At 49.9% G+C, this 949,214-nt stretch overlaps 1 long non-coding RNA gene, 454 other non-coding genes and 821 pseudogenes across 455 annotated transcripts; 1270 read left to right on the forward strand and 6 right to left on the reverse strand.

Annotated features, from left to right (window-relative positions):
* Positions 1-10,669: 10,669 nt before the first annotated feature.
* On the reverse strand, positions 10,670-10,788 carry LOC135604410 (5S ribosomal RNA; annotated as a pseudogene).
* A 347-nt stretch (positions 10,789-11,135) lies between these two features.
* LOC135603701 (5S ribosomal RNA) lies at positions 11,136-11,254 on the reverse strand (annotated as a pseudogene).
* Positions 11,255-11,604: 350 nt separating this feature from the next.
* Positions 11,605-11,723, reverse strand: LOC135602661 (5S ribosomal RNA; annotated as a pseudogene).
* A 351-nt stretch (positions 11,724-12,074) lies between these two features.
* Positions 12,075-12,193, reverse strand: LOC135604576 (5S ribosomal RNA; annotated as a pseudogene).
* Positions 12,194-12,544: 351 nt separating this feature from the next.
* On the reverse strand, positions 12,545-12,663 carry LOC135603243 (5S ribosomal RNA; annotated as a pseudogene).
* Positions 12,664-13,013: 350 nt separating this feature from the next.
* LOC135602655 (5S ribosomal RNA) lies at positions 13,014-13,136 on the reverse strand (annotated as a pseudogene).
* Positions 13,137-14,724: 1,588 nt separating this feature from the next.
* On the forward strand, positions 14,725-14,843 carry LOC135601019 (5S ribosomal RNA). Its single transcript, XR_010483325.1, has one exon. It is a non-coding gene; the product is annotated as a 5S ribosomal RNA (ribosomal RNA).
* Positions 14,844-15,193: 350 nt separating this feature from the next.
* On the forward strand, positions 15,194-15,312 carry LOC135602622 (5S ribosomal RNA). Its single transcript, XR_010484002.1, has one exon. It is a non-coding gene; the product is annotated as a 5S ribosomal RNA (ribosomal RNA).
* A 349-nt stretch (positions 15,313-15,661) lies between these two features.
* LOC135600068 (5S ribosomal RNA) lies at positions 15,662-15,780 on the forward strand. The gene has a single exon (XR_010482401.1). It is a non-coding gene; the product is annotated as a 5S ribosomal RNA (ribosomal RNA).
* A 350-nt stretch (positions 15,781-16,130) lies between these two features.
* On the forward strand, positions 16,131-16,249 carry LOC135602562 (5S ribosomal RNA; annotated as a pseudogene).
* Positions 16,250-16,599: 350 nt separating this feature from the next.
* LOC135599775 (5S ribosomal RNA) lies at positions 16,600-16,718 on the forward strand. The gene has a single exon (XR_010482117.1). It is a non-coding gene; the product is annotated as a 5S ribosomal RNA (ribosomal RNA).
* A 350-nt stretch (positions 16,719-17,068) lies between these two features.
* LOC135600084 (5S ribosomal RNA) lies at positions 17,069-17,187 on the forward strand. Its single transcript, XR_010482416.1, has one exon. It is a non-coding gene; the product is annotated as a 5S ribosomal RNA (ribosomal RNA).
* A 350-nt stretch (positions 17,188-17,537) lies between these two features.
* On the forward strand, positions 17,538-17,656 carry LOC135600030 (5S ribosomal RNA). The gene has a single exon (XR_010482364.1). It is a non-coding gene; the product is annotated as a 5S ribosomal RNA (ribosomal RNA).
* A 350-nt stretch (positions 17,657-18,006) lies between these two features.
* LOC135600821 (5S ribosomal RNA) lies at positions 18,007-18,125 on the forward strand. Its single transcript, XR_010483134.1, has one exon. It is a non-coding gene; the product is annotated as a 5S ribosomal RNA (ribosomal RNA).
* A 350-nt stretch (positions 18,126-18,475) lies between these two features.
* Positions 18,476-18,594, forward strand: LOC135600482 (5S ribosomal RNA). The gene has a single exon (XR_010482803.1). It is a non-coding gene; the product is annotated as a 5S ribosomal RNA (ribosomal RNA).
* Positions 18,595-18,944: 350 nt separating this feature from the next.
* Positions 18,945-19,063, forward strand: LOC135602662 (5S ribosomal RNA; annotated as a pseudogene).
* A 350-nt stretch (positions 19,064-19,413) lies between these two features.
* On the forward strand, positions 19,414-19,532 carry LOC135602868 (5S ribosomal RNA; annotated as a pseudogene).
* A 350-nt stretch (positions 19,533-19,882) lies between these two features.
* Positions 19,883-20,001, forward strand: LOC135600339 (5S ribosomal RNA). The gene has a single exon (XR_010482662.1). It is a non-coding gene; the product is annotated as a 5S ribosomal RNA (ribosomal RNA).
* Positions 20,002-20,351: 350 nt separating this feature from the next.
* LOC135601712 (5S ribosomal RNA) lies at positions 20,352-20,470 on the forward strand (annotated as a pseudogene).
* A 349-nt stretch (positions 20,471-20,819) lies between these two features.
* On the forward strand, positions 20,820-20,938 carry LOC135601992 (5S ribosomal RNA; annotated as a pseudogene).
* A 350-nt stretch (positions 20,939-21,288) lies between these two features.
* LOC135603272 (5S ribosomal RNA) lies at positions 21,289-21,407 on the forward strand (annotated as a pseudogene).
* Positions 21,408-21,757: 350 nt separating this feature from the next.
* Positions 21,758-21,876, forward strand: LOC135602878 (5S ribosomal RNA; annotated as a pseudogene).
* Positions 21,877-22,225: 349 nt separating this feature from the next.
* On the forward strand, positions 22,226-22,344 carry LOC135601201 (5S ribosomal RNA). The gene has a single exon (XR_010483502.1). It is a non-coding gene; the product is annotated as a 5S ribosomal RNA (ribosomal RNA).
* Positions 22,345-22,693: 349 nt separating this feature from the next.
* Positions 22,694-22,812, forward strand: LOC135603036 (5S ribosomal RNA; annotated as a pseudogene).
* Positions 22,813-23,162: 350 nt separating this feature from the next.
* On the forward strand, positions 23,163-23,281 carry LOC135603912 (5S ribosomal RNA; annotated as a pseudogene).
* Positions 23,282-23,630: 349 nt separating this feature from the next.
* On the forward strand, positions 23,631-23,749 carry LOC135604326 (5S ribosomal RNA; annotated as a pseudogene).
* A 350-nt stretch (positions 23,750-24,099) lies between these two features.
* LOC135603117 (5S ribosomal RNA) lies at positions 24,100-24,218 on the forward strand (annotated as a pseudogene).
* Positions 24,219-24,568: 350 nt separating this feature from the next.
* LOC135602348 (5S ribosomal RNA) lies at positions 24,569-24,687 on the forward strand. Its single transcript, XR_010483975.1, has one exon. It is a non-coding gene; the product is annotated as a 5S ribosomal RNA (ribosomal RNA).
* Positions 24,688-25,037: 350 nt separating this feature from the next.
* On the forward strand, positions 25,038-25,156 carry LOC135603491 (5S ribosomal RNA). The gene has a single exon (XR_010484120.1). It is a non-coding gene; the product is annotated as a 5S ribosomal RNA (ribosomal RNA).
* Positions 25,157-25,505: 349 nt separating this feature from the next.
* Positions 25,506-25,624, forward strand: LOC135602672 (5S ribosomal RNA; annotated as a pseudogene).
* Positions 25,625-25,974: 350 nt separating this feature from the next.
* LOC135600295 (5S ribosomal RNA) lies at positions 25,975-26,093 on the forward strand. Its single transcript, XR_010482621.1, has one exon. It is a non-coding gene; the product is annotated as a 5S ribosomal RNA (ribosomal RNA).
* Positions 26,094-26,443: 350 nt separating this feature from the next.
* Positions 26,444-26,562, forward strand: LOC135601792 (5S ribosomal RNA; annotated as a pseudogene).
* Positions 26,563-26,912: 350 nt separating this feature from the next.
* LOC135602360 (5S ribosomal RNA) lies at positions 26,913-27,031 on the forward strand. Its single transcript, XR_010483977.1, has one exon. It is a non-coding gene; the product is annotated as a 5S ribosomal RNA (ribosomal RNA).
* A 350-nt stretch (positions 27,032-27,381) lies between these two features.
* LOC135600298 (5S ribosomal RNA) lies at positions 27,382-27,500 on the forward strand. Its single transcript, XR_010482623.1, has one exon. It is a non-coding gene; the product is annotated as a 5S ribosomal RNA (ribosomal RNA).
* Positions 27,501-27,850: 350 nt separating this feature from the next.
* Positions 27,851-27,969, forward strand: LOC135601794 (5S ribosomal RNA; annotated as a pseudogene).
* A 350-nt stretch (positions 27,970-28,319) lies between these two features.
* On the forward strand, positions 28,320-28,438 carry LOC135602555 (5S ribosomal RNA; annotated as a pseudogene).
* A 350-nt stretch (positions 28,439-28,788) lies between these two features.
* Positions 28,789-28,907, forward strand: LOC135601941 (5S ribosomal RNA). Its single transcript, XR_010483935.1, has one exon. It is a non-coding gene; the product is annotated as a 5S ribosomal RNA (ribosomal RNA).
* Positions 28,908-29,257: 350 nt separating this feature from the next.
* Positions 29,258-29,376, forward strand: LOC135600044 (5S ribosomal RNA). The gene has a single exon (XR_010482378.1). It is a non-coding gene; the product is annotated as a 5S ribosomal RNA (ribosomal RNA).
* A 350-nt stretch (positions 29,377-29,726) lies between these two features.
* On the forward strand, positions 29,727-29,845 carry LOC135600700 (5S ribosomal RNA). The gene has a single exon (XR_010483016.1). It is a non-coding gene; the product is annotated as a 5S ribosomal RNA (ribosomal RNA).
* A 350-nt stretch (positions 29,846-30,195) lies between these two features.
* On the forward strand, positions 30,196-30,314 carry LOC135599863 (5S ribosomal RNA). The gene has a single exon (XR_010482204.1). It is a non-coding gene; the product is annotated as a 5S ribosomal RNA (ribosomal RNA).
* A 350-nt stretch (positions 30,315-30,664) lies between these two features.
* Positions 30,665-30,783, forward strand: LOC135600539 (5S ribosomal RNA). The gene has a single exon (XR_010482859.1). It is a non-coding gene; the product is annotated as a 5S ribosomal RNA (ribosomal RNA).
* Positions 30,784-31,133: 350 nt separating this feature from the next.
* On the forward strand, positions 31,134-31,252 carry LOC135602991 (5S ribosomal RNA; annotated as a pseudogene).
* A 350-nt stretch (positions 31,253-31,602) lies between these two features.
* Positions 31,603-31,721, forward strand: LOC135601159 (5S ribosomal RNA). Its single transcript, XR_010483461.1, has one exon. It is a non-coding gene; the product is annotated as a 5S ribosomal RNA (ribosomal RNA).
* Positions 31,722-32,071: 350 nt separating this feature from the next.
* Positions 32,072-32,190, forward strand: LOC135601027 (5S ribosomal RNA). Its single transcript, XR_010483333.1, has one exon. It is a non-coding gene; the product is annotated as a 5S ribosomal RNA (ribosomal RNA).
* Positions 32,191-32,540: 350 nt separating this feature from the next.
* On the forward strand, positions 32,541-32,659 carry LOC135602398 (5S ribosomal RNA; annotated as a pseudogene).
* A 350-nt stretch (positions 32,660-33,009) lies between these two features.
* Positions 33,010-33,128, forward strand: LOC135602925 (5S ribosomal RNA; annotated as a pseudogene).
* Positions 33,129-33,478: 350 nt separating this feature from the next.
* LOC135599666 (5S ribosomal RNA) lies at positions 33,479-33,597 on the forward strand. Its single transcript, XR_010482012.1, has one exon. It is a non-coding gene; the product is annotated as a 5S ribosomal RNA (ribosomal RNA).
* A 350-nt stretch (positions 33,598-33,947) lies between these two features.
* On the forward strand, positions 33,948-34,066 carry LOC135603583 (5S ribosomal RNA; annotated as a pseudogene).
* A 350-nt stretch (positions 34,067-34,416) lies between these two features.
* LOC135602016 (5S ribosomal RNA) lies at positions 34,417-34,535 on the forward strand. The gene has a single exon (XR_010483943.1). It is a non-coding gene; the product is annotated as a 5S ribosomal RNA (ribosomal RNA).
* Positions 34,536-34,885: 350 nt separating this feature from the next.
* LOC135602129 (5S ribosomal RNA) lies at positions 34,886-35,004 on the forward strand. The gene has a single exon (XR_010483954.1). It is a non-coding gene; the product is annotated as a 5S ribosomal RNA (ribosomal RNA).
* A 349-nt stretch (positions 35,005-35,353) lies between these two features.
* LOC135599683 (5S ribosomal RNA) lies at positions 35,354-35,472 on the forward strand. Its single transcript, XR_010482029.1, has one exon. It is a non-coding gene; the product is annotated as a 5S ribosomal RNA (ribosomal RNA).
* Positions 35,473-35,821: 349 nt separating this feature from the next.
* On the forward strand, positions 35,822-35,940 carry LOC135600666 (5S ribosomal RNA). The gene has a single exon (XR_010482983.1). It is a non-coding gene; the product is annotated as a 5S ribosomal RNA (ribosomal RNA).
* Positions 35,941-36,290: 350 nt separating this feature from the next.
* LOC135602242 (5S ribosomal RNA) lies at positions 36,291-36,409 on the forward strand. Its single transcript, XR_010483965.1, has one exon. It is a non-coding gene; the product is annotated as a 5S ribosomal RNA (ribosomal RNA).
* A 349-nt stretch (positions 36,410-36,758) lies between these two features.
* LOC135602689 (5S ribosomal RNA) lies at positions 36,759-36,877 on the forward strand. Its single transcript, XR_010484008.1, has one exon. It is a non-coding gene; the product is annotated as a 5S ribosomal RNA (ribosomal RNA).
* A 349-nt stretch (positions 36,878-37,226) lies between these two features.
* Positions 37,227-37,345, forward strand: LOC135604427 (5S ribosomal RNA; annotated as a pseudogene).
* Positions 37,346-43,600: 6,255 nt separating this feature from the next.
* On the forward strand, positions 43,601-43,719 carry LOC135599268 (5S ribosomal RNA; annotated as a pseudogene).
* Positions 43,720-44,069: 350 nt separating this feature from the next.
* Positions 44,070-44,188, forward strand: LOC135604008 (5S ribosomal RNA; annotated as a pseudogene).
* A 350-nt stretch (positions 44,189-44,538) lies between these two features.
* LOC135599633 (5S ribosomal RNA) lies at positions 44,539-44,657 on the forward strand. The gene has a single exon (XR_010481980.1). It is a non-coding gene; the product is annotated as a 5S ribosomal RNA (ribosomal RNA).
* A 349-nt stretch (positions 44,658-45,006) lies between these two features.
* Positions 45,007-45,125, forward strand: LOC135599552 (5S ribosomal RNA). The gene has a single exon (XR_010481906.1). It is a non-coding gene; the product is annotated as a 5S ribosomal RNA (ribosomal RNA).
* An 819-nt stretch (positions 45,126-45,944) lies between these two features.
* LOC135602112 (5S ribosomal RNA) lies at positions 45,945-46,063 on the forward strand. Its single transcript, XR_010483952.1, has one exon. It is a non-coding gene; the product is annotated as a 5S ribosomal RNA (ribosomal RNA).
* Positions 46,064-46,413: 350 nt separating this feature from the next.
* On the forward strand, positions 46,414-46,532 carry LOC135601208 (5S ribosomal RNA). Its single transcript, XR_010483508.1, has one exon. It is a non-coding gene; the product is annotated as a 5S ribosomal RNA (ribosomal RNA).
* A 350-nt stretch (positions 46,533-46,882) lies between these two features.
* On the forward strand, positions 46,883-47,001 carry LOC135604642 (5S ribosomal RNA; annotated as a pseudogene).
* Positions 47,002-47,351: 350 nt separating this feature from the next.
* Positions 47,352-47,470, forward strand: LOC135600175 (5S ribosomal RNA). Its single transcript, XR_010482502.1, has one exon. It is a non-coding gene; the product is annotated as a 5S ribosomal RNA (ribosomal RNA).
* A 350-nt stretch (positions 47,471-47,820) lies between these two features.
* Positions 47,821-47,939, forward strand: LOC135604535 (5S ribosomal RNA; annotated as a pseudogene).
* Positions 47,940-48,289: 350 nt separating this feature from the next.
* On the forward strand, positions 48,290-48,408 carry LOC135602513 (5S ribosomal RNA; annotated as a pseudogene).
* A 350-nt stretch (positions 48,409-48,758) lies between these two features.
* Positions 48,759-48,876, forward strand: LOC135602078 (5S ribosomal RNA; annotated as a pseudogene).
* Positions 48,877-49,225: 349 nt separating this feature from the next.
* LOC135599265 (5S ribosomal RNA) lies at positions 49,226-49,344 on the forward strand (annotated as a pseudogene).
* A 350-nt stretch (positions 49,345-49,694) lies between these two features.
* LOC135599371 (5S ribosomal RNA) lies at positions 49,695-49,813 on the forward strand. Its single transcript, XR_010481881.1, has one exon. It is a non-coding gene; the product is annotated as a 5S ribosomal RNA (ribosomal RNA).
* Positions 49,814-50,162: 349 nt separating this feature from the next.
* Positions 50,163-50,281, forward strand: LOC135604175 (5S ribosomal RNA; annotated as a pseudogene).
* Positions 50,282-50,631: 350 nt separating this feature from the next.
* On the forward strand, positions 50,632-50,750 carry LOC135603238 (5S ribosomal RNA; annotated as a pseudogene).
* Positions 50,751-51,100: 350 nt separating this feature from the next.
* LOC135603499 (5S ribosomal RNA) lies at positions 51,101-51,219 on the forward strand (annotated as a pseudogene).
* A 350-nt stretch (positions 51,220-51,569) lies between these two features.
* LOC135603695 (5S ribosomal RNA) lies at positions 51,570-51,688 on the forward strand (annotated as a pseudogene).
* Positions 51,689-52,038: 350 nt separating this feature from the next.
* On the forward strand, positions 52,039-52,157 carry LOC135600100 (5S ribosomal RNA). The gene has a single exon (XR_010482431.1). It is a non-coding gene; the product is annotated as a 5S ribosomal RNA (ribosomal RNA).
* Positions 52,158-52,506: 349 nt separating this feature from the next.
* LOC135603503 (5S ribosomal RNA) lies at positions 52,507-52,625 on the forward strand (annotated as a pseudogene).
* A 350-nt stretch (positions 52,626-52,975) lies between these two features.
* Positions 52,976-53,094, forward strand: LOC135601855 (5S ribosomal RNA; annotated as a pseudogene).
* Positions 53,095-53,444: 350 nt separating this feature from the next.
* LOC135602354 (5S ribosomal RNA) lies at positions 53,445-53,563 on the forward strand. The gene has a single exon (XR_010483976.1). It is a non-coding gene; the product is annotated as a 5S ribosomal RNA (ribosomal RNA).
* A 348-nt stretch (positions 53,564-53,911) lies between these two features.
* Positions 53,912-54,030, forward strand: LOC135599950 (5S ribosomal RNA). Its single transcript, XR_010482287.1, has one exon. It is a non-coding gene; the product is annotated as a 5S ribosomal RNA (ribosomal RNA).
* Positions 54,031-54,380: 350 nt separating this feature from the next.
* LOC135600015 (5S ribosomal RNA) lies at positions 54,381-54,499 on the forward strand. Its single transcript, XR_010482350.1, has one exon. It is a non-coding gene; the product is annotated as a 5S ribosomal RNA (ribosomal RNA).
* Positions 54,500-54,848: 349 nt separating this feature from the next.
* Positions 54,849-54,967, forward strand: LOC135603289 (5S ribosomal RNA; annotated as a pseudogene).
* A 350-nt stretch (positions 54,968-55,317) lies between these two features.
* Positions 55,318-55,436, forward strand: LOC135599871 (5S ribosomal RNA). The gene has a single exon (XR_010482212.1). It is a non-coding gene; the product is annotated as a 5S ribosomal RNA (ribosomal RNA).
* A 350-nt stretch (positions 55,437-55,786) lies between these two features.
* LOC135602468 (5S ribosomal RNA) lies at positions 55,787-55,905 on the forward strand. Its single transcript, XR_010483987.1, has one exon. It is a non-coding gene; the product is annotated as a 5S ribosomal RNA (ribosomal RNA).
* Positions 55,906-56,254: 349 nt separating this feature from the next.
* Positions 56,255-56,373, forward strand: LOC135601411 (5S ribosomal RNA). Its single transcript, XR_010483706.1, has one exon. It is a non-coding gene; the product is annotated as a 5S ribosomal RNA (ribosomal RNA).
* Positions 56,374-56,723: 350 nt separating this feature from the next.
* On the forward strand, positions 56,724-56,842 carry LOC135602581 (5S ribosomal RNA). The gene has a single exon (XR_010483998.1). It is a non-coding gene; the product is annotated as a 5S ribosomal RNA (ribosomal RNA).
* A 349-nt stretch (positions 56,843-57,191) lies between these two features.
* On the forward strand, positions 57,192-57,310 carry LOC135603291 (5S ribosomal RNA; annotated as a pseudogene).
* A 350-nt stretch (positions 57,311-57,660) lies between these two features.
* On the forward strand, positions 57,661-57,779 carry LOC135600933 (5S ribosomal RNA). The gene has a single exon (XR_010483242.1). It is a non-coding gene; the product is annotated as a 5S ribosomal RNA (ribosomal RNA).
* A 350-nt stretch (positions 57,780-58,129) lies between these two features.
* On the forward strand, positions 58,130-58,248 carry LOC135602695 (5S ribosomal RNA). Its single transcript, XR_010484009.1, has one exon. It is a non-coding gene; the product is annotated as a 5S ribosomal RNA (ribosomal RNA).
* A 348-nt stretch (positions 58,249-58,596) lies between these two features.
* LOC135603292 (5S ribosomal RNA) lies at positions 58,597-58,715 on the forward strand (annotated as a pseudogene).
* A 350-nt stretch (positions 58,716-59,065) lies between these two features.
* Positions 59,066-59,184, forward strand: LOC135600934 (5S ribosomal RNA). Its single transcript, XR_010483243.1, has one exon. It is a non-coding gene; the product is annotated as a 5S ribosomal RNA (ribosomal RNA).
* Positions 59,185-59,534: 350 nt separating this feature from the next.
* On the forward strand, positions 59,535-59,653 carry LOC135602808 (5S ribosomal RNA). Its single transcript, XR_010484026.1, has one exon. It is a non-coding gene; the product is annotated as a 5S ribosomal RNA (ribosomal RNA).
* A 349-nt stretch (positions 59,654-60,002) lies between these two features.
* Positions 60,003-60,121, forward strand: LOC135602707 (5S ribosomal RNA; annotated as a pseudogene).
* Positions 60,122-60,471: 350 nt separating this feature from the next.
* LOC135602920 (5S ribosomal RNA) lies at positions 60,472-60,590 on the forward strand. Its single transcript, XR_010484060.1, has one exon. It is a non-coding gene; the product is annotated as a 5S ribosomal RNA (ribosomal RNA).
* Positions 60,591-60,939: 349 nt separating this feature from the next.
* LOC135602301 (5S ribosomal RNA) lies at positions 60,940-61,058 on the forward strand (annotated as a pseudogene).
* A 350-nt stretch (positions 61,059-61,408) lies between these two features.
* Positions 61,409-61,527, forward strand: LOC135600923 (5S ribosomal RNA). The gene has a single exon (XR_010483233.1). It is a non-coding gene; the product is annotated as a 5S ribosomal RNA (ribosomal RNA).
* A 350-nt stretch (positions 61,528-61,877) lies between these two features.
* Positions 61,878-61,996, forward strand: LOC135604062 (5S ribosomal RNA). The gene has a single exon (XR_010484189.1). It is a non-coding gene; the product is annotated as a 5S ribosomal RNA (ribosomal RNA).
* Positions 61,997-62,345: 349 nt separating this feature from the next.
* On the forward strand, positions 62,346-62,464 carry LOC135602734 (5S ribosomal RNA). The gene has a single exon (XR_010484013.1). It is a non-coding gene; the product is annotated as a 5S ribosomal RNA (ribosomal RNA).
* A 349-nt stretch (positions 62,465-62,813) lies between these two features.
* Positions 62,814-62,932, forward strand: LOC135603267 (5S ribosomal RNA; annotated as a pseudogene).
* Positions 62,933-63,282: 350 nt separating this feature from the next.
* LOC135603033 (5S ribosomal RNA) lies at positions 63,283-63,401 on the forward strand. The gene has a single exon (XR_010484073.1). It is a non-coding gene; the product is annotated as a 5S ribosomal RNA (ribosomal RNA).
* Positions 63,402-63,750: 349 nt separating this feature from the next.
* On the forward strand, positions 63,751-63,869 carry LOC135602290 (5S ribosomal RNA; annotated as a pseudogene).
* A 350-nt stretch (positions 63,870-64,219) lies between these two features.
* On the forward strand, positions 64,220-64,338 carry LOC135602426 (5S ribosomal RNA; annotated as a pseudogene).
* Positions 64,339-64,688: 350 nt separating this feature from the next.
* LOC135599978 (5S ribosomal RNA) lies at positions 64,689-64,807 on the forward strand. The gene has a single exon (XR_010482315.1). It is a non-coding gene; the product is annotated as a 5S ribosomal RNA (ribosomal RNA).
* Positions 64,808-65,157: 350 nt separating this feature from the next.
* LOC135603758 (5S ribosomal RNA) lies at positions 65,158-65,276 on the forward strand (annotated as a pseudogene).
* A 350-nt stretch (positions 65,277-65,626) lies between these two features.
* LOC135599979 (5S ribosomal RNA) lies at positions 65,627-65,745 on the forward strand. Its single transcript, XR_010482316.1, has one exon. It is a non-coding gene; the product is annotated as a 5S ribosomal RNA (ribosomal RNA).
* Positions 65,746-66,095: 350 nt separating this feature from the next.
* Positions 66,096-66,214, forward strand: LOC135603887 (5S ribosomal RNA; annotated as a pseudogene).
* Positions 66,215-66,564: 350 nt separating this feature from the next.
* LOC135600921 (5S ribosomal RNA) lies at positions 66,565-66,683 on the forward strand. The gene has a single exon (XR_010483231.1). It is a non-coding gene; the product is annotated as a 5S ribosomal RNA (ribosomal RNA).
* Positions 66,684-75,081: 8,398 nt separating this feature from the next.
* On the forward strand, positions 75,082-75,200 carry LOC135601682 (5S ribosomal RNA; annotated as a pseudogene).
* Positions 75,201-75,549: 349 nt separating this feature from the next.
* LOC135603547 (5S ribosomal RNA) lies at positions 75,550-75,668 on the forward strand (annotated as a pseudogene).
* A 350-nt stretch (positions 75,669-76,018) lies between these two features.
* On the forward strand, positions 76,019-76,137 carry LOC135601842 (5S ribosomal RNA; annotated as a pseudogene).
* Positions 76,138-76,487: 350 nt separating this feature from the next.
* Positions 76,488-76,606, forward strand: LOC135601358 (5S ribosomal RNA). Its single transcript, XR_010483654.1, has one exon. It is a non-coding gene; the product is annotated as a 5S ribosomal RNA (ribosomal RNA).
* A 350-nt stretch (positions 76,607-76,956) lies between these two features.
* Positions 76,957-77,075, forward strand: LOC135601085 (5S ribosomal RNA). The gene has a single exon (XR_010483389.1). It is a non-coding gene; the product is annotated as a 5S ribosomal RNA (ribosomal RNA).
* Positions 77,076-77,425: 350 nt separating this feature from the next.
* Positions 77,426-77,544, forward strand: LOC135600361 (5S ribosomal RNA). The gene has a single exon (XR_010482684.1). It is a non-coding gene; the product is annotated as a 5S ribosomal RNA (ribosomal RNA).
* Positions 77,545-77,894: 350 nt separating this feature from the next.
* Positions 77,895-78,013, forward strand: LOC135602347 (5S ribosomal RNA; annotated as a pseudogene).
* A 350-nt stretch (positions 78,014-78,363) lies between these two features.
* On the forward strand, positions 78,364-78,482 carry LOC135601829 (5S ribosomal RNA; annotated as a pseudogene).
* Positions 78,483-78,831: 349 nt separating this feature from the next.
* LOC135603766 (5S ribosomal RNA) lies at positions 78,832-78,950 on the forward strand (annotated as a pseudogene).
* Positions 78,951-79,300: 350 nt separating this feature from the next.
* On the forward strand, positions 79,301-79,419 carry LOC135604112 (5S ribosomal RNA; annotated as a pseudogene).
* Positions 79,420-79,767: 348 nt separating this feature from the next.
* Positions 79,768-79,886, forward strand: LOC135600706 (5S ribosomal RNA). The gene has a single exon (XR_010483022.1). It is a non-coding gene; the product is annotated as a 5S ribosomal RNA (ribosomal RNA).
* Positions 79,887-80,236: 350 nt separating this feature from the next.
* Positions 80,237-80,355, forward strand: LOC135601225 (5S ribosomal RNA). The gene has a single exon (XR_010483525.1). It is a non-coding gene; the product is annotated as a 5S ribosomal RNA (ribosomal RNA).
* Positions 80,356-80,704: 349 nt separating this feature from the next.
* Positions 80,705-80,823, forward strand: LOC135601062 (5S ribosomal RNA). The gene has a single exon (XR_010483367.1). It is a non-coding gene; the product is annotated as a 5S ribosomal RNA (ribosomal RNA).
* Positions 80,824-82,297: 1,474 nt separating this feature from the next.
* On the forward strand, positions 82,298-82,416 carry LOC135602433 (5S ribosomal RNA; annotated as a pseudogene).
* A 349-nt stretch (positions 82,417-82,765) lies between these two features.
* LOC135603688 (5S ribosomal RNA) lies at positions 82,766-82,884 on the forward strand (annotated as a pseudogene).
* Positions 82,885-83,234: 350 nt separating this feature from the next.
* LOC135602138 (5S ribosomal RNA) lies at positions 83,235-83,353 on the forward strand (annotated as a pseudogene).
* A 13,000-nt stretch (positions 83,354-96,353) lies between these two features.
* LOC135603915 (5S ribosomal RNA) lies at positions 96,354-96,472 on the forward strand (annotated as a pseudogene).
* A 350-nt stretch (positions 96,473-96,822) lies between these two features.
* On the forward strand, positions 96,823-96,941 carry LOC135599988 (5S ribosomal RNA). Its single transcript, XR_010482324.1, has one exon. It is a non-coding gene; the product is annotated as a 5S ribosomal RNA (ribosomal RNA).
* A 350-nt stretch (positions 96,942-97,291) lies between these two features.
* On the forward strand, positions 97,292-97,410 carry LOC135599297 (5S ribosomal RNA; annotated as a pseudogene).
* A 350-nt stretch (positions 97,411-97,760) lies between these two features.
* LOC135604670 (5S ribosomal RNA) lies at positions 97,761-97,879 on the forward strand (annotated as a pseudogene).
* Positions 97,880-98,229: 350 nt separating this feature from the next.
* On the forward strand, positions 98,230-98,348 carry LOC135599724 (5S ribosomal RNA). Its single transcript, XR_010482068.1, has one exon. It is a non-coding gene; the product is annotated as a 5S ribosomal RNA (ribosomal RNA).
* Positions 98,349-98,697: 349 nt separating this feature from the next.
* Positions 98,698-98,816, forward strand: LOC135604528 (5S ribosomal RNA; annotated as a pseudogene).
* A 350-nt stretch (positions 98,817-99,166) lies between these two features.
* Positions 99,167-99,285, forward strand: LOC135602287 (5S ribosomal RNA; annotated as a pseudogene).
* A 349-nt stretch (positions 99,286-99,634) lies between these two features.
* LOC135600586 (5S ribosomal RNA) lies at positions 99,635-99,753 on the forward strand. Its single transcript, XR_010482904.1, has one exon. It is a non-coding gene; the product is annotated as a 5S ribosomal RNA (ribosomal RNA).
* A 350-nt stretch (positions 99,754-100,103) lies between these two features.
* LOC135604641 (5S ribosomal RNA) lies at positions 100,104-100,222 on the forward strand (annotated as a pseudogene).
* A 350-nt stretch (positions 100,223-100,572) lies between these two features.
* LOC135602660 (5S ribosomal RNA) lies at positions 100,573-100,691 on the forward strand (annotated as a pseudogene).
* Positions 100,692-101,041: 350 nt separating this feature from the next.
* On the forward strand, positions 101,042-101,160 carry LOC135600810 (5S ribosomal RNA). Its single transcript, XR_010483124.1, has one exon. It is a non-coding gene; the product is annotated as a 5S ribosomal RNA (ribosomal RNA).
* Positions 101,161-101,510: 350 nt separating this feature from the next.
* Positions 101,511-101,629, forward strand: LOC135603703 (5S ribosomal RNA; annotated as a pseudogene).
* Positions 101,630-101,979: 350 nt separating this feature from the next.
* On the forward strand, positions 101,980-102,098 carry LOC135602417 (5S ribosomal RNA; annotated as a pseudogene).
* A 175-nt stretch (positions 102,099-102,273) lies between these two features.
* On the forward strand, positions 102,274-102,392 carry LOC135603535 (5S ribosomal RNA; annotated as a pseudogene).
* A 350-nt stretch (positions 102,393-102,742) lies between these two features.
* Positions 102,743-102,861, forward strand: LOC135600072 (5S ribosomal RNA). The gene has a single exon (XR_010482405.1). It is a non-coding gene; the product is annotated as a 5S ribosomal RNA (ribosomal RNA).
* A 349-nt stretch (positions 102,862-103,210) lies between these two features.
* LOC135600613 (5S ribosomal RNA) lies at positions 103,211-103,329 on the forward strand. Its single transcript, XR_010482931.1, has one exon. It is a non-coding gene; the product is annotated as a 5S ribosomal RNA (ribosomal RNA).
* A 350-nt stretch (positions 103,330-103,679) lies between these two features.
* LOC135603339 (5S ribosomal RNA) lies at positions 103,680-103,798 on the forward strand (annotated as a pseudogene).
* A 350-nt stretch (positions 103,799-104,148) lies between these two features.
* Positions 104,149-104,266, forward strand: LOC135603641 (5S ribosomal RNA; annotated as a pseudogene).
* A 175-nt stretch (positions 104,267-104,441) lies between these two features.
* Positions 104,442-104,560, forward strand: LOC135599679 (5S ribosomal RNA). Its single transcript, XR_010482025.1, has one exon. It is a non-coding gene; the product is annotated as a 5S ribosomal RNA (ribosomal RNA).
* A 349-nt stretch (positions 104,561-104,909) lies between these two features.
* On the forward strand, positions 104,910-105,028 carry LOC135602315 (5S ribosomal RNA). The gene has a single exon (XR_010483972.1). It is a non-coding gene; the product is annotated as a 5S ribosomal RNA (ribosomal RNA).
* Positions 105,029-105,377: 349 nt separating this feature from the next.
* On the forward strand, positions 105,378-105,496 carry LOC135602857 (5S ribosomal RNA; annotated as a pseudogene).
* Positions 105,497-105,846: 350 nt separating this feature from the next.
* Positions 105,847-105,965, forward strand: LOC135601204 (5S ribosomal RNA). Its single transcript, XR_010483505.1, has one exon. It is a non-coding gene; the product is annotated as a 5S ribosomal RNA (ribosomal RNA).
* Positions 105,966-106,314: 349 nt separating this feature from the next.
* LOC135600232 (5S ribosomal RNA) lies at positions 106,315-106,433 on the forward strand. Its single transcript, XR_010482558.1, has one exon. It is a non-coding gene; the product is annotated as a 5S ribosomal RNA (ribosomal RNA).
* Positions 106,434-106,783: 350 nt separating this feature from the next.
* On the forward strand, positions 106,784-106,902 carry LOC135601556 (5S ribosomal RNA). Its single transcript, XR_010483847.1, has one exon. It is a non-coding gene; the product is annotated as a 5S ribosomal RNA (ribosomal RNA).
* Positions 106,903-107,252: 350 nt separating this feature from the next.
* LOC135604285 (5S ribosomal RNA) lies at positions 107,253-107,371 on the forward strand. Its single transcript, XR_010484211.1, has one exon. It is a non-coding gene; the product is annotated as a 5S ribosomal RNA (ribosomal RNA).
* A 350-nt stretch (positions 107,372-107,721) lies between these two features.
* On the forward strand, positions 107,722-107,840 carry LOC135601848 (5S ribosomal RNA; annotated as a pseudogene).
* A 350-nt stretch (positions 107,841-108,190) lies between these two features.
* Positions 108,191-108,309, forward strand: LOC135601557 (5S ribosomal RNA). The gene has a single exon (XR_010483848.1). It is a non-coding gene; the product is annotated as a 5S ribosomal RNA (ribosomal RNA).
* Positions 108,310-108,659: 350 nt separating this feature from the next.
* On the forward strand, positions 108,660-108,778 carry LOC135601559 (5S ribosomal RNA). The gene has a single exon (XR_010483849.1). It is a non-coding gene; the product is annotated as a 5S ribosomal RNA (ribosomal RNA).
* A 350-nt stretch (positions 108,779-109,128) lies between these two features.
* LOC135604503 (5S ribosomal RNA) lies at positions 109,129-109,247 on the forward strand. The gene has a single exon (XR_010484232.1). It is a non-coding gene; the product is annotated as a 5S ribosomal RNA (ribosomal RNA).
* Positions 109,248-109,597: 350 nt separating this feature from the next.
* On the forward strand, positions 109,598-109,716 carry LOC135601752 (5S ribosomal RNA; annotated as a pseudogene).
* Positions 109,717-110,066: 350 nt separating this feature from the next.
* Positions 110,067-110,185, forward strand: LOC135603948 (5S ribosomal RNA). The gene has a single exon (XR_010484177.1). It is a non-coding gene; the product is annotated as a 5S ribosomal RNA (ribosomal RNA).
* Positions 110,186-110,534: 349 nt separating this feature from the next.
* Positions 110,535-110,653, forward strand: LOC135602190 (5S ribosomal RNA). The gene has a single exon (XR_010483960.1). It is a non-coding gene; the product is annotated as a 5S ribosomal RNA (ribosomal RNA).
* A 350-nt stretch (positions 110,654-111,003) lies between these two features.
* Positions 111,004-111,122, forward strand: LOC135601330 (5S ribosomal RNA). Its single transcript, XR_010483625.1, has one exon. It is a non-coding gene; the product is annotated as a 5S ribosomal RNA (ribosomal RNA).
* Positions 111,123-111,471: 349 nt separating this feature from the next.
* On the forward strand, positions 111,472-111,590 carry LOC135603480 (5S ribosomal RNA; annotated as a pseudogene).
* Positions 111,591-111,939: 349 nt separating this feature from the next.
* LOC135600271 (5S ribosomal RNA) lies at positions 111,940-112,058 on the forward strand. The gene has a single exon (XR_010482597.1). It is a non-coding gene; the product is annotated as a 5S ribosomal RNA (ribosomal RNA).
* Positions 112,059-125,313: 13,255 nt separating this feature from the next.
* LOC135599841 (5S ribosomal RNA) lies at positions 125,314-125,432 on the forward strand. Its single transcript, XR_010482183.1, has one exon. It is a non-coding gene; the product is annotated as a 5S ribosomal RNA (ribosomal RNA).
* Positions 125,433-125,782: 350 nt separating this feature from the next.
* LOC135600301 (5S ribosomal RNA) lies at positions 125,783-125,901 on the forward strand. The gene has a single exon (XR_010482626.1). It is a non-coding gene; the product is annotated as a 5S ribosomal RNA (ribosomal RNA).
* A 349-nt stretch (positions 125,902-126,250) lies between these two features.
* Positions 126,251-126,369, forward strand: LOC135601106 (5S ribosomal RNA). Its single transcript, XR_010483410.1, has one exon. It is a non-coding gene; the product is annotated as a 5S ribosomal RNA (ribosomal RNA).
* Positions 126,370-126,718: 349 nt separating this feature from the next.
* On the forward strand, positions 126,719-126,837 carry LOC135601052 (5S ribosomal RNA). Its single transcript, XR_010483357.1, has one exon. It is a non-coding gene; the product is annotated as a 5S ribosomal RNA (ribosomal RNA).
* Positions 126,838-127,187: 350 nt separating this feature from the next.
* LOC135600041 (5S ribosomal RNA) lies at positions 127,188-127,306 on the forward strand. Its single transcript, XR_010482375.1, has one exon. It is a non-coding gene; the product is annotated as a 5S ribosomal RNA (ribosomal RNA).
* Positions 127,307-127,656: 350 nt separating this feature from the next.
* LOC135600034 (5S ribosomal RNA) lies at positions 127,657-127,775 on the forward strand. The gene has a single exon (XR_010482368.1). It is a non-coding gene; the product is annotated as a 5S ribosomal RNA (ribosomal RNA).
* A 350-nt stretch (positions 127,776-128,125) lies between these two features.
* Positions 128,126-128,244, forward strand: LOC135599548 (5S ribosomal RNA). The gene has a single exon (XR_010481902.1). It is a non-coding gene; the product is annotated as a 5S ribosomal RNA (ribosomal RNA).
* Positions 128,245-128,323: 79 nt separating this feature from the next.
* On the forward strand, positions 128,324-128,442 carry LOC135602227 (5S ribosomal RNA; annotated as a pseudogene).
* A 350-nt stretch (positions 128,443-128,792) lies between these two features.
* On the forward strand, positions 128,793-128,911 carry LOC135600358 (5S ribosomal RNA). The gene has a single exon (XR_010482681.1). It is a non-coding gene; the product is annotated as a 5S ribosomal RNA (ribosomal RNA).
* A 350-nt stretch (positions 128,912-129,261) lies between these two features.
* On the forward strand, positions 129,262-129,380 carry LOC135601815 (5S ribosomal RNA). Its single transcript, XR_010483922.1, has one exon. It is a non-coding gene; the product is annotated as a 5S ribosomal RNA (ribosomal RNA).
* Positions 129,381-129,730: 350 nt separating this feature from the next.
* LOC135602202 (5S ribosomal RNA) lies at positions 129,731-129,849 on the forward strand (annotated as a pseudogene).
* A 350-nt stretch (positions 129,850-130,199) lies between these two features.
* Positions 130,200-130,318, forward strand: LOC135601951 (5S ribosomal RNA; annotated as a pseudogene).
* Positions 130,319-130,668: 350 nt separating this feature from the next.
* Positions 130,669-130,787, forward strand: LOC135599740 (5S ribosomal RNA). The gene has a single exon (XR_010482083.1). It is a non-coding gene; the product is annotated as a 5S ribosomal RNA (ribosomal RNA).
* A 350-nt stretch (positions 130,788-131,137) lies between these two features.
* Positions 131,138-131,256, forward strand: LOC135600639 (5S ribosomal RNA). The gene has a single exon (XR_010482958.1). It is a non-coding gene; the product is annotated as a 5S ribosomal RNA (ribosomal RNA).
* A 350-nt stretch (positions 131,257-131,606) lies between these two features.
* LOC135603371 (5S ribosomal RNA) lies at positions 131,607-131,725 on the forward strand. The gene has a single exon (XR_010484108.1). It is a non-coding gene; the product is annotated as a 5S ribosomal RNA (ribosomal RNA).
* A 350-nt stretch (positions 131,726-132,075) lies between these two features.
* On the forward strand, positions 132,076-132,194 carry LOC135601802 (5S ribosomal RNA; annotated as a pseudogene).
* Positions 132,195-132,544: 350 nt separating this feature from the next.
* Positions 132,545-132,663, forward strand: LOC135604182 (5S ribosomal RNA). Its single transcript, XR_010484202.1, has one exon. It is a non-coding gene; the product is annotated as a 5S ribosomal RNA (ribosomal RNA).
* Positions 132,664-133,013: 350 nt separating this feature from the next.
* LOC135601374 (5S ribosomal RNA) lies at positions 133,014-133,132 on the forward strand. Its single transcript, XR_010483670.1, has one exon. It is a non-coding gene; the product is annotated as a 5S ribosomal RNA (ribosomal RNA).
* A 350-nt stretch (positions 133,133-133,482) lies between these two features.
* Positions 133,483-133,601, forward strand: LOC135601986 (5S ribosomal RNA; annotated as a pseudogene).
* Positions 133,602-133,951: 350 nt separating this feature from the next.
* On the forward strand, positions 133,952-134,070 carry LOC135599634 (5S ribosomal RNA). The gene has a single exon (XR_010481981.1). It is a non-coding gene; the product is annotated as a 5S ribosomal RNA (ribosomal RNA).
* A 350-nt stretch (positions 134,071-134,420) lies between these two features.
* LOC135603834 (5S ribosomal RNA) lies at positions 134,421-134,539 on the forward strand. The gene has a single exon (XR_010484164.1). It is a non-coding gene; the product is annotated as a 5S ribosomal RNA (ribosomal RNA).
* A 349-nt stretch (positions 134,540-134,888) lies between these two features.
* LOC135602069 (5S ribosomal RNA) lies at positions 134,889-135,007 on the forward strand (annotated as a pseudogene).
* A 350-nt stretch (positions 135,008-135,357) lies between these two features.
* Positions 135,358-135,476, forward strand: LOC135600637 (5S ribosomal RNA). The gene has a single exon (XR_010482956.1). It is a non-coding gene; the product is annotated as a 5S ribosomal RNA (ribosomal RNA).
* Positions 135,477-135,824: 348 nt separating this feature from the next.
* On the forward strand, positions 135,825-135,943 carry LOC135601561 (5S ribosomal RNA). The gene has a single exon (XR_010483851.1). It is a non-coding gene; the product is annotated as a 5S ribosomal RNA (ribosomal RNA).
* A 349-nt stretch (positions 135,944-136,292) lies between these two features.
* Positions 136,293-136,411, forward strand: LOC135600272 (5S ribosomal RNA). Its single transcript, XR_010482598.1, has one exon. It is a non-coding gene; the product is annotated as a 5S ribosomal RNA (ribosomal RNA).
* A 349-nt stretch (positions 136,412-136,760) lies between these two features.
* LOC135600273 (5S ribosomal RNA) lies at positions 136,761-136,879 on the forward strand. The gene has a single exon (XR_010482599.1). It is a non-coding gene; the product is annotated as a 5S ribosomal RNA (ribosomal RNA).
* Positions 136,880-137,229: 350 nt separating this feature from the next.
* On the forward strand, positions 137,230-137,347 carry LOC135601094 (5S ribosomal RNA). The gene has a single exon (XR_010483398.1). It is a non-coding gene; the product is annotated as a 5S ribosomal RNA (ribosomal RNA).
* A 349-nt stretch (positions 137,348-137,696) lies between these two features.
* LOC135600661 (5S ribosomal RNA) lies at positions 137,697-137,815 on the forward strand. Its single transcript, XR_010482978.1, has one exon. It is a non-coding gene; the product is annotated as a 5S ribosomal RNA (ribosomal RNA).
* Positions 137,816-138,164: 349 nt separating this feature from the next.
* LOC135600975 (5S ribosomal RNA) lies at positions 138,165-138,283 on the forward strand. The gene has a single exon (XR_010483283.1). It is a non-coding gene; the product is annotated as a 5S ribosomal RNA (ribosomal RNA).
* A 350-nt stretch (positions 138,284-138,633) lies between these two features.
* Positions 138,634-138,752, forward strand: LOC135600755 (5S ribosomal RNA). The gene has a single exon (XR_010483068.1). It is a non-coding gene; the product is annotated as a 5S ribosomal RNA (ribosomal RNA).
* A 349-nt stretch (positions 138,753-139,101) lies between these two features.
* On the forward strand, positions 139,102-139,220 carry LOC135600274 (5S ribosomal RNA). The gene has a single exon (XR_010482600.1). It is a non-coding gene; the product is annotated as a 5S ribosomal RNA (ribosomal RNA).
* Positions 139,221-139,570: 350 nt separating this feature from the next.
* Positions 139,571-139,689, forward strand: LOC135600869 (5S ribosomal RNA). Its single transcript, XR_010483180.1, has one exon. It is a non-coding gene; the product is annotated as a 5S ribosomal RNA (ribosomal RNA).
* Positions 139,690-140,038: 349 nt separating this feature from the next.
* Positions 140,039-140,157, forward strand: LOC135600275 (5S ribosomal RNA). The gene has a single exon (XR_010482601.1). It is a non-coding gene; the product is annotated as a 5S ribosomal RNA (ribosomal RNA).
* Positions 140,158-140,507: 350 nt separating this feature from the next.
* Positions 140,508-140,626, forward strand: LOC135601746 (5S ribosomal RNA). The gene has a single exon (XR_010483915.1). It is a non-coding gene; the product is annotated as a 5S ribosomal RNA (ribosomal RNA).
* Positions 140,627-140,975: 349 nt separating this feature from the next.
* LOC135600276 (5S ribosomal RNA) lies at positions 140,976-141,094 on the forward strand. The gene has a single exon (XR_010482602.1). It is a non-coding gene; the product is annotated as a 5S ribosomal RNA (ribosomal RNA).
* Positions 141,095-141,444: 350 nt separating this feature from the next.
* Positions 141,445-141,563, forward strand: LOC135599934 (5S ribosomal RNA). The gene has a single exon (XR_010482272.1). It is a non-coding gene; the product is annotated as a 5S ribosomal RNA (ribosomal RNA).
* A 350-nt stretch (positions 141,564-141,913) lies between these two features.
* Positions 141,914-142,032, forward strand: LOC135600955 (5S ribosomal RNA). Its single transcript, XR_010483264.1, has one exon. It is a non-coding gene; the product is annotated as a 5S ribosomal RNA (ribosomal RNA).
* Positions 142,033-142,382: 350 nt separating this feature from the next.
* LOC135601681 (5S ribosomal RNA) lies at positions 142,383-142,501 on the forward strand (annotated as a pseudogene).
* Positions 142,502-142,849: 348 nt separating this feature from the next.
* LOC135602211 (5S ribosomal RNA) lies at positions 142,850-142,968 on the forward strand (annotated as a pseudogene).
* A 350-nt stretch (positions 142,969-143,318) lies between these two features.
* On the forward strand, positions 143,319-143,437 carry LOC135600702 (5S ribosomal RNA). Its single transcript, XR_010483018.1, has one exon. It is a non-coding gene; the product is annotated as a 5S ribosomal RNA (ribosomal RNA).
* A 349-nt stretch (positions 143,438-143,786) lies between these two features.
* LOC135601418 (5S ribosomal RNA) lies at positions 143,787-143,905 on the forward strand. The gene has a single exon (XR_010483713.1). It is a non-coding gene; the product is annotated as a 5S ribosomal RNA (ribosomal RNA).
* Positions 143,906-144,254: 349 nt separating this feature from the next.
* LOC135599785 (5S ribosomal RNA) lies at positions 144,255-144,373 on the forward strand. The gene has a single exon (XR_010482128.1). It is a non-coding gene; the product is annotated as a 5S ribosomal RNA (ribosomal RNA).
* A 349-nt stretch (positions 144,374-144,722) lies between these two features.
* Positions 144,723-144,841, forward strand: LOC135600277 (5S ribosomal RNA). Its single transcript, XR_010482603.1, has one exon. It is a non-coding gene; the product is annotated as a 5S ribosomal RNA (ribosomal RNA).
* A 350-nt stretch (positions 144,842-145,191) lies between these two features.
* On the forward strand, positions 145,192-145,310 carry LOC135604019 (5S ribosomal RNA; annotated as a pseudogene).
* A 349-nt stretch (positions 145,311-145,659) lies between these two features.
* On the forward strand, positions 145,660-145,778 carry LOC135600278 (5S ribosomal RNA). Its single transcript, XR_010482604.1, has one exon. It is a non-coding gene; the product is annotated as a 5S ribosomal RNA (ribosomal RNA).
* A 350-nt stretch (positions 145,779-146,128) lies between these two features.
* Positions 146,129-146,247, forward strand: LOC135600598 (5S ribosomal RNA). The gene has a single exon (XR_010482916.1). It is a non-coding gene; the product is annotated as a 5S ribosomal RNA (ribosomal RNA).
* Positions 146,248-146,596: 349 nt separating this feature from the next.
* LOC135600936 (5S ribosomal RNA) lies at positions 146,597-146,715 on the forward strand. The gene has a single exon (XR_010483245.1). It is a non-coding gene; the product is annotated as a 5S ribosomal RNA (ribosomal RNA).
* A 350-nt stretch (positions 146,716-147,065) lies between these two features.
* On the forward strand, positions 147,066-147,184 carry LOC135600550 (5S ribosomal RNA). The gene has a single exon (XR_010482870.1). It is a non-coding gene; the product is annotated as a 5S ribosomal RNA (ribosomal RNA).
* Positions 147,185-147,534: 350 nt separating this feature from the next.
* Positions 147,535-147,653, forward strand: LOC135600538 (5S ribosomal RNA). The gene has a single exon (XR_010482858.1). It is a non-coding gene; the product is annotated as a 5S ribosomal RNA (ribosomal RNA).
* A 349-nt stretch (positions 147,654-148,002) lies between these two features.
* LOC135600280 (5S ribosomal RNA) lies at positions 148,003-148,121 on the forward strand. Its single transcript, XR_010482606.1, has one exon. It is a non-coding gene; the product is annotated as a 5S ribosomal RNA (ribosomal RNA).
* A 352-nt stretch (positions 148,122-148,473) lies between these two features.
* LOC135602948 (5S ribosomal RNA) lies at positions 148,474-148,592 on the forward strand. The gene has a single exon (XR_010484064.1). It is a non-coding gene; the product is annotated as a 5S ribosomal RNA (ribosomal RNA).
* A 307-nt stretch (positions 148,593-148,899) lies between these two features.
* LOC135600967 (5S ribosomal RNA) lies at positions 148,900-149,018 on the forward strand. The gene has a single exon (XR_010483275.1). It is a non-coding gene; the product is annotated as a 5S ribosomal RNA (ribosomal RNA).
* Positions 149,019-149,367: 349 nt separating this feature from the next.
* Positions 149,368-149,486, forward strand: LOC135600750 (5S ribosomal RNA). Its single transcript, XR_010483063.1, has one exon. It is a non-coding gene; the product is annotated as a 5S ribosomal RNA (ribosomal RNA).
* Positions 149,487-149,836: 350 nt separating this feature from the next.
* Positions 149,837-149,955, forward strand: LOC135601068 (5S ribosomal RNA). Its single transcript, XR_010483373.1, has one exon. It is a non-coding gene; the product is annotated as a 5S ribosomal RNA (ribosomal RNA).
* A 350-nt stretch (positions 149,956-150,305) lies between these two features.
* LOC135600551 (5S ribosomal RNA) lies at positions 150,306-150,424 on the forward strand. The gene has a single exon (XR_010482871.1). It is a non-coding gene; the product is annotated as a 5S ribosomal RNA (ribosomal RNA).
* Positions 150,425-150,774: 350 nt separating this feature from the next.
* On the forward strand, positions 150,775-150,893 carry LOC135604170 (5S ribosomal RNA). Its single transcript, XR_010484200.1, has one exon. It is a non-coding gene; the product is annotated as a 5S ribosomal RNA (ribosomal RNA).
* Positions 150,894-151,243: 350 nt separating this feature from the next.
* LOC135600281 (5S ribosomal RNA) lies at positions 151,244-151,362 on the forward strand. The gene has a single exon (XR_010482607.1). It is a non-coding gene; the product is annotated as a 5S ribosomal RNA (ribosomal RNA).
* A 350-nt stretch (positions 151,363-151,712) lies between these two features.
* LOC135601710 (5S ribosomal RNA) lies at positions 151,713-151,831 on the forward strand (annotated as a pseudogene).
* A 350-nt stretch (positions 151,832-152,181) lies between these two features.
* Positions 152,182-152,300, forward strand: LOC135600937 (5S ribosomal RNA). The gene has a single exon (XR_010483246.1). It is a non-coding gene; the product is annotated as a 5S ribosomal RNA (ribosomal RNA).
* Positions 152,301-152,650: 350 nt separating this feature from the next.
* Positions 152,651-152,769, forward strand: LOC135601281 (5S ribosomal RNA). The gene has a single exon (XR_010483579.1). It is a non-coding gene; the product is annotated as a 5S ribosomal RNA (ribosomal RNA).
* Positions 152,770-153,119: 350 nt separating this feature from the next.
* Positions 153,120-153,238, forward strand: LOC135601165 (5S ribosomal RNA). Its single transcript, XR_010483467.1, has one exon. It is a non-coding gene; the product is annotated as a 5S ribosomal RNA (ribosomal RNA).
* Positions 153,239-153,588: 350 nt separating this feature from the next.
* On the forward strand, positions 153,589-153,707 carry LOC135600165 (5S ribosomal RNA). The gene has a single exon (XR_010482492.1). It is a non-coding gene; the product is annotated as a 5S ribosomal RNA (ribosomal RNA).
* Positions 153,708-154,057: 350 nt separating this feature from the next.
* LOC135601896 (5S ribosomal RNA) lies at positions 154,058-154,176 on the forward strand (annotated as a pseudogene).
* Positions 154,177-154,526: 350 nt separating this feature from the next.
* LOC135601582 (5S ribosomal RNA) lies at positions 154,527-154,645 on the forward strand. Its single transcript, XR_010483872.1, has one exon. It is a non-coding gene; the product is annotated as a 5S ribosomal RNA (ribosomal RNA).
* A 350-nt stretch (positions 154,646-154,995) lies between these two features.
* LOC135600474 (5S ribosomal RNA) lies at positions 154,996-155,114 on the forward strand. Its single transcript, XR_010482795.1, has one exon. It is a non-coding gene; the product is annotated as a 5S ribosomal RNA (ribosomal RNA).
* A 350-nt stretch (positions 155,115-155,464) lies between these two features.
* LOC135602120 (5S ribosomal RNA) lies at positions 155,465-155,583 on the forward strand (annotated as a pseudogene).
* Positions 155,584-155,933: 350 nt separating this feature from the next.
* On the forward strand, positions 155,934-156,052 carry LOC135600249 (5S ribosomal RNA). Its single transcript, XR_010482575.1, has one exon. It is a non-coding gene; the product is annotated as a 5S ribosomal RNA (ribosomal RNA).
* Positions 156,053-156,402: 350 nt separating this feature from the next.
* On the forward strand, positions 156,403-156,521 carry LOC135600608 (5S ribosomal RNA). Its single transcript, XR_010482926.1, has one exon. It is a non-coding gene; the product is annotated as a 5S ribosomal RNA (ribosomal RNA).
* Positions 156,522-156,871: 350 nt separating this feature from the next.
* LOC135600362 (5S ribosomal RNA) lies at positions 156,872-156,990 on the forward strand. The gene has a single exon (XR_010482685.1). It is a non-coding gene; the product is annotated as a 5S ribosomal RNA (ribosomal RNA).
* Positions 156,991-157,340: 350 nt separating this feature from the next.
* Positions 157,341-157,459, forward strand: LOC135601290 (5S ribosomal RNA). Its single transcript, XR_010483587.1, has one exon. It is a non-coding gene; the product is annotated as a 5S ribosomal RNA (ribosomal RNA).
* Positions 157,460-157,808: 349 nt separating this feature from the next.
* LOC135600938 (5S ribosomal RNA) lies at positions 157,809-157,927 on the forward strand. Its single transcript, XR_010483247.1, has one exon. It is a non-coding gene; the product is annotated as a 5S ribosomal RNA (ribosomal RNA).
* Positions 157,928-158,277: 350 nt separating this feature from the next.
* LOC135601787 (5S ribosomal RNA) lies at positions 158,278-158,396 on the forward strand (annotated as a pseudogene).
* Positions 158,397-158,745: 349 nt separating this feature from the next.
* LOC135600416 (5S ribosomal RNA) lies at positions 158,746-158,864 on the forward strand. Its single transcript, XR_010482738.1, has one exon. It is a non-coding gene; the product is annotated as a 5S ribosomal RNA (ribosomal RNA).
* A 350-nt stretch (positions 158,865-159,214) lies between these two features.
* LOC135600248 (5S ribosomal RNA) lies at positions 159,215-159,333 on the forward strand. Its single transcript, XR_010482574.1, has one exon. It is a non-coding gene; the product is annotated as a 5S ribosomal RNA (ribosomal RNA).
* Positions 159,334-159,683: 350 nt separating this feature from the next.
* LOC135604672 (5S ribosomal RNA) lies at positions 159,684-159,802 on the forward strand. Its single transcript, XR_010484249.1, has one exon. It is a non-coding gene; the product is annotated as a 5S ribosomal RNA (ribosomal RNA).
* A 349-nt stretch (positions 159,803-160,151) lies between these two features.
* LOC135600464 (5S ribosomal RNA) lies at positions 160,152-160,270 on the forward strand. The gene has a single exon (XR_010482785.1). It is a non-coding gene; the product is annotated as a 5S ribosomal RNA (ribosomal RNA).
* A 349-nt stretch (positions 160,271-160,619) lies between these two features.
* Positions 160,620-160,738, forward strand: LOC135600425 (5S ribosomal RNA). Its single transcript, XR_010482747.1, has one exon. It is a non-coding gene; the product is annotated as a 5S ribosomal RNA (ribosomal RNA).
* Positions 160,739-161,087: 349 nt separating this feature from the next.
* LOC135600533 (5S ribosomal RNA) lies at positions 161,088-161,206 on the forward strand. Its single transcript, XR_010482853.1, has one exon. It is a non-coding gene; the product is annotated as a 5S ribosomal RNA (ribosomal RNA).
* A 350-nt stretch (positions 161,207-161,556) lies between these two features.
* Positions 161,557-161,675, forward strand: LOC135601691 (5S ribosomal RNA; annotated as a pseudogene).
* A 349-nt stretch (positions 161,676-162,024) lies between these two features.
* On the forward strand, positions 162,025-162,143 carry LOC135602510 (5S ribosomal RNA; annotated as a pseudogene).
* Positions 162,144-162,493: 350 nt separating this feature from the next.
* On the forward strand, positions 162,494-162,612 carry LOC135600554 (5S ribosomal RNA). Its single transcript, XR_010482873.1, has one exon. It is a non-coding gene; the product is annotated as a 5S ribosomal RNA (ribosomal RNA).
* Positions 162,613-162,962: 350 nt separating this feature from the next.
* LOC135599212 (5S ribosomal RNA) lies at positions 162,963-163,081 on the forward strand (annotated as a pseudogene).
* Positions 163,082-163,431: 350 nt separating this feature from the next.
* LOC135601570 (5S ribosomal RNA) lies at positions 163,432-163,550 on the forward strand. Its single transcript, XR_010483860.1, has one exon. It is a non-coding gene; the product is annotated as a 5S ribosomal RNA (ribosomal RNA).
* Positions 163,551-163,900: 350 nt separating this feature from the next.
* Positions 163,901-164,019, forward strand: LOC135601269 (5S ribosomal RNA). The gene has a single exon (XR_010483568.1). It is a non-coding gene; the product is annotated as a 5S ribosomal RNA (ribosomal RNA).
* A 350-nt stretch (positions 164,020-164,369) lies between these two features.
* Positions 164,370-164,488, forward strand: LOC135602346 (5S ribosomal RNA; annotated as a pseudogene).
* Positions 164,489-164,838: 350 nt separating this feature from the next.
* On the forward strand, positions 164,839-164,957 carry LOC135601919 (5S ribosomal RNA). The gene has a single exon (XR_010483933.1). It is a non-coding gene; the product is annotated as a 5S ribosomal RNA (ribosomal RNA).
* A 350-nt stretch (positions 164,958-165,307) lies between these two features.
* On the forward strand, positions 165,308-165,425 carry LOC135603271 (5S ribosomal RNA; annotated as a pseudogene).
* A 350-nt stretch (positions 165,426-165,775) lies between these two features.
* On the forward strand, positions 165,776-165,894 carry LOC135602349 (5S ribosomal RNA; annotated as a pseudogene).
* A 350-nt stretch (positions 165,895-166,244) lies between these two features.
* LOC135600556 (5S ribosomal RNA) lies at positions 166,245-166,363 on the forward strand. The gene has a single exon (XR_010482875.1). It is a non-coding gene; the product is annotated as a 5S ribosomal RNA (ribosomal RNA).
* Positions 166,364-166,713: 350 nt separating this feature from the next.
* LOC135599580 (5S ribosomal RNA) lies at positions 166,714-166,832 on the forward strand. The gene has a single exon (XR_010481933.1). It is a non-coding gene; the product is annotated as a 5S ribosomal RNA (ribosomal RNA).
* Positions 166,833-170,703: 3,871 nt separating this feature from the next.
* On the forward strand, positions 170,704-170,822 carry LOC135600177 (5S ribosomal RNA). Its single transcript, XR_010482504.1, has one exon. It is a non-coding gene; the product is annotated as a 5S ribosomal RNA (ribosomal RNA).
* Positions 170,823-171,171: 349 nt separating this feature from the next.
* LOC135603891 (5S ribosomal RNA) lies at positions 171,172-171,290 on the forward strand (annotated as a pseudogene).
* Positions 171,291-171,640: 350 nt separating this feature from the next.
* Positions 171,641-171,759, forward strand: LOC135600806 (5S ribosomal RNA). Its single transcript, XR_010483120.1, has one exon. It is a non-coding gene; the product is annotated as a 5S ribosomal RNA (ribosomal RNA).
* Positions 171,760-172,109: 350 nt separating this feature from the next.
* LOC135600004 (5S ribosomal RNA) lies at positions 172,110-172,228 on the forward strand. The gene has a single exon (XR_010482339.1). It is a non-coding gene; the product is annotated as a 5S ribosomal RNA (ribosomal RNA).
* Positions 172,229-172,578: 350 nt separating this feature from the next.
* LOC135603236 (5S ribosomal RNA) lies at positions 172,579-172,697 on the forward strand (annotated as a pseudogene).
* Positions 172,698-177,511: 4,814 nt separating this feature from the next.
* On the forward strand, positions 177,512-177,630 carry LOC135601560 (5S ribosomal RNA). Its single transcript, XR_010483850.1, has one exon. It is a non-coding gene; the product is annotated as a 5S ribosomal RNA (ribosomal RNA).
* A 350-nt stretch (positions 177,631-177,980) lies between these two features.
* On the forward strand, positions 177,981-178,099 carry LOC135600552 (5S ribosomal RNA). Its single transcript, XR_010482872.1, has one exon. It is a non-coding gene; the product is annotated as a 5S ribosomal RNA (ribosomal RNA).
* A 350-nt stretch (positions 178,100-178,449) lies between these two features.
* On the forward strand, positions 178,450-178,568 carry LOC135601789 (5S ribosomal RNA; annotated as a pseudogene).
* A 351-nt stretch (positions 178,569-178,919) lies between these two features.
* Positions 178,920-179,038, forward strand: LOC135600917 (5S ribosomal RNA). The gene has a single exon (XR_010483227.1). It is a non-coding gene; the product is annotated as a 5S ribosomal RNA (ribosomal RNA).
* A 583-nt stretch (positions 179,039-179,621) lies between these two features.
* On the forward strand, positions 179,622-179,740 carry LOC135601771 (5S ribosomal RNA; annotated as a pseudogene).
* A 349-nt stretch (positions 179,741-180,089) lies between these two features.
* Positions 180,090-180,208, forward strand: LOC135600564 (5S ribosomal RNA). Its single transcript, XR_010482883.1, has one exon. It is a non-coding gene; the product is annotated as a 5S ribosomal RNA (ribosomal RNA).
* A 351-nt stretch (positions 180,209-180,559) lies between these two features.
* LOC135602560 (5S ribosomal RNA) lies at positions 180,560-180,678 on the forward strand (annotated as a pseudogene).
* A 350-nt stretch (positions 180,679-181,028) lies between these two features.
* LOC135602749 (5S ribosomal RNA) lies at positions 181,029-181,154 on the forward strand (annotated as a pseudogene).
* Positions 181,155-181,504: 350 nt separating this feature from the next.
* Positions 181,505-181,623, forward strand: LOC135600407 (5S ribosomal RNA). Its single transcript, XR_010482729.1, has one exon. It is a non-coding gene; the product is annotated as a 5S ribosomal RNA (ribosomal RNA).
* Positions 181,624-181,972: 349 nt separating this feature from the next.
* Positions 181,973-182,091, forward strand: LOC135604647 (5S ribosomal RNA; annotated as a pseudogene).
* A 351-nt stretch (positions 182,092-182,442) lies between these two features.
* On the forward strand, positions 182,443-182,561 carry LOC135602561 (5S ribosomal RNA; annotated as a pseudogene).
* Positions 182,562-182,911: 350 nt separating this feature from the next.
* Positions 182,912-183,037, forward strand: LOC135602750 (5S ribosomal RNA; annotated as a pseudogene).
* A 350-nt stretch (positions 183,038-183,387) lies between these two features.
* Positions 183,388-183,506, forward strand: LOC135600408 (5S ribosomal RNA). Its single transcript, XR_010482730.1, has one exon. It is a non-coding gene; the product is annotated as a 5S ribosomal RNA (ribosomal RNA).
* Positions 183,507-183,855: 349 nt separating this feature from the next.
* LOC135604648 (5S ribosomal RNA) lies at positions 183,856-183,974 on the forward strand (annotated as a pseudogene).
* Positions 183,975-184,325: 351 nt separating this feature from the next.
* LOC135600918 (5S ribosomal RNA) lies at positions 184,326-184,444 on the forward strand. The gene has a single exon (XR_010483228.1). It is a non-coding gene; the product is annotated as a 5S ribosomal RNA (ribosomal RNA).
* A 350-nt stretch (positions 184,445-184,794) lies between these two features.
* LOC135599989 (5S ribosomal RNA) lies at positions 184,795-184,913 on the forward strand. The gene has a single exon (XR_010482325.1). It is a non-coding gene; the product is annotated as a 5S ribosomal RNA (ribosomal RNA).
* Positions 184,914-185,263: 350 nt separating this feature from the next.
* On the forward strand, positions 185,264-185,382 carry LOC135600409 (5S ribosomal RNA). The gene has a single exon (XR_010482731.1). It is a non-coding gene; the product is annotated as a 5S ribosomal RNA (ribosomal RNA).
* A 349-nt stretch (positions 185,383-185,731) lies between these two features.
* LOC135601735 (5S ribosomal RNA) lies at positions 185,732-185,850 on the forward strand. Its single transcript, XR_010483914.1, has one exon. It is a non-coding gene; the product is annotated as a 5S ribosomal RNA (ribosomal RNA).
* Positions 185,851-186,200: 350 nt separating this feature from the next.
* On the forward strand, positions 186,201-186,319 carry LOC135601818 (5S ribosomal RNA; annotated as a pseudogene).
* A 350-nt stretch (positions 186,320-186,669) lies between these two features.
* LOC135602371 (5S ribosomal RNA) lies at positions 186,670-186,788 on the forward strand. The gene has a single exon (XR_010483978.1). It is a non-coding gene; the product is annotated as a 5S ribosomal RNA (ribosomal RNA).
* Positions 186,789-187,138: 350 nt separating this feature from the next.
* Positions 187,139-187,257, forward strand: LOC135601226 (5S ribosomal RNA). The gene has a single exon (XR_010483526.1). It is a non-coding gene; the product is annotated as a 5S ribosomal RNA (ribosomal RNA).
* A 350-nt stretch (positions 187,258-187,607) lies between these two features.
* Positions 187,608-187,726, forward strand: LOC135603382 (5S ribosomal RNA; annotated as a pseudogene).
* Positions 187,727-192,311: 4,585 nt separating this feature from the next.
* LOC135600774 (5S ribosomal RNA) lies at positions 192,312-192,430 on the forward strand. Its single transcript, XR_010483087.1, has one exon. It is a non-coding gene; the product is annotated as a 5S ribosomal RNA (ribosomal RNA).
* Positions 192,431-192,780: 350 nt separating this feature from the next.
* LOC135600650 (5S ribosomal RNA) lies at positions 192,781-192,899 on the forward strand. The gene has a single exon (XR_010482968.1). It is a non-coding gene; the product is annotated as a 5S ribosomal RNA (ribosomal RNA).
* A 350-nt stretch (positions 192,900-193,249) lies between these two features.
* LOC135600769 (5S ribosomal RNA) lies at positions 193,250-193,368 on the forward strand. Its single transcript, XR_010483082.1, has one exon. It is a non-coding gene; the product is annotated as a 5S ribosomal RNA (ribosomal RNA).
* A 349-nt stretch (positions 193,369-193,717) lies between these two features.
* On the forward strand, positions 193,718-193,836 carry LOC135601273 (5S ribosomal RNA). The gene has a single exon (XR_010483571.1). It is a non-coding gene; the product is annotated as a 5S ribosomal RNA (ribosomal RNA).
* A 342-nt stretch (positions 193,837-194,178) lies between these two features.
* Positions 194,179-194,297, forward strand: LOC135600399 (5S ribosomal RNA). The gene has a single exon (XR_010482721.1). It is a non-coding gene; the product is annotated as a 5S ribosomal RNA (ribosomal RNA).
* Positions 194,298-194,647: 350 nt separating this feature from the next.
* Positions 194,648-194,766, forward strand: LOC135603076 (5S ribosomal RNA; annotated as a pseudogene).
* Positions 194,767-195,116: 350 nt separating this feature from the next.
* On the forward strand, positions 195,117-195,235 carry LOC135601149 (5S ribosomal RNA). The gene has a single exon (XR_010483451.1). It is a non-coding gene; the product is annotated as a 5S ribosomal RNA (ribosomal RNA).
* Positions 195,236-195,585: 350 nt separating this feature from the next.
* Positions 195,586-195,702, forward strand: LOC135602614 (5S ribosomal RNA; annotated as a pseudogene).
* Positions 195,703-196,052: 350 nt separating this feature from the next.
* Positions 196,053-196,171, forward strand: LOC135603140 (5S ribosomal RNA; annotated as a pseudogene).
* Positions 196,172-196,521: 350 nt separating this feature from the next.
* Positions 196,522-196,640, forward strand: LOC135603871 (5S ribosomal RNA; annotated as a pseudogene).
* Positions 196,641-196,948: 308 nt separating this feature from the next.
* LOC135604514 (5S ribosomal RNA) lies at positions 196,949-197,067 on the forward strand. The gene has a single exon (XR_010484233.1). It is a non-coding gene; the product is annotated as a 5S ribosomal RNA (ribosomal RNA).
* A 3,242-nt stretch (positions 197,068-200,309) lies between these two features.
* On the forward strand, positions 200,310-200,428 carry LOC135600010 (5S ribosomal RNA). The gene has a single exon (XR_010482345.1). It is a non-coding gene; the product is annotated as a 5S ribosomal RNA (ribosomal RNA).
* Positions 200,429-200,778: 350 nt separating this feature from the next.
* LOC135602358 (5S ribosomal RNA) lies at positions 200,779-200,897 on the forward strand (annotated as a pseudogene).
* A 350-nt stretch (positions 200,898-201,247) lies between these two features.
* On the forward strand, positions 201,248-201,366 carry LOC135600296 (5S ribosomal RNA). The gene has a single exon (XR_010482622.1). It is a non-coding gene; the product is annotated as a 5S ribosomal RNA (ribosomal RNA).
* Positions 201,367-201,716: 350 nt separating this feature from the next.
* On the forward strand, positions 201,717-201,835 carry LOC135604526 (5S ribosomal RNA). Its single transcript, XR_010484235.1, has one exon. It is a non-coding gene; the product is annotated as a 5S ribosomal RNA (ribosomal RNA).
* A 349-nt stretch (positions 201,836-202,184) lies between these two features.
* LOC135603321 (5S ribosomal RNA) lies at positions 202,185-202,303 on the forward strand (annotated as a pseudogene).
* Positions 202,304-202,653: 350 nt separating this feature from the next.
* On the forward strand, positions 202,654-202,772 carry LOC135602104 (5S ribosomal RNA; annotated as a pseudogene).
* Positions 202,773-203,122: 350 nt separating this feature from the next.
* On the forward strand, positions 203,123-203,241 carry LOC135599955 (5S ribosomal RNA). The gene has a single exon (XR_010482292.1). It is a non-coding gene; the product is annotated as a 5S ribosomal RNA (ribosomal RNA).
* A 350-nt stretch (positions 203,242-203,591) lies between these two features.
* On the forward strand, positions 203,592-203,710 carry LOC135603149 (5S ribosomal RNA). Its single transcript, XR_010484085.1, has one exon. It is a non-coding gene; the product is annotated as a 5S ribosomal RNA (ribosomal RNA).
* A 349-nt stretch (positions 203,711-204,059) lies between these two features.
* LOC135600413 (5S ribosomal RNA) lies at positions 204,060-204,178 on the forward strand. Its single transcript, XR_010482735.1, has one exon. It is a non-coding gene; the product is annotated as a 5S ribosomal RNA (ribosomal RNA).
* A 350-nt stretch (positions 204,179-204,528) lies between these two features.
* LOC135599651 (5S ribosomal RNA) lies at positions 204,529-204,647 on the forward strand. The gene has a single exon (XR_010481998.1). It is a non-coding gene; the product is annotated as a 5S ribosomal RNA (ribosomal RNA).
* A 350-nt stretch (positions 204,648-204,997) lies between these two features.
* On the forward strand, positions 204,998-205,116 carry LOC135601621 (5S ribosomal RNA). Its single transcript, XR_010483903.1, has one exon. It is a non-coding gene; the product is annotated as a 5S ribosomal RNA (ribosomal RNA).
* A 350-nt stretch (positions 205,117-205,466) lies between these two features.
* LOC135601402 (5S ribosomal RNA) lies at positions 205,467-205,585 on the forward strand. Its single transcript, XR_010483696.1, has one exon. It is a non-coding gene; the product is annotated as a 5S ribosomal RNA (ribosomal RNA).
* Positions 205,586-205,935: 350 nt separating this feature from the next.
* LOC135600176 (5S ribosomal RNA) lies at positions 205,936-206,054 on the forward strand. Its single transcript, XR_010482503.1, has one exon. It is a non-coding gene; the product is annotated as a 5S ribosomal RNA (ribosomal RNA).
* A 349-nt stretch (positions 206,055-206,403) lies between these two features.
* LOC135604626 (5S ribosomal RNA) lies at positions 206,404-206,524 on the forward strand (annotated as a pseudogene).
* Positions 206,525-206,874: 350 nt separating this feature from the next.
* LOC135604316 (5S ribosomal RNA) lies at positions 206,875-206,993 on the forward strand (annotated as a pseudogene).
* Positions 206,994-207,343: 350 nt separating this feature from the next.
* Positions 207,344-207,464, forward strand: LOC135599305 (5S ribosomal RNA; annotated as a pseudogene).
* Positions 207,465-223,115: 15,651 nt separating this feature from the next.
* On the forward strand, positions 223,116-223,236 carry LOC135599307 (5S ribosomal RNA; annotated as a pseudogene).
* A 349-nt stretch (positions 223,237-223,585) lies between these two features.
* Positions 223,586-223,704, forward strand: LOC135603146 (5S ribosomal RNA; annotated as a pseudogene).
* A 350-nt stretch (positions 223,705-224,054) lies between these two features.
* Positions 224,055-224,175, forward strand: LOC135599464 (5S ribosomal RNA; annotated as a pseudogene).
* A 6,489-nt stretch (positions 224,176-230,664) lies between these two features.
* Positions 230,665-230,783, forward strand: LOC135604223 (5S ribosomal RNA; annotated as a pseudogene).
* An 820-nt stretch (positions 230,784-231,603) lies between these two features.
* LOC135599473 (5S ribosomal RNA) lies at positions 231,604-231,724 on the forward strand (annotated as a pseudogene).
* Positions 231,725-232,074: 350 nt separating this feature from the next.
* LOC135604525 (5S ribosomal RNA) lies at positions 232,075-232,195 on the forward strand (annotated as a pseudogene).
* Positions 232,196-232,545: 350 nt separating this feature from the next.
* Positions 232,546-232,666, forward strand: LOC135599522 (5S ribosomal RNA; annotated as a pseudogene).
* A 350-nt stretch (positions 232,667-233,016) lies between these two features.
* Positions 233,017-233,135, forward strand: LOC135604455 (5S ribosomal RNA; annotated as a pseudogene).
* A 786-nt stretch (positions 233,136-233,921) lies between these two features.
* On the forward strand, positions 233,922-234,042 carry LOC135604479 (5S ribosomal RNA; annotated as a pseudogene).
* Positions 234,043-234,392: 350 nt separating this feature from the next.
* LOC135604237 (5S ribosomal RNA) lies at positions 234,393-234,511 on the forward strand (annotated as a pseudogene).
* A 350-nt stretch (positions 234,512-234,861) lies between these two features.
* On the forward strand, positions 234,862-234,982 carry LOC135599502 (5S ribosomal RNA; annotated as a pseudogene).
* Positions 234,983-235,332: 350 nt separating this feature from the next.
* On the forward strand, positions 235,333-235,453 carry LOC135604558 (5S ribosomal RNA; annotated as a pseudogene).
* Positions 235,454-241,311: 5,858 nt separating this feature from the next.
* LOC135604245 (5S ribosomal RNA) lies at positions 241,312-241,430 on the forward strand (annotated as a pseudogene).
* A 350-nt stretch (positions 241,431-241,780) lies between these two features.
* Positions 241,781-241,901, forward strand: LOC135599425 (5S ribosomal RNA; annotated as a pseudogene).
* Positions 241,902-242,251: 350 nt separating this feature from the next.
* On the forward strand, positions 242,252-242,372 carry LOC135599461 (5S ribosomal RNA; annotated as a pseudogene).
* Positions 242,373-242,722: 350 nt separating this feature from the next.
* Positions 242,723-242,843, forward strand: LOC135599426 (5S ribosomal RNA; annotated as a pseudogene).
* Positions 242,844-243,193: 350 nt separating this feature from the next.
* Positions 243,194-243,314, forward strand: LOC135599462 (5S ribosomal RNA; annotated as a pseudogene).
* Positions 243,315-244,605: 1,291 nt separating this feature from the next.
* LOC135604559 (5S ribosomal RNA) lies at positions 244,606-244,726 on the forward strand (annotated as a pseudogene).
* A 354-nt stretch (positions 244,727-245,080) lies between these two features.
* Positions 245,081-245,199, forward strand: LOC135599292 (5S ribosomal RNA; annotated as a pseudogene).
* A 350-nt stretch (positions 245,200-245,549) lies between these two features.
* LOC135602841 (5S ribosomal RNA) lies at positions 245,550-245,674 on the forward strand (annotated as a pseudogene).
* Positions 245,675-246,012: 338 nt separating this feature from the next.
* Positions 246,013-246,133, forward strand: LOC135599507 (5S ribosomal RNA; annotated as a pseudogene).
* A 351-nt stretch (positions 246,134-246,484) lies between these two features.
* LOC135604660 (5S ribosomal RNA) lies at positions 246,485-246,605 on the forward strand (annotated as a pseudogene).
* A 350-nt stretch (positions 246,606-246,955) lies between these two features.
* LOC135604459 (5S ribosomal RNA) lies at positions 246,956-247,076 on the forward strand (annotated as a pseudogene).
* A 350-nt stretch (positions 247,077-247,426) lies between these two features.
* On the forward strand, positions 247,427-247,545 carry LOC135602132 (5S ribosomal RNA; annotated as a pseudogene).
* Positions 247,546-247,895: 350 nt separating this feature from the next.
* Positions 247,896-248,014, forward strand: LOC135600083 (5S ribosomal RNA). The gene has a single exon (XR_010482415.1). It is a non-coding gene; the product is annotated as a 5S ribosomal RNA (ribosomal RNA).
* Positions 248,015-248,834: 820 nt separating this feature from the next.
* LOC135604662 (5S ribosomal RNA) lies at positions 248,835-248,955 on the forward strand (annotated as a pseudogene).
* A 350-nt stretch (positions 248,956-249,305) lies between these two features.
* LOC135604199 (5S ribosomal RNA) lies at positions 249,306-249,430 on the forward strand (annotated as a pseudogene).
* Positions 249,431-249,768: 338 nt separating this feature from the next.
* On the forward strand, positions 249,769-249,887 carry LOC135604593 (5S ribosomal RNA; annotated as a pseudogene).
* Positions 249,888-250,237: 350 nt separating this feature from the next.
* LOC135603877 (5S ribosomal RNA) lies at positions 250,238-250,355 on the forward strand (annotated as a pseudogene).
* Positions 250,356-250,699: 344 nt separating this feature from the next.
* On the forward strand, positions 250,700-250,818 carry LOC135603128 (5S ribosomal RNA; annotated as a pseudogene).
* Positions 250,819-251,168: 350 nt separating this feature from the next.
* Positions 251,169-251,287, forward strand: LOC135602297 (5S ribosomal RNA; annotated as a pseudogene).
* A 350-nt stretch (positions 251,288-251,637) lies between these two features.
* LOC135602881 (5S ribosomal RNA) lies at positions 251,638-251,762 on the forward strand (annotated as a pseudogene).
* A 337-nt stretch (positions 251,763-252,099) lies between these two features.
* LOC135603536 (5S ribosomal RNA) lies at positions 252,100-252,218 on the forward strand (annotated as a pseudogene).
* A 350-nt stretch (positions 252,219-252,568) lies between these two features.
* On the forward strand, positions 252,569-252,687 carry LOC135604416 (5S ribosomal RNA; annotated as a pseudogene).
* A 350-nt stretch (positions 252,688-253,037) lies between these two features.
* On the forward strand, positions 253,038-253,156 carry LOC135603916 (5S ribosomal RNA; annotated as a pseudogene).
* Positions 253,157-253,506: 350 nt separating this feature from the next.
* Positions 253,507-253,625, forward strand: LOC135602694 (5S ribosomal RNA; annotated as a pseudogene).
* A 350-nt stretch (positions 253,626-253,975) lies between these two features.
* Positions 253,976-254,094, forward strand: LOC135602697 (5S ribosomal RNA; annotated as a pseudogene).
* A 350-nt stretch (positions 254,095-254,444) lies between these two features.
* Positions 254,445-254,563, forward strand: LOC135604024 (5S ribosomal RNA; annotated as a pseudogene).
* A 349-nt stretch (positions 254,564-254,912) lies between these two features.
* Positions 254,913-255,031, forward strand: LOC135603643 (5S ribosomal RNA; annotated as a pseudogene).
* A 350-nt stretch (positions 255,032-255,381) lies between these two features.
* LOC135604315 (5S ribosomal RNA) lies at positions 255,382-255,500 on the forward strand (annotated as a pseudogene).
* A 350-nt stretch (positions 255,501-255,850) lies between these two features.
* On the forward strand, positions 255,851-255,969 carry LOC135603741 (5S ribosomal RNA; annotated as a pseudogene).
* Positions 255,970-256,319: 350 nt separating this feature from the next.
* LOC135603601 (5S ribosomal RNA) lies at positions 256,320-256,438 on the forward strand (annotated as a pseudogene).
* A 349-nt stretch (positions 256,439-256,787) lies between these two features.
* On the forward strand, positions 256,788-256,906 carry LOC135603644 (5S ribosomal RNA; annotated as a pseudogene).
* Positions 256,907-257,256: 350 nt separating this feature from the next.
* LOC135604417 (5S ribosomal RNA) lies at positions 257,257-257,375 on the forward strand (annotated as a pseudogene).
* A 350-nt stretch (positions 257,376-257,725) lies between these two features.
* LOC135603742 (5S ribosomal RNA) lies at positions 257,726-257,844 on the forward strand (annotated as a pseudogene).
* A 350-nt stretch (positions 257,845-258,194) lies between these two features.
* Positions 258,195-258,313, forward strand: LOC135602203 (5S ribosomal RNA; annotated as a pseudogene).
* Positions 258,314-258,663: 350 nt separating this feature from the next.
* Positions 258,664-258,782, forward strand: LOC135599537 (5S ribosomal RNA; annotated as a pseudogene).
* A 350-nt stretch (positions 258,783-259,132) lies between these two features.
* LOC135603707 (5S ribosomal RNA) lies at positions 259,133-259,251 on the forward strand (annotated as a pseudogene).
* Positions 259,252-259,601: 350 nt separating this feature from the next.
* Positions 259,602-259,720, forward strand: LOC135602797 (5S ribosomal RNA; annotated as a pseudogene).
* Positions 259,721-260,070: 350 nt separating this feature from the next.
* On the forward strand, positions 260,071-260,189 carry LOC135602727 (5S ribosomal RNA; annotated as a pseudogene).
* A 350-nt stretch (positions 260,190-260,539) lies between these two features.
* On the forward strand, positions 260,540-260,658 carry LOC135602541 (5S ribosomal RNA; annotated as a pseudogene).
* A 351-nt stretch (positions 260,659-261,009) lies between these two features.
* On the forward strand, positions 261,010-261,128 carry LOC135603878 (5S ribosomal RNA; annotated as a pseudogene).
* Positions 261,129-261,478: 350 nt separating this feature from the next.
* LOC135603269 (5S ribosomal RNA) lies at positions 261,479-261,597 on the forward strand (annotated as a pseudogene).
* A 350-nt stretch (positions 261,598-261,947) lies between these two features.
* LOC135602263 (5S ribosomal RNA) lies at positions 261,948-262,066 on the forward strand (annotated as a pseudogene).
* A 350-nt stretch (positions 262,067-262,416) lies between these two features.
* Positions 262,417-262,535, forward strand: LOC135599495 (5S ribosomal RNA; annotated as a pseudogene).
* Positions 262,536-268,336: 5,801 nt separating this feature from the next.
* LOC135604610 (5S ribosomal RNA) lies at positions 268,337-268,455 on the forward strand (annotated as a pseudogene).
* Positions 268,456-268,805: 350 nt separating this feature from the next.
* LOC135603910 (5S ribosomal RNA) lies at positions 268,806-268,924 on the forward strand (annotated as a pseudogene).
* A 350-nt stretch (positions 268,925-269,274) lies between these two features.
* Positions 269,275-269,393, forward strand: LOC135604391 (5S ribosomal RNA; annotated as a pseudogene).
* A 350-nt stretch (positions 269,394-269,743) lies between these two features.
* LOC135603786 (5S ribosomal RNA) lies at positions 269,744-269,862 on the forward strand (annotated as a pseudogene).
* A 934-nt stretch (positions 269,863-270,796) lies between these two features.
* Positions 270,797-270,914, forward strand: LOC135599475 (5S ribosomal RNA; annotated as a pseudogene).
* A 43,192-nt stretch (positions 270,915-314,106) lies between these two features.
* On the forward strand, positions 314,107-314,225 carry LOC135603868 (5S ribosomal RNA; annotated as a pseudogene).
* Positions 314,226-314,575: 350 nt separating this feature from the next.
* On the forward strand, positions 314,576-314,694 carry LOC135600963 (5S ribosomal RNA). Its single transcript, XR_010483271.1, has one exon. It is a non-coding gene; the product is annotated as a 5S ribosomal RNA (ribosomal RNA).
* A 350-nt stretch (positions 314,695-315,044) lies between these two features.
* Positions 315,045-315,163, forward strand: LOC135601751 (5S ribosomal RNA; annotated as a pseudogene).
* A 6,084-nt stretch (positions 315,164-321,247) lies between these two features.
* On the forward strand, positions 321,248-321,366 carry LOC135602636 (5S ribosomal RNA; annotated as a pseudogene).
* Positions 321,367-321,716: 350 nt separating this feature from the next.
* LOC135600332 (5S ribosomal RNA) lies at positions 321,717-321,835 on the forward strand. Its single transcript, XR_010482655.1, has one exon. It is a non-coding gene; the product is annotated as a 5S ribosomal RNA (ribosomal RNA).
* A 348-nt stretch (positions 321,836-322,183) lies between these two features.
* LOC135602721 (5S ribosomal RNA) lies at positions 322,184-322,302 on the forward strand (annotated as a pseudogene).
* A 350-nt stretch (positions 322,303-322,652) lies between these two features.
* LOC135600254 (5S ribosomal RNA) lies at positions 322,653-322,771 on the forward strand. Its single transcript, XR_010482580.1, has one exon. It is a non-coding gene; the product is annotated as a 5S ribosomal RNA (ribosomal RNA).
* A 350-nt stretch (positions 322,772-323,121) lies between these two features.
* On the forward strand, positions 323,122-323,240 carry LOC135600334 (5S ribosomal RNA). The gene has a single exon (XR_010482657.1). It is a non-coding gene; the product is annotated as a 5S ribosomal RNA (ribosomal RNA).
* A 350-nt stretch (positions 323,241-323,590) lies between these two features.
* Positions 323,591-323,709, forward strand: LOC135602085 (5S ribosomal RNA; annotated as a pseudogene).
* Positions 323,710-324,059: 350 nt separating this feature from the next.
* LOC135599690 (5S ribosomal RNA) lies at positions 324,060-324,178 on the forward strand. Its single transcript, XR_010482036.1, has one exon. It is a non-coding gene; the product is annotated as a 5S ribosomal RNA (ribosomal RNA).
* A 350-nt stretch (positions 324,179-324,528) lies between these two features.
* On the forward strand, positions 324,529-324,647 carry LOC135604207 (5S ribosomal RNA; annotated as a pseudogene).
* A 351-nt stretch (positions 324,648-324,998) lies between these two features.
* Positions 324,999-325,117, forward strand: LOC135604055 (5S ribosomal RNA; annotated as a pseudogene).
* A 350-nt stretch (positions 325,118-325,467) lies between these two features.
* Positions 325,468-325,586, forward strand: LOC135604613 (5S ribosomal RNA; annotated as a pseudogene).
* A 351-nt stretch (positions 325,587-325,937) lies between these two features.
* LOC135601160 (5S ribosomal RNA) lies at positions 325,938-326,056 on the forward strand. Its single transcript, XR_010483462.1, has one exon. It is a non-coding gene; the product is annotated as a 5S ribosomal RNA (ribosomal RNA).
* A 350-nt stretch (positions 326,057-326,406) lies between these two features.
* LOC135604208 (5S ribosomal RNA) lies at positions 326,407-326,525 on the forward strand (annotated as a pseudogene).
* Positions 326,526-326,876: 351 nt separating this feature from the next.
* On the forward strand, positions 326,877-326,995 carry LOC135602493 (5S ribosomal RNA; annotated as a pseudogene).
* A 350-nt stretch (positions 326,996-327,345) lies between these two features.
* LOC135603169 (5S ribosomal RNA) lies at positions 327,346-327,464 on the forward strand (annotated as a pseudogene).
* A 350-nt stretch (positions 327,465-327,814) lies between these two features.
* LOC135602688 (5S ribosomal RNA) lies at positions 327,815-327,933 on the forward strand (annotated as a pseudogene).
* Positions 327,934-328,284: 351 nt separating this feature from the next.
* Positions 328,285-328,403, forward strand: LOC135600581 (5S ribosomal RNA). The gene has a single exon (XR_010482899.1). It is a non-coding gene; the product is annotated as a 5S ribosomal RNA (ribosomal RNA).
* Positions 328,404-329,064: 661 nt separating this feature from the next.
* LOC135603205 (5S ribosomal RNA) lies at positions 329,065-329,183 on the forward strand (annotated as a pseudogene).
* Positions 329,184-329,844: 661 nt separating this feature from the next.
* Positions 329,845-329,963, forward strand: LOC135600930 (5S ribosomal RNA). Its single transcript, XR_010483239.1, has one exon. It is a non-coding gene; the product is annotated as a 5S ribosomal RNA (ribosomal RNA).
* A 350-nt stretch (positions 329,964-330,313) lies between these two features.
* LOC135600483 (5S ribosomal RNA) lies at positions 330,314-330,432 on the forward strand. The gene has a single exon (XR_010482804.1). It is a non-coding gene; the product is annotated as a 5S ribosomal RNA (ribosomal RNA).
* A 350-nt stretch (positions 330,433-330,782) lies between these two features.
* LOC135600931 (5S ribosomal RNA) lies at positions 330,783-330,901 on the forward strand. The gene has a single exon (XR_010483240.1). It is a non-coding gene; the product is annotated as a 5S ribosomal RNA (ribosomal RNA).
* A 350-nt stretch (positions 330,902-331,251) lies between these two features.
* Positions 331,252-331,370, forward strand: LOC135600485 (5S ribosomal RNA). The gene has a single exon (XR_010482806.1). It is a non-coding gene; the product is annotated as a 5S ribosomal RNA (ribosomal RNA).
* Positions 331,371-331,720: 350 nt separating this feature from the next.
* On the forward strand, positions 331,721-331,839 carry LOC135599261 (5S ribosomal RNA; annotated as a pseudogene).
* A 350-nt stretch (positions 331,840-332,189) lies between these two features.
* On the forward strand, positions 332,190-332,308 carry LOC135601202 (5S ribosomal RNA). Its single transcript, XR_010483503.1, has one exon. It is a non-coding gene; the product is annotated as a 5S ribosomal RNA (ribosomal RNA).
* Positions 332,309-332,658: 350 nt separating this feature from the next.
* LOC135600561 (5S ribosomal RNA) lies at positions 332,659-332,777 on the forward strand. The gene has a single exon (XR_010482880.1). It is a non-coding gene; the product is annotated as a 5S ribosomal RNA (ribosomal RNA).
* A 349-nt stretch (positions 332,778-333,126) lies between these two features.
* LOC135600510 (5S ribosomal RNA) lies at positions 333,127-333,245 on the forward strand. Its single transcript, XR_010482831.1, has one exon. It is a non-coding gene; the product is annotated as a 5S ribosomal RNA (ribosomal RNA).
* Positions 333,246-333,595: 350 nt separating this feature from the next.
* LOC135600054 (5S ribosomal RNA) lies at positions 333,596-333,714 on the forward strand. Its single transcript, XR_010482388.1, has one exon. It is a non-coding gene; the product is annotated as a 5S ribosomal RNA (ribosomal RNA).
* A 350-nt stretch (positions 333,715-334,064) lies between these two features.
* On the forward strand, positions 334,065-334,183 carry LOC135604092 (5S ribosomal RNA). The gene has a single exon (XR_010484192.1). It is a non-coding gene; the product is annotated as a 5S ribosomal RNA (ribosomal RNA).
* A 350-nt stretch (positions 334,184-334,533) lies between these two features.
* On the forward strand, positions 334,534-334,652 carry LOC135603375 (5S ribosomal RNA; annotated as a pseudogene).
* Positions 334,653-335,001: 349 nt separating this feature from the next.
* Positions 335,002-335,120, forward strand: LOC135601321 (5S ribosomal RNA). The gene has a single exon (XR_010483616.1). It is a non-coding gene; the product is annotated as a 5S ribosomal RNA (ribosomal RNA).
* A 2,476-nt stretch (positions 335,121-337,596) lies between these two features.
* On the forward strand, positions 337,597-337,715 carry LOC135602123 (5S ribosomal RNA). Its single transcript, XR_010483953.1, has one exon. It is a non-coding gene; the product is annotated as a 5S ribosomal RNA (ribosomal RNA).
* A 350-nt stretch (positions 337,716-338,065) lies between these two features.
* On the forward strand, positions 338,066-338,184 carry LOC135599549 (5S ribosomal RNA). Its single transcript, XR_010481903.1, has one exon. It is a non-coding gene; the product is annotated as a 5S ribosomal RNA (ribosomal RNA).
* A 350-nt stretch (positions 338,185-338,534) lies between these two features.
* LOC135603355 (5S ribosomal RNA) lies at positions 338,535-338,653 on the forward strand (annotated as a pseudogene).
* Positions 338,654-339,002: 349 nt separating this feature from the next.
* Positions 339,003-339,121, forward strand: LOC135599942 (5S ribosomal RNA). Its single transcript, XR_010482279.1, has one exon. It is a non-coding gene; the product is annotated as a 5S ribosomal RNA (ribosomal RNA).
* Positions 339,122-339,471: 350 nt separating this feature from the next.
* LOC135600647 (5S ribosomal RNA) lies at positions 339,472-339,590 on the forward strand. Its single transcript, XR_010482965.1, has one exon. It is a non-coding gene; the product is annotated as a 5S ribosomal RNA (ribosomal RNA).
* A 144-nt stretch (positions 339,591-339,734) lies between these two features.
* Positions 339,735-339,853, forward strand: LOC135602026 (5S ribosomal RNA; annotated as a pseudogene).
* A 350-nt stretch (positions 339,854-340,203) lies between these two features.
* Positions 340,204-340,322, forward strand: LOC135601568 (5S ribosomal RNA). Its single transcript, XR_010483858.1, has one exon. It is a non-coding gene; the product is annotated as a 5S ribosomal RNA (ribosomal RNA).
* A 350-nt stretch (positions 340,323-340,672) lies between these two features.
* Positions 340,673-340,791, forward strand: LOC135604473 (5S ribosomal RNA; annotated as a pseudogene).
* A 6,257-nt stretch (positions 340,792-347,048) lies between these two features.
* On the forward strand, positions 347,049-347,167 carry LOC135599713 (5S ribosomal RNA). The gene has a single exon (XR_010482058.1). It is a non-coding gene; the product is annotated as a 5S ribosomal RNA (ribosomal RNA).
* Positions 347,168-347,516: 349 nt separating this feature from the next.
* Positions 347,517-347,635, forward strand: LOC135601581 (5S ribosomal RNA). The gene has a single exon (XR_010483871.1). It is a non-coding gene; the product is annotated as a 5S ribosomal RNA (ribosomal RNA).
* Positions 347,636-347,984: 349 nt separating this feature from the next.
* LOC135601142 (5S ribosomal RNA) lies at positions 347,985-348,103 on the forward strand. Its single transcript, XR_010483445.1, has one exon. It is a non-coding gene; the product is annotated as a 5S ribosomal RNA (ribosomal RNA).
* Positions 348,104-348,453: 350 nt separating this feature from the next.
* LOC135600294 (5S ribosomal RNA) lies at positions 348,454-348,571 on the forward strand. Its single transcript, XR_010482620.1, has one exon. It is a non-coding gene; the product is annotated as a 5S ribosomal RNA (ribosomal RNA).
* A 350-nt stretch (positions 348,572-348,921) lies between these two features.
* LOC135600731 (5S ribosomal RNA) lies at positions 348,922-349,040 on the forward strand. The gene has a single exon (XR_010483045.1). It is a non-coding gene; the product is annotated as a 5S ribosomal RNA (ribosomal RNA).
* Positions 349,041-349,390: 350 nt separating this feature from the next.
* LOC135600976 (5S ribosomal RNA) lies at positions 349,391-349,509 on the forward strand. The gene has a single exon (XR_010483284.1). It is a non-coding gene; the product is annotated as a 5S ribosomal RNA (ribosomal RNA).
* A 350-nt stretch (positions 349,510-349,859) lies between these two features.
* LOC135604581 (5S ribosomal RNA) lies at positions 349,860-349,978 on the forward strand (annotated as a pseudogene).
* A 350-nt stretch (positions 349,979-350,328) lies between these two features.
* Positions 350,329-350,447, forward strand: LOC135601901 (5S ribosomal RNA). Its single transcript, XR_010483931.1, has one exon. It is a non-coding gene; the product is annotated as a 5S ribosomal RNA (ribosomal RNA).
* Positions 350,448-350,797: 350 nt separating this feature from the next.
* Positions 350,798-350,916, forward strand: LOC135604607 (5S ribosomal RNA; annotated as a pseudogene).
* A 350-nt stretch (positions 350,917-351,266) lies between these two features.
* Positions 351,267-351,384, forward strand: LOC135602269 (5S ribosomal RNA; annotated as a pseudogene).
* A 350-nt stretch (positions 351,385-351,734) lies between these two features.
* LOC135599751 (5S ribosomal RNA) lies at positions 351,735-351,853 on the forward strand. Its single transcript, XR_010482094.1, has one exon. It is a non-coding gene; the product is annotated as a 5S ribosomal RNA (ribosomal RNA).
* A 350-nt stretch (positions 351,854-352,203) lies between these two features.
* Positions 352,204-352,321, forward strand: LOC135600664 (5S ribosomal RNA). The gene has a single exon (XR_010482981.1). It is a non-coding gene; the product is annotated as a 5S ribosomal RNA (ribosomal RNA).
* Positions 352,322-352,671: 350 nt separating this feature from the next.
* LOC135600974 (5S ribosomal RNA) lies at positions 352,672-352,790 on the forward strand. The gene has a single exon (XR_010483282.1). It is a non-coding gene; the product is annotated as a 5S ribosomal RNA (ribosomal RNA).
* A 350-nt stretch (positions 352,791-353,140) lies between these two features.
* LOC135600979 (5S ribosomal RNA) lies at positions 353,141-353,259 on the forward strand. The gene has a single exon (XR_010483286.1). It is a non-coding gene; the product is annotated as a 5S ribosomal RNA (ribosomal RNA).
* Positions 353,260-353,609: 350 nt separating this feature from the next.
* LOC135600924 (5S ribosomal RNA) lies at positions 353,610-353,728 on the forward strand. Its single transcript, XR_010483234.1, has one exon. It is a non-coding gene; the product is annotated as a 5S ribosomal RNA (ribosomal RNA).
* A 350-nt stretch (positions 353,729-354,078) lies between these two features.
* Positions 354,079-354,197, forward strand: LOC135599477 (5S ribosomal RNA; annotated as a pseudogene).
* A 350-nt stretch (positions 354,198-354,547) lies between these two features.
* Positions 354,548-354,666, forward strand: LOC135603369 (5S ribosomal RNA; annotated as a pseudogene).
* Positions 354,667-355,016: 350 nt separating this feature from the next.
* Positions 355,017-355,135, forward strand: LOC135604638 (5S ribosomal RNA; annotated as a pseudogene).
* Positions 355,136-355,485: 350 nt separating this feature from the next.
* On the forward strand, positions 355,486-355,604 carry LOC135600368 (5S ribosomal RNA). Its single transcript, XR_010482691.1, has one exon. It is a non-coding gene; the product is annotated as a 5S ribosomal RNA (ribosomal RNA).
* A 350-nt stretch (positions 355,605-355,954) lies between these two features.
* LOC135603795 (5S ribosomal RNA) lies at positions 355,955-356,073 on the forward strand (annotated as a pseudogene).
* Positions 356,074-356,423: 350 nt separating this feature from the next.
* On the forward strand, positions 356,424-356,542 carry LOC135603046 (5S ribosomal RNA; annotated as a pseudogene).
* Positions 356,543-356,892: 350 nt separating this feature from the next.
* On the forward strand, positions 356,893-357,011 carry LOC135603697 (5S ribosomal RNA; annotated as a pseudogene).
* Positions 357,012-357,361: 350 nt separating this feature from the next.
* On the forward strand, positions 357,362-357,480 carry LOC135604250 (5S ribosomal RNA). Its single transcript, XR_010484208.1, has one exon. It is a non-coding gene; the product is annotated as a 5S ribosomal RNA (ribosomal RNA).
* Positions 357,481-357,830: 350 nt separating this feature from the next.
* On the forward strand, positions 357,831-357,949 carry LOC135600753 (5S ribosomal RNA). Its single transcript, XR_010483066.1, has one exon. It is a non-coding gene; the product is annotated as a 5S ribosomal RNA (ribosomal RNA).
* Positions 357,950-358,299: 350 nt separating this feature from the next.
* On the forward strand, positions 358,300-358,418 carry LOC135604284 (5S ribosomal RNA; annotated as a pseudogene).
* A 350-nt stretch (positions 358,419-358,768) lies between these two features.
* On the forward strand, positions 358,769-358,887 carry LOC135603461 (5S ribosomal RNA; annotated as a pseudogene).
* A 350-nt stretch (positions 358,888-359,237) lies between these two features.
* Positions 359,238-359,356, forward strand: LOC135602130 (5S ribosomal RNA; annotated as a pseudogene).
* Positions 359,357-359,706: 350 nt separating this feature from the next.
* On the forward strand, positions 359,707-359,825 carry LOC135604435 (5S ribosomal RNA; annotated as a pseudogene).
* Positions 359,826-360,175: 350 nt separating this feature from the next.
* Positions 360,176-360,293, forward strand: LOC135599256 (5S ribosomal RNA; annotated as a pseudogene).
* A 350-nt stretch (positions 360,294-360,643) lies between these two features.
* LOC135604286 (5S ribosomal RNA) lies at positions 360,644-360,762 on the forward strand (annotated as a pseudogene).
* Positions 360,763-361,112: 350 nt separating this feature from the next.
* Positions 361,113-361,231, forward strand: LOC135604287 (5S ribosomal RNA; annotated as a pseudogene).
* Positions 361,232-361,581: 350 nt separating this feature from the next.
* Positions 361,582-361,700, forward strand: LOC135603793 (5S ribosomal RNA; annotated as a pseudogene).
* Positions 361,701-362,050: 350 nt separating this feature from the next.
* On the forward strand, positions 362,051-362,169 carry LOC135603156 (5S ribosomal RNA; annotated as a pseudogene).
* A 350-nt stretch (positions 362,170-362,519) lies between these two features.
* On the forward strand, positions 362,520-362,638 carry LOC135604361 (5S ribosomal RNA; annotated as a pseudogene).
* A 350-nt stretch (positions 362,639-362,988) lies between these two features.
* On the forward strand, positions 362,989-363,106 carry LOC135599258 (5S ribosomal RNA; annotated as a pseudogene).
* Positions 363,107-363,456: 350 nt separating this feature from the next.
* Positions 363,457-363,575, forward strand: LOC135604288 (5S ribosomal RNA; annotated as a pseudogene).
* Positions 363,576-363,925: 350 nt separating this feature from the next.
* On the forward strand, positions 363,926-364,044 carry LOC135604029 (5S ribosomal RNA; annotated as a pseudogene).
* Positions 364,045-364,394: 350 nt separating this feature from the next.
* Positions 364,395-364,513, forward strand: LOC135604309 (5S ribosomal RNA; annotated as a pseudogene).
* Positions 364,514-364,863: 350 nt separating this feature from the next.
* On the forward strand, positions 364,864-364,982 carry LOC135604634 (5S ribosomal RNA; annotated as a pseudogene).
* Positions 364,983-365,332: 350 nt separating this feature from the next.
* On the forward strand, positions 365,333-365,451 carry LOC135603287 (5S ribosomal RNA; annotated as a pseudogene).
* A 350-nt stretch (positions 365,452-365,801) lies between these two features.
* LOC135604335 (5S ribosomal RNA) lies at positions 365,802-365,920 on the forward strand (annotated as a pseudogene).
* Positions 365,921-366,270: 350 nt separating this feature from the next.
* LOC135603667 (5S ribosomal RNA) lies at positions 366,271-366,389 on the forward strand (annotated as a pseudogene).
* A 350-nt stretch (positions 366,390-366,739) lies between these two features.
* Positions 366,740-366,858, forward strand: LOC135601368 (5S ribosomal RNA). The gene has a single exon (XR_010483664.1). It is a non-coding gene; the product is annotated as a 5S ribosomal RNA (ribosomal RNA).
* Positions 366,859-367,208: 350 nt separating this feature from the next.
* Positions 367,209-367,327, forward strand: LOC135603858 (5S ribosomal RNA; annotated as a pseudogene).
* A 350-nt stretch (positions 367,328-367,677) lies between these two features.
* LOC135599270 (5S ribosomal RNA) lies at positions 367,678-367,796 on the forward strand (annotated as a pseudogene).
* A 350-nt stretch (positions 367,797-368,146) lies between these two features.
* Positions 368,147-368,265, forward strand: LOC135604110 (5S ribosomal RNA; annotated as a pseudogene).
* A 350-nt stretch (positions 368,266-368,615) lies between these two features.
* Positions 368,616-368,734, forward strand: LOC135604136 (5S ribosomal RNA; annotated as a pseudogene).
* Positions 368,735-369,084: 350 nt separating this feature from the next.
* On the forward strand, positions 369,085-369,203 carry LOC135603384 (5S ribosomal RNA; annotated as a pseudogene).
* Positions 369,204-369,553: 350 nt separating this feature from the next.
* On the forward strand, positions 369,554-369,672 carry LOC135604106 (5S ribosomal RNA; annotated as a pseudogene).
* A 350-nt stretch (positions 369,673-370,022) lies between these two features.
* Positions 370,023-370,141, forward strand: LOC135603237 (5S ribosomal RNA; annotated as a pseudogene).
* Positions 370,142-370,491: 350 nt separating this feature from the next.
* On the forward strand, positions 370,492-370,610 carry LOC135599379 (5S ribosomal RNA; annotated as a pseudogene).
* Positions 370,611-370,960: 350 nt separating this feature from the next.
* LOC135603587 (5S ribosomal RNA) lies at positions 370,961-371,079 on the forward strand (annotated as a pseudogene).
* A 339-nt stretch (positions 371,080-371,418) lies between these two features.
* Positions 371,419-371,537, forward strand: LOC135604138 (5S ribosomal RNA; annotated as a pseudogene).
* A 350-nt stretch (positions 371,538-371,887) lies between these two features.
* On the forward strand, positions 371,888-372,006 carry LOC135602049 (5S ribosomal RNA; annotated as a pseudogene).
* A 350-nt stretch (positions 372,007-372,356) lies between these two features.
* On the forward strand, positions 372,357-372,475 carry LOC135604446 (5S ribosomal RNA; annotated as a pseudogene).
* A 350-nt stretch (positions 372,476-372,825) lies between these two features.
* On the forward strand, positions 372,826-372,944 carry LOC135603531 (5S ribosomal RNA; annotated as a pseudogene).
* Positions 372,945-373,294: 350 nt separating this feature from the next.
* On the forward strand, positions 373,295-373,413 carry LOC135604191 (5S ribosomal RNA; annotated as a pseudogene).
* A 350-nt stretch (positions 373,414-373,763) lies between these two features.
* LOC135599530 (5S ribosomal RNA) lies at positions 373,764-373,882 on the forward strand (annotated as a pseudogene).
* Positions 373,883-374,232: 350 nt separating this feature from the next.
* On the forward strand, positions 374,233-374,351 carry LOC135600879 (5S ribosomal RNA). Its single transcript, XR_010483190.1, has one exon. It is a non-coding gene; the product is annotated as a 5S ribosomal RNA (ribosomal RNA).
* A 350-nt stretch (positions 374,352-374,701) lies between these two features.
* On the forward strand, positions 374,702-374,820 carry LOC135599973 (5S ribosomal RNA). The gene has a single exon (XR_010482310.1). It is a non-coding gene; the product is annotated as a 5S ribosomal RNA (ribosomal RNA).
* Positions 374,821-375,170: 350 nt separating this feature from the next.
* LOC135604053 (5S ribosomal RNA) lies at positions 375,171-375,289 on the forward strand (annotated as a pseudogene).
* Positions 375,290-375,639: 350 nt separating this feature from the next.
* On the forward strand, positions 375,640-375,758 carry LOC135600834 (5S ribosomal RNA). Its single transcript, XR_010483146.1, has one exon. It is a non-coding gene; the product is annotated as a 5S ribosomal RNA (ribosomal RNA).
* A 350-nt stretch (positions 375,759-376,108) lies between these two features.
* On the forward strand, positions 376,109-376,227 carry LOC135599380 (5S ribosomal RNA; annotated as a pseudogene).
* Positions 376,228-376,577: 350 nt separating this feature from the next.
* On the forward strand, positions 376,578-376,696 carry LOC135601877 (5S ribosomal RNA; annotated as a pseudogene).
* Positions 376,697-377,046: 350 nt separating this feature from the next.
* LOC135601591 (5S ribosomal RNA) lies at positions 377,047-377,165 on the forward strand. Its single transcript, XR_010483881.1, has one exon. It is a non-coding gene; the product is annotated as a 5S ribosomal RNA (ribosomal RNA).
* Positions 377,166-377,515: 350 nt separating this feature from the next.
* On the forward strand, positions 377,516-377,634 carry LOC135604141 (5S ribosomal RNA; annotated as a pseudogene).
* A 350-nt stretch (positions 377,635-377,984) lies between these two features.
* LOC135599459 (5S ribosomal RNA) lies at positions 377,985-378,103 on the forward strand (annotated as a pseudogene).
* A 350-nt stretch (positions 378,104-378,453) lies between these two features.
* LOC135601782 (5S ribosomal RNA) lies at positions 378,454-378,572 on the forward strand (annotated as a pseudogene).
* Positions 378,573-378,922: 350 nt separating this feature from the next.
* LOC135602128 (5S ribosomal RNA) lies at positions 378,923-379,041 on the forward strand (annotated as a pseudogene).
* Positions 379,042-379,391: 350 nt separating this feature from the next.
* On the forward strand, positions 379,392-379,510 carry LOC135601979 (5S ribosomal RNA; annotated as a pseudogene).
* Positions 379,511-379,860: 350 nt separating this feature from the next.
* Positions 379,861-379,979, forward strand: LOC135603636 (5S ribosomal RNA; annotated as a pseudogene).
* Positions 379,980-380,798: 819 nt separating this feature from the next.
* On the forward strand, positions 380,799-380,917 carry LOC135603089 (5S ribosomal RNA; annotated as a pseudogene).
* A 350-nt stretch (positions 380,918-381,267) lies between these two features.
* LOC135601197 (5S ribosomal RNA) lies at positions 381,268-381,386 on the forward strand. Its single transcript, XR_010483498.1, has one exon. It is a non-coding gene; the product is annotated as a 5S ribosomal RNA (ribosomal RNA).
* Positions 381,387-381,736: 350 nt separating this feature from the next.
* LOC135600835 (5S ribosomal RNA) lies at positions 381,737-381,855 on the forward strand. The gene has a single exon (XR_010483147.1). It is a non-coding gene; the product is annotated as a 5S ribosomal RNA (ribosomal RNA).
* A 350-nt stretch (positions 381,856-382,205) lies between these two features.
* Positions 382,206-382,324, forward strand: LOC135603638 (5S ribosomal RNA; annotated as a pseudogene).
* Positions 382,325-382,674: 350 nt separating this feature from the next.
* On the forward strand, positions 382,675-382,793 carry LOC135599393 (5S ribosomal RNA; annotated as a pseudogene).
* Positions 382,794-383,143: 350 nt separating this feature from the next.
* On the forward strand, positions 383,144-383,262 carry LOC135602996 (5S ribosomal RNA; annotated as a pseudogene).
* A 349-nt stretch (positions 383,263-383,611) lies between these two features.
* On the forward strand, positions 383,612-383,730 carry LOC135600880 (5S ribosomal RNA). Its single transcript, XR_010483191.1, has one exon. It is a non-coding gene; the product is annotated as a 5S ribosomal RNA (ribosomal RNA).
* A 350-nt stretch (positions 383,731-384,080) lies between these two features.
* LOC135601614 (5S ribosomal RNA) lies at positions 384,081-384,199 on the forward strand (annotated as a pseudogene).
* A 350-nt stretch (positions 384,200-384,549) lies between these two features.
* On the forward strand, positions 384,550-384,668 carry LOC135600767 (5S ribosomal RNA). Its single transcript, XR_010483080.1, has one exon. It is a non-coding gene; the product is annotated as a 5S ribosomal RNA (ribosomal RNA).
* Positions 384,669-385,018: 350 nt separating this feature from the next.
* On the forward strand, positions 385,019-385,137 carry LOC135602795 (5S ribosomal RNA; annotated as a pseudogene).
* Positions 385,138-385,487: 350 nt separating this feature from the next.
* Positions 385,488-385,606, forward strand: LOC135603973 (5S ribosomal RNA; annotated as a pseudogene).
* A 350-nt stretch (positions 385,607-385,956) lies between these two features.
* On the forward strand, positions 385,957-386,075 carry LOC135603488 (5S ribosomal RNA; annotated as a pseudogene).
* A 350-nt stretch (positions 386,076-386,425) lies between these two features.
* On the forward strand, positions 386,426-386,544 carry LOC135602997 (5S ribosomal RNA; annotated as a pseudogene).
* Positions 386,545-386,894: 350 nt separating this feature from the next.
* On the forward strand, positions 386,895-387,013 carry LOC135600345 (5S ribosomal RNA). The gene has a single exon (XR_010482668.1). It is a non-coding gene; the product is annotated as a 5S ribosomal RNA (ribosomal RNA).
* Positions 387,014-387,363: 350 nt separating this feature from the next.
* On the forward strand, positions 387,364-387,482 carry LOC135603799 (5S ribosomal RNA; annotated as a pseudogene).
* Positions 387,483-387,832: 350 nt separating this feature from the next.
* Positions 387,833-387,951, forward strand: LOC135600950 (5S ribosomal RNA). The gene has a single exon (XR_010483259.1). It is a non-coding gene; the product is annotated as a 5S ribosomal RNA (ribosomal RNA).
* Positions 387,952-388,301: 350 nt separating this feature from the next.
* On the forward strand, positions 388,302-388,420 carry LOC135603299 (5S ribosomal RNA; annotated as a pseudogene).
* A 350-nt stretch (positions 388,421-388,770) lies between these two features.
* LOC135600063 (5S ribosomal RNA) lies at positions 388,771-388,889 on the forward strand. Its single transcript, XR_010482397.1, has one exon. It is a non-coding gene; the product is annotated as a 5S ribosomal RNA (ribosomal RNA).
* A 350-nt stretch (positions 388,890-389,239) lies between these two features.
* Positions 389,240-389,358, forward strand: LOC135602737 (5S ribosomal RNA; annotated as a pseudogene).
* Positions 389,359-395,119: 5,761 nt separating this feature from the next.
* Positions 395,120-395,238, forward strand: LOC135601369 (5S ribosomal RNA). Its single transcript, XR_010483665.1, has one exon. It is a non-coding gene; the product is annotated as a 5S ribosomal RNA (ribosomal RNA).
* Positions 395,239-395,588: 350 nt separating this feature from the next.
* On the forward strand, positions 395,589-395,707 carry LOC135603516 (5S ribosomal RNA; annotated as a pseudogene).
* Positions 395,708-396,057: 350 nt separating this feature from the next.
* LOC135599284 (5S ribosomal RNA) lies at positions 396,058-396,174 on the forward strand (annotated as a pseudogene).
* A 1,934-nt stretch (positions 396,175-398,108) lies between these two features.
* LOC135603995 (5S ribosomal RNA) lies at positions 398,109-398,227 on the forward strand (annotated as a pseudogene).
* A 350-nt stretch (positions 398,228-398,577) lies between these two features.
* LOC135604269 (5S ribosomal RNA) lies at positions 398,578-398,696 on the forward strand (annotated as a pseudogene).
* Positions 398,697-399,046: 350 nt separating this feature from the next.
* LOC135604567 (5S ribosomal RNA) lies at positions 399,047-399,164 on the forward strand (annotated as a pseudogene).
* Positions 399,165-399,514: 350 nt separating this feature from the next.
* On the forward strand, positions 399,515-399,633 carry LOC135599776 (5S ribosomal RNA). The gene has a single exon (XR_010482118.1). It is a non-coding gene; the product is annotated as a 5S ribosomal RNA (ribosomal RNA).
* Positions 399,634-399,983: 350 nt separating this feature from the next.
* On the forward strand, positions 399,984-400,102 carry LOC135599809 (5S ribosomal RNA). Its single transcript, XR_010482152.1, has one exon. It is a non-coding gene; the product is annotated as a 5S ribosomal RNA (ribosomal RNA).
* Positions 400,103-400,452: 350 nt separating this feature from the next.
* On the forward strand, positions 400,453-400,571 carry LOC135602178 (5S ribosomal RNA; annotated as a pseudogene).
* A 350-nt stretch (positions 400,572-400,921) lies between these two features.
* On the forward strand, positions 400,922-401,040 carry LOC135604612 (5S ribosomal RNA; annotated as a pseudogene).
* A 350-nt stretch (positions 401,041-401,390) lies between these two features.
* On the forward strand, positions 401,391-401,509 carry LOC135604464 (5S ribosomal RNA; annotated as a pseudogene).
* A 350-nt stretch (positions 401,510-401,859) lies between these two features.
* On the forward strand, positions 401,860-401,978 carry LOC135603631 (5S ribosomal RNA; annotated as a pseudogene).
* A 350-nt stretch (positions 401,979-402,328) lies between these two features.
* Positions 402,329-402,447, forward strand: LOC135599952 (5S ribosomal RNA). The gene has a single exon (XR_010482289.1). It is a non-coding gene; the product is annotated as a 5S ribosomal RNA (ribosomal RNA).
* Positions 402,448-402,797: 350 nt separating this feature from the next.
* Positions 402,798-402,916, forward strand: LOC135604293 (5S ribosomal RNA; annotated as a pseudogene).
* Positions 402,917-403,266: 350 nt separating this feature from the next.
* LOC135603608 (5S ribosomal RNA) lies at positions 403,267-403,385 on the forward strand. Its single transcript, XR_010484131.1, has one exon. It is a non-coding gene; the product is annotated as a 5S ribosomal RNA (ribosomal RNA).
* Positions 403,386-403,735: 350 nt separating this feature from the next.
* LOC135601312 (5S ribosomal RNA) lies at positions 403,736-403,854 on the forward strand. Its single transcript, XR_010483607.1, has one exon. It is a non-coding gene; the product is annotated as a 5S ribosomal RNA (ribosomal RNA).
* Positions 403,855-404,204: 350 nt separating this feature from the next.
* On the forward strand, positions 404,205-404,323 carry LOC135602732 (5S ribosomal RNA; annotated as a pseudogene).
* Positions 404,324-404,673: 350 nt separating this feature from the next.
* Positions 404,674-404,792, forward strand: LOC135604000 (5S ribosomal RNA). Its single transcript, XR_010484182.1, has one exon. It is a non-coding gene; the product is annotated as a 5S ribosomal RNA (ribosomal RNA).
* Positions 404,793-405,142: 350 nt separating this feature from the next.
* Positions 405,143-405,261, forward strand: LOC135602048 (5S ribosomal RNA; annotated as a pseudogene).
* Positions 405,262-405,965: 704 nt separating this feature from the next.
* LOC135603257 (5S ribosomal RNA) lies at positions 405,966-406,084 on the forward strand (annotated as a pseudogene).
* A 350-nt stretch (positions 406,085-406,434) lies between these two features.
* LOC135604608 (5S ribosomal RNA) lies at positions 406,435-406,553 on the forward strand (annotated as a pseudogene).
* A 350-nt stretch (positions 406,554-406,903) lies between these two features.
* Positions 406,904-407,022, forward strand: LOC135601103 (5S ribosomal RNA). The gene has a single exon (XR_010483407.1). It is a non-coding gene; the product is annotated as a 5S ribosomal RNA (ribosomal RNA).
* Positions 407,023-407,372: 350 nt separating this feature from the next.
* On the forward strand, positions 407,373-407,491 carry LOC135601666 (5S ribosomal RNA). The gene has a single exon (XR_010483907.1). It is a non-coding gene; the product is annotated as a 5S ribosomal RNA (ribosomal RNA).
* Positions 407,492-407,841: 350 nt separating this feature from the next.
* Positions 407,842-407,960, forward strand: LOC135604011 (5S ribosomal RNA). The gene has a single exon (XR_010484183.1). It is a non-coding gene; the product is annotated as a 5S ribosomal RNA (ribosomal RNA).
* A 349-nt stretch (positions 407,961-408,309) lies between these two features.
* On the forward strand, positions 408,310-408,428 carry LOC135602645 (5S ribosomal RNA). Its single transcript, XR_010484004.1, has one exon. It is a non-coding gene; the product is annotated as a 5S ribosomal RNA (ribosomal RNA).
* A 350-nt stretch (positions 408,429-408,778) lies between these two features.
* LOC135599870 (5S ribosomal RNA) lies at positions 408,779-408,897 on the forward strand. Its single transcript, XR_010482211.1, has one exon. It is a non-coding gene; the product is annotated as a 5S ribosomal RNA (ribosomal RNA).
* A 349-nt stretch (positions 408,898-409,246) lies between these two features.
* LOC135599656 (5S ribosomal RNA) lies at positions 409,247-409,365 on the forward strand. The gene has a single exon (XR_010482003.1). It is a non-coding gene; the product is annotated as a 5S ribosomal RNA (ribosomal RNA).
* A 350-nt stretch (positions 409,366-409,715) lies between these two features.
* Positions 409,716-409,834, forward strand: LOC135603055 (5S ribosomal RNA; annotated as a pseudogene).
* Positions 409,835-410,184: 350 nt separating this feature from the next.
* On the forward strand, positions 410,185-410,303 carry LOC135603689 (5S ribosomal RNA; annotated as a pseudogene).
* Positions 410,304-410,653: 350 nt separating this feature from the next.
* LOC135600183 (5S ribosomal RNA) lies at positions 410,654-410,772 on the forward strand. The gene has a single exon (XR_010482510.1). It is a non-coding gene; the product is annotated as a 5S ribosomal RNA (ribosomal RNA).
* A 350-nt stretch (positions 410,773-411,122) lies between these two features.
* Positions 411,123-411,241, forward strand: LOC135601907 (5S ribosomal RNA). The gene has a single exon (XR_010483932.1). It is a non-coding gene; the product is annotated as a 5S ribosomal RNA (ribosomal RNA).
* Positions 411,242-411,591: 350 nt separating this feature from the next.
* On the forward strand, positions 411,592-411,710 carry LOC135604022 (5S ribosomal RNA). The gene has a single exon (XR_010484185.1). It is a non-coding gene; the product is annotated as a 5S ribosomal RNA (ribosomal RNA).
* Positions 411,711-412,060: 350 nt separating this feature from the next.
* On the forward strand, positions 412,061-412,179 carry LOC135599923 (5S ribosomal RNA). The gene has a single exon (XR_010482261.1). It is a non-coding gene; the product is annotated as a 5S ribosomal RNA (ribosomal RNA).
* A 350-nt stretch (positions 412,180-412,529) lies between these two features.
* On the forward strand, positions 412,530-412,648 carry LOC135601612 (5S ribosomal RNA). The gene has a single exon (XR_010483902.1). It is a non-coding gene; the product is annotated as a 5S ribosomal RNA (ribosomal RNA).
* Positions 412,649-412,998: 350 nt separating this feature from the next.
* On the forward strand, positions 412,999-413,117 carry LOC135599603 (5S ribosomal RNA). The gene has a single exon (XR_010481951.1). It is a non-coding gene; the product is annotated as a 5S ribosomal RNA (ribosomal RNA).
* Positions 413,118-413,467: 350 nt separating this feature from the next.
* On the forward strand, positions 413,468-413,586 carry LOC135604273 (5S ribosomal RNA). Its single transcript, XR_010484210.1, has one exon. It is a non-coding gene; the product is annotated as a 5S ribosomal RNA (ribosomal RNA).
* A 350-nt stretch (positions 413,587-413,936) lies between these two features.
* Positions 413,937-414,055, forward strand: LOC135600648 (5S ribosomal RNA). The gene has a single exon (XR_010482966.1). It is a non-coding gene; the product is annotated as a 5S ribosomal RNA (ribosomal RNA).
* Positions 414,056-414,405: 350 nt separating this feature from the next.
* Positions 414,406-414,524, forward strand: LOC135602010 (5S ribosomal RNA). The gene has a single exon (XR_010483941.1). It is a non-coding gene; the product is annotated as a 5S ribosomal RNA (ribosomal RNA).
* A 349-nt stretch (positions 414,525-414,873) lies between these two features.
* Positions 414,874-414,992, forward strand: LOC135601805 (5S ribosomal RNA; annotated as a pseudogene).
* A 350-nt stretch (positions 414,993-415,342) lies between these two features.
* On the forward strand, positions 415,343-415,461 carry LOC135601876 (5S ribosomal RNA; annotated as a pseudogene).
* A 355-nt stretch (positions 415,462-415,816) lies between these two features.
* Positions 415,817-415,935, forward strand: LOC135600364 (5S ribosomal RNA). Its single transcript, XR_010482687.1, has one exon. It is a non-coding gene; the product is annotated as a 5S ribosomal RNA (ribosomal RNA).
* A 5,118-nt stretch (positions 415,936-421,053) lies between these two features.
* On the forward strand, positions 421,054-421,172 carry LOC135602976 (5S ribosomal RNA). The gene has a single exon (XR_010484067.1). It is a non-coding gene; the product is annotated as a 5S ribosomal RNA (ribosomal RNA).
* Positions 421,173-421,522: 350 nt separating this feature from the next.
* Positions 421,523-421,640, forward strand: LOC135604395 (5S ribosomal RNA; annotated as a pseudogene).
* Positions 421,641-421,989: 349 nt separating this feature from the next.
* On the forward strand, positions 421,990-422,108 carry LOC135599514 (5S ribosomal RNA). Its single transcript, XR_010481895.1, has one exon. It is a non-coding gene; the product is annotated as a 5S ribosomal RNA (ribosomal RNA).
* A 350-nt stretch (positions 422,109-422,458) lies between these two features.
* LOC135599286 (5S ribosomal RNA) lies at positions 422,459-422,577 on the forward strand (annotated as a pseudogene).
* Positions 422,578-422,927: 350 nt separating this feature from the next.
* Positions 422,928-423,046, forward strand: LOC135600088 (5S ribosomal RNA). Its single transcript, XR_010482420.1, has one exon. It is a non-coding gene; the product is annotated as a 5S ribosomal RNA (ribosomal RNA).
* A 350-nt stretch (positions 423,047-423,396) lies between these two features.
* On the forward strand, positions 423,397-423,515 carry LOC135599977 (5S ribosomal RNA). Its single transcript, XR_010482314.1, has one exon. It is a non-coding gene; the product is annotated as a 5S ribosomal RNA (ribosomal RNA).
* Positions 423,516-423,865: 350 nt separating this feature from the next.
* LOC135603293 (5S ribosomal RNA) lies at positions 423,866-423,984 on the forward strand (annotated as a pseudogene).
* Positions 423,985-424,334: 350 nt separating this feature from the next.
* LOC135602475 (5S ribosomal RNA) lies at positions 424,335-424,453 on the forward strand (annotated as a pseudogene).
* A 350-nt stretch (positions 424,454-424,803) lies between these two features.
* On the forward strand, positions 424,804-424,922 carry LOC135600878 (5S ribosomal RNA). The gene has a single exon (XR_010483189.1). It is a non-coding gene; the product is annotated as a 5S ribosomal RNA (ribosomal RNA).
* Positions 424,923-425,270: 348 nt separating this feature from the next.
* LOC135602209 (5S ribosomal RNA) lies at positions 425,271-425,389 on the forward strand (annotated as a pseudogene).
* Positions 425,390-425,739: 350 nt separating this feature from the next.
* Positions 425,740-425,858, forward strand: LOC135604248 (5S ribosomal RNA; annotated as a pseudogene).
* Positions 425,859-426,208: 350 nt separating this feature from the next.
* Positions 426,209-426,327, forward strand: LOC135602686 (5S ribosomal RNA; annotated as a pseudogene).
* A 350-nt stretch (positions 426,328-426,677) lies between these two features.
* On the forward strand, positions 426,678-426,796 carry LOC135599844 (5S ribosomal RNA). Its single transcript, XR_010482186.1, has one exon. It is a non-coding gene; the product is annotated as a 5S ribosomal RNA (ribosomal RNA).
* A 350-nt stretch (positions 426,797-427,146) lies between these two features.
* LOC135602632 (5S ribosomal RNA) lies at positions 427,147-427,265 on the forward strand (annotated as a pseudogene).
* A 350-nt stretch (positions 427,266-427,615) lies between these two features.
* Positions 427,616-427,734, forward strand: LOC135600674 (5S ribosomal RNA). Its single transcript, XR_010482990.1, has one exon. It is a non-coding gene; the product is annotated as a 5S ribosomal RNA (ribosomal RNA).
* A 350-nt stretch (positions 427,735-428,084) lies between these two features.
* Positions 428,085-428,203, forward strand: LOC135601812 (5S ribosomal RNA; annotated as a pseudogene).
* A 350-nt stretch (positions 428,204-428,553) lies between these two features.
* LOC135599468 (5S ribosomal RNA) lies at positions 428,554-428,672 on the forward strand. Its single transcript, XR_010481890.1, has one exon. It is a non-coding gene; the product is annotated as a 5S ribosomal RNA (ribosomal RNA).
* Positions 428,673-429,022: 350 nt separating this feature from the next.
* On the forward strand, positions 429,023-429,141 carry LOC135599613 (5S ribosomal RNA). Its single transcript, XR_010481961.1, has one exon. It is a non-coding gene; the product is annotated as a 5S ribosomal RNA (ribosomal RNA).
* A 350-nt stretch (positions 429,142-429,491) lies between these two features.
* LOC135601063 (5S ribosomal RNA) lies at positions 429,492-429,610 on the forward strand. Its single transcript, XR_010483368.1, has one exon. It is a non-coding gene; the product is annotated as a 5S ribosomal RNA (ribosomal RNA).
* A 350-nt stretch (positions 429,611-429,960) lies between these two features.
* Positions 429,961-430,079, forward strand: LOC135601628 (5S ribosomal RNA; annotated as a pseudogene).
* Positions 430,080-430,429: 350 nt separating this feature from the next.
* On the forward strand, positions 430,430-430,548 carry LOC135599845 (5S ribosomal RNA). Its single transcript, XR_010482187.1, has one exon. It is a non-coding gene; the product is annotated as a 5S ribosomal RNA (ribosomal RNA).
* Positions 430,549-430,898: 350 nt separating this feature from the next.
* Positions 430,899-431,017, forward strand: LOC135602635 (5S ribosomal RNA; annotated as a pseudogene).
* Positions 431,018-431,367: 350 nt separating this feature from the next.
* LOC135599479 (5S ribosomal RNA) lies at positions 431,368-431,486 on the forward strand. The gene has a single exon (XR_010481891.1). It is a non-coding gene; the product is annotated as a 5S ribosomal RNA (ribosomal RNA).
* Positions 431,487-437,248: 5,762 nt separating this feature from the next.
* LOC135604400 (5S ribosomal RNA) lies at positions 437,249-437,367 on the forward strand (annotated as a pseudogene).
* A 350-nt stretch (positions 437,368-437,717) lies between these two features.
* Positions 437,718-437,836, forward strand: LOC135600103 (5S ribosomal RNA). The gene has a single exon (XR_010482434.1). It is a non-coding gene; the product is annotated as a 5S ribosomal RNA (ribosomal RNA).
* Positions 437,837-438,186: 350 nt separating this feature from the next.
* On the forward strand, positions 438,187-438,305 carry LOC135601243 (5S ribosomal RNA). Its single transcript, XR_010483542.1, has one exon. It is a non-coding gene; the product is annotated as a 5S ribosomal RNA (ribosomal RNA).
* Positions 438,306-438,655: 350 nt separating this feature from the next.
* On the forward strand, positions 438,656-438,774 carry LOC135599290 (5S ribosomal RNA; annotated as a pseudogene).
* A 350-nt stretch (positions 438,775-439,124) lies between these two features.
* On the forward strand, positions 439,125-439,243 carry LOC135602147 (5S ribosomal RNA; annotated as a pseudogene).
* A 350-nt stretch (positions 439,244-439,593) lies between these two features.
* On the forward strand, positions 439,594-439,712 carry LOC135604407 (5S ribosomal RNA; annotated as a pseudogene).
* A 350-nt stretch (positions 439,713-440,062) lies between these two features.
* On the forward strand, positions 440,063-440,181 carry LOC135601996 (5S ribosomal RNA; annotated as a pseudogene).
* Positions 440,182-440,531: 350 nt separating this feature from the next.
* On the forward strand, positions 440,532-440,650 carry LOC135600042 (5S ribosomal RNA). The gene has a single exon (XR_010482376.1). It is a non-coding gene; the product is annotated as a 5S ribosomal RNA (ribosomal RNA).
* Positions 440,651-441,000: 350 nt separating this feature from the next.
* Positions 441,001-441,119, forward strand: LOC135601340 (5S ribosomal RNA). Its single transcript, XR_010483635.1, has one exon. It is a non-coding gene; the product is annotated as a 5S ribosomal RNA (ribosomal RNA).
* Positions 441,120-441,469: 350 nt separating this feature from the next.
* On the forward strand, positions 441,470-441,588 carry LOC135601419 (5S ribosomal RNA). The gene has a single exon (XR_010483714.1). It is a non-coding gene; the product is annotated as a 5S ribosomal RNA (ribosomal RNA).
* A 350-nt stretch (positions 441,589-441,938) lies between these two features.
* LOC135603791 (5S ribosomal RNA) lies at positions 441,939-442,057 on the forward strand (annotated as a pseudogene).
* Positions 442,058-442,407: 350 nt separating this feature from the next.
* Positions 442,408-442,526, forward strand: LOC135600107 (5S ribosomal RNA). Its single transcript, XR_010482438.1, has one exon. It is a non-coding gene; the product is annotated as a 5S ribosomal RNA (ribosomal RNA).
* A 350-nt stretch (positions 442,527-442,876) lies between these two features.
* Positions 442,877-442,995, forward strand: LOC135604103 (5S ribosomal RNA). Its single transcript, XR_010484193.1, has one exon. It is a non-coding gene; the product is annotated as a 5S ribosomal RNA (ribosomal RNA).
* Positions 442,996-443,345: 350 nt separating this feature from the next.
* LOC135604475 (5S ribosomal RNA) lies at positions 443,346-443,464 on the forward strand (annotated as a pseudogene).
* Positions 443,465-443,814: 350 nt separating this feature from the next.
* Positions 443,815-443,933, forward strand: LOC135602148 (5S ribosomal RNA; annotated as a pseudogene).
* A 350-nt stretch (positions 443,934-444,283) lies between these two features.
* On the forward strand, positions 444,284-444,402 carry LOC135604032 (5S ribosomal RNA; annotated as a pseudogene).
* Positions 444,403-444,752: 350 nt separating this feature from the next.
* On the forward strand, positions 444,753-444,871 carry LOC135601807 (5S ribosomal RNA; annotated as a pseudogene).
* Positions 444,872-445,221: 350 nt separating this feature from the next.
* Positions 445,222-445,340, forward strand: LOC135600043 (5S ribosomal RNA). The gene has a single exon (XR_010482377.1). It is a non-coding gene; the product is annotated as a 5S ribosomal RNA (ribosomal RNA).
* Positions 445,341-445,690: 350 nt separating this feature from the next.
* On the forward strand, positions 445,691-445,809 carry LOC135601341 (5S ribosomal RNA). Its single transcript, XR_010483636.1, has one exon. It is a non-coding gene; the product is annotated as a 5S ribosomal RNA (ribosomal RNA).
* Positions 445,810-446,116: 307 nt separating this feature from the next.
* On the forward strand, positions 446,117-446,235 carry LOC135601322 (5S ribosomal RNA). Its single transcript, XR_010483617.1, has one exon. It is a non-coding gene; the product is annotated as a 5S ribosomal RNA (ribosomal RNA).
* A 350-nt stretch (positions 446,236-446,585) lies between these two features.
* On the forward strand, positions 446,586-446,704 carry LOC135603792 (5S ribosomal RNA; annotated as a pseudogene).
* A 350-nt stretch (positions 446,705-447,054) lies between these two features.
* LOC135599419 (5S ribosomal RNA) lies at positions 447,055-447,173 on the forward strand (annotated as a pseudogene).
* A 350-nt stretch (positions 447,174-447,523) lies between these two features.
* On the forward strand, positions 447,524-447,642 carry LOC135602828 (5S ribosomal RNA; annotated as a pseudogene).
* Positions 447,643-447,992: 350 nt separating this feature from the next.
* Positions 447,993-448,111, forward strand: LOC135601420 (5S ribosomal RNA). Its single transcript, XR_010483715.1, has one exon. It is a non-coding gene; the product is annotated as a 5S ribosomal RNA (ribosomal RNA).
* A 349-nt stretch (positions 448,112-448,460) lies between these two features.
* Positions 448,461-448,579, forward strand: LOC135603132 (5S ribosomal RNA; annotated as a pseudogene).
* A 350-nt stretch (positions 448,580-448,929) lies between these two features.
* LOC135601765 (5S ribosomal RNA) lies at positions 448,930-449,048 on the forward strand (annotated as a pseudogene).
* Positions 449,049-449,398: 350 nt separating this feature from the next.
* On the forward strand, positions 449,399-449,517 carry LOC135603781 (5S ribosomal RNA; annotated as a pseudogene).
* Positions 449,518-449,867: 350 nt separating this feature from the next.
* On the forward strand, positions 449,868-449,986 carry LOC135603118 (5S ribosomal RNA; annotated as a pseudogene).
* Positions 449,987-450,336: 350 nt separating this feature from the next.
* On the forward strand, positions 450,337-450,455 carry LOC135601421 (5S ribosomal RNA). The gene has a single exon (XR_010483716.1). It is a non-coding gene; the product is annotated as a 5S ribosomal RNA (ribosomal RNA).
* A 349-nt stretch (positions 450,456-450,804) lies between these two features.
* Positions 450,805-450,923, forward strand: LOC135601101 (5S ribosomal RNA). The gene has a single exon (XR_010483405.1). It is a non-coding gene; the product is annotated as a 5S ribosomal RNA (ribosomal RNA).
* Positions 450,924-451,273: 350 nt separating this feature from the next.
* Positions 451,274-451,392, forward strand: LOC135604111 (5S ribosomal RNA; annotated as a pseudogene).
* Positions 451,393-461,626: 10,234 nt separating this feature from the next.
* LOC135602466 (5S ribosomal RNA) lies at positions 461,627-461,745 on the forward strand (annotated as a pseudogene).
* A 350-nt stretch (positions 461,746-462,095) lies between these two features.
* On the forward strand, positions 462,096-462,214 carry LOC135603255 (5S ribosomal RNA; annotated as a pseudogene).
* A 349-nt stretch (positions 462,215-462,563) lies between these two features.
* On the forward strand, positions 462,564-462,682 carry LOC135604233 (5S ribosomal RNA; annotated as a pseudogene).
* A 350-nt stretch (positions 462,683-463,032) lies between these two features.
* Positions 463,033-463,151, forward strand: LOC135601155 (5S ribosomal RNA). The gene has a single exon (XR_010483457.1). It is a non-coding gene; the product is annotated as a 5S ribosomal RNA (ribosomal RNA).
* Positions 463,152-463,501: 350 nt separating this feature from the next.
* Positions 463,502-463,620, forward strand: LOC135601156 (5S ribosomal RNA). Its single transcript, XR_010483458.1, has one exon. It is a non-coding gene; the product is annotated as a 5S ribosomal RNA (ribosomal RNA).
* Positions 463,621-463,970: 350 nt separating this feature from the next.
* Positions 463,971-464,089, forward strand: LOC135604516 (5S ribosomal RNA; annotated as a pseudogene).
* Positions 464,090-464,439: 350 nt separating this feature from the next.
* LOC135599880 (5S ribosomal RNA) lies at positions 464,440-464,558 on the forward strand. The gene has a single exon (XR_010482220.1). It is a non-coding gene; the product is annotated as a 5S ribosomal RNA (ribosomal RNA).
* Positions 464,559-464,908: 350 nt separating this feature from the next.
* LOC135602038 (5S ribosomal RNA) lies at positions 464,909-465,027 on the forward strand (annotated as a pseudogene).
* Positions 465,028-465,376: 349 nt separating this feature from the next.
* Positions 465,377-465,495, forward strand: LOC135603930 (5S ribosomal RNA; annotated as a pseudogene).
* Positions 465,496-465,845: 350 nt separating this feature from the next.
* LOC135600003 (5S ribosomal RNA) lies at positions 465,846-465,964 on the forward strand. Its single transcript, XR_010482338.1, has one exon. It is a non-coding gene; the product is annotated as a 5S ribosomal RNA (ribosomal RNA).
* A 350-nt stretch (positions 465,965-466,314) lies between these two features.
* Positions 466,315-466,433, forward strand: LOC135599709 (5S ribosomal RNA). The gene has a single exon (XR_010482054.1). It is a non-coding gene; the product is annotated as a 5S ribosomal RNA (ribosomal RNA).
* Positions 466,434-466,783: 350 nt separating this feature from the next.
* Positions 466,784-466,902, forward strand: LOC135604163 (5S ribosomal RNA; annotated as a pseudogene).
* A 350-nt stretch (positions 466,903-467,252) lies between these two features.
* Positions 467,253-467,371, forward strand: LOC135601893 (5S ribosomal RNA; annotated as a pseudogene).
* A 350-nt stretch (positions 467,372-467,721) lies between these two features.
* On the forward strand, positions 467,722-467,840 carry LOC135602685 (5S ribosomal RNA; annotated as a pseudogene).
* Positions 467,841-468,189: 349 nt separating this feature from the next.
* On the forward strand, positions 468,190-468,308 carry LOC135603752 (5S ribosomal RNA; annotated as a pseudogene).
* A 350-nt stretch (positions 468,309-468,658) lies between these two features.
* On the forward strand, positions 468,659-468,777 carry LOC135601744 (5S ribosomal RNA; annotated as a pseudogene).
* Positions 468,778-469,127: 350 nt separating this feature from the next.
* On the forward strand, positions 469,128-469,246 carry LOC135603605 (5S ribosomal RNA; annotated as a pseudogene).
* A 349-nt stretch (positions 469,247-469,595) lies between these two features.
* Positions 469,596-469,714, forward strand: LOC135603370 (5S ribosomal RNA; annotated as a pseudogene).
* A 350-nt stretch (positions 469,715-470,064) lies between these two features.
* Positions 470,065-470,182, forward strand: LOC135603996 (5S ribosomal RNA; annotated as a pseudogene).
* Positions 470,183-470,532: 350 nt separating this feature from the next.
* LOC135604556 (5S ribosomal RNA) lies at positions 470,533-470,651 on the forward strand (annotated as a pseudogene).
* Positions 470,652-471,001: 350 nt separating this feature from the next.
* Positions 471,002-471,120, forward strand: LOC135603957 (5S ribosomal RNA; annotated as a pseudogene).
* A 350-nt stretch (positions 471,121-471,470) lies between these two features.
* Positions 471,471-471,589, forward strand: LOC135604015 (5S ribosomal RNA; annotated as a pseudogene).
* Positions 471,590-471,928: 339 nt separating this feature from the next.
* Positions 471,929-472,047, forward strand: LOC135601422 (5S ribosomal RNA). The gene has a single exon (XR_010483717.1). It is a non-coding gene; the product is annotated as a 5S ribosomal RNA (ribosomal RNA).
* A 349-nt stretch (positions 472,048-472,396) lies between these two features.
* Positions 472,397-472,515, forward strand: LOC135602239 (5S ribosomal RNA; annotated as a pseudogene).
* Positions 472,516-472,865: 350 nt separating this feature from the next.
* On the forward strand, positions 472,866-472,984 carry LOC135602240 (5S ribosomal RNA; annotated as a pseudogene).
* Positions 472,985-473,334: 350 nt separating this feature from the next.
* On the forward strand, positions 473,335-473,453 carry LOC135599378 (5S ribosomal RNA; annotated as a pseudogene).
* Positions 473,454-473,803: 350 nt separating this feature from the next.
* On the forward strand, positions 473,804-473,922 carry LOC135603358 (5S ribosomal RNA; annotated as a pseudogene).
* A 350-nt stretch (positions 473,923-474,272) lies between these two features.
* Positions 474,273-474,391, forward strand: LOC135603595 (5S ribosomal RNA; annotated as a pseudogene).
* Positions 474,392-474,741: 350 nt separating this feature from the next.
* LOC135601423 (5S ribosomal RNA) lies at positions 474,742-474,860 on the forward strand. The gene has a single exon (XR_010483718.1). It is a non-coding gene; the product is annotated as a 5S ribosomal RNA (ribosomal RNA).
* A 350-nt stretch (positions 474,861-475,210) lies between these two features.
* On the forward strand, positions 475,211-475,329 carry LOC135602241 (5S ribosomal RNA; annotated as a pseudogene).
* A 350-nt stretch (positions 475,330-475,679) lies between these two features.
* Positions 475,680-475,798, forward strand: LOC135602928 (5S ribosomal RNA; annotated as a pseudogene).
* Positions 475,799-476,148: 350 nt separating this feature from the next.
* LOC135602730 (5S ribosomal RNA) lies at positions 476,149-476,267 on the forward strand (annotated as a pseudogene).
* A 350-nt stretch (positions 476,268-476,617) lies between these two features.
* On the forward strand, positions 476,618-476,736 carry LOC135602804 (5S ribosomal RNA; annotated as a pseudogene).
* A 10,180-nt stretch (positions 476,737-486,916) lies between these two features.
* On the forward strand, positions 486,917-487,035 carry LOC135603574 (5S ribosomal RNA; annotated as a pseudogene).
* Positions 487,036-487,385: 350 nt separating this feature from the next.
* On the forward strand, positions 487,386-487,504 carry LOC135602929 (5S ribosomal RNA; annotated as a pseudogene).
* A 350-nt stretch (positions 487,505-487,854) lies between these two features.
* On the forward strand, positions 487,855-487,973 carry LOC135603869 (5S ribosomal RNA; annotated as a pseudogene).
* Positions 487,974-488,323: 350 nt separating this feature from the next.
* On the forward strand, positions 488,324-488,442 carry LOC135603798 (5S ribosomal RNA; annotated as a pseudogene).
* Positions 488,443-488,792: 350 nt separating this feature from the next.
* Positions 488,793-488,911, forward strand: LOC135602713 (5S ribosomal RNA; annotated as a pseudogene).
* A 349-nt stretch (positions 488,912-489,260) lies between these two features.
* Positions 489,261-489,379, forward strand: LOC135603993 (5S ribosomal RNA; annotated as a pseudogene).
* Positions 489,380-489,729: 350 nt separating this feature from the next.
* Positions 489,730-489,848, forward strand: LOC135603483 (5S ribosomal RNA; annotated as a pseudogene).
* Positions 489,849-490,198: 350 nt separating this feature from the next.
* Positions 490,199-490,317, forward strand: LOC135599428 (5S ribosomal RNA; annotated as a pseudogene).
* Positions 490,318-491,136: 819 nt separating this feature from the next.
* Positions 491,137-491,255, forward strand: LOC135599209 (5S ribosomal RNA; annotated as a pseudogene).
* A 6,127-nt stretch (positions 491,256-497,382) lies between these two features.
* LOC135602731 (5S ribosomal RNA) lies at positions 497,383-497,501 on the forward strand (annotated as a pseudogene).
* A 350-nt stretch (positions 497,502-497,851) lies between these two features.
* On the forward strand, positions 497,852-497,970 carry LOC135599376 (5S ribosomal RNA; annotated as a pseudogene).
* A 350-nt stretch (positions 497,971-498,320) lies between these two features.
* Positions 498,321-498,439, forward strand: LOC135602930 (5S ribosomal RNA; annotated as a pseudogene).
* Positions 498,440-498,789: 350 nt separating this feature from the next.
* LOC135604262 (5S ribosomal RNA) lies at positions 498,790-498,908 on the forward strand (annotated as a pseudogene).
* Positions 498,909-499,258: 350 nt separating this feature from the next.
* On the forward strand, positions 499,259-499,377 carry LOC135602139 (5S ribosomal RNA; annotated as a pseudogene).
* A 350-nt stretch (positions 499,378-499,727) lies between these two features.
* LOC135602213 (5S ribosomal RNA) lies at positions 499,728-499,846 on the forward strand (annotated as a pseudogene).
* A 350-nt stretch (positions 499,847-500,196) lies between these two features.
* LOC135602539 (5S ribosomal RNA) lies at positions 500,197-500,315 on the forward strand (annotated as a pseudogene).
* Positions 500,316-500,665: 350 nt separating this feature from the next.
* Positions 500,666-500,784, forward strand: LOC135604320 (5S ribosomal RNA; annotated as a pseudogene).
* A 350-nt stretch (positions 500,785-501,134) lies between these two features.
* On the forward strand, positions 501,135-501,254 carry LOC135599324 (5S ribosomal RNA; annotated as a pseudogene).
* Positions 501,255-501,604: 350 nt separating this feature from the next.
* LOC135604527 (5S ribosomal RNA) lies at positions 501,605-501,723 on the forward strand (annotated as a pseudogene).
* Positions 501,724-502,073: 350 nt separating this feature from the next.
* LOC135603785 (5S ribosomal RNA) lies at positions 502,074-502,192 on the forward strand (annotated as a pseudogene).
* A 350-nt stretch (positions 502,193-502,542) lies between these two features.
* LOC135604244 (5S ribosomal RNA) lies at positions 502,543-502,661 on the forward strand (annotated as a pseudogene).
* Positions 502,662-503,011: 350 nt separating this feature from the next.
* Positions 503,012-503,130, forward strand: LOC135602191 (5S ribosomal RNA; annotated as a pseudogene).
* Positions 503,131-503,480: 350 nt separating this feature from the next.
* LOC135603645 (5S ribosomal RNA) lies at positions 503,481-503,599 on the forward strand (annotated as a pseudogene).
* A 350-nt stretch (positions 503,600-503,949) lies between these two features.
* LOC135604478 (5S ribosomal RNA) lies at positions 503,950-504,068 on the forward strand (annotated as a pseudogene).
* A 350-nt stretch (positions 504,069-504,418) lies between these two features.
* On the forward strand, positions 504,419-504,537 carry LOC135602931 (5S ribosomal RNA; annotated as a pseudogene).
* Positions 504,538-504,887: 350 nt separating this feature from the next.
* LOC135602932 (5S ribosomal RNA) lies at positions 504,888-505,006 on the forward strand (annotated as a pseudogene).
* A 350-nt stretch (positions 505,007-505,356) lies between these two features.
* On the forward strand, positions 505,357-505,475 carry LOC135601425 (5S ribosomal RNA). Its single transcript, XR_010483719.1, has one exon. It is a non-coding gene; the product is annotated as a 5S ribosomal RNA (ribosomal RNA).
* A 350-nt stretch (positions 505,476-505,825) lies between these two features.
* LOC135602933 (5S ribosomal RNA) lies at positions 505,826-505,944 on the forward strand (annotated as a pseudogene).
* A 350-nt stretch (positions 505,945-506,294) lies between these two features.
* On the forward strand, positions 506,295-506,413 carry LOC135603827 (5S ribosomal RNA; annotated as a pseudogene).
* A 350-nt stretch (positions 506,414-506,763) lies between these two features.
* Positions 506,764-506,882, forward strand: LOC135603034 (5S ribosomal RNA; annotated as a pseudogene).
* A 350-nt stretch (positions 506,883-507,232) lies between these two features.
* Positions 507,233-507,351, forward strand: LOC135600686 (5S ribosomal RNA). Its single transcript, XR_010483002.1, has one exon. It is a non-coding gene; the product is annotated as a 5S ribosomal RNA (ribosomal RNA).
* A 350-nt stretch (positions 507,352-507,701) lies between these two features.
* Positions 507,702-507,820, forward strand: LOC135602934 (5S ribosomal RNA; annotated as a pseudogene).
* Positions 507,821-508,170: 350 nt separating this feature from the next.
* Positions 508,171-508,289, forward strand: LOC135603396 (5S ribosomal RNA; annotated as a pseudogene).
* A 3,007-nt stretch (positions 508,290-511,296) lies between these two features.
* On the forward strand, positions 511,297-511,415 carry LOC135601911 (5S ribosomal RNA; annotated as a pseudogene).
* A 350-nt stretch (positions 511,416-511,765) lies between these two features.
* Positions 511,766-511,884, forward strand: LOC135603423 (5S ribosomal RNA; annotated as a pseudogene).
* A 350-nt stretch (positions 511,885-512,234) lies between these two features.
* Positions 512,235-512,353, forward strand: LOC135601912 (5S ribosomal RNA; annotated as a pseudogene).
* A 350-nt stretch (positions 512,354-512,703) lies between these two features.
* LOC135601902 (5S ribosomal RNA) lies at positions 512,704-512,822 on the forward strand (annotated as a pseudogene).
* A 350-nt stretch (positions 512,823-513,172) lies between these two features.
* On the forward strand, positions 513,173-513,291 carry LOC135602989 (5S ribosomal RNA; annotated as a pseudogene).
* A 350-nt stretch (positions 513,292-513,641) lies between these two features.
* LOC135601903 (5S ribosomal RNA) lies at positions 513,642-513,760 on the forward strand (annotated as a pseudogene).
* A 350-nt stretch (positions 513,761-514,110) lies between these two features.
* Positions 514,111-514,229, forward strand: LOC135603159 (5S ribosomal RNA; annotated as a pseudogene).
* A 350-nt stretch (positions 514,230-514,579) lies between these two features.
* Positions 514,580-514,698, forward strand: LOC135602063 (5S ribosomal RNA; annotated as a pseudogene).
* Positions 514,699-515,048: 350 nt separating this feature from the next.
* On the forward strand, positions 515,049-515,167 carry LOC135604467 (5S ribosomal RNA; annotated as a pseudogene).
* Positions 515,168-515,517: 350 nt separating this feature from the next.
* On the forward strand, positions 515,518-515,636 carry LOC135603466 (5S ribosomal RNA; annotated as a pseudogene).
* A 350-nt stretch (positions 515,637-515,986) lies between these two features.
* Positions 515,987-516,105, forward strand: LOC135601913 (5S ribosomal RNA; annotated as a pseudogene).
* Positions 516,106-516,455: 350 nt separating this feature from the next.
* On the forward strand, positions 516,456-516,574 carry LOC135602002 (5S ribosomal RNA; annotated as a pseudogene).
* A 350-nt stretch (positions 516,575-516,924) lies between these two features.
* LOC135603819 (5S ribosomal RNA) lies at positions 516,925-517,043 on the forward strand (annotated as a pseudogene).
* A 350-nt stretch (positions 517,044-517,393) lies between these two features.
* On the forward strand, positions 517,394-517,512 carry LOC135602261 (5S ribosomal RNA; annotated as a pseudogene).
* A 350-nt stretch (positions 517,513-517,862) lies between these two features.
* On the forward strand, positions 517,863-517,981 carry LOC135602935 (5S ribosomal RNA; annotated as a pseudogene).
* A 350-nt stretch (positions 517,982-518,331) lies between these two features.
* LOC135601914 (5S ribosomal RNA) lies at positions 518,332-518,450 on the forward strand (annotated as a pseudogene).
* Positions 518,451-518,800: 350 nt separating this feature from the next.
* On the forward strand, positions 518,801-518,919 carry LOC135603953 (5S ribosomal RNA; annotated as a pseudogene).
* A 350-nt stretch (positions 518,920-519,269) lies between these two features.
* Positions 519,270-519,388, forward strand: LOC135602936 (5S ribosomal RNA; annotated as a pseudogene).
* Positions 519,389-519,738: 350 nt separating this feature from the next.
* On the forward strand, positions 519,739-519,857 carry LOC135602262 (5S ribosomal RNA; annotated as a pseudogene).
* A 350-nt stretch (positions 519,858-520,207) lies between these two features.
* On the forward strand, positions 520,208-520,326 carry LOC135602671 (5S ribosomal RNA; annotated as a pseudogene).
* A 350-nt stretch (positions 520,327-520,676) lies between these two features.
* LOC135601375 (5S ribosomal RNA) lies at positions 520,677-520,795 on the forward strand. The gene has a single exon (XR_010483671.1). It is a non-coding gene; the product is annotated as a 5S ribosomal RNA (ribosomal RNA).
* A 350-nt stretch (positions 520,796-521,145) lies between these two features.
* Positions 521,146-521,264, forward strand: LOC135601915 (5S ribosomal RNA; annotated as a pseudogene).
* A 350-nt stretch (positions 521,265-521,614) lies between these two features.
* On the forward strand, positions 521,615-521,733 carry LOC135603884 (5S ribosomal RNA; annotated as a pseudogene).
* A 350-nt stretch (positions 521,734-522,083) lies between these two features.
* Positions 522,084-522,202, forward strand: LOC135603937 (5S ribosomal RNA; annotated as a pseudogene).
* A 350-nt stretch (positions 522,203-522,552) lies between these two features.
* On the forward strand, positions 522,553-522,671 carry LOC135601908 (5S ribosomal RNA; annotated as a pseudogene).
* A 350-nt stretch (positions 522,672-523,021) lies between these two features.
* LOC135604541 (5S ribosomal RNA) lies at positions 523,022-523,139 on the forward strand (annotated as a pseudogene).
* Positions 523,140-523,489: 350 nt separating this feature from the next.
* On the forward strand, positions 523,490-523,608 carry LOC135603938 (5S ribosomal RNA; annotated as a pseudogene).
* Positions 523,609-523,958: 350 nt separating this feature from the next.
* LOC135602233 (5S ribosomal RNA) lies at positions 523,959-524,077 on the forward strand (annotated as a pseudogene).
* A 350-nt stretch (positions 524,078-524,427) lies between these two features.
* LOC135603640 (5S ribosomal RNA) lies at positions 524,428-524,546 on the forward strand (annotated as a pseudogene).
* A 350-nt stretch (positions 524,547-524,896) lies between these two features.
* On the forward strand, positions 524,897-525,015 carry LOC135601917 (5S ribosomal RNA; annotated as a pseudogene).
* A 350-nt stretch (positions 525,016-525,365) lies between these two features.
* Positions 525,366-525,484, forward strand: LOC135603091 (5S ribosomal RNA; annotated as a pseudogene).
* A 350-nt stretch (positions 525,485-525,834) lies between these two features.
* LOC135602938 (5S ribosomal RNA) lies at positions 525,835-525,953 on the forward strand (annotated as a pseudogene).
* Positions 525,954-526,374: 421 nt separating this feature from the next.
* LOC135603939 (5S ribosomal RNA) lies at positions 526,375-526,493 on the forward strand (annotated as a pseudogene).
* Positions 526,494-526,843: 350 nt separating this feature from the next.
* Positions 526,844-526,962, forward strand: LOC135601904 (5S ribosomal RNA; annotated as a pseudogene).
* A 350-nt stretch (positions 526,963-527,312) lies between these two features.
* Positions 527,313-527,431, forward strand: LOC135602939 (5S ribosomal RNA; annotated as a pseudogene).
* A 350-nt stretch (positions 527,432-527,781) lies between these two features.
* LOC135603940 (5S ribosomal RNA) lies at positions 527,782-527,900 on the forward strand (annotated as a pseudogene).
* Positions 527,901-528,250: 350 nt separating this feature from the next.
* Positions 528,251-528,369, forward strand: LOC135603788 (5S ribosomal RNA; annotated as a pseudogene).
* Positions 528,370-528,719: 350 nt separating this feature from the next.
* Positions 528,720-528,838, forward strand: LOC135604243 (5S ribosomal RNA; annotated as a pseudogene).
* Positions 528,839-529,188: 350 nt separating this feature from the next.
* LOC135603327 (5S ribosomal RNA) lies at positions 529,189-529,307 on the forward strand (annotated as a pseudogene).
* A 235-nt stretch (positions 529,308-529,542) lies between these two features.
* On the forward strand, positions 529,543-529,661 carry LOC135603685 (5S ribosomal RNA; annotated as a pseudogene).
* Positions 529,662-532,673: 3,012 nt separating this feature from the next.
* On the forward strand, positions 532,674-532,792 carry LOC135601918 (5S ribosomal RNA; annotated as a pseudogene).
* A 350-nt stretch (positions 532,793-533,142) lies between these two features.
* LOC135603686 (5S ribosomal RNA) lies at positions 533,143-533,261 on the forward strand (annotated as a pseudogene).
* A 350-nt stretch (positions 533,262-533,611) lies between these two features.
* Positions 533,612-533,730, forward strand: LOC135603328 (5S ribosomal RNA; annotated as a pseudogene).
* Positions 533,731-533,965: 235 nt separating this feature from the next.
* LOC135603687 (5S ribosomal RNA) lies at positions 533,966-534,084 on the forward strand (annotated as a pseudogene).
* Positions 534,085-534,434: 350 nt separating this feature from the next.
* LOC135602604 (5S ribosomal RNA) lies at positions 534,435-534,553 on the forward strand (annotated as a pseudogene).
* Positions 534,554-534,903: 350 nt separating this feature from the next.
* On the forward strand, positions 534,904-535,022 carry LOC135599396 (5S ribosomal RNA; annotated as a pseudogene).
* Positions 535,023-535,372: 350 nt separating this feature from the next.
* On the forward strand, positions 535,373-535,491 carry LOC135602594 (5S ribosomal RNA; annotated as a pseudogene).
* Positions 535,492-535,841: 350 nt separating this feature from the next.
* Positions 535,842-535,960, forward strand: LOC135602740 (5S ribosomal RNA; annotated as a pseudogene).
* Positions 535,961-536,310: 350 nt separating this feature from the next.
* LOC135602496 (5S ribosomal RNA) lies at positions 536,311-536,429 on the forward strand (annotated as a pseudogene).
* Positions 536,430-536,779: 350 nt separating this feature from the next.
* On the forward strand, positions 536,780-536,898 carry LOC135601426 (5S ribosomal RNA). Its single transcript, XR_010483720.1, has one exon. It is a non-coding gene; the product is annotated as a 5S ribosomal RNA (ribosomal RNA).
* A 350-nt stretch (positions 536,899-537,248) lies between these two features.
* On the forward strand, positions 537,249-537,367 carry LOC135602605 (5S ribosomal RNA; annotated as a pseudogene).
* A 350-nt stretch (positions 537,368-537,717) lies between these two features.
* LOC135599397 (5S ribosomal RNA) lies at positions 537,718-537,836 on the forward strand (annotated as a pseudogene).
* Positions 537,837-538,186: 350 nt separating this feature from the next.
* On the forward strand, positions 538,187-538,305 carry LOC135602595 (5S ribosomal RNA; annotated as a pseudogene).
* Positions 538,306-538,655: 350 nt separating this feature from the next.
* On the forward strand, positions 538,656-538,774 carry LOC135602741 (5S ribosomal RNA; annotated as a pseudogene).
* Positions 538,775-539,124: 350 nt separating this feature from the next.
* Positions 539,125-539,243, forward strand: LOC135602498 (5S ribosomal RNA; annotated as a pseudogene).
* A 350-nt stretch (positions 539,244-539,593) lies between these two features.
* Positions 539,594-539,712, forward strand: LOC135601427 (5S ribosomal RNA). Its single transcript, XR_010483721.1, has one exon. It is a non-coding gene; the product is annotated as a 5S ribosomal RNA (ribosomal RNA).
* Positions 539,713-540,062: 350 nt separating this feature from the next.
* On the forward strand, positions 540,063-540,181 carry LOC135602606 (5S ribosomal RNA; annotated as a pseudogene).
* A 350-nt stretch (positions 540,182-540,531) lies between these two features.
* Positions 540,532-540,650, forward strand: LOC135599398 (5S ribosomal RNA; annotated as a pseudogene).
* Positions 540,651-541,000: 350 nt separating this feature from the next.
* On the forward strand, positions 541,001-541,119 carry LOC135602596 (5S ribosomal RNA; annotated as a pseudogene).
* Positions 541,120-541,469: 350 nt separating this feature from the next.
* On the forward strand, positions 541,470-541,588 carry LOC135602742 (5S ribosomal RNA; annotated as a pseudogene).
* Positions 541,589-541,938: 350 nt separating this feature from the next.
* Positions 541,939-542,057, forward strand: LOC135602499 (5S ribosomal RNA; annotated as a pseudogene).
* Positions 542,058-542,407: 350 nt separating this feature from the next.
* LOC135601429 (5S ribosomal RNA) lies at positions 542,408-542,526 on the forward strand. The gene has a single exon (XR_010483723.1). It is a non-coding gene; the product is annotated as a 5S ribosomal RNA (ribosomal RNA).
* Positions 542,527-542,877: 351 nt separating this feature from the next.
* LOC135602482 (5S ribosomal RNA) lies at positions 542,878-542,996 on the forward strand (annotated as a pseudogene).
* Positions 542,997-543,345: 349 nt separating this feature from the next.
* On the forward strand, positions 543,346-543,464 carry LOC135601430 (5S ribosomal RNA). The gene has a single exon (XR_010483724.1). It is a non-coding gene; the product is annotated as a 5S ribosomal RNA (ribosomal RNA).
* Positions 543,465-543,814: 350 nt separating this feature from the next.
* Positions 543,815-543,933, forward strand: LOC135603274 (5S ribosomal RNA; annotated as a pseudogene).
* Positions 543,934-544,283: 350 nt separating this feature from the next.
* On the forward strand, positions 544,284-544,402 carry LOC135600776 (5S ribosomal RNA). Its single transcript, XR_010483089.1, has one exon. It is a non-coding gene; the product is annotated as a 5S ribosomal RNA (ribosomal RNA).
* A 350-nt stretch (positions 544,403-544,752) lies between these two features.
* Positions 544,753-544,871, forward strand: LOC135603275 (5S ribosomal RNA; annotated as a pseudogene).
* Positions 544,872-545,221: 350 nt separating this feature from the next.
* LOC135600777 (5S ribosomal RNA) lies at positions 545,222-545,340 on the forward strand. Its single transcript, XR_010483090.1, has one exon. It is a non-coding gene; the product is annotated as a 5S ribosomal RNA (ribosomal RNA).
* Positions 545,341-545,690: 350 nt separating this feature from the next.
* Positions 545,691-545,809, forward strand: LOC135603814 (5S ribosomal RNA; annotated as a pseudogene).
* A 350-nt stretch (positions 545,810-546,159) lies between these two features.
* On the forward strand, positions 546,160-546,278 carry LOC135602065 (5S ribosomal RNA; annotated as a pseudogene).
* A 350-nt stretch (positions 546,279-546,628) lies between these two features.
* LOC135601431 (5S ribosomal RNA) lies at positions 546,629-546,747 on the forward strand. Its single transcript, XR_010483725.1, has one exon. It is a non-coding gene; the product is annotated as a 5S ribosomal RNA (ribosomal RNA).
* Positions 546,748-547,098: 351 nt separating this feature from the next.
* On the forward strand, positions 547,099-547,217 carry LOC135603242 (5S ribosomal RNA; annotated as a pseudogene).
* A 350-nt stretch (positions 547,218-547,567) lies between these two features.
* LOC135603343 (5S ribosomal RNA) lies at positions 547,568-547,686 on the forward strand (annotated as a pseudogene).
* A 350-nt stretch (positions 547,687-548,036) lies between these two features.
* LOC135603276 (5S ribosomal RNA) lies at positions 548,037-548,155 on the forward strand (annotated as a pseudogene).
* A 350-nt stretch (positions 548,156-548,505) lies between these two features.
* LOC135600778 (5S ribosomal RNA) lies at positions 548,506-548,624 on the forward strand. Its single transcript, XR_010483091.1, has one exon. It is a non-coding gene; the product is annotated as a 5S ribosomal RNA (ribosomal RNA).
* Positions 548,625-548,974: 350 nt separating this feature from the next.
* LOC135603277 (5S ribosomal RNA) lies at positions 548,975-549,093 on the forward strand (annotated as a pseudogene).
* A 350-nt stretch (positions 549,094-549,443) lies between these two features.
* LOC135600779 (5S ribosomal RNA) lies at positions 549,444-549,562 on the forward strand. Its single transcript, XR_010483092.1, has one exon. It is a non-coding gene; the product is annotated as a 5S ribosomal RNA (ribosomal RNA).
* A 350-nt stretch (positions 549,563-549,912) lies between these two features.
* LOC135603815 (5S ribosomal RNA) lies at positions 549,913-550,031 on the forward strand (annotated as a pseudogene).
* Positions 550,032-550,381: 350 nt separating this feature from the next.
* On the forward strand, positions 550,382-550,500 carry LOC135602303 (5S ribosomal RNA; annotated as a pseudogene).
* Positions 550,501-550,849: 349 nt separating this feature from the next.
* Positions 550,850-550,968, forward strand: LOC135600780 (5S ribosomal RNA). The gene has a single exon (XR_010483093.1). It is a non-coding gene; the product is annotated as a 5S ribosomal RNA (ribosomal RNA).
* A 350-nt stretch (positions 550,969-551,318) lies between these two features.
* On the forward strand, positions 551,319-551,437 carry LOC135603817 (5S ribosomal RNA; annotated as a pseudogene).
* Positions 551,438-551,787: 350 nt separating this feature from the next.
* LOC135602305 (5S ribosomal RNA) lies at positions 551,788-551,906 on the forward strand (annotated as a pseudogene).
* A 349-nt stretch (positions 551,907-552,255) lies between these two features.
* LOC135601432 (5S ribosomal RNA) lies at positions 552,256-552,374 on the forward strand. Its single transcript, XR_010483726.1, has one exon. It is a non-coding gene; the product is annotated as a 5S ribosomal RNA (ribosomal RNA).
* A 350-nt stretch (positions 552,375-552,724) lies between these two features.
* LOC135602343 (5S ribosomal RNA) lies at positions 552,725-552,843 on the forward strand (annotated as a pseudogene).
* Positions 552,844-553,193: 350 nt separating this feature from the next.
* Positions 553,194-553,312, forward strand: LOC135599306 (5S ribosomal RNA; annotated as a pseudogene).
* A 350-nt stretch (positions 553,313-553,662) lies between these two features.
* Positions 553,663-553,781, forward strand: LOC135601433 (5S ribosomal RNA). The gene has a single exon (XR_010483727.1). It is a non-coding gene; the product is annotated as a 5S ribosomal RNA (ribosomal RNA).
* A 350-nt stretch (positions 553,782-554,131) lies between these two features.
* LOC135601109 (5S ribosomal RNA) lies at positions 554,132-554,250 on the forward strand. Its single transcript, XR_010483413.1, has one exon. It is a non-coding gene; the product is annotated as a 5S ribosomal RNA (ribosomal RNA).
* A 350-nt stretch (positions 554,251-554,600) lies between these two features.
* Positions 554,601-554,719, forward strand: LOC135604433 (5S ribosomal RNA; annotated as a pseudogene).
* A 350-nt stretch (positions 554,720-555,069) lies between these two features.
* Positions 555,070-555,188, forward strand: LOC135601434 (5S ribosomal RNA). Its single transcript, XR_010483728.1, has one exon. It is a non-coding gene; the product is annotated as a 5S ribosomal RNA (ribosomal RNA).
* A 350-nt stretch (positions 555,189-555,538) lies between these two features.
* LOC135601110 (5S ribosomal RNA) lies at positions 555,539-555,657 on the forward strand. Its single transcript, XR_010483414.1, has one exon. It is a non-coding gene; the product is annotated as a 5S ribosomal RNA (ribosomal RNA).
* A 350-nt stretch (positions 555,658-556,007) lies between these two features.
* On the forward strand, positions 556,008-556,126 carry LOC135602266 (5S ribosomal RNA; annotated as a pseudogene).
* Positions 556,127-556,476: 350 nt separating this feature from the next.
* LOC135602747 (5S ribosomal RNA) lies at positions 556,477-556,595 on the forward strand (annotated as a pseudogene).
* A 350-nt stretch (positions 556,596-556,945) lies between these two features.
* LOC135603181 (5S ribosomal RNA) lies at positions 556,946-557,064 on the forward strand (annotated as a pseudogene).
* Positions 557,065-557,414: 350 nt separating this feature from the next.
* Positions 557,415-557,533, forward strand: LOC135604039 (5S ribosomal RNA; annotated as a pseudogene).
* Positions 557,534-557,883: 350 nt separating this feature from the next.
* LOC135603182 (5S ribosomal RNA) lies at positions 557,884-558,002 on the forward strand (annotated as a pseudogene).
* Positions 558,003-558,352: 350 nt separating this feature from the next.
* Positions 558,353-558,471, forward strand: LOC135603401 (5S ribosomal RNA; annotated as a pseudogene).
* A 350-nt stretch (positions 558,472-558,821) lies between these two features.
* Positions 558,822-558,940, forward strand: LOC135604504 (5S ribosomal RNA; annotated as a pseudogene).
* A 350-nt stretch (positions 558,941-559,290) lies between these two features.
* On the forward strand, positions 559,291-559,409 carry LOC135601435 (5S ribosomal RNA). The gene has a single exon (XR_010483729.1). It is a non-coding gene; the product is annotated as a 5S ribosomal RNA (ribosomal RNA).
* Positions 559,410-559,759: 350 nt separating this feature from the next.
* Positions 559,760-559,878, forward strand: LOC135603407 (5S ribosomal RNA; annotated as a pseudogene).
* Positions 559,879-560,228: 350 nt separating this feature from the next.
* On the forward strand, positions 560,229-560,347 carry LOC135603974 (5S ribosomal RNA; annotated as a pseudogene).
* Positions 560,348-560,697: 350 nt separating this feature from the next.
* Positions 560,698-560,816, forward strand: LOC135604321 (5S ribosomal RNA; annotated as a pseudogene).
* Positions 560,817-561,166: 350 nt separating this feature from the next.
* On the forward strand, positions 561,167-561,285 carry LOC135604493 (5S ribosomal RNA; annotated as a pseudogene).
* Positions 561,286-561,634: 349 nt separating this feature from the next.
* Positions 561,635-561,753, forward strand: LOC135604538 (5S ribosomal RNA; annotated as a pseudogene).
* Positions 561,754-562,103: 350 nt separating this feature from the next.
* LOC135602243 (5S ribosomal RNA) lies at positions 562,104-562,222 on the forward strand (annotated as a pseudogene).
* Positions 562,223-562,572: 350 nt separating this feature from the next.
* Positions 562,573-562,691, forward strand: LOC135604254 (5S ribosomal RNA; annotated as a pseudogene).
* Positions 562,692-563,041: 350 nt separating this feature from the next.
* On the forward strand, positions 563,042-563,160 carry LOC135601436 (5S ribosomal RNA). The gene has a single exon (XR_010483730.1). It is a non-coding gene; the product is annotated as a 5S ribosomal RNA (ribosomal RNA).
* A 350-nt stretch (positions 563,161-563,510) lies between these two features.
* LOC135603932 (5S ribosomal RNA) lies at positions 563,511-563,629 on the forward strand (annotated as a pseudogene).
* A 350-nt stretch (positions 563,630-563,979) lies between these two features.
* LOC135604322 (5S ribosomal RNA) lies at positions 563,980-564,098 on the forward strand (annotated as a pseudogene).
* A 350-nt stretch (positions 564,099-564,448) lies between these two features.
* On the forward strand, positions 564,449-564,567 carry LOC135604424 (5S ribosomal RNA; annotated as a pseudogene).
* A 349-nt stretch (positions 564,568-564,916) lies between these two features.
* On the forward strand, positions 564,917-565,035 carry LOC135604468 (5S ribosomal RNA; annotated as a pseudogene).
* Positions 565,036-565,385: 350 nt separating this feature from the next.
* Positions 565,386-565,504, forward strand: LOC135603510 (5S ribosomal RNA; annotated as a pseudogene).
* A 350-nt stretch (positions 565,505-565,854) lies between these two features.
* Positions 565,855-565,973, forward strand: LOC135602725 (5S ribosomal RNA; annotated as a pseudogene).
* A 350-nt stretch (positions 565,974-566,323) lies between these two features.
* LOC135604485 (5S ribosomal RNA) lies at positions 566,324-566,442 on the forward strand (annotated as a pseudogene).
* Positions 566,443-566,792: 350 nt separating this feature from the next.
* On the forward strand, positions 566,793-566,911 carry LOC135602244 (5S ribosomal RNA; annotated as a pseudogene).
* Positions 566,912-567,261: 350 nt separating this feature from the next.
* Positions 567,262-567,380, forward strand: LOC135599413 (5S ribosomal RNA; annotated as a pseudogene).
* A 350-nt stretch (positions 567,381-567,730) lies between these two features.
* LOC135603389 (5S ribosomal RNA) lies at positions 567,731-567,849 on the forward strand (annotated as a pseudogene).
* A 350-nt stretch (positions 567,850-568,199) lies between these two features.
* Positions 568,200-568,318, forward strand: LOC135604477 (5S ribosomal RNA; annotated as a pseudogene).
* A 350-nt stretch (positions 568,319-568,668) lies between these two features.
* LOC135601437 (5S ribosomal RNA) lies at positions 568,669-568,787 on the forward strand. The gene has a single exon (XR_010483731.1). It is a non-coding gene; the product is annotated as a 5S ribosomal RNA (ribosomal RNA).
* A 350-nt stretch (positions 568,788-569,137) lies between these two features.
* Positions 569,138-569,256, forward strand: LOC135604188 (5S ribosomal RNA; annotated as a pseudogene).
* A 350-nt stretch (positions 569,257-569,606) lies between these two features.
* LOC135604655 (5S ribosomal RNA) lies at positions 569,607-569,725 on the forward strand (annotated as a pseudogene).
* A 350-nt stretch (positions 569,726-570,075) lies between these two features.
* LOC135601438 (5S ribosomal RNA) lies at positions 570,076-570,194 on the forward strand. The gene has a single exon (XR_010483732.1). It is a non-coding gene; the product is annotated as a 5S ribosomal RNA (ribosomal RNA).
* Positions 570,195-570,544: 350 nt separating this feature from the next.
* On the forward strand, positions 570,545-570,663 carry LOC135603124 (5S ribosomal RNA; annotated as a pseudogene).
* A 350-nt stretch (positions 570,664-571,013) lies between these two features.
* LOC135603926 (5S ribosomal RNA) lies at positions 571,014-571,132 on the forward strand (annotated as a pseudogene).
* Positions 571,133-571,482: 350 nt separating this feature from the next.
* LOC135602751 (5S ribosomal RNA) lies at positions 571,483-571,601 on the forward strand (annotated as a pseudogene).
* Positions 571,602-571,951: 350 nt separating this feature from the next.
* On the forward strand, positions 571,952-572,070 carry LOC135599385 (5S ribosomal RNA; annotated as a pseudogene).
* Positions 572,071-572,420: 350 nt separating this feature from the next.
* On the forward strand, positions 572,421-572,539 carry LOC135604152 (5S ribosomal RNA; annotated as a pseudogene).
* A 350-nt stretch (positions 572,540-572,889) lies between these two features.
* On the forward strand, positions 572,890-573,008 carry LOC135604275 (5S ribosomal RNA; annotated as a pseudogene).
* Positions 573,009-573,359: 351 nt separating this feature from the next.
* On the forward strand, positions 573,360-573,478 carry LOC135604686 (5S ribosomal RNA; annotated as a pseudogene).
* Positions 573,479-579,803: 6,325 nt separating this feature from the next.
* On the forward strand, positions 579,804-579,922 carry LOC135603538 (5S ribosomal RNA; annotated as a pseudogene).
* Positions 579,923-580,272: 350 nt separating this feature from the next.
* On the forward strand, positions 580,273-580,391 carry LOC135603135 (5S ribosomal RNA; annotated as a pseudogene).
* Positions 580,392-580,741: 350 nt separating this feature from the next.
* LOC135603109 (5S ribosomal RNA) lies at positions 580,742-580,860 on the forward strand (annotated as a pseudogene).
* Positions 580,861-581,209: 349 nt separating this feature from the next.
* Positions 581,210-581,328, forward strand: LOC135603998 (5S ribosomal RNA; annotated as a pseudogene).
* Positions 581,329-581,678: 350 nt separating this feature from the next.
* Positions 581,679-581,797, forward strand: LOC135603999 (5S ribosomal RNA; annotated as a pseudogene).
* A 350-nt stretch (positions 581,798-582,147) lies between these two features.
* LOC135601920 (5S ribosomal RNA) lies at positions 582,148-582,266 on the forward strand (annotated as a pseudogene).
* Positions 582,267-582,616: 350 nt separating this feature from the next.
* LOC135604001 (5S ribosomal RNA) lies at positions 582,617-582,735 on the forward strand (annotated as a pseudogene).
* Positions 582,736-583,085: 350 nt separating this feature from the next.
* LOC135602012 (5S ribosomal RNA) lies at positions 583,086-583,204 on the forward strand (annotated as a pseudogene).
* Positions 583,205-583,554: 350 nt separating this feature from the next.
* LOC135603247 (5S ribosomal RNA) lies at positions 583,555-583,673 on the forward strand (annotated as a pseudogene).
* Positions 583,674-584,023: 350 nt separating this feature from the next.
* Positions 584,024-584,142, forward strand: LOC135603425 (5S ribosomal RNA; annotated as a pseudogene).
* A 350-nt stretch (positions 584,143-584,492) lies between these two features.
* On the forward strand, positions 584,493-584,611 carry LOC135604002 (5S ribosomal RNA; annotated as a pseudogene).
* Positions 584,612-584,961: 350 nt separating this feature from the next.
* LOC135604236 (5S ribosomal RNA) lies at positions 584,962-585,080 on the forward strand (annotated as a pseudogene).
* A 350-nt stretch (positions 585,081-585,430) lies between these two features.
* LOC135602285 (5S ribosomal RNA) lies at positions 585,431-585,549 on the forward strand (annotated as a pseudogene).
* A 349-nt stretch (positions 585,550-585,898) lies between these two features.
* On the forward strand, positions 585,899-586,017 carry LOC135603426 (5S ribosomal RNA; annotated as a pseudogene).
* Positions 586,018-586,367: 350 nt separating this feature from the next.
* LOC135599452 (5S ribosomal RNA) lies at positions 586,368-586,486 on the forward strand (annotated as a pseudogene).
* Positions 586,487-586,836: 350 nt separating this feature from the next.
* LOC135602058 (5S ribosomal RNA) lies at positions 586,837-586,955 on the forward strand (annotated as a pseudogene).
* Positions 586,956-587,306: 351 nt separating this feature from the next.
* Positions 587,307-587,425, forward strand: LOC135603285 (5S ribosomal RNA; annotated as a pseudogene).
* A 350-nt stretch (positions 587,426-587,775) lies between these two features.
* Positions 587,776-587,894, forward strand: LOC135604003 (5S ribosomal RNA; annotated as a pseudogene).
* A 350-nt stretch (positions 587,895-588,244) lies between these two features.
* On the forward strand, positions 588,245-588,363 carry LOC135599494 (5S ribosomal RNA; annotated as a pseudogene).
* Positions 588,364-588,714: 351 nt separating this feature from the next.
* On the forward strand, positions 588,715-588,833 carry LOC135602434 (5S ribosomal RNA; annotated as a pseudogene).
* A 350-nt stretch (positions 588,834-589,183) lies between these two features.
* LOC135603110 (5S ribosomal RNA) lies at positions 589,184-589,302 on the forward strand (annotated as a pseudogene).
* Positions 589,303-589,651: 349 nt separating this feature from the next.
* LOC135603548 (5S ribosomal RNA) lies at positions 589,652-589,770 on the forward strand (annotated as a pseudogene).
* Positions 589,771-590,120: 350 nt separating this feature from the next.
* On the forward strand, positions 590,121-590,239 carry LOC135604428 (5S ribosomal RNA; annotated as a pseudogene).
* A 350-nt stretch (positions 590,240-590,589) lies between these two features.
* Positions 590,590-590,708, forward strand: LOC135601921 (5S ribosomal RNA; annotated as a pseudogene).
* Positions 590,709-591,058: 350 nt separating this feature from the next.
* Positions 591,059-591,177, forward strand: LOC135604004 (5S ribosomal RNA; annotated as a pseudogene).
* Positions 591,178-591,527: 350 nt separating this feature from the next.
* LOC135603066 (5S ribosomal RNA) lies at positions 591,528-591,646 on the forward strand (annotated as a pseudogene).
* Positions 591,647-591,996: 350 nt separating this feature from the next.
* On the forward strand, positions 591,997-592,115 carry LOC135602983 (5S ribosomal RNA; annotated as a pseudogene).
* Positions 592,116-592,465: 350 nt separating this feature from the next.
* Positions 592,466-592,584, forward strand: LOC135603429 (5S ribosomal RNA; annotated as a pseudogene).
* Positions 592,585-592,934: 350 nt separating this feature from the next.
* On the forward strand, positions 592,935-593,053 carry LOC135604027 (5S ribosomal RNA; annotated as a pseudogene).
* A 350-nt stretch (positions 593,054-593,403) lies between these two features.
* Positions 593,404-593,522, forward strand: LOC135604423 (5S ribosomal RNA; annotated as a pseudogene).
* Positions 593,523-594,408: 886 nt separating this feature from the next.
* Positions 594,409-594,527, forward strand: LOC135599500 (5S ribosomal RNA; annotated as a pseudogene).
* A 350-nt stretch (positions 594,528-594,877) lies between these two features.
* On the forward strand, positions 594,878-594,996 carry LOC135602739 (5S ribosomal RNA; annotated as a pseudogene).
* A 350-nt stretch (positions 594,997-595,346) lies between these two features.
* Positions 595,347-595,465, forward strand: LOC135604010 (5S ribosomal RNA; annotated as a pseudogene).
* A 350-nt stretch (positions 595,466-595,815) lies between these two features.
* Positions 595,816-595,934, forward strand: LOC135603718 (5S ribosomal RNA; annotated as a pseudogene).
* A 350-nt stretch (positions 595,935-596,284) lies between these two features.
* Positions 596,285-596,403, forward strand: LOC135603719 (5S ribosomal RNA; annotated as a pseudogene).
* A 350-nt stretch (positions 596,404-596,753) lies between these two features.
* LOC135603914 (5S ribosomal RNA) lies at positions 596,754-596,872 on the forward strand (annotated as a pseudogene).
* Positions 596,873-597,222: 350 nt separating this feature from the next.
* On the forward strand, positions 597,223-597,341 carry LOC135601922 (5S ribosomal RNA; annotated as a pseudogene).
* A 350-nt stretch (positions 597,342-597,691) lies between these two features.
* LOC135602584 (5S ribosomal RNA) lies at positions 597,692-597,810 on the forward strand (annotated as a pseudogene).
* A 350-nt stretch (positions 597,811-598,160) lies between these two features.
* On the forward strand, positions 598,161-598,279 carry LOC135603720 (5S ribosomal RNA; annotated as a pseudogene).
* Positions 598,280-598,629: 350 nt separating this feature from the next.
* Positions 598,630-598,748, forward strand: LOC135601923 (5S ribosomal RNA; annotated as a pseudogene).
* A 350-nt stretch (positions 598,749-599,098) lies between these two features.
* Positions 599,099-599,217, forward strand: LOC135603430 (5S ribosomal RNA; annotated as a pseudogene).
* A 350-nt stretch (positions 599,218-599,567) lies between these two features.
* Positions 599,568-599,686, forward strand: LOC135602586 (5S ribosomal RNA; annotated as a pseudogene).
* Positions 599,687-600,036: 350 nt separating this feature from the next.
* Positions 600,037-600,155, forward strand: LOC135603303 (5S ribosomal RNA; annotated as a pseudogene).
* A 350-nt stretch (positions 600,156-600,505) lies between these two features.
* On the forward strand, positions 600,506-600,624 carry LOC135603721 (5S ribosomal RNA; annotated as a pseudogene).
* Positions 600,625-600,974: 350 nt separating this feature from the next.
* LOC135604272 (5S ribosomal RNA) lies at positions 600,975-601,093 on the forward strand (annotated as a pseudogene).
* Positions 601,094-601,443: 350 nt separating this feature from the next.
* LOC135603305 (5S ribosomal RNA) lies at positions 601,444-601,562 on the forward strand (annotated as a pseudogene).
* Positions 601,563-601,912: 350 nt separating this feature from the next.
* On the forward strand, positions 601,913-602,031 carry LOC135603723 (5S ribosomal RNA; annotated as a pseudogene).
* Positions 602,032-602,381: 350 nt separating this feature from the next.
* Positions 602,382-602,500, forward strand: LOC135603431 (5S ribosomal RNA; annotated as a pseudogene).
* A 350-nt stretch (positions 602,501-602,850) lies between these two features.
* On the forward strand, positions 602,851-602,969 carry LOC135603306 (5S ribosomal RNA; annotated as a pseudogene).
* Positions 602,970-603,319: 350 nt separating this feature from the next.
* Positions 603,320-603,438, forward strand: LOC135603724 (5S ribosomal RNA; annotated as a pseudogene).
* A 350-nt stretch (positions 603,439-603,788) lies between these two features.
* Positions 603,789-603,907, forward strand: LOC135603376 (5S ribosomal RNA; annotated as a pseudogene).
* Positions 603,908-604,257: 350 nt separating this feature from the next.
* On the forward strand, positions 604,258-604,376 carry LOC135603725 (5S ribosomal RNA; annotated as a pseudogene).
* Positions 604,377-604,726: 350 nt separating this feature from the next.
* On the forward strand, positions 604,727-604,845 carry LOC135602615 (5S ribosomal RNA; annotated as a pseudogene).
* A 350-nt stretch (positions 604,846-605,195) lies between these two features.
* LOC135603890 (5S ribosomal RNA) lies at positions 605,196-605,314 on the forward strand (annotated as a pseudogene).
* A 349-nt stretch (positions 605,315-605,663) lies between these two features.
* On the forward strand, positions 605,664-605,782 carry LOC135603726 (5S ribosomal RNA; annotated as a pseudogene).
* A 350-nt stretch (positions 605,783-606,132) lies between these two features.
* On the forward strand, positions 606,133-606,251 carry LOC135603432 (5S ribosomal RNA; annotated as a pseudogene).
* Positions 606,252-606,601: 350 nt separating this feature from the next.
* On the forward strand, positions 606,602-606,720 carry LOC135601924 (5S ribosomal RNA; annotated as a pseudogene).
* Positions 606,721-607,070: 350 nt separating this feature from the next.
* On the forward strand, positions 607,071-607,189 carry LOC135603433 (5S ribosomal RNA; annotated as a pseudogene).
* A 350-nt stretch (positions 607,190-607,539) lies between these two features.
* On the forward strand, positions 607,540-607,658 carry LOC135602587 (5S ribosomal RNA; annotated as a pseudogene).
* A 350-nt stretch (positions 607,659-608,008) lies between these two features.
* Positions 608,009-608,127, forward strand: LOC135603307 (5S ribosomal RNA; annotated as a pseudogene).
* A 350-nt stretch (positions 608,128-608,477) lies between these two features.
* On the forward strand, positions 608,478-608,596 carry LOC135603727 (5S ribosomal RNA; annotated as a pseudogene).
* Positions 608,597-608,946: 350 nt separating this feature from the next.
* Positions 608,947-609,065, forward strand: LOC135603434 (5S ribosomal RNA; annotated as a pseudogene).
* A 349-nt stretch (positions 609,066-609,414) lies between these two features.
* Positions 609,415-609,533, forward strand: LOC135603729 (5S ribosomal RNA; annotated as a pseudogene).
* A 350-nt stretch (positions 609,534-609,883) lies between these two features.
* Positions 609,884-610,002, forward strand: LOC135603435 (5S ribosomal RNA; annotated as a pseudogene).
* A 350-nt stretch (positions 610,003-610,352) lies between these two features.
* On the forward strand, positions 610,353-610,471 carry LOC135601925 (5S ribosomal RNA; annotated as a pseudogene).
* A 350-nt stretch (positions 610,472-610,821) lies between these two features.
* LOC135603436 (5S ribosomal RNA) lies at positions 610,822-610,940 on the forward strand (annotated as a pseudogene).
* A 350-nt stretch (positions 610,941-611,290) lies between these two features.
* Positions 611,291-611,409, forward strand: LOC135602589 (5S ribosomal RNA; annotated as a pseudogene).
* Positions 611,410-611,759: 350 nt separating this feature from the next.
* Positions 611,760-611,878, forward strand: LOC135603308 (5S ribosomal RNA; annotated as a pseudogene).
* Positions 611,879-612,228: 350 nt separating this feature from the next.
* Positions 612,229-612,347, forward strand: LOC135604133 (5S ribosomal RNA; annotated as a pseudogene).
* A 350-nt stretch (positions 612,348-612,697) lies between these two features.
* Positions 612,698-612,816, forward strand: LOC135603437 (5S ribosomal RNA; annotated as a pseudogene).
* Positions 612,817-613,166: 350 nt separating this feature from the next.
* Positions 613,167-613,285, forward strand: LOC135603309 (5S ribosomal RNA; annotated as a pseudogene).
* Positions 613,286-613,635: 350 nt separating this feature from the next.
* LOC135603730 (5S ribosomal RNA) lies at positions 613,636-613,754 on the forward strand (annotated as a pseudogene).
* A 350-nt stretch (positions 613,755-614,104) lies between these two features.
* LOC135603438 (5S ribosomal RNA) lies at positions 614,105-614,223 on the forward strand (annotated as a pseudogene).
* A 350-nt stretch (positions 614,224-614,573) lies between these two features.
* Positions 614,574-614,692, forward strand: LOC135604134 (5S ribosomal RNA; annotated as a pseudogene).
* A 350-nt stretch (positions 614,693-615,042) lies between these two features.
* Positions 615,043-615,161, forward strand: LOC135602616 (5S ribosomal RNA; annotated as a pseudogene).
* A 350-nt stretch (positions 615,162-615,511) lies between these two features.
* Positions 615,512-615,630, forward strand: LOC135603310 (5S ribosomal RNA; annotated as a pseudogene).
* Positions 615,631-615,980: 350 nt separating this feature from the next.
* Positions 615,981-616,099, forward strand: LOC135603731 (5S ribosomal RNA; annotated as a pseudogene).
* A 350-nt stretch (positions 616,100-616,449) lies between these two features.
* Positions 616,450-616,568, forward strand: LOC135603440 (5S ribosomal RNA; annotated as a pseudogene).
* A 350-nt stretch (positions 616,569-616,918) lies between these two features.
* On the forward strand, positions 616,919-617,037 carry LOC135603732 (5S ribosomal RNA; annotated as a pseudogene).
* Positions 617,038-617,387: 350 nt separating this feature from the next.
* LOC135601926 (5S ribosomal RNA) lies at positions 617,388-617,506 on the forward strand (annotated as a pseudogene).
* A 350-nt stretch (positions 617,507-617,856) lies between these two features.
* Positions 617,857-617,975, forward strand: LOC135603311 (5S ribosomal RNA; annotated as a pseudogene).
* Positions 617,976-618,325: 350 nt separating this feature from the next.
* On the forward strand, positions 618,326-618,444 carry LOC135604402 (5S ribosomal RNA; annotated as a pseudogene).
* A 350-nt stretch (positions 618,445-618,794) lies between these two features.
* LOC135604498 (5S ribosomal RNA) lies at positions 618,795-618,913 on the forward strand (annotated as a pseudogene).
* A 350-nt stretch (positions 618,914-619,263) lies between these two features.
* Positions 619,264-619,382, forward strand: LOC135603005 (5S ribosomal RNA; annotated as a pseudogene).
* A 350-nt stretch (positions 619,383-619,732) lies between these two features.
* Positions 619,733-619,851, forward strand: LOC135603441 (5S ribosomal RNA; annotated as a pseudogene).
* A 350-nt stretch (positions 619,852-620,201) lies between these two features.
* Positions 620,202-620,320, forward strand: LOC135604135 (5S ribosomal RNA; annotated as a pseudogene).
* Positions 620,321-620,670: 350 nt separating this feature from the next.
* On the forward strand, positions 620,671-620,789 carry LOC135602617 (5S ribosomal RNA; annotated as a pseudogene).
* A 350-nt stretch (positions 620,790-621,139) lies between these two features.
* LOC135603312 (5S ribosomal RNA) lies at positions 621,140-621,258 on the forward strand (annotated as a pseudogene).
* A 350-nt stretch (positions 621,259-621,608) lies between these two features.
* Positions 621,609-621,727, forward strand: LOC135603733 (5S ribosomal RNA; annotated as a pseudogene).
* A 350-nt stretch (positions 621,728-622,077) lies between these two features.
* LOC135603442 (5S ribosomal RNA) lies at positions 622,078-622,196 on the forward strand (annotated as a pseudogene).
* Positions 622,197-622,546: 350 nt separating this feature from the next.
* On the forward strand, positions 622,547-622,665 carry LOC135603734 (5S ribosomal RNA; annotated as a pseudogene).
* Positions 622,666-623,015: 350 nt separating this feature from the next.
* LOC135601927 (5S ribosomal RNA) lies at positions 623,016-623,134 on the forward strand (annotated as a pseudogene).
* Positions 623,135-623,484: 350 nt separating this feature from the next.
* Positions 623,485-623,603, forward strand: LOC135603314 (5S ribosomal RNA; annotated as a pseudogene).
* Positions 623,604-623,953: 350 nt separating this feature from the next.
* Positions 623,954-624,072, forward strand: LOC135604404 (5S ribosomal RNA; annotated as a pseudogene).
* A 350-nt stretch (positions 624,073-624,422) lies between these two features.
* On the forward strand, positions 624,423-624,541 carry LOC135604499 (5S ribosomal RNA; annotated as a pseudogene).
* A 350-nt stretch (positions 624,542-624,891) lies between these two features.
* Positions 624,892-625,010, forward strand: LOC135603006 (5S ribosomal RNA; annotated as a pseudogene).
* Positions 625,011-625,360: 350 nt separating this feature from the next.
* On the forward strand, positions 625,361-625,479 carry LOC135601928 (5S ribosomal RNA; annotated as a pseudogene).
* Positions 625,480-625,829: 350 nt separating this feature from the next.
* Positions 625,830-625,948, forward strand: LOC135603315 (5S ribosomal RNA; annotated as a pseudogene).
* Positions 625,949-626,298: 350 nt separating this feature from the next.
* Positions 626,299-626,417, forward strand: LOC135603735 (5S ribosomal RNA; annotated as a pseudogene).
* A 350-nt stretch (positions 626,418-626,767) lies between these two features.
* On the forward strand, positions 626,768-626,886 carry LOC135603443 (5S ribosomal RNA; annotated as a pseudogene).
* Positions 626,887-627,236: 350 nt separating this feature from the next.
* LOC135603736 (5S ribosomal RNA) lies at positions 627,237-627,355 on the forward strand (annotated as a pseudogene).
* A 5,788-nt stretch (positions 627,356-633,143) lies between these two features.
* Positions 633,144-633,262, forward strand: LOC135604251 (5S ribosomal RNA; annotated as a pseudogene).
* Positions 633,263-633,612: 350 nt separating this feature from the next.
* LOC135599333 (5S ribosomal RNA) lies at positions 633,613-633,731 on the forward strand (annotated as a pseudogene).
* Positions 633,732-634,081: 350 nt separating this feature from the next.
* Positions 634,082-634,200, forward strand: LOC135602618 (5S ribosomal RNA; annotated as a pseudogene).
* A 350-nt stretch (positions 634,201-634,550) lies between these two features.
* Positions 634,551-634,669, forward strand: LOC135601929 (5S ribosomal RNA; annotated as a pseudogene).
* A 350-nt stretch (positions 634,670-635,019) lies between these two features.
* On the forward strand, positions 635,020-635,138 carry LOC135602699 (5S ribosomal RNA; annotated as a pseudogene).
* Positions 635,139-635,488: 350 nt separating this feature from the next.
* Positions 635,489-635,607, forward strand: LOC135603737 (5S ribosomal RNA; annotated as a pseudogene).
* Positions 635,608-635,957: 350 nt separating this feature from the next.
* Positions 635,958-636,076, forward strand: LOC135601931 (5S ribosomal RNA; annotated as a pseudogene).
* Positions 636,077-636,427: 351 nt separating this feature from the next.
* LOC135604005 (5S ribosomal RNA) lies at positions 636,428-636,546 on the forward strand (annotated as a pseudogene).
* A 350-nt stretch (positions 636,547-636,896) lies between these two features.
* Positions 636,897-637,015, forward strand: LOC135601342 (5S ribosomal RNA). The gene has a single exon (XR_010483637.1). It is a non-coding gene; the product is annotated as a 5S ribosomal RNA (ribosomal RNA).
* A 350-nt stretch (positions 637,016-637,365) lies between these two features.
* Positions 637,366-637,484, forward strand: LOC135601932 (5S ribosomal RNA; annotated as a pseudogene).
* A 350-nt stretch (positions 637,485-637,834) lies between these two features.
* LOC135601822 (5S ribosomal RNA) lies at positions 637,835-637,953 on the forward strand (annotated as a pseudogene).
* A 350-nt stretch (positions 637,954-638,303) lies between these two features.
* Positions 638,304-638,422, forward strand: LOC135604006 (5S ribosomal RNA; annotated as a pseudogene).
* Positions 638,423-638,772: 350 nt separating this feature from the next.
* Positions 638,773-638,891, forward strand: LOC135602714 (5S ribosomal RNA; annotated as a pseudogene).
* A 351-nt stretch (positions 638,892-639,242) lies between these two features.
* On the forward strand, positions 639,243-639,361 carry LOC135604007 (5S ribosomal RNA; annotated as a pseudogene).
* Positions 639,362-639,711: 350 nt separating this feature from the next.
* LOC135602000 (5S ribosomal RNA) lies at positions 639,712-639,830 on the forward strand (annotated as a pseudogene).
* A 350-nt stretch (positions 639,831-640,180) lies between these two features.
* LOC135599314 (5S ribosomal RNA) lies at positions 640,181-640,299 on the forward strand (annotated as a pseudogene).
* Positions 640,300-640,649: 350 nt separating this feature from the next.
* Positions 640,650-640,768, forward strand: LOC135604252 (5S ribosomal RNA; annotated as a pseudogene).
* Positions 640,769-641,118: 350 nt separating this feature from the next.
* Positions 641,119-641,237, forward strand: LOC135601933 (5S ribosomal RNA; annotated as a pseudogene).
* A 350-nt stretch (positions 641,238-641,587) lies between these two features.
* LOC135601934 (5S ribosomal RNA) lies at positions 641,588-641,706 on the forward strand (annotated as a pseudogene).
* Positions 641,707-642,056: 350 nt separating this feature from the next.
* On the forward strand, positions 642,057-642,175 carry LOC135602823 (5S ribosomal RNA; annotated as a pseudogene).
* A 350-nt stretch (positions 642,176-642,525) lies between these two features.
* On the forward strand, positions 642,526-642,644 carry LOC135602715 (5S ribosomal RNA; annotated as a pseudogene).
* A 350-nt stretch (positions 642,645-642,994) lies between these two features.
* On the forward strand, positions 642,995-643,113 carry LOC135602824 (5S ribosomal RNA; annotated as a pseudogene).
* Positions 643,114-643,463: 350 nt separating this feature from the next.
* On the forward strand, positions 643,464-643,582 carry LOC135602826 (5S ribosomal RNA; annotated as a pseudogene).
* Positions 643,583-653,813: 10,231 nt separating this feature from the next.
* On the forward strand, positions 653,814-653,932 carry LOC135603424 (5S ribosomal RNA; annotated as a pseudogene).
* Positions 653,933-654,282: 350 nt separating this feature from the next.
* On the forward strand, positions 654,283-654,401 carry LOC135603540 (5S ribosomal RNA; annotated as a pseudogene).
* A 350-nt stretch (positions 654,402-654,751) lies between these two features.
* Positions 654,752-654,870, forward strand: LOC135603580 (5S ribosomal RNA; annotated as a pseudogene).
* A 350-nt stretch (positions 654,871-655,220) lies between these two features.
* LOC135604396 (5S ribosomal RNA) lies at positions 655,221-655,339 on the forward strand (annotated as a pseudogene).
* A 350-nt stretch (positions 655,340-655,689) lies between these two features.
* LOC135604274 (5S ribosomal RNA) lies at positions 655,690-655,808 on the forward strand (annotated as a pseudogene).
* Positions 655,809-656,158: 350 nt separating this feature from the next.
* On the forward strand, positions 656,159-656,277 carry LOC135602716 (5S ribosomal RNA; annotated as a pseudogene).
* Positions 656,278-656,627: 350 nt separating this feature from the next.
* Positions 656,628-656,746, forward strand: LOC135604640 (5S ribosomal RNA; annotated as a pseudogene).
* A 350-nt stretch (positions 656,747-657,096) lies between these two features.
* LOC135604255 (5S ribosomal RNA) lies at positions 657,097-657,215 on the forward strand (annotated as a pseudogene).
* A 350-nt stretch (positions 657,216-657,565) lies between these two features.
* On the forward strand, positions 657,566-657,684 carry LOC135603681 (5S ribosomal RNA; annotated as a pseudogene).
* A 350-nt stretch (positions 657,685-658,034) lies between these two features.
* On the forward strand, positions 658,035-658,153 carry LOC135604521 (5S ribosomal RNA; annotated as a pseudogene).
* Positions 658,154-658,503: 350 nt separating this feature from the next.
* Positions 658,504-658,622, forward strand: LOC135602155 (5S ribosomal RNA; annotated as a pseudogene).
* A 350-nt stretch (positions 658,623-658,972) lies between these two features.
* On the forward strand, positions 658,973-659,091 carry LOC135604575 (5S ribosomal RNA; annotated as a pseudogene).
* Positions 659,092-659,441: 350 nt separating this feature from the next.
* On the forward strand, positions 659,442-659,560 carry LOC135603838 (5S ribosomal RNA; annotated as a pseudogene).
* A 350-nt stretch (positions 659,561-659,910) lies between these two features.
* LOC135604602 (5S ribosomal RNA) lies at positions 659,911-660,029 on the forward strand (annotated as a pseudogene).
* A 350-nt stretch (positions 660,030-660,379) lies between these two features.
* On the forward strand, positions 660,380-660,498 carry LOC135603592 (5S ribosomal RNA; annotated as a pseudogene).
* Positions 660,499-660,848: 350 nt separating this feature from the next.
* LOC135603683 (5S ribosomal RNA) lies at positions 660,849-660,967 on the forward strand (annotated as a pseudogene).
* A 350-nt stretch (positions 660,968-661,317) lies between these two features.
* LOC135604522 (5S ribosomal RNA) lies at positions 661,318-661,436 on the forward strand (annotated as a pseudogene).
* Positions 661,437-661,786: 350 nt separating this feature from the next.
* LOC135603642 (5S ribosomal RNA) lies at positions 661,787-661,905 on the forward strand (annotated as a pseudogene).
* A 350-nt stretch (positions 661,906-662,255) lies between these two features.
* On the forward strand, positions 662,256-662,374 carry LOC135604386 (5S ribosomal RNA; annotated as a pseudogene).
* Positions 662,375-662,724: 350 nt separating this feature from the next.
* Positions 662,725-662,843, forward strand: LOC135604025 (5S ribosomal RNA; annotated as a pseudogene).
* A 350-nt stretch (positions 662,844-663,193) lies between these two features.
* On the forward strand, positions 663,194-663,312 carry LOC135601935 (5S ribosomal RNA; annotated as a pseudogene).
* A 356-nt stretch (positions 663,313-663,668) lies between these two features.
* On the forward strand, positions 663,669-663,787 carry LOC135604289 (5S ribosomal RNA; annotated as a pseudogene).
* Positions 663,788-664,137: 350 nt separating this feature from the next.
* Positions 664,138-664,256, forward strand: LOC135604213 (5S ribosomal RNA; annotated as a pseudogene).
* A 350-nt stretch (positions 664,257-664,606) lies between these two features.
* On the forward strand, positions 664,607-664,725 carry LOC135601936 (5S ribosomal RNA; annotated as a pseudogene).
* A 350-nt stretch (positions 664,726-665,075) lies between these two features.
* LOC135602859 (5S ribosomal RNA) lies at positions 665,076-665,194 on the forward strand (annotated as a pseudogene).
* A 350-nt stretch (positions 665,195-665,544) lies between these two features.
* On the forward strand, positions 665,545-665,663 carry LOC135604259 (5S ribosomal RNA; annotated as a pseudogene).
* A 350-nt stretch (positions 665,664-666,013) lies between these two features.
* On the forward strand, positions 666,014-666,132 carry LOC135603582 (5S ribosomal RNA; annotated as a pseudogene).
* A 350-nt stretch (positions 666,133-666,482) lies between these two features.
* LOC135603463 (5S ribosomal RNA) lies at positions 666,483-666,601 on the forward strand (annotated as a pseudogene).
* Positions 666,602-666,951: 350 nt separating this feature from the next.
* Positions 666,952-667,070, forward strand: LOC135599470 (5S ribosomal RNA; annotated as a pseudogene).
* A 351-nt stretch (positions 667,071-667,421) lies between these two features.
* On the forward strand, positions 667,422-667,540 carry LOC135604058 (5S ribosomal RNA; annotated as a pseudogene).
* A 350-nt stretch (positions 667,541-667,890) lies between these two features.
* Positions 667,891-668,011, forward strand: LOC135599439 (5S ribosomal RNA; annotated as a pseudogene).
* A 256-nt stretch (positions 668,012-668,267) lies between these two features.
* Positions 668,268-668,386, forward strand: LOC135604214 (5S ribosomal RNA; annotated as a pseudogene).
* A 350-nt stretch (positions 668,387-668,736) lies between these two features.
* LOC135602805 (5S ribosomal RNA) lies at positions 668,737-668,855 on the forward strand (annotated as a pseudogene).
* A 350-nt stretch (positions 668,856-669,205) lies between these two features.
* Positions 669,206-669,324, forward strand: LOC135599471 (5S ribosomal RNA; annotated as a pseudogene).
* A 350-nt stretch (positions 669,325-669,674) lies between these two features.
* LOC135604059 (5S ribosomal RNA) lies at positions 669,675-669,793 on the forward strand (annotated as a pseudogene).
* A 350-nt stretch (positions 669,794-670,143) lies between these two features.
* On the forward strand, positions 670,144-670,264 carry LOC135599440 (5S ribosomal RNA; annotated as a pseudogene).
* Positions 670,265-670,520: 256 nt separating this feature from the next.
* On the forward strand, positions 670,521-670,639 carry LOC135604215 (5S ribosomal RNA; annotated as a pseudogene).
* A 350-nt stretch (positions 670,640-670,989) lies between these two features.
* LOC135604654 (5S ribosomal RNA) lies at positions 670,990-671,108 on the forward strand (annotated as a pseudogene).
* A 727-nt stretch (positions 671,109-671,835) lies between these two features.
* LOC135604369 (5S ribosomal RNA) lies at positions 671,836-671,954 on the forward strand (annotated as a pseudogene).
* Positions 671,955-672,304: 350 nt separating this feature from the next.
* On the forward strand, positions 672,305-672,423 carry LOC135604419 (5S ribosomal RNA; annotated as a pseudogene).
* A 350-nt stretch (positions 672,424-672,773) lies between these two features.
* On the forward strand, positions 672,774-672,892 carry LOC135602806 (5S ribosomal RNA; annotated as a pseudogene).
* Positions 672,893-673,242: 350 nt separating this feature from the next.
* Positions 673,243-673,361, forward strand: LOC135599543 (5S ribosomal RNA; annotated as a pseudogene).
* Positions 673,362-673,711: 350 nt separating this feature from the next.
* Positions 673,712-673,830, forward strand: LOC135604582 (5S ribosomal RNA; annotated as a pseudogene).
* A 350-nt stretch (positions 673,831-674,180) lies between these two features.
* LOC135599441 (5S ribosomal RNA) lies at positions 674,181-674,301 on the forward strand (annotated as a pseudogene).
* Positions 674,302-674,557: 256 nt separating this feature from the next.
* LOC135599205 (5S ribosomal RNA) lies at positions 674,558-674,676 on the forward strand (annotated as a pseudogene).
* Positions 674,677-675,026: 350 nt separating this feature from the next.
* Positions 675,027-675,145, forward strand: LOC135604420 (5S ribosomal RNA; annotated as a pseudogene).
* A 350-nt stretch (positions 675,146-675,495) lies between these two features.
* On the forward strand, positions 675,496-675,614 carry LOC135604512 (5S ribosomal RNA; annotated as a pseudogene).
* A 349-nt stretch (positions 675,615-675,963) lies between these two features.
* On the forward strand, positions 675,964-676,082 carry LOC135602940 (5S ribosomal RNA; annotated as a pseudogene).
* A 350-nt stretch (positions 676,083-676,432) lies between these two features.
* Positions 676,433-676,553, forward strand: LOC135599539 (5S ribosomal RNA; annotated as a pseudogene).
* Positions 676,554-676,809: 256 nt separating this feature from the next.
* LOC135604679 (5S ribosomal RNA) lies at positions 676,810-676,928 on the forward strand (annotated as a pseudogene).
* Positions 676,929-677,278: 350 nt separating this feature from the next.
* Positions 677,279-677,397, forward strand: LOC135599278 (5S ribosomal RNA; annotated as a pseudogene).
* A 350-nt stretch (positions 677,398-677,747) lies between these two features.
* Positions 677,748-677,866, forward strand: LOC135603913 (5S ribosomal RNA; annotated as a pseudogene).
* Positions 677,867-678,216: 350 nt separating this feature from the next.
* On the forward strand, positions 678,217-678,335 carry LOC135604156 (5S ribosomal RNA; annotated as a pseudogene).
* Positions 678,336-678,685: 350 nt separating this feature from the next.
* LOC135603333 (5S ribosomal RNA) lies at positions 678,686-678,804 on the forward strand (annotated as a pseudogene).
* Positions 678,805-679,154: 350 nt separating this feature from the next.
* Positions 679,155-679,273, forward strand: LOC135603883 (5S ribosomal RNA; annotated as a pseudogene).
* Positions 679,274-680,092: 819 nt separating this feature from the next.
* Positions 680,093-680,211, forward strand: LOC135603417 (5S ribosomal RNA; annotated as a pseudogene).
* A 350-nt stretch (positions 680,212-680,561) lies between these two features.
* On the forward strand, positions 680,562-680,682 carry LOC135599442 (5S ribosomal RNA; annotated as a pseudogene).
* A 256-nt stretch (positions 680,683-680,938) lies between these two features.
* LOC135603479 (5S ribosomal RNA) lies at positions 680,939-681,057 on the forward strand (annotated as a pseudogene).
* A 10,343-nt stretch (positions 681,058-691,400) lies between these two features.
* On the forward strand, positions 691,401-691,519 carry LOC135604352 (5S ribosomal RNA; annotated as a pseudogene).
* Positions 691,520-691,869: 350 nt separating this feature from the next.
* Positions 691,870-691,988, forward strand: LOC135604336 (5S ribosomal RNA; annotated as a pseudogene).
* A 350-nt stretch (positions 691,989-692,338) lies between these two features.
* LOC135602941 (5S ribosomal RNA) lies at positions 692,339-692,457 on the forward strand (annotated as a pseudogene).
* Positions 692,458-692,807: 350 nt separating this feature from the next.
* LOC135604337 (5S ribosomal RNA) lies at positions 692,808-692,926 on the forward strand (annotated as a pseudogene).
* Positions 692,927-693,276: 350 nt separating this feature from the next.
* LOC135602942 (5S ribosomal RNA) lies at positions 693,277-693,395 on the forward strand (annotated as a pseudogene).
* A 350-nt stretch (positions 693,396-693,745) lies between these two features.
* On the forward strand, positions 693,746-693,864 carry LOC135604513 (5S ribosomal RNA; annotated as a pseudogene).
* Positions 693,865-694,214: 350 nt separating this feature from the next.
* On the forward strand, positions 694,215-694,333 carry LOC135602943 (5S ribosomal RNA; annotated as a pseudogene).
* Positions 694,334-694,683: 350 nt separating this feature from the next.
* Positions 694,684-694,802, forward strand: LOC135604515 (5S ribosomal RNA; annotated as a pseudogene).
* A 21,461-nt stretch (positions 694,803-716,263) lies between these two features.
* On the forward strand, positions 716,264-716,382 carry LOC135604048 (5S ribosomal RNA; annotated as a pseudogene).
* Positions 716,383-716,732: 350 nt separating this feature from the next.
* Positions 716,733-716,851, forward strand: LOC135602646 (5S ribosomal RNA; annotated as a pseudogene).
* A 349-nt stretch (positions 716,852-717,200) lies between these two features.
* On the forward strand, positions 717,201-717,319 carry LOC135599418 (5S ribosomal RNA; annotated as a pseudogene).
* A 350-nt stretch (positions 717,320-717,669) lies between these two features.
* Positions 717,670-717,788, forward strand: LOC135604665 (5S ribosomal RNA; annotated as a pseudogene).
* A 350-nt stretch (positions 717,789-718,138) lies between these two features.
* LOC135601360 (5S ribosomal RNA) lies at positions 718,139-718,257 on the forward strand. The gene has a single exon (XR_010483656.1). It is a non-coding gene; the product is annotated as a 5S ribosomal RNA (ribosomal RNA).
* Positions 718,258-718,607: 350 nt separating this feature from the next.
* LOC135602480 (5S ribosomal RNA) lies at positions 718,608-718,726 on the forward strand (annotated as a pseudogene).
* A 350-nt stretch (positions 718,727-719,076) lies between these two features.
* LOC135602029 (5S ribosomal RNA) lies at positions 719,077-719,195 on the forward strand (annotated as a pseudogene).
* Positions 719,196-719,545: 350 nt separating this feature from the next.
* Positions 719,546-719,664, forward strand: LOC135602900 (5S ribosomal RNA; annotated as a pseudogene).
* Positions 719,665-720,014: 350 nt separating this feature from the next.
* On the forward strand, positions 720,015-720,133 carry LOC135601361 (5S ribosomal RNA). The gene has a single exon (XR_010483657.1). It is a non-coding gene; the product is annotated as a 5S ribosomal RNA (ribosomal RNA).
* A 350-nt stretch (positions 720,134-720,483) lies between these two features.
* Positions 720,484-720,602, forward strand: LOC135602481 (5S ribosomal RNA; annotated as a pseudogene).
* Positions 720,603-720,952: 350 nt separating this feature from the next.
* Positions 720,953-721,071, forward strand: LOC135602030 (5S ribosomal RNA; annotated as a pseudogene).
* Positions 721,072-721,421: 350 nt separating this feature from the next.
* On the forward strand, positions 721,422-721,540 carry LOC135602494 (5S ribosomal RNA; annotated as a pseudogene).
* A 350-nt stretch (positions 721,541-721,890) lies between these two features.
* Positions 721,891-722,008, forward strand: LOC135604129 (5S ribosomal RNA; annotated as a pseudogene).
* Positions 722,009-722,358: 350 nt separating this feature from the next.
* Positions 722,359-722,477, forward strand: LOC135601310 (5S ribosomal RNA). Its single transcript, XR_010483605.1, has one exon. It is a non-coding gene; the product is annotated as a 5S ribosomal RNA (ribosomal RNA).
* Positions 722,478-722,827: 350 nt separating this feature from the next.
* Positions 722,828-722,946, forward strand: LOC135600242 (5S ribosomal RNA). Its single transcript, XR_010482568.1, has one exon. It is a non-coding gene; the product is annotated as a 5S ribosomal RNA (ribosomal RNA).
* A 350-nt stretch (positions 722,947-723,296) lies between these two features.
* On the forward strand, positions 723,297-723,415 carry LOC135602288 (5S ribosomal RNA; annotated as a pseudogene).
* Positions 723,416-723,765: 350 nt separating this feature from the next.
* Positions 723,766-723,884, forward strand: LOC135599938 (5S ribosomal RNA). Its single transcript, XR_010482275.1, has one exon. It is a non-coding gene; the product is annotated as a 5S ribosomal RNA (ribosomal RNA).
* A 350-nt stretch (positions 723,885-724,234) lies between these two features.
* LOC135602959 (5S ribosomal RNA) lies at positions 724,235-724,353 on the forward strand. Its single transcript, XR_010484065.1, has one exon. It is a non-coding gene; the product is annotated as a 5S ribosomal RNA (ribosomal RNA).
* A 350-nt stretch (positions 724,354-724,703) lies between these two features.
* LOC135602083 (5S ribosomal RNA) lies at positions 724,704-724,822 on the forward strand (annotated as a pseudogene).
* A 350-nt stretch (positions 724,823-725,172) lies between these two features.
* On the forward strand, positions 725,173-725,291 carry LOC135602642 (5S ribosomal RNA; annotated as a pseudogene).
* A 350-nt stretch (positions 725,292-725,641) lies between these two features.
* Positions 725,642-725,760, forward strand: LOC135600095 (5S ribosomal RNA). The gene has a single exon (XR_010482427.1). It is a non-coding gene; the product is annotated as a 5S ribosomal RNA (ribosomal RNA).
* Positions 725,761-726,110: 350 nt separating this feature from the next.
* On the forward strand, positions 726,111-726,229 carry LOC135603603 (5S ribosomal RNA; annotated as a pseudogene).
* Positions 726,230-726,579: 350 nt separating this feature from the next.
* LOC135600849 (5S ribosomal RNA) lies at positions 726,580-726,698 on the forward strand. Its single transcript, XR_010483161.1, has one exon. It is a non-coding gene; the product is annotated as a 5S ribosomal RNA (ribosomal RNA).
* A 350-nt stretch (positions 726,699-727,048) lies between these two features.
* On the forward strand, positions 727,049-727,167 carry LOC135603001 (5S ribosomal RNA; annotated as a pseudogene).
* Positions 727,168-727,518: 351 nt separating this feature from the next.
* On the forward strand, positions 727,519-727,637 carry LOC135601389 (5S ribosomal RNA). Its single transcript, XR_010483684.1, has one exon. It is a non-coding gene; the product is annotated as a 5S ribosomal RNA (ribosomal RNA).
* Positions 727,638-727,987: 350 nt separating this feature from the next.
* On the forward strand, positions 727,988-728,106 carry LOC135601775 (5S ribosomal RNA; annotated as a pseudogene).
* A 350-nt stretch (positions 728,107-728,456) lies between these two features.
* On the forward strand, positions 728,457-728,575 carry LOC135602296 (5S ribosomal RNA; annotated as a pseudogene).
* A 350-nt stretch (positions 728,576-728,925) lies between these two features.
* LOC135602898 (5S ribosomal RNA) lies at positions 728,926-729,044 on the forward strand (annotated as a pseudogene).
* Positions 729,045-729,395: 351 nt separating this feature from the next.
* On the forward strand, positions 729,396-729,514 carry LOC135602031 (5S ribosomal RNA; annotated as a pseudogene).
* Positions 729,515-729,864: 350 nt separating this feature from the next.
* LOC135602495 (5S ribosomal RNA) lies at positions 729,865-729,983 on the forward strand (annotated as a pseudogene).
* Positions 729,984-730,333: 350 nt separating this feature from the next.
* LOC135604130 (5S ribosomal RNA) lies at positions 730,334-730,451 on the forward strand (annotated as a pseudogene).
* A 350-nt stretch (positions 730,452-730,801) lies between these two features.
* On the forward strand, positions 730,802-730,920 carry LOC135602281 (5S ribosomal RNA). The gene has a single exon (XR_010483969.1). It is a non-coding gene; the product is annotated as a 5S ribosomal RNA (ribosomal RNA).
* A 350-nt stretch (positions 730,921-731,270) lies between these two features.
* Positions 731,271-731,389, forward strand: LOC135602146 (5S ribosomal RNA). Its single transcript, XR_010483956.1, has one exon. It is a non-coding gene; the product is annotated as a 5S ribosomal RNA (ribosomal RNA).
* A 350-nt stretch (positions 731,390-731,739) lies between these two features.
* Positions 731,740-731,858, forward strand: LOC135600000 (5S ribosomal RNA). Its single transcript, XR_010482336.1, has one exon. It is a non-coding gene; the product is annotated as a 5S ribosomal RNA (ribosomal RNA).
* A 350-nt stretch (positions 731,859-732,208) lies between these two features.
* LOC135601610 (5S ribosomal RNA) lies at positions 732,209-732,327 on the forward strand. Its single transcript, XR_010483900.1, has one exon. It is a non-coding gene; the product is annotated as a 5S ribosomal RNA (ribosomal RNA).
* A 350-nt stretch (positions 732,328-732,677) lies between these two features.
* Positions 732,678-732,796, forward strand: LOC135602293 (5S ribosomal RNA). The gene has a single exon (XR_010483970.1). It is a non-coding gene; the product is annotated as a 5S ribosomal RNA (ribosomal RNA).
* A 350-nt stretch (positions 732,797-733,146) lies between these two features.
* LOC135602157 (5S ribosomal RNA) lies at positions 733,147-733,265 on the forward strand. The gene has a single exon (XR_010483957.1). It is a non-coding gene; the product is annotated as a 5S ribosomal RNA (ribosomal RNA).
* Positions 733,266-733,615: 350 nt separating this feature from the next.
* On the forward strand, positions 733,616-733,734 carry LOC135600001 (5S ribosomal RNA). Its single transcript, XR_010482337.1, has one exon. It is a non-coding gene; the product is annotated as a 5S ribosomal RNA (ribosomal RNA).
* Positions 733,735-734,084: 350 nt separating this feature from the next.
* Positions 734,085-734,203, forward strand: LOC135602270 (5S ribosomal RNA). Its single transcript, XR_010483968.1, has one exon. It is a non-coding gene; the product is annotated as a 5S ribosomal RNA (ribosomal RNA).
* Positions 734,204-734,553: 350 nt separating this feature from the next.
* LOC135600227 (5S ribosomal RNA) lies at positions 734,554-734,672 on the forward strand. The gene has a single exon (XR_010482553.1). It is a non-coding gene; the product is annotated as a 5S ribosomal RNA (ribosomal RNA).
* Positions 734,673-735,021: 349 nt separating this feature from the next.
* Positions 735,022-735,140, forward strand: LOC135601988 (5S ribosomal RNA; annotated as a pseudogene).
* Positions 735,141-735,490: 350 nt separating this feature from the next.
* LOC135602766 (5S ribosomal RNA) lies at positions 735,491-735,609 on the forward strand (annotated as a pseudogene).
* Positions 735,610-735,959: 350 nt separating this feature from the next.
* Positions 735,960-736,078, forward strand: LOC135600685 (5S ribosomal RNA). The gene has a single exon (XR_010483001.1). It is a non-coding gene; the product is annotated as a 5S ribosomal RNA (ribosomal RNA).
* Positions 736,079-736,428: 350 nt separating this feature from the next.
* Positions 736,429-736,547, forward strand: LOC135601680 (5S ribosomal RNA; annotated as a pseudogene).
* Positions 736,548-736,897: 350 nt separating this feature from the next.
* LOC135603106 (5S ribosomal RNA) lies at positions 736,898-737,016 on the forward strand (annotated as a pseudogene).
* Positions 737,017-737,366: 350 nt separating this feature from the next.
* On the forward strand, positions 737,367-737,485 carry LOC135601601 (5S ribosomal RNA). The gene has a single exon (XR_010483891.1). It is a non-coding gene; the product is annotated as a 5S ribosomal RNA (ribosomal RNA).
* Positions 737,486-737,835: 350 nt separating this feature from the next.
* LOC135603955 (5S ribosomal RNA) lies at positions 737,836-737,954 on the forward strand (annotated as a pseudogene).
* A 349-nt stretch (positions 737,955-738,303) lies between these two features.
* Positions 738,304-738,422, forward strand: LOC135601339 (5S ribosomal RNA). Its single transcript, XR_010483634.1, has one exon. It is a non-coding gene; the product is annotated as a 5S ribosomal RNA (ribosomal RNA).
* Positions 738,423-738,772: 350 nt separating this feature from the next.
* Positions 738,773-738,891, forward strand: LOC135600781 (5S ribosomal RNA). Its single transcript, XR_010483094.1, has one exon. It is a non-coding gene; the product is annotated as a 5S ribosomal RNA (ribosomal RNA).
* A 350-nt stretch (positions 738,892-739,241) lies between these two features.
* On the forward strand, positions 739,242-739,360 carry LOC135600109 (5S ribosomal RNA). Its single transcript, XR_010482440.1, has one exon. It is a non-coding gene; the product is annotated as a 5S ribosomal RNA (ribosomal RNA).
* Positions 739,361-739,710: 350 nt separating this feature from the next.
* LOC135601010 (5S ribosomal RNA) lies at positions 739,711-739,829 on the forward strand. The gene has a single exon (XR_010483316.1). It is a non-coding gene; the product is annotated as a 5S ribosomal RNA (ribosomal RNA).
* Positions 739,830-740,179: 350 nt separating this feature from the next.
* Positions 740,180-740,298, forward strand: LOC135603652 (5S ribosomal RNA; annotated as a pseudogene).
* Positions 740,299-740,648: 350 nt separating this feature from the next.
* Positions 740,649-740,767, forward strand: LOC135600493 (5S ribosomal RNA). The gene has a single exon (XR_010482814.1). It is a non-coding gene; the product is annotated as a 5S ribosomal RNA (ribosomal RNA).
* Positions 740,768-741,338: 571 nt separating this feature from the next.
* LOC135599881 (5S ribosomal RNA) lies at positions 741,339-741,457 on the forward strand. The gene has a single exon (XR_010482222.1). It is a non-coding gene; the product is annotated as a 5S ribosomal RNA (ribosomal RNA).
* A 350-nt stretch (positions 741,458-741,807) lies between these two features.
* LOC135602165 (5S ribosomal RNA) lies at positions 741,808-741,926 on the forward strand (annotated as a pseudogene).
* Positions 741,927-742,276: 350 nt separating this feature from the next.
* Positions 742,277-742,395, forward strand: LOC135602577 (5S ribosomal RNA; annotated as a pseudogene).
* A 350-nt stretch (positions 742,396-742,745) lies between these two features.
* On the forward strand, positions 742,746-742,864 carry LOC135600087 (5S ribosomal RNA). The gene has a single exon (XR_010482419.1). It is a non-coding gene; the product is annotated as a 5S ribosomal RNA (ribosomal RNA).
* A 350-nt stretch (positions 742,865-743,214) lies between these two features.
* Positions 743,215-743,333, forward strand: LOC135601977 (5S ribosomal RNA; annotated as a pseudogene).
* A 350-nt stretch (positions 743,334-743,683) lies between these two features.
* Positions 743,684-743,802, forward strand: LOC135602004 (5S ribosomal RNA; annotated as a pseudogene).
* A 350-nt stretch (positions 743,803-744,152) lies between these two features.
* Positions 744,153-744,271, forward strand: LOC135599352 (5S ribosomal RNA; annotated as a pseudogene).
* Positions 744,272-744,621: 350 nt separating this feature from the next.
* LOC135601011 (5S ribosomal RNA) lies at positions 744,622-744,740 on the forward strand. Its single transcript, XR_010483317.1, has one exon. It is a non-coding gene; the product is annotated as a 5S ribosomal RNA (ribosomal RNA).
* A 350-nt stretch (positions 744,741-745,090) lies between these two features.
* LOC135604037 (5S ribosomal RNA) lies at positions 745,091-745,209 on the forward strand (annotated as a pseudogene).
* Positions 745,210-745,559: 350 nt separating this feature from the next.
* Positions 745,560-745,678, forward strand: LOC135599882 (5S ribosomal RNA). The gene has a single exon (XR_010482223.1). It is a non-coding gene; the product is annotated as a 5S ribosomal RNA (ribosomal RNA).
* Positions 745,679-747,151: 1,473 nt separating this feature from the next.
* On the forward strand, positions 747,152-747,270 carry LOC135600782 (5S ribosomal RNA). The gene has a single exon (XR_010483095.1). It is a non-coding gene; the product is annotated as a 5S ribosomal RNA (ribosomal RNA).
* A 350-nt stretch (positions 747,271-747,620) lies between these two features.
* LOC135601333 (5S ribosomal RNA) lies at positions 747,621-747,739 on the forward strand. Its single transcript, XR_010483628.1, has one exon. It is a non-coding gene; the product is annotated as a 5S ribosomal RNA (ribosomal RNA).
* Positions 747,740-748,089: 350 nt separating this feature from the next.
* LOC135602820 (5S ribosomal RNA) lies at positions 748,090-748,208 on the forward strand (annotated as a pseudogene).
* Positions 748,209-748,558: 350 nt separating this feature from the next.
* LOC135601397 (5S ribosomal RNA) lies at positions 748,559-748,677 on the forward strand. The gene has a single exon (XR_010483691.1). It is a non-coding gene; the product is annotated as a 5S ribosomal RNA (ribosomal RNA).
* Positions 748,678-749,027: 350 nt separating this feature from the next.
* On the forward strand, positions 749,028-749,146 carry LOC135602527 (5S ribosomal RNA; annotated as a pseudogene).
* Positions 749,147-749,496: 350 nt separating this feature from the next.
* Positions 749,497-749,615, forward strand: LOC135601947 (5S ribosomal RNA; annotated as a pseudogene).
* Positions 749,616-750,593: 978 nt separating this feature from the next.
* Positions 750,594-750,712, forward strand: LOC135600723 (5S ribosomal RNA). Its single transcript, XR_010483038.1, has one exon. It is a non-coding gene; the product is annotated as a 5S ribosomal RNA (ribosomal RNA).
* Positions 750,713-751,062: 350 nt separating this feature from the next.
* Positions 751,063-751,181, forward strand: LOC135602549 (5S ribosomal RNA; annotated as a pseudogene).
* A 350-nt stretch (positions 751,182-751,531) lies between these two features.
* LOC135601228 (5S ribosomal RNA) lies at positions 751,532-751,650 on the forward strand. The gene has a single exon (XR_010483528.1). It is a non-coding gene; the product is annotated as a 5S ribosomal RNA (ribosomal RNA).
* A 4,195-nt stretch (positions 751,651-755,845) lies between these two features.
* Positions 755,846-755,964, forward strand: LOC135602314 (5S ribosomal RNA; annotated as a pseudogene).
* Positions 755,965-756,314: 350 nt separating this feature from the next.
* LOC135600977 (5S ribosomal RNA) lies at positions 756,315-756,433 on the forward strand. The gene has a single exon (XR_010483285.1). It is a non-coding gene; the product is annotated as a 5S ribosomal RNA (ribosomal RNA).
* A 349-nt stretch (positions 756,434-756,782) lies between these two features.
* Positions 756,783-756,901, forward strand: LOC135602478 (5S ribosomal RNA; annotated as a pseudogene).
* A 350-nt stretch (positions 756,902-757,251) lies between these two features.
* LOC135601852 (5S ribosomal RNA) lies at positions 757,252-757,370 on the forward strand (annotated as a pseudogene).
* Positions 757,371-757,720: 350 nt separating this feature from the next.
* On the forward strand, positions 757,721-757,839 carry LOC135602568 (5S ribosomal RNA; annotated as a pseudogene).
* Positions 757,840-758,189: 350 nt separating this feature from the next.
* On the forward strand, positions 758,190-758,308 carry LOC135602843 (5S ribosomal RNA; annotated as a pseudogene).
* A 349-nt stretch (positions 758,309-758,657) lies between these two features.
* Positions 758,658-758,776, forward strand: LOC135602158 (5S ribosomal RNA; annotated as a pseudogene).
* Positions 758,777-759,125: 349 nt separating this feature from the next.
* LOC135602867 (5S ribosomal RNA) lies at positions 759,126-759,244 on the forward strand (annotated as a pseudogene).
* A 350-nt stretch (positions 759,245-759,594) lies between these two features.
* Positions 759,595-759,713, forward strand: LOC135601343 (5S ribosomal RNA). Its single transcript, XR_010483638.1, has one exon. It is a non-coding gene; the product is annotated as a 5S ribosomal RNA (ribosomal RNA).
* Positions 759,714-760,363: 650 nt separating this feature from the next.
* On the forward strand, positions 760,364-763,121 carry LOC135599080 (uncharacterized). The gene is made up of 2 exons (XR_010481826.1): positions 760,364-760,501; positions 762,249-763,121. It is a non-coding gene; the product is annotated as an uncharacterized LOC135599080 (long non-coding RNA).
* Positions 763,122-770,408: 7,287 nt separating this feature from the next.
* LOC135599957 (5S ribosomal RNA) lies at positions 770,409-770,527 on the forward strand. The gene has a single exon (XR_010482294.1). It is a non-coding gene; the product is annotated as a 5S ribosomal RNA (ribosomal RNA).
* A 349-nt stretch (positions 770,528-770,876) lies between these two features.
* LOC135601344 (5S ribosomal RNA) lies at positions 770,877-770,995 on the forward strand. Its single transcript, XR_010483639.1, has one exon. It is a non-coding gene; the product is annotated as a 5S ribosomal RNA (ribosomal RNA).
* A 349-nt stretch (positions 770,996-771,344) lies between these two features.
* LOC135602344 (5S ribosomal RNA) lies at positions 771,345-771,463 on the forward strand (annotated as a pseudogene).
* A 350-nt stretch (positions 771,464-771,813) lies between these two features.
* Positions 771,814-771,932, forward strand: LOC135600675 (5S ribosomal RNA). Its single transcript, XR_010482991.1, has one exon. It is a non-coding gene; the product is annotated as a 5S ribosomal RNA (ribosomal RNA).
* A 349-nt stretch (positions 771,933-772,281) lies between these two features.
* LOC135601334 (5S ribosomal RNA) lies at positions 772,282-772,400 on the forward strand. The gene has a single exon (XR_010483629.1). It is a non-coding gene; the product is annotated as a 5S ribosomal RNA (ribosomal RNA).
* Positions 772,401-772,749: 349 nt separating this feature from the next.
* On the forward strand, positions 772,750-772,868 carry LOC135601335 (5S ribosomal RNA). Its single transcript, XR_010483630.1, has one exon. It is a non-coding gene; the product is annotated as a 5S ribosomal RNA (ribosomal RNA).
* A 349-nt stretch (positions 772,869-773,217) lies between these two features.
* On the forward strand, positions 773,218-773,336 carry LOC135601046 (5S ribosomal RNA). Its single transcript, XR_010483352.1, has one exon. It is a non-coding gene; the product is annotated as a 5S ribosomal RNA (ribosomal RNA).
* A 350-nt stretch (positions 773,337-773,686) lies between these two features.
* On the forward strand, positions 773,687-773,805 carry LOC135601186 (5S ribosomal RNA). Its single transcript, XR_010483488.1, has one exon. It is a non-coding gene; the product is annotated as a 5S ribosomal RNA (ribosomal RNA).
* Positions 773,806-774,155: 350 nt separating this feature from the next.
* LOC135601345 (5S ribosomal RNA) lies at positions 774,156-774,274 on the forward strand. The gene has a single exon (XR_010483640.1). It is a non-coding gene; the product is annotated as a 5S ribosomal RNA (ribosomal RNA).
* A 349-nt stretch (positions 774,275-774,623) lies between these two features.
* LOC135601187 (5S ribosomal RNA) lies at positions 774,624-774,742 on the forward strand. The gene has a single exon (XR_010483489.1). It is a non-coding gene; the product is annotated as a 5S ribosomal RNA (ribosomal RNA).
* Positions 774,743-775,091: 349 nt separating this feature from the next.
* Positions 775,092-775,210, forward strand: LOC135603210 (5S ribosomal RNA; annotated as a pseudogene).
* A 349-nt stretch (positions 775,211-775,559) lies between these two features.
* Positions 775,560-775,678, forward strand: LOC135604049 (5S ribosomal RNA; annotated as a pseudogene).
* Positions 775,679-776,028: 350 nt separating this feature from the next.
* On the forward strand, positions 776,029-776,147 carry LOC135602580 (5S ribosomal RNA; annotated as a pseudogene).
* Positions 776,148-776,496: 349 nt separating this feature from the next.
* Positions 776,497-776,615, forward strand: LOC135603212 (5S ribosomal RNA; annotated as a pseudogene).
* Positions 776,616-776,964: 349 nt separating this feature from the next.
* Positions 776,965-777,083, forward strand: LOC135604330 (5S ribosomal RNA; annotated as a pseudogene).
* Positions 777,084-777,433: 350 nt separating this feature from the next.
* On the forward strand, positions 777,434-777,552 carry LOC135603404 (5S ribosomal RNA; annotated as a pseudogene).
* A 350-nt stretch (positions 777,553-777,902) lies between these two features.
* LOC135602582 (5S ribosomal RNA) lies at positions 777,903-778,021 on the forward strand (annotated as a pseudogene).
* Positions 778,022-778,370: 349 nt separating this feature from the next.
* Positions 778,371-778,489, forward strand: LOC135601048 (5S ribosomal RNA). The gene has a single exon (XR_010483354.1). It is a non-coding gene; the product is annotated as a 5S ribosomal RNA (ribosomal RNA).
* A 350-nt stretch (positions 778,490-778,839) lies between these two features.
* Positions 778,840-778,958, forward strand: LOC135601188 (5S ribosomal RNA). Its single transcript, XR_010483490.1, has one exon. It is a non-coding gene; the product is annotated as a 5S ribosomal RNA (ribosomal RNA).
* Positions 778,959-779,308: 350 nt separating this feature from the next.
* Positions 779,309-779,427, forward strand: LOC135601346 (5S ribosomal RNA). The gene has a single exon (XR_010483641.1). It is a non-coding gene; the product is annotated as a 5S ribosomal RNA (ribosomal RNA).
* A 349-nt stretch (positions 779,428-779,776) lies between these two features.
* On the forward strand, positions 779,777-779,895 carry LOC135601190 (5S ribosomal RNA). The gene has a single exon (XR_010483491.1). It is a non-coding gene; the product is annotated as a 5S ribosomal RNA (ribosomal RNA).
* A 350-nt stretch (positions 779,896-780,245) lies between these two features.
* LOC135602665 (5S ribosomal RNA) lies at positions 780,246-780,364 on the forward strand (annotated as a pseudogene).
* A 349-nt stretch (positions 780,365-780,713) lies between these two features.
* Positions 780,714-780,832, forward strand: LOC135604332 (5S ribosomal RNA; annotated as a pseudogene).
* A 350-nt stretch (positions 780,833-781,182) lies between these two features.
* Positions 781,183-781,301, forward strand: LOC135603406 (5S ribosomal RNA; annotated as a pseudogene).
* A 350-nt stretch (positions 781,302-781,651) lies between these two features.
* LOC135602583 (5S ribosomal RNA) lies at positions 781,652-781,770 on the forward strand (annotated as a pseudogene).
* A 349-nt stretch (positions 781,771-782,119) lies between these two features.
* On the forward strand, positions 782,120-782,237 carry LOC135602679 (5S ribosomal RNA; annotated as a pseudogene).
* A 350-nt stretch (positions 782,238-782,587) lies between these two features.
* LOC135602563 (5S ribosomal RNA) lies at positions 782,588-782,706 on the forward strand (annotated as a pseudogene).
* A 349-nt stretch (positions 782,707-783,055) lies between these two features.
* On the forward strand, positions 783,056-783,174 carry LOC135603706 (5S ribosomal RNA; annotated as a pseudogene).
* A 350-nt stretch (positions 783,175-783,524) lies between these two features.
* LOC135603012 (5S ribosomal RNA) lies at positions 783,525-783,643 on the forward strand (annotated as a pseudogene).
* Positions 783,644-783,993: 350 nt separating this feature from the next.
* On the forward strand, positions 783,994-784,112 carry LOC135601966 (5S ribosomal RNA; annotated as a pseudogene).
* A 2,562-nt stretch (positions 784,113-786,674) lies between these two features.
* Positions 786,675-786,793, forward strand: LOC135603609 (5S ribosomal RNA; annotated as a pseudogene).
* A 350-nt stretch (positions 786,794-787,143) lies between these two features.
* LOC135604140 (5S ribosomal RNA) lies at positions 787,144-787,262 on the forward strand (annotated as a pseudogene).
* Positions 787,263-787,612: 350 nt separating this feature from the next.
* LOC135604305 (5S ribosomal RNA) lies at positions 787,613-787,731 on the forward strand (annotated as a pseudogene).
* A 350-nt stretch (positions 787,732-788,081) lies between these two features.
* Positions 788,082-788,200, forward strand: LOC135601015 (5S ribosomal RNA). Its single transcript, XR_010483321.1, has one exon. It is a non-coding gene; the product is annotated as a 5S ribosomal RNA (ribosomal RNA).
* Positions 788,201-788,549: 349 nt separating this feature from the next.
* On the forward strand, positions 788,550-788,668 carry LOC135603610 (5S ribosomal RNA; annotated as a pseudogene).
* Positions 788,669-789,018: 350 nt separating this feature from the next.
* Positions 789,019-789,136, forward strand: LOC135599334 (5S ribosomal RNA; annotated as a pseudogene).
* Positions 789,137-789,486: 350 nt separating this feature from the next.
* On the forward strand, positions 789,487-789,605 carry LOC135602538 (5S ribosomal RNA; annotated as a pseudogene).
* Positions 789,606-789,955: 350 nt separating this feature from the next.
* Positions 789,956-790,074, forward strand: LOC135603865 (5S ribosomal RNA; annotated as a pseudogene).
* A 350-nt stretch (positions 790,075-790,424) lies between these two features.
* On the forward strand, positions 790,425-790,543 carry LOC135602853 (5S ribosomal RNA; annotated as a pseudogene).
* Positions 790,544-790,893: 350 nt separating this feature from the next.
* On the forward strand, positions 790,894-791,012 carry LOC135600771 (5S ribosomal RNA). The gene has a single exon (XR_010483084.1). It is a non-coding gene; the product is annotated as a 5S ribosomal RNA (ribosomal RNA).
* A 349-nt stretch (positions 791,013-791,361) lies between these two features.
* LOC135604142 (5S ribosomal RNA) lies at positions 791,362-791,480 on the forward strand (annotated as a pseudogene).
* Positions 791,481-791,830: 350 nt separating this feature from the next.
* LOC135601544 (5S ribosomal RNA) lies at positions 791,831-791,948 on the forward strand. The gene has a single exon (XR_010483835.1). It is a non-coding gene; the product is annotated as a 5S ribosomal RNA (ribosomal RNA).
* Positions 791,949-792,298: 350 nt separating this feature from the next.
* Positions 792,299-792,416, forward strand: LOC135602464 (5S ribosomal RNA; annotated as a pseudogene).
* Positions 792,417-792,995: 579 nt separating this feature from the next.
* LOC135599310 (5S ribosomal RNA) lies at positions 792,996-793,114 on the forward strand (annotated as a pseudogene).
* Positions 793,115-793,464: 350 nt separating this feature from the next.
* LOC135602316 (5S ribosomal RNA) lies at positions 793,465-793,583 on the forward strand (annotated as a pseudogene).
* Positions 793,584-793,933: 350 nt separating this feature from the next.
* LOC135600110 (5S ribosomal RNA) lies at positions 793,934-794,052 on the forward strand. Its single transcript, XR_010482441.1, has one exon. It is a non-coding gene; the product is annotated as a 5S ribosomal RNA (ribosomal RNA).
* A 350-nt stretch (positions 794,053-794,402) lies between these two features.
* LOC135601840 (5S ribosomal RNA) lies at positions 794,403-794,521 on the forward strand (annotated as a pseudogene).
* Positions 794,522-794,871: 350 nt separating this feature from the next.
* LOC135600508 (5S ribosomal RNA) lies at positions 794,872-794,990 on the forward strand. The gene has a single exon (XR_010482829.1). It is a non-coding gene; the product is annotated as a 5S ribosomal RNA (ribosomal RNA).
* Positions 794,991-795,340: 350 nt separating this feature from the next.
* Positions 795,341-795,459, forward strand: LOC135602621 (5S ribosomal RNA; annotated as a pseudogene).
* Positions 795,460-795,809: 350 nt separating this feature from the next.
* Positions 795,810-795,928, forward strand: LOC135601095 (5S ribosomal RNA). Its single transcript, XR_010483399.1, has one exon. It is a non-coding gene; the product is annotated as a 5S ribosomal RNA (ribosomal RNA).
* A 350-nt stretch (positions 795,929-796,278) lies between these two features.
* Positions 796,279-796,397, forward strand: LOC135602756 (5S ribosomal RNA; annotated as a pseudogene).
* Positions 796,398-796,747: 350 nt separating this feature from the next.
* Positions 796,748-796,866, forward strand: LOC135603319 (5S ribosomal RNA; annotated as a pseudogene).
* A 350-nt stretch (positions 796,867-797,216) lies between these two features.
* On the forward strand, positions 797,217-797,335 carry LOC135602257 (5S ribosomal RNA; annotated as a pseudogene).
* Positions 797,336-797,685: 350 nt separating this feature from the next.
* LOC135604421 (5S ribosomal RNA) lies at positions 797,686-797,803 on the forward strand (annotated as a pseudogene).
* A 350-nt stretch (positions 797,804-798,153) lies between these two features.
* On the forward strand, positions 798,154-798,272 carry LOC135601833 (5S ribosomal RNA; annotated as a pseudogene).
* Positions 798,273-798,622: 350 nt separating this feature from the next.
* Positions 798,623-798,741, forward strand: LOC135603051 (5S ribosomal RNA; annotated as a pseudogene).
* Positions 798,742-799,091: 350 nt separating this feature from the next.
* On the forward strand, positions 799,092-799,210 carry LOC135602143 (5S ribosomal RNA; annotated as a pseudogene).
* Positions 799,211-799,560: 350 nt separating this feature from the next.
* On the forward strand, positions 799,561-799,679 carry LOC135602500 (5S ribosomal RNA; annotated as a pseudogene).
* Positions 799,680-800,029: 350 nt separating this feature from the next.
* LOC135601213 (5S ribosomal RNA) lies at positions 800,030-800,148 on the forward strand. Its single transcript, XR_010483513.1, has one exon. It is a non-coding gene; the product is annotated as a 5S ribosomal RNA (ribosomal RNA).
* A 350-nt stretch (positions 800,149-800,498) lies between these two features.
* LOC135604253 (5S ribosomal RNA) lies at positions 800,499-800,616 on the forward strand (annotated as a pseudogene).
* Positions 800,617-800,966: 350 nt separating this feature from the next.
* Positions 800,967-801,084, forward strand: LOC135603698 (5S ribosomal RNA; annotated as a pseudogene).
* A 350-nt stretch (positions 801,085-801,434) lies between these two features.
* Positions 801,435-801,553, forward strand: LOC135602691 (5S ribosomal RNA; annotated as a pseudogene).
* Positions 801,554-801,918: 365 nt separating this feature from the next.
* LOC135603053 (5S ribosomal RNA) lies at positions 801,919-802,037 on the forward strand (annotated as a pseudogene).
* Positions 802,038-802,387: 350 nt separating this feature from the next.
* Positions 802,388-802,506, forward strand: LOC135602144 (5S ribosomal RNA; annotated as a pseudogene).
* Positions 802,507-802,856: 350 nt separating this feature from the next.
* LOC135602501 (5S ribosomal RNA) lies at positions 802,857-802,975 on the forward strand (annotated as a pseudogene).
* Positions 802,976-803,325: 350 nt separating this feature from the next.
* On the forward strand, positions 803,326-803,444 carry LOC135601215 (5S ribosomal RNA). Its single transcript, XR_010483515.1, has one exon. It is a non-coding gene; the product is annotated as a 5S ribosomal RNA (ribosomal RNA).
* Positions 803,445-803,794: 350 nt separating this feature from the next.
* On the forward strand, positions 803,795-803,912 carry LOC135604020 (5S ribosomal RNA; annotated as a pseudogene).
* A 350-nt stretch (positions 803,913-804,262) lies between these two features.
* On the forward strand, positions 804,263-804,381 carry LOC135600594 (5S ribosomal RNA). Its single transcript, XR_010482912.1, has one exon. It is a non-coding gene; the product is annotated as a 5S ribosomal RNA (ribosomal RNA).
* A 350-nt stretch (positions 804,382-804,731) lies between these two features.
* On the forward strand, positions 804,732-804,850 carry LOC135599689 (5S ribosomal RNA). The gene has a single exon (XR_010482035.1). It is a non-coding gene; the product is annotated as a 5S ribosomal RNA (ribosomal RNA).
* Positions 804,851-805,200: 350 nt separating this feature from the next.
* Positions 805,201-805,319, forward strand: LOC135603664 (5S ribosomal RNA; annotated as a pseudogene).
* Positions 805,320-805,669: 350 nt separating this feature from the next.
* LOC135602419 (5S ribosomal RNA) lies at positions 805,670-805,788 on the forward strand (annotated as a pseudogene).
* A 350-nt stretch (positions 805,789-806,138) lies between these two features.
* Positions 806,139-806,257, forward strand: LOC135602302 (5S ribosomal RNA; annotated as a pseudogene).
* Positions 806,258-806,607: 350 nt separating this feature from the next.
* On the forward strand, positions 806,608-806,726 carry LOC135603690 (5S ribosomal RNA; annotated as a pseudogene).
* Positions 806,727-807,076: 350 nt separating this feature from the next.
* LOC135601327 (5S ribosomal RNA) lies at positions 807,077-807,195 on the forward strand. Its single transcript, XR_010483622.1, has one exon. It is a non-coding gene; the product is annotated as a 5S ribosomal RNA (ribosomal RNA).
* Positions 807,196-807,545: 350 nt separating this feature from the next.
* Positions 807,546-807,665, forward strand: LOC135601887 (5S ribosomal RNA; annotated as a pseudogene).
* A 350-nt stretch (positions 807,666-808,015) lies between these two features.
* LOC135604247 (5S ribosomal RNA) lies at positions 808,016-808,134 on the forward strand (annotated as a pseudogene).
* A 350-nt stretch (positions 808,135-808,484) lies between these two features.
* On the forward strand, positions 808,485-808,602 carry LOC135599451 (5S ribosomal RNA; annotated as a pseudogene).
* A 350-nt stretch (positions 808,603-808,952) lies between these two features.
* Positions 808,953-809,071, forward strand: LOC135603261 (5S ribosomal RNA; annotated as a pseudogene).
* A 350-nt stretch (positions 809,072-809,421) lies between these two features.
* On the forward strand, positions 809,422-809,540 carry LOC135603947 (5S ribosomal RNA; annotated as a pseudogene).
* A 350-nt stretch (positions 809,541-809,890) lies between these two features.
* Positions 809,891-810,009, forward strand: LOC135602161 (5S ribosomal RNA; annotated as a pseudogene).
* Positions 810,010-810,359: 350 nt separating this feature from the next.
* On the forward strand, positions 810,360-810,477 carry LOC135603787 (5S ribosomal RNA; annotated as a pseudogene).
* Positions 810,478-810,827: 350 nt separating this feature from the next.
* Positions 810,828-810,946, forward strand: LOC135600741 (5S ribosomal RNA). The gene has a single exon (XR_010483054.1). It is a non-coding gene; the product is annotated as a 5S ribosomal RNA (ribosomal RNA).
* A 350-nt stretch (positions 810,947-811,296) lies between these two features.
* LOC135600344 (5S ribosomal RNA) lies at positions 811,297-811,415 on the forward strand. The gene has a single exon (XR_010482667.1). It is a non-coding gene; the product is annotated as a 5S ribosomal RNA (ribosomal RNA).
* Positions 811,416-811,765: 350 nt separating this feature from the next.
* LOC135603056 (5S ribosomal RNA) lies at positions 811,766-811,884 on the forward strand (annotated as a pseudogene).
* A 350-nt stretch (positions 811,885-812,234) lies between these two features.
* Positions 812,235-812,353, forward strand: LOC135600595 (5S ribosomal RNA). Its single transcript, XR_010482913.1, has one exon. It is a non-coding gene; the product is annotated as a 5S ribosomal RNA (ribosomal RNA).
* Positions 812,354-812,703: 350 nt separating this feature from the next.
* Positions 812,704-812,822, forward strand: LOC135599691 (5S ribosomal RNA). Its single transcript, XR_010482037.1, has one exon. It is a non-coding gene; the product is annotated as a 5S ribosomal RNA (ribosomal RNA).
* A 350-nt stretch (positions 812,823-813,172) lies between these two features.
* On the forward strand, positions 813,173-813,291 carry LOC135600596 (5S ribosomal RNA). Its single transcript, XR_010482914.1, has one exon. It is a non-coding gene; the product is annotated as a 5S ribosomal RNA (ribosomal RNA).
* Positions 813,292-813,641: 350 nt separating this feature from the next.
* On the forward strand, positions 813,642-813,760 carry LOC135599692 (5S ribosomal RNA). The gene has a single exon (XR_010482038.1). It is a non-coding gene; the product is annotated as a 5S ribosomal RNA (ribosomal RNA).
* Positions 813,761-814,110: 350 nt separating this feature from the next.
* LOC135602502 (5S ribosomal RNA) lies at positions 814,111-814,229 on the forward strand (annotated as a pseudogene).
* Positions 814,230-814,579: 350 nt separating this feature from the next.
* LOC135601830 (5S ribosomal RNA) lies at positions 814,580-814,698 on the forward strand (annotated as a pseudogene).
* Positions 814,699-815,048: 350 nt separating this feature from the next.
* Positions 815,049-815,166, forward strand: LOC135603860 (5S ribosomal RNA; annotated as a pseudogene).
* Positions 815,167-815,516: 350 nt separating this feature from the next.
* On the forward strand, positions 815,517-815,635 carry LOC135601885 (5S ribosomal RNA; annotated as a pseudogene).
* A 350-nt stretch (positions 815,636-815,985) lies between these two features.
* LOC135599872 (5S ribosomal RNA) lies at positions 815,986-816,104 on the forward strand. Its single transcript, XR_010482213.1, has one exon. It is a non-coding gene; the product is annotated as a 5S ribosomal RNA (ribosomal RNA).
* Positions 816,105-816,454: 350 nt separating this feature from the next.
* On the forward strand, positions 816,455-816,573 carry LOC135603917 (5S ribosomal RNA; annotated as a pseudogene).
* Positions 816,574-816,922: 349 nt separating this feature from the next.
* On the forward strand, positions 816,923-817,041 carry LOC135603813 (5S ribosomal RNA; annotated as a pseudogene).
* A 350-nt stretch (positions 817,042-817,391) lies between these two features.
* LOC135603699 (5S ribosomal RNA) lies at positions 817,392-817,509 on the forward strand (annotated as a pseudogene).
* Positions 817,510-817,859: 350 nt separating this feature from the next.
* On the forward strand, positions 817,860-817,978 carry LOC135600597 (5S ribosomal RNA). Its single transcript, XR_010482915.1, has one exon. It is a non-coding gene; the product is annotated as a 5S ribosomal RNA (ribosomal RNA).
* A 350-nt stretch (positions 817,979-818,328) lies between these two features.
* LOC135600635 (5S ribosomal RNA) lies at positions 818,329-818,447 on the forward strand. The gene has a single exon (XR_010482954.1). It is a non-coding gene; the product is annotated as a 5S ribosomal RNA (ribosomal RNA).
* A 350-nt stretch (positions 818,448-818,797) lies between these two features.
* LOC135602503 (5S ribosomal RNA) lies at positions 818,798-818,916 on the forward strand (annotated as a pseudogene).
* Positions 818,917-819,266: 350 nt separating this feature from the next.
* LOC135601816 (5S ribosomal RNA) lies at positions 819,267-819,385 on the forward strand (annotated as a pseudogene).
* A 350-nt stretch (positions 819,386-819,735) lies between these two features.
* LOC135600488 (5S ribosomal RNA) lies at positions 819,736-819,854 on the forward strand. Its single transcript, XR_010482809.1, has one exon. It is a non-coding gene; the product is annotated as a 5S ribosomal RNA (ribosomal RNA).
* Positions 819,855-820,204: 350 nt separating this feature from the next.
* LOC135601949 (5S ribosomal RNA) lies at positions 820,205-820,323 on the forward strand (annotated as a pseudogene).
* Positions 820,324-820,673: 350 nt separating this feature from the next.
* On the forward strand, positions 820,674-820,792 carry LOC135602504 (5S ribosomal RNA; annotated as a pseudogene).
* Positions 820,793-821,142: 350 nt separating this feature from the next.
* Positions 821,143-821,261, forward strand: LOC135601216 (5S ribosomal RNA). Its single transcript, XR_010483516.1, has one exon. It is a non-coding gene; the product is annotated as a 5S ribosomal RNA (ribosomal RNA).
* Positions 821,262-821,611: 350 nt separating this feature from the next.
* Positions 821,612-821,730, forward strand: LOC135600489 (5S ribosomal RNA). Its single transcript, XR_010482810.1, has one exon. It is a non-coding gene; the product is annotated as a 5S ribosomal RNA (ribosomal RNA).
* A 350-nt stretch (positions 821,731-822,080) lies between these two features.
* On the forward strand, positions 822,081-822,199 carry LOC135600039 (5S ribosomal RNA). The gene has a single exon (XR_010482373.1). It is a non-coding gene; the product is annotated as a 5S ribosomal RNA (ribosomal RNA).
* A 350-nt stretch (positions 822,200-822,549) lies between these two features.
* LOC135602729 (5S ribosomal RNA) lies at positions 822,550-822,667 on the forward strand (annotated as a pseudogene).
* A 350-nt stretch (positions 822,668-823,017) lies between these two features.
* Positions 823,018-823,136, forward strand: LOC135601441 (5S ribosomal RNA). The gene has a single exon (XR_010483734.1). It is a non-coding gene; the product is annotated as a 5S ribosomal RNA (ribosomal RNA).
* Positions 823,137-823,486: 350 nt separating this feature from the next.
* LOC135602674 (5S ribosomal RNA) lies at positions 823,487-823,605 on the forward strand (annotated as a pseudogene).
* Positions 823,606-823,955: 350 nt separating this feature from the next.
* Positions 823,956-824,074, forward strand: LOC135600055 (5S ribosomal RNA). The gene has a single exon (XR_010482389.1). It is a non-coding gene; the product is annotated as a 5S ribosomal RNA (ribosomal RNA).
* A 4,087-nt stretch (positions 824,075-828,161) lies between these two features.
* Positions 828,162-828,280, forward strand: LOC135602675 (5S ribosomal RNA; annotated as a pseudogene).
* Positions 828,281-828,630: 350 nt separating this feature from the next.
* On the forward strand, positions 828,631-828,749 carry LOC135601442 (5S ribosomal RNA). The gene has a single exon (XR_010483735.1). It is a non-coding gene; the product is annotated as a 5S ribosomal RNA (ribosomal RNA).
* A 350-nt stretch (positions 828,750-829,099) lies between these two features.
* LOC135602520 (5S ribosomal RNA) lies at positions 829,100-829,218 on the forward strand. The gene has a single exon (XR_010483992.1). It is a non-coding gene; the product is annotated as a 5S ribosomal RNA (ribosomal RNA).
* A 350-nt stretch (positions 829,219-829,568) lies between these two features.
* Positions 829,569-829,687, forward strand: LOC135599722 (5S ribosomal RNA). The gene has a single exon (XR_010482066.1). It is a non-coding gene; the product is annotated as a 5S ribosomal RNA (ribosomal RNA).
* A 350-nt stretch (positions 829,688-830,037) lies between these two features.
* On the forward strand, positions 830,038-830,156 carry LOC135602196 (5S ribosomal RNA; annotated as a pseudogene).
* A 350-nt stretch (positions 830,157-830,506) lies between these two features.
* Positions 830,507-830,625, forward strand: LOC135600946 (5S ribosomal RNA). The gene has a single exon (XR_010483255.1). It is a non-coding gene; the product is annotated as a 5S ribosomal RNA (ribosomal RNA).
* Positions 830,626-841,614: 10,989 nt separating this feature from the next.
* Positions 841,615-841,733, forward strand: LOC135602353 (5S ribosomal RNA; annotated as a pseudogene).
* Positions 841,734-842,083: 350 nt separating this feature from the next.
* LOC135600048 (5S ribosomal RNA) lies at positions 842,084-842,202 on the forward strand. The gene has a single exon (XR_010482382.1). It is a non-coding gene; the product is annotated as a 5S ribosomal RNA (ribosomal RNA).
* Positions 842,203-842,552: 350 nt separating this feature from the next.
* On the forward strand, positions 842,553-842,671 carry LOC135602355 (5S ribosomal RNA; annotated as a pseudogene).
* Positions 842,672-843,021: 350 nt separating this feature from the next.
* LOC135601254 (5S ribosomal RNA) lies at positions 843,022-843,140 on the forward strand. Its single transcript, XR_010483553.1, has one exon. It is a non-coding gene; the product is annotated as a 5S ribosomal RNA (ribosomal RNA).
* A 350-nt stretch (positions 843,141-843,490) lies between these two features.
* On the forward strand, positions 843,491-843,609 carry LOC135602629 (5S ribosomal RNA; annotated as a pseudogene).
* Positions 843,610-843,959: 350 nt separating this feature from the next.
* LOC135601309 (5S ribosomal RNA) lies at positions 843,960-844,078 on the forward strand. Its single transcript, XR_010483604.1, has one exon. It is a non-coding gene; the product is annotated as a 5S ribosomal RNA (ribosomal RNA).
* Positions 844,079-844,428: 350 nt separating this feature from the next.
* On the forward strand, positions 844,429-844,547 carry LOC135601545 (5S ribosomal RNA). Its single transcript, XR_010483836.1, has one exon. It is a non-coding gene; the product is annotated as a 5S ribosomal RNA (ribosomal RNA).
* Positions 844,548-844,897: 350 nt separating this feature from the next.
* LOC135601443 (5S ribosomal RNA) lies at positions 844,898-845,016 on the forward strand. Its single transcript, XR_010483736.1, has one exon. It is a non-coding gene; the product is annotated as a 5S ribosomal RNA (ribosomal RNA).
* A 350-nt stretch (positions 845,017-845,366) lies between these two features.
* LOC135600714 (5S ribosomal RNA) lies at positions 845,367-845,485 on the forward strand. The gene has a single exon (XR_010483029.1). It is a non-coding gene; the product is annotated as a 5S ribosomal RNA (ribosomal RNA).
* Positions 845,486-845,835: 350 nt separating this feature from the next.
* LOC135602623 (5S ribosomal RNA) lies at positions 845,836-845,954 on the forward strand (annotated as a pseudogene).
* Positions 845,955-846,304: 350 nt separating this feature from the next.
* LOC135601265 (5S ribosomal RNA) lies at positions 846,305-846,423 on the forward strand. Its single transcript, XR_010483564.1, has one exon. It is a non-coding gene; the product is annotated as a 5S ribosomal RNA (ribosomal RNA).
* Positions 846,424-846,773: 350 nt separating this feature from the next.
* On the forward strand, positions 846,774-846,892 carry LOC135602295 (5S ribosomal RNA; annotated as a pseudogene).
* A 350-nt stretch (positions 846,893-847,242) lies between these two features.
* LOC135601277 (5S ribosomal RNA) lies at positions 847,243-847,361 on the forward strand. Its single transcript, XR_010483575.1, has one exon. It is a non-coding gene; the product is annotated as a 5S ribosomal RNA (ribosomal RNA).
* A 350-nt stretch (positions 847,362-847,711) lies between these two features.
* On the forward strand, positions 847,712-847,830 carry LOC135601087 (5S ribosomal RNA). The gene has a single exon (XR_010483391.1). It is a non-coding gene; the product is annotated as a 5S ribosomal RNA (ribosomal RNA).
* Positions 847,831-848,180: 350 nt separating this feature from the next.
* Positions 848,181-848,299, forward strand: LOC135601231 (5S ribosomal RNA). The gene has a single exon (XR_010483531.1). It is a non-coding gene; the product is annotated as a 5S ribosomal RNA (ribosomal RNA).
* A 350-nt stretch (positions 848,300-848,649) lies between these two features.
* On the forward strand, positions 848,650-848,768 carry LOC135599742 (5S ribosomal RNA). Its single transcript, XR_010482085.1, has one exon. It is a non-coding gene; the product is annotated as a 5S ribosomal RNA (ribosomal RNA).
* A 14,873-nt stretch (positions 848,769-863,641) lies between these two features.
* Positions 863,642-863,760, forward strand: LOC135599883 (5S ribosomal RNA). Its single transcript, XR_010482224.1, has one exon. It is a non-coding gene; the product is annotated as a 5S ribosomal RNA (ribosomal RNA).
* A 350-nt stretch (positions 863,761-864,110) lies between these two features.
* LOC135599884 (5S ribosomal RNA) lies at positions 864,111-864,229 on the forward strand. Its single transcript, XR_010482225.1, has one exon. It is a non-coding gene; the product is annotated as a 5S ribosomal RNA (ribosomal RNA).
* Positions 864,230-864,578: 349 nt separating this feature from the next.
* Positions 864,579-864,697, forward strand: LOC135599725 (5S ribosomal RNA). Its single transcript, XR_010482069.1, has one exon. It is a non-coding gene; the product is annotated as a 5S ribosomal RNA (ribosomal RNA).
* Positions 864,698-865,047: 350 nt separating this feature from the next.
* LOC135599885 (5S ribosomal RNA) lies at positions 865,048-865,166 on the forward strand. The gene has a single exon (XR_010482226.1). It is a non-coding gene; the product is annotated as a 5S ribosomal RNA (ribosomal RNA).
* A 348-nt stretch (positions 865,167-865,514) lies between these two features.
* On the forward strand, positions 865,515-865,633 carry LOC135600851 (5S ribosomal RNA). The gene has a single exon (XR_010483163.1). It is a non-coding gene; the product is annotated as a 5S ribosomal RNA (ribosomal RNA).
* Positions 865,634-865,981: 348 nt separating this feature from the next.
* Positions 865,982-866,100, forward strand: LOC135601191 (5S ribosomal RNA). Its single transcript, XR_010483492.1, has one exon. It is a non-coding gene; the product is annotated as a 5S ribosomal RNA (ribosomal RNA).
* A 349-nt stretch (positions 866,101-866,449) lies between these two features.
* Positions 866,450-866,568, forward strand: LOC135599727 (5S ribosomal RNA). Its single transcript, XR_010482071.1, has one exon. It is a non-coding gene; the product is annotated as a 5S ribosomal RNA (ribosomal RNA).
* Positions 866,569-866,918: 350 nt separating this feature from the next.
* Positions 866,919-867,037, forward strand: LOC135600412 (5S ribosomal RNA). The gene has a single exon (XR_010482734.1). It is a non-coding gene; the product is annotated as a 5S ribosomal RNA (ribosomal RNA).
* Positions 867,038-867,385: 348 nt separating this feature from the next.
* LOC135600770 (5S ribosomal RNA) lies at positions 867,386-867,504 on the forward strand. The gene has a single exon (XR_010483083.1). It is a non-coding gene; the product is annotated as a 5S ribosomal RNA (ribosomal RNA).
* A 348-nt stretch (positions 867,505-867,852) lies between these two features.
* On the forward strand, positions 867,853-867,971 carry LOC135600397 (5S ribosomal RNA). Its single transcript, XR_010482719.1, has one exon. It is a non-coding gene; the product is annotated as a 5S ribosomal RNA (ribosomal RNA).
* Positions 867,972-868,320: 349 nt separating this feature from the next.
* Positions 868,321-868,439, forward strand: LOC135599728 (5S ribosomal RNA). The gene has a single exon (XR_010482072.1). It is a non-coding gene; the product is annotated as a 5S ribosomal RNA (ribosomal RNA).
* Positions 868,440-868,789: 350 nt separating this feature from the next.
* Positions 868,790-868,908, forward strand: LOC135599886 (5S ribosomal RNA). Its single transcript, XR_010482227.1, has one exon. It is a non-coding gene; the product is annotated as a 5S ribosomal RNA (ribosomal RNA).
* A 348-nt stretch (positions 868,909-869,256) lies between these two features.
* LOC135599639 (5S ribosomal RNA) lies at positions 869,257-869,375 on the forward strand. Its single transcript, XR_010481986.1, has one exon. It is a non-coding gene; the product is annotated as a 5S ribosomal RNA (ribosomal RNA).
* Positions 869,376-869,723: 348 nt separating this feature from the next.
* On the forward strand, positions 869,724-869,842 carry LOC135600398 (5S ribosomal RNA). The gene has a single exon (XR_010482720.1). It is a non-coding gene; the product is annotated as a 5S ribosomal RNA (ribosomal RNA).
* A 350-nt stretch (positions 869,843-870,192) lies between these two features.
* On the forward strand, positions 870,193-870,311 carry LOC135599889 (5S ribosomal RNA). The gene has a single exon (XR_010482229.1). It is a non-coding gene; the product is annotated as a 5S ribosomal RNA (ribosomal RNA).
* Positions 870,312-875,991: 5,680 nt separating this feature from the next.
* On the forward strand, positions 875,992-876,110 carry LOC135602982 (5S ribosomal RNA). Its single transcript, XR_010484068.1, has one exon. It is a non-coding gene; the product is annotated as a 5S ribosomal RNA (ribosomal RNA).
* Positions 876,111-884,439: 8,329 nt separating this feature from the next.
* Positions 884,440-884,558, forward strand: LOC135602220 (5S ribosomal RNA; annotated as a pseudogene).
* Positions 884,559-884,908: 350 nt separating this feature from the next.
* LOC135600111 (5S ribosomal RNA) lies at positions 884,909-885,027 on the forward strand. Its single transcript, XR_010482442.1, has one exon. It is a non-coding gene; the product is annotated as a 5S ribosomal RNA (ribosomal RNA).
* Positions 885,028-885,677: 650 nt separating this feature from the next.
* On the forward strand, positions 885,678-885,796 carry LOC135602229 (5S ribosomal RNA; annotated as a pseudogene).
* Positions 885,797-886,146: 350 nt separating this feature from the next.
* LOC135600775 (5S ribosomal RNA) lies at positions 886,147-886,265 on the forward strand. The gene has a single exon (XR_010483088.1). It is a non-coding gene; the product is annotated as a 5S ribosomal RNA (ribosomal RNA).
* A 350-nt stretch (positions 886,266-886,615) lies between these two features.
* On the forward strand, positions 886,616-886,734 carry LOC135603447 (5S ribosomal RNA; annotated as a pseudogene).
* A 350-nt stretch (positions 886,735-887,084) lies between these two features.
* LOC135601379 (5S ribosomal RNA) lies at positions 887,085-887,203 on the forward strand. Its single transcript, XR_010483674.1, has one exon. It is a non-coding gene; the product is annotated as a 5S ribosomal RNA (ribosomal RNA).
* Positions 887,204-887,553: 350 nt separating this feature from the next.
* Positions 887,554-887,672, forward strand: LOC135601133 (5S ribosomal RNA). Its single transcript, XR_010483436.1, has one exon. It is a non-coding gene; the product is annotated as a 5S ribosomal RNA (ribosomal RNA).
* A 350-nt stretch (positions 887,673-888,022) lies between these two features.
* LOC135601380 (5S ribosomal RNA) lies at positions 888,023-888,141 on the forward strand. Its single transcript, XR_010483675.1, has one exon. It is a non-coding gene; the product is annotated as a 5S ribosomal RNA (ribosomal RNA).
* A 350-nt stretch (positions 888,142-888,491) lies between these two features.
* LOC135601134 (5S ribosomal RNA) lies at positions 888,492-888,610 on the forward strand. The gene has a single exon (XR_010483437.1). It is a non-coding gene; the product is annotated as a 5S ribosomal RNA (ribosomal RNA).
* A 350-nt stretch (positions 888,611-888,960) lies between these two features.
* On the forward strand, positions 888,961-889,079 carry LOC135601381 (5S ribosomal RNA). Its single transcript, XR_010483676.1, has one exon. It is a non-coding gene; the product is annotated as a 5S ribosomal RNA (ribosomal RNA).
* Positions 889,080-889,429: 350 nt separating this feature from the next.
* On the forward strand, positions 889,430-889,548 carry LOC135601135 (5S ribosomal RNA). Its single transcript, XR_010483438.1, has one exon. It is a non-coding gene; the product is annotated as a 5S ribosomal RNA (ribosomal RNA).
* Positions 889,549-889,898: 350 nt separating this feature from the next.
* On the forward strand, positions 889,899-890,017 carry LOC135604099 (5S ribosomal RNA; annotated as a pseudogene).
* A 350-nt stretch (positions 890,018-890,367) lies between these two features.
* On the forward strand, positions 890,368-890,486 carry LOC135602336 (5S ribosomal RNA; annotated as a pseudogene).
* A 350-nt stretch (positions 890,487-890,836) lies between these two features.
* On the forward strand, positions 890,837-890,955 carry LOC135601136 (5S ribosomal RNA). Its single transcript, XR_010483439.1, has one exon. It is a non-coding gene; the product is annotated as a 5S ribosomal RNA (ribosomal RNA).
* Positions 890,956-891,305: 350 nt separating this feature from the next.
* On the forward strand, positions 891,306-891,424 carry LOC135602696 (5S ribosomal RNA; annotated as a pseudogene).
* Positions 891,425-891,774: 350 nt separating this feature from the next.
* LOC135601383 (5S ribosomal RNA) lies at positions 891,775-891,893 on the forward strand. The gene has a single exon (XR_010483678.1). It is a non-coding gene; the product is annotated as a 5S ribosomal RNA (ribosomal RNA).
* Positions 891,894-892,243: 350 nt separating this feature from the next.
* LOC135601137 (5S ribosomal RNA) lies at positions 892,244-892,362 on the forward strand. Its single transcript, XR_010483440.1, has one exon. It is a non-coding gene; the product is annotated as a 5S ribosomal RNA (ribosomal RNA).
* A 350-nt stretch (positions 892,363-892,712) lies between these two features.
* LOC135603230 (5S ribosomal RNA) lies at positions 892,713-892,831 on the forward strand (annotated as a pseudogene).
* Positions 892,832-893,181: 350 nt separating this feature from the next.
* Positions 893,182-893,300, forward strand: LOC135601384 (5S ribosomal RNA). Its single transcript, XR_010483679.1, has one exon. It is a non-coding gene; the product is annotated as a 5S ribosomal RNA (ribosomal RNA).
* A 350-nt stretch (positions 893,301-893,650) lies between these two features.
* On the forward strand, positions 893,651-893,769 carry LOC135601138 (5S ribosomal RNA). Its single transcript, XR_010483441.1, has one exon. It is a non-coding gene; the product is annotated as a 5S ribosomal RNA (ribosomal RNA).
* Positions 893,770-894,119: 350 nt separating this feature from the next.
* LOC135604143 (5S ribosomal RNA) lies at positions 894,120-894,238 on the forward strand (annotated as a pseudogene).
* A 650-nt stretch (positions 894,239-894,888) lies between these two features.
* Positions 894,889-895,007, forward strand: LOC135601444 (5S ribosomal RNA). Its single transcript, XR_010483737.1, has one exon. It is a non-coding gene; the product is annotated as a 5S ribosomal RNA (ribosomal RNA).
* A 350-nt stretch (positions 895,008-895,357) lies between these two features.
* Positions 895,358-895,476, forward strand: LOC135601115 (5S ribosomal RNA). The gene has a single exon (XR_010483419.1). It is a non-coding gene; the product is annotated as a 5S ribosomal RNA (ribosomal RNA).
* A 350-nt stretch (positions 895,477-895,826) lies between these two features.
* LOC135602110 (5S ribosomal RNA) lies at positions 895,827-895,945 on the forward strand (annotated as a pseudogene).
* Positions 895,946-896,295: 350 nt separating this feature from the next.
* On the forward strand, positions 896,296-896,414 carry LOC135601328 (5S ribosomal RNA). Its single transcript, XR_010483623.1, has one exon. It is a non-coding gene; the product is annotated as a 5S ribosomal RNA (ribosomal RNA).
* A 350-nt stretch (positions 896,415-896,764) lies between these two features.
* On the forward strand, positions 896,765-896,883 carry LOC135602879 (5S ribosomal RNA; annotated as a pseudogene).
* Positions 896,884-897,233: 350 nt separating this feature from the next.
* Positions 897,234-897,352, forward strand: LOC135602540 (5S ribosomal RNA; annotated as a pseudogene).
* Positions 897,353-897,702: 350 nt separating this feature from the next.
* LOC135603880 (5S ribosomal RNA) lies at positions 897,703-897,821 on the forward strand (annotated as a pseudogene).
* A 350-nt stretch (positions 897,822-898,171) lies between these two features.
* Positions 898,172-898,290, forward strand: LOC135602111 (5S ribosomal RNA; annotated as a pseudogene).
* Positions 898,291-898,640: 350 nt separating this feature from the next.
* LOC135603744 (5S ribosomal RNA) lies at positions 898,641-898,759 on the forward strand (annotated as a pseudogene).
* Positions 898,760-899,109: 350 nt separating this feature from the next.
* Positions 899,110-899,228, forward strand: LOC135604009 (5S ribosomal RNA; annotated as a pseudogene).
* Positions 899,229-899,578: 350 nt separating this feature from the next.
* On the forward strand, positions 899,579-899,697 carry LOC135603978 (5S ribosomal RNA; annotated as a pseudogene).
* A 350-nt stretch (positions 899,698-900,047) lies between these two features.
* Positions 900,048-900,166, forward strand: LOC135601311 (5S ribosomal RNA). The gene has a single exon (XR_010483606.1). It is a non-coding gene; the product is annotated as a 5S ribosomal RNA (ribosomal RNA).
* Positions 900,167-900,404: 238 nt separating this feature from the next.
* LOC135603591 (5S ribosomal RNA) lies at positions 900,405-900,523 on the forward strand (annotated as a pseudogene).
* A 350-nt stretch (positions 900,524-900,873) lies between these two features.
* LOC135602666 (5S ribosomal RNA) lies at positions 900,874-900,992 on the forward strand (annotated as a pseudogene).
* A 350-nt stretch (positions 900,993-901,342) lies between these two features.
* LOC135600718 (5S ribosomal RNA) lies at positions 901,343-901,461 on the forward strand. Its single transcript, XR_010483033.1, has one exon. It is a non-coding gene; the product is annotated as a 5S ribosomal RNA (ribosomal RNA).
* Positions 901,462-901,811: 350 nt separating this feature from the next.
* LOC135601398 (5S ribosomal RNA) lies at positions 901,812-901,930 on the forward strand. The gene has a single exon (XR_010483692.1). It is a non-coding gene; the product is annotated as a 5S ribosomal RNA (ribosomal RNA).
* Positions 901,931-902,280: 350 nt separating this feature from the next.
* On the forward strand, positions 902,281-902,399 carry LOC135603445 (5S ribosomal RNA; annotated as a pseudogene).
* A 350-nt stretch (positions 902,400-902,749) lies between these two features.
* On the forward strand, positions 902,750-902,868 carry LOC135601957 (5S ribosomal RNA; annotated as a pseudogene).
* Positions 902,869-903,218: 350 nt separating this feature from the next.
* On the forward strand, positions 903,219-903,337 carry LOC135600584 (5S ribosomal RNA). The gene has a single exon (XR_010482902.1). It is a non-coding gene; the product is annotated as a 5S ribosomal RNA (ribosomal RNA).
* Positions 903,338-903,575: 238 nt separating this feature from the next.
* Positions 903,576-903,694, forward strand: LOC135602659 (5S ribosomal RNA; annotated as a pseudogene).
* Positions 903,695-904,044: 350 nt separating this feature from the next.
* LOC135604469 (5S ribosomal RNA) lies at positions 904,045-904,163 on the forward strand. Its single transcript, XR_010484229.1, has one exon. It is a non-coding gene; the product is annotated as a 5S ribosomal RNA (ribosomal RNA).
* Positions 904,164-904,401: 238 nt separating this feature from the next.
* LOC135604264 (5S ribosomal RNA) lies at positions 904,402-904,520 on the forward strand (annotated as a pseudogene).
* Positions 904,521-904,870: 350 nt separating this feature from the next.
* LOC135602101 (5S ribosomal RNA) lies at positions 904,871-904,989 on the forward strand. Its single transcript, XR_010483951.1, has one exon. It is a non-coding gene; the product is annotated as a 5S ribosomal RNA (ribosomal RNA).
* Positions 904,990-905,227: 238 nt separating this feature from the next.
* Positions 905,228-905,346, forward strand: LOC135602484 (5S ribosomal RNA; annotated as a pseudogene).
* Positions 905,347-905,696: 350 nt separating this feature from the next.
* Positions 905,697-905,815, forward strand: LOC135599826 (5S ribosomal RNA). The gene has a single exon (XR_010482169.1). It is a non-coding gene; the product is annotated as a 5S ribosomal RNA (ribosomal RNA).
* Positions 905,816-906,052: 237 nt separating this feature from the next.
* LOC135603546 (5S ribosomal RNA) lies at positions 906,053-906,171 on the forward strand (annotated as a pseudogene).
* Positions 906,172-906,521: 350 nt separating this feature from the next.
* Positions 906,522-906,640, forward strand: LOC135601151 (5S ribosomal RNA). The gene has a single exon (XR_010483453.1). It is a non-coding gene; the product is annotated as a 5S ribosomal RNA (ribosomal RNA).
* Positions 906,641-906,990: 350 nt separating this feature from the next.
* LOC135601162 (5S ribosomal RNA) lies at positions 906,991-907,109 on the forward strand. The gene has a single exon (XR_010483464.1). It is a non-coding gene; the product is annotated as a 5S ribosomal RNA (ribosomal RNA).
* Positions 907,110-907,459: 350 nt separating this feature from the next.
* On the forward strand, positions 907,460-907,578 carry LOC135602701 (5S ribosomal RNA). The gene has a single exon (XR_010484010.1). It is a non-coding gene; the product is annotated as a 5S ribosomal RNA (ribosomal RNA).
* Positions 907,579-907,928: 350 nt separating this feature from the next.
* On the forward strand, positions 907,929-908,047 carry LOC135601958 (5S ribosomal RNA; annotated as a pseudogene).
* A 350-nt stretch (positions 908,048-908,397) lies between these two features.
* Positions 908,398-908,516, forward strand: LOC135600585 (5S ribosomal RNA). The gene has a single exon (XR_010482903.1). It is a non-coding gene; the product is annotated as a 5S ribosomal RNA (ribosomal RNA).
* A 238-nt stretch (positions 908,517-908,754) lies between these two features.
* On the forward strand, positions 908,755-908,873 carry LOC135602413 (5S ribosomal RNA; annotated as a pseudogene).
* A 350-nt stretch (positions 908,874-909,223) lies between these two features.
* Positions 909,224-909,342, forward strand: LOC135599940 (5S ribosomal RNA). The gene has a single exon (XR_010482277.1). It is a non-coding gene; the product is annotated as a 5S ribosomal RNA (ribosomal RNA).
* A 350-nt stretch (positions 909,343-909,692) lies between these two features.
* LOC135604444 (5S ribosomal RNA) lies at positions 909,693-909,810 on the forward strand (annotated as a pseudogene).
* A 351-nt stretch (positions 909,811-910,161) lies between these two features.
* Positions 910,162-910,279, forward strand: LOC135603142 (5S ribosomal RNA; annotated as a pseudogene).
* Positions 910,280-910,629: 350 nt separating this feature from the next.
* On the forward strand, positions 910,630-910,748 carry LOC135599723 (5S ribosomal RNA). Its single transcript, XR_010482067.1, has one exon. It is a non-coding gene; the product is annotated as a 5S ribosomal RNA (ribosomal RNA).
* Positions 910,749-911,098: 350 nt separating this feature from the next.
* LOC135599914 (5S ribosomal RNA) lies at positions 911,099-911,217 on the forward strand. The gene has a single exon (XR_010482253.1). It is a non-coding gene; the product is annotated as a 5S ribosomal RNA (ribosomal RNA).
* A 350-nt stretch (positions 911,218-911,567) lies between these two features.
* On the forward strand, positions 911,568-911,686 carry LOC135602712 (5S ribosomal RNA). Its single transcript, XR_010484011.1, has one exon. It is a non-coding gene; the product is annotated as a 5S ribosomal RNA (ribosomal RNA).
* Positions 911,687-912,036: 350 nt separating this feature from the next.
* Positions 912,037-912,154, forward strand: LOC135600866 (5S ribosomal RNA). The gene has a single exon (XR_010483177.1). It is a non-coding gene; the product is annotated as a 5S ribosomal RNA (ribosomal RNA).
* Positions 912,155-912,504: 350 nt separating this feature from the next.
* LOC135603997 (5S ribosomal RNA) lies at positions 912,505-912,623 on the forward strand (annotated as a pseudogene).
* A 351-nt stretch (positions 912,624-912,974) lies between these two features.
* On the forward strand, positions 912,975-913,093 carry LOC135602790 (5S ribosomal RNA; annotated as a pseudogene).
* A 350-nt stretch (positions 913,094-913,443) lies between these two features.
* On the forward strand, positions 913,444-913,562 carry LOC135603943 (5S ribosomal RNA; annotated as a pseudogene).
* Positions 913,563-913,913: 351 nt separating this feature from the next.
* On the forward strand, positions 913,914-914,032 carry LOC135602792 (5S ribosomal RNA; annotated as a pseudogene).
* A 351-nt stretch (positions 914,033-914,383) lies between these two features.
* On the forward strand, positions 914,384-914,502 carry LOC135602776 (5S ribosomal RNA; annotated as a pseudogene).
* Positions 914,503-914,853: 351 nt separating this feature from the next.
* Positions 914,854-914,972, forward strand: LOC135602793 (5S ribosomal RNA; annotated as a pseudogene).
* A 351-nt stretch (positions 914,973-915,323) lies between these two features.
* LOC135603173 (5S ribosomal RNA) lies at positions 915,324-915,442 on the forward strand (annotated as a pseudogene).
* Positions 915,443-915,768: 326 nt separating this feature from the next.
* LOC135603650 (5S ribosomal RNA) lies at positions 915,769-915,887 on the forward strand (annotated as a pseudogene).
* A 326-nt stretch (positions 915,888-916,213) lies between these two features.
* Positions 916,214-916,332, forward strand: LOC135601695 (5S ribosomal RNA; annotated as a pseudogene).
* An 18,707-nt stretch (positions 916,333-935,039) lies between these two features.
* Positions 935,040-935,158, forward strand: LOC135599208 (5S ribosomal RNA; annotated as a pseudogene).
* A 350-nt stretch (positions 935,159-935,508) lies between these two features.
* On the forward strand, positions 935,509-935,627 carry LOC135601445 (5S ribosomal RNA). The gene has a single exon (XR_010483738.1). It is a non-coding gene; the product is annotated as a 5S ribosomal RNA (ribosomal RNA).
* A 350-nt stretch (positions 935,628-935,977) lies between these two features.
* LOC135600891 (5S ribosomal RNA) lies at positions 935,978-936,096 on the forward strand. The gene has a single exon (XR_010483202.1). It is a non-coding gene; the product is annotated as a 5S ribosomal RNA (ribosomal RNA).
* A 350-nt stretch (positions 936,097-936,446) lies between these two features.
* On the forward strand, positions 936,447-936,565 carry LOC135603581 (5S ribosomal RNA; annotated as a pseudogene).
* A 350-nt stretch (positions 936,566-936,915) lies between these two features.
* On the forward strand, positions 936,916-937,034 carry LOC135601447 (5S ribosomal RNA). The gene has a single exon (XR_010483740.1). It is a non-coding gene; the product is annotated as a 5S ribosomal RNA (ribosomal RNA).
* A 350-nt stretch (positions 937,035-937,384) lies between these two features.
* LOC135601535 (5S ribosomal RNA) lies at positions 937,385-937,503 on the forward strand. Its single transcript, XR_010483826.1, has one exon. It is a non-coding gene; the product is annotated as a 5S ribosomal RNA (ribosomal RNA).
* A 350-nt stretch (positions 937,504-937,853) lies between these two features.
* Positions 937,854-937,972, forward strand: LOC135601337 (5S ribosomal RNA). The gene has a single exon (XR_010483632.1). It is a non-coding gene; the product is annotated as a 5S ribosomal RNA (ribosomal RNA).
* Positions 937,973-938,322: 350 nt separating this feature from the next.
* LOC135602973 (5S ribosomal RNA) lies at positions 938,323-938,441 on the forward strand (annotated as a pseudogene).
* A 350-nt stretch (positions 938,442-938,791) lies between these two features.
* LOC135602176 (5S ribosomal RNA) lies at positions 938,792-938,910 on the forward strand (annotated as a pseudogene).
* Positions 938,911-949,214: the final 10,304 nt, after the last annotated feature.

Raw genomic sequence — 949,214 nt, forward strand, 5'->3', positions numbered from 1 at the left:
TTAGTTTCCTTAGGCCTTTCTGAAGGTCCTAGGCTGAGATTTGTAAGTTTGGTGATTAGTTCGTCCGGAACCACCTGGGATTGCACAGCCTTGGATTGCTGTAGTTCCCTTAGTGTCTGTAATTCTGCTCTTATTCCTCTAATGTCCTCAGCAATTTGTACCAGAAGCTGGATTTGTACGTTATGTTGTTTGATAACTGCTACCTGGTGACTGAGAGCTCCTGGGAAGTCACTTGATTTAAGGAAACCAAGTGATGGGGGTTCAATAGATTCAGTAGCTTTTAGTGCTTCTTTATATGACTCGGTACTTCGTGAGGATATATGGCTCATCCAAAGATTTGCTTTTCGATTTTTGAAAGCAGGATTTCAATCCTTTGGATCTTCTGGTCCAGGTTTTTGGATAACCTTAAAGCTTCTTCTTCTATTATTTTTGGCTGCTTAGATATTTCAAGTACTAATTTCCGTATCTCGGTTTTGGTTAACGGTTTGTTTTCAATGAGTAGTGAAGAAAGGATTTTTACTGATGATTCAAGGTCCTTAATCCTTTTTTCAAGATTTTGGTTTTCTTCGAGTAAGAGTTTGAAATTTCTAAGGTTTACTCGACTCGATAGACAAGTCCTATCATATATGACAGAGATATTGTGGGCTAGTTCTTTTCTTGAGGGATTTGTGGTTTCTGCTAAGTTTAAGTAATCAAGATGAGAAGTTCGAGAATCTAGATACCATTTTTGAATAGATTCTTCCCAAAGTCCAGACATGTACTAAGCGAGCATTGTTTTAAATCTACTTACTTTCTTAATCCTGAGGGCTTGCGTCAAAGGTTTTACTTTGGTTCCCAGACCTGGCTGCCTTCCTCGGGCTCCTCACAGATTTAGAGAGCAAGAGATCGTATTATAAAGCATACTAAGTACAAATGTCAAGATGATTTGGAAAAAAAAAATCTAAATTAAAATAGTAAATCTAGAGGCTCTGATACCAGAAAGGAAGCGATGAAGACATGAAGAACACAAAAGAGAATTAATTCTTAAAACTAGGAACTCAACATTGAATCCAATTAACCCATTGCTGAGGGAAGTTCATATCGTGGAGCATCTTATAGATAAAGTTCCTATTAACTGAGTCAGGCTTTTCGTAGATCAGCTTTAAAACAGATTTTTGCCCCTTTTGCTTTTGAGTGTAGATCCTTGACCAAGTCATTAGCAAGCAGAATATTATGATGTATACTTTTCCCTTTGATGAAAGCAGCCTGATTTGGACTAATTATCTTGTGTATTGTCTGAGCCTTGGTTGGGGTCATTGTATTGTCTGACCCCAACTGTATATAGGTGAGGTGAGCTGAGCTGCAAGGCGGGTGAAGAAGCAAGCTAGGGCATTGAGGCCAAGGTTATTGGTTGGTGCTTGCAGCTGCAACAACAACAGTATGATAAGACAGTGGGGATGCTTCCGTGTTTGTCATCGAGTCCAATTCTGCGGACGGGCCACTGGCACCGCAGCACATTGGTTGGTGCTTGCGCCTGCACATGTCACGCCCCTCAAATATATCCATGATTTTTAAAAATTTCGTCACAGACCAATCCAGGATCCAAACTAACGTTTGAGGACACTGAAAAACATTCAATCAAATTCACATCCAAAAAACCTGTGCATTTTAAAATCATATATCACATCACTCGATAATTCACATTTATGGCAACCCAAGCCAACTTGACAAACATGAACAACATTTATAAATCCACAAGCTAAATAAATTATACAATCAGAACTCCAACTATTCACCACAAGTTCATATCGTCATAAATTAGACTTAACATTCAGAAATTCCAAATAAGAGAGATCTCCTAACACTTTGACACAGTATATCCATTTCGGTTCATCGACAACATTTCATTACATACAAAACGTACTTATACAACAATATCATAATAACCAACCAGACTTGCCCATCATTCTGAATAGCTATCCACTGCCTCAGCCCAAATCAAACATCTCGAAGAGTGACAAGCTGACCTGAAAGATTTATATAACAACGGAGTGAGCCAAAAACGGCTCAGCAAGTGACAAAGCATATTCAGAACAAAAGGAACGGTTTGAAACGAGTAAGGTATCATAATGCAAGACAGAATACAAGAATTCTCAAGGATACCATCTCAATAGATACCAAATCATACGTATCATGTCATTCAAAACATATTTGATCCATAACGAATGGAGCATAGAGTAATTGGAACATATCAATGGCAGATAGGACATTTCAGAACATATCAGTTCATAGCAAATGGAGCACAGAGTAATTGGAACATAACAATGGTAGATAGGACATTTCAGAACATATCAATTCATAGCAAATGGAGCATAGAGTAATTGGAGCATATCAATGGCGTATGAAATGTTCCGGAGCATATTAACGGCATATAGAACATTTCGAAGCAAAAATCATCAGTGAATGAAGCATTTCAGAGCATATCAGAAACAAATATCGTACAGAAGCTCAAACGTCGTCCTTGACGTTGCAATAATATCATACTTATCCAGAGCATGAACAGAAACAACTCACCAAAACTCTGGATGTCATATCAAACATATAGAAGGTGTAGTGGGATCTCAGTCAGAATGTGATTCATCAAGAATATCCCACATAGCGGGCAATAAGCGTATACCCTTTACCATTTCTGGCAAAGGTCCAGAATATCCCACATAGCGGGACCCCACATAGCGGGCAATAAGCGCACACCCTTTACCATTTCTGGCAAAGGTCCAGACAATCCCACACACCAGAGTACAAGAGGGTAGTTGTAACAATAAGTAGCATATATCGGAAGCACACGCGGAACAACAAAGCGTACATGTGCCTTTATGAGTCAATCCGAAGTAAGCAATAATCTTTCACAAGTATATTCAGATTTGAAAGGAATTGAAAGCAAGGGAACATATGGAATCCAAGCAATCACATATAACTCAATTCAATAAGAAGATTTGATGAATTCAATGTCCAAAGGAATGAAACTGGAATAGGCACATATCGAAAGCAAATGCGGAACAATAGGATATACATGTGCTTATATGAGTCAATACGATATAGCATAAACGTTACACAATAGTTTTCAAGAATGCAATAATTTTAAGGACAAGAGCATACAAGAATTCAAAGCAGTAATATAAAGCTCAATTGAATGAGAAAGCTAAAGGATATCAATTTCCAAAGGAATGAAACCAGAATATGAGAAATCGATCAAAGCTATCAATCGTGCTCCAATTTACTCAGAAATAATCATTGGATAATACTTTCAGATAAGACAGGCTTCATATGAATTGAACTGTCCAACAGAGAGAGTTACAAATAATTTGGTAAGCAAGTGTCGTAGAACAAAATCTCTGTTGGCAGAATTCATAATGTCAGATTCAATAGATATCTGGAAAGGTGTTTGGATTCCAAATCTTTCAATCCATATATCAAAAGAAAGATCTATGGGTCTAGTTTCCAATGAAATAAGCTTTGAATAAATCAATGTTTGCAACAGGGACTTATAAGCAGTTCAGTATCAAAAGGTCAAAAATTACGATCCCTGTTTTGCAGAATCTGTAGGCTCATTTGAAACAAAAGTTTGGGCAGACAAACTTACTCCGAATTCTTAAAATAAGCTATCAAAACAAATGTTTATGAGTCTATATTCTGATCAAATAAGTTTTGTCCAAATCAGATGTCAATACATGAAGTTATAATCATAACAAGGTAGAAAGGTCAGAATCTTGGAAGTTGCACAGATTCGAATCGTTACGTCTAAACAGGAGATATATCAAGTGCAAGGCTAGAACAATTCAAAGTTCCTCATATTCAAAGTAAATGTAGAGATAAAAATGACAGTGAGGAAAGATCAGGATACTTGCAATAGGAAGGATTAGAACAATTACAGGAGGAACGATCGGGAAACTTGCAATAAGAAATATCAGAGCAATTATAGGAGGAACGATCAGGGAACTTGCCTTTCAAAGATTTCGATCCGAATATCCAAGGAAGGTGTCAGTCCAATCCTTCTACTTTTCCTCCGTGTCCTCTCTCAGTTTCGTTTTGTGCTCCCGTTTTCTTCCTTTCTTCGCAACTACACCACGTGTCGAACATCGTGGCACAGTCACCTGCTCTCTCTTACTCTCATTCCTTCTTTTTCTTTCCCAAACGCAGCTGCCCCAGCCGCCGCCGCTGCCGCTGCCACAATCGCAGCCCCTTCTTTCCCTTCTCTTCTTCTTCTCCTTCCCTTCTTCCTTTCTCTTCCTCTTTCCCTGCCATAGCTGCAGTTGCCACAGCCGCAGCCGCAGCCCCTTCTTTCCCTTCTCTTCTTCTTCTCCTTCCCTTCTTCCTTTCTCTTCCTCTTTCCCTGCCATCGCTGCAGCTGCCACAGCCGCAGCCGCAGCTACTTCTTTCCCTTCTCCTCTTCCTTCTCCTTCCTTTCTTCTTCTTCTCTTCTTCTCCTTCCTCCCCTTCTTCTTCCTGGCGTCACACACACCCTCTCCTCTGTTTCCTCTGCAGGGAACAGAGGTATCACAACCTCTTCTCTTGCTTCCCCTTCTTATTCTCTTCCTCTTCTTCTTCTTCTGCTCTTCTCCTACCCGACACCCCACACGTCTCCTCTGTTTCCACCTGCAGGAAACAGAGGTGCTGCCGCCCTAGCTGCTGCCACCTCTCGCTCCTCTCCGTCTTCCCTCTCTTTTCCCTCTTCTTCTCCTTCTCTTCTTCTCCTCTTCCCTTTTCCTCCCCAAGGCCACACATCTCTTCGCTGCAGCCTTGCCGCAGCTATCCTCCTCTCTTCTTCTTCTTCTTCTTCTTCTTCTTCTTCTTCTTCTTCCCTTTTCATCCTCAACGCCCCACACATCCTCTCCTCTGTTTCCACCTGCGGGAAACAGAGGTGCTGCAGCCCTAGCTGCTGCAGCTGCCTCACTTTTTCCTCTCTTCTACTTCTTCTTTTCTTCTCTTCTCCCTCTTCTTCCTCTTCTTCCTCTCTTCTTTTCCCTCTTCTTCTCTTCTCCCTCTACTTCTCTTCTTCTTCTCCCCACGCCCCACCGCTTCTCTCTGTTTCTCGAAGAAACAGAGAGAGCGTGGGAGGCGGTGGGATAAAACCGAAATTTTCGGTTTTCTTTATTTTCTTCTCTTTACAACTTAACAGTTTAGTCCTTGAAATTTCCATATTTACATATAGGTCCCCTGATTTATAAATAAATCTTTATTAATAATTTTCAAAAGCGAGGGATATTACACTCTCCCCTCCTTAAAAGAAAATTTAGTCCTCTAAATTGATCATAGCCCAATCGACGAAAAGATGAGGATTATGATATCTTTATTTCCTCCTCTGCTCTCAAATAATTTCATCAATACAATATAATGACACAATTATCCAAGAATAACCGAAATATTCGTCTCCTTGATCCTCAATAGACGGTAACCCGACCTTCAATCAATTTCTAAAAATACTTGCGCACCCTACAGTTAATCAAGCAAGTCGTTACTCCAGAAAATACTCATTTTTGATGGTCACCTAATTCAACTGTCTATAATTATTACAAAGCCTCAATGTTCCATACATCTTTTTAACTAACACCGGAGCACCCCATGATGAAATATTAAGCCAAATAAAATCCTCATTTAATAATCCTTGTAGTTGCTTTTCCAATTCCACTTACTCAAATGATATCTTTCTGTAGAGAGGCTTAGATATTGGGATTGTCCCAAGGACCAAATCAAAAGCAAAATCACATTTGGAGGTAATCCAAACAAGTCATCCTGGGATACATTAGGAAGGAGATAAATAATGTCCAATACTCTCAAAATAAAAGATCGGCTGATCAAATATGCAAAAAGTGATCATTTGTTATATACCAATCCATACTGGTATGATAAGAAGATAGCCAATCCATACCAAGTATAATATCAAAACTCCAAATCTCTAGGAGAACTAAATCAGCAAAAGTTCAAGTTCTCCAATAAAAATCAGACAAGAGAACCAGATTCAAGTTCGTTCTAAAAAAAAATCTCCAATGATCGTATTTACATATAGCACATAATGTAGTGGTCTAGGTTGAATACCCAAGTGATAGGCAAAATATTCCGAATCAAATCATAGATGGGACCCATGGTCAAACAAATATTTGCATTCTTTCATAAGCATGCATAATACCTTCGATCACTAATTCAGAAGTTTTAGAATCATAATCAGTGATAGCATACACTTTGACATGGGCTGATGATTTATGAGGCAGTGACTCTTTCTTCTTGTTCAAGGGGCAGTCTTTTATTTTATGATCCAACTTTCTACAAACAAAATAGACTCCAGTCACTAGGAAACATAAATTTGTTTCATAATTTAACTTGTAATTCACATATGATTGAGTCTTTTGTGATGACTTCCCATTTCAAATCCAAATATCTTGACCCTCTTGTTATCACTTTCTGATTCATTTCCAATCATATTTTTATTGGTAACTTGTCCTTATCATCTTACCACTGATCTCCAAAAATTCTTTTCATTGTTGCCATTAATGATCAGCCTCTATTTCCAATATAAGGTGGCAAAAGAAATCTTTCGATCATCAGAACAATTTTGTACATCATATATCTTCTCTGTTTGCATCATTCATTTTTCTACCACCAATGAAATTAGGTCCACCATGCTTCCGCTGCGCCACTTTGATTCAATATCCCCGATCAATCCTTTCATTCCCCTTAATTAATCAGAAACAAATGAAATAGGAGGACCAAATGTCCTCATCATCCCAGATTCCTAAAATACATCAAAGAAAATTTCCACCAATCACTATAGTTCACTAGACCTCAATATATTTTGCACGTCAACATATCAAATATTTCAGTAATCCTCAAACCATGCTCTGATACCACCTCTGTCACGCCCCTCAAATATATCCATGATTTTTAAAAATTTCGTCACAGACCAATCCAGGATCCAAACTAATATTTGAGGACACTGAAAAACATTCAATCAAATTCACATCCATAAAACCTGTGCATTTTAAAATCATATATCACATCACTCGATAATTCACATTTATGGCAACCCAAGCCAACTTGACAAACATGAACAACATTTATAAATCCACAAGCTAAATAAATTATACAATCAGAACTCCAACTATTCACCACAAGTTCATATCGTCATAAATTAGACTTAACATTCAGAAATTCCAAATAAGAGAGATCTCCTAACACTTTGACACAGTATATCCATTTCGGTTCATCGACAACATTTCATTACATACAAAACATACTTATACAACAATATCATAATAACCAACCAGACTTGCCCATCATTCTGAATAGCTATCCACTGCCTCAGCCCAAATCAAACATCTCGAAGAGTGACAAGCTGACCTGAAAGATTTATATAACAACGGAGTGAGCCAAAAACGGCTCAGCAAGTGACAAAGCATATTCAGAACAAAAGGAACGGTTTGAAACGAGTAAGGTATCATAATGCAAGACAAAATACAAGAATTCTCAAGGATACCATCTCAATAGATACCAAATCATACGTATCATGTCATTCAAAACATATTTGATCCATAACGAATAGAGCATAGAGTAATTGGAACATATCAATGGCAGATAGGACATTTCAGAACATATCAGTTCATAGCAAATGGAGCACAGAGTAATTGGAACATAACAATGGTAGATAGGACATTTCAGAACATATCAGTTCATAGCAAATGGAGCATAGAGTAATTGGAGCATATCAATGGCGTATGAAATGTTCCGGAGCATATTAACGGCATATGGAACATTTCGAAGCAAAAATCATCAATGAATGAAGCATTTCAGAGCATATCAGAAACAAATATCGTACAGAAACTCAAACGTCATCCTTGACGTTGCAATAATATCATACTTATCCAGAGCATGAACATAAACAACTCACCAAAACTCTGGATGTCATATCAAACATATAGAAGGTGTAGTGGGATCTCAGTCAGAATGTGATTCATCCAGAATATCCCACATAGCGGGACCCCACATAGCGAGCAATAAGCGCATACCCTTTACCATTTCTGGCAAAGGTCCAGAATATCCCACATAGCGGGACCCCACATAGCGGGCAATAAGCGCATACCCTTTACCATTTCTGGCAAAGGTCCAGACAATCCCACACACCAGAGTACAAGAGGGTAGTTTTAATAATAAGTAGCATATATCGGAAGCACACGCGGAACAACAAAGCGTACATGTGCCTTTATGAGTCAATCCGAAGTAAGCAATAATCTTTCACAAGTATATTCAGATTTGAAAGGAATTGAAAGCAAGGGCACATATGGAATCCAAGCAATCACATATAACTCAATTCAATAAGAAGATTTGATGAATTCAATGTCCAAAGGAATGAAACTGGAATAGGCACATATCGAAAGCAAATGCGGAACAATAGGATATACATGTGCTTATATGAGTCAATACGATATAGCATAAACGTTACACAACAGTTTTCAAGAATGCAATAATTTTAAGGACAAGAGCATACAAGAATTCAAAGCAGTAATATAAAGCTCAATTGAATGAGAAAGCTAAAGGATATCAATTTCCAAAGGAATGAAACCAAAATATGAGAAATCGACCAAAGATCGATTTCTGGCAGAATACAGAAGGCACATTGAACAAATAATTCAAACTATCAATCGTGCTCCAATTTACTCAGAAATAATCATTGGATAATACTTTCAGATAAGACAAGCTTCATATGAATTGAATTGTCCAACAGAGAGAGTTACAAATAATTTGGTAAGCAAGTGTCGTAGAACAAAATCTCTGTTGGCAGAATTCATAATGTCAGATTCAACAGATAACTGGACAGGTGTTTGGATTCCAAATCTTTCAATCCATATATCAAAAGAAAGATCTATGAGTCTAGTTTCCAATGAAATAAGCTTTGAATAAATCAATGTTTGCAACAGGGATTTATAAGCAGTTCAGTATCAAAAGGTCAAAAATTATGATCCCTGTTTTGCAGAATCTGTAGGCTCATTTGAAACAGAAGTTTGGGCAGACAAACTTACTCTGAATTCTTAAAATAAGCTATCAAAACAAATGTTTATGAGTCTATATTCTGATCAAATAAGTTTTGTCCAAATCAGATGTCAATACATTAAGTTATAATCATAACAAGGTAGAAAGGTCAGAATCTTGGAAGTTGCACAGATTCGAATCGTTACGTCTAAACAGGAGATATATCAAGTGCAAGGCTAGAACAATTCAAAGTTCCTTATATTCAAAGTAAATGTAGAGATAAAAATGACAGTGAGGAAAGATCAGGATACTTGCAATAGGAAGGATTAGAACAATTACAGGAGGAACGATCGGGAAACTTGCAATAAGAAATATCAGAGCAATTATAGGAGGAACGATCAGGGAACTTGCCTTTCAAAGATTTCGATCCGAATATCCAAGGAAGGTGTCAGTCCAATCCTTCTACTTTTCCTCCGTGTCCTCTCTCAATTTCGTTTTGTGCTCCCGTTTTCTTCCTTTCTTCGCAACTACACCACGTGTCGAACATCGAGGCACAGTCACCTGCTCTCTCTTACTCTCATTCATTCTTTTTCTTTCCCAAACGCAGCTGCCCCAGCCGCCGCCGCTGCCGCTGCCACAATCGCAGCCCCTTCTTTCCCTTCTCTTCTTCTTCTCCTTCCCTTCTTCCTTTCTCTTCCTCTTTCCCTGCCATAGCTGCAGCTGCCACAGCCGCAGCCGCAGCCCCTTCTTTCCCTTCTCTTCTTCTTCTCCTTCCCTTCTTCCTTTCTCTTCCTCTTTCCCTGCCATAGCTGCAGCTGCCACAGCCGCAGCCGCAGCTACTTCTTTCCCTTCTCCTTCCTTTCTTCTTCTTCTCTTCTTCTCCTTCCTCCCCTTCTTCTTCCCGGCGTCACACACACCCTCTCCTCTGTTTCCTCTGCAGGGAACAGAGGTATCACAACCTCTTCTCCTGCTTCCCCTTCTTCTTCACTTCCTCTTCTTCTTCTTCTGCTCTTCTCCTACCCGACACCCCACACGTCTCCTCTGTTTCCACCTGCAGGAAACAGAGGTGCTGCCGCCCTAGCTGCTGCCACCTCTCGCTCCTCTCCGTCTTCCCTCTCTTTTCCCTCTTCTTCTCCTTCTCTTCTTCTCCTCTTCCCTTTTCCTCCCCAAGGCCACACATCTCTTCGCTGCAGCCTTGTCGCAGCTATCCTCCTCTCTTCTTCTTCTTCTTCTTCTTCTTCTTCTTCTTCCCTATTCATCCTCAACGCCCCACACATCCTCTCCTCTGTTTCCACCTGCGGGAAACAGAGGTGCTGCAGCCCTAGCTGCTGCAGCTGCCTCACTTTCTCCTCTCCATCTTCCCTCTCTTCTACTTCTTCTTTTCTTCTCTTCTCCCTCTTCTTCCTCTTCTTCCTCTCTTCTTTTCCCTCTTCTTCTCTTCTCCCTCTATTTCTCTTCTTCTTCTCCCCACGCCCCACCGCTTCTCTCTGTTTCTCGAAGAAACAGAGAGAGCGTGGGAGGCGGTGGGATAAAACCGAAATTTTCGGTTTTCTTTATTTTCTTCTTTTTACAACTTAACAGTTTAGTCCTTGAAATTTCTATATTTACATATAGGTCCCCCGATTTATAAATAAATCTTTATTAATAATTTTTAAAAGCGAGGGATATTACAGCACAGCAGCACGAAGACTTCCTAGGGGGTCACCCATCCTAGTATTACTCTTGCCCAAGCACACTTATCTTCTGAGTTCTAATGGGATCCGGTGCTTTAGTGCTAGTATGATCCCACCCGTTTCGCATGCTTCGTCCATTGCCTATGTGCACATGCCGGTGCATCAACGTCCGGAGCCTCTTGCGCGTCACGAAACCGTTTGCGCTTTCTCGAACGATCATGGAATCGCTATTGCAAGATCTCTCCGAGCCCCAGCCCAACGACTACGTATCGGTCATGGCAAGCGTGTGCCGAATCCTTCGGCACTTTCTCGAACAATCTCGGAATCGCTATTGCGACCCCAGTCCGAAAAGCTCTCTTTGAGCCCCACGATACTGATAGCGTAGCGATCATGGCAAATTCCATGCCCCAAATCCATCGCCTCAGAGTTCGATGGGAGAGGTTTTCGTATCTCGGGACACAATAAGGAGTGCAACATGAGGACTTCCTAGGGGGTCACATATCCTAGTATTACTCTCGCCAAAGCACGCTTATCTTCGGAGTTTTGATGAGATCCGGTGCTTTTGTGCTTGTATGATCGCACCTATTTCGCGTACTTCGTCCCTCACCTATGTGCACGTCTTGGCTGGCGCATCAATGTCCAGAGCCTCTTGCGCATCACGAAACCGTCGGCGCTTTCTCGAGCGATCACGGAATCGCTATTGCTAGCTCTCTCCGAGCCCCAGCCCAACGACTGTGCATCGGTCATGACAAGCGCGCGCCGAATCCTTCGGCACTTTCAAGAACGATCTTGGAATCGCTATTGCGACCCCAGTCCGAAAAGCTCTCTCCAGGTCCCACGATACTGACAGCGTAACAGTCACGGCAAATTCCGAGCCCCAGACCATCGCCTAGGAGTTCGACGGGAGAGATTTTCGTATCTCGGGATGCAAAAAGGAGTGCAATATGAGGACTTCCTAGGGGGTCACCCATCCAAGTACTACTTTGGCCCAAGCTCTCTTAACTTCGAAGTTCTAATGGGATCCAGTGATTTAGTGCTAGTATAATCGCACCCGTTACGCATGCTTTGTCCCTCGCCAATGTGCACGTCGCGGCCGGCGCATCAACGTCCGGAGCCTCTTGCGCGTCATGAAATTGTCGGCACTTTCTCGAATGATCACGGAATCGCTATTGCAATCTCACTCTGAGCCCCAGCCCAACGACTACGTATCGGTCACGGCAAGCGCGCGACGAATTCTTCGGCACTTTTTCGAACGAACTCGGAATCGCTATTGCGACCCCAGTCCGGAAAGCTCTCTCCGAGCCCAATGATATTATCTGCGTAGCGGTCATGGCAAATTTCGATCCCCAAAACCATCGCCTCGGAGTTCTACGCGAGAGGTTTTCGTATCTCGGGACGCAATAAGGAGTGAAACACGAGGACTTCCTAGGGGGTAACCCATCCTAGTATTACTCTCGCTGAAGCACGCTTATCTTCGGAGTTTTGATGGGATCCGGTGCTTTAGTTATGGTATAATCGCACCCGTTTCGCATGCTTCGTCCCTCGCCTATGTGCACGTCGCGGCCGGCGCATCAACGTCCGAAGCCTTTTGAGCGTCACGAAACCGACGGCGCTTTCTCGATCGATCACGGAATCGCTATTGCAAGCTCTCTTGGAGCCCCAGTCTAACGACTGCGTATCGGTCACGGTATGTGAACACCGAATCCTTCGACACTTTCTCAAACGGTCTCGGAATCGCTATTGTGACCCCATTCCGGAAATCTCTCTCCGAGCCCCACGATATTTACTACGTAGCGGTCACGGCAAATTTCGTGCCCCAAAACCATCGCATCGGAGGTCTGCGGGAGATATTTTCATATCTCCGGACACAAAAAGGAGTGCAACTTTATGTCTTCCAAGGGGGTCACCCATCCAAGTTCTACTCTCGCCCAAGCACGCTTAACTTCGGAGTTCTGATGGGATCCGATGCTTTAGGGCTGGTATGATTGCACCTGTTTCGCAAGCTTCGTCCCTAGCCTATGTGCACGTCGCGGTTGGAGCATCAACGTCCAAAGCCTCTTGCACGTCAAGAAACCGTTGGCGCTTTCTCAAACGATCACCAAATAGCTATTGCAAGCTCTCTCCGAGCCCCAACCCAACGACTGCATATCGGTCACGGCAAGCGCGCTTCGAATCCTTCGGCACTTTCTCGAACGATCTTGGAATCGCTATTGCGACCCCAGTCCGGAAAGCTCTCTCCGAGCCCCATGATACTGACTGCATAGCAGTCACGGCAAATTCCGAGCCCAAAACCATCACCTCGGAGTTCTACGGGAGAGGTTTTCGTATCTCAGGATGCAATCAGGAGAGCAACACGATGACTTCCTAGGGGGTCGGTCACCCATCCTAGTATTACTCTCGCCCAAGCACGCTTATCTTCGGAGTTCTGATGGGATCCGGTGCTTTAGTTCTGGTATAATCGCACCCATTTTGCGTGCTTCGTCCCTCGCCTATGTGAAGTTGATGCCAATGTCGTTTCGGCGAAGGGAGTTCCCATCAAGATCGGAACATGGAGCAGGAACACCAACATGATGGCAGTGCCACTGGACGACTTCCAATGATTCTTGGAATGGAGTTCATGCACGCGGTGAAGTTGATGCCAATGTCGTTCCTAAACTCCCTGTGTATGATGGGAGGTGACGACCCCTGCGTGGTCCTCGTCTTTCGGAGAGGAACCAAAGAACCCCAACATATATCGGTATTGCAACTGAAGAAAGGGGTGCGAAAAGGTGAATTAGCATTTGTGGCTGCTATGAAGCTAGAGCCACTCGACGAGAAGGCCATTCAAGAACCTGCTGTGGTGGCGAATGTCCTGAAAGAGTTCAATGATGTTATTCCACCCAAGTTGCCGAAGACTCTTCCACCACGCAGAGGCATGGATCACAACATCGAGCTAGAGCCAGGAGTGAAGCCTCCAGCGAGACCACCCTACCGCATGCCCCTGCCAGAGTTGGCAGAACTCAGGAAGCAGTTAGGTGAACTGCTAAGCGATGGTCTCATCCGCAGCTTTAAAGCACCTTTCGGAGCTCCAGTTCTCTTCCAGAAGAAACAAGATGGGAGCCTCCGATTATGCGTCGACTACCGAGCCCTCAACAAATTAACAGTGAAGAACAAGTATCCCATCCCGCTCATTGCGGACTTGTTCGACCAATTGGGCAAAGCAAAGTATTTCTCAAAACTTGACCTTCGATCGGGGTATTGGCAGGTGCGCATTACTGAAGGCGACGAAGCGAAAACTACCTGTGTGACCAGGTATGGAGCGTTTGAGTTCTTGGTGATGCCTTTTGACTTAACCAACGCTCCGGCCACATTCTACACTCTCATGAACCAGCTATTCAAGGAGTATTTGGATAAGTTCGTGGTCGTCTACCTGGACGATATCGTCGTCTACAGTCAAATGCTCGAGGAGCACGTCAAGCACCTTCGGACGATTTTCAAGGTTCTCAGGGAGAATACTTTGTTCGTGAAAAAGAAGAAATGCTACTTTGCTCAAACTGAGATCCTATTCTTGGGGCATCGAATTGGTGATGGCTCCATTCGGATGGATAAGACGAAGGTGCAAGCAGTTACGGAATGAAGAACTCCAAAGAAGGTGCCAGAGTTGAGATCCTTCCTTGGTTTCGTCAACTACTATCGACGCTTCATAGCGGGATATTCGAAGCGGGCAACCCCACTGATGGAGTTGCTAAAGAAGGAGCAGCCTTGGAAGTGGTCTGACAAATGTGAGATAGCATTCCAAGATCTAAAGGCTGCTGTTCTAGAAGAACTGGTGCTCAAATTGCCGAACTATGGAGAGCCCATTGAAGTACATACATATGCTTCAGACTTCGCTATTGGGGTACTCATGCAGGAAGGTCATCCGGTGGCCTATGAGAGCCGCAAACAGAGAGAGCTTGCAATAGGGGTTTCGTGAACGTTCGAGAAAGCGCCGACGGTTTCGTGACGGGCAAGAGGCTCCGGACGTTGATGTGCTGGCCGCGACGTGCACATAGGCGAGGGACGAAGCACGCGAAACGGGTGCGATAATGCCAGCACTAAAGCACCGGATCCCATCAGAACTCCGAAGTTAAGCGTGCTTTGGCGACAGTAGTACTAGGATGTGTGACCCCCTGGGAAGTCCTCATGTTGCACTCCTTTTTGCGTCCTGAGATACGAAACATCTCCCGTAGACCTCCGAGATGATTGTTTTGGGGCTCGGAATTTGCCGTGACCGCTACGAAGTCAGTATCGTGGGGCTCGGAGAGAGCATTCCGGATTGGGGTCGCAATAGCGATTCCGAGATCGTTCTAGAAGGTGCCGATGGTTTCGACGCGCGCTTGCCGTGACCGATACGCAGTTGTTGGGCTAGGGCTCGGAGAGAGCTTGCAATAGGGATTTCGTGAACATTCGAGAAAGCGCCGACAGTTTCGTGACGGGCAAGAGGCTCCGGACATTGATGCGCCGGCCGCGACATGCACATAGGCGAGGGACGAAGCACGCAAAACGGGTGCGATAATGCCAGCACTAAAGCACCGGATCCCATCAGCACTCCGAAGTTAAGCGTGCTTTGGCGAGAGTAGTACTAGGATGGGTGACCCCATGGGAAGTCCTCATGTTGCACTCCTTTTGCGTCCCGAGATACGAAACATCTCCCGTAGACCTCCGAGATGATTGTTTTGGGGCTCGGAATTTACCGTGACTGCTACGCAGTTAGTATCGTGGGGTTCGGAGAGAGCTTTCCGTATTGGGGTCGCAATAGCGATTCCGAGATCGTTCTAGAAAGTGCCGATGGTTTCAACGCGCGCTTGCCGTTACCGATACACAATCGTTGGGCTAGGGCTCGGAGAGAGCTTGCAATAGGGATTTCGTGAACGTTCGAGAAAGCGCCGACGATTTCGTGATGGGATAGAGGCTCCGGACATTGATGCGCCGGCCGCGACGTGCACATAGGCGAGGGACGAAGCACGCGAAACGGGTGCGATAATGCCAGCACTATAGCACCGGATCCCATCTGAACATCGACGTTAAGCGTGCTTTGGCGAGAGTAGTACTAGGATGGGTGACCCCCTGGGAAGTCCTCGTGTTGCACTCCTTTTTGCGTCCCGAGATACGAAACATCTCCCGTAGACCTCCGAGACGATTGTTTTGGGGCTCGGAATTTGCCGTGACCGCTACGCAGTCAGTATCGTGGGGCTCGGAGAAAGCTTTCCGGATTGAGGTCGCAATAGAGATTCCGAGATCGTTCTAGAAAGTGCCGATGGTTTCGTCGCATGCTTGCCGTGACCGATACGCAGTCGTTGGGCTATGGCTCGGAGAGAGCTTGCAATAGTGATTTCGTGAACGTTCGAGAAAGCGCCGACAGTTTCGTGACGGGCAAGAGGCTCCGGACATTGATGCGCCGACCGCGACGTGCACATAGGCGAGGGACGAAGCACGCGAAACGGGTGCGATAATGCCAGCACTAAAGCACCGGATCCCATCTGAACTTCGACGTTAAGCGTACTTTGGAGACAGTAGTACTAGGATGGGTGACCCCCTGGGAAGTCCTCGTGTTGCACTCCTTTTTGCATCCCGAGATACTAAACATCTCCCGTAGACCTCCGAGACGATTGTTTTGGGGCTCGGAATTTGCCGTGACCGCTACGCAGTCAGTATCGTGGGGCTCGGAGAAAGCTTTCCGGATTGGGGTCGCAATAGCGATTCTGACATCGTCCTAGAAAGTCCCGATGGTTTCGACGCGCGCTTGCCGTGACCGATACGCAGTCGTTGGGCTAGGGCTCGGAGAGAGCTTGCAATAGGGATTTCGTGAACGTTCGAGAAAGCGCCGACGGTTTCATGACGGGCAAGAGGCCCCGGACGTTGATGCGCCGGCCGCGACGTGCACATAGGCGAGGGACGTAGCACGCGAAACGGGTGCGATAATGCCAGCACTAAAGCACCGGATCCCATCAGAACTCCGAAGTTAAGCGTGCTTTGGAGAGAGTAGTACTAGGATGGGTGACCCCCTGGGAAGTCCTCGTGTTTCACTCTTTTTTACGTCCCGAGATACGAAACATCTCCTATAAACCTCCGAGACGATTGTTTTGGGGCTCGGAATTTGCCGTGACCGCTACGCAGTCAATATCGTGGGGCTCGGAGAAAGCTTTCCGGATTGGGGTCGCAATAGCGATTCCGAGATCGTTCTAGAAAGTCCCGATGGTTTCGACGCGCGCTTGCCGTGACCGATACGCAGTCGTTGGGCTAGGGCTCGGAGAGAGCTTGCAATAGGGATTTCGTGAACGTTCGAGAAAGCGCCGACGGTTTCATGACGGTCAAGAGGCCCCGGACGTTGATGCGCCGGCCGCGACGTGCACATAGGCGAGGGACGTAGCACGCGAAACGGGTGCGATAATGCCAGCACTATAGCACCGGATCCCATCAGAACTCCGAAGTTAAGCGTGCTATGGAGAGAGTAGTACTAGGATGGGTGACCCCCTGGGAAGTCCTCGTGTTTCACTCTTTTTTGCGTCCCGAGATACGAAACATCTCCTATAAACCTCCGAGACGATTGTTTTGGGGCTCGGAATTTGCCGTGACCGCTACGCAGTCAGTATCGTGGGGCTCGGAGAAAGCTTTCCGGATTGGGGTCGCAATAGCGATTCCGAGATTGTTCTAGAAAGTCCCGATGGTTTCGACGCGCGCTTGCCGTGACCGATACGCAGTCGTTGGGCTAGGGCTCGGAGAGAGCTTGCAATAGGGATTTCGTGAACGTTCGAGAAAGCGCCGACGGTTTCATGACGGGCAAGAGGCCCCGGACGTTGATGCGCCGGCCGCGACGTGCACATAGGCGAGGGACGTAGCACGCGAAACGGGTGCGATAATGCCAGCACTATAGCACCGGATCCCATCAGAACTCCGAAGTTAAGCGTGCTTTGGAGAGAGTAGTACTAGGATGGGTGACCCCCTGGGAAGTCCTCGTGTTTCACTCTTTTTTGCGTCCCGAGATACGAAACATCTCCTATAAACCTCCGAGACGATTGTTTTGGGGCTCGGAATTTGCCGTGACCGCTACGCAGTCAGTATCGTGGGGCTCGGAGAAAGCTTTCCGGATTGGGGTCGCAATAGCGATTCCGAGATCGTTCTAGAAAGTCCCGATGGTTTCGACGCGCGCTTGCCGTGACCGATACGCAGTCGTTGGGCTAGGGCTCGGAGAGAGCTTGCAATAGGGATTTCGTGAACGTTCGAGAAAGCGCCGACGGTTTCGTGATGGGGAAGAGGCTCCGGACGTTGATGCGCCGTCGACGACGTGCAAATTGGCGAGGGACGAAGCACATGAAAAGGGTGTGATAATGACAGCACTAAAGCACCGGATCCCATCAGAACTCCGAAGTTAAGCGTGCTTTAGAGAGAGTAGTACTAGGATGGGCGACCCACTGGGAAGTCCTCGTGTTGCACTCCTTTTTGCGTCCCGAGATACGAAACATCTCCCGTAGACCTCCGAGACGATTGTTTTGGAGCTCGGAATTTGCCGTGACTGCTACGCAGTTAGTATCGTGGGGCTCGGAGAGAGCTTTCCGTATTGGGGTCGCAATAGCGATTCCGAGATCGTTCTAGAAAGTGCCGATGGTTTCGACGCGCGCTTGTCGTGACCGATACGTAGTCGTTGGGCTAGGGCTCGGAGAGAGCTTGCAATAGGGATTTCGTGAACGTTCGAGAAAGCGTCGATAGTTTCGTGACGGGCAAGAGGCTCCGGACATTGATGCGCCGGCCGCGACGTGCACATAGGCGAGGGACGAAGCACGCGAAACGGGTGCGATAATGCCAGCACTAAAGCACCGGATCCCATCAGCACTCCGAAGTTAAGCGTGCTTTGGAGAGAGTAGTACTAGGATGGGTGACCCCCTGGGAAGTCCTCGTGTTTCACTCCTTTTTGCGTCCCGAGATACGAAACATCTCAAATAAACCTCCGAGATGATTGTTTTGGTGCTCGGAATTTGCCATGACAGCTACGCAGTCAGTATCGTGGGGCTCGGAGAAAGCTTTCCGGATATGGGTCGCAATAGCGATTCCGAGATCGTTCTAGAAAGTCCCGATGGTTTCGACGCGCGCTTGCCGTGACCAATACGCAGTCGTTGGGCTAGGGCTCGGAGAGAGCTTGCAATAGGGATTTCGTGAACGTTCGAGAAAGCGCCGATGGTTTCGTGACGGGCAAGAGACTCCGGACGGTGATGCGCCGGCCGCGACGTGCAAATAGGCGAGGGACGAAGCACATGAAACGGGTGTGATAATGCCAGCACTAAATCACCGGATCCCATCAGAACTCCGAAGTTAAGCGTGCTTTAGAGAGAGTAGTACTAGTTTGGTTGACCCCCTGGGAAGTCCTCGTGTTGCACTCATTTTTGCGTCCCGAGATACGAAACATCTCCCGTAGACCTCCGAGACGATTGTTTTGGGGCTCGAAATTTGCCCTGACCGCTACGCAGTCAGTATCGTGGGTCTCGGAGAAAGCTTTCCGGATTGGGGTCGCAATAGCGATTCCGACATCGTCCTAGAAAGTCCCGATGGTTTCGACGCGCGCTTGCCGTGACCGATACGCAGTCGTTGGGCTAGGGCTCGGAGAGAGCTTGCAATAGGGATTTCGTGAACGTTCGAGAAAGCGCCGACAGTTTCGTGATGGGCAAGAGGCTCCGGACGTTGATGCGCCGGCCGCGACGTGCAAATAGGCGAGGGACGAAGCACGTGAAACGCGTGTGATAATGACAGCACTAAAGCACCTGATCCCATCAGAACTCCAAAGTTAAGCGTGCTTTAGAGAGAGTAGTACTAGGATGGGTGACCCACTGGGAAGTCCTCGTGTTGCACTCCTTTTTGCGTCCGGAGATACGTAACATCTCCCGTAGACCTCCGAGACTATTGTTTTGGGGCTCGAAATTTGCCGTGACTGCTACGCAGTTAGTATCGTTGGGCTCGGAGAGAGCTTTCCGGATTGGGGTCGCAATAGCGATTCCGAGATCGTTCTAGAAAGTGCCGATGGTTTCGACGCGCGCTTGCCGTGATCGATACGTAGTCGTTGGGCTAGGGCTCGGAGAAAGCTTGCAATAGGGATTTCGTGAACGTTCGAGAAAGCGCCGATGGTTTCGTGACGGGCAAGAGGCTCCGGACATTGATGCGCCGGCCGCGACGTGCACATAGGCGAGGGTCGAACCACGCGAAACGGGTGCGATAATGCTAGCACTAAAGCACCGGATCCCATCAGCACTCCGAAGTTAAGCGTGCTTTGGAGAGAGTAGTACTAGGATGGGTGACCCCCTGGGAAGTCCTCGTGTTTCACTCCTTTTTGCGTCCCGAGATACGAAACATCTCCAATAAACCTCCGAGATGATTGTTTTGGGGCTCGGAATTTGCCGTGACCGCTACGCAGTCAGTATCGTGGGGCTCGGAGAAAGCTTTCCGGATTGGGGTCACAATAGCGATTCCGAGATCGTTCTAGAAAGTCCCGATGGTTTCGACGTGCGTTTGCCGTGACCGATACGCAGTCGTTGGGCTAGGGCTCGGAGAGAGCTTGCAATAGGGATTTCGTGAAAGTTCGAGAAAGCGCCGACGATTTTGTGATGGGCAAGAGGCTCTGGACGTTGATGCGCCGGCCGCGACGTGCAAATAGGCGAGGGACGAAGCACGTGAAACGGGTGTGATAATGACAGCACTAAAGCACCGGATCCCATCAGAACTCCGAAGTTAAGCGTACTTTAGAGAGAGTAGTACTAGGATGGGTGACCCAATGGGAATACCTCGTGTTGCACTCCTTTTTGCGTCCCGAGATACGAAACATCTCCCGTAGACCTCCGAGACGATTGTTTTGGAGCTCGGAATTTGCCGTGACTGCTACGCAGTTAGTATCGTGGGGCTCGGAGAGAGCTTTCCGGATTGGGGTCGCAATAGCGATTCCGAGATCGTTCTAGAAAGTGCCGATGTTTTCGACGTGCGCTTGCCGTGATCGATACATAGTCGTTGGGCTAGGGCTCGGAGAGAGCTTGCAATATGTATTTCGTGAACGTTCGATAAAGCGCCGACGGTTTCGTGACGGGCAAGAGGCTCCGGACGTTGATGCGCCGGCCGCACGTGCACATAAGCGAGGGACGAAGAACGCGAAACGGGTGCGATAATGCCAGCACTAAAACACCGGATCCCATCAGCACTCCGAAGTTAAGTGTGCTTTGGAGAAAATAGTACTCGGATGGGTGACCCACTGGGAATACCTCGTGTTGCACTCCTTTTTGCGTCCCGAGATATGAAACATCTCCCGTAGACCTCCGAGACGAATATTTTGGGGCTCGGAATTTGTCGTGACCGCTACGCAGTCAGTATCGTGGGGCTCGGAGAAAGCTTTCCGGATTGGGGTCGCAATAGTGATTCCGAGATCGTTCTAGAAAGACCCGATGGTTTCGACGCGCGCTTGCCGTGCCCGATACGCAGTCGTTGGTCTAGGGCTCGGAGAGAGCTTGCAATAGGGATTTTGTGAACGTTCGAGAAAGCGCTGACGGTGTCGTGACGGGCAAGAGGCTCCGGACGTTGATGCGCCGGCCGCGACGTGCACATAGGCGAAGGATGAAGCATGCGAAATGGGTGCGATAATGCCAGCACTAAAGCACCGGATCCCATCTGAACTTCGACGTTAAGCGTACTTTGGAGACAATAGTACTAGGATGGGTGACCCCCTGGGAAGTCCTTGTGTTGCACTCCTTTTTGCGTCCCGAGATACTAAACATCTCCCGTAGACCTCCGAGACGATTGTTTTGGGGCTCGGAATTTGTCGTGACCGCTACGCAGTCAGTATCGTGGGGCTCGGAGAAAGCTTTCCGGATTGGGGTCGCAATAGTGATTCCGAGATCATTCTAGAAAGACCCGATGGTTTCGACGCGCGCTTGCCGTGCCCGATACGCAGTCGTTGGTCTAGGGCTCGGAGAGAGCTTGCAATAGGGATTTTGTGAACGTTCGAGAAAGCGCTGACAGTGTCGTGACGGGCAAGAGGCTCCGGACGTTGATGCGCCGGCCGCGACGTGCACATAGGCGAAGGACGAAGCATGCGAAACGGGTGCGATAATGCCAGCACTAAAGCACCGGATCCCATCTGAACTTCGACGTTAAGCGTACTTTGGAGACAATAGTACTAGGATGGGTGACCCCCTGGGAAGTCCTCGTGTTGCACTCCTTTTTGCGTCCCGAGATACTAAACATCTCCCGTAGACCTCCGAGACGATTGTTTTGGGGCTCGGAATTTGCCGTGACCGCTACGCAGTCAGTATCGTGGGGCTCGGAGAAAGCTTTCCGGATTGGGGTCGCAATAGCGATTCCGAGATCGTTCTAGAAAGTGCCGATGGTTTCGACGCGCGCTTGCCGTGACCGATACGAAGTCGTTGGGCTATGGCTTGGAGAGAGCTTGCAATAGGGATTTCGTGAACGTTCGAGAAAGCGCGAAGGTTTTGTGACGGGCAAGAGGCTCCGGACGTTGATGCGCCGGCCGCGACGTGCACATAGGCGAAGGACGAAGCACGCGAAACGGGTGCGATAATGCCAGCACTAAAGCACCGGATCCAATCAGAACTCCGAAGTTAAGCGTGCTTTGGAGTGAGTAGTACTAGGATGGGCGACCCCCTGGGAAGTCCTCGTGTTTCACTCCATTTTGCGTCCCGAGATACGAAACATCTCCTATAAACCTCCGAGACGATTGTTTTGGAGCTCAGAATTTGCCGTGACCGCTACGCAGTCAATATCGTGGGGCTCGGAGAGAGCTTTCTGGATTGGGGTCACAATAGCGATTCCGAGATCGTTCTAGAAAGTGCCAATGGTTTCGACGCGCGCTTGCCGTGACCGATACGCAGTCGTTGGGCTAGGGCTCGAGAGTGCTTGCAATAGGGATTTCGTGAACGTTCGAGAAAGCGCCGATTGTTTTGTGATGGGCAAGAGGCTCCGGATATTGATGCGCCGGCCGCGACGTGCACATAGGCGAGGGACGAAGCACGCGAAACGGGTGCGATAATGCCAGCACTAAAGCACCGGATCCAATCAGAACTCCGAAGTTAAGCGTGCTTTGGAGAGAGTAGTACTAGGATTGGTGATCCCCTGGGAAGTCCTCGTGTTTCACCCCTTTTTGCGTCTCGAGATACGAAACATCTCCTATAAACCTCCGAGATGATTTTTTTGGGGCTCGGAATTTGCCATGGCCGCTACGCAGTCAGTATCGTGGGGCTCGGAGAAAGCTTTCCGGATTGGGGACGCAATAGCGATTCCGAGATCGTTCTAGAAAGTCCCGATGGTTACGACGCGCGCTTGCCGTGAACGATACGCAGTCGTTGGGCTAGGGCTCGGAGAGAACTTGCAATAGGGATTTCGTGAACGTTCGATAAAGCGTCGACGGTTTCGTGACGGGCAAGAGGCTCCGGACGTTGATGCGCCGGCCGCGACGTGCAAATAGGCGAGGGACGAAGCAAGTGAAACGCGTGCGATAATGACAGCACTAAAGCAACGGATCCAATCAGAACTCCGAAGTTAAGCGTGCTTTGGAGTGAGTAGTACTAGGATGGGCGACCCCCTGGGAAGTCCTCGTGTTTCACTCCATTTTGCGTCCCGAGATACGAAACATCTCCTATAAACCTCCGAGACGATTGTTTTGGAGCTCAGAATTTGCCGTGACCGCTACGCAGTCAATATCGTGGGGCTCGGAGAGAGCTTTCTGGATTGGGGTCGCAATAGCGATTCCGAGATCGTTCTAGAAAGTGCCAATGGTTTCGACGCGCGCTTGCCGTGACCGATACGCAGTCGTTGGGCTAGGGCTCGAGAGTGCTTGCAATAGGGATTTCGTGAACGTTCGAGAAAGCGCCGATTGTTTTGTGATGGGCAAGAGGCTCCGGATATTGATGCGCCGGCCGCGACGTGCACATAGGCGAGGGACGAAGCACGCGAAACGGGTGCGATAATGCCAGCACTAAAGCACTGGATCCCATCAGAACTTCGACGTTAAGCGTACTTTGGAGTCAGTAGTACTAGGATGGGTGACCCCCGGGGAAGTCCTCGTGTTGCACTACTTTTTGCGTCCCGAGATACGAAACATCTCCCGTAGACCTCCGAGACGATTGTTTTGTGGCTCGGAATTTGCCGTAACCGCTACGCTGTCAGTATCGTGGGGCTCGGAGAGAGCTTTCCGGATTGGGGACGCAATAGCGATTCCAAGATCGTTCTAGAAAGTGCCGATGGTTTCGACGCGCGCTTGCCGTGACCGATACGCAGTCGTTGGGCTAGGGCTCGGAGAGAGCTTGCAATAGGGATTTCGTGAATGTTCGAGAAAGCGCTGACGGTTTCGTGACGGGCAAGAGGCTCCGGACGTTGATGAGCTGGCCGCGACGTGCACATAGGCGAGGGACGAAACACGCGAAACGGGTGCGATAATGCCAGCACTAAAGCACCGGATCCCATCAGAACTTCGAAGTTAAGCGTACTTTGGAGAGAGTAGCACTAGGATGGGTGAGCCCCTGGGAAGTCCTCGTGTTGCACTCCTTTTTGCGTCCCGAGATACGAAACATCTCCCGTAGACCTCCGAGACGATTGTTTCGGGGCTCAAAATTTGCCGTGACCACTACGCAGTCAGTATCGTGGGGCTCGGAGAGAGCTTTCCGAATTGGGGTCGCAATAGCGATTCCGAGATCGTTCTAGAAAGTGCCGATGGTTTCGACGCGCGCTTGTCGTGACCGATACGCAGTCGTTGGGCTAGGGCTCGGAGAGAGATTGCAATAGGGATTTCGTGAACGTTCGAGAAAGCGCCGACGATTTCGTGATGGGCAAGAGGCTCCGGACATTGATGCACCGGCCGCGACGTGTACATAGGCGAGGGACGAAGCACGCCAAACGGGTGCGATAATGCCAGCACTAAAGCACCGGATCCCATCAGAACTTCGAAATTAAGCGTGCTTTGGCGAGAGTAGTACTAGGATGGGTGACCCCCCGGGAAGTCCTCGTGTTGCACTCCTTTTTGCGTCCCGAGATACGAAACATCACCCGTAGACCTCCGAGAGGATTATTTTGGGGCTCGGAATTTGCCGTGACCGCTACGCAGTTAGTATCGTGGGGCTCGGAGAGAGCTTTCCGGATTGGGGTCGCAATAGCGATTCCGAGATCGTTCTAGAAAGTGCCGTTGGTTTCGACGCGCGCTTGCCGTGACCGATACGCAGTCGTTGGGCTAGGGCTCGGAGAGAGCTTGCAATAGGGATTTCGTGAACGTTCGAGAAAGCGCCGATGGTTTCGTGACGGGAAAGAGGCTCCGGACGTTGATGCGCCGGCCGCGACGTGCACATAGGCGAAGGACGAAGCACGCGAAATGGGTGCGATAATGCCAGAACTAAAGCACCGGATCCCATCAGAACTCCGAAGTTAAGCGTGCTTTGGCGAGAGTAGTACTAGGATGGGTGACCCCCTGGGAAGTCCTCGTGTTGCACTCCTTTTGCGTCCCGAGATACGAAACATCTCCCGTAGACCTCCGAGATGATTGTTTTGGGGCTCGGAATTTACCGTGACTGCTACGCAGTTAGTATCGTGGGGCTCGGAGAGAGCTTTCCGGATTGGGGTCGCATTAGCGATTCCGAGATCATTCTAGAAAGTCCCGATGGTTACGACGCGCGCTTGCCGTGACCGATACGCAGTCGTTGGGCTTGGGCTCGAAGAGAACTTGCAATAGGGATTTCGTGAACGTTCGATAAAGCGTCGACGGTTTCGTGACGGGCAAGAGGCTCCGGACGTTGATGCGCCGGCCGCGACGTGCAAATAGGCGAGGGACGAAGCAAGTGAAACGCTTGCGATAATGACAGCACTAAAGCACCGGATCCCATCAGAACTCCGAAGTTAAGCATGCTTTGGAGAGAGTAGTACTAGAATGGGTGACCCCCTTGGAAGTCCTCGTGTTGCACTCCTTTTTGCGTCCCGAGATACGAAACATCTCCCGTAGACCTCCGAGACGATTGTTTCGGGGCTCAAAATTTGCCGTGACCGCTACGCAGTCAGTATCGTGGGGCTCGGAGAGAGCTTTCCGGATTGGGGTCGCAATAGCGATTCCAAGATCGTTCTAGAAAGTGCCGATGGTTTCGACGCGCGCTTGTCGTGACCGATACGCAGTCGTTGGGCTTGGGCTCGGATAGAGATTGCAATAGGGATTTCGTGAACGTTCGAGAAAGCGCCGACGGTTTCGTGATGGGCAAGAGGCTCCGGACATTGATGCACCGGCCGCGACGTGTACATAGGCGAGGGACGAAGCACGCCAAACGGGTGCGATAATGCCAGCACTAAAGCACCGGATCCCATCAGAACTTCGAAATTAAGCGTGCTTTGGCGAGAGTAGTACTAGGATGGGTGACCCCCGGGGAAGTCCTCGTGTTGCACTACTTTTTGCGTCCCGAGATACGAAACATCTCCCGTAGACCTCCGAGACGATTGTTTTGTGGCTCGGAATTTGCCGTGACCGCTACACTGTCAGTATCGTGGGGCTCGGAGAGAGCTTTCCGGATTGGGGACGCAATAGCGATTCCAAGATCGTTCTAGAAAGTGCCGATGGTTTCGACGCGCGCTTGCCGTGACCGATACGCAGTCGTTGGGCTAGGGCTCGGAGAGAGCTTGCAATAGGGATTTTGTGAAAGTTCGAGAAAGCGCCGATGGTTTCGTGACGGGCAAGAGGCTCCGGACATTGATGCGCCGGCCGCGACGTGCACATAGGCGAAGGACGAAGCACGCGAAATGGGTGCGATAATGCCAGAACTAAAGCACCGGATCCCATCAGAACTCCGAAGTTAAGCATGCTTTAGAGAGAGTAGTACTAGAATGGGTGACCCCCTGGGAAGTCCTCGTGTTGCACTCCTTTTTGCGTCCCGAGATACAAAACATCTCTCGTAGACCTCCGAGACGATTGTTTCGGGGCTCGAAATTTGCCGTGACCACTATGCAGTCAGTATCGTTGGGCTCGGAGAGAGCTTTCCGGATTGGGGTCGCAATAGCGATTCCGAGATCGTTCTAGAAAGTGCCGATGGTTTCGACGCGCGCTTGTCGTGACCGATACGCAGTCGTTGGGCTAGGGCTCGGAGAGAGATTGCAATAGGGATTTCGTGAACGTTCGAGAAAGCGCCGACGATTTCGTGATGGGCAAGAGGCTCCGGACATTGATGCACCGGCCGCGACGTGTCCATAGGCGAGGGACGAAGCACGCCAAACGGGTGCGATAATGCCAGCACTAAAGCACCGGATCCCATCAGAACTTCGAAATTAAGCGTGCTTTGGCGAGAGTAGTACTAGGATGGGTGACCCCCCGGGAAGTCCTCGTGTTGCACTCCTTTTTGCGTCCCGAGATACGAAACATCACCCGTAGACCTCCGAGAGGATTGTTTCGGGGCTCGAAATTTGCCGTGACCGCTACGCAGTCAGTATCGTGGGGCTCGGAGAGAGCTCTCCTGATTGGGGTCGCAATAGCGATTCCAAGATCGTTCTAGAAAGTGCCGATGGTTTCGACGCGCGCTTATCGTGACCGATACGCAGTCGTTGGGCTAGGGCTCGGAGAGAGATTGCAATAGGGATTTCGTGAACGTTCGAGAAAGCGCCGACGGTTTCGTGATGGGCAAGAGGCTCCGGACATTGATGCACCGGCCGCGACGTGTACATAGGCGAGGGACGAAGCACGCCAAACGGGTGCGATAATGCCAGCACTAAAGCACCGGATCCCATCAGAACTTCGAAATTAAGCGTGCTTTGGCGAGAGTAGTACTAGGATGGGTGACCCCCGGGGAAGTCCTCGTGTTGCACTACTTTTTGCGTCCCGAGATACGAAACATCTCCCGTAGACCTCCGAGACGATTGTTTTGTGGCTCGGAATTTGCCGTGACCGCTACGCTGTCAGTATCGTGGGGCTCGGAGAGAGCTTTCCGGATTGGGGACGCAATAGCGATTCCAAGATTGTTCTAGAAAGTGCCGATGGTTTCGACGCGCGCTTGCCATAACCGATACGCAGTCGTTGGGCTAGGGCTCGGAGAGAGCTTGCAATAGGGATTTCGTGAAAGTTCGAGAAAGCGCCGATGGTTTCGTGACGGGCAAGAGGCTCCGGACATTGATGCACCGGCCGCGACGTGCACATAGACGAAGGACGAAGCACGCGAAACGGGTGCGATAATGCCAGAACTAAAGCACCGGATCCCATCAGAACTCCGAAGTTAAGCATGCTTTAGAGAGAGTAGTACTAGAATGGGTGACCCCCTGGGAAGTCCTCGTGTTGCACTCCTTTTTGCGTCCCGAGATACGAAACATCTCCCGTAGACCTCCGAGACGATTGTTTCGGGGCTCGAAATTTGCCGTGACCGCTACGCAGTCAGTATCGTGGGGCTCGGAGAGAGCTTTCCGGATTGGGGTCGCAATAGCGATTCCGAGATCGTTCTAGAAAGTGCCGATGGTTTCGACGCGCGCTTGTCGTGACCGATACGCAGTCGTTGGGCTAGGGCTCGGAGAGAGATTGCAATAGGGATTTCGTGAAAGTTCGAGAAAGTGCCGACGGTTTCGTGATGGGCAAGAGGCTCCGGACATGGATGCACCGGCTTCGACGTGTACATAGGCGAGGGACGAAGCACGCCAAACGGGTGCGATAATGCCAGCACTAAAGCACCGGATCCCATCAGAACTTCGAAATTAAGCGTGCTTTGGCGACAGTAGTACTAGGATGGGTGACCCCCCGGGAAGTCCTTGTGTTTCACTCCTTTTTGCGTCCCGAGATACGAAACATCAACCGTAGACCTCCGAGAGGATTGTTTTGGGGCTCGGAATTTGCCGTGACCGCTACGCAGTTAGTATCGTGGGGCTCGGAGAGAGCTTTCCGGATTGGGGTCGCAATAGCCATTCCGAGATCGTTCTAGAAAGTGCCGATGGTTTCGACGCGCGCTTGCCGTGACCGATACGCAGTCGTTGGTCTAGGGCTCGGAGAGAGCTTGCAATAGGGATTTCGTGAACGTTCGAGAAAGCGCCGATGGTTTCGTGACGGGAAAGAGGCTCCGGACGTTGATGCGCCGGCCGCGACGTGCACATAGGCGAAGGACGAAGCACGCGAAACGGGTGCGATAATGCCAGAACTAAAGCACCGGATCCCATCAGAACTCCGAAGTTAAGCGTGCTTTAGCGAGAGTAGTACTAGGATGGGTGACCCCCTGGGAAGTCCTCGTGTTGCACTCCTTTTTGCGTCCCGAGATACAAAACATCTCCCGTAGACCTCCGAGACGATTGTTTCGGCGCTCGGAATTTGCCGTGACCGCTACACAGTCAGTATCGTGGGGCTCGGAGAGAACTTTACGGATTGGGGTCGCATTAGCGATTCCGAGATCATTCTAGAAAGTGCCGATGGTTTCGACGCGCGCTTGTCGTGACCGATACGCAGTCGTTGGGCTAGGGCTCGGAGAGAGATTGCAATAGGGATTTCGTGAACGTTCGAGAAAGCGCCGATGGTTTCGTGACGGGAAAGAGGCTCCGGACATTGATGCACCGGCCGCGACGTGTACATACGCGAGGGATGAAGCACGCCAAACGGGTGCGATAATGCCAGCACTAAAGCACCGGATCCCATCGGAACTTCGAAGTTAAGTGTGCTTTGGCGAGAGTAGTACTAGGATGGGTGACACCCTGGGAAGTCCTCGTGTTGCACTCCTTTTTGCGTCCCGAGATACGAAACATCTCCCGTAGACCTCCGAGACGATTGTTTCGGGGCTCGGAATTTGCCGTGACCGCAACGTTGTCATTATCGTGGGGCTCTGAGAAAGCTTTCCGGATTGGGGTCGCAATAGTGACTCCGAGATCCTTCTAGAAAGTGCCGATGGTTTCGACGCGCGCTTGCCGTGACCGTTACGCAGTCGTTGGGCTAGGGCTCGGAGAGAGCTTGCAATAGGGATTTCGTGAACGTTCGAGAGAGCGCCGACGGTTTCGTGACGGGCAAGAGGCTCCAGACGTTGATGCGCCGGCCGCGACGTGCACATAGGCGAGGGACGAAGCACGCAAAACGGGTGCGATAATGCCAACACTAAAGCACCGGATCCCATCAGAACTCCGAAGTTAAGCGTGCTTTGGAGAGAGTAGTACTAGGATGGGTGACCCCCTGGGAAGTCCTCGTGTTTCACTCCTTTTTGCGTCCCGAGATACGAAACATCTCCTATAAACCTCCGAGACGATTGTTTTGGGGCTCGGAATTTGCCGTGACCGCTACGCAGTCAGTATCGTGGGGCTCGAATAGAGCTTTCCGTATTGGGGTCGTAATAGCGATTCCGAGATCGTTCTAGAAAGTGCCGATGGTTTTGACGCGCGCTTGCCGTGACCGTTACGCAGTCGTTGGGCTAGGGCTCGGAGAGAGCTTGCAATAGGGATTTCGTGAACGTTCGAGAAAGCGCCGACGGTTTCGTGACGGGCAAGAGGCTCCGGACATTGATGCGCCAGCCGCGACGTGCACATAGGCGAGGGACGAAGCACGCGAAACGGGTGCGATAATGCCAGCACTAAAGCACCGGATCCCATCAGAACTCCGAAGTTAAGCGTGCTTTGGAGAGAGTAGTACTAAGATGGGTGACCCCCTGGGAAGTCCTCGTGTTTCACTCCTTTTTGCGTCCCGAGATACGAAACATCTCCTATAAACCTCCGAGATGATTGTTTTGGGGCTCAGAATTTGTCGTGACCGCTACGCAGTTAGTATCGTGGGGCTCGGAGAGAGCTTTCCGTTTTGGGGTCGCAATAGCGATTCCGATATCGTTCTAGAAACTGCCGATGGTTTCGACGCACGATTGCCGTGACCGATACGTAGTCGTTGGGCTTGGGCTCAGAGAGAGCTTGCAATAGGGATTTCGTGAACGTTCAAGAAAGCGCCGACGGTTTCGTGACGGGCAAGAGGCTCCGGACATTGATGCGACGGCCGCGACGTGCAAATAGGCGAGGGACGAAGCACGCGAAACGGGTGCGATAATGCCAGCACTAAAGCAACGGATCCCATCAGCAATCCGAAGTTAAGCGTGCTTTGGTGAGAGTAGTACTAGGATGGGTGACCCCCTGGGAAGTCCTCGTGTTGCACTCCTTTTTGCGTCCCGAGATACGAAACATCTCCCGTAGACCCCCGAGACGATTGTTTTGGGGCTCGGAATTTGCCGTGACCGCTACGCTGTCAGTATCGTGGGGCTCGGAGAGAGCTTACCGGATTGGGGTCGCAATAGCGATTCCGAGATCGTTCTAGAAAGTGCCGATGGTTTCGACGCGCGCTTGCCGTGATCGATACGCAGTCGTTGGGCTAGGGCTCGGAGAGAGCTTGCAATAGGGATTTCATGAACGTTCGAGAAAGCGCCGACGGTTTCATGACAGGCAAGAGGCTCCGGACGTTGATGCGCCGGCCACGACGTGCACATAGGCGAAGGACGAAGCACGCGAAACGGGTGCGATAATGCTAGAACTAGAGCACTGGATCCCATCAGAACTCCGAAGTTAAGCGTGCTTTAGAGAGAGTAGTACTAGGATTGGTGACCCCCTGGGAAGTCCTCGTGTTGCACTCCTTTTTGCGTCCTGAGATACGAAACATCTCCTGTAGACCTCCGAGACGATTGTTTTGGGGCTCGGAATTTACCGTGACCGCTACACAGTCAGTATCGTGGGGCTCGGAGAGAGCTTTCCCGATTGGGGTCGCAATAGCGATTCCGAGATCGTTCTAGAAAGTGCCGATGGTTTCGATTCGCGCTTGCCGTGATCGATACGCAGTCGTTGGGCTAGGGCTCGGAGAGAGCTTGCAATAGGGATTTCGTGAACGTTCGAGAAAGCGCCGACGGTTTCGTGACGGGCAAGAGGCTCCGGACGTTGATGCGCTGGCCGCGACGTGCACATAGGCGGGGGACGAAGCACGTGAAACGGGTGCGATAATGCCAGCACTAAAGCACCGGATCCCATCAGCACTTCGAAGTTAAGCGTACTTTGGAGAGAGTAGTACTAAGATGGGTGACCCCCTGGGAAGTCCTCGTGTTGCACTCCTTTTTGCGTCCCGAGATGCGAAACATCTCCCATAGACCTCCGAGACGATTGTTTTGGGGCTCGGAATTCGCCGTGACCGCTACGCAGTCAGTATCGTGGGGCTCGGAGAGAGCTTTCCGGATTGGGGTCGCAATAGCGATTCCGAGATCGTTCTAGAAAGTGCCGATGGTTTCGACGCGCGCTTGCCGTGACCGATACGCAGTCGTTGGGATATGGCTCGGAGAGAGCTTGAAATAAGGATTTCGTGAGCGTTCGAGAAAGCGCCGACGGTTTCGTGACGGGCAAGAGGCTCCGGACGTTGATGCGCTTGCCGCGACGTGCACATGGGCGAGGGACGAAGCACGCGAAACGGGTGCGATAATGCCAGCACGAAAGCACCGGATCCCATCAGCAATCCAAAGTCAAGCGTGCTTTGGTGAGAGTAGTACTAGGATGGGTGACCCCCTTGGAAGTCCTCGTGTTGCACTCCTTTTTGCATCCCGAGATACGAAATATCTCACGTAGACCTCCGAGACGATTGTTTTGGGGCTCGGAATATACCGTGACTGCTACGCTGTTAGTATCGTGGGGCTCGGAGAGAGCTTTCCGGATTGGGGTGGCAATAGCGATAACGAGATCGTTCTAGAAAGTGCCGATGGTTTCGACGTGCGCTTGCCGTGACCGATACGCAGTCGTTGGGCTAGGGCTCGGAGAGAGCTTGCAATAGGGATTTCGTGAATGTTCGAGAAAGCGCCGACGGTTTCGTGACGGGCAAGAGGCTCCGGACGTTGATGCGGCGGCCGCGACGTGCACATAGGCGAAGGACGAAGCACGCGAAACGGGTGCGATAATGCTAGAACTAAAGCACTGGATCCCATCAGAACTCCGAAGTTAAGCGTGCTTTAGAGAGAGTAGTACTAGGATTGGTGACCCCCTGGGAAGTCCTCGTGTTGCACTCCTTTTTGCATCCCGAGATACGAAACATCTCCCGTAGACCTCCGAGACGATTGTTTTGGGGCTCGAAATTTTCCGTGACCGCTACGCAATCAGTATCGTGGGGCTCGGAGAGAGCTTTCCGGATTGGGGTCGCAATAGCGATTCCGAGACCGTTCTAGATTGTGCCGATGGTTTCGACGCGCGCTTGCCGTGACCGATACGCAGTCGTTGGGCTAGGGCTCGGAGAGAGCTTGCAATAGGGATTTCGTGAACGTTCGAGAAAGCGCCGACGGTTTCGTGATGGGCAAGAGGCTCCGGACGTTAATGCGCTGGCCGCGACGTGCACATAGGCGAGGGACGAAGCACGCGAAACGGGTGCGATAATACCAGCACTAAAGCACCGGATCGCATCAGCACTTCGAAGTTAAGTGTACTTTGGAGAGAGTAGTACTAGGATGGGTGACCCCCTGGGAAGTCCTCGTGTTGCTTTCCTTTTTGCGTCCCGAGATACGAAACATCTCCCGTAGACCCCCGAGACGATTGTTTTGGGGCTCGGAATTTGCCGTGACCACTACGTAGTCAGTATCGTGGGGCTCGGAGAGAGCTTTCCGGATTGGGGTCGCAATAGCGATTCCGAGATCGTTCTAGAAAGTGCCGATGGTTTCGACGCGCGCTTGCCGTGACCGATACACAGTCGTTGGGCTAGGGCTCGGAGAGAGTTTGCAATAGGGATTTCGTGAACGTTCGAGAAAGCGCCGACGGTTTCGTGACGGGCACGAGGATCCGGACATTGATGCGCCGGCCGCGACGTGCACATAGGCGAGGGACAAAGCACGCGAAACGGGTGCGATAATGCCAGCACTAAAGCACCGGATCCCATCAGCAATCCGAAGTTAAGCGTGCTTTGGTGAGAGTAGTACTAGGATGGGTGACCCCCTGGGAAGTCCTCGTGTTGCACTCCTTTTTGCGTCCCGAGATACGAAATATCTCACGTATACCTCCGAGACGATTGTTTTGGGGCTCGGAATTTACCGTGACTGCTACGCAGTTAGTATCGTGGGGCTCGGAGAGAGCTTTCCGGATTGGGGTGGCAATAGCGATTCCGAGATCGTTCTAGAAAGTGCCGATGGTTTCGACGCACGCTTGCCGTGACAGATACGCAGTCGTTGGTCTCGGGCTCGGAGAGAGCTTGCAATAGGGATTTCGTGAACGTTCGAGAAAGCGCCAACGGTTTCGTGACGGGCAAGAGGCTCCGGACGTTGATGCGCCGGCCGCGACGTGCATATAGGAGAAGGATGAAGCACGCGAAACGGGTGCGAAAATGCTAGAACTAAAGCACTGGATCCCATCAGAACTCCGAAGTTAAGCGTGCTTTCGAGAGAGTAGTACTAGGATTGGTGACCCCCTGGGAAGTCCTCGTGTTGCACTCCTTTTTACGTCCCGAGATACGAAACATCTCCCGTAGACCTCCGAGACGATTGTTTCGGGGCTCGGAATTTGCCGTGACCGCTACGCAGTCAGTATCGTGGGGCTCGGAGAGAGCTTTCCGGATTCGGCTCGCAATAGCGATTCCGATATCATTCTAGAAAGTGCCGATGGTTTGGACGCGCGCTTGCCGTGACCGATACGCAGTCGTTGGGCTAGGGCTCGGAGAGAGCTTGCAATAGGGATTTCGTGAACGTTCGAGAAAGCGCCGACGGTTTCGTGATGGGCAAGCGGCTCCGGACATTGATGCGCCGGCCGCGACGTGCACCTAGGCGAGGGACAAAGCACGCGAAATGGGTGCGATAATGCCAGCACTAAAGCACCGGATCCCATCAGCACTCCGAAGTTAAGCGTGCTTTGGCGAGAGTAGTACTAGGATGGGTGACCCCCTGGGAAGTCCTCGTGTTGCACTCCTTTTTGCGTCCCGAGATACGAAACATCTTCCGTTGACCCCCGAGACGATTGTTTTGGGGCTCGGAATTTGCCGTGACCGCTACGCAGTCAGTATCGTGGGGCTCGGAGAGAGCTTTCCGGATTCGGCTCGCAATAGCGATTCCGATATCATTCTAGAAAGTGCCGATGGTTTGGACGCGCGCTTGCCGTGACCGATACGCAGTCGTTGGGCTAAGGCTCGGAGAGAGCTTGCAATAGGGATTTCGTGAACGTTCGAGAAAGCGCCGACGGTTTCGTGATGGGCAAGCGACTCCGGACATTGATGCGCCGGCCGCGATGTGCACCTAGGCGAGGGACGAAGCACGCGAAATGGGTGCGATAATGCCAGCACTAAAGCACCGGATCCCATCAGCACTCCGAAGTTAAGCGTGCTTTGGCGAGAGTAGTACTAGGATGGGTGACCCCCTGGGAAGTCCTCGTGTTGCACTCCTTTTGCGTCCCGAGATACGAAACATCTCCGGTAGACCTCCGAGATGATTGTTTTGGGGCTCGGAATTTACCGTGACTGCTACGCAGTTAGTATCGTGGGGCTCGGAGAGGGCTTTCCGGATTGGGGTAGCAATAGCGATTCCGAGATCATTCTAGAAAGTGCCGATTGTTTCGACGCGCGCTTGCCGTGACCGATACGCAGTCGTTGGGCTAGGGCTCGGAGAGAGCATGCAATAGGGATTTCGTGAACGTTCGAGAAAGCGCCGATGGTTTCGTGACGGGCAAGAGGGTCCGAACGTTGATGCGTCGGCCGCGACGTGCACATAGGCGAAGGACGAAGCACGCGAAACTGGTGCGATAATGCTAGAACTAAAGCACCGGATCCCATCAGCACTCCGAAGTTAAGCGTGCTTTGGCGAGAGTAGTACTAGGATGGGTAACCCCCTGGGAAGTCCTCGTGTTGCACTCCTTTTGCGTCCCGAGATACGAAACATCTCCCGTAGACCTCCGAGATGATTGTTTTGGGGCTCGGAATTTACCGTGACTGCTACGTAGTTAGTATCGTGGGGCTCGGAGAGAGCTTTCCGGATTGGGGTCGCAATAGCGATTCCGAGATCGTTCTAGAAAGTGCCGATGGTTTCGACGCGCGCTTGCCGTGACCGATACGCTGTCGTTGGGCTAGGGCTCGGAGAGAGCTTGAAATAGGGATTTCGTGAACGTTCGAGAAAGCGCCGACGATTTTGTGATGGGCAAGAGGCTCCGGACGTTGATGCGCTGGCCGTGACGTGCACATAGGCGAGGGACGAAGCACGCGGAACGGGTGCGATAATGCCAGCACTAAAGCACCGGACCCCATCAGAACTTCGAAGTTAAGCGTACTTAGGAGAGAGTAGTACTAGGATGGGTGACCCCCTGGGAAGTCCTCGTGTTGCACTCCTTTTTGCGTCCCGAGATACGAAACATCTCCCGTAGACCCCCGAGACGATTGTTTTGGGGCTCGGAATTTGCCGTGACCGCTATGCAGTCAGTATCGTGGGGCTCGGAGAGAGCTTTCCGGATTGGGGTCGCAATAGCGATTCCGATATCATTCTAGAAAGTGCCGATGGTTTGGACGCGCGCTTGCCGTGACCGATACGCAGTCGTTGGGCTAGGGCTCGGAGAAAGCTTGCAATAGGGATTTCGTGAACGTTCGAGAAAGCGCCGACGGTTTCGTGATGGGCAAGAGGCTCCGGACATTGATGCGTCGGCCGCGACGTGCACCTAGGCGAGGGACGAAGCACGCGAAACGGGTGCGATAATGCCAGCACTAAAGCACCGGATCCCATCAGCACTCCGAAGTTAAGCGTGCTTTGGCGAGAGTAGTACTAGGATGGGTGACCCCCTGGGAAGTCCTCGTGTTGCACTCCTTTTGCGTCCCGGGATACGAAACATCTCCGGTAGACCTCCGAGATGATTGTTTTGGGGCTCGGAATTTACCGTGACTGCTACGCAATTAGTATCGTGGGGCTCGGAGAGAGCTTTACGGATTGGGGTGGCAATAGCGATTCCGAGATCGTTCTAAAAAGTGCCGATTGTTTCGACGCGCGCTTGCCGTGACCGATACGCAGTCGTTGGGCTAGGGCTCGGAGAGAGCATGCAATAGGGATTTCGTGAACGTTCGAGAAAGCGCCGATGGTTTCGTGACGGGCAAGAGGCTCCGAACGTTGATGCGCCGCCCGCGACGTGCACATAGGCGAAGGACGAAGCACGCGAAACTGGTGCGATAATGCTAGAACTAAAGCACCGGATCCCATCAGCACTCCGAAGTTAAGCGTGCTTTGGCGAGAGTAGTACTAGGATGGGTGACCCCCTGGGAAGTCCTCGTGTTGCACTCCTTTTGCGTCCCGAGATACGAAACATCTCCCGTAGACCTCCGAGATGATTGTTTTGGGGCTCGGAATTTACCGTGACTGCTACGCAGTTAGTATCGTGGGGCTCGAAGAGAGCTTTCCGGATTGGGGTGGCAATAGCGATTCCGAGATCGTTCTAGAAAGTGCCGATGGTTTCGACACGCGCTTGCCGTGACCGATACGCAGTCGTTGGGCTAGGGCTCGCAGAGAGCATGCAATAGGGATTTCGTGAACGTTCGAGAAAGCGCCGACGATTTCGTGATGGGCAAGAGGCTCCGAACGTTGATGCGCCGGCCGCGACGTGCACATAGGCGACGGACGAAGCACGCGAAACTGGTGCGATAATGCTAGAACTAAAGCACCGGATCTCATCAGAACTCTGAAGTTAAGCGTGCTTTCGAGAGAGTAGTACTAGGATTGGTGACCCCCTGGAAAGTCCTCGTGTTGCACTCCTTTTTGCGTCCCGAGATACCAAACATCTCCCGTAGACCTCCGAGACGATTGTTTTGGGGCTCATAATTTGCCGTGACCGCTACGCAGTCAGTATCGTGGGGCTCGGAGAGAGCTTTCCGGATTGGGGTCGCAATAGCGATTCCGATATCGTTCTAGAAAGTGCCGATGGTTTCGACGCGCGCTTGCCGTGACCGATACGCAGTCGTTGGGCTAGGGCTCGGAGAGGGCTTGCAATAGGGATTTCGTGAACGTTCGAGAAAGTGCCGACGGTTTCGTGACGGGCAAGAGGCTCCGGACATTGATGCGCCGGCCGCGACGTGCACATAGGCGAGGGACGAAGCACGCGAAACGGGTGCGATAATGCCAGCACTAAAGCACCGGATCCCATCAGCAATCCGAAGTTAAGCGTGCTTTGGCGAGAGTAGTACTAGGATGGGTGTGATAGAACCCTTGTAGATTCTAAACTTGGGGTTGATCTCTTTAGGGGATCGGCCTCCTTGGAACTCTATAGGGGTTCCTCCCTCCAAGTTGCTGCTCAAAGGCTGCAGAAAAGATTCATCTATTGCTTGAGAAAAGAGGAGGAATACATGGCTATTTATAGGGCTTCTAAACCCTAACTCCTAATAGGACTCCTACTTAAGACTCTTACTTCTAACCAACTCCTAATAGGACTCCTACTCAAGACTCCTATTCCCTTACAACTCCTAATTCTTCTCTAAGAAAAAACCTCCTACATGAATGTCCCTCTCAATTAGGACTCTCCTAGCTAGAGTCCTAACAGAATGTCCCTCTCAATTAGGACTCTCCTAGCTAAAGTCCTAACAGTTTTACATGAATGTCCCTCTCAATTAGGACTCTCTTAGCTAGAGTCCTAATATTTTTACATAAATGTCCCTCTCAATTAGGACTCTCCAAGCTAGAGTCCTAACAGACCCGCCCTCTTCAAATCAGCCTTGTCCTCGAGGCTGATGATTCATGAATTCTGGGAATTTGATCTTCAAGTCGTCATAGTTCTCCCAAGTGGCATCTTCTTTTGGTAGGTTCGCCCACTGTATTAGCACTTCATTAGTGGGTCGTCGTCGTCGAGTCACGATCCGTCGATCAATAATGGCACTTGGCTGGGTCTGGAGTTCTCTTTGGGTAGTCATATTTGGTGGGTGGCTTTGGGCTGTCTCCAAGCACCTGTTTAAAACTTCCGGTTGGCTGTTGGTTTGTAGGTGATATGTCGTACTCCTTTTCAAATTAGTACCCTTATAGTGTAATTCTTTTGAGTCCCAATTGTAATGAGCCATGGGGCTTGGTGCTTCCTCCAATTTTTTTATAATCTTACTAGTATCTGAATCTTCTTGCCATTCCATCTTAATATCCTGAAGGAAGTCGCTGGTCGGAAGTGAAACGGTCGAAACTTCAACTTGCTCGGGTAGCTGCGAAAGCGCATCTGCAAGAACATTCTCTTTCCCCTTTTTGTAAGTTATTTCAAAATCAAATCCAAGAAGTTTTGTTACCCATTTTTGCTGCTCGGGGGAAGATATCTTCTGTTCCAAGAGATATTTTAGGCTTTTATGGTCGGTCTTGATTTGAAAGTATCGCCTGATCAAGTACAATCTCCACCTCGTTGCTGCACGCACAATGGCGAGCATCTCCTTATCATATGTTGACATATTTTGATCGGAGGGAGATAATGCCTTGCTAGTGTATGCGAGTGGTCGACCATCTTGCATGAGAATGACTCCAATTCTGACTCCAGATGTGTCGGCCTCAATAATGAAGGGTCGGTTGAAATCTGGTAGTGTTAGCACCGGCGTCGTCGTCATGGCTGCCTTAAGTTTGTCGAAGGCAGCGGAGGCTCTGTCCAACCATTGGAAGACATTTTTTTCTAGTAAGGAAGTAAGTGGTGCACTGATCTTTCCATAGTTTTTCACGAACTTGCGGTAGTAGCCTGTTAAACCCAGAAAGCCATGTAGCAATTTTATGTTTCTCGAGGTCGGCCAGTTTTGCATTGCTCTAATTTTGAAGGGGTCCACTGCCACACCTTCCTCTGATATGATATGCCCAAGATATTCCACCTTTTGTTGAAGAAAGCAAAAATTTGTGGTTGTTGTGTGTTCAAAAGGTGGTTTTCCGTATGTCTTCTTCGTATGCTCGTATTTGATGATACCCGGATCAAAGGTCAAGCTTTGTAAAGATTTGTGCTCCCTTTCATCTAGCAATTCATCTACTATTTGAATAAAGTATTTGTCCTTGATGATTATGCCATTGAGAGCTCGGTAATCAACACATATTCGCCTTGTTCCGTCCTTCTTGCATACAAGTTGCACCGGCGAAGAGTAGAGGTTGCAACTTGGCCGAATAACTCCTGTTTCGAGCATCTCTTTTATAATCCTTTCTATTTCATCCTTCTGGAGATGTGGATACTGATATGGCTGAGCATTTGCTGAAGATTTTCCTGGAAGAATCATTATACAATGATCATGCCGACAGGTAAGAGGTAGGTTGCGCGGTTCGTCAAATATATTTGAAAATTCAGCAAGCAAAGGAAGTAGATTTGGATCTTCAAATTCTGTTAGCTCTCCCTTAGTTTGCTGCTCAAGTTGTACCAAAAAGCCGCTGCATGCTTTATGCAAAACATTCTCCATTTGTTGTGTGCAAATCGTTGTTATGTCGCCCCCACGTTTCCCGTGCAATGTCACCTGTTTCTCCTTACTGTAAAATTTCATAATTAGTTTCATAAAATTCCAGGAAATATCACCTAATGTCGTCAACCATTTAATTCTGAGCATGGCCTCATGATTGTTAAGAGGGAGAAGAAAGAAATCTGCAATTATCTCTTGGTCCTGCAGCAATAGTTTCTCCTGCAAGCGCCTATGATCACAATTCAAAATCCGTCCGTCGGCGACCTTAACATCAAACTTGCAGTGATTCTCGATAGGTAATGATATCCGAACAGCAAGCTTACTATTTAGGAAGTTAGTAGTACTGCCCGTGTCGATGAGAACAGTGATTGGTTGTTGTTTGAGAAGGCCTCCAATTTTCATCGTTTGCGGGTTTGAGTAGCTAGCTAGTGTATGTACCGTAACTTCGGTCGGTTGTGGCTCTTCTTCTGCATCTTCTTCTTCATATTCAAAGCTCTCTTTTGGATGTTCAATGACCTCTTCTTCTATCGGTTCAATCATAAGAAGTCCTCCTTTACTGCAGCGATGCTCACGGCTCCACGGCTCGTCACAATGCCAACATAACCCCTTCGCATATCGCTCCCGAAGCTCTTCTCCTGTTAACCTCTTTGGTGCAGGGACTTGGTCGACAGTAGGGGGGGCTGAGGGCTTCAATATTACTGGTTGAGGAGTGACCCTAGTCCTCCGAGCTTCATGGTTCAATTGCTCCTCTTGATGTCGTGCGAAAGAGATGGCTGCCATAAGCGTATACGGTTGTCGCGCTTTAACTTCTCCTCGGATCTCCGGCTTCAAGCCCTCAATGAAGGTCCTCAATAGCTGTTTTTGAGACCAATCATGATTTTGATTAGATAACCTTTCAAACCTGGTTTGGTACTCCTGAATGGTGGAGGTTTGTCGGATCTTTGCTAGTTGTTTGTCAATATTCTCGTAATCGGTTGGTCTGAAGCGAATCAGCAGTTCTTCTTTGAATTGTCGCCATGAAAGGACTCCATAAGTATGTTCAAACCAGTCAAACCATTGAATAGCATCCCCTTCAAGATGTATAGCTGCAATTTTCACCATAGATACATCCGCGGTTTTGTGGTACCGAAAATATCGCTCCGCATGCGAAATCCAACCAATCGGGTCTCCTTCTTCCCATCTAGGGAAGTCCACTCTCATGCATGGATAGTTGGGGTTGGTCATAGAGCTTCCCCTCTCTTGGAAGTCATCTCTTCGGGCTTGGTGTGATTGGGCAAAGCTCTCTCCTTGATATGATTTCTTCGGGCTTAGTGGTCGGCCCAATATGAGTTCGGTAAAGAGCGTCCGAATCTTATCCTCCATTCGCGCCTCCAAGGCTTCGAATTTAGCATTGATTGCCTCCTTAGATGCCATAGTATATGGCCCCAAATCAATGATGTTAAGATCTCTCTTTTGCTGTTGGGTTAAAGGCATGTATAGGTTGAGAGAAGTGATGGTCGAAAGTGTTGGTGGATTGGTGGATGTAGGCTATGGTTTAGGCTTGTTTTGTGGCTGTTTTGGGTGCAGTTTGAGGGTGTGGTTTGGTAGAGTTTTAGGGCTCTGGATGAAAGTTTTGGATCTGTGGTAGATGGTAGCAAAGGTTTGACAGAAATCCGTGGAAGTTGCAGCAAGTATGTGCTGTCTTGTAAGAGTAGAATTGTCGTCGAAGAAACAACGGTTTCTCGACGTAATTTCCACCAAAAACTTAAGAGAATTGAGGAGGGAATTGATAGCAAAATCACAGTTTATATGACAGCAAGGATATCTAATTTAATCAAGAAAATTTCGGCAGTATAACAGCAAAGAAATTGGTGCAAGTTGCAATTGCAGAATTATCGTCGAAAAATTTCAACGGGTTACGATGAAAATTTACGGCAACATAAAATCGTTTTTAGAGATGAATTTCTTAATAGATCAATCTTAGATGGAAGCCAAGATGATATATGAAGTCTATAAGAAATTTCATTCAAAAAAGATTGCAAATAGATGGGTTAAGGCAACGATATGCAGTTGAAATTTTCTGCAGCATAGATTTTCAAGTGTAGCAGATTGGACATAAAAGATCAGTAGTTTATATTGAGAATTTTTCGATGAAACCAAAGGGAAATCTACTGTTAGGAAGTGTCAAAGATGTCATAAAAATTTCGTAGAAAATTGGATAGAAAAAGCACAGTAGCAAGATCAAACAGATGGTGCTATGCGGCTTGAATTCTGCAATTCAAGTGCAGCAGATTGGACATAAAAGATCAGTAGTTTATATTGAGAATTTTTTGATGAAACCAAAGGGAAATCCACTGTTAAGAAGTGTCAAAGATGTCATAAAAATTTCGTAGAAATTTGGATAGAAAAAGAACTGTAGCAAGATCAAACAGATGGTGATATGCGGCTGGAATTCTGCAATATATCTTTCGTCGTAGAGATGAAAACTTTGTGACGAAAAGTTTATGCAGCAATATAGGAATGATTTTTTTTTTTTTTTTTGGATTTTCGAATAAGGATAACTAAATTGCAGCAGCAGTAAGGTAGGAAACCAGAACCTATTGCAATTCACGGGGAGATCAAAGGATGATCCGTGGTGGTGGAGATGATGGCGGAATTCGGTGACGATCTTTTAAGCAATTGTGGGAATTGCTTTGGATGGTTGTGGAGGGTTGATGGATGGCTGTGAAAGGGCAGCGAGACGCCAAGAACGCTGCTCTGATACCAGGTGATAGAACCCTTGTAGATTCTAAACTTGGGGTTGATCTCTTTAGGGGATCGGCCTCCTTGGAACTCTATAGGGGTTCCTCCCTCCAAGTTGCTGCTCAAAGGCTGCAGAAAAGATTCATCTATTGCTTGAGAAAAGAGGAGGAATACATGGCTATTTATAGGGCTTCTAAACCCTAACTCCTAATAGGACTCCTACTTAAGACTCTTACTTCTAACCAACTCCTAATAGGACTCCTACTCAAGACTCCTATTCCCTTACAACTCCTAATTCTTCTCTAAGAAAAAACCTCCTACATGAATGTCCCTCTCAATTAGGACTCTCCTAGCTAGAGTCCTAACAGAATGTCCCTCTCAATTAGGACTCTCCTAGCTAAAGTCCTAACAGTTTTACATGAATGTCCCTCTCAATTAGGACTCTCTTAGCTAGAGTCCTAATATTTTTACATAAATGTCCCTCTCAATTAGGACTCTCCAAGCTAGAGTCCTAACAGGGTGACCCCCTGGGAAGTCCTCGTGTTGCACTCCTTTTGCGTCCCGAGATACGAAATATCTCACGTAGACCTCCGAGACGATTGTTTTGGGGCTCGGAATTGACCGTGACTAATACGCAGTTAGTATCGTGGGGCTCGGAAAGAGCTTTCCGGATTGGGGTGGCAATAGCGATTGCGAGATCGTTCTAGAAAGTGCCGATGGTTTCGACGCGCGCTTGCCGTGACCGATACGTAGTCGTTGGGCTAGGGCTCGGAGAGAGCTTGCAATAGGGATTTCGTGAACGTTCGAGAAAGCGCCGACGGTTTCGTTACGGGCAAGAGACTCCGGACGTTGATGCACCGGCCGCGACCTGCACATAGGCGAAGTACGAAGCACGCGAAACGGGTGGGATAATGCTAGAACTAAAGCACCGGATCCCATCAGAACTCCGAAGTTAACCGTGCTTTCGACAGAGTAGTACTAGGATTGGTGACCCCCTGGAAAGTCCTCGTGTTGCACTCCTTTTTGCGTCCCAAGATACGAAACATCTCCCGTAGACCTCCGAGACGATTGTTTTGGGGCTCGGAATTTGCCGTGACCGCTATGCAGTCAGTATCGTGGGGCTCGGAGAGAGCTTTCCGGATTGGGGTCGCAATAGCAATTCCGAGATCGTTCTAGAAAGTGCCGATGGTTTCGACGCGCGCTGGCCGTGACCGATACGCAGTCGTTGGGCTAGTGCTCGGAGAGAGCTTGCAATAGGGATTTCGTGAACGTTCGAGAAAGCACCGACGGTTTCGTGACGGGCAAGAGGCTCCGGACGTTGATGCGCTGGCCGCGACGTGCACATAGGCGAGGGACGAAGCACGCGAAACGGGTGCGATAATGCCAGCACTAAAGCACCGGATCCCATCAGAACTTCGAAGTTAAGCTTACTTTGGAGAGAGTAGTACGAGGATAGGTGACCCCTTGGGAAGTCCTCGGGTTGCACTCCTTTTTGCATCCTGAGATACGAAACATCTCCTGTAGACCCCCGAGACGATTGTTTTGGGGCTCAGAATTTGCCGTCACCGCTACGCAGTCAGTATCGTGGGGCTTGGAGACAGCTTTCCGGATTGGAGTCGCAATAGCGATTCCGATATCGTTCTAGAAAGTGCCGATGGTTTCGACGCGCGCTTGCCGTGACCGACACGCAGTCGTTGGGCTAGGGCTCGGAGAGAGCTTGCAATAGGTATTTCGTGAACGTTCGAGAAAGCGTCGACGGTTTCGTGACGGGCAAGAGGCTCCGGACATTGATGCGCCGGCCGCGACGTGCACATAGGCGAGGGACGAAGCACGCGAAACGGGTGCGATAATGCCAGCACTAAGGCACCGGATCCCATCAGCACTCCGAAGTTAAGCGTGCTTTGGCGAGAGTAGTACTAGGATGGGTGACCCCCTGGGAAGTCCTCATGTTGCACTCCTTTTGCGTCCCGAGATACGAAACATCTCCCGTAGACCTCCGAGATGATTGTTTTGGGGCTCGGAATTTACCGTGACTGCTACGCAGTTAGTATCGTGGGGTTCGGAGAGAGCTTTCCGTATTGGGGTCGCAATAGCGATTCCGAGATCGTTCTAGAAAGTGCCGATGGTTTCAACGCGCGCTTGCCGTTACCGATACACAATCGTTGGGCTAGGGCTCGGAGAGAGCTTGCAATAGGGATTTCGTGAACGTTCGAGAAAGCGCCGACGATTTCGTGATGGGATAGAGGCTCCGGACATTGATGCGCCGGCCGCGACGTGCACATAGGCGAGGGACGAAGCACGCGAAACGGGTGCGATAATGCCAGCACTAAAGCACCGGATCCCATCAGCAATCTGAAGTTAAGCGTGCTTTGGCGAGAGTAGTACTAGGATGGGTGACCCCCTGGGAAGTCCTCGTGTTGCACTCCTTTTTGCGTCCCGAGATACGAAACATCTCATGTAGACCTCCGAGACGATTGTTTTGGGGCTCGGAATTTACCGTGATTGCTACGTAGTTAGTATCTTGGGGCTCGGAGAGGGCTTTCCGGATTGGGGTGGCAATAGCGATTCCGAGATCGTTCTAGAAAGTGCCGATGGTTTCGACGCGCGCTTGCCGTGACCGATACGCAGTCGTTGGGCTAGGGCTCGGAGAGAGCTTGCAATAGGGATTTCGTGAACGTTCGAGAAAGCGTCGACGGTTTCGTGACGGGCAAGAGACTCTGGACGTTGATGCGCCGGCCGCGACGTGCACATAGGCGAAGGACGAAGCACGCGAAACGGGTGGGATAATGCTAGAACTAAAGCACCGGATCCCATCAGAACACCGAAGTTAAGCGTGCTTTCGACAGAGTAGTACTAGGATTGGTGACCCCCTGGAAAGTCCTCATGTTGTACTGCTTTTTGCGTTCCGAGATACGAAACATCTCCCGTAGACCTCCGAGACGATTGTTTTGGGGCTCGGAATTTGCCGTGACCGCTACGCAGTCAGTATCGTGGGGCTCGGAGAGAGCTTTCCAGATTGGGGTCGCAATAGCGATTCCGAGATCGTTCTAGAAAGTGCCGATGGTTTCGACGCACGCTTGCCGTGACCGATACGCAGTCGTTGGGCTAGGGCTCGGAGAGAGCTTGCAATTGGGATTTCGTGAACGTTCGAGAAATCGCCGACGGTTTCGTGACGGGCAAGAGACTCCGGACGTTGATGCGCCGGCCGCGACGTGCACATAGGCGAGGGACGAAGCACGCGAAACGGGTGCGATAATGCCAGCACTAAAGCACTGGATCCCATCAGCACTCCGAAGTTAATCGTGCTTTGGCGAGAGTAGTACTAGGATGGGTGACCCCCTGGGAAGTCCTCGTGTTGCACTCCTTTTTGCGTCCCGAGATACGAAACATCTCATGTAGACCTCCGAGACGATTGTTTTGGGGCTCGGAATTTAACGTGATTGCTACGCAGTTAGTATCTTGGGGCTCGGAGAGAGCTTTCCGGATTGGGGTGGCAATAGCGATTCCGAGATCGTTCTAGAAAGTGCCGATGGTTTCGACGCGCGCTTGACGTTACCGATACACAATCGTTGGGCTAGGGCTCGGAGAGAGCTTGTAATAGGGATTTCGTGAAAGTTCGAGAAAGCGCCGACGGTTTCGTGACGGGCAAGAGGCTCCGAAAATTGATGCGCCGGCCACGACGTGCACATAGGCGAGGGACGAAGCACGCGAAACGGGTGCGATAATGCCAGCACTAAAGCACCGGATCCCATCAGCAATCCGAAGTTAAGCGTGCTTTGGCGAGAGTAGTACTAGGATGGGTGACCCCCTGGGAAGTCCTCGTGTTGCACTCCTTTTTGCGTCCCGAGATACGAAACATCTCAGGTAGACCTCCGAGACGATTGTTTTGGGGCTCAGAATTTACAGTGACTGCTACGCAGTTAGTATCGTGGGGCTCGGAGAGAGCTTTCCGTATTTGGGTGGCAATAGCGATTCCGATATCGTTCTAGAAAGTGCCGATTGTTTCGACGCGCGCTTGCCGTGACCTATACGTAGTCGTTGGGCTAGGGCTCGGAGAGAGCTTGCAATAGAGATTTCGTGAACGTTCGAGAAAGCGTCGACGGTTTCGTGACGGGCAAGAGACTCCGGACGTTGATGCGCCGGCCGCGACGTGCACATAGGCGAAGGACGAAGCACGCGAAATGAGTGGGATAATGCTAGAACTAAAGCACCGGATCCCATCAGAACTCCGAAGTTAAGCGTGCTTTCGACAAAGTAGTACTAGGATTGGTGACCCCCTGGAAAGTCCTCGTGTTGCACTCCTTTTTGCGTCCCGAGATACGAAACATCTCCCGTAGACCTCCGAGACGATTGTTTTGGGGCTCGGAATTTGCCGTGACCGCTACGCAGTCAGTATCGTGGGGCTCGGAGAGAGCTTTCCGGATTGGGGTCGCAATAGCGATTCCGAGATCGTTCTAGAAAGTGCCGATGGTTTCGACGCGCGCTTGCAGTGACCGATACACAGTCGTCGGGCTAGGGCTCGGAGAGAGCTTGCAATAGGGATTTCGTGAACGTTCGAGAAAGCGCCGACGGTTTCGTGACGGGCAAGAGGCTCCGGACATTGATGCTCCGGCCGCGACGTGCACATAGGCGAGGGACGAAGCGCGCGAAATGGGTGCGATAATGCCAGCACTAAAGCACCGGATCCCATCAGCAATCCGAAGTTAAGCGTGCATTGGTGAGAGTAGTACTAGGATGGGTGACCCCTTGGGAAGTCCTCGTGTTGCACTCCTTTTTGCGTCCTGAGATACGAAATATCTCACGTAGACCTCCGAGACGATTGTTTTGGGGCTCGGAGTTTACCGTGACTGCTACGCAGTTAGTATCGTGGGGCTCGGAGAGAGCTTTCCGGATTGGGGTGGCAATAGCGATTCCGAGATCGTTCTAGAAAGTGCCGATTGTTTCGACGCGCGCTTGCCGTGACCTATACACAGTCGTTGGGCTAGGGCTCGGAGAGAGCTTGCAATAGGGATTTCGTGAACGTTCGAGAAAGCGCCGACGGTTTCGTGACGGGCAAGAGGTTCCGGACGTTGATGCGCCGGCCGCGACGTGCACATAGGCGAAGGACGAAGCACGCGAAACGGGAGCGATAATGCTAGAACTAAAGCACCGGATCCCATCAGAACTCCGAAGTTTAGCGTGCTTTCGAGAGAGTAGTACTAGGATTGGTGACCCCTTGGAAAGTCCTCGTGTTGCACTCCTTTTTGCGTCCCGAGATACGAAACACCTCCCGTAGACCTCCGAGACGATTGTTTTGGGGCTCGGAATTAGCCGTGACCGCTACGCAGTCAGTATAGTGGGGCTCGGAGAGAGCTTTCCGGATTGGGGTCGCAATAGCGATTCCGAGATCGTTCTAGAAAGTGCCGATGGTTTCGACGTGCGCTTGCCGTGACCGATACGCCGTCGTTGGGCTAGGGCTCGGAGAGAGCTTGCAATAGGGATTTCGTGAACGTTCGAGAAAGCGCCGACGGTTTCGTGACGGGCAAGAGGCTACGGGCGTTGATGAGCTGGCCGCAACGTGCACATAGGCGAGGGACGAAGCAAGCGAAACGAATGCGATAATGCCAGCACTAAAGCACCGGATCCCATCAGAACTCTGAAGTTAAGCGTACTTTGGAGAGAGTAGTACTAGGATGGGTGAACCCCAGGGAAGTCCTCGTGTTGCACTCCTTTTTGCGTCCCGAGATACGAAACATCTCCCGTAGACCCCCGAGACGATTGTTTTGGGGCTCGGAATTTGCCGTGACTGCTACGCAGTCAGTATCGTGGGGCTCGGAGAGAGCTTTCCGGATTGGGGTCGCAATAGCGATTCCGATATCATTCTAGAAATTGCCGATGGTTTCGACGCGCGCTTGCCGTGACCGATACGCAGTCGTTGGGCTAGGGCTCGGAGAGAGCTTGCAATAGGGATTTCGTGAACGTTTGAGAAAGCGCTGACGGTTTCGTGACGGGCAAGAGGCTCCGGACATTGATGTGCCGGCCGTGACGTGCACATAGGCGAGGGACGAAGCACGCGAAACGAGTGCGATAATGCCAGCAGTAAAGTACCGGATCCCATCAGCACTCCGAAGTTAAGCGTGCTTTGGCGAGAGTAGTGTAGGATGGGTGACCCCCTGGGAAGTCCTCGTGTTGCACTCCTTTTGCGTCCCGAGATACGAAACATCTCCCGTAGACCTCTGAGACGATTGTTTTGGGGCTCGGAATTTACCGTGACCGCTACGCAGTTAGTATCGTGGGGCTCGGAAAGAGCTTTCCGGATTGGGGTCGCAATAGCGATTCCGAGATCGTTCTAGAAAGTGCCGAGGGTTTCGACGCATGCTTGCCGTGACCGATACGCTGTCGTTGGGCTAGGGCTCGGAGAGAACTTGCAATAGGGATTTCGTGAACGTTCGAGAAAGCGTCGATGGTTTCGTGACGGGCAAGAGGCTCCGGACGTTGATGCGCCGGCCTCGACGTGCACATAGGCGAAGGACGAAGCATGCGAAACGGGTGTGATAATGCCAGCACTAAAGAACCAGATCCCATCAGAACACCGAAGTTAAGCGTGCTTTCGAGAGAGTAGTACTAGGATTGGTGACCCCCTGGAAAGTCCTCGTGTTGCACTCCTTTTTGCGTCCCGAGAAACGAAACATCTCTCGTAGACCTCCGAGACGATCGTTTTGGGGCACGGAATTTGCCGTGACCGCTACGCAGTTAGTATCGTGGGGCTCGAAGAGAGCTTTCCGGATTGGGGTCGCAATAGCGATTCCGATATCGTTCTAGAAAGTGCCGATGGTTTCGACGCGCTCTTGCCGTGACCGATACGCAGTCGTTGGGCTAGGGCTCGGGGAGAGCTTGCAATAGGGATTTCGTGAACGTTCAAGAAAGTGCCGACGGTTTCGTGACGGGCAAGAGGCTCCGGACATTGATGCGCCGGCCGCGACGTGCACATAAGCGAGGGACGAAGCACGCGAAACGGGTGCGATAATGCCAGCACTAAAGCACCGGATCCCATCAGCACTCCGAAGTTAAGCGTGCTTTGGCGAGAGTAGTACTACGATGGGTGACCCCCTGGGAAGTCCTCGTGTTGCACTCCTTTTGCGTCCCGAGATACGAAACATCTCCCGTAGACCTCCGAGATGATTGTTTTGGGGCTCGGTATTTACCGTGATTGCTACGCAGTTAGTATCGTGGGGCTCGGAGAGAGCTTTCCGGATTGGGGAGGCAATAGCGATTCGGAGATCATTCTAAAAAGTGCCGATGGTTTCGACACGCGCTTGCCGTGACCGATACGCAGTCGTTGGGCTAGGGCTCGGAGAGAGCATGCAATAGGGATTTCGTGAACGTTCGAGAAAGCGCCGATGGTTTCGTGACGGGCAAGAGGCTCCGAACGTTGATGCGCCTGCCGCGACGTGCACATAGGCGAAGGACGAAGCACGCGAAACGGGTGCGATAATGCTAGAACTAAAGCACCGGATCCCATCAGAACTCCGAAGTTAAGCGTGCTTTCGAGAGAGTAGTACTAGGATTGGTGACCCCCTGGAAAGTCTTCGTGTTGCACTTCTTTTTGCGTCCCGAGATACGAAACATCTCCTGTAGACCTCCGAGACGATTGTTTTGGGGCTCGGAATTTGCCGTGACCGCTACGCTGTCAGTATCGCGGGGCTCGGAGAGAGCTTTCCGGATTGGGGTCGCAATAGAGATTCCGAGATCGTTCTAGAAAGTGCCGATGGTTTCGACGCGCGCTTGCCGTGACCGATACGCAGTCGTTGGGCTAGTGCTCGGAGACAGCTTGCAATAGGGATTTCGTGAACGTTCGAGAAAGCGCCGACGGTTTCGTGACGGGCAAGAGGCTCCGGACGTTGATGCGCTGGCCACGACGTGCACATAGGCGAGGGACGAAGTACGCGAAACGGGTGCGATAATGCCAGCACTAAAGCACCGGATCCCATCAGAACTTCGAAGTTAAGCATAATTTGGAGAGAGTAGTACTAGGATGGGTGACCCCCTGGGAAGTCCTCGTGTTGCAATCCTTTTTGCATCCCGAGATACGAAACATCTCCCATAGACCCCCGAGACGATTGTTTTGGGGCTCGGAATTTGCCGTGACCGCTACGCAGTCAGTATCGTGGGGCTCGGAGAGAGCTTTCCGGATTGGGGTCGCAATAGCGATTCCGATATCATTCTAGAAAGTGCCGATGGTTTGGACGCGCGCTTGCCGTGACCGACACGCAGTCGTTGGGCTAGGGCTCGGAGAGATCTTGCAATAGGGATTTCGTGAACGTTCGAGAAAGCGCCGACGGTTTCGTGACGGGCAAGAGGCTCCGGACGTTGATGCGCTGGCCGCGACGTGCACATAGGCGAGGGACGAAGCACGCGAAACGGATGCGATAATGCCAGCACTAAAGCACCGGATCCCATCGGAACTTCGAAGATAAGCGTACTTTGGAGAGAGTAGTACTCGGATGGGTGACCCCCTGGGAAGTCCTCGTGTGGCACTCCTTTTTGCGTCCCGAGATACGAAACATCTCCCGTAGACCCCCGAGACGATTGTTTTGGGGCTCGGAAATTGCCGTGACCACTACGCAGTCAGTATCGTGGGGCTCGGAGAGAGCTTTCCGGATTGGGGTCGCAATAGCGATTCCGAGATCGTTCTAGAAAGTGCCGATAGTTTTGACGCGCGCTTGCCGTGACCGACACGCAGTCGTTGGGCTAGGGCTCGGAGAGAGCTTGCAATAGGGATTTCGTGAACGTTCGAGAAAGCGCCGACGGTTTCGTGACGGGCAAGAGGCTCTGGACGTTGATGCGCTGGCCGCGACGTGCACATAGGCGAGGGACGAAGCACGCGAAACGGGTGCGATAATGCCTGCACTAAAGCACCGGATCCCATCAGAACTCTGAAGTTAAGCGTACTTTGGAGAGAGTAATACTACGATGGGTGACCCCCAGGGAAGTCCTCGTGTTGGACTCCTTTTTGCGTCCCGAGATACGAAACATCTCCCGTAGACCCCCGAGACGATTGTTTTGGGGCTCGGAATTTGCCGTGACCGCTACGCAGTCAGTATCGTGGGGCTCGGAGAGAGCTTTCCGGATTGGGGTCGCAATAGCGATTCCGAGATCGTTCTATAAAGTGCCGAGGGTTTCGACGCGCGCTTGCCGTGACCGATACGCAGTCGTTGGGCTAGGGCTCGGAGAGAGCTTGCAATAGGGATTTCGTGAACTTTCGAGAAAGCGCTGACGGTTTCGTGACGGGCAAGAGGCTCCGGACATTGATGTGCCGGCCGTGACGTGCACATAGGCGAGGGACGAAGCACGCGAAACGAGTGCGATAATGCCAGCAGTAAAGCACCGGATCCCATCGGCACTCCGAAGTTAAGCGTGCTTTGGCGAGAGTAGTGCTAGGATGGGTGACCCCCTGGGAAGTCCTCGTGTTGCACTCCTTTTGCGTCCCGAGATACGAAACATCTCCCGTAGACCTCTGAGACGATTGTTTTGGGGCTCGGAATTTACCGTGACTGCTACACAGTTAGTATCGTGGGGCTCGGAGAGAGCTTTCCGGATTGGGGTAGCAATAGCGATTCCGAGATTGTTCTAGAAAGTGCCGATGGTTTCGACGCGCGCTTGCCATGACCGATACGCAGTCATTGGGCTAGGGCTCGGAGAGAGCATGCAATAGGGATTTCGTGAACGTTCGAGAAAGCGCCGATGGTTTCGTGACGTGCAAGCGGCTACGGACGTTGATGCGCCGGTCGCGACGTGCATATAGGCGAAGGACGAAGCACGCGAAATGGGTGCGATAATGCAAGAACTAAAGCACCGGATCCCATCAGAACTCCCAAGTTAAGCGTGCTTTCGAGAGAGTAGTACTAGGATTGGTGACCCCCTAGGAAGTCCTCGTGTTGCACTCCTTTTTGCGTCCCGAGATACGAAACATCTCCCGTACACCGCCGAGACGATTGTTTTGGGGCTCGGAATTTACCGTGACTGCTACGCAGTTAGTATCGTGGGGCTCGGAGAGAGCTTTCCGGATTGGGGTGCCAATAGCGATTCCGAGATCGTTCTAGAAAGTGCCGATGGTTTCGACGCGCGCTTGCCGTGACCGATACGCAGTCGTTGGGCTAGGGCTCGGAGAGAGCATGCAATAGGGATTTCGTGAACGTTCGAGAAAGCGCCGATGGTTTCGTGATGGGCAAGAGGCTCCGGACGTTGATGCGCCGGTCGCGACGTGCATATAGGCGAAGGACGAAGCACGCGAAACGGGTGTGATAATGCAAGAACTAAAGCACCGGATCCCATCAGAACTCCGAAGTTAAGCGTGCTTTCGAGAGAGTAGTACTAGGATTGGTGACCCCCTGGGAAGTCCTCGTGTTGCACTCCTTTTTGCGTCCCGAGATACGAAATATCTCCCGTAGACCCCCGAGACGATTGTTTTGGGGCTCGGAATTTGCCGTGACCGCTACGCAGTCAGTATCGTGGGGCTCGGATAGAGCTTTCCGGATTGGGGTCGCAATAGCGATTCCGATTTCGTTCTAGAAAGTGCCGATGGTTTGGACGCGCGCTTGCCGTGACCGACACGCAGTCGTTGGGCTAGGGCTCGGAGATAGCTTGCAATATGGATTTCGTGAACGTTCGAGAAAGCGTCGACGGTTTCGTGACGGGCAAGAGGCTCCGGACATTGATGAGCCGGCCGCGACGTGCACATAGGCGAGGGACGAAGCACGCGAAACGGGTGCGATAATGCCAGCACTAAAGCACCGGATCCCATCAGCACTCCGAAGTTAAGCGTGCTTTGGCGAGAGTAGTACTAGGATGGGTGACCCCCTGGGAAGTCCTCGTGTTGCACTCCTTTTGCGTCCCGAGATACGAAACATCTCCCGTAGACCTCCGAGACGATTGTTTTGGAGCTCGAAATTTACCGTGACTGCTACGCAGTTAGTATCGTGGGGCTCGGAGAGAGCTTTCCGGATTGGGGTCGCAATAGCGATTCCGAGATCGTTCTAGAAAGTGCCGACGGTTTCGACGCGCGCTTGCCGTGACCGATACGCAATCGTTGGGCTAGGGCTCGGAGAGAGCTTGCAATAGGGATTTCGTGAACGTTCGAGAAAGCGCCGATGGTTTCGTGACAGGCAAGAGGCTCCGGACGTTGATGCGCCGGTCGTGACGTGCATATAGGCGAAGGACGAACACGCGAAACGGGTGCGATAATGCAAGAACTAAAGCACCGGATCCCATCAGAACTCTGAAGTTAAGCATACTTTGGAGAGAGTAGTACTAGGATGGGTGACCCCCTGGGAAGTCCTCGTGTTGCACTCCTTTTTGTGTCCCGAGATACGAAACATCTCCCGTAGACCCCCGAGACGATTGTTTTGGGGCTCGGAATTTGCCGTGACCGTTATGCAGTCTGTATCGTGGGGCTCGGAGAGAGCTTTCCGGATTTGGGTCGCAATAGCGATTTTGATATCATTCTAGAAAGTGCCGATAGTTTGGACGCGCGCTTGCCATGACCGACACGCAGACGTTGGGCTAGGGCTCGGAGAGAGCTTGCAATAGTGATTTCGTGAACGTTCGAGAAAGCGCCGACGGTTTCGTGACGGGCAAGAGGCTCCGGACATTGATGCGCCGGCCGTGACGTGCACATAGGCGAGGGACGAAGCACGCGAAACGGGTGCGATAATGCCAGCACTAAAGCACCGGATCCCATCAGCACTCCAAAGTTAAGCGTGCTTTGGCGAGAGTAGTACTAGGATGGGTGACCCCCTGGGAAGTCCTCGTGTTGCACTCCTTTTGCGTCCCGAGATACGAAACATCTCCCGTAGACCTCCGAGTTGATTGTTTTGCGGCTCAGAATTTACTGTGACTGGTACGCAGTTAGTATCGTGGGGCTCGGAGAGAGCTTTCCGGATTGGGGTGGCAATAGCGATTCCGAGATCGTTCTAGAAAGTGCCGATGGTTTCGACGCGCGCTTGCCATGACCGATACGCAGTCGTTGGGCTAGGGCTCGGAGAGAGCATGCAATAGGGATTTCGTGAACGTTCGAGAAAGCGCCGATGGTTTCGTGACGGGAAAGAGGCTCCGGACGTTGATGCGCCGGTCGCGACGTGCATATAGGCGAAGGACGAAGCACGCGAAACGGGTGCGATAATGCAAGAACTAAAGCACCGGATCCCATCAGAACTCCGAAGTTAAGCGTGCTTTCGAGAGAGTAGTACTAGGATTGGTGACCCCCTGGAAAGTCTTCGTGTTGCACTCCTTTTTGCGTCCCGAGATACGTAACATCTCCCGTAGACCTCCGAGCCGATTGTTTTGGGGCTCGGAATTTGCCGTGACCGCTACGCAGTCAATATCGTGGGGCTCGGAGAGAGCTTTCCGGATTGGGGTCGCAATAGCGATTCCGAGATCGTTCTAGAAAGTGCCGATGGTTTCGACGCGCGCTTGCCGTGACCGATACGCAGTCGTTGGGCTAGGGCTCGGAGAGAGCTTGCAATAGGGATTTCGTGAATGTTCGAGAAAGCGCCGACGGTTTCGTGACGGGCAAGAGGCTCCGGACGTTGATGCGCTGGCCCCGACGTGCACATAGGCGAGGGACGAAACACGCGAAACGGGTGCGATAATGCAAGCACTAAAGCACCGGATCCCATCAGAACTTTGAAGTTAAGCGTACTTTGGAGAGAGTAGTACTAGGATGGGTGACCCCCTGGGAAGTCCTCATGTTGCACTCCTTTTTGCGTCCCGAGATACAAAACATCTCCCGTAGACCCCCGAGACGATTGTTTTGGGGCTCGGAATTTGCCGTGATCGCTACGCAGTTAGTATCGTGGGGCTCGGAGAGAGCTTTCTGGATTGGGGTCGCAATAGCGATTCCGATATCGTTCTAGAAAGTGCCGATGGTTTGGACACGCGCTTGCCGTGACCGACACGCAGTCCTTGGGCTAGGGCTCGGAGAGAGCTTGCAATAGGGATTTCGTGAACGTTCGAGAAAGCGCCGACGGTTTCGTGACGGGCAAGAGGCTCCGGACATTGATGCGCCGGCCGCGACGTGCACATAGGCGAGGGACGAAGCACGCGAAATGGGTGCGATAATGCCAGCACTAAAGCACCGGATCCCATCAGCACTCCGAAGTTAAGCGTGCTTTGGCGAGAGTAGTACTAGGATGGGTGACCCCCTGGGAAGTCCTCGTGTTGCACTCCTTTTGCGTCCCGAGATACGAAACATCTCCCGTAGAGCTCCGAGTTGATTGTTTTGGGGCTCGGAATTTACCGTGACTGCTACGCAGTTAGTATCGTGGGGCTCGGAGAGAGCTTTCCGGATTGGGGTGGCAATAGCGATTCCGAGATCGTTCTAGAAAGTGCCGATGGTTTCGACGCGCGCTTGCCGTGACCGATACGCAGTCATTGGGCTAGGGCTCGGAGAGAGCATGCAATAGGGATTTTGTGAACGTTCGAGAAAGCGCCGATGGTTTCGTGACGGGCAAGAGGCTCTGGACGTTGATGCGCCGGTCGCGACGTGCATATAGGCGAAGGACGAAGCACGTGAAACGGGTGTGATAATGCAAGAACTAAAGCACCGGATCCCATCAGAACTCCGAAGTTAAGCGTGCTTTAGAGAGAGTAGTACTAGGATTGGTGACCCCCTGGGAAGTCCTCATGTTGCACTCCTTTTTGCGTCCCGACATACGAAACATCTCCCGTAGACCGCCGAGACGATTGTTTTGGGGCTCGGAATTTGCCGTGACCGCTACGCAGTCAGTATCGTTGGGCTCGGAGAGAGCTTTCCGGATTGGGGTCGCAATAGCGATTCCGATATCATTTTAGAAAGTGCCGATGGTTTGGACGCGCGCTTGCCGTGACCGACACGCAGTCGTTGGGCTAGGGCTCGGAGAGAGCTTGCAATATTGATTTCGTGAACGTTCGAGAAAGCGCCGACGGTTTCGTGACGGGCAAGAGGCTCCGGACATTGATGCGCTGGCCGCGACGTGCACATAGGCGAGGGACGAAGCACGCGAAACGGGTGCGATAATGCCAGCACTAAAGCACCGGATCCCATCAGCACTCCGAAGTTAAGCGTGCTTTGGCGAGAGTAGTACTAGGATGGGTGACCCCCTGGGAAGTCCTCGTGTTGCACTCCTTTTGCGTCCCGAGATACGAAACATCTCCCGTAGACCTCCGAGTTGATTGTTTTGGGGCTCAGAATTTACCGTGACTGCTACGCAGTTAGTATCCTGGGGCTCGGAGAGAGCTTTCCGGATTGGGGTGGCAATAGCGATTCCGAGATCGTTCTAGAATGTGCCGATGGTTTCGACGCGCACTTGCCATGACCGATACGCAGTCGTTGGGCAAGGGCTCGGAGAGAGCATGCAATAGGGATTTCGTGAACGTTCGAGAAAGCGCCGATGGTTTCGTGACGGGCAAGAGGCTCCGGACGTTGATGCGCCGGTCGCGACGTGCATATAGGCGAAGGACGAAGCACGCGAAACGGGTGCGATAATGCAAGAACTAAAGCACCGGATCCCATCAGAACTCCGAAGTTAAGCGTGCTTTCGAGAGAGTAGTACTAGGATTGGTGACCCCCTGGAAAGTCTTCGTGTTGCACTCCTTTTTGCGTCCCGAGATACGAAACATCTCCCGTAGACCTCCGAGACGATTGTTTTGGGGCTCGGAATTTGCCGTGACCGCTACGCAGTCAATATCGTGGGGCTCGGAGAGAGCTTTCCGGATTGGGGTCGCAATAGCGATTCCGAGATCGTTCTAGAAAGTGCCGATGGTTTCGACGCACGCTTGCCGTGACCGATACGCAGTCGTTGGGCTAGGGCTCGGAGAGAGCTTGCAATAGGGATTTCGTGAATGTTCGAGAAAGCGCCGACGGTTTCGTGACGGGCAAGAGTCTCCGGACGTTGATGCGCTGGCCGCGACGTGCACATAGGCGAGGGACGAAACACGCGAAACGGGTGCGATAATGCAAGCCCTAAAGCACCGGATCCCATCAGAACTTTGAAGTTAAGCGTACTTTGGAGAGAGTAGTACTAGGATGGGTGACCCCCTGGGAAGTCCTCGTGTTGCACTCCTTTTTGCGTCCCGAGATACAAAACATCTCCCGTAGACCCCCGAGACGATTGTTTTGGGGCTCGAAATTTGCCGTGATTGCTACGCAGTCAGTATCGTGGGGCTCGGAGAGAGCTTTCCGGATTGGGGTCGCAATAGCGATTCCGATATCGTTCTAGTAAGTGCCAATGGTTTGGACGCGCGCTTGCCGTGACCGACACGCAGTCCTTGGGCTAGGGCTCGGAGAGAGCTTGCAATAGGGATTTCGTGAACGTTCGAGAAAGCGCCGACGGTTTCGTGACGGGCAAGAGGCTCCGGACATTGATGCGCCGGCCGCGACGTGCACATAGGCAAGGGACGAAGCACGCGAAATGGGTGCGATAATGCCAGCACTAAAGCACCGGATCCCATCAGCACTCCGAAGTTAAGCGTGCTTTGGCGAGAGTAGTACTAGGATGGGTGACCCCCTGGGAAGTCCTCGTGTTGCACTCCTTTTGCGTCCCGAGGTACGAAACATCTCCCGTAGACCTCCGAGACGATTGTTTTGGGGCTCGGAATTTACATGACCGCTATGCAGTCAGTATCGTGGGGCTCGGAGAGAGCTTTCCGGATTGGGGTCGCAATAGCGATTCCGATATCGTTTTAGAAAGTGCCGATGGTTTGGACGCGCGCTTGCCGTGACCGACACGCATTCGTTGGGCTAGGGCTCGGAGAGAGCTTGCAATATGGATTTCGTGAACGTTCGAGAAAGCGCCGACGGTTTCGTTACGGGCAAGAGGCTCCGGACATTAATGCGCCGGCCGCGACGTGCACATAGGCGAAGGACGAAGCACGCGAAACGGGTGCGATAATGCAAGAACTAAAGCACCGGATCCCATCAGAACTCCGAAGTTAAGCGTGCTTTCGAGAGAGTAGTACTAGGATTGGTGACCCCCTGGAAAGTCTTCGTGTTGCACTCCTTTTTGCGTCCCGAGATACGAAACATCTCCCGTAGACCTCCGAGACGATTGTTTTGGGGCTCGGAATTTGCCGTGACCGCTACGCAGTCAATATCGTGGGGCTCGGAGAGAGCTTTCCAGATTGAGGTCGCAATAGCGATTCCAAGATCGTTCTAGAAAGTGCCGATGGTTTCGACGCGCGCTTGCCGTGACCGATACGCAGTCGTTGGGCTAGGGCTCGGAGAGAGCTTGCAATAGGGATTTCGTGAATGTTCGAGAAAGCGCCGACGGTTTCGTGACGGGCAAGAGGCTCCGGACGTTGATGCGCTGGCCGCGACGTGCACATAGGCGAGGGACGAAACACGCGAAACGGGTGCGATAATGCAAGCCCTAAAGCACCGGATCCCATCAGAACTTTGAAGTTAAGCGTACTTTGGAGAGAGTAGTACTAGGATGGGTGACCCCCTGGGAAGTCCTCGTGTTGCACTCCTTTTTGCGTCCCGAGATACAAAACATCTCCCGTAGACCCCCGAGACGATTGTTTTGGGGCTCGAAATTTGCCGTGATCGCTACGCAGTCAGTATCGTGGGGCTCGGAGAGAGCTTTCCGGATTGGGGTCGCAATAGCAATTCCGATATCGTTCTAGAAAGTGCTGATGGTTTGGACGCGCGCTTGCCGTGACCGACACGCAGTCCTTGGGCTAGGGCTCGGAGAGAGCTTGCAATAGGGATTTCGTGAACGTTCGAGAAAGCGCCGACGGTTTCGTGACGGGCAAGAGGCTCCGGACATTGATGCGCCGGCCGCGACGTGCACATAGGCAAGGGACGAAGCACGCGAAATGGGTGCGATAATGCCAGCACTAAAGCACCGGATCCCATCAGCACTCCGAAGTTAAGCGTGCTTTGGCGAGAGTAGTACTAGGATGGGTGACCCCCTGGGAAGTCCTCGTGTTGCACTCCTTTTGCGTCCCGAGATACGAAACATCTCCCGTAGAGCTCCGAGTTGATTGTTTTGGGGCTCAGAATTTACCGTGACTGCTACGCAGTTAGTATCGTGGGGCTCGGAGAGAGCTTTCCGGATTGGGGTGGCAATAGCGATTCCGAGATCGTTCTAGAAAATGCCGATGGTTTCGACGCGCGCTTGCCGTGACAGATACGCAGTCGTTGGGCTAGGGCTCGGAGAGAGCATGCAATAGGGATTTCGTGAACGTTCGAGAAAGCGCCGATGGTTTCGTGACGGGCAAGAGGCTCCGGACGTTGATGCGCCGGTCGCGACGTGCATATAGGCGAATGACGAAGCACGTGAAACGGGTGTGATAATGCAAGAACTAAAGCACCGGATCCCATCAGAACTCCGAAGTTAAGTGTGCTTTAGAGAGAGTAGTACTAGGATTGGTGACCCCAAGGGAAGTCCTCGTGTTGCACTCCTTTTTGCGTCCCGAGATACGAAACATCTCCCGTAGACCGCCGAGACGATTGTTTTGGGGCTCGGAATTTGCCGTGACCACTACGCAGTCAGTAATGTGGGGCTCGGAGAGAGCTTTCCGGATTGGGGTCGCAATAGCGATTCCGATATCGTTCTAGAAAGTGCCGATGGTTTGGACGCGCGCTTGCCGTGACCGACACACAGTCGTTGGGCTAGGGCTCGGAGAGAGCTTGCAATATGGATTTCGTGAACGTTCGAGAAAGCGCCGACGGTTTCGTGACGGGCAAGAGGCTCCGGACATTGATGCGCCGGCCGCGACGTGCACATAGGCGAGGGACGAAGCACGCGAAACGGGTGCGATAATGCCAGCACTAAAGCACCGGATCCCATCAGCACTCCGAAGTTAAGCGTGCTTTGGCGAGAGTAGTACTAGGATGGGTGACCCCCTGGGAAGTCCTCGTGTTGCACTCCTTTTGCGTCCCGAGATACGAAACATCTCCCGTAGAGCTCCGAGTTGATTGTTTTGGGACTCGGAATTTACCGTGACTGCTACGCAGTTAGTATCGTGGGGCTCGGAGAGAGCTTTCCGGATTGGGGTGGCAATAGTGATTCCGAGATCGTTCTAGAAAGTGCCGATGGTTTCGACGCGCGCTTGCCGTGATCGATACGCAGTCGTTGGGCTAGGGCTCGGAGAGAGCATGCAATAGGGATTTCGTGAACGTTCGAGAAAGCGCCGATGGTTTCGTGACGGGCAAGAGGCTCCGGACGTTGATACGCCTGTCGCGACGTGCATATAGGCGAAGGACGAAGCACGCGAAACGGGTGCGATAATGCAAGAACTAAAGCACCGGATCCCATCAGAACTCCAAAGTTAAGCGTGCTTTCGAGAGAGTAGTACTAGGATTGGTGACCCCCTGGGAAGTCCTCGTGTTGCACTCCTTTTTGCGTCCCGAGATACGAAACATCTCCCGTAGACCTCCGAGACGATTGTTTTGGGGCTCGGAATTTGCCGTGACCGCTACGCAGTCAGTATCGTGGGGCTCGGAGAGAGCTTTCCGGATTGGGGTCGCAATAGCGATTCCGAGACCGTTCTAGAAAGTGCCGATGGTTTCGACGCGCGCTTGCCGTGACCGATACGTAGTCGTTGGGCTAGAGCTCGGAGAGAGCTTGCAATAGGGATTTCATGAATGTTCGAGAAAGCGCCGACGGTTTCGTGACGGGCAAGAGGCTCCGGACGTTGATGCGCTGGCCGCGACGTGCACATACGCGAGGGACGAAACACGCGAAACGGGTGCGATAATGCAAGCACTAAACCACCGGATCCCATCAGAACTTCGAAGTTAACCGTACTTTGGAGAGTGTAGTACTAGGATGGGTGACCCCCTGGGAAGTCCTCGTGTTGCACTCCTTTTTGCTTCCCAAGATACAAAACATCTCCCGTAGACCCCCGAGACGATTGATTTGGGGCTCGGAATTTGCCGTGACCGCTACGCAGTCAGTATCGTGGGGCTCGGAGAGAGCTTTCCGGATTGGGGTCGCAATAGCGATTCTGAGATCGTTCTAGAATGTGCCGATGGTTTCGACGCGCGCTTGCCGTGACCGATACGCAGTCGTTGGGCTAGGGCTCGGAGATAGCTTGCAATAGGGATTTCGTGAACGTTCGAGAAAGCGCCGACGGTTTCGTGACGGGCAAGAGGCTCCGGACATTGATGCGCTGGACGCGACGTGCACATAGGCGAGGGACGAAGCACGCGAAATGGGTGCGATAATGCCAGCACTAAAGCACCGGATCCCATCAGCACTCCGAAGTTAAGCGTGCTTTGGCGAGAGTAGTACTAGGATGGGTGACCCCATGGGAAGTCCTCGTGTTGCACTCCTTTTGCGTCCCGAGATACGAAACATCTCCCGTAGAGCTCCGAGTTGATTGTTTTGGGGCTCGGAATTTACCGTGACTGCTACGCAGTTAGTATCGTGGGGCTCGGAGAGAGCTTTCCGGATTGGGGTGGCAATAGCGATTCCGAGATCGTTCTTGAATGTGCCGATGGTTTCGACGCGCGCTTGCCGTGACCGATACGTAGTCGTTGGGCTAGGGCACGGAGATAGCTTGCAATAGGGATTTCGTGAACGTTCGAGAAAGCGCCGACGGTTTCGTGACGGGCAAGAGGCTCCGGACATTGATGCGCTGGCCGCGACGTGCACATAGGCGAGGGACGAAGCACGCGAAATGGGTGCGATAATGCCAGCACTAAAGCACCGGATCCCATCAGCACTCCGAAGTTAAGCGTGCTTTGGCGAGAGTAGTACTAGGATGGGTGAACCCCTGGGAAGTCCTCGTGTTGCACTCCTTTTGCGTCCCGAGATACGAAACATCTCCCGTAGAGCTCCGAGTTGATTGTTTTGGGGCTCCGAATTTACCGTGACTGCTACGCAGTTAGTATCGTGGGGCTCGGAGAGAGCTTTCCGGATTGGGGTGGCAATAGCGATTCCGAGATCGTTCTTGAAAGTGCCGATGGTTTCGACGCGTGCTTGCCATGACCGATACGCAGTCGTTGGGCTAGGGCTCGGAGAGAGCATGCAATAGGGATTTCGTGAACGTTCGAGAAAGCGCCGATGGTTTCGTGACGGGCAAGAGGCTCCGGACGTTGATGCGCTGGTCGCGACGTGCATATAGGCGAAGGACGAAGCACGCGAAACGGGTGTGATAATGCAAGAACTAAAGCACCGGATCCAATCAGAACTCCGAAGTTAAGCGTGCTTTCGAGAGAGTAGTACTGGGATTGGTGACCCCCTGGGAAGTCCTCGTGTTGCACTCCTTTTTGCGTCCCGAGATACGAAACATCTCCCGTAGACCCCCGAGACGATTGTTTTGGGGCTCGGAATTTGCCGTGACCGCTACGCAGTCAGTATCGTGGGGCTCGGAGAGAGCTTTCCGGATTGGGGTCGCAATAGCGATTCCGATATCGTTCTAGAAAGTGCCGATGGTTTGGACGCGCGCTTGCCATGACCGACACGCAGTCGTTGGGCTAGGGCTCGGAGAGAGCTTGCAATATGGATTTCGTGAACGTTCGAGAAAGCGCCGACGGTTTCGTGACGGGCAAGAGGCTCCGGACATTTATGCGCCGGCCGCGACGTGCACATAGGCGAGGGACGAAGCACGCGAAACGGGTGCGATAATGCCAGCACTAAAGCACCGGATCCCATCAGCACTCCGAAGTTAAGCGTGCTTTGGCGAGAGTAGTACTAGGATGGGTGACCCCCTGGGAAGTCCTCGTGTTGCACTCCTTTTGCGTCCTGAGATACGAAACATCTCCCGTAGACCTCCGAGACGATTGTTTTGGGGCTCGAAATTTACCGTGACTGCTACGCAGTTAGTATCGTGGGGCTCGGAGAGAGCTTTCCGGATTGGGGTGGCAATAGCGATTCTGAGATCGTTCTAGAAAGTGCCGATGGTTTCGACGCGCGCTTGCCGTGACCGATACGCAGTCGTTGGGCTAGGGCTCGGAGAGAGCATGCAATAGGGATTTCGTGAACGTTCGAGAAAGCGCCGATGGTTTCGTGACGGGCAAGAGGCTCCGGACGTTGATGCGCCGGTCGCGACGTGCATATAGGCGAAGGACGAAGCACGCGAAACGGGTGCGATAATGCAAGAACTAAAGCACCGGATCCCATCAGAACTCCGAAGTTAAGCGTGCTTTCGAGAGAGTAGTACTAGGATTGTTGACCCCCTGGGAAGTCCTCGTGTTGCACTCCTTTTTGCGTCCCGAGATACGAAACATCTCCCGTAGACCTCCGAGACGATTGTTTTGGGGCTCGGAATTTGCCGTGACCGCTTCGCAGTCAGTATCGTGGGGCTTGGAGAGAGCTTTCCGGATTGGGGTCGCAATAGCGATTCCGAGATCGTTCTAGAAAGTGCCGATGGTTTCGACGAGCGCTTGCCGTGACCGATACGCAGTCGTTGGGCTAGGGCTCGGAGAGAGCTTGCAATAAGGATTTCGTGAATGTTCGAGAAAGCGCCGATGGTTTCATGACGGGCAAGAGGCTCCAGACGTTGATGCGCTGGCCGCGACGTGCACATAGGCGAGGGACGAAACACGCGATACGGGTGCGATAATGCCAGCACTAAAGCACCGGATCCCATCAGAACTTCGAAGTTAAGCGTACTTTGGAGAGAGTAGAACTAGGATGGGTGACCCCCTGGGAAGTCCTCGCGTTGCACTCCTTTTTGCGTCCCGAGATACAAAACATCTCCCGTAGACCCCCGAGACGATTGTTTTGGGGCTCGGAATTTGCCGTGACCGCTACGCAGTCAGTATCGTGGGGCTCGGAGAGAGCTTTCCGGATTGGGGTCGCAATAGCGATTCTGAGATCGTTCTAGAATGTGCCGATGGTTTCGACGCGCGCTTGCCGTGACCGATACGCTGTCGTTGGGCTAGGGCTCGGAGAGAGCTTGCAATAGGGATTTCGTGAACGTTCGAGAAAGCACCGACGGTTTCTTGACTGGCAAGAGGCTCCGGACGTTGATGCGCTGGCCGCGACGTGCACATAGGCGAGGGACGAAGCACGCGAAACGGGTGCGATAATGTCAGCACTAAAGCACCGGATCCCATCAGCAATCCGAAGTTAAGCGTGCTTTGGCGAGAGTAGTACTAGGATGGGTGACCCCCAGGGAAGTCCTCGTGTTGCACTCCTTTTTACGTCCCGAGATACGAAACATCTCACGTAGACCTCCGAGACGATTGTTTTGGGGCTCGGAATTTACCGTGACTGCTACGCAGTTAGTATCGTGGGGCTCGGAGAGAGCTTTCCGGATTGGGGTGGCAATAGCGTTTCCGAGATCGTTCTAGAAAGTGCCGATGGTTTCGACGCGCGCTTGCCGTGACCGATACGCAGTCATTGGGCTAGGGCTCGGAGAGAGCTTGCAATAGGAATTTCGTGAACGTTCGAGAAAGCGCCGACGGTTTCGTGACGGGCAAGAGGCTCCGGACGTTGATGCGCCGGCTGCGACGTGCACATAGGCGTAGGACGAAGCACGCGAAACGGGTGCGATAATGCTAGAACTAAAGCACTGGATCCCATCAGAACTCCGAAGTTAAGCGTGCTTTAGAGAGAGTAGTACTACGATTGGTGACCCCCTTGGAAGTCCTTGTGTTGCACTCCTTTTTGCGTCCCGAGATACGAAACATCTCCCGTAGACCTCCGAGACGATTGTTTTGGGGCTCGTAATTTGCCGTGACCGCTACGCAGTCAGTATCGTGGGGCTCGGAGAGAGCTTTCCGGATTGGGGTCACAATAGCGATTCCGAGATCGTTCTAGAATGTGCCGATGGTTTCGACGCGCGCTTGCCGTGACCGATACGCAGTCGTTGGGCTAGGGCTCGGAGAGAGCTTGCAATAGGGATTTCGTGAACGTTCGAGAAAGCGCCGACGGTTTCTTGACGGGCAAGAGGCTCCGGACGTTGATGCGCTGGCCGCGACGTGCACATAGGCGAGGGACGAAGCACGCGAAACGGGTGCGATAATGTCAGCACTAAAGCACCGGATCCCATCAGCAATCCGAAGTTAAGCGTGCTTTGGCGAGAGTAGTACTAGGATGGGTGACCCCCAGGGAAGTCCTCGTGTTGCACTCCTTTTTACGTCCCGAGATACGAAACATCTCACGTAGACCTCCGAGACGATTGTTTTGGGGCTCGGAATTTACCGTGACTGCTACGCAGTTAGTATCGTGGGGCTCGGAGAGAGCTTTCCGGATTGGGGTGGCAATAGCGATTCCGAGATCGTTCTAGAAAGTGCCGATGGTTTCGACGCGCGCTTGCCGTGACCGATACGCAGTCATTGGGCTAGGGCTCGGAGAGAGCTTGCAATAGGGATTTCGTGAACGTTCGAGAAAGCGCCGACGGTTTCGTGACGGGCAAGAGGCTCCGGACGTTGATGCGCCGGCTGCGACGTGCACATAGGCGTAGGACGAAGCATGCGAAACGGGTGCGATAATGCCAGAACTAAAGCACTGGATCCCATCAGAACTCCGAAGTTAAGCGTGCTTTAGAGAGAGTAGTACTACGATTGGTGACCCCCTTGGAAGTCCTTGTGTTGCACTCCTTTTTGCGTCCCGAGATACGAAACATCTCCCGTAGACCTCCGAGACGATTGTTTTGGGGCTCGTAATTTGCCGTGACCGCTACGCAGTCAGTATCGTGGGGCTCGAAGAGAGCTTCCCGGATTGGGGTCGCAATAGCGATTCCGAGATCGTTCTAGAATGTGCCGATGGTTTCGACGCGCGCTTGCCGTGACCGATACGCAGTCGTTGGGCTAGGGCTCGGAGAGAGCTTGCAATAGGGATTTCGTGAACGTTCGAGAAAGCGCCGACGGTTTCGTGACGGGCAAGAGGCTCCGGACGTTGATGCGCTGGCCGCGATGTGCACATAGGCGAGGGACGAAGCATGCGAAACGGGTGCGATAATGCCAGCACTAAAGCACCGGATCCCATCAGAACTTCGAAGTTAAGCATACTTTGGAGAGAGTAGTACTAGGATGGGTGACCCCCTGGGAAGTCCTCGTGTTGCACTCCTTTTTGCGTCCCGAGATACGAAACATCTCCCGTAGACCCCCGAGACGATTGTTTTGGGGCTCGGAATTTGCCGTGACCGCTACGCTGTCAGTATCGTGGGGCTCGGAGAGAGCTTTCCGGATTGGGGTCGCAATAGCGATTCCGATATCGTTCTAGAAATTGCCGATGGTTTCGACGTGCGCTTGCCGTGACCGATACGCAGTCGTTGGGCTAGGGCTCGGAGAGAGCTTGCAATAGGGATTTCGTGAACGTTCGAGATGTTATGATCGGAGCGGCACTAAGAGGGGGGGGGTGAATTAGTGCAGCGGATTAAAATTTCGATTTTAACAAAATCTTTCGTACGATAAGAACGAAGCTTGAAAAGTTTAACTTGAAAGCATATTTTTAAAATTGTGCAGCAAGGGTAATAAGGAACTAAAGTAGTAAGAAGATTTGCAGTAATGTAAATGACAATAATAAAATGCAAACCAAAGATTACGCCGATTTTTAGAGTGGTTCGGTCAAATGACCTACTCCACTTGCGATGCCCCTCTTCGATGAGGCTCCCACCTTCCACTAGCAAATCTCTTGAAATGGAAGGGTAAACACCCCTCTTACAACCTTTTACAAGCAGTTCAACCTCTTACAAATTTTCAATATGAAAGAAGGAGGAGAACTCTCTAGCAAATTGAAAACAAGACTTGCTAAGACTTTCTAAGACTTTTCTCTCAATCAAAATGCTTCTCAAAAGTTGTAACCTCAGCTGAGATTTGAGGGGTATTTATAGGCCTCAAGAGGATTCAAATTTTGGGCTCCAAAATTTGAATTTTCTTAGGGTTCCCGGTGCTGGAGGTGCCACCGCCCAGCCAGGCGGTGCCACCGCCCAGCGCTCGGGTGCTGGACGGTGCAACCGCCCAGCCAAGGAGGTGTCACCGCCTGGCACTGCGATTTCACTGGTTTGGCTTAATTTAAGCCCAAACCATATCTGACTTTGGGCCCAGTTGGCCCCTAACCAGGATATAGGATTATCTCTTAATCCTAATCCTAATTACAAGTGAACTACATAACAAAAACACATCCTAAGCAAGCTTTCAACCGCGAACGTCGAGTCTTGTTTTAGCGAGCTTTCCGACGAGCTTCTTCCGACGGACTCCCATCAAGCTCCTGATCTTGTGATGACTTTAACGAGTAGCCGAGCCTTCTCGGTGATCTCCGTGAACCTCCGACGATCTCTTCGGCGAACTTCCGAAAATTCCGATAGGTTCCCGATTTCTTCTCGGTTGGTTCCGGCAGCATCTCCGACGATTCTTCGGACTCTTAAACGTCCATCGATCTTGACTCTGGTATTCTTGCTTTGTGTTTTCTGGTTATCGTAGTTAATCCTGCACACTTAACTCAATAATATGGATTAGATCAATTAACCCATTAATTGATTTCATCATCAAAATCCGAGATTCAACAATCTCCCCCTTTTTTATGATGACAATCAATTGATGACGGAGTTAAACATAACTCCCCCTATCTATATGCCATATTATGAGAAAATGAAAACACTTGAATTTCATCCATTGAATTCAAGCATAAACCGATAAGTTCTAACCGTAGAGCTTATCGTTATTCTCATTAAGCAATAGTAAATGCGAAACTTCGATGAAAATCATAAGTCAAATGATATGGGACAATTTTTACTACGATAGGAGATAAAGATTTTCAACATGAATTTCATGATATCGATGTAAGGCATGCTTTCAATATGATCAATCAATCTTGTGATATTCTCAAGGATTTTGCAAGGCATATAAGACATTCATATCACACAAGCTTTTGCAATTCATATAAGTTATGCTATTAAAATGATACAAGTCATCACTTTTCTCCCCCTTTGTCATCAACAAAAAGAGAATGAGACTTGAAGCACATAATTTATCATACAAAGATTTTATCATTGATCATACATCACTCATCTATATTATCATTGATCATACAAAGATTTTATCATTGATCATACATCACTCATCTATATTATCATTGATCATACAAAGATTTTATCATTCAAAATTAAGTATGCTAAAATATTTACGCAGAGTTCATCTTAAAGGAAAATTCAGCATTCATCCATATTATCCTATCTCTTCTTTTTATAAATAACAAAAATTGTAGATGTACAAAGAAGAGATTGGGATAAGAAAAAAAAAATTTTAAGTAGTAACTCCAATAAGTCAAGATCATAATTCGAATACAAATCCATTCAAATTCAATTCGTCAACTTGAAACTCATAATCAAGCCATCAAAATCAATTTTGAGATTCAAAATATCATAAAATCATTAATCTTGATCAGATGGAAGCGGTGTTTGACTCAAGATAGGATAAGATAATTTAACAAGTCACCGAGGAACGGAGAAAGAATGAAAAACTTTATGGAAAATCCATTCAACCAAGTTTATTCTTAGGGACAATTTAACATACCTAATTCCCTTCTAATGAATTCAAATTGGTCTTCATTCAAAGCTTTTGTAAATATATCTGCTAATTGATGCTTTGTGTCAATGAATTCTAGAACAACATCATTGTTAAGGACATGATCGCGTATGAAATGATGCCTAACGTCGATGTGCTTAGCTCTAGAGTGCTGAATTGGATTTTTAGTAAGACATATGGCACTAGTATTATCACATTTTATGGGAATGTTTTTAAAGTGAATTCTATAGTCTTCTAATGTATTTTTCATCCAAATGACTTGTGCACAACAAGCACTTGCAGCAATGTATTCGGCTTCCGCCGTAGATAGTGCAACTGAATTTTGTTTCTTGGAAGTCCAAGAAACAAGTCCATGTCCTAAAAATTGGCATGTTCCGGATGTACTTTTTCTATCTATCCTACATCCACCAAAATCGGCATCTGCATAAGCTATTAGATCGAATTTTTCAGATTTTGGATACCACAATCCTAAATTTGGAGTTCCTTTAAGATACCTAAATATTCTTTTAACACTCTTTAGATGAGATAATTTAGGATTAGATTGAAACCTAGTGCAAAGTCCTACACTAAACATAATATCTGGTCTAGTCACGGTGAGGTAGAGTAGACTACCTATCATTCCCCTATACGTTTTTTGATCGAAATTTTCACTATTTTCATCCATATCTAACTTAGTCGTAGTACTCATAGGGGTGTTTATTGCTTTTGAATTATCCATGTTAAATCGTTTTAACAATTCTAATGTATATTTGGATTGGTTAAGAAATATACCATCACTAAGTTGTTTGATTTGTAATCCTAAAAAGAAAGTTAATTCACCCATTAAACTCATTTCAAATTCATGACTCATACATTTGGCAAATGATTCACATAGTGATTCATCCGAAGAGCCAAAAATAATATCGTCAACATAAATTTGCACAATAAGAAAATTATTTTCAAAATGTTTAATAAACAATGTAGTATCAACCTTGCCTTTGGTAAAATTATTTAAAATAAGAAAGGAACTAAGTCTTTCATACCAAGCTCTAGGAGCTTGTTTCAAGCCATAGAGAGCTTTAGTCAATTTGAATACATGATTAGGAAGAAGAGAATTTTCAAATCCGGTAGGTTGTTCGACATATACTTCTTCGGAAATAAAACCATTCAAGAAAGCACTTTTAACATCCATTTGAAATAGTTTAAAATTATTACTACTAGCATAGGTAAGGAGCATCCTTATGGCTTCTAATCGAGCCACGGGAGCGAAGGTTTCTTCGTAATCGATACCTTCTTCTTGGTTGAAACCTTTGGCCACTAATCTAGCCTTGTTTCTAACCACGATACCATTTTCGTCTTGCTTGTTTCTAAAGACCCACTTAGTACCTATGACTAAGTGGTCACTTGGTCTAGGAACAAGCTTCCATACCTCATTCCTCTCAAATTGGTTCAATTCTCCTTGCATTGCAATGACCCAAAAATCATCTTTTAAGGCTTCGTCAATGCATTTAGGTTCAATGTGAGAAAGGAAAGCGGCGTTAGCACAAAAATTCTTGAAAGAAGAACGAGTTTGAACCCCTTTTGTTGTATCTCCTATAATTAGCTCCTTTGGATGAGCATCTACATACTTCCATTCTTTGGGTAAAGAAATTTCGGAAGAAGATGCATTCAAATGGCTATTTTGATGAGGGGGTTCGTTTAAATTCAAATTATCAAAACCAAGATCATCATCAAAATCATTTTTCTTTAAATCAGAAATTTCATTAAAAACTACATGAATAGACTCTTCTATTACTAAGGTTCTTTTGTTAAAGACACGAAAGGCCTTAGAAACGGAGGAGTAACCAAGAAAAATGCCTTCATCGGATTTAGCATCAAATTTACCTAGGGCATCCTTTTCATTTAAAATGAAGCATTTACAACCGAAAACTTTAAAATAAGAAATATTTGGTTTTTTGTTATTCCATAATTCATAGGGAGTTTTTGATAGAGATGGTCTTATTAGGACCCTATTCATGATGTAACAAGCCGTATTTACGGCTTCGGCCCAAAAATATTTGGGTAAACTATGTTCATTTAACATAGTTCTTGCCATTTCTTGTAGGTTTCTATTTTTCCTTTCAACTACTCCATTTTGTTGAGGATTTCTTGGAGTTGAGAAGTTATGATTGTACCCATTTACTTCGCAAAAATTTTGAAAGTCACGATTTTGGAATTCACCACCGTGATCACTCCGAATTGATGAAATCATGAAGCCTTTTTCGTTTTGAGTGAGTTTACAAAACTTAGAGAAACACTTGAAGCAATCACTTTTGTGAGCTAAGAAATAGGTCCAAGTGTATCTAGAGTAGTCATCCACAATCACAAAAGCATATTTGCTTCCACCTAGACTTGTTGTATCAATTGGTCCAAATAAGTCCAAATGGATCAATTGTAATGGTCTAGTGGTGCTAATTTGATTTTTTGGTTTGAAGCTTGTTTTTATTTGTTTGCCTAGTTGACATGCATTGCATACCTTATCCTTAATAAACTTCATATTCAGAATCCCTCGTACTAATTCTTGAGATGAGATTTTAGATATTGTTTTCATGCTTGCATGACCTAATCTCCTATGCCAAAGCCAAGCATCATCATTTACGGCGGAGAAACACATTTCTTTACCTAGTTCATCAAGATTGATGGTATAGACATTATTTTGTTTTAAAGCAATCATAGTCATGTTATGATTTGGTTTTTCAATAATGCACATATTTGATTCAAATCTAACGATATAACATTTATCGCATAGTTGACTAATACTCAAGAGATTATGTTTTAATCCATCAACTAGTAAAACATCATCAATGGAAAAACTAAATTTGTTATCAATAGTTCCCTTGCCAATGATTTTGCCTTTGTTGTTGTCTCCGAAGGTGACGTACCCTTCTTCTTTGCTAGTGAGCATAGAAAAATGAGATGGATCTCCAGTCATATGTCTTGAGCATCCACTATCGAGATACCATCTCTTGCTCCTAGCTTGTGGGTTTGTCTACAAAAGAGGATGATTTTTAGGTACCCATTTGATTTTGGGTGCCTCAAAAATTGACCCACTAACCTTGTTATTTATTTTTGAATCCTTTATAGTTCCTTTAGGAACCCATATTAATTTTTGTGAACTAATTTTCCTAAATGGACATTTGTAGGCAATATGTCCGGATTTGCAACAGAAGTTGCATTTCATATAAGAGGAAACATGTAATGTAGGTCCTTTTATGAAAGTGGTAGGATTTTGATGTAATCCTTTTACAAATCCAATTCCATTTCTATTTGCGATGTGACCCTTGTGTGCAAGGATCATATCTAATCCTTTGCTACCAACCTTAAACTTGTTTAAGGTTTCCTTAAGAAGCAAATTTTCATTTTTTATTGCTTCTAAATGCTCACACTTAGAGCATGGAGGAGTTTGAAGACTATCAAACTTATCTTGTAGCAAAGCATGCTCTTTCTTTAAGATACTTAACTTCTTGCTAACAGTTCTACATTCATCAAATAATTCATGAAAAGCGATAGAGAGTTCTTCAAAAGATAAATCTTCATTAAATAAATCACATACCTCTTCTTCTAATGCCATTAGCGCGTAATGAGCAACTTGCTCGGTGTTGGACTCCTCTTCTTCGGACGCGCTTGAATTATCCCATGTTGCCTTGAGCGCCTTCTTCTTTGATGTCCTCTTTTTGGCTTGAGGACAATCGTTCTTGTAGTGTCCCAGTTTTTTGCATTCATAGCAAATCACTTGGTCCTTCTTTTGTTCAAATTTATTTTTTATATTATTTTTAAGTTTGTTCTTTCTTAAATATTTTTTAAATTTTTGAGTCAAAAGTGCAATATCATTGTCACTGTCCTCATCACTTGATGTTCCTTTCAAGTGGTCTTCTTGTGATTTGAGTGCCATATTCTTCCTGTTCTTTGGAAGGGGGTTCTCGAGCTCGTCATGAGCTTGACATGTCATTTCGTAGGTCATTAGAGACCCAATGAGTTCTTCAAGAGGGAATGCTTTAAGGTCTTTGGCCTCTTGAATGGCCGTAACTTTTGGATCCCAACTTTTAGGGAGAGATCTTAAGATTTTAGTTACTAGTTCAAAGTTAGTAAAATCTTTACCAAGAGCTTTGAGTCCATTGATGACATCCGTAAACCGGGTGTACATGTCTCCGATGGACTCACTTGGTTTCATTCGGAAAAGTTCGTAAGAGTGCACAAGGATGTTGATTTTGGACTCTTTCACTCGACTAGTGCCTTCATGAGTGACCTCAAGAGTTATCCAAATATCAAAAGCTGAATCACACATTGAAACACGATTAAAATCGTTTTTGTCTAATGCACAAAACAAGACATTCATAGCCTTTGCATTTAAAGCAAAAACCTTCTTCTCCGATTCATTCCATTCGCTCATCGGAAGAGAAGATTTTTGAAATCCATTCTCAACAATAGACCAAAGCTCAAAGTCCATAGAAATGAGGAAGATCCTCATGCGAGTCTTCCAATATGTGTAATCCGACCCATTAAACAAAGGTGGTCGTGCAATAGAGTGGCCCTCTTGCATGCCGGAGTAAGCCATCTCTCTTGGGTATTAAACCAAATATGAGAGATAACCTCGCTCTGATACCAATTGTTAGGATCGGAGCGGCACTAAGAGGGGGGGGGGGGGTGAATTAGTGCAGCGGATTAAAACTTCGATTTTAACAAAATCTTTCGTACGATAAGAACGAAACTTGAAAAGTTTAACTTGAAAGCGTATTCTTAAAGTTGCGCAGCAAGGGTAATAAGGAACTAAAGCAGTAAGAAGATTTGCAGTAATGTAAATGACAATAATAAAATGCAAACTAGAGATTACGCCGATTTTTAGAGTGGTTCGGTCAAATGACCTACTCCACTTGCGAGGCCCCTCTTCGATAAGGCTCCCACATTCCACTAGCAAGTCTCTTGAAAAGGAAGGGTAAACACCCCTCTTACAACCTTTTACAAGCAGCTCAACCTCTTACAAATTTTCAATAAGAAAGAAGGAGGAGAACTCTCTAGCAAATTGAAAACAAGACTTGCTAAGACTTTCTAAGACTTTTCTCTCAATCAAAATGCTTCTCAAAAGTTGTAACCTCAGCTGAGATTTGAGGGGTATTTATAGGCCTCAAGAGGATTCAAATTTTGGGCTCCAAAATTTGAATTTTCTTAGGGTTCCCGGTGCTGGAGGTGCCACCGCCCAGCGCTCGGGTGCTGGACGGTGCAACCGCCCAGCCAAGGAGGTGTCACCGCCCAGCTCTCGGGTGCTGGGCGATGCCACCGCCCAGCCAGGCGGTGCCACAGCCTGGCACTCTGATTTCACTGGTTTGGCTTAATTTAAGCCCAAACCATATCTGACTTTGGGCCCAGTTGGCCCCTAACCAGGATATAGGATTATCTCTTAATCCTAATCGTAATTACAAGTGAACTACATAACAAAAACACATCCTAAGCAAGCTTTCAACCGCGAACGTCGAGTCTTGTTTCGGCGAGCTTTCCGACGAGCTTCTTCCGACGGACTCCCATCAAGCTCCCGATCTTGTGATGACTTTAACGAGTAGCCGAGGCTTCTCGGTGATCTCCGTGAACCTCCGACGATCTCTTCGGCGAACTTCCGAAATTTCCGATAGGTTCCCGATTTCTTCTCGGTTGGTTCCGGCAGCATCTCCGACGACTCTTCGGACTCTTAAACGTCCATCGATCTTGACTCCGGTATTCTTGCTTTGTGTTTTCTGGTTATCGTAGTTAATCCTGCACACTTAACTCAATAATATGGATTAGATCAATTAACCCATTAATTGATTTCATCATCAAAATCCGAGATTCAACACGAGAAAGCGCCGACGGTTTCGTGACGGGCAAGAGGCTCCGGACATTGATGCGCCGGCCGCGACATGCACATAGGCGAGGGACGAAGCACGCGAAACGGGTGCGATAATGCCAGCAGTAAAGCAACGGATCCCATCAGCACTCCGGAGTTAAGCGTGCTTTGGCGAGAGTAGTGCTAGGATGGGTGACCCCCTGGGAAGTCCTCGTGTTGCACTCCTTTTGCGTCCCGAGATACGAAACATCTCCCGTAGACCTCCGAGACGATTGTTTTGGGGCTCGGAATTTACCATGACTGCTATGCAGTTAGTATCGTGGGGCTCGAAGAGAGCTTTCCGGATTGGGGTGGCAATAGCGATTCCGAGATCGTTCTAGAAAGTGCCGATGGTTTCGACGCGCGCTTGCCGTGACCGATACGCAGTCGTTGGGCTAGGGCTCGGAGAGAGCTTGCAATAGGGATTTCGTGAACGTTCGAGAAAGCGCCGACGGTTTCGTGACGGGCAAGAGGCTCCGGACGTTGATGCACCGGTCGCGACGTGCACATAGGCGAAGGACGAAGCACGCGAAATGGGTGCGATAATGCAAGAACTAAAGCACTGGATCCCATCAGAACTCCGCAGTTAAGCGTGCTTTAGAGAGAGTAGTACTAGGATTGGTGACCCCCTGGTAAGTCCTCGTGTTGCACTCCTTTTTGCGTCCCGAGATACGAAACATCTCCCGTAGACCTCCAAGACGATTGTTTTGGGGCTCGGAATTTGCCGTGACCGCTACGCAGTCAGTATTGTGGGGCTCGGAGAGAGCTTTCTGGATTGGGGTGGCAATAGCGATTCCGATATCGTTCTAGAAAGTGCCGATGGTTTCGACGCGCACTTGCCGTGACCGATACGCAGTCATTGGGCTAGGGCTCGGAGAGAGCTAGCAATAGGGATTTTGTGAACGTTCGAGAAAGCGCTGACGGTTTCGTGACGGGCAAGAGGCTCCGGACGTTGATGCGCTAACCGCGACGTGCACATAGGCGAGGGACGAAGCACGCGAAACGGGTGCGATAATGCCTGCACTAAAGCACCGGATCCCATCAGAACTTTGAAGTTAAGCGTACTTTGGAGAGATTAGTACTAGGATGGGTGACCCCCTGGGAAGTCCTCGTTTTGCACTCCTTTTTGCGTCCCGAGATACGAAACATCTCCCGTAGACCCCCGAGACGATTGTTTTGGGGCTCGGAATTTGCCGGGACCGCTACGCAGTCAGTATCGTGGGGCTCGGAGAGAGCTTTCCGGATTGGGGTCGCAATAGCGATTCCAAGATCGTTCTATAAAGTGTCGATGGTTTCGACGCGCGCTTGCCGTGACCGATACACAGTCGTTGGGCTAGGGCTCGGAGAGAGCTTGCAATAGGGATTTCGTGAACGTTCGAGAAAGCGCCGACGGTTTCGTGACGGGCAAGAGGCTCCGGACATTGATGCGCCGGCCGCGACGTGCACATAGGCGAGGGACGAAGCACGCGAAACGGGTTCGATAATGCCAGCACTAAAGCACCGGATCCCATCAGCAATCCGAAGTTAAGTGTGCTTTGGCGAGAGTAGTACTAGGATGGATGACCCCCTGGGAAGTCCTCGTGTTGCACTCCTTTTTGCGTACCGAGATACGAAACATCTCATGTAGACCTCCGAGACAATTGTTTTGGGGCTCGGAATTTACCGTGAGTGCTACGCAGTTAGTATCGTGGGGCTCGGTGAGAGCTTTCCGTATTGGGGTGGCAATAGCGATTCTGAGATCGTTCTAGAAAGTGCCGATGGTTTCGACGTGCGCTTGCCGTGACCAATACGCAGTCGTTGGGCTAGGGCTCGGAGAGAGCTTGCAATAGGGATTTCGCGAACGTTCGAGAAAGCGCCGACGGTTTCGTGACGGGCAAGAGGCTGCGGACGTTGATGCGCCGGCCGCGACGTGCACATAGGCGATGGACGAAGCACGCGAAACGTGTGCGATAATGCCAGCACTAAAGCACCGGATCCCATCAGAACTTCGAAGTTAAGCGTACTTTGGAGAGAGTAGTACTAGGATGGGTGACCCCTTGGGAAGTCCTCGTTTTGCACTCCTTTTTGCGTCCCGAGATACGAAACATCTCCCGTAGACGTCCGAGACGATTGTTTTGGGGCTCGGAATTTGCCATGACCGCTACGCAGTCAGTATCGTGGGGCTCGGAGAGAGCTTTCCGGATTTGCGTCGCAATAGCGATTCCGATATAATTCTAGAAAGTGCCGACGGTTTCGACGCGCGCTTGCCGTGACCGATACGCAGTCATTTGGCTAGGGCTCGGAGAGAGCTTGCAATAGGGATTTCGTGAACGTTCGAGAAAGCGCCGACGGTTTCGTGACGGGCAAGAGGCTCCGGACGTTGATGCGCTGGCCGCGACGTGCACATAGGCGAGGGACGAAGCACGCGAAACGGGTGCGATAATGCCAGCACTATAGCACCGGATCCCATCAGAACTTCGAAGTTAAGCGTACTTTGGAGAGAGTAGTACTAGGATGGGTGACCCCCTGGGAAGTCCTCGTGTTGCACTCCTTTTTGCGTCCCGAGATACGAAACATCTCCCGTAGACCCCCGAGACGATTGTTTTGGGGCTCGGAATTTGCCGTGACCGCTACGCAGTCAGTATTGTGGGGCTCGGAGAGAGCTTTCTGGATTGGGGTGGCAATAGCGATTCCGAGATCGTTCTAGAAAGTGCCGATGGTTTCGACGCGCACTTGCCGTGACCGATACGCAGTCGTTGGGCTAGGGCTCGGAGAGAGCTTGCAATAGGGATTTCGTGAACGTTCGAGAAAGCGCCGATGGTTTCGTGATGGGCAAGAGGCTCCGGACGTTGATGCGCCGGCCGCGACGTGCACATAGGCGAGGGACGAAGCACACGAAACGGGTCCGATAATGCCAGCAGTAAAGCAACGGATCCCATCAGCACTCCGAAGTTAAGCGTGCTTTGGCGAGAGTAGTGCTAGGATGGGTGACCCCCTGGGAAGTCCTCGTGTTGCACTCCTTTTTGCGTCCCGAGATAAGAAACATCTCCCGAAGACCTCCGAGACGATTGTTTTGGGGCTCGGAATTTGCCGTGACCGCTACGCAGTTAGTATCGTGGGGCTCGGAGAGAGCTTTCCAGATTGGGGTCGCAATAGCGATTCCGATATCGTTCTAGAACGTGCCGATGGTTTCGACGCGCTCTTGTCGTAACCGATACGCATTCGTTGCGCTAGGGCTCGGAGAGAGCTTGCAATAGGGATTTCGTGAACGTTCGAGAAAACGCCGACGGTTTCGTGACGGGCAAGAGGCTCCGGACATTGATGCGCTGGCCGCGACGTGCACATAGGCGAGGGACGAAGCACGCGAAACGGGTGCGATAATGCCAGCAGTACAGCAACGGATCCCATCAGCACTCCGAAGTTAAGCGTGCTTTGGCGAGAGTAGTGCTAGGTTGGGTGACCCCCTGGGAAGTCCTCGTGTTGCACTCCTTTTGCGTCCCGAGGTACGAAACATCTCCCGTAGACCTCCGAGACGATTGTTTTGGGGCTCGGAATATACCATGACCGCTATGCAGTCAGTATCGTGGGGCTCGGAGAGAGCTTTCAGGATTGGGGTGGCAATAGCGATTCCGAGATCGTTCTAGAAAGTGCTGATGGTTTCGACGCGCACTTGTCGTGACCGATACGCAGTCGTTGGGCTAGGGCTCGAAGAGAGCTTGCAATAGGGATTTCATGAACTTTCGAGAAAGTGCCGACGGTTTCGTGACGGGCAAGAGGCTCCGGACGTTGATGCGTCGTCCGCGACGTGCACATAGGCGAATGACGAAGCACGCGAAACGGGTGCGATAGTGCTAGAACTAAAGCACTGGATCTCATCAGAACTCCGAAGTTAAGCGTGCTTTAGAGAGAGTAGTACTAGGATTGGTGACCCCGTGGGAAGTCCTCCTGTTGCACTCCTTTTTGCGTCCCGAGATACGAAACATCTCCCGTAGACCTCCGAGACGATTGTTTTGGGGCGCGGAATTTACCGTGACTGCTATGCAGTCGGTATCGTGGGGCTCGGAGAGAGCTTTCCGGATTGGGGTCGCAATAGCAATTCCGAAATCGTTCTAGAAAGTGCCGATAGTTTCGACGCGCGCTTACCGTGACCGATACGCAGTCGTTGGGCTAGGGCTCGGAGAGAGCTTGCAATAGGGATTTCGTGAACGTTCGAGAAAGCGCCAACGGTTTCGTGACGGGCAAGAGGGTCCGGACGTTGATGCGCCGGCCGCGACGTGCACATAGGCGAGGGACGAAGCACGCGAAACGGTTGCGATAATGCCAGCACTAAAGCACCGGATCCCATCATAACTTCAAAGTTAAGCATACTTTGGAGAGAGTAGTACTAGGATGGGTGACCCCCTGGGAAGTCCTCGTGTTGCACTCCTTTTTGCGTCCCGAGATACGAAACATCTCCCGTAGACCTCCGACGTTTGTTTTGGGGCTCAGAATTTGTTGTGACTGCTACACAGTCAGTATCGAGGGGCTCGGAGAGAGCTTTCCGGATTAGGGTCACAATAGCGATTCCGAGATTGTTCTAGAAAGTGCCGATGGTTTCGACGCGCGCTTGCCGTGACCTATACGTAGTCGTTAGGCTAGGGCTCGGAGAGAGCTTGCAATAGGGATTTCGTGAACGTTCGAGAAAGCGCCGACGGTTTCGTGACGGGTAAGAGGCTCCGGACGTTGATGCGCTGGCCGCGACGTGCACATAGGCGAGGGACGAAGCACGCGAAACGGGTGCGATAATGCCAGCACTAAAGCACCGGATCCCATCAGAACTTCGAAGTTAAGCGTACTTTGGAGAGAGTAGTACTAGGATGGTTGACCCCCTGGGAAGTCCTCGTGTTGCACTCCTTTTTGCGTCCCGAGATACGAAACATCACCCGTAGACCCCCGAGACGATTGTTTTGGGGCTCGGAATTTGCCGTGACCGCTACGCAGTCAATATCGAGGGGCTCGAAGAGAGCTTTCCGGATTGGGGTCGAAATAGCGATTTTGATATCGTTCTAGAAAGTGCCGATGGTTTCGACATGCGCTTGCCGTGACCGATACGCAGTCGTTGGGCTAGGGCTCGGAGAGAGCTTGCAATAGGGATTTCGTGAAAGTTCGAGAAAGCGCCGACGGTTTCGTGTCTGGCAAGAGGCTCCGGACGTTGATGCGCCGGCCGCGACGTGCAAATAGGCGAGGGACGGAGCACGCGAAACGGGTGCGATAATGCCAGCACTAAAGCACCGGATCCCATCAGAACTTCGAAGTTTAGCGTACTTTGGAGAGAGTAGTACTAGGATGGGTGACCCCCTGGGAAGTCCTCGTGTTGCACTCCTTTTTGCATCCCGAGATACGAAACATCTCCCGTAGACCTTCGAGACGATTGTTTTGGGGCTCGGAATTTGCCGTGACCGCTACGCAGTCAGTATCATGGGGCTCGGAGAGAGTTTTCGGATTGGGGTCGCAATAGCGATTCCGAAATCGTTCTAGAAAGTGCCGATGGTTTCGACGCGCGCTTGCCGTGACCGATACGCAGTCGTTGGGCTAGGGCTCGGAGAGAGCTTGCAATAGGGATTTCGTGAACGTTCGAGAAAGCGCCGACGTTTTCGTGACGGGCAAGAGGCTCCGGACGTTGATGCGCCGGCCGCGACGTGCACATAGGCGAGGGACGGAGCACGCGAAACGGGTGCGATAATGCCAGCACTAAAGCACCGGATCCCATCAGAACTTCGACGTTAAGCGTACTTTGGAGAGAGTAGTACTAGGATGGGTGACCCCCTGGGAAGTCCTTGTGTTGCACTCCTTTTTGCGTCCCGAGATACGAAACATCTCCCGTAGACCTCCGAGACGATTGTTTTGGGGCTCGGAATTTGCCATGACCGCTACGCAGTCAGTATCGTGGGGCTCGGAGAGAGCTTTCCGGATTGGGGTGGCAATAGCGATTCCGAGATCGTTCTAGAAAGTGCCGATGGTTTCGACGCGCGCTTGCCGTGACCGATACGCAGTCGTTGGGCTAGGGCTCGGAGAGAGCTTGCAATAGGGATTTCGTGAACGTTCGAGAAAGCGCCTGTTGAATCTCGGATTTTGATGATATAATCAATTGATGGGTTAATTGATCTAAACCATATTATTGAGTTAAGTGTGCAGGATTAACTACGATAACCAGAAAACACAAAGCAAGAATACCAGAGTCAAGATCGATGGACGTTTAAGAGTCCGAAGAATCGTCGGAGATGCTGCCGGAACCAACCGAGAAGAAATCGGGAACCTATCGGAATTTTCGGAAGTTCGCCGAAGAGATCGTCGAAGGTTCACGGAGATCACCGAGAAGGCTCGGCTACTCGTTAAAGTCATCACAAGATCGGGAGCTTGATGGGAGTCCGTCGGAAGAAGCTCGTCGGAAAGCTCGCCGAAACAAGACTTGACGTTCGCTGTTGAAAGCTTGCTTAGGATGTGTTTTTGTTATGTAGTTCACTTGTAATTAGGATTAGGATTAAGAGATAATCCTATATCCTGGTTAGGGGCCAACTGGGCCCAAAGTCAGATATGGTTTGGGCTTAAATTAAGCCAAACCAGTGAAATCGGAGTGCCAGGCCGTGGCACCGCCTGGCTGGGCGGTGGCACCTCCAACACCGGGAACCCTAAGAGAATTCAAATTTTGGAGCCCAAAATTTGAATCCTCTTGAGGCCTATAAATACCCCTCAAATCTCAGCTGAGGTTACAACTTTTGAGAAGCATTTTGATTGAGAGAAAAGTCTTAGAAAGTCTTGTTTTCAATTTGCTAGAGAGTTCTCCTCCTCCTTTCTTATTGAAAATTTGTAAGAGGTTGAGCTGCTTGTAAAAGGTTGTAAGAGGGGTGTTTACCCTTCCATTTCAAGAGATTTGCTAGTGGAAGGTGGGAGCCTCATCGAAGAGGGGCATCGCAAGTGGAGTAGGTCATTTGACCGAACCACTCTAAAAATCGGCGTAATCTCTGGTTTGCATTTTATTATTGTCATTTACATTACTGCAAATCTTCTTACTGCTTTAGTTCCTTATTACCCTTGCTGCGCAACTTTAAGAATACGCTTTCAAGTTAAACTTTTCAAGTTCCGTTCTTATCGTACGAAAGATTTTGTTAAAATCGAAGTTTTAATCCGCTGCACTAATTCACCCCCCCCCTCTTAGTGCCGCTCCGATCCTAACAGCGCCGATGGTTTCGTGACGGGCAAGAGGCTCCGGACGCTGATGCGGCGACCGCGACGTGCACATAGGCGAAGGGCGAAGCACGCGAAACGAGTGCGATAATGCCAGAACTAAAGCACCGGATCCCATCAGAACTCCGAAGTTAAGCGTGCTTTAGAGAGTGTAGTACTATGATTGGTGACCCCCTGGGAAGTCCTCGTGTTGCACTCCTTTTTGCGTCCCGAGATACGAAACATCTCCCGTAGACCTCCGAGATGATTGTTTTGGGGCTCGGAATTTACCGTGACTGCTACGCAGTTAGTATCGTGGGGCTCGGAGAGAGCTTTCCGGATTGGGGTGGCAATAGCGATTCCGAGATCGTTCTAGAGAGTGCGATGGTTTCGACGCGCGCTTACCGTGACCGATACGCAGTCGTTGGGCTAGGGCTCGGAGAGAGCTTGCAATAGGGATTTCGTGAACGTTCGAGAAAGCGCTGATGGTTTCGTGACGGGCAAGAGGCTCCGGACGTTGATGCGCCGTCCACGACGTGCACATAGGCGAAGGACGAAGCACGCGAAACGGGTGCGATAATGCCAGAACTAAAGCACCGGATCCCACCAGAACTCCGAAGTTAAGCGTGCTTTAGAGAGAGTAGTACTAGGATTGGTGACCCCCTGGGAAGTCCTCGAGTTGCACTCCGTTTTGCGTCCCGAGATACGAAATATCTCCCGTAGACCTCCGAGATGATTGTTTTGGGGCTCGGAATTTGCCGTGACCGCTACGCAGTCAGTATCGTGAGGCTCGGAGAGAGCTTTCCGGATTGGGGTCACAATAGCGATTCCGAAATCGTTCTAGAAAGTGCCGATGGTTTCGACGCGCGCTTACCGTGACCGATACGCAGTCGTTGGGCTAGGGCTCGGAGAGAGCTTGCAATAGGGATTTCGTGAACGTTCGAGAAAGCGCCGACGGTTTCGTGACGGGCAAGAGGCTCCGGACGTTGATGCGCCGGCCGCGACGTGCACATTGGCGAGGGACGAAGCAAGCAAAACGGGTGCGATAATACCATCACTAAAGCACCGGATCCCATCAGAACTTCGAAATTAAGCGTACTTTGGAGAGAGTAGTACTAGGATGGGTGACCCCTTGGGAAGTCCTCGTGTTGCACTCCTTTTGCGTCCCGAGATACGAAACATCTCCCGTAGACCTCCGAGACGATTGTTTTGGGGCTCGGAATTTACCGTGACTGCTACGCAGTTAGTATCGTGGGGCTCGGAGAGAGCTTTCCGGATTGGGGTCGCAATAGCGATTCCGAGATCGTTCTAGAAAGTGCCGATGGTTTCGACGCGCGCTTGCCGTGACCGATACGCAGTCGTTGGGCTAGGGCTCGGAGAGAGCTTGCAATAGGGATTTCGTGAACGTTCGAGAAAGCGCCGATGGTTTCGTGACGGGCAAGAGGCTCCGGACGTTGATGCGCCGGCCGCGACGTGTCATGCCCCTCAAAATATCGACAATATTTAAAATTTTCATCATAACTAACCCAGGATCCAAACACAAATTTGAGGTCACTAAGAAAACTGACACGGGAGTGTCTAATTTACTACAATCTGATTATATGAGCCTTGATTATGATCTAGTATCTTTTTCAGTCAATAATGATGCCTCATAATCTTTATCTCAGCACACTAAAAAATGACAGCTCATCAGCATATTCTCTGCACAAAGTTAAAGCTGTTTCAAGGTGCTTTTCTTCAAGACAAAGGAATGCATTAAAGGAGTTGGTTGGCAGCTGTGAACATTTCTTCATTACCAATGAGTGCATTAAAATAGTTGGTTAGAAGCTGTAAACACTTAATTTCGAAATTCCCTATGCATGAAGGGTTGTTTCATGCACTAGTATTTATTTTGGTATTTAGGACTTAGAAAGGACTTTAGAAACTGATGATATCTGGGCAGAAGCTCTTAGAGAACCCCTTAAACTCTATATCTCTTGGATGCGTCCTTGAGTGGTGAGTCTTTTATTTTCTAGTTCTGTATCCTCGTTTAATTTCCGTTGGGTGGTGAACTTTCTATATCCCATTGCGATTTTAAACTTGGTGGTGAGCTATATTTCGTTTTACCGAAGTTTCTTCAAGAGTTCGTTCATTGCCTTCTGTGATATTTTCTATCTGTACAACTGTTCTATTAGTATTCTTTCGAAATCCATTCTGCATTTTTACCCTCCCCGGTATCAGTTTGGTATCAGAGGTAAAGGCTAGAGATCATGGCAAGGCGGAATGGAAAAGATGTAGTTGGTGAAGGTAGCGATCACGAAGATGACGCTGAGTCGTTGAGGCTGCAACTACGAAAATTGCTGCGTAGCCTACAAGAAAAAAATGAGATAATCGATGAACTTCAGAGTAGACATAACAAATATGAAAATGAAGCTCGAGAGTTTACTTCTGATGATGATACACTTCTTCCAAGGGAGTCGAGAAGATGTCGGAGAAGAAATGTAGTCCAAGACGAGTGGCAGAATAAATATAACCCCAGATTTGATATTCCAGAATTTGAAGGCAAAATAAATGTTGATGACTTTATCGATTGGCTTAATACAGTAGAAAGAATCTTCGATTTTCATGAACCACTAGAACAAAAGAAGGTCAAACTTGTGGCACTCAAACTCAGGCGGAATGCATCTTTTTGGTGGGAAAATCTGAAGAAACAAAGAGAACGTGAGGGGAAGAGTAAGATCGTTACATGGGAGAAAATGAAAAGGGAGCTAAAGAGAAAATATTTACCTCATAATTATAGACAAGAGATCTTTCTCAAAATACATGATTTCAAGCAAAAAGATCTTAGTGTGGAGGAGTACACTAATTTGATGTTAAAAGGAGAGCTTGTGGAACCGGAAGAGCAAACAATTGCAAGATACTTGGGAGGTCTGAAGTATGAGATTGCTAAAGTTGTTCAGCTACAGCCATATTGGTCTTTAAATGATGTGAGCAAGCTGGCATTAAAAGTTGAAAAGCAACAGAAGTTTGAAAAGAGTTTTCGGTATAGCTCAAAAGAAGGCTACACAAAAGGAGGAAGTTTCAAGCCTACTGTCCAAAGCAAGGTGATATCGAAGGTGCAAGAAAAGGGTGAAGAATCTGCTGGCAGCAAAAAAACACCTAATTCTTCTACCCCAAGTGGCCGAAAATGCTTCAAATGTCATGGTTTTGGGCATATCGCATCAGATTGTCCAAATAGGAGGATTGTAACTTTGGTTGAAGATCATAGTGATGGAGGAGAAGATGAAACTGACAACGAACCAAAATACGATGATGATGAGGAAGAGATTACTTATGCTGATCATGGTTTGTCTATTGTATTGCAACGTAGTTTACAAGTGTCATATGTGGCCGACGATGAAAGTTGGGTGAGAAAAAATGTGTTTCACACTAAATGCACTTCTCTTGGCAAGGTGTGCTTGGTGATCATCGACAGTGGCAGTTTTGAGAACGTGGTTTCTTTGGAGATGGTGCAGAAGCTGAAGTTGGATATGATCCCTCATCCACATCCATACCAATTATGTTGGTTGCAAAAAGGAAATGACATCAAGGTAACTAAAAGATGTTTAGTTTCATTTTCTATTGGCAAGTATTATAAAGATAAAGTGTGGTGTGATGTTGCCCCTATGGATGCTTGTCATTTACTATTGGGAAGACCTTGGCATTATGATAGAAGAGTGTTGTATGATGGTTATAAACATACTTATTCTTTTAAAGTGAATGAAAAGAAGATTATCTTAGCTCCATTACAACCTTCCGAAATCAGTGCGCCAAAGAAGGAAGTTAGTGCTTTTATTTCTTTTAGAGAATGCAGATATGAATTGGACAAGGGCGGTCATGTTTTGGCCCTAATGGTAGTAGAGGAGAACGAACAACATAAGGAGACACCGAAAATCATGCAACCAATCCTAGAAGAATTTCAAGATGTTATACCGGAAGAGATTCCACCTGGCCTTCCACCTTTGAGAGACATTCAACATCACATTGATCTTATTCCGGGGGTTGTTCTACCTAATAAGGCTGCGTACAGAATGAGTCCTAAAGAACATGAAGAACTTCAAAGGCAAGTTGATGAATTAGTGAAAAAGGGGTTAATTCGGGAGAGCCTGAGTCCCTGTGCAGTTCCAGCCTTGTTGGTGCCTAAGAAAGATGGTTCTTGGAGAATGTGCGTGGACAGTCGCACCATCAACAAAATCACAGTGGACTATCGCTTTCCTATTCCAAGGTTAGATGACTTACTTGATCAATTGTGTGGTGCTTGTATTTTCTCAAAAATTGATTTGAGGAGTGGCTATCACCAAATAAGAATGAGGCCCGGAGATGAGTGGAAAACAGCATTTAAAACTAGAGAAGGCTTATATGAATGGTTGGTTATGCCATTTGGACTATCTAATGCTCCTAGCACATTCATGAGATTTATGAATCACATACTTAAGCCATTCATTGGAATATTTATTGTTGTTTATTTTGACGATATATTAGTGTACAGCAAGAGTGAAGAGGAGCATATGAGTCATCTGAAAGAAATCTTTCTTATTTTGAGGCAGCAAAAACTTTATGCTAATCTAAACAAATGTGATTTCTTTACTTCTAGTGTGGTGTTTTTGGGGTATGTTGTTTCAAAAGATGGAATCATGATGGATCAAAGTAAGGTGGAAGCTATTCTCAATTGGCCAACACCTGCTTCATTACATGATGTGAGGAGTTTCCATGGCTTAACATCTTTTTATAGAAGATTCATCAAGAGTTTCAGCTCTATTGTCGCTCCAATCACCGAATGTCTTAAATGTGACAAATTCAAATGGACTAGTGAGGCTAACGATGCTTTTGAGCTTTTGAAAAGAAAGGTTACTGAGGCTCCTATCTTAGTTCTACCAAATTTTGATAATGTGTTTGAAGTTGAATGTGATGCATCTAATGTGGGAATTGGTGCTGTTTTGAGTCAAGACGGAAGGCCCATTGCATTTTTTAGTGAAAAGCTGAATGATACAAGAAAGAAATACTCTACTTATGATAAGGAGTTTTATGCGATTTATCGAGCTTTGTCTCATTGGAGTCAATATCTTCTCGCCAAGCCATTTGTTCTATATTCTGATCACGAGGCATTAAAGTTCATTAATCATCAGCACAAGCTAAACAAGAGGCATGCAGCTTGGGTGGAGTTCTTACAATCTTACAACTTTACAATCAAGCACAAATCTGGTGTTCAAAATGTAGTTGCTGACGCATTGAGCAGAAAGCATTCTTTATTATCAGCAATGGAAGTCAAAGTGGTTGGATTTGAAACATTCAAAGATCTATATGAGAATGATGTGGATTTTGGCTCGATATGGCAGAATTGCAAATCAGGTTCCTTTCAACAATTTTTGATCTTTGATGGTTTTCTTTTTCGAGCTAATGCTTTATGTGTTCCAACTTGTTCTTTGAGACAAGTAATTCTAGTTGAAGCTCATGGTGGTGTTTTGGGAGGACATTTCGGTAGGGACAAGACTCTAGCTCTTGTTCAATCAAATTTCTACTGGCCTAAAATGTTCAGAGATGTGGATAGACATGTGAAGCAATGCCGATTATGTCATTTGGCAAAAACAAGAAGTCAAAATTCTGGGTTGTACACTCCATTGCCAGTGCCAAATGCTCCATGGGAGGATGTGAATCTTGATTTCGTTTTGGGACTGCCAAGAACTCAAAGGAACAAGGATTCTATCATGGTTGTTGTTGATAGATTTTCAAAAATGTCTCACTTTGTTCCATGCAATAAATCAAATGATGCATCTCATATTGCTGATTTATATTTTAAGGAGATTGTTAAATTGCATGGTATTCCAAGAACTATGGTGTCTGATCGAGATTCAAAATTTGTTAGTCATTTTTGGAGAACTCTTTGGCGGAAGCTGGGTACTTCTTTGAATTTCAGTAGCTCGCATCATCCACAAACCGATGGGCAAACTGAGGTAACAAACCGAAGCTTGGGAAATTTACTTAGAAGCTATGTTGGCAAGAATATTAAGCAATGGGATGTCATTCTTCCACAAATTGAGTTTGCTTACAATCGTTCTATGCATCATAGTATTGGTAAGAGTCCTTTTGAGGTAGTTTATGGTGCTAATCCTGCTGGTCCTTTGGACTTAATCCCTCACTCTATAACAAAGCAATTTAGTGGAGATGCTGATGAAAGAGCTAAAGAAGCTGCATTAGGGTGTGAAAGCAACCATTGAGAAGCAAAATGAGAGGTACATGCATGCTGCCAACAAACACAGAAAACATGTGGAGTTTAATGCAGGTGATTTGGTCTGGATTCATCTTGTAATATCCCTCACTTTTGAAAATTATTAATAAAGATTTATTTATAAATCGGAGGACCTATATGTAAATATGAAAATTTCAAGGACTAAACTGTTAAGTTGTAAAAAGAAGAAAAATAAAGAAAACCAAAAATTTCGGTTTTATCCCACCGCCTCCCATGCTCTCTCTGTTTCTTCGAGAAACAGAGAGAAGCGGTGGGGCGTGGGGAGAAGAAGAAGAGAAGTAGAGGGAGAAGAGAAGAAGAGGGAAAAGAAGAGAGGAAGAAGAGGGAGAAGAGAAAAAAAAAAAGAAGAAGTAGAAGAGAGAGAAGATGGAGAGGAGGAAGAGAGGCAGCTGCAGCAGCTAGGGCTGCAGCACCTCTGTTTTCCGCAGGTGGAAACAGAGGAGAGGATGTGTGGGGCGTTGAGGATGAAAAGGGAAGAAGAAGAAGAAGAAGAAGAAGAAGAAGAAGAAGGAGACGAAGAGAGGAGGATAGTTGCGGCAAGGCTGCAGCGAGGAGGTGTGTGGCGTTGGGGAGGAAAAGGGAAGAGGAGAAGAAGAGAAGGAGAAGAAGAGGGAAAAGAGAGGGACGAGGGAGAGGAGCGAGAGGTGGCAGCAGCTAGGGCTGCAACACCTCTGTTTCCTGCAGGTGGGAACAGAGAAGAGGTGTGGGGCGTTCGAAGAGGAGAAGAAGAAGAAGAGGAAGAGAAGAAGAAGAGGAAGCAGGAGAAGAGGTTGTGATAGCTCTGTTTCCTCACAACCTCTGTTTCCTGCAGAGGAAACAGAGGAGAGGGTGTGTGTGACGTCGGGGAGAAGAAGGGGAGGAAGGAGAAGAAGAGAAGAAGAAGAAAGGAAGGAGAAGGAAGAGGAGAGGGGAAAGAAGCAGCTGCGGCTGCGGCTGTGGCAGCTGCAGCTGTGGCAGGGAAAGAGGAAGAGGAAGGAACAAGGGAAGGAGAAGAAGAAGAGAAGGGGAAGAAGGGGCTGCGGCTGCGGCTGCGGCGATGGCAGCTGCAGCTGGAAGAGAAGAAGGAGAGGAAGATTAGCAGGGGAAGAGGAAGAGGCTGCGGTTGTGGTGGCTGCAGCCATGGTTGCGACTGCGACTGCGGCAGTTGCAGCTGGGAAAGAAAAGAAAGGAAAGGGGAAAAAGGGGCTGCGGACGGGGATTGCGGCCGCAGTGGCAGCGACTGCGTATGCAGCAGTTATGTCTGCGAGAGAAGGGAGGAAGGAAGTTAGTGCGGTGTAAGGGGCTGCGATTGTGGCAGCGGCAGCGGCGGCGGTTGTGGCAGCTGCGTTTGGGAAAGAAAAAGAAGGAATGAGAGTAAGAGAGAGCAGGTGACTGTGCCTCGATGTTCGACACGTGGTGTAGTTGCGAAGAAAGGAAGAAAACGGGAGCACAAAACGAAATAGAGAGAGGGCACGAAGGAAAAGTAGAAGGATTTGGGCTGGCACCTTCTTTGGATCTTCGGATCGAAATCCTTGAAAGGCAAGTTTCCCGCTTGTTTCAATCCTTTCTATTGCAAGTTCCCTGTTCGTTTCTCCTATAATTGCTCTGATATGTCTTATTGCAAGTTCCCTGATCGTTTCTCCTATAATTGCTCTGATATGTCTTATTGCAAGTTTCCTGATCTTTCCTCACTGCCAATTTTATCTCCACATTTGCTTTGAATATGAGGAACTTTGAATTGTTCTAGCCTTGCATTTGATATATCTCCTGTTTAGACGTAACGATTCGAATCTGTGCAACTTCTGAGATTCTGATCTTTTGATACCAAGACTTTGTGGAAACTCTGATTTGTTCAAAACTGATTTCATTGGAAACTAGACTCGTAGATCTTTCTTTGATATATGGATTGAAAGATTTGGAATCCAAACACCTGCCCAGTTATCTGTTGAATCTGACATTATGAATTCTGCCAACAGAGATTTTGTTCTACGACACTTGCTTACCAAATCATTTGTAACTCTCTCTGTTGGATAGCTCAATTCATATGAAGCCTGTCTTATCTGAAAGTATAATCCAATGATTATTTCTGAGTAAATTGGAGCACGATTGATAGTTTGAATCATTTGTTCAATGTGCCTTCTGTATTCTGCCAGAAATCGAGCTTTGGTCGATTTCTCATAATCTGGTTTCATTCCTTTGGAAATTGATATCCTTTAGTTTTCTTATTCAATTGAGCTTATATTACTGCTTTGAATTCTTGTATACTCTTGTCCTTAAAATTATTGCATTCTTGAAAACTGTTGTGTAACGTTTATGCTATATCGTATTGACTCATATAGGCACATGTATATCCTATTGTTCCGCATTTGCTTTCGATATGTGCCTATTCCAGTTTCATTCCTTTGGACATTGAATTCATCAAATCTTCTTATTGAATTGAGTTATATGTGATTGCTTGGATTCCATATGTGCCCTTGCTTTTAATTCCTTTCAAATCTGAATATACTTGTGAAAGATTATTGCTTACTTCGGATTGACTCGTAAAGGCACATGTACGCTTTGTTGTTCCGCGTGTGCTTCCGATATATGCTACTTATTGTTGAAACTGCCCCTTTTGTACTCTGGTGTGTGGGATTGTCTGGACCTTTGCCAGAAATGGTAAAGGGTATGCGCTGATTTGCCCGCTTTGTGGGGTCCCGCTATGTGGGATATTCTGGTATGCGCTTATTTGCCCGCTTTGTGGGGTCCCGCTATGTGGGATATTGCTTAGAGCCTGCGTTGCTCTGCCGGCCCCCTTTGACTTCACCTAGACGTGGGTGGATGGAGCTCCCAGACGTGGGAGACTTTTGTCAGGTGGTCATTCAGAAATGGATGAATCACATTCTGACTGAGATCCCACTACACCTTCTGTATGTTTGATATGATATCCAGAGCTTTGGTTATGTGTTTCTATACATGCTTTGGATAAGATTGATATGTTTGCAACGTCAAAGACGACGTTTGAGCTTCTGTACGATATGTGTTTTTGTTATGCTCTGAAATGCTTCATTCACTGATAATATGCTTCGAAATGTTCCATATGTCGTTGATATGCTCCGGAACATTTCATCTGCCATTGATATGCTCCAATTACTCTGTGCTCCATTTGCTATGAACTGATATGTTCTGAAATGTCCTATCTGCCATTGATAAGCTCCGATATGTTTCCTTTGTTACTGATATGCTCCAATTACTCTGTGCTCCATTTGGTATGGACTGATATGTTCTGAAATGTCCTATCTGCCATTGATATGTTCCAATTACTCTGTGCTCCATTTGCTATGAACTGATATGTTCTGAAATGTCCTATCTGCCATTGATATGTTCCAATTACTCTGTGCTCCATTTGCTATGAACTGATATGTTCTGAAATGTCCTATCTGCCATTGATAAGCTCCGATATGTTTCCTTTGTTACTGATATGCTCCAATTACTCTGTGATCCATTTGCTATGAACTGATATATTCTGAAATGTCCTATCTGCCATTGATATGTTCCAATTACTCTGTGCTCCATTTGCTATGAACTGATATGTTCTGAAATGTCCTATCTGCCATTGATAAGCTCCGATATGTTTCCTTTGTTACTGATATGCTCCAATTACTCTGTGCTCCATTTGCTATGAACTGATATGTTCTGAAATGTCCTATCTGCCATTGATATGTTCCAATTACTCTATGCTCCATTCGTTATGGATCAAATATGTTTGAATGACATGATACGTATGATTTGGTATCTATTGAGATGGTATCCTTGAGAATTTTTGTATTCTGCCGTGCATTATGATACCTTACTCATTTCAAACCGTTCCTTTTGTTCTGAATATGCTTTGTCACTTGCTGAGCCGTTTTTGGCTCACTTCGTTGTTATATAAATCTTTCAGGTCAGCTTGTCACTCTTCGAGATGTTTGATTTGGGCTGAGGCAGTGGATAGCTATTCAGAATGATGGGCAAGTCTGGTTAGTTATTATGATATTGTTGTATAAGTATATTTTGTATGTAATGAAATGTTGTCGATGAACCGAAATGGATATACTGTGTCAAAGTGTTAGAAGATCTCTCTTATTTGGAATTTCGGAATGTTAAGTCTAGTTTATGATGATATGAACTCGTGGTGAATAATTGGAGTTCTGGTTGTATAATTTATTTAGCTTATGGATTTAAAAATGTTATTCATGTTTGTCAAGTTGGCTTGGGTTGCCATAAATGTGAATTATCGAGTGATGTGATATATGATTTTAAAATGCACAGGTTTTATGGATGTGAATTTGATTGAATGTTTTTCAGTGTCCTCAAACGTTAGTTTGGATCCTGGATGGATTGGTCTGTGTTGAAATTGTTATAAAAATTATGGATATTTTGAGGGGCGTGACACATCTAAGGAAGGAGAGGTTTCCACCGGGCAAATTTGGAAAATTGAAACCAAAGGCTGATGGTCCATTCAAGGTGCTTAAGAGAATTGGCAGAAATGCTTATGAGATAGAGCTACCTGAAGATTACGGAGTATCCCCAACATTTAATGTGGCTGATTTGAGTCCTTTTTATAATCATGTTGATGAATCAAACGAAGACTTGAGGACAAGTCTCATTCAACCGAGGGAGATTGACACGGGAGTGTCTAATTTACTACAATCTGATTATATGAGCCTTGATTATGATCTAGTATCTTTTTCAGTCAATAATGATGCCTCATAATCTTTATCTCAGCACACTAAAAAATGACAGCTCATCAGCATATTCTCTACACAAAGTTAAAGCTGTTTCAAGGTGCTTTTCTTTAAGACAAAGGAATGCATTAAAGGAGTTGGTTGGCAGCTGTGAACATTTCTTCATTACCAATGAGTGCATTAAAATAGTTGGTTAGAAGCTGTAAACACTTAATTTCGAAATTCCCTATGCATGAAGGGTTGTTTCATGCACTAGTATTTATTTTGGTGTTTAGGACTTAGAAAGGACTTTAGAAACTGATGATATCTGGGCAGAAGCTCTTAGAGAACCCCTTAAACTCTGTATCTCTTGGATGCGTCCTTGAGTGGTGAGTCTTTTATTTTCTAGTTCTGTATCCTCGTTTAATTTCCGTTGGGTGGTGAACTTTCTGTATCCCATTGCGATTTTAAACTTGGTGGTGAGCTATATTTCGTTTTACCGAAGTTTCTTCAAGAGTTCGTTCATTGCCTTCTGTGATATTTTCTATCTGTACAACTGTTCTATTGGTATTCTTTCGAAATCCATTCTGCATTTTTACCCTCCCCGGTATCAAAAACATTCAGATCAAAATTTCACTTTTATAATCTACCAATTCATAACCCTGTGCACTTCATAAACATAGCACACATCACTCGATAATTCATACAGTCTAAACTCAACTCATCAAAATAATAACCACAAAATAAATCCACAAGTGGGGAAATCTGTGCAATCACCAAAATCAACGATTTACCATATGTTCATATCATTACACGAATTTAACTTAACATTCTAAAACCCTATACATGAGGGATTCTTTAACTTACACAAAATCCACAGGTTTAGATTCATAGTCACATTTCATTAGATGCAAGGTAGTTTATACAACAACTACATATATGCTAACAAAAGTTCTGCCCAAAGTCTTCTAAACTTTCCACTGCCTCAGCCCAACCATAACATTTAAGCAAGCAATACGCTATCCTGAAAAATTTATCAACAAACGGGGTGAGCATAAAGAGCTCAGCAAGTGACTAACATATCCATATCAAAATAGTACAATTTCCAAAGAGATACAGTTTCAAAACACAAAGCAGAATATACGATTTCGTAAACATAATATCATTAGGAGCAGAAACACAATTGTCCTTTCAATCTTACATATTTGGTTCCTGACAGATGGGGCATAGAGTAATTGGAGCATATCAGAAACAAGGAAACATATCGGAGCTTATCAATGGCATATGAAATGTTCCAAAGCATATCAACGGCATATGGAACATTACGAAGCAAAATCAACAGTGAATGAAGCATTTCATAGCATATCAAACACAGATATCGTACAGAAGCTCAAACGTCATCCTTGACGTTGCAATCTTATCATTCGTATCCAGAGCATAAACATAAATAACTCACCAAAACTCTGGATGTCATATCAAACATATAGAGGGTGTAGTGGGATCTCCGTCAGAATGTGATTCATCCATTTCTGAATGACCACCTGACAAAAGTCTCCCACGTCTGGGAGCTCCATCCACCCACGTCTAGGTGAAGTCAAAGGGGGCCGGCCGAGCATCGCAGGCTCTAAGCACATACCCACATAGTGGGCAACAAGCGCATACCCTTTACCATTTCTGGCAAAGGTCCAGAATATCCCACATAACGGGACCCCACATAGCGGGCAATAAGCGCATACCCTTTACCATTACTGGCAAAGGTCCAGACAATCCCACACACCAGAGTACAAAAGGGCAGTTTCAACAACAAGTAGCATATATCGGAAGCACACGCGGAACAACGAAGCTTACATGTGCCTTTTTAAGAACAATATGACGCAAGGAACAAATCTCTCACAAATGTATTCATATAAGAAAGGAAAATGGAAGCAAGAGTGTACAGGGAATCCAATTATATTTAGCTCAATTCAAGTAAGAAGGTTAGACGAATTCAAGTATCCAAAGGAATGGAACAAAATACGCGAAATCGACCAAAGCTCGATTTCGGACAGAATTCCAATGGCACATCAAACAAATATTTCAGAATAACAATTATGCTCCAATACCCATAAGAAGGCTAAGGTCGAACCATATATCAATCTATATTCTGATGGAACAGATTTCATATGAAACAGGGCTCCCAACACAGAGTTACCTCTGATTTGGTAACACAAGGTCAAAATCACAATCACTGTTTTGCAGAATTTATAGGGTCGGATTCAACAGATGATAGGGTGGGCAATTGAACTCCAAAATTTTCAACCTATAAGTAAAAATAAATATTTTCAAGTCTAGTTTCAAATAAAATCAGTTTGGTACAAATCAGAATTTTCAACAGGGAGTTATAGGCATTTTAGTATCGAAAGGTCAGAAATCTTGAACCCTGTTTTACAGCGTCTATAGGCTCATTTGAAAGAGATGTTTGGGTAAGTATTCGGTGTCCAAAATTTACAAAATCAGTGTCAAAAGAAAGATATAAGAGTCTAATTTCAAACAAAATAGTTCTTGCCTAAATTCACATTTTGTACTAAAACTTATAGCTGAAACAGTGTATAGGGGTTAGTTTACCGAAAATATTTCAGAATCCATGGTTCTATGTCCAAAGAGAAACATATTAGTTTCTAAATAGAAATCTTTCAATTTATTTTGGATCAACATAAAAACAGAGTCTAATACTTCTGTAGGATGGGGTTAGAACACTTGCCTTTGGAAATTTTGACCCGAAGTGAAAAGATTAAAGCAAGAACCCTAAAAGCCCCAATTTTTGTTTCTCTTCTTCTTCTTCTTCTTCTTCTTCTTCTTCTTCTTCTTCTTCTTCTTCTTCATTCTTTCTTTCTTTCTTTCTTTCCCTGATCACCCACAAGCTGCCTTCTCTGCTTCCTTAAGAACGAAGGCAGAGAAGCGTAAGCGGTGGGATTTGTCATTTGGTGCATTTTGCAGTTTAGTCCTTGTTTTTATCATATTCACGATTAGGTCCTTAGGGTTTACATATAAGTCCTCAGATTCTTTTTTTTTTTTTTTTTTAACAGATCTCCCAAACCTTAAAAATAAGTTACCTCGGATTCATACTCTATTTCTACCTCTTGTCAATTAAAATAGATGCTTACATTATCACCAGAAATTTATACGAACATTCGGAAATGAGGGGTGTTACACGACGTGCACATAGGCGAAGGACGAAGCACGCGAAACGGGTGCGATAATGCCAGAACTAAAGCACCGGATCCCATCAGAACTCCGAAGTTAAGCGGGCTTTAGAGAGAGTAGTACTAGGATTGGTGACCCCTTGGGAAGTCCTCGAGTTGCACTCCTTTTTGCGTCCCGAGATACGAAACATCTCCCGTAGACCTCCGAGACGATTGTTTTGGGGCTCGGAATTTACCGTGATAGCTACGCAGTCAGTATCGTGGGGCTCAGAGAGAGCTTTCCGGATTGGGGTCGCAATAGCGATTCCGAAATCGTTATAGAAAGTGCCGATGGTTTCGACGCGCGCTTGCCGTGACCGATACGCAGTCGTTGGGCTAGGGCTCTGAGAGAGCTTGCAATAGGGATTTCGTAAACGTTCGAGAAAGCGCCGACGGTTTCGTGACGGGCAAGAGGCTCCGGACATTGATGCGCCGGCCGCGACGTGCACATAGGCGAGGGACGAAGCACGCGAAACGGGTGCGATAATGCCAGCACTAAAGCACCGGATCCCATCAGAACTTCGAAGTTAAGCGTACTTTGGAGAGAGTAGTACTAGGATGGGTGACCCCCTGGGAAGTCCTCGTGTTGCACTCCTTTTTGTGTCCCGAGATACGAAACATCTCCCGTAGACCTCCGAGACGATTGTTTTCGGGCTCGGAATTTGCCGTGACCGCTACGCAGTTAGTATCGTGGGGCTCGGAGAGAGCTTTCCGGATTGGGGTGGCAATAGCGATTCCGAGATCGTTCTAGAAAGTGCCGATGGTTTCGACGCGCACTTGCCGAGACCGATACGCAGTCGTTGGGCTAGGGCTCGGAGAGAGCTTGCAATAGGGATTTCGTGAACGTTCGAGAAAGCGCCGATGGTTTCGTGACGGGCAAGAGGCTCCGGACGTTGATGCGGCGGCCGCGACGTGCACATAGGCGAAGGACGAAGCACGCGAAACGGGTGCGATAATGCCAGAACTAAAGCACCGGAGCCCATCAAAACTCCGAAGTTAAGCGTGCTTTAGAGAGTGTAGTACTAGGATTGGTGACCCCCTGAGGAGTCCTCGTGTTGCACTCCTTTTTGCGTCCCGATAGACGAAACATCTCCCGTAGACCTCCGAGACGATTGTTTTGGGGCTCGGAATTTACCATGACTGCTTCGCAGTTAATATCGTGGGGCTCGGAGAGAGCTTTCCGGATTGGGGTGGCAATAGCGATTCCGAGATCGTTCTAGAAAGTGCCGATGGTTTCGACGCACGCTTGCCGTGACCGATACGCAGTCGTTGGGCTAGGGCTCGGAGAGAGCTTGCAATAGGGATTTCGTGAACATTCGAGAAAGCGCCGATGGTTTCGTGACGGGCAAGAGGCTCCGGACATTGATGCGCCGTCCACGACGTGCACATAGGCGAAGGATGAAGCACGCGAAACGGGAGCGATAATGCCAGAACTAAAGCACCGGATCCCACCAGAACTCCGAAGTTAAGCGTGATTTAGAGAGAGTAGTACTAGGATTGGTGACCCCCTGGGAAGTCCTCGAGTTGCACTCCTTTTTGACTCCCGAGATACGAAACATCTCCCGTAGACCTCCGAGACGATTGTTTCGGGACTCGGAATTTGCCGTGACCGCTACGCAGTCAGTATCGTGGGGCTCGGAGAGAGATTTTCGGTTTGGGGTCACAATAGCGATTCTGAAATCGTTCTACAAAGTGCTGATGGTTTCGACGCGCGCTTGCCGTGACCGATACGCAGTCGTTGGGCTAGGGCTCGGAGAGAGCTTGCAATAGGGATTTCGTGAACGTTCGAGAAAGCGCCGACGGTTTCGTGACGGGCAAGAGGCTCCGGACATTTATGCGCCGGCCGCGACGTGTACATAGGCGAGGGACGAAGCACGCGAAACAGGTGCGATAATGCCAGCACTAAAGCACCGGATCCCATCAGGACTCCGAAGTTAAGCGTGCTTTGTCGAGAGTAGTACTAGGATGGGTGACCCCCAGGGAAGTCCTCGTGTTGCACTCCTTTTTGCGTCCCGAGATACGAAACATCTCCCGTAGACCTCCTAGACGATTGTTTGGGGCCCGTAATTTGCCGTGACAGTTACGCAGTCAGTATCGTGGGGCTCGGAGAGAGCTTCCCAGATTGGGATCGCAATAGCGATTCCGAGATCGTTCTAGAAAGTGCCGATGGTTTCGACGCCCGCTTGCCATGACCGATACGCAGTCGTTGGGCTAGGGCTCGGAGAGAGCTTGCAATAGGGATTTCGTGAACGTTCGAGAAAGCGCCGATGGTTTCGTGATGGGCAAGAGGCTCCGGACGTTGATGCGCCGGCCGCGACGTGCACATAGGCGAAGGACGAAGCACGCGAAACGGGTGCGATAATGCCAGAACTAAAGCACCGGATCCCATCAGAACTCCGAAGTTTAGCGGGCTTTAGAGAGAGTAGTACTAGGATTGGTGACCCCCTGGGAAGTCCTTGAGTTGCACTCCTTTTTGCGTCCCGAGATACGAAACATCTCCCGTAGACCTCCGAGACGATTGTTTTGGGGCTCGGAATTTGCCATGACCGCTACGCAGTCTGTATCGTCGGGCTCGGAGAGATCTTTCCGGATTGGGGTCGCAATAGCGATTACGAAATCGTTCTACAGAGTGCCGATGGTTTCGACGCGCGCTTGCCGTGACCGATGCGCAGTCGTTGGGCTAGGGCTCGGAGAGAGCTTGCAATAGGGATTTCGTGAACGTTCGAGAAAGCGCCGACGGTTTTGTGACGGGCAAGAGGCTCCGGACGTTAATGCGCCGGCCGTGACGTGCACATAGGCGAGGGATGAAGCACGCGAAACGGGTGCGATAATGCAAGCACTAAAGCACCGGATCCCATCAGAATTTCGAAGTTAAGCGTACTCTGGAGAGAGTAGTACTAGGATGGGTGACCCCCTGGGAAGTCGTAGTGTTGCACTCCTTTTTGCGTCCCGAGATACGAAACATCTCCCGTAGACCTCCGAGACGATTGTTTTGGGGCTCGGAATTTGCCGTGACCGCTACGCAGTTAGTATCGTGGGGCTCGGAGAGAGCTTTCCGGATTGGGGTCGCAATAGCGATTCCGAGATCGTTCTAGAAAGTGCCGATGGTTTCGACGCGCGCTTGCCGTGACCGATACGCAGTCGTTGGGCTAGGGCTCGGAGAGAGCTTGCAATAGGATTTCGTGAAAGTTCGAGAAAGCGCCGAAGGTTTCGTGACGGGCAAGGGGCTCCGGACGTTGTTGCGGCGGCCGCGACGTGCACATAGGCGAAGGACGAAGCACGCAAAACGGGTGCGATAATGCCAGAACTAAAGCACCGGATCCCATCAAAACTCCGAAGTTAAGCGTGCTTTGTCGAGAGTAGTACTAGGATGGGTGACCCCCGGGGAAGTCCTCGTGTTGCACTCCTTTTTGCGTCCCGAGATACGAAACAACTCCCGTAGACCTCCGAGACGATTGTTTTGGGGCTCGGAATTTGCCGTGACAGCTACACAGTCAGTATCGTGGGGCTCGGAGAGAGCTTTCCGGATTGGGGTGGCAATAGCGATTCCGAGATCGTTCCAGAAAGTGTCGTTGGTTTCGACGCGCGTTTGTCGTGACTGATACACAGTCGTTGGGCTAGGGCTCGGAGAGAGTTTGCAATAGGGATTTCGTGAACGTTCGAAAAAGCACCGACGGTTTCGTGACGGGCAAAAGGCTCCGGACGTTGATGCGCCGGCCGCGACGTGCACATAGGCGAGGGATGAAGCACGTGAAACTGGTACCATAATGCCAGCACTAAAGCACCGGATCCCATCAGAAATTCGAAGTTAAGCGTACTTTGGAGAGAGTAGTACTAGGATGGTGGACCCCTTGGGAAGTCCTCGTGTTGCACTCCTTTTTGCGTCCCGAGATACGAAACATCTCCTATAAACCTCCGTGACGATTGTTTTGGGGCTCGGATTTTGCCGTGACCGCTACGCAGTCAGTATCGTGGGACTCGTAGAGAGCTTTCCGGATTGGGGTCGCAATAGCGATTCCGAAATTGTTCTAGAAAGTGCTGATGGTTTCAACGCGCGCTTGCCGTGACAGATACGCAGTCGTTGGGCTAGGGCTCGGAGAGAGCTTGCTATAGGGATTTCGTGAACGTTCGAGAAAGCGCCGACGGTTTCGTGACGGGCAAGAGGCTCCGGACGTTGATGCGCCGGCTGCGACGTGCACATAGGCGAGGGACGAAGCACGCGAAACGGGTGCGATAATGCCAGCACTAAAGCACCGGATCCAATCAGAAGTTCGAAGTTAAGCGTACTTTGGAGAGAGTAGTACTAGGATGGGTGACCCCCTGGGAAGTCCTCGTGTTGCACTCCTTTTTGCGTCTCGAGATACGAAACATCTCCCGTAGACCTCCGAGACGATTGTTTTGGGGCTCGGAATTTGCCGTGACCGCTACGCAGTCAGTATCGTGGGGCTCGGAGAGAGCTTTCCGGATTGGGGTCGCAATAGCGATTCCGAGATCGTTCTAGAAAGTGCCGATGGTTTCGACGCGCGCTTGCCGTGACCGATACACAGTCGTTGGGCTAGGGCTCGGAGAGAGCTTACAAAAGGGATTTTGTGAACGTTCGAGAAAGCGCCGATGGTTTCGTGAGGGGCAAGAGGCTCCGGATGTTGATGCGCCGGCCGCGACGTGCACATAGGCGAGGGACGAAGCACGCGAAATGGGTGCGATAATGCCAGCACTAAAGCACCGGATCCCATCAGAACTTCGATGTTAAGCGTACTTTGGAGAGAGTAGTACTAGGATGGGTGACCCCCTGGGAAGTCCTCGTGTTGCACTCCTTTTTGCGTCCAGAGATACGAAACATCTCCCGTAGACCTCCGAGACGATTGTTTCGGGGCTCGGAATTTGCCGTGACCGTTACGCAGTCAGTATCGTGGGGCTCGGAGAGAGATTTCCGGTTTGGGGTCACAATAGCGATTCCGAGTTCGTTCTAGAAAGTGCCGATGGTTTTGACGCGTGCTTGCTGTGACCGATACGCAGTCGTTGGGCAAGGGCTCGGAGAGAGCTTGCAATAGGGATTTTGTGAACATTCGAGAAAGCGCCGACGATTTTGTGACGGGCAAGAGGCTCCGGATATTGATGCGCCGGCCGCGACGTGCACATCGGCGAGGGACGAAGCATGCGAAACAGGTGCGATAATGCCAGCACTAAAGCATCGGATCCCATCAGAACTCCGAAGTTAAGCGTGCTTTAGAGAGAGTAGTACTAGGATGGGTGAGCACCTTCGAAGTCCTCATGTTGCACTCCTTTTTGCGTTCCGAGATACGAAACATCTCCCGTAGACCACCGAGACGATTGTTTTGGGGCTCGGAATTTGCCGTGATCGCTACGCAGTCAGTATCGTGGGACTCGTTGAGAGCTTTCCGGATTGGGGTCGCAATAGCGATTCCGAAATCGTTCTAGAAAGTGCTGATGGTTTCGACGTGCGCTTGCCGTGACCGTTACGCAGTCGTTAGGCTAGGGCTCGGAGAGAGCTTGCAATAGGGATTTCGTGAACGTTCAAGAAAGCGCCGACGGTTTCGTGACGGGCAAGAGGCTCCGGACGTTGATGCGCCGGCCGCGACGTGCACATAGGCGAGGGACGAAGCACGCGAAACGGGTGCGATAATGCCAGCACTAAAGCACCGGATCGCATCAGAAGTTCGAAGTTAAGCGTACTTTGGAGAGAGTAGTACTAGGATGGGTGACCCCCTGGGAAGTCCTCGTGTTGCACTCCTTTTTGCGTCCCGAGATACGAAACATCTTCCGTAGACCTCCAAGACGATTGTTTCGGGGCTCGGAATTTGCCGTGACCGCTACGCAGTCAATATCGTGGGGCTTGGAGAGAGCTTTCCGGACGTTGATGCGCCGGCCGCGACGTGCACATAAGCAAGGGACGAAGCACGCGAAATGGGTGCGATAATGCCAGCACTAAAGCTCCGGATCCTATCAGAAATTCGATGTTAAGCGTACTTTGGAGAGAGTAGTACTAGGATGGGTGACCCCCTGGGAAGTCCTCGTGTTGCACTCCTTTTTGCGTCCCGAGATACGAAACATCTCCCGTAGACCTCCGAGACGAATGATTTGGGGCTCGGAATTTGCCGTGATCGCTATGCAGTCAGTATCGTGGGGCTCGGAGAGAGCTTTCCGGATTGGGGTCGCAATAGCGATTCTGAAATCGTTCTACAAAGTGCTGATGGTTTCGACGCGCGCTTGCCGTGACCGATACGCAGTCGTTGGGCTAGGGCTCGGAGAGAGCTTGCAATAGGGATTTCGTGAACGTTCGAGAAAGCGCCGACGGTTTCGTGATGGGCAAGAGGCTCCGGACATTTATGCGCCGGCCGCGACGTGTACATAGGCGAGGGACGAAGCACGCGAAACAAGTGCGATAATGCCAGCACTAAAGCACCGGATCCCATCAGGACTCCGAAGTTAAGCGTGCTTTGTCGAGAGTAGTACTAGGATGGGTGACCCCCTGGGAAGTCCTCATGTTGCACTCCTTTTTGCGTCCCGAGATACGAAACATCTCCCGTAGACCTCCTAGACGATTGTTTGGGGCCCGTAATTTACCGTGACAGTTATGCAGTCAGTATCCTGGGGCTCGGAAAGAGCTTCCCAGATTGGGGTCGCAATAGCGATTCCGAGATCGTTCGAGAAAGTGCCGATGGTTTCGACGCCCGCTTGCCGTGACCGATACGCAGTCGTTGGGCTAGGGCTCGGAGAGAGCTTGCAATAGGGATTTTGTGAACGTTCGAGAAAGCGCCGATGGTTTCGTGACGGGCAAGAGGCTCCGGCCGTTGATGCGCCAGCCGCGACGTGCACATAGGCGAAGGACGAAGCACGCGAAACGGGTGCGATAATGCAAGCACTAAAGCACCGGATCCCATCAGCAATCCTAAGTTAAGCGTGCTTTGGCGATAGTAGTACTAGGATGGGTGACCCCTTGGGAAGTCCTCGTGTTGCACTCCTTTTTGCGTCCCGAGATACGAAACATCTCCCGTAGACCTCCGAGATGATTGTTTTGGGGCTCGAAATTTACCGTGACTGCTACGCCGTTAGTATCGTGGGGCTCGAAGAGAGCTTTCCGGATTGGGGTGGCAATAGCGATTCCGAGATCGTTCTAGAAAGTGCCGATGGTTTCGACGTGCGCTTGCCGTGACCGATACGCAGCCGTTGGGCTAGGGCTCGGAGAGAGCTTGCAATAAGGATTTTGTGAACGTTCGAGAAAGCGCCGATGGTTTTGTGACGGGCAAGAGGCTCCGGACGTCAATGCGCCGGCCGCGACGTGCACATAGGCGAAGGACGAAGCATGCGAAACGGGTGCGATAATGCCAGAACTAAAGCACCGGATCCCATCAGAACTCTGAAGTTAAGCGTGCTTTAAAGAGAGTAGTACTAGGATTGGTGACCCCCTGGGAAGTCCTCGTGTTGCACTCCTTTTTGCGTCCCGAGATACGAACCATCTCCCGGAGACCTCCGAGACGATTGTTTCGGGGCTCGGAATTTGCCGTGACCACTACGCAGACAGTATCGTGGGGCTCGGAGAGAGCTTTCCGGATTGGGGTCGCAATAGCGATTCCGAAATCATTCTAGAAAGTGCCGATGGTTTCGACGCGCACTTGCCGTGACCGATACGCAGTCGTTGGGCTAGGGCTCGGAGAGAGCTTGCAAAAGGGATTTCGTTAACGTTCGAGAAAGCACCGACGGTTTCATGACGGGCAAGAGGCTCCGGACGTTGATGCGCCGGCCGCGACGTGCACATAGGCGAGGGACGAAGCACGCGAAACGGGTGCGATAATGCCAGCACTAAAGCACCGGATCGCATCAGAAGTTCGAAGTTAAGCGTACTTTGGAGAGAGTAGTACTAGGATGGGTGACCCCTGGGAAGTCCTCGTGTTGCACTCCTTTTTGCGTCCCGAGATACAAAACATCTCCCGTAGACCTCCGAGACGATTGTTTTGGGGCTCGGAATTTGCCGTGACCGCTACGCAGTCAGTATCGTGGGGCTCGGAGAGAGCTTTCCGGACGTTGATACGCCGGCCGCGACGTGAACATAGGCGAGGGACGAAGCACGCGAAATGGGTGCGATAATGCCAGCACTAAAGCACCGGATCCCATCAGCACTCCGAAGTTAAGCGTGCTTTGGCGAGAGTAGTACTAGGATGGGTGACCCCCTGGGAAGTACTCGTGTTGCACTCCTTTTGCGTCTCGAGATACGAAACATCTCCCGTAGACCTCCGAGATGATTGTTTTGGGTCCCGGAATTTGCCGTGACCGCTACGCTGTCAGTATTGTGGGGCTCGGAGAGAGCTTTCCGGATTATGGTCGCAATAGCGATTCCGAGATCGTTCTAGAAAGTGCCGATGGTTTCGACGCGCGCTTGCCGTGACTGATACGCAGTCGTTGGGCTAGGGCTCGGAGAGAGCTTGCAATAGGGATTTCATGAACGTTCGAGAAAGCGCCGACGGTTTCGTGACGGGAAAGAGGCTCCGGACATTGATGCGCCGGCCGCGACGTGTACATAGGCGAGGGACGAAGCACGCGAAACGGGTGCGATAATGCCAGCACTAAAGCACCGGATTCCATCAGAACTCCGAAGTTAAGCGTGCTTTGTCGATAGTAGTACTAGGATGGGTGACCCCCTGGGAAGTCATCGTGTTGCACTCCTTTTTGCGTCCCGAGATACGAAACATCTCCCGTACACCTCCGAGACGATTATTTTGGGGCTCGGAATTTGCCGTCACAGCTACGCAGTCAGTATCGTGGGGCTCGGAGAGAGCTTCCCAGATTAGGTCGCAATAGCGATTCCGAGATCGTTCTAGAAAGTGTCGATGGTTTCGACGCGCGCATGCCGTGACTGATACGCAGTCGTTGGGCTAGGGCTCGGAGAGAGTTTGCAATAGGTATTTCGTGAACGTTCGAGAAAGCACCGACGGTTTCGTGACGGGCAAAAGGCTCCGGACGTTGATGCGCCGGCCGCGACGTGCACATAGGCGAGGGATGAAGCACGTGAAATGGGTGCCATAATGCCAGCACTAAAGCACCGGATCCCATCAGAACTTCAAAGTTAAGCGTACTTTGGAGAGAGTAGTACTAGGATGGTTGACCCCCTGGGAAGTCCTCGTGTTGCACTCCTTTTTGCGTCCCGAGATACGAAACATCTCCCGTAGATCTCCGAGATGATTGTTTCGGGGCTCGGAATTTGCCGTGACCGCTACGCAGTCAGTATCGTGGGGCTCGGAGAGAGCTTTCCGGATTGGGGTCGCAATAGCGATTCCGAAATCGTTCTAGAATGTGCTGATGGTTTCGACGCGCGCTTGCCGTGACCGATACGCAGTCGTTGGGCTAGGGCTCGGAGAGAGCTTGCAATAGGGATTTCGTGTACGTTCGAGAAAGCGCCGACGGTTTCGTGAAGGGCAAGAGGCTCCAGACGTTAATGCGCCGGCCGCGACGTGCACATAGGCGAGGGACGAAGCACGCGAAATGGGTGCGATAATGCCAGCACTAATGCACCGGATCACATTAGAACTTCGAAGTTAAGCGTACTTTGGAGAGAGTAGTACTAGGATGGGTGACCCCCTGGGAAGTCCTCGTGTTGCACTCCTTTTTGCGTACCGAGATACGAAACATCTCCCGTAGACCTCCGAGACGATTGTTTTGGGGCTCGGAATTTGCCGTGACCGCTACGATGTCAGTATCGTGGGGCTCGGAGATAGCTTTCCGAATTGGGGTCGCAATAGCGAGTCCGAGATGGTTCTAGAAAGTGTCGATGGTTTCGACGCGCGCTTGCCGTGACCGATACGCAGTCGTTGGGCTAGGGCTCGGAGAGAGCTTGCAATAGGGATTTCGTGAATGTTCGAGAAAGTACCGACGTTTCGTGACGGGCAAGAGGCTCCGGACATTGATGCGCCGGTCGCGACGTGTACATAGGCGAGGGACGAAGCACGCGAAACGGGTGCGATAATGCCAGCACTAAAGCACCGGATTCCATCAGAACTCCGAAGTTAAGCGTGCTTTGTCGAGAGTAGTACTAGGATGGGTGAACCCCTGGGAAGTCCTCGTGTTGCATTCCTTTTTGCGTCCCGAGATACGAAACATCTCCCGTAGACCTCCGAGACGATTGTTTTGGGGCTCAGAATTTGCCGTGACAGCTACACAATCAGTATCGTGGGGCTCGGAGAGAGCTTCCCAGATTGGGGTCGCAATAGCGATTCCGAGGTCGTTCTAGAAAGTGCCGATGGTTTCGACGCGCGCTTTCCGTGACCGATACGCAGTCGTTGGGCTAGGGCTCTGAGAGAGCTTGCAATAGGGATTTCGTGAACGTTCGAGAAAGCGCCTACGGTTTCGTGATGGGAAAGAGGCTACGGTCATTGATGCGCCGGCCGCGATGTGTACATAGGCGAGGGACGAAGCACGTAAAACAGGTGCGATAATGACAGCACTAAAGCACCGGATTCCATCAGAACTCCGAAGTTAAGCGTGCTTTGTCGAGAGTAGTACGAGGATGGGTGACCCCCTGGGAAGTCCTCGTGTTGCACTCTTTTTTGCGTCCCGAGATACGAAACATCTCCCGTAGACCTCCGAGACGATTGTTTTGGGGCTCGGAATTTGCCATGACAGCTACGCAGTCAGTATCGTGGGGCCCTGAGAGAGCTTCCCAGATTGGGGTCGCAATAGCGATTCCGAGATCATTCTAGAAAGTGCCGATGGTTTCAACGCGCGCTTGCCGTGACCAATACGCAGTCGTTTGGCTAGGGCTCGGAGAGAGCTTGCAATAGGGATTTCGTGAACGTTCGAGAAAGCGCCGACGGTTTCGTGACGGGAAAGAGGCTCCGGACATTGATGCGCCGGCCGCGACGTGTACATAGGCGAGGGACGAAGCACGCGAAATGGGTGCGATAATGCCAGCACTAAAGCACCGGATTCCATTAGAACTCCGAAGTTAAGCGTGTTTTGTCGAGAGTAGTACTAGGATGGGTGACCCCCTGGGAAGTCCTCGTATTGCACTCCTTTTTTCATCCCGAGATACAAAACATCTCCCGTAGACCTCCGAAACGATTGTTTTGGGGTTTGAAATTTGCCGTGACAGCTACGCAGTCAGTATCGTGGGGCTCGGAGAGAGCTTTCCGGATTGGGGTCGCAATAGCGATTCCGAGATCGTTCTAGAAAGTGCCGATGGTTTCGACGCACGCTTGCCATGACCGATACGCAGTCGTTGGGCTAGGGCTCGGAGAGAGCTTGCAATAGGGATTTTGTGAACGTTCGAGAAAGCGCCGACGGTTTCGTGACGGGCAAGAGGCTCCGGACATTGATGCGCCGGCCGCGACGTGCACATCGGCGAGGGACGAAGCACGCGAAACGGGTGCGATAATGCCAGCGCTAAAGCACCGGATCCCATCAGAACTTCGAAGTTAAGCATGCTTTAGAGAGAGTAGTACTAGGATGGGTGACCACATGGGAAGTCCTCGTGTTGCACTCTTTTTTGCGTCCCGAGATACGAAACATCTCCCGTAGACCACGGAGACGATTGTTTCCGGGCTCGGAATTTGCCGTGACCGCTACGAAGTCAGTATCGTGGGGCTCGGAGAGAGCTTTCCGGATTGGGGTCGCAATAGCGATTCCGAGATCGTTCTAGAATGTGCCGATGGTTTCGACGCGCGCTTGCCGTGACCGATACGCAGTCGTTGGGCTAGGGCTCAGAGAGAGTTTGCAATAGGGATTTCGTGAACGTTCCAGAAAGCGCCTACGGTTTCGTGATGGGAAAGAGGCTACGAACATTGATGCGCCGGCCGCGACGTGTACATAGGCGAGGGACGAAGCACGCGAAACAGGTGCGATAATGACAGCACTAAAGCACCGGATTCCATCAGAACTCCGAAGTTAAGCGTGCTTTGTCGAGAGTAGTACGAGGATGGGTGACCCCCTGGGAAGTCCTCGTGTTGCACTCTTTTTTGCGTCCCGAGATACGAAACATCTCCCGTAGACCTCCGAGACGATTGTTTTGGGGCTCGGAATTTGCCATGACAGCTACGCAGTCAGTATCGTGGGGCCCGGAGAGAGCTTCCCAGATTGGGGTCGCAATAGCGATTCCGAGATCGTTCTAGAAAGTGCCGGTGGTTTCGACGCGCGCTTTCCGTGACCGATACGCAGTCGTTGGGCTAGGGCTCTGAGAGAGCTTGCAATAGGGATTTCGTGAACGTTCGAGAAAGCGCCTATGGTTTCGTGATGGGAAAGAGGCTACGGACATTGATGCGCCAGCCGCGACGTGTACATAGGCGAGGGACGAAGCACGCAAAACAGGTGCGATAATGACAGCACTAAAGCACCGGATTCCATCAGAACTCCGAAGTTAAGCGTGCTTTGTCGAGAGTAGTACGAGGATGGGTGACCCCCTGGGAAGTCCTCGTGTTGCACTCTTTTTTGCGTCCCGAGATACGAAACATCTCCCGTAGACCTCCGAGACGATTGTTTTGGGGCTCGGAATTTGCCATGACAGCTACGCAGTCAGTATCGTGGGGCCCGGAGAGAGCTTCCCAGATTGGGGTCGCAATAGCGATTCCGAGATCGTTCTAGAAAGTGCCGATGGTTTCGACGCGCGCTTGCCGTGACCAATACGCAGTCGTTTGGCTAGGGCTCGGAGAGAGCTTGCAATAGGGATTTCATGAACGTTCGAGAAAGCGCCGACGGTTTCGTGACGGGAAAGAGGCTACGGACATTGATGCGTCGGCCGCGACGTGTACATAGGCGAGGGACGAAGCACGCGAAACGGGTGCGATAATGCCAGCACTAAAGCACCGGATTCCATTAGAACTCCGAAGTTAAGCGTGTTTTGTCGAGAGTAGTACTAGGATGGGTGACCCCCTGGGAAGTCCTCGTGTTGCACTCCTTTTTGCGTCCCGAGATACGAAACATCTCCCGTAGACCTCCGAGACGATTGTTTTGGGGCTCGGAATTTGTCGTGACAGCTAAGTAGTCAGTATCGTGGGGCTCGGAGAGAGCTTCCCAGATTGGGGTCGCAATAGCGATTCCGAGATCATTCTAGAAAGTACCGATGGTTTCGACGCGCGCTTGCCGTGACCGATACGCAGTCGTTGGGCTAGGGCTTGGAGAGAGCTTGCAATAGGGATTTCGTGAACGTTCGAGAAAGCGCCGACGGTTTCGTGACGGGCAAGAGGCTCCGGACGTTGATGCGCCGGCCGCGACGTGCACATAGGCGAGGGACGAAGCACGCGAAACGGGTGCGATAATGCCAGCGCTAAAGCACCGGATCCCATCAGAACTTCGAAGTTAAGCATGCTTTAGAGAGAGTAGTACTAGGATGGGTGACCACATGGGAAGTCCTCGTGTTGCACTCCTTTTTGCGTCCCGAGATACGAAACATCTCCCGTAGACCACCGAGACGATTGTTTCGGGGCTCGGAATTTGCCGTGACCGCTACAAAGTCAGTATCGTGGGGCTCGGAAAGAGCTTTCCGGATTGGGGTCGCAATAGCGATTCCGAGATCATTCTAGAATGTGCCGATGTTTTCGACGCGCGCTTTCCGTGACCGATACGCAGTCGTTGGGCTAGGGCTCTGAGAGAGCTTGCAATAGGGATTTCGAGAACGTTCGAGAAAGCGCCGACGGTTTCGTGACGGGCAAGAGGCTCCGGACATTGATGCGACGGCCGCGACGTGTACATAGGCGAGGGACGAAGCACGCGAAACGGGTGCGATAATGCCAGCACTAAAGCACCGGATCCCATCGGACCTCCGAAGTTAAGCGTGCTTTGGCGAGAGTAGTACTAGGATGGGTGACCCCCTGGGAAGTCCTCGTATTGCACTCCTTTTTTCGTCCCGAGATACAAAACATCTCCTGTAGACCTCCGAAATGATTGTTTTGGGGCTCGGATTTGCCGTGACAGCTACGCAATCAGTATCGTGGGGCTCGGATAGAGCTTTCCGGATTGGGGTCGCAATAGCGATTCCGAGATCGTTCTAGAAAGTGCCGATGGTTTCGACACGCGCTTGCCGTGACCGATACGCAGTCGTTGGGCTAGGGCTCTGAGAGAGCTTGCAATAGGGATTTCGAGAACGTTCGAGAAAGCGCCGACTGTTTCATGACGGGCAAGAGGCTCCGGACATTGATGCGCCGGCCGCAACGTGTACATAGGCGAGGGACGAAGCACGCGAAACGGGTGCGATAATGCCAGCACTAAAGCACCGGATCCCATTAGACCTCCGAAGTTAAGCGTGATTTGGCGAGAGTAGTACTAGGATGGGTGACCCCCTGGGAAGTCCTCGTATTGCACTCCTTTTTTCGTCCCGAGATACAAAACATCTCCCATAGACCTCCGAAACGATTGTTTTGGGGCTTGAAATTTGCCGTGACAGCTACGCAGTCAGTATCGTGGGGCTCGGAGAGAGCTTTCCGGATTGGGGTCGCAATAGCGATTCCGAGATCGTTCTAGAAAGTGCCGATGGTTTCGACGCGCGCTTGCCGTGACCGATACGCAGTCGTTGGGCTAGGGCTCGGAGAGAGCTTGCAATAGGGATTTTGTGAACGATCGAGAAAGCGCCGACGGTTTCGTGACGGGCAAGAGGCTCCGGACATTGATGCGCCGGCCGCGACGTGTACATAGGCGAGGGACGAAGCACGCGAAACGGGTGCGATAATGCCAGCACTTAAGCACCGGATCCCATCAGACCTCCGAAGTTAAGCGTGCTTTGGCGAGAGTAGTACTAGGATGGGTGACCCCCTGGGAAGTCCTCGTATTGCACTCCTTTTTTCATCCCGAGATACAAAACATCTCCCGTAGACCTCCGAAACGATTGTTTTTGGGCTCGGAATTTGCCGTGACAGCTACGTAGTCAGTATCGTGGAGCTCGGAGAGAGCTTTCCGGATTGGGGTCGCAATAGCGAGTCCGAGATCGTTCTAGAAAGTGTCGATGGTTTCGACGCGCGCTTGCCGTGACCGATACGCAGTCGTTGGGCTAGGGCTCGGAGAGAGCTTGCAATAGGGATTTCGTGAATGTTCGAGAAAGTACCGACGTTTCGTGACAGGCAAGAGGCTCCGGACATTGATGCGCCGGCCGCGACGTGCACATAGGCGAGGGACGAAGCACGCGAAACGGGTGCGATAATGCCAGCACTAATGCACTGGATCCCATCATAACTTCGAAGTTAAGCGTACTTTGGAGAGAGTAGTACTAGGATGGGTGACCCCCTTGGAAGTCCTCGTGTTGCACTCCTTTTTGCGTTCCGAGATACGAAACATCTCCCGTAGACCTCCGAGACGATTGTTTTGGGGCTCGGAATTTGCCGTGACCGCTACGCAGTCAATATCGTGGGGCTCGGAGAGAGCTTTCCGGATTGGGGTCCCAATAGCGATTCCGAGATCATTCTAGAAAGTGCCGATGGTTTCGACGCGCGCTTGCCGTGACCGATACGCAGTCGTTGGGCTAGGGCTCGGAGAGAGCTTGCAATAGGGATTTCGTGAACGTTCGAGAAAGCGTCGACGTTTCGTGACGGGCACGAGGCTCCGGACATTGATGCGCCGGCCGCGATGTGCACATAGGCGAGGGACGAAGCACGCGAAACGGGTGCGATAATGCCAGCACTAATGCACCGGATCCCATCAGAACTTCGAAGTTAAGCGTACTTTGGAGAGAGTAGTACTAGGATGGGTGACCCCCTGGGAAGTCCTCGTGTTGCACTCCTTTTTGCGTCCCGAGATACGAAATGTAATATCCCTCACTTTTGAAAATTATTAATAAAGATTTATTTATAAATCGGGGGACCTATATGTAAATATGGAAATTTCAAGGACTAAACTGTTAAGTTGTAAAAAGAAGAAAATAAAGAAAACCGAAAATTTCGGTTTTTTCCCACCGCCTCCCACGCTCTCTCTGCTTCTTCGAGAAACAGAGAGAAGCGGTGGGGTGTGGGGAGAAGAAGAAGAGAAGTAGAGGGAGAAGAGAAGAAGAGGGAAAAGAAGAGAGGAAGAAGAGGGAGAAGAGAAAAAAAGAAGAAGTAGAAGAGAGGGAAGATGGAGAGGAGGAAGAGAGGCAGCTGCAGCAGCTAGGGCTGCAGCACCTCTGTTTTCCGCAGGTGGAAACAGAGGAGAGGATGTATGGGGCGTTGAGGATGAAAAGGGAAGAAGAAGAAGAAGAAGAGAGGAGGATAGCTGCGGCAAGGCTGCAGCGAGGAGGTGCGTGGCGTTGGGGAGGAAAAAGGGAAGAGGAGAAAGAAGAGAAGGAGAAGAAGAGGGAAAAGAGAGGGAAGAGGGAGAGGAGCGAGAGGTGGCAGCAGCTAGGGCTGCAGCACCTCTGTTTCCCGCAGCGGGAAACAGAGGAGACGTGTGGGGCGTGAGAAGAAGAAGAAGAGGAAGAGAAAGAGGTTGTGATACCTCTGTTTCCTGCAGAGGAAACAGAGGAGAGGGTGTGTGTGACGCCGGGGACGAGGAGAAGGAAGAAGAAGAGGAGAAGAAGAGAAGGGAAAGGAGGAGCTGCGGCTGCGGCAGAGGCAGCTGTAGCTGGAAGAGAAGGAGAGGAAGAAAAGAAGGTGAGGAAGAAGAGAAGAAGAAGAAAGGAAGGAGAAGGAAGAGGAGAAGGGAAAGAAGCAGCTGCAGCTGCGGCTGTGGCAGCTGCAGCTGTGGCAGGGAAAGAGGAAGAGGAAGGAAGAAGGGAAGGAGAAGAAGAGAAGGGGAAGAAGGGGCTGCGACTGCGGCGAAGGCAGCTGCAGTTGGAAGAGAAGGGAAGGAGAGGAAGAAGTAGAAGCGGGTGAACAGGCGGCACCTCGGTTTCCTGCAGGAGGAAACAGAGGAGAGGAGGTGCTGTTCGTCGGGGAGAAGCAGGGGAGGAGAGAGAGGTTGCGGCCGTGGCTGCAGCCGCGACTGCAGCAGTTGCAGCGGGGAGAGAAGAAGAAGAAAGGAAGGAGAAGGAAGAGGAGAAGGGAAAGAAGTAGCTGCGGTTGCGGCAGTGGCAGCTGCAGCTATGGCAGGGAAAGAGGAAGAGAAAGGAAGAAGGGAAGGAGAGGAAGAAGAGAAGGGAAAGAAGGGGCTGCGGCTGCGGCGATGGCAGCTGCAGTTCAAAGAGAAGAAGGAGAGGAAGATGAGCATGGGAGGAAGAAGAGGCTGTGGCCGTGGCTGAGGCTGCGACTGCAGCAGTGCAGCTAGGAAAGAAGAGAAGGAAAGGAAGAAGAAGAGAAAGGAAAAGGGAAGAAGAGAGGAAGAGGAGAAGGGGAGGCAGCTGTGGCAGTGGCAGCTGCAGCTGGAAGAGAAGGAGAGGAAATAGAGCAGGGGAGGAAGAAGAGGCTGCGGCTGTGGTGGCTGCGACTGCGGCAGTTGCAGCTGGGAAAGAAAAGAAAGGAAAGGGGAAAAAGGGCCTGCGGACGGGATTGCGGCCGCAGCGGCAGCGACTGCGTATGCAGCAGTTATGTCTGCGAGAGAAGGGAGGAAGGAAGGTAGTGCGGTGGAAGGGGCTGCGATTGTGGCAGCGGCAGCGGCGGCGGCTGTGGCAGCTGCGTTTAGGAAAGAAAAAGAAGGAATGAGAGTAAGAAAGAGCAGGTGACTGTGCCTCGATGTTCGACATGTGGTGTAGTTGCGAAGAAAAAGGAAGAAAACGGGAACACAAAACGAAACAGAGAGAGGACACGGAGGAAAAGTAGAAGGATTTGGGCTGGCACCTTCTTTGGATCTTCGGATCGAAATCTTTGAAAGGCAAGTTTCCCGCTTGTTTCGATCCTTTCTATTGCAAATGTTTCGATCCTTTCTATTGCAAGTTTCCCGCTTGTTTCGATCCTTTCTATTGCAAATGTTTCGATCCTTTCTATTGCAAGTTTCCCGCTTGTTTCGATCCTTTCTATTGCAAATGTTTCAATCCTTTCTATTGCAAATGTTTCGATCCTTTCTATTGCAAGTTCCCTGATCGTTTCTCCTATAATTGCTCTGATATGTCTTATTGCAAGTATCCTGATCTTTCCTCACTGCCATTTTTATCTCTACATTTGCTTTGAATATGAGGAACTTTGAATTGTTCTAGCCTTGCATTTGTTATATCTCCTGTTTAGACGTAACGATTCGAATCTGTGCAACTTTTGAGATTCTGACCTTTTGATACCGAGCTGCCTATTAGTCTTTGTTGGAAACTCTGATTTGTTCAAAACTGATTTCATTGGAAACTAGACTCGTAGACCTTTCTTTGATATATGGATTGAAAGATTTGGAATCCAAACACCTGTCCAGTTATCTGTTGAATCTGACATTATGAATTCTGCCAACAAAGATTTTGTTCTACGACACTTGCTTACCAAATTATTTGTAACTCTCTCTGTTGGACAGTTCAATTCATATGAAGCCTGTCTTATCTGAAAGTATTATCCAATGATTATTTCTGAGTAAATTGGAGCACGATTGATAGTTTGAATCATTTGTTCAATGTGCCTTCTGTATTCTGCCAGAAATCGAGCTTTGGTCGATTTCTCATATTCTGGTTTCATTCCTTTGGAAATTGATATCCTTTAGCTTTCTCATTCAATTGAGCTTTATATTACTGCTTTGAATTCTTGTATGCTCTTGTCCTTAAAATTATTGCATTCTTGAAAACTGTTGTGTAACGTTTATGCTATATCGTATTGACTCATATAGGCACATGTATATCCTATTGTTCCACATTTGCTTTCGATATGTGCCTATTCCAGTTTCATTCCTTTGGACATTGAATTCATCAAATCTTCTTATTGAATTGAGTTATATGTGATTGCTTGGATTCCATATGTGCCCTTGCTTTCAATTCCTTTCAAATCTGAATATACTTGTGAAAGATTATTGCTTACTTCGGATTGACTCGTAAAGGCACATGTACGCTTTGTTGTTCTGCGTGTGCTTCCGATATATGCTACTTATTTTTGAAACAGAGGAGAGGAGGTGCTGTTCGTCGGGGAGAAGCAGGGGAGGAGAGAGAGGTTGCGGCCGTGGCTGCAGCCGCGACTGCAGCAGTTGCAGCGGGGAGAGAAGAAGAAGAAAGGAAGGAGAAGGAAGAGGAGAAGGGAAAGAAGTAGCTGCGGTTGCGGCAGTGGCAGCTGCAGCTATGGCAGGGAAAGAGGAAGAGAAAGGAAGAAGGGAAGGAGAGGAAGAAGAGAAGGGAAAGAAGGGGCTGCGGCTGCGGCGATGGCAGCTGCAGTTCAAAGAGACGAAGGAGAGGAAGATGAGCATGGGAGGAAGAAGAGGCTGTGGCCGTGGCTGAGGCTGCGACTGCAGCAGTGCAGCTGGGAAAGAAGAGAAGGAAAGGAAGAAGAAGAGAAAGGAAAAGGGAAGAAGAGAGGAAGAGGAGAAGGGGAGGCAGCTGCAGCTGGAAGAGAAGGAGAGGAAATAGAGCAGGGGAGGAAGAAGAGGCTGCGGCTGTGGTGGCTGCGGCCATGGCTGCGACTGCGGCAGTTACAGCTGGGAAAGAAAAGAAAGGAAAGGGGAAAAAGGGCCTGCGGACGGGATTGCGGCCGCAGCGGCAGCGACTGCGTATGCAGCAGTTATGTCTGCGAGAGAAGGGAGGAAGGAAGGTAGTGCGGTGGAAGGGGCTGCGATTGTGGCAGCGGCAGCGGCGGCGGCTGTGGCAGCTGCGTTTAGGAAAGAAAAAGAAGGAATGAGAGTAAGAAAGAGCAGGTGACTGTGCCTCGATGTTCGACATGTGGTGTAGTTGCGAAGAAAGGAAGAAAACGGGAACACAAAACGAAACAGAGAGAGGACACGGAGGAAAAGTAGAAGGATTTGGGCTGGCACCTTCTTTGGATCTTCGGATCGAAATCTTTGAAAGGCAAGTTTCCCGCTTGTTTCGATCCTTTCTATTGCAAATGTTTCGATCCTTTCTATTGCAAGTTTCCCGCTTGTTTCGATCCTTTCTATTGCAAATGTTTCGATCCTTTCTATTGCAAGTTTCCCGCTTGTTTCGATCATTTCTATTGCAAATGTTTCGATCCTTTCTATTGCAAGTTTCCCGCTTGTTTCGATCCTTTCTATTGCAAATGTTTCGATCCTTTCTATTGCAAGTTCCCTGATCGTTTCTCCTATAATTGCTTTGATATGTCTTATTGCAAGTATCCTGATCTTTCCTCACTGCCATTTTTATCTCTACATTTGCTTTGAATATGAGGAACTTTGAATTGTTCTAGCCTTGCATTTGTTATATCTCCTGTTTAGACGTAACGATTCGAATATGTGCAACTTTTGAGATTCTGACCTTTTGATACCGAGCTGCCTATTAGTCTTTGTTGGAAACTCTGATTTGTTCAAAACTGATTTCATTGGAAACTAGACTCGTAGACCTTTCTTTGATATATGGATTGAAAGATTTGGAATCCAAACACCTGTCCAGTTATCTGTTGAATCTGACATTATGAATTCTGCCAACAAAGATTTTGTTCTACGACACTTGCTTACCAAATTATTTGTAACTCTCTCTGTTGGACAGTTCAATTCATATGAAGCCTGTCTTATCTGAAAGTATTATCCAATGATTATTTCTGAGTAAATTGGAGCACGATTGATAGTTTGAATCATTTGTTCAATGTGCCTTCTGTATTCTGCCAGAAATCGAGCTTTGGTCGATTTCTCATATTCTGGTTTCATTCCTTTGGAAATTGATATCCTTTAGCTTTCTCATTCAATTGAGCTTTATATTACTGCTTTGAATTCTTGTATGCTCTTGTCCTTAAAATTATTATATTCTTGAAAACTGTTGTGTAACGTTTATGCTATATCGTATTGACTCATATAGGCACATGTATATCCTATTGTTCCGCATTTGCTTTCGATATGTGCCTATTCCAGTTTCATTCCTTTGGACATTGAATTCATCAAATCTTCTTATTGAATTGAGTTATATGTGATTGCTTGGATTCCATATGTGCCCTTGCTTTCAATTCCTTTCAAATCTGAATATACTTGTGAAAGATTATTGCTTACTTCGGATTGACTCGTAAAGGCACATGTACGCTTTGTTGTTCCGCGTGTGCTTCCGATATATGCTACTTATTGTTGAAACTGCCCTTTTGTACTCTGGTGTGTGGGATTGTCTGGACCTTTGCTAGAAATGGTAAAGGGTATGCGCTATTTGCCCGCTATGTGGGGTCCCGCTATGAGGGATATTCTGTATGCGCTTGTTGCCCGCTATGAGGGTATATGCTTAGAGCCTGCGATGCTCTGCCGGCCCCCTTTGACTTCACCTAGACGTGGGTGGATGGAGCTCCCAGACGTGGGAGACTTTTGTCAGGTGGTCATTCAGAAATGGATGAATCACATTCTGACTGAGATCCCACTACACCTTCTGTATGTTTGATATGATATCCAGAGCTTTGGTTATGTGTTTCTGTACATGCTTTGGATAAGATTGATATGTTTGCAACGTCAAAGACGACGTTTGAGCTTCTGTACGATATTTGTTTTTGTTATGCTCTGAAATGCTTCATTCACTGATAATATGCTTCGAAATGTTCCATATGTCGTTGATATGCTCCGGAACATTTCATCTGCCATTGATTTGCTCCAATTACTCTGTGCTCCATTTGCTATGAACTGATATGTTCTGAAATGTCCTATCTGCCATTGATAAGCTCCGATATGTTTCCTTTATTACTGATATGCTCCAATTACTCTGTGCTCCATTTGTTATGAACTGATATGTTCTGAAATGTCCTATCTGCCATTGATATGTTCCAATTACTCTATGCTCCATTCGTTACGGATCAAATATGTTTTGAATGACATGATACGTATGATTTGGTATCTATTGAGATGGTATCCTTGAGAATTCTTGTATTCTGCCTTGCATTATGATACCTTACTCGTTTGAAACCGTTCCTTTTGTTCTGAATATGCTTTGTCACTTGCTGAGCCGTTTTTGGCTCACTCCGTTGTTATATAAATCTTTCAGGTCAGCTTGTCACTCTTCGAGATGTTGATTTGGGCTGAGGCAGTGGATAGCTATTCAGAATTATGGGCTAGTCTGGGTGGTTATTATGATATTGTTGTATAAGTATGTTTTGTATGTAATGAAATGTTGTCGATGAATCGAAATGGATATACTGTGTAAAAGTGTTAGAAGATATCTCTTATTTGGAATTTCGGAATGTTAAGTCTAATTTATGACGATATGAACTTGTGGTGAATAGTTGGAGTTCTGATTGTATAATTTATTTAGCTTGTGGATTTATAAATGTTGTTCATGTTTGTCAAGTTGGCTTGGGTTACCATAAATGTGAATTATCGAGTGATGTGATATATGATTTTAAAATGCACAGGTTTTATGGATGTGAATTTGATTGAATGTTTTTCAGTGTCCTCAAACGTTAGTTTGGATCCTGGATGGATTGGTCTGTGATGAAAATTTTAAAAATTATGGATATTTTGAGGGGCGTGACAGAGGTGGTATCAGAGCATGGTTTGAGGATTATTGAAATATTTTATATGTTGACGTGCAAAATATATTGAGGACTAGTGAATTATAGTGATTGGTGGAAATATTCTTTGATGCATTTTACGAATCTAGGATGATGAGGACATTTGGTCCTTCCATTTTCTTTATTTCTGATTAATTAAGTGGGATGAAAGGGGTAATCGGGAATATTGAATTAGAGTGGCGCAGCGGAAGCATGGTGGGCCTAATTTCATTGGTGGTAGAAAAATGAATGATGCAAACGGAGAAGATATATGATGTACAAAATTGTTCTGATACTCGAAAGATTTCTTTTGCCATGTGATATTGGAAGTAAAGATTTTTTATTGATGGCAACAATGAAAAGAATTTTTGAAGATCAATGGCAAGAATGACAAGAACAAGTTTACCAATAAAAATATGATTGGAAATGAATCAGTAAGTAATAATAGGAGGGTCAAGACATTTGGATTTGAAAAAGGAAGTCACCACAAAAGACTCAATCACGTGTGAATTGTAAGTTAAATTATGAAACAGGTTTGTGTTTTCAAATGACTGGAGTCTATTTTGTTTGTGGAAAGTTGGGTCATAAAATAAAAGACTGCCCCTTGAACAAGAAGAAAGAGTCACTGCCTCATAAATCATCAGCCCATGTCAGAGTGTATGCTATCACTGAATATGATTCTGAAACTTCTGAATTAGTGGTCAAAGGTATTATGCATGTTTATGAAAGAATGCAAATATTTGTTTGACCACGGGTCCCATCTATGATTTGATTCGGAATATTCTGCCTATCACTTGGGTATTCAACCTAGACCATTACATTATGTGCTATATGTAAATACGATCATTGGAGATTCTTTGATAACGAACTTGAATCTGGTCCTCTTGTCTGATTTTTATTGGAGAACTTGAACTTTTGCTGATTTAGTTCTCCTAGAGATTTGGAGTTTTGATATTATACTTGGTATGGATTGGCTATCTTCCTATTATACCAGTATGGAATGGTATATAACCAATGATCACTTTTTGCATATTTGATCAACCGATCTTTTACTTTGAAAGTATTGGACATGATTTATCTCCTTGCCTAATGTATCCCAGGATGACTTGTTTGGATTACCTCCAAATGTGATTTTGCTTTTGATTTGGTCCTTGGGACAATCCCAATATCTAAGCCTCTCTACAAAAAGATATCATTTGAGTAAGTGGAATTAGAAAAGCAACTAGAAGGACTATTAAATAAGGATTTTATTTGGCTTAATATTTCATCATGGGATGCTCCGGTGTTAGTTAAAAAGATGGAGGAAACATTGAGGCTTTGTAATGATTATAGACAATTGAATCAGGTGACCATCAAAAATGAGTATTTCCTGAAGTAACGACTTGCTTGATTAACTGCAGGGTGCGCAAGTACTTTTAGAAATTGATTGAAGGTCGGGTTACCGTCTATTGAGGATCAATGAGGAGAATATTTCGGTCACTCGTGGATAACTATGTAATTGTATTGTATTGATGAAACTATTTAAGAGCAGGAGGAGGAAATAAAGATATCATAATCCTCATCTTTTCATCGATTGAGCTATGATCAATTTAGAGGACTAAATTTTCTTTTAAGGAGGGGAGAGTGTAATATCCCTCACTTTTGAAAATTATTAATAAAGATTTATTTATAAATCGGGGGACCTATATGTAAATATGAAAATTTCAAGGACTAAACTGTTAAGTTGTAAAAAGAAGAAAATAAAGAAAACCGAAAATTTCGGTTTTATCCCACCGCCTCCCACGCTCTCTCTGTTTCTTCGAGAAACAGAGAGAAGCGGTGGGGCGTGGGGAGAAGAAGAAGAGAAGTAGAGGGAGAAGAGAAGAAGAGGGAAAAGAAGAGAGGAAGAAGAGGGAGAAGAGAAAAAAAGAAGAAGTAGAAGAGAGGGAAGATGGAGAGGAGGAAGAGAGGCAGCTGCAGCAGCTAGGGCTGCAGCACCTCTGTTTTCCGCAGGTGGAAACAGAGGAGAGGATGTATGGGGCGTTGAGGATGAAAAGGGAAGAAGAAGAAGAAGAAGAAGAAGAAGAAGAAGAGAGGAGGATAGCTGCGGCAAGGCTGCAGCGAGGAGGTGCGTGGCGTTGGGGAGGAAAAAGGGAAGAGGAGAAAGAAGAGAAGGAGAAGAAGAGGGAAAAGAGAGGGAAGAGGGAGAGGAGCGAGAGGTGGCAGCAGCTAGGGCTGCAGCACCTCTGTTTCCCGCAGCGGGAAACAGAGGAGACGTGTGGGGCGTGAGAAGAAGAAGAAGAGGAAGAGAAAGAGGTTGTGATACCTCTGTTTCCTGCAGAGGAAACAGAGGAGAGGGTGTGTGTGACGCCGGGGACGAGGAGAAGGAAGAAGAAGAGGAGAAGAAGAGAAGGGAAAGGAGGAGCTGCGGCTGCGGCAGAGGCAGCTGTAGCTGGAAGAGAAGGAGAGGAAGAAAAGAAGGTGAGGAAGAAGAGAAGAAGAAGAAAGGAAGGAGAAGGAAGAGGAGAAGGGAAAGAAGCAGCTGCGGCTGCGGCTGTGGCAGCTGCAGCTGTGGCAGGGAAAGAGGAAGAGGAAGGAAGAAGGGAAGGAGAAGAAGAGAAGGGGAAGAAGGGGCTGCGACTGCGGCGAAGGCAGCTGCAGTTGGAAGAGAAGGGAAGGAGAGGAAGAAGTAGAAGCGGGTGAACAGGCGGCACCTCTGTTTCCTGCAGGAGGAAACAGAGGAGAGGAGGTGCTGTTCGTCGGGGAGAAGCAGGGGAGGAGAGAGAGGTTGCGGCCGTGGCTGCAGCCGCGACTGCAGCAGTTGCAGCGGGGAGAGAAGAAGAAGAAAGGAAGGAGAAGGAAGAGGAGAAGGGAAAGAAGTAGCTGCGGTTGCGGCAGTGGCAGCTGCAGCTATGGCAGGGAAAGAGGAAGAGAAAGGAAGAAGGGAAGGAGAGGAAGAAGAGAAGGGAAAGAAGGGGCTGCGGCTGCGGCGATGGCAGCTGCAGTTCAAAGAGACGAAGGAGAGGAAGATGAGCATGGGAGGAAGAAGAGGCTGTGGCCGTGGCTGAGGCTGCGACTGCAGCAGTGCAGCTGGGAAAGAAGAGAAGGAAAGGAAGAAGAAGAGAAAGGAAAAGGGAAGAAGAGAGGAAGAGGAGAAGGGGAGGCAGCTGCAGCTGGAAGAGAAGGAGAGGAAATAGAGCAGGGGAGGAAGAAGAGGCTGCGGCTGTGGTGGCTGCGGCCATGGCTGCGACTGCGGCAGTTACAGCTGGGAAAGAAAAGAAAGGAAAGGGGAAAAAGGGCCTGCGGACGGGATTGCGGCCGCAGCGGCAGCGACTGCGTATGCAGCAGTTATGTCTGCGAGAGAAGGGAGGAAGGAAGGTAGTGCGGTGGAAGGGGCTGCGATTGTGGCAGCGGCAGCGGCGGCGGCTGTGGCAGCTGCGTTTAGGAAAGAAAAAGAAGGAATGAGAGTAAGAAAGAGCAGGTGACTGTGCCTCGATGTTCGACATGTGGTGTAGTTGCGAAGAAAGGAAGAAAACGGGAACACAAAACGAAACAGAGAGAGGACACGGAGGAAAAGTAGAAGGATTTGGGCTGGCACCTTCTTTGGATCTTCGGATCGAAATCTTTGAAAGGCAAGTTTCCCGCTTGTTTCGATCCTTTCTATTGCAAATGTTTCGATCCTTTCTATTGCAAGTTTCCCGCTTGTTTCGATCCTTTCTATTGCAAATGTTTCGATCCTTTCTATTGCAAGTTTCCCGCTTGTTTCGATCATTTCTATTGCAAATGTTTCGATCCTTTCTATTGCAAGTTTCCCGCTTGTTTCGATCCTTTCTATTGCAAATGTTTCGATCCTTTCTATTGCAAGTTCCCTGATCGTTTCTCCTATAATTGCTTTGATATGTCTTATTGCAAGTATCCTGATCTTTCCTCACTGCCATTTTTATCTCTACATTTGCTTTGAATATGAGGAACTTTGAATTGTTCTAGCCTTGCATTTGTTATATCTCCTGTTTAGACGTAACGATTCGAATATGTGCAACTTTTGAGATTCTGACCTTTTGATACCGAGCTGCCTATTAGTCTTTGTTGGAAACTCTGATTTGTTCAAAACTGATTTCATTGGAAACTAGACTCGTAGACCTTTCTTTGATATATGGATTGAAAGATTTGGAATCCAAACACCTGTCCAGTTATCTGTTGAATCTGACATTATGAATTCTGCCAACAAAGATTTTGTTCTACGACACTTGCTTACCAAATTATTTGTAACTCTCTCTGTTGGACAGTTCAATTCATATGAAGCCTGTCTTATCTGAAAGTATTATCCAATGATTATTTCTGAGTAAATTGGAGCACGATTGATAGTTTGAATCATTTGTTCAATGTGCCTTCTGTATTCTGCCAGAAATCGAGCTTTGGTCGATTTCTCATATTCTGGTTTCATTCCTTTGGAAATTGATATCCTTTAGCTTTCTCATTCAATTGAGCTTTATATTACTGCTTTGAATTCTTGTATGCTCTTGTCCTTAAAATTATTATATTCTTGAAAACTGTTGTGTAACGTTTATGCTATATCGTATTGACTCATATAGGCACATGTATATCCTATTGTTCCGCATTTGCTTTCGATATGTGCCTATTCCAGTTTCATTCCTTTGGACATTGAATTCATCAAATCTTCTTATTGAATTGAGTTATATGTGATTGCTTGGATTCCATATGTGCCCTTGCTTTCAATTCCTTTCAAATCTGAATATACTTGTGAAAGATTATTGCTTACTTCGGATTGACTCGTAAAGGCACATGTACGCTTTGTTGTTCCGCGTGTGCTTCCGATATATGCTACTTATTGTTGAAACTGCCCTTTTGTACTCTGGTGTGTGGGATTGTCTGGACCTTTGCTAGAAATGGTAAAGGGTATGCGCTATTTGCCCGCTATGTGGGGTCCCGCTATGAGGGATATTCTGTATGCGCTTGTTGCCCGCTATGAGGGTATATGCTTAGAGCCTGCGATGCTCTGCCGGCCCCCTTTGACTTCACCTAGACGTGGGTGGATGGAGCTCCCAGACGTGGGAGACTTTTGTCAGGTGGTCATTCAGAAATGGATGAATCACATTCTGACTGAGATCCCACTACACCTTCTGTATGTTTGATATGATATCCAGAGCTTTGGTTATGTGTTTCTGTACATGCTTTGGATAAGATTGATATGTTTGCAACGTCAAAGACGACGTTTGAGCTTCTGTACGATATTTGTTTTTGTTATGCTCTGAAATGCTTCATTCACTGATAATATGCTTCGAAATGTTCCATATGTCGTTGATATGCTCCGGAACATTTCATCTGCCATTGATTTGCTCCAATTACTCTGTGCTCCATTTGCTATGAACTGATATGTTCTGAAATGTCCTATCTGCCATTGATAAGCTCCGATATGTTTCCTTTGTTACTGATATGCTCCAATTACTCTGTGCTCCATTTGTTATGAACTGATATGTTCTGAAATGTCCTATCTGCCATTGATATGTTCCAATTACTCTATGCTCCATTCGTTACGGATCAAATATGTTTTGAATGACATGATACGTATGATTTGGTATCTATTGAGATGGTATCCTTGAGAATTCTTGTATTCTGCCTTGCATTATGATACCTTACTCGTTTGAAACCGTTCCTTTTGTTCTGAATATGCTTTGTCACTTGCTGAGCCGTTTTTGGCTCACTCCGTTGTTATATAAATCTTTCAGGTCAGCTTGTCACTCTTCGAGATGTTGATTTGGGCTGAGGCAGTGGATAGCTATTCAGAATTATGGGCAAGTCTGGGTGGTTATTATGATAATGTTGTATAAGTATGTTTTGTATGTACTGAAATGTTGTCGATGAATCGAAATGGATATACTGTGTAAAAGTGTTAGAAGATCTCTCTTATTTGGAATTTCGGAATGTTAAGTCTAATTTATGACGATATGAACTTGTGGTGAATAGTTGGAGTTCTGATTGTATAATTTATTTAGCTTGTGGATTTATAAATGTTGTTCATGTTTGTCAAGTTGGCTTGGGTTGCCATAAATGTGAATTATCGAGTGATGTGATATATGATTTTAAAATGCACAGGTTTTATGGATGTAAATTTGATTGAATGTTTTTTAGTGTCCTCAAACGTTAGTTTGGATCCTGGATGGATTGGTCTGTGATGAAAATTTTAAAAATTATGGATATTTTGAGGGGCGTGACATGAAACATCTCCCGTAGACCTCCGAGACGATTGTTTCGGGGCTCGGAATTTGCCGTGACCGCTACGCAGTCAGTATCGTGGGGCTCGGAGAGAGATTTCCGGATTGGGGTCGCAATAGCGATTCCGAGATCGTTCTAGAAAGTGCCGATGGTTTCGACGCGCGCTTGCCGTGACCGATACGCAGTCATTGGGCTAGGGCTCTAAGAGAGCTTGCAATAGGGATTTCGTGAACGTTTGAGAAAGCGCCGACGGTTTCGTGACGGGCAAGAGGCTCCGGACATTGATGCGCCGGCCGCGACGTGTACATAGGCGAGGGACGAAGCACGCGAAACGGGTGCGATAATGCCAGCACTAAAGCACCGGATCCCATCAGACCTCCGAAGTTAAGCGTGCTTTGGCGAGAGTAGTACTAGGATGGGTGACCCCCTGGGAAGTCCTCGTATTACACTCCTTTTTTCGTCCCGAGATACAAAACATCTCCCGTAGACCTCCGAAACGATTGTTTTGGGGCTCGGAATTTGCCGTGACAGCTACGCAGTCAGTATCGTGGGGCTCGGAGAGAGCTTTCCGGATTGGGGTCGCAATAGCGATTCCGAGATCGTTCTAGAAAGTGCCGATGGTTTCGACGCGCGCTTGCCGTGACCGATACGCAGTCGTTGGGCTAGGGCTCGGAGAGAGCTTGCAATAGGGATTTCGTGAATGTTCGAGAAAGCGCCGACGGTTTCGTGACGGGCAATAGGCTCCGGACGTTGATGAGCTGGCCGCGACGTGCACATAGGCGAGGGACGAAACACGCGAAACGGGTGCGATAATGCTTGCACTAAAGCACCGGATCCCATCAGAACTTCGAAGTTAAGCGTACTTTGGAGAGAGTAGTACTAGGATGGGTGACCCCTTGGGAAGTCCTCGTGTTGCACTCCTTTTTGCGTCCCGAGATACGAAACATCTCCCGTAGACCTCCGAAACGATTGTTTTGGGGCTCGGAATTTGCCGTGACAGCTACGCAGTCAGTATCGTGGGGCTCGGAGAGAGCTTTCCGGATTGGGGTCGCAATAGCGAGTCCGAGATCGTTCTAGAAAGTGTCGATTGTTTCGACGCGCGTTTGCCGTGACCGATACGCAGTCGTTGGGCTAGGGTTCGGAGAGAGCTTGCAATAGGGATTTCGTGAACGTTCGAGAAAGTGCCAACGTTTCGTGATGGGCAAGAGGCTCCGGACATTGATGCACCGGCCGCGACGTGCACATAGGCGAGGGACGAAGCACGCGAAACGGGTGCGATAATGCTAGCACTAATGCACCGGATCCCATCAGAACTTCGAAGTTAAGCGTACTTTGGAGAGAGTAGTACTAGGATGGGTGACCCCCTTGGAAGTCCTCGTGTTGCATTCCTTTTTGCGTTCCGAGATACGAAACATCTCCCGTAGACCTCCGAGACGATTGTTTTGGGGCTCGGAATTTGCCATGACCGCTACGCAGTCAGTATCGTGGGGCTCGGAGAGAGTTTTCCGGATTGGGGTCGCAATAGCGATTCCGAGATCGTTCTAGAACGTGCCGATGGTTTCGACGCGCGCTTGCCGTGACCGATACGCAGTCGTTGGGCTAGGGCTCGGAGAGAGCTTGCAATAGGGATTTCGTGAACGTTCGAGAAAGCGCCGACGTTTCGTGATAGGCACGAGGCTCCGGACATTGATGCGCCGGCCGCGACGTGCACATAGGCGAGGGACGAAGCACGCGAAACGGGTGGGATAATGCCAGCACTAATGCACCGGATCCCATCAGAACTTCGAAGTTAAGCGTACTTTGGAGAGAGTAGTACTAGGATGGGTGACCCCCTGGGAAGTCCTCGTGTTGCACTCCTTTTTGCGTCCCGAGATACGAAACATCTTTCGTAGACCTCCGAGACGATTGTTTCGGGGCTCGGAATTTGCCGTGACCGCTACGCAGTCAGTATCGTGGGGCTCGGAGAGAGCTTTCCGGATTGGGGTCGCAATAGCGATTCCGAGATCGTTCTACAAAGTGCCGATGGTTTCGACACGCGCTTGCCGTGACCGATACGCAGTCATTGGGCTAGGGCTCTTAGAGAGCTTGCAATAGGGATTTCGTGAACGTTCGAGAAAGCGCCGACGGTTTCGTGACGGGCAAGAGGCTCCGGACATTGATGCGTCGGCCGCGACTTGTACATAGGCGAGGGACGAAGCACGTGAAACGGGTGCGATAATGCCAGCACTAAAGCACCGGATTCCATCAGACCTCCGAATTTAAGCGTGCTTTGGCGAGAGTAGTACTAGGACGGGTGACCCCCTGGGAAGTCCTCGTATTGCACTCCTTTTTTCGTCCCGAGATACAAATCATCTCCCGTAGACCTCCGAAACGATTGTTTTGGGGCTCGGAATTTGCCGTGACAGCTACGCAATCAGTATCGTGGGGCTCGGAGAGAGCTTTCCGGATTGGGGTCGCAATAGCGATTCCGAGATCGTTCTAGAAAGTGCCGATGGTTTCGACGCGCGCTTGCCGTGACCGATACGTAGTCGTTGGGCTAGGGCTCGGAGAGAGCTTGCAATAGGGATTTCGTGAACGTTCGAGAAAGCGCCGACGGTTTCGTGACAGGCAATAGGCTCCGGACGTTGATGCGCTGGCCGCGACGTGCACATAGGCGAGGGACGACACACGCGAAACGGGTGCGATAATGCTAGCACTAAAGCACCGGATCCCATCAGAACTTCGAAGTTAAGCGTACTTTGGAGAGAGTAGTACTAGGATGGGTGACCCCTTGGGAAGTCCTCGTGTTGCACTCCTTTTTGCGTCCCGAGATACGAAACATCTCCGGTAGACCTCCGAGACGATTGTTTTGGGGCTCGGAATTTGCCGTGACCGGTACGCAGTCAGTATCGTGGGGCTCGGAGAGAGCTTTCCGGATTGGGGTCGCAATAGCGATTCCGAGATCGTTCTAGAATGTGCCGATGGTTTCGACTCGCGCTTGCCGTGACCGATACGCAGTCGTTGGGCTAGGGCTCTGAGAGAGCTTGCAATAGGGATTTCGAGAACGTTCGAGAAAGCGCCGACGGTTTCGTGACGGGCAAGAGGCTCCGGACATTGATGCGCCGGCCGCGACGTGTACATAGGCGAGGGACGAAGCACGCGAAACGGGTGCGATAATGCCAGCACTAAAGCACCGGATCCCAACAGACCTCCGAAGTTAAGCGTGCTTTGGCGAGAGTATTACTAGGATGGGTGACCCCCTGGGAAGTCCTCGTGTTGCACTCCTTTTTTCGTCCCGAGATACGAAACATCTCACGTAGACCTCCGAGACGTGCACATAGGCGAGTGAGGAAACACGCGAAACAGGTGCGATAATGCTAGAACTAAAGCACCGGATCCCATCAGAACATCGAAGTTAAGCGTACTTTGGAGAGAGTAGTACTAGGATGGGTGACCCCTTGGGAAGTCCTCGTGTTGCACTCCTTTTTGCGTCCCGAGATACGAAACATCTCCCGTAGACCTCCGAGATGATTGTTTTGGGGCTTGGAATTTGCCGTGACCGGTACGCAGTCAGTATCGTGGGGCTCGGAGAGAGCTTTCCGGATTGGGGTCGCAATAGCGATTCCGAGATCGTTCTAGAATGTGCCGATGGTTTCGACGCGTGCTTGTCGTGACCGATACGCAGTCGTTGGGCTAGGGCTCTGAGAGAGCTTGCAATAGGGATTTCGAGAACGTTCGAGAAAGCGCCGACGGTTTTGTGACGGGCAAGAAGCTCCGGACATTGATGCGCCGGCCGCGACGTGTACATAGGCGAGGGACGAAGCACGCGAAACGGGTAAGATAATGCCAGCACTAAAGCACCGGATCCCATCAGACCTCCGAAGTTAAGTGTGCTTTGGCGAGAGTAGTACTAGGATGGGTGACCCCCTGGGAAGTCCTCGTATTGCACTCCTTTTTTCGTCCCGAGATACAAAACATCTCCCGTAGACCTCCGAAACGATTGTTTTGGGGCTCGGAATTTGCCGTGACAGCTACGCAGTCAGTATCGTGGGGCTCGGAGAGAGCTTTCCGGATTGGGGTCGCAATAGCGATTCCGAGATCGTTCTAGAAAGTGCCGATGGTTTCGACGCGCGCTTGCCGTGACCGATACGCAGTCGTTGGGCTAGGGCTCTAAGAGAGCTTGCAATAGGGATTTCGTGAACGTTCGAGAAAGTGCCGACGGTTTCGTGACGGGCAAGAGGCTCCGGACATTGATGCGCCGGCCGCGACGTGTACATAGGCGAGGGACGAAGCACGCAAAACGGGTCCGATAATGCCAGCACTAAAGCACCGGATCCCATCAGACCTCCGAAGTTAAGCGTGCTTTGGCGAGAGTAGTACTAGGATGGGTGACCCCTTGGGAAGTCCTCGTATTGCACTCCTTTTTTCGTCCCGAGATACAAAACATCTCCCGTAGACCTCCGAAACGATTGTTTTGGGGCTCGGAATTTGCCGTGACAGCAACGCAGTCAATATCTTGGGGCTCGGAGAGAGCTTTCCGGATTGGGGTCGCAATAGCGATTCCGAGATCGTTCTAGAAAGACCCGATGGTTTCGACGCGCGCTTGCCGTGACCGATACGCAGTCGTTGGGCTAGGGCTCTGAGAGAGCTTGCAATAGGGATTTCATGAACGTTCGAGAAAGCGCCGACGGTTTCATGACGAGCAAGAGGCTCCGGACATTGATGCACCGACCGCGACGTGTACAGAGGCGAGGGACGAAGCACGCGAAACGGGTGCGATAATGCCAGCACTTAATCACCGGATCCCATCAGAACTTCGAAGTTAAGCGTACTTTGGAGAGAGTAGTACTAGGAAGGGTGACCCTTTGGGAAGTCCTCGTGTTGCACTCCTTTTTGCGTCCCGAGATACGAAACATCTCCCGTAGATCTCCGAGACGATTGTTTTGGGGCTCGGAATTTGTCGTGACAGCTACGCAGTCAGTATCGTGGGGCTCGGAGAGAGCTTCCCAGATTGGGGTCGCAATAGCGATTCCGAGATCGTTCTAGAAAGTGCCGATGGTTTCGACGCGCGCTTGCCGTGACCGATACGCAGTCGTTGGGCTAGGGCTCGGAGAGAGCTTGCAATAGGGATTTCGTGAACGTTCGAGAAAGCGCCGACGGTTTCGTGACGGGCAAGAGGCTCCGGACGTTGATGCGCCGGCCGCGACGTGCATATAGGCGAGGGACGAAGCACGCGAAACGGGTGTGATAATGCCAGCACTAAAGCACCGGATCCCATCAGAACTTCGAAGTTAAGCATGCTTTAGAGAGAGTAGTACTAGGATGGGTGACCACCTGGGAAGTCCTTGTGTTGCACTCCTTTTTGCGTCCCGAGATACAAAATATCTCCCATAGACCTCCGAGACGATTGTTTCGGGGCTCGGAATTTGCCGTGACCGGTACGCAGTCAGTATCGTGGGGCTCGGAGAGAGCTTTCCGGATTGGGGTCGCAATAGCGATTCCGAGATCGTTCTAGAAAGTGCCGATGGTTTCGACGCGCGCTTGCCGTGACCGATACGCAGTCATTGGGCTAGGGCTCTGAGAGAGCTTGCAATAGGGATTTCGTGAACGTTCGAGAAAGCGCCGACGGTTTCGTGACGGGCAAGAGGCTCCGGACATTGATGCGCCGGCCGCGACGTGTACATAGGCGAGGGACGAAGCACGCGAAACGGTTGCGATAATGCCAGGACTAAAGCACCGGATCCCATCAGACCTCCGAAGTTAATCGTGCTTTGGCGAGAGTAGTACTAGGATGGGTGACCCCCTGGGAAGTCCTCGTATTGCACTCCTTTTTTCGTCCCGAGATACAAAACATCTCCCGTAGACCTCCGAAACGATTGTTTTGGGGCTCGGAATTTGCCGTGACAACTACGCAGTCAGTATCGTGGGGCTCGGAGAGAGCTTTCCAGATTGGGGTCGCAATAGCGATTCCGAGATCGTTCTAGAAAGTGCCGATGGTTTCGACGCGCGCTTGCCGTGACCGATACGCAGTCGTTGGGCTAGGGCTCGGAGAGAGCTTGCAATAGGGATTTCGTGAACGTTCGAGAAAGCGCCGACGGTTTCGTGACGGGAAAACGGCTCCGGACGTTAATGCGCCGGCCGCGACGTGCACATAGGCCAGGGACGAAGCACGTGAAACGGGTGCGATAATGCCCGCACTAAAGCACCGGATCCCATCAGAACTTCGAAGTTAAGCGTACTTTGGAGAGAGTAGTACTAGGATGGGTGACCCCCTGGGAAGTCCCCGTGTTGCACTCCTTTTTGCGTCCCGAGATACGAAACATCTCCTATAAACCTCTGAGACGATTGTTTTGGGCCTCGGAATTTGCCGTGACCGCTACGCAGTCAGTATCGTGGGGCTTGAAGAGAGCTTTCTGGATTGGGGTCGCAATAGAGATTCCGAGATCGCTCTAGAAAGTGCCGATGGTTTCGACGCGCGCTTGCCGTGACCGATACGTAATCGTTGGGCTAGGGCTCGGAGAGAGCTTGCAATAGGGATTTCGTGAACATTCGAGAATGCGCCTACGGTTTCGTGATGGGAAAGAGGCTCCGGACATTGATGCACCGGCCGCGACGTGTACATAGGCGAGGGACGAAGCACGCAAAACAGGTGCGATAATGCCAGCACTAAAGCACCGGATTCCATCAGAACTCCGAAGTTAAGCGTGCTTTGTCGAGAGTAGTACTAGGATGGGTGACCCCCTGGGAAGTCCTCGTGTTGCACTCTTTTTTGCGTCCCGAGATACGAAACATCTCCCGTAGACCTCCGAGACGATTGTTTTGGGGCTCGGAATTTGCCATGACAGCTACGCAGTCAGTATCGTGGGGCTCGGAGAGAGCTTCCAAGATTGGGGTCGCTATAGCGATTCCGAGATCGTTCTAGAAAGTGCCGATGGTTTCGACGCGCGTTTGCCGTGACCGATACACAGTCGTTGGGCTAGGGCTCGGAGAGAGCTTGCAATAGGGATTTCGTGAACGTTCGAGAAAGCGCCGACGGTTTTGTGACGGGCAAGAGGCTCCGGATATTGATGCGCCGGCCGCGACGTGTACATCGGCGAGGGACGAAGCACGCGAAACATGTGCGATAATGCCAGCACTAAAGCACCGGATCCCATCAGAACTCCGAAGTTAAGCATGCTTTAGAGAGAGTAGTACTAGGATGGGTTACCACCTGGGAAGTCCTCGTGTTGCACTCCTTTTTGCGTCCCGAGATACGAAACATCTCCCGTAGACCTCCGAGACGATTGTTTAGGGGCTCGGAATTTGTCGTGACTGCTACGCAGTCAGTATCGTGGGGCTCGGAGAGAGCTTTCAGGATTTGGGTCGCAATAGCGATTCTGAGATCGTTCTACAAAGTGCCGATGGTTTCGATGCGCGCTTGCCGTGACCGATACGCAGTCGTTGGGCTAGGGCTCTGAGAGAGCTTGCAATAGGGATTTCGTGAACGTTCGAGAAAGCGCCGACGGTTTCATGACGGGCAAGAGGCTCCGGACATTGATGCGCCGGCAGCGACGTGTACATAGGCGAGGGACGAAGCACGCGAAACAGGTGCGATAATGCCAGCACTAAAGCACCGGATCCCATCAGACCCCCGAAGTTAAGCGTGCTTTGGCGAGAGTAGTACTAGGATGGGTGACCCCCTGGGAAGTCCTCGTATTGCACTCCTTTTTTCGTCCCGAGATACAAAACATCTCCAGTAGACCTCCGAAACGATTGTTATGGGGCTCGGAATTTGCCGTGACAGCTACGCAGTCAGTATCGTGGGGCTCGGAGAGAGCTTTCCGGATTGGGGTCGCAATAGCGATTCCGAGATCGTTCTAGAAAGTGCCGATGGTTTCGACGCGCGCTTGCCGTGACCGATACGCAGTCGTTGGGCTACGGCTTTGAGAGAGCTTGCAATAGGGATTTCGTGAACGTTCGAGAAAGCGCCGACGGTTTCGTGGCGGGCAAGAGGCTCCGGACATTGATGCGCCGGTCGCGACGTGTACATAGGCGAGGGACGAAGCACGCGAAACGGGTGCGATAATGCCAGCCCTAAAGCACCGGATTCCATCAGAACTCCGAAGTTAAGCGTGTTTTGTCGAGAGTAGTACTAGGATGGGTGACCCCCTGGGAAGTCCTCATGTTGCACTCCTTTTTGCGTCCCGAGATACGAAACATCTCCCGTAGACCTCCGAGACGATTGTTTTGGGGCTCGGAATTTGTCGTGACAGCTACGCAGTCAGTATCGTGGGGCTCGGAGAGAGCTTCCCAGATTGGGGTCGCAATAGCGATTCCGAGATCGTTCTAGAAAGTGCCGATGGTTTCGACGCGCGCTTGCCGTGACCGATACGCAGTCGTTGGGCTAGGGCTCGGAGAGAGCTTGCAATAGGGATTTCGTGAACGTTCGAGAAAGCGCCGACGGTTTCGTGATGGGCAAGAGGCTCCGGACGTTGATGCGCCGGCCGCGACGTGCATATAGGCGAGGGACGAAGCACGCGAAACGGGTGTGATAATGCCAGCACTAAAGCACCGGATCCCATCAGAACTTCGAAGTTAAGCATGCATTAGAGAGAGTAGTACTAGGATGGGTGACCACCTGGGAAGTCCTCGTGTTGCACTCCTTTTTGCGTCCCGAGATACGAAACATCTCCCGTAGACCTCCGAGACGATTGTTTCGGGGCACGGAATTTGCCGTGACCGCTACGCAGTCAGTATCGTGGGGCTCGGAGAGAGCTTTCCAGATTGGGGTCGCAATAGCGATTCCAAGATCGTTCTAGAAAGTGCCGATGGTTTCGATGCGCTCTTGCCATGACCGATACGCAGTCGTTGGGCTAGGGCTCTGAGAGAGCTTGCAATAGGGATTTCGTGAACGTTCGAGAAAGCGCCGACGGTTTCGTGACGGGCAAGAGGCTCCGGACATTGATGCGCCGGCCGCGACGTGTACATAGGCGAGGGACGAAGCACGCGAAACAGGTGCGATAATGCCAGCACTAAAGCACCGGATCCCATCAGACCTCCGAAGTTAAGCGTGCTTTGGCGAGAGTAGTACTAGGATGGGTGACCCCCTGGGAAGTCCTCGTATTGCACTCCTTTTTTCGTCCCGATATACAAAACATCTCCAGTAGACCTCCGAAACGATTGTTTTGGGGCTCGGAATTTGCCGTGACAGCTACGCAGTCAGTATCGTGGGGCTCGGAGAGAGCTTTCCGGATTGGGGTCGCAATAGCGATTCCGATATCGTTCTAGAAAGTGCCGATGGTTTCGACGCGCGTTTGCCGTGACCGATACGCAGTCGTTGGGCTAGGGCTCTGAGAGAGCTTGCAATAGGGATTTCGTGAACATTCGAGAAAGCGCCGACGGTTTCGTGACGGGCAAGAGGCTCCGGACATTGATGCGCCGGTCGCGACGTGTACATAGGCGAGGGACGAAGCACGCGAAACGGGTGCGATAATGCCAGCACTTAAGCACCGGATCCCATCAGACCTCCGAAGTTAAGCGTGCTTTGGCGAGATTAGTACTAGGATGGGTGACCCCCTGGGAAGTCCTCGTATTGCACTCCTTTTTTCGTCCCGAGATACAAAACATCTCCCGTAGACCTCCGAAACGATTGTTTTGGGACTCGGAATTTGCCGTGACAGCTATGCAGTCAGTATCGTGGGGCTCGGAGAGAGCTTTCCGGATTGGGGTCGCAATAGCGAGTCCGAGATCGTTCTAGAAAGTGTCGATGGTTTTGACGCGCGCTTGCCGTGACCGATACGCAGTCGTTGGGCTAGGGCTCGGAGAGAGCTTGCAATAGAACTTTCTCGAACGTTCGAGAAATCGCCGAAGTTACGTGACAGGCAAGAGGCTCCAGACATTGATGCGCCGGCCGCGACGTGCACATAGGCGAGGGACGAAGCACGCGAAACGGGTGCGATAATGCCAGCACTATTGCACCGGATCCCATCAGAACATCGAAGTTAAGCGTACTTTGGAGAGAGTAGTACTAGGATGGGTGACCCCCTGGGAAGTCCTCGTGTTGCACTCCTTTTTGCGTCCCGAGATACGAAACATCTCCCGTAGACCTCCGAGACGATTGTTTAGGGGCTCGAAATTTGCCGTGACCACTACGCAGTCAGTATGGTGGGGCTCGAAGAGAGCTTTCCGGATTGGGGTCGCAATAGAGATTCCGAGATCATTCCAGTAAGTGCCGATGGATTCGACGCGCGCTTACCGTGACCGATACGCAGTCGTTGGGCTAGGGCTCTGAGAGAGATTGCAATAGGGATTTCGTGAATGTTCGAGAAAGCGCCGACGGTTTCTTGACGGGCAAGAGGCTCCGGACATTGATGCGGCGGCCGCGACGTGTACATAGGCGAGGGATGAAGCACGCGAAACGGGTGCGATAATGCCAGCACTAAAGCACCGGATCCCATCAGACCTCCGAAGTTAAGCGTGCTTTGGCGAGAGTAGTACTAGGATGGGTGACCCCCTGGGAAGTCCTCGTATTGCACTCCTTTTTTCGTCCCGAGATACAAAACATCTTCCTGGACCTCCGAAACGATTGTTTCGGGGCTCGGAATTTGCCGTGACCGCTACGCAGTCAGTATCGTGGGGCTCGGAGAGAGCTTTCCGGATTGGGGTCGCAATAGCGATTCCGAGATCGTTCTAGAAAGTGCCGATGGTTTCGACGCGCGCTTGCCGTGACCGATACGCAGTCGTAGGGCTAGGGCTCGGAGAGAGCTTGCAATAGGGATTTCGTGAACGTTCGAGAAAGCGTCGCCATTTCGTGACGGGCAAGAGGCTCCGGACATTTATGCGCCGGCCGCGACGTGCACATAGGCGAGGGATGAAGCACGCGAAACGGGTGCGATAATGCCCGCACTAATGCACCGGATCCCATCAGAACTTCGAAGTTAAGCGTACTTTGGAGAGAGTAGTACTAGGATGGGTGACCCCCTGGGAAGTCCTCGTGTTGTACTCCTTTTTGCGTCCCGAGATACGAAACATCTCCCGTACACCTCCGAGACGATTGTTTTGGGGCTCGGAATTTGCCGTGACCGCTATGCAGTCAGTATCGCGGGGTTCGGATAGAGCTTTCCGGATTGGGGTCGCAATAGCGATTCCGAGATCGTTATAGAAAGTGCCGATGGTTTCGACGCGCGCTTGCCGTGACCGATACGCAGTCGTTGGGCTACGGCTCGAAGAGAGCTTGCAATAGGGATTTCGTGAACGTTCGAGAAAGCGCCGACGTTTCGTGAATGGCAAGAGGCTCCGGACTTTGATGCGCCGGCCGCGACGTGCACATAGGCGAGGGACGAAGCACGCGAAACGGGTGCGATAATGCCAGCACTAATGCACCGGATCCCATCAGAACTTCGAAGTTAAGCGTACTTTGGAGAGAGTAGTACTAGGATGGGTGACCCCCTGGGAAGTCCTCGTGTTGCACTCCTTTTTGCGTCCCGAGATACGAAATATCTCCCGTAGACCTCTGAGACGATTGTTTTGGGGCTCGGAATTTGCCGTGACCACTACGCAATCAGTATCGTGGGGCTCGGAGAGAGCTTTCCGGATTGGGGTCGCAATAGCGATTCCGAGATCGTTCTAGAAAGTTCCGATGGTTTCGACGCGCGCTTGCCGTGACCGATACGCAGTCGTTGGGCTAGGGCTCGGAGAGAGCTTGCAATTGGGATTTCGTGAATGTACGAGAAAGCGACGACGTTTCGTGACGGGCAAAAGGCTCCGGACATTGATGCGCCGGCCGCGACGTGCACATAGGCGAGGGACGAAGCACGCGAAACGGGTGCGATAATGCCAGCACTAATGCACCGGATCCCATCAGAACTTCGAAGTTAAGCGTACTTTGGAGAGAGTAGTACTAGGATGGGTGACCCCCTGGGAAGTCCTCGTGTTGCACTCCTTTTTGCGTCCCGAGATACGAAACATCTCCCGTAGACCTCCGAGACGATTGTTTTGGGGCTCGGAATTTGCCGTGACCGCTACGCGGTCAGTATCGTGGGGCTCGGAGAGAGCTTTTCGGATTGGGGTCGCAATAGCGATTCCGAGATCGTTCTAGAAAGTGCCGATGGTTTCGACGCGCGCTTACCGTGACCGATACGCAGTCGTTGGGCTAGGGCTCTGAGAGAGCTTGCAATAGGGATTTCGTGAACGTTCGAGAAAGCGCCGACGGTTTCGTGACGGGCAAGATGCTCCGGACATTGATGCGCCGGCCGCGACGTGTACATAGACGATGGACGAAGCACGCGAAACGGGTGCGATAATGCCAGCACTAAAGCTCCGGATTCCATCAGACCTCCGAAGTTAAGCGTGCTTTGGCGAGAGTAGTACTAGGATGGGTGAACCCTGGGAAGTCCTCGTATTGCACTCCTTTTTTCGTCCCGAGATACAAAACATCTCCCGTAGACCTCCGAAACGATTGATTTGGGGCTCGGAATTTGCCGTGATAGCTACGCAGTTAGTATCGTGGGACTCGGAGAGAGCTTTCCGGATTGGGGTCGCAATAGCGATTCCGAGATCGTTCTAGAAAGTGCCGATGGTTTCGACGCGCGCTTGCCGTGACCGATACGCAGTCGTTGGGCTAGGGCTCGGAGAGAGCTTGCAATAGGGATTTCGTGAACGTTCGAGAAAGCGCCGACATTTCGTGACGGGCAAGAGGCTCGGGATATTTATGCGCCGACCGCGACGTGCACATAGGCGAGGGACGAAGCACGCGAAACGGGTGCGATAATGCCAGCACTAATGCACCGGATCTCATCAGAACTTCGAAGTTAAGCGTACTTTGGAGAGAGTAGTACTAGGATGGGTGACCCCCTGGGAAGTCCTCGTGTTGCACTCCTTTTTGCGTCCCGAGATACGAAACATCTCCTATAGACCTCCGAGACGATTGTTTTGGGGCTCAGATTTGCCGTGACCGCTATGCAGTCAGTATCGTGGGGCTCGGAGAGAGTTTTCCGGATTGGGGTCGCAATAGCGATTCCGAGATCGTTCTAGAAAGTGCCGATGGTTTCGACACGCGCTTGCCGTGGCCGATACGCAGTCGTTGGGCTAGGGCTCGGAGAGAGCTTGCAATAGGGATTTCGTGAACGTTCGAGAAAGCGCCGACGGTTTCGTGACGGACAAGAGGCTCCGGACATTGATGCGCCGACCGCGACGTGCACATAGGCGAGGGACGAAGCACGCGAAACAGGTGCAATAATGCCAGCACTAATGCACCGGATCCCATCAGAACTTCGAAGTTAAGCGTACTTTGGAGAGAGTAGTACTAGGATGGGTGACCCCCTGGGAAGTCCTCGTGTTGCACTCCTTTTTGCGTCTCGAGATACGAAACATCTCCCGTAGACCTCCGAGACGATTGTTTTGTGGCTCGGAATTTGCCGTGACCGCTACGCAGTCAGTATGGTGGGGCTCGGAGAGAGCTTTCCGGATTGGGGTCGCAATAGCGATTCCGAGATCGTTCTAGAAAGTGCCGATGGTTTCAACGCGCGCTTACCGTGACCGATACGCAGTCGTTGGGCTAGGGCTCTGAGAGAGCTTGCAATAGGGATTTCGTGAACGTTCGAGAAAGCGCCGACGGTTTCGTCACGGGCAAGAGGCTCCGGACATTGATGCTCCGGCCGCGACGTGTACATAGGCGATGGACGAAGCACGCGAAACGGGTGCGATAATGCCAGCACTAAAGCACCGGATCCCATCAGACCTCCGAAGTTAAGCGTGCTTTGGCGAGAGTAGTACTAGGATGGGTGACCCCCTGGGAAGTCCTCGTATTGCACTCCTTTTTTCGTCCCGAGATACAAAACATCTCCCGTAGAGCTCCGAAACGATTGTTTTGGGGCTCGGAATTTGCCGTGATAGCTACGCAGTCAGTATCGTGGGGCTCGGAGAGAGCTTTCCGGATTGGGGTCGCAATAGTGATTCCGAGATCGTTCTAGAAAGTGCCGATGGTTTCGACGCGCGCTTGCCGTGACCGATACGCAGTCGTTGGGCTAGGGCTCGGAGAGAGCTTGCAATAGGGATTTCGTGAACGTTCGAGAAAGCGCCCACGTTTCGCGACGGGCAAATGGCTCCGGATATTTATGCGCCGGCCGCGACGTGCACATAGGCGAGGGACGAAGCACGCGAAACGGGTGCGATAATGCCAGCACTAATGCACCGGATCCCATCAGAACTTCGAAGTTAAGCGTACTTTGGAGAGAGTAGTACTAGGATGGGTGACCCCCTGGGAAGTCCTCGTGTTGCACTCCTTTTTACGTCCCGAGATACGAAACATCTCCCGTAGACCTCCGAGACGATTGTTTTGGGGCTCAAAATTTGCCGTGACCGCTACGCAGTCAGTATGGTGGGGCTCGGAGAGAGCTTTCCGGATTGGGGTCGCAATAGCGATTCCGAGATCGTTCTAGAAAGTGCCGATGGTTTCGACGCGTGCTTACCGTGACCGATACGCAGTCGTTGGGCTAGGGCTCTGAGAGAGCTTGCAATAGGGATTTCGTGAACGTTCGAGAAAGCGCCGACGGTTTCGTGACGGGTAAGAGGCTCCGGACATTGATGCGCCGGCCGCGACGTGTACATAGGCGAGGGACGAAGCACGCGAAACGGGTGCGATAATGCCAGCACTAAAGCACCGGATCCCATCAGACCTCCGAAGTTAAGCGTGCTTTGGCGAGAGTAGTACTAGGATGGGTGACCCCCTGGGAAGTCCTCGTATTGCACTCCTTTTTTCGTCCCGAGATACAAAATATCTCCCGTAGAAGTCCGAAACGATTGTTTTGGGGCTCGGAATTTGCCGTGACAGCTACGCAGTCAGTATCGTGGGGCTCGGAGAGAGCTTTCCGGATTGGGGTCGCAATAGCGATTCCGATATCGTTCTAGAAAGTGCCGATGGTTTCGACGCGAGCTTGCCGTGACCGATACGCAGTCGTTGGGCTAGGGCTCGGAGAGAGCTTGCAATAGGGATTTCGTGAACGTTCGAGAAAGCGCCGACGTTTCGTGACGGGCAAGAGGCTCCGGATATTTATGCGCCGACCGCGACGTGCACATAGGCGAGGGACGAAGCACGCGAAACGGGTGCGATAATGCCAGCACTAATGCACCGGATCCCATCAGAACTTCGAAGTTAAGCGTACTTTGGAGAGAGTAGTACTAGGATGGGTGACCCCCTGGGAAGTCCTCGTGTTGCACTCCTCTTTGCGTCCCGAGATACGAAACATCTCCCGTAGACCTCCGAGACGATTGTTTTGGGGCTCGAAATTTGCCGTGACCGCTACGCAGTCAGTATGGTGGGGCTCGGAGAGAGCTTTCCGGATTGGGGTCGCAATAGCGATTCCGAGATCGTTCTAGAAAGTGCCGATGGTTTCGACGCGTGCTTACCGTGACCGATATGCAGTCGTTGGGATAGGGCTCTGAGAGAGCTTGCAATAGGGATTTCGTGAACGTTCGAGAAAGCGCCGACGGTTTCGTGACGGGTAAGAGGCTCCGGACATTGATGCGCCGGCCGCGACGTGTACATAGGCGAGGGACGAAGCACGCGAAACGGGTGCGATAATGCCAGCACTAAAGCACCGGATCACATCAGACCTCCAAAGTTAAGCGTGCTTTGGCGAGAGTAGTACTAGGATGGGTGACCCCCTGGGAAGTCCTCGTATTGCACTCCTTTTTTCGTCCCGAGATACGAAACATCTCCCGTAGAGCTCCGAAACGATTGTTTTGGGGCTCGGAATTTGCCGTGACAGCTACGCAGTCAGTATCGTGGGGCTCGGACAGAGCTTTCCGGATTGGGGTCGCAATAGCGATTCCGAGATCGTTCTAGAAAGTGCCGATGGTTTCGACGCGCGTTTGCCGTGACCGATACGCAGTCGTTGGGCTAGGGCTCGGAGAGAGCTTGCAATAGGGATTTCGTGAACGTTCGAGAAAGCGCCGACATTTCGTGACGGGCAAGAGGCTCCGGACATTGATGCGCCGGCCGCGACGTGCACATAGGCGAGGGACGAAGCACGCGAAACGGGTGCGATAATGCCAGCACTAATGCACCGGATCCCATCAGAACTTCGAAGTTAAGCGTACTTTGGAGAGAGTAGTACTAGGATGGGTGACCCCCTGGGAAGTCCTCGTGTTGCACTCCTTTTTGCGTCCCGAGATACGAAACATCTCCCGTAGACCTCCGAGACGATTGTTTTGGGGCTCAGAATTTGCTGTGACCGCTACGCAGTCAGTATCGTGGGGCTCGGAGAGAGCTTTCCGGATTGGGGTCGCAATAGCGATTCCGAGATCGTTCTAGAAAGTGCCGATGGTTTCGACGCGCGCTTGCCTTGACCGATACGCAGTCGTTGGGCTAGGGCTCGGAGAGAGCTTGCAATAGGGATTTCGTGAACGTTCGAGAAAGCGCGGACGATTTCGTGACGGACAAGAGGCTCCGGACATTGACGCGCCGACCGCGACGTGCACATAGGCGAGGGACGAAGCACGCGAAACGGGTGCGATAATGCCAGCACTAAAGCACCGGATCCCATCAGACCTCCGAAGTTAAGCGTGCTTTGGCGAGAGTAGTACAAGGATGGGTGACCCCCTGGGAAGTCCCCGTATTGCACCCCTTTTTTCGTCCCGAGATACAAAACATCTCCCGTAGACCTCCGAAATGATTGTTTTGGGGTTCGGAATTTGCCGTGACAGCTACGCAGTCAGTATCGTGGGGCTCGGAGAGAGCTTTCCGGATTGGGGTCGCAATAGCGATTCTGAGATCGTTCTAGAAAGTGCCGATGGTTTCGACGCGCGCTTGCCGTGACCGATACGCAGTCGTTGGGCTAGGGCTCGGAGAGAGCTTGCAATAGGGATTTCGTGAACGTTCAAGAAAGCGCCGACGGTTTCGTGACGGACAAGAGGCTTCGGACATTGAAACGCCGACCGCGACGTGCACATAGGCGAGGGACGAAGCACGCGAAACGGGTGCGATAATGCCAGCACTAAAGCACCGGATCCCATCAGCACTCCGAAGTTAAGCGTGCTTTGGCGAGAGTAGTACTAGGTTGGGTGACCCCCTAGGAAGTCCTCGTGTTGCACTCCTTTTTGCGTCCCGAGATACGAAACATCTCCCTTAGACCTCCGAGACGATTGTTTTGGGGCTTGGAATTTGCCGTGACCGCTACGCAGTCAGTATCGTGGGGCTCGGAGAGAGCTTTCCGGATTGGGGTCACAAAAGCGATTCTGAAATCGTTCTAGAGAGTGCCGATGGTTTCGACGCGCGCTTGCCGTGATCGATACACAGTCGTTGAGCTAGGGCTTGGAGAGAGCTTGCAATAGGGATTTCGTGAACGTTCGAGAAAGCGCCGACGGTTTCGGGATGGGCAAGAGGCTCCGGACGTTGATGGCCCGGCCGCGTCGTGCACATAGGCGAGGGACGAAGCACGCGAAACGGGTGCGATAATGCCAGCAGTAAAGCACCGGATCCCATCAGACCTCCAAAGTTAAGCGTGCTTTGGCGAGAGTAGTACAAGGATGGGTGACGCCCTGGGAAGTCCCCGTATTGCACCCCTTTTTTCGTCCCGAGATACAAAACATCTCCCGAAGACCTCCGAAACGATTGTTTTGGGGCTCGGAATTTGCCGTGACAGCTACGCAGTCAGTATCGTGGGGCAGGAGAGAGCTTTCCGGATTGGGGTCGCAATAGCGATTCCGATATCGTTCTAGAAAGTGCCGATGGTTTCGACGCGCGCTTGCCGTGACCGATACGCAGTCGTTGGGCTAGGGCTCGGAGAGAGCTTGCAATAGGGATTTCGTGAACGTTCGAGAAAGCGCCGACATTTCGTGACGAGCAAGAGGCTCCGGACATTGATGCGCCGGCCGCGACGTGCACATAGGCGAGGGACGAAGCACGCGAAACGGCTGTGATAATGCCAGCACTAATGCACCGGATCCCATCAGAACTTCGAAGTTAAGCGTACTTTGGAGAGAGTAGTACTAGGATGGGTGACCCACTGGGAAGTCCTCGTGTTGCACTCCTTTTTGCGTCCCGAGATACGAAACATCTCCCGTAGACCTCCGAGACGACTGTTTTGGGGCTCAGAATTTGCCGTGACCGCTACGCAGTCAGTATCGTGGGGCTCGGAGAGAGCTTTCCGGATTTGGGTCGCAATAGCGATTCCGAGATCGTTCTAGAAAGTGCCGATGGTTTCGACGCGCGCTTGCCGTGACCGATACGCAGTCGTTGGGCTAGGGCTCGGAGAGAGCTTGCAATAGGGATTTCGTGAACGTTCGAGAAAGCGCGGACGATTTCGTGACGGACAAGAGGCTCCGGACATTGACGCGCCGACCGCGACGTGCACATAGGCGAGGGACGAAGCACGCGAAACGGGTGCGATAATGCCAGCACTAATGCACCGGATCCCATCAGACCTCCGAAGTTAAGCGTGCTTTGGCGAGAGTAGTACAAGGATGGGTGACCCCCTGGGAAGTCCCCGTATTGCACCCCTTTTTTCGTCCCGAGATACAAAACATCTCCCGTAGACCTCCGAAACGATTGTTTTGGGGTTCGGAATTTGCCGTGACAGCTACGCAGTCAGTATCGTGGGGCTCGGAGAGAGCTTTCCGGATTGGGGTCGCAATAGCGATTCTGAGATCGTTCTAGAAAGTGCCGATGGTTTCGACGCGCGCTTGCCGTGACCGATACGCAGTCGTTGGGCTAGGGCTCGGATAGAGCTTGCAATAGGGATTTCGTGAACGTTCGAGAAAGCGCCGACGTTTCGTGACGGGCAAGAGGCTCCGGACATTGATGCGCCGGCCGCGACGTGCACATAGGCGAGGGACGAAGCACGCGAAACGGGTGCTATAATGCCAGCACTAATGCACCGGATCCCATCAGACCTCCGAAGTTAAGCGTGCTTTGGCGAGAGTAGTACAAGGATGGGTGACGCCCTAGGAAGTCCCCGTATTGCACCCCTTTTTTCGTCCCGAGATACAAAACATCTCCCGTAGACCTCCGAAACGATTGTTTTGTGGCTCGGAATTTGCCGTGACAGCTACGCAGTCAGTATCGTGGGGCAGGAGAGAGCTTTCCGGATTGGGGTCGCAATAGCGATTCCGAGATCGTTCTAGAAAGTGCCGATGGTTTCGACGCGCGCTTGCCGTGACCGATACGCAGTCGTTGGGCTAGGGCTCGGAGAGAGCTTGCAATAGGGATTTCGTGAACGTTCGAGAAAGCGCGGACGATTTCGTGACGGACAAGAGGCTCCGGACATTGACGCGCCGACCGCGACGTGCACATAGGCGAGGGACGAAGCACGCGAAACGGGTGCGATAATGCCAGCACTAAAGCACCGGATCCCATCAGACCTCCGAAGTTAAGCGTGCTTTTGCGAGAGTAGTACAAGGATGGGTGACCCCCTGGGAAGTCCCCGTATTGCACCCCTTTTTTCGTCCCGAGATACAAAACATCTCCCGTAGACCTCCGAAACGATTGTTTTGGGGTTCGGAATTTGCCGTGACAGCTACGCAGTCAGTATCGTGGGGCTCGGAGAGAGCTTTCCGGATTGGGGTCGCAATAGCGATTCTGAGATCGTTCTAGAAAGTGCCGATGGTTTCGACGCGCGCTTGCCGTGACCGATACGCAGTCGTTGGGCTAGGGCTCGGAGAGAGCTTGCAATAGGGATTTCGTGAACGTTCGAGAAAGCGCCGACGTTTCGTGACGGGCAAGAGGCTCCGGACATTGATGCACCGGCCGCGACGTGCACATAGGCGAGGGACGAAGCACGCGAAACGGGTGCGATAATGCCAGCACTAATGCACCGGATCCCATCAGAACTTCGAAGTTAAGCGTACTTTGGAGAGAGTAGTACTAGGATGGGTGACCCCCTGGGAAGTCCTCGTGTTGCACTCCTTTTTGCGTCCCGAGATACGAAACATCTCCCGTAGACCTCCGAGACGATTGTTTTGGGGCTCAGAATTTGCCGTGACCGCTATGCAGTCAGTATCGTGGGGCTCGGAGAGAGCTTTCCGGATTGGGGTCGCAATAGCGATTCCGAGATCGTTCTAGAAAGTGCCGATGGTTTCGACGCGCGCTTGCCATGACCGATACACAGTCGTTGGGCTAGGGCTCGGAGAGAGCTTGCAATAGGGATTTCGTGAACGTTCGAGAAAGCGCCGACGGTTACGTGACGGACAAGAGGCTCCGGACATTGATGCGCCGACCGCGACCTGCACATAGGCGAGGGACGAAGCACGCGAAACGGGTGCGATAATGCCAGCACTAGTGCACCGGATCCCATCAGAACTTCGAAGTTAAGCGTACTTTGGAGAGAGTAGTACTAGTATGGGTGACCCCCTGGGAAGTGATCGTTTTGCACTCCTTTTTGCGTCCCGAGATACGAAACATCTCCCGTAGACCTCTGAGACGATTGTTTTGGGGCTCAGAATTTGCCGTGACCGCTAGGCAGTCAGTATCGTGGGGCTCGGAGAGAACTTTCCGGATTGGGGTCGCAATAGCGATTCCAAGATCGTTCTAGAAAGTGCCGATGGTTTCGACGCACGCTTGCCGTGACCGATACACAGTCGTTGGGCTAGGGCTCGGAGAGAGCTTGCAATAGGGATTTCGTGAACGTTCGAGAAAGCGCCGACGTTTCATGACGGGCAAGAGGCTCCGGACATTGATGCGCCGGCCGCGACGTGCACATAGGCGAGGGACGAAGCACGCGAAACGGGTGCGATAATGCCAGCACTAATGCACCGGATCCCATCAGAACTTCGAAGTTAAGCGTACTTTGGAGAGAGTAGTACTAGGATGGGTGACCCCCTGGGAAGTCCTCGTGTTGCACTCCTTTTTGCGTCCCGAGATACGAAACATCTCCCGTAGACCTCCGAGACGATTGTTTTGGGGCTCGGAATTTGCAGTGACCGCTACGCTGTCAGTATCGTGGGGCTCGGAGAGAGCTTTCCGGATTGGGGTCGCAATAGCGATTCCGAAATCGTTCTAGAGAGTGACGATGGTTTCGACGTGCGCTTTCCGTGACCGATACGCAGTCGTTGAGCTAGGGCTCGGAGAGAGCTTGCAATAGGGATTTCGTGAACGTTCGAGAAAGCGCCGACGGTTTCGTGATGGGAAAGAGGCTCCGGACGTTGATGGCCCGGCCGCGACGTGCACATAGGCGAGGGACGAAGCACGCGAAACGGGTGCGATAATGCCAGCACTAAAGCACCGGATCCCATCAGACCTCCGAAGTTAAACGTGCTTTGGCGAGAGTAGTACAAGGATGGGTGACCCCCTGGGAAGTCCTCGTATTGCACCCCTTTTTTCGTCCCGAGATACAAAACATCTCCCGTAGACCTCCGAAACGATTGTTTTGGGGCTCGGAAATTGCCGTGACAGCTACGTAGTCAGTATCGTGGGGCTCGGAGAGAGCTTTCCGGATTGGGGTCGCAATAGTGATTCCGAGATCGTTCTAGAAAGTGCTAATGGTTTCGACGCGCGCTTGCCGTGACCGATACGCAGTCATTGGGCTATGGCTCGGAGAGAGCTTGCAATAGGGATTTCGTGAACGTTCGAGAAAGCGCCGACGTTTCGTGACGGGCAAGAGGCTCCGAACATTGATGCGCCGGCCGCGACGTGCACATAGGCGAGGGACGAAGCATGCGAAACGGGTGCGATAATACCAGCTCTAGAGCACCGGATCCCATCAGCACTCCGAAGTTAAGCGTGCTTTGGTGATAGTAGTACTAGGTTGGGTGACCCCCTGGGAAGTCCTCGTGTTGCACTCCTTTTTGTGTCCCGAGATACGAAACATCTCCCGTAGACCTCCGAGACGATTGTTTTGGGGCTCGGAATTTACCGTGACAGCTACGCAGTCAGTATCGTGGGGCTCGGAGAGAGCTTCCCAGATTGGGGTCACAATAGCGATTCCGAGATCGTTCTAGAAAGTGCCGATGGTTTCGACGTGCGCTTGCCGTGACCGATACGCAGTCGTTGGGCTAGGGCTCGTAGAGAGCTTGCAATAGGGATTTCGTGAACGTTCGAGAAAGCGTCGACGGTTTCGTGATGGGAAAGAGGCTCCGGACGTTGATGCGCCGGCCGCGACGTGCACATAGGCGAGGGACGAAGCACGTGAAACAGGTGCTATAATGCCAGCACTAAAGCACCGGATCCCATCAGAACTTCGAAGTTAAGCGTGCTTTGGAGAGAGTAGTACTAGGATGGGTGACCCCCTGGGAAGTCCTCGTGTTGCACTCCTTTTTGCGTCCCAAGATACGAAACATCTCTCGTAGACCTCCGAGACGATTGTTTTGGGGCTCGGAATTTGCCGTGACCGCTACGCAGTCAGTATCGTGGGGCTCGGAGAGTGCTTTTCGGATTGGGGTCGCAATAGCGATTCCGAGATCGTTCTAGAAAGTGTCGATGGTTTCGACGCGCGCTTGCCATGACCGATTCGCAGTCGTTGGGCTAGGGCTCGGAGAGAGCTTGCAATAGGGATTTCGTGAACGTTCGAGAAAGCGCCGACGGTTTCGTGACGGACAAGAGGCTCCGGACATTGGTGCGCCGGCCGCGACGTGCACATAGGCGAGGGAAGAAGCACGCGAAACGGGTGCGATAATGCCAGCACTAATGTACCGGATCCCATCAGAACTTCGAAGTTAAGCGTACTTTGGCGAGAGTAGTCCTAGGATGGGTGACCCCTTGGGAAGTCCTCGTGTTGCACTCCTTTTTGTGTCCCGAGATACGAAACATCTCCCGTAGACCTCCGAGACGATTGTTTTGGGGCTCGGAATTTGCCGTGACCGCTACGCAGTCAGTATCGTGGGGCTCGGAGAGAGCTTCCCAGATTGGGGTCGCAATAGCGATTCCGAGATCGTTCTAGAAAGTGCCGATGGTTTCGACGTGCGCTTGCCGTGACCGATACGCAGTCGTTGGGCTAGGGCTCGGAGAGAGCTTGCAATAGAGATTTCGTGAACGTTCGAGAAAGCGCCGACGTTTCGTGACGGGCAAGAGGCTCCGGACATTGATGCGCCGGCCGCGACGTGCACATAGGCGAGGGACGAAGCACGTGAAACGGGTGCGATAATGCCAGCACTAATGCACCGGATCCCATCAGAACTTCGAAGTTAAGCGTACTTTGGAGAGAGTAGTACTAGGATGGGTGACCCCCTGGGAAGTCCTCGTGTTGCACTCCTTTTTGCGTCCCGAGATACGAAACATCTCCCGTAGACCTCCGAGACGATTGTTTTGGGGCTCGGAATTTGCAGTGACCGCTACGCTGTCAGTATCGTGGGGCTCGGAGAGAGCTTTCCGGATTGGGGTCCCAATAGCGATTCCGAGATCGTTCTAGAAAGTGCCGATGGTTTCGACGCGCGCTTGCCGTGACCGATACGCAGTCGTTGGGCTAGGGCTCGGAGAGAGATTTTGCAATAGGGATTTCGTGAACGTTCGAGAAAGCGCCGACGGTTTCGTGACGGACAAGAGGCTCCGGACATTGATGCGCCGACCGCGACATGCACATAGGCGAGGGACGAAGCACGCCAAACGGGTGCGATAATGCCAGCACTAAAGCACCGAATCCCATCAGCACTCCGAAGTTAAGCGTGCTTTGGCGAGAGTAGTACTAGGATGGGTGACCCCTTGGGAAGTCCTCGTGTTGCACTCCTTTTTGCGTCCCGAGATACGAAACATCTCCCGTAGACCTCCGAAACGATTGTTTTGGGGCTTGGAATTTGCCGTGACCGCTACGCAGTCAGTATCGTGGGGCTCGGAGAGAGCTTTCCGGATTGGGGTCGCAATAGCGATTCCGAAATCGTTCTAGAAAGTGCCGATGGTTTCGACGCGCGCTTGCCGTGACCGATACGCAGTCGTTGGGCTAGGGCTCGGAGAGAGCTTGCAATAGGGATTTCGTGAACGTTCGAGAAAGCGCCGACTGCGACGTGTACATAGGCGAGGGACGAAGCACGCGAAACGGGTGCGATAATGCCAGCACTAAAGCACCGGATCCCATCAGCACTCCGAAGTTAAGCGTGCTTTGGCGAGAGTAGTACTAGGTTGGGTGACCCCCTAGGAAGTCCTCGTGTTGCACTCCTTTTTGCGTCCCGAGATACGAAACATCTCCCGTAGACCTCCGAGACGATAGTTTTGGGGCTTGGAATTTGCCGTGACTGCTACGCAGTCAGTATCGTGGGGCTCGGAGAGAGCTTTCCGGATTGGGGTCGCAAAAGCGATTCCGAGATCATTCTAGAAAGTGCCGATGGTTTCGACGTGCGCTTGCCGTGACCGATACGCAGTCGTTGGGCTAGAGCTCGGAGAGGGCTTGCAATAGGGATTTCGTGAACGTTCGAGAAAGCGCCGACGTTTCGTGACGGGCAAGAGGCTCCGGACATTGATGCGCCGGCCGCGACGTGCATATAGGCGAGGGACGAAGCACGCGAAACGGGTGCGATAATGCCAGCACTAATGCACCGGATCCCATCAGAACTTCGAAGTTAAGCGTACTTTGGAGAGAGTAGTACTAGGATGGGTGACCCCCAGGGAAGTCCTCGTGTTGCACTCCTTTTTGCGTCCCGAGATACGAAACATCTCCCGTAGACCTCCGAGACGATTGTTTCGGGGCTCGGAATTTGCCGTGACCGCTACGCAGTCAGTATGGTGGGGCTCGGAGAATGCTTTCCGGATTGGGGTCGCAATAGCGATTCCAAGATCGTTCTAGAAAGTGCCGATGGTTTCGACGCGCGCTTGCCGTGACCGATATACAGTCGTTGGGCTAGGGCTCGAAGAGAGCTTGCAATAGGGATTTCGTCAACGTTCGAGAAAGCGCCGACGGTTTTGTGACGGGCAAGAGGCTCCGGACATTGATGCGCCGGCCGCGACGTGCACATAGGCGAGGGACGAAGCATGCGAAACGGGTGCGATAATACCAGCTCTAGAGCACCGGATCCCATCAGCACTCCGAAGTTAAGCGTGCTTTGGTGATAGTAGTACTTGGTTGGGTGACCCCCTGGGAAGTCCTCGTGTTGCACTCCTATTTGTGTCCCGAGATACGAAACATCTCCCGTAGACCTCCAAGACGATTGTTTTGGGGCTCGGAATTTACCGTGACAGCTACGCAGTCAGTATCGTGGGGCTCGGAGAGAGCTTCCCAGATTGGGGTCACAATAGCGATTCCGAGATCGTTCTAGAAAGTGCCGATGGTTTCGACGTGCGCTTGCCGTGACCGATACGCAGTCGTTGGGCTAGGGCTCGTAGAGAGCTTGCAATAGGGATTTCGTGAACGTTCGAGAAAGCGTCGACGGTTTCGTGATGGGAAAGAGGCTCCGGACGTTGATGCGCCGGCCGCGACGTGCACATAGGCGAGGGACGAAGCACGTGAAACAGGTGCTATAATGCCAGCACTAAAGCACCGGATCCCATCAGAACTTCGAAGTTAAGCGTGCTTTGGAGAGAGTAGTACTAGGATGGGTGACCCCCTGGGAAGTCCTCGTGTTGCACTCCTTTTTGCGTCCCAAGATACGAAACATCTCTCGTAGACCTCCGAGACGATTGTTTTGGGGCTCGGAATTTGCCGTGACCGCTACGCAGTCAGTATCGTGGGGCTCGGAGAGTGCTTTTCGGATTGGGGTCGCAATAGCGATTCCGAGATCGTTCTAGAAAGTGCCGATGGTTTCGACGCGCGCTTGCCATGACCGATTCGCAGTCGTTGGGCTAGGGCTCGGAGAGAGCTTGCAATAGGGATTTCGTGAACGTTCGAGAAAGCGCCGACGGTTTCGTGACGGACAAGAGGCTCCGGACATTGGTGCGCCGGCCGCGACGTGCACATAGGCGAGGGACGAAGCACGCGAAACGGGTGCGATAATGCCAGCACTAAAGCACCGGATCCCATCAGCACTCAGAAGTTAAGCGTGCTTTGGCGAGAGTAGTACTAGGTTGGGTGACCCCCTGGGAAGTCCTCGTGTTGCACTCCTTTTTGCGTCCCGAGATACGAAACATCTCCCGTAGACCTCCGAGACGATTGTTTTGGGGCTTGGAATTTGCCGTGACCGCTACGCGGTCAGTATCGTGGGGCTCGGAGAGAGCTTTCCGGATTGGGGTCGCAATAGCGATTCCGAAATCGTTCTAGAGAGTGCCGATGGTTTCTACGCGCGGTTGCCATGACCGATACGCAGTCGTTGAGTTATGGCTCGGAGACTGCTTGCAATAGGGATTTCGTGAACGTTCGAGAAAGCGCCGACGGTTTCGTGACGGGCAAGAGGCTCCGGACGTTGATGGCCCGGCCGCGACGTGCACAAAGGTGAGGGACTAAGCACGCGAAACGGGTGCGATAATGCCAGCACTAATGCACCGGATCCCATCAGAACTTCGAAGTTAAGCGTACTTTGGAGAGAGTAGTACTAGGATGGGTGACCCCCTGGGAAGTCCTCGTGTTGCACTCCTTTTTGCATCCCGAGATACGAAACATCTCCCGTAGACCTCCGAGACGATTGTTTTGGGGCTTGGAATTTGCCGTGACCGCTACGCAGTCAGTATCGTGGGGCTCGGAGAGAGCTTTCCGGATTGGGGTCGCAATAGCGATTCCGAAATCGTTCTAGAGAGTGCCGATGGTTTCGACGCTCGCTTGCCGTGACCGATACGCAGTCGTTGAGCTAGGGCTCGGAGAGAGCTTGCAATAGGGATTTCGTGAACGTTTGAGAAAGCGCCGACGGTTTCGTGACGGGCAAGAGGCTCCGGACGTTGATGGCCCGGCGGCGACGTGCACATAGGCGAGGGACGAAGCATGCGAAACGGGTGCGATAATGCCAGCACTAATGCACCGGATCCCATCAGAACATCGAAGTTAAGCGTACTTTGGAGAGAGTAGTACTAGGATGGGTGACCCCCTGGGAAGTCCTCGTGTTGCACTCCTTTTTGCGTCCCGAAATACGAAACATCTCCCGTAGACCTCCGAGACTATTCGTTTGGGGCTCGGAATTTGCCGTGAACGCTACGCAGTCAGTATCGTGTGGCTCGGAGAATGCTTTCCTGATTGGGGTCGCAATAGCGATTCTGAGATCGTTCTAGAAAGTGCCGATGGTTTCGATGCGCGCTTGCCGTGATCGATACACAGTCGTTGGGCTAGGGCTCGGAGAGAGCTTGCAATAGGGATTTCGTCAACTTTCGAGAAAGCGCCGACGGTTTCGTGACGGGCAAGAGGCTCTGGACATTGATGCGTCGGCCGCGACGTGCACATAGGCGAGGGACGAAGCATCCGAAACGGGTGCGATAATACCAGCTCTAGAGCACCGGATCCCATCAGCACTCCGAAGTTAAGCGTGCTTTGGTGATAGTAGTACTAGGTTGGGTGACCCCCTGGGAAGTCCTCGTGTTGCACTCCTTTTTATGTCCCGAGATACGAAACATCTCCCGTAGACCTCCGAGACAATTGTTTTGGGGCTCGGAATTTACCGTGACAGCTACGCAGTCAGTATCGTGGGGCTCGGAGAGTGCTTCCCAGATTGGGGTCGCAATAGCGATTCCGAGATCGTTCTAGAAAGTGCCGATGGTTTCGACGTGCGCTTGCCGTGACCGATACGCAGTCGTTGGGCTAGGGCTCGGAGAGAGCTTGCAATAGGGATTTCGTGAACGTTCGAGAAAGCGCCGACGGTTTCGTGATGGGAAAGAGGCTCCGGACGTTGATGCGCCGGCCGCGACGTGCACATAGGCGAGGGACGAAGCACGTGAAACAGGTGCTATAATGCCAGCACTAAAGCACCGGATCCCTTCAGAACTTCGAAGTTAAGCGTGCTTTGGAGAGAGTAGTACTAGGATGGGTGACCCCCTGGGAAGTCCTCGTGTTGCACTCCTTTTTGCGTCCCGAGATACGAAACATCTCTCGTAGGCCTCCGAGACGATTGTTTTGGGGCTCGGAATTTGCCGTGACCGCTACGCTGTCAGTATCGTGGGGCTCGGAGAGTGCTTTCCGGATTGGGGTCGCAATAGCGATTCCGAGATCGTTCTAGAAAGTGCCGATGGTTTCGACGAGCGCTTGCCATGACCGATTCGCAGTCGTTGGGCTAGGGCTCGGAGAGAGCTTGGAATAGGGATTTCGTGAACGTTCGAGAAAGCGCCGACGGTTTCGTGACGGACAAGAGGCTCTGGACATTGGTGCGCCGGCCGCGACGTGCACATAGGCGAGGGACGAAGCACGCGAAACGGGTGCGATAATGCCAGCACTAATGCACCGGATCCCATCAGAACTTCGAAGTTAAGCGTACTTTGGAGAGAGTAGTACTAGGAGGGGTGACCCCCTGGGAAGTCCTCGTGTTGCACTCCTTTTTGCGTCCCGAAATACGAAACATCTCCCGTAGAACTCCGAGACTATTCGTTTGGGGCTCGGAATTTGCCGTGACCACTACGCAGTCAGTATCGTGGGGCTCGGAGAATGCTTTCCGGATTGGGGTCGCAATAGCGATTCCGAGATCGTTCTAGAAAGTGCCGATGGTTTCGACGCGCGCTTGCCGTGACCGATACACAGTCGTTGGGCTAGGGCTCGGAGAGAGCTTGCAAAAGGGATTTCGTCAACGTTCGAGAAAGCGCCGACGGTTTCGTGACGGGCAAGAGGCTCCGGACATTGATGCGCCGGCCGCGACGTGCACATAGGCGAGGGACGAAGCATGCGAAACGGGTGCGATAATACAAGCTCTAGAGCACCGGATCCCATCAGCACTCCGAAGTTAAGCGTGCTTTGGTGATAGTAGTACTAGGTTGGGTGACCCCCTGGGAAGTCCTCGTGTTGCACTCCTTTTTGTGTCCCGAGATACGAAACATCTCCCGTAGACCTCCGAGATGATTGTTTTGGGGCTCGGAATTTGCCGTGACAGCTACGCAGTCAGTATCGTTGGGCTCGGAGAGAGCTTCCCACATTGGGGTCGTAATAGCGATTCCGAGATCGTTCTAGAAAGTGCCGATGGTTTCGACGTGCGCTTGCCGTGACCGATACACAGTCGTTGGGCTAGGGCTCGGAGAGAGCTTGCAATAGGGATTTCGTGAACGTTCGAGAAAGCTCCGACGGTTTCGTGATGGGAAAGAGGCTCCGGACGTTGATGCGCCGGCCGCGACGTGCACATAGGCGAGGGACGAAGCACGTTAAACAGGTGCTATAATGCCAGCACTAAAGCACCGGATCCCATTAGAACTTCGAAGTTAAGCGTGCTTTGGAGAGAGTAGTATTAGGATGGGTGACCCCTTGGGAAGTCCTCGTGTTGCACTCCTTTTTGCGTCCCGAGATACGAAACATCTCTCGTAGACCTCCGAGACGATTGTTTTGGGGCTCGGAATTTGCCGTGACCGCTACGCAGTCAGTATCGTGGGGCTCGGAGAGTGCTTTCCGGATTGGGGTCGCAATAGCGATTCCGAGATCGTTCTAGCAAGTGCCGATGGTTTCGACGCGCGCTTGCCATGACCGATTCACAGTCGTTGGGCTAGGGCTCGGAGAGAGCTTGCAATAGGGATTTCGTGAACGTTCGAGAAAGCGCCGACGGTTTCGTGACGGACAAGAGGCTCCGGACATTGGTGCGCCGGCCGCGACGTGCACATAGGCGAGGGACGAAGCACGCGAAACGGGTGTGATAATGCCAGCACTAAAGCACCGGATCCCATCAGAACTCCGAAGTTAAGCGTGCTTTAGAGAGAGTAGTACTAGGATTGGTGACCCCTTGGGAAGTCCTCGTGTTGCACTCCTTTTTGCGTCCCAAGATACGAAACATCTCCCGTAGACCTCCGAGACGATTGTTTTGGGGCTCGTAATTTGCCGTGACCGCTACACAGTCAGTATCGTGGGGCTCGGAGAGAGCTTTCCGGATTGGGGGCGCAATAGCGATTCCGAAATCGTTCTAGAAAGTGCCGATGGTTTCGATGCGCGCTTGTCGTGACCGATACGCAGTCGTTGGGCTTGGGCTCGGAGAGAGCTTGCAATATGGATTTCGTGAACATTCGAGAAAGCGCCGACGGTTTCGTGACGGGCAAGAGGCTCCGGACGTTGATGGCCCGGCCGCGACGTGCACATAGGCGAGGGACGAAGCACGTGAAACGGGTGCGATAATGCCAGCACTAAAGCACCGGATCCCATCAGAACTTCGAAGTTAAGCGTACTTTGGAGAGAGCAGTACTAGGATGGGTGACCCCCTGGGAAGTCCTCGTGTTGCACTCCTTTTTGCGTCCCGAGATACGAAACATCTCCAATAAACCTCCGAGACGATTGTTTTGGGGCTCGGAATTTGCCGTGACCGCTACGCCGTCAGTATCGTGGGGCTCGGAGAGAGCTTTCCGGATTGGGGTCGCAATAGCGATTCCAAAATCGTTCTAGAAAGTGCCGATGGTTTCGTCGCGCGCTTGCCGTGACCGATACGCAGTCGTTGGGCTTGGGCTTGGAGAGAGCTTGCAATATGGATTTCGTGAACGTTCGTGAAAGCGCCGACGGTTTCGTGACTGGTAAGAGGCTCCGGACATTGATGGCCTGGCCGCGAAGTGCACATAGGCAAGGGACGAAGCACGCGAAACGGGTGCGATAATGCCAGCACTAAAGCACCGGATCCCATCAAAACTTCGAAGTTAAGCGTACTTTGGAGAGAGTAGTACTAGGATGGGTGACCCCCTGGGAAGTCCTCGTGCTGCACTCCTTTTTGCGTCCCGAGATACGAAACATCTCCCGTAGACCTCCGAGATGATTATTTTGGGGCTCGGAATTTGCCGTGACCGCTACGCAGTCAGTATCGTGGGGCTTGGAGAGAGCTTTCCGGATTGGGGTGGCAATAGCGATTCCAAAATCGTTCTAGAAAGTGCCGATGGTTTCGACGCGCGCTTGCCGTGACCGATACGCAGTCGTAGGGCTAGGGCTCGGAGAGAGCTTGCAATAGGGATTTCGTGAACGCTCGAGAAAGCGCCGATGGTTTCGTGATGGGCAAGAGGCTCCGGACGTTGATGGCCCGGCCGCGACGTGCACATAGGCAAGGGACGAAGCACGCGAAACGGGTGCGATAATGCCAGCACTAAAGCACCGGATCCCATCAGAACTCCGATGTTAAGCGTACTTTGGAGAGAGTAGTACTAGGATGGGTGACCCCTTGGGAAGTCCTCGTGTTGCACTCCTTTTTGCGTCCCGAGATACGAAACATCTCCCGTAGACCTCCGAGACGAATGTTTTGGGGCTCGGAATTTGCTGTGACCGCTACGCAGTCAGTATCGTGGGGCTCGGAGAAAGCTTTCCGGATTGGGGTCGCTATAGCGATTCCGAGATCGTTCTAGAAATTGCCGATGGTTTCGACGCGCGCTTGCCGTGACCGATACACAATCGTTGGGCTAGGGCTTAGAGAGAGCTTGCAATAGGGATTTCGTGAACGTTCGATAAAGCGCCGACGGTTTCGTGACGGGCAAGAGGCTCCGGACATTGATGCGCCGGCCGCGACGTGCACATAGGCGAGGGACGAAGCACGCGAAATGGGTGCGATAATGCCAGCAATAAAGCACCGGATCCCATCAGCAATCCGAAGTTAAGCGTGCTTTGGCAAGAGTAGTACTAGGATGGGTGACCCCCTGGGAAGTCCTCGTGTTGCACTCCTTTTTCCGTCCCGAGATACGAAATATCTCCCGTAGACCTCCGAGACGATTGTTTCGGGGCTCGGAATTTGCCGTGACCGCTACGCTATTAGTATCGTGGGGCTCGGAGAGAGCTTTCCGGATTGGGGTCGCAATAGCGATTTCGAGATCGTTCTAGAAAGTGCCGATGGTTTCGACGCGCGCTTGCTGTGACCGATACGCAGTCGTTGGGCTAGGGCTCGGAGAGAGCTTGCAATAGGGATTTCGTGAACGTTCGAGAAAGCGCCAACGGTTTCGTGACGGGCAAGAGGCTCCGGACGTTGATGGCCCGGCCGCGACGTGCACATAGGCAAGGGACAAAGCACGCGAAACGGGTGCGATAATGCCAGCACTAAAGCACCGGATCCCATCAGAACTCCTAAGTTAAGCGTACTTTGGAGAGAGTAGTACTAGGATGGGTGACCCCCTGGGAAGTCCTCGTGTTGCACTCCTTTTTGCGTCCCGAAATACGAAACATCTCCCGTAGACCTCCGAGACGATTCGTTTGGGGCTTGGAATTTGCCGTGACCGCTACGCAGTCAGTATCGTGGGGCTCGGAGAATGCTTTCCGGATTGGGGTCGCAATAGCGATTCCGAGATCGTTCTAGAAAGTGCCGATGGTTTCGACGCGCGCTTGCCGTGACCGATACACAGTCGTTGGGCTAGGGCTCGGAGAGAGCTTGCAATAGGGATTTCGTCAACGTTCGAGAAAGCGCCGACGGTTTCGTGACGGGCAAGAGGCTCCGGACATTGATGCGCCGGCCGCGACGTGCACATATGCGAGGGACGAAGCACGCGAAACAGGTGCCATAATGCCAGCACTAAAGCACCGGATCCCATCAGCAATCTGAAGTTAAGCGTGCTTTGGCGAGAGTAGTACTAGGATGGGTGACCCCCTGGGAAGTCCTCGTGTTGCACTCCTTTTTGCGTCCCGAGATACGAAACATCTCCCGTAGACCTCCGAGACGATTGTCTCGGGGCTCGGAATTTGCCGTGACCGCTACGCAGTCAGTATCGTGGGGCTCGGAGAGAGCTTTCCGGATTGGGGTCGCAATAGCGATTCCGAGATCGTTCTAGAAAGTGCCGATGGTTTCGACGCGCGCTTGCCGTGACCGATACGCAGTCGTTAGGCTAGGCTCGGAGAGAGCTTGCAATAGGGATTTCGTGAACGTTCGAGAAAGCGCCGACGGTTTCGTGACGGGCAAGAGGCTCCGGACATTGATGCGCCGGCCGCGACGTGCACATAGGCGAGGGACGAAGCACGCGAAACGGGTGCGATAATACCAGCTCTAGAGCACCGGATCCCATCAGCACTCCGAAGTTAAGCGTGCTTTGGTGATAGTAGTACTAGGTTGGGTGACCCCCTGGGAAGTCCTCGTGTTGCACTCCTTGTTGCGTCCAGAGATACGAAACATCTCCCGTAGACCTCCGAGACGATTGTTTTAGGGCTCAGAATTTGCCGTGACCGCTACGCAGTTCATATCGTCGGGCTCGGAGAGAGCTTTGTTGATTGGGGTGGCAATAGCGATTCCGAGATCGTTCTAGAAAGTGCCGATGGTTTCGACGCGCGCTTGCCGTGACCGATACGCAGTCGTTGGGCTAGGGCTCGGATAGAGCTTGCAATAGGGAATTCGTGAACGTTCGAGAAAGCGCCGATGGTTTCGTGACGGGCAAGAGGCTCCGGACGTTGATGCGTCGGCCGCGACGTGCACATAGGCGAAGGACGAAGCACGCGAAACGGGTGCGATAATGCTAGAACTAAAGCACCGGATCCCATCAGAACTCCGAAGTTAAGCGTGCTTTAGAGAGAGTAGTACTAGGATTGGTGACCCCCTGGGAAGTCCTCGTGTTGCACTCCTTTTTGCGTCCCTAGATACGAAACATCTCCCGTAGACCTCTGAGTCGATTGTTTTGGGGCTCGAAATTTGTTTTGGGGCTATGCAGTCAGTATCGTGGGGCTCGGAGAGAGCTTTCCGGATTGGGGTCGCAATAGCGATTCCGAAATCGTTCTAGAAAGTGCCGATGGTTTCGACGCGCTCTTGCCGTGACCGATACGCAATCGTTGGGCTAGGGCTCGGAGAGAGCTTGCAATAGGGATTTCGTGAACGTTCGAGAAAGCGCCGACGGTTTCGTGACGGGTAAGAGGCTCCGGACTTTGATGGCCCGGCCGCGACGTGCACATAGGCAAGGGACGAAGCACGCGAAACGGGTGCGATAATGCCAGCACTAAAGCACCGGATCCCATCAGAACTCCGAAGTTATGCGTACTTTGGAGAGAGTAGTACTAGGATGGGTGACCCCCTGGGAAGTCCTCGTGTTGCACTCCTTTTTCCGTCCCGAGATACGAAATATCTCCCGTAGACCTCCGAGACGATTGTTTCGGGGCTCGGAATTTGGTGTGACCGCTACGCAGTCAGTATCGTGGGGCTCGGAGAGAGCTTTCCGGATTGGGGTCGCAATAGCAATTTCGAGATCATTCTAGAAAGTGCCGATGGTTTCGACGCACGCTTGCCGTGACCGATACGCAGTCGTTGGGCTAGGGTTCGGAGAGAGCTTGCAATAGGGATTTCGTGAACGTTCGAGAAAGCGCCAACGGTTTCGTGATGGGCAAGAGGCTCCGGACGTTGATGGCCCGGCCGCGACGTGCACATAGGCAAGGGACGAAGCACGTGGAACGGGTGCGATAATGCCAGCACTAAAGAACCGGATCCCATCAGAACTCCGAAGTTAAGCGTACTTTGGAGAGAGTAGTACTAGGATGGGTGACCCCCTGGGAAGTCCTCGTGTTGCACTCCTTTTTGCGTCCCGAAATACGAAACATCTCCCGTAGACCTCCGAGACTATTCGTTTGGGGCTCGGAATTTGCCGTGACCGCTAAGCAGTTAGTATCGTCGGGCTTGGAGAGAGCTTTGTTGATTGGGGTGGCAATAGCGATTCCGAGATCGTTCTAGAAAGTGCCGATGGTTTCGACGCGCGCTTGCCGTGACCGATACGCAGTCGTTGGGCTAGGGCTCGGAGAGAGCTTGCAATAGGGATTTCGTCAACGTTCGAGAAAGCGCCGACGATTTCGTGACGGGCAAGAGGCTCCGGACATTGATGCGCCGGCCGCGACGTGCACATAGGCGAGGGACGAAGCACGCGAAACGGGTGCGATAATACCAGCTCTAAAGCACCGGATCCCATCAGAACTCCGAAGTTAAGCGTACTTTGGAGAGAGTAGTACTAGGATGGGTGACCCCCTGGGAAGTCCTCGTGTTGCACTCCTTTTTGCGTCCCGAAATACGAAACATCTCCCGTAGACCTCCGAGACTATTCGTTTGGGGCTCGGAATTTGCCGTGACCGCTACGCAGTTAGTATCGTCGGGCTTGGAGAGAGCTTTGTTGATTGGGGTGGCAATAGCGATTCCGAGATCGTTCTAGAAAGTGCCGATGGTTTCGACGCGCGCTTGCCGTGACTGATACGCAGTCGTTGGGCTAGGCTCGGAGAGTGCTTGCAATAGGGATTTCGTGAACGTTCGAGAAAGCGCCGACGGTTTCGTGATGGGCAAGAGGCTCCGGACGTTGATGGCCCGGCCGCGACGTGCACATAGGCAAGGGACGAAGCACGTGGAACGGGTACGATAATGCCAGCACTAAAGCACCGGATCCCATCAGAACTCCGAAGTTAAGCGTACTTTGGAGAGAGTAGTACTAGGATGGGTGACCCCCTGGGAAGTCCTCGTGTTGCACTCCTTTTTGCGTCCCGAAATACGAAACATCTCCCGTAGACCTCCGAGACTATTCGTTTGGGGATCGGAATTTGCCGTGACCTCTACGCAGTTAGTATCGTCGGGCTTGGAGAGAGCTTTGTTGATTGGGGTGGCAATAGCGATTCCGAGATCGTTCTAGAAAGTGCCGATGGTTTCGACGCGCGCTTGCCGTGACTGATACGCAGTTGTTGGGCTAGGCTCGGAGAGAGCTTGCAATAGGGATTTCGTGAACGTTCGAGAAAGCGCCGACGGTTTCGTGACGGGCAAGAGGCTCCGGAAATTGATGCGCCGGCCGCGATGTGCACATAGGTTAGGGACGAAGCACGCGAAACAGGTGCGATAATGCCAGCACTAAAGCACCGGATCCCACCAGAACTCCGAAGTTAAGCGTGCTTTGGCGAGAGTAGTACTAGGATGGTTGACCCCCTGGGAAGTCCTCGTGTCCCACTCCTTTTTTCGTCCCGAGATACAAAACATCTCCCGTCGACCTCCGAGACGATTGTTTTGGGGCTCGGAATTTGCCGTGACAGCTACGCAGTCAGTATCGTGGGGCTCGGAGAGAGCTTTCCGGATTGGGGTCGCAATAGCGATTCCGAGATCGTTCTAGAAAGTGCCGATGGTTTCGACGCGCGCTTGCCGTGACTGATACGCAGTCGTTGGGCTAGGCTCGGAGAGAGCTTGCAATAGGGATTTCGTGAACGTTCGAGAAAGCGCCGACGGTTTCGTGACGGGCAAGAGGCTCCGGACATTGATGCGCCGGCCGCGATGTGCACATAGGCGAGGGACGAAGCACGCGAAACGGGTGCGATAATGCTAGCACTAATGTACCGGATCCCATCAGAACTTCGAAGTTAAGCGTACTTTGGCGAGAGTAGTCCTTGGATGGGTGACCCCTTGGGAAGTCCTCGTGTTGCACTCCTTTTTGTGTCCCGAGATACGAAACATCTCCCGTAGACCTCCGAGACGATTGTTTTGGGGCTCGGAATTTGCCGTGACCGCTACGCAGTCAGTATCGTGGGGCTCGGAGAGAGCTTCCCAGATTGGGGTCGCAATAGCGATTCCGAGATCGTTCTAGAAAGTGCCGATGGTTTCGACGTGCGCTTGCCGTGACCGATACGCAGTCGTTGGGCTAGGGCTCGGAGAGAGCTTGCAATAGGGATTTCGTGAACGTTCTAGAAAGCGCCGACGGTTTTGTGATGGGCAAGAGGCTCCGGGTATTGATGCGCCGGCCGCGACGTGCACATCAGCGAGGGACGAAGCAAACGAAACAGGTGCGATAATGCTAGCACTAAAGCACCGGATCCCATCAGAACTCCGAAGTTAAGCGTGCTTTAGAGAGAGTAGTACTAAGATGTGTGACCCCCTGGGAAGTCCTCATGTTGCACTCCTTTTTGCGTCCCGACATACGAAACATCTCCCGTAGACCTCCGAGATGATTGTTTTGGGGCTCGGAATTTGCCGTGACCGCTACGCAGTCAGTATCGTGGGGCTCAGAGAGAGCTTTCCGGATTGGGTCGCAACAGCGATTCCGAGATCGTTCTAGAAAGTGCCGATGGTTTCGACGCGCGCTTGCCGTAACCGATACGCAGTCGTTGGGCTAGGGCTCGGAGAGAGCTTGCAATAGGGATTTCGTGAACGTTCGAGAAAGCGCCGATGGTTTCGTGACGGGCAAGAGGCTCCGGACGTTGATGCGACGGCCGCGACGTGCACATCGGCGAGGGACGAAGCACGCGAAACGGGTGCGATAATGCTAGCACTAAAGCACCGGATCCCATCAGAACTCCGTAGTTAAGCATGCTTTAGAGAGAGTAGAACTAGGATGGGTGACCCCCTGGGAAGTCCTCGTGTTGCACTCCTTTTTGTGACCCGAGATACGAAACATCTCCCGTAGACCTCCGAGACGATTGTTTTGGGGCTCGGAATTTACCGTGACAGCTACGCAGTCAGTATCGTGGGGCTCGGAGAGAGCTTCCCAGATTGGGGTCGCAATAGCGATTCTGAGATCGTTCTAGAAAGTGCCGATGGTTTCGACGTGCGCTTGCCGTGACCGATACGCAGTCGTTGGGCTAGGGCTCGGAGAGAGCTTGCAATAGGGATTTCGTGAACGTTCGAGAAAGCGCCGACGGTTTCGTGATGGGAAAGAGGCTCCGGACGTTGATGCGCCGGCCGCGACGTGCACATAGGCGAGGGACGAAGCACGTGAAACAGGTGCTATAATGCCAGCACTAAAGCACCGGATCCCATCAGAACTTCGAAGTTAAGCGTGCTTTGGAGAGAGTAGTACTAGGATGGGTGACCCCCTGGGAAGTCCTCGTGTTGCACTCCTTTTTGCGTCCCGAGATACGAAACATCTCCTATAAACCTCCGAGACGATTGTTTTGGGGCTTGGAATTTGCCGTGACCGCTACGCAGTCAGTATCGTGGGGCTCGGAGAGAGCTTTCCGGATTGGGGTCGCAATAGCGATTCCGAGAAAGTTATAGAAAGTGCCGATGGTTTCGACGTGCGCTTGCCGTGACCGATACGCAGTCGTTGGGTAAGGGCTCGGAGAGAGCTTGCAATAGGGATTTTGTGAACGTTCGAGAAAGCGCCGACGGTTTCGTGACGGGAAAGAGGCTCCGGACATTGATGCGCCGGCCGCGACGTGCACATAGGCGAAGGACGAAGCACGCGAAACGGGTGCGATAGTGCTAGAACTATAGCACCGGATACCATCAGAACTCCGAAGTTAAGCGTGCTTTCGAGAGAGTAGTACGAGGATTGGTGACCCCCTGGGAAGTCCTCGTGTTGCACTCCTTTTTGCGTCCCGAGATATGAAACATCTCCCGTAGACCTCTGAGACGATTGTTTTGGGGCTCGGAATTTGCCGTGACCGCTATGCAGTCAGTATCGTGGGGCTCGAAGAGAGATTTCTGGATTGGGGTCGCAATAGCGATTCCGAAATCGTTCTAGAAAGTGCCGATGGTTTCGACGCGCGCTTGCCGTGACCGATACGCAGTCGTTGGGCTAGGGCTCGGAGAGAGCTTGCAATAGGGATTTCGTGAACGTTCGAGAAAGCGCCGACGGTTTCGTGACGGGCAAGAGGCTCCGGACGTTGATGCGCCGGCCGCGATGTGCACATAGTCGAGGGATGAAGCACACGAAACGGGTGTGATAATGCCAGCACTAATGCACCGGATCCCATCAGAACTTCGATGTTAAGCGTACTTTGGAGAGAGTAGTACTAGGATGGGTGACCCCCTGGGAAGTCCTCGTGTTGCACTCCTTTTTGAATCCCGAGATACGAAACATCTCCTGTAGACCTCCGAGACGATTGTTTTGGGGCTCGGAATTTGCCGCGACCGCTACGCAGTCAGTATCTTGGGGCTCGGAGAGAGCTTTCCGGATTGGGGTCGCAATAGGGATTCCGAGATCGTTCTAGAAAGTGCCGATTGTTTCGACGTGCGCTTGTCGTGACCGATACGCAGTCGTTGGGCTAGGGCTCAGAGAGAGCTTGCAATATGGATTTCGTGAACGTTCGAGAAAGCGCCGACGGTTTCGTGACGGGAAAGAGGCTCCGGACGTTGATGCGCAGGCCGCGACGTGCACATAGGCGAGGGACGAAGCACGTGAAACAGGTGCTATAATGCCAGCACTAAAGCACCGGATCCCATCAGAACTTCGAAGTTAAGCGTGCTTTGGAGAGAGTAGTACTAGGATGGGTGACCCCTTGGGAAGTCCTCGTGTTGCATTCTTTTTTGCGTCCCGAGATACGAAACATCTCCTATAAACCTCCGAGACGATTGTTTTGGGGCTTGGAATTTGCCGTGACCACTACGCAGTCAGTATCGTGGGGCTCGGGGAGAGCTTTCCGGATTGGGGTCGCAATAGTGATTCCGAGATCATTCTAGAAAGTGTCGATGGTTTCGACGCGCGCTTGCCGTGACCGATACGTAGTCGTTGGGCAAGGGCTCGGAGAGAGCTTGCAATAGGGATTTTGTGAACGTTCGAGAAAGCGCCGACGGTTTTGTGAAGGGCAAGAGGCTCCAGATATTAATGCGCCGGCCGCGACGTGCACATCGGCGAGGGACGAAGCACGCGAAACGGGTGCGATAATGCCAGCACTAAAGCACCGGATCCAATCAGAACTCCGAAGTTAAGCATGCTTTAGAGAGAGTAGTACTAGGATGGGTGACCCCCTGGGAAGTCTTCGTGTTGCACTCCTTTTTGTGTCTCGAGATACGAAACATCTCCAGTAGACCTCCGAGACGATTGTTTCGGGGCTTGTAATTTGCCGTGACCGCTACGCAGTCAGTATCGTGGGGCTCGGAAAGAGCTTTCCGGATTGGGGTCGCAATAGTGATTCCGAGATCATTCTAGAAAGTGCCGATGGTTTCGACGCGCGCTTGCCGTGACCGATACGCAGTCGTTGGGCTAGTGCTCGGAGAGAGTTTGCATTAGGGATTTCGTGAACGTTCGAGAAAGCGCCGACGGTTTCGTGACGGGCAAGAGGCTCCGGACATCGATGCGCCGGCCGCGACGTGCACATAGGCGAGGGACGAAGCACGCTAAATGGGTGCAATAATGCCAGCACTAAAGCACCGGATCCCATCAGCACTCCGAAGTTAAGCGTGCTTTGGCGAGCGTAGTACTAGGTTGGGTGACCCCCTGGGAAGTCCTCGTGTTGCACTCCTTTTTGCGTCCCGAGATACGAAACATCTCCCGTAGACCTCCGAGACAATTGTTTTGGGGCTCGGAATTTGCCGTGACCGCTACGCAGTTAGTATCGTGGGGCTCGGAGAGAGCTTTCCGGATTGGGGTGGCAATAGCGATTCCGAGATCGTTCTAAAAAGTGCCGATGGTTTCGACGCGCGCTTGCCGTGACCGATACGCAGTCGTTGGGCTAGGGCTCGGAGAGAGCTTGCAATAGGGATTTCGTGAACGTTCGAGAAAGCGCCGATGGTTTCATGACGGGCAAGAGGCTCCGGACGTTGATGCGCCAGCCGCGACGTGCACATAGGCGAAGGACGAAGCACGCGAAACGGGTGCGATAATGCAGAACTAAAGCACCGGATCCCATTAGAACTCCGAAGTTAAGCGTGCTTTAGAGAGAGTAGTACTAGGATTGGTGACCCCTTGGGAAGTCCTCGTGTTGCACTCCTTTTTGCGTCCCGAGATATGAAACATCTCCCGTAGACCTCTGAGACGATTGTTTTGGGGCTCGGAATTTGCCGTGACCGTTACGCAGTCAGTATCGTGGGGCTCGGAGAGAGCTTTCCGGATTGGGGGGGCAATAGCGATTCCGAAATCGTTCTAGAAAGTGCCGTTGGTTTCGACGCGCGCTTGCCGTGACCGATACGCAATCGTTGGGCTAGGGCTCGGAGAGAGCTTGCAATAGGGATTTCGTGAACGTTCGAGAAAGCGCCGACGGTTTCATGACGGGCAAGAGGCTCCAGACGTTGATGCGCCGGCCGTGACGTGCACATAGGCGAGGGACGAAGCACGCGAAACGGGTGCGATAATGCCAGCACTAATGAACCGGATCCCATCAGAACTTCGAAGTTAAGCGTACTTTGGAGAGAGTAGTACTAGGATGGGTGACCCCCTGGGAAGTCCTCGTGTTACACTCCTTTTTGCGTCCCGAGATACGAAACATCTCCTGTAGACCTCCGAGACGATTTTTTTGGGGCTCGGAATTTGCTGTGACCGCTACGCTGTCAGTATCGTGGGGCTCGGAGAGAGCTTTCCGGATTGGGGTCGCAAAAGCGATTCCGAGATCGTTCTAGAAAGTGCCGATTGTTTCGACGCGCGCTTGCCGTGACCGATACGCAGTCGTTGGGCAAGGGCTCGGAGAGAGCTTGCAATAGGGATTTCGTGAACGTTCGAGAAAGCGCCGACGGTTTCGTGACGGGAAAGAGGCTCCGGACGTTGATGCGCCGGCCGCGATGTGCACATAGGCGAGGGACGAAGCATGCGAAACAGGTGCGATAATGCCAGCACTAAAGCATCGGATCCCATCAGAACTTCGAAGTTAAGCGTGCTTTGGAGAGAGTAGTACTAGGATGGGTGACCCCCTGGGAAGTCCTCGTGTTGCACTCCTTTTTGCGTCCCGAGATACGAAACATCTCCTATAAACCTCCGAGACGAATGTTTTGGGGCTCGAAATTTGCCGTGACTGCTACGCAGTCAGTATCGTGGGGCTTGGAGAGAGCTTTCCGGATTGGGGTCGCAATAGCGATTCCGAGATCGTTCTAGAAAGTGCCGATGGTTTCGACGCGCGCTTGCCGTGACCGATACGCAGTCGTTGGGCAAGGGCTCGGAGAGAGCTTGCAATAGGGATTTTGTGAACGTTCGAGAAAGCACCGACGGTTTTGTGACGGGCAAGAGGCTCCGGATATTGATGCGACGGCCGCGACGTGCCCATCGGCGAGGGACGAAGCACGCGAAACGGGTGCGATAATGCCAGCACTAAAGCACCGGATCCCATCAGAACTCCGAAGTTAAGCGTGCTTTAGAGAGAGTAGTACTAGGATGGGTGACCCCCTGGGAAGTCCTCGTGTTGCACTCCTTTTTGTGTCCCGAGATACGAAACATCTCCCGTAGACCTCCGAGACGATTGTTTCGGGGCTCGGAATTTGACGTAACCGCTACGCAGTCAGTATCGTGGGGCTCGGAGAGAGCTTTCCGGATTGGGGTCGCAATAGCGATTCCGAGATCGTTCTAGAAAGTGTCGATGGTTTGGACGCGCGTTTGCCGTGACCTATACGCAGTCGTTGGGCTACGGCTCGGAGAGAGCTTGCAAAAGGGATTTCGTGAACGTTCGAGAAAGCGCCGACGGTTTCGTGACGGGCAAGTGGCTCCGGACATTGATGCGCCGGCCGTGTCACGCCCCTCAAAATATCCATAATTTTTGAAAACAATCATCACGGACCAATCCATCCAGGATCCAAACTAACGTTTGAGGACACTGAAAAACATTCAATCAAATTCACATCCATAAAACCTGTGCATTTTAAAATCATATATCACATCACTCGATAATTCACATTTATGGCAACCCAAGCCAACTTGACAAATATGAACAACATTTATAAATCCACAAGCTAAATAAATTATACAATCAGAACTCCAACTATTCACCACAAGTTCATATCGTCATAAATTAGACTTAACATTCCGAAATTCCAAATAAGAGAGATCTTCTAACACTTTTACACAGTATATCCATTTCGATTCATCGACAACATTTCATTACATACAAAACATACTTATACAACAATATCATAATAACCACCCAGACTTGCCCATAATTCTGAATAGCTATCCACTACCTCAGCCCAAATCAACATCTCGAAGAGTGACAAGCTGACCTGAAAGATTTATATAACAACGAAGTGAGCCAAAAACGGCTCAGCAAGTGACAAAGCATATTCAGAACAAAAGGAACGGTTTCAAACGAGTAAGGTATCATAATGCAAGGCAGAATACAAGAATTCTCAAGGATACCATCTCAATAGATACCAAATCATACGTATCATGTCATTCAAAACATATTTGATCCATAACGAATGGAGCATAGAGTAATTGGAACATATCAATGGCAGATAGGACATTTCAGAACATATCAGTTCATAGCAAATGGAGCACAGAGTAATTGGAGCATATCAGTAACAAAGGAAACATATCGGAGCTTATCAATGGCAGATAGGACATTTCAGAACATATCAGTTCATAGCAAATGGAGCACAGAGTAATTGGAGCATATCAATGGCAGATGAAATGTTCCGGAGCATATCAACGACATATGGAACATTTCGAAGCATATTATCAGTGAATGAAGCATTTCAGAGCATAACAAAAACAAATATCGTACAGAAGCTCAAACGTCGTCTTTGACGTTGCAAACATATCAATCTTATCCAAAGCATGTACAGAAACACATAACCAAAGCTCTGGATATCATATCAAACATACAGAAGGTGTAGTGGGATCTCGGTCAGAATGTGATTCATCCATTTCTGAATGACCACCTGACAAAAGTCTCTCACGTCTGGGAGCTCCATCCACCCACGTCTAGGTGAAGTCAAAGGGGGCCGGCAGAGCAACGCAGGCTCTAAGCAATATCCCACATAGCGGGACCCCACAAAGCGGGCAAATAAGCGCATACCAGAATATCCCACATAGCGGGACCCCACAAAGCGGGCAAATCAGCGCATACCCTTTACCATTTCTGGCAAAGGTCCAGACAATCCCACACACCAGAGTACAAGAAGGTAGTTTCAACAATAAGTAGCATATATCGGAAGCACACGCGGAACAACAAAGCGTACATGTGCCTTTACGAGTCAATCCGAAGTAAGCAATAATCTTTCACAAGTATATTCAGATTTGAAAGGAATTGAAAGCAAGGGCACATATGGAATCCAAGCAATCACATATAACTCAAATCAATAAGAAGATTTGATGAATTCAATGTCCAAAGGAATGAAACTGGAATAGGCACATATCGAAAGCAAATGCGGAACAATAGGATATACATGTGCCTATATGAGTCAATACGATATAGCATAAACGTTACACAACAGTTTTCAAGAATGCAATAATTTTAAGGACAAGAGCATACAAGAATTCAAAGCAGTAATATAAAGCTCAATTGAATGAGAAAGCTAAAGGATATCAATTTCCAAAGGAATGAAACCAGAATATGAGAAATCGACCAAAGCTCGATTTCTGGCAGAATATAGAAGGCACATTGAACAAATGATTCAAACTATCAATCGTGCTCCAATTTACTCAGAAATAATCATTGGATTATACTTTCAGATAAGACAGGCTTCATATGAATTGAGCTGTCAAACAGAGAGAGTTACAAATGATTTGGTAAGCAAGAATCGTAGAACAAAATCTCTGTTGGCAGAATTCGTAATGTCAGATTCAACAGATAACTGGCCAGGTGTTTGGATTCCAAATCTTTCAATCCATATATCAAAGAAAGGTCTACAAGTTTAGTTTTCAATGAAATCACTTTTGAACAAATCAGAGTTTCCAACAAAGACTAATAGGCAGCTCGGTATCAAAAGGTCAGAATCTCAAAAGTTGCACAGATTCGAATCGTTACGTCTAAACAGGAGATATAACAAATGCAAGGCTAGAACAATTCAAAGTTCCTCATATTCAAAGCAAATGTAGAGATAAAAATGGCAGTGAGGAAAGATCAGGATACTTGCAATAGAAAGGATCGAAACATTTGCAATAGAAAGGATCGAAACAAGCGGGAAACTTGCCTTTCAAAGATTTCGATCCGAAGATCCAAAGAAGGTGCCAGCCCAAATCCTTCTACTTTTCCTCCATGTTCTCTCTCTGTTTCGTTTTGTGCTCCCGTTTTCTTCCTTTCTTCGCAACTACACCACATGTCGAACATCGAGGCACAGTCACCTGCTCTTTCTTACTCCCATTCCTTCTTTTTCTTTCCTAAACACAGCTGCCACAACCGCCGCCGCTGCCGCTGCCACAATCGTAGCCCCTTCCACCGCACTAACTTCCTTCCTCCCTTCTCTCGCAGACATAACTGCTACATACGCAGTCGCTGCCGCTGCGGCCGCAATCCCGTCCGCAGCCCCTTTTTCCCCCTTTCCTTTCTTTTCTTTCCCAGCTGCAACTGCCGCAGTCGCAGTCGCAGCCATGGCCGCAGCCACCACAACCGCAGCCTCTTCTTCCTCTCCTGCTCTACTTCCTCTCCTTCTCTTCCAGCTGCTACTGCCACTGCCGCAGCTGCCACCCCTTCTCCTCTGCCTTCTCCTTCCTTTCTTCTTCTTCTCTTCTACTCCTTCCTCCCCTTCTTCTCTTCCAACTGCAACTGCCATCGCCGCAGCCGCAACCCCTTCTTTCCCTTCTCTTCTTCCTCTCCTTCCCTTCTTCCTTTCTCTTCCTCTTTCCCTGCCATAGCTGCAGCTGCCACAGCCGCAGCCGCAGCTACTTCTTTCCCTTCTCCTCTTCCTTCTCCTTCCTTTCTTCTTCTTCTCTTCTTCTCCTTCCTCCCCTTCTTCTTCCCGGCGTCACACAAACCCTCTCCTCTGTTTCCTCTGCAGGGAACAGAGGTATCACAACCTCTTCTCCTGCTTCCCCTTCTTCTTCTCTTCCTCTTCTTCTTCTTATGTTTGTTTTGGGGCTATGCATTCAGTATCGTGGGGCTCGGAGAGAGCTTTCCGGATTGGGGTCGCAATAGCGATTCCGAAATCGTTCTAGAAAGTGCCGATGGTTTCGACGCGCTCTTGCCGTGACCGATACGCAATCGTTGGGCTAGGGCTCGGAGAGAGCTTGCAATAGGGATTTCGTGAACGTTCGAGAAAGCGCCGACGGTTTCGTGACGGGCAAGAGGCTCCGGACTTTGATGGCCCGGCCGCGACGTGCACATAGGCAAGGGACGAAGCACGCGAAACGGGTGCGATAATGCCAGCACTAAAGCACCGGATCCCATCAGAACTCCGAAGTTAAGCGTACTTTGGAGAGAGTAATACTAGGATGGGTGACCCCCTGGGAAGTCCTCGTGTTGCACTCCTTTTTCCGTCCCGAGATACGAAATATCTCCCGTAGACCTCCGAGACGATTGTTTCGGGGCTCGGAATTTGCCGTGACCGCTACGCAGTCAGTATCGTGGGGCTCGGAGAGAGCTTTCCGGATTGGGGTCGCAATAGCGATTCCGAGATCGTTCTAGAAAGTGCCGATGGTTTCGACGCGCGCTTGCCGTGACTGATACGCAGTCGTTGGGCTAGGCTCGGAGAGAGCTTGCAATAGGGATTTCGTGAACGTTCGAGAAAGCGCCGACGGTTTCGTGACGGGCAAGAGGCTCCGGACATTGATGCGCCGGCCGCGACGTGCACATAGGCGAGGGACGAAGCACGCGAAACGGGTGCGATAATACCAGCTCTAAAGCATCGGATCCCATCAGCACTGCGAAGTTAAGCGTGCTTTGGTGATAGTAGTACTAGGTTGGGTGACCCCCTGGGAAGTCCTCGTGTTGTACTCCTTGTTGCGTCCCGAGATACGAAACATCTCCCGTAGACCTCCAAGACGAATGTTTTAGGGCTCGGAATTTGCCGTGACCGCTACACAGTTAGTATCGTCGGGCTCGGAGAGAGCTTTGTTGATAGGGGTGGCAATAGCGATTCCGAGATTGTTCTAGAAAGTGCCGATGGTTTCGACGCGCGCTTGCCGTGACCGATACGCAGTCGTTGGGCTAGGGCTCGGAGAGAGCTTGCAATATGGATTTCGTGAACGTTCGAGAAAGCGCCGATGGTTTCGTGACGGGCAAGAGGCTCCGGACGTTGATGCGCCGGCCACGACGTGCACATAGGCGAAGGACGAAGCACGCAAAACGGGTGCGATAATGTTAGAACTAAAGCACCGGATCCCATCAGAACTCCGAAGTTAAGCGTGCTTTAGAGAGAGTAGTACTAGGATTGGTGACCCCCTGGGAAGTCCTCGTGTTGCACTCCTTTTTGAGTCCCGAGATACGAAACATCTCCCGTAGACCTCCGAGACGATTGTTTTGGGGCTCGAAATTTGCCGTGACAGCTACGCAGTCAGTATCGTGGGGCTCGGAGAGAGCTTTCCGGATTGGGGTCGCAATAGCGATTCCGAGATCGTTATAGAAAGTGCCGATGGTTTCGACGCGCGCTTGCCGTAACCGATACACAGTCGTTGGGCTTGGGCTCGGAGAGAGCTTGCAATAGGGATTTCGTGAACGTTCGAGAAAGCGCCGACGGTTTCGTGACGGGCAAGAGGCTCCGGACATTGATGCGCCGGCCGCGACGTGCACATAGGCGAGGGACGAAGCACGTGAAACGGGTGCGATAATGCCAGCACTAAAGCACCGGATCCCATCAGCACTCCGAAGTTAAGCGTGCTTTGGCGAGAGTAGTACTAGGTTGGGTGACCCCCCGGGAAGTCCTCGTGTTGCACTCCTTTTTGCGTCCCGAGATACGAAACATCTCTCGTAGACCTCCGAGACGATTGTTTTGGGGCTCGGAATTTGCCGTGACCGCTACGCAGTTAGTATCGTGGGGCTCGGAGAGAGCTTTCCGGATTGGGGTGGCAATAGCGATTCCGAGATCGTTCTAGAAAGTGCTGATGGTTTCGACGCGCGCTTGGCATGACCGATACGCAGTCGTTGGGCTAGGGCTCGGAGAGAGCTTGCAATAGGGATTTCGTGAATGTTCGGGAAAGCGCCGATGGTTTCGTGACGGGCAAGAGGCTCCGGACGTTGATGCGCCGGCCGCGACGTGCACATAGGCGAAGGACGAAGCACGCGAAACGGGTGCGATAATGCTAGAACTAAAGCACCGGATCCCATCAGAACTCCAAAGTTAAGCGTGCTTTAGAGAGAGTAGTACTAGGATTGGTGACCCCCTAGGAAGTCCTCATGTTGCACTCCTTTTTTTTTTTTTGGTAAGTAAAAGTAAATTGATTATGTGTAACGTTTCTACAAATAGCTTTGTCTATACAAGTCATAGACAAAGTCAGGTAACTCATTGAGTACACATGTGGTAGTTATGACTACACATGTTGTAGACTTTAACTCCTAATTGTAACGAGCATGTTAAGATGTGCCAAGACTACCATTGGTTACAGCATTTAACATCGTTGCCAAGATCTTTAGCTAATAGTAAAATTGAATTTGATAAAAATATCTCTTTCTCTTCGTGTAAAGTGCTCCATTTTGAGATTATGCTCCATGCATGATCTTGAATCTCTAATAATCTCTGTCAAGAGCTGAGCATTGTTTGTGTGTTGACATTCAAAGATTCTGCTACATCTCTCCTTCCACATCCACCAAATAGCACATCTGAAAGTAACCTTTGCCAATTGTGTAAGAGGTCCTTTTCTTGAGAAACTTTGTATGAGGTCGCCTAATTTTTGATGCAAGTTTGGTTGCGGCAGCCTATTGAGTTCAAATCGCTGGAGAATCTCCTTCCATATCCATTTAGTATATTCACAAGCAAAATAGAGGTGGTCAATAGTTTCTTCTTGTTGCAAACAAAGGGAGCATCGGTTAACATGATAGATACCTCTTCTCTTAATATTATCTATTGTAGGTAGTTTATTCAGAAGGGCCTGCCATGTACATAAGGAATGTCTCTGTGATCCCGGTCGATCCCATGTCCAACTGCTTGAGAGCCACTTGTTATTTCTTTGCCTAATTTGATTCCATGCGGATGTGGCACTAAATTTACCATTGTCATGAAGCCAAATAAGTACATCTGAAGGGTTGTTCCTGATTGGAATAGCTGTGATAGTCGGCCAAAGTGATAACATTTCAGGAGAAATAGGAGTAGGGAGACACCAGGTACCATTAGCAATGAACTCGGAAACCTTCCAATCTTTGGGAGCCCTAAGATCTTTTCGTATTCTGTCACCATATAATTGAAATATACTTTTCCCATTCACCCAAGGATCGTACCACATATTAGTATTAGTTCCAGTAGAGATTGCATAAGAAATGTGTTTGATTATCCAATTCCTTGCCTTTAAAATTCCTTTCCAAGCTGCAGAGTGGTATGTTCTTGTTGAAATTTCCCAAATCGATTCCTTCGAAAGGTACCTAGCAGAAACCCATTGTGACCATAAGGAACATTTGTTTTGCAAAAGGTCCCACAATTGTTGTACCAAACATGCTTTATTCCACTCTCTAATATTTCTCAAGTTCAGCCCCCCTTCATCTTTCAGTTTACATATGTTGTCCCAATTTACCATATGCATTGCCTTATCATTTGTACCATTCCAGAAGAAGTTCATTAATAGCCGTTCAATATCTTGGATAAGTCCAACAGGCAGAAGAAAAGCATTAGACCAATATATAGAGTAAGAGTACAACACCGAACGGATGAGTTCAAGTCGTCCTGCTTTTGATAGAAGCCTATTTTTCCAGGAAGAAATTCTATTCTTTATTTTTTACAGGATAGGTTGACAGTGGGTTTTATGAATGCCAGTGGATATGAGTGGGAGACCCAGATAAGGAACTGGCAGACTTCCCTCATTAACCCCCAGAGTGTGTGTAATAAAGTCCTTGTCCTCAATGCAAGGACCCATATAGACTTTACTTTTTGCATGATTTAACTGAAGGCTAGAAACCATACCAAAGTCATTTAGAATAGTAGCTAGGTTCCTCACTGAAGTTGGATCATTCTGGAGAAATATAAGTAAATCATCTGCAAATGTTATGTGTGATATGTGAATAGAACCAGCATTTGGTACTTTAATACCGCCATTCAAGACTGCTTGTTCCAACATACAGCTAAGTCCTTCCATTGCAATAGTAAAGAGATATGGAGAAAGTGGATCACCTTGTCGGATGCCATTCGTGCTCCCAAAAAAACCAATAGGTGAGCCATTAAAAAGTATCGAAAACTTTGGAGTTTCCAAGCAACTTTGAATCCAATTTACCCATTTCTGTGGGAAGTTCATATCGATGAGCATCTTATAGATAAAACTCCTATTAACTGAATCAAAGGCTTTCCGTAAATCAGCTTTAAAACATATTTTCGTCCCTCTTGCATTTGAGTGCAGGTCCTTTATCAAGTCATTAGCAAGCAGAATATTATGATGTATACTTCTCCCTTTGATGAAAGCTGCCTGATTTGGACTAATGATCTTGTGTATTACCTTTTGCATTCTATCTGCCAACACTTTGGAGATGATCTTGTAAATAAAGTTGCATAATGATATGGGTCGATAGTTTTCTAGTGAATCAGCCCCTGCATTCTTGGGAATTAAAGAAATAAAAGTGCAGTTCATCTCTCTAAGAATACGGCCTGAAGAGAAAAAATGTTGGCATGCCTTAATCACATCATTTCCAATAATAGACCATGCAGTTTGGTAAAATTCAGCTGGAAATCCATCTGGACCAGGGCTTTTATCCTTCGGTGACTTGAAGACAACTTTTACAATTTCATCATCTGTAACTGGGGCACTGAGGATTGAAATGTCATCCGAATCAAGCTTTCTAGTTGGCTCCACATGAATGTTATTAGGTTGCACCGCTTGATTGAGTAAGGAATAAAAAAATCGCTCAGTGTATGCTTTAACTTCATCTAAATTCTCAATAAGATTACCATATTTGTCTTTGCATTTTCTGATGCGATTAACGGCCCTTCGAGTAGCAATGGATGCATAGAAAAACTTAGTATTGGAATCTCCTAGAGTTAGCCAATGTTGTCGAGACTTCTGCTTTGCAAAACTTTCCTCCTGCTTTAAGGCTTGCATGAAGTTACTTCTGGCTTCTGTCTCTTTGTAGATAAGATTCTCATCTTGGGGTTGAAGTTGAAGCTCATATTGTATCGCCATTAGTTCCTTTCTGTAAATTTGAACCCGAGTGGTAATATTTCCAAAGGTGTTTGTATTCCACTCCTTCAGTGCCGCTTTGCAAACTTTGAGCTTTTGGCATAAGATGTAAAGTGGCGAACCATGTATATTAATATTCCAAGCCAATCTGATAATATCAAGGAACTGAGGATGAGTACTCCACATATTAAAGAATCTAAATGGTTTCTTGCCTCTAGGTGTTGCTTTCTCTGCGTGTATATACATTAAGGAATGATCAGAAAATAATGGTGCATCATACTCAAGAAGTGAATCAGGGTAAACTGTTAACCATTCTTGGTTAATCAAACATCTGTCTAGTCGAGCCATTATTTTTCTGTTACCATCGCCTTGATTACTCCAGGAAAGCCAATTGCCCACAGATTTCATATCAATCAATGCGGCAGTGTTTATATAATCATTAAATCTTTGAAGCTGACTTTCATAATGCTGTCTACCCCCCACTTTTTCATTTAGGTATCAAACAGTATTAAAGTCACCAAGAACAATCCACGGCATATTAAGACAGTTATTTGCAATGTTAGTCAGATCGGTCCAAAGTGTATTTCTTTCTTGCATACTATTTGAAGCATATATACCAATAAAATTGAATTGACAGCCATTCTTTTTGTCCTCCACCTTAAGATGAATGAATTGATCGGTAGCAGAAATAAACCAAGCATTAATGGAGTTAGGATGCCATAAGACCCATATTCTACCAAATGTTTTACTAGAGTCATTGGTAAACAGTTCTGCGTCCGGCCATATTAAATTCTTTTGAGCAAGAACGAGCGATTTTTTAATTTTTGTTTCTACGAGAATAGCAATATCACATGCGGCAGACTTGATTATTCTGTTGAGCTCCCGACATTTTTCAGGCTTATTAAGTCCACGAACATTCCAGCAAATTATCTTCATCAGAAAAAGAAAGTAAGGTATTCATTCTACGACTTTGAATGGATAGTACCATCCTTTTTCTTATCCTTAGGTTTTGCATTTTCCTCCCGCACAATATCTTTACCTTTTAAGGCCTTATTTCTATATTTATCCACTTCATCCACAGCTATCAAATTTTTAAACTTTATACCTTGAGTCAAGTAGTCTGATTGTTGAGGCTCAATATCCTGGTTAGTATGATTTATTGATGCTTGAGATAGTTGAGGCAGAATATCCTTACTAACAAGGTTTGTTGGGGCCTGTGTTTGTTGTGGCAGAATATCCTTGCTGGCGATGTTTGTTGGTGCTTGAGTTTGTTAAGTCACAATGTCTTGGTTGGCATGTTGAGTGGATATTGAAATTCCTGTTGTGGATGGATCAAGTAATATAGTAAGAGATGAAGTTTCCAACTACTGCTTCTCTTGTCCATGAGTACCATGGGCTGTTGTGGAAAGCTCCGACATAATAGGGAGAGATAAAGTTCCTGATTTGTCTTGTCTATGGCGCTGTCCCTGCGAGTCGAAATGCTCACACGTTTGCGTCACCACCGGTTCTACTACCATTAGAGGAGGTTCGCCTTGTTGCAAACCATGTGTTGCACTCCTTTTTGCGTCCCGAGATACGAAACATCTCCCATAGACCTCTGAGACGATTGTTTTGGGGCTCGGAATTTGCCGTGACCGCTACGCAGTCAGAATCGTGGGGCTCGGAGAGAGCTTTACGGATTGGGGTTGCAATAGCGATTCCGAGATCGTTCTATTAAGTGCCGATGGTTTCGACGCGCGCTTGCCGTGACCGATACGCAATCGTTGGGCTAGGGCTCGGAGAGAGCTTGCAATAGGGATTTCGTGAACGTTCGAGAAAGCGCCGACGGTTTCGTGACGCGCAAAAGGCTCCGGACATTGATGCGCCGGCTGCGACGTGTACATAGGGGAGGGACGAAGCACGCGAAACGGGTGCGATAATGCCAGCACTAAAGCACCGGATCCCATCAGAACTCCGAAGTTAAGCGTGCTTTGGCGAGAGTAGTACTAGGATGGGTGACCCCCTGGGAAGCCCTCGTGTTGCAATCCTTTTTTCGTCCCGAGATACAAAACATCTCCCGTAGACCTCCGAGACGATTGTTTTGGGGCTCGGAATTTGCCGTGACAGCTACACTGTCAGTATCGTGGGGCTCGGAGAGAGCTTTCCGGATTGGGGTCGCAATAGCGATTCCGAGATCGTTATAGAAAGCGCCGATGGTTTCGATGCGCGCTTGCCGTGACCGATACGCAGTCGTTGGGCTAGGGCTCGGAGAGAGCTTGCAATAGGGATTTCGTGAACGTTCGAGAAAGCGCCGACGGTTTCGTGACGGGCAAGAGGCTCCGGACATTGATGCGCCGGCCGCGACGTGCACATAGGCGAGGGACGAAGCACGCGAAACGGGTGCAATAATGCCAGCACTAAAGCACCGGATCCCATCAGCACTCCGAAGTTAAGCGTGCTTTGGCGAGAGTAGTACTAGGTTGGGTGACCCCCCGGGAAGTCCTCGTGTTGCACTCCTTTTTGCGTCCCGAGATACGAAACATCTCTCGTAGACCTCCGAGACGATTGTTTTGGGGCTCGAAATTTGCCGTGACCGCTACGCAGTTAGTATCGTGGGGCTCGAAGAGAGCTTTCCGGATTGGGGTGGCAATAGCGATTCCGAGATCGTTCTAGAAAGTGCCGATGGTTTTGACGCGCGCTTGCCATGACCGATACGCAATCGTTGGGCTAGGGCTCGGAGAGAGCTTGCAATAGGGATTTCGTGAACGTTAGAGAAAGCGCCGATGGTTTCGTGACGGGCAAGAGGCTCCGGACGTTGATGCGCCGGCCGCGACGTGCACATAGGCGAAGGACGAAGCACGCGAAACGGGTGCGATAATGCTAGAACTAAAGCACCGGATCCCATCAGAACTCCGAAGTTAAGCGTGCTTTAGAGAGAGTAGTACTAGGATTGGTGACCCCCTGGGAAGTCCTCGTGTTGCACTCCTTTTTGCGTCCCGAGATACGAAACATCTCCCGTAGACCTCTGAGATGATTGTTTTGGGGCTCAGAATTTGCCGTGACCGCTACGCAGTCAGTATCGTGGGGCTCGGAGAGAGCTTTCCGGATTGGGGTTGCAATAGCGATTCCGAGATCGTTCTAGAAAGTGCCGATGGTTTTGACGCGCGCTTGCCGTGACCGATACGCAGTCGTTGGGCTAGGGCTCGGAGAGAGCTTGCAATAGGGATTTCGTGAACGTTCGAGAAAGCGCCGACGGTTTCGTGACGGGCAAGAGGCTCCGGACGTTGATGCGCCGGCCGCGACGTGCACATAGGCGAGGGACGAAGCACGTGAAACGGGGTGCGATAATGCCAGCACTAAAGCACCGGATCCCAACAGAACTTCGAAGTTAAGCGTACTTTGGAGAGAGTAGTACTAGGATGGGTGACCCCCTGGGAAGTCCTCGTGTTGCACTCCTTTTTGTGTCCCGAGATACGAAACATCTCCTATTAACCTACGAGACGATTGTTTTGGGGCTCTGAATTTGCCGTGACCGCTACGTAGTCAGTATCGTGGGGCTCGGAGAGAGCTTTCCGGATTGGGGTCGCAATAGCGATTCCGAGATCGTTCTAGAAAGTGCCGATGGTTTCGACGCGCGCTTGCCTTGACCGATACGCAGTCGTTGGGCAAGGGCTCGAAGAGAGCTTGCAACAGGGATTTTGTGAACGTTCGAGAAAGCGCCGACGGTTTTGTGAGGATTGTTTTGGGGCTCTGAATTTGCCGTGACCGCTACGTCGTCAGTATCGTGGGGCTCGGAGAGAGCTTTCCGGATTGGGGTCGCAATAGCGATTCCGAGATCGTTCTAGAAAGTGCCGATGGTTTCGACGCGCGCTTGCCGTGACCGATACGTAGTCGTTGGGCAAGGGCTCGAAGAGAGCTTGCAACAGGGATTTTGTGAACGTTCGAGAAAGCGCCGACGGTTTTGTGACGGGCAAGAGGATCCGGATATTGATGCGCCGGCCGCGACTTGCACATCGGCGAGGGACGAAGCACGCAAAACGGGTGCGATAATGCCAGCACTAAAGCATCGGATCCCATCAGAACTCCGAAGTTAAGCGTGCTTTAGAGAGAGTAGTACTAGGATAGGTGACCACCAGGGAAGTCCTCGTGTTGCACTCCTTTCTGCGTCCCGAGATAATAAACATCTCCCGTAGACCTCCAAGACGATTGTTTCGGGGCTTGGAATTTGCCGTGACCGCTACGCAGTCAGTATCGTGGGGCTCGGAGAGAGCTTTCCGGATTGGGGTCGCAATAGCGATTCCGAGATCGTTCTAGAAAGTACCGATGGTTTCGACGCGCGCTTGCCGTGACCGATATGCAGTCGTTGGGCTAGAGCTCGGAGAGAGCTTGAATAGGGATTTCGTGAACGTTCGAGAAAGCGTCGACGGTTTCGTGACGGGCAAGAGGCTCCGGACATTGATGCGCCGGCCGCGACGTGCACATAGGCGAGGGACGAAGCACGCGAAACGGGTGCAATAATGCCAGCACTAAAGCACCGGATCCCATCAGCACTCCGAAGTTAAGCGTGCTTTGGCGAGAGTAGTACTAGGTTGGGTGACCCCCCGGGAAGTCCTCGTGTTGCACTCCTTTTTGCGTCCCGAGATACGAAACATCTCTCGTAGACCTCCGAGACGATTGTTTTGGGGCTCGAAATTTGCCGTGACCGCTACGCAGTTAGTATCGTGGGGCTCGAAGAGAGCTTTCCGGATTGGGGTGGCAATAGCGATTCCGAGATCGTTCTAGAAAGTGCCGATGGTTTTGACGCGCGCTTGCCATGACCGATACGCAATCGTTGGGCTAGGGCTCGGAGAGAGCTTGCAATAGGGATTTCGTGAACGTTAGAGAAAGCGCCGATGGTTTCGTGACGGGCAAGAGGCTCCGGACGTTGATGCGCCGGCCGCGACGTGCACATAGGCGAGGGACGAAGAACGTGAAACGGGGTGCGATAATGCCAGCACTAAAGCACCAGATCCCAACAGAACTTCGAAGTTAAGCGTACTTTGGAGAGAGTAGTACTAGGATGGGTGACCCCCTGGGAAGTCCTCGTGTTGCTCTCCTTTTTGCGTCCCGAGATACGAAACATCTCCTATAAACCTACGAGACGATTGTTTTGGGGCTCTGAATTTGTCGTGACCGCTACGTAGTCAGTATCGTGGGGCTCGGAGAGAGCTTTCCGGATTGGGGTCGCAATAGCAATTCCGAGATTGTTCTAGAAACTGCCGATGGTTTCGACGCGCGCTTGCCGTGACCGATACGCAGTCGTTGGGCAAGAGCTCGAAGAGAGCTTGCAATAGGGATTTTGTGAATGTTCGAGAAAGCGCCGACGGTTTTGTGACGGGCAAGAGGATCCGGATATCGATGCGCCGGCCGCGACGTGCACATCGGCGAGGGACGAAGCACGCAAAACGGGTGCGATAATGCCAGCACTAAAGCACCGGATCCCATCAGAACTCCGAAGTTAAGCGTGCTTTAGAGAGAGTAGTACTAGGATGGAGGATGGGTGACCACCTGGGAAGTCCTCGTGTTGCACTCCTTTCTGCGTCCCGTGATATTAAACATCTCCTGTAGACCTCCGAGACGATTGTTTCGGGGCTCGGAATTTGCCGTGACCGCTACGCAGTCATTATCGTGGGGCTCGGAGAGAGCTTTCCGGATTGGGGTCGCAATAGCGATTCCGAGATCGTTCTAGAAAGTGTCGATGGTTTCGACGCGCGCTTGCCGTGACCGATATGCAGTCGTTGGGCTAGGGCTCGGAGAGAGCTTGCAATTGGGATTTCGTGAACGTTCGAGAAAGCGCCGACGGTTTCGTGACGGGCAAGAGGCTCCGGACATTGATGCGCCGGCCGTGACGTGTACATAGGCGAGGGACGAAGCACGCGAAACGGGTGCGATAATGTCAGCACTAAAGCACTGGATCCCATCAGAACTCCTAAGTTAAGCGTTCTTTGTCGAGAGTAGTACTAGGATGGGTGACCCCCTGGGAAGTCCTCGTGTTGCACTCCTTTTTGCGTCCCGAGATACGAAACATCTCCCTAGACCTCCGAGACGATTGTTTTGGGGCTCGGAATTTGCCGTGAAAGCTACGCAGTCAGTATCGTGGGGCTCGGAGAGAGCTTCCCATATTGGGGTCGCAATAGCGATTCCGAGATCGTTCTAGAAAGTGCCGATGGTTTCGACGTGCGCTTGCCGTGACCGATACGCAGTGGTTGGGCTAGGGCTCGGAGAGAGCTTGCAATAGGGATTTCGTGAACGTTCGAGAAAGCGCCGACGGTTTCGTGACGGGCAAGAGGCTCCGGACATTGATGCGCCGGCCGCGACGTGTACATAGGTTAGGGACGAAGCACGCGAAACGGGTGCGATAATGCCAGCACTAAAGCACCGGATCCCATCAGCACTCCGAAGTTAAGCGTTCTTTAGAGAGAGTTGTACTAGGATTGGTGAACCACTGGGAAGTCCTCGTGTTGCACTCCTTTTTGCGTCCCGAGATACGAAACATCTCCCATAGACCTCTGAGACGATTGTTTTGGGGCACGGAATTTGCCGTGACCGCTACGCAGTCAGTATCGTGGGGCTCGGAGAGAGCTTTCCGGATTGGGGTCGCAATAGCGATTCCGAGATCGTTCTAGAAAGTGCCGATGGTTTTGACGCGCGCTTGCCATGACCGATACGCAATCGTTGGGCTAGGGCTCGGAGAGAGCTTGCAATAGGGATTTCGTGAACGTTAGAGAAAGCGCCGATGGTTTCGTGACGGGCAAGAGGCTCCGGACGTTGATGCGCCGGCCGCGACGTGCACATAGGCGAGGGACGAAGAACGTGAAACGGGGTGCGATAATGCCAGCACTAAAGCACCAGATCCCAACAGAACTTCGAAGTTAAGCGTACTTTGGAGAGAGTAGTACTAGGATGGGTGACCCCCTGGGAAGTCCTCGTGTTGCTCTCCTTTTTGCGTCCCGAGATACGAAACATCTCCTATAAACCTACGAGACGATTGTTTTGGGGCTCTGAATTTGCCGTGACCGCTACGTAGTCAGTATCGTGGGGCTCGGAGAGAGCTTTCCGGATTGGGGTCGCAATAGCAATTCCGAGATTGTTCTAGAAACTGCCGATGGTTTCGACGCGCGCTTGCCGTGACCGATACGCAGTCGTTGGGCAAGAGCTCGAAGAGAGCTTGCAATAGGGATTTTGTGAATGTTCGAGAAAGCGCCGACGGTTTTGTGACGGGCAAGAGGATCCGGATATCGATGCGCCGGCCGCGACGTGCACATCGGCGAGGGACGAAGCACGCAAAACGGGTGCGATAATGCCAGCACTAAAGCACCGGATCCCATCAGAACTCCGAAGTTAAGCGTGCTTTAGAGAGAGTAGTACTAGGATGGAGGATGGGTGACCACCTGGGAAGTCCTCGTGTTGCACTCCTTTCTGCGTCCCGTGATATTAAACATCTCCTGTAGACCTCCGAGACGATTGTTTCGGGGCTCGGAATTTGCCGTGACCGCTACGCAGTCATTATCGTGGGGCTCGGAGAGAGCTTTCCGGATTGGGGTCGCAATAGCGATTCCGAGATCGTTCTAGAAAGTGTCGATGGTTTCGACGCGCGCTTGCCGTGACCGATATGCAGTCGTTGGGCTAGGGCTCGGAGAGAGCTTGCAATTGGGATTTCGTGAACGTTCGAGAAAGCGCCGACGGTTTCGTGACGGGCAAGAGGCTCCGGACATTGATGCGCCGGCCGTGACGTGTACATAGGCGAGGGACGAAGCACGCGAAACGGGTGCGATAATGTCAGCACTAAAGCACTGGATCCCATCAGAACTCCTAAGTTAAGCGTTCTTTGTCGAGAGTAGTACTAGGATGGGTGACCCCCTGGGAAGTCCTCGTGTTGCACTCCTTTTTGCGTCCCGAGATACGAAACATCTCCCTAGACCTCCGAGACGATTGTTTTGGGGCTCGGAATTTGCCGTGAAAGCTACGCAGTCAGTATCGTGGGGCTCGGAGAGAGCTTCCCATATTGGGGTCGCAATAGCGATTCCGAGATCGTTCTAGAAAGTGCCGATGGTTTCGACGTGCGCTTGCCGTGACCGATACGCAGTGGTTGGGCTAGGGCTCGGAGAGAGCTTGCAATAGGGATTTCGTGAACGTTCGAGAAAGCGCCGACGGTTTCGTGACGGGCAAGAGGCTCCGGACATTGATGCGCCGGCCGCGACGTGTACATAGGTTAGGGACGAAGCACGCGAAACGGGTGCGATAATGCCAGCACTAAAGCACCGGATCCCATCAGCACTCCGAAGTTAAGCGTTCTTTAGAGAGAGTTGTACTAGGATTGGTGAACCACTGGGAAGTCCTCGTGTTGCACTCCTTTTTGCGTCCCGAGATACGAAACATCTCCCATAGACCTCTGAGACGATTGTTTTGGGGCACGGAATTTGCCGTGACCGCTACGCAGTCAGTATCGTGGGGCTCGGAGAGAGCTTTCCGGATTGGGGTCGCAATAGCGATTCCGAGATCGTTCTAGAAAGTGCCGATGGTTTTGACGCGCGCTTGCCGTGACCGATACGCAGTCGTTGGTCTAGGGCTCGGAGAGAGCTTGCAATAGGGATTTCGTGAACGTTCGAGAAAGCGCCAACGGTTTCGTGACGGGCAAGAGGCTCCGGACGTTGATGCGCCGGCCGCGACGTGCACATAGGCGAGGGACGAAGAACGTGAAACGGGGTGCGATAATGCCAGCACTAAAGCACCGGATCCCAACAGAACTTCGAAGTTAAGCGTACTTTGGAGAGAGTAGTACTAGGATGGGTGACCCCCTGGGAAGTCCTCGTGTTGCACTCCTTTTTGCGTCCCGAGATACGAAACATCTCCTATAAACCTACGAGACGATTGTTTTGGGGCTCTGAATTTGCCGTGACCGCTACGTAGTCAGTATCGTGGGGCTCGGAGAGAGCTTTCCGGATTGGGGTCGCTATAGCAATTCCGAGATCGTTCTAGAAAGTACCGATGGTTTCGACGCGCGCTTGCCGTGACCGATACGCAGTCGTTGGGCAAGAGCTCGAAGAGAGCTTGCAATAGGGATTTTGTGAACGTTCGAGAAAGCGCCGACGGTTTTATGACGGGCAATAGGATCCGGATATTGATGCGCCGGCCGCGACGTGCACATCGGCGAGGGACGAAGCACGCAAAACGGGTGCGATAATGCCAGCACTAAAGCACCGGATCCCATCAGAACTCTGAAGTTAAGCGTGCTTTAGAGAGAGTAGTACTAGGATGGGTGACCACCTGGGAAGTCCTCGTGTTGCACTCCTTTCTGCGTCCCGAGATATTAAACATCTCCTGTAGACCTCCGAGACGATTGTTTCGGGGCTCGGAATTTGCCGTGACCGCTACGCAGTCATTATCGTGGGGCTCGGAGAGAGCTTTCCGGATTGGGGTCGCAATAGCGATTCCGAGATCGTTCTAGAAAGTGTCGATGGTTTCGACGCGCGCTTGCCGTGACCGATATGCAGTCGTTGGGCTAGGGCTCGGAGAGAGCTTGCAATAGGGATTTCGTGAACGTTCGAGAAAGCGCCGACGGTTTCGTGACGGGCAAGAGGCTCCGGACATTGATGCGCCGGCCGCGACGTGTACATAGGCGAGGGACGAAGCACGCGAAACGGGTGCGATAATGTCAGCACTAAAGCACTGGATCCCATCAGAACTCCTAAGTTAAGCGTTCTTTGTCGAGAGTAGTACTAGGATGGGTGACCCCCTGGGAAGTCCTCGTGTTGCACTCCTTTTTGCGTCCCGAGATACGAAACATCTCCCTAGACCTCCGGGACGATTGTTTTGGGGCTCGGAATTTGCCGTGACAGCTACGCAGTCAGTATCGTGGGGCTCGGAGAGAGCTTCCCATATTGGGGTCGCAATAGCGATTCCGAGATCGTTCTAGAAAGTGCCTATGGTTTCGACGTGCGCTTGCCGTGACCGATACGCAGTCGTTGGGCTAGGGCTCGGAGAGAGCTTGCAATAGGGATTTCGTGAACGTTCGAGAAAGCGCCGACGGTTTCGTGACGGGCAAGAGGCTCCGGACATTGATGCGCCGGCCGCGACGTGTACATAGGTTAGGGACGAAGCACGCGAAACGGGTGCGATAATGCCAGCACTAAAGCACCGGATCCCATCAGAACTCCGAAGTTAAGCGTGCTTTGGCGAGAGTAGTACTAGGATGGTTGACCCCCTGGGAAGTCCTCGTGTCCCACTCCTTTTTTCGTCCCGAGATACAAAACATCTCCCGTCGACCTCCGAGACGATTGTTTTGGGGCTCGGAATTTGCCGTGACAGCTACGCAGTCAGTATTGTGGGGCTCGGAGAGAGCTTTCCGGATTGGGGTCGCAATAGCGATTCCGAGATCGTTCTAGAAAGTGCCGATGGTTTCGACGCGCGCTTGCCGTGACCGATACGCAGTCGTTGGGCTAGGGCTCGGAGAGAGCTTGCAATAGGGATTTCGTGAACGTTCGAGAAAGCGCCGACGGTTTCGTGACGGGCAAGAGGCTCCGGACATTGATGCGCCGGCCGCGACGTTCACATATGCGAGGGACGAAACACGCGAAACTGGTGCGATAATGCCAGCACAAAAGCACCGGATCCCATGAGCACTCCGAAGTTAAGCGTACTTTGGAGAGAGTAGTACTAGGATGGGTGACCCCCTGGGAAGTCCTCATGTTGCACTCCTCTTTGCGTCCCGAGATACGAAACATCTCACGTAGACCTCCGAGACAATTGTTTTGGGGCTCGGAATTTGCCGTGACCGCTACACAGTCAGTATCGTGGGGCTCGGAGAGAGCTTTCCGGATTGGGGTCGCAATAGCGATTCCGAGATCGTTCTAGAAAGTGCCGATGGTTTCGACGCGCGCTTGCCGTGACCGATACGCAGTCGTTAGGCTAGGGCTCGGAGAGAGCTTGCAATAGGGATTTCGTGAACGTTAGAGAAAGCGCCGATGTTTTCGTGACGCGCAAGAGGCTCCGGACGTTGATGCGCCGGCCGCGACGTGCACATAGGCGAAGGACGAAGCACGCGAAATGGGTGCGATAATGCCAGCTCTAAAGCACCGGATCCCATCAGAACTCCGAAGTTAAGCGTGCTTTGGCGAGAGTAGTACTAGGATTGGTGACCCCCTGGGAAGTCCTCGTGTTGCACTCCTTTTTGCGTCCCGAGATACGAAACATCTCCCGTAGACCTCCGAGACGATTGTTTTGGGGCTCGGAATTTGCCGTGACCGCTACGCCGTCAGTATCGTGGGGCTCGGAGAGAGCTTTCCGGATTGGGGTCGCAATAGCGATTCCGAGATCGTTCTAGAAAGTGCCGATGGTTTCGACGCGCGCTTGCCGTGACCGATACGCAGTCGTTGGGCTAGGGCTCGGAGAGAGCTTGCAATAGGGATTTCGTGAACGTTCGAGAAAGCGCCGATGGTTTCGTGACGGGCAAGAGGCTCCGGACGTTGATGCGCCGGCCGCGACGTGCACATAGGCGAAGGACGAAGCACGCGAAATGGGTGCGATAATGCCAGCACTACAGCACCGGATCCCATCAGAACTCCGAAGTTAAGCGTGCTTTGGCGCGAGTAGTACTAGGATTGGTGACCCCCTGGGAAGTCCTCTTGTTGTACTCCTTTTTGCGTCCCGAGATACGAAACATCTCCCAAAGACCTCCGAGACGATTGTTTTGGTGCTCAGAATTTGCCGTGACCGCTACGCGGTCAGTATCGTGGGGCTCGGAGAGAGCTTTCCGGATTGGGGTCGTAATAGCGATTCCGAGATCGTTGTAGAAAGTGCCGATGGTTTCGACGCGCGCTTGCCGTGTCCGATACGCAGTCGTTGGGCTAGGGCTCGGAGATAGCTTGTAATAGGGATTTCGTGAACGTTCGAGAAAGCGCCGACGGTTTCGTGACGGGCAAGAGGCTCCGGATATTGATGCGCCGGCCGCGACGTGTACATAGGCGAGGGACGAAGCACGCGAAACGGGTGCGATAATGCCAGCACTAAAGCACCGGATCCCATCAGAACTCCGAAGTTAAGAGTGCTTTGTCGAGAGTAGTACTAGGATGGGTGACCCCCTGGGAAGTGTTAGGATTGAGAGCACTAAGACGGGGGGGGTGAATTAGTGCAGCGGATATTTTTCAACGATTAAAACCAAAAGCTGCGTTCGTTCGATAAAGACTATTTTGATGCAAAAGCCGATTCTAAGATTACTTATGATTAAGTGCAGTTTACGTTTAAACACAGTTAGCGTCTAAACGCAGTTTGCGTCTAAATGCAGATTGCGTCTAAACTCAGATTGCGTCTAAGCACAGTTTGCGTCTTAGCGCAGTTTGCGTCTTAGCGCAGATTGCGTCTAAGCGCAGATTGCGTCTAAACACAGATTGCATCTAACCGCAGATTGCGTCTAAACACAGTTTGCTTCTAGGAGCAGTTTAAGCAGAAGTATAAAGACAATGTGCTGCTGTTGTACAGCTCAAAAAGTAATCTGCAAAAAACAGATTTACGTCTAAACGTAGATTTACGTCTAGACGCAGATTTACGTCTAAACGCAGATTTACGTCTTAAACGCAGATTTGCGTCTGAACTTTGAAACTCGTTTGTATACTCGCAAAAGGCAGTATGTAGTTGAAATCAAGACGTAAACGTGAACTGAGATCTGATGATTGTGCGAGGAAAGCCGATTTACGTCTAAATGCAGTTTTACGTCTAAATGTTGAAACTCGTTCGTAAAATTACAGAGGATAGTTTACAGTTATCACTAGGATCAAAATTTAAGTGTAAACTGCAAAGAAACTCGTTCGTAAAAGCACGGAAGACAGTTCTACAAAATCAAACGTAAACGTAAACTGTAATGTACGAAAATACGAATTTACGTCTAAATGCAGATTCGGAAGAACAGCACTTATAACTTGTTCGTGAAAGCGCAGAGAGCAGTAGTAATGAAGGAGGTTTGCAGTAATGATAGAGTGCTCAAAAATAAACGCAAACCAGAGATTTAGAGTGGTTCGGTCAGCCTTGACCTACTCCACTTTTGGCTTCCTCCACCGACGAGGTCGCCGACGTCAACTAGGGGCCTTCCTTCAATAGGCGAAGGCCAAACTTCCCTTTTACAGTTTCTCTCCTTTTGACAGGCTCAGGAGACAACCTTTACAGACCTTTCTCTCCTCACTTTACAACTGAAAACTTGAAGAATAGAAGGAGGAGACTTAAAGGCTTTACAACACTTTTGAGCTCTTAGAATCACAGAAAAGATCAAGATTTCGGTGTAGGTCTGTATCTTTTCAGTGCTGAATGGGTGGGGAATTTATAGGCCCCAACCCAATTCAAATTTGGAGCTCAAAACAATCAAATCCCGGAATTCTGGGATCAGGCGGTTGCACCTCTTGACTGGAGAGGTTGCACCGCCTGGCAGAGCTCGAAGACCGAGCTCAGGCGGTGCCACCTCTCTGCCAGGGAGGTTGCACCGCCCAGTCTTGCTCGAAGACTGAGCTCAGGCAGTGCCACCTCTCTGCCAGGGAGGTTGCACCGCCCAGTCTTGCTCGAAGACTGAGCTCAGGCGGTGCCACCTCTCTGCCAGGGAGGTTGCACCGCCCAGTCTTGCTCGAAGACTGAGCTCAGGCGGTGCCACCTCCCGGCTGGGGAGGTTGCACCGCCCAGTCTCGCTGGAAGGCCTAGCCCAAGCGGGGCCACCTCCTGGCCTGGGCGGTTGCACCTCCTGGTGCAATCAGGGTCCGAATGGTTCATTCCATTCGGCCCAATTTTAGTCTTTCAGGGGCCCAATTGCCCCAAGATTAAGCCAATGGGATCACCTCCCATTTTCCAACTTAATCAACGTGCTAACTACGATTAAATCTAAGACAACTTCTGCAGCTTTGCTTCGGTGCGTCAATCGCTCCTTCCGGCGAGTTTCCGGCGAACTTCCGTCGATCATCCAATGAACCCTCGGTGATGCTCCTGCGGACTTCCGGCAAACTCCTGGACTTTGCGACGATCCATTTGGCAAGTTCCGACGAGCTTCGCTTGGCAAGCTTCTGGACTTCTCGGATCTGTTCTCGCAGAACCTCCGACGACCGTCCGAACTTCCGTCGAACTCTCGAACTCCCAACGTGATCATGAACTTGACTCCGGCGCAACTCCTGCTGCTTGTCTATCTTTCATCGTAGTTAATCCTGCACACTTATCTCAACACATAGATTAGACAACAAATGACAATTGACTTCATCATCAAAATCCGAGATTCAACAGGAAGTCCTCGTGTTGCACTCCTTTTTGCGTCCCGAGATACGAAACATCTCCCGTAGACCTCCGAGACGATTGTTTTGGGGCTCGGAATTTGCCGTGACAGCTACGTAGTCAGTATCGTGGGGCTCGGAGAGAGCTTCCCAGATTGGGGTCGCAATAGCGATTCCGAGATCGTTCTAGAAAGTGCCGATGGTTTCGACGCGCGCTTGCCGTGACCGATACGCAATCGTTAGGCTAGGGCTCGGAGAGAGCTTGCAATAGGGATTTCATGAACGATCGATAAAGCGCCGACGGTTTCGTGACGGGCAAGAGGCTCCGGACGTTGATGCGCCGGTCGCGACTGTTGAATCTCGGATTTTGATGATGAAGTCAATTGTCATTTGTTGTCTAATGTATGTGTTGAGATAAGTGTGCAGGATTAACTACGATGAAAGATAGACAAGCAGCAGGAGTTGCGCCGGAGTCAAGTTCATGATCACGTTGGGAGTTCGAGAGTTCGACGGAAGTTCGGACGGTCGTCGGAGGTTCTGCGAGAACAGATCCGAGAAGTCCAGAAGCTTGCCAAGCGAAGCTCGTCGGAACTTGCCAAGTGGATCGTCGCAAAGTCCAGGAGTTTGCCGGAAGTCCGCAGGAGCATCACCGAGGGTTCATCGGATGATCGACGGAAGTTCGCCGGAAACTCGCCGGAAGGAGCGATTGACGCACCGAAGCAAAGCTGCAGAAGTTGTCTTAGATTTAATCGTAGTTAGCACGTTGATTAAGTTGGAAAATGGGAGGTGATCCCATTGGCTTTATCTTGGGGCAATTGGGCCCCTGAAAGACTGAAATTGGGCCGAATGGAATGAACAATTCGGACCCTGATTGCACCAGGAGGTGCAACCGCCCAGGCCAGGAGGTGGCACCGCCTGGGCTAGGCCTTCCAGCGAGACTGGGCGGTGCAACCTCCCCAGCCGGGAGGTGGCACCGCCTGAGCTCAGTCTTCGTGCTAGACTGGGCGGTGCAACCTCCCTGATAGAGAGGTGGCACCGCCTGAGCTCAGTCTTCGAGCAAGACTGGGCGGTGCAACCTCCCTGGCAGAGAGGTAGCACCGCCTGAGCTCGGTCTTCGAGCTCTGCCAGGCGGTGCAACCTCTCCAGTCAAGAGGTGCAACCGCCTGATCCCAGAATTCCAGGATTTGATTGTTTTGAGCTCCAAATTTGAATTGGGTTGGGGCCTATAAATTCCCAACCCATTCAGCACTGAAAAGATACAGACCTACACCGAAATCTTGATCTTTTCTGTGATTCTAAGAGCTCAAAAGTGTTGTAAAGCCTTTAAGTCTCCTCCTTCTGTTCTTCAAGTTTTCAGTTGTAAAGTGAGGAGAGAAAGGTCTGTAAAGGTTGTCTCCTGAGCCTGTCAAAAGGAGAGAAACTGTAAAAGGGCAGTTTGGCCTTCGCCTATTGAAGGAAGGCCCCTAGTTGACGTCGGCGACCTCGTCAGTGGAGGAAGGCAAAAGTGGAGTAGGTCAAGGCTGACCGAACCACTCTAAATCTCTGGTTTGCGTTTATTTTTGAGCACTTTATCATTACTGCAAACCTCCTTCATTACTACTGCTCTCTGCGCTTTCACGAACAAGTTCTAAGTGCTGTTCTTCCGAATCTGCATTCAGACGTAAATTCGTATTTTCGTACATTACAGTTTACGTTTACGTTTGATTCTGCAGAACTGTCTTCCGTGCTTTGACGAACGAGTTTCTTTGCAGTTTACACTTACATTTTGATCCTATTAACTGCAAACTATCCTCTACAATTTTATGAACGAGTTTCAACATTTAGACGTAAAACTGCATTTAGACGTAAATCGGCTTTCCTCGCACAATCATCAGATCTCAGTTCACGTTTACGTCTTGATTTCAACTGCATACTGCCTTCTGCGAGTATACAAACGAGTTTCAAAGTTCAGACGTAAATATGCGTTTAAGACGTAAATCTACGTTTAGACGTAAATCTGCGTCTAGACGTAAATCTGCGTTTAGACGTAAATCTGTTTTTTGCAGATTACTTTTTGAGCTGTACAACAGCAGCACATTGTCTTTATACTTCTGCTTAAACTGCTCCTAGACGCAAACTGTGTTTAGACGCAATCTGCGCTTAGACGCAATCTGCGTTTAGACGCAATCTGCGCTTAGACGCAATCTGCGCTTAGACACAACCTGAGTTTAGACGCAATCTGCATTTAGACGCAAACTGCGTTTAGATGCTAACTGTGTTTAAACGTAAACTGCACTTAATCATAAGTAATCTTAGAATCGGCTTTTGCATCAAAATAGTCTTTATCGAACGAACGCAGCTTTCATTTTTTTAATCGCTGAAAAATATCCGCTGCACTAATTCACCCCCCCCCTCTTAGTGCTCTCGATCCTAACAGCGACGTGCACATAGGCGAGGGACGAAGCACGCAAAGAGGGTGCGATAATGCCAGCACTAAAGCACCGGATCCCATCAAAACTCCGAAGTTAAGCGTGCTTTGGAGAGAGTAGTACTAGGATGGGTGACCCCCTGGGAAGTCCTCGTGTTTCACTCCTTTTTGCGTCCCGAGATACGAAACATCTCCTATAAACCTCCGAGACGATTGTTTTGGGGCTCGGAATTTGCCGTGACCGCTACGCTGTCAGTATCGTGGGGCTCGGAGAGAGCTTTCCGGATTGGGGTCGCAATAGCGATTCCGATATCGTTCTAGAAAGTGCCGATGGTTTCGACGTGCGCTTGCCGTGAGCGATACGCAGTCGTTGGGCTAGGGCTCGGAGAGAGCTTGCAATAGGGATTTCGTGAACGTTCGAGAAAGCGCCGACGGTTTCGTGACGGGCAAGAGGCTCCGGACGTGGATGCGCCGGTCGCGACGTGCACATAGGCGAGGGACGAAGCACGCGAAACGGGTGCGATAATGCCAGCACTAAAGCACCGGATCCCATCAGAACTCCGAAGTTAAGCATGCTTTGGAGAGAGTAGTACTAGGATGGGTGACCCCTTGGGAAGTCCTCGTGTTTCACTCCTTTTTGCGTCCCGAGATACGAAATATCTCCCGTAGTCCTCCGAGAGGATTGTTTTGGGGCTCGGAACTTGCCGTAACCGCTACGCTGTTAGTATCGTGAGGCTCGGAGAGAGCTTTCCGGATTGGGGTCGCAATAGAGATTCTGAGATCGTTCTAGAAAGTGCCGATGGTTTCGAAACTCGCTTGCCGTGACCGATACGCAGTCGTTGGGCTAGGGCTCGGAGAGAGCTTGCAATAGCGATTTCGTGAACGTTCGAGAAAGCGCCGATGGTTTCGTGACGGGCAAGAGGCTCCGGACGTTGATGCGCCGGCCGCGACGTGCACATAGGCGAAGGACGAAGCACGCGAAACGGGTGCGATAATGCCAGCACTAAAGCAACGGATCTCATCAGAACTCCGAAGTTAAGCGTGCTTTAGAGAGAGTAGTACTAGGATGGGTGACCACCTGGGAAGTCCTCGTGTTGCACTCCTTTTTGCGTCCCGAGATACGAAACATCTCCCGTAGACCTCCGAGACGATTGTTTCGGGACTCGGAATTTGCCGTGACCGCTACGCAGTCAGTATCGTGGGGCTCGGAGAGAGCTTTTCGGATTGGGGTCGCAATAGCGATTCCGAGATCGTTCTAGAAAATGCCGATGGTTTCGACGAGCGCGTGCCACGACCGATACGCAGTCGTTGGGCTAGGGCTCGGAGAGAGCTTGCAATAGCGATTTCGTGAACGTTCGAGAAAGCGCCGATGGTTTCGTGACGGGCAAGAGGCTCCGGACGTTGATGCGCCGGCCGCGACATGCACATAGGCGAAGAACAAGCACGCGAAACGGGTGCGATAATGCCAGCACTAAAGCACCGGATCCCATCAGAACTCCGAAGTTAAGCGTGCTTTAGAGAGAGTAATACTAGGATGGGTGACCACCTGGAAAGTCCTCGTGTTGCACTCCTTTTTGCGTCCCGAGATACGAAACATCTCCCGTAGAACGATTGTTTCGGGGCTCGGAATTTGCCGTGACCGCTACGCAGTCAGTATCGTGGGGCTCGGAGAGAGCTTTTCGGATTGGGGTCCCAATAGCGATTCCGAGATCGTTCTAGAAAGTGCCGATGGTTTCGACGCGCGCTTCCCGTGACCGATACGCAGTCGTTGGGCTAGGGCTCGGAGAGAGCTTGCAATAGGGATTTCGTGAACGTTCGAGAAAGCGCCGACGGTTTCGTGACGGGCAAGAGGCTCCGGACATTGATGCGCCGGCCACGACGCGCACATAGGCGAGGGACGAAGCACGCGAAACGGGTGCGATAATGCCAGAACTAAAGCACCGGATCCCATCAGAACTCCGAAGTTAAGCGTGCTTTAGAGAGAGTAGTACTAGGATGGGTGACCCCCTGGGAAGTCCTCGTGTTGCACTCCTTTTTGCGTCCCGAGATACGAAACATCTCCCGTAGACCTCCGTAACGATTGTTTTGGGGCTCGGAATTTGCCGTGACCGCTACGCAGTTAGTATCGTGGGGCTCGGAGAGAACTTTCCGAATTGGGGTCGCAATAGCGATTCCGAGATCGTTCTAGAAAGTGCCGATGGTTTCGACGCGCGCTTGCCGTGACCGATACGCAGTCGTTGGGCTAGGGCTCGGAGAGAGCTTGCAATAGGTATTTCGTGAACGTTCGAGAAAGCGCCGACGGTTTCGTGACGGGCAAGAGGCTCCGGACGTTGATGCGCCGGCCGCGACGTGCACATAGGCGGGGGACGAAGCACGCGGAACGGGTGCGATAATGCCAGCACTAAAGAACCGGATCCCATCAGAACTCCGATGTTATGCGTGCTTTGTAGAGAGTTGTACTAGGATGGGTGACCCCCTGGGAAGTCCTCGTGTTGCACTCCTTTTTGCGTCCCGAGATACGAAACATCTCCCGTAGACCTCCGAGACGATTGTTTTGGGGCTCGGAATTTGCCGTGACTGCTACGCTGTCAATATTGTGGGGCTCGGAGAGAGCTTTCCAGATTGGGGTCGCAATAGCGATTCCGAGGTCGTTCTAGAAAGTGTCGATGGTTTCGACGCGCGCTTGCCGTGAGCGATACGCAGTCGTTGGGCTAGGGCTCGGAGAGAGCTTGCAATAGGGATTTCGTGAAAGTTCGAGAAACCACCGACGGTTTCGTGACGGGCAAGAGGCTCCGGACGTTGATGCGCCGGCCGCGACGTGCACATAGGCGAAGGACGAAGCACGCGAAACGGGTGCGATAATGCCAGAACTAAAGCACCGGATCCCATCAGAACTCCGAAGTTAAGCGTGCTTTAGAGAGAGTAGTACTAGGATGGGTGACCCCTTAGGAAGTCCTCGTGTTGCACTCCTTTTTGCGTCCCGAGATACGAAACATCTCCCGTAGACATCCGAGAGGATTGTTTTGGGGCTCGGAATTTGCCGTGACCGCTACGCTGTTAGTATCGTGGGGCTCGGAGAGAGCTTTCCGGATTTGGGTCGCAATAGCGATTCCGAGATCGTTCTAGAAAGTGCCGATAGTTTCGACGCGCGCTTCCCGTGACCGATACGCAGTCGTTGGGCTAGGGCTCGGAGAGAGCTTGCAATAGGGATTTCGTGAACGTTCGAGAAAGCGCCAATGGTTTCGTGACGGGAAAGAGGCTCCGGACGTTGATGCGCCGGCCGCGACGTGCACTTAGGCGAAGGACGAAGCACGCGAAACGGGTGCGATAATGCCAGCACTAAAGCACCGGATCCCATCAGAACTCCGAAGTTAAGCGTGCTTTAGAGAGTAGTACTAGTATGGGTGACCACCTGGGAAGTCCTCGTGTTACACTCCTTTTTGCGTCCCGAGATACGAAACATCTCCCGTAGACCTCCGAGACGATTGTTTCGGGGCTCGGAATTTGCCGTGACCGCTACGCTGTCAGTATCGTGGGGCTCGGAGAGAGCTTTCCGGATTGGGGTCGCAATAGTGATTCCGAGATCGTTCTAGAAAGTGCCGATGGTTTCGACGCACGCTTGCCGTGACCGATACGCAGTCGTTGGGCTAGGGCTCGGAGAGAGCTTGCAATAGGGATTTCGTGAACGTTCGAGAAAGCGCCGACGGTTTCGTGACGGGCAAGAGGCTCCGGACATTGATACGCCGTCCGCGACGTGTACATAGGCAAGTGACGAAGCACGCGAAACGGGTGCGATAATGCAAGTACTAAAGCACCGGATCCCATCAAAACTCCGATGTTAAGCGTGCTTTGTAGAGAGTTGTACTAGGATGTGTGACCCCCTGGGAAGTCCTCGTGTTGCACTCCTTTTTGCGTCCCGAGATACGAAACATCTCCCGTAGACCACCGAGACAATTGTTTAGGGGCTTGGAATTTGCCGTGACCGCTACGCTTTCAATATTGTGGGTCTCGGAGAGAGCTTTCTAGATTTGGGTCGCAATAGCGATTCCGAGATCGTTCTAGAAAGTGCCGATGGTTTCGACGCGCGCTTGCCGTGAGCGATACGCAGTCGTTGGGCTAGGGCTCGGAGATTGCTTGCAATAGGGATTTCGTGAAAGTTCGAGAAAGCACCGACGGTTTCGTGATGGGCAAGAGGCTCCGGACGTTGATGCGCCGGCCGCGACGTGCACATAGGCGATAGACGAAGCACGTGAAACAGGTGCGATAATGCCAGAACTAAAGCACCGGATCCCATCAGAATTCCGAAGTTAAGCGTGCTTTAGAGAGAGTAGTAGTAGGATGGGTGACCCCCTGGGAAGTCCTCGTGTTGCACACGTTTTTGCGTCCCGAGATACGAAACATCTCCCGTAGACATCCGAGAGGATTGTTTTGGGGCTCGGAGAGAGCTTTCCGGATTGGGGTCGCAATAGCGATTCCGAGATCGTTCTAGAAAGTGCCGATAGTTTCGACGCGCGCTTCCCGTGACCGATACGCAGTCGTTGGGCTAGGGCTCGGAGAGAGCTTGCAATACGGATTTCGTGAACGTTCGAGAAAGCGCCGATGGTTTCGTGACGGGAAAGAGGCTCCGGACGTTGATGCGCCGACCGCGACGTGCACTTAGGCGAAGGACGAAGCACGCGAAACGGGTGCGATAATGCCAGCACTAAAGCACCGGATCCCATCAGAACTCCGAAGTTAAGCGTGCTTTAGAGAGAGTAGTACTAGGATGGGTGACCACCTGGGAAGTCCTCGTGTTGCACTCCTTTTTGCGTCCCGAGATACGAAACATCTCCCGTAGACCTCCGAGACGATTGTTTCGGGGCTCGGATTTTGCCGTGACCGCTACGCTCTTAGTATCGTAGGGCTCGGAGAGTGCTTTCCGGATTGGGGTCGCAATAGTGATTCCGAGATCGTTCTAGAAAGTGTCGATGGTTTCGACGCGCGCTTGCCGTGACCGATACGCAGTCGTTGGGCTAGGGCTCGGAGAGAGCTTGCAATAGGGATTTCGTGAACGTTGTCCTTGACGTTGCAATAATATCATACTTATCCAGAGCATGAACAGAAACAACTCACCAAAACTCTGGATGTCATATCAAACATATAGAAGGTGTAGTGGGATCTCAGTCAGAATGTGATTCATCCAGAATATCCCACATAGCGGGCAATAAGCGCATACCCTTTACCATTTCTGGCAAAGGTCCAGAATATCCAACATAGCGGGACCCCACATAGCGGGCAATAAGCACATACCCTTTACCATTTCTGGCAAAGGTCCAAACAATCCCACACACCAGAGTACAAGAGGGTAGTTTTAACAATAAGTAGCATATATCGGAAGCACACGCGGAACAACAAAGCGTACATGTGCCTTTACGAGTCAATCCGAAGTAAGCAATAATCTTTCACAAGTATATTCAGATTTGAAAGGAATTGAAAGCAAGGGCACATATGGAATCCAAGCAATCACATATAACTCAATTCAATAAGAAGATTTGATGAATTCAATGTCCAAAGGAATGAAACTGGAATAGGCACATATCGAAACCAAATGCAGAACAATAGGATATACATGTGCCTATATGAGTCAATACGATATAGCATAAACGTTACACAACAGTTTTCAAGAATGCAATAATTTTAAGGACAAGAGCATACAAGAATTCAAAGCAGTAATATAAAGCTCAATTGAATGAGAAAGCTAAAGGATATCAATTTCCAAAGGAATGAAACCCGAATATGAGAAATCGACCAAAGCTCGATTTCTGGCAGAATACAGAAGGCACATTGAACAAATGATTCAAACTATCAATCGTGCTCCAATTTACTCAGAAATAATCATTGGATAATACTTTCAGATAAGACAGACTTCATATGAATTAAACTGTCCAACAGAGAGAGTTATAAATAATTTGATAAGCAAGTGTCGTAGAACAAAATCTCTGTTGGCAGAATTCATAATGTCAGATTCAACAGATAACTGGACAGGTGTTTGGATTCCAAATCTTTCAATCCATATATCAAGGAAAGGTCTACGAGTCTAGTTTCCAATGAAATCAGTTTTGAACAAATCAGAGTTTCCAACAAAGACTTATAGGCAGCTCGGTATCAAAAGGTCAGAATCTCAGAAGTTGCACAGATTCGAATCGTTACGTCTAAACAGGAGATATATCAAATGTAAGGCTAGAACAATTCAAAGTTCCTCATATTCAAAACAAATGTAGAGATAAAAATGACAGTGAGGAACGATCAGGGAACTTGTAAGAGAAAAGATTAGAAAGCTTGCAATAGAAAAGGTTAGAACACTTGCCTTTTGAAGGTTTTGATCCAAAGATTCGAAGAAGGTGTACGCTCGAATCCTTTTTCTACTTTTCCTCCGTGTTCTCTCTCTGTTTCGTTTTGTGCTCTCATTTTCTTCCTTTCTTCGCAACTACACCACATGTCGAACATCGAGGCACAGTCACCTGCTCTCTCTTACTCTCATTCCTTCTTTTTCTTTCCTAAACGCAGCTGCCACAGCCGCCGCCGCTGCCGCTGCCACAATCGCAGCCCCTTCCACCGCACTACCTTCCTTCCTCCCTTCTTTCACAGACATAACTGCTGCATACGCAGTCGCTGCCGCTGCGGCCGCAATCCCCGTCCGCAGCCCCTTTTTCCCCCTTTCCTTTCTTTTCTTTCCCAACTGCAACTGCCGCAGTCGCAGTCGCAACCATGGCTGCAGCCACCACAACCGCAGCCTCTTCCTCCTCCCCTGCTAATCTTCCTCTCCTTCTTCTCTTCCAGCTGCAGCTGCCATCGCCGCAGCCGCAGCCCCTTCTTCCCCTTCTCTTCTTCCTCTCCTTCCCTTCTCTTCCAACTGCAGCTGCCTTCGCCGCAGCCGCAGCCCCTTCTTCCCCTTCTCTTCTTCTCCTTCCCTTCTTCCTTCCTCTTCCTCTTTCCCTGCCACAGCTGCAGCTGCCACAGCCGCAGCCGCAGCTGCTTCTTTCCCTTCTCCTCTTCCTTCTCCTTCCTTTCTTCTTCTTCTCTTCTTCCGCACCTTCTTTTCTTCCTCTCCTTCTCTTCCAGCTACAGCTGCCTCTGCCGCAGCCGCAGCTCCTCCTTTCCCTTCTCTTCTTCTCCTCTTCTTCTTCCTTCCTCGTCCCCGGCGTCACACACACCCTCTCCTCTGCAGGAAACAGAGGTATCACAACCTCTTTCTCTTCCTCTTCTTCTTCTTCTCACGCCCCACACCTCTCCTCTGTTTCCCGCTGCGGGAAACAGAGGTGCCGCAGCCCTAGCTGCTGCCACCTCTCGCTCCTCTCCCTCTTCCCTCTCTTTTCCCTCTTCTTCTCCTTCTCTTCTTCTCCTCTTCCCTTTTTCCTCCCCAACGCCACACACCTCCTCGCTGCAGCCTTGCCGCAGCTATCCTCCTCTCTTCTTCTTCTTCTTCTTCTTCTTCTTCCCTTTTCATCCTCAACGCCCCACACATCCTCTCCTCTGTTTCCACCTGCGGGAAACAGAGGTGCTGCAGCCCTAGCTGCTGCAGCTGCCTCTCTTTCTCCTCTCCATCTTCCCTCTCTTCTACTTCTTCTTTTCTTCTCTTCTCCCTCTTCTTCCTCTTCTTCCTCTCTTCTTTTCCCTCTTCTTCTCTTCTCCCTCTACTTCTCTTCTTCTTGTCCCCACGCCCCACCGCTTCTCTCTGTTTCTCGAAAGAAACAGAGAGCGTGGGAGGTGGTGGGATAAAACCGAAATTTTCGGTTTTCTTTATTTTCTTCTTTTTACAACTTAGCAGTTTAGTCCTTGAAATTTCCATACTTACATATAGGTCCTCCGATTTATAAATAAATCTTTATTAATAATTTACAAAAGTGAGGGATATTACAATTGGGCTAGGGCTCGAAGAGAGCTTGCAATAGGGATTTCGTGAACGTTCGAGAAAGCGCCGACGGTTTCGTGACGGGCAAGAGGCTCCGGACGTTGATGCGCCGGTCGCGACGTGCACATAGGCGACGGACGAAGCACGCGAAACGGGTGCGATAATGCCAGCACTAAAGCACCGGATCCCATCAGAACTCCGAAGTTAAGCGTGCTTTGGAGAGAGTAGTACTAAGATGGGTGACCCCTTGGGAAGTCCTCGTGTTTCACTCCTTTTTGCGTCCCGAGATACGAAACATCTCTCGTAGACCTCCGAGAGGATTGTTTTGGGGCTCGGAATTTGCCGTGACCGCAACGCTATTAGTATCGTGGGGCTCGGAGAGAACTTTCCGGATTGGGGTCGCAATAGCGATTCCGAGATCGTTCTAGAAAGTGCCGATGGTTTCGACGCGCGCTTGCCGTGATCGATACGCAGTCGTTGGGCTAGGGCTCGGAGAGAGCTTGCAATAGGGATTTCGTGAACATTCGAGAAAGCGCCGATGGTTTCGTGACGGGAAAGAGGCTCCGGACGTTGATGCGCCGGCCGCGACGTGCACATAGGCGAAGGACGAAGCACGCGAAACAGGTGCGATAATGCCAGCACTAAAGCACCGAATCCCATCAGAACTTTGAAGTTAAGCGTGCTTTAGAGAGAGTAGTACTAGGATAGGTGACCACCTGGGAAGTCCTCGTGTTGCACTCCTTTTTGCGTCCCGAGATACGAAACATCTCCCGTAGACCTCCGAGACGATTGTTTCGGGGCTCGGAATTTGCCGTGACCGCTACGCAGTCAGTATCGTGGGGCTCGGAGAGAGCTTTCCGGATTGGGGTCGCAATAGTTATTCCGAGATCATTCTAGAAAGTGCCGATTGTTTCGACGCGCGCTTGCCGTGACCGATACGCAGTCGTTGGGCTAGGGCTCGGAGAGAGCTTGCAATAGGGATTTCGTGAACGTTCGAGAAAGCGCCGACGGTTTCGTGACGGGCAAGAGGCTCCGGACATTGATGCGTGGGCCGCGACGTGTAAATAGGCGAGGGACGAAGCACGCGAAACGGGTGCGATAATGCCAGCACTAAAGCACCGGATCCCATCAGAACTCCGAAGTTAAGCGTGCATTGGCGAGAGTAGTACTAGGATGGGTGACCCCCTGGGAAGTCCTCGTGTTGCACTCCTTTTTGCGTCCCGAGATACGAAACATCTCACATAGACCTCTGAGACGATTGTTTTGGGGCTCGGAATTTGCCGTGACAGCTACGCAGTTAGTATCGTGGGGCTCGGAGAGAACTTCCCAGATTTGGGTCGCAATAGTGATTCCAAGATAGTTCTAGAAAGTGCCGATGGTTTCGACGCGCGCTTGCCGTGACCGTTACGCAATCGTTGGGCTAGGGCTCGGAGAGAGCTTGCAATAGGGATTTCGTGAACGTTTGAGAAAGCGCCGATGGTTTCGTGACGGGCAAGAGGCTCTGGACGTTGATGCGCCGGCCGCGACGTGCACATAGGCGAAGGACGAAGCACGCGAAACGGGTGCGATAATGCCAGCACTAAAGCACCGGATCCCATCAGAACTCCGAAGTTAAGCGTGCTTTAGAGAGAGTAGTACTAGGATGGGTGACCACCTGGGAAGTCCTCGTGTTGCACTCCTTTTTGCGTCCCGAATACGAAACATCTCCCGTAGACCTCCGAGACGATTGTTTCGGGGCTCAGAATTTGCCGTGACCGCTACGCAGTCAGTATCGTGGGGCTCGGAGAGAGCTTTCCGGATTGGGGTCGCAATAGCGATTCCGAGATCGTTCTAGAAAGTGCCGATGGTTTCGACGCGCACTTGCCGTGACCGATACGCAGTCGTTGGGCTAGGGCTCGGAGAGAGCTTGCAATAGGGATTTCGTGAACGTTCGAGAAAGCGCCGATGGTTTCGTGACGGGCAAGAGGCTCCGGACGTTGATGCGCTGGCCGCGACGTGCACATAGGCGAGGGACGAAACACGCGAAACGGGTGCGATAATGCCAGCACTAACGCACTGGACCCAATCAGAACTTCGAAGTTAAGCGTACTTTGGAGAGAGTAGTACTAGGATGGGTGACCCCCTGGGAAGTCCTCGTGTTGCACTCTTTTTTGTGTCCCGAGATACGAAACATCTCCCGTAGACTTCCGAGACGATTGTTTTGGGGCTCAAAATTTGCCGTGACAGCTACGCAGTTAGTATCGTGGGGCTCGGAGAGAGCTTCCCAGATTAGGGTCGCAAAAGCGATTCCGAGATCGTTCTAGAATGTGCCGATGGTTTCGACGCGCGCTTGCCGTGACCGTTACGCAGTTGTTGGGCTAGGGCTCGGAGAGAGCTTGCAATAGGGATTTCGTGAACGTTCGAGAAAGCGCCGACGGTTTCGTGACGGGCAAGAGGCTCCGGACGTTGATGCGCCGACCGCGACGTGCACATAGGTGAGGGACGAAGCACGCGAAACGGGTGCGATAATGCCAGAACTAAAGCACCGGATCCCATCAGAACTCTGAAGTTAAGCGTGCTTTATAGAGAGTAGTACTAGGATGGGTGACCCCCTGGGAAGTCCTCGTGTTGCACTCCTTTTCGCGTCCCGAGATACGAAATATCTCCCGTAGACCTCCGAGAGGATTGTTTTGGGGCTCGGAACTTGCCGTGACCGCTACGCAGTTAGTATCGTGGGGCTCGGAGAGAGATTTCCGGATTGGGGTCGCAATAGAGATTCCGAGATCGTTCTACAAAGTGCCGATGGTTTCGGCGCGCGCTTGCCGTGACCGATACGCAGTTGTTGGGCTAGGGCTCGGAGAGAGCTTGCAATAGGGATTTCGTGAACGTTAGAGAAAGCGCCGATGGTTTCGTGACGGGCAAGAGGCTCCGGACGTTGATGCGCCGGCCGCGACGTGCACATAGGCGAAGGACGAAGCACGCGAAACTGGTGCGATAATGCCAGCACTAAAGCACCGGATCCCATCAGAACTCCGAAGTTAAGCGTGCTTTAGAGAGAGTAGTACTAGGATGGGTGACCACCTGGGAAGTCCTCGTGTTGCACTCCTTTTTGCGTCCCGAGATACGAAACATCTCCCGTAGACCTCCGAGACGATTGTTTCGGGGCTTGGAATTTGCCGTGACCGCTACGCAGTCAGTATTGTGGGGCTCAGAGAGAGCTTTTCGTATTGGGGTCGCAATAGTTATTCCGAGATCGTTCTAGAAAGTGCCGATTGTTTCGACGCGCGCTTGCTGTGACCGATAAGCAGTCGTTGGGCTAGGGCTCGGAGAGAGCTTGCAATAGGGATTTCGTGAACGTTCGAGAAAGCGACGACGGTTTCGTGACGGGCAAGAGGCTCCGGACGTTGATGCGCCGGCCATGACGTGCACATAGGCGAAGGACGAAGCACGCGAAACGGGTGCGATAATGCCAGCACTAAAGCACCGGATCCCATCAGCACTCCGAAGTTAAGCGTGCTTTGGCGAGAGTAGTACTAGGATGGGTGACCCCCTGGGAAGTCCTCGTGTTGCACTCCTTTTGCGTCCCGAGATACGAAACATCTCCCGTAGACCTCCAAGATGATTGTTTTGGGGCTCGGAATTTACCGTGACTGCTACGCAGTTAGTATCGTGGGGCTCGGAGAGAGCTTTCCGGATTGGGGTGGCAATAGCGAATCCGAGATCGTTCTAGAAAGTGCCGATGGTTTCGACGCGGGCTTGCCGTGATCGTTACGCAGTCGTTGGGCAAGGGCTCGGAGAGGGCTTGCAATTGGGATTTCGTGAACGTTCGAGAAAGCGCCGACGGTTTTGTGACGTGCAAGAGGCTCCGGACGTTGATGCACCGGCCGCGACGTGCACATAGGCGAGGGACGAAGCACGCGAAACGGGTGCGATAATGCTAGAACTAAAGCACCGGATCCCATCAGAACTCCGAAGTTAAGCGTGCTTTAGAGAGAGTAGTACTAGGATGGGTGACCCCTTGGGAAGTCCTCGTGTTGCACTCCTTTTTGCCTCCCGAGATACGAAATATCTCCCGTAGACCTCCGAGAGGATTGTTTTGGGGCTCGGAACTTGCCGTGACAGCTACGCAGTTAGTATCGTGGGGCTCGGAGAGAGCTTTCCGGATTGGGGTCGCAATAGAGATTCCGAGATCATTCTAGAAAGTGCTGATGGTTTCGACGCGCGCTTGCCGTGACCGATACACAATCGTTGTGCTAGGGCTCGGAGAGAGCTTGCAATAAAGATTTCGTGAACGTTCGAGAAAGCGCCGATGGTTTCGTGACGGGCAAGAGGCTCCGGACGTTGATGCGCCGGCCGCGACGTGCACATAGGCGAAGGACGAATCACGCGAAACGGGTGCGATAATGCCAGCACTAAAGCACCGGATCCCATCAGAACTCCGAAGTTAAGCGTGCTTTAGATAGAGTAGTACTAGGATGGGTGACCACCTGGGAAGTCCTCTTGTTGCACTCCTTTTTGCGTCCCGAGATACGAAACATCTCCCGTAGACCTCCGAGACGATTGTTTCGGGGCTCGGAATTTGCCGTGACCGCTACGCAGTCAGTATCGTGGGGCTCGGAGAGAGCTTTTCGGATTGGGGTCACAATAGCGATTCCGAGATCGTTCTAGAAAGTGCCGATGGTTTCGACGCGCGTTTGCCGTGACCGATACATAGTCGTTGTGCTAGGGCTCGGAGAGAGCTTGCAATAAGGATTTCGCGAACGTTCGAGAAAGCGCCGATGGTTTCGTGACGGGCAAGAGGCTCCGGACGTTGATGCGCCGGCTGCGACATGCACATAGGCGAAGAACGAAGCACGCGAAACGGGTGCGATAATGCCAGCACTAAAGCACCGGATCCCGTCAGAACTCCGAAGTTAAGCGTGCTTTAGAGAGAGTAGTACTAGGATGGGTGACCACCTGGGAAGTCCTCTTGTTGCACTCCTTTCTGCGTCCCGAGATACGAAACATCTCCCGTAGACCTCCGAGACGATTGTTTCGGGGCTCAGAATTTGCCGTGACCGCTACGCAGTCAGTATCGTGGGGCTCGGAGAGAGCTTTTCGGATTGGGGTCACAATAGCGATTCCGAGATCGTTCTAGAAAGTGCCGATGGTTTCGACGCGCGTTTGCCGTGACCGATATGCAGTCGTTGGGCTAGGGCTCGGAGAGAGCTTGCAATAGGGATTTCGTGAACGTTAGAGAAAGCGCCGATGGTTTCGTGACTGGCAAGAGGCTCCGGACGTTGATGCGCCGGCCGCGACGTGCACATAGGCGAGGGACGAAGCTCGCGAAACGGGTGCGATAATGCCAGCACTAAAGAACCGGATCCCAACAGAACTTCGAAGTTAAGCGTGCTTTGGAGAGAGTAGTACTAGGATGGGTGACCCCCTGGGAAGTCCTTGTGTTGCACTCCTTTTTGTGTCCCGAGATACGAAACATCTCCCGTAGATCCCCGAGACGATTGTTTTGGGGCTCGGAATTTGCCGTGACCGCTACGCAGTCAGTATCGTGGGGCTTGGAGACAGCTTTCCGGATTTGGATCGCAATAGCGATTCCGAGATCGTTCTAGAAAGTGCCGATGGTTTCGACACGCGCTTGCCGTGACCGTTACGCAGTCGTTGGGCTAGGGCTCGGAGAGAGCTTGCAATAGGAATTTCGTGAACGTTCGAGAAAGCGCCGACGGTTTCGTGACGGGCAAGAGGCTCCGGACATTGATGCGCCGGTCGCGACGTGCACATAGGCGAGGGACGAAGCACGCGAAACGGGTGCGATAATGCCAGCACTAAAGCACCGGATCCCATCAGAACTCCGAAGTTAAGCGTGCTTTAGAGAGAGTAGTACTAGGATGGATGACCCCCTGGGAAGTCCTCGTGTTGCACTCCTTTTTGCGTCCCGAGAACGAAATATCTCCCGTAGACCTCCGAGACGATTGTTTTGAGGCTCGGAATTTGCCATGACCGCTACGCAGTCAGTATCGTGGGGCTCGGAGAAAGATTTTCGGATTAGGGTCATAAGAGCGATTTTGAGATCGTTCTAGAAAGTGCCGATGGTTTCGACGCGCGCTTGCCGTGACCGATACGCAGTCGTTGGGCTAGGGCTCGGAGAGAGCTTGCAATAGGGATTTCGTGAACGTTCGAGAAAGCGCCGACGGTTTCGTGACGGGCAAGAGGCTCCGGACGTTGATGCGCCGGCCGCGACGTGCACATAGGCGAGGGACGAAGCACGCGAAACGGGTGTGATAATGCCAGCACTAAAGCACCGGATCCCAACAGAATTCCGAAGTTAAGCGCCGACTTTGGAGAGAGTAGTACTAGGATGGGTGACCCCCTGGGAAGTCCTCGTGTTTCACTCCTTTTTGCGTCCCGAGATACGAAACATCTCCCGTAGACCTCCGAAACGATTGTTTTGGGGCTCAGAATTTGCCGTGACCGCTACGCAGTCAGTATCGTGGGGCTCGGAGAGAGCTTTCTGGATTGGAGTCGCAATAGCGATTCCGAGATCGTTCTAGAAAGTGTCGATGGTTTCGACGCGCGCTTGCCGTGACCGATAGGCAGTCGTTGGGCTAGGGCTCGGAGAGAGCTTGCAATAGGGATTTCGTGAAAGTTAGAGAAAGCGCCGACGGTTTCGTGACGGGCAAGTGGCTACGGACGTTGATGCGCCGGCCGCGACGTGCACATCGGCTAGGGACGAAGCACGCGAACAGGGTGCGATAATGCCAGCACTAAAGCACCGGATCCCAACAGAACTCCGAAGTTAAGCATGATTTAGAGAGAGTAGTACTAGGATGGGTGACCCCCTAGGAAGTCCTCGTGTTTCACTCCTTTTTGCGTCCCGAGATACGAAACATCCCCCGTAGACCTACGAGACGATTGTTTTGGGGCTCGGAATTTGCCGTGACCGCTACGCAGTCAGTATCGTGGGGCTCGGAGAGAGCTTTCCGGATTTGGGTCACAATAGTGATTTCGAGATCGTTCTAGAAAGTGCCGATGGTTTCGACGCGCGCTTGCCGTGACCGATACGCAGTTGTTGGGCTAGGGCTCGGAGAGAGCTTGCAATAGGGATTTCGTGAACGTTTGAGAAAGCGCCGACGGTTTCGTGACGGGCAAGAGGCTCCGGACGTTGATGCGCCGGCCGCGACGTGCACATAGGCGAGGGACGAAGCACATGAAATGGGTGTGATAATGCCAGCACTAAAGCACCGGATCCCAACAGAATTCCGAAGTTAAGCGCCGACTTTGGAGAGAGTTGTACTAGGATGGGTGACCCCCTGGGAAGTCCTCGTGTTTCACTCCTTTTTGCGTCCCGAGATACGAAACATCTCCCGTAGACCTCCGAGACGATTGTTTTGGGGCTCGGAATTTGCCATGACCGCTACGCAGTCAGTATCGTGGGGCTTGGAGAGAGCTTTCCGGATTGGGGTCGCAATAGCGATTCCGAGATCGTTCTAGAAAGTGTCGATGGTTTCGACGCGCGCTTGCCGTGACCGATACGCAGTCATTGGGCTAAGGCTCGGAGAGAGCTTGCAATAGGGATTTCGTGAACGTTCGAGAAAGCGCCGACGGTTTCTTGACAGGCAAGAGGCTCCGTACGTTGATGCGCCGGCCGCGACGTGCACATAGGCGAGGGACGAAGCACGCGAAACGGGTGTGATAATGCCATCACTAAAGCACCGGATCCCAACAGAATTCCGAAGTTAAGCGCCGACTTTGGAGAAAGTAGTACTAGGGTGGGTGACCCCCTGGGAAGTCCTCGTGCTTCACTCATTTTTGCGTCCCGAGATACGAAACATCTCCCGTAGACCTCCGAGACGATTATTTTGGGGCTCGGAATTTGCCGTGACCAGTACGCAGTCAGTATCGTGGGGCTCGGAGAGAGCTTTCCGGATTGGGGTCGCAATAGCTATATATCTAATTTCTTATTATTAAAGTGCAATAGCTAACAAGTTCTAATGCTAAGCGCTTTCCAAAGGTTAGAGCGACTGATCAAGCTTTAGTATTTGAAAGAAGTGCGGGGGCCTATGTAGATCCTTTAGCAGGTTCTTTTCTTTCTATCTCTCCATTTTCTTTCCTTTTCATTCATTCCATAGGCGTAGTATCATTCTCACCAGCCCAGTACCAGATCACTGCTTTGAGTTGAAGTTTCAGTTCCTCCCTTCTCCTGCTTTTCTATTTGATAGGCCCGACTTTACTGTATTGATTGCTCTCCCCTAGTTTTTGCTTTGTGCTCGCTCGGTTAATGGACTTGAACCCGTCTTTATATTGAAAGTTTGTAACTTAGGCTTACTTACATAGGGTGGAATTCTCTTCGGACTCTTAATATGAAACAAAAGAGGAGGTTGAGCCCATAGTCGAAGAAAGTGTGCTACTACCAAAGAAATAAAGGCCAAGCGTATACTCAAAAAGCAACGCGCCTTGCCTTGCTTCCTTCCTTTGCTAACCCTATCCTAGCACTAAAGCCTATACTATACATTGCACTAAAGGACAGAGGCAGAGGAGAGAGAGAATCCGTTGGGTCTGGTACTTGCTATGCGAGGCGATAGTAGCAACAAGACTAGAGTGATGAGCAAGTCCGGTTTATAGGGAATTTGTTACTGAAGAGCAGCCCTTTAGCGCAACGTGAAAAAAGGAATTGTTATAACGCGGCAGGAGCCCCCGTAAAACTAGTGCTGTGTTCGTGAGCTTAAGTATCCTTTCCTCGCACTGCTTCTTCAGGCAAAGCAAAGGTCAAGCAAAGAACTGATCTCTATGACCTAACTCGCCCAGCTTCTTTATATGATATATGGCCCAGCTTCTTTATGTGATATATGATGAAACTCGAACAGGACTCTCAAGATGGTGTTCAAGCAAAGCACCACATAATGGATTAGTTGGTTGCCATTACAATTCCTGTGCCCTTTTGTAATTGGCGTAAGGAGTTCTACTAAGGTAAAGAACCTATCTCACCGAACCATCCAAAGAAACTATACTTTCCACTCGTTAACAAACAGACTTTAGCCCGAGATACCCGATTGCTCCTTCATCTGCTCCAGCTTCGGCTTAAGATGCCTCTTCAGATACTAATAGCAAAAGAGAAAGATAGGGAAGGAGTGTATTTACTAAAATCTATGCCAGATGCTAATACTGGTACTCAAGATGGAGATCTTCAATAAATGATGAGTTTGTTCGCTAAAGGAAGCTGCTAGAGCAAGTAAGTCTAGTCCCTAACATAATGTCTAGTCCCTAACATAATGAGTCAAACAACTTTCTTTGTGCTTTATCGCCCCAAGAGAATCTGCTGGCTAAGAAGATGGAGTTAAGCCTACGAGTTCTATTGCAACAAGGGGTTCAGCAAGTGTAGAAGGTTATGGGGCAGTCAGTTATCAAGTAAAGCTCTGGTTTTGGTTACTTTTTCATTACGAAAAAAAGAAAGAGAGATTTTCGAAAGTCCCCAAGTACGAGGATCAAATGAATGTATGAACCAATTTCTCCATTTCCATAGACTTAAATGAACAAAGTGGGACTTCATATAGTGAGTAATATGACCCTTACCAAGATCTATGCCTTTTGGACTTTCATATAGTGAGTAATATGACCCCTTACCAAGATCTATGCCTTATTGTCACTTACGTAAGCGCAGAATTATATGAGCAAAAATCAAGCGATATATATTCTATATCAGGAATACACCTGCACCTATCCACTCAGTTTAAGGAATACACCTGCACCTATCCACTCAGTTCCTGTTAGTTCACTTGTTCTTGTTGTTCTAGTTAGGAAAATCCGCACTGCCGATTCATTCTCTGGTCGACAAACGTATTCAACTCATTTACATAGGCATACCCTGCTCCTGTTTCAAATCCTTAGTCTTCGTTATTACAATTCCAGCTTTCGTCGAGCGGCAGTAACGAAAACACTTCTGGCTTCGTCACTTGAAACTGAGTTGGATCCTGCGAGAATTAAATGAAACAATTCCATTATGTATTTATTTACACCTGTTATAGATTCATCAAGTAAATACCCGTAGACTTCTTCTGGAACTCTGACTCTATTGCTTAAAGAAAAGAAGATTGATTTGCATCCGCTTCTGATCTAGTATACCTTCCTCGCACTGCTTCATCTGTTGGGCCAGGCAATACTTAATGCTTCTTTCCCATAACTTGACTTGATAACAGGTAATTATCACCCAGGGCTCGGCTCTTCTGTTTCAACTGCTTAGCTTCATCCTCTATAGTGGACAACACTCGAACAGGGCGAACAGGAATTCTACTTATCACTAGGGATTCAACTAGAACAGGAACTGCTCAGGCCTCAGAGACTTCTTTAGATCCTAGAACAGGCACTGGCAATTATTCGACTTCATATCCAGAAACTTCGGATTATCGCTCTCGAACTGGACATTCGAATTATCCCCTTGATGAACCGCTTGCAGCTGACTTGTGTACTGCTTATTTAGACCCAGAGCTTATCCTTACACTGATCAAGACTCTCCACTTGAATAACAACCCGGACCACCCCTCTTTCATGCTTGGGGTTGGACCACACCTCTTATTGACGCGCCGACCTATACTGCTTGCTTACTCTAATGATGCAGCTAATGCTTGAACTCGCACTCCCCACACGGAGACCTTAGGCTTTTTGCGTCCCGGAGACCATAGGCTTTTTGCGTCCTTTAACGCCTATTAACCATGAAAATATGGAATGACCCCGCTTGCCCCTCTTACTGCTGTTCTAGTGCATTTGTATCCTAATAACTTGAAGACCCTTGCAAATATTGAGCATCTTATTTTGTTCCTACTCCTACTGCTGCTTTTGATCAATCCTCTGTTTCTTCTTAGCCCAGCCCTGTTCTATACCCAACACTGAAAGCTTTCATACGATCGATACTCCCTTCTGGATACCCTACTGTATACTTGACTTGCGCTACTCTACTTCTTGATCCGAGACTCCCTAATCTGATTCGAAAGTTCCTACAGCTGATCTGTATCCTTCTCCCACTCTCTCAAACTTGACTTGTTCCCTTGCTTCTGGAAAAGCATTTAGCGTAATACATGACATATGGAGGTTTTCTTAAAAGCGGGCGCTCTTTCCTTCGGGTTGGGTCGAAAGAACAAGAAGCAAGTTACGAGTTAGCTTACTTTACGAAGCAAGTTACGAGTTAGCTTACTTTACCTGGGTTGGTGATCTTCTTATACTTCTAGAATAGGAGCACAGGGTTGGTGACCAATATCTATTATACCCCTCGGGCTAATGATTAAGTGTCTTCTTCTGTAACAGATCCTAGAACTGTAACTGGCCGGGCATAAGGTGCAAGCCAAAGAAACTCTCCTAAAGCTAGAGAAGATACCGCTCTGTGAACTTACCTTAGAGCCCAGAACTTCTCTCTATGACCGCCCAGCTTCTTTATATGAGCAAACTAGAACAGGCCCACTTGCGGAGTAAGACGTTGATTCAAGATTCTTTCCTGCCTTACGCTTCACTTAAGTAACGGTGTTTTTTTACATCTATACACGTGTTTTCATTCACAAACAAAACTTCGATTTAAGAACAGGTTGATTTATACCCGAACTTGGAGCCTAACCGTAGTAGTGGGCTGGGCACTCGTTCGCCAAGAGCAGAGAGAGCTATAGGGCTCATACTTTGCTTCTTTCTCGGTGTTGACTATAAACCGAGTACGCTGTTCTCCTCCTCTTATGAAAAATCAATTACCTACCTTGCTCTCCCCGAAAACAGGAATGGAATCTGGAGATGAGAGTGCGGGAGTATAGAAAGAATTGAGTCAAGTAACTGGTCGACCACAACTCTACTCGTTTAAGGCTTTCACTTTCTCGTTCGGCTTTCCTAACCTATACTTTCTTTCTGGATTTCTTGATTACTTCCTACTTTAGAACTTTATAGCTTAATTCTGACTTTAGAGTTTATGACTTTAGAGTTTATGACTTTAGAGTTGCATTCTGGATTCTATAATTCCTTATTTCTTGTTGATGTTCAAATGCTTTTGAGCCTTCTAACATAGACGACCTGAGCTGAGAGACCAGACCTTCTTCTTAACATAGACGACCTGAGCTGAGAGACCAGACCTTCTTAACATAGACCTGAGCTGAGAGACCAGACCTTCTTAACATAGACCTGAGCTGAGAGTAAAGTAAGTCATATCCAAATATGGTTCTGGAATGATTTCCCGCCCTATACTGGACTATCGGAAAGAGGCACCCTATACTATTGACTAATCACTCTTTTCGGTAACTAAGCAATAATGAAGAGTAAGCTCTAAGCTGTTTGGTTATTCGCGGAGTGTTTATTTAATCTGTACCTAAGCTGCTTTCATATGTACCTTGTGTTGGTACCTAAGCAGTAAGATGTGTTGTTACTATACTTAGAATAGAAGATGGATCCACACTACATATCTTCTTAAAGAAAGAAAGGCTGGACAATAAGTATCTTTAAGCAATGCGGGCAAGGCAGGACAGAGACAGAACTAGCAAGGGAAGCAACAAGACTAGAGTGATGAGCAAGTAAAGGCAATATTCATATTTTTTCTGCTTGACCGGTACTATTCACTCTATTTTCCATGAATTCTCGGTCTGGGCCCCTACTTGCACATTTATTCCTATGAAATGGTCTACTTTTTTTTAGACTGAGATGGCTGCTCTTTCGACGGCCGGACTAAAAACCCCACTTATACTTTAGTGCTTTTCCCGATAGTATCTAACCCTTGAGCATGTAATTGCCCTGAGGAATGGATCCCTACTGGACGTAAACTAGTTGCTTCGCTTCCATCGGGTTACGTACTCTTTACTGGAGAGCTACCCGCATTGCCTTCCCGACTTAGCCTTAGCCTTTCACTTTTCCAGTATGGAGGGATAGAATAGTTTGTTGGATACATAACGCCATCTATCTCTCCTCTCAGTTTACAGGTAATCCAATGTTGTTGAATGTACGAGCAGGAAAGATTTCCCTTGATTTGAGCATGACCTGCCTGATGAAATAGGCCCAGCAACTATTAGCCAAGTCACGTATACAAACACATAGCAAGCAATAACGGAATTCTACCCTATTTCTTCTATGCTATGAGACCATCTTTGGCAACGGGCACTAAGCAGTGTATTTCAAAGGACTAAGGCATATCTTATTTAAGCATATATGATTAGCAATGAAACATAACAGCCATTGGGATGGTGACAGGACTGATAGGCTTTCTTCCCCTAGGTCTTAACTAGATCAAATATCTTCTCTCTTTCTTTTCTTACTTGATTGAATGGTTTTTTCTTTGCTATCGGAAAAAGGGTTTCAGCGAGACAATGAGTTTTTGTAATCCTGTGATCAAGTCTGTGATAAAGCCTGAGTCTTTAAAGCCTGTTGCTTGCCATACCCTTGCCTATAATAAATAAGTAGTTTCAGACTTTGGCGAAATCATGGTCACTCCAGGTCGAGGGTAAGCCCATGATCTATTGCCTCTGATTATTGATCCCGTGAGCAAGCCTCTTCTTGTCTTGATCAAGTAGTCCATTTGCTCTTTGTTGAAAAGGCGCTGTCCATCCCGGTATAGGTGCCTTCCACACCCCTAAGTACCTTTGAAGGATTAGTATAAATTGGAATTCCTTCTTCGCTGCTATTCCATTTGAATGGGAGGGAGTTTCATACGAGCCGCAAAATAAGGTGCTTTCCTTTTCTATTGGAGCGAGTTCAAGTGCTAAGTTTAGGTACAGCCACCAAGTGAGAAAGTTTGCTAGAGATTTAGTATAGAGCCAGTTATGGAGAGTGCTTTTCTCGTTCCCTTCCAGACATTTGGAGTTCGACGCCCATTGAATTTAGTCATTCTCTTCTCGTTGGGATCTTTCCTCCAGGCAGTCTTCTGTCTCTCCTGCTATAGTATATGGTAAGCCCCACTGTTCCTTTTGAATTGACTTGCCAGTATCCGCGGAAAGAAGGTAAGCAAGAAGGGGTCAGCCTTCGAAGTAGCATTGGTAAGCCCTAAGGCCCTTCTAAGTTCTGCTTTTGTAAACACATCAATTTCCGTCCTTTCTTTTGCCAGCCTAGTCAAAGCTATCCTCTGTAAGTTTGAGTTTCTTCTATTCGTTCTCTTTATGCTGCTCTGCCTTCTGATCTCAGATCTGGTTTTCCAAAAGAAAGATCGATTAGATCATAGAGAAAAAAAGAGGCACTCTCCAAAGTAGGTGTAATAGGCGAAGTAAGAAAGAGGCTATCCAAAGTAGGTGTAATAGGCGAAGTAAAAGGCTAAAAGAACTATATTGAACTAGTGTTTATTTCCTCTATTGAACTAGTGTTGATTTCCTTTCTTCAGATACCCACTGTCGTCACCCGCCCAGTCGTAGGTTCTCTTTTAGTTGGTAGGACTTGCTATAGATTGATTTGGTAAGTCTGATGATAATCTATATCTTTCTTTTGACCTGGTCCTCTACTTTGATCTTTTCTGGGTTTACTAAAGGGTCTTTTCTTTTCATATACATTTCTTTATGGTCTTTTTTTTGATCTTTTAATATACTTTTCTTTGAGGTTGGAAGAAGACTATAACCTTCTCGGCATGGTCCAAGCAATAAACCTTCTGCATTCTTACACCCTTTTAAAAGCCTTCTTTTCTTTGACTTTTGTAGTTATTCCTACCTAAAGGGCAGTCCTAGTCTAATAAGAAAGTGAAATCAGTAAAGCTCTAATAAGAAAGTGAAATCAGTAAAGCAAGTATCCAACACTCTTTTTGTTCTCGAGCGAATAGGTTCCTGTCTTTCATAGGCGAATAATGGGAAGGCCATTTGGAGATTGAGTCTAAATCGAAGTTTTCGTCCTAAGCTCCACTCCTTTCCTTTGTAGTCCAGTAGAATCCTATAGTTGCTTTCCCTATGTAATAGCCTGTTGTTGGAGTGGAATTCTTTGGAGTAGTGCTCACCTACTCATATAAGAATCAAGTAAGAGGAAGCCAGTAGGTAGTGCTCACCTCTCCCTGTAAGTAGTGCTAACCTACTCATATAAGAATAAAGTAAGGGGAAGCCAGTAGGTAGTGCTAACCTTTACTCATATAAGAATAAAGTAATAGGAAGCCAGAGTGGTTTTGTATTTTACAGTGAAAGATTCTCAAAAGACAAAAATCCAAAGTGATTCTTCAATCAATCCTCTGTAAGCTGCCCCTATCTATACTTTCCAAAGTGTTGATTATAAACAAAAAGAGCATTAAAGCACTAGCGGAAAGGAAAGAGAAATCGAATGACAAATCTGTAGCTTCTCCCCACACACTTAGAGGTTTTTTCCACTAACTATAGACAGTATAGGCAGGTTAGTTTCTATTTGCTTTTCCAGAGAGTAGGAAAGATTCTAGAATAGCCTCTATGGTAGCACGTTAGAGCAGTAGTCAAGGTGATAGGAAAGTGGAATTACTTGCTGCCGCTAGAAATTAGTTGAGCGCCTGACGCCGAAAACAGGAATAGCAGATTCAAGCAGGAATTGTAATGCGGTAGCGAGTTAATAGCGTAAGTAAGGGCGTCTTCATTCACCTACCTTCGGAGAACAAGCTAGACTCCCCATTTTACCTGATAAGACTATACCGCTTCCTCCAGTGGTACCTACCCGAACATAGTACTATTCCTGATATGAGCTTCTCTATACCCATTTCTTTGTGAAAAAGCTAACAAGGTTTTGATAACTATAGCTTATGTCCATCTTCATTCTCAGGTACCAACTCTACAAAGTGGCCAAGCAACTGGGCCACACTACTAACGCTCGCTCCTGCCGCGCAACGGGAACTCACTGACGCTCAGAATAGGGAATCACACTAAGAAAAGGGAAATCCACTACTGACTTATAAGAATCAAGCTAGGGAATAGGAAATCCGCTATACTCTTTATAAGACTTACCTCGCCAACAGGGAATTCCACTCATTGATATCAGAACAGGACGCCTAGTTGCTGCCCAAGCCTTCCTTTCCTGTATCGGTCGCTGCCCAAGCCTTACTTGTTTGTTTGTATTCTTCCGATGCTTACTTGCACTCGCCAACGCCTAACTCTGACTCTTAAACTACAGGACCTAAATCGGTATTACCCCACGCACTAGAAGAGAGGGGAGCCATCAACTTCTTAGCTTCAGTCTGCCTTTCCTTTATCTAAGGCTCTCGCTTCAATTATTCTTTAGCCAATGCCGTGTAGGTACGAGATATAGCGTATACAAGAATAGAATCGAACTATGGGGAGAACAATAAATCCACTATTACTCTAACAACTCTACTGATAAGACAACAACTACTAACAAGAATCGAAATACTGCTCTCAAGTCTCCCCTCCTTGCTTTGAAGTCTACTACTCCCCGATTGAGGGTTTACTTACCTCGCTTTCATTCCGTAGTCCACCTATTATTCCTCGTAGAAGAACTAAAGGCCTGCCCCGCCTTACTCTAATTCTGATACAAATGACCCCAACTCACCTCAAAACAACTGAAACCGGCTTGGACAACTTTCTACTTAGTTTAGTTCCGATCTCTGTCACCCGGTCTGCATTCCTTGTTTCCTATTCTATTACTAGATGCGACAGCCTCTTACCACTACAAAAAGAAGTCTTACTTATAATGCCCTACATCTATAGTAAATACAGAATGGAGCTAGCGCTTCTAATCCTTTGACTTGGAATAAGGAATACGAATACCACCTCTAAGACGAGAACTCTAAGCTGGTAGGTAATCCAATCTATTAAGTCAGAAAGAAACTATAGATAACAATACTTCAACTCGGAAATGGGAATACAAATACTACTAGAAAGAATAGAACTGATAAGAAAGAGCAAAGATCGAACAATGCCCTAACTACTTGAACTAGGGGAGCAATTAAAGGCAAACTACTATACAAGCAACGAAACAAGTAACGTAATATTTGACCGAGTCCTGAATGAACCAGTTTTTGGCTCCTTAAAGTAGTATAAGTAGTCGTATCGGAGTCTAGGTAAGTCCGGAAACAGAACAGAATCATGAGCTAGGTATGGTCAGATAGAATCCGGAGAAGTGGAAGTGGAAAGTCAAGTTGCCTGTTGCAAGAGAAGTCACAAGGCCTGTTTCTCGTCAAGTTGAAAGTAACGTAGAAAGAAGTGAGTAAAGACACTGAACAAGAAGTCAGAATGGAATTGAAGATTACCAATTATATACTCAATTAACTCCCTGATCTTATTGCTTGTTTGTTGTCGTAGTCGTCTCAAGACAAGAATCAGAATGTGCTTAGCCAACAAGAAGAATGCGCTTAGCCAACAAGAAGAATGCGCTTAGCCAACAAGAAAAGAAGAATGCTCTTAGCCAACAAGAAAAGAAGAATGCTCTTAGCGTAGGTAACGGAGCGCTCAAGGCTATAATAGTAAGAGTATAAAGTAAGCAGAGCAGCAATGAAAGTCCACTCGATCAGAAGAGTACGGATAAGATGTCTCTGTTCGAAACGGCCAAGCAACGACAATACCTCTGACCTCTGGCTTGGCTACTACTACAGTTATTGCTCTCATCTTATCTAACTCAGGCTACTAGAACGACTACGCCTACCTCCTTAAAAGCTTCCCTTGCCGAACTCGACTATGGACTAGCTTCAATTACAATAAGGGCCTCGACTCAGGCTCTTGCTCTGTGAACTGTAGTTGCTTGGCTCTATCTTATGTGAGCTTGCTTTCAACCCTATATGGAGCAATCAGTATTGCACGCCTTTCTCTTAAACGAAAATTCTACTTACTCCAATTCTGACTCCTACGCGCAGTCTCCCTTTCACTCCCTTCGCTCTGCCACTCATGCCTATCAGGCTTACTGCCCGACACCAAAGTATGCCTTTCCTTTCTCTTAGTCACAAAAACTACCTAACGACCTACGCTACCACCTACTTACTTAAATGCCTATGTTCCAGGAGTGGACAGCGATATAAGTTCTAAGCTAAGTCCCTAACAAGCAAGGATACAGTAAAGTCAGCATTTTTTGAATGAGATAAAGGCCACTAAAGACTAAGATCGGGTCAGGTCAGCTTTGTTAGCAACAGCTCAATTCTGGATTCTAATGAAAAAGTCCTGGAAGCACTATGGGTAGCACCAGTCCTATTCTATTAGCAGAGGAATAAGATTTGGATGTCAGGTTATAGGACCAATAGGCAGTAATTTCCGTTTTCTAGCTAGGAGCATTGGAATAAAAGACAGAAGTCAGGCTTGGTCTACTATGGTTCATTCCGTATTTCCCACTTGAAAGAAAGAGGCTATGGGTTGTGTTGGAGAGCACGCCGGTTTGGTGCTTTAAGGTCAGTTAAGTCAGAATCAAAGCCGGGAGAGAGGCATAATCGAGTCGGGGGAAGTCAAACTCCAAGTAAGTAGCGGGGGGCCCAGATAAGAGAACGGTCGCCTAAAAGGTAGGGGTGGCAGCCTTTTCCGTATAGTAGTGGATTTCCTGGGGTGGATTTGGATGACGTTACCAATGAGCCAAATTCTTATTAGATTCGTTTGGTGGAGTACCAAATTCTTATTAGATGTTAGTAAGGGCTGAGCTCTCCTAGTAACGCGGGTAGGAGGCAAGGTATAAGCTATGCGTTTAAGCCTAAAGCCTAGAAGCAAAGATGCACGAAACAAATAAAAAGGACTTACCAGTTGGGTTAGTAAGACTGGAAGCGAGGAGCGTAAGGGCTATAGAGCTAACAAGCAAGAGTGGAGGGCAGGAGTCACAGATCGAGAAAAGGATTTTAGTAAGAATCAGTCCAATAAGTAGGGCTTGTCCTTTTTGGTAAGAAGTAAAGCTTGCAGTTGGTGGTTAAAGTCGGGTTGCCCGTAGTCGGATTTTGGTTAGCACCGGTTGGATTCGTCTAGTAGTCGTTTTGCTCCCATAGTAAGTAGTTAGCTTCCCTTCCCTGACACACTGAGTCAACTTTGGATTGATTCTTTTGAGCACAGCGCCGAGTACGAGTATCTAAATGTGGAATATTACCGATCTTTTCTATACCTTCTTGAGGCTTCTAATCCAAATCTGGCTTATGCCTCGGTACCTTCTCCTGCTTATTATCGAGTTGACTTTCAAGCTTCTTCTCTTTTCTACTTTCCTCCCACAGCTTAAGCGTTACTTGGGTATTCGTTCGCAAAGATATATATCTTCTTTATACAATTCAACAATAACATACAATTAAACAAGAGCAGAAAGACAAGAAGAATCCGTAAATTCTCCACGTCCACATAACCTTGCTTCCTTGCTAGTACTAGATTATTTCCCTTAACTCGAAAGCGCCAGCATCCTATCCTGACTTTCATGCTTGGACCATGACGCACTTCCTTCACATTTATGCTTGATGTTTGGACCACATAAGGGTTTGTTTGCTGTAACCCCGGATTTCTCTAAGTAAGACCTCTGCACTCTGCACCCCGGAAAGCGGGAAAGTTACCTAAGCGAAAATAGTCAATTCACTAACGAAACTCAAAAGCTCACTAGCACTAACTCAGGCGAACGGAACTCAATTCCTAACATACAACTGCTTCCCTTTGACTTAGACGAACTCACTAAGACATTTAGGCTTAGAGAATGGAATTTAGCATAGTACTATGTAATAGGGTAAACAACCTCCTTATTTGTTGAACACAGCGTTACTGCTTTGCTTCCTAATATAGATTATATGGGTGAACAAGCAAGTGCGAAAGAGGAGCAACCAGGCGTTAGGGAGTTAGTAGTTTCGCAGTTCAACTCATTCTTTTGGTAGGGCGTTGCTTGGCTTAATGGAAAAGGGAAAGGAGGGGGTGGCCCTTGCTTACCGAGACCTTAAAGCTGTCTTTGCTGCCTTACATGCTTTAGCTCATGTTTCAACCCTATGCTACTTATTGGAATTATTCTTGCTCGAACCAAATTCTAATATGAACCTATTAGCCCGCCTTTACTTGCTTTTTGGAATGAACTACTAAACTCTGTTAGACTAAAAGAATCAACCGGGAATTACACCACCTATAAAAGACTTCCGAGACTCACTTCTTCCTCTGAGCTTGAGCCTGTCACTAGCTACATCTAATAACTTGAACTAGAAACTTGGAATGTGCAACACACCCTAACGACTTAAACAAATAAATCAGACTTGGAACTATGACTAAGAGGAATGGAACGAACTACCGGCAAACTGGCTTGAACTCGAAACTGGGCTTTCCTACTACGATAGTAGATGAAACTAATAGCTATCAGATGAAACTAATGCCGTATAAGATATAACTATAATTATCTGAATTTGACTTATAATTTGTACTTCTCATAAGGATAACTATCTCAGTGCCTAAGACAACCATCACTACTATCAGAACTATAAACCAGTAACGAAGCCTTCCCTTATTGACCTAGAGTATTGGTGGAATATTACTTGTTTCAATCTGACTTTGAATGGGATTCCTTAATAAAGGAGTTTCGGAGTTCACTACTACCATAGCCAATAAACAAAACCAGAACATAGGCATGAAAAGAACAAGTAAAGTGTTGAGTTAGCAAAGTCAAGCTCAGTTACTCATAAGTAAGGCCGGGACAGCGGACTAGATTGTTTGTTTGATAGTTTCGGAATGATAGAGCGAGATTAGGTCCTCGCACTCCGTACTTTAGAGCTTGATTCCAGCGAGGGAGGTTTAGTGCCCTGTGTTGTATAGTTTCATCTCTTTTGACCTTTGCTATAGTTTCATGATTCTTATTGATTCCCCAACTATTCTGAGTTTCATTATGACTTTTGCAATCCAGTCTTGTTGCATCCGCGAGTCCTTAGTTCCAATCTGTATTATATAGGAGAAAGTCTTAGAAGCAGCAGCCTCATTCCCTCTTGGTTTGACATCTTTAGTGTTCTAACTTGATTTCCGGATCCTGTGTTCTATTACTATAGTATATGCCACTCCCAACTCCCCAACTACCAATCAATAACTTGAAATACAGATTCGAACACACCTCCTAACTGACTAAAAACTGTGCTTCTATTACTTCAACTCGACAGCGCTGCGCGGGGGATCTCACTCCTAAGCACAAGAACAGGAGTCAAGGCAAAGAATTCAGCTAATACCGATAAGAGTCAAAACCTTACAAGTAGAATAATCAAACAAGGAAAAAACACTTCTCTGACCAACCCAGATCCTTACTTACTCCAAATCTTATATGCCTAACCATAAGCCAGTATTTGCCTTGTGCTTGTTCACGACATGCCTATTCGTTTTTGAGACTTTCCTTGTTATCAAATACCACTGCTAGAGTACACTATCTCATTCTCCAAACTCGTCCTTTTAAGGCTATGGCTACTGCACGCTTTCATGCACCTTAGCTCCCCCGCGCCTATGAGTTTGCCTATCCTTTTGCCTATATCTCTTTTGCTTTTAACCTCAAACACATAACTTCCAATCTTGATATCCTTGCCTCTAAGCCTTGCTTTACTATCTCTTAAACTCCATATACGCTTGAAAACGAACCTTCCTGACTCGAAAGCCTTGCTCGTCTGTTTCAAGCTCATATAAAACCTAATGCAATAGTAACTGACAACTTCAACTCTCACAGCAGCTCTAGTGACAACTTCCACTCTATCTCCGGGGAAAGCTTAAGATATTGTTCCTAAGCGAGTGAAAAGCGCGTTAGTCAACGAGTATAAAAAGCTCTGTTCTACTCCGCTAACATGAGCTCGATATGAGTAAGAAGTACTTTGAGCTACAGCTGGACTATAAGGCTAAAGCATTCCAACAAGCAACGTATTATTCACCCCAGAGGTTCATAACAACACTGCGAACTCCTGTCAGGTAACACTACAAAGCTACCTAACTGACTCCTTACTAAAAACTAGAAGAACTAAGTTAGGTAGCCCAGCCCGAACAACACTAAGCGTAAGCACCCCGGCAAACTCCACTGTCTGAAGTTCATCTGTCTCTTACCTCTAATTACCTGTATCTATATGAAACTCCTTTCTCTGATTCTTCTAGAGATCCTACTGCTATGGAGAAACTGCTGACACCGAAGCTTCTTCTCTCTCTGGTCTTGCGCCTGTATCCTAACAGACATTTACGACAGTTGGACCACTACTCCATAAGGGAAAGCCGATAACTGAAACAGAAGTGGAAGATCCTAGAACGAGACTTGCGCTTGCTGCAGATTTTCTATATTCCTATGAAAAAGCACTTTCTTTTGCTTCATCTCTTGTCTCCTACACAGTCACTACTTTATTGCTTAGCGAACTTACAATAAGAGCCTCTCCTTGAACTTGTTGTTCCGAGTCAAACCTAACAGTCATCTTTATTGCTTAGCGAACTTACAATAAGAGCCTCTCCCCGGGATATTCATTCAATTCCAAGTATTTTTCGCTCTTGCCACGAAGCTATAAGTCCACTTTCTTGATTGCCAGACCTATAAGAACACAGATCTACGTAAATAATCAGAATAATGTCGACTCGAGACAGGAAGTTCCAAATAAGAAAATTCATGAATAAAGCAAGGGCTGAATGAGGTAAGATAAGCCCTCGTCCGTCTTTCTGTGACCAGGAGAGTCAGCCAGAGATGGGTCCGTCTGTCCTATCCTAGGGGTTACCTAACTTAACACCGGATCCCAACAGAATTCCGAAGTTAAGCGCGGACTTTGGAGAAAGTAGTACTAGGATGGGTGAACCCCTGGGAAGTCCTCGTGTTTCACTTCTTTTTGCATCCCGAGATACGAAACATCTCCCGTAGACCTCCGAGACGATTGTTTTGGGGCTCGGAATTTACCGTGACCGCTACGCTGTCAGTATCATGGGGCTCGGAGAGAGCTTTCCGGATTGGGGTCGCAATAGCGATTCTGAGATCGTTCTAGAAAGTGCCGATGGTTTCGACGCGCGGTTGCCATGACCGATACGCAGTCGTTGGGCTACGGCTCGGAGAGAGCTTGCAATGGGGATTTCGTGAACGTTCGTGAAAGCGCCGACGGTTTCGTGACGGGCAAGAGACTCCGGACGTTGATGCGCCGGCTGCGACGTGCACATAGGCGAGGGACAAAGCACGCGAAACGGGTGTGTTAATGCCAGCACTAAAGCACCGGATCCCAACAGAATTCCGAAGTTAAGCGCCGACTTTGGAGAGAGTAGTACTAGGATGGGTGACCCCCTGGGAAGTCCTCGTGTTTCACTCCTTTTTGCGTCCCGAGATACGAAACATCTCCCGTAGACCTCCGAGACGATTGTTTTGGGGCTCGGATTTTGCCGTGACCGCTACGCAGTCAGTATCGTGGGGCTTGGAGAGAGCTTTCCAGATTGGGGTCGCAATAGGATTCCGAGATAGTTCTAGAAAGTGTCGATGGTTTCGACGCGCGCTTGCCGTGACCGATACGCAATCGTTGGGCTAGGGCTCGGAGAGAGCTTGCACTAGGGATTTCGTGAACGTTCGAGAAAGTGCCGACGATTTCGTGACGGGCAAAAGGCTCCGGACGATGATGCGCCGGCCACGACGTGCACATCGGCCAGGGACGAAGCACGCGAAAAGGGTGCGATAATGCCAGCACTAAAGCACCGGATCCCATCAGAACTCTGAAGTTAAGCGTGATTTAGAGAGAGTAGTACTAGGATGGGTGAACCCCTGGGAAGTCCTCGTGTTGCACTCCTTTTTGCGTCCCGAGATACGAAACATCTCCCGTAGACCTCCGAGACGATTGTTTTGGGGCTCGGAATTTGCCATGACCGCTACGCAGTCAGTATCGTGGGGCTCGGAGAGAGCTTTCTGGATATGGGTCACAATAGCGATTCCGAGATTGTTCTAGAAAGTGCCGATGGTTTCGACGCGTGCTTGCCGTGACCGATACGCAGTCGTTGGGCTAGGGCTCGGAGAGAGCTTGCAATAGGGATTTCGTGAACGTTCGAGAAAGCGCCGACGGTTTCTTGACAGGCAATAGGCTCCGTACGTTGATGCGCCGGCCGCGACGTGCACATAGGCGAGGGATGAAGCACGCGAAACGGGTGTGATAATGCCAGCACTAAAGCACCGGATCGCAACAGAACTCCGAAGTTAAGCACCGACTTCGGAGAGAGTAGTACTAGGATGGGTGACCCCCTGGGAAGTCCTCGTGCTTCACTCCTTTTTGCGTCCCGAGATACGAAACATCTCCCGTAGACCTCCGAGATGATTGTTTTGGGGCTCGGAATTTGCCGTGACCGCTACGCAGTCAGTATCGTGGGGCTCGGAGAGAGCTTTCCGGATTGGGGTCGCAATAGCGATTCCGAGATCGTTCTAGGAAGTGTCGATGGTTTCGACGCGCGCTTGCCGTGACCGATACGCAGTCGTTGGGCTAGGGCTCGGAGAGAGCTTGTGACACGGGAGTGTCTAATTTACTACAATCTGATTATATGAGCCTTGATTATGATCTAGTATCTTTTTCAGTCAATAATGATGCCTCATAATCTTTATCTCAGCACACAAAAAAATGACTGCTCATCAGCATATTCTCTGCACAAAGTTAAAGCTGTTTCAAGGTGCTTTTCTTCAAGACAAAGGAATGCATTATAGGAGTTGGTTGGCAGCTGTGAACATTTCTTCATTACCAATGAGTGCATTAAAATAGTTGGTTAGAAGCTGTAAACACTTAATTTCGAAATTCCCTATGCATGAAGGGTTGTTTCATGCACTAGTATTTATTTTAGTGTTTAGGACTTAGAAAGGACTTTAGAAACTGATGATATCCGGGCAGAAGCTCTTAGAGAACCCCTTAAACTCTGTATCTCTTGGATGCGTCCTTGAGTGGTGAGTCTTTTATTTTCTAGTTCTGTATCCTCGTTTAATTTCCGTTGGGTGGTGAACTTTCTGTATCCCATTGTGATTTTAAACTTGGTGGTGAGCTATATTTCGTTTTACCGAAGTTTCTTCAAGAGTTCTTTCATTGCCTTCTGTGATATTTTCTATATGTACAACTGTTCTATTGGTATTCTTTCGAAATCCATTCTGCATTTTTACCCTCCCCGGTATCAGTTTGGTATTAGATCTAAAGGCTAGAGATCATGGCAAGGCAGAATGGAAAAGGTGTAGTTGGTGAAGGTAGCGACCATGGAGATGACGCTGAGTCGTTGAGGCTGCAGCTACAAAAATTGCTGCATAGCCTACAAGAAAAAAATGAGATAATCGATGAACTTCAAAGTAGACATAACAAACATGAAAATGAAGCTCGAGAGTTTACTTCTGATGATGATACACTTCTTCCAAGGGAGTCAAGAAGATGTCGGAGAAGAAATGAAGTCCAAGACGAGTGGCAGAATAAATATAATCCCAGATTTGATATTCCAGAATTTGAAGGGAAAATAAATGTTGATGACTTTATCGATTGGCTTAATACAGTAGAAAGAATCTTCGATTTTCATGAACCACCAGAACAAAAGAAGGTCAAACTTGTGGCACTCAAACTCAGGCGGAATGCATCTTTTTGGTGGGAAAATCTGAAGAAACAAAGAGAATGTGAGGGGAAGAGTAAGATCGTTACATGGGAGAAAATGAAAAGGGAGCTAAAGAGAAAATATTTACCTGATAATTATAGACAAGAGATCTTTCTCAAAATACATGATTTCAAGCAAAAAAATCTTAGTGTGGAGGAGGAGTACACTGCAGAATTTAATAATTTGATGTTAAAAGGAGAGCTTGCAGAACCGGAAGAGCAAACAATTGTAAGATATTTAGGAGGTCTGAAGTATGAGATTGCTAAAGTTGTTCAGCTACAGCCATATTGGTCTTTAAATGATGTGAGCAAGCTGGCATTAAAAGTTGAAAAGCAACAGAAGTTTGAAAAGAGTTTTCGGTATGGCTCAAAAGAAGGCTACACAAAAGGAGGAAGTTCCAAGCCTACTGTCCAAAGCAAGGTGATATCAAAGGTGCAAGAAAAGGGTGAAGAGTCTGCTGGCAACAAAAAAACACCTAATTCTTCTACCCCAAGAGGCCGAAAATGCTTCAAATGTCATGGTTTTGGGCGTACTGCTTCGGATTGTCCAAATAGGAGGATTGTAACTTTGGTTGAAGATCATAGTGATGGAGGCAAAGATGAAGCTGACGATGAACCAAAATACGATGATGATGAGGAAGAGATTACTTATGCTGATCATGGTTTGTCTATTGTATTGCAACGTAGTTTACAAGTGTCATATGTAGCCGACGATGAAAGTTGGGTGAGAAAAAATGTGTTTCACACTAAATGCACTTCGCTTGGCAAAGTATGCTTGGTGATCATCGACAGTGGCAGTTTTGAGAACGTGGTTTCTTTGGAGATGGTGCAGAAGCTGAAGTTGGATACGATCCCTCATCCACATCCATACCAATTATGTTGGTTGCAAAAAGGAAATGACATCAAGGTAACTAAAAGATGTTTAGTTTCATTTTCTATTGGCAAGTATTATAAAGATAAAGTGTGGTGTGATGTTGCCCCTATGGATGCTTGTCATTTACTATTGGGAAGACCTTGGCATTATGATAGAAGAGTGTTGTATGATGGTTATAAACATACTTATTCTTTTAAAGTGAATGAAAAGAAGATTATCTTAGCTCCATTACAACCTTCCGAAATCAGTGCGCTAAAGAAGGAAGTTAGTGCTTTTATTTCTTATAGAGAATGCAGATATGAATTGGACAAAGGCGGTCATGTTTTGGCCCTAATGGTAGTAGAGGAGAACGAACAGCATAAGGAGACACCGAAAATCATGCAACCAATCCTAGAAGAATTTCAAGATGTTATACCGGAAGAGATTCCACATGGCCTTCCACCTTTGAGAGACATTCAACATCACATTGATCTTATTCCGGGGGCTGTTCTACCTAATAAGGCTGCGTACAGAATGAGTCCTAAAGAACATGAAGAACTTCAAAGGCAAGTTGATGAATTAGTGAAAAAGGGGTTAATTCGGGAGAGTATGAGTCCTTGTGCAGTTCCAGCCTTGTTGGTGCCTAAGAAAGATGGTTCTTGGAGAATGTGCGTGGACAGTCGCACCATCAACAAAATCACAGTGGACTATCGCTTTCCTATTCCAAGGTTAGATGATTTACTTGATCAATTGTGTGGTTCTTATATTTTCTCTAAAATTGATTTGAGGAGTGGCTATCACCAAATAAGAATGAGGCCCGGAGATGAGTGGAAAACAGCGTTTAAAACTAGAGAAGGCTTATATGAATGGTTGGTTATGCCATTTGGACTATCTAATGCTCCTAGCACATTCATGAGATTTATGAATCACATACTTAAGCCATTCATTGGAATATTTGTTGTTGTTTATTTTGACGATATATTGGTGTACAGCAAGAGTGAAGAGGAGCATATGAGTCATATGAAAGAAATCTTTCTTATTTTGAGGCAGCAAAAACTTTATGCTAATATAAACAAATGTGATTTCTTTACTTCTAGTGTGGTGCTTTTGGGGTATGTTGTTTCAAAAGATGGAATCATGATGGATCAAAGTAAGGTGGAAGCTATTCTCAATTGGCCAACACCTGCTTCATTACATGATGTGAGGAGTTTCCATGGCTTAACATCTTTTTATAGAAGATTCATCAAGAGTTTCAGCTCTATTGTCGCTCCAATCACCGAATGTCTGAAATGTGACAAATTCAAATGGACTAGTGAGGCTAACGATGCTTTTGAGCTTTTGAAAAGAAAGGTTACTGAGGCTCCTATCTTAGTTCTACCAAATTTTGATAATGTGTTTGAAGTTGAATGTGATGCATCTAATGTGGGAATTGGTGCTGTTTTGAGTCAAGACGGAAGGCCCATTGCATTTTTTAGTGAAAAGCTGAATGATACAAGAAAAAAATACTCTACTTATGATAAGGAGTTTTATGCGATTTATCGAGCTTTGTCTCATTGGAGTCAATATCTTCTCGCCAAGCCATTTGTTCTATATTCTGATCACGAGGCATTAAAGTTCATTAATCACCAGCACAAGCTAAACAAGAGGCATGCATCTTGGGTGGAGTTTTTGCAATCTTATAACTTTACAATTAAGCACAAATCTGGTGTTCAAAATGTGGTTGCTGATGCATTGAGCAGAAAGCATTCTTTATTATCAGCAATGGAAGTCAAAGTTGTTGGATTTGAGACGTTCAAAGATCTCTATGAGAATGATGTCGATTTCGGCTCAATATGGCAGAATTGCAAATCAGGTTCCTTTCAACAATTTTCGATCTTTTATGGTTTTCTTTTTCGAGCTAATGCTTTATGTGTTCCATCTTGTTCTTTGAGGCAAGTAATTCTGGCTCAAGCTCATGGTGGTGTTTTGGGTGGACATTTTGGTAGAGATAAAACTTTAGCTCTTATTCAATCAAACTTCTATTGGCCTAAGATGTTTAGAGATGTGGAAAGACATGTAAAGCAATGTCGAGTGTGTCATTTGGCAAAAACAAGAACTCAAAATTCTGGTTTGTACACTCCATTGCCAGTGCCAAATGCTCCCTGGGAGGATGTGAGTCTTGATTTCATTTTGGGATTGCCAAGAACTCAAAGGAACAAGGATTCTATCATGGTTGTTGTTGACATATTTTCAAAAATGTCTCACTTTGTTCCATGCAATAAATCAAATGATGCATCTCATATTGCTGATTTATATTTTAAGGAGATTGTTAAATTGCATGGTATTCCAAGAACTATGGTGTCTGATCGAGATTCAAAATTTGTTAGTCATTTTTGGAGAACTATTTGGAGGAAGCTGGGTACTTCTTTAAATTTCAGCAGCTCGCATCATCCACAAACCGATGGGCAAACTGAGGTAACAAACCGAAGCTTGGGAAATTTGCTTAGAAGCTATGTTGGCAAGAATATTAAGCAATGGGATGTCATTCTTCCACAAATTGAGTTTGCCTACAATCGTTCTATGCATCATAGTATCGGTAAGAGTCCTTTTGAGGTTGTTTATGGTGCTAATCCTGCTAGTCCTTTGGACTTAATCCCTCATTCTACAACAAAGCAATTTAGTGGAGATGCTGATGAAAGAGCTAAGCAGATAAAGAAGCTGCATGAGGGTGTGAAAGCAACCATTGAGAAGCAAAATGAGAGGTACATGCATGCTGCCAACAAACACAGAAAACATGTGGAGTTTAATGCAGGTGATTTGGTCTGGATTCATCTAAGGAAGGAGAGGTTTCCACCGGGCAAATTTGGAAAATTGAAACCAAAGGCTGATGGTCCATTCAAGGTGCTTAAGAGAATTGGCAGAAATGCTTATGAGATACAGCTACCTGAAGATTACGGAGTATCCCCAACATTTAATGTGGCTGATTTGAGTCCTTTTTATAATCATGTTGATGAATCAAACGAAGACTTGAGGACAAGTCTCATTCAACCGGGGGAGATTGACACGGGAGTGTCTAATTTACTACAATCTGATTATATGAGCCTTGATTATGATCTAGTATCTTTTTCAGTCAATAATGATACCTCATAATCTTTATCTCAGCACACAAAAAAATGATAGCTCATCAGCATATTCTCTGCACAAAGTTAAAGCTGTTTCAAGGTGCTTTTCTTCAAGACAAAGGAATGCATTAAAGGAGTTGGTTGGCAGCTGTGAACATTTCTTCATTACCAATGAGTGCATTAAAATAGTTGGTAAGAAGCTGTAAACACTTAATTTCGAAATTCCCTATGCATGAAGGGTTGTTTCATGCACTAGTATTTATTTTGGTGTTTAGGACTTAGAAAGGACTTTAGAAACTGATGATATCTGGGCAGAAGCTCTTAGAGAACCCCTTAAACTCTGTATCTCTTGGATGCGTCCTTGAGTGGTGAGTCTTTTATTTTCTAGTTCTGTATCCTCGTTTAATTTCCGTTGGGTGGTGAACTTTCTGTATCCCATTGCGATTTTAAACTTGGTGGTGAGCTATATTTCGTTTTACCGAAGTTTCTTCAAGAGTTCGTTCATTGCCCTCTGTGATATTTTCTATCTGTACAACTGTTCTATTGGTATTCTTTCGAAATCCATTCTGCATTTTTACCCTCCCCAGTATCAGCTTGCAATAGGGATTTCGTGAACGTTCGAGAAAGCGCGGACGGTTTCGTGACGGGCAAGAGGCTCCGGACGATGATGCGCCGGCTGCGACGTGCACATCGGCGAGGGACGAAGCACGCGAAACGGGTGTGATAATGCCAGCACTAAAGCACCGGATCCCAACAAAACTCCGAAATTAAGCGCCGACTTTGGAGAGAGTAGTACTAGGATGGGTGACCCCCTGGGAAGTCCTCGTGTTTCACACCTTTTTGCGTCCCGAGATACGAAACATCTCCCGTAGACCTCCGAGACGATTGTTTTGGGGCTCGGAATTTGCCGTGACCGCTACGCTGTCAGTATCGTGGGGCTCGGAGAGAGCTTTCCGGATTGGGGTTGCAATAGCGATTCCGAGATCGTTCTAGAAAGTGCCAATGGTTTCGACGCGCGCTTGCCGTGACCGATACGCAGTCGTTGGGCTAGGGCTCGGAGAGAGCTTGCAATAGGGATTTCGTGAACGTTCGAGAAAGCGCCTACGGTTTCATGACGGGCAAGAGGCTCCGGACGTTGATGCGCCGACCGCGACGTGCACATCGGTGAGGGACGAACGAAGCACGCGAAAAGGGTACGATAATGCCAGCACTAAAGCACCGGATCCCATCAGAACTCCGAAGTTAAGCATGATTTAGAGAGAGTTGTACTAGGATGGGTGATCCCCTGGGAAGTCCTCGTGTTGCACTCCTTTTTGCGTCCCGAGATACGAAACATCTCCCGTAGACCTCCGAGACGATTGTTTTGGGGCTCGGAATTTGTCGTGACCGCTACGCAGTCAGTATCGTGGGGCTCGGAGAGAGCTTTCTGGATTGGGGTCGCAATAGCGATTCCGAGATCGTTCTAGAAAGTGCCGATGGTTTCGACGCGAGCTTGTCGTGACCGATACGCAGTCCTTGGGCTAGGCCTCGGAGAGAGCTTGCAATAGGGATTTCGTGAACGTTCGAGAAAGCGCCGACGGTTTCGTGACGGGCAAGAGGCTCCGGACGTTAATGCGCCGGCCGCGACGTGCACATCGGCGAGGGACGAAGCACGCGAAAAGGGTACGATAATGCCAGCACTAAAGCACCGGATCGCATCAGAACTCTGAAGTTAAGCATGATTTAGAGAGAGCATGTACTAGGATAGGTGACCCCTTGGGAAGTCCTCGTGGTGCACTCCTTTTTGCGTCCCGAGATACGAAACATCTCCCGTAGACCTCCGAGACGATTTTTTTGGGGCTCGGAATTTGCCGTGACCGCTACGCAGTCAGTATCATGGGGCTCGGAGAGAGCTTTCCGGATTTGGGTCACAATAGCGATTCCGAGATCGTTCTAGAAAGTGGCGATGGTTTCGAAGCGCGCTTGCCATGACCGATACGCAGTCGTTGGGCTAGGGCTCGGAGAGAGCTTGCAATAGGGATTTCGTGAACGTTCGAGAAAGCGCCGACGGTTTCTTGACAGGTACGAGGCTCCGTACGTTGATGCGCCGACCGCGACGTGCACATAGGCGAGGGACGAAGCACGCGAAACGGGTGTGATAATGCCAGCACTAAAGCTCCGGATCGCAATAGAACTCCGAAGTTAAGCGCCGACATCGGAGAGAGTAGTACTAGGATGGGTGACCCCCTGGGAAGTCCTCGTGTTTCACTCCTTTTTGCGTCCCGAGATACGAAACATCTCCCGTAGACCTCCGAGACGATTGTTTTGGGGCTCGGAATTTGCCGTGACCGCTACGCTGTCAGTATCGTGGGGCTCGGAGAGAGCTTTCCGGATTGGGGTCACAATAGCGATTCCGAGATTGTTCTAGAAAGTGCCGATAGTTTCGACGCGCGCTTGCCGTGACCGATACGCAGTCGTTGGGCTAGGGCTCGCAGAGAGCTTGCAATAGGGATTTCGTGAACGTTCGAGAAAGCGCCGACGGTTTTGTGACGAGCAAGAGGCTCCGTACGTTGATGCGCCGGCCGCGAAGTGCACATAGGCGAGAGACGAAGCACGCGAAACGGGTGTGATAATGCAAGCACTAAAGCATCGGATCCCAACAGAACTCCGAAGTTAAGCGCCGACTTTGGAGAGAGTAGTACTAGGATGGGTGACCCCCTGGGAAGTCCTCGTGTTTCACTTCTTTTTGCGTCCCGAGATACGAAACATCTCCCGTAGACCTCCGAGACGATTGTTTTGGGGCTCGGAATTTGCCGTGACCGCTACGCTGTCAGTATCGTGGCGCTCGGAGAGAGCTTTCCGGATTGGGGTCGCAATAGCGATTCTGAGATCGTTCTAGAAAGTGACGATGGTTAAGACGCGCGCTTGCCGTGACCGATACGCAGTCGTTGGGCTAGGGCTCGGAGAGAGCTTGCAATAGGGATTTCGTGAACGTTCGAGAAAGCGCCGACGGTTTCGTGACGGGCAAGGGGCTATGGACGTTGATGCGCCGGCCGTGACGTGCACATAGGCGAGGGACGAAGCACGCGAAACGGGTGTGATAATGCCAGCACTAAAGCACCGGATCCCAACAGAACTTCGAAGTTAAGCGCCGACTTTGGAGAAAGTAGTACTAGGATGGGTGACCCCCTGGGAAGTCCTCGTGCTTCACTCCTTTTTGCGTCCCGAGATACGAAACATCTCCCGTAGACCTCCGAGACGATTGTTTTGGGGCTTGGAATTTGCCGTGACCGCTACGCAGTCAGTATCGTGGGGCTCGGAGAGAGCTTTCCGGATTGGGGTCGCAATAGCGATTCCGAGATCGTTCTAGAAAGTGTCGATGGTTTCGACGCGCGCTTGCTGTGACCGATACGCAGTCGTTGGGCTAGGGCTCGGAGAGAGCTTGCAATTGGGATTTCGTGAACGTTCGAGAAAGCGCCGACGGTTTCGTGACGGGCAAGAGGCTCCGGACGATGATGCGCCGGCCGCGACGTGCACATCGGCGAGGGACGAAGCACGCGAAATGGGTGCGATAATGCCAGCACTAAAGCACCGGATCCAATCAGAACTCCGGAGTTAAGCGTGATTTAGAGAGAGTAGTACTAGGATGGATGAACCCCTGGGAAGTCCTCGTGTTGCACTCCTTTTTGCGTCCCGAGATATGAAACATCTCCCGTAGACCTCCGAGACGATTGTTTTGGGGCTCGGAATTTGCCGTGACCGCTACGCTGTCAGTATCGTGGGGCTCGGTGAGAGCTTTCCGGATTTGGGTCACAATAGCGATTCCGAGATCGTTCTAGAAAGTGCCGATGGTTTCGACGCGCGCTTGCCGTGACCGATACGCAGTCGTTGGGCCAGGGCTCGGAGAGAGCTTGCAATAGGGATTTCGTGAACGTTCGAGAAAGCGCCGACGGTTTCTTGATGGGCAAGAGGCTCCGTACGCTGATGCGCCAGCCGCGACGTGCACATAGGCGAGGGACGAAGCACGCGAAACGGGTGTGATAATGCCAGCACTAAAGCACTGGATCCCAACAGAACTCTGAAGTTAAGCGCCGACTTTGGAGAGAGTAGTACTAGGATGGGTGAACCCCTGGGATACGAAACATCTCCCGTAGACCTCCGAGACGATTGTTTTGGGGCTTGGAATTTGTCGTGACCGCTACGCTGTCAGTATCGTGGGGCTCGGAGAGAGCTTTCCGGATTGGGGTCACATTAGCGATTCCGAGATCGTTCTAGAAAGTGCCGATGGTTTCAACGCGCGCTTGCCGTGACCGATACGCAGTCGTTTGGCCAGGGCTCGGAGAGAGCTTGCAATAGGGATTTCGTGAACGTTCGAGAAAGTGCCGACGGATTCGTGATGGGCAAGAGGCTCCGGACGATGATGCGCCGGCCGCGAATTGCACATAGGCGAGGGACGAAGCACGCGAAACGGGTGTGATAATGCCAGCACTAATGCACCGGATCCCAACAGAACTCCGAAGTTAAGCGCCGACTTTGGAGAGAGTAGTACTAGGATGGGAGACCCCCTGGGAAGTCCTCGTGTTTCACTCCGTTTTGCGTCCTAGGATACGTAACATCTCCCGTAGACCTCCGAGACGATTGTTTTGGGGCTCGGAATTTGCCGTGACCGCTACGCTATCAGTATCGTGGGGCTCGGAGAGAGCTTTCCGGATTGGGGTTGCAATAGCGATTCCGAGATCGTTCTAGAAAGTGCCGATGGTTTCGACGCGCGCTTGCCGTGACCGATACGCAGTCGATGGGTTAGGGCTCGGAGAGAGCTTGCAATAGGGATTTCGTGAACGTTCGAGAAAGCGCCGACGGTTTCGTGACGGGCAAGAGGCTCCGGACGATGATGCGCCGGCCGCGACGTGCACATCGGCGAGGGACGAAGCACGCGAACTGGGTGCGATAATGCCAGCACTAAAGCACCGGATCCAATCAGAACTCCGAAGTTAAGCGTGATTTAGAGAGAGTAGTACTAGGATGGATGAACCCTTGGGAAGTCCTCGTGTTGCACTCCTTTTTGCATCCCGAGATATGAAACATCTCCCGTAGACCTCCGAGACGATTGTTTTGGGGCTCGGAATTTGCCGTGACCGCTACGCTGTCAGTATCGTGGGGCTCGGTGAGAGCTTTCCGGATTTGGGTCACAATAGCGATTCCGAGATCGTTCTAGAAAGTGCCGATGGTTTCGACGCGCGCTTGCCGTGACCGATACGCAGTCGTTGGGCTAGGGCTCGGAGAGAGCTTGCAATAGGGATTTCATGAACGTTCGAGACAGCGCCGACGGTTTCTTGATGGGCAAGAGGCTCCGTACGCTGATGCGCCAGCCGCGACGTGCACATAGGCGAGGGACGAAGCACGCGAAACGGGTGTGATAATGCCAGCACTAAAGCACCGGATCCCAACAGAACTCCCAAGTTAAGCGCCGACTTTGGAGAGAGTAGTACTACGATGGGTGAACCCCTGGGAAGTCCTCGTGTTGCACTCTTTATTGCGTCCTGAGATACGAAACATCTCCCGTAGACCTCCGAGACGATTGTTTTGGGGCTTGGAATTTGCCGTGACCGCTACGCTGTCAGTATCGTGGGGCTCGGAGAGAGCTTTCCGGATTGGGGTCACATTAGCGATTCCGAGATCGTTCTAGAAAGTGCCGATGGTTTCGACGCGCGCTTGCCGTGACCGATACGCAGTCGTTGGGCTAGGGCTCGGAGAGAGCTTGAAATAGGGATTTCGTGAACGTTCGAGAAAGTGCCGACGGATTCGTGACGGGCAAGAGGCTCCGGACGATGATGCGCCGGCCGCGAATTGCACATAGGCGAGGGACGAAGCATGCAAAACGGGTGTGATAATGCCAGTACTAAAGAACCGGATCCCAACAGAACTCCGAAGTTAAGCGCCGACTTTGGAGAGAGTAGTACTAGGATGGGAGACCCCCTGGGAAGTCCTCGTGTTTCACTCCGTTTTGCGTCCCGAGATACGAAACATCTCCCGTAGACCTCCGAGACGATTGTTTTGGGGCTCGGAATTTACCGTGACCGCTACGCTGTCAGTATCGTGGGGCTCGGAGAGAGCTTTTGATAGAACCCTTGCAGATTCTAAACTTGGGGTTGATCTCTTTAGGGGATCGGCCTCCTTGGAACTCTATAGGGGTTCCTCCCTCCAAGTTGCTGCTCAAAGGCTGCAGAAAAGATTCATCTATTGCTTGAGAAAAGAGGAGGAATACATGGCTATTTATAGGGCTTCTAAACCCTAACTCCTAATAGGACTCCTACTTAAGACTCTTATTTCTAACCAACTCCTAATAGGACTCCTACTCAAGACTCCTATTCCCTTACAACTCCTAATTCTTCTCTAAGAAAAAACCTCCTACATGAATGTCCCTCTCAATTAGGACTCTCCTAACTAGAGTCCTAACAGAATGTCCCTCTCAATTAGGACTCTCCTAGCTAGAGTCCTAACAGAATGTCCCTCTCAATTAGGACTCTCCTAGCTAAAGTCCTAACAGTTTTACATGAATGTCCCTCTCAATTAGGACTCTCCAAGCTAGAGTCCTAACAGACCCGCCCTCTTCAAATCAGCCTTGTCCTCGAGGCTGATGATTCATGAATTCTGAGAATTTGATCTTCAAGTCGTCATAGTTCTCCCAAGTGGCATCTTCTTTTGGTAGGTTCGCCCACTGTATTAGCACTTCATTAGTGGGTCGTCGTCGTCGAGTCACGATCCGTCGATCAATAATGGCACTTGGCTGGGTCTGGAGTTCTCTTTGGGTAGTCATATTTGGTGGGTGGCTTTGGGCTGTCTCCAAGCACCTGTTTAAAACTTCCGGTTGGCTGTTGGTTTGTGAGTGATATGTCGTACTCCTTTTCAATTTAGTACCCTACATATAGAATAACTTTGTCCAAAATATGCTATTGAAGATGCAAGTAGAATTTGTCACAAGCACAATGCGTCCCTTATAGTGTAATTCTTTTGAGTCCCAATTGTAATGAGCCATGGGGCTTGGTGCTTCCTCCAATTTTTTTATAATCTTACTAGTATCTGAATCTTCTTGCCATTCCATCTTAATATCCTGAAGGAAGTCGCTGGTCGGAAGTGAAACGGTCAAAACTTCAACTTGCTCGGGTAGCTGCGAAAGCGCATCTGCAAGAACATTCTCTTTCCCCTTTTTGTAAGTTATTTCAAAATCAAATCCAAGAAGTTTTGTTACCCATTTTTGCTGCTCGGGGGAAGATATCTTCTGTTCCAAGAGATATTTTAGGCTTTTATGGTCGGTCTTGATTTGAAAGTATCGCCTGATCAAGTACAATCTCCACCTCGTTGCTGCACGCACAATGGCGAGCATCTCCTTATCATATGTTGACATATTTTGATCGGAGGGAGATAATGCCTTGCTAGTGTATGCGAGTGGTCGACCATCTTGCATGAGAATGGCTCCAATTCTGACTCCAGATGTGTCGGCCTCAATAATGAAGGGTCGGTTGAAATCTGGTAGTGTTAGCACCGGCGTCGTCGTCATGGCTGCCTTAAGTTTGTCGAAGGCAGCGGAGGCTCTGTCCAACCATTGGAAGACATTTTTTTCTAGTAAGGAAGTAAGTGGTGCACTGATCTTTCCATAGTTTTTCACGAACTTGCGGTAGTAGCCTGTTAAACCCAGAAAGCCATGTAGCAATTTTATGTTTCTCGAGGTCGGCCAGTTTTGCATTGCTCCAATTTTGAAGGGGTCCACTGCCACACCTTCCTCTGATATGATATGCCCAAGATATTCCACCTTTTGTTGAAGAAAGCAAAAATTTGTGGTTGTTGTGTGTTCAAAAGGTGGTTTTCCGTATGTCTTCTTCGCATGCTCGTATTTGATGATACCCGGATCAAAGGTCCAGCTTTGTAAAGATTTGTGCTCCCTTTCATCTAGCAATTCATCTACTATTTGAATAAAGTATTTGTCCTTGATGATTATGCCATTGAGAGCTCGGTAATCAACACATATTCGCCTTGTTCCGTCCTTCTTGCATACAAGTAGCACCGGCGAAGAGTAGAGGTTGCAACTTGGCCGAATAACTCCTGTTTCGAGCATCTCTTTTATAATCCTTTCTATTTCATCCTTCTGGAGATGTGGATACTGATATGGCTGAGCATTTGCTGAAGATTTTCCTGGAAGAATCATTATACAATGATCATGCCGACAGGTAAGAGGTAGGTTGCGCGGTTCGTCAAATATATTTGAAAATTCAGCAAGCAAAGGAAGTAGATTTGGATCTTCAAATTCTGTTAGCTCTCCCTTAGTTTGCTGTTCAAGTTGTACCAAAAAGCCGCTGCATGCTTTATGCAAAACATTCTTCATTTGTTGTGTGCAAATCGTTGTTATGTCGCCCCCACGTTTCCCGTGCAATGTCACCTGTTTCTCCTTACTGTAAAATTTCATAATTAGTTTCATAAAATTCCAGGAAATATCACCTAATGTCGTCAACCATTTAATTCTGAGCATGGCCTCATGATTGTTAAGAGGGAGAAGGAAGAAATCTGCAATTATCTCTTGGTCCTGCAGCAATAGTTTCTCCTGCAAGCGCCTATGATCACAATTCAAAATCCGTCTGTCGGCGACCTTAACATCAAACCTGCAGCGATTCTCGATAGGTAATGATATTCGAACAGCAAGCTTACTATTTAGGAAGTTAGTAGTACTGCCCGTGTCGATGAGAACAGTGATTGGTTGTTGTTTGAGAAGGCCTCCAATTTTCATCGTTTGCGGGTTTGAGTAGCTAGCTAGTGTATGTACCGTAACTTCGGTCGGTTGTGGCTCTTCTTCTGCATCTTCTTCTTCATGTTCAAAGCTCTCTTTTGGATGTTCAATGACCTCTTCTTCTATCGGTTCAATCATAAGAAGTCCTCCTTTACTACAGCGATGCTCACGGCTCCACGGCTCGTCACAATGCCAACATAACCCCTTCGCATATCGCTCCCGAAGCTCTTCTCCTGTTAACCTCTTTGGTGCAGGGACTTGGTCGACAGTAGGGGGGGCTAAGGGCTTCAATATTACTGGTTGAGGAGTGACCCTAGTCCTCCGAGCTTCATGGTTCAATTGCTCCTCTTGATGTCGTGCGAAAGAGATGGCTGCCATAAGCGTGTACGGTTGTCGCGCTTTAACTTCTCCTCGGATCTCCGGCTTCAAGCCCTCAATGAAGGTCCTCAATAGCTGTTTTTGAGACCAATCATGATTTTGATTAGATAACCTTTCAAACCTGGTTTGGTACTCCTGAATGGTGGAGGTTTGTCGGATCTTTGCTAGTTGTTCGTCAATATTCTCGTAATCGGTTGGTCTGAAGCGAATCAGCAGTTCTTCTTTGAATTGTCGCCATGAAAGGACTCCATAAGTATGTTCAAACCAGTCAAACCATTGAATAGCATCCCCTTCAAGATGTATAGCTGCAATTTTCACCATAGATACATCTGCGGTTTTGTGGTATCGAAAATATCGCTCCGCATGCGAAATCCAACCAATCGGGTCTCCTTCTTCCCATCTAGGGAAGTCCACTCTCATGCATGGATAGTTGGGGTTGGTCATAGAGCTTCCCCTCTCTTGGAAGTCATCTCTTCGGGCTTGGTGTGATTGGGCAAAGCTCTCTCCTTGATATGATTTCTTCAGGCTTAGTGGTCGGCCCAATCTGAGTTCGGTAAAGAGCGTCCGAATCTTATCCTCCATTCGCGCCTCCAAGGCTTCGAATTTAGCATTGATTGCCTCCTTAGATGCCATAGTATATGGCCCCAAATCAATGATGTTAAGATCTCTCTTTTGCTGTTGGGTTAAAGGCATGTATAGGTTGAGAGAAGTGATGGTCGAAAGTGTTGGTGGATTGGTGGATGTAGGCTACGGTTTAGGCTTGTTTTGTGGCTGTTTTGGGTGCAGTTTGAGGGTGTGGTTTGGTAGAGTTTTAGGGCTCTGGATGAAAGTTTTGGATCTGTGGTAGATGGTAGCAAAGGTTTGACAGAAATCCGTGGAAGTTGCAGCAAGTATGTGCTGTCTTGTAAGAGTAGAATTGTCGTCGAAGAAACAACGGTTTCTCGACGTAATTTCCACCAAAAACTTAAGAGAATTGAGGAGGGAATTGATAGCAAAATCACAGTTTATATGACAGCAAGGATATCTAATTTAATCAAGAAAATTTCGGCAGTATAACAGCAAAGAAATTGGTGCAAGTTGCAATTGCAGAATTATCGTCGAAAAATTTCAGCGGGTTACGATGAAAATTTGCAGCAACATAAAATCGTTTTTAGAGATGAATTTCTTAATAGATCAATCTTAGATGGAAGCCAAGATGATATATGAGGTCTATAAGAAATTTCATTCAAAAAAGATTGCAAATAGATGGGTTAAGGCAACGATATGCAGTTGAAATTTTCTGCAACATAGATTTTCAAGTGTAGCAGATTGGACATAAAAGATCAGTAGTTTATATTGAGAATTTTTCGATGAAACCAAAGGGAAATCTACTGTTAGGAAGTGTCAAAGATGTCATAAAAATTTCGTAGAAAATTGGATAGAAAAAGCACAGTAGCAAGATCAAACAGATGGTGCTATGCGGCTTGAATTCTGCAATTCAAGTGCAGCAGATTGGACATAAAAGATCAGTAGTTTATATTGAGAATTTTTTGATGAAACTAAAGGGAAATCCACTGTTAAGAAGTGTCAAAGATGTCATAAAAATTTCATAGAAATTTGGATAGAAAAAGCACAGTAGCAAGATCAAACAGATGGTGATATGCGGCTGGAATTCTGCAATATATCTTTCGTCGTAGAGATGAAAACTTTGTGACGAAAAGTTTATGCACCAATATAGGAACGATTTTTTTTTTTTTTTTTTTTTTTTGGATTTTCGAATAAGGATAACTAAATTGCAGCAGCAGCAGTAAGGTAGGAAACCAGAACCTGTTGCAATTCACGGGGAGATCAAAGGATGATCCGTGGTGGTGGAGATGATGGCGGAATTCGGTGACGATCTTTTAAGCAATTGTGGGAATTGCTTTGGATGGTTGTGGAGGGTTGATGGATGGCTGTGAAAGGGCAGCGAGACGCCAAGAACGCTGCTCTGATACCAGGTGATAGAACCCTTGCAGATTCTAAACTTGGGATTGATCTCTTTAGGGGATCGGCCTCCTTGGAACTCTATAGGGGTTCCTCCCTCCAAGTTGCTGCTCAAAGGCTGCAGAAAAGATTCATCTATTGCTTGAGAAAAGAGGAGGAATACATGGCTATTTATAGGGCTTCTAAACCCTAACTCCTAATAGGACTCCTACTTAAGACTCTTATTTCTAACCAACTCCTAATAGGACTCCTACTCAAGACTCCTATTCCCTTACAACTCCTAATTCTTCTCTAAGAAAAAACCTCCTACATGAATGTCCCTCTCAATTAGGACTCTCCTAACTAGAGTCCTAACAGAATGTCCCTCTCAATTAGGACTCTCCTAGCTAGAGTCCTAACAGAATGTCCCTCTCAATTAGGACTCTCCTAGCTAAAGTCCTAACAGTTTTACATGAATGTCCCTCTCAATTAGGACTCTCCAAGCTAGAGTCCTAACAGCTTTCCGGATTGGGGTTGCAATAGCGATTCCGAGATCGTTCTAGAAAGTGTCGATGGTTTCGACGCGCGCTTGCCGTGACCGATACGCAGTCGTTGGGCTAGGGCTCGGAGAGAGCTTGCAATAGGGATTTCGTGAACGTTCGAGAAAGCGCCTACGGTTTCGTGACGGGCAAGAGGCTCTGGACGTTGATGCGCCGGCCGCGACGTGCACATCGGTAAGGGACGAACGAAGCACGCGAAAAGGGTACGATAATGCCAGCACTAAAGCACCGGATCCCCTCAGAACTCCGATGTTAAGCGTGATTTAGAGAGAGTTGTACTAGGATGGGTGACCCCCTGGGAAGTCCTCGTGTTGCACTCCTTTTTGCGTCCCGAGATACGAAACATCTCCCGTAGACCTCCGAGACGATTGTTTTGGGGCTCGGAATTTGTCGTGACCGCTATGCAGTCAGTATCGTGGGGCTCGGAGAGAGCTTTCCGGCTTGGGGTCGCAGTAGCGATTCCGAGATCATTCTAGAAAGTGCCGATGGTTTCGACGCACGCTTGCCGTGACCGATACGCAGTCGTTGGGCTAGGGCTCGGAGAGAGCTTGCAATAGGGATTTCGTGAACGTTCGAGAAAGTGCCGACGGTTTCGTGACGGGCAAGAGGCTCCGGACGATGATGCGCCGGCCGCGAAGTGCACATAAGCGAGGGACGAAGCACGCGAAACGGGTGTGATAATGCCAGCACTAAAGCACCGGATCCCAATAGAACTTCGAAGTTAAGCGCCGACTTTGGAGAGAGTAGTACTAGGATGGGTGACCCCTTGGGAAGTCTTCGTGTTTCACTCCATTTTGCATCCCGAGATACGAAACATCTCCCGTAGACCTCCGAGACGATTGTTTTGGGGCTCGGAATTTGCCGTGACCGCTACGCTGTCAGTATCGTGGGGCTCGGAGAGAGCTTTACGGATTGGGGTCGCAATGGCGATTCCGAGATTGTTCTAGAAAGTGCCGATGGTTTCGACGCGTGCTTGCCGTGACCGATACGCAGTCGTTGGGCTAGGGCTCGGAGAGAGCTTGCAATAGGGATTTCGTGAACGATCGTGAAAGCGCCGACGGTTTCGTGACGGGCAAGAGGCTCTGGACGTTGATGCGCCGGCCGCGACGTGCACATAGGCGAGGGACGAAGCACGCGAAACGGGTGTGATAATGCCAGCACTAAAGCACCGGATCCCAACAGAATTCCGAAGTTAAGCACCGACTTTGGAGAGAGTAGTACTAGGATGGGTGACCCTCGGGGAAGTCCTCGTGTTTCACTCCTTTTTGCGTCCCGAGATACGAAACATCTCCCGTAGACCTCCGAGACGATTGTTTTGGGGCTCGGAATTTGCCGTGACCGCTACGCTGTTAGTATCGTGGGGCTCGGAGAGAGCTTTCTGGATTGGGGTCACATTAGCGATTCCGAGATCGTTCTAGAAAGTGCCGACGGTTTCGACGCGCGCTTGCCGTGACCGATACGCAGTCGTTGGGCTAGGGCTCGGAGAGAGCTTGCAATAGGGATTTCGTGAACGTTCGAGAAAGTGCCGACGGTTTCGTGACGGGCAAGAGGCTCCGGACGATGATGCGCCGGCCGCGAAGTGCACATAAGCGAGGGACGAAGCACGCGAAACGGGTGTGATAATGCCAGCACTAAAGCACCGGATCCCAATAGAACTTCGAAGTTAAGCGCCGACTTTGGAGAGAGTAGTACTAGGATGGGTGACCCCTTGGGAAGTCTTCGTGTTTCACTCCATTTTGCATCCCGAGATACGAAACATCTCCCGTAGACCTCCGAGACGATTGTTTTGGGGCTCGGAATTTGCCGTGACCGCTATGCTGTCAGTATCGTGGGGCTCGGAGAGAGCTTTACGGATTGGGGTCGCAATGGCGATTCCGAGATTGTTCTAGAAAGTGCCGATGGTTTCGACGCGTGCTTGCCGTGACCGATACGCAGTCGTTGGGCTAGGGCTCGGAGAGAGCTTGCAATAGGGATTTCGTGAACGATCGTGAAAGCGCCGACGGTTTCGTGACGGGCAAGAGGCTCTGGACGTTGATGCGCCGGCCGCGACGTGCACATAGGCGAGGGACGAAGCACGCGAAACGGGTGTGATAATGCCAGCACTAAAGCACCGGATCCCAACAGAATTCCGAAGTTAAGCACCGACTTTGGAGAGAGTAGTACTAGGATGGGTGACCCTCGGGGAAGTCCTCGTGTTTCACTCCTTTTTGCGTCCCGAGATACGAAACATCTCCCGTAGACCTCCGAGACGATTGTTTTGGGGCTCGGAATTTGCCGTGACCGCTACGCTGTTAGTATCGTGGGGCTCGGAGAGAGCTTTCTGGATTGGGGTCACATTAGCGATTCCGAGATCGTTCTAGAAAGTGCCGACGGTTTCGACGCGCGCTTGCCGTGACCGATACGCAGTCGTTGGGCTAGGGCTCCGAGAGAGCTTGCAATAGGGATTTCTTGAACGTTCCAGAAAGTGCCGACGGATTCGTGACGGGCAAGAGGCTCCAGAGGTTGATGCGCCGGCCGCGAAGTGCACATAGGCGAGGGACGAAGCACGCGAAACAGGTGTCATAATGCCAGCACTAAACCACCGGATCCCAACAGAACTCCGAAGTTAAGCGCCGACTTTGGAGAGAGTAGTACTAGGACGGGTGACCCCTTGGGAAGTCCTCGTGTTTCACTCCTTATTGCGTCCCGAGATACAAAACATCTCCCGTAGACCTCCGAGTCGATTGTTTTGGGGCTCGGAATTTGCCGTGACCGCTACGCAGTCAGTATCGTGGGGCTCGGAGAGAGCTTTCCGTATTTGGGTCACAATAGCGATTCCGAGATCGTTCTAGAAAGTGGCGATGGTTTCGAAGCGCGCTTGCCATGACCGATACGCAGTCGTTGGGCTAGGGCTCGGAGACAGCTTGCAATAGGGATTTAGTGAACGTTCGAGAAAGCGCCGACGGTTTCTTGACAGGCAAGAGGCTCCGCACGTTGATGCGCCGGCTACGACGTGCACATAGGCGAGGGACGAAGCACGCGAATCGGGTGTGATAATGCCAGCACTAAAGCACCGGATCCAACGGAACTCCGAAGTTAAGCGCCGACTTTGGAGAGAGTAGTACTACGATGGGTGAACCCCTGGGAAGTCCTCATGTTGCACTCTTTTTTGCGTCCTGAGATACGAAACATCTCCCGTAGATCTCTGAGACGATTGTTTTGGGGCTTGGAATTTGCCGTGACCGCTACGCTGTCAGTATCGTGGGGCTCAGAGAGAGCTTTCCGGATTGGGGTCACATTAGCGATTCCGAGATCGTTCTAGAAAGTGCCGATGGTTTCGACGCGCGCTTGCCGTGACCGATACGCAGTCGTTGGGCTAGGGCTCGGAGAGAGCTTGAAATAGGGATTTCGTGAACGTTCGAGAAAGTGCCGACGGATTCGTGACGGGCAAGAGGCTCCGGACGATATTGCGCCGGCCGCGAATTGCACATAGGCGAGGGACGAAGCACGCAAAACGGGTGTGATAATGCCAGTACTAAAGAACCGGATCCCAACAGAACTCCGAAGTTAAGCGCCGACTTTGGAGAGAGTAGTACTAGGATGGGAGACCCCCTGGGAAGTCCTCGTGTTTCACTCCGTTTTGCGTCCCGAGATACGAAACATCTCCCGTAGACCTCCGAGATGATTGTTTTGGGGCTCGGAATTTACCGTGACCGCTACGCTGTCAGTATCGTGGGGCTCGGAGAGAGCTTTCCGGATTGGGGTTGCAATAGCGATTCCGAGATCGTTCTAGAAAGTGTCGATGGTTTCGACGCGCGCTTGCCGTGACCGATACACAGTCGTTGGGCTAGGGCTCGGAGAGAGCTTGCAATAGGGATTTCGTGAACGTTCGAGAAAGCGCCTACGGTTTCGTGACGGGCAAGAGGCTCCGGACGTTGATGCGCCGGCCGCGACGTGCACATCGGTAAGGGACGAACGAAGCACGCGAAAAGGGTACGATAATGCCAGCACTAAAGCACCGGATCCCCTCAGAACTCCGATGTTAAGCGTGATTTAGAGAGAGTTGTACTAGGATGGGTGACCCCTTGGGAAGTCCTCGTGTTTCACTCCTTTTTGCGTCCCGAGATACGAAACATCTCCCGTAGACCTCCGAGACGATTGTTTTGGGGCTCGGAATTTGCCGTGACCGCTACGCTGGTAGTATCGTGGGGCTCGGAGAGAGCTTTTCGTATTGGGGTCACAATAGCGATTCCGAGATCGTTCTAGAAAGTGCCGATAGTTTCGACGCGCGCTTGCCGTGACCGATACGCAGTCGTTGGGCTAGGGCTCGGAGAGAGCTTGCAATAGGGATTACGTGAACGTTCGAGAAAGCGCCGACGGTTTCGTGACGGGCGTGAGGCTCCGGACGTTGATGCGCCGGCCGCGACGTGCACATCGGCGAGGGATGAAGCACGCGAAAAGGGTGCGATAATGCTAGCACTAAAGCACCGGATCCCATCAGAACTCCGAAGTTAAGCGTGCTTTAGAGAGAGTAGTACTTGGATGGGTGACCCCCTGCGAAGTCCTTGTGTCCTTTTTGCATCCCGAGATACGAAACATCTCCCGTAGACCTCCGAGACGATTGTTTTGGGGCTCGGAATTTGCTGTGACCGCTACGCAGTCAGTTTCGTGGGGCTCGGAGAGAGCTTTCCGGATTGGGGTCGCAATGGCGATTCCGAGATCGTTCTAGAAAGTGCCGATGGTTTCAACGCGCACTTGCCGTGACCGATACGCAGTCGTTGGGCTATGGCTCGGAGAGAGCTTGCAATAGGGATTTCATGAACGTTTGAGAAAGTGCCGACGGTTTCGTGACGGGCAAGAGGCTCCGGACGATGATGCGCCGGCCGCGAAGTGCACATTGGCGAGGGACGAAGCACGCGAAACGGGTGTGATAATGCCAGCACTAAAGCACCGGATCCCAACAGAACTTCAAAGTTAAGCGCCGACTTTGGAGAGAGTAGTAGTAGGATGGGTGACCCCCTGGGAAGTCCTCGTGTTTCACTCCTTTTTGCGTCCCGAGATACGAAACATCTCCCGTAGACCTCCGAGACGATTGTTTTGGTGCTCGAAATTTTGCCTTGACCGCTACGCTGTCAGTATCGTGGGGCTCGGAGAGAGCTTTCCGGATTGGGGTCGCAATGGCGATTCCGAGATCGTTCTAGAAAGTGCCGATGGTTTCGACGCGCGCTTGCCGTGACCGATACGCAATCGTTGGGCTAGGGCTCGGAGACTGCTTGCAATAGGGATTTCGTGAACGTTCGAGAAAGCGTCGACGGTTTCGTGACGGGCAAGAGGCTACGGACATTGATTCGCCGGCCGCGAAGTGCACATAGGCGAGGGACGAAGCACGCGAAATGGGTGTGATAATGCCAGCACTAAAGCACCGGATCCCAACAGAACTCCGAAGTTAAGCGCCGACTTTGGAGAGAGTAGTACTAGGATAGGTGACCCCCTGGGAAGTCCTCGTGTTTCACTCCTTTTTGCGTCCCGAGATACGAAACATCTCCCGTAGACCTCCGAGACGATTGTTTTGGGGCTCGGAATTTGCCGTGACCGCTACGCTGTCAGTATCGTGGGGCTCGGAGAGAGCTTTCCGGATTGGGGTCACAATGGCGATTCCGAGATCGTTCTAGAAAGTGCCGATGGTTTCGACGCGCGCTTGCCGTGACCGATACGCAGTCGTTGGGCTAGGGCTCGGAGACTGCTTGCAATAGGGATTTCGTGAACGTTCAAGAAAGCGTCAACGGTTTCGTGACGGGCAAGAGGCTACGGACATTGATGCGCCGGCCGCGAAGTGCACATAGGCGAGGGACGAAGCACGCGAAATGGGTGTGATAATGCCAGCACTAAAGCACCGGATCCCAATAGAACTCCGAAGTTAAGCGCCGACTTTGGAGAGAGTAGTACTAGGATAGGTGACCCCCTGGGAAGTCCTCTTGTTTCACTCCTTTTTGCGTCCCGAGATACGAAATATCTCCCGTAGACCTCCGAGACGATTGTTTTGGGGCTCGGAATTTGCCGTGACCGCAACGCTGTCAGTATCGTGGGGCTCGGAGAGAGCTTTCCGGATTGGGGTCCCAATAGCGATTCCGAGATCGTTCTAGAAAGTGCCGATGGTTTCGACGCGCGCTTGCCATGACCGATACGCAGTCGTTGGGCTAGGGCTCGGAGAGAGCTTGCAATAGGGATTTCGTGAACGTTCGAGAAAGCGCCGACGGTTTCGTGACGGGCAAGAGGCTCCGGACGTTGATGCGCCGGCCGCGACGTGCACATAGGCGAGGGACGAAGCACGCGGAACGGGTGCGATAATGCCAGCACTAAAGAACCCGATCCCATCAGAACTTCGAAGTTAAGCGTGCTTTGGAGAGAGTAGTACTAGGATGGGTTACCCCCTGGGAAGTCCTCGTGTTGCACTCCTTTTTGCGTCCCGAGATACGAAACATCTCCCGTAGACCTCCGAGACGATTGTTTTGGGGCTCGAAATTTGCCGTGACCGCTACGCAGTCAGTATCGTGGGGCTCGGAGAGAGCTTTCCGGATTGGGGTCGCAATAGCGATTCCAAGATCATTCTAGAAAGTGCCGATGGTTTCGACGCGCGCTTGCCGTGACCGATACGCAGTCGTTGGGCTAGGGCTCGGAGAGAGCTTGCAATAGGGATTTCGTGAACGTTCGAGAAAGCGCCGACGGTTTCGTGACGGGCAAGAGCCTCCGGACGTTGATGCGCCGGCTGCGACGTGCACATTGGCGAGGGACGAAGCACGCGAAACGGGTGCGATAATGCCAGCACTAAAGCACCGGATCCCTTCAGAACTCCGAAGTTAAGCGTGCTTTGGAGAGATTAGTACAAGGATGGGTGACCCCCTGGGAAGTCCTCGTGTTGCACTCCTTTTTGCGTCCCGAGATACGAAACATCTCCCGTAGACCTCCGAGATGATTGTTTTGGGGCTCGGAATTTGCCGGGACCGCTACGCAGTCAGTATCGTGGGGCTCGGAGAGAGCTTTCCGTATTTGGGTCACAATAGCGATTCTGAGATCGTTCTAGAAAGTGGCGATGGTTTCGAAGCGCGCTTGCAATGACCGATACATAGTCGTTGGGCTAGGGCTCGGAGAGAGCTTGCAATAGAGATTTAATGAACGTTCGAGAAAGCGCCGACGATTTCTTGACGGGCAAGAGGCTCCGTACGTTGATGCGCCGGCCGCGAAGTGCACATAGGCGAGGGACGAAGAACGCGAAACGGGTGTGATAATGCCAGCACTAAAGCACCGGATCCAATAGAACTCCGAAGTTAAGCACCGACTTTGGAGAGAGTAGTACTAGGATGGGTGACCCCTTCGGAAGTCCTCGTGTTTCACTCCTTATTGCGTCCCGAGATACGAAACATCTCCCGTAGACCTACGAGACGATTGTTTTGGGGCTCGGAATTTGTCGCGTCCGCTACGCTGTCAGTATCGTGGGGCTCGAAGAGAGCTTTCTGGATTGGGGTCACAATAGCGATTCCGAGATCGTTCTAGAAAGTGCCGATAGTTTCGACGCGCGCTTGCCGTGACCGATACGCAGTCGTTGGGCTAGGGCTCGGAGAGATCTTGCAATAGGGATTTCCTGAACGTTTGAGAAAGCGCCGACGGTTTTGTGACGGGCAAGAGGCTCCGTACGTTGATGCGCCGGCCGCGAAGTGCACATAGGCGAGTGACGAAGCACACGAAATGGGTGTGATAATGCCAGCACTAAAGCACCGGATCCCAACAGAACTCCGAAGTTAAGCGCCGACTTTGGAGAGAGTAGTACTAGGATAGGTGACCCCCTGGGAAGTCCTCGTGTTTCACTCCTTTTTGCGTCCCGAGATACGAAACATCTCCCGTAGACCTTCGAGACGATTGTTTTGGGGCTCGGAATTTGCCGTGACCGCTACGCAGTTAGTATCGTGGGGCTCGGAGAGAGCTTTCCAGATTGGGGTCACAATAGCGATTCCGAGATCGTTCTAGAAAGTGCCGATGGTTTCGACGCGCGCTTGCCGTGACCGATACGCAGTCGTTGGGCTAGGGCTCGGAGAGAGCTTGCAATAGGGATTTCGTGAACGTTCGAGAAAGCGCCGACGGTTTCGTGACGGGCGTGAGGCTCCGGACGTTGATGCGCCGGCCGCGACGTGCACATCGGCGAGGGACGAAGCACGCGAAAAGGGTGCGATAATCCCAGCACTAAAGCACCGGATCCCATCAGAACTCCGAAGTTAACCGTGCTTTAGAGAGAGTAATACTAGGATGGGTGACCCCTTGGGAAGTCCTCGTGTCCTTTTTGCATCCCGAGATACGAAACATCTCCCGTAGACCTCTGAGACGATTGTTTTGGGGCTCGGAATTTGCCGTGACCCCTACGCAGTCAGTATCGTGGGGCTCGGAGAGAGCTTTCCGGATTGGGGTCGCAATAGCGATTCTGAGATCGTTCTAGAAAGTGCCGATGGTTTCGACGCGCGCTTGCCGTGACCGATACGCAGTCGTTGGGCTAGGGATCGTAGAGAGCATGCAATAGGGATTTCGTGAACGTTCGAGAAAGCGCCGACGGTTTCGTGTCGGGCAAGAGGCTTCGAACGTTGATGCACCGGCCGCAACGTGCACATATGCGAGGGACGAAGCACGCGAAACGGGTACGATAATGCTAGCACTAAAGCACCGGATCCCATCAGAACTCCGAATTTAAGTGTGCTTTAGAGAGAGTAGAACTAGGATGGGTGACCCCCTGGGAAGTCCTCGTGTTTCACTCCTTTTTGCGTCCCGAGATACGAAACATCTCCCGTAGACCTCCGAGACGTTTGATTTGGGGCTCGGAATTTGCCATGACCGCTACGCAGTCAGTATCGTGGGGCTCGGAGAGAGCTTTCCGGATTGGGGTCGCAATAGCGATTTCAAGATCGTTCTAGAAAGTGCCGATGGTTTCGACGCGCGCTTGCCGTGACCGATACGCAGTCGTTGGGCTAGGGCTCGGAGAGAGCTTGCAATAGGGATTTCGTGAACGTTCGAGAAAGCGCCGACGGTTTCGTGATGGTCGTGAGGCTCCGGACGTTGATGCGCCGGCCGCGACGTGCACATCGGCGAGGGACGAAGCACACGAAAAGGGTGCGATAATCACAGCACTAAAGCACCGGATCCCATCAGAACTCCGAAGTTAAGCGTGCTTTAGAGAGAGTAGTACTAGGATGGGTGACCCCCTGGGAAGTCCTCGTGTCCTTTTTGCATCCTGAGATACGAAACATCTCCCGTAGACCTCCGAGACGATTGTTTTGGGGCTCGGAATTTGCCGTGACCGCTACGCTGTCAGTATCGTGGGGCTCGGAGAGAGCTTTCCGGATTGGGGTCGCAATAGCGATTCCGAGATCATTCTAGAAAGTGCCGATAGTTTCGACGCGCGCTTGCTGTGACCGATACGCAGTCGTTGGGCTAGGGTCGGAGAGAGCTTGCAATAGGGATTTCGTGAACGTTCGAGAAAGCAACGACGGTTTCGTGACGGGAAAGAGGCTCCAGACGTTGATGCGCCGGCCGCGACGTGCACATCGGCGAGGGACGAAGCACCCGAAAAGGGTGCGATAATGCCAGCACTAAAGCACTGGATCCCATCAGAACTCCGAAGTTAAAAGTGATTTAGAGAGAGTAGTACTAGGATGGGTGACCCCCTGGGAAGTCCTCGTGTTTCACTCCTTTTTGCATCCCGAGATACGAAACATCTCCCGTAGACCTCCGAGACGATTGTTTTGGGGCTCGGAATTTGCCGTGACCGCTACGCAGTCAGTATCGTGGGGCTCGGAGAGAGCTTTCCGGATTGGGGTCGCAATAGCGATTCCGAGATCGTTCTAGAAAGTGCCGATGGTTTCGAGGCGAGCTTGCCGTGACCGATACGCAGTCCTTGGGCTAGGCCTCGGAGAGAGCTTGCAATAGGGATTTCGTGAACGTTCGATAAAGCGCCGACGGTTTCGTGACGGGCAAGAGGCTCCGGACGTTGATGCGCCGGCCGCGACGTGCACATCGGCGAGGGTCGAAGCACTCGATAAGGGTACGATAATGCCGGCACTAAAGCACCGGATCCCATCAGAACTCCGAAGTTAAGCGTGATTTAGAGAGAGTAGTACTAGGATGGGTGACCCCCTGGGAAGTCCTCGTGTTGCACTCCTTTTTGCGTCCCGAGATACAAAACATCTCCCGTAGACCTCCGAGACGATTGTTTTGGGGCTCGGAATTTGCCGTGACCGCTACGCCGTCAGTATCGTGGGGCTCGGAGAGAGCTTTCCGGAGTGGGGTCGCAATAGCGATTCCGAGATCGTTCTAGAAAGTGCAGATGGTTTCGACGCGCGCTTGTCGTGACCGATACGCAGTCGTTGTGCTATGGCTCGGAGACAGCTTGCAATAGGGATTTCGTGAACGTTCGAGAAAGCGCCGACGGTTTCGTGACGGGCGTGAGGCTCCGGACGTTGATGCGCGGGCCGCGACGTGCACATCGGCGAGGGACGAAGCACGCGAAAAGGGTGCGATAATCCTAGCACTAAAGCACCGGATCCCATCAGAACTCCGAAGTTAAGCGTGCTTTAGAGAGAGTAGTACTAGGATGGGTGACCCCCTAGGAAGTCCTCGTGTCCTTTTTGCATCCCGAGATACGAAACATCTCCCGTAGACCTCCGAGACGATTGTTTTGGGGCTCGGAATTTGCCGTGACCGCTACGCAGTCAGTATCGTGGGGCTCGGAGAGAGCTTTCTGGATTGGGGTTGCAATAGCGATTCCGAGATCGTTCTAGAAAGTGCCAATAGTTTCGACGCGCGCTTGCCGTGACCGATACGCAGTCGTTGGGCTAGGGTCGTAGAGAGCTTGCAATAGGTATTTCGTGAACGTTTGAGAAAGCGCCGACGGTTTCGTGACGGGCAAGAGGCTCCGGACGTTGATGCGCCGGCCGCGACGTGCACATCGGCGAGGGACGAAGCACGCGAATAGGGTGCGATAATGCCAGCACTAAAGCACTAGATCCCATCAGAACTCCAAAGTTAAGAGTGATTTAGAGAGAGTAGTACTAGGATGGGTGACCCTCTGGGAAGTCCTCGTGTTTCACTCCTTTTTGCGTCCCGAGATACGAAACATCTCCCGTAGACCTCCGAGACGTTTATTTTGGGGCTCGGAATTTGCCGTGATCGCTACGCAGTCAGTATCGTGGGGCTCGGAGAGAGTTTTCCGGATTGGGGTCGCAATAGCGATTCCGAGATTGTTCTAGAAAGTGCCGATGGTTTCGACGCGCGCTTGCCGTGACCGATACGCAGTCGTTGGGCTAGGGATCGTAGAGAGCATGCAATAGGGATTTCGTGAACGTTCGGGAAAGCGCCGACGATTTCGTGATGGGCAAGAGGCTCCGGACGTTGATGCGCCGGCCGCGACGTACACATCGGCGAGGGACGAAGCACGCGAACAGTGTGCGATAATGCCAGCACTAAAGCATTGGATCCCATTAGAACTCCGAAGTTAAGAATGATTTAGAGAGAGTAGTACTAGGATGGGTGACCCCCTGGGAAGTCCTCGTGTTTCACTCCTTTTTGCGTCCCGAGATACGAAACATCTCCCGTAGACCTCCGAGACGTTTGTTTTGGGGCTCGGAATTTGCCGTGATCGCTACGCAGTCAGTATCGTGGGGCTCGGAGAGAGTTTTCCGGATTGGGGTCGCAATAGCGATTCCGAGATCGTTCTAGAAAGTAACGATGGTTTCGACGCGCGCTTGCCGTGACCGATACGCAGTCGTTGGGCTAGGGCTCGTAGAGAGCATGCAATAGGGATTTCGTGAACGTTCGAGAAAGCGCCGACGGTTTCGTGACGGGCAAGAGGCTTCGGACGTTCATGCGTCGGCCGCAACGTGCACATAGGCGAGGGACGAAGCACGCGAAACGGGTACGATAATGCTAGCACTAATGCACCGGATCCCATCAGAACTCCGAAGTTAAGCGTGCTTTAGAGAGAGTAGAACTAGGATGGGTGACCCCCTGGGAAGTCCTCGTGTTTCACTCCTTTTTGCGTCCCGAGATACGAAACATCTCCCGTAGACCTCCGAGACGATTGTTTTGGGGCTCGGAATTTGCCGTGACCGTTACGCAGTCAGTATCGTGGGGCTCGGAGAGAGCTTTCCGGATTGGGGTCGCAATAGCGATTCCGAGATCGTTCTTGAAAGTGCCGATGGTTTCGAGGCGAGCTTGCCGTGACCGATACGCAGTCCTTGGGCTAGGCCTCGGAGAGAGCTTGCAATAGGGATTTCGTGAACGTTCGAGAAAGCGCCAACGGTTTTGTGACGGGCAAGAGGCACCGGACGTTGATGCGCCGGCCGCGACGTGCACATCGGCGAGGGTCGAAGCACTCGAAAAGTGTACGATAATGCCAGCACTAAAGCACCGGATCCCATCAGAACTCCGAAGTTAAGCGTGATTTAGAGAGAGTAGTACTATGATGGGTGACCCCCTGGGAAGTCCTCGTGTTGCACTCCTTTTTGCGTCCCGAGATACAAAACATCTCCCGTAGACCTCCGAGACGATTGTTTTGGGGCTTGGAATTTGCCGTGACCGCTACGCAGTCAGTATCGTGGGGCTCGGAGAGAGCTTTCCGGAGTGGGGTCGCAATAGCGATTCCGAGATCGTTCTAGAAAGTGCAGATGGTTTCGACGCGCGCTTGCCGTGACCGATATGCAGTCGTTGTGCTACGGCTCGGAGAGAGCTTGCAATAGGGATTTCGTGAACGTTCGAGAAAGTGCCGACGGTTTCGTGATGGGCAAGAGGCTCCGGACGTTGATTCGCCAGCCGCGACGTGCACATCGGCGAGGGACGAAGCACGCAAACAGGGTGCGATAATGCCAACACTAAAGCTCCGGATCCCATCAGAACTCCGAAGTTAAGCGTGATTTAGAGAGAGTAGTACTAGGATGGGTGACCCCCTGGGAAGTCCTCGTGTTTCACTCCTTTTTGTGTCCCGAGATACGAAACATCTCCCGTAGACCTCCGAGACGTTTGATTTGGGGCTCGGAATTTGCCGTGACCGCTACGCAGTCAGTATCGTGGGGCTCGGAGAGAGCTTTCCGGATTGGGGTCGCAATAGCGATTCCGAGATCGTTCTAGAAAGTGCCGATGGTTTCGACGCGCGCTTGCCGTGACCGATACGCAGTCGTTGGGCTAGGGCTCGGAGAGAGCTTGCAATAGGGATTTCGTGAACGTTCGAGAAAGCGCCGACGGTTTCGTGACGGACGAGAGGTTCCGGACATTGATGCGCCGGCCGCAACGTGCACATAGGCGACGGACGAAGCACGCGAAATGGGTACGATAATGCTAGCACTAAAGCACCGGATCCCATCAGAACTCCGCAGTTAAGCGTGCTTTAGAGAGAGTAGAACTAGGATGGGTGACCCCCTGGGAAGTCCTCGTGTTTCACTCCTTTTTGCGTCCCGAGATACGAAACATCTCCCGTAGACCTCTGAGACGATTGTTTTGGGGCTCGAAATTTGCCGTGACCGCTACGCAGTCAGTATCGTAGGGCTCGGAGAGAGCTTTCCGGATTGGGGTCGCAATAGCGATTCCGAGATCGTTCTAGAAAGTGCCGATAGTTTCGACGCGCGCTTGCCGTGACCGATACGCAGTCGTTGGGCTAGGGTCGGAGAGAGCTTGCAATAGAGATTTCGTGAACGTTCGAGAAAGCGCCGACGGTTTCGTGATGGGAAAGAGGCCCCGGACGTTGATGCGCCGGCCGCGACGTGCACATCGGCGAGGGACGAAGCACGCGAACAGGGTGCGATAATGCCAGCACTAAAGCACTGGATCCCATCAGAACTCCGAAGTTAAGAGTGATTTAGAGAGAGTAGTACTAGGATGGGTGACCCCCTGGAAAGTCCTCGTGTTTCACTCCTTTTTGCGTCCCGAGATAAGAAACATCTCCCGTAGACCTCCGAGACGTTTGTTTTGGGGCTCGGAATTTGCCGTGATCGCTACGCTGTCAGTATCGTGGGGCTCGGAGAAAGTTTTCCGGATTGGGGTCGCAATAGCGATTCCGAGATCGTTCTAGAAAGCGCCGATGGTTTCGACGCGCGCTTGCCGTGACCGATACGCAGTCGTTGTGCTATGGATCGTAGAGAGCATGCAATAGGGATTTCGTGAACGTTCGAGAAAGCGCCGACGGTTTCGTGATGGGCAAGAGGCTCCGGACGTTGATGCGCCGACCGCGACGTACACATCGGCGAGGGACGAAGCACGCGAACAGTGTGTGATAATGCCAGCACTAAAGCACTGGATCCCATCAGAACTCCGAAGTTAAGATTGATTTAGAGAGAGTAGTACTTGGATGGGTGACCCCCTGGGAAGTCCTCGTGTTTCAATCCTCTTTGCGTCCCGAGATACGAAACATCTCCCGTAGACCTCCGAGACGTTTGTTTTGGGGCTCGGAATTTGCCGTGATCGCTACGCAGTCAGTATCGTGGGGCTCAGAGAGAGTTTTCAGGATTGGGGTCGCAATACGAATTCCGAGATCGTTCTAGAAAGTGCCGATGGTTTCGACGCGCGCTTGCCGTGACCGATACACAGTCGTTGGGTAAGGGCTCGTAGAGAGCATGCAATAGGGATTTCGTGAACGTTCGAGAAAGCGCCGACGGTTTCGTGACGGGCAAGAGGCTTCGGGCATTGATGCGCCGGCCGCAACGTGCACATAGGCGAGGGACGAAGCACGCGAAACGGGTACGATAATGCTAGCACTAAAGCACCGGATCCCATCAGAACTCCGAAGTTAAGCGTGCTTTAGAGAGAGTAGAACTAGGATGGGTGACCCCCTGGGAAGTCCTCGTGTTTCACTCCTTTTTGCGTCCCGAGATACGAAACATCTCCCGTAGACCTCCGAGACGATTGTTTTGGGGCTCGGAATTTGCCGTGACCGCTACGCAGTCAGTATCGTGGGGCTCGGAGAGAGCTTTCCGGATTGGGGTCGCAATAGCGATTCCGAGATCATTCTAGAAAGTGCCGATGGTTTCGAGGCGAGCTTGCCGTGACCGATACGCAGTCCTTGGGCTAGGCCTCGGAGAGAGCTTGCAATAGGGATTTCGTGAACGTTCGAGAAAGCGCCGACGGTTTCGTGACGGACGAGAGGTTCCGGACATTGATGCGCCGGCCGCAACGTGCACATAGGCGACGGACGAAGCACGCGAAATGGGTACGATTATGCTAGCACTAAAGCACCGGATCCCATCAGAACTCCGAAGTTAAGCGTGCTTTAGAGAGAGTAGAACTAGGATGGGTGACCCCCTGGGAAGTCCTCGTGTTTCACTCCTTTTTGCGTCCCGAGATACGAAACATCTCCCGTAGACCTCTGAGACGATTGTTTTGGGGCTCGAAATTTACCGTGACCGCTACGCAGTCAGTATCGTAGGGCTCGGAGAGAGCTTTCCGGATTGGGGTCGCAATAGCGATTCCGAGATCGTTCTAGAAAGTGCCGATAGTTTCGACGCGCGCTTGCCGTGACCGATACGCAGTCGTTGGGCTAGGGTCGGAGAGAGCTTGCAATAGAGATTTCGTGAACGTTCGAGAAAGCGCCGACGGTTTCGTGATGGGCAAGAGGCCCCGGACGTTGATGCGCCGGCCGCGACGTGCACATCGGCGAGGGACGAAGCACGTGAACAGGGTGCGATAATGCCAGCACTAAAGCACTGGATCCCATCAGAACTCCGAAGTTAAGAGTGATTTAGAGAGAGTAGTACTAGGATGGGTGACCCCCTGGAAAGTCCTCGTGTTTCACTCCTTTTTGCGTCCCGAGATAAGAAACATCTCCCGTAGACCTCCGAGACGTTTGTTTTGGGGCTCGGAATTTGCCGTGATCGCTACGCAGTCAGTATCGTGGGGCTCGGAGAAAGTTTTCCGGATTGGGGTCGCAATAGCGATTCCGAGATCGTTCTAGAAAGCGCCGATGGTTTCGACGCGCGCTTGCCGTGACCGATACGCAGTCGTTGGGCTATGGATCGTAGAGAGCATGCAATTGGGATTTCGTGAACGTTCGAGAAAGCGCCGACGGTTTCGTGATGGGCAAGAGGCTCCGGACGTTGATGCGCCGACCGCGACGTACACATCGGCGAGGGACGAAGCACGCGAACAGTGTGCGATAATGCCAGCACTAAAGCACTGGATCCCATCAGAACTCCGAAGTTAAGATTGATTTAGAGAGAGTAGTACTTGGATGGGTGACCCCCTGGGAAGTCCTCGTGTTTCAATCCTCTTTGCGTCCCGAGATACGAAACATCTCCCGTAGACCTCCGAGACGTTTGTTTTGGGGCTCGGAAATTGCCGTGATCGCTACGCAGTCAGTATCGTGGGGCTCAGAGAGAGTTTTCAGGATTGGGGTCGCAATACGAATTCCGAGATCGTTCTAGAAAGTGCCGATGGTTTCGACGCGCGCTTGCCGTGACCGATACACAGTCGTTGGGTAAGGGCTCGTAGAGAGCATGCAATAGGGATTTCGTGAACGTTCGAGAAAGCGCCGACGGTTTCGTGACGGGCAAGAGGCTTCGGGCGTTGATGCGCCGGCCGCAACGTGCACATAGGCGAGGGACGAAGCACGCGAAACGGGTACGATAATGCTAGCACTAAAGCACCGGATCCCATCAGAACTCCGAAGTTAAGCGTGCTTTAGAGAGAGTAGAACTAGGATGGGTGACCCCCTGGGAAGTCCTCGTGTTTCACTCCTTTTTGCGTCCCGAGATACGAAACATCTCCCGTAGACCTCCGAGACGATTGTTTTGGGGCTCCGAATTTGCCGTGACCGCTACGCAGTCAGTATCGTGGGGCTCGGAGAGAGCTTTCCGGATTGGGGTCGCAATAGCGATTCCGAGATCATTCTAGAAAGTGCCGATGGTTTCGAGGCGAGCTTGCCGTGACCGATACGCAGTCCTTGGGCTAGGCCTCGGAGAGAGCTTGCAATAGGGATTTCGTGAACGTTCGAGAAAGCGCCGATGGTTTCGTGACGGGCAAGAGGCTCCGGACATTGATGCGCCGGCCGCGACGTGCACATCGGCGAGGGTCGAAGCACTCGAAAAGGGTACGATAATGCCAGCACTAAAGCACCGGATCCCATCAGAACTCCGAAGTTAAGCGTGATTTAGAGAGAGTAGTACTAGGATGGGTGACCCCCTGGGAAGTCCTCGTGTTGCACTCCTTTTTGCGTCCCGAGATACAAAACATCTCCCGTAGACCTCCGAGACGATTGTTTTGGGGCTCGGAATTTGCCGTGACCGCTACGTAGTCAGTATCGTGGGGCTCGGAGAGAGCTTTCCGGAGTGGGGTCGCAATAGCGATTCCGAGATCGTTCTAGAAAGTGCAGATGGTTTCGACGCGCGCTTGCCGTGACCGATACGCAGTCGTTGTGCTACGGCTCAGAGAGAGCTTGCAATAGGGATTTCGTGAACGTTCGAGAAAGTGCCGACGGTTTCGTGACGGGCAAGAGGCTCCGGACGTTGATGCGCCGGCCGCGACGTGCACATCGGCGAGGGACGAAGCACGCGAACAGGGTGCGATAATGCCAGCACTAAAGCTCCTGATCCCATCAGAACTCCGAAGTTATGCGTGATTTAGAGAGAGTAGTACTAGGATGGGTGACCCCCTGGTAAGTCCTCGTGTTTCTCTCCTTTTTGCATCCCGAGATACGAAACATCTCCCGTAGACCTCCGAGACGTTTGATTTGGGGCTCGGAATTTGTCGTGACCGCTACGCAGTCAGTATCGTGGGGCTCGGAGAGAGTTTTCCGGATTGGGGTCGCAATAGCGATTCCGAGATCGTTCTCGAAAGTGCCGATGGTTTCGACGCGCGCTTGCCGTGACCGATACGCGATCCTTGGGCTAGGGCTCGGAGAGAGCTTGCAATAGGGATTTCGTGAACGTTCGAGAAAGCGCCAACGGTTTCGTGACGGGTAAGAGGTTCCGGACATTGATGCACCGGCAGCGACGTGCACATCGGCGAGGGACGAAGCACGCGAAAAGGGTGCAATAATGCTAGCACTAAAGCACCGGATCCCATCAGAACTCAGAAGTTAAGCGTGATTTAGAGAGAGTAGTACTAGGATGGGTGACCCCCTGGGAAGTCCTCGTTTGGCACTCCATTTTGCGTACCGAGATACGAAACATCTCCCGTAGACCTCCGAGACGATTGTTTTGGGGCTCGGAATTTGCCGTGACCGCTACGCAGTCAGTATCGTGGGGCTCGGAGAGAGCTTTCCGGATTGGGGTCGCAATAGCGATTCCGAGATCGTTCTAGAAAGTGCAGATGGTTTCGACGCGCGCTTGCCGTGACCGATACGCAGTCGTTGTGCTAGGGCTCGGAGAGAGCTTGCAATAGGGATTTCGTGAACGTTCGAGAAAGCGCCGACGGTTTCGTGACGGGCAAGAGGCTCTGGACGTTGATACGCCGACCGCGACGTGCACATAGGCGAGGGACGAAGCACGCGAAACGGGTACGATAATGCAAGCACTAAAGCAACGGATCCCATCAGAACTCCGAAGTTAAGCGTGCTTTAGAGAGAGTAGAACTAGGATGGGTGACCCCCTGGGAAGTCCTCGTGTTGCACTCCTTTTTACGTCCCGAGATACGAAACATCTCCCGTAGACCTCCGAGACGTTTGTTTTGGGGCTCGAAATTTGCCGTGACTGTTACGCAGTCAGTATCGTGGGGCTCGGAGAGAGCTTTCCGGATTGGGGTCGCAATAGCGATTCCGAGATCGTTCTAGAAAGTGCCGATGGTTTCGACGCGCGTTTGCCGTGACCGATACGCAGTCCTTGTGCTAGGCCTCGGAGAGAGCTTGCGATAGGGATTTCGTGAACGTTCGAGAAAGCGCCGACGGTTTCGTGACGGGCAAGAGGTTCCGGATGTTGACGCACCGGCCGCGACGTGCACATCGGTGAGGGACGAAGCACTCGAATTGGGTGCGATAATGCCAGCACTAAAGCACCGGATCCTATCGGAACTCCGAAGTTAAGCGTGCTTTAGAGAGAGTAGAACTAGGATGGGTGACCCCCTGGGAAGTCCTCGTGTTGCACTCCTTTTTGAGTCCCGAGATACGAAACATCTCCCGTAGACCTCTGAGACGATTGTTTTGGGGCTCGGAATTTGCCGTGACCGCTACGCTGTCAGTATCGTGGGGCTCGGAGAGAGCTTTCCGGATTGGGGTCGCAATAACGATTCCGAGATCGTTCTAGAAAGTGCCGATGGTTACGACGCGTGCTTGCCGTGACCGATACGCATTCGTTGGGCTAGGGCTCGGAGAGAGCTTGCAATAGGGATTTCGTGAATGCTCGAGAAAGCGCCGACGGTTTCGTGACGGGCAAGAGGTTCCAGACGTTGATGCGGCGGCCGCGACGTGCACATCGGCGAGGGATGAAGCACGCGAAAAGGGTGCGATAATGCCAGCACTAAAGCACCGGATCCCATCAGACCTCCGAAGTTAAGCGTGATTTAGAGAGAGCAGTACTATGATGGGTGACCCTCTGGGAAGTCCTCGTGTTGCACTCCTTTTTGCGTCCCGAGATACGAAACATCTCCCGTAGACCTCCGAGACGTTTGTTTTGGGGCTCGGAAATTGCCGTGATCGCTACGCAGTCAGTATCGTGGGGCTCGGAGAGAGTTTTCCGGATTGGGGATCGCAATAGCGATTCCGAGATCGTTCTAGAAAGTGCCGATGGTTTCGACGCGCGCTTGCCGTGACCGATACACAGTCGTTGGGCTAGGGCTCGAAGAGAGCATGCAATAGGGATTTTGTGAACGTTCGAGAAAGCGCCGACGGTTTCGTGACGGGCAAGAGGCTTCGGACGTTGATGCGCCGGCCGCAACGTGCACATAGGCGAGGGACGAAGCATGCGAAACGGGTACGATAATGCTAGCACTAAAGCACCGGATCCCATCAGAACTCCGAAGTTAAGGGTGCTTTAGAGAGAGTAGAACTAGGATGGGTGACCCCCTGGGAAGTCCTCGTGTTTCACTCCTTTTTGCGTCCCGAGATACGAAACATCTCCCGTAGACCTCCGAGACGATTGTTTTGGGGCTCGGAATTTGCCGTGACCGCTACGCAGTCAGTATCGTGGGGCTCGGAGAGAGCTTTCCGGATTGGGGTCGCAATAGCGATTCCGAGATCATTCTAGAAAGTGCCGATGGTTTCGAGGCGAGCTTGCCGTGACCGATACGCAGTCCTTGGGCTAGGCCTCGGAGAGAGCTTGCAATAGGGATTTCGTGAACGTTCGAGAAAGCGCCGATGGTTTCGTGACGGGCAAGAGGCTCCGGACGTTGATGCACCGGCCGCGACGTGCACATCGGCGAGGGTCGAAGCACTCGAAAAGGGTACGATAATGCCAGCACTAAAGCACCGGATCCCATCAGAACTCCGAAGTTAAGCGAGATTTAGAGAGAGTAGTACTAGGATGGGTGACCCCCTGGGAAGTCCTCGTGTTGCACTCCTTTTTGCGTCCCGAGATACAAAACATCTCCCGTAGACCTCCGAGACGATTGTTTTGGGGCTCGGAATTTGCCGTGACCGCTACGCAGTCAGTATCGTGGGGCTCGGAGAGAGCTTTCCGGATTGGGGTCGCAATAGCGATTCCGAGATCGTTCTAGAAAGTGCCGATGGTTTCGACGCGCGCTTGCCGTGACCGATACACAGTCGTTGGGCTAGGACTCGAAGAGAGCATGCAATAGGGATTTCGTGAACGTTCGAGAAAGCGCCGACGGTTTCGTGATGGGCAAGAGGCTCCGGACGTTGATGCGCCGACCGCGACGTGCACATCGGCGAGGGACGAAGCACGTGAAAAGGGTGCGATAATGCCAGCACTAAAGCACCGGATCCCTTCAGAACTCCGAAGTTAAGCGTGAGTTAGAGAGAGTAGTACTAGGATGGGTGACCCCCTGGGAAGTCCTCGTGTTGCACTCCTTTTTGCGTCCCGTGATACGAAACATCTCCCGTAGACCTCCGAGACGTTTGTTTTGGGGCTCGGAATTTGCCGTGACTGCTACGCAATCAGTATCGTGGGGCTCGGAGAGAGCTTTCCGGATTGGGGTCGCAATAGCGATTCCGAGATCGTTCTAGAAATTGCCGATGGTTTCAAGGCGCGCTTGCCGTGACCGATACGCAGTCCTTGGGCTAGGCCTCGGAGAGAGCTTGCAATAGGGATTTAGTGAACGTTCGAGAAAGCGCCGACGGTTTCGTGACGGGCAAGAGGCTCCGGACGTTGATGCGCCGGCCGCGACGTGCACATCGGCGAGGGACAAAGCACGCGAAAAGGGTACGATAATGCCAGCACTAAAGCACCAGATCCCATCAGAACTCCGAAGTTAAGCGTTATTTAGAGAGAGTAGTACTAGGATGGGTGACCCCCTAGGAAGTCCTCGTGTTGCCTTAACCCATCTATTTGCAATCTTTTTTGAATAAAATTTCTTATACACTTTATAGATCATCTTGGCTTCCATCTAAGATTGACCTATTGAGGAATTCATCTCTAAAACCGATTTTTGTGTTGATATAAATTTTCATCGTAAACTGCTGAAATTTTTCGATGAGAATTCTGCTATCGCAACTTGCACCAATTTCCTTGCTGTTATACTGCCGAAATTTTCTTGATTAAATTAGTCATCCTTGCTGTCATATAAACTGTGATTTTGCTATCAATTCCCTCCTCAATTCTTTTTTTTGGTAAGTAATTCCCTCCTCAATTCTCTCAAGTTTTTGGTGGAAATTACGTCGAGAAACCGCTGTTTCTTCGACGACAATTCTAGTCTTACAAGACAACACATACTTGCTGCAACTTCCACTGATTTCTCTCAAACCTTTGCTGCCATCTACCACAGATCCAAAACTTTCATCCACATCCCTAAAACTCCACTAAACCACACCCTCAAACTGCACCCAAAACTGCCACAAAACAAGCCTAAATCGTAGCCTACATCCACCGATCCACCAACCCTTTCGACCATCACTTCTCTCTTTAACCTGACAACAAATGTTCCTTATGGTCACAATGGGTTTCTGCTAGGTATCTTTCAAAGGAATCAATCTGGGAAATTTCAACAAGAACATACCACTCTTCAGCTTGGAAAGGAATTTTAAAGGCAAGGAATTGGCTAATCAAACACATTTCTTATGCAATCTCTTCTGGAACTAGTACTAATATGTGGTACGATCCTTGGGTGAATGGGAAGAGTATATTTCAATTATATGGCGACAGAATACGAAAAGATCTTGGGGCTCCCAAAGATTGGAAGGTTTCCGAGTTCATTGCTAACGGTACTTGGTGTCTTTTCTCCCGAAATGTTATCACTTTGGCCGACTATCATAGCTATTCCAATCAGGAACAACTCTTCAGATATACTTATTTGGCCTCATGACAATGGCAAATTTAGTGCCACATCCGTATGGAATCAAATTAGACAAAGAAATAACAAGTGGGTCCCAAGCAGTTGGACATGGGATCGACCGGGATCACAAAGACACTCCTTATGTACATGGCAGGCCCTTCTCAATAAACTACCTACAATAGACAATATGAAAAGAAGAGGTATCTATCATGTTAACCGATGCTCCCTTTGTTTGCAACAAGAAGAAACTGTTGACCACCTTTATTTTGCTTGTAATTATACAAAATGGATATGGAAGGAGATTCTCTAGCGATTTGAACTCAATAGACTGCCGCAACCAAACTTGCACCAAGAACTAGGCGACCTTATGCAATGTTTCTCAAGAAAAGGGCCACTTACACAACTGGCAAAGGTTACTTTCAGATGCGCTATTTGGTGGATGTGGAAGGAGAGATGTAATAGAATCTTTGAATGTCAACACACAAACAATGCTCAGATCTTGAAAGAGATTATTAGAGACTCAAGATCCTGTATGGAGCATGATCTCAAAATCGAGCACTTCACCCGAAGAGAAAAAGATATTTTTATCAAATTTAATTTTGCTATTAGCTAAAGATCTTGGGAATGATGTCAAATAATGTACCCACAGGTAGTTATAGTCTACAGCATGTGTAGTCATAACTATCGCATTCGCACTCTATGAGTTAATTGGCTTTGTCTATGACTTGTATAGATAAAGCTATTTGTAGAATCTTTACACATAATCAATTTACTTTTACTTACCAAAAAACAAATGAGAGATCTTAACATCATAGATTTGGAGGCATATACTATGGCATCTAAGGAGGTAATCGATGCTAAATTCGAAGCCTTGGAGGTGCGAATGGAGGATAAGATTCGGACACTCTTTACCGAACTTAGATTGGGCCGACTACTAAGCCCGAAAAAATCATATCACGGAGAGAGCTTTGCCTAATCGCACCAGGCCCGAAGAGATGAGTTCCAAGGGAGGGGAGGCTCTATGATCGATCCCAACTATCCATGCATAAGGGTGGACTTCCCTAGATGGGAAGAAGGAGACCCGATTGGTTGGATCTTGCATGCGGAGCGATATTTTCGGTACCATAAAACTGCGGATGCATCTATGGTGAAAATTACAGCTATACATCTTGAAGGGGATGCTATACAGTGGTTTGACTGGTTTGAACATACTTATGGAGTCCTTTCATGGCAACAATTCAAAGAAGGACTGCTGATCCGCTTCAGACCAACCGATTACGAGAATATTGACGGACAACTAGCAAAGATCCGACAAACCTCCACCATTCAGGAGTACCAAACCAAGTTTGAAAGGTTATCTAATCAAACTCTTGATTGGTCTCAAAAACAGCTATTGAGGACCTTTATTGAGGGCTTGAAGCCAGAGATCCGAGGAGAAGTTAAAGCGCGACAACCGTACACGCTTATGGCAGCCATCTCTTTCGCATGACATCAAGAGGAGCAATTGAACCATGAAGCTCGAAGGACTAGGGTCACTCCTCAACCAGTAATATTGAAGCCCTTAGCCCCCCCTACTGTTGACCGAGTCCCTGCACCAAAAAGGTTGACAAGAGAAGAGCTTCAGGAGCGATCTGCGAAGGGGTTATGTTGGCATTGCGACGAGCCGTGGAGCCATGAGCATCGCTGTAGTAAAGGGAGACTTTTTATCATTGAACCAGTAGAAGAAAAGGTCATTGAACATCCAGAAGAGAGCATTGAACATAAAGAAGAAGATGCAGAAGAAGAGCCACAACCGACCGAAGTTACGGTACATGCACTAGCCGGCTACTCAAACCCGCAAATGATGAAAGTTGGAGGCCTTCTCAAACAACAACTGATCACTGTTTTCATCGACACGGGCAGCACTAATAATATCCTAAACAGTAAGGTTGCTATCCGAATGGCATTACCTATCGAGAATCGTTGCAGGTTTGATGTTAAGGTCACCGACAGATGGATTTTGAAGTGTGATCGTAGGCGCCCACAGGAGAAACTATTGCTGCAGGACCAAGAGATAATTGCAGATTTCTTCCTTCTTCCTCTTGATGATCATGAGGCCATGCTCAGAATTAAATGGTTGACAACATTAGGTGATTTTTCTTGAAATTTTATGAAACTAATTATGAAATTTTACAATAAGGAGAAACAGGTGATACTGCACGGGAAACGTGGGGGCGACGTAACGATGATTTGCACACAACAAATGAAGAAGGTTTTGCATAAAGCATTCAGTGGCTTTTTGGTACAACTTGAGCAGCAAACTAAGGGAGAGTCAACAGAATTTGAAGATCCAAATCTATTTCCTTTGCTTGCTGAATTTTTAGATATATTTGACGAACCGCGCAACCTACCTCTTACCCGCCGGCATGATTATTATATAAAGATTCTTCCAGGCAAACCTCTAGCAAATGCTCAGCCATATCAGTATCCACATCTCCAGAAGGATGAAATAGAATGGATTGTAAAAGAGATGCTCGAAACAGGAGTTATTCGGCCATGTTGCAGCCCCTACTCTTCACCGGTGCTCCCCATACGAAAGAAGGACGGAACATGGCGATTATGTGTTGACTACCGAGCTCTCAATGGCATAACCATCAAGGATAAATATCCTATTCTAGTAGTAGATGAATTGCTTGATGAAAGGGAGCACAAATCTTCACAAAGCTGGACCTTCGATCCGGGTATCATCAAATACAAGTATGCGAAGAAGACATACCGAAAACCACCTTTTGAACACACAACAACCACTATGAATTTTTGCTTTCTTCAAAAGAAGGTGGAATATCTTGGGCATATCATATCAGAGGAAGGTGTGGCAGAAGACCCCTTCAAAATTGAAGCAATGCAAAACTGGCCTACCCCGAGGAACATAAAATTGCTACATGGCATTCTGGGTTTAACAGGCTACTACTGCAAGTTCGTGAAAAACTATGGCGACATCAGTGCACCACTTACTTCCTTACTGAAAAAAGATGTCTTCCAATGGTCGAATAGAGCCTCCGTTGCCTTCGACAAACTTAAGGCAGCCATGACGATGATGCCGGTGCTAACACTACCATATTTTAACCGACCCTTCATTATTGAGGCCGACGCATCTGGAGTCAGAATTGGAGCCATTCTCATGCAAGATGGCCGACTACTCGCATACACTAGCAAGGCAATATCTCCCTCCCATCAAACTAAGTCAACATATGATAAGGAGATGCTCGCCATTGTGCGTGCAGCAACGAGGTGGAGACCCTACTTGATTGGTCGACGATTTCAAAATAAAACCGACCATAAACGCCTCAAGTACTTTATGGAGCGAAAGATACCATCCCTTGAGCAGCAAAAATGGGTAACAAAACTTCTTGGATTTGATTTTGAAATAACTTACAAAAAGGGGAAAGAGAATGTTCTTGCAGATGCGCTTTCGCAGCTACCCGAGCAAGTTGAAGTTTCGGCCGTTTCACTTCCGACCAGCGACTTCCTTGAGGATATTAAGATGGAATGGCAGGAAGATTCAAATACTAGTAAGATTATAAAAAAATTGGAGGAAGCACCAAGCCCCATGGCTCATTACAATCGGGACTCAAAAGAAATTATGCTATAAGGGACGCATTGTGCTTGTGACAAATTCTACTTGCATCTTCAAGAGCAGATTTTGGACAAAGTTATTCCATATGCAGGGTACTAAATTGAAAAGGAGTATGACATATCACCCACAAACCAACAGCCAGACGGAAGTTTTAAATAGGTGCTTGGAGACAGCCCAAAGCCACCCACCAAATATGACTACCCAAAGAGAACTCCAAACCCAGCCAAGTGTCATTATTGATCGACGGATCGTGACTCGACGACGACGACCCACTAATGAAGTGCTAATAAAGTGGGCGAATCTACCAATAGAAGATGCCACTTGGGAGAACTATGACGACTTGAAGATCAAATTTCCAGAATTCACGAATCATCAGCCTCGAGGACAAAGCTGATTTGAAGAGGGCGGCGGGTCTGTTAGGACTCTAGCTTGGAGAGTCCTAATTGAGAGGGACATTCATGTAAAACTGTTAGGACTCTAGCTAGGAGAGTCCTAATTGAGAGGGACATTCTGTTAGGACTCTAGCTAGGAGAGTCCTAATTGAGAGAGGCATTCAAGTAGGAGGTGTTTTCTTAGAGAAGAATTAGGAGTTGTAAGGGAATAGGAGTCTTGACTATGAGTCCTACTAGGAGTTGGTTAGAAGTAAGAGTCTTAAGTAGGAGTACTATTATGAGTTAGGGTTTAGAAGCCCTATAAATAGCCATGTATTCCTTTTCTTTTGATAAGCAATAGATGAATCTTTTCTGCAGCCTTTGAGCAGCAACTTGGAGGGAGGAACCCCTATAGAGTTCCAAGGAGGCTGATCCCCTAAAGAGATCAACCCTAAGTTTAGAATCTGCAAGGGTTCTATCAGACCCCCTGGGAAGTCCTCGTGTTGCAGTCCTTTTTGCGTCCCGAGATACGAAACATCTCCCTTAGAGCTCCGAGACGATTGTTTTGGGGCTCGTAATTTGCCGTGACCGCTACGCAGTCAGTATCGTGGGGCTCGGAGAGAGCTTTCCGGATTGGGGTCGCAATAGCGATTCCGAGATCGTCCTAGAAAGTGCCGATGGTTTCGACGCGCGCTTGCCGTGACCGATATGCAGTCGTTAGGCTAGGGCTCGGAGAGAGCTTGCAATAGGGATTTCGTGAACGTTTGAGAAAGCGCCGAAGGTTTCGTGACGGGCAAGAGGCTCCGGACGTTGATGCGCCGGCTGCGACGTGCACATAGGCGAGGGACGAAGCACTCGAAACGGGTGCGATAATGCCAGCACTAAATAATCGGATCCCATCAGAACTCCGAAGTTAAGCGTGAATTAGAGAGAGTAGTACTAGGATGGGTGACCCCCTGGGAAGTCCTCGTGTTGTAGTCCTTTTTGCGTCCCGAGATATGAAACATCTCCCGTAGACCTCCGAGACGATTGTATTGGGGCTCGGAATTTGCCGTGACCGCTACGCAGTCAGTATCGTGGGGCTCGGAGAGAGCTTTCCGGATTGGGGTCGCAATAGCGATTCCGAGATCGTTCTAGAAAGTGCCGATGGTTTCGACGCGCACTTGCCGTGACCGATATGCAGTCGTTAGGCTAGGGCTCGGAGAGAGCTTGCAATAGGGATTTCGTGAACGTTCGAGAAAGCGCCGAAGGTTTCGTGACGGGCAAGAGGCTCCGGACGTTGATGCGCCGGCTGCGACGTGCACATATGCGAGGGACGAAGCATGTGAAACGGGTGCGATAATGGCAGCACTAAATAACCGGATCCCATCAGAACTCCAAAGTTAAGCGTGAATTAGAGAGAGTAGTACTAGGATGGGTGACCCCCTGGGAAGTCCTCGTGTTGCACTCCTTTTTGCGTCCCGAGATATGAAACATCTCCCGTAGACCTCCGAGACGATTGTTTTGGGGCTCGGAATTTGCCGTGACCGCTACGCAGTCAGTATCGTGGGGCTCGGAGAGAGCTTTCCGGATTGGGGTCGCAATAGCGATTCCGAGATCGTTCTAGAAAGTGCCGATGGTTTCGACGCGCGCTTGCCGTGACCGATATGCAGTCGTTAGGCTAGGGCTCGAAGAGAGCTTGCAATAGGGATTTCGTGAACGTTCGGGAAAGCGCCGAAGGTTTCGTGACGGGCAAGAGCCTCCGGACGTTGATGCGCCGGCTGCGGCGTGCACATAGGCGAGGGACGAAGCACGCGAAACAGGTGCGATAATGCCAGCACTAAATAACCGGATCCCATCAGAACTCCGAAGTTAAGCGTGAATTAGAGAGAGTAGTACTAGGATAGGTGACCCCTTGGGAAGTCCTCGTGTTGCACTCCTTTTTGCGTCCCGAGATATGAAACATCTCCCGTAGACCTCCGAGACGATTGTTTTGGGGCTCAGAATTTGCCGTGACCGCTACGCTGTCAGTATCGTGGGGCTCGGAGAGAGCTTTCCGGATTGGGGTCGCAATAGCGATTCCGAGATCGTTCTAGAAAGTGCCGATGGTTTCGACTCGCACTTGCCGTGACCGATACGCAGTCGTTGGGCTAGGGCTCGGAGAGAGCTTGCAATAGGGATTTCGTGAACGTTCGAGAAAGCGCCGACGGTTTCGTGACGGGCAAGAGGCTCCGGACGTTGATGCGCCGGCCGCGACGTGCACATAGGCGAGGGACGAAGCACGCGAAACGGGTGCGATAATGCCAGCACTAAAGCACCGGAGCCCATCAGAACTCGGAAGTTAAGCGTGAATTAGAGAGAGTAGTACTAGGATGGGTGACCCCCTGGGAAGTCCTCGTGTTGCACTCCTTTTTGCGTCCCGAGATACGAAACATCTCCCGTAGACCTCCGAGACGATTGTTTTGGGGCTCGGAATTTGCCGTGACCGCTACGCAGTCAGTATCGTGGGGCTCGGAGAGAGCTTTCCGGATTGGGGTCGCAATAGCGATTCCGAGATCGTTCTAGAAAGTGCCGATGGTTTCGACGCGCGCTTGCCGTGACCGATACGCAATCATTGTGCTAGGGCTCGGAGAGAGCTTTCCGGATTGGGGTCGCAATAGCGATTCCGAGATCGTTCTAGAAAGTGCCGATGGTTTCGACGCGCGCTTGCCGTGACCGATACGCAGTCGTTGTGCTAGGGCTCGGAGAGAGCTTGCAATAGGGATTTCGTGAACATTCGAGAAAGCGCCGACGGTTTCGTGACGGGCAATAGGCTCCGGACGTTGATGCGCCGGCCGCGACGTGCACATCGGCGAGGGACGAAGCACGCGAAAAAGGTACGATAATGCCAGCACTAAAGCATCGGATCCCATCAGAAATCCAATGTTAAGCGTGATTTAGAGAGAGTAGAACTAGGATGGGTGACCCCCTGGGAAGTCCTCGTGTTGCACTCCTTTTTGCGTCCTGAGATACGAAACATCTCCCGTAGACCTCCGAGACGATTGTTTTGGGGCTCGGAATTTGTCGTGACCGCTACGCAGTCAGTATCGTGGGGCTCGGAGAGAGCTTTCCGGATTGGGGTCGCAATAGTGATTCCGAGATCGTTCTAGAAAGTGCCGATGGTTTCGAAGCGCGGTTGCCGTGACCGATAGGCGGTCGTTGGGCTAGGGCTCGGAGAGAGCTTGCAATAGGGATTTCGTGAACGTTCGAGAAAGCGCCGACGGTTTCGTGACGGGCAAGAGGTTCCGGACGTTTATGCGCCGGCCGCGACGTGCACATAGGCGAGGGAGGAAGCACGCGAAAATGGTGCGATAATGCAGCACTAAAGCACCGGATCCCATCAGAACTCCGAAGTTAAGCGTGATTTAGAGAGAGTAGTACTAGGATGGGTGACCCCCTGGGAAGTGTTAGGATCGGAGCGACACTAAGAGGGGGGGATGAATTAGTGCAGCGGATTAAAACTTCGATTTTAACAAAATCTTTCGTACGATAAGAACGGAACTTGAAAAGTTTAACTTGAAAGCGTATTCTTAAAATTGCGCAGCAAGGGTAATAAGGAACTAAAGCAGTAAGAAGATTTGCAGTAATGTAAATGACAATAATAAAATGCAAACCAGAGATTATGCCGATTTTTAGAGTTGTTCGGTCAAATGACCTACTCCACTTGCGATGCCCCTCTTCGATGAGGCTCCCACCTTCCACTAGCAAATCTCTTGAAATGGAAGGGTAAACACCCCTCTTACAACCTTTTACAAGCAGCTCAACCTCTTACAAATTTTCAATAAGAAAGAAGGAGGAGAACTCTCTAGCAAATTGAAAACAAGACTTGCTAAGACTTTCTAAGACTTTTCTCTCAATCAAAATGCTTCTCAAAAGTTGTAACCTCAGCTGAGATTTGAGGGGTATTTATAGGCCTCAAGAGGATTCAAATTTTGGGCTCCAAAATTTGAATTCTCTTAGGGTTCCTGGTGCTGGAGGTGCCACCGCCCATCCAGGCGGTGCCACCGCCCAGCGCTCGGGTGCTGGACGGTGCAACCGCCTAGCCAAGGAGGTGTCACCGCCCAGCCAAGCGGTGCCACCGCTTGGCTCTCCAATTCATTTGTTTGGCTTAATTTTAGCCCAAACCAAATCTGACTTTGGGCCCAGTTGGCCCCTAACCAGGATATAGGATTATCTCTTAATCCTAATCCTAATTACAGGTGAACTACATAACACAAGAAAAAACATCCTAAGCAAGTTTTTTAACCGCGAACGTCGAGTCTTGTTCCGGCGAGCTTTCCGACGAACTTCTTCCGACGGACTCCCTGCAAGCTCCCAATCTTTGTGATGACTTTAACGAGTAGCCGAGCCTTCTCGGTGATCTCCGCGAGCCTCCGACGATTTCTTCGGCGAACTTCCGACACGTTTCCGATTTCTTCTCGGTTGGTTCCGGCAGCATCTCCGATGATTCTTCGGTCTCTTAAACGTCCATCGAGCTCGACTCCGGTATCCTTGCTTTATGTTTTCTGGTTATCGTAGTTAATCCTGCACACTTAACTCAATAATATGGATTAGATCAATTAACCCACCAATTGATTATATCATCAAAATCTGAGATTCAACAATCTCCCCCTTTTTGATGATGACAATCAATTGATGACGGAGTTAAACATAACTCCCCCTATCTATATGTCATATTATGAGAAGATAAAAAACCCGATAAGTTCTAATCGTAGAACTTATCGTTATCCTCATTAAACAATATTAAGTACGAAACTTCGATGAAAATCATAAGTTAAATGATAAGGGACGAATTTTGCTACGACAGAAGATAAAGATTTTCAATATAAATTTCATGATATCAATCTTGTGATATTTTCAAGGATTTGCAAGTCATATAAGACATTCATATCACACAAGTTTTTGTAATTCATATTAGTCATGCTATCGTTCTGGTGTAAGTCATCACTTCTCCCCCTTTGTCATCAACAAAAAGAGACAAGCCAGCTAATTGATGATCATAGAAAAAGGTTTAGCATTTATCAAAGTTCATCATTCAAATTTGCCAGAAATAGTTTATCCAAAAGACATCATCATCTATGCAGATTAAGACAGTAGTTATCTAAAAGGAAAGATCAGTTATCGTTCAATCGATGACAAACTTGAACTTGTTATTAAAAGCAAACAGAACAGAATAAAAAGATACATCAATTTAATCCTTAGGAGGTAATCCACAGTGCTGATACATGATATCTATTTTTTCATTCATCTGTCGTAGTGTCTTCAAAATTTCAACTTGTTGATTCTGAATTTGTTCTTGCTGTGATTTGATCTGAGATAGCTCCGTCATAATGATATCTTCAGAGGAGGAAACAGGAGCTGAAGGTGCTGCGCCAAAGGGACTAGGAGGAGGAGATTCATTTCCCATAAGAATTGGTGTTTCGGGTTGTTCTATTGGTGTAGGAATTGGATCCGTCCTTCTAGGCTGCCTAACCCATATGCCATTGCTAAAAGTGCACCTAAGTCTTTTCAGCAGGTTTTTATTTATTATGTTATATCGATCATTTTGAATAGATTCTTCATCGGGTGGAATGCAAATGTCATAGGCATGAAGAATTCTAGTGATTAACCTCCCATATGGCAATATAGTATCTTTAGTCATAATATCCTGCATGTGTTGGCGAATTAAGTACCCAAAACAATTATGCTGACCGGTCATAATCCAATACATGGTTCCTATCTCTATTTGACTTATTTCGTCAAGATGAAATTGTTTGGGGAATATGATGCTTGTGATAATGTGATGAAGATTTTTAGAGTTGAAAGGCATTAAGTGTTCACAGCTCTTGGGTAAGAAGTCAAGGTTTGGATTTGCAAATATTGTTTTCACGGCTTCGGTATAGGTTGCTCCTATTTTTTTGACGTCCCATTTACCTTTAAAATAGTATCCCCTATCTTTTTCAGTTATGCCAATTAGCTCACAAATGGTGTTGTCAAATATTCTAATGGGTGTTCCTAGAAGGTAAGTGCTTAGGCTATCGTTGTCCTCATATAGGTTGGCATAGAACAATCTAACTAATCACGGATAGATTGGTTCATCTATTTGTAGTAGAGGTAGAGCTTCTAGGTGTGCAAACCACCTAATGGGTTCTAAGTCCTCTAGTTCATCCAAATCAACGTATTTTCCCTTATGGACACATCGTGTTTCAAATTTTGGAAAGCTAAGGGCTACCTCTTTTGATCTAAAAAGGTCATGGTTATATGAATCTCCTTCAATCCTTATTCCTTTTAATCTCTTAGGAGCCATTTTCTAGACAACATGATGATGAAATTGTGAAAAATAAGCAAGAGAAAGAGAAAAGAAAAGAGGGATTTCAAGTGTTACCTTGTGGAGATTATGTTGAGAGATGGAAAGCTTGGACCACCAAGAATCCTTCTCCAATGTTTCTAAGAGTTAGAATGAGGGTTAGAGGGAATGGGAGAGGTTTTTTGAGAGGTTTTTCTTCGGGTTGGGGGCGGTGTCACCGCCGGCCCTAACCCCTCGGGTTAAAAGGGTTACTCGGTCGGTGTCACCGCCAAACTGGTCGGTGTCACTGCCTGGCGCCCGAGCGCCAGTCGGTGCAACCGCCGGATCTAGCGGTGCCACCGCTGGCATCACGCGGAGGAAAGAAAAAAAATTTTCTTCCTTCCTTTTGTTTAGCTTCTTCCCTCAAGATCATAATTTATACTTTAATGGATCATTTTGAATTGAAGAAGAAGGAAGAATTCAAATTCATAAACGAAGGGAAAAGAACGAGTCCTTTTTGTGAAGTTCATTTTAGGGACAATTTAGCATGCCTAATTCCCTTCGGATGAATTCAAATTGGTCTTCATTCAAAGCTTTTGTAAATATATCTGCTAATTGATGCTTTGTGTCAATGAATTCTAGAACAACATCATTGTTAAGAACATGATTGCGTATGAAATGATGCCTAACGTCGATGTGCTTAGTTCTAGAGTGCTGAATTGGATTTTTAGTAAGGCATATGGCACTAGTATTATCGCATTTTATGGGAATATTTTCAAGGTGAATTCCATAGTCTTCTAATGTATTTTTCATTCAAATTACTTGTGCACAACATGCACTTGCAGCAATGTATTCGGCTTCCGCCGTAGATAGTGCAACTGAATTTTGTTTCTTGGAAGTCCAAGAAACAAGTGCATGTCCTAAAAATTGGCATGTTCTGGATGTACTTTTTCTATCTATCCTGCATCCGCCAAAATCGGCATCTGCATAAGCTATTAGATCGAATTTTTCAGATTTTGGATACCACAATCCTAAATTTGGAGTTCCTTTAAGATACCTAAATATTCTTTTAACACTCTTAAGATGAGATAATTTAGGATTAGATTGAAACCTAGCGCAAAGTCCTACACTAAACCTAGCGCAAAGTCCTACCGATGGTGGCGAAGACTATTGAGCATTCCGACTCACAAGGACAGCACCGCGGACAAAAGGACAAATCCAAAATTATATCTCTTCCTATAATGTCGGAGCCTTCCACAACAGAGGTTTCCCTTGGTACTAGTGGACAGGAGAAACATAAGTCAGGAACTTCATCTCTTCCAATATCATTGGATCCGTCCACAATAACTCAACAAACTCAGGCCCAAACAAATCTCGCCAGCAAGGATATTCTTCCTCAACAAACTCAAGCCACAACAAACATCGCCAACAAGGATATTCTGTCTCAACAAACTCATGCCCCAACAAACCTCTCTAGCCAAGCTACTCCAACAAGTACTATCCAGGAAATTGTGCAGCAACAATCTTATCATGCTTCAACAAACCCTGCCAATCAAGACCACATGATTCAAGGTATTTTAAAGTTTAAAAATCTGCAAGCTGTAGATGAAGTGGATAAATATAGAAATAAAGTCATAAAAGGTAAGGATATTGTGCGGGAGGAAAATACAAAACCGAAGGATAAGAAAAAGGATGGTACAGTCCATCCAAAGTCGTAGGATGAATACCTTACCACCTTTTCATTTCTTCATTACTGATGAAGATAACATGTTGGAATGTTCGCGGACTTAATAAGCCGGAGAAATGTCGGGAGTTCAATAGAATAATCAAGTCTGCCGCATGTGATATTGTTATTCTAGTAGAAACGAAAATTAAACAATCGCGCGTTCAAGCTCAAAAGAATTTAATATGGCCGGACGCAGAACTGTTTACCAATGACTCAAATGAAACTTTTGGTAGAATATGGGTCTTATGGCATCCTAACTCTATTAATGCTTGGTTTATTTCTGCTACTGATCAATTCATTCAACTTAAGGTAGAGGACAAAAAGAATGGCTGTCAATTCAATTTCATTGGTATATATGCTTCAAATAGTATGCAAGAAAGAAATACTCTTTGGTCTGACCTGACTAATATTGCAAATGGCTGTCTCAATGTACCTTGGATTGTTCTTGGAGACTTTAATACTGTTCGGTACACAAATGAAAAAGAGGGGGGTAGACAACTTTCAGAAAGCCAGCTTCAAAGTTTTAATGATTACATTGACACTGCAGCTTTGTTTGATATGAAATCTGTGGGTAATTGGCTCTCCTGGAGTAATCAAGGTGCTGCTAACAGAAAAATAATAGCTCGACTTGATAGGTGTTTGATTAATCATGAATGGTTAACAGTTTACCCAGATTCACTTCTTGAGTATGGTGCTCCTTTGTTTTCTGACCATTCTTTAATGTATATACACGCAGACAAAGCGACACCAAGAGGCAAGAAACCGTTTAGATTCTTTAACATGTGGAGTACTCATCCTCAATTTCTTGATGTTATCAAATCTGCTTGGAATGTTAATGTGCATGGATCTCCCCCTTACATCTTATGTCAAAAGCTCAAAGCCTGTAAAGCAGCACTAAAGGAGTGGAATACAAATACCTTTGGCAATATTACCACCACAGTTCAATTTTGCAAGAAGGAACTAATGTCATTGCAACATGAGCTGCAACTTCAGCCAAATGATGAGAATATTATCTACAAAGAGACAGAAGCCAGAAATAACTTCATGCAAGCCTTAAAACAGGAGGAAAGTTTTGTAAAGCAGAAGTCTCGACAGCATTGGCTTACACTAGGAGATTCCAACACTAAATTTTTCTATGCTTCAATTGCTACTCGAAGGGCTGTTAACCGTATCAGCAAATGCAGAGACAAAGATGATAATCTTATTGAGAATTTAGAAGAGGTTAAAGCACACATAGAGCAATTTTTTTATTCCTTACTCAATCAAGCTGGGAAAACTAATAACATTCATGTGGAGCCGACTAGAAAACTTGATTCGGAAGCTATTTCAATCCTCAATACCCCAATTACTGACGACGAAATTGTATGTGTTGTCTTTAAGTCACCAAAGCACAAAAGCCCAGGTCCAGATGGATTTCCAACTGAATTTTACCAAACTGCTTGGTCTATTATTGGAAATGATGTGATCAAGGCTTGCCAACATTTTTTCTCTTCAGGTCATATTCTTAGAGAGATGAATTGCACCTTTATTTCTTTAATTCCGAAGAATGCAGGGGCTGATTCACTAGAGAACTATCGACCCATATCATTATGCAACTTTATTTACAAGATCATCTCCAAAGTATTAGCAAATAAAATGCAAAAGGTAATACACAAGATCATTAGCCCAAATCAAGCTGCTTTCATCAAAGGGAGAAGTATACATCATAACATTTTGCTTGCTAATGACTTGGTCAAAGATTTGCATTCAAAAGCAAGAGGGACAAAAATATGTTTTAAAGCTGATTTACGGAAAGCCTTTGATTCAGTTAATAGGAAATTTATCTATAAGATGCTCCTCGATATGAACTTCCCACAGCAATGGGTTAATTAGATTCAATCTTGCTTGGAAACTCCAAAGTTTTCGATACTCTTTAATGGCTCACCTATTGGTTTTTTTGGGAGCACGAATGGCATCCGACAAGGTGATCCACTCTCTCCGTATCTCTTTACTATTGCGATGGAAGGACTTAGCTGTATGTTGGAACATGCAGTCTTAAATGGCAGCATAAAGGTACCCAATGCTGGCTCTATTCATATATCACATATAACATTTGCAGATGATTTACTTATCTTTCTCCAAAATGATCCAACTTCAGTAAAGAACCTGGCTACTATTATGAATGACTTTGGTATGGTTTCTGGACTTCAGTTAAATCATGCGAAAAGTAAAGTATATATGAGCCCTTACGTTGAGAATAAGGTCTTTATTGCACAAACTTTGGGGGTTAGTGAGGGAAGCCTGCCAGTTCCTTATTTGGGTCTCCCGCTCATATCCACGGGCATTCACAAAACCCACTGTCAGCCTATCCTACAAAAAATAAAGAATAGAATTTCTTCTTGGAAAAATAGGCTTCTATCAAAAGCAAGACGACTCGAACTCATCTGTTCTGTATTGCACTCCTACTCTATATATTGGTGTAATGCATTTCTTCTGCCTGCTGGACTTCTCCAAGATATTGAATGGTTATTAATGAACTTCTTCTGGAATGGCACAAATGATAAGGCAATGCATATGGTAAATTGGGATAGCATTTGCAAACCGAAAGATGAAGGGGGGCTAAACTTGAGAAATACTAGAGATTGGAATCAAGCATGCCTAGTACAACAATTGTGGGATCTTTTGCAAAACAAATGTTCCTTATGGTCACAATGGGTTTCTGCTAGGTATCTTTCAAAGGAATCAATCTGGGAAATTTCAACAAGAACATACCACTCTTCAGCTTGGAAAGGAATTTTAAAGGCAAGGAATTGGCTAATCAAACACATTTCTTATGCAATCTCTTCTGGAACTAGTACTAATATGTGGTCCGATCCTTGGGTGAATGGGAAGAGTATATTTCAATTATATGGCGACAGAATACGAAAAGATCTTAGGGCTCCCAAAGATTGGAAGGTTTCCGAGTTCATTGCTAACGGTACCTGGTGTCTCCCTAATCCTATTTCTCCCGAAATGTTATCACTTTGGTTGACTATCATAGCTATTCCAATTAGGAACAACTCTTCAGATATACTTATTTGGCCTCATGACAATGGCAAATTTAGTGCCACATCCGTATGGAATCAAATTAGACAAAGAAATAACAAGTGGGTCCCAAGCAGTTGGACATGGGATCGACCGGGATCACAAAGACACTCCTTATGTACATGGCAGGCCCTTCTCAATAAACTACCTACAATAGACAATATGAAAAGAAGAGGTATCTATCATGTTAACCGATGCTCCCTTTGTTTGCAACAAGAAGAAACTGTTGACCACCTTTATTTTGCTTGTAATTATACAAAATGGATATGGAAGGAGATTCTCCAGCGATTTGAACTCAATAGACTGCCGCAACCAAACTTGCACCAAGAACTAGGCGACCTTATGCAATGTTTCTCAAGAAAAGGGCCACTTACACAACTGGCAAAGGTTACTTTCAGATGCGCTATTTGGTGGATGTGGAAGGAGAGATGTAATAGAATTTTTGAATGTCAACACACAAACAATGCTCAGCTCTTGAAAGAGATTATTAGAGACTCAAGATCCTGTATGGAGCATGATCTCAAAATTGAGCACTTCACCCGAAGAGAAAAAGATATTTTTATCAAATTTAATTTTGCTATTAGCTAAAGATCTTGGAAATGATGTCAAATAATGTACCCACAGGTAGTTATAGTCTACAGCATGTGTAGTCATAACTATCGCATTCGCACTCTATGAGTTAATTGGCTTTGTCTATGACTTGTATAGATAAAGCTATTTGTAGAATCTTTACACATAATCAATTATTTTTAATTACCAAAAAAAAAATATCCGGTCTAGTCGCAGTGAGGTAGAGTAGACTACCTATCATTCCCCTATATGTTTTTTGATCGAAACTTTTACCATTTTCATCCATATCTAACTTAGTCGCAGTACTCATAGGGGTGTTTATTGCTTTTGAATTATCCATGTTAAATCGTTTTAACAATTCTAATGTATATTTAGATTGGTTAAGAAATATACCATCACTAAGTTGTTTGATTTGTAATCCCAAAAAGAAAGTTAATTCACCCATTAAACTCATTTCAAATTCAAGACTCATACATTTGGCAAATGATTCACATAGTGATTCATCCGAAGAGCCAAAAATAATATCGTCAACATAAATTTGCATAATAAGAAAATTATTTTCAAAATGTTTAATAAACAATGTAGTATCAACCTTGCCTTTGGTAAAATTATTTAAAATAAGAAAGGAACTAAGCCTTTCATACCAAGCTCTAGGAGCTTGTTTTAAGCCATAGAGAGCTAAGAAAGGAACAAAGCCTTTCTAACCACGATACCATTTTCGTCTTTCTTGTTTCTAAAGACCCACTTAGTACCTATGACTAAGTGGTCACTTGGTCTAGGAACAAGCTTCCATACCTCATTCCTTTCAAATTGGTTCAATTCTTATTGCATTGCAATGACCCAAAAATCATCTTTTAAGGCTTCGTCAATGCATTTAGGTTCAATTTGAGAAAGGAAAGCGGCGTTAGCACAGAAATTTTTGAAAGAAGAACGAGTTTGAACCCCTTTTGATGTATCTCCTATAATTTGCTCTTTTGGATGAGCATCTACATACTTCCATTCTTTTGGTAAAGAAATTTCGGAAGAAAATGCATTCAAATGGCTATTTTGAGGAGAGGGTTCATTTAAATTCAAATTATCAAAACCAAAATCATCATCAAAATCACTTTTCTTTAAATCGGAAATTTCATTAAAAACTACATGAATAGACTCTTCTATTACTAAGGTTCTTTTATTAAAAATCCGAAAAGCCTTAGAAACGGAAGAGTAGCCAAGAAAGATGCCTTCATCGGATTTAGCATCAAATTTACCTAAGGCATCATTTTCATTTAAAATAAAGCATTTACAACCGAAAACTTTAAAATAAGAAATATTTGGTTTTTTGTTATTCCATAATTCATAGGGAGTTTTTGATAGAGATGGTCTTATTAGAACCCTATTCATGATGTAGCAAGCCGTATTTATGGCTTCGGCCCAAAAATATTTGGGTAAACTATGTTCATTTAACATAGTTCTTGCCATTTCTTGTAGGTTTCTATTTTTTCTATCAACTACACCATTTTGTTGAGGATTTCTTGGAGTTGAGAAGTTGTGATTGTATCCATTAACTTTGCAAAAATTTTGAAAGTCATGGTTTTGAAATTCACCACCGTGATCACTCCGAATTGATGAAATCATGAAGCCTTTTTCGTTTTGAGTGAGTTTACAAAATTTAGAGAAACACTTGAAGCAATCACTTTTGTGAGCTAAGAAATAGGTCCAAGTGTATCTAGAGTAGTCATCCACAATCACAAAAGCATATTTGCTTCCACCTAGACTTGTTGTATCAATTGGTCCAAATAAGTCCAAATGGATCAATTGTAATGGTCTAGTGGTGCTAATTTGATTTTTTGGTTTGAAGCTTGTTTTTATTTGTTTGCCTAGTTGACATGCATCGCATACTTTGTCTTTAATAAACTTTATATTTGGAATTCCTCGTACTAATTCTTGAGATGAGATCTTAGATATTGTTTTCATGCTTGCATGGCCTAATCTCCTATGCCAAAGCCAAGCATCATCATTTACGGCGGAGAAACACATTTCATTACTTAGTTCATCAAGATTGATGGTATAGACATTCTTTTGTTTTAAAGCAATCATAGTCATGTTATGATTTGGTTTTTCAATAATGCACATATTTGATTCAAATCTAACGATGTAACCTTTATCGCATAGTTGACTAATACTCAAGAGATTATGTTTCAATCCATCAACTAGTAAGACATCATCAATGGAAAAATTAAATTTGTTACCAATAGTTCCCTTGCCAATGATTTTGCCCTTGTTGTTGTCTCCGAAGGTAACGTACCCTTCTTCTTTGCTAGTGAGCATAGAGAAATGAGATGGATCTCCAGTCATATGTCTTGAGCATCCACTATCGAGATACCATCTCTTGCTCCTAGCTTGTGGGTTTGTCTACAAAAGAGGATGATTTTTAGGTACCCATTTGATTTTGGGTGCCTCAAAAATTGACCCACTAACTTTGTTATTTATTATTGAATTCTTTATAGTTCCTTTAGGAACCCATATTAATTTTTGTGAACTAATTTTCCTAAATGGGCATTTGTAGGCAATATGTCCGGATTTGCAACAAAAGTTGCATTTCATATAAGAGGAAACATGTAATGTAGGTCCTTTTATGAAAGTGGTAGGATTTTGATGTAATCCTTTTACAAATCCAATTTCATTTCTATTTGCGATGTGACCCTTGTGTGCAAGGATCATATCTAATCCTTTGCTACCAACCTTAAACTTGTTTAAGGTTTCCTTAAGAAGTAAATTTTCATTTTTAATTGCTTCTAAGTGCTCACACTTAGAGCATGGAGGAGTTTGAAGACTATTAAACTTAGCTTGTAGCAAAGCATGCTCTTTCTTTAAGATACTTAACTTCTTGCTAACAGTTCTACATTCATCAAATAATTCATGAAAAGCGATAGATAGTTCTTCAAAAGATAAATCTTCATTAAATAAATCACATACCTCTTCTCCTAACGCCATTAGCGCATAATGAGCAACTTGCTCGGTGTTGGACTCCTCTTCTTCGGATGCGCTTGAATCATCCCACGTTGCCTTGAACGCCTTCTTCTTTGATGTTCTCTTTTTGGCTTGAGGACAATCGTTCTTATAGTGTCCCGGTTTTTTGCATTCATAGCAAATCACTTGGTCCTTCTTTTGTTCAAATTTATTTTTTGTATTATTTTTAAATTTGTTCTTTCTTAAATATTTTTTAAATTTTTGAGTCAAAAGTGCAATGTCATTGTCACTGTCCTCATCACTTGATGTTCCTTTCAAGTGGTCTTCTTGTGATTTGAGTGTCATATCCTTCCTGTTCTTTGGAAGGGGGTTCTCGAGCTCGTCATGAGCTTGACATGTCATTTCGTAGGTCATTAGAGACCCAATGAGTTCTTCAAGAGGGAATGCTTTAAGGTCTTTGGCCTCTTGAATGGCCGTAACTTTTGGATCCCAACTTTTAGGGAGGGATCTTAAGATTTTAGTTACTAGTTCAAAGTTAGTAAAATCTTTACCAAGAGCTTTGAGTCCATTGATGACATCCGTAAACCGGGTGTACATGTCTCCGATGGACTCACTTGGTTTCATTCGGAAAAGTTCGTAAGAGTGCACAAGGATGTTGATTTTGGACTCTTTCACTCGGCTAGTGCCTTCATGAGTGACCTCAAGAGTTCTCCAAATATCAAAAGCCGAATCACACATTGAAACACGATTAAATTCGTTTTTGTCTAGTGCACAAAACAAGGCATTCATAGCCTTTGCATTTAAAGCAAAAACCTTCTTCTCCGATTCATCCCATTCGCTCATCGGAAGAGAAGATTTTTGAAATCCATTCTCGACAATAGACCAAAGCTCAAATTCCATAGAAATGAGGAAGATCCTCATGCGAGTCTTCCAATATGTGTAATCCGACCCATTAAACAAAGGTGGTCGTGCAATAGAATGGCCCTCTTGCATGCCGGAGTAAGCCATCTCTCTTGGGTATTAAACCAAATATGAGAGATAACCTTGCTCTGATACCACTTGTTAGGATCGGAGCGGCACTAAGATGTCACGCCCCTCAAAATATCCATGATTTTTTTTTATTTCTATTTTCAACACAGACCAATCCATCCAGGATCCAAACTAACGTTTGAGGACACTGAAAAACATTCTATTCATATTCACATCTATAAAACCTGTGCAGTTTATAACCATATATCACATCACTCGATAATTCACATTTATGGCAACCCAAGCCAACTTGACAAACATGAACAACATTTATAAATCCACAAGCTATATAAATTATACAATCAGAAATCCAACTATTCACCACAAGTTCATAACATCATGAATTAGACTTAACATTCAGAAATTCCAACTAAGAGAGATCTCCTAACACTTGACACAGTATATCCATTTCGGTTCATCGACAACATTTCATTACATACAAGACATACTTATACAACAATATCGTAACAACCGACAAGACTCGCCCATAATTCTGAATAGCTATCCACTGCCTCAGCCCAAATCAAACATCTCGAAGAGTGACAAGCTGACCTGAAAGATTTATATAACAACGGAGTGAGCCAAAAACGGCTCAGCAAGTGACAAAACATATTCAGAACAAATGAACGGTTTCAAACGAGTAAGGTATCATAATGTAAGGCAGAATACAAGAATTCTCAAGGATACCATCTCCTTAGATACAAAATCATATGTATCATGTCATTCAAAACATATTTGATTCATAACAAATGGAGCATAGAGTAATTGGAGCATATCAATGGCAGATAGGACATTTCAGAACATATCAGTTCATAGCAAATGGAGCACAGAGTAATTGGAGCATATCAATGGCAGATAGGACATTTCAGAACATATCAGTTCATAGCAAATGGAGCATAGAGTAATGGGAGCATATCAATGGCAGATAGAACATTTCAGAACATATCAGTTCATAGCAAATGGTGCACAGAGTAATGGGAGCATATCAATGGCAGATAGGACATTTCAGAACATATCAGTTCATAGCAAATGGAGCACCGAGAAATTGGAGCATATCAACGGCGTATGAAATGTTCCGGAGCATATCAACGATATATGGAACATTTCGAAACATATCAACAGTGGATAAAACATTTCAGAGCATATCAATAACAAATACCGTACAGAAGCTCAAACGTCGTCTTTGACGTTGCAAACATATCAATCTTATCTAAAGCATGTACAGAAACACATAACCAAAGCTTTGGATATCATATCAAACATACAGAAGGTGTAGTGGGATCTTAGTCAGATTGTGATTCATCCATTTCTGAATGACCACCTGACAAAAGTCTCCCACGTTTGGGAGCTCCATCCACCCACGTCTAGGTGAAGTCAGAGGGGGCCGGCAGAGCATCGCAGGCTCTAAGCACATACCCTTTACCATTTCTGGCAAAGGTCCAGAATATCCCACATAGCGGGACCCCACATAGCGGGCAATAAGCGCATACCCTTTACCATTTCTGGCAAAGGTCCAGACAATCCCACACACCAGAGTACAAAAGGGCAGTTTCAACAATAAGTAGCATATATCGGAAGCACACGCGGAACAAAAAAGCGTACATGTGCCTTTACGAGTCAATCCGAAGTAAGCAATAATCTTTCACAAGTATATTCAGATTTGAAAGGAATTGAAAGCAAGGGCACATATGGAATCCAAGCAATCACATATAACTCAATTCAATAAGAAGATTTGATGAATTCAATGTCCAAAGGAATGAAACTGGAATAGGCACCATATCGAAAGTAAATGCGGAACAATAGGATATACATGTGCCTATATGAGTCAATATGATATAGCATAAACGTTACACAACAGTTTTCAAGAATGCAATAATTTTAAGGACAAGAGCATACAAGAATTCAAAGCAGTAATATAAAGCTCAATTGAATAAGAAAGCTAAAGGATATCAATTTCCAAATGAATGAAACCAGAATATGAGAAATCGACCAAAGCTCGATTTCTGGCAGAATACAGAAGGCACATTGAACAAATGATTCAAACTATCAATCGTGCTCCAATTTACTCAAAAGTAATCATTGGATAATACTTTCAGATAAGACAGGCTTCATATGAATTGAACTGTCCAACCGAGAGAGTTACAAATAATTTGGTAAGCAAGTGTCGTACAACAAAATCTCTGTTGGCAGAATTCATAATGTCAGATTTAACAGATAACTGGGCAGGTGTTTGGATTCCAAATCTTTCAATCCATATATCAAAGAAAGGTCTACGAGTCTAGTTTCCAATGAAATCAGTTTTGAACAAATCAGAGTTTCCACAAAGACTTATAAGCAGCTCGGTATCAAAAGGTCAGAATCTTAGAAGTTGCACAGATTCGAATCGTTACGTCTAAACAGGAGATATATCAAATGAAAGGCTAGAACAATTCAAAGTTCCTCATATTCAAAGCAAATGTGGAGATAAAATTGGCAATGAGAAAAGATCAGGATACTTGCAATAAGACATATCAGAGCAATTATAGGAGAAACGATCAGGGAACTTACAATAGAAAGGATCGAAACAAGCGGGAAACTTGCCTTTCAAAGATTTCGATCCGAAGATCCAAAGAAGGTGCCAGCCCAAATCCTTCTACTTTTCCTCTGTGTCCTCTCTCTGTTTCGTTTTGTGCTCCCGTTTTCTTCCTTTCTTCGCAACTACACCACGTGTCGAACATCGAGGCACAGTCGCCTGCTCTCTCTTACTCTCATTCCTTCTTTTTCTTTCCCAAACGCTGTAACATCCCCCATTTTTAAAAATTTAGTAAAAGGTTTGTTTATAAAAATAAGGATTATTTAATAATTATTTTTTTATTCAATGATATTATATTAAAAGTTTATGGCTAGGGACCTAAGAGTAAATATTTGAAGTTTGATATAATTTAGGAAAGATTCAGATTTAAGTTAAAAAAAACAAAACAAAACAAAACAAAACAAAAAGTATAGTGGACATGTGTCACTAGCTAACCTAAGGTTGGTGCCACTTATCTTTTCTCTAAAGATGACACCTAGCCCCTTTCATGCATGCATGACACCTTACAACTTTTGCATTAGCCAAAACCTAAATAATTAGATGAAAGGTTAAAGAAAACAAACCTGAACAGTTGCAGCCAACGTGAGTTTGAGAGAAGAAGAAGAAGAAGAAGAAGAGGAGCTTGAGGTTTTTCCTCAATTTTCTCACATTTGGGATTCAAATAATTTTAAGGCAAGTGTTCTAACCCAATCCCACAGTAACCTTAATCTCTGTTCCCATTTTTATTCTGCAAAATTTGAAAGATTTCAACTGAGAACCATACCTTCTTTCGTTTTGATATAAAGCTATGAATCTGTAATTTTTCGGTAATCTGACCTCTATGCAATGTTTTGATCATAACATTTTGTAATAAACTCTGATTTAGACAAAACTGTTCCATTTGAAAGTAGACAAGAAAATCTTTATTTTGATATAAAGATCGAATGATTTGGAGTTTAAATGCCTACTAAGACTTCTGTCTAAATTAACCCTATAGATTCTGCAAAACAGGGACTGAAATTTCTGACCTCTTGTTGCTTAACTACTTATAACTTTCTGATGTGAACTCAGATTCATACAAAGTATGATTTATTCGAAGATAGACTCAAAATTATTTCTGTATATACCTGATTTGAAATTTTTGGATTAGAATTGCTAACTGAAACATCTGCTTTCATCGACCCTATGGATTCAGTAAAACAGAGCTAATATTTTCAGACCTTTCGCTACGAAATTATCTGTAACTCCCTGTTGTTAATTCCAAATCTTGTAAAACTTGATTTGCCTAAAACTAGATTGACAAAGCTTTCTAATGACACCAATTTTGTATAAATTGGAGCATAACTGGTTATCCAAATAGTTCAAACAATGTTCCCATCAAATTCTGCCAGAATCGAGCTTTGGTCGATTTCGGCTTTCCTTGTTACTTCCTTTTGGAAATCGATTTTGGCAAAAACTCTTACTTCAGTTAAGCTTTACATTATTACCTTAAATTCCTGTATACTTTTGTCCTTTATTTATTTGTGTTGAATCTCGGATTTGGATGATGAAGTCAATTGTCATTTGTTGTCTAATCTATGTGTTGAGATAAGTGTGCAGGATTAACTACGATGAAAGATAGACAAGCAGCAGGAGTTGCGCCGGAGTCAAGTTCATGATCACGTTGGGAGTTCGAGAGTTCGACGGAAGTTCGGACGGTCGTCGGAGGTTCTGCGAGAACAGATCCGAGAAGTCCAGAAGCTTGCCAAGCGAAGCTCGTCGGAACTTGCCAAATGGATCGTCGCAAAGTCCAGGAGTTTGCCGGAAGTCCGCAGGAGCATCACCGAGGGTTCATCGGATGATCGATGGAAGTTCGCTGGAAACTCGCCGGAAGGAGCGATTGACGCACCGAAGCAAAGCTGCAGAAGTTGTCTTAGATTTAATCGTAGTTAGCACATTGATTAAGTTGGAAAATGGGAGGTGATCCCATTGGCTTAATCTTGGGGCAATTGGGCCCCTGAAAGATTGAAATTGGGCCGAATGGAATGAACCATTCGGACCCTGATTGCACCAGGAGGTGCAACCGCCCAGGCCAGGAGGTGGCACCGCCTGGGCTAGGCTTCCCAGCGAGACTGGGCGGTGCAACCTCTCCAGCCGGGAGGTGGTACCGCCTGAGCTCAGTCTTCGAGCAAGATTGGGCGGTGCAACCTCCCTGGCAGAGAGGTGGCACCGCCTGAGCTCAGTCTTCGAGCAAGACTGGGCGGTGCAACCTCCCTGGCAGAGAGGTGGCACCGCCTGAGCTCAGTCTTCGAGCAAGACTGGGCGGTGCAACCTCCCTGGCAGAGAGGTGGCACCGCCTGAGCTCGGTCTTCGAGCTCTGCCAGGCGGTGCAACCTCTCCAGTCAAGAGGTGCAACCGCCTGATCCCAGAATTCCGGGATTTGATTGTTTTGAGCTCCAAATTTGAATTGGGTTGGGGCCTATAAATTCCCAACCCATTCAGCACTGAAAAGATACAGACCTACACCGAAATCTTGATCTTTTCTGTGATTCTAAGAGCTCAAAAGTGTTGTAAAGCCTTTAAGTCTCCTCCTTCTGTTCTTCAAGTTTTCAGTTGTAAAGTGAGGAGAGAAAGGTCTGTAAAGGTTGTCTCCTGAGCCTGTCAAAAGGAGAGAAACTGTAAAAGGGAAGTTTGGCCTTCGCCTATTGAAGGAAGGCCCCTAGTTGACGTCGGCAACCTCGTCGGTGGAGGAAGCCAAAAGTGGAGTAGGTCAAGGCTGACCGAACCACTCTAAATCTCTGGTTTGCATTTATTTTTTAGCACTTTATCATTACTGCAAACCTCCTTCATTACTACTGCTCTCTGCGCTTTCACGAACAAGTTCTAAGTGCTGTTCTTCCGAATCTGCATTCAGACGTAAATTCGTATTTTCGTACATTACAGTTTACGTTTACGTTTGATTCTGCAGAACTGTCTTCCGTGCTTTTACGAACGAGTTTCTTTGCAGTTTACACTTACATTTTGATCCTAGTGATAACTGCAAACTATCCTCTGTAATTTTACGAACGAGTTTCAACATTTAGACGTAAAACTGCATTTAGACGTAAATCGGCTTTCCTCGCACAATCATCAGATCTCAGTTCTCGTTTACATCTTGATTTCAACTGCATACTGCCTTCTGCGAGTATACAAACAAGTTTCAAAGTTCAGACGCAAATCTGCGTTTAAGACATAAATCTGCGTTTAGACGTAAATCTGCGTCTAGACGTAAATCTACGTTTAGACGTAAATCTGTTTTTTGCAGATTACTTTTTGAGCTGTACAACAGCAGCACATTGTATTTATACTTCTGCTTAAACTGCTCCTAGACGCAAACTGTGTTTAGACGCAATCTGCGGTTAGACGCAATCTGCGTTTAGACGCAATCTGCGCTTAGACGCAATCTGCGCTAAGACGCAAACTGCGCTAAGACGCAAACTGTGCTTAGACGCAATCTGAGTTTAGACGCAATCTGCATTTAGACGCAAACTGCATTTAGACGCTAACTGTGTTTAAACGTAAACTACAGTAATCTTAGAATCGGCTTTTGCATCAAAATAGTCTTTATCGAACGAACGCAGCTTTTGGTTTTAATCGCTGAAAAATATCCGCTGCACTAATTCACCCCCCCCCCCCTCTTAGTGCTCTCGATCCTAACAATTGGTATCAGAGCCCGGTTAACTCTCAAAAGGATTAAAACCCAAGAGAGATGGCTTACGCCGGAAACCAAGAGGGCCATTCCATTACACGTCCACCCATGTTTAATGGGACGGACTACACCTATTGGAAGACCCGAATGAGAATCTTTCTTATTTCTATGGACATTGATCTTTGGAATCTTGTCGAGAATGGTTTTTCAAAGTCTTCTCTTCCAATGATCGATTGGAATGATTTGGAGAAGAAGGCTTTCGCTCTTAATGCAAAGGCTATGAATGCCTTATTTTGTGCACTTGATAAAAACGAGTTTAACCGTGTTTCAACTTGTGAAACTGCGTTTGATATTTGGCACACGCTCGAAGTGACCCATGAGGGCACAAGTAGAGTAAAAGAGTCAAAAATCAATTTGCTGTTACATTCTTTCAAACTTTTTCGGATGAAACCGAGTGAAACCATTGGCGACATGTTTACCCGTTTCACGGATGTCGTCAACGGTCTAAAAGGACTCGGAAAGAGTTTTTCGGATTTTGAGCTTGTTAATAAGATACTAAGATCCCTTCCTAAGAGTTGGGATCCTAAAGTCACCGCTATTCAAGAGGCAAAAGATCTGCGAAATTTCCCTCTTGAAGAACTAATCGGGTCATTAATGACCTACGAAATGACTTGTAAAGCTCATGAAGAGCAAGAAGACATCCTTCCAAAGAACAGGAAGGATATGGCACTCAAAACTTCAGAATGCCACTTGAGAGAAAACTCAAGTGATGAGGACTGTGATGATGACTTGGCACTTCTAACAAGAAAGTTTAAAAAGTTCTTTAAAAGAAACAAGTTTAAGAATGATGCAAAAAATAAACTTGAACCCAAAAAGGACCAAGTAATCTGCTATGAATGCAAAAAGCCGGGACACTACAAGAGTGATTGTCCCCAAGTCAAGAAAAGAACAACAAAGAAGAAGGCGCTCCAAGCAACATGGGATGATTCGAGCGCATCTGAGGAAGAGGAGTCCAACACCGAGCAAGTTGCTCATTACGCCTTAATGGCCATCGAAGATGAGGTAACAAATTCAATAGATGCTGATTTATCTTTCGATGAATTATTAAATGCTTTCAATGACTTATTTGATGAATGCAAGAGTATAAGTAGAAAATATAAATTGCTGAAAAAGATGCATGATAGTCTTACGTGTGAGTTTGATAAGTTAAAAGTCGAACATCATGATAGTTTAAATTCATGTATCAAATGTCATGATTTAGAAACTTTGCAAAAAGAAAACCTGCTACTCAAGGACACCTTGAAGAAATTCGAGGTTGGTAGCAAGCCATTAAACATGATCCTTGCAAACAAGGGTCACATTCCAAAAAGGAGCGGAATTGGATTTGTGAGAAGTCCTCACCAAAATCCAACCACCTTCATAAAAGGCTCCATCTTACATGTTCAACACCAAACCAAGTGCAACTTTTGTTGCAAATCTGGACACAAGACACATTGTTGTCCATTCAAGAAAATAAGTCCAAACAAACTAATCTGGGTTCCTAAAGGAACCATGACAAATTCTATGCAACATGATAAGAAATGTAGATCTATTTATGAGGCACCCAAAAGCAAATGGGTTCCTAAAGATCATCCCTTCCTATAAAAACATTAAAATTTTAGGCCGGAGCAAGAAATAATATTCTGCTCCTTGACTCTCGATGGTCATAAATCAAGAATTAAAAAAGGAAGTCGCAACGCTTAAGTAACAAATGGGAGTTATGAAATCACAAATACGATTTGGATACAACCTTATTAGAAACATATGATATCCAAATTCACATACCCCCTTGATCTTCAAAACCCGTTAACACTATCATCTACGAATTAATTCTTGTATCATGAAACTAAATATGTCATGATCATAAATGGGATACCAAACAAACTATCAACATACGTATGCACGTTAAAAGATCTATCTTGATCGTACAAGAGCTTCTTCCTTAGATAAAAACTCATACGAAATCATGTAACAAACATTATTTGCTCTGAAACTCTCCTCAAGGCAAAGGCTCCCTGATCAAATCATATTAGGTGCTCACTGGCTGCAGGCGGTGGCACCTCTCCAGCTGGCGGTTGCACCTCCAGCTATCACGGGTTGCCAGAGGTTGCACCGCTCCAGCCAGAGGTGCAACCGCCCGCAACTCTGCCTTTTTAAACCCACACTAGGGCCGGCTATGGAACCGACCCCAACTCACTCCCATTTCCTCCTCTACTCTTCCAAGTCTCCTCCATTCCCATTTCACTCCTCTAAGCCTTCCAAATACCTCCCATTTCGGAGCAAAACATCAAGAATCCTTCCTTTTCTTGGAGATCTCACAAAGGTACTCTCTAAGAAGCTCTTAAATTCTGTTTTGTTCTTCATTTACTCTAGCTCATCATCATCCCTCTAAACAGCAGTAGTTATGGGATCTAGAAGATCCTCAAGGGACAAGGGAAAGAGGAGATTAGTAGAAGAGTTTGATTTCACTCTTTTCGATTCGAAATACCATGATGAAAAATTTCCCTCTTTCGAACTTAGATCTATCAGTAAGGGAAAATACGTAGATCTAAATGAACTAAGAGACTTAGAGACCATCCAATGGTTTGCAAACCTAGGTCTACTTCCAATCTTGCAGATTAACGAACCCATCTATCCTAGGCTTGTTAGATTATTTTACAATAACATACAAATAGATGATGAAGGAAGGATGTCCACCTATCTTTTGGGACAACACATCTCAATCACTGATAGGTTCATTTGTGATATGATAGGCATTTCCATAAAAAGCATAGGACTCTACTTTAGAGGATCATGGGATGATGAAAGTATTGGAACATCCTATGTTGAAGCCTTAGGAACAATCTTTGCCAATCCTAACATAGCATTGGTTCCCAAAAGTTATGAACATCTATTGCCCTTGAACACTAAGATACTTCATTATATCATGACTAGTATAATTCTTCCTAAACAATACCATCATGATGAAATAAGTCAACTAGAATTAGGAACTATGTACTCAATCATGAAGGGACATGACATCTGTCTTGGCTATCTTATTCAACAAAATATGTTAGAATTATCTAAGAAAGATATGATGCTCCCATATGGTGGTATAATCACAAGAATAATAAAAGCTTACGACATTCTAATATCACCAGAAGAAGAAGTAATGAAAGTAGATCGATTCAGCATAATAAACAAAAATCTACTTCACCGACTAAGATGTTACTATAGAAACGGTAACTGGGTTAGACTCCCTAGAAGGACTGATCACCCTCAATCTGAACCAGAACCGGAAACACCAGTATTTAGGGGTACTCAATCTCCTCCGACCCTTCCCTTTGAGGAAACACATCCAGTTGAGCAAACTCATACATCCATCGAAGAAATTGGGATTCGTATGGATCGATTCGAACAGAGACAAGAACGGATTGAACAAAGACAAGATCAAATCCTATCTGAGCTGCAGCAAATTCATAGTCAATTTGACTCCTTGTTTAGGCACTTTAATTTTCCACCGCATCAATGAACTTATTGAACACCTGTTGTTGTTGTAAACTTCTTATGATACTCACTTCTGATGTACTGGCTGTAAACATCTATTGTGGTAAAAGTTATCTCAGATTTTTGTGCTATCATTACTGTTTGGTATGTGATGTGTCCAAATTAAGAATGTTGTGCTTTGAAACTAAAAGTTTTTGAAAATCTTGTGTTTTGATTTCATTCGAAGAGAACTAGGAATGTTGATGTGTCCGAACAGATAAATTTGTTAAAATCATTTTTTCTCGGACTATATTATCACTTGATTATATGTGAAAATCTGCAACAAAATCTTATTTATGGAACAGATTTTCTCGTACACCTTCATGAAAATTGAGTTTCTGAAATAGATTTGATGAAGTGATTCATGTGTATGTATTCCATCCTGCAAAATCTTTACAATGGATTATAACACAAAGGGGAAGAAGTATTTAAAGCAATCTATGTAAAATTCCTCTATAAGCTTGCTATTATTATTTTCTGGTATCATAGTTACTATGCTTTTTGTTGATGACAAAGGGGGAGATATATATGAATTGATAAACACTGCCATGATTAGAAATACTATGAATGATGCTATAAACACTGCTATGATTATGTCATCCTTGCATCACCAAGAGAAATATGAACATGTGCTAAAGTTTGCATTATGCCCTGAGTTGATATCTTATCATGTGAAGCAAATGCAAAACTTGCTAGAATATTTCAAATGTGTGCATCATGTAATAAGTTTCACAGCTTTATATGATAATGTTCAAACTACATGATGAATAGTTACAAACACAATCATACAAACTTGATGATGTATGTCAAGCTCTGACATCATCTTTGAAGAGATACATCATGATGAGTATCATGATGGGAGTATTGATAAGTTTAACTGATCTAACTTATCAATACGTCACTTGAATTCTTAGGTCTTGAATTCAAAGTTGACTTATCTCAACTATGGCATATAGACAGGGGGAGTTAAGGATAACTCCATTATCAATTGATTGTCATCATCAAAAAGGGGGAGATTGTTGAATCTCGGATTTTGATGATGAAGTCAATTGTCATTTGTTGTCTAATCTATGTGTTGAGATAAGTGTGCAGGATTAACTACGATGAAAGATAGACAAGCAGCAGGAGTTGCGCCGGAGTCAAGTTCATGATCACGTTGGGAGTTCGAGAGTTCGACGGAAGTTCGGACGGTCGTCGGAGGTTCTGCGAGAACAGATCCGAGAAGTCCAGAAGCTTGCCAAGCGAAGCTCGTTGGAACTTGCCAAATGGATCGTCGCAAAGTCCAGGAGTTTGCCGGAAGTCCGCAGGAGCATCACCGAGGGTTCATCGGATGATCGACGGAAGTTCGCCGGAAACTCGCCGGAAGGAGCGATTGACGCACCGAAGCAAAGCTGCAGAAGTTGTCTTAGATTTAATCGTAGTTAGCACATTGATTAAGTTGGAAAATGGGAGGTGATCCCATTGGCTTAATCTTGGGGCAATTGGGCCCCTGAAAGATTGAAATTGGGCCGAATGGAATGAACCATTCGGACCCTGATTGCACCAGGAGGTGCAACCGCCCAAGCCAGGAGGTGGCACCGCCTGGGCTAGGCTTCCCAGCGAGACTGGGCGGTGCAACCTCTCCAGCCGGGAGGTGGTACCGCCTGAGCTCAGTCTTCGAGCAAGACTGGGCGGTGCAACCTCCCTGGCAGAGAGGTGGCACCGCCTGAGCTCAGTCTTCGAGCAAGACTGGGCAGTGCAACCTCCCTGGCAGAGAGGTGGCACCGCGGCAGTGCAACCTCCCTGGCAGAGAGGTGGCACCGCCTGAGCTCAGTCTTCGAGCAAGACTGGGCGGTGCAACCTCCCTGGCAGAGAGGTGGCACCGCCTGAGCTCGGTCTTCGAGCTCTGCCAGGCGGTGCAACCTCTCCAATCAAGAGGTGCAACCGCCTGATCCCAGAATTCCGGGATTTGAATGTTTTGAGCTCCAAATTTGAATTGGGTTGGGGCCTATAAATTCCCAACCCATTCAGCACTGAAAAGATACAGACCTACACCGAAATCTTGATCTTTTCTATGATTCTAAGAGCTCAAAAGTGTTGTAAAGCCTTTAAGTCTCCTCCTTCTGTTCTTCAAGTTTTCAGTTGTAAAGTGAGGAGAGAAAGGTCTGTAAAGGTTGTCTCCTGAGCCTGTCAAAAGGAGAGAAACTGTAAAAGGGAAGTTTGGCCTTCGCCTATTGAAGGAAGGCCCCTAGTTGACGTCGGCAACCTCGTCGGTGGAGGAAGCCAAAAGTGGAGTAGGTCAAGGCTGACCGAACCACTCTAAATCTCTGGTTTGCGTTTATTTTTGAGCACTTTATCATTACTGCAAACCTCCTTCATTACTACTGCTCTCTGCGCTTTCACGAACAAGTTCTAAGTGCTGTTCTTCCGAATCTGCATTCAGACGTAAATTCGTATTTTCGTACATTACAGTTTACGTTTACGTTTGATTCTGCAGAACTGTCTTCCGTGCTTTTACGAACGAGTTTCTTTGCAGTTTACACTTACATTTTGATCCTAGTGATAACTGCAAACTGTCCTCTATAATTTTACGAACGAGTTTCAACATTTAGACGTAAAACTGCATTTAGACGTAAATCGGCTTTCCTCGCACAATCATCAGATCTCAATTCTCGTTTACGTCTTGATTTCAACTGCATACTGCCTTCTGCGAGTATACAAACAAGTTTCAAAGTTCAGACGCAAATCTGCGTTTAAGACGTAAATCTGCGTTTAGACGTAAATCTGCGTCTAGACGTAAATCTGCGTTTAGACGTAAATCTGTTTTTTGCATATTACTTTTTGAGCTGTACAACAGCAGCACATTGTCTTTATACTTCTGCTTAAACTGCTCCTAGACGCAAACTGTGTTTAGACGCAATCTGCGGTTAGACGCAATCTGCGTTTAGACGCAATCTGCGCTTAGACGCAATCTGCGCTAAGACGCAAACTGCGCTAAGACGCAAACTGTGCTTAGACGCAATATGAGTTTAGACGCAATCTGCATTTAGACGCAAATTGCGTTTAGACGCTAACTGTGTTTAAACGTAAACTGCAGTAATCTTAGAATCGGCTTTTGCATCAAAATAGTCTTTATCGAACGAACGCAGCTTTTGGTTTTAATCGCTGAAAAATATCCGCTGCACTAATTCACCCCCCCCCCCCTCTTAGTGCTCTCGATCCTAACAATTTGTATATCCGCAGCTATCATCTAAAGATCGTGTTTGCATCGTAATGATTCGGCACATGCATCCCATTGTTCCGCATTTTGCTTTCGATATGTGCCTCTTCCAATTTCATTTCTTTGGACATTGAATTTATCTAACTTTCTTATTTCAATTGAGCTATATGCGATTTTCTTGAAATCCTTGTATGCCCTTGCTTTTGTTTCCTTTCAAATCTAAATACATTTGTGAAAGATTATGTTTGTATCATATTGACTCGAAAGGCATATTTACATTTCGTTGTTCCGCATGTGCTTCCAATATATGCTAATTTCATTATTCATACTGTCCCTTTGTACTCCGGTGTTTATGGGATAAATATGAACCTTTGCCAGAAATGGTAAAGGGAGTTATGATTAGAGCCCGCGATGCTCTGCCGGCCCCCTATGACTTCACTCAGATGTGGGTGGATGGAGCTCCCAGACGTGGGAGACTTATGTTTGTTGGTCATTCAGAAATGGATGGACCATATTATGTTATGATCCCACTTCACCTTCTATGTGTTTGATATGATATCCAAAGCTTTGGCTATGTTTCTATGCATGCTTTGGATAAGAATGAAATGAATGCATCGTCATGTGACATTTGAGCTTCTATTCATGTTTTGCTCTTTGATATATTTCTGAAATGTTATAAGTCTTTGTTATACCTTGAAAGCTACCATATGTCATCGATATGCTCCTTATGCCAATGATATGCTCCAATTACCTTTCCTCGATTGTATGAATAAAACGTGCTTCGAACGATATGATATTGTAATTCTGCATTCAAACAAAACATGCTATTGTTTCATCTTGTATCTCTGCTTTGTATTTTGATACCTTATTTGTTTGAAAACTGTCCTCTTTGCTATGGATATATTAGTCATTTGCTGAGCTTTATATGCTCACCCCGTTGCTATATAAATTTTTCAGGATAGCTTATCGCTCACTAAAATGTGTAAATTGGGTTGAGGCAGTGGAAGACTAGAAGATTTTGGGGCAAATATTTTGTACTTGATAGGTTGATGTTGTATAAGTTCTTTTTGGGTGTAATGAAATATCAATGACAAATCTAGATTGATGTATCTTGTAAACATTTGAAAAGTACCTCTTATGTCAGGATTTTGGAAATGTTAAGTCTAAACTGTGTACTGATATAAACATGTACATGTTGGTTTTGTGATTGCATTAATGGCCACGCTTATGGATTTATGATATAGTCATGGTTTAGTTAAGTTGCTTTTAGATTTTAAGAATCATCTAGTGACATGATGTATGATTATAGACTGCACAGGTTTTGTGAATTGTGGATTGTAGAGGTGAATGACTTGAATGTTTTTTTTTCTTGGTGACCTCAAATGTGTGATTGGATCCTGGATTGTCTGTTGAATTAAATATTATCAATCTTGAATTAGGTTCACACCTCCTAAATGAGAATCAAATTCGGGGGGGGGGGGCGTGACAGAGTGGTATCAGAGCATGATTTGAGGATCACTAAGATTATTATTATTATTATTTTGTTATGCTAGATACACAAAAATAATTTGGTGGTTTAGTGAATTTTATTCAGAGATTGATCAAAAAAAAAAAAATTCTCTTTTGTTGTTTTTAGGAAACGAGGATGACGAGGACATCTGGTTCTCCTATTGCATCTACTGCTGATCAATTAAGTGGAATTATGAGAACTCTGGAGACTATGACACAAGTGATGCAACAACAAGTCCAACAAGGAGGAAATAATAGAACAGGAGCATCAAACCATACTGGGTTGGGAATTGAACAGTTTAAGAAGCTTAGTCCTCCTAGTTTTAGTGGTGAGCCTGATCCAATGATAGCAGAACGATGGATGATGCAGATAGAAAAAATATTTGATGTCTTAAATTGCCCTGAAGACCAAAAGGTTTCTCTTGCAGCCTTTATGTTGGAAGGAGAGGCCGAGCACTGGTGGAGAATGATTAAAAGGATTTTTGAAATCAAACATGAGCCAATCACATGGAAGACATTCATAGAAAAGTTCAACGATAAATATTTTCCAGATTGTATTAGAGAGCAGAAAGAATTGGAGTTCTTGGATCTCATCCAGGGAAATTTGACAGTTGCAAAGTATGAATCCAAATTCACTGAGCTCTCCAGATTTGCCACTCATATAACTGATGATGAAATTAGAAAAGCAAAGAAATTTGAAAGGGGTCTAAGGCCAGCTATAAGAAGTCGAATATTAGCATTAAAACTCCAAGCTTATGCCGATGTGGTCGAAAGGGCTTTGATAATTGAAAGAGACTTGGAGGAAATTCAAGAAATCAGGGACAAGAAAGATAAGAAGTTTATCAGCAAAAGTAAGAGAGGGAATGAATCTGAAACAAGTTATAAGAGGGTCAAGATGTCCAGATTTGAGAAAGAAAAACCACCACAGAGGACTCATTCATGTGCTAAATGTGGATTAAATCATGAAACAAGTCAATGTTTTCGGACGACTGGAGCTTGTTTTGCTTGCGGGAAATTAGATCATCAAGTAAGAGATTGCCCATTGAACAAGAAGAAAGAGCCACTGCCTCCTAAGTCAACAGCCCATGCTAGAGTATATGCTATTACTGAACAAGATTCCAGAGCCTCTAAATCAGTGGTTGAAGGTATTCTTCATGTTTCTAAAAGAAATGCAAAAGTTTTGTTTGATCCTGGTTCCAACTTATCTTTTGTTTCACAACACTTTGCTTGTTACTTGGGCATTGAACCTAGACCCTTGGATTATATGTTATATGTAACTACTACTGTTGGGGATTCTTTGACAACAAACTTGGTTTATCCATCTTGTTTGATTTCTATCGGAGAATGTGAACTTCTTGCTGATTTGATTCTCCTAGAGATCCAGGGTTTTGATATTATACTTGGCATGGATTGGCTATCTTCCTATCATGCTAGTGTTGATTGCTATACAAAAATAATTACTTTCTGCATACCAGATCAGCCTATATTTTACTTTGAGGGTATTAGGCATGATTTGCCTCCTTGCTTGATATCAGCACTTCAAGCTTATCATTTTATGCAGAAGGGTTGTTTTTGTTATATGGTGTGTGTAAAGGAGTATTCAAATCAAGAAACTCACCTAAATGAAATTACAGTGGTCAAAGAGTTCCCTAATGTATTTCCAGATGACTTGCCTAGTTTATCTTCATATAAAGAGGGTGAATTTACTATTGATTTGGTCCCTGGGACAACCCCAATATCTAAGCCTCCTTATAGGATGGCACCACTCGAGCTAGAGGAATTGAAAAAGCAACTACAAGAACTATTAGATAAGGGTTTCATTCGACCCAGTGTTTCACCATGGGGTGCTCCGGTGCTATTAGTTAAGAAGAAGGATGGAACGTTAAGGCTTTGTATTGATTATAGACAATTGAATCAGGTGACCATCAAAAACAAGTATCCCCTACCTAGAATTGATGATTTGTTTGATCAATTGCAGGGTGCACAAGTATTCTCCAAGATTGATTTAAGGTCAGGTTACTATCAGTTGAAGATCATGAAGGAGGATATTCCAAAAACAGCTTTTAGAACTCGATATGGTCACTATGAATTCTTAGTGATGCCTTTTGGTTTAACTAATGCCCCTGCAGCTTTTATGGAACTGATGAATAGGATATTTCAGCCATTCTTGGATGATTGTGTGATTGTATTCATTGATGACATATTAGTATATTCAAGGAGTAATCAGGAGCATGAGGAACACTTGAGAAATATATTATCCATACTAAGAGAAAAGAAGTTGTATGCAAACTTCAGCAAATGTGAATTTTGGTTGAATGAAATTGCTTTCTTAGGCCATGTGATTTCAGGGAAGGGTATATCTGTTGATCCAAAGAAAGTGGAAGCTGTTGTTAAGTGGGAAGTACCAACAAACGTGACAGAAGTTAGAAGCTTCTTGGGCATGGCAGGTTATTATAGGAGATTTGTGGAGGGATTTTCTCGAATCGCTCAACCTCTCACCAAACTCACTCAAAAGAATGTGAAATTTGTATGGGGTGATGATTGTGAGCAAAGTTTTCAAGAGTTAAAAAGGAGATTGACTAGTGCCCCTATTCTCACTATTCCAAGTGGTGATGAAGGATTTATGGTTTACATTGATGCCTCAAGAAAGGGCCTTGGATGTGTTTTGATGCAAGAAGGGAAAGTGATTGCTTATGCTTCTAGACAACTAAAGAGTTATGAACTGAATTATCCAACTCATGATTTGGAATTGGCAGCAATTGTTTTTGCTCTAAAGATTTGGAGGCATTACTTGTATGGACGAACATTTGAAATCTTTACTGATCATAAGAATTTAAAGTATATTTTTACTCAAAAAGAGTTAAACATGAGACAACGGAGATGGATAGAACTTCTAAAGGATTATGATTGTACCATTCGTTATCACCCGGGTAAAGCTAATGTTGTAGCAGATGCCCTTAGTAGAAAATCTATAAGTTTTATGGCGACTTTGGTTGTGAAGCAATTGAAGTTATTAGAAGAGAATTATGATTCAAATGTTATGAGAAAAGGGCAAGACTCAATGATATTAATGGCCTCCATCCAAGTGCAATCTGATCTCATTCAACAAATTAAAGGAGGACAACTACAAGATCAACGCTTGATCTGCTTAAGGAATGAAGTAGAAAAGGGATTGAAAGTGAATTTTCGAGTTTCAGAGGATGGCCTATTGAGATTTAAGGATAGAATATGTGTTCCAAATGACTCAGATATCAAAGATCAAATCCTGAGGGATGGTCATAATTCAAAGTACACCATGCATCCTGGTAGCACTAAGATGTATAGAGATCTCCAAAGTCATTATTGGTGGGAAGGCATGAAGAAGGAGATTGCAATATATGTTTCAAAGTGTTTGACTTGTCAGCAAATCAAAGCAGAACACCAAAGACCTGGAGGTTTGTTGCAACCTTTAGATATTCCTGAATGGAAATGGGAATGTATTACCATGGACTTTATTTCAGGACTACCCCGAACTTCTAGAAAGCATGATGCTATTTGGGTTATCATTGATAGGTTAACGAAATCTGCACATTTTCTACCGATCAATATGACTTATTCTCTTGATAGGCTTGCAGATTTATATATAAATGAAATAGTAAGACTTCATGGTGTTCCAAAGGAGATAATCTCTGACAGAGACTCCAGATTTCTATCTAGATTTTGGAGAAGGTTACAGGAATCTATTGGCACTAAAGTCAAGTTTAGCACTGCTTATCACCCTCAAACTGATGGTCAATCAGAAAGAACCATTCAAACACTTGAGGATTTGCTTCGAACCTATGTTATGGATTGGAAAGGTGAATGGGATAAAGATATCTCTCTTATTGAGTTCACTTACAATAATAGTTATCATTCAAGTATTCAGATGGCTCCTTATGAAGCTTTATATGGGCGAAAGTGCAGGACGCCTATATGTTGGGAAGAAATTGGCGACAGAAAGTTATTAGCACCAGAAAAAGTACAAGAGACTACTGAGAAAATTCAACTTATAAGAAAAAAGTTAAAGACTGCTCAGAGTCGTCAAAAGAGTTATGCTGATAACAGAAGGCGAAATATTGAGTTTCAAATCGGGGATTTTGTATTCTTGAAGGTCTCCCCGTCTAAAGGCATTGTAAGATTTGGGAAGAAAGGAAAGTTAAGCCCAAGATTTATTGGACCTTTTGAGATTCTTGAGAAGGTTGGTTCTGTCGCTTACAGGATTGCCTTGCCACCATCATTGTGCCATATCCATGATATATTTCATGTTTCAATGATCAGAAAGTATATACATGATCCCTCTCATATCATTAAGTATGAGCCGATGGTGATTGATAAAGACTTATCTTATGTGGAAGAGCCCACTCAGATTGTTGATAAAAAAGAAAAGATCTTGAGGAATCGGGTTATCCCTCTAGTTAAAGTGATCTGGAGATATCATTCTGGAGAGGAAACAACTTGGGAGCTTGAGGAAGAAATGATGAAAGCTTATCCCCATCTTTTCGTCGAATGAGGTATGATAAATTTAGAGGACTAAATTTTTCTTTAAAAAGGGGAGAGTGTAACATCCCCTATTTTTAAAAATTTAGTAAAAGGTTTGTTTATAAAAATAAGGATTATTTAATAATTATTTTTTTATTCAATGATATTATATTAAAAGTTTATGGCTAGGGACCTAAGAGTAAATATTAGAAGTTTGATATAATTTAGGAAAGATTCAGATTTAAGTTAAAAAAAAAAAAAACAAAACAAAACAAAAAATATAGTGGACATGTGTCACTAGCTAACCTAAGGTTGGTGCCACTTATCTTTTCTCTAAAGATGACACCTAGCCCCTTTCATGCATGCATGACACCTTGCAACTTTTGCATTAGCCAAAACCTAAATAATTAGATGAAAGGTTAAAGAAAACAAACCTGAACAGTTGCAGCCAACGTGAGTTTGAGAGAAGAAGAAGAAGAAGAAGAGGAGCTCGAGGTTTTTCCTCAATTTTCTCACATTTGGGATTCAAATAATTTTAAGGCAAGTGTTCTAACCCAATCCCACAGTAACCTTAATCTCTGTTCCCATTTTTATTCTGCAAAATTTGAAAGATTTCAACTGAGAACCATACCTTCTTTCGTTTTGATATAAAGCTATGAATCTGTAATTTTTCGGTAATCTGACCTCTATGCAATGTTTCGATCATAACATTTTGTAATAAACTCTGATTTAGACAAAACCTGTTCCATTTGAAAGTAGACAAGAAAATCTTTATTTTGATATAAAGATCGAATGATTTGGAGTTTAAATGCCTACTAAGACTTCTGTCAAAATTAACCCTATAGATTCTGCAAAACAGGGACTGAAATTTCTGACCTCTTGTTGCTTAACTACTTATAACTTTCTGATGTGAACTCAGATTTATACAAAGTATGATTTATTCGAAGATAGACTCAAAATTCTTTCTGCATATACCTGATTTGAAATTTTTGGATTAGAATTGCTAACTGAAACATCTGCTTTCATCGACCCTATAGATTCAGTAAAACAGAGCTAATATTTTCAGACCTTTCGCTACGAAATTATCTATAACTCCCTGTTGTTAATTCCAAATCTTGTAAAACTTGATTTTCCTAAAACTAGATTGACAAAGCTTTCTAATGACACCTATTTTGTATAAATTGGAGCATAATTGGTTATCCAAATAGTTCAAACAATGTTCCTATCAAATTCTGCCAGAATCGAGCTTTGGTCGATTTCGGCTTTCCTTGTTACTTCCTTTTGGAAATCGATTTTGGCAAAAACTCTTACTTCAGTTAAGCTTTACATTATTACCTTAAATTCCTGTATACTTTTGTCCTTTATTTATTTGTATATCCGCAGCTATCATCTAAAGATCGTGTTTGCATCGTAATGATTCGGCACATGCATCCCATTGTTCCGCATTTTGCTTTCGATATGTGCCTCTTCCAATTTCATTTCTTTGGACATTGAATTTATCTAACTTTCTTATTTCAATTGAGCTATATGCGATTTTCTTGAAATCCTTGTATGCCCTTGCTTTTGTTTCCTTTCAAATCTAAATACATTTGTGAAAGATTATGTTTGTATCGTATTGACTCGAAAGGCATATGTACATTTCGTTGTTCCGCATGTGCTTCCAATATATGCTAATTTCATTATTCATACTGTCCCTTTGTACTCCGGTATTTGTGGGATAAATGTGAACCTTTGCAAGAAATGGTAAAGGGAGTTATGATTAGAGCCCGCGATGCTCTGCCGGCCCCCTATGACTTCACTCAGACGTGGGTGGATGGAGCTCCCAGACGTGGGAGACTTATGTTTGTTGGTCATTCAGAAATGGATGGACCATATTATGTTATGATCCCACTTCACCTTCTATGTGTTTGATATGATATCCAAAGCTTTGGCTATGTTTCTATGCATGCTTTGGATAAGAATGAAATGAATGCATCGTCATGTGACATTTGAGCTTCTATTCATGTTTTGCTCTTTGATATATTTCTGAAATGTTATAAGTCTTTGTTATACCTTGAAAGCTACCATATGTCATCGATATGCTCCTTATGCCAATGATATGCTCCAATTACCTTTCCTCGATTGTATGAATAAAACGTGATTCGAACGATATGATATTGTAATTCTGCATTCAAACAAAACATGCTACTGTTTCATCTTGTATCTCTGCTTTGTATTTTGATACCTCATTTGTTTGAAAACTGTCCTCTTTGCTATGGATATGTTAGTCATTTGCTGAGCTTTATATGCTCACCCCGATGCTATATAAATTTTTCAGGATAGCTTATCGCTCACTAAAATATGTAAATTGGGTTGAGGCAGTGGAAGACTAGAAGATTTTGGGGCAAATATTTTGTACTTGATAGGTTGATGTTGTATAAGTTCTTTTTGGGTGTAATGAAATATCAATGACAAATCTAGATTGATGTATCTTGTAAACATTTGAAAAGTACCTCTTATGTCAGGATTTTGGAAATGTTAAGTCTAAACTGTGTACTGATATAAACATGTACATGTTGGTTTTGTGATTGCATTAATGGCCACGCTTATGGATTTATGATATAGTCATGGTTTAGTTAAGTTGCTTTTAGATTTTAAGAATCATCTAGTGACATGATGTATGATTATAGACTGCACAGGTTTTGTGAATTGTGGATTGTAGAGGTGAATGACTTGAATGTTTTTTTTTCTTGGTGACCTCAAATGTGTGATTGGATCCTGGATTGTCTGTTGAATTAAATATTATCAATCTTGAATTAGGTTCACACCTCCTAAATGAGAATCAAATTCGGGGGGGGGGGGGGGGGGCGTGACAAACGTAGCTGCCACAGCCGCCGCCGCTGCCGCTGCCACAATCGCAGCCCCTTCCACCGCACTAACTTCTTTCCTCCCTTCTCTCGCAGACATAACTGCTGCATACGCAGTCGCTGCCGCTGCGGCCGCAATCCCGTCCGCATCCCCTTTTTCCCCCTTTTTCCTCTTTTGTTTCCCAACTGCAACTGCCGCAGTCGCAGTCGCAACCATGGCCGCAGCCACCACAGCCGCCTCTTTCTTTCTCCCCTGCTCTATTTCCTCTCCTTCTCTTCCAGCTGCAGCTGCCACTGCCACAGCTGCCTCTCCTTCTCCTCTTCCTCTCTTTTTCCCTTTTCCTTTCTCTTCTTCTTCCTTTCCTTCTCTTCTTTCCCAGCTGCACTGCTGCAGTCGCAGCCTCAGCCACGGCCACAGCCTCTTCTTCCTCCCCTGCTCATCTTCCTCTCCTTCTCTTCCAACTGCAGCTGCCATCGCCGCGGCCGCAGCCCCTTCTTTCCCTTCTCTTCTTCCTCTCCTTCCCTTCTTCCTTTCTCTTCCTCTTTCCCTGCCATAGCTGCAGCTGCCACAGCCGCAGCCGCAGCTACTTCTTTCCCTTCTCCTCTTCCTTCTCCTTCCTTTCTTCTTCTTCTCTTCTTCTCCTTCCTCCCCTTCTTCTTCCCGGCGTCACACACACCCTCTCCTCTGTTTCCTCTGCAGGGAACAGAGGTATCACAACCTCTTCTCCTGCTTCCCCTTCTTCTTCTCTTCCTCTTCTTCTTCTTCTGCTCTTCTCCTACCCGACACCCCACACGTCTCCTCTGTTTCCACCTGCAGGAAACAGAGGTGCTGCAGCCCTAGCTGCTGCCACCTCTCGCTCCTCTCCGTCTTCCCTCTCTTTTCCCTCTTCTTCTCCTTCTCTTCTTCTCCTCTTCCCTTTTCCTCCCCAAGGCCACACATCTCCTCGCTGCAGCCTTGCCGCAGCTATCCTCCTCTCTTCTTCTTCTTCTTCTTCTTCTTCTTCTTCTTCTTCTTCCCTTTTCATCCTCAACGCCCCACACATCCTCTCCTCTGTTTCCACCTGCGGGAAACAGAGGTGCTGCAGCCCTAGCTGCTGCCACCTCTCGCTCCACTCCGTCTTCCCTCTCTTTTCCCTCTTCTTCTCCTTCTCTTCTTCTCCTCTTCCCTTTTCCTCCCCAAGGCCACACACCTCCTCGCTGCAGCCTTGCCGCAGCTATCCTCCTCTCTTCTTCTTCTTCTTCTTCTTCTTCTTCCCTTTTCATCCTCAATGCCCCACACATCCTCTCCTTTGTTTCCACCTGCGGGAAACAGAGGTGCTGCAGCCCTAGCTGCTGCAGCTGCCTCTCTTTCTCCTCTCCATCTTCCCTCTCTTCTACTTCTTCTTTTCTTCTCTTCTCCCTCTTCTTCCTCTCTTCTTTTCCCTCTTCTTCTCTTCTCCCTCTACTTCTCTTCTTCTTCTCCCCACGCCCCACCGCTTCTCTCTGTTTCTTCGAGAAACAGAGAGAGCGTGGGAGGCGGTGGGATAAAACCGAAGTTTTCGGTTTTCTTTATTTTCTTCTTTTTACAACTTAACAGTTTAGTCCTTGAAATTTCCATATTTACATATAGGTCCTCCGATTTATAAATAAATTTTTATTAATAAGTTTCAAAAGTGAGGGATATTACACTCTCCCCTCCTTAAAAGAAAATTTAGTCCTCTAAATTGATCATAGCTCAATCGATGAAAAGATGAGGATTATGATATCTTTATTTCCTCCTCCTGCTCTTAAATAGTTTCATCAATACAATACAATTACATAGTTATCCACGAGTGACCGAAATATTCTCCTCCTTGATCCTCAATAGACGGTAACCCGACCTTCAATCAATTTCTAAAAATACTTGCGCACCCTACAGTTAATCAAGCAAGTCGTTACTTCAGGAAATACTCATTTTTGATGGTCACCTAATTCAATTGTCTATAATCATTACAAAGCCTCAATGTTCCATACATCTTTTTAACTAACACCGGAGCACCCCATGATGAAATATTAAGCCAAATAAAATCCTCATTTAATAATCCTTGTAGTTGCTTTTCCAATTCCACTTACTCAAATGATATCTTTCTGTAGAGAGGCTTAGATATTGGGATTGTCCCAAGGACCAAATCAAAAGCAAAATCATATTTGGAGGTAATCCAAACAAGTCATCCTGGGATACATTAGGCAAGGAGATAAATAATGTCCAATATTCTCAAAATAAAAGATCGGCTGATCAAATATGCAAAAAGTGATCATTTGTTATATACCAATCCATACTGGTATGATAAGAAGATAGCCAATCCATACCAAGTATAATATCATAACTCCAAATCTCTAGGAGAACTAAATCAGCAAAAGTTCAAGTTCTCCAACAAAAATCAGACAAGAGGACCAGATTCAAGTTCGTTATCAAAGAATCTCCAATGATTGTATTTACATATATCACATAATACAGTGGTCTAGGTTGAATACCCAAGTGATAAGCAAAATATTACGAATCAAATCGTAGATTGGACCCATGGTCGAACAAATATTTGCATTCTTTCATAAGCATGCATAATACCTTCGATCACTAATTCAGAAGTTTTAGAATCATATTCAGTGATAGCATACATTCTGACATGGGCTGATGATTTATGAGGCAGTGACTCTTTCTTCTTATTCAAGGGGCAGTCTTTTATTTTATGATCCACCCTTCCACAAACAAAATAGACTCCAGTCATTTGAAAACACAAACTTGTTTCATAATTTAACTTACAATTCACACGTGATTGAGTCTTTTGTGGTTACTTCCTTTTTCAAATCCAAATGTCTTGACCTTCCTGTTATTACTTACTGATTCATTTCCAATCATTTTTTTATTGGTAACTTGTCTTTATCATCTTGCCACTGATCTCCAAAAATTCTTTTCATTGTTGCCAATAATAATCAGCCTCTACTTCTAATATAAGGTAGCAAAAGAAATCTTTTGATCATTAGAACAATTTTGTATATCAAACATCTTCTCCATTTGCATCATCCATTTTTCTACCACCAATGAAATTAGGTTCATCATGCTTCTGCTGCGCCACTCTGATTCAATATCCCAAATCAATCCTTTCATTCCTCTTAATTAATCAGAAACAAATGAAATAGGAGGACCAAATGTCCTCGTCATCCCAGATTCCTAAAATGCATCAAAGAAAATTTCCACCGATCACTATAGTTCACTAGAACTCAATATATTTTGCACGTCAACATATCAAATATTTCAGTAATCCTCAAACCATGCTCTGATACCACCTCTGTCACGCCCCTCAAAATATCCATGATTTTTTTTTATTTCTATTTTCAACACAGACCAATCCATCCAGGATCCAAACTAACGTTTGAGGACACTGAAAAACATTCTATTCATATTCACATCTATAAAACCTGTGCAGTTTATAACCATATATCACATCACTCGATAATTCACATTTATGGCAACCCAAGCCAACTTGACAAACATGAACAACATTTATAAATCCACAAGCTATATAAATTATACAATCAGAACTCCAACTATTCACCACAAGTTCATAACATCATGAATTAGACTTAACATTCAGAAATTCCAACTAAGAGAGATCTCCTAACACTTGACACAGTATATCCATTTCGGTTCATCGACAACATTTCATTACATACAAGACATACTTATACAACAATATCGTAACAACCGACAAGACTCGCCCATAATTCTGAATAGCTATCCACTGCCTCAGCCCAAATCAAACATCTCGAAGAGTGACAAGCTGACCTGAAAGATTTATATAACAACGGAGTGAGCCAAAAACGGCTCAGCAAGTGACAAAACATATTCAGAACAAATGAACGGTTTCAAACGAGTAAGGTATCATAATGTAAGGCAGAATACAAGAATTCTCAAGGATACCATCTCATTAGATACAAAATCATATGTATCATGTCATTCAAAACATATTTGATTCATAACAAATGGAGCATAGAGTAATTGGAGCATATCAATGGCAGATAGGACATTTCATAACATATCAGTTCATAGCAAATGGAGCACAGAGTAATTGGAGCATATCAATGGCAGATAGGACATTTCAGAACATATCAGTTCATAGCAAATGGAGCATAGAGTAATTGGAGCATATCAATGGCAGATAGAACATTTCAGAACATATCAGTTCATAGCAAATGAAGCACAGAGTAATGGGAGCATATCAATGGCAGATAGGACATTTCAGAACATATCAGTTCATAGCAAATGGAGCACGGAGAAATTGGAGCATATCAATGGCGTATGAAATGTTCCGGAGCATATCAACGACATATGGAACATTTCGAAACATATCAACAGTGGATGAAACATTTCAGAGCATATCAATAACAAATACCGTACAGAAGCTCAAACGTCGTCTTTGACGTTGCAAACATATCAATCTTATCCAAAGCATGTACAGAAACACATAACCAAAGCTCTGGATATCATATCAAACATACAGAAGGTGTAGTGGGATCTCAATCAGAATGTGATTCATCCATTTCTGAATGACCACCTGACAAAAGTCTCTCACGTCTGGGAGCTCCATCCACCCACGTCTAGGTGAAGTCAGAGGGGGCCGGCAGAGCATCGCAGGCTCTAAGCACATACCCTTTACCATTTCTGGCAAAGGTCCAGAATATCCCACATAGCGGGCAATAAGCGCATACCCTTTACCATTTCTAGCAAAGGTCCAGACAATCCCACACACCAGAGTACAAAAGGGCAGTTTCAACAATAAGTAGCATATATCGGAAGCACACGCGGAATAACAAAGCGTACATGTGCCTTTACGAGTCAATCCGAAGTAAGCAATAATCTTTCACAAGTATATTCAGATTTGAAAGGAATTGAAAGCAAGGGCACATATGGAATCCAAGCAATCACATATAACTCAATTCAATAAGAAGATTTGATGAATTCAATGTCCAAAGGAATGAAACTGGAATAGGCACATATCGAAAGCAAATGCGGAACAATAGGATATACATGTGCCTATATGAGTCAATACGATATAGCATAAACGTTACACAACAGTTTTCAAGAATGCAATAATTTTAAGGATAAGAGCATACAAGAATTCAAAGCAGTAATATAAAGCTCAATTGAATAAGAAAGCTAAAGGATATCAATTTCCAAAGGAATGAAACCAGAATATGAGAAATCGACCAAAGCTCGATTTCTGGCAGAATACAGAAGGCACATTGAACAAATGATTCAAACTATCAATCGTGCTCCAATTTACTCAAAAGTAATCATTGGATAATACTTTCAGATAAGACAGGCTTCATATGAATTGAACTGTCCAACCGAGAGAGTTACAAATAATTTGGTAAGCAAGTGTCGTAGAACAAAATCTCTGTTGGCAGAATTCATAATGTTAGATTTAACAGATAACTGGGCAGGTGTTTGGATTCCAAATCTTTCAATCCATATATCAAAGAAAGGTCTACGAGTTTAGTTTCCAATGAAATCAGTTTTGAACAAATCAGAGTTTTCACAAAGACTTATAAGCAGCTCGGTATCAAAAGGTCAGAATCTCAGAAGTTGCACAGATTCGAATCGTTACGTCTAAACAGGAGATATATCAAATGAAAGGCTAGAACAATTCAAAGTTCCTCATATTCAAAGCAAATGTGGAGATAAAATTGACAGTGAGAAAAGATCAGGATACTTGCAATAAGACATATCAGAGCAATTATAGGAGAAACGATCAGGGAACTTGCAATAGAAAGGATCGAAACAAGCGGGAAACTTGCCTTTCAAAGATTTCGATCCGAAGATCCAAAGAAGGTGCCAGCCCAAATCCTTCTACTTTTCCTCCGTGTCTTCTCTCTGTTTCGTTTTGTGCTCCCGTTTTCTTCCTTTCTTCGCAACTACACCACGTGTCGAACATCGAGGCACAGTCGCCTGCTCTCTCTTACTCTCATTCCTTCTTTTTCTTTCCCAAACGCAGCTGCAACAGTCGCCGCCGCTGCCGCTGCCACAATCGCAGCCCCTTCCACCGCACTAACTTCCTTCCTCCCTTCTCTCGCAGACATAACTGCTGCATACGCAGTCGCTGCCGCTGCGGCCGCAATCCCGTCCGCAGCCCCTTTTCCCCTCTTTTCTCTCTTTTGTTTCCCAACTGCAACTGCCGCAGTCGCAGTCGCAACCATGGCCGCAGCCACCAAAGCCGCAGCCTCTTTCTTTCTCCCCTGCTCTATTTCCTCTCCTTCTCTTCCAGCTGCAGCTGCCACTGCCACAGCTGCCTCTCCTTCTCCTCTTCCTCTCTTCTTCCCTTTTCCTTTCTCTTCTTCTTCCTTTCCTTCTCTTCTTTCCCAGCTGCACTGCTGCAGTCGCAGCCTCAGCCACGGCCACAGCCTCTTCTTCCTCCCCTGCTCATCTTCCTCTCCTTCTTCTCTTCCAACTGCAGCTGCCATCGCCGCAGCCGCAGCCCCTTCTTTCCCTTCTCTTCTTCCTCTCCTTCCCTTCTTCCTTTCTCTTCCTCTTTCCCTGCCATAGCTGCAGCTGCCACAGCCGCAGCCGCAGCTACTTCTTTCCCTTCTCCTCTTCCTTCTCCTTCCTTTCTTCTTCTTCTCTTCTTCTCCTTCCTCCCCTTCTTCTTCCCGGCGTCACACACACCCTCTCCTCTGTTTCCTCTGCAGGGAACAGAGGTATCACAACCTCTTCTCCTGCTTCCCCTTCTTCTTCTCTTCCTCTTCTTCTTCTTCTGCTCTTCTCCTACCCGACACCCCACACGTCTCCTCTGTTTCCACCTGCAGGAAACAGAGGTGCTGCAGCCCTAGCTGCTGCCACCTCTCGCTCCTCTCCGTCTTCCCTCTCTTTTCCCTCTTCTTCTCCTCTTCCCTTTTCCTCCCCAAGGCCACACATCTCCTCGCTGCAGCCTTGCCGCAGCTATCCTCCTCTCTTCTTCTTCTTCTTCTTCTTCTTCTTCTTCCCTTTTCATCCTCAACGCCCCACACATCCTCTCCTCTGTTTCCACCTGCGGGAAACAGAGGTGCTGCAGCCCTAGCTGCTGCCACCTCTCGCTCCACTCCGTCTTCCCTCTCTTTTCCCTCTTCTTCTCCTTCTCTTCTTCTCCTCTTCCCTTTTCCTCCCCAAGGCCACACACCTCCTCGCTGCAGCCTTGCCGCAGCTATCCTCCTCTCTTCTTCTTCTTCTTCTTCTTCTTCTTCCCTTTTCATCCTCAACGCCCCACACATCCTCTCCTCTGTTTCCCGCTGCGGGAAACAGAGGTGCTGCAGCCCTAGCTGCTGCAGCTGCCTCTCTTTCTCCTCTCCATCTTCCCTCTCTTCTACTTCTTCTTTTCTTCTCTTCTCCCTCTTCTTCCTCTCTTCTCCCTCTACTTCTCTTCTTCTTCTCCCCACGCCCCACCGCTTCTCTCTGTTTCTCGAAAGAAACAGAGAGAGCGTGGGAGGCGGTGGGATAAAACCGAAGTTTTCGGTTTTCTTTATTTTCTTCTTTTTACAACTTAACAGTTTAGTCCTTAAAATTTCCATATTTACATATAGGTCCTCCGATTTATAAATAAATCTTTATTAATAAGTTTCAAAAGTGAGGGATATTACATAAGAGGGGGGGTGAATTAGTGCAGCGGATTAAAACTTCGATTTTAACAAAATCTTTCGTACGATAAGAACGGAACTTGAAAAGTTTAACTTGAAAGCGTATTCTTAAAATTGCATAGCAAGAGTAATAACGAACTAAAGCAGTAAGAAGATTTGCAGTAATGTAAATGACAATAATAAAATACAAACCAGAGATTACGCCGATTTTTAGAATGGTTCGGTTAAATGACCTACTCCACTTGCGATGCCCCTCTTCGATTAGGCTCCCACCTTCCACTAGCAAATCTCTTGAAATGGAAGGGTAAACACCCCTCTTACAACCTTTTACAAGCAGCTCAACCTCTTACAAATTTTCAATAAGAAAGAAGGAGGAGAACTCTCTAGTAAATTGAAAACAAGACTTGCTAAGACTTTCTAAGACTTTTCTCTCAATCAAAATGCTTCTCAAAAGTTGTAACCTCAGCTGAGATTTGAGGGGTATTTATAGGCCTCAAGAGGATTCAAATTTTGGGCTCCAAAATTTGAATTCTCTTAGGGTTCCTGGTACTGGAGGTGCCACCGCCCAGCCAGGCGGTGCCACCGCCCAGCGCTCGGGTGCTGGACGGTGCAACCGCCCAGCCAAGGAGGTGTCACCGCCCAGCCAGGCGGTGCCATCGCCTGGCTCTCCAATTCATTTGTTTGGCTTAATTTTAGCCCAAACCAAATCTGACTTTGGGCCCAGTTGGCCACTAACCAGGATATAGGATTATCTCTTAATCCTAATCCTAATTACAGGTGAACTACATAACACAAAAAAAAACATCCTAAGCAAGCTTTTTAACCGCGAACGTCGAGTCTTGTTCCGACGAGCTTTCCGACGAACTTCTTCCGACGGACTCCCTGCAAGCTCCCAATCTTTGTGATGACTTTAACGAGTAGCCGAGCCATCTCGGTGATCTCCGCGAGCCTCCGACGATTTCTTCGGCGAACTTCCGACACGTTCCCGATTTCTTCTCGGTTGGTTCCGGCAGCATCTCCGATGATTCTTCGGTCTCTTAAACGTTCATCGAGCTCGACTCCGGTATCCTTGCTTTATGTTTTCTGGTTATCGTAGTTAATCCTGCACACTTAACTCAATAATATGGATTAGATCAATTAACCCACCAATTGATTATATCATCAAAATCCGAGATTCAATAGGAAGTCCTCGTGTTGCACTCCGTTTTACGTCCCGAGATACGAAACATCTCCCGTAGACCTCCGAGACGATTGTTTTGGGGCTCGGAATTTGTCGAGACCGCTACGTAGTCAGTATCGTGGGGCTCGGAGAGAGCTTTCCGGATTGGGGTCGCAATAGCGATTCCGAGATCGTTCTAGAAAGTGCAGATGGTTTCGACGCGCGCTTGCCGTGACCGATACGCAGTCGTTGTGCTAGGGCTCGGAGAGAGCTTGCAATAGGGATTTCGTGAACGTTCAAGAAAGCGCCGACGGTTTCGTGACGGGTAAGAGGCTCCGGACGTTGATGCGCCGGCCGCGACGTGCACATCGGCGAGGGACGAAGCATGCGAACAGGGCACGATAATGCCAGCACTAAAGCACCAGATCCCATCAGAACTCCGAAGTTAAGCGTGATTTAGAGAGAGTAGTACTAGGATGGGTGACCCCCTGGGAAGTCCTCGTGTTGCACTCCTTTTTGCGTCCCGAGATACGAAACATCTCCCGTAGACCTCCGAGACGTTTGTTTTGGGGCTCGGAATTTGCCGTGACCGCTAAGCAATCAGTGTCGTGGGGCTCGGTGAGAGCTTTCCGGATTGGGGTCGCAATAGCGATTCCGAGATCGTTCTAGAAAGCGCCGATGGTTTCGACGCGCGCTTGCCGTGACCGATACGCAGTCATTGGGCTAAGGCTCGGAGAGAGCTTGGAATAGGGATTTATTGAATGTTCGAGAAAGCGCCGACGGTTTCATGACGGGCAAGAGGCTCCGGACGTTGATGCGCCGGCAGCGACGTGCACATCGGCGAGGGACAAAGCACGCGAAAAGGGTGCGATAATGCCAACACTAAAGCACCGGATCCCATCAGAACTCCGAAGCTAAGCGTGATTTAGAGAGAGTAGTACTAGGATGGGTGACCCCCTGGGAAGTCCTCGTGTTGCACTCCGTTTTGCGTCCCGAGATACGAAACATCTCCCGTAGACCTCCGAGACGATTGTTTTGGGGCTCGGAATTTACCGTGACCGCTACGCCGTCAGTATCGTGGGGCTCGCAGAGAGCTTTCCGGATTGGTGTCGCAATAGCGATTCCGAGATCGTTCTAGAATGTGCCGATGGTTTCGACGCGCGCTTGCCGTGACCGATACGCAGTCGTTGTGCTAGGGCTCGTAGAGAGCTTGCAATAGGGATTTCGTGAACGTTCGAGAAAGCGCCGACGGTTTCGTGACGGGCAAGAGGCTCTGGACGTTGATGCGCCGGCAGCGACGTGCACATCGGCGAGGGACGAAGCAAGCGAAACAGGTGCGATAATGCTAGCACTAAAGCACCGGATCCCATCAGAACTCCGAAGTTAAGCGTGCTTTAGAGAGAGTAGAACTAGGATGGGTGACCCCCTGGGAAGTCCTCGTGTTGCACTCCTTTTTGCGTCCCGAGATACGAAACATCTCCCGTAGACCTCCGAGACGATTGTTTTGGGGCTCGGAATTTGCCGTGACCGCTACGCTGTCAGTATCGTGGGGCTCGGAGAGAGCTTTCCGGATTGGGGTCGCAATAGCGATTCCGAGATCGTTCTAGAAAGTGCCGATGGTTTCGACGCGCGCTTGCCGTGACCGATACGCAGTCGTTGAGCTAGGGCTCGGAGAGAGCTTGCAATAGGGATTTAGTGAACGTTCGAGAAAGCGCCGACGGTTTCGTGACGGGCAAGAGGTTCCGGACGTTGATGCGCCGGCCGCGACGTGCACATCGCCGAGGGACGAAGCACGCAAAAAGGGTGCAATAATGTCAGCACAAAAGCACTGGATCCCATCAGAACTCCGAAGTTAAGCGTGATTTAGAGAGAGTAGTACTAGGATGGGTGACTGTTAGGACTCTAGCTTGGAGAGTCCTAATTGAGAGGGACATTCATGTAAAACTGTTAGGACTCTAGCTAGGAGAGTCCTAATTGAGAGGGACATTCTGTTAGGACTCTAGCTAGGAGAGTCCTAATTGAGAGGGGCATTCATGTAGGAGGTGTTTTCTTAGAGAAGAATTAGGAGTTGTAAGGGAATAGGAGTCTTGACTAGGAGTCCTATTAGGAGTTGGTTAGAAGTAAGAGTCTTAAGTAGGAGTCCTATTAGGAGTTAGGGTTTAGAAGCCCTATAAATAGCCATGTATTCCTTCTCTTTTCATAGGCAATAGATGAATCTTTTCTGCAGCCTTTGAGCAGCAACTTGGAGGGAGGAACCCCTATAGAGTTCCAAGGAGGCCGATCCCCTAAAGAGATCAACCCCAAGTTTAGAATCTGCAAGGGTTCTAACACCTGGTATCAGAGCAGCGTTCTTGGCGTCTCGCTGCCCTTCCACAGCCATCCATCAACCCTCCACAACCATCCAAAGCAATTCCCACAATTGCTTAAAAGATCGTCACCGAATTCCGACATCATCTCCACCACCGCGGATCATCCTTTGATCTCCCCGTGAATTGCAACAGAATTCCAGCCGCATAGCACCATCTATTTGATCTTGCTACTGTGCTTTTTCTATCCAAATTTCTACGAAATTTTTATGACATCTTTGACACTTCCTAACAGTGGATTTCCCTTTGGTTTCATCAAAAAATTCTCAGTATAAACTACTGATCTTTTATGTCCAATCTGTTGCACTTGAATTGCAGAATTCAAGCCGCATAGCACCATCTGTTTGATCTTGCTACTGTGCTTTTTCTATCCAAATTTCTACGAAATTTTTATGACATCTTTGACACTTCCTAATAGTAGATTTCCCTTTGGTTTCATCGAAAAATTCTCAATATAAACTTCTGATCTTTTATGTCCAATCTGCTGCACTTGAAAATCTATGCCGCAGAAAATTTCAGCTGCATATCGTTGCCTTAACCCATCTATTTGCAATCTTTTTTGAATGAAATTTCTTATAGACTTCATATATCATCTTGGCTTCCATCTAAGATTGATCTATTAAGAAATTCATCTCTAAAAATGATTTTATGTTGCTGCAAATTTTCATCGTAACCCGCTGAAAATTTTCGACGATAATTCTGCAGTTGCAACTTGCACCAATTTCTTTGCTGTTATACTGCCGAAATTTTCTTGATTAAATTAGATATCCTTGCTGTCATATAAACTGTGATTTTGCTATCAATTCCCTCCTCAATTCTCTCAAGTTTTTGGTGGAAATTACGTCGAGAAACCGTTGTTTCTTCGACGATAATTCTACTCTTACAAGACAGCACATACTTGCTGCAACTTCCACGGATTTCTGTCAAACCTTTGCTACCATCTACCACAGATCCAAAACTTTCATCCACCGCCCTAAAACTCTACCAAACCACACCCTCAAACTGCACCCAAAACAGCCACAAAACAAGCCTAAACCGCAGCCTACATCCACCAATCCACCAACACTTTTGACCATCACTTCTCTCAACCTATACATGCCTTTAACCCAACAGCAAAAGAGAGATCTTAACATCATTGATTTGGGGCCATATACTATGGCATCTAAGGAGTCAATCAATGCTAAATTCGAAGCCTTGGAGGTGCGAATGGAGGATAAGATTCGGACGCTCTTTACCGAACTCAGATTGGGCCGACCACTAAGCCCGAAGAAATCATATCAAGGAGAGAGCTTTGCCCAATCACACCAAGCCCGAAGAGATGACTTCCAAGGGAGGGTAGGCTCTATGACCAACCCCAACTATCCATGCATGAGAGTGGACTTCCCTAGATGGGAAGAAGGAGACCCGATTGGTTGGATCTCGCGCGCGGAGCGATATTTTCGGTACCACAAAACCGCGGATGTATCTATGGTGAAAATTGCAGCTATACATCTTGAAGGGGATGCTATACAGTGGTTTGACTGGTTTGAACATACTTATGGAGTCCTTTCATGGCGTCAATTTAAAGAAGGACTGCTGATTCGCTTCAGACCAACCGATTACGAGAATATTGACGAACAACTAGCAAAGATCCAACAAACCTCCACCATTCAGGAGTACCAAACCAGGTTTGAAAGGTTATCTAATCAAACTCATGATTGGTCTCAAAAACAGCTATTGAGGACCTTCATTGAGGGCTTGAAGCCGGAGATCCGAGGAGAAGTTAAAGCGCGACAACCGTATACGCTTATGGCAGCCATCTCTTTCACACGACATCAAGAGGAGTAATTGAACCATGAAGCTCGGAGGACTAGGGTTGCTCCTCAACCAGTAATATTGAAGCCCTCAGCCCCCCCTACTGTCGACCAAGTCCCTGCACCAAAGAGGTTAACAGGAGAAGAGCTTCGGGAGCGATATGCGAAGGGGTTATGTTGGCATTGTGACGAGCCGTGGAGCCGTGAGCATCGCTGTAGTAAAGGAGGACTTCTTATGATTGAATCGATAGAAGAAGAGGTCATTGAACATCCAAAAGAGAGCCTTGAACATGAAGAAGAAGATGCGAAAGAAGAGCCACAACTGACTGACGTTACAGTACACGCACTAGCCAGCTACTCAAACCCGCAAACGATGAAAGTTGGAGGCCTTCTCAAACAACAACCGATCACTGTTCTCATCGACACGGGCAGTACTACTAACTTCCTATATAGTAAGCTTGTTGTTCGGATAGCATTACCTATCGAGAATCGCTGCAGGTTTGATGTTAAGGTCATCAACGGATGGATATTGAATTGTGATCGTAGGCGCCCGCAGAAGAAACTATTGCTGAAGGATCAAGAGATAATTATAGATTTCTTCCTTCTCCCTCTTAACAATCATGAGGCCATGCTCAGAATTAAATGGTTGATGACATTAGGTGATATTTTCTGAAATTTTATGAAACTAATTATGAAATTTTATAGTAAGGAGAAACATGTGACATTGCACGGGAAACGTGGGGGCGACATAACAACGATTTGCACACAACAAATGGAGAATGTTTTGCACAAAGCATGCAGTGGCTTTTTGGTACAACTTGAGCAGCAAACTAAGGGAGAGCCAATAGAATTTGAAGATCCAAATCTACTTCCTTTGCTTGCTGAATTTTCAAATATATTTGATGAACCGTGCAACCTACCTCTTACCCGTCGGCATGATCATTGTATAACGATTCTTCCAGGCAAATCTTCAGTAAATACTTGGCCATATCAGTATCTACATCTCCAGAATGATGAAATAGAAAGGATTATAAAAGAGATGCTCGAAACAGGAGTTATTTGGCCAAGTTGCAACCTCTACTCTTCACCGGTGCTACTTGTACATAAGAAGGACGGAACATGGCGAATATGCGTTGATTACCGAGCTCTCAATGGCATAACCATCAAGGATAAATACCCTATTCCAGTACTAGATGAATTGCTATATGAAAGGGAGCACAAATCTTCACAAAGATGGACCTTTGATCCGGGTATTATCAAATACGAGTGTACGAAGAAGTCATACCAAAAACCGCCTTTCGAACACACAACGGCCACTAAAAATTTTTACTTTCTTCAACAAAAGTTGGGATATCTTGCGCATATCATATCAGAGGAAGGTGTGACGGTGGACCCCTTCAAAATTGGAGCAATGCAAAACTGGCTGACCCCGAGAAAAATAAAATTGCTATATGGCTTTCTAGGTTTAACAGGCTACTACCGCAAGTTCGTGAAAAACTATGGAAAGATCAGTGCACCACTTACTTCGTTACTGAAAAAAGATGTCCTCCAATGGTTGGACAAAGCCTCCACAGCCTTCGACAAACTTAAGGCAGCCATGACGACAATGCCGATGCTAACACTACCAGATTTCAACCGACCCTTCATTATTGAGGCCGACACATCTGGAGTCAGAATTAGAGCCATTCTCATGCAAGATGGTCGAACACTCGCATACACTAGCAAGGCATTATCTCCCTCCTATCAAAATAAGTCAACATATGATAAGGAGATGCTCGCCATTGTGCGCGCAGCAACGCGGTGGAGACCCTACTTGATTGGTCGACGATTTCAAATTAAAACCGACCAAAAAAGCCTTAAGTACTTTTTGGAGCGAAATATATCATCCCCTGAGCATAAAAAATGGGTAACAAAACTTCTTGGATTTGATTATGAAATAACTTACATAAGGTGGAAAGAGAATATTGTTGCCGATGCGCTTTCGCAGCTACTTGAGCAAGCTGAATTTTTTATCATTTTACTTCCAACCAGCGACTTCCTTAAGGATATTAAGATGGAATGGCAGGAAGATTCGGAGACCAGTAAGATACAAAAAAAATTAGAGGAAGCACCAAGCTCCGTGGCTCATTACAATCGGGACTCAAAAGAATTATGCTATAAGGGACACATTGTGCTTGTGACAAATTCTACTTGCATCTTCAAGAGAAGATTTTGGACAAAGTTATTCCATATGCAGGGTACTAAATTGAAAAAGAGTACGACATATCACTCACAAACCAACAGCCAGACGGAAGTTTTAAATAGGTGCTTGGAGACAGCCCAAATCCACCCACCAAATATGACTACCCAAAGAGACTCCAGACCCAGCCAAGTGCCATTATTGATCGACGGATCGTGACTCGACGACGACGACCCACTAATGAAGTGCTAATACAGTGGGCGAACCTACCAATAGAAGATGACACTTGGGAGAACTATGACGACTTGAAGATCAAATTCCCAGAATTCATGAATCATCAGCCTCGAGGACAAGGCTGATTTGAAGAGGGCGGGTCTGTTAGGACTCAAGCTTGGAGAGTCCTAATTGAGAGGGACATTCATGTAAAACTGTTAGGACTCTAGCTAGGAGAGTCCTAATTGAGAGGGACATTCTGTTAGGACTCTAGCTAGGAGAGTCCTAATTGAGAGAGGCATTCATGTAGGAGGTGTTTTCTTAGAGAAGAATTAGGAGTTGTAAGGGAATAGGAGTCTTGACTAGGAGTCCTATTAGGAGTTGGTTAGAAGTAAGAGTCTTAAGTAGGAGTCCTATTAGGAGTTAGGGTTTAGAAGCCCTATAAATAGCCATGTATTCCTTCTCTTTTCATAGGCAATAGATGAATCTTTTCTGCAGCCTTTGAGCAGCAACTTGGAGGGAGGAACCCCTATAGAGTTCCAAGGAGGCCGATCCCCTAAAGAGATCAACCCCAAGTTTAGAATCTGCAAGGGTTCTATCAGTGACCCCCTGGGAAGTCCTCGTGTTGCACTCCGTTTTGCGTCCCGAGATACGAAACATCTCCCGTAGACCTCCGAGACGATTGTTTTGGGGCTCGGAATTTGCCGTGACCGCTATGCTGTCAGTATCGTGGGGCTCGGAGAGAGCTTTCCGGATTGGGGTCGCAATAGCGATTCCGAGATCGTTCTAGAAAGTGCCGATGGTTTCGACGCGCGCTTGTCGTGACCGATACGCAGTCGTTGAGCTAGGGCTCGGAGAGAGCTTGCAATAGGGATTTAGTGAACATTCGAGAAAGCGCCGACGGTTTCGTGACGGGCAAGAGGTTCCGGAGGTTGATGCGCCGGCCGCGACGTGCACATCGCCGAGGGACGAAGCACGCAAAAAGGGTGCGATAATGTCAGCACAAAAGCACTGGATCCCATCAGAACTCCGAAGTTAAGCGTGATTTAGAGAGAGTAGTACTAGGATGGGTGACACCCTGGGAAGTCCTCGTGTTGCACTCCGTTTTGCGTCCCGAGATACGAAACATCTCACGTAGAACTCCGAGACGATTGTTTTGGGGCTCGGAATTTGCCGTGACCGCTACGCAGTCAGTATCGTGGGGCTCGGAGAGAGCTTTCCGGATTGGGGTCGCAATAGCGATTTCGAGATCGTTCTAGAAAGTGCCGATGGTTTCGACGCGCGCTTGCCATGACCGATACGCAGTCATTGGGCTAGGGCTCGGAGAGAGCTTGCAATAGGGATTTCGTGAACGTTCGAGAAAGCGCCGAAGGTTTCGTGACGGGCAAGAGGCTCCGGACGTTGATGCGCTGGCCACGACATGCACATAGGCGAGGGACGAAGCACGCGAAACGGGTGCGATAATGCCAGCACTAAAGCACCGGACCCCATCAGAACTCCGAAGTTAAGTGTGCTTTGGAGAGAGTAGTACTAGGATGGGTGACCCCCTTGGAAGTCCTCGTGTTGCACTCCTTTTTGCGTCCCGAGATACGAAACATCTCCCATAGACCTTCGAGACGATTGTTTTGGGGCTCGGAATTTGCCGTGACCGCTACGCTGTCAATATCGTGGGGCTCGGTGAGAGCTTTCCGGATTGGGGTCGCAATAGCGATTCCGAGATCGTACTAGAAAGCGCCGATGGTTTCGACGCGCTTGCCGTGACCGATACGCAGTCGTTGGGCTAAGGCTCGGAGAGAGCTTGCAATAGGGATTTAGTGAACGTTCGAGAAAGCGCCGACGGTTTCATGACGGGCAAGAGGCTCCGGACGTTGATGCGCCGGCCGCGACGTGCACATCGGCGAGGGACGAAGCACGCGAAAAGGGTGCGATAATGCCAACACTAAAGCACCGGATCCCATCAGAACTCCGAAGTTAAGCGTGATTTAGAGAGTGTAGTACTAGGATGGGTGACGCCCTGGGAAGTCCTCGTGTTGCACTCCTTTTTGCGTCCCGAGATACGAAACATCTCCCGTAGACCTCCGAGACGATTGTTTTGGGGCTCGGAATTTGCCGTGACCGCTACGCAGTCAGTATCGTCGGGCTCGGAGAGAGCTTTCCGGATTGGGGTAGCAATAGCGATTCCGAGATCGTTCTAGAAAGTGCCGATGGTTTCGACGCGCGCTTGCCGTGACCGATACGCAGTCATTGGGCTAGGGCTCGGAGAGAGCTTGCAATAGGGATTTCGTGAACGTTCGAGAAAGCGCCGACGGTTTCGTGACGGGCAAGAGGCTCCGGACGTTGATGCGCCGGCCGCGACATGCACATAGGCGAGGGACGAAGCACGCGAAACGGGTGCGATAATGCAAGCACTAAAGCACCGGACCGCATCGGAACTCCGAAGTTAAGCGTGCTTTGGAGAGAGTAGTACTAGGATGGGTGACCCTTTGGGAAGTCCACGTGTTGCACTCCTTTTTGCGTCCCGAGATACGAAATATCTCCCGTAGACCTCCGAGACGATTGTTTTGGGGCTCGGAATTTGCCATGACCGCTACGCTGTCAGTATCGTGGGGCTCGGAGAGAGCTTTCCGGATTGGGGTCGCAATAGCGATTCCGAGATCGTTCAAGAAAGTGCCGATAGTTTCGACGCGCGCTTGCCGTGACCGATACGCAGTCGTTGGGCTAAGGCTCGGAGAGAGCTTGCAATAGGGATTTCGTGAACGTTCGAGGAAGCGCCGAAGGTTTCGTGATGGGCAAGAGGCTCCGGACGTTGATGCGCCGGCCGCGACATGCACATAGGCGAGGGACGAAGCACGCGAAACGTGTGCGATAATGCCAGCACTAAAGCACCGGACCCCATCAGAACTCCGAAGTTAAGTGTGCTTTGGAGAGAGTAGTACTAGGATGGGTGACCCCCTGGGAAGTCCTCGTGTTGCGCTCCTTTTTGCGTCCCGAGATACGAAACATCTCCCGTAGACCTTCGAGACGATTGTTTTGGGGCTCGGAATTTGCCGTGACCGCTACGCTGTCAGTATCGTGGGGCTCGGTGAGAGCTTTCCGGATTGGGGTCGCAATAGCGATTCCGAGATCGTTCTAGAAAGCGCCGACGGTTTCGACGCGCGCTTGCCGTGACCGATACGCAGTCGTTGGGCTAAGGCTCGGAGAGAGCTTGCAATAGGGATTTAGTGAACGTTCGAGAAAGCGCCGACGGTTTCATGACGGGCAAGAGGCTCCGGACGTTGATGCGCCGGCCGCGACGTGCACATCGGCGAGGGACGAAGCACGCGAAAAGGGTGCGATAATGCCAACACTAAAGCACCGGATCCCATCAGAACTCCGAAGTTCAGCGTGATTTAGAGAGAGTAGTACTAGGATGGGTGACCCCCTGGGAAGTCCTCGTGTTGCACTCCTTTTTGCGTCCCGAGATACGAAACATCTCCCGTAGACCTCCGAGACGATTATTTTGGGGCTCAGAATTTGCCGTGACCGCTACGCCGTCAGTATCGTGGGGCTTGGAGAGAGCTTTCCGGATTGGGGTCGCAATAGCGATTCTGAGATCGTTCTAGAAAGTGCTGATGGTTTCGACGCGCGCTTGCCGTGACCGATACGCAGTCGTTGGGCTAGGGCTCGGAGAGAGCTTGCAATAGGGATTTTGTGAACGTTCGAGAAAGCGCCGACGGTTTCGTGACGGGCAAGAGGCTCCGGACGTTGATGTGCCGGTCGCGACATGCATATAGGCGAGGGACGAAGCACGCGAAACGGGTGCGATAATGCCAGCACTAAAGCACCGGACCCCATCAGAACTCCGAAGTTAAGTGTGCTTTGGCGAGAGTAGTACTAGGATGGGTGACCCCCTGGGAAGTCCTCGTGTTGCACTCCTTTTTGCGTCCCGAGATACGAAACATCTCCCGTAGACCTCCGAGATGATTGTTTTGGGGCTCGGAATTTACCGTGACCGCTACGCAGTCAGTATCGTGGGGCTCGGAGAGAGCTTTCCGGATTGAGGTCGCAATAGCGATTCCAAGATCGTTCTAGAAAGTGCCGATGGTTTCGACGCGTGCTTGCCGTGATCGATACGCAGTCGTTGGGCTAGGGCTCAGAGAGAGCTTGCTATAGGGATTTCATGAACGTTCGAGAAAGCGCCGAAGGTTTCGTGACGGGCAAGAGGCTCCGGACGTTGATGCGCCCGCCGCGACGTGCACATAGGCGAGGGACGAAGCACGCAAAACGGGTACGATAATGCCAACACTAAAGCACCGGATCCCATCAGAACTCCGAAGTTAAGCATAAATTAGAGAGAGTAGTACTAGGATGGGTGACCCCCTGGGAAGTCCTCGTGTTGCACTCCTTTTTGCGTCTCGAGATACGAAACAACTCCTGTAGACCTCCGAGACGATTGTTTTGTGGCTCGGAATTTACCGTGACCGCTACGCAGTTAGTATCGTGGGGCTCGGAGAGAGCTTTCTGGATTGGGGTCGCAATAGCGATTCCGAGATCGTTCTAGAAAGTGCCGATAGTTTCGACGCGCGCTTACCGTGACCGATACGCAGTCGTTGGGCGTAGGGCTCGGAGAGAGCTTGCAATAGGGATTTCGTGAAAGTTCGAGAAAGCGCCGACGATTTCGTGACGGGCAAGAGGCTCCGGACGTTGATGCGCCGGCCGCGACATGCACATAGGCGAGGGACGAAGCACGCGAAACGGGTGCGATAATGCCAGCACTAAAGCACCGGATCCCATCAGAACTCCGAAATTAAGCGTGAATTAGAGAGAGTAGTACTAGGATGGGTGAACCCCTGGGAAGTCCTCGTGTTGCACTCATTTTTGCGTCCCGAGATAGGAAACATCTCCTGTAGACCTCCGAGACGATTGTTTTGGGGCTCAGAATTTGCCGTGACCGCTACGCTGTCAGTATCGTGGGGCTCGGAGAGAGCTTTCCGGATTGGGGTCGCAACAGCGATTCCGAGATCGTTCTAGAAAGTGCCGATGGTTTCGACGTGCGCTTGCCGTGACCGATACGCAGTCGTTGGGCTAGGGCTCGGAGAGAGCTTGCAATAGGGATTTCGTGAACGTTCGAGAAAGCGCCGACGGTTTCGTGACGGGCAAGAGGCTCCGGACGTTGATGCGCCGGCCGCGACGTGCACATTAGCGAGGGACGAAGCACGCGAAACGGGTGCGATAATGCCAGCACTAAAGCACCGGATCCCATCAGAACTACGCAGTTCAGCGTGAATTAGAGAGAGTAGTACTAGGATGGGTTACCCCCTGGGAAGTCCTTGTGTTGCACTCCTTTTTGCGTCCCGAGATACGAAACATCTCCCGTTGACCTCCGAGACGATTGTTTTGGGGCTCGAAATTTGCCGTGACCGCTACGATGTCAGTATCGTGGGGCTCGGAGATAGCTTTCCGAATTGGGGTCGCAATAGCGATTCCGAGATCGTTCTAGAAAGTGCCAATGGTTTCGACGCGCGCTTGCCGTGACCGATACGCAGTCGTTGGGCGTAGGGCTCGGAGAGAGCTTGCAATAGGGATTTCGTGAACGTTCGAGAAAGCACCGACGGTTTCGTGATGGGCAAGAAGCTCCGGATGTTGATGCGCTGGCCGCGACATGCACATAGGCGAGGGACGAAGCACGCGAAACGGGTGCGATAATGCCAGCACTAAAGCACCGGACCCCATCAGAACTCCAAAGTTAAGCGTGCTTTGGAGAGAGTTGTACTAGGATGGGTAACCCCTTGGGAAGTCCTCGTGTTGCACTCCTTTTTGTGTCCCAAGATACGAAACATCTCCTGTAGACCTCCGAGACGATTGTTTTGGGGCTCGGAATTTGCCGTGACCGCTACGCAGTCAGTATCGTGGGGCTCGGAGAGAGCTTTCCGGATTGGGGTCGCAATAGCGATTCCGAGATCGTTCTAGAAAGTGCCGATGGTTTCGGCGCGCGCTTGCCGTGACCGATACGCAGTCGTTGGGCTAGGGCTTGGAGAGAGCTTGCAAAAGGGATTTCGTGAACGTTCGAGAAAGCGCCGAAGGTTTCGTGGCGGGAAAGAGGCTCCGGACGTTGATGGGCCGGCCGCGACGTGCACATAGGCGACGGACGAAGCACGCGAAACGGGTGCGATAATGCCAGCACTAAAGCACCGGATCCCATCAGAACTCCGCAGTTCAGCGTGAATTAGAGAGAGTAGTACAAGGATGGGTTACCCCCTGGGAAGTCCTCATGTTGCACTCCTTTTTGCGTCCCGAGATACGAAACATCTCCCGTAGACCTCCGAGACGATTGTTTTGGGGCTCGGAATTTGCCGTAAACGCTACGATGTCAGTATCGTGGGGCTCGGAGATAGCTTTCCGAATTGGGGTCGCAATAGCGATTCCGAGATCGTTCTAGAAAGTGCCGATGGTTTCGACGCGCGCTTGCCGTGACCGATACGCAGTCGTTGGGCGTAGGGCTCGGAGAGAGCACGCAATAGGGATTTCGTGAACGTTCGAGAAAGCGCCGACGGTTTCATGACGGGCAAGAGGCTCCGGACGTTGATGTGCCGGCCGCGACATGCACATAGGCGAGGGACGAAGCACGCGAAACTGGTGCGATAATGCCAGCACTAAAGCACCGGACCCCATCAGAACTCCAAAGTTAAGCGTGCTTTGGAGAGAGTAGTCCTAGGATGGGTAACCCCTTGGGAAGTCCTCGTGTTGCACTCCTTTTTGCGTCCCAAGATACGAAACATCTCCTGTAGACCTCGGAGACGATAGTTTTGGGGCTCGGAATTTGCCGTGACCGCTACGCAGTCAGTATCGTGGGGCTCGGAGAGAGCTTTCCGGATTGGGGTCCCAATAGCGATTCCGAGATCGTTCTAGAAAGTGCCGATGGTTTCGGCACGCGCTTGTCATGACCGATACGCGGTCGTCGGGCTAGGGCTCGGAGAGAGCTTGCAATAGGGATTTCGTGAACGTTCGAGAAAGCGCCGACGGTTTCGTGACGGGCAAGAGGCTCCGGACGTTGATGCGCCGGCCGCGACGTCTACATAGGCGAGGGACGAAGTACGCGAAACGGGTGCGATAATGCCAGCACTAAAGCACCGAACCCCATCAGAACTCCGAAGTTAAGCGTCCTTTGGAGAGAGTAGTACTAGGATGGGTAACCCGTTGGGAAGTCCTCGTGTTGCACTCCTTTTTGCGTCCCAAGATACGAAACATCTCCTGTAGACCTCCGAGACGATTGTTTTGGGGCTCAGAATTTGCCGTGACCGCTACGCAGGCAGTATCCTGGTGCTCGGAGAGAGCTTTCCGGATTGGGGTCGCAATAGCGATTCCGAGATCGTTCTAGAAAGTGCCGATGGTTTCGACGCGCGCTTGCCGTGACCGATACGCAGTCGTTGGGCTAGGGCTTGGAGAGAGCTTGCAATAGGGATTTCGTGAACGTTCGAGAAAGCGCCGAAGGTTTCGTGACGGGCAAGAGGTTCCGGACGTTTATGGGCCGGCCGCGACGTGCACATAGGCGAGGGACGAAGCACGCGAAACGAGTGCGATAATGCCAGCACTAAAGCACCGGATCCCATCAGAACTCCGCAGTTAAGCGTGAATTAGAGAGAGTAGTGCTAGGATGGGTGACCCCCTGGGAAGTCCTCGTGTTGCACTCCTTTTTGCGTACCGAGATACGAAACATCTCCCGTAGACCTCCGAGACGATTGTTTTGGGTCTCGGAATTTGCCGTGACCGCTACGATGTCAGTATCGTGGGGCTCGGAGAGAGCTTTCCGAATTGGGGTCGCAATAGAGATTCCGAGATAGTTCTAGAAAGTGTCGATGGTTTCGACGCGCGCTTGCCGTGACCGATACGCAGTCGTTGGGCGTAGGGCTCGGAGAGGGCTTGCAATAGGGATTTCGTGAACGTTCGAGAAAGCGCCGACGGTTTCGTGACGGGCAAGAGGCTCCGGACGTTGATGCGCCGGCCGCGACGTGCACATAGGCGAGGGACGAAGCACGCGAAACGGGTGCGATAATGCCAGCACTAAAGCACCGGACCCCATCAGAACTCCAAAGTTAAGCGTGCTTTGGAGAGAGTAGTACTAGGATGGGTAACCCCTTGGGAAGTCCTCGTGTTGCACTCCTTTTTGCGTCCCAAGATACGAAACATCTCTTGTAGACCTCCGAGACGATAGTTTTGGGGCTCGGAATTTGCCGTGACCGCTACGATGTCAGTATCGTTGGGCTCGGAGATAGCTTTCCGAATTGGGGTCGCAATAGCGATTCCGAGATCGTTCTAGAAAGTGCCGATGGTTTTGACGCGCGCTTGCCGTGACCGATACGCAGTCGTTGGGCGTAGGGCTCGGAGAGGGCTTGCAATAGGGATTTCGTGAACGTTCGAGAAAGCGCCGATGGTTTCGTGACGGGCAAGAGGCTCCGGACGTTGATGCGCCGGCCGCGATATGCACATAGGCGAGGGACGAAGCACGCGAAACGGGTGCGATAATGCCAGCACTAAAGCATCGGACCCCATTAGAACTCCGAAGTTAAGCGTGCTTCGGAGAGAGCTTTCCAGATTGGGGTCGCAATAGCGATTCCGAGATCGTTCTAGAAAGTGCCGATCGTTTCGGCACGCGCTTGTCGTGACCGATACGCGGTCGTCGGGCTAGGGCTCGGAGAGAGCTTGCAATAGGGATTTCGTGAACGTTCGAGAAAGCGCCGACGGTTTCGTGACGTGCAAGAGGCTCCGGACGTTTATGGGCCGGCCGCGACGTGCACATAGGCGAGGGACGAAGCACGCGAAACGGGTGCGATAATGCCAGCACTAAAGCACCGGATCCCATCAGAACTCCGCAGTTAAGCGTGAATTAGAGATAGTAGTACTAGGATGGGTGACCCCCTGGGAAGTCCTCGTGTTGCACTCCTTTTTGCGTCCCGAGATACGAAACATCTCCCGTAGACCTCCGAGACGATTGTTTTGGGGCTCGGAATTTGCCGTGACCGCTACGATGTCAGTATCGTTGGGCTCGGAGATAGCTTTCCGAATTGGGGTCGCAATAGCGATTCTGAGATCGTTCTAGAAAGTGCCGATGGTTTTGACGCGCGCTTGCCGTGACCGATACGCAGTCATTGGGCGTAGGGCTCGGAGAGAGATTGCAATAGGGATTTCGTGAACGTTCGAGAAAGCGCCGATGGTTTCGTGACGGGCAAGAGGCTCTGGACGTTGATGCGCCGGCCGCGACATGCACATAGGCGAGGGACGAAGCACGCGAAACGGGTGCGATAATGCCAGCACTAAAGCACCGGACCCCATTAGAACTCCGAAGTTAAGCGTGCTTCGGAGAGAGCTTTCCAGATTGGGGTCGCAATAGCGATTCCGAGATCGTTCTAGAAAGTGCCGATGGTTTCGGCACGCGCTAGCCGTGACCGATACGCAGTCGTCGGGCTAGTGCTCGGAGAGAGCTTGAAATAGGGATTTCGTGAGCGTTCGAGAAAGCGCCGACGGTTTCGTGACGGGAATGAGGCTCCGGACGTTGATGCGCCGACCGCGACGTGCACATAGGCGAGGGACGAAGCACGCGAAACGGGTGCGATAATGCCAGCACTAAATCATCGGATCCCATCAGAACTCCGAAGTTAAGCGTGCTTGGGCCAGAGTAGAACCAGGATGGGTGACCCCCCAGGAATTCCTCGTGTTGCACTCCTTTTTGCGTCCCGGGATACGAAACATCTATCGTAGAGCTCCGAGATGATTGTTTTGGGGCTGGGAATTTTCCGTGACCGCTATGCAGTCAGTATCGAGGGGCTCGGAGAGAGCTTTCCGGATTGGGGTCGCAATATCGATTCCGAGATCGTTCTAGAAATTGCCGATGGTTTCGGCACGCGCTTGCCGTGACCGATACGCAGTCGTCAGGCTAAGGCTTAGAGAGAGCTTGCAATAGGGATTTCGTGAACGTTCGAGAAAGCGCCGATGGTTTCATGACGGGCGAGAGGCTCCGGATGTTGATGCGCCGACCGCGACGTGAACATAGGCAAGGGACGAAGCACGCGAAACGGGTGCGATAATGCCAGCTCTAAATCACCGGATCCCATCAGAACTCCGAAGTTAAGCGTGCTTGGGCCAGAGTAGAACTAGGATGGGTGACCCCTAGGGAAGTCCTCGTGTTGCACTCCTTTTTGCGTCTTGGGATACGAACCATCTCACTTAGACCTCCGAGACGATATTTTTGGGGCCGGGAATTTTTCGTGACCGATATGCATTCATTTTTGAGGGGCTCGGAGAGAGCTTTCCGGATTTGGGTCGCAATAGCGATTACGAGATCGTTCTAGAAAGTGCCGATGGTTTCGGCACGCGCTAGCCGTGACCGATACGCAGTCGTCGGGCTAGTGCTCGGAGAGAGCTTGAAATAGGGATTTCGTGAACGTTCGAGAAAGCGCCGACGGTTTCGTGACGGGAATGAGGCTCCGGACGTTGATGCGCCGACCGCGACGTGCACATAGGCGAGGGACGAAGCACGCGAAACGGGTGCGATAATGCCAGCACTAAATCATCGGATCCCATCAGAACTCCGAAGTTAAGCGTGCTTGGGCCAGAGTAGAACCAGGATGGGTGACCCCCCAGGAATTCCTCGTGTTGCACTCCTTTTTGCGTCCCGGGATACGAAACATCTATCGTAGAGCTCCGAGATGATTGTTTTGGGGCTGGGAATTTTCCGTGACCGCTATGCAGTCAGTATCGAGGGGCTCGGAGAGAGCTTTCCGGATTGGGGTCGCAATATCGATTCCGAGATCGTTCTAGAAATTGCCGATGGTTTCGGCACGCGCTTGCCGTGACCGATACGCAGTCGTCAGGCTAATGCTTAGAGAGAGCTTGCAATAGGGATTTAGTGAACGTTCGAGAAAGCGCCGATGGTTTCATGACGGGCGAGAGGCTCCGGATGTTGATGCGCCGACCGCGACGTGAACATAGGCAAGGGACGAAGCACGCGAAACGGGTGCGATAATGCCAGCTCTAAATCACCGGATCCCATCAGAACTCCGAAGTTAAGCGTGCTTGGGCCAGAGTAGAACTAGGATGGGTGACCCCTAGGGAAGTCCTCGTGTTGCACTCCTTTTTGCGTCTTGGGATACGAACCATCTCACTTAGACCTCCGAGACGATATTTTTGGGGCCGGGAATTTTTCGTGACCGATATGCATTCAGTTTCGAGGGGCTCGGAGAGAGCTTTCCGGATTGGGGTCGCAATAGCGATTACGAGATCGTTCTAGAACATGCCGATGGTTTCGGCACGCGCTAGCCGTGACCGATACGCAGTCGTCGGGCTAGGGCTCGGAGAGAGCTTGAATTAGGGATTTCGTGAACGTTCGAGAAAGCGCCGACGGTTTCGTGACGGGCATGAGGCTCCGGATGTTGATGCGCCGACCGCGACGTGCACATAGGCAAGGGACGAAGCACGCGAAACGGGTGCAATAATGCCAGCACTAAATCATCGGATCCCATTAGAACTCCGAAGTTAAGCGTGGTTGGGCCAGAGTAGAACCAGGATGGGTGACGCCCCAGGTATTCCTCGTGATGCACTCCTTTTTGCGTCCCGGGATACGAAACATCTACCGTAGAGCTCCGAGATGATTGTTTTGGGGCTGGGAATTTTCCGTGACCGCTATGCAGTCAGTATCGAGGGGCTCGGAGAGAGCTTTCCGGATTGGGGTCGCAATAGCGATTCCGAGATCGTTCTAGAAAGTGCCGATGGTTTCGGCACGCGCTTGCCGTGACCGATACGCAGTCGTCGGGCTAGGGCTCGTAGAGAGCTTGCAATAGGGATTTCGTGAACGTTCGACAAAGCGCCGACGGTTTCGTGACGGGCGAGAGGCTCCGGACGTTGATGCGCCGACCGCGACGTGAACATAGGCAAGGGACGAAGCACGTGAAACAGGTGCGATAATGCCAGCACTAAATCACCGGATCCCATCAGAACTCCGAAGTTAAGCGTGCTTGTGCCAGAGTAGAACTAGGATGGGTGACCCCTTGGGAAGTCCTCGTGTTGCACTCCTTTTTGCGTCTCGGGATACGAACCATCTCACTTTGACATCCGAGACGATATTTTTGGGGCTGGGAATTTTTCGTGACCGATACGCATTTAGTTTCGAGGGGCTCGGAGAGAGCTTTCCGGATTGGGGTCGCAATAGTGATTCCGAGATCATTCTAGAAAGTACCGATGGTTTCGGCACGCGCTAGCCGTGACCGATACGCAGTCGTCGGGCTAGGTCTCGGAGAGAGCTTGCAATAGGGATTTCGTGAACGTTCGAGAAAGCGCCGAAGGTTTCGTGACGGGCATGAGGCTCTGGACGTTGATGCGCCGACCGCGACGTACACATAGGCGAGGGACGAAGCAAGCGAAATGGGTGCGATAATGCCAGCACTAAATCACCGGATCCCATCAGAACTCCGAAGTTAAGCGTGCTTGGGCCAGAGTAGAACTAGGATGGGTGACACCCTGGGAAGTCCTCGTGTTGCACTCCTTTTTGCGTCCCGGGATACGAAACATCTCATGTAGAGCTCCGAGATGATTGTTTTGGGGCTGGGAATTTTCCGTGACCGCTATGCAATCAGTATCGAGGGGCTCGGAGAGAGCTTTCCGGATTGGGTCGCAATAGCGATTCCGAGATCGTTCTAGAAAGTGCCGATGGTTTCGGCACGCGCTTGCTGTGACCGATACGCAGTTGTCGGGCTGGGGCTCGGAGAGAGCTTGCAATAGGGATTTCGTGAACATTCGAGAAAGCGCCGACGGCTTCGTGAAGGGCGAGAGGCTCCGGACGTTGATGCGCCGACCGCGACGTGAATATAGGCGAGGGACGAAGCACGCGAAACGGGTGCGATAATGCCAGCATTAAATCACCGGATCCCATCAGAACTCCGACGTTAAGCGTGCTTGGGCAAGAGTAGAATTAGGATGGGTGACCCCCTGGGAAGTCCTCGTGTTGCACTCCTTTTCGCGTCCCGGGATACGAACCATCTCACTTAGACCTCCGAGACGATATTTTTGGGGTTGGGAATTTTTCGTGACCGATACGCATTCAGTTTCAAGGGGCTCGGAGAGAGCTTTCCGGATTGGGGTCGTAATAGTGATTCCGAGATCGTTCTAGAAAGTGCCGATGGTTTCGGCACGCGCTAGCCGTGACCGATACGCAGTCGTCGGGCTAGGGCTTGGAGAGAGCTTGCAATAGGGATTTCGTGAACGTTCGAGAAAGCGCCGACGGTTTCGTGACGGGCATGAGGCTCCGGACGTTGATGCGCCGATCGTGACATACACATAGGCGAGGGACGAAGCACGCGAAACGGGTGCGATAATGCCAGCACTAAATCACCGGATCCCATCAGAACTCTGAAGTTAAGCGTGCTTGGGCCAGAGTAGAACTAGAATGGGTGACCCCCTGGGAAGTCCTCGTGTTGCACTCCTTTTTGCGTCCCGGGATACGAAACATCTCACGTAGACCTCCGAGACGATATTTTTGGGGCTGGGAATTTTTCGTGACCGCTACGCTGTCAGTATCGAGGTGCTCGGAGAGAGCTTTCCGGATTGGGGTCGCAATAGCGATTCCGAGATCGTTCTAGCTAGTGCCGATGGTTTCGGCACGCGCTTGCCGTGACCGATACGCAGTCGTTGGGCTAGGGCTCGGAGAGAGCTTGCAATAGGGATTTCGTGAACGTTCGAGAAATCGCCGACGGTTTCGTGACGGGCGAGAGGCTACGGACGTTGATGCACCGACCGCGACGTGCACATATGCGAGGGACGAAGCACGCGAAACGGGTGCGATACTGCCAGCACCAAATCTCCGGATCCCATCAGAACTCCGAAGTTAAGCGTGCTTGGGCAAGAGTAGTACTAGGATGGGTGACCCCCAGGGAATTCCTCGTGTTGCACTCCTTTTTGCGTCCCGGGATTCGAAACATCTACCATAGAGCTTCGAGATGATATTTTTGGGGCTGGGAATTTTCCATGACCGCTACATAGTCAGTATCGAGGGGCTCGGAGAGAGCTTTCCGGATTGGGGTCGCAATAGCGATTCCGAGATCGTTCAAGAAAGTGCCGATGGTTTCGGCACGCGCTTGCAGTGACCGATACGCCGTCATCGGGCTAGGGCTCGGAGAGAGCTTATAATAGGGATTTCGTGAACGTTCGAGAAAGCGTCGACGGTTTCGTGACGGGCAAGAGGCTCCGGACGTTGATGCGCCGACCGCGACGTGCACATAGGCGAGGGACGAAGCACGCGAAACGGGTGCGATAATGCCAGCTCTAAATCACCGGATCCCATCAGAACTCCGAAGTTAAGCGTGCTTTGGCCAGAGTAGAACTAGGATGGGTGACCCCCTGGTAAGTCCTCGTGTTGCAATCCTTTTTGCGTCCCGGGATACGAAACATCTCACGTAGACCTCCGAGTCGATATTTTTGGGGCTGGGAATTTTCCGTGACCGCTATGCAATCAGTATCGAGGGGCTCGGAGAGAGCTTTCCGGATTGGGTCGCAATAGCGATTCCGAGATCGTTCTAGAAAGTGCCGATGGTTTCGGCATGCGCTTGCTGTGACCGATACGCAGTCGTCGGGCTAGGGCTCGGAGAGAGCTTGCAATAGGGATTTCATGAATGTTCGAGAAAGCGCCGATGGTTTCGTGAAGGGCGAGAGGCTCCGGACGTTGATGCGCCGACCGCGACGTGAACATAGGCGAGGGACGAAGCACGCGAAACGGGTGCGATAATGCCAGCACTAAATCACCAGATCCCATCAGAACTCCGAAGTTAAGCGTGCTTGGGCCAGAGTAGAACTAGGATGGGTGACACCCTGGGAAGTCCTCGTGTTGCACTCCTTTTTGCGTCCCGGGATACGAAACATCTCACGTAGAGCTTGTTGAATCTCGTATTTTGATGATGAAACTACTTGATATATGTTTATGATTTAATATTCGTTTTGAGTGACGCAGGATGCTTTGATCAGGATGAGACAATTAAAGCAGGAACATCATGTTGTACCGGAGGAACATGTCAGAAGATTGGACGTCGGGCCGGTGGATCGGTCGACGTATCGACAGAAGGCTTCGGACCGTGGACTCGGGCATCGGGCCAAGAAGAGCAGGTATTGTGCCAAGGATATCGGAGTTGCGGAGTCAACTGGCCGATTGGGCAATAGGCTGCAGGAAAGGACGATGCACCGAAGAATCGGACGAAGCGTCGAGAGACCAATGACATGCCGGACAACGTGATTAATGCTTAGTATTAATTGTCTCGATCGAAGTGTTTGTTTTAAGTGTGCAGGATTAACTACGATGAAAGATAGACAAGCAGCAGGAGTTGCGCCGGAGTCAAGTTCATGATCACGTTGGGAGTTCGAGAGTTCGACGGAAGTTCGGACGGTCGTCGGAGGTTGTGCGAGAACAGATCCGAGAAGTCCAGAAGCTTGCCAAGCGAAGCTCGTCAGAACTTGCCAAGTGGATCGTCGCAAAGTCCAGGAGTTTGCCGGAAGTCCACAGGAGCATCACCGAGGGTTCATCGGATGATCGGCGGAAGTTCGCCGGAAACTCACCGGAAGAAGCGATTGACGCACCGAAGCAAAGCTGCAGAAATTGTCTTAGAACTAATCGTAGTTAGCACGTTGATTAAGTTGGAAAATGGGAGGTGATCCCATTAACTTAATCTTGGGCCAATTGGGCCCGAATTCGGACTGGTTTGGGCCAAGTTTGGAGCCCAACCAGTGATCTGGAATAGTGCCAGGAGGTGCAACCGCCTAGGCCAGGAGGTGGCACCGCCTGGGCTAAGCCTCCCAGCGAGACTGGGCGGTGCAACCTCTCCAGCCGGGAGGTGGCACCGCCTGAGCTCAGTCTTCGAGCAAGACTGGGCGGTGCAACCTCCCTGACAGAGAGGTGGCACCGCCTGAGCTCAGTCTTCGAGCAAGACTGGGCGGTGCAACCTCCCTGGCAGAGAGGTGGCACCGCCTGAGCTCGGTCTTCGAGCTCTGCCAGGCGGTGCAACCTCTCCAGTCAGGAGGTGCAACCGCCTGATCCCGGAATTCCGGGATTTGATCGTTTTGAGCTCCAAATTTGAATTGGGTTGGGGCCTATAAATACCCCACCCATTCAGCACTGAGACGGCAAGAACTTACCCGAAATCTTGATCTTTTCAGTGGTTCTTAGAGCTCAAAACTGCTAGTTTTCCTCCTCCTTCTGTTCTTCAAGGTTGAGTTGTAAAGAGAGGAGAGAAAACATCTATAAGGGTTGTCTCCTAAGCCCGTCAAAAGGAGTGAATCTGTAAGAGGGTAGTTGGCCTTCGCCTATTGAAGGAAGGCTTCTAGTTGACGTCGGTGACCTCATCGGTGGAGGAAGCCAAAAGTGGAGTAGGTCAAGACTGACCAAACCACTCTAAATCTTTGGTTTGCGTTTATTTTGAGCACTTTATCATTACTGCAAACCTCCTACTTAGCCTCTGCTCTCTGCGCTTTTACGAACGAATTCTGTGCAGTTTACGTTTACGCCTTGATTTCATTTACAACTGCAAACTGTCTTCTGCGCTTTTACGAACAAGGTTCTGTGCAGTTTACGTTTACGTCTTGATTCTGTTTATAACTGTAAACTGATTTCTGCGAATGAGTTGCTTTGCAGTTTACGTTTACGTCTTGATTCTGTTTATAACTGCAAACTGATTTCTGCGAACAAGTTTCTTTGCAGTTTACGTTTACGTCTTGATTCTGCTTAGACGTAAAACTGTGTTTTAGACGTAAACTGCTTTTGAACGTAAAACTACGCTTAGACGTAAATCTACGTTTAGACGCAAACTGCGCTTAGACGCAAAACTGCGCTTAGACGAAAATTGTGTTTAGACGCAAACTGCGCTTAGACGCAAAACTGCGCTTAGACGCAAACTGTGTTTAAACGCAAACTGCGTTTAGACGCAATCTGCGCTTAGACGCAAACTGCACTTAGATACAAACTGTGAATCAGCTTTTGCATCATAATAGTTTCTATCGAACGAACGCAGCTTTCGGTTTTAATCGCTGTAAAATTTCCGCTGCACTAATTCACCCCCCCCCTCTTAGTGCTCTCGATCCTAACAATTGGTATCAGAGCGGGTCGCAATAGCGATTCCGAGATTGTTCTAGAAAGTGCCGATGGTTTCGGCACGCGCTTGCCGTGACCGATACGCAGTCGTCGGGCTAGGGCTCGGAGAGACCTTGCAATAGGGATTTCGTGAACGTTCGAGAAAGCGCCGACGGTTTCGTGACGGGTGAGAGGCTCCGGACGTTGATGCGCCGACCGCGACGTGAACATAGGCGAGGGACGAAGCACGCGAAACGGGTGCGATAATGCCAGCACTAAATCACCGGATCCCATCAGAACTCCGAAGTTAAGCGTGCTTGGGCCAGAGTAGAACTAGGATGGGTGACCCCCTGGGAAGTCCTCGTGTTGCACTCCTTTTTGCGTCCCGGGATACGAAACATCTCACGTAGACCTCCGAGACGATATTTTTGGGGCTGGGAATTTTTCGTGAACGCTACGCTGTCAGTATCGAGGTGCTCGGAGAGAGCTTTCCGGATTGGGGTCGCAATAGCGATTCCGAGATCGTTCTAGCAAGTGCCGATGGTTTCGGCACGCGCTTGCCGTGACCGATACGCAGTCGTTGGGCTAGGGCTCGGAGAGAGCTTGCAATAGGGATTTCGTGAACGTTCGAGAAATCACCGACGGTTTCGTGACGGGCGAGAGGCTACAGACGTTGATGCACCGACCGCGACGTGCACATATGCGAGGGACGAAGCACGCGAAACGGGTGCGATAATGCCAGCACTAAATCTCCGGATCCCATCAGAACTCCGAAGTTAAGCGTGCTTGGGCAAGAGTAGTACTAGGATGGGTGACCCCCAGGGAATTCCTCGTGTTGCACTCCTTTTTGCGTCCCGGGATTCGAAACATCTACCATAGAGCTCCGAGACGATATTTTTGTGGCTGGGAATTTTCCATGACCGCTACATAGTCAGTATCGAATGGCTCGGAGAGAGCTTTCCGGATTGGGGTCGCAATAGCGATTCCGAGATCATTCTAGAAAGTGCCGATGGTTTCGGCACGCGCTTGCAGTGACAGATACGCCGTCGTCGGGCTAGGGCTCGGAGAGAACTTATAATAGGGATTTCGTGAACATTCGAGAAAGCGCCGACGGTTTCGTGACGGGCAAGAGGCTCCGGACGTTGATGCGCCGACCGCGACGTGCACATAGGCGAGGGACGAAGCACGCGAAATGGGTGCGATAATGCCATCTCTAAATCACCGGATCCCATCAGAACTCCGAAGTTAAGCGTGCTTGGGCCAGAGTAGAACTAGGATGGGTGACCCCCTGGTAAGTCCTCGTGTTGCAATCCTTTTTGCCTCCCGGGATACGAAACATCTCACGTAGACCTCCGAGACGATATTTTTGTGGCTGGGAATTTTTCGTGACCGCTACGCAGTCAGTATCGAGGGGCTCAGAGAGAGCTTCCGGATTGGGGTCGCAATAGCGATTTCGAGATCGTTCTAGCAAGTGTCGATGGTTTCGTCACGCGCTTGCCGTGACCGATACGCAGTCGTCGGGCTAGGGCTCGGAGAGACCTTGCAATAGGGATTTCGTGAACGTTCGAGAAATCACCGACGGTTTCTTGACGGGCGAGAGGCTACGGACGTTGATGCACCGACCGTGACGTGCACATATGCGTGGGACGAAGCACGCGAAACGGGTGCGATAATGCCAGCACTAAATCTCCGGATCCCATCAGAACTCCGAAGTTAAGCGTGCTTGGGCCAGAGTAGTACTAGGATGGGTGACCCCCCAGGAATTCCTCATGTTGCACTCCTTTTTGGGTCCCGGGATACGAAACATCTACCATAGAGCTCCGAGACGATATTTTTGGGGCTGGGAATTTTCCATGACCGGTACGCAGTCAGTATCGAGGGGCTCGGAGAGAGCTTTCCGGATTGTGGTCGCAATAGCGATTCCGAGATCGTTCTAGAAAGTGCCGATGGTTTCGGCACCCGCTTGCTATGACCGATACGCAGTCGTCGTGCTAGGGCTAGGAGAGAGCTTGCAATAAGGATTTCGTGAACGTTCGAGAAAGCGCCGACGGTTTCGTGACGGGCAAGAGGCTCCGTACGTTGAAGCGCCGACCGCGACGTGCACATAGGCGTGGGACGAAGCACGCGAAACGGGTGCGATAATGCCGGCACTAAATCACCGGATCCCATCAGAACTCCGAAGTTATGCGTGCTTGGGCCAGAGTAGAACTAGGATGGGTGACCTCCTGGGAAGTTTTCGTGTTGCACTCCTTTTTGCGTCCCGGGATACGAACCATCTCACTTAGACCTCCGAGACGATATTTTTGGGTCTGGGAATTTTTCGTGACCGATACGCATTTACGTTGAAGCGCCGACCGCGACGTGCACATAGGCGAGGGACGAAGCACGCGAAACGGGTGCGATAATGCCAACACTAAATCACCGGATCCCATCAGAACTCCGAAGTTAAGCGTGCTTGGGCCAGAGTAGAACTAGGATGGGTGACCCCCTGGGAAGTTTTCATGTTGCACTCCTTTTTGCGTCCCGAGATACGAACCATCTCACTTAGACCTCCGAGACGATATTTTTGGGGCTGGGAATTTTTCGTGACCGATACGCATTCAGTTTCGATGGGCTCGGAGAGAGCTTTCCGGATTGGGGTCGCAATAGCGATTCCGAGATCGTTCTAGAAAGTGCCGATGGTTTCGGCACACGCTAGGCGTGACCGATACGCAGTCATCGGGCTAGGGCTCGGAGAGAGCTTGCAATATGGATTTCGTGAACGTTCAAGAAAGCGCCGACGGTTTCGTGACGGGCATGAGGCTCCTGACGTTGATGCGCCGACCGCGACGTGCACATAGGCGAGGGACGAAGCACGCGAAACGGGTGCGATAATGCCAGCACTAAAGCACCGGACCCCATCAGAACTCCGAAGCTAAGCGTGCTTGGGCCAGAGTAGAACTAGGATGGGTGACCCCCAGGTAAGTCCTCGTGTTGCACTCCTTTTTGCGTCCCGGGATATGAAACATCTAACGTAGACCTCCGGGACGATATTTTTGGGGCTGGGAATTTTCCGTGACCGCTACGCAGTCAGTATCAAAGGGCTCGGAGAGAGCTTTCCGGATTGGGGTCGCAATAGCGATTCCGAGATCGTTCTAGAAATTGCCGATGGTTTCGGCACGCGCTTGCCGTGACCGATACGCAGTCGTCTGACTAGGGCTCGGAGAGAGCTTGCAATTGGGATTTCGTGAACGTTCGAGAAAGCGCCGACGGTTTCGTGACGGTCGAGAGGCTCCGGACGTTGATGCGCCGACCGCGACATGCACATATGCGAGGGACGAAGCACGCGAAACGGGTGCGATAATGCCAGCACAAAATAACTGGATCCCATCAGAACTCCGAAGTTAAGCGTGCTTGGGCCATAGTAGAACCAGGATGGGTGATCCCCCAAGAATTCCTCGTGTTGCACTCCTTTTTACGTCCCGGGATACGAAACATCAACCGTAGAGCTCCGAGACGATTGATTTGGGGCTAGGAATTTTCCGTGACCGCTATGCAGTCAGTATCGAGTGGCTCAGAGAGAGCTTTCCGGATTGGGGTCGCAATAGCGATTCCGAGATTGTTCTAGAAAGTGCCGATGGTTTCGGCACGCGCTTGCCGTGACCGATACGCAGTCGTCGGGCTAGGGCTCGGAGAGAGCTTGCAATAGGGATTTCGTGAACGTTCGAGAAAGCGCCGACGGTTTCGTGACGGGTGAGAGGCTCCGGACGTTGATGCGCCGACCGCGACGTGAACATAGGCGAGGGACGAAGCACGCGAAACGGGTGCGATAATGCCAGCACTAAATCACCGGATCCCATCAGAACTCCGAAGTTAAGCGTGCTTGGGCCAGAGTAGAACTAGGATGGTGATAGAACCCTTGCAGATTCTAAACTTGGGGTTGATCTCTTTAGGGGATCGGCCTCCTTGGAACTCTATAGGGGTTCCTCCCTTAGTTTGCTGCTCAAAGGCTGCAGAAAAGATTCATCTATTGCTTGAGAAAAGAGGAGGAATACATGGCTATTTATAGGGCTTCTAAACCCTAACTCCTAATAGGACTCCTACTTAAGACTCTTACTTCTAACCAACTCCTAATAGGACTCCTACTCAAGACTCCTATTCCCTTACAACTCCTAATTCTTCTCTAAGAAAAAACCTCCTACATGAATGTCCCTCTCAATTAGGACTCTCCTAGCTAGAGTCCTAACAGAATGTCCCTCTCAATTAGGACTCTCGTAGCTAAAGTCCTAACAGTTTTACATGAATGTCCCTCTCAATTAGGACTCTCTTAGCTAGAGTCCTAACATTTTTACATAAATGTCCCTCTCAATTAGGACTCTCCAAGCTAGAGTCCTAACAGACCCGCCCTCTTCAAATCAGCCTTGTCCTCGAGGCTGATGATTCATGAATTCTGGGAATTTGATCTTCAAGTCGTCATAGTTCTCCCAAGTGGCATCTTCTTTTGGTAGGTTCGCCCACTGTATTAGCACTTCATTAGTGGGTCGTCGTCGTCGAGTCACGATCCGTCGATCAATAATGGCACTTGGCTGGGTCTGGAGTTCTCTTTGGGTAGTCATATTTGGTGGGTGGCTTTGGGCTGTCTCCAAGCACCTGTTTAAAACTTCCGGTTGGCTGTTGGTTTGTAGGTGATATGTCGTACTCCTTTTCAATTTAGTACCCTTATAGTGTAATTCTTTTGAGTCCCAATTGTAATGAGCCATGGGGCTTGGTGCTTCCTCCAATTTTTTTATAATCTTACTAGTATCTGAATCTTCTTGCCATTCCATCTTAATATCCTGTAGGAAGTCGCTGGTCGGAAGTGAAACGGTCGAAACTTCAACTTGCTCGGGTAGCTGCGAAAGCGCATCTGCAAGAACATTCTCTTTCCCCTTTTTGTAAGTTATTTCAAAATCAAATCCAAGAAGTTTTGTTACCCATTTTTGCTGCTCGGGGGAAGATATCTTCTGTTCCAAGAGATATTTTAGGCTTTTATGGTCGGTCTTGATTTGAAAGTATCGCTTGATCAAGTACAATCTCCACCTCGTTGCTGCACGCACAATGGCGAGCATCTCCTTATCATATGTTGACATATTTTGATCGGAGGGAGATAATGCCTTGCTAGTGTATGCGAGTGGTCGACCATCTTGCATGAGAATGGCTCCAATTCTGACTCCAGATGTGTCGGCCTCAATAATGAAGGGTCGGTTGAAATCTGGTAGTGTTAGCACCGGCGTCGTCGTCATGGCTGCCTTAAGTTTGTCGAAGGCAGCGGAGGCTCTGTCCAACCATTGGAAGACATTTTTTTCTAGTAAGGAAGTAAGTGGTGCACTGATCTTTCCATAGTTTTTCACGAACTTGCGGTAGTAGCCTGTTAAACCCAGAAAGCCATGTAGCAATTTTATGTTTCTCGAGGTCGGCCAGTTTTGCATTGCTCTAATTTTGAAGGGGTCCACTGCCACACCTTCCTCTGATATGATATGCCCAAGATATTCCACCTTTTGTTGAAGAAAGCAAAAATTTGTGGTTGTTGTGTGTTCAAAAGGTGGTTTTCCGTATGTCTTCTTCGTATGCTCGTATTTGATGATACCCGGATCAAAGGTCAAGCTTTGTAAAGATTTGTGCTCCCTTTCATCTAGCAATTCATCTACTATTTGAATAAAGTATTTGTCCTTGATGATTATGCCATTGAGAGCTCGGTAATCAACACATATTCGCCTTGTTCCGTCCTTCTTGCATACAAGTAGCACCGGCGAAGAGTAGAGGTTGCAACTTGGCCGAATAACTCCTGTTTCGAGCATCTCTTTTATAATCCTTTCTATTTCATCCTTCTGGAGATGTGGATACTGATATGGCTGAGCATTTGCTGAAGATTTGCCTGGAAGAATCATTATACAATGATCATGCCGACAGGTAAGAGGTAGGTTGCGCGGTTCGTCAAATATATTTGAAAATTCAGCAAGCAAAGGAAGTAGATTTGGATCTTCAAATTATGTTAGCTCTCCCTTAGTTTGCTGCTCAAGTTGTACCAAAAAGCCGCTGCATGCTTTATGCAAAACATTCTCCATTTGTTGTGTGCAAATCGTTGTTATGTCGCCCCCACGTTTCCCGTGCAATGTCACCTGTTTCTCCTTACTGTAAAATTTCATAATTAGTTTCATAAAATTCCAGGAAATATCACCTAATGTCGTCAACCATTTAATTCTGAGCATGGCCTCATGATTGTTAAGAGGGAGAAGAAAGAAATCTGCAATTATCTCTTGGTCCTGCAGCAATAGTTTCTCCTGCAAGCGCCTATGATCACAATTCAAAATCCGTCCGTCGGCGACCTTAACATCAAACTTGCAGCGATTCTCGATAGGTAATGATATCCGAACAGCAAGCTTACTATTTAGGAAGTTAGTAGTACTGCCCGTGTCGATGAGAACAGTGATTGGTTGTTGTTTGAGAAGGCCTCCAATTTTCATCGTTTGCGGGTTTGAGTAGCTAGCTAGTGTATGTACCGTAACTTCGGTCGGTTGTGGCTCTTCTTCTGCATCTTCTTCTTCATATTCAAAGCTCTCTTTTGGATGTTCAATGACCTCTTCTTCTATCGGTTCAATCATAAGAAGTCCTCCTTTACTGCAGCGATGCTCACGGCTCCACGGCTCGTCACAATGCCAACATAACCCCTTCGCATATCGCTCCCGAAGCTCTTCTCCTGTTAACCTCTTTGGTGCAGGGACTTGGTCGACAGTAGGGGGGGCTGAGGGCTTCAATATTACTGGTTGAGGAGTGACCCTAGTCCTCCGAGCTTCATGGTTCAATTGCTCCTCTTGATGTCGTGCGAAAGAGATGGCTGCCATAAGCGTATACGGTTGTCGCGCTTTAACTTCTCCTCGGATCTCCGGCTTCAAGCCCTCAATGAAGGTCCTCAATAGCTGTTTTTGAGACCAATCATGATTTTGATTAGATAACCTTTCAAACCTGGTTTGGTACTCCTGAATGGTGGAGGTTTGTCGGATCTTTGCTAGTTGTTTGTCAATATTCTCGTAATCGGTTGGTCTGAAGCGAATCAGCAGTTCTTCTTTGAATTGTCGCCATGAAAGGACTCCATAAGTATGTTCAAACCAGTCAAACCATTGAATAGCATCCCCTTCAAGATGTATAGCTGCAATTTTCACCATAGATACATCCGCGGTTTTGTGGTACCGAAAATATCGCTCCGCATGCGAAATCCAACCAATCGGGTCTCCTTCTTCCCATCTAGGGAAGTCCACTCTCATGCATGGATAGTTGGGGTTGGTCATAGAGCTTCCCCTCTCTTGGAAGTCATCTCTTCGGGCTTGGTGTGATTGGGCAAAGCTCTCTCCTTGATATGATTTCTTCGGGCTTAGTGGTCGGCCCAATCTGAGTTCGGTAAAGAGCGTCCGAATCTTATCCTCCATTCGCGCCTCCAAGGCTTCGAATTTAGCATTGATTGCCTCCTTAGATGCCATAGTATATGGCCCCAAATCAATGATGTTAAGATCTCTCTTTTGCTGTTGGGTTAAAGGCATGTATAGGTTGAGAGAAGTGATGGTCGAAAGTGTTGGTGGATTGGTGGATGTAGGCTATGGTTTAGGCTTGTTTTGTGGCTGTTTTGGGTGCAGTTTGAGGGTGTGGTTTGGTAGAGTTTTAGGGCTCTGGATGAAAGTTTTGGATCTGTGGTAGATGGTAGCATAGGTTTGACAGAAATCCGTGGAAGTTGCAGCAAGTATGTGCTGTCTTGTAAGAGTAGAATTGTCGTCGAAGAAACAACGGTTTCTCGACGTAATTTCCACCAAAAACTTAAGAGAATTGAGGAGGGAATTGATAGCAAAATCACAGTTTATATGACAGCAAGGATATCTAATTTAATCAAGAAATTTTCGGTAGTATAACAGCAAAGAAATTGGTGCAAGTTGCAATTGCAGAATTATCGTCGAAAAATTTCAGCGGGATACGATGAAAATTTACGGCAACATAAAATCGTTTTTAGAGATGAATTTCTTAATAGATCAATCTTAGATGGAAGCCAAGATGATATATGAAGTCTATAAGAAATTTCATTCAAAAAAGATTGCAAATAGATGGGTTAAGGCAACGATATGCAGTTGAAATTTTCTGCAGCATAGATTTTCAAGTGTAGCAGATTGGACATAAAAGATCAGTAGTTTATATTGAGAATTTTTCAATGAAACCAAAGGGAAATCTACTGTTAGGAAGTGTCAAAGATGTCATAAAAATTTCGTAGAAAATTGGATAGAAAAAGCACAGTAGCAAGATCAAACAGATGGTGCTATGCGGCTTGAATTCTGCAATTCAAGTGCAGCAGATTGGACATAAAAGATCAGTAGTTTATATTGAGAATTTTTTGATGAAACCAAAGGGAAATCCACTGTTAAGAAGTGTCAAAGATGTCATAAAAATTTCGTAGAAATTTGGATAGAAAAAGCACAGTAGCAAGATCAAATAGATGGTGATATGCGGCTGGAATTCTGCAATATATCTTTCGTCGTAGAGATGAAAACTTTGTGACGAAAAGTGTATGCAGCAATATAGGAACGATTTTTTTTTTTTTTTTTTGGATTTTCGAATAAGGATAACTAAATTGCAGCAGTAGTAAGGTAGGAAACCAGAACCTATTGCAATTCACGGGGAGATCAAAGGATGATCCGTGTTGGTGGAGATGATGGCGGAATTCGGTGACGATCTTTTAAGCAATTGTGGGAATTGCTTTGGATGGTTGTGGAGGGTTGATGGATGGCTGTGAAAGGGCAGCGAGACGCCAAGAACGCTGCTCTGATATCAGGTGATAGAACCCTTGCAGATTCTAAACTTGGGGTTGATCTCTTTAGGGGATCGGCCTCCTTGGAACTCTATAGGGGTTCCTCCCTTAGTTTGTTGCTCAAAGGCTGCAGAAAAGATTCATCTATTGCTTGAGAAAAGAGGAGGAATACATGGCTATTTATAGGGCTTCTAAACCCTAACTCCTAATAGGACTCCTACTTAAGACTCTTACTTCTAACCAACTCCTAATAGGACTCCTACTCAAGACTCCTATTCCCTTACAACTCCTAATTCTTCTCTAAGAAAAAACCTCCTACATGAATGTCCCTCTCAATTAGGACTCTCCTAGCTAGAGTCCTAACAGAATGTCCCTCTCAATTAGGACTCTCCTAGCTAAAGTCCTAACAGTTTTACATGAATGTCCCTCTCAATTAGGACTCTCTTAGCTAGAGTCCTAACATTTTTACATAAATGTCCCTCTCAATTAGGACTCTCCAAGCTAGAGTCCTAACAGATGGGTGATCCCCTGGGAAGTCCTCGTATTGCACTCCTTTATGCATCCCGGGATATGAACCATCTCACTTAGACCTCCGAGACGATATTTTTGGGGCTGGGAATTTTTCGTGACCGATACGCATTCAGTTTCGAGGGGCTCGGAGAGAGCTTTCCGGATTGGGGTCGCAATAGCGATTCCGAGATCGTTCTCGAAAGTGCTGATGGTTTCGGCACGAGCTAGCCGTGACCGATACGCAGTCGTCGGGCTAGGGCTGGGAGAGAGCTTGCAATAGGGATTTTCGTGAACGTTTTGAGAAAGCGCCGACGATTTCGTGACGGGCATGAGGCTCCGGACGTTGATGCGCCGACCGCGACGTACACATAGGCGAGGGACGAAGCACGCGAAACAGGTGCGATAATGCCAGCACTAAATCACCGGATCCCATCAGAACTCCGAAGTTAAGCGTGCTTGGGCCAGAGTAGTACTATGATGGGTGACCCCCTGGGAAGTCCTCGTGTTGCACTCCTTTTTGCATCCCGGGATACGAAACATCTCCCGTAGACCTCCGAGACGATATTTTAGGGGCTGGGAATTTTCCGTGACCGCTACGCAGTCAGTATCGAGGGCCTCGGAGAGAGCTTTCCGGATTGGGGTCGCAATAGCGATTTCGAGATCGTTCTAGAAGTGCCGATGGTTTCGGCACGAGCTAGCCGTGACCGATACGCAGTCGTCGGGCTAGGGCTCGGAGAGAGCTTGCAATAGGGATTTCGTGAACGTTCGAGAAAGCGCCGACGGCTTCATGACGGGCGAGAGGCTCCGGACGTTGATGCGCCGACCGCGACGTGAACATAGGCGAGGGACAAAGCACGCGAAACAGGTGCGATAATGCCAGCACTAAATCATCGGATCCCATCAGAACTCCGAAGTTAAGCGGGCTTGGGCCAGAGTAGAACTAGGATGGGTGACCCCCTGGGAAGTCCTCGTGTTGCACTCCTTTTTGCATCCCGGGATACGAAAAATCTCACGTAGACCTCCGAGATGATATTTTTGGGGCTGGGAATTTTCCGTGACCGCTACGCAGTCAGTATCGAGGGGCTCGGAGAGAGCTTTCCGGATTGGGGTCGCAATAGCGATTCCGAGATCGTTCTAGAAGTGCCGATGGTTTCGGCACGCGCTTGCCGTGACCGATACGCAGTCGTCTGACTAGGGCTCGGAGAGAGCTTGCAATAGGGATTTCGTGAACGTTCGAGAAATCGCCGACGGTTTCGTGACGGGCGAGAGGCTACGGACGTTGATGCACCGACCGCGACGTGCACATATGCGAGGGACGAAGCACGTGAAACGGGTGCGATAATGCCAGCACTAAATCACCGGATCCCATCAGAACTCCGAAGTTAAGTGTGCTTGGGCCAGTGTAGAACTAGGATGGGTGACCCCCTGGGAAGTCCTCTTGTTGCACTCCTTTTTGCGTCCCGGGATACGAAACATCTCACGTAGACCACCGAGACGATTGTCTTGGGGATGGAAATTTTCCGTGACCGCTGCGCAGTCAGTATCGAGCTGCTCGGAGATGGCTTTACGGATTGGGGTCGCAATAGCGATTCCGAGATCGTTCTAGAAAGTGCCGATGGTTTCGGCACGAGCTAGCCGTGACCGATACGCAGTCGTCGGGCTAGGGCTCGGAGAGAGCTTGCAATAGGGATTTCGTGAACGTTCGAGAAAGCGCCGATGGTTTCGTGATGGGCATGAGGCTCCGGACGTTGATGCGCCGACCGCGACGTGCACATAGGCGAGGGAGGAAGCACGCGAAACGGGTGCGATAATGCCAGCACTAAACACCGGATCCCATCAGAACTCCGAAGTTAAGCGTGCTTGGGCCAGAGTAGAACTAGGATGGGTGACCCCCTGGGAAGTCCTCGTGTTGCACTCATTTTGGCGTCCCGGGATACGAAACATCTCACGTAGGCCACTGAGACGATTGTCTTGGGGATGGAAATTTTTCGTGACCGCTACGCAGTCAGTATCGAGCTGCTCGGAGAGAGCTTTACGGATTGGGGTCGCAATAGCGATTCCGAGATCGTTCTAGAAAGTGCCGATGGTTTCGGCATGCGCTTGCCGTGACCGATATGCAGTCGTCGGGCTAGGGCTCGGAGAGAGCTTGCAATAGGGATTTCGTGAACGTTCGAGAAAGCGTCGACGGTTTCGTGACGGGCAAAAGGCTCCGTACGTTGATGCGCCGACCGCGACGTGCACATAGGCGAGGGACGAAGCACGCAAAACGGGTGCGATAATGCCAGCACTAAATCACTAGATCCCATCAGAACTCCGAAGTTAAGCGTGCTTGGGCCAGAGTAGAACTAGGATGGGTGACCCCCTGGGAAGTCCTCGTGTTGCACACCTTTTTGCGTCCCGGGATACCAACCATCTCACTTAGACCTCCGAGACGATATTTTTGGGGCTGGGAATTTTTTGTGACCGATACGTATTCAGTTTCGAGGGGCTCGGAGAGAGCTTTCCGGATTGGGGTCGCAATAGCGATTCCGAGATCGTTCAAGAAAGTGCCGATGGTTTCGGCACGCGCTTGCCGTGACCGATATGCCGTCGTCGGGCTAGGGCTCGGAGAGAGCTTGTAATAGGGATTTCGTGAACGTTCGAGAAAGCGCCGAAGGTTTCGTGATGGGCAAGAGGCTCTGGACGTTGATGCGCCGACCGCGACGTGCACATAGGCGAGGGACGAAGCACGCGAAACGGGTTCGATAATGCCAGCACTAAATCTCCGGATCCCATCAGAACTCCGAAGTTAAGCGTGCTTGGTCTAGAGTAGTACTAGGATGGTTGACCCTCTGGGAAGTCCTCGTGTTGCACTCCTTTTTGCGTCCTGAGATACGAAACATCTCCCGTAGAGCTCCGAGACGATTGTTTTGGGGCTCGGAATTTGCCGTGACCGCTACGCAGTCAGTATCGAGGGGCTCGGAGAGAGCTTTTCGGATTGGGGTCGCAATAGCGATTCCGAGTTCGTTCTAGAAAGTGCCGATGGTTTCGGCACGCGCTTGCCGTGACCGATACGCCGTCGTCGGGCTAGGGCTCCGAGAGAGCTTGTAATAGGGATTTCGTGAACGTTCGAGAAAGCGACGATGGTTTCGTGACGGGCAAGTGTCTTTGGACGTTGATGCGCCGATCGTGACATGCACATAGGCGATGGACGAAGCACGCGAAAAAGGTGTGATAATGCCTGCTCTAAATCACCGGATCACATCAGAACTCCGAAGTTAAGCGTTCTTGGGCCAGAGTAGAACTAGGATTGGTGAACCCCTGGGAAGTCCTCGTGTTGCACTTCTTTTTTCGTCCCGGGATACGAAACATCTGACTTAGACCTCCGAGACAATATTTTTGGGGCTGGGAATTTTCCGTGACCGATACGCATTCAGTATCGAGGGGCTCGGAGAGAGCTTTCCGGATTGGGGTCGCAATAGCGATTCCGAGATCGTTCTAGAAAGTGCCGATGGTTTCGGCACGCGCTTGCCGTGACCGATACGCAGTCGTCGGGCTAGGGCTCGGAGAGAGCTTGCAATAGGGATTTCGTGAACGTTCGAGAAAGCACCGACGATTTCATGATGGGCAAAAGGCTCTGGACGTTGATGCGCTGACCTCGACGTGCACATAGGCGAGGGACGAAGCACGCGAAACGGGTGCGATAATGCCAGCACTAAATCACCGGATCCCATCAGAACTCCGAAGTTAAGCGTGCTTGGGCCAGAGTAGTACTAGGTTGGGTGACCCCCTGGGAAGTCCTCGTGTTGCACTCCTTTTTGCGTCTCGAGATACGAAACATCTCCCGTAGAGCTCCGAGACGATTGTTTTGGGGCTGGGAATTTTCCGTGACCGCTACGCAGTCAGAATCGAGGGGCTCGGAGAGAGCTTTTGGGATTGGGGTCGCAATAGCGATTCCGAGATCGTTCTACAAAGTGCCGATGGTTTCGGCACGTGCTTGCCGTGACCGATATGCAGTGATCGGGCTAGGGCTCGGAGAGAGCTTGCAATAGGGATTTCGTGAACGTTCGAGAATGCGCCGACGGTTTCGTGACGGGCATGAGGCTCCGGACGTTGATGCGCCGACCGCGACGTGCACATAGGCGAGGGACGAAGCACGCGAAACAGGTGCGATAATGCCAGCACTAAATCACCAGATCACATCAGAACTCCGAATTTAAGCGTGCTTGGGCCAGAGTAGAACTAGGATGTGTGACCCTTTGGGAAGTCCTCGTGTTACACTCCTTTTTGCGTCTCGAGATACGAAACATCTCCCGTAGAGCTCCGAGTCGATTGTTTTGGGGCTGGGAATTTTCCGTGACCGCTACGCAGTCAGTATCGAGGGGCTCGGAGAGAGCTTTCCGGATTGGGGTCGCAATAGTGATTCCGAGATCGTTCTAGAAAGTGCCAATGGTTTCGGCACGCGCTTGCCGTGACCGATACGCAGTCGTCGGGCTAGGGCTAGGAGAGAGCTTGCAATAGGGATTTCGTGAACGTTCGACAAACCGCCGACGGTTTCGTGACGGGCAAGAGGCTCCGGATGTTGATATGCCGTCCGCGACGTGCACATAGCCGAGGGACGAAGCACGCGAAACGGGTGCGATAATGCCAGCACTAAATCACCGGATCCCATCAGAACTCCGAAGTTAAGCGTGCTTCGGCCAGAGTCGACTAGGATGGGTGACCCCCTGGGAATTCCTCGTGTTGCACTCCTTTTTGCGTCCCGGGATACGAAACATCTCACTTAAACCTCCGAGATAATATTTTTGGGGCTGGGAATTTTCCGTGACTGATACGCATTCAGTATCGAGGGGCTCGGAGAGCGCTTTCTGGATTGGGGTCGCATTAGCGATTCCGAGATCGTTCTAGAAAGTGCCGTTGGTTTCAGCACGCGCTTGCCGTTACCGATACGCCGTCGTCGGGCTTGGGCTCAGAGAGAGCTTGTAATTGGGATTTCGTGAACGTTCGAGAAAGAGCCGACGGTTTCGTGATGGGCAAGAGGCTCCGAACATTGATGCGCCGACCTCGACGTGCACATAGGCGAGGGACGAAGCTCACGAAACGGATGCGATAATGCCAGCACTAAATCACCGGATTCCATCAGAACTCTGAAGTTAAGCGTGCTTGGGCTAGAGTAGTACTACGATGGGTGACCCTCTGGGAAGTCCTCGTATTGCACTCCTTTTTGCTTCCCGAGATACGAAACATCTCCCGTAGAGCTCCGAGACGATTGTTTTGGGGCTCGGAATTTGCCGTGACCGCTACGCAATCAGTATCGAGGGGCTCGGAGAGAGCTTTCTGGATTGGGGTCGCAATAGCGATTCCGAGATCGTTCTAGAAAGTGCCGTTGGTTTCGGCACGCGCTTGCCGTGACCGATACGCAGTCATCGGGCTAGGGCTCGGAGAGTGCTTGCAATAGGAATTTCGTGAACGTTCGAGAAAGCGCCGACGGTTTCGTGACAGGCAAGAGGCTCCGGACATTGATGCGCCGACCGCGATGTGCACATAGGCGAGGGACGAAGCAAGCGAAACGGGTGCGATAAAGCCAGCTCTAAATCACCGGATCCCATCAGAACTCCGAAGTTAAGCGTGCTTGGGCCAAGTAGTACTAGGATGGGTGACCCCCTGGGAAGTCCTCGTGTTGCACTCCTTTTTGCGTCCCGGGATACGAAACAACTCACGTAGACCTCCCAGACGATTGTTTTGGGGCTCGGAATTTGCCGTGACCGCTACACAGTCAGTATCGAGGGGCTCGAAGAGAGCTTTCCGGATTGGGGTCGTAATTGCGATTCCGAGATCGTTCTAGAAAGTGCTGATGGTTTCGGCACGCGCTTGCCGTGACGGATACGCCATCGTCGGGCTAGGGCTCGGAGAGAGCTTTTAATAGGGATTTCGTGAACGTTCGAGAAAGCGCCGACGGTTTCGTGATGGGCAAGAGGCTCTGGACGTTGATGCGCCGACCGCGACATGCACATAGGCGAGGGACGAAGCACGCGAAACGGGTGCGATAATGCCAGCATTAAATCACCAGATCCCATCAGAACTCCGAAGTTAAGCGTGCTTGGGCCAGAGTAGAACTAGGATGGGTGACCCCCTTGGAAATCCTCGTGTTGCACTCCTTTTTGCGTCCCGGGATACGACACATCTCACTTAGACCTCCGAGACAATATTTTTGGGGCTGGGAATTTTCCGTGACCGATACGCATTCAGTATCGAGGGGCTCGGAGAGCGCTTTCCGGATTGGGGTCGCATTAGCAATTCCGAGATCGTTCTAGAAAGTGCCGATGGTTTCGGCACGCGCTTGCCGTGACCGATACGCAGTCATCGGGCAAGGGCTCGGAGAGAGATTGCAATAGGGATTTCGTGAACGTTCGATAAAGCACCGACGGTTTCGTGACGGTCAAAAGGCTCCGGACGTTGATGCGCCGACCTCGACGTGCACATAGGCGAGGGACAAAGTACAGGAAACGGGTGCGATAATGCCAGCACTAAATCACCGGATCCCATAAGAACTCCGAAATTAAGCGTGCTTGGGCTAGAGTAGTACTAGGATGGGTGACCCCCTGGGAAGTCCTCGTGTTGCACTCCTTTTTGCGTCTCGAGATACGAAACATCTCCTGTAGAGCTCCGAGACGATTGTTTTGGGGCTTGGAATTTGCCGTGACCGCTACGCTGTCGGTATCGAGGGGCTCGGAGAGAGCTTTACGGATTGGGGTCGCAATAGCGATTCCGAGATCGTTCTAGAAAGTGCCGATGGTTTCGGCACGCGCTTGCCTTGACCGATACGCAGTCGTCGGGCTAGGGCTCGGAGAGAGCTTGCAATAGGGATTTCGTGAACGTTCGAGAAAGCGCCGATGGTTTCCTGACGGGCAAGAGGCTCCGGACGTTGATACGCCTACCGCGACGTGCACATAGGCGTGGGACGAAGCATGCGAAACGGGTGCGATAATGCTAGCACTAAATCACCGGATCCAATCAAAACTCCGAAGTTAAGCGTTCTTGGGCAAGAGTAGTACTAGGATGGGTGACCCCCTGGGAAGACCTCGTGTTGCACTCCTTTTTGCATCCCGGGATACGAAACATCTCCCGTAGAGCTCCGAGACGATTGTTTTGGGGCTGGAAATTTGCTGTGACCGCTACGCTGTCAGTATCGAGGGGCTCGGAGAGAACTTTCCTGATTGGGGTCGCAATAGCGATTCCGAGATCATTCTAGAAAGTGCCGATGGTTTCGGCACGCGCTTGCCGTGACCGATACGCAGTCGTCGGGCTAGGGCTCGGAGAGAGCTTGCAATAGGGATTTCGTGAACGTTCGAGAAAGCGCCGACGGTTTCCTGACGGGCAAGAGGCTCCGGACGTTGATACGCCGACCGCGACGTGCACATATGCGAGGGACGAAGCCTGCGAAACGGGTGCGATAATGCCAGCACTAAATCACCGGATCCCATCAAAACAACGAAGTTAAGCTTTCATAGGCCAGAGTAGTACTACGATGTGTGACCCCCTGGGAAGTCCTCGTGTTGCACTCCTTTTCGCATCCCGGGATACGAAACATCTCCCGTAGAGCTCCGAGACGATTGTTTTGGGGCTGGAAATTTGCTGTGACCGCTACACTGTCAGTATCGAGGGGCTCGGAGAGAGCTTTCCGGATTGGGGTCGCAATAGCGATTCCGAGATCGTTCTAGAAAGTGCCGATGGTTTCGGCACGCGCTTGCCGTGACCGATACGCAGTCGTCGGGCTAGGGCTCGGAGAGAGCATGCAATAGGGATTTCGTGAACGTTCGAGAAAGCGCCGACGGTTTCCTGACGGGCAAGAGGCTCCGGACGTTGATGCGCCGACCGCGACGTGCACATAGGCGAGGGACGAAGCACGCGAAACAGGTGCGATAATGCCTGCACTAAATCACCGGATCCCATCAAAATACCGAAGTTAAGCGTGCTTGGGCCAGAGTAGTACTAGGATTGGTGACCCCCTGGGAAGTCCTCGTGTTGCACTCCTTTTTGCATCCCGGGATACGAAACATCTCCCGTAGAGCTCCGAGACGATTGTTTTGGGGCTGGAAATTTGCTGTGACCGCTACGCTGTCAGTATCGAGGGGCTCGGAGAGAGCTTTCCGGATTGGGGTCGCAATAGCGATTCCGAGATCGTTCTAGAAAGTGCCGATGGTTTCGGCACGTGCTTGCCGTGACCGATACACAGTCGTCGGGCTAGAGCTCGGAGAGAGCTTGCAATAGGGATTTCGTGAACGTCCGAGAAAGCGACGATGGTTTCGTGACGGGCAAGAGGCTCCGGACGTTGATGCGCCGACCGCGACGTGCACATAGGCGAGGGACGAAGCACGCGAAACAGGTGCGATAATGCCAGCACTAAATCACCGGATCCCATCAAAACAAAGAAGTTAAGCTTGCTTGGGCCAGAGTAGTACTACGATGGTTGACCCCCTGGGAAGTCCTCGTGTTGCACTCCTTTTCGCATCCCGGGATACGAAACATCTCCCGTAGAGCTCCGAGACGATTATTTTGGGGCTGGAAATTTGCTGTGACCGCTACGCTGTCAGTATCGAGGGGCTCGGAGAGAGCTTTACGGATTGGGGTCGCAATAGCGATTCCGAGATCGTTCTAGAAAGTGCCGATGGTTTCGACACGTGCTTGCCGTGACCGATACGCATTCGTCGGGCTAGGGCTCGGAGAGAGCTTGCAATAGGGATTTCGTGAACGTTCGAGAAAGCACCAACGGTTTCATGACGGGCAAGAGGCTCCGGACGTTGATACGCCGACCGCGACGTGCACATAGGCGAGGGACGAAGCATGCGAAACGGGTGCGTTAATGCCAGCACTAAATCACCGGATCCCATCAAAACTCCGAAGTTAAGCGTGCTTGGGCCAGAGAAGTACTAGGATGGGTGACCCCCTGGGAAGTCCTCGTGTTACACTCCTTTTTGCATCCCGGGATACGAAACATCTCCCGTAGAGCTCCGAGACGATTGTTTTGGGGCTGGAAATTTGCTGTGACCGCTACGCTATCAGTATCGAGGGGCTCGGAGTAAGCTTTCCGGATTGGGGTCGCAATAACGATTCCGAGATCGTTCTAGAAAGTGCCGATGGTTTCAGCACGTGCTTGCCATGACCGATACGCAGTCGTCGGGCTAGGGCTCGGAGAGAGCTTGCAATAGGGATTTCGTGAATGTTCGAGAAAGCGACGATAGTTTCGTGACGGGCAAGAGGCTCCGGACGTTGATGCGCCGACCGCGACGTGCACATAGGCGAGGGACGAAGCACGCGAAACGGGTGCGATAATGCCGGCTCTAAATCACCGGATCCCATCAAAACAACGAAGTTAAGCTTGCTTGGGCCAGAGTAGTACTACGATGGGTGACCCCCTGGGAAGTCCTCGTGTTGCACTCCTTTTTGCATCCCGGGATACGAAACATCTCCCGTAGAGCTCCGAGACGATTGTTTTGGGGCTGGAAATTTGCTGTGACCGCTACGCTGTCAGTATCGAGGGGCTCGGAGAGAGCTTTTCGGATTGGGGTCGCAATAGCAATTCCGAGATCGTTCTAGAAAGTGCCGATGGTTTCGGCACGTGCTTGCCGTGACCGATACGCAGTCGTCGGGCTAGGGCTCGGATAGAGCTTGCAATAGGGATTTCGTGAACGTTCGAGAAAGCGCCGACGGTTTCGTGACGGGCAAGAGGCTCCGGACGTTGATACGCCGACCGCGACGTGCACATAGGCGAGGAACGAAGCACGCGAAACAGGTGCGATAAAGCTAGCACTAAATCACAGGATCCCATCAAAACTCCGAAGTTAAACGCGCTTGGGCCAGAGTAGTACTAGGATGGGTGACCCCCTGGGAAGTCCTCGTGTTGCACTCCTTTTTGCATCTCGGGATACGAAACATCTCCCGTAGAGCTTTGAGACGATTGTTTTGGGGCTGGAAATTTGCTGTGACCGCTACGCTGTCACTATCGAGGGGCTCGGAGAGAGCTTTCCGTATTGGGGTCGCAATAGCGATTCCGAGATCGTTCTAGAAAGTGCCGATGGTTTCGGCACGTGCTTGCCGTGACCGATACGCAGTCGTCGGGCTAGGGCTCGGAGAGAGCTTGCAATAGGGATTTCGTGAACGTTCGAGAAAGCACCGACGGTTTCGTGACGGGCAAGAGGCTCCGGACGTTGATACGCCGACCGCGACGTGCACATAGGCGAGGAACGAAGCACGCGAAACAGGTGCGATAACGCCAGCACTAAATCACAGGATCCCATGAAAACTCCGAAGTTAAACGTGCTTGGGCCAGAGTAGTACTAGGATGGGTGACCCCCTGGGAAGTCCTCCTGTTGCACTCCTTTTTGCATCTCGGGATCCGAAACATCTCCCGTAGAGCTTTGAGACGATTGTTTTGGGGCTGGAAATTTGCTGTGACCGCTACGCTTTCAGTATCGAGGGGCTCGGAGAGAGCGTTACGGATTGGGGTAGCAATAGCGATTCCGAGATCGTTCTAGAAAGTGCCGATGGTTTCGGTACGCGCTTGCCGTGACCGATACGCATTCGTCGGGCTAGGGCTCGGAGAGAGCTTGCAATAGGGATTTCGTGAACGATCGAGAAAGCGCCGACGGTTTCGTTACGGGCAAGAGGCTGCGGACGTTGATACGCCGACCGCGACGTGCACATAGGCGAGGGACGAAGCATGCGAAACGGGTGCGATAATGCCAGCACGAAATCACCGGATCCAATCAGAACTCCGAAGTTAAGCGTGCTTGTGCCAGAGTAGTACTAGGATGGGTGACCCCCTGGGAAGTCCTCGTGTTGCACTCCTTTTTGCATCCCGGGATACGAAACATCTCCCGTAGAGCTCCGAGACGATTGTTTTGGGGCTGGAAATTTGCCGTGACCGCTACGCTGTCAGTATCGAGGGGCTCAGAGAGAGCTTTTCGGATTGGGGTCGCAATAGCGATTCCGAGATCGTTCTAGAAAGTGCCGATGGTTTTGGCACGTGCTTGCCGTGACCGTTACGCATTCGTCGGGCTAGGGCTCGGAGAGAGTTTGCAATAGGGAATTCGTGAACGTTTGAGAAAGCGCCGACGGTTTCCAGACGGGCAAGAGGCTCCGGACGTTGATACGCCGACCGCGACGTGCCCATAGGCGAGGGACGAAGCATGCGAAACATGTGCGATAATGCCAGCACTAAATCACCGGATCCCATCAAAACTCCGAAGTTAAGCGTGATTGGGCAAGAGAAGTACTAGGATGGGTGACCCCCTGGGAAGTCCTCGTGTTGCACTCCTTTTTGCATCCCGGGATACGAAACATCTCCCGTAGAGCTCCGAGACGATTGTTTTGGGGCTGGAAATTTGCTGTGACCGCTACGCTGTCAGTATCGAGGGGCACGGAGAGAGCTTTCCGGATTGGGGTCGCAATAGCGATTCCGAGATCGTTCTAGAAAGTGCCGATGGTTTCGGCACGTGCTTGCCGTGACCGATACGCAGTCGTCGGGCTAGGGCTCGGAGAGAGCTTGCAATAGGGATTTCGTGAACGTTCGAGAAAGCGACGATGGTTTCGTGACGGGCAAGAGGCTCCGGACGTTGATGCGCCGACCGCGACGTGCACATAGGCGAGGGACGAAGCAGGCGAAACGGGTGCGATAATGCCAGCACTAAATCACTGGATCCCATCAAAACAACGAAGTTAAGCTTGCTTGGGCCAGAGTAGTACTAGGATTGGTGACCACCTGGGAAGTCCTCGTGTTGCACTCCTTTTTGCATCCCGGGATACGGAACATCTCCAGTAGAGCTCCGAGACGATTGTTTTGGGGCTGGAAATTTGCTGTGACCGCTACGCTGTCAGAATCGAGGGGCTCGGAGAGATATTTCCGGATTGGGGTCGCAATAGCGATTCCGAGATCGTTCTAGAAAGTACCGATGGTTTCGGCACGTGCTTGCCGTGACCGATACGCTGTCGTCGGGCTAGGGCTCGGAGAGAGCTTGCAATAGGGATTTCGTGAACGTTCGAGAAAGCGACGATGGTTTCGTGACGGGCAAGAGGCTCCGGACGTTGATGTGCCGACCGCGACGTGCACATAGGCAAGGGACGAAGCACGCAAAACGGGTGCGATAATGCCAGCACTAAATCACCGGATCCCATCAAAACAACGAAGTTAAGCTTGCTTGGGCCAGATTAGTACTACAATGGGTGACCCCCTGGGAAGTCCTCGTGTCGCACTCCTTTTCGCATCCCGGGATACGAAACATCTCCCGTAGAGCTCCGAGACGATTGTTTTGGGGCTGGAAATTTGCTGTGACCGCTACGTTGTCAGTATCGAGGGGCTCGGAGAGAGCTTTTCAGATTGGGGTTGCAATAGCGATTCCGAGATCGTTCTAGAAAGTGCCGATGGTTTCGGCAAGTGCTTGCCGTGACCGATACGCAGTCGTCGGGCTAGGGCTCGGAGAGAGCTTGCAATAGGGATTTCGTGAACGTTCGAGAAAGCGCCGAAGGTTTCCTGACGGGCAAGAGGCTCCGGGCGTTGATACGCCGACCGCGACGTGCACATAGGCGAGGAACGAAGCACATGAAACGGGTGCGATAACGCCAGCACTAAATCACCGGATCCCATCAAAACACCGAAGTTAAGCGTGCTTGGGCCAGAGTAGTACTAGGATTGGTGACCCCCTGGGAAGTCCTCGTGTTGCACTCCTTTTTGCATCCCGGGATACGAAACATCACCCGTAGAGCTCCGAGACGATTGTTTTGGGGCTGAAAATTTGCTGTGACCACTACGCTGTCAGTATTGAGGGGCTCGGAGAGAGCATTCCGGATTGGGGTCGCAATAGCGATTCCGCGATCGTTCTAGAAAGTGCCGATGGTTTCGGCACGTGCTTGCCGTGACCGATATGCAGTCGTCGGGCTAGGGCTCGGAGAGAGCTTGCAATAGGGATTTCGTGAACGTTCGAGAAAGCGACGATGGTTTCGTGACGGGCAAGAGGCTCCGGACGTTGATGCGCCGACCGCGACGTGCACATAGGCGAGGGACGAAGCACGCGAAACGGGTGCGATAATGCCAGCACTAAATCACCGGATCCCATCAAAACAACGAAGTTAAGCTTTCTTGGGCCAGAGTAGTACTACGATAGGTGACCCCCTGGGAAGTCCTCGTGTTGCACTCCTTTTCGTAACCCGGGATACGAAACCTCTCCCGTAGAGCTCCGAGACGATTGTTTTGTGGCTGGAAATTTGTTGTGACCGCTACGCTGTCAGTATCGAGGGGCTCGGAGAGAGCTTTCCGGATTGGGGTCGCAATAGCGATTCCGAGATCGTTCTAGAAAGTGCCGATGGTTTCGGCACGTGCTTGCCGTGACCGATACGCAGTCGTCGGGCTACGGCTCGGAGAGAGCTTGCAATAGGGATTTCGTGAAAGTTCGAGAAAGCGACGATGGTTTCGTGACGGGCAAGAGGCTCCGGACGTTGATGCGCCGACCGCGACGTGCACATAGGCGAGGGACGTAGCACGCGAAACAGGTGCGATAATGCCAGCACTAAATCACGGATCCCATCAAAACAACGAAGTTAAGCTTGCTTGGGCCAGAGTAGTACTACTATGGGTGACCCCCTGGGAAGTCCTCGTGTTGCACTCCTTTTCGCATCCCGGGATATGAAACATCTCCCGTAGAGCTCCGAGACGATTGTTTTGGGGCAGGAAATTTGCTATGACCGCTACGCTGTCAGTATCGAGGGGCTCGGAGAGAGCTTTCCGGATTGGGGTCGCAATAGCGATTCCGAGATCGTTCTAGAAAGTGCCGATGGTTTCGGCACGCGCTTGCCGCGACCGATACGCAGTCGTCGGGCTAGGGCTCGGAGAGAGCTTGCAATAGGGATTTCGTGAATGTTCGTGAAAGCGACGATGGTTTCGTGACGGACAAGAGGCTCCGGACGTTGATGCGCTGACCGCGACGTGCACATAGGCGAGGGACGAAGCACGCGAAACGGGTGCGATAATGCCAGCACTAAATCACTGGATCCCATCAAAACAACGAAGTTAAGCTTGCTTGGGCCAGAGTAGTACTAGGATTGGTGACCACCTGGGAAGTCCTCGTGTTGCACTCCTTTTTGCATCCCGGGATACGGAACATCTCCAGTAGAGCTCCGAGACGATTGTTTTGGGGCTGGAAATTTGCTGTGACCGCTACGCTGTCAGTATCGAGGGGCTCGGAGAGAGCTTTCCGGATTGGGGTCGCAATAGCGATTCCGAGATCGTTCTAGAAAGTGCCGATGGTTTCGGCACGTGCTTGCCGTGACCGATACGCAGTCGTCGGGCTAGGGCTCGGAGAGAGCTTGCAATAGGGATTTCGTGAACGTTCGAGAAAGCGACGATGGTTTCGTGACGGGCAAGAGGCTCCGGACGTTGATGTGCCGACCGCGACGTGCACATAGGCGAGGGACGAAGCAGGCGAAACGGGTGCGATAATGCCAGCACTAAATCACTGGATCCCATCAAAACAACGAAGTTAAGCTTGCTTGGGCCAGAGTAGTACTAGGATTGGTGACCACCTGGGAAGTCCTCGTGTTGCACTCCTTTTTGCATCCCGGGATACGGAACATCTCCAGTAGAGCTCCGAGACGATTGTTTTGGGGCTGGAAATTTGCTATGACCGCTACGCTGTCAGAATCGAGGGGCTCGGAGAGATATTTCCGGATTGGGGTCGCAATAGCGATTCCGAGATCGTTCTAGAAAGTACCGATGGTTTCGGCACGTGCTTGCCGTGACCGATACGCTGTCGTCGGGCTAGGGCTCGGAGAGAGCTTGCAATAGGGATTTCGTGAACGTTCGAGAAAGCGACGATGGTTTCGTGACGGGCAAGAGGCTCCGGACGTTGATGTGCCGACCGCGACGTGAACATAGGCAAGTGACGAAGCACGCGAAACGGGTGCGATAATGCCAGCACTAAATCACCGGATCCCATCAAAACAACGAAGTTAAGCTTGCTTGGGCCAGTTTAGTACTACAATGGGTGACCCCCTGGGAAGTCCTCGTGTCGCACTCCTTTTCGCATCCCGGGATACGAAACATCTCCCGTAGAGCTCCGAGACGATTGTTTTGGGGCTGGAAATTTGCTGTGACCGCTACGTTGTCAGTATCGAGGGGCTCGGAGAGAGCTTTTCAGATTGGGGTTGCAATAGCGATTCCGAGATCGTTCTAGAAAGTGCCGATGGTTTCGGCAAGTGCTTGCCGTGACCGATACGCAGTCGTCGGGCTAGGGCTCGGAGAGAGCTTGCAATAGGGATTTCGTGAACGTTCGAGAAAGCGCCGAAGGTTTCCTGACGGGCAAGAGGCTCCGGACGTTGATACGCCGACCGCGACGTGCACATAGGCGAGGAACGAAGCACATGAAACGGGTGCGATAACGCCAGCACTAAATCACCGGATCCCATCAAAACACCGAAGTTAAGCGTACTTGGGCCAGAGTAGTACTAGGATTGGTGACCCCCTGGGAAGTCCTCGTGTTGCACTCCTTTTTGCATCCCAGGATACGAAACATCACCCGTAGAGCTCCGAGACGATTGTTTTGGGGCTGAAAATTTGCTGTGACCACTACGCTGTCAGTATTGAGGGGCTCGGAGAGAGCATTCCGGATTGGGGTCGCTATAGCGATTCCGCGATCGTTCTAGAAAGTGCCGATGGTTTCGGCACGTGCTTGCCGTGACCGATACGCAGTCGTCGGGCTAGGGCTCGGAGAGAGCTTGCAATAGGGATTTCGTGAACGTTCGAGAAAGCGACGATGGTTTCGTGACGGGCAAGAGGCTCCGGACGTTGATGCGCCGACCGCGACGTGCACATAGGCGAGGGACGAAGCACGCGAAACGGGTGCGATAATGCCAGCACTAAATCACCGGATCCCATCAAAACAACGAAGTTAAGCTTTCTTGGGCTAGAGTAGTACTACGATAGGTGACCCCCTGGGAAGTCCTCGTGTTGCACTCCTTTTCGTAACCCGGGATACGAAACCTCTCCCGTAGAGCTCCGAGACGATTGTTTTGTGGCTGGAAATTTGTTGTGACCGCTACGCTGTCAGTATCGAGGGGCTCGGAGAGAGCTTTCCGGATTGGGGTCGCAATAGCGATTCCGAGATCGTTCTAGAAAGTGCCGATGGTTTCGGCACGTGCTTGCCGTGACCGATACGCAGTCGTCGGGCTACGGCTCGGAGAGAGCTTGCAATAGGGATTTCGTGAAAGTTCGAGAAAGCGACGATGGTTTTGTGACGGGCAAGAGGCTCCGGACGTTGATGCGCCGACCGCGACGTGCACATAGGCGAGGGACGAAGCACGCGAAACAGGTGCGATAATGCCAGCACTAAATCACGGATCCCATCAAAACAACGAAGTTAAGCTTGCTTGGGCCAGAGTAGTACTACTATGGGTGACCCCCTGGGAAGTCCTCGTGTTGCACTCCTTTTCGCATCCCGGGATATGAAACATCTCCCGTAGAGCTCCGAGACGATTGTTTTGGGGCAGGAAATTTGCTATGACCGCTACGCTGTCAGTATCGAGGGGCTCGGAGAGAGCTTTCCGGATTGGGGTCGCAATAGCGATTCCGAGATCGTTCTAGAAAGTGCCGATGGTTTCGGCACGCGCTTGCCGCGACCGATACGCAGTCGTCGGGCTAGAGCTCGGAGAGAGCTTGCAATAGGGATTTCGTGAATGTTCGTGAAAGCGACGATGGTTTCGTGACGGGCAAGAGGCTCCGGACGTTGATGCGCTGACCGCGACGTGCACATAGGCGAGGGACGAAGCACGCGAAACGGGTGCGATAATGCCAGCACTAAATCACTGGATCCCATCAAAACAACGAAGTTAAGCTTGCTTGGGCCAGAGTAGTACTAGGATTGGTGACCACCTGGGAAGTCCTCGTGTTGCACTCCTTTTTGCATCCCGGGATACGGAACATCTCCAGTAGAGCTCCGAGACGATTGTTTTGGGGCTGGAAATTTGCTGTGACCGCTACGCTGTCAGTATCGAGGGGCTCGGAGAGAGCTTTCCGGATTGGGGTCGCAATAGCGATTCCGAGATCGTTCTAGAAAGTGCCGATGGTTTCGGCACGTGCTTGCCGTGACGGATACGCAGTCGTCGGGCTAGGGCTCGGAGAGAGCTTGCAATAGGGATTTCGTGAACGTTCGAGAAAGCGACGATGGTTTCGTGACGGGCAAGAGGCTCCGGACGTTGATGCGCCGACCGCGACGTGCACATAGGCGAGGGACGAAGCACGCGAAACGGGTGCGATAATGCCAGCACTAAATCACTGGATCCCATCAAAACAACGAAGTTAAGCTTGCTTGGGCCAGAGTAGTACTACTATGGGTGACCCCCTGGGAAGTCCTCGTGTTGCACTCCTTTTCGTATCCCGGGATACGAAACATCTCCCGTAGAGCTCCGAGACGATTGTTTTGGGGCTGGAAATTTGCTGTGACCGCTACGCTGTCAGTATCGAGGGGCTCGGAGAGAGCTTTCCGGATTGGGGTCGCAATAGCGATTCCGAGATCGTTCTAGAAAGTGCCGATGGTTTCGGCACGCGCTTGCCGCGACCGATACGTAGTCGACGGGCTAGGGCTCGGAGAGAGCTTGCAATAGGGATTTCGTGAACGTTCGAGAAAGCGCCGACGGTTTCCTGACGGGCAAGAGGCTCCGTACGTTGATACGCCGATCGCGACGTGCACATAGGCGAGGGACGAAGCACGCGTAATGGGTGCGATAATGCCAGCACTAAATCACAGGATCCCATCAAAACACCGAAGTTAAGCGTGTTTGGGCCAGAGTAGTACTAGGATTGGTGACCCCCTGGGAAGTCCTCTTGTTGCACTCCTTTTTGCATCCCGGGATACGAAACATCACTCGTAGAGCTCCGAGACGATTGTTTTGGGGCTGGAAATTTGCTGTGACCGCTACGCTGTCAGTATCGAGGGGCTCGGAGAGAGCTTTCTGGATTGGGGTCGCAATAGCGATTCCGAGATCGTTCTAGAAAGTGCCGATGGTTTCGGCACGTGCGTGCCGTGACCGATACGCAGTCGTCGGGCTAGGGCTCGGAGAGAGCTTGCAATAGGGATTTCGTGAACGTTCGAGAAAGCGACGATGGTTTCGTGACGGGCAAGAGGCTCCGGACGTTGATGCGCCGACCGCGACGTGCACATAGGCGAGGGACGAAGCACGCGAAATGGGTGCGATAATGCCAGCACTAAATCACCGGATCCAATCAAAACAACGAAGTTAAGCTTGCTTGGGCCAGAGTAGTACTACGACGGGTGACCCCCTGGGAAGTCCTCGTTTTGCACTCCTTTTCGCATCCCGGGATACGAAACATCTCCCGTAGAGCTCCGAGACGATTGTTTTGGTGCTGGAAATTTGCTGTGACCGCTACGCTGTCAGTATCGAGGGGCTCGGAGAGAGCTTTACGGATTGGGGTCGCAATAGCGATTCCGAGATTGTTTTAGAAAGTGCCGATGGTTTCGGCACGCGCTTGCCGCGACCGATACGCAGTCGTCGGGCTAGGGCTCGGAGAGAGCTTGCAATAGGGATTTCGTGAACGTTCGAGAAAGCGCCGATGGTTTCCTGACGGGCAAGAGGCTCCGGACGTTGATTCGCCGACCGCGATGTGCACATAGGCGAGGGACGAAGCACGCGAAACGGGTGCGATAATGCCAGCACTAAATCTCCGGATCCCATCAAAACACCGAAGTTACGCGTGCTTGGGCCAGAGTAGTACTAGGATTGGTGACCCCCTGGGAAGTCCTCGTGTTGCACTCCTTTTTGCATCCCGGGATACGAAACATCACCCGTAGAGCTCCGAGACGATTATTTTGGTGCTGGAAATTTGCTATGACCGCTACGCTGTCAGTATCGAGGGGCTCGGAGAGAGCTTTCTGGATTGGGGTCGCAATAGCGATTCCGAGATCGTTCTAGAAAGTGCCGATGGTTTCGGCACGTGCTTGCCGTGACCGATACGCAGTCGTCGGGCTAGGGCTCGGAGAGAGCTTGCAATAGGGATTTCGTGAACGTTCGAGAAAGCGACGATGGTTTGGTGACGGGCAAGAGGCTCTGAACGTTGATGCGACGACCGCGACGTGCACATAGGCGAGGGACGAAGCACGCGAAACGGGTGCGATAATGCCAGCACTAAATCACCGGATCCCATCAAAACAACAAAGTTAAGCTTTCTTGGGCCAGAGTAGTACTACGATGGGTGACCCCCTGGGAAGTCCTCGTGTTGCACTCCTTTTTGTAACCCGGGATACGAAACCTCTCCCGTAGAGCTCCGAGACGATTGTTTTGGGGCTGGAAATTTGCTGTGACCACTATGCTGTCAGTATCGAGGGGCTCGGAGAGAGCTTTCCGGATTGGGGTCGCAATAGCGATTCCGAGATCGTTCTAGAAAGTGTCGATGGTTTCGGCACGCGCTTGCCGCGACCGATACGCAGTCGTCGGGCTAGGGCTCGAAGAGAGCTTGCAATAGGGATTTCGTGAACGTTCGAGAAAGCGCCGACGGTTTCCTGACGGGCAAGAGGCTACGGACGTTGATACGCCGACCGCGACGTGCACATAGGCGAGGGACGAAGCACGCGAAACGGGTGCGATAATGCCAGCACTAAATCACCGGATCCCATCAAAACACCGAAGTTAAGCTTGCTTGGGCCAGAGTAGTACTACGATCGGTGACCCCCTAGGAAGTCCTCGTGTTGCACTCCTTTTCGTAACCCGGGATACGAAACCTCTCCCGTAGAGCTCCGAGACGATTGTTTTGGGGCTGGAAATTTGCTGTGACCACTACGCTGTCAGTATCGAGGGGCTCGGAGAGAGCTTTCCGGATTGGGGTCGCAATAGTGATTCCGAGATCGTTCTAGAAAGTGTCGATGGTTTCGGCACGCGCTTGCCGCGACCGATACACAGTCGTCGGGCTAGGGCTCGGAGAGAGCTTGCAATAGGGATTTCGTGAACGTTCGAGAAAGCGCCGACGGTTTCCTGACGGGCAAGAGGCTACGGACATTGATACGCCGTCTACGACGTGCACATAGGCGAGGGACGAAGCACGCGAAATGGGTGCGATAATGCCAGCACTAAATCACCGGATCCCATCAAAACACCGAAGTTAAGCGTGCTTGGGCCAGAGTAGTACTAGGATTGGTGACCCCCTGGGAAGTCCTCGTGTTGCACTCCTTTTCGCATCCCGGGATACGAAACATCTCCCGTAGAGCTCCGAGACGATTGTTTTGGGGCTGGAAATTTTTTGTGACCGCTACGCTGTCAGTATCGAGGGGCTCGGAGAGAGCTTTCCGGATTGGGGTCGCAATAGCGATTCCGAGATCGTTCTATAAAGTGCCGATGGTTTCGGCACGTGCTTGCCGTGACCGATACGCAGTCGTCGGGCAAGGGCTCGGAGAGAGCTTGCAATAGGGATTTTGTGAACGTTCGAGAAAGCGACGATGGTTTCGTGACGGGCAAAAGGCTTCGGACGTTGATACGTCGACCGCGACGTGCACATAGGAGAGGGACGAAGCACGTGAAACGGGTGCGATAATGCCAGCACTAAATCACCGGGTCCCATCAAAACACTGAAGTTAAGCTTGCTTGGGCCAGAGTAGTACTAGGATTGGTGACCCCCTGGGAAGTCCTCGTGTTGCACTTCTTTTTGCATCCCGGGTTACGAAACATCTCCCGTAGAGCTCCGAGACGATTGTTTTGGGGCTGGAAATTTGTTGTGACCGCTACGCTGTCAGTATCGAGGGGCTCGGAGAGAGCTTTCCGGATTGGGGTCGCAATAGCGATTCCGAGATCGTTCTAGAAAGTGCCGATGGTTTCGGCACGTGCTTGCCGTGACCGATACGCAGTCGTCGGGCTAGGGCTCGGAGAGAGCTTGCAATAGGGATTTCGTGAACGTTCGAGAAAGCGACGATGGTTTCGTGACGGGCAAGAGGCTCCGGACGTTGATGCGCCGACCGCGACATGCACATAGGCGAGGGACGAAGCACGCGAAACGGGTGCGAAAATGCCAGCACTAAATCACCGGATCCCATCAAAACAATGAAGTTAAGCTTGCTTGGGCCAGAGTCGTACTACTATGGGTGACCCCCTGGGAAGTCCTCGTGTTGCACTCCTTTTCGCATCCCGGGATACGAAACATCTCCCGTAGAGCTCCGAGACGATTGTTTTGGGGCTGGAAATTTGCTGTGACCGCTACGCTGTCAATATCGAGGGGCTCGGAGAGAGCTTTCCGGATTGGGGTCGCAATAGCGATTCCGAGATCGTTCTAGAAAGTGCCGATGGTTTCGGCACGCGCTTGCCGTGACCGATACGCAGTCGTCGGGCTAGGGCTCGGAGAGAGCTTGCAATAGGGATTTCGTGAACGTTCGAGAAAGCGCCGACGGTTTCCTGACGGGCAAGAGGCTCCGGACGTTGATGCGCCGACCGCGACGTGCACATAGGCGAGGGACGAAGCACGCGAAACGGGTGCGATAATGCCAGCACTAAATCACCGGATCCCATCAAAACAACGAAGTTAAGCTTGCTTGGGCCAGAGTAGTACTACGATGGGTGACCCCCTGGGAAGTCATCGTGTTGCACTCCTTTTCGTAACCCGGGATACGAAACCTCTCCCGTAGAGCTCCGAGACGATTGTTTTGGGGCTGGAAATTTGCTGTGACCGCTACGCTGTCAGTATCGAGGGTCTCGGAGAGAGCTTTCCGGATTGGGGTCGCAATAGCGATTCCGAGATCGTTCTAGAAAGTGTCGATGGTTTCGGCACGCGCTTGCCGCGACCGATACGCAGTCGTTGGGCTAGGGCTCGGAGAGAGCTTGCAATAGGGATTTCGTGAACGTTCGAGAAAGCGCCGACGGTTTCCTGACGGGCAAGAGGCTCCGGACGTTGATACGCCGACCGTGACGTGCACATAGGCGAGGGACGAAGCACGCGAAACGGGTGCGATAATGCCAGCACTAAATCACCGGATCCCATCAAAACACCGAAGTTACGCTTGCTTGGGCCAGAGTAGTACTACGATCGGTGACCCCCTGGGAAGTCCTCGTGTTGCACTCCTTTTCGTAACCCGGGATACGAAACCTCTCCCGTAGAGCTCCGAGACGATTGTTTTGGGGCTGGAAATTTGTTGTGACCGCTACGCTGTCAGTATCGAGGGGCTCGGAGAGAGCTTTCCGGATTGGGGTCGCAATAGCGATTCCGAGATCGTTCTAGAAAGTGTCGATGGTTTCGGCACGCGCTTGCCGCGACCGATACGCAGTCGTCGGGCTAGGGCTCGGAGAGACCTTGCAATAGGGATTTCATGAACGTTCGAGAAAGCGCCGACGGTTTCCTGACGGGCAAGAGGCTCCGGACGTTGATACGCCGACTGCGACGTGCACATAGGCGAGGGACGAAGCACGCGAAACGGGTGCGATAATGCCAGCACTAAATCACCGGATCCCATCAAAACACCGAAGTTATGCGTGCTTGGGCCAGAGTAGTACTAGGATTGGTGACCCCCAGGGAAGTCCTCGTGTTGCACTCCTTTTCGCATCCCGGGATACGAAACATCTCCCGTAGAGCTCCGAGACGATTATTTTGGGGCTGGAAATTTGCTGTGACCGCTACGCTGTCAGTATCGAGGGGCTCGGAGAGAGCTTTCCGGATTGGGGTCGCAATAGCGATTCCGAGATCGTTCTAGAAAGTGCCGATGGTTTCGGCACGTGCTTGTCGTGACCGATACGCAGTCGTCGGGCTAGGGCTCGGAGAGAGCGTGCAATAGGGATTTCGTGAACGTTCGAGAAAGCGACGATGGTTTCGTGACGGGCAAGAGGCTCCGGACGTTGATGCGCCGACCGCGACGTGCACATAGGCGAGGGACGAAGCACGCGAAATGGGTGCGATAATGCCAGCACTAAATCACCGGATCCCATCAAAACAACGAAGTTAAGCTTGCTTGGGCCAGAGTAGTACTAGGATTGGTGACCACATGGGAAGTCCTCGTGTTGCACTCCTTTTTGCATCCCGGGATACGGAACATCTCTAGTAGAGCTCCGAGACGATTGTTTTGGGGCTGGAAATTTGCTGTGACCGCTACGCTGTCAGTATCGAGGGGCTCGGAGAGAGCTTTCCGGATTGGGGTCGCAATAGCGATTCCGAGATCGTTCTAGAAAGTGCCGATGGTTTCGGCACGTGCTTGCCGTGACCGATACGCAGTCGTCGGGCAAGGGCTCGGAGAGAGCTTGCAATAGGGATTTCGTGAACGTTCGAGAAAGCGACGATGGTTTCGTGACGGGCAAGAGGCTCCGGACGTTGATGCGCCGACCGCGACGTGCACATAGGAGAGGGACGAAGCACGTGAAACGGGTGCGATAATGCCAGCACTAAATCACCGGGTCCCATCAAAACACCGAAGTTAAGCTTGCTTGGGCCAGAGTAGTACTAGGATTGGTGACCCCCTGGGAAGTCCTCGTGTTGCACTTCTTTTTGCATCCCGGGATACGAAACATCTCCCGTAGAGCTCCGAGACGATTGTTTTGGGGCTGGAAATTTGTTGTGACCACTGCACTGTCAGTATCGAGGGGCTCGGAGAGAGCTTTCCGGATTGGGGTCGCAATAGCGATTCCGAGATCGTTCTAGAAAGTGCCGATGGTTTCGGCACGTGCTTGCCGTGACCGATACGCAGTCGTCGGGCTAGGGCTCGGAGAGAGCTTGCAATAGGGATTTCGTGAACGTTCGAGAAAGCGACGATGGTTTCGTGACGGGCAAGAGGCTCCGGACGTTGATGCGCCGACCGCGACGTGCACATAGGCGAGGGACGAAGCACGCGAAACGGGTGCGATAATGCCATCACTAAATCACCGGATCCCATCAAAACAATGAAGTTAAGCTTGCTTGGGCCAGAGTCGTACTACTATGGGTGACCCCCTGGGAAGTCCTCGTGTTGCACTCCTTTTCGCATCCCGGGATACGAAACATCTCCCGTAGAGCTCCGAGACGATTGTTTTGGGGCTGGAAATTTGCTGTGACCTCTACGCTGTCAATATCGAGGGGCTCGGAGAGAGCTTTCCGGATTGGGGTCGCAATAGCGATTCCGAGATCGTTCTAGAAAGTGCCGATGGTTTCGGCACGCGCTTGCCGTGACCGATACGCAGTCGTCGGGCTAGGGCTCGGAGAGAGCTTGCAATAGGGATTTCGTGAACGTTCGAGAAAGCGCCGACGGTTTCCTGACGGGCAAGAGGCTCCGGTCGTTGATGCGCCGACCGCGACGTGCACATAGGCGAGGGACGAAGCACGCGAAACGGGTGCGATAATGCTAGCACTAAATCACCGGATCCCATCAAAACAACGAAGTTAAGCTTGCTTGGGCCAGAGTAGTACTACGATGGGTGACCCCCTGGGAAGTCCTCGTGTTGCACTCCTTTTCGTAACCCGGGATACGAAACCTCTCCCGTAGAGCTCCGAGACGATTGTTTTGGGGCTGTGACCGCTACGCTGTCAGTATCGAGGGTCTCGGAGAGAGCTTTCCGGATTGGGGTCGCAATAGCGATTCCGAGATCGTTCTAGAAAGTGTCGATGGTTTCGGCACGCGCTTGCCGCGACCGATACGCAGTCGTTGGGCTAGGGCTCGGAGAGAGCTTGCAATAGGGATTTCGTGAACGTTCGAGAAAGCGCCGACGGTTTCCTGACGGGCAAGAGGCTCCGGACGTTGATACGCCGACCGCGACGTGCACATAGGCGGGGGACGAAGCACACGAAACGGGTGCGATAATGCCAGCACTAAATCACCGGATCCCATCAAAACACCGAAGTTACGCTTGCTTGGGCCAGAGTAGTACTACGATCGGTGACCCCCTGGGAAGTCCTCGTGTTGCACTCCTTTTCGTAACCCGGGATACGAAACCTCTCCCGTAGAGCTCCGAGACGATTGTTTTGGGGCTGGAAATTTGCTGTGACCGCTACGCTGTCAGTATCGAGGGGCTCGGAGAGAGCTTTCCGGATTGGGGTCGCAATAGCGATTCCGAGATCGTTCTAGAAAGTGTCGATGGTTTCGGCACGCGCTTGCCGCGACCGATACGCAGTCGTCGGGCTAGGGCACGGAGAGACCTTGCAATAGGGATTTCGTGAACGTTCGAGAAAGCGCCGACGGTTTCCTGACGGGCAAGAGGCTCCGGACGTTGATACACCGACTGCGACGTGCACATAGGCGAGGGACGAAGCACGCGAAACGGGTGCGATAATGCCAGCACTAAATCACCGGATCCCATCAAAACACCGAAGTTAAGCGTGCTTGGGCCAGAGTAGTACTAGGATTGGTGACCCCCAGGGAAGTCCTCGTGTTGCACTCCTTTTCGCATCCCGGGATACGAAACATCTCCCGTAGAGCTCCGAGACGATTGTTTTGGGGCTGGAAATTTGTTGTGACCGCTACGCTGTCAGTATCGAGGGGCTCGGAGAGAGCTTTCCGGATTGGGGTCGCAATAGCGATTCCGAGATCGTTCTAGAAAGTGCCGATGGTTTCGGCACGTGCTTGCCGTGACCGATACGCAGTCGTCGGGCTAGGGCTCGGAGAGAGCTTGCAATAGGGATTTCGTGAACGTTCGAGAAAGCGACGATGGTTTCGTGACGGGCAAGAGGCTCCGGACGTTGATGCGCCGACCGCGACGTGCACATAGGCGAGGGACGAAGCACGCGAAATGGGTGCGATAATGCCAGCACTAAATCACCGGATCCCAACAAAACAACGAAGTTAAGCTTGCTTGGGCCAGAGTAGTACTAGGATTGGTGACCACCTGGGAAGTCCTCGTGTTGCACTCCTTTTTGCATCCCGGGATACGGAACATCTCCAGTAGAGCTCCGAGACGATTGTTTTGGGGCTGGAAATTTGCTGTGACCGCTACGCTGTCAGTATCGAGGGGCTCGGAGAGAGCTTTCCGGATTGGGGTCGCAATAGCAATTCCGAGATCGTTCTAGAAAGTGCCGATGGTTTCGGCACGTGCTTGCCGTGACCGATACGCAGTCGTCGGGCAAGGGCTCGGAGAGAGCTTGCAATAGGGATTTCGTGAACGTTCGAGAAAGCGACGATGGTTTCGTGACGGGCAAGAGGCTCCGGACGTTGATGCGCCGACCGCGACGTGCACATAGGCGAGGGACGAAGCACGCGAAACGGGTGCGATAATGCCAGCACTAAATCACCGGATCCCATCAAAACACCAAAGTTAAGCTTGCTTGGGCCAGAGTAGTACTAGGATTGGTGACCCCCTGGGAAATCCTCGTATTGCACTCCTTTTTGCATCCCGGGATACGAAACATCTCCCGTAGAGCTCCGAGACGATTGTTTTGGGGCTGGAAATTTGTTGTGACCGCTACGCTGTCAGTATCGAGGGGCTCGGAGAGAGCTTTCCGGATTGGGGTCGCAATAGCGATTCCGAGATCGTTCTAGAAAGTGCCGATGGTTTCGGCACGTGCTTGCCATGACCGATACGCAGTCGTCGGGCTAGGGCTCGGAGAGAGCTTGCAAGAGGGATTTCGTGAACGATCGAGAAAGCGACGATGGTTTCGTGACGGGCAAGAGGCTCCGGACGTTGATGCGCCGACCGCGACGTGCACATAGGCGAGGGACGAAGCACGCGAAACGGGTGCGATAATGCCAGCACTAAATCACCGGATCCCATCAAAACAACGAAGTTAAGCTTGCTTGGGCCAGAGTCGTACTACTATGGGTGACCCCCTGGGAAGTCCTCGTGTTGCACTCCTTTTCGCATCCCGGGATACGAAACATCTCCCGTAGAGCTCCGAGACGATTATTTTGGGGCTGGAAATTTGCTGTGACCGCTACGCTGTCAGTATCGAGGGGCTCGGAGAGAGCTTTCCGGATTGGGGTCGCAATAGCGATTCCGAGATCGTTCTAGAAAGTGCCGATGGTTTCGGCACGCGCTTGCCGTGACCGATACGCAGTCGTCGGGCTAGGGCTCGGAGAGAGCTTGCAATAGGGATTTCGTGAACGTTCGAGAAAGCGCCGACGGTTTCCTGACGGGCAAGAGGCTCCGGACGTTGATGCGCCGACCGCGACGTGCACATAGGCGAGGGACGAAGTACGCGAAACGGGTGCGATAATGCCATCACTAAATCACCGGATCCCATCAAAACAACGAAGTTAAGCTTGCTTGGGACAGAGTAGTACTACGATGGGTGACCCCCTGGGAAGTCCTCGACTTGCACTCCTTTTCGCATCCCGGGATACGAAACATCACCCGTAGAGCTCCGAGACGATTGTTTTGGGGCTGGAAATTTGCTGTGACCGCTACGCTGTCAGTATCGAGGGGCTCGGAGAGAGCTTTCCGGATGGGGGTCGCAATAGCGATTCCGAGATCGTTCTAGAAAGTGCTGATGGTTTCGGCACGTGCTTGCCGTGACCGATACGCAGTCGTCGGGCTAGGGCTCGGAGAGAGCTTGCAATAGGGATTTCGTGAACGTTCAAGAAAGCGACGATGGTTTCGTGACGGGCAAGAGGCTCCGGACGTTGATGCGCCGACGGCGACGTGCACATAGGCGAGGGACGAAGCACGCTAAACGGGTGCGATAATGCCATCACTAATTCACCAGATCCCATCAAAACTCCGAAGTTAAGCGTGCTTGGGCTAGAGTAGTACTACGATGGGTGACCCCCTGGGAAGTCCTCGTGTTGCACTCCTTTTCGCATCCCGGGATACGAAACATCTCCCATAGAGCTCCGAGACGATTGTTTTGGGGCTGGAAATTTGCTGTGGCCGCTACGCTGTCAGTATCGAGGGGCTCGGAGAGTGCTTTCCGAATTGGGGTCGCAATAGCGATTCCGAGATCATTCTAGAAAGGGCCGATGGTTTCGGCACGCGCTTGCCGTGACCGATACTCAGTCGTCGGGCTAGGGCTCGGAGAGAGCTTGCAATAGGGATTTCGTGAACGTTCGAGAAAGCGCCGACGGTTTCCTGACGGGCAAGAGGCTCCGGACGTTGATACGCCGACCGCGACGTGCACATAGGCGAGGGACGAAGCACGCGAAACGGGTGCGATAATGCCAGCACTAAATCATCGGATCCCATTAAAACTCCGAAGTTAAGCGTGCTTGGGCCAGAGTAGTACTAGGATGGGTGACCCCTTGGGAAGTCCCCGTGTTGCACTCCTTTTTACATCCCGGAATACGAAACATCTCCCGTAGAGCTCCAAGACGATTGTTTTGGGGCTGGAAATTTGCTGTGACCGCTACACAGTCAGTATCGAGGGGCTCGGAGAGAGCTTTCCAGATTGGGGTCGCAATAGCGATTCCGAGATCGTTCTTGAAAGTGCCGATGGTTTCGGCACGTGCTTGCCGTGACCGATACGCAGTCGTCGGGCTAGGGCTCGGAGACAGCTTGCAATAGGGATTTCGTGAACGTTCGAGAAAGCGCCGACGGTTTCGTGACGGGCAAGAGGCTCCGGACGTTGATACGCCGACCGCGACATGCACATAGGCGAGGGACGAAGCACGCGAAAGGGGTGCGATAATGCCAACACTAAATCACCGGATCCCATCAAAACAACGAAGTTAAGCTTGCTTGGGCCAGAGTAGTACTGCGATGGGTGACCCCCTGGGAAGTCCTCGTGTTGCACTCCTTTTCGCATCCCGGGATACGAAACATCTCCCGTAGAGCTCCGAGACGATTGTTTTGGGGCAGGAAATTTGCTGTGACCGCTACGCTGTCAGTATCGAGGGGCTCGGAGAGAGCTTTCCGGATTGGGGTCGCAATAGCGATTCCGAGATCGTTCTAGAAAGTGCCGATGGTTTCGGCATGCGCTTGCCGTGACCGATACGCAGTCGTCGGGCTAGGGCTCGGAGAGAGCTTGCAATAGGGATTTCGTGAACGTTCGAGAAAGCGCCGACGGTTTCGTGACGGGCAAGAGGCTCCGGACGTTGATACGCCAACCGCGACGTGCACATAGGCGAGGGACGAAGCACGTGAAACAGGTGCGATAATGCCAGCACTAAATCACCGGATCCCTTCAAAACTCTGAAGTTAAGCGTGCTTGGGCCAGAGAAGTACTAGGATGGGTGACCCCCTGGGAAGTCCTCGTGTTGCACTCCTTTTCGCATCCCGGGATACGAAACATCTCCGATAGAGCTCCGAGACGATTGTTTTGGGGCTGGAAATTTGCTGTGACCGCTACGCTGTCAGTATCGCGGGGCTCGGAGAGAGCTTTCCGGATTGGGGTCGCAATAGCGATTCCGAGATCGTTCTAGAAAGTGCCGATGGTTTCGGCATATGCTTGCCGTGACCGATACGCAGTCGTCGGGCTAGGGCTCGGAGAGAGCTTGCAATAGGGATTTCGTGAACGTTCGAGAAAGCGACGATGGTTTCGTGACGAGCAAGAGGCTCCGGACGTTGATACGCCGACCGCGACGTGCACATAGGCGAGGGACGAAGCACGCGAAACGGGTGTGTTAATGCCAGCGATAAATCTCCGGATCCCATAAAAACAACGAAGTTAAGCTTGCTTGGGCCAGAGTAGTACTACGATGGGTGACCCCCTGGGAAGTTCTCTTGTTGCAATCCTTTTCGCATCCCGGGATACGAAACATCTCCCATAGAGCTCCGAGACGATTGTTTTGGGGCTGGAAATTTGCTGTGACTGCTACGCTGTTAGTATCGAGGGCCTCGGAGAGAGCTTTCCGGATTGGGGTCGCAATAGCGATTCCGAGATCGTTCTAGAAAGTGCCGATGGTTTCGGCATGCGCTTGCCGTGACCGATACGCAGTCGTCGGGCTAGGGCTCGGAGAGAGCTTCCAATAGGGATTTCGTGAACGTTCGAGAAAGCGCCGACGGTTTCCTGACGGGCAAGAGGCTCCGGACGTTGATACGCCGACCGCGACGTGCACATAGGCGAGGAACGAAGCACGCGAAACATGTGCGATAACGCCAGCACTAAATCATCGGATCCCATCAAATCTCCGAAGTTAAGCGTGCTTGGGCCAGAGTAGTACTAGGATGGGTGACCCCCTAGGAAGTCCTCGTGTTGCACTCCTTTTTGCATCCCGGGATACGAAACATCTCCCGTAGAGCTCCGAGACGATTGTTTTGGGGCTGGAAATTTGCTGTGACCGCTACGCTGTCAGTATCGAGGGGCTCGGAGAGAGCTTTCCGTATTGGGGTCGCAATAGCGATTCCGAGATCGTTCTACAAAGTGCCGATGGTTTCGGCACGTGCTTGCCGTGACCGATACGCAGTCGTCGGGCTAGGGCTCGGAGAGAGCTTGCAATAGGTATTTCGTGAACGTTCGAGAAAGCGCCGACGGTTTCGTGACGGGCAAGAGGCTCCGGACGTTGATACGCCAACCGCGACGTGCACATAGGCGAGGGACGAAGCACGTGAAACAGGTGCGATAATGCCAGCACTAAATCACCGGATCCCTTCAAAACTCGGAAGTTAAGCGTGCTTGGGCCAGAGAAGTACTAGGATGGGTGACCCCCTGGGAAGTCCTCGTGTTGCACTCCTTTTTGCATCCCGGGATACAAAACATCTCCCGTAGAGCTCCGAGACGATTGTTTTGGGGCTGGAAATTTGCTGTGACCGCTATGCTGTCAGTATCGAGGGGCTCGGAGAGAGCTTTCCGGATTGAGGTCGCAATAACGATTCCGAGATCGTTCTAGAAAGTGCCGATGGTTTCGGCACGTGCTTGCCGTGACCGATACGCAGTCGTCGGGCTAGGGCTCGGAGAGAGCTTGCAATAGGGATTTCGTGAACGTTCGAGAAAGCGACGATGGTTTCGTGACGGGCAAGAGGCTCCGGACGTTGATGCGCCGAAGGCGACATGCACATAGGCGAGGGACGAAGCACGCGAAACGGTTGCGATAATGCCAGCACTAAATCACCGGATCCCATCAAAACAATGAAGTTAAGCTTGCTTGGGCCAGAGTAGTACTACGATGGGTGACCCCCTGGGAAGTCCTCGTGTTGCACTCCTTTTCGCATCCCGGGATACGAAACATCTCCCGTAGAGCTCCGAGACGATTGTTTTGGGGCTGGAAATTTGCTGTGACCGCTACCCTGTCAGTATCGAGGGGCTCGGAGAGAGCTTTCCGGATTGGGGTCGCAATAGCGATTCCGAGATCGTTCTAGAAAGTGCCGATGGTTTCGGCATGTGCTTGCCGTGACCGATACGCAGTCGTCGGGCTAGGGCTCGGAGAGAGCTTGCAATAGGGATTTCGTGAACGTTCGAGAAAGCGACGATGGTTTCGTGACGAGCAAGAGGCTCCGGACGTTGATACGCCGACCGCGACGTGCACATAGGCGAGGGACGAAGCACGCGAAACGGGTGCGATAATGCCAGCGCTAAATCACCGGATCACATCAAAACAACAAAGTTAAGCTTGCTTGGGCCAGAGTAGTACTACGATGGGTGACCCCCTGGGAAGTTCTCTTGTTGCAATCCTTTTCGCATCCCTGGATACGAAACATCTCCCATAGATCTCCGAGACGATTGTTTTGGGGCTGGAAATTTGGTGTGACTGCTACGCTGTCAGTATCGAGGGCCTCGGAGAGAGCTTTCCGGATTGAGGTCGCAATAACGATTCCGAGATCGTTCTAGAAAGTGCCGATGGTTTCGGCACGTGCTTGCCGTGACCGATACGCAATCGTCGGGCTAGGGCTCGGAGAGAGCTTGCAATAGGGATTTCGTGAACGTTCGAGAAAGCGACGATGGTTTCGTAACGGGCAAGAGGCTCCGGACGTTGATGCGCCGACCGCGACGTGCACATAGGCGAGGGACGAAGCACGCGAAACGGGTGCGATAATGCCAGCACTAAATCACCGGTTCCCATCAAAACAACGAAGTTAAGCTTGCTTGGGCCAGAGTAGTACTACGATGGGTGACCCCCTGGGAAGTCCTCGTGTTGCACTCCTTTTCGCATCCCGGGATACGAAACATCTCCCGTAGAGCTCCGAGACGATTGTTTTGGGGCAGGAAATTTGCTGTGACCGCTACGCTGTCAGTATCGAGGGGCTCGGAGAGAGCTTTCCGGATTGGGGTCGCAATAGCGATTCCGAGATCGTTCTAGAAAGTGCCGATGGTTTCGGCATGCGCTTGCCGTGACCGATACGCAGTCGTCGGGCTAGGGCTCGGAGAGAGCTTGCATTAGGGATTTCGTGAACGTTCGAGAAAGCGCCGACGGTTTCCTGACGGGCAAGAGGCTCCGGACGTTGATACGCCGACCGCGACGTGCACATAGGCGAGGAACGAAGCACGTGAAACATGTGCGATAACGCCAGCACTAAATCATCGGATCCCATCAAAACTCCGAAGTTAAGCTTGCTTGGGCCAGAGTAGTACTAGGATGGGTGACCCCCTGGGAAGTCCTCGTGTTGCACTCCTTTTTGCATCCCGGGATACGAAACATCTCCCGTAGAGCTCCGAGACGATTGTTTTGGGGCTGGAAATTTGCTGTGATCGCTACGCTGTCAGTAACGAGGGGCTCGGAGAGAGCTTTCCGTATTGGGGTCGCAATAGCGATTCCGACATCGTTCTACAAAGTGCCGATGGTTTCGGCACGTGCTTGCCGTGACCGATACGCAGTCGTCGGGCTAGGGCTCGGAGAGAGCTTGCAATAGGGATTTCGTGAACGTTCGAGAAAGCGCCGACGGTTTCGTGACGGGCAAGAGGCTCCGGACGTTGATACGCCAACCGCGACGTGCACATAGGCGAGGGACGAAGCACGTGAAACAGGTGCGATAATGCCAGCACTAAATCACCGGATCCCTTCAAAACTCTGAAGTTAAGCGAGCTTGGGCCAGAGAAGTACTAGGATGGGTGACCCCCTGGGAAGTCCTCGTGTTGCACTCCTTTTTGCATCCCGGGATACAAAACATCTCCCGTAGAGCTCCGAGACGATTGTTTTGGGGCTGGAAATTTGCTGTGACCGCTATGCTGTCAGTATCGAGGGGCTCGGAGAGAGCTTTCCGGATTGAGGTCGCAATAACGATTCCGAGATCGTTCTAGAAAGTGCCGATGGTTTCGGCACGTGCTTGCCGTGACCGATACGCAGTCGTCGGGCTAGGGCTCGGAGAGAGCTTGCAATATGGATATCGTGAACGTTCGAGAAAGCGACGATGGTTTCGTGACGGGCAAGAGGCTCCGGACGTTGATGCGCCGACCGCGACATGCACATAGGCGAGGGACGAAGCACGCGAAACGGGTGCGATAATGCCAGCACTAAATCACCGGATCCCATCAAAACAATGAAGTTAAGCTTGCTTGGGCCAGAGTAGTACTACGATGGGTGACCCCCTGGGAAGTCCTCGTGTTGCACTCCTTTTCGCATCCCGGGATACGAAACATCTCCCGTAGAGCTCCGAGACGATTGTTTTGGGGCTGGAAATTTGCTGTGACCGCTACGCTGTCAGTATCGAGGGGCTCGGAGAGAGCTTTCCGGATTGGGGTCGCAATAGCGATTCCGAGATCGTTCTAGAAAGTGCCGATGGTTTCGGCATGTGCTTCCCGTGACCGATACGCAGTCGTCGGGCTAGGGCTCGGAGAGAGCTTGCAATAGGGATTTCGTGAACGTTCGAGAAAGCGACGATGGTTTCGTGACGAGCAAGAGGCTCCGGACGTTGATACGCCGACCGCGACGTGCACATAGGCGAGGGACGAAGCACGCGAAACGGGTGCGATAATGCCAGCGCTAAATCACCGGATCACATCAAAACAACAAAGTTAAGCTTGCTTGGGCCAGAGTAGTACTACGATGGTTGACCCCCTGGGAAGTTCTCTTGTTGCAATCCTTTTCGAATCCCTGGATACGAAACATCTCCCATAGAGCTCCGAGACGATTGTTTTGGGGCTGGAAATTTGCTGTAACTGCTACGCTGTCAGTATCGAGGGCCTCGGAGAGAGCTTTCCGGATTGAGGTCGCAATAACGATTCCGAGATCGTTCTAGAAAGTGCCGATGGTTTCGGCACGTGCTTGCCATGACCGATACGCAGTCGTCGGGCTAGGGCTCGGAGAGAGCTTGCAATAGGGATTTCGTGAACATTCGAGAAAGCGACGATGGTTTCGTAACGGGCAAGAGGCTCCGGACGTTGATGCGCCGACCGCGACGTGCACATAGGCGATGGACGAAGCACGCGAAACGGGTGCAATAATGCCAGCACTAAATCACCGGATCCCATCAAAACAACGAAGTTAAGCTTGCTTGGGCCAGAGTAGTACTACGATGGGTGACCCCCTGGGAAGTCCTCGTGTTGCACTCCTTTTCGCATCCCGGGATACGAAACATCTCCCGTAGAGCTCCGAGATGATTGTTTTGGGGCTGGAAATTTGCTGTGACCGCTACGCTGTCAGTATCGAGGGGCTCGGAGAGAGCTTTCCGGATTGGGGTCGCAATAGCGATTCCGAGATCGTTCTAGAAAGTGCCGATGGTTTCGGCATGCGCTTGCCGTGACCGATACGCAGTCGTCGGGCTAGGGCTCGGAGAGAGCTTGCAATAGGGATTTCGTGAACGTTCGAGAAAGCGCCGACGGTTTCCTGACGGGCAAGAGGCTCCGGACGTTGATACGCCGACCGCGACGTGCACATAGGCGAGGAACGAAGCACGCAAAACATGTGCGATAACGCCAGCACTAAATCATCGGATCCCATCAAAACTCCGAAGTTAAGCGTGCTTGGGCCAGAATAGTACTAGGATGGGTGACCCCCTGGGAAGTCCTCGTGTTGCACTCCTTTTTGCATCCCGGGATACGAAACATCTCCCGTAGAGCTCCGAGACGATTGTTTTGGGGCTGGAAATTTGCTGTGACCGCTACGCTGTCAGTATCGAGGGGCTCGGAGAGAGCTTTCCGTATTGGGGTCGCAATAGCGATTCCGAGATCGTTCTACAAAGTGCCGATGGTTTCGGCACGTGCTTGCCGTGACCGATACGCAGTCGTCGGGCTAGGGCTCGGAGAGAGTTTGCAATAGGGATTTCGTGAACGTTCGAGAAAGCGTCGATGGTTTCGTGACGGGCAAGAGGCTCCGGACGTTGATACGCCAACCGCGACGTGCACATAGGCGAGGGACGAAGCATGTGAAATAGGTGCGATAATGCCAGCACTAAATCACCGGATCCCTTCAAAACTCTGAAGTTAAGCGTGCTTGGGCCAGAGAAGTACTAGGATGGGTGACCCCCTGGGAAGTCCTCGTGTTGCACTCCTTTTTGCATCCCGGGATACAAAACATCTCCCGTAGAGCTCCGAGACGATTGTTTTGGGGCTGGAAATTTGCTGTGACCGCTATGCTGTCAGTATCGAGGGGCTCGGAGAGAGCTTTCCGGATTGAGGTCGCAATAACGATTCCGAGATCGTTCTAGAAAGTGCCGATGGTTTCGGCACGTGCTTGCCGTGACCGATACGCAGTCGTCGGGCTAGGGCTCGGAGAGAGCTTGCAATAGGGATTTCGTGAACGTTCGAGAAAGCGACGATGGTTTCGTGACGGGCAAGAGGCTCCGGACGTTGATGCGCCGACCGCGACATGCACATAGGCGAGGGACGAAGCACGCGAAACGGGTGCGATAATGCCAGCACTAAATCACCGGATCCCATCAAAACAATGAAGTTAAGCTTGCTTGGGCCAGAGTAGTACTACGATGGGTGACCCCCTGGGAAGTCCTCGTGTTGCACTCCTTTTCGCATCCCGGGATACGAAACATCTCCCGTAGAGCTCCGAGACGATTGTTTTGGGGCTGGAAATTTGCTGTGACCGCTACGCTGTCAGTATCGAGGGGCTCGGAGAGAGCTTTCCGGATTGGGGTCGCAATAGCGATTCCGAGATCGTTCTAGAAAGTGCTGATGGTTTCGGCATGTGCTTGCCGTGACCGATACGCAGTCGTCGGGCTAGGGCTCGGAGAGAGCTTGCAATAGGGATTTCGTGAACGTTCGAGAAAGCGACGATGGTTTCGTGACGAGCAAGAGGCTCCGGACGTTGATACGCCGACCGCGACGTGCACATAGGCGAGGGACGAAGCACGCGAAACGGGTGCGTTAATGCCAGCGCTAAATCACCGGATCCCATAAAAACAACGAAGTTAAGCTTGCTTGGGCCAGAGTAGTACTACGATGGGTGACCCCCTGGGAAGTTCTCTTGTTGCAATCCTTTTCGCATCCCGGGATACGAAACATCTCCCATAGAGCTCCGAAACGATTGTTTTGGGGCTGGAAATTTGCTGTGACTGCTACGCTGTCAGTATCGAGGGCCTCGGAGAGAGCTTTCCGGATTTAGGTCGCAATAACGATTCCGAGATCGTTCTAGAAAGTGCCGATGGTTTCAGCACGTGCTTGCCGTGACCGATACGCAGTCGTCGGGCTAGGGCTCGGAGAGAGCTTGCAATAGGGATTTCGTGAACGTTCGAGAAAGCGACGATGGTTTCGTAACGGGCAAGAGGCTCCGGACGTTGATGCGCCGACCGCGACGTGCACATAGGCGAGGGACGAAGCACGCGAAACGGGTGCGATAATGCCAGCACTAAATCACCGGATCCCATCAAAACAACGAAGTTAAGCTTGCTTGGGCCAGAGTAGTACTACGATGGGTGACCCCCTGGGAAGTCCTCGTGTTGCACTCCTTTTCGCATCCGGGATACGAAACATCTCCCGTAGAGCTCCGAGACGATTGTTTTGGGGCTGGAAATTTGCTGTGACCGCTACGCTGTCAGTATCGAGGGGCTCGGAGAGAGCTTTCCGGATTGGGGTCGCAATAGCGATTCCGAGATCATTCTAGAAAGTGCCGATGGTTTCGGCTTGCGCTTGCCGTGACCGATACGCAGTCGTCGAGCTAGGGCTCGGAGAGAGCTTGCAATAGGGATTTCGTGAACGTTCGAGAAAGCGCCGACGGTTTCCTGACGGGCAAGAGGCTCCGGACGTTGATACGCCGACCGCGACGTGCACATAGGCGAGGAACGAAGCACGCGAAACATGTGCGATAACGCCAGCACTAAATCATCGGATCCCATCAAAACTCCGAAGTTAAGCGTGCTTGGGCCAGAGTAGTACTAGGATGGGTGACCCCCTGGGAAGTCCTCGTGTTGCACTCCTTTTTGCATCCCGGGATACGAAACATCTCCCGTAGAGCTCCGAGACGATTGTTTTGGGGCTGGAAATTTGCTGTGACCGCTACGCTGTTAGTATCGAGGGGCTCGGAGAGAGCTTTCCGTATTGGGGTCGCAATAGCGATTCCGAGATCGTTCTACAAAGTGCCGATGGTTTCGGCACGTGCTTGCCGTGACCGATACGCAGTCGTCGGGCTAGGGCTCGGAGAGAGCTTGCAATAGGGATTTCGTGAACGTTCGAGAAAGCGCCGACGGTTTCGTGACGGGCAAGAGGCTCCGGACGTTGATACGCCAACCGCGACGTGCACATAGGCGAGGGACGAAGCACATGAAACAGGTGCGATAATGCCAGCACTAAATCACCGGATCTCTTCAAAACTCTGAAGTTAAGCGTGCTTGGGCCAGAGAAGTACTAGGATGGGTGACCCCTTGGGAAGTCCTCGTGTTGCACTCCTTTTTGCATCCCGGGATACAAAACATCTCCCGTAGAGCTCCGAGACGATTGTTTTGGGGCTGGAAATTTGCTGTGACCGCTATGCTGTCAGTATCGAGGGGCTCGGAGAGAGCTTTCCGGATTGAGGTCGCAATAACGATTCCGAGATCGTTCTAGAAAGTGCCGATGGTTTCGGCACGTGCTTGCCGTGACCGATACGCAGTCGTCGGGCTAGGGCTCGGAGAGAGCTTGCAATAGGGATTTCGTGAACGTTCGAGAAAGCGACGATGGTTTCGTGACGGGCAAGAGGCTCCGGACGTTGATGCGCCGACCGCAACATGCACATAGGCGAGGGACGAAGCACGCGAAACGGGTGCGATAATGCCAGCACTAAATCACCGGATCCCTTCAAAACTCGGAAGTTAAGCGTGCTTGGGCCAGAGAAGTACTAGGATGGGTGACCCCCTGGGAAGTCCTCGTGTTGCACTCCTTTTTGCATCCCGGGATACAAAACATCTCCCGTAGAGCTCCGAGACGATTGTTTTAGGGCTGGAAATTTGCTGTGACCGCTACGCTGTCAGTATCGAGGGCCTCGGAGAGAGCTTTCCGGATTGAGGTCGCAATAACGATTCCGAGATCGTTCTAGAAAGTGCCGATTGTTTCGGCACGTGCTTGCCGTGACCGATACGCAGTCGTCGGGCTAGGGCTCGGAGAGAGCTTGCAATAGGGATTTCGTGAACGTTCGAGAAAGCGACGATGGTTTCGTAACGGGCAAGAGGCTCCGGACGTTGATGCGCCGACCGCGACGTGCACATAGGCGAGGGACGAAGCACGCGAAACGGGTGCGATAATGCCAGCACTAAATCACCGGATCCCATCAAAACAACGAAGTTAAGCTTGCTTGGGCAAGAGTAGTACTACGATGGGTGACCCCTTGGGAAGTCCTCGTGTTGCACTCCTTTTCGCATCCCGGGATACGAAACATCTCCCGTATAGCTCCGAGACGATTGTTTTGGGGCTGGAAATTTGCTGTTACCGCTACGCTGTCAGTATCGAGGGGCTCGGAGAGAGCTTTCCGGATTGGGGTCGCAATAGCGATTTCGAGATCGTTCTAGAAAGTGCCGATGGTTTCGGCATGCGCTTGCCGTGACCGATACGCAGTCGTCGGGCTAGGGCTCGGAGAGAGCTTGCAATAGGGATTTCGTGAACGTTCGTGAATGCGCCGACGGTTTCCTGACGGGCAAGAGGCTCCGGACGTTGATACGCCGACCGTGACGTGCACATAGGCGAGGGACGAAGCACGCGAAACGGGTGCGATAATGCCAGCACTAAATCATCGGATCCCATCAAAACTCCGAAGTTATGTGTGCTTTGGCCAGAGTAGTACTAGGATGGGTGAACCCTTGGGAAGTCCTCGTGTTGCACTCCTTTTTGCATCCCGGAATACGAAACATCTCCCGTAGAGCTCCGAGACGATTGTTTTTGGGCCGGAAATTTGCTGTGACTGCTACGCTGTCAGTATCGAGGGGCTCGGAGAGAGCTTTCCGGATTGGGGTAGCAATAGCGATTCCGAGATCGTTCTTGAAAGTGCCGATGGTTTCGGCACGTGCTTGCCGTGACCGATTCGCAGTCGTCGGGCTATGGCTCGGAGAGAGCTTGCAAAAGGGATTTCGTGAACGTTCGAGAAAGCGACGATGGTTTCATGACGGGCAAGAGGCTCCGGACGTTGATACGCCGACCGCGACATGCACATAGGCGAGGGACGAAGCACGCTAAACGGGTGCGATAATGCCACCACTAAATCACCGGATCCCATCAAAACAACGAAGTTAAGCGTGCTTGGGCCAGAGTAGTACTACGATGGGTGACCCCTTGGGAAGTCCTCGTGTTGCACTCCTTTTTGCATCCCGGGATACGAAACATCTCCCGTAGAGTTCCGAGACGATTGTTTTGTGGCTGGAAATTTGCTGTGACTGCTACGATGTCAGTATCGAAGAGCTCGGAGAGAGCTTTCCGGATTGGGGTAGCACTAGCGATTCCGAGATCGTTCTAGAAAGTGCCGATGGTTTCGGTACGCGCTTGCCGTAACCGATACGCAGTCGTCGGGCTAGGGCTCGGAGAGAGCTTGCAATAGGGATTTCGAGAACGTTCGAGAAAGCGACGATGGTTTCGTGACGGGCAAGAGGCTCCGGACGTTGATGCGCCGACCGCGACGTGCACAAAGGCGAGGGACGAAGCACGCGAAACGGGTGCGATAATGCCAGCACTAAATCACCGGATCCCATCAAAACAACGAAGTTAAGCTTGCTTGGGCCAGAGTAGTACTACGATGGGTGACCCCCTGGGAAGTCCTCGTGTTGCACTCCTTTTCGCATCCCGGGATACGAAACTTCTCCCGTAGAGCTCCGAGACGATTGTTTTGGGGCTGGAAATTAGCTGTGACCGCTACACTGTCAATATCGAGGGGCTCGGAGAGAGCTTTCCGGATTGGGTTCACAATAGCGATTCCGAGATCGTTCTAGAAAGAGCCGACGATTTCGGCATGCGTTTGCCGTGACCGATACGCAGTCATCGGGCTAGGGCTCGGAGAGAGCTTGCAATAGGGATTTCGTGAACGTACGAGAAAGCGCCGACGGTTTCCTGACGGGCAAGAGGCTCCGGACGTTGATACGCCGACCGCGACGTGCACATTGGCGAGGAACGAAGCACGCGAAACATGTGCGATAACGCCAGCACTAAATCACCGGATCCCATCAAAACTCCGAAGTTAAGCGTGCTTGGGCCAGAGTAGTACTACGATGGGTGACCCCCTGGGAAGTCCTCGTGTTGCACTCCTTTTTGCATCCCGGGATACGAAACATCTCCCGTAGAGCTCCGAGACGATTGTTTTGGGGCTGGAAATTTGCTGTGACCGCTACGCTGTCAGTATCGAGGGGCTCGGAGAGAGCTTTCTGTATTGCGGTCGCAATAGCGATTCCGAGATCGTTCTAGAAAGTGCTGATGGTTTCGGCACGTGCTTGCCGTGACCGATACGCAGTCTTCGGGCTAGGGCTCGGAGAGAGCTTGCAATACGGATTTCGTGAACGTTCGAGAAAGCGCCGACAGTTTCGTGTCGGGCAAGAGGCTCCGGACGTTGATACGCCGACCGCGACGTGCACATAGGCCAGGGACGAAGCATGCGAAATAGGTGCGATAATGCCAGCACTAAATCACCGGATCCCATCAAAACAACGAAGTTAAGCTTGCTTGGGCCAGAGTAGTACTACGATGGGTGACCCCATGGGAAGTCCTCGTGTTGCACTCCTTTTCGCATCCCGGGATACGAAACATCTCCCGTAGAGCTCCGAGACGATTGTTTTGGGGCTGGAAATTTGCTGTGACCGCTACGCTGTCAGTATCGAGGGGCTCGGAGAGAGCTTTCCGGATTGGGGTCGCAATAGCGATTCCGAGATCGTTCTAGAAAGTGCCGATGGTTTCGGCATGCGCTTGCCGTGACCGATACGCAGCCGTCGGGCTAGGGCTCGGAGAGAGCTTGCAATAGGGATTTCGTGAACGTTCGAGAATGTGCCGACGGTTTCCTGACTGGCAAGAGACTCCGGACGTTGATACGCCGGCCGTTACGTGCACATAGGCGAGGGACGAAGCACGCGAAACGGGTGCTATAATGCCAGCACTGAATCATCGGATGCCATCAAAACTCCGAAGTTAAGCGTGCTTGGGCCAGAGTAGTACTAGGATGGGTGACCCCTTGGGAAGTCCTCGTGTTGCACTCCTTTTTGCATCCCGGAATATGAAACATCTCCCGTAGAGCTCCGAGTCGATTGTTTTTGGGCTGGAAATTTGCTGTGACCGCTACGCTGTCAGTATCGAGGGGCTCGGAGAGAGCTTTCCGGATTGGCGTCGCAATAGCGATTCCGAGATCGTTCTTGAAAGTGCCGATGGTTTCGGCACGTGCTTGCCGTGACCGATACGCAGTCGTCGGGCTAGGGCTCGGAGAGAGCTTGCAATAGGGATTTCGTGAACGTTCGAGAAACCGACGATGGTTTCGTGACGGGCAAGAGGCTCCGGACGTTGATACGCCGACCGCGACGTGCACATAGGCGAGGGACGAAGCACGCGAAACGGGTGCGATAATGCCACCACTAAATCACCGGATCCCATCAAAACAACGAAGTTAAGCGTGCTTGGGCCAGAGTAGTACTACGATGGGTGACCCCCTGGGAAGTCCTCGTGTTGCACTCCTTTTCGCATCCCGGGATACGAAACATCTCCCGTAGAGCTCCGAGACGATTGTTTTGGGGCTGGAAATTTGCTGTGACCGCAACGCTGTCAGTATCGAGGGGCTCGGAGAGAGCTTTCCGGATTGGGGTCGCGATAGCGATTCCGAGATCGTTCTAGAAAGTGCCGATGGTTTCGGCATGCGCTTGCCGTGACCGATACGCAGTCGTCGGGCTAGGGCTCGGAGATAGCTTGCAATAGGGATTTCGTGAACGTTCGAGAAAGCGCCGACGGTTTCCTGACGGGCAAGAGGCTCCGGACGTTGATACGCCGACCGCGACGTGCACATAGGCGAGGAACGAAGCACGCGAAACATGTGCGATAACGCCAGCACTAAATCACCGGATCCCATCAAAACTCCGAAGTTAAGCGTGCTTGGGCCAGAGTAGTACTAGGATGGGTGACCCCCTGGGAAGTCCTCGTGTTGCACTCCTTTTTGCATCCCGGGATACGAAACATCTCCCGTAGAGCTCCGAGACGATTGTTTTGGGGCTGGAAATTTGCTGTGACCGCTACGCTGTCAGTATCGAGGGGCTCGGAGAGAGCTTTCCGGATTGGGGTCGCAATAGCGATTCCGAGATCGTTCTAGAAAGTGCCGATGGTTTCGGCACGTGCTTGCCGTGACCGATACGCAGTCGTCGGGCTAGGGCTCGGAGAGAGCTTGCAATAGGGATTTTGTGAACGTTCGAGAAAGCGACGATGGTTTCGTGACGGTCAAGAGGCTCCGGACGTTGATACGCCGACCGCGACTTGCACATAGGCGAGGGACGAAGCACGCGAAACGGGTGCGATAATGCCAGCACTAAATCACCGGATCCCATCAAAACAACGAAGTTAAGCATGCTTGGGCCAGAGTAGTACTACGATGGGTGACCCCCTGGGAAGTCCTCGTGTTGCACTCCTTTTCGCATCCCGGGATACGAAACATCTCCCGTAGAGCTCCGAGACGATTGTTTTGGGGCTGGAAATTTGCTGTGACCGCTACGCTGTCAGTATCGAGGGGCTCGGAGAGAGCTGTTAGGACTCTAGCTTGGAGTGTCCTAATTGAGAGGGACATTGATGTAAAACTGTTAGGACTCTAGCTAAGAGAGTCCTAATTGAGAGGGACATTCTATTAGGACTCTAGCTAGGAGAGTCCTAATTGAGAGGGGCATTCATGTAGGAGGTTTTTTCTTATAGAAGAATTAGGAGTTGTAAGGGAATAGGAGTCTTGAGTAGGAGTCCTATTAGGAGTTGGTTAGAAGTAAGAGTCTTAAGTAGGAGTCCTATTAGGAGTTAGGGTTTAGAAGCCCTATAAATAGTCATGTATTCCTTCTCTTTTCATAAGCAATAGATGAATCTTTTCTGCAGCCTTTGAGCAGCAACTTGGAGGGAGGAACCCCTATAGAGTTCCAAGGAGCCCGATCCCCTAAAGAGATCAACCCCAAGTTTAGAATCTGCAATGGTTCTAACACCTGGTATCAGAGCAGCGTTCTTGGCGTCTCGCTGCCCTTTCACAGCCATCCATCAACCCTCCACAACCATGCAAAGCAATTCCCACAATTGCTTAAAAGATCATCGCCGAATTCCGCCATCATCTCCACCACCACGGATCATCCTTTGATCTCCCCGTGAATTGCAACAGGTTCTGGTTTCCTACCTTACTGCTGCTGCAATTTAGTTATCCTTATTCGAAAATCCAAAAAAAAAAAAAAAAAAATCGTTCCTATATTGCTGCATAAACTTTTCGTCACAAAGTTTTCATCTCTACGACGAAAGATATATTGCAGAATTCCAGCCGCATAGCACCATCTGTTTGATCTTGCTACTGTGCTTTTTCTATCCAAATTTCTACGAAATTTTTATGACATCTTTGACACTTCTTAACAGTGGATTTCTCTTTGGTTTCATCAAAAAATTCTCAATATAAACTACTGATCTTTTATGTCCAATCTGCTGCACTTGAATTGCAGAATTCAAGCCGCATAGCACCATCTGTTTGATCTTGCTACTGTACTTTTTCTATCCAAATTTCTACGAAATTTTTATGACATCTTTGACACTTCCTAACAGTATATTTCCCTTTGGTTTCATCGAAAAATTCTCAATATAAACTACTGATCTTTTATGTCCAATCTGCTACACTTGAAAATCTATGCTGCAAAAAATTTCAACTGCATATCGTTGCCTTAACCCATCTATTTGCAATCTTTTTTGAATGAAATTTCTTATAGACTTCATATATCATCTTGGCTTCCATCTAAGATTGATCTATTAAGAAATTCATCTCTAAAAACGATTTTATGTTGCTGCAAATTTTCATCGTAACCCGCTGAAATTTTTCGACGATAATTCTGCAATTGCAACTTGCACCAATTTCTTTGCTGTTATACTGCCGAAATTTTCTTGATTAAATTAGATATCCTTGCTGTCATATAAACTGTGATTTTGCTATCAATTTCCTCCTCAATTCTCTTAAGTTTTTGGTGGAAATTACGTCGAGAAACCGTTGTTTCTTCGACGACAATTCTACTCTTACAAGACAGCACATACTTGCTGCAACTTCCACGGATTTCTGTCAAACCTTTGCTACCATCTACCACAGATCCAAAACTTTCATCCAGAGCCCTAAAACTCTACCAAACCACACCCTCAAACTGCACCCAAAACAGCCACAAAACAAGCCTAAACCGTAGCCTACATCCACCAATCCACCAACACTTTCGACCATCACTTCTCTCAACCTATACATGCCTTTAACCCAACAGCAAAAGAGAGATCTTAACATCATTGATTTGGGGCCATATACTATGGCATCTAAGGAGGCAATCAATACTAAATTCGAAGCCTTGGAGGCGCGAATGGAGGATAAGATTCGGACGCTCTTTACCGAACTCAGATTGGGCCGACCACTAAGCCCGAAGAAATCATATCAAGGAGAGAGCTTTGCCCAATCACACCAAGCCCGAAGAGATGACTTCCAAGAGAGGGGAAGCTCTATGACCAACCCCAACTATCCATGCATGAGAGTGGACTTCCCTAGATGGGAAGAAGGAGACCCGATTGGTTGGATTTCGCACGCGGAGCGATATTTTCGGTACCACAAAACCGCGGATGTATCTATGGTGAAAATTGCAGCTATACATCTTGAAGGGGATGCTATTCAATGGTTTGACTGGTTTGAACATACTTATGGAGTCCTTTCATGGCGACAATTCAAAGAAGAACTGCTGATTCGCTTCAGACCAACCGATTATGAGAATATTGACGAACAACTAGCAAAGATCCGACAAACCTCTACCATTCAAGAGTACCAAACCAGGTTTGAAAGGTTATCTAATCAAAATCATGATTGGTCTCAAAAATAGCTATTGAGGACCTTCATTGAGGGCTTGAAGCCGGAGATCCGAGGAGAAGTTAAAGCGCGACAACCGTATACGCTTATGGCAGCCATCTCTTTCGCACGACATCAAGAGGAGCAATTGAACCATGAAGCTCGGAGGACTAGGGTCACTCGTCAACCAATAATATTGAAGCCCTCAGCCTCCCCTACTATCGACCAAGTCCCTGCACCAAAGAGGTTAACAGGAGAAGAGCTTCGGGAGCGATATGCGAAGGGGTTATGTTGGCATTGTGACGAGTCGTGGAGCCGTGAGCATCGCTGCAGTAAAGGAGGACTTCTTATGATTGAACCGATAGAAGAAGAGGTCATTGAACATCCAAAAGAGAGCTTTGAATATGAAGAAGAAGATGCAGAAGAAGAGCCACAACCGACCGAAGTTACGGTACATACACTAGCTAGCTACTCAAACCCGCAAACGATGAAAATTGGAGGCCTTCTCAAACAACAACCAATCACTGTTCTCATCGACACGGGCAATACTACTAACTTCCTAAATAGTAAGCTTGCTGTTCGGATATCTTTACCTATCGAGAATCGCTGCAGGTTTGATGTTAAGGTCGCCGACGGACGGATTTTGAATTGTGATCATAGGCGCTTGCAGGAGAAACTATTGCTGCAGGACCAAGAGATAATTGCAGATTTCTTCCTTCTCCCTCTTAACAATCATGAGGCCATGCTCAGAATTAAATGGTTGACGACATTAGGTGATATTTCCTGAAATTTTATGAAACTAATTATGAAATTTTACAGTAAGGAGAAACAGGTGACATTGCACGGGAAACGTGGGGGCGACATAACAACGATTTACACACAACAAATGGAGAATGTTTTGCATAAAGCATGCAGCGGCTTTTTGGTACAACTTGAGCAGCAAACTAAGGGAGAGCCAACAGAATTTGAAGATCCAAATCTACTTCCTTTGCTTGCTGAATTTTCAAATATATTTGACGAACTGCGCAACCAACCTCTTACCTGTCGGCATGATCATTGTATAATGATTCTTCCAGGCAAATCTTCAGCAAATGCTCAGCCATATCAGTATCCACATCTCCAGAAGGATGAAATAGAAAGGATTATAAAAGAGATGCTCGAAACAGGAGTTATTCGGCCAAGTTGCAACCTCTACTCTTCGCCGGTGCTACTTGTACGCAAGGACGGAACAAGGCGAATATGTGATGATTACCGAGCTCTCAATGGCATAATCATCAAGGACAAATACTTTATTCCAATAGTAGATGAATTGCTAGATGAAAGGGAGCACAAATCTTTACAAAGCTGGACCTTTGATCCGGGTATCATCAAATACGAGCATGCGAAGAAGACATACGGAAAACCACCTTTTGAACACACAACAACCACGAATTTTTGCTTTCTGCAACAAAAGATGGAATATCTTGGGCATATCATATCAGAGGAAGGTGTGGTAGTGGACCCCTTTAAAATTGGAGCAATGCAAAACTGGCCGACCTCGAGAAACATAAAATTGCTACATGGCTTTCTGGGTTTAACAGGCTACTACCGCAAGTTCGTGAAAAACTATGGAAAGATCAGTGCACCACTTACTTCCTTACTAGAAAAAGATGTCTTCCAATGGTTGGACAGAGCCTCCGCTGCCTTTGACAAACTTAAGGCAGCCATGACGACGACGCCGGTGCTAACACTACCAGATTTCAACCGACCCTTCATTATTGAGGCCGACACATCTGGAGTCAGAATTGGAGTCATTCTCATGCAAGATGGTCGACCACTCGCATACACTAGCAAGGCATTATCTCCCTCCTATCAAAATAAGTCAACATATGATAAGGAGATGCTCGCCATTGTGCGCGCAGCAACGAGGTGGAGATTGTACTTGATCAGGCGATACTTTCAAATCAAGACCGACCATAAAAGTCTAAAATATCTCTTGGAGCAGAAGATATCTTCCCCCAAGCAGCAAAAATGGGTAACAAAACTTCTTGGATTTGATTATGAAATAACTTACAAAATGTGGAAAGAGAATATTGTTGTAAATGCGCTTTCGCAGCTACCTGAGCAAGTTGAATTTTCGGTCGTTTTACTTCCAACCAGTGACTTCCTTGAGAATATTAAGATGAAATGGCAGGAAGATTCGGAGACTAGTAAAAAAAAAAAAAAAAAAAATTTGGAGGAAGCACCAAGCTCCGTGGCTCATTACAATCGGGACTCAAAAGAATTATGCTATAAGGGACGCACTATGCTTGTGACAAATTCTACTTGCATCTTCAAGAGCAGATTTTGGACAAAGTTATTCCATATGCAGGGTACTAAATTGAAAAGGAGTACGACATATCACCCACAAACCAACAGCCAGACAGAAGTTTTAAATAGGTGCTTGGAGACAGCCCAAAGCCATCCACCAAATATGACTACACAAAGAGAACTCCAGACCCAGCCAAGTGCCATTATTGATTGACGGATCGTGACTTGACGACGATGACCCACTAATGAAGTGCTAATACAGTGGGCGAACCTACCAATAGAAGATGCCACTTGGGAGAACTATGACGACATGAAGATCAAATTTTCAGAATTCATGAATCATCAGCCTCGAGGACAAGGCTGATTTGAAGAGGGCGGGTCTGTTAGGACTCTAGCTTGGAGAGTCCTAATTGAGAGGGACATTCATGTAAAACTGTTAGGACTCTAGCTAAGAGAGTCCTAATTGAGAGGGACATTCTATTAGGACTCTAGCTAGGAGAGTCCTAATTGAGAGGGGCATTTATGTAGGAGGTTTTTTCTTAGAGAAGAATTAGGAGTTGTAAGGGAATAGGAGTCTTGAGTAAGAGTCCTATTAGGAGTTGGTTAGAAGTAAGAGTCTTAAGTAGGAGTCCTATTAGGAGTTAGGGTTTAGAAGCCCTATAAATAGTCATGTATTCCTTCTCTTTTCATAAGCAATAGATGAATCTTTTCTGCAGCCTTTGAGCAGCAACTTGGAGGGAGGAACCCCTATAGAGTTCCAAGGAGGCCGATCCCCTAAAGAGATCAACCCCAAGATTAGAATCTGCAAGGGTTCTAACAAGAGCTTTCCGGATTGGGGTCGCAATAGCGATTCCGAGATCGTTCTAGAAAGTGCCGATGGTTTCGGCACGCGCTTGCCGTGACCGATACGCAGTCGTCGGGCTAGGGCTCGGAGAGAGCTTGCAATAGGGATTTCGTGAACGTTCGAGAAAGCGCCGACGGTTTCCTGACGGGCAAGAGGCTCCGGACGTTGATACGCCGACCGCGACGTGCACATAACCGAGGGACGAAGCACGCGAAACGGGTGCGATAATGCCAGCACTAAATCACCGGATCCCATCAAAACACCGAAGTTAAGCGTGCTTGGGCCAGAGTAGTACTAGGATTGGTGACCCCCTGGGAAGTCCTCGTGTTGCACTCCTTTTTGCATCCCGGGATATGAAACATCTCCCGTAGAGCTCCGAGACGATTGTTTTGGGGCTGGAAATTTGCTGTGACCGCTACGCTGTCAGTATCGAGGGGCTCGGAGAGAGCTTTCCGGATTGGGGTCGCTATAGCGATTCCGAGATCGTTCTAGAAAGTGCCGATGGTTTCGGCACGTGCTTGCCGTGATCGATACGCAGTCGTCGGGCTAGGGCTCGGAGAGAGCTTGCAATAGGGATTTTGTGAACGTTCGAGAAAGCGACGATGGTTTCGTGACGGGCAAGAGGCTCCGGACGTTGATGCGCCGACCGCGACGTGCACATTGGCGAGGGACGAAGCACGCGAAACGGGTGCGATAATGCCAGCACTAAATCACTGGATCCCATCAAAACAACGAAGTTAAGCTTGCTTGGGCCAGAGTAGTACTACGATGGGTGACCCCCTGGGAAGTCCTCGTGTTGCACTCCTTTTCGCATCCCGGGATACGAAACATCTCCGGTAGAGCTCCGAGACGATTGTTTTGGGGCTGAAAATTTGCTGTGACCGCTACGCTGTCAGCATCGAGGGGCTCGGAGAGAGCTTTCCGGATTAGGGTCGCAATAGCGATTCCGAGATCGTTCTATAAAGTGCCGATGGTTTCGGCACGTGCTTGCCGTGACCGATACGCAGTCGTCGGGCTAGGGCTCGGAGAGAGCATGCAATAGGGATTTCGTGAACGTTCAAGAAAGCGACGATGGTTTCGTGAAGGGCAAGAGGCTCCGGACGTTGATACGCCGACCGCGACTTGCACATAGGCGAGGGACGAAGCACGCGAAATGGGTGCGATAATGCCAGCACTAAATCACCGGATCCCATCAAAACAACGAAGTTAAGCGTGCTTGGGCCAGAGTAGTACTACGATGGGTGACCCCCTGGGAAGTCCTTGTTGAATCTCGGATTTTGATGATGAAACTAATTGATTGTGTTTAAATGTTTGACTACATTTTGAGTGATATAGGTCTACTCGATCAGGATTAGACAATTAACGCAGGAGAAATTGACGTTGCATCGGAGGAGATCACGTTAGGATATTGGATGGCAGAAGGCTTCGGGCGTCGGGCATCGGGCCAAGGAGAGCGAAATTGCGCCAAGGATATCGGGGTTGCGGAGGTCAACCGCCGATTGGGCAACAAGCCGCAAGAGAGGACGATGCACCGAAGAATCGGATGAAGCGCCAACCAATGACGTGCCGGGCAACAGAATGTCAATTTGCGTTATAATAATTGTCTAGATCGGAGTAGAGTGTTTGCTTGTGTGTGCAGGATTAACTACGATAACGACAAAGACATAAAGCAAGGATACCGGAGTCGAGCTCGATGGACGTTTAAGAGACCGAAGAATCATTGGAGATGCTGCCGGAACCATCCGAGAAGAAATCAGGAACGTGTCGGAAGTTCGCCGAAGAAATCGTCGGAGGCTCGCGGAGATCACCGAGAAGGCTCGGCTACTCGTTAAAGTCATCACAAGATCGGGAGCTTGATGGGAGTCCGTCAAAAGAAGTTCGTCGGAAAGCTCGCCGAAACAAGACTCGACGTTCGCGGTTGAAAGCTTGCTTAGGATGTGTTTTTGTTATGTAGTTCACTTGTAATTAGGATTAGGATTAAGAGATAATCCTATATCCTGGTTAGGGGCCAACTGGGACCAAAGTCAGAGTTGGTTTAGGCTAAAAATTAAGCTAAACCAGCGAACTAGAGAGCCAAGATTGAAGCCCAACTAGTGGCTGAAAACACTGTAGTCGGGCTGAAAACACTGTAGGCGGTGGCACCGCCTAGCTGGGCGGTGGCACCGCCCAGCACCCGAGAGCTGGGCGGTGACACCTCCTTGGCTGGGCGGTTGCACCGTCCAGCACCCGAGCGCTGGGCGGTGGCACCGCCTGGCTGGGCGGTGGCACCGCCAGCACCGGGAACCCTAAGAGAATTCAAATTTTGGAGCCCAAAATTTGAATCCTCTTGAGGCCTATAAATACCCCTCTAATCTCAGTTGAGGTAACAACTTTTTGAGCAGCAAGTGTTTGAGAGAAAAGCCTTAGAAAAGTATTAGCTTCTCTTATTTTCAATTTGCTAGTGTTCACCTCCTTCTTTCTTGTTGAAAATCTGTAAGAGAGTGAACCGCTTGTAAAAGTTGTAAGAGGGGTATTCACCCTTCACTTTCAAGAGATTTGCTAGTGGAAGGTGGAAGCCTCATCGAAGAGGGGCCTCGCAAGTGGATGTAGGTCATTTGACCGAACCACTTTAAAATCGGCGTAATCTCTGGTTTGCGTTTATGTTTATGCATTTATCTTTCTGCAAACCTTTACTTTGCTAAGTTCATTGCCCTCATCTTATTACGTACGCTTTCAACGCAATCGAAACGGTTTCAAACGAAACATTATTTTTATCGTACGAAAGATTTGTTTAAAACCGAAGTTTTAATCCGCTGCACTAATTCACCCCCCCCTCTTAGTGCCACTCCAATCCTAACAGTCCTCGTGTTGCACTCCTTTTCGCATCCTGGGATACGAAACATCTCCCGTAGAGCTACGAGACGATTGTTTTGGGGCAGGAAATTTGCTGTGACCGCTACGCTGTCAGTATCGAGGGGCTCGGAGAGAGCTTTCCGGATTGGGGTCGCAATAGCGATTCCGAGATCGTTCTAGAAAGTGCCGATGGTTTCGGCACGCGCTTGCCGTGATCGATACACAGTCGTCGGGCTAGGGCTCGGAGAGAGCTTGCAATAGGGATTTCGTGAACGTTCGAGAAAGCGCCGACGGTTTCCTGACGGGCAAGAGGCTCCGGACGTTGATACGCCGACCGCGACGTGCACATAGGCGAGGGACGAAGCATGCGAAACGGGTGCGATAATGCCAGCACTAAATCACCGGATCCCATCAAAAGACCAAAGTTAAGCGTGCTTGGGCCAGAGTAGTACTAGGATTGGTGACCCCTTGGGAAGTCCTCGTGTTGCATTCCTTTTTGCATCCCGGGATACGAAACATCTCCCGTAGAGCTTCTTGACGATTGTTTTGGGGCTGGAAATTTGCTGTGACCGCTACGCTGTCAGTATCGAGGGGCTCGGAGAGAGCTTTCCGGATTGGGGTCGCTATAGCGATTCCGAGATCGTTCTAGAAAGTGCCGATGGTTTCGGCACGTGCTTGCCGTGACCGATACGCAGTCGTCGGGCTAGGGCTCGGAGAGAGCTTGCAATAGGGATTTCGTGAACGTTCGAGAAAGCGACGACGGTTTCGTGACGGGCAAGAGGCTCCGGACGTTGATGCGCCGACCGCGACGTGCACATAGGAGAGGGACGAAGCACGCGAAATGGGTGCGATAATGCCAGCACTAAATCACCGGATCCCATCAAATCAACGAAGTTAAGCTTGCTTGGGCCAGAGTAGTACTACGATGGGTGACCCCCTGGTAAGTCCTCGTGTTGCACTCCTTTTCGCATCATGGGATACGAAACATCTCCCGTAGAGCTCCGAGACGATTGTTTTGGGGCTGGAAATTTGCTGTGACCGCTACGCTGTCAGTATCGAGGGGCTCGGAGAGAGCTTTCCGGATTGGGGTCGCAATAGCGATTCCGAGATCGTTCTAGAAAGTGCCGATGGTTTCGGCACGCGCTTGCCGTGACCGATACGGTGTCGTCGGGCTAGGGCTCGGAGAGAGCTTGCAATAGGGATTTCGTGAACGTTCGAGAAAGCGACGACGGTTTCGTGACGGGCAAGAGGCTCCGGACGTTGATGCGCCGACCGCGACGTGCACATAGGCGAGGGACGAAGCACGCGAAACGGGTGCGATAATGCCAGCACTAAATCACCGGATCCCATCAAATCAACAAGTTAAGCTTGCTTGGGCCAGAGTAGTACTACGATGGGTGACCCCCTGGGAAGTCCTCGTGTTGCACCCCTTTTTGCATCCCAGGATACGAAACATCTCCCGTAGAGCTCCGAGACGATTGTTATGGGGCTGGAAATTTGCTGTGACCGCTACGCTGTCAGTATCGAGGGGCTCGGAGAGAGCTTTCCGTATTGGGGTCGCAATAGCGATTCCGAGATCGTTCTAGAAAGTGCCGATGGTTTCGGCACGTGCTTGCCGTGACCGATACGCAGTCGTCGGGCTTGGGCTCGGAGAGAGCTTGCAATAGGGATTTCGTGAATGTTCGAGAAAGCGCCGACGGTTTCATGACGGGCAAGAGGCTCCGGACGTTGATACACCGACCGCGACGTGCACATAGGCGAGGGTCGAAGCACACGAAACAGGTGCGATAATGCCAGCACTAAATCACCGGATCCCATCAAAACTCCGAAGTTAAGCGTGCTTGGGCCAGAGAAGTACTAGGATGGGAGACCCCCTGGGAAGTCCTCGTGTTGCACTCCTTTTTGCATCCCGGGATACGAAACATCTCCCGTAGAGCTCCGAGACGATTGTTTTGGGGCTGGAAATTTGCTATGTCCGCTACGCTGTCAGTATCGAGGGGCTCGGTAAGAGCTTTCCGGATTGGGGTCGTAATAGCGATTCCGAGATCATTCTAGAAAGTGCCGATGGTTTCGGCACGTGCTTGCCGTGACCGATACGCAGTCGTCGGGCTAGGGCTCAGAGTGAGCTTGCAATAGGGATTTCGTGAACGTTCGAGAAAGCGCCGACGGTTTCGTGATGGGCAAGAGGCTCCGGACGTTGATACGCCGACCGCGACGTCCACATAGGCGAGGGACGAAGCACGCAAAATGGGTGCGATAATGCCAGCACTAAATCACCGGATCCCTTCAAAACTCCGAAGTCAAGCGTGCTTGGGCCAGAGTAGTACTAGGATGGGTGACCCCCTGGGAAGTCCTCGTGTTGCACTCCTTTTTGCATCCCGGGATACGAAACATCTCCCATAGAGCTCCGAGACGATTGTTTTGGGGGTGGAAATTTGCTGTGACCGCTACGCTGTCAGTATCGAGGGGCTCGGAGAGAGCTTTCCGGATTGGGGTCGCAATAGCGATTCCGAGATCGTTCTAGAAAGTGCCGATGGTTTCGGCACGCGCTTGCCGTGACCGACACGCAGTCGTCGGGCTAGGGCTCGGAGAGAGCTTGCAATAGGGATTTCGTGAACATTCGAGAAAGCGCCGACGATTTCCTGACGGGCAAGAGGCTCCGGACGTTGATACGCCGACCGCGACGTGCACATAGGCGAGGGACGAAGCATGCGAAACGGGTGCGATAATGCCAGCACTAAATCACCGGATCCCATCAAAACTCCAAAGTTAAGCGTGCTTGGGCCAGAGTAGTACTAGGATTGGTAACCCCTTGGGAAGTCCTCGTTTTGCACTCCTTTTTGCATCCCAGGATACGAAACATCTCCCGTAGAGCTCCGAGACGATTGTTTTGGGGCTGGAAATTTGCTGTGACCGCTACGCTGTCAGTATCGAGGGGCTCGGAGAGAGCTTTCCGGATTGGGGTCGCTATAGCGATTCCGAGATCGTTCTAGGAAGTGCCGATGGTTTCGGCACGTGCTTGCCGTGACCGATACACAGTCGTCGGGCTAGGGCTCGGAGAGAGCTTGCAATAGGGATTTCGTGAACGTTCGAGAAAGCGACGACGGTTTCGTGACGGGCAAGAGGCTCCGGACGTTGATGCGCCGACCGCGACGTGCACATAGGCGAGGGACGAAGCACGCGAAACGGGTGCGATAATGCCAGCACTAAATCACTGGATCCCGTCAAATCAACGAAGTTAAGCTTGCTTGGGCCAGAGTAGTACTACGATGGGTGACCCCCTGGTAAGTCCTCGTGTTGCACTCCTTTTCGCATCCCGGGATACGAAACATCTCCCGTCGAGCTCCGAGACGATTGTTTTGGGGCTGGAAATTTGTTGTGACCGTTACGCTGTCAGTATCGAGGGGCTCGGAGAGAGCTTTCCGGATTGGGGTCGCAATAGCGATTCCGAGATCGTTCTAGAAAGTGCCGATGGTTTCGTCACGCGCTTGCCGTGACCGATACGGTGTCGTCGGGCTAGGGCTTGGAGAGAGCTTGCAATAGGGATTTTGTGAACGTTCGAGAAAGCGCCGACGGTTTCCTGACGGGCAAGAGGCTCCGGACGTTGATACGCCGACTGCGACGTGCACATAGGCGAGGGACGAAGCACGCGAAACTGGTGCGATAATGCCAGCACTAAATCATCGGATCCCATCAAAACTCCGAAGTTAAGCGTGCTTGGGCCAGAGTAGTATAAGGATGGGTGACACCTTGGGAAGTCCTCTTGTTGCACTCCTTTTTGCATCCCGGGATACAAAACATCTCCCGTAGAGCTCCGAGACGATTGTTTTGCGGCTGGAAATTTGCTGTGACCGCTACGCTTTCAGTACCGAGGGGCTCGGAGAGAGCTTTCCGGATTGGGGTCGCAATAGCGATTCCGAGATCGTTCTAGAAAGTGCCGATGGTTTCGGCACATACTTGCCGTGACCGATACGCAGTCGTCGGGCTAGGGCTCGGAGAGAGCTTGCAATAGGGATTTCGTGAACGTTCGAGAAAGCGCCGACGGTTTCGTGACGTGCAAGAGGCTCCGGACGTTGATACGCCGACCGCGACGTGCACATAGGCGAGGGACGAAGCACACGAAACAGGAGCGATAATGCCAGCACTAAATCATCGGATCCCATCAAAACTCCGAAGTTAAGCGTGCTTGGGCCAGAGTAGTACTAGGATGTGTGACCCCCTGGGAAGTCCTCTTGTTGCACTCCTTTTTGCATCCCGGGATACGAAACATCTCCCGTAGAGCTCCGAGACGATTGTTTTGGGGCTGGAAATTTGCTGTGACAGCTACACTGTCAGTATCGAGGGGCTCGGAGAGAGCTTTCCGGATTGGGGTCGCAATAGCGATTCCGAGATCGTCCTAGAAAGTGCCGATGGTTTCGGCACGTGCTTGCCGTGACCGATACGCAGTCGTCGGGCTAGGGCTCGGAGAGAGCATGCAATAGGGATTTCGTGAATGTTCGAGAAAGCGCCGACGGTTTCGTGACGGGCAAGAGGCTTAGGACGTTGATGCACCGACAGCGACGTGCACATAGGCGAGGAACGAAGCACGTGAAACGGGTGCGATAATGCCAGCACTAAATCACCGGATCCCATCAGAACTCCGAAGTTAAGCGTGCTTGGGCAAGAGTAGTACTAGGATGGGTGACCCCCTGGGAAATCCTCGTGTTGCACTCCTTTTTGCATCCCGAGATACGAAACATCTCCCGTAGAGCTCCGAGACGATTGTTTTGGGGCTGGAAATTTGCTGTGACCGCTACGCTGTCAGTATCGAGGGGCTCGGAGAGAGCTTTCCGGATTGGGGTCGCAATAGCGATTCCGAGATCGTTCTAGAAAGTGCCGATGGTTTCGGCACGTGCTTGCCGTGACCGATACACAGTCGTCGGGCTAGGGCTCGGAGAGAGCTTACAATAGGGATTTCGTGAACGTTCGAGAAAGCGCCGACGGTTTCGTGACGGGCAAGAGGCTTCGGACGTTGATACGCCGACAGCGACGTGCACATATGCGAGGGACGAAGCACGCGAAACGGGTGCGATAATGCCAGCACTAAATCATCGGATCCCATCAAAACAACGAAGTTAAGTGTGCTTGGGCCAGAGTAGTACTACGATGGGTGACCCCCTGGGAAGTCCTCCTGTTGCACTCCTTTTTGCATCCCGGGATACGAAACATCTCCCGTAGAGCTCCGAGACGATTGTTTTGGGGCTGGAAATTTGCTGTGACCGCTACGCTGTCTATATCGAGGGGCTCGGAGAGAGCTTTCCGGATTGGGGTCGCAATAGTGATTCGGAGATCGTTCTAGAAAGTGCCGATGGTTTCGGTACGCGCTTGCCGTGACCGATACGCAGTCGTCGTGCTAGGGCTCGGAGAGAGCTTGCAATAGGGATTTTGTGAACGTTCGATAAAGCGCCGACGGTTTTGTGACGGGCAAGAGGCTGCGGACATTGATACGCCGACCGCGACGTGCACATAGGCGAGGGACGAAGCACGCGAAACGGGTGCGATAATGCCAGCACTAAATCACCGGATCCCATCAGAACTCCGAAGTTAAGCGTGCTTGGGCCAGAGTAGTACTAGGATGGGTGACCCCCTGGGAAGTCCTCGTGTTGCACTTCTTTTTGCATCCCGGGATACGAAACATCTCCCGTAGAGCTCCGAGACAATTGTTTTGGGGCTGGAAATTTGCTTTGACCGCTACGCTGTCAGTATCGAGGGGCTCGGAGAGAGCTTTTCGGATTGGGGTCGCAATAGCGATTCCGAGATCGTTCTAGAAAGTGCCGATGGTTTCGGCACGTGCTTGCCGTGACCGATACGCAGTCGTCGGGCTAGGGCTCCGAGAGAGCTTGCAATAGGGATTTCGTGAACGTTCGAGAAAGCGCCGACGGTTTCGTGACGGGCAAGAGGCTCCGGACGTTGATACGCCGACCGCGACGTGCACATAGGCGTGGAACGAAGCACGTGAAACGGATGCGATAACACCAGTATTAAATCACCGGATCCCATCAAAACTCCGAAGTTAAGCTTGCTTGGGCCCTAGTAGTACTAGGATGGGTGACCCCCTGGGAAGTCATCGTGTTGCACCCCTTTTTGCATCCCGGGATACGAAACATCTCCCGTAGAGCTCCGAGACGATTGTTTTGGGTCTGGAAATTTGCTGTGACCGCTACGCTGTCAGTATCGAGGGGCTCGGAGAGAGCTTTCCGTATTGGGGTCGCAATAGCGATTCCGAGATCGGTCTAGAAAGTGCCAATGGTTTCGGCACGTGCTTGCCGTGACCGATACGCAGTCGTCGGGCTAGGGCTCGGAGAGAGCTTGCAATAGGGATTTCGTGAACGTTCGAGAAAGCGCCGACGCTTTCGTGACGGGCAAGAGGCTCCGGACGTTGATACGCCGACCGTGACGTGCACATAGGCGAGGGACGAAGCACGCGAAACAGGTGCGATAATGCCAGCTCTAAATCACCGGATACCATCAAAACTCCGAAGTTAAGCGTGCTTTGGCCAGAGAAGTACTAGGATGGGTGACCCCCTGGGAAGTCCTCGTGTTGCACTCATTTTTGCATCCCGGGATACGAAACATCTCCCGAAGAGCTCCGAGACGATTGTTTTGGGGCTGGAAATTTGCTATGACCGCTACGCTGTCAGTATCGAGGGGCTCGGAGAGAGCTTTCTGGATTGGGGTCGCAATAGCGATTCCGAGATCGTTCTAGAAAGTGCCGATGGTTTCAGCACGTGCTTGCCGTGACCGATACGCAGTCGTCGGGCTAGGGCTCGGAGAGAGCTTGCAATAGGGATTTCGTGAACGTTCGAGAAAGCGCCGACGGTTTCCTGATGGGCAAGAGGCTCCGGACGTTGATACGCCGACCGCGACATGCACATAGGTGAGGGACGAAGCACGCGAAACGGGTGCGATAATGCCAGCACTAAATCACCGGATCCCATCAAAACTCCAAAGTTAAGCGTGCTTGGGCCAGAGTAGTACTAGGATGGGTGACCCCCTGGGAAGTCCTCGTGTTGCACTCCTTTTTGCATCCCGGGATACGAAACATCTCCCGTAGAGCTCCGAGACGTTTGTTTTGGGGCTGGAAATTTGCTTTGACCGCTACGCAGTCAGTATCGAGGGGCTCGGAGACAGCTTTCCGGATTGGGGTCGCAATAGCGAATCCGAGTTCGTTCTAGAAAGTGCCGATGGTTTCTGCACGCGCTTTCCGTGACCGATACGCAGTCGTCGGGCTAGTGCTCGGAGAGAGCTTGCAATAGGGATTTCGTGCACGTTCGAGAAAGCGCCGACGGTTTCGTGACAGGCAAGAGGCTCCGGACGTTGATGCGCCGACCGCGACGTGCACATAGGAGAGGGACGAAGCACGCGAAACGGGTGCGATAATGCCAGCACTAAATCACCGGATCCCATCAGAACTCTGAAGTTAAGCGTGCTTAGTGAACAGTAGTACTAGGATGGGTGACCCCCTGGGAAGTCCTCGTGTTGCACTCCTTTTTGCATCCCGAGATACAAAACATCTCCCGTAGAGCTCCGAGACGATTGTTTTCGGGCTCGAAATTTGCCGTGACCACTACGCTATCAGTAGCGAGGGGCTCGGAGAGAGCTTTCCGGATTGGGGTCGCAATAGCGATTCCGAGATCGTTCTAGAAAGTGCCGATGGTTTCGGCACGTGCTTGCCGTGACCGATACGCAGTCGTCGGGCTAGGGCTCGGAGAGAGCTTGCAATAGGGATTTCGTGAACGTTCGAGAAAGCGCCGACGGTTTCGTGATGGGCAAGAGGCTCCGGACGTTGATACGCCGACCGCGGGATGGGTGACCCCCTGGGAAGTCCTCGTGTTGCACTCCTTTTTGCATCCCGAGATACGAAACATCTCCCGTAGAGCCCCGAGACAATTGTTTTGGGGCACGAAATTTGTCGTGACCGCTACGCTGTCTGTATCGAGGGGTTCAGAGAGAGCTTTCCGGATTGGGGTCGCAATAGCGATTCCGTGATCGTTCTCGAAAGTGCCGATGGTTTCGGCATGCGCTTGCCATGACCGATACGCAGTCGTCGGGCTAGGGCTCGGAGAGAGCTTGCAATAGGGATTTCGTGAACGTTCGAGAAAGCGCCGACGGTTTCCTGACGGGCAAGAGGCTCCGGACGTTGATGCGCCGACCGCGACGTACACATAGGCGAGGGATGAAGCTCGCGAAACGGGTGCGATAATGGCAGCACTAAATCACCGGATCCCATCAATACACCGAAGTTAAGCGTGCTTGGGCCAGAGTAGTACTACGATGGTTGACCCCCTGGGAAGTCCTCGTGTTGCACTCCTTTTTGCATCCCGGGATACGAAACATCTCCCGTAGAGCTCGGAGATGTTTGTTTTGGGGCTGGAAATTTGCTGTGACCGCTACGCAGTCAGTATCGAGGGTCTCGGAGAGAGCTTTCCGGATTGGGGTCGCAATAGCGATTCCGAGTTCGTTCTAGAAAGTGCCGACAGTTTCTACACGCGCTTGCCGTGACCGATATGCAGTCGTCGGGCTAGGGCTTGGAGAGAGCTTGCAATAGGGATTTCGTGACCGTTCGACAAAGCGTCGACGGTTTCGTGACGGGTAAGAGGCTCCTGACGTTGATGCACCGACCGCGACGTTCACATAGGCGAGGGACGAAGCATGTGAAACGGGTGCGATAATGCTAGCACTAAATCACCGGATCCCATCAGAACGCCGAAGTTAAGCGTGCTTGGGCAAAAGTTGTACTAGGATTGGTGACCCCTTGGTTAGTCCTCGTGTTGCCCTCCTTTTTGCATCCCGAGATACGAAACATCTCCCGTAGAGCTCCGAGATGATTGTTTTGGGGCTCGAAATTTGCCGTGACCGCTCCGCTGTCAGTATCGAGGGACTCGGAGAGAGCTTTCCGGATTGGGGTCGCAATAAGGATTCCGAGATCGTTCTAGAAAGTGCCGATGGTTTCGGCACGTGCTTGCCGTGACCGATACGCAGTCGTCGGGCTAGGGCTCGGAGAGAGCTTGCAATAGGGATTTCGTGAACGTTCGAGAAAGCGTCGACGGTTTCGTGACGGGCAAGAGGCTCCGGACGTTGATGCGCCGACCGCGACATGCACATAGGCGAGGGACGAAGCACGCGAAACGGGTGCGATAATGCCAGCACTAAATCACCGGATCCTATCAGAACTCCAAAGTTAAGCGTGCTTGGGCCAGAGTAGTACTACGATGGGTGACCCCCTGGGAAGTCTTCATGTTGCACTCCTTTTTGCATCCCGGGATACGAAACATCTCCCATAGAGCTCGGAGACGTTTCTTTTGGGGCTGGAAATTTGCTTTGACCACTACGCAATCAGTATCGAGGGGCTCGGAGAGAGCTTTTCGGATTGGGGTCACAATAGCGATTCCGAGTTCGTTCTAGAAAGTGCCGATGGTTTCTGCACGCGCTTGCCGTGACCGATATGCAGTCATCGGGCTAGGGCTCGGAGAGAGCTTGCAATAGGGATTTCGTGACCGTTCGAGAAAGCGTCAACGGTTTCGTGACGAGTAAGAGGCTCCTGACGTTGATGCACCGACCGCGACGTTCACATAGGCGAGGGACGAAGCATGCGAAACGGGTGCGATAATGCCAGTACTAAATCACCGGATCCCATCAGAACTCCGAAGGTAAGCGTGCTTCGGCAAGAGTAGTACTAGGATGGGTGACCCCCTGGGAAGTCCTCGTGTTGCACTCCTTTTTGCATCCCGGGATACGAAACATCTCCCGTAGATCTCCGAGACGTTTGTTTTGGGGCTGGAAATTTGCTTTGACCGCTACGCAGTCAGTATCGAGGGGCTCGGATAGAGCTTTCCGGATTGGGGTCGCAATAGCGATTCCGAGATCGTTATAGAAAGTGCCGATGGTTTCGGCACGTGCTTGCCGTGACCGATACGCAGTCATCGGGCTAGGGCTCGGAGAGAGCTTGCAATAGGGATTTCATGAACGTTCGAGAAAGCGCCGACGGTTTCGTCACGGGCAAGAGGCTCCCGACGTTGATACGCCGACCGCGACGTGCACATAGGTGAGGGACGAAGCACGCGAAACGGGTGCGATAATGCCAGCACTAAATCACCGGATCCCATCAAAACTCCAAAGTTAAGCGTGCTTGGGCCAGAGTAGTACTAGGATGGGTGACCCCCTGGGAAGTCCTCGTGTTGCACTCCTTTTTGCATCCCGGGATACGAAACATTTCCCGTAGAGCTCCGAGACGATTGTTTTGGGGCTGGAAATTTGCTGTGACCGCTACGCTGTCAGTATCGAGGGGCTCGGAGAGAGCTTTCTAAATTGGGGTCGCAATAGCGATTCCAAGATCGTTCTAGAAAGTGCCGATGGTTTCGGCACGTGCTTGCCGTGACGATACGCAGTCGTCGGGCTAGGGCTCGGAGAGAGCTTGCAATAGGGATTTCGTGAACGTTCGAGAAAGCGCCGACGGTTTCGTGACGGGCAAGAGGCTCCGGACGTTGATGCGCCGACCGCGACATGCACGTAGGCGAGGGACGAAGCACGCGAAACGGGTGCGATAATGCCAGCACTAAATCACCGGATCCCATCAGAACTCCGAAGTTAAGCGTGCTTGGGCCAGAGTAGTACTATGATGGGTGACCCCCTGGGAAGTCTTCGTGTTACACTCCTTTTTGCATCCTGGGATACGAAACATCTCCCGTAGAGCTCGGAGACATTTCTTTTGGGGCTGGAAATTTGCTTTGACCACTACGCAGTCAGTATCGAGGGGCTCAGAGAGAGCTTTCCGGATTGGGGTCACAATAGCGATTCCGAGTTCGTTCTAGAAAGTGCCGATGGTTTCTGCACGCGCTTGCCGTGACCGATATGCAGTCGTCGGGCTAGGGCTCGGAAAGAGCTTGCAATAGGGATTTCATGACCGTTCGAGAAAGCGTCGACGGTTTCTTGACGAGTAAGAGGCTCCTGACGTTGATGCACCGACCGCGAAGTTCACATAGGCGAGGGACGAAGCATGCGAAACGGGTGCGATAATGCCAGCACTAAATCACCGGATCCCATCAGAACTCCGAAGTTTAGCGTGCTTGGGCAAAAGTAGTACTAGGATGGGTGATCCCCTGGGAAGTCCTCGTGTTGCACTCCTTTTTGCATCCGGAGATACGAAACATCTCCCGTAAAGCTCCGAGATGATTGTTTCGGGGCTCGAAAGTTGCCGTGACCGCTACGCTGTCAGTATCGAGGGGCTCGGAGAGAGCTTTCCGGATTGGGGTCGCAATAGCGATTCCGAGATCGTTCTAGAAAGTGCCGATGGTTTCGGCACGTGCTTGTCGTGACCGATACGCAGTCGTCGGGCTAGGGCTCGGAGAAGCTTGCAATAGGGATTTCGTGAACGTTCGAGAAAGCGCCGACGGTGTCGTGACGGGCAAGAGGCTCCGGACGTTGATGCGCAGACCGCGACGTGCACATAGGCGAGGGACGAAGCACGCGGAACGGGTGCGATAATGCCAGCACTAAATCACCGGATCCCATCAGAACTCCGAAGTTAAGCATGCTTGGGCAAGAGTAGTACTAAGATGGGTGACCCCCTGGGAAGTCCTCGTGTTGCACTCCTTTTTGCATCCCGAGATACGAAACATCTCCCGTAGAGCTCCGAGACGATTGTTTTGGGGCTCGAAATTTGCCGTGACCGCTACGCTGTCAGTATCGAGGGGCTCGGAGAGAGCTTTCCGGATTGGGGTCACAATAGCAATTCCGAGATCGTTCTAGAAAGTGCCGATGGTTTCGGCACGCGCTTGCCGTGACCGATACGCAGTCGTCGGGCTAGGGCTCGGAGAGAGCTCGCAATAGGGATTTCGTGAACGTTCGAGAAAGCGCCGACGGTTTCGTGATGGGCAAGAGGCTCCGGACATTGATGCACCGACCGCGACGTGCACATAGGCGAGGGACGAAGCTCGCGAAAAGGGTGCGATAATGGCAGCACTAAATCACCGGATCCCATCAAAACACCGAAGTTAAGCGTGCTTGGGCCGGAGTAGTACTACGATGGGTGACCCCCTGGGAAGTCATCGTGTTGCACTCCTTTTTGCATCCCGGGATACGAAACATCTCCCGTAGAGCTCGGAGACGTTTGTTTTGGGGCTGGAAATTTGCTTTGACCGCTACGCAGTCAGTATCGAGGGGCTCGGAGAGAGCTTTCCGGATTGGGGTCGCAATAGCGATTCCGAGTTCGTTCTAGAAAGTGCTGATGGTTTCTGCACGCGCTTGCCGTGACCGATACGCAGTCGTCGGGCTACGGCTCGGAGAGAGCTTGCAATAGGGATTTCGTGAACGTTCGAGAAAGCGCCGACGGTTTCGTGACGGGCAAGAGGCTCCGGACGTTGATGCGCCGACCGCGACGTGCACATAGGCGAGGGACGAAGCTCGCGAAACGGGTGCGATAATGGCAGCACTAAATCACCGGATCCCATCAAAACACCGAAGTTAAGCGTGTTTGGGCCGGAGTAGTACTACGATGGGTGACCCCCTGGGAAGTCATCGTGTTGCACTCCTTTTTGCATCCTGGGATACGAAACATCTCCCGTAGAGCTCGGAGACGTTTGTTTTGGGGCTGGAAATTTGCTTTGACCGCTACGCAGTCAGTATCGAGGGGCTCGGAGAGAGCTTTCCGGATTGGGGTCGCAATAGCGATTCCGAGTTCGTTCTAGAAAGTGCTGATGGTTTCTGCACGCGCTTGCCGTGTCCGATACGCAGTCGTCGGGCTACGGCTCGGAGAGAGCTTGCAATAGGGATTTCGTGACCGTTCGAGAAAGCGTCGACGGTTTCGTGACGAGTAAGAGGCTCCTGACGTTGATGCACCGACCGCGACGTTCACATAGGCGAGGGACGAAGCATGCGAAACGGGTGCGATAATGCCAGTACTAAATCACCGGATCCCATCAGAACTCCGAAGTTAAGCATGCTTGGGCAAAAGTAGTACTAGGATGGGTGACCCCTTGGGAAGTCCTCGAGTTGCACTCCTTTTTACATCCTGAGTTACGAAACATCTACCGTAGAGCTCCGAGATGATTGTTTTGAGGCTCGAAATTTGCCGTGACCGCTACGCTGTCAGTTTCGAGGGGCTCGGAGAGAGCTTTCCGTATTGGGGTCGCAATAGCGATTCCGAGATCGTTCTAGAAAGTGCCGATGGTTTCGGCACGCGCTTGCCGTGACCGATACGCAGTCGTCGGGCTAGGGCTCGGAGAGAGCTTTCAATAGGGATTTCGTGAACATTCGAGAAAGCGCCGACGGTTTCGTGATGGGCAAGAAGCTCCGGACGTTGGTGCGCCAACCACGACGTGCACATAGGAGAGGGACGAAGCATACGAAACGGGTGCGATAATGCCAGCACTAAATCACCGGATCCCATCAAAACTCCGAAGTTAAGTGTGCTTGGGCCAGAGTAGTACTAGGATGGGTGACCCCCTGGGAAGTCCTCGTGTTGCACTCCTTTTTGCATCCAGGGATACGAAACATCTCCCGTAGAGCTCCGAGATGATTGTTTTGGGGCTGGAAATTTGCTGTGACCGCTACGCGGTCAGTATCGAGGGGCTCGGAGAGAGCTTTACGGATTGGGGTCACAATAGCGATTCCAAGATCGTTCTAGAAACTGCCGATGGTTTCGGCACGTGCTTGCCGTGACCGATACGCAGTCATCGGGCTAGGGCTCGGAGAGAGCTTGCAATAGGGATTTCGTGAACGTTCGAGAAAGCGCCGACGGTTTCGTGACGGGCAAGAGGCTCCGGACGTTGATACGCCGACCGCGACGTGCACATAGGTGAGGGACGAAGCACGCGAAACGGGTGCGATAATGCCAGCACTAAATCACCGGATCCCATCAAAACTCCAAAGTTAAGCGTGCTTGGGCCAGAGTAGTACTAGGATGGGTGACCCCCTGGGAAGTCCTCGTGTTGCACTCCTTTTTGCATCCCGGGATACGAAACATCTCCCGTAGAGCTCCGAGACGATTGGTTTGGGGCTGGGAACTTGCTGTGACCGCTACGCTGTCAGTATCGAGGGGCTCGGAGAGAGCTTTCCGGATTGGGGTCGCAATAGCGATTCCGAGATCGTTCTAGAAAGTGCCGATGGTTTCGGCACGTGCTTACCGTGACCGATACGCAGTCGTCGGGCAAGGGCTCGGAGAGAGCTTGCAATAGGGATTTCGTGAACGTTCTAGAAAGCCCCGACGGTTTCGTGACGGGCAAGAGGCTTCGGACGTTGATGCGCCGACCGCGACGTGCACATAGGCGAGGGACGAAGCTCGCGAAACGGGTGCGATAATGCCAGCACTAAATCACCGGATCCCATCAGAACTCCGAAGGTAAGCGTGCTTCGGCAAGAGTAGTACTAGGATGGGTGACCCCCTGGGAAGTCCTCGTGTTGCACTCCTTTTTGCATCCCGAGATACGAAACATCTCCCGTAGAGCTCCGAGACGATTGTTTTGGGGCTCGAAATTTGCCGTGACCGCTACGCTGTCAATATCGAGGGGCTCGGAGAGAGCTTTCCGGATTGGGGTCGCAATAGCGATTCCGAGATCGTTCTAGAAAGTGCCGATGGTTTCGGCACGCGCTTGCTGTGACCGATACGCAGTCGTCGGGCTAGGGCTCGGAGAGAGCTTGCAATAGGGATTTCGTGAACGTTCGAGAAAGCGCCGACGGTTTCGTGACGGGCAAGAGGCTCCGGACGTTGATGCGCCGACCGCGACGTGCACATAGGCGAGGGACGAAGCTCGCGAAACGGGTGCGATAATGGCAGCACTAAATCACCGGATCCCATCAAAACACCGAAGTTAAGCGTGCTTGGGCCGGAGTAGTACTACGATGGGTGACCCCCTGGGAAGTCCTCGTGTTGCACTCCTTTTTGCATCCCGGGATACGAAACATCTCCCGTAGAGCTCCGAGACGTTTGTTTTGGGGCTGGAAATTTGCTTTGACCGCTACGCAGTCAGTATCGAGGGGCTCGGAGAGAGCTTTCCGGATTGGGGTCGCAATAGCGATTTCGAGTTCGTTCTAGAAAGTGCTGATGGTTTCTGCACGCGCTTGCCGTGACCGATACGCAGTCGTCGGGCTACGGCTCGGAGAGAGCTTGCAATAGGGATTTCGTGACCGTTCGAGAAAGCGTCGACGGTTTCGTGACGAGTAAGAGGCTCCTGACGTTGATGCACCGACCGCGACGTTCACATAGGCGAGGGACGAAGCATGCGAAACGGGTGCGATAATGCCAGTACTAAATCACCGGATCCCATCAGAACTCCGAAGTTAAGCATGCTTGGGCAAAAGTAGTACTAGGATGGGTGACCCCTTGGGAAGTCCTCGTGTTGCACTCCTTTTTGCATCCTGAGATACGAAACATCTCCCGTAGAGCTCCGAGATGATTGTTTTGAGGCTCGAAATTTGCCGTGACCGCTACGCTGTCAGTATCGAGGGGCTCGGAGAGAGCTTTCCGGATTGGGGTCGCAATAGCGATTCCGAGATCGTTCTAGAAAGTGCCGATGGTTTCGGCACGCGCTTGCCGTGACCGATACGCAGTCGTCGGGCTAGGGCTCGGAGAGAGCTTTCAATAGGGATTTCGTGAACATTCGAGAAAGCGCCGACGGTTTCGTGATGGGCAAGAAGCTCCGGACGTTGGTGCGCCAACCACGACGTGTAAATAGGCGAGGGACGAAGCATGCGAAACGGGTGCGATAATGCCAGCACTAAATCACCGGATCCCATCAAAACTCCGAAGTTAAGTGTGCTTGGGCCAGAGTAGTACTAGGATGGGTGACCCCCTGTGAAGTTCTCGTGTTGCACTCCTTTTTGCATCCAAGGATACGAAACATCTCCCGTAGAGCTCCGAGACGTTTGTTTTGGGGCTGGAAATTTGCTGTGACCGCTACGCAGTCAGTATCGAGGGGCTCGGAGAGAGCTTTACGGATTGGGGTCACAATAGCGATTCCAAGATCGTTCTAGAAAGTGCCGATGGTTTCGGCACGTGCTTGCCGTGACCGATACGCAATCATCGGGCTAGGGCTCGGAGAGAGCTTGCAATAGGGATTTCGTGAATGTTCGAGAAAGCGCCGACGGTTTCGTCACGGGCAAGAGGCTCCCGACGTTGATACGCCGAACGCGACGTGCACATAGGTGAGGGACGAAGCACGCGAAACGGGTGCGATAATGCCAGCACTAAATCACCGGATCCCATCAAAACTCCAAAGTTAAGCGTGCTTGGGCCAGAGTAGTATTAGGATGGGTGACCCCCTGGGAAGTCCTCGTTTTGCACTCCTTTTTGCATCCCGGGATACGAAACATTTCCCGTAGAGCTCCGAGACGATTGTTTTGGGGCTGGAAATTTGCTGTGACCGCTACGCTGTCAGTATCGATGGGCTCGGAGAGAGCTTTCCGGATTGGGGTCGCAATAGCGATTCCGAGATCGTTCTAGAAAGTGCCGATGGTTTCGGCACGTGCTTACCGTGACCGATACGCAGTCGTCGGGCAAGGGCTCGGAGAGAGCTTGCAATAGGGATTTCGTGAACGTTCTAGAAAGCGCCGACGGTTTCGTGACGGGCAAGAGGCTCCGGACGTTGATACGCCGACCGCGACGTGCACATATGTGAGGGACGAAGCTCGCGAAACGGGTACGATAATGCCAGCACTAAATCACCGGATCCCATCAGAACTCCGAAGGTAAGCGTGCTTGGGCAAGAGTAGTACTAGGATGGGTGACCCCCTGGGAAGTCCTCGTCTTGCACTCCTTTTTGCATCCCAAGATACGAAACATCTCCCGTAGAGTTCCGAGACGATGGTTTTGGGGCTCGAAATTTGCCGTGACCGCACGCTGTCAATATCGAGGGGCTCGGAGAGAGCTTTCCGGATTGGGGTCGCAATAGTGATTCCGAGATCGTTCTAGAAAGTGCCGATGGTTTTGGCACGCGCTTGCCGTGACCGATACGCAGTCGTCGGGCTAGGGCTCGGAGAGAGCTTGCAATAGGGATTTCGTGAACGTTCGAGAAAGCGCCGACGGTTTCGTGACGGGCAAGAGGCTCCGGACGTTGATGCGCCGACCGCGACGTGCACATAGGCGAGGGACGAAGCTCGCGAAACGGGTGCGATAATGGCAGCACTAAATCACCGGATCCCATCAAAACACCGAAGTTAAGCGTGCTTGGGCCGGAGTAGTACTAAGATGGGTGACCCCTTGGGAAGTCCTCGTGTTGCACTCCTTTTTGCATCCCGGGATACGAAACATCTCCCGTAGAGCTCCGAGACGTTTGTTTTGGGGCTGGAAATTTGCTTTGACCGCTACGCTGTCAGTATCGAGGTGCTCGGAGAGAGCTTTCCGGATTGGGGTCGCAATATCGATTCCGAGTTCGTTCTAGAAAGTGCCGATGGTTTATGCACGCGCTTGCCGTGACCGATACGCAGTCGTCGGGTTAGGGCTCGGAGAGAGCTTGCAATAGGGATTTCGTGACCATTCGAGAAAGCGTCGACGGTTTCGTGACGGGTAAGAGGCTCCTGACGATGATGCACCGTCCGCGACGTTCACATAGGCGAGGGACGAAGCATGCGAAATGGGTGCGATAATGCCAGTACTAAATCATCGGATCCCATCAAAACTCCGAAGTTAAGCATGCTTGGGCAAAAGTAGTACTAGGATGGGTGACCCCCTGGGAAGTCCTCGTGTTGCACTTCTTTTTGCATCCTGAGATACGAAACATCTCCCGTAGAGCTCCGAGATGATTGTTTTGGGGCTCGAAATTTGCCGTGACCGCTACGCTGTCAGTATCAAGGGGCTCGGAGAGAGCTTTCCGGATTGGGGTCGCAATAGCGATTCCGAGATCGTTCTAGAAAGTGCCGATGGTTTCGGCACGCGCTTGCCGTGACCGATATGCAGTCGTCGGGCTAGGGCTCTGAGAGAACTTTCAATAGGGATTTCGTGAACATTCGAGAAAGCGCCGACGGTTTCGTGATGGGCAAGTGGTCCGGACGTTGATGCGCCGACCCCGACCGCGACGTGCACATATGCGAGGGACGAAGCATGCGAAACGGGTGCGATAATGCCAGCACTAAATCACCGGATCCCATCAAAACTCCAAAGTTAAGCTTGCTTGGGCCAGAGTAGTACTAGGATGGGTGACCCCCTGGGAAGTCCTCGTGTTGCACTCCTTTTTGCATCCCGGGATACGAAACATCTCCCGTAGAGCTCCGAGACGATTGTTTTGGGGTTTGCCGTGACCGCTACGCTGTCAGTATCGAGGGGCTCGGAGAGAGCTTTCCGGATTGGGGTTGCAATAGTGATTCCGAGTTCGTTCTAGAAAGTGCCGATGGTTTTTGCACGCGCTTGCCGTGACCGATACGCAGTCGTCGGGCTAGTGCTCGGAGAGAGCTTGCAATAGGGATTTCGTGACCGTTCGAGAAAGCGTCGACGGTTTCGTGATGGGTAAGAGGCTCCTGACGTTGATGCATCGACCGCGACGTTCACATTGGCGAGGGACGAAGCATGCGAAACGGGTGCGATAATGCCAGCACTAAATCACCGGATCCCATCAGAACTCCGAAGTTAAGCGTGCTTGGGCAAAAATAGTACTAGGATGGGTGACTGTCACGCCCCTCAAAATATTATCCATGATATTAAAATTTTCGTCACACTAACCAATCCATCCAGGATCCAAACTAACGTTTGAGGACACTGAAAAACATTCAATCAAATTCACATCCATAAAACCTTTGCATTTTAAAATCATATATCACATCACTCGATAACTCACATTTATGGCAACCCAAGCCAACTTGACAAACATGAACAACATTTATAAATCCACAAGCTAAATAAATTATACAATCAGAACTCCAACTATTCACCACAAGTTCATATCGTCATAAATTAGACTTAACATTCCGAAATTCCAAATAAGAGAGATCTCCTAACACTTTGACACAGTATATCCATTTCGATCATCAGAACAATTCATTACATACAAAACATACTTATACAACAATATCATAATAACCACCCAGACTTGCCCATAATTATGAATAGCTATCCACTGCCTCAGCCCAAATCAACATCTCGAAGAGTGACAAGCTGACCTGAAAGATTTATATAACAACGGAGTGAGCCAAAAACGGCTCAGCAAGTGACAAAGCATATTTAGAACAAAAGGAACGGTTTCAAACGAGTAAGGTATCATAATGCAAGGCAGAATACAAGAATTCTCAAGGATACCATCTCAATAGATACCAAATCATACATATCATGTCATTCAAAACATATTTGATCCATAACGAATGGAGCATAGAGTAATTGGAACATATCAATGGCAGATAGGACATTTCAGAACATATCAGTTCATAGCAAATGGAGCACAGAGTAATTGGAGCATATCAGTAACAAAGGAAACATATCGGAGCTTATCAATGACAGATAGGACATTTCAGAACATATCAGTTCATAGCAAATGGAGCACAGAGTAATTGGAACATATCAATGGCAGATGAAATGTTCCGGAGCATATCAACGACATATGGAACATTTCGAAGCATATTATCAGTGAATGAAGCATTTCAGAGCATAACAAAAACAAATATCGTACAGAAGCTCAAACGTCGTCTTTGACGTTGCAAACATATCAATCTTATCCAAAGCATGTACAGAAACACATAACCAAAGCTCTGGATATCATATCAAACATACAGAAGGTGTAGTGGGATCTCAGTCAGAATGTGATTCATCCATTTCTGAATGACCACCTGACAAAAGTCTCCCACGTCTGGGAGCTCCATCCACCCACGTCTAGGTGAAGTCAAAGGGGGCCGGCAGAGCAACGCAGGCTCTAAGCAATATCCCACATAGCGGGACCCCACAAAGCGGGCAAATAAGCGCATACCAGAATATCCTACATAGCGGGACCCCACAAAGCGGGCAAATCAGCGCATACCCTTTACCATTTCTGGCAAAGGTCCAGACAATCCCACACACCAGAGTACAAGAAGGCAGTTTCAACAATAAGTAGCATATAACGGAAGCACACGCGGAACAACCAAACGTACATGTGCCTTTTCAAAAACAATGTGATGCAAGGAACAAATCTCTCACAAAAGTATTCATTTTAGGAAAGAAATGAAAGCAAGAGTGTACAGGGATTCCAAGCAATCACATATAACTCAATTCAATAAGAAGATTTGATGAATTCAATGTCCAAAGGAATGAAACTGGAATAGGCACATATCGAAAGCAAATGCGGAACAATAGGATATACATGTGCCTATATGAGTCAATACGATATAGCATAAACGTTACACAACAGTTTTCAAGAATGCAATAATTTTAAGGACAAGAGCATACAAGAATTCAAAGCAGTAATATAAAGCTCAATTGAATGAGAAAGCTAAAGGATATCAATTTCTAAAGGAATGAAACCAGAATATGAGAAATCGACCAAAGCTCGATTTCTGGCAGAATACAGAAGGCACATTGAACAAATGATTCAAACTATCAATCGTGCTCCAATTTACTCAGAAATAATCATTGGATAATACTTTCAGATAAGACAGGCTTCATATGAATTGAACTGTCCAACAGAGAGAGTTACAAATAATTTGGTAAGCAAGTGTCGTAGAACAAAATCTCTGTTGGCAGAATTCATAATGTCATATTCAACAGATAACTGGACAGGTGTTTGGATTCCAAATCTTTCAATCCATATATCAAGGAAAGGTCTACGAGTCTAGTTTCCAATGAAATCAGTTTTGAACAAATCAGAGTTTCCAACAAAGACTAATAGGCAGCTCGGTATCAAAAGGTCATAATCTCAAAAGTTGCACAGATTCGAATCGTTACGTCTAAACAGGAGATATAACAAATGCAAGGCTAGAACAATTCAAAGTTCCTCATATTTCAAGCAAATGTAGAGATAAAAATGGCAGTGAGGAAAGATCAGGATACTTGCAATAAGACATATCAGAGCAATTATAGGAGAAACGATCAGGGAACTTGCAATAGAAAGGATCGAAACATTTGCAATAGAAAGGATCGAAACAAGCAGGAAACTTGCCTTTCAAAGATTTCGATCCGAAGATCCAAAGAAGGTGCCAGCCCAAATCCTTCTACTTTTCCTCCGTGTCCTCTCTCTGTTTCGTTTTGTGCTCCCGTTTTCTTCCTTTCTTCGCAACTACACCACGTGTCGAACATCGAGGCACAGTCACCTGCTCTCTCGTACTCTCATTCCTTCTTTTTCTTTCCCAAACGCAGCTGTCACAGCCGCCGCCGCTGCCGCTGCCACAATCGCAGCCCCTTCCACCGCACTAACTTCCTTCCTCCCTTCTCTCGCAGACATAACTGCTGCATACGCAGTCGCTGCCGCTGCGGCCGCAATCCCGTCCACAGCCCCTTTTTCCCCCTTTCCTTTCTTTTCTTTCCCAGCTGCAACTGCCGCAGTCGCAGTCGCAACCATGGCCGCAGCCACTACAACCGCAGCCTCTTCTTCCTCCGCTACTCTATTTCCTCTCCTTCTTCTCTTCCAACTGCAGCTGCCACTGCCGCAGCTGCCACCCCTTCTCCTCTTCCTCTCTTCTTCCTCTCCTTCCCTTTCTCTTCTTCTCCCTTTCCTTCTCTTCTTTCCCAGCTGCACTGCTGCAGTCGCAGCCTCAGCCACGGCCGCAGCCTCTTCTTCCTCCCCTGCTCATCTTCCTCTCCTTCCCTTCACCCTTCCTCTTTTTCTTTCCCTGCCACAGCTGCAGCTGCCACAGCCGCAGCCGCAGCTGCTTCTTTTCCTTCTCCTCTTCCTTCTCCTTCCTTTCTTCTTCTTCTCTTCTTCTCCTCTTCTTCTTCCCTCCTCCTCCCCGGCGTCACACACACCCTCTCCTCTGTTTCCTCTGCAGGAAACAGAGGTATCACAACCTCTTCTCCTGCTTCCTCTTCTTCTTCTCTTCCTCTTCTCCTTCTTCTCCTCTTCGAACGCCCCACACCTCTTCTCTGTTTCCACCTGCAGGAAACAGAGGTGCTGCAGCCCTAGCTGCTGCCACCTCTCGCTCCTCTTCCTCGTCCCTCTCTTTTCCCTCTTCCTCTCCTTCTCTTCTTCTCCTCTTCCCTTTTCCTCCCCAACGCCACACACCTCCTCGCTGCAGCCTTGCCGCAGATATCTTCTTCTTCTTCTTCTTCTCCTTCCTCCCCTTCTTCTTCCCGGCGTCACACACACCCTCTCCTCTGTTTCCTCTACAGGGAACAGAGGTATCACAACCTCTTCTCCTGCTTCCCCTTCTCCTTCTCTTCCTCTTCTTCTTCTTCTGCTCTTCTCCTACCCGACACCCCACACGTCTCCTCTGTTTCCACCTGCAGGAAACAGAGGTGCTGCAGCCCTAGCTGCTGCCACCTCTCGCTCCACTCCGTCTTCCCTCTCTTTTCCCTCTTCTTCTCCTTCTCTTCTTCTCCTCTTCCCTTTTCCTCCCCAAGGCCACACACCTCCTCGCTGCAGCCTTGCCGCAGCTATCCTCCTCTCTTCGTCTTCTTCTTCTTCTTCTTCTTCTTCCCTTTTCATCCTCAACGCCCCACACATCCTCTCCTCTGTTTCCACCTGCGGGAAACAGAGGTGCTGCAGCCCTAGCTGCTGCAGCTGCCTCTCTTTCTCCTCTCCATCTTCCCTCTCTTCTACTTCTTCTTTTCTTCTCTTCTCCCTCTACTTCTCTTCTTCTTCTCCCCACGCCCCACCGCTTCTCTCTGTTTCTCGAAAGAAACAGAGAGAGCGTGGGAGGCGGTGGGATAAAACCGAAGTTTTCGGTTTTCTTTATTTTCTTCTTTTTACAACTTAACAGTTTAGTCCTTGAAATTTTCATATTTACATATAGATCCTCCGATTTATAAATAAATCTTTATTAATATGTTTCAAAAGTGAGGGATATTACAGTGACCCCCTGGGAAGTCCTCGTGTTGCACTCCTTTTTGCATCCCGAGATACGAAACATCTCTCGTAGAGCTCCAAGATAATTGTTTTGGGGCTCGAAATTTGCTGTGACCGCTACGCTGTCAGTATCGAGGGGCTCGGAGAGAGCTTTACGGAATGGGGTAGCAATAGCGATTCCGAGATCGTTCTATAAAGTGCCGATGGTTTCGGCACGTGCTTGCCGTGACCGATACGCAATCGTCGGGCTAGGGCTCGGAGAGAGATTGCAATAGGGATTTCGTGAACGTTCGAGAAAGCGCCGACGGTTTCGTGACGGGCAAGAGGCTCTGGACGTTGATGCGCCTACCGCGACGTGCACATAGGCGAGGGACGAAGCACGCAAAAAGGGTGCGATAATGCCAGCACTAAATCACCGGATCCCATCCGAACTCCGAAGTTAAGCGTGCTTGGGCAAGAGTAGTACTAGGATGGGTGACCCCCTGGGAAGTCCTCGTGTTGCACTCCTTTTTGCATCCCGAGATACGAAACATCTCCCGTAGAGCTCCAAGACGATTGTTTTGGGGCTCGAAATTTGCCGTGACCGCTATGCTGTCAATATCGAGGGGCTCGGAGAGAGCTTTCCGGATTGGGGTCGCAATAGCGATTCCGAGATCGTTCTAGAAAGTGCCGATGGTTTCGGCACGCGCTTGCCGTGACCGATACGCAGTCGTCGGGCTAGGGCTCGGAGAGAGCTTGAAATAGGGATTTCGTGAACGTTCGAGAAAGCGCCGACGGTTTCGTGACGGGCAAGAGGCTCCGGACGTTGATGCGCCGACCGCGACGTGCACATAGCCGAGGGACGAAGCTCGCGAAACGTGTGCGATAATGGCAGCACTAAATCACCCGATCCCATCAAAACACCGAAGAAAGCGTGCTTGGACAAGAGTAGTACTAGGATGGGTGACCCCCTGGGAAGTCCTCGTGTTGCACTCCTTTTTGCATCCCGGGATACGAAACATCTCCCGTAGAGCTCCGAGACGTTTGTTTTGGGGCTGGAAATTTGCTTTGACCGCTACGCAGTCAGTATCGAGGGGTCGGAGAGAGCTTTCCTGATTGCGGTCGCAATAGCGATTCCGAGTTCGTTCTAGAAAGTGTCGACGGTTTCTGCACGCGCTTGCCGTGACCGATACGCAGTCGTCGGGCAAGTGCTATGAGAGAGCTTGCAATAGGGATTTCGTGACCGTTCGAGAAAGCGTCGACGGTTTCGTGACGGGTAAGAGGCTCTTGAAGTTGATGCACCGACCGCGACGTTCACATAGGCGAGGGACGAAGCATGCGAAACGGGTGCGATAATGCCAGCACTAAATCACCGGATCCCATCAGAACTCCGAAGTTAAGTGTGCTTGGGCAAAAGTAGTACTAGGATGGGTGACCCCTTGGGAAGTCCTCGTGTTACACTCCTTTTTGCATCCCGAGATACGAAACATCTCCCGTAGAGCTCCGAGATGATTGTTTTGGGGCTCGAAATTTGCCGTGACCGCTACGCTGTCAATATCGAGGGGCTAGGAGAGAGCTTTCCGGATTGGGGTCGCAATAGCGATTCCGAGATCGTTCTAGAAAGTGCCGATGGTTTCGGCACGCGCTAGCCGTGACCGATACGCAGTCGTCGGGTCAGGGCTCGGATAGAGCTTGCAATAGGGATTTCGTGAACGTTTGAGAAAGCGTCGACGGTTTCGTGACGGGCAAGAGGCTCCGGACGTTGATGCGCCGACCGCGACGTGCACATAGCCGAGGGACGAAGCTCGCGAAACGGGTGCGATAATGGCAGCACTAAATCACCAGATCCCATCAAAACACCGAAGTTAAGCTTGCTTAGGCCAGAGTAGTACTACGATTGGTGACCCCCTGGGAAGTCCTCGTGTTGCACTCCTTTTTGCATCCCGGGATACGAAACATCTCCCGTAGAGCTCCGAGACGTTTGTTTTGGGGCTGGAAATTTGCTTTGACCGCTACGCAGTCAGTATCGAGGGGCTCGGAGAGAGCTTTCCGGATTGGGGTCGCAATAGCGATTCCGAGTTAGTTCTAGAAAGTGACGATGGTTTCTGCACGCGCTTGCCGTGACCGATACGCAGTCGTCGGGCTAGGGCTCGGAGAGAGCTTGCAATAGGGATTTTGTGACCGTTCGAGAAAGCATCGACGGTTTCGTGACGGGTAAGATGCTCCTGACGTTGATGCACCGACCGCGACGTTCACATAGGCGAGGGACGAAGCATGTGAAACGGGTGCGATAATGCCAGCACTAAATCACCGGATCCCATCAAAACTCTGAAGTTAAGCGTGCTTGGGCCAGAGTAATACTAGGATGGGTGACCCCCTGGGAAGTCCTCGTATTGCACTCCTTTTTGCATCCCGGGATATGAAACATCTCCCGTAGAGCTCCGAGACGATTGTTTTGGGGCTGGAAATTTGCCGTGACCGCTACGCTGTCAGTATCGAGGGGCTCGGAGAGAGATTTCCGGATTGGGGTCGCAATAGCGATTCCGAGATCGTTCTAGAAAGTGCCGATGGTTTCGGCACGCGCTTGCCGTGACCGATACGCAGTCGTCGGGCTAGGGCTCGGAGAGAGCTTGCAATAGGGATTTCGTGAACGTTCGAGAAAGCGCCGACGGTTTCGTGACGGGTAAGAGGCTCCTGACGTTGATGCACCGACCGCGACGTTCACATAGGCGAGGGACGAAGCTCGCGAAACGTGTGCGATAATGGCAGCACTAAATCACCGGATCCCATCAGAACTCCGAAGTTAAGCGTGCTTGGGCAAAAGTAGTACTACGATGGGTGACCCCTTGGGAAGTCCTAGTGTTGCACTCCTTTTTGCATCCCGAGATACGAAACATCTCACGTAGAGCTCCGAGATGATTGTTTTGGGGCTCGAAATTTGCCGTGACCGCTACGCTGTCAGTATCGAGGGGCTAGGAGAGAGCTTTCCGGATTGGGGTCGCAATAGCGATTCCGAGATCGTTCTAGAAAGTGCTGATGGTTTCGGCACGCGCTTGCCGTGACCGATACGCAGTCGTCGGGCTAGGGCTCGGAGAGAGTTTGCAATAGGGATTTCGTGAACGTTCGAGAAAGCGCCGACGGTTTCGTGACGGGCAAGAGGCTCCGGACGTTGATGCGCCGACCACGACGTGCACATAGCCGAGGGACGAAGCTCGCGAGACGGGTGCGATAATGGCAGCACTAAATCACCAGATCCCATCAAAACACCGAAGTTAAGCATGCTTGGGCCAGAGTAGTACTACGATGGGTGACCCCCTGGGAAGTCCTCGTGTTGCACTCCTTTTTGCATCCCGGGATACGAAACATCTCCCGTAGAGCTCCAAGACGTTTATTTTGGGGCTGGAAATTTGCTTTTACCGCTACGCAGTCAGTATCGAGGGGCTCGGAGAGAGCTTTCCGGATTGGGGTCGCAATATCGATTCCGAGTTAGTTCTAGAAAGTGCCGATGGTTTCTGCACACGCTTGCCGTGACCGATACGCAGTCGTCGGGCTAGGGCTCGGAGAGAGCTTGCAATAAGGATTTCGTGACCGTTCGAAAAAGCGTCGACGGTTTCGTGACGGGTAAGATGCTCCTGACGTTGATGCACTGACCGCGACGTTCACATAGGCGAGGGACGAAGCATGCGAAACGGGTGCGATAATGGCAGCACTAAATCACCGGATCCCATCAAAACACCGAAGTTAAGCGTGCTTGGGCCAGAGTAGTACTACGATGGGTGACCCCTTGGGAAGTCTTCGTGTTGCACTCCTTTTTGTATCCCGGGATACGAAACATCTCCCGTAGATCTCCGACATGTTTGTTTTGGGGCTGGAAATTTGCTTTGACCGCTACGCTGTCAGTATCGAGGGGCTCGGAAAGAGCTTTCCGGATTGGGGTCGCAATAGCAATTCTGAGATCGTTCTAGAAAGTGCCGATGGTTTCGGCACGCGCTTGCCGTGACCGATACGCAGTCGTCGGGCTAGGGCTCGGAGAGGGCTTGCAATAGGGATTTCGTGAACGTTCGGGAAAGCGCCGACGGTTTCGTGACGGGCAAGAGGCTCTGGACGTTGATGCGCCGACAGCGACGTGCACATAGGCGAGGGACGAAGTAGGCGAAACGGGTGCGATAATGGCAGCACTAAATCACCGGATCCCATCAGAACTCCAAAGTTAAGCTTGCTTGGGCAAATGTAGTACTAGGATGGGTGACCCCCTGGGAAGTGCTCGTGTTGCACTCCATTTTGCATCCCGAGATACGATACATCTCCCGTAGAGCTCCGAGATGATTGTTTTGGGGCTCGAAATTTGCCGTGACCGCTACGCTGTCAGTATCGAGGGGCTCGGAGAGAGCTTTTCGGATTGGGGTCGCAATAGCGATTCCGAGATCGTTCTAGAAAGTGCCGATGGTTTCGGCACGCGCTTGCCGTGACTGATACGCAGTTAGGGCTAGGGCTCGGAGAGAGCTTTCAATAGGGATTTCGTGAACATTCGAGAAAGCGTCGACGGTTTCGTGATTGGCAAGAGGCTCCGGACGTTGATACGCCGACCGCGACGTGCACATAGGCGAGGGACGAAGCACTTGAAACGATTGCGATAATGCCAGCACTAAATCACCGGATCCCATCAGAACTCCGAAGTTAAGCTTTATTGGGCAAAAGTAGTACTAGGATGGGTGACCCCTTGGGAAGTCCTCGTGTTGCACTCCTTTTTGCATCCCGAGATACGAAACATCTCCCGTAGAGCTCCGAGATGATTGTTTTGGGGCTCGAAATTTGCCGTGACCGCTACGCTGTCAGTATCGAGGGGCTCCGAGAGAGCTTTCCGGATTGGGGTCGCAATAGCGATTCCGAGATCGTTCTAGAAAGTGCCGATGGTTTCGGCACGCGCTTGCCGTGACCGATACGCGGTCGTCAGGCTAGGGCTCGGAGAGAGCTTGCAATAGCGATTTCGTGAACATTCAAGAAAGCGCCGACGGTTTCGTGACGGGCAAGAGGCTCCGGAAGTTGATGCTCCGACCGCGACGTGCACACAGGCGAGGGACGAAGCTCGCGAAACGGGTGCGTTAATAGCAGCACTAAATCACCGGATCCCATCAAAACACTGAAGTTAAGCGTGCTTGGGCCAGAGTAGTACTACGATGGTTGACCCCCTGGGAAGTCCTCGTGTTGAACTCCTTTTTGCATCCGGGTATTCGAAACATCTCCCGTAGAGCTCCGAGTCATTTGTTTTGGGGCTGGAAATTTGCTTTGACCGCTACGCAGTCAGTATCGAGGGGCTCGGAGTGAGCTTTCCGGATTGGGGTCGCAATAGCGATTTCGAGATCGTTCTAGAAAGTGCCGATGGTTTCGGCACGCGTTTGCCGTGACCGATACGCATTCGTCGGGCTAGGGCTCGGAGAGAGTTTGAAATAGGGATTTCGTGAACGTTCGAGAAAGCGACGACGATTTCGTGACGGGCAAGAGGCTCCGGACGTTGATGCGCCGACCGCGACGTGCACATTGGCGAGGGACGAAGCACGCGAAACAGGTGCGATAATGCCAGCACTAAATCACTGGATCCCATCAAAACACCGAAGTTAAGCGTGCTTGGGCCAGAGTAGTACTACGATGGGTAACCCCCGGGGAAGTCCTCGTGTTGCACTCCTTTTTGCATCCCGGGATACGAACAATCTCCCGTAGAGCTCCGAGACGATTGTTTTGGGGCTGGAAATTTGCTGTGACTGCTACGCTGTCAGTATCAAGGGGCTCGGAGAGAGCTTTCCGGATTGGGGTCGGAAAAGTGATTCTGAGATTGTTCTAGAAAGTGCCGATGGTTTCGGCACACGCTTGCCGTGACCGATACGCAGTCGTCGGGCTACGGCTCGGAGAGAGCTTGCAATAGGGATTTCGTGAACGTTCGAGAAAGCACCGACGGTTTCGTGACGGGTAAGAGGCTCCGAACGTTGATACATCGACCGCGACGTGCACATAGGCGAGGGACTAAGCACGCGAAACGGGTGCGATAATGCCAGCACTAAATCACCGGATCCCATCAAAACTCCGAAGTTAAGCGTTCTTGGGCCAGAGTAGTACTACGATGGGTGACCCCCTGGGAAGTCCTCGTGTTGCACTCCTTTTTGCATCCCAGGATACGAAACATCTCCCGTAGAGCTCCGAGACGATTGTTTTGGGGCTGGAAATTTGCTGTGACCGCTACGCTGTCAGTATCGAGGGGCTCGGAGAGAGCTTTCCGGATTGGGGTCGCAATAGCGATTCCGAGATCGTTCTAGAAAGTGCCGATGGTTTCGGCACGCGTTTGCCGCGACCGATACGCATTCGTCGGGCTACGGCTCGGAGAGAGTTTGAAATAGGGATTTCGTGAACGTTCGAGAAAGCGACGACGATTTCGTGACGGGCAAGAGGCTCCGGACGTTGATGCGCCGACCGCGACGTGCACATAGGCGAGGGACGAAGCACGCGAAACAGGTGCGATAATGCCAGCACTAAATCACTGGATCCCATCAAAACACCGAAGTTAAGCGTGCTTGGGCCAGAGTAGTACTACGATGGGTGACCCCGTGGGAAGTCCTCGTGTTACACTCCTTTTTGCATCCCGGGATACGAACAATCTCCCGTAGAGCTCCGAGACGATTGTTTTGGGGCTGGAAATTTGCTGTGACTGCTACGCTGTCAGTATCGAGGGGCTCGGAGAGAGCTTTCCGGATTGGGGTCGGAATAGCGACTACGAGATTGTTCTAGAAAGTGCCGATGGTTTCGGCACGCGCTTGCCGTGACCGATACGCAGTCGTCGGGCTACGGCTCGGAGAGAGCTTGCAATAGGGATTTCGTGAACGTTCGAGAAAGCGCCGACGGTTTCGTGACGGGTAAGAGGCTCCGAACATTGATACGTCGACCGCGACGTGCACATAGGCGAGGGACTAAGCACGCGAAACGGGTGCGATAATGCCAGCACTAAATCACCGGATCCCATCAAAACTCCGAAGTTAAGCATTCTTGGGCCAGAGTAGTACTACGATGGGTGACCCCCTGGGAAGTCCTCGTGTTGCACTCCTTTTTGTATCCCGGGATACGAAATATCTCCCGTAGAGCTCCGAGACGATTGTTTTGGGGCTGGAAATTTGCTGTGACCGCTACGCTGTCAGTATCGAGGGGCTCGGAGAGTGCTTTCCGGATTGGGGTCGCAATAGCGATTCCGAGATCGTTCTAGAAAGTGGCGATGGTTTCGGCACGCGCTTGCCGTGACCGATACGCAGTCGTCGGGCTAGGGCTCGGAGAGAGCTTGCAATAGGGATTTCGTGAACATTCGAGAAAGCGCCGACGATTTCGTGACGGGCAAGAGGCTCCGGACGTTGATACGCCGACCGCGACGTGCACATAAGCGAGGGACGAAGCACGCGAAACGGGTGCGATAATGCCAGCACTAAATCACCGGATCCCATCAAAACTACGAAGTTAAGCGTGCTTGGGCCAGAGTAGTACTACGATGGGTGAACCCCTGGGAAGTCCTCGTGTTGCACTCCTTTTTGCATCCCGGGATACGAAACATCTCCCGTAGAGCTCCGAGACGATTGTGTTGGGGCTGGAAATTTGCTTTGACCGCTACGCAGTCAGTATCGAGGGGCTCGGAGAGAGCTTTCCAGATTGGGGTCGCAATAGCGATTCCGAGATCGTTCTAGAAAGTGTCGATGGTTTCGGCACGTGCTTGCCGTGATCGATACGCAATCGTCGGGCTAGGGCTCGGAGAGAGCTTGCAATACGGATTTCGTGAACGTTCGAGAAAGCGACGACGGTTTCGTGACGGGCAAGAGGCTCCGGACGTTGATGCGCCGACCGCGAAGTGCACATAGGCGAGGGACGAAGCACGCGAAACGGGTGCGATAATGCCAGCACTAAATCACCGGATGCCATCAAAACTCCGAAGTTAAGCGTGCTTGGGCCAGAGTAGTACTACGATGGGTGACCCCCTGGGAAGTCCTCGTGTTGCACTCCTTTTTGCATCCCGGGATACGAAACATCTCCCGTAGAGCTCCGAGACGATTGTTTTGGGGCTGGAAATTTGCTGTGACCGCTACGCTGTCAGTATCGAGGGGCTCGGAGAGAGCTTTCCGGATTGGGGTCGCAATAGCGATTCCGAGATCGTTCTAGAAAGTGTCGATGGTTTCGGCACGTGCTTGCCGTGATCGATACGCAATCGTCGGGCTAGGGCTCGGAGAGAGCTTGCAATACGGATTTCGTGAACGTTCGAGAAAGCGACGACGGTTTCGTGACGTGCAAGAGGCTCCGGACGTTGATGCGCCGACCGCGACGTGCACATAGGCGAGGGACGAAGCACGCGAAACGGGTGCGATAATGCCAACACTAAATCACCGGATTCCATCAAAACTCCGAAGTTAAGCGTGCTTGGGCCAGAGTAGTACTACGATGGGTGACCCCCTGGGAAGTCCTCGTGTTGCACTCCTTTTTGCATCCCGGGATACGAAACATCTCCCGTAGAGCTCCTAGACGATTATTTTGGGGCTGGAAATTTGCTGTGACCGCTACGGTGTCAGTATCGAGGGGCTCGGAGAGAGCTTTCCGGATTGGGGTCGCAATAGCGATTCCGAGATCGTTCTAGAAAGTGCCGATGGTTTCGGCACGCGCTTGCCGTGACCGATACGCAGTCGTCGGGCGAGGGCTCGGAGAGAGCTTGCAATAGGGATTTCGTGAACGTTCGAGAAAGCGCCGACGGTTTCGTGACGGGCAAGAGGCTCCGGACGTTGATACGCCGACCGCGACGTGCACATAGGCGAGGGACGAAGCACGTGAAACGGGTGCGATAATGCCAGCACTAAATCACCGGATCCCATCAAAACTACGAAGTTAAGCGTGCTTGGGCCAGAGTAGTACTACGATGGGTGACCCCCTGGGAAGTCCTCGTGTTGCCCTCCTTTTTGCATCCCGGGATATGAAACATCTCCCGTAGAGCTCCGAGACGATTGTTTTGGGGCTGGAAATTTGCTGTGACCGCTACGCTGTCAGTATCGAGGGGCTCGGAGAGAGCTTTCCGGATTGGGGTCGCAATAGCGATTCCGAGATCGTTCTAGAAAGTGCCGATGGTTTCGGCACGCGTTTGCCGCGACCGATACGCATTCGTCGGGCTACGGCTCGGAGAGAGTTTGAAATAGGGATTTCGTGAACGTTCGAGAAAGCGACGACGATTTCGTGACGGGCAAGAGGCTCCGGACGTTGATGCGCCGACCGCGACGTGCACATAGGCGAGGGACGAAGCACGCGAAACAGGTGCGATAATGCCAGCACTAAATCACTGGATCCCATCAAAACACCGAAGTTAAGCGTGCTTGGGCCAGAGTAGTACTACGATGGGTGACCCCGTGGGAAGTCCTCGTGTTGCACTCCTTTTTGCATCCCGGGATACGAACAATCTCCCGTAGAGCTCCGAGACGATTGTTTTGGGGCTGGAAATTTGCTGTGACTGCTACGCTGTCAGTATCGAGGGGCTCGGAGAGAGCTTTCCGGATTGGGGTCGGAATAGCGACTACGAGATTGTTCTAGAAAGTGCCGATGGTTTCGGCACGCGCTTGCCGTGACCGATACGCAGTCGTCGGGCTACGGCTCGGAGAGAGCTTGCAATAGGGATTTCGTGAACGTTCGAGAAAGCGCCGACGGTTTCGTGACGGGTAAGAGGCTCCGAACATTGATACGTCGACCGCGACGTGCACATAGGCGAGGGACTAAGCACGCGAAACGGGTGCGATAATGCCAGCACTAAATCACCGGATCCCATCAAAACTCCGAAGTTAAGCGTTCTTGGGCCAGAGTAGTACTACGATGGGTGACCCCCTGGGAAGTCCTCGTGTTGCACTCCTTTTTGTATCCCGGGATACGAAATATCTCCCGTAGAGCTCCGAGACGATTGTTTTGGGGCTGGAAATTTGCTGTGACCGCTACGCTGTCAGTATCGAGGGGCTCGGAGAGTGCTTTCCGGATTGGGGTCGCAATAGCGATTCCGAGATCGTTCTAGAAAGTGGCGATGGTTTCGGCACGCGCTTGCCGTGACCGATACGCAGTCGTCGGGCTAGGGCTCGGAGAGAGCTTGCAATAGGGATTTCGTGAACATTCGAGAAAGCGCCGACGATTTCGTGACGGGCAAGAGGCTCCGGACGTTGATACGCCGACCGCGACGTGCACATAAGCGAGGGACGAAGCACGCGAAACGGGTGCGATAATGCCAGCACTAAATCACCAGATCCCATCAAAACTACGAAGTTAAGCGTGCTTGGGCCAGAGTAGTACTACGATGGGTGAACCCCTGGGAAGTCCTCGTGTTGCACTCCTTTTTGCAACCCGGGATACGAAACATCTCCCGTAGAGCTCCGAGACGATTGTGTTGGGGCTGGAAATTTGCTTTGACCGCTACGCAGTCAGTATCGAGGGGCTCGGAGAGAGCTTTCCAGATTGGGGTCGCAATAGCGATTCCGAGATCGTTCTAGAAAGTGTCGATGGTTTCGGCACGTGCTTGCCGTGATCGATACGCAATCGTCGGGCTAGGGCTCGGAGAGAGCTTGCAATACGGATTTCATGAACGTTCGAGAAAGCGACGACGGTTTCGTGACGGGCAAGAGGCTCCGGACGTTGATGCGCCGACCGCGAAGTGCACATAGGCGAGGGACGAAGCACGCGAAACGGGTGCGATAATGCCAGCACTAAATCACCGGATGCCATCAAAACTCCGAAGTTAAGCGTGCTTGGGCCAGAGTAGTACTACGATGGGTGACCCCCTGGGAAGTCCTCGTGTTGCACTCCTTTTTGCATCCCGGGATACGAAACATCTCCCGTAGAGCTCCGAGACGATTGTTTTGGGGCTGGAAATTTGCTGTGACCGCTACGCTGTCAGTATCGAGGGGCTCGGAGAGAGCTTTCCGGATTGGGGTCGCAATAGCGATTCCGAGATCGTTCTAGAAAGTGTCGATGGTTTCGGCACGTGCTTGCCGTGATCGATACGCAATCGTCGGGCTAGGGCTCGGAGAGAGCTTGCAATACGGATTTCGTGAACGTTCGAGAAAGCGACTACGGTTTCGTGACGTGCAAGAGGCTCCGGACGTTGATGCGCCGACCGCGACGTGCACATAGGCGAGGGACGAAGCACGCGAAACGGGTGCGATAATGCCAGCACTAAATGTTAGGACTCTAGCTTGGAGAGTCCTAATTGAGAGGGACATTCATGTAAAACTGTTAGGACTTTAGCTAGGAGAGTCCTAATTGAGAGGGACATTCTGTTAGGACTCTAGTTAGGAGAGTCCTAATTGAGAGGGACATTCATGTAGGAGGTTTTCTCTTAGAGAAGAATTAGGAGTTGTAAGGGAATAGGAGTCTTGAGTAGGAGTCCTATTAGGAGTTGGTTAGAAGTAAGAGTCTTAAGTAGGAGTCATATTAGGAGTTAGGGTTTAGAAGCCCTATAAATAGCCATGTATTCCTCCTCTTTTCTCAAGCAATAGATGAATCTTTTCTGCAGCCTTTGAGCAGCAACTTGGAGGGAGGAACCCCTATAGAGTTCCAAGGAGGCCGATCCCCTAAAGAGATCAACCCCAAGTTTAGAATCTGCAAGGGTTCTATCACCTGGTATCAGAGCAGCGTTCTTGGCATCTCGCTGCCCTTTCACAGCCATCCATCAACCCTCCACAACCATCCAAAGCAATTCCCACAATTGCTTAAAAGATCGTCACCGAATTCCGCCATCATCTCCACCACCACGGATCATCCTTTGATCTCCCCGTGAATTGCAACAGGTTCTGGTTTCCTACCTTACTGCTGCTGCAATTTAGTTATCCTTATTCGAAAATCCAAAAAAAAAAAAAAAAAAAAAATCGTTTTTATATTGCTGCATAAACTTTTCGTCACAAAGTTTTCATCTCTATGACGAAAGATATATTGCAGAATTCCAGCCGCATATCACCATCTGTTTGATCTTGCTACTGTGCTTTTTCTATCCAAATTTCTACGAAATTTTTATGACATCTTTGACACTTCTTAACAGTGGATTTCCCTTTGGTTTCATCAAAAAATTCTCAATATAAACTACTGATCTTTTATGTCCAATCTGCTGCACTTGAATTGCAGAATTCAAGCCGCATAGCACCATCTGTTTGATCTTGCTACTGTGCTTTTTCTATCCAATTTTCTACGAAATTTTTATGACATCTTTGACACTTCCTAACAGTAGATTTCCCTTTGGTTTCATCGAAAAATTCTCAATATAAACTACTGATCTTTTATGTCCAATCTGCTACACTTGAAAATCTATGCTGCAGAAAATTTCAACTGCATATCGTTGCCTTAACCCATCTATTTGCAATCTTTTTTGAATGAAATTTCTTATAGACCTCATATATCATCTTGGCTTCCATCTAAGATTGATCTATTAAGAAATTCATCTCTAAAAACGATTTTATGTTGCTGCAAATTTTCATCGTAACCCGCTGAAATTTTTCGACGATAATTCTGCAATTGCAACTTGCACCAATTTCTTTGCTGTTATACTGCCAAAATTTTCTTGATTAAATTAGATATCCTTGCTGTCATATAAACTGTGATTTTGTTATCAATTCCCTCCTCAATTCTCTTAAGTTTTTGGTGGAAATTACGTCGAGAAACCGTTGTTTCTTTGACGACAATTCTACTCTTACAAGACAGCACATACTTGCTGCAACTTCCACGGATTTCTATCAAACCTTTGCTATCATCTACCACAGATCCAAAACTTTCATCCAGAGCCCTAAAACTCTACCAAACCACACCCTCAAACTGCACCCAAAACAGCCACAAAACAAGCCTAAACCGTAGCCTACATCCACCAATCCACCAACACTTTCGACCATCACTTCTCTCAACCTATACATGCCTTTAACCCAACAGCAAAAGAGAGATCTTAACATCATTGATTTGGGGCCATATACTATGGCATCTAAGGAGGCAATCAATGCTAAATTCGAAGCCTTGGAGGCGCGAATGGAGGATAAGATTCGGACGCTCTTTACCGAACTCAGATTGGGCCGACCACTAAGCCCGAAGAAATCATATCAAAGAGAGAGCTTTGCCCAATCACACCAAGCCCGAAGAGATGACTTCCAAGAGAGGGAAAGCTCTATGACCAACCCCAACTATCCATGCATGAGAGTGGACTTCCCTAGATGGGAAGAAGGAGACCCGATTGGTTGGATTTCGCATGCGGAGCGATATTTTCGGTACCACAAAACCGCGGATGTATCTATGGTGAAAATTGCAGCTATACATCTTGAAGGGGATGCTATTCAATGGTTTGACTGGTTTGAACATACTTATGGAGTCCTTTCATGGCGACAATTCAAAGAAGAACTGCTGATTCGCTTCAGACCAACCGATTACGAGAATATTGACAAACAACTAGCAAAGATCCGACAAACCTCCACCATTCAGGAGTACCAAACCAGGTTTGAAAGGTTATCTAATCAAAATCATGATTGGTCTCAAAAACAGCTATTGAGGACCTTCATTGAGGGCTTGAAGCCGGAGATCCGAGGAGAAGTTAAAGCGCGACAACCGTATACGCTTATGGCAGCCATCTCTTTCGCACGACATCAAGAGGAGCAATTGAACCATGAAGCTCGGAGGACTAGGGTCACTCCTCAACCAGTAATATTGAAGCCCTCAGCCCCCCCTACTGTCGACCAAGTCCCTGCACCAAAGAGGTTAACAGGAGAAGAGCTTCGGGAGCGATATGCGAAGGGGTTATGTTGGCATTGTGACGAGCCGTGGAGCCGTGAGCATCGCTGCAGTAAAGGAGGACTTCTTATGATTGAACCGATAGAAGAAGAGGTCATTGAACATCCAAAAGAGAGCTTTGAATATGAAGAAGAAGATGCAGAAGAAGAGCCACAACCGACCGAAGTTACGGTACATACACTAGCTAGCTACTCAAACCCGCAAACGATGAAAATTGGAGGCCTTCTCAAACAACAACCAATCACTGTTCTCATCGACACGGGCAGTACTACTAACTTCCTAAATAGTAAGCTTGCTGTTCGGATATCATTACCTATCGAGAATCGCTGCAAGTTTGATGTTAAGGTCGCCGACGGACGGATTTTGAATTGTGATCATAGGCGCTTGCAGGAGAAACTATTGCTGGAGGACCAAGAGATAATTGCAGATTTCTTCCTTCTCCCTCTTAACAATCATGAGGCCATGCTCAGAATTAAATGGTTGATGACATTAGGTGATATTTCCTGGAATTTTATAAAACTAATTATGAAATTTTACAGTAAGGAGAAACAGGTGACATTGCACGGGAAACGTGGGGGCGACATAACAACGATTTGTACACAACAAATGGAGAATGTTTTGCATAAAGCATACAGCGGCTTTTTGGTACAACTTGAGCAGCAAACTAAGGGAGAGCTAACAGAATTTGAAGATCCAAATCTACTTCCTTTGCTTGCTGAATTTTCAAATATATTTGACGAACCGCGCAACCTACCTCTTACCTGTCGGCATGATCATTGTATAATGATTCTTCCAGGAAAATCTTCAGCAAATGCTCAGCCATATCAGTATCCACATCTCCAGAAGGATGAAATAGAAAGGATTATAAAAGAGATGCTCGAAACAGGAGTTATTCGGCCAAGTTGCAACCTCTACTCTTCGCCGGTGCTACTTGTATGCAAGAAGGACGGAACAAGGCGAATATGTGTTGATTACCGAGCTCTCAATGGCATAATCATCAAGGACAAATACTTTATTCAAATAGTAGATGAATTGCTAGATGAAAGGGAGCACAAATCTTTACAAAGCTGGACCTTTGATCCGGGTATCATCAAATACGAGCATGCGAAGAAGACATACGGAAAACCACATTTTGAACACACAACAACCACAAATTTTTGCTTTCTTCAACAAAAGGTGGAATATCTTGGGCATATCATATCAGAGGAAGGTGTGGCAGTGGACCCCTTCAAAATTGGAGCAATGCAAAACTGGCCGACCTCGAGAAACATAAAATTGCTACATGGCTTTCTGGGTTTAACAGGCTACTACCGCAAGTTCGTGAAAAACTATGGAAAGATCAGTGCACCACTTACTCCCTTACTAGAAAAAAAATGTCTTCCAATGGTTGAACAGAGCCTCCGCTGCCTTCAACAAACTTAAGGCAGCTATGACGACGACGCCGGTGCTAACACTACCAGATTTCAACCGACCCTTCATTATTGAGGTCGACACATCTGGAGTCAGAATTGGAGCCATTCTCATGCAAGATGGTCGACCACTCGCATACACTAGCAAGGCATTATCTCCCTCCGATCAAAATATGTCAACATATGATAAGGAGATGCTCGCCATTGTGCGTGCAGCAACGAGGTGGAGATTGTACTTGATCAGGCGATACTTTCAAATCAAGACCGACCATAAAAGCCTAAAATATCTCTTGGAACAGAAGATATCTTCCCCCGAGCAGCAAAAATGGGTAACAAAACTTCTTGGATTTGATTTTGAAATAACTTACAAAAAGGGGAAAGAGAATGTTCTTGCAGATGCGCTTTCGCAACTACCCGAGCAAGTTGAAGTTTCGACCGTTTCACTTCCGACCAGCGACTTCCTATAGGATATTAAGATGGAATGGCAAGAAGATTCAGATACTAGTAAGATTATAAAAAAATTGGAGGAAGCACCAAGCCCCATGGCTCATTACAATTGGGACTCAAAAGAATTACACTATAAGGGACGCATTGTGCTTGTGACAAATTCTACTTGCATCTTCAATAGCAGATTTTGGACAAAGTTATTCTATATGCAGGGTACTAAATTGAAAAGGAGTACGACATATCACCCACAAACCAACAGCCAATCGGAAGTTTTAAACAGGTGCTTGGAGACAGCCCAAAGCCACCCACCAAATATGACTACCCAAAGAGAACTCCAGACCCAGCTAAGTGCCATTATTGATCGACGGATCGTGACTCGACGACGACAACCCACTAATGAAGTGCTAATACAGTGGGCGAACCTACCAAAAGAAGATGCCACTTGGGAGAACTATGACGACTTGAAGATCAAATTCCCAGAATTCATGAATCATCAGCCTCGAGGACAAGGCTGATTTGAAGAGGGCGGGTTTGTTAGGACTCTAGCTTGGAGAGTCCTAATTGAGAGGGACATTCATGTAAAACTGTTAGGACTTTAGCTAGGAGAGTCCTAATTGAGAGGGACATTCTGTTAGGACTCTAGTTAGGAGAGTCCTAATTGAGAGGGACATTCATGTAGGAGGTTTTCTCTTAGAGAAGAATTAGGAGTTGTAAGGGAATAGGAGTCTTGAGTAGGAGTCCTATTAGGAGTTGGTTAGAAGTAAGAGTCTTAAGTAGGAGTCATATTAGGAGTTAGGGTTTAGAAGCCCTATAAATAGCCATGTATTCCTCCTCTTTTCTCAAGCAATAGATGAATCTTTTCTGCAGCCTTTGAGCAGCAACTTGGAGGGAGGAACCCCTATAGAGTTCCAAGGAGGCCGATCCCCTAAAGAGATCAACCCCAAGTTTAGAATCTGCAAGGGTTCTATCACTAAATCACCGGATTCCATCAAAACACCGAAGTTAAGCGCGCTTGGGCGAGAGTAGTACTACGATGGGTGACCCCCTGGGAAGTCCTCGTGTTGCACTCCTTTTTGCATCCCGGGATACGAAACATCTCCCGTAGAGCTCCGAGACGATTATTTTGGGGCTGGAAATTTGCTGTGACCGCTACGGTGTCAATATCGAGGGGCTCGGAGAGAGCTTTCCGGATTGGGGTCGCAATAGCGATTCCGAGATCGTTCTAGAAAGTGCCGATGGTTTCGGCACGCGCTTGCCGTGACCGATACGCAGTCGTCGGGCGAGGACTCGGAGAGAGCTTGCAATAGGGATTTCGTGAACGTTCGAGAAAGCGCCGACGGTTTCGTGACGGGCAAGAGGCTCCGGACGTTGATACGCCGACCGCGACGTGCACATAGGCGAGGGACGAAGCACGTGAAACGGGTGCGATAATGCCAGCACTAAATCACCGGATCCCATCAAAACTACGAAGTTAAGCGTGCTTGGGCCAGAGTAGTACTACGATGGGTGACCCCCTGGGAAGTCCTTGTGTTGCACTCCTTTTTGCATCCCGGGATACGAAACATCTCCCGTAGAGCTCCGAGACGATTGTTTTGGGGCTGGAAATTTGCTGTGATCGCTACGCTGTCAGTATCGAGGGGCTCGGAGAGTGCTTTCCAGATTGGGGTCGCAATAGCGATTCCGAGATCGTTCTAGAAAGTGCCGATGGTTTCAGCACGCGCTTGCCGTGACCGATACGTAGTCGTCGGGCTAGGGCTCGGAGAGAGCTTGCAATAGGGATTTCGTGAACGTTCGAGAAAGCGCCGACGGTTTCGTGACGGGCAAGAGGCTCCGGACGTTGATGCGCCGACCGCGACGTGCACATAGGCGACGGACGAAGCACTCGAAACGGGTGCGATAATGCCAGCACTAAATCACCGGATCCCATCAAAACTCCGAAGTTAAGCGTGCTTGGGCCAGAGTAGTACTACGATGGGTGACCCCCTGGGAAGTCCTCGTGTTGCACTCCTTTTTGCATCCCGGGATACGAAACATCACCCGTAGAGCTCCGAGACGATTGTTTTGGGGCTGGAAATTTGCTGTGACCGCTACGCAGTCAATATCGAGGGGCTCGGAGAGAGCTTTCCGGGTTGGGGTGCCAATAGCGATTCCGAGATCGTTCTAGAGAGTGCCGATGGTTTCGGCACGTGCTTGCCTTGATCGATACGCAGTCGTCGGGCTAGGGCTCGGAGAGAGCTTGCAATAGGGATTTCGTGAACGTTCGAGAAAGCGCCGACGGTTTCGTGACGGGCAAGAGGCTCCGGACGTTGCTGCGCCGACCGCGACGTGTATATAGGCGAGGGACGAAGCTCGCGAAACGGGTGCGATAGTGGTAGCACTAAATCATCGGATCCCATCAAAACATCGAAGTGAAGCGTGCTTGGGCCAGAGTAGTACAACGATGGGTGACCCCCTGGGAAGTCCTCGTGTTGCACTCCTTTTTGCATCCCGGGATACGAAACATCTCCCGTAGAGCTTCGAGACATTTGTTTTGGGGCTGGAAATTTGCTTTGACCGCTACGCTGTCAGTATCGAGGGGCTCAGAGAGAGCTTTCCGGATTGGGGTCGCAATAGTGATTCCGAGATCGTTCTAGAAAGTGCCGATGGTTTCGGCACGCGCTTGCCATGACCGATACGCAGTCGTCGGGCTAGGGCTAGGAGAGAGCTTGCAATAGGGATTTCGTGAACGTTCGAGAAAGCGACGACGGTTTCGTGATGGGCAAGAGGCTCCGGACGTTGATGCGCCGACAGCGACGTGCACATAGGCGAGGGACGAAGCACGCGTAACGGGTGCGATAATGCCAGCTCTAAATCACCAGATCCCATCAAAACACCGAAGATAAGCGTGCTTGGGCCAGAGTAGTACTACGATGGGTGACTCCCTGGGAAGTCCTCGTGTTGCACTCCTTTTTGCATCCCGGGATACGAAATATCTCACGTAGAGCTCCGAGACGATTGTTTTGGGGCTGGAAATTTGCTATGACCGCTACGCAGTCAGTATCGAGGGGCTCAGAGAGATCTTCTCGGACCTGGGTCGCAATACCGATTCCGAGATCGTTCTAGAAAGTGCCAATGGTTTCGGCACGTGCTTGCCGTGATCGATACGCAGTCGTCGGGCTAGGGCTTGGAGAGAGCTTGCAATAGGGATTTCGTGAACGTTCGAGAAAGCGCCGACGGTTTCGTGACGGGCAAGAGGCTCCGGACGTTGATGCGCCGACCGCGACGTGTACATAGGCGAGGGACGAAGCTCACGAAACGGGTGCGATAATGGCAGCACTAAATCACCGGATCCCATCAAAACACCGAAGTTAAGCGTGCTTGGGCCCGAGTAGTACTACGATGGGTGATCCCCTGGGAAGTCCTCGTGTTTCACTGCTTTTTGCATCCCAGGATACGAAACATCTCCCGTAGAGCTCCGAGACATTTGTTTTGGGGCTGGAAATTTGCTGTGACTGCTACACTCTCAGTATCGAGGGGATCGGAGAGAGCTTTCCGGATTGGGGTCGCAAGAGCGATTCCGAGATCGTTCTAGAAAGTGACGATGGTTTCGGCACGTGCTTGCCGTGATCGATACGCAGTCGTCGGGCTAGGGCTCGGAGAGAGCTTGCAATAGGGATTTCGTGAACGTTCGAGAAAGCGCCGATGGTTTCGTGACGAGCAAGATGCTCCAGACGTTGATGCGCCGACCGCGACGTGTACATAGGCGAGGGACGAAGCTCGCGAAACGGGTGCGATAATGGCAGCACGAAATCACCGGATCCCATCAAAACACTGAAGTTAAGCGTGCTTGGGCCCGAGTAGTACTACGATGGGTGACCCCCTGGGAAGTCCTCGTGTTGCACTCCTTTTCGCATCCCGGGATACGAAACATCTCCCGTAGAGCTCCGAGACGATTGTTTTGGGGCTGGAAATTTGCTGTGACCGCTACGCTGTCAGTATCGAGGGGCTCGGAGAGAGCTTTCCGGATTGGGGTCGCAATAGCGATTCCGAGATCGTTCTAGAAAGTGCCGATGGTTTCGGCACGCGCTTGCCGTGACCGATACGCAGTCGTCGAGCTAGGGCTCGGAGAGAGCTTGCAATAGGGATTTCGTGAACGTTCGAGAAAGCGCCGATGGTTTCGTGACGGGCAAGAGGCTCCGGACGTTGATACGCTGACCGCGACGTGCACAAAGGCGAGGGACGAAGCACGCGAAACGGGTGCGATAATGCCAGCACTAAATCAATGGATCCCATCAAAACTCCGAAGTTAAGCGTGCTTGGGCCAGAGTAGTACTAGGATGGGTGACCCCCTGGGAAGTCCTCGTGTTGCACTCCTTTTTGCATCCCGGGATACGAAACATCTCCCATAGAGCTCCGAGACATTTGTTTTGGGGCTGGAAATTTGCTTTGACCGCTACACAGTCAGTATCGAGGGGCTCAGAGAGAGCTTTCCGGATTGGGGTCGCAATAGCGATTCCGAGATCGTTCTAGAAAGTGCCGATGGTTTCGGCACGCGCTTGCCGTGACCGATACGCAGTCGTCGGGCTAGGGCTCGGAGAGAGCGTGCAATAGGGATTTCGTGAACGTTCGAGAAAGCGACGACGGTTTCGTGACGGGCAAGAGGCTCCGGACGTTGATGCCCCGACCGCGACGTGCACATTGGCGAGGGACGAAGCACGCGAAATGGGTGCGATAATGCTAGCACTAAATCACCAGATCCCATCAAAACACCGAAGTTAAGCGTGCTTGGGCTAGAGTAGTACTACGATGGGTGACCCCCTGGGAAGTCCTCGTGTTGCACTCCTTTTTGCATCCCGGGATACGAAACATTACCCGTAGAGCTCCGAGACGATTGTTTCGGGGCTGGAAATTTGCTGTGACCGCTACGCTGTCAGTATCGAGGGGCTCGGAGAGAGCTTTCCGGATTGGGGTCGCAATAGCGATTCCTAGATCGTTCTAGAGAGTGCCGATGGTTTTGGCACGTGCTTGCCGTGATCGATACGCAGTCGTCGGGCTAGGGCTCGGAGAGAGCATGCAATAGGGATTTCGTGAACGTTCGAGAAAGCGCCGACGGTTTCGTGACGGGCAAGAGGCTCCGGACGTTGCTGCGCCGACCGCGACGTGTACATAGGCGAGGGACGAAGCTCGCGAAACGGGTGCGATAATGGCAGCACTAAATCACCGGATCCCATCAAAACACCGAAGTTAAGCGTGCTTGGGCCAGAGTAGTACTACGATGGGTGACCCCCTGGGAAGTCCTCGTGTTGCACTCCTTTTTGCATCCCGGGATACGAAACATCTCCAGTAGAGCTCCGAGACATTTGTTTTGGGGCTGGAAATTTGATTTGACCGCTAAGCTGTCAGTATCGAGGGGCTCAGAGAGAGCATTACGGATTGGGGTCGCAATAGCGATTCCGAGATCATTCTAGAAAGTGCCGATGGTTTCGGCACGCGCTTGCCGTGACCGATACGCAGTCGTCGGGCTAGGGCTAGGAGAGAGCTTGCAATTGGGATTTCGTGAACGTTCGAGAAAGTGACGACGGTTTCGTGATGGGCAATAGGCTCCGGACGTTGATGCGCCGACCACGACGTGCACATAGGCGAGGGACGAAGCACGCGAAACGGGTGCGATAATGGCAGCACTAAATCACCAGATCCCATCAAAACACCGAAGTTAAGCGTGCTTGGGCCAGAGTAGTACTACGATGGGTGACTCCCTGGGAATTCCTCGTTTTGCACTCCTTTTTGCATCCCGGGATACGAAACATCTCCCATATAGCTCCGAGGCGATTGTTTTGGGGCTGGAAATTTGCTGTGACCGCTATGCAGTCAGTATCGAGGGGCTCGGAGAGAGCTTTCCGGATTGGGGTCGCAATAGCGATTCCGAGATCGTTCTAGAAAGTGCCAATGGTTTCGGCACGCGCTTGCCGTGACCGATACGCAGTCGTCGGGCGAGGGCTCGGAGAGAGCTTGCAATAGGGATTTCGTGAACGTTCGAGAAAGCGCCGACGGTTTCGTGACGGGCAAGAGGCTCCGGACGTTGATACGCCGACCGCGACGTGCACATAGGCGAGGGACGAAGCACGCGAAACGGGTGCGATAATGCCAGCACTAAATCACCGGATCCCATCAAAACACCGAAGTTAAGCGTGCTTGGGCCAGAGTAGTACTACGATGGGTGACCCCCTGGGAAGTCCTCGTGTTGCACTCCTTTTTTCATCCCGGGATATGAAACATCTCCCGTAGAGCTCCGAGACAATTGTGTTGGGGCTGGAAATTTGCTTTGACCGCTACGCAGTCAGTATCGAGGGGCTCGGAGAGAGCTTTCCGGATTGGGGTCGCAATAGCGATTCCGAGATCGTTCTAGAAAGTGTCGATGGTTTCGGCACGTGCTTGCCGTGATCGATACGCAATCGTCGGGCTAGGGCTCGGAGTGAGCTTGCAATAGGGATTTCATGAATGTTCGAGAAAGCGACGACGGTTTCGTGACGGGCAAGAGGCTCCGGACGTTGATGCGCCGACCGCGACGTGCACATAGGCGATGGACGAAGCACTCGAAACGGGTGCGATAATGCCAGCACTAAATCACCGGATCCCATCAAAACTCCGAAGTGAAGCGTGCTTGGGCCAGAGTAGTACTACGATGGGTGACCCCCTGGGAAGTCCTCGTGTTGCACTCCTTTTTGCATCCCGGGATACGAAACATCACCCGTAGAGCTCCGAGACGATTGTTTTGGGGCTGGAAATTTGCTGTGACCGCTACGCAGTCAATATCGAGGGGCTCGGATAGAGCTTTCCGGGTTGGGGTGCCAATAGCGATTCCGAGATCGTTCTAGAGAGTGCCGATGGTTTCGGCACGTGCTTGCCTTGATCGATACGCAGTCGTCGGGCTAGGGCTCGGAGAGAGCTTGCAATAGGGATTTCGTGAACGTTCGAGAAAGCGCCGACGGTTTCGTGACGGGCAAGAGGCTCCGGACGTTGCTGCGCCGACCGCGACGTGTATATAGGCGAGGGACGAAGCTCGCGAAACGGGTGCGATAGTGGTAGCACTAAATCATCGGATCCCATCAAAACATCGAAGTGAAGCGTGCTTGGGCCAGAGTAGTACTACGATGGGTGACCCCCTGGGAAGTCCTCGTGTTGCACTCCTTTTTGCATCCCGGGATACGAAACATCTCCCGTAGAGCTTCGAGACATTTGTTTTGGGGCTGGAAATTTGCTTTGACCGCTACGCTGTCAGTATCGAGGGGCTCAGAGAGAGCTTTCCGGATTGGGGTCGCAATAGCGATTCTGAGATCGTTCTAGAAAGTGCCGATGGTTTCGGCACGCGCTTGCCATGACCGATACGCAGTCGTCGGGCTAGGGCTCGGAGAGAGCTTGCAATAGGGATTTCGTGAACGTTCGAGAAAGCGACAACGGTTTCGTGATGGGCAAGAGGCTCCGGACGTTGATGCGCCGACCGCGACGTGCACATAGGCGAGGGACGAAGCACGCGTAACGGGTGCGATAATGCCAGCTCTAAATCACCAGATCCCATCAAAACACCGAAGATAAGCGTGCTTGGGCCAGAGTAGTACTACGATGGGTGACTCCCTGGGAAGTCCTCGTGTTGCACTCCTTTTTGCATCCCGGGATACGAAATATCTCACGTAGAGCTCCGAGACGATTGTTTTGGGGCTGGAAATTTGCTATGACCGCTACGCAGTCAGTATCGAGGGGCTCAGAGAGATCTTCCCGGACCTGGGTCGCAATAGCGATTCCGAGATCGTTCTAGAAAGTGTCGATGGTTTCGGCACGTGCTTGCCGTGATCGATACGCAGTCGTCGGGCTAGGGCTTGGAGAGAGCTTGCAATAGGGATTTCGTGAACGTTCGAGAAAGCGCCGACGGTTTCGTGACGGGCAAGAGGCTCCGGACGTTGATGCGCCGACCGCGACGTGTACATAGGCGAGGGACGAAGCTCGCGAAACGGGTGCGATAATGGCAGCACTAAATCACCGGATCCCATCAAAACACCGAAGTTAAGCGTGCTTGGGCCCGAGTAGTACTACGATGGGTGACCCCCTGGGAAGTCCTCGTGTTTCACTGCTTTTTGCATCCCGGGATACGAAACATCTCCCGTAGAGCTCCGAGACGTTTGTTTTGGGGCTGGAAATTTGCTGTGACTGCTACACTGTCAGTATCGAGGGGATCGGAGAGAGCTTTCCGGATTGGGGTCGCAAGAGCGATTCCGAGATCGTTCTAGAAAGTGACGATGGTTTCGGCACGTGCTTGCCGTGATCGATACACAGTCGTCGGGCTAGGGCTCGGAGAGAGCTTGCAATAGGGATTTCATGAACGTTCGAGAAAGCGCCGATGGTTTCGTGACGAGCAAGATGCTCCAGACGTTGATGCGCCGACCGCGACGTGTACATAGGCGAGGGACGAAGCTCGCGAAACGGGTGCGATAATGGCAGCACGAAATCACCGGATCCCATCAAAACACTGAAGTTAAGCGTGCTTGGGCTCGAGTAGTACTACGATGGGTGACCCCCTGGGAAGTCCTCGTGTTGCACTCCTTTTCGCATCCCGGGATACGAACCATCTCCCGTAGAGCTCCGAGACGATTGTTTTGGGGCTGGAAATTTGCTGTGACCGCTACGCTGTCAGTATCGAGGGGCTCGGAGAGAGCTTTCCGGATTGGGGTCGCAATAGCGATTCCGAGTTCGTTCTAGAAAGTGCCGATGGTTTCGGCACGCGCTTGCCGTGACCGATACGCAGTCGTCGAGCTAGGGCTCGGAGAGAGCTTGCAATAGGGATTTCGTGAACGTTCGAGAAAGCGCCGATGGTTTCGTTACGGGCAAGAGGCTCCAGACGTTGATACGCTGACCGCGACGTGCACAAAGGCGAGGGACGAAGCACGCGAAACGGGTGCGATAATGCCAGCACTAAATCAATGGATCCCATCAAAACTCCGAAGTTAAGCGTGCTTGGGCCAGAGTAGTACTAGGATGGGTGACCCCCTGGGAAGTCCTCGTGTTGCACTCCTTTTTGCATCCCGGGATACGAAACATCTCCCATAGAGCTCCGAGACATTTGTTTTGGGGCTGGAAATTTGCTTTGACCGCTACGCAGTCAGTATCGAGGGGCTCAGAGAGAGCTTTCTGGATTGGGGTCGCAATAGCGATTCCGAGATCGTTCTAGAAAGTGCCGATGGTTTCGGCACGCGCTTGCCGTGACCGATACGCAGTCGTCGGGCTAGGGCTCGGAGAGAGCGTGCAATAGGGATTTCGTGAACGTTCGAGAAAGCGACGACGGTTTCGTGACGGGCAAGAGGCTCCGGACGTTGATGCCCCGACCGCGACGTGCACATTGGCGAGGGACGAAGCACGCGAAATGGGTGCGATAATGCTAGCACTAAATCACCAGATCCCATCAAAACACCGAAGTTAAGCGTGCTTGGGCTAGAGTAGTACTACGATGGGTGACCCCCTGGGAAGTCCTCGTGTTGCACTCCTTTTTGCATCCCGGGATACGAAACATTACCCGTAGAGCTCCGAGACGATTGTTTCGGGGCTGGAAATTTGCTGTGACCGCTACGCTGTCAGTATCGAGGGGCTCGGAGAGAGCTTTCCGGATCGGGGTCGCAATAGCGATTCCGAGATCGTTCTAGAGAGTGCCGATGGTTTCGGCACGTGCTTGCCGTGATCGATACGCAGTCGTCGGGCTAGGGCTCGGAGAGAGCATGCAATAGGGATTTCGTGAACGTTCGAGAAAGCGCCGACCGCGAAGTGTACATTGGTGAGGGACGAAGCTCGCGAAACGGGTGCGATAATGCCAGCACTAAATCACCTGATCCCATCAAAACACCGAAGTTAAGCGTGCTTGGGCCAGAGTAGTACTACGATGGGTGACCCCCTGGGAAGTCCTCGTGTTGCACTCCTTTTTGCATCCCGGGATACGAAACATCTCCAGTAGAGCTCCGAGACATTTGTTTTGGGGCTAGAAATTTGCTTTGACCGCTAAGCTGTCAGTATCGAGGGGCTCAGAGAGAGCATTCCGGATTGGGGTCGCAATAGCGATTCCGAGATCATTCTAGAAAGTGCCGATGGTTTCGGCACGCGCTTGCCGTGACCGATACGCAGTCGTCGGGCTAGGGCTAGGAGAGAGCTTGCAATTGGGATTTCGTGAACGTTCGAGAAAGCGACGATGGTTTCGTGATGGGCAAGAGGCTCCGGACGTTGATGCGCCGACCACGACGTGCACATAGGCGAGGGACGAAGCACGCGAAACGGGTGCGATAATGGCAGCACTAAATCACCAGATCCCATCAAAACACCGAAGTTAAGCGTGCTTGGGCCAGAGTAGTACTACGATGGGTGACTCCCTGGGAATTCCTCGTTTTGCACTCCTTTTTGCATCCCGGGATACGAAACATCTCCCATATAGCTCCGAGGCGATTGTTTTGGGGCTGGAAATTTGCTGTGACCGCTACGCAGTCAGTATTGAGGGGCTCGGAGAGAGCTTTCCGGATTGGGGTCGCAATAGCGATTCCGAGATTGTTCTAGAAAGTGCCGATGGTTTCGGCACGTGCTTGCCGTGATCGATACGCAGTCGTCGGGCTAGGGCTCGGAGAGAGCTTGCCATAGGGATTTCGAGAACGTTCGAGAAAGCGCCGACGGTTTCGTGACGGGCAAGAGGCTCCGGACGTTGATGCGCCGACCGTGACGTGTACATAGGCAAGGGACGAAGCTCGCGAAACGGGTGCGATAATGGCAGCAATAAATAACCGGATCCCATCAAAACACCGAAGTTAAGCGTGCTTGGGCCTGAGTAGTACTACGATGGGTGACCCCCTGTGAAGTCCTCGTGTTTCACTGCTTTTTGCATCCCGGGATACGAAACATCTCCCGTAGAGCTCCGAGACATTTGTTTTGGGGCTGGAAATTTGCTTTGACCGCTACGCAGTCATTATCGAGGGGCTCAGAGAGAGATTTCCGGATTGGGGTCGTAATAGCGATTCCGAGATCGTTCTAGAAAGTGCCGATGGTTTCGGCACGTGCTTGCCGTGATCGATACGTAGTCGTTGGGCTCGGGCTCGGAGAGAGCTTGCAATAGGGATTTCGTGAACGTTCGAGAAAGCGACGACGGTTTCGTGACGGGCAAGAGGCTCCGGACGTTGATGCGCCGACCGTGACGTGCACATAGGCGAGGGACGAAGCACGCGAAACGGGTGCGATAATGCCAGCACTAAATCACCAGATCCCATCAAAACACCAACGTTAAGCGTGCTTGGGCCAGAGTAGTACTACGATGGGTGACCCCTTGGGAAGTCCTCGTGTTGCACTCTTTTTTGCATCCCGAGATACGAAACATCTCCCGTAGAGCTCCGAGACGATTGTTTTGGGGCTGGAAATTTGCTGTGACCGCTACGCTGTCAGTATCGAGGGGCTCGGATAGAGCTTTCCTGATTGGGGTCGCAATAGCGATTCCGAGATCGTTCTAGAAAGTGCCGATGGTTTCGGCACGTGCTTTCCGTGATCGATACGCAGTCGTCGGGCTAGGGCTCGGAGAGAGCTTGCAATAGGGTTTTCGTGAACGTTCGAGAAAGCACCGACGGTTTCGTGACGGGCAAGAGGCTCCGGACGTTGATGCGCCGACCGCGACGTGTACATAGGCGAGGGACGAAGCTCGCGAAACGGGTGCGATAATGGCAGCACTAAATCACCGGATCCCATCAAAACACCGAAGTTAAGCGTGCTTGGGCCAGAGTAGTACTACGATGGGTGACCCCCTGGGAAGTCCTCGTGTTGCACTCCTTTTTGCATCCCGGGATACGAAACATCTCCCGTAGAGATCCGAGACATTTGTTTTGGGGCTGGAAATTTGCTTTGACCGCTACGCTGTCAGTATCGAGGGGCTCAGAGAGAGCATTCCGGATTGGGGTCGCAATAGCGATTCTAGATCGTTCTAGAAAGTGCCGATGGTTTCGGCACGCGCTTGCCGTGACCGATACGCAGTCGTCGGGCTAGGGCTAGGAGAGAGCTTGCAATTGGGATTTCGTGAACGTTCGAGAAAGCGACGACGGTTTCGTGATGGGCAAGAGGCTCCGGACGTTGATGCGCCGACCGCGACCTGCACATAGGCGAGGGACGAAGCACGTGAAACGGGTGCGATAATGGCAGCACTAAATCACCAGATCCCATCAAAACACCGAAGTTAAGCGTGCTTGGGCCAGAGTAGTACTACGATGGGTGACTCCCTGGGAAGTCCTCGTGTTGCACTCCTTTTTGCATCCCGGGATACGAAACATCTCCCGTAGAGCTCCGAGACGATTGTTTTGGGGCTGGAAATTTGCTGTGACCGCTACGCTGTCAGTATCGAGTGGCTCGGAGAGAGCTTTCCGGATTGGGGTCGCAATAGCGATTCTGAGATCGTTCTAGAAAGTGCCGATGGTTTCGTCACGCACTTGCCGTGACCGATACGCAGTCGTCGAGCTAGGGCACGGAGAGAGCTTGCAATAGGGATTTTGTGAACGTTCGAGAAAGCGCCGACGGTTTCGTGACGGGCGAGAGGCTCCAGACGTTGATACGCCGACCGCGCCGTGCACAAAAGCGAGGGACGAAGCACGCGAAATGGGTGCGATAATGCCAGCACTAAATCACTGGATCCCAAAAAAACTCCGAAGTTAAGCGTGCTTGGGCCAGAGTAGTACTAGGATGAGTGACCCCCTGGGAAGTCCTCGTGTTGCACTCCTTTTTGCATCCCGGGATACGAAACATCTCTCGTAGAGCTCTGAGACGATTGTTTTGGGGTTGGAAATTTACTGTGACCGCTACGCAGTCCGTATCGAGGGGCTCGGAGAGAGCTTTCTGGATTGGGGTCGTAATAGCGATTCCGAGATCGTTCTAGAAAGTGTCGATGGTTTCGGCTCGTGCTTGCCGTGATCGATATGCAGTCGTCGGGCTAGGGCTCGGAGAGAGCTTGCAATAGGGATTTCGTGAACGTTCGAGAAAGCGTCGACGGTTTCGTGACGGGCAAGAGGCTCCGGACGTTGATGCGCCGACCGAGACGTGTACATAGGCGAGGGACGAACCTCACGAAACGGGTGCGATAATGGCAGCACTAAATCACCGGATCCCATCAAAACACCGAAGTTAAGCGTGCTTGGGCCAGAGTAGTACTACGATGGGTGACCACCTGGGAAGTCCTCGTGTTTCACTGCTTTTTGCATCCCGGGATACGACACATCTCCCGTAGAGCTCCGAGACGATTGTTTTGGGGCTGGAAATTTGCTATGACCGCTACGCTGTCAGTATCGAGGGGCTCGGAGAGAGCTTTCCGGATTGGGGTCGCAATAGCGATTCCGAGATCGTTCTTGAAAGTACCGATGGTTTCGGCACGTGCTTGCCGTGATCGATACACAGTCGTCGGGATAGGGCTCGGAGAGAGCTTGCAATAGGGATTTCGTGAACGTTCGAGAAAGCACCGACGGTTTCGTGACGGGCAAGATGCTCCGGACGTTGATGCGCCGACCGCGACGTGCACATAGGCGAGGGACGAAGCTCGCGAAACGGGTGCGATAATGGCAGCACTAAATCACCAGATCCCATCAAAACACCAAAGTTAAGCGTGCTTGGGCCAGAGTAGTACTACGATGGGTGACCCCCTGGGAAGTCCTCGTGTTGCACTCCTTTTTGCATCCCGAGATACGAAAGATCTCCCGTAGAGCTCCGAGACGATTGTTTTGGGGCTGGAAATTTGCTATGACCGCTATGCAGTCAGTATCGAGGGGCTCGGAGAGAGCTTTCCGGATTGGGGTCGCAATAGCGATTCCGAGATTGTTCTAGAAAGTGCCGATGGTTCCGGCACGCGCTTGCCGTGACCGATACGCAGTCGTCAGGCTAGGGCTCGGAGAGAGCTTGCAATAGGGATTTCGTGAACGTTCGAGAAAGCGTCGACGGTTTCGTGACGGGCAAGAGGCTCCGGACGTTGATGCGCCGACCGAGACGTGTACATAGGCGAGGGACGAAGCTCGCGAAACGGGTGCGATAATGGCAGCACTAAATCACCGGATCCCATCAAAACACCGAAGTTAAGCGTGCTTGGGCCAGAGTAGTACTACGATGGGTGACCCCCTGGGAAGTCCTCGTGTTGCACTCCTTTTTGCATCCCGGGATACGAAACATCTCCCGTAGAGATCCGGGACATTTGTTTTGGGGCTGGAAATTTGCTTTGACCGCTACGCTGTCAGTATCGAGGGGCTCAGAGAGAGCATTCCGGATTGGGGTCGCAATAGCGATTCTAGATCGTTCTAGAAAGTGCCGATGGTTTCGGCACGCGCTTGCCGTGACCGATACGCAGTCGTCGGGCTAGGGCTAGGAGAGAGCTTGCAATAGGGATTTCTTGAACGTTCGAGAAAGCACCGACGGTTTCGTGACGGGCAAGATGCTCCGGACGTTGATGCGCCGACCGCGACGTGCACATAGGCGAGGGACGAAGCACGCGAAACGGGTGCGATAATGCCAGCACTAAATCACCGGATCCCATCAAAACTCCGAAGTTAAGCTTACTTGGGCCAGAGTAGTACTAGGATGGGTGACCCCCTAGGAAGTCCTCGTGTTGCACTCCTTTTTGCATCTCGGGATACGAAACATCTCCCGTAGAGCTCCGAGACATTTGTTTTGGGGCTGGAAATTTGCTTTGACCGCTACGCTGTCAGTATCGAGGGGCTCAGAGAGAGCTTTCCGGATTGGGGTCGCAATAGCGATTCCGAGATCGTTCTAGAAAGTGCCGATGGTTTCGGCATGCACTTGCCATGACCGATACGCAGTTGTCGGGCTAGGGCTCGGAGAGAGCTTGCAATAGGGATTTCGTGAACATTCGAGAAAGCGACGACGGTTTCGTGATGGGCAAGAGGCTCCGGACGTTGATGCGCCGACCGCGACGTGCACATAGGCGAGGGACGAAGCACGCGAAACGGGTGCGATAATGCTAGCACTAAATCACCAGATCCCATCAAAACACCGAAGTTAAGCGTGCTTTGGCCAGAGTAGTACTACGATGGGTGACTCCCTGGGATGTCCTCGTGTTGCACTCCTTTTTGCATCCCGGGATACGAAACATCTCCCATAGAGCTCCGAGACAATTGTTTTGGGGATGGAAATTTGCTGTGACCGCTACGCTATCAGTATTGAGGGGCTCGGAGAGAGCTTTCCGGATTGGGGTCGCAATAGCGATTCCGAGATCGTTCTAGAAAGTGCCGATGGTTTCGGCAAGCGCTTGCTGTGACCGATACGCAGTCGTCGGTCTAGGGCTCGGAGAGAGCTTGCAATAGGAATTTCGTGAACGTTCGAGAAAGCGCCGACGGTTTCGTGACGGGCAAGAGGCTCCGGACGTTGATACGCCGACCGCGACGTGCACATAGGCGAGGGACGAAGCACGCGAAACGGGTGCGATAATGCCAGCCCTAAATCACCGGATCCCATCAAAACTCCGAAGTTAAGCGTGCTTGGGCTAGAGTAGTGTTAGGATCGGAGCGGCACTAAGAGGGGGGGGGTGAATTAGTGCAGCGGATTAAAACTTCGATTTTAATCAAAATCTTTCGTACGTTAAGAACGAAACTTGAGAAATTTAACTTGAAGGCGTATTCTTAAAGTTGAGCAGCAAGAGTAATGAGGAACTAAAGCAGTAAGAAGATTTGCAGTAATGTAAATGACAATAATAAAAAGCAAACCAGAGATTACGCCGATTTTTAGAGTGGTTCGGTCAAATGACCTACTCCACTTGCGAGGCCCCTCTTCGATGAGGCTCCCACCTTCCACTAGCAAGTCTCTTGAAATGGAAGGGTAAACACCCCTCTTACAACCTTTTACAAGCAGCTCAACCTCTTACAAATTTTTAATAAGAAAGGAGGAGGAGAACTCTCTAGCAAATTGAAAACAAGACTTGCTAAGACTTTCTAAGACTTTTCTCTCAATCAAAAATGCTTCTCAAAAGTTGTAACCTCAGCTGAGATTTGAGGGGTATTTATAGGCCTCAAGAGGATTCAAATTTTGGGCTCCAAAATTTGAATTTTCTTAGGGTTTCCGATGCTGGAGGTACCACCGCCCAGCGCTCGGGTGCTGGACGGTGCAACCGCCCAGCCAAGGAGGTGTCACCGCCCAGCTCTCGGGTGCTGGGCGGTTTCACCGCCCAGCCAGGCGGTGCCACCGCCTGGCTCTCCGATTCATTGGTTTGGCTTAATTTTAGCCCAAACCAAATCTGACTTTGGGCCCAGTTGACCCCTAACCAGGATATAGGATTATCGCTTAATCCTAATCCTAATTACAAGTGAACTACATAACACAAAAACATCCTAAGCAAATTTTCAACCGCGAACGTCGAGTCTTGTTCCGACGAGCTTTCCGACGAACTTCTTCCGACGGACTCCCTGCAAGCTCCCAATCTTTGTGATGACTTTAACGAGTAGCCGAGCCTTCTCGGTGATCTCCGCGAGCCTCCGACGATTTCTTCGGCGAACTTCCGACACGTTCCCGATTTCTTCTCGGATGGTTCCGGCAGCATCTCCGATGATTCTTCGGTCTCTTAAACGTCCATCGAGCTCGACTCTGGTATCCTTGCTTTATGTTTGCTGGTTATCGTAGTTAATCCTGCACACTTAACTCAATAATATGGATTAGATCAATTAACCCACCAATTGATTATATCATCAAAATTCGAGATTCAACAATCTCCCCCTTTTTGATGATGACAATTAATTGATGACGGAGTTAAACATAACTCCCCCTATCTATATGCCATATTATGAGAAGATAAAAAACACTTGAATTCCATCCCATTGGATTCAAGCATAACCCGATAAGTTCTAATCGTAGAACTTTATCGTTATCCTCATTAAACAATAGTAAGTACGAAACTTCGATGAAAATCATAAGTTAAATGATACGGGACAAATTTGCTACGACAGAAGATAAAGATTTTCAATATAAATTTCATGATATCAATCTTGTGATATTTTCAAGGATTTGCAAGTCATATAAGACATTCATATCACACAGAAGATAAAGATTTTCAATATAAATTTCATGATATCAATCTTGTTATATTTTCAAGGATTTGCAAGTCATATAGGACATTCATATCACATAAGTTTTTGTAATTCATATTAGTCATGCTATCGTTCTGGTGTAAGTTATCACTTCTCCCCCTTTGTCATCAACAAAAAGAGACAAGCCAGCTAATTGATGATCATAGAAAAAGGTTTAGCATTTATCAAAGTTCATCATTCAAATTTGCCAGAAATAGTTTATCCAAAAGACATCATCATCTATGCAGATTAAGACAGTAGTTATCTAAAGGAAAGATCAGTTATCGTACAATCGATGACAAACATGAACTTGTTTTTAAAAGCAAACAGAACAGAATAAAAAGATACATCAATTTAATCCTTAGGAGGTAATCCACAGTGCTGATACATGATATCTATTTTTTCATTCATCTGTCGTAGTGTCTTCAAAATTTCAACTTGTTGATTCTGAATTTGTTCTTGCTGTGATTTGATCTGAGATAGCTCTGCCATAATGATATCTTCAGAGGAGGAAACAGGAGCTGAAGGTGCTGCTCCAAAGGGACTAGGAGGAGGAGATTCATTTCCCATAAGAATTGGTGTTTCGGGTTGTTCTATTGGTGTAGGAATTGGATTCGTCCTTCTAGGCTGCCTAACCCATATGCCATTGCTAAGAGTGCACCTAAGTTTTTTTAGCAGGTTTTTATTTATTATGTTATATCGATCATTTTGAATAAATTCTTCATCGGGTGGAATGCAAATGTCATAGGCATGAAGAATTCTAGTGATTAACCTCCCATATGGCAATATAGTATCTTTAGTCATAATTTCCTGCATGTGTTGGCGAATCAAGTACCCGAAACAATTATGCTGACCGGTCATAATCCAATACATGGTTCCTATCTCTAATTGACTTACTTCGTCAAGATGAAATTGTTTGGGGAATATGATGCTTGTGATAATGTGATGAAGAATTTTAGAGTTGAAAGGCATTAAGTGTTCACAGCTCTTGGGTAGGAAGTCAAGGTTTGGATTTGCAAAAATTATTTTCACGGCTTCGGAATAGGTTGCTCCTATTTTTTTGACGTCCCATTTACCTTTAAAATAGCATCCCCTATCTTTTTCAGTTATGCCAATTAGCTCACAAATGGTGCTGTCAAAAATTCTAATGGGTGTTCCTAAAATGTAAGTGCTTAGGCTATCATTGTCTTCATATAGGTTGGCATAGAACAATCTCACTAACCGTGGATAGATTGGTTCATCTATTTGTAGTAGAGGTAGAGCTTCTAGTTCAGCAAACCACTTAATGGGATCTAAGTCCTCTAGTTCATCCAAATCAACGTATTTTCCCTTATGGACACATCGTGTTTCAAATTTTGGAAAGCTAAGGGCTACCTCTTTTGATCTAAAAAGGTCATGGTTATATGAATCTCCTTCAATCCTTATTCCTTTTGATCTCTTTGGAGCCATTTTCTAGACAAGATGCTGATGAAATTGTGAAAAAAATAAGCAAGAGAAAGAGAAAAGAAAGGAGGGATTTCAAATGTTACCTTGTGGAGATTATGTTGAGAGATGGAAAGCTTGGACCACCAAGAATCCTTCTCCAATGTTTCTAAGAGTTAGAATGAGGGTTAGAGGGAATGGGAGAGGGTTTTGGAGAGGTCTTTCTTCGGGTTGGGGGCGGTGTCACCGCCGGCCCTAACCCCTCGGGTTAAAAGGGTGACTCGGTCGGTGTCACCGCCAAACTGGTCGGTGTCACCGCCTGGCGCCCGAGCGCCAGTCGGTTCAACCGCCGGATCTGGCGGTGCCACCGCTGGCATCACGCGGAGGAAAGAAAAAAAAATTTTCTTCCTTCCTTTTGTTTAGCTTCTTCCCTCAAGATCATAATTTATACTTTAATGGATCATTTTGAATTGAAGAAGAAGGAAGAATTCAAATTCATAAACGAAGGGAAAAGAACGAGTCCTTTTTGTGAAGTTCATTTTAGGGACAATTTAGCATGCCTAATTCCCTTCGGATGAATTCAAATTGGTCTTCATTCAAAGCTTTTGTAAATATATCTGCTAATTGATGCTTTGTGTCAATGAATTCTAGAACAACATCATTGTTAAGAACATGATTGCGTATGAAATGATGCCTAACGTCGATGTGCTTAGTTCTAGAGTGCTGAATTGGATTTTTAGTAAGGCATATGGCACTAGTATTATCGCATTTTATGGGAATATTTTCAAGGTGAATTCCATAGTCTTCTAATGTATTTTTCATCCAAATGACTTGTGCACAACATGCACTTGCAGCAATGTATTCGGCTTCCGCCGTAGATAGTGCAACTGAATTTTGTTTCTTGGAAGTCCAAGAAACAAGTGCATGTCCTAAAAATTGGCATGTTCCGGATGTACTTTTTCTATCTATCCTGCATCCGCCAAAATCGGCATATGCATAAGCTATTAGATCAAATTTTTCAGATTTTGGATACCACAATCCTAAATTTGGAGTTCCTTTAAGATACCTAAATATTCTTTTAACACTCTTAAGATGAGATAATTTAGGATTAGATTGAAACCTAGCGCAAAGTCCTACACTAAACATAATATCCGGTCTAGTCGCAGTGAGGTAGAGTAGACTACCTATCATTCCCCTATATGTTTTTTGATCGAAACTTTCACCATTTTCATCCATATCTAACTTAGTCGCAGTACTCATAGGGGTGTTTATTGCTTTTGAATTATCTATGTTAAATCGTTTTAACAATTCTAATGTATATTTGGATTGGTTAAGAAATATACCATCACTAAGTTGTTTGATTTGTAATCCCAAAAAGAAAGTTAATTCACCCATTAAACTCATTTCAAATTCAAGACTCATACATTTGGCAAATGATTCACATAGTGATTCATCCGAAGAGCCAAACACAATATCGTCAACATAAATTTGCACAATAAGAAAATTATTTTCAAAATATTTAATAAACAATGTAGTATCAACCTTGCCTTTGGTAAAATTATTTAAAATAAGAAAGGAACTAAGCCTTTCATACCAAGCTCTAGGAGCTTGTTTTAAGCCATAGAGAGCTTTAGTCAATTTGAATACATGATTAGGAAGAAGAGAATTTTCAAATCCGGGAGGTTGTTCGACAAATACTTCTTCGGAAATAAAACCATTCAAGAAAGCACTTTTAACATCCATTTGAAATAGTTTAAAATTATTACTACTAGCATAGGCAAGGAGCATCCTTATGGCTTCTAATCGAGCCACGGGAGCGAAGGTTTCTTCGTAATCGATACCTTCTTCTTGGTTGAAACCTTTGGCCACTAATCTAGCCTTGTTTCTAACCACGATACCATTTTCGTCTTGCTTGTTTCTAAAGACCCACTTAGTACCTATGACTAAGTGGTCACTTGGTCTAGGAACAAGCTTCCATACCTCATTCCTCTCAAATTGGTTCAATTCTTCTTGCATTGCAATGATCCAAAAATAATCTTTTAAGGCTTTGTCAATGCATTTAGGTTCAATTTGAGAAAGGAAAGCGGCGTTAGCACAGAAATTTTTGAAAGAAGAACGAGTTTGAACCCCTTTTGATGTATCTCCTATAATTTGCTCTTTTGGATGAGCATCTACATACTTCCATTCTTTTGGTAAAGAAATTTCGGAAGAAGATGCATTCAAATGGCTATTTTGAGGAGAGGCTTCATTTAAATTCAAATTATCAAAACCAAGATCATCATCAAAATCATTTTTCTTTAAATCGGAAATTTCATTAAAAACTACATGAATAGACTCTTCAATTACTAAAGTTCTTTTATTAAAAACCCGAAAAGCTTTAGAAACGGAAGAGTAACCAAGAAAGATGCCTTCATCGGATTTAGCATCAAATTTTCCTAAAGCATCCCTTTCATTTAAAATAAAGCATTTACAACCAAAAACTTTAAAATAGGAGATGTTTGGTTTTTTGTTATTCCATAATTCATAGGGAGTTTTGGATAAGGATGGTCTTATTAGGACTCTATTCATGATGTAGCAAGCCGTATTTACGGCTTCGGCCCAAAAGTACTTAGGTAAACTATGTTCATTCAACATAGTTCTTGCCATTTCTTGTAGGTTTCTATTTTTCCTTTCAACTACTCCATTTTGTTGAGGATTTCTTGGAGTTGAGAAGTTGTGATTGTACCCATTACTTTCGCAAAAATTTTGAAAGTCACGGTTTTGGAATTCACCACCGTGATCACTCCGAATTGATGAAATCATGAAGCCTTTTTCGTTTTGAGTGAGTTTACAAAATTTAGAGAAACACTTGAAGCAATCACTTTTGTGAGCTAAGAAATAGGTCCAAGTGTATCTAGAGTAGTCATCCACAATCACAAAAGCATATTTGCTTCCACCTAGACTTGTTGTATCAATTGGTCCAAATAGATCCAAATGGATCAATTGTAATGGTCTAGTAGTGCTAATTTGATTTTTTGGTTTGAAGCTTGTTTTTATTTGTTTGCCTAGTTGACATGCATCGCATACTTTGTCCTTAATAAACTTTATATTTGGAATTCCTCGTACTAATTCTTGAGATGAGATCTTAGATATTGTTTTCATGCTTGCATGGCCTAATCTCCTATGCCAAAGCCAAGCATCATCATTTAGGACGGAGAAGCACATTTCATTACTTAGTTCATCAAGATTGATGGTATAGACATTATTTTGTTTTAAAGCAATCATAGTCATGTTATGATTTGGTTTTTCAATAATGCACATATTTGATTCAAATCTAACGATGTAACCTTTATCGCATAGTTGACTAATACTCAAGAGATTATGTTTCAATCCATCAACTAGTAAGACATCATCAATGGAAAAATTAAATTTGTTACAAATAGTTCCCTTGCCAATGATTTTGCCCTTGTTGTTGTCTCCGAAGGTAACGTACCCTTCTTCTTTGCTAGTGAGCATAGAGAAATGAGATGGATCTCCAGTCATATGTCTTGAGCATCCACTATCGAGATACTATCTCTTGCTCCTAGCTTGTGGGTTTGTCTACAAAAGAGGATGATTTTTAGGTACCCATTTGATTTTGGGTGCCTCAAAAATTGACCCACTAACTTTGTTATTTATGATTGAATTCTTTATAGTTCCTTTAGGAACCCATATTAATTTTTGTGAACTAATTTTCCTAAATGGGCATTTGTAGGCAATATGTCCGGATTTGCAACAAAAGTTGCATTTCATATAAGAGGAAACATGTAATGTAGGTCCTTTTATGAAAGTGGTAGGATTTTGATGTAATCCTTTTACAAATCCAATTCCATTTCTATTTGCGCTGTGACCCTTGTGTGCAAGGATCATATCTAATCCTTTGCTACCAACCTTAAACTTGTTTAAGGTTTCCTTAAGAAGCAAATTTTCATTTTTTATTGCTTCTAAGTGCTCACACTTAGAGCATGGAGGAGTTTGAAGACTATCAAACTTATCTTGTAGCAAAGCATGCTCTTTCTTTAAGATACTTAACTTCTTGCTAACAGTTCTACATTCATCAAATAATTCATGAAAAGCGATAGATAGTTCTTCAAAAGATAAATCTTCATTAAATAAATCACATACCTCTTCTCCTAACGCCATTAGCGCGTAATGAGCAACTTGCTCGGTGTTGGACTCCTCTTCTTCGGATGCGCTTGAATCATCCCACGTTGCCTTGAATGCCTTCTTCTTTGATGTTCTCTTTTTGGCTTGAGGACAATCGTTCTTATAGTGTCCCGATTTTTTGCATTCATAGCAAATCACTTGGTCCTTCGTTTGTTCAAATTTATTTTTTGTATTATTTTTAAATCTGTTCTTTCTTAAATATTTTTTAAATTTTTGAGTCAAAAGTGCAATGTCATTGTCACTGTCCTCATCACTTGATGTTCCTTTCAAGTGGTCTTCTTGTGATTTGAGTGCCATATCCTTCCTGTTCTTTGGAAGGGGGTTCTCGAGCTCGTCATGAGCTTGACATGTCATTTCGTAGGTCATTAGAGACCCAATGAGTTCTTCAAGAGGGAATGCTTTAAGGTCTTTGGCCTCTTGAATGGCCGTAACTTTTGGATCCCAACTTTTAGGGAGGGATCTTAAGATTTTAGTTACTAGTTCAAAGTTAGTAAAATCTTTACCAAGAGCTTTGAGTCCATTGATGACATCCGTAAACCGGGTGTACATGTCTCCGATGGACTCACTTGGTTTCATTCGGAAAAGTTCGTAAGAGTGCACAAGGATTTTGATTTTGGACTCTTTCACTCGGCTAGTGCCTTCATGAGTGACCTCAAGAGTTCTCCAAATATCAAAAGCCGAATCACACATTGAAACATGATTAAATTCGTTTTTGTCTAGTGCACAAAACAAGGCATTCATAGCCTTTGCATTTAAAGCAAAAACCTTCTTCTCCGATTCATCCCATTCGCTCATCGGAAGAGAAGATTTTTGACATCCATTCTCGACAATAGACCAAAGCTCAAAGTCCATAGAAATGAGGAAGATTCTCATGCGAGTCTTCCAATATGTGTAATCCGACCCATTAAACAAAGGTGGTCGTGCAATAGAATGACCCTCTTGCATGCCGGAGTAAGCCATCTCTCTTGGGTATTAAACCAAATATGAGAGATAACCTTGCTCTGATACCACTTGTTAGGATCGGAGCGGCACTAAGAGGGGGGGGGTGAATTAGTGCAGCGGATTAAAACTTCGATTTTAATCAAAATCTTTCGTACGTTAAGAACGAAACTTGAGAAATTTAACTTGAAGGCGTATTCTTAAAGTTGCGCAGCAAGAGTAATGAGGAACTAAAGCAGTAAGAAGATTTGCAGTAATGTAAATGACAATAATAAAAAGCAAACCAGAGATTACGCCGATTTTTAGAGTGGTTCGGTCAAATGACCTACTCCACTTGCGAGGCCCCTCTTCGATGAGGCTCCCACCTTCCACTAGCAAGTCTCTTGAAATGGAAGGGTAAACACCCCTCTTACAACCTTTTACAAGCAACTCAACCTCTTACAAATTTTCAATAAGAAAGGAGGAGGAGAACTCTCTAGCAAATTGAAAACAAGACTTGCTAAGACTTTCTAAGACTTTTCTCTCAATCAAAAATGCTTCTCAAAAGTTGTAACCTCAGCTGAGATTTGAGGGGTATTTATAGGCCTCAAGAGGATTCAAATTTTGGTCACCAAAATTTGAATTTTCTTAGGGTTTCCGGTGCTGGAGGTGCCACCGCCCAACCAGGCGGTGCCACCGCCCAGCGCTCGGGTGCTGGACGATGCAACCGCCCAGCCAAGGAGGTGTCACCGCCCAGCTCTCGGGTGCTGGGCGGTTTCACCGCCCAGCCAGGCGGTGCCACCGCCTGGCTCTCCGATTCATTGGTTTGGCTTAATTTTAGCCCAAACCAAATCTGACTTTGGGCCCAGTTGGCCCCTAACCAGGATATAGGATTATCTCTTAATCCTAATCCTAATTACAAGTGAACTACATAACACAAAAACATCCTAAGCAAATTTTCAACCGCGAACGTCGAGTCTTGTTCCGGCGAGCTTTCCGACGAACTTCTTCCGACGGACTCCCTGCAAGCTCCCAATCTTTGTGATGACTTTAACGAGTAGCCGAGCCTTCTCGGTGATCTCCGCGAGCCTCTGACGATTTCTTCGGCGAACTTCCGACACGTTCCCGATTTCTTCTCGGATGGTTCCGGCAGCATCTCCGATGATTCTTCGGTCTCTTAAACATCGATCGAGCTCGACTCTGGTATCCTTGCTTTATGTTTGCTAGTTATCGTAGTTAATCCTGCACACATAACTCAATAATATAGATTAGATCAATTAACCCACCAATTGATTATATCATCAAAATCCGAGATTCAACAAGTAGTACTAGGATGGGTGACCCCCTGGGAAGTCCTCGTGTTACACTCCTTTTTGCATCCCGGGATACGAAACATCTCCCGTAGAGCTCCGAGACGATTGTTTTGGGGTTGGAAATTTGCTGTGACCGCTACGTAGTCAGTATCGAGGGGCTCGGAGCGAGCTTTCCGGATTGGGGTTGCAATAGCGATTCCGAGATCGTTCTAGAAAGTGTCGATGGTTTCGGCACGTGCTTGCCGTGATCGATACGCAGTCGTCGGGCTAGGGCTCGGAGAGAGCTTGCAATAGGGATTTCGTGAACGTTCGAGAAAGCGACGACGGTTTCGTGACGGGCAAGAGGCTCCGGACGTTGATGTGCCGACAGCGACGTGCACATAGGCGAGGGACAAAGCACGCGAAACGGGTGTGATAATGCCAGCACTAAATCACCAGATCCCATCAAAACACCGAAGTTAAGCGTTCTTGGGCCAGAGTAGTACTACGATGGGTGACCCCCTGGGAAGTCCTCGTGTTGCACTCCTTTTTGCATCCCGGGATACGAAACATCTCCCGTAGAGCTCCGAGACGATTGTTTTGGGGCTGGAAATTTGCTGTGACCGCTACGCTGTGAGTATCGAGGGGCTCGGAGAGAGCTTTCCGGATTGGGGTCGCAATAGCGATTCCGAGATCGTTCTAGAAAGTGACGATGGATTCGGCACGTGCTTGCCGTGATCGATACGCAGTCGTCGGGCTAGGGCTTGGAGAGAGCTTGCAATAGGGATTTCATGAACGTTCGATAAAGCGCCGACGGTTTCGTGACGGGCAAGAGGCTCCGGACGTTGATGCGCCGACCGCGACGTCCACATAGGCGAGGGACGAAGCTCGCGAAACGGGTGCGATAATGGCAGCACTAAATCACCGGATCCCATAAAAACACCGAAGTTAAGCGTGCTTGGGCCAGAGTATTACTACGATGGGTGACCCCCTGGGAAGTCCTCGTGTTGCACTCCTTTTTGCATCCCGGGATACGAAACATCTCCCGTAGAGCTCCGAGACGTTTGTTTTGGGCTGGAAATTTGCTTTGACCGCTACGCAGTCAGTTTCGAGGGGCTCAGAGAGAGTTTTCCGGATTGGGGTCGCAATAGCAATTCCGAGATCGTTCTAGAAAGTGCCGATGGTTTCGGCACGTGCTTGCCGTGATCGATACGTAGTCGTCGGGCTAGGGCTCGGAGAAAGCTTGCAATAGGAATTTCGTGAACGTTCGAGAAAGCACCGACGGTTTCGTGACGGGCAAGAGGCTCCGGACGTTGATGCGCCGACCGCGACGTGCACATAGGCGAGGGACGAAGCACGCGAAACAGGTGCGATAATGCCAGCACTAAATCACCAGATCCTATCAAAACACCGAAGTTAAGCATGCTTGGGCCGGAGTAGTACTACGATGGGTGACCCCCTCGGAAGTCCTCGTGTTGCACTCCTTTTTGCATCCCGGGATACGACACATCTCCCGTAGAGCTCCGAGACGATTGTTTTGGGGCTGGAAATTTGCTGTGACTGCTACGCAGTCAGTATCGAGGGGCTCGGAGAGAGCTTTCCGGATTGGGGTCGCAATAGCGATTCCGTGATCGTTCTAGAAAGTACCGATGGTTTCGGCACGCGCTTGCCGTGACCGATACGCAGTCGTCGGGCTATGGCTCGGAGAGAGCTTGCAATAGGGATTTCGTGAACGTTCAAGAAAGCGACGACGGTTTCGTGACGGGCAAGAGGCTCCGGACGTTGATGCGCCGACCGCGACGTGCACATAGGCGAGGGACGAAGCACGCGAAACGGGTGTGATAATGCCAGCACTAAATCACCAGATCCCATCAAAACGCCGAAGTTAAGCGTGCTTGGGCCAGAGTAGTACTACGATGGGTGACCCCCTGGGAAGTCCTCGTGTTGCACTCCTTTTTGCATCCCGGGATACGAAACATCTCCCGTAGAGCTCCGAGACGATTGTTTTGGGGCTGGAAATTTGCTGTGACCGCTACGCAGTCAGTATCGAGGGGCTCGGAGAGAGCTTTCCGGATTGGGGTCGCAATAGCGATTCCGAGATCGTTCTAGAAAGTGCCGATGGTTTCGGCACGTGCTTGCCGTGATCGATACGCAGTCGTCGGGCTAGGGCTCGGAGAGAGCTTGCAATAGGGATTTCATGAACGTTCAAGAAAGCGACGACGGTTTCGTGACGGGCAAGAGGCTCCGGACGTTGATGCGTCGACCGCGACGTGCACATAGGCGAGGGACGAAGCACGCGAAACGGGTGTGATAATGCCAGCACTAAATCACCAGATCCCATCAAAACGCCGAAGTTAAGCGTGCTTGGGCCAGAGTAGTACTACGATGGGTGACCCCCTGGGAAGTCCTCGTGTTGCACTCCTTTTTGCATCCCGGGATACGAAACATCTCCCGTAGAGCTCCGAGACGATTGTTTTGGGGCTGGAAATTTGCTGTGACCGCTACGCAGTCAGTATCGAGGGGCTTGGAGAGAGCTTTCCGGATTGGGATCGCAATAGCGATTCCGAGATCGTTCTAGAAAGTGCCGATGGTTTCGGCACTTGCTTGCCGTGATCGATACGCAGTCGTCGGGCTAGGGCTCGGAGAGAGCTTGCAATAGGGTTTTCGTGAACGTTCGAGAAAGCGCCGACGGTTTCGTGACGGGCAAGAGGCTCCGGACATTGATGCGCCGACCGCGACGTGCACATAGGCGAGGGACGAAGCTCGCGAAACGGGTGCGATAATGGCAGCACTAAATCACCGGATCCTATCAAAACACCGAAGTTAAGCATACTTGGGCCAGGGTAGTACTACGATAGGTGACCCCCTGGGAAGTCCTCGTGTTGCACTCCTTTTTGCATCCCGAGATACGAAACATCTCCCGTATAGCTCCGAGACGATTGTTTTGGGGCTGGAAATTTACTGTGACTGCTACGCAGTCAGTATCGAGGGGCTCGGAGAGAGCTTTCCGGATTGGGGTCGCAATAGCGATTCCGAGATCGTTCTAGAAAGTGCCGATGGTTTCGGCACGCGCTTGCCGTGACCGATACGCAGTCGTCGGGCTAGGGCTCGGAGAGAGCTTGCAATAGGGATTTCGTGAACATTCGAGAAAGCGCCGACGGTGTCGTGACGGGCAAGAGGCTCCCGACGTTGATACGCCGACCGCGACGTGCACATAGGCGAGGGACGAAGCACGCGAAATGGGTGCGATAATGCCAGCACTAAATCAGCGGATCCCATCAAAACTCCGAAGTTAAGCGTGCTTGGGCCAGAGTAGTACTACGATGGGTGACCCCCTGGGAAGTCCTCGTGTTGCACTCCTTTTTGCATCCCGGGATACGAAACATCTCCCGTAGAGCTCCGAGACGATTGTTTTGGGGTTGGAAATTTGCTGTGACCGCTACGCAGTCAGTATCGAGGGGCTCGGAGAGAGCTTTCCGGATTGAGGTCGCAATAGCGATTCCGAGATCGTGCTAGAAAGTGACGATGGATTCGGCACGTGCTTGCCGTGATCGATACGCAGTCGTCAGGCTAGGGCTCGGAGAGAGCTTGCAATAGGGATTTCGTGAACGTTCGAGAAAGCGCCGACGGTTTCGTGACGGGCAATTGGCTCCAGACGTTGATGCGTCGACCGCGACGTGCACATAGGCGAGGGATGAAGCTCGCGAAACGGGTGCGATAATGGCAGCACTAAATCACCGGATCCCATAAAAACACCGAAGTTAAGCGTGCTTGGGCCAGAGTAGTACTACGATGGGTGACCCCCTGGGAAGTCCTCGTGTTGCACTCCTTTTTGCATCCCGGGATACGAAACATCTCTCGTAGAGCTCCGAGACGTTTGTTTTGGGCTGGAAATTTGCTTTGACCGCTACGCAGTCAGTATCGAGGGGCTCAGAGAGAGCTTTCCGGATTGGGGTCGCAATAGCGATTCCGAGATCGTTCTAGAAAGTGCCGATGGTTTCGGCACGTGCTTGCCGTGATCGATACGCAGTCGTCGGGCTAGGGCTCGGAGAGAGCTTGCAATAGGGATTTCGTGAACGTTCGAGAAAGCGCCGACGGTTTCATGACGGGCAAGAGGCTCCGGACGTTGATGCGCCGACCGCGACGTGCACATAGGCGAGGGACGAAGCACGCGAAACGGGTGCGATAATGCCAGTACTAAATCACCAGATCCTATCAAAACACCGAAGTTAAGCATGCTTGGGCCAGAGTAGTACTACGATGGGTGACCCCCTAGGAAGTCCTCGTGTTGCACTCCTTTTTGCATCCCGGGATACGAAACATCTCCCGTAGAGCTCCGAGACGATTGTTTTGGGGCTGGAAATTTGTTGTGACTGCTTTGCAGTCAGTATCGAGGGGCTCGGAGAGAGCTTTCCGGATTGGGGTCGCAATAGCGATTCCGAGATCGTTCTAGAAAGTGTCGATGGTTTCGGCACGCGCTTGCCGTGACCGATACGCAGTCGTCGGGCTAGGGCTCGGAGAGAGCTTGCAATAGGGATTTCGTGAACGTTCAAGAAAGCGTCGACGGTTTCGTGACGGGCAAGAGGCTCCGGACGTTGATACGCCGACCGCGATGTGCACATAGGCGAGGGACGAAGCACGCGAAACGGGTACGATAATGCCAGCACTAAATCACCGGATCCCATCAAAACTCCGAAGTTAAGCGTGCTTGGGCCAGAGTAGTACTACGATGGGTGACCCCCTGGGAAGTCCTCGTGTTGCACTCCTTTTTGCATCCCGGGATACGAAACATCTCCCGTAGAGCTCCGAGACGATTGTTTTGGGGCTGGAAATTTGCTATGACTGCTACGCAGTTACTATCGAGGGGCTCGGAGAGAGCTTTCCGGATTGGGGTCGCAATAGCGATTCCGAGATCGTTCTAGAAAGTGCCGATGGTTTCGGCACGCGCTTGCCGTGACCGATACGCAGTCGTCGGGCTAGGGCTCGGAGAGAGCTTGCAATAGGGATTTCGTGAACGTTCGAGAAAGCGTCGACGGTTTCGTGACGGGCAAGAGGCTCCGGACATTGATACGCCGACCGCGATGTGCACATAGGCGAGGGACGAAGCACGTGAAACGGGTGCGATAATGCCAGCACTAAATCAACGGATCCCATCAAAACTCCGAAGGTAAGCGTGCTTGGGCCAGAGTAGTACTATGATGGGTGACCCCCTGGGAAGTCCTCGTGTTGCACTCCTTTTTGCATCCCGGGATACGAAACATCTCCCGTAGAGCTCCGAGACGATTGTTTTAGGGTTGGAAATTTGCTGTGACCGCTACGCAGTCAGTATCGAGGGGCACGGAGAGATCTTTCCGGATTGGGGTCGCAATAGCGATTCCGAGATCGTTCTAGAAAGTGCCGATGGTTTCGGCACGTGCTTGCCGTGATCGATACGCAGTCGTCGGGCTAGGGCTCGGAGAGAGCTTGCAATAGGGATTTCGTGAACGTTCGAGAAAGCGCCGACGGTTTCATGACGGGCAAGAGGCTCCGGACGTTGATGCGCCGACCGCGACGAGCACATAGGCGAGGGACGAAGCACGCGAAACGGGTGCGTTAATGCCAGTACTAAATCACCAGATCCTATCAAAACACCGAAGTTAAGCATGCTTGGGCCAGAGTAGTACTACGATGGGTGACCCCCTGGGAAGTCCGCGTGTTGCACTCTTTTTTGCATCTCGGGATACGAAACAGCTCCCGTAGAGCTCCGAGACGATTGTTTTGGGGTTGGAAATTTGCTATGACTGCTATGCAGTCAGTATCGAGGGGCTCGGAGAGAGCTTTCCGGATTGGGGTCGCAATAGCGATTCCGAGATCGTTCTAGAAAGTGCCGATGGTTTCGGCACGCGCTTACCGTGACCGATATGCAATCATCGGGCTAGGGCTCGGAGAGAGCTTGCAATAGGGATTTCGTGAACGTTCGAGAAAGCGTCGACGGTTTCGTGACGGGCAAGAGTCTCCGGACGTTGATACGCCGACCGCGACGTTCACATAGGCGAGGGACGAAGCACGCGAAACGGGTGCGATAATGCCAACACTAAATCACCGGATCCCATCAAAACTCCGAAGTTAAGCTTGCTTGGGCCAGAGTAGTACTACGACGGGTGACCCCCTGGGAAGTCCTCGTGTTGCACTCCTTTTTGCATCCCGGGATACGAAACATCTCCCGTAGAGTTCCGAGACGATAGTTTTGGGGTTGGAAATTTGCTGTGACCGCTACGCAGTCAATATCGAGGGGCTCGGAGAGAGCTTTCCGGATTGGGGTCGCAATAGCGATTCCGAGATCGTTCTAGAAAGTGACGATGGATTCGGCACGTGCTTGCCGTGATCGATACGCAGTCGTCGGGCTAGGGCTCGGAGAGAGCTTGCAATAGGGATTTCGTGAACGTTCGAGAAAGCGCCGACGGTTTCGTGACGGGCAATTGGCTCCGGACGTTGATGCGCCGACCGCGACGTGCACATTGGCGAGGGACGAAGCTCACGAAACGGGTGCGATAATGGCAGCACTAAATCACTGGATCCCATCAAAACACCGAAGTTAAGTGTGCTTGGGCCAGAGTAGTACTACGATGGGTGACCCCTTGGGAAGTCCTCGTGTTGCACTCCTTTTTGCATCCCGGGATACGAAACATCTCCCGTAGAGCTCCGAGACGTTTGTTTTGGGCTGGAAATTTGCTTTGACCGCTACGCAGTCAGTATCGAGGGGCTCAGAGAGAGCTTTCTGGATTGGGGTCGCAATAGCGATTCCGAGATCGTTCTAGAAAGTGCCGATGGTTTCGGCACGTGCTTGCCGTGATCGATACGCAGTCGTCGGGCTAGGGCTCGGAGAGAGCTTGCAATAGGGATTTCGTGAACGTTCGAGAAAGCGCCGATGGTTTCGTGACGGGCAAGAGGCTCCGGACGTTGATGCGCCGACCGCGATGTGCACATAGGCGAGGGACGAAGCACGCGAAACGGGTGCGATAATGCCAGTACTAAATTACCAGATCCTATCAAAACACCGAAGTTAAGCATGCTTGGGCCAGAGTAGTACTACGATGGGTGACCCCCTGGGAAGTTCTCGTGTTGCACTCCTTTTTGCATCCCGGGATACGAAACATCTCCCGTAGAGCTCCGAGACGATTGTTTTGGGGCTGGAAATTTGCTGTGACTGCTACTCAGTCAGTATCGAGGGGCTCGGAGAGAGCTTTCCGGATTGGGGTCGCAATAGCGATTCCGAGATCGTTCTAGAAAGTGCCGATGGTTTCGGCACGCGCTTACCGTGACCGATACGCATTGATCGGGCTAGGGCTCGGAGAGAGCTTGCAATAGGGATTTCGTGAACGTTCGAGAAAGCGTCGACGGTTTCGTGACGGGCAAGAGGCTCCGGACATTTATGCGCCGACCGCGACGTGGTCATAGGCGAGGGACGAAGCACGCGAAACGGGTGTGATAATGCCAGCACTAAATCACCAGATCCCATCGAAACACCGAAGTTAAGCGTGCTTGGGCCAGAGTAGTACTATGATGGGTGACCCCCTGGGAAGTCCTCGTGTTGCACTCCTTTTTGCATCCCGGGATACGAAACATTTCCCGTAGAGCTCCGAGACGATTGTTTTGGGCCGGGAAATTTGCTGTGACCGCTACGCAGTCAGTATCGAGGGGCTCGGAGAGAGCTTTCCGGATTGGGGTCGCAATAGCGATTCCGAGATCGTTCTAGAAAGTGTCGACGGTTTCGGCACGTGCTTGCCATGATCGATACGCAGTCGTCGGGCAAGGGCTCGGAGAGAGCTTGCAATAGGAATTTCGTGAACGTTCGAGAAAGCGCCGACGGTTTCGTGACGGGCAAGAGGCTCCGGACGTTGATGCGCCGACCGCGACATGCACATAGGCGAGGGACGAAGCTCGCGAAACGGGTGCGATAATGGCAGCACTAAATTACCGGATCCCATTAAAACACCGAAGTTAAGCGTGCTTGTGACAGAATAGTACTACGATGGGTGACCCCCTGGGAAGTCCTCGTGTTGCACTCCTTTTTGCATCCCGGGATACGAAACATCTCCCGTAGAGCTCCGAGACGATTGTTTTGGGGTTGGAAATTTGCTGTGACCGCTACACAGTCAGTATCGAGGGGCTCGGAGAGAGCTTTGCGAATTGGGGTCGCAATAGCGATTCTGAGATCGTTATAGAAAGTGCCGATGGTTTCGGCACGTGCTTGCCGTGATCGATACGCAGTCGTCGGGCTAGGGCTCGGAGAGAGCTTGCAATAGGGATTTCGTGAACGTTCGAGAAAGCGACGACGGTTTCGTGACGGACAAGAGGCTCCGAACGTTGATGCGCCGACCGCGACGTGACATAGGCGAGGGACGAAGCTCGCGAAACGGGTGCGATAATGGCAGCAATAAATCACCGGATCCCATCAAAACACCGAAGTTAAGCGTGCTTGGGCCAGAGTAGTACTACGATGGGTGACCCCCTGGGAAGTCTTCGTGTTGCACTCCTTTTTGCATCCCGGGATACGAAACATCTCCCGTAGAGCTCCGAGACGATTGTTTTGGGGCTGGAAATTTGCTGTGACCGCTACGCAGTCAGTAGCGAGGTGTTCGGAGAGAGCTTTCCGGATTGGGGTCGCAATAGCGATTCCGAGATCGAGCTAGAAAGTGCCGATGGTTTCGGCACGCGCTTGCCGTGACCGATACACAGTCGTCGGGCTAGGGCTCCGAGAGGGCTTGCAATAGGGATTTCGTGAACGTTCGAGAAAGCGACGACGGTTTCGTGACGGGCAAGAGGCTTCGGACGTTGATGCGCGAACCGCGACGTGCACATAGGCGAGGGACGAAGCTCGCGAAACGGGTGCGATAATCGCAGCACTAAATCACCGGATCCCATCAAAACACCGAAGTTAAGCGTGCTTGGGCCAGAGTAGTACTACGATGGGTGACCCCTGGGAAGTATTCGTGTTGCACTCCTTTTTGCATCCCGGGATACGAAACATCTCCCGTAGAGCTCCGAGACGATTGGTTTGGGGCTGGAAATTTGCTGTGACCGCTACGCAGTCAGTATCGAGGGGCTCGGAGAGAGCTTTCCGGATTGGGGTCGCAATAGAGATTCCGAGATCGTTCTAGAAAGTGCCGATGGTTTCGGCACGCGCTTGCCGTGACCGATACACAGTCGTCGGGCTAGGGCTCGGAGAGGGCTTGCAATAGGGATTTTGTGAACGTTCGAGAAAGCGACGACGGTTTCGTGACGGGCAAGAGGCTACGGACGTTGACGCGCCGACCGCGACGTATACATAGGCGAGGGACGAAGCTCGCGAAACGGGTGCGATAATGGCAGCACTAAATCACAGGATCCCATCAAAACACGGAAGTTAAGCGTGCTTGGGCCAGAGTAGTACTACGATGGGTGACCCCCTGGGAAGTCATCGTGTTGCACTCCTTTTTGCATCCCGGGATAAGAAACATCTCCCGTAGAGCTCCGAGACGATTGTTTTGGGGCTGGAAATTTACTGTGACCGCTACACAGTCAGTATCGCGGGGCTCGGAGAGAGCTTTCCGGATTTGGGTCGCAATAGCGATTCCAAGATCGTTCTAGAAAGTGCCGATGGTTTCGGCACGCGCTTGCCGTGACCGATACGCAGTCGTTGGGCTAGGGCTCGGAGAGTGCTTGCAATAGGGATTTCGTGAACGTTCGAGAAAGCGACGACGGTTTCCTAACGGGCAAGAGGATCCGGATGTTGATGCGCCGACCGCGACGTGCACATAGGCGAGGGACGAAGCTCTTGAAACGGGTGCGATAATGGCAGCACTAAATCACCGGATCCCATCAAAACACCGAAGTTAAGTGTGCTTGGGCCAGAGTAGTACTACGATGGTTGACCCCCTGGGAAGTCATCGTGTTGCACTCCTTTTTGCATCCCGGGATACGAAACATCTCCCGTAGAGCTCCGAGACGATTGTTTTAGGGCTGGAAATTTGCTATCACCGCTACACAGTCAGTATCGAGGGGCTCGGAGAGAGCTTTCCGGATTGGGGTCGCAATAGCGATTCCGAGATCGTTCTAGAAAGTGCCGATGGTTTCAGCACGCGCTTGCCGTGACCGATACGCAGTCGTTGGGCTAGGGCTCAGAGAGAGCTTGCAATAGGGATTTCGTGAACGTTCGAGAAAGCGACGACGGTTTCGTGATGGGCATGAGGCTCCGGACGTTGATGCGCCGACCGCGACGTGCACATAGGCGAGGGACGAAGCTCTTGAAACGGGTGCGATAATGGCAGCACTAAATCACCGGATCCCATCAAAACACCCAAGTTAAGCGTGCTTGGGCCAGAGTAGTACTATGATGGGTGACCCCCTGGGAAGTCATCGTGTTGCACTCCTTTTTGCATCCCGGGATACGAAACATCTCCCGTCGAGCTCCGAGACGATTGTTTTGGGTCTAGAAATTTGCTGTGACCACTACGCAGTCAGTATAGAGGGGCTCGGAGAGAGATTTCCGGATTAGAGTCACAATAGCGATTCCGAGATCGTTCTAGAAAGTGCCGATGGTTTCCGCACGCGCTTGCCGTGACCGATACATAGTCGTCGGGCTAGGGCTTGCAATAGGGATTTCGTGAACGTTCGAGAAAGCGACGATGGTTTCGTGACGGGCAAGAGGCTCCGGACGTTGATGCGCCGACCGCGACGTGCACATAGGCGAGGGACGAAGCTCGCGAAACGGGTGCGATAATGGCAGCACTAAATCACCGGATCCCATCAAAACACCGAAGTTAAGCGTGCTTGGGCCAGAGTAGTACTACGATGGGTGACCCCCTGGGAAGTCCTCGTGTTGCACTCCTTTTTGCATCCCGGGATACGAAACATCTCCCGTAGAGCTCCGAGACGATTGTTTTGGGGCTGGAAATTTGCTGTGACCGCTACGCAGTCAGTATCGAGGGGCTCGGAGAGAGCTTTCCGGATTGGGGTCGCAATATCGATTCCGAGATCATTCTAGAAAGTGCCGATGGTTTCGGAACGCGCTTGCCGTGACCGATACACAGTCGTCGGGCTGGGGCTCGGAGAGGGCTTGCAATAGGGATTTCGTGAACGTTCGAGAAAGCGACGACGGTTTCGTGACGGGCAAGAGGCTCCGTACGTTGATGCGCCGACCGCGACTGCACATAGGCGACGGACGAAGCTCGCGAAACGGGTGCGATAATGGCAGCACTAAATCACCGGATCCCATCAAAACACCGAAGTTAAGCGTGCTTGGGCCAGAGTAGTACTACGATGGGTGACCCCCTGGGAAGTCTTCGTGTTGCACTCCTTTTTGCATCCCGGGATACGAAACATCTCCCGTAGAGCTCCGAGACGATTGTTTTGGGGCTGGAAATTTGCTGTGACCGTTACGCAGTCAGTATCGAGGGGCTCGGAGAGAGCTTTCCGGATTGGGGTCGCAATAGCGATTCCGAGATCGAGCTAGAAAGTGCCGATGGTTTCGGCACGCGCTTGCCATGACCGATACACAGTCGTCGGGCTAGGGCTCGGAGCGGGCTTGCAATAGGGATTTCGTGAACGTTCGAGAAAGCGACGACGGTTTCGTGACGGGCAAGAGGCTCCGGACGTTGATGCGCCGACCGCGACGTGCACATAGGAGAGGGACGAAGCTCGCAAAACGGGTGCGATAATGGCAGCACTAAATCACCGGATCCCATCAAAACACCGAAGTTAAGCGTGCTTGGGCCAGAGTAGTACTACGATGGGTGACCCCCTGGGAAGTCTTCGTGTTGCACTCCTTTTTGCATCCCGGGATACGAAACATCTCCCGTAGAGCTCCGAGACGATTGTTTTGGGGCTGGAAATTTGCTGTGACTGCTACGCAGTCAGTATCGAGGGGCTCGGAGAGAGCTTTCCGGATTGGGGTCGCAATAGCGATTCCGAGATCGTTCTAGAAAGTGCCGATGGTTTCGGCACGCGCTTGCCGTGACCGATACACAATCGTCGGGCTAGGGCTCGGAGAGGGCTTGCAATCGGGATTTCGTGAACGTTCGAGAAAGCGACGACGGTTTCCTGACGGGCAAGAGGCTCCGGACGTTGACGCGCCGACCGCGACGTACACATAGGCGAGGGACGAAGCTCGCGAAACGGGTGCGATAATGGCAGAACTAAATCACCGGATCCCATCAAAACACCGAAGTTAAGCGTGCTTGGGCCAGAGTAGTACTACGATGTGTGACCCCCTGGGAAGTCATCATGTTGCACTCCTTTTTGCATCCCGGGATACGAAACATCTCCCGTAGAGCTCCGAGACGATTGTATTGGGGCTGGAAATTTGCTGTGACCGCTACGCAGTCAGTATCGCGAGGCTCGGAGAGAGCTTTCCGGATTGGGGTCGCAATAGCGATTCCAAGATCGTTCTAGAAAGTGCCGATGGTTTCGGCACGCGCTTGCCGTGACCGATACGCAGTCGTTGGGCTAGGGCTCGGAGAGTGCTTGCAATAGGGATTTCGTGAACGTTCGAGAAAGCGATGACGGTTTCCTGACGGGCAAGAGGCTCCGGACGTTGATGCGCCGACCGCGACGTGCACATAGGCGAGGGAAGAAGCTCTTGAAACGGGTGCGATAATGGCAGCACTAAATCACCGGATCCCATCAAAACACCGAAGTTAAGTGTGCTTGGGCCAGAGTAGTACTACGATGGGTGACCCCCTGGGAAGTCATCGTGTTGCACTCCTTTTTGCATCCCGGGATACGTAACATCTCCCGTAGAGCTCCGAGACGATTGTTTTAGGGCTGGAAATTTGCTATCACCGCTACACAGTCAGTATCGAGGGGCTCGGAGAGAGCTTTCCGGATATGGGTCGCAATAGCGATTCCGAGATCGTTCTAGAAAGTGCCGATGGTTTCGGCACGCGCTTGCCGTGACCTATACGCAGTCGTTGGGCTAGGGCTCGGAGAGGGCTTGCAATAGGGATTTCGTGAACGTTCGAGAAAGCGACGACGGTTTCGTGATGGGCAAGAGGCTCCGGACGTTGATGCGCCGACCGCGACGTGCACATAGGCGAGGGACGAAGCTCTTGAAACAGGTGCGATAATGGCAGCACTAAATCACCGGATCCCATCAAAACACCGAAGTTAAGCGTGCTTGGGCCAGAGTAGTACTACGATGGGTGACCCCCTGGGAAGTCATCGTGTTGCACTCCTTTTTGCATCCCGGGATACGAAACATCTCCCGTAGAGCTCCGAGACGATTGTTTTGGGGCTAGAAATTTGCTGTGACCGCTACGCAGTCAGTATAGAGGGGCTCGGAGAGAGATTTCCAGATTAGAGTCGCAATAGCGATTCCGAGATCGTTCTAGAAAGTGCCGATGGTTTCTGCACGCGCTTGCCGTGACCGATACACAATCGTCGGGCTAGTGCTCGGAGAGGGCTTGCAATAGGGATTTCGTGAACGTTCGAGAAAGCGACGACGGTTTCGTGACGGGCAAGAGGCTCCGGACATTGATGCGCCGACCGCGACGTGCACATAGGCGAGGGACGAAGCTCGCGAAACGGGTGCGATAATGGCAGCACTAAATCACCGGATCCCATCAAAACACCGAAGTTAAGCGTGCTTGGGCCAGAGTAGTACTACGATGGGTGACCCCCTGGGAAGTCCTCGTGTTGCACTCCTTTTTGCATCCCGGGATACGAAACATCTCCCGTAGAGCTCCGAGACGATTGTTTTGGGGCTGGAAATTTGCTGTGACCGCTACGCAGTCAGTATCGAGGGGCTCGGAGAGAGCTTTCCGGATTGGGGTCGCAATTGCGATTCCGAGATCATTCTAGAAAGTGCCGATGGTTTCGGCACGCGCTTGCCGTGACCGATACACAGTCGTCGGGCTGGGGCTCGGAGAGGGCTTGCAATAGGGATTTCGTGAACGTTCGAGAAAGCGACGACGGTTTCGTGACGGGCAAGAGGCTCCGGACGTTAATGCGCCGACCGCGACGTGCCCATAGGCGAGGGATGAAGCTCGCGAAACGGGTGCGATAATGGCAGCACTAAATCACCGGATCCCATCAAAACACCGAAGTTAAGCGTGCTTGGGCCAGAGTAGTACTACGATGGGTGACCCCCTGGGAAGTCTTCGTGTTGCACTCCTTTTTGCATCCCGGGATACGAAACATCTCCCGTAGAGCTCCGAGACGATTGTTTTGGGGCTGGAAATTTGCTGTGACCGCTACGCAGTCAGTATCGAGGGGCTCGGAGAGAGCTTTCCGGATTGGGGTCGCAATAGCGATTCCGAGATCGTTCTAGAAAGTGCCGATGGTTTCGGCACGCGCTTGCCGTGACCGATACACAGTCGTCGGGCTAGGGCTCGGAGAGGGCTTGCAATAGGGATTTCGTGAACGTTCGAGAAAGCGACGACGGTTTCCTGACGGGCAAGAGGCTCCGGACGTTGACGCGCCGACCGCGACGTACACATAGGCGAGGGACGAAGCTCGCGAAACGGGTGCGATAATGGCAGCACTAAATCACCGGATCCCATCAAAACACCGAAGTTAAGCGTGCTTGGGCCAGAGTAGTACTACGATGGGTGACCCCCTGGGAAGTCATCGTGTTGCACTCCTTTTTGCATCCCGGGATACGAAACATCTCCCGTAGAGCTCCGAGACGATTGTTTTGGGGCTGGAAATTTGCTGTGACCGCTACGCAGTCTGTATCGCGGGGCTCGTAGAGAGCTTTCCGGATTGGGGTCGCAATAGCGATTCCAAGATCGTTCTAGAAAGTGCCGATGGTTTCGGCACGCGCTTGCCGTGACCGATACGCAGTCGTTGGGCTAGGGCTCGGAGAGTGCTTGCAATAGGGATTTCGTGAACGTTCGAGAAAGCGACGACGGTTTCCTGACGGGCAAGAGGCTCTGGACGTTAATGCGCCGACCGCGACGTGCACATAGGCGAGGGACGAAGCTCTTGAAACGGGTGCGATAATGGCAGCACTAAATCACCGGATCCCATCAAAACACCGAAGTTAAGCGTGCTTGGGCTAGAGTAGTACTACGATGGGTGACCCCCTGGGAAGTCATCGTGTTGCACTCCTTTTTGCATCCCGGGATATGAAACATCTCCCGTAGAGCTCCGAGACGATTGTTTTGGGGCTAGAAATTTGCTATGACCGCTACGCAGTCAGTATAGAGGGGCTCGGAGAGAGCTTTCCGGATTAGAGTCGCAATAGCGATTCCGAGATCGTTCTAGAAAGTGCCGATGGTTTCCGCACGCGCTTGCCGTGACCGATACATAGTCGTCGGGCTAGGGCTCGGAGAGGGCTTGCAATAGGGATTTCGTGAACGTTCGAGAAAGCGACGACGGTTTCGTGACGGGCAAGAGGCTCCGGACGTTGATGCGCCGACCGCTACGTGCACATAGGCGAGGGACGAAGCTCGCAAAACGGGTGCGATAATGGCAGCACTAAATCACCGGATCCCATCAAAACACCGAAGTTAAGCGTGCTTGGGCCAGAGTAGTACTACGATGGGTGACCCCCTGGGAAGTCCTCATGTTGCACTCCTTTTTGCATCCCGGGATACGAAACATCTCCCGTAGAGCTCCGAGACGATTGTTTTGGGGTTGGAAATTTGCTATCACCGCTACGCAGTCAGTATCGAGGGGCTCTGTCACGCCCCTAAAAATATCCATGATATTTAAAATTTTTCGTCACAACTAACCCAGGATCCAAACACACATTTGAGGTCACTAAGAAAACATTCAGATAAAAAATTTCACTTCTATAATCTACCAATTCATAACCCTGTGCAATTCATAAACATAGTACACATCACTCGATAATTCATACAATCTGAACTCGACTCATCAAAATAAAAACCACAATATAAATCCACATGTGGGGAAATCTATGCAGTCACCACAATCATCGATTTACCATGAGTTCATATCATTACACGAATTTAATTTATCATTCCAAAACCCTATACATGAGGGATCATTTAACTTACACAAAATCCACAGGTTTAGATTCATAGTCACATTTCATCAGATGCAAGGTAGCTTATACACAACTACATATATGCTAACAAAAGTTCTGCCCAACGTCTTCTAAACTTTCCACTACCTCAGCCCATTCTTAACATTTAAGCAAGCGATACGCTATCCTGAAAAATTTATCAACAAACGGGGTGAGCATAAAGAGCTCAGCAAGTGACTAACATATCCATAATCAAAATAGTACAATTTCCAAGAGATACAGTTTCAAAACACAAAGCAGAATATACGATTTCGTAGACATAATATCCTTAGGAGCAGAATCACAATTGTCCTTTTAATCATATATATTTGGTTCCTGTCAGGTGGGGCATAGAGTAATTGGAGCATATCAGAAACAAAGGAAACATATCGGAGCTTATCAATGGCATATAAAATGTTCCGAAACATATCAACAGCATATGGAACATTACGAAGCAAAACCAACAGTGAATGAAGCATTTCAGAGCATATCAAACTTATATGTCATACAGAAGCTCAAACGTCGTCCTTGACGTTGCAATCATATCATACTTATCCAGAGCATGAACAGAAATAACTCACCAAAACTCTGGATGTCATATCAAACATATAGAGGGTGTAGTGGGATCTCAGTCAGAATGTGATTCATCCATTTCTGAATGACCACCTGACAAAAGTCTCCCACGTCTGGGAGCTCCATCCACCCACGTCTATGTGAAGTCAAAGGGGCCGGCAGAGCATCGCAGGCTCTAAGCAATATCCCACAAAGCGGGACCCCACAAAGCGGGCAAATAAGCGCATACCAGAATATCCCACAAAGCGGGACCCCACAAAGCGGGCAAATCAGCGCATACCCTTACCATTTCTGGCAAAGGTCCAGACAATCCCACACACCAGAGTACAAGAAGGCAGTTTTAACAATAAGTAGCATATAACGGAAGCACACGCGGAACAACCAAACGTACATGTGCCTTTTCAAAAGCAATGTTATGCAAGGAACAAATCTCTCACAAAAGTATTCATTTTAGGAAAGAAATGAAAGCAAGAGTGTACAGGGATTCCAAGCAATCATAATCAACTCAATTCCAATAAGAAGATTAGGCGAATTCAAGTATCCAAAGGAAATGGAACAGAATACGCGAAATCGACCAAAGCTCGATTTCGGACAGAATTCCAGTGGCACATCAAACAAATATTTCAGAATATCAATTATGCTCCAATACCCACAAGAAGGCTATGGTCGAACCATATATCAATCTATATTCGGATGGAACAGATTTCATATGAAACAGGGCTCCCAACACAGAGTTACCTCTGATTTGGTAACACAAGGTCAAAATCACAATCACTATTTTGCAGAATTTATAGGGTCGGATTCAACAGACGATAGGGTGGGCAATTGAACTCCAAAATTTTCAAACTATATGTCAAAAGAGAGAATTTCAAGTCTAGTTTCAAATAAAATCAGTTTGGTACAAATCAGAATTTTCAACAGGGAGTTATAGGCGTTTTAGTATCGAAAGGTCAGAAATCTTGAACTCTGTTTTACAGCGTCTATAGGCTCTTTTGAAACAAATTTTTGGGTAAGTATTCGGTGTCCAAAATCTACAAAATCGGTGTCAAAAGAAATACATATGAGTCTAATTTCAAACAAAAATAGTTCCTGCCTGAATTCTCATTCTGTATTAAAACTTATAGCTGAAACAGTGCTTAGGGGTCAGTTTACCGAAAAACTTTCAGAATCCATGGTTTTATGTCCAAAGAAAGACATATCAGATTCTAAATAGAAATCTTCCAATTTATTTTGAATCAACATAAAAACAGAGTCTAATACTTCTGTAGGATGGGGTTAGAACACTTGCCTTTGGAAATTTTGACCCGAAATGACAAGATTAAAGCAAGAACCCTAAAAGCCCCAATTTTCTTTCTCTTCTTCCTCTTCTTCTTCTTCTTCTTCTTTCTTTCTTTCTTTCCCTGATCACCCACGAGCTGCCTCCTCTGCTTCCTTAACAACGAAGGCAGAGAGGCTTAAGCGGTGGAATTTGTCATTTGGTGCATTTTGCAGTTTAGTCCTTGTTTTTATCATATTCACGATTAGGTCCTTAGGGTTTACATATAGGTCTTCAGATTCTTTCTTTTCTTTTTTTTTTTTTTAACAGATCTCCCAAATCTTAAAAATAAGTTACCTCTGATTCATACTCTATTTCTTTCGTCAATTAAAATAGATGCTTACATTATCACCAAAAATTTATACGAACATTCGGAAATGAGGGGTGTTACACTCTCCCCCCCTTAAAAGAAAAATTTAGTCCTCTAAATTTATCGTACCTCTATTCGATGAAAAGACAAGGATACACCTTTTTCATTTCCTCTTCTAGCTCCCAAGTTGTCTCTTCTCCAGAATGATGTCTCCAATTTACTTGAACCAATGGGATGACCCGATTCCTTAGGACTTTTTCTTTCTTATCAATAATCTGAATAGGCTCTTCCACATAGGATAAATCTTTATCGAACTCCACCAGCTCATACTTAATGATGTGAGAAGGGTCATACATATACTTTCTAATCATCGAGACATGAAATATATCATGGACATGGCTCAATGCTGGTGGTAAGGCAATCCTGTAAGCGACAGAACCAACCCTCTCAAGAACCTCAAAAGGTCCAATAAATCTTGGGCTTAACTTTCCTTTCTTCCCAAACCTTATAATGCCTTTGGAAGGGGAGACTTTTAAGAATACAAAATCTCCGATTTCAAACTCAATATCTCGTCTCCTATTATCGGCATAACTCTTTTGACGACTCTGAGCAGCTTTTAACCTTTTCCTTATAACTTGAATTTTCTCGGTAGTTTCTTGTACCTTGTCCGGTGCTAACAACTTTCTGTCCCCAACTTCCTCCCAACATATAGGTGTTATGCACTTTCGCCTATATAAAGCTTCATAAGGAGCCATCTGAATACTTGAATGATAACTATTGTTATATGTGAACTCAACAAGTGAAATATCCTTATCCCATTCACCTTTCCAATCCATAACATAGGCTCTAAGCAAATCCTCAAGTGTTTGAATTGTTCTTTCTGACTGACCATCAGTCTGAGGATGATATGCAGTACTAAACTTAACTTTAGTGCCCATAGATTCCTGTAATCTTCTCCAGAATATAGAGAGAAATCTGGAGTCTCTATCAGAGATGATCTCCTTTGGAATACCATGAAGTCTTACTATTTCATTAACATATAAATCTGCAAGTCTATCAAGCGAATAAGTCATATTAATCGGAAGGAAATGTGCAGATTTTGTTAACCTATCAATGATAACCCAAATAGCATCATGCTTCCTCGAGGTTCTGGGTAGTCCTGAAACAAAATCCATAGTAATACATTCCCATTTCCATTTAGGTATAACTAAAGGTTGCAGCAACCCTCCAGGTCTTTGGTGTTCTACTTTGATTTGCTGACACGTCAAACATTTTGAAACATACATTGCAATTTCCTTCTTCATGCCTTCCCACCAATAATAACTTTGAAGATCTCTATACATCTTAGTGCTCCCAGGGTGTAGGGCGTACTTTGAAGTATGACTTTCATTTAGGATTTGATTCTTGATATCTAGTTCATTTGGTACACATACTCTCTCCCCAAATCTCAATAGGCCATCCTTTGAAACTTGAAATTGTGGCTTCAATTCCTTTTCTACTTCACTCCTCAAGAAGATTAAGTGTGGATCTCGTAATTGCCCCTCCTTAATTTGTTGAATAAGATCAGATTGCAATTGAATGGAGGCCATCAACATCATCGAGTCTTGCTCTTTCTTCAAAACTTTCAAATCAAAATTTTCATCTAATAACTTCCATTGCTTCACAACCAGACTAGCCATAAAACTCGTAGATTTCCTACTAAGTGCATCAGCTACAACATTGGCCTTGCCTGGGTGATAACGGATGGCACAATCATAATCCTTCAGAAGTTCTATCCATCTTCGCTGTCTCATGTTCAACTCTTTCTGAGTGAAAATATATTTTAAACTCTTGTGATCAGTGAAGATTTCAAACTGTCGACCATACAAATAATGTCTCCAAATCTTTAGAGCAAAAATAATTGCTGCTAATTCCAAATCATGAGTTGGATAATTCAATTCATAACCTTTAAGTTGCCTAGAAGCATAAGCAATTACTCTCCCTTCCTGCATCAAAACACATCCTAGGCCCTTTCTTGAAGCATCAGTATAAACTACAAATCCCTCACTACCACTTGGAATAGTGAGAATAGGGGCACTAGTCAATCTTCTTTTTAACTCTTGAAAGCTTTGCTCACAATCATCACCCCATACAAATTTTATATTCTTCTTAGTGAGTTTGGTGAGAGGTTGAGCAATTCGAGAAAATCCCTCCACAAATCTCCTGTAATAACCTGCCATGCCCAAGAAACTTCTAACCTCTATTACATTTGTTGGTACTTCCCATTCAACTACAGCTTCTATTTTCCTTGGATCAACAGATATGCCCTTCCCTGAAATCACATGGCCTAAGAAAGCAACTTCATTCAACCAAAATTCACATTTGCTGAACTTCGCATACAACTTCTTTTCTCTTAGTATGGACAGCACATCTCTCAAGTGTTCCTCATGCTCCTGATTACTCTTTGAATACACCAATATGTCATCAATAAATACAATTACACAGATATCCAAGAGCGGTTGAAATATCCTATTCATTAGTTCCATAAAAGCTGCAGGGGCATTTGTCAAACCAAAAGGCATCACCAAGAATTCATAATGACCATATCGAGTTCTGAAAGCTGTTTTTGAAATATCCTCCTCCTTGATCTTTAACTGATAGTAACCTGACCTCAGGTCAATCTTAGAGAATACTTGTGCACCCTACAGTTGATCAAACAAATCATCAATTCTAGGTATGGGATATTTATTTTTGATGGTCACCTGATTCAACTGTCTATAATCAATACAAAGCCTCAATGTTCCATCCTTCTTCTTCACTAATAGTACCGGAGCACCCCATGGGGACACACTGGGTCGTATGAAACCCTTATCTAATAATTCTTGTATTTGCTTCTTTAATTCTTCTAGCTCAAGTGGTGCCATTCTGTAAGGAGGCTTAGATATTGGGGTTGTACTGGGGACTAGATCAATAGCAAATTCACCCTCTCTATCTAGAGGTAAACCAGGCAAGTCATCAGGAAATACATCAGGGAATTCCTTGGCCATTGAAATTTCATCTAGGTGGGTTTCCTGATTTGAATGCTCCTTTACACACACCATATAACAAAAACAACCTTTCTGCATAAGATGATAAGCTTGAAGTGCGGATATTAAGCAAGGAGGCAAATCATGCTTAATGCCCTCAAAGAAAAATATAGGCTGATCTAGTATGCAGAAAGTAATTATTTTTTTGTAACAATCAATACTAGCATGATGAGAAGATAACCAATCCATGCCAAGTATAATATCAAAGCCCTGGATCTCTAGGAGAATCAAATCAGCAAGGAATTCGTGGTCTCCAATAGAGATCAAACAAGATGGGTAGACCAAGTTTGTTGCCAATGAATCTCCAACAGCAGTTGTTACATATAACATATAATCCAGGGGTTTAGGTGGAATATCCAAGTGACAAGCAAAGTATTTTGAAACAAACGATAAGTTGGAGCCGGGATCAAACAAAACTTTTGCATTTCTTTTAGAAACATGAAGAATACCTTCCACCACTGATTTAGAAGCTCTAGAATCTTGTTCAGTGATAGCGTATACTCTAGCATGGGCTGAGGGTCTAGAAGACAGTGGCTCTCTTTTCCTGTTCAGTGGGCAATCTTTTATTTGATGACCTAGCTTTCCACAACTAAAACATGCTACAGTCACCCGAAAACACCGACTTGTCTCATGATTTAATCCGCATTTTTCACATAACTGAGTCCTCCCCCATGGTTTCCTTTTCTCAAATCCAGATGTCTTAAACCTCTTGTTACTATCTTCATATTCATTTTCTCTCCTGCTTTCGCTAGTAAATTTGTCCCTTTGGTTCTTGCCAATGATTTCTTGAATTTCCTCCATGTCTCTTTCAATTTTCAAAGCTCTTTCTACCGTATCAGCATATGTTTGTAATTTTAAAGCTGACATTCGGCTTCTTATTGCCGGCCGTAATCCCCTTTCAAACCTTCTTGCCTTTCTAGATTCATCATCAGTCATATGGGTGGCAAACCTGGAGAGCTCAGTAAATTTAGATTCATACTTTGTAACCGTCATACTTCCCTGGATAAGATTCAAGAACTCCAATTCTTTTTGCTCTCTCATGCAATCTGGAAAATATTTGTCGTAAAACTTTTCTTGGAATAACTTCCATGTCATTGGCTCATGTTTAATTTCAGACATCCTCTTAATCAATCTCCACCAGTGTTCAGCTTCTCCTTCCAGCATAAAGGTGGCAAGAAAAACCTTTCGTTCATCAGAGTAACTTAAGGCATCAAATATTTTCTCTATCTGCATCATCCATCGTTCCGCCACCATTGGATCAGACTCACCACTGAAACTGGGAGGACTAAGCTTCTTAAACTGTCCAATTCCCAACCCCGTATGGTTTGATGTCTCTGTCCCATCATTATTTCCTTGTTGGACAGGTTGTTGTTGTTGTTGCATCACTTGTGCCATAGTCTCCAAAGTCCGCATAATACCACTCAATTGATCAGCAGTAGATGCAACAGGAGAACCAGATGATCTCGTCATCCTTGCTTCCTAAAACAAAAAAAGAACATTTTCTTTGATCAATCTCTAATGACAGTCAATAAACCTCAAATAAAGATAATATTCTTAGTGATTCTCAAATCATGCTCTGATACCACCTCTGTCACGCCCCTAAAAATATCCATGATATTTAAAATTTTTCGTCACAACTAACCCAGGATCCAAACACACATTTGAGGTCACTAAGAAAACATTCAGATCAAAATTTTCACTTCTATAATCTACCAATTCATAACCCTGTGCAATTCATAAACATAGCACACATCACTCGATAATTCATACAATCTGAACTCGACTCATCAAAATAAAAACCACAATATAAATCCACATGTGGGGAAATCTATGCAGTCACCACAATCATCGATTTACCATGAGTTCATATCATTACACGAATTTAATTTAACATTCCAAAACCCTATACATGAGGGATCCTTTAACTTACACAAAATCCACAGGTTTAGATTCATAGTCACATTTCATCAGATGCAAGGTAGCTTATACACAACTACATATATGCTAACAAAAGTTCTGCCCAACGTCTTCTAAACTTTCCACTACCTCAGCCCATTCTTAACATTTAAGCAAGCGATATGCTATCCTGAAAAATTTATCAACAAACGGGGTGAGCATAAAGAGCTCAGCAAGTGACTAACATATCCATAATCAAAATAGTACAATTTCCAAGAGATACAGTTTCAAAACACAAAGCAGAATATACGATTTCGTAGACATAATATCCTTAGGAGCAGAATCACAATTGTCCTTTTAATCATATATATTTGGTTCCTGACAGGTGGGGCATAGAGTAATTGGAGCATATCAGAAACAAAGGAAACATATCGGAGCTTATCAATGGCATATAAAATGTTCCGAAACATATCAACAACATATGAAACATTACGAAGCAAAATCAACAGTGAATGAAGCATTTCAGAGCATATCAAACTCATATGTCGTACAGAAGCTCAAACGTCGTCCTTGACGTTGCAATCATATCATACTTATCCAGAGCATGAACAGAAATAACTCACTAAAACTCTGGATGTCATATCAAACATATAGAGGGTGTAGTGGGATCTTAGTCAGAATGTGATTCATCCATTTCTGAATGACCACCTGACAAAAGTCTCCCACGTCTAGGAGCTCCATCCACCCACGTCTAGGTGAAGTCAAAGGGGCCGGCAGAGCATCGCAGGCTCTAAACAATATCCCACAAAGCGGGACCCCACAAAGCGGGCAAATAAGCGCATACCAGAATATCCCATAAAGCGGGCAAATCAGCGCATACCCTTACCATTTCTGGCAAAGGTCCAGACAATCCCACACACCAGAGTACAAGAAGGCAGTTTCAACAATAAGTAGCATATAACGGAAGCACACGCGGAACAACCAAACGTACATGTGCCTTTTCAAAAGCAATATGATGCAAGGAACAAATCTCTCACAAAAGTATTCATTTTAGGAAAGAAATAAAAGCAAGAGTGTACAGGGATTCCAAGCAATCATAATCAACTCAATTCCAATAAGAAGATTAGGCGAATTCAAGTATCCAAAGGAAATGGAACAGAATACGCGAAATCGACCAAAGCTCGATTTCGGACAGAATTCCAGTGGCACATCAAACAAATATTTCAGAATAACAATTATGATCCAATACCCACAAGAAGGCTATGGTCGAACCATATATCAATCTATATTCGGATGGAACAGATTTCATATGAAACAGGGCTCCCAACACAGAGTTACCTCTGATTTGGTAACACAAGGTCAAAATCACAATCACTGTTTTGCAAAATTTATAGGGTCGGATTCAACAGACGATAGGGTGGGCAATTGAACTCCAAAATTTTCAAACTATATGTCAAAAAGAGAGAATTTCAAGTCTAGTTTCAAATAAAATCAGTTTGGTACAAATCAGAATTTTCAACAGGGAGTTATAGGCGTTTTAGTATCGAAAGGTCAGAAATCTTGAACTCTGTTTTACAGCGTCTATAGGCTCTATTGAAACAAATTTTTGGGTAAGTATTCGGTGTCCAAAATCTACAAAATCGGTGTCAAAAGAAATACATATGAGTCTAATTTCAAACAAAAATAGTTCCTGCCTGAATTCTCATTCTGTATTAAAACTTATAGCCGAAACAGTGCTTAGGGGTCAGTTTACCGAAAAACTTTCAGAATCCATGGTTTTATGTCCAAAGAAAGACATATCAGTTTCTAAATAGAAATCTTCCAATTTATTTTGAATCAATATAAAAACAGAGTCTAATACTTCTGTAGGATGGGGTTAGAACACTTGCCTTTGGAAATTTTGACCCGAAATGACAAGATTAAAGCAAGAACCCTAAAAGCCCCAATTTTCTTTCTCTTCTTCCTCTTCTTCTTCTTCTTCTTCTTCTTCTTCTTTCTTTCTTTCTTTCCCTGATCACCCACGAGCTGCCTCCTCTGCTTCCTTAACAACGAAGGCAGAGAGGCTTAAGCGGTGGAATTTGTCATTTGGTGCATTTTGCAGTTTAGTCCTTGTTTTTATCATATTCATGATTAGGTCCTTAGGGTTTACATATAGGTCCTCAGATTCTTTCTTTTTTTTTTTTTTTTTTGAACAGATCTCCCAAATCTTAAAAATAAGTTACCTCTGATTCATACTCTATTTCTTTTGTCAATTAAAATAGATGCTTACATTATCACCAAAAATTTATACGAACATTCGGAAATGAGGGGTGTTACAGGCTCGGAGAGAGCTTTCCGGATTGGGGTCGCAATAGCGATTCCGAGATCGTTCTAGAAAGTGCCGATGGTTTCGGCACGCGCTTGCCGTGACCGATACACAGTTGTCGGGCTAGAGCTCAGAGAGGGCTTGCAATAGGGATTTCGTGAACGTTCGAGAAAGCGACGACGGTTTCGTGACGGGCAAGAGGCTCCGGACGTTGATGCGCCGACCGCGACGTGCACATAGGCGAGGGACGAAGCTCGCGAAACGGGTGCGATAATGGCAGCACTAAATCATCGGATCCCATCAAAACACCGAAGTTAAGCGTGCTTGGGCTAGAGTAGTACTACGATGGGTGACCCCCTGGGAAGTCATCGTGTTGCACTCCTCTTTGCATCCCGGGATACGAAACATCTCCCGTAGAGCTCCGAGACGATTGTTTTGGGGCTGGAAATTTGCTGTGACCGCTACGCGGTCAGTATCGTGTGACTCGGAGAGAGCTTTCCGGATTGGTGTCGCAATAGCGATTCCGAGATCGTTCTAGAAAGTGCCGATGGTTTCGGCATGCGCTTGCCGAGACCGATACGCAGTCGTCGGGCTAGGGCTCGGAGAGGGCTTGCAATAGGGATTTCGTGAACGTTCGAGAAAGCGACGACGGTTTCGTGACGGGCAAGAGGCTCCGGACGTTGATGCGCCGACCGCGACGTGCACATAGGCGAGGGACGAAGCTCGCGAAACGGGTGCGATAATGGCAGCACTAAATCACCGGATCCCATCAAAACACCGAAGTTAAGCGTGCTTGGGCCAGAGTAGTACTACGATGGGTGACCCCCTGGGAAGTCATCGTGTTGCACTCCTTTTTGCATCCCGGGATACGAAACATCTCCCGTAGAGCTCCGAGACGATTGTTTTGGGGCTGGAAATTTGTTGTGACCGCTACGCAGTCAGTATCGAGGGGCTCGGAGAGAGCTTTCCGGATTGGGGTCGCAATAGCGATTCCGAGATCGTTCTAGAAAGTGCCGATGGTTTCGGCACGCACTTGCCGTGACCGATACACAGTTGTCGGGCTAGGGCTCGGAGAGGGCTTGCAATAGGGATTTCGTGAACGTTCGAGAAAGCGACGACGGTTTCGTAACGGGCAAAAGGCTCCGGACGTTGATGCGCCGACCGCGACGTGCACATAGGCGAGGGACGAAGCTCGCGAAACGGGTGCGATAATGGCAGCACTAAATCACCGGATCCCATCAAAACACCGAAGTTAAGCGTGCTTGGGCCAGAGTAGTACTACGATAGGTGACCCCCTGGGAAGTCATCGTGTTGCACTCCTTTTTGCATCCCGGGATACGAAACATCTCCCGTAGAAATCCGAGACGATTGTTTTGGGGCTGGAAATTTGCTGTGACCGCTACGTAGACAGTATCGATGGGCTCGGAGAGAGCTTTCCGGATTGGGGTCGCAATAGCAATTCCGAGATCGTTCTAGAAAGTGCCGATGGTTTCGGCCCGCGCTTGCCATGACCGATACACAGTCGTTGGGCTAGGGCTCGGAGAGGGCTTGCAATAGGGATTTCGTGAACGTTCGAGAAAGCGACGACGGTTTCGTGACGGGCAAGAGGCTCCGGACGTTGATGCACCGACCGCGACGTGCACATAGGCGAGTGACGAAGCTCGCGAAACGGGTGCGATAATGGCAGCACTAAATCACCGGATCCCATCAAAACACCAAAGTTAAGCGTGCTTGGGCCAGAGTTGTACTACGATGGGTGACCCCTTGGGAAGTCTTCGTGTTGCACTCCTTTTTGCATCCCGGGATACGAAACATCTCCCGTAGAGCTCCGAGACGATTGTTTTGGGGCTAGAAATTTGCTGTGACCACTATGCAGTCAGTATCGTGGGGCTCGGAGAGAGCTTTCCGGATTGGGGTCGCAATAGCGATTCCGAGATCGATCTAGAAAGTGCCGATGATTTCGGCACGCGCTTGCCGTGACCGATACGCAGTCGTCGGGCTAGGGCTCGGAGAGAGATTGCAATAGGGATTTCGTGAACGTTCGAGAAAGCAACGACGGTTTCGTGACGGGCAAGAGGCTCCGGACGTTGACGCGCCAACCGCGACGTACACATAGGCGAGGGACGAAGCACGGGAAACGGGTGCGATAATGCCAGCACTAAATCACCAGATCCTATCAAAACACCGAAGTTAAGCGTGCTTGGGCCAGAGTAGTACTACGATGGGTGACCCCCTGGGAAGTCTTCGTGTTGCACTCCTTTTTGCATCCCGGGATACGAAAGATCTCCCGTAGAGCTCCGAGACGATTGTTTTGGGGCTGGAAATTTCTGTGACCGCTACGCAGTCAGTATCGAGGGGCTCGGAGAGAGCTTTCCGGATTGGGGTCGCAATAGCGATTCCGAGATCGTTCTAGAATGTGCCGATGGTTTCGGCACGCGCTTGCCGTGACCGATACACAGTCGTCGGGCTAGGGCTCGGAGAGGGCTTGCAATAGGGATTTCGTGAACGTTCGAGAAAGCGACGACGGTTTCGTGACGGGCAAGAGGCTCCGGACGTTGATGCGCCGACCGCGACATGCACATAGGCGAGGGACGAAGCTTGCGGAACGGGTGCGATAATGGCAGAACTAAATCATCGGATCCCATCAAAACACCAAAGTTAAGCGTGCTTGGGCCAGAGTAGTACTACGATGGGTGACCCCCTGGGAAGTCCTCGTGTTGCACTCCTTTTTGCATCCCGGGATACGAAACATTTCCCGTAGAGCTCCGAGACGATTGTTTTGGGGCTGGAAATTTGCTGTGACCGCTACGCAGTCAGTATCGAGGGGCTCGGAGAGAGCTTTCTGGATTGGGGTTGCAATAGCGATTCCGAGATCGTTCTAGAAAGTGCCGGTGGTTTCGACACGCGCTTGCCGTGACCGATACACAGTCGTCGGGCTAGGGCTCGGAGAGGGCTTGCAATAGGGATTTCGTGAACGTTCGAGAAAGCGACGACGGTTTCGTGACGGGCAAGAGGCTCCGGACGTTGATGCGCCGACCGCGACGTGCACATAGGCGAGGGACGACGCTCGCGAAACGGGTGCGATAATGGCAGCACTAAATCACCGGATCCCATCAAAACACCGAAGTTAAGCGTGCTTGGGCCAGAGTAGTACTACAATGGGTGAACCCCTGGGAAGTCCTCGTGTTGCACTCCTTTTTGCATCCCGGGATACGAAACATCTCCCGTAGAGCTCCGAGACGATTGTTTTGGGGCTGGAAATTTGCTATCACTGCTACGCAGTCATTATCGAGGGGCTCGGAGAGAGCTTTCCGGATTGGGGTCGCAATAGCGATTCCGAGATCGTTCTAGAAAGTGCCGATGGTTTCGGCACGCGCTTGCCGTGACCGATACGCAGTCGTCGGGCTAGGGCTCGGAGAGAGCTTGCAATAGGGATTTCGTGAACGTTCGAGAAAGCGACGACGGTTTCGTGACGGGCAAGAGGCTCCGGACGTTGATGCGCCGACCGCGACGTGCACATAGGCGAGGGACGAAGCTCGCGAAACGGGTTCGATAATGGCAGCACTAAATCACCGGATCCCAACAAAAAACCGAAGTTAAGCATGCTTGGGCCAGAGTAGTACTACGATGGGTGACCCCCTGGGAAGTCTTCGTGTTGCACTCCTTTTTGCATCCCGGGATACGAAACATCTCCCGTAGAGCTCCGAGACGATTGTTTTGGGGCTGGAAATTTGCTGTGACCGCTACGCGGTCAGTATAGAGGGGCTCGGAAAGAGCTTTATGGATTGGGGTCGCAATAACGATTCCGAGATCGTTCTAGAAAGTGCCGATGGTTTCGGCACGCGCTTGCCGTGACCGATACATAGTCGTCGGGCTAGGGCTCGGAGAGGGCTTGCAATAGGGATTTCGTGAACGTTCGAGAAAGCGACGATGGTTTCGTGACGGGCAAGAGGCTCCGGGCGTTGATGCGCCGACCGCGACGTGCACATAGGCGAGTGACGAAGCTCGCGAAACGGGTGCGAGAATGGAAGCACTAAATCACCGGATCCCATAAAAACACCGAAGTTAAGCGTGCTTGGGCCAGAGTAGTACTACGATCGGTGACCCCCTGGGAAGTCATCGTGTTGCCCTCCTTTTTGCATCCCGGGATACGAAACATCTCCCGTAGAGCTCCGAGACGATTGTTTTGGGGCTGGAAATTTGCTGTGACCGCTACGCAGTCAGTATCGAGGGGCTCGGATAGAGCTTTCCGGATTGGGGTCGCAATAGTGATTCCGAGATCGTTCTAGAAAGTGCCGATGATTTCGGAACGCGCTTGCCGTGACCGATACGCAGTCGTCGGGCTAGGGCTCGGAGAGAGCTTGCAATAGGGATTTCGTGAACGTTCGAGAAAGCGACGACGGTTTCGTGACGGGCAAGAGGCTCCGGAGGTTGATGCACCGACCGCGACGTGCACATAGGCGAGGGACGAAGCTCGCGAAACGGGTGCGAAAATGGCAGCACTAAATCACCAGATCCTATCAAAACACCGAAGTTAAGCGTGCTTGGGCCAGAGTAGTACTACGTTGGGTGACCCCCTGGGAAGTCTTCGTGTTGCACACCTTTTTGCATCCCGGGATACGAAACATCTCCCGTAGAGCTCCGAGACGATTGTTTTGGGGCTGGAAATTTGCTGTGACCGCTACGCAGTCAGTATCGAGGGGCTCGGAGAGAGCTTTCCGGATTGGGGTCGCAATAGCGATTCCGAGATCGTTCTAGAAAGTGCCGATGGTTTCGGCACGCGCTTGCCGTGACCGATACACAATCGTCGGGCTAGGGCTCGGAGAGGGCTTGCAACAAGGATTTTGTGAACGTTCGAGAAAGCGACGACGGTTTCGTGACAGGCAAGAGGCTCCGGACGATGATGCGCCGACCGCGACGTGCACATAGGCGAGGGACGAAGCACGGGAAACGGGTGCGATAATGCCATTACTAAATCACCAGATCCTATCAAAACACCGAAGTTAAGCGTGCTTGGGCCAGAGTAGTACTATGTTAGGACTCTAGCTTGGAGAGTCCTAATTGAGAGGGACATTCATGTAAAACTGTTAGGACTTTAGCTAGGAGAGTCCTAATTGAGAGGGACATTCTGTTAGGACTCTAGCTAGGAGAGTCCTAATTGAGAGGGACATTCTATTAGGACTCTAGTTAGGAGAGTCCTAATTGAGAGGGACATTCATGTAGGAGGTTTTTTCTTAGAGAAGAATTAGGAGTTGTAAGGGAATAGGAGTCTTGAGTAGGAGTCCTATTAGGAGTTGGTTAGAAGTAAGAGTCTTAAGTAGGAGTCCTATTAGGAGTTAGGGTTTAGAAGCCCTATAAATAGCCATGTATTCCTCCTCTTTTCTCAAGCAATAGATGAATCTTTTCTGCAGCCTTTGAGCAGCAACTTGGAGGGAGGAACCCCTATAGAGTTCCAAGGAGGCCGATCCCCTAAAGAGATCAACCCCAAGTTTAGAATCTGCAAGGGTTCTAACACCTGGTATCAGAGCAGCGTTCTTGGCGTCTCGCTGCCCTTTCACAGCCATCCATCAACCCTCCACAACCATCCAAAGCAATTCCCACAATTGCTTAAAAGATCGTCACCGAATTCCGCCATCATCTCCACCACCACGGATCATCCTTTGATCTCCCCGTGAATTGCAACAGGTTCTGGTTTCCTACCTTACTGCTGCTGCAATTTAGTTATCCTTATTCGAAAATCCAAAAAAAAAAAAAATCGTTCCTATATTGCTGCATAAACTTTTCGTCACAAAGTTTTCATCTCTACGACGAAAGATATATTGCAGAATTCCAGCCGCATAGCACCATCTGTTTGATCTTGCTACTCTGCTTTTTCTTTCCAAATTTCTACGATATTTTTATGACATCTTTGACACTTCCTAAGAGTAGATTTCCCTTTGGTTTCATCGAAAAATTCTCAATATAAACTACTGATCTTTTATGTCCAATCTGCTACACTTGAAAATCTATGCTGCAGAAAATTTCAACTGCATATCGTTGCCTTAACCCATCTATTTGCAATCTTTTTGAATGAAATTTCTTATAGACTTCATATATCATCTTGGCTTCCATCTAAGATTGGTATATTAAGAAATTCATCTCTAAAAACGATTTTATGTTGCTGCAAATTTTCATCGTAACCCGCTGAAATTTTTCGACGATAATTCTGCAATTGCAACTTGCACCAATTTCTTTGCTGTTATACTGCCGAAATTTTCTTGATTAAATTAGATATCCTTGCTGTCATATAAACTGTGATTTTGCTATCAATTCCCTCCTCAATTCTCTTAAGTTTTTGGTGGAAATTACGTCGAGAAACCGTTGTTTCTTCGACGACAATTCTACTCTTACAAGACAGCACATACTTGTTGCAACTTCCACTGATTTCTGTCAAACCTTTGCTACCATCTACCACAGATCCAAAACTTTCATCCAGAGCCCTAAAACTCTACCAAACCACACCCTCAAACTGCACCCAAAACAGCCACAAAACAAGCCTAAACCATAGCCTACATCCACCAATCCACCAACACTTTCGACCATCACTTCTCTCAACCTATACATGCCTTTAACCCAATAGCAAAAGAGAGATCTTAACATCATTGATTTGGGGCCATATACTATGGCATCTAAGGAGGCAATCAATGCTAAATTCGAAGCCTTGGAGGCGCGAATGGAGGATAAGATTCGGACGCTCTTTACCGAACTCAGATTGGGCCGACCACTAAGCCCGAAGAAATCATATCAAGGAGAGAGCTTTGCCCAATCACACCAAGCCCGAAGAGATGACTTCCAAGAGAGGGGAAGCTCTATGACCAACCTCAACTATCCATGCATGAGAGTAGACTTCCCTAGATGGGAAGAAGGAGACCCGATTGGTTGGATTTCGCACGCGGAGCGATATTTTCGGTACCACAAAATTGCGGATGTATCTATGGTGAAAATTGCAGCTATACATCTTGAAGGGGATGCTATTCAGTGGTTTGACTGGTTTGAACATACTTATGGAGTCCTTTCATGGCGACAATTCAAAGAAGAACTGCTGATTCACTTCAGACCAACCGATTACGAGAATATTGACGAACAACTAGCAAAGATCCGACAAACCTCCACCATTCAGGAGTACCAAACCAGGTTTGAAAGATTATCTAATCAAAATCATGATTGGTCTCAAAAACAGCTATTGAGGACCTTCATTGAGGGCTTGAAGCCGGAGATCCGAGGAGAAGTTAAAGCGCGACAACCGTACACGCTTATGGCAGCCATCTCTTTCGCACGACATCAAGAGGAGCAATTGAACCATGAAGCTCGGAGGACTAGGGTCACTCCTCAACCAGTAATATTGAAGCCCTCAGCCCCCCCTACTGTCGACCAAGTCCCTGCACCAAAGAGGTTAACAGGAGAAGAGCTTCGGGAGCGATATGCGAAGGGGTTATGTTGGCATTGTGACGAGCCGTGGAGCCGTGAGCATCGCTGTAGTAAAAGAGGACTTCTTATGATTGAACCGATAGAAGAAGAGGTCATTGAACATCCAAAAGAGAGCTTTGAACATGAAGAAGAAGATGCAGAAGAAGAGCCACAACCGACCGAAGTTACGGTACATACACTAGCTAGCTACTCAAACCCGCAAACGATGAAAATTGGAGGCCTTCTCAAACAACAACCAATCACTGTTCTCATCGACACGGGCAGTACTACTAACTTCCTAAATAGTAAGCTTGCTGTTCGGATATCATTACCTATCGAGAATCGCTGCAGGTTTGATGTTAAGGTCACCGACAGACGGATTTTGAATTGTGATCATAGGCGCTTGCAGGAGAAACTATTGCTACAGGACCAAGAGATAATTGCAGATTTCTTCCTTCTCCCTCTTAACAATCATGAGGCCATGCTCAGAATTAAATGGTTGACGACATTAGGTGATATTTCCTGGAATTTTATGAAACTAATTATGAAATTTTACAGTAAGGAGAAACAGGTGACATTGCACGGGAAACGTGGGGGCGACATAACAACGATTTGCACACAACAAATGGAGAATGTTTTGCATAAAGCATGCAGCGGCTTTTTGGTACAACTTGAGCAGCAAACTAAGGGAGAGCCAATAGAATTTGAAGATCCAAATCTACTTCCTTTGCTTGCTGAATTTTCAAATATATTTGACGAACCGCGCAACCTACCTCTTACCTGTCGGCATGATCATTGTATAATGATTCTTCCAGGCAAATCTTCAGCAAATGCTCAGCCATATCAGTATCCACATCTCCAGAAGGATGAAATAGAAAGGATTATAAAAGAGATGCTCGAAACAGGAGTTATTCGGCCAAGTTGCAACCTCTACTCTTTGCCGGTGCTACTTGTACGCAAGAAGGACGGAACAAGGCGAATATGTGTTGATTACCGAGCTCTCAATGGCATAATCATCAAGGACAAATACTTTATTCCAATAGTAGATGAATTGCTAGATGAAAGAGAGCACAAATCTTTACAAAGCTGGACCTTTGATCCGGGTATCATCAAATACGAGCATGCGAAGAAGACATACGGAAAACCACCTTTTGAACACACAACAACCACAAATTTTTGCTTTCTTCAACAAAAGGTGGAATATCTTGGGCATATCATATCAGAGGAAGGTGTGGCAGTGGACCCCTTCAAAATTGGAGCAATGCAAAACTGGCCGACCTCGAGAAACATAAAATTGCTACATGGCTTTCTGGGTTTAACAGGCTACTACCGCAAGTTCGTGAAAAACTATGAAAAGATCAGTGCACCACTTACTTCCTTACTAGAAAAAAATGTCTTCCAATGGTTGGACAGAGCCTCCGCTGCCTTCGACAAACTTAAGGCAGCCATGACGACGACGCCGGTGCTAACACTACCAGATTTCAACCGACCCTTCATTATTGAGGCCGACACATCTGGAGTCAGAATTGGAGCCATTCTCATGCAAGATGGTCGACCACTCGCATACACTAGTAAGGCATTATCTCCCTCCGATCAAAATATGTCAACATATGATAAGGAGATGCTCGCCATTGTGCGCGCAGCAACGAGGTGGAGATTGTACTTGATCAGGCGATACTTTCAAATCAAGACCGACCATAAAAGCCTAAAATATCTCTTGGAACAGAAGATATCTTCCCCCGAGCAGCAAAAATGGGTAACAAAACTTCTTGGATTTGATTTTGAAATAACTTACAAAAAGGGGAAAGAGAATGTTCTTGCAGATGCGCTTTCGCAGCTACTCGAGCAAGTTGAAGTTTTGACCGTTTCACTTCCGACCAACGACTTCCTTGAGGATATTAAGATGGAATGGAAAGAAGATTCAGATACTAGTAAGATTATAAAAAAATTGGAGGAAGCACCAAGCCCCATGGCTCATTACAATTGGGACTCAAAAGAATTACACTATAAGGGACGCATTGTGCTTGTGACAAATTCTACTTGCATCTTCAATAGCAGATTTTGGACAAAGTTATTCTATATGCAGGGTACTAAATTGAAAAGGAGTACGACATATCACCCACAAACCAACAGCCAACCGGAAGTTTTAAACAGGTGCTTGGAGACAGCCCAAAGCCACCCACCAAATATGACTACCCAAAGAGAACTCCAGACCCAGCCAAGTGCCATTATTGATCGACGGATCGTGACTCGACGACGACGACCCACTAATGAAGTGCTAATACAGTGGGCGAACCTACCAAAAGAAGATGCCACTTGGGAGAACTATGACGACTTGAAGATCAAATTCCCAGAATTCATGAATCATCAGCCTCGAGGACAAGGCTGATTTGAAGAGGGCGGGTCTGTTAGGACTCTAGCTTGGAGAGTCCTAATTGAGAGGGACATTCATGTAAAACTGTTAGGACTTTAGCTAGGAGAGTCCTAATTGAGAGGGACATTCTGTTAGGACTCTAGCTAGGAGAGTCCTAATTGAGAGGGACATTCTGTTAGGACTCTAGTTAGGAGAGTCCTAATTGAGAGGGACATTCATGTAGGAGGTTTTTTCTTAGAGAAGAATTAGGAGTTGTAAGGGAATAGGAGTCTTGAGTAGGAGTCCTATTAGGAGTTGGTTAGAAGTAAGAGTCTTAAGTAGGAGTCCTATTAGGAGTTAGGGTTTAGAAGCCCTATAAATAGCAATGTATTCCTCCTCTTTTCTCAAGCAATAGATGAATCTTTTCTGCAGCCTTTGAGCAGCAACTTGGAGGGAGGAACCCCTATAGAGTTCCAAGGAAGCCGATCCCCTAAAGAGATCAACCCCAAGTTTAGAATCTGCAAGGGTTCTAACATACTACGATGGGTGACCCCCTGGGAAGTCTTCGTGTTGCACTCCTTTTTGCATCCCTGGGATACGAAACATCTCCCGTAGAGCTCCGAGACGATTGTTTTGGGGCTGGAAATTTGGTATCACCGCTACGCAGTCAGTATCGAGGGGCTCGGAGAGAGCTTTCCGGATTGGGGTCGCAATAGCGATTCCGAGATCGTTCTAGAAAGTGCCGATGGTTTCGGCACGCGCTTGCCGTGACCGATACGCAGTCGTTGGGCTAGGGCTCGGAGAGTGCTTGCAATAGGGATTTCGTGAACGTTCGAGAAAGCGACGACGGTTTCCTGACGGGCAAGAGGCTCTGGACGTTAATGCGCCGACCGCGACGTGCACATAGGCGAGGGACGAAGCTCTTGAAACGGGTGCGATAATGGCAGCACTAAATCACCGGATCCCATCAAAACACCGAAGTTAAGCGTGCTTGGGCTAGAGTAGTACTACGATGGGTGACCCCCTGGGAAGTCATCGTGTTGCACTCCTTTTTGCATCCCGGGATACGAAACATCTCCCGTAGAGCTCCGAGACGATTGTTTTGGGGCTGGAAATTTGCTATCCCCGCTACGCAGTCAGTATCGAGGGGCTCGGAGAGAGCTTTCCGGATTGGGGTCGCAATAGCGATTCCGAGATCGTTCTAGAAAGCGCCGATGGTTTCGGCACGCGCTTGCCGTGACCGATACGCAGTCGTCGGGCTAGGGCTCAGAGAGAGCTTGCAATAGGGATTTCGTGAACGTTCGAGAAAGCGACGACGGTTTCGTGACGGGCAAGAGGCTCCGGACGTTGATGCGCCGAACGCGACGTGCACATAGGCGAGGGACGAAGCTCGCGAAACGGGTGCGATAATGGTAGCACTAAATCACCGGATCCCATCAAAACACCGAAGTTAAGCGTTCTTGGGCCAGAGTAATACTACGATGGCTTACCCCCTGGGAAGTCTTCGTGTTGCACTCCTTTTTGCATCCCGGGATACGAAACATCTCCCGTAGAGCTCCGAGACGATTGTTTTGGGGCTGGAAATTTCCTGTGACCACTATGCAGTCAGTATCGAGGGGCTCGGAGAGAGCTTTCCGGATTGGGGTCGCAATAGCGATTCCGAGATCATTCTAGAAAGTGCCGATGGTTTCGGCACGCGCTTGCCGTGACCGATACACAGTCGTCGGGCTAGGGCTCGGAGAGGGCTTGCAATAGGGATTTCGTGAACGTTCGAGAAAGCGATGACGGTTTCGTGACGGGCAAGAGGCTCCGGACGTTGATGCGCCGACCGCGACGTGCACATAGGCGAGGGACGAAGCTCGCGAAACGGGTGCGATAATGGCAGCACTAAATCACCGGATCCCATCAAAACACCGAAGTTAAGCGTGCTTGGGCCAGAGTAGTACTACGATGGGTGACCCCCTGGGAAGTCATCGTGTTGCACTCCTTTTTGCATCCCGGGATACGAAACATCTCCCGTAGAGCTCCGAGACGATTGTTTTGGGGCTGGAAATTTGCTATCACCGCTACGCAGTCAGTATCGAGGGGCTCGGAGAGAGCTTTACGGATTGGGGTCGCAATAGCGATTCCGAGATCGTTCTAGAAAGTGCCGATGGTTTCGGCACGCGCTTGCCGTGACCGATACGCAGTCGTCGGGCTAGGGCTCGGAGAGAGCTTGCAATAGGGATTTCGTGAACGTTCGAGAAAGCGACGACGGTTTCGTGACGGGCAAGAGGCTCCGGACGTTGATGCGCCGAACGCGACGTGCACATAGGCGAGGGACGAAGCTCGCGAAACGGGTGTGATAATGGCAGCACTAAATCACCGGATCCCATCAAAACACCGAAGTTAAGCGTGCTTGGGCCAGAGTAATACTACGATGGCTGACCCCCTGGGAAGTCTTCGTGTTGCACTCCTTTTTGCATCCCGGGATACGAAACATCTCCCGTAGAGCTCCGAGACGATTGTTTTGGGGCTGGAAATTTCCTGTGACCACTATGCAGTCAGTATCGAAGGGCTCGGAAAGAGCTTTCCGGATTGGGGTCGCAATAGCGAATCCGAGATTGTTCTAGAAAGTGCCGATGGTTTCGGCACGCGCTTGCCGTGACCGATACACAATCGTCGGGCTAGGGCTCGGAGAGGGCTTGCAATAGGGATTTCGTTAACGTTCGAGAAAGCGACGACGGTTTCGTGACGGGCAAGAGGCTCCGGACGTTGATGCGCCGACCGCGACGTGCACATAGGCGAGGGACGAAGCTCGCGAAACGGGTGCGATAATGGCAGCACTAAATCACCGGATCCCATCAAAACACCGAAGTTAAGCGTGCTTGGGCCAGAGTAGTACTACGATGGGTGACCCCCTAGGAAGTCCTCGTGTTGCACTCCTTTTTGCATCCCGGGATACGAAACATCTCCCGTAGAGCTCCGAGACGATTGTTTTGGGGCTGGAAATTTGGTATCACCGCTATGCAGTCAGTATCGAGGGGCTCGGAGAGAGCTTTCCGGATTGGGGTCGCAATAGCGATTCCGAGATCGTTCTAGAAAGTGCCGATGGTTTCGGCACGCGCTTGCCGTGACCGATACGCAGTCGTCGGGCCAGGGCTCGGAGAGAGCTTGCAATAGGGATTTCGTGAACGTTCGAGAAAGCGACGACGGATTCGTAACGGGCAAGAGGCTCCGGACGTTGATGCGCCGACCGCGACGTGCACATAGGCGAGGGACGAAGCTCGCGAAACGGGTGCGATAATGGCAGCACTAAATCACCGGATCCCATCAAAACACTGAAGTTAAGCGTGCTTGGGCCAGAGTAGTACTACGATGGGTGACCCCCTGGGAAGTCCTCGTGTTGCACTCCTTTTTGCATCCCGGGATACGAAACATCTCCCGTAGAGCTCCGAGACGATTGTTTTGGGGCTGGAAATTTGCTATCCCCGCTACGCAGTCAGTATCGAGGGGCTCGGAGAGAGCTTTCCGGATTGGGGTCGCAATAGCGATTCCGAGATCGTTCTAGAAAGCGCCGATGGTTTCGGCACGCGCTTGCCGTGACCGATACGCAGTCGTCGGGCTAGGGCTCGGAGAGAGCTTGCAATAGGGATTTCGTGAACGTTCGAGAAAGCGACGACGGTTTCGTGACGGGCAAGAGGCTCCGGACGTTGATGCGCCGAACGCGACGTGCACATAGGCGAGGGACGAAGCTCGCGAAACGGGTGCGATAATGGCAGCACTAAATCACCGGATCCCATCAAAACACCAAAGTTAAGCGTGCTTGGGCCAAAGTAGTACTACGATGGGTGACCCCCTGGGAAGTCTTCGTGTTGCACTCCTTTTTGCATCCCGGGATACGAAACATCTCCCGTAGAGCTCCGAGACGATTGTTTTGGGGCTGGAAATTTGCTGTGACCGCTACGCGGTCAGTTTCGAGGGGCTCGGAGAGATCTTTCCGGATTGGTGTCGCAATAGCGATTCCGAGATCGTTCTAGAAAGTGCCGATGGTTTCGGCACGCGCTTGCCGTGACCGATACACAGTCGTCGGGCTAGGGCTCGGAGAGGGCTTGCAATAGGGATTTCATGAACGTTCGAGAAAGCGACGACGGTTTCGTGACGGGCAAGAGGCTCCGGACATTGATGCGCCGACCGCGACGTGTACATAGGCGAGGGACGAAGCTCGCGAAACAGGTGCGATAATGGCAGCACTAAATCACCGGATCCCATCAAAACACCGAAGTTAAGCGTGCTTGGGCCAGAGTAGTACTACGTAGGGTGACCCCCTGGGAAGTCATCGTGTTGCACTCCTTTTTGCATCCCGGTATACGAAACATCTCCCGTAGAGCTCCGAGACGATTGTTTTGGGGCTGGAAATTTGCTGTGATCGCTACGCAGTCAATATCGAGGGGCTCGGAGAGAGCTTTCCGGATTGGGGTCGCAATAGCGATTCCGAGATCGTTCTAGAAAGTGCCGATGGTTTCGGCACGCGCTTGCCCTGACCGATACACAATCGTCGGGCTAGGGCTCGGAGAGGGCTTGCAATAGGGATTTCGTGAACGTTCGAGAAAGCGACGACGGTTTCGTGATGCGCAAGAGGCTCCGGACGTTGATGCGCCGACCGCGACGTGCACATAGGCGAGGGACGAAGCTCGCGAAACGGGTGCGATAATGGCAGCACTAAATCACCGGATCCCATCAAAACATCGAAGTTAAGCGCGCTTGGGCCAGAGTAGTACTACGATGGGTGACCCCCTGGGAAGTCATCTTGTTTGCACCCCTTTTTGCATCTCGGGATACGAAACATCTCCCGTAGAGCTCCGAGACGATTGTTTTGGGGCTGAAAATTTGCTGTGACCACTATGCAGTCAGTATCGTGGGGCTCGGAGAGAGCTTTCCGGATTGGGGTCGCAATAGCGATTCCGAGATCGTTCTAGAAAGTGCCGATGATTTCGGCACGCGCTTGCCGTGACCGATACACAGTCGTCGGGCTAGGGCTCGGAGAGGGCTTGCGATAGGGATTTCGTGAACGTTCGAGAAAGCGACGACGGTTTCGTGACGGGCAAGAGGCTCCGGACGTTGATGCGCCGACCACGACGTGCACATAGGCGAGGGACGAAGCTCGCGAAACGGGTGCGATAATGGCAGCACTAAATCACCGGATCCAATCAAAACACCGAAGTTAAGCGTGCTTGGGCTAGAGTAGTACTACGTAGGGTGACCCCCTGGGAAGTCATCGTGTTGCACTCTTTTTTGCATCCCGGGATACGAAACATCTCCCGTAGAGCTCCGAGACGATTGTTTTGGGGCTGGAAATTTGCTGTGACCGCTACGCTGTCAGTATCGAGGGGCTCGGAGAGAGCTTTCCGGATTGGGGTCGCAATAGCGATTCCGAGATCGTTCTAGAAAGTGCCGATGGTTTCGGCACGCGCTTGCCGTGACCGATACACAATCGTCGGGCTAGGGCTCGGAGAGGGCTTGCAATAGGGATTTCGTGAACGTTCAAGAAAGCGACGACGGTTTCGTGACCGGCAAGAGGCTCCGGACGTTGATGCGCCGACCGCGACGTGCACATAGGCGAGGGACGAAGCTCGCGAAACGGGTGCGATAATGGCAGCACTAAATCACCGGATCCCATCAAAACACCGAAGTTAAGCGTGCTTGGGCCAAAGTAGTACTACGATGGGTGATCCCCTGGGAAGTCATCGTGTTGCACTCCTTTTTGCATCCCGGGATACGAAACATTTCCCGTAGAGCTCCGAGACGATTGTTTTGGGGCTGGGAATTTGCTGTGACCGCTACGCAGTCAGTATCGAGGGGCTCGGAGAGAGCTTTCCGGATTGGGGTCGCAATAGCGATTCCGAGATCGTTCTAGAAAGTGCCGATGATTTCGGCACGCGCTTGCCGTGACCGATACGCAGTCGTCGGGCTAGGGCTCGGAGAGAGCTTGCAATAGGGATTTCGTGAACGTTCGAGAAAGCGAGGACGGTTTCGTGACGGGCAAGAGGCTCCGGACGTTGACGCGCCGACCGCGACGTACACATAGGCGAGGGACGAAGCACGGGAAACGGGTGCGATAATGCCAGTACTAAATCACCAGATCCTATCAAAACACCGAAGTTAAGCGTGCTTGGGCCAGAGTAGTACTACGATGGGTGATCCCCTAGGAAGTCTTCGTGTTGCACTCCTTTTTGCATCTCGGGATACGAAACACCTACCGTAGAGCTCCGAGACGATTGTTTTGGGGCTGGAAATTTGCTGTGACCGCTACGCAGTCAGTATCGAGGGGCTCGGAGAGAGCTTTCCGGATTGGGGTCGCAATAGCGATTCCGAGATCGTTCTAGAAAGTGCCGATGGTTTCGGCACGCGCTTGCCGTGACCGATACGCAGTCGTCGGGCCAGGGCTCGGAGAGAGCTTGCAATAGGGATTTCGTGAACGTTCGAGAAAGCGACGACGGATTCGTAACGGGCAAGAGGCTCCGGACGTTGATGCGCCGACCGCGACCTGCACATAGGCGAGGGACGAAGCTCGCGAATCGGGTGCGATAATGGCAGCACTAAATCACCGGATCCCATCAAAACACCGAAGTTAAGCGTGCTTGGGCCAGAGTAGTACTACGATGGGTGACCCCCTGGGAAGTCCTCGTTTTGCACTCCTTTTTGCATCCCGGGATACGAAACATCTCCCGTAGAGCTCCGAGACGATTGTTTTGGGGCTGGAAATTTGCTGTGACCTATACGTAGTCAGTATCGAGGGGCTCGGAGAGAGCTTTCCGGATTGGGGTCACAATAGCGATTCCGAGATCGTTCTAGAAAGTGCCGATGGTTTCGGCACGCGCTTGCCGTGACCGATACACAGTCGTCGGGCTAGGGCTCGGAGAGGGCTTGCAATAGGGATTTCGTGAACGTTCGAGAAAGCGACGACGGTTTCGTGACGGGCAAGAGGCTCCGGACGTTGATGCGCCGACCGCGACGTGCACATAGGCGAGGGACGAAGCTCGCGAAAGGGGTGCGATAATGGCAGCACTAAATCACCGGATCCCATCAAAACACCAAAGTTAAGCGTGCTTGGGCCAGAGTAGTACTATTATGGGTGACCCCCTGGGAAGTCTTCGTGTTGCACTCCTTTTTGCATCCCGGGATACGAAACATCTCCCGTAGAGCTCCGAGACGATTTTTTTGGGGCTGGAAATTTGCTGTGACCGCTACGTAGTCAGTATCGAGGGGCTCGGAGAGTGCTTTCCGGATTGTGGTCGCAATAGCGATTCCGAGATCGTTCTAGAAAGTGCCGATGGTTTCGGCACGCGCTTGCCATGACCGATACACAGTCGTCGGGCTAGGGCTCGGTGAGGGCTTGCAATAGGGATTTCGTGAACGTTCGAGAAAGCGACGACGGTTTCGTGACGGGCAAGAGGCTCCGGACGTTGATGCGCCGACCGCGACGTGCACAAAGGCGAGGGACGAAGCTCGCGAAACGGGTGCGATAATGGCAGCACTAAATCACCGGATCCCTTGAAAACACCGAAGTTAAGCGTGCTTGGGACAGAGTAGTACTACGATGGGTGACCCCCTGGGAAATCATCGTGTTGCACTCCTTTTTGCATCCCGGGATACGAAACATCTCCCGTAGAGCTCCGAGACGATTGTTTTGGGGCTGCAAATTTGCTGTGACCGCTACGTAGTCAGTATCGAGGTGCTCGGAGAGAGCTTTCCGGATTGGGGTCGCAATAGCGATTCCGAGATCGTTCTAGAAAGTGCCGATGGTTTCGGCACGCGCTTGCCGTGACCGATACACAGTCGTCGGGCTAGGGCTCGGAGAGGGCTTGCAATAGGGATTTCGTGAATGTTCGAGAAAGCGACGACGGTTTCGTGACGGGCAAAAGGCTCCGGACGTTGATGCACCGACCGCGACGTGCACATAGGCGAGGGACGAAGCTCGCGAAACGGGTGCGATAATGGCAGCACTAAATCACCGGATCCCATCAAAACACCGAAGTTAAGCGTGCTTGGGCCAGAGTAGTACTACGATGGGTGACCCCCTGGGAAGTCATCGTGTTGCACTCCTTTTTGCATCCCGGGATACGAAACATCTCCTGTAGAGCTCCGAGACGATTGTTTTGGGGCTGGAAATTTGCTGTGACCGCTAAGTAGTCAGTATCGAGGGGCTCGGAGAGAGCTTTCCGGATTGGGGTCGCAATAGCGATTCCGAGATCGTTCTAGAAAGTGCCGATGGTTTCGGCACACGCTTGCCGTGACCGATACACAGTCGTCGGGCTAGGGCTCGGAGAGGGCTTGCAATAGGGATTTCGTGAACGTTCGAGAAAGCGACGACGGTTTCGTGACGGGCAAGAGGCTCCGGACGTTGATGCGCCGACCGCGACGTGCACATAGGCGAGGAACGAAGCTTGGGAAATGGGTGCGATAATGGCAGCACTAAATCACCGGATCCCATCAAAACACCGAAGTTAAGCGTGCTTGGGCCAGAGTAGTACTACGATGGGTGACCCCCTGGGAAGTCATCGTGTTGCACTCCTTTTTGCATCCCGGGATACGAAACATCTCCCGTAGAGCTCCGAGACGATTGTTTTGGGGCTGGAAATTTGCTGTGACCGCTACGTAGTCAGTATCGAGGGGCTCGCAGAGAGCTTTCCGGATTGGGGTCACAATAGCGATTCCGAGATCGTTCTAGAAAGTGCCGATGGTTTCGGCACGCGCTTGCCGTTACCGATACACAGTCGTCGGGCTAGTGCTCGGAGAGGGCTTGCAATAGGGATTTCGTGAACGTTCAAGAAAGCGACGACGGTTTCGTGACGGGCAAGAGGCTCTGGACGTTGATGCGCCGACCGCGACGTGCACATAGGCGAGGGACGAAGCACGGGAAACGGGTGCGATAATGGCAGCACTAAATCACCGGATCCCATCAAAACACCGAAGTTAAGCGTGCTTGGGCCAGAGTAGTACTACGATGGGTGACCCCCTGGGAAGTCCTCGTGTTGCACTCCTTTTTGCATCCCGGGATACGAAACATCTCCCGTAGAGCTCCGAGACGATTGTTTTGGGGCTGGAAGTTTGCTGTGACCGCTAAGTAGTCAGTATCGAGGGGCTCGGAGAGAGCTTTCCGGATTGGGGTCGCAATAGCGATTCCAAGATCGTTCTAGAAAGTGCCGTTGGTTTCGGCACACGCTTGCCGTGACCGATACACAGTCGTCGGGCTAGGGCTCGGAGAGGGCTTGCAATAGGGATTTCGTGAACGTTTGAGAAAGTGACGACGGTTTCGTGACGGGCAAGAGGCTCCGGACGTTGATGCGCCGACCGCGACGTGCACATAGGCGAGGAACGAAGCACGGGAAACGGGTGCGATAATGGCAGCACTAAATCACCGGATCCCATCAAAACACCGAAGTTAAGCGTGCTTGGGCCAGAGTAGTACTACGATGGGTGACCCCCTGGGAAGTCATCGTGTTGCACTCCTTTTTCCATCCCGGGATACGAAACATCTCCTGTAGAGCTCCGAGACGATTGTTTTGGGGCTGGAAATTTGCTGTGACCGCTACGTAGTCAGTATCGAGGGGCTCGCAGAGAGCTTTCCGGATTGGGGTCGCAATAGCGATTCCGAGATCGTTCTAGAAAGTGCTGATGGTTTCGGCACGCGCTTGCCGTGACCGATACACAGTCGTCGGGCTAGTGCTCGGAGAGGGCTTGCAATAGGGATTTCGTGAACGTTCAAGAAAGCGACGACGGTTTCGTGACGGGCAAGAGGCTCCGGACGTTGATGCACCGACCGCGACGTGCACATAGGCGAGGGACGAAGCTCGCGAAACGGGTGCGATAATGGCAGCACTAAATCACCGGATCCCATCAACACACCGAAGTTAAGCGTGCTTGGGCCAGAGTAGTACTACGATGGGTGACCCCCTGGGAAGTCATCGTGTTGCACTCCTTTTTGCATCCCGGGATACGAAACATCTCCCGTAGAGCTCCGAGACGATTGTTTTGGGGCTGGAAATTTGCTGTGACCGCTACGTAGTCAGTATCGAGGGGCTCGCAGAGAGCTTTCCGGATTGGGGTCGCAATAGCGATTCCGAGATCGTTCTAGAAAGTGCCGATGGTTTCGGCACGCGCTTGCCGTGACCGATACACAGTCGTCGGGCTAGTGCTCGGAGAGGGCTTGCAATAGGGATTTCGTGAACGTTCAAGAAAGCGACGACGGTTTCGTGACGGGCAAGAGGCTCCGGACGTTGATGCGCCTACCGCGACGTGCACATAGGCGAGGGACGAAGCACGGGAAACGGGTGCGATAATGGCAGCACTAAATCACCGGATCCCATCAAAACACCGAAGTTAAGCGTGCTTGGGCCAGAGTAGTACTACGATGGGTGACCCCCTGGGAAGTCCTCTTGTTGCACTCCTTTTTGCATCCCGGGATACGAAACATCTCCCGTAGAGCTCCGAGACGATTGTTTTGGGGCTGGAAATTTGCTGTGACCGCTACGCTGTCAGTATCGAGGGGCTCGGAGAGAGCTTTCCGGATTGGGGTCGCAATAGCGATTCCGAGATCGTTCTAGAAAGTGCCGATGATTTCGGAACGCGCTTGTCGTGACCGATACGCAGTCGTCGGGCTAGGGCTCGGAGAGAGCTTGCAATTGGGATTTCGTGAACGTTCGAGAAAGCGACGACGTTTTCGTGACGGGCAAGAGGCTCCGGACGTTGACGCGCCGACCGCGACGTACACATAGGCGAGGGACGAAGCACGGGAAACGGGTGCGATAATGCCAGCACTAAATCACCGGTTCCTATCAAAACACCGAAGTTAAGCGTGCTTGGGCCAGAGTAGTACTACGATGGGTGACCCCCTGGGAAGTCTTCGTGTTGCACTCCTTTTTGCATCCCGGGATACGAAACATCTCCCGTAGAGCTCCGAGACGATTGTTTTGGGGCTGGAAATTTGCTGTGACCGCTACGTAGTCAGTATCGAGGGGCTCGGAGATAGCTTTCCGTATTGGGGTCGCAATAGCGATTCCGAGATCGTTCTAGAAAGTGCCGATGGTTTCGGCACGCGCTTGCCGTGACCGATACACAGTCGTCGGGCTAGGGCTCGGAGATGGCTTGCAATAGGGATTTCGTGAACGTTCGAGAAAGCGACGACGGTTTCGTGACGGGCAAGAGGCTCCGGACGTTGATGCGCCGACCGCGACGTGCACATAGGCGAGGGACGAAGCTCGCGAAAGGGGTGCGATAATGGCAGCACTAAATCACCGGATCCCATCAAAACACCGAAGTTAAGCGTGCTTGGGCCAGAGTAGTACTACGATGGGTGACCCCCTGGGAAGTCATCGTGTTGCACTCCTTTTTGCATCCCGGGATACGAAACATCTCCCGTAGAGCTCCGAGACGATTGTTTTGGGGCTGGAAATTTGCTGTGACCGCTACGCAGTCAGTATCGAGGGGCTCGGAGAGAGCTTTCCGGATTGGGGTCGCAATAGCGATTCTGAGATCGTTCTAGAAAGTGCCGATGGTTTCGGGATGCGCTTGCCGTTACCGATACACAGTCGTCGGGCTAGGGCTCGGAGAGGGCTTGCAATAGGGATTTCGTGAACGTTCGAGAAACCGACGACGGTTTCGTGACTGGCAAGAGGCTCCGGACGTTGATGCGCCGACCGCGACGTGCACATAGGCGAGGGACGAAGCTCGCGAAATGGGTGCGATAATGGCCGCACTAAATCACCGGATCCCATCAAAACACCGAAGTTAAGCGTGCTTGGGCCAGAGTAGTACTACGATGGGTGACCCCCTGGGAAGTCATCGTGTTGCACTCCTTTTTGCATCCTGGGATACGAAACATCCCCCGTAGAGCTCCGAGACGATTGTTTTGGGGCTGGAAATTTGCTGTGACCGCTACGCAGTCAGTATCGAGGGGCTCGGAGAGAGCTTTCCGGATTGGGGTCGCAATAGCGATTCCGAGATCGTTCTAGAAAGTGCCGATGGTTTCGGCACGCGCTTGCCGTGACCGATACACAGTCGTCGGGCTAGGGCTCGGAGAGGGCTTGCAATAGGGATTTCGTGAACGTTCGAGAAAGCGACGACGGTTTCGTGACGGGCAAGAGGCTCCGGACGTTGATGCGCCGACCGCGACTTTTGAGATTCTGACCTTTTGATACCGAGCTGCCTATTAGTCTTTGTTGGAAACTCTGATTTGTTCAAAAGTGATTTCATTGGAAACTAAACTTGTAGACCTTTCTTTGATATATGGATTGAAAGATTTGGAATCCAAACACCTGGCCAGTTATCTGTTGAATCTGACATTATGAATTCTGCCAACAGAGATTTTGTTCTACGACTCTTGCTTACCAAATCATTTGTAACTCTCTCTGTTGGACAGCTCAATTCATATGAAGCCTGTCTTATCTGAAAGTATAATCCAATGATTATTTCTGAGTAAATTGGAGCACGATTGATAGTTTGAATCATTTGTTCAATGTGCCTTCTGTATTCTGCCAGAAATCGAGCTTTGGTCGATTTCTCATATTCTGGTTTCATTCCTTTGAAAATTGATATCCTTTAGCTTTCTCATTCAATTGAGCTTTATATTACTGCTTTGAATTCTTGTATGCTCTTGTCCTTAAAATTATTGCATTCTTGAAAACTGTTGTGTAACGTTTATGCTATATCGTATTGACTCATATAGGCACATGTATATCCTATTGTTCCGCATTTGCTTTCGATATGTGCCTATTCTAGTTTCATTCCTTTGGACATTGAATTCATCAAATCTTCTTATTGAATTGAGTTATATATGATTGCTTGGATTCCATATGTGTCCTTGCTTTCAATTCCTTTCAAATCTGAATATACTTGTGAAAGATTATTGCTTACTTCGGATTGACTCGTAAAGGCACATGTACGCTTTGTTGTTCCGCGTGTGCTTCCGATATAAGCTACTTATTGTTGAAACTGCCCTTTTGTACTCTGGTGTGTGGGATTGTCTGGACCTTTGCCAGAAATGGTAAAGGGTATGCGCTGATTTGCCCGCTTTGTGGGGTCCCGCTATGTGGGATATTCTGGTATGCGCTTATTTGCCCGCTTTATGGGGTCCCGCTATGTGGGATATTGCTTAGAGCCTGCGTTGCACTGCCGGCCCCCTTTGACTTCACCTAGACGTGGGTGGATGGAGCTCCCAGACGTGGGAGACTTTTGTCAGGTGGTCATTCAGAAATGGATGAATCACATTCTGACTGAGATCCCACTACACCTTCTGTATGTTTGATATGATATCCAGAGCTTTGGTTATGTGTTTCTGTACATGCTTTGGATAAAATTGATATGTTTGCAACGTCAAAGACGACGTTTGAGCTTCTGTACGATATTTGTTTTTGTTATGCTCTGAAATGCTTCATTCACTGATAATATGCTTCGAAATGTTCCATATGTCGTTGATATGCTCCGGAACATTTCATCTGCCATTGATATGCTCCAATTACTCTGTGCTCCAATTGCTATGAACTGATATGTTCTGAAATGTCCTATCTGCCATTGATAAGCTCCGATATGTTTCCTTTGTTACTGATATGCTCCAATTACTCTGTGCTCCATTTGCTATGAACTGATATGTTCTGAAATGTCCTATCTGCCATTGATAAGCTCCGATATGTTTCCTTTGTTACTGATATGCTCCAATTACTCTGTGCTCCATTTGCTATGAACTGATATGTTCTGAAATGTCCTATCTGCCATTGATATGTTCCAATTACTCTATGCTCCATTCGTTATGGATCAAATATGTTTTGAATGACATGATACGTATGATTTGGTATCTATTGAGATGGTATCCTTGAGAATTCTTGTATTCTGCCTTGCATTATGATACCTTACTCGTTTGAAACCGTTCCTTTTGTTCTGAATATGCTTTGTCACTTGCTGAGCTGTTTTTTGCTCACTCCGTTATTATATAAATATTTCAGGTCAGCTTGTCACTCTTCGAGATGTTGATTTGGGCTGAGGCAGTGGATAGCTATTCAGAATTATGGGCAAGTCTGGGTGGTTATTATGATATTGTTGTATAAGTATGTTTTGTATGTAATGAAATGTTGTCGATGAATCGAAATGGATATACTGTGTAAAAGTGTTAGAAGACCTCTCTTATTTGGAATTTCGGAATGTTAAGTATAACTTATGACGATATGAACTTGTGGTGAATAGTTGGAGTTCTGATTGTATAATTTATTTAGCTTGTGGATTTATAAATGTTGTTCATGTTTGTCAAATTGGCTTGGGTTGCCATAAATGTGAATTATCGAGTGATGTGATATATGATTTTAAAATGCACAGGTTTTATGGATGTGAATTTGATTGAATGTTTTTCAGTGTCCTCAAACGTTAGTTTGGATCCTGGATGGATTGGTCTGTGATGAAAATTGTTTTAATATCATGGATAATATTTTGAGGGGCGTGACAGGAAGTCCTCGTGTTGCACTCCTTTTTGCATCCCGGGATACGAAACATCTCCCGTAGAGCTCCGAGACGATTGTTTTGGGGCTGGAAATTTGCTGTGACCGCTACGCAGTCCGTATCGAGGGGCTCGGAGAGAGCTTTCCGGATTGGGGTCGCAATAGCGATTCCGAGATCGTTCTAGAAAGTGCCGATGATTTCGGAACGCGCTTGCCGTGATCGATACGCAGTGGTCGGGCTAGGGCTCGGAGAGAGCTTGCAATAGGGATTTCGTGAACGTTCGAGAAAGCGACGACGGTTTCGTGACGGGCAAGAGGCTCCGGACGTTGACGCGCCGACCGCGACGTACATATAGGCGAGGGACGAAGCACGGGAAACGGGTGCGATAATGCCAGCACTAAATCACCGGATCCTATCAAAACACCGAAGTTAAGCGTGCTTGGGCCAGAGTAGTACTACGATGGGTGACCCCCTGGGAAGTCTTCGTGTTGCACTCCTTTTTGCATCCCGGGATACGAAACATCTCCCGTAGAGCTCCGAGACGATTGTTTTGGGGCTGGAAATTTGCTGTGACCGCTACGCAGTCAGTATCGAGGGGCTCGGAGAGAGCATTCCGGATTGGGGTCGCAATAGCGATTCCGAGATCGTTCTAGAAAGTGCCGATGGTTTCGGCACGCGCTTGCCGTGACCGATACACAGTCGTCGGGCTAGGGCTCGGAGAGGGCTTGCAATAGGGATTTCGTGAAAGTTCGAGAAAGCGACGACGGTTTCGTGACGGGCAAGAAGCTCCGGACGTTGATGCGCCGACCGCGATGTGCACATAGGCGAGGGACGAAGCTCGCGAAACGGGTGCGATAATGGCAGCACTAAATCACCGGATCCCATCAAAACACCGTAGTTAAGCGTGCTTGGGCCAGAGTAGTACTACGATGGGTGACCCCCTGGGAAGTCATCGTGTTGCACTCCTTTTTGCATCCCGGGATACGAAACATCTCCCGTAGAGCTCCGAGACGATTGTTTTGGGGCTGGAAATTTGCTGTGACCGCTACGCTGTCAGTATCGAGGGGCTCGGAGAGAGCTTTCCGGATTGGGGTCGCAATAGCGATTCCGAGATCGTTCTAGAAAGTGCCGATGATTTCGGCACGCGCTTGCCGTGACCGATACGCAGTCGTCGGGCTAGGGCTCGGAGAGAGCTTGCAATAGGGATTTCGTGAACGTTCGAGAAAGCGACGACGGTTTCGTGACGGGCAAGAGGCTCCGGACGTTGACGCGCCGACCGCGACGTACACATAGGCGAGGGACGAAGCACGGGAAACGGGTGCGATAATGCCAGCACTAAATCACCGGATCCTATCAAAACACCGAAGTTAAGCGTGCTTGGGCCAGAGTAGTACTACGATGGGTGACCCCCTGGGAAGTCTTCGTGTTGCACTCCTTTTTGCATCCCGGGATACGAAACATCTCCCGTAGAGCTCCGAGACGATTGTTTTGGGGCTGGAAATTTGCTGTGACCGCTATGCAGTCAGTATCGAGGGGCTCGGATAGAGCTTTCCGGATTGGGGTCGCAATAGCGATTCCGAGATCGTTCTAGAAAGTGCTGATGGTTTCGGCACGCGCTTGCCGTGACCGATACACAGTCGTCGGGCTAGGGCTCGGAGAGGGCTTGCAATAGGGATTTCGTGAACATTCGAGAAAGCGACGACGGTTTCGTGACGGGCAAGAGGCTCCGGACGTTGATGCGCCGACCGCGACGTGCACATATGCGAGGGACGAAGCTCGCGAAACGGGTGCGATAATGGCAGCACTAAATCACCGGATCCCATCAAAACACCGAAGTTAAGCGTGCTTGGGCCAGTGTAGTACTACGATGGGTGACCCCCTGGGAAGTCCTCGTGTTGCACTCCTTTTTGCATCCCGGGATACGAAACATCTGCCGTAGAGCTCCGAGTCGATTGTTTTGGGGCTGGAAATTTGCTGTGACCGCTACGCAGTCAGTATCGAGGGGCTCGGAGAGAGCTTTCCGGATTGAGGTCGCAATAGCGATTCCGAGATCGTTCTAGAAAGTGCCGATGGTTTCGGCACGCGCTTGCCGTGTCCGATACACAGTCGTCGGGCTAGGGCTCGGTGAGGGCTTGCATTAGGGATTTCGTGAACATTCGAGAAAGCGACGACGGTTTCGTGACGGGCAAGAGGCTTCGGACGTTGACGCGCCGACCGCGACGTACACATAGGCGAGGGACGAAGCACGGGAAACGGGTGCGATAATGCCAGAACTAAATCACCGGATCCTATCAAAACACCGAAGTTAAGCGTGCTTGGGCCAGAGTAGTACTACGATGGGTGACCCCCTGGGAAGTCTTCGTGTTGCACTCCTTTTTGCATCCGGGGATACGAAACATCTCCCGTAGAGCTCCGAGACGATTGTTTTGGGGCTGGAAATTTGCTGTGACCGTTACGCAGTCAGTATTGAGGGGCTCGGAGAGAGCTTTCCGGATTGGGGTCGCAATAGCGATTCCGAGATCGTTCTAGAAAGTGCCGATGGTTTCAGCTCGCGCTTGCCGTGACCGATACACAGTCGTCGGGCTAGGGCTCGGAGAGGGCTTGCAATAGGGATTTCGTGAACATTCGAGAAAGCGACGACGGTTTCGTGACGGGCAAGAGGCTCCGGACGTTGATGCGCCGACCGCGACGTGCACATATGCGAGGGACGAAGCTCGCGAAACGGGTGCGATAATGGCAGCACTAAATCACCGGATCCCATCAAAACACCGAAGTTAAGCGTGCTTGGGCCAGTGTAGTACTACGATGGGTGACCCCCTGGGAAGTCCTCGTGTTGCACTCCTTTTTGCATCCCGGGATACGAAACATCTCCCGTAGAGCTCCGAGACGATTGTTTTGGGGCTGGAAATTTGCTGTGACCGCTACGCAGTCAGTATCGAGGGGCTCGTAGAGAGCTTTCCGGATTGGGGTCGCAATAGCGATTCCGAGATCATTCTGGAAAGTGCCGATGGTTTCGGCACGCGCTTGCCGTGACCGATACGCAGTGGTCGGGCTAGGGCTCGGAGAAGGCTTGCAATAGGGATTTCGTGAAAGTTCGAGAAAGCGACGACGGTTTCGTGACGGGCAAGAGGCTCCGGACGTTGATGCGCCGACCGCGACGTGCACATAGGCGAGGGACGAAGCTCGCGAAACGGGTGCGATAATGGCAGCACTAAATCACCGGATCCCATCAAAACACCGAAGTTAAGCGTGCTTGGGCCAGAGTAGTACTACGATGGGTGACCCCTTGGGAAGTCATCGTGTTGCACTCCTTTTTGCATCCCGGGATACGAAACATCTCCCGTAGAGCTCCGATACGATTGTTTTGGGGCTGGAAATTTGCTGTGACCGCTACGCAGTCAGTATCGAGGGGCTCGGAGAGAGCTTTCCGGATTGGGGTCGCAATAGCGATTCCGAGATCGTTCTAGAAAGTGCCGATGGTTTCGGCACGCGCTTGCCGTGACCGATACACAGTCGTCGGGCTAGGGCTCGGTGAGGGCTTGCATTAGGGATTTCGTGAACATTCGAGAAAGCGACGACGGTTTCGTGACGGGCAAGAGGCTCCGGACGTTGACGCGCCGACCGCGACGTACACATAGGCGAGGGACGAAGCACAGGAAACGGGTGCGATAATGCCAGCACTAAATCACCGGATCCTATCAAAACACCGAAGTTAAGCGTGCTTGGGCCTGAGTAGTACTACGATGGGTGACCCCCTGGGAAGTCTTCGTGTTGCACTCCTTTTTGCATCCCGGGATACGAAACATCTCCCGTAGAGCTCCGAGACGATTGTTTTGGGGCTGGAAATTTGCTGTGACCGTTACGCAGTCAGTATTGAGGGGCTCGGAGAGAGCTTTCCGGATTGGGGTCGCAATAGCGATTCCGAGATCGTTCTAGAAAGTGCCGATGGTTTCGGCTCGCGCTTGCCGTGACCGATACACAGTCGTCGGGCTAGGGCTCGGAGAGGGCTTGCAATAGGGATTTCGTGAACATTCGAGAAAGCGACGACGGTTTCGTGACGGGCAAGAGGCTCCGGACGTTGATGCGCCGACCGCGACGTGCACATATGCGAGGGACGAAGCTCGCGAAACGGGTGCAATAATGGCAGCACTAAATCACCGGATCCCATCAAAACAACGAAGTTAAGCATGCTTGGGCCAGTGTAGTACTACGATGGGTGACCCCCAGGGAAGTCCTCGTGTTGCACTCCTTTTTGCATCCCGGGATACGAAACATCTCCCGTAGAGCTCCGAGACGATTGTTTTGGGGCTGGAAATTTGCTGTGACCGCTACGCAGTCAGTATCGAGGGGCTCGTAGAGAGCTTTCCGGATTGGGGTCGCAATAGCGATTCCGAGATCATTCTGGAAAGTGCCGATGGTTTCGGCACGCGCTTGCCGTGACCGATACGCAGTGGTCGGGCTAGGGCTCGGAGAAGGCTTGCAATAGGGATTTCGTGAAAGTTCGAGAAAGCGACGACGGTTTCGTGACGGGCAAGAGGCTCCGGACGTTGATGCGCCGACCGCGACGTGCACATAGGCGAGGGACGAAGCTCGCGAAACGGGTGCGATAATGGCAGCACTAAATCACCGGATCCCATCAAAACACCGAAGTGAAGCGTGCTTGGGCCAGAGTAGTACTACGATGGGTGACCCCCTGGGAAGTCATCGTGTTGCACTCCTTTTTGCATCCCGGGATACGAAACATCTCCCGTAGAGCTCCGAGACGATTGTTTTGGGGCTGGAAATTTGCTGTGACCGCTACGCAGTCAGTATCGAGGGGCTCGGAGAGAGCTTTCCGGATTGGGGTCGCAATAGCGATTCCGAGATCGTTCTAGAAAGTGCCGATGGTTTCGGCACGCGCTTGCCGTGACCGATACACAGTCGTCGGGCTAGGGCTCGGTGAGGGCTTGCATTAGGGATTTCGTGAACATTCGAGAAAGCGACGACGGTTTCGTGACGGGCAAGAGGCTCCGGACGTTGACGCGCCGACCGCGACGTACACATAGGCGAGGGACGAAGCACGGGAAACGGGTGCGATAATGCCAGCACTAAATCACCGGATCCTATCAAAACACCGAAGTTAAGCGTGCTTGGGCCAGAGTAGTACTACGATGGGTGACCCCCTGGGAAGTCTTCGTGTTGCACTCCTTTTTCAATCCCGGGATACGAAACATCTCCCGTAGAGCTCCGAGACGATTGTTTTGGGGCTGGAAATTTGCTGTGACCGTTACGCAGTCAGTATTGAGGGGCTCGGAGAGAGCTTTCCGGATTGGGGTCGCAATAGCGAATCCGAGATCGTTCTAGAAAGTGCCGATGGTTTCGGCTCGCGCTTGCCGTGACCGATACACAGTCGTCGGGCTAGGGCTCGGAGAGGGCTTGCAATAGGGATTTCGTGAACATTCGAGAAAGCGACGACGGTTTCGTGACGAGCAAGAGGCTCCGGACGTTGATGCGCCGACCGCGACGTGCACATATGCGAGGGACGAAGCTCGCGAAACGGGTGCAATAATGGCAGCACTAAATCACCGGATCCCATCAAAACACCGAAGTTAAGCGTGCTTGGGCCAGTGTAGTACTACGATGGGTGACCCCCTGGGAAGTCCTCGTGTTGCACTCCTTTTTGCATCCCGGGATACGAAACATCTCCCGTAGAGCTCCGAGACGATTGTTTTGGGGCTGGAAATTTGCTGTGACCGCTACGCAGTCAGTATCGAGGGGCTCGTAGAGAGCTTTCCGGATTGGGGTCGCAATAGCGATTCCGAGATCATTCTGGAAAGTGCCGATGGTTTCGGCACGCGCTTGCCGTGACCGATACGCAGTGGTCGGGCTAGGGCTCGGAGAAGGCTTGCAATAGGGATTTCGTGAAAGTTCGAGAAAGCGACGACGGTTTCGTGACGGGCAAGAGGCTCCGGACGTTGATGCGCCGACCGCAACGTGCACATAGGCGAGGGACGAAGCTCGCGAAACGGGTGCGATAATGGCAGCACTAAATCACCGGATCCCATCAAAACACCGAAGTTAAGCATGCTTGGGCCAGAGTAGTACTACGATGGGTGACCCCCTGGGAAGTCATCGTGTTGCACTCCTCTTTGCATCCCGGGATACGAAACATCTCCCGTAGAGCTCCGAGACGATTGTTTTGGGGCTGGAAATTTGCTGTGACCGCTACGCAGTCAGTATCGAGGGGCTCGGAGAGAGCTTTCCGGATTGGGGTCGCAATAGCGATTCCGAGATCGTTCTAGAAAGTGCCGATGGTTTCGGCGCGCGCTTGCCGTGACCGATACACAGTCGTCGGGCTAGGGCTCGGTGAGGGCTTGCATTAGGGATTTCGTGAACATTCGAGAAAGCGACGATGGTTTCGTGACGGGCAAGAGGCTCCGGACGTTGACGCGCCGACCGCGACGTACACATAGGCGAGGGACGAAGCACGGGAAACGGGTGCGATAATGCCAGCACTAAATCACCGGATCCTATCAAAACACCGAAGTTAAGCGTGCTTGGGCCAGAGTAGTACTACGATGGGTGACCCCCTGGGAAGTCTTCGTGTTGCACTCATTTTTGCATCCCGGGATACGAAACATCTCCCGTAGAGCTCCGAGACGATTGTTTTGGGGCTGGAAATTTGCTGTGACCGTTACGCAGTCAGTATTGAGGGGCTCGGAGAGAGCTTTCCGGATTGGGGTCGCAATAGCGATTCCGAGATCATTCTGGAAAGTGCCGATGGTTTCGGCACGCGCTTGCCGTGACCGATACGCAGTGGTCGGGCTAGGGCTCGGAGAAGGCTTGCAATAGGGATTTCGTGAAAGTTCGAGAAAGCGACGACGGTTTCGTGACGGGCAAGAGGCTCCGGACGTTGATGCGCCGACCGTGACGTGCACATAGGCGAGGGACGAAGCTCGCGAAACGGGTGCGATAATGGCAGCACTAAATCACCGGATCCCATCAAAACACCGAAGTTAAGCGTGCTTGGGCCAGAGTAGTACTACGATGGGTGACCCCCTGGGAAGTCATCGTGTTGCACTCCTTTTTGCATCCCGGGATACGAAACATCTCCCGTAGAGCTCCGAGACGATTGTTTTGGGGCTGGAAATTTGCTGTGACCGCTACGCAGTCAGTATCGAGGGGCTCGGAGAGAGCTTTCCGGATTGGGGTCGCAATAGCGATTCCGAGATCGTTCTAGAAAGTGCCGATGGTTTCGGCACGCGCTTGCCGTGACCGATACACAGTCGTCGGGCTAGGGCTCGGTGAGGGCTTGCATTAGGGATTTCGTGAACATTCGAGAAAGCGACGACGGTTTCGAGACGGGCAAGAGGCTCCGGACGTTGACGCGCCGACCGCGACGTACACATAGGCGAGGGACGAAGCACGGGAAACGGGTGCGATAATGCCAGCACTAAATCACCGGATCCTATCAAAACACCGAAGTTAAGCGTGCTTGGGCCAGAGTAGTACTACGATGGGTGACCCCCTGGGAAGTCTTCGTGTTGCACTCCTTTTTGCATCCAGGGATACGAAACATCTCCCGTAGAGCTCCGAGACGATTGTTTTGGGGCTGGAAATTTGCTGTGACCGTTACGCAGTCAGTATTGAGGGGCTCGGAGAGAGCTTTCCGGATTGGGGTCGCAATAGCGATTCCGAGATCGTTCTAGAAAGTGCCGATGGTTTCGGCTCGCGCTTGCCGTGACCGATACACAGTCGTCGGGCTAGGGCTCGGAGAGGGCTTGCAATAGGGATTTCGTGAACATTTGAGAAAGCGACGACGGTTTCGTGACGAGCAAGAGGCTCCGGACGTTGATGCGCCGACCGCGACGTGCACATATGCGAGGGACGAAGCTCGCGAAACGGGTGCAATAATGGCAGCACTAAATCACCGGATCCCATCAAAACACCGAAGTTAAGCGTGCTTGGGCCAGTGTAGTACTACGATGGGTGACCCCCAGGGAAGTCCTCTTGTTGCACTCCTTTTTGCATCCCGGGATACGAAACATCTCCCGTAGAGCTCCGAGACGATTGTTTTGGGGCTGGAAATTTGCTGTGACCGCTACGCAGTCAGTATCGAGGGGCTCGTAGAGAGCTTTCCGGATTGGGGTCGCAATAGCGATTCCGAGATCATTCTGGAAAGTGCCGATGGTTTCGGCACGCGCTTGCCGTGACCGATACGCAGTGGTCGGGCTAGGGCTCGGAGAAGGCTTGCAATAGGGATTTCGTGAAAGTTCGAGAAAGCGACGACGGTTTCGTGACGGGCAAGAGGCTCCGGACGTTGATGCGCCGACCGCAACGTGCACATAGGCGAGGGACGAAGCTCGCGAAACGGGTGCGATAATGGCAGCACTAAATCACCGGATCCCATCAAAACACCGAAGTTAAGCGTGCTTGGGCCAGAGTAGTACTACGATGGGTGACCCCCTGGGAAGTCATCGTGTTGCACTCCTTTTTGCATCCCGGGATACGAAACATCTCCCGTAGAGCTCCGAGACGATTGTTTTGGGGCTGGAAATTTGCTGTGACCGCTACGCAGTCAGTATCGAGGGGCTCGGAGAGAGCTTTCCGGATTGGGGTCGCAATAGCGATTCCGAGATCATTCTAGAAAGTGCCGATGGTTTCGGCACGCGCTTGCCGTGACCGATACACAGTCGTCGGGCTATGGCTCGGTGAGGGCTTGCATTAGGGATTTCGTGAACATTCGAGAAAGCGACGATGGTTTCGTGACGGGCAAGAGGCTCCGGACGTTGACGCGCCGACCGCGACGTACACATAGGCGAGGGACGAAGCACGGGAAACGGGTGCGATAATGCCAGCACTAAATCACCGGATCCTATCAAAACACCGAAGTTAAGCGTGCTTGGGCCAGAGTAGTACTACGATGGGTGACCCCCTGGGAAGTCTTCGTGTTGCACTCATTTTTGCATCCCGGGATACGAAACATCTCCCGTAGAGCTCCGAGACGATTGTTTTGGGGCTGGAAATTTGCTGTGACCGTTACGCAGTCAGTATTGAGGGGCTCGGAGAGAACTTTCCGGATTGGGGTCGCAATAGCGATTCCGAGATCGTTCTAGAAAGTGCCGATGGTTTCGGCTCGCGCTTGCCGTGACCGATACACAGTCGTCGGGCTAGGGCTCGGAGAGGGCTTGCAATAGGGATTTCGTGAACATTCGAGAAAGCGACGACGGTTTCGTGACGGGCAAGAGGCTCCGGACGTTGATGCGCCGACCGCGACGTGCACATATGCGAGGGACGAAGCTCGCGAAACGGGTGCGATAATGGCAGCACTAAATCACCGGATCCCATCAAAACACCGAAGTTAAGCGTGCTTGGGCCAGTGTAGTACTACGATGGGTGACCCCCGGGGAAGTCCTCGTGTTGCACTCCTTTTTGCATCCCGGGATACGAAACATCTCCCGTAGAGCTCCGAGACGATTGTTTTGGGGCTGGAAATTTGCTGTGACCGCTACGCAGTCAGTATCGAGGGGCTCGTAGAGAGCTTTCCGGATTGGGGTCGCAATAGCGATTCCGAGATCATTCTAGAAAGTGCCGATGGTTTCGGCACGCGCTTGCCGTGACCGATACGCAGTGGTCGGGCTAGGGCTCGGAGAAGGCTTGCAATAGGGATTTCGTGAAAGTTCGAGAAAGCGATGACGGTTTCGTTACGGGCAAGAGGCTCCGGACGTTGATGCGCCGACCGCAACGTGCACATAGGCGAGGGACGAAGCTCGCGAAACGGGTGCAATAATGGCAGCACTAAATCACCGGATCCCATCAAAACACCGAAGTTAAGCGTGCTTGTGCCAGTGTAGTACTACGATGGGTGACCCCCTGGGAAGTCCTCGTGTTGCACTCCTTTTTGCATCCCGGGATACGAAACATCTCCCGTAGAGCTCCGAGACGATTGTTTTGGGGCTGGAAATTTGCTGTGACCGCTACGCAGTCAGTATCGAGGGGCTCGGAGAGAGCTTTCTGGATTGGGGTCGCAATAGCGATTCCGAGATCGTTCTAGAAAGTGCCGATGGTTTCGGCACGCGCTTGCCGTGACCGATACACAGTCGTCGGGCTAGGGCTCGGTGAGGGCTTGCATTAGGGATTTCGTGAACATTCGAGAAAGCGACGACGGTTTCGTGACGGGCAAGAGGCTCCGGACGTTGACGCGCCGACCGCGACGTACACATAGGCGAGGGACGAAGCACGGGAAACGGGTGCGATAATGCCAGCACTAAATCACCGGATCCTATCAAAACACCGAAGTTAAGCGTGCTTGGGCCAGAGTAGTACTACGATGGGTGACCCCCTGGGAAGTCTTCGTGTTGCACTCCTTTTTGCATCCCGGGATACGAAACATCTCCCGTAGAGTTCCGAGATAATTGTTTTGGGGCTGGAAATTTGCTGTGACCGCTACGCAGTCAGTATCGAGGGGCTCGGAGAGAGCTTTCCGGATTGGGGTCGCAATAACGATTCCGAGATCGTTCTAGAAAGTGCCGATGGTTTCGGCACGCGCTTGCCGTGACCGATACACAGTCGTCGGGCTAGGGCTCGGAGAGGGCTTGCAATAGGGATTTCGTGAACGTTCGAGAAAGCGACGACGGTTTCGTGACGGGCAAGAAGCTCCGGACGTTGATGCGCCGACCGCGACGTGCACATATGCGAGGGACGAAGCTCGCGAAACGGGTGCGATAATGGCAGCACTAAATCACCGGATCCTATCAAAACACCGAAGTTAAGCGTGCTTGGGCCAGTGTAATACTACGATGGGTGACCCCCTGGGAAGTCCTCGTGTTGCACTCCTTTTTGCATCCCGGGATACGAAACATCTCCCATAGAGCTCCGAGACGATTGTATTGGGGCTTGAAATTTGCTGTGACCGCTACGCTGTCAGTATCGAGGGGCTCGGAGAGAGCTTTCCGGATTGGGGTCGCAATAGCGATTCCGAGATCGTTCTAGAAAGTGCCGATGATTTCGACACGCACTTGCCGTGACCGATACGCAGTCGTCGGGCTAGGGCTCGGAGAGAGCTTGTTAAAGGGATTTCGTGAACGTTCGAGAAAGCGACGACGGTTTCGGGACGGGCAAGAGGCTCCGGACGTTGACGCGCCGACCGCGACGTACACATAGGCGAGGCACGAAGCACGGGAAACGGGTGCGATAATGCCAGCACTAAATCACCAGATCCTATCAAAAGACCGAAGTTAAGCGTGCTTGGGCCAGAGTAGTACTACGATGGGTGACCCCCTGGGAAGTCTTCGTGTTGCACTCCTTTTTGCATCCCGGGATACGAAACATCTTCCGTAGAGATCCGAGACGATTGTTTTGGGGCTGGAAATTTGCTGTGACCGTTACGCAGTCAGTATCGAGGGGCTCGGAGAGAGCTTTCCGGATTGGGGTCGCAATAGCGATTCTGAGATCGTTCTAGAAAGTGCCGATGGTTTCGGCACGCGCTTGCCGTGACCGATACACAGTCGTCGGGCTAGGGCTCGGAGAGGGCTTGCAATAGGGATTTCGTGAACATTCGAGAAAGCGACGACGGTTTCGTGACGGGCAAGAGGCTCCGGACGTTGATGCGCTGACCGCGACGTGCACATAGGCGAGGGACGAAGCTCGCGAAACGGGTGCGATAATGGCAGCACTAAATCACCGGATCCCATCAAAACACCGAAGTTAAGCGTGCTTGGGCCAGTGTAGTACTAAGATGGGTGACCCCCTGGGAAGTCCTCGTGTTGCACTCCTTTTTGCATCCCGGGATACGAAACGTCTCCCGTAGAGCTCCGAGACGATTGTTTTGGGGCTGGAAATTTGCTGTGACCGCTACGCTGTCAGTATCGAGGGGCTCGGAGAGAGCTCTCCGGATTGGGGTCGCAATAGCGATTCCGAGATCGTTCTAGAAAGTGCCAATGGTTTCGGCACGCGCTTGCCATGACCGATACACAGTCATCGGGCTAGGGCTCGGAGAGGGCTTGCAATAGGGATTTCGTGAACGTTCGAGAAAGCAACGACGGTTTCAGGACGGGCAAGAGGCTCCGGACGTTGATGCGCCTACCGCGACGTGCACATAGGCGAGGGACGAAGCTCGCGAAACGGGTGCGATAATGGCAGCACTAAATCACCGGATCCCATCAAAACACCGAAGTTAAGTGTGCTTGGGCCAGAGTAGTACTACGATGGGTGACCCCTGGGAAGTCATCGTGTTGCAATCCTTTTTGCATCCCGGGATACGAAACATCTCCCGTAGAGCTCCGAGACGATTATTTTGGGGCTGGAAATTTGCTGTGACCGCTACGCAGTCAGTATCGAGGGGCTCGGAGAGAGCTTTCCGGATTGGGGTCGCAATAGCGATTCCGAGATCGTTCTAGAAAGTGCCGATGATTTCGGCACGCGCTTGCCGTGACCGATACGCTGTCGTCGGGCTAGGGCTCGGAGAGAGCTTGCAATAGGGATTTCGTGAACGTTCAAGAAAGCGACGACGGTTTCGTGACGGGCAAGAGGCTCCGGACGTTGACGCGCCGACCGCGACGTACACATAGGCGAGGCACGAAGCACGGGAAACGGGTGCGATAATGCCAGCACTAAATCACCAGATCCTATCAAAAGACCGAAGTTAAGCGTGCTTGGGCCAGAGTAGTACTACGATGGGTGACCCCCTGGGAAGTCTTCGTGTTGCACTCCTTTTTGCATCCCGGGATACGAAACATCTCCCGTAGAGCTCCGAGACGATTGTTTTGGGGCTGGAAATTTGTTGTGACCGTTACGCAGTCAGTATCGAGGGGCTCGGAGAGGGCTTTCTGGATTGGGGTCGCAATAGCGATTCCGAGATCGTTCTAGAAAGTGCCGATGGTTTCGGCACGCGCTTGCCGTGACCGATACACAGTCGTCCGGCTAGGGCTCGGAGAGGGCTTGCAATAGGGATTTCGTGAACATTCGAGAAAGCGATGACGGTTTCGTGACGGGCAAGAGGCTCCGGACGTTGATGCGCCGACCGCGACGTGCACATATGCGAGGGACGAAGCTCGCGAAACGGGTGCGATAATGGCAGCACTAAATCACCGGATCCCATCAAAACACCGAAGTTAAGCGTGCTTGGGCCAGTGTAGTACTACGATGGGTGACCCCCTGGGAAGTCCTCGTGTTGCACTCATTTTTGCATCCCGGGATACGAAACATCTCCCGTAGAGCTCCGAGACGATTGTTTTGGGGCTGGAAATTTGCTGTGACCGCTACGCAGTCAATATCGAGGGGCTCGGAGAGAGCTTTCCGGATTGGGGTCGCAATAGCGATTCCGAGATCATTCTAGAAAGTGCCGATGGTTTCGGCACGCGCTTGCCGTGACTGATACGCAGTGGTCGGGCTAGGGCTCGGAGAAGGCTTGCAATAGGGATTTCGTGAACGTTCGAGAAAGCGACGACGGTTTCGTGACGGGCAAGAGGCTCCGGACGTTGATGCGCCGACCGCGACGTGCACATAGGCGAGGGACGAAGCTCGCGAAACGGGTGCGATAATGGCAGCACTAAATCACCGGATCCCATCAAAACACCGAAGTTAAGCGTGCTTGGGCCAGAGTAGTACTACGATGGGTGACCCCCTGGGAAGTCATCGTGTTGCTCTCCTTTTTGCATCCCAGTATACGAAACATCTCCCGTAGAGCTCCGAGACGATTGTTTTGGGGCTGGAAATTTGCTGTGACCGCTACGCAGTCAGTATCAAGGGGCTCGGAGAGAGCTTTCCGGATTGGTGTCGCAATAGCGATTCCGAGATCGTTCTAGAAAGTGCCGATGATTTCGGAAAGCGCTTGCCGTGACCGATACGCAGTGGTCGGGCTAGGGCTCGGAAAGAGCTTGCAATAGGGATTTCGTGAACGTTCGAGAAAGCGACGACGGTTTCGTGAAGGGCAAGAGGCTCCGGACGTTGACGCGCCTACCGCGACGTACACATAGGCGAGGGACGAAGCACGGGAAACGGGTGCGATAATGCCAGCACTAAATCACCGGATCCTATCAAAACACCGAAGTTAAGCGTGCTTGGGCCAGAGTAGTACTACGATGGGTGACCCCCTGGGAAGTCTTCGTGTTGCACTCCTTTTTGCATCCCGGGATACGAAACATCTCCCGTAGAGCTCCGAGACGATTGTTTTGGGGCTGGAAATTTGCTGTGACCGCTACGCAGTCAGTATCGAGGGGCTCGGATAGAGCTTTCCGGATTGGGGTCGCAATAGCGATTCCGAGATCGTTCTAGAAAGTGCCGATGGTTTCGGCACGCGCTTGCCGTGACCGATACACAGTCGTCGGGCTAGGGCTCGGAGAGGGCTTGCAATAGGGATTTCGTGAACGTTCGAGAAAGCGACGACGGTTTCGTGACGGGCAAGAAGCTCCGGACGTTGATGCGCCGACCGCGACGTGCACATAGGCGAGGGACGAAGCTCGCGAAACGGGTGCGATAATGGCCGCACTAAATCACCGGATCCCATCAAAACACCGAAGTTAAGCGTGCTTGGGCCAGAGTAGTACTACGATGGGCGACCCCCTGGGAAGTCTTCGTGTTGCACTCCTTTTTGCATCCCGGGATACGAAACATCTCCCGTAGAGCTCCGAGACGATTGTTTTGGGGCTGGAAATTTGCTGTGACCGCTACGCAGTCAGTATCGAGGGGCTCGGATAGAGCTTTCCGGATTGGGGTCGCAATAGCGATTCCGAGATCGTTCTAGAAAGTGCCGATGGTTTCGGCACGCGCTTGCCGTGACCGATACACAGTCGTCGGGCTAGGGCTCGGAGAGGGCTTGCAATAGGGATTTCGTGAACGTTCGAGAAAGCGACGACGGTTTCGTGACGGGCAAGAAGCTCCGGACGTTGATGCGCCGACCGCGACGTGCACATAGGCGAGGGACGAAGCTCGCGAAACGGGTGCGATAATGGCAGCACTAAATCACCGGATCCCATCAAAACACCGAAGTTAAGCGTGCTTGGGCCAGAGTAGTACTACGATGGGTGACCCCCTGGGAAGTCATCGTGTTGCACTCCTTTTTGCATCCCGGGATACGAAACATCTCCCGTAGAGCTCCGAGACGATTATTTTGGGGCTGGAAATTTGCTGTGACCGCTACGCTGTCAGTATCGAGGGGCTCGGAGAGAGCTTTCCGGATTGGGGTCGCAATAGCGATTCTGAGATAGTTCTAGAAAGTGCCGATGATTTCGGCACGCGCTTGCCGTGACCGATACACAGTCGTCGGGCTAGGGCTCGGAGAGGGCTTGCAATAGGGATTTCGGAAAGCGCTTGCCGTGACCGATACGCAGTGGTCGGGCTAGGGCTCGGAAAGAGCTTGCAATAGGGATTTCGTGAACGTTCGAGAAAGCGACGACGGTTTCGTGACGGGCAAGAGGCTCCGGACGTTGACGCGCCGACCGCGACGTACACATAGGCGAGGCACGAAGCACGGGAAACGGGTGCGATAATGCCAGCACTAAATCACCAGATCCTATCAAAAGACCGAAGTTAAGCGTGCTTGGGCCAGAGTAGTACTACGATGGGTGACCCCCTGGGAAGTCTTCGTGTTGCACTCCTTTTTGCATCCTAGGATACGAAACATCTCCCGTAGAGCTCCGAGACGATTGTTTTGGGGCTGGAAATTTGCTGTGACCGTTACGCAGTCAGTATCGAGGGGCTCGGGGAGAGCTTTCTGGATTGGGGTCGCAATAGCGATTCCGAGATCGTTCTAAAAAGTGCCGATGGTTTCGGCACGCGCTTGCCGTGACCGATACACAGTCGTCGGGCTAGGGCTCGGAGAGGGCTTGCAATAGGGATTTCGTGAACATTCGAGAAAGCGACGACGGTTTCGTGACGGGCAAGAGGCTCCGGACGTTGATGCGCCGACCGCGACGTGCACATATGCGAGGGACGAAGCTCGCGAAACGGGTGCGATAATGGCAGCACTAAATCACCGGATCCCATCAAAACACCGAAGTTAAGCGTGCTTGGGCCAGTGTAGTACTACGATGGGTGACCCCCTGGGAAGTCCTCGTGTTGCACTCCTTTTTGCATCCCGGGATACGAAACATCTCCCGTAGAGCTCCGAGACGATTGTTTTGGGGCTGGAAATTTGCTGTGACCGCTACGCTGTCAGTATCGAGGGGCTCGGAGAGAGCTTTCCGGATTGGGGTCGCAATAGCGATTCCGAGATCATTCTAGAAAGTGCCGATGGTTTCGGCACGCGCTTGCCGTGACCGATACGTAGTGGTCGGGCTAGGGCTCGGAGAAGGCTTGCAATAGGGATTTCGTGAAAGTTCGAGAAAGCGACGACGGTTTCGTGACGGGCAAGAGGCTCCGGACGTTGATGCGCCGACCGCGACGTGCACATAGGCGAGGGACGAAGCTCGCGAAACGGGTGCGATAATGGCAGCACTAAATCACCGGATCCCATCAAAACACCGAAGTTAAGCGTGCTTGGGCCAGAGTAGTACTACGATGGGTGACCCCCTGGGAAGTCATCGTGTTGCACTCCTTTTTGCATCCCGGGATACGAAACATCTCCCGTAGAGCTCCGAGACGATTGTTTTGGGGCTGGAAATTTGCTGTGACCGCTACGCAGTCAGTGTCGAGGGGCTCGGAGAGAGCTTTCCGGATTGGTGTCGCAATAGCGATTCCGAGATCGTTCTAGAAAGTGCCGATGATTTCGGAAAGCGCTTGCCGTGACCGATACGCAGTGGTCGGGCTAGGACTCGGAGAGAGCTTACAATAGGGATTTCGTGAACGTTCGAGAAAGCGACGATGGTTTCGTGAAGGGCAAGAGGCTCCGGACGTTGACGCGCCGACCGCGACGTACACATAGGCGAGGGACGAAGCACGGGAAACGGGTGCGATAATGCCAGCACTAAATCACCAGATCCTATCAAAAGACCGAAGTTAAGCGTGCTTGGGCCAGAGTAGTACTACGATGGGTGACCCCCTGGGAAGTCTTCGTGTTGCACTCCTTTTTGCATCCCGGGATACGAAACATCTCCCGTAGAGCTCCGAGACGATTGTTTTGGGGCTGGAAATTTGCTGTGACCGTTACGCAATCAGTATCGAGGGGCTCGGAGAGAGCTTTCCGGATTGGGGTCGCAATAGCGATTCCGAGATCGTTCTAGAAAGTGCCGATGGTTTCGGCTCGTGCTTGCCGTGACCGATACACAGTCGTCGGGCTAGGGCTCGGAGAGGGCTTGCAATAGGGATTTCGTGAACATTCGAGAAAGCGACAACGGTTTCGTGACGGGCAAGAGGCTCTGGACGTTGATGCGCCGACCGCGACGTGCACATAGGCGAGGGACGAAGCTCACGAAACGGGTGCGATAATGGCAGCACTAAATCACCGGATCCCATCAAAACACCGAAGTTAAGCGTGCTTAGGCCAGTGTAGTACTACGATGGTTGACCCCCTGGGAAGTCCTCGTGTTGCACTCCTTTTTGCATCCCGGGATACGAAACATCTCCCGTAGAGCTCCGAGACGATTGTTTTGGGGTTGGAAATTTGCTGTGACCGCTACGCTGTCAGTATCGAGGGGCTCGGAGAGAGCTTTCCGGATTGGGGTCGCAATTGCGATTCCGAGATCATTCTAGAAAGTGCCGATGGTTTCGGCACGCGCTTGCCGTGACCGATACGCAGTGGTCGGGCTAGGGCTCGGAGAGGGCTTGCAATAGGGATTTCGTGAACGTTCGAGAAAGCGACGACGGTTTCGTGACGGGCAAGAGGCTCCGGACGTTGATGCGCCGACCGCGACGTGCACATAGGCGAGGGACGAAGCTCGCGAAACGGGTGCGATAATGGCAGCACTAAATCACCGGATCCCATCAAAACATCGAAGTTAAGCGTTCTTGGGCCAGAGTAGTACTACGATGGGTGACCCCCTGGGAAGTCATAGTGTTGCACTCCTTTTTGCATCCCGGGATACGAAACATCTCCCGTAGAGCTCCGAGACGATTGTTTTGGGGCTGGAAATTTGCTGTGACCGCTACGAAGTCAGTATCGAGGGGCTCGGAGAGAGCTTTCCGGATTGGGGTCGCAATAGCGATTCCGAGATCGTTCTAGAAAGTGCCGATGATTTTGGAACGCGCTTGCCGTGACCGATACGCAGTGGTCGGGCTAGGGCTCGGAGAGAGCTTGCAATAGGGATTTCGTGAACATTCGAGAAAGCGACGACAGTTTCGTGACGGGCAAGAGGCTCCGGACGTTGACGCGCCGACCGCGACGTACACATAGGCGAGGGACGAAGCACGAGAAACGGGTGCGATAATGGCAGCACTAAATCACCGGATCCTATCAAAACACCGAAGTTAAGCGTGCTTGGGCCAGAGTAGTACTACGATGGGTGACCCCCTGGGAAGTCTTCGTGTTGCACTCCTTTTTGCATCCCGGGATACGAAACATCTCCCGTAGAGCTCCGAGATGATTGTTTTGGGGCTGGAAATTTGCTGTGACCGCTACGTAGTCAGTATCGATGGGCTCGGAGAGAGTTTGCAATAGGGATTTCGTGAACATTCGAGAAAGCGACGACGGTTTCGTGACGGGCAAGAGGCTCCGGACGTTGATGCGCCGACCGCGACGTGCACATAGGCGAGGGACGAAGCTCGCGAAACGGGTGCGATAATGGCAGCACTAAATCACCGGATCCCATCAAAACACCGAAGTTAAGCGTTCTTGGGCCAGAGTAGTACTACGATGGGTGACCCCCTGGGAAGTCATAGTGTTGCACTCCTTTTTGCATCCCGGGATACGAAACATCTCCCGTAGAGCTCCGAGACGATTGTTTTGGGGCTGGAAATTTGCTGTGACCGCTACGCTGTAACACCCCTCATTTCCGAACTTTCGTATAATATTTCTGGTGATAATGTAAGCATCTATTTTTAATTGACACAAGAAATAGAGTATGAATCAGAGGTAACTTATTTTTAAGATTTGGGAGATCTGTTCAAAAAAAAAAAAGAAAAAAATCTGAGGACCTATATGTAAACCCTAAGGACCTAATCGTGAATATGATAAAAACGAGGACTAAACTGCAAAATGCACCAAATGACAAATTCCACCGCTTAAGCCTCTCTGCCTTCGTTGTTAAGGAAGCAGAGGAGGCAGCTCGTGGGTGACCAGGGAAAGAAAAGAAGAAAAAGAAGAAGAAGAAGAAGAAGGAGAAGAGAAAGAAAATTTGGGGCTTTTAGGGTTCTTGCTTTAATCTTGTCATTTCGGGTCAAGATTTGCAAAGGCAAGTGTTCTAACCCCATCCTACATAAGTATTTGACTCTGTTTTTATGTTGATTCAAAATAAATTGGAAGATTTCTATTTAGAGACTGATATATCTCTCTTTGGACTTAAACCATGGATTCTGAAAGTCTTTCGGTAAACTGACCCCTAAGCACTGTTTCGGCTATAAGTTTTAATATAGAATGATAATTCAGGCAGGAACTATTTTGTTTGAAATTAGACTCGTATGTGTTTCTTTTGACACCGATTTTGTAGATTTTGGACACCGAATACTTACCCAAAAATTTGTTTCAAAAGAGCCTATAGACGCTGTAAAACAGAGTTCAGATTTCTGACCTTTCGATACTAAAACGCCTATAACTTCCTGTTGAAAATTCTGATTTGTATCAAACTGATTTTATTTGAAACTAGACTTGAAATTCTCTCTTTTGACATATAGTTTGAAAATTTTGGAGTTCAATTGCCCACCCTATCGTCTGTTGATTCCGACCCTATAAATTCTGTAACACAGTGATTGTGATTTTGACCCTGTGTTACCAAATCAGAGGTAACTCAGTGTTGGGAGCCCTGTTTCATATGAAATCTGTGCCATCTTAATATAGATTGATATATGATTCGACCATAGTCTTATTATGGGTATTGGAGCATAATTGTTATTCTAAAATATTTGTTTGATGTGCCACTGGAATTCTGTCCGAAATCGAGCTTTGGTCGATTTCGCGTATTTGGTTCCATTCCTTTGGATATCTGAATTTGTCTAACCTTCTTATTGGAATTGAGCTGATTATGATTGCTTGGAATCCCTGTACACTCTTGCTTTCAATTCTTTCCTAAAATGAATACTTTTGTGAGAGATTTGTTCCTTGCATCATTGTTTTGAAAAGGCACATGTACGTTTGGTTGTTCCGCGTGTGCTTCCGTTATATGCTGCTTATTGTTGAAACTGCCTTCTTGTACTCTGGTGTGTGGGATATTGTGAACCTTTGCCAGAAATGGTAAAGGGAGTTGTGAACCTTTGCCAGAAATGGTAAAGGGAGTTGTGAACCTTTGCCAGAAATGGTAAAGGGAGTTGTGAACCTTTGCCAGAAATGGTAAAGGGAGTTGTGAACCTTTGCCAGAAATGGTAAAGGGAGTTATGCATAGAGCCTGCGATGCTCTGCCGGCCCCCTCTGACTTCACCTAGACGTGGGTGGATGGAGCTCCCAGACGTGGGAGACTTTTGTCAGGTGGTCATTCAGAAATGGATGAATCACATTCTGACTGAGATCCCACTACACCCTCTATATGTTTGATATGACATCCAGAGTTTTGGTGAGTTATTTTTGTTCGTGCTCTGGATAAGTATGATATGATTGCAACGTCAAGGACGACGTTTGAGCTTCTGTACGACATATGAGTTGATATGCTCTGAAATGCTTCATTCACTATTGAGTTTGCTTCGTAATGTTCCATAGATCGTTGATGTGTTCTGGAACATTTTATATGCCATTGATAAGCTCCGATATGTTTCCTTTGTTTCTGATATGCTCCAATTACTCTATGCCCCATCTGTCTGGAACCAAATATGTATGATTAAAAAGGACAATTATGATTCTGCTCCTAATGATATTATGTATACGAAATCGTATATTCTGCTTTTGTGTTTTGATACTGTATCTCTTGGAAATTGTACTATTTTGTTATGGATATGTTAGTCACTTGCTGAGCTCTTTATGCTCACCCCGTTTGTTGATAAATTTTTCAGGATAGCGTATCGCTTGCTTAAATGTTAAGAATGGGCTGGGGCAGTGGAAAGTTTAGAAGACGTTGGGCAGAACTTTTGTTAGCATATATGTAGTTGTGTATAAGCTTCCTTGCATCTAATGAAATGTGACTATAAATCTAAACCTGTGGATTTTGTGTAAGTTGAAGGATCCCTCATGTATAGGGTTTTGGAATGTTAAATTAAATTTGTGTAATGATATGAACTTATGGTAAATCGATGATTGTGGTGACTGCATGGATTTCCCCACTTGTGGATTTATATTGTGGTTTTTATTTTGATGAGTCGAGTTTAGATTGTATGAATTATCGAGTGATGTGTGCTATGTTTATGAATTGTACAGGGTTATGAATTGGTAGATTATAGAAGTGAAATTTTTGATCTGAATGTTTTCTTAGTGACCTCAAATGTGTGTTTGGATCCTGGGTTAGTTGTGACGAAAGATTTTAAATATCATGGATATTTTTAGGGGTGTGACATACGCAGTCAGTATCGAGGGGCTCGGAGAGAGCATTCCGGATTGGGGTCGCAATAGCGATTCCGAGATCGTTCTAGAAAGTGCCGATGATTTTTGAACGCGCTTGCCGTGACCGATACGCAGTGGTCGGGCTAGGGCTCGGAGAGAGCTTGCAATAGGGATTTCGTGAACATTCGAGAAAGCGACGACGGTTTCGTGACGGGCAAGAGGCTCCGGACGTTGACGCGCCGACCGCGACGTACACATAGGCGAGGGACGAAGCACGGGAAACGGGTGCGATAATGCCAGCACTAAATCACCGGATCCTATCAAAACACCGAAGTTAAGCGTGCTTGGGCCAGAGTAGTACTACGATGGGTGACCCCCTGGGAAGTCTTCGTGTTGCACTCCTTTTTGCATCCCGGGATACGAAACATCTCCCGTAGAGCTCCGAGATGATTGTTTTGGGGCTGGAAATTTGCTGTGACCGCTACGCAGTCAGTATCGAGGGGCTCGGAGAGAGCTTTCCGGATTGGGGTCGCTATAGCGATTCCGAGATCGTTCTAGAAAGTGCCGATGGTTTCGGCACGCGCTTGCCGTGACCGATACACAGTCGTCGGGCTAGGGCTCGGAGAGGGCTTGCAATAGGGATTTCGTGAACGTTCGAGAAAGCGACGACGGTTTCGTGACGGGCAAGAAGCTCCGGACGTTGATGCGCCGACCGAGACGTGCACATAGGCGAGGGACGAAGCTCGCGAAACGGGTGCGATAATGGCAGCACTAAATCACCGGATCCCATCAAAACACCGAAGTTAAGCGTTCTTGGGCCAGAGTAGTACTACGATGGGTGACCCCCTGGGAAGTCATAGTGTTGCACTCCTTTTTGCATCCCGGGATACGAAACATCTCCCGTAGAGCTCCGAGACGATTGTTTTGGGGCTGGAAATTTGCTGTGACCGCTACGAAGTCAGTATCGAGGGGCTCGGAGAGAGCTTTCCGGATTGGGGTCGCAATAGCGATTCCGAGATCGTTCTAGAAAGTGCCGATGATTTTGGAACGCGCTTGCCGTGACCGATACGCAGTGGTCGGGCTAGGGCTCGGAGAGAGCTTGCAATAGGGATTTCGTGAACATTCGAGAAAGCGACGACGGTTTCGTGACGGGCAAGAGGCTCCGGACGTTGACGCGCCGACCGCGACGTACACATAGGCGAGGGACGAAGCACGAGAAACGGGTGCGATAATGGCAGCACTAAATCACCGGATCCTATCAAAACACCGAAGTTAAGCGTGCTTGGGCCAGAGTAGTACTACGATGGGTGACCCCCTGGGAAGTCTTCGTGTTGCACTCCTTTTTGCATCCCGGGATACGAAACATCTCCCGTAGAGCTCCGAGATGATTGTTTTGGGGCTGGAAATTTGCTGTGACCGCTACGTAGTCAGTATCGATGGGCTCGGAGAGAGTTTGCAATAGGGATTTCGTGAACATTCGAGAAAGCGACGACGGTTTCGTGACGGGCAAGAGGCTCCGGACGTTGATGCGCCGACCGCGACGTGCACATAGGCGAGGGACGAAGCTCGCGAAACGGGTGCGATAATGGCAGCACTAAATCACCGGATCCCATCAAAACACCGAAGTTAAGCGTTCTTGGGCCAGAGTAGTACTACGATGGGTGACCCCCTGGGAAGTCATAGTGTTGCACTCCTTTTTGCATCCCGGGATACGAAACATCTCCCGTAGAGCTCCGAGACGATTGTTTTGGGGCTGGAAATTTGCTGTGACCGCTACGCAGTCAGTATCGAGGGGCTCGGAGAGAGCATTCCGGATTGGGGTCGCAATAGCGATTCCGAGATCGTTCTAGAAAGTGCCGATGATTTTGGAACGCGCTTGCCGTGACCGATACGCAGTGGTCGGGCTAGGGCTCGGAGAGAGCTTGCAATAGGGATTTCGTGAACATTCGAGAAAGCGACGACGGTTTCGTGACGGGCAAGAGGCTCCGGACGTTGACGCGCCGACCGCGACGTACACATAGGCGAGGGACGAAGCACGGGAAACGGGTGCGATAATGCCAGCACTAAATCACCGGATCCTATCAAAACACCGAAGTTAAGCGTGCTTGGGCCAGAGTAGTACTACGATGGGTGACCCCCTGGGAAGTCATCGTGTTGCACTCCTTTTTGCATCCCGGGATACGAAACATCTCCCGTAGAGCTCCGAGACGATTGTATTGGGGCTGGAAATTTGCTGTGACCGCTACGCTGTCAGTATCGAGGGGCTCGGAGAGAGCTTTCCGGATTGGGGTCGCAATAGCGATTCCGAGATCGTTCTAGAAAGTGCCGATGATTTCGGCACGCGCATGCCGTGACCGATACGCAGTCGTCGGGCTAGGGCTCGGAGAGAGCTTGTAATAGGGATTTCGTGAACGTTCGAGAAAGCGACGACGGTTTCGGGACGGGCAAGAGTCTCCGGACGTTGATGCGCCGACCGCGACGTACACATAGGCGAGGCACGAAGCACGGGAAACGGGTGCGATAATGCCAGCACTAAATGACCAGATCCTATCAAAAGACCGAAGTTAAGCGTGCTTGAGCCAGAGTAGTACTACGATGGGTGACCCCCTGGGAAGTCTTCGTGTTGCACTCCTTTTTGCATCCCGGGATACGAAACATCTCCCGTAGAGCTCCGAGACGATTGTTTTGGGGCTGGAAATTTGCTGTGACCGATACGCAGTCAGTATCGAGGGGCTCGGAGAGAGCTTTCCGGATTAGGGTCGCAATAGCGATTCCGAGATCGTTCTAGAAAGTGCCGATGGTTTCGGCACGCGCTTGTCGTGACCGATACACAGTCGTCGGGCTAGGGCTCGGAGAGGGCTTGCAATATGGATTTCGTGAACGTTCGAGAAAGCGACGACGGTTTCGTGACGGGCAAGAGGCTCCGGACGTTGATGCGCCGACCGCGACGTGCACATAGGCGAGGGACGAAGCTCGCGAAACGGGTGCGATAATGGCAGCACTAAATCACCGGATCCCATCAAAACACCGAAGTTAAGCGTGCTTGGGCCAGAGTAGTACTACGATGGGTGACCCCCTGGGAAGTCCTCGTGTAGCACTCCTTTTTGCATCCCGGGATACGAAACATCTCCCGTAGAGCTCCGAGACGATTGTTTTGGGGCTGGAAATTTGCTGTGACCGCTACGCAGTCAGTATCGAGGGGCTCGGAGAGAGCTTTCCGGATTGGGGTCGCAATAGCGATTCCGAGATCGTTCTAGAAAGTGCCGATGGTTTCGGCACGCGCTTGCCGTGACCGATACACAGTCGTCGGGCTAGGGCTCGGAGAGGGCTTGCAATAGGGATTTCGTGAACGTTCGACAAAGCGACGACGGTTTCGTGACGGGCAAGAGGCTCCGGACGTTGATGCGCCGACCGCGACGTGCACATAGGCGATGGACGAAGCTCGCGAAACGGGTGCGATAATGGCAGCACTAAATCACCGGATCCCATCAAAACACCGAAGTTAAGAGTGCTTGGGCCAGAGTAGTACTACGATGGGTGACCCCCTGGGAAGTCATCGTGTTGCACTCCTTTTTTCATCCCGGGATACGAAACATCTCCCGTAGAGCTCCGAGACGATTGTTTTGGGGCTGGAAATTTGCTGTGACCGCTAAGCAGTCAGTATCGAGGGGCTCGGAGAGAGCTTTCCGGATTGGGGTCGCAATAGCGATTCCGAGATCGTTCTAGAAAGTGCCGATGGTTTCGGCACGCGCTTGCCGTGACCGATACACAGTCGTCGGGCTAGGGCTCGGAGCGGGCTTGCAATAGGGATTTCGTGAACGTTCGAGAAAGCGACGACGGTTTCGTGACGGGCAAGAGGCTCCGGACATTGATGCGCCGACCGCGACGTGCACATAGGCGAGGGACGAAGCTCGCGAAACGGGTGCGATAATGGCAGCACTAAATCACCGGATCCCATCAAAATACCGAAGTTAAGCGTGCTTGGGCCAGAGTAGTACTACGATGGGTGACCCCCTGGGAATTCCTCGTGTTGCACTCCTTTTTGCATCCCGGGATACGAAACATCTCCCGTAGAGCTCCGAGACGATTGTTTTGGGGCTGGAAATTTGCTGTGACCGCTAAGCAGTCAGTATCGAGGGGCTCGGAGAGAGCTTTCCGGATTGGGGTCGCAATAGCGATTCCGAGATCGTTCTAGAAAGTGCCGATGGTTTCGGCACGCGCTTGTCGTGACCGATACACAGTCGTCGGGCTAGGGCTCGGAGAGGGCTTGCAATATGGATTTCGTGAACGTTCGAGAAAGCGACGACAGTTTCGTGACGGGCAAGAGGCTCCGGACGTTGATGCGCCGACCGCGACGTGCACATAGGCGAGGGACGAAGCTCGCGAAACGGGTGCGATAATGGCAGCACTAAATCACCGGATCCCATCAAAACACCGAAGTTAAGCGTGCTTGGGCCAGAGTAGTACTACGATGGGTGACCCCCTGGGAAGTCCTCGTGTTGCACTCCTTTTTGCATCCCGGGATACGAAACATCTCCCGTAGAGCTCCGAGACGATTGTATTGGGGCTGGAAATTTGCTGTGACCGCTACGCTGTCAGTATCGAGGGGCTCGGAGAGAGCTTTCCGGATTGGGGTCGCAATAGCGATTCCGAGATCGTTCTAGAAAGTGCCGATGATTTTGGAACGCGCTTGCCGTGACCGATACGCAGTGGTCGGGCTAGGGCTCGGAGAGAGCTTGCAATAGGGATTTCGTGAACATTCGAGAAAGCGACGACGGTTTCGTGACGGGCAAGAGGCTCCGGACGTTGACGCGCCGACCGCGACGTACACATAGGCGAGGGACGAAGCACGGGAAACGGGTGCGATAATGCCAGCACTAAATCACCGGATCCTATCAAAACACCGAAGTTAAGCGTGCTTGGGCCAGAGTAGTACTACGATGGGTGACCCCCTGGGAAGTCATCGTGTTGCACTCCTTTTTGCATCCCGGGATACGAAACATCTCCCGTAGAGCTCCGAGACGATTGTATTGGGGCTGGAAATTTGCTGTGACCGCTACGCTGTCAGTATCGAGGGGCTCGGAGAGAGCTTTCCGGATTGGGGTCGCAATAGCGATTCCGAGATCGTTCTAGAAAGTGCCGATGATTTCGGCACGCGCATGCCGTGACCGATACGCAGTCGTCGGGCTAGGGCTCGGAGAGAGCTTGTAATAGGGATTTCGTGAACGTTCGAGAAAGCGACGACGGTTTCGGGACGGGCAAGAGTCTCCGGACGTTGATGCGCCGACCGCGACGTACACATAGGCGAGGCACGAAGCACGGGAAACGGGTGCGATAATGCCAGCACTAAATGACCAGATCCTATCAAAAGACCGAAGTTAAGCGTGCTTGAGCCAGAGTAGTACTACGATGGGTGACCCCCTGGGAAGTCTTCGTGTTGCACTCCTTTTTGCATCCCGGGATACGAAACATCTCCCGTAGAGCTCCGAGACGATTGTTTTGGGGCTGGAAATTTGCTGTGACCGATACGCAGTCAGTATCGAGGGGCTCGGAGAGAGCTTTCCGGATTAGGGTCGCAATAGCGATTCCGAGATCGTTCTAGAAAGTGCCGATGGTTTCGGCACGCGCTTGTCGTGACCGATACACAGTCGTCGGGCTAGGGCTCGGAGAGGGCTTGCAATATGGATTTCGTGAACGTTCGAGAAAGCGACGACGGTTTCGTGACGGGCAAGAGGCTCCGGACGTTGATGCGCCGACCGCGACGTGCACATAGGCGAGGGACGAAGCTCGCGAAACGGGTGCGATAATGGCAGCACTAAATCACCGGATCCCATCAAAACACCGAAGTTAAGCGTGCTTGGGCCAGAGTAGTACTACGATGGGTGACCCCCTGGGAAGTCCTCGTGTAGCACTCCTTTTTGCATCCCGGGATACGAAACATCTCCCGTAGAGCTCCGAGACGATTGTTTTGGGGCTGGAAATTTGCTGTGACCGCTACGCAGTCAGTATCGAGGGGCTCGGAGAGAGCTTTCCGGATTGGGGTCGCAATAGCGATTCCGAGATCGTTCTAGAAAGTGCCGATGGTTTCGGCACGCGCTTGCCGTGACCGATACACAGTCGTCGGGCTAGGGCTCGGAGAGGGCTTGCAATAGGGATTTCGTGAACGTTCGACAAAGCGACGACGGTTTCGTGACGGGCAAGAGGCTCCGGACGTTGATGCGCCGACCGCGACGTGCACATAGGCGATGGACGAAGCTCGCGAAACGGGTGCGATAATGGCAGCACTAAATCACCGGATCCCATCAAAACACCGAAGTTAAGAGTGCTTGGGCCAGAGTAGTACTACGATGGGTGACCCCCTGGGAAGTCATCGTGTTGCACTCCTTTTTTCATCCCGGGATACGAAACATCTCCCGTAGAGCTCCGAGACGATTGTTTTGGGGCTGGAAATTTGCTGTGACCGCTAAGCAGTCAGTATCGAGGGGCTCGGAGAGAGCTTTCCGGATTGGGGTCGCAATAGCGATTCCGAGATCGTTCTAGAAAGTGCCGATGGTTTCGGCACGCGCTTGCCGTGACCGATACACAGTCGTCGGGCTAGGGCTCGGAGCGGGCTTGCAATAGGGATTTCGTGAACGTTCGAGAAAGCGACGACGGTTTCGTGACGGGCAAGAGGCTCCGGACATTGATGCGCCGACCGCGACGTGCACATAGGCGAGGGACGAAGCTCGCGAAACGGGTGCGATAATGGCAGCACTAAATCACCGGATCCCATCAAAATACCGAAGTTAAGCGTGCTTGGGCCAGAGTAGTACTACGATGGGTGACCCCCTGGGAATTCCTCGTGTTGCACTCCTTTTTGCATCCCGGGATACGAAACATCTCCCGTAGAGCTCCGAGACGATTGTTTTGGGGCTGGAAATTTGCTGTGACCGCTAAGCAGTCAGTATCGAGGGGCTCGGAGAGAGCTTTCCGGATTGGGGTCGCAATAGCGATTCCGAGATCGTTCTAGAAAGTGCCGATGGTTTCGGCACGCGCTTGTCGTGACCGATACACAGTCGTCGGGCTAGGGCTCGGAGAGGGCTTGCAATATGGATTTCGTGAACGTTCGAGAAAGCGACGACAGTTTCGTGACGGGCAAGAGGCTCCGGACGTTGATGCGCCGACCGCGACGTGCACATAGGCGAGGGACGAAGCTCGCGAAACGGGTGCGATAATGGCAGCACTAAATCACCGGATCCCATCAAAACACCGAAGTTAAGCGTGCTTGGGCCAGAGTAGTACTACGATGGGTGACCCCCTGGGAAGTCCTCGTGTTGCACTCCTTTTTGCATCCCGGGATACGAAACATCTCCCGTAGAGCTCCGAGACGATTGTATTGGGGCTGGAAATTTGCTGTGACCGCTACGCTGTCAGTATCGAGGGGCTCGGAGAGAGCTTTCCGGATTGGGGTCGCAATAGCGATTCCGAGATCGTTCTAGAAAGTGCCGATGATTTTGGAACGCGCTTGCCGTGACCGATACGCAGTGGTCGGGCTAGGGCTCGGAGAGAGCTTGCAATAGGGATTTCGTGAACATTCGAGAAAGCGACGACGGTTTCGTGACGGGCAAGAGGCTCCGGACGTTGACGCGCCGACCGCGACGTACACATAGGCGAGGGACGAAGCACGGGAAACGGGTGCGATAATGCCAGCACTAAATCACCGGATCCTATCAAAACACCGAAGTTAAGCGTGCTTGGGCCAGAGTAGTACTACGATGGGTGACCCCCTGGGAAGTCATCGTGTTGCACTCCTTTTTGCATCCCGGGATACGAAACATCTCCCGTAGAGCTCCGAGACGATTGTATTGGGGCTGGAAATTTGCTGTGACCGCTACGCTATCAGTATCGAGGGGCTCGGAGAGAGCTTTCCGGATTGGGGTCGCAATAGCGATTCCGAGATCGTTCTAGAAAGTGCCGATGATTTCGGCACGCGCTTGCCGTGACCGATACGCAGTCGTCGGGCTAGGGCTCGGAGAGAGCTTGTAATAGGGATTTCGTGAACGTTCGAGAAAGCGACGACGGTTTCGGGACGGGCAAGAGTCTCCGGACGTTGATGCGCCGACCGCGACGTACACATAGGCGAGGCACGAAGCACGGGAAACGGGTGCGATAATGCCAGCACTAAATGACCAGATCCTATCAAAAGACCGAAGTTAAGCGTGCTTGAGCCAGAGTAGTACTACGATGGGTGACCCCCTGGGAAGTCTTCGTGTTGCACTCCTTTTTGCATCCCGGGATACGAAACATCTCCCGTAGAGCTCCGAGACGATTGTTTTGGGGCTGGAAATTTGCTGTGACCGATACGCAGTCAGTATCGAGGGGCTCGGAGAGAGCTTTCCGGATTAGGGTCGCAATAGCGATTCCGAGATCGTTCTAGAAAGTGCCGATGGTTTCGGCACGCGCTTGTCGTGACCGATACACAGTCGTCGGGCTAGGGCTCGGAGAGGGCTTGCAATATGGATTTCGTGAACGTTCGAGAAAGCGACGACGGTTTCGTGACGGGCAAGAGGCTCCGGACGTTGATGCGCCGACCGCGACGTGCACATAGGCGAGGGACGAAGCTCGCGAAACGGGTGCGATAATGGCAGCACTAAATCACCGGATCCCATCAAAACACCGAAGTTAAGCGTGCTTGGGCCAGAGTAGTACTACGATGGGTGACCCCCTGGGAAGTCCTCGTGTAGCACTCCTTTTTGCATCCCGGGATACGAAACATCTCCCGTAGAGCTCCGAGACGATTGTTTTGGGGCTGGAAATTTGCTGTGACCGCTACGCAGTCAGTATCGAGGGGCTCGGAGAGAGCTTTCCGGATTGGGGTCGCAATAGCGATTCCGAGATCGTTCTAGAAAGTGCCGATGGTTTCGGCACGCGCTTGTCGTGACCGATACACAGTCGTCGGGCTAGGGCTCGGAGAGGGCTTGCAATAGGGATTTCGTGAACGTTCGAGAAAGCGACGACGGTTTCGTGACGGGCAAGAGGCTCCGGACGTTGATGCGCCGACCGCGACGTGCACATAGGCGATGGACGAAGCTCGCGAAACGGGTGCGATAATGGCAGCACTAAATCACCGGATCCCATCAAAACACCGAAGTTAAGAGTGCTTGGGCCAGAGTAGTACTACGATGGGTGACCCCCTGGGAAGTCATCGTGTTGCACTCCTTTTTTCATCCCGGGATACGAAACATCTCCCGTAGAGCTCCGAGACGATTGTTTTGGGGCTGGAAATTTGCTGTGACCGCTAAGCAGTCAGTATCGAGGGGCTCGGAGAGAGCTTTCCGGATTGGGGTCGCAATAGCGATTCCGAGATCGTTCTAGAAAGTGCCGATGGTTTCGGCACGCGCTTGCCGTGACCGATACACAGTCGTCGGGCTAGGGCTCGGAGCGGGCTTGCAATAGGGATTTCGTGAACGTTCGAGAAAGCGACGACGGTTTCGTGACGGGCAAGAGGCTCCGGACATTGATGCGCCGACCGCGACGTGCACATAGGCGAGGGACGAAGCTCGCGAAACGGGTGCGATAATGGCAGCACTAAATCACCGGATCCCATCAAAATACCGAAGTTAAGCGTGCTTGGGCCAGAGTAGTACTACGATGGGTGACCCCCTGGGAATTCCTCGTGTTGCACTCCTTTTTGCATCCCGGGATACGAAACATCTCCCGTAGAGCTCCGAGACGATTGTTTTGGGGCTGGAAATTTGCTGTGACCGCTAAGCAGTCAGTATCGAGGGGCTCGGAGAGAGCTTTCCGGATTGGGGTCGCAATAGCGATTCCGAGATCGTTCTAGAAAGTGCCGATGGTTTCGGCACGCGCTTGTCGTGACCGATACACAGTCGTCGGGCTAGGGCTCGGAGAGGGCTTGCAATATGGATTTCGTGAACGTTCGAGAAAGCGACGACAGTTTCGTGACGGGCAAGAGGCTCCGGACGTTGATGCGCCGACCGCGACGTGCACATAGGCGAGGGACGAAGCTCGCGAAACGGGTGCGATAATGGCAGCACTAAATCACCGGATCCCATCAAAACACCGAAGTTAAGCGTGCTTGGGCCAGAGTAGTACTACGATGGGTGACCCCCTGGGAAGTCCTCGTGTTGCACTCCTTTTTGCATCCCGGGATACGAAACATCTCCCGTAGAGCTCCGAGACGATTGTTTTGGGGCTGGAAATTTACTGTGACCGCTACGCAGTCAGTATCGAGGGGCTCGGAGAGAGCTTTCCGAATTGGGGTCGCAATAGCGATTCCGAGATCGTTCTAGAAAGTGCCGATGATTTCGGAACGAGCTTTTTCGTGACCGATACGTAGTGTTCGGGCTAGGGCTCGGAGAGAGCTTGCATTAGGGATTTCGTGAACGTTCGAGAAAGCGACGACGGTTTCGTGACGGGCAAGAGGCTCCGGACGTTGACGCGCCGACCGCGACGTGCACATAGGCGAGGGACAAAGCAAGGAAAACGGGGGCGATAATGCCAGCACTAAATCACCGGATCCTATCAAAACACCGAAGTTAAGAGTGCTTGGGCCAGAGTAGTACTACGATGGGTGACCCCCTGTGAAGTCCTCGTGTTGCACTCCTTTTTGAATCCCGGGATACGAAACATCTCCCGTAGAGCTCCGACACGATTGTTTTGGGGCTGGAAATTTGCTATGACCGCTACGCAGTCAGTATCGGGGGGCTCGGAGAGAGCTTTCCGGATTGGGGTCGCAATAGCGATTCCGAGATCGTTTAGAAATTGCCGATGGTTTCGGCACGCGCTTGCCGTGACCGATACACAGTCGTCGGGCTAGGGCTCGGAGCGGGCTTGCAATAGGGATTTCGTGAACGTTCGAGAAAGCGACGACGGTTTCGTGACGGGCAAGAGGCTCCGGACGTTGATGCGCCGACCGCGACGTGCACATAGGCGAGGGACGAAGCTCGCGAAACGGGTGCGATAATGGCAGCACTAAATCACCGGATCCCATCAAAACACCGAAGTTAAGCGTGCTTGGGCCAGAGTAGTACTACGATGGGTGACCCCCTGGGAAGTCCTCGTGTTGCACTCCTTTTTGCATCCCGGGATACGAAACATCTCCCGTAGAGCTCCGAGACGATTGTATTGGGGCTGGAAATTTGCTGTGACCGCTACGCTGTCAGTATCGAGGGGCTCGGAGAGAGCTTTCCGGATTGGGGTCGCAATAGCGATTCCGAGATCGTTCTAGAAAGTGCCGATGGTTTCGGCACGCGCTTGCCGTGACCGATACACAGTCGTCGGGCTAGGGCTCGGAGAGGGCTTGCAATAGGGATTTCGTGAACGTTCGAGAAAGCGACGACGGTTTCGTGACGGGCAAGTGGCTCCGGACGTTGATGCGCCGACCGCGACGTGCACATAGGCGAGGGACGAAGCTCGCGAAACGGGTGTGATAATGGCAGCACTAAATCACCGGATCCCATCAAAACACCGAAGTTAAGCGTGCTTGGGCCAGAGTAGTACTATGATGGGTGACCCCCTGGGAAGTCATCGTGTTGCACTCCTTTTTTCATCCCGGGATATGAAACATCTCCCGTAGAGCTCCGAGACGATTGTTTTGGGGCTGGAAATTTGCTATGACCGCTACGCAGTCAGTATCGAGGGGCTCGGAGAGAGCTTTCCGGATTGGGGTCGCAATAGCGATTCCGAGATCGTTCTAGAAAGTGCCGATGGTTTCGGCACGCGCTTGCCGTGACCGATACACAATCGTCGGGCTAGGGCTCGGAGAGGGCTTGCAATAGGGATTTCGTGAACGTTCGAGAAAGCGACGACGGTTTCGTGACGGGCAAGAGGCTCCGGACGTTGATGCGCCGACCGCGACGTGCACATAGGCGAGGGACGAAGCTCGCGAAACGGGTGCGATAATAGCAGCACTAAATCACCGGATCCCATCAAAACACCGAAGTTAAGCGTGCTTGGGCCAGAGTAGTACTACGATGGGTGACCCCCTGGGAAGTCCTCGTGTTGCACTCCTTTTTGCATCCCGGGATACGAAACATCTCCCGTAGAGCTCCGAGACGATTGTTTTGGGGCTGGAAATTTGCTGTGACCGCTAAGCAGTCAGTATCGAGGGGCTCGGAGAGAGCTTTCCGGATTGGGGTCGCAATAGCGATTCCGAGATCGTTCTAGAAAGTGCCGATGGTTTCGGCACGCGCTTGCCGTGACCGATACACAGTCGTCGGGCTAGGGCTCGGAGAGGGCTTGCAATAGGGATTTCGTGAACGTTCGAGAAAGCGACGACGGTTTCGTGACGGGCAAGTGGCTCCGGACGTTGATGCGCCGACCGCGACGTGCACATAGGCGAGGGACGAAGCTCGCGAAACGGGTGTGATAATGGCAGCACTAAATCACCGGATCCCATCAAAACACCGAAGTTAAGCGTGCTTGGGCCAGAGTAGTACTATGATGGGTGACCCCCTGGGAAGTCATCGTGTTGCACTCCTTTTTTCATCCCGGGATATGAAACATCTCCCGTAGAGCTCCGAGACGATTGTTTTGGGGCTGGAAATTTGCTATGACCGCTACGCAGTCAGTATCGTGGGGCTCGGAGAGAGCTTTCCGGATTGGGGTCGCAATAGCGATTCCGAGATCGTTCTAGAAAGTGCCGATGGTTTCGGCACGCGCTTGCCGTGACCGATACACAATCGTCGGGCTAGGGCTCGGAGAGGGCTTGCAATAGGGATTTCGTGAACGTTCGAGAAAGCGACGACGGTTTCGTGACGGGCAAGAGGCTCCGGACGTTGATGCGCCGACCGCGACGTGCACATAGGCGAGGGACGAAGCTCGCGAAACGGGTGCGATAATAGCAGCACTAAATCACCGGATCCCATCAAAACACCGAAGTTAAGCGTGCTTGGGCCAGAGTAGTACTACGATGGGTGACCCCCTGGGAAGTCCTCGTGTTGCACTCCTTTTTGCATCCCGGGATACAAAACATCTCCCGTAGAGCTCCGAGACGATTGTTTTGGGGCTGGAAATTTGCTGTGACCGCTAAGCAGTCAGTATCGAGGGGCTCGGAGAGAGCTTTCCGGATTGGGGTCGCAATAGCGATTCCGAGATCGTTCTAGAAAGTGCCGATGGTTTCGGCACGCGCTTGTCGTGACCAATACACAGTCGTCGGGCTAGGGCTCGGAGAGGGCTTGCAATAGGGATTTCGTGAACGTTCGAGAAAGCGACGACGGTTTCGTGACGGGCAAGAGGCTCCGGACGTTGATGCGCCGACCGCGACGTGCACATAGGCGAGGGACGAAGCTCGCGAAACGGGTGCGATAATGGCAGCACTAAATCACCGGATCCCATCAAAACACCGAAGTTAAGCCTGCTTGGGCCAGAGTAGTACTACGATGGGTGACCCCCTGGGAAGTCCTCGTGTAGCACTCCTTTTTGAATCCCGGGATACGAAACATCTCCCGTAGAGCTCCGAGACGATTGTTTTGGGGCTGGAAATTTGCTGTGACCGCTAAGCAGTCAGTATCGAGGGGCTCGGAGAGAGCTTTCCGGATTGGGGTCGCAATAGCGATTCCGAGATCGTTCTAGAAAGTGCCGATGGTTTCGGCACGCGCTTGCCGTGACCGATACACAGTCGTCGGGCTAGGGCTCGGAGCGGGCTTGCAATAGGGATTTCGTGAACGTTCGAGAAAGCGACGACGGTTTCGTGACGGGCAAGAGGCTCCGGACATTGATGCGCCGACCGCGACGTGCACATAGGCGAGGGACGAAGCTCGCGAAACGGGTGCGATAATGGCAGCACTAAATCACCGGATCCCATCAAAATACCGAAGATAAGCGTGCTTGGGCCAGAGTAGTACTACGATGGGTGACCCCCTGGGAATTCCTCGTGTTGCACTCCTTTTTGCATCCCGGGATACGAAACATCTCCCGTAGAGCTCCGAGACGATTGTTTTGGGGCTGGAAATTTGCTGTGACCGCTAAGCAGTCAGTATCGAGGGGCTCGGAGAGAGCTTTCCGGATTGGGGTCGCAATAGCGATTCCGAGATCGTTCTAGAAAGTGCCGATGGTTTCGGCACGCGCTTGTCGTGACCGATACACAGTCGTCGGGCTAGGGCTCGGAGAGGGCTTGCAATATGGATTTCGTGAACGTTCGAGAAAGCGACGACAGTTTCGTGACGGGCAAGAGGCTCCGGACGTTGATGCGCCGACCGCGACGTGCACATAGGCGAGGGACGAAGCTCGCGAAACGGGTGCGATAATGGCAGCACTAAATCACCGGATCCCATCAAAACACCGAAGTTAAGCGTGCTTGGGCCAGAGTAGTACTACGATGGGTGACCCCCTGGGAAGTCCTCGTGTTGCACTCCTTTTTGCATCCCGGGATACGAAACATCTCCCGTAGAGCTCCGAGACGATTGTTTTGGGGCTGGAAATTTACTGTGACCGCTACGCAGTCAGTATCGAGGGGCTCGGAGAGAGCTTTCCGAATTGGGGTCGCAATAGCGATTCCGAGATCGTTCTAGAAAGTGCCGATGATTTCGGAACGAGCTTTTTCGTGACCGATACGTAGTGTTCGGGCTAGGGCTCGGAGAGAGCTTGCATTAGGGATTTCGTGAACGTTCGAGAAAGCGACGACGGTTTCGTGACGGGCAAGAGGCTCCGGACGTTGACGCGCCGACCGCGACGTGCACATAGGCGAGGGACAAAGCAAGGAAAACGGGGGCGATAATGCCAGCACTAAATCACCGGATCCTATCAAAACACCGAAGTTAACCGTGCTTGGGCCAGAGTAGTACTACGATGGGTGACCCCCTGTGAAGTCCTCGTGTTGCTCTCCTTTTTGCATCCCGGGATACGAAACATCTCCCGTAGAGCTCCGAGACGATTGTTTTGGGGCTGGAAATTTGCTGTGACCGCTAAGCAGTCAGTATCGAGGGGCTCGGAGAGAGCTTTCCGGATTGGGGTCGCAATAGCGATTTCGAGATCGTTCTAGAAAGTGCCGATGGTTTCGGCACGCGCTTGCCGTGACCGATACACAGTCGTCGGGCTAGGGCTCGGAGAGGGCTTGCAATAGGGATTTCGTGAACGTTCGAGAAAGCGACGACGGTTTCGTGACGGGCAAGTGGCTCCGGACGTTGATGCGCCGACCGCGACGTGCACATAGGCGAGGGACGAAGCTCGCGAAACGGGTGTGATAATGGCAGCACTAAATCACCGGATCCCATCAAAACACCGAAGTTAAGCGTGCTTGGGCCAGAGTAGTACTACGATGGGTGACCCCCTGGGAAGTCATCGTGTTGCACTCCTTTTTTCATCCCGGGATATGAAACATCTCCCGTAGAGCTCCGAGACGATTGTTTTGGGGCTGGAAATTTGCTGTGACCGCTACGCAGTCAGTATCGAGGGGCTCGGAGAGAGCTTTCCGGATTGGGGTCGCAATAGCGATTCCGAGATCGTTCTAGAAAGTGCCGATGGTTTCGGCACGCGCTTGCCGTGACCGATACACAGTCGTCGGGCTAGGGCTCGGAGAGGGCTTGCAATAGGGATTTCGTGAACGTTCGAGAAAGCGACGACGGTTTCGTGACGGGCAAGTGGCTCCGGACGTTGATGCGCCGACCGCGACGTGCACATAGGCGAGGGACGAAGCTCGCGAAACGGGTGTGATAATGGCAGCACTAAATCACCGGATCCCATCAAAACACCGAAGTTAAGCGTGCTTGGGCCAGAGTAGTACTATGATGGGTGACCCCCTGGGAAGTCATCGTGTTGCACTCCTTTTTTCATCCCGGGATATGAAACATCTCCCGTAGAGCTCCGAGACGATTGTTTTGGGGCTGGAAATTTGCTATGACCGCTACGCAGTCAGTATCGAGGGGCTCGGAGAGAGCTTTCCGGATTGGGGTCGCAATAGCGATTCCGAGATCGTTCTAGAAAGTGCCGATGGTTTCGGCACGCGCTTGCCGTGACCGATACACAATCGTCGGGCTAGGGCTCGGAGAGGGCTTGCAATAGGGATTTCGTGAACGTTCGAGAAAGCGACGACGGTTTCGTGACGGGCAAGAGGCTCCGGACGTTGATGCGCCGACCGCGACGTGCACATAGGCGAGGGACGAAGCTCGCGAAACGGGTGCGATAATAGCAGCACTAAATCACCGGATCCCATCAAAACACCGAAGTTAAGCGTGCTTGGGCCAGAGTAGTACTACGATGGGTGACCCCCTGGGAAGTCCTCGTGTTGCACTCCTTTTTGCATCCCGGGATACAAAACATCTCCCGTAGAGCTCCGAGACGATTGTTTTGGGGCTGGAAATTTGCTGTGACCGCTAAGCAGTCAGTATCGAGGGGCTCGGAGAGAGCTTTCCGGATTGGGGTCGCAATAGCGATTCCGAGATCGTTCTAGAAAGTGCCGATGGTTTCGGCACGCGCTTGCCGTGACCGATACACAGTCGTCGGGCTTGGGCTCGGAGAGGGCTTGCAATAGGGATTTCGTGAACGTTCGAGAAAGCGACGACGGTTTCGTGACGGGCAAGTGGCTCCGGACGTTGATGCGCCGACCGCGACGTGCACATAGGCGAGGGACGAAGCTCGCGAAACGGGTGTGATAATGGCAGCACTAAATCACCGGATCCCATCAAAACACCGAAGTTAAGCGTGCTTGGGCCAGAGTAGTACTATGATGGGTGACCCCCTGGGAAGTCATCGTGTTGCACTCCTTTTTTCATCCCGGGATATGAAACATCTCCCGTAGAGCTCCGAGACGATTGTTTTGGGGCTGGAAATTTGCTATGACCGCTACGCAGTCAGTATCGTGGGGCTCGGAGAGAGCTTTCCGGATTGGGGTCGCAATAGCGATTCCGAGATCGTTCTAGAAAGTGCCGATGGTTTCGGCACGCGCTTGCCGTGACCGATACACAATCGTCGGGCTAGGGCTCGGAGAGGGCTTGCAATAGGGATTTCGTGAACGTTCGAGAAAGCGACGACGGTTTCGTGACGGGCAAGAGGCTCCGGACGTTGATGCGCCGACCGCGACGTGCACATAGGCGAGGGACGAAGCTCGCGAAACGGGTGCGATAATAGCAGCACTAAATCACCGGATCCCATCAAAACACCGAAGTTAAGCGTGCTTGGGCCAGAGTAGTACTACGATGGGTGACCCCCTGGGAAGTCCTCGTGTTGCACTCCTTTTTGCATCCCGGGATACAAAACATCTCCCGTAGAGCTCCGAGACGATTGTTTTGGGGCTGGAAATTTGCTGTGACCGCTAAGCAGTCAGTATCGAGGGGCTCGGAGAGAGCTTTCCGGATTGGGGTCGCAATAGCGATTCCGAGATCGTTCTAGAAAGTGCCGATGGTTTCGGCACGCGCTTGTCGTGACCAATACACAGTCGTCGGGCTAGGGCTCGGAGAGGGCTTGCAATAGGGATTTCGTGAACGTTCGAGAAAGCGACGACGGTTTCGTGACGGGCAAGAGGCTCCGGACGTTGATGCGCCGACCGCGACGTGCACATAGGCGAGGGACGAAGCTCGCGAAACGGGTGCGATAATGGCAGCACTAAATCACCGGATCCCATCAAAACACCGAAGTTAAGCCTGCTTGGGCCAGAGTAGTACTACGATGGGTGACCCCCTGGGAAGTCCTCGTGTAGCACTCCTTTTTGAATCCCGGGATACGAAACATCTCCCGTAGAGCTCCGAGACGATTGTTTTGGGGCTGGAAATTTGCTGTGACCGCTACGCAGTCAGTATCGAGGGGCTCGGAGAGAGCTTTCCGGATTGGGGTCGCAATAGCGATTCCGAGATCGTTCTAGAAAGTGCCGATGGTTTCGGCACGCGCTTGCCGTGACCGATACACAGTCGTCGGGCTAGGGCTCGAAGAGGGCTTGCAATAGGGATTTCGTGAACGTTCGAGAAAGCGACGACGGTTTCGTGACGGGCAAGAGGCTCCGGACGTTGATGCGCCGACCGCGACGTGCACATAGGCGAGGGACGACGCTCGCGAAACGGGTGCGATAATGGCAGCACTAAATCACCGGGTCCCATCAAAACACCGAAGTTAAGCGTGCTTGGGCCAGAGTAGTACTACGATGGGTGACCCCCTGGGAAGTCTTCGTGTTGCACTCCTTTTTTCATCCCGGGATACGAAACATCTCCCGTAGAGCTCCGACACGATTGTTTTGGGGCTGGAAATTTGCTATGACCGCTACGCAGTCAGTATCGGGGGGCTCGGAGAGAGCTTTCCGGATTGGGGTCGCAATAGCGATTCCGAGATCGTTTAGAAATTGCCGATGGTTTCGGCACGCGCTTGCCGTGACCGATACACAGTCGTCGGGCTAGGGCTCGGAGCGGGCTTGCAATAGGGATTTCGTGAACGTTCGAGAAAGCGACGACGGTTTCGTGACGGGCAAGAGGCTCCGGACGTTGATGCGCCGACCGCGACGTGCACATAGGCGAGGGACGAAGCTCGCGAAACGGGTGCGATAATAGCAGCACTAAATCACCGGATCCCATCAAAACACCGAAGTTAAGCGTGCTTGGGCCAGAGTAGTACTACGATGGGTGACCCCCTGGGAAGTCCTCGTGTTGCACTCCTTTTTGCATCCCGGGATACAAAACATCTCCCGTAGAGCTCCGAGACGATTGTTTTGGGGCTGGAAATTTGCTGTGACCGCTAAGCAGTCAGTATCGAGGGGCTCGGAGAGAGCTTTCCGGATTGGGGTCGCAATAGCGATTCCGAGATCGTTCTAGAAAGTGCCGATGGTTTCGGCACGCGCTTGTAGTGACCGATACACAGTCGTCGGGCTAGGGCTCGGAGAGGGCTTGCAATAGGGATTTCGTGAACGTTCGAGAAAGCGACGACGGTTTCGTGACGGGCAAGAGGCTCCGGACGTTGATGCGCCGACCGCGACGTGCACATAGGCGAGGGACGAAGCTCGCGAAACGGGTGCGATAATGGCAGCACTAAATCACCGGATCCCATCAAAACACCGAAGTTAAGCCTGCTTGGGCCAGAGTAGTACTACGATGGGTGACCCCCTGGGAAGTCCTCGTGTAGCACTCCTTTTTGAATCCCGGGATACGAAACATCTCCCGTAGAGCTCCGAGACGATTGTTTTGGGGCTGGAAATTTGCTGTGACCGCTACGCAGTCAGTATCGAGGGGCTCGGAGAGAGCTTTCCGGATTGGGGTCGCAATAGCGATTCCGAGATCGTTTTAGAAAGTGCCGATGGTTTCGGCACGCGCTTGCCGTGACCGATACACAGTCGTCGGGCTAGGGCTCGAAGAGGGCTTGCAATAGGGATTTCGTGAACGTTCGAGAAAGCGACGACGGTTTCGTGACGGGCAAGAGGCTCCGGACGTTGATGCGCCGACCGCGACGTGCACATAGGCGAGGGACGACGCTCGCGAAACGGGTGCGATAATGGCAGCACTAAATCACCGGGTCCCATCAAAACACCGAAGTTAAGCGTGCTTGGGCCAGAGTAGTACTACGATGGGTGACCCCCTGGGAAGTCTTCGTGTTGCACTCCTTTTTTCATCCCGGGATACGAAACATCTCCCGTAGAGCTCCGACACGATTGTTTTGGGGCTGGAAATTTGCTATGACCGCTACGCAGTCAGTATCGGGGGGCTCGGAGAGAGCTTTCCGGATTGGGGTCGCAATAGCGATTCCGAGATCGTTTAGAAATTGCCGATGGTTTCGGCACGCGCTTGCCGTGACCGATACACAGTCGTCGGGCTAGGGCTCGGAGCGGGCTTGCAATAGGGATTTCGTGAACGTTCGAGAAAGCGACGACGGTTTCGTGACGGGCAAGAGGCTCCGGACGTTGATGCGCCGACCGCGACGTGCACATAGGCGAGGGACGAAGCTCGCGAAACGGGTGCGATAATGGCAGCACTAAATCACCGGATCCCATCAAAACACCGAAGTTAAGCGTGCTTGGGCCAGAGTAGTACTACGATGGGTGACCCCCTGGGAAGTCCTCGTGTTGCACTCCTTTTTGCATCCCGGGATACGAAACATCTCCCGTAGAGCTCCGAGACGATTGTTTTGGGGCTGGAAATTTGCTGTGACCGCTAAGCAGTTAGTATCGAGGGGCTCGGAGAGAGCTTTCCGGATTGGGGTCGCAATAGCGATTCCGAGATCGTTCTAGAAAGTGCCGATGGTTTCGGCACGCGCTTGTCGTGACCGATACACAGTCGTCGAGCTAGGGCTCGGAGAGGGCTTGCAATAGGGATTTCGTGAACGTTCGAGAAAGCGACGACGGTTTCGTGACGGGCAAGAGGCTCCGGACGTTGACGCGCCGACCGCGACGTGCACATAGGCGAGCGACGAAGCTCGCGAAACGGGTGCGATAATGGCAGCACTAAATCACCGGATCCCATCAAAACACCGAAGTTAAGCGTGCTTGGGCCAGAGTAGTACTACGATGGGTGACCCCCTCGGAAGTCCTCGTGTTGCACTCCTTTTTGCATCCCGGGATACGAAACATCTCCCGTAGAGTTCCGAGACGATTGTTTTGGGGCTGGAAATTTGCTGTGACCGCTACGCAGTCAGTATCGAGGGGCTCGGAGAGAGCTTTTCGGATTGGGGTCGCAATAGCGATTCCGAGATCGTTCTAGAAAGTGCCGATGGTTTCGGCACGCGCTTGCCGTGACCGATACGCAGTCGTCGGGCTAGGGCCCGGAGAGGGCTTGCAATAGGGATTTCGTGAACGTTCGAGAAAGCGACGACGGTTTCGTGACGGGCAAGAGGCTACGGACGTTGATGCGCCGACCGCGACGAGCACATAAGCAAGGGACGAAGCTCGCGAAACGGGTGCGATAATGGCAGCACTAAATCACCGGATCCCATCAAAACAACGAAGTTAAGCGTGCTTGGGCCATAGTGGTACTACGATGGGTGACCCCCTGGAAAGTCCTCGTGTTGCACTCCTTTTTGCATCCCGGGATACGAAACATCTCCCGTAGAGCTCCGAGACGATTGTTTTGGGGCTGGAAATTTGCTGTGACCGCTAAGCAGTCAGTATCGAGGGGCTCGGAGAGAGCTTTCCGGATTGGGGTCGCAATAGCGATTCCGAGATCGTTCTAGAAAGTGCCGATGGTGTCGGCACGCGCTTGCCCTGACCGATACACAGTCGTCGGGCTAGGGCTCGGAGAGGGCTTGCAATAGGGATTTCGTGAACGTTCGAGAAAGCGACGACGGTTTCGTGACGGGCAAGAGGCGCCGGACGTTGATGCGCCGACCGCGACGTGCACATACGCGAGGGACGAAGCTCGCGAAACGGGTGCGATAATGGCAGCACTAAATCACCGGATCCCATCAAAACACCGAAGTTAAGCGTGCTTGGGCCAGAGTAGTACTACGATGGGTGACCCCCTGGGAAGTCCTCGTGTTGCACTCCTTTTTGCATCCCGGGATACGAAACATCTCCCGTAGAGCTCCGAGAGGATTGTTTTGGGGCTTGAAATTTGCTGTGACCGCTAAGCAGTCAGTATCGAGGGGCTCGGAGAGAGCTTTCCGGATTGGGGTCGCAATAGCGATTCCGAGATCGTTCTAGAAAGTGCCGATGGTTTCGGCACGCGCTTGCCCTGACCGATACACATTCATCGGGCTAGGGCTCGGAGAGGGCTTGCAATAGGGATTTCGTGAACGTTCGAGAAAGCGACGACGGTTTCATGACGGGCAAGAGGCGCCGGACGTTGATGCGCCGACCGCGACGTGCACATAGGCGAGGGACGAAGCTCGCGAAACGGGTGCGACAATGGCAGCACTAAATCACCGGATCCCATCAAAACACCGAAGTTAAGCGTGCTTGGGCCAGAGTAGTACTACGATGGGTGACCCCCTGGGAAGTCCTCGTGTTGCACTCCTTTTTGCATCCCGGGATACGAAACATCTCCCGTAGAGCTCCGAGACGATTGTTTTGGGGCTGGAAATTTGCTGTGACCGCTACGCAGTCAGTATCGAGGGGCTCGGAGAGAGCTTTCCGGATTGGGGTCGCAATAGCGATTCCGAGATGGTTCTAGAAAGTGCTGATGGTTTCGGCACGCGCTTGCCGTGACTGATACACAATCGTCGGGCTAGGGCTCGGAGAGGGCTTGCAATAGGGATTTCGTGAACGTTCGAAAAAGCGACGACGGTTTCGTGACGGGCAAGAGGCTCCGGACGTTGATGCGCCGACCGCGACGAGCACATAAGCAACAGACGAAGCTCGCGAAACGGGTGCGATAATGGCAGCACTAAATCACCGGATCCCATCAAAACAACGAAGTTAAGCGTGCTTGGGCCAGAGTGGTACTACGATGGGTGACCCCTTGGAAAGTCCTCGTGTTGCACTCCTTTTTGCATCCCGGGATACGAAACATCTCCCGTAGAGCTCCGAGACGATTGTTTTGGGGCTGGAAATTTGCTGTGACCGCTAAGCAGTCATTATCGCGGGGCTCGGAGAGAGCTTTCCGGATTGGGGTCGCAATACCGATTCCAAGATCGTTCTAGAAAGTGCCGATGGTTTCGGCACGCGCTTGCCCTGACCGATACACAGTCGTCGGGCTAGGGCTCGGAGAGGGCTTGCAATAGGGATTTCGTGAACGTTCGAGAAAGCGACGACGGTTTCATGACGGGCAAGAGGCGCCGGACGTTGATGCGCCGACCGCGACGTGCACATAGGCGAGGGACGAAGCTCGCGAAACGGGTGCGATAATGGCAGCACTAAATCACCGGATCCCATCAAAACACCGAAGTTAAGCGTGCTTGGGCCAGAGTAGTACTACGATGGGTGACCCCCTGGGAAGTCCTCGTGTTGCACTCCTTTTTGCATCCCGGGATACGAAACATCTCCCGTAGAGCTCCGAGAGGATTGTTTTGGGGCTTGAAATTTGCTGTGACCGCTAAGCAGTCAGTATCGAGGGGCTCGGAGAGAGCTTTCCGGATTGGGGTCGCAATAGCGATTCCGAGATCGTTCTAGAAAGTGCCGATGGTTTCGGCACGCGCTTGCCCTGACCGATACACAGTCATCGGGCTAGGGCTCGGAGAGGGCTTGCAATAGGGATTTCGTGAACGTTCGAGAAAGCGACGACGGTTTCGTGACGGGCAAGAGGCGCCGGACGTTGATGCGCCGACCGCGACGTGCACATAGGCGAGGGACGAAGCTCGCGAAACGGGTGCGACAATGGCAGCACTAAATCACCGGATCCCATCAAAACACCGAAGTTAAGCGTGCTTGGGCCAGAGTAGTACTACGATGGGTGACCCCCTGGGAAGTCCTCGTGTTGCACTCCTTTTTGCATCCCGGGATACGAAACATCTCCCGTAGAGTTCCGAGACGATTGTTTTGGGGCTGGAAATTTGCTGTGACCGCTACGCAGTCAGTATCGAGGGGCTCGGAGAGAGCTTTCCGGATTGGGGTCGCAATAGCGATTCCGAGATCGTTCTAGAAAGTGCCGATGGTTTCGGCACGCGCTTGCCGTGACCGATACACAGTCGTCGGGCTAGGGCTCGGAGAGGGCTTGCAATAGGGATTTCGTGAACGTTCGAGAAAGCGACGACGGTTTCGTGACGGGCAAGAGGCTCCGGACGTTGATGCGCCGACCGCGACGTGCACATAGGCGAGGGACGAAGCTCGCGAAACGGGTGCGATAATGGCAGCACTAAATCACCGGATCCCATCAAAACACCGAAGTTAAGCGTGCTTGGGCCAGAGTAGTACTACGATGGGTGACCCCCTTGGAAGTCCTCGTGTTGCACTCCTTTTTGCATCCCGGGATACGAAACATCTCCCGTAGAGCTCCGAGACGATTGTTTTGGGGTTGGAAATTTGCTGTGACCGCTACGCAGTCAGTATCGAGGGGCTCGGAGAGAGCTTTCCGGATTGGGGTCGCAATAGCGATTCTGAGATCGTTCTAGAAAGTGCCGATGGTTTCGGCACGCGCTTGCCGTGACCGATACATAGTCGTCGGGCTAGGGCTCGGAGAGGGGTTGCAATAGGGATTTCGTGCACGTTCGAGAAAGCGTCGACGGTTTCGTGACGGGCAAGAGGCTCCGGACGTTGACGCGCCGACCGCGACGTGCACATAGGCGAGGGACGAAGCTCGCGAAACGGGTGCGATAATGGCAGCACTAAATCACCGGATCCAATCAAAACACCGAAGTTAAGCGTGCTTGGGCCAGAGTAGTACTACGATGGGTGACCCCCTGGGAAGTCCTCGTGTTGCACTCCTTTTTGCATCCCGGGATACGAAACATCTCCCGTAGAGTTCGGAGACGATTGTTTTGGGGCTGGAAATTTGCTGTGACCGCTACGCAGTCAGTATCGAGGGGCTCAGAGAGAGCTTTCCGGATTGGGGTCGCAATAGCGATTCCGAGATCGTTCTAGAAAGTGCCGATGGTTTCGGCACGCGCTTGCCGTGACCGATACGCAGTCGTCGGGCTAGGTCTCGGAGAGGGCTTGCAATAGGGATTTCGTGAACGTTCGAGAAAGCGACGACGGTTTCGTGACGGGCAAGAGGCTCCGGACGTTGATGCGCCGACCGCGACGAGCACATAAGCAAGGGACGAAGCTCGCGAAACGGGTGCGATAATGGCAGCACTAAATCACCGGATCCCATCAAAACAACGAAGTTAAGCGTGCTTGGGCCAGAGTAGTACTACGATGGGTGACCCCCTGGGAAGTCCTCGTGTTGCACTCCTTTTTGCATCCCGGGATACGAAACATCTCCCGTAGAGCTCCGAGACGATTGTTTTGGGGCTGGAAATTTGCTGTGACCGCTACGCAGTCAGTATCGAGGGGCTCGGAGAGAGCTTTCCGGATTGGGGTCGCAATAGCGATTCTGAGATCGTTCTAGAAAGTGCCGATGGTTTCGGCACGCGCTTGCCATGACCGATACGCAGTCGTCGGGCTAGGGCTCGGAGAGGGCTTGCAATAGGGATTTCGTGAACGTTCGAGAAAGCGACGACGGTTTCGTGACGGGCAAGAGGCTCCGGACGTTGATGCGCCGACCGCGACGTGAACATAAGCAAGGGACGTAGCTCGCGAAACGGGTGCGATAATGGCAGCACTAAATCACAGGATCCCATCAAAACAACGAAGTTAAGCGTGCTTGGGCCAGAGTAGTACTACGATGGGTGACCCCCTGGGAAGTCCTCGTGTTGCACTCCTTTTTGCATCCCGGGATACGAAACATCTCCCGTAGAGCTCCGAGATAATTGTTTTGGGGCTGGAAATTTGCTGTGACCGCTACGTAGTCAGTATCGAGGGGCTCGGAGAGAGCTTTCCGGATTGGGGTCGCAATAGCGATTCCGAGATCGTTCTAGAAAGTGCCGATGGTTTCGGCACGCGCTTGCCGTGACCGATACGCAGTCGTCGGGCTAGGGCTCGGAGAGGGCTTGCAATAGGGATTTCGTGAACGTTCGAGAAAGCGACGACGGTTTCGTGACGGGCAAGAGGCTCCGGACGTTGATGCGCCGACCGCGACGTGCACATAAGCAAGGGACGAAGCTCGCGAAACGGGTGCGATAATGGCAGCACTAAATCACCGGATCCCATCAAAACAACGAAGTTAAGCGTGCTTGGGCCAGAGTAGTACTACGATGGGTGACCCCCTGGGAAGTCCTCGTGTTGCACTCCTTTTTGCATCCCGGGATACGAAACATCTCCCGTAGAGCTCCGAGAGGATTGTTTTGGGGCTGGAAATTTGCTGTGACCGCGACGCAGTCAGTATCGAGGGGCTCGGAGAGAGCTTTCCGGATTGGGGTCGCAATAGCGATTCCGAGATCGTTCTAGAAAGTGCCGATGGTTTCGGCACACGCTTGCCATGACCGATACGCAGTCGTCGGGCTAGGGCTCGGAGAGGTCTTGCAATAGGGATTTCGTGAACGTTCGAGAAAGCGATGACGGTTTCGTGACGGGCAAGAGGCTCCGGACGTTGATGCGCCGACCGCGACGTGCACATAGGCGAGTGACGAAGCTCGCGAAACGGGTGCGATAATGGCAGCAATAAATCACCGGATCCCATCAAAACACCAAAGTTAAGCGTGCTTGGGCCAGAGTAGTACTACGATGGGTGACCCCCTGGGAAGTCCTCGTGTTGCACTCCTTTTTGCATCCCGGGATACGAAACATCTCCCGTAGAGCTCCGAGACGATTGTTTTGGGGCTGGAAATTTGCTGTGACCGCTACGCAGTCAGTATCGAGGGGCTCGGAGAGAGCTTTCCGGATTGGGGTCGCAATAGCGATTCCGAGATGGTTCTAGAAAGTGCTGATGGTTTCGGCACGCGCTTGCCGTGACTGATACACAGTCGTCGGGCTAGGGCTCGGAGAGGGCTTGCAATAGGGATTTCGTGAACGTTCGAGAAAGCGACGACGGTTTCGTGACGGGCAAGAGGCTCCGGACGTTGACGCGCCGACCGCGACGTGCACATAAGCGAGGGACGAAGCTCGCGAAACGGGTGCGATAATGGCAGCACTAAATCATCGGATCCCATCAAAACACCGAAGTTAAGCGTGCTTGGGCCAGAGTAGCACTACGATGGGTGACCCCCTAGGAAGTCTTCGTGTTGCACTCCTTTTTGCATCCCGGGATACGAAACATCTCCCGTAGAGCTCCGAGACAATTGTTTTGGGGCTGGAAATTTGCTGTGACCGCTACGCTGTCAGTATCGAGGGGCTCGGAGAGAGCTTTCCGGATTGGGGTCGCAATAGCGATTCCGAGATCGTTCTAGAAAGTGCCGATGGTTTCGGCACGCGCTTGCCGTGACCGATACACAGTCGTCGGGCTAGGGCTCGGAGAGGGCTTGCAATAGGGATTTCGTGAACGTTCGAGAAAGCAACGACGGTTTCGTGACGGGCAAGAGGCTCCGGACGTTGATGCGCCGACCGCGACGTGCACATAGGCGAGGGACGAAGCTCGCGAAACGGGTGCGATAATGGCAGCACTAAATCACCGGATCCCATCAAAACACCGAAGTTAAGCGTGCTTGGGCCAGAGTAGTACTACGATGGGTGACCCCCTGGGAAGTCCTCGTGTTGCACTCCTTTTTGCATCCCAGGATACGAAACATCTCCCGTAGAGCTCCGAGACGATTGTTTTGGGGCTGGAAATTTGATGTGACCGCTACGCAGTCAGTATCGAGGGGCTCGGAGAGAGCTTTCCTGATTGGGGTCGCAATAGCGATTCCGAGATCGTTCTAGAAAGTGCCGATGGTTTCGGCACGCGCTTGCCGTGACCGATACACAGTCGTCGGGCTAGGGCTCGGAGCGGGCTTGCAATAGGGATTTCGTGAACGTTCGAGAAAGCGACGACGGTTTCGTGACGGGCAATAGGCTCCGGACGTTGATGCGCCGACCGCGACGTGCACATAGGCGAGGGACGAAGCTCGCGAAACGGGTGCGATAATGGCAGCACTAAATCACCGGATCCCATCAAAACACCGAAGTTAAGCGTGCTTGGGCCAGAGTAGTACTACGCTGGGTGACCCCCTGGGAAGTCATCGTGTTGCACTCCTTTTTGCATCCCGAGATACGAAACATCTCCCGTAGAGCTCCGAGACGATTGTTTTGGGGCTGGAAATTTGATGTGACCGCTACGCAGTCAGTATCGAGGGGCTCGGAGAGAGCTTTCCGGATTGGGGTCGCAATAGCGATTCCGAGATCGTTCTAGAAAGTGCCGATGGTTTCGGCACGCGCTTGCCGTGACCGATACACAGTCGTCGGGCTAGGGCTCGGAGCGGGCTTGCAATAGGGATTTCGTGAAAGTTCGAGAAAGCGACGACGGTTTCGTGACGGGCAATAGGCTCCGGACGTTGATGCGCCGACCGCGACGTGCACATAGGCGAGGGACGAAGCTCGCGAAACGGGTGCGATAATGGCAGCACTAAATCACCGGATCCCATCAAAGCACCGAAGTTAAGCGTGCTTGGGCCAGAGTAGTACTACGCTGGGTGACCCCCTGGGAAGTCATCGTGTTGCACTCCTTTTTGCATCCCGAGATACGAAACATCTCCCGTAGAGCTCCGAGACGATTGTTTTGGGGCTGGAAATTTGCTGTGACCGCTACGCAGTGAGTATCGAGGGGCTCGGAGAGAGCTTTCCGGATTGGGGTCGCAATAGCGATTCCGAGATCGTTCTAGAAAGTGCCGATGATTTCGGCACGCGCTTGCCGTGACCGATACGCAGTGGTCGGGCTAGGGCTCGGAGAGAGCTTGCAATAGGGATTTCGTGAACGTTCGAGAAAGCGATGACGGTTTCGTGATGGGCAAGAGGCTCCGGACGTTGACGCGCTGACCGCGACGTACACATAGGCGAGGGACGAAGCACGGGAAACGGGTGCGAAAATGCCAACACTAAATCACCAGATCCTATCAAAACACCGAAGTTAAGCGTGCTTGGGCCAGAGTAGTACTACGATGGGTGACCCCCTGGGAAGTCTTCGTGTTGCACTCCTTTTTGCATCCCGGGATACGAAACATCTCCCGTAGAGCTCCGAGACGATTGTTTTGGGGCTGGAAATTTGCTGTGACCGCTACGCAGTCAGTATCGAGGGGCTCGGAGAGAGCTTTCCGGATTGGGGTCGCAATAGCGATTCCATGATCGTTCTAGAAAGTGCCGATGGTTTCGGCACGCGCTTGCCGTGACCGGTACACAGTCGTCGGGCTAGGGCTCGGAGAGGGCTTGCAATAGGGATTTCGTGAACGTTCGAGAAACCGACGACGGTTTCGTAACGGGCAAGAGGCTCCGGACGTTGATGCGCCGACCGCGACGTGCACATAAGCGAGGGACGAAGCTCGCGAAACGGGTGCGATAATGGCAGCACTAAATCACCGGATCCCATCAAAATACCGAAGTTAAGCGTGCTTGGGCCAGAGTAGTACTACGATAGGTGACCCCCTGGGAAGTCATCGTGTTGCATTCCTTTTTCATCCCGGGATACGAAACATCTCCCGTAGAGCTACGAGACGATTGTTTTGGGGCTGGAAATTTGCTGTGACCGCTACGCAGTCAGTATAGAGGGGCTCGGCGAGAGCTTTCCGGATTGGGGTCGCAATAGCGATTCCGAGATCGTTCTAGAAAGTGCCGATGGTTTCGGCACGCGCTTGCCGTGACCGATACACAATCGTCGGGCTAGGGCTCGGAGAGGGCTTGCAATAGGGATTTCGTGAACGTTCGAGAAAGCGACGACGGTTTCGTGACGGGCAAGAGGCTCCGGACGTTGATGCGCCGACCGCGACGTGCACATAGGCGAGGGACGAAGCTCGCGAAACGGGTGCGATAATGGCAGCACTAAATTATCGGATCCCATCAAAACACCGAAGTTAAGCGTGCTTGGGCCAGAGTAGTACTACGATAGGTGACCCCCTGGGAAGTCATCGTGTTGCACTCCTTTTTGCATCTCGGGATACGAAACATCTCCCGTAGAGCTCCGAGATGATTGTTTTGGGGCTGGAAATTTGCTGTGACCGCTACGCAGTCAGTATAGAGGGGCTCGGATAGAGCTTTCCGGATTGGGGTTGCAATAGCAATTCCGAGATCGTTCTAGAAAGTGTCGATGGTTTCGGCACGCGCTCGCCGTGACTAATACACAGTCGTCGGGCTAGGGCTCGGAGAGGGCTTGCAATAGGGATTTCGTGAACGTTCGAGAAAGCGACGACGGTTTCGTAACGGGCAAGAGGCTTCGGATGTTGATGCGCCGACCACGACGTGCACATAGGCGAGGGACGAAGCTCGCGAAACGGGTGCGATAATGGCAGCACTAAATCACCGGATCCCATCAAAACACCGAAGTTAAGCGTGCTTGGGCCAGAGTAGTACTACGATGGGTGACCCCCTGGGAAGTCTTCGTGTTGCACTCCTTTTTGCATCCCGGGATACGAAACATCTCCCGTAGAGCTCCGAAACGATTGTTTTGGGGCTGGAAATTTGCTGTGACCGCTACGCTGTTAGTATAGAGGGGCTCGGAGAGAGCTTTCCGGATTGGGGTCGCAATAGCGATTCCGAGATCGTTCTAGAAAGTGCCGATGGTTTCGGCACGCGCTTGCCATGACTGATACACAGTCGTCGGGCTAGGGCTCGGAGAGGGCTTATAATAGGGATTTCGTGAACGTTCGAGAAAGCGACAACGGTTTCGTGACGGGCAAGAGGCTCCGGATGTTGATGCGCCGACCGCGACGTGCACATAGGCGAGGGACGAAGCTCGCGAAACGGGTGCGATAATGGCAGCACTAAATCACCGGATCCAATCAAAACACCGAAGTTAAGCGTGCTTGTGCCAGAGTAGTACTACGATAGGTGACCCCCTGGGAAGTCATCGTGTTGCACTCCTTTTTGCATCCCGGGATACGAAACATCTCCCGTAGAGCTCCGAGATGATTGTTTTGGGGCTGGAAATTTAATGTGACCGCTACGCAGTCAGTATAGAGGGGCTCGGAGAGAGCTTTCCGGATTGGGGTCGCAATAGCGATTCCGAGATCGTTCTAGAAAGTGCCGATGGTTTCGGCACGCGCTTGCCGTGACCGATACACAGTCGTCGGGCTAGGGCTCGGAGAGGGCTTGCAATAGGGATTTCGTGAACGTTCGAGAAAGCAACGACGGTTTCGTGACGGGCAAGAGGCTCCGGACGTTGATGCGCCGACCGCGACGTGCACATAGGCGAGGGACGAAGCTCGCGAAACGGGTGCGATAATGGCAGCACTAAATCACCGGATCCCATCAAAACACCGAAGTTAAGCGTGCTTGGGCCAGAGTAGTACTACGATGGGTGACCCCCTGGGAAGTCCTCGTGTTGCACTCCTTTTTGCATACCGGGATACGAAACATCTCCCGTAGAGCTCCGAGACGATTGTTTTGGGGCTGGAAATTTGATGTGACCGCTACGCAGTTAGTATCGAGGGGCTCGGAGAGAGCTTTCCGGATTGGGGTCGCAATAGCGATTCCGAGATCGTTCTAGAAAGTGCCGATGGTTTCGGCACGCGCTTGCCGTGACCGATACACAGTCGTCGGGCTAGGGCTCGGAGCGGGCTTGCAATAGGGATTTCGTGAACGTTCGAGAAAGCGACGACGGTTTCGTGACGGGCAATAGGCTCCGGACGTTGATGCGCCGACCGCGACGTGCACATAGGCGAGGGACGAAGCTCGCGAAACGGGTGCGATAATGGTAGCACTAAATCACCGGATCCCATCAAAACACCGAAGTTAAGCGTGCTTGGGCCAGAGTAGTACTACGCTGGGTGACCCCCTGGGAAGTCATCGTGTTGCACTCCTTTTTGCATCCCGAGATACGAAACATCTCCCGTAGAGCTCCGAGACGATTGTTTTGGGGCTGGAAATTTGCTGTGACCGCTACGAAGTGAGTATCGAGGGGTTCGGAGAGAGCTTTCCGGATTGGGGTCGCAATAGAGATTCCGAGATCGTTCTAGAAAGTGCCGATGATTTCGGCACGCGCTTGCCGTGACCGATACGCAGTGGTCGGGCTAGGGCTCGGAGAGAGCTTGCAATAGGGATTTCGTGAACGTTCGAGAAAGCGATGACGGTTTCGTGATGGGCAAGAGGCTCCGGACGTTGACGCGCTGACCGCGACGTACACATAGGCGAGGGACGAAGCACGGGAAACGGGTGCGAAAATGCCAACACTAAATCACCAGATCCTATCAAAACACCGAAGTTAAGCGTGCTTGGGCCAGAGTAGTACTACGATGGGTGACCCCCTGGGAAGTCTTCGTGTTGCACTCCTTTTTGCATCCCGGGATACGAAACATCTCCCGTAGAGCTCCGAGACGATTGTTTTGGGGCTGGAAATTTGCTGTGACCGCTACGCAGTCAGTATCGAGGGGCTCGGAGAGAGCTTTCCGGATTGGGGTCGCAATAGCGATTCCATGATCGTTCTAGAAAGTGCCGATGGTTTCGGCACGCGCTTGCCGTGACCGGTACACAGTCGTCGGGCTAGGGCTCGGAGAGGGCTTGCAATAGGGATTTCGTGAACGTTCGAGAAACCGACGACGGTTTCGTAACGGGCAAGAGGCTCCGGACTTTGATGCGCCGACCGCGACGTGCACATAAGCGAGGGACGAAGCTCGCGAAACGGGTGCGATAATGGCAGCACTAAATCACCGGATCCCATCAAAACACTGAAGTTAAGCGTGCTTGGGCCAGAGTAGTACTACGATAGGTGACCCCCTGGGAAGTCATCGTGTTGCATTCCTTTTTCATCCCGGGATACGAAACATCTCCCGTAGAGCTCCGAGACGATTGTTTTGGGGCTGGAAATTTGCTGTGACCGCTACGCTGTCAGTATAGAGGGGCTCGGAGAGAACTTCCCGAATTGGGGTCGCAATAGCGATTCCGAGATCGTTCTAGAAAGTGCCGATGGTTTCGGCACGCGCTTGCCATGACTGATACACAGTCGTCGGGCTAGGGCTCGGAGAGGGCTTATAATAGGGATTTCGTGAACGTTCGAGAAAGCGACGACGGTTTCGTGACGAGCAAGAGGCTCCGGACGTTGATGCGCCGACTGCGACGTGCACATAGGCGAGGGACGAAGCTCGCGAAACGGGTGCGATAATGGCAGCACTAAATCACCGGATCCAATCAAAACACCGAAGTTAAGCGTGCTTGGGCCAGAGTAGTACTACGATAGGTGACCCCCTGGGAAGTCATCGTGTTGCACTCCTTTTTGCATCCCGGGATACGAAACATCTCCCGTAGAGCTCCGAGACGATTGTTTTGGGGCTGGAAATTTGCTGTGACCGCTACGCAGTCAGTATCGAGGGGATCGGAGAGAGCTTTCCAGATTGGGGTCGCAATAGCGATTCCGAGATCGTTCTAGAAAGTGCCGATGGTTTCGGCACGCGCTTGCCGTGACCGATACACAGTCGTCGGGCTAGGGCTCGGAGAGGGCTTGCAATAGGGATTTCGTGAACGTTCGAGAAAGCGACGATGGTTTCGTGACGGGCAAGAGGCTCCGGACTTTGATGCGCCGACCGCGACGTGCACATAGGCGAGGGACGAAGCTCGCGAAACGGGTGCGATAATGGCAGCACTAAATCACCGGATCCCATCAAAACGCCGAAGTTAAGCGTGCTTGGGCCAGCGTAGTACTACGATGGGTGACCCCCTGGGAAGTCCTCATGTTGCACTCCTTTTTGCATCCCGGGATACGAAACATCTCCCATAGAGCTCCGAGACGATTGTTTTGGGGCTGGAAATTTGCTGTGACCGCTACACTGTCAGTATAGAGGGGCTCGGAGAGAGCTTTCCGGATTGGGGTCGCAATAGCGATTCCGAGATCGTTCTAGAAAGTGCCGATGGTTTCGGCACGCGCTTGCCGTGACCGATACACAGTCGTCGGGCTAGGGCTCGGAGAGGGCTTGCAATAGGGATTTCGTGAACGTTCGAGAAAGCGACGATGGTTTCGTGACGGGCAAGAGGCTCCGGACTTTGATGCGCCGACCGCGACGTGCACATAGGCGAGGGACGAAGCTCGCGAAACGGGTGCGATAATGGCAGCACTAAATCACCGGATCCCATCAAAACGCCGAAGTTAAGCGTGCTTGGGCCAGAGTAGTACTACGATGGGTGACCCCCTGGGAAGTCCTCATGTTGCACTCCTTTTTGCATCCCGGGATACGAAACATCTCCCATAGAGCTCCGAGACGATTGTTTTGGGGCTGGAAATTTGCTGTGACCGCTACACTGTCAGTATAGAGGGGCTCGGAGAGAGCTTTCCGGATTGGGGTCGCAATAGCGATTCCGAGATCGATCTAGAAAGTGCCGATGGTTTCGGCACGCGCTTGCCGTGACCGATACGCAATCGTCGGGCTAGGGCTCGGAGAGAGCTTGCAATAGGGATTTCGTGAACGTTCGAGAAAGCGACGACGGTTTCGTGACGGGCAAGAGGCTCCGGACGTTGATGCGCCGACCGCGACGTGCACATAGGCGAGGGACGAAGCTCGCGAAACGGGTGCGATAATGGCAGCACTAAATTACCGGATCCCATCAAAACACCGAAGTTAAGTGTGCTTGGGCCAGAGTAGTACTACGATAGGTGACCCCCTGGGAAGTCATCGTGTTGCACTCATTTTTGCATCCCGGGATACGAAACATCTCCCGTAGAGCTCCGAGACGATTGTTTTGGGGCTGGAAATTTGCTGTGACCGCTACGCAGTCAGTATACAGGGGCTCGGAGAGAGCTTTCCGGATTGGGGTTGCAATAGCAATTCCGAGATCGTTCTAGAAAGTGTCGATGGTTTCGGCATGCGCTTGCCGTGACTGATACACAGTCGTCGGGCTAGGGCTCGGAGAGGGCTTGCAATAGGGATTTCGTGAACGTTCGAGAAAGCGACGACGGTTTCGTAACGGGCAAGAGGCTTCGGATGTTGATGCGCCGACCACGACGTGCACATAGGCGAGGGACGAAGCTCGCGAAACGGGTGCGATAATGGCAGCACTAAATCACCGGATCCCATCAAAACACCGAAGTTAAGCGTGCTTGGGCCAGAGTAGTACTACGATGGGTGACCCCCTGGGAAGTCTTCGTGTTGCACTCCTTTTTGCATCCCGGGATACGAAACATCTCCCGTAGAGCTCCGAGACGATTGTTTTGGGGCTGGAAATTTGCTGTGACCGCCACGCAGTCAGTATAGAGGGGCTCGGAGAGAGCTTTCCGGATTGGGGTCGCAATAGCGATTCCGAGATCGTTCTAGAAAGTGCCGATGGTTTCGGCACGCGCTTGCCGTGACCGATACACAGTCGTCGGGCTAGGGCTCGGAGAGGGCTTATAATAGGGATTTCGTGAACGTTCGAGAAAGCGACGACGGTTTCGTGACGGGCAAGAGGCTCCGGACGTTGATGCGCCGACCGCGACTTGCACATAGGCGAGGGACGAAGCTCGCGAAACGGGTGCGATAATGGCAGCACTAAATCACCGGATCCAATCAAAACACCGAAGTTAAGCGTGCTTCGGCCAGAGTAGTACTACGATAGGTGACCCCCTGGGAAGTCATCGTGTTGCACTCCTTTTTGCATCCCGGGATACGAAACATCTCCCGTAGAGCTCCGAGACGATTGTTTTGGGGCTGGAAATTTGCTGTGACCGCTATGCAGTCAGTATAGAGGGGCTCGGAGAGAGCTTTCCGGATTGGGGTCGCAATAGCGATTCCGAGATCGTTCTAGAAAGTGCCGATGGTTTCGGCACGCGCTTGCCGTGACCGATACACAGTCGTCGGGCTAGGGCTCGGAGAGGGCTTGCTATAGGGATTTCGTGAACGTTCGAGAAAGCGACGACGGTTTCGTGATGGGCAAGAGGCTCCGGACGTTGATGCGCCGACCGTGACGTGCACATAGGCGAGGGACGAAGCTCGCGAAACGGGTGCGATAATGGCAGCACTAAATCACCGGATCCCATCAAAACACCGAAGTTAAGCGTGCTTGGGCCAGAGTAGTACTACAATGGGTGACCCCCTGGGAAGTCATCGTGTTGCACTCCTTTTTGCATCCCGGGATACGAAACATCTCCCGTAGAGCTCCGAGACGATTGTTTTGGGGCTGGAAATTTGCTGTGACTGCTACGCAGTCAGTATCGAGGGGCTCGGAGAGAGCTTTCCGGATTGGGGTCGCAATAGCGATTCCGAGATCGTTCCAGAAAGTGCCGATGATTTCGGCACGCGCTTGCCGTGACCGATACGCAGTCGTCGGGCTAGGGCTCGGAGAGAGCTTGCAATAGGGATTTCGTGAACGTTCGAGAAAGCGATGACGGTTTCGTTACGGGCAAGAGGCTCCGGACGTTGACGCGCCGACCGCGACGTACACATAGGCGAGGGACTAAGCACGGGAAACGGGTGCGATAATGCCAGCACTAAATCACCAGATCCTATCAAAACACCGAAGTTAAGCGTTCTTGGGCCAGAGTAGTACTACGATGGGTGACCCCCTGGGATGTCTTCGTGTTGCACTCCTTTTTGCATCCCGGGATACGAAACATCTCCCGTAGAGCTCCGAGACGACTGTTTTGGGGCTGAAAATTTGCTATGACCGCTACGCTGTCAGTATCGAGGGGCTCGGAGAGAGCTTTCCGGATTGGGGTCGTAATAGCGATTCCGAGATCGTTCGAGAAAGTGCCGATGGTTTCGGCACGCGCTTGCCGTGACCGATACACAGTCGTCGGGCTAGGGCTCGGAGAGGGCTTGCAATAGGGATTTCGTGAACGTTCGAGAAAGCGACGACGGTTTCGTGACGGGCAAGAGGCTCCGGACGTTGATGCGCCAACCGCGACGTGCACATAGGCGAGGGACGAAGCTCGCGAAACGGGTGCGATAATGGCAGCACTAAATCACCGGATCCCATCAAAACACCGAAGTTAAGCGTGCTTGGGCCAGAGTAGTACTACGATGGGTGACCCCCTGGGAAGTCCTCGTGTTGCACTCCTTTTTGCATCCCGGGATACGAAACATCTCCCGTAGAGCTCCGAGGCGATTGTTTTGGGGCTGGAAATTTGCTGTGACCGCTACGCAGTCAGTATAGAGGGGCTCGGAGAGAGCTTTCCGGATTGGGGTCGCAATAGCGATTCCGAGATCGTTCTAGAAAGTGCCGATGGTTTCGGAACGCGCTTGCCGTGACCGATACACAGTCGTCGGGCTATGGCTCGGAGAGGGCTTGCAATAGGGATTTCGTGAACGTTCGTGAAAGCGACGACGGTTTCGTGACGGGCAATAGGCTCCGGACGTTGATGCGCCGACCGCGACGTGCACATAGGCGAGGGACGAAGCTCGCGAAACGGGTGCGATAATGGCAGCACTAAATCACCGGATCCCATCAAAACACCGAAGTTAAGCGTGCTTGGGCCAGAGTAGTACTACGATTGGTGACCCCCTGGGAAGTCATCGTGTTGCACTCCTTTTTGCATCCCGGGATACGAAACATCTCCCGTAGAGCTCCGAGACGATTGTTTTGGGGCTGGAAATTTGCTGTGACTGCTACGCAGTCAGTATCGAGGGGCTCGGAGAGAGCTTTCCGGATTGGGGTCGCAATAGCGATTCCGAGATCGTTCCAGAAAGTGCCGATGATTTCGGCACGCGCTTGCCGTGACCGATACGCAGTCGTCGGGCTAGGGCTCGGAGAGAGCTAGCAATAGGGATTTCGTGAACGTTCGAGAAAGCGATGACGGTTTCGTTACGGGCAAGAGGCTCCGGACGTTGACGCGCCGACCGCGACGTACACATAGGCGAGGGACTAAGCACGGGAAACGGGTGCGATAATGCCAGCACTAAATCACTAGATCCTATCAAAACACCGAAGTTAAGCGTTCTTGGGCCAGAGTAGTACTACGATGGGTGACCCCCTGGGATGTCTTCGTGTTGCACTCCTTTTTGCATCCCGGGATACGAAACATCTCCCGTAGAGCTCCGAGACGACTGTTTTGGGGCTGAAAATTTGCTATGACCGCTACGCAGTCAGTATCGAGGGGCTCGGAGAGAGCTTTCCGGATTGGGGTCGTAATAGCGATTCCGAGATCGTTCGAGAAAGTGCCGATGGTTTCGGCACGCGCTTGCCGTGACCGATACACAGTCGTCGGGCTAGGGCTCGGAGAGGGCTTGCAAAAGGGATTTCGTGAACGTTCGAGAAAACGACGACGGTTTCGTGACGGGCAAGAGGCTCCGGACGTTGATGCGCCAACCGCGACGTGCACATAGGCGAGGGACGAAGCTCGCGAAACGGGTGCGATAATGGCAGCACTAAATCACCGGATCCCATCAAAACACCGAAGTTAAGCGTGCTTGGGCCAGAGTAGTACTACGATGGGTGACCCCCTGGGAAGTCCTCGTGTTGCACTCCTTTTTGCATCCCGGGATACGAAACATCTCCCGTAGAGCTCCGAGACGATTGTTTTGGGGCTGGAAATTTGCTGTGACCGCTACGCAGTCAGTATAGAGGGGCTCGGAGAGAGCTTTCCGGATTGGGGTCGCAATAGCGATTCCGAGATCGTTCTAGAAAGTGCTGATGGTTTCGGAACGCGCTTGCCGTGACCGATACACAGTCGTCGGGCTATGGCTCGGAGAGGGCTTGCAATAGCGATTTCGTGAACCTTCGTGAAAGCGACGACGGTTTCGTGACGGGCAATAGGCTCCGGACGTTGATGCGCCGACCGCGACGTGCACATAGGCGAGGGACGAAGCTCGCGAAACGGGTGCGATAATGGCAGCACTAAATCACCGGATCCCATCAAAACACCGAAGTTAAGCGTGCTTGGGCCAGAGTAGTACTACGATTGGTGACCCCCTGGGAAGTCCTCGTGTTGCACTCCTTTTTGCATCCCGGGATACGAAACATCTCCCGTAGAGCTCCGAGACGATTGTTTTGGGGTTGGAAATTTGCTGTGACCGCTACGCAGTCAGTATCGAGGGGCTCGGAGAGAGCTTTCCGGATTGGGGTAGCAATAGCGATTCCGAGATCGTTCTAGAAAGTCCCGATGGTTTCGACACGCGCTTGCCGTGACCGATACACAGTCGTCGGGCTAGGGCTCGGAGAGGGCTTGCAATAGGGATTTCGTGAACGTTCGAGAATGCGATGACGGTTTCGTGATGGGCAAGAGGCTCCGGACGTTGATGCGCCGACCGCGACGTGCACATAGGCGAGGGACGAAGCTCGCGAAACGGGTGCGATAATGGCAGCACTAAATCACCGGATCCCATCAAAACACCGAAGTTAAGCATGCTTGGGCCAGAGTAGTACTACGATTGGTGACCCCCTGGGAAGTCCTCGTGTTGCACTCCTTTTTGCATCCCGGGATACGAAACATCTCCCGTAGAGCTCCGAGACGATTGTTTTGGGGCTGGAAATTTGCTGTGACCGCTACGCTGTCAGTATCGAGGGGCTCGGAGAGAGCTTTCCGGATTGGGGTCGCAATAGCGATTCCGAGATCGTTCTAGAAAGTGCCGATGGTTTCGACACGCGCTTGCCGTGACCGATACACAGTCGTCGGGCTAGGGCTCGGAGAGGGCTTGCAATAGGGATTTCGTGAACGTTCGAGAAAGCAACGACGGTTTCGTGACGGGCAAGAGGCTCCGGACGTTGATGCGCCGACCGCGACGTGCACATAGGCGAGGGACGAAGCTCGCGAAACGGGTGCGATAATGGCAGCACTAAATCACCGGATCCCATCAAAACACCGAAGTTAAGCTTGCTTGTGCCAGAGTTGTACTACGATGGGTGACCCCCTGGGAAGTCCTCGTGTTGCACTCCTTTTTGCATCTCGGGATACGAAACATCTCCCGTAGAGCTCCGAGACGATTGTTTTGGGGCTGGAAATTTGCTATCACCGCTACGCAGTCAGTATCGAGGGGCTCGGAGAGAGCTTTCCGGATTGGGGTCGCAATAGCGATTCCGAGATCGTTCTAGAAAGTGCCGTTGGTTTCGGCACGCGCTTGCCGTGACCGATACGCAGTCGTCGGGCTAGGGCTCGGAGAGAGCTTGCAATAGGGATTTCGTGAACGTTCGAGAAAGCGACGACGGTTTCGTGACGGGCAAGAGGCTCCGGACGTTGATGCGCCGACCGCGGCGTGCACATAGGCGAGGGACGAAGCTCGCGAAACGGGTGCGATAATGGCAGCACTAAATCACCGGATCCCATCAAAACACCGAAGTTAAGCGTGCTTCGGCCATAGTAGTACTACGATGGGTGACACCCTGGGAAGTCTTCGTGTTGCACGCCTTTTTGCATCCCGGGATACGAAACATCTCCCGTAGAGCTCCGAGACGATTGTTTTCGGGCTGGAAATTTGCTGTGACCGCTATGCAGTTAGTATAGAGGGGCTCGGAGAGAGCTTTCCGGATTGGGGTCGCAATAGCGATTCCGAGATCGTTCTAGAAAGTGCCGATGGTTTCGGCACGCGCTTGCCGTGACCGATACACAGTCGTCGGGCTAGGGCTCGGAGAGGGCTTGCTATAGGGATTTCGTGAACGTTCGAGAAAGCGACGACGGTTTCGTGATGGGCAAGAGGCTCCGGACGTTGATGCGCCGACCGTGACGTGCACATAGGCGAGGGACGAAGCTCGTGAAACGGGTGCGATAATGGCAGCACTAAATCACCGGATCCCATCAAAACATCGAAGTTAAGCGTGCTTGGGCCAGAGTAGTACTACGATGGGTGACCCCCTAGGAAGTCATCGTGTTGCACTCCTTTTTGCATCCCGGGATACGAAACATCTCCCGTAGAGCTCCGAGACGATTGTTTTGGGGCTGGAAATTTGCTGTGACCGCTACGCAGTCAGTATCGAGGGGATCGGAGAGAGCTTTCCGGATTGGGGTCGCAATAGCGATTCCGGGATCGTTCTAGAAAGTGCCGATGATTTCGGAATGCGCTTGCCGTGACCGATACGCTGTCGTCGGGCTAGGGCTCGGAGAGAGCTTGCAATAGGGATTTCGTGAACGTTCGAGAAAGCGACGACGGTTTCGTGACGGGCAAGAGGCTCTGGACGTTGACGCGCCGACCGCGACGTAAACATAGGCGAGGGACGAAGCACGGGAAACGGGTGCGATAATGCAAGCACTAAATCACCAGATCCTATGAAAACACCGAAGTTAAGCGTGCTTGGGCCAGAGTAGTACTACGATGGGTGACCCCCTGGGAAGTCTTTGTGTTGCACTCCTTTTTGCATCCCGGGATACGAAACATCTCCCGTAGAGCTCCGAGACGATTGTTTTGGGGCTGGAAATTTGCTGTGACCGCTACGCAGTCAGTATCGAGGGGCTCGGAGAGAGCTTTCCGTATTGGGGTCGCAATAGCGATTCCGATATCGTTCTAGAAAGTGCCGATGGTTTCGGCACGTGGTTGCCGTGACCGATACACAGTCGTCGGGCTAGGGCTCGGAGAGGGCTTGCAATAGGGATTTCGTGAACGTTCGAGAAAGCGACGATGGTTTCGTGACGGACAAGAGGCTCCGGACGTTGATGCGCCGACCGCGACGTGCACATAGGCGAGGGACGAAGCTCGCGAGACTTGGTGCGATAATGGCAGCACTAAATCACCAGATCCTATCAAAACACCGAAGTTAAGCGTGCTTGGGCCAGAGTAGTTCTACGATGGGTGACCCCCTGGGAAGTCTTCGTGTTGCACTCCTTTTTGCATCCCGGGATACGAAACAAAAGAATTACCAGATCCTATCAAAAGAATTACACTATAAGGGACGCATTGTGCTTGTGACAAATTCTACTTGCATCTTCAATAGAAGATTTTGGACAAAGTTATTCTATATGCAGGGTACTAAATTGAAAATGAGTATGACATATCACCCACAAACCAACAGCCAACCGGAAGTTTTAAACAGGTGCTTGGAGACAGCCCAAAGCCACCCACCAAATATGACTACCCAAAGAGAACTCCAGACCCAGCCAAGTGCCATTATTAATCGACGGATCGTGACTCGACGACGACGACCCACTAATGAAGTGCTAATACAGTGGGCGAACCTACCAAAAGAAGATGCCACTTGGGAGAACTATGACGACTTGAAGATCAAATTCCCAGAATTCATGAATCATCAGCCTCGAGGACAAGGCTGATTTGAAGAGGGCGGGTCTGTTAGGACTCTAGCTTGGAGAGTCCTAATTGAGAGAGACATTCATGTAAAAATGTTAGGACTCTAGCTATGAGAGTCCTAATTGAGAGGGACATTCATGTATAAATGTTAGGACTCTAGCTAGGAGAGTCCTAATTGAGAGGGACATTCTGTTAGGACTCTAGCTAGGAGAGTCCTAATTGTGAGGGGCATTCATGTAGGAGGTTTTTTCTTAGAGAAGAATTAGGAGTTGTAAGGGAATAGGAGTCTTGAGTAGGAGTCCTATTAGGAGTTGGTTAGAAGTAAAAGTCTTAAGTAGGAGTCCTATTAGGAGTTAGGGTTTAGAAGCCCTATAAATAGCCATGTATTCCTTCTCTTTTGATAAGCAATAGATGAATCTGTTCTGCAGCCTTTGAGCAGCAACTTGGAGGGAGGAACCCCTATAGAGTTCCAAGGAGGCCGATCCCCTAAAGAGATCAACCCCAAGTTTAGAATCTGCAAGGGTTCTAACACCTGGTATCAGAGCAGCGTTCTTGGCGTCTCGCTGCCCTTCCACAGCCATCCATCAACCCTCTACAACCATCCAAAGCAATTCCCACAATTGCTTAAAAGATCATCACCGAATTCCGTCATCATCTCCACCACCACGGATCATCCTTTGATCTCCCCGTGAATTGCAACAGGTTCTGGTTTCCTACCTTACTGCTGCTGCAATTTAGTTATCCTTATTCAAAAATCCAAAAAAAAAAAAAAAATCGTTCCTATATTGCTGCATAAACTTTTCGTCACAAAGTTTTCATCTCTACGACGAAAGATACATTGCAGAATTCCAGCCGCATAGCACCATCTGTTTGATCTTGCTACTGTGCTTTTTCTATCCAAATTTCTACGAAATTTTTATGACATCTTTGACATTTCCTAACAGTAGATTTCCCTTTGGTTTCATCGAAAAATTCTCAATATAAACTACTGATCTTTTATGTCCAATCTGCTGCACTTGAAAATCTATGCTGCAGAAAATTTCAGCTGCATATCGTTGCCTTAACCCATCTATTTGCAATCTTTTTTGAATGAAATTTCTTATACACTTCATAGATCATCTTGGCATCCATCTAAGATTGATCTATTAAGAAATTCATCTCTAAAAACGATTTTATGTTGCTGCAAATTTTCATCGTAACCCGCTGAAATTTTTCGACGATAATTCTGCAATTGCAACTTGCACCAATTTCCTTGCTGTTATACTGCCGAAATTTTCTTGATTAAATTAGATATCCTTGCTGTCATATAAACTGTGATTTTGCTATCAATTCCCTCCTCAATTCTCTCAAGTTTTTGGTGGAAATTACGTCGAGAAACCGTTGTTTCTTCGACGATAATTCTACTCTTACAAGACAGCACATACTTGCTGCAACTTCCACAGATTTCTGTCAAACCTTTGCTACCATCTACCACAGATCCAAAACTTTCAACCACAGCCCTAAAACTCTACTAAACCATACCCTCAAACTGCACCCAAAACTGCCACAAAACAAGCCTAAATCGTAGCCTACATCCACCAATCCACCAACCCTTTTAACCATCACTTCTCTCAACCTATACATGCCTTTAACCTAACAACAAAAGAGAGATCTTAACATCATAGATTTGGAGGCATATATTATGGCATCTAAGGAGGTAATCAATGCTAAATTCGAAGCCTTGGAGGCGCGAATGGAGGATAAGATTCGGATGCTCTTTACCGAACTCAGATTGGGCCGACCACTAAGCCCGAAGAAATCACATCAAGGAGAGAGCTTTGCCCAATCACACCAACCCCAAAGATATGACTTCCAAGAGAGGGGAAGCTCTATGACCAACCCCAACTATCAATGCATGAGAGTGGACTTCCCTAGATGGGAAGAAGGAGACCCGATTGGTTGGATTTCGCACGCGGAGCGATATTTTCGGTACCACAAAACCGCGGATGTATCTATGGTGAAAATTACAGCTATACATCTTGAAGGGGATGCTATTCAATGGTTTGACTGGTTTGAACATACTTATGGAGTCCTTTCATGGCGATAATTCAAAGAAGAACTGCTGATTCGCTTCAGACCAACCAATTACGAGAATATTGACGAACAACTAGCAAAGATCCGACAAACCTCCACCATTCAGGAGTACCAAACCAGGTTTGAAAGGTTATCTAATCAAAATCATGATTGGTCTCAAAAACAGCTATTGAGGACCTTCATCGAGGGCTTGAAGCCGGAGATCCGAGGAGAAGTTAAAGCGCGACAACCGTATACGCTTATGGCAGCCATCTCTTTCGCACGACATCAAGAGGAGCAATTGAACCATGAAGCTCGGAGGACTAGGGTCACTCCTCAACCAGTAATATTGAAGCCCTCACCCCCCCCTACTGTTGACCAAGTCCCTGCACCAAAGAGGTTAACAGGAGAAGAGCTTCGGGAGCGATATGCGAAGGGGTTATGTTGGCATTGTGACGAGCCGTGGAGCCGTGAGTATCGCTGCAGTAAAGGAGGACTTCTTATGATTGAACCGATAGAAGAAGAGGTCATTGAACATCCAAAAGAGAGCTTTGAATATGAAGAAGAAGATGCAGAAGAAGAGCCACAACCGACCGAAGTTACGGTACATACACTAGCTAGCTACTCAAACCCGCAAACGATGAAAATTGGAGGCCTTCTCAAACAACAACCAATCACTGTTCTCATCAACACGGGCAGTACTACTAACTTCCTAAATAGTAAGCTTGCTGTTCGGATATCATTACCTATCGAGAATCGCTGCAGGTTTGATGTTAAGGTCACCGACGGACGGATTTTGAATTGTGATCATAGGCGCTTACAGGAGAAACTATTGCTGCAGGACCAAGAGATAATTACAGATTTCTTCCCTCTCCCTCTTAACAATCATGAGGCCATGCTCAGAATTAAATGGTTGACGACATTAGGTGATATTTCCTGGAATTTTATGAAACTAATTATGAAATTTTACAGTAAGGAGAAACAGGTGACATTGCACGGGAAACGTGGGGGCGACATAACAACGATTTGCACACAACAAATGGAGAATGTTTTGCATAAAGCATGCAGCGGCTTTTTGGTACAACTTGAGCAGCAAACTAAGGGAGAGCTAACAGAATTTGAAGATCCAAATCTACTTCCTTTGCTTGCTGAATTTTCAAATATATTTGACGAACCGCGCAACCTACCTCTTACCTGTCGGCATGATCATTGTATAATGATTCTTCCAGGCAAATCTTCAGCAAATGCTCAGCCATATCAGTATCCACATCTCCAGAAGGATGAAATAGAAAGGATTATAAAAGAGATGCTCGAAACAGGAGTTATTCGGCCAAGTTCCAACCTCTACTCTTCGCCGGTGCTACTTGTATGCAAGAAGGACGGAACAAGGCGAATATGTGTTGATTACCGAGCTCTCAATGGCATAATCATCAAGGACAAATACTTTATTCCAATAGTAGATGAATTGCTAGATGAAAGGGAGCACAAATCTTTACAAAGCTGGACCTTTGATCCGGGTATCATCAAATACGAGCATGCAAAGAAGACATACGGAAAACCACCTTTTGAACACACAACAACCACAAATTTTTGCTTTCTTCAACAAAAGGTGGAATATCTTGGGCATATCATATCAGAGGAAGGTGTGGCAGTGGACCCCTTCAAAATTGGAGCAATACAAAACTGGCCGACCTCGAGAAACATAAAATTGCTACATGGCTTTCTGGGTTTAACAGGCTACTACCGCAAGTTCGTGAAAAACTATGGAAAGATCAGTGCACCACTTACTTCCTTACTAGAAAAAAATGTCTTCCAATGGTTGGACAGAGCCTCCGCTGCCTTCGACAAACTTAAGGCAGCCATGACGACGACGCCGGTGCTAACACTACCAGATTTCAACCGACCCTTCATTATTGAGGCCGACACATCTGGAGTCAGAATTGGAGCCATTCTCATGCAAGATGGTCGACCACTCGCATACACTAGCAAGACATTATCTCCCTCCGATCAAAATATGTCAACATATGATAAGGAGATGCTCGCCATTGTGCGCGCAGCAACGAGGTGGAGATTGTACTTGATCAGGCGATACTTTCAAATCAAGACCGACCATAAAAGCCTAAAATATCTCTTGGAATAGAAGATATCTTCCCCCGAGCAGCAAAAATGGGTAACAAAACTTCTTGGATTTGATTTTGAAATAACTTACAAAAAGGGGAAAGAGAATGTTCTTGCAGATGCGCTTTCGCAGCTACCCGAGCAAGTTGAAGTTTCGACCGTTTCACTTCCGACCAGCGACTTCCTTGAGGATATTCAGATGGAATGGCAAGAAGATTCAGATACTAGTAAGATTATAAAAAAATTGGAGGAAGCACCAAGCCCCATGGCTCATTACAATTGGGACTCAAAAGAATTACACTATAAGGGACGCATTGTGCTTGTGACAAATTCTACTTGCATCTTCAATAGAAGATTTTGGACAAAGTTATTCTATATGCAGGGTACTAAATTGAAAAGGAGTATGACATATCACCCACAAACCAACAGCCAACCGGAAGTTTTAAACAGGTGCTTGGAGACAGCCCAAAGCCACCCACCAAATATGACTACCCAAAGAGAACTCCAGACCCAGCCAAGTGCCATTATTAATCGACGGATCGTGACTCGACGACGACGACCCACTAATGAAGTGCTAATACAGTGGGCGAACCTACCAAAAGAAGATGCCACTTGGGAGAACTATGACGACTTGAAGATCAAATTCCCAGAATTCATGAATCATCAGCCTCGAGGACAAGGCTGATTTGAAGAGGGCGGGTCTGTTAGGACTCTAGCTTGGAGAGTCCTAATTGAGAGAGACATTCATGTAAAAATGTTAGGACTCTAGCTATGAGAGTCCTAATTGAGAGGGACATTCATGTATAAATGTTAGGACTCTAGCTAGGAGAGTCCTAATTGAGAGGGACATTCTGTTAGGACTCTAGCTAGGAGAGTCCTAATTGTGAGGGGCATTCATGTAGGAGGTTTTTTCTTAGAGAAGAATTAGGAGTTGTAAGGGAATAGGAGTCTTGAGTAGGAGTCCTATTAGGAGTTGGTTAGAAGTAAAAGTCTTAAGTAGGAGTCCTATTAGGAGTTAGGGTTTAGAAGCCCTATAAATAGCCATGTATTCCTTCTCTTTTGATAAGCAATAGATGAATCTGTTCTGCAGCCTTTGAGCAGCAACTTGGAGGGAGGAACCCCTATAGAGTTCCAAGGAGGCCGATCCCCTAAAGAGATCAACCCCAAGTTTAGAATCTGCAAGGGTTCTAACACCTGGTATCAGAGCAGCGTTCTTGGCGTCTCGCTGCCCTTCCACAGCCATCCATCAACCCTCTACAACCATCCAAAGCAATTCCCACAATTGCTTAAAAGATCATCACCGAATTCCGTCATCATCTCCACCACCACGGATCATCCTTTGATCTCCCCGTGAATTGCAACAGGTTCTGGTTTCCTACCTTACTGCTGCTGCAATTTAGTTATCCTTATTCAAAAATCCAAAAAAAAAAAAAAAATCGTTCCTATATTGCTGCATAAACTTTTCGTCACAAAGTTTTCATCTCTACGACGAAAGATACATTGCAGAATTCCAGCCGCATAGCACCATCTGTTTGATCTTGCTACCGACGATGGTTTCGGCACATGCTTGCCGTGACCGATACACAGTCGTCGGGCTAGGGCTCGGAGAGGGCTTGCAATAGGGATTTCGTGAACGTTCGAGAAAGCGACGATGATTTCGTGACGGACAAGAGGCTCCGGACGTTGATGCGCCGACCGTGACGTGCACATAGGCGAGGGACGAAGCTCGCGAAACGGGTGCGATAATGGCAGCACTAAATCACCGGATCCCATCAAAACACCGAAGTTAAGCGTGCTTGGGCCAGAGTAGTACTACGATGGGTGACCCCCTAGGAAGTCATCGTGTTGCACTCCTTTTTGCATTCCGGGATACGAAACATCTCCCGTAGAGCTCCGAGACGATTGTTTTGGGGCTGGAAATTTGCTGTGACCGCTACGTAGTCAGTATCGAGGGGCTCGAAGAGAGCTTTCCGGATTGGGGTCGCAATAGCGATTCCGAGATCGTTCTAGAAAGTGCCGATGGATTCGGCACGCGCTTGCTGTGATCGATACACAGTCGTCGGGCTAGGGCTCGGAGAGAGCTTGCAATAGGGATTTTGTGAACGTTCGAGAAAGCGCCGACGGTTTCGTGACGGGCAAGAGGCTCCGGACGTTGACGCGCAATCCGCGACGTACACATAGGCGAGGGACGAAGCACGGGAAACGGGTGCGATAATGCAAGCACTAAATCACCGGATCCTATCAAAACACCGAAGTTAAGCGTGCTTGGGCCAAAGTAGTACTACGATGGGTGACCCCTTGGGAAGTCTTCGTGTTGCACTCCTTTTTGCATCCCGGGATACGAAACATCTCCCGTAGAGATCTGAGATGATTGTTTTGGGGCTGGAAATTTGCTGTGACCGCTACGAAGTCAGTATCGAGGGGCTCGGAGAGAGCTTTCCGGATTGGGGTCGCAATAGCGATTCCGAGATCGTTCTAGAAAGTGCCGATGATTTCAGAATACGCTTGCGGTGACCGATACGCTGTCGTCGGGCTAGGGCTCGGAGAGAGCTTGCAATAGGGATTTCGTGAACGTTCGAGAAAGCGACGACGGTTTCGTGATGGGCAAGAGGCTCCGGACATTGACGCGCCGACCGCGACGTACACATAGGCGAGGGACGAAGCACGGGAAACGGGTGCGATAATGCCAGCACTAAATCACCAGATCCTATCAAAACACCGAAGTTAAGCGTGCTTGGGCCAGAGTAGTACTACGATGGGTGACCCCCTGGGAAGTCTTCGTGTTGCATCCTTTTTGCATCCCGGGATACGAAACATCGCCCGTAGAGCTCCGAGACGATTGTTTTGGGGCTGGAAATTTGCTGTGACCGCTACGCAGTGAGTATCGAGGGGCTCGGAGAGAGCTTTCCGGATTGGGGTCGCAATAGCGATTCCGAGATCGTTCTAGAAAGTGCCGATGATTTCGGAACGCGCTTGCCGTGACCGATACGCAGTCGACGGGCTAGGGCTCGGAGAGAGCTTGCAATAGGGATTTCGTGAACGTTTGAGAAAGCGACGACGGTTTCGTGACGGGCAAGAGGCTCCGGACATTGACGCGCCGACCGCGACGTACACATAGGCGAGGGACGAAGCACTGGAAACGGGTGCGATAATGCAAGCACTAAATCACCAGATCCTATCAAAACACCGAAGTTAAGCGTGCTTGGGCCAGAGTAGTACTACGATGGGTGACCCCCTGGGAAGTCTTCGTGTTGCACTCCTTTTTGCATCCCGGGATACGAAACATCTCCCGTAGAGCTCCGAGACGATTGTTTTGGGGCTGGAAATTTGCTGTGACCGCTACGCAGTCAGTATCGAGGGGCTCGGAGAGAGCTTTCCGGATTGGGGTCGCAATAGCGATTCCGAGATCGTTCTAGAAAGTGCCGATGATTTCGGAACTCGCTTGCCATGACCGATACGCAGTCGTCGGGCTAGGGCTCGGAGAGAGCTTGCAATAGGGATTTCGTGAACGTTCGAGAAAGCGACGACGGTTTCGTGACGGGCAAGAGGCTCCGGACATTGACGCGCCGATCGCGACGTACACATAGGCGAGGGACGAAGCACGGGAAACGGGTGCGATAATGCAAGCACTAAATCACCAGATCCTATCAAAACACCGAAGTTAAGCGTGCTTGGGCCAGAGTAGTACTACGATGGGTGACCCCCTGGGAAGTCTTCGTGTTGCACTCCTTTTTACATCCCGGGATACGAAACATCTCCCGTAGAGCTCCGAGACGATTGTTTTGGGGCTGGAAATTTGCTGTGACCGCTACGCAGTCAGTATCGAGGGGCTCGGAGAGAGCTTTCCGGATTGGGGTCGCAATAGCGATTCCGAGATCGTTCTAGAAAGTGCCGATGATTTCGGAACGCGCTTGCCGTGACAGATACGCATTCGACGGGCTAGGGCTCGGAGAGAGCTTGCAATAGGGATTTCGTGAACGTTTGAGAAAGCGACGACGGTTTCGTGACGGGCAAGAGGCTCCGGACATTGACGCGCCGACCGCGACGTACACATAGGCGAGGGACGAAGCACGGGAAACGGGTGCGATAATGCCAGCACTAAATCACCGGATCCTATCAAAACACCGAAGTTAAGCGTGCTTGGGCCAGAGTAGTACTACGATGGGTGACCCCCTGGGAAGTCTTCGTGTTGCACTCCTTTTTGCATCCCGGGATACGAAACATCTCCCGTAGAGCTCCGAGACGATTGTTTTGGGGCTGGAAATTTGCTGTGACTGCTAAGTAGTCAGTATCGAGGGGCTCGGAGAGAGCTTTCCGGATTGGGGTCGCAATAGCGATTCCGAGATCGTTCTAGAAAGTGCCGATGATTTCGGAACGCGCTTGCCGTGACCGATACGCAGTCGTCGGGCTAGGGCTCGGAGAGAGCTTGCAATAGGGATTTCATGAACGTTCGAGAAAGCGACGACGGTTTCGTGACGGGCAAGAGGCTCCGGACATTGACGCGCCGACCGCGACGTACACATAGGCGAGGGACGAAGCACGGGAAACGGGTGCGATAATGCAAGCACTAAATCACCAGATCCTATCAAAACACCGAAGTTAAGCGTGCTTGGGCCAGAGTAGTACTACGATGGGTGACCCCCTGGGAAGTCTTCGTGTTGCACTCCTTTTTGCATCCCGGGATACGAAACATCTCCCGTAGAGCTCCGAGACGATTGTTTTGGGGCTGGAAATTTGCTGTGACCGCTACGCAGTCAGTATCGAGGGGCTCGGAGAGAGCTTTCCGGATTGGGGTCGCAATAGCGATTCCGAGATTGTTCTAGAAAGTGCCGATGATTTCGGAACGCGCTAGCCGTGACCGATATGCAGTCGTCGGGCTACGGCTCGGAGAGAGCTTGCAATAGGGATTTCGTGAACGTTCGAGAAAGCGACGACGGTTTCGTGACGGGCAAGAGGCTTCGGACGTTGACGCGCCGACCGCGACGTACACATAGGCGAGGGACGAAGCACGGGAAACGGGTGCAATAATGCCAGCACTAAATCACCGGATCCTATCAAAACACCGAAGTTAAGCGTGCTTGGGCCAGAGTAGTACTACGATGGGTGACCCCCTGGGAAGTCTTCGTGTTGCACTCCTTTTTGCATCCCGGGATACGAAACATCTCCCGTAGAGCTCCGAGATGATTATTTTGGGGCTGGAAATTTGCTGTGACCGCTACGCAGTCAGTATCGAGGGGCTTGGAGAGAGCTTTCCGGATTGGGGTCGCAATAGCGATTCCGAGATCGTTGTAGAAAGTGCCGATGATTTCGGAACGCGCTTGCCGTGACCGATACGCAGTCGTCGGGCTAGGGCTCGGAGAGAGCTTGCAATAGGGATTTCGTGAACGTTCGAGAAAGCGACGACGGTTTCGTGACGGGCAAGAGGCTTCGGACGTTGACGCGCCGACCGCGACGTACACATAGGCGAGGGACGAAGCACGGGAAACGGGTGCGATAATGCCAGCACTAAATCACCGGATCCTATCAAAACACCGAAGTTAAGCGTGCTTGGGCCAGAGTAGTACTACGATGGGTGACCCCCTGGGAAGTATTCGTGTTGCCCTCCTTTTTGCATCCTGGGATACGAAACATCTCCCGTAGAGCTCCGAGACGATTGTTTTGGGGCTGGAAATTTGCTGTGACCGCTACGCAGTGAGTATCGAGGGGCTCGGAGAGAGCTTTCCGGATTGGGGTCGCAATAGCGATTCCGAGATAGTTCTAGAAAGTGCCGATGATTTCGGAACGCGCTTGCCGTGACCGATACGCAGTCGACGGGCTAGGGCTCGGAGAGAGCTTGCAATAGGGATTTCGTGAACGTTTGAGAAAGCGACGACGGTTTCGTGACGGGCAAGAGGCTCCGGACATTGACGCGCCGACCGCGACGTACACATAGGCGAGGGACGAAGCACGGGAAACGGGTGCGATAATGCAAGCACTAAATCACCGGATCCTATCAAAACACCGAAGTTAAGCGTGCTTGGGCCAGAGTAGTACTACGATGGGTGACCCCCTGGGAAGTCTTCGTGTTGCACTCCTTTTTGCATCCCGGGATACGAAACATCTCCCGTAGAGCTCCGAGACGATTGTTTTGGGGCTGGAAATTTGCTGTGACCGCTACGCAGTCAGTATCGAGGGGCTCGGAGAGAGCTTTCCGGATTGGGGTCGCAATAGCGATTCCGAGATCGTTCTAGAAAGTGCCGATGATTTCGGAACGCGCTTGCCGTGACCGATACGCAGTCGTCGGGCTAGGGCTCGGAGAGAGCTTGCAATAGGGATTTCGTGAACGTTCGAGAAAGCGACGACGGTTTCGTGACGGGCAAGAGGCTCCGGACATTGACGCGCCGACCGCGACGTACACATAGGCGAGGGACGAAGCACGGGAAACGGGTGCGATAATGCAAGCACTAAATCACCAGATCCTATCAAAACACCGAAGTTAAGCGTGCTTGGGCCAGAGTAGTACTACGATGGGTGACCCCCTGGGAAGTCTTCGTGTTGCACTCCTTTTTGCATCCCGGGATACGAAACATCTCCCGTAGAGCTCCGAGACGATTGTTTTGGGGCTGGAAATTTGCTGTGACCGCTACGCAGTCAGTATCGAGGGGCTCGGAGAGAGCTTTCCAGATTGGGGTCGCAATAGCGATTCCGAGATCATTCTAGAAAGTGCCGATGATTTCGGAACGCGCTTGCCGTGACCGATACGCTGTCGTCGGGCTAGGGCTCGGAGAGAGCTTGCAATAGGGATTTCGTGAACGTTCGAGAAAGCGACGACGGTTTCGTGACGGGCAAGAGGCTCCGGACGTTGACACGCCGACCGCGACGTACACATAGGCGAGGGACGAAGCACGGGAAACGGGTGCGATAATGCAAGCACTAAATCACCGGATCCTATCAAAACACCGAAGTTAAGCGTGCTTGGGCCAGAGTAGTATTACGATGGGTGACCCCCCGGGAAGTCTTCGTGTTGCACTCCTTTTTGCATCCCGGGATACGAAACATCTCCCGTAGAGCTCCGAGACGATTGTTTTGGGGCTGGAAATTTGCTGTGACCGCTACGCAGTCAGTATCGAGGGGCTCGGAGAGAGCTTTCCGGATTGGGGTCGCAATAGCGATTCCGAGATCGTTCTAGAAAGTGCCGATGATTTCGGAACGCGCTTGCCGTGACCGATACGCAGTCGTCGGGCTAGGGCTCGGAGAGAGCTTGCAATAGGGATTTCGTGAACGTTCGAGAAAGCGACGACGATTTCGTGACGGGCAAGAGGCTTCGGACGTTGACGCGCCGACCGCGACGTACACATAGGCGAGGGACGAAGCACGGGAAACGGGTGCGATAATGCCAGCACTAAATCACCGGATCCTATCAAAACACCGAAGTTAAGCGTGCTTGGGCCAGAGTAGTACTACGATGGGTGACCCCCTGGGAAGTCTTCGTGTTGCATCCTTTTTGCATCCCGGGATACGAAACATCGCCCGTAGAGCTCCGAGACGATTGTTTTGGGGCTGGAAATTTGCTGTGACCGCTACGCAGTGAGTATCGAGGGGCTCGGAGAGAGCTTTCCGGATTGGGGTCGCAATAGCGATTCCGAGATCGTTCTAGAAAGTGCCGATGATTTCGGAACGCGCTTGCCGTGACCGATACGCAGTCGACGGGCTAGGGCTCGGAGAGAGCTTGCAATAGGGATTTCGTGAACGTTTGAGAAAGCGACGACGGTTTCGTGACGGGCAAGAGGCTCCGGACATTGACGCGCCGACCGCGACGTACACATAGGCGAGGGACGAAGCGCTGGAAACGGGTGCGATAATGCAAGCACTAAATCACCGGATCCTATCAAAACACCGAAGTTAAGCGTGCTTGGGCCAGAGTAGTACTACGATGGGTGACCCCCTGGGAAGTCTTCGTGTTGCACTCCTTTTTGCATCCCGGGAAACGAAACATCTCCCGTAGAGCTCCGATACGATTGTTTTGGGGCTGGAAATTTGCTGTGACCGCTACGTAGTCAGTATCGAGGGGCTCGGAGAGAGCTTTCCGGATTGGGGTCGCAATAGCGATTCCGAGATCATTCTAGAAAGTGCCGATGATTTCGGAACGCGCTTGCCGTGACCGATACGTTGTCGTCGGGCTAGGGCTCGGAGAGAGCTTGCAATAGGGATTTCGTGAACGTTCGAGAAAGCGACGACGGTTTCGTGACGGGCAAGAGGCTCCGGTTGTTGACGCGCCGACCGCGACGTACACATAGGCGAGGGACGAAGCACGGGAAATGGGTGCGATAATGCAAGCACTAAATCACCAGATCCTATCAAAACACCGAAGTTATGCGTGCTTGGGCCAGAGTAGTACTACGATGTGTGACCCCCTGGGAAGTCTTCGTGTTGCACTCCTTTTTGCATCCCGGGATACGAAACATCTCCCGTAGAGCTCCGAGACGATTGTTTTGGGGCTGGAAATTTGCTGTGACCGCTACGCAGTCAGTATCGAGGGGCTCGGAGAGAGCTTTCCGGATTGGGGTCGCAATAGCGATTCCGAGATCGTTCTAGAAAGTGCCGATGATTTCGGAACGCGCTTGCCGTGACCGATACGCAGTCGTCGGGCTAGGGCTCGGAGAGAGCTTGCAATAGGGATTTCGTGAACGTTCGAGAAAGCGACGACGATTTCGTGACGGGCAAGAGGCTTCGGACGTTGACGCGCCGACCGCGACGTACACATAGGCGAGGGACGAAGCACGGGAAACGGGTGCGATAATGCCAGCACTAAATCACCGGATCCTATCAAAACACCGAAGTTAAGCGTGCTTGGGCCAGAGTAGTACTACGATGGGTGACCCCCTGGGAAGCCTTCGTGTTGCACTCCTTTTTGCATCCCGGGATACGAAACATCTCCCGTAGAGCTCCGAGACGATTGTTTTGGGGCTGGAAATTTGCTGTGACCGCTACGCAGTCAGTATCGAGGGGTTCGGAGAGAGCTTTCCGGATTGGGGTCGCAATAGCGATTCCGAGATCGTTCTACAAAAGTGCCGATGATTTCGGAACGCGCTTGCCGTGACCGATACGCAGTCGTCGGGCTAGGGCTCGGAGAGAGCTTGCAATAGGGATTTCGTGAACGTTCGAGAAAGCGACGACGGTTTCGTGACGGGCAAGAGGCTCCGGACGTTGACGCGCCGACCGCGACGTACACATAGGCGAGGGACGAAGCACGGGAAACGGGTGCGATAATGCCAGCACTAAATCACCAGATCCTATAAAAACACCGAAGTTAAGCGTGCTTGGGCCAGAGTAGTACTACGATGGGTGACCCCCTGGGAAGTCTTCGTGTTGCACTCCTTTTTGCATCCCGGGATACGAAACATCTCCCGTAGAGATCCGAGATGATTGTTTTGGGGCTGGAAATTTGCTGTGACCGCTACGAAGTCAGTATCGAGGGGCTCGGAGAGAGCTTTCCGGATTGGGGTCGCAATAGCGATTCCGAGATCATTCTAGAAAGTGCCGATGATTTCAGAATACGCTTGCCGTGACCGATACGCTGTCGTCGGGCTAGGGCTCGGAGAGAGCTTGCAATAGGGATTTCGTGAACGTTCGAGAAAGCGACGACGGTTTCGTGATGGGCAAGAGGCTCCGGACGTTGACGCACCGACCGCGACGTACACATAGGCGAGGGACGAAGCACGGGAAACGGGTGCGATAATGCAAGCACTAAATCACCAGATCCTATCAAAACACCGAAGTTAAGCGTGCTTGGGCCAGAGTAGTACTACGATGGGTGACCCCCTGGGAAGTCTTCGTGTTGCACTCCTTTTTGCATCCCGGGATACGAAACATCTCCCGTAGAGTTCCGAGACGATTGTTTTGGGGCTGGAAATTTGCTGTGACCGCTATGCAGTCAGTATCGAGGGGCTCGGAGAGAGCTTTCCGGATTGGGGTCGCAATAGCGATTCCGAGATCGTTCTAGAAAGTGCCGATCATTTCGGAATACGCTTACCGTGACCGATACGCTGTCGTCGGGCTAGGGCTCGGAGAGAGCTTGCAATAGGGATTTCGTGAACGTTCGAGAAAGCGACGACGGTTTCGTGACGGGCAAGAGGCTCCGGATGTTGACGCGCCGACCGCGACGTACACATAGGCGAGGGACGAAGCACGGGAAATGGGTGCGATAATGCAAGCACTAAATCACCAGATCCTATCAAAACACCGAAGTTATGCGTGCTTGGGCCAGAGTAGTACTACGATGTGTGACCCCATGGGAAGTCTTCGTGTTGCACTCCTTTTTGCATCCCGGGATACGAAACATCTCCCGTAGAGCTCCGAGACGATTGTTTTGGGGCTGGAAATTTGCTGTGACCGCTACGCAGTCAGTATCGAGGGGCTCGGAGAGAGCTTTCCGGATTGGGGTCGCAATAGCGATTCCGAGATCGTTCTACAAAAGTGCCGATGATTTCGGAACGCGCTTGCCGTGACCGATACGCAGTCGTCGGGCTAGGGCTCGGAGAGAGCTTGCAATAGGGATTTCGTGAACGTTCGAGAAAGCGACGACGGTTTCGTGACGGGCAAGAGGCTCCGGACGTTGACGCGCCGACCGCGACGTACACATAGGCGAGGGACGAAGCACGGGAAACGGGTGCGATAATGCCAGCACTAAATCACCAGATCCTATCAAAACACCGAAGTTAAGCGTGCTTGGGCCAAAGTAGTACTACGATGGGTGACCCCTTGGGAAGTCTTCGTGTTGCACTCCTTTTTGCATCCCGGGATACGAAACATCTCCCGTAGAGATCTGAGATGATTGTTTTGGGGCTGGAAATTTGCTGTGACCGCTACGAAGTCAGTATCGAGGGGCTCGGAGAGAGCTTTCCGGATTGGGGTCGCAATAGCGATTCCGAGATCGTTCTAGAAAGTGCCGATGATTTCAGAATACGCTTGCCGTGACCGATACGCTGTCGTCGGGCTAGGGCTCGGAGAGAGCTTGCAATAGGGATTTCGTGAACGTTCGAGAAAGCGACGACGGTTTCGTGATGGGCAAGAGGCTCCGGACGTTGACGCGCCGACCGCGACGTACACATAGGCGAGGGACGAAGCACGGGAAACGGGTGCGATAATGCCAGCACTAAATCACCAGATCCTATCAAAACACCGAAGTTAAGCGTGCTTGGGCCAGAGTAGTACTACGATGGGTGACCCCCTGGGAAGTCTTCGTGTTGCATCCTTTTTGCATCCCGGGATACGAAACATCGCCCGTAGAGCTCCGAGACGATTGTTTTGGGGCTGGAAATTTGCTGTGACCGCTACGCAGTGAGTATCGAGGGGCTCGGAGAGAGCTTTCCGGATTGGGGTCGCAATAGCGATTCCGAGATCGTTCTAGAAAGTGCCGATGATTTCGGAACGCGCTTGCCGTGACCGATACGCAGTCGACGGGCTAGGGCTCGGAGAGAGCTTGCAATAGGGATTTCGTGAACGTTTGAGAAAGCGACGACGGTTTCGTGACGGGCAAGAGGCTCCGGACATTGACGCGCCGACCGCGACGTACACATAGGCGAGGGACGAAGCACTGGAAACGGGTGCGATAATACAAGCACTAAATCACCAGATCCTATCAAAACACCGAAGTTAAGCGTGCTTGGGCCAGAGTAGTACTACGATGGGTGACCCCCTGGGAAGTCTTCGTGTTGCACTCCTTTTTGCATCCCGGGATACGAAACATCTCCCGTAGAGCTCCGAGACGATTGTTTTGGGGCTGGAAATTTGCTGTGACCGCTACGCAGTCAGTATCGAGGGGCTCGGAGAGAGCTTTCCGGATTGGGGTCGCAATAGCGATTCCGAGATCGTTCTAGAAAGTGCCGATGATTTCGGAACTCGCTTGCCATGACCGATACGCAGTCGTCGGGCTAGGGCTCGGAGAGAGCTTGCAATAGGGATTTCGTGAACGTTCGAGAAAGCGACGACGGTTTCGTGACGGGCAAGAGGCTCCGGACATTGACGCGCCGATCGCGACGTACACATAGGCGAGGGACGAAGCACGGGAAACGGGTGCGATAATGCAAGCACTAAATCACCAGATCCTATCAAAACACCGAAGTTAACCGTGCTTGGGCCAGAGTAGTACTACGATGGGTGACCCCCTGGGAAGTCTTCGTGTTGCACTCCTTTTTACATCCCAGGATACGAAACATCTCCCGTAGAGCTCCGAGACGATTGTTTTGGGGCTGGAAATTTGCTGTGACCGCTACGCAGTCAGTATCGAGGGGCTCGGAGAGAGCTTTCCGGATTGGGGTCGCAATAGCGATTCCGAGATCGTTCTAGAAAGTGCCGATGATTTCGGAACGCGCTTGCCGTGACAGATACGCATTCGACGGGCTAGGGCTCGGAGAGAGCTTGCAATAGGGATTTCGTGAACGTTTGAGAAAGCGACGACGGTTTCGTGACGGGCAAGAGGCTCCGGACATTGACGCGCCGACCGCGACGTACACATAGGCGAGGGACGAAGCACGGGAAACGGGTGCGATAATGCCAGCACTAAATCACCGGATCCTATCAAAACACCGAAGTTAAGCGTGCTTGGGCCAGAGTAGTACTACGATGGGTGACCCCCTGGGAAGTCTTCGTGTTGCACTCCTTTTTGCATCCCGGGATACGAAACATCTCCCGTAGAGCTCCGAGACGATTGTTTTGGGGCTGGAAATTTGCTGTGACTGCTACGCAGTCAGTATCGAGGGGCTCGGAGAGAGCTTTCCGGATTGGGGTCGCAATAGCGATTCCGAGATCGTTCTAGAAAGTGCCGATGATTTCGGAACGCGCTTGCCGTGACCGATACGCAGTCGTCGGGCTAGGGCTCGGAGAGAGCTTGCAATAGGGATTTCGTGAACGTTCGAGAAAGCGACGACGGTTTCGTGACGGGCAAGAGGCTCCGGACATTGACGCGCCGACCGCGACGTACACATAGGCGAGGGACGAAGCACGGGAAACGGGTGCGATAATGCAAGCACTAAATCACCAGATCCTATCAAAACACCGAAGTTAAGCGTGCTTGGGCCAGAGTAGTACTACGATGGGTGACCCCCTGGGAAGTCTTCGTGTTGCACTCCTTTTTGCATCCCGGGATACGAAACATCTCCCGTAGAGCTCCGAGACGATTGTTTTGGGGCTGGAAATTTGCTGTGACCGCTACGCAGTCACTATCGAGGGGCTCGGAGAGAGCTTTCCGGATTGGGGTCGCAATAGCGATTCCGAGATCGTTCTAGAAAGTGCCGATGATTTCGGAACGCGCTTGCCGTGACCGATATGCAGTCGTCGGGCTACGGCTCGGAGAGAGCTTGCAATAGGGATTTCGTGAACGTTCGAGAAAGCGACGACGGTTTCGTGACGGGCAAGAGGCTTCGGACGTTGACGCGCCGACCGCGACGTACACATAGGCGAGGGACGAAGCACGGGAAACGGGTGCGATAATGCCAGCACTAAATCACCGGATCCTATAAAAACACCGAAGTTAAGCGTGCTTGGGCCAGAGTAGTACTACGATGGGTGACCCCCTGGGAAGTCTTCGTGTTGCACGCCTTTTTGCATCCCGGGATACGAAACATCTCCCGTAGAGCTCCGAGATGATTGTTTTGGGGCTGGAAATTTGCTGTGACCGCTACGCAGTCAGTATCGAGGGGCTCGGAGAGAGCTTTCCGGATTGGGGTCGCAATAGCGATTCCGAGATCGTTCTAGAAAGTGCCGATGATTTCGGAACGCGCTTGCCGTGACCGATACGCAGTCGTCGGGCTAGGGCTCGGAGAGAGCTTGCAATAGGGATTTCGTGAACGTTCGAGAAAGCGACGACGGTTTCGTGACGGGCAAGAGGCTTCGGACGTTGACGCGCCGACCGCGACGTACACATAGGCGAGGGACGAAGCACGGGAAACGGGTGCGATAATGCCAGCACTAAATCACCGGATCCTATCAAAACACCGAAGTTAAGCGTGCTTGGGCCAGAGTAGTACTACGATGGGTGACCCCCTGGAAAGTCTTCGTGTTGCACTCCTTTTTGCATCCTGGGATACGAAACATCTCCCGTAGAGCTCCGAGACGATTGTTTTGGGGCTGGAAATTTGCTGTGACCGCTACGCAGTGAGTATCGAGGGGCTCGGAGAGAGCTTTCCGGATTGGGGTCGCAATAGCGATTCCGAGATCGTTCTAGAAAGTGCCGATGATTTCGGAACGCGCTTGCCGTGACCGATACGCAGTCGACGGGCTAGGGCTCGGAGAGAGCTTGCAATAGGGATTTCGTGAACGTTTGAGAAAGCGACGACGGTTTCGTGACGGGCAAGAGGCTCCGGACATTGACGCGCCGACCGCGACGTACACATAGGCGAGGGACGAAGCACGGGAAACGGGTGCGATAATGCAAGCACTAAATCACCGGATCCTATCAAAACACCGAAGTTAAGCGTGCTTGGGCCAGAGTAGTACTACGATGGGTGACCCCCTGGGAAGTCTTCGTGTTGCACTCCTTTTTGCATCCCGGGATACGAAACATCTCCCGTAGAGCTCCGAGACGATTGTTTTGGGGCTGGAAATTTGCTGTGACCGCTACGCAGTCAGTATCGAGGGGCTCGGAGAGAGCTTTCCGGATTGGGGTCGCAATAGCGATTCCGAGATCGTTCTAGAAAGTGCCGATGATTTCGGAACGCGCTTGCCGTGACCGATACGCAGTCGTCGGGCTAGGGCTCGGAGAGAGCTTGCAATAGGGATTTCGTGAACGTTCGAGAAAGCGACGACGGTTTCGTGACGGGCAAGAGGCTCCGGACATTGGCGCGCCGACCGCGACGTACACATAGGCGAGGGACGAAGCACGGGAAACGGGTGCGATAATTCAAGCACTAAATCACCAGATCCTATCAAAACACCGAAGTTAAGCGTGCTTGGGCCAGAGTAGTACTACGATGGGTGACCCCCTGGGAAGTCTTCGTGTTGCACTCCTTTTTGCATCCCGGGATACGAAACATCTCCCGTAGAGCTCCGAGATGATTGTTTTGGGGCTGGAAATTTGCTGTGACCGCTACGCAGTCAGTATCGAGGGGCTCGGAGAGAGCTTTCCAGATTGGGGTCGCAATAGCGATTCCGAGATCATTCTAGAAAGTGCCGATGATTTCGGAACGCGCTTGCCGTGACCGATACGCTGTCGTCGGGCTAGGGCTCGGAGAGAGCTTGCAATAGGGATTTCGTGAACGTTCGAGAAAGCGACGACGGTTTCGTGACGGGCAAGAGGCTCCGGACGTTGACGCGCCGACCGCGACGTACACATAGGCGAGGGACGAAGCACGGGAAACGGGTGCGATAATGCAAGCACTAAATCACCGGATCCTATCAAAACACCGAAGTTAAGCGTGCATGGGCCAGAGTAGTATTACGATGGGTGACCCCCCGGGAAGTCTTCGTGTTGCACTCCTTTTTGCATCCCGGGAAACGAAACATCTCCCGTAGAGCTCCGATACGATTGTTTTGGGGCTGGAAATTTGCTGTGACCGCTACGTAGTCAGTATCGAGGGGCTCGGAGAGAGCTTTCCGGATTGGGGTCGCAATAGCGATTCCGAGATCATTCTAGAAAGTGCCGATGATTTCGGAACGCGCTTGCCGTGACCGATACGTTGTCGTCGGGCTAGGGCTCGGAGAGAGCTTGCAATAGGGATTTCGTGAACGTTCGAGAAAGCGACGACGGTTTCGTGACGGGCAAGAGGCTCCGGATGTTGACGCGCCGACCGCGACGTACACATAGGCGAGGTGTAATATCCCATTAGTCCCACATCGGAAGTGGGGAATGTGTGTGATTAGCTTATAAGGGCCTGATGAGTGTACTACGTTACCTCCCGCTTAAGCATTTTGGTCCGTGGTTGCAAGGACCAAAATGGAGTTATTGGCCAGTTAGCTCATCAGACCCGGGTCGTGACATTTGGTATCAGAGCCGACCTAGCATTAGGGCAGGGTGAGAGGGCTGCAGTAGGAAAGGGCTACCCATGGATGGAGTCAGAGAACTCATCACGGCGTGGAGCCACCACTGAGTTAAACCTCACATGCACTATGCTAGGGTTCGATCTGGGATATGTCAGGCCTTGACGAGGACGTCAAGTTAATTGAGTTGGGGATAGTGTAATATCCCATTAGTCCCACATCGGAAGTGGGGAATGTGTGTGATTAGCTTATAAGGGCCTGATGAGTGTACTACGTTACCTCCCGCTTAAGCATTTTGGTCCGTGGTTGCAAGGACCAAAATGGAGTTATTGGCCAGTTAGCTCATCAGACCCGGGTCGTGACACAAGGGACGAAGCACGGGAAATGGGTGCGATAATGCAAGCACTAAATCACCAGATCCTATCAAAACACCGAAGTTATGCGTGCTTGGGCCAGAGTAGTACTACGATGTGTGACCCCTTGGGAAGTCTTCGTGTTGCACTCCTTTTTGCATCCCGGGATACGAAACATCTCCCGTAGAGCTCCGAGACGATTGTTTTGGGGCTGGAAATTTGCTGTGACCGCTACGCAGTCAGTATCGAGGGGCTCGGAGAGAGCTTTCCGGATTGGGGTCGCAATAGCGATTCCGAGATCGTTCTAGAAAGTGCCGATGATTTCGGAACGCGCTTGCCGTGACCGATACGCAGTCGTCGGGCTAGGGCTCGGAGAGAGCTTGCAATAGGGATTTCGTGAACGTTCGAGAAAGCGACGACGATTTCGTGACGGGCAAGAGGCTTCGGACGTTGACGCGCCGACCGCGACGTACACATAGGCGAGGGACGAAGCACGGGAAACGGGTGCGATAATGCCAGCACTAAATCACCGGATCCTATCAAAACACCGAAGTTAAGCGTGCTTGGGCCAGAGTAGTACTACGATGGGTGACCCCCTGGGAAGTCTTCGTGTTGTACTCCTTTTTGCATCCCGGGATACGAAACATCTCCCGTAGAGCTCCGAGACGATTGTTTTGGGGCTGGAAATTTGCTGTGACCGCTACGCAGTCAGTATCGAGGGGCTCGGAGAGAGCTTTCCGGATTGGGGTCGCAATAGCGATTCCGAGATCATTCTAGAAAGTGCCGATGATTTCGGAACGCGCTTGCCGTGACCGATACGCAGTCATCGGGCTAGGGCTCGGAGAGAGCTTGCAATATGGATTTCGTGAACGTTCGAGAAAGCGACGGCGGTTTCGTGACGGGCAAGAGGCTTCGGACATTGACGCGCCGACCGCGACGTACACATAGGTGAGGGACGAAGCACGGGAAACGGGTGCGATAATGCCAGCACTAAATCACCGGATCCTATCAAAACACCGAAGTTAAGCGTGCTTCGGCCAGAGTAGTACTACGATGGGTGACCCCCTAGGAAGTCTTCGTGTTGCACTCCTTTTTGCATCCCGGGATACGAAACATCTCCCGTAGAGCTCCGAGACGATTGTTTTGGGGCTGGAAAATTGCTGTGACCGCTACGCAGTCAGTATCGAGGGGCTCGGAGAGAGCTTTCCGGATTGGGGTCGCAATAGCGATTCCGAGATCGTTCTAGAAAGTGCCGATGATTTCGGAACGCGCTTGCCGTGACCGATACGCAGTCGTCGGGCTAGGGCTCGGAGAGAGCTTGCAATTGGGATTTCGCGAACGTTCGAGAAAGCGACGACGGTTTCGTGACGGGCAAGAGGCTCCGGACATTGACGCGCCGACCGCGACGTACACATAGGCGAGGGACGAAGCACGGGAAACGGGTGCGATAATGCAAGCACTAAATCACCGGATCCTATCAAAACACCGAAGTTAAGCGTGCTTGGGCCAGAGTAGTACTACGATGGGTGACCCCCCGGGAAGTCTTCGTGTTGCACTCCTTTTTGCATCCCGGGAAACGAAACATCTCCCGTAGAGCTCCGAGACGATTGTTTTGGGGCTGGAAATTTGCTGTGACCGCTACGCAGTCAGTATCGAGGGGCTCGGAGAGAGCTTTCCGGATTGGGGTCGCAATAGCGATTCCGAGATCATTCTAGAAAGTGCCGTTGATTTCGGAACGCGCTTGCCGTGACCGATACGTTGTCGTCGGGCTAGGGCTCGGAGAGAGCTTGCAATAGGGATTTCGTGAACGTTCGAGAAAGCGACGACGGTTTCGTGACGGGCAAGAGGCTCCGGACGTTGACGCGCCGACCGCGACGTACACATAGGCGAGGGACGAAGCACGGGAAACGGGTGCGATAATGCAAGCACTAAATCACCGGATCCTATCAAAACACCGAAGTTAAGCGTGCTTGGGCCAGAGTAGTACTACGATGGGTGACCCCCCGGGAAGTCTTCGTGTTGCACTCCTTTTTGCATCCCGGGAAACGAAACATCTCCCGTAGAGCTCCGAGACGATTGTTTTGGGGCTGGAAATTTGCTGTGACCGCTACGCAGTCAGTATCGAGGGGCTCGGAGAGAGCTTTCCGGATTGGGGTCGCAATAGCGATTCCGAGATCATTCTAGAAAGTGCCGATGATTTCGGAACGCGCTTGCCGTGACCGATACGTTGTCGTCGGGCTAGGGCTCGGAGAGAGCTTGCAATAGGGATTTCGTGAACGTTCGAGAAAGCAACGACGGTTTCGTGACGGGCAAGAGGCTCCGGACGTTGACGCGCCGACCGCGACGTACACATAGGCGAGGGACGAAGCTCGGGAAACGGGTGCGATAATGCAAGCACTAAATCACCGGATCCTATCAAAACACCGAAGTTAAGCGTGCTTGGGCCAGAGTTGTACTACGATGGGTGACCCCCTGGGAAGTCTTCGTGTTGCACTCCTTTTTGCATCCCGGGATACGAAACATCTCCCGTAGAGCTCCGAGACGATTGTTTTGGGGCTGGAAATTTGCTGTGACCGCTACGCAGTTAGTATCGAGGGGCTCGGAGAGAGCTTTCCGGATTGGGGTCGCAATAGCGATTCCGAGATCGTTCTAGAAACTGCCGATGATTTCGGAACGCGCTTGCCGTGACCGATACGCAGTCGTCGGGCTAGGGCTCGGAGAGAGCTTGCAATAGGGATTTCGTGAACGTTCGAGAAAGCGACGACGGTTTCGTGACGGGCAAGAGGCTTCGGACGTTGACGCGCCGACCGCGACGTACACATAGGCGAGGGACGAAGCACGGGAAAAGGGTGCGATAATGCCAGCACTAAATCACCGGATCCTATCAAAACACCGAAGTTAAGCGTGCTTGGGCCAGAGTAGTACTACGATGGGTGACCCCCTGGGAAGTCTTCGTGTTGCACTCCTTTTTGCATCCCGGGATACGAAACATCTCCCGTAGAGCTCCGAGACGATTGTTTTGGGGCTGGAAATTTGCTGTGACCGCTACGAAGTGAGTATCGAGGGGTTCGGAGAGAGCTTTCCGGATTGGGGTCGCAATAGAGATTCCGAGATCGTTCTAGAAAGTGCCGATGATTTCGGAACGCGCTTGCCGTGTCCGATACGCAGTCATCGGGCTAGGGCTCGGAGAGAGCTTGCAATATGGATTTCGTGAACGTTCGAGAAAGCGACGGCGGTTTCGTGACGGGCAAGAGGCTTCGGACATTGACGCGCCGACCGCGACGTACACATAGGCGAGGGACGAAGCACGGGAAACGGGTGCGATAATGCCAGCACTAAATCACCGGATCCTATCAAAACACCGAAGTTAAGCGTGCTTGGGCCAGAGTAGTACTACGATGGGTGACCCCCTAGGAAGTCTTCGTGTTGCACTCCTTTTTGCATCCCGGGATACGAAACATCTCCCGTAGAGCTCCGAGACGATTGTTTTGGGGCTGGAAATTTGCTGTGACCGCTACGCAGTCAGTATCGAGGGGCTCGGAGAGAGCTTTCCGGATTGGGGTCGCAATAGCGATTCCGAGATCGTTCTAGAAAGTGCCGATGATTTCGGAACGCGCTTGCCGTGACCGATACGCAGTCGTCGGGCTAGGGCTCGGAGAGAGCTTGCAATTGGGATTTCGCGAACGTTCGAGAAAGCGACGACGGTTTCGTGACGGGCAAGAGGCTCCGGACATTGACGCGCCGACCGCGACGTACACATAGGCGAGGGACGAAGCACGGGAAACGGGTGCGATAATGCAAGCACTAAATCACCGGATCCTATCAAAACACCGAAGTTAAGCGTGCTTGGGCCAGAGTAGTACTACGATGGGTGACCCCCCGGGAAGTCTTCGTGTTGCACTCCTTTTTGCATCCCGGGAAACGAAACATCTCCCGTAGAGCTCCGAGACGATTGTTTTTGGGCTGGAAATTTGCTGTGACCGCTACGCAGTCAGTATTGAGGGGCTCGGAGAGAGCTTTCCGGATTGGGGTCGCAATAGCGATTCCGAGATCATTCTAGAAAGTGCCGTTGATTTCGGAACGCGCTTGCCGTGACCGATACGTTGTCGTCGGGCTAGGGCTCGGAGAGAGCTTGCAATAGGGATTTCGTGAACGTTCGAGAAAGCGACGACGGTTTCGTGACGGGCAAGAGGCTCCGGACGTTGACGCGCCGACCGCGACGTACACATAGGCGAGGGACGAAGCACGGGAAACGGGTGCGATAATGCCAGCACTAAATCACCGGATCCTATCAAAACACCGAAGTTAAGCGTGCTTGGGCCAGAGTAGTACTACGATGGGTGACCCCCTGGGAAGTCTTCGTGTTGCACTCCTTTTTGCATCCCGGGATACGAAACATCTCCCGTAGAGCTCCGAGACGATTGTTTTGGGGCTGGAAATTTGCTGTGACCGCTACGCAGTCAGTATCGAGGGGCTCGGAGAGAGCTTTCCGGATTGGGGTCGCAATAGCGATTCCGAGATCGTTCTAGAAAGTGCCGATGATTTCGGAACGCGCTTGTCGTGACCGATACGCAGTCGTCGGGCTAGGGCTCGGAGAGAGCTTGCAATTGGGATTTCGTGAACGTTCGAGAAAGCGACGACGGTTTCGTGACGGGCAAGAGGCTCCGGACGTTGACGCGCCGACCGCGACGTACAAATAGGCGAGGGACGAAGCACGGGAAACGGGTGCGATAATGCAAGCACTAAATCACCGGATCCTATCAAAACACCGAAGTTAAGCGTGCTTGGGCCAGAGTAGTACTACGATGGGTGACCCCCTGGGAAGTCTTCGTGTTGCACTCCTTTTTGCATCCCGGGATACGAAACATCTCCCGTAGAGCTCCGAGACGATTGTTTTGGGGCTGGAAATTTGCTGTGACCGCTACGCAGTCAGTATCGAGGGGCTCGGAGAGAGCTTTCCGGATTGGGGTCGCAATAGCGATTCCGAGATCGTTCTAGAAACTGCCGATGATTTCGGAACGCGCTTGCCGTGACCGATACGCAGTCGTCGGGTTAGGGCTCGGAGAGAGCTTGCAATAGGGATTTCGTGAACGTTCGAGAAAGCGACGACGGTTTCGTGACGGGCAAGAGGCTTCGGACGTTGACGCGCCGACCGCGACGTACACATAGGCGAGGGACGAAGCACGGGAAACGGGTGCGATAATGCCAGCACTAAATCACCGGATCCTATCAAAACACCGAAGTTAAGCGTGCTTGGGCCAGAGTAGTACTACGATGGGTGACCCCCTAGGAAGTCTTCGTGTTGCACTCCTTTTTGCATCCCGGGATACGAAACATCTCCCGTAGAGCTCCGAGACGATTGTTTTGGGGCTGGAAATTTGCTGTGACCGCTACGCAGTCAGTATCGAGGGGCTCGGAGAGAGCTTTCCGGATTGGGGTCGCAATAGCGATTCCGAGATCGTTCTAGAAAGTGTCGATGATTTCGGAACGCGCTTGCCGTGACTGATACGCAGTCGTCGGGCTAGGGCTCGGAGAGAGCTTGCAATTGGGATTTCGTGAACGTTCGAGAAAGCGACGACGGTTTCGTGACGGGCAAGAGGCTCCGGACATTGACGCACCGACCGCGACGTACACATAGGCGAGGGACGAAGCACGGGAAACGGGTGCGATAATGCAAGCACTAAATCACCAGATCCTATCAAAACACCGAAGTTAAGCGTGCTTTGGCCAGAGTAGTACTACGATGGGTGACCCCCTGGGAAGTCTTCGTGTTGCACTCCTTTTTGCATCCCGGGATACGAAACATCTCCCGTAGAGCTCCGAGACGATTGTTTTGGGGCTGGAAATTTGCTGTGACCGCTACGCAGTCAGTATCGAGGGGCTCGGAGAGAGCTTTCCGGATTGGGGTCGCAATAGCGATTCCGAGATCATTCTAGAAAGTGCCGATGATTTCGGAACGCGCTTGCCGTGACCGATACGTTGTCGTCGGGCTAGGGCTCGGAGAGAGCTTGCAATAGGGATTTCGTGAACGTTCGAGAAAGCGACGACGGTTTCGTGACGGGCAAGAGGCTCCGGACGTTGACGCGCCGACCGCGACGTACACATAGGCGAGGGACGAAGCACGGGAAACGGGTGCGATAATGCAAGCACTAAATCACCGGATCCTATCAAAACACCGAAGTTAAGCGTGCTTGGGCCAGAGTAGTACTACGATGGGTGACCCCCCGGGAAGTCTTCGTGTTGCACTCCTTTTTGCATCCCGGGAAACGAAACATCTCCCGTAGAGCTCCGAGACGATTGTTTTGGGGCTGGAAATTTGCTGTGACCGCTACGCAGTCAGTATCGAGGGGCTCGGAGAGAGCTTTCCGGATTGGGGTCGCAATAGCTATTCCGAGATCATTCTAGAAAGTGCCGATGATTTCGGAACGCGCTTGCCGTGACCGATACGTTGTCGTCGGGCTAGGGCTCGGAGAGAGCTTGCAATAGGGATTTCGTGAACGTTCGAGAAAGGAACGACGGTTTCGTGACGGGCAAGAGGCTCCGGACGTTGACGCGCCGACCGCGACGTACACATAGGCGAGGGACGAAGCACGGGAAACGGGTGCGATAATGCAAGCACTAAATCACCGGATCCTATCAAAACACCGAAGTTAAGCGTGCTTGGGCCAGAGTAGTACTACGATGAGTGACCCCCTGGGAAGTCTTCGTGTTGCACTCCTTTTTGCATCCCGGGATACGAAACATCTCCCGTAGAGCTCCGAGACGATTGTTTTGGGGCTGGAAATTTGCTGTGACCGCTACGCAGTCAGTATCGAGGGGCTCGGAGATAGCTTTCCGGATTGGGGTCGCAATAGCGATTCCGAGATCGTTCTAGAAAGTGCCGATGATTTCGGAACGCGCTTGCCGTGACCGATACGCAGTCGTCGGGCTAGGGCTCGGAGAGAGCTTGCAATTGGGATTTCGTGAACGTTCGAGAAAGCGACGACGGTTTCGTGACGGGCAAGAGGCTCCGGACATTGACGCACCGACCGCGACGTACACATAGGCAAGGGACGAAGCACGGGAAACGGGTGCGATAATGCAAGCACTAAATCACCAGATCCTATCAAAACACCGAAGTTAAGCGTGCTTTGGCCAGAGTAGTACTACGATGGGTGACCCCCTGGGAAGTCTTCGTGTTGCACTCCTTTTTGCATCCCGGGATACGAAACATCTCCCGTAGAGCTCCGAGACGATTGTTTTGGGGCTGGAAATTTGCTGTGACCGCTACGCAGTCAGTATCGAGGGGCTCGGAGAGAGCTTTCCGGATTGGGGTCGCAATAGCGATTCCGAGATCATTCTAGAAAGTGCCGATGATTTCGGAACGCGCTTGCCGTGACCGATACGTTGTCGTCGGGCTAGGGCTCGGAGAGAGCTTGCAATAGGGATTTCGTGAACGTTCGAGAAAGCGACGACGGTTTCGTGACGGGCAAGAGGCTCCGGACGTTGACGCGCCGACCGCGACGTACACATAGGCGAGGGACGAAGCACGGGAAACGGGTGCGATAATGCAAGCACTAAATCACCGGATCCTATCAAAACACCGAAGTTAAGCGTGCTTGGGCCAGAGTAGTACTACGATGGGTGACCCCCCGGGAAGTCTTCGTGTTGCACTCCTTTTTGCATCCCGGGAAACGAAACATCTCCCGTAGAGCTCCGAGACGATTGTTTTGGGGCTGGAAATTTGCTGTGACCGCTACGCAGTCAGTATCGAGGGGCTCGGAGAGAGCTTTCCGGATTGGGGTCGCAATAGCTATTCCGAGATCATTCTAGAAAGTGCCGATGATTTCGGAACGCGCTTGCCGTGACCGATACGTTGTCGTCGGGCTAGGGCTCGGAGAGAGCTTGCAATAGGGATTTCGTGAACGTTCGAGAAAGGAACGACGGTTTCGTGACGGGCAAGAGGCTCCGGACGTTGACGCGCCGACCGCGACGTACACATAGGCGAGGGACGAAGCACGGGAAACGGGTGCGATAATGCAAGCACTAAATCACCGGATCCTATCAAAACACCGAAGTTAAGCGTGCTTGGGCCAGAGTAGTACTACGATGGGTGACCCCCTGGGAAGTCTTCGTGTTGCACTCCTTTTTGCATCCCGGGATACGAAACATCTCCCGTAGAGCTCCGAGACGATTGTTTTGGGGCTGGAAATTTGCTGTGACCGCTACGCAGTCAGTATCGAGGGGCTCGGAGATAGCTTTCCGGATTGGGGTCGCAATAGCGATTCCGAGATCGTTCTAGAAAGTGCCGATGATTTCGGAACGCGCTTGCCGTGACCGATACGCAGTCGTCGGGCTAGGGCTCGGAGAGAGCTTGCAATTGGGATTTCGTGAACGTTCGAGAAAGCGACGACGGTTTCGTGACGGGCAAGAGGCTCCGGACATTGACGCACCGACCGCGACGTACACATAGGCAAGGGACGAAGCACGGGAAACGGGTGCGATAATGCAAGCACTAAATCACCAGATCCTATCAAAACACCGAAGTTAAGCGTGCTTTGGCCAGAGTAGTACTACGATGGGTGACCCCCTGGGAAGTCTTCGTGTTGCACTCCTTTTTGCATCCTGGGATACGAAACATCTCCCGTAGAGCTCCGAGACGATTGTTTTGGGGCTGGAAATTTGCTGTTACCGCTACGCAGTCAGTATCGAGGGGCTCGGAGAGAGCTTTCCGGATTGGGGTCGCAATAGCGATTCCGAGATCATTCTAGAAAGTGCCGATGATTTCGGAACGCGCTTGCCGTGACCGATACGTTGTCGTCGGGCTAGGGCTCGGAGAGAGCTTGCAATAGGGATTTCGTGAACGTTCGAGAAAGCGACGACGGTTTCGTGACGGGCAAGAGGCTCCGGACGTTGACGCGCCGACCGCGACGTACACATAGGCGAGGGACGAAGCACGGGAAACGGGTGCGATAATGCAAGCACTAAATCACCGGATCCTATCAAAACACCGAAGTTAAGCGTGCTTGGGCCAGAGTAGTACTACGATGGGTGACCCCCCGGGAAGTCTTCGTGTTGCACTCCTTTTTGCATCCCGGGAAACGAAACATCTCCCGTAGAGCTCCGAGACGATTGTTTTGGGGCTGGAAATTTGCTGTGACCGCTACACAGTCAGTATCGAGGGGCTCGGAGAGAGCTTTCCGGATTGGGGTCGCAATAGCTATTCCGAGATCATTCTAGAAAGTGCCGATGATTTCGGAACGCGCTTGCCGTGACCGATACGTTGTCGTCGGGCTAGGGCTCGGAGAGAGCTTGCAATAGGGATTTCGTGAACGTTCGAGAAAGGAACGACGGTTTCGTGACGGGCAAGAGGCTCCGGACGTTGACGCGCCGACCGCGACGTACACATAGGCGAGGGACGAAGCACGGGAAACGGGTGCGATAATGCAAGCACTAAATCACCGGATCCTATCAAAACACCGAAGTTAAGCGTGCTTGGGCCAGAGTAGTACTACGATGGGTGACCCCCTGGGAAGACTTCGTGTTGCACTCCTTTTTGCATCCCGGGATACGAAACATCTCCCGTAGAGCTCCGAGACGATTGTTTTGGGGCTGGAAATTTGCTGTGACCGCTACGCAGTCAGTATCGAGGGGCTCGGAGAGAGCTTTCCGGATTGGGGTCGCAATAGCGATTCCGAGATCGTTCTAGAAAGTGCTGATGATTTCGGAACGCGCTTGCCGTGACCGATACGCAGTCGTCGGGCTAGGGCTCGGAGAGAGCTTGCAATTGGGATTTCGCGAACGTTCGAGAAAGCGACGACGGTTTCGTGACGGGCAAGAGGCTCCGGACATTGACGCGCCGACCGCGACGTAAACATAGGCGAGGGACGAAGCACGGGAAACGGGTGCGATAATGCAAGCACTAAATCACCGGATCCTATCAAAACACCGAAGTTAAGCGTGCTTGGGCCAGAGTAGTACTACGATGGGTGACCCCCCGGGAAGTCTTCGTGTTGCACTCCTTTTTGCATCCCGGGAAACGAAACATCTCCCGTAGAGCTCCGAGACGATTGTTTTGGGGCTGGAAATTTGCTGTGACCGCTACGCAGTCAGTATCGAGGGGCTCGGAGAGAGCTTTCCGGATTGGGGTCGCAATAGCGATTCCGAGATCATTCTAGAAAGTGCCGATGATTTCGGAACGCGCTTGCCGTGACCGATACGTTGTCGTCGGGCTAGGGCTCGGAGAGAGCTTGCAATAGGGATTTCGTGAACGTTCGAGAAAGCGACGACGGTTTAGTGACGGGCAAGAGACTTCGGACGTTGACGCGCCGACCGCGACGTACACATAGGCGAGGGACGAAGCACGGGAAACGGGTGCGATAATGCTAGCACTAAATCACCGGATCCTATCAAAACACCGAAGTTAAGCGTGCTTGGGCCAGAGTAGTACTACGATGGGTGACCCCCTGGGAAGTCTTCGTGTTGCACTCCTTTTTGCATCCCGGGATACGAAAAATCTCCCGTAGAGCTCCGAGACGATTGTTTTGGGGCTGGAAATTTGCTGTGACCGCTACGCAGTCAGTATCGAGGGGCTCGGGGAGAGCTTTCCGGATTGGGGTCGCAATAGCGATTCCGAGATCGTTCTAGAAAGTGCCGATGATTTCGGAACGCGCTTGCCGTGACCGATACGCAGTCGTCGGGCTAGGGCTCGGAGAGAGCTTGCAATTGGGATTTCGTGAACGTTCGAGAAAGCGACGACGGTTTCGTGACGGGCAAGAGGCTCCGGACATTGACGCACCGACCGCGACGTACACATAGGCGAGGGACGAAGCACGGGAAACAGGTGCGATAATGCAAGCACTAAATCACCAGATCCTATCAAAACACCGAAGTTAAGCGTGCTTTGGCCAGAGTAGTACTACGATGGGTGACCCCCTGGGAAGTCTTCGTGTTGCACTCCTTTTTGCATCCCGGGATACGAAACATCTCCCGTAGAGCTCCGAGACGATTGTTTTGGGGCTGGAAATTTGCTGTGACCGCTACGCAGTCAGTATCGAGGGGCTCGGAGAGAGCTTTCCGGATTGGGGTCGCAATAGCGATTCCGAGATCATTCTAGAAAGTGCCGATGATTTCGGAACGCGCTTGCCGTGACCGATACGTTGTCGTCGGGCTAGGGCTCGGAGAGAGCTTGCAATAGGGATTTCTGAACGTTCGAGAAAGCGACGACGGTTTCGTGACGGGCAAGAGGCTCCGGACGTTGACGCGCCGATCGCGACGTACACATAGGCGAGGGACGAAGCACGGGAAACGGGTGCGATAATGCAAGCACTAAATCACCGGATCCTATCAAAACACCGAAGTTAAGCGTGCTTGGGCCAGAGTAGTACTACGATGGGTGACCCCCCGGGAAGTCTTCGTGTTGCACTCCTTTTTGCATCCCGGGAAACGAAACATCTCCCGTAGAGCTCCGAGACGATTGTTTTGGGGCTGGAAATTTGCTGTGACCGCTACGCAGTCAGTATCGAGGGGCTCGGAGAGAGCTTTCCGGATTGGGGTCGCAATAGCGATTCCGAGATCATTCTATAAAGTGCCGATGATTTCGGAACGCGCTTGCCGTGACCGATACGTTGTCGTCGGGCTAGGGCTCGGAGAGAGCTTGCAATAGGGATTTCGTGAACGTTCGAGAAAGCAACGACGGTTTCGTGACGGGCAAGAGGCTCCGGACGTTGACGCGCCGACCGCGACGTACACATAGGCGAGGGACGAAGCTCGGGAAACGGGTGCGATAATGCAAGCACTAAATCACCGGATCCTATCAAAACACCGAAGTTAAGCGTGCTTGGGCCAGAGTAGTACTACGATGGGTGACCCCCTGGGAAGTCTTCGTGTTGCACTCCTTTTTGCATCCCGGGATACGAAACATCTCCCGTAGAGCTCCGAGACGATTGTTTTGGGGCTGGAAATTTGCTGTGACCGCTACGCAGTTAGTATCGAGGGGCTCGGAGAGAGCTTTCCGGATTGGGGTCGCAATAGCGATTCCGAGATCGTTCTAGAAACTGCCGATGATTTCGGAACGCGCTTGCCGTGACCGATACGCAGTCGTCGGGCTAGGGCTCGGAGAGAGCTTGCAATAGGGATTTCGTGAACGTTCGAGAAAGCGACGACGGTTTCGTGACGGGCAAGAGGCTTCGGACGTTGACGCGCCGACCGCGACGTACACATAGGCGAGGGACGAAGCACGGGAAACGGGTGCGATAATGCCAGCACTAAATCACCGGATCCTATCAAAACACCGAAGTTAAGCGTGCTTGGGCCAGAGTAGTACTACGATGGGTGACCCCCTGGGAAGTCTTCGTGTTGCACTCCTTTTTGCATCCCGGGATACGAAACATCTCCCGTAGAGCTCCGAGACGATTGTTTTGGGGCTGGAAAATTGCTGTGACCGCTACGCAGTCAGTATCGAGGGGCTCGGAGAGAGCTTTCCGGATTGGGGTCGCAATAGCGATTCCGAGATCGTTCTAGAAAGTGCCGATGATTTCGGAACGCGCTTGTCGTGACCGATACGCAGTCGTCGGGCTAGGGCTCGGAGAGAGCTTGCAATTGGGATTTCGTGAACGTTCGAGAAAGCGACGACGGTTTCGTGACGGGCAAGAGGCTCCGGACGTTGACGCGCCGACCGCGACGTACAAATAGGCGAGGGACGAAGCACGGGAAACGGGTGCGATAATGCAAGCACTAAATCACCGGATCCTATCAAAACACCGAAGTTAAGCGTGCTTGGGCCAGAGTAGTACTACGATGGGTGACCCCCTGGGAAGTCTTCGTGTTGCACTCCTTTTTGCATCCCTGGATACGAAACATCTCCCGTAGAGCTCCGAGACGATTGTTTTGGGGCTGGAAATTTGCTGTGACCGCTACGCATTCAGTATCGAGGGGCTCGGAGAGAGCTTTCCGGATTGGGGTCGCAATAGCGATTCCGAGATCGTTCTAGAAACTGCCGATGATTTCGGAACGCGCTTGCCGTGACCGATACGCAGTCGTCGGGCTAGGGCTCGGAGAGAGCTTGCAATAGGGATTTCGTGAACGTTCGAGAAAGCGACGACGGTTTCGTGACGGGCAAGAGGCTTCGGACGTTGACGCGCCGACCGCGACGTACACATAGGCGAGGGACGAAGCACGGGAAACGGGTGCGATAATGCCAGCACTAAATCACCGGATCCTATCAAAACACCGAAGTTAAGCGTGCTTGGGCCAGAGTAGTACTACGATGGGTGACCCCCTAGGAAGTCTTCGTGTTGCACTCCTTTTTGCATCCCGGGATACGAAACATCTCCCGTAGAGCTCCGAGACGATTGTTTTGGGGCTGGAAATTTGCTGTGACCGCTACGCAGTCAGTATCGAGGGGCTCGGAGAGAGCTTTCCGGATTGGGGTCGCAATAGCGATTCCGAGATCGTTCTAGAAAGTGCCGATGATTTCGGAACGCGCTTGCCGTGACCGATACGCAATCGTCGGGCTAGGGCTCGGAGAGAGCTTGCAATTGGGATTTCGTGAACGTTCGAGAAAGCGACGACGGTTTCGTGACGGGCAAGAGGCTCCGGACATTGACGCACCGACCGCGACGTACACATAGGCGAGGGACGAAGCACGGGAAACGGGTGCGATAATGCAAGCACTAAATCACCAGATCCTATCAAAACACCGAAGTTAAGCGTGCTTTGGCCAGAGTAGTACTACGATGGGTGACCCCCTGGGAAGTCTTCGTGTTGCACTCCTTTTTGCATCCCGGGATACGAAACATCTCCCGTAGAGCTCCGAGACGATTGTTTTGGGGCTGGAAATTTGCTGTGACCGCTACGCAGTCAGTATCGAGGGGCTCGGAGAGAGCTTTCCGGATTGGGGTCGCAATAGCGATTCCGAGATCATTCTAGAAAGTGCCGATGATTTCGGAACGCGCTTGCCGTGACCGATACGTTGTCGTCGGGCTAGGGCTCGGAGAGAGTTTGCAATAGGGATTTCGTGAACGTTCGAGAAAGCGACGACGGTTTCGTGACGGGCAAGAGGCTCCGGACGTTGACGCGCCGACCGCGACGTACACATAGGCGAGGGACGAAGCACGGGAAACGGGTGCGATAATGCAAGCACTAAATCACCGGATCCTATCAAAACACCGAAGTTAAGCGTGCTTGGGCCAGAGTAGTACTACGATGGGTGACCCCCCGGGAAGTCTTCGTGTTGCACTCCTTTTTGCATCCCGGGAAACGAAACATCTCCCGTAGAGCTCCGAGACGATTGTTTTGGGGCTGGAAATTTGCTGTGACCGCTACGCAGTCAGTATCGAGGGGCTCGGAGAGAGCTTTCCGGATTGGGGTCGCAATAGCTATTCCGAGATCATTCTAGAAAGTGCCGATGATTTCGGAACGCGCTTGCCGTGACCGATACGTTGTCGTCGGGCTAGGGCTCGGAGAGAGCTTGCAATAGGGATTTCGTGAACGTTCGAGAAAGGAACGACGGTTTCGTGACGGGCAAGAGGCTCCGGACGTTGACGCGCCGACCGCGACGTACACATAGGCGAGGGACGAAGCACGGGAAACGGGTGCGATAATGCAAGCACTAAATCACCGGATCCTATCAAAACACCGAAGTTAAGCGTGCTTGGGCCAGAGTAGTACTACGATGGGTGACCCCCTGGGAAGTCTTCGTGTTGCACTCCTTTTTGCATCCCGGGATACGAAACATCTCCCGTAGAGCTCCGAGACGATTGTTTTGGGGCTGGAAATTTGCTGTGACCGCTACGCAGTCAGTATCGAGGGGCTCGGAGAGAGCTTTCCGGATTGGGGTCGCAATAGCGATTCCGAGATCATTCTAGAAAGTGCCGATGATTTCGGAACGCGCTTGCCGTGACCGATACGTTGTCGTCGGGCTAGGGCTCGGAGAGAGCTTGCAATAGGGATTTCTGAACGTTCGAGAAAGCGACGACGGTTTCGTGACGGGCAAGAGGCTCCGGACGTTGACGCGCCGATCGCGACGTACACATAGGCGAGGGACGAAGCACGGGAAACGGGTGCGATAATGCAAGCACTAAATCACCGGATCCTATCAAAACACCGAAGTTAAGCGTGCTTGGGCCAGAGTAGTACTACGATGGGTGACCCCCCGGGAAGTCTTCGTGTTGCACTCCTTTTTGCATCCCGGGAAACGAAACATCTCCCGTAGAGCTCCGAGACGATTGTTTTGGGGCTGGAAATTTGCTGTGACCGCTACGCAGTCAGTATCGAGGGGCTCGGAGAGAGCTTTCCGGATTGGGGTCGCAATAGCGATTCCGAGATCATTCTATAAAGTGCCGATGATTTCGGAACGCGCTTGCCGTGACCGATACGTTGTCGTCGGGCTAGGGCTCGGAGAGAGCTTGCAATAGGGATTTCGTGAACGTTCGAGAAAGCAACGACGGTTTCGTGACGGGCAAGAGGCTCCGGACGTTGACGCGCCGACCGCGACGTACACATAGGCGAGGGACGAAGCTCGGGAAACGGGTGCGATAATGCAAGCACTAAATCACCGGATCCTATCAAAACACCGAAGTTAAGCGTGCTTGGGCCAGAGTAGTACTACGATGGGTGACCCCCTGGGAAGTCTTCGTGTTGCACTCCTTTTTGCATCCCGGGATACGAAACATCTCCCGTAGAGCTCCGAGACGATTGTTTTGGGGCTGGAAATTTGCTGTGACCGCTACGCAGTTAGTATCGAGGGGCTCGGAGAGAGCTTTCCGGATTGGGGTCGCAATAGCGATTCCGAGATCGTTCTAGAAACTGCCGATGATTTCGGAACGCGCTTGCCGTGACCGATACGCAGTCGTCGGGCTAGGGCTCGGAGAGAGCTTGCAATAGGGATTTCGTGAACGTTCGAGAAAGCGACGACGGTTTCGTGACGGGCAAGAGGCTTCGGACGTTGACGCGCCGACCGCGACGTACACATAGGCGAGGGACGAAGCACGGGAAACGGGTGCGATAATGCCAGCACTAAATCACCGGATCCTATCAAAACACCGAAGTTAAGCGTGCTTGGGCCAGAGTAGTACTACGATGGGTGACCCCCTGGGAAGTCTTCGTGTTGCACTCCTTTTTGCATCCCGGGATACGAAACATCTCCCGTAGAGCTCCGAGACGATTGTTTTGGGGCTGGAAAATTGCTGTGACCGCTACGCAGTCAGTATCGAGGGGCTCGGAGAGAGCTTTCCGGATTGGGGTCGCAATAGCGATTCCGAGATCGTTCTAGAAAGTGCCGATGATTTCGGAACGCGCTTGTCGTGACCGATACGCAGTCGTCGGGCTAGGGCTCGGAGAGAGCTTGCAATTGGGATTTCGTGAACGTTCGAGAAAGCGACGACGGTTTCGTGACGGGCAAGAGGCTCCGGACGTTGACGCGCCGACCGCGACGTACAAATAGGCGAGGGACGAAGCACGGGAAACGGGTGCGATAATGCAAGCACTAAATCACCGGATCCTATCAAAACACCGAAGTTAAGCGTGCTTGGGCCAGAGTAGTACTACGATGGGTGACCCCCTGGGAAGTCTTCGTGTTGCACTCCTTTTTGCATCCCGGGATACGAAACATCTCCCGTAGAGCTCCGAGACGATTGTTTTGGGGCTGGAAATTTGCTGTGACCGCTACGCATTCAGTATCGAGGGGCTCGGAGAGAGCTTTCCGGATTGGGGTCGCAATAGCGATTCCGAGATCGTTCTAGAAACTGCCGATGATTTCGGAACGCGCTTGCCGTGACCGATACGCAGTCGTCGGGCTAGGGCTCGGAGAGAGCTTGCAATAGGGATTTCGTGAACGTTCGAGAAAGCGACGACGGTTTCGTGACGGGCAAGAGGCTTCGGACGTTGACGCGCCGACCGCGACGTACACATAGGCGAGGGACGAAGCACGGGAAACGGGTGCGATAATGCCAGCACTAAATCACCGGATCCTATCAAAACACCGAAGTTAAGCGTGCTTGGGCCAGAGTAGTACTACGATGGGTGACCCCCTAGGAAGTCTTCGTGTTGCACTCCTTTTTGCATCCCGGGATACGAAACATCTCCCGTAGAGCTCCGAGACGATTGTTTTGGGGCTGGAAATTTGCTGTGACCGCTACGCAGTCAGTATCGAGGGGCTCGGAGAGAGCTTTCCGGATTGGGGTCGCAATAGCGATTCCGAGATCGTTCTAGAAAGTGCCGATGATTTCGGAACGCGCTTGCCGTGACCGATACGCAATCGTCGGGCTAGGGCTCGGAGAGAGCTTGCAATTGGGATTTCGTGAACGTTCGAGAAAGCGACGACGGTTTCGTGACGGGCAAGAGGCTCCGGACATTGACGCACCGACCGCGACGTACACATAGGCGAGGGACGAAGCACGGGAAACGGGTGCGATAATGCAAGCACTAAATCACCAGATCCTATCAAAACACCGAAGTTAAGCGTGCTTTGGCCAGAGTAGTACTACGATGGGTGACCCCCTGGGAAGTCTTCGTGTTGCACTCCTTTTTGCATCCCGGGATACGAAACATCTCCCGTAGAGCTCCGAGACGATTGTTTTGGGGCTGGAAATTTGCTGTGACCGCTACGCAGTCAGTATCGAGGGGCTCGGAGAGAGCTTTCCGGATTGGGGTCGCAATAGCGATTCCGAGATCATTCTAGAAAGTGCCGATGATTTCGGAACGCGCTTGCCGTGACCGATACGTTGTCGTCGGGCTAGGGCTCGGAGAGAGCTTGCAATAGGGATTTCGTGAACGTTCGAGAAAGCGACGACGGTTTCGTGACGGGCAAGAGGCTCCGGACGTTGACGCGCCGACCGCGACGTACACATAGGCGAGGGACGAAGCACGGGAAACGGGTGCGATAATGCAAGCACTAAATCACCGGATCCTATCAAAACACCGAAGTTAAGCGTGCTTGGGCCAGAGTTGTACTACGATGGGTGACCCCCCGGGAAGTCTTCGTGTTGCACTCCTTTTTGCATCCCGGGAAACGAAACATCTCCCGTAGAGCTCCGAGACGATTGTTTTGGGGCTGGAAATTTGCTGTGACCGCTACGCAGTCAGTATCGAGGGGCTCGGAGAGAGCTTTCCGGATTGGGGTCGCAATAGCTATTCCGAGATCATTCTAGAAAGTGCCGATGATTTCGGAACGCGCTTGCCGTGACCGATACGTTGTCGTCGGGCTAGGGCTCGGAGAGAGCTTGCAATAGGGATTTCGTGAACGTTCGAGAAAGGAACGACGGTTTCGTGACGGGCAAGAGGCTCCGGACGTTGACGCGCCGACCGCGACGTACACATAGGCGAGGGACGAAGCACGGGAAACGGGTGCGATAATGCAAGCACTAAATCACCGGATCCTATCAAAACACCGAAGTTAAGCGTGCTTGGGCCAGAGTAGTACTACGATGGGTGACCCCCTGGGAAGTCTTCGTGTTGCACTCCTTTTTGCATCCCGGGATACGAAACATCTCCCGTAGAGCTCCGAGACGATTGTTTTGGGGCTGGAAATTTGCTGTGACCGCTACGCAGTCAGTATCGAGGGGCTCGGAGAGAGCTTTCCGGATTGGGGTCGCAATAGCGATTCCGAGATCGTTCTAGAAAGTGCCGATGATTTCGGAACGCGCTTGCCGTGACCGATACGCAGTCGTCGGGCTAGGGCTCGGAGAGAGCTTGCAATTGGGATTTCGTGAACGTTCGAGAAAGCGACGACGGTTTCGTGACGGGCAAGAGGCTCCGGACATTGACGCACCGACCGCGACGTACACATAGGCAAGGGACGAAGCACGGGAAACGGGTGCGATAATGCAAGCACTAAATCACCAGATCCTATCAAAACACCGAAGTTAAGCGTGCTTTGGCCAGAGTAGTACTACGATGGGTGACCCCCTGGGAAGTCTTCGTGTTGCACTCCTTTTTGCATCCCGGGATACGAAACATCTCCCGTAGAGCTCTGAGACGATTGTTTTGGGGCTGGAAATTTGCTGTTACCGCTACGCAGTCAGTATCGAGGGGCTCGGAGAGAGCTTTCCGGATTGGGGTCGCAATAGCGATTCCGAGATCATTCTAGAAAGTGCCGATGATTTCGGAACGCGCTTGCCGTGACCGATACGTTGTCGTCGGGCTAGGGCTCGGAGAGAGCTTGCAATAGGGATTTCGTGAACGTTCGAGAAAGCGACGACGGTTTCGTGACGGGCAAGAGGCTCCGGACGTTGACGCGCCGACCGCGACGTACACATAGGCGAGGGACGAAGCACGGGAAACGGGTGCGATAATGCAAGCACTAAATCACCGGATCCTATCAAAACACCGAAGTTAAGCGTGCTTGGGCCAGAGTAGTACTACGATGGGTGACCCCCCGGGAAGTCTTCGTGTTGCACTCCTTTTTGCATCCCGGGAAACGAAACATCTCCCGTAGAGCTCCGAGACGATTGTTTTGGGGCTGGAAATTTGCTGTGACCGCTACGCAGTCAGTATCGAGGGGCTCGGAGAGAGCTTTCCGGATTGGGGTCGCAATAGCTATTCCGAGATCATTCTAGAAAGTGCCGATGATTTCGGAACGCGCTTGCCGTGACCGATACGTTGTCGTCGGGCTAGGGCTCGGAGAGAGCTTGCAATAGGGATTTCGTGAACGTTCGAGAAAGGAACAACGGTTTCGTGACGGGCAAGAGGCTCCGGACGTTGACGCGCCGACCGCGACGTACACATAGGCGAGGGACGAAGCACGGGAAACGGGTGCGATAATGCAAGCACTAAATCACCGGATCCTATCAAAACACCGAAGTTAAGCGTGCTTGGGCCAGAGTAGTACTACGATGGGTGACCCCCTGGGAAGTCTTCGTGTTGCACTCCTTTTTGCATCCCGGGATACGAAACATCTCCCGTAGAGCTCCGAGACGATTGTTTTGGGGCTGGAAATTTGCTGTGACCGCTACGCAGTCAGTATCGAGGGGCTCGGAGAGAGCTTTCCGGATTGGGGTCGCAATAGCGATTCCGAGATCGTTCTAGAAAGTGCTGATGATTTCGGAACGCGCTTGCCGTGACCGATACGCAGTCGTCGGGCTAGGGCTCGGAGAGAGCTTGCAATTGGGATTTCGCGAACGTTCGAGAAAGCGACGACGGTTTCGTGACGGGCAAGAGGCTCCGGACATTGACGCGCCGACCGCGACATAAACATAGGCGAGGGACGAAGCACGGGAAACGGGTGCGATAATGCAAGCACTAAATCACCGGATCCTATCAAAACACCGAAGTTAAGCGTGCTTGGGCCAGAGTTGTACTACGATGGGTGACCCCCCGGGAAGTCTTCGTGTTGCACTCCTTTTTGCATCCCGGGAAACGAAACATCTCCCGTAGAGCTCCGAGACGATTGTTTTGGGGCTGGAAATTTGCTGTGACCGCTACGCAGTCAGTATCGAGGGGCTCGGAGAGAGCTTTCCGGATTGGGGTCGCAATAGCGATTCCGAGATCATTCTAGAAAGTGCCGATGATTTCGGAACGCGCTTGCCGTGACCGATACGTTGTCGTCGGGCTAGGGCTCGGAGAGAGCTTGCAATAGGGATTTCGTGAACGTTCGAGAAAGCGACGACGGTTTCGTGACGGGCAAGAGACTTCGGACGTTGACGCGCCGACCGCGACGTACACATAGGCGAGGGACGAAGCACGGGAAACGGGTGCGATAATGCTAGCACTAAATCACCGGATCCTATCAAAACACCGAAGTTAAGCGTGCTTGGGCCAGAGTAGTACTACGATGGGTGACCCCCTGGGAAGTCTTCGTGTTGCACTCCTTTTTGCATCCCGGGATACGAAAAATCTCCCGTAGAGCTCCGAGACGATTGTTTTGGGGCTGGAAATTTGCTGTGACCGCTACGCAGTCAGTATCGAGGGGCTCGGGGAGAGCTTTCCGGATTGGGGTCGCAATAGCGATTCCGAGATCGTTCTAGAAAGTGCCGATGATTTCGGAACGCGCTTGCCGTGACCGATACGCAGTCGTCGGGCTAGGGCTCGGAGAGAGCTTGCAATTGGGATTTCGTGAACGTTCGAGAAAGCGACGACGGTTTCGTGACGGGCAAGAGGCTCCGGACATTGACGCACCGACCGCGACGTACACATAGGCGAGGGACGAAGCACGGGAAACGGGTGCGATAATGCAAGCACTAAATCACCAGATCCTATCAAAACACCGAAGTTAAGCGTGCTTTGGCCAGAGTAGTACTACGATGGGTGACCCCCTGGGAAGTCTTCGTGTTGCACTCCTTTTTGCATCCCGGGATACGAAACATCTCCCGTAGAGCTCCGAGACGATTGTTTTGGGGCTGGAAATTTGCTGTGACCGCTACGCAGTCAGTATCGAGGGGCTCGGAGAGAGCTTTCCGGATTGGGGTCGCAATAGCGATTCCGAGATCATTCTAGAAAGTGCCGATGATTTCGGAACGCGCTTGCCGTGACCGATACGTTGTCGTCGGGCTAGGGCTCGGAGAGAGCTTGCAATAGAGATTTCGTGAACGTTCGAGAAAGCGACGACGGTTTCGTGACGGGCAAGAGGCTCCGGACGTTGACGCGCCGACCGCGACGTACACATAGGCGAGGGACGAAGCACGGGAAACGGGTGCGATAATGCAAGCACTAAATCACCGGATCCTATCAAAACACCGAAGTTAAGCGTGCTTGGGCCAGAGTAGTACTACGATGGGTGACCCCCCGGGAAGTCTTCGTGTTGCACTCCTTTTTGCATCCCGGGAAACGAAACATCTCCCGTAGAGCTCCGAGACGATTGTTTTGGGGCTGGAAATTTGCTGTGACCGCTACGCAGTCAGTATCGAGGGGCTCGGAGAGAGCTTTCCGGATTGGGGTCGCAATAGCGATTCCGAGATCATTCTAGAAAGTGCCGATGATTTCGGAACGCGCTTGCCGTGACCGATACGTTGTCGTCGGGCTAGGGCTCGGAGAGAGCTTGCAATAGGGATTTCGTGAACGTTCGAGAAAGCAACGACGGTTTCGTGACGGGCAAGAGGCTCCGGACGTTGACGCGCCGACCGCGACGTACACATAGGCGAGGGACGAAGCACGGGAAACGGGTGCGATAATGCAAGCACTAAATCACCGGATCCTATCAAAACACCGAAGTTAAGCGTGCTTGGGCCAGAGTAGTACTACGATGGGTGACCCCCTGGGAAGTCTTCGTGTTGCACTCCTTTTTGCATCCCGGGATACGAAACATCTCCCGTAGAGCTCCGAGACGATTGTTTTGGGGCTGGAAATTTGCTGTGACCGCTACGCAGTCAGTATCGAGGGGCTCGGAGAGAGCTTTCCGGATTGGGGTCGCAATAGCGATTCCGAGATCGTTCTAGAAAGTGCCGATGATTTCGGAACGCGCTTGCCGTGACCGATACGCAGTCGTCGGGCTAGGGCTCGGAGAGAGCTTGCAATTGGGATTTCGCGAACGTTCGAGAAAGCGACGACGGTTACGTGACGGGCAAGAGGCTCCGGACATTGACACGCCGACCGCGACGTACACATAGGCGAGGGACGAAGCACGGGAAACGGGTGCGATAATGCAAGCACTAAATCACCGGATCCTATCAAAACACCGAAGTTAAGCGTGCTTGGGCCAGAGTAGTACTACGATGGGTGACCCCCCGGGAAGTCTTCGTGTTGCACTCCTTTTTGCATCCCGGGAAACGAAACATCTCCCGTAGAGCTCCGAGACGATTGTTTTGGGGCTGGAAATTTGCTGTGACCGCTACGCAGTCAGTATCGAGGGGCTCGGAGAGAGCTTTCCGGATTGGGGTCGCAATAGCGATTCCGAGATCATTCTAGAAAGTGCCGATGATTTCGGAACGCGCTTGCCGTGACCGATACGTTGTCGTCGGGCTAGGGCTCGGAGAGAGCTTGCAATAGGGATTTCGTGAACGTTCGAGAAAGAGACGACGGTTTCGTGACGGGCAAGAGACTTCGGACGTTGACGCGCCGACCGCGACATACACATAGGCGAGGGACGAAGCACGGGAAACGGGTGCGATAATGCCAGCACTAAATCACCGGATCCTATCAAAACACCGAAGTTAAGCGTGCTTGGGCCAGAGTAGTACTACGATGGGTGACCCCCTGGGAAGTCTTCGTGTTGCACTCCTTTTTGCATCCCGGGATACGAAACATCTCCCGTAGAGCTCCGAGACGATTGTTTTGGGGCTGGAAATTTGCTGTGACCGCTACGCAGTCAGTATCGAGGGGCTCGGGGAGAGCTTTCCGGATTGGGGTCACAATAGCGATTCCGAGATCGTTCTAGAAAGTGCCGATGATTTCGGAACGCGCTTGCCGTGACCGATACGCAGTCGTCGGGCTAGGGCTCGGAGAGAGCTTGCAATTGGGATTTCGTGAACGTTCGAGAAAGCGACGACGGTTTCGTGACGGGCAAGAGGCTCCGGACATTGACGCACCGACCGCGACGTACACATAGGCGAGGGACGAAGCACGGGAAACGGGTGCGATAATGCAAGCACTAAATCACCAGATCCTATCAAAACACCGAAGTTAAGCGTGCTTTGGCCAGAGTAGTACTACGATGGGTGACCCCCTGGGAAGTCTTCGTGTTGCACTCCTTTTTGCATCCCGGGATACGAAACATCTCCCGTAGAGCTCCGAGACGATTGTTTTGGGGCTGGAAATTTGCTGTGACCGCTACGCAGTCAGTATCGAGGGGCTCGGAGAGAGCTTTCCGGATTGGGGTCGCAATAGCGATTCCGAGATCATTCTAGAAAGTGCCGATGATTTCGGAACGCGCTTGCCGTGACCGATACGCTGTCGTCGGGCTAGGGCTCGGAGAGAGCTTGCAATAGGGATTTTGTGAACGTTCGAGAAAGCGACGACGGTTTCGTGACGGGCAAGAGGCTCCGGACGTTGACGCACCGACCGCGACGTACACATAGGCGAGGGACGAAGCACGGGAAACGGGTGCGATAATGCAAACACTAAATCACCGGATCCTATCAAAACACCGAAGTTAAGCGTGCTTGGGCCAGAGTAGTACTACGATGGGTGACCCCCCGGGAAGTCTTCGTGTTGCACTCCTTTTTGCATCCCGGGAAACGAAACATCTCCCGTAGAGCTCCGAGACGATTGTTTTGGGGCTGGAAATTTGCTGTGACCGCTACGCAGTCAGTATCGAGGGGCTCGGAGAGAGCTTTCCGGATTGGGGTCGCAATAGCGATTCCGAGATCATTCTAGAAAGTGCCGATGATTTCGGAACGCGCTTGCCGTGACCGATACGTTGTCGTCGGGCTAGGGCTCGGAGAGAGCTTGCAATAGGGATTTCGTGAACGTTCGAGAAAGCGACGACGGTTTCGTGACGGGCAAGAGGCTCCGGACGTTGACGCGCCGACCGCGACGTACACATAGGCGAGGGACGAAGCACGGGAAACGGGTGCGATAATGCAAGCACTAAATCAACGGATCCTATCAAAACACCGAAGTTAAGCGTGCTTGGGCCAGAGTAGTACTACGATGGATGACCCCCTGGGAAGTCTTCGTGTTGCACTCCTTTTTGCATCACGGGATACGAAACATCTCTCGTAGAGCTCCGAGACGATTGTTTTGGGGCTGGAAATTTGCCGTGACCGCTACGCAGTCAGTATCGAGGGGCTCGGAGAGAGCTTTCCGGATTGGGGTCGCAATAGCGATTCCGAGATCGTTCTAGAAAGTGCCGATGATTTCGGAACCCGCTTGCCGTGACCGATACGCAGTCGTCGGGCTAGGGCTCGTAGAGAGCTTGGAATAGGGATTTCGTGAACGTTCGAGAAAGCGACGACGGTTTCGTGACGGGCAAGAGGCTTCGGACGTTGACGCGCCGACCGCGACGTACACATAGGCGAGGGACGAAGCACGGGAAACGGGTGCGATAATGCCAGCACTAAATCACCGGATCCTATCAAAACACCGAAGTTAAGCGTGCTTGGGCCAGAGTAGTACTACGATAGGTGACCCCCTGGGAAGTCTTCGTGTTGCACTCCTTTTTGCATCCCGGGATACGAAACATCTCCCGTAGAGCTCCGAGACGATTGTTTTGGGGCTGGAAATTTGCTGTGACCGCTACGCAGTCAGTATCGAGGGGCTCGGAGAGAGCTTTCCGGATTGGGGTCGCAATAGCGATTCCGAGATCATTCTAGAAAGTGCCGATGATTTCGGAACGCGCTTGCCGTGACCGATACGCAGTCATCGAGCTAGGGCTCGGAGAGAGCTTGCAATAGGGATTTCGTGAACGTTCGAGAAAGGAACAACGGTTTCGTGACGGGCAAGAGGCTCCGGACGTTGACGCGCCGACCGCGACGTACACATAGGCGAGGGACGAAGCACGGGAAACGGGTGCGATAATGCAAGCACTAAATCACCGGATCCTATCAAAACACCGAAGTTAAGCGTGCTTGGGCCAGAGTAGTACTACGATGGGTGACCCCCTGGGAAGTCTTCGTGTTGCACTCCTTTTTGCATCCCGGGATACGAAACATCTCCCGTAGAGCTCCGAGACGATTGTTTTGGGGCTGGAAATTTGCTGTGACCGCTACGCAGTCAGTATCGAGGGGCTCGGAGAGAGCTTTCCGGATTGGGGTCGCAATAGCGATTCCGAGATCGTTCTAGAAAGTGCTGATGATTTCGGAACGCGCTTGCCGTGACCGATACGCAGTCGTCGGGCTAGGGCTCGGAGAGAGCTTGCAATTGGGATTTCGCGAACGTTCGAGAAAGCGACGACGGTTTCGTGACGGGCAAGAGGCTCCGGACATTGACGCGCCGACCGCGACGTAAACATAGGCGAGGGACGAAGCACGGGAAACGGGTGCGATAATGCAAGCACTAAATCACCGGATCCTATCAAAACACCGAAGTTAAGCGTGCTTGGGCCAGAGTTGTACTACGATGGGTGACCCCCCGGGAAGTCTTCGTGTTGCACTCCTTTTTGCATCCCGGGAAACGAAACATCTCCCGTAGAGCTCCGAGACGATTGTTTTGGGGCTGGAAATTTGCTGTGACCGCTACGCAGTCAGTATCGAGGGGCTCGGAGAGAGCTTTCCGGATTGGGGTCGCAATAGCGATTCCGAGATCATTCTAGAAAGTGCCGATGATTTCGGAACGCGCTTGCCGTGACCGATACGTTGTCGTCGGGCTAGGGCTCGGAGAGAGCTTGCAATAGGGATTTCATGAACGTTCGAGAAAGCGACGACGGTTTCGTGACGGGCAAGAGACTTCGGACGTTGACGCGCCGACCGCGACGTACACATAGGCGAGGGACGAAGCACGGGAAACGGGTGCGATAATGCTAGCACTAAATCACCGGATCCTATCAAAACACCGAAGTTAAGCGTGCTTGGGCCAGAGTAGTACTACGATGGGTGACCCCCTGGGAAGTCTTCGTGTTGCACTCCTTTTTGCATCCCGGGATACGAAAAATCTCCCGTAGAGCTCCGAGACGATTGTTTTGGGGCTGGAAATTTGCTGTGACCGCTACGCAGTCAGTATCGAGGGGCTCGGGGAGAGCTTTCCGGATTGGGGTCGCAATAGCGATTCCGAGATCGTTCTAGAAAGTGCCGATGATTTCGGAACGCGCTTGCCGTGACCGATACGCAGTCGTCGGGCTAGGGCTCGGAGAGAGCTTGCAATTGGGATTTCGTGAACGTTCGAGAAAGCGACGACGGTTTCGTGACGGGCAAGAGGCTCCGGACATTGACGCACCGACCGCGACGTACACATAGGCGAGGGACGAAGCACGGGAAACGGGTGCGATAATGCAAGCACTAAATCACCAGATCCTATCAAAACACCGAAGTTAAGCGTGCTTTGGCCAGAGTAGTACTACGATGGGTGACCCCCTGGGAAGTCTTCGTGTTGCACTCCTTTTTGCATCCCGGGATACGAAACATCTCCCGTAGAGCTCCGAGACGATTGTTTTGGGGCTGGAAATTTGCTGTGACCGCTACGCAGTCAGTATCGAGGGGCTCGGAGAGAGCTTTCCGGATTGGGGTCGCAATAGCGATTCCGAGATCATTCTAGAAAGTGCCGATGATTTCGGAACGCGCTTGCCGTGACCGATACGTTGTCGTCGGGCTAGGGCTCGGAGAGAGCTTGCAATAGAGATTTCGTGAACGTTCGAGAAAGCGACGACGGTTTCGTGACGGGCAAGAGGCTCCGGACGTTGACGCGCCGACCGCGACGTACACATAGGCGAGGGACGAAGCACGGGAAACGGGTGCGATAATGCAAGCACTAAATCACCGGATCCTATCAAAACACCGAAGTTAAGCGTGCTTGGGCCAGAGTAGTACTACGATGGGTGACCCCCCGGGAAGTCTTCGTGTTGCACTCCTTTTTGCATCCCGGGAAACGAAACATCTCCCGTAGAGCTCCGAGACGATTGTTTTGGGGCTGGAAATTTGCTGTGACCGCTACGCAGTCAGTATCGAGGGGCTCGGAGAGAGCTTTCCGGATTGGGGTCGCAATAGCGATTCCGAGATCATTCTAGAAAGTGCCGATGATTTCGGAACGCGCTTGCCGTGACCGATACGTTGTCGTCGGGCTAGGGCTCGGAGAGAGCTTGCAATAGGGATTTCGTGAACGTTCGAGAAAGCAACGACGGTTTCGTGACGGGCAAGAGGCTCCGGACGTTGACGCGCCGACCGCGACGTACACATAGGCGAGGGACGAAGCACGGGAAACGGGTGCGATAATGCAAGCACTAAATCACCGGATCCTATCAAAACACCGAAGTTAAGCGTGCTTGGGCCAGAGTAGTACTACGATGGGTGACCCCCTGGGAAGTCTTCGTGTTGCACTCCTTTTTGCATCCCGGGATACGAAACATCTCCCGTAGAGCTCCGAGACGATTGTTTTGGGGCTGGAAATTTGCTGTGACCGCTACGCAGTCAGTATCGAGGGGCTCGGAGAGAGCTTTCCGGATTGGGGTCGCAATAGCGATTCCGAGATCGTTCTAGAAAGTGCCGATGATTTCGGAACGCGCTTGCCGTGACCGATACGCAGTCGTCGGGCTAGGGCTCGGAGAGAGCTTGCAATTGGGATTTCGCGAACGTTCGAGAAAGCGACGACGGTTTCGTGACGGGCAAGAGGCTCCGGACATTGACACGCCGACCGCGACGTACACATAGGCGAGGGACGAAGCACGGGAAACGGGTGCGATAATGCAAGCACTAAATCACCGGATCCTATCAAAACACCGAAGTTAAGCGTGCTTGGGCCAGAGTAGTACTACGATGGGTGACCCCCCGGGAAGTCTTCGTGTTGCACTCCTTTTTGCATCCCGGGAAACGAAACATCTCCCGTAGAGCTCCGAGACGATTGTTTTGGGGCTGGAAATTTGCTGTGACCGCTACGCAGTCAGTATCGAGGGGCTCGGAGAGAGCTTTCCGGATTGGGGTCGCAATAGCGATTCCGAGATCATTCTAGAAAGTGCCGATGATTTCGGAACGCGCTTGCCGTGACCGATACGTTGTCGTCGGGCTAGGGCTCGGAGAGAGCTTGCAATAGGGATTTCGTGAACGTTCGAGAAAGAGACGACGGTTTCGTGACGGGCAAGAGACTTCGGACGTTGACGCGCCGACCGCGACATACACATAGGCGAGGGACGAAGCACGGGAAACGGGTGCGATAATGCCAGCACTAAATCACCGGATCCTATCAAAACACCGAAGTTAAGCGTGCTTGGGCCAGAGTAGTACTACGATGGGTGACCCCCTGGGAAGTCTTCGTGTTGCACTCCTTTTTGCATCCCGGGATACGAAACATCTCCCGTAGAGCTCCGAGACGATTGTTTTGGGGCTGGAAATTTGCTGTGACCGCTACGCAGTCAGTATCGAGGGGCTCGGGGAGAGCTTTCCGGATTGGGGTCGCAATAGCGATTCCGAGATCGTTCTAGAAAGTGCCGATGATTTCGGAACGCGCTTGCCGTGACCGATACGCAGTCGTCGGGCTAGGGCTCGGAGAGAGCTTGCAATTGGGATTTCGTGAACGTTCGAGAAAGCGACGACGGTTTCGTGACGGGCAAGAGGCTCCGGACATTGACGCACCGACCGCGACGTACACATAGGCGAGGGACGAAGCACGGGAAACGGGTGCGATAATGCAAGCACTAAATCACCAGATCCTATCAAAACACCGAAGTTAAGCGTGCTTTGGCCAGAGTAGTACTACGATGGGTGACCCCCTGGGAAGTCTTCGTGTTGCACTCCTTTTTGCATCCCGGGATACGAAACATCTCCCGTAGAGCTCCGAGACGATTGTTTTGGGGCTGGAAATTTGCTGTGACCGCTACGCAGTCAGTATCGAGGGGCTCGGAGAGAGCTTTCCGGATTGGGGTCGCAATAGCGATTCCGAGATCATTCTAGAAAGTGCCGATGATTTCGGAACGCGCTTGCCGTGACCGATACGCTGTCGTCGGGCTAGGGCTCGGAGAGAGCTTGCAATAGGGATTTTGTGAACGTTCGAGAAAGCGACGACGGTTTCGTGACGGGCAAGAGGCTCCGGACGTTGACGCACCGACCGCGACGTACACATAGGCGAGGGACGAAGCACGGGAAACGGGTGCGATAATGCAAACACTAAATCACCGGATCCTATCAAAACACCGAAGTTAAGCGTGCTTGGGCCAGAGTAGTACTACGATGGGTGACCCCCCGGGAAGTCTTCGTGTTGCACTCCTTTTTGCATCCCGGGAAACGAAACATCTCCCGTAGAGCTCCGAGACGATTGTTTTGGGGCTGGAAATTTGCTGTGACCGCTACGCAGTCAGTATCGAGGGGCTCGGAGAGAGCTTTCCGGATTGGGGTCGCAATAGCGATTCCGAGATCATTCTAGAAAGTGCCGATGATTTCGGAACGCGCTTGCCGTGACCGATACGTTGTCGTCGGGCTAGGGCTCGGAGAGAGCTTGCAATAGGGATTTCGTGAACGTTCGAGAAAGCGACGACGGTTTCGTGACGGGCAAGAGGCTCCGGACGTTGACGCGCCGACCGCGACGTACACATAGGCGAGGGACGAAGCACGGGAAACGGGTGCGATAATGCAAGCACTAAATCAACGGATCCTATCAAAACACCGAAGTTAAGCGTGCTTGGGCCAGAGTAGTACTACGATGGATGACCCCCTGGGAAGTCTTCGTGTTGCACTCCTTTTTGCATCACGGGATACGAAACATCTCTCGTAGAGCTCCGAGACGATTGTTTTGGGGCTGGAAATTTGCCGTGACCGCTACGCAGTCAGTATCGAGGGGCTCGGAGAGAGCTTTCCGGATTGGGGTCGCAATAGCGATTCCGAGATCGTTCTAGAAAGTGCCGATGATTTCGGAACCCGCTTGCCGTGACCGATACGCAGTCGTCGGGCTAGGGCTCGTAGAGAGCTTGGAATAGGGATTTCGTGAACGTTCGAGAAAGCGACGACGGTTTCGTGACGGGCAAGAGGCTTCGGACGTTGACGCGCCGACCGCGACGTACACATAGGCGAGGGACGAAGCACGGGAAACGGGTGCGATAATGCCAGCACTAAATCACCGGATCCTATCAAAACACCGAAGTTAAGCGTGCTTGGGCCAGAGTAGTACTACGATAGGTGACCCCCTGGGAAGTCTTCGTGTTGCACTCCTTTTTGCATCCCGGGATACGAAACATCTCCCGTAGAGCTCCGAGACGATTGTTTTGGGGCTGGAAATTTGCTGTGACCGCTACGCAGTCAGTATCGAGGGGCTCGGAGAGAGCTTTCCGGATTGGGGTCGCAATAGCGATTCCGAGATCATTCTAGAAAGTGCCGATGATTTCGGAACGCGCTTGCCGTGACCGATACGCAGTCATCGAGCTAGGGCTCGGAGAGAGCTTGCAATAGGGATTTCGTGAACGTTCGAGAAAGCGACGACGGTTTCGTGACGGGCAAGAGGCTTCGGACGTTGACGCGCCGACCGCGACGTACACATAGGCGAGGGACGAAGCACGGGAAACGGGTGCGATAATGCCAGCACTAAATCACCGGATCCTATCAAAACACCGAAGTTAAGCGTGCTTGGGCCAGAGTAGTACTACGATGGGTGACCCCCTGGGAAGTCTTCGTGTTGCACTCCTTTTTGCATCCCGGGATACGAAACATCTCCCGTAGAGCTCCGAGACGATTGTTTTGGGGCTGGAAATTTGCTGTGACCGCTACGCAGTCAGTATCGAGGGGCTCGGAGAGAGCTTTCCGGATTGGGGTCGCAATAGCGATTCCGAGATCGTTATAGAAAGTGCCGATGATTTCGGAACGCGCTTGCCGTGACCGATACGCAGTCGTCGGGCTAGGGCTCGGAGAGAGCTTGCAATTGGGATTTCGTGAACGTTCGAGAAAGCGACGACGGTTTCGTGACGGGCAAGAGGCTCCGGACATTGACGCGCCGACCGCGACGTACACATAGGCGAGGGACGAAGCACGGGAAACGGGTGCGATAATGCAAGCACTAAATCACCAGATCCTATCAAAACACCGAAGTTAAGCGTGCTTTGGCCAGAGTAGTACTACGATGGGTGACCCCCTGGGAAGTCTTCGTGTTGCACTCCTTTTTGCATCCCGGGATACGAAACATCTCCCGTAGAGCTCCGAGACGATTGTTTTGGGGCTGGAAATTTGCTGTGACCGCTACGCAGTCAGTATCGAGGGGCTCGGGGAGAGCTTTCGGGATTGGGGTCGCAATAGCGATTCCGAGATCGTTCTAGAAAGTGCCGATGATTTCGGAACGCGCTTGCCGTGACCGATACGCTGTCGTCGGGCTAGGGCTCGGAGAGAGCTTGCAATAGGGATTTCGTGAACGTTCGAGAAAGCGACGACGGTTTCGTGATGGGCAAGAGGCTCCGGACGTTGACGCGCCGACCGCGACGTACACATTGGCGAGGGACGAAGCACGGGAAACGGGTGCGATAATGCAAGCACTAAATCACCGGATCCTATCAAAACACCGAAGTTAAGCGTGCTTGGGCCAGAGTAGTACTACGATGGGTGACCCCCCGGGAAGTCTTCGTGTTGCACTCCTTTTTGCATCCCTGGAAACGAAACATCTCCCGTAGAGCTCCGAGACGATTGTTTTGGGGCTGGAAATTTGCTGTGACCGCTACGCAGTCAGTATCGAGGGGCTCGGAGAGAGCTTTCCGGATTGGGGTCGCAATAGCGATTCCGAGATCATTCTAGAAAGTGCCGATGATTTCGGAACGCGCTTGCCGTGACCGATACGTTGTCGTCGGGCTAGGGCTCGGAGAGAGCTTGCAATAGGGATTTCGTGAACGTTCGAGAAAGCGACGACGGTTTCGTGACGGGCAAGAGGCTCCGGACGTTGACGCGCCGACCGCGACGTACACATAGGCGAGGGACGAAGCACGGGAAACGGGTGCGATAATGCAAGCACTAAATCACCGGATCCTATCAAAACACCGAAGTTAAGCGTGCTTGGGCCAGAGTAGTACTACGATGGGTGACCCCCTGGGAAGTCTTCGTGTTGCACTCCTTTTTGCATCCCGGGATACGAAACATCTCTCGTAGAGCTCCGAGACGATTGTTTTGGGGCTGGAAATTTGCTGTGACCGCTACGCAGTCAGTATCGAGGGGCTCGGAGAGACCTTTCCGGATTGGGGTCGCAATAGCGATTCCGAGATCATTCTAGAAAGTGCCGATGATTTCGGAACGCGCTTGCCGTGACCGATACGCTGTCGTCGGGCTAGGGCTCGGAGAGAGCTTGCAATAGGGATTTCGTGAACGTTCGAGAAAGCGACGACGATTTCGTGACTGGCAAGAGGCTCCGGACGTTGACGCGCCGACCGCGACGTACACATAGGCGAGGGACGAAGCACGGGAAACGGGTGCGATAATGCAAGCACTAAATCACCGGATCCTATCAAAACACCGAAGTTAAGCGTGCTTGGGCCAGAGTAGTACTACGATGGGTGACCCCCCGGGAAGTCTTCGTGTTGCACTCCTTTTTGCATCCCGGGAAACGAAACATCTCCCGTAGAGCTCCGAGACGATTGTTTTGGGGCTGGAAATTTGCTGTGACCGCTACGCAGTCAGTATTGAGGGGCTCGGAGAGAGCTTTCCGGATTGGGGTCGCAATGTTAGGACTCTAGCTTGGAGAGTCCTAATTGAGAGGGACATTTATGTAAAAATGTTAGGACTCTAGCTAAGAGAGTCCTAATTGAGAGGGACATTCATGTAAAACTGTTAGGACTTTAGCTAGGAGAGTCCTAATTGAGAGGGACATTCTGTTAGGACTTTAGCTAGGAGAGTCCTAATTGAGAGGGACATTCATGTAGGAGGTTTTTTCTTAGAGAAGAATTAGGAGTTGTAAGGGAATAGGAGTCTTGAGTAGGAGTCCTATTAGGAGTTGGTTAGAAGTAAGAGTCTTAAGTAGGAGTCCTATTAGGAGTTAGGGTTTAGAAGCCCTATAAATAGCCATGTATTCCTCCTCTTTTCTCAAGCAATAGATGAATCTTTTCTGCAGCCTTTGAGCAGCAACTTGGAGGGAGGAACCCCTATAGAGTTCCAAGGAGGCCGATCCCCTAAAGAGATCAACCCCAAGTTTAGAATCTGCAAGGGTTCTATCACCTGGTATCAGAGCAGCGTTCTTGGCATCTCGCTGCCCTTTCACAGCCATCCATCAACCCTCCACAACCATCCAAAGCAATTCCCACAATTGCTTAAAAGATCGTCACCGAATTCCGCCATCATCTCCACCACCACGGATCATCCTTTGATCTCCCCGTGAATTGCAATAGGTTCTGGTTTCCTACCTTACTGCTGCTGCAATTTAGTTATCCTTATTCGAAAATCCAAAAAAAAAAAAAAAAAATCGTTCCTATATTGCTGCATAAACTTTTCGTCACAAAGTTTTCATCTCTACGACGAAAGATATATTGCAGAATTCCAGCCGCATATCACCATCTGTTTGATCTTGCTACTGTTCTTTTTCTATCCAACTTTCTACGAAATTTTTATGACATCTTTGACACTTCTTAACAGTGGATTTCCCTTTGGTTTCATCAAAAAATTCTCAATATAAACTACTGATCTTTTATGTCCAATCTGCTGCACTTGAATTGCAGAATTCAAGCCGCATAGCACCATCTGTTTGATCTTGCTACTGTGCTTTTTCTATCCAATTTTCTACGAAATTTTTATGACATCTTTGACACTTCCTAGCAGTAGATTTCCCTTTGGTTTCATCGAAAAATTCTCAATATAAACTACTGATCTTTTATGTCCAATCTGCTACACTTGAAAATCTATGCTGCAGAAAATTTCAACTGCATATCGTTGCCTTAACCCATCTATTTGCAATCTTTTTTGAATGAAATTTCTTATAGACTTCATATATCATCTTGGCTTCCATCTAAGATTGATCTATTAAGAAATTCATCTCTAAAAACGATTTTATGTTGCCGTAAATTTTCATCGTAACCCGCTGAAATTTTTCGACGATAATTCTGCAATTGCAACTTGCACCAATTTCTTTGCTGTTATACTGCCGAAATTTTCTTGATTAAATTAGATATCCTTGCTATCATATAAACTGTGATTTTGCTATCAATTCCCTCCTCAATTCTCTTAAGTTTTTGGTGGAAATTACGTCGAGAAACCGTTGTTTCTTCGACGACAATTCTACTCTTACAAGACAGCACATACTTGCTGCAACTTCCACGGATTTCTGTCAAACCTTTGCTACCATCTACCACAGATCCAAAACTTTCATCCAGAGCCCTAAAACTCTACCAAACCACACCCTCAAACTGCACCCAAAACAGCCACAAAACAAGCCTAAACCATAGCCTACATCCACCAATCCACCAACACTTTCGACCATCACTTCTCTCAACCTATACATGCCTTTAACCCAACAGCAAAAGAGAGATCTTAACATCATTGATTTGGGGCCATATACTATGGCATCTAAGGAGGCAATCAATGCTAAATTCGAAGCCTTGGAGGCGCGAATGGAGGATAAGATTCGGACGCTCTTTACCGAACTCATATTGGGCCGACCACTAAGCCCGAAGAAATCATATCAAGGAGAGAGCTTTGCCCAATCACACCAAGCCCGAAGAGATGACTTCCAAGAGAGGGGAAGCTCTATGACCAACCCCAACTATCCATGCATGAGAGTGGACTTCCCTAGATGGGAAGAAGGAGACCCGATTGGTTGGATTTCGCATGCGGAGCGATATTTTCGGTACCACAAAACCGCGGATGTATCTATGGTGAAAATTGCAGCTATACATCTTGAAGGGGATGCTATTCAATGGTTTGACTGGTTTGAACATACTTATGGAGTCCTTTCATGGCGACAATTCAAAGAAGAACTGCTGATTCGCTTCAGACCAACCGATTACGAGAATATTGACAAACAACTAGCAAAGATCCGACAAACCTCCACCATTCAGGAGTACCAAACCAGGTTTGAAAGGTTATCTAATCAAAATCATGATTGGTCTCAAAAACAGCTATTGAGGACCTTCATTGAGGGCTTGAAGCCGGAGATCCGAGGAGAAGTTAAAGCGCGACAACCGTATACGCTTATGGCAGCCATCTCTTTCGCACGACATCAAGAGGAGCAATTGAACCATGAAGCTCGGAGGACTAGGGTCACTCCTCAACCAGTAATATTGAAGCCCTTAGCCCCCCCTACTGTCGACCAAGTCCCTGCACCAAAGAGGTTAACAGGAGAAGAGCTTCGGGAGCGATATGCGAAGGGGTTATGTTGGCATTGTGACGAGCCGTGGAGCCGTGAGCATCGCTGCAGTAAAGGAGGACTTCTTATGATTGAACCGATAGAAGAAGAGGTCATTGAACATCCAAAAGAGAGCTTTGAATATGAAGAAGAAGATGCAGAAGAAGAGCCACAACCGACCGAAGTTACGGTACATACACTAGCTAGCTACTCAAACCCGCAAACGATGAAAATTGGAGGCCTTCTCAAACAACAACCAATCACTGTTCTCATCGACACGGGCAGTACTACTAACTTCCTAAATAGTAAGCTTGCTGTTCGGATATCATTACCTATCGAGAATCACTGCAAGTTTGATGTTAAGGTCGCCGACGGACGGATTTTGAATTGTGATCATAGGCGCTTGCAGGAGAAACTATTGCTGCAGGACCAAGAGATAATTGCAGATTTCTTTCTTCTCCCTCTTAACAATCATGAGGCCATGCTCAGAATTAAATGGTTGACGACATTAGGTGATATTTCCTAGAATTTTATGAAACTAATTATGAAATTTTACAGTAAGGAGAAACAGGTGACATTGCACGGGAAACGTGGGGGCGACATAACAACGATTTGCACACAACAAATGGAGAATGTTTTGCATAAAGCATGCAGCGGCTTTTTGGTACAACTTGAGCAGCAAACTAAGGGAGAGCTAACAGAATTTGAAGATCCAAATCTACTTCCTTTGCTTGCTGAATTTTCAAATATATTTGACGAACCGCGCAACCTACCTCTTACCTGTCGGCATGATCATTGTATAATGATTCTTCCAGGAAAATCTTCAGCAAATGCTCAGCCATATCAGTATCCACATCTCCAGAAGGATGAAATAGAAAGGATTATAAAAGAGATGCTCGAAACAGGAGTTATTCGGCCAAGTTGCAACCTCTACTCTTCGCCGGTGCAACTTGTATGCAAGAAGGACGGAACAAGGCGAATATGTGTTGATTACCGAGCTCTCAATGGCATAATCATCAAGGACAAATACTTTATTCAAATAGTAGATGAATTGCTAGATGAAAGGGAGCACAAATCTTTACAAAGCTTGACCTTTGATCCGGGTATCATCAAATACGAGCATACGAAGAAGACATACGGAAAACCACCTTTTGAACACACAACAACCACAAATTTTTGCTTTCTTCAACAAAAGGTGGAATATCTTGGGCATATCATATCAGAGGAAGGTGTGGCAGTGGACCCCTTCAAAATTAGAGCAATGCAAAACTGGCCGACCTTGAGAAACATAAAATTGCTACATGGCTTTCTGGGTTTAACAGGCTACTACCGCAAGTTCGTGAAAAACTATGGAAAGATCAGTGCACCACTTACTTCCTTACTAGAAAAAAATGTCTTCCAATGGTTGGACAGAGCCTCCGCTGCCTTCGACAAACTGAAGGCAGCCATGACGACGACGCCGGTGCTAACACTACCAGATTTCAACCGACCCTTCATTATTGAGGCCGACACATCTAGAGTCAGAATTGGAGCCATTCTCATGCAAGATGGTCGACCACTCGCATACACTAGCAAGGCATTATCTCCCTCCGATCAAAATATGTCAACATATGATAAGGAGATGCTCGCCATTGTGCGTGCAGCAACGAGGTGGAGATTGTACTTGATCAGGCGATACTTTCAAATCAAGACCGACCATAAAAGCCTAAAATATCTCTTGGAACAGAAGATATCTTCCCCCGAGCAGCAAAAATGGGTAACAAAACTTCTTGGATTTGATTTTGAAATAACTTACAAAAAGGGGAAAGAGAATGTTCTTGCAGATGCGCTTTCGCAGCTACCCGAGCAAGTTGAAGTTTCGACCGTTTCACTTCCGACCAGCGACTTCCTTCAGGATATTAAGATGGAATGGCAAGAAGATTCAGATACTAGTAAGATTATAAAAAAATTGGAGGAAGCACCAAGCCCCATGGCTCATTACAATTGGGACTCAAAAGAATTACACTATAAGGGTACTAAATTGAAAAGGAGTACGACATATCACCTACAAACCAACAGCCAACCGGAAGTTTTAAACAGGTGCTTGGAGACAGCCCAAAGCCACCCACCAAATATGACTACCCAAAGAGAACTCCAGACCCAGCCAAGTGCCATTATTGATCGACGGATCGTGACTCGACGACGACGACCCACTAATGAAGTGCTAATACAGTGGGCGAACCTACCAAAAGAAGATGCCACTTGGGAGAACTATGACGACTTGAAGATCAAATTCCCAGAATTCATGAATCATCAGCCTCGAGGACAAGGCTGATTTGAAGAGGGCGGGTCTGTTAGGACTCTAGCCTGGAGAGTCCTAATTGAGAGGGACATTTATGTAAAAATGTTAGGACTCTAGCTAAGAGAGTCCTAATTGAGAGGGACATTCATGTAAAACTGTTACGACTTTAGCTAGGAGAGTCCTAATTGAGAGGGACATTCTGTTAGGACTCTAGCTAGGAGAGTCCTAATTGAGAGGGACATTCATGTAGGAGGTTTTTTCTTAAAGAAGAATTAGGAGTTGTAAGGGAATAGGAGTCTTGAGTAGGAGTCCTATTAGGAGTTGGTTAGAAGTAAGAGTCTTAAGTAGGAGTCCTATTAGGAGTTAGGGTTTAGAAGCCCTATAAATAGCCATGTATTCCTCCTCTTTTCTCAAGCAATAGATGAATCTTTTCTGCAGCCTTTGAGCAGCAACTTGGAGGGAGGAACCCCTATAGAGTTCCAAGGAGGCCGATCCCCTAAAGAGATCAACCACAAGTTTAGAATCTGCAAGGGTTCTATCACGCAATAGCGATTCCGAGATCGTTCTAGAAAGTGCCGATGATTTCGGAACGCGCTTGCCGTGACCGATACGCAGTCGACGGGCTAGGGCTCGGAGAGAGCTTGCAATAGGGATTTCGTGAACGTTCGAGAAAGCAACGACGGTTTCGTGACGGGCAAGAGGCTCCGGACATTGACGCGCCGACCGCGACGTACACATAGGCGAGGGACGAAGCACGGGAAACGGGTGCGATAATGCAAGCACTAAATCACCAGATCCTATCAAAACACCGAAGTTAAGCGTGCTTGGGCCAGAGTAGTACTACGATGGGTGACCCCCTGGGAAGTATTCGTGTTGCACTCCTTTTTGCATCCCGGGATACGAAACATCTCCCGTAGAGCTCCGAGACGATTGTTTTGGGGCTGGAAATTTGCTGTGACCGCTACGCAGTCAGTATCGAGGGGCTCTGAGAGAGCTTTCCGGATTGGGGTCGCAATAGCGATTCCGAGATCGTTCTAGAAAGTGCCGATGATTTCGGAACGCGCTTGCCATGACCGATACGCAGTCGTCGGGCTAGGGCTCGGAGAGAGCTTGCAATAGGGATTTCGTGAACATTCGAGAAAGCGACGACGGTTTCGTGACGGGCAAAAGGCTCCGGACGTTGACGCGCCGACCGCGACGTTCATATTGGCGAGGGACGAAGCACGGGAAACGGGTGCGATAACGCTAGCACTAAATCACCATATCCTATCAAAACACCGAAGTTAAGCGTGCTTGGGCCAGAGTAGTACTACTATGGGTGACCCCCTGGGAAGTCTTCGTGTTGCACTCCTTTTTGCATCCCGGGATACGAAACATCTCCCGTAGAGCTCCGAGACGATTGTTTTGGGGCTGGAAATTTGCTGTGACCGCTACGCAGTCAGTATCGAGGGGCTCGGAGAGAGCTTTCCGGATTGGGGTCGCAATAGAGATTCCGAGATCGTTCTAGAAAGTGCCGATGATTTCGGAACGCGCTTGCCGTGACCGATACGCAGTCGTCGGGCTAGGGCTCGGAGAGAGCTTGAAATAGGGATTTCGTGAACGTTCGAGAAAGCGACGACGGTTTCGAGACGGGCAAGAGGCTTCGGACGTTGACGCGCCGACAGCGACGTACACATAGGCGAGGGACGAAGCACGGGAAACGGGTGCGATAATGCTAGCACTAAATCACCGGATCCTATCAAAACACCGAAGTTAAGCGTGCTTGGGCCAGAGTAGTACTACGATGGGTGACCCCCTGGGAAGTCTTCGTGTTGCACTCCTTTTTGCATCCCGGGATACGAAACATCTCCCGTACAGCTCCGAGACGATTGTTTTGGGGTTGGAAATTTGCTGTGACCGCTACGCAGTCAGTATCGAGGGGCTCGGAGAGAGCTTTACGGATTGGGGTCGCAATAGCGATTCCGAGATCGTTCTAGAAAGTGCCGATGATTTCGGAACGCGCTTGCCGTGACCGATACGCAGTCGTCGGGCTAGGGCTCGGAGAGAGCTTGCAATAGGGATTTCGTGAACGTTCGAGAAAGCGACGACGGTTTCATGACGGGCAAGAGGCTCCGGACGTTGACGCGCCGACCGCGACGTACACATAGGCGAGGGACGAAGCACGGGAAACGGGTGCGATAATGCCAGCACTAAATCACCGGATCCTATCAAAACACCGAAGTTAAGCGTGCTTGGGCCAGAGTAGTACTACGATGGGTGACCCCCTGGGAAGTCTTCGTGTTGCACTCCTTTTTGCATCCCGGGATACGAAACATCTCCCGTAGAGCTCCGAGACGATTGTTTTGGGGCTAGAAATTTGCTGTGACCGCTACGCAGTCAGTATCGAGGGGCTCGGAGAGAGCTTTCCGGATTGGGGTCGCAATAGCGATTCCGAGATCGTTTTAGAAAGTGCCGATGATTTCGGAACGCGCTTGCCATGACCGATACGCAGTCGTCGGGCTAGGGCTCGGAGAGAGCTTGCAATAGGGATTTCGTGAACGTTCGAGAAAGCGACGATGGTTTCGTGACGGGCAAGAGGCTTCGGACGTTGACGCGCCGACCGCGACGTACACATAGGCGAGGGACGAAGCACGGGAAACGGGTGCGATAATGCCAGCACTAAATCACCGGATCATATCAAAACACCGAAGTTAAGCGTGCTTGGGCCAGAGTAGTACTACGATGGGTGACCCCCTGGGAAGTCTTCGTGTTGCACTCCTTTTTGCATCCCGGGATACGAAACATCTCCCGTAGAGCTCCGAGACGATTGTTTTGGGGCTGGAAATTTGCTGTGACCGCTACGCCGTCAGTATCGAGGGGCTCGGAGAGAGCTTTCCGGATTGGGGTCGCAATAGCGATTCCGAGATCGTTCTAGAAAGTGCCGATGATTTCGGAACGCGCTTGCCGTGACCGATACGCAGTCGTCGGGCTAGGGCTCGGAGAGAGCTTGCAATAGGGATTTCGTGAACGTTCGAGAAAGCGACGACGGTTTCGTGATGGGCAAGAGGCTCCGGACGTTGACGCGCCGACCGCGACGTACACATTGGCGAGGGACGAAGCACGGGAAACGGGTGCGATAATGCAAGCACTAAATCACCGGATCCTATCAAAACACCGAAGTTAAGCGTGCTTGGGCCAGAGTAGTACTACGATGGGTGACCCCCCGGGAAGTCTTCGTGTTGCACTCCTTTTTGCATCCCTGGAAACGAAACATCTCCCGTAGAGCTCCGAGACGATTGTTTTGGGACTGGAAATTTGCTGTGACCGCTACGCTGTCAGTATCGAGGGGCTCGGAGAGAGCTTTCCGGATTGGGGTCGCAATAGCGATTCCGAGATCGTTCTAGAAAGTGCCGATGATTTCGGAACGCGCTTGCCGTGACCGATACGTTGTCGTCGGGCTAGGGCTCGGAGAGAGCTTGCAATAGGGATTTCGTGAACGTTCGAGAAAGCGACGACGGTTTCGTGACGGGCAAGAGGCTCCGGACGTTGACGCGCCGACTGCGACGTACACATAGGCGAGGCACGAAGCACGGGAAACGGGTGCGATAATGCCAGCACTAAATCACCGGATCCTATCAAAACACCGAAGTTAAGCGTGCTTGGGCCAGAGTAGTACTACGATGGGTGACCCCCTGGGAAGTCTTCGTGTTGCACTCCTTTTTGCATCCCGGGATACGAAACATCTCACGTAGAGCTCCGAGACGATTGTTTTGGGGCTGGAAATTTGCTGTGACCGCTACGCAGTCAGTATCGAGGGGCTCGGAGAGAGCTTTCCGGGATTGGGGTCGCAATAGCGATTCCGAGATCGTTCTAGAAAGTGCCGATGATTTCGGAATACGCTTGCCGTGACCGATACGCTGTCGTCGGGCTAGGGCTCGGAGAGAGCTTGCAATAGGGATTTCGTGAACGTTCGAGAAAGCGACGACGGTTTCGTGACGGGCAAGAGGCTCCGGACATTGACGCGCCGACCGCGACGTACACATAGGCGAGGGACGAAGCACGGGAAACGGGTGCGATAATGCAAGCACTAAATCACCAGATCCTATCAAAACACCGAAGTTAAGCGTGCTTGGGCCAGAGTAGTACTACGATGGGTGACCCCCTGGGAAGTCTTCGTGTTGCACTCCTTTTTGCATCCCGGGATACGAAACATCTCCCGTAGAGCTCCGAGACGATTGTTTTGGGGCTGGAAATTTGCTCTGACCGCTACGCAGTCAGTATCGAGGGGCTCGGAGAGAGCTTTCCGGATTGGGGTCGCAATAGCGATTCCGAGATCGTTCTAGAAAGTGCCGATGATTTCGGAACGCGCTTGCCGTGACCGATACGCAGTCGTCGGGCTAGGGCTCGGAGAGAGCTTACAATAGGGATTTCGTGAACGTTTGAGAAAGCGACGACGGTTTCGTGACGGGCAAGAGGCTCCGGACGTTGACGCGCCGACCGCGACGTACACATAGGCGAGGGACGAAGCACGGGAAACTGGTGCGATAATGCCAGCACTAAATCACCGGTTCCTATCAAAACACCGAAGTTAAGCGTGCTTGGGCCAGAGTAGTACTACGATGGGTGACCCCCTGGGAAGTCTTCGTGTTGCACTCCTTTTTGCATCCCGGGATACGAAACATCTCCCGTAGAGCTCCGATACGATTGTTTTGGGGCTGGAAATTTGCTGTGACCGCTACGCAGTCAGTATCGAGGGGCTCGGAGAGAGCTTTCCGGATTGGGGTCGCAATAGCGATTCCGAGATCGTTCTAGAAAGTGCCGATGATTTCGGAACGCGCTTGCCGTGACCGATACGCAGTCGTCGGGCTAGGGCTCGGAGAGAGCTTGAAATAGGGATTTCGTGAACGTTCGAGAAAGCGACGACGGTTTCGTGACGGGCAAGAGGCTTCGGACGTTGACGCGCCGACAGCGACGTACACATAGGCGAGGGACGAAGCACGGGAAACGGGTGCGATAATGCCAGCACTAAATCACCGGATCCTATCAAAACACCGAAGTTAAGCGTGCTTGGGCCAGAGTAGTACTACGATGGGTGACCCCCTGGGAAGTCTTCGTGTTGCACTCCTTTTTGCATCCCGGGATACGAAACATCTCCCGTAGAGCTCCGAGACGATTGTTTTGGGGTTGGAAATTTGCTGTGACCGCTACGCAGTCAGTATCGAGGGGCTCGGAGAGAGCTTTACGGATTGGGGTCGCAATAGCGATTCCGAGATCGTTCTAGAAAGTGCCGATGATTTCGGAACGCGCTTGCCGTGACCGATACGCAGTCGTCGGGCTAGGGCTCGGAGAGAGCTTGCAATAGGGATTTCGTGAACGTTCGAGAAAGCGACGACGGTTTCATGACGGGCAAGAGGCTCCGGACGTTGACGCGCCGACCGCAACGTACACATAGGCGAGGGACGAAGCACGGGAAACGGGTGCGATAATGCCAGCACTAAATCACCGGATCCTATCAAAACACCGAAGTTAAGCGTGCTTGGGCCAGAGTAGTACTATGATGGGTGACCCCCTGGGAAGTCTTCGTGTTGCACTCCTTTTTGCATCGCGGGATACGAAACATCTCCCGTAGAGCTCCGAGATGATTGTTTTGGGGCTGGAAATTTGCTGTGACCGCTACGCAGTCAGTATCGAGGGGCTCGGAGAGAGCTTTCCGGATTGGGGTCGCAATAGCGATTCCGAGATCGTTCTAGAAAGTGCCGATGATTTCGGAATACGCTTGCCGTGACCGATACGCTGTCGTCGGACTAGGGCTCGGAGAGAGCTTGCAATAGGGATTTCGTGAACGTTCGAGAAAGCGACGACGGTTTCGTGACGGGCAAGAGGCTCCGGACATTGACGCGCCGACCACGACGTACACATAGGCGAGGGACGAAGCACGGGAAACGGGTGCGATAATGCAAGCACTAAATCACCAGATCCTATCAAAACACCGAAGTTAAGCGTGCTTGGGCCAGAGTAGTACTACGATGGGTGACCCCCTGGGAAGTCTTCGTGTTGCACTCCTTTTTGCATCCCGGGATACGAAACATCTCCCGTAGAGCTCCGAGACGATTGTTTTGGGGCTGGAAATTTGCTGTGACCGCTACGCAGTCAGTATCGAGGGGCTCGGAGAGAGCTTTCTGGATTGGGGTCGCAATAGCGATTCCGAGATCGTTCTAGAAAGTGCCGATGATTTCGGAACGCACTTGCCGTGACCGATACGCAGTCGTCGGGCTAGGGCTCGGAGAGAGCTTGCAATAGGGATTTCGTGAACGTTCGAGAAAGCGATGACGGTTTCGTGACGGGCAAGAGGCTCCGGACGTTGACGCGCCGACTGCGACGTACACATAGGCGAGGCACGAAGCACGGGAAACGGGTGCGATAATGCCAGCACTAAATCACCAGATCCTATCAAAACACCGAAGTTAAGCGTGCTTGGGCCAGAGTAGTACTACGATGGGTGACCCCCTGGGAAGTCTTCGTGTTGCACTCCTTTTTGCATCCCGGGATACGAAACATCTCACGTAGAGCTCCGAGACGATTGTTTTGGGGCTGGAAATTTGCTGTGACCGCTACGCAGTCAGTATCGAGGGGCTCGGAGAGAGCTTTCCGGGATTGGGGTCGCAATAGCGATTCCGAGATCGTTCTAGAAAGTGCCGATGATTTCGGAATACGCTTGCCGTGACCGATACACTGTCGTCGGGCTAGGGCTCGGAGAGAGCTTGCAATAGGGATTTCGTGAACGTTCGAGAAAGCGACGACGGTTTCGTGACGGGCAAGAGGCTCCGGACATTGACGCGCCGACCGCGACGTACACATAGGCGAGGGACGAAGCACGGGAAACGGGTGCGATAATGCAAGCACTAAATCACCAGATCCTATCAAAACACCGAAGTTAAGCGTGCTTGGGCCAGAGTAGTACTACGATGGGTGACCCCCTGGGAAGTCTTCGTGTTGCACTCCTTTTTGCATCCCGGGATACGAAACATCTCCCGTAGAGCTCCGAGACGATTGTTTTGGGGCTGGAAATTTGCTGTGACCGCTACGCAGTCAGTATCGAGGGGCTCGGAGAGAGCTTTCCGGATTGGGGTCACAATAGCGATTCCGAGATCGTTCTAGAAAGTGCCGATGATTTCGGAACACGCTTGCCGTGACCGATACGCAGTCGTCGGGCTAGGGCTCGGAGAGAGCTTGCAATAGGGATTTCGTGAACGTTCGAGAAAGCGACGACGGTTTCGTGACGGGCAAGAGGCTCCGGACGTTGACGCGCCGACCGCGACGTACACATAGGCGAGGGACGAAGCACGGGAAACTGGTGCGATAATGCCTGCACTAAATCACCGGTTCCTATCAAAACACCGAAGTTAAGCGTGCTTGGGCCAGAGTAGTACTACGATGGGTGACCCCCTGGGAAGTCTTCGTGTTGCACTCATTTTTGCATCCCGGGATACGAAACATCTCCCGTAGAGCTCCGAGACGATTGTTTTGGGGCTGGAAATTTGCTGTGACCGCTACGCAGTCAGTATCGAGGGGCTCGGAGAGAGCTTTCCGGATTGGGGTCGCAATAGCGATTCCGAGATCGTTCTAGAAAGTGCCGATGATTTCGGAACGCGCTTGCCGTGACCGATACGCAGTCGTCGGGCTAGGGCTCGGAGAGAGCTTGCAATAGGGATTTCGTGAACGTTCGAGAAAGCGACGACGGTTTCGTGATGGGCAAGAGGCTCCGGACGTTGACGCGCCGACCGCGACGTTCACATTTGCGAGGGACGAAGCACGGGAAACGGGTGCGATAATGCCAGCACTAAATCACCATATCCTATCAAAACACCGAAGTTAAGCGTCCTTGGGCCAGAGTAGTACTACGATGGTTGACCCCCTGGGAAGTCTTCGTGTTGCACTCCTTTTTGCATCCCGGGATACGAAACATCTCCCGTAGAGCTCCGAGACGATTGTTTTGGGGCTGGAAATTTGCTGTGACCGCTACGCTGTCAGTATCGAGGGGCTCGGAGAGAGCTTTCCGGATTGGGGTCGCAATAGCGATTCCGAGATCGTTCTAGAAAGTGCCGATGATTTCGGAACGCGCTTGCCGTGACCGATACGCAGTCGTCGGGCTAGGGCTCGGAGAGAGCTTGCAATAGGGATTTCGTGAACGTTCGAGAAAGCGACGACGGTTTCGTGACGGGCAAGAGGCTCCGGACATTGACGCGCCGACCGCGACGTACACATAGGCGAGGGACGAATCACGGGAAACGGGTGCGATAATGCAAGCACTAAATCACCAGATCCTATCAAAACACCGAAGTTAAGCGTGCTTGGGCCAGAGTAGTACTACAATGGGTGACCCCCTGGGAAGTCTTCGTGTTGCACTCCTTTTTGCATCCCGGGATACGAAACATCTCCCGTAGAGCTCCGAGACGATTGTTTTGGGGCTGGAAATTTGCTGTGACCGCTACGCAGTCAGTATCGAGGGGCTCGGAGAGAGCTTTCCGGATTGGGGTCGCAATAGCGATTCCGAGATCGTTCTAGAAAGTGCCGATGATTTCGGAACGCGCTTGCCGTGACCGATACGCAGTCGTCGGGCTAGGGCTCGGAGAGAGCTTGCAATAGGGATTTCGTGAACGTTCGAGAAAGCGACGACGGTTTCGTGACGGGCAAGAGGCTCCGGACGTTGACGCGCCGACCGCGACGTACACATAGGCGAGGGACGAAGCACGGGAAACGGGTGCGATAATGCCAGCACTAAATCACCGGATCCTATCAAAACACCGAAGTTAAGCGTGCTTGGGCCAGAGTAGTACTACGATGGGTGACCCCCTGGGAAGTCTTCGTGTTGCACTCCTTTTTGCATCCCGGGATACGAAACATCTCCCGTAGAGCTCCGAGACGATTGTTTTGGGGCTGGAAATTTGCTGTGACCACTACGCAGTCAGTATCGAGGGGCTCGGAGAGAGCTTTCCGGATTGGGGTCGCAATAGCGATTCCGAGATCGTTTTAGAAAGTGCCGATGATTTCGGAACGCGCTTGCCATGACCGATACGCAGTCGTCGGGCTAGGGCTCGGAGAGAGCTTGCAATAGGGATTTCGTGAACGTTCGAGAAAGCGACGATGGTTTCGTGACGGGCAAGAGGCTTCGGACGTTGACGCGCCGACCGCGACGTACACATAGGCGAGGGACGAAGCACGGGAAACGGGTGCGATAATGCCAGCACTAAATCACCGGATCCTATCAAAACACCGAAGTTAAGCGTGCTTGGGCCAGAGTAGTACTACGATGGGTGACCCCCTGGGAAGTCTTCGTGTTGCACTCCTTTTTGCATCCCGGGATACGAAACATCTCCCGTAGAGCTCCGAGACGATTGTTTTGGGGCTGGAAATTTGCTGTGACCGCTACGCAGTCAGTATCGAGGGGCTCGGAGAGAGCTTTCCGGATTGGGGTCGCAATAGCGATTCCGAGATCGTTCTAGAAAGTGCCGATGATTTCGGAACGCGCTTGCCGTGACCGATACGCAGTCGTCGGGCTAGGGCTCGGAGAGAGCTTGCAATAGGGATTTCGTGAACGTTCGAGAAAGAGACGACGGTTTCGTGACAGGCAAGAGGCTCCGGACGTTGACGCGCCGACCGCGACGTACACATAGGCGAGGGACGAAGCACGAGAAACGGGTGCAATAATGCCAGCACTAAATCACCAGATCCTATCAAAACACCGAAGTTAAGCGTGCTTGGGCCAGAGTAGTACTACGATGGGTGACCCCCTGGGAAGTCTTCGTGTTGCACTCCTTTTTGCATCCCGGGATACGAAACATCTCCCGTTGAGCTCCGAGACGATTGTTTTGGGGCTGGAAATTTGCTGTGACCGCTACGCAGTCAGTATCGAGGGGCTCGGAGAGAGCTTTCCGGATTGGGGTCGCAATAGCGATTCCGAGATCGTTCTAGAAAGTGCCGATGATTTCGGAACGCGCTTGCCGTGACCGATACGCAGTCGTCGGGCTAGGGCTCGGAGAGAGCTTGCAATAGGGATTTTGTGAACGTTCGAGAAAGCGACGATGGTTTCGTGACGGGCAAGAGGCTCCGGACGTTGACGCGCCGACCGCGACATACACATAGGCGAGGGACGAAGCACGGGAAACGGGTGCGATAATGCCAGCACTAAATCACCAGATCCTATCAAAACACCGAAGTTAAGCGTGCTTGGGCCAGAGTAGTACTACGATGGGTGACCCCCTGGGAAGTCTTCGTGTTGCACTCCTTTTTGCATCCCGGGATACGAAACATCTCCCGTAGAGCTCCGAGACGATTGTTTTGGGGCTGGAAATTTGCTGTGACCGCTACGCAGTCAGTATCGAGGGGCTCGGAGAGAGCTTTCCGGATTGGGGTCGCAATAGCGATTCCGAGATCGTTCTAGAAACTGCCGATGATTTCGGAACGCGCTTGCCGTGACCGATACGCAGTCGTCGGGCTAGGGCTCGGAGAGAGCTTGCAATAGGGATTTCGTGAACGTTCGAGAAAGCGACGACGGTTTCGTGACAGGCAAGAGGCTCCGGACGTTGACGCGCCGACCGCGACGTACACATAGGCGAGGGACGAAGCACGAGAAACGGGTGCAATAATGCCAGCACTAAATCACCAGATCCTATCAAAACACCGAAGTTAAGCGTGCTTGGGCCAGAGTAGTACTACGATGGGTGACCCCCTGGGAAGTCTTCGTGTTGCACTCCTTTTTGCATCCCGGGATACGAAACATCTCCCGTTGAGCTCCGAGACGATTGTTTTGGGGCTGGAAATTTGCTGTGACCGCTACGCAGTCAGTATCGAGGGGCTCGGAGAGAGCTTTCCGGATTGGGGTCGCAATAGCGATTCCGAGATCGTTCTAGAAAGTGCCGATGATTTCGGAATACGCTTGCTGTGACTGATACGCTGTCGTCGGGCTAGGGCTCGGAGAGAGCTTGCAATAGGGATTTCGTGAACGTTCGAGAAAGCGACGACGGTTTCGTGACGGGCAAGAGGCTCCGGACATTGACGCGCCGACCGCGACGTACACATAGGCGAGGGACGAAGCACGAGAAACGGGTGCAATAATGCCAGCACTAAATCACCAGATCCTATCAAAACACCGAAGTTAAGCGTGCTTGGGCCAGAGTAGTACTACGATGGGTGACCCCCTGGGAAGTCTTCGTGTTGCACTCCTTTTTGCATCCCGGGATACGAAACATTTCCCGTTGAGCTCCGAGACGATTATTTTGGGGCTGGAAATTTGCTGTGACCGCTACGCAGTCAGTATCTGTCACGCCCCTAAAAATATCCATTATATTTAAAATCTTTCGTCACAACTAACCCAGGATCCAAACACACATTTGAGGTCACTAAGAAAACATTCAGATCAAAAATTTTACTTCTATAATCTACCAATTCATAACCCTGTACAATTCATAAACATAGCACACATCACTCGATAATTCATACAATCTAAACTCGACTCATCAAAATAAAAACCACAATATAAATCCACAAGTGGGGAAATCCATGCAGTCACCACAATCATCGATTTACCATAAGTTCATATCATTACACAAATTTAATTTAACATTCCAAAACCCTATACATGAGGGATCCTTCAACTTACACAAAATCCACAGGTTTAGATTTATAGTCACATTTCATTAGATGCAAGGTAGCTTATACACAACTACATATATGCTAACAAAAGTTCTGCCCAACGTCTTCTAAACTTTCCACTGCCCCAGCCCATTCTTAACATTTAAGCAAGCGATACGCTATCCTGAAAAATTTATCAACAAACGGGGTGAGCATAAAGAGCTCAGCAAGTGACTAACATATCCATAACAAAATAGTACAATTTCCAAGAGATACAGTATCAAATCACAAAAGCAGAATATACGATTTCGTATACATAATATCATTAGGAGCAGAATCATAATTGTCCTTTTTAATCATACATATTTGGTTCCAGACAGATGGGGCATAGAGTAATTGGAGCATATCAGAAACAAAGGAAACATATCGGAGCTTATCAATGGCATATAAAATGTTCCAGAACACATCAACGATCTATGGAACATTACGAAGCAAACTCAATAGTGAATGAAGCATTTCAGAGCATATCAAACTCATATGTCGTACAGAAGCTCAAACGTCGTCCTTGACGTTGCAATCATATCATACTTATCCAGAGCACGAACAAAAATAACTCACCAAAACTCTGGATGTCATATCAAACATATAGAGGGTGTAGTGGGATCTCAGTCAGAATGTGATTCATCCATTTCTGAATGACCACCTGACAAAAGTCTCCCACGTCTGGGAGCTCCATCCACCCACGTCTAGGTGAAGTCAGAGGGGGCCGGCAGAGCATCGCAGGCTCTATGCATAACTCCCTTTACCATTTCTGGCAAAGGTTCACAACTCCCTTTACCATTTCTGGCAAAGGTTCACAACTCCCTTTACCATTTCTGGCAAAGGTTCACAACTCCCTTTACCATTTCTGGCAAAGGTTCACAACTCCCTTTACCATTTCTGGCAAAGGTTCACATTATCCCACACACCAGAGTACAAGAAGGCAGTTTCAACAATAAGCAGCATATAACGGAAGCACACGCGGAACAACCAAACATACATGTGCCTTTTCAAAAACAATGATGCAAGGAACAAATCTCTCACAAAAGTATTCATTTTAGGAAAGAATTGGAAGCAAGAGTGTACAGGGATTCCAAGCAATCATAATCAGCTCAATTCCAATAAGAAGGTTAGACAAATTCAGATATCCAAAGGAATGGAACCAAATACGCGAAATCAACCAGAGCTCGATTTCGGACAGAATTCCAGTGGCACATCAAACAAATATTTTAGAATAACAATTATGCTCCAATACCCATAATAAGGCTATGGTCGAATCATATATCAATCTATATTAAGATGGAACAGATTTCATATGAAACAGGGCTCCCAACACTGAGTTACCTCTGATTTGGTAACACAAGGTCAAAATCACAATCACTGTGTTACAGAATTTATAGGGTCGGAATCAACAGACGATAGGGTGGGCAATTAAACTCCAAAATTTTCAAACTATATGTCAAAAGAGAGAATTTCAAGTCTACTTTCAAATAAAATCAGTTTGATACAAATCATAATTTTCAACAGGGAGTTATAGGCGTTTTAGTATCGAAAGGTCAGAAATCTGAACTCTGTTTTACAGCGTCTATAGGCTCTTTTGAAACAAATTTTTGGGTAAGTATTCGGTGTCCAAAATCTACAAAATCGGTGTCAAAAGAAACACATACGAGTCTAATTTCAAACAAAATAGTTCCTGCCTGAATTCTCATTCTATATTAAAACTTATAGCCGAAACAGTGCTTAGGGGTCAGTTTACCGAAAGACTTTCAGAATCCATGGTTTAAGTCCAAAGAGAGATATATCAGTTTCTAAATAGAAATCTTCCAATTTATTTTGAATCAACATAAAAACAGAGTCAAATACTTATGTAGGATGGGGTTAGAACACTTGCCTTTGCAAATCTTGACCCGAAATGACAAGATTAAAGCAAGAACCCTAAAAGCCCCAATTTTCTTTCTCTTCTTCTTCTTCTTCTTCTTCTTCTTCTTTCTTTCTTTCTTTCCCTGATCACCCACGAGCTGCCTCCTCTGCTTCCTTAACAACGAAGGCAGAGAGGCTTAAGCGGTGGAATTTGTCATTTGGTGCATTTTGCAGTTTAGTCCTTGTTTTTATCATATTCACGATTAGGTCCTTAGGGTTTACATATAGATCCTCAGATTTTTTTTTGAACAGATCTCCCAAATCTTAAAAATAAGTTACCTCTGATTCATACTCTATTTCTTGTGTCAATTAAAAATAGATGCTTACATTATCACCAGAAATATTATACGAAAATTCGGAAATGAGGGGTGTTACACTCTCCCCCCCTTAAAAGAAAAATTTAGTCCTCTAAATTTATCGTACCTCTATTCGATGAAAAGACGAGGATACACCTTTTTCATTTCCTCTTCTAGCTCCCAAGTTGTCTCTTCTCCAGAATGATGTCTCCAATTTACTTGAACCAATGGGATGACCCGATTCCTTAGGACTTTTTCTTTCTTATCAATAATCTGAATAGGCTCTTCCACATAGGATAGATCTTTATCGAACTCCACCAGCTCATACTTAATGATGTGAGAAGGGTCATACATATACTTTCTAATCATCGAGACATGAAATATATCATGGACATGGCTCAATGCTGGTGGCAAGGCAATCCTGTAAGCGACAGAACCAACCCTCTCAAGAACCTCAAAAGGTCCAATAAATCTTGGGCTTAATTTTCCTTTCTTCCCAAACCTCATAATGCCTTTGGAAGGGGAGACTTTTAAGAATACAAAATCTCCGATTTCAAACTCAATATCTCGTCTTCTATTGTCAGCATAACTCTTTTGACGACTCTGAGCAGTTTTTAACCTTTTCCTTATTACTTGAATTTTCTCGGTAGTTTCTTGTACCTTGTCCGGTGCTAATAGCTTTCTGTCTCCAACTTCCTCCCAACATACAGGTGTTACGCACTTTCGCCCATATAGAGCTTCATAAGGAGCCATCTGAATACTTGAATGATAACTATTATTATACGTGAACTCAACAAGTGAAATATCCTTATCCCATTCACCTTTCCAATCCATAACATAGGCTCTAAGCAAATCCTCAAGTGTTTGAATTGTTCTTTCTGACTGACCATCAGTCTGAGGATGATATGCAGTACTAAACTTGACTTTAGTGCCCATCGACTCCTGCAATTTTCTCCAGAATCTAGAGAGAAATCTGGAGTCTCTATCAGAGATAATCTCCTTTGGAATACCATGAAGTCTTACTACTTCATTAACATATAAATCTGCAAGTCTATCAAGTGAATAAGTCATATTAATCGGTAGGAAATGCGCAGATTTTGTTAACCTATCAATGATAACCCAAATAGCATCATGCTTCCTCAAGGTTCTGGGTAGTCCTGAAACAAAATCCATAGTAATACATTCCCATTTCCATTCAGGAATAACTAAAGGTTGCAACAACCCTCCAGGTCTTTGGTGTTCTACTTTGATTTGTTGACAAGTCAAACATTTAGAAACATACATTGCCATTTCTTTCTTCATGCCTTTCCACCAATAATGACTTCGAAGATCTCTATACATCTTAGTGCTCCCAGGGTGTAGGGTGTACTTTGAAGTATGACTTTCAGTTAGGATTTGATTCTTGATAACTAGTTCATTTGGTACACATACTCTCTCCCCAAATCTCAATAGGCCATCCTTTGAAATTTGAAATTGTGGCTTCAATCCCTTTTCTACTTCACTCCTCAAGTAGATTAAATATGGATCTCGTAATTGTCCTTCCTTAATTTGTTGCATAAGATCAGACTGCACTTGAATGGAGGCCATCAGAATCATCGAGTCTTGCTCTTTCCTCAAAGCTTTTAAATCAAAATTTTCTTCTATTAGCTTCCATTGCTTCACGACCAGACTAGCCATAAAACTTGTAGATTTCCTACTAAGTGCATCAGCTACAACATTGGCTTTGCCCGGGTGATAACGGATGGTACAATCATAATCCTTCAGAAGTTCAATCCATCTTCGCTGCCTCATGTTTAACTCTTTCTGAGTGAAAATATATTTTAAACTCTTGTGATCAGTAAAGATTTCAAACTGCCGACCATACAAATAATGTCTCCAAATCTTTAAAGCAAAAATAATTGCTGCCAATTCCAAATCATGAGTTGGGTAATTCAGTTCATAACCTTTAAGTTGCCTAGAAGCATACGCAATTACTCTCCCTTCCTGCATCAAAACACATCCTAGGCCCTTACTTGAAGCATCAGTATAAACTACAAACTCATCATTACCCCTTGGAATAGTGAGAATAGGGGCACTAGTCAATCTTCTTTTTAACTCTTGAAAACTTTGCTCACAATCATCACCCCATACAAATTTCATATTCTTCTTAGTGAGTTTGGTGAGAGGTTGAGCAATTCGAGAAAATCCCTCCACAAATCTCCTGTAATAACCTGCCATGCCCAAGAAGCTCCTAACTTCTGTCACATTTGTTGGTACTTCCCATTCAACTACAGCTTCTATTTTCCTTGGATCAACAGATATACCCTTTCCTGAAATCACATGGCCTAAGAAGGCAACTTCATTCAACCAAAATTCACATTTGCTGAACTTTGCATACAACTTCTTTTCTCTTAGTATGGACAATACCTTCCTCAAGTGTTCCTCATGCTCCTGATTACTCCTTGAATACACCAATATGTCATCAATAAATACAATTACACAAATATCCAAGAGCTGTTGAAATGTCCTATTCATTAGTTCCATAAAAGCTGCAGGGGCATTAGTCAAACCAAAAGGCATCACCAAGAATTCATAATGACCATATCGAGTTCTGAAGGCTGTTTTTGAAATATCCTCCTCTTTGATCCTCAACTGATAGTAACCTGACCTCAGGTCAATCTTAGAGAATACTTGTGCACCCTGCAGTTGATCAAACAAATCATCAATTCTAGGTATGGGATATTTGTTTTTGATGGTCACCTGATTCAACTGTCTATAATCAATACAAAGCCTCAATGTTCCATCCTTCTTCTTCACTAATAGTACCGGAGCACCCCATGGGGATACACTGGGTCGTATGAAACCCTTATCTAATAATTCTTGTATTTGCTTCTTTAATTCTTCTAACTCAAGTGGTGCCATTCTGTAGGGAGGCTTAGATATTGGGGTTGTACTGGGGACTAGATCAATAGCAAATTCACCCTCTCTATCTAGAGGTAAACCAGGCAAGTCATCAGGAAATACATCAGGGAATTCTTTGACCACTGAAATTTCATCTATGTGGGTTTCCTGATTTGAATGCTCCTTTACACACACCATATAACAAAGACAACCTTTCTGCATAAGATGATAAGCTTGAAGTGCGGATATCAAGCAAGGAGGCAAATCATGCTTAATGCCCTCAAAGAAAAATATAGGCTGATCTGGTATGCAGAAGGTAATTATTTTTTTGTAACAGTCAATACTAGCGTGATGAGAAGATAACCAATCCATGCCAAGTATAATATCAAAACTCTGGATCTCTAGGAGAATCAAATCAGCAAGGAGTTCATGGTCTCCAATAGAGATCAAACAAGATGGGTAGACTACGTTTGTTGCCAATGAATCTCCAACAGCAGTTGTTACATATAGCATATAATCCAGGGGTTTAGGTAGAATATCCAAGTGACAAGCAAAGTGTTGTGAAACAAATGATAAGTTGGAGCCGGGATCAAACAAAACTTTTGCATTTCTTTTAGAAACATGAAGAATACCTTCCACCACAGATTTAGAAGCTTTAGAATCTTGTTCCGTGATAGCGTACACTCTAGCATGGGCTGAGGGTCTAGGAGACAGTGGCTCTCTTTTCCTGTTCAGTGGGCAATCTTTTATTTGATGACCTAGCTTTCCACAACTAAAACATGCTCCAGTCACCCGAAAAAACCGACTCGTTTCATGATTTGATCCACATTTTTCACATAACTGAGTCCTCCCCCATGGTTTCCTTTTCTCAAATCCAGATGTCTTAAACCTCTTGTTACTATCTTCATATTTATTTTCTCTCCTGCTTTTGCTAGTAAATTTGTCCCTTTGGCTCTTGCCAATGATTTCTTGAATTTCCTCCATGTCTCTTTCAATTTTCAAAGCTCTTTCTACCGTATCAGCATATGTTTGTAATTTTAAAGCTGACATTCGGCTTCTTATTGCTGGCCGTAATCCCCTTTCAAACCTTCTTGCCTTTCTAGATTCATCATCAGTCATATGTGTGGCAAACCTGGAGAGCTCAGTAAATCTAGATTCATACTTTGTAACCGTCATACTTCCCTGGATAAGGTTCAAGAACTCCAATTCTTTTTGCTCTTTCATACAATCGGGAAAATATTTGTCGTAAAACTTTTCTTGGAATAACTTCCATGTCATTTGCTCATGTTTGATTTCAGACATCCTCTTAATCATTCTCCACCAGTGTTCAGCTTCTCCTTCCAGCATAAAGGTGGCAAGAAAAACCTTTCGTTCATCAGAGTAACTTAGGGCATCAAATATTTTCTCTATCTGCATCATCCATCGTTCCGCCACCATTGGATCAGACTCACCACTGAAACTGGGAGGACTAAGCTTCTTAAACTGTCCAATTCCCAACCCCGTCCGGTTTGATGTCTCTATTCCATCATTACTTCCTTGTTGGACAGGTTGTTGTTGTTGTTGCATCACTTGTGCCATAGTCTCCAAAGTCCGCATAATACCACTCAATTGATCAGTAGTAGATGCAACAGGAGAACCAGATGATCTCGTCATCCTTGCTTCCTAAAACATCAAAAGAACATTTTCTTTGATCAATCTCTAAATGATAGTCAATAAACCTCAAAAAAAAAAACATAACATTCTTAGTGATTCTCAAATCATGCTCTGATACCACCTCTGTCACGCCCCTAAAAATATCCATTATATTTAAAATCTTTCGTCACAACTAACCCAGGATCCAAACACACATTTGAGGTCACTAAGAAAACATTCAGATCAAAAATTTCACTTCTATAATCTACCAATTCATAACCCTGTACAATTCATAAACATAGCACACATCACTCGATAATTCATACAATCTAAACTCGACTCATCAAAATAAAAACCACAATATAAATCCACAAGTGGGGAAATCCATGCAGTCACCACAATCATCGATTTACCATAAGTTCATATCATTACACAAATTTAATTTAACATTCCAAAACCCTATACATGAGGGATCCTTCAACTTACACAAAATCCACAGGTTTAGATTTATAGTCACATTTCATTAGATGCAAGGTAGCTTATACACAACTACATATATGCTAACAAAAGTTCTGCCCAACGTCTTCTAAACTTTCCACTGCCCCAGCCCATTCTTAACATTTAAGCAAGCGATACGCTATCCTGAAAAATTTATCAACAAACGGGGTGAGCATAAAGAGCTCAGCAAGTGACTAACATATCCATAACAAAATAGTACAATTTCCAAGAGATACAGTATCAAATCACAAAAGCAGAATATACGATTTCGTATACATAATATCATTAGGAGCAGAATCATAATTGTCCTTTTTAATCATACATATTTGGTTCCAGACAGATGGGGCATAGAGTAATTGGAGCATATCAGAAACAAAGGAAACATATCGGAGCTTATCAATGGCATATAAAATGTTCCAGAACACATCAACGATCTATGGAACATTACGAAGCAAACTCAATAGTGAATGAAACATTTCAGAGCATATCAAACTCATATGTCGTACAGAAGCTCAAACGTCGTCCTTGACGTTGCAATCATATCATACTTATCCAGAGCACGAACAAAAATAACTCACCAAAACTCTGGATGTCATATCAAACATATAGAGGGTGTAGTGGGATCTCAGTCAGAATGTGATTCATCCATTTCTGAATGACCACCTGACAAAAGTCTCCCACGTCTGGGAGCTCCATCCACCCACGTCTAGGTGAAGTCAGAGGGGGCCGGCAGAGCATCGCAGGCTCTATGCATAACTCCCTTTACCATTTCTGGCAAAGGTTCACAACTCCCTTTACCATTTCTGGCAAAGGTTCACAACTCCCTTTACCATTTCTGGCAAAGGTTCACAACTCCCTTTACCATTTCTGGCAAAGGTTCACAACTCCCTTTACCATTTCTGGCAAAGGTTCACATTATCCCACACACCAGAGTACAAGAAGGCAGTTTCAACAATAAGCAGCATATAACGGAAGCACACGCGGAACAACCAAACATACATGTGCCTTTTCAAAAACAATGATGCAAGGAACAAATCTCTCACAAAAGTATTCATTTTAGGAAAGAATTGGAAGCAAGAGTGTACAGGGATTCCAAGCAATCATAATCAGCTCAATTCCAATAAGAAGGTTAGACAAATTCAGATATCCAAAGGAATGGAACCAAATACGCGAAATCAACCAGAGCTCGATTTCGGACAGAATTCCAGTGGCACATCAAACAAATATTTTAGAATAACAATTATGCTCCAATACCCATAATAAGGCTATGGTCGAATCATATATCAATCTATATTAAGATGGAACAGATTTCATATGAAACAGGGCTCCCAACACTGAGTTACCTCTGATTTGGTAACACAAGGTCAAAATCACAATCACTGTGTTACAGAATTTATAGGGTCGGAATCAACAGACGATAGGGTGGGCAATTAAACTCCAAAATTTTCAAACTATATGTCAAAAGAGAGAATTTCAAGTCTACTTTCAAATAAAATCAGTTTGATACAAATCAGAATTTTCAACAGGGAGTTATAGGCGTTTTAGTATCGAAAGGTCAGAAATCTGAACTCTGTTTTACAGCGTCTATAGGCTCTTTTGAAACAAATTTTTGGGTAAGTATTCGGTGTCCAAAATCTACAAAATCAGTGTCAAAAGAAACACATACGAGTCTAATTTCAAACAAAATAGTTCCTGCCTGAATTCTCATTCTATATTAAAACTTATAGCCGAAACAGTGCTTAGGGGTCAGTTTACCGAAAGACTTTCAGAATCCATGGTTTAAGTCCAAAGAGAGATATATCAGTTTCTAAATAGAAATCTTCCAATTTATTTTGAATCAACATAAAAACAGAGTCAAATACTTATGTAGGATGGGGTTAGAACACTTGCCTTTGCAAATCTTGACCCGAAATGACAAGATTAAAGCAAGAACCCTAAAAGCCCCAATTTTCTTTCTCTTCTTCTTCTTCTTCTTCTTCTTCTTCTTCTTTCTTTCTTTCTTTCCCTGATCACCCACGAGCTGCCTCCTCTGCTTCCTTAACAACGAAGGCAGAGAGGCTTAAGCGGTGGAATTTGTCATTTGGTGCATTTTGCAGTTTAGTCCTTGTTTTTATCATATTCACGATTAGGTCCTTAGGGTTTACATATAGATCCTCAGATTTTTTTTTGAACAGATCTCCCAAATCTTAAAAATAAGTTACCTCTGATTCATACTCTATTTCTTGTGTCAATTAAAAATAGATGCTTACATTATCACCAGAAATATTATACGAAAATTCGGAAATGAGGGGTGTTACAGTATCGAGGGGCTCGGAGAGAGCTTTCCGGATTGGGGTCGCAATAGCGATTCCGAGATCGTTCTAGAAAGTGCCGATGATTTCGGAACACGCTTGCCGTGACCGATACGCAGTCGTCGGGCTGGGGCTCGGAGAGAGCTTGCAATAGGGATTTCGTGAACGTTAGAGAAAGCGACGACGGTTTCGTGACGGGCAAGAGGCTCCGGACGTTGACGCGCCGACCGCGACATACACATAGGCGAGGGACGAAGCACGGGAAACGGGTGCGATAATGCCAGCACTAAATCACCAGATCCTATCAAAACACCGAAGTTAAGCGTGCTTGGGCCAGAGTAGTACTACGATGGGTCACCCCCTGGGAAGTCTTCGTGTTGCACTCCTTTTTGCATCCCGGGATATGAAACATCTCCCGTAGAGCTCCGAGACGATTGTTTTGGGGCTAGAAATTTGCTATGACCGCTACGCAGTCAGTATCGAGGGGCTCGGAGAGAGCTTTCCGGATTGGGGTCGCAATAGCGATTCCGAGATCGTTCTAGAAAGTGCCGATGATTTCGGAACGCGCTTGCCGTGACCGATACGCAGTCGTCGGGCTAGGGCTCGGAGAGAGCTTGCAATAGGGATTTCGTGAACGTTCGAGAAAGCGACGACGGTTTCGTGACGGGCAAGAGGCTCCGGACGTTGACGCGCCGACCGCGACGTACACATAGGCGAGGGACGAAGCACGAGAAACGGGTGCAATAATGTCAGCACTAAATCACCAGATCCTATCAAAACACCGAAGTTAAGCGTGCTTGGGCCAGAGTAGTACTACGATGGGTGACCCCCTGGGAAGTCTTCGTGTTGCACTCCTTTTTGCATCCCGGGATACGAAACATCTCCCGTTGAGCTCCGAGACGATTGTTTTGGGGCTGGAAATTTGCTGTGACCGCTACGCAGTCAGTATCGAGGGGCTCGGAGAGAGCTTTCCGGATTGGGGTCGCAATAGCGATTCCGAGATCGTTCTAGAAAGTGCCGATGATTTCGGAACGCGTTTGCCGTGACCGATACGCAGTCGTCGGGCTAGGGCTCGAAGAGAGCTTGCAATAGGGATTTCGTGAACGTTCGAGAAAGCGACGACGGTTTCGTGACGGGCAAGAGGCTCCGGACGTTGACGCGCCGACCGCGACGTACACATAGGCGAGGGACGAAGCACGGGAAACGGGTGCGATAATGCCAGCACTAAATCACCGGATCCTCTCAAACCACCGAAGTTAAGCGTGCTTGGGCCTGAGTAGTACTACGATGGGTGACCCCCTGGGAAGTCTTCGTGTTGCACTCCTTTTTGCATCCCGGGATACGAAACATCTCCCGTAGAGCTCCGAGACGATTGTTTTGGGGCTGGAAATTTGCTGTGACCGCTACGCAGTCAGTATCGAGGGGCTCGGAGAGAGCTTTCCGGATTGGGGTCGCAATAGTGATTCCGAGATCGTTCTAGAAACTGCCGATGATTTCGGAACGCGCTTGCCGTGACCGATACGCAGTCGACGGGCTAGGGCTCGGAGAGAGCTTGCAATAGGGATTTCGTGAACGTTCGAGAAAGCGACGACGGTTTCGTGACGGGCAAGAGGCTCCGGACGTTGACGCGCCGACCGCGACGTACACATAGGCGAGGGACGAAGCACGGGAAACGGTTGCGATAATGCCAGCACTAAATCATCAGATCCTATCAAAACACCGAAGTTAAGCGTGCTTGGGCCAGAGTAGTACTACTATGGGTGACCCCCTGGGAAGTCTTCGTGTTGCACTCCTTTTTGCATCCCGGGATACGAAACATCTCCCGTAGAGCTCCGAGACGATTGTTTTGGGGCTGGAAATTTGCTGTGACCGCTACGCAGTCAGTATCGAGGGGCTCGGAGAGAGCTTTCCGGTTTGGGGTCGCAATAGCGATTCCGAGATCATTCTAGAAAGTGCCGATGATTTCGGAACGCGCTTGCCGTGACCGTTATGCAGTCGTCGGGCAAGGGCTCGGAGAGAGCTTGCAATAGGGATTTCGTGAACGTTCGAGAAAGCGACGACGGTTTCGTGACGGGCAAGAGGCTCCAGACGTTGACGCGCCGACCGCGACGTACACATAGGCGAGGGACGAAGCACGGGAAACGGGTGCGATAATGCCAGCACTAAATCACCAGAACTTATCAAAACACCGAAGTTAAGCGTGCTTGGGCCAGAGTAGTACTACTATGGGTGACCTCTTGGGAAGTCTTCGTGTTGCACTCCTTTTTGCATCCCGGGATACGAAACATCTCCCGTAGAGCTCCGAGACGATTGTTTTGGGGCTGGAAATTTGCTGTGACCGCTACGCAGTCAGTATCGAGGGGCTCGGAGAGAGCTTTCCGGATTGGGGTCGCAATAGCGATTCCGAGATAGTTCTAGAAAGTGCCGATGATTTCGGAACGCGCTTGCCGTGACCGATACGCAGTCGTTGGGCTAGGGCTCGGAGAGAGCTTGCAATAGGGATTTCGTGAATGTTCGAGAAAGCGACGACGGTTTCGTGACGGGCAAGAGGCTCCGGACGTTGACACGCCGACCGCGACGTACACATAGGCGAGGGACGAAGCACGGGAAATGGGTGCGATAATGCCAGCACTAAATCACCAGATCCTATCAAAACACCGAAGTTAAGCGTGCTTGGGCCAGAGTAGTACTACGATGGGTGACCCCCTGGGAAGTCTTCGTGTTGCACTCCTTTTTGCATCCCGGGATACGAAACATCTCCCGTAGAGCTCCGAGACGATTGTTTTGGGGCTGGAAATTTGCTGTGACCGCTACGCAGTCAGTATCGAGGGGCTCGGAGAGAGCTTTCCGGATTGGGGTCGCAATAGCGATTCCGAGATCGTTCTAAAAAGTGCCGATGATTTCGGAACGCGCTTGCCGTGACCGATACGCAGTCGTCGGGCTAGGGCTCGGAGAGAGCTTGCAATAGGGATTTCGTGAACGTTCGAGAAAGCGACGACGGTTTCGTGACGGGCAAGAGGCTCCGGACGTTGACGCGCCGACCGCGACGTACACATTGGCGAGGGACGAAGCACGGGAAACGGGTGCGATAATGCTAGCACTAAATCTCCAGATCCTATCAAAACACCGAAGTTAAGCGTGCTTGGACCAGAGTAGTACTACTATGGGTTACCCCCTGGGAAGTCTTCGTGTTGCACTCCTTTTTGCATCCCGGGATACGAAACATCTCCCGTAGAGCTCCGAGACGATTGTTTTGGGGCTGGAAATTTGCTGCGACCGCTACGCAGTCAGTATCGAGGGGCTCGGAGAGAGCTTTCCGGTTTGGGGTCGCAATAGCGATTCCGAGATCATTCTAGAAAGTGCCGATGATTTCGGAACGCGCTTGCCGTGACCGTTACGCAGTCGTCGGGCAAGGGCTCGGAGAGAGCTTGCAATAGGGATTTCGTGAACGTTCGAGAAAGCGACGACGGTTTCGTGACGGGCAAGAGGCTCCGAACGTTGACGTGCCGACCGCGACGTACACATAGGCGAGGGACGAAGCACGGGAAACGGGTGCGATAATGCCAGCACTAAATCACCAGATCCTATCAAAACACCGAAGTTAAGCGTGCTTGGGCCAGAGTAGTACTACTATGGGTGACCCCTTGGAAAGTCTTCGTGTTGCACTCCTTTTTGCATCCCGGGATACGAAACATCTCCCGTAGAGCTCCGAGACGATTGTTTTGGGGCTGGAAATTTGCTGTGACCGCTACGCAGTCAGTATCGAGGGGCTCGGAGAGAGCTTTCCGGTTTTGGATCGCAATAGCGATTCCGAGATCGTTCTAGAAAGTGCCGATGATTTCGGAACGCGCTTGCCGTGACCGATACGCAGTCGTCGGGCAAGGGCTTGGAGAGAGCTTGCAATAGGGATTTCGTGAACGTTCGAGAAAGCGACGACGGTTTCTTGACGGGCAAGAGGCTCCAGACGTTGACGCGCCGACCGCGACGTTCACATAGGCGAGGGACGAAGCACGGGAAACGGGTGCGATAATGCCAGCACTAAATCACCAGATCCTATCAAAACACCGAAGTTAAGCGTGCTTGGGCCAGAGTAGTACTACGATGGGTGACCCCCTAGGAAGTCTTCGTGTTGCATTCCTTTTTGCATCCCGGGATACGAAACATCTCCCGTAGAGCTCCGAGACGATTGTTTTGGGGCTGGAAATTTGCTGTGACTGCTACGCAGTCAGTATCGAGGGGCTCGGAGAGAGCTTTCCGGATTGGGGTCGCAATAGCGATTCCGAGATCGTTCTAGAAAGTGCCGATGATTTCAGAACGCGCTTGCCGTGACCGATACGCAGTTGTCGGGCTAGGGCTCGGAGAGAGCTTGCAATAGGGATTTCGTGAATGTTCGAGAAAGCGACGACGGTTTCGTGACGGGCAAGAGGCTCCGGACGTTGACGCGCCGACCGCGATGTACACATAGGCGAGGGACGAAGGAAGGGAAACGGGTGCGATAATGCCAACACTAAATCTCCAGATCCTATCAAAACATCGAAGTTAAGCGTGCTTGGGCCAGAGTAGTACTACGATGGGTGACCCCCTGGGAAGTCTTCGTGTTGCACTCCTTTTTGCATCCCGGGATACGAAACATCTCCCGTAGAGCTCCGAGACGATTGTTTTGGGGCTGGAAATTTGCTGTGACCGCTACGCAGTCAGTATCGAGGGGCTCGGAGAGAGCTTTCCGGATTGGGGTCGCAATAGCGATTCCGAGATCGTTCTAGAAAGTGCCGATGATTTCGGAACGCGCTTGCCGTGACCGATACGCAGTCGTCGGGCTAGGGCTCGGAGAGAGCTTGTAATAGGGATTTCGTGAACGTTAAAGAAAGCGACGACGGTTTCGTGACGAGCAAGAGGCTCCGGACGTTGACGCGCCGACCGCGACGTACACATTGGCGAGGGACGAAGCACGGGAAACGGGTGCGATAATGCCAGCACTAAATCACCAGATCCTATCAAAACACCGAAGTTAAGCGTGCTTGGGCTAAAGTAGTACTACGATGGGTGACCCCCTGGGAAGCCTTCGTGTTGCACTCCTTTTTGCATCTCGGGATACGAAACATCTCCCGTAGAGCTCCGAGACGATTGTTTTGGGGCTGGAAATTTGCTGTGACCGCTACGCAGTCAGTATCGAGGGGCTCGGAGAGAGCTTTCCGGATTGGGGTCGCAATAGCGATTCCGAGATCGTTCTAGAAAGTGCCGATGATTTAGGAACGCGCTTGCCGTGACCGATACGCAATCGTCGGGCTAGGGCTCGGAGAGAGCTTGCAATAGGGATTTCGTGAACGTTCGAGAAAACGACGACGGTTTCGTGACGGGCAAGAGGCTCCGGACGTTGACGCGCCGACCGCGACGTATACATAGGCGAGGGACGAAGCACGAGAAACGGGTGCGATAATGCCAGCACTAAATCACCATATCCTATCAAAACACCGATGTTAAGCGTGCTTGGGCCAGAGTAGTACTATGATGGGTGACCCCTTGGGAAGTCTTCGTGTTGCACTCCTTTTTGCATCCCGGGATACGAAACATCTCCCGTAGAGCTCCGAGACGATTGTTTTGGGGCTGGAAATTTGCTGTGACCGCTACGCAGTCAGTATCGAGGGGCTCGGAGAGAGCTTTCCGGATTGGGGTCGCAATAGCGATTCCGATATCGTTCTAGAAAGTTTCGATGGTTTCGGCACGCGCTTACCGTGACCGATACGCAGTCGTCGGGCTAGGGCTCGGAGAGGGCTTGCAATAGGGATTTCGTGAACGTTCGAGAAAGCGACGACGGTTTCGTGAAGGGCAAGAGGCTCCGGACGTTGATGCGCCGACCGCGACGAGCACATAGGCGAGGGACGAAGCTCACGAAAAGGGTGCGATAATGGCAGCACTAAATCACCGGATCCCATCAAACCACCGAAGTTAAGCGTGCTTGGGCCAAAGTAGTACTACGATGAGAGACCCCCTGGGAAGTCTTCGTGTTGCACTCCTTTTTGCATCCCGGGATATGAAACATCTCCCGTAGAGCTCCGAGACGATTGTTTTGGGGCTGGAAATTTGCTGTGACAGCTACGCAGTCAGTATAGAGGGGCTCGGAGAGAGCTTTCCGGATTGGGGTCGCAATAGCGATTCCGAGATCGTTCTAGAAAGTACCGATGGTTTCGGCACGCGCTTGCCGTGACCGATACACAGTCGTCGGGCTAGGGCTCGGAGAGGGCTTGCAATAGGGATTTCGTGAACGTTCGAGAAAGCGACGACGGTTTCGTGACGGGCAAGAGGCTCCGGACGTTGACGCGCCGACCGCGACGTACACATTGGCGAGGGACGAAGCACGGGAAACGGGTGCGATAATGCTAGCACTAAATCTCCAGATCCTATCAAAACACCGAAGTTAAGCATGCTTGGGCCAGAGTAGTACTACTATGGGTGACCCCCTGGGAAGTCTTCGTGTTGCACTCCTTTTTGCATCCCGGGATACGAAACATCTCCCGTAGAGCTCCGAGACGATTGTTTTGGGGCTGGAAATTTGCTGCGACCGCTACGCAGTCAGTATCGAGGGGCTCGGAGAGAGCTTTCCGGTTTGGGGTCGCAATAGCGATTCCGAGATCATTCTAGAAAGTGCCGATGATTTCGGAACGCGCTTGCCGTGACCGTTACGCAGTCGTCGGGCAAGGGCTCGGAGAGAGCTTGCAATAGGGATTTCGTGAACGTTCGAGAAAGCGACGACGGTTTCGTGACGGGCAAGAGGCTCCGAACGTTGACGTGCCGACCGCGACGTACACATAGGCGAGGGACGAAGCACGGGAAACGGGTGCGATAATGCCAGCACTAAATCACCAGATCCTATCAAAACACCGAAGTTAAGCGTGCTTGGGCCAGAGTAGTACTACTATGGGTGACCCCTTGGGAAGTCTTCGTGTTGCACTCCTTTTTGCATCCCGGGATACGAAACATCTCCCGTAGAGCTCCGAGACGATTGTTTTGGGGCTGGAAATTTGCTGTGACCGCTACGCAGTCAGTATCGAGGGGCTCGGAGAGAGCTTTCCGGTTTTGGATCGCAATAGCGATTCCGAAATCGTTCTAGAAAGTGCCGATGATTTCGGAACGCGCTTGCCGTGACCGATACGCAGTCGTCGGGCAAGGGCTTGGAGAGAGCTTGCAATAGGGATTTCGTGAACGTTCGAGAAAGCGACGACGGTTTCTTGACGGGCAAGAGGCTCCAGACGTTGACGCGCCGACCGCGACGTTCACATAGGCGAGGGACGAAGCACGGGAAACGGGTGCGATAATGCCAGCACTAAATCACCAGATCCTATCAAAACACCGAAGTTAAGCGTGCTTGGGCCAGAGTAGTACTACGATGGGTGACCCCCTAGGAAGTCTTCGTGTTGCATTCCTTTTTGCATCCCGGGATACGAAACATCTCCCGTAGAGCTCCGAGACGATTGTTTTGGGGCTGGAAATTTGCTGTGACCGCTACGCAGTCAGTATCGAGGGGCTCGGAGAGAGCTTTCCGGATTGGGGTCGCAATAGCGATTCCGAGATCGTTCTAGAAAGTGCCGATGATTTCAGAACGCGCTTGCCGTGACCGATACGCAGTTGTCGGGCTAGGGCTCGGAGAGAGCTTGCAATAGGGATTTCGTGAATGTTCGAGAAAGCAACGACGGTTTCGTGACGGGCAAGAGGCTACGGACGTTGACGCACCGACCGCGATGTACACATAGGCGAGGGACGAAGGAAGGGAAACGGGTGCGATAATGCCAACACTAAATCTCCAGATCCTATCAAAACATCGAAGTTAAGCGTGCTTGGGCCAGAGTAGTACTACGATGGGTGACCCCCTGGGAAGTCTTCGTGTTGCACTCCTTTTTGCATCCCGGGATACGAAACATCTCCCGTAGAGCTCCGAGACGATTGTTTTGGGGCTGGAAATTTGCTGTGACCGCTACGCAGTCAGTATCGAGGGGCTCGGAGAGAGCTTTCCGGATTGGGGTCGCAATAGCGATTCCGAGATCGTTCTAGAAAGTGCCGATGATTTCGGAACGCGCTTGCCGTGACCGATACGCAGTCGTCGGGCTAGGGCTCGGAGAGAGCTTGTAATAGGGATTTCGTGAACGTTCAAGAAAGCGACGACGGTTTCGTGACGAGCAAGAGGCTCCGGACGTTGACGCGCCGACCGCGACGTACACATTGGCGAGGGACGAAGCACGGGAAACGGGTGCGATAATGCCAGCACTAAATCACCAGATCCTATCAAAACACCGAAGTTAAGCGTGCTTGGGCTAAAGTAGTACTACGATGGGTGAACCCCTGGGAAGCCTTCGTGTTGCACTCCTTTTTGCATCTCGGGATACGAAACATCTCCCGTAGAGCTCCGAGACGATTGTTTTGGGGCTGGAAATTTGCTGTGACCGCTACGCAGTCAGTATCGAGGGGCTCGGAGAGAGCTTTCCGGATTGGGGTCGCAATAGCGATTCCGAGATCGTTCTAGAAAGTGCCGATGATTTAGGAACGCGCTTGCCGTGACCGATACGCAATCGTCGGGCTAGGGCTCGGAGAGAGCTTGCAATAGGGATTTCGTGAACGTTCGAGAAAACGACGACGGTTTCGTGACGGGCAAGAGGCTCCGGACGTTGACGCGCCGACCGCGACGTACACATAGGCGAGGGACGAAGCACGGGAAACGGGTGCGATAATGCCAGCACTAAATCACCATATCCTATCAAAACACTGATGTTAAGCGTGCTTGGGCCAGAGTAGTACTATGATGGGTGACCCCTTGGGAAGTCTTCGTGTTGCACTCCTTTTTGCATCCCGGGATACGAAACATCTCCCGTAGAGCTCCGAGACGATTGTTTTGGGGCTGGAAATTTGCTGTGACCGCTACGCAGTCAGTATCGAGGGGCTCGGAGAGAGCTTTCCGGATTGGGGTCGCAATAGCGATTCCGATATCGTTCTAGAAAGTTTCGATGGTTTCGGCACGCGCTTACCGTGACCGATACGCAGTCGTCAGGCTAGGGCTCGGAGAGGGCTTGCAATAGGGATTTCGTGAACGTTCGAGAAAGCGACGACGGTTTCGTGACGGGCAAGAGGCTCCGGACGTTGATGCGCCGACCGCGACGAGCACATAGGCGAGGGACGAAGCTCACGAAAAGGGTGCGATAATGGCAGCACTAAATCACCGGATCCCATCAAAACACCGAAGTTAAGCATGCTTGGGCCAAAGTAGTACTACGATGAGAGACCCCCTGGGAAGTCTTCGTGTTGCACTCCTTTTTGCATCCCGGGATATGAAACATCTCCCGTAGAGCTCCGAGACGATTGTTTTGGGGCTAGAAATTTGCTGTGACAGCTACGCAGTCAGTATAGAGGGGCTCGGAGAGAGCTTTCCGGATTGGGGTCGCAATAGCGATTCCGAGATCGTTCTAGAAAGTGCCGATGGTTTCGGCACGCGCTTGCCGTGACCGATACACAGTCGTCGGGCTAGGGCTCGGAGAGGGCTTGCAATAGGGATTTCGTGAACGTTCGAGAAAGCGACGACGGTTTCGTGACGGGCAAGAGGCTCCGGACGTTGACGCGCCGACCGCGACAGACACATAGGCGAGGGACGAAGCACGGGAAACGGGTGCGATAATGCCAGCACTAAATCACCGGATCCTATCAAAACACCGAAGTTAAGCGTGCTTGGGCCAGAGTAGTACTACGATGGGTGACCCCCTGGGAAGTCTTCGTGTTGCACTCCTTTTTGCATCTCGGGATACGAAACATCTCCCGTAGAGCTCTGAGACGATTGTTTTGGGGCTGGAAATTTGCTGTGACCGCTACGCTGTCAGTATCGAGGGGCTCGGAGAGAGCTTTCCGGATTGGGGTCGCAATAGCGATTCCGAGATCGTTCTAGAAAGTGCCGATGATTTAGGAACGCGCTTGCCGTGACCGATACGCAGTCGTCGGGCTATGGCTAGGGCTCGGAGAGAGCATGCAATAGGGATTTCGTGAACGTTCGAGAAAACGACGACGGTTTCGTGAAGGGCAAGAGGCTCCGGACGTTTATGCGCCGACCGCGACGTGCACATAGGCGAGGGACGAAGCTCGCGAAAAGGGTGCGATAATGGCAGCACTAAATCACCGGATCCCAACAAAACACCGAAGTTAAGCGTGCTTGGGCCAGAGTAGTACTACGATGAGAGACCCCCTGGGAAGTCTTCGTGTTGCACTCCTTTTTGCATCCCGGGATATGAAACATCTCCCGTAGAGCTCCGAGACGATTGTTTTGGGGCTGGAAATTTGCTGTGACCGCTACGCAGTCATTATAGAGGGGCTCGGAGAGAGCTTTCCGGATTGGGGTCGCAATAGCGATTCCGAGATCGTTCTAGAAAGTGCCGATGGTTTCGGCACGCGCTTGCAGTGACCGATACACAGTCGTCGGGCTAGGGCTCGGAGAGGGCTTGCAATAGGGATTTCATGAACGTTCGAGAAAGCGACGACGGTTTCGTGACGGGCAAGAGGCTCCGGACGTTGATGCGCCGACCGCGACGTACACATAGGCGAGGGACGAAGCACGGGAAACGGGTGCGATAATGCCAGCACTAAATCACCGGATCCTATCAAAACACCGAAGTTAAGCGTCCTTTGGCCAGAGTAGTACTACGATGGGTGACCCCCTGGGAAGTCTTCGTGTTGCACTCCTTTTTGCATCTCGGGATACGAAACATCTCCCGTTGAGCTCCGAGACGATTGTTTTGGGGCTGGAAATTTGCTGTGACCGCTACGCAATCAGTATAGAGGGTCTCGGAGAGAGCTTTCCGGATTGGGGTCGCAATAGCAATTCCGAGATCGTTCTAGAAAGTGCCGATGGTTTCGGCACGCGCTTGCCGTGACCGATACACAGTCGTCGGGCTAGGGCTCGGAGAGGGCTTGCAAATGGGATTTCGTGAACGTTCGAGAAAGCGAAAACGGTTTCGTGACGGGCAAGAGGCTCCGGACGTTGACGCGCCGATCGCGACGTACACATAGGCGAGGGACGAAGCACGGGAAACGGGTGCGATAATGCCAGCACTAAATCACCGGATCCTATCAAAACACCGAAGTTAAGCGTGCTTGGGCCAGAGTAGTACTACGATGGGTGACCCCCTGGGAAGTCTTCGTGTTGCACTCCTTTTTGCATCTCGGGATACGAAACATCTCCCGTAGAGCTCCGAGACGATTGTTTTGGGGCTGGAAATTTGCTGTGACCGCTACGCAGTCAGTATAGAGGGGCTCGGAGAGAGCTTTCCAGAATGGGGTCGCAATAGCGATTCCGAGATCGTTCTAGAAAGTGCCGATGGTTTCGGCACGCGCTTGCCGTGACCGATACACAGTCATCGGGCTAGGGCTCGGAGAGGGTTTGCAATAGGGATTTCGTGAATGTTCGAGAAAGCGACGACGGTTTCGTGACGGGCAATAGGCTCCGGACGTTGATGCGCCGACCGCGACGTACACGTAGGCGAGGGACGAAGCACGGGAAACGGGTGCGATAATGCCAGCACTAAATCACCAGATCCTATCAAAACACCGAAGTTAAGCGTGCTTGGGCCAGAGTAGTACTACGATGGGTGACCCCCTGGGAAGTCTTCGTGTTGCACTCTTTTTTGCAACCCGGGATACGAAACATCTCCCGTAGAGCTCCGAGACGATTGTTTTGGGGCTGGAAATTTGCTGTGACCGATACGCAGTCAGTATAGAGGGGCTCGGAGAGAGCTTTCCGGATTGGGGTCGCAATAGCGATTCCGAGATCGTTCTAGAAAGTGCCGATGGTTTCGGCACGCGCTTGCCGTGTCCGATACACAGTCGTCGGGCTAGGGCTCGGAGAGGGCTTGCAATAGGGATTTCGTGAACGTTCGAGAAAGCGACGACGGTTTCGTGACGGGCAAGAGGCTCCGGTCGTTGACGCGCCGACCGCGACGTACACATAGGCGAGGGACGAAGCACGGGAAACGGGTGCGATAATGCTAGCACTAAATCACCAGATCCTATCAAAACACCGAAGTTAAGCGTGCTTGGGCCAGAGTAGTACTACGATGGGTGACCCCCTGGGAAGTCTTCATGTTGCACTCCTTTTTGCATCCCGGGATATGAAACATCTCCCGTAGAGCTCCGAGACGATTGTTTTGGGGCTGGAAATTTGCTGTGACCGCTACGCAGTCAGTATCGAGGGGCTCGGAGAGAGCTTTCCTGATTGGGGTCGCAATAGCGATTCCGAGATCGTTCTAGAAAGTGCCGATGATTTCGGCACGCGCTTGCCGTCACCGATACGCAGTCGTCGGGCTAGGGCTCGGAGAGGGCTTGCAATAGGGATTTCGTGAACATTCGAGAAAGCGACGACGGTTTCGTGACGGGCAAGAGGCTCCGGACGTTGATGCGCCGACCGTGACGTGCACATAGGCGATGGACGAAGCTTGCGAAACGGGTGCGATAATGGCAGCACTAAATCACCGGATCCCATGAAAACACCGAAGTTAAGCGTGCTTGGGCCAGAGTAGTACTACGATGGGTGACCCCCTGGGAAGTCATCGTGTTGCACTCCTTTTTGCATCCCGGGATACGAAACATCTCCCGTAGAGCTCCGAGACGATTGTTTTGGGGCTGGAAATTTGCTGTGACCGCTACGCAGTCAGTATCGAGGGGCTCGGAGAGAGCTTTCCGGATTGGGGTCGCAATAGCGATTCCGAGATCGTTCTAGAAAGTGCCGATGATTTCGGAACGCGCTTGCCGTGACCGATACGCAGTCGTCGGGCTAGGGCTCGGAGAGAGCTTGCAATAGGGATTTCGTGAACGTTCGAGAAAGCGACGAAGATTTCGTGACGGGCAAGAGGCTCCGGACGTTGACGCGCCGACCGCGACGAACACATAGGCGAGGGACGAAGCACGGGAAACGGGTGCGATAATGGCAGCACTAAATCACCGGATCCCATCAAAACACCGAAGTTAAGCGTGCTTGGGCCAGAGTAGTACTACGATGGGTGACCCCCTAGGAAGTCCTCATGTTGCACTCCTTTTTGCATCCCGGGATACGAAACATCTCCCGTAGAGCTCCGAGACGAATGTTTTGGGGCTGGAAATTTGCTGTGACCGCTACGCAGTCAGTATCGAGGGGCTCGTAGAGAGCTTTCCGGATTGGGGTCGCAATAGCGATTCCGAGATCGTTCTAGAAAGTGCCGATGATTTCGGCACGAGCTTGCCGTGACCGATACGCAGTCGTCTGGCTAGGGCTCGGAGAGAGATTGCAATAGGGATTTCGTGAACGTTCGAGAAAGCGATGACGGTTTCGTGACGGGCAAGAGGCTCCGGACGTTGACGCGCCGACCGCGACGTACACATAGGCGAGGGACGAAGCTCGCGAAACGGGTACGATAATGGCAGCACTAAATCACCAGATCCTATCAAAACACCGAAGTTAAGCGTGCTTGGGCCAGAGTAGTACTACGATGGGTGACACCCTGGGAAGTCTTCGTGTTGCACTCCTTTTTGCATCCCGGGATACGAAACATCTCCCGTAGAGCTCCGAGACGATTGTTTTGGGGCTGGAAATTTGCTGTGACCGCTACGCAGTTAGTATCGAGGGGGCTCGGAGAGAGCTTTCCGGATTTGGGTCGCAATAGCGATCCCGATATCGTTCTAGAAAGTGCCGATGGTTTCGGCACGCGCTTGCCGTGACCGATACACAGTCGTCGGGCTAGGGCTCGGATAGGGCTTGCAATAGGGATTTCGTGAACGTTCGAGAAAGCGACGACGGTTTCGTGACGGGCAAGAGGCTCCGGACGTTGATGCGCCGACCGCGACGTGCACATAGGCGAGGGAGGAAGCTCGCGAAACAGGGGCGATAATGCCAGCACTAAATCACCAGATCCTATCAAAACACCGAAGTTAAGCGTGCTTGGGCCAGAGTAGTACTACGATGGGTGACCCCCTGGGAAGTCTTCGTGTTGCACTCCTTTTTGCATCCCGGGATACGAAACATCTCCCGTAGAGCTCCGAGACGATTGTTTTGGGGCTGGAAATTTGCTGTGACCGCTACGCAGTCAGTATCGAGGGGCTCGGAGAGAGCTTTCCGGATTGGGGTCGCAATAGCGATTCCGAGATCGTTCTAGAAAGTGCCGACGATTTCGGAACGCGCTTGCCGTGACCGATACGCAGTCGTCGGGCTAGGGCTCGGAGAGAGCTTGCAATAGGGATTTCGTGAACGTTCGAGAAAGCGACGACGGTTTCGTGACGGGCAAGAGGCTCCGGAAGTTGACGCGCCGACCGCAACGAACACATAGGCGAGGGACGAAGCACGGGAAACGGGTGCGATAATGGCAGCACTAAATCACCGGATCCCATCAAAACACCGAAGTTAAGCGTGCTTGGGCCAGAGTAGTACTACGATGGGTGACCCCCTGGGAAGTCTTGGGCCAGAGTAGTATCGAGGGGCTCGGAGAGAGCTTTCCGGATTGGGGTCGCAATAGCGATTCGGAGATCGTTCTAGAAAGTGCCGATGATTTCGGCACGCGCTTGCCGTGACCGATACGCAGTCGTCGGGCTAGGGCACGGAGAGAGCTTGCAATAGGGATTTCGTGAACGTTCGAGAAAGCGATGACAGTTTCGTGATGGGCAAGAGGCTCCGGACGTTGATGCGCCGACCGTGACTTGCACATAGGCGAGGGACGAAGCTCGCGAAACGGGTGCGATAATGGCAGCACTAAATCACCAGATCCCATCAAAACACCGAAGTTAAGCGTGCTTGGGCAAAAGTAGTACTACGATGGGTGACCCCCTGGGAAGTCATCTTGTTGCACTCCTTTTTGCATCCCGGGATACGAAAGATCTCCCGTAGAGCTCCGAGACGATTGTTTTGGGGTTGGAAATTTGCTGTGACCGCTACGCAGTCAGTATCGAGGGGCTCGGAGAGAGCTTTCCGGATTGGGGTCGCAATAGCGATTCCGAGATCGTTCTAGAAAGTGCCGATGATTTCGGAACGCGCTTGCCGTGACCGATACGCAGTCGTCGGGCTAGGGCTCGGAGAGAGCTTGCAATAGGGATTTCGTGAACGTTCGAGAAAGCGACGAAGATTTCGTGACGGGCAAGAGGCTCCGGACGTTGACGCGCCGACCGCGACGAACACATAGGCGAGGGACGAAGCACGGGAAACGGGTGCGATAATGGCAGCACTAAATCACCGGATCCCATCAAAACACCGAAGTTAAGCGTGCTTGGGCCAGAGTAGTACTACGATGGGTGACCCCCTGGGAAGTCCTCATGTTGCACTCCTTTTTGCATCCCGGGATACGAAACATCTCCCGTAGAGCTCCGAGACGAATGTTTTGGGGCTGGAAATTTGCTGTGACCGCTACGCAGTCAGTATCGAGGGGCTCGTAGAGAGCTTTCCGGATTGGGGTCGCAATAGCGATTCCGAGATCGTTCTAGAAAGTGCCGATGATTTCGGCACGAGCTTGCCGTGACCGATACGCAGTCGTCTGGCTAGGGCTCGGAGAGAGATTGCAATAGGGATTTCGTGAACGTTCGAGAAAGCGATGACGGTTTCGTGACGGGCAAGAGGCTCCGGACGTTGACGCGCCGACCGCGACGTACACATAGGCGAGGGACGAAGCTCGCGAAACGGGTACGATAATGGCAGCACTAAATCACCAGATCCTATCAAAACACCGAAGTTAAGCGTGCTTGGGCCAGAGTAGTACTACGATGGGTGACACCCTGGGAAGTCTTCGTGTTGCACTCCTTTTTGCATCCCGGGATACGAAACATCTCCCGTAGAGCTCCGAGACGATTGTTTTGGGGCTGGAAATTTGCTGTGACCGCTACGCAGTCAGTATCGAGGGGCTCGGAGAGAGCTTTCCGGATTTGGGTCGCAATAGCGATCCCGATATCGTTCTAGAAAGTGCCGATGGTTTCGGCACGCGCTTGCCGTGACCGATACACAGTCGTCGGGCTAGGGCTCGGATAGGGCTTGCAATAGGGATTTCGTGAACGTTCGAGAAAGCGACGACGGTTTCGTGACGGGCAAGAGGCTCCGGACGTTGATGCGCCGACCGCGACGTGCACATAGGCGAGGGAGGAAGCTCGCGAAACAGGGGCGATAATGCCAGCACTAAATCACCAGATCCTATCAAAACACCGAAGTTAAGCGTGCTTGGGCCAGAGTAGTACTACGATGGGTGACCCCCTGGGAAGTCTTCGTGTTGCACTCCTTTTTGCATCCCGGGATACGAAACATCTCCCGTAGAGCTCCGAGACGATTGTTTTGGGGCTGGAAATTTGCTGTGACCGCTACGCAGTCAGTATCGAGGGGCTCGGAGAGAGCTTTCCGGATTGGGGTCGCAATAGCGATTCCGAGATCGTTCTAGAAAGTGCCGACGATTTCGGAACGCGCTTGCCGTGACCGATACGCAGTCGTCGGGCTAGGGCTCGGAGAGAGCTTGCAATAGGGATTTCGTGAACGTTCGAGAAAGCGACGACGGTTTCGTGACGGGCAAGAGGCTCCGGAAGTTGACGCGCCGACCGCAACGAACACATAGGCGAGGGACGAAGCACGGGAAACGGGTGCGATAATGGCAGCACTAAATCACCGGATCCCATCAAAACACCGAAGTTAAGCGTGCTTGGGCCAGAGTAGTACTACGATGGGTGACCCCCTGGGAAGTCTTGGGCCAGAGTAGTATCGAGGGGCTCGGAGAGAGCTTTCCGGATTGGGGTCGCAATAGCGATTCGGAGATCGTTCTAGAAAGTGCCGATGATTTCGGCACGCGCTTGCCGTGACCGATACGCAGTCGTCGGGCTAGGGCACGGAGAGAGCTTGCAATAGGGATTTCGTGAACGTTCGAGAAAGCGATGACAGTTTCGTGATGGGCAAGAGGCTCCGGACGTTGATGCGCCGACCGTGACTTGCACATAGGCGAGGGACGAAGCTCGCGAAACGGGTGCGATAATGGCAGCACTAAATCACCAGATCCCATCAAAACACCGAAGTTAAGCGTGCTTGGGCAAAAGTAGTACTACGATGGGTGACCCCCTGGGAAGTCATCTTGTTGCACTCCTTTTTGCATCCCGGGATACGAAAGATCTCCCGTAGAGCTCCGAGACGATTGTTTTGGGGTTGGAAATTTGCTGTGACCGCTACGCAGTCAGTATCGAGGGGCTCGGAGAGAGCTTTCCGGATTGGGGTCGCAATAGCGATTCGGAGATCGTTCTAGAAAGTGCCGATGATTTCGGCACGCGCTTGCCGTGACCGATACACAGTCGTCGGGCTAGGGCACGGAGAGAGCTTGCAATAGGGATTTCGTGAACGTTCGAGAAAGCGAGGACAGTTTCGTGACGGGCAAGAGGCTCCGGACGTTGATGCGCCGACCGTGACTTGCACATAGGCGAGGGACGAAGCTCGCGAAACGGGTGCGATAATGGCAGCACTAAATCTCCAGATCCCTTCAAAACACCGAAGTTAAGCGTGCTTGGGCAAAAGTAGTACTACGATGGGTGACCCCCTGGGAAGTCATCTTGTTGCACTCCTTTTTGCATCCCAGGATACGATAGATCTCCCGTAGAGCTCCGAGACGATTGTTTTGGGGTTGGAAATTTGCTGTGACCGCTACGCAGTCAGTATCGAGGGGCTCGGAGAGAGCTTTCCGGATTGGGGTCGCAATAGCGATTCCGAGATCGTTCTAGAAAGTGCCGACGATTTCGGAACGCGCTTGCCGTGACCGATACGCAGTCGTCGGGCTAGGGCTCGGAGAGAGCTTGCAATAGGGATTTCGTGAACGTTCGAGAAAGCGACGACGGTTTCGTGACGGGCAAGAGGCTCCGGATGTTGACGCGCCGACCGCGACGAACACATAGGCGAGGGACGAAGCACGGGAAACGGGTGCGATAATGGCAGCACTAAATCACCGGATCCCATCAAAACATCGAAGTTAAGCGTGCTTGGGCCATAGTAGTACTACGATGGGTGACCCCCTGGGAAGTCTTGGGCCAGAGTAGTATCGAGGGGCTCGGAGAGAGCTTTCCGGATTGGGGTCGCAATAGCGATTCGGAGATCGTTCTAGAAAGTGCCGATGATTTCGGCACGCGCTTGCCGTGACCGATACGCAGTCGTCGGGCTAGGGCACGGAGAGAGCTTGCAATAGGGATATCGTGAACGTTCGAGAAAGCGATGACAGTTTCGTGACGGGCAAGAGGCTCCGGACGTTGATGCGCCGACCGTGACTTGCACATAGGCGAGGGACGAAGCTCGCGAAACGGGTGTGATAATGGCAGCACTAAATCACCAGATCCCATCAAAACACCGAAGTTAAGCGTGCTTGGGCAAAAGTAGTACTACGATGGGTGACCCCCTGGGAAGTCATCTTGTTGCACTCCTTTTTGCATCCCGGGATACGAAAGATCTCCCGTAGAGCTCCGAGACGATTGTTTTGGGGTTGGAAATTTGCTGTGACCGCTACGCAGTCAGTATCGAGGGGCTCGGAGAGAGCTTTCCGGATTGGGGTCGCAATAGCGATTCGGAGATCGTTCTAGAAAGTGCCGATGATTTCGGCACGCGCTTGCCGTGACCGATACACAGTCGTCGGGCTAGGGCACGGAGAGAGCTTGCAATAGGGATTTCGTGAACGTTCGAGAAAGCGAGGACAGTTTCGTGACGGGCAAGAGGCTCCGGACGTTGATGCGCCGACCGTGACTTGCACATAGGCGAGGGACGAAGCTCGCGAAACGGGTGCGATAATGGCAGCACTAAATCTCCAGATCCCATCAAAACACCGAAGTTAAGCGTGCTTGGGCAAAAGTAGTACTACGATGGGTGACCCCCTGGGAAGTCATCTTGTTGCACTCCTTTTTGCATCCCGGGATACGAAAGATCTCCCGTAGAGCTCCGAGACGATTGTTTTGGGGTTGGAAATTTGCTGTGACCGCTACGCAGTCAGTATCGAGGGGCTCGGAGAGAGCTTTCCGGATTGGGGTCGCAATAGCGATTCCGAGATCGTTCTAGAAAGTGCCGATGATTTCGGAACGCGCTTGCCGTGACCGATACGCAGTCGTCGGGCTAGGGCTCGGAGAGAGCTTGCAATAGGGATTTCGTGAACGTTCGAGAAAGCGACGAAGGTTTCGTGACGGGCAAGAGGCTCCGGACGTTGACGCGCCGACCGCGACGAACACATAGGCGAGGGACGAAGCACGGGAAACGGGTGCGATAATGGCAGCACTAAATCACCGGATCCCATCAAAACACCGAAGTTAAGCGTGCTTGGGCCAGAGTAGTACTACGATGGGTGACCCCCTGGGAAGTCCTCATGTTGCACTCCTTTTTGCATCCCGGGATACGAAACATCTCCCGTAGAGCTCCGAGACGAATGTTTTGGGGCTGGAAATTTGCTGTGACCGCTACGCAGTCAGTATCGAGGGGCTCGTAGAGAGCTTTCCGGATTGGGGTCGCAATAGCGATTCCGAGATCGTTCTAGAAAGTGCCGATGATTTCGGCACGAGCTTGCCGTGACCGATACGCAGTCGTCTGGCTAGGGCTCGGAGAGAGATTGCAATAGGGATTTCGTGAACGTTCGAGAAAGCGATGACGGTTTCGTGATGGGCAAGAGGCTCCGGACGTTGACGCGCCGACCGCGACGTACACATAGGCGAGGGACGAAGCTCGCGAAACGGGTACGATAATGGCAGCACTAAATCTCCAGATCCTATCAAAACACCGAAGTTAAGCGTGCTTGGGCCAGAGTAGTACTACGATGGGTGACACCCTGGGAAGTCTTCGTGTTGCACTCCTTTTTGCATCCCGGGATACGAAACATCTCCCGTAGAGCTCCGAGACGATTGTTTTGGGGCTGGAAATTTGCTGTGACCGCTACGCAGTCAGTATCGAGGGGCTCGGAGAGAGCTTTCCGGATTTGGGTCGCAATAGCGATCCCGATATCGTTCTAGAAAGTGCCGATGGTTTCGGCACGCGCTTGCCGTGACCGATACACAGTCGTCGGGCTAGGGCTCGGATAGGGCTTGCAATAGGGATTTCGTGAACGTTCGAGAAAGCGACGACGGTTTCGTGACGGGCAAGAGGCTCCGGACGTTGATGCGCCGACCGCGACGTGCACATAGGCGAGGGAGGAAGCTCGCGAAACAGGGGCGATAATGCCAGCACTAAATCACCAGATCCTATCAAAACACCGAAGTTAAGCTTGCTTGGGCCAGAGTAGTACTACGATGGGTGACCCCCTGGGAAGTCTTCGTGTTGCACTCCTTTTTGCATCCCGGGATACGAAACATCTCCCGTAGAGCTCCGAGACGATTGTTTTGGGGCTGGAAATTTGCTGTGACCGCTACGCAGTCAGTATCGAGGGGCTCGGAGAGAGCTTTCCGGATTGGGGTCGCAATAGCGATTCCGAGATCGTTCTAGAAAGTGCCGACGATTTCGGAACGCGCTTGCCGTGACCGATACGCAGTCGTCGGGCTAAGGCTCGGAGAGAGCTTGCAATAGGGATTTCGTGAACGTTCGAGAAAGCGACGACGGTTTCGTGACGGGCAAGAGGCTCCGGAAGTTGACGCGCCGACCGCGACGAACACATAGGCGAGGGACGAAGCACGGGAAACGGGTGCGATAATGGCAGCACTAAATCACCGGATCCCATCAAAACACCGAAGTTAAGCGTGCTTGGGCCAGAGTAGTACTACGATGGGTGACCCCCTGGGAAGTCTTGGGCCAGAGTAGTATCGAGGGGCTCGGAGAGAGCTTTACGGATTGGGGTCGCAATAGCGATTCGGAGATCGTTCTAGAAAGTGCCGATGATTTCGGCACGCGCTTGCCGTGACCGATACGCAGTCGTCGGGCTAGGGCACGGAGAGAGCTTGCAATAGGGATTTCGTGAACGTTCGAGAAAGCGATGACAGTTTCGTGACGGGCAAGAGGCTCCGGACGTTGATGCGCCGACCGTGACTTGCACATAGGCGAGGGACGAAGCTCGCGAAACGGGTACGATAATGGCAGCACTAAATCACCAGATCCCATCAAAACACCGAAGTTAAGCGTGCTTGGGCAAAAGTAGTACTACGATGGGTGACCCCCTGGGAAGTCATCTTGTTGCACTCCTTTTTGCATCCCGGGATACGAAAGATCTCCCGTAGAGCTCCGAGACGATTGTTTTGGGGTTGGAAATTTGCTGTGACCGCTACGCAGTCAGTATCGAGGGGCTCGGAGAGAGCTTTCCGGATTGGGGTCGCAATAGCGATTCGGAGATCGTTCTAGAAAGTGCCGATGATTTCGGCACGCGCTTGCCGTGACCGATACACAGTCGTCGGGCTAGGGCACGGAGAGAGCTTGCAATAGGGATTTCGTGAACGTTCGAGAAAGCGAGGACAGTTTCGTGACGGGCAAGAGGCTCCGGACGTTGATGCGCCGACCGTGACTTGCACATAGGCGAGGGACAAAGCTCGCGAAACGGGTGCGATAATGGCAGCACTAAATCTCCAGATCCCATCAAAACACCGAAGTTAAGCGTGCTTGGGCAAAAGTAGTACTACGATGGGTGACCCCCTGGGAAGTCATCTTGTTGCACTCCTTTTTGCATCCCGGGATACGAAAGATCTCCCGTAGAGCTCCGAGACGATTGTTTTGGGGTTGGAAATTTGCTGTGACCGCTACGCAGTCAGTATCGAGGGGCTCGGAGAGAGCTTTCCGGATTGGGGTCGCAATAGCGATTCCGAGATCGTTCTAGAAAGTGCCGATGATTTCGGCACGCGCTTACCGTGACCGATACGCAGTCGTCGGGCTAGGGCACGGAGAGAGCTTGCAATAGGGATTTCGTGAACGTTCGAGAAAGCGACGACAGTTTCGTGACGGGCAAGAGGCTCCGGACGTTGATGCGCCGACCGCGACGTGCACATAGGCGAGGGACGAAGCTCGCGAAACGGGTGCGATAATGGCAGCACTAAATCACCGGATCCCATCAAAACACCGAAGTTAAGCATGCTTGGGCCAGAGTAGTACTAGGATTTGTGACCCCCTGGGAAGTCCTCGTGTTGCACTCCTTTTGCATCCCGGGATACGAAACGTCTCCCGAAGAGCTCCGAGACGATTGTTTTGGGGCTGGAAATTTGCTGTGACCGCTACGCTGTCAGTATCGAGGGGCTCGGAGAGAGCTTTCCGGATTGGGGTCGCAATAGCGATTCCGAGATCGTTCTAGAAAGTGCCGATGGTTTCGGCACGCGCTTGCCGTGACCGATACACAGTCGTCGGGCTAGGGCTCGGAGAGGGCTTGCAATAGGGATTTCGTGAACGTTCGAGAAAGCGACGACGGTTTCGTGACGGGCAAGAGGCTCTGGACGTTGATGCGCCGACCGCGACGTGCACATAGGCGAGGGACGAAGCTCGCGAAACGGGTGCGATAATGGCAGCACTAAATCACCGGATCCCATCAAAACACCGAAGTTAAGCGTGCTTGGGCCAGAGTAGTACTACGATGGGTGACCCCCTGGGAAGTCATCGTGTTGCACTCCTTTTTGCATCCCGGGATACGAAACATCTCCCGTAGAGCTCCGAGACGATTGTTTTGGGGCTGGAAATTTGCTGTGACCGCTACGCCGTCAGTATCGAGGGGCTCGGAGAGAGCTTTCCGGATTGGGGTCGCAATAGCGATTCCGAGATCGTTCTAGAAAGTGCCGATGATTTCGGAACGCGCTAGCCGTGACCGATACGCAGTCGTCGGGCTAGGGCTCGGAGAGAGCTTGCAATAGGGATTTCGTGAACGTTCGAGAAAGCGACGACGGTTTCGTGACGGGCAAGAGGCTCCGGACGTTGACGCGCCGACCGCGACGAACACATAGGCGAGGGACGAAGCACGGGAAACGGGTGCGATAATGGCAGCACTAAATCACCGGATCCCATCAAAACACCGAAGTTAAGCGTGCTTGGGCCAGAGTAGTACTACGATGGGTGTCCCCCTGGGAAGTCTTGGGCCAGAGTAGTATCGAGGGGCTCGGAGAGAGCTTTCCGGATTGGGGTCGCAATAGCGATTCGGAGATCGTTCTAGAAAGTGCCGATGATTTCGGCACGCGCTTGCCGTGACCGATACGCAGTCGTCGGGCTAGGGCACGGAGAGAGCTTGCAATAGGGATTTCGTGAACGTTCGAGAAAGCGATGACAGTTTCGTGACGGGCAAGAGGCTCCGGACGTTGATGCGCCGACCGTGACTTGCACATAGGCGAGGGACGAAGCTCGCGAAACGGGTGCGATAATGGCAGCACTAAATCACCAGATCCCATCAAAACACCGAAGTTACGCGTGCTTGGGCAAAAGTAGTACTACGATGGGTGACCCCCTGGGAAGTCATCTTGTTGCACTCCTTTCTGCATCCCGGGAAACGAAAGATCTCCCGTAGAGCTCCGAGACGATTGTTTTGGGGTTGGAAATTTGCTGTGACCGCTACGCAGTCAGTATCGAGGGGCTCGGAGAGAGCTTTCCGGATTGGGGTCGCAATAGCGATTCCGAGATCGTTCTAGAAAGTGCCGATGATTTCGGCACGCGCTTGCCGTGACCGATACGCAGTCGTCGGGCTAGGGCACGGAGAGAGCTTGCAATAGGGATTTCGTGAACGACCGAGAAAGCGACGACAGTTTCGTGACGGGCAAGAGGCTCCGGACGTTGATGCGCCGACCGCGACGTGCACATAGGCGAGGGACGAAGCTCGCGAAACGGGTGCAATAATTGCAGCACTAAATCACCGGATCCCATCAAAACACCGAAGTTAAGCATGTTTGGGCCAGAGTAGTACTAGGATTTGTGACCCCCTGGGAAGTCCTCGTGTTGCACTCCTTTTTGCATCCCGGGATACGAAACGTCTCCCGAAGAGCTCCGAGACGATTGTTTTGGGGCTGGAAATTTGCTGTGACCGCTACGCTGTCAGTATCGAGGGGCTCGGAGAGAGCTTTCCGGATTGGGGTCGCAATAGCGATTCCGAGATCGTTCTAGAAAGTGCCGATGGTTTCGGCACGCGCTTGCCGTGACCGATACACAGTCGTCGGGCTAGGGCTCGGAGAGGGCTTGCAATAGGGATTTCGTGAACGTTCGAGAAAGCGACGACGGTTTCGTGACGGGCAAGAGGCTCTGGACGTTGATGCGCCGACCGCGACGTGCACATAGGCGAGGGACGAAGCTCGCGAAACGGGTGCGATAATGGCAGCACTAAATCCCCGGATCCCATCAAAACACCGAAGTTAAGCGTGCTTGGGCCAGAGTAGTACTACGATGGCTGACCCCCTGGGAAGTCTTCGTGTTGCACTCCTTTTTGCATCCCGGGATACGAAACATCTCCCGTAGAGCTCCGAGACGATTGTTTTGGGGCTGGAAATTTGCTGTGACCGCTACGCTGTCAGTATAGAGGGGCTCGGAGAGAGCTTTCCGGATTGGGGTCGCAATAGCGATTCCGAGATCGTTCTAGAAAGTGCCGATGGTTTCGGCACGTGCTTGCCGTGACCGATACACAGTCGTCGGGCTAGGGCTCGGAGAGGGCTTGCAATAGGGATTTCGTGAACGTTCGAGAAAGCGACGACGATTTCGTGACGGGCAAGAGGCTCTGGACGTTGATGCGCCGACCGCGACGTGCACATAGGCGAGGGACGAAGCTCGCGAAACGGGTGCGATACTGGCAGCACTAAATCACCGGATCCCATCAAAACACCGAAGTTAAGCGTGCTTGGGCCCGAGTAGTACTACGATGGCTGACCCCCTGGGAAGTCTTCGTGTTGCACTCCTTTTTGCTTCCCGGGATACGAAACATCTCCCGTAGAGCTCCGAGACGATTGTTTTGGGGCTGGAAATTTGCTGTGACCGCTACGCAGACAGTATAGAGGGGCTCGGAGAGAGCTTTCCGGATTGGGGTCGCAATAGCGATTCCGAGATCGTTCTAGAAAGTGCCGATGGTTTCGGCACGCGCTTGCCGTGACCGATACACAGTCGTCGGGCTAGGGCTCAGAGAGGGCTTGCAATAGGGATTTCGTGAACGTTCGAGAAAGCGACGACGGTTTCGTGACGGGCAAGAGGCTCCGGACGTTGATGCGCCGACCGTGACGTGCACATAGGCGAGGGACGAAGCTCGCGAAACGGGTGCGATAATGGCAGCACTAAATCACCGGATCCCATCAAAACACCGAAGTTAAGCGTGCTTGGGCCAGAGTAGTACTACGATGGGTGACCCCCTGGGAAGTCATCGTGTTGCATTCCTTTTTGCATCCCGGGATACGAAACATCTCCCGTAGAGCTCCGAGATGATTGTTTTGGGGCTGGAAATTTGCTGTGACCGCTACGCAGTCAGTATCGAGGGGCTCGGAGAGAGCTTTCCGGATTGGGGTCGCAATAGCGATTCTGAGATCGTTCTAGAAAGTGCCGATGATTTCGGAACGCGCTAGCCGTGACCGATACGCAGTCGTCGGGCTAGGGCTCGGAGAGAGCTTGCAATAGGGATTTCGTGAACGTTCGAGAAAGCGACGACGGTTTCGTGACGGGCCAGAGGCTCCGGACGTTGACGCGCCGACCGCGACGAACACATAGGCGAGGGACGAAGCACGGGAAACGGGTGCGATAATGGCAGCACTAAATCACCGGATCCCATCAAAACACCGAAGTTAAGCGTGCTTGGGCCAGAGTAGTACTACGATGGGTGACCCCCTGGGGAGTCCTCATGTTGCACTCCTTTTTGCATCCCGGGATACGAAACATCTCCCGTAGAGCTCCGAGACGAATGTTTTGGGGCTGGAAATTTGCTGTGACCGCTACGCAGTCAGTATCGAGGGGCTCGGAGAGAGCTTTCTGGATTGGGGTCGCAATAGCGATTCCGAGATCGTTCTAGAAAGTGCCGATGATTTCGGCACGAGCTTGCCGTGACCGATACGCAGTCGTCGGGCTAGGGCTCGGAGAGAGATTGCAATAGGGATTTCGTGAACGTTCGAGAAAGCGATGACGGTTTCGTGACGGGCAAGAGGCTCCGGACGTTGATGCGCCGACCGCGACGTACACATAGGCGAGGGACGAAGCTCGCGAAACGGGTGCTATAATGGCAGCACTAAATCACCAGATCCTATCAAAACACCGAAGTTAAGCGTGCTTTGGCCAGAGTAGTACTACGATGGCTGACCCCCTGGTAAGTCTTCGTGTTGCACTCCTCTTTGCATCCCTAGATACGAAACATCTCCCGTAGAGCTCCGAGACGATTGTTTTGGGGCTGGAAATTTGCTGTGACCGCTACGCAGTCAGTATAGAGGGGCTCGGAGAGAGCTTTCCGGATTGGGGTCGCAATAGCGATTCCGAGATCGTTCTAGAAAGTGCCGATGGTTTCGGCACGCGCTTGCCGTGACCGATACACAGTCGTCTGGCTAGGGCTCGGAGATGGCTTGCAATAGGGATTTCGTGAACGTTCGAGAAAGCGACGACGGTTTCGTGACGGGCAAGAGGCTCTGGACGTTGATGCGCCGACCGCGACGTGCACATAGGCGAGGGACGAAGCTCGCGAAACGGGTGCGATAATGGCAGCACTAAATCACCGGATCCCATCGAAACACCGAAGTTAAGCGTGCTTGGGCCAGAGTAGTACTACGATGGGTGACCCCCTGGGAAGTCATCGTGTTGCACTCCTTTTTGCATCCCGGGATACGAAACATCTCCCGTAGAGCTCCGAGACGATTGTTTTGGGGCTGGAAATTTGCTGTGATCGCTACGCAGTCAGTATCGAGGGGCTCGGAGAGAGCTTTCCGGATTGGGGTCGCAATAGCGATTCCGAGATCGTTCTAGAAAGTGCCGATGATTTCGGAACGCGCTAGCCGTGACCGATACGCAGTCGTCGGGCTAGGGCTCGGAGAGAGCTTGCAATAGGGATTTCGTGAACGTTCGAGAAAGCGACGACGGTTTCGTGACGGGCATGAGGCTCCGGACGTTGACGCGCCGACCGCGACGAACACATAGGCGAGGGACGAAGCACGGGAAACGGGTGCGATAATGGCAGCACTAAATCACCGGATCCCATCAAAACACCGAAGTTAAGCGTGCTTGGGCCAGAGTAGTACTACGATGGGTGACCCCCTGGGAAGTCTTGGGCCAGAGTAGTATCGAGGGGCTCGGAGAGAGCTTTCCGGATTGGGGTCGCAATAGCGATTCGGAGATCGTTCTAGAAAGTGCCGATGATTTCGGCACGCGCTTGCCGTGACCGATACGCAGTCGTCGGGCTAGGGCACGGAGAGAGCTTGCAATAGGGATTTCGTGAACGTTCGAGAAAGCGAAGACAGTTTCGTGACGGGCAAGAGGCTCCGGACGTTGATGCGCCGACCGTGACTTGCACATAGGCGAGGGACGAAGCTCGCGAAACGGGTGCGATAATGGCAGCACTAAATCACCAGATCCCATCAAAACACCGAAGTTAAGCGTGCTTGGGCAAAAGTAGTACTACGATGGGTGACCCCCTGGGAAGTCATCGTGTTGCACTCCTTTTTGCATCCCGGGATACGAAACATCTCCCGTAGAGCTCCGAGACGATTGTTTTGGGGCTGGAAATTTGCTGTGACTGCTACGCAGTCAGTATCGAGGGGCTCGGAGAGAGCTTTCCGGATTGGGGTCGCAATAGCGATTCCGAGATCATTCTAGAAAGTGCCGATGGTTTCGGCACGCGCTTGCCGTGAACGATACACAGTCGTCGGGCTATGTAATATCCCTCACTTTTGAAAATTATTAATAAAGATTTATTTATAAATCGGGGGACCTATATGTAAATATGGAAATTTCAAGGACTAAACTGTTAAGTTGCAAAAAGAAAAAAAAGATAAAGGAAAACCGAAAATTCGGTTTTATCCCACCGCCTCCCACGCTCTCTGTTCCTCGAACAGAGAGAGAAGCGGTGGGGCGTGGGTCTGTTTCTCGAACAGAGAGAGGAGCGGTGGAGCGTGGGGAGAAGAAGAGAGGAAGAAGAGGGAGAAGAGAAGAAGAAGAAGAAGAAGAAGAAAAAGAAGAGAGGAGAATAGCTGCGGCAAGGCTGCAGCGAGGAGGTGTGTGGCGTTGGGGAGGAAAAGGGAAAGAGGAGAAGAAGAGAAGGAGAAGAAGAGGGAAAAGAGAGGGAAGAGGGAGAGGAGCGAGAGGTGGCAGCAGCTAGGGCTGCAGCACCTCTGTTTCCTGCAGGTGGAAACAGAGGAGAGGTGTGGGGCGTTCGAAGAGGAGAAGAAGAAGAAGAGGAAGAGAAGAAGAAGAGGAAGCAGGAGAAGAGGTTGTGATGCCTCTGTTCCTGCAGAGGAAACAGAGGAGAGGGTGTGTGTGACGCCGGGGAGGAAAAGGGAAAGAGGAGAAGAAGAGAAGGAGAAGAAGAGGGAAACGAGAGGGAAGAGGGAGAGGAGCGAGAGGTGGCAGCAGCTAGGGCTGCAGCACCTCTGTTTCCTGCAGGTGGAAACAGAGGAGAGGTGTGGGGCGTTCGAAGAGGAGAAGAAGAAGAAGAGGAAGAGAAGAAGAAGAGGAAGCAGGAGAAGAGGTTGTGATGCCTCTGTTCCTGTAGAGGAAACAGAGGAGAGGGTGTGTGTGACGCCGGGGAGGAAAAGGGAAAGAGGAGAAGAAGAGAAGGAGAAGAAGAGGGAAAAGAGAGGGAAGAGGGAGAGGAGCGAGAGGTGGCAGCAGCTAGGGCTGCAGCACCTCTGTTTCCTGCAGGTGGAAACAGAGGAGACGTGTGGGGTGTCGGGTAGGAGAAGAGCAGAAGAAGAAGAAGAGGAAGAGAAGAAGAAGGGGAAGCAGGAGAAGAGGTTGTGATACCTCTGTTTCCTTGCAGAGGAAACAGAGGAGAGGGTGTGTGTGACGCCGGGAAGAAGAAGGGGAGGAAGGAGAAGAAGAGAAGAAGAAGAAAGGAAGGAGAAGGAAGAGGAGAAGGGAAAGAAGTAGCTGCGGCTGCGGCTGTGGCAGCTGCAGCTATGGCAGGGAAAGAGTAAGAGGAAGGAAGAGAAGGGAAGGAGAGGAAGAAGAGAAGGGAAAGAAGGGGCTGCGGCTGCGGCGATGGCAGCTGCAGTTGGAAGAGAAGAAGGAGAGGAAGATGAGCAGGGGAGGAAGAAGAGGCTGTGGCCGTGGCTGAGGCTGCGACTGCAGCAGTGCAGCTGGGAAAGAAGAGAAGGAAATGAAGAAGAAGAGAAAGAAAAAGGGAAGAAGAGAGGAAGAGGAGAAGGAGAGGCAGCTGTGGCAGTGGCAGCTGCAGCTGGAAGAGAAGGAGAGGAAATAGAGCAGGGGAGAAAGAAAAGGCTGCGGTTGAGGTGGCTGCGGCCATGGTTACGACTGCGACTGCGGCAGTTGCAGCTGGGAAAGAAAAGAAAGGAAAGGGGGAAAAAGGGGCTGCGATTGTAGCAGCGGCAACGGCGGCGACTGTGGCAGCTGCGTTTGGGAAAAAAAAAGAAGGAATGAGAGTAAGAGAGAGCAGGTGACTGTGCCTCGATGTTCGACACGTGGTGTAGTTGCGAAGAAAGGAAGAAAACGAGAGCACAAAACGAAACAGAGAGAGGACACGGAGGAAAAGTAGAAGGATTTGGGCTGGCACCTTCTTTGAATCTCCGGATCGAAATCTTTGAAAGGCAAGTTTCTCACTTGTTTCGATCCTTTCTATTGCAAGTTTCCTGTTCGTTTCTCCTATAATTACTCTGATATGTCTTATTGCAAGTTCCCTGATCGTTTCTCCTATAATTGCTCTGATATGTCTTATTGCAAGTAACCTGATCTTTCTTCACTGCCAATTTTATCTCCACATTTGCTTTGAATATGAGGAACTTTGAATTGTTCTAGCCTTGCATTTGATATATCTCCTGTTTAGACGTAACGATTCAAATCTGTGCAATTTCTGAGATTCTGACCTTTCGATACCGAGCTGCCTATAAGTCTTTGTTGGAAACTCTGATTTGTTCAAAACTGATTTCATTGGAAACTAGACTCGTAGACCTTTCTTTGATATATGGATTAAAAGATTTGGAATCCAAACACCTGCCCAGTTATCTGTTGAATCTGACATTATGAATTTTGCAAACAGAGATTTTGTTCTACGACTCTTGCTTACCAAATTATTTGTAATTCTCTCTGTTGGACAGTTCAATTCATATGAAGCCTGTCTTATCTGAAAGTATAATCCAATGATTATTTTTGAGTAAATTGGAGCACGATTGATCGTTTGAATCATTTGTTCAATGTGCCTTCTGTATTCTGCCAGAAATCGAGCTTTGGTCGATTTCTCATATTCTGGTTTCATTCCTTTGGAAATTGATATCTTTTAGCCTTCTTATTCAATTGAGCTTTATATTACTACTTTGAATTCTTGTATGCTCTTGTCCTTAAAATTATTGCATTCTTGAAAACTGTTGTGTAACGTTTATGCTATATCGTATTGACTCATATAGGCACATGTATATCCTATTGTTCCGCATTTGCTTTCGATATGTGCCTATTCCAGTTTCATTCCTTTGGACATTGAATTCATCAAATCTTCTTATTGAATTGAGTTATATGTGATTGCTTGGATTCCATATGTGCCCTTGCTTTCAATTCCTTTCAAATCTGAATATACTTGTGAAAGATTATTGCTTACTTCGGATTGACTCGTAAAGGCACATGTACGCTTTGTTGTTCCGCGTGTGCTTCCGATATATGCTACTTATTATTGAAACTGCCCTTTTGTACTCTGGTGTGTGGGATTGTCTGGACCTTTGCCAGAAATGGTAAAGGGTATGCGCTGATTTGCCCGCTTTGTGGGGTCCCGCTTTGTGGGATATTCTGGTATGCGCTTATTTGCCCGCTTTGTGGGGTCCCGCTTTGTGGGATATTGCTTAGAGCCTGCGATGCTCTGCCGGCCCCCTTTGACTTCACCTAGACGTGGGTGGATGGAGCTCCCAGACGTGGGAGACTTTTGTCAGGTGGTCATTCAGAAATGGATGAATCACATTCTGACTGAGATCCCACTACACCTTTTGTATGTTTGATATGATATCCAGAGCTTTGGTTATGTGTTTCTGTACATGCTTTGGATAAGATTGATATGTTTGCAACGTCAAAGACGACGTTTGAGCTTCTGTACGATATTTGTTTCTGATATGCTCTGAAATGCTTCATTCACTGATGATTTTTGCTTCGAAATGTTCCATATGCCGTTGATATGCTCCGGAACATTTCATACGCCATTGATAAGCTCCGATATGTTTCCTTTGTTACTGATATGCTCCAATTACTCTGTGCTCCATTTGCTATGAACTGATATGTTCTAAAATGTCCTATCTGCCATTGATATGTTCCAATTACTCTATGCTCCATTCGTTATGGATCAAATATGTTTTGAATGACATGATACGTATGATTTGGTATCTAATGAGATGGTATCCTTGAGAATTCTTGTATTCTGCCTTGCATTATGATACCTTACTCGTTTGAAACCGTTCCTTTTGTTCTGAATATGCTTTGTCACTTGCTGAGCCGTTTTTGGCTCACTCCGTTGTTATATAAATCTTTCAAGTCAGCTTGTCACTCTTCGAGATGTTGATTTGGGCTGAGGTAGTGGATAGCTATTCAGAATTATGGGCAAGTCTGGGTGGTTATTATGATATTGTTGTATAAGTATGTTTTGTATGTAATGAAATGTTGTCGATGAATCAAAATGGATATACTGTGTAAAAGTGTTAGAAGATCTCTCTTATTTGGAATTTCGGAATGTTAAGTCTAATTTATGACGATATGAACTTGTGGTGAATAGTTGGAGTTCTGATTGTATAATTTATTTAGCTTGTGGATTTATAAATGTTGTTCGTGTTTGTCAAGTTGGCTTGGGTTGCCATAAATGTGAATTATCGAGTGATGTGATATATGATTTTAAAATGCACAGGTTTTATGGATGTGAATTTGATTGAATGTTTTTCAGTGTCCTCAAACGTTAGTTTGGATCCTGGATTGGTCTGTGATGAAAATTGTTTTAAAATCACGGATATATTTGAGGGGCGTGACAGAGGTGGTATCAGAGCATTGTTTGAGGATTACTGAAATATTTGATATGTTGACGTGCAAAATATATTGAGGTCTAATGAACTATAGTGATCGGTGGAAATTTTCTTTGATGCATTTTAGGAATCTGGGATGACGAGGACATTTGGTCCTCCTATTTCATTTGTTTCTGATTAATTAAGAGGGATGAAAGGGGTAATCGGGGATATTGAATAAGAGTGGCGCAGCGGAAGCATGGTGGACCTAATTTCATTGGTGGCAGAAAAATGAATGATGCAAACGGAGAAGATATATGATGTACAAATTATTCTGATGATCGAAAGATTTCTTTTGCCACCTTATATTGGAAGTAGAGGCTGATTATTAATGGGAACAATGAAAAAAAAAAAGAAAAAAAAAAAAGAAAGAGAATTTTTGGAGATCAGTGGCAAGAATGATAAGGACAAGTTTATCAATAAAAATATGATTGGAAATGAATCAGAAAGTAATAACAAGAGGGTCAAGACATTTGAATTTGAAAAAGGAAGTCACCACAAAAGACTCAATCACGTGTGAATTGTGAGTTAAATTACGAAACAAGTTTGTGTTTTCAAATGACTGGAGTCTATTTTGTTTGTGGAAGGGTGGATCATAAAACAAAAGACTGCCATTTGAACAAGAAGAAAGAGTCACTGCCTCATAAATCATCAGCCCATGTCAGAGTGTATGCTATCACTGAATATGATTCTGAAACTTCTGAATTAGTGGTCAAAGGTATTATGCATGTTTATAAAAGAATGCAAATATTTGTTCGACCATGGGTCCAATCTACGATTTGATTCGTAATATTTTGCTTATCACTTGGGTATTTAACCTAGACCACTGTATTATGTGATATATGTAAGTACAATCATTGGAGATTCTTTGATAACGAACTTGAATCTGGTCCTCTTGCTTGATTTTTGTTGGAGAACTTGAATTTTTGCTGATTTAGTTCTCCTAGAGATTTGGAGTTATGATATTATACTTGGTATGAATTGGCTATCTTCTTATCATACCAGTATGGATTGGTATATAACAAATGATCACTTTTAGTATATTTGATCAGCCGATCTTTTATTTTGAGAATATTGGACATTATTTATCTCCTTGCCTAATGTATCTCAGGATGACTTGTTTGGATTACCTCCAAATATGATTTTGCTTTTGATTTGGTCCTTGAGACAATCCCAATATCTAAGCCTCTCTACGGAAAGATATCATTTGAGTAAGTGGAATTGGAAAAGCAACTACAAGGATTATTAAATGAGGATTTTATTTGGCTTAATATTTCATCATGGGGTGCTCCGGTGTTAGTTAAAAAGATGTATGGAACATTGAGGCTTTGTAATGATTATAGACAATTGAATCAGGTGACCATAAAAAAATGAGTATTTCCTGAAGTAATGACTTGCTTGATTAACTGTAGGGTGCGCAAGTATTTTTAGAAATTTATTGAAGGTTGGGTTACCGTCTATTGAGGATCAAGGAGGAGAATATTTCGGTCACTCGTGGATAACTATGTAATTGTATTGTATTGATGAAACTATTTAAGAGCAGGAGGAGGAAATAAAGATATCATAATCCTCATCTTTTCGTTGATTGAACTATGATCAATTTAGAGGACTAAATTTTCTTTTAAGGAGGGGAGAGTGTAATATCCCTCACTTTTGAAAATTATTAATAAAGATTTATTTATAAATCGGGGGACCTATATGTAAATATGGAAATTTCAAGGACTAAACTGTTAAGTTGCAAAAAGAAAAAAAAGATAAAGGAAAACCGAAAATTCGGTTTTATCCCACCGCCTCCCACGCTCTCTGTTTCTCGAACAGAGAGAGAAGCGGTGGGGCGTGGGTCTGTTTCTCGAACAGAGAGAGGAGCGGTGGAGCGTGGGGAGAAGAAGAGAGGAAGAAGAGGGAGAAGAGAAGAAGAAGAAGTAGAAGAAGAAGAAAAAGAAGAGAGGAGAATAGTTGCGGCAAGGCTGCAGCGAGGAGGTGTGTGGCGTTGGGGAGGAAAAGGGAAAGAGGAGAAGAAGAGAAGGAGAAGAAGAGGGAAAAGAGAGGGAAGAGGGAGAGGAGCGAGAGGTGGCAGCAGCTAGGGCTGCAGCACCTCTGTTTCCTGCAGGTGGAAACAGAGGAGAGGTGTGGGGCGTTCGAAGAGGAGAAGAAGAAGAAGAGGAAGAGAAGAAGAAGAGGAAGCAGGAGAAGAGGTTGTGATGCCTCTGTTCCTGCAGAGGAAACAGAGGAGAGGGTGTGTGTGACGCCGGGGAGGAAAAGGGAAAGAGGAGAAGAAGAGAAGGAGAAGAAGAGGGAAAAGAGAGGGAAGAGGGAGAGGAGCGAGAGGTGGCAGCAGCTAGGGCTGCAGCACCTCTGTTTCCTGCAGGTGGAAACAGAGGAGACGTGTGGGGTGTCGGGTAGGAGAAGAGCAGAAGAAGAAGAAGAGGAAGAGAAGAAGAAGGGGAAGCAGGAGAAGAGGTTGTGATACCTCTGTTCCCTGCAGAGGAAACAGAGGAGAGGGTGTGTGTGACGCCGGGAAGAAGAAGGGGAGGAAGGAGAAGAAGAGAAGAAGAAGAAAGGAAGGAGAAGGAAGAGGAGAAGGGAAAGAAGTAGCTGCGGCTGCGGCTGTGGCAGCTGCAGCTATGGCAGGGAAAGAGTAAGAGGAAGGAAGAGAAGGGAAGGAGAGGAAGAAGAGAAGGGAAAGAAGGGGCTGCGGCTGCGGCGATGGCAGCTGTAGTTGGAAGAGAAGCAGGGGAGGAAGAAGAGGCTGTGGCCGTGGCTGAGGCTGCGACTGCAGCAGTGCAGCTGGGAAAGAAGAGAAGGAAATGAAGAAGAAGAGAAAGAAAAAGGGAAGAAGAGAGGAAGAGGAGAAGGAGAGGCAGCTGTGGCAGTGGCAGCTGCAGCTGGAAGAGAAGGAGAGGAAATAGAGCAGGGGAGAAAGAAAAGGCTGCGGTTGAGGTGGCTGCGGCCATGGTTACGACTGCGACTGCGGCAGTTGCAGCTGGGAAAGAAAAGAAAGAAAAGGGGGAAAAGGGGGCTGCGATTGTAGCAGCGGCAACGGCGGCGGCTGTGGCAGCTGCGTTTTGGAAAAAAAAAGAAGGAATGAGAGTAAGAGAGAGCAGGTGACTGTGCCTCGATGTTCGACACGTGGTGTAGTTGCGAAGAAAGGAAGAAAACGAGAGCACAAAACGAAACAGAGAGAGGACACGGAGGAAAAGTAGAAGGATTTGGGCTGGCACCTTCTTTGAATCTCCGGATCGAAATCTTTGAAAGGAAAGTTTCCCGCTTGTTTCGATCCTTTCTATTGCAAGTTCCCTGTTCGTTTCTCCTATAATTGCTCTGATATGTCTTATTGCAAGTTCCCTGATCGTTTCTCCTATAATTGCTCTGATATGTCTTATTGCAAGTATCCTGATCTTTCCTCATTGCCAATTTTATCTCCACATTTGCTTTGAATATGTGGAACTTTGAATTGTTCTAGCCTTGCATTTGATATATCTCCTGTTTAGACGTAACGATTCAAATCTGTGCAATTTCTGAGATTCTGACCTTTTGATACCGAGCTGCCTATAAGTCTTTGTTGGAAACTCTGATTTGTTCAAAACTGATTTCATTGGAAACTAGACTCGTAGACCTTTCTTTGATATATGGATTAAAAGATTTGGAATCCAAACACCTGCCCAGTTATCTGTTGAATCTGACATTATGAATTTTGCCAACAGAGATTTTGTTCTACGACTCTTGCTTACCAAATTATTTGTAATTCTCTCTGTTGGACAGTTCAATTCATATGAAGCCTGTCTTATCTGAAAGTATAATCCAATGATTATTTTTGAGTAAATTGGAGCACGATTGATCGTTTGAATCATTTGTTCAATGTGCCTTCTGTATTCTTCCAAAAATCGAGCTTTGGTCGATTTCTCATATTCTGGTTTCATTCCTTTGGAAATTGATATCTTTTAGCCTTCTTATTCAATTGAGCTTTATATTACTACTTTGAATTCTTGTATGCTCTTGTCCTTAAAATTATTGCATTCTTGAAAACTGTTGTGTAACGTTTATGCTATATCGTATTGACTCATATAGGCACATGTATATCCTATTGTTCCGCATTTGCTTTCGATATGTGCCTATTTCAGTTTCATTCCTTTGGACATTGAATTCATCAAATCTTCTTATTGAATTGAGTTATATGTGATTGCTTGGATTCCATATGTGCCCTTGCTTTCAATTCCTTTCAAATCTGAATATACTTGTGAAAGATTATTGCTTACTTCGGATTGACTCGTAAAGGCACATGTACGCTTTGTTGTTCTGCGTGTGCTTCCGATATATGCTACTTATTGTTGAAACTGCCCTTTTGTACTCTGGTGTGTGGGATTGTCTGGACCTTTGCCAGAAATGGTAAAGGGTATGCGCTGATTTGCCCGCTTTGTGGGGTCCCGCTTTGTGGGATATTCTGGTATGCGCTTATTTGCCCGCTTTGTGGGGTCCCGCTTTGTGGGATATTGCTTAGAGCCTGCGATGCTCTGCCGGCCCCCTTTGACTTCACCTAGACGTGGGTGGATGGAGCTCCCAGACGTGGGAGACTTTTATCAGGTGGTCATTCAGAAATGGATGAATCACATTCTGACTGAGATCCCACTACACCTTCTGTATGTTTGATATGATATCCAGAGCTTTGGTTATGTGTTTCTGTACATGCTTTGGATAAGATTGATATGTTTGCAACGTCAAAGACGACGTTTGAGCTTCTGTACGATATTTGTTTCTGATATGCTCTGAAATGCTTCATTCACTGATGATTTTTGCTTCGAAATGTTCCATATGCCGTTGATATGCTCCGGAACATTTCATACGCCATTGATAAGCTCCGATATGTTTCCTTTGTTACTGATATGCTCCAATTACTCTGTGCTCCATTTGCTATGAACTGATATGTTCTAAAATGTCCTATCTGCCATTGATATGTTCCAATTACTCTATGCTCCATTCGTTATGGATCAAATATGTTTTGAATGACATGATACGTATGATTTGGTATCTAATGAGATGGTATCCTTGAGAATTCTTGTATTCTGCCTTGCATTATGATACCTTACTCGTTTGAAACCGTTCCTTTTGTTCTGAATATGCTTTGTCACTTGCTGAGCCGTTTTTGGCTCACTCCGTTGTTATATAAATCTTTCAGGTCAGCTTGTCACTCTTCGAGATGTTGATTTGGGCTGAGGTAGTGGATAGCTATTCAGAATTATGGGCAAGTCTGGGTGGTTATTATGATATTGTTGTATAAGTATGTTTTGTATGTAATGAAATGTTGTCGATGAATCAAAATGGATATACTGTGTAAAAGTGTTAGAAGATCTCTCTTATTTGGAATTTCGGAATGTTAAGTCTAATTTATGACGATATGAACTTGTGGTGAATAGTTGGAGTTCTGATTGTATAATTTATTTAGCTTGTGGATTTATAAATGTTGTTCGTGTTTGTCAAGTTGGCTTGGGTTGCCATAAATGTGAATTATCGAGTGATGTGATATATAATTTTAAAATGCACAGGTTTTATGGATGTGAATTTGATTGAATGTTTTTCAGTGTCCTCAAACGTTAGTTTGGATCCTGGATTGGTCTGTGATGAAAATTGTTTTAAAATCACGGATATATTTGAGGGGCGTGACAGGCTAGGGCTCGGAGAGGGCTTGCAATAGGGATTTCGTGAACATTCGAGAAAGCGACGACGGTTTCGTGACGGGCAAGAGGCTCCGGACGTTGATGCGCCGACCGCGACGTGCAAATTGGCGAGGGACGAAGCTCGCGAAATGGGTGCGATAATGGCAGCACTAAATCACCGGATCCCGTCAAAACACCGAAGTTAAGCGTGCTTGGGCCAAAGTAGTACTAGGATTGGTGACCCCCTGGGAAGTCCTCGGGTTGCACTCCTTTTTGCATCCTGGGATACGAAACATCTCCCGTAGAGCTCCGAGACAATTGTTTTGGGGCTGAAAATTTGCTGTGACCGCTACGCTGTCAGTATCGAGGGGCTCGGAGAGAGCTTTCCGGATTGGGGTCGCAATAGCGATTCCGAGATCGTTCTAGAAAGTGCCGATGGTTTCGACACGTGCTTGCCGTGATCGATACGCAGTCGTCGGGCTAGGGCTCGGAGAGAGCTTGCAATAAGAATTTCGTGAACGTTCGAGAAAGCGCCTACGGTTTCGTGACGGGCAAGAGGCTCCGGATGTTGATGCGCCGACTGCGACATGCACATAGGCGAGGGACGAAGCTCGCGAAACGGGTGCGATAATGGCAGCACTAAATCACCAGATCCCATCAAAACACCGAAGTTAAGCGTGCTTGGGCCAGAGTAGTACTACGATGGGTGACCCCCTGGGAAGTCATCATGTTGCACTCCTTTTTGCATCCCGGGATACGAAACATCTCCCGTAGAGCTCCGAGACGATTGTTTTGGGGCTGGAAATTTGCTGTGACCGCTACGCAGTCAGTATCGAGGGGCTCGGAGAGAGCTTTCCGGATTTGGGTCGCAATAGCGATTCCGAGATCGTTCTAGAAAGTGCCGATGATTTCGGCACGCGCTTGCCGTGACCGATACGCAGTCGTCGGGCTAGGGCTCGGAGAGAGCTTGCAATAGGGATTTCGTGAACGTTCGAGAAAGCGACGACAGTTTCGTGACGGGCAAGAGGCTCCGGACGTTGATGCGCCGACCGCGACGTGCACATAGGCGAGGGAAGAAGCTTGTGAAACGGGTGCGATAATGGCAGCACTAAATCACCGGATCCCATCAAAACACCGAAGTTAAGCGTGCTTGGGCCAGAGTAGTACTACGATGGGTGACCCCCTGGGAAGTCATCGTGTTGCACTCCTTTTTGCATCCCGGGATACGAAACATCTCCCGTAGAGCTCCGAGACGATTGTTTTGGGGCTGGAAATTTGCTGTGACCGCTACGCAGTCAGTATCGAGGGGCTCGGAGAGAGCTTTCCGGATTGGGGTCGCAATAGCAATTCCGAGATCGTTCTAGAAAGTGCCGATGGTTTCGGCACGCGCTTACCGTGACCGATACACAGTCGTCGGGCTAGGGCTCGGAGAGAGCTTGCAATAAGAATTTCGTGAACGTTCGAGAAAGCGCCTACGGTTTCGTGACGGGCAAGAGGCTCCGGATGTTGATGCGCCGACTGCGACATGCACATAGGCGAGGGACGAAGCTCGCGAAACGGGTGCGATAATGGCAGCACTAAATCACCAGATCCCATCAAAACACCGAAGTTAAGCGTGCTTGGGCCAGAGTAGTACTACGATGGGTGACCCCCTGGGAAGTCATCATGTTGCACTCCTTTTTGCATCCTGGGATACGAAACATCTCCCGTAGAGCTCCGAGACGATTGTTTTGGGGCTGGAAATTTGCTGTGACCGCTACGCAGTCAGTATCGAGGGGCTCGGAGAGAGCTTTCCGGATTTGGGTCGCAATAGCGATTCCGAGATCGTTCTAGAAAGTGCCGATGATTTCGGCACGCGCTTGCCGTGACCGATACGCAGTCGTCGGGCTAGGGCTCGGAGAGAGCTTGCAATAGGGATTTCGTGAACGTTCGAGAAAGCGACGACAGTTTCGTGACGGGCAAGAGGCTCCGGACGTTGATGCGCCGACCGCGACGTGCACATAGGCGAGGGACGAAGCTCGCGAAACGGGTGCGATAATGGCAGCACTAAATCACCGGATCCCATCAAAACACCGAAGTTAAGCGTGCTTGGGCCAGAGTAGTACTACGATGGGTGACCCCCTGGGAAGTCATCGTGTTGCACTCCTTTTTGCATCCCGGGATACGAAACATCTCCCGTAGAGCTCCGAGACGATTGTTTTGGGGCTGGAAATTTGCTGTGATCGCTACGCTATCAGTATCGAGGGGCTCGGAGAGAGCTTTCCGGATTGGGGTCACAATAGCGATTCCGAGATCGTTCTAGAAAGTGCCGATGGTTTCGGCACGTGCTTGCCATGACCGTTACGTAGTCGTCGGGCTAGGGCTCGGAGAGAGCTTGCAATAGGGATTTCGTGAACGTTCGAGAAAGCGCCGATGGTTTCCTAACGGGCAAGAGGCTCCGGACGTTGATACGCCTACCGCGATGTGCACATAGGCGAGGGACGAAGCATGCGAAATGGGTGCGAAAATGCCAGCACTAAATCACCGGATCCCATCAAAACAATGAAGTTAAGCTTGCTTGGGCCAGAGTAGTACTACGATGGGTGACCCCCTGGGAAGTCCTTGTGTTGCACTACTTTTTGCATCCCGGGATACGAAACATCTCCCGTAGAGATCCGAGACGATTGTTTTAGGGCTGGAAATTTGCTGTGACCGCTACGCAGTCAGTATCGAGGTGCTCAGAGAGAGCTTTCCGGATTGGGGTCACAATAGCGATTCCGAGATCGTTCTAGAACGTGCCGATGGTTTTGGCACGTGCTTACCGTGATCGATACGTAGTCATCGGGCTAGGGCTCGGAGAGAGCTTGCAATAGGAATTTCGTGAACGTTCGAGAAAGCGCCGACGGTTTCGTGACGGGCAAGAGGCTCCGGACGTTGATGCGCCGACCGCGACGTGCACATAGGCGAGGGACGAAGCTCGCGAAACGGGTGCGATAATGGCAGCACTAAATCACCGGATCCCATCAAAACACCGAAGTTAAGCGTGCTTGGGCCAGAGTAGTACTACGATGGGTGACCCCCTGGGAAGTCATCGTGTTGCACTCCTTTTTGCATCCCGGGATACGAAACATCTCCCGTAGAGCTCCGAGACGATTGTTTTGGGGCTGGAAATTTGCTGTGATCGCTACGCTATCAGTATCGAGGGGCTCGGAGAGAGCTTTCCGGATTGGGGTCACAATAGCGATTCCGAGATCGTTCTAGAAAGTGCCGATGGTTTCGGCACGTGCTTGCCATGACCGTTACGTAGTCGTCGGGCTAGGGCTCGGAGAGAGCTTGCAATAGGGATTTCGTGAACGTTCGAGAAAGCGCCGATGGTTTCCTAACGGGCAAGAGGCTCCGGACGTTGATACGCCTACCGCGATGTGCACATAGGCGAGGGACGAAGCATGCGAAATGGGTGCGAAAATGCCAGCACTAAATCACCGGATCCCATCAAAACAATGAAGTTAAGCTTGCTTGGGCCAGAGTAGTACTACGATGGGTGACCCCCTGGGAAGTCCTTGTGTTGCACTACTTTTTGCATCCCGGGATACGAAAGTGCCGATGGTTCTGAGATCGTTCTAGAAAGTGCCGATGGTTTCGGCACGCGCTTACCGTGACCGATACACAGTCGTGTTAGGATCGAGAGCACTAAGAGGGGGGGGGGGGTGAATTAGTGCAGTGGAAATCTTACAGCGATTAAAAACCAAAAGCTGCGTTCGTTCAAACAAAACTATTATGATGCAAAAACGAATTCTCAGTTTGTATCTAAGTGCAGTTTGCGTCTAAGCGTAGATTGCGTCTAGGCGCAGTTTGCGTCTAAACACAGTTTGCGTCTAAGCGTAGTTTGCGTCTAAGCGCAGTTTGCGTCTGAACGCAGATTGACGTCTAAACACAGTTTTACGTCTAGACGCAGATTTACGTTTAAACGCAGTTGTACGTCTAAACACAGTTTTATGTCTAAACTCAGTTTACGTCTTAAAACGTCTAAACACAGTTTGGACAGTTTTACGTCTAAACGCAAGTTTACGTCTAAACACAGATTTACGTTTAAACGCAGTTCTACGTCTAAACGCAGATTTACGTCCAAACTCGGTTTATGTCTAAACACAGTTTGAGCAGTTTTACGTCTAAATGCAATTTTACGTCTAGTTGCAGTTTCAAAGGGAGCTGAACTTTAGAAACTGGTTCGTAAGAGCGCAGAAGACAGTTTTGCAGAATCAAGGTGTAAACGTAAACTGCAATGTAAATATCGTACGAAAACACTGGTTTACGTCTGAAAATAGATTCGGACAGATCAGCACTTAAAGACTTGTTCGTGAAGGCGTAGAAGACAGTTTTGCAGAATGAAAACGTAAGCGTAAACTGTAATGTACGAAAACACCGATTTACGTCTGAATGCAGATTCGGAAAGAACAGCACTTAGAACTTGTTCATAAAAGCGCAGAGAGCAGTAGTAATGAAGGAGGTTTGCAGTAAGGATAAAGTGCACAAAAATAAACGCAAACCAGAGATTTAGAGTGGTTCGGTCAGTCTTGACCTACTCCACTTTTGGCTTCCTCCACCGACGAGGTCACCGACGTCAACTAGGGGCCTTCCTTCAATAGGCGAAGGCCAAACTGCCCTTTTACAGTTTCTCTCCTTTTGACAGGCTCAGGAGACAACCTTTACAGACCTTTCTCTCCTCACTTTACAACTGAAAACTTGAAGAACAGAAGGAGGAGACTTAAAGGCTTTACAACACTTTTGAGCTCTTAGAATCACAGAAAAGATCAAGATTTCGGTGTAGGTCTGTTTCTCTTCAGTGCTGAATGGGTGGGGAATTTATAGGCCCCAACCCAATTCAAATTTGGAGCTCAAAACAATCAAATCCCGGAATTCTGGGATCAGGCGATTGCACCTCTTGACTGGAGAGGTTGCACCGCCTGGCAGAGCTCGAAGACCGAGCTCAGGCGGTGCCACCTCTCTGCCAGGGAGGTTGCACCGCCCAGTCTTGCTCGAAGACTGAGCTCAGGCGGTGCCACCTCTCTGTCAGGGAGGTTGCACCGCCCAGTCTAGCTCGAAGACTGAGCTCAGGCGGTGCCACCTCCCGGCTGGAGAGGTTGCACCGCCCAGTCTCGCTGGAAGGCCTAGCCCAGGCGGTGCCACCTCCTGGCCTGGGCGGTTGCACCTCCTGGTGCAATCAGGGTCCGAATGGTTCATTCCATTCGGCCCAATTTCAGTCTTTCAGGGGCCCAATTGCCCCAAGATTAAGCCAATGGGATCACCTCCCATTTTCCAACTTAATCAACGTGCTAACTACGATTAAATCTAAGACAGTTTCTGCAGCTTTACTTCGGTGCGTCAATCGCTCCTTCCGGCGAGTTTCCGGCGAACTTCTGTCGATCATCCGATGAACCCTCGGTGATGCTCCTGCGGACTTCCGGCAAACTCCTGGACTTTGCGACGATCCACTTGGCAAGTTTCGACGAGCTTCGCTTGGCAAGCTTCTGGACTTCTCGGATCTGTTCTCGCAGAACCTCCGACGACCGTCCGAACTTCCGTCGAACTCTCGAACTCCCAACGTGATCATGAACTTGACTCCGGCGCAACTCCTGCTGCTTGTCTATCTTTCATCGTAGTTAATCCTGCACACTTATCTCAACACATAGATTAGATAACAAATGACAATTGACTTCATCATCAAAATTCGAGATTCAACAATCTCCCCCTTTTTGATGATGACAATCAATTGATAATGGAGTTATCCTTAACTCCCCCTGTCTATATGCCATCGTTGAGATAAGTCAACCTTGAATTCAAGACTTAAGAATTCAAGTGACGTATTGATAAGTTAGATCAGTTAAACTTATCAATACTCCCATCATGATACTCATCATGATATATCTCTTCAAAGATGATGTCAGGGCTTGACATACATCATCAAGTTTGTATGATTGTGTTTGTAACTATTCATCATGTAGATTGAACATTATCATATAAAGCTGTGAAACACTATTACATGATGCACACATTTGAAATATTCTAGCAAGTTTCTGCATTTTCTTCACATGATAAGATATCAACTCAGGGCATAATGCAAACTTTAGCACATGTTCATATATCTCTTGGTGATGCAAGGATGGCATAATCATAGCAGTGTTTATAGCATCATTCATAGTATTTCTAATCATGGCAGTGTTTATCAATTCATATATATCTCCCCCTTTGTCATCAACAAAAAGCATAGTAATCATGATACCAGAAAATAATAATAGCAAGCTTATAGAGGAATTTTATAGATTGCTTTAAATACTTCTTCCCCTTTGCGTTATAATCCATTGTCTATGTAAAGATTTTGCAGGATGGAATTCATACACATGAATCACTTCATCAAATCTATTTCAGAAACTCATTTTTTTATGAAAGTGTACGAGAAAATCTGTTTCATAAATAAGATGCATTCGGACAAGATTTTGTTGCAGATTTTCACATATAATCATGGAAATCAAGTGATTTGATCATACAATATAGTCCGAAAAAAAATGATTTTAACAAATTTATCTGTTCGGACACATCATCATTCTTCGAATGAAATCAAAGCACAAGGTTTTCAAAACTTTTAGTTTCAAAGCACAACATTCTTAATTTGAACACATCACATACCAAACAATAATGATACCATAAAAATCTGAGATAACTTTTACCACAAGGCGCAAGATATATGTTTACCACGATAGATGTTTACAGCCAGTACATCAGAAGTGAGTAACATAAGAGGTTTACAACAACAACAGGTGTTCAACAAGTTCATTGATGAGGTGGAAAATTAAAGGTTTACCACGATAGATGTTTACAGCCAGTACATCAGAAGTGAGTAACATAAGAGGTTTACCACGATAGATGTTTACAGCCAGTACATCAGAAGTGCCTAAACAAGGAGTCAAATTGACTATGAATTTGCTGCAGCTCAGATAGGATTTGATCTTGTCTTTGTTCAATCCGTTCTTGTCTCTGTTCGAATCGATCCATTCGAATCCCAATTTCTTCGATGGATGTATGAGTTTGCTCAACTGGATGTGTTTCCTCAAAGGGAAGGTGTTAGAACCCTTGCAGATTCTAAACTTGGGGTTGATCTCTTTAGGGGATCGGCCTCCTTGGAACTCTATAGGGGTTCCTCCCTCCAAGTTGCTGCTCAAAGGCTGCAGAAAAGATTCATCTATTGCTTGAGAAAAGAGGAGGAATACATGGCTATTTATAGGGCTTCTAAACCCTAACTCCTAATAGGACTCCTACTTAAGACTCTTACTTCTAACCAACTCCTAATATGACTCCTACTCAAGACTCCTATTCCCTTACAACTCCTAATTCTTCTCTAAGAAAAAACCTCCTACATGAATGTCCCTCTCAATTAGGACTCTCCTAACTAGAGTCCTAACATAATGTCCCTCTCAATTAGGACTCTTATAGCTAGAGTCCTAACAGAATGTCCCTCTCAATTAGGACTCTCATAGCTAAAGTCCTAACAGTTTTACATGAATGTCCCTCTCAATTAGGACTCTCCTAGCTAGAGTCCTAACAAACCCGCCCTCTTCAAATCAGCCTTGTCCTCGAGGCTGACGATTCATGAATTTTGGGAATTTGATCCCCAAGTCATCATAGTTCTCCAAAGTGGCATCTTCTGTTAGTAGGTTTGCCCACTGTATTAGCAATTCAGTAGTGGATCATCGTCGTCGAGTCATAATCCGTCGATCAATAATGGCACTTGGCTGAGTCTGAAGTCCTCCTTGGGTAGTCATATTTGGTGGGTGGCTTTGGGCTATCTCCAAGCACCTATTTACAACTTCTGTCTGGCCGTCGGTTTGTGAGTGATATGCCATACTCCTTTTCAATTTAGTACTCTTATAGTGTAATTCTTTTGTGTCCCAATTGTAATGAGCTACGGAGCTTGGTGCTTCCTCCAATTTTTTTATAATCTTACTAGTCTCTGAATCTTCCTGCCATTCCATCTTAATATCCTCAAGGAAGTCGCTGGTCGGAAGTGAAATGGCCAAAACTTCAGCTTGCTCGGGTAGCTGCGAAAGCGCATCTGCAAGAACATTCTCTTTCCCCTTTTTGTAAGTTATTTCATAATCAAGTCCAAGAAGTTTTGTTACCCAGTTTTGCTGCTCCGGGGATGATATCTTTCGCTCCAAAAAGTACTTGAGGCTTTTATGGTCAGTTTTAATTTGAAATCGTCGACTAATCAAGTAGGGTCTCCACCTCGTTGTTGCGCGCACAATGGCGAGCATCTCCTTATCATATGTTGACTTATTTTGATGGGAGGGAGATAATGCCTTGCTAGTGTATGCGAGTGGTCGATCATCTTGCATGAGAATTGCTCCAATTCCGACTCCAGATGCGTCGGCCTCAATAATGAAGGGTCGGTTGAAATCTGGTAGTGTTAGCACCGGCGTCGTCATCATGGCTGCCTTAAGTTTGTCGAAGGCAACGGAGGCTCTGTCCGACCATTGGAAGACATCTTTTTTCAGAAAGGAAGTAAGTGGTGCACTGATCTCTTCATAGTTTTTCACGAACTTGCAGTAGTAGCCTGTTAAACCCAGAAAGCCATGTAGCAATTTTATGTTCCTCGGGGTCAGCCAATTTTGCATTGCTCCAATTTTGAAGGGGTCTACTGCCACACCTTCCTCTGATATGATATGCCCAAGATATTCCACCTTCTTTTGAAGAAAGCAAAAATTCATAGTGGTTATTGTGTGTTCAAAAGGTGGTTTTCGATATGTCTTCTTCGCATACTCGTATTTGATGATACCCGGATCGAAGGTCCAGCTTTGTGAAGATTTGTGCTCCCTTTCATCTTGCAACTCATCTACTACTGGAATAGGGTATTTATCCTTGATGGTTATGTCATTAAGAGTTCGGTAATCAACACATAATCGCCATATTCCATCCTTCTTTCGTATGAGGAGCACCAGTGAAGAGTAGGGGCTACAACATGGCCGAATAACTCCTGTTTTGAGCATCTCTTTTACAATCCTTTCTATTTCATCCTTCTAGAGATGTGGATACTGATATGGCTGAGCATTTGCTGGAGATTGGCCTGGAAGAATCGTTATACAATGATCATGCCGACGGGTAAGAGGTAGGTTGCGTAGTTCGTCAAATATATCTGAAAATTCAGCAAGCAAAGGAAGTAGATTTGGATCTTCCAATTTTGTTGGCTCTCCCTTAGTTTGCTGCTCAAGTTGTACCAAAAAGCCACTGCATGCTTTATGCAAAACCTTCTTCATTTGTTGTGTGCAAATCATCGTTACATTGCCCCCACGTTTCCGGTGCAGTATCACCTGTTTCTCCTTACTGTAAAATTTCATAATTAGTTTCATAAAATTCCAAGAAAAATCACCTAATGTTGTCAACCATTTAATTCTGAGCATGGCCTCATGATCATCAAGAGGGAGAAGGAAGAAATCTGCAATTATCTCTTGGTCCTGTGGCAATAGTTTCTCCTGCGGGCGCCTACGATCACACTTCAAAATCCATCTGTCGGTGACCTTAACATCAAACCTGCAACGATTCTCGATAGGTAATGCCATTCGGATAGCAACCTTACTGTTTAGGATATTATTAGTGCTGCCCGTGTCGATGAAAACAGTGATCAATTGTTGTTTGAGAAGGCCTCCAACTTTCATCATTTGCGGATTTGAGTAGCCGCCTAGTGCATGTACCGTAACTTCGGTTGGTTGTGGCTCTTCTTCTGCATCTTCTTCTTTATGTTCAATGCTCTCTTCTGGATGTTCAATGACCTCTTCTTCTACTGGTTTAATGATAAAAAGTCTCCCTTTACTACAGCGATGCTCATGGCTCCACGGCTCGTCGCAATGCCAACATAACCCCTTCGCAGATCGCTCCTGAAGCTCTTCTCTTGTCAACCTTTTTGGTGTAGGGACTCGGTCAACAGTAGGGGGGGCTAAGGGCTTCAATATTACTGGTTGAGGAGTGACCCTAGTCCTTCGAGCTTCATGGTTCAATTGCTCCTCTTGATGTCGTGCGAAAGAGATGGCTGCCATAAGCGTGTACGGTTGTCGCACTTTAACTTTGTTAGGATCGGAGCGGCACTAAGAGGGGGGGGTGAATTAGTGCAGCGGATTAAAACTTCGATTTTAATAAAATCTTTCGTACGTTAAGAACGAAACTTGAGAAATTTAATTTGAAGGTGTATTCTTAAAGTTGCGCAGCAAGAGTAATAAGGAACTAAAGCAGTAAGAAGATTTGCAGTAATGTAAATGACAATAATAAAAAGCAAACCAGAGATTACGCCGATTTTTAGAGTGGTTCGGTCAAATGACCTACTCCACTTGCGAGGCCCCTCTTCGATGAGGCTCCCACCTTCCACTAGCAAGTCTCTTGAAATGGAAGGGTAAACACCCCTCTTACAACTCTTTACAAGCAGTTCACTCTCTTACAAATTTTTAGCAAGAATGAAGGAGGTGAACACTAGCAAATTGAAAACAAGACAAGCTAACACTTTTCTAAGGCCTTTCTCTCAAACACTTGCTGCTCCAAAAAGTTGTTCTCTCAGCTGAGATTTGAGGGGTATTTATAGGCCTCAAGTGGATTCAAATTTGGGCTTCAAAATTTGAATTCTCTTTGGGTTCCCGCTGTTGGAGGTGCCACCGCCCAGCCAAGCGGTGCCACCGCCCAGCCAGGAGGTGTCACCGCCCAGCTAGGCGGTGCCACCGCCTACAGTGTTTTCAGCCCAACTACAGTGTTTTCAGCCACTAGTTGGGCTTCAATCTTGGCTCTCTAGTTCGCTGGTTTAGCTTAATTTTTAGCCTAAACCAACTCTGACTTTGGGCCCAGTTGGCCCCTAACCAGGATATAGGATTATCTCTTAATCCTAATCCTAATTACAAGTGGACTACATAACCAAAACACATCCTAAGCAAATTTTCAACCGCGAACGTCGAGTCTTGTTCCGGCGAGCTTTCCGACGAACTTCTTCCGACGGACTCCCTGCAAGCTCCCAATCTTTGTGATGACTTTTAACGAGTAGCCGAGCCTTCTCGGTGATCTCCGCGAGCCTCCGACGATTTCTTCGGCGAACTTCCGACACGTTCCCGATTTCTTCTCGGATGGTTCCGGCAGCATCTCCGATGATTCTTTGGTCTCTTAAACGTCCATCAAGCTCGACTCCGGTATCCTTGCTTTATGTTTTCTGGTTATCGTAGTTAATCCTGCACACACAAGCAAACACTCTACTCCGATCTAGACAATTATTATTACGCAAATTGACATTCTGTTGCCCGACACGTCATTGGTTGGCGCTTCGTCCGATTCTTCGGTGCATCATCCTCTCTTGCGGCTTGTTGCCCAATCGGCGGTTGACCTCCGCAACCCCGATATCCTTGGCGCAATTTCGCTCTCCTTGGCCCGATGCCCGACGCCCGAAGCCTTCTGCCATCCAATATCCTGACGTGATCTCCTCCGACGCAACGTCAATTCCTCCTGCGTTAATTGTCTAATCCTGATCGAGTAGACCTGTATCACTCAAAATGTAGTCAAACATTTAAACACAATCAATTAGTTGTCATCATCAAAATCCGAGATTCAACAATCTCCCCCTTTTTGATGATGACAACTAATTGATGACTAACGGAGTTAACCTTAACTCCCCGGAGTTTAACTAAACTCCCCCTATCAATATGCCATTGATAGAACACTTGGATTATCCCAAATCCAAGTAACATTCATCACATGTTATGAAAAACATTTAAACTATCATGCAAATATATAAAATATTTAATTCAATGCATGAAGTCATCAATATACTTCTCCCCCTATGTCATCAACAAAAAGGAGAAGTAGCTCTAGCTATTTTAAAAGATATGCAAGTTTTTGCAACATAAAGCTAGATTTTCATCACAACATATAAGCACAAAAGTATAGCAAGATTCTTAAGTTCAATCATGGCAATTCAATACTTGCTTCTTGTGCACGATTGCACTTTGCTTTTCTTTGCAATGTGCATGTTGCAAGTCTTGCTTCTTGAGATGGGCAAGATAATGATGTTCAAGAAGACAACTTTTGCTTCTTGAAATAAGCAAGTTAGCAATCTTTGCTACTTAAGATAGGCAAGCAAGCAATCAAGTTTTTTGCATATTCTTGACTTGTGCAAGCAAGCTATCTCCCCCTTTGTCATTGTCAAAAAGAAGGGAAGACCCATTACATCAATTATGACAAAGGTAAGTATCAATCTTAATTGTGCATCATCATATTTTCAAATTAGAATATGCACATTTTCAAAAACCTTATATTCATTCATGCATGATATTGAATAAATCGATCAACATTATAAGGATATCATACATGATACTAAAATTTTTAACTATTTGTCAACATTTTGATCATGATACCAAATATTCATCATTTAGAGTATTCATGATACAAAACATTAAATCAATATTTATAATACATCATTTTAGCGACAACTCATAGTATTTTAAATCATGATTTACATCATATGTAATACATCACATCATAATTAGAAAGCACAAGTATTGCATATATCATTGCAAATCATAAATGTTTCATATCATGATGGTATCAATTTGTCAAATTATATCCTACCAAAAACTTATCCCCATTTGTATTTCATGCATAATTTCACTTCATCACATTAGGAGTATCAAGAGGAATTAATTGGGTGATGAGATTAATATTTCACGAATACATGGAATTGTATAAAAAATCATATCATAAGTGTTTCATACATTCATATCATCACATGAAGGAATATAAACAAAAATTAGTGATGAGATCTTTTATCATGAATACAATAAAATTCATATAGCATATCATGGTTTATTAGAATTAGTCTTCCTTTTGGTGAATAGCAAAAAGAGTGGTAGGAGAGCAAGATCTCAATTCATGCATATCAAATATTCAATCATCAAAATCATGAACCATCTAGAAAATTCTCCTCTTTAAATATTCAAAGAGAGAATCATGATGAACATTCTTGGTTTACATAAAGTTTCAATACATAATTGTCAAGATTATGAATACTAAAAGATTATGAAACATTTCGACAAATCTCCTTTTAAATAGAAAAGAAAATGTTGATTCATAAAGGATTTCATGTTATGAATTTCAAGAGATCAAGATCATGATTTCAATAAAAAATTATTCAAATTTAAATCATCAAAATCATTATCAAAATCCAAGAGATTCACAAAAATGATACAAATGGATTCATCAAAATCAATAAGATTGAGCAAAATAATTTTCAAGAATGTTATCCTCTTTTCGATTATTTCAAAACATATGATTTTGTTTTATTTATACCAAATAAAAACATTTATCATGTTTAAAACCGAAAGAGTAAGATTTATTACAACAAAAATCAATAAGGTACTTTCATTATGGTAAAAATCAATGATCCATAAATCGTAAAAGATTCATCATCCATAATTTCGAAATTTATTAAGCATGATCATTAAGCATAACACTAAAACATGGTTTCAAAATGTTTAATATTTTCATGCATATCAAATATTTTCAAATTCGAACATGCAAAATTTCAAAACTATATCTTCCATTTTTCATACATAACTCAATCATCATTATGAGCATATTATACATGATATTCAAGTCATAAATTATCAAGATGTCAAGTAGAGTAGGTTAATTTGAATGTATCATTTTTAGTGAATACCAAGAAGAATCACATCATGAAAGAATTTTGATTCATGGAAAAATTTCATGTATCGAATATCGAGAAATCAAGATGAAAATATATATGTAAAAATATTACAAGTTGTATTCAAGAGAAAAATCATCATTTGTTTTCAACTCATTCAATTTTGTCAAATCAATATCATGATTTTGATATAACTCATTTCTAATTCAAATCATCAAACCAAAATCATTTTCAAGGGATTCATATAAATCAACAAGATAGAGAAAAATAATTTTCAAGAACAACGCTTTTCTCTTTTTAGTTATTTAAATTCATGTCATTTATGCTAGATAAAAATGTGCATCAACATTTAGGATCAAAAAATGAATTTTATCATAAAAACCATCAAGACCAATAAATCATAAAAATCATCATGTATAACTTTACCATCTCATGCATAAAATCATCAAATCATAGCATCAAAACTTTCAATGGTTTCATTACAACATCAAGTAAGGTTTTATTAAACATAATTTTGAATGATTCTTATAGATATTTAAAATTTCTTTAGTTTTACTTTATATGATTGACTTTATATTAGCATGCTTCAAATTTTTGTTCTTATGTCAAAACTATACATCATGTTTGAAAACCAAAGATAAGGTTAATAAAAAAATCATCAAGCCTTCCATTCAAAAGTCATGCATCGTCATTGAAAATCAATATGGAAATCGTCAAAATACAAATTCTTGCTTCTCAAGCACATATATAAGATTAATCTTACTAGGTGTATAAACATTAGATTTATATTTAACATTTTACTGCATTAACATAACACATGTAATTTTCAAGAAAATTAATCCTAAACTAAATTAAAAATAACTCAAGAAAGTATTATGTAATATCGAAATAAATTAGTGGGATTTTGATTACCTCATTGTTGAAAGAGGGTGAGGCATAGTTTGCCACCTCGCCTTTCTTGATTTTCTCCTCGTCTTCGGAAGAGCTCAATTCATCCCAACTTTTGTTCTTCTTGCGTTCAAAGCAAGTAGTTCCATTCTTTTTGCTTTTTAATTTTTGTTTCATTTGTAGTTTAAGTTCACCATCACTTGAACTTATGCTCGAGTGGTCTTCATGTGTTCTATGTCCCAAATCCTTCCTATCATTTGGAAGGTTGTTCTCGAGTTTCTTTTTTGTCACATTGTTCATTTCGTAGGTCATTAGAGACCCAATAAGTTCTTCGAGAGGGAATGTTTTAAGGTTCTTGGCCTCTTGAATGGCCGTAACTTTTGGATCCCAACTTTTTGGAAGGGATCTTAAGATTTTAGTGACTAGTTCAAAATTAGAAAAACTTTTACCAAGAGCTTTGAGTCCATTGATGACATCCGTGAATCGGGTGTACATGTCTCCGATGGACTCACTTGGTTTCATCCGGAAAAGTTCGTAAGAATGCACAAGAATATTGATTTTGGACTCTTTCACTCGGCTAGTGCCTTCATGAGTGACCTCTAGAGTTCTCCAAATATCAAAAGCCGAGTCACACATCGAAACACGATTAAATTCATTTTTGTCAAGTGCACAATATAAGGCATTCATAGCCTTTGCATTTAGAGAAAACATCTTCTTCTCCAAATCATTCCAATGGTTCATTGGGAGAGAAGACATTTCAAATCCATTTTCGACTATATGCCATAAATTCAAATCCAAAGAAAGTAAGAAAACTCTCATTCGAGTTTTCCAATAAGTGTAGTCCGTCCCATTGAAAAAGGGAGGACAAATGAGAGAGTGACCCTCTTGAAAGCCGTAAAGAGCCATTTTTATTTGGGTGTTAAACCAAGATAGAAAAACCTGGCTCTGATACCAATTGTTAGGATCGGAGCGGCACTAAGAGGGGGGGGTGAATTAGTGCAGCGGATTAAAACTTCGATTTTAATAAAATCTTTCGTACGTTAAGAACGAAACTTGAGAAATTTAATTTGAAGGTGTATTCTTAAAGTTGCGCAGCAAGAGTAATAAGGAACTAAAGCAGTAAGAAGATTTGCAGTAATGTAAATGACAATAATAAAAAGCAAACCAGAGATTACGCCGATTTTTAGAGTGGTTCGGTCAAATGACCTACTCCACTTGCGAGGCCCCTCTTCGATGAGGCTCCCACCTTCCACTAGCAAGTCTCTTGAAATGGAAGGGTAAACACCCCTCTTACAACTCTTTACAAGCAGTTCACTCTCTTACAAATTTTTAGCAAGAATGAAGGAGGTGAACACTAGCAAATTGAAAACAAGACAAGCTAACACTTTTCTAAGACCTTTCTCTCAAACACTTGCTGCTCCAAAAAGTTGTTCTCTCAGCTGAGATTTGAGGGGTATTTATAGGCCTCAAGTGGATTCAAATTTGGGCTTCAAAATTTGAATTCTCTTTGGGTTCCCACTGTTGGAGGTGCCACCGCCCAGCCAAGCGGTGCCACCGCCCAGCGCTCGGGTGCTGGGCGGTGCCACCGCCTACAGTGTTTTCAGCCCAACTACAGTGTTTTCAGCCACTAGTTGGGCTTCAATCTTGGCTCTCTAGTTCGCTGGTTTAGCTTAATTTTTAGCCTAAACCAACTCTGACTTTGGGCCCAGTTGGCCCCTAACCAGGATATAGGATTATCTCTTAATCCTAATCCTAATTACAAGTGGACTACATAACCAAAACACATCCTAAGCAAATTTTCAACCGCGAACGTCAAGTCTTGTTCCGGCGAGCTTTCCGACGAACTTCTTCCGACGGACTCCCTGCAAGCTCCCAATCTTTGTGATGACTTTTAACGAGTAGCCGAGCCTTCTCGGTGATCTCCGCGAGCCTCCGACGATTTCTTCGGCGAACTTCCGACACGTTCCCGATTTCTTCTCGGATGGTTCCGGCAGCATCTCCGATGATTCTTCGGTCTCTTAAACGTCCATCAAGCTCGACTCCGGTATCCTTGCTTTATGTTTTCTGGTTATCGTAGTTAATCCTGCACACACAAGCAAACACTCTACTCCGATCTAGACAATTATTATTACGCAAATTGACATTCTGTTGCCCGACACGTCATTGGTTGGCGCTTCGTCCGATTCTTCGGTGCATCATCCTCTCTTGCGGCTTGTTGCCCAATCGGCGGTTGACCTCCGCAACCCCGATATCCTTGGCGCAATTTCGCTCTCCTTGGCCCGATGCCTGACGCCCGAAGCCTTCTGCCATCCAATATCCTGACGTGATCTCCTCCGACGCAACGTCAATTCCTCCTGCGTTAATTGTCTAATCCTGATCGAGTAGACCTGTATCACTCAAAATGTAGTCAAACATTTAAACACAATCAATTAGTTTCATCATCAAAATCCGAGATTCAACAAACTTCTCCTCGGATCTCCGGCTTCAAGCCCTCAATAAAGGTCCTCAATAGCTGTTTTTAAGACCAATCAAGAGTTTGATTAGATAACCTTTCAAACCTGGTTTGGTACTCCTGAATGGTGGAGGTTTGTCGGATCTTTGCTAGTTGTCCGTCAATATTCTCGTAATCGGTTGGTCTGAAGCGGATCAGCAGTCCTTCTTTGAATTGTCGCCATGAAAGGACTCCATAAGTATGTTCAAACCAATCAAACCACTGTATAGCATCCCCTTCAAGATGTATAGCTGCAATTTTCACCATAGATGCATCCGCGGTTTTGTGGTACCGAAAATATCGCTCCGCGTGCAAGATCCAACCAATCGGGTCTCCTTCTTCCCATCTAGGGAAGTCCACCCTTATGCGTGGATAGTTGGGATCGATCATAGAGCCTCCCCTCCCTTGGAACTCATCTCTTCGGGCCTGGTGCGATTGGGCAAAGCTCTCTCCGTGATATGATTTTTTCGGGCTTAGTAGTCGGCCCAATCTGAGTTCGGTAAAGAGCGTCTGAATCTTATCCTCCATTCGCGCCTCCAAGGCTTCGAATTTAGCATCGATTGCCTCCTTAGATGCCATAGTATATACCTCCAAATCTATGATGTTAAGATCTCTCTTTTGTTGTCAGGTTAAAGGCATGTATAGGTTGAGAGAAGTGATGGTCGAAAGGGTTGGTGGATCGGTGGATGTAGGCTACGATTTAGGCTTGTTTTGTGGCTGTTTTGGGTGCAGTTTGAGGGTGTGGTTTGGTAGAGTTTTAGGGCTGTGGATGAAAGTTTTGGATCTGTGGTAGATGGCAGCAAAGGTTTGAGAGAAATCAGTGGAAGTTGCAGCAAGTATGTGCTGTCTTGTAAGAGCAGAATTGTCGTCGAAGAAACAGCGATTTCTCGACGTAATTTCCACCAAAAACTTGAGAGAATTGAGGAGGGAATTGATAACAAAATCACAGTTTATATGACAGCAAGGATGACTAATTTAATCAAGAAAATTTCGGCAGTATAACGGCAAGGAAATTGGTGCAAGTTGTGATAGCAGAATTCTCGTCGAAAAATTTCAGCAGTTTACGATGAAAATTTATAGCGACACAAAAATCAGTTTTAGAGATGAATTTCTTAATAGATCAATCTTAGATGGAAGCCAAGATGATCTATGAAGTGTATAAGAAATTTCATTCAAAAAAGATTGCAAATAGATGGGTTAAGGCAACGATATGCAGCTGAAATTTTCTGCAGCATAGATTTTCAAGTGCAGCAGATTGGACATAAAAGATCAGTAGTTTATATTGAGAATTTTTCGATGAAACCAAAGGGAAATCTACTGTTAGGAAGTGTCAAAGATGTCATAAAAATTTTGTAGAAATTTGGATAAAAAAACACAGTAGCAAGATCAAACAGATGGTGCTATGCGGCTTGAATTCTGCAATTCAAGTGCAGCAGATTGGACATAAAAGATCAGTAGTTTATATTGAGAATTTTTTGATGAAACCAAAGGGAAGTCCACTGTTAGGAAGTGTCAAAGATGTCATAAAAATTTCGTAGAAATTTGGATAGAAAAAGCACAGTAGCAAGATCAAACAGATGGTGCTATGCGGTTGGAATTCTGCAATGTATCTTTCGTCGTAGAGATGAAAACTTTGTGACGAAAAGTTTATGCAGCAATATAGGAACGATTTTTTTTTTTTTTTTTATTTTCGAATAAGGATAACTAAATTGCAGTAGCAGTAAGGTAGGAAACCAGAACCTGTTGCAATTCACGGGGAGATCAAAGGATGATCCGCGGTGGTGGAGAGATGATGGCGGAATTCGGTGACGATCTTTTAAGCAATTGTGGGAATTGCTTTGGATGGTTGTAGAGGGTTGATGGATGGCTGTGGAAGGGCAGCGAGACACCAAGAACGCTGCTCTGATACTAGGTGTTAGAACCCTTGCAGATTCTAAACTTGGGGTTGATCTCTTTAGGGGATCGGCCTCCTTGGAACTCTATAGGGGTTCCTCCCTCCAAGTTGCTGCTCAAAGGCTGCAGAAAAGATTCATCTATTGCTTGAAAAAAGAGGAGGAATACATGGCTATTTATAGGGCTTCTAAACCCTAACTCCTAATAGGACTCCTACTTACGACTCTTACTTCTAACCAACTCCTAATATGACTCCTACTCAAGACTCCTATTCCCTTACAACTCCTAATTCTTCTCTAAGAAAAAACCTCCTACATGAATATCCCTCTCAATTAGGACTCTCCTAACTAGAGTCCTAACAGAATGTCCCTCTCAATTAGGACTCTCATAGCTAGAGTCCTAACAGAATGTCCCTCTCAATTAGGACTCTCCTAGCTAAAGTCCTAACAGTTTTACATGAATGTCCCTCTCAATTAGGACTCTCCTAGCTAGAGTTCTAATAGAAGGGTCGGAGGAGATTGGGTACCCCTAAATACTGGTGTTTCCGGTTCTGGTTCAGGTTGAGGGTGATCAGTCCTTCTAGGGATTCTAACCCAGTTACCGTTTCTATAGTAACATCTTAGTCGGTGAAGTAGATTTTTGTTTATTATGCTGAATCGATCTACTTTCATTACTTCTTCTTCTGGTGGTATTAGAATGTCATAAGCTTTCATTATTCTTGTGATTATACCACCATATGGGAGCATCATATCTTTCTTAGATAATTCTAACATATTTTGTTGAATAAGATAGCCAAGACAGATGTCATGTCCCTTCATGATTGAGTACATAGTTCCTAATTCTAATTGACTTATTTCATCATGATGGTATTGTTTAGGAAGAATTATACTAGTCATGATATAATGAAGTATCTTAGTGTTCAAAGGCAATAGATGTTCACAACTTTTAGGAACTAATGCTATGTTAGGATTGTCAAAGATTGTTCCTAAGGCTTCAACATAGGATGTTCCAATACTCTCATCATCCCATGATCCTCTAAAGTAGAGTCCTATGCTTTTTATGGGAATGCCTATTATATCACAAATGAACCTATCAGTGATTGTGATGTGTTGTCCTAAAAGATAAGTGGATATCCTTCCTTCATCATCTATTTGTATGTTATTGTAAAATAATCTAACAAGCCTAGGATAGATGGGTTCGTTAATCTGCAAGATTGGAAGTAGACCTAGGTTTGCAAACCATTGGATAGTCTCTAAGTCTTTTAGTTCATTTAGATCTACGTATTTTCCCTTACTGATACATCTAAGTTCGAAAGAGGGAAATTTTTCAGCATGGTATTTCGAATCGAAAAGAGTGAAATCAAACTCTTCTACTAATCTCCTCTTTCCCTTGTCCCTTGAGGATCTTCTAGATCCCATAACTACTGCTGTTTAGAGGGATGATGATGAGCTAGAGTAAATGAAGAACAAAACAGAATTTAAGAGCTTCTTAGAGAGTACCTTTGTGAAATCTTCAAGAGAAGGAAGGATTCTTGATGTTTTGCTCCGAAATGGGAGGTATTTGGAAGGCTTAGAGGAGTGAAATGGGAATGGAGGAGACTTGGAAGAGTAGAGGAGGAAATGGGAGTGAGTTGGGGTCGGTTCCATAGCCGGCCCTAGTGTGGGTTTAAAAAGGCAGAGTTGCGGGCGGTTGCACCTCTAGCTGGAGCGGTGCAACCTCTGGCAACTCGTGGCAGCCGGAGGTGCCACCGCCAGCTGGAGAGGTGCCACCGCCTGCAGCCAGTGAACACCTAATGTGTTTTGATCAGGGAGCCTTTGACTTGAGGAGAGTTTGTTTCTTACGTGATTTCGTATGAGTTTTTATTTAAGGAAGAAGCTCTTGTATGATCAAGATAGATCTTTTAACGTGCATATGTCATACGTATGTTGATAGTTTGTTTGGTATCCCTTTTCAAGATCATGACATATTTAGTTTCTTCATGATACAAGAATTAATTCGTAGATGATAGTGTTGACGGGTTCGAAGATCAAAGGGATATGTGAATTTGGATATCATATGCTTCTAATAAAGTTGTATCCAAATCGTATTTGTGATTTCATAACTTCCACTTGTTACTTAAGCGTTGCGAGTTCCTTTTTGACTCTTGGTTTATGACTATCGAGAGTCAAGGAGCAGAACATTATTTCTTGCTCCAGCCTAAAATTTTAATGTTTTTATAGGAAGGGATGGTTTTTAGGAACCCATTTGCTTTTGGGTGCCTCACAAATAGATCTATATTTTCTATCATGTTGCATAGAGTTTGTCATGGTTCCTTTAGGAACCCAAATCAATTGGTTTGGACTTATTTTCTTGAATGGACAACAATGTGTCTTGTGTCCAGATTTGCAACAAAAGTTGCACTTGGTTTGGTGTTGAACATGCAAGATGGGGCCTTTTATGAAGGTGGTTGGATTTTGGTGAGGACTTCTCACAAATCCAATTCTACTCCTTTTTGGAACGTGACCCTTGTTTGTAAGGATCATGTTCAATGACTTGCTACCAACCTCGAATTTCTTCAAGGTGTCCTTAAGTAGCAAGTTTTCTTTTTGGAGAGTTTCTAGATCATGGCATTTTATGCATGGGCTTAACTTATCATGATGTTCAGCATTTAACTTATCGAAATTACAAATAAGACTATCATGCTCCTTTTTTAGCAATTTGTATTTACTACTAATAGTCTTACACTCATCAAACAGTTCATGAAAAGCATTTAATAATTCATCGAAGGATAAATCTGCATCTATTGAATTTGTTACCTCATCTTCGATGGCCATTAAGGCGTAATGAGCAACTTGCTCGGTGTTGGACTCCTCTTCCTCAGATGCGCTCGAATCATCCCACGTTGCTTGGAGCGCCTTCTTCTTTGTTGTTCTTTTCTTGACTTGGGGACAATCACTCTTGTAGTGTCCCGGCTTTTTGCATTCATAGCAGATTACTTGGTCCTTTTTGGGTTCAAGTTTATTTTTTGCATCATTCTTAAACTTGTTTCTTTTAAAGAACTTTTTAAACTTTCTTGTTAGAAGTGCCAAGTCATCATCACAGTCCTCATCACTTGAGTTTTCTCTCAAGTGGCATTCTGAAGTTTTGAGTGCCATATCCTTCCTGTTCTTTGGAAGGATGTCTTCTTGCTCTTCATGAGCTTTACAAGTCATTTCGTAGGTCATTAATGACCCGATTAGTTCTTCAAGAGGAAAATTTCGCAGATCTTTTGCCTCTTGAATAGCGGTGACTTTAGGATCCCAACTCTTAGGAAGGGATCTTAGTATCTTATTAACAAGCTCAAAATCCGAAAAGCTCTTTCCGAGTCCTTTTAGACCGTTGACGACATCCGTGAAACGGGTAAACATGTCGCCAATGGTTTCACTCGGTTTCATCCGAAAAAGTTCGAAAGAATGTAATAGCAAATTGATTTTTGACTCTTTTACTCTACTTGTGCCCTCATGGGTCACTTCGAGCGTGTGCCAAATATCAAACGCAGTTTCACAAGTTGAAACACGGTTAAACTCGTTTTTATCAAGTGCACAAAATAAGGCATTCATAGCCTTTGCATTAAGAGCGAAAGCCTTCTTCTCCAAATCATTCCAATCGATCATTGGAAGAGAAGACTTTGAAAAACCATTCTCGACAAGATTCCAAAGATCAATGTCCATAGAAATAAGAAAGATTCTCATTCGGGTCTTCCAATAGGTGTAGTCCGTCCCATTAAACATGGGTGGACGTGTAATGGAATGGCCCTCTTGGTTTCCGGCGTAAGCCATCTCTCTTGGGTTTTAATCCTTTTGAGAGTGAACCGGGCTCTGATACCAATTGTTAGGATCGAGAGCACTAAGAGGGGTGAATTAGTGCAGCGGAAATCTTACAGCGATTAAAAACCAAAAGCTGTGTTCGTTCAAACAAAACTATTATGATGCAAAAACTAATTCTCAGTTTGTATCTAAGTGCAGTTTGCGTCTAAGCGCAGATTGCGTCTAGGCGCAGTTTGCGTCTAAACACAGTTTGCGTTTAAGCGCAGTTTGCGTCTGAACGCAGATTGACGTCTAAACGCAGTTTTACGTCTAGACGCAGATTTACGTTTAAACGCAGTTTTACGTCTAAACGCAGTTTTATGTCTAAACTCAGTTTACGTCTTAAAACGTCTAAACACAGTTTGGACAGTTTTACGTCTAAACGCAAGTTTACGTCTAAACGCAGATTTACGTTTAAACGTAGTTTTATGTCTAAACGCAGATTTACGTCCAAACTCAGTTTACGTCTAAAACGTCTAAACACAGTTTGAGCAGTTTTACGTCTAAATGCAATTTTACGTCTAGATGCAGTTTCAAAGTGAGCTGAACTTTAGAAACTGGTTCATAAGAGCGCAGAAGACAGTTTTGCAGAATCAAGGCATAAACATAAACTGCAATGTAAATATCGTACGAAAACACTGGTTTACGTCTGAAAACAGATTCGGACAGATCAGCACTTAAAGACTTGTTCGTGAAGGCGTAGAAGACAGTTTTGCAGAATGAAAACGTAAGCGTAAACTGTAATGTACGAAAACACCGATTTACGTCTGAATGCAGATTCGGAAAGAACAGCACTTAGAACTTGTTCATAAAAGCGCAGAGAGCAGTAGTAATGAAGGAGGTTTGCAGTAAGGATAAAGTGCTAAAAAATAAACGCAAACCAGAGATTTAGAGTGGTTCGGTCAGTCTTGACCTACTCCACTTTTGGCTTCCTCCACCGACGAGGTCACCGACGTCAACTAGGGGCCTTCCTTCAATAGGCGAAGGCCAAACTGCCCTTTTACAGTTTCTCTCCTTTTGACAGGCTCAGGAGACAACCTTTACAGACCTTTCTCTCCTCACTTTACAACTGAAAACTTGAAGAACAGAAGGAGACTTAAAGGCTTTACAACACTTTTGAGCTCTTAGAATCACAGAAAAGATCAAGATTTCGGTGTAGGTCTGTTTCTCTTCAGTGCTGAATGGATGGGGAATTTATAGGCCCCAACCCAATTCAAATTTGGAGCTCAAAACAATCAAATCCCGGAATTCTGGGATCAGGCGGTTGCACCTCTTGACTGGAGAGGTTGCACCGCCTGGCAGAGCTCGAAGACCGAGCTCAGGCGGTGCCACCTCTCTGCCAGGGAGGTTGCACCGCCCAGTCTTGCTCGAAGACTGAGCTCAGGCGGTGCCACCTCTCTGTCAGGGAGGTTGCACCGCCCAGTCTAGCTCGAAGACTGAGCTCAGGCGGTGCCACCTCCCGGCTGGAGAGGTTGCACCGCCCAGTCTCGCTGGAAGGCCTAGCCCAGGCGGTGCCACCTCCTGGCCTGGGCGGTTGCACCTCCTGGTGCAATCAGGGTCCGAATGGTTCATTCCATTCGGCCCAATTTCAGCCTTTCAGGGGCCCAATTGCCCCAAGATTAAGTCAATGGGATCACCTCCCATTTTCCAACTTAATCAACGTGCTAACTACGATTAAATCTAAGACAATTTCTGCAGCTTTGCTTCGGTGCGTCAATCGCTCCTTCCGGCGAGTTTCCGGCGAACTTCCGTCGATCATCCGATGAACCCTCGGTGATGCTCCTACGGACTTCCGGCAAACTCCTGGACTTTGCGACGATCCACTTGGCAAGTTCCGACGAGCTTTGCTTGGCAAGCTTCTGGACTTCTCGGATCTGTTCTCGCAGAACCTCCGACGACCGTCCGAACTTCCGTCGAACACTCGAACTCCCAACGTGATCATGAACTTGACTCCGGCGCAACTCCTGCTGCTTGTCTATCTTTCATCGTAGTTAATCCTGCACACTTATCTCAACACATAGATTAGACAACAAATGACAATTGACTTCATCATCAAAATCCGAGATTCAACAAGTCGTCGGGCTAGGGCTCGGAGAGGGCTTGCAATAGGGATTTCGTGAACGTTCGAGAAAGCGACGACGGTTTCGTGATGGGCAAGAGGCTCCGGACGTTGATGCGCCGACCGCGACGTGCACATAGGCGAGGGACGAAGCTCGCGAAACGGGTGTGATAATGGCAGCACTAAATCACCGGATCCCATCAAAACACCGAAGTTAAGCGTGCTTGGGCCAGAGTAGTACTACGATGGGTGACCCCCTGGGAAGTCTTCGTGTTGAACTCCTTTTTGCATCCCGGGATACGAAACATCTCCCGTAGAGCTCCGAGACGATTGTTTTGGGGCTGGAAATTTGCTGTGTCCACTACGCAGTCAGTATCGAGGGGCTCCGAGAGAGCTTTCCGGATTGGGGTCGCAATAGCGATTCCGAGATCGTTCTAGAAAGTGCCCATGGTTTCGGCACGCGCTTGCCGTGACCGATACAAAGTCGTCGGGCTAGGGCTCGGAGAGGGCTTGCAATAGGGATTTCGTGAACGTTCGAGAAAGCGACGACGGTTTCGTGACGGGCAAGAGGCTCTGGACGTTGATGCGCCGACCGCGACGTGCACATAGGCGAGGGACGAATCTCGCGAAACGGGTGCGATAATGGCAGCACTAAATCACCGGATCCCATCAAAACACCGAAGTTAAGCGTGCTTGGGCCAGAGTAGTACTAGGATGGGTGACCCCCTGGGAAGTCATCGTGTTGCACTCCTTTTTGCATCCCGGGATACGAAACATCTCCCGTAGAGCTCCGAGACGATTGTTTTGGGGCTGGAAATTTGCTGTGACCGCTACGCAGTCAGTATCGAGGGGCTCGGAGAGAGCTTTCCGGATTGGGGTCGCAATAGCGATTCCGAGATCGTTCTACAAAGTGCCGATGGTTTCGGCACGTGCTTGCCGTGATCGATACGCAGTCGTCGGGCTAGGGCTCGGAGAGAGCTTGCAATAGGAATTTCGTGAACGTTCGAGAAAGCGCCGACGGTTTCGTGACGGGCAAGAGGCTCCGGACGTTGATGCGCCGACCGCGACGTGCACATAGGCGAGGGACGAAGCTCGCGAAACGGGGCGATAATGGCAGCACTAAATCACCGGATCCCATCAAAACACCGAAGTTTAGCGTGCTTGGGCCAGAGTAGTACTACGATGGGTGACCCCCGGGGAAGTCATCGTGTTGCACTCCTTTTTGCATCCCGGGATACGAAACATCTCCCGTAGAGCTCCGAGACGATTGTTTTGGGGTTGGAAATTTGCTGTGATCGCTACGCAGTCAGTATCGAGGGGCTCGGAGAGAGCTTTCCGGATTGGGGTCGCAATAGCGATTCCGAGATCATTCTAGAAAGTGCCGATGGTTTCGGCACGTGCTTGCCGTGATCGATACGCATTCGTCGGGCTAGGGCTCGTAGAGAGCTTGCAATAGGGATTTCGTGAACGTTCGAGAAAGCGCCGACGGTTTCGTGACGGGCAAGAGGCTCCGGACGTTGATGCGCCGACCGCGACGTGCACATATGCGAGGGACGAAGCTCGCGAAACGGGTGTGATAATGGCAGCACTAAATCACCGGATCCCATCAAAACACCGATGTTATGTGTGCTTGGGCCAGAGTAGTACTAGGATTGGTGACCCCCTGGGAAGTCCTCGTGTTGCACTCCTTTTTGCGTCTCGGGATACGAAACATCTCCCGTAGAGCTCCGAGACGATTGTTTTGGGGCTGGAAATTTGCTGTGACCGCTACGCAGTCAGTATCGAGGGGCTCGGAGAGAGCTTTCCGGATTGGGGTCGCAATAGCGATTCCGAGATCGTTCTAGAAAGTCCCGATGATTTCGGCACGCGCTTGCCGTGACCGATACGCAGTCGTCGGGCTAGGGCTCGGAGAGAGCTTGCAATAGGGATTTCGTGAACGTTCGAGAAAGCGCCGACAGTTTCGTGACGGGCAAGAGGCTCCGGACGTTGATGCGCCGACCGCGACGTGCACATAGGCGAGCGACGAAGCTCACGAAACGGGTGCGATAATCGCAGCACTAAATCACCGGATCCCATCAAAACACCGAAGTTAAGCGTGCTTGGGCCAGAGTAGTACTAGGATGGGTGACCCCCTGGGAAGTCCTCGTGTTGCACTCCTTTTTGCATCCCGGGATACGAAACATCTCCCGTAGAGCTCCGAGATGATTGTTTTGGGGCTGGAAATTTGCTGTGACCGCTACGCTGTCAGTATCGCGGGGCTCGGAGAGAGCTTTCCGGATTGGGGTCGCAATAGCGATTCCGAGATCGTTCTAGAAAGTGCCGATGATTTCGGCACGCGCTTGCCGTGACCGATACGCAGTCGTCGGGCTAGGGCTCGGAGAGAGCTTGCAATAGGGATTTCGTGAACGTTCGAGAAAGCGACGACGGTTTCGTGACGGGCAAGAGGCTCCGGACGTTGATATGCCGACCGCGACGTGCACATAGGCGAGGAACGAAGCACGGGAAACGGGTGCGATAATGCCAGAACTAAATCACCAGATCCCATCAAAACACCGAAGTTAAGCGTGCTTGGGCCAGAGTAGTACTAGGATGGTTGACCCCCTGGGAAGTCCTCGTGTTGCACTCCTTTTTGCATCCCGGGATACGAAACATCTCCCGTAGATCTCCGAGACGATTGTTTTGGGGCTGGAAATTTGCTGTGACCGCTACGCTGTCAGTATCGAGGGGCTCGGAGAGAGCTTTCCGGATTGGGGTCACAATAGCGATTCCGAGATCGTTCTAGAATGTGCCGATGGTTTCGGCACGCGCTTGCCGTGACCGATACGCAGTCGTCGGGCTAGGGCTCGGAGAGAGCTTGCAATAGGAATTTCATGAACGTTCGAGAAAGCGCCGACGGTTTCGTGACGGGCAAGAGGCTCCGGACGTTGATGCGCCGACCGCGACGTGCACATAGGCGAGGGATGAAGCTCGCGAAACGGGTGCGATAATGGCAGCACTAAATCACCGGATCCCATCAAATCACCGAAGTTAAGCGTGCTTGGGCCAGAGTAGTACTACGATGGGTGACCCCTTGGGAAGTCCTCGTGTTGCACTCCTTTTTGCATCCCGGGATACGAAACATCTCCCGTAGAGCTCCGAGACAATTGTTTTGGGGTTGGAAATTTGCTGTGACCGCTACGCAGTCAGTAACGAGGGGCTCGGAGAGAGCTTTCCGGATTGGGGTCGCAATAGCGATTCCGAGATCGTTCTAGAAAGTGCCGATGGTTTCGGCACGCGCTTGCCGTGAACGATACACAGTCGTCGGGCTAGGGCTCGGAGAGAGCTTGCAATAGGGATTTCGTGAACATTCGAGAAAGCGACGACGGTTTCGTGACGGGCAAGAGGCTCCGGACGTTGATGCGCCGACCGCGACGTGCACATAGGCGAGGGACGAAGCACGCGAAACAGGTGCGATAATGCCAGCACTAAATCACCAGATCCCATCAAAACACCGAAGTTAAGCGTGTTTGGGCCAGAGTAGTACTAGGATGGTTGACCCCCTGGGAAGTCCTCGTGTTGCACTCCTTTTTGCATCCCGGGATACGAAACATCTCCCGTAGATCTCCGAGACGATTGTTTTGGGGCTGGAAATTTGCTGTGACCGCTACGCTGTCAGTATCGAGGGGCTCGGAGAGAGCTTTCCGGATTGGGGTCACAATAGCGATTCCGAGATCGTTCTAGAATGTGCCGATGGTTTCGGCACGCGCTTGCCGTGACCGATACGTAGTCGTCGGGCTAGGGCTCGGAGAGAGCTTGCAATAGGAATTTCATGAACGTTCGAGAAAGCGCCGACGGTTTCGTGACGGGCAAGAGGCTCCGGACGTTGATGCGCCGACCGCGACGTGCACATAGGCGAGCGACGAAGCTCACGAAACGGGTGCGATAATCGCAGCACTAAATCACCGGATCCCATCAAAACACCGAAGTTAAGCGTGCTTGGGCCAGAGTAGTACTAGGATGGGTGACCCCCTGGGAAGTCCTCGTGTTGCACTCCTTTTTGCATCACGGGATACGAAACATCTCCCGTAGAGCTCCGAGATGATTGTTTTGGGGCTGGAAATTTGCTGTGACCGCTACTCTGTCAGTATCGCGGGGCTCGGAGAGAGCTTTCCGGATTGGGGTCGCAATAGCGATTCCGAGATCGTTCTAGAAAGTGCCGATGATTTCGGCACGCGCTTGCCGTGACCGATACGCAGTCGTCGGGCTAGGGCTCGGAGAGAGCTTGCAATAGGGATTTCGTGAACGTTCGAGAAAGCGACGACGGTTTCGTGACGGGCAAGAGGCTCCGGACGTTGATATGCCGACCGCGACGTGCACATAGGCGAGGAACGAAGCACGGGAAACGGGTGCGATAATGCCAGAACTAAATCACCAGATCCCATCAAAACACCGAAGTTAAGCGTGCTTGGGCCAGAGTAGTACTAGGATGGTTGACCCCCTGGGAAGTCCTCGTGTTGCACTCCTTTTTGCATCCCGGGATACGAAACATCTCCCGTAGATCTCCGAGACGATTGTTTTGGGGCTGGAAATTTGCTGTGACCGCTACGCTGTCAGTATCGAGGGGCTCGGAGAGAGCTTTCCGGATTGGGGTCACAATAGCGATTCCGAGATCGTTCTAGAATGTGCCGATGGTTTCGGCACGCGCTTGCCGTGACCGATACGCAGTCGTCGGGCTAGGGCTCGGAGAGAGCTTGCAATAGGAATTTCATGAACGTTCGAGAAAGCGCCGACGGTTTCGTGACGGGCAAGAGGCTCCGGACGTTGATGCGCCGACCGCGACGTGCACATAGGCGAGGGATGAAGCTCGCGAAACGGGTGCGATAATGGCAGCACTAAATCACCGGATCCCATCAAATCACCGAAGTTAAGCGTGCTTGGGCCAGAGTAGTACTACGATGGGTGACCCCTTGGGAAGTCCTCGTGTTGCACTCCTTTTTGCATCCCGGGATACGAAACATCTCCCGTAGAGCTCCGAGACAATTGTTTTGGGGTTGGAAATTTGCTGTGACCGCTACGCAGTCAGTAACGAGGGGCTCGGAGAGAGCTTTCCGGATTGGGGTCGCAATAGCGATTCCGAGATCGTTCTAGAATGTGCCGATGGTTTCGGCACGTGCTTGCCGTGACCGATACGAAGTCGTCGGGCTAGTGCTCGGAGAGAGCTTGCAATAGGGATTTCGTGAACGTTCGAGAAAGCGACGACAGTTTCGTGACGGGCAAGAGGCTCCAGACGTTGATGCGCCGACCGCGACGTGCACATAGGCGAGGGACGAAGCTCGCGAAACGGGTGCGATAATGGCAGCACTAAATCACCGGATCCAATCAAAACACCGAAGTTAAGCGTGCTTGGGCCAGAGTAGTACTAGGATGGGTGACCCCCTGGGAAGTCCTCGTGTTGCACTCCTTTTTGCATCCCGGGATACGAAACATCTCCCGTAGAGCTCCGAGACGATTGTTTTGGGGCTGGAAATTTGCTGTGACCGCTACGCTGTCAGTATCGCGGGGCTCGGAGAGAGCTTTCCGGATTGGGGTCGCAATAGCGATTCCGAGATCGTTCTAGAAAGTGCCGATGATTTCGGCACGCGCTTGCCGTGACCGATACGCAGTCGTCGGGCTAGGGCTCGGAGAGAGCTTGCAATAGGGATTTCGTGAACGTTCGAGAAAGCGACGACGGTTTCGTGACGGGCAAGAGGCTCCGGACGTTGATATGCCGACCGCGACGTGCACATAGGCGAGGAACGAAGCACGGGAAACGGGTGCGATAATGCCTGCACTAAATCACCAGATCCCATCAAAACACCGAAGTTAAGCATGCTTGGGCCAGAGTAGTACTAGGATTGGTGACCCCTGGGAAGTCCTCGTGTTGCACTCCTTTTTGCATCCCGGGATACGAAACATCTCCCGTAGAGCTCCGAGATTATTGTTTTGGGGTTGGAAATTTGCTGTGACCGCTACGCTGTCAGTATCGAGGGGCCCGGAGAGAGCTTTCCGGATTGGGGTCGCAATAGCTATTCCGAGATCGTTCTAGAAAGTGCCGATGGTTTCGATACGTGCTTACCGTGACCGATACGCAGTCGTCGGGCTTGGGCTCGTAGAGAGATTGCAATAGCGATTTCGTGAACGTTCGAGAAAGCGCCGACGGTTTCGTGACGGGCAAGAGGCTGCGGCTGTTGATACGCCGACCGCGACGTGCACATAGGCGAGGGACGAAGCACGCGAAACGGGTGCGATAATGCCAACACTAAATCACCGGATCCCATCAAAACTCCGAAGTTAAGCGTTCTTGGGCCAGAGTAGTACTAGGATGGGTGACCCCCTAGGAAGTCCTCGTGTTGCACTCCTTTTTGCATCCCGGGATACGAAACATCTCCCGTAGAGCTCCGAGACGATTGTTTTGGGGCTGGAAATTTGCTGTGACCGCTACGCTGTCAGTAACGAGGGGCTCGGAGAGAGCTTTCCGGATTGGGGTCGCAATAGCGATTCCGAGATCGTTCTAGAAAGTGCCGATGGTTTCGGCACGTGCTTGCCGTGTCCGATACGAAGTCGTCGGGCTAGGGCTCGGAGAGAGCTTGCAATAGGGATTTCGTGAACGTTCGAGAAAGCGACGATAGTTTCGTGACGGGCAAGAGGCTCCGGACATTGATGCGCCGACCGCGACGTGCACATAGGCGAGCTACGAAGCTCGCGAAACGGGTGCGATAATGCCAACACTAAATCACTGGATCCCATCAAAACTCCGAAGTTAAGCGTGCTTGGGCCAGAGTAGTACTAGGATGGGTGACCCCCTGGGAAGTCCTCGTGTTGCACTCCTTTTTGCATCCCGGGATACGAAAAATCTCCCGTTGAGCTCCGAGACGATTGTTTTGGGGCTAGAAATTTGCTTTGATCGCTACGCAGTCAGTATCGAGGGGTTCGGAGAGAGATTTCCGGATTGGGGTCGCAATAGCAATTCCGAGATCGTTCTAGAAAGTGCCAATGGTTTCGGCACGCGCTTGCCGTGACCGATACGCAGTCGTCGGGCTAGGGCTCGGAGAGAGCTTGCAATAGGGATTTCGTGAACGTTCGAGAAAGCGACGACGGTTTCGTGACGGGCAAGAGGCTCCGGACGTTGACGCGCCGACCGCGACGTGCACATAGGCGAGGGACGAAGCACGGGAAACGGGTGCGATAATGGCAGCACTAAATCACCAGATCCCATCAAAACCCCGAAGTTAAGCGTGCTTGGGCCAGAGTAGTACTACGATGGGTGACCCCCTGGGAAGCCCTCGTGTTGCACTCCTTTTTGCATCCCGGGATACGATACAGCTCCCGTAGAGCTCCGAGACGATTGTTTTTGGGCTGGAAATTTGCTGTGACCGCTACGCAGTCAGTATCGAGGGGCTCGGAGAGAGCTTTCCGGATTGGGGTCGCAATAGCAATTTCGAGATCGTTCTAGAAAGTGCCGATGGTTTCGGCACGCGCTTGCCGTGATCGATACGCAGTCGTCGGGCTAGGGCTCGGAGAGAGCTTGCAATAGGGATTTCGTGAACGTTCGAGAAACCGACGACGGTTTCGTGACGGGCAAGAGGCTCCGGACGTTGATACGCCGACCGCGACGTGCACATAGGCGAGGGACGAAGCACGCGAAACGGGTGCGATAATGGCAGCACTAAATCACCGGATCCCATCAAAACTCCGAAGTTAAGCGTGCTTGGGCCAGAGTAGTACTTGGATGGGTGACCCCCTGGGAAGTCCTCGTGTTGCACTCCGTTTTGCATCCCGGGATACGAAACATCTCCCGTAGAGCTCCGAGACCATTGTTTTGGGGCTGGAAATTTGCTGTGACCGCTATGCTGTCAGTATCGAGGGGCTCGGAGAGAGCTTTCCGGATTGGGGTCGCAATAGCGATTCCGAGATCGTTCTTGAAAGTGCCGATGGTTTGGGCACGCGCTTGCCGTGATCGATACGCAGTCGTCGGTCTAGGGCTCGGAGAGAGCTTGCAATAGGGATTTCGTGAACGTTCGAGAAACCGACGACGGTTTCGTGACGGGCAAGAGGCTCCGGACGTTGATACGCCGACCGCGACGTGCACATAGGCGAGGGACGAAGCACGCGAAATGGGTGCGATAATGCCAGCGCTAAATCACCGGATCCCATCAAAACTCCGAAGTTAAGCGTGCTTGGGCCAGAGTAGTACTACGATGGGTGACCCCCTGGGAAGTCCTCGTGTTGCACTCCGTTTTGCATCCCGGGATACGAAACATCTCCCATAGAGCTCCGAGACGATTGTTTTGGGGCTGGAAATTTGCTGTGACCGCTACACTGTCAGTATCGAGGGGCTCGGAGAGAGCGTTCCGGATTGGGGTCGCAATAGCGATTCCGAGATCGTTCTAGAAAGTGCCGATGGTTTCGGCACGCGCTTGCCGTGACCGATACGCAGTTGTCGGGCTAGGGCTCGGAGAGAGCTTGCAATAGGGATTTCGTGAAAGTTCGAGAAAGCGACGACGGTTTCGTGATGGGCAAGAGGCTCCGGACGTTGATACGCCGACCGCGACGTGCACATAGGCGAGGGACGAAGCACGCGAAACGGGTGCGATAATGCCAGCACTAAATCACCGGATCCCATCAAAACTCCGAAGTTAAGCGTGCTTGGGCCAAAGTAGTACTAGGATGGGTGAACCCCTGGGAAGTCCTCGTGTTACACTCTGTTTTGCATCCCAGGATACGAAACATCTCCCGTAGAGCTCCGAGACGATTGTTTTGGGGCTGGAAATTTGCTGTGACCGCTACGCAGTCAGTATTGAGGGGCTCGGAGAGAGCTTTCCGAATTGGGGTCGCAATAGCGATTCCGAGATCGTTCTAGAAAGTGCGGATGGTTTCGGCACGCGCTTGCCGTGACCGATACGCAGTCGTCGGGCTAGGGCTCGGAGAGAGCTTGCAATAGGGATTTCGTGAACGTTCGAGAAAGCGCCGACGGTTTCATGACGGGCAAGAGGCTCCGGACGTTGATACGCCGACCGCGACGTGCACATAGGCGAGGGACGAAGCACGCGAAACGGGTGCGATAATGCCAGCACTAAATCACCGGATCCCATCAAAACACCGAAGTTACGCTTGCTTGGGCCAGAGTAGTACTACGATGGGTGACCCCCTGGGAAGTCCTCGTGTTGCACTCCTTTTTGCATCCCAGGATACGAAACATCTCCCGTAGAGCTCCGAGACGTTTGTTTTGGGGCTAGAAATTTGCTTTGACCACTACGCAGTCAGTATCGAGGGGCTCCGAAAGAGCTTTCCGGATTGGGGTCGCAATAGCGATTCCGAGATTGTTCTAGAAGGTGCCGATGGTTTCGGCACGCGCTTGCCGTGATCGATACGCAGTCATCGGGCTAGGGCTCGGAGAGAGCTTGCAATAGGGATTTCGTGAACGTTCGAGAAACCGACGACGGTTTCGTGACGGGCAAGAGGCTCCGGACGTTGATACGCCGACCGCGACGTGCACATAGGCGAGGGACGAAGCACGCGAAACGGGTGCGATAATGCCAGCACTAAATCACCGGATCCCATCAAAACTCTAAAGTTAAGCGTGCTTGGGCCAGAGTAGTACTAGGATGGGTGACCCCTTGGGAAGTCCTCGTGTTGCACTCCGTTTTGCATCCCGGGATACGAAACATCTCCCGTAGAGCTCCGAGACGATTGTTTTGGGGCTGGAAATTTGCTGTGACCGCTACGCATTCAGTATCGAGGGGCTCGGAGAGAGCTTTCTGGATTGGGGTCGCAATAGCGATTCCGAGATCGTTCTAGAAAGTGCCGATGGTTTCGGCACGCGCTTGCCGTGACCGATACACAGTCGTCGGGCTAGGGCTCGGAGAGAGCTTGCAATAGGGATTTCGTGAACGTTCGAGAAAGCGCCGACGGTTTCGTGACAGGCAAGAGGCTCCGGACGTTGATGCGCCGACCGCGACGTGCACATAGGAGAGGGACGAAGCTCGTGAAACGGGTGGGATATTGGCAGCACTAAATCACCGGATCCCATCGAAACACCGAAGTTAAGCGTGCTTGGGCCAGAGTAGTACTACGATGGGTGACCCCCTGGGAAGTCCTCGTGTTGCACTCCTTTTTGCATCCCGGGATACGAAACATCTCCCGTAGAGCTCTGAGACGTTTGTTTTGGGGCTGGAAATTTGCTTTGACCGCTACGCAGTCAGTATCAAGGGGCTCCGAGAGAGCTTTCCGGATTGGGGTCGCAATAGCGATTCCGAGATCGTTCTAGAAAGTGCCGATGGTTTCGGCACACGCTTGTCGTGACCGATACGCAGTCGTCGGGCTAGGGCTCGGAGAGAGCTTGCAATAGGGATTTCGTGAACGTTCGAGAAAGCGCCGACGGTTTCGTGATGGGCAAGAGGCTCCGGACGTTGATATGCCGACCGCGACGTGCACATAGGCGAGGGACGAAGCCCGGGAAACGGGTGCGATAATGCCAGCACTAAATCACCAGATCCCATCAAAACACCGAAGTTAAGCGTGCTTGGGCCAGAGTAGTACTACGATGGGTGACCCCCTGGGAAGTCCTCGTGTTGCACTCCTTTTTGCATCCTGAGATACGAAACATCTCCCGTAGAGCTCCGAGGCGATTGTTTTGGGGCTGGAAATTTGCTGTGACCGCTACATAGTCAGTATCGAGGGGCTCGGAGAGAGCGTTCCGGATTGGGGTCGCAATAGCGATTCCGAGATCATTCTAGAAAGTGCCGATGGTTTCGGCACGCGCTTGCAGTGACCGATAAGCAGTCGTCGGGCTAGGGCTCGGAGAGAGCTTGCAATTGGGATTTCGTGAACGTTCGAGAAAGCGACGACGATTTCGTGATGGACAAGAGGCTCCGGACGTTGATGCGCCGACCGCGAAGTGCACATAGGCGAGGGACGAAGAACGCGAAACGGGTGCGATATTGCCAGCACTAAATCACCAGATCCCATCAAAACACCGAAGTTAAACGTGCTTGGGCCGGAGTAGTACTACGATGGGTGACCCCCTGGGAAGTCTTCGTGTTGCACTCCTTTTTTGCATCCCGGGATACGAAACATCTCCCGTAGAGCTCCGAGACCATTGTTTTGGGGTTGGAAATTTGCTTTGACCGCTACGCAGTCAGTATCGAGGGGCTCGGAGAGAGCTTTCCGGATTGGGGTCACAATAGCAATTCTGAGATCGTTCTAGAAAGTGCCGATGGTTTCGGCACGCGCTTGCCGTGACCGATACGCAGTCGTCGGGCTAGGGCTCGGAGAGAGCTTGCAATAGGGATTTCGTGAATGTTCGAGAAAGCACCGACGGTTTTGTGACGGGAAAGAGGCTCCGGACGTTGATACGCCGACCGCGACGTGCACATAGGCGAGGGACGAAGCACGCGAAACGGGTGCGATAATGCCAGCACTAAATCACCGGATCCCATCAAAACACCGAAGTTAAGCGTGCTTGGGCCAGAGTAGTACTACGATGGGTGACCCCCTGGGTAGTCCGCGTGTTGCACTCCTTTTTGCATCCCGGGATACGAAACATCTCCCGTAGAGCTCCGAGACGTTTGTTTTGGGGCTGGAAATTTGCTTTGACCACTACGCAGTCAGTATCGAGGGGCTCCGAGAGAGCTTTCCGGATTGGGGTCGCAATAGCGATTCTGAGATCGTTCTAGAAAGTGCCGATGGTTTCGGCACGTACTTCCCGTGATCGATACGCAGTCGTTGGGCTAGGGCTCGGAGAGAGCTTGCAATAGGGATTTCGTGAACGTTCGAGAAAGCGACGACGGTTTCGTGATGGGCAAGAGGCTCCGGACGTTGATGCGCCGACCGCGACGTGCACATAGGCGAGGGACGAAGCACGCGAAACGGGTGCGATAATGCCAGCACTAAATCACCAGATCCCATCAAAACACCGAAGTTAAGCGTGCTAGGGCCAGAGTAGTACTACGATGGGTGACCCCCTGGGAATTCTTCGTGTTGCACTCCTTTTTGCATCCCGGGTTACGAAACATCTCCCGTAGAGCTCCGAGATGATTGTTTTGGGGCTGGAAATTTGCTGTGACCGCTACGCTGTCAGTATCGAGGGGCTCGGAGAGAGCTTTCCGGATTGGGGTCGCAATAGCGATTCCGATATCGTTCTAGAAAGTGCCGTTGGTTTCGGCACGCGCTTGCCGTGACCGATACGCAGTTGTCGGGCTAGGGCTCGGAGATAGTTTGCAATAGGGATTTCGTGAACGTTCGAGAAAGCGACGACGGTTTCGTGACGGGCAAGAGGCTCCGGACGTTGATACGCCGACCGCGACGTGCACATAGGCGAGGGACGAAGCATGCGAAACGGGTGCGATAATGCCAGCACTAAATCACCGTATCCCATCAAAACTCCGAAGTTAAGCGTGCGTGGGCCAGAGTAGTACTAGGATGGGTGAACCCCTGGGAAGTCCTCGTGTTGCACTCCGTTTTGCATCCCGGGATACGAAATATCTCCCGTAGAGCTCCGAGACGATTGTTTTGGGGCTGGAAATTTGCTGTGACCGCTACGCTGTCAGTATCGAGGGGCTCGGAGAGAGCTTTCCGGATTGGGGTCGCAATAGCGATTCCGAGATCATTCTAGAAAGTGCCGATGGTTTCGGCACGCGCTTGCAGTGACCGATACGCAGTCGTCGGGCTAGGGCTCAGAGAGAGCTTGCAATTGGGATTTCGTGAACGTTCGAGAAAGCGACGACGATTTCGTGATGGACAAGAGGCTCCGGACGTTGATGCGCCGACCGCGACGTGCACATAGGCGAGGGACGAAGAACGCGAAACGGGTGCGATATTGCCAGCACTAAATCACCAGATCCCATCAAAACACCGAAGTTAAACGTGCTTGGGCCGGAGTAGTACTATGATGGGTGACCCCCTGGGAAGTCTTCGTGTTGCACTCCTTTTTTGCATCCCGGGATACGAAACATCTCCCGTAGAGCTCCGAGACCATTGTTTTGGGGCTGGAAATTTGCTTTGACCGCTACGCAGTCAGTATCGAGGGGCTCGGAGAGAGCTTTCCGGATTGGGGTTGCAATAGCGATTCCGAGATCGTTCTAGAATGTGCCGATGGTTTCGGCACGCGCTTGCCGTGACCGATACGCAGTCGTCGGGCTAGGGCTCGGAGAGAGCTTGCAATAGGAATTTCATGAACGTTCGAGAAAGCGCCGACGGTTTCGTGACGGGCAAGAGGCTCCGGACGTTGATGCGCCGACCGCGACGTGCACATAGGCGAGGGATGAAGCTCGCGAAACGGGTGCGATAATGGCAGCACTAAATCACCGGATCCCATCAAATCACCGAAGTTAAGCGTGCTTGGGCCAGAGTAGTACTACGATGGGTGACCCCTTGGGAAGTCCTCGTGTTGCACTCCTTTTTGCATCCCGGGATACGAAACATCTCCCGTAGAGCTCCGAGACAATTGTTTTGGTGTTGGAAATTTGCTGTGACCGCTACGCAGTCAGTAACGAGGGGCTCGGAGAGAGCTTTCCGGATTGGGGTCGCAATAGCGATTCCGAGATCGTTCTAGAATGTGCCGATGGTTTCAGCACGCGCTTGCCGTGACCGATACGAAGTCGTCGGGCTAGTGCTCGGAGAGAGCTTGCAATAGGGATTTCGTGAACGTTCGAGAAAGCGACGACAGTTTCGTGACGGGCAAGAGGCTCCAGACGTTGATGCGCCGACCGCGATGTGCACATAGGCGAGGGACGAAGATCGCGAAACGGGTGCGATAATGGCAGCACTAAATCACCGGATCCAATCAAAACACCGAAGTTAAGCGTGCTTGGGCCAGAGTAGTACTAGGATGGGTGACCCCCTGGGAAGTCCTCGTGTTGCACTCCTTTTTGCATCCCGGGATACGAAACATCTCCCGTAGAGCTCCGAGACGATTGTTTTGGGGCTGGAAATTTGCTGTGACCGCTACGCTGTCAGTATCGCGGGGCTCGGAGAGAGCTTTCCGGATTGGGGTCGCAATAGCGATTCCGAGATCGTTCTAGAAAGTGCCGATGATTTCGGCACGCGCTTGCCATGACCGATACGCAGTCGTTGGGCTAGGGCTCGGAGAGAGCTTGCAATAGGGATTTCGTGAACGTTCGAGAAAGCGACGACGGTTTCGTGACGGGCAAGAGGCTCCGGACGTTGATATGCCAACCGCGACGTGCACATAGGCGAGGAACGAAGCACGGGAAACGGGTGCGATAATGCCTGCACTAAATCACCAGATCCCATCAAAACACCGAAGTTAAGCATGCTTGGGCCAGAGTAGTACTAGGATTGGTGACCCCTGGGAAGTCCTCGTGTTGCACTCCTTTTTGCATCCCGGGATACGAAACATCTCCCGTAGAGCTCCGAGATGATTGTTTTGGGGCTGGAAATTTGCTGTGACCGCTACGCTGTCAGTATCGAGGGGCTCGGAGAGAGCTTTCCGGATTGGGGTCGCAATAGCGATTCCGATATCGTTCTAGAAAGTGCCGATGGTTTCGGCACACGCTTGCCGTGACCGATACGCAGTTGTCGGGCTAGGGCTCGGAGAGAGTTTGCAATAGGGATTTCGTGAACGTTCGAGAAACCGACGACGGTTTCGTGACGGGCAAGAGGCTCCGGACGTTGATACGCCGACCGCGACGTGCACATAGGCGAGGGACGAAGCACGCGAAACGGGTGCGATAATGCCAGCACTAAATCACCGGATCCCATCAAAACTCCGAAGTTAAGCGTGCTTGGGCCAGAGTAGTACTAGGATGGGTTACCCCCTGGGAAGTCCTCGTGTTGCACTCCGTTTTGCATCCTGGGATATGAAACATCTCCCGTAGAGCTCCGAGACCATTGTTTTGGGGCTGGAAATTTGCTGTGACCGTTACGCTGTCAGTATCGAGCGGCTCGGAGAGAGCTTTCCGGATTGGGGTCGCAATAGCGATTCCGAGATCGTTCTAGAAATTGCCGATGGTTTCGGCAAGCGCTTGCCGTGATCGATACGCAGTCGTTGGGCTAGGGCTCGGAGAGAGCTTGCAATAGGGATTTCGTGAACGTTCGAGAAACCGACGACGGTTTCGTGACGGGCAAGAGGCTCCGGACGTTGATACGCCGACCGCGACGTGCACATAGGCGAGGGACGAAGCACGCGAAACGGGTGCGATAATTCCAGCACTAAATCACCGGATCCCATCAAAACTCCGAAGTTAAGCGTGCTTGGGCCAGAGTAGTACTACGATGGGTGACCCCTTGGGAAGTCCTCGTGTTGCACTCCGTTTTGCATCCTGGGATACGAAACATCTCCCGTAGAGCTCCGAGACGATTGTTTTGAGGCAGGAAATTTGTTGTGACCGCTACGCTGTTAGTATGGAGGGGCTCGGAGAGAGCTTTCCGGATTGGGGTCGCAATAGCGATTCCGAGATCGTTCTAGAAAGTGCGGATGGTTTCGGCACGCGCTTGCCGTGACCGATACGCAGTTGTCGGGCTAGGGCTCGGAGAGAGCTTGCAATAGGGATTTCGTGAACGTTTGATAAAGCGACGACGGTTTCGTGACGGGCAAGAGGCTCCGGACGTTGATACACCGACCGCGACGTGCACATAGGCGAGGGACGAAGCACGCGAAACGGGTGCGATAATGCCAGCACTAAATCATCGGATCCCATCGAAACTCCGAAGTTAAGCGTGCTTGGGCCAGAGTAGTACTACGATGGGTGACCCCCTGGGAAGTCCTCGTGTTGCACTCCGTTTTGCATCCCGGGATACGAAACATCTCCCGTAGAGCTCCGAGACGATTGTTTTGGGGCTGGAAATTTACTGTGACCGCTACGCTGTCAGTATCGAGGGGCTCAGAGAGAGCTTTCCGGATTGGGGTCGCAATAGCGATTCCGAGATCGTTCTAGAAAGTGCCGATGGTTTCGGCACGCGCTTGCCACGACCGATACGCAGTCGTCGGGCTAGGGCTCGGAGAGAGCTTGCAATAGGGATTTCGTGAATGTTCGAGAAAGCGCCGACGGTTTCGTGACGGGAAAGAGGCTCCGGACGTTGATACGCCGACCGCGACGTGCACATAGGCGAGGGACGAAGCACGCGAAACGGGTGCGATAATGCCAGCACTAAATCACCGGATCCCATCAAAACTCCGAAGTTAAGCGTGCTTGGGCCAGAGTAGTACTAAGATGGGTGACCCCCTGGGAAGTCCTCGTGTTGCACTCCTTTTTGCATCCCGGGATACGAAACATCTCCTGTAGAGCTCCGAGACGATTGTTTTGGGGCTGGAAATTTGCTGTGACCGCTATGCAATCAGTATCGAGGGGCTCGGAGAGAGCTTTCCGGATTGGGGTCGCAATAGCGATTCCGAGATCGTTCTAGAAAGTGCGGATGGTTTCGGCACGCGCTTGCCGTGACCGATACGCAGTTGTCGGGCTAGGGCTCGGAGAGAGCTTGCAATAGGGATTTCGTGAATGTTCGAGAAAGCGCCGACGGTTTCGTGACGGGAAAGAGGCTCCGGACGTTGATACGCCGACCGCGACGTGCACATAGGCGAGGGACGAAGCACGCGAAACGGGTGCGATAATGCCAGCACTAAATCACCGGATCCCATCAAAACTCCGAAGTTAAGCGTGCTTGGGCCAGAGTAGTACTAGGATGGGTTACCCCCTGGGAAGTCCTCGTGTTGCACTCCGTTTTGCATCCTGGGATATGAAACATCTCCCGTAGAGCTCCGAGACCATTGTTTTGGGGCTGGAAATTTGCTGTGACCGTTACGCTGTCAGTATCGAGCGGCTCGGAGAGAGCTTTCCGGATTGGGGTCGCAATAGCGATTCCGAGATCGTTCTAGAAATTGCCGATGGTTTCGGCAAGCGCTTGCCGTGATCGATACGCAGTCGTTGGGCTAGGGCTCGGAGAGAGCTTGCAATAGGGATTTCGTGAACGTTCGAGAAACCGACGACGGTTTCGTGACGGGCAAGAGGCTCCGGACGTTGATACGCCGACCGCGACGTGCACATAGGCGAGGGACGAAGCACGCGAAACGGGTGCGATAATTCCAGCACTAAATCACCGGATCCCATCAAAACTCCGAAGTTAAGCGTGCTTGGGCCAGAGTAGTACTACGATGGGTGACCCCTTGGGAAGTCCTCGTGTTGCACTCCGTTTTGCATCCTGGGATACGAAACATCTCCCGTAGAGCTCCGAGACGATTTTTTTGAGGCAGGAAATTTGTTGTGACCGCTACGCTGTTAGTATCGAGGGGCTCGGAGAGAGCTTTCCGGATTGGGGTCGCAATAGCGATTCCGAGATCGTTCTAGAAAGTGCGGATGGTTTCGGCACGCGCTTGCCGTGACCGATACGCAGTTGTCGGGCTAGGGCTCGGAGAGAGCTTGCAATAGGGATTTCGTGAACGTTTGATAAAGCGACGACGGTTTCGTGACGGGCAAGAGGCTCCGGACGTTGATACACCGACCGCGACGTGCACATAGGCGAGGGACGAAGCACGCGAAACGGGTGCGATAATGCCAGCACTAAATCATCGGATCCCATCGAAACTCCGAAGTTAAGCGTGCTTGGGCCAGAGTAGTACTACGATGGGTGACCCCCTGGGAAGTCCTCGTGTTGCACTCCGTTTTGCATCCCGGGATACGAAACATCTCCCGTAGAGCTCCGAGACGATTGTTTTGGGGCTGGAAATTTACTGTGACCGCTACGCTGTCAGTATCGAGGGGCTCGGAGAGAGCTTTCCGGATTGGGGTCGCAATAGCGATTCCGAGATCGTTCTAGAAAGTGCCGATGGTTTCGGCACGCGCTTGCCACGACCGATACGCAGTCGTCGGGCTAGGGCTCGGAGAGAGCTTGCAATAGGGATTTCGTGAATGTTCGAGAAAGCGCCGACGGTTTCGTGACGGGAAAGAGGCTCCGGACGTTGATACGCCGACCGCGACGTGCACATAGGCGAGGGACGAAGCACGCGAAACGTGTGCGATAATGCCAGCACTAAATCACCGGATCCCATCAAAACTCCGAAGTTAAGCGTGCTTGGGCCAGAGTAGTACTAAGATGGGTGACCCCCTGGGAAGTCCTCGTGTTGCACTCCTTTTTGCATCCCGGGATACGAAACATCTCCTGTAGAGCTCCGAGACGATTGTTTTGGGGCTGGAAATTTGCTGTGACCGCTATGCAATCAGTATCGAGGGGCTCGGAGAGAGCTTTCCGGATTGGGGTCGCAATAGCGATTCCGAGATCATTCTAGAAAGTGCGGATGGTTTCGGCACGCGCTTGCCGTGACCGATACGCAGTTGTCGGGCTAGGGCTCGGAGAGAGCTTGCAATAGGGATTTCGTGAATGTTCGAGAAAGCGCCGACGGTTTCGTGACGGGAAAGAGGCTCCGGACGTTGATACGCCGACCGCGACGTGCACATAGGCGAGGGACGAAGCACGCGAAACGGGTGCGATAATGCCAGCACTAAATCACCGGATCCCATCAAAACTCCGAAGTTAAGCGTGCTCGGGCCAGAGTAGTACTAGGATGGGTGAACCCCTGGGAAGTCCTCGTGTTGCACTCCTTTTTGCATCCCGGGATACGAAACATCTCCCGTAGAGCTCTGAGATGATTGTTTTGGGGCTGGAAATTTGCTGTGACCGCTACGCAGTCAGTATCGAGGGGCTCGGAGAGAGCTTTCCGGATTGGTGTCGCAATAGCGATTCCGAGATCGTTCTAGAAAGTGCCGATGGTTTGGCACGTGCTTGCCATGATCGATACGCAGTCGTCGGGCTAGGGCTCGGAGAGAGCTTGCAATAGGGATTTCGTGAACGTTCGAGAAAGCGCCGACGGTTTCGTGACGGGCAAGAGGCTCCGGACATTGATGCGCCGACCGCGACGTGCACATAGGCGAGGGACGAAGCTCGCGAAACGGGTGCGATAATGGCAGCACTAAATCACCGGATCTCATCAAAACACCGAAGTTAAGCGTGCTTGGGCCAGAGTAGTACTACGATGGGTGACCCCCTGGGAAGTCCTCGTGTTGCACTCCTTTTTGCATCCCGGGATACGAAACATCTCCCGTAGAGCTCCGAGACGTTTGTTTTGGGGCTGGAAATTTGCTTTGACCACTACGCAGTCTGTATCGAGGGGCTCCGAGAGAGCTTTCCGGATTGGGGTCGCAATAGCGATTCCGAGATCGTTATAGAAAGTGCCGATGGTTTCGACATGCGCTTGCAGTGACCGATATGCAGTCGTCGGGCTAGGGCTCGGAGAGAGCTTGCAATAGGGATTTCGTGAACGTTCGAGAAAGCGCCGACGGTTTCGTGCTGGGCAAGAGGCTCCGGACGTTGATGCGCCGACCGCGACGTGCACATAGGCGAGGGACGAAGCTCGCAAAACGGGTGCCATAATGGCAGCACTAAATCACCGGATCCCATCAAAACACCGAAGTTAAGCGTGCTTGGGCCAGAGTAGTACTACGATGGGTGACCCCCTGGGAAGTCCTCGTGTTGCACTCCTTTTTGCATCCCGGGATACGAAACATCTCCCGTAGAGATCCGAGACATTTCTTTTGGGGCTGGAAATTTGCTTTGACCGCTACGCAGTCAGTATCGAGGGGCTCACAGAGAGCTTTCCGGATTGGGGTCGCAATAGCGATTCCGAGATCGTTTTCGAAAGTGCCGATGGTTTCGGCACGCGCTTGCCGTGACCGATACGCGGTCGTCGGGCTAGGGCTCCGAGAGAGCTTGCAATAGGGATTTCATGAACGTTCGAGAAAGCGCCGACGGTTTCATGATGGGCAAGAGGCTCCGGACGTTGATATGCCGACCGCGACGTGCACATAGGCGAGGGACGAAGCACGCGAAACGGGTGGGATAATGCCAGCACTAAATCACCGGATCCCATCAAAACACCGAAGTTAAGCGTGCTTGGGCCAGAGTAGTACTAGGATGGGTGACCCCCTGGGAAGTCCTCGTGTTGCACTCCTTTTTGCATCCCGGGATAGGAAACATCTCCCGTAGAGCTCCGAGACGATTGTTTTGGGGCTAGAAATTTGCTGTGACTGCTATGCTGTCAGTATCGAGGGGCTCGGAGAGAGCTTTCCGGATTGGGGTCGCAATAGCGATTCCGAGATAGTTCTAGAAAGTGCCGATGGTTTCGGCACGTGCTTCCCGTGAACGATACGCAGTCGTCGTGCTAGGGCTCGGAGAGAGCTTGCAATAGGGATTTCGTGAACGTTCGAGAAAGCGCCGACGGTTTCGTGACAAGCAAGAGGCTCCGGACGTTCATGCGCCGACCGCGACGTGCACATAGGCGAGGGACGAAGCTCGCGAAACGGGTGCGATAATGGCAGCACTAAATCACCGGATCCCATCAAAACACCGAAGTTAAGCGTGCTTGGGCCAGAGTAGTACCACGATGGGTGACCCCCTGGGAAGTCCTCGTGTTGCACTCCTTTTTGCATCCCGGGATACGAAACATCTCCCGTAGAGCTCCGAGACGTTTTTTTTGGGGCTGGAAATTTGCTTTGACCGCTACGCAGTCAGTATCGAGGGGCTCAGAGAGAGCTTTCCGGATTGGGGTCGCAATAGCGATTCCGAGATCGTTCTAGAAAGTGCCGATGGTTTCGGCACGCGCTTGCCGTGACCGATAGGCAGTCGTCGGGCTAGGGCTCGGAGAGGGCATGCAATAGGGATTTCGTGAACGTTCGAGAAAGCGACGACGGTTTCGTGACGGGCAATAGGCTCCGGACGTTGATGCGCCGACCGCGACGTGCACATAGGCGAGGGACGAAGCACGCGAAACGGGTGCGATAATGGCAGCACTAAATCACCGGATACCATCAAAACACCGAAGTTAAGCGTGCTTGGGCCAGAGTAGTACTACGATGGGCAACCCCCTGGGAAGTCCTCGTGTTGCACTCCTTTTTGCATCCCGGGATACGAAACATCTCCCGTAGAGCTCCGAGACGTTTGTTTTGGGGCTGGAAATTTGCTTTGACCGCTACGCAGTCAATATCGAGGGGCTTAGAGAGAGCTTTCCGGATTGGTGTCGCAATAGCGATTCCTGGATCGTTCTAGAAAGTGCCGATGGTTTCGGCACGCGCTTGCCGTGACCGATACGCAGTCGTCGGGCTAGGGCTCGGAGAGAGCTTGCAATAGGGATTTCATGAACGTTCGAGAAAACGCCGACGGTTTCGTGACGGGCAAGAGGCTCCCAACGTTGATATGCCGACCGCGACGTGCACATAGGCGAGGGACGAAGCACGCGAAACGGGTGCGATAATGCAAGCACTAAATCACCGGATCCCATCAAAACACCGAAGTTAAGCGTGCTTGGGCCAGAGTAGTACTACGATGGGTGACCCCCTGGGAAGTCCACGTGTTGCACTCCTTTTTGCATCCCGGGATACGAAACATCTCCCGTAGAGCTCCGAGACGATTGTTTTGGGGCTGGAAATTTGCTGTGACCGCTACGTTGTCAGTATCGAGGGGCTCGGAGAGAGCTTTCCGGATTGGGGTCGCAATAGCGATTCCGAGATCGTTCTAGAAAGTGTCGATGGTTTCGGCACGTGCTTGCCGTGATCGATACACAGTCGTCGGGCTAGGATTCGGAGAGAGCTTGCAATAGGGATTTCGTGAACGTTCGAGAAAGCGCCGACGGTATCGTGACGGGCAAGAGGCTCCGGACGTTGATGCGCCGACCGCGACATTCACATAGGCGAGGGAGGAAGCACGCGAAACGGGTGTGATAATGCCAACACTAAATCTCCGGATCCCATCAAATCACCGAAGTTAAGCGTGCTCGGGCCAGAGTAGTACTAGGATGGGTGAACCCCTGGGAAGTCCTCGTGTTGCACTCCTTTTTGCATCCCGGGATACGAAACATCTCCCGTAGAGCTCTGAGATGATTGTTTTGGGGCTGGAAATTTGCTGTGACCGCTACGCAGTCAGTATCGAGGGGCTCGGAGAGAGCTTTCCGGATTGGTGTCGCAATAGCGATTCCGAGATCGTTCTAGAAAGTGCCGATGGTTTGGCACGTGCTTGCCATGATCGATACGCAGTCGTCGGGCTAGGGCTCGGAGAGAGCTTGCAATAGGGATTTCGTGAACGTTCGAGAAAGCGCCGACGGTTTCGTGACGGGCAAGAGGCTCCGGACATTGATGCGCCGACCGCGACGTGCACATAGGCGAGGGAAGAAGCTCGCGAAACGGGTGCGATTATGGCAGCACTAAATCACCGGATCCCATCAAAACACCGAAGTTAAGCGTGCTAGGGCCAGAGTAGTACTACGATGGGTGACCCCCTGGGAAGTCCTCGTGTTGCACTCCTTTTTGCATCCCGGGATACGAAACATCTCCCGTAGAACTCCGAGACGTTTGTTTTGGGGACGGAAATTTGGTTTGACCGCTACGCAGTCAGTATCAAGGGGCTCAGAGAGAGCTTTCCGGATTGGGGTCCCAATAGCGATTCCGATATCGTTCTAGAAAGTGTCGATGGTTTCGACACGCGCTTGCCGTGACCGATACGTAGTCGTCGGGCTAGGGCTCGGAGAGAGCTTGCAATAGGGATTTCGTGAACGTTCGAGAAAGCGACGACGGTTTCGTGATGGGCAAGAGGCTCCGGACGTTGATGCGGCGACCGTGACGTGCACATAGGCGAGGGACGAAGCACGCGAAACAGGTGCGATAATGCCAGCACTAAATCACCGGATCCCATCAAAACACCGAAGTTAAGCGTGCTTGGGCCAGAGTAGTACTACGATGGGTGACCCCCTGGGAAGTCCTCGTGTTGCACTCCTTTTTGCATCCCGGGATACGAAACATCTCCCGTAGAGCTCCGAGACGATTGTTTTGGGGCTGGAAATTTGCTGTGACCGCTACGCTGTCAGTATCGAGGGGCTCGGAGAGAGCTTTCCGGATTATGGTCGCAATAGCGATTCCGAGATCGTTCTAGAAATTGTCGATGGTTTCGGCACGTGCTTACCGTGATCGATACGCAGTCGTCGGGCTAGGGCTCGGAGAGAGCTTGCAATAGGGATTTCGTGAACGTTCGAGAAAGCGACGACGGTTTCGTGACGGGCAAGAGGCTCCGGACGTTGATGCGCCGACCGCGACGTGCACATAGGCGAGGGACGAAGCACGCGAAACGGGTGCGATAATGCCAGCACTAAATCACCGGATCCCATCAAAACACCGAAGTTAAGCGTGCTTGGGCCAGAGTAGTACTACGATGGGTGACCCCCTGGGAAGTCCTCGTGTTGCACTCCTTTTTGCATCCCGGGATACGAAACATCTCCCGTAGAGCTCCGAGTCGTTTGTTTTGGGGTTGGAAATTTGCTTTGACCACTACGCAGTCAGTATCGAGGGGCTCGGAGAGAGCTTTCCGGATTGGGGTCGCAATAGCGATTCCGAGATCGTTCTAGAAAGTGTCGATGGTTTCGGCACGTGCTTGCCGTGATCGATACGTAGTCGTCGGGCTAGGGCTCGGAGAGAGCTTGCAATAGGGATTTCGTGAACGTTCGAGAAAGCGCCGACGGTTTCGTGACGGGCAAGAGGCTCCGGACATTGATGCGCCGACCGCGACGTGCACATAGGCGAGGGACGAAGCTCGCGAAACGGGTGCGATAATGGCAGCACTAAATCACCGGATCCCATCAAAACACCGAAGTTAAGCGTGCTTGGGCAAGAGTAGTACTACGATGGGTGACCCCCTGGGAAGTCCACGTGTTGCACTCCTTTTTGCATCTCGGGATACGAAACATCTCCCGTAGAGCTCTGAGATGTTTGTTTTGGGGATGGAAATTTGCTTTGACCGCTATGCAGTCAGTAACAAGGGGCTCAGAGAGAGCTTTCCGGATTGGGGTCGCAATAGCGATTCCGAGATCGTTCTAGAAAGTGCCGATGGTTTCGGCACGTGCTTGCCGTGACCGATACGCAGTCGTCGGGCTAGGGCTCAGAGAGAGCTTGCAATAGGGATTTCGTGAACGTTCGAGAAAGCGACGACGGTTTCGTGACAGGCAAGAGGCTCTGGACGTTGAAGCGCCGACCGCGACATTCACATAGGCGAGGGAGGAAGCACGCGAAACGGGTGTGATAATGCCAACACTAAATCTCCGGATCCCATCAAAACACCGAAGTTAAGCGTGCTTGGGCCATAGTAGTACTACGATGGGTGACCCCCTGGGAAGTCCTCGTGTTGCACTCCTTTTTGCATCCCGGGATACGAAACATCTCCCGTAGAGCTCCGAGACGATTGTTTTGTGGCTGGAAATTTGCTATGGCCGCTACGAAGTCAGTATCGAGGGGCTCGGAGAGAGCTTTCCGGATTGGGGTCGCAATAGCGATTCCGAGATCTTTCTAGAAAGTGTCGATGGTTTCGGCACGCGCTTGCCGTGAACGATATGCAGTCGTTGGGCTTGGGCTCGGAGAGAGCTTGCAATAGGGATTTCGTGAACGTTCGAGAAAGCGCCGACGGTTTCGTGACGGGCAAGAGGCTCCGGACGTTGATATGCTGACCGCGACGTGCACATAGGCGAGGGACGAAGCACGCGAAACGGGTGCGATAATGCCAGCACTAAATCACCGGATGCCATCAAAACACCGAAGTTAAGCGTGCTTGGGCCAGAGTAGTACTAGGATGGGTGACCCCCTGGGAAGTCCTCGTGTTGCACTCCTTTTTGCATCCAGGGATACGAAACATCTCCCGTAGAGCTCCGAGACGATTGTTTTCGGGCTGGAAATTTGCTGTTACCGCTACGTAGTCAGTATCGAGGGGCTCGGAGAGAGCTTTCCGGATTGGGGTCGCAATAGCGATTCCGAGTACGTTCTTGAAAGTGTGGATGGTTTCGGCACGTGCTTGCCGTGATCGATACGCAGTCGTCGGGCAAGGGCTCGGAGAGAGCTTGCAATAGGGATTTCGTGAACGTTCGAGAAAGTGCCGACGGTTTCGTGACGGGCAAGAGGCTCCGGACGTTGATGCGCCGACCGCGACGTGCACATAGGCGAGGGTAGTATAATGCGACGATTGTTTTGGGGCTGGAGATCGTTCTAGAAAGTGTCGATGGTTTCGGCACGCGCTTGCCGTGAACGATACGCAGTCGTCGGGCTAGGGCTCGGAGAGACCTTGCAATAGGGATTTCGTGAACGATCGAGAAAGCGCCGACGGTTTCGTGACGGGCCAGAGGCTCCGGACGTTGATATGCCGACCGCGACGTGCACATAGGCGAGGGACGAAGCACGCAAAACGGGTGCGATAATGCCAGCACTAAATCACCGGATCCCATCAAAACACCGAAGTTAAGCGTGCTTGGGCCAGAGTAGTACTAGGATGGGTGACCCCCTGGGAAGTCCTCGTGTTGCACTCCTTTTTGCATCCCGGGATACGAAACATCTCCCGTAGAGCTCCGAGACGATTGTTTTGGGGCTAGAAATTTGCTGTGACTGCTACGCTGTCAGTATCGAGGGGCTCGGAGAGAGCTTTCCGGATTGGGGTCGCAATAGCGATTCCGAGATAGTTCTAGAAAGTGCCGATGGTTTCGGCACGTGCTTCCCGTGATCGATACGCAGTCGTCGTGCTAGGGCTCGGAGAGAGCTTGCAATAGGGATTTCGTGAACGTTCGAGAAAGCGCCGACGGTTTCGTGACAAGCAAGAGGCTCCGGACATTGATGCGCCGACCGCGACGTGCACATAGGCGAGGGACGAAGCTCGCGAAACGGGTGTGATAATGGCAGCACTAAATCACCGGATCCCATTAAAACACCGAAGTTAAGCGTGCTTGGGCCAGAGTAGTACTACGATGGGTGACCCCCTGGGAAGTCCTCGTGTTGCACTCCGTTTTGCATCCCGGGATACGAAACATCTCCCGTAGAGCTCCGAGTCGTTTTTTTTGGGGCTGGAAATTTGCTTTGACCGCTACGCAGTCAGTATCGAGGGGCTCAGAGAGAGCTTTCCGGATTGGGGTCGCAATAGCGATTCCGAGATCGTTCTAGAAAGTGCCGATGGTTTCGGCACGCGCTTGCCGTGACCGATAGGCAGTCGTCGGGCTTGGGCTCGGAGAGGGCTTGCAATAGGGATTTCGTGAACGTTCGAGAAAGCGACGACGGTTTCGTGACGGGCAATAGGCTCCGGACGTTGATGCGCCGACCGCGACTTGCACATAGGCGAGGGACGAAGCACGTGAAACGGGTGCGATAATGGCAGCACTAAATCACCGGATACCATCAAAACACCGAAGTTAAGCGTGCTTGGGCCAGAGTAGTACTACGATGGGCGACCCCCTGGGAAGTCCTCGTGTTGCACTCCTTTTTGCATCCCGGGATACGAAACATCTCCCGTAGAGCTCCGAGACGTTTGTTTTGGGGCTGGAAATTTGCTTTGACCGCTACGCAGTCAATATCGAGGGGCTTAGGGAGAGCTTTCCGGATTGGGGTCGCAATAGCGATTCCGAGATCATTCTAGAAAGTGCCGATGGTTTCGGCACGCGCTTGCCGTGACCGATACGCAGTCGTCGGGCTAGGGCTCGGAGAGAGCTTGCAATAGGGATTTCGTGAACGTTCGAGAAAGCGCCGACGGTTTCGTGACGGGCAAGAGGCTCCCGACGTTGATATGCCGACCGCGACGTGCACATAGGCGAGGGACGAAGCACGCGAATCGGGTGCGATAATGCCAGCACTAAATCACCGGATCCCATCAAAACACCGAAGTTAAGCGTGCTTGGGCCAGAGTAGTACTACGATGGGTGACCCCCTGGGAAGTCCACGTGTTGCACTCCTTTTTGCATCCCGGGATACGAAACATCTCCCGTAGAGCTCCGAGACGATTGTTTTGGCGCTGGAAATTTGCTGTGACCGCTACGCAGTCAGTATCGAGGGGCTCGGAGAGAGCTTTCCGGATTGGGGTCGCAATAGCGATTCCGAGATCGTTCTAGAAAGTGTCGATGGTTTCGGCACGTGCTTGCCGTGATCGATACACAGTCGTCGGGCTAGGGCTCGGAGAGAGCTTGCAATAGGGATTTCGTGAACGTTCGAGAAAGCGCCGACGGTTTCGTGACGGGCAAGAGGCTCCGGACGTTGATGCGCCGACCGCGACGTGCACATAGGCGAGGGAAGAAGCTCGCGAAACGGGTGCGATAATGGCAGCACTAAATCACCGGATCCCATCAAAACACCGAAGTTAAGCGTGCTGGGGCCAGAGTAGTACTACGATGGGTGACCCCCTGGGAAGTCCTCGTGTTGCACTCCTTTTTGCATCCCGGGATACGAAACATCTCCCGTAGAGCTCCGAGACGTTTGTTTTGGGGACGGAAAGTTGCTTTGATCGCTACGCAGTCAGTATCGAGGGGCTCAGAGAGAGCTTTCCGGATTGGGGTCCCAATAGCGATTCCGATATCGTTATAGAAAGTGACGATGGTTTCGACACGCGCTTGCCGTGACCGATACGCAGTCGTCGGGCTAGGGCTCGGAGAGAGCTTGCACTAGGGATTTCGTGAACATTCGAGAAAGCGACGACGGCTTCGTGACGGGCAAGAGGCTCCGGACGTTGATGCAGCGACCGTGACGTGCACATAGGCGAGGGACGAAGCACGCGAAACAGGTGCGATAATGCCAGCACTAAATCACCGGATCCCATCAAAACACCGAAGTTAAGCGTGCTTAGGCCAGAGTAGTACTACGATGGGTGACCCCCTGGGAAGTCCTCGTGTTGCACTCCTTTTTGCATCCCGGGATACGAAACATCTCCCGTAGAGCTCCGAGACGATTGTTTTGGGGCTGGAAATTTGTTGTGACCGCTACGCTGTCAGTATCGAGGGGCTCAGAGAGAGCTTTCCGGATTATGGTCGCAATAGCGATTCCGAGATCGTTCTAGAAATTGTCGATGGTTTCGGCATGTGATTACCATGATCGATACGCAGTCGTCGGGCTAGGGCTCGGAGAGAGCTTGCAATAGGGATTTCGTGAACGTTCGAGAAAGCGCCGACGGTTTCGTGACGGGCAAGAGGCTCCGGACGTTGATGCGCCGACTGCGACGTGCACATAGGCGAGGGACGAAGCTCGCGAAATGGGTGCGATAATGGCAGCTCTAAATCACCGGATCCCATCAAAACACCGAAGTTACGCGTGCTTGGGCCAGAGTAGTACTACGATTGGTGACCCCCTGGGAATTCATCGTGTTGCACTCCTTTTTGCATCCCGGGATACGAAACATCTCCCGTAGAGCTCCGAGACGTTTGTTTTGGGGCTGGAAATTTGCTTTGACCACTACGCAGTCAGTATCGAGGGGCTCGGAGACAGCTTTCCGGATTGGGGTCGCAATAGCGATTCCGAGATCGTTCTAGAAAGTGTCGATGGTTTCGGCACGTGCTTGCCGTGATCGATACGCAGTTGTCGGGCTAGGGCTCGGAGAGAGCTTGCAATAGGGATTTCGTGAACGTTCGAGAAAGCGCCGACGGTTTCGTGACGGGCAAGAGGCTCCGGACGTTGATGCGCCGACCGCGACGTGCACATAGGCGAGGGACGTAGCTCGCGAAACGGGTGCGATAATGGCAGCACTAAATCACCGGATCCCATCAAAACACCGAAGTTAAGCGTGCTTGGGCAAGAGTAGTACTACGATGGGTGACCCCCTGGGAAGTCCACGTGTTGCACTCCTTTTTGCATCTCGGGATACGAAACATCTCCCGTAGAGCTCTGAGACGTTTGTTTTGGGGATGGAAATTTGCTTTGACCGCTATGCAGTCAGTATCGAGGGGCTCAGAGAGAGCTTCCCGGATTGGGGTCCCAATAGCGATTCCGAGATCGTTCTAGAAAGTGCCGATGGTTTCGGCACGCGCTTGCCGTGACCGATACGCAGTCGTCGGGCTAGGGCTCAGAGAGAGCTTGCAATAGGGATTTCGTGAACGTTCGAGAAAGCGACGACGGTTTCGTGACAGGCAAGAGGCTCCGGACGTTGATGCGCCGACCGCGACGTTCACATAGGCGAGGGAGGAAGCACGCGAAACGGGTGTGATAATGCCAACACTAAATCTCTGGATCCCATCAAAACACCGAAGTTAAGCGTGCTTGGGCCATAGTAGTACTACGATGGGTGACCCCCTGGGAAGTCCTCGTGTTGCACTCCTTTTTGCATCCCGGGATGCGAAACATCTCCCGTAGAGCTCCGAGACGATTGTTTTGCGGCTGGAAATTTGCTGTGGCCGCTACGAAGTCAATATCGAGGGGCTCGGAGAGTGCTTTTCGGATTGGGGTCGCAATAGCGATTCTGAGATCGTTCTAGAAAGTGTCGATGGTTTCGGCATGCGCTTGCCGTGAACGATACGCAGTCGTCGGGCTAGGGCTCGGAGAGAGCTTGCAATAGGGATTTCGTGAACGTTCGAGAAAGCGCCGACGGTTTCGTGACGGGCAAGAGGCTCCGGACGTTGATATGCCGACCGCGACGTGCACATAGGCGAGGGACGAAGCACGCAAAACGGGTGCGATAATGCCAGCACTAAATCACCGGATCCCATCAAAACACCGAAGTTAAGCGTGCTTGGGCCAGAGTAGTACTAGGATGGGTGACCCCCTGGGAAGTCCTCGTGTTGCACTCCTTTTTGCATCCCGGGATACGAAACATCTCCCGTAGAGCTCCGAGACGATTGTTTCGGGCTGGAAATTTGCTGTGACCGCTACGTAGTCAGTATCCAGGGGCTCGGAGAGAGCTTTCCGGATTGGGGTCGCAATAGCGATTCCGAGATCGTTCTTGAAAGTGTCGATGGTTTCGGCACGTGCTTGCCGTGATCGATACGCAGTCGTCGGGCAAGGGCTCGGAGAGAGCTTGCAATAGGGATTTCGTGAACGTTCGAGAAAGTGCCGACGGTTTCGTGACGGGCAAGAGGCTCCGGACGTTGATGCGCCGACCGCGACGTGCACATAGGCGAGGGTAGTATAATGCGACGATTGTTTTGGGGCTGGAGATCGTTCTAGAAATTGTCGATGTTTTCGGCACGAGCTTGCCGTGAACGATACGCAGTCGTCGGGCTAGGGCTCGGAGAGAGCTTGCAATAGGGATTTCGTGAACTTTCGAGAAAGCGCCGACGGTTTCGTTACGGGCCAGAGGCTCCGGACGTTGATATGCCGACCGCGACGTGCACATAGGCGAGGGACGAAGCACGCGAAACGGGTGCGATAATGCCAGCACTAAATCACCGGATCCCATCAAAACACCGAAGTTAAGCGTGCTTGGGCAAGAGTAGTATAATGCGACCCCAATCCGGAAAGCTCCGAGCATATTTCCAGCCTCAAAACACCGAAGTTAAGCGTGCTTGGGGATGGAAATTTGCTTTGACCGCTACGCAGTCAGTTTCGAGGGGCTCAGAGAGAGCTTTCCGGATTGGGGTCGCAATAGCGATTCTGAGATCATTCTAGAAAGTGCCGATGGTTTCGGCACGCGCTTGCCGTGACCGATACGCAGTCGTCGGGCTAGGGCTCGGAGAGAGCTTGCAATAGGAATTTCGTGAACGTTCGAGAAAGCGCCGACGGTTTCGTGACGGGCCAGAGGCACCGGACGTTGATATGCCGACCGCGACGTGCACATAGGCGAGGGACGAAGCACGCGAAACGGGTGCGATAATGCCAGCACTAAATCACCGGATCCCATCAAAACACCGAAGTTAAGCCTGCTTGGGCAAGAGTAGTATAATGCGACCCCAATCCGGAAAGCTCCGACCCCAATTCGGAAAGCTCCGAGCATATTTCCAGCCTCAAAACACCGAAGTTAAGCGTGCTTGGGGATGGAAATTTGCTTTGACCGCTACGCAGTCAGTATCGAGGGGCTCAGAGCGAGCTTTACGGATTGGGGTCGCAATAGCGATTCCGAGATCGTTCTAGAAAGTGCCGATGGTTTCGGCACGCGCTTGCCGTAGCCGATACGCAGTCGTCGGGCTAGGGCTCGGAGAGAGGTTGCAATAGGGATTTCGTGAACGTTCGAGAAAGCGACGATGGTTTCGTGACGGGCAAGAGGCTCCGGACGTTGATGCGGCGACCGTGACGTGCACATAGACGAGGGACGAAGCACGCGAAACAGGTGCGATAATGCCAGCACTAAATCACCGGATCCCATCAAAACACCGAAGTTAAGCGTGCTTGGGCCAGAGTAGTACTACGATGGGTGACCCCCTGGGAAGTCCTCGTGTTGCACTCCTTTTTGCATCCCGGGATATGAAACATCTCCCGTAGAGCTCCGAGACGATTGTTTTGGGGCTGGAAATTTGCTGTGACCGCTACGCTGTCAGTATCGAGGGGCTCGGAGAGAGCTTTCCGGATTATGGTCGCAATAGCGTTTCCGAGTTCGTTCTAGAAATTGTCGATGGTTTCGGCACGTGCTTACCGTGATCGATACGCAGTCGTCGGGCAAGGGCTCGGAGAGAGCTTGCAATAGGGATTTCGTGAACGTTCGAGAAAGCGACGACGGTTTCGTGACGGGCAAGAGGCTCCGGACGTTGATGCGCCGACCGCGACGTGCACATAGGCGAGGGACGAAGCTCGCGAAACGGGTGCGATAATGGCAGCACTAAATCACCGGATCCCATCAAAACACCGAAGTTAAGCGTGCTTGGGCCAGAGTAGTACTATGATGGGTGACCCCCTGGGAAGTCCTCGTGTTGCACTCCTTTTTGCATTCCGGGATACGAAACATCTCCCGTAGAGCTCTGAGACGTTTGTTTTGGGGATGGAAATTTGCTTTGACCGCTATGCAGTCAGTATCGAGGGGCTCAGAGAGAGCTTTCCGGATTGGGGTCGCAATAGCGATTCTGAGATCATTCTAGAAAGTGCCGATGGTTTCGGCACGCGCTTGCCGTGACCGATACGCAGTCGTCGGGCTAGGGCTCGGAGAGAGCTTGCAATAGGGATTTCGTGAACGTTCGAGAAAGCGCCGACGGTTTCGTGACGGGCAAGAGGCTCCGTACGTTGATGCGCCGACCGCGACGTGCACATAGGCGAGGGACGAAGCTCGCGAAACGGGTGCGATAATGGCAGCACTAAATCACCGGATCCCATCAAAACACCGAAGTTAAGCGTGCTTGGGCCAGAGTAGTACTACGATGGGTGACCCCCTGGGAATTCATCGTGTTGCACTCCTTTTTGCATCCCGGGATACGAAACATCTCCCGTAGAGCTCCGAGACGTTTGTTTTGGGGCTGGAAATTTGCTTTGACCGCTACGCAGTCAGTATCGAGGGGCTCGGAGAGAGCTTTCCAGATTGGGGTCGCAATAGCGATTCCGAGATCGTTCTAGAAAGTGTCGATGGTTTCGGCACGTGCTTGCCGTGATCGATACGCAGTCGTCGGGCTAGGGCTCGGAGAGAGCTTGCAATAGGGATTTCGTGAACGTTCGAGAAAGCGCCGACGGTTTCGTGACGGGCAAGAGGCTCCGGACGTTGATGCGCCGACCGCGACTTGCACATAGGCGAGGGACGAAGCTGGCGAAACGGGTGCGATAATGGCAGCACTAAATCACCGGATCCCATCAAAACACCGAAGTTAAGCGTGCTTGGGCCAGAGTAGTACTACGATGGGTGACCCCCTGGGAAGTCCACGTGTTGCACTCCTTTTTGCATCTCGGGATACGAAACATCTCCCGTCGAGCTCTGAGACGTTTGTTTTGGGGATGGAAATTTGCTTTGACCGCTATGCAGTCAGTATCGAGGGGCTCAGAGAGAGCTTTCCGGATTGGGGTCGCAATAGCGATTCCGAGATCGTTCTAGAAAGTGCCAATGGTTTCGGCACGCGCTTTCCGTGACCGATACGCAGTCGTCGGGCTAGGGATCATAGAGAGCTTGCAATAGGGATTTCGTGAACGTTCGAGAAAGCGACGACGGTTTCGTGACGGGCAAGAGGCTCCGGATGTTGATGCGCCGACCGCGACGTGCACATAGGCGAGGGAGGAAGCACGCGAAACGGGTGTGATAATGCCAACACTAAATCACCGGATCCCATCAAAACACCGAAGTTAAGCGTGCTTGGGCCAGAGTAGTACTACTATGGGTGACCCCCTGGGAAGTCCTCGTGTTGCACTCCTTTTTGCATCCCGGGATACGAAACATCTCCCATAGAGCTCCGAGACGATTGTTTTGGGGCTGGAAATTTGCTGTGGCCGCTACGAAGTCAGTATCGAGGGGCTCGGAGAGAGCTTTCCGGATTGGGGTCGCAATAGCGATTCCGAGATCGTTCTAGAAAGTGTCGATGGTTTCGGCACGCGCTTGCCGTGAACGATACGCAGTCGTCGGGCTACGGCTCGGAGAGAGCTTGCAATAGGGATTTCGTGAACGTTCGAGAAAGCGCCGACGGTTTCGTGACGGGCAAGAGGCTCCGGACGTTGATATGCCGACCGCGACGTGCACATAGGCGAGGGACGAAGCACGCGAAACGGGTGCGATAATGCCAGCACTAAATCACCGGATCCCATCAAAACATCGAAGTTAAGCGTGCTTGGGCCAGAGTAGTACTAGGATGGGTGACCCCCTGGGAAATCCTCGTGTTGCGCTTCTTTTTGCATCCCGGGATACGAAACATCTCCCGTAGAGCTCCGAGACGATTGTTTTCGGGCTGGAAATTTGCTGTGACCGCTACGTAGTCAGTATCGTTCTTGAAAGTGTCGATGGTTTCGGCACGTGCTTGCCGTGATCGATACGCAGTCGTCGGGCTAGGGCTCGGAGAGAGCTTGCAATAGGGATTTCGTGAACGTTCGAGAAAGTGCCGACGGTTTCGTGACGGGCAAGAGGCTCCGGACGTTGATGCGCCGACCGCGACGTGCACATAGGCGAGGGTAGTATAATGCGACGATTGTTTTGGGGCTAGAGATCGTTCTAGAAAGTGTCGATGTTTCGGCACGCGCTTGCCGTGAACGATACGCAGTCGTCGGGCTAGGGCTCGGAGAGAGCTTGCAATAGGGATTTCGTGAACGTTCGAGAAAGCGCCGACGGTTTCGTGACGGGCAAGAAGCTCCGGACGTTGATATGCCGACCGCGACGTGCACATAGGCGAGGGACGAAGCACGCGAAACGGGTGCGATAATGCCAGCACTAAATCACCGGATCCCATCAAAACACCGAAGTTAAGCGTGCTTGGGCATTAGTAGTATAATGCGACCCCAATCCGGAAAGCTCCGACCCCGATCCGGAAAGCTCCGAGCATATTTCCAGCCTCAAAACACCGAAGTTAAGCGTGCTTGGGGATGGAAATTTGCTTTGACCGCTACGCAGTCAGTATCGAGGGGCTCAGAGAGAGCTTTCCGGATTGGGGTCGCAATAGCGATTCCGAGATCGTTCTAGAAAGTGCCGATGGTTTCGGCACGCGCTTGCCGTGACCGATACGCAGTCGTCAGGCTAGGGCTCGAAGAGAGCTTGCAATAGGGATTTCGTGAACGTTCGAGAAAGCGACGACGGTTTCGTGACGGGCAAGAGGCTCCGGACGTTGATACGCCGACCGCGACGTGCACATAGGCGGGGGACGAAGCTCACGAAACAGGTGCGATAATGCCAGCACTAAATCACCGGATCCCATCAAAACACCGAAGTTAAGCGTGCTTGGGCCAGAGTAGTACTAGGATGGGTGACCCCTTGGGAAGTCCTCGTGTTGCACTCCTTTTTGCATCCCGTGATACGAAACATCTCCCGTAGAGCTCCGAGACGTTTGTTTTGGGGCTGGAAATTTGCTTTGACCGCTACGCAGTCAGTATCAAGGGGCTCCGAGAGAGCTTTCCGGATTGGGGTCGCAATAGCGATTCCGAGATCGTTCTAGAAAGTGCCGATGGTTTCGGCACGCGCTTGCCGTGACCGATACGCAGTCGTCGGGCAAGGGCTCGGAGAGAGCTTGCAATAGGGATTTCGTGAACGTTCGAGAAAGCGACGACGGTTTCGTGACGGGCAAGAGGCTCCGGACGTTGATGCGCCGACCGCGACGTGCACATAGGCGAGGGACGAAGCTCGCGAAACGGGTGCGATAATGGCAGCAATAAATCACCGGATCCCATCAAAACACCGAAGTTAAGCGTGCTTGGGCCAGAGTAGTACTATGATGGGTGACCCCCTGGGAAGTCCTCGTGTTGCACTCCTTTTTGAATTCCGGGATACGAAACATCTCCCGTAGAGCTCCGAGACGATTGATTTGGGGCTGGAAATTTGCTATGACCGCTACGCAGTCAGTATTGAGGGGCTCCGAGAGAGCTTTCCGGATTGGGGTCGCAATAGCGATTCCGAGATCGTTCTAGAAAGTGCCGATGGTTTCGGCACGCGCTTGCCGTGACCGATACGCATTCGTTGGGCTAGGGCTCGGAGAGAGCTTGCAATAGGCATTTCGTGAACGTTCGAGAAAGCGCCGACGGTTTCGTGACGAGCAAGAGGCTCCGGACGTTGATACGCCGATCGCGACGTGCACATAGGCGAGGGACAAAGCACGCGAAACGGGTGCGATAATGCCAGCACTAAATCACCGGATCCCATCAAAACACCGAAGTTAAGCTTGCTTGGGCCAGAGTAGTACTACGATGGGTGACCCCCTGGGAAGTCCTCGTGTTGCACTCCTTTTTGCATCCCGGGATACGAAACATCTCCCGTAGAGCTCCGAGACGTTTGTTTTGGGGCTGGAAATTTGCTTTGACCGCTACGCAGTCAGTATCGAGGGGCTCCGAGAGAGCTTTCCGGTTTGGGGTCACAATAGCGATTCCGAGATCGTTCTAGAAAGTGCCGATGGTTTCGGCACGCGCTGTCACGCCCCTCAAAATATATCCATGATTTTTAAAAAACAATTTCCATCACAGACCAATCCAGGATCCAAACTAACGTTTGAGGACACTGAAAAACATTCAATCAAATTCACATCCATAAAACCTGTGCATTTTAAAATCATATATCACATCACTCGATAATTCCCATGTATGGCAACCCAAGCCAACTTGACAAACATAAACAACATTTATAAATCCATAAGCTAAATAAATTATACAATCAGAACTCCAACTATTCACCACAAGTTCATATCATCATAAATTATACTTAACATTCAGAAATTCCAAATAAGAGAGATCTCCTAACACTTTGACACATTATATCCATTTCGATCATCAGAACAATTCATTACATACAAAATATGCTTATACAACAATAGCATAACAACCGACAAGACTCGCCCATAATTCTGAATAGCTATCCACTGCCTCAGCCCAAATCAAACATCTCGAAGAGTGACAAGCTGACCTGAAACGGCTCAGCAAGTGACAAAACATATTCAGAACAAAAGGAACGATTTCAAACGAGTAAGGTATCATAATGCAAGGCAGAATACAAGAATTCTCAAGGATACCATCTCAATAGATACCAAATCATACGTATCATGTCATTCAAAACATATTTGATACATAACAAATGGAGCATAGAGTAATTGGAGCATATCAATGGCAGATAGGACATTTCATAACATATCAGTTCATAGCAAATGGAGCACAGAGTAATTGGAGCATATCAATGGCAGATAGGACATTTCAGAACATATCAGTTCATAGCGAATGGAGCACAGAGTAATTTGAGCATATCAATGGCATATAGGACATTTCAGAACATATCAGTTCATAGCAAGTGGAGCACAGAGTAATTGGAGCATATCAATGGCGTATGAAATGTTCCGGAGCATATCAACGACATATGGAACATTTCGAAACATAATCATCAGTGAATGAAGCATTTCAGAGCATATCAAAATCAAATATCCTATAGAAGCTCAAACGTCGTCTTTAACGTTGCAAACATATCAATCTTATCCAAAGCATGTACAAAAACACATAACCAAAGCTCTGGATATCATATCAAACATACAGAAGGTGTAGTGGGATCTCAGTCAGAATGTGATTCATCCATTTCTGAATGACCACCTGACAAAAGTCTCCCACGTCTGGGAGCTCCATCCACCCACGTCTAGGTGAAGTCAAAGGGGGCCGGCAGAGCATCGCAGGCTCTAAGCATATACCCTCATAGCGGGCAACAAGCGCATACAGAATATCCCTCATAGCGGGACCCCACATAGCGGGCAAATAGCGCATACTCTTTACCATTTCTGGCAAAGGTCCAGACAATCCCACACACCAGAGTACAAAAGGGCAGTTTCAACAATAAGTAGCATATATCGGAAGCACACGCGGAACAACGAAGCGTACATGTGCCTTTACGAGTCAATCCGAAGTAAGCAATAATCTTTCACAAGTATATTCAGATTTGAAAGGAATTGAAAGCAAGGGCACATATGGAATCCAAGCAATCACATATAACTCAATTCAATAAGAAGATTTGATGAATTCAATGTCCAAAGGAATTAAACTGGAATAGGCACGTATCGAAAGTAAATGCGGAACAATAGGATATACATGTGCCTATATGAGTCAATACGATATAGCATAAACGTTACACAATAGTTTTCAAGAATGCAAATAATTTTAAGGACAAGAGCATACAAGAATTCAAAGCAGTAATATAAAGCTCAATTGAATGAGAAAGCTAAAGGATATCAATTTCCACAGGAATGAAACCAGAATTTGAGAAATCGACCAAAACTCGATTTCTGGCAGAATACAGAAGGCACATTGAACAAATGATTCAAACTATCAATCGTGCTCCAATTTACTCAGAAATAATCATTGGATAATACTTTCAGATAAGACAGGCTTCATATGAATTGAACTGTCCAACAGAGAGAGTTACAAATAATTTGGTAAGCAAGTGTCGTAGAACAAAATCTCTGTTGGCAGAATTCATAATGTCAGATTCAACAGATAACTGGACAGGTGTTTGGATTCCAAATCTTTCAATCCATATATCAAAGAAAGGTCTACGAGTCTAGTTTCCAATGAAATCAGTTTTGAACAAATCAGAGTTTCCAACAAAGACTAATAGGCAGCTCGGTATCAAAAGGTCAGAATCTCAAAAGTTGCACAGATTCGAATCGTTACGTCTAAACAGGAGATATAACAAATGCAAGGCTAGAACAATTCAAAGTTCCTCATATTCAAAGCAAATGTAGAGATAAAAATGGCAGTGAGGAAAGATCAGGATACTTGCAATAAGACATATCAGAGCAATTATAGGAGAAACGATCAGGGAACTTGCAATAGAAAGGATCGAAACATTTGCAATAGAAAGGATCGAAACAAGCGGGAAACTTGCCTTTCAAAGATTTCGATCCGAAGATCCAAAGAAGGTGCCAGCCCAAATCCTTCTACTTTTCCTCCGTGTCCTCTCTCTGTTTCGTTTTGTGTTCTCGTTTTCTTCCTTTCTTCGCAACTACTCCACGTGTCGAACATCGAGGCACAGTCACCTGCTCTCTCTTACTCTCATTCCTTCTTTTTCTTTCCCAAACGCAGCTGCCACAGCCGCCGCCGCTGCCACCGCACTAACTTCCTTCCTCCCTTCTCTCGCAGACATAACTGCTGCATACGCAGTCGCTGCCGCTGCGGCCGCAATCCCGTCCGCAGCCCCTTTTTTCCCCTTTCCTTTCTTTTCTTTCCCAGCTGCAACTGCCGCAGTCGCAGTCGCAACCATGGCCGCAGCCACCACAACCGCAGCCTCTTCCTCCTCCCCTGCTAATCTTCCTCTCCTTCTTCTCTTCCAGCTGCAGCTGCCATCGCCGCAGCCGCAGCCCCTTCTTCCCCTTCTCTTCTTCTTCTCCTTCCCTTCTTCCTTCCTCTTCCCCTGCCACAGCTGCAGCTGCCACAGCCGCAGCCGCAGCTGCTTCTTTCCCCTCTCCTCTTCCTTCTCCTTCCTTTCTTCTTCTTCTCTTCTTCTCCTTCCTCCCCTTCTTCTTCCCGGCGTCACACACACCCTCTCCTCTGTTTCCTCTGCAGGGAACAGAGGTATCACAACCTCTTCTCCTGCTTCCCCTTCTCCTTCTCTTCCTCTTCTTCTTCTTCTGCTCTTCTCCTACCCGACACCCCACACGTCTCCTCTGTTTCCACCTACAGGAAACAGAGGTGCTGCAGCCCTAGCTGCTGCCACCTCTCGCTCCACTCCGTCTTCCCTCTCTTTTCCCTCTTCTTCTCCTTCTCTTCTTCTCCTCTTCCCTTTTCCTCCCCAAGGCCACACACCTCCTCGCTGCAGCCTTGCCGCAGCTATCCTCCTCTGTTCTTCTTCTTCTTCTTCTTCTTCTTCCCTTTTCATCCTCAACGCCCCACACATCCTCTCCTCTGTTTCCACCTGCGGGAAACAGAGGTGCTGCAGCCCTAGCTGCTGCAGCTGCCTCTCTTTCTCCTCTCCATCTTCCCTCTCTTCTACTTCTTCTTTTCTTCTCTTCTCCCTCTTCTTCCTCTCTTCTTTTCCCTCTTCTTCTCTTCTCCCTCTACTTCTCTTCTTCTTCTCCCCACGCCCCACCGCTTCTCTCTGTTTCTTCGAGAAACAGAGAGAGCGTGGGAGGCGGTGGGATAAAACCGAAGTTTTCGGTTTTCTTTATTTTCTTCATTTTACAACTTAACAGTTTAGTCCTTGAAATTTCCATATTTACATATAGGTCCTCTGATTTATAAATAAATCTTTATTAATAAGTTTCAAAAGTGAGGGATATTACACGCGCTTGCCGTGACCGATACGCAGTCGTCGGGCTAGGGCTCGGAGAGAGCTTGCAATAGGGATTTCGTGAACGTTCGAGAAAGCGACGACGGTTTCGTGACGGGCAAGAGGCTCCGGACGTTGATGCGCCGACCGCGACGTGCACATAGGCGAGGGACGAAGCTCGCGAAACGGGTGCGATAATGGCAGCACTAAATCATCGGATCCCATCAAAACACCGAAGTTAAGCGTGCTTGGGCCAGAGTAGTACTATGATGGGTGACCCCCTGGGAAGTCCTCGTGTTGCACTCCTTTTTGCATCCCGGGATACGAAACATCTCCCGTAGAGCTCCGAGACGATTGTTTTGGGGCTGGAAATTTGCTGTGACCGCTACGCAGTCAGTATCGAGGGGCTCGAAGAGAGCTTTCCGGACTGGGGTCGCAATAGCGATTCCGAGATCGTTCAATAAAGTGCCGATGGTTTCGGCACGCGCTTGCCGTGACCGATACGCAGTCGTCGGGCTAGGGCTCGGAGAGAGCTTGCAATAGAGATTTCGTGAACGTTCGAGAAAGCAACGACGGTTTCGTGAAGGGCAAGAGATCCCGGACGTTGATGCGCCGACCGCGACGTGCACATAGGCGAGGGACGAAGCTCGCGAAACGGGTGCGATAATGCCAGCACTAAATCACCGGATCCCATCAAAACACCAAAGTTAAGCGTGCTTGGGCCAGAGTAGTACTATGATGGGTGACCCCTTGGGAAGTCCTCGTGTTGCACTCCTTTTTGCATCTCGGGATACGAAACATCTCCCGTAGAGCTCCGAGACGATTGTTTTGGGGTTGGAAATTTCTGTGACCGCTACGCAGTCAGTATTGAGGGGCTCGGAGAGAGCTTTCCGGATTGGGGTCGCAATAGCGATTCCGAGATCGTTCTAGAAAGTCCCGATGGTTTCGGCACGCGCTTGCCGTGACCGATACGCAGTCGTCGGGCTAGGGCTCGGAGAGAGCTTGCAATAGGGATTTCGTGAACGTTCGAGAAAGCGCCGACGGTTTTGTGACGGGCAAGAGGCTCCCGACGTTGATATGCCGACCGCGACGTGCACATAGGCGAGGGACGAAGCACGCGAATCGGGTGCGATAATGCCAACACTAAATCACCGGATCCCATCAAAACACCGAAGTTAAGCGTGCTTGGGCCAGAGTACTACTACGATGGGTGACCCCCTGGGAAGTCCACGTGTTGCACTCCTTTTTGCATCCCGGGATACGAAACATCTCCCGTAGAGCTCCGAGACGATTGTTTTGGGGCTGGAAATTTGCTGTGACCGCTACGCAGTCAGTATCGTGGGGCTCGGAGAGAGCTTTCCGGATTGGGGTCGCAATAGCGATTCCGAGATCGTTCTAGAAAGTGCCGATGGTTTCGGCACGCGCTTGCCGTGACCGATACGCAGTCGTCGGGCTAGGGCTCGGAGAGAGCTTGCAATAGGGATTTCGTGAACGTTCGAGAAAGCGACGACGGTTTCGTGACGGGCAAGAGGCTCCGGACGTTGATGCGCCGACCGCGACGTGCACATAGGCGAGGGACGAAGCTCGCGAAACGGGTGCGATAATGCCAGCACTAAATCACCAGATCCCATCAAAACACCGAAGTTAAGCGTGCTTGGGCCAGAGTAGTACTACGATGGGTGATCCCATGGGAAGTCCTCGTGTTGCACTCCTTTTTGCATCCCGGGATACAAAACATCTCCCGTAGAGCTCCGAGACGATTGTTTTGGGGCTAGAAATTTGCTGTGACCGCTACGCAGTCAGTATCGAGGGGCTCAGAGAGAGCTTTCCGGATTGGGGTCGCATTAGCGATTCCGAGATCGTTCTAGAAAGTGCCGATTGTTTCGGCACGAGCTTGCCGTGACCGATACGCAGTCGTCGGGCTAGGGCTCGGAGAGAGCTTGCAATAGGGATTTCGTGAACGTTCGAGAAAGCGACGACGGTTTCGTGACGGGCAAGAGGCTCCGGACGTTGATGCGCCGACTGCGACGTGCACATAGGCGAGGGACGAAGCTCGCGAAACGGGTGCGATAATGCCAGCACTAAATCACCAGATCCCATCAAAACACCGAAGTTAAGCGTGCTTGGACCAGAGTAGTACTACGATGGGTGACCCCCTGGAAAGTCCTCGTGTTGCACTCCTTTTTGCATCCCGGGATACGAAACATCTCCCGTAGAGCTTTGAGATGATTGTTTTGGGGCTGGAAATTTGCTGTGACCGATACGCAGTCAGTATCGAGGGGCTCAGAGAGAGCTTTCCGGATTGGGGTCGCATTAGCGATTCCGAGATCATTCTAGAAAGTGCCGATGGTTTCGGCACGCGCTTGCCGTGACCGATACGCAGTCGTCGAGCTAGGGCTCGGAGAGAGCTTGCAATAGGGATTTCGTGAACGTTCGAGTAAGCGCCGACGGTTTCGTGACGGGCAAGAGGCTCCGGACGTTGATGTGCCGACCGCGACGTGCACATAGGCGAGGGACGAAGCTCGCGAAACGGGTGCGATAATGCCAGCACTAAATCACCGGATCCCATCAAAACACCGAAGTTAAGCGTGCATTGGCCAGAGTAGTATTACGATGGGTGACCCCCTGGGAAGTCCTCGTGTTGCACTCCTTTTTGCATCTCGGGATACGAAACATCTCCCGTAGAGCTCCGAGACGATTGTTTTGGGGCGGGAAATTTCTGTGACCGCTACGCAGTCAGTATTGAGGGGCTCGGAGAGAGCTTTCCGGATTGGGGTCGCAATAGCGATTCCGAGATCGTTCTAGAAAGTGCCGATGGTTTCGGCACGCGCTTGCCGTGTCCGATACGCAGTCGTCGGGCTAGGGCTCGGAGAGAGCTTGCAATAGGGATTTCGTGAACGTTCGAGAAAGCGCCGACGGTTTCGTGACGGGCAAGAGGCTCCGGACGTTGATGCGCCGACCGCGACGTGCACATAGGCGAGGGACGAAGCTCGCGAAACGGGTGCGATAATGCCATCACTAAATCACCAGATCCCATCAAAACACCGAAGTTAAGCGTGCTTGGGCAAGAGTAGTACTACGATGGGTGACCCCTTGGGAAGTCCTCGTGTTGCACTCCTTTTTGCAACTCGGGATACGAAACATCTCCCGTAGAGCTCCGAGACGATTGTTTTGGGGCTGGAAATTTCTGTGACCGCTACGCAGTCAGTATTGAGGGGCTCGGAGAGAGCTTTCCGGATTGGGGTCGCAATAGCGATTCCGAGACCGTTCTAGAAAGTGCCGATGGTTTCGGCACGCGCTTGCCGTGACCGATACGCAGTCGTCGGGCTAGGGCTCGGAGATTGCTTGCAATAGGGATTTCGTTAACGTTCGAGAAAGCGACGACGGTTTTGTGACGGGCAAGAGGCTACGGACGTTGATGCGCCGACCGCGACGTGCACATAGGCGAGGGACGAAGCTCGCGAAACGGGTGCGATAATGGCAGCACTAAATCACCGGATCCCATCAAAACACCGAAGTTAAGCGTGCTTGGGCCATAGTAGTACTATGATGGGTGACCCCCTGGGAAGTCCTCGTGTTGCACTCCTTTTTGCATCCCGGGATACGAAACATCTCCCGTAGAGCTCCGAGACGATTGTTTTGGGGCTGGAAATTTTCTGTGACCGCTACGCAGTCAGTATCGAGGGGCTCAGAGAGAGCTTTCCGGATTGGGGTCGCATTAGCGATTCCGAGATCGTTCTAGAAAGTGTCGATGGTTTCGGCACGCGCTTGCCGTGACCGATACGCAGTCGTCGTGCTTGGGCTCGGAGAGAGCTTGCAATAGGGATTTCGTGAACGTTCGAGAAAGCGCCGACGGTTTCGTGACGGGCAAGAGGCTCCGGACGTTGATGCGCCGACCGCGACGTGCACATAGGCGAGGGACGAAGCTCGCGAAACGGGTGCGATAATGCCAGCACTAAATCACCGGATCCCATCAAAACATCGAAGTTAAGTGTGCTTGGGCCAGAGTAGTACTACGATGGGTGACCCCCTGGGAAGTCCTCGTGTTGCACTCCTTTTTGCATCTCGGGATACGAAACATCTCCCGTAGAGCTCCGAGACGATTGTTTTGGGGCTGGAAATTTCTGTGACCGCTACGCAGTCAGTATTGAGGGGCTCGGAGAGAGCTTTCCGGATTGGGGTCGCAATAGCGATTCCGAGATCGTTCTAGAAAGTGCCGATGGTTTCGGCACGCGCTTGCCGTGTCCGATACGCAGTCGTCGGGCTAGGGCTCGGAGAGAGCTTGCAATAGGGATTTCGTGAACGTTCGAGAAAGCGCCGACGGTTTCGTGACGGGCAAGAGGCTCCGGACGTTGATGCGCCGACCGCGACGTGCACATAGGCGAGGGACGAAGCTCGCGAAACGGGTGCGATAATGCCATCACTAAATCACCAGATCCTGTAACACCCCTCATTTCCGAATTTTCGTATAATATTTCTGGTGATAATGTAAGCATCTATTTTTAATTGACACAAGAAATAGAGTATGAATCAGAGGTAACTTATTTTTAAGATTTGGGAGATCTGTTCAAAAAAAATTTGAGGATCTATATGTAAACCCTAAGGACCTAATCGTGAATATGATAAAAACAAGGACTAAACTGCAAAATGCACCAAATGACAAATTCCACCGCTTAAGCCTCTCTGCCTTCGTTGTTAAGGAAGTAGAGGAGGCAGCTCGTGGGTGATCAGGGAAAGAAAGAAAGAAAGAAGAAGAAGAAGAAGAAGAAGAAGAAGAGAAAGAAAATTGGGGCTTTTAGGGTTCTTGCTTTAATCTTGTCATTTCGGGTCAAGATTTGCAAAGGCAAGTGTTCTAACCCCATCCTACATAAGTATTTGACTCTGTTTTTATGTTGATTCAAAATAAATTGGAAGATTTCTATTTAGAAACTGATATATCTCTCTTTGGACTTAAACCATGGATTCTGAAAGTCTTTCGGTAAACTGACCCCTAAGCACTGTTTCGGCTATAAGTTTTAATATAGAATGAGAATTCAGGCAGGAACTATTTTGTTTGAAATTAGACTCGTATGTGTTTCTTTTGACACCGATTTTGTAGATTTTGGATACCGAATACTTACCCAAAAATTTGTTTCAAAAGAGCCTATAGACGCTGTAAAACAGAGTTCAGATTTCTGACCTTTCGATACTAAAACGCCTATAACTCCCTGTTGAAAATTCTGATTTGTATCAAACTGATTTTATTTGAAAGTAGACTTGAAATTCTCTCTTTTGACATATAGTTTGAAAATTTTGGAGTTTAATTGCCCACCCTATCGTCTGTTGATTCCGACCCTATAAATTCTGTAACACAGTGATTGTGATTTTGACCTTGTGTTACCAAATCAGAGGTAACTCAGTGTTGGGAGCCCTGTTTCATATGAAATCTGTTCCATCTTAATATAGATTGATATATGATTCGACCATAGCCTTATTATGGGTATTGGAGCATAATTGTTATTCTAAAATATTTGTTTGATGTGCCACTGGAATTCTGTCCGAAATCGAGCTCTGGTTGATTTCGCGTATTTGGTTCCATTCCTTTGGATATCTGAATTTGTCTAACCTTCTTATTGGAATTGAGCTGATTATGATTGCTTGGAATCCCTGTACACTCTTGCTTCCAATTCTTTCCTAAAATGAATACTTTTGTGAGAGATTTGTTCCTTGCATCATTGTTTTTGAAAAGGCACATGTATGTTTGGTTGTTCCGCGTGTGCTTCCGTTATATGCTGCTTATTGTTGAAACTGCCTTCTTGTACTCTGGTGTGTGGGATAATGTGAACCTTTGCCAGAAATGGTAAAGGGAGTTGTGAACCTTTGCCAGAAATGGTAAAGGGAGTTGTGAACCTTTGCCAGAAATGGTAAAGGGAGTTGTGAACCTTTGCCAGAAATGGTAAAGGGAGTTGTGAACCTTTGCCAGAAATGGTAAAGGGAGTTATGCATAGAGCCTGCGATGCTCTGCCGGCCCCCTCTGACTTCACCTAGACGTGGGTGGATGGAGCTCCCAGACGTGGGAGACTTTTGTCAGGTGGTCATTCAGAAATGGATGAATCACATTCTGACTGAGATCCCACTACACCCTCTATATGTTTGATATGACATCCAGAGTTTTGGTGAGTTATTTTTGTTCGTGCTCTGGATAAGTATGATATGTTTGCAACGTCAAGGACGACGTTTGAGCTTCTGTACGACATATGAGTTTGATATGCTCTGAAATGCTTCATTCACTATTGAGTTTGCTTCGTAATGTTCCATAGATCGTTGATGTGTTCTGGAACATTTTATATGCCATTGATAAGCTCCGATATGTTTCCTTTGTTTCTGATATGCTCCAATTACTCTATGCCCCATCTGTCTGGAACCAAATATGTATGATTAAAAAAGGACAATTATGATTCTGCTCCTAATGATATTATGTATACGAAATCGTATATTCTGCTTTTGTGTTTTGATACTGTATCTCTTGGAAATTGTACTATTTTGTTATGGATATGTTAGTCACTTGCTGAGCTCTTTATGCTCACCCCGTTTGTTGATAAATTTTTCAGGATAGCGTATCGCTTGCTTAAATGTTAAGAATGGGCTGGGGCAGTGGAAAGTTTAGAAGACGTTGGGCAGAACTTTTGTTAGCATATATGTAGTTGTGTATAAGCTACCTTGCATCTAATGAAATGTGACTATAAATCTAAACCTGTGGATTTTGTGTAAGTTGAAGGATCCCTCATGTATAGGGTTTTGGAATGTTAAATTAAATTTGTGTAATGATATGAACTTATGGTAAATCGATGATTGTGGTGACTGCATGGATTTCCCCACTTGTGGATTTATATTGTGGTTTTTATTTTGATGAGTCGAGTTTAGATTGTATGAATTATCGAGTGATGTGTGCTATGTTTATGAATTGTACAGGGTTATGAATTGGTAGATTATAGAAGTGAAATTTTTGATCTGAATGTTTTCTTAGTGACCTCAAATGTGTGTTTGGATCCTGGGTTAGTTGTGACGAAAGATTTTAAATATAATGGATATTTTTAGGGGCGTGACAGAGGTGGTATCAGAGCATGATTTGAGAATCACTAAGAATGTTATGTTTTTTTTTTGAGGTTTATTGACTATCATTTAGAGATTGATCAAAGAAAATGTTCTTTTGATGTTTTAGGAAGCAAGGATGACGAGATCATCTGGTTCTCCTGTTGCATCTACTACTGATCAATTGAGTGGTATTATGCGGACTTTGGAGACTATGGCACAAGTGATGCAACAACAACAACAACCTGTCCAACAAGGAAGTAATGATGGAATAGAGACATCAAACCGGACGGGGTTGGGAATTGGACAGTTTAAGAAGCTTAGTCCTCCCAGTTTCAGTGGTGAGTCTGATCCAATGGTGGCGGAACGATGGATGATGCAGATAGAGAAAATATTTGATGCCCTAAGTTACTCTGATGAACGAAAGGTTTTTCTTGCCACCTTTATGCTGGAAGGAGAAGCTGAACACTGGTGGAGAATGATTAAGAGGATGTCTGAAATCAAACATGAGCAAATGACATGGAAGTTATTCCAAGAAAAGTTTTACGACAAATATTTTCCCGATTGTATGAAAGAGCAAAAAGAATTGGAGTTCTTGAACCTTATCCAGGGAAGTATGACGGTTACAAAGTATGAATCTAGATTTACTGAGCTCTCCAGGTTTGCCACACATATGACTGATGATGAATCTAGAAAGGCAAGAAGGTTTGAAAGGGGATTACGGCCAGCAATAAGAAGCCGAATGTCAGCTTTAAAATTACAAACATATGCTGATACGGTAGAAAGAGCTTTGAAAATTGAAAGAGACATGGAAGAAATTCAAGAAATCATTGGCAAGAGCCAAAGGGACAAATTTACTAGCAAAAGCAGGAGAGAAAATAAATATGAAGATAGTAACAAGAGGTTTAAGACATCTGGATTTGAGAAAAGGAAACCATGGGGGAGAACTCAGTTATGTGAAAAATGTGGATCAAATCATGAAACGAGTCGGTGTTTTCGGGTGACTGGAGCATGTTTTAGTTGTGGAAAGCTAGGTCATCAAATAAAAGATTGCCCACTGAACAGGAAAAGAGAGCCACTGTCTCCTAGACCCTCAGCCCATGCTAGAGTGTACGCTATCACGGAACAAGATTCTAAAGCTTCTAAATCTGTGGTGGAAGGTATTCTTCATGTTTCTAAAAGAAATGCAAAAGTTTTGTTTGATCCCGGCTCCAACTTATCATTTGTTTCACAACACTTTGCTTGTCACTTGGATATTCTACCTAAACCCCTGGATTATATGCTATATGTAACAACTGCTGTTGGAGATTCATTGGCAACAAACGTAGTCTACCCATCTTGTTTGATCTCTATTGGAGACCATGAACTCCTTGCTGATTTGATTCTCCTAGAGATCCAGGGTTTTGATATTATACTTGGCATGGATTGGTTATCTTCTCATCACGCTAGTATTGACTGTTACAAAAAAATAATTACCTTCTGCATACCAGATCAGCCTATATTTTTCTTTGAGGGCATTAAGCATGATTTGCCTCCTTGCTTGATATCCGCACTTCAAGCTTATCATCTTATGCAGAAAGGTTGTCTTTGTTATATGGTGTGTGTAAAGGAGCATTCAAATCAGGAAACCCACATAGATGAAATTTCAGTGGTCAAAGAATTCCCTGATGTATTTCCTGATGACTTGCCTGGTTTACCTCTAGATAGAGAGGGTGAATTTGCTATTGATCTAGTCCCCAGTACAACCCCAATATCTAAGCCTCCCTACAGAATGGCACCACTTGAGTTAGAAGAATTAAAGAAGCAAATACAAGAATTATTAGATAAGGGTTTCATACGACCCAGTGTATCCCCATGGGGTGCTCCGGTACTATTAGTGAAGAAGAAGGATGGAACATTGAGGCTTTGTATTGATTATAGACAGTTGAATCAGGTGACCATCAAAAACAAATATCCCATACCTAGAATTGATGATTTGTTTGATCAACTGCAGGGTGCACAAGTATTCTCTAAGATTGACCTGAGGTCAGGTTACTATCAGTTGAGGATCAAAGAGGAGGATATTTCAAAAACAGCCTTCAGAACTCGATATGGTCATTATGAATTCTTGGTGATGCCTTTTGGTTTGACTAATGCCCCTGCAGCTTTTATGGAACTAATGAATAGGACATTTCAACAGCTCTTGGATATCTGTGTAATTGTATTTATTGATGACATATTGGTGTATTCAAGGAGTAATCAGGAGCATGAGGAACACTTGAGGAAGGTATTGTCCATACTAAGAGAAAAGAAGTTGTATGCAAAGTTCAGCAAATGTGAATTTTGGTTGAATGAAGTTGCCTTCTTAGGCCATGTGATTTCAGGAAAGGGTATATCTGTTGATCCAAGGAAAATAGAAGCTGTAGTTGAATGGGAAGTACCAACAAATGTGACAGAAGTTAGGAGCTTCTTGGGCATGGCAGGTTATTACAGGAGATTTGTGGAGGGATTTTCTCGAATTGCTCAACCTCTCACCAAACTCACTAAGAAGAATATGAAATTTGTATGGGGTGATGATTGTGAGCAAAGTTTTCAAGAGTTAAAAAGAAGATTGACTAGTGCCCCTATTCTCACTATTCCAAGGGGTAATGATGAGTTTGTAGTTTATACTGATGCTTCAAGTAAGGGCCTAGGATGTGTTTTGATGCAGGAAGGGAGAGTAATTGCGTATGCTTCTAGGCAACTTAAAGGTTATGAACTGAATTACCCAACTCATGATTTGGAATTGGCAGCAATTATTTTTGCTTTAAAGATTTGGAGACATTATTTGTATGGTCGGCAGTTTGAAATCTTTACTGATCACAAGAGTTTAAAATATATTTTCACTCAGAAAGAGTTAAACATGAGGCAGCGAAGATGGATTGAACTTCTGAAGGATTATGATTGTACCATCCGTTATCACCCGGGCAAAGCCAATGTTGTAGCTGATGCACTTAGTAGGAAATCTACAAATTTTATGGCTAGTCTGGTCGTGAAGCAATGGAAGCTAATAGAAGAAAATTTTGATTTGAAAGCTTTGAGGAAAGAGCAAGACTCGATGATTCTGATGGCCTCCATTCAAGTGCAGTCTGATCTTATGCAACAAATTAAGGAAGGACAATTACGAGATCCACATTTAATCTACTTGAGGAGTGAAGTAGAAAAGGGATTGAAGCCACAATTTCAAATTTCAAAGGATGGCCTATTGAGATTTGGGGAGAGAGTATGTGTACCAAATGAACTAGTTATCAAGAATCAAATCCTAACTGAAAGTCATACTTCAAAGTACACCCTACACCCTGGGAGCACTAAGATGTATAGAGATCTTCGAAGTCATTATTGGTGGAAAGGCATGAAGAAAGAAATGGCAATGTATGTTTCTAAATGTTTGACTTGTCAGCAAATCAAAGTAGAACACCAAAGACCTGGAGGGTTGTTGCAACCTTTAGTTATTCCTGAATGGAAATGGGAATGTATTACTATGGATTTTGTTTCAGGACTACCCAGAACCTCGAGGAAGCATGATGCTATTTGGGTTATCATTGATAGGTTAACAAAATCTGCGCATTTCCTACCGATTAATATGACTTATTCACTTGATAGACTTGCAGATTTATATGTTAATGAAGTAGTAAGACTTCATGGTATTCCAAAGGAGATTATCTCTGATAGAGACTCCAGATTTCTCTCTAGATTCTGGAGAAAATTGCAGGAGTCGATGGGCACTAAAGTCAAGTTTAGTACTGCATATCATCCTCAGACTGATGGTCAGTCAGAAAGAACAATTCAAACACTTGAGGATTTGCTTAGAGCCTATGTTATGGATTGGAAAGGTGAATGGGATAAGGATATTTCACTTGTTGAGTTCACGTATAATAATAGTTATCATTCAAGTATTCAGATGGCTCCTTATGAAGCTCTATATGGGCGAAAGTGCGTAACACCTGTATGTTGGGAGGAAGTTGGAGACAGAAAGCTATTAGCACCGGACAAGGTACAAGAAACTACCGAGAAAATTCAAGTAATAAGGAAAAGGTTAAAAACTGCTCAGAGTCGTCAAAAGAGTTATGCTGACAATAGAAGACGAGATATTGAGTTTGAAATCGGAGATTTTGTATTCTTAAAAGTCTCCCCTTCCAAAGGCATTATGAGGTTTGGGAAGAAAGGAAAATTAAGCCCAAGATTTATTGGACCTTTTGAGGTTCTTGAGAGGGTTGGTTCTGTCGCTTACAGGATTGCCTTGCCACCAGCATTGAGCCATGTCCATGATATATTTCATGTCTCGATGATTAGAAAGTATATGTATGACCCTTCTCACATCATTAAGTATGAGCTGGTGGAGTTCGATAAAGATCTATCCTATGTGGAAGAGCCTATTCAGATTATTGATAAGAAAGAAAAAGTCCTAAGGAATCGGGTCATCCCATTGGTTCAAGTAAATTGGAGACATCATTCTGGAGAAGAGACAACTTGGGAGCTAGAAGAGGAAATGAAAAAGGTGTATCCTCGTCTTTTCATCGAATAGAGGTACGATAAATTTAGAGGACTAAATTTTTCTTTTAAGGGGGGGAGAGTGTAACACCCCTCATTTCCGAATTTTCGTATAATATTTCTGGTGATAATGTAAGCATCTATTTTTAATTGACACAAGAAATAGAGTATGAATCAGAGGTAACTTATTTTTAAGATTTGGGAGATCTGTTCAAAAAAAATTTGAGGATCTATATGTAAACCCTAAGGACCTAATCGTGAATATGATAAAAACAAGGACTAAACTGCAAAATGCACCAAATGACAAATTCCACCGCTTAAGCCTCTCTGCCTTCGTTGTTAAGGAAGCAGAGGAGGCAGCTCGTGGGTGATCAGGGAAAGAAAGAAAGAAAGAAGAAGAAGAAGAAGAAGAAGAAGAAGAGAAAGAAAATTGGGGCTTTTAGGGTTCTTGCTTTAATCTTGTCATTTCGGGTCAAGATTTGCAAAGGCAAGTGTTCTAACCCCATCCTACATAAGTATTTGACTCTGTTTTTATGTTGATTCAAAATAAATTGGAAGATTTCTATTTAGAAACTGATATATCTCTCTTTGGACTTAAACCATGGATTCTGAAAGTCTTTCGGTAAACTGACCCCTAAGCACTGTTTCGGCTATAAGTTTTAATATAGAATGAGAATTCAGGCAGGAACTATTTTGTTTGAAATTAGACTCGTATGTGTTTCTTTTGACACCGATTTTGTAGATTTTGGACACCGAATACTTACCCAAAAATTTGTTTCAAAAGAGCCTATAGACGCTGTAAAACAGAGTTCAGATTTCTGACCTTTCGATACTAAAACGCCTATAACTCCCTGTTGAAAATTCTGATTTGTATCAAACTGATTTTATTTGAAAGTAGACTTGAAATTCTCTCTTTTGACATATAGTTTGAAAATTTTGGAGTTTAATTGCCCACCCTATCGTCTGTTGATTCCGACCCTATAAATTCTGTAACACAGTGATTGTGATTTTGACCTTGTGTTACCAAATCAGAGGTAACTCAGTGTTGGGAGCCCTGTTTCATATGAAATCTGTTCCATCTTAATATAGATTGATATATGATTCGACCATAGCCTTATTATGGGTATTGGAGCATAATTGTTATTCTAAAATATTTGTTTGATGTGCCACTGGAATTCTGTCCGAAATCGAGCTCTGGTTGATTTCGCGTATTTGGTTCCATTCCTTTGGATATCTGAATTTGTCTAACCTTCTTATTGGAATTGAGCTGATTATGATTGCTTGGAATCCCTGTACACTCTTGCTTCCAATTCTTTCCTAAAATGAATACTTTTGTGAGAGATTTGTTCCTTGCATCATTGTTTTTGAAAAGGCACATGTATGTTTGGTTGTTCCGCGTGTGCTTCCGTTATATGCTGCTTATTGTTGAAACTGCCTTCTTGTACTCTGGTGTGTGGGATAATGTGAACCTTTGCCAGAAATGGTAAAGGGAGTTGTGAACCTTTGCCAGAAATGGTAAAGGGAGTTGTGAACCTTTGCCAGAAATGGTAAAGGGAGTTGTGAACCTTTGCCAGAAATGGTAAAGGGAGTTGTGAACCTTTGCCAGAAATGGTAAAGGGAGTTATGCATAGAGCCTGCGATGCTCTGCCGGCCCCCTCTGACTTCACCTAGACGTGGGTGGATGGAGCTCCCAGACGTGGGAGACTTTTGTCAGGTGGTCATTCAGAAATGGATGAATCACATTCTGACTGAGATCCCACTACACCCTCTATATGTTTGATATGACATCCAGAGTTTTGGTGAGTTATTTTTGTTCGTGCTCTGGATAAGTATGATATGTTTGCAACGTCAAGGACGACGTTTGAGCTTCTGTACGACATATGAGTTTGATATGCTCTGAAATGCTTCATTCACTATTGAGTTTGCTTCGTAATGTTCCATAGATCGTTGATGTGTTCTGGAACATTTTATATGCCATTGATAAGCTCCGATATGTTTCCTTTGTTTCTGATATGCTCCAATTACTCTATGCCCCATCTGTCTGGAACCAAATATGTATGATTAAAAAAGGACAATTATGATTCTGCTCCTAATGATATTATGTATACGAAATCGTATATTCTGCTTTTGTGTTTTGATACTGTATCTCTTGGAAATTGTACTATTTTGTTATGGATATGTTAGTCACTTGCTGAGCTCTTTATGCTCACCCCGTTTGTTGATAAATTTTTCAGGATAGCGTATCGCTTGCTTAAATGTTAAGAATGGGCTGGGGCAGTGGAAAGTTTAGAAGACGTTGGGCAGAACTTTTGTTAGCATATATGTAGTTGTGTATAAGCTACCTTGCATCTAATGAAATGTGACTATAAATCTAAACCTGTGGATTTTGTGTAAGTTGAAGGATCCCTCATGTATAGGGTTTTGGAATGTTAAATTAAATTTGTGTAATGATATGAACTTATGGTAAATCGATGATTGTGGTGACTGCATGGATTTCCCCACTTGTGGATTTATATTGTGGTTTTTATTTTGATGAGTCGAGTTTAGATTGTATGAATTATCGAGTGATGTGTGCTATGTTTATGAATTGTACAGGGTTATGAATTGGTAGATTATAGAAGTGAAATTTTTGATCTGAATGTTTTCTTAGTGACCTCAAATGTGTGTTTGGATCCTGGGTTAGTTGTGACGAAAGATTTTAAATATAATGGATATTTTTAGGGGCGTGACAGATCCCATCAAAACACCGAAGTTAAGCGTGCTTGGGCCAGAGTAGTACTACGATGGGTGACCCCCTGGGAAGTCCTCGTGTTGCACTCCTTTTTGCATCCCGGGATACGAAACATCTCCCGTAGAGCTCTGAGACGATTGTTTTGGGGCTGGAAATTTGCTATGACCGCTACGCAGTCAGTATCGATTGGCTCGGAGAGAGATTTCCGGATTGGGGTCTCAATAGCGATTCCGAGATCGTTCTAGAAAGTGCCGATGGTTTCGGCACGCGCTTGCCGTGACCGATACGCAGTCGTCGGGCTAGGGCTCGGAGAGAGCTTGTAATAGGGATTTCGTGAACGTTCGAGAAAGCGCCGACGGTTTCGTGACGGGCAAGAGGCTCCGGACGTTGATGCGCCGACCGCGACGTGCACATAGGCGAGTGACGAAGCTCGCGAAACGGGTGCGATAATGCCAGCACTAAATCACCGGATCCCATCAAAACACCGAAGTTAAGCGTGCTTGGGCAAGAGTAGTACTACGATGGGTGACCCCTTGGGAAGTCCTCGTGTTGCACTCCTTTTTGCAACTCGGGATACGAAACATCTCCCGTAGAGCTCCGAGACGATTGTTTTGGGGCTGGAAATTTCTGTGACCGCTACGCAGTCAGTATTGAGGGGCTCAGCGAGAGCTTTCCGGATTGGGGTCGCATTAGCGATTCCGAGATCGTTCTAGAAAGTGTCGATGGTTTCGGCACGCGCTTGCCGTGACCGATACGCAGTCGTCGGGCTAGGGCTCGGAGAGAGCTTGCAATAGGGATTTCGTGAACGTTCGAGAAAGCGCCGACGGTTTCGTGACGGGCAAGAGGCTACGGACGTTGATGCGCCGACCGCGACGTGCACATAGGCGAGGGACGAAGCTCGCGAAACGGGTGCGATAATGCCAGCACTAAATCACCGGATCCCATCAAAACATCGAAGTTAAGTGTGCTTGGGCCAGAGTAGTACTACGATGGGTGACCCCCTGGGAAGTCCTCGTGTTGCACTCCTTTTTGCATCTCGGGATACGAAACATCTCCCGTAGAGCTCCGAGACGATTGTTTTGGGGCTGGAAATTTCTGTGACCGCTACGCAGTCAGTATTGAGGGGCTCGGAGAGAGCTTTCCGGATTGGGGTCGCAATAGCGATTCCGAGATCGTTCTAGAAAGTGCCGATGGTTTCGGCACGCGCTTGCCGTGTCCGATACGCAGTCGTCGGGCTAGGGCTCGAAGAGAGCTTGCAATAGGGATTTCGTGAACGTTCGAGAAAGCGCCGATGGTTTCGTGACGGGCAAGAGGCTCCGGACGTTGATGCGCCGACCGCGACGTGCACATAGGCGAGGGACGAAGCTCGCGAAACGGGTGCGATAATGCCATCACTAAATCACCAGATCCCATCAAAACACCGAAGTTAAGCGTGCTTGGGCCAGAGTAGTACTACGATGGGTGACCCCCTGGGAAGTCCTCGTGTTGCACTCCTTTTTGCATCCCGGGATACGAAACATCTCCCGTAGAGCTCCGAGACGATTGTTTTGGGGCTGGAAATTTGCTATGACCGCTACGCAGTCAGTATCGATTGGCTCGGAGAGAGATTTCCGGATTGGGGTCGCAATAGCGATTTCGAGATCGTTCTAGAAAGTGCCGATGGTTTCGGCACGCGCTTGCCGTGACCGATACGCAGTCGTCGGGCTAGGGCTCGGAGAGAGCTTGCAATAGGGATTTCGTGAACGTTCGAGAAAGCGCCGACGGTTTCGTGACGGGCAAGAGGCTCCGGACGTTGATGCGCCGACCGCGACGTGCACATAGGCGAGTGACGAAGCTAGCGAAACGGGTGCGATAATGCCAGCACTAAATCACCGGATCCCATCAAAACACCGAAGTTAAGCGTGCTTGGGCAAGAGTAGTACTACGATGGGTGACCCCTTGGGAAGTCCTCGTGCTGCACTCCTTTTTGCAACTCGGGATACGAAACATCTCCCGTAGAGCTCCGAGACGATTGTTTTGGGGCTGGAAATTTCTGTGACCGCTACGCAGTCAGTATTGAGGGGCTCGGAGAGAGCTTTCCGGATTGGGGTCGCAATAGCGATTCCGAGACCGTTCTAGAAAGTGCCGATGGTTTCGGCACGCGCTTGCCGTGACCGATACGCAGTCGTCGGGCTAGGGCTCGGAGAGAGCTTGCAATAGGGATTTCGTGAACGTTCGAGAAAGCGACGACGGTTTTGTGACGGGCAAGAGGCTACGGACGTTGATGCGCCGACCGCGACGTGCACATAGGCGAGGGACGAAGCTCGCGAAACGGGTGCGATAATGGCAGCACTAAATCACCGGATCCCATCAAAACACCGAAGTTAAGCGTGCTTGGGCCAGAGTAGTACTATGATGGGTGACCCCCTGGGAAGTCCTCGTGTTGCACTCCTTTTTGCATCCCGGGATACGAAACATCTCCCGTAGAGCTCCGAGACGATTGTTTTCGGCTGGAAATTTTCTGTGACCGCTACGCAGTCAGTATCGAGGGGCTCGGAGAGAGCTTTCCGGACTGGGGTCGCAATAGCGATTCCGAGATCGTTCTATGAAGTGCCGATGGTTTCGGCACGCGCTTGCCGTGACCGATACGCAGTCGTCGGGCTAGGGCTCGGAGAGAGCTTGCAATAGGGATTTCGTGAACGTTCGAGAAAGCAACGACGGTTTCGTGACGGGCAAGAGGCTCCGGACGTTGATGCGCCGACCGCGACGTGCACATAGGCGAGGGACGAAGCTCGCGAAATGGGTGCGATAATGGCAGCACTAAATCACCGGATCCCATCAAAACACCGAAGTTAAGCGTGCTTGGGCCAGAGTAGTACTATGATGGGTGACCCCCTGGGAAGTCCTCGTGTTGCACTCCTTTTTGCATCTCGGGATACGAAACATCTCCCGTAGAGCTCCGAGACGATTGTTTTGGGGTTGGAAATTTCTGTGACCGCTACTCAGTCAGTATTGAGGGGCTCGGAGAGAGCTTTCCGGATTGGGGTTGCAATAGCGATTCCGAGATCATTCTAGAAAGTGCCGATGGTTTCGGCACGCGCTTGCCGTGACCGATACGCAGTCGTCGGGCTAGGTCTCGGATAGAACTTGCAATAGGGATTTCGTGAACGTTCGAGAAAGCGACGACGGTTTCGTGACGGGCAAGAGGCTCCAGACGTTAATGCGCCGACCGCGACGTGCACATAGGCGAGGGACGAAGCTCGCGAAACGGGTGCGATAATGCCAGCACTAAATCACCAAATCCCATCAGAACACCGAAGTTAAGCGTGCTTGGGCCAGAGTAGTACTACGATGGGTGACCCCATGGGAAGTCCTCGTGTTGCACTCCGTTTTGCATCCCGGGATACGAAACATCTCCCGTAGAGCTCCGAGACGATTGTTTTGGGGCTGGAAATTTGCTGTGACCGCTACGCACTCAATATCGAGGGGCTCAGAGAGAGTTTTCCGGATTGGGGTCGTATTAGCGATTCCGAGATCGTTCTAGAAAGTGTCGATTGTTTCAGCACGAGCTTGCCGTGACCGATACGCAGTCGTCGGGCTAGGGCTCGGAGAGAGCTTGCAATAGGGATTTCGTGAACGTTCGAGAAAGCGACGATGGTTTCGTGACGGGCAAGAGGCTCCGGACGTTGATGCGCCGACTGCGACGTGCACATAGGCGAGGGACGAAGCTCGCGAAACGGGTGCGATAATGCCAGCACTAAATCACCAGATCCCATCAAAACACCGAAGTTAAGCGTGCTTGGGCCAGAGTAGTACTACGATGGGTGACCCCCTGGGAAGGCCTCGTGTTGCACTCCTTTTTGCATCCCGGGATACGAAACATCTCCCGTAGAGCTCTGAGATGATTGTTTTGGGGATGGAAATTTGCTGTGACCGCTACGCAGTCAGTATCGAGGGGCTCAGAGAGAGCTTTCCGGATTGGGGTCGCATTAGCGATTCCGAGATCGTTCTAGAAAGTGTCGATGGTTTCGGCACGCGCTTGCCGTGACCGATACGCAGTCGTCGGGCTTGGGCTCGGAGAGAGCTTGCAATAGGGATTTCGTGAACGTTCGAGAAAGCGCCGACGGTTTCGTGACGGGCAAGAGGCTCCAGACATTGATGCGCCGACCGCGACGTGCACATAGGCGAGGGACGAAGCTCGCGAAACGGGTGCGATAATGCCAGCACTAAATCACCGGATCCCATCAAAACATCGAAGTTAAGTGTGCTTGGGCCAGAGTAGTACTACGATGGGTGACCCCCTGGGAAGTCCTCGTGTTGCACTCCTTTTTGCATCTCGGGATACGAAACATCTCCCGTAGAGCTCCGAGACGATTGTTTTGGGGCTGGAAATTTCTGTGACCGCTACGCAGTCAGTATTGAGGGGCTCGGAGAGAGCTTTCCGGATTGGGGTCGCAATAGCGATTCCGAGATCATTCTAGAAAGTGCCGATGGTTTCGGCACGCGCTTGCCGTGACCGATACGCAGTCGTCGGGCTAGGGCTCGGAGAGAGCTTGCAATAGGGATTTCGTGAACGTTCGAGAAAGCGACGACGGTTTCGTGACGGGCAAGAGGCTCCGGACGTTGATGCGCCGACCGCGACGTGCACATAGGCGAGGGACGAAGCTCGCGAAACGGGTGCGATAATGCCAGCACTAAATCACCAGATCCCATCAAAACACCGAAGTTAAGCGTGCTTGGGCCAGAGTAGTACTACGATGGGTGACCCCCTGGGAAGGCCTCGTGTTGCACTCCTTTTTGCATCTCGGGATACGAAACATGTCCCGTAGAGCTCCGAGACGATTGTTTTGGGACTGGAAATTTCTGTGACCGCTACGCAGTCAGTATTGAGGGGCTCGGAGAGAGCTTTCCGGATTGGGGTCGCAATAGCGATTCCGAGATCGTTCTAGAAAGTGCCGATGGTTTCGGCACGCGCTTGCCGTGACCGATACGCAGTCGTCGGGCTAGGGATCGGAGAGAGCTTGCAATAGGGATTTCGTGAACGTTCGAGAAAGCGCCGACGGTTTCGTGACAGGCAAGAGGCTCCGGACGTTGATGCGCCGACCGCGACGTGCACATAGGCGAGGGACGAAGCTCGCGAAACGGGTGCGATAATGCCAGCACTAAATCACCGGATCCCATCAAAATATCGGAGTTAAGCGTGCTTGGGCCAGAGTAGTACTACGATGGGTAACCCCCTGGGAAGTCCTCGTGTTGCACTCCTTTTTGCATCTCGGGATACGAAACATGTCCCGTAGAGCTCCGAGACGATTGTTTTGGGACTGGAAATTTCTGTGACCGCTACGCAGTCAGTATTGAGGGGCTCGGAGAGAGCTTTCCGGATTGGGGTCGCAATAGCGATTCCGAGATCGTTCTAGAAAGTGCCGATGGTTTCGGCACGCGCTTGCCGTGACCGATACGCAGTCGTCGGGCTAGGGCTCGGAGAGAGCTTGCAATATGGATTTCGTGAACGTTCGAGAAAGCGCCGACGGTTTCGTGACGGTCAAGAGGCTCCGGACGTTGATGCGCCGACCGCGACGTGCACATAGGCGAGGGACGAAGCTCGCGAAACGGGTGGGATAATGCCAGCACTAAATCAACAGATCCCATCAAAACACCAAAGTTAAGCGTGCTTGGGCCAGAGTAGTACTACGATGGGTGACCCCCTGGGAAGTCCTCGCGTTGCACTCCTTTTTGCATCCCGGGATACGAAACATCTCCCATAGAGCTCTGAGATGATTGTTTTGGGGCTGGAAATTTGCTGTGACCGCTACGCAGTCAGTATCGAGGGGCTCAGAGAGAGCTTTCCGGATTGGGGTCGCATTAGCGATTCCGAGATCGTTCTAGAAAGTGCCGATGGTTTCGGCACGCGCTTGCCGTGACCGATACGTAGTCGTCGGGCTAGGGCTCGGAGAGAGCTTGCAATATGGATTTCGTGAACGTTCGAGAAAGCGCCGACGGTTTCGTGACGGTCAAGAGGCTCCGGACGTTGATGCGCCGACCGCGACGTGCACATAGGCGAGGGACGAAGCTCGCGAAACGGGTGGGATAATGCCAGCACTAAATCACCGGATCCCATCAAAACACCGAAGTTAAGCGTGCTTGGGCCAGAGTAGTACTACGATGGGTGAACCCCTGGGAAGTCCTCGTGTTGCACTCCTTTTTGCATCTCGGGATACGAAACATCTCCCGTAGAGCTCCGAGACGATTGTTTTGGGGTTGGAAATTTCTGTGACCGCTACTCAGTCAGTATTGAGGGGCTCGGAGAGAGCTTTCCGGATTGGGGTTGCAATAGCGATTCCGAGATCGTTCTAGAAAGTGTCGATGGTTTCGGCACGCGCTTGCCGTGACCGATACGCATTCGTCGGGCTAGGGCTCGGAGAGAGCTTGCAATAGGGATTTCGTGATCGTTCGAGAAAGCGCCGACGGTTTCGTGACGGGCAAGAGGCTCCGGACGTTGATGCGCCGACCGCGACGTGCACATAGGCGAGGGACGAAGCTCGCGAAACGGGTGCGATAATGCCAGCACTAAATCACCGGATCCCATCAAAATATCGGAGTTAAGCGTGCTTGGGCCAGAGTAGTACTACGATGGGTAACCCCCTGGGAAGTCCTCGTGTTGCACTCCTTTTTGCATCTCGGGATACGAAACATGTCCCGTAGAGCTCCGAGACGATTGTTTTGGGACTGGAAATTTCTGTGACCGCTACGCAGTCAGTATTGAGGGGCTCGGAGAGAGCTTTCCGGATTGGGGTCGCAATAGCGATTCCGAGATCGTTCTAGAAAGTGCCGATGGTTTCGGCACGCGCTTGCCGTGACCGATACGCAGTCGTCGGGCTAGGGATCGGAGAGAGCTTGCAATAGGGATTTCGTGAACGTTCGAGAAAGCGCCGACGGTTTCGTGACAGGCAAGAGGCTCCGGACGTTGATGCGCCGACCGCGACGTGCACATAGGCGAGGGACGAAGCTCGTGAAACAGGTGCGATAATGCCATCACTAAATCACCAGATCCCATCAAAACACCGAAGTTAAGCGTGCTTGGGCCAGAGTAGTACTACGATGGGTGACCCCCTGTGAAGTACTCGTGTTGCTCTCCTTTTTGCATCCCGGGATACGAAACATCTCCCGTAGAGCTCCGAGACGATTGTTTTGGGGCTGGAAATTTGCTGTGACCGATACGCAGTCAGTATCGAGGGGCTCAGAGAGTGCTTTCCGGATTGGGGTCGCATTAGCGATTCCAAGATCGTTCTAGAAAGTGCCGATTGTTTCGGCACGAGCTTGCCGTGACCGATACGCATTCGGCGGGCTAGGGCTCGGAGAGAGCTTGCAATAGGGATTTCGTGAACGTTCGAGAAAGCGACGACGGTTTCGTGACGGGCAAGAGGCTCCGGACGTTGATGCGCCGACCGCGACGTGCACATAGGCGAGGGACGAAGCTCGCGAAACGGGTGCGATAATGCCAGCACTAAATCAACAGATCCCATCAAAACACCAAAGTTAAGCGTGCTTGGGCCAGAGTAGTACTACGATGGGTGACCCCCTGGGAAGTCCTCGCGTTGCACTCCTTTTTGCATCCCGGGATACGAAACATCTCCCATAGAGCTCTGAGATGATTGTTTTGGGGCTGGAAATTTGCTGTGACCGCTACGCAGTCAGTATCGAGGGGCTCAGAGAGAGCTTTCCGGATTGGGGTCGCATTAGCGATTCCGAGATCGTTCTAGAAAGTGCCGATGGTTTCGGCACGCGCTTGCCGTGACCGATACGTAGTCGTCGGGCTAGGGCTCGGAGAGAGCTTGCAATATGGATTTCGTGAACGTTCGAGAAAGCGCCGACGGTTTCGTGACGGTCAAGAGGCTCCGGACGTTGATGCGCCGACCGCGACGTGCACATAGGCGAGGGACGAAGCTCGCGAAACGGGTGGGATAATGCCAGCACTAAATCACCGGATCCCATCAAAACACCGAAGTTAAGCGTGCTTGGGCCAGAGTAGTACTACGATGGGTGAACCCCTGGGAAGTCCTCGTGTTGCACTCCTTTTTGCATCTCGGGATACGAAACATCTCCCGTAGAGCTCCGAGACGATTGTTTTGGGGTTGGAAATTTCTGTGACCGCTACTCAGTCAGTATTGAGTGGCTCGGAGAGAGCTTTCCGGATTGGGGTTGCAATAGCGATTCCGAGATCGTTCTAGAAAGTGCCGATGGTTTCGGCACGCGCTTGCCGTGACCGATACGCAGTCGTCGGGCTAGGGCTCGGATAGAGCTTGCAATAGGGATTTCGTGAACGTTCGAGAAAGCGACGACGGTTTCGTGACGGGCAAGAGGCTCCAGACGTTAATGCGCCGACCGCGACGTGCACATAGGCGAGGGACGAAGCTCGCGAAACGGGTGCGATAATGCCAGCACTAAATCACCAAATCCCATCAGAACACCGAAGTTAAGCGTGCTTGGGCCAGAGTAGTACTACGATGGGTGACCCCATGGGAAGTCCTCGTGTTGCACTCCGTTTTGCATCCCGGGATACGAAACATCTCCCGTAGAGCTCCGAGACGATTGTTTTGGGGCTGGAAATTTGCTGTGACCGCTACGCACTCAATATCGAGGGGCTCAGAGAGAGTTTTCCGGATTGGGGTCGTATTAGCGATTCCGAGATCGTTCTAGAAAGTGTCGATTGTTTCAGCACGAGCTTGCCGTGACCGATACGCAGTCGTCGGGCTAGGGCTCGGAGAGAGCTTGCAATAGGGATTTCGTGAACGTTCGAGAAAGCGACGATGGTTTCGTGACGGGCAAGAGGCTCCGGACGTTGATGCGCCGACTGCGACGTGCACATAGGCGAGGGACGAAGCTCGCGAAACGGGTGCGATAATGCCAGCACTAAATCACCAGATCCCATCAAAACACCGAAGTTAAGCGTGCTTGGGCCAGAGTAGTACTACGATGGGTGACCCCCTGGGAAGGCCTCGTGTTGCACTCCTTTTTGCATCCCGGGATACGAAACATCTCCCGTAGAGCTCTGAGATGATTGTTTTGGGGATGGAAATTTGCTGTGACCGCTACGCAGTCAGTATCGAGGGGCTCAGAGAGAGCTTTCCGGATTGGGGTCGCATTAGCGATTCCGAGATCGTTCTAGAAAGTGTCGATGGTTTCGGCACGCGCTTGCCGTGACCGATACGCAGTCGTCGGGCTTGGGCTCGGAGAGAGCTTGCAATAGGGATTTCGTGAACGTTCGAGAAAGCGCCGACGGTTTCGTGACGGGCAAGAGGCTCCAGACATTGATGCGCCGACCGCGACGTGCACATAGGCGAGGGACGAAGCTCGCGAAACGGGTGCGATAATGCCAGCACTAAATCACCGGATCCCATCAAAACATCGAAGTTAAGTGTGCTTGGGCCAGAGTAGTACTACGATGGGTGACCCCCTGGGAAGTCCTCGTGTTGCACTCCTTTTTGCATCTCGGGATACGAAACATCTCCCGTAGAGCTCCGAGACGATTGTTTTGGGGCTGGAAATTTCTGTGACCGCTACGCAGTCAGTATTGAGGGGCTCGGAGAGAGCTTTCCGGATTGGGGTCGCAATAGCGATTCCGAGATCATTCTAGAAAGTGCCGATGGTTTCGGCACGCGCTTGCCGTGACCGATACGCAGTCGTCGGGCTAGGGCTCGGAGAGAGCTTGCAATAGGGATTTCGTGAACGTTCGAGAAAGCGACGACGGTTTCGTGACGGGCAAGAGGCTCCGGACGTTGATGCGCCGACCGCGACGTGCACATAGGCGAGGGACGAAGCTCGCGAAACGGGTGCGATAATGCCAGCACTAAATCACCAGATCCCATCAAAACACCGAAGTTAAGCGTGCTTGGGCCAGAGTAGTACTACGATGGGTGACCCCCTGGGAAGGCCTCGTGTTGCACTCCTTTTTGCATCCCGGGATACGAAACATCTCCCGTAGAGCTCTGAGATGATTGTTTTGGGGATGGAAATTTGCTGTGACCACTACGCAGTCAGTATCGAGGGGCTCAGAGAGAGCTTTCCGGATTGGGGTCGCATTAGCGATTCCGAGATCGTTCTAGAAAGTGTCGATGGTTTCGGCATGCGCTTGCCGTGACCGATACGCATTCGTCGGGCTAGGGCTCGGAGAGAGCTTGCAATAGGGATTTCGTGATCGTTCGAGAAAGCGCCGACGGTTTCGTGACGGGCAAGAGGCTCCGGACGTTGATGCGCCGACCGCGACGTGCACATAGGCGAGGGACGAAGCTCGCGAAACGGGTGCGATAATGCCAGCACTAAATCACCGGATCCCATCAAAATATCGGAGTTAAGCGTGCTTGGGCCAGAGTAGTACTACGATGGGTGACCCCCTGGGAAGTCCTCGTGTTGCACTCCTTTTTGCATCTCGGGATACGAAACATGTCCCGTAGAGCTCCGAGACGATTGTTTTGGGACTGGAAATTTCTGTGACCGCTACGCAGTCAGTATTGAGGGGCTCGGAGAGAGCTTTCCGGATTGGGGTCGCAATAGCGATTCCGAGATCGTTCTAGAAAGTGCCGATGGTTTCGGCACGCGCTTGCCGTGACCGATACGCAGTCGTCGGGCTAGGGATCGGAGAGAGCTTGCAATAGGGATTTCGTGAACGTTCGAGAAAGCGCCGACGGTTTCGTGACAGGCAAGAGGCTCCGGACGTTGATGCGCCGACCGCGACGTGCACATAGGCGAGGGACGAAGCTCGTGAAACAGGTGCGATAATGCCATCACTAAATCACCAGATCCCATCAAAACACCGAAGTTAAGCGTGCTTGGGCCAGAGTAGTACTACGATGGGTGACCCCCTGTGAAGTACTCGTGTTGCTCTCCTTTTTGCATCCCGGGATACGAAACATCTCCCGTAGAGCTCCGAGACGATTGTTTTGGGGCTGGAAATTTGCTGTGACCGATACGCAGTCAGTATCGAGGGGCTCAGAGAGAGCTTTCCGGATTGGGGTCGCATTAGCGATTCCAAGATCGTTCTAGAAAGTGCCGATTGTTTCGGCACGAGCTTGCCGTGACCGATACGCATTCGGCGGGCTAGGGCTCGGAGAGAGCTTGCAATAGGGATTTCGTGAACGTTCGAGAAAGCGACGACGGTTTCGTGACGGGCAAGAGGCTCCGGACGTTGATGCGCCGACCGCGACGTGCACATAGGCGAGGGACGAAGCTCGCGAAACGGGTGCGATAATGCCAGCACTAAATCAACAGATCCCATCAAAACACCAAAGTTAAGCGTGCTTGGGCCAGAGTAGTACTACGATGGGTGACCCCCTGGGAAGTCCTCGCGTTGCACTCCTTTTTGCATCCCGGGATACGAAACATCTCCCATAGAGCTCTGAGATGATTGTTTTGGGGCTGGAAATTTGCTGTGACCACTACGCAGTCAGTATCGAGGGGCTCAGAGAGAGCTTTCCGGATTGGGGTCGCATTAGCGATTCCGAGATCGTTCTAGAAAGTGCCGATGGTTTCGGCACGCGCTTGCCGTGACCGATACGTAGTCGTCGGGCTAGGGCTCGGAGAGAGCTTGCAATATGGATTTCGTGAACGTTCGAGAAAGCGCCGACGGTTTCGTGACGGTCAAGAGGCTCCGGACGTTGATGCGCCGACCGCGACGTGCACATAGGCGAGGGACGAAGCTCGCGAAACGGGTGGGATAATGCCAGCACTAAATCACCGGATCCCATCAAAACACCGAAGTTAAGCGTGCTTGGGCCAGAGTAGTACTACGATGGGTGAACCCCTGGGAAGTCCTCGTGTTGCACTCCTTTTTGCATCTCGGGATACGAAACATCTCCCGTAGAGCTCCGAGACGATTGTTTTGGGGCTGGAAATTTCTGTGACCGCTACGCAGTCAGTATTGAGGGGCTCGGAGAGAGCTTTCCAGATTGGGGTCGCAATAGCGATTCCGAGATCGTTCTAGAAAGTGCCGATGGTTTCGGCACGCGCTTGCCGTGACCGATACGCAGTCGTCGGGCTAGGGCTGGGAGAGAGCTTGCAATAGGGATTTCCTGAACGTTCGAGAAAGCGCCGACAGTTTCGTAACGGGCAAGAGGCTCCGGACGTTGATGCGCCGACCGCGACGTGCACATAGGCGAGGGACGAAGCTCGCGAAACGGGTGCGATAATGCCATCACTAAATCACCAGATCCCATCAAAACACCGAAGTTAAGCGTGCTTGGGCCAGAGTAGTACTACGATGGGTGACCCCCTGGGAATCCTCGTGTTGCACTCCTTTTTGCATCCCGGGATACGAAACATCTCCCGTAGAGCTCCGAGACGATTGTTTTGGGGCTGGAAATTTGCTGTGACCGCTACGCAGTCAGTATCGAGGGGCTCGGAGAGAGCTTGCCGGATTGGGGTCGCAATAGCGATTCCGAGATCGTTCTAGAAAGTGCCGATGGTTTCGGCACGTGCTTGCCGTGATCGATACGCAGTCGTCGGGCTAGGGCTCGAAGAGAGCTTGCAATAGGGATTTCGTGAACGTTCGAGAAAGCGCCGACGGTTTCGTGACGGTCAAGAGGCTCCGGACGTTGATGCGCCGACCGCGACGTGCACATAGGCGAGGGACGAAGCTCGCGAAACGGGTGGGATAATGCCAGCACTAAATCACCGGATCCCATCAAAACACCGAAGTTAAGCGTGCTTGGGCCAGAGTAGTACTACGATGGGTGAACCCCTGGGAAGTCCACGTGTTGCACTCCTTTTTGCATCTCGGGATACGAAACATCTCCCGTAGAGCTCCGAGACGATTGTTTTGGGGCTGGAAATTTCTGTGACCGCTACGCAGTCAGTATTGAGGGGCTCGGAGAGAGCTTTCCGGATTGGGGTCGCAATAGCGATTCCGAGATCGTTCTAGGAAGTGCCGATGGTTTCGGCACACGCTTGCCGTGACCGATACGCAGTCGTCGGGCTAGGGCTCCGAGAGAGCTTGCAATAGGGATTTCGTGAACGTTCGAGAAAGCGCCGACGGTTTCGTGATGGGCAAGAGGCTCCGGACGTTGATGCGCCGACCGCAACGTGCACATAGGTGAGGGACGAAGCACGCGAAACGGGTGCGATAATGCCATCACTAAATCACCAGATCCCATCAAAACACCGAAGTTAAGCGTGCTTGGGCCAGAGTAGTACTACGATGGGTGACCCCCTGGTAAGTCCTCGTGTTGCACTCCTTTTTGCATCCCGGGATACGAAACATCTCCCGTAGAGCTCCGAGACGATTGTTTTGGGGCAGGAAATTTGCTGTGACCGCTACGCAGTCAGTATCGAGGGGCTCGGAGAGAGCTTTCCGGATTGGGGTCGCAATAGCGATTCCGAGATCGTTCTAGAAAGTCCCGATGGTTTCGGCACGCGCTTGCCGTGACCGATACGCAGTCGTCGGGCTAGGGCTCGGAGAGAGCTTGCAATAGGGATTTCGTGAACGTTCGAGAAAGCGCCGAGGGTTTCGTGACGGGCAAGAGGCTCCGGACTTTGATGCGCCGACCGCGACGTGCACATAGGCGAGGGACGAAGCTCGCGAAACGGGTGCGATAATGCCAGCACTAAATCACCGGATCCCTTCAAAACACCGAAGTTAAGCGTGCGTGGGCCAGAGTAGTACTACGATGGGTGACCCCCTGGTAAGTCCTCGTGTTGCACTCCTTTTTGCATCCCGGGATACGAAACATCTCCCGTAGAGCTCCGAGACGATTGTTTTGGGGCTGGAAATTTGCTGTGACCGCTACGCAGTCAGTATCGAGGGGCTCGGAGAGAGCTTTCCGGATTGGGGTCGCAATAGCGATTCCGAGATCGTTCTAGAAAGTCCCGAGGGTTTCGGCATGCGCTTGCCGTGACCGATACGCAGTCGTCGGGCTAGGGCTCGGAGAGAGCTTGCAATAGGGATTTCGTGAACGTTCGAGAAAGCGCCGACGGTTTCGTGACGGGCAAGAGGCTCCGGACGTTGATGCGCCGACCGCGACGTGCACATAGGCGAGGGACGAAGCTCGCGAAACGGGTGCGATAATGCCAGAACTAAATCACCAGATCCCATCAAAACACCGAAGTTAAGCGTGCTTGGGCCAGAGTAGTACTACGATGGGTGACCCCCTGGGAAGTCCTCGTGTTGCACTCCTTTTTGCATCCCGGGATACGAAACATCTCCCGTAGAGCTCTGAGATGATTGTTTTGAGGATGGAAATTTGCTGTGACCGCTACGCAGTCAGTATCGAGGGGCTCAGAGAGAGCTTTCCGGATTGGGGTCGCATTAGCGATTCCGAGATCGTTCTAGAAAGTGTCGATGGTTTCGGCACGCGCTTGCCGTGACCGATATGCAGGCGTCGGGCTAGGGCTCGGAGAGAGCTTGCAATAGGGATTTCCTGAACGTTCGAGAAAGCGCCGACGGTTTCGTGACGGGCAAGAGGCTACGGACGTTGATGCTCCGACCGCGACGTGCACATAGGCGAGGGACGAAGCTCGCGAAACGGGTGCGATAATGCCAGCACTAAATCACCGGATCCCATTAAAACACCGATTTAAGCATGCTTGGGCCAGAGTAGTACTACGATGGGTGACCCCCTGTCACGACCCGGGTCTGATGAGCTAACTGGCCAATAACTCCATTTTGGTCCTCAACGGCGGACCAAAATGCTTAAGCGGGAGGTAACGTAGTACACTCATCAGGCCCTTATAAGCTAATCACACACATTCCCCACTTCCGATGTGGGACTAATGGGATATTACACTATCCCCAACCCAATTAGCTTGACGTCCTCGTCAAGGCCTGACATATCCCAGATCGAACCCTAGCATAGTGCATGTGAGGTTTAACTCAGTGGTGGCTCCACGCCGTGATGAGTTCTCTGACTCCATCCACGGGTAGCCCTTTCCTACTGCAGCCCTCTCACCCTGCCCTAATGCTAGGTCGGCTCTGATACCAAATGTCACGACCCGGGTCTGATGAGCTAACTGGCCAATAACTCCATTTTGGTCCTCAACGGCGGACCAAAATGCTTAAGCGGGAGGTAACGTAGTACACTCATCAGGCCCTTATAAGCTAATCACACACATTCCCCACTTCCGATGTGGGACTAATGGGATATTACACTATCCCCAACCCAATTAACTTGACGTCCTCGTCAAGGCCTGACATATCCCAGATCGAACCCTAGCATAGTGCATGTGAGGTTTAACTCAGTGGTGGCTCCACGCCGTGATGAGTTCTCTGACTCCATCCACGGGTAGCCCTTTCCTTCTGCAGCCCTCTCACCCTGCCCTAATGCTAGGTCGGCTCTGATACCAAATGTCACGACCCGGGTCTGATGAGCTAACTGGCCAATAACTCCATTTTGGTCCTCAACGGCGGACCAAAATGCTTAAGCGGGAGGTAACGTAGTACACTCATCAGGCCCTTATAAGCTAATCACACACATTCCCCACTTCCGATGTGGGACTAATGGGATATTACACTATCCCCAACTCAATTAACTTGACGTCCTCGTCAAGGCCTGACATATCCCAGATCGAACCCTAGCATAGTGCATGTGAGGTTTAACACAGTGGTGGCTCCACGCCGTGATGAGTTCTCTGACTCCATCCACGGGTAGCCCTTTCCTACTGCAGCCCTCTCACCCTGCCCTAATGCTAGGTCGGCTCTGATACCAAATGTCACGACCCGGGTCTGATGAGCTAACTGGCCAATAACTCCATTTTGGTCCTCAACGGCGGACCAAAATGCTTAAGCGGGAGGTAACGTAGTACACTCATCAGGCCCTTATAAGCTAATCACACACATTCCCCACTTCCGATGTGGGACTAATGGGATATTACACTATCCCCAACCCAATTAGCTTGACGTCCTCGTCAAGGCCTGACATATCCCAGATCGAACCCTAGCATAGTGCATGTGAGGTTTAACTCAGTGGTGGCTCCACGCCGTGATGAGTTCTCTGACTCCATCCACGGGTAGCCCTTTCCTACTGCAGCCCTCTCACCCTGCCCTAATGCTAGGTCGGCTCTGATACCAAATGTCACGACCCGGGTCTGATGAGCTAACTGGCCAATAACTCCATTTTGGTCCTCAACGGCGGACCAAAATGCTTAAGCGGGAGGTAACGTAGTACACTCATCAGGCCCTTATAAGCTAATCACACACATTCCCCACTTCCGATGTGGGACTAATGGGATATTACACTATCCCCAACCCAATTAACTTGACGTCCTCGTCAAGGCCTGACATATCCCAGATCGAACCCTAGCATAGTGCATGTGAGGTTTAACGCAGTGGTGGCTCCACGCCGTGATGAGTTCTCTGACTCCATCCCCTGGGAAGTCCTCGTGTTGCACTCCTTTTTGCATCTCGGGATACGAAACATCTCCCGTAGAGCTCCGAGACGATTGTTTTGGGGCTGGAAATTTCTGTGACCGCTACGCAGTCAGTATTGAGGGGCTCGGAGAGAGCTTTCCGGATTGGGGTCGCAATAGCGATTCCGAGATCGTTCTAGAAAGTGCCGATGGTTTCGGCACGCGCTTGCCGTGACCGATACCCAGTCGTCGGGCTAGGGATCGGAGATAGCTTGCAATAGGGATTTCGTGAACGTTCGAGAAAGCGCCGACGGTTTTGTGACAGGCAAGAGGCTCCGGACGTTGATGCGCCGACCGCGACGTGCACATAGGCGAGGGACGAAGCTCGCGAAACAGGTGCGATAATGCCATCACTAAATCACCAGATCCCATCAAAACACCGAAGTTAAGCGTGCTTGGGCCAGAGTAGTACTACGATGGGTGACCCCCTGTGAAGTCCTCGTGTTGCACTCCTTTTTGCATCCCGGGATACGAAATATCTCCCGTAGAGCTCCGAGACGATTGTTTTGGGGCTGGATATTTGCTGTGACCGATACGCAGTCAGTATCGAGGGGCTCAGAGAGAGCTTTCCGGATTGGGGTCGCATTAGCGATTCCGAGATCGTTCTAGAAAGTGCCGATTGTTTCGGCACGAGCTTGCCGTGACCGATACGCAGTCGTCGGGCTAGGGCTCGGAGAGAGCTTGCAATAGGGATTTCGTGAATGTTCAAGAAAGCGACGACGGTTTCGTGACGGGCAAGAGGCTCCGGACGTTGATGCGCCGACCGCGACGTGCACATAGGCGAGGGACGAAGCTCGCGAAACGGGTGCGATAATGCCAGAACTAAATCAACAAATCCCATCAAAACACCGAAGTTAAGCGTGCTTGGGCCAGAGTAGTACTACGATGGGTGACCCCCTGGGAAGTCCTCGTGTTGCACTCCTTTTTGCATCCCGGGATACGAAACATCTCCCGTAGAGCTCTGAGATGATTGTTTTGGGGATGGAAATTTGCTGTGACCGCTACGCAGTCAGTATTGAGGGGCTCAGAGAGGGCTTTCTGGATTGGGGTCGCATTAGCGATTCCGAGATCGTTCTAGAAAGTGTCGATGGTTTCGGCACGCGCTTGCCGTGACCGATACGCAGTCGTCGGGCTAGGGCTCGAAGAGAGCTTGCAATAGGGATTTCGTGAACGTTCGAGAAAGCGCCGACGGTTTCGTGACGGGCAAGAGGCTCCGGACGTTGATGCGCCGACCGCGACGTGCACATAGGCGAGGGACGAAGCTCGCGAAACGGGTGCGATAATGCCAGAACTAAATCAACAGATCCCATCAAAACACCAAAGTTAAGCATGCTTGGGCCAGAGTAGTACTACGATGGGTGACCCCCTGGGAAGTCCTCGTGTTGCACTCCTTTTTGCATCCCGGGATACGAAACATCTCCCGTAGAGCTCTGAGATGATTGTTTTGGGGATGGAAATTTGCTGTGACCGCTACGCAGTCAGTATCGAGGGGCTCAGAGAGGGCTTTCCGGATTGGGGTCGCATTAGCGATTCCGAGATCGTTCTAGAAAGTGTCGATGGTTTCGGCACGCGCTTGCCTTGACCGATATGCAGTCGTCGGGCTAGGGCTCGGAGAGATCTTGCAATAGGGATTTCGTGAACGTTCGAGAAAGCGCCGACCGTTTCGTGACGGGCAAGAGGCTCCGGACGTTGATGCGCCGACCGCGACGTGCACATAGGCGAGGGACGAAGCTCGCGAAACGGGTGCGATAATGCCAGCACTAAATCACCGGATCCCAACAAAACACCGAAGTTAAGCGTGCTTGGGCCAGAGTAGTACTACGATGGGTGACCCCCTGGGAAGTCCTCGTGTTGCACTCCTTTTTGCATCTCGGGATACGAAACATCTCCCGTAGAGCTCCGAGACGATTGTTTTGGGGCTGGAAATTTCTGTGACCGCTACGCAGTCAGTATTGAGGGGTTCGGAGAGAGCTTTCCGGATTGGGGTCGCAATAGCGATTCCGAGATCGTTCTAGAAAGTGCCGATGGTTTCGGCACGCGCTTGCCGTGACCGATACGCAGTCGTCGGGCTAGGGATCGGAGAGAGCTTGCAATAGGGATTTCGTGAACGTTCGAGAAAGCGCCGACGGTTTCGTGACAGGCAAGAGGCTCCGGATATTGATGCACCGACCGGGACGTGCACATAGGCGTGGGACGAAGCTCACGAAACAGGTGCGATAATGCCATCACTAAATCACCAGATCCCATCAAAACACCGAAGTTAAGCGTGCTTGGGCCAGAGTAGTACTACGATGGGTGACCCCCTGTGAAGTCCTCGTGTTGCACTCCTTTTTGCATCCCGGGATACGAAACATCTCCCGTAGAGCTCCGAGACGATTGTTTTGGGGCTGGAAATTTGTTGTGACCGCTACGCAGTCAGTATCGAGGGGCTCGGAGAGAGCTTTCCGGATTGGGGTCGCAATAGCGATTCCGAGATCGTTCTAGAAAGTGCCGATGGTTTCGGCACGTGCTTGCCGTGATCGATACGCAGTCGTCGGGCTAGGGCTCGGAGAGAGCTTGCAATAGGGATTTCGTGAACGTTCGAGAAAGCGACGACGGTTTCGTGACGGGCAAGAGGCTCCGGACGTTGATGCGCCGACCGCGACGTGCACATAGGCGAGGGACGAAGCTCGCGAAACGGGTGCGATAATGCCAAACTAAATCAACAGATCCCATCAAAACACCGAAGTTAAGCGTGCTTGGGCTAGAGTAGTATTACGATGGGTGACCCCCTGGGAAGTCCTCGTGTTGCACTCCTTTTTGAATCCCGGGATACGAAACATCTCCCGTAGAGCTCTGAGATGATTGTTTTGGGGATGGAAATTTGCTGTGACCGCTACGCAGTCAGTATCGAGGGGCTCAGAGAGGGCTTTCTGGATTGGGGTCGCATTAGCGATTCCGAGATCGTTCTAGAAAGTGCCGATTGTTTCGGCACGAGCTTGCCGTGACCGATACGCAGTGGTCGGGCTAGGGCTCGGAGAGAGCTTGCAATAGGGATTTCGTGAACGTTCGAGAAAGCGACGACGGTTTCGTGACGGGCAAGAGGCTCCGGACGTTGATGCACCGACCGCGACGTGCACATAGGCGAGGGACGAAGCTCGCGAAACGGGTGCGATAATGCCAGCACTAAATCAACAGATCCCATCAAAACACCGAAGTTAAGCGTGCTTGGGCCAGAGTAGTACTACGATGGGTGACCCCCTGGGAAGTCCTCGTGTTGCGCTCCTTTTTGCATCCCGGGATACGAAACATCTCCCGTCGAGCTCTGCGATGATTGTTTTGGGGTTGGAAATTTGCTGTGACCGCTACGTAGTCAGTATCGAGGGGCTCAGAGAGAGCGTTCCGGATTGGGGTCGCATTAGCGATTCCGAGATCGTTCTAGAAAGTGCCGATGGTTTCGGCACGCGCTTGCCGTGACCGATACGTAGTCGTCGGGCTAGGGCTCGGAGAGAGCTTGCAATAGGGATTTCGTGAACGTTCGAGAAAGCGACGACGGTTTCGTGACGGGCAAGAGGCTCCGGACGTTGATGCACCAACCGCGACGTGCACATAGGCGAGGGACGAAGCTCGCGAAACGGGTGCGATAATGCCAGCACTAAATCAACAGATCCCATCAAAACACCGAAGTTAAGCGTGCTTGGGCCATAGTAGTACTACGATGGGTGACCCCCTGGGAAGTCCTCGTGTTGCGCTCCTTTTTGCATCCCGGGATACGAAACATCTCCCGTAGAGCTCTGCGATGATTGTTTTGGGGCTGGAAATTTGCTGTGACCGCTACGCAGTCATTATCGAGGGGCTCAGAGAGAGCTTTCCGGATTGGGGTCGCATTAGCGATTCCGAGATCGTTCTAGAAAGTGCCGATGGTTTCGGCACGCGCTTGCCGTGACCGATACGTAGTCGTCGGGCTAGGGCTCGGAGAGAGCTTGCAATAGGGATTTCGTGAACGTTCGAGAAAGCGCCGACGGTTTCGTGACGGGCAAGAGGCTCCGGACGTTGATGCGCCGACCGCGACGTGCACATAGGCGAGGGACGAAGCTCGCGAAACGGGTGCGATAATGCCAGCACTAAATCACCGGATCCCATCAAAACACCGAAGTTAAGCATGCTTGGGCCAGAGTAGTACTACGATGGGTGAACCCTTGGGAAGTCCTCGTGTTGCACTCCTTTTTGCATCTCAGGATACGAAACATCTCCCGTAGAGCTCCGAGACGATTGTTTTGGGGCTGGAAATTTGCTGTGACCGCTACGCTGTCAGTATTGAGGGGCTCGGAGAGAGCTTTCCGGATTGGGGTCGCAATAGCGATTCCGAGATCGTTCTAGAAAGTGCCGATGGTTTCGGCACGCGCTTGCCGTGACCGATACGCAGTCGTCGGGCTAGGGCTCGGAGAGAGCTTGCAATAGGGATTTCGTGAACGTTCGAGAAAGCGCCGACGGTTTCGTGACGGGCAAGAGGCTCCGGACGTTGATGCGCCGACCGCGACGTGCACATAGGCGAGGGACGAAGCTCGCGAAACGGGTGCGATAATGCCAGCACTAAATCACCGGATCCCATCAAAACACTGAAGTTAAGCGTGCTTGGGCCAGAGTAGTACTACGATGGGTGACCCCCTGGGAAGTCCTCGTGTTGCACTCCTTTTTGCATCTCGGGATACGAAACATCTCCCGTAGAGCTCCGAGACGATTATTTTGGGGCTGGAAATTTCTGTGACCGCTACGCAGTCAGTATTGAGGGGCTCGGAGAGAGCTTTCCGGATTGGGGTCGCAATAGCAATTCCGAGATCGTTCTAGAAAGTGCCGATGGTTTCGGCACGCGCTTGCCGTGACCGATACGCAGTCGTCGGGCTAGGGCTCGGAGAGAGCTTGCAATAGGGATTTCGTGAACGTTCGAGAAAGCGCCGACGGTTTCGTGACGGGCAAGAGGCTCCGGACGTTGATGCGCCGACCGCAACGTGCACATAGGTGAGGGACGAAGCACGCGAAACGGGTGCGATAATGCCATCACTAAATCACCAGATCCCATAAAAACACCGAAGTTAAGCGTGCTTGGGCCAGAGTAGTACTACGATGGGTGCTCCCCTGGGAAGTCCTCGTGTTGCACTCCTTTTTGCATCCCGGGATACGAAACATCTCCCGTAGAGCTCCGAGACGATTGTTTTGGGGCTAGAAATTTGTTGTGACTGCTACGCAGTCAGTATCGAGGGGCTCGGAGAGAGCTTTCCGGATTGGGGTCGCAATAGCGATTCCGAGATCGTTCTAGAAAGTGCCGATGGTTTCGGCACGTGCTTGCCGTGATCGATACGCAGTCGTCGGGCTAGGGCTCGGAGAGAGCTTGCAATAGGGATTTCGTGAACGTTCGAGAAAGCGCCGACGGTTTCGTGATGGGCAAGAGGCTCCGGACGTTGATGCGCCGACCGCGACGTGCACATAGGCGAGGGACGAAGCTCGCGAAACGGGTGCGATAATGCCAGAACTAAATCACCGGATCCCATCAAAACACCGAAGTTAAGCGTGCTTGGGCCAGAGTAGTACTACGATGGGTGACCCCCTGGGAATCCTCGTGTTGCACTCCTTTTTGCATCCCGGGATATGAAACATCTCCCGTAGAGCTCCGAGACGATTGTTTTGGGGCTGGAAATTTGCTGTGACCGCTACGCAGTCAGTATCGAGGGGCTCGGAGAGAGCTTTCCGGATTGTGATCGCAATAGCGATTCCGAGATCGTTCTAGAAAGTGCCGATGGTTTCGGCACGTGCTTGCCGTGATCGATACGCAATCGTCGGGCTAGGGCTCGGAGAGAGCTTGCAATAGGGATTTCGTGAACGTTTGAGAAAGCGACGACGGTTTCGGGACGGGCAAGAGGCTCCGGACGATGATGCGCCGACCGCGACGTGCACATAGGCGAGGGACGAAGCTCGCGAAACGGGTGCGATAATGCCAGCATAAATCACCGGATCCCATCAAAACACCGAAGTTAAGCGTGCTTGGGCCAGAGTAGTACTACGATGGGTGACCCCCTGGGAAGTCCTCGTGTTGCACTCCTTTTTGCATCCCGGGATACGAAACATCTCCCGTAGAACTCCGAGACGATTGTTTTGGGGCTGGAAATTAGCTGTGACCGCTACGTTGTCAGTATCGAGGGGCTCGGAGAGAGCTTTCCGGATTGGGGTCGCATTAGCGATTCCGAGATCGTTCTAGAAAGTGCCGATGGTTTCGGCACGAGCTTGCCGTGACCGATACGCAGTCGTCGGGTTTGGGCTCGGAGAGAGCTTGCAATAGGGATTTCGTGAACGTTAGAGAAAGCGACGACGGTTTCGTGACGGGCAAGAGGCTCAAATTTGCTGTGACCGCTACGCAGTCAGTATCGAGGGGCTCGGAGAGAGCTTTCCGGATTGGGGTCACAATAGCGATTCCGAGATCGTTCTAGAAAGTGCCGATGGTTTCGGCACGTGCTTGCCGTGTTCGATACGCAGTCGTCGGGCTAGGGCTCGGAGAGAGCTTGCAATAGGGATTTCGTGAACGTTCGAGAAAGCACCGACGGTTTCGTGATGGGCAAGAGGCTCCAGACGTTGATGCGCCGACCGCAACGTGCACATAGGTGAGGGACGATGCACGCGAAACAGGTGCGATATTGGCATCACTAAATCACCGGATCCCATCAAAACACCGAATTTAAGCGTGCTGGGGCCAGAGTAGTACTACGATGGGTGACCCCTTGGGAAGTCCTCGTGTTGCACTCCTTTTTGCATCCCGGGATACGAAACATCTCCCGTAGAGCTCCGAGACGTTTGTTTTGGGGCTGGAAATTTGCTTTGACCGCTACGCAGTCAGTATCTAGGGGCTCCGAGAGAGCTTTCCGGATTGGGGTCGCAATAGCGATTCCGAGATCGTTCTAGAAAGTGCCGATGGTTTCGGCATGCGCTTGCCGTGACCGATATGCAGTCGTCGGGCTAGGGCTCGGAGAGAGCTTGCAATAGGGATTTCGTGAACGTTCGAGAAAGCGACTACGATTTCGTGAATGGCAAGTGGCTCCGGACGTTGATGCGCCGACCGCGACGTGCACATAGGCGAGGGACGAAGCTCGCGAAACGGGTGCGATAATGCCAGCACTAAATCACCAGATCCCATCAAAACACCGAAGTTAAGCGTGCTTGGGCCAGAGTAGTACTACGATGGGTGCCCCACTGGGAAGTCCTCGTGTTGCACTCCTTTTTGCATCCCGGGATACGAAACATCTCCCGTAGAGCTCCGAGACGATTGTTTTGGGGCTAGAAATTTGTTGTGACCGCTACGCAGTCAGTATCGAGGGGCTCGGAGAGAGCTTTCCGGATTGGGGTCGCAATAGCGATTCCGAGATCGTTCTAGAAAGTGCCGATGGTTTCGGCACGTGCTTGCCGTGATCGATACGCAGTCGTCGGGCTAGGGCTCGAAGAGAGCTTGCAAATGGGATTTCGTGAACGTTCGAGAAAGCGACGACGGTTTCGGGACGGGCAAGAGGCTCCGGACGTTGATGCGCCGACCGCGACGTGCACATAGGTGAGGGACGAAGCTCGCGAAACGGGTGCGATAATGCCAGCACTAAATCACCGGATCCCATCAAAACACCGAAGTTAAGCGTGCTTGGGCCAGAGTAGTACTACGATGGGTGACCCCCTGGGAAGTCCTCGTGTTGCACTCCTTTTTGCATCCCGGGATACGAAACATCTCCTGTAGAGCTCCGCGACGATTGTTTTGGGGCTGGAAATTTGCTGTGACCGCTACGCAGTCAGTATCGAGGGGCTCGGAGAGAGCTTTCCGGATTGGGGTCGCAATAGCGATTCCGAGATCGTTCTAGAAAGTGCCGATGGTTTCGGCACGCGCTTGTCGTGACCTATACGCAGTCGTCGGGCTAGGGCTCGTAGAGAGCTTGCAATAGGGATTCCGTGAACGTTCGAGAAAGCGACGACGGTTTCGTGACGGGCAAGAGGCTCCGGACGTTGATGCGCCGACCGCGACGTGCACATAGGCGAGGGACGAAGCTCGCGAAACGGGTGCGATAATGCCAGCACTAAATCACCAGATCCCATCAAAACACCGAAGTTAAGCGTGCTTGGGCCAGAGTAGTACTACGATGGGTGCCCCCTTGGGAAGTCCTCGTGTTGCACTCCTTTTTGCATCCCGGGATAAGAAACATCTCCCGTAGAGCTCCGAGACGATTGTTTTGGGGCTGGAAATTTGTTGTGACCGCTACGCAGTCAGTATCGAGGGGCTCGGAGAGAGCTTTCCGGATTGGGGTCGCAATAGCGATTCCGAGATCGTTCTAGAAAGTGCCGATGGTTTCGGCACGTGCTTGCCGTGATCGATACGCAGTCGTCGGGCTAGGGCTCGGAGAGAGCTTGCAATAGGGATTTCGTGAACGTTCGAGAAAGCGACGACGGTTTCGGGACGGGCAAGAGGCTCCGGACGTTGATGCGCCGACCGCGACGTGCACATAGGCGAGGGACGAAGCTCGCGAAACGGGTGCGATAATGCCAGCACAAAATCACCGGATCCCATCAAAACACCGAAGTTAAGCGTGCTTGGGCCAGAGTAGTACTACGATGGGTGACCCCCTGGGAAGTCCTCGTGTTGCACTCCTTTTTGCATCCCGGGATACGAAACATCTCCCGTAGAGCTCCGAGACGATTGTTTTGGGGCTGGAAATTTGCTGTGACTGCTACGCAGTCAGTATCGAGGGGCTCGGAGAGAGCTTTCCGAATTGGGGTCGCAATAGCGATTACGAGATCGTTCTAGAAAGTGCCGATGGTTCCGGTATGCGCTGGCCGTGACCGATACGCAGTCGTCGGGCTAGGGCTCGGAGAGAGCTTGCAATAGGGATTTCGTGAACGTTCGAGAAAGCGACGACGGTTTCATGACGGGCAAGAGGCTCCGGACTTTGATGCGTCGACCGCGATGTGCACATAGGCGAGGGACGAAGCTCGCGAAACGGGTGCGATAATGGCAGCACTAACTCACCGGATCCCATCAAAACACCAAAGTTAAGCGTGCTTGGGCCAGAGTAGTACTACGATGGGTGACCCCCTGGGAAGTCCTCGTGTTGCACTCCTTTTTGCATCCCGGGATACGAAACATCTCCCGTAGAGCTCCGAGACGTTTCTTTTGGGGCTGGAAATTTGCTTTGACCGCTACGCAGTTAGTATCGAGGGGCTCCGAGAGAGCTTTCCGGATTGGGGTCGCAATAGCGATTCCGAGATCGTTCTAGAAAGTGCCGATGGTTTCGGCACGCGCTTGCCGTGACTGAAATGCAGTCGTCGGGCTAGGGCTCGGAGAGAGCTTGCAATAGGGATTTCGTGAACGTTCGAGAAAGCGACGACGATTTCGTGAATGGCAAGTGGCTCCGGACGTTGATGCGCCGACCGCGACGTGCACATAGGCGAGGGACGAAGCTCGCGAAACGGGTGCGATAATGCCAGCACTAAATCACCGGATCCCCTCAAAACACCGAAGTTAAGCGTGCTTGGGCCAGAGTAGTACTACGATGGGTGACCCCCTGGGAAATCCTCGTGTTGCACTCCTTTTTGCATCCCTGGATACGAAACATCTCCTGTAGAGCTCCGCGACGATTGTTTTGGGGCTGGAAATTTGCTGTGACCGCTACACAGTCAGTATCGAGGGGCTCGGAGAGAGCTTTCCGGATTGGGGTCGCAATAGCGATTCCGAGATCATTCTAGAAAGTGCCGATGGTTTCGGCACGCGCTTGCCGTGACCTATACGCAGTCGTCGGGCTAGGGCTCGGAGACAGCTTGCAATAGGGATTTCGTGAACGTTCGAGAAAGCGACGACGGTTTCGTGACGGGCAAGAGGCTCCGGACGTTGATGCGCCGACCGCGACGTGCACATAGGCGAGGGACGAAGCTCGCGAAATGGGTGCGATAATGCCAGCACTAAATCACCAGATCCCATCAAATCACCGAAGTTAAGCGTGCTTGGGCCAGAGTAGTACTACGATGGGTGCCCCCTTGGGAAGTCCTCGTGTTGCACACCTTTTTGCATCCCGGGATACGAAACATCTCCCGTAGAGCTCCGAGACGATTGTTTTGGGGCTGGAAATTTGTTGTGACCGCTACGCAGTCAGTATCGAGGGGCTCGGAGAGATCTTTCCGAATTGGGGTCGCAATAGCGATTACGAGATCGTTCTAGAAAGTGCCGATGGTTCCGGCACGCGCTTGCCGTGACCAATACGCAGTCGTCGGGCTAGGGCTCGGAGAGAGCTTGCAATAGGGATTTCGTGAACGTTCGAGAAAGCGACGATGGTTTCATGACGGGCAAGAGGCTCCGGACTTTGATGCGCCGACCACGATGTGCACATAGGCGAGGGACGAAGCTCGCGAAACGGGTGCGATAATGGTAGCACTAACTCACCGGATCCCATCAAAACACCAAAGTTAAGCGTGCTTGGGCCAGAGTAGTACTACGATGGGTGACCCCCTGGGAAGTCCTCGTGTTGCACTCCTTTTTGCATCCCGGGATTCGAAACATCTCCCGTAGAGCTCCGAGACGATTGTTTTGGGGCTGGAAATTTGCTTTCACCGCTACGCAGTCAGTATCGAGGGGCTCAGAGAGAGCTTTCCGGATTGGGGTCGCAATAGCGATTCCGAGATCGTTCTAGAAAGTGCCGATGGTTTCGGCACGCGCTTGCCGTGACCGATACGCAGTCGTCGGGCTAGGGCTCGGAGAGAGCTTGCAATAGGGATTTCGTGAACGTTCGAGAAAGCGACGACGGTTTCATCACGGGCAAGAGGCTCCGGACGTTGATGCGCCGACCGCGACGTGCACGTAGGCGAGGGACGAAGCTCGCGAAACGGGTGCGATAATGCCAGCACTAAATAACCGGATCCCATCAAAACACCGAAGTTCAGCGTGCTTGGGCCAGAGTAGTACTAGGATGGGTGACCCCCTGGGAAGTCCTCGTGTTGCACTCCTTTTTGCATACAGGGATACGAAACATCTCCCGTAGAGCTCCGAGACGATTGTTTTGCGGCTGGAAATTTGCTGTGACCGCTACGCAGTCAGTATCGAGGGGCTCGGAGAGAGCTTTCCGGACTGGGGTCGCAATAGCGATTCCGAGATCGTTCTATAAAGTGCCGATGGTTTCGGCACGCGCTTGCCGTGACCGATACGCAGTCGTCGGGCTAGGGCTCGGAGAGAGCTTGCAATAGGGATTTCGTGAACGTTCGAGAAAGCGACGACGGTTTCGTGACGGGCAAGAGGCTCCGGACGTTGATGCGCCGACCGCGACGTGCACATAGGCGAGGGACGAAGCTCGCGAAACGGGTGCGATAATGGCAGCACTAAATCACCGGATCCCATCAAATCACCGAAGTTAAGCATGCTTGGGCTAGAGTAGTACACGATGGGTGACCCCCTGGGAAGTCCTCGTGTTGCACTCCTTTTTGCATCCCGGGATACGAAACATCTCCCGTAGAGCTCCGAGACGTTTGTTTTGGGGCTGGAAATTTGCTGTGACCGCTACGCAGTCAGTATCGAGGGGCTCAAAGAGAGCCTTCCGGATTGGGGTCGCAATAGCGATTCCGAGATCGTTCTATAAAGTGCCGATGGTTTCGGCACGCGCTTGCCGTGACCAATACGCAGTCGTCGGGATAGGGCTCGTAGAGAGCTTGCAATAGGGATTTCGTGAACGTTCGAGAAAGCGCCGACGGTTTCGTGACGGGCAAGAGGCTCCGGACATTGATACGCCGACCGCAACATGCACATAGGTGAGGGACGACGCACGCGAAACGGGTGCGATAATGCCAGCACTAAATCACCGGATCCCATCAAAACACCAAAGTTAAGCGTCCTTGGGCCAGAGTAGTACTAGGATGGGTGACCCCCTGGGAAGTCCTCGTGTTGCACTCCTTTTTGCATCCCGGGATACGAAACATCTCCCGTAGAGCTCCGAGACGATTGTTTTGGGGCTGGAAATTTGCTGTGACCGCTACGCAGTCAGTATCGAGGGGCTCGGAGAGAGCTTTCCGAATTGGGGTCGCAATAGCGATTACGAGATCGTTCTAGAAAGTGCCGATGGTTCCGGCACGCGCTTGCCGTGACCGATAGGCAGTCGTCGGGCTAGGGCTCGGAGAGAGCTTGCAATAGGGATTTCGTGAACGTTCGAGAAAGCGACGACGGTTTCAGGACGGGCAAGAGGCTCCGGACGTTGATGCGCCGACCGCGATTTGCACATAGGCGAGGGACGAAGCTCGCGAAACAGGTGCGATAATGGCAGCACTAAATCACCGGATCCCATCAAAACACCAAAGTTAAGCGTGCTTGGGCCAGAGTAGTACTACGATGGGTGACCCCCTGGGAAGTCCTCGTGTTGCACTCCTTTTTGCATCCCGGGATACGAAACATCTCCCGTAGAGCTCCGAGACGATTGTTTTGCGGCTGGAAATTTGCTGTGACCGCTACGCAGTCAGTATCGAGGGGCTCAGAGAGAGCTTTCCGGACTGGGGTCGCAATAGCGATTCCGAGATCGTTCTAGAAAGTGCCGATGGTTTCGGCACGCGCTTGCCGTGACCAATACGACGTCGTCGGGCTAGGGCTCGGAGAGAGCTTGCGATAGGGATTTCGTGAACGTTCGAGAAAGCAACGACGGTTTCGTGACGGGCAAGACGCTCCGGACGTTGATGCGCCGACCGCGACGTGCACATAGGCGAGGGACAAAGCTCGCGAAACGGGTGCGATAATGGCAGCACTAAATCACCGGATCCCATCAAAATACCGAAGTTAAGCGTGCTTGGGCCAGAGTAGTACTAGGATGGGTGACCCCCTGGGAAGTCCTCGTGTTGCACTCCTTTTTGCATCCCGGGATACGAAACATCTCCCGTAGAGCTCCGAGACGATTGTTTTGGGGCTGGAAATTTGCTGTGCCCGCTACGCAGTCAGTATCGAGGGGCTAGGAGAGAGCTTTCCGGAGTTGGGTCGCAATAGCGATTCCGAGATCGTTCTATAAAGTGCCGATGGTTTCGGCACGCGCTTGCCGTGACCGATACGCAGTCGTCGGGCTAGGGCTCGGAGAGAGCTTGCAATAGGGATTTCGAGAACGTTCGAGAAAGCGACGACGGTTTCGCGATGGGCAAGAGGCTCCGGACGTTGATGCGCTGACCGCGACGTGAACATAGGCGAGGGACGAAGCTCGCGAAATGGGTGCGATAATGGCAGCACTAAATCACCGGATCCCATCAAAACACTGAAGTTAAGCGTGCTTGGGCCAGAGTAGTACTATGATGGGTGACCCCCTGGGAAGTCCTCGTGTTGCACTCATTTTTGCATCCCGGGATACGAAACATCTCCCGTAGAGCTCTGAGACGATTGTTTTGATGGTGGAAATTTGCTGTGACCGCTACGCAGTCAGTATCGAGGGGCTCGGAGAGAGCTTTCTGGATTGTGGTCGCAATAGCGATTCCGAGATCGTTCTAGAAAGTGCCGAAGGTTTCGGCACGGGCTTGCCGTGACCGATACGCAGTCGTCGGGCTAGGGCTCGGAGAGAGCTTGCAATAGGGATTTCGTGAACGTTCGAGAAAGCGCCGACGGTTTCGTGACGGGCAAGAGGCTCCGGACGTTGATACGCCGACCGCGACGTGCACATAGGCGAGGGACGAAGCACGCGAAACGGGTGAGATAATGCCAGCACTAAATCACCGGATCCCATCAAAACTCCGAAGTTAAGCGTGATTGGGCCAGAGTAGTACTAGGATGGGTGACCCCCTGGGAAGTCCTCGTGTTGCACTCCTTTTTGCATCCCGGGATTCGAAACATCTCCCGTAGAGCTCCGAGACGATTGTTTAGGGACTGGAAATTTACTGTGACCGCTACGCCGTCAGTATCGAGGGGCTCGGAGAGAGCTTTCCGGACTGGGGTCGCAATAGCGATTCCGAGATCGTTCTAGAAAGTGCCGATGGTTTCGGCACGCGCTTGCCGTGACAAATACGCAGTCGTCGGGCTAGGGCTCGGAGAGAGCTTGCAATAGGGATTTCGTGAACGTTCGAGAAAGCAACGACGGTTTCGTGACGGGCAAGAGGCTCCGGACGTTGATGCGCCGACCGCAACGTGCACATAGGCGAGGGACGAAGCTCGCGAAACGGGTGCGATAATGGCAGCACTAAATCACCGGATCCCATCAAAACACCGAAGCTAAGCGTGCTTGGGCCAGAGTAGTACACGATGGGTGACCCCCTGGGAAGTACTCGTGTTGCACTCCTTTTTGCATCCCGGGATACGAAACATCTCCCGTAGAGCTCCGAGACGTTTGTTTTGGGGCTGGAAATTTGCTGTGACCGCTACGCAGTCAGTATCGAGGGGCTCAAAGAGAGCCTTCCGAATTGGGGTCGCAATAGCGATTCCGAGATCGTTCTAGAAAGTGCCGATGGTTTCGGCACGCGCTTGCCGTGACCGATACGCAGTCGTCGGGCTAGGGCTCGGAGAGAGCTTGCAATAGGGATTTCGTGAACGTTCGAGAAAGCGACGACGGTTTCGTGACGGGCAAGAGGCTCCGGACGTTGATGCGCCGACCGCGACGTGCACATAGGCGAGGGACGAAGCTCGCGAAACGGGTGCGATAATGGCAGCACTAAATCACCGGATCCCATCAAAACACCGAAGTTAAGCGTGCTTGGGCTAGAGTAGTACACGATGGGTGACCCCCTGGGAAGTCCTCGTGTTGCACTCCTTTTTGCATCCCGGGATACGAAACATCTCCCGTAGAGCTCCGAGACGTTTGTTTTGGGGCTGGAAATTTGCTGTGACCGCTACGCAGTCAGTATCGAGGGGCTCAAAGAGAGCCTTCCGGATTGGGGTCGCAATAGCGATTCCGAGATCGTTCTATAAAGTGCCGATGGTTTCGGCACGCGCTTGCCGTGACCAATACGCAGTCGTCGGGATAGGGCTCGTAGAGAGCTTGCAATAGGGATTTCGTGAACGTTCGAGAAAGCGCCGACGGTTTCTTGACGGGCAAGAGGCTCGGGACATTGATACGCCGACCGCAACGTGCACATAGGTGAGGGACGACGCACGCGAAACGGGTGCGATAATGCCAGCTCTAAATCACCGGATCCCATCAAAACACCAAAGTTAAGCGTCCTTGGGCCAGAGTAGTACTAGGATGGGTGACCCCCTGGGAAGTCCTCGTGTTGCACTCCTTTTTGCATCCCGGGATACGAAACATCTCCCGTAGAGCTCCGAGACGATTGTTTTGGGGACGATTGTTTTGGGGCTGGAAATTTGCTGTGACCGCTACGCAGTCAGTATCGAGGGGCTCGGAGAGAGCTTTCCGAATTGGGGTCGCAATAGCGATTACGAGATCGTTCTAGAAAGTGCCGATGGTTCCGGCACGCGCTTGCCGTGACCGATAGGCAGTCGTCGGGCTAGGGCTCGGAGAGAGCTTGCAATAGGGATTTCGTGAACGTTCGAGAAAGCGACGACGGTTTCAGGACGGGCAAGAGGCTCCGGACGTTGATGCGCCGACCGCGATTTGCACATAGGCGAGGGACGAAGCTCGCGAAACAGGTGCGATAATGGCAGCACTAAATCACCGGATCCCATCAAAACACCAAAGTTAAGCGTGCTTGGGCCAGAGTAGTACTACGATGGGTGACCCCCTGGGAAGTCCTCGTGTTGCACTCCTTTTTGCATCCCGGGATACGAAACATCTCCTGTAGAGCTCCGAGACGATTGTTTTGCGGCTGGAAATTTGCTGTGACCGCTACGCAGTCAGTATCGAGGGGCTCGGAGAGAGCTTTCCGGACTGGGGTCGCAATAGCGATTCCGAGATCGTTCTAGAAAGTGCCGATGGTTTCGGCACGCGCTTGCCGTGACCAATACGCAGTCGTCGGGCTAGGGCTCGGAGAGAGCTTGCGATAGGGATTTCGTGAACGTTCGAGAAAGCAACGACGGTTTCGTGACGGGCAAGAGGCTCCGGACGTTGATGCGCCGACCGCGACGTGCACATAGGCGAGGGACGAAGCTCGCGAAACGGGTGCGATAATGGCAGCACTAAATCACCGGATCCCATCAAAATACCGAAGTTAAGCGTGCTTGGGCCAGAGTAGTACTAGGATGGGTGACCCCCTGGGAAGTCCTCGTGTTGCACTCCTTTTTGCATCCCGGGATACGAAACATCTCCCGTAGAGCTCCGAGACGATTGTTTTGGGGCTGGAAATTTGCTGTGCCCGCTACGCAGTCAGTATCGAGGGGCTAGGAGAGAGCTTTCCGGAGTGGGGTCGCAATAGCGATTCCGAGATCGTTCTATAAAGTGCCGATGGTTTCGGCACGCGCTTGCCGTGACCGATACGCAGTCGTCGGGCTAGGGCTCGGAGAGAGCTTGCAATAGGGATTTCGAGAACGTTCGAGAAAGCGACGACGGTTTCGCGATGGGCAAGAGGCTCCGGACGTTGATGCGCTGACCGCGACGTGAACATAGGCGAGGGACGAAGCTCGCGAAATGGGTGCGATAATGGCAGCACTAAATCACCGGATCCCATCAAAACACTGAAGTTAAGCGTGCTTGGGCCAGAGTAGTACTATGATGGGTGACCCCCTGGGAAGTCCTCGTGTTGCACTCATTTTTGCATCCCGGGATACGAAACATCTCCCGTAGAGCTCTGAGACGATTGTTTTGATGGTGGAAATTTGCTGTGACCGCTACGCAGTCAGTATCGAGGGGCTCGGAGAGAGCTTTCCGGATTGTGGTCGTAATAGCGATTCCGAGATCGTTCTAGAAAGTGCCGATGGTTTCGGCACGGGCTTGCCGTGACCGATACGCAGTCGTCGGGCTAGGGCTCGGAGAGAGCTTGCAATAGGGATTTCGTGAACGTTCGAGAAAGCGCCGACGGTTTCGTGACGGGCAAGAGGCTCCGGACGTTGATACGCCGACCGCGACGTGCACATAGGCGAGGGACGAAGCACGCGAAACGGGTGAGATAATGCCAGCACTAAATCACCGGATCCCATCAAAACTCCGAAGTTAAGCGTGATTGGGCCAGAGTAGTACTAGGATGGGTGACCCCCTGGGAAGTCCTCGTGTTGCACTCCTTTTTGCATCCCGGGATTCGAAACATCTCCCGTAGAGCTCCGAGACGATTGTTTAGGGACTGGAAATTTACTGTGACCGCTACGCCGTCAGTATCGAGGGGCTCGGAGAGAGCTTTCCGGACTGGGGTCGCAATAGCGATTCCGAGATCGTTCTAGAAAGTGCCGATGGTTTCGGCACGCGCTTGCCGTGACCAATACGCAGTCGTCGGGCTACGGCTCGGAGAGAGCTTGCAATAGGGATTTCGTGAACGTTCGAGAAAGCAACGACGGTTTCGTGACGGGCAAGAGGCTCCGGACGTTGATGCGCCGACCGCAACGTGCACATAGGCGAGGGACGAAGCTCGCGAAACGGGTGCGATAATGGCAGCACTAAATCACCGGATCCCATCAAAACACCGAAGCTAAGCGTGCTTGGGCCAGAGTAGTACACGATGGGTGACCCCCTGGGAAGTCCTCGTGTTGCACTCCTTTTTGCATCCCGGGATACGAAACATCTCCCGTAGAGCTCCGAGACGTTTGTTTTGGGGCTGGAAATTTGCTGTGACCGCTACGCAGTCAGTATCGAGGGGCTCAAAGAGAGCCTTCCGAATTGGGGTCGCAATAGCGATTCCGAGATCGTTCTAGAAAGTGCCGATGGTTTCGGCACGCGCTTGCCGTGACCGATACGCAGTCGTCGGGTCAGGGCTCGGAGAGAGCTTGCAATAGGGATTTCGTGAACGTTCGAGAAAGCAACGACGGTTTCGTGACGGGCAAGAGGCTCCGGACGTTGATGCGCCGACCGCGACGTGCACATAGGCGAGGGACGAAGCACGCGAAACGGGTGCGATAATGCCAGCACTAAATCACCGGATCCCATCAAAACACCAAAGTTAAGCGTGCTTGGGCCAGAGTAGTACTAGGATGGGTGACCCCCTGGGAAGTCCTCGTGTTGCACTCCTTTTTGCATCCCGGGATACGAAACATCTCCCTTAGAGCTCCGAGACGATTGTTTTGGGGCTAGAAATTTGCTGTGATCGCTACGCAGTCAGTATCGAGGGGCTCGGAGAGAGCTTTCCGGATTGGGGTCGCAATAGCGATTCCGAGATCGTTCTAGAAAGTGCCGATGGTTTCGGCACGCGCTTGCCGTGACCGATACGCAGTCGTCGGGCTAGGGCTCGGAGAGAGCTTGCAATAGGGATTTCGTGAACGTTCGAGAAAGCACCGACGGTTTCGTGACGGGCAAGAGGCTCCGGACGTTGATACGCCGACCGCGACGTGCACATAGGCGAGGGACGAAGCACGCGAAACGGGTGCGATAATGCCAGCACTAAATCACCGGATCCCATCAAAACTCCGAAGTTAAGCGTGCTTGGGCCAGAGTAGTTCTAGGATGGGTGACCCCCTGGGAAGTCCTCGTGTTGCACTCCTTTTTGCATCCCGGGATACGAAACATCTCCCGTAGAGCTTCGAGATGATTGTTTTGGGGCTGGAAATTTGCTGTGCCCGCTACGCAGTCAGTATCGAGGGGCTCGGAGAGAGCTTTCCGGAGTGGGGTCGCAATAGCGATTCCGAGATCGTTCTATAAAGTGCCGATGGTTTCGGCGCGCGCTTGCCGTGACCGATACGCAGTCGTCGGGCTAGGGCTCGGAGAGAGCTTGCAATAGGGATTTCGAGAACGTTCGAGAAAGCGACGACGGTTTCGCGATGGGCAAGAGGCTCCGGACGTTGATGCGCTGACCGCGACGTGCACATAGGCGAGGGACGAAGCTCGCGAAATGGGTGCGATAATGGCAGCACTAAATCACCGGATCCCATCAAAACACTGAAGTTAAGCGTGCTTGGGCCAGAGTAGTACTATGATGGGTGACCCCCTGGGAAGTCCTTGTGTTTCACTCATTTTTGCATCCCGGGATACGAAACATCTCCCGTAGAGCTCCGAGACGATTGTTTTGATGCTGGAAATTTGCTGTGACCGCTACGCAGTCAGTATCGAGGGGCTCGGAGAGAGCTTTCCGGATTGGGGTCGCAATAGCGATTCCGATATCGTTCTAGAAAGTGCCGATGGTTTCGGCACGGGCTTGCCGTCACCGATACGCAGTCGTCGGGCTAGGGCTCGGAGAGAGCTTGCAATAGGGATTTCGTGAACGTTCGAGAAAGCACCGACGGTTTCGTGACGGGCAAGAGGCTCCGGACGTTGATACGCCGACCGCGACGTGCACATAGGCGAGGGACGAAGCACGCGAAACGGGTGAGATAATGCCAGCAATAAATCACCGGATCCCATCAAAACTCCGAAGTTAAGCGTGATTGGGCCAGAGTAGTACTAGGATGGGTGACCCCCTGGGAAGTCCTCGTGTTGCACTCCTTTTTGCATCCCGGGACACGAAACATCTCCCGTAGAGCTCCGAGACGATTGTTTTGGGGCTGGAAATTTGCTGTGACCGCTACACAGTCAGTATCGAGGGGCTCGGAGAGAGCTTTCCGAATTGGGGTCGCAATAGCGATTACGAGATCGTTCTAGAAAGTGCCGATGGTTCCGGCACGCGCTTGCCGTGACCGATACGCAGTCGTCGGGCTAGGGCTCGGAGAGAGCTTGCAATAGGGATTTCGTGAACGTTCGAGAAAGCGACGACGGTTTCGTGACGGGCAACAGGCTCCGGACGTTGATGCGCCGACCGCGATGTGCGCATAGGCGAGGGACGAAGCTCGCGAAACGGGTGCGATAATGGCAGCACTAAATCACCGGATCCCATCAAAACACCAAAGTTAAGCGTGCTTGGGCCAGAGTAGTACTACGATGGGTGACCCCCTGGGAAGTCCTCGTGTTGCACTCCTTTTTGCATCCCGGGATACGAAACATCTCCCGTAGAGCTCCGAGACGATTGTTTTGGGGCTGGAAATTTGCTATGACCGCTACGCAGTCAGTATCGAGGGGCTCGGAGAGAGCTTTCCGGACTGGGGTCGCAATAGCGATTCCGAGATCGTTCTATAAAGTGCCGATGGTTTCGGCACGCGCTTGCCGTGACCGATACGCAGTCGTCGGGCTAGGGCTCGGAGAGGGCTTGCAATAGGGATTTCGTGAACGTTCGAGAAAGCGACGACGGTTTCGTGACGGGCAAGAGGCTCCGGACGTTGATGCGCCGACCGCGACGTGCACATAGGCGAGGGACAAAGCTTGCAAAACGGGTGCGATAATGCCAGCACTAAATCACCAGATCCCATCAAAACACCGAAGTTCAGCGTGCTTGGGCCAGAGTAGTACTACGATGTGTGACCCCCTGGGAAGTCCTCGTGTTGCACTCCTTTTTGCATCACGGGATACGAAACATCTCCCGTAGAGCTCCGAGAGGATTGTTTTGGGGCTGGAAATTTGCTGTGACCGCTACGCAGTCAGTATCGAGGGGCTCGGAGAGAGCTTTCCGGATTGGGGTCGCAATAGAGATTCCGAGATCGTTCTAGAAAGTGCCGATGGTTTCGGCATGTGCTTGCCGTGATCGATACGCGGTCGTCGGGCTAGGGCTCGGAGAGAGCTTGCAATAGGGATTTCGTGAACGTTCGAGAAAGCGCCGACGGTTTCGTGACGGGCAAGAAGCTCTGGACGTTGATGCGCTGAACGCGACGTGCACATAGGCGAGGGACGAAGCTCGCGAAACGGGTGCGATAATGCCAGCACTAAATCACCGGATCCCATCAAAACACCGAAGTTCAGCGTGCTTGGGCCAGAGTAGTACTACGATGGGTGACCCCCTGGGAAGTCCTCGTGTTGCACTCCTTTTTGCATACAGGGATACGAAACATCTCCCGTAGAGCTCCGAGACGATTGTTTTGCGGCTGGAAATTTGCTGTGACCGCTACGCAGTCAGTATCGAGGGGCTCGGAGAGAGCTTTCCGGACTGGGGTCGCAATAGCGATTCCGAGATCGTTCTATAAAGTGCCGATGGTTTCGGCACGCGCTTGCCGTGACCAATACGCAGTCGTCGGGCTAGGGCTCGGAGAGAGCTTGCAATAGGGATTTCGTGAACGTTCGAGAAAGCGCCGACGGTTTCGTGACGGGCAAGAGGCTCCGGACATTGATACGCCGACCGCAACGTGCACATAGGTGAGGGACGACGCACGCGAAACGAGTGCGATAATGCCAGCACTAAATCACCGGATCCCATCAAAACACCGAAGTTAAGCGTCCTTGGGGCCAGAGTAGTACTAGGATGGGTGACCCCCTGGGAAGTCCTTGTGTTGCACTCCTTTTTGCATCCCGGGATACGAAACATCTCCCGTAGAGCTCCGAGACGATTGTTTTGGGGCTGGAAATTTGCTGTGACCGCTACGCAGTCAGTATCGAGGGGCTCGGAGAGAGCTTTCCGAATTGGGGTCGCAATAGCGATTACGAGATCGTTCTAGAAAGTGCCGATGGTTCCGGCACGCGCTTGCCGTGACCGATACGCAGTCGTCGGGCTAGGGCTCGGAGAGAGCTTGCAATAGGGATTTCGTGAACGTTCGAGAAAGCGACGACGGTTTCAGGACGGGCAAGAGGCTCCGGACGTTGATGCGCCGACCGCGATTTGCACATAGGCGAGGGACGAAGCTCGCGAAACAGGTGCGATAATGGCAGCACTAAATCACCGGATCCCATCAAAACACCAAAGTTAAGCGTGCTTGGGCCAGAGTAGTACTACGATGGGTGACAACCTGGGAAGTCCTCGTGTTGCACTCCTTTTTGCATCCCGGGATACGAAACATCTCCCGTAGAGCTCCGAGACGATTGTTTTGCTGCTGGAAATTTGCTGTGACCGCTACGCAGTCAGTATCGAGGGGCTCGGAGAGAGCTTTCCGGACTGGGGTCGCAATAGCGATTCCGAGATCGTTCTAGAAAGTGCCGATGGTTTCGGCACGCGCTTGCCGTGACCAATACGCAGTCGTCGGGCTAGGGCTCGGAGAGAGCTTGCAATAGGGATTTCGTGAACGTTCGAGAAAGCAACGACGGTTTCGTGACGGGCAAGAGGCTCCGGACGTTGATGCGCCGACCGCGACGTGCACATAGGCGAGGGACGAAGCTCGCGAAACGGGTGCGATAATGGCAGCACTAAATCACTGGATCCCATCAAAATACCGAAGTTAAGCGTGCTTGGGCCAGAGAAGTACACGATGGGTGACCCCCTGGGAAGTCCTCATGTTGCACTCCTTTTTGCATCCCGGGATACGAAACATCTCCCGTAGAGCTCCGAGACGTTTGTATTGGGGCTGGAAATTTGCTGTGACCGCTACGCAGTCAGTATCGAGGGGCTCAAAGAGAGCCTTCCGGTTTGGGGTCGCAATAGCGATTCCGAGATCGTTCTAGAAAGTGCCGATGGTTTCGGCACGCGCTTGACGTGACCGATACGCAGTCGTCGGGCTAGGGCTCGGAGAGAGCTTGCAATAGGGATTTCGTGAACGTTCGAGAAAGCAACGACGGTTTCATGACGGGCAAGAGGCTCCGGACGTTGATGCGCCGACCGCGACGTGCACATAGGCGAGGGACGAAGCACGCGAAACGGGTGCGATAATGCCAGCACTAAATCACCGGATCCCATCAAAACACCAAAGTTAAGCGTGCTTTGGCCAGAGTAGTTCTAGGATGGGTGACCCCCTGGGAAGTCCTCGTGTTGCACTCCTTTTTGCATCCCGGGATACGAAACATCTCCCTTAGAGCTCCGAGACGATTGTTTTGGGGCTGGAAATTTGCTGTGCCCGCTACGCAGTCAGTATCGAGGGGCTCGGAGAGAGCTTTCCGGAGTGGGGTCGCAATAGCGATTCCGAGATCGTTCTATAAAGTGCCGATGGTTTCGGCACGCGCTTGCCGTGACCGATACGCAGTCGTCGGGCTAGGGCTCGGAGAGAGCTTGCAATAGGGATTTCGAGAACGTTCGAGAAAGCGACGACGGTTTCGCGATGGGCAAGAGGCTCCGGACGTTGATGCGCTGACCGCGACGTGCACATAGGCGAGGGACGAAGCTCGCGAAATGGGTGCGATAATGGCAGCACTAAATCACCGGATCCCATCAAAACACTGAAGTTAAGCGTGCTTCGGCCAGAGTAGTACTATGATGGGTGACCCCCTGGGAAGTCCTCGTGTTGCACTCATTTTTGCATCCCGGGATACGAAACATCTCCCGTAGAGCTCCGAGACGATTGTTTTGATGCTGGAAATTTGCTGTGACCGCTACGCAGTCAGTATCGAGGGGCTCGGAGAGAGCTTTCCGGATTGTGGTCGCAATAGCGTTTCCGAGATCGTTCTAGAAAGTGCCGATGGTTTCGGCACGGGCTTGCCGTGACCGATACGCAGTCGTCGGGCTAGGGCTCGGAGAGAGCTTGCAATAGGGATTTCGTGAACGTTCGAGAAAGCGCCGACGGTTTCGTGACGGGCAAGAGGCTCCGGACGTTGATACGCCGACCGCGACGTGCACATAGGCGAGGGACGAAGCACGCGAAACGGGTGAGATAATGCCAGCACTAAATCATCGGATCCCATCAAAACTCCGAAGTTAAGCGTGATTGGGCCAGAGTAGTACTAGGATGGGTGACCCCCTGGGAAGTCCTCGTGTTGCACTCCTTTTTGCATCCCGGGATTCGAAACATCTCCCGTAGAGCTCCGAGACGATTGTTTAGGGACTGGAAATTTGCTGTGACCGCTACGCCGTCAGTATCGAGGGGCTCGGAGAGAGCTTTCCGGACTGGGGTCGCAATAGCGATTCCGAGATCGTTCTAGAAAGTGCCGATGGTTTCGGCACGCGCTTGCCGTGACCAATACGCAGTCGTCGGGCTAGGGCTCGGAGAGAGCTTGCAATAGGGATTTCGTGAACGTTCGAGAAAGCAACGACGGTTTCGTGACGGGCAAGAGGCTCCGGACGTTGATGCGCCGACCGCGACGTGCACATAGGCGAGGGACGAAGCTCGCGAAACGGGTGCGATAATGGCAGCACTAAATCACCGGATCCCATCAAAACACCGAAGTTAAGCGTGCTTGGGCCAGAGTAGTACACGATGGGTGACCACCTGGGAAGTCCTCGTGTTGCACTCCTTTTTGCATCCCGGGATACGAAACATCTCCCGTTGAGCTCCGAGACGTTTGTTTTGGGGCTGGAAATTTGCTGTGACCGCTACGCAGTCAGTATCGAGGGGCTCAAAGAGAGCCTTCCGGATTGGGGTCGCAATAGCGATTCCGAGATCGTTCTAGAAAGTGCCAATGGTTTCGGCACGCGCTTGCCGTGACCGATACGCAGTCGTCGGGCTACGGCTCGGAGAGAGCTTGCAATAGGGATTTCGTGAACGTTCGAGAAAGCAACGACGGTTTCGTGACGGGCAAGAGGCTCCGGACATTGATGCGCCGACCGCGACGTGCACATAGGCGAGGTACGAAGCACGCGAAACGGGTGCGATAATGCCAGCACTAATTCACCGGATCCCATCAAAACGCCAAAGTTAAGCGTGCTTGGGCCAGAGTAGTACTAGGATGGGTGACCCCCTGGGAAGTCCTCGTGTTGCACTCCTTTTTGCATCCCGGGATACGAAACATCTCCCTTAGAGCTCCGAGACGATTGTTTTGGGGCTGGAAATTTGCTGTGATCGCTACGCAGTCAGTATCGAGGGGCTCGGAGAGAGCTTTCCGGATTGGGGTCGCAATAGCGATTCCGAGATCGTTCTAGAAAGTGCCGATGGTTTCGGCACGCGCTTGCCGTGACCGATACGCAGTCGTCGGGCTAGGGCTCGGAGAGAGCTTGCAATAGGGATTTCGTGAACGTTCGAGAAAGCACCGACGGTTTCGTGACGGGCAAGAGGCTCCGGACGTTGATACGCCGACCGCGACGTGCACATAGGCGAGGGACGAAGCACGCGAAACGGGTGCGATAATGCCTGCACTAAATCACCGGATCCCATCAAAACTCTGAAGTTAAGCGTGCTTGGGCCAGAGTAGTTCTAGGATGGGTGACCCCCTGGGAAGTCCTTGTGTTGCACTCCTTTTTGCATCCCGGGATACGAAACATCTCCCGTAGAGCTCCGAGACGATTGTTTTGGGGCTGGAAATTTGCTGTGCCCGCTACGCAATCAGTATCGAGGGGCTCGGAGAGAGCTTTCCGGAGTGGGGTCGCAATAGCGATTCCGAGATCGTTCTATAAAGTGCCGATGGTTTCGGCACGCGCTTGCCATGACCGATACGCAGTCGTCGGGCTACGGCTCGGAGAGAGCTTGCAATAGGGATTTCGAGAACGTTCGAGAAAGCGACGACGGTTTCGCGATGGGCAAGAGGCTCCGGACGTTGATGCGCTGACCGCGACGTGCACATAGGCGAGGGACGAAGCTCGCGAAATGGGTGCGATAATGGCAGCACTAAATCACCGGATCCCATAAAAACACTGAAGTTAAGCGTGCTTGGGCCAGAGTAGTACTATGATGGGTGACCCCCTGGGAAGTCCTCGTGTTGCACTCATTTTTGCCTCCCGGGATACGAAACATCTCCCGTAGAGCTCCGAGACGATTGTTTTGATGATGGAAATTTGCTGTGACCGCTACGCAGTCAGTATCGAGGGGCTCGGAGAGAGCTTTCCGGATTGTGGTCGCAATAGCGATTCCGAGATCGTTCTAGAAAGTGCCGATGGTTTCGGCACGCGCTTGCCGTGACCGATACGCAGTCGTCGGGCTAGGGCTCGGAGAGAGCTTGCAATAGGGATTTCGTGAACGTTCGAGAAAGCAACGACGGTTTCGTGACGGGCAAGAGGCTCCGGACGTTGATGCGCCGACCGCGACGTGCACATAGGCGAGGGACGAAGCACGCGAAACGGGTGCGATAATGCCAGCACTAAATCACCGGATCCCATCAAAACACCAAAGTTAAGCGTGCTTGGGCCAGAGTAGTACTAGGATGGGTGACCCCCTGGGAAGTCCTCGTGTTGCACTCCTTTTTGCATCCCGGGATACGAAACATCTCCCTTAGAGCTCCGAGACGAATGTTTTGGGGCTGGAAATTTGCTGTGATCGCTACGCAGTCAGTATCGAGGGGCTCGGAGAGAGCTTTCCGGATTGGGGTCGCAATAGCGATTCCGAGATCGTTCTAGAAAGTGCCGATGGTTTCGGCACGCGCTTGCCGTGACCGATACGCAGTCGTCGGGCTAGGGCTCGGAGAGAGCTTGCAATAGGGATTTCGTGAACGTTCGAGAAAGCACCGACGGTTTCGTGACGGGCAAGAGGCTCCGGACGTTGATACGCCGACCGCGACGTGCACATAGGCGAGGGACGAAGCACGCGAAACGGGTGCGATAATGCCAGCACTAAATCACCGGATCCCATCAAAACTCCGAAGTTAAGCGTGCTTGGGCCAGAGTAGTTCTAGGATGGGTGACCCCCTGGGAAGTCCTCGTGTTGCACTCCTTTTTGCATCCCGGGATACGAAACATCTCCCGTAGAGCTCCGAGACGATTGTTTTGGGGCAGGAAATTTGTTGTGCCCGCTACGCAGTCAGTATCGAGGGGCTCGGAGAGAGCTTTCCGGAGTGGGGTCGCAATAGCGATTCCGAGATCGTTCTAGAAAGTGCCGATGGTTTCGGCACGCGCTTGCCGTGACCGATACGCAGTCGTCGGGCTAGGGCTCGGAGAGAGCTTGCAATAGGGATTTCGTGAACGTTCGAGAAAGCAACGACGGTTTCGTGACGGGCAAGAGGCTCCGGACGTTGATGCGCCGACCGCGACGTGCACATAGGCGAGGGACGAAGCACGCGAAACGGGTGCGATAATGCCAGCACTAAATCACCGGATCCCATCAAAACACCAAAGTTAAGCGTGCTTGGGCCAGAGTAGTACTAGGATGGGTGACCCCCTGGGAAGTCCTCGTGTTGCACTCCTTTTTGCATCCCGGGATACGAAACATCTCCCTTAGAGCTCCGAGACGATTGTTTTGGGGCTGGAAATTTGCTGTGATCGCTACGCAGTCAGTATCGAGGGGCTCGGAGAGAGCTTTCCGGATTGGGGTCGCAATAGCGATTCCGAGATCGTTCTAGAAAGTGCCGATGGTTTCGGCACGCGCTTGCCGTGACCGATACGCAGTCGTCGGGCTAGGGCTCGGAGAGAGCTTGCAATAGGGATTTCGTGAACGTTCGAGAAAGCACTGACGGTTTCGTGACGGGCAAGAGGCTCCGGACGTTGATACGCCGACCGCGACGTGCACATAGGCGAGGGATGAAGCACGCGAAACGGGTGCGATAATGCCAGCACTAAATCACCGGATCCCATCAAAACTCCGAAGTTAAGCGTGCTTGGGCCAGAGTAGTTCTAGGATGGGTGACCCCCTGGGAAGTCCTCGTGTTGCACTCCTTTTTGCATCCCGGGATACGAAACATCTCCCGTAGAGCTCCGAGACGATTGTTTTGGGGCAGGAAATTTGCTGTGCCCGCTACGCAGTCAGTATCGAGGGGCTCGGAGAGAGCTTTCCGGAGTGGGGTCGCAATAGCGATTCCGAGATCGTTCTATAAAGTGCCGATGGTTTCGGCACGCGCTTGCCGTGACCGATACGCAGTCGTCGGGCTAGGGCTCGGAGAGAGCTTGCAATAGGGATTTCGAGAACGTTCGAGAAAGCGACGACGGTTTCGCGATGGGCAAGAGGCTCCGGACGTTGATGCGCTGACCGCGACGTGCACATAGGCGAGGGACGAAGCTCGCGAAATGGGTGCGATAATGGCAGCACTAAATCACCGGATCCCATCAAAACACTGAAGTTAAGCGTGCTTGGGCCAGAGTAGTACTATGATGGGTGACCCCCTGGGAAGTCCTCGTGTTGCACTCATTTTTGCATCCCGGGATACGAAACATCTCCCGTAGATCTCCGAGGCGATTGTTTTGATGCTGAAAATTTGCTGTGACCGCTACGCAGTCAGTATCGAGGGGCTCGGAGAGAGCTTTCCGGATTGTGGTCGCAATAGCGATTCCGAGATCGTTCTAGAAAGTGCCGATGGTTTCGGCACGGGCTTGCCGTGACCGATACGCAGTCGTCGGGCTAGGGCTCGGAGAGAGCTTGCAATAGGGATTTCGTGAACGTTCGAGAAAGCGCCGACGGTTTCGTGACGGGCAAGAGGCTCCGGACGTTGATACGCCGACCGCGACGTGCACATAGGCGAGGGACGAAGCACGCGAAACGGGTGAGATAATGCCAGCACTAAATCACTGGATCCCATCAAAACTCCGAAGTTAAGCGTGATTGGGCCAGAGTAGTACTAGGATGGGTGACCCCCTGGGAAGTCCTCGTGTTGCACTCCTTTTTGCATCCCGGGATTCGAAACATCTCCCGTAGAGCTCCGAGACGATTGTTTAGGGACTGGAAATTTGCTGTGACCGCTACGCCGTCAGTATCGAGGGGCTCGGAGAGAGCTTTCCGGACTGGGGTCGCAATAGCGATTCCGAGATCGTTCTAGAAAGTGCCGATGGTTTCGGCACGCGCTTGCCGTGACCAATACGCAGTCGTCGGGCTAGGGCTCGGAGAGAGCTTGCAATAGGGATTTCGTGAACGTTCGAGAAAGCAACGACGGTTTCGTGATGGGCAAGAGGCTCCGGACGTTGATGCGCCGACCGCGACGTGAACATAGGCGAGGGACGAAGCTCGCGAAACGGGTGCGATAATGGCAGCACTAAATCACCGGATCCCATCAAAACACCGAAGTTAAGCGTGCTTGGGCCAGAGTAGTACACGATGGGTGACCCCCTGGGAAGTCCTCGTGTTGCACTCCTTTTTGCATCCCGGGATACGAAACATCTCCCGTAGAGCTCCGAGACGTTTGTTTTGGGGCTGGAAATTTGCTGTGACCGCTACGCAGTCAGTATCGAGGGGCTCAAAGAGAGCCTTCCGGATTGGGGTCGCAATAGCGATTCCGAGATCGTTCTAGAAAGTGTCGATGGTTTCGGCACGCGCTTGCCGTGACCGATACGCAGTCGTCGGGCTAGGGCTCGGAGAGAGCTTGCAATAGGGATTTCGTGAACGTTCGAGAAAGCAACGACGGTTTCGTGACGGGCAAGAGGCTCCGGACATTGATGCGCCGACCGCGACGTGCACATAGGCGAGGGACGAAGCACGCGAAACGGGTGCGATAATGCCAGCACTAAATCACCGGATCCGATCAAAACACCAAAGTTAAGCGTGCTTGGGCCAGAGTAGTACTAGGATGGGTGACCCCCTGGGAAGTCCTCGTGTTGCACTCCTTTTTGCATCCCGGGATACGAAACATCTCCCTTAGAGCTCCGAGACGATTGTTTTGGGGCTGGAAATTTGCTGTGATTGCTACGCAGTCAGTATCGAGGGGCTCGGAGAGAGCTTTCCGGATTGGGGTCGCAATAGCGATTCCGAGATCGTTCTAGAAAGTGCCGATGGTTTCGGCACGCGCTTGCCGTGACCGATACGCAGTCGTCGGGCTAGGGCTCGGAGAGAGCTTGCAATAGGGATTTCGTGAACGTTCGAGAAAGCACCGACGGTTTCGTGACGGGCAAGAGGCTCCGGACGTTGATACGCCGACCGCGACGTGCACATAGGCGAGGGACGAAGCACGCGAAACGGGTGCGATAATGCCTGCACTAAATCACCGGATCCCATCAAAACTCCGAAGTTAAGCGTGCTTGGGCCAGAGTAGTTCTATGATGGGTGACCCCCTGGGAAGTCCTTGTGTTGCACTCCTTTTTGCATCCCGGGATACGAAACATCTCCCGTAGAGCTCCGAGACGATTGTTTTGGGGCTGGAAATTTGCTGTGCCCGCTACGCAGTCAGTATCGAGGGGCTCGGAGAGAGCTTTCCGGAGTGGGGTCGCAATAGCGATTCCGAGATCGTTCTATAAAGTGCCGATGGTTTCGGCACGCGCTTGCCATGACCGATACGCAGTCGTCGGGCTAGGGCTCGGAGAGAGCTTGCAATAGGGATTTCGAGAACGTTCGAGAAAGCGACGACGGTTTCGCGATGGGCAAGAGGCTCCGGACGTTGATGCGCTGACCGCGACGTGCACATAGGCGAGGGACGAAGCTCGCGAAATGGGTGCGATAATGGCAGCACTAAATCACCGGATCCCATCAAAATACTGAAGTTAAGCGTGCTTGGGCCAGAGTAGTACTATGATGGGTGACCCCCTAGGAAGTCCTCGTGTTGCACTCATTTTTGCCTCCCGAGATACGAAACATCTCCCGTAGAGCTCCAAGACGATTTTTTGATGCTGGAAATTTGCTGTGACCGCTACGCAGTCAGTATCGAGGGGCTCAGAGAGAGCTTTCCGGATTGTGGTCGCAATAGCGATTCCGAGATCGTTCTAGAAAGTGCCGATGGTTTCGGCACGGGCTTGCCGTGACCGATACGCAGTCGTCGGGCTAGGGCTCGGAGAGAGCTTGCAATAGGGATTTCGTGAACGTTCGAGAAAGCGCCGACGGTTTCGTGACGGGCAAGAGGCTCCGGACGTTGATACGCCGACCGCGACGTGCACATAGGCGAGGGACGAAGCACGCGAAACGGGTGAGATAATGCCAGCACTAAATCATCGGATCCCATCAAAACTCCGAAGTTAAGCGTGATTGGGCCAGAGTAGTACTAGGATGGGTGACACCCTGGGAAGTCCTCGTGTTGCACTCCTTTTTGCATCCCGGGATTCGAAACATCTCCCGTAGAGCTCCGAGACGATTGTTTAGGGACTGGAAATTTGCTGTGACCGCTACGCCGTCAGTAACGAGGGGCTCGGAGAGAGCTTTCCGGACTGGGGTCGCAATTGCGATTCCGAGATCGTTCTAGAAAGTGCCGATGGTTTCGGCACGCGCTTGCCGTGACCAATACGCATTCGTCGGGCTAGGGCTCGGAGAGAGCTTGCAATAGGGATTTCGTGAACGTTCGAGAAAGCAACGACGGTTTCGTGACGGGCAAGAGGCTCCGGACGTTGATGCGCCGACCGCAACGTGCACATAGGCGAGGGACGAAGCTCGCGAAACGGGTGCGATAATGGCAGCACTAAATCACCGGATCCCATCAAAACACCGAAGTTAAGCGTGCTTGGGCTAGAGTAGTACACGATGGGTGACCCCCTGGGAAGTCCTCGTGTTGCACTCCTTTTTGCATCCCGGGATACGAAACATCTCCCGTAGAGCTCCGAGACGTTTGTTTTGGGGCTGGAAATTTGCTATGACCGCTACGCAGTCAGTATCGAGGGGCTCAAAGAGAGCCTTCCGGATTGGGGTCGCAATAGCGATTCCGAGATCGTTCTAGAAAGTGCCGATGGTTTCGGCACGCGCTTGCCGTGACCGATACGCAGTCGTCGGGCTAGGGCTCGGAGAGAGCTTGCAATAGGGATTTCGTGAACGTTCGAGAAAGCAACGACGGTTTCGTGACGGGCAAGAGGCTCCGGACGTTGATGCGCCGACCGCGACGTGCACATAGGCGAGGGACGAAGCACGCGAAACGGGTGCGATAATGCCAGCACTAAATCACCGGATCCCATCAAAACACCAAAGTTAAGCGTGCTTGGGCCAGAGTAGTACTAGGATGGGTGACCCCCTGGGAAGTCCTCGTGTTGCACTCCTTTTTGCATCCCGGGATACGAAACATCTCCCTTAGAGCTCCGAGACGATTGTTTTGGGGCTGGAAATTTGCTGTGATCGCTACGCAGTCAGTATCGAGGGGCTCGGAGAGAGCTTTCCGGATTGGGGTCGCAATAGCGATTCCGAGATCGTTCTAGAAAGGGCCGATGGTTTCGGCACGCGCTTGCCGTGACCGATACGCAGTCGTCGGGCTAGGGCTCGGAGAGAGCTTGCAATAGGGATTTCGTGAACGTTCGAGAAAGCACCGACGGTTTCGTGACGGGCAAGAGGCTCCGGACGTTGATACGCTGACCGCGACGTGCACATAGGCGAGGGACGAAGCACGCGAAACGGGTGCGATAATGCCAGCAGTAAATCACCGGATCCCATCAAAACTCCGAAGTTAAGCGTGCTTGGGCCAGAGTAGTTCTAGGATGGGTGACCCCCTGGGAAGTCCTCGTGTTGCACTCCTTTTTGCATCCCGGGATACGAAACATCTCCCGTAGAGCTCCGAGACGGTTGTTTTGGAGCTGGAAATTTGCTGTGCCCGCTACGCAGTCAGTATCGAGGGGCTCGGAGAGAGCTTTCCGGAGTGGGGTCGCAATAGCGATTCCGAGATCGTTCTATAAAGTGCCGATGGTTTCGGCACGCGCTTGCCGTGACCGATACGCAGTTGTCGGGCTAGGGCTTGGAGAGAGCTTGCAATAGGGATTTCGAGAACGTTCGAGAAAGCGACGACGGTTTCGCGATGGGCAAGAGTCTCCGGACGTTGATGCGCTGACCGCGACGTGCACATAGGCGAGGGACGAAGCTCGCGAAATGGGTGCGATAATGGCAGCACTAAATCACCGGATCCCATCAAAACACTGAAGTTAAGCGTGCTTGGGCCAGAGTAGTACTATGATGGGTGACCCCCTGGGAAGTCCTCGTGTTGCACTCATTTTTGCATCCCGGGATACGAAACATCTCCCGTAGAGCTCCGAGAGAATTGTTTTGATGCTGGAAATTTGCTGTGACCGCTACGCAGTCAGTATCGAGGGGCTCGGAGAGAGCTTTCCGGATTGGGGTCGCAATAGCGATTCCGAGATCGTTCTAGAAAGTGCCGATGGTTTCGGCACGGGCTTGCCGTGACCGATACGCAGTCGTCGGGCTAGGGCTCGGAGAGAGCTTGCAATAGGGATTTAATGAACGTTCGAGAAAGCGCCGATGGTTTCGTGACGGGCAAGAGGCTCCGGACGTTGATACGCCGACCGCGACGTGCACATAGGCGAGGGACGAAGCACGCGAAACGGGTGAGATAATGCCAGCACTAAATCACCGGATACCATCAAAACTCCGAAGTTAAGCGTGATTGGGCTAGAGTAGTACTAGGATGGGTGACCCCCTGGGAAGTCCTCGTGTTGCACTCCTTTTTGCATCCCGGGATTCGAAACATCTCCCGTAGAGCTCCGAGACGATTGTTTAGGGACTGGAAATTTGCTGTGACCGCTACGCCGTCAGTATCGAGGGGCTCGGAGAGAGCTTTCCGGATTGGGGTCGCAATAGCGCTTCCGAGATCGTTCTAGAAAGGGCCGATGGTTACGGCACGCGCTTGCCGTGACCGATACACAGTCGTCGGGCTAGGGCTCAGAGAGAGCTTGCAATAGGGATTTCGTGAACGTTCGAGAAAGCGCCGACGGTTTCGTGATGGGCAAGAGGCTCCGGACGTTGATACGCCGACCGCAACGTGCACATAGGTGAGGGACGAAGCATGCGAAACTGGTGCGATAATGCCAGCACTAAATCACCGGATCCCATCAAAACACCGAAGTTAAGCGTGCTTGGGCCAGAGTAGTACTAGGATGGGTGACCCCCTGGGAAGTCCTCGTGTTGCACTCCTTTTTGCATCCCGGGATACGAAACATCTCCCGTAGAGCTCCGAGACGATTGTTTTGGGGCTGGAAATTTGCTGTGACCGCTACGCAGTCAGTATCGAGGGGCTCCGAGAGAGCTTTCCGGATTGGGGTCGCAATAGCGATTCCGAGATCGTTCTAGAAAGTGCCGATGGTTTCGGCACGCGCTTGCCGTGACCGATACGCAGTCGTCGGGCTAGGGCTCGGAGAGTGCTTGCAATAGGGATTTCGTGAACGTTCGAGAAAGCGACGATGGTTTCGTGACGGGCAAGAGGCTCCGGACGTTGATGCGCCGACCGCGACGTGCACATAGGCGTGGGAGGAAGCTCGCGAAACGGGTGCGATAATGCCAGCACTAAATCACCGGATCCCATCAAAATACCGAAGTTAAGCGTGCTTGGGCCAGAGTAGTTCTAGGATGGGTGACCCCCTGGGAAGTCCTCGTGTTGCACTCCTTTTTGCATCCCGGGATACGAAACATCTCGCGTAGAGCTCCGAGACGATTGTTTTGGGGCTGGAAATTTGCTGTGCCCGCTACGCAGTCAGTATCGAGGGGCTCGGAGAGAGCTTTCCGGAGTGGGGTCGCAATAGCGATTCCGAGATCGTTCTATAAAGTGCCGATGGTTTCGGCACGCGCTTGCCGTGACCGATACGCAGTCGTCGGGCTAGGGCTCGGAGAGAGCTTGCAATAGGGATTTCGAGAACGTTCGAGAAAGCGACGACGGTTTCGCGATGGGCAAGAGGCTCCGGACGTTGATGCGCTGACCGCGACGTGCACATAGGCGAGGGACGAAGCTCGCGAAATGGGTGCGATAATGGCAGCACTAAATCACCGGATCCCATCAAAACACTGAAGTTAAGCGTGCTTGGGCCAGAGTAGTACTATGATGGGTGACCCCCTGGGAAGTCCTCGTGTTGCACTCATTTTTGCATCCTGGGATACGAAACATCTCCCGTAGAGCTCCGAGACGATTGTTTTGATGCTGGAAATTTGCTGTGACCGCTACGCAGTCAGTATCGAGGGGCTCGGAGAGAGCTTTCCGGATTGGGGTCGCAATAGCGATTCCGAGATCGTTCTAGAAAGTGCCGATGGTTTCGGCACGGGCTTGCCGTGACCGATACGCAGTCGTCGGGCTAGGGCTCGGAGAGAGCTTGCAATAGGGATTTCGTGAACGTTCGAGAAAGCGCCGACGGTTTCGTGACGGGCAAGAGGCTCCGGACGATGATACGCCGACCGCGACGTGCACATAGGCGAGGGACGAAGCACGCGAAACGGGTGAGATAATGCCAGCACTAAATCACCGGATCCCATCAAAACTCCGAAGTTAAGCGTGATTGGGCCAGAGTAGTACTAGGATGGGTGACCCCCTGGGAAGTCCTCGTGTTGCACTCCTTTTTGCATCCCGGGATTCGAAACATCTCCCGTAGAGCTGTGAGACGATTGTTTAGGGACTGGAAATTTGCTGTGACCGCTACGCCGTCAGTATCGAGGGGCTCGGAGAGAGCTTTCCGGATTGGGGTCGCAATAGCGCTTCCGAGATCGTTCTAGAAAGTGCCGATGGTTTCGGCACGCGCTTGCCGTGACCGATACACAGTCGTCGGGCTAGGGCTCAGAGAGAGCTTGCAATAGGGATTTCGTGAACGTTCGAGAAAGCGCCGACGGTTTCGTGATGGGCAAGAGGCTCCGGACGTTGATACGCCGACCGCAACGTGCACATAGGTGAGGGACGAAGAATGCGAAACTGGTGCGATAATGCCAGCACTAAATCACCGGATCCCATCAAAACACCGAAGTTAAGCGTGCTTGGGCCAGAGTAGTACTAGGATGGGTGACCCCCTGGGAAGTCCTCGTGTTGCACTCCTTTTTGCATCCCGGGATACGAAACATCTCCCGTAGAGCTCCGAGACGATTGTTTTGGGGCTGGAAATTTGCTGTGACCGCTACGCAGTCAGTATCGAGGGGCTCCGAGAGAGCTTTCCGGATTGGGGTCGCAATAGCGATTCCGAGATCGTTCTAGAAAGTGCCGATGGTTTCGGCACGCGCTTGCCGTGACCGATACGCAGTCGTCGGGCTAGGGCTCGGAGAGAGCTTGCAATAGGGATTTCGTGAACGTTCGAGAAAGCGATGACGGTTTCGTGACGGGCAAGAGGCTCCGGACGTTGATGCGCCGACCGCGACGTGCACATAGGCGTGGGACGAAGCTCGCGAAACGGGTGCGATAATGCCAGCACTAAATCACCGGATCCCATCAAAACACCGAAGTTAAGCGTGCTTGGGCCAGAGTAGTACTATGATGGGTGACCCCCTGGGAAGTCCACGTGTTGCACTCCTTTTTGCATCCCGGGATACGAAACATCTCCCGTAGAGCTCCGAGACGATTGTTTTGGGCCTGGAAATTTGCTGTGACCGCTACGCAGTTAGTATCGAGGGGCTCGGAGAGAGCTTTCTGGATTGGGGTTGCAATAGCGATTCCGAGATCGTTCTAGAAAGTGCCGATGGTTTCGGCACGCGCTTGCCGTGACCGATACGCAGTCGTCGGGCTAGGGCTCGGAGAGAGCTTGCAATAGGGATTTCGTGAACGTTCGAGAAAGCGACGACGGTTTCGTGACGGGCAAGAGGCTCCGGACGTTGATGCGCCGACCGCGACGTGCACATAGGCGAGGGACGAAGCTCGCGAAACGGGTGCGATAATGCCAGCACTAAATCACCAGATCCCATCAAAACACCAAAGTTAAGCGTGCTTGGGCCAGAGTAGTACTAGGATGGGTGACCCCTGGGAAGTCCTCGTGTTGCACTCCTTTTTGCATCCTGGGATACGAAACATCTCCCGTAGAGCTCCGAGACGATTGTTTTGGGGCTGGAAATTTGCTGTGACCGCTACGCAGTCAGTATCGAGGGGCTCCGAGAGAGCTTTACGGATTGGGGTCACAATAGCGATTCCGAGATCGTTTTAGAAAGTGCCGATGGTTTCGGCACGCGCTTGCCGTGACCGATACGCAGTCGTCGAGCTAGGGCTCGGAGAGAGCTTGCAATAGGGATTTCATGAACGTTCGAGAAAGCGACGACGGTTTCGCGACGGGCAAGAGGCTCCGGACGTTGATGCGCTGCCCGCGACATGCACATCGGCGAGGGACGAAGCTCGCGAAACGGGTGCGATAATGGCAGCACTAAATCACCGGATCCCATCAAAACACCGAAGTTAAGCGTGCTTGGGCCAGAGTAGTACTACGATGGGTGACCCCCTGGGAAGTCCTCGTGTTGCACTCCTTTTTGCATCCCGGGATACGAAACATCTCCCGTAGAGCTCCGAGACGATTGTTTTGGGGCTGGAAATTTGCTGTGACCGCTACGCAGTCAGTATCGAGGGGCTCAAAGAGAGATTTCCGGATTGGGGTCGCAATAGCGATTCCTAGATCGTTCTAGAAAGTGCCGATGGTTTCGGCACGCGCTTGCCGTGACCGATACGCAGTCGTCGGGCTAGGGCTCGGAGAGAGCTTGCAATAGGGATTTCATGAACGTTCGAGAAAGCGACGACGGTTTCGTGACGGGCAAGAGGCTCCGTACGTTGATGCGCCGACCGCGACGTGCACATAGGCGTGGGACGAAGCTCGCGAAACGGGTGCGATAATGCCAGCACTAAATCACCAGATCCCATCAAAACACCAAAGTTAAGCGTGCTTGGGCCAAAGTAGTACTATGATGGGTGACCCCCTGGGAAGTCCTCGTGTTGCACTCCTTTTTGCTTCCCGGGATACGAAACATATCCCGTAGAGCTCCGAGACGATTGTTTTGGGCCTGGAAATTTGCTGTGACCGCTACACAGTTAGTATCGAGGGGCTCGGAGAGAGCTTTCCGGATTGGGGTCGCAATAGCGATTCCGAGATCGTTCTAGAAAGTGCCGATGGTTTCGGCACGCGCTTGCCGTGACCGATACGCAGTCGTCGGGCTAGGGCTCGGAGAGAGCTTGCAATAGGGATTTCGTGAACGTTCGAGAAAGCAACGACGGTTTCGTGACGGGTAAGATGCTCCGGAAGTTGATGCGCCGACCGCGACGTGCACATAGGCGAGGGACGAAGCTCGCGAAACGGGTGCGATAATGCCAGCACTAAATCACCGGATCCCATCAAAACACCGAAGTTAAGCGTGCTTGGGCCAGAGTAGTACTATGATGGGTGACCCCCTGGGAAGTCCTCGTGTTGCACTCCTTTTTGCATCCCGGGATACGAAACATCTCCCGTAGAGCTCCGAGACGATTGTTTTGGGCCTGGAAATTTGCTGTGACCGCTACGCAGTTAGTATCGAGGGGCTCGGAGAGAGCTTTCCGGATTGGGGTCGCAATAGCGATTCCGAGATCGTTCTAGAAAGTGCCGATGGTTTCGGCACGCGCTTGCCGTGACCGATACGCAGTCGTCGGGCTAGGGCTCGGAGAGAGCTTGCAATAAGGATTTCGTGAACGTTCGAGAAAGCGACGATGGTTTCGTGATGGGCAAGAGGCTCCGGACGTTGATGCGCCGACCGCGACGTGCACATAGGCGAGGGACGAAGCACGCGAAACGGGTGCGATAATGCCAGCACTAAATCACCGGATCCCATCAAAACTCCGAAGTTAAGAGTGCTTGGGCCAGAGTAGTACTAGGATGGGTGTGTCACGACCCTCAAATATATCCATGATTTAAAAAAAAACAATTTCATCATCACAAACCAATCCAGGATCCAAACTAACGTTTGAGGACACTGAAAAACATTCTATTCATATTCACATCCATAAAACCTGTGCATTTTAAAATCATATATCACATCACTCGATAATTCACATTTATGGCAACCCAAGCCAACTTGACAAACATGAACAACATTTATAATTCCACAAGCTAAATAAATTATACAATCAGAACTCCAACTATTCACCACAAGATCATATCGTCATAAATTAGACTTAACATTCAGAAATTCCAAATAAGAGAGATCTCCTAACACTTTGACACAGTATATCAATTTCGGTTCATCGACAATATTTCATTACATACAAAACATACTTATACAACAATAGCATAACAACCGACAAGACTTGCCCATCATTCTGAATAGCTATCCACTGCCTCAGCCCAAATCAAACATCTCGAAGAGTGACAAGCTGACCTGAAAGATTTATATAACAACGGAGTGAGCCAAAAACGGCTCAGCAAGTGACAAAGCATATTCAGAACAAAAGGAACGATTTCAAACAAGTAAGGTATCATAATGCAAGGCAGAATACAAGAATTCTCAAGGATACCATCTCAATAGATACCAAATCATACGTATCATGTCATTCAAAACATATTTGATCCATACCGAATGGAATATAGAGTAATTGGAACATATCAATGGCAGATAGGACATTTCAGAACATATCAGTTCATAGCAAATGGAGCACAGAGTAATTGGAGCATATCAGTAACAAAGGAAACATATCGGAGCTTATCAATGGCAGATAGGACATTTTAGAACATATCAGTTCATAGCAAATGGAGCACAGAGTAATTGGAGCATATCAGAAACAAAGGAAACTTATCGGAGCTTATCAATGGCAGATAGGACATTTTAGAACATATCAGTTCATAGCAAATGGAGCACAGAGTAATTGGAGCATATCAGAAACAAAGGAAACATATCGGAGCTTATCAATGGCAGATAGGACATTTTAGAACATATCAGTTCATAGCAAATGGAGCACAGAGTAATTGGAGCATATCAGAAACAAAGGAAACTTATCGGAGCTTATCAATGGCATATAAAATGTTCCCAAACACATCAACGACATATGGAACATTTCGAAGCAAAATCAACAATGAATGAAGCATTTCAGAGCATATCAAACTCATATGTCGTACAGAAGCTCAAACGTCGTCCTTGACGTTGCAATCATATCATACTTATCCAGAGCAGGAACAGAAATAACTCACCAAAACTCTGGATGTCATATCAAACATATAGAGGGTGTAGTGGGATCGCAGACAGAATGTGATTCATCCATTTCTGAATGACCACCAGACAGAAGTCTCCCACGTCTGGGAGCTCCATCCACCCACGTCTAGGTGAAGTCAGAGGGGGCCGGCAGAGCATCGCAGGCTCTATGCATAACTCCCTTTACCATTTCTGGCAAAGGTTCACATTATCCCACAACACCAGAATACAAGAGGGCAGATTAAACAATAAGTAGCATAATACGGAAGCACACGCGGAACAACAATACGTACATGTGCCTTTACGAGACAATACGATGCAAGCAACAATCTCTCACAAATGTATTCAGTTTTGGAATGAAATGAAGGCAAGAGTATACAGGGATTCAAAGCATTCATACTGAGCTCAATTCAAAATAGGAAGGTTAGATGAATTCAATATCCAAAGGAATGAAACTGGAATAGGCACATATCGAAAGCAAATGCGGAACAATAGGATATACATGTGCCTATATGAGTCAATACGATATAGCATAAACGTTACACAACAGTTTTCAAGAATGCAATAATTTTAAGGACAAGAGCATACAAGAATTCAAAGCAGTAATATAAAGCTCAATTGAATGAGAAAGCTAAAGGATATCAATTTCCAAAGGAATGAAACCAGAATATGAGAAATCGACCAAAGCTCGATTTCTGGCAGAATACAGAAGGCACATTGAACAAATGATTCAAACTATCAATCGTGCTCCAATTTACTCAGAAATAATCATTGGATTATACTTTCAGATAAGACAGGCTTCATATGAATTAAACTGTCCAACAGAGAGAGTTACAAATAATTTGGTAAGCAAGTGTCGTAGAACAAAATCTCTGTTGGTAGAATTCATAATGTCAGATTCAACAGATAACTGGGCAGGTGTTTGGATTCCAAATCTTTCAATCCATATATTAAAGAAAGGTCTACGAGTCTAGTTTCCAATGAAATCAGTTTTGAACAAATCAGAGTTTCCACAAAGACTTATAGGCAGCTCGGTATCAAAAGGTCAGAATCTCAGAAGTTGCACAGATTCGAATCGTTACGTCTAAGCAGGAGATATAACAAATGCAAGGCTAGAACAATTCAAAGTTCCACATATTCAAAGCAAATGTGGAGATAAAATTGGCAGTGAGAAAAGATTAGGAAACTTGCAATAAGACATATCAGAGCAATTATAGGAGAAACGAACAGGGAACTTGCAATAGAAAGGATCGAAACAAGTGGGAAACTTGCCTTTCAAAGATTTCGATCCGAAGATCCAAAGAAGGTGCCAGCCCAAATCCTTCTACTTTTCCTCGGTGTCCTCTCTCTGTTTCATTTTGTGCTCCCGTTTTCTTCCTTTCTTCGCAACTACACCACGTGTCGAACATCGAGGCACAGTCACCTGCTCTCTCATACTCTCATTCCTTCTTTTTCTTTCCCAAACGCAGCTGCCATAGCCGCCGCCGCTGCCGCTGCCACAATCGCAGCCCCTTCCACCGCACTATCTTCCTTCCTCCCTTCTCTCGCAGACATAACTGCTACATACGCAGTCGCTGCCGCTGCGGCCGCAATCCCGTCCGCAGCCCCTTTTTCCCCCTTTCCTTTCTTTTCTTTCCCAGCTGCAACTGCCGCAGTCGCAGTCGCAACCATGGCCGCAGCCACCACAGCCGCAGCCTTTTATTTCTCCCCTGCTCTATTTCCTCTCCTTCTCTTCCAGCTGCAGCTGCCACTGCCACAGCTGCCTCTCCTTCTCCTCTTCCTCTCTTCTTCCCTTTTTACTTTCTCTTCTTCTTCCTTTCCTTCTCTTCTTTCCCAGCTGCACTGCTGCAGTCGCAGCCTCTGCCACGACCACAGCCTCTTCTTCCTCCCCTGCTCATCTTCCTCTCCTTCTTCTCTTCCAACTGCAGCTGCCATCGCCGCAGCCGCAGCCCCTTCTTTCCCTTCTCTTCTTCCTCTCCTTCCCTTCTCTTCCTTCCTCTTACTCTTTCCCTGCCATAGCTGCAGCTGCCACAGCCGCAGCCGCAGCTACTTCTTTCCCTTCTCCTCTTCCTTCTCCTTCCTTTCTTCTTCTTCTCTTCTTCTCCTTCCTCCCCTTCTTCTTCCCAGCGTCACCCACACCCTCTCCTCTGTTTCCTCTGCTGGGAACAGAGGTATCACAACCTCTTCTCCTGCTTCCTCTTCTTCTTCTCTTCCTCTTCTTCTTCTTCTGCTCTTCTCCTACCCGACATCGAGAAAGCGATGACGGTTTCGTGACGGGCAAGAGGCTCCGGACGTTGATGCGCCGACCGCGACGTGCACATAGGCGTGGGACGAAGCTCGCGAAACGGGTGCGATAATGCCAGCACTAAATCACCAGATCCCATCAAAACACCAAAGTTAAGCGTGCTTGGGCCAAAGTAGTACTATGATGGGTGACCCCCTGGGAAGTCCTCGTGTTGCACTCCTTTTTGCTTCCCGGGATACGAAACATATCCCGTAGAGCTCCGAGACGATTGTTTTGGGCCTGGAAATTTGCTGTGACCGCTACACAGTTAGTATCGAGGGGCTCGGAGAGAGCTTTCCGGATTGGGGTCGCAATAGCGATTCCGAGATCGTTCTAGAAAGTGCCGATGGTTTCGGCACGCGCTTGCCGTGACCGATACGCAGTCGTCGAGCTAGGGCTCGGAGAGAGCTTGCAATAGGGATTTCATGAACGTTCGAGAAAGCGACGACGGTTTCGCGACGGGCAAGAGGCTCCGGACGTTGATGCGCTGCCCGCGACATGCACATCGGCGAGGGACGAAGCTCGCGAAACGGGTGCGATAATGGCAGCACTAAATCACCGGATCCCATCAAAACACCGAAGTTAAGCGTGCTTGGGCCAGAGTAGTACTACGATGGGTGACCCCCTGGGAAGTCCTCGTGTTGCACTCCTTTTTGCATCCCGGGATACGAAACATCTCCCGTAGAGCTCCGAGACGATTGTTTTGGGGCTGGAAATTTGTTGTGACCGCTACGCAGTTAGTATCGAGGGGCTCGGAGAGAGCTTTCCGGATTGGGGTCGCAATAGCGATTCCGAGATCGTTCTACAAAGTGCCATTGGTTTCGGCACGCGCTTGCCGTGACCGATACGCAGTCGTCGGGCTAGGGCTCGGAGAGAGCTTGCAATAGGGATTTCGAGAACGTTCGAGAAAGCGCCGACGGTTTCGTGACGGGCAAGAGGCTCCGGACATTGATACGCCGACCGCGACGTGCACATAGGCGAGGGACGAAGCACGCGAAACGGGTGCGATAATGCCAGCATTAAAACACCGGATCCCATCAAAACTCCGAAGTTAAGCGTGCTTGGGCCAGAGTAGTACTTGGATGGGTGACCCCCTGGGAAGTCCTCGTGTTGCACACCTTTTTGCATCCCGGGATACGAAACATCTCCCGTAGAGCTCCGAGACGATTGTTTTGGGGCTGGAAATTTGCTGTGACCGCTACGCAGTCAGTATCGAGGGGCTCAAAGAGAGCTTTCCGGATTGGGGTCGCAATAGCGATTCCTAGATCGTTCTAGAAAGTGCCGATGGTTTCGGCACGCGCTTGCCGTGACCGATACGCAGTCGTCGGGCTAGGGCTCGGAGAGAGCTTGCAATAGGGATTTCGTGAATGTTCGAGAAAGCGACGACGGTTTCGTGACGGGCAAGAGGCTCCGGACGTTGATGCGCCGAACGCGACGTGCACATAGGCGAGGGACGAAGCACGCGAAAAGGGTGCGATAATGCCAGCAATAAATCACCGGATCCCATCAAAACTCCGAAGTTAAGCGTGCTTGGGCCAGAGTAGTACTACGATGGGTGACCCCCTGGGAAGTCCTTGTGTTGCACTCCGTTTTGCATCCCGGGATACGAAACATCTCCCGTAGAGCTCCGAGACGTTTGTTTTGGGGCTGGAAATTTGCTGTGACCGCTATGCAGTCAGTATCGAGGGGCTCGGAGAGAGCTTTCCGGATTGGGGTCGCAATAGTGATTCCGAGATCGTTTTAGAAAGTGCCGATGGTTTCGGCATGCGCTTGCCGTGAACGATACGCAGTCATCGGGCTAGGGCTCGGAGAGAGCTTGCAATAGGGATTTCGTGAACGTTCGAGAAAGCGACGACGGTTTCGCGACCGGCAAGAGGCTCCGGACGTTGATGCGCTGACCGCGATGTGCACATAGGCGAGGGATGAAGCTCGCCAAACGGGTGCGATAATTCTAGCACTAAATCACCGGATCCCATCAAAACACCGAAGTTAAGCGTGCTTTGGCCAGAGTAGTACTACGATGGGTGATCCCCTGGGAAGTCCTCGTGTTGCACTCCTTTTTGCATCCCGGGATACGAAACATCTCTCGTAGAGCTCCGAGACGATTGTTTTGGGGCTGGAAATTTGCTGTGACCGCTACGCAGTCAGTATCGAGGGGCTCCGAGAGAGCTTTCCGGATTGGGGTCGCAATAGCGATTCCGAGATCGTTCTAAAAAGTGCCGATGGTTTTGGCACGCGCTTGCCGTGACCGATACGCAGTCGTCGGGCTAGGGCTCGGAGAGAGCTTGCAATAGGGATTTCGTGAATGTTCGAGAAAGCGACGACGGTTTCGTGACGGGCAAGAGGCTCCGGACGTTGATGCGCCGACCGCGACGTGCACATAGGCGAGGGACGAAGCACGCGAAACGGGTGCGATAATGCCAGCAATAAATCACCGGATCCCATCAAAACTCCGAAGTTAAGCGTGCTTGGGCCATAGTAGTACTACGATGGGTGACCCCCTGGGAAGTCCTTGTGTTGCACTCCGTTTTGCATCCCGGGATACGAAACATCTCCCGTAGAGCTCCGAGACGTTTGTTTTGGGGCTGGAAATTTGCTGTGACCGCTATGCAGTCAGTATCGAGGGGCTCGGAGAGAGCTTTCCGGATTGGGGTCGCAATAGTGATTCCGAGATCGTTTTAGAAAGTGCCGATGGTTTCGGCACGCGCTTGCCGTGAACGATACGCAGTCGTCGGGCTAGGGCTCGGAGAGAGCTTGCAATAGGTATTTCGTGAACGTTCGAGAATGTAATATCCCATTAGTCCCACATCGGAAGTGGGGAATGTGTGTGATTAGCTTATAAGGGCCTGATGAGTGTACTACGTAACCTCCGGCTTAAGCATTTTGGTCCGTGGTTGCAAGGACCAAAATGGAGTTATCGGCTAGTTAGCTCATCAGACCCGGGTCGTGACATTTGGTATCAGAGCCGACCTAGCATTAGGGCAGGGTGAGAGGGCTGCAGTAGGAAAGGGCTACCCGTGGATGGAGTCAGAGAACTCATCACGGCGTGGAGCCACCACTGAGTTAAACCTCACATGCACTATGCTAGGGTTCGATCTGGGATATGTCAGGCCTTGACGAGGACGTCAAGCTAATTGGGTTGGGGATAGTGTAATATCCCATTAGTCCCATATCGGAAGTGGGGAATGTGTGTGATTAGCTTATAAGGGCCTGATGAGTGTACTACGTAACCTCCCGCTTAAGCATTTTGGTCCGCCGTTGAGGACCAAAATGGAGTTATTGGCCAGTTAGCTCATCAGACCCGGGTCGTGACATTAGTGTAATATCCCATTAGTCCCACATCGGAAGTGGGGAATGTGTGTGATTAGCTTATAAGGGCCTGATGAGTGTACTACGTAACCTCCGGCTTAAGCATTTTGGTCCGTGGTTGCAAGGACCAAAATGGAGTTATTGGCCAGTTAGCTCATCAGACCCGGGTCGTGACATGGGGACAGTGTAATATCCCATTAGTCCCACATCGGAAGTGGGGAATGTGTGTGATTAGCTTATAAGGGCCTGATGAGTGTACTAGGTAACCTCCGGCTTAAGCATTTTGGTCCGTGGTTGCAAGGACCAAAATGGAGTTATTGGCCAGTTAGCTCATCAGACCCGGGTCGTGACATTTGGTATCAGAGCCGACCTAGCATTAGGGCAGGGTGAGAGGGCTGCAGTAGGAAAGGGCTACCCGTGGATGGAGGCAGAGAACTCGTCACGGCGTGGAGCCACCACTGAGTTAAACCTCACATGCACTATGCTAGGGTTCGATCTGGGATATGTCAGGCCTTGACGAGGACGTCAAGCTAATTGGGTTGGGGACAGTGTAATATCCCATTAGTCCCACATCGGAAGTGGGGAATGTGTGTGATTAGCTTATAAGGGCCTGATGAGTGTACTAGGTAACCTCCGGCTTAAGCATTTTGGTCCGTGGTTGCAAGGACCAAAATGGAGTTATTGGCCAGTTAGCTCATCAGACCCGGGTCGTGACATTAAATACCACCTCTGTCACGCCCCAAAAAAAATATCCATGATATTAAAAATTTTTCATCATAACTAACCTAGGATCCAAACACACATTTGAGGTCACTAAGAAAAACATTCAGATCAAAAATTTCACTTCTATAATCTACCAATTCATAACCCTGTGCAATTCATAAACATAGCACACATCACTCGATAATTCATACAATCTGAACTCGACTCATCAAAATAAAAACCACAATATAAATCCACAAGTGGGGAAATCCATGCAGTCACCACAATCATCGATTTACCATAAGTTCGTATCATTACACAAATTTAATTTAACATTCCAAAACCCTATACATGAGGGATCCTTTAACTTACACAAAATCCACAGGTTTAGATTCATAGTCACATTTCATTAGATGCAAGGTAGCTTATACACAACTACATATATGCTAACAAAAGTTCTGCCCAACGTCTTCTAAACTTTCCACTGCCTCAGCCCATTCTTAACATTAAAGCAAGCGATACGCTATCCTGAAAAATTTATCAACAAACGGGGTGAGCATAAAGAGCTCAGCAAGTGACTAACATATCCATATCAAAATAGTACAATTTCCAAAGAGATACAGTTTCAAAACACAAAGCAGAATATACGATTTTGTAGACATAAAATCATTAGGAGCAGAATCATAATTGTCCTTTTAATCATACATATTTGGTTCCTGACAGATGGGGCATAGAGTAATTGGAGCATATCAGAAACAAGGGAAACATATCGGAGCTTATCAATGGCATATAAAATGTTCCAAAACACATCAACGACATATGGAACATTTCGAAGCAAAATCAACAATGAATGAAGCATTTCAGAGCATATCAAACTCATATGTCGTATAGAAGCTCAAACGTCGTCCTTGACGTTGCAATCATATCATACTTATCCAGAGCATGAACAGAAATAACTCACCAAAACTCTGGATGTCATATCAAACATATAGAGGGTGTAGTGGGATCACAGACAGAATGTGATTCATCCATTTCTGAATGACCACCAGACAGAAGTCTCCCACGTCTGGGAGCTCCATCCACCCACGTCTAGGTGAAGTCAGAGGGGGCCGGCAGAGCATCGCAGGCTCTATGCATAACTCCCTTTACCATTTCTGGCAAAGGTTCACATTATCCCACAACACCAGAATACAAGAGGGCAGTTTAAACAATAAGTAGCATAATACGGAAGCACACGCGGAACAACAAAACGTACATGTGCCTTTACGAGACAATACGATGCAAGCAACAATCTCTCACAAATGTATTCAGTTTTGGAATGAAATGAAGGCAAGAGTATACAGGGATTCAAAGCATTCATACTGAGCTCAATTCAAAATAGGAAGGTTAGATGAATTCAATATCCAAAGGAATGAAACAGAATACGCGAAATCGACCAAGGCTCGATTTCGGACAGAATTCCAGTGGCACATCAAGCAAATATTTCGGAATATCAATTATGCTCCAATACCCATAAGAAGGCTATGGTTGAACCATATATCAATCTATATTCGGATGGAACAGATTTCATATGAAACAGGGCTCCCAACACAGAGTTACCTCTGATTTGGTAACATAAGGTCAAAATCACAATCACTGGTTTGCAGACTTTATAGGATCGGATTCAACAGACGATAGGGTGAGCAATTGAACTCCAAAATTTTCAAACTATATGTCAAAAGAGAGAATTTCAAGTCTAGTTTCAATTAAAATCAGTTTGGTACAAATCAGAATTTTCAACAGGGAGTTATAGGCGTTTTAGTATTGAAGGGTCAGAAATCTTGAACTCTGTTTTACAGCGTCTATAGGCTCTTTTGAAACAAATTTTTGGGTAAGTATTCGGTGTCCGAAATCTACAAAATCGGTGTCAAAAAAAGGCATACGAGTCTAATTTCAAACAAAAATAGTTCCTGCCTGAATTCTCTTTCTGTACTAAAACTTAGGGCTGAAACAGTGCTTAGGGGTCAGTTTACCGAAAACTTTCAGAATCCATAGTTCTATGTCCAAAGAGAAACATATCAGTTTCTAAATAAAAATCTTCCAATTTATTTTGAATCAACATAAAAACAGAGTCAAATACTTATGTAGGATGGGGTTAGAACACTTGCCTTTGCAAATTTTGACCCGAAGTAACAAGATTAAAGCAAAAACCCTAAAAGCCCCAAATTTTCTTTCTCTTCTCCTTCTTCTTCTTCTTCTTCTTCTTCTTCTTTTCTTTCCCTGATCACCCACGAGCTGCCTCCTCTGCTTCCTTAACAACGAAGGCAGAGAGGCTTAAGCGGTGGAATTTGTCATTTGGTGCATTTTGCAGTTTAGTCCTCGTTTTTATCATATTCACGATTAGGTCCTTAGGGTTTACATATAGGTCCTCAGATTCTTTCTTTTTTTTTTTTTTTTTTTTTTTTGAACAGATCTCCCAAATCTTACAAATAGGTTACCTCTAATTCATACTCTATTTCTTTTGTCAATTAAAATAGATGCTTACATTATCACCAAAAATTTATACGAACATTCGGAAATGAGGGGTGTTACACTCTCCCCCCCTTAAAAGAAAAATTTAGTCCTCTAAATTTATCGTACCTCTATTCGATGAAAAGACGAGGATACACCTTTTTCATTTCCTCTTCTAGCTCCCAAGTTGTCTCTTCTCCAGAATGATGTCTCCAATTTACTTGAACTAGTGGGATGACCCGATTCCTTAGGACTTTTTCTTTCTTATCAATAATCTGAATAGGCTCTTCCACATAGGATAAATCTTTATCGAATTCCACCAGCTCATACTTAATGATGTGAGAAGGGTCATACATATACTTTCTAATCATCGAGACATGAAATATATCATGGACATGGCTCAATGCTGGTGGCAAGGCGATCCTGTAAGCGACAGAACCAACCCTCTCAAGAACCTCGAAAGGTCCAATAAATCTTGGGCTTAATTTTCCTTTCTTCCCAAACCTCATAATGCCTTTGGAAGGGGAGACTTTTAAGAATACAAAATCTCCGATTTCAAACTCAATATCTCGTCTTCTATTGTCAGCATAACTCTTTTGACGACTCTGAGCAGTTTTTAACCTTTTCCTTATTACTTGAATTTTCTCGGTAGTTTCTTGTACCTTGTCCGGTGCTAATAGCTTTCTGTCTCCAACTTCCTCCCAACATACAGGTGTTACGCACTTTCGCCCATATAGAGCTTCATAAGGAGCCATCTGAATACTTGAATGATAACTATTATTATATGTGAACTCAACAAGTGAAATATCCTTATCCCATTCACCTTTCCAATCCATAACATAGGCTCTAAGCAAATCCTCAAGTGTTTGAATTGTTCTTTCTGACTGACCATCAGTCTGAGGATGATATGCAGTACTAAACTTGACTTTAGTGCCCATCGACTCCTGCAATTTTCTCCAGAATCTAGAGAGAAATCTGGAGTCTCTATCAGAGATAATCTCCTTTGGAATACCATGAAGTCTTACTATTTCATTAACATATAAATCTGCAAATCTATCAAGTGAATAAGTCATATTAATCGGTAGGAAATGCGCAGATTTTGTTAACCTATCAATGATAACCCAAATAGCATCATGCTTCCTCGAGGTTCTGGGTAGTCCTGAAACAAAATCCATAGTAATACATTCCCATTTCCATTCAGGAATAATTAAAGGTTGCAACAACCCTCCAGGTCTTTGGTGTTCTACTTTGATTTGCTGACAAGTCAAACATTTAGAAACATACATTGCAATTTCTTTCTTCATGCCTTTCCACCAATAATGACTTCGAAGATCTCTATACATCTTAGTGCTCCCAGGGTGTAGGGTGTACTTTGAAGTATGACTTTCAGTTAGGATTTGATTCTTGATAACTAGTTCATTTGGCACACATACTCTCTCCCCAAATCTCAATAGGCCATCCTTTGAAATTTGAAATTGTGGCTTCAATCCCTTTTCTACTTCACTCCTCAAGTAGATTAAATGTGGATCTCGTAATTGTCCTTCCTTAATTTGTTGCATAAGATCAGACTGCACTTGAATGGAGGCCATCAGAATCATCGAGTCTTGCTCTTTCCTCAAAGCTTTCAAATCAAAATTTTCTTCTATTAGCTTCCATTGCTTCACGACCAGACTAGCCATAAAACTTGTAGATTTCCTACTAAGTGCATCAGCTACAACATTGGCCTTGCCTGGGTGATAACGGATGGCACAATCATAATCCTTCAGAAGTTCTATCCATCTTCGCTGCCTCATGTTCAACTCCTTCTGGGTGAAAATATATTTTAAACTCTTGTGATCAGTGAAAATTTCAAACTGTCGACCATACAAATAATGTCTCCAAATCTTTAGAGCAAAAATAATTGCTGCCAATTCCAAATCATGAGTTGGATAATTCAATTCATAACCTTTAAGTTGCCTAGAAGCATAAGCAATTACTCTCCCTTCCTGCATCAAAACACATCCTAGGCCCTTTCTTGAAGCATCAGTATAAACTACAAATCCCTCACTACCACTTGGAATAGTGAGAATAGGGGCACTAGTCAATCTTCTTTTTAACTCTTGAAAGCTTTGCTCACAATCATCACCCCATACAAATTTCATATTCTTCTTAGTGAGTTTGGTGAGAGGTTGAGCAATTCGAGAAAATCCCTCCACAAATCTCCTGTAATAACCTGCCATGCCCAAGAAACTTCTAACCTCTGTTACATTTGTTGGTACTTCCCATTCAACTACAGCTTCTATTTTCCTTGGATCAACAGATATACCCTTTCCTGAAATCACATGGCCTAAGAAGGCAACTTCATTCAACCAAAATTCACATTTGCTGAACTTTGCATACAACTTCTTTTCTCTTAGTATGGACAATACATTCCTTAAGTGTTTCTCATGCTCCTGATTACTCCTTGAATACACCAATATGTCATCAATAAATACAATTACACAGATATCCAAGAGCTGTTGAAATGTCCTATTCATTAGTTCCATAAACGCTGCAGGGGCATTTGTCAAACCAAAAGGCATCACCAAAAATTCATAATGACCATATCGAGTTCTGAAAGCTGTTTTTGAAATATCCTCCTCCTTGATCTTCAACTGATAATAACCTGACCTCAGGTCAATCTTAGAGAATACTTGTGCACCCTGCAGTTGATCAAACAAATCATCAATTCTAGGTATGGGATACTTATTTTTGATGGTCACCTGATTCAACTGTCTATAATCAATACAAAGCCTCAATGTTCCATCCTTCTTCTTCACTAATAGTACCGGAGCACCCCATGGGGACACACTGGGTCGTATGAAACCCTTATCTAATAATTCTTGTATTTGCTTCTTTAATTCTTCTAGCTCAAGTGGTGCCATTCTGTAGGGAGGCTTAGATATTGGGGTTGTACTGGGGACTAGATCAATAGCAAATTCACCCTCTCTATCTAGAGGTAAACCAGGCAAGTCATCTGGAAATACATCAGAGAATTCTTTGACCACTGAAATTTCATCTAGGTGGGTTTCCTGGTTTGAATGCTCCTTTACACACACCATATAACAAAAACAACCTTTTTGCATAAGATGATAAGCTTGAAGTGCGGATATTAAGCAAGGAGGCAAATCATGCTTAATGCCCTCAAAGAAAAATATAGGCTGATCTGGTATACAGAAAGTAATTATTTTTTTGTAACAATCAATACTAGCGTGATGAGAAGATAACCAATCCATGCCAAGTATAATATCAAAGCCCTGGATCTCTAAGAGAATCAAATCAGCAAGGAATTCGTGGTCTCCAATAGAGATCAAACAAGATGGGTAGACCAAGTTTGTTGCCAATGAATCTCCAACAGCAGTTGTTACATATAACATATAATCCAGGGGTTTAGGTAGAATATCCAAGTGACAAGCAAAGTACTTTGAAACAAACGATAAGTTGGAGCCGGGATCAAACAAAACTTTTGCATTTCTTTTAGAAACATGAAGAATACCTTCCACCACAGATTTAGAAGCTTTAGAATCTTGTTCCGTGATAGCGTACACTCTAGCATGGGCTGAGGGTCTAGGAGGCAGTGGCTCTTTCTCCTTCCTCAGAGGGCAATCCCTTATTTGATGATCTAACTTTCCACAAGCAAAACAGGCTCCAGTCACCCGAAAACACCGACTCGTCTCATGATTTGATCCAAATTTTGCACATGACTGAGTCCTCCGCACTGGTTTCCATTTCTCAAATCCAGATGTCTTAGCCCTCTTGTTACTAGCTTCATATTCGTTTTCTCTCATGCTTTTGCTAGTAAATTTGTCCTTTTTGTTCTTGCCAATGATTTCTTGAATTTCCTCCATGTCTCGTTCAATTTTCAAAGCTCTTTCTACTGTATCTGCATATGTTTGTAGTTTTAAAGCTGACATTCGGCTTCTTATTGCGGGCCGTAATCCCCTTTCAAACCTTCTTGCTTTTCTAGATTCATCATCAGTCATATGTATGGCAAACCTGGAGAGCTCAGTGAATTTAGATTCATACTTTGTAACCGTCATACTTCCCTGGATAAGATTCAAGAACTCCAATTCTTTTTGCTCTCTCATACATTCTGGAAAATATTTATCGTTGAACTTTTCTTGGAATAACTTCCATGTCATTGGCTCATTTTTCATTTCAGACATCCTCTTAATCATTCTCCACCAGTGTTCAGCTTCTCCTTCCAGCATAAAGGTGGCAAGAAAAACCTTTCGTTCATCAGAGTAACTTAAGGCATCAAATATTTTCTCTATCTGCATCATCCATCGTTCCGCCACCATTGGATCAGATTCACCACTGAAACTGGGAGGACTAAGCTTCTTAAACTGTCCAATTCCCAACCCCGTCCGGTTTGATGTCTCTATTCCATCATTACTTCCTTGTTGGACAGGTTGTTGTTGTTGTTGCATCACTTGTGCCATAGTCTCCAAAGTCCGCATAATACCACTCAATTGATCAGTAGTAGATGCAACAGGAGAACCAGATGATCTCGTCATCCTTGCTTCCTAAAACATCAAAAGAACATTTTCTTTGATCAATCTCTAAATGATAGTCAATAAACCTCAAAAAAAAACATAGTATTCTTAGTGATTCTCAAATCAGGCTCTGATACCACCTCTCACGACCCGGGTCTGATGAGCTAACTGGCCAATAACTCCATTTTGGTCCTTGCAACCACGGACCAAAATGCTTAAGCCGGAGGTTACGTAGTACACTCATCAGGCCCTTATAAGCTAATCACACACATTCCCCACTTCCGATGTGGGACTAATGGGATATTACACTAAACTCAGTGGTGGCTCCACGCCGTGATGAGTTCTCTGACTCCATCCACGGGTAGCCCTTTCCTACTGCAGCCCTCTCACCCTGCCCTAATACTAGGTCGGCTCTGATACCAAATGTCACGACCCGGGTCTGATGAGCTAACTGGCCAATAACTCCATTTTGGTCCTTGCAACCACGGACCAAAATGCTTAAGCGGGAGGTAACGTAGTACACTCATCAGGCCCTTATAAGCTAATCACACACATTCCCCACTTCCGATGTGGGACTAATGGGATATTACACTATCCCCAACCCAATTAGCTTGACGTCCTCGTCAAGGCCTGACATATCCCAGATCGAACCCTAGCATAGTGCATGTGAGGTTTAACTCAGTGGTGGCTCCACGCCGTGACGAGTTCTCTGACTCCATCCACGGGTAGCCCTTTCCTACTGCAGCCCTCTCACCCTGCCCTAATGCTAGGTCGGCTCTGATACCAAATGTCACGACCCGGGTCTGATGAGCTAACTGGCCAATAACTCCATTTTGGTCCTTGCAACCACGGACCAAAATGCTTAAGCTAATCACACACATTCCCCACTTCCGATGTGGGACTAATGAGATATTACACTATCCCCAACCCAATTAGCTTGACGTCCTCGTCAAGGCCTGACATATCCCAGATCGAACCCTAGCATAGTGCATGTGAGGTTTAACTCAGTGGTGGCTCCACGCCGTGATGAGTTCTCTGACTCCATCCACGGGTAGCCCTTTCCTACTGCAGCCCTCTCACCCTGCCCTAATGCTAGGTCGGCTCTGATACCAAATGTCACGACCCGGGTCTGATGAGCTAACTGGCCAATAACTCCATTTTGGTCCTTGCAACCACGGACCAAAATGCTTAGCTTGACGTCCTCGTCAAGGCCTGACATATCCCAGATCGAACCCTAGCATAGTGCATGTGAGGTTTAACTCAGTGGTGGCTCCACACCGTGATGAGTTCTCTGACTCCATCCACGGGTAGCCCTTTCCTACTGCAGCCCTCTCACCCTGCCCTAATGCTAGGTCGGCTCTGATACCAAATGTCACGACCCGGGTCTGATGAGCTAACTAGCCAATAACTCCATTTTGGTCCTTGCAACCACGGACCAAAATGCTTAAGCGGGAGGTAACGTAGTACACTCATCAGGCCCTTATAAGCTAATCACACACATTCCCCACTTCCGATGTGGGACTAATGGGATATTACACTATCCCCAACCCAATTAGCTTGACGTCCTCGTCAAGGCCTGACATATCCCAGATCGAACCCTAGCATAGTGCATGTGAGGTTTAACTCAGTGGTGGCTCCACGTCGTGACGAGTTCTCTGCCTCCATCCACGGGTAGCCCTTTCCTACTGCAGCCCTCTCACCCTGCCCTAATGCTAGGTCGGCTCTGATACCAAATGTCACGACCCGGGTCTGATGAGCTAACTGGCCAATAACTCCATTTTGGTCCTCAACGGCGGACCAAAATGCTTAAGCGGGAGGTTACGTAGTACACTCATCAGGCCCTTATAAGCTAATCACACACATTCCCCACTTCCGATGTGGGACTAATGGGATATTACACTATCCCCAACCCAATTAGCTTGACGTCCTCGTCAGGGCCTGATGAGTGTACTACGTAACCTCCCGCTTAAGCATTTTGGTCCGCCATTGAGGACCAAAATGGAGTTATTGGCCAGTTAGCTCATCAGACCCGGGTCGTGACATTTGGTATCAGAGCCGACCTAGCATTAGGGCAGGGTGAGAGGGCTGCAGTAGGAAAGGGCTACCCGTGGATGGAGTCAGAGAACTCATCACGGCGTGGAGCCACCACTGAGTTAAACCTCACATGCACTATGCTAGGGTTCGATCTGGGATATGTCAGGCCTTGACGAGGACGTCAAGCTAATTGGGTTGGGGATAGTGTAATATCCCATTAGTCCCACATCGGAAGTGGGGAATGTGTGTGACTAGCTTATAAGGGCCTGATGAGTGTACTACGTAACCTCCCGCTTAAGCATTTTGGTCCGCCGTTGAGGACCAAAATGGAGTTATTGGCCAGTTAGCTCATCAGACCCGGGTCGTGACAGAGAAAGCGACGATGGTTTCGCGACGGGCAAGAGGCTCCGGACGTTGATGCGCTGACCGCGATGTGCACATAGGCAAGGGACGAAGCTCGCCAAACGGGTGCGATAATGCCAGCACTAAATCACCGGATCCCATCAAAACACCGAAGTTAAGCGTGCTTTGGCCAGAGTAGTACTACGATGGGTGATCCCCTGGGAAGTCCTCGTGTTGCACTCCTTTTTGCATCCCGGGATACGAAACATCTCTCGTAGAGCTCCGAGAAGATTGTTTTGGGGCTGGAAATTTGCTATGACCGCTACGCAGTCAGTATCGAGGGGCTCCGAGAGAGCTTTCCGGATTGGGGTCGCAATAGCGATTCCGAGATCGTTCTAGAAAGTGCCGATGGTTTCGGCACGCGCTTGCCGTGACCGATACGCAGTCGTCGGGCTAGGGCTCGGAGAGAGCTTGCAATAGGGATTTCGTGAATGTTCGAGAAAGCGACGACGGTTTCGTGACGGGCAAGAGGCTCCGGACGTTGATGCGCCGACCGCGACGTGCACATAGGCGAGGGACGAAGCACGCGAAACGGGTGCGATAATGCCAGCAATAAATCACCGGATCCCATCGAAACTCCGAAGTTAAGCGTGCTTGGGCCAGAGTAGTACTACGATGGGTGACCCCCTGGGAAGTCCTTGTGTTGCACTCCGTTTTGCATCCCGGGATACGAAACATCTCCCGTAGAGCTCCGAGACGTTTGTTTTGGGGCTGGAAATTTGCTGTGAACGCTATGCAGTCAGTATCGAGGGGCTCGGAGAGAGCTTTCCGGATTGGGGTCGCAATAGTGATTCCGAGATCGTTTTAGAAAGTGCCGATGGTTTCGGCACGCGCTTGCCGTGAACGATACGCAGTCGTCGGGCTAGGGCTCGGAGAGAGCTTGCAATAGGGATTTCGTGAACGTTCGAGAAAGCGACGACGGTTTCGCGACGGGCAAGAGGCTCTGGACGTTGATGCGCTGACCGCGATGTGCACATAGGCGAGGGACGAAGCTCGCCAAACGGGTGCGATAATGCCAGCACTAAATCACCGGATCCCATCAAAACACCGAAGTTAAGCGTGCTTTGGCCAGAGTAGTACTACGATGGGTGATCCCCTGGGAAGTCCTCGTGTTGCACTCCTTTTTGCATCCCGGGATACGAAACATCTCTCGTAGAGCTCCGAGACGATTGTTTTGGGGCTGGAAATTTGTTGTGACCGCTACGCAGTCAGTATCGAGGGGCTCCGAGAGAGCTTTCCGGATTGGGGTCGCAATAGCGATTCCGAGATCGTTCTAGAAAGTGCCGATGGTTTCGGCACGCGCTTGCCGTGACCGATACGCAGTCGTCGGGCTAGGGCTCGGAGAGAGCTTGCAATAGGGATTTCGTGAATGTTCGAGAAAGCGACGACGGTTTCGTGACGGGCAAGAGGCTCCGGACGTTGATGCGCCGACCGCGACGTGCACATAGGCGAGGGACGAAGCACGCGAAACGGGTGCGATAATGCCAGCACTAAATCACCGGATCCCATCAAAACTCCGAAGTTAAGCGTGCTTGGGCCAGAGTAGTACTACGATGGGTGACCCCCTGGGAAGTCCTCGTGTTGCACTCCGTTTTGCATCCTGGGATACGAAACATCTCCCGTAGAGCTCCGAGACGATTGTTTTGGGGCTGGAAATTTGCTGTGACTGCTATGCAGTCAGTATCGAGGGGCTCGGAGAGAGCTTTCCGGATTGGGGTCGCAATAGTAATTCCGAGATCATTTTAGAAAGTGCCGATGGTTTCGGCACGCGCTTGCTGTGAACGATACGCAGTCGTCGGGCTAGGGCTCGTAGAGAGCTTGCAATAGGGATTTCGTGAACGTTCGAGAAAGCGACGACGGTTTCGCGACGGGCAAGAGGCTCCGGACGTTGATGCGCTGACCGCGACGTGCACATAGGCGAGGGACGAAGCTCGCGAAACGGGTGCGATAATGCCAGCACTAAATCACCGGATCCCATCAAAACACCGAAGTTAAGCGTGCTTTGGCCAGAGTAGTACTACGATGGGTTACCCCCTGGGAAGTCCACGTGTTGCACTTCTTTTTGCATCCCGGGATACGAAACATCTCCTGTAGAGCTCCGAGACGATTGTTTTGGGGCTGGAAATTTGCTGTGACCGCTACGCTGTCAGTATCGAGGGGCACCGAGAGAGCTTTCCGGATTGGGGTCGCAATAGCGATTCCGAGATCGTTTTAGAAAGTTCCGATGGTTTCGGCACGCGCTTGCCGTGACCGATACGCAGTCGTCGGGCTAGGGCTCGGAGAGAGCTTGCAATAGGGATTTCGTGAACGTTCGAGAAAGCGACGACGGTTTCGCGACGGGCAAGAGGCTCCGGACGTTGATGCGCCGACCGCGACGTGCACATAGGCGAGGGACGAAGCTCGCGAAACGGGTGCGATAATGCCAGCACTAAATCACCGGATCCCATCAAAACACTGAAGTTAAGCGTGCTTGGGCCAGAGTAGTACTACGATGGGTGACCCCCTGGGAAGTCCTCGTGTTGCACTTCTTTTTGCATTCCGGGATACGAAACATCTCCCGTAGAGCTCCGAGACGATTGTTTTGGGGCTGGAAATTTGCTGTGACCGCTACGCAGTCAGTATCGAGGGGCTCCGAGAGAGCTTTCCGGATTGGGGTCGCAATAGCGATTCCGAGATCGTTCTAGAAAGTGCCGATGGTTTCGGCACGCGCTTGCCGTGACCGATACGCAGTTGTCGGGCTAGGGCTCGGAGAGAGCTTGCAATAGGGATTTCGGGAACGTTCGAGAAAGCGACGACGGTTTCGTGACGGGCAAGAGACTCCGTACGTTCATGCGCTGACCGCGATGTGCACAAAGGCGAGGGACGAAGCACGCGAAACGGGTGCGATAATGCCAGCACTAAATCACCGGATCCCATCAAAACACCGAAGTTAAGCGTGCTTCGGCCAGAGTAGTACTAGGATGGGTGACCCCCTGGGAAGTCCTCGTGTTGCACTCCGTTTTGCATCCTGGGATACGAAACATCTCCCGCAGAGCTCCGAGACGATTGTTTTGGGGCTGGAAATTTGCTTTGATCGTTACGCAGTCAGTATCGAGGGGCTCGGAGAGAGCTTTCCGGATTGGGGTCGCAATAGCGATTCCGATATCGTTTTAGAAAGTGCCGATGGTTTCGGCACGCGCTTGCCGTGACCGATACGCAGTCGTCGGGCTAGGGCTCGGAGAGAGCTGGCAATAGGGATTTCGTGAACGTTCGAGAAAGCGACGATGGTTTCGCAACGGGCAAGAGGCTCCGGACGTTGATGCGCTGACCGCGACGTGCACATAGGCGAGGGACGAAGCTCGCGAAACGGGTGCGATAATGGCAGCACTAAATCACCGGATCCCATCAAAACACCGAAGTTAAGCGTGCTTGGGCCAGAGTAGTACTACGATGGGTGACCCCCTGGGAAGTCCTCGTGTTGCACTCCTTTTTGCATCCCGGGATTCGAAACATCTTCCGTAGAGCTCCGAGTCGATTGTTTTGGGGCTGGAAATTTGCTGTGACCGCTACGCAGTCAGTATCGAGGGGCTCCGAGAGAGCTTTCCGGATTGGCGTCGCAATAGCGATTCCGAGATCGTTCTAGAAAGTGCCGATGGTTTCGGCACGCGCTTGCCTAGACCGATGCGCAGTCGTCGGGCTAGGGCTCGGAGAGAGCTTGCAATAGGGATTTCGTGAATGTTCGAGAAAGCGACGACGGTTTCGTGACGGGCAAGAGGCTCCGGACGTTGATGCGCCGACCGCGACGTGCACATAGGCGAGGGACGTAGCACGCGAAACGGGTGCGATAATGCCAGCACTAAATCACCGGATCCCATCAAAACTCCGAAGTTAAGCGTGCTTGGGCCAGAGTAGTACTACGATGGGTGACCCCCTGGGAAGTCCTTGTGTTGCACTCCGTTTTGCATCCCGGGATATGAAACATCTCCCGTAGAGCTCCGAGACGATTGTTTTGGGGCTGGAAATTTGCTGTGACCGCTATGCAGTCAGTATCGAGGGGCTCGGAGAGAGCTTTCCGGATTGGGGTCGCAATAGTGATTCCGAGATCGTTTTAGAAAGTGCCGATGGTTTCGGCACGCGCTTGCTGTGAACGATACGCAGTCGTCGGGCTAGGGCTCGGAGAGAGCTTGCAATAGGGATTTCGTGAACGTTCGAGAAAGCGACGACGGTTTCGCGACGGGCAAGAGGCTCCGGACGTTGATGCGTTGACCGCGACGTGCACATAGGCGAGGGACGAAGCTAGCGAAACGGGTGCGATAATGCCAGCACTAAATCTCCGGATCCCATCAAAACACCGAAGTTAAGCGTGCTTTGGCCAGAGTAGTACTACGATGGGTGACCCCCTGGGAAGTCCTCGTGTTGCACGCCTTTTTGCATCCCGGGATACGAAACATCTCCCGTAGAGCTCCGAGACGATTGTTTTGGGGCTGGAAATTTGCTGTGACCGCTACGCAGTCAGTATCGAGGGGCTCCGAGAGAGCTTTCCGGATTGGGGTCGCAATAGCGATTCCGAGATCGTTCTAGAAAGTGCCGATGTTTTCGGCACGCGCTTGCCGTGACCGATACGCAGTCGTCGGGCTAGGGCTCGGAGAGAGCTTGCAATAGGGATTTCATGAATGTTCGAGAAAGCGACGACGGTTTCGTGACGGGAAAGAGGCTCCGGACGTTGATGCGACGACCGCGACGTGCACATAGGCGAGGGACGAAGCACGCGAAACGGGTGCGATAATGCCAGCACTAAATCACCGGATCCCATCAAAACTCCGAAGTTAAGCGTGCTTGGGCCAGAGTAGTACTACGATGGGTGACCCCCTGGGAAGTCCTCGTGTTGCACTCCGTTTTGCATCCCGGGATACGAAACATCTCCCGTATAGCTCCGAGACGATTGTTTTGGGGCTGGAAATTTGCTGTGACCGCTATGCAGTCATTATCGAGGGGCTCGGAGAGAGCTTTCTGGATTGGGGTCGCAATAGTGATTCCGAGATCGTTTTAGAAAGTGCCGATGGTTTCGGCACGCGCTTGCCGTGTACGATACGCAGTCGTCGGGCTAGGGCTCGGAGAGAGCTTGCAATAGGGATTTCGTGAACGTTCGAGAAAGCGACGACGGTTTCGCGACGGGCAAGAGGCTCCGGACGTTGATGCGCTGACCGCGACGTGCAAATAGGCGAGGGACGAAGCTCTCGAAACAGGTGCGATAATGCCAGCACTAAATCACCGGATCCCATCAAAACACCGAAGTTAAGCGTGCTTTGGCCAGAGTAGTACTACGATGGGTGACCCCCTGGGAAGTCCTCGTGTTGCACTCCTTTTTGCATCCCGGGATACGAAACATCTCCCGTAGAGCTCCGAGACGATTGTTTTGGGGCTGGAAATTTGCTGTGACCGCTACGCAGTCAGTATGGAGGGGCTCCGAGAGAGCTTTCCGGATTTGGGTCGCAATAGCGATTCCGAGATCGTTCTAGAAAGTGCCGATGGTTTCGGCACGCGCTTGCCGTGACCGATACGCAGTCGTCGGGCTAGGGCTCGGAGAGAGCTTGCAATAGGGATTTCATGAATGTTCGAGAAAGCGACGACGGTTTCGTGACGGGAAAGAGGCTCCGGACGTTGATGCGCCGACCGCGACGTGCACATAGGCGAGGGACGAAGCACGCGAAACGGGTGCGATAATGCCAGCACTAAATCACCGGATCCCATCAAAACTCCGAAGTTAAGCGTGCTTGGGCCAGAGTAGTACTACGATGGGTGACCCCCTGGGAAGTCCTCGTGTTGCACTCCGTTTTGCATCCCGGGATACGAAACATCTCCCGTATAGCTCCGAGACGATTGTTTTGGGGCTGGAAATTTGCTGTGACCGCTATGCAGTCATTATCGAGGGGCTCGGAGAGAGCTTTCTGGATTGGGGTCGCAATAGTGATTCCGAGATCGTTTTAGAAAGTGCCGATGGTTTCGGCACGCGCTTGCCGTGAACGATACGCAGTCGTCGGGCTAGGGCTCGGAGAGAGCTTGCAATAGGGATTTCGTGAACGTTCGAGAAAGCGACGACGGTTTCGTGACGGGCAAGAGGCTCCGGACGTTGATGCGCCGACCGCGACGTGCACATAGGCGAGGGACGAAGCTCGCGAAACGGGTGCGATAATGCCAGCACTAAATCACCGGATCCCATCAAAACACCGAAGTTAAGCGTGCTTGGGCCAGAGCAGTACTACGATGGGTGACCCCCTGGGAAGTCCTCGTGTTGCACACCTTTTTGCATCCCGGGATACGAAACATCTCCCGTAGAGCTCCGAGACGATTGTTTTGGTGCTGGAAATTTGCTGTGACCGCTACGCAGTCAGTATCGAGGGGCTCTGAGAGAGCTTTCCGGATTGGGGTCGCAATAGCGATTCCGAGATCGTTCTAGAAAGTGCCGATGGTTTCGGCACGCGCTTGACATGACCGATACGCAGTCGTCGGGCTAGGGCTCGGAGAGAGCTTGCAATAGGGATTTCGTGAACGTTCGAGAAAGCGACGACGGTTTCGTGACGGGCAAGAGGCTCCGGACGTTGATGCGCCGACCGCGACGTGCACATAGGCGAGGGACGAAGCACGCGAAACGGGTGCGATAATGCCAGCACTTAATCACCGGATCCCATCAAAACTCCGAAGTTAAGCGTGCTTGGGCCAGAGTAGTACTAGGATGGGTGACCCCCTGGGAAGTCCTCGTGTTGCACTCCTTTTTGCATCCCGGGATACTAAACATCTCCCGTAGAGCTCCGAGACGATTGTTTTGGGGCTGGAAATTTGCTGTGACCGCTATGCAGTCAGTATCGAGGGGCTCGGAGAGAGCTTTCCGGATTGGGGTCGCAATAGCGATTCCGATATCGTTTTAGAAAGTGCCGATGGTTTCGGCACGCGCTTGCCGTGAACGATACGCAGTCGTCGGGCTAGGGCTTGGAGAGAGCTTGCAATAGGGATTTCGTGAACGTTCGAGAAAGCGACGACGGTTTCGCGACGGGCAAGAGGCTCCGGACGTTGATGCGCTGACCGCGACGTGCACATAGGCGAGGGACGAAGCTCGCGAAACGGGTGCGATAATGCCAGCACTAAATCACCGGATCCCATCAAAACTCCGAAGTTAAGCGTGCTTGGGCCAAAGTAGTACTAGGATGGGTGACCCCTTGGGAAGTCCTCGTGTTGCACTCCTTTTTGCATCCCGGGATTCGAAACATCTCCCGTAGAGCTCCGAGACGATTGTTTTGGGGCTGGAAATGTGCTGTGACCGCTACGCAGTCAGTATCGAGGGGCTCGGAGAGAGCTTTCCAGATTGGGGTCGCAATAGCGATTCCGAGATCGTTCTAGAAAGTGCCGATGGTTTCGGCACGCGCTTGCTGTGACCGATACGCAGTCGTCGGGCTAGGGCTCGGAGAGAGCTTGCAATAGGGATTTCGTGAACGTTCAAGATAGCGACGACGGTTTCATGACGGGCAAGAGGCTCCGGACGTTGATGCGCCGACCGCGACGTGCACATAGGCGAGGGACGAAGCTCGCGAAACGGGTGCGATAATGCCAGCACTAAATCACCGGATCCCATCAAAACACCGAAGTTAAGCGTGCTTGGGCCAGAGTAGTACTATGTGTTAGGATCGAGAGCACTAAGAGGGGGTGAATTAGTGCAGCGGATATCTTTTAGCGATTAAAAACAAAAGCTGCGTTCGTTCGATAAAAATCAGTTTTGAAGCAAAAGCCGACTCAAAGATAACTTATGACTAAGTGCAGTTTACGTCTAAATGTAGTTTACGTCTAAACACAATTTACGTTTAAATGCAGTTTGCGTCTAAACGCAGATTTACGTCTAAACGCAGATTTACGTCTAAACGCAGATTTACGTCCAAACTCAGTTTACGTCTAAAACGCAATTTTACGTTTAAACGTAGTTTACGTCTAAACGCAGTTTTACGTTTAAAACGCAGATTTACGTCTAAACGTAGATTTACGTCTAAACGCAGATTTACGTCTAAACGCAGTTTGCGTCTAAGCGCAGTTTGCGTCTAAACATAGTTTGCGTCTAAGCGCAGTTTATGTCTAAACGCAGCTTACGTCTAAACGCAGTTTGCGTCTAAGCGCAGTTTACGTCTAAACGCAGTTTGCGTCTAAATGCAGTTTGCGTCTAAACGCAATTTGCGTCTAAACGCAGATGACAGTTTGCAGTTCTAAATGAAATCAAGACGTAAACGTAAACTGCACAGAACCTTGTTCGTAAAAGCGCAGAAGACAGTTTGCAGTTGTAAATGAAATCAAGACGTGAACGTAAACTGCACAGATCCTTGTCCGTAAAAAAGGCGCAGAAGATAGTTTGCAGTTGTAAGTGAAATCAAGACGTAAACGTAAACTGCACAGAACTCATTCGTAAAAGCGCAGAGAGATAGTTTGCAGTTTGTAGATGGAATCAAGACGTAAACGTAAACTGCACAGAATTCGTTCGTAATAGCGCAGAGAGCAGTTTGCAGTTTGTAAATGGAATTAAGATGTGAACGTAAACTGCACAGAACTCGTTCGTAAAAGCGCAGAGAGCAGTAGCTATGTAGGAGGTTTGCAGTAATGATAAAGTGCTCAAAATAAACGCAAACCAGAGATTTAGAGTGATTCGGTCAGTCTTGACCTACTCCACTTTTGGCTTCCTCCACCGGCGAGGTCACCGACGTCAACTAGGAGCCTTCCTTCAATAGGCGAAGGCCAACTACCCTCTTACAGATTCACTCCTTTTGACGGGCTCAGGAGACAACCCTTACAAATGAATTCTCTCCTCTCTTTACAACTCAAACTTGAAGAACAGAAGGAGGAGGAAAACTAGCAGTTTTGAGCTCTAAGAACCACTGAAAAGATCAAGATTTCGGCTTGAGTTCTTGCTGTCTCAGTGCTGAATGGGTGGGGTATTTATAGGCCCCAACCCAATTCAAATTTGGAGCTCAAAACGATCAAATCCCGGAATTCCGGGATCAGGCGGTTGCACCTCCTGACTGGAGAGGTTGCACCGCCTGGCAGAGCTCGAAGATCGAGCTCAGGCGGTGCCACCTCTCTGCCAGGGAGGTTGCACCGCCCAGTCTTGCTCGAAGACTGAGCTCAGGCGGTGCCACCTCTCTGTCAGGGAGGTTGCACCGCCCAGTCTTGCTCGAAGACTGAGCTCAGGCGGTGCCACCTCCCGGTTGGAGAGGTTGCACCGCCCAGTCTCGCTGGGAGGCTTAGCCCAGGCGGTGCCACCTCCTGGCCTAGGCGGTTGCACCTCCTGGCACTATTCCAGATCACTGGTTGGGCTCCAAACTTGGCCCAAACCAGTCCGAATTCGGGACCAATTGGCCCAAGATTAAGTTAATGGGATCAACTCCCATTTTCCAACTTAATCAACGTGCTAACTACGATTAGATCTAAGACAATTTCTGTAGCTTTGCTTCGGTGCGTCAATCGCTTCTTCCGGCGAGTTTCCGGCGAACTTCCGTCGATCATCTGATGAACCCTCGGTGATGCTCCTGCGGACTTCCGGCAAACTCCTGGACTTTGCGACGATCCACTTGGCAAGTTCCGACGAGCTTCGCTTGGCAAGCTTCTGGACTTCTCGGATCTGTTCTCGCAGAACCTCCGACGACCGTCCGAACTTCCGTCGAACTCTCGAACTCCCACTATGATCATGAACTTGACTCCGGCGCAACTCCTGCTGCTTGTCTAACTTTCATCGTAGTTAATCCTGCACACTTAAAACAAAAACTTCGATCGAGACAATTAATCCTAAGCAATTAACCAAGTTGTCCGGCATGTCATTGGTCCCTCGACGCTTCGTCCGATTCTTCGGCGCATCGTCCTTTCCTGCAGCCTATTGCCCAATCGGCCTGTTGGCTCCGCAACTCCGATATCCTTGGCACAATACCCGCTCTTCTTGGCCCGATGCCCGAGTCCACGACCCGAAGCCTTCTGTCGATACGTCGACCGATCCACCGGCCCGACGTCCAATCTTCTGACATGTTCCTCCGACACAACATGATGTTCCTGCTTTAATTGTCTCATCCTAATCAAAGCATCCTGCGTCACTCAAAACGCATATTAAATCATAAACATATATTAAGTAGTTTCATCATTAAAATATGAGATTCAACAATCTCCCCCTTTTTGATTATGACAACTACTTGATGACGGAGTTAACCTTAACTCCCGGAGTTTAAACAAACTCCCCCTATCAATATGCCATATTGATAGAACCTTGAATTCAAACTGAATTCAAGTCATTGCAATATTCATCATGAATACTTGCAACACGTTATCATGATCTTATGCATAAACTTATGCATCACATGTCATGTCATGTCATCAACATACTTTCATCAACATACTTCTCCCCCTTTGTCATCAACAAAAAGGAGAAGTATCACAATCAAGTGTTTGTGATATTGGTTTAACTTATTGCATGAAAACATATTATCAAGTTTTATCATCATGCAGTTTTGAAGTCAAAAAATTTAGCAAATGTTACATCATGCTTAGAATATTCGGGCTATCAAGTTTCAGATATGCAAGTTCTACAGTATACAAGATAGCACTTTTAGAACATGCAAGCTAGCAATTTAGAGATGTTCAAGAAAGCAACTCTTGCTTCTTGAGATATGCAAGTTTGTCAAGTTTTGCTAGATGTGCAAGTTAGCATTTTTGCCTCTTGAGATAGGCAAGATAGCACATTTGCTTCTTTTGAGATAGCAACTTTTCGCTTCTCTTTAGACTACAAGCTAGCAATTTTTTTTACGATATACAAGTTAGCAAAAACTTCGAAAGCAAATGCAAGATAACTTTCTTGTGTAGGCTCATGATTATTGCTTCCTATTGTAATGTGCAGGTTGCAAGTCTTGCTCCTTGAGATATTCAAGATAGTGATTTTAAAGAAGACAATTTTTGCTTCTTGAAATAAGCAAGTTAGCAATCAAGTTTTTGCATCTTCTTGACTTGTGCAAGATAGCTATCTCCCCCTTTGTCATTGTCAAAAAGAAAGGAAGAATACAGTTTTGTAGTTCTTTTTCCTTTTACAACGATTTCAAAATCATGACAAAGGATGAATAATCAAGTTATGAATGTCAAGATAATTTTTCATCATGAATATTTTATCATTGCATTATCATAAGTTGAAGTATTACATGCATAATATCATATCATCATTCATAATTACATTAATGTTTCAATATAGTAATTTCTTCTCAAAATGTGTAACTTAGCACTCATCATGATTTACATCATATGCAATACATCACATCATAATTAGAAAGCACAAGTATTGCATGCATAATTGCAAATCATAAATGTTTCATATCATGATGGTATCAATTTTGTCAAATTATATCCTACCATGCATGATCAATAACTCCTCATTTGTATTTCATGCATTATTTCATTTCATCTCATAAGGAATATCAAGAAAAGTTATTGGATGAGGAGATAAATATTTTATGAATACACGGAATTGTATAAAAATCATATCATAAGTGTTTCGTGTATTCATATTATCACATGAAGCATATTATCATTTTTGAGATTCATAACATGAATAACGTTATTACTATTTCATCAAAATCAATTTCGAGATTCACACAATATCATGAAATCATTAATCTCGATAAGATGGGAAAAGCATTTTCTTTTTAAGTGATTCTTTTAACGCATAAAAAAAAAAACTCATTCATAATTCAAGTGATTTACAAGATATCATAAATGAATTTATCACTTGTATTTCATCAAAATCGAGAACTCTAGAGATAGAAAATGATTGAAGCATTTAACATGATTGATGCATGATTCATATTTAAAGTGTATCTTATGTCATAAATACGAATCAAGCATTTGTCAAATCTGAAATCATCCTCAAAATTACATTCAATAAATTCATGTATGACAAGCATAGATTTATTGAAAAATCAATAAGATAGAGGATTACATTTCAAGTGTTCATCAATTGTAGCATTTCATCATATGGTAAGATATCAATGCGTAAAACTGTGAAACAAGATTTTGTTTGATATCTTGATACAGGGCATGATGTACACATTTCGAATATTTTAGCAAGTGTAGCATTGCATCACATGGTAAGATATCAGCTCGTATGATGCAAATTTTTGTTTGATATCTTGATACAGGGCATATAGCAATGATAGCAATCATATATTTCTTGGTGATGCAAGTACGGCCTAATCATAGCATCAGTGATAGCAACCATATCAACATCAGTAATAGCAACCATATCATTATCAGTAATAGCAACCATATCATTATCAGTAATAGCAACCATATCATTTCATATTTTTGCATTTACATTATTAAATTATTAAAAATATAATTTTCAAGAAAATTTAAAGAAAAGGAAAAATGCATCATGAAGAACATCATGTAATTTTGAAGTAAATTAAAGGCATTTTGATTACCTTAGCGTCGAAAGGCGTAGAGGCGTAGTTTGCCACCTCGCCTTTGTTGATTTTCTCCTCGTCTTCGGAGGAGCTCGATTCATCCCAGTTTTTGTTCTTCTTCTTGCGTTCAAAGCAAGTAGTTCCGTTCTTTTTACTTTTTAATTTTTGTTTCATTTGTAGTTTAAGTTCACCATCACTTGAGCTTATGCTCGAGTGGTCTTCAAATGTTCTATGTCCCAAATCCTTCCTGTTCTTTGGAAGGTGGTTCTCAAGTTCTTCACGTGCATTGCACGTCATTTCATATGTGATCAATGAACCAATTAGTTCATCAAGTGGAAATTGGTTCAAGTTTTTCGATTCTTGAATAGCAGTTACTTTTGAATCCCAAGTTTTAGAAAGTGAGCGCAAAACTTTGTTAACGAGTTCAAAATCCGAAAAGCTTTTTCCAAGTGATTTTAAACCATTGACGACATCCGTAAAACGGGTATACATGTCAACAACGGTTTCGCTTGGTTTCATATGAAAAAGCTCGAAATCATGCAATAAAATATTAACTTTCGAGTCTTTGACTCTACTAGTTCCCTCGTGCGTGATTTCTAGAGCACGCCAAATATCGAAAGCCGTTTCGCACAAAGAAACCCGATTGAACTCATTTTTGTCCAAAGCGCAAAATAAGGCATTCATAGCCTTTGCGTTTAAAGAAAAATACTTCTTCTCTAAATCCGACCTTTCGTTCATCGGTTTAGAGGGAAGTTGAAAACCGTTTTCAACGATATTCCATAAATCCAGATTTAGAGAAATCAAGAAAACTCTCATTCGAGTTTTCCAATAAGAGTAGTCCAATCCGTTAAAGAACGGTGGACGAAAGACCGAAAAGCCCTCTTGAAGAGCCATTTCTCTCTGGTGTAAATCCGAAATGAGAAATACCCCGCTCTGATACCAATTGTTAGGATCGAGAGCACTAAGAGGGGGGGGTGAATTAGTGCAGCAGATATCTTTTAGCGATTAAAAACAAAAGCTGCGTTCGTTCGATAAAAATCAGTTTTGAAGCAAAAGCCGACTCAAAGATAACTTATGACTAAGTGCAGTTTACGTCTAAATGTAGTTTACGTCTAAACACAATTTACGTTTAAATGCAGTTTACGTCTAAACGCAGTTTTACGTCTAAACGCAGATTTACGTCTAAACGCAGATTTACGTCTAAACGCAGATTTACGTCTAAACTCAGTTTACGTCTAAAACGCAATTTTACGTTTAAACGTAGTTTACGTCTAAACGTAGTTTTACGTCTAAAATGCAGATTTACGTCTAAACGCAGATTTACATCTAAACGCAGATTTACTTCTAAACGCAGTTTGCGTCTAAGCGCAGTTTGCGTCTAAACACAGTTTGCGTCTAAGCGCAGTTTACATCTAAACGCAGCTTACGTCTAAACGCAGTTTGCGTCTAAACGCAGTTTGCGTCTAAGAGCAGTTTACGTCTAAATGCAGTTTGCGTCTAAACGCAGTTTACGTCTAAACGTAATTTGCGTCTAAACGCAGATGACAGTTTGCAGTTCTAAATGAAATCAAGACGTAAACGTAAACTGCACAGAACCTTGTTCGTAAAAGCGCAGAAGACAGTTTGCAGTTGTAAATGAAATCAAGACGTGAACGTAAACTGCACAGAACCTTGTCCGTAAAAAAGGCGCAGAAGATAGTTTGCAGTTGTAAGTGAAATCAAGACGTAAACGTAAACTGCACAGAACTCATTCGTAAAAGCGCAGAGAGATAGTTTGCAGTTTGTAGATGGAATCAAGACGTAAACGTAAACTGCACAGAATTCGTTCGTAAAAGCGCAGAGAGCAGTTTGCAGTTTGTAAATGGAATTAAGATGTGAACGTAAACTGCACAGAACTCGTTCGTAAAAGCGCAGAGAGCAGTAGCTATGTAGGAGGTTTGCAGTAATGATAAAGTGCTCAAAATAAACGCAAACCAGAGATTTAGAGTGGTTCGGTCAGTCTTGACCTACTCCACTTTTGGCTTCCTCCACCGGCGAGGTCACCGACGTCAACTAGGAGCCTTCCTTCAATAGGCGAAGGCCAACTACCCTCTTACAGATTCACTCCTTTTGACGGGCTCAGGAGACAACCCTTACAAATGAATTCTCTCCTCTCTTTACAACTCAAACTTGAAGAACAGAAGGAGGAGGAAAACTAGCAGTTTTGAGCTCTAAGAACCACTGAAAAGATCAAGATTTCGGCTTGAGTTCTTGCTGTCTCAGTGCTGAATGGGTGGGGTATTTATAGGCCCCAATCCAATTCAAATTTGGAGCTCAAAACGATCAAATCCCGGAATTCCGGGATCAGGCGGTTGCACCTCCTGACTGGAGAGGTTGCACCGCCTGGCAGAGCTCGAAGATCGAGCTCAGGCGGTGCCACCTCTCTGCCAGGGAGGTTGCACCGCCCAGTCTTGCTCGAAGACTGAGCTCAGGCGGTGCCACCTCTCTGTCAGGGAGGTTGCACCGCCCAGTCTTGCTCGAAGACTGAGCTCAGGCGGTGCCACCTCCCGGTTGGAGAGGTTGCACCGCCCAGTCTCGCTGGGAGGCTTAGCCCAGGCGGTGCCACCTCCTGGCCTAGGCGGTTGCACCTCCTGGCACTATTCCAGATCACTGGTTGGGCTCCAAACTTGGCCGAAACCAGTTCGAATTCGGGACCAATTGGCCCAAGATTAAGTTAATGGGATCACCTCCCATTTTCCAACTTAATCAACGTGCTAACTACGATTAGATCTAAGACAATTTCTGCAGCTTTGCTTCGGTGCGTCAATCGCTTCTTCCGGCGAGTTTCCGGCGAACTTCCGTCGATCATCTGATGAACCCTCGGTGATGCTCCTGCGGACTTCCGGCAAACTCCTGGACTTTGCGACGATCCACTTGGCAAGTTCCGACGAGCTTCGCTTGGCAAGCTTCTGGACTTCTCGGATCTGTTCTCGCAGAACCTCCGACGACCGTCCGAACTTCCGTCGAACTCTCGAACTCCCACTATGATCATGAACTTGACTCCGGCGCAACTCCTGCTGCTTGTCTAACTTTCATCGTAGTTAATCCTGCACACTTAAAACAAAAACTTCGATCGAGACAATTAATCCTAAGCAATTAACCAAGTTGTCCGGCATGTCATTGGTCCCTCGACGCTTCGTCCGATTCTTCGGCGCATCGTCCTTTCCTGCAACCTATTGCCCAATCGGCCTGTTGGCTCCGCAACTCCGATATCCTTGGCACAATACCCGCTCTTCTTGGCCCGATGCCCGAGTCCACGACCCGAAGCCTTCTGTCGATACGTCGACCGATCCACCGGCCCGACGTCCAATCTTCTGACATGTTCCTCCGACACAACATGATGTTCCTGCTTTAATTGTCTCATCCTAATCAAAGCATCCTGCGTCACTCAAAACGCATATTAAATCATAAACATATATTAAGTAGTTTCATCATCAAAATATGAGATTCAACAATCTCCCCCTTTTTGATTATGACAACTACTTGATGACGGAGTTAACCTTAACTCCCGGAGTTTAAACAAACTCCCCCTATCAATATGCCATATTGATAGAACCTTGAATTCAAACTGAATTCAAGTCATTGCAATATTCATCATGAATACTTGCAACACGTTATCATGATCTTATGCATAAACTTATGCATCACATGTCATGTCATGTCATCAACATACTTTCATCAACATACTTCTCCCCCTTTGTCATCAACAAAAAGGAGAAGTATCACAATCAAGTGTTTGTGATATTGGTTTAACTTATTGCATGAAAACATATTATCAAGTTTTATCATCATGCAGTTTTGAAGTCAAAAAATTTAGCAAATGTTACATCATGCTTAGAATATTCAGGCTATCAAGTTTCAGATATACAAGTTCTACAGTATACAAGATAGCACTTTTAGAACATGCAAGCTAGCAATTTAGAGATGTTCAAGAAAGCAACTCTTGCTTCTTGAGATATGCAAGTTTGTCAAGTTTTGCTAGATGTGCAAGTTAGCATTTTTGCCTCTTGAGATAGGCAAGATAGCACATTTGCTTCTTTTGAGATAGCAACTTTTCGCTTCTCTTTAGACTACAAGCTAGCAATTTTTTTTACGATATACAAGTTAGCAAAAACTTCAAAAGCAAATGCAAGATAACTTTCTTGTGTAGGCTCATGATTATTGCTTCCTATTGTAATGTGCAGGTTGCAAGTCTTGCTCCTTGAGATATTCAAGATAGTGATTTTAAAGAAGACAATTTTTGCTTCTTGAAATAAGCAAGTTAGCAATCAAGTTTTTGCATCTTCTTGACTTGTGCAAGATAGCTATCTCCCCCTTTGTCATTGTCAAAAAGAAAGGAAGAATACAGTTTTGTAGTTCTTTTTCCTTTTACAACGATTTCAAAATCATGACAAAGGATGAATAATCAAGTTATGAATGTCAAGATAATTTTTCATCATGAATATTTTATCATTGCATTATCATAAGTTGAAGTATTACATGCATAATATCATATCATCATTCATAATTACATTAATGTTTCAATATAGCAATTTCTTCTCAAAATGTGTAACTTAGCACTCATCATGATTTACATCATATGCAATACATCACATCATAATTAGAAAGCACAAGTATTGCATGCATAATTGCAAATCATAAATGTTTCATATCATGATGGTATCAATTTTGTCAAATTATATCCTACCATGCATGATCAATAACTCCTCATTTGTATTTCATGCATTATTTCATTTCATCTCATAAGGAATATCAAGAAAAGTTATTGGATGAGGAGATAAATATTTTATGAATACACGGAATTGTATAAAAATCATATCATAAGTGTTTCGTGTATTCATATTATCACATGAAGCATATTATCATTTTTGAGATTCATAACATGAATAACGTTATTACTATTTCATCAAAATCAATTTCGAGATTCACACAATATCATGAAATCATTAATCTCGATAAGATGGGAAAAGCATTTTCTTTTTAAGTGATTCTTTTAACGCATAAAAAAAAAAACTCATTCATAATTCAAGTGATTTACAAGATATCATAAATGAATTTATCACTTGTATTTCATCAAAATCGAGAACTCTAGAGATAGAAAATGATTGAAGCATTTAACATGATCGATGCATGATTCATATTTAAAGTGTATCTTATGTCATAAATACGAATCAAGCATTTGTCAAATCTGAAATCATCCTCAAAATTACATTCAATAAATTCATGTATGACAAGCATAGATTTATTGAAAAATCAATAAGATAGAGGATTACATTTCAAGTGTTCATCAATTGTAGCATTTCATCATATGGTAAGATATCAATGCGTAAAACTGTGAAACAAGATTTTGTTTGATATCTTGATACAGGGCATGATGTACACATTTCGAATATTTTAGCAAGTGTAGCATTGCATCACATGGTAAGATATCAGCTCGTATGATGCAAATTTTTGTTTGATATCTTGATACAGGGCATATAGCAATGATAGCAATCATATATTTCTTGGTGATGCAAGTACGGCCTAATCATAGCATCAGTGATAGCAACCATATCAACATCAGTAATAGCAACCATATCATTATCAGTAATAGCAACCATATCATTATCAGTAATAGCAACCATATCATTTCATATTTTTGCATTTACATTATTAAATTATTAAAAATATAATTTTCAAGAAAATTTAAAGAAAAGGAAAAATGCATCATGAAGAACATCATGTAATTTTGAAGTAAATTAAAGGCATTTTGATTACCTTAGCGTCGAAAGGCGTAGAGGCGTAGTTTGCCACCTCGCCTTTGTTGATTTTCTCCTCGTCTTCGGAGGAGCTCGATTCATCCCAGTTTTTGTTCTTCTTCTTGCGTTCAAAGCAAGTAGTTCTGTTCTTTTTACTTTTTAATTTTTGTTTCATTTGTAGTTTAAGTTCACCATCACTTGAGCTTATGCGCGAGTGGTCTTCAAATGTTCTATGTCCCAAATCCTTCCTGTTCTTTGGAAGGTGGTTCTCAAGTTCTTCACGTGCATTGCACGTCATTTCATATGTGATCAATGAACCAATTAGTTCATCAAGTGGAAATTGGTTCAAGTTTTTCGATTCTTGAATAGCAGTTACTTTTGAATCCCAAGTTTTAGAAAGTGAGCGCAAAACTTTGTTAACGAGTTCAAAATCCGAAAAGCTTTTTCCAAGTGATTTTAAACCATTGACGACATCCGTAAAACGGGTGTACATGTCAACAACGGTTTCGCTTGGTTTCATATGAAAAAGCTCGAAATCATGCAATAAAATATTAACTTTCGAGTCTTTGACTCTACTAGTTCCCTCGTGCGTGATTTCTAGAGCACGCCAAATATCGAAAGCCGTTCCGCACAAAGAAACCCGATTGAACTCATTTTTGTCCAAAGCGCAAAATAAGGCATTCATAGCCTTTGCGTTTAAAGAAAAATACTTCTTCTCTAAATCCGACCTTTCGTTCATCGGTTTAGAGGGAAGTTGAAAACCGTTTTCAATGATATTCCATAAATCCAGATTTAGAGAAATCAAGAAAACTCTCATTAGAGTTTTCCAATAAGAGTAGTCCAATCCGTTAAAGAACGGTGGACGAAAGACCGAAAAGCCCTCTTGAAGAGCCATTTCTCTCGGGTGTAAATCCGAAATGAGAAATACCCCGCTCTGATACCAATTGTTAGGATCGAGAGCACTAAGAGGGGGGGGTGAATTAGTGCAGCGGATATCTTTTAGCGATTAAAAACAAAAGCTGCGTTCGTTCGATAAAAATCAGTTTTGAAGCAAAAGCCGACTCAAAGATAACTTATGACTAAGTGCAGTTTACGTCTAAATGTAGTTTACGTCTAAACACAATTTACGTTTAAATGCAGTTTACGTCTAAACGCAGTTTTACGTCTAAACGCAGATTTACGTCTAAACGCAGATTTACGTCTAAACGCAGATTTACGTCTAAACTCAGTTTACGTCAAAACGCAATTTTACGTTTAAACGTAGTTTACGTCTAAACGTAGTTTTACGTCTAAAATGCAGATTTACGTCTAAACGCAGATTTACATCTAAACGCAGATTTACGTCTAAATGCAGTTTGCGTCTAAGCGCAGTTTGCGTCTAAACACAGTTTGCGTCTAAGCGCAGTTTACGTCTAAACGCAGCTTACGTCTAAACGCAGTTTGCGTCTAAACGCAGTTTGCATCTAAGAGCAATTTACGTCTAAACGCAGTTTGCGTCTAAACGCAGTTTGCGTCTAAACGCAGATGACAGTTTGCAGTTCTAAATGAAATCAAGACGTAAACGTAAACTGCACAGAACCTTGTTCGTAAAAGCGCAGAAGACAGTTTGCAGTTGTAAATGAAATCAAGACGTGAACGTAAACTGCACAGAACCTTGTCCGTAAAAAAGGCGCAGAAGATAGTTTGCAGTTGTAAGTGAAATCAAGACGTAAACGTAAACTGCACAGAACTCATTCGTAAAAGCGCAGAGAGATAGTTTGTAGTTTGTTGATGGAATTAAGACGTAAACGTAAACTGCACAGAATTCGTTCGTAAAAGCGCAGAGAGCAGTTTGCAGTTTGTAAATGGAATTAAGATGTGAACGTAAACTGCACAGAACTCGTTCGTAAAAGCGCAGAGAGCAGTAGCTATGTAGGAGGTTTGCAGTAATGATAAAGTGCTCAAAATAAACGCAAACCAGAGATTTAGAGTGGTTCGGTCAGTCTTGACCTACTCCACTTTTGGCTTCCTCCACCGGCGAGGTCACCGACGTCAACTAGGAGCCTTCCTTCAATAGGCGAAGGCCAACTACCCTCTTACAGATTCACTCCTTTTGACGGGCTCAGGAGACAACCCTTACAAATGAATTCTCTCCTCTCTTTACAACTCAAACTTGAAGAACAGAAGGAGGAGGAAAACTAGCAGTTTTGAGCTCTAAGAACCACTGAAAAGATCAAGATTTCGGCTTGAGTTCTTGCTATCTCAGTGCTGAATGGGTGGGGTATTTATAGGCCCCAACCCAATTCAAATTTGGAGCTCAAAACGATCAAATCCCGGAATTCCGGGATCAGGCGGTTGCACCTCCTGACTGGAGAGGTTGCACCGCCTGGCAGAGCTCGAAGACCGAGCTCAGGCGGTGCCACCTCTCTGCCAGGGAGGTTGCACCGCCCAGTCTTGCTCGAAGACTGAGCTCAGGCGGTGCCACCTCTCTGTCAGGGAGGTTGCACCGCCCAGTCTTGCTCGAAGACTGAGCTCAGGCGGTGCCACCTCCCGGCTGGAGAGGTTGCACCGCCTAGTCTCGCTGGGAGGCTTAGCCCAGGCGGTGCCACCTCCTGGCCTAGGCGGTTGCACCTCCTGGCACTATTCCAGATCACTGGTTGGGCTCCAAACTTGGCCCAAACCAGTCCGAATTCGGGCCCAATTGGCCCAAGATTAAGTTAATGGGATCACCTCCCATTTTCCAACTTAATCAACGTGCTAACTACGATTAGATCTAAGACAATTTCTGCAGCTTTGCTTCGGTGCGTCAATCGCTTCTTCCGGCGAGTTTCCGGCGAACTTCCGTCGATCATCTGATGAACCCTCGGTGATGCTCCTGCGGACTTCCGGCAAACTCCTGGACTTTGCGACGATCCACTTGGCAAGTTCCGACGAGCTTCGCTTGGCAAGCTTCTGGACTTCTCGGATCTGTTCTCGCAGAACCTCCGACGACCGTCCGAACTTCCGTCGAACTCTCGAACTCCCACTATGATCATGAACTTGACTCCGGCGCAACTCCTGCTGCTTGTCTAACTTTCATCGTAGTTAATCCTGCACACTTAAAACAAAAACTTCGATCGAGACAATTAATCCTAAGCAATTAACCAAGTTGTCCGGCATGTCATTGGTCCCTCGACGCTTCGTCCGATTCTTCGGCGCATCGTCCTTTCCTGCAGCCTATTGTCCAATCGGCCTGTTGGCTCCGCAACTCTGATATCTTTGGCACAATACCCGCTCTTCTTGGCCCGATGCCCGAGTCCACGACCCGAAGCCTTCTGTCGATATGTCGACCGATCCACCGGCCCGACGTCCAATCTTCTGACATGTTCCTCCGGCACAACATGATGTTCCTGCTTTAATTGTCTCATCCTGATCAAAGCATCCTGCGTCACTCAAAACGCATATTAAATCATAAACATATATTAAGTAGTTTCATCATCAAAATATGAGATTCAACACTATGATGGGTGACCCCCTGGGAAGTCCTCGTGTTACACTCCTTTTTGCATCCAGGGATACGAAACATCTCCCGTAGAGCTCCGAGACGATTGTTTTGGGGCTGGAAATTTACTGTGACCGCTACGCAGTCAGTATCGAGGGGCTCGGAGAGAGCTTTCCGGATTGGGGTCGCAATAGCGATTTCGAGATCGTTCTAGAAAGTGCCGATGGTTTCGGCACGCGCTTGCCGTGACCAATACGCAGTCGTCGGGCTAGGGCTCGGAGAGAGCTTGCAATAGGGATTTCGTGAACGTTCGAGAAAGCGCCGACGGTTTCGTGACGGGCAAGAGGCTCCGGACGTTGATACGCCGACCGCGACGTGCACATAGGCGAGGGACGAAGCACGCGAAACGGGTGCGATAATGCCAGCACTAAATCACCGGATCCCATCAAAACACCGAAGTTAAGCGTGCTTGGGCCAGAGTAGTACTAGGATGGGTGACCCCCTGGGAAGTCCTCGTGTTGCACTCCTTTTTGCATCCCGGGATACGAAACATCTCCCGTAGAGCTCCAAGACGATTGTTTTGGGGCTGGAAATTTGCTGTGACCGCTACGCAGTCAGTATCGAGGGGCTCCGAGAGAGCTTTCCGGATTGGGGTCGCAATAGCGATTCTGAGATCGTTCTAGAAAGTGCCGATGGTTTCGGCACGTGCTTGCCGTGATCGATACGCAATCGTCGGGCTAGGGCTCGGAGAGAGCTTGCAATAGGGATTTCGTGAACGTTCGAGAAAGCGACGACGGTTTCGTGACGGGCAAGAGGCTCCGGACGTTGATGCGCCGACCGCGACGTGCACATAGGCGAGGGACGAAGCTCGCGAAACGGGTGCGATAATGCCAGCACTAAATCACCGGATCCCATCAAAACACCGAAGTTAAGCGTGCTTGGGCCAGAGTAGTACTAGGATGGGTGACCCCCTGGGAAGTCCTCGTGTTGCACTCCTTTTTGCATCCTGGGATACGAAACATCTCCCGTAGAGCTCCGAGACGATTGTTTTGGGGCTGGAAATTTGCTGTGACCGCTACGCAGTCAGTATCGAGGGGCTCGGAGAGCTTTCCGGATTGGGGTCGCAATAGCGATTCCGAGATCGTTCTAGAAAGTGCCGATGGTTTCGGCACGCGCTTGCCCGTGACCGATACGCATTCGTCGGGCTAGGGCTCGGAGAGAGCTTGCAATAGGGATTTCGAGAACGTTCGAGAAAGCGCCGACGGTTTCGTGACGGGCAAGAGGCTCCGGACATTGATACGCCGAACGCGACGTGCACATAGGCGAGGGACGAAGCACGCGAAACGGGTGCGATAATGGCAGCACTAAATCACCGGATCCCATCAAAACTCCGAAGTTAAGCGTGCTTGGGCTAGAGTAGTACTAGGATGGGTGACCCCCTGGGAAGTCCTCGTGTTGCACTCCTTTTTGCATCCCGGGATACGAAACATCTCCCGTAGAGCTCCGAGACGATTGTTTTGGGGCTGGAAATTTGCTGTGACCGCTACGTAGTCAGTATCGAGGGGCTCGGAGAGAGCTTTCCGGATTGGGGTCGCAATAGCGATTCCGAGATCATTCTAGAAAGTGCCGATGGTTTCGGCACGTGCTTGCCGTGATCGATACGCAATCGTCGGGCTAGGGCTCGGAGAGAGCTTGCAATAGGGATTTCGTGAACGTTCGAGAAAGCGACGACGGTTTCGTGACGGGCAAGAGGCTCCGGACGTTGATGCGTCGACCGCGACGTGCACATAGGCGAGGGACGAAGCTCGCGAAACGGGTGCGATAATGCCAGCACTAAATCACCGGATCCCATCAAAACACCGAAGTTAAGCGTGCTTGGGCCAGAGTAGTACTAGGATGGGTGACCCCCTGGGAAGTCCTCGTGTTGCACTCCTTTTTGCATCCCGGGATACGAAACATCTCCCGTAGAGCTCCGAGACGATTGTTTTGGGGCTGGAAATTTGCTGTGACCGCTACGCAGTCAGTAAAGAGGGGCTCGGAGAGCTTTCCGGATTGGGGTCGCAATAGCGATTCCGAGATTGTTCTAGAAAGTGCCGATGGTTTCGGCACGCGCTTGCCGTGACCGATACGCAGTCGTCGGGCTAGGGCTCGGAGAGAGCTTGCAATAGGGATTTCGAGAACGTTCGAGAAAGCGCCGACGGTTTCGTGACGGGCAAGAGGCTCCGGACATTGATACGCCGACCGCGACATGCACATAGGCGAGGGACGAAGCACGCGAAACAGGTGCGATAATGCCAGCACTAAAACACCGGATCCCATCAAAACTCCGAAGTTAAGCGTGCTTGGGCCAGAGTAGTACTAGGATGGGTGACCCCCTGGGAAGTCCTCGTGTTGCACTCCTTTTTGCATCCCGGGATACGAAACATCTCCCGTAGAGCTCCGAGACGATTGTTTTGGGGCTGGAAATTTGCTGTGACCGCTACGCAGTCAGTATCGAGGGGCTCGGAGAGCTTTCCGGATTGGGGTCGCAATAGCGATTCCGAGATCGTTCTAGAAAGTGCCGATGGTTTCGGCACGCGCTTGCCGTGACCGATACGCAGTCGTCGGGTTAGGGCTCGGAGAGAGCTTGCAATAGGGATTTCGTGAACGTTCGAGAAAGCGCCGACGGTTTCGTGACGGCTAAGAGGCTCCGGACGTTGATACGCCGACCGCGACGTGCACATAGGCGAGGGACGAAGCTCGCGAAACGGGTGCGATAATGCCAGCACTAAATCACCGGATCCCATCAAAACACCGAAGTTAAGCGTGCTTGGGCCAGAGTAGTACTAGGATGGGTGACCCCCTGGGAAGTCATCGTGTTGCACTCCTTTTTGCATCCTGGGATACGAAACATCTCCCGTAGAGCTCCGAGACGATTGTTTTGGGGCTGGAAATTTGCTGTGACCGCTACGCAGTCAGTATCGAGGGGCTCGGAGAGCTTTCCGGATTGTGGTCGCAATAGCGATTCCGAGATCGTTCTAGAAAGTGCCGATGGTTTCGGCACGCTCTTGCCCGTGACCGATACGCATTCGTCGGGCTAGGGCTCGGAGAGAGCTTGCAATAGGGATTTCGAGAACGTTCGAGAAAGCGCCGACGGTTTCGTGACGGGCAAGAGGCTCCGGACATTGATACGCCGACCGCGACGTGCACATAGGCGAGGGACGAAGCACGCGAAACGGGTGCGATAATGGCAGCACTAAATCACCGGATCCCATCAAAACTCCGAAGTTAAGCGTGCTTGGGCTAGAGTAGTACTAGGATGGGTGACCCCCTGGGAAGTCCTCGTGTTGCACTCCTTTTTGCATCCCGGGATACGAAACATCTCCCGTAGAGCTCCGAGACGATTGTTTTGGGGCTGGAAATTTGCTGTGACCGCTACGTAGTCAGTATCGAGGGGCTCGGAGAGAGCTTTCCGGATTGGGGTCGCAATAGCGATTCCGAGATCATTCTAGAAAGTGCCGATGGTTTCGGCACGTGCTTGCTGTGATCGATACGCAATCGTCGGGCTAGGGCTCGGAGAGAGCTTGCAATAGGGATTTCGTGAACGTTCGAGAAAGCGACGACGGTTTCGTGATGGGCAAGAGGCTCCGGACGTTGATGCGCCGACCGCGACGTGCACATAGGCGAGGGACGAAGCTCGCGAAACGGGTGCGATAATGCCAGCACTAAATCACTGGATCCCATCAAAACACCGAAGTTAAGCGTGCTTGGGCCAGAGTAGTACTAGGATGGGTGACCCCCTGGGAAGTCCTCGTGTTGCACTCCTTTTTGCATCCCGGGATACGAAACATCTCCCGTAGAGCTCCGAGACGATTGTTTTGGGGCTGGAAATTTGCTGTGACCGCTACGCAGTCAGTATCGAGGGGCTCGGAGAGCTTTCCGGATTGGGGTCGCAATAGCGATTCCGAGATCGTTCTAGAAAGTGCCGATGGTTTCGGCACGCGCTTGCCGTGACCGATACGCAGTCGTCGGGCTAGGGCTCGGAGAGAGCTTGCAATAGGGATTTCGAGAACGTTCGAGAAAGCTCGGACGGTTTCGTGACGGGCAAGAGGCTCCGGACATTGATACGCCGACCGCGACGTGCACATAGGCGAGGGACGAAGCACGCGAAACAGGTGCGATAATGCCAGCACTAAAACACCGGATCCCCTCAAAACTCCGAAGTTAAGCGTGCTTGGGCCAGAGTAGTACTAGGATGGGTGACCCCCTGGGATGTCCTCGTGTTGCACTCCTTTTTGCATCCCGGGATACGAAACATCTCCCGTAGAGCTCCGAGACGATTGTTTTGGGGCTGGAAATTTGCTGTGACCGCTACGCAGTCAGTATCGAGGGGCTCGGAGAGCTTTCCGGATTGGGGTCGTAATAGTGATTCCGAGATCGTTCTAGAAAGTGCCGATGGTTTCGGCACGCGCTTGCCGTGACCGATACGCAGTCGTCGGGCTAGGGCTCGGAGAGAGCTTGCAATAGGGATTTCGTGAACGTTCGAGAAAGCGCCAACGGTTTCGTGACGGCTAAGAGGCTCCGGACGTTGATACGCCGACCGCGACGTGCACATAGGCGAGGGACGAAGCACGTGAAACGGGTGCGATAATGCCAGCACTAAATCACCGGATCCCATAAAAACACCGAAGTTAAGCGTGCTTGGGCCAGAGTAGTACTAGGATGGGTGACCCCCTGGGAAGTCCTCGTGTTGCACTCCTTTTTGCATCCTGGGATACAAAACATCTCCCGTAGAGCTCCGAGACGATTGTTTTGGGGCTGGAAATTTGCTGTGACCACTACGCAGTCATTATCGAGGGGCTCGGAGAGCTTTCCGGATTGGGGTCACAATAGCGATTCCGAGATCGTTCTAGAAAGTGCCGATGGTTTCGGCACGCGCTTGCCCGTGACCGATACGCATTCGTCGGGCTAGGGCTCGGAGAGAGCTTGCAATAGGGATTTCGAGAACGTTCGAGAAAGCGCCGACGGTTTCGTGATGGGCAAGAGGCTCCGGACATTGATACGCCGACCGCGACGTGCACATAGGCGAGGGACGAAGCACGCGAAACGGGTGCGATAATGGCAGCACTAAATCACCGGATCCCATCAAAACTCCGAAGTTAAGCGTGCTTGGGCTAGAGTAGTACTAGGATGGGTGACCCCCTGGGAAGTCCTCGTGTTGCACTCCTTTTTGCATCCCGGGATACGAAACATCTCCCGTAGAGCTCCGAGACGATTGTTTTGGGGCTGGAAATTTGCTGTGACCGCTACGTAGTCAGTATCGAGGGGCTCGGAGAGAGCTTTCCGGATTGGGGTCGCAATAGCGATTCCGAGATCATTCTAGAAAGTGCCGATGGTTTCGGCATGTGCTTGCTGTGATCGATACGCAATCGTCGGGCTAGGGCTCGGAGAGAGCTTGCAATAGGGATTTCGTGAACGTTCGAGAAAGCGACGACGGTTTCGTGGTGGGCAAGAGGCTCCGGACGTTGATGCGCCGACCGCGACGTGCACATAGGCGAGGGACGAAGCTCGCGAAACGGGTGCGATAATGCCAGCACTAAATCACCGGATCCCATCAAAACACCGAAGTTAAGCGTGCTTGGGCCAGAGTAGTACTAGGATGGGTGACCCCCTGGGAAGTCCTCGTGTTGCACTCCTTTTTGCATCCCGGGATACGAAACATCTCCCGTAGAGCTCCGAGACGATTGTTTTGGGGCTGGAAATTTGCTGTGACCGCTACGCAGTCAGTATCGAGGGGCTCGGAGAGCTTTCCGGATTGGGGTCGCAATAGCGATTCCGAGATCGTTCTAGAAAGTGCCGATGGTTTCGGCACGCGCTTGCCGTGACCGATACGCAGTCGTCGGGCTAGGGCTCGGAGAGAGCTTGCAATAGGGATTTCGAGAACGTTCGAGAAAGCGCGGACGGTTTCGTGACGGGCAAGAGGCTCCGGACATTGATACGCCGACCGCGACGTGCACATAGGCGAGGGACGAAGCACGCGAAACAGGTGCGATAATGCCAGCACTAAAACACCGGATCCCCTCAAAACTCCGAAGTTAAGCGTGCTTGGGCCAGAGTAGTACTAGGATGGGTGACCCCCTGGGAAGTCCTCGTGTTGCACTCCTTTTTGCATCCCGGGATACGAAACATCTCCCGTAGAGCTCCGAGACGATTGTTTTGGGGCTGGAAATTTGCTGTGACCGCTACGCAGTCAGTATCGAGGGGCTCGGAGAGCTTTCCGGATTGGGGTCGTAATAGTGATTCCGAGATCGTTCTAGAAAGTGCCGATGGTTTCGGCACGCGCTTGCCGTGACCGATACGCAGTCGTCGGGCTAGGGCTCGGAGAGAGCTTGCAATAGGGATTTCGTGAACGTTCGAGAAAGCGCCAACGGTTTCGTGACGGCTAAGAGGCTCCGGACGTTGATACGCCGACCACGACGTGCACATAGGCGAGGGACGAAGCACGTGAAACGGGTGCGATAATGCCAGCACTAAATCACCGGATCCCATAAAAACACCGAAGTTAAGCGTGCTTGGGCCAGAGTAGTACTAGGATGGGTGACCCCCTGGGAAGTCCTCGTGTTGCACTCCTTTTTGCATCCCGGGATACGAAACATCTCTCGTAGAGCTCCGAGACGATTGTTTTGGGGCTGGAAATTTGCTGTGACCGCTACGCAGTCAGTATCGAGGGGCTCCGTGAGAGCTTTCTGAATTGGGGTCGCAATAGCGATTCCGAGATCGTTCTAGAAAGTGCCGATGGTTTCGGCACGTGCTTGCCGTGATCGATACGCAATCGTCAGGCTAGGGCTCGGAGAGAGCTTGCAATAGGGATTTCGTGAACGTTCGAGAAAGCGACGACGGTTTCGTGACGGGCAAGAGGCTCCGGACGTTGATGCGCCGACCGCGACGTGCACATAGGCGAGGGACGAAGCTCGCGAAATGGGTGCGATAATGCCAGCACTAAATCACCGGATCCCATCAAAACACCGAAGTTAAGCGTGCTTGGGCCAGAGTAGTACTAGGATGGGTGACCCCCTGGGAAGTCCTCGTGTTGCACTCCTTTTTGCATCCTAGGATACAAAACATCTCCCGTAGAGCTCCGAGACGATTGTTTTGGGGCTGGAAATTTGCTGTGACCGCTACGCAGTCATTATCGAGGGGCTCGGAGAGCTTTCCGGATTGGGGTCGCAATAGCGATTCCGAGATCGTTCTAGAAAGTGCCGATGGTTTCGGCACACGCTTGCCGTGACCGATACGCAGTCGTCGGGCTAGGGCTCGGAGAGAGTGTTAGAACCCTTGCAGATTCTAAACTTGGGGTTGATCTCTTTATGGGATCGACCTCCTTGGAACTCTATAGGGGTTCCTCCCTCCAAGTTGCTGCTCAAAGGCTGCAGAAAAGATTCATCTATTGCTTTAGAAAAGAGAAGGAATACATGGCTATTTATAGGGCTTCTAAACCCTAACTCCTAATAGGACTCCTACTTAAGACTCTTACTTCTAACCAACTCCTAATAGGACTCCTACTCAAGACTCCTATTCCCTTACAACTCCTAATTCTTCTCTAAGAAAAAACCTCCTACATGAATGCCCCTCACAATTAGGACTCTCCTAGCTAGAGTCCTAACAGAATGTCCCTCTCAATTAGGACTCTCCTAGCTAGTGTCCTAACATTTTTACATGATTGTCCCTCTCAATTAGGACGCTCCAAGCTAGAGTCCTAACAGACCCGCCCTCTTCAAATCAGCCTTGTCCTCGAGGCTGATGATTCATGAATTCTGGGAATTTGATCTTCAAGTCGTCATAGTTCTCCCAAGTGGCATCTTCTTTTGGTAGGTTCGCCCACTATATTAGCACTTCATTTGTGGGTCATCGTCGTCGAGTCACGATCCGTCGATCAATAATGGCACTTGGCTGGGTCTGGAGTTCTCTTTGGGTAGTCATATTTGGTGGGTGGCTTTGGGTTGTCTCCAAGCACCTGTTTAAAACTTCCGGTTGGCTGTTGGTTTGTGGGTGATATGTCATACTCCTTTTCAATTTAGTACCCTTATAGTGTAATTCTTTTGAGTCCCAATTGTAATGAGCCATGGGGCTTGGTGCTTCCTCCAATTTTTTTATAATCTTACTAGTATCTGAATCTTCCTGCCATTCCATCTTAATATCCTCAAGGAAGTCGCTGGTCGGAAGTGAAACGGTCGAAACTTCAACTTGCTCAGGTAGCTGCGAAAGCGCATCTGCAAGAACATTCTCTTTCCCCTTTTTGTATGTTATTTCAAAATCAAATCCAAGAAGTTTTATTACCCATTTTTGCTGCTCGGGGGAAGATATCTTCTGCTCCAAGAGATATTTTAGGCTTTTATGGTCGGTCTTGATTTGAAAGTATCGCCTGATCAAGTACAATCTCCACCTCGTTGCTGCGCGCACAATGGCGAGCATCTCCTTATCATATGTTGACATATTTTGATCGGAGGGAGATAATGCCTTGCTAGTGTATGTGAGTGGTCGACCATCTTGCATGAGAATGACTCCAATTCTGACTCCAGATGTGTCGGCCTCAATAATGAAGGGTCGGTTGAAATCTGGTAGTGTTAGCACCGGCATCGTCGTCATGGCTGCCTTAAGTTTGTCGAAGGCAGCGGAGGCTCTGTCCAACCATTGGAAGACATCTTTTTCTAGTAAGGAAGTAAGTGGTGCACTGATCTTTCCATAGTTTTTCACGAACTTGCGATAGTAGCCTGTTAAACCCAGAAAGCCATGTAGCAATTTTATGTTTCTCGAGGTCGGCCACTTTTGCATTGCTCCAATTTTGAAGGGGTCCACTGCCACACCTTCCTCTGATATGATATGCCCAAGATATTCCACCTTTTGTTGCAGAAAGCAAAAATTCGTGGTTGTTGTGTGTTCAAAAGGTGGTTTTCCGTATGTCTTCTTCGCATGCTCGTATTTGATGATACCCGGATCAAAGGTCCAGCTTTGTAAAGATTTGTGCTCCCTTTCATCTAGCAATTCATCTACTATTGGAATAAAGTATTTGTCCTTGATGATTATGCCATTGAGAGCTCGGTAATCAACACATATTCGCCTTGTTCCGTCCTTCTTGCGTACAAGTAGCACCGGCGAAGAGTAGAGGTTGCAACTTGGCCGAATAACTCCTATTTTGAGCATCTCTTTTATAATCCTTTCTATTTCATCCTTCTGGAGATGTGGATACTGATATGGCTGAGCATTTGCTGAAGATTTGCCTGGAAGAATCATTATACAATGATCATGCCAACAGGTAAGAGGTAGGTTGCGCGGTTCGTCAAATATATTTGAAAATTCAGCAAGCAAAGGAAGTAGATTTGGATCTTCAAATTCTGTTGGCTCTCCCTTAGTTTGCTGCTCAAGTTGTACCAAAAAGCCGCTGCATGCTTTATGCAAAACATTCTCCATTTGTTGTGTGCAAATCGTTGTTATGTCGCCCCCACGTTTCCCGTGCAATGTCACCTGTTTCTCCTTACTGTAAAATTTCATAATTAGTTTCATAAAATTCCAGGAAATATCACCTAATGTCGTCAACCATTTAATTCTGAGCATGGCCTCATGATTGTTAAGAGGGAGAAGGAAGAAATATGCAATTATCTCTTGGTCCTGCAGCAATAGTTTCTCCTGCAAGCGCCTATGATCACAATTCAAAATCCGTCCGTCGGTGACCTTAACATCAAACCTGCAGCGATTCTCGATAGGTAATGATATCCGAACAGCAAGCTTACTATTTAGGAAGTTAGTAGTACTGCCCGTGTCGATGAGAACAGTGATTGGTTGTTGTTTGAGAAGGCCTCCAATTTTCATCGTTTGCGGGTTTGAGTAGCTAGCTAGTGTATGTACCGTAACTTCGGTCGGTTTTGGGTCTTCTTCTGCATCTTCTTCTTCATGTTCAAAGCTCTCTTTTGGATGTTCAATGACCTCTTCTTCTATCGGTTCAATCATAAGAAGTCCTCCTTTACTACAGCGATGCTCACGGCTCCACGGCTCGTCACAATGCCAACATAACCCCTTCGCATATCGCTCCCGAAGCTCTTCTCCTGTTAACCTCTTTGGTGCAGGGACTTGGTCGACAGTAGGGGGGGCTGAGGGCTTCAATATTACTGGTTGAGGAGTGACCCTAGTCCTCCGAGCTTCATGGTTCAATTGCTCCTCTTGATGTCGTGCGAAAGAGATGGCTGCCATAAGCGTGTACGGTTGTCGCGCTTTAACTTCTCCTCGGATCTCCGGCTTCAAGCCCTCAATGAAGGTCCTCAATAGCTGTTTTTGAGACCAATCATGATTTTGATTAGATAACCTTTCAAACCTGGTTTGGTACTCCTGAATGGTGGAGGTTTGTCGGATCTTTGCTAGTTGTTCGTCAATATTCTCGTAATCGGTTGGTCTGAAGCGAATCAGCAGTTCTTCTTTGAATTGTCGCCATGAAAAGACTCCATAAGTATGTTCAAACCAGTCAAACCACTGAATAGCATCCCCTTCAAGATGTATAGCTGCAATTTTCACCATAGATACATCCGCGGTTTTGTGGTACCGAAAATATCGCTCCGCGTGCGAAATCCAACCAATCGGGTCTCCTTCTTCCCATCTAGGGAAGTCCACTCTCATGTATGGATAGTTGGGGTTGGTCATAGAGCTTCCCCTCTCTTGGAAGTCATCTCTTCGGGCTTGGTGTGATTGGGCAAAGCTCTCTCCTTGATATGATTTCTTCGGGCTTAGTGGTCGGCCCAATCTGAGTTCGGTAAAGAGCGTCCGAATCTTATCCTCCATTCGCGCCTCCAAGGCTTCGAATTTAGCATTGATTGCCTCCTTAGATGCCATAGTATATGGCCCCAAATCAATGATGTTAAGATCTCTCTTTTGCTGTTGGGTTAAAGGCATGTATAGGTTGAGAGAAGTGATGGTCGAAAGTGTTGGTGGATTGGTGGATGTAGGCTACAGTTTAGGCTTGTTTTGTGGCTGTTTTGGGTGTAGTTTGAGGGTGTGGTTTGGTAGAGTTTTAGGGCTCTGGATGAAAGTTTTGGATCTGTGGTAGATGGTAGCAAAGGTTTGACAGAAATCCGTGGAAGTTGCAGCAAGTATGTGCTGTCTTGTAAGAGTAGAATTGTCGTCGAAGAAACAACGGTTTCTCGACGTAATTTCCACCAAAAACGTGAGAGAATTGAGGAGGGAATTGATAGCAAAATCACAGTTTATATGACAGCAAGGATATCTAATTTAATCAAGAAAATTTCGGCAGTATAACAGCAAAGAAATTGGTGCAAGTTGCAATTACAGAATTATCGTCGAAAAATTTCAGCGGGTTACGATGAAAATTTGCAGCAACATAAAATCGTTTTTAGAGATGAATTTCTTAATAGATCAATCTTAGATGGAAGCCAAGATGATATATGAAGTCTATAAGAAATTTCATTCAAAAAATATTGCAAATAGATGGGTTAAGGCAACGATATGCAGTTGAAATTTTCTGCAGCATAGATTTTCAAGTGCAGCAGATTGGACATAAAAGATCAGTAGTTTATATTGAGAATTTTTCGATGAAACCAAAGGGAAATCTACTGTTAGGAAGTGTCAAAGATGTCATAAAAATTTCGTAGAAATTTGGATAGAAAAAGCACAGTAGCAAGATCAAACAGATGGTGCTATGCGGCTTGAATTCTGCAATTCAAGTGCAGCAGATTGGACATAAAAGATCAGTAGTTTATATTGAGAATTTTTTGATGAAACCAAAGGGAAATCTACTGTTAAGAAGTGTCAAAGATGTCATAAAAATTTCGTAGAAATTTGGATAGAAAAAGCACAGTAGCAAGATCAAACAGATGGTGCTATGCGGCTGGAATTCTGCAATGTATCTTTCGTCGTAGAGATGAAAACTTTGTGACGAAAAGTTTATGCAGCAATATAGGAACGATTTTTTTTTTTTTTTTTTGGATTTTCGAATATGGATAACTAAATTGCAGCAGCAGTAAGGTAGGAAACCAGAACCTGTTGCAATTCACGGGGAGATCAAAGGATGATCCGTGGTGGTGGAGATGATGGCGGAATTCGGTGACGATCTTTTAAGCAATTGTGGGAATTGCTTTGGATGGTTGTGTAGGGTTGATGGATGGCTGTGAAAGGGCAGCGAGACGCCAAGAACGCTGCTCTGATACCAGGTGTTAGAACCCTTGCAGATTCTAAACTTGGGGTTGATCTCTTTAGGGGATCGGCCTCCTTGGAACTCTATAGGGGTTCCTCCCTCCAAGTTGCTGCTCAAAGGCTGCAGAAAAGATTCATCTATTGCTTTAGAAAAGAGAAGGAATACATGGCTATTTATAGGGCTTCTAAACCCTAACTCCTAATAGGACTCCTACTTAAGACTCTTACTTCTAACCAACTCCTAATAGGACTCCTACTCAAGACTCCTATTCCCTTACAACTCCTAATTCTTCTCTAAGAAAAAACCTCCTACATGAATGCCCCTCACAATTAGGACTCTCCTAGCTAGAGTCCTAACAGAATGTCCCTCTCAATTAGGACTCTCCTAGCTAGTGTCCTAACATTTTTACATGATTGTCCCTCTCAATTAGGACGCTCCAAGCTAGAGTCCTAACAGAGAGCTTGCAATTGGGATTTCGAGAACGTTCGAGAAAGCGCCGACGGTTTCGTGACGGGCAAGAGGCTCTGGACATTGATACGCCGACCGCGACGTGCACATAGGCGAGGGACGAAGCACGCGAAACAGGTGCGATAATGCCAGCACTAAAACACTGGATCCCATCAAAACTCCGAAGTTAAGCGTGCTTGGGCCAGAGTAGTACTAGGATGGGTGACCCCCTGGGAAGTCCTCGTGTTGCACTCCTTTTTGCATCCCGGGATACGAAACATCTCCCGTAGAGCTCCGAGACGATTGTTTTGGGGCTGGAAATTTGCTGTGACCGCTACGCTGTCAGTATCGAGGGGCTCGGAGAGAGCTTTCCGGATTGGGGTCGCAATAGCGATTCCGAGATCGTTCTTGAAAGTGCCGCTGGTTTCGGCACGCGCTTGCCGTGATCGATACGCAGTCATCGGGCTAGGGCTCGGAGAGAGCTTGCAATAGGGATTTCGTGAACGTTCGAGAAAGCGCCGACGGTTTCGTGATGGGCAAGAGGCTCCGGACGTTGATGCGCCGACCGCGACGTGCACATAGGCGAGGGACGAAGCTCGCGAAACGGGTGCGATAATGCCAGCACTAAATCACCGGATCCCATCAAAACACCGAAGTTAAGCGTGCTTGGGCCAGAGTAGTACTACGATGGGTGACTGTTAGGACTCTAGCTTGGAGAGTCCTAATATAGAGGGACATTCATGTAAAAATGATAGGACTCTAGCTAGGAGAGTCCTAATTGAGAGGGACATTCTGTTAGGACTCTAGCTAGGAGAGTCCTAATTGTGAGGGGCATTCATGTAGGAGGTTTTTTCTTAAAGAAGAATTAGGAGTTGTAAAGGAATATGAGTCTTGAGTAGGAGTCCTATTAGGAGTTGGTTAGAAGTAAGAGTCTTAAGTAGGAGTCCTATTAGGAGTTAGGGTTTAGAAGCCCTATAAATAGCCATGTATTCCTTCTCTTTTCTTAAGCAATAGATGAATCTTTTCTGCAGGCTTTGAGCAGCAACTTGGAGGGAGGAACCCCTATAGAGTTCCAAAGAGGCCGATCCCCTAAAGAGATCAACCCCAAGTTTAGAATCCTTAAGGGTTCTAACACCTGGTATCAGAGCAGCGTTCTTGGTGTCTCGCTGCCCTTCCACAGTCATCCATCAACCCTCTACAACCATCCAAAGCAATTCCCACAATTGCTTAAAAGATCGTCACCGAATTCCGTCATCATCTCCACCACCACGGATCATCCTTTGATCTCCCCGTGAATTGCAACAGGTTCTGGTTTCCTACCTTACTTCTGCTGCAATTTAGTTATCCTTATTCGAAAACCCAAAAAAAAAAAAAAAAAAAAATCGTTCCTATATTGCTGCATAAACTTTTCGTCACAAAGTTTTCATCTCTACGACGAAAGATACATTGCAGAATTCCAGCCGCATAGCAGCATCTGTTTGATCTTGCTACTGTGTTTTTTCTATCCAAATTTCTACGAAATTTTTATGACATCTTTGACACTTCTTAACAGTGGATTTCCCTTTGGTTTCATCAAAAAATTCTCAATATAAACTACTGATCTTTTATGTCCAATCTGCTGCACTTGAATTGCAGAATTCAAGCCGCATAGCACCAACTGTTTGATCTTGCTACTGTGCTTTTTCTATCCAAATTTCTACGAAATTTTTATGACATCTTTGACACTTCCTAACAGTAGATTTCCCTTTGGTTTCATTGAAAAATTCTCAGTATAAACTACTGATCTTTTATGTCCAATCTGCTGCACTTGAAAATCTATGCTGCAGAAAATTTCAGCTGCATATCGTTGCCTTAACCCATCTATTTGCAATCTTTTTTGAATGAAATTTCGTATACACTTCATAGATCATCTTGGCTTCCATATAAGATTGATCTATTAAGAAATTCATCTCTAAAAACGATTTTATGTTGCTGCAAATTTTCATCGTATCCCGCTGAAATTTTTCGACGATAATTCTGCAATTGCAACTTGCACCAATTACCTTGCTGTTATACTGCCGAAATTTTCTTGATTAAATTAGATATCCTTGCTGTCATATAAACTGTGATTTTGCTATCAATTCCCTTCTCAATTCTCTCAAGTTTTTGGTGGAAATTACATCGAGAAATCGTTGTTTCTTCGACGACAATTCTACTCTTACAAGACAGCACATACTTGCTGCAACTTCCACGGATTTCTGTCAAACCTTTGCTACCATCTACCACAGATCCAAAACTTTCAACCACAGCCCTAAAACTCTACTAAACCACACCCTCAAACTGCACCCAAAACTGCCACAAAACAAGCCTAAATCGTAGCCTACATCCACCAATCCACCAACCCTTTTGACCATCACTTCTCTCAACCTATACATGCCTTTAACCTAACAACAAAAGAGAGATCTTAACATCATAGATTTGGAGGCATATATTATGGCATCTAAGGAGGTAATCAATGCTAAATTCGAAGCCTTGGAGGCACGAATGGAGGATAAGATTCGGATTCTCTTTACCGAACTCAGATTGGGCCGACCACTAAGCCCGAAGAAATCACATCAAGGTGAGAGCTTTGCCCAATCACACCAACCCCAAAGATATGACTTCCAAGAGAGGGGAAGCTCTATGACCAACCCCAACTATCCATGCATGAGAGTGGACTTCCCTAGATGGGAAGAAGGAGACCCGATTGGTTGGATCTCACGCGCGGAGCGATATTTTCGGTACCACAAAACCGCGGATGTATCTATGGTGAAAATTGCAGCTATACATCTTGAAGGGGATGCTATACAGTGGTTTGACTTGTTTGAACATACTTATGGAGTCCTTTCATGGCGACAATTCAAAGAAGGACTGCTGATTCGCTTCAGACCAACCGATTACGAGAATGTTGACGAACAACTAGCAAAGATCCAACAAACCTCCACCATTCAGGAGTACCAAACCAGGTTTGAAAGGTTATCTAATCAAACTCATGATTGGTCTCAAAAACAGCTATTGTGGACCTTCATTGAGGGCTTGAAGCCGGAGATCCGAGGAGAAGTTAAAGCGCGACAACCGTATACGCTTATGGCAGCCATCTCTTTCGCATGACATCAAGAGGAGCAATTGAACCATGAAGCTCGGAGGACTAGGGTCTCTCCTCAACCAGTAATATTGAAGCCCTTAGCCCTCCCTATTGTCGACCAAGTCCCTACACTAAAGAGGTTAACAAGAGAAGAGCTTCGGGAGCGATATGCGAAGGGGTTATGTTTGTTGAATCTCGGATTTTGATGATGAAGTCAATTGTCATTTGTTGTCTAATCTATGTGTTGAGATAAGTGTGCAGGATTAACTACGATAAAAGTTAACAAGCAGCAGGAGTTGCGCCGGAGTCAAGTTCATGATCACGTTGGGAGTTCGAGAGTTCGACGGAAGTTCGGACGGTCGTCGGAGGTTCTGCGAGAACAGATCCGAGAAGTCCAGAAGCTTGCCAAGCGAAGCTCGTCGAAACTTGCCAAGTGGATCGTCGCAAAGTCCAGGAGTTTGCCGGAAGTCCGCAGGAGCATCACCGAGGGTTCATCGGATGATCGACGGAAGTTCGCCGGAAACTCGCCGGAAGAAGCGATTGACGCACCGAAGCAAAGCTGCAGAAATTGTCTTAGATTTAATCGTAGTTAGCACGCTAATTAAGTTGGAAAATGGGAGGTGATCCCATTGGCTTAATCTTGGGGCAATTGGGCCCCTGAAGGACTGAAATTGGGCCGAATGGAATGAACCATTCGGACCCTGATTGCACCAGGAGGTGCAACCGCCCAGGCCAGGAGGTGGCACCGCCTGGGCTGTGTCTTCCAGCGAGACTGGGCGGTGCAACCTCCCCAGCCGGGAGGTGGCACCGCCTGAGCTCAGTCTTCGAGCTAGACTGGGCGGTGCAACCTCCCTGGCAGAGAGGTGGCACCGCCTGAGCTCAGTCTTCGAGCAAGACTGGGCGGTGCAACCTCCCTGGCAGAGAGGTGGCACCGCCTAAGCTCAGTCTTCGAGCTCTCCCAGGCGGTGCAACCTCTCCAGTCAAGAGGTGCAACCGCCTGATCCCGGAATTCCGGGATTTGATCGTTTTGAGCTCCAAATTTGAATTGGGTTGGGGCCTATAAATTCCCCACCCATTCAGCACTGAAAAGATACAGACCTACACCGAAATCTTGATCTTTTCTGTGATTCTAAGAGCTCAAAAGTGTTGTAAAGCCTTTAAGTCTCCTCCTTCTGTTCTTCAAGTTTTCAGTTGTAAAGTGAGGAGAGAAAGGTCTGTAAAGGTTGTCTCCTGAGCCTGTCAAAAGGAGAGAAACTGTAAAAGGGCAGTTTGGCCTTCACCCATTGAAGGAAGGCCCCTAGTTGACGTCGGCAACCTCGTCGGTGGAGGAAGCCAAAAGTGGAGTAGGTCAGGACTGACCGAACCACTCTAAATCTCTGGTTTACGTTTATTTTTGAGCACTTTATCTTTACTGCAAACCTCCTCCACTACTACTGCTCTCTGTGCTTTCACGAACAAGTTCTAAGTGCTGTTCTTCCGAATCTGCATTCAGACGTAAAGTCGTGTTTTAGTACATTACAGTTTACGTTTACGTTTTGATTCTGCAGACCTGTTCTCTGTGCTTTTGCGAACGAGTTTCTTTGCAGTTTACACTTACAGTTTGATTCTATTTATAACTGCAAACTGTCTTCTGCAATTTTACGAACAAGTTTTAACATTTAGACGTAAAACTGCATTTAGACGTAAATCGGCTTTCCTCGCACAATCGTCAGATTTCAGTTTACGTTTACGTCTTGATTTCAACTGCATATTGCCCTCTGCGAATATACAAACGAGTTTCAAAGTTCAGACGTAAATCTGTGTCTAATCTGCGTTTAAGACGTAAATCTGCGTTTAGACATAAATCTGCGTTTAGACGCAAATCTGCGTTTAGACGTAAATCTGTTTTTTTGCAGATTACCTTTTGAGCTGTACAACAGCAGCACATTGTCTTTATACTTCTGCTCAATCCGCGCTTAGACGCAATCTGCGTTTAGACGCAATCTACGCTTAGACGCAATCTGCGTTTAGACGCAATCTGCACTTAGACGCAATCTGCGCTAAGACGCAAACTGCGCTTAGACGCAATATGAGTTTAGACGCAATCTGCATTTAGACGCTAACTACGTTTAGACGCTAACTGCGCTTAAACGTAAACTGCACTTAATCATAAGTAATCTTAGAATCGGTTTTTGCATCAAAATAGTCTTTGTCGAACGAACGCAGCCTTCGCTTTTTAATCGCTAAAAAATATCCGCTGCACTAATTCACCCCCCCCCTCTTAGTGCTCTCGATCCTAACAATGTTGGCATTGTGACGAGCCGTGGAGCCGTGAGCATCGCTGTAGTAAAGGGGGACTTCTTATGATTGAACCGATAGAAGAAGAGATCATTGAACATCCAAAAGAGAGCCTTGAACATGAAAAAGAAGATGCAGAAGAGGAGCCACAACCGACCGAAGTTACGGTACATACACTAGCTAGCTACTCAAACCCGCAAACGATGAAAATTGGAGGCCTTCTCAAACAATAACCAATCACTGTTCTCATCGACACGGGCAGTACTACTAACTTCCTAAATAGTAAGCTTGCTGTTCGGATATCATTACCTATCGAGAATCGCTGCAGGTTTGATGTTAAGGTCACCGACGGACGGATTTTGAATTGTGATCATAGGCGCTTGCAGGAGAAACTATTGCTGCAGGACCAAGAGATAATTGCAGATTTCTTCCTTCTCCCTCTTAACAATCATGAGGCCATGCTCAGAATTAAATGGTTGACGACATTAGGTGATATTTCTTGGAATTTTATGAAACTAATTATGAAATTTTACAGTAAGGAGAAATAGGTGACATTGCACGGGAAACGTGGGGGCGACATAACAACGATTTGCACACAACAAATGAAGAATGTTTTGCATAAAGCATGTAGCGGCTTTTTGGTACAACTTGAGCAGCAAACTAAGGGAGAGCCAACAGAATTTGAAGATCCAAATCTACTTCCTTTGCTTGCTGAATTTTCAAATATATTTGACGAACCGCGCAACCTACCTCTTACCTGTCGGCATGATCATTGTATAATGATTCTTCCAGGCAAATCTTCAGCAAATGCTCAGCCATATCAGTATCCACATCTCCAGAAGGATGAAATAGAAAGGATTATAAAAGAGATGCTCGAAACAGGAGTTATTCGGCCAAGTTGCAACCTCTACTCTTCGCCGGTGCTACTTGTATGCAAGAAGGACGGAACAAGGCGAATATGTGTTGATTACCGAGCTCTCAATGGCATAATCATCAAGGACAAATACTTTATTCCAATAGTATATGAATTGCTAGATGAAAGGGAGTACAAATCTTTACAAAGCTGGACCTTTGATCCGGGTATCATCAAATACGAGCATGCGAAGAAGACATACGGAAAACCACCTTTTGAACACACAACAACCACGAATTTTTGCTTTCTTCAACAAAAGGTGGAATATCTTGGGCATATCATATCAGAGGAAGATGTGGTAGTGGACCCCTTCAAAATTGGAGCAATGCAAAACTGGCTGACCTCGAGAAACATAAAATTGCTACATGGCTTTCTGGGTTTAACAGGCTACTACTGCAAGTTCGTGAAAAACTATGGAAAGATCAGTGCACCACTTACTTCCTTACTAGAAAAAGATGTCTTCCAATGGTTGGACAGAGCCTCCGCTGCCTTCGACAAACTTAAGGCAGCCATGACGACGACGCTGGTGCTAACACTACCAGATTTCAACCGACCCTTCATTATTGAGGCCGACACATCTGGAGTCAGAATTGAAGCCATTCTCATGCAAGATGGTCGACCACTCGCATACACTAGCAAGACATTATCTCCCTCCGATCAAAATATGTCAACATATGATAAGGAGATGCTCGCCATTGTGCACGCAGCAACGAGGTGGAGATTGTACTTGATCAGGCGATACTTTCAAATCAAGACCGACCATAAAAGCCTAAAATATCTCTTGGAGCAGAAGATATCTTCCCCCGAGCAGCAAAAATAGGTAACAAAACTTCTTGGATTTGATTTTGAAATAACTTACAAAAAGGGGAAAGAGAATGTTCTTGCAGATGCGCTTTCGCAGCTACCCGAGCAAGTTGAAGTTTCGACCGTTTCACTTCCGACCAGCGACTTCCTTGAGGATATTAAGATGGAATGGCAGGAAGATTCAGATACTAGTAAGATTATAAAAAAATTGGAGGAAGCACCAAGCCCCATGGCTCATTACAATTGGGACTCAAAAGAATTACACTATAAGGGACGCATTGTGCTTGTGACAAATTCTACTTGCATCTTCAATAGCAGATTTTGGACAAAGTTATTCTATATGCAGGGTACTAAATTGAAAAGGAGTACGACATATCACCCACAAACCAACAGCCAACCGGAAGTTTTAAACAGGTGCTTGGAGATAGCCCAAAGCCACCCACCAAATATGACTACCCAAAGAGAACTCCAGACCCAGCCAAGTGCCATTATTGATCGACGGATCGTGACTCAACGACGACGACCCACTAATGAAGTGCTAATACAGTGGGCGAACCTACCAAAAGAAGATGCCACTTGGGAGAACTATGACGACTTGAAGATCAAATTCCCAGAATTAATGAATCATCAGCCACGAGGATAAGGCTGATTTGAAGAGGGCGGGTCTGTTAGGACTCTAGCTTGGAGAGTCCTAATATAGAGGGACATTCATGTAAAAATGATAGGACTCTAGCTAGGAGAGTCCTAATTGAGAGGGACATTCTGTTAGGACTCTAGCTAGGAGAGTCCTAATTGTGAGGGGCATTCATGTAGGAGGTTTTTTCTTAGAGAAGAATTAGGAGTTGTAAAGGAATAGGAGTCTTGAGTAGGAGTCCTATTAGGAGTTGGTTAGAAGTAAGAGTCTTAAGTAGGAGTCCTATTAGGAGTTAGGGTTTAGAAGCCCTATAAATAGCCATGTATTCCTTCTCTTTTCTTAAGCAATAGATTAATCTTTTCTGCAGCCTTTGAGCAGCAACTTGGAGGGAGGAACCCCTATAGAGTTCCAAGGAGGCCGATCCCCTAAAGAGATCAACCCCAAGTTTAGAATCCTTAAGGGTTCTAACAGTGACCCCCTGGGAAGTCCTCGTGTTGCACTCCTTTTTGCATCCCGGGATACGAAACATCTCCCGTAGAGCTCCGAGACGATTATTTTGGGGCTGGAAATTTGCTGTGACCGCTACGCAGTCAGTATCGAGGGGCTCGGAGAGAGCTTTCCGGATTGGGGTCGCAATAGCGATTCCGAGATCGTTCTAGAAAGTGCCGATGGTTTCGGCACGCGCTTGCCGTGACCGATACGCAGTCGTCGGGCTAGGGCTCGGAGAGAGCTTGCAATAGAAATTTCGCGAACGTTCGAGAAAGCGCCGACGGTTTCGTGACGGGCAAGAGGCTCCGGACGTTGATGCGCTGACCGCGACGTGCACATAGGCGAGGGACGAAGCTCGCGAAACAGGTGCGATAATGCCAGCACTAAATCACCGAATCCCATCAAAACACCGAAGTTAAGCGTGCTTGGGCCAGAGTAGTACTACGATGGGTGACCCCCTGGGAAGTCCTCGTGTTGCACTCCTTTTTGCATCCCGGGATACGAAACATCTCCCGTAGAGCTCCGAGACGATTGTTTTGGGGCTGGAAATTTGCTGTGACCGCTACGCAGTCAGTATCGAGGGGCTCGGAGAGAGCTTTCCGGATTGGGGTCGCAATAGCGATTCCGAGATCGTTCTAGAAAGTGTCGATGGTTTCGGCACGTGCTTGCCGTGATCAATACGCAATCGTCGGGCTAGGGCTCGGAGAGAGCTTGCAATAGGGATTTCGTGAACGTTCGAGAAAGCGACGACGGTTTCGTGACGGGCAAGAGGCTCCGGACGTTGATGCGCCGACCGCGACGTGCACATAGGCGAGGGACGAAGCTCGCGAAACGGGTGCGATAATGCCAGCACTAAATCACCGGATCCCATCAAAACACCGAAGTTAAGCGTGCTTGGGCCAGAGTAGTACTACGATGGGTGACCCCCTGGGAAGTCCTCGTGTTGCACTCCTTTCTGCATCCCGGGATACGAAACATCCCCCGTAGCACTCCGAGACGATTGTTTTGGGGCTGGAAATTTGCTGTGACCGCTACGCAGTCAGTATCGAGGGGCTCGGAGAGAGCTTTCCGGATTGGGGTCGCAATAGCGATTTCGAGATCATTCTAGAAAGTGCCGATGGTTTCGGCACGCGCTTGCCGTGACCGATACGCAGTCGTCGGGCTAGGGCTCGGAGAGAGCTTGCAATAGGGATTTCGAGAACGTTCGAGAAAGCGCCGACGGTTTCATGACGGGCAAGAGGCTCCGGACATTGATACGCCGACCGCGACGTGCACATAGGCGAGGGACGAAGCACGCGAAACAGGTGCGATAATGCCAGCACAAAAACACCGGATCCCATCAAAACTCCGAAGTTAAGCGTGCTTTGGCCAGAGTAGTACTACGATGGGTGACCTATAGAGCTCCGAGACGATTGTTTTGGGGCTGGAAATTTGCTGTGACCGCAACGCAGTCAGTATCGAGGGGCTCGGAGAGAGCTTTCCGGATTGGGGTCGCAATAGCGATTCCGAGATCGTTCTAGAAAGTGCTAATGGTTTCGGCACGCGCTTGCCGTGACCGCGGACCGCGACGTGCACATAGGCGAGGGACGAAGCTCGCGAAACGGGTGCGATAATGGCAGCACTAAATCACCGGATCCCATCAAAACACCGAAGTTAAGCGTGTTTGGGCCAGAGTAGTACTACGATGGGTGACCCCCTGGGAAGTCCTCGTGTTGCACTCCTTTTTGCATCCCGGGATACGAAACATCTCCCGTAGAGCTCCGAGACGATTGTTTTGGGGCTGGAAATTTGCAGTGACTGCTACGCAGTCAGTATCGAGGGGCTCAAAGAGAGCTTTCCGGATTGGGGTCGCAATAGCGATTCCTAGATCGTTCTAGAAGGTGCCGATGGTTTCGGCACGCGCTTGCCGTGACCGATACGCAGTCGTCGGGCTAGGGCTCGGAGAGAGCTTGCAATAGGGATTTCGTGAACGTTCGAGAAAGCGACGACGGTTTCGTGATGGGCAAGAGGCTCCGGACGTTGATGCGCCGACCGCGACGTGCACATAGGCGAGGGATGAAGCTCACGAAACGGGTGCGATAATGCCAGCACTAAATCACCGGATCCCATCAAAACACCAAAGTTAAGCGTGCTTGGGCCAGAGTAGTACTATGATGGGTGACCCCCTGGGAAGTCCTCGTGTTGCACTCCTTTTTGCATCCCGGGATATGAAACATCTCCCGTAGAGCTCCGAGACGATTGTTTTGGGGCTGGAAATTTGCTGTGACCGCTACGCAGTCTGTATCGAGGGGCTCGGAGAGAGCTTTCCGGATTGGGGTCGCAATAGAGATTCCGAGATCGTTCTAGAAAGTGCCGATGGTTTCGGCACGCGCTTGCCGTGACCGATACGCAGTCGTCGGGCTAGGGCTCGAAGAGAGCTTGAAATAGGGATTTCGTGAACGTTCGAGAAATCGCCGACGGTTTCGTGACGGGCAAAAGGCTCCGGACGTTGATGCGCCGACCGCGACGTGCACATAGGCGAGGGACGAAGCTCGCGAAACGGGTGCGTTAATGCCAGCACTAAATCATCGGATCCCATCAAAACACCGAAGTTAAGCGTGCTTGGGCCAGAGTAGTACTACGATCGGTGACCCCCTGGGAAGTCCTCGTGTTGCACTCCTTTTTGCATCCCGGGATACAAAACATCTCCCATAGAGCTCCGAGACGATTGTTTTGGGGCTGGAAATTTGCTGTGACAGCTACGCAGTAAGTATCGAGGGGCTCGGATAGAGCTTTCCGGATTGGGGTCGCAATAGCGATTCCGATATCGTTCTAGAAAGTGCCGATGGTTTCGGCACGCGCTTGCCGTGACCGATACGTAGTCGTCGGGCTAGGGCTCGGAGAGAGCTTGCAATAGGGATTTCGAGAACGTCCGAGAAAGCGCCGACGGTTTCGTGATGGGCAAGAGGCTTCGGACATTGATACGCCGACCGCGACGTGCACATAGGCGAGGGACGAAGCACGCGAAACGGGTGCGATAATGCTAGCACTAAATCACCGGATCCCATCAAAACACCGAAGTTAAGCGTGCTTGGGCCAGAGTAGTACTAGGATGGGTGACCCCCTGGGAAGTCCTCGTGTTGCACTACTTTTTGCATCCCGGGATACGAAACATCTCCCGTAGAGCTCCGAGACGATTGTTTTGGGGCTGGAAATTTGCTGTGACCGCTACGCAGTCAGTATCGAGGGGCTCGGAGAGAGCTTTCCGGATTGGGGTCGCAATAGCGATTCCGAGGTCGTTCTAGAAAGTGCCGATGGTTTCGGCACGCACTTGCCGTGACCGATACGCAGTCGTCGGGCTAGGGCTCGGAGAGAGCTTGCAATAGGGATTTTGTGAACGTTCGAGAAAGCGCCGACAGTTTCGTGACGGGCAAGAGGCTCCGGACGTTGATACGCCGACCGCGACGTGCACATAGGCGAGGGACGAAGCACGCGAAACGGGTGCGATAATGCCAGCATTAAATCACCGGATCCCATAAAAACACCGAAGTTAAGCGTGCTTGGGCCAGAGTAGTACTAGGATGGGTGACCCCCTGGGAAGTCCTCGTGTTGCATTCCTTTTTGCATCCCGGGATACGAAACATCTCCCGGAGAGCTCCGAGACGATTGTTTTGGGGCTGGAAATTTACTGTGACCGCTACGCAGTCAGTATCGAGGGGCTCGGAGAGAGCTTTCCGGATTGGGGTCGCAATAGCGATTCCGAGATCGTTCTAGAAAGTGCCGATGGTTTCGGCACGTGCTTGCCGTGATCGATACGCAATCGTCGGGCTAGGGCTCGGAGAGAGCTTGCAACAGGGATTTCGTGAACGTTCGAGAAAGCGACGACGGTTTCGTGACGGGCAAGAGGCTCCGGACGTTGATACGCCGACCGCGACGTGCACATAGGCGAGGGACGAAGCACGCGAAACGGGTGCGATAATGCTAGCACTAAATCACCGGATCCCATCAAAACACCGAAGTTAAGCGTGCTTGGGCCAGAGTAGTACTAGGATGGGTGACCCCCTGGGAAGTCCTCGTGTTGCACTACTTTTTGCATCCCGGGATACGAAACATCTCCCGTAGAGCTCCGAGACGATTGTTTTGGGGCTGGAAATTTGCTGTGACCGCTACGCAGTCAGTATCGAGGGGCTCGGAGAGAGCTTTCCGGATTGGGGTCGCAATAGCGATTCCGAGGTCGTTCTAGAAAGTGCCGATGGTTTCGACACGCGCTTGCCGTGACCGATACGCAGTCGTCGGGCTAGGGCTCGGAGAGAGCTTGCAATAGGGATTTTGTGAACGTTCGAGAAAGCGCCGACAGTTTCGTGACGGGCAAGAGGCTCCGGACGTTGATACGCCGACCGCGACGTGCACATAGGCGAGGGACGAAGCACGCGAAACGGGTGCGATAATGCCAGCATTAAATCACCGGATCCCATAAAAACACCGAAGTTAAGCGTGCTTGGGCCAGAGTAGTACTAGGATGGGTGACCCCCTGGGAAGTCCTCGTGTTGCATTCCTTTTTGCATCCCGGGATACGAAACATCTCCCGGAGAGCTCCGAGACGATTGTTTTGGGGCTGGAAATTTACTGTGACCGCTACGCAGTCAGTATCGAGGGGCTCGGAGAGAGCTTTCCGGATTGGGGTCGCAATAGCGATTCCGAGATCGTTCTAGAAAGTGCCGATGGTTTCGGCACGTGCTTGCCGTGATCGATACGCAATCGTCGGGCTAGGGCTCGGAGAGAGCTTGCAACAGGGATTTCGTGAACGTTCGAGAAAGCGACGACGGTTTCGTGACGGGCAAGAGGCTCCGGACGTTGATACGCCGACCGCGACGTGCACATAGGCGAGGGACGAAGCACGCGAAACGGGTGCGATAATGCTAGCACTAAATCACCGGATCCCATCAAAACACCGAAGTTAAGCGTGCTTGGGCCAGAGTAGTACTAGGATGGGTGACCCCCTGGGAAGTCCTCGTGTTGCACTACTTTTTGCATCCCGGGATACGAAACATCTCCCGTAGAGCTCCGAGACGATTGTTTTGGGGCTGGAAATTTGCTGTGACCGCTACGCAGTCAGTATCGAGGGGCTCGGAGAGAGCTTTCCGGATTGGGGTCGCAATAGCGATTCCGAGGTCGTTCTAGAAAGTGCCGATGGTTTCGACACGCGCTTGCCGTGACCGATACGCAGTCGTCGGGCTAGGGCTCGGAGAGAGCTTGCAATAGGGATTTTGTGAACGTTCGAGAAAGCGCCGACAGTTTCGTGACGGGCAAGAGGCTCCGGACGTTGATACGCCGACCGCGACGTGCACATAGGCGAGGGACGAAGCACGCGAAACGGGTGCGATAATGCCAGCATTAAATCACCGGATCCCATAAAAACACCGAAGTTAAGCGTGCTTGGGCCAGAGTAGTACTAGGATGGGTGACCCCCTGGGAAGTCCTCGTGTTGCATTCCTTTTTGCATCCCGGGATACGAAACATCTCCCGGAGAGCTCCGAGACGATTGTTTTGGGGCTGGAAATTTACTGTGACCGCTACGCAGTCAGTATCGAGGGGCTCGGAGAGAGCTTTCCGGATTGGGGTCGCAATAGCGATTCCGAGATCGTTCTAGAAAGTGCCGATGGTTTCGGCACGTGCTTGCCGTGATCGATACGCAATCGTCGGGCTAGGGCTCGGAGAGAGCTTGCAACAGGGATTTCGTGAATGTTCGAGAAAGCGACGACGGTTTCGTGACGGGCAAGAGGCTCCGGACGTTGATGCGCCGACCGCGACGTGCACATAGGCGAGGGACGAAGCTCGCGAAACTGGTGCGATAATGCCAGCACTAAATCACCGGATCCCATCAAAACAAAGAAGTTAAGCGTGCTTGGGCCAGAGTTGTACTACGATGGGTGACCCCCTGGGAAGTCCTCGTGTTGCACTCCTTTTTGCATCCCGGGATACGAAACATCTCCCGGAGAGCTCCGAGACGTTTGTTTTGGGGCTGGAAATTTGCTGTGACCGCTACGCAGTCAGTATCGAGGGGCTCGGATAGAGCTTTCCGGATTGGGGTCGCAATAGCGATTCCGATATCGTTCTAGAAAGTGCCGATGGTTTCGGCACGCGCTTGCCGTGACCGATACGTAGTCGTCGGGCTAGGGCTCGGAGAGAGCTTGCAATAGGGATTTCGAGAACGTCCGAGAAAGCGCCGACGGTTTCGTGACGGGCAAGAGGCTTCGGACATTGATACGCCGACCGCGACGTGCACATAGGCGAGGGACGAAGCACGCGAAACGGGTGCGATAATGCTAGCACTAAATCATCGGATCCCATCAAAACACCGAAGTTAAGCGTGCTTGGGCCAGAGTAGTACTAGGATGGGTGACCCCCTGGGAAGTCCTCGTGTTGCACTACTTTTTGCATCCCGGGATACGAAACATCTCCCGTAGAGCTCCGAGACGATTGTTTTGGGGCTGGAAATTTGCTGTGACCGCTACGCAGTCAGTATCGAGGGGCTCGGAGAGAGCTTTCCGGATTGGGGTCGCAATAGCGATTCCGAGGTCGTTCTAGAAAGTGCCGATGGTTTCGGCACGCGCTTGCCGTGACCGATACGCAGTCGTCGGGCTAGGGCTCGGAGAGAGCTTGCAATAGGGATTTTGTGAACGTTCGAGAAAGCGCCGACAGTTTCGTGACGGGCAAGAGGCTCCGGACGTTGATACGCCGACCGCGACGTGCACATAGGCGAGGGACGAAGCACGCGAAACGGGTGCGATAATGCCAGCATTAAATCACCGGATCCCATAAAAACACCGAAGTTAAGCGTGCTTGGGCCAGAGTAGTACTAGGATGGGTGACCCCCTGGGAAGTCCTCGTGTTGCATTCCTTTTTGCATCCCGGGATACGAAACATCTCCCGGAGAGCTCCGAGACGATTGTTTTGGGGCTGGAAATTTACTGTGACCGCTACGCAGTCAGTATCGAGGGGCTCGGAGAGAGCTTTCCGGATTGGGGTCGCAATAGCGATTCCGAGATCGTTCTAGAAAGTGCCGATGGTTTCGGCACGTGCTTGCCGTGATCGATACGCAATCGTCGGGCTAGGGCTCGGAGAGAGCTTGCAACAGGGATTTCGTGAATGTTCGAGAAAGCGACGACGGTTTCGTGACGGGCAAGAGGCTCCGGACGTTGATGCGCCGACCGCGACGTGCACATAGGCGAGGGACGAAGCTCGCGAAACTGGTGCGATAATGCCAGCACTAAATCACCGGATCCCATCAAAACACAGAAGTTAAGCGTGCTTGGGCCAGAGTTGTACTACGATGGGTGACCCCCTGGGAAGTCCTCGTGTTGCACTCCTTTTTGCATCCCGGGATACGAAACATCTCCCGGAGAGCTCCGAGACGTTTGTTTTGGGGCTGGAAATTTGCTGTGACCGCTACGCAGTCAGTATCGAGGGGCTCGGATAGAGCTTTCCGGATTGGGGTCGCAATAGCGATTCCGATATCGTTCTAGAAAGTGCCGATGGTTTCGGCACGCGCTTGCCGTGACCGATACGTAGTCGTCGGGCTAGGGCTCGGAGAGAGCTTGCAATAGGGATTTCGAGAACGTCCGAGAAAGCGCCGACGGTTTCGTGACGGGCAAGAGGCTTCGGACATTGATACGCCGACCGCGACGTGCACATAGGCGAGGGACGAAGCACGCGAAACGGGTGCGATAATGCTAGCACTAAATCACCGGATCCCATCAAAACACCGAAGTTAAGCGTGCTTGGGCCAGAGTAGTACTAGGATGGGTGACCCCCTGGGAAGTCCTCGTGTTGCACTACTTTTTGCATCCCGGGATACGAAACATCTCCCGTAGAGCTCCGAGACGATTGTTTTGGGGCTGGAAATTTGCTGTGACCGCTACGCAGTCAGTATCGAGGGGCTCGGAGAGAGCTTTCCGGATTGGGGTCGCAATAGCGATTCCGAGGTCGTTCTAGAAAGTGCCGATGGTTTCGGCACGCGCTTGCCGTGACCGATACGCAGTCGTCGGGCTAGGGCTCGGAGAGAGCTTGCAATAGGGATTTTGTGAACGTTCGAGAAAGCGCCGACAGTTTCGTGACGGGCAAGAGGCTCCGGACGTTGATACGCCGACCGCGACGTGCACATAGGCGAGGGACGAAGCACGCGAAACGGGTGCGATAATGCCAGCATTAAATCACCGGATCCCATAAAAACACCGAAGTTAAGCGTGCTTGGGCCAGAGTAGTACTAGGATGGGTGACCCCCTGGGAAGTCCTCGTGTTGCATTCCTTTTTGCATCCCGGGATACGAAACATCTCCCGGAGAGCTCCGAGACGATTGTTTTGGGGCTGGAAATTTACTGTGACCGCTACGCAGTCAGTATCGAGGGGCTCGGAGAGAGCTTTCCGGATTGGGGTCGCAATAGCGATTCCGAGATCGTTCTAGAAAGTGCCGATGGTTTCGGCACGTGCTTGCCGTGATCGATACGCAATCGTCGGGCTAGGGCTCGGAGAGAGCTTGCAACAGGGATTTCGTGAATGTTCGAGAAAGCGACGATGGTTTCGTGACGGGCAAGAGGCTCCGGACGTTGATGCGCCGACCGCGACGTGCACATAGGCGAGGGACGAAGCTCGCGAAACTGGTGCGATAATGCCAGCACTAAATCACCGGATCCCATCAAAACACAGAAGTTAAGCGTGCTTGGGCCAGAGTTGTACTACGATGGGTGACCCCCTGGGAAGTCCTCGTGTTGCGCTCCTTTTTGCATCCCGGGATACGAAACATCTCCCGGAGAGCTCCGAGACGTTTGTTTTGGGGCTGGAAATTTGCTGTGACCGCTACGCAGTCAGTATCGAGGGGCTCGGATAGAGCTTTCCGGATTGGGGTCGCAATAGCGATTCCGATATCGTTCTAGAAAGTGCCGATGGTTTCGGCACGCGCTTGCCGTGACCGATACGTAGTCGTCGGGCTAGGGCTCGGAGAGAGCTTGCAATAGGGATTTCGAGAACGTCCGAGAAAGCGCCGACGGTTTCGTGACGGGCAAGAGGCTTCGGACATTGATACGCCGACCGCGACGTGCACATAGGCGAGGGACGAAGCACGCGAAACGGGTGCGATAATGCTAGCACTAAATCACCGGATCCCATCAAAACACCGAAGTTAAGCGTGCTTGGGCCAGAGTAGTACTAGGATGGGTGACCCCCTGGGAAGTCCTCGTGTTGCACTACTTTTTGCATCCCGGGATACGAAACATCTCCCGTAGAGCTCCGAGACGATTGTTTTGGGGCTGGAAATTTGCTGTGACCGCTACGCAGTCAGTATCGAGGGGCTCGGAGAGAGCTTTCCGGATTGGGGTCGCAATAGCGATTCCGAGGTCGTTCTAGAAAGTGCCGATGGTTTCGGCACGCGCTTGCCGTGACCGATACGCAGTCGTCGGGCTAGGGCTCGGAGAGAGCTTGCAATAGGGATTTTGTGAACGTTCGAGAAAGCGCCGACAGTTTCGTGACGGGCAAGAGGCTCCGGACGTTGATACGCCGACCGCGACGTGCACATAGGCGAGGGACGAAGCACGCGAAACGGGTGCGATAATGCCAGCATTAAATCACCGGATCCCATAAAAACACCGAAGTTAAGCGTGCTTGGGCCAGAGTAGTACTAGGATGGGTGACCCCCTGGGAAGTCCTCGTGTTGCATTCCTTTTTGCATCCCGGGATACGAAACATCTCCCGGAGAGCTCCGAGACGATTGTTTTGGGGCTGGAAATTTACTGTGACCGCTACGCAGTCAGTATCGAGGGGCTCGGAGAGAGCTTTCCGGATTGGGGTCGCAATAGCGATTCCGAGATCGTTCTAGAAAGTGCCGATGGTTTCGGCACGTGCTTGCCGTGATCGATACGCAATCGTCGGGCTAGGGCTCGGAGAGAGCTTGCAACAGGGATTTCGTGAATGTTCGAGAAAGCGACGACGGTTTCGTGACGGGCAAGAGGCTCCGGACGTTGATGCGCCGACCGCGACGTGCACATAGGCGAGGGACGAAGCTCGCGAAACTGGTGCGATAATGCCAGCACTAAATCACCGGATCCCATCAAAACACAGAAGTTAAGCGTGCTTGGGCCAGAGTTGTACTACGATGGGTGACCCCCTGGGAAGTCCTCCTGTTGCACTCCTTTTTGCATCCCGGGATACGAAACATCTCCCGGAGAGCTCCGAGACGTTTGTTTTGGGGCTGGAAATTTGCTGTGACCGCTACGCAGTCAGTATCGAGGGGCTCGGAGAGAGCTTTCCGGATTGGGGTCGCAATAGCGATTCCGAGATCGTTCTAGAAAGTGCCGATGGTTTCGGCACGCGCTTGCCGTGACCGATACGCAGTCGTCGGGCTAGGGCTCGGAGAGAGCTGGCAATAGGGATTTCGAGAACGTTCGAGAAAGCGCCGACGGTTTCGTGACGGGCAAGAGGCTCCGGACTTTGATACGCCGACCGCGACGTGCACATAGGCGAGGGACGAAGCACGCGAAACAGGTGCGATAATGCCAGCACAAAAACACCGGATCCCATCAAAACTCCGAAGTTAAGCGTGCTTTGGCCATAGTAGTACTACGATGGGTGACCCATAGAGCTCCGAGACGATTGTTTTGGGGCTGGAAATTTGCTGTGACTGCAACGCAGTCAGTATCGAGGGGCTCGGAGAGAGCTTTCCGGATTGGGGTCGCAATAGCGATTCCGAGATCGTTCTAGAAAGTGCTAATGGTTTCGGCACGCGCTTGCCGTGACCGCGGACCGCGACGTGCACATAGGCGAGGGACGAAGCTCGCGAAACGGGTGCGATAATGGCAGCACTAAATCACCGGATCCCATCAAAACACCGAAGTTAAGCGTGCTTGGGCCAGAGTAGTACTACGATGGGTGACCCCCTGGGAAGTCCTCGTGTTGCACTCCTTTTTGCATCCCGGGATACGAAACATCTCCCGTAGAGCTCCGAGACGATTGTTTTGGGGCTGGAAATTTGCTGTGCCTGCTACGCAGTGAGTATCGAGGGGCTCAAAGAGAGCTTTCCGGATTGGGGTCGCAATAGCGATTCCTAGATCGTTCTAGAAGGTGCCGATGGTTTCGGCACGCGCTTGCCGTGACCGATACGCAGTCGTCGGGCTAGGGCTCGGAGAGAGCTTGCAATAGGGATTTCGTGAACGTTCGAGAAAGCGACGACGGTTTCGTGATGGGCAAGAGGCTCCGGACGTTGATTCGCCGACCGCGACGTGCACATAGGCGAGGGATGAAGCTCGCGAAACGGGTGCGATAATGGCAGCACTAAATCACCGGATCCCATCAAAACACCGAAGTTAAGCGTGCTTGGGCCAGAGTAGTACTAGGATGGGTGACCCCCTGGGAAGTCCTCGTGTTGCACTCCTTTTTGCATCCCGGGATACGAAACATCTCCCTTAGAGCTCCGAGACGATTGTTTTGGGGCTGGAAATTTGCTGTGACCGCTACGCTGTCAGTATCGAGGGGCTCGGAGAGAGCTTTCCGGATTGGGGTCGCAATAGCGATTCTGAGATCGTTCTAGAAAGTGTCGATGGTTTCGGCACGTGCTTGCCGTGATCAATACGCAATCGTCGGGCTATGGCTCGGAGAGAGCTTGCAATAGGGATTTCGTGAACGTTCGAGAAAGCGACGACAGTTTCGTGACGGGCAAGAGGCTCCGGACGTTGATACGCCGACCGCGACGTGCACATAGGCGAGGGACGAAGCACGCGAAACGGGTGCGATAATGCCAGCACTAAATCACCGGATCCAATCAAAACACTGAAGTTAAGCGTGCTTGGGCCAGAGTAGTACTACGATGGGTGACCCCCTGGGAAGTCCTCGTGTTGCACTCCTTTTTGCATCCCGGGATACGAAACATCTCCCGTAGAGCTCCGAGACGATTGTTTTGGGGCTGGAAATTTGCTGTGACCGCTACGCAATCAGTATCGAGGGGCTCAAAGAGAGCTTTCCAGATTGTGGTCGCAATAGCGATTCCTAGATCGTTCTAGAAAGTGTCGATGGTTTCGGCACGCGCTTGCCGTGACTGATACGCAGTCGTCTGGCTAGGGCTCGGAGAGAGCTTGCAATAGGGATTTCGTGAACGTTCGAGAAAGCGACGACGGTTTCGTGACGGGCAAGAGGCTCCGGACGTTGATGCGCCAACCGCGACGTGCACATAGGCGAGGGACGAAGCTCGCGAAACTGGTGCGATAATGCCAGCACTAAATCACCGGATCCCATCAAAACACCGAAGTTAAGCGTGCTTGGGCCAGAGTTGTACTACGATGGGTGACCCCCTGGGAAGTCCTCGTGTTGCACTCCTTTTTGCATCCCGGGATACAAAACATCTCCCATAGAGCTCCGAGACGATTGTTTTGGGGCTGGAAATTTGCTGTGACAGCTACGCAGTCAGTATCGAGGGGCTCGGATAGAGCTTTCCGGATTGGGGTCGCAATAGCGATTCCGATATCGTTCTAGAAAGTGCCGATGGTTTCGGCACGCGCTTGCCGTGACTGATACGCAGTCGTCGGGCTAGGGCTCGGAGAGAGCTTGCAATAGGGATTTCGAGAACGTCCGAGAAAGCGCCGACGGTTTCGTGACGGGCAAGAGGCTTCGGACATTGATACGCCGACCGCGACGTGCACATAGGCGAGGGACGAAGCACGCGAAACGGGTGCGATAATGCTAGCACTAAATCACCGGATCCCATCAAAACACCGAATTTAAGCGTGCTTGGGCCAGAGTAGTACTATGGTGGGTGACCCCCTAGGAAGTCCTCGTGTTGCACTCCTTTTTCCATCCCGGGATACGAAACATCTCCCGTAGAGCTCCGAGACGATTGTTTTGGGGCTGGAAATTTGCTGTGACCGCTACGCAGTCAGTATCGAGGGGCTCGGAGAGAGCTTTCCGGATTGGGGTCGCAATAGCGATTTCGAGATCGTTCTAGAAAGTGCCGATGGTTTCGGCACGCGCTTGCCGTGACCGATACGCAGTCATCGGGCTAGGGCTCAGAGATAGCTTGCAATAGGGATATTGTGAACGTTCGAGAAAGCGCCGACCGTTTCGTGACGGGCAATAGGCTCCGGACGTTGATACGCCGACCGCGACGTGCACATAGGCGAGGGACGAAGCACGTGAAACGGGTGCGATAATGCGAGCATTAAATCACCGGATCCCATCAAAACATCGAAGTTAAGCGTGCTTGGGCCAGAGTAGTACTAGGATGGGTGACCCCCTGGGAAGTCCTCGTGTTGCACTCCTTTTTGCATCCCGGGATACGAAACATGTCCCGGAGAGCTCCGAGACGATTGTTTGGGGGCTGGAAATTTGCTGTGACCGCTACGCAGTCAGTATCGAGGGGCTCGGAGAGAGCTTTCCGGATTGGGGTCGCAATAGCGATTCCGAGATCGTTCTACAAAGTGCCGATGGTTTCGGCACGTGCTTGCCGTGATCGATACGCAATCATCGGGCTAGGGCTCGGAGAGAGCTTGCAACAGGGATTTCGTGAACGTTCGAGAAAGCGACGACGGTTTCGTGACGGGCAAGAGGCTCCGGACGTTGATGCGCCGACCGCGACGTGCACATTGGCGAGGGACGAAGCTCGCGAAACGGGTGCGATAATGCCAGCACTAAATCACCGGATCCCATCAAAACACCTTAGTTAAGCGTGCTTGGGCCAGAGTAGTCCAATGATGGGTGACCCCCTGGGAAGTCCTCGTGTTGCACTCCTTTTTGCATCCCGGGATACGAAACATCTCCCGTAGAGCTCCGAGACGACTGTTTTGGGGCTGGAAATTTGCCGTGACCGCTACGCAGTCAGTATCGAGGGGCTCGGAGAGAGCTTTCCGGATTGGGGTCGCAATAGCGATTCCGAGATCGTTCTAGAAAGTGCCGATGGTTTCGACACGCACTTGCCATGACCGATACGCAATCGTCGGGCTAGGGCTCGGAGAGAGCTTGCAATAGGGATTTCGTGAACGTTCGAGAAAGCGCCGACGGTTTCGTGACGGGCAAGAGGCTCCGGACGTTGATACGCCGACCGCGACGTGCACATAGGCGAGGGACGAAGCACGCGAAACGGGTGCGATAATGCCAGCACTAAATCACCGGATCCAATCAAAACACTGAAGTTAAGCGTGCTTGGGCCAGAGTAGTACTACGATGGGTGACCCCCTGGGAAGTCCTCGTGTTGCACTCCTTTTTGCATCCCGGGATACGAAACATCTCCCGTAGAGCTCCGAGACGATTGTTTTGGGGCTGGAAATTTGCTGTGACCGCTACGCAATCAGTATCGAGGGGCTCAAAGAGAGCTTTCCAGATTGTGGTCGCAATAGCGATTCCTAGATCGTTCTAGAAAGTGTCGATGGTTTCGGCACGCGCTTGCCGTGACTGATACGCAGTCGTCTGGCTAGGGCTCGGAGAGAGCTTGCAATAGGGATTTCGTGAACGTTCGAGAAAGCGACGACGGTTTCGTGACGGGCAAGAGGCTCCGGACGTTGATACGCCGACCGCGACGTGCACATAGGCGAGGGACGAAGCTCGCGAAACGGGTGCGATAATGCCAGCACTAAATCACTGGATCCCATCAAAACACCGAAGTTAAGCGTGCTTGGGCCAGAGTAGCACTATGATGGGTGACCCCCTGGGAAGTCCTCGTGTTGAACTCCTTTTTGCATCCCGGGATACGAAACATCTCCCGTAGAGCTCCGAGACGATTGTTTTGGGGCTGGAAATTTGCTGTGACCGCTACGCAATCAGTATCGAGGGGCTCAAAGAGAGCTTTCCGGATTTGGGTCGCAATAGCGATTCCTAGATCATTCTAGAAAGTGCCGATGGTTTCGGCACGCGCTTGCCGTGACCGATACGCAGTCGTCGGGCTAGGGCTCGGAGAGAGCTTGCAATAGGGATTTCGTGAACGTTCGAGAAAGCGCCGACGGTTTCGTGACGGGCAAGAGGCTCCGGACGTTGATACGCCGACCGCGACGTGCACATAGGCGAGGGACGAAGCACGCGAAACGGGTGCGATAATGCCAGCACTAAATCACCGGATCCAATCAAAACACTAAAGTTAAGCGTGCTTGGGCCAGAGTAGTACTACGATGGGTGACCCCCTGGGAAGTCCTCATGTTGCACTCCTTTTTGCATCCCGGGATACGGAACATCTCCCGTAGAGCTCCGAGACGATTGTTTTGGGGCTGGAAATTTGCTGTGACCGCTACGCAATCAGTATCGAGGGGCTCAAAGAGAGCTTTCCGGATTGGGGTCGCAATAGCGATTCCTAGATCGTTCTAGAAAGTGCCGATGGTTTCGGCACGCGCTTGCCATGACCGATACGCAGTCGTCGGGCTAGGGCTCGGAGAGAGCTTGCAATAGGGATTTCATGAACGTTCGAGAAAGCGACGACGGTTTCGCGACGGGCAAGAGGCTCCGGACGTTGATGCGCTGACCGCGACGTGCACATAGGCGAGGGACGAAGCTCGCGAAACGGGTGCGATAATGGCAGCACTAAATCACCGGATCCCATGAAAACACCGAAGTTAAGCATGCTTGGGCCAGAGTAGTACTACGATGGGTGACCCCTTGGGAAGTCCCCGTGTTGCACTTCTTTTTGCATCCCGGGATACGAAACAACTCCCGTAGAGCTCCGAGACGATTGTTTTGGGGCTGGAAATTTGCTGTGACCGCTACGCTGTCAGTATCGAGGGGCTCCGAGAGAACTTTCCGGATTGGTGTCGCAATAGCGATTCCGAGATCGTTCTAGAGAGTGCCGATGGTTTCGGCACGCGCTTGCCGTGACCGATACGCAGTCGTCGGGCTAGAGCTCGGAGAGAGCTTGCAATAGGGATTTCATTAACGTTCGAGAAAGCGACGACGGTTTCGTGACGGGCAAGAGGCTCCGGACGTTGATGCGCCGACCGCGACGTGCACATAGGCGAGGGACGAAGCACGCGAAATGGGTGCGATAATGCCAGCACTAAATCACCGGATCCCATCAAAACTCCAAAGTTAAGCATGCTTGGGCCAGAGTAGTACTAGGATGGGTGACCCCCTGGGAAGTCATTGTGTTGCACTCCTTTCTGCATCCCGGGATACGAAACATCTCCCGTAGAGCTCCGAGATGATTATTTTGGGGCTGGAAATTTGCTGTGACCGCTACGCAGTCAATATCGAGGGGCTCGGAGAGATCTTTCCGGATTGGGGTCGCAATAGCGATTCCGAGATCGTTCTAGAAAGTGCCAATGGTTTCGGCACGCGCTTGCCGTGACCGCGGACCGCGATGTGCACATAGGCGAGGGACGAAGCTCGCGAAACGGGTGCGATAATGGTAGCACTAAATCACCGGATCCCATCAAAATACCGAAGTTAAGCGTGCTTGGGCCAGAGTAGTACTACGATGGGGGACCCCCTGGGAAGTCCCCGTATTGCACTCCTTTTTGCATCCCGGGATACGAAACATCTCCCGTAGAGCTCCGAGACGATTGTTTTGGGGCTGGAAATTTCCTGTGACCGCTACGCAGTCAGTATCGAGGGGCTCCGAGAGAGCTTTCCGGATTGGGGTTGCAATAGCGATTCCGAGATCGTTCTAGAAAGTGCCGATGGTTTCGGCACGCGCTTGCCGTGACCAATACGCAGTCTTCGGGCTAGGCCTCGGAGAGAGCTTGCAATAGGGATTTCGTGAACGTTCGAGAAAGCGCCGACGGTTTCGTGACGGGCAAGAGGCTCCGGACGTTGATACGCCGACCGCGACGTGCACATAGGCGAGGGACGAAGCACGCGAAACGGGTGCGATAATGCCAGCACTAAATCACCGGATCCAATCAAAACACTGAAGTTAAGCGTGCTTGGGCCAGAGTAGTACTACGATGGGTGACCCCCTGGGAAGTCCTCGTGTTGCACACCTTTTTGCATCCCGGGATACGAAACGTCTCCCGTAGAGCTCCGAGACGATTGTTTTGGGGCTGGAAATTTGCTGTAACCGCTACGCAATCAGTATCGAGGGGCTCAAAGAGAGCTTTCCGGATTGGGGTCGCAATAGCGATTCCTAGATCGTTCTAGAAAGTGCCGATGGTTTCGGCACGCGCTTGCCGTGACCGAGATGCAGTCGTCGGGCTAGGGCTCGGAGAGAGCTTGCAATAGGGATTTCGTGAACGTTCGAGAAAGCGACGACGGTTTCGTGACGGACAAGAGGCTCCGGACGTTGATGCGCAGACCGCGACGTGCACATAGGCGAGGGACGAAGCTCGCGAAACGGGTGCGATAATGCCAGCACTAAATCACCGGATCCCATCAAAACACTGAAGTTAAGCGTGCTTGGGCCAGAGTAGTACTATGATGGGTGACCCCCTGGGAAGTCCTCGTGTTGCACTCCTTTTTGCATTCCGTGATACGAAACATCTCCCGTAGAGCTCCGAGACGATTGTTTTGGGGCTGGAAATTTGCTGTGACCGCTACGCAATCAGTATCGAGGGGCTCAAAGAGAGCTTTCCGGATTTGGGTCGCAATAGCGATTCCTAGATCATTCTAGAAAGTGCCGATGGTTTCGGAACGCGCTTGCCGTGACCAATACGCAGTCGTCGGGCTACGGCACGGAGTGAGCTTGCAATAGGGATTTCGTGAACGTTCGAGAAAGCGACGACGGTTTCGTGATGGGCAAGAGGCTCCGGACGTTGATGCACCGACCGCGACGTGCACATTGGCGAGGGAAGAAGCTCGCGAAACGGGTGCGATAATGCCAGCACTAAATCACCGGATCCCATCAAAACACCGAAGTTAAGCGTGCTTGGGCCAGAGTAGTACTATGATGGGTGACCCCCTGGGATGTCCTCGTGTTGCACTCCTTTTTGCATCCCGGGATACGAAACATCTCCCGTAGAGCTCCGAGACGATTGTTTTGGGGCTGGAAATTTGCTGTGACCGCTACGTAGTCAGTATCGAGGGGCTCGGAGAGAGCTTTCCGGATTGGGGTCGCAATAGCGATTCCGAGATCGTTCTAGAAAGTGCCGATGGTTTCGGCACGCGCTTGCTGTGACCGATACGCAATCGTCGGGCTAGGGCTCGGAGAGAGCTTGCAATAGGGATTTCGTGAACGTTCGAGAAAGCGCCGATGGTTTCGTGACGGGCAAGAGGCTCCGGACGTTGATACGCCGACCGCGACGTGCACATAGGCGAGGGACGAAGCACGCGAAACGGGTGCGATAATGCCAGCACTAAATCACCGGATCCAATCAAAACACTGAAGTTAAGCGTGCTTGGGCCAGAGTAGTACTACGATGGGTGACCCCCTGGGAAGTCCTCATGTTGCACTCCTTTTTGCATCCCGGGATACGAAACATCTCCCGTAGAGCTCCGAGACTATTGTTTTGGGGCTGGAAATTTGCTGTGACCGCTATGCAATCAGTATCGAGGGGCTCAAATAGAGCTTTCCGGATTGGGGTCGCAATAGTGATTCCTAGATCGTTCTAGAAAGTGCCGATGGTTTCGGCACGCGCTTGCCATGACCGATACGCAGTCGTCGGGCTAGGGCTCGGAGAGAGCTTGCAATAGGGATTTCGTGAATGTTCGAGAAAGCGACGACGGTTTCGCGACGGGCAAGTGGCTCCGGACGTTGATGCGCTGACCGCGACGTGCACATAGGCGAGGGACGAAGATCGCGAAACGGGTGCGATAATGGCAGCACTAAATCACCGGATCCCATCAAAACACCGAAGTTAAGCGTGCTTGGGCCAGAGTAGTACTACGATGGGTGACCCCTTGGGAAGTCCCCGTGTTGCACTCCTTTTTGCATCCCGGGATACGAAACATCTCCCGTAGAGCTCCGAGACGATTGTTTTGGGGCTGGAAATTTGCTGTGACCGCTACGCTGTCAGTATCGAGGGGCTCCGATAGAGCTTTCCGGATTGGGGTCGCAATAGCGATTCCGGGATCGTTCTAGAAAGTGCCGATGGTTTCGGCACGCGCTTGCCGTGACCGATACGCAGTCGTCGGGCTAGGGCTCGGAGAGAGCTTGCAATAGGGATTTCATTAACGTTCGAGAAAGCGACGACAGTTTCGTGACGGGCAAGAGGCTCCGGACGTTGATGCGCCGACCGCGACGTGCACATAGGCGAGGGACGAAGCACGCGAAACGGGTGCGATATTGCCAGCACTAAATCACCGGATCCCATCAAAACTCCGAAGTTAAGCGTGATTGGGCCAGAGTAGTACTAGGATGGGTGACCCCCTGGGAAGTCCTCGTGTTGCACTCCTTTTTGCATCCCGGGATACGAAACATCTCCCGTAGAGCTCCGAGACGATTGTTTTGGGGCTGGAAATTTGCTGTGACCGCTACGCAATCAATATCGAGGGGCTCGGAGAGAGCTTTCCGGATTGGGGTCGCAATAGCGATTCCGAGATCGTTCTAGAAAGTGCCAATGGTTTCGGCACGCGCTTGCCGTGACCGCGGACCGCGACGTGCACATAGGCGAGGGACGAAGCTCGCGAAACGGGTGCGATAATGGCAGCACTAAATCACCGGATCCCATCAAAATACCGAAGTTAAGCGTGCTTGGGCCAGAGTAGTACTACGATGGGTGACCCCCTGGGAAGTCCCCGTGTTGCACTCCTTTTTGCATCCCGGGATACGAAACATCTCCCGTAGAGCTCCGAGACGATTGTTTTGGGGCTGGAAATTTGCTGTGACCGCTACGCAGTCAGTATCGAGGGGCTCCAAGAGAGCTTTCCGGATTTGGGTCGCAATAGCGATTCCGAGATCGTTCTAGAAAGTGCCGATGGTTTCGGCACGCGCTTGCCGTGACCGATACGCAGTCGTCGGGCTAGGGCTCGGAGAGAGCTTGCAATAGGGATTTCATTAACGTTCGAGAAAGCGATGACGGTTTCGTGACGGGCAAGAGGCTCCGGACGTTGATGCGCCGACCGCGACGTGCACATAGGCGAGGGACGAAGCACGCGAAACGGGTGCGAAAATGCCAGCACTAAATCACCGGATCCCATCAAAACTCCGAAGTTAAGCGTGCTTGGGCCAGAGTAGTACTAGGATGGGTGACCCCCTGGGAAGTCCTCGTGTTGCACTCCTTTTTGCATCCCGGGATACGAAACATCTCCCGTAGAGCTCCGAGACTATTGTTTTGGGGCTGGAAATTTGCTGTGACCGCTACGCAGTCAATATCGAGGGGCTCGGAGATAGATTTCCGGATTGGGGTCGCAATAGCGATTCCGAGATCGTTCTAGAAAGTGCCGATGGTTTCGGCACGCGCTTGCCGTGACCGCGGACCGCGACGTGCACATAGGCGAGGGACGAAGCTCGCGAAACGGGTGCGATAAAGGCAGGACTAAATCACCGGATCCCATCAAAACACTGAAGTTAAGCGTGCTTGGGCCAGAGTAGTACTACGATGGGTGACCCCCAGGGAAGTCCCCGTGTTGCACTCCTTTTTGCATCCCGGGATACGACACATCTCCCGTAGAGCTCCGAGACGATTGTTTTGGGGCTGGAAATTTGCTGTGACCGCTACGCAGTCAGTATCGAGGGGCTCTGAGAGAGCTTTCTGGATTGGGGTCGCAATAGCGATTCCGAGATCGTTCTAGAAAGTGCCGATGGTTTCGGCACGCGCTTGCCGTGACCGTTACGCAGTCGTCGGGCTAGGGCTCGGAGAGAGCTTGCAATAGGGATTTCATTAACGTTCGAGAAAGCGACGACGGTTTCGTGACGGGCAAGAGGCTCCGGACGTTGATGCGCCGACCGCGACGTGCACATAGGCGAGGGACGAAGCACGCGAAACGGGTGCGATAATACCAGCACTAAATCACCGGATCCCATCAAAATTCCGAAGTTAAGCGTGCTTGGGCCAGAGTAGTACTAGGATGGGTGACCCCTTGGGAAGTCCTCGTGTTGCACTCCTTTTTGCATCCCGGGATACGAAACATCTCCCGTAGAGCTCCGAGACGATTGTTTTGGGGCTGGAAATTTGCTGTGACCGCTACGCAGTCAATATCGAGGGGCTCGGAGATAGCTTTCCGGATTGGGGTCGCAATAGCGATTCCGAGATCGTTCTAGAAAGTGCCGATGGTTTCGGCACGCGCTTGCCGTGACCGCGGACCGCGACGTGCACATAGGCGAGGGACGAAGCTCGCGAAACGGGTGCGATAATGGCAGCACTAAATCACCGGATCCCATCAAAACACTGAAGTTAAGCGTGCTTGGGCCAGAGTAGTACTACGATGGGTGACCCCCTGGGAAGTCCCCGTGTTGCACTCCTTTTTGCATCCCGGGATACGAAACATCTCCCGTAGAGCTCCGAGACGATTGTTTTGCGGCTGGAAATTTGCTGTGACCGCTACGCAGTCAGTATCGAGGGGCTCCGAAAGAGCTTTCCGGATTGGGGTCGCAATAGCGATTCCGAGATCGTTCTAGAAAGTGCCGATGGTTTCGGCACGCGCTTGCCGTGACCGATACGCAGTCGTCGGGCTAGGGCTCGGAGAGAGCTTGCAATAGGGATTTCATTAACGTTCGAGAAAGCGACGACGGTTTCGTGACGGGCAAGAGGCTCCGAACGTTGATGCGCCGACCGCGACGTGCACATAGGCGAGGGACGAAGCACGCGAAACGGGAGCGATAATACCAGCACTAAATCACCGAATCCCATCAAAACTCCGAAGTTAAGCGTGCTTGGGCCAGAGTAGTACTAGGATGGGTGACCCCCTGGGAAGTCCTCGTGTTGCACTCCTTTTTGCATCCCGGGATACGAAAAATCTCCCGTAGAGCTCCGAGACGATTGTTTTGGGGCTGGAAATTTGCTGTGACCGCTACGCAGTCAATATCGAGGGGTCGGAGAGAGCTTTCCGGATTGGGGTCGCAATAGCGATTCCGAGATCGTTCTAGAAAGTGCCAATGGTTTCGGCACGCGCTTGCCGTGACCGCGGACCGTGACGTGCACATAGGCAAGGGACGAAGCTCGCGAAACGGGTGCGATAATGGCAGCACTAAATCACCGGATCCCATCAAAACACCGAAGTTAAGCGTGCTTGGGCCAGAGTAGTACTACGATGGGTGACCCCCTCGGAAGTCGTCGTGTTGCACTCCTTTTTGCATCCCGGGATACTAAACATCTCCCGTTGAGCTCCGAGACGATTGTTTTGGGGCTGGAAATTTGCTGTGACCGCTACACAGTCAGTATCGAGGGGCTCCGAGAGAGCTTTCCGGATTGGGGTCGCAATAGCGATTCCGAGATAGTTCTAGAAAGTGCCGATGGTTTCGGCACGCGCTTGCCGTGACCGATACGCAGTCGTCGGGCTAGGGCTCGGAGAGAGCTTGCAATAGGGATTTCGTGAACGTTCGAGAAAGCGCCGACGGTTTCGTGACGGGCAAGAGGCTCCGGACGTTGATACGCCGACCGCGACGTGCACATAGGCGAGGGACGAAGCACGCGAAACGGGTGTGATAATGCCAGCACTAAATCACCGGATCCCATCAAAACTCCGAAGTTAAGCGTGCTTGGGCCAGAGTAGTACTAGGATGGGTGACCTCCTGGGAAGTCCTCGTGTTGCACTCCTTTTTGCATCCCGGGATACGAAACATCTCCCGTAGAGCTCCGAGACGATTGTTTTGGGGCTGGAAATTTGCTGTATCCGCTACGCAGTCAGTATCGAGGGGCTCGGAGAAAGCTTTCCGGATTGGGGTCGCAATAGCGATTCCGAGATCGTTTTAGAAAGTGCCGATGGTTTTGGCACGCGCTTGCCGTGACCGATACGCAGTCGTCGGGCTACGGCTCGGAGAGAGCTTGCAATAGGGATTTCGTGAACGTTCGAGAAAGCGCCGACGGTTTCGTGACGGGCAAGAGGCTCCGGACGTTGATACGCCGACCGCGACGTGCACATAGGCGAGGGACGAAGCACGCGAAACGGGTGTGATAATGCCAGCACTAAATCACCGGATCCCATCAAAACTCCGAAGTTAAGCGTGCTTGGGCCAGAGTAGTACTAGGATGGGTGACCTCCTGGGAAGTCCTCGTGTTGCACTCCTTTTTGCATCCCGGGATACGAAACATCTCCCGTAGAGCTCCGAGACGATTGTTTTGGGGCTGGAAATTTGCTGTATCCGCTACGCAGTCAGTATCGAGGGGCTCGGAGAAAGCTTTCCGGATTGGGGTCGCAATAGCGATTCCGAGATCGTTTTAGAAAGTGCCGATGGTTTTGGCACGCGCTTGCCGTGACCGATACGCAGTCGTCGGGCTACGGCTCGGAGAGAGCTTGCAATAGGGATTTCGTGAATGTTCGAGAAAGCGCCGACGGTTTCGTGACGGGCAAGAGGCTCCGGACGTTGATACGCCGACCGCGACGTGCACATAGGCGAGGGACGAAGCACGCGAAACGGGTGCGATAATGCCAGCACTAAATCACCGGATCCCATCAAACCTCCGAAGTTAAGCGTGCTTGGGCCAGAGTAGTACTAGGATGGGTGACCCCCTGGGAAGTCCTCGTGTTGCACTCCTTTTTGCATCCCGGGATACGAAACATCTCCCGTAGAGCTCCGAGACGATTGTTTTGGGGCTGGAAATTTGCTGTATCCGCTACGCAGTCAGTATCGAGGGGCTCGGAGATAGCTTTCCGGATTGGGGTCGCAATAGCGATTCCGAGATCGTTCTAGAAAGTGCCGATGGTTTCGGCACGCGCTTGCCGTGACCGATACGCAGTCGTCGGGCTAGGGCTCGGAGAGAGCTTGCAATAGGGATTTCGTGAACGTTCGAGAAAGCGCCGACGGTTTCGTGACGGGCAAGTGGCTCCGGACGTTGATGCGCTGACCGCGACGTGCACATAGGCGAGGGACGAAGATCGCGAAACGGGTGCGATAATGGCAGCACTAAATCACCGGATCCCATCAAAACACCGAAGTTAAGCGTGCTTGGGCCAGAGTAGTACTACGATGGGTGACCCCTTGGGAAGTCCCCGTGTTGCACTCCTTTTTGCATCCCGGGATACGAAACATCTCCCGTAGAGCTCCGAGACGATTGTTTTGGGGCTGGAAATTTGCTGTGACCGCTACGCTGTCAGTATCGAGGGGCTCCGATAGAGCTTTCCGGATTGGGGTCGCAATAGCGATTCCGAGATCGTTCTAGAAAGTGCCGATGGTTTCGGCACGCGCTTGCCGTGACCGATACGCAGTCGTCGGGCTAGGGCTCGGAGAGAGCTTGCAATAGGGATTTCATTAACGTTCGAGAAAGCGACGACAGTTTCGTGACGGGCAAGAGGCTCCGGACGTTGATGCGCCGACCGCGACGTGCACATAGGCGAGGGACGAAGCACGCGAAACGGGTGCGATATTGCCAGCACTAAATCACCGGATCCCATCAAAACTCCGAAGTTAAGCGTGATTGGGCCAGAGTAGTACTAGGATGGGTGACCCCCTGGGAAGTCCTCGTGTTGCACTCCTTTTTGCATCCCGGGATACGAAACATCTCCCGTAGAGCTCCGAGACGATTGTTTTGGGGCTGGAAATTTGCTGTGACCGCTACGCAATCAATATCGAGGGGCTCGGAGAGAGCTTTCCGGATTGGGGTCGCAATAGCGATTCCGAGATCGTTCTAGAAAGTGCCAATGGTTTCGGCACGCGCTTGCCGTGACCGCGGACCGCGACGTGCACATAGGCGAGGGACGAAGATCGCGAAACGGGTGCGATAATGGCAGCACTAAATCACCGGATCCCATCAAAACACCGAAGTTAAGCGTGCATGGGCCAGAGTAGTACTACGATGGGTGACCCCTTGGGAAGTCCCCGTGTTGCACTCCTTTTTGCATCCCGGGATACGAAACATCTCCCGTAGAGCTCCGAGACGATTGTTTTGGGGCTGGAAATTTGCTGTGACCGCTACGCTGTCAGTATCGAGGGGCTCCGATAGAGCTTTCCGGATTGGGGTCGCAATAGCGATTCCGAGATCGTTCTAGAAAGTGCCGATGGTTTCGGCACGCGCTTGCCGTGACCGATACGCAGTCGTCGGGCTAGGGCTCGGAGAGAGCTTGCAATAGGGATTTCATTAACGTTCGAGAAAGCGACGACAGTTTCGTGACGGGCAAGAGGCTCCGGACGTTGATGCGCCGACCGCGACGTGCACATAGGCGAGGGACGAAGCACGCGAAACGGGTGCGATAATGCCAGCACTAAATCACCGGATCCCATCAAACCTTCGAAGTTAAGCGTGCTTGGGCCAGAGTAGTACTAGGATGGGTGACCCCCTGGGAAGTCCTCGTGTTGCACTCCTTTTTGCATCCTGGGATACGAAATATCTCCCGTAGAGCTCCGAGACGATAGTTTTGGGGCTGGAAATTTGCTGTGACCGCTACGCTGTCAGTATCGAGGGGCTCCGAGAGAGCTTTCCGGATTGGGGTCGCAATAGCGATTCCGAGATCATTCTAGAAAGTGCCGATGGTTTCGGCACGCGCTTGCCGTGACCGATACGCAGTCGTCGGGCTAGGGCTTGGAGAGAGCTTGCAATAGGGATTTCGTGAACGTTCGAGAAAGCGACGACGGTTTCGCGACGGGCAAGAGGCTACGGACGTTGATGCGCTGACCGCGACGTGCACATAAGCGAGGGACGAAGCTCGCGAAACGAGTGCGATAATGGCAGCACTAAATCATCGGATCCCATCAAAACACCGAAGTTAAGCGTGCTTGGGCCAGAGTGGTCTACGATGGGTGACCCCCTGGGAAGTCCTCGTGTTGCACTCCTTTTTGCATCCCGGGATACGAAACATCTCCCGTAGAGCTCCGAGACGATTGTTTTGGGGCTGGAAATTTGCTGTGACCGCTACGCAGTAAGTATCGAGGGGCTCCGAGAGAGCTTTCCGGATTGGGAATCGCAATAGCGATTCTGAGATCGTTCTAGAAAGTGTCGATGGTTTCGGCAGGCGCTTGCCGTGACCGATACGCAGTCGTCGGGCTAGGGCTCGGAGAGAGCTTGCAATAGGGATTTCGTGAACGTTCGAGAAAGCGACGACGGTTTCGCGACGGGCAAGAGGCTCCGGACGTTGATGTGCTGACCGCGACGTGCACATAGGCGAGGGACGAAGCTCGCGAAACGGGTGCGATAATGGCAGCACTAAATCACCGGATCCCATCAAAACACCGAAGTTAAGCGTGCTTGGGCCAGAGTAGTACTACGATGGGTGACCCCCGGGAAGTCCTCGTGTTGCACTCCTTTTTGCATCCCGGGATACGAAACATCTCCCGTAGAGTTCCGAGACGATTGTTTTGGGGCTGGAAATTTGCTATGACCGCTACGCAGTCAGTATCGTGGGGCTCCGAGAGAGCTTTCCGGATTGGGGTCGCAATAGCGATTCCGAGATCGTTCTAGAAAATGCCGATGGTTTCGGCACGCGCTTGCCGTGACCGATACGCAGTCGTTAGGCTAGGGCTCGGAGAAAGCTTGCAATACGGATTTCGTGAACGTTCGAGAAAGCGACGACGGTTTCGCGACGGGCAAGAGGCTCCGGACGTTGATGCACTGACCGCGACGTGCACATAGGCGAGGGACGAAGCTCGCGAAACGGGTGCGATAATGGCAGCACTAAATCACCGGATCCCATCAAAACTCCGAAGTTAAGCGTGCTTGGGCCAGAGTAGTACTAGGATGGGTGACCTCCTGGGAAGTCCTCGTGTTGCACTCCTTTTTGCATCCCGGGATATGAAACATCTCCCGTAGAGCTCCGAGACGATTGTTTTGGGGCTGGAAATTTGCTGTATCAGCTACGCAGTCAGTATCGAGGGGCTCGGAGATAGCTTTCCGGATTGGGGTCGCAATAGCGATTCCGAGATCGTTTTAGAAAGTGCCGATGGTTTTGGAACGCGCTTGCCGTGACCGATACGCAGTCGTCGGGCTAGGGCTCGGAGAGAGCTTGCAATAGGGATTTCTTGAACGTTCGAGAAAGCGCCGACGGTTTCGTGACGGGCAAGAGGCTCCGGACGTTGATACGCCGACCGCGACGTGCACATAGGCGAGGGACGAAGCACGCGAAACGGGTGCGATAATGCCAGCACTAAATCACCGGATCCCATCAAACCTCCGAAGTTAAGCGTGCTTGGGCCAGAGTAGTACTAGGATGGGTGACCCCCTGGGAAGTCCTCGTGTTGTACTCCTTTTTGCATCCCGGGATACAAAACATCTCCCGTAGAGCTCCGAGACGATTGTTTTGGGGCTGGAAATTTGCTGTGACCGCTACGCAGTCAGTATCGAGGGGCTCCGAGAGAGCTTTCTGGATTGGGTTCGCAATAGCGATTCCGAGATCGTTCAAGAAAGTGCCGATGGTTTCGGCACGTGCTTGCCGTGACCGTTACGCAGTCATCGGGCTAGGGCTCGGAGAGAGCTTGCAATAGGGATTTCGTGAACGTTCGAGAAAGCGCCGACGGTTTCGTGACGGGCAAGAGGCTCCGGACGTTGATACGCCGACCGCGACGTGCACATAGGCGAGGGACGAAGCACGCGAAACGGGTGCGATAATGCCAGCACTAAATCACCGGATCCCATCAAACCTCCGAAGTTAAGCGTGCTTGGGCCAGAGTAGTACTAGGATGGGTGACCCCCTGGGAAGTCCTCGTGTTGCACTCCTTTTTGCATCCCGGGATACGAAACATCTCCCGTAGAGCTCCGAGACGATTGTTTTGGGGCTGGAAATTTGCTGTATCCGCTACGCAGTCAGTATCGAGGGGCTCGGAGATAGCTTTCCGGATTGGGGTCGCAATAGCGATTCCGAGATCGTTTTAGAAAGTGCCGACGGTTTTGGCACGCGCTTGCCGTGACCGATACGCAGTCGTCGGGCTAGGGCACGGAGAGAGCTTGCAATAGGGATTTCGTGAACGTTCGAGAAAGCGCCGACGGTTTCGTGACGGGCAAGAGGCTCCGGACGTTGATACGCCGACCGCGACGTGCACATAGGCGAGGGACGAAGCACGCGAAACGGGTGCGATAATGCCAGCACTAAATCACCGGATCCCATCAAACCTCCGAAGTTAAGCGTGCTTGGGCCAGAGTAGTACTACGATGGGTGACCCCCGGGAAGTCCTCGTGTTGCACTCCTTTTTGCATCCCGGGATACGAAACATCTCCCGTAGAGTTCCGAGACGATTGTTTTGGGGCTGGAAATTTGCTATGACCGCTACGCTGTCAGTATCGAGGGGCTCCGAGAGAGCTTTCCGGATTGGGGTCGCAATAGCGATTCCGAGATCATTCTAGAAAGTGCCGATGGTTTCGGCACGCGCTTGCCGTGACCGATACGCAGTCGTCGGGCTAGGGCTCGGAGAGAGCTTGCAATAGGGATTTCGTGAACGTTCGAGAAAGCGACGACGGTTTCGCGACGGGCAAGAGGCTACGGACGTTGATGCGCTGACCGCGACGTGCACATAAGCGAGGGACGAAGCTCGCGAAACGAGTGCGATAATGGTAGCACTAAATCATCGGATCCCATCAAAACACCGAAGTTAAGCGTGCTTGGGCCAGAGTGGTACTACGATGGGTGACCCCCTAGGAAGTCCTCGTGTTGCACTCCTTTTTGCATCCCGGGATACGAAACATCTCCCGTAGAGCTCCGAGACGATTGTTTTGGGGTTGGAAATTTGCTGTGACCGCTACGCAGTCAGGATCGAGGGGCTCCGAGGGAGCTTTCCGGATTGGGAATCGCAATAACGATTCCGAGATCGTTCTAGAAAGGGCCGATGGTTTCGGCAGGCGCTTGCCATGACCGATACGCAGTCGTCGGGCTAGGGCTCGGAGAGAGCTTGCAATAGGGATTTCGTGAACGTTCGAGAAAGCGACGACGGTTTCGCGACGGGCAAGAGGCACCGGACGTTGATGCGCTGACCGCGACGTGCACATAGGCGAGGGACGAAGCTCGCGAAACGGGTGCGATAATGGCAGCACTAAATCACCGGATCCCATCAAAACACCGAAGGTAAGCGTGCTTGGGCCAGAGTAGTACTACGATGGGTGACCCCCTGGGAAGTCCTCGTGTTGCCCACCTTTTTGCATCCCGGGATACGAAACATCTCCCGTAGAGCTCCGAGACGATTGTTTTGGGGCTGGAAATTTGCTGTGACCGCTACGCAGTCAGTATCGAGGGGCTCCGAGAGAGCTTTCCGGATTGGGGTCGCAATAGCGATTCCGAGATCGTTCTAGAAAGTGCCGATGGTTTCGGCACGCGCTTGCCGTGACCGATACGCAGTCGTCGGGCTAGGGCTCGGAGAGAGCTTGCAATAGGGATTTCGTGAACGTTCGAGAAAGCGCCGACGGTTTCGTGACGGGCAAGAGGCTCCGGACGTTGATGCGCTGACCGCGACGTGCACATAGGCGAGGGACGAAGCTCGCGAAACGGGTGCGATAATGGCAGCACTAAATCACCGGATCCCATCAAAACACCGAAGTTAAGCGTGCTTGGGCCAGAGTAGTACTACGATGAGTGACCCCCTGGGAAGTGCTCGTGTTGCTCTCCTTTTTGCATCCCGGGATACGAAACGTCTCCCGTAGAGCTCCGAGACGATTGTTTTGGGGTTGGAAATTTGCTGTGACCGCTACGCAGTCAGGATCGAGGGGCTCCGAGGGAGCTTTCCGGATTGGGAATCGCAATAACGATTCCGAGATCGTTCTAGAAAGGGCCGATGGTTTCGGCAGGCGCTTGCCATGACCGATACGCAGTCGTCGGGCTAGGGCTCGGAGAGAGCTTGCAATAGGGATTTCGTGAACGTTCGAGAAAGCGACGACGGTTTCGCGACGGGCAAGAGGCACCGGATGTTGATGCGCTGACCGCGACGTGCACATAGGCGAGGGACGAAGCTCGCGAAACGGGTGCGATAATGGCAGCACTAAATCACCGGATCCCATCAAAACACCGAAGGTAAGCGTGCTTGGGCCAGAGTAGTACTACGATGGGTGACCCCCTGGGAAGTCCTCGTGTTGCCCACCTTTTTGCATCCCGGGATACGAAACATCTCCCGTAGAGCTCCGAGACGATTGTTTTGGGGCTGGAAATTTGCTATGACCGCTACGCAGTCAGTATCGAGGGGCTCCGAGGGAGCTTTCCGGATTGGGAATCGCAATAGCGATTCCGAGATCGTTCTAGAAAGTGCCGATGGTTTCGGCAGGCGCTTGCCATGACTGATACGCAGTCGTCGGGCTAGGGTTCGGAGAGAGCTTGCAATAGGGATTTCGTGAACGTTCGAGAAAGCGATGACGGTTTCGCGACGGGCAAGAGGCTCCGGACGTTGATGCGCTGACCGCGACGTGCACATAGGCGAGGGACGAAGCTCGCGAAACGGGTGCGATAATGGCAGCACTAAATCACCGGATCCCATCAAAACACCGAAGTTAAGCGTGCTTGGGCCAGAGTAGTACTACGATGGGTGACCCCCTGGGAAGTGCTCGTGTTGCTCTCCTTTTTGCATCCCGGGATACGAAACGTCTCCCGTAGAGCTCCGAGACGATTGTTTTGGGGCTGGAAATTTGCTGTGACCGCTACGCAGTCAGTATCGAGGGGCTCCGAGGGAGCTTTCCAGATTGGGAATCGCAATAGCGATTCCGAGATCGTTCTAGAAAGTACCGATGGTTTCGGCAGGCGCTTGCCATGACCGATACGCAGTCGTCGGGCTAGGGCTCGGAGAGAGCTTGCAATAGGGATTTCGTGAACGTTCGAGAAAGCGACGACGGTTTCGCGACGGGCAAGAGGCACCGGACGTTGATGCGCTGACCGCGACGTGCACATAGGCGAGGGACGAAGCTCACGAAACGGGTGCGATAATGGCAGCACTAAATCACCGGATCCCATCAAAACACCGAAGGTAAGCGTGCTTGGGCCAGAGTAGTACTACGATGGGTGACCCCCTGGGAAGTCCTCGTGTTGCCCACCTTTTTGCATCCCGGGATACGAAACATCTCCCGTAGAGCTCCGAGACGATTGTTTTGGGGCTGGAAATTTGCTGTGACCGCTACGCAGTCAGTATCGAGGGGCTCCGAGGGAGCTTTCCGGATTGGGAATCGCAATAGCGATTCCGAGATCGTTCTAGAAAGTGCCGATGGTTTCGGCAGGCGCTTGCCATGACTGATACGCAGTCGTCGGGCTAGGGCTCGGAGAGAGCTTGCAATAGGGATTTCGTGAACGTTCGAGAAAGCGACGACGGTTTTGCGACGGGCAAGAGGCACCGGACGTTGATGCGCTGACCGCGACGTGCACATAGGCGAGGGACGAAACTCGCGAAACGGGTGCGATAATGGCAGCACTAAATCACCGGATCCCATCAAAACACCGAAGTTAAGCGTGCTTGGGCCATAGTAGTACTACGATGGGTGACCCCTTGGGAAGTCCTCGTGTTGCACTCCTTTTTGCATCCCGGGATACGAAACATCTCCCATAGAGCTCCGAGACGATTGTTTTGGGGCTGGAAATTTGCTGTGACCGCTACGCAGTCAGTATCGAGGGGCTTCGAGAGAGCTTTCCGGATTGGGGTCGCAATAGCGATTCCGAGATCGTTCTAGAAAGTGCCGATGGTTTCGGCACGCGCTTGCCGTGACCGATACGCAGTCGTCGGGCTAGGGCTCGGAGAGAGCTTGCAATAGGGATTTCGTGAACGTTCGAGAAAGCGACGACGGTTTCGCGACGGGCAAGAGGCTCCGGACGTTGATGCGAGGGACAAAGCTCGCGAAACGGGTGCGATAATGGCAGCACTAAATCACCGGATCCCATCAAAACACCGATGTTAAGCGTGCTTGGGCCAGAGTAGTACTACGATGGGTGACCCCCTGGGAAGTCCTCATGTTGCACTCCTTTTTGCATCCCGGGATACGAAACATCTCCCATAGAGCTCTGAGACGATTGTTTTGGGGCTGGAAATTTGCTGTGACCGCTACGCAGTCAGTATCGAGGGGCTCCGAGAGAGCTTTCCGTATTGGGGTCGCAATAGCGATTCCGAGATCGTTCTAGAAAGTGCCGATGGTTTCGGCACGCGCTTGCCGTGACCGATACGCAGTCGTCGGGCTAGGGCTCGGAGAGAGCTTGCAATAGGGATTTCGTGAACGTTCGAGAAAGCGACGACGGTTTCGCGACGGGCAAGAGGCTCCGGACGTTGATGCGAGGGACAAAGCTCGCGAAACGGGTGCGATAATGGCAGCACTAAATCACCGGATCCCATCAAAACACCGAAGTTAAGCGTGCTTGGGCCAGAGTAGTACTACGATGGGTGACCCCTTGGGAAGTCCTCGTGTTGCACTCCTTTTTGCATCCCGGGATACGAAACATCTCCCATAGAGCTCCGAGACGATTGTTTTGGGGCTGGAAATTTGCTGTGACCGCTACGCCGTCAGTATCGATGGGCTCCGAGAGAGCTTTTTATTAGGATCGAGAGCACTAAGAGGGGGGGGGGGGTGAATTAGTGCAGCGGATATTTTTCAGCGATTAAAAAGCGAAGGCTGCGTTCGTTCGACAAAGACTATTTTGATGCAAAAACCGATTCTAAGATTACTTATGATTAAGTGCAGTTTACGTTTAAGCGCAGTTAGCGTCTAAACGCAGTTAGCGTCTAAATGCAGATTGCGTCTAAACTCAGATTGCGTCTAAGCGCAGTTTGCGTCTTAGCGCAGATTGCGTCTAAGTGCAGATTGCGTCTAAACGCAGATTGCGTCTAAGCGCAGATTGCGTCTAAACGCAGATTGCGTCTAAGCGCAGATTGCGTCTAAGCGCAGATTGAGCAGAAGTATAAAGACAATGTGCTGCTGTTGTACAGCTCAAAAGGTAATCTGCAAAAAAATAGATTTACGTCTAAACGCAGATTTGTGTCTAAACGCAGATTTACGTCTAAACGCAGATTTACGTCTTAAACGCAGATTAGACGCAGATTTACGTCTGAACTTTGAAACTCGTTTGTATATTCGCAGAGGGCAATATGCAGTTGAAATCAAGACGTAAACGTAAACTGAAATCTGTAACACCCCTCATTTCCGAATGTTCGTATAAATTTTTGGTGATAATGTAAGCATCTATTTTAATTGACAAAAGAAATAGAGTATGAATCAGAGGTAACTTATTTTTAAGATTTGGGAGATCTGTTCAAAAAAAAAAAAAAAAAGAAAGAATCTGAGGACCTATATGTAAACCCTAAGGACCTGATCGTGAATATGATAAAAACAAGGACTAAACTGCAAAATGCACCAAATGACAAATTCCACCGCTTAAGCCTCTCTGCCTTCGTTGTTAAGGAAGCAGAGGAGGCAGCTCATGGGTGATCAGGGAAAGAAAGAAAGAAAGAAGAAGAAGAAGAAGAAGAAGAAGAAGAGGAAGAAGAGAAAGAAAATTGGGGCTTTTAGGGTTCTTGCTTTAATCTTGTCATTTCGGGTCAAAATTTCCAAAGGCAAGTGTTCTAACCCCATCCTACAGAAGTATTAGACTCTGTTTTTATGTTGATTCAAAATAAATTGGAAGATTTCTATTTAGAAACTGATATGTCTCTCTTTGGACTTAAAACCATGGATTCTGGAAGTTTTTCGGTAAACTGACCCCTAAGCACTGTTTCGGCTATAAGTTTTAATACAGAATGAGAATTCAGGCAGGAACTATTTTTGTTTGAAATTAGACTCGTATGTATTTCTTTTGACACTGATTTTGTAGATTTTGGACACCGAATACTTACCCAAAAATTTGTTTCAAAAGAGCCTATAGACGCTGTAAAACAGAGTTCAAGATTTCTGACCTTTCGATACTAAAACGCCTATAACTCCCTGTTGAAAATTCTGATTTGTACCAAACTGATTTTATTTGAAACTAGACTTGAAATTCTCTCTTTTGACATATAGGTTGAAAATTTTGGAGTTCAATTGCCCACCCTATCGTCTGTTGAATCCGACCCTATAAATTCTGAAAAACAGTGATTGTGATTTTGACCTTGTGTTACCAAATCAGAGGTAAGTATGATATGATTGCAACGTCAAGGACGACGTTTGAGCTTCTGTATGACATATGAGTTTGATATGCTCTGAAATGCTTCATTCACTGTTGATTTTGCTTCGTAATGTTCCATATGCTGTTGATATGTTTCGGAACATTTTATATGCCATTGATAAGCTCCGATATGTTTCCTTTGTTTCTGATATGCTCCAATTACTCTATGCCCCATCTGTCAGGAACCAAATATATATGATTAAAAGGACAATTGTGATTCTGCTCCTAAGGATATTATGTCTACGAAATCGTATATTCTGCTTTGTGTTTTGAAACTGTATCTCTTTGGAAATTGTACTATTTTGATTATGGATATGTTAGTCACTTGCTGAGCTCTTTATGCTCACCCCGTTTGTTGATAAATTTTTCAGGATAGCGTATCGCTTGCTTAAATGTTAAGAATGGGCTAAGGCAGTGGAAAGTTTAGAAGACGTTGGGCAGAACTTTTGTTAGCATATATGTAGTTGTGTATAAGCTACCTTGCATCTGATGAAATGTGACTATGAATCTAAACCTGTGGATTTTGTGTAAGTTAAAGGATCCCTCATGTATAGGGTTTTGGAATGTTAAATTAAATTCGTGTAATGATATGAACTCATGGTAAATCGATGATTGTGGTGACTGCATAGATTTCCCCACATGTGGATTTATATTGTGGTTTTTATTTTGATGAGTCGAGTTCAGATTGTATGAATTATCGAGTGATGTGTGCTATGTTTATGAATTGCACAGGGTTATGAATTGGTAGATTATAGAAGTGAAATTTTTGATCTGAATGTTTTCTTAGTGACCTCAAATGTGTGTTTGGATCCTGGGTTAGTTGTGACGAAAAATTTTAAATATCATGGATATTTTTAGGGGCGTGACAGAGGTGGTATCAGAGCATGATTTGAGAATCACTAAGAATATTATGTTTTTTTGAGGTTTATTGACTATCATTTAGAGATTGATCAAAGAAAATGTTCTTTTGATATTTTAGGAAGCAAGGATGACGAGATCATCTGGTTCTCCTGTTGCATCTACTGCTGATCAATTGAGTGGTATTATGCGGACTTTGGAGACTATGGCACAAGTGATGCAACAACAACAGAGCATAGTCTATTTCTTATTGAGTGGTATCACGCGTGAAAGGGGATTACGGCCAGCAATAAGAGGCCGAATGTCAGCTTTGAAATTACAAACATATGCTGATACTATAGAAAGAGCTTTGAAAATTGAAAGAGACATGGAGGAAATTCAAGAAATCATTGGCAAGAACAAAAGGGACAAATTTACTAGCAAAAGCAGGAGGGAAAATGAATATGAAGATAGTAACAAGAGGTTTAAGACATCTGGATTTGAGAAAAGGAAACCATTGGGGAGGACTCAGTTATGTGCAAAATGCGGATTAAATCATGAGACAAGTCGGTGTTTTCGGGTGACTGGAGCATGTTTTGGTTGTGGAAAGCTAGGTCATCAAATAAAAGATTGCCCACTGAACAGGAAAAGAGAGCCACTGTCTCCTAGACCCTCAGCCCATGCTAGAGTATACGTTATCACTGAACAAGATTCTAGAGCTTCTAAATCAGTGGAGGAAGGTATTCTTCATGTTTCTAAAAGAAATGCAAAAGTTTTGTTTGATCCCGGCTCCAACTTATCGTTTGTTTCAAAATACTTTGCTTGTCACTTGGATATTCCACCTAAACCCCTGGATTATATGTTATATGTAACAACTGCTGTTGGAGATTCATTGGCAACAAACTTGGTCTACCCATCTTGTTTGATCTCTATTGGAGACCACGAATTCCTTGCTGATTTGATTCTCCTAGAGATCCAGGGCTTTGATATTATACTTGGTATGGATTGGTTATCTTCTCATCACGCTAGTATTGATTGTTACAAAAAAAAATAATTACTTTCTGCATACCAGATCAGCCTATATTTTTCTTTGAGGGCATTAAGCATGATTTGCCTCCTTGCTTAATATCCGCACTTCAAGCTTATCATCTTATGCAGAAAGGTTGTTTTTGTTATATGGTGTGTGTAAAGGAGCATTCAAATCAGGAAACCCACCTAGATGAAATTTCAGTGGTCAAAGAATTCCCTGATGTATTTCCAGACGACTTGCCTGGTTTACCTCTAGATAGAGAGGGTGAATTTGCTATTGATCTAGTCCCCAGTACCACCCCAATATCTAAGCCTCCCTACAGAATGGCACCACTTGAGCTAGAAGAATTAAAGAAGCAAATACAAGAATTATTAGATAAGGGTTTCATACGACCCAGTGTGTCCCCATGGGGTGCTCCGGTACTATTAGTGAAGAAGAAGGATGGAACATTGAGGCTTTGTATTGATTATAGACAGTTGAATCAGGTGACCATCAAAAACAAATATCCCATACCTAGAATTGATGATTTGTTTGATCAACTGCAGGGTGCACAAGTATTCTCTAAGATTGACCTGAGGTCAGGTTACTATCAGTTAAAGATCAAGGAGGAGGATATTTCAAAAACAGCTTTCAGAACTCGATATGGTCATTATGAATTCTTGGTGATGCCTTTTGGTTTGACAAATGCCCCTGCAGCTTTTATGGAACTAATGAATAGGATATTTCAACCGCTCTTGGATATCTGTGTAATTGTATTTATTGATGACATATTGGTGTATTCAAAGAGTAATCAGGAGCATGAGGAACACTTGAGAGATGTGCTGTCCATACTAAGAGAAAAGAAGTTGTATGCGAAGTTCAGCAAATGTGAATTTTGGTTGAATGAAGTTGCTTTCTTAGGCCATGTGATTTCAGGGAAGGGCATATCTGTTGATCCAAGGAAAATAGAAGCTGTAGTTGAATGGGAAGTACCAACAAATGTAACAGAGGTTAGAAGTTTCTTGGGCATGGCAGGTTATTACAGGAGATTTGTGGAGAGATTTTCTCGAATTGCTCAACCTCTCACCAAACTCACTAAGAAGAATATAAAATTTGTATGGGGTGATGATTGTGAGCAAAGCTTTCAAGAGTTAAAAAGAAGATTGACTAGTGCCCCTATTCTCACTATTCCAAGTGGTAGTGAGGGATTTGTAGTTTATACTGATGCTTCAAGAAAGGGCCTAGGATGTGTTTTGATGCAGGAAGGGAGAGTAATTGCTTATGCTTCTAGGCAACTTAAAGGTTATGAATTGAATTATCCAACTCATGATTTGGAATTAGCAGCAATTATTTTTGCTCTAAAGATTTGGAGACATTATTTGTATGGTCGACAGTTTGAAATCTTCACTGATCACAAGAGTTTAAAATATATTTTCACTCAGAAAGAGTTGAACATGAGACAGCGAAGATGGATAGAACTTCTGAAGGATTATGATTGTGCCATCCGTTATCACCCAGGCAAGGCCAATGTTGTAGCTGATGCACTTAGTAGGAAATCTACGAGTTTTATGGCTAGTCTGGTTGTGAAGCAATGGAAGTTATTAGATGAAAATTTTGATTTGAAAGTTTTGAAGAAAGAGCAAGACTCGATGATGTTGATGGCCTCCATTCAATTGCAATCTGATCTTATTCAACAAATTAAGGAGGGACAATTACGAGATCCACACTTAATCTTCTTGAGGAATGAAGTAGAAAAGGAATTGAAGCCATAATTTCAAGTTTCAAAGGATGGCCTATTGAGATTTGGGGAGAGAGTATGTGTACCAAATGAACTAGATATCAAGAATCAAATCCTAAATGAAAGTCATACTTCAAAGTACGCCCTACACCCTGGGAGCACTAAGATGTATAGAGATCTTCAAAGTTATTATTGGTGGGAAGGCATGAAGAAGGAAATTGCAATGTATGTTTCAAAATGTTTGACGTGTCAGCAACTCAAAGTAGAACACCAAAGACCTGGAGGGTTGCTGCAACCTTTAGTTATACCTGAATGGAAATGGGAATGTATTACTATGGATTTTGTTTCAGGACTACCCAGAACCTCGAGGAAGCATGATGCTATTTGGGTTATCATTGATAGGTTAACAAAATCTGCACATTTCCTTCCGATTAATATGACTTATTCGCTTGATAGACTTGCAGATTTATATGTTAATGAAATAGTAAGACTTCATGGTATTCCAAAGGAGATCATCTCTGATAGAGACTCCAGATTTCTCTCTAGATTCTGGAGAAGATTACAGGAATCTATGGGCACTAAAGTTAAGTTTAGTACTGCATATCATCCTCAGACTGATGGTCAGTCAGAAAGAACAATTCAAACACTTGAGGATTTGCTTAGAGCCTATGTTATGGATTGGAAAGGTGAATGGGATAAGGATATTTCACTTGTTGAGTTCACGTATAACAATAGTTATCATTCAAGTATTCAGATGGCTCCTTATGAAGCTTTATATGGGCGAAAGTGCATAACACCTATATGTTGGGAGGAAGTTGGGGACAGAAAGTTGTTAGCACCGGACAAGGTACAAGAAACTACCGAGAAAATTCAAGTTATAAGGAAAAGGTTAAAAGCTGCTCAGAGTCGTCAAAAGAGTTATGCCGATAATAGGAGACGAGATATTGAGTTTGAAATCGGAGATTTTGTATTCTTAAAAGTCTCCCCTTCCAAAGGCATTATAAGGTTTGGGAAGAAAGGAAAGTTAAGCCCAAGATTTATTGGACCTTTTGAGGTTCTTGAGAGGGTTGGTTCTGTCGCTTACAGGATTGCCTTACCACCAGCATTGAGCCATGTCCATGATATATTTCATGTCTCGATGATTAGAAAGTATATGTATGACCCTTCTCACATCATTAAGTATGAGCTGGTGGAGTTCGATAAAGATTTATCCTATGTGGAAGAGCCTATTCAGATTATTGATAAGAAAGAAAAAGTCATAAGGAATCGGGTCATCCCATTGGTTCAAGTAAATTGGAGACATCATTCTGGAGAAGAGACAACTTGGGAGCTAGAAGAGGAAATGAAAAAGGTGTATCCTCATCTTTTCATCGAATAGAGGTACGATAAATTTAGAGGACTAAATTTTTCTTTTAAGGGGGGGAGAGTGTAACACCCCTCATTTCCGAATGTTCGTATAAATTTTTGGTGATAATGTAAGCATCTATTTTAATTGACAAAAGAAATAGAGTATGAATCAGAGGTAACTTATTTTTAAGATTTGGGAGATCTGTTCAAAAAAAAAAAAAGAAAAGAAAGAATCTGAGGACCTATATGTAAACCCTAAGGACCTGATCGTGAATATGATAAAAACAAGGACTAAACTGCAAAATGCACCAAATGACAAATTCCACCGCTTAAGCCTCTCTGCCTTCGTTGTTAAGGAAGCAGAGGAGGCAGCTCGTGGGTGATCAGGGAAAGAAAGAAAGAAAGAAGAAGAAGAAGAAGAAGAAGAAGAAGAGGAAGAAGAGAAAGAAAATTGGGGCTTTTAGGGTTCTTGCTTTAATCTTGTCATTTCGGGTCAAAATTTCCAAAGGCAAGTGTTCTAACCCCATCCTACAGAAGTATTAGACTCTGTTTTTATGTTGATTCAAAATAAATTGGAAGATTTCTATTTAGAAACTGATATGTCTCTCTTTGGACTTAAAACCATGGATTCTGGAAGTTTTTCGGTAAACTGACCCCTAAGCACTGTTTCGGCTATAAGTTTTAATACAGAATGAGAATTCAGGCAGGAACTATTTTTGTTTGAAATTAGACTCGTATGTATTTCTTTTGACACTGATTTTGTAGATTTTGGACACTGAATACTTACCCAAAAATTTGTTTCAAAAGAGCCTATAGACGCTGTAAAACAGAGTTCAAGATTTCTGACCTTTCGATACTAAAACGCCTATAACTCCCTGTTGAAAATTCTGATTTGTACCAAACTGATTTTATTTGAAACTAGACTTGAAATTCACTCTTTTGACCTATAGTTTGAAAATTTTGGAGTTCCATTGCCCACCCTATCGTCTGTTGAATCCGACCCTATAAATTCTGAAAAACAGTGATTGTGATTTTGACCTTGTGTTACCAAATCAGAGGTAAGTCTGTGTTGGGAGCCCTGTTTCATATGAAATCTGTTCCATCCGAATATAGATTGATATATGGTTCGACCATAGCCTTCTTATGGGTATTGGAGCATAATTGTTATTCTGAAATATTTGTTTGATGTGCCACTGGAATTCTGTCCGAAATCGAGCTTTGGTCGATTTCGCGTATTCTGTTCCATTTCCTTTGGATACTTGAATTCGCCTAATCTTCTTATTGGAATTGAGCTGATTATGATTGCTTGGAATCCCTGTACACTCTTGCTTTCATTTCTTTCCTAAAATGAATACTTTTGTGAGAGATTTGTTCCTTGCATCACATTGCTTTTGAAAAGGCACATGTACGTTTGGTTGTTCCGCGTGTGCTTCCGTTATATGCTACTTATTGTTGAAACTGCCTTCTTGTACTCTGATGTGTGGGATTGTCTGGACCTTTGCCAGAAATGGTAAAGGGTATGCGCTGATTTGCCCGCTTTGTGGGGTCCCGCTTTGTGGGATATTGCTTAGAGCCTGCGATGCTCTGCCGGCCCCTTTGACTTCACCTAGACGTGGGTGGATGGAGCTCCCATACGTGGGAGACTTTTGTCAGGTGGTCATTCAGAAATGGATGAATCACATTCTGACTGAGATCCCACTACACCCTCTATATGTTTGATATGACATCCAGAGTTTTGGTGAGTTATTTCTGTTCATGCTCTGGATAAGTATGATATGATTGCAACGTCAAGGACGACGTTTGAGCTTCTGTACGACATATGAGTTTGATATGCTCTGAAATGCTTCATTCACTGTTGATTTTGCTTCGTAATGTTCCATATGCTGTTGATATGTTTCGGAACATTTTATATGCCATTGATAAGCTCCGATATGTTTCCTTTGTTTCTGATATGCTCCAATTACTCTATGCCCCATCTGTCAGGAACCAAATATATATGATTAAAAGGACAATTGTGATTCTGCTCCTAAGGATATTATGTCTACGAAATCGTATATTCTGCTTTGTGTTTTGAAACTGTATCTCTTTGGAAATTGTACTATTTTGATTATGGATATGTTAGTCACTTGCTGAGCTCTTTATGCTCACCCCGTTTGTTGATAAATTTTTCAGGATAGCGTATCGCTTGCTTAAATGTTAAGAATGGGCTGAGGCAGTGGAAAGTTTAGAAGACGTTGGGCAGAACTTTTGTTAACATATATGTAGTTGTGTATAAGCTACCTTGCATCTGATGAAATGTGACTATGAATCTAAACCTGTGGATTTTGTGTAAGTTAAAGGATCCCTCATGTATAGGGTTTTGGAATGTTAAATTAAATTCGTGTAATGATATGAACTCATGGTAAATCGATGATTGTGGTGACTGCATAGATTTCCCCACATGTGGATTTATATTGTGGTTTTTATTTTGATGAGTCGAGTTCAGATTGTATGAATTATCGAGTGATGTGTGCTTTGTTTATGAATTGCACAGGGTTATGAATTGGTAGATTATAGAAGTGAAATTTTTGATCTGAATGTTTTCTTAGTGACCTCAAATGTGTGTTTGGATCCTGGGTTAGTTGTGACGAAAAATTTTAAATATCATGGATATTTTTAGGGGCGTGACAAAATCTGACGATTGTGCGAGGAAAGCCGATTTACGTCTAAATGCAGTTTTACATCTAAATGTTGAAACTCGTTCGTAAAATTGCAGAAGACAGTTTGCAGTTATAAATAGAATCAAACTGTAAGTGTAAACTGCAAAGAAACTCGTTCGCAAAAGCACAGAGAACAGTTCTGCAGAATCAAAATGTAAACGTAAACTGTAATGTACTAAAACACGACTTTACGTCTGAATGCAGATTCGGAAGAACAGCACTTAGAACTTGTTCGTGAAAGCGCAGAGAGCAGTAGTAGTGGAGGAGGTTTGCAGTAAAGATAAAGTGCTAAAAAATAAACGCAAACCAGAGATTTAGAGTGGTTCGGTCAGTCCTGACCTACTCCACTTTTGGCTTCCTCCACCGACGAGGTTGCCGACGTCAACTAGGGGCCTTCCTTCAATGGGTGAAGGCCAAACTGCCCTTTTACAGTTTCTCTCCTTTTGACAGGCTCAGGAGACAACCTTTACAGACCTTTCTCTCCTCACTTTACAACTGAAAACTTGAAGAACAGAAGGAGGAGACTTAAAGGCTTTACAACACTTTTGAGCTCTTAGAATCACAGAAAAGATCAAGATTTCGGTGTAGGTCTGTATCTTTTCAGTGCTGAATGGGTGGGGAATTTATAGGCCCTAACCCAATTCAAATTTGGAGCTCAAAACGATCAAATCCCGGAATTCCGGGATCAGGTGGTTGCACCTCTTGACTGGAGAGGTTGCACCGCCTGGCAGAGCTCGAAGACCGAGCTCAGGCGGTGCCACCTCTCTGCCAGGGAGGTTGCACCGCCCAGTCTTGCTCGAAGACTGAGCTCAGGCGGTGCCACCTCTCTGCCAGGGAGGTTGCACCGCCCAGTCTAGCTCGAAGACTGAGCTCAGGCGGTGCCACCTCCCGGCTGGGGAGGTTGCACCGCCTAGTCTCGCTGGAAGACACAGCCCAGGCGGTGCCACCTCCTGGCCTGGGCGGTTGCACCTCCTGGTGCAATCAGGGTCCGAATGGTTCATTCCATTCGGCCCAATTTCAGTCCTTCAGGGGCCCAATTGCCCCAAGATTAAGCCAATGGGATCACCTCCCATTTTCCAACTTAATCAGCGTGCTAACTACGATTAAATCTAAGACAATTTCTGCAGCTTTGCTTCGGTGCGTCAATCGCTTCTTCCGGCGAGTTTCCGGCGAACTTCCGTTGATCATCCGATGAACCCTCGGTGATGCTCCTGCGGACTTCCGGCAAACTCCTGGACTTTACGACGATCCACTTGGCAAGTTCCGACGAGCTTCGCTTGGCAAGCTTCTGGACTTCTCGGATCTGTTCTCGCAGAACCTCCGACGACCGTCCGAACTTCCGTCGAACTCTCGAACTCCCAACGTGATCATGAACTTGACTCCGGCGCAACTCCTGCTGCTTGTCTAACTTTCATCGTAGTTAATCTTGCACACTTATCTCAACACATAGATTAGACAACAAATGACAAATGACTTCATCATCAAAATCCGAGATTCAACAATCTCCCCCTTTTTGATGATGACAATCAATTGATAATGGAGTTATCCTTAACTCCCCCTGTCTATATGCCATAGTTGAGATAAGTCAACCTTGAATTCAAGACCTAAGAATTCAAGTGACGTATTGATAAGTTAGATCAGTTAAACTTATCAATACTCCCATCATGATACTCATCATGATGTATCTCTTCAAAGATGATGTCAGGGCTTGACATTCATCATCAAGTTTGTATGATTGTGTTTGTAACCATTCATCATGTAGTATGAACATTATCATATAAAGCTGTGAAGCACTATTACATGATGCATACATTTGAAATATACTATCAAGTTTTTGCATTTTCTTCACATGATAACATATCAACTCAGGGCATAATGCAAACTTTAGCACATGTTCTTGTATCTCTTGGTGATGCAAGGATGGCATAATCATAGCAGTGTTTATAGCATCACTATAGTATGGCAGTGTTTATCAATTCATATATATATCTCCCCCTTTGTCATCAACAAAAAGCATAATAATCATGATACCAGGAAATTAATCAAAGCAAGCTTATAGAGGAATTTCACATAGATTGCTCTAAATACTTCTTCCCCTTTGTGTTATAATCCATTGTCCATGTAAAGATTTTGCAGGATGGAATACATACACATGAATCACTTCATCAAATCTATTTCAGATACTTATTTTTCATGAAAGTGTACGAAAAAATCTGGTTTATAGCATTCGAAAAATAAGATGCATTCGGAGAAGATTTTGTTGCATATAATCATAGAGACATGGCAATCAAGTGATTTGATCATACAATATAGTCCGAAAAATAATTTTAACAAATTTAAGTATTCGGACATATCAACATTCCTAATTCTCTTCTAATGAAGTCAAATTGTTCTTCACTTAGAGGTTTTGTAAAAATGTCAGCTAGTTGATGTTTAGTATCAATGAACTCTATGGTTACGTCATGATTGGTGACATGATCTCGTATAAAGTGATGTCTGATATCAATATGTTTTGTTCTTGAGTGTTGTATAGGATTCTTGGTTAAGCATATTGCACTTGTGTTATCACATTTAATTGGAATATTTTTGAGATGAACTTTATAATCTTCTAAGGTATTTTTCATCCATACAACTTGTGCACAGCATGCACTTGCTGCAATATATTCAGCTTCGGTTGTTGATAGTGCAACCGAGTTTTGTTTCTTTGATGACCAGGAAACAAGGGCATGTCCTAAAAATTGACATGATCCTGATGTGCTTTTTCTATCTAATCTACAGCCAGCAAAGTCAGCATCAGCATAAGCAATTAACTCAAAATTCTCTGATTTTGGGTACCATAATCCTAGATTTGTGGTACCATTAAGATATCTAAATATTCTTTTAACTGCTTTGAGATGAGATATCTTAGGGTTTGATTGAAATCTAGCACAAAGTCCTACACTGAACATGATGTCTGGTCTGGTTGCAGTGAGGTAAAGTAAACTTCCTATCATACCCCTATAAGTTTTTTGATCAAAGCTTTCTCCACTTTCATCAGTTTCTAACTTAGTGGAGGTGCTCATAGGAGTGTTACTAGCCTTTGAGTTGTTCATATTAAACCTTTTTAATAAATTCATGGCATATTTAGTTTGACTAATAAAGATGCCATTGCTTAGTTGTTTGATTTGTAAACCTAAGAAGAATGTTAATTCTCCCATTAAGCTCATTTCGAATTCAAGACTCATAGTTTTAGCAAAAGATTCACACAGAGATTCATTTGTAGAGCCAAAGATGATATCATCAACATAAATCTGAACAATGAGAAAATTATTTTCAAAATTCTTGATAAACAATGTAGTATCAACCTTGCCTTTTATGAAATTATTTTTAATGAGAAAAGAACTAAGTCTCTCATACCAAGCCCTTGGGGCTTGTTTTAAACCATAGAGAGCTTTAGTTAATCTAAACACATGATTAGGGAGGCTATTATTTTCAAATCCAGGAGGTTGTTCAACATAAACTTCTTCAGAAATAAAACCATTTAGAAAAGCGCTTTTAACATCCATTTGAAATAACTTAAAATTATTACAACTCGCGTAGGCAAGGAGCATCCTTATGGCTTCCAATCGAGCCACAGGTGCGAAGGTTTCTTCGTAATCGATACCTTCTTCTTGGTTGAAACCTTTGGCCACTAATCTAGCCTTGTTTCTAACCACGATACCATTTTCATCTTGCTTGTTTCTAAAGACCCATTTAGTACCAATAACTAAATGGTCATTTGGCCTAGGAACAAGCGTCCACACCTCATTTCTCTCAAATTGATTCAATTCATCTTGCATTACGATAATCCATGAATCATCTTTCATGGCTTCATCAACACATTTGGGTTCAATTTGGGAGAGAAAGGCGGCGTTGGCACAAAAATTTTTAAAAGAAGATCGTGTTTGAACCCCCTTTGATGTGTCTCCTAATATTAGCTCCTTAGGATGAGCATCTACATACTTCCAATGCTTGGGTAAGGATGTTTCGGAAGTGGATGCATCCAAGTTGCTAGTTGGAGAAGGGGTTTCATTTAAATTTAAGGAATCAAAATTAACATCATCATCAAGATCATTTTTCTTAGTTTCGGAAATCTCATTAAAAACAACATGAATGGATTCTTCAATAATTAAAGTTCTTTTATTGAAGATACGAAAAGCTTTAGAAACCGAAGAATAACCAAGAAGGATTCCTTCATCGGATTTAGCATCAAATTTTCCTAAGTTTTCCTTTTCATTTAAGATAAAACACTTACACCCAAAGACTTTAAAATATGAAACATTGGGTTTTTTGTTATTCCATAACTCATAAGGAGTTTTGGTGAGTAAGGGTCTTACTAGTACTCTATTTAAAATATAACATTCAGTGTTTATGGCTTCGGCCCAAAAATATTTGGGTAGGCTATGTTCATTCAACATGGTTCTTGCCATTTCTTGTAAATTTCGATTTTTTCTTTCTACAACCCCATTTTGTTGAGGATTTCTTGGAGTAGAGAAATTATGGTTGTATCCATTGAGTTCACAGAATTCTTGGAAGTCATGGTTTTGAAATTCTCCACCATGATCACTTCTAATTGACGAAATCATAGAACCCTTCTCATTTTGAACAAGTTTACAAAACTTGGTAAAGCATTTAAAGCATTCATTTTTCTGTCTTAAGAAGTAGGTCCATGTATATCTGCTATAGTCATCAACAATGACAAAGGCGTATTTGCTACCTCCTAGACTCGATGTGGAGATTGGTCCGAACAAGTCCATATGGATTAATTGTAAGGGCCTAGAGGTGCTTATTTGATTTTTAGATTTGAAGCTGCTCTTAATTTGTTTACCTAATTGGCAAGCATCACATACATTATCCTTGATGAACTTGATATGAGGAATTCCTCTTACAAGTTCTTTGGATGATATTTGAGTGATCAGTTTCATGCTAGCATGACCTAATCTTCTATGCCATATCCAAGCATCCTCATTTAAGGCAGAAAAACACATTTCATTACACAAATCATTGATGTCAATAGTGTATACGTTATTTTGTTTCAATGCAATCATAGATATATTTTTGTGTGGTTTTTCAATGATGCAAGCATTAGATTCAAATCTTATAATATATCCTTTATCACACAATTGACTAATGCTCAAGAGGTTATGTTTTAAACCATCAACTAGCAAAACATCTTCAATAGAGAAGTTGGATTTGTTACCTATGGTTCCTTTGCCAATGATTTTACCCTTGTTGTTGTCTCCGAAGGTGACATATCCTTCGTCTATGCTAGTGAGCTTAGAGAATTGAGATGGATCTCCGGTCATATGCCTTGAGCATCCACTATCAATGTACCATCTCTTGCTCCTAGCTTGCGATGGTTTAGTTTTCTACAAGAAAGGATGATGTTTAGGTACCCATTTGCTTTTGGGTGCCTCATAAATAGATCTACATTTTCTATCATGTTGCATCGAGTTTATCATGGTTCCTTTAGGAACCCAAATCAGTTTGTTTGGACTTATTTTCTTGAATGGACAACAATGTGTCCTATGTCCAGATTTGCAACAAAAGTTGCACTTAGTTTGGTGTTGAACATGTAAGATGGAGCCTTTTATAAAAGTCATTGGATTTTGGTGAGGACTTCTCACAAATCCAATTCCGCTCCTTTTTGGAACGTGACCCTTGTTTGCAAGGATCATGTTCAACGACTTGCTACCAACCTCGAATTTCTTCAAGGTATCCTTGAGTAGCAGGTTTTCTTTTTGTAAAGTTTCTAAATCATGACATTTGATACATGAATTTAAACTATCATGATGTTCGACTTTTAACTTATCAAACTCACAAGTAAGACTATCATGCACCTTTTTCAGCAATTTATATTTTCTACTTATACTCTTGCATTCGTCAAATAAGTCATTGAAAGCATTTAATAATTCATCGAAAGATAAATCAGCATTTAATGAATCTGTTACCTCCTCTCCGATAGCCATTAAGGCGTAATGAGCAACTTGCTCGGTGTTGGACTCCTCTTCCTCAGATGCGCTTGAATCATCCCATGTTGCTTGGAGCGCCTTCTTCTTTGTTGTTCTTTTCTTGACTTGGGGACAGTCACTCTTGTAGTGTCCCGGCTTTTTGCATTCATAGCAGATTACTTGGTCCTTTTTGGGTTCAAGTTTCTTTTTTGCATCATTCTTAAACTTGTTTCTTTTAAAGAACTTTTTAAACTTTCTTGTTAGGAGTGCCAAGTCATCATCACAGTCCTCATCACTTGAGTTTTCTCTCAAGTGGCATTCTGAAGTTTTGATTGTCATATCCTTCCTGTTCTTTGGAAGGATGTCTTCTTGCTCTTCATGAGCTTTACAAGTCATTTCGTAGGTCATTAATGACCCGATTAGTTCTTCAAGAGGGAAATTTCGCAGATCTTTTGCCTCTTGAATAGCGGTGACTTTAGGATCCCAACTCTTAGGAAGGGATCTTAGTATCTTATTAACAAGCTCAAAATCCGAAAAGCTCTTTCCGAGTCCTTTTAGACCGTTGACGACATCCGTGAAACGGGTAAACATGTCGCCAATGGTTTCACTCGGTTTCATCCGAAAAAGTTCAAAGGAGTGTAACAGCAAATTGATTTTTGACTCTTTTACTCTACTTGTGCCCTCATGGGTCACTTCGAGTGTGTGCCAAATATCGAATGCAGTTTCACAAGTTGAAACACGGTTAAACTCGTTTTTATCAAGTGCACAAAATAAGGCATTCATAGCCTTTGCATTTAGAGCGAAAGCCTTCTTCTCCAAATCATTCCAATCGATCATTGGAAGAGAAGACTTTGAAAAACCGTTTTCGACAAGATTCCACAGTTCAAAATCCATAGAAATAAGAAAGATCCTCATTCGGGTCTTCCAGTAGGTGTAGTCCGTCCTATTAAACATGGGTGGACGTGTAATAGAATGGCCCTCTTAGTTTCCGGCGTAAGCCATCTCTCTTGGGTTTTAATCCTTTTGAGAGTTAACCGGGCTCTGATACCAATTGTTAGGATCGAGAGCACTAAGAGGGGGGGGGGTGAATTAGTGCAGCGGATATTTTTCAGCGATTAAAAAGCGAAGGCTGCGTTCGTTCGACAAAGACTATTTTGATGCAAAAACCGATTCTAAGATTACTTATGATTAAGTGCAGTTTACGTTTAAGCGCAGTTAGCGTCTAAACGCAGTTAGCGTCTAAATGCAGATTGCGTCTAAACTCAGATTGCGTCTAAGCGCAGTTTGCGTCTTAGCGCAGATTGCGTCTAAGTGCAGATTGCGTCTAAACGCAGATTGCGTCTAAGCGCAGATTGCGTCTAAACGCAGATTGTGTCTAAGTGCGGATTGAGCAGAAGTATAAAGACAATGTGCTGCTGTTGTACAGCTCAAAAGGTAATCTGCAAAAAAACAGATTTACGTCTAAACGCAGATTTGTGTCTAAACGCAGATTTACGTCTAAACGCAGATTTACGTCTTAAACGCAGATTAGACGTAAATTTACGTCTGAACTTTGAAACTCGTTTGTATATTCGCAGAGGGCAATATGCAGTTGAAATCAAGACGTAAACGTAAACTGAAATCTGACGATTGTGCGAGGAAAGCCGATTTACGTCTAAATGCAGTTTTACATCTAAATGTTGAAACTCGTTCGTAAAATTGCAGAAGACAGTTTGCAGTTATAAATAGAATCAAACTGTAAGTGTAAACTGCAAAGAAACTCGTTCGCAAAAGCACAGAGAACAGTTCTGCAGAATCAAAACGTAAACGTAAACTGTAATGTACTAAAACACGACTTTACGTCTGAATGCAGATTCGGAAGAACAGCACTTAGAACTTGTTCGTGAAAGCGCAGAGAGCAGTAGTAGTGTAGGAGGTTTGCAGTAAAGATAAAGTGCTAAAAAATAAACGCAAACCAGAGATTTAGAGTGGTTCGGTCATTCCTGACCTACTCCACTTTTGGCTTCCTCCACCGACGAGGTTTCCGACGTCAACTAGGGGCCTTCCTTTAATGGGTGAAGGCCAAACTGCCCTTTTACAGTTTCTCTCCTTTTGACAGGCTCAGGAGACAACCTTTACAGACCTTTCTCTCCTCACTTTACAACTGAAAACTTGAAGAACAGAAGGAGGAGACTTAAAGGCTTTACAATACTTTTGAGCTCTTAGAATCACAGAAAAGATCAAGATTTCGGTGTAGGTCTGTATCTTTTTAGTGCTGAATGGGTGGGGAATTTATAGGCCCCAACCCAATTCAAATTTGGAGCTCAAAACGATCAAATCCCGGAATTCCGGGATCAGGCGGTTGCACCTCTTGATTGGAGAGGTTGCACCGCCTGGCAGAGCTCGAAGACCGAGCTCAGGCGGTGCCACCTCTCTGCCAGGGAGGTTGCACCGCCCAGTCTTGCTCGAAGACTGAGCTCAGGCGGTGCCACCTCTCTGCCAGGGAGGTTGCACCGCCCAGTCTAGCTCGAAGACGGAGCTCAGGCGGTGCCACCTCCCGGTTGGGGAGGTTGCACCGCCCAGTCTCGCTGGAAGACACAGCCCAGGCGGTGCCACCTCCTGGCCTGGGCGGTTGCACCTCCTGGTGCAATCAGGGTCCGAATGGTTCATTCCATTCGGCCCAATTTCAGTCCTTCAGGGGCCCAATTGCCCCAAGATTAAGCCAATGGGATCACCTCCCATTTTCCAGCTTAATCAGCGTGCTAACTACGATTAAATCTAAGACAATTTCTGCAGCTTTGCTTCGGTGCGTCAATCGCTTCTTCCGGCGAGTTTCCGGCGAACTTCCGTCGATCATCCGATGAACCCTCGGTGATGCTCCTGCGGACTTCCGGCAAACTCCTGGACTTTGCGACGATCCACTTGGCAAGTTCCGACGAGCTTCGCTTGGCAAGCTTCTGGACTTCTCGGATCTGTTCTCGCAGAACCTCCGACGACCGTCCGAACTTCCGTCGAACTCTCGAACTCCCAACGTGATCATGAACTTGACTCTGGTGCAACTCCTGCTGCTTGTCTAACTTTCATCGTAGTTAATCCTGCACACTTATCTCAACACATAGATTAGACAACAAATGACAATTGACTTCATCATCAAAATCTGAGATTCAACACTTTCCGGATTGGGGTCGCAATAGCGATTTCGAGATCGTTCTAGAAAGTGTCGATGGTTTCGGCACGCGCTTGCCGTGACCGATATGCAGTCGTCGGGCCAGGGCTCGGAGAGAGCTTGCAATAGGGATTTCGTGAACGTTCGAGAAAGCGACGACGGTTTCGCGACGGGCAAGAGGCTCCGGACGTTGATGCGCCGACCGCGACGTTCACATAGGCGAGGGACGAAGCTCGCGAAACGGGTGCGATAATGGCAGCACTAAATCACCGGATCCCATCAAAACACCAAAGTTAAGCATTCTTGGGCCAGAGTAGTACTATGATGGGTGACCCCCTGGCAAGTCCTCGTGTTGCACTCCTTTTTGCATACCGGGATACGAAACATCTCCCGTAGAGCTCCGAGACGATTGTTTTGGGGCTGGAAATTTGCTGTGACCGCTACGCAGTCAGTATCGAGGGGCTCCGAGAGAGCTTTCCGGATTGGGGTCGCAATAGCGATTCCGAGATCGTTCTAGAAAGTGCCGACGGTTTCGGCACGCGCTTGCCGTGACCGATACGCAGTCGTCGGGCTAGGGCTCGGAGAGAGCTTGCAATAGGGATTTCGTGAATGTTCGAGAAAGCGACGACGGTTTCGCGACGGGCAAGAGGCTCCGGACGTTGATGCGCTGACCGCGACGTGCATATAGGCGAGGGACGAAGCTCGCGAAATGGGTGCGATAATGGCAGCACTAAATCACCGGATCCCATCAAAACACCGAAGTTAAGCGTGCTTGGGCCAGAGTAGTACTACGATGGGTGACCCCCTGGGAAGTCCTCGTGTTGCACTCCTTTTTGCATCCCGGGATACGAAACATCTCCCGTAGAGCTCCGAGACGATTGTTTTGGGGCTGGAAATTTGCTGTGACCGCTACGTAGTCAGTATCGAGGGGCTCCGAGAGAGCTTTCTGGATTGGGGTCGCAATAGCGATTCCGAGATCGTTCTAGAAAGTGCCGATGGTTTCGGCACGCGCTTGCCGTGACCGATACGCAGTCATCGGGCTAGGGCTCGGAGAGAGCTTGCAATAGGGATTTCGTGAACGTTCGAGAAAGCGACGACGGTTTCGCGACGGGCAAGACGCTCCGGATGTGGATGCGCTGACCGCGATGTGCACATAGGCGAGGGACGAAGCTCGTGAAACGGGTGCGATAATGGCAGCACGAAATCACCGGATCCCATCAAAACACCGAAGTTAAGCGTGCTTGGGCCAGAGTAGTACTACGATGGGTGACCCCCTGGGAAGTCCTCGTGTTGCACTCCTTTTTGCATCCCGGGATACGAAACATCTCCCGTAGAGCTCCGAGACGATTGTTTTGGGGCTGGAAATTTGCTATGACTGCTACGCCGTCAGTATCGAGGGGCTCCGAGAGAGCTTTCCGGATTGGGGTCGCAATAGCGATTCCGAGATCGTTCTAGAAAGTGCCGATGGTTTCGGCACGCGCTTGCCGTGACCGATACGCAGTCGTCGGGCTAGGGCTCGGAGAGAGCTTGCAATAGGGATTTCGTGAACGTTCGGGAAAGCGACGACGGTTTCGCGATGGGCAAGAGGCTCCGGACGTTGATGCGCTGACCGCGACGTGCACATAGGCGAGGGACGAAGCTCGCGAAACGGGTGCGATAATGGCAGCACTAAATCACCGGATCCCATCAAAACACCGAAGTTAAGCGTGCTTGGGCCAGAGTAGTACTACGATTGGTGACCCCCTGGGAAGTCCTCGTGTTGCACTTCTTTTTGCATCCCGGGATACGAAACATCTCCCGTAGAGCTCCGAGACGATTGTTTTGGGGCTGGAAATTTGCTGTGACCACTACGCAGTCAGTATCGAGGGGCTCCGAGAGAGCTTTCCGGATTGGGGTCGCAATAGCAATTCCGAGATCGTTCTAGAAAGTGCCGATGGTTTCGGCACGCGCTTGCCGTGACCGATACGCAGTCGTCGGGCTAGGGCTCGGAGAGAGCTTGCAATAGGTATTTCGTGAACGTTCGAGAAAGCGACGACGGTTTCAAAACTCCGAAGAGGCTCTGGACGTTGATGCGCTGACCGCGACGTGCACATAGGCGAGGGACGAAGCTCGCGAAACGGGTGCGATAATGGCAGCACTAAATCACCGGATCCCATCAAAACACCGAAGTTAAGCGTGCTTGGGCCAGAGTAGTACTACGATGGGTGACCCCCTGGGAAGTCCTCGTGTTGCACTCCTTTTTGCATCCCGGGATACGAAACATCTCCCGTAGAGCTCCGAGACGATTGTTTTGGGGCTGGAAATTTACTGTGACCGCTACGCAGTCAGTATCGAGGGGCTCCGAGAGAGCTTTCCGGATTCGGATCGCAATAGCGATTCCGAGATCGTTCTAGAAAGTGCCGATGGTTTCGGCACGCGCTTGCCATGACCGATACGCAGTCGTCGGGCTAGGGCTCGGAGAGAGCTTGCAATAGGGATTTCGTGAACGTTCGAGAAAGCGACGACGGTTTTGCAACGGGCAAGAGGCTCCGGACGTTGATGCGATGACCGCGACGTGCACATAGGCAAGGGACGAAGCTCACGAAACGGGTGCGATAATGGCAGCACTGAATCACCGGATCCCATCAAAACACCGAAGTTAAGCGTGCTTGGGCCAGAGTAGTACTACGATGGGTGACCCCCTGGGAAGTCCTCGTGTTGCACTCCTTTTTGCATCCCGGGATACGAAACATCTCCCGTAGAGCTCCGAGACGATTGTTTTGGGGCTGGAAATTTGCTGTGACCGCTACGCAGTCAGTATCGAGGGGCTCCGAGAGAGCTTTCCGGATTGGGGTCGCAATAGGGATTCCGAGATCGTTCTAGAAAGTGCCGATGGTTTCGGCACGCGCTTGCCGTGACCGATACGCAGTCGTCGGGCTAGGGCTCGGAGAGAGCTTGCAATAGGGATTTCGTGAATGTTCGAGAAAGCGACGACGGTTTCGCGACGAGCAAGAGGCTCCGGACGTTGATGCGCTGACCGCGACGTGCACATAGGCGAGGGACGAAGCTCGCGAAACGGGTGCGATAATGGCAGCACTAAATCACCGGATCCCATCAAAACACCGAAGTTAAGCGTGCTTGGGCCAGAGTAGTACTATGATGGGTGACCCCCTGGGAAGTCCTCGTGTTGCACTCCTTTTTGCATCCCGGGATACGAAACATCTCCCGTAGAGCTCCGAGACGATTGTTTTGGGGCTGGAAATTTGCTGTGACCGCTACGCAGTCAGTATCGAGGGGCTCCGAGAGAGCTTTCCGGATTGGGGTCGCAATAGCGATTCCGAGATCGTTCTAGAAAGTGCCGATGGTTTCGGCACGCGCTTGCCGTGACCGATACGCAGTCGTCGGGCTAGGGCTCGGAGAGAGCTTGCAATAGGGATTTCGTGAACGTTCGAGAAAGCGACGACGGTTTTGCGACGGGCAAGAGGCTCCGGACGTTGATGCGCTGACCGCGACATGCACATAGGCGAGGGACGAAGCTCGCGAAACGGGTGCGATAATGGCAGCACTAAATCACCGGATCCCATCAAAACACCGAAGTTAAGCGTGCTTGGGCCATAGTAGTACTACGATGGGTGACCCCCTGGGAAGTCCTCGTGTTGCACTCCTTTTTGCATCCCGGGATACGAAACATCGCCCGTAGAGCTCCGAGACGATTGTTTTGGGGCTGGAAATTTGCTGTGACCGCTACGCAGTCAGTATCGAGGGGCTCCGAGAGAGCTTTCCGGATTGGGGTCGCAATAGCGATTCCGAGATCGTTCTAGAAAGTGCCGATGGTTTCGGCACGCGCTTGCCGTGACTGATACGCAGTCGTCGGGCTAGGGCTCGGAGAGAGCTTGCAATAGGGATTTCGTGAACGTTCGAGAAAGCGACGACGGTTTCGCGACGGGCAAGAGGCTCCGGACGTGGATGCGCTGACCGCGACGTGCACATAGGCGAGGGACGAAGCTCGCGAAACGGGTGCGATAATGGTAGCACTAAATCACCGGATCCCATCAAAACACCGAAGTTAAGCGTGCTTGGGCCAGAGTAGTACTACGATGGGTGACCCCCTGGGAAGTCCTCGTGTTGCACTCCTTTTTGCATCCCGGGATACGAAACATCTCCCGTAGAGCTCCGAGACGATTGTTTTGGGGCTGGAAATTTGCTGTGACCGTTACGCAGTCAGTATCGAGGGGCTCCGAGAGAGCTTTCCGGATTGGGGTCGTAATAGCGATTCCGAGATCGTTCTAGAAAGTGCCGATGGTTTCGGCACGCGCTTGCCGTGACCGATACGCAGTCGTCGGGCTAGGGCTCGGAGAGAGCTTGCAATAGGGATTTCGTGAACGTTCGAGAAAGCGACGACGGTTTCGCGACGGGCAAGAGGCTCCGGACGTTGATGCGCTGACCGCGACGTGCACATAGGCGAGGGACGAAGCTCGCGAAACGGGTGCGATAATGGCAGCACTAAATCACCAGATCCCATCAAAACATCGAAGTTGTCACGCCCCTAAAAATATCCATGATATTTAAAATTTTTCGTCACAACTAACCCAGGATCCAAACACACATTTGAGGTCACTAAGAAAACATTCAGATCAAAAATTTCACTTCTATAATCTACCAATTCATAACCCTGTGCAATTCATAAACATAGCACACATCACTCGATAATTCATACAATCTGAACTCGACTCATCAAAATAAAAACCACAATATAAATCCACATGTGGGGAAATCTATGCAGTCACCACAATCATCGATTCACCATGAGTTCATATCATTACACGAATTTAATTTAACATTCCAAAACCCTATACATGAGGGATCCTTTAACTTACACAAAATCCACAGGTTTAGATTCATAGTCACATTTCATCAGATGCAAGGTAGCTTATACACAACTACATATATGCTAACAAAAGTTCTGCCCAACGTCTTCTAAACTTTCCACTGCCTCAGCCCATTCTTAACATTTAAGCAAGCGATACGCTATCCTGAAAAATTTATCAACAAACGGGGTGAGCATAAAGAGCTCAGCAAGTGACTAACATATCCATAATCAAAATAGTACAATTTCGAAATAGATACAGTTTCAAAACACAAAGCAGAATATACGATTTCGTAGACATAATATCCTTAGGAGCAGAATCACAATTGTCCTTTTAATCATATATATTTGGTTCCTGACAGATGGGGCATAGAGTAATTGGAGCATATCAGAAACAAAGGAAACATATCGGAGCTTATCAATGGCATATAAAATGTTCCGAAACATATCAACAGCATATGGAACATTACGAAGCAAAATCAACAGTGAATGAAGCATTTCAGAGCATATCAAACTCATATGTCGTACAAAAGCTCAAACGTCGTCCTTGACGTTGCAATCATATCATACTTATCCAGAGCATGAACAGAAATAACTCACCAAAACTCTGGATGTCATATCAAACATATAGAGGGTGTAGTGGGATCTCAGTCAGAATGTGATTCATCCATTTCTGAATGACCACCTGACAAAAGTCTCCCACGTCTGGGAGCTCCATCCACCCACGTCTAGGTGAAGTCAAAGGGGCTGGCAGAGCATCGCAGGCTCTAAGCAATATCCCACAAAGCGGGACCCCACAAAGCGGGCAAATAAGCGCATACCAGAATATCCCACAAAGCGGGACCCCACAAAGCGGGCAAATCAGCGCATACCCTTTACCATTTCTGGCAAAGGTCCAGACAATCCCACACACCAGAGTACAAGAAGGCAGTTTCAACAATAAGTAGCATATAACGGAAGCACACGCGGAACAACCAAACGTACATGTGCCTTTTCAAAAGCAATGTGATGCAAGGAACAAATCTCTCATAAAAGTATTCATTTTAGGAAAGAAATGGAAGCAAGAGTGTACAGGGATTCCAAGCAATCATAATCAACTCAATTCCAATAAGAAGATTAGGCGAATTCAAGTATCCAAAGGAAATGGAACAGAATACGCGAAATCGACCAAAGCTCGATTTCCGACAGAATTCCAGTGGCACATCAAACAAATATTTCAGAATAACAATTATGCTCCAATACCCACAAGAAGGCTATGGTCAAACCATATATCAATCTATATTCGGATGGAACAGATTTCATATGAAACAGGGCTCCCAACACAGAGTTACCTCTGATTTGGTAACACAAGGTCAAAATCACAATCACTGTTTTGCAGAATTTATAGGGTCGGATTCAACAGACGATAGGGTGGGCAATTGAACTCCAAAATTTTCAAACTATATGTCAAAAGAGAGAATTTCAAGTCTAGTTTCAAATAAAATCAGTTTGGTACAAATCAGAATTTTCAACAGGGAGTTATAGGCGTTTTAGTATCGAAAGGTCAGAAATCTTGAACTCTGTTTTACAGCGTCTATAGGCTCTTTTGAAACAAATTTTTGGGTAAGTATTCGGTGTCCAAAATCTACAAAATCGGTGTCAAAAGAAATACATATGAGTCTAATTTCAAAAAAAAATATTTCCTGCCTGAATTCTCATTCTGTATTAAAACTTATAGCCGAAACAGTGCTTAGGGGTCAGTTTACCGAAAAACTTTCAGAATCCATGGTTTTATGTCCAAAGAAAGACATATCAGTTTCTAAATAGAAATCTTCCAATTTATTTTGAATCAACATAAAAACAGAGTCTAATACTTCTGTAGGATGGGGCTAGAATACTTGCCTTTGGAAATTTTGACCCGAAATGACAAGATTAAAGCAAGAACCCTAAAAGCCCCAATTTTCTTTCTCTTCTTCCTCTTCTTCTTCTTCTTCTTCTTCTTCTTCTTCTTCTTCTTTCTTTCTTTCTTTCCCTGATCACCCACGAGCTGCCTCCTCTGCTTCCTTAACAACGAAGGCAGAGAGGCTTAAGCGGTGGAATTTGTCATTTGGTGTATTTTACAGTTTAGTCCTTGTTTTTATCATATTCACGATCAGGTCCTTAGGGTTTACATATAGGTCCTCAGATTCTTTCTTTTCTTTTTTTTTTTTTGAACAGATCTCCCAAATCTTAAAAATAAGTTACCTCTGATTCATACTCTATTTCTTTTGTCAATTAAAATAGATGCTTACATTATCACCAAAAATTTATACGAACATTCGGAAATGAGGGGTGTTACACTCTCCCCCCCTTAAAAGAAAAATTTAGTCCTCTAAATTTATCGTACCTCTATTCGATGAAAAGACGAGGATACACCTTTTTCATTTCCTCTTCTAGCTCCCAAGTTGTCTCTTCTCCAGAATGATGTCTCCAATTTACTTGAACCAATGGGATGACCCGATTCCTTAGGACTTTTTCTTTCTTATCAATAATCTGAATAGACTCTTCCACATAGGATAAATCTTTATCGAACTCCACCAGCTCATACTTAATGATGTGAGAAGGGTCATACATATACTTTCTAATCATCGAGACATGAAATATATCATGGACATGGCTCAATGCTGGTGGTAAGGCAATCCTGTAAGCGACAGAACCAACCCTCTCAAGAACCTCAAAAGGTCCAATAAATCTTGGGCTTAACATTCCTTTCTTCCCAAACCTTATAATGCCTTTGGAAGGGGAGACTTTTAAGAATACAAAATCTCCGATTTCAAACTCAATATCTCGTCTCCTATTATCGGCATAACTCTTTTGACGACTCTGAGCAGCTTTTAACCTTTTTCTTATAACTTGAATTTTCTCGGTAGTTTCTTGTACCTTGTCCGGTGCTAACAACTTTCTGTCCCCAACTTCCTCCCAACATATAGGTGTTATGCACTTTCGCCCATATAAAGCTTCATAAGGAGCCATCTGAATACTTGAATGATAACTATTGTTATACATGAACTCAACAAGTGAAATATCCTTATCACATTCACCTTTCCAATCCATAACATAGGCTCTAAGCAAATCCTCAAGTGTTTGAATTGTTCTTTCTGACTGACCATCAGTCTGAGGATGATATGCAGTACTAAACTTAACTTTAGTGCCCATAGATTCCTGTAATCTTCTCCAGAATCTAGAGAGAAATCTGGAGTCTCTATCAGAGATGATCTCCTTTGGAATACCATGAAGTCTTACTATTTCATTAACATATAAATCTGCAAGTCTATCAAGCGAATAAGTCATATTAATCGGAAGGAAATGTGCAGATTTTGTTAACCTATCAATGATAACCCAAATAGCATCATGCTTCCTCGAGGTTCTGGGTAGTCCTGAAACAAAATCCATAGTAATACATTCCCATTTCCATTCAGGTATAACTAAAGGTTGCAGCAACCCTCCAGGTCTTTGGTGTTCTACTTTCATTTGCTGACACGTCAAACATTTTGAAACATACATTGCAATTTCCTTCTTCATGCCTTCCCACCAATAATAACTTTGAAGATCTCTATACATCTTAGTGCTCCCAGGGTGTAGGGCGTACTTTGAAGTATGACTTTCATTTAGGATTTGATTCTTGATATCTAGTTCATTTGGTACACATACTCTCTCCCCAAATCTCAATAGGCCATCCTTTGAAACTTGAAATTGTGGCTTCAATTCCTTTTCTACTTCACTCCTCAAGAAGATTAAGTGTGGATCTCGTAATTGTCCCTCCTTAATTTGTTGAATAAGATCAGATTGCAATTGAATGGAGGCCATCAACATCATCGAGTCTTGCTCTTTCTTCAAAACTTTCAAATCAAAATTTTCATCTAATAACTTCCATTGCTTCACAACCAGACTAGCCATAAAACTCGTAGATTTCCTACTAAGTGCATCAGCTACAACATTGGCCTTGCTTGGGTGATAACGGATGACACAATCATAATCCTTCAGAAGTTCTATCCATCTTCGCTGTCTCATGTTCAACTCTTTCTGAGTGAAAATATATTTTAAACTCTTGTGATCAGTGAAGATTTCAAACTGTCGACCATACAAATAATGTCTCCAAATCTTTAGAGCAAAAATAATTGCTGCTAATTCCAAATCATGAGTTGGATAATTTAATTCATAACCTTTAAGTTGCCTAGATGCATAAGCAATTACTCTCCCTTCCTGCATCAAAACACATCCTAGGCCCTTTCTTGAAGCATCAGTATAAACTACAAATCCCTCACTACCACTTGGAATAGTGAGAATAGGGGCACTAGTGTTAGGACTCTAGCTTGGAGAGTCCTAATTGAGAGGGATATTTATGTAAAAATGTTAGGACTCTAGCTAAGAGAGTCCTAATTGAGAGGGACATTCATGTAAAACTGTTAGGACTTTAGCTAGGAGAGTCCTAATTGAGAGGGACATTCTGTTAGGACTCTAGCTAGGAGAGTCCTAATTGAGAGGGACATTCATGTAGGAGGTTTTTTCTTAGAGAAGAATTAGGAGTTGTAAGGGAATAGGAGTCTTGAGTAGGAGTCCTATTAGGAGTTGGTTAGAAGTAAGAGTCTTAAGTAGGAGTCCTATTAGGAGTTAGGGTTTAGAAGCCCTATAAATAGCCATGTATTCCTCCTCTTTTCTCAAGCAATAGATGAATCTTTTCTGCAGCCTTTGAGCAGCAACTTGGAGGGAGGAACCCCTATAGAGTTCCAAGGAGGCCGATCCCCTAAAGAGATCAACCCCAAGTTTAGAATCTGCAAGGGTTCTAACACCTGGTATCAGAGCAGCGTTCTTGGCGTCTCGCTGCCCTTTCACAGCCATCCATCAACCCTCCACAACCATCCAAAGCAATTCCCACAATTGCTTAAAAGATCGTCACCGAATTCCGCCATCATCTCCACCACCACGGATCATCCTTTGATCTCCCCGTGAATTGCAATAGGTTCTGGTTTCCTACCTTACTGCTGCTGCAATTTAGTTATCCTTATTCGAAAATCCAAAAAAAAAAAAAAAAAAAATCGTTCCTATATTGCTGCATAAACTTTTCGTCACAAAGTTTTCATCTCTACGACGAAAGATATATTGCAGAATTCCAGCCGCATATCACCATCTGTTTGATCTTGCTACTGTCCTTTTTCTATCCAAATTTCTACGAAATTTTTATGACATCTTTGACACTTCTTAACAGTGGATTTCCCTTTGGTTTCATCAAAAAATTCTCAATATAAACTACTGATCTTTTATGTCCAATCTGCTGCACTTGAATTGCAGAATTCAAGCCGCATAGCACCATCTGTTTGATCTTGCTACTGTACTTTTTCTATCCAATTTTCTACGAAATTTTTATGACATCTTTGACACTTCCTAACAGTAGATTTCCCTTTGGTTTCATCGAAAAATTCTCAATATAAACTACTGATCTTTTATGTCCAATCTGCTACACTTGAAAATCTATGCTGCAGAAAATTTCAACTGCATATCGTTGCCTTAACCCATCTATTTGCAATCTTTTTTGAATGAAATTTCTTATAGACTTCATATATCATCTTGGCTTCCATCTAAGATTGATCTATTAAGAAATTCATCTCTAAAAACGATTTTATGTTGCCATAAATTTTCATCGTAACCCGCTGAAATTTTTCGACGATAATTCTGCAATTGCAACTTGCACCAATTTCTTTGCTGTTATACTGCCGAAATTTTCTTGATTAAATTAGATATCCTTGCTGTCATATAAACTGTGATTTTGCTATCAATTCCCTCCTCAATTCTCTTAAGTTTTTGGTGGAAATTACGTCGAGAAACCGTTGTTTCTTCGACGACAATTCTACTCTTACAAGACAGCACATACTTGCTGCAACTTCCACGGATTTCTGTCAAACCTTTGCTACCATCTACCACAGATCCAAAACTTTCATCCACAGCCCTAAAACTCTACCAAACCACACCCTCAAACTGCACCCAAAACAGCCACAAAACAAGCCTAAACCGTAGCCTACATCCACCAATCCACCAACAGTTTCAACCATCACTTCTCTCAACCTATACATGCCTTTAACCCAACAGTAAAAGAGAGATCTTAACATCATTGATTTGGGGCCATATACTATGGCATCGAAGGAGGCAATCAATGCTAAATTCGAAGCCTTGGAGGCGCGAATGGAGGATAAGATTCGGACGCTCTTTACCGAACTCAGATTGGGCCGACCACTAAGCCCGAAGAAATCATATCAAGGAGAGAGCTTTGCCCAATCACACCAAGCCCGAAGAGATGACTTCCAAGAGAGGGGAAGCTCTATGACCAACCCCAACTATCCATGCATGAGAGTGGACTTCCCTAGATGGGAAGAAGGAGACCCGATTGGTTGGATTTCGCATGCGGAGCGATATTTTCAGTACCACAAAACCGCGGATGTATCTATGGTGAAAATTGCAGCTATACATCTTGAAGGGGATGCTATTCAATGGTTTGACTGGTTTGAACATACTTATGGAGTCCTTTCATGGTGACAATTCAAAGAAGAACTGCTGATTCGCTTCAGACCAACCGATTACGAGAATATTGACAAACAACTAGCAAAGATCCGACAAACCTCCACCATTCAGGAGTACCAAACCAGGTTTGAAAGGTTATCTAATCAAAATCATGATTGGTCTCAAAAACAGCTATTGAGGACCTTCATTGAGGGCTTGAAGCCGGAGATCCGAGGAGAAGTTAAAGCGCGACAACCGTATACGCTTATGGCAGCCATCTCTTTCGCACGACATCAAGAGGAGCAATTGAACCATGAAGCTCGGAGGACTAGGGTCACTCCTCAACCAGTAATATTGAAGCCCTCAGCCCCCCCTACTGTCGACCAAGTCCCTGCACCAAAGAGGTTAACAGGAGAAGAGCTTCGGGAGCGATATGCGAAGGGGTTATGTTGGCATTGTGACGAGCCGTGGAGCCGTGAGCATCGCTGCAGTAAAGGAGGACTTCTTATGATTGAACCGATAGAAGAAGAGGTCATTGAACATCCAAAAGAGAGCTTTGAATATGAAGAAGAAGATGCAGAAGAAGAGCCACAACCGACCGAAGTTACGGTACATACACTAGCTAGCTACTCAAACCCGCAAACGATGAAAATTGGAGGCCTTCTCAAACAACAACCAATCACTGTTCTCATCGACACGGGCAGTACTACTAACTTCCTAAATAGTAAGCTTGCTGTTCGGATATCATTACCTATCGAGAATCACTGCAAGTTTGATGTTAAGGTCGCCGACGGACGGATTTTGAATTGTGATCATAGGCGCTTGCAGGAGAAACTATTGCTGCAGGACCAAGAGATAATTGCAGATTTCTTTCTTCTCCCTCTTAACAATCATGAGGCCATGCTCAGAATTAAATGGTTGACGACATTAGGTGATATTTCCTGGAATTTTATGAAACTAATTATGAAATTTTACAGTAAGGAGAAACAGGTGACATTGCACGGGAAACGTGGGGGCGACATAACAACGATTTGCACACAACAAATGGAGAATGTTTTGCATAAAGCATGCAGCGGCTTTTTGGTACAACTTGAGCAGCAAACTAAGGGAGAGCTAACAGAATTTGAAGATCCAAATCTACTTCCTTTGCTTGCTGAATTTTCAAATATATTTGACGAACCGCGCAACCTACCTCTTACCTGTCGGCATGATCATTGTATAATGATTCTTCCAGGAAAATCTTCAGCAAATGCTCAGCCATATCAGTATCCACATCTCCAGAAGGATGAAATAGAAAGGATTATAAAAGAGATGCTCGAAACAGGAGTTATTCGGCCAAGTTGCAACCTCTACTCTTCGCCGGTGCAACTTGTATGCAAGAAGGACGGAACAAGGCGAATATGTGTTGATTACCGAGCTCTCAATGGCATAATCATCAAGGACAAATACTTTATTCAAATAGTAGATGAATTGCTAGATGAAAGGGAGCACAAATCTTTACAAAGCTTGACCTTTGATCCGGGTATCATCAAATACGAGCATACGAAGAAGACATACGGAAAACCACCTTTTGAACACACAACAACCACAAATTTTTGCTTTCTTCAACAAAAGGTGGAATATCTTGGGCATATCATATCAGAGGAAGGTGTGGCAGTGGACCCCTTCAAAATTAGAGCAATGCAAAACTGGCCGACCTCGAGAAACATAAAATTGCTACATGGCTTTCTGGGTTTAACAGGCTACTACCGCAAGTTCGTGAAAAACTATGGAAAGATCAGTGCACCACTTACTTCCTTACTAGAAAAAAATGTCTTCCAATGGTTGGACAGAGCCTCCGCTGCCTTCGACAAACTTAAGGCAGCCATGACGACGACGCCGGTGCTAACACTACCAGATTTCAATCGACCCTTCATTATTGAGGCCGACACATCTGGAGTCAGAATTGGAGCCATTCTCATGCAAGATGATCGACCACTCGCATACACTAGCAAGGCATTATCTCCCTCCGATCAAAATATGTCAACATATGATAAGGAGATGCTCGCCATTGTGCGTGCAGCAACGAGGTGGAGATTGTACTTGATCAGGCGATACTTTCAAATCAAGACCGACCATAAAAGCCTAAAATATCTCTTGGAACAGAAGATATCTTCCCCCGAGCAGCAAAAATGGGTAACAAAACTTCTTGGATTTGATTTTGAAATAACTTACAAAAAGGGGAAAGAGAATGTTCTTGCAGATGCGCTTTCGCAACTACCCGAGCAAGTTGAAGTTTCGACCGTTTCACTTCCGACCAGCGACTTCCTTCAGGATATTAAGATGGAATGGCAAGAAGATTCAGATACTAGTAAGATTATAAAAAAATTGGAGGAAGCACCAAGCCCCATGGCTCATTACAATTGGGACTCAAAAGAATTACACTACAAGGGTACTAAATTGAAAAGGAGTATGACATATCACCTACAAACCAACAGCCAACCGGAAGTTTTAAACAGGTGCTTGGAGACAGCCCAAAGCCACCCACCAAATATGACTACCCAAAGAGAACTCCAGACCCAGCCAAGTGCCATTATTGATCGACGGATCGTGACTCAACGACGACGACCCACTAATGAAGTGCTAATACAGTGGGCGAACCTACCAAAAGAAGATGCCACTTGGGAGAACTATGACGACTTGAAGATCAAATTCCCAGAATTCATGAATCATCAGCCTCGAGGACAAGGCTGATTTGAAGAGGGCGGGTCTGTTAGGACTCTAGCTTGGAGAGTCCTAATTGAGAGGGACATTTATGTAAAAATGTTAGGACTCTAGCTAAGAGAGTCCTAATTGAGAGGGACATTCATGTAAAACTGTTAGGACTTTAGCTAGGAGAGTCCTAATTGAGAGGGACATTCTGTTAGGACTCTAGCTAGGAGAGTCCTAATTGAGAGGGACATTCATGTAGGAGGTTTTTTCTTAGAGAAGAATTAGGAGTTGTAAGGGAATAGGAGTCTTGAGTAGGAGTCCTATTAGGAGTTGGTTAGAAGTAAGAGTCTTAAGTAGGAGTCCTATTAGG

The sequence above is a fragment of the Musa acuminata genome, chromosome BXJ2-1 (genome assembly GCF_036884655.1).
Source record: "Musa acuminata AAA Group cultivar baxijiao chromosome BXJ2-1, Cavendish_Baxijiao_AAA, whole genome shotgun sequence".
Classification (NCBI taxonomy): domain Eukaryota; kingdom Viridiplantae; phylum Streptophyta; class Magnoliopsida; order Zingiberales; family Musaceae; genus Musa; species Musa acuminata.